Consider the following 1073284-nt stretch of genomic DNA (forward strand, 5'->3'; position numbering starts at 1 on the left):
GAACTGTTTGAGGACTAGTGTTGCTCAAGAATATGCGCAATTCAAATTTTATTCGCAAATATTGCATATTCGCGAATTTACGAATATTGCGAATATAGCACTATATATTCGTAATTACGATTATTCATTCTTTTTCGCATATGCGAAAATATATGCGCATATTCGCGAATATTGAGCCCTCCCTTATTTAATGGTATAGGGAACTGTGACTAGTGCATTAACTCTGTGATTTTTTGCCTATTAAAACCAATAGGCCCCTTGTGGTCTATGGGGATCTCATGGCATGTAAAACAGTAAACTAAGCAGGACTGCCTCAGCAGCACAGTGGATGGGAGACCACCACGGGATCGAGTCACGGGGTGGGACAGAGCTTTACAGTGTTGTGGTTTAACTTTACTTTCCTAGAAAAGCTGCTGAGTTGCTCATAGCAACCAGATTGCTTCCTCCGTTTTTCAGATGCCTTTTCAAAAATGAAGGAAGCAATCTGATTGGTTGCTATAGAGGGAGATTAATCAAAACTTGTCCAGAGGAAAAGTTTCTGAGTTGCCAATAGCAACCAATCAGATCGCTTCTTTCATTTTTCACAAGGCCTCTGCAAAATGAAAGAAGCGATCTGATTGGTTGCTATGGGCAACTCAGCAGCTTTTCCTGGAAGTTTCTGAGTTGACCATAGCAACCAGATTGCTTCCTTCATTTTTCAGAGGCCTTTTCAAAAATGAAAGAAGCAATCTGATTGGTTGCTATGGGCAACTGTACAACTCTTCCTCTACACTGGTTTTGATGAATCTCCCCCATAGAGGGAGATTTATCAAAACCTGTCCAGAGGAAAAGTTTCTGAGTTGCCCATAGTTACCAATCAGAAAGCTTCCTTCATTTTGCAGAGGCCTTGTGAAAAATGAAAGAAGTGATCTGATTGGTTGCTATGGGCAACTTTTCCAGGAAAGTAAAGTTAAACCACAACACTGTAAAACTCCTTCCCACCCCGGGACTCAAACCTGTGGTGGTCTCCCATCCACTTCGCAGCCAAGATGGTCCTGCTTAGCTTACATGTCGTGAGATCCCCATAGACCACAATGGGCCTATTGGTTTCAATGGGCAAAAAATCACAGAGTTAATGCACTAGTCATAATTCCCTATACCCAGAGGCGGCTCTAGACTTTTTGAGGCCTTAGGCAAAAATATATCTGAGGCCCCCCAAGCGCGATAAAAAAGAAAAAAAAAAGTTGAAAAAAATATTTTACATTTTTTTTACATGGGGCTCCCCTACCGAGGTTGACGAGCTATAAAAAATAAATAAATAAATAAATAAATAAAAAGGATGAAATGGTAAAAAACAAAACAAACAAAAACGCAATGCACTATATCTATTTATCAGTGGTTATGTAGTTTAAAGTGCTGCTTTATACAGCAACTCACCAATGACGTTTTCTCTAATTTGCTTAGTTGCCTTCTCTTCTCCATTTGGTCCGGGCTATCATCACGATTTCTTCCACACACAATTCTTCACCGTTAAACCTGCAAAACAAACCTATTAGGTTCCGCACTTTTTTTTTCCATGGGTGACAGAGGGGTGTAGAAGAGTGTACATGGTGACAGAGGGGTGTACAGAGGGGTGTAGAGGAGTGTACATGGGTGACAGAGGGGTATAGAGGAGTGTACATGGGTGACAGAGGGGTGTAGAGGAGTGTACATGGGTGACAGAGGGGTGTAGAGGAGTGTACATGGGTGACAGAGGGGTGTAGAGGAGTGTACATGGGTGACAGAGGGGTGTACAGAGGGGTGTAGAGGAGTATACATGAGTGGCAGAGGGGTGTAGAGGAGTGTACATGGGTGACAGGGGTATAGAGGAGTGTACATGGGTGACAGAGGGGTGTAGAGGAGTGTACATGAGTGACAGAGGGGTGTAGAGGAGTGTACATGAGTGACAGAGGGGTGTAGAGGAGTGTACATGGGTGGCAGAGGGGTGTAGAGGAGTGTACATGTGTGACAGAGGGGTGTAGAGAAGTGTACATGGATGAAAGAGGGGGTGTAGAGGAGTGTACATGGGTGACAGAGGTGTGTAGAGGAGTGTACATGGGTGACAGAGGGGTATAGAGTAGTGTACATGGGTGACAGAGGGGTGTAGAGGAGTTTACATGGGTGACAGAGGGGTGTAGAGGAGTGTACATGGGTGACAGAGGGGTATAGAGGAGTGTACATGGGTGACAGAGGGGTGTAGAGGGATGTACATGGGTGACAGAGGAGTGTAGAGGAGTGTGCATGGGTGACAGAGGTGTGTAGAGGAGTGTACATGGGTGACAGAGGGGTATAGAGTAGTGTACATGGGTGACAGAGGGGTGTAGAGGAGTGTACATGGGTGACAGAGGGGTGTAGAGGAGTGTACATGGGTGACAGAGGGGTATAGAGGAGTGTACATGGGTGACAGAGGGGTGTAGAGGGATGTACATGGGTGACAGAGGAGTGTAGAGGAGTGTGCATGGGTGACAGAGGGGTGTAGAGGAGTGTACATGGGTGACAGAGGGGGTGTAGAGGAGTGTACTTGGGTGACAGAGGAGTGTAGAGGAGTGTACATGGGTGACAGTGGGGTGTAGAGGAGTGTACAGAGGGGTGTAGGGAGGTGTACAAGGGTGACAGATGGATGTAGAAGAGTGAACATGGGTGACAGGGGCATAGGGGGTGACAGAGGGGTGGACAGGAGTGACAAGGTGGTAACAGAGGGGTGGACAGGGGTGACAGAGAGGTGAATAGGGGGTGGACATGGGTGACAAGGATGTGGTCAGGGGGGGTGGACAATGGAGGGTGAACATGGGTGACAGGGATGGACAGGGGTGACAGATGGTTGGATGGGGGGGTGGACATGGGAGACAGGGGGTCAGAGGGGTGGACAAGGGTGACAAGGGGGTAAAAGAGGGACAGGAGTGACAGAGGGGTGGACTGGGGTAACAAAGGGACAGATGGGTGAACAGGAGGGTGGACATGGTTGAAAGGGTAGACTAGGGGGGTAGACGGGGGTAAAACATGGGTGACAGGGATGGACAGCGGAGTGGACAAGGCGGACATGGATGACAGAAGGGTGGACATGAGTGACGGGATTATAGGAGGGTGGACATAGGTGAGAGGGGGGTGGACATGGGTGACAGGAGGGTGAATATGGGTGACAGGGGGTGGACATGGGTGACAGGAGTGTGGACAGGGGTGACAGGGGGGGTGGACATGGGTGACAGGGGGTGGAGAGGGGTGACAGGAGGGTGAACAGAGGTGACAGGGGGGGTGGACATGGGTGACAGGGGGGTGGACAGGGGTGACAGGAGGGTGAACATGGGTGACAGGGGGATGGACACGTTATTACAACATTATTACGGACAGTGTACACACCTGACATCCTAACTGGCATGGTGTGGGATGAGTATGGACTGGATCGGTGTTTCCCAACCAGGGTGCCTCCAGCTGTTGCAAAACTACAACTCCCAGCATGCCTGGACAGACTTAGGCTGTCCGGGAATGCTGGGAGTTGTAGTTTTGCAACAGCTGGATGAACCCTGGTTGGGAAACACTGGACTTGCGGGGGTTTGAGGGGGGCTAGAAATGGGTGACAGGGGGGGTAGATATGGGTGACAGGGGGGGTAGGACATGGGTGACAGGGGTGGACAGGGAGGTAGACAAGGTGGACATGGATGACATTGGGGGGTGGACATGTGTGACCGGGGGGGGGTGCAGAGGGTGGACCTGGGTGATGGTGGGGGGGTTTGGACAGGGTTGAGAAGGGGTAACAGGGAGGTGGAAAGGGTACGGTACCTTGAGCAAGCCTTCGCCTCACACTGGCCTGCGCAGCTTACAGTTCCACGGCAGTCCGGCTCAAATGCAGCTCGATCCGCCTTCGGGCACCATTTTCGGCTCACTGCACCGCAAGGGGGAGGGGGGTCACGCAGGGGGACACAGGGGGACGCAGGAGGACGCTGTGTGCACAGTGAGCAAGCAGGCTTCCCTTACCCCCTGCGCACAGGCCGGGGCGGGACATTTGAAAAAAAAAAAAAATGTCGCCAAAATCACTACTCTACACAATTTAGGCGGCCGCGAGGCCTCTTTTAGCGCGAGGCCTTAGGCGGCTGCCTAATTAGAGAGCCGCCTCTGCCTATACCATTAAAGAAGGGAGGGCTCAATATTCGCGAATATGCGCATATGCGGAAAACCAGTGTAGAGGAAGAGTTGTGCAGTTGCCCATAGCAACCAATCAGATTGCTTACTTCATTTTTGAAAAGGCCACTAAAAATGAAAGAAGCGATCTGATTGGTTGCTATGGGCAACTCAGAAACTTTTCCTCTGGACAGGTTATGATAAATCTCCCTCTATGGGGGAGATTCATCAAAACCAGTGTAGAGGAAGAGTTGTGCAGTTGCCCATAGCAACCAACCAGATTGCTTCCTTCATTTTTGAAAAGGCCTCTGAAAAATGAAGGAAGCAATCTGGTTGGTATGGGCAACTCAGAAAATTTTCCAGGAAGTTTCTGAGTTGCCCATAGCAACCAATCAGATCGCTTCTTTCATTTTGCAGAGGCTTTGTGAAAAATGAAAGAAGCAATCTGGTTGGTTGCTATGGGCAACTCAGCAGCGTTTCCAGGGAAGTATAGTTAGACCACAACACTGTAAAGCTCCATCCAACCCTGGGACTCGAACCCGTGGTGGTCTCCCATCCACTGAGCTGCCGAGATTGTCCTGCTTGGCTTACTGTTTTAAATGCCATGAGATCCCCATAGACCACAATAGGCCTATTGGTTTCAAAGGGCGAAAAATCACAGAGTCAATGCACTAGTCACAGTTCCCTATACCATTAAAGAAGGGAGGGCTTAATATTCGCGAATATGCGCATATATTTTCGCATATGCGAAAAATAAACAAATATAACGAATATGCGGATTTCGCGAATATATGACGAATATTCGTCCATATATTCGCAAAATATTGCAAATTCGAATATGGCCTATGCTGCTCATCCCTATTGAGGACTTGAGAACCAAAATTGAGAAAAAATATCAACAATCTCAAGGTTACAAGTCCATCTCCAGAGATCTAGATTTGCCTTTGTCCACAGTGCGCAACATTATCAAGAAGTTTGCCACCCATGACACTGTAGCTCATCTCCATGGGCATAGACGGAAGAGAAAAATTGATGAAAGGTGTCAATGCAGGATGGTCCGGATGGTGGATAAGCAGCCCCAAACAAGTTCCAAAGATATTCAAGCTATCCTGCAGGCTCAGGGAGCATCAGTGTCAGCTCTAGCTATCCGTCAACATTTAATTGAAATGAAACTATGACAGGAGACCCAGGAGGACCCCACTGCTGACACAGGGATCTAAAATGAGCAAGACTATGTTTTGCCAAAAGGAACTTGAGTAAGCCAAAATCCTTCTGGGAAAATGTCTTGTGGGCAGATGAGACCAAAAGCACATCATTCTACTGTTTACCGAAAATGGAATGAGGCCTACAAAGAAAAGAACACAGTACCTACAGTAAAATATGGTGGAGGTTCAATGATGTTTTGGGTTGTTTTGCTGCCTCTGGCACTGGGTACCTTGAATGTATGCAAGGCATCATGAAATCTGAGGATTACCAATGGGTTTTGGGTCGCACTGTACATCCCAGTGTAAGAAAGCTGGGTTTGCATCTGAGATCTTAGGTCTTGCAGCAGGACAATGACCCCAAACATACATCAAAAAGCACTGAGAAATGGATGGCAACAAAGCGCTGGAAAGTTCTGAAGTGGCCAGCAATGAGTCCAGATCTAAATCCCATTGAACACCTGTGGAGAGATCTTAAAATTGCTGTTGGGAAAAGACGCCCTTCCAATAAGAGAGACCCAGAGCAGTTTGCAAAGGAAGAGTGGTCCAACATTCCGGCTGAGAGGTGTAAGAAGCTTATTGATGGTTATAGGAAGCGACTGATTACAGTTATTTTTTCCAAACGTTGTGCAACTAACTATTAAGTTAAGGGTGCCAATAATTTTGTCCAGCCCATTTTTGGAGTTTGGTGTGACATTATGTCTAATTTGCTTTTTTTCCTCCCATTTTTGGTTTAATTCCAATACACACAAAGGGAATAAACATGTGTTTAGCAAAACATGTGCTACTGCAATCCTTTTCTGTGAGAAATACTTCATTTTCTTGAAAAATTTCAGGGGTGCCAACATTTACGGCCATGACTGTATTTTAAAGTGCTATTAATTCCATGGTGCAGTATGAATGATTATTGGTAAAATAGGAGAGGATACTCAATAGAATTTTCCCACATTCTACCAGTCAGGTTTGTTCTAAACAAAAACATAATAATAATAATAATAATAATAATAATAATAATAATAATCCAGTCGGTTATTAGTTAGTTCAAGAATTTATCTCAAAAGGCACATTAAAGGGGTCCTCCGCACCTAAACATCTTTTCCCCTATCCAAAAGATAGGAGATAAGATGTCTGATCGGGGGGGATAGTACATATCTGTCATGCCTCCTCCCACAGACATGAATGGAGGGGTTGTAAGTGCTCTGGTTGCCTGTCATCTGCAAGAAGCAGAGTTTGCTCCGTGCACCGGATTACTGGGGTGGCACGCCGGAGATCGCGTGCCAGCCTGCCAGGGGGCCGTCCCAATGGCTGGCCAGGTCCTTTGGATAGGAGATAAGATATTTAGGAGCATAGTATCCCTTTAAAACCAGTACCAAGAAACTTATAGGGGGACATTTATCATTGATGTCTTTAGAAAGTGAGTTTCAAAGTAATTTTTTTTTCTTTGGTTTTGCTTATATGCAACACATTTATCATACTATCAATGGGGGGTTGATACATTTGGTGCACAGAAACAAAAAAAATCACATTTAATATGACTCCTCCTCTCCTCCACAGTTGTGGCTCTTGTGAGACTTTTTAAAAGTGCCCTCCAAAGGCATTTTTGAATGCCAGGTCTGAACTGGCTTTGACTTGCTAAATTTTGTAGAGGGTTTGCAACTTTTTTATGCCTACGTGCGACCTTCACACTGCGGAGTGAAGACTGAAAGTTGATTAGGTAAGGCTGTTTGCCACTTGCATATCTAAAAAAGTCTGAAAAAACAGTGCTTGTGCATGTGATCACCGTGGATGCCTCAGACTCAAGTACTCAGGTTGAAGATTGTGACCTCAGTTAATCTGGTCTTTGCAGAAAGAACAGCTTTCCTCCTATCTCAGAGAGCTCAGGGTTGTTAGGCTATCACTTCTGCATTGTCAGTCTGTGCTCCTTTATCAAGATGTTCTGATACAGTCTGACAGTGTAGCTACTGTTTATTACATTAACAAAGAACGGGGAAAGAGCAGTCTCTTACTAGCCAGGGAGTGTCTTCAGATATTCGAGTTGGCAGAGATCAATCTAAACAGTATTACAGCAGTGCATATCCAATGCAGTCTCAACATCAGAGTAGACTGACTGAGCCCCACATTATATTCCCTGGAGAGTGGAGTCTTCAATCTGATGTGTGTCACAAGACTCCTTGCATCACTAACAGTGCCAGACTGGGGATAAAAATCAGCCCTGGAAAAAATTGCATACCAGCCCCACAGCACTGTGTCATTGTGCCAGCCAAAGCAATAGTGATGATATATATATATATATATATATATATATATATATATATATATATATATATTACATACATGCACACACACACACATGTGTATATTGCACACATATCTATATATATATATATATATATATATATATATATATATATATATATTTGTTGAAGTGAAACATCACTTGCACTCACCGGTCTAGTGGACTTCAGTGTGCCGATTATCCATTGTGCCATTGTGGATGAGGGTGCTCAGAGGCTAACAGCCGTTTTCGCTCCCAGCCGTGCGCTTATTCCGGCTTCACTAACGTCACTGCACCTTTCGGCTATGTCTGGTCTTACAGGGACGTCATCCAAGTGGGCGTGTAATACATAAAAGGTACGTGAAAATACTTTATTTAATCTTAGTATATGTTTAAAATTAGAGAGACAAAATGGAATTACTTTGGACATATATAGACTAGAGTGTATTTTTATAATAGCGGCATTAGATCTATTCCCGCTATTATAAAAATACAAAATAGGGCAGTTTTAAACATACTTTTTTTGTAAAAAAAATTGCTTTTTTAAAAGCAGTATAACAATAAGAAAGTATGTAATCATAGGTATCCTTTTAATTGTTTTGACCCACAGAATAAAGAAAACATGTAATTTTTATGGTAAAGTAAAGTACAGCGTAAAAACTAAAACCTCTAAAACGTGCAACATTGTAGTTTTTATTTCAATTTCCCCACACAAATACTAACATTTTATGGTAAAATAAAAGGTGTCATTACATAGTACAATTGGTCACACAAAAAATAAGCCATCATATGGGTTTATGGTTGGAAATAAATAAGTTATGATTTTTAGAATGTGAGGAGGAAAAAATGAAAATGCAAAAATTAAATTTCCTGGAAAATTGAATATATATATATTTTTTTTTATCAACTGGTGCCAGAAAGTTAAACAGATTTGTAAATTACAACTTAAAATAGAAGCAGGAAGATACAAGTCCGGCACCGCTATGCAGGTGAATGTGATGACCTATGGCGTGACATGGTATCCGCTTATACAGGAGTATATGGAGACCAATGGATGTGTGCTATGTCGGGGTGCTGGTCAGAGAGGCACAAGTCGCTTGTAGAATCAGAATGATGCAGAAAAAAACGCACTCACCCATACATCGCGCACCGATATCTTTATTCCGTGGAACATGTAACAAAGAACACAGGGGACAGGCAGTCGGCAGGAACGCCAGGGAACACGAGGTGTAGATACAGCTGTTTCACGGGAACTCAGCCCGCTTTGTCAGACTCCGTCAAAATCTAAGCCTGTCAACCCCTTCATGTTTCACCACTATTGCATGGCATTATCAAGGAGACAACTGACAGCGTTGTCTCCTTGATAAAGCCAAGCCATAACTTTGTGTGCTCCCCTCCACTTTTGGGGAGGGCTCCAAGATGTACTAACCCTTTTTTTATGTTTTTTTATACTTCATGTTTCATATCTGTGTCTGCTGAGGACCACTTTAAATTTGTTGGACTGAGTTGATGATCAGCGTTTTTTTTTTCTAATAAACTTACTGAGGGGTTTGTGTATTTCCTGTAATAACATTTTTACTAAAATTATTTTGCTCTTTGTAAATTTACATTACAGACTCATTCACAGAGGCTGTCTGATAGACAACATCCATTAGTAAGCCAGGGCTTAGTGATAGCCCCAAAAAGCTATTGCTAACCGTCATTATTATCCAGGTACCCAACACCACAGTATTACAGGGAAAAAACAGTACAGACAGGCCCAGAGCATCTAAAATGGCACATCTGGGCCTATATATTTATATTTAGGTTGAAGAGGGACAAAAACAATGGTCATTAACCTCCATGGTAATGTCAGGCTGTTGCTGCTTTGTTGTTTTTTGGCTGATATGAAAAATACAGGGAAGGCTTACTTTTTTTTTTGTTTAATAAAAAATGCAATAAAAAAGCGTGCAGTTCCTTGGCTGGGCAGTAGGTATAAAGTGTATACCTCCTGCTCAGTCAAACTGTGTCCACGGCTGTATAGCCACTGACCCAGCTTTTACAGAGCGGGGACTCCCGTCAGTATAATAAAGGGGGTCCTGCTGCTGTACAGTATACAGCAGTGAGCTATGCACCATTGTATACTGTGCGACCAGCAAAGCATCTCTACTTACCTCCAATACATGTTTTATTGGAGGTACCACATGTATGAAGGTTCGCCAGCCCAGTGTATTTTGAAATCCCTGCTGTACAAATCTATGTGCAGCAGGACTTTCAAATGCCATTTGAAATTAATATGTACACATTTATTAACAGGCAAGGCCTTCGGAATACTGCCAGCCATGCACTCCTGCTCCATACCACGTGTGTGGCAGTTGCGTGAAAATTAAAAAGTTGCAAGGGTTAGTACATTATCCCCTTAAAAAGCCTTCAACAGAATATTGTTATTGTTATTGTTGGGTACTAAAAAGAAAAAAAATTCAGTAGTGATGGAAAAAATTTGAATTTAGCAAAATTTATATTTTTATTTATATTTTTTATAACTCAATTTTAATTAGTTTTTAATAAAATGTGCATTTCATGATGGGAGTAGTAGTACCTGTACTAATAGACATATCGCCCCGGGTGTCAGTCGTGACCCCCGATGCGATCGTCCATAATATAGCAGAGATGCAGAGTGGCTCTATACAGCGCTCGAATCTCTGCAATATACTTTGGCCAGTGATGTGAATAGAACATCACTCATTCATATTTTCCGCCCAGAGTGGTGATAGGCCGGATGGTTGCAGCCAATCACCGCTCTCTGAGGGAAATATGAATGAGTGAGTGGCTGGCCGGAGTATAGTGCAGAGATGCGAGCGCAGGAGAAAGCTGCTCCATCTCTGCAATAGATAGGACGATCGCATCGGTTGTCAGTAGTGATACCTGCTATGATCTGTTCTTACCTGCAGGTACTACTACCCCCAACATGGAGCACATTCTGTTCCATGCTGGGAGCTGTAGTACCTGCATTAATAGACAGATCGCAGCAAGTGTAACTTCTGAAACCCTCTGCGATCTGTCTATTAATGCAGGTACTACAGCTCCCAGCATGGAGCAGAGTGTGCATCATGTTGGGAGAAGTAGTACCTGCAGTTGAGGAAAGATAACAGTGGATGTCACTCCTGACACCCGCTGTGATCCTCCTGTATAATGTATAGATGCAGCCGGCGCTCTTCTATGGTCCCCTGCACCGCCATATATATATATATATATATATATATATATATATACACATATTCATATTTCCCACAGAGAGCTGTGATTGGCTGAAACAATCTGGCCAATCACAGCTCTCTGCAGGAAATATGAATAGGTGTATATATAAGGCAGTGCAGGAGACCATATAAGAGCGTCCGGCCGCATCTATACATTATACAGGAGGATTGCAACGGGCGATCTGTCTATTAGTACAGGTACTACTACTCCCATCATGGAAGAGTGTGTTCCATGCTGGGAGTAGTAGTACTACCTAAAAAAAATGTAAACATTTAAGAAATTAAATTAAAACATTTTTATTATTGTCGGCTAAATTTTTAGGTCCCGCCCATATCAATTGATCCCTGTTTTAAAAATTTATAAAACTTTTGTTTTTAAAAAGATACATTTCGCTAGATACAATTTTTTCCTTCAATACTGTGTCTTTTATTTTTTTCTTTTAACCCCTTAAGGATGCAGGACGTAAATGTACGCCCTGGTGCGGTGGTACTTAACGCACCAGGACGTACATTTACGTCCTGTGCATAACCGCGGGCATCGGAGCGATGCCCGTGTCATGCGCGGCTGATCCCGGCTGCTGATCGCAGCCAGGGACCCGCCGGCAATGGCCGACGCCCGCGATCTTGCGGGCGTCCGCCATTAACCCCTCAGATCATTACAGATCCCGGCATCTGCGGCAGCATGTGATTTGAACGAATGATCGGATCGCCCGCAGCGCTGCTGCGGGGATCCGATCATTCAGAACGTCGCACGGAGGTCCCCTCACCTGCCTCCTTGCGGCTCCCGGCGTCTCCTGCTCTGGTCTGAGATCGAGCAGACCAGAGCAGAAGATCGCCGATAACACTGATCTGTTCTATGTCCTATACATAGAACAGATCAGTATTAGCAATCATGGTATTGCTACGAATAGTCCCCTATGGGGATTATTCAAGTGTAAAAAAAATGTAAAAAAATGTAAAAGTAAAAAAAAAGTGAAAAATCCCCTCCCCCAATAAAAAAGTAAAACGTCCGTTTTTTCCTATTTTACCCCCAAAAAGCGTAAAAAATAAATTTTATAGACATATTTGGTATCGCCGCGTGCATAAATGTCCTAACTATTAAAATAAAATGTTAATGATCCCGTACGGTGAACGGCGTGAACGAAAAAAATAAAGTCCAAAATTGCTACTTTTTTAATACATTTTATAAAAAAAAAAAAATTATAAAAAATGTATTAAAAGTTTTTTATATGCAAATGTGGTATTAAAAAAAAGTACAGATCATGGCGCAAAAAAATGAGCCCCCATACCGCCGCTTATACGGAATAATAAAAAAGTTAGAGGCCATCAAAATAAAGGGATTATAAACGTACTAATTTGGTTAAAAAGTTTGTGATTTTTTTTTAAGCACAACAATAATAGAAAAGTATGTAATAATGGGTATCATTTTAATCGTATTGACCCAGAGAATAAATAACACGTCATTTTTACCATAAATTGTACGGCGTGAAAACGAAACCTTCCAAAATTAGCATAATTGCGTTTTTCTTTTTAATTTCCCCACAAAAATAGTGTTTTTTGTTGCGCCATACATTTTATGATATAATGAGTTATGTAATTACAAAGGACAACTGGTCGCGCAAAAAACAAGCCCTCATACTTGTCTGTGGATGAAAATATAAAAGAGTTATGATTTTTAGAAGGCGAGGAGGAAAAAATGAAAACGTAAAAATTCCTTAAGAGTCCTTAAGGCCAAAATGGGCTGAATCCTTAAGGGGTTAATGGTACCCACAAAATTTTATAAAAAAAAAAAGAGGTGTCTCCATCAATTTTTTGGAAAATTTGCAAAAATGCCAAAGTTAAAACACACATAGCTGTGTGTTCTTGGATCATTTATGTCTGGGTTTCTTCCAAAAGAGAATTCAACCTTCAACATCACCCGAAAAATTTCTTTTTTTAGTCTTTTTCCTCAGAAACAGAAGCAAGAACAATACCATCTATTAGATGTTAAGTCAACTCCTTTTATATTTGGAGAGAATTCAATTTTACAATTGTACAATTCAGTGGTCCAAATATATAAAAAATATTAATATACAAAGCAAGTAAGCCCTCTCTCTCTTATTGGCTATGTGACCTTATTAGAGACTGCTATAGTTTGTCAGGTTAAAGGGGTACTCCGGTGGTTAAGATTTGTGGCTATATTTCATCTTCTTTTAATGTTCATGCTTTTTGCAATTGACATGTATTATATGTTTGTGTAGCATGTGACTTTTTTCTTACCTGTTTGTGGGCCAGGAAGTTCTGTAGTTCTGTGTTGGATCTCTGACTGTTGTCCACAGGTTAGGATTAGGCTGTGGACAACATGTCATGTTTTTTTTTCTCTGTTCTTTCAGAACTGCATGACAGAGATAGGCCACGCCCCCTCATCTCCCCCTCCTGGTGGTCACAGGTGTGCATGACAGCAAGAAGCTCCTACACAGTTCCTCATCTCCCCCGCAGGTCTGCATGAGAGAAAGAAGCCAGAGCAGGAGGAGAGAAAGGACATACTCAGCTCCTCATCTCCCCTCCCCCCCTGCTCTGTCTTCTGAGGATGCAGGTCTGCTCTGAAAGAAGACAGAGAAGATAAGAGTGTTATCTGAAGGGGAGGATAACAAAGTGCACGGATGGGGATGTATCTCAGACTGGGAATGATTTTGATGTGTGAAGGCGGGGGGGTGGGGGGGGGACGGACGACTCCTGAATGACTGGGAGTTGTAGTCCCTGTTATGTGTGTGTATGCTAGTGTTTACAAACCAGTGTGCCTCCAGCTGTTGCAAAACTACAACTCCCAGCATGCCTGGTTGGCCTTTTGCATGCTGGGAGTTGTAGTTTTGCTACTGCTGGAGGCACAATGGTTGGGAAACACTGTCCTAGCCTATTCAGCATATACATCATGTTACACCAGGGTTTCCAAACCAGTGTGCCTCCAGCTGTTGTAAAACTACAATTCCCAGCATTCCTTGACAGTCTTTGGGCATGCTGGGAGTTGCAGTTTTGCAACAGCTGGAGGCACACTGATTGTGAAACACTGGCCTAGCCTATTCAATATATTACAAACAAAGTGCGTTGTTTACCAACCAGGGTGTCTTCAGCTGCATCAAAACTACAACTCCCAGCATGCCCGGACAGCTTTTGGCTGTCCGGGCATGCTGATAGTAGTAGTTTTGCAACACCTGAGGCACCCTGGTTGGGATACACTGGTATATGCCCTATAGAGGTGTGGTGAACTACAACCCCCAGGAGACTACAGAGGCAGCATGCTGGTGTTATACCACAGACTGAAGACTCCTGAAGGACACATGCTGGGAGTTGTAGTCCCTTTTGTGTGTGTATGCCAGTGTATCCCAACCAAGGCTGATTATATAAGTGTGCTGTGTATAAGGGGGCTGACCCTGGAAAATAGTAGGGTGGGTAAAGGGCGGAACAAAAAAAAAAAAAAAAGGAGCCGCCCCAAACCAACAAGGCATGTGGCATGCTGGGATTTGCTGTTTTCAGCACAGCAAGAAAAAGGAAATAGAAGCAAAGATAGGAAAACAAAGTGGGGGATAAAAAGACAATAAAGAACGGAAATAGAGTCGCCTAAACAACAAGAATAGTAATGAAACAAAACAAATAGGGTAAGTCGAAAACAGAAAAACGCATTGACCACCAGAGTACCCCTTTAAGAGTGCCCATATAGTACAGCAGAGGCTGTCAGCAGAGGAGTCCTTCAGCAAGAGGTTTCATCTTGAACTCCGCTCAGGTTATTACTATGTCATTCTGTGGAGCTGTAAGATGTCAAGGAAAGCAATCAATGTTCTTACTTGAAGTTCTGATTTGCTGGATGTCTGTAGGCAGTACAGATTTCTTCTCTCTATTGTTGTTTACTATTGTTGTTTACTATATATGTCTTTCTTATCCTAATATATTGCAGTATATGTGCAGTGTTAATTGTTTAATTGTCTAATTGTCTAAAAGTACTTTGATGGCAACAAGTCTTCTACCATAGGAAGGGGTCAGGAATGTTAACCTGTTCTGTGCTGCCTACAGACATCCAAGACATAAATATTTCCTGTAAGAAAATTTTTTTTTCCTACTGTGCAATCTTTTGCTTGTTATAACTATATTGGCCCACTAGATGTCAGGGTTGCCATGTTTATTTAAGGGCCTACATTGCGAAAAAGGTTTTTCATTTATATAGCACCAACATATCCTGCAGCACTTTACAATACAGCAGGTAAGTATTCAAACAAAATCAGACATTACATAGGATAAACTAGTTAACAATTTGAGCACATTTTATTCATGGCCGTGTGAAATCTATCAAACAGTTGAACAATGTTGATAAATCTTACAGAGATTGCACTATATATTACTACAAATGTGTGTGTGTGTGGATGTGTATATATATATATATATATATATATATATATATATATATATATATATATATAAAGAAAAAACAAAAGGGAACCTCTAAAACTTAGCTTTTAATGTGCACATCTAAAATGTACATAAATTACCAATAGAAATAGTAGAAAAATATATAATATTACAATTTAAAGAGCCGCCATCAGTGTATGCCAAAAATATCCTACTGTACAGCGCTTATCATCTCTACCAAGGCGAGGCTAATTTACTATAGCGCAACTCTAGTACCTCACTACTACAAGCCAGAGATGACCCGCTGCACATATACTGTAAGTATAGAGTATGTTTAAATTGCACACAGATAACTGCAACCAGGCAGTCCAATTGCATGAATTTTTTTTCCTATAATTTCTCTCTAAGACAAATATTCGCATCCCTGTCACACCACCTATCAGGGGTGCGAACAACCAAGATCTATGTTCACACTGTGACTATGTGCATAGACCATACACGGGTAGGTCCACCCACAGTATGCTACAATGTAGCTATTGGTGATAATAATTGGTCTGCCGAATAAGCACCTGTTCACATTACTGGGATCTCCAATAGTGGAATGGTGTTCTCTCAAAAGTCCAATTTACTGTCCAGACATATTAAATGTGCACATTAAAAGCTAAGTTTTAGAGGTTCCCTTTTGTTTTTTCTTTTTTTGTTTACTATTTGGGAGACCTATATTATCTTATCTATACCATATCAGTATTTTTATAATTGCCCCCTCTGACTAAGGGTATGGCTAGATTGCTGTCGGGCAAGGTGGATGGCAACAGGTGGCTCGAGGACATTAAAGAGGTGTTCTTGGACAAAGAAGTCTCATTTAATAATCAGGTGACATCAATTAAATCAGCATTTAAAAACGTAACAAAACTCTATAAAGACCACATTAGATCGAGCTGGGAAATTTATAGTCTCGAAAATTATATTAGTAATAAGATAGTCCCACGTGGCCTGAGAATCTCGGTAACCCCTGCACCACGTCTTAAAACCCCTAATATTAAAGAAAGATGGGAGAGAGAGGCAACTGAAAGCTCTCTTCGACTCATGAGAATTTTATTGGAGGAGGAAAAAGTGCAACTTGAAACAATAACATCTAGCTTGAATATTGCTATTGAACAGATTAGCACTTATAAAAGTGATCCATCCTTTGAAAAAAAGGAAAAACTCCTGGAGGAGAGTGTCTCAAGATTCGTTGCATTCCTGAAAGAGAGGAAACATTCCCAATTTAAGCGGGATTCACAAGATTTTAAAACCAAACAGGAATACGAAATCTTGAGACAAGCTCACACACAGGCACAAGAAACAGATCCGTCATCATCCGAATGTGAGGAGTCGGATGTAGAAAGAAACCCTAATTCTTATCAACCGTATAGAGGTGGTAGAGGTAGAAACTATAACAGGGGGAGACCGAGAGGACCACGAAGAGGCACTAGGGTTTTTTTTTAGATCACCCCCAGAGTATGACCAACTACCTATTGAGGAGTACGAGACCGACATAGAAGATGTAACTCATACTCAGACAAATAGTGACAATTTACAGGTTATTAATCTTACCAATAAGCAACTAACTGAGGCAGAAATGAATGTACTGGCAAGAGGTCTGTCCTTTGTCCCCACTGTTAAATTCAATCCATTTGTGTGGACAAAGGACATTAACCTGTTTGCCAGAAAGCTTAAATGGAGGAAGTATTTCTCGCTACGCGAACAGAGGGAGGGACTGAATTTGGGTATTGATAGAGAGGATATGCCCCTTTTTAGAGATTTGCAATCATTGAATCAAGTGAGTGAAAGAGTGGAGGGTAAAGGACCCTTCACATCACTAAATAAAAATAGCAAAAAAACACCTCCCCTAGGAGACTACTCCAATATCGATATTTTTGTGGAAACGGTGACACAAGCATTTAGATCACTAAGTTCTAAGACAGTTAGACAGCAGAATTTAAGCTTTGGGGAAAGGGAAGCTTTGATGGCCCTTGAAAAAGAATATAGGGTAATGTGTTTGAAAATACTTAACGACAAGCACTGTTATGCAAAGCTGTCGATTAATCCCACAAAGCAGTTTAGTATAGAATTGCAGGCCATTCTGGACTGTGCTCTATCGGACAAATTAATAGATGGAACAGAATATGACTATTTAAGACCGCAGTCTCCTAGAATGGCCTGCTTCTATGCCACTCCCAAGATACACAAAGGGTATCCTCCACTGTGCGGTAGGCCTATCGTGTCAGGCATAGAAAATTTGACCCAGGCGCCGAGTCAATACGTTGACTCGGTGCTGAGGCCGTATGTCTATGCCCTACCATCCTACGTACGTGATACTACGGATATCCTTAAACAAATTGAAGATTTGAGATTGGAGGAGGGAGCCTTCTTGGCATCCTTGGATGTAGAAGCGCTCGACTCCTCCATCCCTCATGATAAGGGAATAGGCGCAGTGGAGTTCTTTTTATGGAGTAGGGGGATACAATATGCTGAACATAACCAACTAGTACTTCAACTGCTACAGTTTTTTCTTACAAGGAATTATTTTTTGTTTGAAGGGCGGTCCTTCCACCAGCAGCGAGGTACAGCGATGGGGAGCCCTTGTGCCCCCAGTTTTGCTAATCTGTACCTCGGCTGGTGGGAGGACCAATTTTTATTTTGTGAGGAGATGTCGTCCTGGACGGGTCATATTTTGTTATGGCTCCGCTATATAGACGACGTCTTTATGATTTGGAATTCCAGTAAGGATGACTTTCACAGATTTGTCAAACAGATCAATCAGAATGACCTGGGTCTTGTCTTTACCAGTACTATCCATAGATCCCAATTAGAGTTTTTGGACTTAGGGATTCAGGTCCTAGTGGATGGCACCATCCATACTACGGTGCATAGGAAGGAGACAGTTACGAATACCCTGCTTCAGTGGGACAGTTGTCATCCTCTCCCACTGAAGCAGGGTATACCACCAACCGGACAATACCTAAGAATGCAAAGAAATTGTTCTACAATTGAGGAATTTCAAAAAAAGGCAGATGAGCTTCGCATTAGATTACAATCAAGAGGTTACCCTAATAAAGTTTTGAAAAAAGCATATAAACGAGCTCTAGGCTCCCAAAGGACACAACTCTTGACTCCTAGGACTAGGAATGTAGAAGAACAAATAAGCAGAGTTATTGGGACATTTGATGAGAAGGCAATACAAGTGAAAAATATTCTCAATACATACTGGACTATTCTAAGAGCAGATCAGCAATTAAGAGACCTGATACCGAGTACACCTTCAATTACTTACAGAAGGGGGACAAATTTAAAAGATAGATTGACTCATAGCAATTTTGAGCCAGAAGCACCTAAAGATGGGTGGCTTGGCTCAACAAAACCGCATGGAACTTTTCCATGTGGGAGATGTAACATTTGCCCTCATATTCTTAAGAGTAATACGTTTAAAAGTATCACTACAGAACATATATACAGAAACAGACACTTTGCGAACTGTGAGACTAGGGGTGTGATATGTCTCCTAACATGTGGGTGCCCCCTTAATTATGTAGGTAAGACCTATAGGCCCCTGAAAAAACGACTGCAGGAATTCGGAATATCGTATTTATATCAACTGAGACTCTCTTTCTATTGTATATAATGTAAAATAAAATTTGTTGCGTCTATATGTGTAGATGCGTTGTATATCCCCTTTGCCCGACACAATGAGTCAGTATGAGGTTTTATGTTTACCTTCTGACAGATCGCGCACCTTGCTTCCTTGATCCCCGGCCAAATGTATCAGCGGCGTGCATAGTAAGTCACCTCCTGTGACGTGGCATACCGCTGATTGGAGCCTCGGACCACACGAACAGGTTCATGTAGGTATATCAGTTAGTAGTGTTTGTTAGTTTAGCACGGCCGCCATCAGAGCCGCATGCACGGTGCTATGTATGCACTGTAATACAACAAGGAGACCAAGCTTATAAAAGGTTGATTTTGAGCTATTGAAACGCGTTGGACCCTTAATATATGGATATCTTAAGAAATCTGGAGCCATCAGCTGTAATGGACTATCATACAGACGCCTGGATTTGATCCACAAAGCATCTATGGATACAGATAAGTGTACATATCAGCACATCTAAACCAGCACATGTATATTATCATCGGGAGATATCTCTTTAAACCATTGAGGTGGTAGCTATATCAATGTATTACTGAGAATATGAATCTGCAGATTCAGCCCCTATCACACTGAATGTTTCATTTATAGATGCGGCAAAGTTACATCATACTATACTGCAATTTACATCCACTATACTAATATGGATAATGTTATGAGCGGCTATATATGTCCAAATGTGGAAGCAGTGGAGAATTATACTGCACTGTGTGAATATCTGTTAAACCACCTGCGAATACATATAAATACATCAGACAACAAAGTTATAATATAATGGTGTACCTCTTGCTTGAGGCAAAATACAGTTTAAGTATGGATTACTGCTATAGTTGTTGAATACCAGTGAATTATCAAGACCGCAGAGTGTGAACACAAGTGAAGTATCAACACTGCAGAGTGTGAACTGGTTATAGAAGTGCACCTGATTGGGCTTCATTTTGTGCTTGATCAATAGACTATAGTGCTGATGTACACAGGAGACTGTCTCCAAATGCTGGATAATATGGATGATTTATATGTAAGGACTATCCTGGGATTTAAGCGACATCCACATAACTTGAAATTGACAAACTACAGAAAACATGCATAGACGGTTTGTATATATCTAGGGCACATACAAACATCCATACACAATAGACACCACAATGAGAGAGTAACAAAAGTAATTTCTCAAATGAGAGATGGGATGCTGTACCATTAAAGAACCCTATTGTTGTAGCAAAAAAAAGCCAACTAGACTCCAAAGAATTGAATAAACGACCAAAAACAGGGAGCTATTTGAAAAAATACACAATAAATCTTTATTGAAGAAAATTTATACATTCAAAGCAGTGTATGAATAAAAACATTTTAAAACAGGAGGAATAGATGACAAAAGGGCGGCAAAACCTGCGACAAAACACTTGTCAAGCAGTAATAGATATAATACATAAGAGTACCATGTAAACAAAGAGATGTATAGCAGCTAAAAGTTTATATGTGCAAAATGGCAGGGGATCTGGACAACATAGGTCCTAAAGTGCAGGTGCAACTCACAGATCGCCACAATGCGCACAAAAAATGATGGAGCTGAACAAACATCAAACTATTACATACCAAATAATGGGGCGGGACGTGATGTCATGAGGGGGCAGGGCTATAATGACATGAGCTCCCTGCTGCGGCTCCAACATTCGGAACAGTTTGTTCCAAATGCTGAGCAGCGAGTACCCCTTTAAATTATACTTTTAAAATTTTAATCTAAAATCTGAAATTAAAATTTTCAAAAATATCTTTAATCTTTTCTATTGTGAGGCCCTATGGCCTCGTCGGGCTGCTGCCACCTCTAGGCTCTGTCATTATGCTGCCATGTAACTCCTTGTTATATTGGGTTTTGTGGACATACAGTAGTATTAGTTCAAAGTAAACGCTTCAAGCACCCGAGAAATTAAACTTGTAAATCTAATTAAAATCTTAAATTTAAAAAAATTTATGTAATCTTTTCAAGACTGAGGTCATATGGTCGTCATCATCATATATTACCTGAGGAATTGCCACAAGAATCCAGACAGGTTGGAGCGGTAACAATGAACCATAACTGATTTACCCCTTAAGGACTCAGCCCATTTGGACCTTAAGGACTAAGACAATTTTATTTTTACGTTTTCGTTTTTTCCTTCTCCCCTTCAAAAAATCATAACTCTTTTATATTTTCATCCACAGACTATTATGAGGGCTTGTTTTTTGCACGACCAGTTGTACGTTGTAATGCCATCACTCACTCACATAAAATGTATGGCACAATCAAAAAAATACTATTTGTGTGGGGAAATTAAAAAGAAAACCGCAATTTTGCAAATTTTGGAAGGTTTTGCTTTCACGCCGTACAATTTATGGTAAAAATGATGTGTTTTTTATTCTCTGGGTCAATACGATTAAAATGATACCCATGATTACACACTTTTCTATTACTGTTGCGCTTAAAAATAATTGCAAACTTTTTAACCAAATTATTACGTTAAAAATCCCCCTATTTTAAAGACCTATAACTTTTTCATTTTTCCGTATAAGCGGTGGTATGAGGGCTCATTTTTTGCGCCGTGATCTGTACTTTTTATTAATACCATATTTGTGTTACGCCGAGCGCTCTGGGTCCCCGCTCCTCCCCGGAGCGCTCGCAACATCCTCGCAATCGCAGCGCCCCGGTCAGACCTGCTGACCGGGTGCGCTGCGATACCTCTTCCAGCCGGGATGCGATTCGCGATGCGGGTGGCGCCCACTCGCGATGCGCACTCCGGCTCCCGTACCTGACTCGCTTTCCGTCGGTCCTGTCCCGGCGCGCGCGGCCCCGCTCCTTAGGGCGCGCGCGCGCCGGGTCTCTACGATTTAAAGGGCCACTGCGCCGCTGATTGGCGCAGTTGGTTTAATTAGTGTATTCACCTGTGCACTTCCCTATATAACCTCACTTCCCCTTCCCTTCCTTGCCGGATCTTGTTGCCATCGTGCCAGTGAAAGCGTTTCCCAGTGTGTTCCTAGCCTGTGTTCCAGACCTCCTGCCGTTGCCCCTGACTACGATCCTTGCTGCCTGCCCCGACCTTCTGCTACGTCCGACCTTGCTCTTGTCCACTCCCTTGTACCGCGCCTATCTTCAGCAGTCAGAGAGGTTGAGCCGTTGCTAGTGGATACGACCTGGTTGCTACCGCCGCTGCAAGACCATCCCGCTTTGCGGCAGGCTCTGGTGAAAACCAGTAGCAGCTTAGAACCGGTCCACTAGCACGGTCCACGCCAATCCCTCTCTGGCACAGAGGATCCACCTCCTGCCAGCCGAATCGTGACAGTAGATCCGGCCATGGATCCCGCTGAAGTTCCACTGCCAGTTGTCGCCGACCTCACCACGGTGGTCGCCCAGCAGTCGCAACAGATAGCGCAACAAGGCCACCAGCTGTCTCAACTGACCGTGATGCTACAGCAGCTACTACCACAGCTCCAGCAATCATCTCCTCCGCCAGCTCCTGCACCTCCTCCGCAGCGAGTGGCCGCTTCCGGCCTACGACTATCCTTGCCAGATAAATTTGATGGGGACTCTAAGTTTTGCCGTGGCTTTCTTTCACAATGTTCCCTGCACTTGGAGATGATGTCGGACCAGTTTCCTACTGAAAGGTCTAAGGTGGCTTTCGTAGTCAGCCTTCTGTCCGGAAAAGCTCTGTCATGGGCCACACCGCTCTGGGACCGCAATGACCCCATCACTGCCTCTGTACACTCCTTCTTCACAGAGATTCGAAGTGTCTTTGAGGAACCTGCCCGAGCCTCTTTTGCTGAGACTGCCCTGCTGAACCTGGTCCAGGGTAATTCTTCCGTTGGCGAGTACGCCATCCAATTCCGTACTCTTGCTTCCGAATTATCTTGGAATAACGAGGCCCTCTGCGCGACCTTTAAAAAAGGCCTATCCAGCAACATTAAAGATGTTCTGGCCGCACGAGAAATTCCTGCTAACCTGCATGAACTTATTCATCTAGCCACTCGCATTGACATGCGTTTTTCCGAAAGGCGTCAGGAGCTCCGCCAGGATATGGACTTTGTTCGTACGAGGCGTTTTTTCTCCCCGGCTCCTCTCTCCTCTGGTCCTCTGCAATCCGTTCCTGTGCCTCCCGCCGTGGAGGCTATGCAAGTTGACCGGTCTCGCTTGACACCTCAAGAGAGGACACGACGCCGCATGGAGAATCTGTGCCTGTACTGTGCCGGTACCGAACACTTCCTGAAGGATTGTCCTATCCGTCCTCCCCGCCTGGAAAGACGTACGCTGACTCCGCACAAAGGGGAGACAGTTCTTGATGTCTACTCTGCTTCTCCACGCCTTACTGTGCCTGTGCGGATATCTTCCTCCATCTTCTCCTTCTCTACTATGGCCTTCTTGGACTCCGGATCTGCAGGAAATTTTATTTTGGCCTCTCTCATCAACAGGTTCAACATCCCGGTGACCAGTCTCGCCAGACCCCTCTACATCAATTGTGTTAACAATCAAAGACTGGACTGTACCGTGCGTTACCGCACGGAACCCCTCCTAATGTGCATCGGACCTCATCACGAAAAAATTGAGTTTTTGGTCCTCTCCAATTGCACTTCCGAAATTCTCCTTGGATTACCGTGGCTTCAACGCCATTCCCCAACCCTTGATTGGTCCACAGGAGAAATCAAGAGCTGGGGTACTTCTTGTTTCAAGGACTGTCTTAAACCGGTTCCCAGTACTCCCTGCCGTGACCCTGTGGGTCCCCCTGTAACCGGTCTCCCTAAGGCTTATATGGACTATGCTGACGTATTTTGCAAAAAGCAAGCTGAGACTTTACCTCCTCACAGGCCTTATGACTGTCCTATTGACCTCCTCCCGGGCACTACTCCACCCCGGGGCAGAATTTATCCTCTGTCCGCTCCAGAGACTCTTGCTATGTCTGAATACATCCAGGAAAATTTAAAAAAGGGGTTTATCCGCAAATCCTCCTCTCCTGCCGGAGCTGGATTTTTTTTTGTGTCCAAAAAAGATGGCTCCCTGCGTCCTTGCATTGATTACCGCGGACTTAATAAAATCACGGTAAAGAACTGCTACCCTCTACCTCTTATCTCAGAACTCTTTGATCGCCTTCAAGGTGCCCACATCTTTACCAAACTGGACTTAAGAGGTGCTTATAATCTCATCCGCATCAGGGAGGGGGACGAATGGAAGACTGCATTTAACAACAGAGATGGACACTTTGAGTATCTGGTCATGCCCTTTGGCCATTGCAACGCCCCTGCCGTCTTCCAAGTCTTTGTTAATGAAATTTTTCGTGATCTCTTATATTCCTGTGTTGTTGTGTATCTGGACGATATTCTGATTTTTTCTGCCAACTTAGAAGAACACCGCCAGTATGTCCGCATGGTTCTTCAGAGACTTCGAGACAATCAACTTTATGCCAAAATGGAGAAATGTCTGTTTGAATGTCAATCTCTTCCTTTCCTAGGATACTTGGTCTCTGGCCAGGGATTACAAATGGACCCGGATAAACTCTCTGCCGTCTTGGATTGGCCACGCCCCTCCGGACTCCGTGCTATCCAACGTTTTTTGGGGTTCGCCAATTATTACAGACAATTTATTCTACACTTTTCCACCATTGTAGCTCCTATCGTGGCTTTAACCAAGAAAAATGCCAATCCCAAGTCCTGGTCTCCCCAAGCGGAAGACGCATTTAAACGGCTCAAGTCTGCCTTTTCTTCTGCTCCCGTGCTCTCCAGATCTGACCCATCTAAACCCTTCCTATTGGAGGTAGATGCCTCCTCAGTGGGAGCTGGAGCGGTCCTTCTACAAAAAAATTCTTCCGGGCATGCTGTTACTTGTGTTTTTTTTTCTAGGACCTTCTCTCCGGCGGAGAGAAACTACTCCATCGGGGATCGAGAACTACTGGCCATTAAATTGGCACTTGAGGAATGGAGACATCTGCTGGAGGGATCAAAATTTCCAGTTATCATTTACACCGATCACAAGAATCTCTCCTATCTCCAGTCTGCCCAACGGCTGAACCCTCGCCAGGCCAGGTGGTCGTTGTTCTTTGCCCGTTTTAACTTTGAAATTCATTTTCGCCCTGCCGACAAGAACATTAGGGCCGATGCCCTCTCTCGTTCCTCGGATGCCTCGGAAGCAGAGGTCTCTCCGCAACACATCATTCCTCCTGACTGTCTGATCTCCACTTCCCCAGCCTCCATCAGGCAAACTCCTCCAGGGAAGACATTCGTTTCTCCACGCCAACGTCTCGGGATTCTCAGATGGGGTCACTCCTCCCACCTCGCAGGCCATGGGGGCATCAAAAAGTCCCTGCAACTCATCTCTCGTTTCTATTGGTGGCCGACTCTGGAGACGGATGTTGTTGATTTTGTGCGGGCCTGTACTGTCTGTGCCCGGGATAAGACTCCTCGCCAGAAGCCTGCTGGTCTCCTTCATCCTCTGCCTGTCCCCGAACAGCCTTGGTCACTGATTGGTATGGACTTTATTACTGACCTACCCCCATCCCCTGGCAACACTGTTGTTTGGGTGGTCATTGATCGATTTTCCAAGATGGCACATTTTATTCCTCTTCCTGGTCTTCCTTCAGCGCCTCAGTTGGCGAAACAATTTTTTGTACACATTTTTCGTCTTCACGGTTTGCCCACGCAGATCGTCTCGGATAGAGGCGTCCAATTCGTGTCTAAATTCTGGAGGGCCCTCTGTAAACAGCTCAAGATTAAATTAAACTTCTCTTCTTCTTATCATCCCCAATCCAATGGGCAAGTAGAAAGAATTAACCAGGTCCTGGGTGACTATTTACGGCATTTTGTTTCCTCCCGCCAGGATGACTGGGCAGATCTTCTACCATGGGCCGAATTCTCATACAACTTCAGAGTCTCTGAATCTTCTGCTAAGTCCCCATTTTTCGTGGTGTACGGCCGTCACCCTCTTCCCCCCCTCCCTACTCCTTTGCCCTCTGGTTTGCCCGCTGTGGATGAAGTAACTCGTGATCTTTCCACCATATGGAAAGAGACCCAAAATTCTCTTTTACAGGCTTCATCCCGCATGAAAAGATTTGCCGATAAGAAAAGAAGAACCCCCCCCATTTTTGCTCCCGGAGACAAGGTATGGCTCTCCGCTAAATATGTCCGCTTTCGTGTCCCCAGTTACAAACTGGGACCACGCTATCTTGGTCCTTTCAAAGTCTTGTGCCAGATTAATCCTGTCTCTTACAAACTCCTTCTTCCTCCTTCCCTTCGTATTCCCAATGCCTTCCATGTCTCTCTCCTTAAACCACTCATCATCAACCGTTTCTCTCCCAAACTTGTTTCTCCCACTCCTGTTTCCGGTTCTTCTGACATCTTCTCCGTAAAGGAGATACTGGCCTCCAAGACGGTCAGAGGAAAAAGATTTTTTTTGGTAGATTGGGAGGGCTGTGGTCCTGAAGAGAGATCCTGGGAACCTGAGGACAACATCCTAGACAAAAGTCTGGTCCTCAGGTTCTCAGGCTCCAAGAAGAGGGGGAGACCCAAGGGGGGGGGTACTGTTACGCCGAGCGCTCCGGGTCCCCGCTCCTCCCCGGAGCGCTCGCAACATCCTCGCAATCGCAGCGCCCCGGTCAGACCTGCTGACCGGGTGCGCTGCGATACCTCTTCCAGCCGGGATGCGATTCGCGATGCGGGTGGCGCCCGCTCGCGATGCGCACTCCGGCTCCCGTACCTGACTCGCTCTCCGTCGGTCCTGTCCCGGCGCGCGCGGCCCCGCTCCTTAGGGCGCGCGCGCGCCGGGTCTCTACGATTTAAAGGGCCACTGCGCCGCTGATTGGCGCAGATGGTTTAATTAGTGTATTCACCTGTGCACTTCCCTATATAACCTCACTTCCCCTTCCCTTCCTTGCCGGATCTTGTTGCCATCGTGCCAGTGAATGCGTTTCCCAGTGTGTTCCTAGCCTGTGTTCCAGACCTCCTGCCGTTGCCCCTGACTACGATCCTTGCTGCCTGCCCCGACCTTCTGCTACGTCCGACCTTGCTCTTGTCCACTCCCTTGTACCGCGCCTATCTTCAGCAGTCAGAGAGGTTGAGCCGTTGCTAGTGGATACGACCTGGTTGCTACCGCCGCTGCAAGACCATCCCGCTTTGCGGCGGGCTCTGGTGAAAACCAGTAGCAGCTTAGAACCGGTCCACTAGCACGGTCCACGCCAATCCCTCTCTGGCACAGAGGATCCACCTCCTGCCAGCCGAATCGTAACAATTTGCTTATACAAAACTTTTATTACATTTTTTATAGATTTTTTTTGGAATAAAATGTTATAAAAAAGCAGCTATTTTGGACTTTTTTTTACGTTCACGCCGTTCACCGTACGGAATCATTTACATTTTATTTTAATAGTTTGGATATTTACGCATGCAGCGATACCAAATATGTATATAGAATCATTTTTTTTACACTTTTTGGGGGTAAAATAGGGAAAATGGGACAATTTACGTTTTTATTGGGGGGGGGTTCACATTTTTTTACTTTATTTTTTTACTTTTTTACTTTTATTTTTACACTCTTATAGTCCCCATAGGGGACTATTTATAGCAACCATTCGATTGCTAATGCTGTTCAGTGCTATGTATAGGACACAGCACTGATCAGCATTATCGGTCATCTTCTGCTCTGGTCTGCTGGAAGGCAGATCAGAGCAGAAGACGCCGGGAAGGCAGCGGAGCCAGGTGAGGGGACCTCCGTCTGCCGTGCAGGATGATCGGATCGCTGCGGCAGCACTGCGGGCGAACCGATCATCCTGTTAAGTGACTGCGATGCTGCAGATGCCGTGATCTGTATCACGGCATCTGAAGGGTTAATAGCGGACATCCGTGGGATCACGTGTGTCCGCAATTACCGGCGGGTCCCTGGCTGCCATCCACCGCCGGGACCTGCCGCGCATGATGCAGGCATCGCTCCGATGCCCTCGGTTATGCTCAGGATGTAAATGTACGTCCTGGTGCGTTAAGTACCACATCACCAGGACGTACATTTACGTCCTGCGTCGTTAAGGGGATAAACTAAACATTCACATTTTTACAGTAGGGGGGGCACTGAGAGGCAGGGGCTCGAACAGGTGGTAGCTTGCCTGGTGGACGACCACCAGCTCTATATTAAGATATAATTAAGAGCTTTTTCACTAAAGCCACTTCTAGCTTTATGCACCCACTTATCCAACGACACAGAAGCTGAATGTGCTCCTGTCCAAGTTGCTGGGGCTGCAGTCCCTCCCTTTTGAAGTGGACACTCAGTCATGAGCATGGGGGTGCGCTCAGAGGCAGTGGCTGGGACAGGCAGTAGCTGGCCTTGCGGCGGACCACCAGCTCGATTTTAAGATGCAAGTGCGAGCTTTTTCACTGCAGCAACTTATACACTGCAGCTAATTTTACACTATTGGAGCTGGAACTCTTTTTATTCTAAAATACAAAAACTTATACAATACAGAAAACAAAACGAAACAAGCGTAACCAGCTATAACATAATTACAAGAACAGAAACCCTGCCTAACCGGCCAGCTCAGCTACCGAAATACTAAACTAATCCTCATGCCCAAACATACTGAAAAAGAACATAAAAATAGCCCAACTTGGCTTATGTAAACATAAAAGTTAGCACTACCGGCTTTAACTGAAAAATAAATTCCCCAAAAAATAATAAATACATATTTTTTTATTTTATTTAATTTTTTTAAATAATATATTTGTTTATGTAACTAAAATAACATTTTGCACTGCCCAGCTATAACTCATACCATCCATACTTGGAAAAAGAAGATGAAAAATAAATAAATAAACAAATAAAAAACAACATAATAACATACAAAACCACACACACGTAACGAAAGTACCAACAAAAACAGATAATCATAAAAATATTTGTGACACCACACACACACACACATATTAACATAACATCTGGCCCGACTGCCTTGTCTACTATAATGTATAACATACAAAACAAAATATACATATTAATATTTTTTTACTTCCTCTACAATATAACATAAATATAATATAAATGCAATTATAAATATAGTATAATATATACAGCAGAAACTTACAAAACAATAGAAAACCCATAGAAAAACCCTACACTAAAACTGTCCCCTCCCCCCACACCTCCTGTACATGGGTCAGAGTCCATAGTGTCCATACAGTTCACATAAGTCCAATCCTTACCTGACCCATGTCAGGTCACTCAACTGCACACAAATACACCCACCCCACCTAGCACTCCTCCCAACCAACTTATACACACAAAAACACAATCCACTTTAGGCCCAAGTTTGGTTGCCTGTAAGCCCTTCATACCATGTCAGCCTAAAACAAAACAAAAAGCTAGCGTGTGCATGCACTAGCCCACCACCAGGAAGAAGGATGGCAGACTTGATAAATAAAATATGAACTCTTCCCCTAATATTCCCCTACAATTGTCCCTAATCCTATCCCTCCATTAACCTCCAAAGGACCCAGCCAATTTTCACTGTAGGACCCGGCCATTTTTTTCACATCTGACCACTGTCACTTTAAGCATTAATAACTCTGGAATGCTTTTACCTTTCATTCTGATTCCGAGATTGTTTTTTCATGACATATTCTACTTTACGTTAGTGGTAAAATTTTGTCGATTCTTGCATCGTTTCTTTGTGAAAAATTAAAAAATTTGATGAAAAAATTGAAAATTATGCACTTTTTTTTTACTTTGAAGCTCTCTGCTTATAAGGAAAATTAATATTCCAAATAAATTCTATATTGATTCACATATACAACATAGCTATGACTGCATCATAACATTGACATGTTTTTACTTTTGGAAGACATCAGAGGGCTTCAATGGTCAGCAGCAATTTTTCACAAAATTTTCAAAATGAACATTTTTCAGGGACCAGTTCTGTTTTGAAGTGGATTTGAAGGGCTTTAATATTAGAAATGCGCCACAAATGACCCCATTATAAAAACAGCACCCCCAAAGTATTCAAAATGACATTCAAAAGGTTTGTTAACCCTTTAGGTGTTTCACAGGAATAGCAGCAAATTGAAGGAGAAAATTCAAAATCTTCATTTTTTACACTGGCATGTTCTTGTAGACCCAGTTTTTTAATTTTTACAAGGGGTAAAAGGAGAGAAATCTTCCTAAAATGTGTAGCCCAATTTCTATCGAGTATGGAAATACCTCATATGTGTATGTCAAGTGTACGGCGGGCGCAGTAGAGGGCTCAGAAGGGAAGGAGCGACAATGGGATTTTGGAGAGTGAGTTTTTCTGAAATGGTTTTTGTGGGGCATGCTGCATTTAGGAAGCCCCTATGGTGCCAGAACAGCAAAAAAAAAACACCCCACAGGTGTTTGACAACTTTTTGTTAAGGTTGGATGTGTAAATGATTTTTTTTTTTTTTTCCACTTACATGCTAGTTTTCCCCCAAATGTAAAATTTTTACAAGGGATAATAGGACAAAATGCCCCCCAAAATTTGTAACCCCATCTCTTCTGATTATGGAAATACCCCAAGTGTGGACGTCAAGTGCTCTGTTGGCGCACTACAATGCTCAGAAGAGGAGGAGTCACATTTGGCTTCTGAAAAGCAAATTTTGCTGAAATGTTTTTTGGAGGGCATGTCACATTTAGGAAGCCCCTATGGTGCCAGAACAGCAAAAAAAAAAACACATGGCATACTATTTTAGAAACTACACCCCTCAAGGAACTTTTCAAGGGGTACAGTGAGCCTTAAACCCTCACAGGTGTTTGACAACTTTTTGCTAAAGTCGGATGTGTAAACGAAAAAAAAAATTTCACTAAAATGCTGGTTTTCCCCCACATTTTATATTTTTACAAGAGGTAATAGGAGAAGATGACCCCCAAAATTTGTAACCCCATTTCTTCTGAGTATGGAAATACCCAATGTGTGGACATCAAGTGATCTGCTGGCGCACTACAATGCTTAGGAGAGAAGGGGCACCATTGAGCTTTTGAAGACAGAATTTGGTTGGAATAGAAGTCGGGGGCCATGTGCGTTTACAAAGCCCCCCCCCCCCTCCCGTGGTGCCAGAACAGTGGACCCCCCCCCATGTGACCCCATTTTGGAAACTGCACCCCCCACAGAATTTAATAAGGGGTGCAGTGAGTATTTATACCCCACTGGCGTTTGACAGATCTTTGGAACAGTGGGCTGTGCAAATGAAAAATAAAATTTTTCATTTTCACAGACCACTGTCGCAAAAATCTGTCAGACACCTGTGGGGCGTAAATGCTCACTGTACCCCTTATTACATTACGTGAGGGGTGTCGTTTCCAAAATTGGGTCATATGTGGGGGGGCCCATTGTTCTGGCTCTATGGGGGCTTTGTAAACACACGTAGCCTTCAATTCCGGACAAATTTTATCTCCAAAATCCCAATGGTGCTCCTTCTCTTCTGAGCATTGTAGTTCGCCCGCCGAGCACTTTACATCCACATTTGGGGTATTTTCTTACTCAGAAAAATTGGGGTCACAAATTTTGGGGGGCTTTTTTCCTATTTTTCCTTGTGAAAATGAAAAATTTGGGGTAACACCAGCATTTTTGTGAAAAATTCTTTTTTTTTTTCATTTTTCCATCCAACTTTAATGAAAATTCATCAAACACCTGTGGGGTGTAAAGGCTCACTATACCCCTTGTTACTTTCCATGAGGGATGTAGTTTCCAAAATGGGGTCACATGTGGGTATTTATTTTTTTGCATTTATGTCAGAACCGCTGTAAAATCAGCCACTTCTGTGCAAATCGCCAATTTAGGCCTCAAATGTACATAGTGAGCTCTCACTCCTGAGCCTTGTTGTGTGCCCGCAGAGCATTTTAAGCCCACATATGGGGTATTTCCGTACTCAGGAGAAATTGCGTTACAAATTTTGGGCTTCTTTTTTTACTTTTAACACTTGTGAAAATAAAAAGTAAAGGAAAACACAAGCATGTTAGTGTAAAATTTTACATTTTTTTACACTGACAGGCTGGTGTAGCCCCCAACTTTTCATTTTCATAAGGGGTAAAAGGAGAAAAAGCCCCCCAAAATTTGTAACGCAATTTCTCCCGATTACGGAGATACCCCATATGTGGCCCTAAACTGTTTCCTTGAAATACGACAGGGCTCTGAAGAGAGAGAGCGCCATGCGCATTTGAGGACTAAATTAGGGATTGCATAGGGGTGGACATAGGGGTATTCTACGCCAGTGATTCCCAAACAGGGTGTCTCCAGCTGTTGCTAAACTCCCAGCATGTCTGGACAGTCAGTGGCTGTCCGGAAATGCTGGGAGTTGTTGTTTTGCAACAGCTGGAGGCTCCGTTTTGGAAACTCTGCTGTACAATACATTTTTCATTTTTATTGGGGGGACAGTGTAAGGGGGTGTTTATGTAGTGTTTTACCCTTTATTATGTGTTAGTGTAGTGTAGTGTTTTTAGGGTACATTCACACGGGCGCAGGTTTACAGTGAGCTTCCCGCTAGAAATTTGCGCAGCTCATACTTGAAGCAGGAAACTTACTGTAAACCTGTCCGTGTGAATGTAACCTGTACGTTCAAATGGGGGGGCAAACCTCCAGCTGTTTCAAAACTACAACTCCCAGCATGTACTGACAGACCGTGCATGCTGGGAGTTGTAGTTTTGCAACAGCTGGATGCACATTGGTTGGAAAACCTTCAGTTAGGTTCTGTTACCTAACTCAGTATTTTCCAACCAGTGTGCCTATAGCTGTTGCAAAACTACAACTCCCAGCATGTACTGATCGCCGAAGGGCATGCTGGTAGATCTAGATATGCAACAGCTGGAGGGATCGCAACTACAACTCCCAGCATGCCGAGACAGCTGTTTCGGCATGCTGGGATTTGCAGTTTTGCAACATCTGGAGGGCTACAGATAGAGACCACTGCACTGTGATCTCCAAACTGTGGACCTCCAGATGTTTCAAAACTACAAATCCCAGCATGCACAGACAGCAAACAGCTATGTGGGCATGCTAGGAGTTGTAGTTTTGCAAGATCTAGAGTGCTACAGTATAGAGATCACTGTTCAGTGTTCTAAACTGTAGACCTCCAGCTGTTGCAAAACTGCATCTTCCACCATGCCCAGCAGCTGTCTGGGCATGCTGGGAGTTGTAGTTTTGCAACATCTGGAGGGCTACAGTCTCAGACTGTAGCCCTCTAGATTTTGCTAGGCAACTTACCGGCTTCCGTTGGATCCAGGGAGCCGTCCTCTTCTGCCACACGACATCGCTGCCCGCGCCGATCACCGCCGCCGATCACGTCCCACAGCTTCCACCGACGGGTAAGTGGATCTTCGGCGTTCGGTCCCCGTCGTTTCCCCGTTCTGCCCCGCCTATTGTGGGTGGGCAGAACTGGGAAAACAAAAGTAAACCCCCCCGCCCCTGATCTGCTATTGGTGGTCGCGTCTAGACCACCAATAGCAGAGATAGGAGGGGTGCACCTCTGCCACCTCACTCCTATCGCTAGAAGGGGATCGTGGGTGTCTTAGACAACTGCGATCCCCCTTATATTCCGGGTCACCGGGTCACCATAGACCCGTATGACCCGGAATCGGCGCAAATCGCAAGTGTGAATTCACTTGCAATTTGCGCCGATCGCCGACATGGGGGGGGTCTGATGACCCCCCTGGGCATGTGCACGGGGTGCCTACTGATCGATATCAGCAGTCACCCCGGCCCGGTCCCCGTCCGGCGCGTGGAGGGGACCACAATTCCCACGGGCGTACAGGTACGCCCTGGGTCCTTAAGACCCAGGTACAGAAGGTGTATTCATACGCTCTAGGTCCTGTACGGGTTAAAACTAACCCTGTTCTCACCCTAACTCTATCCCTATAACACTGCCCCTAACCAAAATAAAGGTACTCTACCCAAAAGGTCTACTACCTAGGGCACATCAAAAGAAAATCCTCTCCATAGGAGAGAGGCCCTACTGGTACCAAGTCTGCCATACTCCAAAGACCTGATCTTTCCAAGGTCACCAGTGATGTTCCTACACACCTCCACCTCGGAGAGGACCTTCTGCTGAGTAGACACTAGACACCGTGCATTCCACGTGTAGTACCTAACCACTAAACTGACTAGAAACAAAGTGCCCCGATCTCGGCCACCCAGGTTTTTGAATGCCCCATAAGCCCACTCAAAATAAGCAAGGCCGGCAAGTTGACTCCAGCCGATGGAAGCACCCACCCGGTTGTAAACCCCTATATTAAAGGGACAATGAAGCCGGAAGTGGACCATGCTTTCCAACGTGCCACTACACTCTTCCCGGGGACAATACCGGTCATCAGAGTTCCTGTACTTCAAGTTGTCCCTCACATATAGTTTCCCCTGAAAGCAGCACCAGGCCAAGTCCCAAAACTTCAGGGGGATCCTTTTCATGTTTAAAAGATACAACCCCACCTCTAGATCCCAACCTGGGCAGTCCCTGAGCGCCAGAGGCTTCTGGAAATGGGTCGACAGAACTCGTTTGTCAAGGAATTGCCTTGACTGAGTCCTGATCTTCCACACTCCCAGACCCCACTGACGTAACGCCTTCAGAGTCGGGGTAGCATAAGCCGGAAGATGCCCATGGGGCGTACCGAGGTCCTTCACTCGCCCTCCTGTCTTTCATTCCTGGAAGAAAGGCCCAAACCATTCCCTGCAGGAGAGTACCCACGGAGGAGCCCTCTCTGACCAGAGGTTAGAGATGTTAGCTTTCAAAAAGGTGTTCGTTAAGAACACCACAGGGTTTACCATAGTTAAACCCCCTAGTCTCCTTGTGCGGTACGTAACCTCCCTCTTGACTAGGTTCTTCCTGTTCCCCCATAACAGTTGGAAAAACAGGCTGTAGATCCTAGTTTAGTAAGCCTCTGAAAAAATGCATACACTGCCCAGATAGATAAACAAGGGTAGCAGGTACGATTTGATCAGGTGTACCCTTTCCCTGAGGGTCAAAGGCCAACCCTTCCACTGGTTGACCCTCTGAGTGGCATCCTTAAGCTTACCATCCCAGTTTTTGGAGGGATAATCATCCTGGCCGAAAGTGATGCCCAGAATTTTTGCCGAGTCCTGGGGCTCTGGAAGGGTGTTCAGGAGATCAAATGTGGGATCCCCCCTCCCAGCCAGAGACTTTCATACTTATCCCGGTTGATCTTAGACCCGGAATCCTCCGAGTAGCACTCCACCTCCGACGTCACTGTTACGCCTAGCGCTCCGGGTCCCCGCTCCTCCCCGGAGCGCTCACGGCGTCTTTCTCCCTGCAGCGCCCCGGTCAGTCCCGCTGACCGGGAGCGCTGCACTGTCATGGCCGTTGGGGATGCGATTCGCACAGCGGGACGCGCCCGCTCGCGAATCGCATCCCAGGTCACTTACCCGTCCCGGTCCCCTGCTGTCATGTGCTGGCGCGCGCGGCTCCGCTCTCTAGGGCGCGCGCGCGCCAGCTCTCTGAGACTTAAAGGGCCAGTGCACCAATGATTGGTGCCTGGCCCAATTAGCCTAATTGGCTTCCACCTGGTCCCTGACTATATCTGACCTCCTCCCATGCACTCCCTTGCCGGATCTTGTTGCCTTGTGCCAGTGAAAGCGTTTAGTGTGTCCAAAGCCTGTGTACCTGAACTTCTGCTACCCATCCTGACTACGAACCTTGCCGCCTGCCCCCGACCTTCTGCTACGTCTGACCCTGCCTCTGCCTAGTCCTTCTGTCCCACGCCTTCTCAGCAGTCAGCGAGGTAGAGCCGTTGCTAGTGGATACGACCTGGTTGCTACTGCCGCAGCAAGACCATCCCGCTTTGCGGCGGGCTCTGGTGAAAACCAGTAGCCTCTTAGAACCGGTCCACTAGCACGGTCCACGCCAATCCCTCGCTGACACAGAGGATCCACTACCTGGAAGCCGAATCGTGACAGTAGATCCGGCCATGGATCCCGCTGAGGTGCCGCTGCCAAGTCTCGCTGATCTTCCCACGGTGGTCGCTCAGCAATCGCAGCAGATTGCCCAACAAGGACAGCAGCTGTCGCAGTTGACCGCCATGTTACAGCAAATTCTGCCTCTGCTACAGCAGCAACCATCTCCTCCGCCAGCTCCTGCACCTCCTCCGCAGCGAGTGGCCGCTCCTAACCTCCGCTTGTCCCTGCCGGACAAATTTGATGGGGACTCCAGACTCTGCCGTGGATTTTTGTCTCAGTGTTCCCTGCATATGGAGATGTTGTCAGACTTGTTTCCTACAGAACGGTCTAAGGTGGCGTTCGTAGTGAGCCTTCTTTCAGGAAAGGCCTTGTCTTGGGCCACACCGCTCTGGGACCGCAATGATCCTGCCACAGCCACAGTCCAGTCCTTCTTTGCTGAAGTCCGAAGTGTCTTTGAGGAACCTGCCCGAGCCTCTTCTGCTGAGACTGCCTTGCTGAACCTGGTCCAGGGTAATTCTTCCGTTGGCGAGTACGCCATACAATTCCGTACTTTTGCTTCTGAACTATCCTGGAATAATGAGGCTCTCTGCGCGACCTTTAAAAAAGGCCTATCCAGTCGCATCAAGGATGTGCTGGCCGCACGAGAGATTCCTGCCAACCTCCAAGAACTCATCCATCTAGCTACCCGCATTGACATGCGTTTTTCTGAGCGACACCAAGAGCTCCGCCAGGAAAAAGACTTAGATCTCTGGGCACCTCTCCCACAGCATCCTTTGCAGTCTATGCCTGGGCCTCCCGCCGAGGAGGCCATGCAAGTGGATCGGTCTCGCCTGACCCAGGAAGAGAGGAATCGCCGTAGAGAAGAAAATCTCTGTCTGTACTGTGCCAGTACCGAGCATTTCTTGGTGGATTGCCCTATCCGTCCTCCACGCCTGGGAAACGCACGCACGCACCCAGCTCACGTGGGTGTGGCATCTCTTGGTTCTAAGTCTTCTTCTCCACGTCTCACGGTGCCCGTGCGGATTTCTCCTACAGCCAACTCCTCCCTCTCAGCCGTGGCCTGTTTGGACTCTGGTGCCTCTGGAAATTTTATTTTGGAGTCGTTTGTTAATAAATTCAGCATCCCGGTGACCCGTCTCGTCAAGCCGCTCTACATTTCCGCGGTCAACGGAGCCAGATTGGACTGCACCGTGCGTTACCGCACAGAGCCCCTCCTCATGTCTATTGGACCCCACCTTGAGAGGATTGAGTTCTTCATTCTCCCCAACTGTACCTCTGAGGTCCTCCTCGGTCTGCCTTGGCTCCGGCTTCATTCCCCCACCATTGATTGGACCACCGGGGAGATCAGGAACTGGGACTCTGCCTGCCACAGGAAGTGCCTCTCCCCCCCTCCCAGTCCCGTCAGGCAAGCCTATGTGCCTCCCCATGGCCCCCGTCCTGGTGTCACACTGCCCCGTGCCAGGCCTCGCCCTCTGCCCTCCCTCCCCATTCCCACTCCTGCTGTACTGCCTGCCGTTGAGGAAACCCTCCATTCTTTCCCGGTGTCCTCATCCCAGGGGAGGCAGTTACCGGACAAAGAGAAGGGGAGACCTAAGGGGGGGGGTACTGTTACGCCTAGCGCTCCGGGTCCCCGCTCCTCCCCGGAGCGCTCACGGCGTCTTTCTCCCTGCAGCGCCCCGGTCAGTCCCGCTGACCGGGAGCGCTGCACTGTCATGGCCGTTGGGGATGCGATTCGCACAGCGGGACGCGCCCGCTCGCGAATCGCATCCCAGGTCACTTACCCGTCCCGGTCCCCTGCTGTCATGTGCTGGCGCGCGCGGCTCCGCTCTCTAGGGCGCGCGCGCGCCAGCTCTCTGAGACTTAAAGGGCCAGTGCACCAATGATTGGTGCCTGGCCCAATTAGCCTAATTGGCTTCCACCTGGTCCCTGACTATATCTGACCTCCTCCCATGCACTCCCTTGCCGGATCTTGTTGCCTTGTGCCAGTGAAAGCGTTTAGTGTGTCCAAAGCCTGTGTACCTGAACTTCTGCTACCCATCCTGACTACGAACCTTGCCGCCTGCCCCCGACCTTCTGCTACGTCTGACCCTGCCTCTGCCTAGTCCTTCTGTCCCACGCCTTCTCAGCAGTCAGCGAGGTAGAGCCGTTGCTAGTGGATACGACCTGGTTGCTACTGCCGCAGCAAGACCATCCCGCTTTGCGGCGGGCTCTGGTGAAAACCAGTAGCCTCTTAGAACCGGTCCACTAGCACGGTCCACGCCAATCCCTCGCTGACACAGAGGATCCACTACCTGGAAGCCGAATCGTGACAGTCACCACATCGACATCCTCTCTCGAGGACGCGAAAATGGTGGCGTCATCAGTGTACGCCACCACTCTCTGGGCGACACACGACTCCGCCAAACTCATCCTAATTCCCGCCAACGGACCGGGATCTACCCTCCGGACGAAGGGATCGATCGCAAACACGTATAAAAGCGGACTCAAAGGACAACCCTGACGGACTCCGGACCCCACCTCAAAAGAGCAGCCAGACCACCCGTTCACAAACGGGAGCCCATCAAAGGTACCTGACTCTGAAGAAAATCCTTAAAGGACTGTCTTATCTCTGCTTCCTCCAGGAGAGACGAATTAAGCTTCCAGTGACCTTTGCCAATCCGAGGAGTTTCTGAAACATTCAAAGAAAAAGAAATCAAACAGTGGTCGGAAAACTCTACCTCAACCGCGGACACTGCAGAAGAGACAGCTTCCTCCTTTAACCCGATAACGACCACGGACGAGTATAGACGTCCAGGTTGGCGGGCGTTCCCGCACCTGGACGTCTATACTCGTCCATTATTCTCGTGGGTGCTGCTCAGTGCACCCACGAGATCGCGGCAGGGACTCGGCTGTATCACACAGCCGGGACCCTGCTGCACTGCTGCACAAGTAAACTTCGGTCCCGGCAGTTTTAACCCTTACAGCCGCGGTCGGAAGTGACCGCGGGCTGTAAGAGTTATGACAGAGGGAGGGAGCTCCCTCTGTCACTCCTGCAGCACCCCGCATCGCGATCGCGGGGTGCTGCGTGTAATACGCGGCTGGCCGGGGCCTGCCGCACTGCCGGGAGTGAAGTTCACTTCACTCCCGGCAGTTTAACCCTTACAGCCGCGGTCAGAAGTGACCGCGGGCTGTAAGTGTTATGACAGAGGGAGGGAGCTCCCTCTGTCTCTCCTGCAGCACCCCGCAGCGCGATCGCGGGGTGCTGTGTGTGGCCGCACTGCCGGGAGTGAAGTTCACTTCACTCCCGGCAGTTTAACCCTCACAGCCGCGGTCAGAAGTGACCGCGCGCTGTAAGGAGTTCTGACAGAGGGAGGGGGCTCCCTCTGTCTCCTCTGCAGCACCCCGCAGCGCGATCGCGGGGTGCTGCTTCATACCTGGGCAGCCGGGGGTCCTACAAAGGTATTGCCTGAAAGGCACGTCCTAATATGCTGCCTGCTAGTGAAAACTGGCAGGCAGCATATAACTATAATGCTGTGGAATACTAAGTATTCCAAAGCATTAAAAAGTGTAAAAATAAATAAATAAATAAAATAAAAGTGTAAAAATAAATAAAAATGTAATAAAAGTGTAAAAAAATAATTAAATAAATAAATAATAATAAAAAAAAAAATATATATATATATATATATATATATATATATATATATATATATATAAAAATACATTTATTAAATGAAACTAATTTAAAAAAATGCATAATGTGTAGGATCGCATTGGCGGACATCCACAGCATGTAATATGCTGCGGATGTCCGCCACGTGATCCTACACATTATGCAGCAGTCACGGAAATGAGCTCCCTGCTGCGGCTGGGTAGCTTTGTGTGTCCACTCATAGCGGCGGATTTCCCCCCAGCAGTCATGAGCGGACACACTGAGCTACCCAGCCGCAGCAGTGATGGATATATTTGCCATGAGCGGGTGCTTATTCCCACAACATGGCGGATATATCCATCAGGAGCCTTAACTGTCACAGACAGACGCGTCATACCCCCAGCTGACCAAGGACCAATCAGAGAGGTCCCTGGTGCAGCCAATAACTTGTAGGGGTGCGGTATATAAATGGGGTCACTTGTGGGGGTGGGGGTACTGTTCTGCCCTGAAAGCCAAATGGCGCTCCTCTCCTTCTGAGTCCTACCACGCGGCCAAGGAACCATATATGGCCAAAGCGGGGGTATTTCCGAACATGGGACAAGCAGCTAAATAAAATATAGGATGCATTTCTTTCAATATCAGAAGTGATGTACAAAAAATATGCCCCCCAAATGATGCATTTGTGAAAAATTGCAAATTTCGAATTTTTAACACTGACTTTGTAATAATTCCTGCCAAAAAACTATGGTGTTAAAATACTCACTGTACCCCCTAGCAAATACCTTAAGGGGTCTAGTTTTTAAAATGGGGTCATTTGGGGGGGTGTTCCTATGTTCTACTACCTTTTAATTTCTGCAAACCTTGCATAGCACACAAAAAAAGATGTACTTTTTTTTGAATTTCAAGTTAAATTGTTATGCTTCTAACTAATTTAAAATGTTAATTAAAAACAAAAAAAATGACGTCAAAATAAAGTAGACATCTAAAAGTATAAGTTTCATAAACTATTTGGTCAGTATGTATAAATATATGCACCCTATTAGTGTTAAAATAGCAAAAAATCATACTTTTCTGTAAAAATTTCATGATTTTTTGCATTATAAAAAAAAACTACAAATGATATCGGCTTACTTTTACTATGTACATGAAGGACAACTTGCGACAAAAAAACAATGTCAGAATTATCGTGATTGGCAAAACATTACCAGAGTTATTCTCTAATAAAGACAGACATCCCCGATTTGAAAAAACAGGCCTGGTCTTTCAGGGGCGTACAGGTTTATTTGTATTGGTCCTTAAGGGGTTAAATAAAACCTGTCTATTCTAGACCTGCAGCTACCTCGATGATAGGTGAAACCCTAGTCGCCTGAGGGACTCCGGATGTGGGCATCCTCTAGGCGAGCTTCCCTAACTATACTATTGAGAGCTATGCTATCATAAGCCAACCGATCATTGGAGCCTCTCCTATCTTGGGATCTCGTAACATTATTGAAATCCCCTCCAAAGATCCCCTCCATCCTCATAAAGAGATCCTTTTGCCCCCACTTTGTCTGCGGGGCGTAGATGTTAATGAGCCGAAGCTCTTGTCCCTTCATGAGGACATCCAAGATCAGGCACCTCCCCATTTCTAACTCAATAACCTGTCGGCATTCAACCGCTGCGGAAAAAAGGACCGCCACCCCACTATACGGCTCAGCCGCAAGAGACCAGTGGGAGGGACCGCGCCTCCACTCTCTCCTGGCTTTAACCAGGGAGGCAAGATCTGACAACCTGGTCTCTTGTTAAAAGAAAATGTCGGCTTCAACACGGCCGAGAAAATCAGAGGCTACAAATCTAGCCGTATCAGACTTAATACTGGCGCAATTAATGGACGCCAGCATCAGTAAGGTGAGTGCCGCCATCATTGGTGATTCAGTTAGACGGCCTTAGCCCCCTCATTTTTGCCTTTTCTTGGCCCCTTCTTCCCCAGGCGAAGAGGCCTCCTTGTTTTTGGCCCTTTTTGATCCATTTTCGGGTCCCCGTCTATGCCTGGCTCCAGGTTGGCCCCACCCCCAGGGGAAACCCCCCCCTGCAGGACAGGGCCCAGTTCCCCCCCAGAGGCTCCCCCACTACAGGCACCCCATCCCCGGCCCCCCCCTCCAAGGAGGGGGAGGAGATGTTTTCAAGGACGGAGTACCGGTAAGACAGACCAATCAGAGGGGGGGGGGGGGGGGCGGTAGGCTTCCGCTCGGGACCCGGTCTGCAGCACAGGACTTTACAGAGGATACGGACCTCTTCTTCCCCTTCTTCCCCTTTTTATTGCCCTTCACTTTTGGCCTCTCCTCCCTCTCCTCATCCACACTTTCATAGTGGGAGGAATCAGAAAGAACGGCCCCACCACCTTCCTCATTGGAAATTCTCCTCATCTCCTCATCCAGAACGTCATCCCCCAGAGCCTCAGCGATTACAGGACTAACCTCAGGAGCAGGACCAGGAGCCATCTCCGTTTCTTCACCCCTTTTACGGCTATCCTCCCGCCTTGGCTAAGCGGGATCTTTCCTCCTCAGTGACCCTGTTGTGCCCCGCACTCGAGCCCTCCCCAGCCGGGGCAACATTAATGATCTCCCCAGCCGAGGCGACCGTCGCATGGGAAAAGGCGCTAGGGCAACGACTGAACGGGTGCCCTAAGACACCACACAGGTGGCACCTGATCTGCCTACAAGATGCGGCAAGATGACCTACCCCATCACACATAGCACATACCTGTACAGTACAGGCCGCACTAAAGTGGGTGGGGCTGCCACACCTGTGACAGACTTTGGGCTTCCCCTGGTAGAAGACCTGGATCCTGTCTTTCCCAAGAAAAGCAGCTGAAGAGATGTGGGCAACAGTGCTCCCCGAACGCTTTAATTTGACGGAAAACGTCCAGGCCCCAGACCAGATCCCATACTCATCTAAATTCTTTTTAGGCATGTCCGTCACATCGCCGTACCTCCTAAGCCAGGTCATGATATCATAACAAGAAAGCGACTCGTTACGAGTCAAAACGTTCACTTGACTAGGGTCTGGCGCGAAACCGCCTTTACGGCAAAATCACTCCAGCCGGGCTCACTCTTCACCACCTCATAGTTCGACCAGAAGAGTTCCAGCCCCTCCGGCCGAACGAAACTTATGTGGAACTCGGAGGTACCATAGGGGTTAATCAGGGCAAAGATATCACTTGCCCTGAATTCCATCTTGAGGAGGAGCTCAACCACCTTAGCCCTAGGTGGGCACACATCTTTGCCCCTCCAAACTAAGCAGACCACATTCTAACGACCACTCTCCGGCCCGGGTATCGGGAGGGACCAGACCACCTCCCCATTCTGCTCTTGGAAGGCCCCCAACCCGTGTCTCTCTATCCAGAAATACAGGTCAACCGAACCCCTCCCCTCTACCTGGGTATACCTATCTCCCCTACGCAGATCCTCTAGGAGGAGCTGTTGCAACTGACCGTTCCCAGAGCCAGATGAAGACAGGGACCCCCCAGATCCCCCGGCAGCGACGCTGGCATAGCTTCTTGGAGAAGCAGCCGCCACAGGGGGGGCAGTCGGACCAGACCCCAAACCTGCAAACGCATCAAAAGCCTTGCTAACTATTTTCTTGTCTTTGGCAACACAAACACCCCTCTCATTCACTCCACTAACACCCCTCTCATTCGCTCTAATAGCACCCCTCTCATTCACTACACTAGCGCCCCTCTCATTCACTCCACTAGCACCCCTCTCATTCACTCCACTAGCACCCCTCTCATTGACACCACTTGCACCCCTCTCATTCACAGCACTTGCACCCCTCTCATTCACGCCACTTGCACCCTTCTCATTCACACCACTGGCACCCCTCTCATTCACTCCACTAGCACCCCTCTCATTCACTCCACCAGCACCCCTCTCATTCACTCCACCAGCACCCCTCTCATTTGATCCACTAGCTCTCTTCTTATCCATACTGCTGGCACCCATCACTTGCAAACTGCAATCATTCCTTCTACTCCCAGCGGTCATTTTCCCTTTATTAGATTCACTGCTCTTATTTACCCTTTCACCTTTGTTAGCTGGGCCGTCCTCCGTCCTTATCTGTTTAGATGCAGCAGGCTTGTTGGATCTCTCCAACATCACGGGCTAAGGGACATCCTCTGGCATAGGCGCAGGTTGCCCCGCCCCCTTTCTTGACACCGCCGTCATCGACCTGGGTGGCAGCTGCCCCTCCGAGCGCACTCCCGCCCCACCTCCTACTCCCAAGCGGAGGACACCTGCGACACCGGATCCGTCCTGGTGACCGCTCCCCGAGCTGACAAGGTCTGACGCCCGGACAACCCCCCCCCCCCCTCTCACAGGGGGATGCCCCAGAGCATCATGACCATTACCAACCTTTTCATCCAGGGGACCGCCCCCTGAAAGGGTGATTTCGCTCACAGACCCCGGCACCAGGACCCCCCCCCCCCCCCTTCACAGGGGGATGCCGCATAGCACCAGAGCCGCTCAGGGGACCACTCCCTAAGCCAGTTTGGGAATGCATAGAGACCCCGAGTGTGCCCTGCCCATCCCTACCGACAGGACACCCCGCGGGGTCTCCGGCACCCCCTATAGCACTCGCTGCCATCTTGAGTGCACCACTGTACCCCCCATGCTGGCCCAGTTCCACTTCAGAAACGGGGTCTGGCAATTTCGGGGGCCTAGCAGCCTGAACCCACTGACCAGCAGGTCCAGACTGCTGGAAAGAAGAGAAAACAAACTTAGTTACTTCTTCTTTCTTTAATTTTTTCCTTCCTTTTTTCTTCCTCTTCTTTCCAGTCTTGTCAGGACCCATTTTCTCACCAAAGATAAAGTTCTCAAACCGAGTGGGGGACTCCTGCATGACAATGGCCCGGAGCACCCCACCCTCCAGGAGACCGCTGCTACTATCTGACTCATATTCACTCTCATCCGAGGAAGGCAGGGCGAACCTCTGGGCTGCGTCCAGGTGATCCTCACTGAGGGGAAAACTGGGGGTGGGGGTGACACAGGCACCAACAGGCACAGCATCAACAGTCACTGCTGAACCCCCCTTACTACCCCCAGCCACTTCACCACCTTCTCTACCTTTACTGCCATTATCTTCACTGGGGGGGAAAAGCAGGGATGGGGGTGACACAGACACCAACAGCCACACTATTGCCAGCCACTGTATTAGCTTCGGCACCCCCCTCACTTCCCCCAGCCACTTCACAATCTTCTCTGCCATGACTATGTTCCATAGCCTCCACCTGCTCCTTCACCGACAGCATTTCATCTTCACCACCACTACTCTCCCCACCATCCTCCACCACAACCTCCTTACCTGGGGTTTTCATGGCGGCGAATCTGCTTTCATTTAGCAGCTTCTCCTTGAAGATACCACTGCCTTCCACCAGTTCTTGCCTCCTCTCCTCCAGCTTTTTAATTTCTAGCTTTAAAGAGTCCATGCGTTTTTTAAAATCTGACCTCTTCTTTTTGGATCCAGTGTTATGGAGGTTCCTTACCAGCTTCAGGTCTTCTCTTGCTGTATGAAGCTCTTAACCGCAGGCTTCGTATTCCTTGAACCTCGCTGTCATACGGGAACAGAATGTTCCCCCACATCTCAACATCAGCCACAGTTTTCTTGCTTTGCTTTTTCTTTGCCGTTGCCTGGAAAGCAGAGCCTGTATTGCTACAGACTCTGCTTGATCTTCTCCCACAGGCCGGAATGTTGGCTGTAGCAGGCTGCTCTCCACCCCCCGCCAGCCTAGAACGGGGAGTGGAGGACAGGCATTCCATGCAGGAAGCTCTCCCAGAGAGGCTGCCACACTCCTGGGAAGATGCTAGTTGGAAACTCTGCTGGCTTTGGCCTAGTTCCTGGAAGTCTGGAGCTCTGGTAACACACAACCTCCCTCTAGCTGTTGGAGCTGGAGTTACCGCGGCTGCTGGCACCAGACTTGCTCTCCAATGGGTCCTCAGTAGAGATGAGCGAATCAAAACGGATGAATCAAATTTAAAAAAAATTCACTCCTTTCTAGTTGTCATCATATATTTCCTCTGGAATTAGCACAAGAATCCAATGAAACAGGTTGGAGCAATAACAATGAACCATAACTGATTAAATTAAACATTTGCAGTTCCACACAGAGTGAGACAGGTGCTGAGATGCAGGGGCTGGAAAATAAATTAAAATTAAACAAAATAAAAATTACATTAAAAAATCTCTTTAATCTCTTCAATTTTGACTCCATATGGTATCCCTGCTGCCACAGCCAGACGCTCTGCGGCAGTGATTCTAATAGCGATGCCTGTAATCTGCATGTCATACTGAATAGCAGTATAATTTCTCTAACACAGCACACTCCCTATGCGTGTTAGAACAAGGCAAAGTGTTCTAGACCGCTATTGAGCCTCTCTGTAGGCCACAAATAGCCATTTTTAATAGCAATTTGCTGCGAATAGATTTGGACCAAAACTATTTTGGGGGGGAAAATTCGGCGAATCGGCCGAATCAAATTTTTCAAAAAATTAGCTCATCTCTAGGTGCCAGCATCCCGAATTTGATCACAATCCACTAATGGTGATACCTTTATTAGCGTATTAGCGATGATACCTTTATTGGCTATCTGAGAGGATATAGAGTGCAAGCTTTCAAGACATTAGATTCCTTCATCAGGCATGTTGCAAAAACAATGAAGCAGTACTCCAGATATATGTATAGATGCATTAATTTATTAAAACCTCTAAATTATAAGGTAATAATTAAAATATTTAAAATATATGTTATATATTTTGTAATAACAAGAGAATAAAAATGATAGTAATATATTACATGTTATAAATAGAATAGTGTAGAGATCTATGGAAACTACACACAGGAGACATCCGGTCAAAGAAGTCCCTGCAACTGTTTAATATGCTGAAAGGCTGAATGCATTGTTGCTTACACTCTAAATTTGCTGGGTCAGAAGCTCTGTATCTGTGAATGGTAACTGCATGTAAGGCATATAGTTTGTCAGTGTATATAGGAACAGTGGATAATCGTGGAAGAGCAAAAGAACCTCCAAAATGGCGCTGCTAGTTCGGTTGAAAGGTATAATAAACAAAGTCCAGAGTGGAGTGAAATAAGAACTTGTGGATTTTATTGCCTGAGGATAAAACCAATAAAAGCAATAAAAAGTGATACAAGACAAGATTACGCGTTTCGGGGGAGCCACCCCCTTCTTCAGATCAATGTCAGGCGTATTCCACAAGTTCACCAGCACGAGGGGAGCAGGATGGACTCAGCATCCCTCGGTGAAGTAACTTCCAACGGTGAAAGTATTCAAAGTGTGTATGCAGACATAAAGAACATAGGTGTGTCGGCTCCTCGTTGTGTTTTTTTTCTTTCATTCCAGTGCATAGTTCGGGTGGTAATATTCCACCAGAGAGGAGTGCAGCGGCAACCACAGAAGTTCTCCTTATTCTAAAACACTAATTCAACGCAAGATAAAGTTGTGAGTGGTCTGCTTTTTGGGCACTCACAGAGTGTAAGTTTTTTTTTTTATTCTATTTTCTGTTCCTCTAGTGAGAACTGTATGGTAATAGAATTGAAACTGCAGCCGCTCCATAGTTTTTGCTTTTATTGCTTATGGCCAATTAAATGGAATCCTCCTGAAATAAATTTTGGGAGGCTTATTTCAACTGGCTTCAGTAATATATATTCATTCATCAAGTTTTGGAAAAAACTGAATAACTTGTAATTACAATATCTAGCTTCATTTTAAGACTACTTACAATAGACTTGAAATATCTTAAAAAATGTTATATAACATTACTGACAGGGGTGGACGGACCAGGCTGTCCATTCGGGCCCAGCCGGGTAAAGGGCCGGCCGCCACTACTGAGGATCCAGGCAGACAGTGCTGCTTTCTGCTGTATGTGCGGCTTACACACATTCAGCAGAAAGCCTCCTCTCTGTGAGAGCCGCATCTACAGCATACACAGAGAGGATACGTAACCTCCGCCCCCACTGCTAAGTGCAAGCGCCGATTATGTAACTCAGGATGGAAGACGCGGTCCCTGAGATCGCTGCATGGGACATAGTCAGGTGAGCAAATCTTTTTTTTCCATCCTGGGGAGGGGAGGGGGGTTGGTGTGTTTGGGGTAACTCTGCTGCCTATACCTAATATGGGGGAACTCTGCTGCCTATACGTAATGTGGGGGGAACTGCTGCATATGCCTAAAGTGAGGGAGGGGGGGGGGGTACTACTGCCTGTAGCAAATGTGGGGAAACTGCTGCCTACCAAATGTGTGGGACTTCTGCTGCCTAGCTAATGTAGGGGACTATGTATTATATTGCTGCCTAGCTCATATGGGGACAAACTACCAAACTAATAGGGGGGCTACCTACTGCCTACATAGGGGGTTTCATAGAGGGGCAGCTATCTGGGGGATTAATCTACAAGGGCCATGACTACCTACCTGGGGGACATTAACTATCTGTGTGCATGACCTACTAGGAACCACTACTTCCTGAGGACACTTCCTTCCCTGGGGGGCATTACCTGCCTGTAATTTCAGTAAGCAACACCTTATTTTCTGTTCGCTAACACAAAATACTTTGATGGCTGGGTTTTATATAGTGCATACATTTAGGTGATCCATTCCTACTATTTATATGACCACTGTAATACCAAATGTTTTACATTTCCCTATTGAATTCATGTGTACTAGAGCATTCGCATGTGCATTGTTTCAGAGCTGGATGTGGATCCTCTAACCTGTGTGGCTGATGACTCGGACCGTATCGGGGAGCGGAGTCTAAGGTGCCAATGGTCTTCACCATAGCCCGCCGCAAAGCAGTATGGGCTTGCTGCAGCAGGCGACACCCAGGTAGCTACCCCCGACACAGTTTGACCACACAGGTAGCTGGGCAAGGCAAGGTACCGAAGGATAAGGTAGTAGCGTAGTCAGACATAGCAGAAGGTGAAGACAGGCGGCAAAGGTGCAAAGTCAAATAACGTAGCGGGAAGGTCTGGATACACGGATAAGGCAAACAGGCAATATGGAACACTTACTATCTGGCTAGGGGCATTGAAGATCTGGCAGGGAAGTGGGGGGGGGGGTGCAGGAACTTTATAATGTAGTTAAAGTTGTGACAGTAATCATGGGCATACTGGCCTTTTAAATTTCAGAGCTCAGGCATGCGCGCACCCTAGGAGATGGGGACGCGTGCGCTGGAGCTGAGACACAGAGGAGGAGGCAGCAGCGGAGCATGGTGAGTGATGGGCTGGGATTTGCATGAGAATCCCAGCCCCGCCAGCAGACAGGGACACAGGGACTCTGCGCTCACGGCTGGTGCTTGTGGACGGAGCACAGAGTTTAACAGTACACCCCTTTGGTCTCCCCCTCTTTTTGGAGGACTTCTGGATTAGGTCACGGTCTAGAATATTATCTTGTGGCTCCCAAGACCTTTCCTATGGTCTTGGTCTGAATCCTTTCCAATCTACAAGGAAGAAATGTTTTCCTCTGATAAGTTTGGAGTCCAGAATTTCATTGACAGTAAAAACATTGGGGGTACCTGAGATAGGAGTAGGAGAAATTCACTTTTTAGAGAAGCGGTTATGGATGACAGGTTTCAAGAGGGAGACGTGAAAAGAATTCGATAACCGGAGGGAGGAAGGCAGATGAAGAAAATAAGCCATTGGATTTAGACGTTTCTTTACCTTGAAAGGACCCAAATAGCAAGGACTCAATTTATAGCAGGGTACTTTGAAGCAAACATATTTAGATGACAATCAGTCTCCAGGAGAGAATTCAAGAGGAGAACGCCTTTTCTTGTCCGCTTGAGATTTCATACGGGTCGTGGCATATAATAGGGAGAGACAAGTCGAGATGTGAAATTCTGTACTAGTTCATCTGCCATAGGGACACCGGAGGGCAAAGACAAGGGAAGGGGTGGATGTGGATGAAGTCCATAGACTACATGGAACGTCGAAGTAATAGTGGATTCAGAATACCTATGGTTGTAAGAAAACTCAGCCCAGGGATGTAAATCGGTCCAATCGTCCTGACGAGCTGAAACAAAATGAGAAAGGTAGTCTCCCAAGACTTGGTTCACTTTTCAACGTGTCCATTAGATTGAGGGTGTTAAGCCTAAGAAAATTTTTATTTGACTTGGAGACGTGAGCAGAGAGCCCTCCAGAATTTTTAGACGAATTGAACTCTCCGGTCGGACACAATATGGGTAGGCAATCCCTGTAAGCGGAAGAAAAAGTTTAGCAAGCTGAGGTGCCGATGGTTATCCTGGCAGGGGTACAAAATGAGCCATTTTAGAGAATCGGTCTACTACAACCCAAATGATTGTATTGCCACCAGAGGAAGGAAGGTCGGTAATAATGTCCATGGCAATATCCGTCCAAGGTCGCTCTGGAACTGGCAAAGGTTGTAGAAGTCCTTCAGGTTTGGAACGAGGGGTCTTGTCCTGGGCACAGACTGAACAGGAACGGACTAAGTCAACGACGTCCTGTTTTAAAGTTGGCAACCAATACTGTCGGGATATGAGTTGTAAGGATTTACGGACATCGTCATGACCGGCCAAAAATGAGGAATGACCTCATTTAAAGACTCAAAGTCAGAAAAGGGGAGTTACGAAAGTCTTTCCAGGAGGCAGGTGCTGAAGAGTTGCTGGTGCTGCAGAAATGAGACGATTAGGAGGTATAACATGTTGAGGATGGAATTCTTGGTCTTCTAGATCAGAGGATCTAGACAGAGCATCTGCCTGAAGATTCTTCTCTGTTGGACAGAAGTAAAAAAAAAAGTCAAATCTGGAGAAGAATAGAAACCAGCGAGCATGACAATGAGCAGTCTGTAAATAGAGCAAGTTTTTGTGATCTGTATAAATAGTAATTGGGTGTAGAAAGCCCTCCAAGAGATGACGTCATTCTTCCAAGGCCAACTTTATAGCCAAGAGCTCGCAATCTCCTATTGTATAATTTCTCTCCACAGAAGAGAAGATCTCAGAGAAAGAAACGCAAGTTACAGTTCTACCTTTGGAGGACTTTTGTGTCAAAACTGCACCTGCACCAACTGAAGATGCATCCACTTCCAGAATAATTGCCTTGCCTGGATTGAGTCTCGATTACACAGGAGCAGAAGCGAAGGTGGACTTTAATTGTTTGAAAGCTTCTTCAGCCTCAGGAGTCCAGACTTTTGGATTAGCAGTTTTCTTGGTAAGCAAAATAATGTGAGCTAGCAAAGTGGAGTAGTGAGGAATGAATTGGCGATAGTAATTAGCAATGCTGAGGAAGCGCTGAATTGCTTTCAAACCAGTAGGTTGAGGCAAGTCGAGAACTGCAGATAACTTGTTGGGATCCATTTGAAGACCTTGACTGGTAACAATATAGCCCAGAAAAGGGAGGCTAGTCTTTTCAAAAGTACATTTCTCCAGTTTAGCATAGAGATGATTTTCACAGAGACGCTGTAACAATTGACAGAGGTGAGAGCGATGAGACTGGATATTGGGCGAGTAGATGAGTATTTCACCCAACTAGACAACGACAAAGGAGTACAGGAGGTCACGGAAAATATCATTGACGAACTCCTGGAAAACTGCTGGAGCATAACAGAGTTCGAATGGCATCACAAGGTATTCAAAATGTCCGTCACAATTATTAAACGCAGTCTTCCAATCGTCCCCTTGGCGTATATGAATCAAATTATAGTCTCCACGAAGGTATAGTTTAGAGAAAATCCTGGAACCTCGCAGACGAAAAAATATTTGCGAGATTAAAGGAAGTGGGTAGCGGTTCTTTACTGTAATTTTTTTCAAGCCTTAGTAGTCAATGCAGAGTCAAAGACCTGTCTTTTTTTTCCACGAAGAAGAACCCGGCTCCGGCAGGGGAAGAGTACTTCCCAATAAAGCCCTTCTGAAGGTTCTCCTTGATATAATTAGACATGGCCAGAGTTTCAGGGACTGACAAAGGGTAAATTCTGCCCCTGCGAGGAGTGGTGCCAGGCAGTAAGTCAATAGGATAATTGTAGGGATGATGTGGAGGCAAAACTTCAGCTTGCTTTTCACTGAAGACATCAGCAAAGTCCAGAAGGAACAAAGGGAAACTGGACAGAGGACAAGAAGATGATAGTTCCAACTTAGACAAACGTATATGAATACAGTAGCTGGTGCAATGCAAACCCCAGCTTTCCAATCCAGCTGTGGGGTACGGAGCTGCAACCACGGTAGGCCAAGCAGGAGAGGAGAAGTACAATGAGGTAGTACATAGAAGGACAAGTTCTCCTTTTGCAAGAGTCCGACCTGCATTGACAATGGTTCTGTGAGATATAGCATGGTACAGTACAGTTTTTCTTCATTGACCTTAGAGATCTACAGGGGCTTTAACAGGCGGGACACAGGCAGATGATACCTATGTACTAGGGTGGCATCAATAAAGTTTCCCGCTGAGCCACAGTCCAGAAAGGCAAGAACGGAGATTATCCCTTTGGAGGGTAGAAAAAGCTGGACAGTCAAATTTAAGCATGGAGAGGAGAGGTGGTATTCACACCTAGGGAGGCCTATTCCACAAACCCTAGGTGTGAGCATTTCCCTGTGACTATGGACACAGAAGACAATCCTTGAGGAAATTATCTGCACTGGCGCAGTATAGGCATAGATTCTCATTTTGTCAGCGAATTCTTTCCTGCAGGGTCAGGCGAGACCAATTCACTTGCATAGCCTCCACTGCGGGAGGCAACATAGAAGTTTGCAGTGGTTGATGGAAGACAGGTGCTAGATGAGGAAGGCGCCAAGGTCGTGCAGACTCCCTTTCTTGGCGTAGTTCCTCACGCCGCTCAGAGAAACGGATATCAATCCGGGATGCCAAGTGCATAAGTTCATTCAGTTTAGATGGCAATTCCCAGGCAGCGAGGACATTCTTGATATGACTTGATAATCCTCTCTTGAAGGTAGCGCAAAGAGCTTCATTATTCCATGACAACTTCGAGGCCAGAGTACGAAATCGTATGGCATACTCGCCGACAGAGGAGTTGCTCTGAGATAGACTCAGCGGAGGAAGCTCGGGCTGGTTCTTCGAAGACACCTCGAAATTATGACAGGAATGCCTGGAGATTAGTAGTGAAAGCATCACTGCAATTCCAAAGCGGAGTTGCCCAGGCCAAAGCCCTTCCAGTTAAGAGACTGATGACGAAGGCCACGTTTGCTCGTTCTATGTGCATGGAGCACTGAGTCAGGAAACCACGACAGGACTTGGGATCCCCCTCATATTTCTCTGGAAGAAACAAGCAGAATATTGATCCGGAGACAACTGCAGGAGCGGGAGGCAAGACCGGAGCAGGAGGAGGCTGTGGTGGTTGTTGTTGAGCAATGAGTAACTGCTGCATCATGGTGGACAACTGGCACAACTGCTGTGCCTGCTGGGCCAACTGCTGTGACTTGAGTGCCACGATGGAAGCGAGATCCGGATTATCAGGCTGAGGAACCCCAGCGAGATCCATGGCTGGATCTTGCTGTTACGGAGCTGGATGTGGATCCTCAAACCTGTGTGGTTGATGACTCGGACAGTACCGGGGCGTGGAGTCTAAGGTGCCGCTGGTCTTCACCAGAGCTCGCTGCAAGGCAGGATGGGCTTGATGCGGCAGGCGACACCCAGGTCGCTACCCCCGACACGGCTCGAACACACAGGTAGCTGGGCAAGATGAGGTAGCGAAAGATAAGGCAGTAGCGTATTCAACGTAGCAGAAGGTCAAGGCAGGCGGCAAAGGGGCAAAGTCAAATAACGTAGTGAGAAGGTCTGGATACACGGATAAGGTAAACAGGCAATATGGAATGCTTAATCTCAGGCTAGGGGTACTGAAGATCCGGCAGGGAAGTGGGGGAGGTGCAGGAACTTTATAATATAGTGATAGGTGTGACAGTAATTATGGGCATACTGGCCCTTTAAATTTCAGAGCTCAGGCACGCGCACACCCTAGGAGACAGGAACGTGCGCGCCGGAGCTGAGACACAGAGGAGGAGACGGCAGCAGAGCATGGTGAGCGACGGGCTGGGATTAGCATGCGGGTCCCGTGATGCGAATCCCAGCCCAGCCGGCAGACAGGGACACAGGGACTCTGCACTCACGGCCAGCGCTTGTGGCCGCTGCGCAGAGTGTAACATGCATGTTATACACTTTTTTAATAGGTCATCTGTACCCAACTGTATCTGTTTATCAGGTTTTGATGTATTGTGTTTTGGGCTGTGGACTGGTCTTTTTGACATACCTGATTGCCAATGATTGTTTCTATGCTCCGACATTTCGGTTTGTGCCAAGAACTGCATACTCCTCCTTATGTCTGATCCATTTATATCTACTATATATTATATACCCCCTCACCCTGACACAGCTCTCCTGAGGACTCTGCTGTAACAGGTAGAAGAAACGCATAGGGACATACGGGCTATATAAGGAGTACTGGGGTCAGGTTCTTGTGTGGGGCTACTAGGGCATTCTGATTAGGGACAACCTGGTCTGGAATACCATTAGCTTATGGTTCTATCCCTGGGGTAAAAATTTTTCAAAAGAGTCCCCTCCATTGTGCACATCTATTTCTTGCTTTCTTCATTTTAGGGGGTGAGACCAGAACTAGACTGTTTGCCAGTACTATATGCACAGATTTAATCTTCTTACTTCTCTAACCAATAACAACACCTATTTCTCTCTTCAATGTCATTACATAGTGCTGGTAAATGTGTAGTAACCAGACTGCACTGTGCTTAACTGATGATTTACACAGTACATTACTTTAACTCCTTATGGACCCGGGGTTTTTCCATTTTTGCCCTTTCGTTTTTTCCTCCTTACCTTTAAAAAGTCATAATACTTTACATTTTTCCCCTAAAAATCCATATGATGGCTTATATTTTGCATGACCAATTCTACTTTGTAATGACATCAGTCATTTTACCCCAAAATCTACGGCGAAAGGCAAAAAAAAATCATTGTGCGACAAAATTTAAGGAAAAAAAATGTTGTAACTTTTGGGGGCTTCCGTTTCTACGCAGTGCATATTTCGGTAAAAATGAAATCTTCTCTTTATTCTGTAGGTCCATATGATTAAAATCATACCCTACTTATATAGGCTTGATTTTGTTGTACTTCTGAAAAAATCATAACTACATGCAGGAAAATGTATATGTTTCATATTGTCATCTTCTGACCCCTATAACCTTTTTTATTTTTCACCGTATGGGGCGGTATGAGGGGTAATTTTTTGCGCCATGATCTGAAGTTTTTAGCGGTACCATTTGTATTGATCGGACTTACTGATCGCTTATTATAAATTTTTTCATTATATATAAATTGACCAAAAATATGCTATTTTGGACTTTGGAATTTTTTTTGCGCATACGCCATTGACCGCATGGTTTAATTAACAAAATATTTTTATAATTCGGAAATTTCCGAACGTGGGGATACCACATGTTTATTTTTATTTATGCAATTTTTATTTTTTTTTATGGGAAAAGGGGGGTGATTAAAACTTTTATTAGGGAAGCCCCATAGGGGGCTATAACACTGCACACACTGATCTTATACATTGATCAATGGTTTCTCATAGGAAACCATTGATCAATGATTCAGTCGCTTGACTGCTCATGCCTGTCATTTGGTGATCGGACACCAGTAGGCAGGTAAGGGGACCCTCCTCGTGTCCTACAGCTGTCTGTGATGCCTCGATTTCACCGTGGCGGTCCCGAACAGCCCCCTGAGCTAACCGGCATTAGTTTACTTTCACTTTAGATGCGGTAATCAACTTTGAATGCCACATCTAAAGGGTTAATAGCGTACAGCACCGTCGCACGCTATCTGCCACGGGTCGCGGGTGTACAGGTAAGCCATGGGTCCTTAAGTGGATAAATGGCATGTGGGGGAGAAGGGGTTACTGATGCACTGGCTTTACAAGGTGCTATGTGAGGAGGTAAGGAAGTAAAAATAGCAGACCAAAGGAAAGGAGGGAGGCAGGAGAAAGATTACATGGTAGCAGTAGGTTTACTAATATTTACACAAGGGATAGTTGCCCAGAATTTTTTGGGTATTGAGAGATTAGAGGGAATCCTTGATTTACCTTTCAGACAAAGCCTAAATCCTTTTTGAGGAGGCAGACAGGCTCACAGAGTGGAGGTACACAGCCTAGGCACTCTCTCACTTTCTCCTGCATATAGCACATGGTAAGTCCTGTCTCACTTCCTGTGTTCTATCTTGCTGTAACGGTTACTAGAGACTTCTGCCATTGTCTTCATCTGACAAAGAGGAGAGTGTATGCGTCGAAACACATTGTGCTGGCTTTGGCTTTAATAGTAACATAGTATCATAGTTAATAAGGTTGGAAAAAGACCGAAGCCCATCAAGTTCAACCTATAACCCTAATGAGTCCCTACTGAGTTGATCCAGAGGAAGGCAAAAAAACCCTCACACTAGAGGTAAAAATTCATTCCCAACTCCAAATATGGCAGTCAGAATAAATCCCTGGATCAGCGTTCTGTCCCTATAAATCTAATATACATAACCATCAATGTTCTTACTCTCCAACAATGCATCCAGACCCCATTTAAATTCTTTTACAGAGTTCACCATGACCACCTCCTCTGGCAGAAAATTCCACAGTCTCACTGCTCATACAGTAAAGAACCTCCATCTGTGCTGTGTAGAAACCTTCTTTCCTCTAAATGCAGAGGATGCCCCCTTTTTATAGAAACAGTCCTGGGTATGAATAGATCATGGGAAAGATCTCTGTACTGTCCCCTGATATATTTATACATAGTTATTAGGTCTCCCCTAAGCCTTCTTTTTTCTAAACTAAATAACCCTAATTCTGGCGATCTGTCACAAAGACCGGGATCGCCGAAAAGTGTGTTGTCTTACTGGACACGAGTGTACAAGAAAGATATAGTGGAGCTGGAGAGGGTTCAAAGATGGGCAACCAGAGTAATACAGGGAATGGGAGGACTACAGTACCGAGAAAGATTATCAGAATTAGGGTTATTTAGTTTAGAAAAAAGAAGGCTTAGGGGCAACCAAATAACTATATATAAATATATCAGGGGGCAGTACAGAGATCTCTCCTATGATCTATTTATACCCAGGACTGTATCTATAACAATGGAGCATCCTCTACATTTAGAGGAAAGAAGGTTTCTACACCAGCACAGACCGGGGTTCTTTACTGTAAGAGGTGGTCATGGTGAACTCTGTAAAAGAGTTCAGAAGGGGTCTGGATGCATTTTTGGAGAATAATAACATCACCGGTTATGTAAAGAATTATAGGGACAGAACGTTGATCCAGGGATTTATTCTAACTGACATATTTGGAGTCGGGAAGGAATTTTTACCTCTAGTATGAGGGTTTTTGCCTTCCTCTGAATCAACTCAGTAGGGACTCATTAGGGTTATAGGTTGAACTTGATGGACTCCGGTCTTTTTTCAACCTTATGAACTATGTTACTATGTTACTATGATAATCTTTCTGGGTACTGTAATCCTCCCATTCCCCGTATTACTCTGGTTGCCAGTCTTTGAAACCTCTCCAGCTCCACTATATCTTTCATGTACACTGGTGCCCAGTACTGTACACAGTATTCAATGTGTGGTCTAACTAGTGATTTGTACAGCGGTAGAGTTATTTCCTTGTCGTGGGCATCTATGCCCCTATTGATGCACCCCATGATTTTATTAGCCTTTGCAGCAGCTGCCCGACACTGGTCACTACAGCTAAATTTACTGTTAACTAAGACTCCCAAGTCCTTTTCCACATCAGTCGTCCCAAGTGTTCTCCCATTTAATACATAATTCCAGCACGGATTTTTCCTCCCCATGTGCATTACCTTACAATTTTCAGTGTTGAACCTCATCTGTCACTTCCCAGCCCAAACCTCCAACCTATCCAGATCCCATTGTAACAGTGCACTGTCCTCTATTGTGTTTACCACTTTACAGAGTTTAGTATCATATGCAAAGATTGCTACTTTACTATTCAACCCCTCTACAAGGTCATTAATAAATATATTAAATAGGACAGGACCCAAGACTGACCCCTGGGGTACCCCACTAGTAACAGTCACCCAATCAGAATAAGTACCATTAATAACCACCCTGTTTCCTATCACTGAGCCAGTTACTTACCCACTTACACACATAATTAAAAACTGTAAACGTAACTTTCTGATCAGTTACATACTTATCTCTTACAGTTGGTGGCTCACAACCCATATCTGGTTGATTTTTTCATGCACCTGAATTACGTTGACTGGTAGAGTTTCCAAATCCAAGTTCTAGAGATATCCCTCTTACAAGCTGTTCTGTCTTGAACACAACAGAAAAAGGTGAGTACATTCCCATTTAAAGACCAAGTGTGCTGAGAAAGTTTTGATATACTGTCCAAAGAGAAGCATCACTGTATCTTTCACCCTGTAAATTTGCATGTTACTAGAGATGGAATTCCCCTGACAACAGGAAGTAGACAGCAGATCACTGATAAGGGAAATACCTAGTGGGCAAGATTTTAGAGCTTTTTTCCCAGGGTCAAGTCATTTTTTGGTAAATTAAGTGATTTACATCACATAGACTGTCACATGAAGCAAAGCTGTTTAGAACAATATTTAACATTTAACATAAAAAGAAATTAAAAACATTAAAATTGTTGTTTTTTTATTCTTCCTCTAAAAAATTAAAGAAAGAGTGAATGATCATGTAATATATACCCCCAAATGGTATCAATTAAAATATCAACTCATCCTACAAAAAACAAACCCCCATACGCCTCTATGGCAATTCTTTTTCTGCATCCCCTCAAAAAGTTCAAAAAAAATAAAATCTGTTCATTACAGGTACCCCAAAATGGTGCCAGTAAAAAATAAAACTTGTTCTGCAAAAAAAGTTAGGCCTCTCGAATGGCAGGGATAATAAAAAACAGCAACTTGATATTTTAAACAAACTTTTACTTTGCCCTTTTATTTGCCCATGTGTTTTATTAAAGGCTTTAAATACAAACACTTTTACAAAACAACAAAAACAAAAGAATATTGAGAATATTAAGAAAATAATTGTTGATCATTTTTAAAATAGGGAGGGCCACTTGTACCTCAAGAAATAAAGCATATTTAATCTGAAGTGATTAAGGAACATATTTATCAAGTACTAGTGCTATTATTAGGAAATTAAATAAAGTATCCATCAGATCACCAGACACGCTCAGTTTGATAAGGTACATCTGTTTTCTGCAGACTGTGCGTGCTGTTGTGCGGTAACTATGTTTGTTGCTAAGAAACTGAGAGAAAGCTAAATCCTAAGTGAGATCTTTGTACAGGCATACCTGCCCCATAGACTGATTATTTACTTAACATTAATATGTTCTGCAGAGACTGATTTTGATTTGAATTAAAAAGTATTTTTTTTTATTGTAACAGGAAATGTAACAAAAAAATATATTATGTAGACTGCCATTTGGGGAGTACAGACAGCAATACACCAGTTAGGGGCCCAGGGACCCCCACACAAGGATTTGGGAATTAGAACTGATGTATAACAGGGACATCATTGTGACCCAAAAGATGTTATGGGACACAGGGATGCCCCGGTTATTCTGCTGCGGGCCTGCGGTCAATGCAGTGATCTGACCACTGCTCCGGCAGTCTGGGGACCAACTGCTATGACCCACAGGCCATAGGAGTAGGTCCTGACCCTGGTTCAGAGGAGCATTGGAGCACTGAAGCAGCGCAGTACACAGACATATCACCTCTAGCAATGTACTGTATATAGCTGGAGGCAGTATGTCTGTGGGGGAACAGAAAGCCAATAACTACAGTATATATATGGGCATAGGGACCTTCAACTGTATATGGGGCACAGAGAGGATTACAACTATATGGGGTGGCACACAGGGGCCTGCAACTAAATATGAAGGCTCAAATTATATATCCCAAGGATCAATGACCCAAGTGAGGGGTGGACTAAACACACGTTTAATTATATACTGCAACTCAGCCCATCAGGACTGAGTGAAAAAGTCCACTTTTTATCCCTCACTAAAGACTAATAAAACATAACTTTTATTAACTGAAAAAACATAATAGAATTAATGAGATGATAGTGAATTAAAAGCCCAGCTTCACAAGCACCCTGTTAGATCAAACAGCGTGCTTGTGATGCTAGGCTTTTAATTCACTACCAGCTCATTAATTCTATTCTATTCTATGTTTTTTCAGTTAATAAAAGTTAACTAAGTGAGGAATAAAAAGACATTTTTACTCAGTCCTGATGGGCTGAGTTGCAGTATATATGCAACTAAATATGGCACCACAAAGGGGCCTATAATTATATATGGTGGCACAGAGGGGCCTGCAAATATATATGGTGGAACAGAGGGGCCTACAACTAAATAAGGCAACACAAAGGTGGCCTACAACTGTACAGTATATGGGGGCACAGAGGGGCCTACAATTTTACAAGGGCACAGAGACAGAGAGGACTTACAATTATATAGGGACACATAGACAGATGGGGAGGCCTACATCTATACATGGAAGCCTACAATTACATGAGAGCACAAAGTGGGCACTATTACTGTGTGGGGCCAGGCACATGGAACGTTTGTAAAGAGGTGGGCATTGTGCTGGGGACAAGAAGCCTATAATGTTGGTCTGGCTGTTCTGGCTTTATAGACACACATCTTGGCCAGGAGAAGTCTTCCTGATGGCCCAGGCTGTATAGTGAAAAAATATAGGACTCTAATCAGAGATGATGCCCCCTTTGATTCACTTAAAGAAGATGTCAACTGTGAGTCTAGGTATGTAAATGTAACCACTTATATGGTCTGTAAAGTGCTTGTGCACAGCTGGTATCTATCTTTACGTGGTCAGCATGTGGAAATATTGGCAAATTTTGTGAACAGTTTTTAGGCTGGTTTCACAATAACCAAAATAGCTGAATATAGCAGTAAAATACTGCACAGCATAGTGTTGTACTTCACTGCACTCTAATCTAATTGAAAATATATAATTAGAAAATTAAATCAAATTGGGGGTGGGCCCTGGGAGTAGACTCAAGGTGGTATATATACAGATAAATATTTTAGTGCATTAAAGAAAAATTGTTCAGCCTAAGTCATTAACATAGACAGTAAATATACCCTACATAAAGTTGAGCTACTTGTTTTATACTGTTCTTGAGTTTTATAAATCTTCATTGACAGTTGTGTGGAATTGAAATCTCCCATCATTTCTCTTTGGTTTAGTGTTTATACATAAAATGTAATTAACTAAGTCATTTATATTGTGAGAAGTATTCTGTTACTAAAGGTCCTGAACGGTAATGACATGGAAAGAAACAACTTTCCCAGCTTGCAACACAGCAGACACTATTGAATTATGGGATCTCAGCTGTTCTGTATTAAACAATGACTGTTTCCAGTAGTAGATAGCAGTAGACACGCATACAGTCTATGTTACCCAACTTCCTGCAGACCAAATTTAAAGTGCTAGAAAAATAAATTAGTTGTTTCATATGTTTGCTGTCTGGAACTAGTTCTGAGGGGTTATATCTGGTGATGAAAGAGATGGCCCTCTCATGCACTATGGCAAAACAGAAGGTTGGTGGGGGCAGTGTGATGCTTGGGGCAATGTTCTAATGGGAAAAAATTGGTCCTGCGTTTATACGGATGTTACTTTAATATGTATCATCACACTAACAACCTAAAAGAAGTCCTATATACTGTGGTCTAAATAAAATTGGGGAAAACCCAAAACAACCACTAAAAAACCTATAAATACGCCACTACAGCGTATAGGGTAAACCCACCAAGAATAAAAAATGTATATAATAAAATGAATAAGAAATATATTAATCTGATAAATCAATAACCATCAAGTTTAATAAATATAGTTTTAGTTTACAAAAAATACATATATCATACACAAGCAAAAAAGATTGATAATAATATATAGCTATATAACATACATAAAAATAGTAATAATTAGCGCAATTTGATAATGTGTATAATTATTTAAAAAATTGTTTTATATATATATATATATATGTAAATAAATGAACTTATAAAATGCAAAAGATAGCAGGGACGGGAAAAGGATGTAAAAAATGTAAAAAAGAAAGGCGTAAATGTCGGGGTCAAATGATCACCAATGGATCATAAAAGCACCTGTTGCTATAAAATACGTGCGATGTGACACTCTGTTTAAAGCATAAAAAGTGTGTTTAACCTTAAAAATAAATATGCATAAAGTGCAATGTGCAACACAGAGATATAGGTGTATACAATAAATGTAAAAAAAGCAGTGCAAGAAAACAAAAAATAAGGTGCTAAAAGTAAAGGTGTCAGAATGTAAATACTTGACCCCACATGTAAAAAGAAGATGGGTTCCACGTCCCTGCAATCACCTCCAACGCGTTTCACCGTGACCGGCTTTGTCAAGGAGTATGCATATACTAAATAGGAGCAAGGATATATAGGGTATTCAATAAAGAAACTATTAACACACCTGTGGTATCAGGAAGCGCCTCAGCTAACTACCGGAAATGACCTACAACGCCAAAGATCTCTAGTGTCTAATATAAAAGAACGCACGGGCTACACCAAAATGGCACCCGACACCGTTCCTGCGCATGCGCGTCTACACAAAAATGGCGCCCGACGCCGTTCCTGTGGATGCACATCTACATAAGGAATAATAGGGGGAACAGAGGCTCTAAAAAGATGGCGTCCGTAATCTACACTGCGCACCAGGAGCAGCGGGATTAGATGGTTAATTTAATTTAATATATACTTATAAACAAAATAGATAATAAATTGCAAGCTGAAACCGGACCATAATTCATAGAATAGATATATAATTAAAAATTTGAAACTGGCCAAAGAAAGAGGAAAAGGAGAAAAGGGAAAGACAGACCATAATGAATGTGGTGGTGACATGATGCAAATAATAAGTGAATTAGTGAAAAAAATCATGATTAAAGTAAAACATGATAAGGAGAAATGTGTAATAATAATCATAATGTGTAAAAAAGTGAATAAAATAAACATATATATGTGTATATATATATATACACATACACACAATACATAGATAAATATATATGTGATTCATGCATGTGAACCCTGTCATGATTCGGCTGGCAGGAGGTGGATCCTCTGTGCCAGAGAGGGATTGGCGTGGACCGTGCTAGTGGACCGGTTCTAAGTTACTACTGGTATTCACCAGAGCCCGCCGCAAAGCGGGATGGTCTTGCAGCGGCGGTAGTAACCAGGTCGTATCCACTAGCAACGGCTCAACCTCTCTGACTGCTGAAGATAGGCGCGGTACAAGGGAGTAGACAAGAGCAAGGTCGGACGTAGCAGAAGGTCGGGGCAGGCAGCAAGGATCGTAGTCAGGGGCAACGGCAGGAGGTCTGGAACACAGGCTAGGAACATACAAGGAAACGCTTTCACTGGCACAATGGCAACAAGATCCGGCGAGGGAGTGCAGGGGAAGTGAGGTATACATAGGGAGTGCACAGGTGAACACACTAATTAGACCAACTGCGCCAATCAGTGGCGCAGTGGCCCTTTAAATCGCAGAGACCCGGCGCGCGCGCGCCCTAGGGAGCGGGGCCGTGCGCGCCGGGACAGGACCGACGGAGAGCGAGTCAGGTACGGGAGCCGGGGTGCGCATCGCGAGCGGGAGCCACCCGCATAGCGAATCGCATCCCGGCTGGGGGCGGTATCGCAGCGCACCCGGTCAGTAGATCTGACCGGGGCGCTGCAGTAGCGAGGATGTTGCGAGCGCTCCGGGGAGGAGCGGGGACCCGGAGCGCTCGGCGTAACAGTACCCCCCCCCCTTGGGTCTCCCCCTCTTCTTGGAGCCTGAGAACCTGAGGACCAGACTTTTGTCTAGGATGTTGTCCTCAGGTTCCCAGGATCTCTCTTCAGGACCACAGCCCTCCCAATCAACCAAAAAAAAATTTTTCCCTCTGACCGTCTTGGAGGCCAGTATCTCCTTCACGGAGAAGATGTCAGAAGAACCGGAAACAGGAGTGGGAGAAACAAGTTTGGGAGAGAAACGGTTGATGATGAGTGGTTTAAGGAGAGAGACATGAAAGGCATTGGGAATACGAAGAGAAGGAGGAAGAAGAAGTTTGTAAGAGACAGGATTAATTTGGCACAAGATTTTGAAAGGACCCAGATAGCGTGGTCCCAGTTTGTAACTGGGGACACGGAAGCGGACATATTTAGCGGAGAGCCATACCTTGTCTCCGGGAGCAAAAATGGGGGAAGCTCTTCTTTTCTTATCGGCAAACTTTTTCATGCGAGATGAAGCCTGTAAAAGAGAATTTTGGGTCTTTTTCCATATGGTGGAAAGATCACGAGTCACTTCATCCACAGCGGGCAAACCAGAGGGCAAGGGAGTAGGGAGGGGGGGAAGAGGGTGACGGCCGTACACCACGAAAAATGGGGATTTAGCAGAAGATTCAGAGACTCTGAAGTTGTACGAGAATTCGGCCCATGGTAGAAGATCTGCCCAGTCATCCTGGCGGGAGGAAACAAAATGCCGTAAATAGTCACCCAGGACCTGGTTAATTCTTTCTACTTGCCCATTGGATTGAGGATGATAAGCAGAAGAGAAGTTTAATTTAATCTTGAGTTGTTTACAGAGAGCCCTCCAGACGATCTGCGTGGGCAAACCGTGAAGACGAAAAATGTGTACAAAAAATTGTTTTGCCAACTGAGGCGCTGAAGGAAGACCAGGAAGAGGAATAAAATGTGCCATCTTGGAAAATCGATCAACGACCACCCAAACAACAGTGTTGCCACGGGATGGGGGTAAGTCTGTAATAAAGTCCATACCAATCAGAGACCAAGGCTGTTCGGGGACAGGCAGAGGATGAAGGAGACCAGCAGGCTTCTGGCGAGGAGTCTTATCCCGGGCACAGACAGTACAGGCCCGCACAAAATCAACAACATCCGTCTCCAGAGTCGGCCACCAATAGAAACGAGAGATGAGTTGCAAGGACTTTTTGATGCCCGCATGGCCTGCGAAGTGGGAGGAGTGACCCCATTTGAGAATCCCGAGACGTTGGCGTGGAGAAACGAAGGTCTTCCCTGGAGGAGTTTGCCTGATGGAGACTGGAGAAGTGGAGATCAGACAGTCAGGAGGAATGATGTGTTGCGGAGAGACCTCTACTTCCGAGGCATCCGAGGAACGAGAGAGAGCATCGGCCCTAATGTTCTTGTCGGCCGGGGCGAAAATGAATTTCAAAGTTAAAACGGGCAAAGAACAACGACCACCTGGCCTGGCGAGGATTCAGCCGTTGGGCAGACTGGAGATAGGAGAGATTCTTGTGATCGGTGTAAATGATAACTGGAAATTTTGATCCCTCCAGCAGATGCCTCCATTCCTCAAGTGCCAATTTAATGGCCAGTAGTTCTCGATCCCCGATGGAGTAGTTCCTCTCCGCCGGAGAGAAGGTCCTAGAAAAAAAACCACAAGTAACAGCATGCCCGGAAGAATTTTTTTGTAGAAGGACCGCTCCAGCTCCCACTGAGGAGGCATCAACCTCCAATAGGAAGGGTTTAGATGGGTCAGGTCTGGAGAGCACCGGAGCAGAAGAAAAGGCAGACTTGAGCCGTTTAAATGCGTCTTCCACTTGGGGAGACCAGGACTTAGGATTGGCATTCTTCTTGGTTAAAGCCACGATAGGAGCCACAATAGTGGAAAAATGTGGAATAAATTGTCTGTAATAATTGGCGAACCCCAAAAAACGTTGGATAGCACGGAGTCCGGAGGGGCGTGGCCAATCTAAGACGGCAGAGAGTTTATCTGGGTCCATTTGTAGTCCCTGGCCAGAGACCAAGTATCCTAGGAAAGGAAGAGATTGACATTCAAACAGACATTTCTCCATTTTGGCATAAAGTTGATTGTCTTGAAGTCTCTGAAGAACCATGCGGACATGCTGGCGATGTTCTTCTAAGTTGGCAGAAAAAATCAGAATATCGTCCAGATACACAACAACACAGGAATATAAGAGATCACGAAAAATTTCATTAACAAAGTCTTGGAAGACGGCAGGGGCATTGCACAGGCCAAAGGGCATGACTAGATACTCAAAGTGTCCATCTCTGGTGTTAAATGCAGTTTTTCATTCGTCCCCCTCCCTGATGCGGATGAGATTATAAGCACCTCTTAAGTCCAGTTTGGTAAAGATGTGGGCACCTTGAAGGCAATCAAAGAGTTCTGAGATAAGAGGTAGGGGGTAGCGGTTCTTTACCGTGATTTTATTAAGTCCGCGGTAATCAATGCAAGGACGTAGGGAGCCATCTTTTTTGGACACAAAGAAAAATCCAGCTCCGGCAGGAGAGGAGGATTTGCGGATAAACCCCTTTTTTAAATTTTCCTGGATGTATTCAGACATAGCAAGAGTCTCTGGGGCGGACAGAGGATAAATTCTGCCCCGGGGTGGAGTAGTGCCCGGGAGGAGGTCAATAGGACAGTCATAAGGCCTGTGAGGAGGTAAAGTCTCAGCTTGTTTTTTGCAAAATACGTCAGGATAGTCCATATAAGCCTTAGGGAGACCGGTTACAGGGGGACCCACAGGGTCACGGCAGGGAGTACTGGGAACCGGTTTAAGGCAGTCCTTGAAACAAGAAGTACCCCAGCTCTTGATCTCTCCTGTGGACCAATCAAGGGTTGGGGAATGGCGTTGAAGCCACGGTAGTCCAAGGAGAATTTCGGAAGTGCAATTGGAGAGGACCAAAAACTCAATTTTTTCGTGATGGGGTCCGATGCACATTAAGAGGGGCTCCGTGCGGTAACGCACGTGTTACGCCTAGCGCTCCGGGTCCCCGCTCCTCCCCGGAGCGCGTACGGCGTCTCTCTCTCCGCAGCGCCCCGGTCGGTCCCGCTGACCGGGAGCGCTGCACTGTCATGGCCGTCGGGGATGCGATTCGCACAGCGGGACGCGCCCGCTCGCGAATCGCATCCCAGGTCACTTACCCGTTCCCGTCCCCTGCTGTCATGTGCTGGCACGCGCGGCTCCGCTCTCTAGGGCGCGCGCGCGCCAGCTCCCTGAGACTTAAAGGGCCAGTGCACCAATGATTGGTGCCTGGCCCAATTAGCCTTATTGGCTTCCACCTGCTCCCTGGCTATATCTGATCTCCTCCCTTGCACTCCCTTGCCGGATCTTGTTGCCTTGTGCCAGTGAAAGCGTTTTGTGTGTCCAAAGCCTGTGTACCAGAACTTCTGCTATCCACCCTGACTACGAACCTTGCCGCCTGCCCCCGACCTTCTGCTACGTCCGACCTTGCTTCTGTCTACTCCCTTGTACCGCGCCTATCTTCAGCAGTCAGAGAGGTTGAGCCGTTGCTAGTGGATACGACCTGGTCACTACCGCCGCAGCAAGACCATCCCGCTTTGCGGCGGGCTCTGGTGAAAACCAGTAGTGACTTAGAACCGGTCCACTAGCACGGTCCTCGCCAATCCCTCTCTGGCACAGAGGATCCACCTCCTGCCAGCCGGCATCGTGACAGTAGATCCGGCCATGGATCCCGCTGAGGTCCCTCTGCCTTATATCTCTGATATCACCACGGTGGTCGCCCAGCAATCCCGACAGATCGCCCATCTAACCCACCAGCTGTCGGAAGTGTCCACCATGGTGCAGCAACTTCAGTCGCAACTTCTGCCTCTGCTACAGCAGCAACCATCTCCTCCGCCAGCTCCTGCACCCCTTCCGCAGCGAGTGGCCACTCCTAGCCTCCGCCTGTCCTTGCCGGACAAATTTAATGGGGACTCTAAGTTTTGCCGTGGCTTTCTTTCGCAATGTTCCCTGCACTTGGAGATGATGTCGGACCAGTTTCCTACTGAAAGGTCTAAGGTGGCTTTCGTAGTCAGCCTTCTGTCTGGAAAAGCCCTGTCATGGGCCACACCGCTCTGGGACCGCAATGACCCCGTCACTGCCTCTGTACACTCCTTCTTCTCGGAAATTCGAAGTGTCTTTGAGGAACCTGCCCGAGCCTCTTCTGCTGAGACTGCCCTGCTGAACCTGGTCCAGGGTAATTCTTCCGTTGGCGAGTACGCCATACAATTCCGTACTCTTGCTTCTGAACTATCCTGGAATAATGAGGCCCTCTGCGCGACCTTTAAAAAAGGCCTATCCAGCAACATTAAAGATGTTCTGGCCGCACGAGAAACTCCTGCTAACCTGCATGAACTCATTCATCTAGCCACTCGCATTGACATGCGTTTTTCTGAGAGGCATCAAGAGCTCCGCCAGGAAAAAGACTTAGATCTCTGGACACCTCTCCCACAGTCTCCATTGCAATCTGCGCCTAGGCCTCCCGCCGAGGAGGCCATGCAAGTGGATCGGTCTCGCCTGACCCTGGAAGAGAGGAATCGCCGTAAGGAAGAGAATCTTTGTCTGTACTGTGCCAGTACCGAACATTTTTTGGTGGATTGCCCTATCCGTCCTCCACGTCTGGGAAACGCACGCTCGCACCCAGCTCTCGTGGGTGTGGCGTCTCTTGATGCTAAGTCGGCTTCTCCACGTCTCACGGTGCCTGTACGGATTTCTCCTTCAGCCAGCTCTTCCCTCTCAGCCGTGGCCTGCCTGGACTCTGGTGCCTCTGGTAATTTTATTCGGGAGTCCTTGGTGAATAAATTCCGCATCCCGGTGACCCGTCTCGTCAAGCCACTCCACATTTCCGCGGTCAACGGAGCCAGGTTGGATTGCACCGTGCGTTACCGCACGGAGCCCCTCCTAATGTGCATCGGAACTCATCACGAAAAAATTGAGTTTTTGGTCCTCTCCAATTGCACTTCCGAAATTCTCCTTGGACTACCCTGGCTTCAACACCATTCCCCAACCCTGGATTGGTCCACAGGGGAGATCAAGAGCTGGGGTACCTCTTGCTTCAAGGACTGCCTTAAACCGGTTCCCAGTACTCCCTGCCGTGACCCTGTGGTTCCCCCTGTATCCGGTCTTCCTAAGGTCTTTATGGACTCTGCCTGCCATAAGAAGTGCCTCTCCCCCCCTCCCAGTCCAGTCAGGCAAGCCTCGGTGCCTCCTCATGGCCCTCGTCCTGGTGTCACACTGCCCCGTGCCAGGCCTCGCCCTCTGCCCTCCCTCCCCATTCCCACTCCTGCTGTACTGCCTGCCGTTGAGGAATCCCTCCATCCTTTCCCGGTGTCCTCATCCCAGGGGAGGCAGTTACCGGACAAAGAGAAGGGGAGACCTAAGGGGGGGGGGTACTGTTATGCCTAGCGCTCCGGGTCCCCGCTCCTCCCCGGAGCGCGTACGGCGTATCTCTCTCCGCAGCGCCCCGGTCGGTCCCGCTGACCGTGAGCGCTGCACTGTCATGGCCGTCGGGGATGCGATTCGCACAGCGGGACGCGCCCGCTCGCGAATCGCATCCCAGGTCACTTACCCGTTCCCGTCCCCTGCTGTCATGTGCTGGCGCGCGCGGCTCCGCTCTCTAGGGCGCGCGCGCGCCAGCTCCCTGAGACTTAAAGGGCCAGTGCACCAATGATTGGTGCCTGGCCCAATTAGCCTTATTGGCTTCCACCTGCTCCCTGGCTATATCTGATCTCCTCCCTTGCACTCCCTTGCCGGATCTTGTTGCCTTGTGCCAGTGAAAGCGTTTTGTGTGTTCAAAGCCTGTGTACCAGAACTTCTGCTATCCACCCTGACTACGAACCTTGCCGCCTGCCCCCGACCTTCTGCTACGTCCGACCTTGCTTCTGTCTACTCCCTTGTACCGCGCCTATCTTCAGCAGTCAGAGAGGTTGAGCCGTTGCTAGTGGATACGACCTGGTCACTACCGCCGCAGCAAGACCATCCCGCTTTGCGGCGGGCTCTGGTGAAAACCAGTAGTGACTTAGAACCGGTCCACTAGCACGGTCCTCGCCAATCCCTCTCTGGCACAGAGGATCCACCTCCTGCCAGCCGGCATCGTGACAGCACGGTACAGTCCAATCTTTCATTGTTAACACAATTGATGTAGAGGGGTCTGGCGAGACTGGTCACCGGGATGTTGAACCTGTTGATGAGAGAGGCCAAAATAAAATTTCCTGCAGATCCGGAATCCAAGAAGGCCATAGTAGAGAAGGAGAAGGTAGAGGCAGATATCCGCACAGGCACAGTAAGGCGTGGAGAAGCAGAGTTGACATCAAGAACTGTCTCATCTTTGTGCGGAGTCAGCGTACGTCTTTCCAGGCGGGGAGGACGGATAGGACAATCCTTCAGGAAGTGTTCGGTACCGGCACAGTACAGGCAAAGATTCTCCATGCGGCGTCGTGTCCTCTCTTGAGGTGTCAAGCGAGACCGGTCAACTTGCATAGCCTCCACGGCGGGAGGCACAGGAACGGATTGCAGAGGACCAGAGGAGAGAGGAGCCGGGGAGAAAAAACGCCTCGTGCGAACAAAGTCCATATCCTGGCGGAGCTCCTGACGCCTTTCGGAAAAACGCATGTCAATGCGAGTGGCTAGATGAATGAGTTCATGCAGGTTAGCAGGAATTTCTCGTGCGGCCAGAACATCTTTAATGTTGCTGGATAGGCCTTTTTTAAAGGTCGCACAGAGGGCCTCATTATTCCAGGATAATTCGGAAGCAAGAGTACGGAATTGTACGGCGTACTCGCCAACGGAAGAATTACCCTGGACCAGGTTCAGCAGGGCAGTCTCAGCAGAAGAGGCTCGGGCAGGTTCCTCAAAGACACTTCGAATTTCCGAGAAGAAGGAGTGTACAGAGGCAGTGACGGGGTCATTGCGGTCCCAGAGCGGTGTGGCCCATGACAGAGCTTTCCCAGACAGAATGCTGACTACGAAAGCCACCTTAGACCTTTCAGTAGGAAACTGGTCCGACATCATCTCCAAGTGCAGGGAACATTGCAAAAGAAAGCCACGGCAAAACTTAGAGTCCCCATCAAATTTATCCGGCAAGGATAGTCGTAGGCCGGAAGCGGCCACTCGCTGCGGAGGAGGTACAGGAGCTGGCGGAGGAGATGATTGCTGAAGCTGTGGTAGTAGCTGCTGTAACATCACGGTCAGTTGAGACAGCTGGTGGCCTTGTTGCGCTATCTGTTGCGACTGCTGGGCGACCACCGTGGTGAGGTCGGCGACAACTGGCAGTGGAACTTCAGCGGGATCCATGGCCGGATCTACTGTCACGATTCGGCTGGCAGGAGGTGGATCCTCTGTGCCAGAGAGGGATTGGCATGAACCGTGCTAGTGGACCGGTTCTAAGTTACTACTGGTATTCACCAGAGCCCGCCGCAAAGCGGGATGGTCTTGCAGCGGCGGTAGTAACCAGGTCGTATCCACTAGCAACGGCTCAACCTCTCTGACTGCTGAAGATAGGCGCGGTACAAGGGAGTAGACAAGAGCAAGGTCGGACGTAGCAGAAGGTCGGGGCAGGCAGCAAGGATCGTAGTCAGGGGCAACGGCAGGAGGTCTGGAACACAGGCTAGGAACATACAAGGAAACGCTTTCACTGGCACAATGGCAACAAGATCCGGCGAGGGAGTGCAGGGGAAGTGAGGTATACATAGGGAGTGCACAGGTGAACACACTAATTAGACCAACTGCGCCAATCAGTGGCGCAGTGGCCCTTTAAATCGCAGAGACCCGGCGCGCGCGCGCCCTAGGGAGCGGGGCCGTGCGCGCCGGGACAGGACCGACGGAGAGCGAGTCAGGTACGGGAGCCGGGGTGCGCATCGCGAGCGGGCGCCACCCGCATCACGAATCGCATCCCGGCTGGGGGCGGTATCGCAGCGCACCCGGTCAGTAGATCTGACCGGGGCACTGCAGTAGCGAGGATGTTGCGAGCGCTCCGGGGAGGAGCGGGGACCCGGAGCGCTCGGCGTAACAAACCCACAGTAAATATGTGAATAAAATCAATAAAGAATATCATGACAAGTGGAAAATAAACATAATTATCCAACATGATTAAATACCAAAAATATACATATATAGAGGATGAAAATAAGAAAAAACAGTATAACATAAATAATATAGTAAAAAGAAATAATATAATGAAAATAAAAAATATACATTGATACATAAAAATAGGGGGCCCCCATAAAAAAATTAATGAAAAATATATAAAACAGAGTAAATGTATATACATATAAATAAACACACATAGTGTAATGTCCATGTACATGGGTGCAGAAATTGCATCCATATCTATGGATCCATATTAAGCATACAATAAAAAATAATCAATAAATTAGTGTAAATATAGTGGTAATGAAACAACAAAAGAAAAACAAAAGGAAAGAGGAAGGACAGGGGGTAGAGAAAAAAAGAAGGGAAATAGGCCAGACGGAACACCTGAAAAAAATCAAATAAGGAAAAAAACAAAATTAATAACACACATGACAACAATTAGCAACACCACAAAAAGCGCACATTACAAAAGGGAGAATAAAATAAAAATAAAATATGTATGCATATAAATAGAAAAATGTATTATAAAAACTGCCAAAATGAAATAATAATGATAATAATAATAATAATGGTAATTATATATAGGTGCATATATATATTATATTACACGCATATGCGTAGAGCAAATAATTAATAAATATAGCATAGAAGTATATATAAAGAAAAAATATACATATATAAGGAAATATAAGTAAAAAATGAAGATGAAACAAAAATAGAAAATAATACAGCAAGACGGAGTAATGCAAGAAAAAAGAAGAGAAGAAAAAAGATTTATACTTACAGGTAAGATGCAAAACTGTTGATCTCATTTAGTCCAGCTGGTACTTTGGTGCCCAAAACTTCAATCCATCTGCATTCTTTTTGAGCGAGACGTTTTTGAATCACATATATATTTATCTATGTATTGTGTGTATGTGTATATATATATATACACATATATATGTTTATTTTATTCACTTTTTTACACATTATGATTATTATTACACATTTCTCCTTATCATGTTTTATTTTAATCATGATTTTTTTCACTAATTCACTTATTATTTGCATCATGTCACCACCACATTCATTATGGTCTGTCTTTCCCTTTTCTCCTTTTCCTCTTTCTTTGGCCAGTTTCAAATTTTTAAATATATATCTATTCTATGAATTATGGTCCGGTTTCAGCTTGCAATTTATTATCTATTTTGTTTATAAGTATATATTAAATTAAATTAACCATCTAATCCCGCTGCTCCTGGTGCGCAGTGTAGATTACGGACGCCATCTTTTTAGAGCCTCTGTTCCCCCTATTATTCCTTATGTAGATGTGCATCCACAGGAACGGCGTCGGGCGCCATTTTTGTGTAGACGCGCATGCACAGGAACGGAGTCGGGTGCCATTTTGGTGTAGCCCGTGCGTTCTTTTATATTAGACACTAGAGATCTTTGGCGTTGTAGGTCATTTCCGGTAGTTAGCTGAGGCGCTTCCTGATACCACAGGTGTGTTAATAGTTTCTTTATTGAATACCCTATATATCCTTGCTCCTATTTAGTATATGCATACTCCTTGACAAAGCCGGTCACGGTGAAACGCGTTGGAGGTGATTGCAGGGATGTGGAACCCATCTTCTTTTTACATGTGGGGTCAAGTATTTACATTCTGACACCTTTACTTTTAGCACCTTATTTTTTGTTTTCTTGCACTGCTTTTTTTACATTTATTGTATACACCTATATCTCTGTGTTGCACATTGCACTTTATGCATATTTATTTTTAAGGTTAAACACACTTTTTATGCTTTAAACAGAGTGTCACATCGCACGTATTTTATAGCAACAGGTGCTTTTATGATCCATTGGTGATCATTTGACCCCGACATTTACGCCTTTCTTTTTTACATTTTTTACATCCTTTTCCCGTCCCTGCTATCTTTTGCATTTTATAAGTTCATTTATTTACATATATATATATATGAAACAATTTTTTAAATAATTATACACATTATCAAATTGCGCTAATTATTACTATTTTTATGTATGTTATATAGCTATATATTATTATCAATCTTTTTTGCTTGTGTATGATATATGTATTTTTTGTAAACTAAAACTATATTTATTAAACTTGATGGTTATTGATTTATCAGATTAATATATTTCTTATTCATTTTATTATATACATTTTTTATTCTTGGTGGGTTTACCCTATACGCTGTAGTGGCGTATTTATATGTATCATCACACTGCTGCAGTATTTCATGCCACAGCATTGGCAGGATTGCCCTCACATAAGCACTGCTCCCAAAACCTTCTAACAACTTGTTCAGAACAGCTGTGATGGTGGCAATTATTCAAAATAACCATTCTGCTCCTCCCAGTCCAATGACGCACGCCCAGTGTCTGGCCAAAATATCTTCAAGTACATCCTAGAGGCATGTGTAGTAATCAACAATCTCTCATAGAGAGGTACATTACCTAAAAGTTGCCTCTGAGAGCCTTTTTATAGAGCAGTGTGGGAAGTGTGCCTAACCAGACCACACCTGTAATATTTTACATAGCTGTCTAAGACATAACTACATCCCGAGTTTTGCAATGATCTGGCAATTCTAACTGGGTGCATTATTGTTTTTGCGCTTATTGTTATTGTTTTGTTTTGTATACATGTATATTAGGTGGTAGAAAGAACAACAAATCCAGCTCCATCCCAGATCAAGGACACAGGCTTTATTCACATATAGCTACAAGGATCACAGGTAGTTGGCAGGATGTAATCCTGTCACCTACCCATTATCCTTGTAGTTATATGTGAATAAAGCCTGTGTCCTTGATCTGGGATTGAGCAGGATTTGTTGTTATTTCTACTGTCTACAGTCCAGTGCAGTCCACACTGCTTCCCTGCACGACAACTAGGGGTGAACTGATTTCTGTTTGCTATAGTTATATGTTTATTAGGTGAGTCCCTGCTACCCTACCTCACACTCCCTGTCTCTTCTGTGTGCAGATATTCTAATGAGATACAGCTTCATACAGCTCTCCCCAGCTTCCTGCTTGTAATAGCTGACAGGGAGAAACATATCATAGGATACACAGGAGACTCTGTGGTGTGAGTTAGGGGACAGAACTTTTATAGTATTGATTTATCTGCTGTGCTAAGATAAGGCTCAAATGCAGTCTAATGGAATTCCTTCCCTTCCGGAAGTTAAAGAGGTTTATCCCGGACTTTTTTTTTTTATTTGACTATGCTGCAGGGGCTGTAAAGTTAGTGTAGTGTGTAAAGGGGAGAAAAGGGAGAGAGCTTCTTGGTTTGAGAAAAGAGAGATAATCAGTATAAAAGTGAAATAAGACAGCAGCTCACCAGATGTGGTTGTGTAACATACACAACAATGGTAAGCGCATCAAGAGGTAGTGTATCCGCAGCCCTCCGGCTAGTGTGTACCTGTGTGTGATGGTTTTCTCACAATTCTTCTTTGATTTTTCACCTCAATATTTATTTTTAACAGCATACAAAATGACTGTGGTCTCAGATTTTTCCCAGGTTGCAATGCGGCCTAGACTTAACTCACTAGTCCTTGATGACAGGGAGCCTGTCTGCTTCAATGGGTGGAGGGATCGCTTGGTGGGAGAGAGATCAATCTGCGACTAATTGTGTTTTTTCAACAGCTGTAGGAACCCTGATTGAAAAACACAGGTATTTGAATGGATGCAGCTCTTTTCATAGGCGTGCGCAGCCTATTGCATTAGGGTGTGCACCCTAAAGCACAAACTCACGCCACGCGCGTGCATATATGTATATATACGCACACATACACACAGTTAGTATAGTTCCCCCACATTAGGTGCAGTATAGTCCCCCCCACATTAGGTGCAGTATAAGTCCCGCCACATTAGGTGCAGTATAGTTCCCCCACATTAGGTAGGCAGTATAAGTCCCCGCACATTAGGTTGGCAGTACAGTTCCCCCACATTAGGTTGGCAGTACAGTTCCCCCACATTAGGTTAGCAGTACAGTTCCCCCACATTAGGTTGGCAGTACAGTTCCCCCACATTAGGTTGGCAGTACAGTTCCCCCACATTAGGTTGGCAGTACAGTTCCCCCACATTAGGTGCAGTACAGTTCCCCCGCATTAGGTGCAGTACAGTTCCCCCACATTAGGTTGGCAGTACAGTTCCCCCACATTAGGTTGGCAGTACAGTTCCCCCACATTAGGTTGGCAGTACAGTTCCCCCACATTAGGTGCAGTTCAGTTCCCCCACATTAGGTGCCACCTAATGTGGGGGAACTGTACTGCACCTAATGTAGGGGAACTGTACTGCACCTAATGTGGGGGAACTGTACTGCACCTAATGAAGGGGAACTGTACTGCACCTAATGCGGGGAAACTGTACTGCACCTAATGCGGGGGAACTGTACTGCACCTAATGTGGGGGAACTGTACTGCACCAGTACAGTTCCCCTACATTAAGTGCAGTACAGTTCCCCCACATTAGGTGTAGTACAGTTCCCCACATTATGTGCAGTACAGTTCCCCTACATTAGGTGCAGTACAGTTCCCCTACATTAGGTGCAGTATAGTTCCCCCACATTAGGTGCAGTACAGTTTCCCCACATTAGGTGCAGTACAGTCCCCCCACATTAGGTGCAGTACAGTCCCCCCACATTAGGTGCAGTACAGTCCCCCCACATTAGGTGCAGTACAGTCCCCCCACATTAGGTGCAGTACAGTTCCCCCACATTAGGTGCAGTATAGTTCCCCTACATTAGGTGCAGTATTGTTCCCCTACATTAGGTGCAGTATAGTTCCCCCACATTAGGTGCAGTATAGTTCCCCCACATTAGGCTGGCAGTATAGTTCCCCCACATTAGGCTGGCAGTATAGTTCCCCCACATTAGGTGCAGTATAGTTCTCCCCACATTAGGTGCAGTATAGTTCCCCCACATTAGGTGCAGTATAGTTTCCCCCACATTAGGTGCAGTATACTTTCCCCCACATTAGGTGCAGTATAGTTCTCCCCACATTAGGTGCAGTATAGTTCTCCCCACATTAGGTGCAGTATAGTTCCCCCACATTAGGTGCAGTATAGTTCCCCCACATTAGGTGCAGTATACTTTCCCCCACATTAGGTGCAGTATAGTTTTCCCCACATTAGGTGCAGTATAGTTCTCCCCACATTAGGTGCAGTATAGTTCCCCCACATTAGGTGCAGTATAGTTCCCCCACATTAGGTGCAGTATACTTTCCCCCACATTAGGTGCAGTATAGTTTTCCCCACATTAGGTGCAGTATAGTTCCCCCACATTAGGTGCAGTATAGTTTCCCCACATTAGGTGCAGTATAGTTTCCCCACATTAGGTGCAGTACAGTCCCCCCACATTAGGTGCAGTACAGTCCCCCCACATTAGGTGCAGTACAGTCCCCCCACATTAGGTGCAGTACAGTCCCCCCACATTAGGTGCAGTATAGTTCCCCTACATTAGGTGCAGTATAGTTCCCCTACATTAGGTGCAGTATAGTTCCCCCACATTAGGTGCAGTATAGTTCTCCTACATTAGGTGCAGTATAGTTCCCCCACATTAGGTGCAGTATAGTTCCCCCACATTAGGCTGGCAGTATAGTTCCCCCACATTAGGCTGGCAGTATAGTTCCCCCACATTAGGTGCAGTATAGTTCTCCCCACATTAGGTGCAGTATAGTTCCCCCACATTAGGTGCAGTATAGTTTCCCCCACATTAGGTGCAGTATACTTTCCCCCACATTAGGTGCAGTATAGTTTTCCCCACATTAGGTGCAGTATAGTTTTCCCCACATTAGGTGCAGTATAGTTCTCCCCACATTAGGTGCAGTATAGTTCTCCCCACATTAGGTGCAGTATAGTTCCCCCACATTAGGTGCAGTATAGTTCCCCCACATTAGGTGCAGTATAGTTCTCCCCACATTAGGTGCAGTATAGTTCTCCCCACATTAGGTGCAGTATAGTTCCCCACATTAGGTGCAGTATAGTTCCCCCACATTAGGTGCAGTATACTTTCCCCCACATTAGGTGCAGTATAGTTTTCCCGACATTAGGTGCAGTATAGTTCTCCCCACATTAGGTGCAGTATAGTTCTCCCACATTAGGTGCAGTATAGTTCCCCCACATTAGGTGCAGTATACTTTCCCCCACATTAGGTGCAGTATAGTTTTCCCCACATTAGGTGCAGTATAGTTCCCCCACATTAGGTGCAGTATAGTTTCCCCACATTAGGTGCAGTATAGTTTCCCCCACATTAGGTGCAGTATTGTTCCCCCACATTAGGTACAGTATACTTCCCCCACATTAGGTGCAGTATAGTTTTCCCCACATTAGGTGCAGTATAGTTTCCCCCACATAGTTTCCCCCACACCAGCTCATGTTGGTCACTTACCATTCCGGCCGGCGCGCGCATCCTCTTCCTTGAATCTCCGCTCCTCTGTAGCTGTGGGCGCACGCACGGGACGTCAATGACGTCCCTGCGTGCGCTACTTCCCGGCGGCCCCTGTGTTTTGAAAGTTAACACGGGGGCCACTGTAGAAAGGTAACTGGGACATCCTTGTGTCCCGCAAAGATCTTTCGGGACACAGGGATGTCCCGAATGTGACGGGGGGGTCCTCTGCGGGCTGCTCATGGTGGCCTCGGATGCCTCCCTGGGCTTGATTAGGGTGTGCCTTGGCACACCCGGCACACCCCGTGCGCACGCCTATGGCTCTTTTATGTTTCAGTGGGTGGGGTGGCTGATGTGTGGGAGGGAGGAAAATGGAATTATGGGATTTGTAGGCAAACAGGAAATACCAGTTCACAAAAAGATAGCCAGAGTGTTATGGTAATCTCACAACATAGCCATTTAGCCCCAAGACAAGCGCAGATCCTTCCTAAGCATTTCCATTACTGTCTGGCAGGTACGTACTATAATCACCATATGGTGGATAACCCCTTTAATAAAAAATACCATACTGTATACAGGCAAAGTAATTGTTTGCCTTTATCTCTAATTTATTGTTATAGAGCAGGCACAGGTAACCCCCTACCTCTGCAGCCCTGGTACACTTCCAAGAATGCAGTTGCTAGATATACAGGGTGGGCCATTTATATGGATACACCTTAATAAAATGGGAATGGTTGGTGATATTAACTTTCTGTTTGTGGCACATTAGTATATGTGAGGGGGAAACTTTTCAAGATAGGTGGTGACCATGGCGGCCATTTTGAAGTTGGCCATTTTGAATCCAACTTTTTTTTTTCAATAGGAAGAGGGTCATGTGAATTTCACAAGAAAAACAATGATGTGCTTGGTTTTAACGTAACTTTATTCTTTCATGAGTTACTTACAAGTTTCTCTTTGTTTACAGCCATTGACATATCGTCGAGGTTAAAACGTGAGGAGCGGATAGAAATTGTGTTGATGTCTGGTGAACTCATTAACCGGGTCATTGCAGCAGATTTCAATGCAAGACACCCTACGAGACCACCCATCTCCCATGCTACAGTTAGCAAACTGCATGCTAAGTTTCGTGAAACTGGTTCAGTGTTGGAATTGCCAAAATGTGGACGCATGAAATCTGTCACTAATGAAGAAACATCAGTGGCTGTCCTAGCTTCATTCAGCAAGAGCCCACAGCGGAGCACTCACCGCATGTCACTGGAGAGTGGCATTAGTCGAACATCCCTTCGGCGGATATTAGCTACTCACAAATGGCACCCTTACAAACTCCAGCTACTGCAGCATCTCAACGAGGATGACCCGAATCGGCGCACTGAATTTGCAGAATAGGCAAAACAAAAATTGGAACATGACCCTCAGGTTACGTAGAAGATTTTGTTCAGTGATGGGGCACTTTTATGTGAATGGTGAAGTTAACAAACAAAACCACCGCTATTGGTCTGACACTAACCCACATTGGATAGATCCCTCCAAGACTGTTGGAACAAAAAAATTGATGGTATGGTGTGGTATATGGGGTACAAAGTTAGTGGGGCCATTCTTTATCAATGGAAACCTCAAGGCCACTGGATATGCGAAATTGCTACATGATGATGTGTTTCCCTCTTTATGCACTGAAGCTGGCATGTTCCCTGAGTTTTTCCAGCAAGATGGTGCACCACCACATTATGGGTGTCAGGTCCGAGCATTCCAAGATGAACAGTTTTCTGGAAAGTGGATTGGTTGTCGTGGGCCAGTTGAGTGGCCCCCAAGGTCTCCCGATCTGACCCCCTTAGACTTTTATCTTTCGGGTCATCTGTAGGCAATTGTCTATGCTGTGAAGATATGAGATGTGCAGCACCTGAAACTGCAGAGTGCTAGCATTTCTCCTGTGGTGTTGCTATCAGTGTGTGAAGAGTGGGAGAAGAGGGTTGCATTGACAATCCAACACAATGGGAAGCACATTGAACACATTTTATAAGTGGTCAGAAACTTGTAAATAACTCATGAAAGAATAAAGTTACTTTAAAACCAATCACATCATTGTTTTTCTTGTGAAATTCCCAATAAGTTTGATGTGTCACATGACCCTCTTCCTGTTGAGAAAACAAAAGTTGGATTCAAAATGGTCGACTTCAAAATGGCCGCCATGGTCACCACCCATCTTGAAAAGTTTCCCCCCTCACATATACTAATGTGCCACAAACAGAGAGTTAATATCACCAACCATTCCCATTTTATTAATGTGATCCATAGGTGCGGGTTCTCCACTCCAATGTGGGTGCACAACTGCACTTGGGGTTGAGCACCTTGTATCACCTTTAGATCATGCTAATATAATTGTTTAAAGTTAGTCATGACTAGGTATCCACATACACATTTTATGGTGTCACTGTGGTATTTGTTACTGTCTGCAGGCATCCTCCATTGTATGCAATTTTTTGCTAGGGATCGTCCATAGCAACGGCTCACAAGTGCAGGATCTCCACCCCAGCAAAGGTGCACAACAGCACTTGGGGTTGAGTTTCCTGCTAAAACCATGTTCATGCAAATATAAGCCGACATGTCTTTGCTCAAGGTTTATACTAATGCACCTTTTATCTTATTGGGTAGCATTAAGGCTTCACCTGTGAGGCCTGCTATAAATGAACCAACCAGGGGTGGGGCTTGTAGCCTGTCTCCCCCCTCCCATTATATGTGTGCTCAGTTCACACTGGAGATAACTGGGGAGCAATCTGCAAGTCGGACCTAAGGCTGCTGTAAATTGGTTCCTGGTTTTATTTATCTGGCAAAGGTAGGTTAGCTGGTAGGTCCCGCACCACTTGAGAAACCTTGGCGTGGTGTGCGGGCTAAGGTGTGTCCTTCATATAAGGATATACTGGCTAATGTCTCAATTTTACATCCGTTTTGAGGGTTAGCTAATGTCATTGTTTACATCTGCCACAGGATTGAATCCATATTGTGATCCATAGGTGCGGGTTCTCCACTCCAATGTAGGTGCACAACTGCACTTGGGGTTGAGCACCTTGTATCACCTTTAGATCATGCTAATATAATTGCATCCATATAAATGGCCCACCCTGTAGTTTAAAACTCTAGTTAAAATTACTGGCAGCTGTAAAGTGCCCTTATATTCTAGTATACATTCTGCAAGGGGTTCTGTAAATAATTTGTCTCCTTTGTCATGTTGCTATTTTGCCTATATACCTCTTTCCTGTGGAGTATCTGTGTGTTAGCTATTTACTTTGTAGAAAGTAGACGGCAGTAGAACACAACAAAGTTGTAGTTTTGCTTTCTGTATAAATTCAAGTAACATTAGATAATTTGCTAAATTAATTAAATACTGAGTGTAAAATAAATCACTTAGTATTATTAATAGTAACTCACTTTGATTTACAAAGAGAAGAGCTACAGCAATAATTCCAGAGAAAAGTTAGTGACAAAGTTGTTTGTGCACTTTCTGGAGCAATACATTTTTTTTTCGAATGCACAGTATATTCCTCATATGTTAAGCTATATTAAGTTCATTCATTCTATTATACTATGGACATGCCACTTTTAATTACTGGTTTGCAACACACACATTCCTTATCACATCACTACATCACATTCTGTCACTCATTTTTGCATCACACTAACCTGCATTACCGTATTTATCGGGGTATACCACACACCGGCCTATAACACGCACCCTCATTTTACCAAGGATATTTGGGTAAAAAAAAGTTTTTACCCAAATATCCTTAGTAAAATGAGGGTGCGTGTGTGTGCATGCGTATACCCCGATACACCCCCAGGAAAGGCAGGGGGAGAGGGGCCGTCGCTTCCCACTTCTCACCCCCTGCCTTTCCTGGGGTCTAGAGCCCTGCTACCGCCGCTTCTCTCCCGCTGGCTATCTGCGCCGCTGCCCGTTCTCTCCCCCTGACTATCGGTGCCGGCGCCCCATTGCCGGCAACGATAGCCAGGGGGAGAGAAGCGGCAGCGGCACCGATTGCCCCGTTGCCTCCCCCATCCCCGGTTGTATAATTACCTGTTGCCGGGGTCGGGTCCGCGCTGCTTCAGGCCTGTTATACGCCGATAAATACGGTATATTTCTCATTTCCTTGTACCATCACTCTTTCACTTTTACCTCACCTTTCACATCTTCTCATACATTATGCATCACTTTCACACACAACTACTACACCATTTCTCACTCATTCTTCTTTCCATTGCGCATGCGCTATAGGTGCCGGCTCCGGGGTAATACAAACTTCGCTTCGGTGAAGTATTGAGTCGAGCGCAGTGCGCGCGCGCCGACTCCCAATTCACGTGACTGCGGGTATGCAGCGTCATGTGATCCGGTCAGCTGACCGGGTCTCTGACGCGAAACCCGGAAGTACGTGATGCTGGGATATGCGGTGGTGTGTGCGCCATAACAACGCTGCGCTCAGGTAAAATGGATGTTTATAATTAAGCAATATGATGTGGCTATTGGTGATTGGTCTGTGGGGATATAAATATTATATCCTGTTGGAAAGACGCCAGCCCTCGACAAAGGTTTGCTGAAACGCCACGTTGGGGTGGTGTCGCTCTGGTATCCTTTGCCTGTTTTATTACCATGTACGGCTAAGTATATACTTGTCATCATGCTTTTTTTTTTGCACTATTTGCACTACAATTCAGTTTACAATCGTTTGCTGCTATGTATATGCTGTATGCTAGTCTTCTTATGTATTATGCACTAGGCACTTTCTGTAGGATACTTGAGTGACACCCTTGTTTGATTCTCTTCCCCCGAAACCAAGCCCCCCCCCCCCCCCCCCCCCCCGGGTGGGCATAAGAAAATTGTGTACTATTTCTTATAAAATTAACAAGTGACTCCAGTTTTTCTTTTGTGTGCATATTATATTTGGGAGGTCACAAAGCACATATATTGCATTGGGGGACATTGCAGTATAATAAATACTTGATTAGTACTTATGTTTTATTTACTCCCCTTCTCCTCCCTCTCTTGTTATCTGAAAACTGAGCAAAACTACAACAAAGCCTGTCTGAGTATGCTGCGAGTTGTGTATATATATATATATATATATATATATATATATATATATATATATATATCAGAGTTTTCCAAACATTGTGTTGCAAACTACAACTTGCATGAAGGGGTGTGGGAGAAGTGTATAAAACGTAACTTTTAATTAATATGCTGTTAAGAAACATAGATAAACCAGTGCATGTTAGATTCCCAAAGGATACTGATGATGCGCCCTTGGTCCAAGTAACACAGGAAATGACTCACAGTTAGGATTCTGATAATACTGGTTTTTTTTATGCCAGTCTAACTAACAAAGTCAGATTACAAATTCTCCTGGTCATAAATCATAAATTGTAGACAATGCCCTTCCCTACATGTTTCGGTCCACCAATATACGGACCTCATCAGGGCTTTTTGCAATATGCATACACAGGAGGACCATCTGCCCTCAACATAAACAATTTTGCCAGGGCCACCAATACAGTAACAACCATGGCTGCAGGTTACTGACAGTATATATTCATAAATAACTCCCACAGTCAAACGGTTTGTAGTCCTGTGGGAAAAGAATGCAGGATGGCATGTGAAGGTCCCTGCAATAAAACAAGCAAAACTACAGAGCACTATCAACCTGTGATCCATCTAGGGACAGCACCTGTAAAAGAATAGGAAGATCTACTTACGTTTCAGATGTCTTGAGCTATATTCCATGCTTTCGCCCGCAGTGGTGGGGAGCCGTGCGATACTGTTGGCTTCCTGTGCACATGTGAGATGACTTATCCAGTTCCGGGACACGTTTGTGGCGCTGGGGGGGGGGGGGGGGGAATGGGTAATGACTATATAGTATGTAGGATAGGGATACAGCTATAGCTATGCATATCCGACAAGGGATAGGGGGAGAATTCAACGTTATACATGGAGGGGATATATAGCAGGGCCTAGTGATCCTATTCTGCACCCTGGGGTGGCCACCCTAAAAAGGGCGATCCCGCTCCGGAACCTAGCCTACTAACCCCAGAAATCCCTAAATGGAGGGTGAACTACCTTAAGAGCTGAGTAGATACAGCACCAAACAGCTGGGGACTCAAGCTTTTAGATGCAGTGTGACTTTATTTGCTATCCAATGTGCACATTTGATAGCAAATAAAGTCACACTTACATCTCAAAGATTGAGTCCCCAGCTGTTTGGTGCTGTATCTACTTTGGACTTTGTATGCTTTTCCGGTTGGCATTCTCGGATGATCACTTGCACATGCTGAGAGGATCGGTGCTGTCTCTCCTTTACACTTCTACCTGAAGAGCTGTCTACAGCTCCCCCTAACTATCTGACCGTCACCCTCATATGAGATCCCTCATCGGTTATGCTTTACAGAAAGCTGGTGAAGCAAAGCTGTTTGTTAAGTCCTTAGGGCAACAGTATACAACATGTATATCCATCTTGCCTCACGCTATAGTATGACTCTGTCCAGATCCCCACCTCGTATGGAAGGCTTAATTTGTTAAATCCCCACAAAGTGCAGTTGTGCTAGATCTCCTCCATGTATCTCATTTATGTGTCGTGCCACTGCCGTGTAGTGTTTGTTCCTTATGTTGACTATGTGCTCGAGAACCCTTCTCTGCAACTCACGGATAGTTTTTCCTACGTATCTTTGGTTACACGTGCAGTCAGCGACATAGATCGCTGCTTTTGAGCTACAGTTGATAAATCCTTTGATGTTAAGTTTACGGGTGGGTGTATCCATATCAATACTCACTCTTTTTTTTTTTTTCATGAATACACATGCACGACAGTGGTCACATTTGTACAAACCCATGGTCCTATTTTTTTCCAGCCACGTACCCGTTGTGCTGGGCGCTTGGAGGTGGTTGCTCATGACCAAATCCCCAATACTCCTCCCCTTCTGGTATGTTATCTGGGGATAGTCTCCAATCAGGGGGCCCAGGTCTTTATCCATTTGTAAGATGCTCCAATATCTTTGGAGTATTTGTCTTACTGGACCCGACATATTGTCGAATGCTCCTATCACTCTGCACTTTGCGGATTCATTACTCCATTGCTTAGGTACCAATCAGCTATCTCTTGGGGTAGATTGGGCATTTTTAAATGCCAGAATGAGGACCCAATCTGGGTAACCACTTTCCCTAAATCTCGCCCTGAGATCATTGGCCAGTGTTGTAAATGTTTCCTCCCTTGAAAAGTTTCTCCTGAGGCGGAGATATTGCCCCTTGGGGATCCCCCTTTTGAAGGGTCCCAGGTCGCAATTCTCCCACCTCAGGAGACTGTTCGTTGACGTAGGCTTCCTATAAACATTGGTGGCTAGACCACCCTGTCCATCCTTGGAAATCGTGACATCCAGGAAGTCTAGGGATTTGTTATCCACAGCAAAAGTGAATTTGAGGTCAATTTTGTTGACGTTAATAGAGCTCATGAACTCCCTAAAGTCCTCTAAGGTCCCTGTCCACAGGATAAAGACATTGGCCCTCATTTATCATTGGAAACCCGACAGTTTTTGTCGGGTTTTGGGGGGTTTTTTTGGCGCAAGGCGCATACATCGTGCGACATACTGCGACAAGCCTTTCCTACGAACCCGACTTGGGGATTTTGAAAGCCTAAAAAGGGTTTCAGTGTCTTTTTTTTTTCAGTGTTTGCCATTTCCCTAATTTTTGGACTGCGCCCAAAAAAATCCGACAGCAACAACACTTGCGACAAATTAATATATTAATAGGGAAAAAGATGGTCGGGTTAAAAGCCCCCCAAAAAAACAACCCGACTTTTTTGATAAATGAGGGCCATTGTCGATATAACATTGTCATAGGGGGATCATTTCACTGAACTTTTCTCTCTCTTCGACAAACGCTATGGTAGATTCCCAACAGCCCAAATAGATGTTAGAATATGTTGGCGCACAGGGACTGCCCATGGCAGTCCCTTTTAGCTGTGGTAATAGCGTCCATCGAAGAGGAAGTAGTTATGAGTTAGTATAAACTCTAATAAGTTAAGGACAAAGGAATTAGGGTTCTGCATGAAGATCCCCCTTGTGGACAGGTAGTATAAGACAGCCCTCAGACCTGTTTCATGGGGGATAGATGAATATAGAGCTTCCATATCTATCCCACAGAGCAGCATATTGTCTTTAATACTGTCTGTAGCTACTCGTGGGGTCTCCTGATAAGACCTCAAAGGACTCTCGGTCACACAGGATCCTATAGCACATCTCCTTATACTGATCACGGACCATAATCACAGTGTTTCCCCCTTTATCTGAGGATTTTATTATAAGGTTACTGTTATTCTCCAATTCTTTGATGGCTAGTCGCTCCTGGCGTGACAGATTATCTCTCATGTTGCTATCCTGCTTAGTCAGTTCATTTGGGTCCCGTGTAACAAGCTGCCATATTAACTCAATACATGATTATTCACTTACTGGGGGTTGTGCTTTGCTCTTGGATTTTAGGTCGGTGAAGTTAAGGGACCTTCACCCCTGTCTCTCTCATTAGTTTCTAGGAGCTCTGTCAAGTCCTTAATCGTGGATAGATCTTCTAGTGCTATTCCCTTGTCCTGGCATCTCTTTTGTTTCTGCTCTTTCTAAAACTTATGCCAACGCAACTTACGTGTGAATAGATTAATATCCTTGGTCCACTTAAAAGAGTCATACTTAACTGTAGGAACGAAACAGAGGCCCAAACCCAGAGCACGTATCTGAGTGTCAGAGAGTGGAAACTCAGTTAGATTAATAATCTGTGATGAGTTTACAGTTCTATTCATAGGCATCATTGTTTTCCCTGACCTACTGTCGGCCATAAGACATATGGGTTCTCCCAATCTAAAAAAGGAGGAGCAGAGGTAGATGAAGGTTCAGTAGAGGAATAACTTACTGAGGGGTTTCCGCATGTTTGTGTCTGACCTTGGTTCCTCACTGTGGCTCTTGCTCTTGCCCTTCCTCTATATCTTTGTCCTCTTCCTCTCCCTCTGCCTCTTTCCCTATCTGAGAAGTTTGTCTCCGAAGATGAGGGCTCAGTTTCCATCTCTCTCGGGGGATAGCCTTCATCTAAGACCAGATATGCCCTATTATCACAGAACTCCTGGAGATTTCTGACAAATTGAGTGTGCATTCGCTCTTTCAGATAGTAGCAAAATCTATCAATGGTAGCCTGTAACTGAGTTTCTTTTGTAGCGAACTCAGGGTCACCTTTAAACCTTGCTGTGATTTCCTGTTGTTCTTTAAATCTTTTGCCAGAGATCTCCAGGTTCCGTCTTTCCTCCTCAAACAACACTTGGAGGAATCTACCTTTTTTCCTTTTTCTTGCTTTGGGACCGCTGGGCTCTGTGTTCTCCGACCAGGACCTCGGTTTATTGAATTTATACTGAGGTCCAAAATTATTTGTACTGAGGTTGATCATTATTTACTCATTTGAAAAAGTGGAGGTTAAAATTTAGCAAGTTACAATTATTGCTGTCAAACAGCCAGCCTGCCATCAAAAAGTGCCAATAGATTCAGTCCTCTAAAGCCATATGTTTCAAATCAGCTATTGTTTTCAATGGCTGTATATAAGATGTATGGTCCAGGACAGCAGGGATTAATGTGCTGTGTTTACCGCAGCGTGTGTATCACACGTGCGGGAACGCCTCCTGATCTGAGCATCCTGGTTGGAGAAGGCGATGAAGCACAACGCCGCCCACATGTCCCGGAACCGGATATGTCGTCAGGCGCCGCTAAGGTCTCACATGTGCGCAGAAAGCTGGCAGCATCGCACGGCTTCCCACCACTGCAGGCACACGCAAGGAAAAAAGCACAGGACATCTAAAACATAAGTGGATTGTCCTATTCTTTCACAATTGCTGTCCCTAGGATGGATCACAGGTTGATAGTGCTCTGTATTTTTGCTTGTTTTTTTGCAGGGACCTTCGGATGCTATCCTGAATTCTTTACTCACAGGATTACAAACCGTTTGACTGTGGAAGTTATTTATGAATATATACTGTCAGTAACCTGCTGCCATGGTTGTTACTGTATCGGCAGCCCTGGCAAAATTGTTTATGGTTGAGGGCAGATGGTCCTCCTGTGTATGCATATTGCAAAAAGCCCCTGATGAGGTCCGTATATTGGTGGACCAAAACACGTAGGGAAGGGCATTGTGTACAATTTATGACCAGGAGAATTTGTAATCTGACTTTGTTTAGTTAGACTGGCATAAAAAAGACAGTATTATCAGCATTTTATCTGTGAGTCCTTTTCTGTGTTACTTGGACCAAGGGAGCATAATCAGTATCCCTTGGGAATCTAATATGTACTGGTTTATTTATGTTTCTTAACAGCATATTAATTAAAAGTTACGTTTTAAACACTTCCCCCAGCCCCTTCATACTTTATATTTTTGGGAGTCTGTTTATCAGAGTGAGTAGACACTTTATATAACTATGGCTTATTCAAACAACAACTTGCAGCAAGCTTGGACAGGCTTTAGCTGTCTGGGCATGTTGGGAGTTGAAGTTTTGCAAAATCTATCTACACGCTGTTTTGTAAACACTTATACAGTCCAGGATGCAGTACAGAGCAGGGAGACAAAGGCAATGAGCCCTGGATGATTTTGCATGGAGGCGGAGTCAAGAAATGATTCAGAGGGCTGAGGGGAGGAGCAGAAGCAAAATCGTCTGGGGCACATAAAAATTCCTCACAGTAGCATTATGACAGTCCGGTGCTTAGAGAAAGGGAGATTGTATAGAGGAGGGGACAGCACTGGAAAAATTCACAGTCTAACATGTTTGTCCTGCGAATGTTAAAATATTGACATGGCAGTCTGATCCGGACAGAGAAGAAAAGAAAAGAGACTGACACTGATCAGAAAAGACATCTGTAAGTTCCCTAGATGTAACTGTAATCACTTATATGATGTACTGTATATATCCTGCATACAGATGGTATCTACCTCTATATGGTCCCATTTAAAATAACTTATATGGTGTATATTTACTGTGTATGGATGGTATCTACCGCTATATGATTCTGTATATAATCACTTATATAGTATACAGATTCTGTGTACAGTTGATATCTACCGCCATATGGTCCTATATTTAATCACTTTTATAGTATACAGATCCTGTGTACAGCTGGGCACTGTATAGGGGGAATACTGGTCTGTGTATAGTGGTTTTAGTCAGTGCAGTATGGTGGTATTATCCAGTTATTGTGTGGTGGTATATATTTCCTTTTTGTATACTGGTATTATTGGTCATGGAAAAACATCTTAACTATGTTAACATGATTTATATATATATATATATATATATATATATATATATATATATATATATATATACAGTGGGGATCAAAAGTTTGGGCACCCCAGGTAAAGATTTGTATTAATGTGCATAAAGAAGCCAATGAAAAATGGAAAAATCAAGAGTCGTAAACTGAAGGTTTTGCCATGGCCTTCACAATCTCTTGACCTCAACATAATTGGAAATCTATGGATGCCCAGAAATCTCAAAGAACTGGGAGACTTTTGTAAGGAAGAATGGGCAAAGATACCTCAAACAAGAATTGAAAGACTCTTGGTGGCTACAAAAAGCGTTTACAAGCTGTGATACTTGCCAAAGGGGGCAGTACAAGATATTAACTATGCAGGGTGCCCAAACTTTTGCAGACGCCAATTTTTTGTTTTCTGTTATTTAAAAAGTGTAAATGATGGATATTAAAATCTAACTTTTGTTGACATAATATAAGAATGTCTAATCTGTAATTTATTGCCTTTTGGAGATTTTTTTCCTCCTTTCCTTGGCTTCTTTATGCACATTAATACAATTTTTGCCCTGGGTTGCCCAAACTTTTGATTCCCACTGTGTGTATATATATATATATATATATATATATATATATATATATATATATATATATTTTTTTTGTAGAGCTGAGGCATAAGGGGGGATTTGGGTGGGATAGGGGCATGATAGAGGTGTGGTAAAGGGCGGAATCTCGCAGGAAGGCCCTTGCTTTATTTGGTCCAGTGGCCCTGAGGTTTGTCAGGCTGCCCCTGCAAGAATGATATAGTAATAGGATGTCATGAATACCTGATTTTTCCCAATACTTTAAGGTCACTCTGTTTTCTGATTTCATGTAAGGATAAGTCATAACAGCTTGTAATGTTCTCAGACAGAGACACTTGAGGCAAACTTCAGAAAAAAAAGCCAGTCAAGTCTGACATAGAATTTTACATACCTTTACTCTTAGCCAAAAGGAAAAGAAAGTTGGCTACAGTAAACTACATTTATGAACTTTATTTTATTTATATATATTGTGTGTTGATAATATAGCAAATGAGTGAATACTTTTTCACAAGCTTCTAGTAATAAATCTGAGTTATATTACATATATTTAGTGTAGATTAAGTAAAACATTCATATATAGTTACGTAGTTACATAGTTAGTATGGTTGAAAAAAGACATACGTCCATCAAGTTCAACCAGGGAATTGAAGGGAAGGGTGTAAGCGGATAAGGGGAAGGGATGTTGTTTTACAATTCTGCATAAGCATTAATGTTATTTTGTTCCAGGAATGTATCTAATCCTGTTTTAAAGCTATTAATTGTTCCTGCTGTGACCAGTTCCTGAGGTAGGTAGACTGTTCCATAAATTCAAAGTTCTTATGGTAAAAAAGGTGTGTTGCCCCTTTAGACTAAACCTTTTCTTCTCCAGACGGAGGGAGTGACCCCTCGTTCTTTGGGGGGGTTTAACCTAGAACAGTTTTTGTCCATATTTTTTGTATGGGCCATTTATATACTTATATACGTTTATCATATGCCCCCTTAAATGTCTCTTCTCAAGACTAAACAATTGTAACTCCTTTAATCGCTCCTCATAGCTAAGATGTTCCATGCCCCATATTAGTTACGTCGCACGTCTCTGCACCCTTTCCAGCTCCGCAGTGTCCCTTTTATGGAGAGGCGACCAAAACTGAACAGCATATTCCAGGTGAGGCCGTACCAATGCTTTATAAAGGGGGAGTATTAAGTCCCTGTCCCTTGAGTTCATACATCTTTTGATACATGACAATATCCTGCCGGCTTTGGAAGCAGCAGCCTGACGTTGCATGCTATTCTGTAGTCTGTGATCTACAAGTACACCCAGATCCTTCTCTACCAGTGACTCTGCCAGTTTAATCATAAAGACATACGACGCATGCATGCTATTTGTACCCAGATGCATAACTTTACATTTATCCACATTAAACCTCATTTGCCAAGTGGTTGCCCAGACACTTAGTCTATCCAAGTCATCTTGTAACTTATGCACATCCTCTATAGACTGTACCGTGCTACAAAGCTTGGTGTCATCTGCAAAGTTAGAAACAGAGCTGTTAATACCATCCTCTATATCATTGATAAATAAATTAAACAACAGAGGGCCCAGTACAGAACCTTGGGGTACACCACTAATTACCGGGGACCAATCAGAGTACGAATCATTGACCACCACTCTCTGGGTACGATCCATGAGCCAGTGTTCAAATCAGGTACAAACTAAAGTTTCCAAGCCAAAAGACCTTAACTTACCTGTCAGACGACTATGAGGGACAGTATCAAATGCTTTAGCAAAATCCAGAAATACTATATCCACAGCCATTTCTCTGTCAAGGCTTCTACTCACATCTTCAGAAAAGCAAATTAGATTGGTTTGACAACTTCTATCCTTAGTAAACCCATGCTGGCTATCACTTATAATACTATTATCCCCTATGTATTCCTGTATGTAATCCCTTATAAGTCCTTCAAACAATTTACCCACAATGCATGTTAAACTTACCGGTCTATAGTTTCCTGGGGAAGACCTAGTGCCCTTCTTGAAGATTGGTACCACATTCGCCTTGCGCCAGTCCCTTGGCACAATACCAGACACCGGGGAATCTCTAAATATCATGAACAGGGGTACAGATATTACTGAACTTACCTCAGTAACTCTTGGGTGTAGTCCATCCGGTCCTGGAGATTTGCTTACATTTACTTTACTTAACTTACCTTGTACCATCTCTACATTAAGCCAGTTCAGTACATTACATGATGTGTTACCAGCACTGACCTGTCCAATGTCAGCTCCTCCTTCTTCCATAGTATATACAGAACTAAAGAACCCATTCAGTAGCTCCGCCTTCTCTTGATCGCCCGTGACAACCTCCCCATTATCATTATTAAGGGGTCCTACATGCTCTGTCCTTGGTTTTTTTGTATTTATATATCTAAAAAAATATTTAGGATTAGTTTTGCTTTCTTTGGCCACCTGTCTCTCATTTAGAATTTTTGCTGTTTTTATTACATTTTTACAGATTTTATTAAGCTCTTTGTACTGTTTAAATGTTATAGCTGACCCATCAGATTTGTATTTTTTGAAGGCTATTTTTTTGTTGTTTATTGCTCTTTTAACATCATTTGTCAGCCATGTAGGATTTAGTTTTAATCGTTTATATTTGTTCCCCTTTGTTATATATTTAGCTGTATAGTTCTTTAGAGTTGATTTAAAGATGTCCCATTTACCTTCTGTATCAGTATTTGAGAACACCTCCCCCCAGGCTATGTACTGTAGTGCAGCCCTCAGCCCAGGGAAGTTTGCCTTTTTAAAGTTATATGTTTTTGCCTTCCCCGCCTGTCTTTGTTTTCTACATTTTAAGTCAAAAGTAACTATATTGTGGTCACTATTACCAAGGTTTTCCCGCACAGTTACATTACCAACCAGCTCTGCGTTGTTGGAAATGATCAGATCCAACAAGGCATCACTTCTTGATGGGTCCTCCACAAACTGGCCCATAAAATTATCCTGCAATAAATTTAGGAATTGTCGCCCCTTTGTAGTTTTCGCCAGCCCCCGACCCCAATCTATATCTGGATAGTTAAAATCTGCCATTATTACCACTGTACCTGCCCGGGCGGCCCTCTCTATTTGTTTATACAGCTGACCTTCTATCTCTTCAGTGATGTTAGGGGGTCTGTAGATTACACCAAGTATTATTTTTTTCAGTATTTCCATCCTTTTGTAATTCTACCCACAGTGATTCCACATCCTCAGAATCATCACACACTATGGCATCGTTCACACTGACTTTCATACCACTTCTTACATACAGACAGACTCCACCACCTTTTCTGTTCATTCTATCCTTGCGAAACAATGTAAACCCCTGCAGATTAACAGCCCAGTCATGCGAGGAGTCCAGCCATGTCTCAGTGACCCCAACTATATCAATATGTTCCTCCAGTATCAAGGCCTCAAGCTCCCCCATTTTATTTGCTAGGCTTCTGGCATTTGTGAACATACACTTTACATTTCCATTAAGTTTTACACATATAGTCTCACTAATGGGATTTTCTGAGTTATTGGGGTTAATGTTATTATTTGAGTTATAAGGGCTAATTGTACTATTTAAGTTATTGGGGCTAATGGGATTTTTTGAGTTATTGAGTCTAACGTTATTATTTAAGTTATTGGGGCTAATGGTATTTTTTGAGTTAATGGGGCTTATTGTAGTTATTGAGTTATTGGGGCTAATGGAATTTTTTGAATTATTGGGGTTACAATTTTTCGGGCTACATTTATTTTTACGGCTGGTTTGTAACCCATGGATTTCCTTATCCACTGTTCTCATATTAAAATAACTATCAAATCTCTAAGTCAGGATAGGCCATTAAAAGGGTACTCCACTGGAAAACATTTCTTTTTTAAATCAACTGGTGCCAGAAAGTTAAACAGATTTGTCAATTAAGTCTATAAAAAAAAAAATCTTATTCCTTTCAGTACTTATCAGCTGCTGCATACTGCAGAGGAAGTTATTATCTTTTTTGAATTTCCTTTTTGTCTGACCACAAGTGCTCTCTGCTGACACCTCTGTCCATGTCAGGAACTGTCCAGAGCAGGATCGATTTGCTGTTGGGATTTGCTTCTACTCTGTACAGTTCCTAAAATGGACAGAGGTTTCAGCAGAGAGCACTGTGGTCAGACAGAAAAGAAATTCAAAAAGAAAAGAACTTCCTCTGTAGTATACAGCAGCTGATAAGTACTGGAAGGATTACAATTTTTAAATGGAAGTCATTTACAAATCTAGTTAACTTTCTGGCACCAGCTGATTTAAAATATGTTTTATAGTGGAGTACCCCTTTAATATCAGATCAGTTGGTAGCTGACTCCCAGCACCACTCTAACCAGCTGTTTAAAGTGGCTGCAAAAAGCTAAAAAGTCACTGATTGGGGTGCAATTTCACCCATCATCCCTGCACAACTTACAACTGACTGTAACGTTGATGGAACAGAGTCAGGCAGAATTCCCCATAATATCAGTTTTTTTTCCCCCCTCTTCATCTGGTCCAGATGCCAGGATCTCTTACAGCTACATCTTCCCTCTGCAGCATACTGTGCCTCTGATAATAATACTGTCACACACTGTTTCTTGTACGTTTGGATTAATCCCACTCCTGTACTATCCTTCTACAGACCCTTCTGCCCCCCAGAACCCTATGTCCTCCTCCAAATCTCTCTGACCCCTCCTTCTTTTGACTCCACCCCCCAGATCCCTCTGTTCCCCCCTAGACCCCTAAGTCCTCCTCAAGATACCCCTGTCCCCTCCTCCTCTGTCCCCCAGATCCCTAAGTCCTCCTCCAGACCCCTATTTTCCTTCCTCCTACAGAACCCTATGTCCCCTCCAGACCCCTAAATTCTTCCTCCTCCATGCCCCTTTGTTTCATCCTTTTCCATATGTCTCTGCCTCCAAACCTCTAAGTCCTCCTCAATACTCCTCTGTACTCTCCTCCTACACACCCCTACCTACAGTCCCTTCTGGCCCCTCCTCCTCTAACCCCCAAACCCCTAAGTCCTCATCCAGATCCCTCTGGCCTCTCCTCCTACAGAATTCTATTTCCCCTCCATACCCCTAAGTCTTTCTGGAGAGCACTTTGTCCAATCCTCCTCCATACCTCTCCGCCCCCCAGACTTGTTCAGAGTCCTCTATACCCTCCTTCCCCATACTCCACTGTCTCCCCTAGACCCCTTAGTCCTCCTCCAGACCTCTCTATCCCTCTCAGACCACTAGGTCCTCTTCCAGATCCCTCTGTCTGCCACACCCCTAAGTCCTCCTCCAGACCTCTCTCTCTCCTCCTCCAGGCTCCTTTGCACCCTCCAGACCCCTAAGTCCTTCAGACCCTCTGTTCCCTCCTCCTCTAGACCCCTAAGTCCTCCTCCAGACCCCTCTGTCCCCTAGATCCCTATATCTTTTTTTTCAGACTCCTCTGTCCTCTTCTTCTTTAGATTTTTTTGCTGCCCCTCCCCCCAAATTCCTAATATTTCTAAGTTCTTCTCCAGACCCCTATGTCTCTTTCTCCTTCAGACATCTCTGTCTCCCTCCAGCCAGAGGCCCTTCATTGCTTGCCTACAGTACATTGGCACCTTGTAAGGAGGCCATGTGCATCCTGCTGGATAATGGGTGCAGCAGGCTATAAACCATCTAGAGTCTGGCAGTGGGATCTGGATGGCGTTCTCGTCCGGCTAACAGTGTCCCTGCCCCGAATGATTGTACTTGGCCCAGGGAACCATGCTAATTGTGCCACCTGCAGACAAAAAAGAGCAAGAAGGGAGCCAAGAGCTTAGTTGCTCCTTAGATATATAATTGTATCAGCATCTTAATGACACTGATACAATCTAACATTGGGACGGCGGCTGTCTTACTAGTTCCCTGAATTAGCTGTAGGTGATGAAGGCCTCTGCTGTCTTATATGCTAAAGGAACACTTGAATTCCCTCAACTATGGGACCTGGTTGCAATTGCAAAATCAATCATACAGTAAATGATATAATAGAAGTTAGCTCCCCACCTGTTAATTACTCCCCAAAGGTCAAGCACTCCATTTAGGGATAAAACTCATCCTTCTTAAAATCAGCAGATACAGCCAACATGGTACATAAGACAGTGTGGTCTGTCACATTTTTAATTAAAATTCTTTAAGGCACATTTCCATTTCCATTTCTTTTCTTTAGTTTTGCTTCTGTATGACACATTTATTTTACTATCACAGGGAGTTGATAAATTTGGCTCACATAAGCAAAAACCAATAAATCCCTTTTGAATACAATTTTTTTTAGCACACATAAGCAGAAACCAATAAATGACTTCAAAGCACCAATTTGCAGCTTTGAAAAAAAATTATGATATACATGTGTTTATTACATTTTTTTTACCACTTTTTTTTCCCCCTAAATGTAGTAACTAATTTTTTGTTTTTTTACTTCTCAATTCAGATCCATGTATCCTGTGGATTTCTTTATATTTGGAGGAGTACAGTGACCAGCATTTTTTTTTGTTAATGTTAATAAAAAAGGTTAATGAGGGCTTGTGGGGGAGTGCTTTTTGGACAAAATAATTTTCTAAACATTGTTGTTTTTTATTTAATTTACTTGACAGGCTTAGTAGTGGAAGCTGTCTTATATACAGAGTACATTACTAAGTCGAGCTTAGCGTTAGCCCCAAAAACAGCTAGCGCTAACCACCGATTATTACCCCGGTACCCACTGCCACAGGGGTCCGGGAAGAGCCAGTACCAACAGGCCCAGAACATTAAAAATGGTGCTCCTGTGCCTAGTCGGTAACAGGCTGGCTTTATTTAGGCTGGGCAGCTGCTTGCTGCTAAAAATAGGGGGAACCGTATGCTTTTTTTTTTGCATAAATAATTAAATATTTTTAAAAAATGCATAGGGTTCCCCCTATTTTAATTTTCGGCCAAATAACAACCAAGCAGCAACAGCCTGACATTACCAGGGTGGGCGAAGACCATCGTTACTGGCCCTCCCCAGCTTAAATAATGCCAGCCTGTTGCCACCTAGGCTCTGGAGCTCCATTTTTGAAACTCCGGGCCTGTTGGTACGGGCTCTTCCCGACACCCGTGGCCCAGGGTAATAATTAGGTGTTAGCGCTAGCTGTTATTGGGGCTAACGCTATGCCCAGGCTTAGAAATGAACTCCGTCTATTAGACAGCTTCCACTACTAAGCTTGTCAAGTAAATAAAAAAAACAACACATTTAAAACATTTTCATCCCAAAAAAACACTCTCCCACAAGCCCTCGTTAACCATTTTATTAACATTAAATAGAAAGAAAAAGAATGCTGGTCATCGACACAGTCCACTGAATCCAAAGTAGTCCACAGGATACACAGATCTGAAATGAGAAGAAAAAAAAACACAAAAAAAATGGTTAATACATTTATTGTCACCCACCCGTGAATCTCCCAAGCCACATGACTACAACTCCCAGCATGCCCTTACAGTAAGGACATGCTGAGTGTTGTGGTTGTGCGGCAGGGGGCAGGTGACAAGCTTGTCACCCGCCCTACAACTACAACTCCCAGCATGCCCTTACAGTAAGGGCCTGCTGGGAGTTGTAGTAGTGTGGCAGTAAACGGATTACTGCTTGAACAATATTAAAGGATATATCTATACAAGCATCATCATTTACAGTGCATTTTCTGTATTTCTTTCTTTCATTGTATTACCATAAATGGGTTCCTGCCAAGGACTGACAGGAAACACTGATGGGAAGCAGCTTGGATCTAGACCAATATCCCAGTTTTTTCAGGGTGATATATGCACAAATATTTGAAAAGGTGAGCACCCATTCGCTATTTGGGGGTTTCACCAGACAGGATTACACGAGGCGCTGGCCTCAATATTTTTGAATTTTTATTTGCTATTATTATTTTTACAGAATGAACAAGGGAAAGTAGAAGTTGAGAATACCCCTTTAATCATAGACAATATGCTGACTGCAGTATATGACCTGTTCCTTTGATGTGCTGAGGTATATCATTAATGTAGGGTATTATCAGATGTGAATATAGTCTTAAAGATAACAGCAGGGAGGGAGCACATAGTAGTTTAGCTTTTGGATCATATGCACAATCGAAAAAGGAGAGCAGCTCACACGGGCTGTAGACAGGAAGGAATGCACACGAAAGGCAGGCTGTGTACAAGTGTCAAGAGAAAGCAGTGGAGTCACAGCAGTTGACTCCTCAACACACAGACCTCACATTCAGCATGTATTACTGGGAGGAGGGGGGCAACCAAACCTGAACAGACATTAAACTGCATATTAGAGAGGTCCTTATAGTGAAAATTGCAAAGCCAAACTTACAAATAGGTAAACACATATACAAAAAAAAAAGTTTTTTTTTCAAAAGTGTCTGTATAGTGATTGAAATATTTCCCCATTTGGCGTAAGTTCCACCAGTTGGATACATTTCAGAAGGTGAAGAATGTAAATTAAGTATTTTAATCAGTTTTATGTAAAAGGTAAAATCAAACAATGTTAGGGCATCTAAAACTAAACTGATTTATAAATGTATTGGTGTATAATCTGCTTCTATCAAATGCTGCACTCTAGTTGCTATGGCCAAATACAGTATTGCTTTTTGAGAGTTTTGATAACTCTCTAATGCTAAATAAGTGGGATTCTGAACATGCTAGACCTTTTATCTCCATAATATAATATAAGAAAAAAACAAGGCTGGCACTGCAGGTACAGGGTGAAAGAGCACATACTGTAGGACAGGAGCTGTGGAGTAATGAAGATAGGTGGTGCTGACCATATAACAGCAGTCCCAGAGCAATAATTTAGTGACGAGAAGAGATCTCTTCAGAACCAGGTAGGTTTGCGAAATGAAGCCAATTGAAAACTTGTTTATGATGCCATACTCTACGCATAGAGACATGGTTAAAGAGATGGAAATATCCCTTTAAATGGGCACTCTCATTAAAACTTATTGTTCATATTGCACTCCTTATGGTTAATAAAAAATATTTCTAATATACTTTGTTTTTTTTTAAAAAAAGACGTTTTCTATGTTTTATTTGTGCTTAAAAAAGCTCAATAGCACATTTTCCCCCATATCATACAAAGACTTTGGACCGAAGCCCTAACACAGGAAGTGCAGCCTCGAGTGCTGAGGGGTGTGTGTCCAACCAACAGCATATAGCTTTTAAAAGAAAACTGTCAGATATTTTCTCCTGCACTATCCATAGGTACTGGTGGATAGTGTCGGAGACGCTGATTAAAACGAGCCCTACCTTGCCCGGATCCGCCTGGCCGTTCGCCTGCAATTGTAGTTTTATTCTATGTGTATATCTTGCTGTAACTGGCACGAGCGGGGCTTCTGCAGGTTAACTGGCACTGACATCATCCCCCTCCCTCCAGTTAGGAGCAGCAAAGAGAGGGAGAGCTGGAAGGAGGGGGGATGAATATTCATAAGTGGTGCTGACGTCAGTGCCAGTTAACCTTCAGAAGCCCCGCCCGTGCCATTTACAGCAAGATATACACATAGAATAAAAATATGTGGTAAGGTAGGGCTCGTTTTAATCAGCGTCTCCTGCACTGTCCACCAGTACCTGTGGATAGTGCGGGAGAAAATATTTGACAATTCCCCTTTAAGTGTGAGTGGAGCTGTGATTGGATGAGGCTGGACCCCCCCTTCCATATGATATGTCCTTATAAGCAGAGAGTTTCAAAGTTGAAAAAATCCAAAATTTTGGAATTTTTCATAATTTTTGGGGATTTTTCACCATGAAACGATGCAAGTAACGCCAAAAATTTACCACTAACATAAAGTAGAATATGTCACGAAAAAAAACTATCTCTCAGAGTTAGAATGAAAAGTAATTCCAGAGTTATTAATGCTTAAAGTGACAGTGGTCAGATTTGCAAAGCACGCGCTGGTCCTTAAGGTGAAAATGGACTTGGTCCTTAATGGGTCAAGGATATAAAATCCAAGATACCAACAGCACAAAGGATTTTGTGCAAAAAGCAATGTAGAATTTATTGCATCATTCCAGTGTTCCAGAAGCAAAGTTTCTGCGACCTCTCGTCGCCATTTTTAAGCTCAAGTGACTGACTCACAATGTGACTATATACTCAGTTAATTGCATAATTATATAATTAGCATACAGTGAATAATATCAAAATATACATAATAAAAACCTGACCATGTACAAAATCCAGCATAGTTGCATAAAGTGTAATAAACTTCATATTCAGAGATGTGGTTCTAGTGTTCATTTTACATAGCGGTATATTCTCCGTGATGGTGCTCACAAGTGCCGATATGCTTGAAAACCTTGTATTTTCATAATTATTTACATATTATACAGATGAGAATGCACTTACCCAACGGAGAAAGCTGATCCACGTGTGTTACTATATTGAGTGTGGGTTGCTGGCCTAGCTATAGCTATTTGAAACAGTGCTTGAGGTCTAAAAGTGCAGTTACTGTATATATCCAAGGGATATCTACATCTTAAAGGGCTTTATTGTCCAGCAGGTAGGAAGGGACACTCTGTAGTAGTGAGAGTAAATTATAATTCAAGTAATAGGAGAGGAGTTCAAAAGGCAAACCCCTACATACTACTATTGGATGGCCAGGTAGATTCTCGATGTTCTATAAACCTTAGAAAGGCAATGCCAGTTAAGGCTTAAAGGGACATAAAGGAATTATAATTTTTTTTATTTTTATTTTACTCTCAATACATTGCAACGTTGGTGGATGGCAGTTGACAGCATGCAGTATGTCCAGCTGCTTACCTTGGCCGAGTTGCTTGCTCAGCTTTCCCTCCCAGCTGCAGGTTTCGGACTTCCTCTGCTGTACTGTTGTAGGCGCAATAGTTTCTGATGCACCCCATAGGAACCGTGCACAGGCAGGTACCATCTATTTTGGTTTGAGCATGTCCCAGATTTCAGTTTTCCTCCAATCCCTGCCTATATAATACTTCTTACCACTCATCAATTTCTAAAAAGCATGTAAAAATGTATGCACCGAATACATGTTTTTTTCTTTGAAAACCAAACTTTTTCTGATTAGAAAAATGTTATTATCAAAACGTTAGTTTAGGTAAGTCCATTGCTTTGCTCAGTTTGCTTTAACTAGACACAGTAATGCAGGGAAACAACAGGAGGTCACTGTCTGAGGTCAGTTCATTGTTCAATGCTTTGCTCAGCTTGCTTTGTACTGTACTGTGATAGCTTATGGGCTTGTTCTGCAGTGACACTTCTGGGATCTGTAGTACACCAAATGGACACAGTAATGCAGGGACGTGACAGGAAGTCACTGTCAAAGGTAAGCCCACTGCTCATTTATTTTCTCAGCTTGCTTTTTTTCAGATTTGTAAAGACTTTCTGGGATCAGTAGTTCCTCTGTACATTTCTCCTTCTCTCAGCATTATCTTCAAGATGGGGTCCTGAGTGAAGTGCATAGTCTTTTTAAATTTTTTTTTTTTTTTTTTTTTTTTATCAGCCTCCTAAACCCACCCTATGCTTTCTTTTGTTTGACCTTGAAGCTGTATATCACTTAATGCAAGCAATGATTGCATTACTTGGGGTCATGTGACTTTGCAGTGGCAGGCAGTGGTGTCACTAGGGGTGGACACACAGGGCTACAGCTGTGGCTCTGCCACACATACAGTCATGGCTGTAAATGATGGCACCCCTGAAATTGTTCAAGAAAATGAATTATTTCTCACAGAAAAGGATTGCAGTAACACATGTTTTGCTATACACATGTTTATTTCCTTTGTGCGTATTTTAAAGGGGTATTCCAGGCCAAAACTTTATATATATATATATATATATATATATATATATATATATATATATATCTCAACTGGCTCCGGAAAGTTAAACAGATTTGTAAATTACTTCTATTAAAAAATCTTAATATTTCCAATAGTTATTAGCTTCTGAAGTTGAGTTGTTGTTTTCTGTCTAACTGCTCTCTGATGACTCATGTCCCGGGAGCTGTGCAGTTCCTATGGGGATATTCTCCCATCATGCACAGCTGCCGGGACGTGACATCATCATTGAGCCGTTAGACAGAAAACTTCAGAAGCTAATAACTACTGGAACTATTAAGATTTTTTTATAGAAGTAATTTACAAATCTGTTTAACTTTCCGGAGCCAGTTGATATATTATATATATATATATATATATATATATATATATATATATATATATATAAAGGTTTTGTCTGGAATACCCCTTTAACTAAACAAAAAAAGGTAGGAAAAAAAGCAAATTGGACATAATGTCACATCAAACTCCAAAAATGGGCTGGACAAAATTATAGGCACCCTTAACTCAATATTTGGTTGCACACCCTTTGGAAAAATTACTGAAATCAGTGTCTTCCTATAACCATCAATAAGCGTCTTACACCTCTCGGCCAGAATGTTGGGACCACTCTTCCTTTGAAAACTGCTCCCATTTTCTCTTATTGGAAGGGTGCCTTTTCCCAACAGCAATTTTAAGATCTCTCCACAGGTGTTCAATGGGATTTAGATCCGGACTCCTTGTGTGCCACTTCAGAACTCTCCAGCGCTTTGTTGCCATCCAATTCTGGGTGCTTTTTGACATATGTTTGGGGTCATTGTCCTGCTGGGAGACCCAAGATCTCGGACGCAAACCCAGCTTTTTGACACTGGGCTGTACAGTGTGACCCAAAATCCGTTGGTAATTTCATGATGCCTTGCACACATTCAAGGCACCCAGTGCCAGAGGCAGCAAAACAACCCCAAAACATCATTGAACCTCCACCATATTTCCCTGTAGGTACTGTGTTCTTTTCTTTGTAGGCCTCATTCCGTTTTTGGTAAACAGTAGAATGATGTGCTTTACCAAAAAGCTTTATATTGGTCTCATCTGTCCTCAAGACGTTTTCCCAGAAGGATTTTGGCTTACTCAAGTTCCTTTTGGCAAAATTTAGTCTGGCTTTTTTATGTCTCTGTGTCAGCAGTGGGTTCCTCCTTGGTCTCCTGCCATAGTATTTCATTTCATTTAAATGTTGAATGACACTGATGCTCCCTGAGCCTGCAGGACGACTTGAATATCTTTGGAACTTGTTTGGGGCTGCTTATCCACCATACCGACTATCCTGCGTTGACACCTTTAATCAATTTTTCTCTTCCGTCCATGCCCAGGGAGATTAGCTACAGTTCCATGGGTTGCAAATTTCTTGATAATGTTGCAGAATGTGGACGAAGGCAAATCTAGTTCTCCGGAGATGGACTTGTAACCTTGAGATTGTTGATATTTTTCCACAATTTTGGTTCTCAAGTCCTCAGACAGTTCTCTTTCTGTTGCCCATGCTTAGTGTGGTACACACAGACACACAATGCAAAGACTAAGTGAACTTCTCTCCTTTTTATCTGCTTTCAGATTTGATTTTTATGTTGCCCACACCTGTTACTTGCCCCATGTGAGTTTAATGGAGCATCACGTGCTTGAAACAATCTTATCTATCCACAATTTTGAAAGGGTGCCAATAATTTTGTAAAGACAATTTTTGGAGTTTGGTGTGACATTGTGTCCAATTTGCTTTTTTCCTCATTTTTGGTTTAGTTCCAATATACACAAAGGGGATAAACATGTGTATAGCAGAACATGTGTTACTGCAATACTTTTCTGTGAGAAATACTTAATTTTCTTTAAAAAATTTAGGGGTGCCAACATTTACGGCCATGACTGTAGCCCTGGGTCTCAGGCCGCCGCCGTTGTACAAGTTAATGCCAGATGTCTTGTTGGAGACATTGATTGGGGAACATTGATTAGAAGCTACAGATGCACAACAATGACTGGGAACTGCTCTCTTTCCATAGTAAAGATGGAGGTCAGGGGATATAGTTACGACCTTGTCATCTGACATCTTGACATCCCTAATTTTTACCATAAAGTACACTGCATTTAAACAAAACCGCACAAAAGTTGCCAAATTCTTTGCTTTTCAATTGCCTCCAGAAATAATATTTATTGGTTATGCTGTAACAAGCCCTTGTAGGGAGTCTGAGGAGGAAAAAATACATGAGATATGTCTCTTAGAAGGCGAGCATGAAAAAACAAAAATGCAAAAGCTAAAATTGTCCTTAAGGGACTAGCCGCATCTATAAAGGCTTATATATTATTAAATGGGGACAATGAACATTTTATTACATTAGATGTGTGACCAGTGTTGGGTTTGACCACTTGGACCCAAGCATGAGGGCTTTCTACTGGTACATGGGATGGGAAAGAGGTGGGCTATTACCGTATGGGACAATATACACGTGGAGTGTGGCATAGTGCTGGGAAAAGGAGCCTTAAACGCTTGTCTGATTTGCAGATTCTGTTGTGACAAGTTTTGGCTGAGAGAAGTCTACATTGAGGTCTTGGTCAGATAGCGAAGAAAAAGAAAGTGAATGACTGATTTGAAAGAACGCTACCTGTAAGTCAATAATTGTCCCTAATGTCTCTTATGCGGTCTACAGATCATGTGTACAGCTGATATATACCACTATATGGCCTTCTTCTGCTATATTGTGGCCTAACTACAGCTGTATGGGGGCATACCTACTGTATACGGGCCTACTACTGCTATATGGTGGCCCATTACTTCTGTAAGTTCTAACTGGTGTACAAATATTTTTTTTATCTGTGAGATCTCAGCATGTACAGACTACCTGAGTAGGTTGTGTGAGGGTGGTAATGTGGTTGCAACAAAGACACTCCTATAACTTTCAGTCTGACTTGTATAGAGGAAAAACCATGTTCTTGTCATTAGCATTTATGCCTTTTTATTGCATCCCATGATTTTGTTTGGCAGCAGCTGTCTGGCACTGGTCACTAAAGTAGAGTTTATAGACCATTAATATACCCATGCAGTTTTACTTTACAGTTTTACAATACCTAGTATTTAATTATTTAGTACATATCTGTACATTGTAATAGACATACAGACACCAGAGATAAAACAAAAGTAAAAACAAATTAAAAATAAAATATCTGCGGGTTACAATAATATAGGAAAAAGCAAGTATTAATTCAAAACAAATAAATTAACTGTTTGCCATCTCAGGCCATTTAATGTTAATTAAACCGCATGATCAATGGCATACACGTGAAAAAAATTCCAAAGTCCAAAAATGCGTACTTTGGGTCACTTTGTATACCTTTAAATTTTTTTATAAAAAGCAATCAAAAATTCCCATAAAAAAAAAAATGGTACCAATTACAACTTCAGATCACAGCGCATAAAATGAGCCCTCATACCGTCCTGTACACAGAAAAATAAAAAAGTTATAGGAGTCAGCAGAGGACAATTTTAAAAGTATTCATTTTTGTGCATGTACCGTATATACTCGAGTATAAGCCGAGTTTTTCAGCACCATTTTTTGTGCCAAAAACATCCCTCGAGTGATGGGAAAAATAAAAAATTGCAGGCATACCAGTGGGGGTGGTGAAGGGATGGGCCATGCCGTCCATCATCGCCCATCTATGCTGCAGGGACCGTCAGACTTCCAGTGGGGAGGGTGAGCTGGTCCGGGCCGTCCATCTTGATCAGGAGGCCCTCTTCTCCGCTCTGGGCCAGCCCTGGACTAGTGACGCTGCATTGACGCCGCCGTGTAGGGACGTCCATGACGTCAGGGGCGAACAGCCTCGGCAGAGCCGCTGCTGCACAGGAAGCCCGAGCTGGAGTGACAGAACCATTTTTCATGCCGAAAACATCCCCCTCGGCTTATACTCGAGTGATGGGAAAAAATAAAAATAAAAAATCGCAAGCATACCAGTGGGGGTAGTGAAGGGATGGGCCGTGCCGTCCATCATCGCCCATCTATGCTGCAGGGACCGTCAGACTTCCAGTGGGGAGGGTGAGCCGGTATGGGCCATCTATCTTGATCAGGAGGACCTTTTCTCCGCTCTGGGCCGGCCCTGGACTAGTGGCGCTGCATTGACACCGCCACGTAGGGACGCCCCTGACGTCACGGACGGTCACGGCAGGGACGTCCGTGACGTCAGGGGCGTCCCTACGTGGCGGTTTCAATGCAGCGTCACTAGTCCAGGGCCAGCCCGCAGCAGAGAAGAGGGCCTCTTGGTCAAGATGGATGGCCCAAACCGGCTCGCCCTCCCCACTAGAAGTCGGACAGTCCCTGCAGTGACGTTGGATGGCTGTTAGGGAAGGACCGACAGAGCTGCAACTGGGGAGGTGAGTAGAGAACAAGAGAGGGGGGGTCTGGATGATGACAGGGGGGTATGAGGGGGATCTGGATAATGATATGGGGCAAGGGGGATGATGGGGGTCTAAATGATGACAGAGGGGATGAGGGGGGGGTCTGGATGATGACAGTGGGAGTCGGGATGATGACAGAGGAGGCCGGGATGATGACCGGGGGGGAGTAATGATGACGGGGAGGGGGGGGGGGGTGATGTTTTTCCCAGCCTAGACTTATACTCGAGTCAATAGATTTTCCTGGGTTTTTGGGGTGAAATTAGGGGCCCCGGCTTATATTCAGAATGGCTAATACTCGAGTATATACGGTAATTATGATTTTTTCCAGAAGTACGACAAGATCAAACCTATATAAGTAGGGTATCATTTTAATCATATGGACCTACAGAATAAAGAGAATGTGTAATTTGTACTGAAAAATGTACTGCATAGAAACAGAAGCCCCCAATTGGTGGCGCAAAAAATAAGCCATCATATGGGTCTGTAGGTGCAAAATTGAAAGGGTTATGATTTTTCAAAGGTGAGGAGGAAAAAACTAAAATGCAAAAATGGAAAAACCCTCTGTCCCCAAGGAGTTAAAGGGTTAACTAAATAAAATACAATCATATAATAAATTAACTAAATAAATACAGTAGATGATGATGCGGAAGTAATTTGTTGTAGTTGATTTTTGAGCAATTGCTACTTTTTGTCAAATTTCTAAATTATATTCTACACAAACAAGACTTAGTCAGTAATATAGGTGTAGGATTCACTGTAGGCTGCTTAACATGTGTTGCCAGAAGTCATAGATTATCAAGACTGTAACACTTTCTCTATGTTATTGATGGTTTTTAAAACCCAAATAATACCACTTAGATTTTATAGTTGGTCACAGATGACATGCTTTTTGCTTTGTTGTCAGCAGAGGGAGTCCTTTCCCCACAGAATACTCTCTTGAGTTGTTTTGTATAGGAAAGTCAAGTTGTTTTGTAAAGGAAATGTATAGGAAAAAATTTAAATAAAATTTCAAACATGTTCAAGTTGTCCTTATTTCATCAACTACACAATGTATGCTGTTTTATTGTCAACAAAAATAATATGTTAGAATACCAGTGACTTTTTATGGAGCCCTGTATTAAGATCATATTATGGACAATATGCTTAGGGCTGCACAGTAAAACGTGAGAATAGATTCCGCAATTCTGACTACTCTTAATTTCTGCTGCGTAGTAAGGTTATTAGTTATTATTGACACATAATTTTGAGCATCTTTCTACATTCCTTCCTTGTTGTGTTGTGTGCAATTCATCAAATTAAAATAGAACAAAGGAAAGATACCTTGAGCCAGAAACCCCATATTAGATTGGTGTGTGTCCTCTAGGGAATCCTGCATTGCATGACAATTACACTGCATTACTAAAGCTATTAGAATGGTAAATAGTAATAAAGCAAAACTCAAACCTAACCGTTCTAAAGCAGTGGTTCCCACCCATTTTCTGCCCAACAACCCCTTAGCAGTCCATTTTTCAAAAATTGTACGCCCATATTAGCGACAGTTGTTGTTATTAAAAATGTATATGATTTTCTCAGGGCTGCCATCAGAAATGTTGGGGCCCCTTACACAGCTTGTAGTCTGGGCCCCCAACAGGACTTTATATTTATTCTGCAGTGACTAAATAATACCACCAGTATCACTAATAACACCACTATACAAGGGACATATAATTCCACCACACCATGACCACTACCATTACCATTGACTAACACTGCTATGTTGTTACTTATTAAAACATCTATACAAAAGATCAATAACCCCTATATAGAGGTAGATTTGAGCTGTACACAGGTGCTGCAGACCATATAAGTCATTACAGGTACATACTCACAGGGGCGTCTTCTCTGATCAGAGTCATTCACTTTCATCCTGGATCATCATGAAGATTTCTCCCGATCACAACTCGTCTCCACCAAATCTGCCGGACAAACATTTTAGGCTTCTCTCTACAGCACAATCCTCAACTCTATAAAAATAAAAAAACTATATGTATTACACTGCCCCATATAGTAGTCTCTTCTGCGCCCCTGTATATTATTAGGCCCCAATATTGTTCTCATACATTATAATGCCCCCTCACAGTGCCCCCATACATTATAATGCCCTCTGGCAGTGCCCCATACATTATAATGTCCCCTAACAGTGCCCCCATACTTTATAATGCCCCCTCGCAGTGCCCCCATACATTATAATGCCCCTCAAAGTGCCCCCATACATTATAATGCCCCCTTGCAGTGCCCCCATCCATTATAATGCCCCCTCACATTGCTCCATACATTATAATGGCCCCCATACATAATAATGACCCACTTCATTGCCCCATACATAAAATGTCCCACTACATTGCCCACCCATATATTTTAATGTCCCCTTACATTGCATCTATGCATTATAATGTCCCCTCACATAATAATGCCCCCCACACACACATGACCTCCATATACAATACTGACCCCTCACTTTGCCCCCATACATAATAAAGTCTTTCCCCTCTCCACACAGCTCCATGGAAAAAAAAAAACACCACACACCTCTGCCTCGCTCCCTCACATCTTGGCCTCTCCTTATGCTTCCTGTGCGAACAGCCTCTGCAGAGCCGCTGCCGCACAGGAAGCCTGAGCTGGAGTGACAGAACCATTTTTCATGCCGAAAACATCCCCCTGGCTTATACTCGAGTGATGGGAAAAAATAAAAATAAAAAATCGCAAGCATATCAGTGGGGGTAGTGAAGGGATGGGCCGTGTTGAATGCTGTGGCTCGGGAATTCAGGACAGCTGTCCCAAGTCCACGGCACCCTTCCCCCCCCACCCCTGTCACCTACTGGCTCAGTCGCAGGGGGTGCACTGGTCCCAGCATGTGGCAGCCCTTGGGCCCCGGGCCCCCCATGGTGTACCGGCTGTACATGAAGGAACAAGAACTTCGCCTTATTAGAGGAGTAGTCCAGTGCTGAAAACGCATCCCCTATCCTAAGGATAGAGGATAAGTTTCATATTGGGGGGGGGGGGGTGTCGAACCACTGGGGCCCCTCGTGATCTCCTGTACAGGGCCCGGCTTGCTGCCCAGATAGCGGCTGTCGACCACCGCACGAAGTGGCGGCTGACACGCCCCCTCAATACGGCACTATGGCAGAGCGGGAGATTGCCAAAGGCAGCGCTCCAGCTCTGCCATAGAGTTGTATTGAGGGAGCGTGTCAGCCGCCGCTTCGTGCGGTGTTCAACACGCCCCCTTCCCCCGGACTACTCCTTTAACATCTACGGCCCACAGTCTAAATGGGACCGGAAGTGCCTCTTTATGAGGATCAAGCCCTATCTTTTTACATGTCGGCAGGTGATCTTTGGAGGAGACTTTAATGCTGTAACGAGGCCCCATGACAGGGGAGGTTCCAGAGACAAGCTGACTTATGATAGCGTCGCCCTTAATAGCATAGCGAGTGATGTCCACATCCGGTACCCCCCAGGCCACGCGGGATTCACCTATCATAGTGGTAGTTGTAGGTCCAGAATAGATCTTTTTATTTAAAGGAGAAAGCTGTCTCTTCAGCAGTGTCTGTTGTTGATGTGGAATTCTCTGAACACTGTTAAATTTTGTTTTCTCTGAATGTTACCGAACCCCTCCCCCCCCGGATGGGCAGAGGATTGGAAGCTCAATTTGTCTCTCTTGGAAGAAGCACAGATAAAATAGTCCTCTGAGGTACCATTGCTGGGCCTTTGTAGCAGTAAATGAGAGTGGTAGGGTATCTTCAAAAAAAAAGGGTTACAAGGTTCTTCCGCCAGCTCTCAGGCCTCAGAAGCCTAAACAGGTACCGCTTGTACCAGAACCTGAGGAAGAAACTTGAGCACCTTGTCTTGACTGGAGGTAGACGAGAGGATATCTCCAGAGTAAAGTCCTTGCTGATGTAGTGCCAGTACGACAGACACGCATCTTTGGTTTTTAAGAGGGATCACGGGAAGTACCGCTCGCCCGATCCTTACAGAAACTGCAAGATTTCAGCGAATAGTAAAGTAGTCTCAGGAATGATTGATAGCATGGGATTGATGATAGTATGGGATCCTTGAAAAGATCTTGTTTTCCACTCATACACCATAGGTTGCTATTTATTACAAAATAGCACCAATTCTCTTTTTTTGTAATACATAGCAACCTATGGTGTTTGAGTGGACATCAAGTAGTTAATGAGTTATAAAACTAACCATATATATTCTTCCGGTGGTCTGTTAACAATATAACATAATCACAAGTGATGGGGAGACATCTTTATTGATACAATGAAACATAAGTATTATAATATGCAATAAGAAACATCCAATTGCCTTCATAGACCAACATGAGATTATTTCAGGTTTTCCATTACTTTTAAATAATCATTCTTCTTGTATTGAATAGATATACTGTGACGGAGATTATCCCTACTCAGTACCAGAGAATCATACGGAGACTAATTGCGGTGTCATGCGCACTGAGACCTCCACGCACGTGTGCACTTTCAATTTACATCAGGGATTTCTCTAGGTCCCGAATGGGAGCTCCTGGGCATATGTGTGATGTGCAGATGACGTAAACAAAAGCAGCAGCGCAGGTATAGCATAAGGGAGTAACGGGAACGCAGTTTGTGATGACGCTATCACAGTGGACTTTATTTAACTATAGGTGCACAGGTAATGGTTGACCTGGAAGTGATTATTGACTTTTTAATGTGAATGGTTGATTGTGCTTCAATGTGTTACAGATTGCCTGATTGGATATTCTGAGAGTTTTCCACTGATGATGTCATAGGCACTATTATAAATACTCCCTTCCGCCATTTTGTATCCATATATGCCACTATATCCCTCTTGAGAATGCCGTTGTTACGGTGCAACATGTAGAGGTGTTTAGTTTAAAGGTACACCAGACAGGGCAATTAAATGGCGGTGTACTGCAGTACTGCTCATGTTATATTAGGTGGATTAGTCTCCATACCACATATTGACTATTATACAGGGTGGGCCATTTATATGGATACACCTTAATAAAATGGGAATGGTTGGTGATATTATCTTCCTGTTTGTGGCACATTAGTATATGTGAGGGGGGAAACTTTTCAAGATGGGTGGTGACCATGGTGGCCATTTTGAAGTCGGCCATTTTGAATCCAACTTCTGTTTTTTCAATAGGAAGAGGGTCATGTGACACATCAAACTTATTGGGAATTTCACAGGAAAAACAATGATGTGCTTGGTTTTGACGTCACTTTATTCTTTCATGCGTTATTTACATGTTTCTGACCACTTATAAAATGTGCTCAATGGGCTGCCCATTGTGTTGGATCGTCAATGCAACCCTCTTCTCCCACTCTTCACACACTGATAGCAACACCGCATGAGAAATGCTAGCACAGGCTTCCAGTATCCGTAGTTTCAGGTGCTGCACATCTCGTATCTTCACAGCACAGACAATTGCCTTCAGATGACCCCAAAAATAAAAGTCTAAGGGGGTCAGATCGGGAGACCTTGGGGGTCATTCAACTGGCCCACGACGACCAATTCATAATGTGGTGGTGCACCATCTTGCTGGAAAAACTCAGGGAACGTGCCAGCTTCAGTGCATAAAGAGGGAAACACATAATCATGTAGCAATTTTGCATATCCAATGGCCTTGAGGTTTCCATTGATGAAGAATGGCCCCACTATCTTTGTACCCCATATACCACACCATACCATCAATTTTTGTGTTCCAACAGTCTTGGAGGGATCTATCCAATGTGGGTTAGTGTCAGACCAATAGCGGTGGTTTTGTTTGTTAACTTTACCATTCACATAAAAGTTTGCCTCATCACTGAACAAAATCTTCTGCGTAAACTGAGGGTCCTGTTCCAATTTTTGTTTTGCCCATTCTGCAGCACCTGAAACTACAGATACTGGAAGCCTGTGCTAGCATTTCTCCTGCTGTGTTGCTATCAGTGTGTGAAGAGTGGGAGAAGAGGGTTGCATTGACAATCCAACACAATGGCCAGCACATTTAACACATTTTATAAGTGGTCAGAAACTTGTAAATAACTCATGAAAGAATAAAGTTATGTTAAAACCAAGAACATCATTGTTTTTCTTGGGAAATTCCCAATAAGTTTGATGTGTCACATGACCCTCTTCCTATTGAAAAAACAAAAGTTGGATTCAAAATGGCCGACTTCAAAATGGCCGCCATGGTCATCACCCATCTTGAAAAGTTTCCCCCCTCACTTATACTAATGTGCCACAAACAGGAAGTTAATATCACCAACCATTCCCATTTTATTAAGGTGTATCCATATAAATGGCCCACCCTGTATATTACAATGTTCTAGGAATCATTTTAACGTCACCTTGGGGTTACACATTTAAAATAATGCTCAATAAAATTACTTTTTAGCGTTGTAACATATAGGTTTTTTTTTACCCCAGGCTTCGGCCCTGGGGTTCAGTATATTCTTTGTATGTTTATTAAAATTTTTATATGTTAGAAAATTCTTCAAAATAAAAAAGGGCATATGACTAAGTACAAGGCAGTTCAAATAAGCTGGCACTGGGAGGTGCAGGTGCCAAAGCCAAAGCTAATTGTCTCAGCGCTCACCCCTTCTAATTGGCTTTGCAACACTGTGTCACACAGTAACATGCAGGGTCATCACCAGGACAACGAGGAATGTTGATGACCACCAGTGAGAGAAATGAAAGGGGTTATCCAGGAAAAAACTTTTTTTTATATATCAACTGACTCCAGAAAGTTAAAAAGATTTGTAAATTACTTTTATTAAAAAATCTTAATCCTTTCAGTACTCATGAGCTGCTGAAGTTGAGTTGTTCTTTTCTGTCTAAGTGCTCTCTGATGACACTTGTCTCGGGAACCGCCAGTTTAGAAGCAAATCCCCATAGCAAACCTTTTCTACTCTGTGCAGTTCCCGAGACCAGCAGAGATGTCAGCAGAGAGCAATGTTGCCAGACAGAAAACCACTCAACTTCAGCAGCTGATAATTATTGAAAGGATTAAGATTTTTTAATAGAAGTCATTTACAAATTTGTTTAACTTTCTGGAGCCAGTTAATATGAAAAAAACTGTTTTTTCCTGGAATACCCCTTTAAGGTGGCTTTGGAGCCAGACCAGATAAGTTCATTACAAAATCAATCGACAACTTTGGAGGTTGTCTTTCTCTCCATCAAAGCCTCAGTGGGTGAAAGACGCCAATTGTTTTGATAATTCAGGAACAGAGGGCTGATGAACATAACCCACTACAGGTTTCAATGATTTTTATTGATTTTTTGTTTTGTTTAATAACATAAGTAACAAAACAAAGAGAGTATGAGCAGAGCATGGATGACAATTTTCACTCCAAATTGTATCAAGGTACAAAGTATAGAAGTATAGTCAAGGTATCAAAGTATAGTCACTATGGACTTGCAGCTCCTAACATGTGATCAGTACCTAAGTCAACCAGCTCTGGGTATAAATCAGAGTGAAATAATTGATAACAATAGGAAACTAAAACATTAACAGAGTAAGGCTGTATTAACATTACGTTTGTTACATCGGATCCGTCTGGCGGATGGGAAAACCATGGTTTTGTGACCGGACTAGAAATAGTGGTATACTACAGTTTTAAGTCCGGTCACAAAACGGGATATGAGGCAAAAATGAGCCAACCGGACTCACTACCTGACTCCGTTCAGGTCATTCAAATTAATGCGATGGGGGCTGTGTCCGGCTGGGATACGGGAGTGCCTTGTTTTCTCTACTCTCAGCTGGATCCAGTCCCTGTGTGTAACAAACATAATGTAACTGCAGCCTGACACTAAATGGTGGCAGCACATGATAAGTAGCATATCAAAGTAATGATTAGACAAGGCACAAAGGGGATACTAAACAAAGACACAGTATTCTAAGAGACAAGATATACTAAAGGCTTAAAGGGGTACTCCAGTGTAAAACTTTTTTTTTTTTTTAAATCAAATCAACTGGTGCCAGAAAGTTAAACAGATTTGTAAATTATACAAAAAAAGAGGATTGCAGTAGCACACATTGGTCAAAAAATAGAGGTTCTTAGCGCACTTTTTGCTCAAAACGTGTCCCCCATCCACCACGGGGAGGTGGCCTCATTTAGGATGGGACCCTAGCACAAATTCTGAGCCTAACGCACAACTATCCACTCACCTCTGCTGGGCATATAGCCTCTGACTGGGTGACATGCTGGATCCATTTAAAACTCCACCTGTGAAAAGGGGGAGGGGTGCACAGCTAAAGAGGGTGCCATTTCCCCTTGAATTGTACATTCAAGAAAAAAGAAAGATAGCCAGCACAACAGCCTAATACACGGGTGTACACTGCCATGGCAGATAAAAAGTATACAAAAAAAGAGGATTGCAGCAGCACACATTGGTCAAAAAATAGAGGCTCTTAGCGCACTTTTTGATCAAAACGTGTCCCCCATCCACCACGGGGAGATGGCCTCATTTAGGATGGGACCCTAGCACAAATTCTGAGCCTAACGCTCAAATATCCACTCACCTCTGCTGGGCATATAGCCTCTGACTGGGTGACATGCTGGATCCATTTAAAACTCCACCTGTGAAAAAGGGGGAGGGGTGCACAGCTAAAGAGGGTGCCATTTCCCCCTGAATTGTACATACAAGAAAAAAGAAAGATAGCCGGCACAACAGCCTAATACACGGGTGCACACTGCCATGGCAGATACAAAGTATACAAAAAAAGAGGATTGCAGCAGGTTGAGCGTTAGGCTCAGAATTTGTGCTAGGGTCCTATCCTAAATGAGGCCACCTCCCCGTGGTGGATGGGGGATACGTTTTGATCAAAAAGTGCACTCAGAGCCTCTATTTTTTGACCAATGTGTGCTGCTGCAATCCTCTTTTTTTGTATACTTTGTATCTGCCATGGCAGTGTACACCCGTGTATTAGGCTGTTGTGCTGGCTATCATTCTTTTTTCTTGTAGATTTGTAAATTGCTTCTATTAAAAAATCTCAATCCGTCCAGTACTTATTAGCTGCTGAATATTACAGAGGAAATTATTTACTTTTTGGAACACAGTGCTCTCTGCTGACATTTCTGTCCATTTTAGGAACTGTCCAGAGCAGCATATGTTTGCCATGGAGATTTTCTCCTACTCTGGACAGTTCTTAAAATGGACAGAGATGTCAGCAGAGAGCATTGTGCTCGTAATTCAGCAGAGAGCTCTGTTTCAAAAAGAAAATAATTCCCTCTGTAGTATTCAGCAGCTAATAAGTACTGGAAGGATTGAGATTTTTTAATAGAAGTAATTTACAAATCTATGAAGCTATATAAACGTAATTTATATAAAACCAGTCCTCAAGGTACAATTTGAAAAAAGAAAAAGGATATAAGAAATGAGAGTTGGTCCAGTAAAAGTTAATATATGGTATTTATTGATTACAACAATTATTTAAAATATATAATATAGGACAACCTATTAAACCTCAGCAGGGCCGTTACATGGGGTATAGGGGTCCAAAAAATGAGAATGGTAAAATGGAAAAAAGAAGAAAAAGGTAAAACAATTATGTGGAGATAAAATTGTAAAATATAATAAAATATAATAATGTACTGTATATCGAAAACAGTTATTGGCAGTCTCTGGTGTAAATCAAGTTCATTCGTTTGAAGCGCTTATTATAATTCAAAAAAGGGTGCCTGAGATGTTCAGCATTGGAGTGGAAGTATACTGTAGTAATGAGCTGGCGATCTGTCGCAGTTCATTCATAAGTTAGGATACAGATTTGCCGCAATGGTACAGTGTGACAATGTTGGCACAGTTCATGTGACAGTGTGTGGATATTGTCACAATTCAATCGTCGGTAGATGATACAATGTTGCCAAAGGACTGTGCTGCACTGAAGTATCGTACGGCTATTTGTAATAGAGTTCGGTGCACAGCACCACTCACCGGCTCCTAGGAAGAACAAGACGGGACAGACTGGCACGGCTGGGCAGTCGGCACAGATGGAAAAGTGACTGTCCGGCAGTTGGATAGCTGAGTCCTGGGCTGGCACGGCTGGCGTCCGGCCTGTTGAGGTAAATGTCCTGGACTCTGGTTTGCCGTTGGGTGTTCCGGAGCTAGTTGCGGGAGTGGTGATCTGTGGTGGCGTCCTCGTGTCTGAACGGAGCGCTATCTGCGCGCGTAAAGCGGTGGTCACCGCACAGAGGGCATCCAGCAGTTGCGAATGCCGGAATGGCAGGTGGGTTCTGATTAGCGATATACAGTGTATTCTCAAATGGCTATACGCGTTTCAAGGCCTCGGGCCTTTTCTTCAATGATCTCCATTGCTACTGAAGAAAAGGCCCGAGGCCTTGAAACGCGTATAGCCATTTGAGAATACACTGTATATCGCTAATCAGAACCCACCTGCCATTCCGGCATTCGCAACTGCTGGATGCCCTCTGTGCGGTGATCACCGCTTTACGCGCCCAGGTAGCGCTCCGTTCAGACACGAGGACGCCACCACAGATCACCACTCCCGCAACTAGCTCCGGAACACCCAACGGCAAACCAGAGTCCGGGACATTTACCTCAACAGGCCGGACGCCAGCTGTGCCAGCCCAGGACTCAGCTATCCAACTGCCGGACAGTCACTTTTCCATCTGTGCCGACTGCCCAGCCGTGCCAGTCTGTCCCATCTTGTTCTTCCTAGGAGCCGGTGAGTGGTGCTGTGCACCGAACTCTATTACAAATAGCCGTACGATACTTCAGTGCAGCACAGTCCTTTGGCAACATTGTATCATCTACCGACGATTGAATTGTGACAATATCCACACACTGTCACATGAACTGTGCCAACATTGTCACACTGTACCATTGCGGCAAATCTGTATCCTAACTTATGAATGAACTGTGACAGATTGCCAGCTCATTACTACAGTATACTTCCACTCCAATGCTGAACATCTCAGGCACCCTTTTTTGAATTATAACAAGCGCTTCAAACGAATGAACTTGATTTACACCAGAGACTGCCAATAACTGTTTTCGATATACAGTACATTATTATATTTTATTATTATATTTTACAATTTTATCTCCACATAATTGTTTTACCTTTTTCTTCTTTTTTCCATTTTACCATTCTCATTTTTTGGACCCCAATACCCCATGCAAGGGCCCTGCTGAGGTTTAATAGGTTGTCCTATATTATATATTTTAAATAATTGTTGTAATCAATAAATACCATATATTAACTTTTACTGGACCAACTCTCATTTCTTATATCCTTTTTCTTTTTTCAAATTGTACCTTGAGGACTGGTTTTATATAAATTACGTTTATATACCTTCATACATTTTAATTATAGGCCTTCTTGGGTAAAGGTAACACCTTTAACCTCAGGTACAATCTACTAAGTGAGCTACACAAATCTATACATTAATTTACAAATCTGTTTAACTTTCTGGCACCAGTTGATTTAAAAAAAAAAAAGTTTTCCACCGGGGTACCCCCTTAACCCCTTAAGGACCAAGCACGTATGAGTATGTCCCTGCACCCTGGGTCTTAAGGACCAGGCACGTACTCATACGTCCGTGGGAATTTCAGTCCCCGCCGCGCGGGGAGTGAGAGCGCACTAAATTGGTGATTTGCACAGTGGTGGCTAATTTTACAGCGGTTCTGACATAAACGCAAAAAAATAAATACCGATATGTGACCCCATTTTGGAAACTTTACCCATCACGGAATGTAACAAGGGATATAATGAGCCTTAACACCCCACAGGTGTTTGACAAATTTTCGTTAAAGTTGGATGGGAAAATGAAAAAAATCATTTTTTTTCACTAAAATGCTGGTGTTACCCTAGATTTTTCATTTTCACAAGGGAAAATAGGAAAAAAGCCGCCCAAAATTTGTAACCCCATTTCTTCTGAGTAAGAAAATACCCCAAATGTGGATGTAAAGTGTTCGGCGGGCAAACCACAATGCTCAGAAGAAAGGGAGCGCCATGGCATTTTGAAGAGAAAATGTGTACGGAATTTAAGGCCAAGTGTGTTTACAAACCTCCATAGTGCCAGAACAATGGACCCCCAAACATGTGACCCCATTTTGGAAAATACACCCCTCATGTAATGTAATAAGGGGTACAGTGAGCATTTACACCCCAAAGGTGTCTGACAGATTTTTGGAACAGTGGTCCGGGAAAATGAAAAATTAAATTTTTCATTTGCTCAGCCCACTGTTCCAAAGATCTGTCAAATGCCAGTGGGGTGTAAATACTCACTGCACCCCTTATTAAATTCTGTGAGGGGTCTAGTTTCCAAAATGTTATGCCATGTGTTTTTTTTTTTGCTGTTCTGGCACCATAGGGGCATCCTAAATGCGACATGCCCCCCAACCAAAATTTGCTCTCAAAAAGCCAAATATGACTCCTTCTCTTTTGAGCATTGTAGTTCGCCCGTAGTGCACTTCAGGTCAACTTATGGGGTACCTCCATACTCAGAAGAGATGGGGTTACAAATTTTGGGTGGTATTTTCTGCTATTAACCCTTGCAAAAATGTGAAATTTGGGGGGAAACACACATTTTAGTGAAAATATATATATATATATTTTTTTTTTACATATGCAAAAGTAGTGAAACACCTGTGGGGTATTAAGGCTCACTTAATTCCTTGTTACGTTCCTCAAGGGGTCTTGTTTCCGAAATGGTATGCCATGTGGGGGGTGGGGGGGTTTGCTGTCCTGGCACCATAGGGGCTTCCTAAATGCAACATGCCCCCCAAAAACCATTTCAGAAAAACGTACTCTCCAAAATCCCCTTGTCGCTCCTTCGCTTCTGAGCCCTCTACTGCGCCCGCCGAACACTTTACATAGACATGTGAGGTATGTGCTTACTCGAGAGAAATTGGGCTACATATTCTAGTATACATTTTCCCCTTTTACCCCTTGTAAAAATTCAAAAATTGGGTCTACAAGAACATGCAAGTGTAAAAAATGAAGATTGTGAATTTTCTCATTCACTTTGCTACTATTCCTGTGAAACACCTAAAGGGTTAAAACACTTACTGAATGTAATTTTGAATACTTTTGGGGGCGTTTATGGGGTATTTCTAATATGAAGACCCTTCAAATCCACTTCAAACCTGAACTGGTCCCTGAAAAATAGTGAGTTTGAAAATTTTGTGAAAAATGGGAAAATTGTTGCTGAACTTTGAAGCCCTCTGGTGTCTTCTAAAAGTAAAAACATGTCAATTTTATGATGCAAACATAAAGTAGACATATTGTATATGTGAAAAAAAAATGTATTTGGAATATCCATTTTCCTTACAAGCAGAGCGCTTCAAAGTTAGAAAAATGCAAAATTTTCAATTTTTTCATCAAATTTGGGAATTTTTCACCAAGAAAGGATGCACGTTTCCACAAAAATTTACCACCATGTTAAAGTAGAATATGTCACGAAAAAACAATCTCGGAATCAGAATGATAGCTAAAAGCATTTCAGAGTTATTAATGTTTAAAATGACTGTGGTCAGATGTGCAAAAAACACTCTGGTCCTAAGGTGTAAAATGGCCTGGTCCTTAAGGGGTTAAGCATGGGACATGGTATTTGGAGGGTAAGCTGCTTAAGGGACAGAGACAGGGATGCTTGACATTCCTAAACAGTAAATATGAAACAGATATACATGAGATATAGTTCATACATGCATCAGCTAGAAATCAAAGTCAGAGACAAGAAGACTAATAAGTGGTAGAAAATCTCAAAGAGCTCCAGGGATGGCACGTAGTAGCAAAGGAAGTGTATTATCCATTTCCCAACGCTATGACTGTTTCAAATATACAATTGCTAAGTAACTCTTGCTTGAGAACTCTTGCTTGAGGACATGTCATGTCCATAGTAGATGACAAAATGAATTCTGTCAGCACATGGTCTCTAACATTTAGCAGAAGAAACCCTATACATAAGGTCAATCTGTCAGGGGGATTAGTACCACTGCAAAATAGTTTTTTTTTATGACTGAATCAACATGTTATGAACATTTCCGGACCTTGTGTAGAGCGCTTGTTGCCACTTGATCGAGGAGGAGTTTGAGGGGAGGTTTATAATTTACCTGCCTTGTTTTGAGAGTTGTAGTTAGATTTGATCTTACAGAGCCTCACATGTAGCTAGTAAACACTCTTATACCTAAGCAATAGTGTTTAGCGGCATAGGTCATATTGGAATCCGCGATATTTTGCGAATATATGGAGGAATATTGTCATATATTCGCTAAATTTGCATATTCGTAATATTCGCGTTTTATTTTCACATATGTGAAAATTAGCATATACTAAAATTAGCATAAGCGAAAATTTACATATGCGAAAATTAGCATATGCAAATTTTCGCATATGCAAAAATTTGCACACCAGTCTCACACAGTAGTATTAGAGCCTTCTTTACACCACACAAGCTGGAAGCAGAGAGGGGTGATCACTGTGATGTGTACTGTGAAAAAAAAAAAAAAGAATATTCGTAATTACGAATATCTAGTGCTATATTCGCGAATATTCGTGAATTCGCAAATATGCGATATTCGCGAATAAAATGTGTGTGTTGTGAGTGTTAGGAGGTAAGGAGTGATGTACAGCATATACATATACAGGGTGCAGAGCATCACTACTTAACTCCGCTTGCTGTATAATATACAGGGTTGCATAGTGTACCCATGTATACTATACAGGAACCCAGCAAGTAAAGAGTTAATCCACGCTGCTGAGCAGTTATGGGTTAAGTATTTGTGTGCTATCCTGTATACACAGCTGTCTATAGATGACTGTATATACAGGATACAGTAGGCATAGGTCAACAATCGGAGGCTTCCAGTTTAGGAACACCCCAGGGGAGAGCGCCATGAATGTACTAACCTTCTTTTTGCTCTTTTTTTCTTATTATTTTTGATATACGTGAATGCGAAGGACTATGTCAGATTCGGTGGATTGCGACAATAACCAGCATTTTTTAAATGTCAATAAAAGGGTTAATGAGGGCAATGTGCTGTATTTTTTATAATTGAATTTTCAGGCTTAGTAGTGGAAGCTGTCTTGTATACAGAATTCATTACTAACTGGGCTTAGCGTTAGCCCCAAAATAAGTTAGCACTAACCCCCAATTATTACCCTGGTACCCACCGCCACAGGAGTTCCAGGAAGAGCCGGCTCCACAGAGTGTTAGGAGGTAAGGAGTGATGTACAGCATATACATATACAGGGTGCAGAGCATCACTACTTAACTCTGCTGGCTGTATAGTATACAGGGTTGCATAGTGTACCCATGTATACTATACAGGAGCCCAGCAAGGAAAGAGTTAACCCACGCTGCTGAGCAGTTATGGGTTAAGTATTTGTGCGCTATCCTGTATATACAGCTGTCTATAGATGACTGTATATACAGGATACAGTAGGCATAGGTCAACAATCGGAGGCTTCCTGTTTAGGAACACCCCAGGGAAGAGCGCCATAAATGTACTAACCTTCCTTTTGCTCTTTTTTTCTTATTATTTTTGATATACGTGAATGCAAAGGACTACGTCAGATTCGGTGGATTGCAACGATGAACAGCATTTTTTAAATGTCAATAAAAGCGTTAATGAGGGCAATGTGCTGTATTTCTTATAATTGAATTTTCAGGCTTAGTAGTGGAAGCTGTCTTGGAGACAGAATCCATTACTAACTGGGCTTAGCATTAGCCCCAAAATCAGTTAGCACCAACCCCCAATTATTACCCTGGTACCCATCACCACAGGAGTTCCAGGAAGAGCCGATATCAACAGGCCCGGAGCGTCAAAAAGGGCGCACCTGGGTTCCCAGGTGGTAACAGGCTGGCATTATTTAGGTTGGGGAGGGCCAGTAACAATGGTCCTTGCACACCCTGGTAACGTCAGGCTGTTGCTGCTTGGTTGGTATCTGGCTGATACTGAAAAAATTGGGGAACCACAGACTTTTTTATTTATTCATTTTAAAAAAATGCATACGGTTCCCCCTATTTTTAGTATCAGCCAGATACCAACCAAGCCGCAACAGCCTGACGTTATCAGGGTGGGCGAGGACCATTGTTACTGGACCTCCCTAGCCTAAATAACGCCAGCCTGTTACCGCCTAGGCCCACAAGCTCCATTTTCAATGCTCAGGGCCTGTTGGTATTGGCTCTTCCCGGCACCCCTTTGGTGGTGGGTACCGGGGGATAATACTTGGAGGTTAGCGCTAGCTGATTTTGGGGCTAATGCTAAGCCCCGGTTTAGTAATGGATTCCATCTATAAGACAGCTTCCAGTAATAAGCCTGAAAATTCAATTATAAAAACACGACATATTGAAAAAAAAATTATTTTAAAAAACACTCCCCCACAGCCCTCGTTAACCATTTCATTAAAATGAAAAAATTGCTGGACATCATCGCAGTCCACCGAATCTGATGTAATCCTGCGCATTCACGTATCTGAATTAAGAAGAAAAGAAAAACAAGAAATATGAGTTAGTACATTTTTTGCTCTCTCCCCTGGGGAGAGCACACATAATGCAGTGTGCTCCTAAACAGGGAGCCTCCAATTGTTTCTAAACTACAACTTCCATCATGGGGGCTGTAGTTAAGCAACAGCTGGAGTCTCCCTGTTTGGGAACACACTGCCGGAAAGGCTCTGTTCCCATTATGTAAAACGCATAATGAGAACAGAGTCAGGCCTGGACTGTGTAGCTCCGCCCCTAACAACGTCATCACTAGGGGCGGAGCAGTAAAGGTCGCAGGGGGTCTCTGCCCTTGAACTACTACTACAGAGTCTGTCCCATGGTAAGAGTAGTTGTAGTACCGCAGCGCTGAGGGACGGCACTTGCACATCCCCCGACTGCAGGACTTTTAGGACTACTACTCCCATCATGGAAGACTCTGTCCACAATGGGAGTTATGGTCCAGGGGTTGAGGTGCAGATCGCAGCAGGTCATTCTGCTGAGACCTGCTGCGGTCCGCATTTATTAAGTTAACAAGCCGGTGGCACATGCGGCTCCACTGCAGACTGGAAATACTGTATACACTGTCATAATTCATAATCCCCGCCGCCGGGAGACTGGAGCTCTGATTGGTGAATAGCTATTCACCAATCAGAGCTCCATTCTCCCGATGTTGGGGATTATGAATTATAACAGCGTATACAGTAGCCTGAAGCTGGCGGGGAGTGCAGTGGAGCCGCATGTGCCGCCGACTTGTTAACTTAATAAATGTGGATCGCAGCAGGTCTCTGGAGAATGACCTGCTGCGATCTGCACCTCAGCCGCTGGACTATAACTAATTTCATGGGCAGAGTATGTCCATGATGGGAGAAGTAGACATAACTGTCCCAAAATAGCAGTGTTGAGGAACAGCTCCTGCATTCCCCGGCTAACTTGGTAGAACACTTTCCTACGTGTCCTTTTTGATGGTGTATTTTTGCGCAAAAAAAAAAAAACATATTTGCACAAAAAAAATGCGTCTAAACAAAAAAAAACACACATGATAAATTAGTATGCATTGTAAAATGCATTCCAGAGGACAGTGCACTATTACAAATGGATCTGGATAGGTTGGAGGTTTGGGCTGGGAAGTGGCAGATGAGGTTCAACACTGATAAATGTAAGGTAATGCGGGCTTGGATTATGTATTATATGGGAGAACATCTGGGACAACCGACATGGAAAAGGATTTAGGAGTCATAGTTAATAGTAAATTTAGCTGTAGTGAACAGTGTCGGGCAGCTGCTGCCAAGGCAAATAAAATAATGGGGGCATAGATGCTCACGATAAGGAAATAATTCTACCACTGTACAAATCACTAGTCAGACCACACATAGAATACTGTGTACAGTACTGGGCACCAATGTACAAGAAAGATATAGTGGAGCTGGAGAGGGTTCAAAGACGGGCAACCAGGGTAATGCGGGGAATGGGAGGACTACAGTACCCAGAAAGATTATCAGAATTAGGGTTATTTAGTTTAGAAAAAAGAAGGCTTAGGGGAGACCTAATAACTATGTATAAATATATCAGGGGGCAGTACAGAGATCTCTCCCATCTATTTATACCCAGGACCGTATCTATAAGAAGGGGACATCATCTACGTTTAGAGGAAAGAAGGTTTCTACACCAGCACAGACAGGGGTTCTACTTTAAGAGCAGTGAGATTGTGGAATTCTCTGCCTGAGAAGGAGGTCATGGGGAACTTTGTGAAAGAGTTCAAAAGGGGTCTGGATGCATTTTTGGAGAATAATAACATTGCTGGTTATGTATATTAGATTTATAGGGACAGAACGTGGATCCAGGGATTTATTCTGATGCCATATTGGAGTCGGGAAGGAATTTTTACCTCTAGTATGAGGTTTTTTTGCCTTCCTCTGGATCAACTCAGTAGGGAATCATTAGGAATATAGGTTGAACTTGATGGACTTTGGTCTTTTTTCAACCTTATGAACTATGTTACTATGTTACAATACACGAAAAAATAGAGTACTTGCTTTTTGCTCTATCAAAAAAGATGCAATGAAAGTTACACAAAAAAAAAGGGATAAATCTCCCCCAATGTGTATTTAAAGGGGGATTCCAGGCAAAAACTGGCTCTGGAAAGTTAAACACATTTGTAAATTACTTCTATTAAAAAATATTAATCCTTCCAATAGTTATTAGCTTCTGAAGTTTTCTGTCTAACTGCTCAATGATGATGTCACGTCCCGGGAGCTGTGCATGATGGGAGAATATCCCTTGCATGATGGGAAAATATCCCCATAGGAGCTGGACAGCTCCCGGGACGTCAGTCATCAGAAAGCAGTTAGACAGAAAACAGCAACTCATCTTCAGAAGCTAATAACTATTGGAAGGATTAAGATTTTTTAATAGAAGCTATTTACAAATCTGTTTAACTTTCCGGAGCCAGTTGATATGTAAAAAAAAGTTTTGTGCCTTAATACCCCTTTAAGAAATGTATGGAATCCTCCAATGAATAAAAGTTAAAGCTAAAACATTCATGTAGGTCTTTCTCTAATAATCAGTTGCAAAAAGCCAATATCCCAGCCTTTATTATTGTAGTATAAAAAGTATATGTTACAATTCGTGCTCCGCCCGCACGCACCGACCGCATTGTCCCTCTCTCCCCGGCTGTCGGTGGGACTGTGATTCGCATCGCGGGACGCGCCCGCATGCGAATCCCAGCCCGTCACTTACCACGCTCCTCTGCTGCCTCCGCCGTGTCTCAGCGCACGTGCCTGTGCTCTAAAATTTGAAGGGCCGACACCTGTCACCAGTCCTACACCTGTCCTACACCTGTCACCAGTCTATAGTTCCTCCCCCCTGCTGGATTTTCAGTGCCCCTAGCCTGAGATTAAGTGTTCCCTACTGCTTGTTTGCCTTACCCATGTATTCAGACCTTCACGGTAAGTTATTTGACTATGCACCTTTGCCGCCTGCCTTGAATTTCTGCTAAGTTCAACTACGCTACTGCCTCTTACTCTGGTACCTCGCCTGCCCAGCTACCTGTGTGGTCGAGCCGTTTTGGGGGTAGCGACCTGGGTATCGCCTGCCGCAGCAAGCCCATCCTGCCTTGCGGCGCGATCTGGTGAAGACCAGCGGCACCTTAGACTCCGCTCCCTGATACAGTCTGAGTCATCTACCACACAGGTTAGAGGATCCACATCCAGCTCCATAACAGCAAGATCAGGCCATGGATCCCGCTGGAGTTCCTCTGCCTGATAGTCCAGATCTCTCTTCTATCGTGGCGCTCTAGTCACAGCAGTTGGCCCAGCAGGCACAGAAGTTGAGCCAGTTGTCCACCATGATCAAGCAGTTGCTAACTGCCCAACAACATCCGCAACAGCCTCCCCCTGCTTGAATGTTGCCTCCCGCTCCTGCAGTCGTCTCTGGATCTAAATTCCACCTGTCTCTTCCTGAGAAGTATGAGGGGGATCCCAAGTCCTGTCCTGGTTTCGTGACTCAGTGCTCCATGCACATTGAACTCATGGTGGAACATTCCCTATGGAACGAGCAAAGGTGGCCTTCATCAGTCTCTTAACTGGGAGGGCTTTGGCCTGGGCAACCCCACTTTGGGATCACAGTGATGCTCTCACAACCAATCTCCAGGCTTTTCGGGGAGTCTTTGAAGAACCAGTTCGAGCTTCTTCTGCTGAGACGGCATTGCTGAATCTTTCTCAAGGCAACTCCTCTGTGGGACGAGTATGCCATCCGTTTTCGGACCCTGGCATCGGAGTTATCGTGGAACAATGAAGCTCCTTGTGCCACCTTCAAGAGAGGACTATCTAGTCATATCAAGGATGTTCTCGCTGCCCGAAAATTGCCATTTTGCCTGAATGAACTCATACAGTTGGAATCTTGGATTGACATCTGTTTCTCTGAGCGACGTGAGGAACTGCGTCAAAAAAGGGAGTCTGCATGACCTTGGCGCTTTCCTCATCTGGCACCTGTCTTCCAGCAACCACCGCAACCTTTTACGTTGCCTCCCGCAGTGAAGGCTATGCAGGTGAATCGGTCTAGCCTGACCCTGCAGGAAAGAACTCGCCGACAAACTGAGAATCTTTGCCTATACTGTGCCAGTGCAGATCATTTCCTCAAAGAATATCCTCAGTCACAGGGAAATGCTCGCACCTAGGGTTTGTGGGAGAGGCCTCCCTATCTGTGAATACCACCTCTCCACGCTTGAATTTAACGGACCAGCTTTTACTACCCTCCAAAGAGATTATCTCCATTCTTGCCTTCCTGGACTCTGGTTCCTTGGGAAACTTTATTGATGCCTCCCTAGTACATAGATATCATCTGACAGTGTCTCGCCTGTTAAAGCCTTTGTACATCTCTACGGTCAATGTAGAAAGACTGCATTGTACTGTGCTGTATCGCACAGAACCCTCATCTATACAGGTCGGAGTCTTGCATAAGAAGAACTTGTCCTTCTATGTACTTCTGTTACGCCGAGCGCTCCGGGTCCCCGCTCCTCCCCGGAGCGCTCGCTTCACTCCCTCCGCTGCAGCGCTCCGGTCACGTCCTCTGACCCGGGGCGCTGCGATCCCGCTGCCAGCCGGGATGCGATTCGCGATGCGGGTAGCGCCCGCTCGCGATGCGCACCCCGGCTCCCCTACCTGACTCGCTCCCCGTCTGTTCTGTCCCGGCGCGCGCGGCCCCGCTCCCTAGGGCGCGCGCGCGCCGGGTCTCTGCGATTTAAAGGGCCACTGCGCCGCTGATTGGCGCAGTGGTTCCAATTAGGGTTTTCACCTGTGCACTTCCCTATATTACCTCACTTCCCTTGCACTCCCTTGCCGGATCTTGTTGCCTTAGTGCCAGTGAAAGCGTTCCTTGTGTGTTCCTTGCCTGTGTTTCCAGACCTTCTGCCGTTGCCCCTGACTACGATCCTTGCTGCCTGCCCCGACCTTCTGCTACGTCCGACCTTGCTTCTGCCTACTCCCTTGTACCGCGCCTATCTTCAGCAGCCAGAGAGGTGAGCCGTTGCTAGTGGATACGACCTGGTCACTACCGCCGCAGCAAGACCATCCCGCTTTGCGGCGGGCTCTGGTGAAAACCAGTAGTGGCTTAGAACCGGTCCACTAGCACGGTCCACGCCAATCCCTCTCTGGCACAGAGGGTCCACTACCTGCCAGCCGGCATCGTGACAGTAGATCCGGCCATGGATCCCGCTGAAGTTCCTCTGCCAGTTGTCGCTGACCTCACCACGGTGGTCGCCCAGCAGTCACAACAGATAGCGCAACAAGGCCAACAGCTGTCTCAACTGACCGTTATGCTACAACAGTTGCTACCACAGCTTCAGCAGTCATCTCCTCCGCCAGCTCCTGCACCTCCTCCGCAGCGAGTGGCCGCTCCTGGGATACGCTTATCCTTGCCGGATAAATTTGATGGGGACTCTAAGTTTTGCCGTGGCTTTCTTTCCCAATGTTCCCTGCATCTGGAGATGATGTCGGACCTGTTTCCCACTGAAAGGTCTAAGGTGGCTTTCGTAGTCAGTCTTCTGTCCGGAAAAGCCCTGTCATGGGCCACACCGCTCTGGGACCGCAATGACCCCGTCACTGCCTCTGTACACTCCTTCTTCTCGGAAATCCGAAGTGTCTTTGAGGAACCTGCCCGAGCCTCTTCTGCTGAGACTGCCCTGTTGAACCTGGTCCAGGGTAATTCTTCCGTTGGCGAGTATGCCGTACAATTCCGTACACTTGCTTCAGAATTGTCCTGGAATAATGAGGCCCTCTGCGCGACCTTCAAAAAAGGCCTATCCAGCAACATTAAAGATGTTCTGGCCGCACGAGAAATTCCTGCTAATCTACATGAACTTATTCACCTAGCCACTCGCATTGACATGCGTTTTTCTGAAAGGCGTCAGGAACTCCGCCAAGATATGGACTCTGTTCGCACGAGGCGTTTCGTCTCCTCGGCTCCTCTCTCCTCTGGTCCCCTGCAATCTGTTCCTGTGCCTCCCGCCGTGGAGGCTATGCAGGTCGACCGGTCTCGCCTGACACCTCAAGAGAGGACACGACGCCGTATGGAGAACCTCTGCCTGTACTGTGCTAGTACCGAACACTTCCTGAGGGATTGTCCTATCCGTCCTCCCCGCCTGGAAAGACGTACGCTGACTCCGCACAAAGGTGAGACAGTCCTTGATGTCTACTCTGCTTCTCCACGTCTTACTGTGCCTGTGCGGATGTCTGCCTCTGCCTTCTCCTTCTCTACAGTGGCCTTCTTGGACTCTGGATCTGCAGGAAATTTTATTTTGGCCTCTCTCGTCAACAGGTTCAACATCCCGGTGACCAGTCTCGCCAGACCCCTCTACATCAATTGTGTAAATAATGAAAGATTGGACTGTACCATACGTTTCCGCACGGAGCCCCTTCTTATGAGCATCGGATCTCATCATGAGAGGATTGAACTTTTGGTCCTCCCCAATTGCACCTCGGAGATTCTCCTTGGACTTCCCTGGCTTCAACTTCATTCCCCAACCCTGGATTGGTCCACTGGGGAGATCAAGAGTTGGGGGTCCTCTTGTTCCAAGAACTGTCTAAAACCGGTTCCCAGTAACCCTTGCCGTAACTCTGTGGTTCCTCCAGTAACCGGTCTCCCTAAGGCCTATATGGACTTCGCGGATGTTTTCTGCAAAAAACAAGCTGAGACTCTACCTCCTCACAGGCCTTATGATTGCCCTATCGACCTCCTCCCGGGTACTACTCCACCCCGGGGCAGAATTTATCCTCTCTCTGCCCCAGAGACTCTTGCCATGTCCGAATACGTCCAGGAGAATCTAAAAAAGGGCTTTATCCGTAAATCCTCCTCTCCTGCCGGAGCCGGATTTTTCTTTGTGTCCAAAAAAGATGGCTCCCTACGTCCTTGCATTGACTACCGCGGTCTTAATAAAATCACGGTTAAGAACCGCTACCCCTTACCCCTCATCTCTGAACTCTTTGATCGCCTCCAAGGTGCCCACATCTTCACTAAATTGGACTTAAGAGGCGCCTATAACCTCATCCGCATCAGAGAGGGGGACGAGTGGAAAACGGCATTTAACACCAGAGATGGACACTTTGAGTATCTGGTCATGCCCTTTGGACTGTGCAATGCCCCTGCCGTCTTCCAAGACTTTGTCAATGAAATTTTTCGTGATCTGTTATACTCCTGTGTTGTTGTATATCTGGACGATATCCTAATTTTTTCTGCCAATCTAGAAGAACACCGCCAGCATGTCCGTATGGTTCTTCAGAGACTTCGTGACAACCAACTCTATGCCAAAATTGAGAAATGTCTGTTTGAATGCCAATCTCTTCCTTTTCTAGGATATTTGGTCTCTGGCCAGGGACTACAGATGGATCCAGACAAACTCTCTGCCGTCTTAGATTGGCCACGCCCCTCCGGACTCCGTGCTATCCAACGCTTTTTGGGGTTCGCCAATTATTACAGGCAATTTATTCCACATTTTTCTACCATTGTGGCTCCTATCGTGGCTTTAACCAAAAAAAATGCTGATCCCAAGTCCTGGCCTCCTCAAGCAGAAGACTCCTTTAAACGACTCAAGTCTGCCTTTTCTTCGGCTCCCGTGCTCTCCAGACCTGACCCTTCCAAACCCTTCCTATTGGAGGTTGATGCCTCCTCAGTGGGAGCTGGAGCTGTTCTTCTACAAAAAAATTCTTCCGGGCATGCTGTCACTTGTGGTTTTTTCTCTAGGACCTTCTCTCCAGCGGAGAGGAACTACTCCATCGGGGATCGAGAGCTTCTAGCCATTAAATTAGCACTTGAGGAATGGAGGCATCTGCTGGAGGGATCAAGATTTCCTGTTATTATCTACACCGACCACAAGAACCTCTCCTACCTCCAGTCTGCCCAACGGCTGAATCCTCGCCAGGCCCGGTGGTCTCTGTTCTTTGCCCGATTTAATTTTGAGATTCACTTTCGTCCTGCCGATAAGAACATTAGGGCCGATGCTCTCTCTCGTTCCTCGGATGCCTCAGAAGTTGATCTCCCTCCGCAACACATCATTCCACCTGACTGCCTGATCTCCACTTCTCCTGCCTCCATCAGGCAGACTCCTCCAGGAAAGACCTTTGTTTCTCCACGCCAACGCCTCGGAATCCTCAAATGGGGTCACTCCTCCCATCTCGCAGGTCATGCGGGCATCAAGAAATCTGTGCAACTCATCTCCCGCTTCTATTGGTGGCCGACTCTGGAGACGGATGTTGGGGACTTTGTGCGAGCCTACACTATCTGTGCCCGGGATAAGACTCCTCGCCAGAAGCCCGCTGGTTTTCTTCATCCTCTGCCTGTCCCCGAACAGCCTTGGTCTCTGATTGGTATGGATTTTATTACTGATTTACCCCCTTCCCGTGGCAACACCGTTATTTGGGTGGTCGTTGATCGATTCTCCAAAATGGCACATTTCATCCCTCTTCCTGGTCTTCCTTCTGCGCCTCAGTTGGCTAAACAATTTTTTGTACACATTTTTCGTCTTCACGGGTTGCCTACGCAGATTGTCTCGGATAGAGGGGTCCAATTCGTGTCTAAATTCTGGAGGGCTCTCTGTAAACAACTCAAGATTAAATTAAATTTTTCCTCTGCATATCATCCCCAGTCCAATGGACAAGTAGAAAGAATTAACCAGATCCTGGGTGATTATTTGCGACATTTTGTTTCCTCCCGCCAGGATGACTGGGCAGATCTCCTTCCATGGGCCGAATTCTCGTATAACTTCAGGGTCTCTGAATCTTCCTCCAAATCCCCATTTTTCGTGGTGTACGGCCGTCACCCTCTTCCCCCCCTCCCTACCCCCTTGCCCTCTGGTCTGCCCGCTGTGGATGAAATTTCTCGTGACCTTTCCATTATATGGAGAGAGACCCAAAATTCTCTCTTACAGGCTTCTTCACGCATGAAGAGGTTCGCGGATAAGAAAAGAAGAGCTCCCCCCGTTTTTTCCCCTGGAGACAAGGTATGGCTCTCCGCTAAATATGTCCGCTTCCGTGTCCCTAGCTACAAGTTGGGACCACGCTATCTTGGTCCTTTCAAAATTTTGTGTCAAATTAATCCTGTCTCTTATAAACTTCTTCTTCCTCCTTCTCTTCGTATCCCTAATGCCTTTCACGTCTCTCTTCTCAAACCACTCATCCTCAACCGTTTTTCTCCCAAATCTGTTCCTCCCACTCCTGTTTCCGGCTCCTCGGACGTCTTCTCGGTCAAGGAAATTTTGGCTGCCAAAAAGGTCAGAGGGAAAAATTTTTTTTTAGTAGACTGGGAGGGTTGTGGTCCTGAAGAGAGATCCTGGGAACCTGAGGACAACATCCTTGACAAAAGTCTGCTCCTCAGGTTCTCAGGCTCCAAGAAGAGGGGGAGACCCAAGGGGGGGGGTACTGTTACGCCGAGCGCTCCGGGTCCCCGCTCCTCCCCGGAGCGCTCGCTTCACTCCCTCCGCTGCAGCGCTCCGGTCACGTCCTCTGACCCGGGGCGCTGCGATCCCGCTGCCAGCCGGGATGCGATTCGCGATGCGGGTAGCGCCCGCTCGCGATGCGCACCCCGGCTCCCCTACCTGACTCGCTCCCCGTCTGTTCTGTCCCGGCGCGCGCGGCCCCGCTCCCTAGGGCGCGCGCGCGCCGGGTCTCTGCGATTTAAAGGGCCACTGCGCCGCTGATTGGCGCAGTGGTTCCAATTAGGGTTTTCACCTGTGCACTTCCCTATATTACCTCACTTCCCTTGCACTCCCTTGCCGGATCTTGTTGCCTTAGTGCCAGTGAAAGCGTTCCTTGTGTGTTCCTTGCCTGTGTTTCCAGACCTTCTGCCGTTGCCCCTGACTACGATCCTTGCTGCCTGCCCCGACCTTCTGCTACGTCCGACCTTGCTTCTGCCTACTCCCTTGTACCGCGCCTATCTTCAGCAGCCAGAGAGGTGAGCCGTTGCTAGTGGATACGACCTGGTCACTACCGCCGCAGCAAGACCATCCCGCTTTGCGGCGGGCTCTGGTGAAAACCAGTAGTGGCTTAGAACCGGTCCACTAGCACGGTCCACGCCAATCCCTCTCTGGCACAGAGGGTCCACTACCTGCCAGCCGGCATCGTGACAACTTCCACATTGTACGTCTTCTCTCCTGCTTGGCCTACCTTGGTTGCAACTCAATGCCCCGCAGCTGGATTGGAAGTCTGGAGAAGTACCCGTTGGGGATCGTATTGCAACAACCACTGTATTTATATATGTCTGTCTAAGTTGGAGCCATCTTCTATTCCTCTGCCCGGTTTGCCTTCGTTCCTTCTGGACTTTGCAGATGTCTTTAGTGAAAAACAAGCTGAAGTCTTACCACCACATTGTCCCTACGATTGTCCAATCAATTTACTGCCCGGCACCACACCTCCTCGGGGCAGAATTTACCCTTTATCAGTTCCTAAAACTCAGGCGATGTCCAATTACATCCAAAAGAATCTCCAGAAATTCCTCTTCCCCTGCCGGATTTTTCTTTGTGGAAAAAGACGGGTCTTTGCAACCTTGCATTGACTACTGAAGCTTGAATAAAATTACTGTAAAAAAGTGCTACCCACTTCCTTTAATCTCAGAGTTATTTGATAATCTGCTGGGTGACAGTATCTTCTCCAGACCTTTGTGGAGCCTATAATTTGATTTGTATACGAGAAGGATACGAATGGAAGACTGCGTTTAATACTCGTGACGGACATTTCGAGTATCTTGTGATGCCATTCAGACTCTGTAATGCTCCAGCAGTTTTCCAGGAGTTTGCAAATTATATTTTTTGTGACCTCCTATACTCCTGTGTCGTCTATTTGGATGACTATTCTCGTCTATGCGCCCAATGTCCACACTTATCGCTCTCATCTCCGTCAAGTTCTTCAGCGTCTCCAAGACAATCATCTCTATGCAAAACTGGAGAAGTGTTCTTTGAAAAACACAGTCTTCCATTTCTAGGGGTATATTGTTACCAGTCAAGGTCTACAAATGGATCCTAACAAGTTGTCCACTGTACTGGACTGGTCTCAAACTTCTGGCTTAAAAGCAATTCAGCGCTTTCTCGGCTTTGCCAATTATTGTCGGCAATTTATTCCTCACTACTCCACCGTGGTAGCCCCCATCGTTTATCTTACCAAGAAAACTGCTGATCCGAAGGTCTGGATTCCAGAGGACAAAGAAGCGTTCAAACAGTTAAAGTCCGCCTTCGCTTCTGCTCCTGTTTTATCTTGACACGATCCAGGCAAGCCATTTATTTTGGAAGTGATTGCTTCTTCATTTGGAGCAGGTGCAGTTTTAACACATAAGTCCTCCAAAGGTAGAACTGTAACCTGCAGTTTTTTCTCCAAGACTTTCTACCCTGCAGAGAGAAATTATACCATTGGAGATCGCGAGCTCTTGGCTATAAAGTTGGCATTGGATGAATGGCGTCATCTCTTGGAGGGCTCTGTACATGCGCTCACTATTTATTCTGACCACAAGAACTTGTTCTATCTACAGACTGCCCATCGTTTCAACCTTCAGCAGGCTTGTAGGTCTCTGTTCTTCTCCAGATTTGACTTTTTTATTCACTTCCGTCCTGCAGAGAAGAATCTTCATGCTGACGCCCTATCTAAATCCTCTGATGTACAAGACCACAAATCTTTCCTTCAACATATTGTTCCTCTCTATTGTCTCATTTCTGCAGCGCCAGAAAGTCTTCGGCACCTGCCTCCTGGGAAGACTTACGTAACTCCATGTCTAAGACTCCAAGTCTTGAAATGGGGTCATTCCTCTCTGTTGGCCGGTCATACCGGTATTCGTCCTTGCAACTCATCTCCCGACAGTACTGGTGGCACACTTTAAAACAGGATGTTGTTGACTTTGTCCGTTCCTGTTCAGTCTGTGAGCGGGACATTTGTCAGTTCCAGAGCAGCCCTGGACCGATATAGGAATGGACTTTATTACTGAACTTCCTTCTTCTGGCGGCAATACAGTCATTTGGGTTGTAGTGGACCGATTTTCTAAAATGGCCTTTTGTGTCTCCACCAGGATTACCATCTGCACCGCAGCTTGCCAAGTTATTCCTTTGCCATATCTTCCACCTACATGGATTGCCTTCTCGTATTGTCTCCGACCGAGGAGTCCAGTTTGTCTCAAAGTTCTGAAGAGCCCTCTGCTCACGTCGCCAAGTTAAATTGGATTTTTCCTCAGGCTACCACCCACAATCCAATGGGCAGGTCGAAAGGGTGAACCAGGTCTTGGGAGACCATATCCACTATTTTGTGTCTGCTCACCAAGACGATTGGGCTGATTTACTACCGTGGGCCGAGTTTTCTTACAATCACAGGGATTCTGAATCCACTGGGACTTCACCTTTCTTTGTGGTCTATGGGCTTCATCCTCCTCCTCCTCTTCCCTTGTCATCTTCCTCTGGAGTTCCCATGGCTGATGAACAAGTGCGGAATTTCGCCTCCATCTGGCAGAAGACTCGTCACTGCCTTCTATATGCCTTGACCCGTATGAAGTCGAAAGTGGACAAGAAAAGATGCCCTCCTCCCGAACTCTCTCCTGGGGACAAAGTGTGCTTGTCTTCCAAATATATCCGCTTTAAGGTATCCTGTTATAAAAAAAATTGTAGGGAATTGAAATCCACAAAGAAACCTACACTCCACTCTTAGTAAATCAGGGCCGATATGTACAGGATTCCTTTTACGTCACAATAACAGTTTTGCTTTGTATTCTTTTCTCCTCTAATATTATTCAGTGTTCTACTTCAGTTTTCTTTTTTCACTTTCAGTACATTGAACTTTTATAGCAAACAGATGCTTAGTAGAAGGGGCATTGACTTGTATTCTTTAAATTCCTTAACTATATATTATACTAGCTGAGTACCCGGCGTTGCCCGGTTTTCTTTCCTAATCCTTGTTGGGGAGGAAAATAAACAAAGGAGGAAGCTTTTGACTTCATATGCAGTCCTCATATATTGTTGTCATATCCCAACCCCACATCCCAACCTCCTATCCTGTCCTCCTATCTCGACCTCCTGTCCCGACCTCCTATACCATCCTCCTGTCCCATTCTCCTATGCCAACCTCCTATCCCGTCCTCCTGTCCCATCCTCCTATCCCGTCCTCCTATCCTGACCTCCTATCTCAACCTCCTATCTCAACCTCCTATCCCGTCCTCCTATCCCGTCCTCCTATCTCGACATCCTATCCCGTCCTCCTATCCCGTCCTCCTATCCAGTACTCCTATCCCCCCCTCCTATCCTGTCCTCCAATCTCGAGCTCCTATCCCGACCTCCTATCTCGTCCTCCTTTCTCGACCTCCTATCTCAACCTCCTATCTCGACCTCCTATCCCGACCTCCTATCCCGTCCTCCTATCCCGTCCTCCTTTCCCAACCTCCTTTCCCGTCCACATATCTCGACCTCCTATCCAGACCTCCTATCCCATCCTCATATCCCGTCCTTCTATCCCGTCCTCCTATCCTGACCTCCTACCTGACCTCCTATCCCAATCTCCTATCCCCTGCTCCTATCCCGACCCGTACCTCCTATCCCGTCCTCTTATCTCGACCTCCTGTCCCGACCTCCTATACTGTCCTCCTATCCCATCCTCCTATCCCTACCTCCTATCCCGACCTCCTATCCCGATCTCCTATCCTGTCCTCCTATCCCGTCCTCCTATCCCGTCCTCCTATCCCGTCCTACTATCCCGACCTCCTATCTCGACCTCCTATCCCGTCCTCCTATCCCGTCCTCCTATCCCGTCCTCCTATCCCCACCTCCTATCCTTTCCTCACCTATCCTATGTTTGTTGCTGACATATAAGTAACATGTGTGCCAAGTTTCATGTTAATATCTTTAGCCGTTTGAAAGTTTGTGTGGAACATACACACATACATATACACATACATATACACACACACACACAGACACACACACACGTTGAGTTTTATATATATAGATTTGGAGTTCTCCAATGGGCTGCTTGCCTGATTATTAAAATTAGCTTCACGCCCATAAGACTGATTCCCTGAATTGGAACACAAACTATGCACCCAAATATCTCAGGAACTCGAGGGTACACCGAGACATTGTAAAAAGGTGTTTGATTAGAGCACCTTAAGCTATTTCATTTTGCCTCAAGCTTTCTATGCTACATTCACGCTGAAATAGTCCAGTCATCTCTGTCCAGTATTTGGGGATTAAAGCAGTGTCTGTTGGGCCCCATAGCAAAGATAGTAGACATGTGCAGAAGAAAATTTTTCAGTTTTGATTTTCAGATACATTCGGTATTCGGATGTCCAGGTTTCATTTTTTTTCGGATACATTCGATATTCGGGTGTCCGGTGGGTTAATTTTTTCGGATACATTCGGTATTCGGGTGTCCGGGGGGACTCATTTTTTCGGATACATTCGGTATTCGGGTGTCTGGGTTTGATTTTTTTCCGATACATTCGTATTCGGGTGGGTTTGATTTTTCGTATACATTCGGTATTCGGGTACATTCAGGTAAATCTTTTTTAGGCAGGGGACCATTATTGGGAGTGTGTGCAGGAAAAGAGGGCAGCCGTAGAGATCGGAACATTGGAAGTCAGGTAAGATAATATAATTTTATGTGATTTATATTAATACATAATGCAATGTTGAATGAATGAGTAAATGAATGAATGAATGCTGTATGAATGATTGATGTGTTTGATCGATGTGTTTGATTGTCAGGTGATTTATGTATAACATGATGTTATACATAAATCACCCGACAATCAAACGCATCGATCAAACTGTTGCAAAACTACAACACGCCTAGACAGCCGCATGCTGGGAGTTGTAGCTTTGCAACAGTTGACGGCATACTTTGGCAAACACACGCATTCGCGCAATGCTTTTTAATTCTTTTTCAAATTCCGCTGGCTTTTGTCAGAAATGGGTGACCAGGTCAATGACATGTATAGTAATTGCCGTGGGAACATTTTTCATTCATAAAACCGCAGACTTAATTGGATAATTGCAGTGTAGAATGTTTGGTGCCCTAAGCGTTCTACACGGCAATTATCCAATTAAGCCTGCAGTTTTATGATTGAAAAATGTTCCCACGGCAATTACTATGCATTTCATTGACCTGGTAACCCATTTCTGACAAAAGCCAGCGGAATTTGAAAATGAATTAAAAAGCATTGCGCGAATGCGCGTGTTAGCCAAAGTGTGCCTCCAGCTGTTGCAAAACTACAACTCCCAGCATGCCCAGACAGCCGCATGCTGGGTGGATGTTGTAGTTTTGCAACAGCTGGAGGCACCCTAGTAACAGTAAAACAATAACTAACAATCAGAAACAGTGTAGCGCAAGGAACAATAAAAAAAATTTGAAAAAATTATTTACTTTTGTTTTTTTACCGCATGCATTCGGTAAATAATTTATGCATTTGTTTTCGGATAACAAATGCATTCGTTTTTTTACCGCATGCAGTCGGAGAATAACAAATGCATTTGTTATGTTGCTATTTGTTTTATCTTTGCTATTCGGAAATATTCGAAAAATGTTTTCGTGCATTCGGAACGGCCCGAATGCACAAAAACAAAAAAATTCGGTAAATTTGACATTCGTGCCGAACCAAATTGCACATGTCTAAAAGATAGGATGAATATGTGAATATCTTCTGGGCCACACCTATCTGACTAGTCCTACCTAGCTGTATGCACTAAAATTGGTACTTCATTTGTGAACAAGATAGTCAGTCATCTTCTATTCAGTCAAGTCCAAAGTCAAGAGTGAAGTCAGGTCATTCATCAGACTGAGTGCAGAGCGCAGCATGTACAACCTTATGACTGTGTATAACTGCCCTCCTCCTTGCTGACTCCTATTGGCCCTTTCAGCTGATTGACACATACACCAGCAAATCATATGATAACCTGGGGTTATCATGTGATATGCTGGTCACCTGATGTGATGCCACCGGACCCTTATCTTCCCACCTCCACTTGGCGCCAAAACGCCATGCTTTTTAAATATTTTCCACACTTTTACTGGTTTGGGCAAACCAAACTGGTAAAAGTATGGGAGTTCTGGGAGCAGAGCAAAACGTTAAGTCTGGGTTGAATCCGGGTTGACCACGATTGGTTTGCTCATCTCTACTTTCTATATATTAAATGCTGGGTCTAGCAATCTACCAAAGGGAGTGTACCAGCCTACTAAGTAGAGGGTCTGCATATCTAGCAAATTAGGGGTTTACCTAACTATTACTTGAGGAAACAAAATAAGACTGCAATGATATAGGGGCAGAAAGGGAGAACATTATTATAGGGGGGCACTAGTAAGGTTTGCACTTTCACTTTGTGAGGAACTTTTGGGGACATTATTACTGTTTGGGGCATTATTTATGTGAAAAAGGTGGAGGGAGAGAGTCAATAAAATGTGCAAAATAAAAAAAAATGGGAGAGTTCTGAGAAATTGAGAAGCCTACTATGCCTGTCTAACCGATTTTGCAAAGATGAATCTTTGAGTCTTGGCTGAAAGAAGTCATCATGATGGAAGGCCATCGTCAGTAGTAGATACTAACGGGAAACAAAATGTTAACAGTTAAACCCACTGTGGTGGTGGTGGTGGGAGTGGTGGTGGTGGTGGGGGTGGTGGTGGTGGTGGTGGTGGGGGTGGTGGTGGTGGTGGTGGTGGTGGTGGGGGGGGGGTGATACGGTGGTCGTGGGACATTGTTGGTCACCTTACCCCTTAGTTACCAGAGTTGCTGCAGAGGGACTCTGGGTGCATGTTGCTAATGTCACTGCTGTACTCCTTTCATGTGGGAGGGAGTGAGCAGCAGTCGCACTCCTGCACTGTGTCATGTTTGGCTGGCTATGCAGGGGTGGGGAGGAGGTGGGAGCTGGTTAGCATAGGTGTGGAGAGTAGCCCGCAGGGAGGAGGCAGTCAGCATGAGGGAGATGGATGGTCTGCAGGGAGGAGGCAATCAGAATGAGGGAGGAGAGTAGTCAGCATGAGGGAGAAAGGTAGTCAGCATTAGGGAGGATGGCAGTCAACATAAGGGAGGAGGATAGTGAGTATGAAGGAGTCAGCATGAGTGAGTAGGGCAGTCAGATTGAAGCAGGAAGTCAGTATGAAAGATGAGTTAACATGAGGAAGGAGGGCAGTCAGCTTGAAGGTGGCAATCATTATAAAGGAGGAGTTAGTGAGCATGAGGAAGAATGGCAGTGAGCATGAAGGAGGAGGCAGTGAGTATGAAGGAATGAGGGAGTAGGGCAGTCGGCTTGAAGGAGGCAAACAGTATGAAAGATGAAGTCAGCATGAGGAAGGAGGGCAGTTAGCGTGAAGGAAGCAGTTGTCAAAAGGGAGAAGTAAGGAAAGAGGAAGTGAGCATGAAGGAGGAGGCAGTTGGCACGGAGCAGGAGAGTAAGTATGATGAAAGGGGCAGTCAACATGAAGGGGGCAGTCAGAATGAAGAATGAGTGCAGTCAGAATGAAGGAGGAGGCAGTCAGTTGGGAGAAGGCAATCAGTATGAGGGAGGGGCAGTCAACATGAAGGAGGGCAGTCAGCATGAGGGAGGAAGCCAGTCTGTGTGAGGGAGGAGGACAGTCAGCATGAGGGAGATAGCAGCTTGTGTAGCGGAGGAGTAGTTAGTTTCAGGAAAAGGGGGAAAGGAAGCAGTGGGTATAATTATCATTACAATTGCTCTGAGGCTGTGTTTACCCATGGTGTTATATTAGCTGTCCCACCTTTGCACAATTTTAAGGGTACATACACACGGGCAAAAAAAATCTGTTGTAGAAAGACATGGCTAAAACACGCAGAGGAAAACTTGCTTCTGATCCACCTGTGTGAACATACTTACTGCGGTTTTGGAAAATGATGTCACGTGTGAACACAGCCTGAAATAAGCTAATAATGGTGATAATTGGTCAGTGACTTTACTGGGAGGGGGGGGGCGGGTCTTACTCAGACTTAGTGCCTAGGGCAGTATATTCTGTAAATACGGCCCTGCATGTGCCAGATGGAGAAAATGAGGAACAAAATTATCTTTATCAGAGAAGCCACCACCTGTGAATCACAGGATGTAATATGGTCACTGTATAGTGGCATTGGTAATATTACCACTTAGTAATATTAGTGATAACATACACCTATCCCAGCTTATACACTTATTTTTGTTCTTACGTTAATGGTGTGTTTTAGTATAAAGATTTGTGAAGGATGTGAGATATATATATGTATAGTCTCTTACCTAAGTGTTAATGTTTTATAATATCCTTTCATGTCACAACATTGAAGAAATGACACTCCCTATAAAACAGTGCACAGCCTGTATAAAACTGTTTCATGTTGTGTCCCCTCAAAATGATTTAACACATAGATACTTATGTCTGAACCTTGACAACAAAATAGGAACTGAGAAGAGGTCTGTGGTCACCAACTGCAGAACCACTCCTTTATTGGAGGCGTCTTGCTAATTACCTATAATTTCCACCTGTCGTCTGTTCCATTTGCACAACATCATGTGAAATTGATTGTCAATTAGTGTTGCTTCCTAAGTGGACAGTGTGATTTCACAGAAGTGTGATTGACTTTGAGTTACATTGTGTTGTTTAAGTGTTCCCTTTATTTTTTTTGAGCATTGTAGTCTCATCAGCTTTGTGCAAGTAAGACATTCAGATTTCTTGAAAATTGGAGAAAGTGTCCTACTCCCCTTCTTAAAACCATAACACTTTCAATTTTTAACCTACAGACCCATATAAGGGCTTGTTTTTTGTGCCACAAATTGTAATTTGTAATGACATCAATTATTTCATAACAAATCTACGGCAAAACTAAAAAAAAAATATTGTGGGGTGAAATTGAAAAAAAATAACACTTTACCTTTATTCTGTAGGTCCATACGAAAACAAGGATACCCAATTCATATAGGTTTTATTTTATTACTTAAAAAAAAATGATAACTACATGCACTAACATTAGTATGCTTAAAAATTGTCCTCTTCTTACTCATATAACCTTTTAATTTTTCCGCATATGGGGCTATATGAGGGCTTATTTTTTTGTGCCATGATCTCTAGTTTATTTTTATTTTTTGTCATTACAAATTTGCAGGTATTCAAAATGATAGCACAGATAATGTAATGTAGAAGAATAATCTATTCCAGAAAAAAACTAATACTATACTGGTTGCTATAGAAACACTTCAGCAATCCATTCAAGATCTTATCAATGCAGAGAAACTAGATGAGATAAAGGACAGATAAAGGCAAAATCAATTTAAAAAATAATAAAAAAAAACACAAGATTACTTAGACTTAGGTTTAAATTTTAGGTTCCAGGTGCAAATAGTACTCCAAAATCGACTTCCTCCACCACAAAGGGATAAAAAAAACGGGCACCGCCAAGTAGGACTAAAAACTATAATGGTACAATGGTACAACGTGTTTTGGAACCAAATCGATCGGTTCCATCATCAGTTACTTGATGAAGGAACCAATCCGGTTCCGAAACGTGCTGTACTGTGTATCTGACCATTAAAGTTTTTAGTCCTACTTGGCAGTGCCCGTTTTTGATCCCTTTGTGGTGGAGGAAGTCATTTTTGGAATACCCTTGAGAAGTCATAGTATTCATTTGAGTAACTTGATTTTAGATCTTACCCACCATTTATATGTTATTAGTATTAGATTAACCCTTAGAAATTGATATTATTATGCTCCCTGCTCTTACTGAATCCCTGAAAGCCCTGTCAATGACACATGGCCATTTTTCACTGTCACCATTTCAGGGGGTGGGACCAGAGCTAAACTCTTCGCCAGTAGTACACACATAGTAACTTCATCACTTACTTCTCTAGACAATCACAGCACAACGCAAAACACACTCCTCATTGCTATGCTGTGACAAACAATAGTCCTGAGAAAGTGCATGCACTATATTGGGCTGATTTATACAATACACAGGATTTGTGCTGCATCACAGCTAAGATAAGTAAACAGAGTTGCATAGTGCCCAAAAAAGTGTCCACAACCATAATCACCTTACAATAGAAAGAAATCCACACTAGATTGATTTCTTACAACTGTAGGGACATGGTTTGCTATTGCCGAGTATTGTCATTTATGACTTATTCTGTTTGTAGATTGTTAACCTGTCATGATTATTTGTGAAGAAAAATAAAAACCGTGGTTGACAAATCTATAATATCCTGATTGTATCCTAATAGTGAATATTATCAGGTTACCCCTTTACACTTTCTTACACTGGATTTATACCAGAAATAGTTTCTCAGCAATCAGTATAACAAATAATTTGGATTTTTAATGACTATATATATATATATATATATATATATATATATATATATATACACACAGTTTCAGATTCTTCCCTCTGTAGATCAGTGTTTCCCAATGTCTTTCAGCTCAGGGCTTCCCTCAGAATTTTTTTTTTTTTTGTGGGGCACCCCTACTGAAGTTGATGAGCAAAAAAAAAGGTGAAAAAGCTGCAATTCACAATAATTATAATAATAATAATTTTATTTATATAGTGCCTAAAAATTCCGCAGCACAATGCCTATATATCCGTGGGTATGTATATTACAGTGCAGCTTTATACAGCAACTCACAAAAGACGTCTTCTTTAATCAGCGTCGTTCCCTTTTTGTCTCCATCTGGTCCGGGCCATCACAACAATTTCTTCCAGCCACAATTCTTCACCGTTAAACCTGCAAAACAAACCTATTAGGCTCAGCACTTTTCCAGCATCAGCCTCCAAATTCCCCTGGGGCATATAGGTGTAAAGGGGGTAACAGAGGGGTGTAGAAAAGGTGTACATGGGTGACAGGTGTGTAGAGGAGTGCACATGGGTGACAGAGGGGTGTACATCGGTGACAAAGTGACAGAGGGGTGTACATGTGTGACGGCGGGGTGTAGAGGAGTGTACATGGGTGGCAGAGGGGTGTAGATGAGTGTATATGGGTGACAGATGGGTGTAGAAGAGTGTACATGTAGAAGCCACCCATTATGTGCCTGGCTGACAGGGGCATAGGGAGTGACAGAGGGGTGTAGGGGGTGAGAGAGGGGTGTACATGGTTGATAGAGGGGTGTTGGGGTGTAGAGGAGTGTACATGGGTGACAGAGGAGCATAGAGGAGTATACATGGGTGAAAGTGTAGTGGGGTGTACATGGGTGACAGAGGGGTGTAGAGGGGTGTAAATGGGTGACAGATGGGTGTAGAAGAGTGTACATGTAGAAGCCACCCATTATGTGCACACCTGTGGTCTGATTATGTTAGTGGATGGGTGTAGAAGAGTGTACATCGGTGGCAGAGGGGTGTAGAGGAGTGTACATGGGTGATAGATGGGTGTACATGGGTGACAGAGGGGTGTAGAAAGAAGAGTGCACATGGGTGACAGTGGGTGTAGGGAGTGACAGAGGGGTGTACATGGGTGACAGGGGGGCGTAGGGAGTGACAGAGGGGTGTACATGGGTGACAGGGGGACGTAGGGGGTGACAGATGGATGTAGAAGAGTGTACATGGGTGACAGAGGGTGTAGAGGAGTGTACAGGGGTGACAGAGGGGTGTAGAGGAGTGTACAGGGGTGACAGAGGGGTGTAGAGGAGTTTACATGGGTGGCAGAGGGGTGTAGATGAGTGTGTATGGGTGACAGAGGGGTGTAGAAGAGTGTGCCTGGCTGACAGGGGCATAGGGGGTGACAGAGGGGTGTAGAGGAGTGTACAGGGGTGGCAGAGGGGTGTAGAGGAGTGTACATGGGTGACAGAGGGGTGTAGAGGAGTGTCCATGGGTGACAGAGGGGTGTAAAGGAGTGTACATGGGTGACAGAGGGGTGTACATGGGTGACAGAGGGGTGTAGAGGAGTGTCCATGGGTGACAGAGGGGTGTAAAGGAGTGTACATGGGTGACAGAGAAGTGTAGAGGAGTATACAACATGGGTGGAAGAGGGGTGTAGAGGAGTGTACATGGGTGACAGAGTAGTGTAGAGGAGTGTACATGGGTGACAGAGGGGTGTACAATGGTGACAGAGGGCTGTACATGGGTGACAGAGGGGTGTAGAGGAATATGGATGGGTGACAGAGGAGTGTAGATGGGTGACAGAGGGGTGTAAATGGGTGACAGATGGGTGTACATGGGTGGCAGAGAGGTGTAGAGGAGTGTACATGGATGGCAGATGGGTGTAGAGGGGTGTACATGGGTAACAGAGGAGTGTACATGGGTGACAGAGAAGTGTAGAGGAGTAAACAACATGGGTGGAAGAGGGGTGTAGAGGAGTGTACATGGGTGACAGAGTAGTGTAGAGGAGTGTACATGGGTGACAGAGGAGTGTAGAATGGTGACAGAGGGCTGTACATGGGTGACAGAGGGATGTAGAGGAGTGTAAATGGGTGGCAGAGGGGTGTAGAGGAATATAGATGGGTGACAGAGGAGTGTAGATGGGTGACAGAGGGGTGTAGATGGGTGACAGATGGGTGTACATGGGTGGCAGAGGGGTGTGGAGGGGTGTACATGGGTAACAGTGGAGTGTACAAGGATGACAGAGGGGTTTAAAAGAGTGTACATGGGTGACAGGGGGTCGTAGTGGGTAACAGAGGGGTGTAGGGGGTGACAGATGGGTGTAGAAAAATGTGCATGGGTGACAGGGGGCATAGGGGGTAACAGAGGGGTGGACAGGGGTGACAAAGGGACAGAGAGGTGAATAGGGGGATGGACAGGGGTGACAGGAGAGTGGAAATGGGAGACAGGGGGTCAGAGGGATGGACAAGGGTGACAAGGGGGTAAAAGAGGGGTGGACAGGAGTGACAGAGAGGGGTGGGCTGGGGTGACAAAGGGACAGAGGGGTTAATAGGTGGTGGACATGGTTGACAGAGGGGTAGACTGGGGGGTGGTCAAAGGGTTGGACAGGGGGGGTGAACATGGGTGACAAGGGTTTGGACTGGGGTGACAGAGGGGTGGCCAAGGTGGACACGGATGACAGGAGGGTGAACACAGGAGACAGGGGGGGTGGGCATGGGAGACAGTGGGGATGAACAGGGGTGACAGGGGGGTGGACAATGATGACAAGGAGGATAAAAGAGGGGTGGCAGGGGTGACAAAGGGACAGAGGGGTGAATAGGGGGATGGATATGGGTGACAGGGGGTAGACTGGGGGAGGACAGGGGGGTGAACATGGGTGACAAGGGGTAGACTGGGGGGTGGACAGGGGGGTGGACATGGGTGACAAGGATGGACAGGGGGTGAACAAGATGAACAGGGATGACAGAAGGGTGGACATGGGTGATGGGGGGGATGGACATGGGTGACCCGGGGAGGTGCACATGGATGACGTGGATTGCAAGCTGGCAGGGGAATCTAGTGCAGCTTCCACGGTGAGTTCTTCCCCTCCCGGGGGTAGCTGGGCACCATTTTCGGCCTGCCACACACTCACTGCGCCGGGTGGGGGATGCTGGGGGACGCTGGGAGACACTGTGTGTACACGCACAAGCAAAGTGCTCGCAGGCTTCCTTACCCCCTGCCGAGACGTGAATCACTGGAACGCAGGCCGGGGCAGGAAATTTAAAGAAAATGTTTATGGCAATATCCCGTGGCACCGCGGGCACCCTAGTATGCCGGTGCACCCCGGTTGGGAATCACTGCTGTAAATAGTGTTCTTCCTCAGGTAGTTAACTGTACCCTCAAAGATAACGAGATAATGAGGTATTTACGCTGTGCTCTTACATTGTATAGTGACTGTAAGTTCTAGTAAGCAGAAAATTCTCTCTGTCTCTCACATCATGGTAAAATCCTTAGGTCTATTACCTACTCAACAGCCAGCGAAAGAAAACTCTGCATTCACACAGGGCCTCTTTCTGAGCTTTTACTGCAGTTTTGTTGTGTTTTAAAACACAGCAAAAACCACATGCGCAAAAACAGCATGGAATTGCGACACTTTATTTTTTTTTTTTCAGGGTGATTTTCTTTTATCGACTAAATACTTTTTCGTATTGTGATTTTCCAGTAAAAAATGGTGCCTTGTAAAATAGAAAACATTGCACCAAGTGGACTAAGCCTGACTCTTACTATGAAACAAGTCAAAGCAATAGCAACATTGGACTTGTAAGCTCCAAGGTTGTCAAGATTTAAAAATAAAAGAGGTACTTTTTGTAAAGGAGGCATAATAATAATGAAACCTACGGGACTTATTGGATTTATTGAGATAAATTAACTCATGTGGTGGTGCTCCCAAGGTCCATCACATAGTAACTCATGCAAGTGAAAACTAACACTAGAGATACAGTTGTATGCAAATGTTTAGGCACCTCTGACAATTTCCATAATTGATGGTTGCCGAGCATGGACAGCCCACTTCACATCACACCACAGATTGTCAGTGATATTCAGGTCTTGGGACTGGGATGGCCATTACAGAACATTGGACTTGTTCCTCTGCTTAAATCTCAGAGTAGATTTTGAGCAGTTGGGTCATTGTCTTGTTGAAATATTCAGCCTTGGTGTAATTTCAACTTTGTGACGGATTCCTCTACATTATTCTTAAAGGGGTACTCCGGTGAAAACCTTTTTTCTTTTAAATCAACTGGTGGCAGAATGTTAAACATATTTGTAAATTACTTCTATTAAAAAATCTTAATCCTTCCTGTACTTATTAGCTGCTGAATGCTACAGAGGAAATTCTTTTCTTTTTGGAATGCTCTCTGATGACATCACGAGCACAGTTCTCTCTGCTGACGTTATTATAATAATAATAACGCTTTATTTATTGTTGTCTTTATTGGGATTTGAACCCAAGTCCCCCAGCACTGCAAGGCAGCAGTGCTAACCACTGAGCCACCATGCTGCCCTTAGCATACATCTGCTATGCATCTGCTATGCATGTGCTATGCATGGTTGCCAAAATGGATAGAGATGCCAGCAGAGAGCACTGTGCTCGTGATGTCATCAGTGTTCCAAAAACAAAGGAATTTCCTCTGTAGCATTCAGCAGCTAAGAAGTACTGGAAGGATTAAGATTTTTTTAATAGAAGTAATTTACAAATATGTTTAACTTTCTGCCACTAGTTGATTTAAAAGAAAAAGGTTTTCACTGGAGTACCCCTTTAAGTATCATCTGATATTGAGAGGAATCCATGTGACCCTCAACTTTAACAAGACTTCCTGTACTGGCACTGGCCCCACAACCCCACAGTATGATGGAACCTGCGCAAAATGTTACTGTGGGTAGAAGTGTCTTGGAACACTGTGTTCTATGACCAAATTACTCCAACTTTGTTTCATCAGTCCACAGTATCTCCTTCAAAATGAAGCTGTCTTGTTCAAATGTGTGTTTGAATACCTGCTGATCAATTTTGTTGATCCAAACACCCAATTATTTACAAATTAAAATCATGGAAATTGTGAGGGGTGCCTAAACCTTTGCATACGAACGTATCTCACAAAAAGTAATTTGCAATTTAACAAAGGTTTGAGACCAGCCCTTAAAGGCCATCTGTGGCCGAAAACAACTTATCCCCTATTTACAGGATAGGGGATAACTGTTTGATCGCAGGGTCAGAACGCTGGGACCCCCCTGTGATCTCCTGACACTCCTCTTCCATGTAGTTCTATGGGAGAAGCAGGGAGGCAGCATGCCGCCCACTCCCCTGTTTAATAACTTCTAATCGCATCGGGTCTCAGAAGTGAGACCCAGAGCGATCATTCCCTCAGCCCCAGTACTACAACCCCCATCATGAAACCAAGTCTTTTCCATAATGGGGGTAGTAGTACAACACTAATGTAGCCTCCCACAGCCGGGGAACTACTACTTCCATCATGGGAACAAATCTGTCCCATGATGGGAGTAGTAGTAGTCCCGGCTGTGGGAGTCTTTAGGCAGAGGTGTTAAAACGGCCGTACATGAGGGATGTTATAATGGGTCTTAACGGATGAATAGGCCTGTTATTTTGACGGACATTATTTAGCCATTAGCACCAGTTATTTCATCAGTTATTAAATATCCATTTTTACACAGAAAACAAATGTTTAATAATGGATAAATACTCATAGTATGAAAGGAGCATAAGCTGAAAAGGGATTGGCCATATTCAGGAACACTTGGCTTAAAGGGGTATTCCCAGAATTTGACTATGCTACAGGGGCTGTAAAGTTAGGGTAGTTCATAATGTAGTGTCTGTACCTGTGTGTGACGGTTTTCTCACAATTCTTATGTGATTTTCACCCCAATATTTATTTTTAACAGCATACAAAATGACTGTTGTCTCAGATTTTCCCAGGTTGCAATGCGGCCGAGACCTGACATCACTAGTCAGCTGATGACACGGAGCCTGTTGGGAGAGAGATCAATCTGCAACTAATGCAACAGCTGTAGGCCCCCTGATTGAAAACCAAAGGTCTGTTGAATGGATGTAGCTCATTTATGTTTCAATGGGTGGGTTGGCTGATGTGTAAGAGGGAGGAAAATGGAATTATGGGATTTGTAGGCAAAAGAAGAAAACTCCAACAGGAAATACCAGTTCACAAAAAGTTAGCCACAGTATTATGGTAATCTCACAACAAAGTCATTTAGCCACAAATGATGAGCTCAGATCCTTCCTAAGCACATACGTACCTAGAAGACAATAATAGACATGTTTAGGAAGGATCTGAGTTTGTCTTTTGTGGCTAAATGGCTATGTTGGGAGATTACCATAATACTGTGACTAGCTTTTTGTGAACTGGTATTTCCTGTTGGAGTTTTCTTGTTTTGTGGCTAGCTCAGATCCTTCCTAATGTCTATTACTGTCTGCCAGGAAGTGTGTACCTGGCAGACAGTAATAGACAAGCTTAGGAAGAATCTGAGCTTGTCTTGGGCCTAAATGGCTATGTTGTTAGATTACCATAATACTGTGGCTAGCTTTTTGTGAACTGGTATTTCCGTATGAGGGCAAAAAAATGTGCTACAGTACACTTGGAAAACGTATTTTCATGAAACAACAGCCAGTGATTAGTTTTCCCTGGCCTTTCACTGTATGTAGACTTGTTACAGATTAACAGGTACAAAAAGTTGCACTACTTAGATGTAGGTATGTGGTTTGAACGTATGAGGGCAGAAAAATGCGCTACATTACACGCAAACGTATTTTCGTGAAACACCAGTCGGTGATTACTTTTGCCTGGACTTTCCCAATATCTAGACTTGTTACAGATTTACAGATATAAAATAGTAGACTGTTTTGATGTAGGTATGTGGTATGCACGTATAAGGGCAGAAAAATGTGCTACAGTCTGCTGAAAAAAGGTATTTTTGCACATCAGCAGGACACCACAAAAAAAGGGGATTCATCCCTAAATTTTACTCTGTCATTGAGTGTTAAGAATGGTGTGAAATGCTTATTATACTGTCTACAGACTAGTATAAGGAGCAGATGATTTCTTGTGGAAAAAATACACAGAATTGTGCTGAAAAATCTTTCCTGCCTCCTGTGATAATGTTCATGAAGTTCAGGCAGCTTCTTGAGATATATGAGATAACGAAAAGCTATCTGCCTCGTTGATAAAATGCTGAATGAAGTGACTGGGAGCTTGACTGGGAGCTTAATGGCTGGCATCAAAATCCTTCTCAGTGACAACAATGCTGATGTAACTAGCAGTTGGCAGTGGAACGCTGCGGTATAATCAATTCAGCGTCTCTGTGTAACACACACAGACACGCAATCCGTCCTATCGATGCAGTGTATATGGCATGAAATGAGCAGCTGCAAAATGGCTGCCGATTATATAGGGCTGTGACATCCCAGGGGTCAATGAATGCTGATAGGCTGCATTACGCATGTGATTCAGGGTCATCACGCCTACCTCCCTTCCCACCTTGCATTCCCGCCTTTCCAGCATCCCCTGCCCCATGTACTGACATGTGGATATGCCATTTTAGGTGTCCTGGAGCTTGAAACGCTGTAAAATGGAGTTTAATGAAGCGATTTGCGTGATAGAATTGTGACGATATTCACATTCGTTGCAAATCGAATAAATCCTGAAATTCGTAACAAATTCAGGTTGGTCTGCTTTGATTCGCTCATCTCTAATTACAAGTATAATTGGTCCCAGCAAGCTGCGAGATCTTCTTAGTTCCTGGCCACCTCTCTGGGAAATTGGCCTAGCTGTGAAGATAATTCTGTCTTAAACTCAGTAAAGCCTCCATTAAACCATAACAGGTTGTGGACGCTCCTTTCCCTAATTAGCCATTGGAATAGCGGAGATGCCGTTCGTGTGGTTCCGGTTCCAAAAACCACTCTGGCGTCATGAACACTAGGGGTTAATAACATTTTGCCCCCGGGATTATCACCATCTGATCCCACCACCTACACTGATGGTCCACCACAATACTAAAATCACCTTATGGTGGATAACCCCTTTAAGTAATGAGAATTATTCAGCTAAGCCCTGCAGGAGTGCGATCCATAGACTTCCTATAGAATATGAGGGAGATTTATCAAAATCTGTGTAGAGGAAGAGTGGTGCAGTTGCCCATAGCATAGCATGGCCCTTTTATGCTTCAGAGGCCTTTTAAAAAATGAAAGAAGTGATTCAATTGGTTGCTATTGTGGTAGCTTGGTTCGTGTAGGGTGAATAGGGTGTAGCTGTGCAGTGTAAAAGGGTGTTGCATTAACCCTTAACTGTTGTGACGCCAGGGTGCGGGTTCCTCCTCCCTCATATATATAACCTACTGCCACCCGTCCCAGGAACGATAGGGAGGAATAAAGGATTGTCCACAACCAGGATTGTAGTAAATTGGAATTAACTTTACTCCAGATTTTATGCAGGATGAAATCAGCAAACAGTCTATACAGAGGACCGGTACTTAGGCTCCTCACAGGTTGGTTAGGACCTTGTAGGGATAAGCTTTGAGGCTTGTTTTACGCTGTTCTACTGAATTTAGGGGTTTGATTTAGGTTCATTAGTCACGTAGGATTTTAGGAGAGAATTGGATAAACTCACGGTTAGCACAATGCTGAAGAGATAGGCTTCATGCCTAGATTTGTCTTGTAGGTATGCATGGAGCTGTGTCCTCTCTGTTAGTCCGGAACCCAAGAGAGAGATGATTGGAAACAGCGCCCTTATATGGCATGGGGTCAGTCCAATTACAAAGGATTGTGGTACATCAGGTGGCACAACTACGTGACCTGGAAGGTTCTTTACCTTAGCATAACACATTTACGGTAGATCACATGACCTAAGGTCCTGGAAGTAACCTTAATAAAATAAAATATATACAATATACACATTAAATTAAAGATAGAAGAGGCGACTAGGGGTTATCCCATTAAGAGACTCCTATCAGGACAAAGGAACTCTGACTATGGGGACTTACGATACAAGGTACAGGACCATGTCCAGTAGCGGGACACCACACTATGGGCAACTGCACCACTCTTCCTCTACATAAGTTTTGATAAATCTGAAGTAAGAAACATTCAGCTGAACACTACTCCCTGCTTATTCCAATGATCAGTAGAGGTTTCAACACCCAGACCCTGACTGATCAAAACTTTTTACATCTCTATGACATGTCAAAAGTTTTCTAAGTGATAGCATCGCTTTAAGTATTATTTATGGTTAGTAAATTTACACCAATATGTTTTTCTCGCTATCAAACTTGGGTTTACAGAATGTCATTCCTTAGATTTATGTTGTATTCTTCCATAGGAACATACATTATTCTAACAAATTAAACAAGAAACGCGTGAATGTGAAACATGGTGTAGTAAATATGCCCAAAGACACAATGAATGAGTTTGTTTAGAAACAGAAGTGAAACATTCATATTTATGTTTGATCTGACTTGTTTTAAAGGCGGCATGTCTGAAATTAGCACAATTTATACATAATGAATATTCAATCTGGTGATGTTTTAGGCTGCAATATATGACATTTTATTCCCTTTATGAGATAAGTGGTTGTGGAGCAAGAAAACACTGTGTGAAGTTCATTTGAATACAGCACTGACAGCGCAAGCGATCAGCCAATTTGCAGTTGAAATGTGACATACCTTTAATTGGCCCTCGCCATTTTAGAGATATCTTTTATTTTTAATGGTAACCATTCCAGTACATCTAAGTCATTCTGTTATATTGCCATTGATTCTCTAATTTTCTTTGAAGGCAGCAAATGAGCTTCTGTCAAAGTTTACGATGCTGTGTTATAATTAAACGTCCATGCAAAAGGAGCATTCATTTTTTTCTTAATAAGCGTCAATCACATCAGATCCCAAAAAAGTAGGATACAAAATGGAAGACCTTTGTGTTTACGATACTGAAACTTTTGAGCATATGCATCATCTAGTGTTTATGGCCTTTTGTACATTCATTTTTTCAATTTCCTCATGCAGATATGAAGTAAAATTCCTTATATCAAATAAGCGATAGACTATAAAATATTGTGGTTTATTGGACAACCAAAGAAACTTACCATATATAAGGCAATTAACCCCTTAAGGACGCAGGACGTAAATGTATGTCCTGGTGTGGTGGTACTTAACGCACCAGGACGTACATTTACGTCCTGTGCATAACCGCGGGCATCGGAGCGATGCCCGTGTCTTGCGCGGCTGATCCCGGCTGCTGATCGCAGCCAGGGACCCGCCGGCAATGGCCGACGCCCGCAATCTCGCGGGCGTCCGCCATTAACCCCTCAGGTGCCGGGATCAATACAGATCCCGGCATCTGCGGCAGTGCGCGATTTGAATGAATGATCGGATCGCCTGCAGCGCTGCTGCGGGGATCCGATCATTCAGAACGCCGCACGGAGGTCCCCTCACCTTCCTCCGTCCGGCTCCCGACGTCTTCTGCTCTGGTCTGTGATCGAGCAGACCAGAACAGAAGATCGCCGATAACACTGATCTATTCTATGTCCTATACATAGAACAGATCAGTATTAGCAATCATGGTATTGCTATGAATAGTCCCCTATGGGGACTATTCAAGTGTAAAAAAAAATGTAAAAAAATGTAAAAGTAAAAAAAAAGTGAAAAATCCCCTCCCCCAATAAAAAAGTAAAACGTCCGTTTTTTCCTATTTTACCCCCAAAAAGCGTAACAAAAATTTTCATAGACATATTTGGTATCGCCGTGTGCGTAAATGTCCGAACTATTAAAATAAAATGTTAATGATCCCGTACGGTGAACGGCGTGAACAAAAAAAAAAAGTCCAAAATTGCTACTTTTTTAATACATTTTATTAAAAAAAAAATTATAAAAAATGTATTAAAAGTTTTGTATATGCAAATGTGGTATCAAAAAAAAAGTACAGATCATGGCGCAAAAAATGAGCCCACATACCGACGCTTATACGGAAAAATAATAAAGTTAGAGGTCATCAAAATAAAGGGATTATAAACGTACTAATTTGGTTAAAAAGTTTGTGATTTTTTTTAAGCGCAACAATAATAGAAAAGTATGTAATAATGGGTATCATTTTAATTGTATTGACCCTCAGAATAAAGAACACATGTCATTTTTACCATAAATTGTACGGCGTGAAAACGAAACCTTCCAAAATTAGCAAAATTGCGTTTTTCTTTTTCATTTCCCCACAAAAATAGTGTTTTTTGGTTGCGCCATACATTTTATGATATAATGAGTTATGTCATTACAAAGAACAATTGGTCGCGCAAAAAACAAGCCCACATACTAGTCTGTGGATGAAAATATAAAAGAGTTATGATTTTTAGAAGGCGAGGAGGAAAAAATGAAAACGTAAGAATTTAATTGTCTGAGTCCTTAAGGCCAAAATGGGCTGAGTCCTTAAGGGGTTAAAATAAACAGTCCAAAATAAAATGTTACCATTCTATGCTTTGATAACTGTGTAAATAAGTCATCTTTGCCCAGAGAAAACCACAGCATGGCATAAAAGTTGCTTTGCAGTTGATGTCTAGGCTGCACAGCAATATTTAGCTCAATATCCTTTGTTCACTAAGATCATATAGATGTTTATTATCTACAGAACTTTCCAACAACTCTTTTCTTCCAGTGTAATGCTGGTGAAAACACTCACCAGATGCTAACCACCTTATTATGTAACAGGAGATTGGTGAGCATTGTTTTTTAAACCCCTAAAAGGGGTAGTCCGGTGGAAAACTTTTTTTTTTTGTTTTTTTTTTAAATCAACTGGTACTAGAAGGTTAAACAGATTTGTAAATGACTTCTATTAAAAAAATCTTTACCCTTCCAGTACTTATTAGCAGCTGTATGCTACAGAGAAAATTCTATACTTTTTCAATTTCTTTTTTGTCTTGTCCACAGTGCTCTCAGCTGACACCTGCTGCCCGTATCAAGAACTGTCCAGAGCAGCATAGGTTTGCAGTGGGGATTTTCTCCTGATCTGGACAGCTCCTGAGACGGGCAGTAGGTGTCAGCAGAGACCACTGTGGACAAGACAATTATCTTTTTTTTTTTTTTTAAGTATAGGATTTTCTCTGTAGCATACAGCTGCTAAAAAGTACTGGAAGGGTAAAGATTTTTTAATGGTAGTCATTTACAAATCTGTTTAACTTTATGGCACCAGTTAATAAAAAAAAAAATTTCCACTGGAGTACCCCTTTAAGGACTCAACGTTTTTCAGTTTTTGCATTTTCGTTTTTTCCTCCTTACCTTTTAAAAATCATAACCCTTTCAATTTTCCGCCTAAAAATCCATATTATGGCTTATTTTTTGCACCACCAATTCTACTTTGCAGTGACATTAGTCATTTTACCCACAAATCCACGGTGAAAGGGTAAAAAAATAATTTTGCAACAAAATTGAAGAAAAAATGCAATTTTGTAATTTTGTTTCTACGCAGTGCATTTTTCGATAAAAATGACACCTTATCTTTATTCTGTAGGTCCATTCAGTTAAAATGGATATGGATAGATATTTTGTTGTACTTCTGGAAAAAATCATAACTACATGCAGGAAAATTTATATGCTTGAAATTGTCCTCTTCTGACCCCTGTAACTTTTTTTATTTTTCCACATATGGGGTGTGGTATGAGGGCTCATATTGCACCGTGATCTGAAGTTTTTATTGTTACCATTTTTGTTTTGATCGGACTTTTTGATCACTTTTTATTAATTTTTTAATGGTATAAAAAATGACCAAAAATACGCTATTTTTAACTTTTTTTTAATTTTTTTTACTTGTACGCCATTGACCGTGCTGTTTAATTAATGATATATTTTTATAGTTTTGACATTTACGCATGTGACAATACCACATATGTTTATTTTTATTTACACAGTTTATTTATTAACACTTTTTTTCCCTTTTTTTTTTTTGCAGTGTTATAGCCCCCATAGGGGGCTATAACACTGAAGACACTGATCTTTTACACTGATCACTGGCATGTATTAAGATGCCATTGATCAGTGTTATCGGCGCTTGACTGCTCCTGCCTGGATCTCAGGCACGGAGCAGTCATTTGCCGATCGGACACCGAGGAGGCAGGTAGGGATCCTTCTGGTGTCCTGTAAGCTGTTTGGGTTACTTTCACTTTCAATTCAGACGTGGCGGTCAACTTTGATCGCAGCGTCTAAAGGGTTAATACAGGGCATCACCGCGATCGGTGATGTCCTATATCAGCCACGGGTCTTGGCCATTGATGGCCGCCGGGAGCGACACGCTATGACACGGAATCACCGCGTGACCCCGCGTTATATATCGCAGGAGCCAGCACAGGACGTAAATTTACGTCCTACGTCGTTAAGGGGTTGAATAAAAATGCATGGGAAAGGCTCACTTATTATTGCACATTCAAAACTGAGCCAGTCAATCAGACACCTACACATTTGGTGTCAAAAATGAAATTGAATAAGACAGAGGCGTAGCTTGTAGCTTCTGGGCCCCAATGCAAAATCAAACCTGAAACAGGGCCCCACATGCCAATTACAATACTGGTTTCTTACGGGGCAGATGTGCTTTGGGGCCCCCATAGGTACCTGGGCCCCGGTATGACTGCTATCTCTGCTACCGCTATAGCTACACCCCTGGAATAAGAAGATAATATTTGGCGCTCAAAGTTACATGACTTAGGACTCATTTGGGGTTAATATATAAAAGTATTTTTTTTTAAACAGTATAATAATAATAAAAATAAATTGATAAAAATAGATTTAAATTCATATAGTAATACACCTAAGTGAGCGGATAAAATCTCAAATATATGTAAGAGAGAACATAACACACTTCATTTTTTATTGGCTCAAAAATAATGTTACTCATACAATAGCTTACAATATATAGAAAGAATTTGGGTAGAAAAACAGACATGGTGCACATCTACAATCTTGTATAATGATCTGATTGCTTCTCAGCATAATATCAAAAACTAACAGGTTGTTAGTATACATTTTTGATCAAAAAGTACAAGCCCACTCGCCACGTCAAGGCCACCTATTAAGAGTGGGTGCCTAACGTCCCTAGCATAAAATGGCACAGCACCGGGCGGCGACCACCACCGCCGCGACACCAATGCCCACAGGGGGGAACGAACCACAGGCAGAGCTGCCCCAGTTCCACTCAAACCAGTCTATGGGCCGCACCCCCCCCCCCCCCCCCCGCAGACACGGCGCCATGGCAGCAACGGACACCGCACAGCACCACACCAGTGTGAACAAGGTGTAATGGCTCACTTACCATGCTCTCCCAGTCAGACTGGGAGGCTGCTAGGAAAGAAATGACCCATGTGTAGCTAACTACTACTTATATAGGGTTGGGCTGAGGGGGTGGGGAAGAGTGCAGCACATGTTCAAACAAAAAAAAAAAAGAGGGGATAGAAATCACAGTGTGAATTCGGGTAGAAAAACAGACATGGTGCACATCTACAATCTTGTATAATGATCTGATTGCTTCTCAGCATAATATCAAAAACTAACAGGTTGTTAGTATACATTTTGATCAAAAAGTACAAGCCCACTCACCGTTGCTGCCGTGGCGCCGTGTCTGCGGGGGGGTGCGGCCCATAGACTGGTTTGAGTGGCATTGCGGTCGCTCTGCCGGTGGGTCGTTCCCCCCTGTGGGCATTGGTGTCGCGGCGGTGGTGGTCGCCGCCCGGTGTTGCGCCATTTTATGCTAGGGACGTTAGGGACCCACTCTAAATAGGTGGCCTTGACGTGGCGAGTGGGCTTGTACTTTTTGATCAAAAATGTATACTAACAATCTGTTAGTTTTTGATATTATGCTGAGAAGCAATCAGATCATTATACAAGATTGTAGATGTGCACCATGTCTGTTTCTACCCAAATTTACAATATATAGAGATTTGTTTACTAGAGATGAGTGAATTTCGATTTGGCCGATTCGCCGAATTTTCAAAAAAAATTGTTTCGATCCAAACTTCTATTTAAAACTGCTATTTCTGCGCTACAGAGAGCCTCAATAGGGGTGTAGAACATTTTGTTTTGCCGTAACACGCATAGGGAGTGTGCTGGGGTAGTGAAATAATACTGAATGTGGCAGTAGGGTCGGGAGACCATATGGCTCCACAATTGATGAGATTAAAGAGATTTTTTAAATGTCAAGTGAAGATTTTGAAGAGATTAACAAATTTAATGTGCCAGCGGCATGAGGAGATCACATTGCGGCACAATGACAGAGCCTGGTAATTGGAACGAGAAAACTTTAAATCCTTTTTTGAGGACCTATTGGAGGGCAAGTCTGGTGCCAGCAGCCATGGTAATTCCAGCTCCAAGTACTGGAAGTGTTAAGATTTTTAAGTACCGTATATACTCGAGTATAAGCCGACCCGAATATAAGCCGAGGCCCCTAATTTCACCCCAAAAACCCAGGAAAAGTTATTGACTCGACTATAAGCCTAGGGTGGGAAATACATCATCCCCCCTGTCATCATCCAGACCCCCATCATTAACACCCTCATCATCATCACCCTGTCATCATCCCCCCCTTCATCATCACTGCCTGTCATCACCCCCCCTGTCATCATCCCACCCCCTTCATCATCACCACCTGTCATCATCCCCTTATCATCCCACACCCCCTTCATCATCCCCTTGTAATTATCCCACCCCCCCTTCATTATCCCCTTGTCATCATCACACCCCCCCTTCATCATCACCACATGTCATCATCACCACATGTCGGACCAGCGCACCCTAACGTCCTGCCGAGCGGAGGTGAGTACAGAACTAAAGGGGGTGAGAGGGGGGGGAGCTGGATGATGTCGAAGGCCGCAGTGGTCTTCAACCTGCGTACCTCCAGATGTTTCAAAACTACAACTCCCAGCAAGCCCGGGCTGCCATCGGCTTTGTTTAACCCCTTAACGACGCAGGACGTATATTTACGTCCTGCGCCGGCTCCCGCGATATGAAGCGGGATCGCACCGCGATCCCGCATCATATCGCGTCGTCCCGGCGCTCATCAACGGCCGGGACCCGCGGCTAATACCACACATCGCCGATCGCGGCGATGTGCGGTATTAACCCTTTAGAAGCGGCAGTCAAAGCTGACCGCCGCTTCTAAAGTGAAAGTGAAAGTGACCCGGCTGCTCAGTCGGGCTGTTCGGGACCGCCGCAGTGAAATCGCGGCGTCCCGAACAGCTGACAGGACACCGGGAGGGCCCTTACCTGCCTCCTCGGTGTCCGATCGGCGAATGACTGCTCCGTGCCTGAGATCCAGGCAGGAGCAGTCAAGCGCCGATAACACTGATCACAGGCGTGTTAATACACGCCTGTGATCTGTGTAAAAGATCAGTGTGTGCAGTGTTATAGGTCCCTATGGGACCTATAACACTGCAAAAAAAATGTAAAAAAAAAGTGTTAATAAAGGTCATTTAACCCCTTCCCTAATAAAAGTTTGAATCACCCCCCTTTTCCCATAAAAAAAATAAAAAACAGTGTAAAAAAAAAAAAAAAAAAAACATATGTGGTATCGCCGCGTGCGTAAATGTCCGAACTATAAAAATATATCATTAATTAAACCACACGGTCAATGGCGTACGCGCAAAAAAATTCCAAAGTCAAAAAAAGGGCATTAAAAAATGAATAAAAAGTGATCAAAAAGTCCGATCAAAACAAAAATCATACCGATAAAAACTTCAGATCACGGTACAAAAAATGAGCCCTCATACCGCCCTGTACGTGGAAAAATAAAAAAGTTATAGGGGTCACAAGATGACATTTTTAAACGTATACATTTTCCTGCATGTAGTTATGATTTTTTTCAGAAGTGCGACAAAATCAAACCTATATAAGTATGATATCATTTTAACCGTATGGACCTACAGAATAATGATAAGGTGTAATTTTTACCGAAATATGTACTGCGTAGAAACGGAAGCCCCCAAAATTTACAAAATGGCGTTTTTTCTTCGATTTTGTTGCACAATGATTTTTTTTTCCGTTTCGCCGTGCATTTTTGGGTAAAATGACTAATGTCACTGCAAAGTAGAATTGGTGACGCAAAAAATAAGCCATAATATGGATTTTTAGGTGGAAAATTGAAAGGGTTATGATTTTTAAAAGGTAAGGAGGAAAAAACGAAAGTGCAAAAACGGAAAAACCCTGAGTCCTTAAGGGGTTAAAGACAGTTTATAATTTATGAAAAGTGACATGTAAATTTCATAATTTAACATTTTTATAGGCTATAGATAAACAAACACTTTTTTACATCAATAAAAAAACTACACAGCTGTCTAGATTGGAGTGCGAATGTGGGAGATTCGTATGACAGCTTGGATATGAAGATTGCTGTAGAAGTGACACTATATGAAGAAATTCTTTCAAAAACATCATAGGTGTCCATAATCATTACATTATTTAATTTAATTGCTGATTTGACTCTAAGTAAGGTTTGTGTTTATAATGTGAAAGTGTCCAAAACATTTTTTCGTGTTTCATTCAGGCTTCAGTTTTTGAGAACTTTTGTAAGAGCCTTTTGTACTTGAAGAGGGGACATTCACAACGTGGGTAAAAATTATCCACATCTTTCGTAGGGTTCATACAAAAGGGAATTAAGCAGCATCCAGCCACGAGCCCCAAAAACATAATTTTCTACATAAAAGCCAGGTAAGAAGCCCAGAAGGGAAGGTAATTCTTGTAACTACATTCTCATGGCATGAAGGACATGTTGCAGGGCTTGGAGAATCAACCAGACATTTGTTCCGGTCTCCACAATGCAAATAGGAACCGGTTGGTGATAGATCACTTTAGGTTGACACGGAGTGACAATGTAAGAAATAGCTTGCGGATGTGTCATAGTGGGCACTGGCTGCAAGCAGTATTGTGGAGTAGACAAGTATGAAGTAATTGCTGGTAGGCTGGAGGTTCATCATCCATGTTAGCTGTGCTTGGGATCTTCTGGTCAACCAGTTTTTAACATTATCGACTTTACATGTACATTAAGTTCCTCAAATGAACCCTTCTAACTTTCAAAGCTTTTAGGAGGGAACAACATAGGACAGAGGCAGTTGGAGGACAGGGACTGCTCCCGGGCCATGACAACTGAGGGTTGAGTCTGAGGAACCTACCGACTGTTGACTGGGGGTGTCAGAAGTAACTTGGGATGAAGTGGATGACCGAGTTAACCAATCAATGATGGCAGATGGGTTGCTGGTTGAGACACGACCACTAGCTGATGCTCAGGCCACTCACTGCTTGCTGCCACGCTTGCTGCTTGCTGTTTTTAAACCTTTTCACTGAATGGTGAGTGTGATTGCCTTTATTTCTTTATTTCTCTTTTATACATACCATTGCTTGGATTGGCATCAGCACCCCATACTACACTAACTGCTCTCTATTAGCTTTAACCAGAAAAAAACAGTAGAACTTCTGAGTGCGTATATATTTTACTTATTTGCAGATAATATGCCCCAAAAAGGTTGCACCAGCAGTAAGTGTACTCTCTCACACTCTGCACTGTCCCTGCCTGTCTGCAGTGATGCCGGCTTGAGGTGAATAGATTCTCTGCTGTGAAGAATAATATCTGTATTCTGTATTGTCAGTAACACACAGTCTGCACTCTCAGCTAGAAATACCTAGAAATGCCTGTCTTCAGCAATTGCTGCCAAATATATAGGGCTGTGACATCACTGGGCTGGCTGGCTGCTGATAGGCTGAATGCCACCATGTGATTCAGGGTGATCCCTCCTACCCACCTTCCCAGAATTCCTTGCCCCATGTCCTGACACATGTAGCTGCCATTTTAGGTCCCCTGGCCCACTCAAAATGGAGTTAATGAAGCAATTTGTTTTCTCAAATCGTGGCGATGTTCAGATTCGTTATTAATCAAATTCACTATGAAATTTGTGACAAATTCAGATTCATCCGATTTGATTTGCTCATCTCTATTGTATACCCATATGTCTCACAGTTTGTGCACTATGCTTTTATAATAACTTGTATACACATATGCCTCACAAATTGGACAATACTTCAGCAATCCTCTATTTGCAGGCAAATCAGTACGGTTTGTTTAACCGAATTGCATTAAATGGTCCATACTATGTGTATGAAATACTGTTGTTAATTCAACAGAGATTTGTGTTACAACTCCAAATGGGCCAAAATCTCAGCAATGTCAAAAATCAAAAAATTTGCAATTAAATAACAGCACATCCCAAATGGTTACTGGCAATATATATATATATATATATATATATATATATATATATATATATATGTGGCAGTAACAACTCAATAAATTTGTACATTGATAATGGGTTAGAACTGATAGATATACTTCCAGTTGTTAAAACATGTATATCTGGTGCTGAGCTCACCATGTTTGTCACGAACCGAGACGTGCAGGTGGAAGGGTTATCTATAAAATCACTATTTGTCTACACTAGACCGAAAATAATGATAAAAATCCCTCTTAAACCACCCAATTTAAGGTATCGCTGCCACCACCTGTCAATTTCAAGCTGACAGGAAGCTATCAATCCAATCTGGATATGCTACAATTCCCAAATATAGTCTACTATCCCCAGTAGTATATAAAAACAGGAAAAAGATTAATCCAAATCTATAATGTAGCCGAACAGTTAAGTAAATTTAAGACTATAACTTCAATCTCTTCAAGGACAATGTACGTCCGTTTTACCAGACATAAGGTGGTACTTAATAAATGAATGATTTATTTTGAAGGAAAAATATTCACAGTACATGTAAAAACAGATATTAACAAGACAAAGTTTCACCATTCATTAAAGGGAAAAAACATAGAGTCCTTACTTACAAAAGTTAGAGTTCTATCCCATGTGGTCTGGTAGTAAATGGCGTCTGGCATCCAAAATTAGATCTCGTCCCCAATGCAAGCGCCCCTAGTCCCCCCAGGTCTGCAGTTTTATACTCTGCTATGGACAGGTGACACCTCTATGTTCAGCCCCTGGGCAGGACAAAGAGGAGAGATAGATTCTGCCCCCTTCCTCCTGATAACCTTATGCCCAAAGAATAGGAAATCCCCCCTAACTGTTATCATGGGTCAGGCACCCACATCATTTTGTTATATTTGGGTTCTCCATCAAATCCTCTTTCTAGGGGTACCTGACATGACCCCCTTTTTGTGTATAATTTACCCAGTGCATACAGTTCGGGCAGGGATCAATACACAAGGGTCATGTGAGGACTCATTTTAAAGGTAGTATGGTGGAGAATCTAACCGTATAATATAGGGGCTGCGGACATACTTTACTGACCCCCATATCTAATATTTGGAAGATATGGCATTTCTACAGGGAGCTACGTCCCAAACATTCCTTTGATCTATTGACATCAGGCCTTGGAGTCTGCTTGTCTGGGAAGGGGTGTCAAATTTACCATCCAGGCACGAACCGAGATGTGCGGGTGGTAGGATTATCTATAAAATCACTATTTGTCTACACTAGACTGAAAATAATGATAACAAATCCCTCTTACACCACCCAATTAAATCGCTGCCACCACCTATCAATCTCAAGTCGACAGGAAGCTATCAATCCAATCTGGATATGTTACAATTCCCAAATATAATCTACTATCCCCAGTAGTATATAAAAACAGGAAAAAGATTAATCCAAATCTATAATGTAGCCGAAGTAAAGTTAAGACTATAACTTCAATCTCTTCAAGGACAATGTACGTCCGTTTTACCAGATATAAGGCGGTATTTAATAAATGAATGATTTATTATGAAAGAAAAATATTCACAGTACATGTAAAAATAGATGTTAACAAGACAAAGTTTCACCACACAGAAAATAAAATAAAAGGGAAAAAACTTAAAGTCCTTACTTACAAAAGTTAGAGTTCTATCCCATGGCGGTCATCTATCGTCCTCCTGGTCCTCCCCAAATGTTCCTGGATCATTTTGCCACCTGGCTCCCTCACTTTCTTTCCTCAGAAACACCTACACTCATCATGGGTGATTTTAATATCCCCAATCTCCTCTTCTGCCTCTCGGCTTCTGTCTCTAACCTCCTCCTTTTTTCCCTTTCACATCTTACTGACTCTCCCACACACAAGGATGGGAATACACTGGACTTGATCTTTTCTAGACTTTGCTCTGTCTCTAAATACGCTAATTCTCCTTTTGAGCTCTCTGACCACAATCTTCTCTCTTTCTCTATCAGTAACTCCTATCCTCTCCCAGACACTCCAACCTTGTACACTTACAGAAAGCTGCGTGCCATAAACACTAGTCAATTTATAGACATTCTACAATCTTCACTATCACCATTCTCTTCTCTCTCCTGTCCTAATCTAGCAGCCAAACATTACCATGACACCCTCAAGTCTACCCTGGATCAAATGGCACCCTCTAAAACATGAACCTCCCGACACAGACTGCAGCAACCCTGGCACGCGCAAACAACCCGCTTTCTCAGGCGATGCTCTAGGTGTGCTGAACGTCTGTGGAGGAAAACTAAGACTTCTTCAGACTACCTGCACTATAAATTCATGCTTAAATCCTATTACTCCGCTCTTCATCTCGCCAAACAAACATATTTTACCTCCCTCATCTCTTCTCTGTCTAACAACCCAAAACGCCTTTTTGACACGTTCAACTCTCTCCTTCGGCCTAAAGTACAGACCCCAATCACTGATCTCTGTGCTGAAGACCTGGCCAAATACTTTAAAACTAAAATCGATGACATTCGTGATGAAATCCTCTCCCAGTCCCCTAAAAGTTCTGATCCAATTCCCAGCCACGTCTCCTCTTCATCACTCTCAGTTTTTGAGCCTGTAACGGAGGATGAGGTTTCCAGGCTCCTCTCCTCCGCCCGCCCAACTACCTGCTCTAGTGACCCCATGCCTTCACACCTCATACAGTCTCTCTCTCCTGCTATCAGCTGTCACCTAACTAAAATCTTTAACCTCTCCCTCTCTTCTGGGGTCTTTACCTCCTCCTTCAAACACTCTATCATAACCCCACTATTGAAAACAACATCTCTGGACCCGTCCTGTGCAGCCAACTATCGACCCATCTCAAATCTCGCCTTTATCTCCAAACTCCTGCAATGCTTGGTCTACTCCCGCCTTATCTGCTATCTCTCCGAGAACTCTCTCCTTGACCCCTTACAGTCTGATTTCCGCTCCCTTCACTCCACAGAAATGGCCCTAACCAAAGTCACTAACGATTTTCTGACGGACAAATCAAATAGCAATTTCTCTCTACTGATTCTCTTGGACCTGTCTGCGGCTTTTGACACTGTGGATCACCAACTCCTCCTCAGTAGTCTCCACTCCATCCGTCTCACGGACTCTGCTCTCGCCTGGTTTTCCTCCTATCTCTCTGGCCGCTCCTTTAGCGTGTCGTTTTCTGGCTCCACTTCTTCTCCTCTTCCCCTTGCTGTCGGGGTTCCCCAGGGATCGGTCCTGGGTCCTCTACTCTTTTCACTCTACACATCTCCCATTGGAAAAACAATCAGTAGATTTGGTTTCCAGTACCACCTCTATGCTGATGACACCCAACTCTATACCTCTTCCTCCAACATCACCCCTGCACTCATACAGAATACCAGTGACTGTCTCTCTGCTGTCTCAGATATCATGTCCTCTTTATATCTGAAACTAAATCTTTCTAAAACAGAACTTCTTGTTTTTTCTCCATCAACTGATACTGTACCTAACCCTGACATTTCCATCTCGGTATGTGGTACTACCATAACTCCCGGGCAGCAGGCTCGCTGTCTTGGAGTTATACTTGACTCTGATGTGTCTATCACTCCCCATATTCAGTCTCTTTCACGTTCTTGTCACCTGCATCTCAAAAACATTTCCAGAATCCGCCCGTTTCTTATTACTGAACGTGCTAAAACTCTCATATTTGATTCACTCCCGTCTCGACTACTGTAACTCTTTACTAATAGGCCTTCCTTTCTCCAAACTTTCTCCTCTCCAGTCCATCCTTAATGCCGCAGCCAGACTCATCTTCCTCTCCAGCCGCTACACCAACGCCTCCTCCCTGTGCCAGTCACTACACTGGTTACCAATTCAGTCCAGAATACAGTACAAAATCCTCAGTCTCACACACAAAGCTCTCCACAATGCTGCACCTCCCTACATCTCCTCTCTCATCTCTGTCTACCATCCTACATGTTCTCTCCGATCTGTTAATGATCTCACATCTCTATAATCCGAACTTCTCACTCCCGTCTCCAAGACTTCACTCGTGCTGCACCGGTTCTCTGGAATGTTATCCCTCAATCCCTCAGACTCAACAACAACATCCATAGTTTCAAGCGTGGCATAAAAACACATCTCTTCAGACAGGCCTATAACATTCTCTAATTGGCCTCAACATATCCTCAACATATCGCCACACCTCTCGTTTGAATAGTTATTGTGTAATATTATGTCTGATACTTGTCTTTGTTTGTACCCCATAATTGTAAGCGCTGCGGAATCTGTAGGCGCTATATAAATAAATAAATAATCCGGCACAGTGGTGGCAGAAAGTTCTTGTGGTCCTCACTCACTTGTGCACTTCAGATATCAATTCACCACTACGGCTGGCAGCACGTGCGAGTGTGCGTGGCAGTGAGAAGATGCTTCTGCTGCGAATGCGTGTATATGAAGCAGTTGAGAGATGTTTTTGCTCTGAACCTGTGGGTCTTTATGGAGATGTCTGGCAGCAATGAATAACAGAGATGCCTAGCAGTTATATTAGGGGGTGTTTTCCTAGTGGTTCCCAGCGGGAAAACGGCTGTGGAAAAGAACAATTAGGAATAGGGTTTGAACAGTCTGTTAGCAAAAAATGGGTTAAAATATAATGTAAATGCTGGATGTGTTTTAGGACCACTCTTAGGTCCTTTCTTCTCTAGCAGTTATATTAAAACGAGAGACTTTATAACCCCTATAAATAACAAAGAGCCTGCTCCTACTGATGTGCATTTAATTTGATAGTCGGAAAACAAGGCATGGATTTGGCTTTTAGCCAAAACATAAAAATCTATCTATATAGAGGATATATCATATATGTAGCACATTGATCTCATTGTTAGAAAGCATAAAAAACCATAACAGTGGAATACATAAACTTACATACAATATAGTAGCATCCAAACAAATCAAGGTATAAATAAGAGAATAAATGAGAAAATAAAAAATAAAATTAAATATAAAAATGAGAAAAAAAATCATAAATTCAATATTAAATATATATAAGAGAGAAAATAAATGAGAGAAAAAGTTTGAGAAAAAAAAGAATAAAAATATATAATAATAAAAATAAATAACAATAAAATGTAAAATAAAAATAAAAAATATTAAAAAAGGAAGAGAAAGGAATGACTAAAGTATAAAGGCCTTGCAAATACAATAATATCCACTCAAATCACTGACATTTGTATCCATAAAATCCATCAGATGAAATAGATAAATTAATCAAGTGATTGAATGAATAAATGAATAGCTGTTTACTAAACCTTAGTAGAAGAGAGCTTGAGGGGTGACTATTTTTTTTTATATTTTATTGCTGTCAGTTGTAAAAATACATAACACCCACAAAAGACTGACACCCAAAAAAAAACCACTTAGATCTCAATAATAACATTACAACAAGAATATGCCTAATTAAAATTATCCACCCTTAAAATACATTCTCCTAACAAAGTGTTGAAACACGTGTCAATGTGGTGGTGGGGTGCACTCAAAGACTCCTCAGGATGTCCCAGCTGGGTAAAGTATATGATTACTTAATTTTGGTACAAAAGCATGCTAGATGGTGGTTTATTGTTATGCCTCTCTGGTTTGGTAGCCTACATAGTGGATTATTTTTCTGTGGGTGCTCCCCATGGTTGGGTTTTCCTTGGAGTCGGTGTATTTTAAGGGTGGGTAATTTTAATTGGGAGGGCTATTCTTGTTGTGATGTTATTATTGTTAAGATGTGATAAAGTGTTTTGTACATAGTTTTTTTGGGTGTCAGTCTTTTGTAGATGTTATGTGCTAATTAGCCTGGCACCATATAGTGTTACCTGGATTGTATGTTTTGACAGTTGTAAAAACACCCTATGGGGGCATAAGGACATAATGAATATCTCATTAAAGGAGTGTTCCAATTTCAGCAAATGAAGATTAATTATTGTTTGGTGAAAGGTTATACACTTTTCTAACCCCAAGGTTTTCCACACTAATGGTGCAACTTAGATTTTATGGATTTAGATTAAAAAGGAGCAAGCTAGACCTTATAAATTTATATTCAAATATCAAAACTGTATTGTTAAGTGAAGACTTTGATATGACACACGTAAATTAAGCAGATGAAGGTGGGTAGCATTATCTACTGAATTTATCTGTAACACTCATGGTTGGCGGCTGTTGGCGTACTGTGACTGCTAGCTCTGGGTCCATGCACCACTCTTTTGAGGATTCCACCAAGCTGCTGTTTACTTCCAGTTCCTGCTCTGGACAGTAAGGTGCATGTACTCTCTCTTTCAGCATTTTATAGGTCTTTATTTTAGGGGTAATACATGCAACAAAAAAACTGAAACCCTCCTATACTCACTCTGCTCCACATATGTGAGGCAGTTCTGCCTGTTACTTAGTGCCTAAGAAATATTGTGGTATTCTACATATCGAAGGTTTATGCATAGAGATGATATTATCCTATGATATTCAAACTGTGCCAGACTTCTGGACTCTTTCTCTGCTTGACCCCTTTTATACTGGATTGACCCTCCTCTTTATGACCTGGAAAGCTGACTCTGAACCTATGCTGCCTGCCTTGACTTTGCTGTCTTTCTGCTTGCCCACAACCCCTGCTTAGACTTTGACCTCTTCTTCCCTGAGCCTTTGGAGCTACTAACCACTTTGTAACTACCCTCTGGAAATGACCTGGCATACTATAGCAGGTACCGTAAGTCCATCATCATGGAGTAGGATAAATAGTGAAAACATAGAGAGTCCAAAGATTCTGCACCCAAGGTGGCCAAAGTTGATCCAATTAACTAGCACAGTAGGTCTACACCAATTTTCTGCTATCCAAAAGCTAACTGCCAATAATTCTTACTTTCTTCACTCTCTGGTTGCTCTTGCACACAAAGTCTTGATGCTGCCAGCATATGGACTGTAATTGGGGGGGGGGGGGGATCTAGATCTCATGAGAAGCAGGGACAATGGAGAAGCACTAATATAAATGGAATTTATTGGTCTAGTCTTGGGTCTGAATTAATAATGGGGTTCAGTCTAGGGTCTCAATTTTCTTAAGGGTCTGATTCAGCTGAATTAATTATTTAAGGGGTATGAGCTGGAGTCTAAATTCAGTTGAAGGTCTAGACTAAGGTGTGAGCTGGTTTTGGAGGCCTAGCACCATGAGGAAAGTCTGATTTGTTTAAGATATTGGCTGGATCTTATCTGCCCTGAGTTTAATTTAGCCACTGGAGAGGTTTAGTGTAATGAAGGTTTAGTGTAGGTCACCTTGATGTGTAGGATAGGCTCACAAAATGTAATCAAAATGTATGCCAATAACCTAAAATGTATAGTGAACATAACAGTAAAGCAATTCTAAATAATCCATATATTCAATACTTGAAAGCTGCACTCCCCTATGGGGAGTGCCAAGAACTGTTGCAGCCTGCGGCAGTACAGTAGAGAAGGTTGTCTGGTGCCTGCCACAAGACAGGGGAGCAAAGCTTGTGGCCCAGCAGAGGTAACACACTGCACGCCGATGGATGCCAGCATTAAAAGTAATATTTGTACTATTTTTAAAGAAATATGAGTGAACAGGCAAAACTTTTTTTTTATAAATAGTTATAACAGAATTTCACAAATATAAAACAAAAAATGGCAAAAAAAAAAAAAAAAAGTTAATAACCCCTGTTTAAAAGTCTGCATAATAATAAATGGCTTTATATCATTACTATCCCTAAATAAAAGTTTGCTTTACATATTGAGACATATTTTTTTAAATCAATGCAAAAAATTCACAATTTCCGCTAGGGCATGCAAACTTTTGAGCACAAATGTACAGTATTTAGTGGTTTAATCTTTAGGGTTTTGTCTCACGACTGAATTAATGAGGTCTGAATCAGATCTACAGCTAGTTGCACTAGTAAGTAATAGATTCTGTTGCATGTAATCCTGTAGACAGACTGCAGTTGCCCCACCACTGGAGAAACTAACACTGGATAAAAGAGTAAATATGATTTTTTTTATATATTACATTACCATTGCAAAGAAAAACACATACATAATATACAAAGAGACATGTAAAACCAATTAAAATCACTCACTAAGAGCACCAGCACAACCATGGAGAGAGACCATGAACCCCCTCCCCTGGGAAGTGACCCCTTCCTAAAATATTCCACACGATAATGTGTCTGACCAGTGAAAATGTAAACAATACTGATAATATACCTCTATACCAGAGCACCAGAGCAAGAATATATAACAGAGCAAGGGCAGGTTGTTCACAGGTAAATATATATATATATATATATATATATATATATGCAGTTGTCATGCGTTAAATTAATCAATATCACTATAGAAAGTATGTCAACTAGTTGTACTTGACAACTAGATATTAACATTTCTCTTTCCATTAGTTGATAAGTGCTGTAATCTCTTTTGAAATCTGCATGACTGGTATCTGACAACAATATGGTCACTGCATGGAGGTATTATTGACTATAATAGTGCTTGTATAGTGATAGTGTACACTTGCTTTTAACTATTTCTATGTTCCAATATACTTCCATATATACAGTCATGGCCGTAAATGTTTGCACCCCTGAAATTTTTCAAGAAAAGCAAGTATTTCTCACAGAAAAGAATTGCAGTAACACGTTTTACTATACACGTTTATTCCCTTTGTGTGTATTTGAACTAAACCAAAAAAGGGAGGGAAAAAAGTAAATTGGACATGATGTCAGGTGAGAGGATGGCTCCTCGCCACCCGATCGGTGCTCCTATGCTGCAGGCAGCCATGGCAGGCTGTACCAACAGAGTGCCGATAACACTGTTCTATGGCAAAACATTGTTCAGTGTATGTAATCTAAAGACTGCATGTAATAGTCCCCTATAAGTTCTAAAAAATAATTTTAAAAAAAGTTAATAAATGTAAATAAGTTAAATCATCCCCTTTTCCCATTTTTTTCACCTAATTACAAATTTTAGCATTTTTGTTTTTTTCTCCTTCCCTTCTAAAAATCATAACTCTTTCAATATTGAACCTATAGACCCATATAAGGGCTTGTTTTTTGCATCACCAATTGTACTTTGTAATGACTCACTTATTTTAGAATATAACCTGCGGCAAAACAAAAACAAAAAAATATTTGTGGGGTGAAATAAAAAAAGAAATGCCTTTTTCTAAATTTTGGGGACTCCCGTTTCTACACAGTGCACTTTTTTAGTAAAAATGATACCTTATCTTTATTCTGTAGTTCCATACGCTAAAAGCATACCCAATTTATGTATGTTTTATTTTATTTTAATACTTAAAACAATTATAAACTACATGCACCAAAATTAGTATGTTTAAAATTGGCATATTCTGACCACTATAGCTTTTTATATTTTTCTATGAACAGGGCCATATGAAGGCTCATTTTTTGAGGCATCGTCTGTAGTTTTTATCGGTAGCATTTTTGTTTTGATAGGACTTTTTGATTGCTTTTTATTAATCTTTTTATGGTTTATGAAGTGACCAAAAATGCACAATTTTGGACTTTGGTATTTATTTACGTGTGCGCCATCGACCGTGCGGTTTAGATAACCTTATATGTTAATAGTTTGGACATTTATGAACCCGGCTGTACCACATATGATTATTTTTATTCTTTATTACATTATTTTATTTTAAAAATGGGAAAAGAGGGGTGATTTAAACTTTTAATAGGGAAGGGGTTGAAGAGGCACTCTCATTCTGAAAAACTATTTATATCTTGTAGTACTACTGATAAGATTACTTTTTAAAATATACATTTATTTTTTTTTTATGTAAATTTTACTAAAAAATAAAAAATGAAAATAGCCACCACTAGGGGTCATCTGTCTGTATGCAGACAAACTACTCTGTATTTTGCATCATACTGGATACCGGCCGTAAAGTGTGTTGGTATGCAGTATAGGAGATCACCATTGCACCACTATAGCCTTAAGCTGTTCCTAAACTACATCTCCCATGATGGAAGTTGTAGTTTTGCAACAGCTAAAGATACAATCTTCATAAAACTCTGTTTTAGAGCTGTGTATTCTGCAGCTGTGTGCCTCCAGCAAAACTACAGACAAAGGATTCTTTTACTTTCACTTTAGGCGCCGCAATCAACTTTGATCTCGGTGCCTAAAGGGTTAATGTCAGGCATCAGCCTGATCGGTCATGCCTGGCATTGGTCATGGGTCCTGGCTGCCCATAGCAACCAGGACCCACCGGGTTTAACCCGTTTTCCGCCGGTGAGAATGGTTTAAACCCGTTAAACTGGACACATCACCACATTAACATTACAAGCACCACATCACAAACATCGACCCCCCCCCCCCCAATTCCCCCGCTAGGCCCTCCTCATTATCATTATCATTATTTTAATGATGATGAAGAGGATGGGGGGGGGGTGAAGGGGTGGGTGTAATGATAAGAAAGATTGGGGTTGGGGGGAGTGTAATGATGATGAGGACCAGAGGGGGGTCAGGGGTGTAATAATGATGATGAGGAGGAGGACTAGAGGAGGGGTCAGGGGTGTAATGATGATGAGGAGGACCAGAGGGGTGTCAGGGGTGTAATAATGATGATGAGGAGGACCAGGGGGGGTCAGGAGTGTAATGATGTGATCATGAGGAGGACCAGAGAGGGGGCCAGGGGTGTAATGATGATGAGGAGGACCAGAGGGGGGGGGGGGGTCAGGGGTATTATAATGATGATGAGGAGAACCAGAGGGGGGGTCAGGGGTGTAATGATGATGAGGAGGACAAGAGAGGGGGTAAGGGGTGTAATGATGATGAGGAGGACAAGAGGGGGGCAGGGGTGTAATAATGATGATGAGGAGAACCAGAGGGGGGGGGGGTCAGGGGTGTAATGATGATTAGGAGGACCGAGGGGGGTCAAGGGTCTAATGATGATGATGACCAGAGGGGGGGAGGGGGTCAGGGGTGTAATGATGATGAGGAGGACCCGAGGGGGGGTCAAGGGTGTAATGATGATGAGGACCAGAGGGGGGTAAGGGGTGTAATAATGATAATGAGGAGGAGCAGGGGGTGGGTCAGGGGTGTAATGATGATGAGGAGAACAAGAGGGGGGGGTCAGGGGTGTAATAATGATGATGAGGAGGAAAAGAGGGGGGTCAGGGGTGTAATGATAATGAGGAGGAGCAGAGGAGGGGGGGTCAGGGGTATAATGATGATGAGGAGGACCAGAGGGGGGTAAGGGGTGTAATAATGATAATGAGGAGGAGCAGGGGGGGGTCAGGGGTGTGATGATGATGAGGAGGACCAGAGGGGGGGGGTCAGGGGTGTAATAATGATGAGGAGAACCAGAGGGGGGGGGGTCAGGGGTGTAATAATGAGGATGAGGAGGAAAAGAGGGGGGTCAGAGGTGTAATGATAATGAGGAGGAGCAGAGGGGGGGGGTCAGGGGTGCAATGATGATGAGGAGGAACAGAGGGGGAGGTCAAGGGTGTAATGATGATGAGGAAGACCAGAGGGGGGCCAGGGGTGTAATAATGATGAGGAGGAGGAGGACCAGAGGGGGGCGTGGTCAGTGGTGTAATGATGATGAGGAGAACCAGAGGGGGGGGGGGGGGTCAGGGCTGTAATGATGATGAGGAGAACCAGAGGGGGTTCATGGGTGTAATGATGAGGAGGAGGACCAGAGGGGGTCAGTGGTGTAACGATGATGAGGAGAACCCACCGGGGGATGTGGTGGTTGTTGTAATGATCATTAGGAAGACCGGGGGGTTCAGGGGTGTAATAATGATGAGGAGGACCAGGGGTGGGGTTTAATGATGATGAGGTGAGGAGGACTGTTTTTTTTTTTTTTTGGGGGGGGTGTCTGTGGGTGGCAGTTGGCAGGTGGAGACCGAGGATGGGGTGCTTGGGGTATATGGGGTGAAGAGGAGATCGAGGATGTGGGGCTTGGGGTGTTTGGGGTGATGTGGAGACTGAAGATGGAGTCTGTGGGGTGTATGGGATGAAGAGGAGACCAAGGATGGCGCGTGTGGGGTGTATGGAGTGATAAGGAGATCGAGGATGGGGTTTGGGGGGTGTGTGTATATGTATGATAGATGTGTGTGTTTGTTTGCATGTTTGTATGTGTGTATGTATGTGTGTATATGTTACAGATGTGTGTGTGTGTGTGTGTGTGTGTGTGTATGATATGTGTATATGTATGATGGATGTATGTATGATAGATGTGTGTATGTATGATGGATGTATGTATGATATATGTGTGTATGTATGATAAATCACTCCTCTATTATACATACACACATCCATCATACATACAACCATCATATATGCACATATCCATCATATATGTAGAGGGTGAAGTGATTGGCAGGTTCACATTCAGGGGGTACAGTGGTTGGCAGTATTATATTCAAGGGGTACAGTGGTTGGCAGTATTATATTCAGGGAGTAAAGTGGTTGGCAGTATTATATTTAGGGGGTACAGTAGTTGGCAGTATTATATTCAGAGTGTACAGTATTTGGCTGTATTATATTTAGGGGGTACAGTGGTTGGCAGTATTATATTCAGGGGTACAGTATTTGGCAGAAATATAATGCATATTGTCTTCAAACAGAGGATGAGGATCTGCTGAAAAATTAAGGAACCAATGATGTCTGGACATCAGACTCAGCAGAGAAGATAAAGCTGGAAGAGATCCTGGTGTCTTGACCAGACGAGGAAGAAAAGTAAAGACAACAGAGAAGACATCACTCAGGTTATTGACATCATTGTGTATTCTCCTGACTGTCCCATCAGAGCTGTAGTAACTGATATCATTATGAATTCTGTCTCACTGTCCCATCAGAGCTAGAGTCACTTGGAAATTCTGTAGTTATGATGGGAGACGCTGTACCCCAATCTGTTGATCCCCAGCTGTTGCAAAACGTGCAAGTTCCATAATGCCTGTAGTCATTGATATTTTTGTGGCCGAGTAAGGGGGTCATCGGGGATTGGGGAATCAGATCGTTGGGGGGCAGGGGGGCCCAGGACAATTTTTTGCATCAGGGCCCTGTGGTTTCTAGCTATGTCCCTGGACCCGCTGCCCTTTCACATACCTCACAATCTTCCCATCTTTCTCCTAAGGAGCCAGGGAACCCGGAGCTGCCCGGGTAGCTGGAGCAGGGTTGCCAAGGGGTGTCGTGCTAAGTCCAGGGGTGCGAGTGTAAGGGGGACCACTGCCCTCAGCCTCCCAGCTAGATGCGGGTCGGGCTGACCCGGGAGGAGGGGTACTCCCCAGGCCTAGGCCGCACACTGAGAGGGATAGGAGCCCCCCGGAGCCCACCTAAGGAGCCATTTCATCTGCCTGTGGGCTGCTGCCCTCGGGGCTGTGCCGGGTAAGTGTGCAGGGTAAGTGGGGGCACTCCTGTGGGGTCTGGTTACATGAGGGGGCACAGTGCTGAGGGTCAGGCTGGTCCTAGAGGGGGGGACCCAGGCACATTCTTTGCACAGGGATCCTCTGCTGTCTGTGTTCGCCCCTGGCTGGGTTCACATATGTTCGGTGTCCAGCATAGGTGAAGTCAGCCTAAATCTAGATGCAACTGATGCCACAATATTCATCAGTTGTCATCAGTTATTTAGCATCCGGCATCCATAGTAGTCTGGCGAGTCCAACCATCCAGCATCCAAATTGAGATGCTGGAGGATTGTGATCTGTCCCATTCAGATGAATGAGATCAGTTCTAGCATCAGTTTCCCTTCGGGGCACGCTGGAGGGAAACTCTGCCAGACAACTGAGATATGTGAAGGGGGGGTCTAAGGGCTAATTTTTACACCTGTTCTGTAGTTTTTATGTTTACCATTGTGGGGTAGATCCCTTTTGATCACTTTTTATTCCATTTTTTCTGGGATGTCACTTTTTTTTTCATTTACACAAGCACGATGCAGGATCAATGATGTTGTATCTTAATTAATATTTTTAAAACTCATTTTTTTACAAATTGTTTTAGTTCCCCTTAGTGGACTTGTATGAGCAATCATTCCATTTCTCATGCAGATCAATGCAGTATGTATGTACTGCATTGATCCATCACATCTGAAAGCGGTATCTAAACGGCTAATAGCTTGCCACGGAAATAGCTCCTCGCCAGATATTAGCGGCAGCCCTCAGCTACTGAAAGCAATTGGATGCCACATGGTATGGAGCAGGCTAATGTTCAGAGCCCTCTCTTTACTCCCTCATCGACCCCATGACATAGCTATGCGTCAGGGGTCGTCAAGGAGTTAAATAAAAATGCTCCATCTTTAAAGAAGTTTTACAGTTTAGGTCGTGCTCTAGCAAGTTAGCAGATTAAAAATGGATCATAGGGGAATTTCTCAAAGTGGTTTTGAGAGCTAAGCAGTAAATAAATGTCACTTCTCTTGCTAAATGGCCAAATGAAGGTTAACCACTGGCACTCCTGCTCATTTACAATATGGCTCAAGACATCAGCTAAGTCTGCTCTGGCCTTGGGTAGAAACACTCTAAGAAGCCTTTCTGGTGGTGTTCTGCTTATGTACCAACAGTATATCATTCAGAATCCATACAAGAGCTGATAAAGAGAAGGAGGCATTCACTACTAAAATGAACAGGCTTTTATTTCTGCAATACTCAGGATACAGACATTGGAAACTACAGTGACTGACGGTCTGTTTAGCGTTATGTATGCTTCCTCGTTCTCATACTGATGATATGCATGCTAACTCCGGCTAAGTATGTCAGTATGGCAAAGCTTTTGCTAAATGCCTCTAATGTTTACTTTGAGTAGAAGTTACCAATATATTTTGTGTCAGAAATAACCGCCAATGGCTGCTCTTTCATTGCATGTTTAATGCAATTTTATAGACCTAGACTGCCCTTCACCTTAATCAACAAGGCCATTGTTGTTTATTTTTATTTTTTATCAGATACCTTTTATATATATGGTAGCCATATTATGGCAAGATGGGAATCCTCTACCTATGATACCTTCCTATTGGTCCAAATATTTCAAGATGATCAAAGACAATCAACGTATTTCATGGTGCGGATACGCCAACGACAGTCACAAGTGTAAACTGCCTGCTGCAGTCGGGTAACTTTGTGTGTCCGCTCGTAGCTGCGGATTTACCACTGCACATCTGCTACGAGCAGGCGCTGTGTCTACAATGGGAAATCTGCTGCTATGAGTGTATTTGTGAAGGTTTTTTGGGATAAGTAGTTGCACAGTGGATTCTTCTCAGCTAACTTAAAGGGGTACTCCGATGGAAAACTTTTTTTTTTAAATCAACTGGTGCCAGAAAGTTAAACAGATTTGTAAATGACTTCAATAAAAAAATCTTTACCCTTCCAGTACTTTTTAGCAGCTGTGTGCTACAGAGAAAATTCTATACTTTTTTTATTTCTTTTTTGTCTTGTCCACAGTGCTCTCTGCTGACACATGCTGCCTGTATCAGGGACTGTCCAGAGTAGGAGAAAATCCCCATTGCAAACCTATGCTACTCTGGACAGTTCCTGATAAGGGCAACAGGTGTCAGCAGAGAGCACTGTGTTTAACTTTCTGGCACCAGTTGATTTGAAAAAAAAGTTAGCCTCCAAAGTTCTGATCAAGGCTGGGTTTGTCTGCCTCTGCTTGCTCATCTTTAAATATAATTATCTAGATTAGTTTTTCTCAACCGGGGTAACTCCAGCTACTACAACTCCCAGCATTCTAGGACAGCATTAGGATGTCCAGGTACCTCACACTACAAGGTACCTGGTACTACATCACCCATAATAAAATTCTAAACTAAGCCTATAGATGTATGCTGTGATTCTACAAGTCTCAAGATGACAAAGTCAAATAGTTTTTCTGTTGGCTACTACTGCAAGTCTAAGCTAGTACAATTTCTACCAAATTACTGAACTAAAACCGGTACTATATATTGTAGTACTACAAGTCACAGAATGGTAATTTAAATAGCCTGTCTGGGACATTGTATTAGCCTAGAATCCAACTAAGCACATCATCTGCAAGGAGTTTTTATGTTCTTCCCATGTTTGGGTGGTGTTTCCTATGGGTACTCTGGATTATTTCAATGCTGCAGAAAATATACTGAAGTGTCAATATGTATTAGAGATTCAGAGCCCCAGTGAAGGCAAGGTCCAATAATAATCACTGTACTGAACTGTGGAATATGTCAGCGATATATAGATTAAAATAATAACAGTCTTCTAAGGAACAGTCAAAATCCGAACACGCAAATAAATAGTGCGGAACTACAAGCATGCTCATAAAAGTTGCATAAAAACAACCTTTTTGGTGTGATCCCATTATTGACCATCATATCAAGGTGGACACCTCCAGAAAATTGATAATATTCACAAAGGGGAACCAGGAGAACATAGAAAGTGGGGAAAAGTAATATGATGAATTCACACTTGGTTGTCCACAACAGGCTGATGGCATAGACAGGGGTGTGGAAATTTAAAGTGTACCTGTCATCAACAAAAACTTTTGTATAATGTAGATAATAACATTATATGTATATTTGTAATATTTTTGGGTGAACAAAATGATGTCCCTGCAGCAACAGTCTGTGTGTCTCTATGAGGAGTCCAAATACAGGAAGTGAGGGCAGGACAAGTAGGGCTCTGTGCAGACTCCTGGCTTATCAATCATCATGATGTATGAGCCAGAAGCATATTTTAGAGCTTCTGTGCACAATGTCCTGTGTTTTCTTTGTGCACAGAACCCTGCTTGTCCACCCTCACTTCCTGTATTTGGACTCCTCATAGAGACACACAGGCAATAGCTGCAGGGACAAAAATATACACATTTTTTAACCAAGGTATATTACAAATATACATATAATGGTATTATCTAAATTATATAAAAAGTTTTTGTTGACAACAGGCTCACTTTTAAAAAAAACTACTTATCCAAGGGACTAAAATGGAACACAATCTACTTATCCCTCATTAAAATCCACTTGTCCTGATAGACAAAATAATTTCAACCAAAATAGTACGTAAATAAGGACTTTATTAGGTTCTGCACTTTCATTTTTCCCTCCTCGCCCTATAATAGCCGTAACTCCTATGACAGCTTTCATTTTTCCATAACTTATGCTCTTAAACAAAACAAAAATTATTTGTGAGGTGAAATAATTTTTTCGCGATTCACCTTGTGATCAAATTTACATGTTATTTTAATACTTAAGGTCAGCATGATTACACCGTCATGTTTTGCTAATTATATATTTTTTTTAACTTTAACATTTTTGAAAAAAATTCCTGACCCCTATAACATTTTTATTTTTCCGTATACTGGGCTGTATGATGGCTCATTTTTTGGGCCGTAATCTGCTGTTGGTATCGGTGCCATTTTGGTATTGATCGGACTTTTTGAACTTTTTAATTATTTTTTTCTGGGATATGATGTTATAAACATAAAAAACACAATTCTGTGATTTTTTTTTTTTTTTTTTTTACGTTAACAGTACACTATTGACCATACGCGATATATAATGTTATATCTTAATAGTTCGGACAATTACTCACACGCCAATACTAAATATGTTTATTTTTATTACATATTTTTATATGGAAAATAAGAAAAGAGGGGGATATGGAATTAGGGGTTAATATGGAAGGGGTTAATGGGTGTTTTTTAAACTTTCATTAACCCCTTCCCGCAGAATGGCATATATAAACGCCGGGTTGTGCAGTGCGTTCGCGCATCCCAGCGTTTATATATGCCATTCAGTTAACCCGGTCATGCGCAGCATCGCACGGGTTAACTGGCAGAAGTCCCGCTGTTTCCAGCAGGGGACAACTTCTGCTTCACCCCCAGGACCATCCATTGATGGTCCTGGTCAGCGATCACTGTGATTGGTCCCTGTGGACCAATCACAGTGATCTGGGGTGAAAGTTCAGATCCCCCGCACTGCCCGCCCCTGGAAGTCGGGCAGAACAGGGGACGATGGCTGCAGGGGCTCGCAGGGACCTGCGGCATAGGGGGGGAACACCAGGGGACCGGTGGCCTTACCTGGCGGGGCCGAGGAGCAGCGGCAGGACCGGCCACGTGGACGAGCAGCGACGGGACCGGCAGGTAAGTATGTAGTCCTCAGAAGCAGCAGTGAAGATCTTCACTGCTGCTTCTAGGAGTCTGAAAACTACAACTCCCAGCATGCCTAGACAGCCTTTGGCTGTCTGGGCATGCTGGGAGTTGTAGTTTTGCAACATCTGGAGGGCCCCAGTTTGGAGACCATTGTATAATGGTCTCCAATCTGTGCTCTTCCAGCTGTTGCAAAACTACAACTCCCAGCATGCACTGACTGTCCCGGCATGCTGGGAGTTTTAGTTCAGCAACATCTGGCCCTTCAGATGTTGCCGAACTATAACTCCCAGCATGCCCTTCAGCTGTCTGGGCATGCTGGGAGTTGTAGTTTTGCAACAACTGGAGACACACTGGTTGGGAAACATTGTTTCTAACTCAGTGTTTCCTAACCTGTGTGCCTCCAGCTGTTGCAAAACTATAACTCCCAGCATGCACTAACAGACCATGCATGCTGGGAGTTGTAGTTTTGCAACATCTGGAGGGCCCCAGTTTGGAGACCATTGTATAATGGTCTCCAATCTGTGCTCTTCCAGCTGTTGCAAAACTACAACTCCCAGTATGCACTGACTGTCCAGGCATGCTGGGAGTTTTAGTTCAGCAACATCTGGCCCTTCAGATGTTGCCGAACTACAACTCCCAGCATGCCCTTCAGCTGTCTGGGCATGCTGGGAGTTGTAGTTTTGCAACAACTTGAGACACACTGGTTGGGAAACATTGTCTGTTTCTAACTCAGTGTTTCGTAACCTGTGTGCCTCCAGCTGTTGCAAAACTATAACTACCAGCATGTACTAACAGTTGTGGTTGGGAGTTGTGAGTTGTGGTTTTGCTGGGAGTTGTGGTTTTGCAACAGTTGTGGTTTTGCAACAGCTGGTGCAGGGTACATTCACATGGGCGAGGCTTTTACAGTGGGTTTCTCGCATCTTGAGATGCAGCAAATTTTGCGCTGGGAAACTCGCTGTAATCCCCCGCCCATGTGACTGTACCCTAAAAACACTACACTACACTAACACAAAATAAAATAAAAAGTTAAAAACACTACATATACACATACCCCTACACAGCCCCCCTCCCCCAATAAGAACGTCCGGTACACCACTGTTTCCAAAGCAGAGCCTCCAGCCGTTGACTGTCCACGCATGCTGGGAGTTTTGCAACAGCTGGAGGCACCCTGTTTGGGAATCACTGGCGTAGAATACCCCTATGTCCACCCCTATGCAAATCCCTAATTTAGGCCTCAAATGCACATGGTGCTCTCTCACTTTGGAGCCCTGTCGTATTTCAGGGCAACAGTTTAGGGCCACATATGGGGTTTCGCTGTACTCGGGAGAAATTGCGTTACAAGGTTTGGGGGGCTTTTTCTTCTTTAACCCTTCATGAAAAGGAAAAGTTGGGGTCTACACCAGAATGTTAGTGTAAAAAAATTAAATTTTTTACACTAACATGCTGATGTTGCCCTATACTTTACATTTTCACAAGAGGTAAAAGGGAAAAAAGCCCCCCAAAATTTGTAACGCAATTTCTCCCGACTACAGAGATACCCCATATGTGAGCGCAAAGTGCTCTGGGGGCGCACAACAAGGCCCAGAAGGGAGAGCGCACCATGTACATTTGAGGTGATTTGCACAGTGGTGGCTGATTGTTACAGCGGTTTTGACAAACGCAAAAAAAACAAAACCACACATGTGACCCTATTTCGGAAACGACACCCCTCACGGAATGTAATGAGGGGTGCAGTGAGAATTTACCCCCCACAGGTGTCTGACGGATCTTTGGAACAGTGGTCTGTGAAAATGAAAACTTGTACAGCCCACGGTTCCAAAGATCTGTCAGACACCAGTGGGGGGCAAATGCTCACTGTACCCCTTGTTACGTTCCTCAAGGGGTCTCGTTTCCAAAATGGTATGCCATGTGGTTTTTTTTTTTTTGCTGTTCTGGCACCTTAGGGGCTTCCTAAATGCGACATGCTCCCCGAGCAAAATTTTCTCTCAAAAAGCCAAATATGACTCCTTCTCTTCTGAGCATTGTAGTTCGCCCATAGTGCACTTCAGGTCAACTTATGGGGTACCTCCATACTCAGAAGAGATGGGGTTACAAATTTTGGTGGGTATTTTCTGCTATTAACCCTTGCAAAAATGTGAAATTTGGGGGGAAACAAACATTTTAGTGGAAATTTTTTTTTTTTTTTTTACATATGCAAAAGTCGTGAAACACCTGTGGGGTGATAAGGCTCACTTTATTCCTTATTACATTCCTCAAGGGGTCTAGTTTCCGAAATTGTATGCCATGTGTTTTTTTTTTGCTGTTCTGGCACCATAGGGGCTTCCTAAATGCGACATGCCCCCCGAGCAAAATTTGCTCTCAAAAAGCCAAATATGACTCCTTCTCTTCTGAGCATTGTAGTTCGCCCATAGTGCACTTCAGGTCAACTTATGGGGTACCTCCATACTCAGAAGAGAAGGGGTTACAAATATTGGGGGGTATTTCCTGCTATTACCCCTTGGAAAAATGTGAAATTTTGGGGGAAACACACATTTTAGTGAAAAAAAATATTTTTTTTTTACATATGCAAAAGTCGTGAAACACCTGTGGGGTATTAAGGCTCACTTTATTCCTTGTTATGTTCCTCAAGGGGTCTAGTTTCCAAAATGGTATGCCATGTGAGGGTTTTTTGCTGTTCTGGCACCATAGGGGCTTCCTAAATGCAACATGCCCCCCAAAAACCATTTCAGAAAAACGTACTCTCCAAAATCCCCTTATCGCTCTTTCCCTTCTGAGCCCTCTACTGCGCCCGCCGAACACTTTACATAGACATATGAGGTATGTGCTTACTCGAGAGAAATCGGGCTACAAATATAAGTATACATTTTCTCCTTTTACCCCTTGTAAAAATTTAAAAATTGGGTCTACAAGAACATGCGAGTGTAAAAAATGAAGATTGTGAATTTTCTCCTTCACTTTGCTTCTATTCCTGTGAAACACCTAAAGGGTTAAAGTGATGACTGAATGTCATTTTGAATACTTTGGGGGGTGCAGTTTTTATAATGGGGTCTTTTGTGGGGTGTTTATAATATGAAGACCCTTCAAATCCACTTCAAACCTGAACTGGTCCCTGAAAAATAGTGAGTTTGAAAATTTTGTGAAAAATTGGAAAATTGCTGCTGAACTTTGAAGCCCTCTGGTGTCTTCCAAAAGTAAGAACTCGTCACTTTTATGATGCAAACATAAAGTAGACATATTGTATATGTGAATACATTTTTTTTTATTTGTAATATACATTTTCCTTACAAGCAGAGAGCTTCAAAGTTAGAAAAATGCAAAATTTTCAAATTTTTCATCAAATTTTAGGATTTTTCACAAGGAAAGGATGCAAGTTACCACAAAATTTTACCACTATGTTAAAGTAGAATATGTCACGAAAAAATAATCTCGGAATCAGAATGATAACTAAAAGCATTCCAGAGTTATTAATGTTTAAAGTGACAGTATTCAGATGTGCAAAAAACGCTCTGGTCCTTAAGGCCAAAATGGGCTTGGTCCTGAAGGGGTTAAACTTATTTTTTAAATACACTTTATTAGGAGGAATCATTAGATTCCTCATACAGATCAATGCAGTTCTATTGAATTCCATTGATCTGTGTTCATTTGGTTGAGCCTGCTCAAGGCAGGCTCAATCAAATGCAGATCCATGGGGGCAGCCATGAATGCAGAGATAAGCCCTCCGGCTACCTCAACAGTGGATCACCCCTCCGCGATTGCACTGCGTCGGGAGATAGGATTTCCCCCTTCCTGCATAGAGCTCTATTCTAGCAGAATTAGCAGGATTTCTTTTTTCTTTCTCATTTTTAGACTTTTAACTCAAGTCTAAAAATGAGAAAGAAAAACGAAATACAGCAAGATTCATCACAACAACATGATAACTAGAGTTGAGAGAACTTTTCGAAAGTTTGGTTCTGCGGGCTCACAAAACTTTCCAAAAAAAGCTTGGTTTGCAGAGAACAAGTTCCCCATGATTAAGAAATATAATAAACCTCAAAACATGTTTATAACACTGCCTAAGGAAATTCCGTGGGAATTGCGTATTGTGAACACACCCTAAGAGCTCTAAAGCCCTGTATAAAACTGATAGGAATGTTATTAAAATAGTTTCAGGGTCTATTCACACGTACAGTATTCTGCGCAGATATGATGCGCAGATTTGATGAACAGGATTTCAAGCTGTGTTCAGTCATTGAGTTTACATTGAAATCTGCAGCAGAAAATCCTGCGCATCAAATTTGTGCATCAAATCTGCGCAGAATACTGTACGTGTGAATAGACCATTAAAGCGGTTTCATGGCTAAGTTATAATCAAAGTTACAGCGACATATGGTAACCAATGGTAACTAAAAGCTTGTTTAAAAACACACCGCACTAGCAGATTCTGTAAGATTTTTAGCACTAAAATAAAGGTGCATAAAGTCTTCCTGTTTGTTGGAAGATGCCTGACCATGTTAAAATGTGCACAGAGATTTCAAAAGACCCAATAGCTTTTCAGAGCGTTCCAAAAATTCTCCCTTTTTGGGTGCTGCAACTCCCTAGTTTTACAGTTTAGGTTGTGATCTTGCAAGTTATTAGAATAATAATGGATCAAGGGGAATTCCTAAAAGTGCTATTGAAAGTTAAACAGTTAATAAATATCACTTCTCTTGCTAAATGGCGAAATGGAGGTTAACCACTGACACTCCTGCATATTTACAATATGGCTCAAGTCCGCTCTGGCCCTGGGTAGAAACACTCTAAGAAGCCTTTATAGTGGTTCTCTGCTTATGTACAAACAGTGTATCATCCAAAAGCCACACAAGAACATATGAAAAGAAAGCGCCACTCACTACTAAAATGTCCAGGCTTTTATTTCTGCAATGCTCAGGATACAGACACTGAAAACTACTTAATAAAAAGCCGAAAAGATTATCCTTTTTTGGGGGTTGTGTATGTGTAGGCCTGGCTGGTAGAAGCCGCAGCAAGGGTGATGGTGGACTGGTTGTAGTTGTATCCAGCGGACAGCAGGCAGTGGTGGACAGGTGGGAGTTGCAGCATTCAGCATACAGTAGGTAGTGGTGGACTGGTGAGAGTAGTAGTAGACAGTGGACAGCAGACAGTGGTGGACTGGTGGTTATCGTAGTAGCAAGGGTACAACAGGCAGTGGGGGACTGGTGGGGGCTGTAGTATCCAGTGGACAGCAGGAAGTTGTGGACTGGTGGGAGCTGTAGTACCCAGCGTACAGTAGACAGTGATGGACTGGTGGAAGATGTAGTAGCTATCAGACAGCAGTCAGCGGTATACTGGGGAGAGTTGTAGCATCCAGCGGACAGCAAGGGTGGTAGTATTATTGTCCAATCAGTGTCATCTGGCACAAAAGGTTTACATTTTTTCACTGAACTGATCCATGCCTGATTCATTTTAACAAACGTGAGTTTTTTCACGTTGCTGGCAGACGATCTTGTTTGTTTAGGGATGATGACAATGTCTGCTGTGCTGAACACTCTCTCTGATGCTATACTGGAGGGTGGACAGAACACCCATGGCAAACTGGTCAAGTTCTTGCCAATGGACTAATCTGGTGACCCAGAAGCCCATGGGGTCAGGAATCATGGTGTCTGTTAGGGAAAGGGCACAGCTTAGTTATGTATCAACCCGGTTGTTCAGATGATGGCAAACATCACTTGATGATTGACGATTCCTGTCATGGTGGAATACTGAATTTAAAAACTTTTTCATGATGTACTCAAAAGTGAAGATGTGGCTGCTGCCTCTTGCATGAGTATTGCTGGCAGAAGGAGTAGAGGGTTGACCATTCGGCAACGTGTTTGGTGCTGGCAAGCTGGCTGCATAGGATCTCCCTCTAAAAATCTAATTTAGCCTTCTTCTCAGAGGGTGAAAAAAAAAACCTAATTCTGGCTTTATACCAAGGGTCTAAGAGTGTGCCTATCCAGTACTCATATTTTTCTTTCATGTGCCTGTCACTGTGCAAGCAAAAAAAGCATAAAGCTTACCATCCTTGCAAGCTTTTCCGGGGACCTGGCTTGTTCCACTTCCATCCCATACTGTCAAGGTTGGTCATCATGGTCCTTGTCATCCCCAACATCATTATCACTGTCACCTTGTATAGGTTCCTTGTCCCTTATCCCTTTGACAGATTCCATATCCAAATACTCCTCAGGTCCCACTTCCTCCTCCTCCTCACTCAACACCTTCTGAAAAAGAACATACATACTGCTGCCAGACAAATGTGAACCTTCCTCCACCTCTCCTTCCTCAATTATCACCATAAGTGTTTGGTCAAGAGGGAATATCAGTGACATTACATCATTATTTCCACTAATTCCTTGCTGACAAATCTTTTTGCCTCTTCAAAAGGCCGGAGCACGCGACAAATGTCTCTGATTAGCTGCCAATGCCTCAGCTGAAAGTCACACCATGTTGGAATGTCGCAAATGAGGCTGTGTTAAGGAAAATCATATTGGAGCTGTAGGTCAAGGAGAGCATATTTAAAAGCATGAAAACTTTCCACAAACTTTCCTGCACATAGCAAGCACATCACTGAGACAACCACAGTTTCTCAAGAAATGTTTGACAACAAGATTCAGCACATGTGCCATGCAGGGAGAGTGTGTCATGTAACTGATGGGATAAAGGAGGAGGACATGACAGTAATGAAGAAAAGACAGAGAATGTGCTTCCTGTGGATGAGGCCTGGCTGCTGCCCCTTGCAGGGGCAAGGTGTTTCCCATATCGTGGGGTGTCTTGACTGTCCCTTGCAGCCTTGTAATGTGCTCCATGTGCCTACATAGAAAAATAGTTCCTATACTTGTACCCTGGCCGTGGCTTACTTATCTTTGCAGAGACAGCACTGTGACACGTTTTTTGCCTCTGGTGAGGTAGATAAACACAAAGCACAATACCTGAAAGGTACACCACCACCTGACTGTGCCCCCTTTTTCTTCATCATACAGATGCAGCAGTGTTGCCGTCACCTGAGCTGATAAGATCAACAGGCCTACTGTTAAATTTGACAGGTGTTCTGGCTCTACCTAGGTTACTCTTTTCTTTGCTGACAGTACCCCTACCTTCTTGCTTTACACATGTCACCTCCTCCTTACCTGGTTCCCATGTCCTGTCCTACACTACATCTTCATTATTAAACTCCACCTCATTGTCCGATTCTCCTCTCTTCATAAACTTCCAATGTCTGATCATGGGCTCCTTGCGCTCAGCATATCTACCATGATGCCTTACAGTATCTCCACCACGCCTGTCACCACCAGTCCCTCCAGTGCTATGCTCTGCCACTGCTTTTACCATATCTGCTACACACTTCAAAGTGAATGTCCTCACACTACTCCTCCTCATGTTAATGCTATCCTTCTGCTTAGCAAAGACAGAGATGATAGAACAGACTGTAAGACACCATGTACTGTAACTGCAGATGATAAGGACAACTGCCACCTGGTTTAACATCATATAATTAGACTCTTCCTGCTCCTCAGAACACCTTTCATGAGTTTATCAGTCAACTAGGACTTACTATCTTCCCCTGGAAGACAGTGAGACTTTTTTCTCGCTGATGCAGCTGCTACTACTACCATCAGGCACCTGGCTGCTGCTGCTGCTACATGTACTGGTGCTGGTATTGACACCAAAATTCTTACTGGCAGAGGACATGGCAGGGGTGCTCTGTCCTCTACCTCGTTCAACAATTCTTTTACCAGACATATTTTTTTTATTGAACAAAAAATTTGAGGTTTTTATGTTCACCCACTAGTCAACTTTCAATTTCCACATTAGAAATGCATATTTATGTCAAACCTAGCTAAAAATGCTATGTTTTTTGTTGAACCCAGAAAACACACATAACTTAGATGGCTATTTCACATTCACTCTCAATACTTTTAAATGTGTGGTATGTTAAACCAGGTAGAAATACTATATGTTTTATTGAAACCAGAAAATACATGAAACGTGTCCTTAGCTGGCTATGCCACACTTACTCTCAGTGTTTTTAAATGTGTAGTTATGTTAAACTAGGTAGAAATACTATATGTTCCATTAACCCCTTAAGGACCTTTTTCACCTTAAGGACTCAGCCCTTTTTTGCAAATCTGACCACTATCAATTTAAGCATTAATAACTCTGGGATGCTTTTACTTTTCTTTCTGATTCTGAGATTGTTTTTTCATGACATATTTTAATTTATGTTAGTGGTAAATTTTCATCAGTACTTCCATCATTTCTTGGTGAAAAATTCAAAAATGTTATGAAAATTTTACTTTAACTTTTAACTTTAACTTTGAAACTCTCTGCTTATAAGGAAAATGGATGTCCCAGATAAATTATATATTGATTCACATATATAATATGTCTACTTTATGTTTGCATCATAAAGTTTACATGTTTTTACTTTTGGAAGACATCAGAGGGCTTTAAAGTTCAGCAGCAATTTTCCAATTTTTCACCAAATTTTCAAAATCAGAATTTTTCTGGGACCACTTCAGTTTTGAAGTGGATTTGAGGGGCCTTCATATTAGAAATACTCCATAAATGACCCCATTATATAAAAAAAAAAAAACTTCACCCTTCAAAGTATTCAAAATGACATTCAGTAAGTGTGTTAACCCTTTAGGTGTTCCACAGGAATAGCAGCAAAGTGAAGGAGAGAATTCAAAATCCAAATTTTTTACACTAGCATGTTCTTGTAGACCCAGTTTTTTTTTATTTTTACAAGGGGTAAAAGGAGAGAAATCACCCTAAAATTTGTAACCCAATTTCTCTTGAGTAAGGAAATACCTCTTATGTGTATGTCAAGTGCTCTGTGGGTGCACTAGAGGGCTCAGAATGGAAGAAGTGACAAGGGGATTTTGGAGAGTGAGTTTTTCTGGGGCATGTCACATTTAGGAAGCCCCTATGGTGCCAGAACAGCAAAAAAAAAAAAAATTACACCCCTTAAGGAATGTAACAAGGGGTCCAGTGACTTTTAGTTAAAATTATATGTGTAAATGATTATTTTTTTCACAAAAATGCTGTTTTTTCCCCAAATTTTTTATTTTTACAAGGGTTATAGGAGAAAATCCCCCCGAAGTCTGTAACCCCATTTCTTCTGAGTATGGAAATACCCCATGTGTGGACGTCAAGTGCTCTGCTGGTGCACTACAATGCTCAGAAGAGAAGGAGTGCCATTGAGCTTTTGGAGAGACAATTTGGATGGAATAGAAGTCGGGGGCCTTGAGCATTTACAAAGCCCCCCGTGGGGCCAGAACAGTGGACCCCCTACATGTGACCCCATTTTGGAAACTACACCCCTCACAGAATGCAATAAGGGATGCACTGAGCATTTATGGGGTCACATGTGGGGGGGTTGGTCCATTGTTCCGGCACCATGGGGGCTTTGTAAACGCACATGGCCTTCAATTCCAGACAAATTTTCTCTTTAAAAGCCCAATGGCGCTCCTTCTCTTCTGAGCATTGTAGTTCGCCCGCAGATCACTTTACATCCACATATGGGGTATGTTCTTACTCAGAAGAAATGGGGTTACAAATTTTGGAAATGAAAAATTTAGGGTAACACCAGCATTTTAGGTAAAAAACTTATTTTTTTTTTAATTTTCCCATCTGAATGTAACGGAAATTTGTCAAACACCTGTGGTGTGTTAAGGCTCACTATACCCCTTGTTACATTCTGTGAGGGGTGTAGTTTTCAAAATGGGGTCACCTGTGGGTATTTTTTTTTACGTTTATGTCAGAACTGTCACGATTCGGCTGGCTGGAGGTGGATCCTCTGTGCCAGAGAGGGATTGGCGTGGACCGTGTTGGTGGACCGGTTCTAAGTTGCTACTGGTATTCACCAGAGCCCGCCGGAAAGCGGGATGGTCTTGCAGCGTCGGTAGCAACCAGGTCGTATCCACCAGCAACGGCTCAACCTCTCTGACTGCTGAAGATAGGCGCGGTACAAGGGAGTAGACAAGAGCAAGGTCGGACGTAGCAGAAGGTCAGGGCAGGCAGCAAGGATCGTAGTCAGGGGCAACGGCAGGAGGTCTGGAACACATGCTAGGAACACACAAGGGAACGCTTTCACTGGCACAATGGCAACAAGATCCGGCGAGGGAGTGCAGGGGAAGTGAGGATAAGTAGGAAGTGCACAGGTGAGAATACTGATTAGGCCTGCTGCGCCAATCAGTGGCGCAGCGGCCCTTTAAATCGTAGAGACCCGGCGCGCGCGCCCTAAGGAGCGGGGCCGTGCGCGCCGGGACAACACAGACGGGGAACGGGTCAGGTACGGGAGCCGAGATGCGCATCGCGAGCGGGCGCGTCCCGCATCGCGAATCGCATCCTGGCTGGGAGTAATATCGCAGCGCACCCGGTCAGCAGGTCTGACCGGGGCGCTGCGAATGAGAGAACACTGCGAGCGCTCCGGGGAGGAGCGGGGACCCGGAGCGCTCGGCGTAACAGTACCCCCCCCCCCCCCCCTTGGGTCTCCCCCTCTTTTTGGAGCCTGAGAACCTGAGGATAAGACTTTTGTCCAGGATGTTGTGCTCAGGTTCCCAGGATCTCTCCTCTGGGCCGCAATTCTCCCAGTCAACCAAGAAGAATCTTTTACCTCTGACCGTCTTGGATGCTAGAATCTCCTTCACAGAAAAGACGTCAGAAGATCCGATGACTGGAGTGGGAGAAACAACTTTGGGAGAGAAGCGGTTAAGGATGAGTGGTTTAAGGAGAGAGACATGGAAGGCATTGGGAATACGGAGAGAAGGAGGAAGAAGGAGTTTGTAAGAGACAGGGTTGATCTGGCACTTGATTTTGAAAGGACCAAGATAGCGTGGTCCCAGTTTATAACTGGGGACACGAAAGCGGACATATTTAGCGGAGAGCCATACCTTGTCTCCGGGAGCAAAAATGGGGGGAGTTCTTCTTTTTTTTTATCAGCAAATCTTTTCATCCGGGATGAAGCCTGTAAAAGAGAATTTTGGGTCTCTTTCCATATGGTGGAAAGATCACGAGTCACTTCATCCACAGCGGGCAAACCAGAGGGCAGGGGAGTAGGGAGGGGGGGAAGAGGGTGACGGCCGTACACCACGAAAAATGGGGACTTAGCAGAAGATTCGGAGACTCTGAAGTTGTATGAGAATTCAGCCCATGGTAGAAGATCTGCCCAGTCATCCTGGCGGGAGGAAACAAAATGCCGTAAATAGTCACCCAGGACCTGATTAACTCTTTCTACTTGCCCATTGGATTGGGGATGATAAGAAGAAGAGAAGTTTAATTTGATCTTGAGCTGTTTACAGAGGGCCCTCCAGAATTTAGACACAAATTGGACGCCTCTATCCGAGACGATATGCGTGGGTGTTACGCCTAGCGCTCCGGGTCCCCGCTCCTCCCCGGAGCGCGTACGGCGTCTCTCTCTCCGCAGCGCCCCGGTCGGTCCCGCTGACCGGGAGCGCTGCACTGTCATGGCCGTCGGGGATGCGATTCGCACAGCGGGACGCGCCCGCTCGCGAATCGCATCCCAGGTCACTTACCAGTTCTCGTCCCCTGCTGTCATGTGCTGGCGCGCGCGGCTCCGCTCTCTAGGGCGCGCGCGCGCCAGCTCCCTGAGACTTAAAGGGCCAGTGCACCAATGATTGGTGCCTGGCCCAATTAGCTTAATTGGCTTCCATCTGCTCCCTGCCTTTATCTGACCTCCTCCCATGCACTCCCTTGCCGGATCTTGTTGCCTTGTGCCAGTGAAAGCGTTTTGTGTGTCCAAAGCCTGTGTACCAGCACTTCTGCTATCCACCCTGACTACGAACCTTGCCGCCTGCCCCCGACCTTCTGCTACGTCCGACCTTGCTTCTGTCTACTCCCTTGTACCGCGCCTATCTTCAGCAGCCAGAGAGGTTGAGCCGTTGCTAGTGGATACGACCTGGTCACTACCGCCGCAGCAAGTCCATCCCGCTTTGCGGCGGGCTCTGGTGAAAACCAGTAGTGACTTAGAACCGGTCCACTAGCACGGTCCACGCCAATCCCTCTCTGGCACAGAGGATCCACCTCCTGCCAGCCGGCATCGTGACAGTAGATCCGGCCATGGATCCCGCTGAAGTTCCTCTGCCTGTTGTCGCCGACCTCCCCACACTGGTCGCCCAGCAAGCCCGACAGATTGCCCAACAAGATCACCAGATGTCGTACTTGACCACCATGACTCAGCAACTCCAGTCGCAGCTACAGCAGATTCAGTCTCAGCTACAGCAGCAGCAACCATCTCCTCCGCCAGCTCCTGCACCTCTTCTGCAGCGAGTGGCCACTCCTAGCCTCCGCCTGTCCTTGCCGGACAAATTTAATGGGGACTCTAAGTTTTGCCGTGGCTTTCTTTCGCAATGTTCCCTGCATTTGGAGATGATGTCGGATCAGTTTCCTACTGAAAGGTCTAAGGTGGCTTTCGTAGTCAGCCTTCTGTCTGGAAAAGCCCTGTCATGGGCCACACCGCTCTGCGACCGCAATGACCCCGTCACTGCCTCTGTACACTCCTTCTTCTCGGAAATTCGAAGTGTCTTTGAGGAACCTGCCCGAGCCTCTTCTGCTGAGACTGCCCTGTTGAACCTGGTCCAGGGTAATTCTTCCGTTGGCGAGTACGCCATACAATTCCGTACTCTTGCTTCTGAACTTTCCTGGAATAATGAGGCCCTCTGCGCGACCTTTAAAAAAGGCCTATCCAGCAACATTAAAGATGTTCTGGCCGCACGAGATACTCCTACCAACCTGCATGAACTCATTCATCTAGCCACTCGCATTGACATGCGTTTTTCTGAGAGGCATCAAGAGCTCCGCCAGGAAAAAGACTTAGATCTCTGGACACCTCTCCCACAGTCTCCATTGCAATCTGCGCCTAGGCCTCCCGCCGAGGAGGCCATGCAAGTGGATCGGTCTCGCCTGACCCTGGAAGAGAGGAATCGCCGTAAGGAAGAGAATCTTTGTCTGTACTGTGCCAGTACCGAACATTTTTTGGTGGATTTCCCCATCCGTCCTCCACGTCTGGGAAACGCACGCTCGCACCCAGCTCTCGTGGGTGTGGCGTCTCTTGATGCTAAGTCGGCTTCTCCACGTCTCACGGTGCCTGTACGAATTTCTTCTTCAGCCAGCTCTTCCCTCTCAGCCGTGGCCTGCCTGGACTCTGGTGCCTCTGGGAATTTTATTCGGGAGTCCTTGGTGAATAAATTCTGCATCCCGGTGACCCGTCTTGTCAAGCCACTCCACATTTCCGCGGTCAACGGAGCCAGGTTGGATTGTACCGTGCGTTTCCGCACGAAGCCCCTCCTAATGTGCATCGGACCTCATCATGAGAAAATTGAGTTTTTGGTCCTCCCCAATTGCACTTCTGAAGTTCTCCTTGGACTACCCTGGCTTCTACACCATTCCCCAACCCTGGATTGGTCCACAGGGGAGATCAAGAGCTGGGGTACCTCTTGCTTCAAGGACTGCCTTAAACCGGTTACCAGTACTCCCTGCCGTGACCCTGTGGTTCCTCCTGTATCCGGTCTCCCTAAGGTCGTTATGGACTCTGCCCGCCTTAAGAAGTGCCTCTCCCCCCCTCCCAGTCCAGTCAGGCAAGCCTCGGTGCCTCCTCATGGCCCTCGTCCTGGTGTCACACTGCCCCGTGCCAGGCCTCGCCCTCTGCCCTCCCTCCCCATTCCCACTCCTGCTGTACTGCCTGCCGTTGAGGAATCCCTCCATCCTTTCCCGGTGTCCTCATCCCAGGGGAGGCAGTTACCGGACAAAGAGAAGGGGAGACCTAAGGGGGGGGGTACTGTTACGCCTAGCGCTCCGGGTCCCCACTCCTCCCCGGAGCGCGTACGGCGTCTCTCTCTCCGCAGCGCCCCGGTCGGTCCCGCTGACCGGGAGCGCTGCACTGTCATGGCCGTCGGGGATGCGATTCGCACAGCGGGACGCGCCCGCTCGCGAATCGCATCCTAGGTCACTTACCCGTTCCCGTCCCCTGCTGTCATGTGCTGGCGCGCGCGGCTCCGCTCTCTAGGGCGCGCGCGCGCCAGCTCCCTGAGACTTAAAGGGCCAGTGCACCAATGATTGGTGCCTGGCCCAATTAGCTTAATTGGCTTCCATCTGCTCCCTGCCTTTATCTGACCTCCTCCCATGCACTCCCTTGCCGGATCTTGTTGCCTTGTGCCAGTGAAAGCGTTTTGTGTGTCCAAAGCCTGTGTACCAGTACTTCTGCTATCCACCCTGACTACGAACCTTGCCGCCTGCCCCCGACCTTCTGCTACGTCCGACCTTGCTTCTGTCTACTCCCTTGTACCGCGCCTATCTTCAGCAGCCAGAGAGGTTGAGCCGTTGCTAGTGGATACGACCTGGTCACTACCGCCGCAGCAAGTCCATCCCGCTTTGCGGCGGGCTCTGGTGAAAACCAGTAGTGACTTAGAACCGGTCCACTAGCACGGTCCACGCCAATCCCTCTCTGGCACAGAGGATCCACCTCCTGCCAGCCGGCATCGTGACAGTGGGCAATCCATGAAGGCGAAAAATGTGTACAAAAAATTGCTTTGCCAACTGAGGCGCTGAAGGAAGACCAGGAAGAGGAATAAAATGTGCCATCTTGGAAAATCGATCAACGACCACCCAAACAACTGTGTTGCCACGGGATGAGGGCAAGTCCGTAATAAAGTCCATACCAATCTGTGACCAAGGCTGTTCAGGAACAGGCAGAGGATGAAGGAGACCAGCAGGCTTCTGGCGAGGAGTCTTATCCCGGGCACAGACAGTACAGGCCCGCACGAAATCAACAACATCAGTCTCCAGAGTCGGCCACCAATAAAATCGAGAGATGAGTTGCAAGGATTTTTTGATGCCCGCATGGCCTGCGAGATGGGAGGAGTGTCCCCATTTGAGAATCCCGAGACGCTGGCGTGGAGAAACGAAGGTCTTCCCTGGAGGAGTTTGCCTGATGGAAGCTGGAGAAGTGGAGATCAGACAGTCCGGAGGAATGATGTGTTGCGGAGAGACCTCTACTTCAGAGGCATCAGAAGAACGAGAGAGGGCATCGGCCCTAATGTTCTTGTCAGCAGGGCGAAAATGAATTTCAAAGTTAAAACGGGCAAAGAACAACGACCACCTGGCCTGGCGAGGGTTCAGTCGTTGGGCAGACTGGAGATAGGAGAGATTCTTGTGATCAGTGTATATGATAACTGGAAATTTTGATCCCTCCAGCAGGTGCCTCCATTCCTCAAGCGCCAATTTAATGGCCAGTAGTTCTCGATCCCCGATGGAGTCGTTTCTCTCCGCCGGAGAGAAGGTCCTAGAAAAAAACCCACAAGTAACAGCATGCCCGGAAGAATTTTTTTGTAGAAGGACAGCTCCAGCTCCAGCTCCCACTGAGGAAGCATCTACCTCCAATAGGAAGGGTTTAGATGGGTCAGGTCTGGAGAGCACGGGAGCAGAAGAAAAGGCAGACTTGAGATGTTTAAATGCGTCTTCCGCTTGGGGAGACCAGGACTTGGGATTGGCATTTTTCTTGGTTAAAGCCATGATAGGAGCCACAATAGTGGAAAAGTGTGGAATAAATTGTCTGTAATAATTGGCAAACCCCAAAAAACGTTGGATAGCACGGAGTCCGGAGGGGCGTCGCCAATCTAAGACGGCAGAGAGTTTATCTGGGTCCATTTGTAGTCCCTGGCCAGAGACCAAGTATCCTAGGAAAGGAAGAGATTGACATTCAAAGAGACATTTCTCCATTTTGGCATAAAGTTGATTGTCCCGAAGTCTCTGAAGAACCATGCGGACATGCTGGCGGTGTTCTTCTAAGTTGGCAGAAAAAATCAGAATATCGTCCAGATAAACCACAACACAGGAATATAGGAGATCACGAAAAATTTCATTAACAAAGTCTTGGAAGACGGCAGGGGCGTTGCACAGGCCAAAGGGCATGACCAGATACTCAAAGTGTCCATCTCTGGTGTTAAATGCAGTCTTCCATTCGTCCCCCTCCCTGATGCGGATGAGATTATAAGCACCTCTTAAGTCCAGTTTGGTAAAGATGTGGGCACCTTGTAGGCGATCAAAGAGTTCCGAGATAAGAGGTAAGGGGTAGCGTTTTTTTTTACCGTGATTTTATTAAGTCCGCGGTAATCAATGCAAGGACGTAGGGAGCCATCTTTTTTGGACACAAAAAAAAATCCAGCTCCGGCAGGAAAGGAGGACTTGCGGATAAACCCCTTTTTTAAATTCTCCTGGATGTACTCTGACATGGCAAGAGTCTCTGGAGCAGACAGAGGATAGATTCTGCCCCAGGGTGGAGTAGTACCCGGGAGGAGGTCAATAGGACAGTCATAAGGCCTGTGAGGAGGTAAAGTCTCAGCTTGCTTTTTGCAAAAAACGTCAGCATAGTCCATATAAGCCTTAGGAAGACCGGATACAGGGGAAACCACAGGGTCACGGCAGGGAGTACTGGGAACCGGTTTAAGACAGTCCTTGAGACAAGAAGTACCCCAGTTCTTGATTTCTCCTGTGGACCAATCAAGGGTTGGGGAATGGCGTTGAAGCCACGGTAATCCAAGAAGAATTTCAGAAGTGCAGTTGGAGAGGACCAAAAATTCTATTTTTTCGTGATGAGGTCCGATGCACATTAGGAGAGGTTCTGTGCGGTAACGCACGGTACAGTCCAATCTTTCATTGTTAACAGAATTGATGTAGAGGGGTCTGGCGAGTCTGGTCACTTGGATGTTGAACCTGTTGATGAGAGAGGCCAAAATAAAATTTCCTGCAGATCCGGAATCCAGGAAGGCCATAGCAGAGAAGGAGAGGATAGAGGAAGATATCCGCACAGGCACAGTAAGGCGTGGAGAAGCAGAGTTGACATCAAAAACTGTCTCATCTTTGTGCGGAGTCAGCGTACGTCTTTCCAGGCGGGGAGGACGGATAGGACAATCCTTCAAGAAGTGTTCGGTACTGGCACAGTACAGGCACAGATTCTCCATGCGGCGTCGTGTCCTCTCTTGAGGTGTCAAGCGAGACCGGTCAACTTGCATAGCCTCCACGGCGGGAGGCACAGAAACGGATTGCAGAGGACCAGAGGAGAGAGGAGCCGGGGAGAGAAACCGCCTCGTGCGAACAAAGTCCATATCCTGGCGGAGCTCCTGACGCCTTTCGGAAAAACGCATGTCAATGCGGGTGGCCAGATGAATAAGTTCATGCAGGTTAGCAGGAATTTCTCGTGCGGCCAGCACATCTTTAATGTTGCTGGATAGGCCTTTTTTAAAGGTCGCGCAGAGGGCCTCATTATTCCAGGATAATTCGGAGGCAAGAGTATGGAATTGGATGACGTACTCGCCAACAGAAGAATTACCCTGGACCAGGTTCAACAGGGCAGTCTCAGCAGAAGAGGCTCGGGCAGGTTCCTCAAAGACACTTCGAATCTCCGTGAAGAAGGAGTGTAAAGAGGCAGTGACAGGGTCATTGCGGTCCCAGAGCGGTGTGGCCCATGACAGAGCTTTCCCAGACAGAAGGCTGACTACGAAAGCCACCTTAGACCTTTCAGTAGGAAACTGGTCCGACATCATCTCCAAGTGCAGGGAACATTGCGAAAGAAAGCCACGGCAAAACTTAGAGTCCCCATCAAATTTATCCGGCAAGGATAATCGTAGGCTGGAAGCGGCCACTCGCTGCGGAGGAGGTGCAGGAGCTGGCGGAGGAGATTGTTGCTGGAGCTGTGGTAATAATTGCTGTAGCATCACGGTCAGTTGAGACAGCTGGTGGCCTTGTTGCGCTATCTGTTGCGACTGCTGGGCGACCACCGTGGTGAGGTCGGCGACAACTGGCAGTGGGACTTCAGCGGGATCCATGGCCGGATCTACTGTCACGATTCGGCTGGCTGGAGGTGGATCCTCTGTGCCAGAGAGGGATTGGCGTGGACCGTGTTGGTGGACCAGTTCTAAGTTGCTACTGGTATTCACCAGAGCCCGCCGCAAAGCGGGATGGTCTTGCAGCGGCGGTAGCAACCAGGTCGTATCCACCAGCAACGGCTCAACCTCTCTGACTGCTGAAGATAGGCGCGGTACAAGGGAGTAGACAAGAGCAAGGTCGGACGTAGCAGAAGGTCAGTGCAGGCAGCAAGGATCGTAGTCAGGGGCAACGGCAGGAGGTCTGGAACACAGGCTAGGAACACACAAGGGAACGCTTTCACTGGCACAATGGCAACAAGATCCGGCGAGGGAGTGCAGGGGAAGTGAGGATAAGTAGGAAGTGCACAGGTGAGAATACTGATTAGGCCTGCTGCGCCAATCAGTGGCGCAGCGGCCCTTTAAATCGTAGAGACCCGGCGTGCGCGCGCCCTAAGGAGCGGGGCCGCGCGCGCCGGGACAACACAGACGGGGAACGGGTCAGGTACAGGAGCCGAGATGCGAATCGCGAGTGGGCGCGTCCCGCATCGCGAATCGCATCCCGGCTGGGAGTAATATCGCAGCGCACCCGGTCAGCAGGTCTGACCGGGGCGCTGCGAATGAGAGAACGCTGCGAGCGCTCCGGGGAGGAGCGGGGACCCGGAGCACTCGGCGTAACAAGAACCACTGTAAAATCAGTCACCCCTGTGCAAATCACCAATTTAGGCCTCAAATGTACATAGTACACTCACACTCCTGAGCCTTGTTGTGCATCCGCAGAGCATTTTACGTCCACATATGGGGTATTTCCATATGTAAATAAATATGTAAAAGGAGAAAAAGCCCTCCAAAATTTGTAACGCATTTGCTCCCGAGTATGTTTACTTGAAATACGACGGCTCGGAAGTAAGAGGGCGCCATGCGCATTTGAGGACAAAATTAGGCATTGCACAGAGGTGGACATAGGGGTATTCTACGCCAGTGATTCCCAAACAGGGTGCCTCCAGCTGTTGATAAACTTCCATCATGTGAATTCAAGTAGAGAAAACAGACATGGTCGCACATCTACATTTTGTATTTTGATCTAATTGCTTCTCAGCATAAATTCAAATTTATGTATTTATTATACATTTTGATCAAAAGGTACAAGCCCACTCACCATGTCAATGCCACCTATGTAGAGTGGGTCCCTAACGTCCCCAGCATAAAATGGCGTAGCACTAGGCGGCGACCACTGTTGCCGCAACACCAGTGCCCACAGGCAGAGCTGCCACTCAAACCAGTCCCCTCAGCCCAATCCTATACAAAGTAGCAGGTAGCTACACAGGGTCCTTTCATTTCTGGCAGTATCCCTGTCTGACTGGGAGCACATGGTAAATGAACTTTTACACCTTGTTCACACTGGTGTGGTGCTGTGTGGTGTCCGTTGCTGCCGAGGCACTGTGTCTGTGGGGAGCTGCGGCCCAGGGACTGGTTTGAGTGGCATTGGGGCCGCTCTGCCAGTGTGTCATTCCCACTGTGGGCACTGGTTTTGCGGCAGCGGTGGTTGCCGCCCAGTGCTACACCATTTTATGCTAGGGACGTTAGGGACCCACCCTAAATAAGTGGCCTTGACATGGCGAGTGGGCTTGTACTTTTGATCAAAATGTATACTAACAACTTGTTAGTTTTTGAATTTATGCTGAGAAGCCTGGACAGTCAATGGTTGTCCGGAAATGCAGGGAGTTGTTGTTTTGCAACAGCTGGAGGCATTGTTTTGGAAACACTGTCGTACAATACGTTTTTAATTTTTATGGGGTGGGGGGCAGTGTATATGTAGTGTTTTATCCTTTATTATGTGTTAGTGTAGTGTAGTGTATTGTTTTTAGGGTGCATTCACACGGGCGGGTTTATGATGAGTTTCCCGCTAGGATTTTGGGCGAAAAAACTTGAAGCAGGAAAGTCACTGTAAACCCGCTTGTGTGAATGTACCCTGTACATTCACATGGGGGGGCAAACCTCCAGCTGTTGCAAAACTACAACTCCAAGCATGCACTGACAGACCGTTGTACTTTTGCAACAGTTGGAAGCACACTGGTTGGAAAACCTTTAGTTAGGTTCTGTTACCTAACTCAGTATTTTCCAACCAGTGTGCCTCCCGCTGTTGCAAAACTACAACTCCCAGCATGTACTGATCGCCAAATGGCATGCTCAGAGATGTAGTTATACAACAGCTGGAGGTACGCAAGTACAACTCCCAGCATGGTGAGACAGCCGTTTGCTGTTCGTGCATGCTGGGAGTTGTCGTTTTGCAAGATTTAGAGGGCCACGGTTTAGAAACCACCGCACAGTGATCTCCAAACTGTGGCCCTCCAGATGTTGCAAAACTACAAATACCAGCATGCCCAGACAGCAAACTGCTGTGTGGGCATGCTGGGAGTTGTAGTTTTTCAAGATCTAGAGGGCGACAGTTTAGAGACCACTGCACAGTGATCTCCAAGCTGTAGCCCTCCAGCTATTGCAAAACTACAACACCCAGCATGCCCAAACAGCAAACAGCTGTATAGTGGTCTCCAAACTGTACCCCTCCAGATGTAACTAGGCAACAACTCACCGGCTTCCGTAGTCAGCAGGATCGTTGCACTCCACACTAGGGAGAGGATCGCAGTTCGCTGCCAGTGGTAAAGGACCTCCATTGCCGCCGGTCACACCACAGTTCCCCCGTTCTGCCCTGACTACTGTGAGTGGGCAGAATGGGGGAACCGAACTCTAACCCCCCGCCCCCGATCTGCTATTGGTCGTTTGCTTCTGACCAACCAATAGCAGGGATAGGAGGGGTGGAGGGGTATTTAAAGGATAGGAGGGGTATCCAAAGGATAGGGGATAAGATGTCTGATCACAGGTGGCCCGCTGCTGGGACCCCCTGCGATCTCCGTGCAACACCCGCAACCTCTGTGTTTCCAGGACTAGAGATCGGGGGGGGGGGGGGGGGGGGGGTCCCAGTGTCAGGCAATCCTGTGATCAGACATCTTATAATAATGCAGGTTACAAGAGGTCACTGTCTGAGGTCAGCCCACTGATTAATGCTTTGCTCAGCTTCCTTTGAAAATATATTCGTTTTGTGAAGGCTTTCTGGGATTAGTAGTTCTTGTTCGCTCAGCTTTCTCTCTCCAAAATGGTACCCATAATTCCGGGGTCATGTGATCTGCTGCAAGATATACTGGGCTACCCAGATGTTATCTTAGTGCTCCAAATACTTCCTACTTTCATTCAGGTGCCAAAAAGCCATGTTTTCCCAATCCCTTCTGCTATTATTGTAGTTGTTGCCAGGCTCGCGCAAGCCTGGCACTGTTCAAAAGTTCGGTGAGCCGCTGTCATCTCAAAGTTCTGAGACAAGGCTCTCTGGGCTCGGCTCGCTCATCTCTAATGAAAACTTTCCTGCAGATACATTGGCCTGTGCTATTGAGTGATGATGAGATGAAAGACAACATCACTTCTAGGATCTCTTGTGGATATAAAACAGGCACCACCATTGTGAATCAGATTGTTACAAGTCACTTTGTCCAAAATAAAAGCAAAATAAAAGCAGTGTCTAAGTTTTTTCCCCCTGTAAACAATGTCTGAGCTGTACTACCCTGCAGAAGGAAAAAAAGGGATTAAAGATGTAGGAACATACAAGATAAAAGAAAACATGAATTGTATGTCCAACGGAAGAGTAGGGAGTGCTTACTTTGTAGATAGATAAGATTTATATCTGTTTATTTACAGTCATGGCCATAAATGTTGGCATCGCTGGATTTTTTCTAGAAAATTAAGAATTTCTCACAGAACAGGATTGCAGTAACACATGTTTTGCTATACACATGTTTATTCCCTTTGTGTGTATTGGAACTAAACCAAAAAAGTAAGGAAAAAAAGCAAATTGGTCATAATGTCACACCAAACTCCAAAAATGGGCTGGACCAAATAATTGGCACCCTTACTTAATATTTGGTTGCACACCCTTTGGAAAAATTACCTGAAATCAGTCGCTTCCTATAAACATCAATAAGATTCTTACACCTCTCAGCCGGAATGTTGGACCACTCTTCCTTTGCAAACTGGTCCATGTCTCTTTTATTGGAAGGGCGTCTTTTCCCAACAACAATTTTAAGATCTCTCAACAGGTGTTCAATGGGATTTAGATCTGGACTCATTGCTGGCCACTTCAGAACTCTCCAGCACTTTGTTGCCATCCATTTCTAGGAGGTTTTCGACATATGTTTGAGGTCATTGTCCTACTGGAAGACCCCAGATCTCCAACGCAAAACCAGCTTTCTGACACTGGGCTGTACAGTGCGACCTGAAATCCTTTGGTAATCCTCAGATTTCATGATTCCTTGCACACATTCAAGGCACCCAGTGCCAGAGGCAGCAAAACAACCCCAAAACATCATTGAACCTCTACCATATTTTACTGTAGGTACTGTGTTCTTTTCTTTGTAGGGCTCATTACATTTTCGGTAAACAGTAGAATGATGTGCTTTACCAAAAAGCTCAATCTTGGTCTCATCTGTCCACAAGATGTTTTCCCAGAAGGATTTTGGCTTACTCAAGTTCATTTTGGCAAAATGCAGTCTTGCTTTTATGTCTCTGTGTGAGCAGTGGGGTCTTCATGGGTCTCCTGCCATAGTGTTTCATTTCATTTAACTGTCGACGGATAGTTTGTGCTGACACTAATACTCCCTGAGCCTGCAGGACAGCTTGAATATCTTTGGAACTTGTTTGGGGCTTGTTTGGGGCATCCGGACTATCCTGCGTTGACACCTTTCATAAATTTTTCTCTTCTGTCCACGCCCAGAGAGATTAGCTACAGTGCCATGGGTTGCAAACTACTTGATAATGTTGTGGACAAAGGCAAATCTAGATCTCTGGAGATGGACTTGTAACCTTGAGATTGTTGATATTTTTCCACAATTTTGTTCTCAGACAGTTCTCTTCTCCTCTTTCTGTTGTCCATGCTTAGTGCGGCACATACAGACACACAAAGCAAAGACTTAGTGAACTTCTCTCCTTTTTATCTGCTTTCATGCGTGATTTTTATATTGCCCACACCTGTTACTTGCCCCAGTTGAGTTTAAAGGAGCATCACATGATTGAAACAATCTTATTTTTTCACAATTTTGAAAGGGTGCCAATAATTTTGTCCAGCCCATTTTTGGAGTTTGGTGTGACATTATGTCCAATTTGCTTTTTTTCCTCCCTGTTTTGGTTTAGTTCCAATACACACAAAGGGAATAAACATGTGTATAGCAAAACATGTGTTACTGCAATCCTTTTCTGTGAGAAATACTTAATTTTCTAGAAAAATTTCAGGGGTGCCAACATTTACAGCCATGATTGTATATGCAATATATATATATATATATATATATATATATATATATATATATATAAATATATATATATATATATATATATATACATTTATATATGCATATGTTTATGTGTGTATATCTATATATATATATATATATATATATATATATATATAGATTAGATAGATATAACCAGGAGACATGTCATAGGCAGGCCCTCTAAGAACCTAATCTGATCCAACAGAATTTTAAATCTGATTGGCTCTCACTGCTGCCAGTCAATTGTATCATGTCATTTAACGTGCTAAGATTTGGTGGCCTGTGTCCTTAAAAGAAGTTAGCACAGCGAGCTGATATGCAAATAGATAGCCTAGCTGTTAGGTTGGGTTCACACTGCATAATTTCTGGACAGAATTTCTGCCAGAGATCGAGTGGGTGGCGCTAGGACCATGATTTTGATGTCCCATTGATGTCCCCATAGACGGCAATTGGCAGATCCCTTTAGAAATGCAGTGCCGTCTATGTGGATAGCAATGCAGTCTGCGTAGTCCTAGTCCTAATTCCATCAGAAATTCCATCCAGAGATTATGCCGTGTGAACACGGTCTTAGAATGAGGTGATCAGCACAGTCAGATAACGGCTTATCAGCACAGATCCCAAACAACACAAGTGATTCTGTGCTAAATCTGTTAACATTCCCTTGCTTGAGTCTGTGTAACAGCCGGGAGGGGTGGATATAATTATACTGGCTCTGCTTAATCACGCCACACTGTACACAGAAAGACAGGACATATTTGTCCACCATACAGCAAGAGAGCAGCAGTGCTGGTGTGCAAATAACACAAGCCAATTGCTGCTTATCATCATACATAACAAACACAGTGCAGAGGAGCTGAGTAAGAGCAGAGACCCCCTATGTGCAGTGATAGCCCCCCCCCCCTCCCCTGCTCAGCACTCTTCAATGGTGAGAACTTCTCACAACATCAACCAGTGCAGTCAATCAGAGTAGCAGAGCTGAGTGTGTGTATACAACATGAATACATGGCTACACAGTTAAATAGCTCTGTATCTGCAATGTACTATGTAATGTTTAATCACAATTGCTGTTTATGTAACAAAAAATTCTGGGTTTTCATCACAACTCTATAAACAAATAGTTAAAATACAAAATACTGTTAGTGCAATAAAATAAATATTACAAGATTCTGCAACATTCTGGATTTTAGCTAAACCAATAGTTATAAAATGAATAGCTCTGTAATACAAATAGTACAAGTAACAAAGAACACACATTGTACACTACAGCAGGACTAAACTAGGCTACAGCTCACTGGTTATATCACATCAAAATGTAACGGCATTGACTTCTACACAAAACTTTGTAAGGAATACTGCATTCATTCTCTGACAGCAGATCTGCTAGTGCTCTCTGGCATCAGCTATCAACCTGTTGTAGACAGCATTTTAACATATAAGCCAGTTTTTCCCAACCAAGGTGCCTTCAGCTGTTGCAAAATTACAACTCTCAGCATGCCTGGATAGCTAAAGGCTGCCTGGGTAAGTTGATAGTTGTTGTTTTGCAACAGCTGGAAGCTCCCTGGTTGGAAACACTGATATAAGTGCGGTGTCGGGTTAGGGTAATGTGTAATTAACCGTTTTGTGACGCCAGGGCTTGGTTGACCTATTCACCACCTGAGGTAGACCAGCTTCTTCTGTGCCAGGCCAGGGGCAAATAATCACTCCGACACAAGGTTAAGGATAACTGGTATGCTTTACTAAGGGTGGAAAGATGGTACAATTTGTTACAGCTCAGATTAGCGTGAAGGAGATGCATGGTGAACTTTGGGAAGCTTATCGGCTTGCTGGTACTTATAGTTGACATATGACTGACTTGTGGAGGAAGAGAGAAAAAAAGGAGGGGAGAGAGAGGCCAGCGCCTCGTGTATTATCCCAGGCACCAAGGTCCCAACCAGGACAGGGTGGCGTAGAATCTTTAAATTTGGTGCTCACCAGATAGATGTAAAAACAGGCATATCACCCCTTTAGGGTACTGGAATAGAAGAGGAAGCGAACTGCAAGGCCCAGGGTCCAATGGGAAAGGCTAGAATCTTCTCCCATATAATTGCAGAAGGAGCAGGAGGAAAAAACGGAACCTTTTGAAGGCGCTGATTGCAATCCAGACCATTAAACACAAATGTGTCAGAGAAAAGTGCCAAAGGCACTATGTTTATTGACAGACTTCCAATAACGCGTTTCAGAGGGTATCTCCTCCTTCATCAGATTGGCCAATCTGATGAAGGAGGAGATACCCTCCAAAACGTGTTATTGGAAGTCTGTCAATAAACATAGTGCCTTTGGCACTTTTCTCTGACACATTTGTGTTTAATGGTCTGGATTGCGGTCAGCGCCTTCAAAGGTTCCGTTTTTTCCTTCTGCTCCTTCTGCAATTATATGACTGACATGACTTGTATGCAGCCCACGCTAGACTTTAGTGACTTGAGCTTGACTAACTTGCTGGACTTGACTTGTATTACATTTCCCGGACTTAGTGCTTACCGCAAGGCTTTAACTTTCACCTGGGTAGTGGGGTTAACTGGTAGTAGATGTGTTGTTGCTGGACGTGGCCTCAGGCCTCCTTCAGGATCACCTCACAGACAGACTTCACACTTCACCAAACTGTACCTCAGCAAGAGAGCAAGAGCACGGACTGATCTCTGACCTCACTATATATGGGAGGAATTTAGAGAGATCCCATTGGCCGGATAAGTCAACTGGCTCACCTCTGCATACTCCCCTAACAACAAGGTTCATAGCAACAGATTTCTTAAAGTAACAAGTGCATAGAAAATACTCATTAACCATTATAAAACATTGCATTATATTGTGAATTATAGAGAGTCCTAAGGAGAGTAGGCCCAAGGAGGACATTAAAGCAGCATCTGCCACACAGGATGGGCAGGGGTACAGAAGAATACCTTATTGTCACGATGCCGGCTGGCAGGTAGTGGATCCTCTGTGCCAGAGAGGGATGGCGAGGACCGCGCTAGTGGACCGGTTCTAAGCCACTACAGGTTTTCACCAGAGCCCGCCGCAAAGCGGGATGGTCTTGCTGCGGCGGTAGTGACCAGGTCGTATCCACTAGCAACGGCTCACCTCTCTGGCTGCTGAGGATACTGAAGATAGGCGAGGTACAAGGGAGTAGGCAGTAGCAAGGTCGGACGTAGCAGAAGGTCGGGGGCAGGCGGCAAGGTTCGTAGTCAGGGGAGATAGCAAAAGTACTGGTACACAGGCTATTAAACACACAATACGCTTTCACCAGGCACAAGGCAACAAGATCCGGCAAGGGAGTGCAATGGAGGAGACTAGATATAGCCAGGGAACAGGTGGGAACCAATTAAGCTAATTGGGCCAGGCACCAATCATTGGTGCACTGGCCCTTTAAGTCTCAGGGAGCTGGCGCGCGCGCGCCCTAGAGAGCGGAGCCGCGCGCGCCAGCACATGACCGCAGGAGACGGGAACGGGTAAGTGACCTGGGATGCGATTCGCGAGCGGGCGCGTCCCGCTGTGCGAATCGCATCCCCAACGGCCATGGCAGAGCAGCGCTCCCGGTCAGCGGGACTGACCGGGAAGCTGCAGGGAGAAAGACGCCGTGAGCGCTCCGGGGAGGAGCGGGGACCCGGAGCGCTAGGCGTAACAGTACCCCCCCCCTTAGGTCTCCCCTTTTTTTTGTCCGGTGACTGCCTCCCCTGGGATGAGGACACCGGGAAGGAATGGATGGTTTCCTCAATGGCAGGCAGAACAGCAGGAGTAGGAATGGGGAGGGAGGGCAGAGGGCGAGACCTGGCACGGGGCAGTGTGACACCAGGACGAGGGCCATGAGGGGACACAGAGGTTTGCCTGATGGGACTGGGAGGGGGGGAGAGGCATTTCCTGAGGCAGGCAGAGTCCTTAATGACCTTAGGGGGAGCGGATACAGGAGGAACCACAGGGTCACGGCAGGGATTACTGGGAACCGGTTGAAGGCAGTCCTTGGAACAAGAGGGACCCCAACTCTTGATCTCCCCAGTGGACCAATCCAGGGTTGGGGAATGGTGTTGAAGCCAGGGTAGTCCAAGGAGAATTTCGGAAGTGCAATTAGGAAGGACAAAAAATTTAATTTCCTCGTGATGAGGTCCGATGCACATTAGGAGAGGCTCCGTGCGGTAACGCACGGTGCAATCCAACTTGGCTCCGTTGACTGCGGAAATGTGGAGTGGCTTGACAAGACGGGTCACCGGAATGCGGAATTTATTCACTAAGGACTCCCGAATAAAATTCCCAGAAGCTCCAGAGTCCAGGCAGGCCACGGCTGAGAGGGGAGAGCTGGCTGAAGTAGAAATCCGAACAGGCACCGAGAGACGTGGAGAAGTCGACTTAGCATCAAGAGACGCCACACCCACGAGAGCTGAGTGCGAGCGTGCGTTTCCCAGGCGTGGAGGACGGATTGGGCAATCCACCAAAAAATGTTCAGTACTGGCACAGTACAGACAAAGATTCTCCTCCTTACGGCGATTCCTCTCTTCCAGGGTCAGGCGAGACCGATCCACTTGCATGGCCTCCTCGGCGGGAGGCCTAGGCGCAGATTGCAGTGGAGACTGTGGGAGAGGTGTCCAGAGATCTAAGTCTTTTTCCTGGCGGAGTTCTTGATGCCTCTCAGAAAAACGCATGTCAATGCGAGTGGCTAGATGAATGAGTTCATGCAGGCTAGCAGGAGTCTCTCGTGCGGCCAGAACATCTTTAATGTTGCTGGATAGGCCTTTTTTAAAGGTCGCGCAGAGAGCCTCATTATTCCAAGATAGTTCAGAAGCAAGAGTACGGAATTGTATGGCGTACTCGCCAACGGAGGAATTACCCTGGACCAGGTTCAGCAGGGCAGTCTCAGCAGAAGAGGCTCGGGCAGGTTCCTCAAAGACACTTCGAATTTCCGAGAAGAAGGAGTGTACAGAAGCAGTGACGGGGTCATTGCGGTCCCAGAGCGGTGTGGCCCATGACAGGGCTTTTCCAGACAGAAGGCTGACTACGAAAGCCACCTTAGACCTTTCAGTAGGAAACTGGTCCGACATCATCTCCAAGTGCAGAGAACATTGCGAAAGGAAGCCACGGCAAAACTTAGAGTCCCCATTAAATTTGTCCGGCAAAGACAGGCGGAGGCTAGGAGTGGCCACTCGCTGCGGAAGGGGTGCAGGAGCTGGCGGAGGAGATGGTTGCTGATGAAGTTGCGACTGAAGTTGGTGCACAATGGTGGACACTTCCGACAGCTGGTGGGTTAGATGGGCGATCTGTCGGGCTTGCTGGGCGACCACCGTGGTGATATCAGAGGCAACTGGCAGGGGAACCTCAGCGGGATCCATGGCCGGATCTACTGTCACGATGCCGGCTGGCAGGTAGTGGATCCTCTGTGCCAGAGAGGGATGGCGAGGACCGCACTAGTGGACCGGTTCTAAGCCACTACAGGTTTTCACCAGAGCCCGCCGCAAAGCGGGATGGTCTTGCTGCGGCGGTAGTGACCAGGTCGTATCCACTAGCAACGGCTCACCTCTCTGGCTGCTGAGGATACTGAAGATAGGCGAGGTACAAGGGAGTAGGCAGTAGCAAGGTCGGACGTAGCAGAAGGTCGGGGGCAGGCGGCAAGGTTCGTAGTCAGGGGAGATAGCAAAAGTACTGGTACACAGGCTATTAAACACACAATACGCTTTCACCAGGCACAAGGCAACAAGATCCGGCAAGGGAGTGCAATGGAGGAGACTAGATATAGCCAGGGAACAGGTGGGAACCAATTAAGCTAATTGGGCCAGGCACCAATCATTGGTGCACTGGCCCTTTAAGTCTCAGGGAGCTGGCGCGCGCGCGCCCTAGAGAGCGGAGCCGCGCGCGCCAGCACATGACCGCAGGAGACGGGAACGGGTAAGTGACCTGGGATGCGATTCGCGAGCGGGCGCGTCCCGCTGTGCGAATCGCATCCCCAACGGCCATGGCAGAGCAGCGCTCCCGGTCAGCGGGACTGACCGGGAAGCTGCAGGGAGAAAGACGCCGTGAGCGCTCCGGGGAGGAGCGGGGACCCGGAGCGCTAGGCGTAACACTTATTCTGTACTTGGTTACCACATAAGCACCGCTAGTGCTCTCTGGCATCAGCCACTAACTGTTGTAGACAACATTTTAACATATAAGCCAGTGTTTCCCAACAGGGTGCATCCAGCTGTTGCAAAACTACAACTCTCAGCATGTCCAGACAGCCAAAACCTGTTCGGGCATGCTGGAAGTTGTTGGTTTGCAGCAGCTGGAGATACCGATTGTCCAGTGCGGTATATGAAGTAAAAACAGGAATTCTTTATTCACGGATCAATTGATACATACAGGAACAATACGCCAACGTGTTTCGGATGGAGCTGGATCCTTAATCATGGCATAACAAATATACACATATGAAAGCTTATATAGTTGTTACAGCTCGTCACGTGTGTGTGACATGACAAGATTAAAGGCAACATACAAAATCTGGAAAATGCAAACGAAATGTAAAACCAGGAGACTGAATTCTACTATCATTTAACATATACTAGAGTGGCGGTAGATATTCAATATAATGTCAATTATAATGTACATTGAAAAAGGATACGGTAACTGGTATGGCATTAGTATAGAGCAATATAATGTAGAAACAGGAGGAAACCAGCATGTCTAAAATAACAACCTATAAAGAACTACTATGGGTTTATCTGTTGTTATTTTAGACATGCTGGTTTCCTCCTGTTTCTACATTGTATTGCTCTATACTAATGCCATACCAGTTACCGTATCCTTTTTCAATGTACATTATAATTGACATTATATTGAATATCTACCGCCACTCTAGTATATGTTATATGATAGTAGAATTCAGTCTCCTGGTTTTATATTTCGTTTGCATTTTCCAGATTTTGTATGTTGCCTTTAATCTTGTCATGTCACACACACGTGACGAGCTGTAACAACTATATAAGCTTTCATATGTGTATATTTGTTATGCCATGATTAAGGATCCAGCTCCATCCGAAACACGTTGGCATATTGTTCCTGTATGTATCCATTGATCCGTGAATAAAGAGTTACTTTGAGTACTGCACTGGACATTCTTTCCTGTCTATATATCTGCTGCCTGGTCCCGGAGTGTTGCCGGCCAGTTCAAGCGCAGGTGAATTGAAGATTGCAGTGGTGAGCTGTCGGCTATTCCTTATTTGCTTCTGAGAAGCCCTGATTGGGAAAAACTGATATACTGTAAGCACTAGTTCTTTTTGGCATCAGCCACTATCAGCCTGTTGTAGACAGCATATTACCATATACGCCAGTGTTTCTAAACCAGAGTGCCTCCAGCTGTTGCAAAACTACAACTCCCAGCATGCCCAGACAGCAAAAGACTGTTTGGGCATACTGAGAGTTGTAGTTTTGCAACAGCTGGAAGCTCCCTGGTTGGAAACACTGATATATGCACAGTTAGTGGGCTCCGGCATCTGCCACTATCAGCCTGTTATAGACATCATTATAACAAATAAGCCACTCAAAGGCTGTCCAGACATGCTGAGAGTTGTAGTTTTGCAACAGCTGGAAGCTCCCTGGTTGGAAACACTGATATATGCACAGCTAGTGGGCTCTGGCATCTGCCACTATCAGCCTGTTATATACATCATTATAATAAATAAGCCAGCCAAAGGCTGTCCAGACATGCTGAGAGTTGTAGTTTTGCATCAGCTGGGGGTACCCTTGTTGGGGAACACTGATATAAGCAATGCTAGTGCTCTATGGCATCGGACTGTGTTAGATGTTGCTATATAAAATAGGGGGCTACAGCAGTGGTCTTCAAACTGTTGACCTCCAGCTGTTGCAAAACTACAACTACCAGCATGTCTGGACAGCCTTTGGTTGGCTTAGGGTGCATGCAAACTACGTTTTTGCAATACAGCTCCTGCATCAGGTTATTGATGAAAAACAAATTCCTCAAAACCAGACTAAACTGTATCAAAACGTGTGTACAAATTTCAACCCAACCCAAGAAACATATACGGTTTGAAAAATGATGTCCGGTTGCATCCCTTTTAAGAAACAAAGTATACGTTTTTAACTTTTCACTCCATTTTGAATACAATTTAACTTGTTTGATTGAAATTCCCCCCCCCCCCCCCAAAAAAAAAAAAATGTGCAAAGTCAAAAACCGTATGGTGCAAACCGGATGGAACTGTGCGCACATACAGTTCTGTACGGTTTCCATTGACTCCCATGTTAAAAAAAAGTATACAGTTTAATATGGTTTTTCACCTGGACCAAAAAACATGGTAGACTACAGTTTTGGGTAAAAAAACTGACAAAACTGCATAAGACGCAAAACGGACTAAACCAGATGATGCATTTGAGATACGGTTTAAAATGTTAAGTCATTGCATACAGTTTTCTATACGGTTCTGTACTGTTTTTAACTTGAAATCGTATACGGGAACTGTACAGCAAAAACGTAGTGTGCATGCACCCTTATTTGTTAAAATGATGTCCACAACAGGCTGATAGTGGCTGATGCCAGAGAGCACTTGCGGTGCTTATATCAGTGTTTCCAACCAGGGCATGCTGGGAGTTCAAGTTTGGCAACATCTGGAGGTCCACAGTTTGGAGACCACAGGTCTACAGCTTTGTTAATTACCGGGATAGCCATTGGCTGTCCGGGCATGATAGGAGTTGAAGTTTTGCAACATCTGGTGGTCCACAGTTTGGAGATCACAGGTCTACAGCTTTGTTCATTACCAAGTGTGAACTGTAGGCAGATTTAAGTTATAGCTCCTAACTTTAAGAAAACAATTATTGTGTGTGTATATAAATCAAAAACTGTCCAGAGGAAAAGCTGACAAGTTGCCCATAGTAACCAATCAGATCGCTTCTTTCATTTTTCAGAGGCCTTGTTAAAAATTAAAGAAGCGATCTGATTGGTTGCTATGGTACAGTAGGACATCGTCAGTCGTCAGACATAACTCCGTCCTCCGTCAGTTGAAACGGCGTCCCGCCTCCTCCCTCGGACCAATCGCCTCAGTTTTCAGCCGCAACTTCGTCCTCCGTCAGGTGAAACGGCGTCCCGCCTCCTTCCTCGGACCAATCGCCTTCAGTCGCAACTCCGTTCACCGTAATGTGAAACGGCGTCCCGCCTCCTCCCTCACACCAATCGCCGTCATCCTTCAGCCACAACTCCATCCTCCCTAATCCGAAACTCCGTCGTCCAAAACGCCGTCATGCCTCAGACTATTCTCCCTCAGACACAACTTCCTGCCGCATAGCAGAGCCGACGCTGCACAGCATTGTATAGCAGAGTGGAAACTGTGAAACTTGTACTACAGACACTACATGTGCTACAGATAGCAGAGCCGGCATTGAATAGCGAGTACAGCAGAACCCGTATAGCAGGTCGACATTGAATAGCGAGTACAGCAGAACCCGTATAGCCGAGAGCCGACACTGACTCGCCTCTACACAGCAGGAAAGTTTTTCGTCTGAGGGATGACGGAGTTTCGGATGAGAGACTTTAGGATTCAATGTCGGCTCTGCTATTCCGACTCTGTAGCACATGTAGTGTCTGTAGTACAAGTGCAAGTTTCACAGTTTCGACTCTGCTATACAATAATGTGCAGCGTCGACTCTGCTATACATACTGTGCAGCGTCGGCTCTTCTATGCGGCAGGAAGTTGTGTCTGAGTGAGAATCATCTGTGGCATGACGGCGTTTTGGACGACGGAGTTTCGGATGAGGGAGGATGGAGTTGTGGCTGAAGGATGACGGCGCTTGGTGTGAGGGAGGAGGCATGATGCTGTTTCGGAGGACGGAGTTGCGACTGGCGGCGATTGGTCTGAGGGACGTCATTTCACCTGACGGAGGGCGGAGTTGCGACTGGCAGAGATTGGCCTGAGGGAGGAGACGGAACGCCGTTTCACCTGACAGAGGACGGAGTTACGTCTGACGACTGACGATGTCCTAAAATGGACACTGTACTATGGGCAACTGGTCAACTTTTCCTCTGCACAGGTCTTGATAAATCTCCCCCATATTGTTTTCTGAATCTGTATTTTAGCTGCCACTCATAAAAGTTCTATTTGAATTCATTCATCATATCACTTTGTGAATAGTATAAGGTTTCCTGTACTTGATCGTGCCCAGAGCTGACATTAGAGCAGTGTTTCCCAACCAGAGTGCCTCCAGCTGTTGCAAAACTACAACTCCCAGCATGCCCGGACAGCCTTCGGCTGTCCGGGCATGCTGGGAGTTGTAGTTATGCAACAGCTGGAGGCACCCTGTTTGGGACACACTGCATTAGAGGCTGGCGTGTGCTGTGCCCCCTGTGGTGCCCATAGCTTGCCCAGTGAGTGCATAGACGGGCGCGCTGCAGCCTGTGGATGGAGGAGCTCGCCCAGTGTATGATGTAGATGAGCATGGCAGATAAGGACTGTTGGTAATTGGAAACAATAGGTCTGCCGCAGCACATGGGTAATTACGGTAATGCAGGAGCAGAGGCTGTGGATGGTGCTGGGGGGCACCAGTGCCATCTGATGGGTAAAGTTGTGGTCCCGGAGCAGGGTGTGGCCAGCTGTCAGCCGTGATTGAGCTCCAGACAGTGCACTTAACTTTCCTGGAGCGTGTGATCAGTGCAGGAGCCTCCCCTCACTCCTCCCTTGTAACTTACCCACCTCATCCTCCCTCCCCCTCTCCACCATCGGGGGAATAAAACAGAAAAGGAAAGCGAGAGAGGAAGAGACAGGAGCTGAGACCTCTTCCTAAAGTATCACTGATGGCGGCTGATCAGATGAGGCTGCAGGAGTAACGGGACTGTGCTCAGTGCCTGCCTGGAGTTTCTCATCTGTCTCTTCCATATCCCATCCCTGTGTATGATACTGGAGATCTGCCTGTTAGATTGTGAAGATGGCTGCTTCCTGGTTCCTAGTCCTTATCCTGACACTTTTCCAATCCTTGCTGATCTGTCCTTCCTCTGAAGAATACTTTCCATCTGCGGCAACGTAAGTACCCAGGTTTGCTGCCAATGTGGATGCCATGTAAAGTGTCATGTGACCTGGCTTGTTTTTTATCATTGATTATAATTCTGGGGGCACCTATGCCTTTTCTGCTGCTCTTTAGATCTGCTAGTGATAGGGCAGTACTTTTTATAAGCCCTGGGAATCTGCAAGGAAGCAGAAGTGAGTCCCAACTCTAAATATAACTGGCAGTGAAGCTGAGCTGGGACTAAAGTTTCATGCTATCTCTTTATAAGGGAAGGTCATGTCTCAGCTCCCCTATGGAATAAACTGGATTAAAGTTCTGACCCTGCACTGCACTGCATACAACCTGTGGTGCTGCCCTCCTCACTGAATACACAGCCCAAAACCAAGGGACCCATCAAGCAGGCTTGTTGTGACAGTTGTTGCTTTCTGGGAAAAAGCCCCATGAATCTCTGCTGCCTTTAGTCATATATCAGACATGTGTCTGGAATAAGATGTGAGCAACGCTGAGATGTCATCTGTACCCCCCCCCCCCCCATGACTGGGAGGGATGAAGGATGCCTGTGTTACTAGAACACTTTAGGCATGGGGGTTAGATAGCATCTTTTTTTTTTTTTTTGTAGATAGCATCTGATGGGGGTTAGATAGCATTTGTTGCAGGTTTAGATAGCATATGATGGGGGGGGGGTAGATAGCATCTGATGGGGGGTAGATAGCATTTGATGCAAGGTTAGATAGCATCTGAAGCAGGGTTAGATAGCATCTGATTGGGGTTAGATAGCATTTGATGCAGGGTTAGATAGTATCTGATGGGGGGTTAGACAGCATCTGATGGGGGGTTAGCATCTGATGGGGGTTAGGTAGCATCTGATGGGGGTTAGGTAGCATCTGATGCAGGGTTAGATAGCATCTGATCAGTGTTTCTCAAGCAGGGTGCCTCCAGCTGTTGCAAAACTACAACTCCCAGCATGCCCAGACAGCCTTCGGCTGTCTGGGCATGCTGGGAGTTGTAGTTTTGCAACAGCTGAAGGCACCCTGCTTGGGAAACACTGATCAGATGGATAGCAGCTATGTGATCTCAGGCTCATCGGTTCTGCCCTGGTAGCTCTGAGATGAATATCTATTGGGAGGATTCACACATGTACCATGAATCCACTTTGCTAATTGCAGGGGCTGCTCCCTGCCTGACAGGCACAGAAGAAGGACCTGTTTAGGAGGGGGGCACTTTAACTAACAAAGCCCAAGTGTGAATGTGATCTGCCCTCCTAGTGCTGGGTGACTGGGGCAGGACAGAATGAAGGGAGTTCTCTCCTATTGCTGCCAGTAGTACATTTGTCCAATTAGTGCTGCTTGTGAGCTGTTATAAATGGATCCTGTTCCCAGGATTTATTCCATTATGTATCCGACCAAGAAGAATTGGCAGCACACAGCACATACTTCACTGGGAAGAAGAGAATGTTTCAATGTTAAACATTCGGAGCAGAACACCAGTCATGTAATAGGCTTCTGGTGGCTGATTCTTTTCTGTTTACTAAAAGGCAAAAGGGAAAAAAAAATAATAAAAAAAAAACAAAAAAAAAAACAAAAAAAAAACACTTTTTTACAGGAGCCTCATATTTGCTCATTTCCTGGTAATTGGAGAGAAACAATTGAAATTAGCCACAAAGCTCATTGTGCTACCTATGTTTTGTTGTTTTTGCAGTAAGCTCCTCTTTCCAAATGAGAGGATTCATTTTATGAAGATCTATAATATATATATATATAATCTTGGTAAATTGTAGTCTATAAAATCTCAGGAGCGTCCTTCTGAGTGCTATTCACCCACTCACATGTCAGGAGCACATTAAATTTTCATTCACTGTTGTGAAAAGTGTTTACTATATTCCAGAGGGAGTTTATGTCACTACATCCAGCCAATGTTCCCTTATTTAGCCCCAGTATACAAGCTCATTCAGAAAGGAGCCCAGGCTCTCATAATATGGGGGCTTCTGCTGTTATTGACAGATAGGAAATATTACTTACCTAATCCTTGTTGTAGGGGAATCTTGGAGAAAACCTTTACACCCACCTTTCTAAAAAGCAATAAAATATGTATGCTTATGTTTACATACCATCTATATATGTAGCATTCATCTATAAATACACACATTTTCAGTGTATATATATATATATATATATATATATATATATATATATATATAGTTATATTATACACAGCATCTACATATATACATGGTATTTTTTTTCTTATCATGTTTTGCTTAATAGATATTTATATTATAAACATATAAACATATATATGTAAGATAACTGTGTGTGTGTGTGTATATATATATATATATATATATATATATATATATAAGGAATATGCAAAGCAGCTCATCACACCAGGATGATACTTACCCCATACCCGATATATATATATATATATATATATATATATATATCTCGGGTATGGGGTAAGTATCATCCTGGTGTGATGAACTGCTTTGCATATATATATATATATATATATATATATATATATTCCAATAAAAAAGGTATTACAAGATACTACAACATTTTTTGATTTGCATCTGCATCACTGGACTAATATGGCTACTCAAATTTATTATATATATATATATATATATATATATATATATATATATATATATTATTATTATTATTAATATATATATTATTATTATTATTATTATTTTTATTTTATTTTATTTTTTTACTATTGCAAAGTGGAATATTCAATAACCAGAAATATTTTTAACCACCAACATCAAACCTATTTGACTGTTAGCAATTAACATGTATGTGCAGATCATGTAATATATATACACACACATATATATATATATATATATATATATATATATATATATATATATATAAAACTATAATCAGTTGCTATGTTTCTGTCATGTCTGGCTGTATTTCTTTTTTGTATATCCATAATGTGTGATTATGATATTGTTTTTAATTTTTTTAAGTCCATTTAATGGTGATGTTACTGAGGATCTTTTTGGTCAAAACCAGTTTGGTAAAGTGTCCTAGTATGCATCCATTGTGTGTGTGTTTCCAAAAAGAAAGTGAATACTAATATTCAGATGATGGTAAAGAAGCATGGTCACTTGTTTAACAGTAGAACAGTTTGCACATTCAGGGAACAGGTGGTGTCTTTTCTACTTAAGCTGGTGTGTCATCTGCTGTTATGTGTCAAATCTCTAATGATCTTGGACCATGTATATATATGTAATGTAATTGTAACTACTGCTGGAAATGAATGTATTGGAGGGGGTTGTCACTGTAGGATATGATTAAAAAAAACTATAGGTACAAAGCAGAGAAATATAATATTGTGAAATATTGATATGCCATACTTAAATACAAATCAATACAAAAGAAAGAAGATAGGATATATTGTAAATAGGGTGTTCAGGGAATACTATTTTGTTAGTAAATAACTCACTAAGGCTATGTTTACACATTGTGTTTTGATAAATATTTTGCTTAGTATTTTTAACCAAAGCCAGCAGTGGAACCAGTACATAAAGGAGTATCTATCTTTCCATTGCAGTTTTTCTCTGTGTCTTTCCACTCCTGGTTTTGGTTAAAAATACCCAAAATATTGACTAAAATACCATGTGTGAACATAGCTTAATGCTGAGAGGAAAATCATAGAAAATGCATTTTGTGCTGTGTACACTGCTGGGAGAGGATTGTTTCCTGTACACCCCAGCCTCTGCCCACGCATGCTTCGTAATTGTTAACTTAATTGTATATATAAATTATCTTCGAGCTTCTATTTTGGCATTTAGTACAGAATATGGCATCTGTGACATACTGGATGCTATTTGAACTTGATGTGTTGGATTGTTCCTACAAGTTATATGACAAATGCATCACACAGAAATTCAGTTCAGAGTTTAGCTCCTGATATAAGATTTTAATAAAGTAAAAAATATTTACCGTATTTCATTATTTAGACAACATAAGTGTGTTTCCAGCATATTAGCATTCAAGATAATGTTTACGCACCTGACGGATGCTTGGGAGGAAATGCTGCTTTATGTCTTGTAAACAAGCAAACCATGGATTATAATCTATATAACATCTAGTTGTTTTATTTCATAATCTCAAGACATTAGTTAATTTGTCTGGTTAGAAGTAACTGGAAGCTTTACGGAATATTTAGAATTTTTCTCACTTACTTTTCTTGTACATGAAAAATTGCTATTGTGTGTTTACAGAGGTGATTCCTAATATATTGTTAAAATATATCTATGGGAAAAAATAAAAAAAATCCTATATTTAGCCTTATACATTGATATATTTGATAGTCGCTTCACCACAATTATTGTGTGTGTTGCTGATGTAGAATGTTCAGGTGTAGATGGATAGATAAATATTATTTGTGTTGTGGATTATTAGAGTGCTATTAATAACACTTAATCATGACATTATTAATAATACATATATTTAAATATAGCTGTAGACACACAACCACCCCTACACAAACACACACACAGTATATCATGTTGGCCAAAAGCATTGTGTACTTGTTGCCTATCAGTAAGATATGTGGGGATCTTTGTAGTAGGTTGATGCCTATATTTTTTATGAATTGAGAACACAAATGGGATTATTTTCATACAATAGTATGTTCAGCCCATAGCCAGTCTTAGCAATGTAAGTCAAATTAATTGAATGTACAGCTATATCCAATGGAAAAAAAAAATTTGGCCCTTGACAAAAGCAGCTCAGTGCTCCCCAGAATAATCTGATTAGCCGATCTGTCTAATTTGCATGTAGATCCCTGAGGGCAGACAGTGAGCATGTGTTACATTAGACAGTTATACATCACCACACACTCCGAAATCAATCACAGGGCTCATCTTGAAATGCACTGCTCTAAAACACATCCACTGGTTTTGATGCCTGTTGTCTGTGAATTTACTGAAGCAGGTCCAATGTGATGGTAATCTGGCCCTCCTTTGTGCTATGTGACAGTTTGGTAAAATATGAATTTTAATTACATGTAGTTGGTTACCTTGGCTCTCCAGCCTTCATTTATTACAGCAGTGCTGTCTGGAGACTGACTTTCCCCTGCAGTCATTTCACTACTAGGTGTGATTTATTTATACACATTAAGCAATGGGTAGATGTGATACTTGTATATGGGCCTCCAACCAATTACTATCTAGTTTATTTCACACTCGCTAATCATGGAAGTTCTGGTGGAACGTTTTAATTAGCACTACTTAGTACATCAGCGTGACCACTGGTTTTATTTTATTTGCTGTCTATTGCAAGTTTATTATTTATGTATAGCATGAGTGAGGTGGAGATCTGTGTTTTTAGTTGTTATTATTTAGCCTATATCTTACTTAGGCCCCTTTCACACTACAGGTATCATCCTGTAAAAACCTCCGTTATTACTCTCTGCAAAAAGTCCTGAAAACGGCCATAAAAAAATCCCATTCATGTCAATGGGATTTTTTGACCATCCTTTTGCATCAGGTATGTCCGTTTTTACTAATGTCCGTTATTTTTGCCGGCACAAAAGACGGTGCATGCACTAATTTTTGGTCTGGCAAAAATAATGGGGAAAAAACGGCCGTAAAAATTTAACATTGAAGTCGATTGGAAACGGATGTTCAAAGAAAACATCCGTTATCATCCGTTATTGGCGGTTTTTTAACATCAGGTTTTTGTACTAATCATGCTCAGTACAGCTTTACAAAAAAAAACGGTTAAAAACCTGATAAAAAAAAAAGCGGATGTAACTGGTGATAACAGATGATAACAGATGAACAACATCAGCTTTTTTTTAGGAAAAAAATACATTAAAAATAACAGATGATGGTCATCAGTTATCATACATTATTATCAGTTATTGCATCCGTTTTTTTATCCGTTATTGTAAAATAACGGCAGTAAAAAAAGCTGGATGATACCTGTAGTGTGAATGGGGCCTTAGACTAGATTATTTTATAAATATTTCATTAAAAGTTACATATGTAATATGTTGTCATCAATATTGTTGTCATCAAAACAAGTAAAAAATATGTGAAGATCATATTGATTGATTTATATTATTGCCATTCATAGATACATAATTTATATTCTTTATTATTGTACTATGTTATTAAGATTGCTGGCTATACTATTTTTTAAATACCGGTAAATGTTTGTTATTTTTTATTTCTTTGTTCATCTTATCGCCTGCATGATAAATATTGTTTTAGTGAAGGTTTAATCACATGTTGAATGTGGCTTGTGTGTAGTTTATTATATCTTTGTCTCAGCTACATTGAAATGCACAGTTGATCACGTTTTTCAATACAGCGCTTAAAAAAAAAAAAAACATTCTTTCATTGACTGACATATCCAGTTGGTATACCGTTGCATACATCTGCTGCATATGTTGAACAGCATGCATCAAATGTTCTTCCCGAGCATAAAGACTAAATGCAGTGTGAACTTAGCCTTATCTGTGCTGGCTGATCAGTCTTGACTATACAGACATTCATCATACGCTGTCTTCTCTGTTAATAGTCAAATTTCTTTATTTCATCTTCATATGTAATTGAGACTTATTTTTGGGTTTGTATACACATGCTGTGGGTTTGCAGTCGTTACCTTTGTTCTCTCACGCAGCCCAATTGTTCTATGTCTTTTGTTTCCATCCTACCTATAGTAAGCATGCTGTCTTCCAAACAATCATCTGTCTTCTGTTTGTTTTGCAGTCTATTGAACAGGTATATTGCAATCAACTCCTTTAGACATCTGTGCGTTAAAGTTGATTGTGACTTCTATGTCATATTTCTAAATGAACATAAGTTTTACATAACCGAGAAATGTCATCAATCATATTACTAGAGCTTTCAGTATTTATTACCTTAAGTCTGTTGTGGATGCCAGATTTGGGCTCTGTTCACACTTTGCTACAGCCCATTGTTCAATATCTCCTGCTATATACAGTTACACCAAATACATAACTCTGTACAGTTACATGCATCACCCATTGGTTCCTATTTTTAGACAAACATATACAGGATCCCTTTGTATTGAAAATCATAGTCAACTACAGGGCTAAATTATGGGTGTCTAGATTTAATGTAGTTAATTTATCAGGGCTCCCCAACTAACCTAGGGACCTGCAGAAACCCCTGACAAAGACAAGAGTGCCACTTACACATTAATATATAGCCTAAAATGCATAAGCTATTATTGTCTCACTATAAAACAGCACTTATTACTGTATCTACCAGCAACCTGTTAAGAAATGTTCCCATGCCTGATCTTTTTGCGGAATGTCCGCATAGAAATTTTTCAACAGACATTTCACAGACAGTAGGTGCCAGCAATGGGACCACTCGGAAATGTGCCGTTTCCATAGACTGCAATGCATTTCCGAGCGGATTCCACAGAAAGAATTGACATACCAAATCTTTCTGCGGAGGCCGTAATTGGAATTTCCACAGCAGATGTTTCCATTGTGGAAATTCTGTCATGTGCATGGAGACTTTGTAGCTGAATTTGTTTGCCGCTTTCCATTTGAAAATTCTGCTGGGTGCACATAGGCTGAGGGTGCATTACACATACAGATATTTCACCAACTTCTGTCCATTTAGTATCAGTCTAAATGGTAGTGCGTAAATGTTTTGTTGTTCTGTATGAAATCTGTCTCTTTTGCTTAAAAACTACTGTAATGTACTTAGAAATCTGTCACAATAAATTGATATATTATATCATCCTGGTATCTTGGGGTTTGGTCTTATTTATTATTTTTTTATTTTTTTTATATACAGTATATACAGTTACTAATCTCACATCTTTGTGAATACAGTCCAATGCCTGGTTCATTCAACCATAGCACAATTTTGTGGTCTGTCTTCACACTCAGACCCATTAGTTCTAGGTAATTTAATTTTTATTTTTATTTCAGTAGAACAATGTGAAATAACACAGACCTTTAAAAGGAGTCTGTATTATCGCCATGTTAGGCCAGTCTGACTTTTGAACTCATCAGATGTAGTCACAGAATGCATGACCATTACATTCAGTGACTCACAGGTGGTACATTCTGTAAGGCTATGTTCACGCGACAGAATTTCTGCATGTAATTCTAGATGGAAATTCTGCAGAAATTAATTGCCCATTGACCTCAATGGAATTCCTGCTGTGGAAATTCTGCAGAAAAAACTCTGCTGTGTGAATGGGACAGCAGAATCCCACGTAGTTCTATGGGGGAGGCAGCATCTGTGCCTCCCCGCCTCTCCCATAGAACTGTATGGGGAGGGGGTGGGGAGGGGGTGTAACTATCGACCTCTTTAGTTCGATGCTATGCGCATTAGCGCTCTCACTGAGCGCTAATGCGGGGGCCCCGTTCAGGAGATCGCAGTAGTTCCCAGCCCTCTGACCCCCCGTGATCAAATACTTATTCCCTATCCTGTGGATAGGGGATAAGTGTAATAACGCTGTAGTTGTCCTTTAAGAATTTTCATGCAGAATTCCATGCAGTAATTCTGGTGTGTGAACATAGCCTAATTGTAGATGTTTTGTTCCCTTTACTTCATCATTTGCCCCATTCTATCAGTGTAGACCCCTGATTAAGCCATCAAATTTAGACCCTAAATTAAAGATTTCAGGACAGATTACAAAATTAGTTCATATAATAAACGAGACCTGCAAATTAAAATCCTTAAACCCGAGCCTTAAATACGGAGACCAGACCCCAAAATTAACTCAGATTTCAGACAAGACCACTTAATAAATGCAGACAATACCTAGCATCTCAGAGCTCCCTATGTACCTCCAGCTCCCTCTTTCTTTCATTACTACCCAGACTCTTTCAGATGCTGCCTTCTTTCTTACAGACTGCTTCCATACCCCGTTCTCTCTCATACAAACTCATCTTCCCTAACCCTAAATTCTCATACATTTTCTTCTTGTCCCCTCTTTCTCATAGATGTTTGCAGACACTTTAAGTCATAAACTTCATTATGAGTTAGCTGCTTCCCACCCTATCCAGTCATATGATCTCCTCTCAATACTTCACACAATAGTTTTTACCACTTTCCAATTCTCCTTATCTGTTGTGCTGAACCTTTGTCAATTTACATGAGCCCATATAAATTACAACAAAGCATCAAAAACCATGTCTGGCCCCCCTGAGCCAGGTTTACATCCAGGCCTAGAATGTTTACACATTTTGGTATGTTGTGGCCATGTTCTTAAATTAAAAAAAAATAAAAAGAATGTCCCCCCCCATCTTTCTGCACTAAATATTTTATATTGATAAAGTGAAAACAATAGTAAAACTCAAATATTAAATGGATCTAAATATTTTGACCCTTTACTCAGTTGAGGCACCTTTGGCAGCGATTACAGCCTCCAGTTTTTATGGGTATGATGCCACAAGGTTAGCACACCTAGATTTGGGGATTTTCAGCCATTCTCCTCTGCAGATCCTCTCAAGTGCTGTCAGGTTAGACCGCAATATTTTTGGTCTTTTCAGAGATGTTTGAATGGGTTCAAGCGGCTGGGCTACTCAAGGACATTCCGAGTTGTCCCTTTGTTGTCTTGTGGGAAGAACTTTGGCCAGGTCTGAGGTCCAGAGCACTCTGGATCAGGAAAATATATGGCCAGCACATAGCAGCTGAATGCCAGGCTGCTTTATTTCACATAGGGGTTGTCTTGGTAGTAATATACTGCAGGCTGCTTTATTTCACATAGGGGTTGTCTTGGTGGTAATATACTGCAGGCTGTTTTATTTCACATAGGGGTTGTCTTGGTAGTAATATACTGCAGGTTGCTTTATTTCACATAGGGGTTGTCTTGGTGGTAATATACTGCAGGCTGTTTTATTTCACATAGGGGTTGTCTTGGTAGTAATATACTGCAGGCTGTTTTATTTCACATAGGGGTTGTCTTGGTGGTAATATACTGCAGGCTGTTTTATTTCACATAGGGGTTGTCTTGGTAGTAATATACTGCAGGCTGCTTTATTTTACATAGGGGTTGTCTTGGTAGTAATATACTGCAGGCTGCTTTATTTCACATAGGGGTTGTCTTGGTAGTAATATACTGCAGGCTGCTTTATTTCACATAGGGGTTGTCTTGGTAGTAATATACTGCAGGCTGCTTTATTTCACATAGGGGTTGTCTTGGTGGTAATATACTGCAGGCTGCTTTATTTCACATAGGGGTTGTCTTGGTGGTAATATACTGCAGGCTGCTTTATTTCACATAGGGGTTGTCTTGGTGGTAATATACTGCAGGCTGCTTTATTTCACATAGGGGTTGTCTTGGTGGTAATATACTGCAGGCTGCTTTATTTCACATAGGGGTTGTCTTGGTGGTAATATACTGCAGGCTGCTTTATTTCACATAGGGGTTGTCTTGGTAGTAATATACTGCAGGCTGCTTTATTTCACATAGGGGTTGTCTTGGTGGTAATATACTGCAGGCTGCTTTATTTCACATAGGGGTTGTCTTGGTGGTAATATACTGCAGGCTTCTTGTGTATGTGAGACCTTTCTAATTTAAACAGAAAGCAAATCTAAATGTAAATAAATATGCCTAGTATGCAGCACAAAGTAGACTCGCTTTAGCAGTAGGTTAGTGGAACAGAGAGTTTTCTTAGGGAAAAAAGTGATCCTTGACCTTGACCTTTATCTGTATGTGAGATCGTTTCAGTTGTTGCTTACAAGGAGTAGTATACACTGTGATGTATGTTATGTATAGTAGCTCTTGGCTGGGAAACTCATGTTTTATGTTTACTTTTGTGATGGACATAACAAAAAGTGGGTAGTATTTGACTATGGGCACATATTGAAAGAACACTAAATATTGATCCTATTTGTTCCATATTACAACTAAAACAGAAAAATATATACATGAAGTGTTCTCTGTGTCAAACAACCTACCCCCCACCCCCCTCCCTCTCAATCACATGTAGACTCAACAATTATACATATGTTCTCACTGGGTATAAAGTAAAAGAACAGTGGGGGATTATTTTCCCTAACAATAAAAATTATCAGGCATTCAACAGCTCGATCCTCCTTTTCCTTAACATCTGCCTGTAGGGAAAAGTTTGGATAGGGGTAAAATTGGTGAGTTCAGACGATATTACTCACATGTATATGGTTACCTTTCAATTACTGGCTGGAGCAGGAATCTTCACCCTCTACCTTATCTATAGTAGAACAAAACCATTGACTTATTCATCCTGCCTCTTCCAAGGCAACCACCATTGAGTTTTCTGCAAGATTGCAGCATGTATAACATCTAAATGATAGTAAATATGGTCATGTGACCACCTAAAGGCTATTTCCACTTCAAAACAGTCAAAAGAAAAACTGAACTATTTTAGCAGTGCAGCATTGTGATCTTATGTCATATTGCTACAAGTGGCTGTTCAGCCCTAGCCTTAAGAGGGGTACTCCGGTGAAAAACATATATATTTTTTAAATCAACTGGTGCCAGAAAGTTAAACAGATTTGTAAATTACTTCTAGTAAAAAAAATCTTTAGGCTAAGTTTCCTCTGCTGACACCTCTGTCCATTTTAGGAACTGTCCAGAGCAGCATATGTGTGCTATGGAGATTCTCTCCTACTCTGAACAGTTCTTAACCTCTTCAGGACATAGAGCGTATGGATACGTCCTGCATCCCGAGTCCTTAATGACCGAGGGCGTATCCATATGCCCGTGGGAATTCCGGCCCCCACCGCTAGCTGGTTGGGGACCGGAGCCGGATGCCTGCTGAAATCGTTCAGCAGGCATCCCGGCATATCGCCCAGGGGGGTCATTATGCCCCCCATGTCGGCGATTGCCGCAGATCGCTGGACAATTAAGTCCAGCGATCTGCGGCGATTCCGGGTCAATCGGGTCTCCAGTGACCCGGTGCCCCGGAATTACTGGCTGTTCGGGGCCGTCTCTGATGGCCCCGAACAGCCAGAGCCTGCAGGGGTGAGGTGGCACTGGTGCCACCTCACGATCGCCCTGATTCGTCGGCCGGATTACCGGCCGACCAATCGGGGCGCCTGCTGCGGGTGTCACTCCCGCACCCGCTCCGCCCCTCTTCCGGAGGACGTGAGCGGGTGCGGGACGTGCACCCCGGGTGCTGGGGACCCCGATCCCCGGCGTCAATGTTGGGATCGGGGCCCCAGGAGCAGCGGCGGCGGCGGTGATGACGAGGGACTGACTCTCTGGCGTGGATCGTTGGAGGTGAGTGACAGCCTCCTGCTGTTGCTTAGCAACAGCTCCCAGCATGCAAAAAGGGCATGCTGGGAGCTATAGTTATGCAACAGCAGGAGGCAGACCACCACAACTCCCAGCATTCCCTTATGGGCATGCTGGGACTTATGGTTTTGCAACAGCTGGAGGCACATTTTTTCTATGGAAAAGTGTACCTTCAGCTGTTGTATAACTACAACTCCCAGCTTGCACAAACAGCTAAAGTGCATGCTGGGAGTTGTAGTGGTGCATCTGCTGGTTGCATAACTACAACTCCCAGCATGCCCGTTGGTTGTCGGTGACTGCTGAGAGTTGTAGTTTTGCAACAGCTGAAGGCACACTGGTTGTGAAACTCAGAGTTTTTTTTTACCTAACTCAGTGTTTCACGACCGGTGTGCCTCCAGCTGTTGCAAACTACAACTCTCAGCAGTCACCGTACACCATGCACCGTACATGCTGGGAGTTGTAGTTTTGCAACAGCTGGAGGCACACTGGTTGTGAAACACTGAGTTAGGTCACAAACTCAGTGATACATAACCAGTTTGCCTACAGTTGTTGCAAAACTACAACTCTCAGCAGTCACCGACAGCCAACGGGCATGCTGGGAGTTGTAGTTATGCAACAGCTGGATGTCCCCCCCCCCCCCAATGTGAACGTACAGGGTACACTCACATGGGCGGAGGATTACAGTAAGTATCTGGCTGCAAGTTTGAGCTGCCGCAAACTTTCTGCTGCAGCTCAAACTGCCAGCGAGAAACTACTGTGAACCCCCGCCCAGGCGACTGTACCCTAAAAACACTACACTACACTAACACAAAAAATAAAATAAAAAGTAAAAAACACTACGTATACACATACCCCTACACAGCCTCCCGCCCCAATAAAAAATGTCTGGTACGCCACTGTTTCCAGAACGGAGCCTCCCGCTGTTGCAAAACAACTCCCAGTATTGTCGGACAGCCGTTGACTGTCCAGGCATGCTGGAAGTTTTGCAACAGCTGGAGGCACCCTGTTTGGGAATCACTGGCGTAGAATTCCCCTATGTCCACCCCTATGCAAGTCCCTAATTTAGGCCTCAAATGCGCATGGCGCTCTCACTTTGGAGCCCTGTCGTATTTCAAGGCAACAGTTTAGGGCCACATATGGGGTATCGCCGTACTCGGGAGAAATTGTGTTACAAATTTTGGGGGGTATTTTCTGCTTTTACCCTTAAATGTAAAATTTTTGGGAAAACAAGCATTTTAGGTAAAAAAAATTTTTTTTTTTTTTTACATATGCAAAAGTCGTGAAACACCTGTGGGGTATAAAGGTTCACTTAACCCCTTGTTACATTCCCCGAGGGGTCTAGTTTCCAAAATGATATGCCATGTGGGTTTTTTTTTTGCTGTCCTGGCACCATAGGGGCTTCCTAAATGCGGCATGCCCCCAGAGCAAAATTTGCTTTCAAAAAGCCAAATGTGACTCCTTCTCTTCCGAGACCTGTAGTGCGCCAGCAGAGCACTTTTCACCCCCATATGGGGTGTTTTCTGAATCGGGAGAAATTGGGCTTCAAATTTTTAGGGGTATTTTCTGCTATTACCCTTTTTAAAAATTAAAAAATTTTGGGAAAACAAGCATTTTAGGTATTTTTTTTTTTTTTTTTTACATTTGCAAAAGTCGTGAAACACCTGTGGGGTATTAAGGTTCACTTTATCCCATGTAACATTCCCCGAGGGGTCTAGTTTCCAAAATGGTATGCCATGTGTTTTTTTTTTTTTTGCTGTTCTGGCACCATAAGGGCTTCCTAAAGGTGACATGTCCCCCAAAAACCATTTCAGAAAAACGTACTCTCCAAAATCCCCTTGTCGCTCCTTCCCTTCTGAGCCCTCTACTGCGCCCGCCGAACACTTTACATAGACATATGAGGTATGTGCTTACTCGAGAGAAATTGGGCTACAAATACAAGTAAACATTTTGTCCTTTTACCCCTTGTAAAAATTCAAAAATTGGGTCTACAAGAACATGTAAGTGTAAAAAATGAAGATTGTGAATTTTCTCCTTCACTTTGCTGCTATTCGTGTGAAACACCTAAAGGGTTAAAACACTTACTGAATGTCATTTTGAATACTTTGGGGGTGTAGTTTTTATAATGGGATCATTTATGGGGTATTTCTAATATGAAGACCCTTCAAATCCACTTCAAACCTGAACTGGTCCCTGAAAAATACTGAGTTTGAAAATTTTGAGAAAAATCGGAAAATTGCTGCTGACCGTTGAAGCCCTCTGGTGTCTTCCAAAAGTAAAAACTCATCAATTTTATGATGCAAACATAAAGTAGACATATTGTATATGTGAATTAAAAAATGTGTTCGTAATATCCATTTTCCTTACAAGCAGAGAGCTTCAAAGTTAAAAAAATGCTAAATTTTCAAATTTTTCATCAAATTTACGGATTTTTCACCAAGAAAGGATGCAAGTATCGACCAAAATTTACCACTATGTTAAAGTAGAATATGTCACGAAAAAACAATCTCGGAATCAGAATGATAACTAAAAGCATTCCAGAGTTATTAATGTTTACAGTGACAGTGGTCAGATGTGCAAAAAACGCTCCGGTCCTTAAGGCCAAAATGGGCTCCGTCCTGAAGGGGTTAAAATGGACAGAGGTGTCAGCAGAGAGCACTGTGCTTGTGATGTCAGCAGAGAACTCTGTGTTCCAAAAAGAAAATAATTTCCTCTGTAGTATTCAGCAGCTAATAAGTACTGGAAGGATTAAGATTTTTTAATATAAGTAATTTACAAATCTGTATTCCACCGGATTACCCTTTAACCTGTTCAGGACCCAAGACGTATGCATACGTCTTGGGACCCTGGTACTTAAGGACCCAGGATGTATACATATGTCCTGAGTCATTCCGGTCTCCGTCGCTCGCCGGGCGAAGATCGGAACGGCATGCCTGCTGAAATTGTTCAGCAGGCATCCAGGGCAAATGCAGAGGGGGGCCATATCGTAAATCACAACAGCGATCTGTGGCGATACTGGGCTGATCGGGTCTCTGGGACCCGACCGCCCCATAATTTTGCATGATCCCCGTTGTCACAAACAGCCAGGACCATGCTAAAGTATAGGAGCGAGGTGGCAAGCCTGCCACCTCCTCCTATCCCCTGCAATTCCTCGGTTCGAACTAACCGACCAATCGCAAGGGGGGGGTGCGGTTACTTCCTCCCGCCCTGCCCGCCCCTGGAAGTCCGGAGAGAACGGGAGGAAGACCGGAGGATGCGGCGGGGGACGGGGGAGTGCTGGGGCCCAGCCCCGGTACTTACCTCGTCCCTGAGACCCGGATCCCGGCGGCAGAGACGGCAGCAGCGGCGACAGGTGAGTTGATCTTCGGCAGCGTCACGGGACCTTTGCAGCAGTCCAGACCACCGTAAAGCGATCTGGACTGCTCCATCTGGTTCCCTTACACTACAACTCCCAGCATGCCCACACAGCCCTTGGTGTCTGGGCATGCTGGGAGTTGCATTTTTGCAACATCTGGAGGTCCACAGTTTGGAGACCACTGTGCCCTTCCAGATGTTGCTACAAATATAAGTATACATTTTCTCCTTTTACCCCTTGTAAAAATAAAAAAAATTGGGTCTACAAGAACATGCGAGTGTAAAAAATGAAGATTGTGAATTTTCTCCTTCACTTTGCTGCTATTCCTGTGAAACACCAAAAGGGTTAAAATGCTGACTGAATGTCATTTTGAATACTTTGGGGGGGGGGGGGGGGCAGTTTTTATAATGGGGTCATTTGTGGGGTATTTCTAATATGAAGACCCTTCAAATCCACTTCAAACCTGAACTGGTCCCTGAAAAATTGTGAGTTTGAAAATTTTGTGAAAAATTGGAAAATTGCAGCTGAACTTTGAAGCCCTCTGATGTCTTCTAAAAGTAAAAACATGTTAACTTTATGATGCAAACATAAAGTAGACATATTGGAAATGTGAATAAAATTTTTTTTGGGAATATCCATTTTCCTTACAAGCAGAGAGCTTCAAAGTTAGATAAATGCAAAATTTTCACATTTTTCATAAAATTTTGGGATTTTTCACCAAAAAGGATGCAAGTTACCATAAAATTTTACCACTATGTTAAAATAGAGTATGTCACGAAAAAACAATCTCGGAATCAGAATGATAACTAAAAGCATTCCAGAGTTATTAATGTTTAAAGTGACAGTGGTCAGATGTGCAAAAAATGTCCGGGTCCTAAGGTGTAAAATGGCTGGGTCCTTAAGGGGTTAATGTTTAGTAAATAATTTATTGGGTCAATTAAACAGTTCAGTTAATAACATAGACATATTTATAAAGTACTATGTAAAGGGTCGCATCTGGGTAGGTCCAGGTAAAGAGGTTCCCCCACTATTTGAGGGGATGGCATATTGCTAGGCTCTACTGCAACTCCTAATCATTTTTTTTTAGCTCATGTATGTACAGATTTGTTTTAGAAATTTCTGTGACTGTTCCATACATCTATATAGGGTGCTAGAGAATCAGCCCCACTACACTGTGTACACAATTATTTGGCAAGTATTTTTGTCATACCATTATTTTATGCATATTTTTCCAAACTCCAAGCTGTATAAACTTGGATGCCTATTGGATTTTAGAATGTCAGGTGATGTATAATGAGTAAGAGTGTGGCCTAGGGAGATGAAGACTTATTATTAGAATTATTATGCAGCAAAATTGGCCAAAAAAGAAATTTTATACAAAATGAGGTATTCAATGTTCTTGAAATTGCTTAGCTATTGGTGCATGATCACAGAACCATCAAATATTTTGTTGCAAATAGTCAACAGGGTTGTGGGAAACGTTGTGAGAAAAAAGTTGCAAATTAACTGTCAAAGATTTGAGAAGAATGAAATGTGAAGCTGCCAGGAACCCATTATCCTCCAGTGCTGTCATATTCCAGAACTGCAACCTACCTGGAGTGGACAGAGTTAGAAGGTGTTCACTGCTCAGAGACATGGCCAAGGTAAGGAAGGCTGAAACCCGACCACCACTGAATGTCTTGTTCAGTGGTGGTCGGGTTTCAGCCTTTATTACGTCATATACTCCATTAATATAGTTGAAGACTGGGCCAAATACCGTAATATTTTGAAGACTTTTTTTTTAGAGTGTATTCAAACGTATAGTATCCTGTGCATCATTTGAAGTTGTGTTCAGTCTCTCAGTATACATTGAAATCTGTAGCATCAAATCTCCGCAGGATACTGTACATGAGAATAGACCCTTTTGTGGACTAATGAAATGAAAGTGACTCTTGGTGGCCCAGATGGATGGGCCGATGGCTGTGCCGGTAATAGTCACAGAGCTCCACTTTAACTCAGACGCAAACAGGGTGGAGGTGGACTACTGGTATGTGTTGGTATTATTAAAGATAAGATAGTTGGATCTTTTTTTGGGTTGAATATGGACTCAAAATCACCTCCTAATCCTAATACCAGTTTTTTGAAGACATTTTCTTCAAGTAGTTGTAGAGAAAAAGTCTGCATCTCTGAAAGGGGTACTTCGGCACTAAACATCTTATCCCCTATCAAAAGGATATGGGATAAGATGTTAGATCGCAGGGATCACACCACTGGGGACCCCCGCGATCTCTCCTGCAACACCCCGTTTTTCAGCTGCACAGAGCGAGGATCGCTTTGTGGCTGATGATGGGCGGTGCAGGGGACAAAGTATCGTGACGTCACAGAGTATCATAGTGGCCACCACGCCCCCTCCCATAGACTTGCATTGAGGGGGCGGGGAGTGACATCACGAAGTGGCGGAGCCGTGAAGTCATAATATTCCATCCCCTGCACCGCCCGTCATTGGCCTCTGTGCAGCGTAAAAACGGGGGTGGGATCCCCGCAATCTCACATCTTATCCCCTATCCCTTTAAGAAGACCATAATTTTATGCAGTGAGTGAATGCTTTAAAGATGAAAAATAATGACATGGACCCCCTTCCTCACCTTTTCTAAACCCTATTTAGGAGTTGTGGGCCCTTCTTGCGTGGAGATTTACAGTGCAAGTAAACAGTACACTTCTCAAAAGCTGCACAAAAGCCATCAATAGATTAAGAACAGACAGACTCCATGAATGGAAGGCTTATGACTGTTATTAAAAAGAAAAGTCTCTTTTACTCTTCTAAATATTCAGGTTTACGGTTTATTAATTTTGGATTCACCGTAGTTGCTCATTAATAATATTTAATCCTCAAAAATACAACTTGCCCCATAACTGTGCACACAGTGTAAGGCTATGGAAATGATTTGCAGATAAATCTACCACGTGCTCCTGACATGCATTATTCCCCCTAGCCATATGGGGATGTTTTTATTTAGTAGTTGGGTCCTTGGACCCAGAAATAATTTTATTACTTGCCTTAGCTGTTGTCAGTAGTCTTTTGTAGACAGGCCTATAGGGAAGATTCCTCAAGACTGGTTTTTGTGCTCACACAGTTGGAGCTCATTTTAGTCCTCATTGGTAATTTTTTTTACAAAACACAGCAATGTGTACAATTCTTTCCAATATAGTTTATTTTGCCAGTTCCACTCCTAGTTCTGGCTAAAAATACTTTCCAAATACTGACCATATTACTGTGTAAGAAGATATTATCAAATTAATTTAGAGAGTTATGCCTCTTAATAAATTGATGTTTCCTGTGCTGTCTTAAAGCCAGAAAATGAAAGAAAGAAAGAAAAAAATGTATTTTTTCATGCGGTGAGCAGCTTTCCCCGACCTTTACCAATAATAAAAAATGTGTTTTCACATATTTTTTTTTTTTTACGTGTAGTTGAGCTGGTTAGTATTTAGTCATAGGGTCTTTTAACTGCAACACAGCCATTGGTTTTGGTGTTACTTTTCACTATTCAATGTTATTAAATTGATTGCGTAATAACATAATTTCTTCTTTTGAACTAATATTAATTCATCCTTTGCATAATAGGGAATTTAGCTGTATACGTCTTTTCGAATTAGCCTGAATACTAGATTCTTTCTAGTGCAGGGATACTCAACTACTTTGAGTAAGGCTATGTTAACATGGTGGAATGTTCGTGCGAAAAATTTCAGTGCAGACATTCCACAGACAGTAAAGCATGGCAAGTTCGGATGCCAGAATCAGGATTTCCGTGGCAGATGTTGCTGCTACGGAAATTCTGCCATGTGAATAGAGCAGCAGAATCCCATTGAAATCAACGAGACATTGCCTAAGGGTCCACTTATCTAGGCTTGCCATCAGGTAGAGGTCAGAGCTGAACTCTAAGGCCTGGTTCACACTTATTATTATTATTATTATTATTATTATTGATAACCTATTAATAAATCACAGGGTTAACTGAGATAGTCAAGTGTGTAGAATATAAATCTACAGTTTCCAGTATGACCTGAATACTGCCACACACTGTGCACCCTGAGTGTAATACTGACATACAATGTGCGCACTTGGTTCTGGACGGGTTAAACAATAAATGTAGCCAGTTTCTACCCCCAAATAAACTTACAACTTACTATTTACAGTTTAAAGCATGTATATACAAAGGTAGTATTTCACAGCTACCGATTACTTACAGTATTATACAACAGAAAGGGATTGCTAGCGATGGTATGCCCCCTCCCCCTCAGATTACACACCACCTACTGTATATGCCTTGCATTTTTTAATTTCTATAAAAAAGTGTATCTTTATAAGCTAAGTGTTAGATTCAAGATTTAGCAAAAACCTATATGCAGCACAGCAAAGCTGTCTAAAAGATGTGACTCATTCCGGCAAAGCTGATATTAGAGTTGGTGTGAATAACTAAAAATAGCCTGTTGACTGTATTTCTTATTGTATGCGCATAGTGGAGCATGCTCATCCATTCTAAATGATTGACGCCTTCTTCTCCAGTATCAATATTAAGAAGTCAGAGGTCACGCAATGAACTCTAATAATGGAAGAATCTTCAATTGAAGTTCTGTCCGTCTATTGTAATGAGTATTTTCCCATTATTGTCCCTTAAAATCCTGTGCTGTAGAATGCACAGCCATCCTAGCTGATTATCTCTGGTATATCCCTCTCATTTACAGCTCCCACGGATTTCTGTAGTGACTCAAATAACAGTGCATAATTTACATGTATTTCACACGTTGCTTTTAAAGGAAAAGTAAAGTGTTATATCATTCCTTTTCTGGAGGCAAGTATTCATTGGCAGATTGTAGTGCTTCAGCTTTCATACAAAAGCCACCCTCCTCCACATCTTTAAGCAGTATACTGTCTGTTTTTCCTACAGTGTTTGCTATTTATTGTAACCTGGAGATATTAGGTTAAGTATATACAGTACTTAGTACTACCTTTTTCTTAGTAATGCTATTGTTGTTTTCATTTTAGGTCATTGATATATTTCTTGAAAGACATTCATGAGTCACATTTAGCAATAATTCTGATCCCTGTGATTTTTCTGTTGGACTGCATGGTGTAATTTAGTACATTCAGTACAAAGAAATCTTTAAAGGGGTACTCCGCCCTAGACATCTTATCCTCTATCCAAAGGATAGGGGATAAGATGTCTATTCGCGGGGGCCCTGCGGCACTGGTGGCTTGTGATGTCATGGCCACGCCTACTCAAGGCAAGTCTATGGGAGCTGGTGTGATGGCCACCACACCCCCTCCCATAGACTTGCATTGAGGGGGCATGGCTGTGATGTCACAAGCGGGCATGACCGTGACATCACAAGCCTCTGCCCTGCATTTCCAGGCATCCGGCACAGAGCGAAGTTCGCCCCGTGCAGCGGATGTCTGGGGTGCCGCAGCCGAGAATGCAGGCGTCCCCAGCGGCATGATCAGAAATCTTATCCCCTATCCTTTAGATAGGGGATAAGATGTCTAGGGGCGGAGTACCCCTTTAAAGGGGTTGTGCGCTGCCCTAATTTTCGGAGCTCCACTCACAGCGTCCGAAAGTTCATTACTCAGAATGCTGTGTGCGGGCTTCCGTGTTCGCGGCCGCCGGGCGTGACGTCACGCCCGGCCCCTCGCCTGCCCCCTCGTGATGTCTCGCCTGCCCCCTCGTGACGTCACGCCCGCCCCCCTACCAAAGTCTATGGGAAGTGGGCATGACAGCGGTCGTGCCCCCTTCCCATAGACTTTCGTTAAGGGGGCGGGCGAGACTTCACGAGGGGGCGGGCGAGACGTCGCGAGGGGCCGGGCGTGACGTCACGCCCGGCGGCTGCGAACACAGAAGCCCACACACAGCGTTCGGAGTAATGAACCTCCGGACGCTGTGAGCGGAGCTACGAAAGTCAGGGCAGCGCACAACCCCTTTAAGGAACCTGTGGAACCAAAAGAGGGTTTTGATTTTTATCCATCAGTGGGGGAGAATGAAGATATATGTAAACACTAAAACTATGTTCATTTATATTTCCATTCATCTGTTCTGTATGAGAGAGAATAATAAAAAAAAAAAAAAAAGATTGAGCTGGCAGATCAGCTGTAAGAGGCCAATGGAACCCCAAAGAACCCATTGACTTTAATAAGGTCCGTAAGGCTTTCAGCTGGTGTCCATCGTTTTACTGGATTTAAACCAGACAAAAAATAGTACTTACTACATTTCTTTCAGCCAGTTATTTAAATGGAATCTGCAACTAAATCTGCAATGTAGACGTGACCGCACAAAAGCCAGTTCTGCATAATATCATTGCCTAAATAGCAATTCCCTAACCATTTGGTATTTGGAATACCCCCTTTACAAGCACTCCTATTTGTCAGATGTAAAGGTAAGTAGGCAGGAAGAGCTGATCAGCACACTTAGAGCATGAGAGCAAGATAAAATAAGAATGATTTTCCCACATTATCTTTGCTTTTCTCATTATATATATATATATATATATATATATATATATATATATATATGTCAATTTGTCACTTGCATCTAAAAAGTAAAAAAAAAAAAAAAATCATGTCTTTCTTGTGACCATGCTTTAATACAGGTCACATCTGTGTGTAAATATATGACACACTTCTAGGTGGTCTCTAGAGGGTTCCTATTATTTGCTATGTGGAGATTAAATTAAATCCCAGTAGACTAAGATGTCATTGTCAGACTTCACTGTGTAACTGAACACAATTTAATGTGTGATGATAAAATATGCGGAGGATGGAAAGAAGTCAACGCGAAAGCCAGGGTACTTTTGTTGCATTTTTTACAATATATATTTATATGTGTGCATTGCTCTGCAGCGTGTCATTTTACAGTAAAAGGAAATTAATGAAAGTGCTTTGCAGTCAGATTTAATTTTCACTGGTCCTTTTTTACGTTGCCTTTTTCTCGATGCAAATGAGTAACCTAGCTTTTCATCATGAATGGCTACATATTAGATTTTTTTTGTAGCTTAAAAGATATTCAGACTTCCAACAAGATCAATTATGTAGATGCTAAGATTTCAAGGTTAATTATGAAAAGGAAAACTCAAATTACGAAACATGGTTATTATGTAAATGAATAAATGATTGGTTATATGCCAGACAATTCAGACTATCAAGGCTGCAAGTTTGTGAAGCCATTGAGTAATGTGAAAAAAAGCCTCTTGCTGGCAACCAAAACTTAAGTAGAGTGTTTGTTGCGTTGGTTAAACGTTTATTAATGATTTAAAGAGGCACTGTCATAATGAAAAACGTTTTATATTTTGTAGTACTACTCATAAGATGACTTTTTTAAATATCCATTTATTTAAAAAAAATTCAATTTTACAAACTAATCTAAAATGAAAATAGCCGCCACTAGGTGTCATCTATCTTTATGCAGACAGACTACTCTGTATTTTGCAGCATACTGGATACCGGCTGTAAAGTGTGTTGGTATGCAGTGTAGGAGATCACCATTGCACCGCTACCATGATGGGAGTTGTAGTTTTGCAACAGCTGGGGACACAATATTTGTAAAACTCTGTTTTGGAGCTGTGTATTCTCCAGCTGTGTGCCTCCAGCTCTTGCAAAACTACAGACAAAGGATGCATGGGCATACTGGGAGTTGTAGTTTTGCAACGGCTAAAGGCAACACTGCTCTAACACAGTGCTTTACAAACACTGCAGCTCCAGCTATTGCAAAACTACAACTCCCAGCGTGCTTGAAGAGCCAAAGCTTTCTCTTACTCCTGAATGACAAAGAAGCTGATCAGACATTCAGGAGTCTGTGAAAGCTGAATGACACACATAGTGACAGCTATGTTGATTAGCATCCAGCTTTACTAGGAACAGATAGAAAATGTATGCATAAAAACTACTGTGCAGTGATTAGCAGACTGTCCAGAGAAGAAAAAAGGGTTACAGAGTGCAGTAATTTGTAGACTTCCAGGCTGCTCCCAGATGAGTCATCCACAGTGAGGGAGAGAGATGCCCCCCCCCCCCCAGAAGGCAAGAACACAAAGTAAGTGAGCAACATGTACCCAGTAACATACCCTTTTTTTTTTTTTTTGGCACTTTGACAGGTATGCTTTAAGTAAACTTGATACTGTATCCTGATTAAAACCAGGAGTGATCAGAGCTCTAAGACTATGTTCACACGCTCAGGTTCCTGATTGCAGTTCTTAAACACAAAGCCAGTAAGGCTAAAGGTGTGAACACACCCTTTTTTGCATTTATACTGTTGTAATGTGCGTTTTTATCGCAAATGATCGAAATCCCAGAAAAAAACAACACCATGATTTATACAATGACTGTAAAATAGCACAATTTTTGCAGCAATTTCAGAAAAACTTAACGTGGTAACACAGCCTAAGAGCAATTGTTGGTGAATTGAGGAGTTTTACACCCAGATTAACCCCATAAGTCACAAGTACCATAATATAAAATATGATTTAGCAAAATATGTGATGTGTCTGTTGACATTGATATATACACGTAAAGATTATATGAATTTTCAAGTGTCTTTTAAAAATGCCATGTTAAAAAGGAATTTTTATTTCTTTGTGCACTATGAGTGTATACCTTCTTCTTTATTTTTAACCATGCAGGTGTTACAGCGTGCGCTCCGGCCGCTTCTCCGGGCCGCGAGCGCACTGTCCCTCTCTCCCCTGTTGCCGGCGGGGCTGGGATTCGCATTGTTGGACACGCCCACATGCTAGTCCCAGCCCGTCACTTACCCCCCTCTCCTGCTTCAGTAACTCAGCTCTGCCTCGCTCGTCCCCATCTCCTAGGGCGCGCGCGGTGGAGCACTGAGATTTAAAGGGCCAGTGCGCCCATAATTAGTATCTGCACCTGACACCACATTTTTAGTTCCAACACCTCCCACACCCCCCTGCCGGATCTTCAGTGCCTATTGCCTGAGAGAAAGCGTACCCTTTTGCCAGTTTGCCATACCCGTGTACCCAGACCTTCCCGCTAAGTTTCTTGACTACGAACCTTTGCCGCCTGCCTTGACCTTCTGCTACGTTGACTACGCCACAGCCTCATCCTTCTGCAGCTCGCCTTGCCCAGTTACCTGTGTGGTCGAGCCATGTCGGGGATAGTGACCTGGGTGTCGCCTGCCACAGCAAGCCCATCCTGCCTTGTGGCGGGCCCTAGTGAAGACCAGCGGCACCTTAGACTCCGCTCCCCGATACGGTCCGAGTCATCGCCACACAGGTAGAGGATCCACATCCTGTTCCAGACCGCTCGCATTCAGGTGTGTGACAGCAGGACAATCCAGGAAAGGATTAAGCCCCTAGAATGCTTCCGATTTGATAGGAGGTGTTTTCATGTAGGAATCTATATGACAATCTGCTAAAGACCGTGCCATGCTACATAAGATAATGTGTATTTTTAGACTTTTTTCCCCATTGCTTCATATATATGGCACCAGATGGAACATGAGGTCCCTGTGGCTTGGTATTTTGGAGCTTTATAAAAATATATGTGCCTCCATGTAGGTTTCTCCTGAAATATCAGCATTTTTTTTATTCAAAATTGGAGGCATTTTATTGGTTTATTCTGTTGGATTTCATACAATTTTATTAGAAATAAATTGTGGCTTGATTCACCACATGTTGTGAGCATTCACACATTTGTTTTTGTACCCCAAAAGTATTGCACATTAGGGAGAGTGCTTTAGCCTATATGTGATTATCGTGATTTGGTATCCTCCCCCTCTCGTCTTGGAAGACAGATGACAGCAAGCTTTGTAGCATGGTACATTCTCTAGAAGATGTGCATAAGTTACAAGCCGACTTGGACACACTGAGTCTCTGGGCATCCACTTGGCAGATGAGGTTCAACTTGGATAAATGTAAGGTTATGCATCACGGTACAAATATCCTGTATTCATCATATGTCTTGGGGGGGCTTAAACTGGGAGAGTCACTGGTACAGAAGGATCTGGATGTACTTGTAGGTCATAGACTACAGAATAGCATGCAATGTCAAGCAGCTGCTTCTACGGCCAGCGGGATATTGTCATGTATCAGAAGAGGCATTGACTCGAGGGACAGGATATAATACTACCCCTTTTTAAATGCCCTCACCTGGAGTATGCTGTTCAGTTTTGGGCTCCGGCTCATAAAAGGGTCATTGTAGAGCTGTAAAGGTTGCAGAGACACGCGACTAAACTATTATGGGGTATGGGACATCTTAGCTATGAGTAAAGATTAGAAGAATTAAATTTGTATTTGTTTAAGGGGAATATGATCAACGTATATAAATGTCCCATACCAAAAATATGAGAAAAAACTGTTCCAGGTAAAACCCCCGCAGAAATATAGAATCCCTTCCCCTTCATTCACCCATACCCCTTCCCTTCACCCCTTGGTTGAACTCAATGGACATATGTCTTTTTTCAACCATACTAACTACGTAACTATGTAACAATACGACATAAATTATTAATTTTCTGCTCCCCAGACAACCCCTAACTGCTCTGTACAAAACTGTCGTAATATGGCTATGTTCATGACTCCTCTGGAGTGATTGGAGGCCTGGGCACCACCAATGTCAACCCTCTGCTCCCTCTGCCCAATGAATCTCATACTAGCCTAGGGGCCTAGTGTGCATAGAGAGCATAGTGGTGATATTGGCGGTGCCTAGGCTGCCAATTAATCTGAAGTAGCTACAGGCCAGAGATCCTTGACTACATAAAGATGTTGCACACGCCAAGGATCACTTGCTGCTGATTACCATACGGCACAGGAAGTTTTCAAAGTAAATTTTTTGGCACTTTAGAGAACGCTCAGGTAGATATCGGGACCTGTTTAGAAACCTTCTTTTATCCTTTGTAATATGTTATATATAGGGTCAAATTTGGTGGCAGGTTTCCTTTAATATACAACTTGAATATTGCAAAATATTAATTCCTGAAGAGTAAGATATGTTTCTATATGTTTTTTTAGGCAAGAAAACACTCTGTGATCTCCAGTTTCTAAGATTTTTATAGATGTAATGTTCTCTAGAAAGAAGCCAGCTTTATAAAAGTAGAAATTGAGAGCTACACCAAAAGCACTCTTTATATGTTTGCATGTATTATTTATTATGGTTAATGATAGACATAATGCAAGTGCGTTGGTGTATGCCAGTTTAATGGGAAAGATCACAACGCAGGGTTTTAACACTTTCTATGACACTATTACACTTAATGACAGAATATAAAAATGCAAGAAATGGGGTTCACCTCCCCTTTGAATACTTAGTGCCACTGCCGTGTACTACCTGTATTATACACTTAAATTAAACCATAGAGAAGGCTGACTCGTTTAATCCTTTAAATTATGGGGACATAACATTAGATATACATAATAGGAGGAGTGGTCAAATCCTTTGAATTAGCCCATAAAATAGGTTTTAATTAATTATTATAAAATCAAAACATATACTGACCATATTAGACATGAAATCTAGATATAAAGTCCATTTCACATATACCAATGTGGATAAAAGTATATAGTCCAAAATATAAAATCCAAAGTAGTGGTAAACTGTAGATGGTATATACAGGATTATTATTCACTCACTTTCAACATATAGACATTAATCGGGTACCACAAATACTCCATGTAGTTGTTTGTCACTTCAATACGTTTTTTTCAACTAGTATCTAAGAAATACTGATGTGTTTGTACTTACAATCCCTTAATGGTGTCCAAATAAAAGAGGAGAAAAATATAGAATTTCCATTATACAGATTTTATTTTCATTTAGTGCTGATACAGATTATGCGACATAGACAGAAGCAAAAGTGGTGTTTTAAAGATTCTCTTTGCTCTGGAGTTTTAAAAGGTCCACTGTGCTCGTTTTGCATGGAGGCACAACTATAGGACCATTTTCAGTAGAGGTTTGCATGAACTTGATATTTTGTTCACTTCTATAGTCTTAGCTTAATTCGTGTGGATAAAATGCAAAAATAGCTGGATAAGGGTACAATAATTGCAGAATAAAGTGCCATAATGATATTCTGAACTCTTTGTTTAAGCAGCTAAATAAACGTAACATATTTTGGAGCCTCTCTGGCCTCCGTCCTCATCAGTAATGCTCTTTTATGATCCAGTTTCTCATTTTATATTAGTTCATGTGGTGTACATTTTCTGTATATAACATATAAATAAACAGAAGTATCTAAAAATTGTAGCATCTCTAGAGATTCAAAAACTATTTCTGGAGGATTATTGGTGTGTGTGTAAAATATATATTACCAACATTAAAGATTTCTTACGTACCTACATTATAAAAAATAAGAAAAGTATAGGGATTAGGCTAGTGGGGAGGGGGATGGGAAGGCTGCACATCAGAGTGCTGGTATTCAGACTCCTGATGTTGCCATATCATCTGCCCACTCCAAAAGAAAATTTCCAGTTCTGAGTTTAGGCTTTTAGGCAGCAGGGTGTCAAATCTTAGATAGCCTTAGATTCTGAACGGGACATCATAGCCAAATAACAAATCATGGCTCTATTATTTATGTAACTATAGAGCATGGCCACCACCATACGCTGCAAAATGAATATACTATATGTTAGCAAGTAACACAAATCCTAAGTAAATACTTTTATACAGTATTGAAGTAAAGCAAACATGCATGCAGAGACTACATAACAGCTCTGTAGATAAACTTTAAGAATTATTATACACAGTGGAGGGAATTTACTGAGACCGGCATTTCACATGCCTCTCTTAAACAAAATACTGCTGCATAGATTTTCTCTAAAGTTCATGCCAGTTGCCAGCATAAACTATAGTAAACATGCTGGGCTATGGAAGCCACACCTTTTTAGTGAAGCCCTGCCTACTTTTTTAAATGCCATTTGTGTATAAATAATAGGTTATCCTCCCTAATGTCTATATAAAACTGCTATAAAATTAATGAAAAGGGTTAAAAATTCATTACTTACATGTCTTCCCCATTTCTGAAACCACCAAAAATCTATTTGTTAGGTACATCTGTAGTCCTCTCCCCTGCCATGTCAGAACAAGGATCTGCTGCAGAACATTGCACTACAGAGCAGAAAAGTATACATTACCTGGTACAGTATAATCATTCCCTACATGCTCTTTTACATGTGGTATAGCTCAGCACAAGGCATCATGCTATAAACACACCTCATTCTCCCTAAATGTCCTAATAAAGATATATGTATATGACAGGGAGATGGGGATGTGAGCTGAAGGGGCTGGTAAGAGGTGATTACATCATTCAGGAGCTGAGCTTGATGTGATAAACCAGAATCAGCCCATCCTTTTTAAGAAAGCAGATGATGATGCATTATTTTGAGGGTGAGGAGCCAGGGAGCTACTCTACTCTGAAAATGGAAAAACTACATAACTTCATATCAGTAATAATTTAAGCAAAACAATGGTTGAGTCAGTGCATTTTTCTACAACACTGTATTAGGAAGTTACATATGTTTTTGTGATAGAAAATTGTATTTAAATAAAATTTATACCAGAATACCCCTTTAAGGTCTTGTTCCCATTTATTAGGTGATGTGGCAAAGTTTCCCTCTTGCAAAATAGGAAAACAAGAGCAGGAAACTGTTGCCAGAGCCAATCCCGTTGTAGTCACTGGGGCGCTGTTGTACTCCCATTTTAAAACTGAAACACTGTGGCATTCAGTGTTTCAGTTTTAATGCCAGGCTTGTCCAAGGGTTTTCCCCACTATCAAAACCTGCTGATGTGTTTCTACCACCATATGTTTTCAGATGTGAATAAATGAAACTTGCTAATATAATTTGATTCAGCCCCCTTTTCTCTCTAAGCTGTTAAGGAGAAAAGAGCTGCCTTCATAGCTAGTGAGCTAAGCCAGACAGTAAGCCCCATCAAACACCAATACACGGGGAGAGGAAGGAAGCTTCTTGTCATTGAAGCCTGTGTTGAAGCGTTACAGCTTACAGCAAAAGTTCCACTTCTTGAGCCATGAGACAACTTTCCTAAAGTTTTCAGAATTAAAGTATATTACTAAGTTTCACTCTCTTACATTTGGAAACCACTGAAGAACTTTTTCGGTATTGAACAACCCCTTTAAGGCAAACACAGATAGCTAATATGGGATTCATGTTGTAAAGGATGTGTAGAATGAGACATTGGAGTTCATTCAATCCTGCTAATTATAGATTGGTTGCTTGTTGGCCACATTGCTCTACTCAGAAGTCATGTAATTTTAATGCTGTTCATCTGTAAAACACCCAATTGTTCCATTTATGGAACGGAAAATAAAAATAACAGTAGGAAGCATTCCCAAAGGGCTTGTTCACACTTGCATTTGTGATACATTAAAAACATGAATTTTTCATGGAGACTGGATGTGCTTTTTGTGCAGACGTGTATAATATCTGTTCCCAACTACCACCTCTACATTACAGATTTTGTCCTCTACTTTTCTTCACACCTAGAAGAAAGATTACAGTTTACAAACAGGGAATGGATGATGCACTGTGTATGACTTTACCAAGTCGGTGCTCTGTCCTCAAAGGCCTGACCACAGTCAAACTCCAATAAAAGACAAAGGTGGAAGACGGCACTCCAAAATTGTTTTCAAAACAAGTGGTAGGTTTATTCACCGATACAATACAAGTGATTCGACGTTTCGACCTCACCTGAGGTCTTTCTCAAGCATAGGCACAATGAAATCAACAAACATATATATATATATATATATATATATATATATATATATATATATAGTGATATCAATTAATGACATCATGAAAAGGTGTGGATACAACGAAATAAAGGATGGATACATAGTGACATCATTTGTGTACATCATTAAGTTTAAAATACAAAATCCACATAATTCCCTGTGCCTTACTCCAATACAGTGTCCATCATACCATACAAAGTGACGAATAACACATATTCATAATACTTGATCGTTCTGTGAAAACATATGTTTGCGATCTAGAACTAGTAGTCCATGTTAGTAGCCCATACGGAAGAGTGACAACCTCCACCGCTACCAGATATTCACCCATCCGGGCTGTGTTTGTAAAGAACTGCGCATGACAGGAAGTTGTCAATCAGCTGGCATTCAGGACGGCATCCAACTATACAATGTGCGTACACATGCGTAGAACAAATAGTGTAAATTGAATATCCAGAATGAAGTGGTATGTCGCATGTGTCCGCAACAGGCACACACATGCGCAAAATGGACAATTCAACTCTCGGTCGCCATCTTTATTTCAGGGCATGCTGTTTGTACCTCAATAGACAGTTTTTGCATGAAACTTAGTACTGTACCACATATATATCTGTTGCCACATAGATATGGATATCACCAGAGCCACACAGATAAATATTGGTAGAAAAGAAAAAGACAGTAGATTCGCCAAGCATTTCAAATGCATTCACACAGTCCATAGGGATAGTTCATATGATCACTTGCAGTCCACCACCCCTATGGCAAATATTATTCTGCCACAATGGGGATCTCTGGAGGACACGAGGGATATGTGGTAAGGGGTATATATTTAATGAGTTCCATTACATGTCACCTCTCTGCCACACACTGTCTTGATTCTAAACGACCTTATATAGGACCCACACACATACTCAAATTGAATATGAATCCAAATTCTGATCTCCACATTAAAGGGGCTTCAGGAGAATCCCAAATTGTAGCCTGAAAAGGGAAAAAACAAATCATTACTGGTAAGAAGATAAAGTGGTCCCTCAACATACGATGGTAATTATTTCCAAACGACCCATCGTTTGTCGAATCCATCGTATGTTGAGGGATTCGTGCAATGTAAAAAGTGCATTTAATACTCACCAGTCCCCGCCGCTCCGGACCGCGTCCTCTCCACTCCCAATGCTGTCCCAGGGGCTCCCGATGCTGTCCCGCTGCTCCGGCGTCTTCTTCGGGATCCTCCGGCTTCTTCTGCATCTTCTCCGGTGTCCGGGCCTTTTATAAAATCAAATCCTACTACTCAAAAACAATAAAACTACAACCATCTCTGTGATTTCTACACTATCAAAAAGCTGGTGTGAAATTTTTGATGTAAACTGGACTCTCACCCCTTTGAAAATATCATGTAAAGCAGACAATATACATGGACACGCCCACTTTTACAAAACTGACATGAACAGTGTAAACCGTGGCACAAAGCTCTTTGAAAATGTGGTAGATACTTTTTGCACAAAGATTTTGGTGCAACATTTTCTTTTGGGTGCAAAATTCCTTGAGAATCTCCCCAAGTTTTCAATCACCATGTCTCCTTCTGCTTCAATAACCTTTCCCTGTTTCCCCCTCTCCATAGTAATGGAACGTGGTCTATGATTCTGAAACAAAGTTGTTCCACATTATGTTTGAACTCCATAAAGTGCCGAGGCATTGGAAGTTCAATTTTGTTAGTCCTGATTGAAGACTTATGGTTATTAAGTTGTAGTCTGATATGAGGGACTACGATGATATATATGTTTGTTGATTTCATGGTCACTATGCATGAGAAAGACCTCAGGTGAGGTTGAAACTTCACATCACTTGTATTTTATGGGTGAATAAACCTACCACTTGTTTTGAAAACAATTTTGGAGTGCCGTCTTCCACCTTCTTTTATTTATGTATTTTTTAGAAGAAAAATTATGGGTTTCATCTTTACAGAATATATTCAGTACTGTAGTTTCTTAGGTAATGTTTACACTATGGAATTCCATCTGGCCGCCGCCAAAATCATTTGGTGGTAGGACTGTCCTAAAACTCCACAGTGCTAACAGGTCCGCAGAAGGCCCATTCACACCAATGCAATTTAATTTTGAACCACAGAAATTCTGTAGTGTGAACATACCCTTAGACTGATTTTTTTGTTACGCTGTGTTATAATTTTTATTATTATTAATGGTTTACCCCAAAAAAATTTAAAGAAAAACCTTACTACTCAGAAATGGGAGCCATGATGCATGTGACCAACGACATCGGGGACTGCTAGAGCATCTGTGCTGGATATGAAGGAGATTGAGAACAAGAGTGATTTTTCTGTTGTAGGCATTTGCTGCTGGTTTTATTATTATTATTATTATTATTATTAATAATTTATATATTTTTTAAATCCCTTTAGCTCCTAGAGGACTCATGACATGAATATATGTCACATTACCCTGGGACTTAGCACACCATGATGTACAACCCTTTAGATTCTGTGATTAATGCTGATCACGGCACCTGAAGCAGTTGCAGTCTATGAGAGATTCATCAGACCATCAACAAAAAATAAACTTATATAGTATCGCCGCATGCGTAAATGTCTATAAACTATTAAAATAAAATATTAAGGTAAATAAGAATACTAAAGTCCAGAATTGCGTATTTTTGGTCACTTCATACTCTAGAATTTTTTTGTTATAAAACATTTACAGGTCATGAGCCCTTATACACCTATAGAAATGTTATAGGTGGTCAGAAGTGGATAATTTTAAGCATACTAATATTTTTCATTGTGCCATACATTTTAAAGTAAAATAAAAGGGTCATTACAAAGTACAATTGGTCGCTTAGAAAACAAGCCCTTATATTTGTCTGTAGATGAAAAAAATTAAAGTATTATCGAGGTCATATTCAAAACTCTTCACCTCAAAAGTTTCTCAAAATATTGGTGCAAAAAAGTTTCCGTCAGATATTCAAAGTGTTTTACAAAAGAATGTTCCAAGGTTTATACTAGTCACACCGGTTTTGCAATGGTGGGCGTGGTCATGTAAATTTCATGTTTTACAGGATATTTTCAAAGGGGTGAGAGTCCATTTTAGATCAGAAATTTTACACCAGCTCTTTGCTAGTGTAGAAATTACAGAAATATATATTTTTTTTTGGGTGGGGGGTGGGCGTATGTGTTATTTAATCAATTGTTGAAAAATAAATAATTATTATTCTAAAATGTTACCGTATATACTCGAGTATAAGCCAATCCAAAAATAAGCAGCGGCACCTAATTTTACCCCGAAAAAACTGGGAAAACTTATTGACTTGAGTATGAGCCTAGGGTGGGAATTGCAGAAGCCCCTGTTATCGTCCACACTCCTCAGCCATCCCCCCCAGCCCCTATCATCATCCCCACTCCGCAGGCATCCCCCCAAGCCCCTCTGTCATCCTCCACTGCCACAAATCCATTCCTCCACTCTGTCATCCCCCATAGCCACAAATCCATCCCCCATCTGTCATCCCACAGCTCTTGGCGGCAATGGGATTCTCCTCTTGCGGAGCGCAGCAAGGAAAAGGACACATCTGGGGCGTCCCTGCAGAGTTTATTTGGGGCTGCGGCCCGGAGTGGCGCCACCAGAGAAGGAGGCCTCCCAGTGAGATGAAAGGAGGAGGTGAGTAGGGGGGCAGATGGACAGATGGGCGGCCCGGCTCGTCCTCACTCGAGTATAAGCTGAGGGGGGAGAAGTATAAGTCCTTCCTTTATATTTCCCATTCCTTTTGAATACACTTCTGGCTTTGGCTCAAAAAAAACGCAGTTCTAAAAAACGTCAGAACAAAACTAGCCTTAGGGTAGGGTCCCACGTAATGGATCTGCAGCATAAAATATGCAGATCCATTACGTGTGACCCTACTCTAAGGCCAACCCCCCCCGACCGGCCTTACCCCCTGGCCTGCTCGCAGCGGCAATCCACTGCTCTGAGCAGCCACACAGGGGCCTGCGAGTCGCCGAGTGCACTCCCAGTATACTCAGACATTGTGGAGCAAACACAATGTCTGAGTACACTGTGCATGCGCACGGCTGGAGGCCTGTAGATCGGGTCACCGGCGGATCCACAGCGTAAAATACGCTGCAGATCCGTTGCGTGTGACCTTACCCTTAGAGTGTTAAAAAAAGTAAACTGTACCTTTCCTGTAGCTGATGATGGTTGCCCAACTTATAAAATTACCTTTTATATTCCATAGCCAAGTGTAAAGGATCAGTCTGCCCACGTTAGGAGTGTCAGGGATAGGACCTTTCTAACATAGGCAGACTATATTTGTTTGCATACATACATATATATACATACTGTTTCAAACACTGTATGTTGGAATTTTTGGGTATCATTTTGGCTTCCTAGACTGTTTTATGCTAGTTTTCTGCCCATGCCCTAATATGGAATTTGTTCTTATCTCTTTTCATGGGGGAGGTGTAGAGTTAATTTAATAGGACCCATGTTTTTTTTGTGATTTTAAGTGTTTTAATGTTTATTTTGGGCCCTACTGTGATTTATAAAAAAAAAAAAAAAAAACATTCCTTATGTATTCTGCATAATTATGGGTGTGCACATATTCTTCCTTGGTTTCTTATGAGAGTACAGTTTTTTTTTTTTTTTTTTTTTTTTTTTTGTCAGGATGGGTGGATGGATGGATGTGGGATCTCCAGCTACCACATCCTCTACTGGGATAAAGGGTGAAAACCTAGAGGGCAGTTAGATTCTGCTTTGGAGTTTGGCCTAAAGTCAAATCGGTTAGAGAGCCCAGTGGGTCCACACTTGTTGTTTGTTATACCAGCCAGGGCTGCTCCTTTTAGACAGCAGGTGAAGGCAACTCCATGTTATTATTTGGTCCACTATGAGAGATTTATCAAACCTTGTGCACAGGAACAATGGAGCAGTTGCCCCAAATCAACCGATCAGGTTCCAGCTTTCATTTTTAACTCCTCTGGTTACTATGGGCAACGTCTCAACAGTTCCTTTGCACAAGATTTAATGAATCTTCCCCATGTATTTCATAAGACCCTTAGAAAGCTCCTGCCTGTTACACCGAGCGCTCCGGGTCCCTGCTCCTCCCTGGAGCGCTCACGGCGTCTCTCTCCCTGCAGCGCCCCGGTCAGACCCGCTGACCGGGAGCGCTGCACTGACTTTGCCGGCGAGGATGCGATTCGCATAGCGGGACGCGCCCGCTCGCGAATCGCATCCCAAGTCACTTACCCGTCCCGGTCCCCGGCTGTCATCTGCTGGCGCGCGCGGCTCCGCTCTCTAGGGCGCGCGCGCGCCAGCTCTCTGAGACTTAAAGGGCCAGTGCACCAATGATTGGTGCCTGGCCCAATTAGCTTAATTAGCTTCCACCTGTTCCCTGGCTATATCACATCACTTCCCCTGCACTCCCTGGCCGGATCTTGTTGCCTTGTGCCAGTGAAAGCGTTTAGTGTTGTCCAAGCCTGTGTTACCTGATCTCCTGCTATCCATATTGACTACGAACCTTGCCGCCTGCCCCGACCTTCTGCTACGTCTGACCTTGCCTCTGCCTAGTCCTTCTGTCCCACGCCTTCTCAGCAGTCAGCGAGGTTGAGCCGTTGTTAGTGAATACGACCTGGTTGCTACTGCCGCAGCAAGACCATCCCGCTTTGCGGCGGGCTCTGGTGAACACCAGTAGCCTCTTAGAACCGGTCCACCAGCACGGTCCACGCCAATCCCTCGCTGACACAGTGGATCCACAACCTGTAAGCCGAATCGTGACAGTAGATCCGGCCATGGATCCCGCTGAGGTGCCGCTGCCAAGTCTCGCTGACCTTCCCACGGTGGTCTCTCAGCAATCGCAGCAGATTGCCCAACAAGGACAGCAGCTGTCGCAGTTGACCGCCATGTTACAGCAACTTCTGCCTCTGCTACAGCAGCAACCATCTCCTCCGCCAGCTCCTGCACCTCCTCCGCAGCGAGTGGCCGCTCCTAGCCTCTGCTTGTCCCTGCCGGACAAATTTGATGGGGACTCTAGACTCTGCCGTGGATTTTTGTCTCAATGTTCCCTGCATATGGAGATGTTGTCGGACTTGTTTCCTACAGAACGGTCTAAGGTGGCGTTCGTAGTGAGCCTTCTGTCTGGAAAGGCCTTGTCTTGGGCCACACCGCTCTGGGACCGCAATGATCCTGCCACAGTCCAGTCCTTCTTCGCTGAAGTCCGTAGTGTCTTCGAGGAACCAGCCCGAGCTTCTTCTGCCGAGACTGCCCTGCTGAACCTGGTCCAGGGTAATTCTTCAGTAGGCGAGTACGCCATCCAATTTCGTACTCTTGCTTCCGAATTATTTTGGAATAACGAGGCTCTCTGCGCGACCTTTAAAAAAGGCCTATCCAGTAACATCAAAGATGTGCTGGCCGCACGAGAGATTCCTGCCAACCTGCAAGAACTTATCCATTTGGCCACCCGCATTGACATGCGTTTTTCTGAGAGACATCAGGAGCTCCGCCAGGAAAAAGACTTAGATCTCTGGGCACCTCTCCCACAGTATCCTTTGCAATCTACGCCTGGGCCTCCCGCCGAGGAGGCCATGCAAGTGGATCGGTCTCGCCTGACCCAGGAAGAGAGGAATCGCCGTAGGGAAGAAAATCTTTGTCTGTACTGTGCCAGTACCGAACATTTCTTGGTGGATTGCCCTATTCGTCCTCCACGTCTAGGAAACGCACGCACGCACCCAGCTCACGTGGGAGTGGCGTCTCTTGGTTCAAAGTCTGCTTCTCCACGTCTCACGGTGCCCGTGCGGATTTCTCCTTCAGCCAACTCCTCCCTCTCAGCCGTGGCCTGCTTGGACTCTGGTGCCTCTGGGAATTTTATTTTGGAGTCTTTGGTGAATAAATTCTGCATCCCGGTGACCCGTCTCGTCAAGCCGCTCTACATTTCCGCGGTCAACGGAGTTAGATTGGATTGCACCGTGCGTTACCGCACAAAACCCCTCTTAATGTGCATTGGACCCCATCACGAAATGATTGAATTCTTCGTCCTTCCCAACTGCACCTCTGAGGTCCTCCTCGGTCTGCCGTGGCTCCGGCTTCATTCTCCAACCCTTGACTGGACCACCGGGGAGATCAAGAACTGGGACTCTGCTTGCCATAAGAAATGCCTCTCCCCCCCTCCCAGTCCCGTCAGGCAAGCCTCAGTGCCTCCTCATGGCCCCCGTCCTGGTGACACACTGCCCCGTGTCAAGCTTCACCCTCTGTCCTCCCTCCCCATTCCCACTCCTGCTGTACTACCTGCCTTTGAGGAAACCCTCCATTCACTCCCGGTGTCCTCGCTCCAGGTAAAGCAGTTGTCGGACAAAAAAAGGGGGAGACCTAAGGGGGGGGGTACTGTTACGCCGAGCGCTCCGGGTCCCTGCTCCTCCCTGGAGCGCTCACGGCGTCTCTCTCCCTGCAGCGCCTGGTCAGACCCGCTGACCGGGAGCGCTGCACTGACTTTGCCGGCGAGGATGCGATTCGCATAGCGGGACGCGCCCGCTCGCGAATCGCATCCCAAGTCACTTACCCGTCCCGGTCCCCGGCTGTCATCTGCTGGCGCGCGCGGCTCCGCTCTCTAGGGCGCGCGCGCGCGCCAGCTCTCTGAGACTTAAAGGGCCAGTGCACCAATGATTGGTGCCTGGCCCAATTAGCTTAATTAGCTTCCACCTGTTCCCTGGCTATATCACATCACTTCCCCTGCACTCCCTGGCCGGATCTTGTTGCCTTGTGCCAGTGAAAGCGTTTAGTGTTGTCCAAGCCTGTGTTACCTGATCTCCTGCTATCCATATTGACTACGAACCTTGCCGCCTGCCCCGACCTTCTGCTACGTCTGACCTTGCCTCTGCCTAGTCTTTCTGTCCCACGCCTTCTCAGCAGTCAGCGAGGTTGAGCCGTTGCTAGTGGATACGACCTGGTTGCTACTGCCGCAGCAAGACCATCCCGCTTTGCGGCGGGCTCTGGTGAACACCAGTAGCCTCTTAGAACCGGTCCACCAGCACGGTCCACGCCAATCCCTCGCTGACACAGTGGATCCACAACCTGTAAGCCGAATCGTGACACTGCCCTTCATTTAGAAGATTATTTACTGCCATATCAAGTTCTGTACTTGTGTTGTTGAGGGCTGAATACCTCATATTACCAGAGTTAGATTTATATGGAACTATTAGCCACCTGTAGTCAGCTAATGGTGTTTCAGCCATAGTCTGCACCAGGGCTTGTGCCGAGAAATCCCTGCTGTATCCTGCATGTTCAGTGTTGCCAGACAAGTCTGTAACGCCTAATACAATAGCAAATACTGTAGATGAATAGAAAAATTAGAAGCAATTTTCCAATACCTTTATGAAGAGCACAACCAGCATTAGAGTGAAAGGCATGTATTGTATACAGTTCTATATAGAATAAGGTCAGGCTTATATGGGAAGCATTTACATGAATTTATATTTGTTAAAAAAGTGGCAGATAATTACGAAAAGATCACAACAAACACATATCTATATGTTCCTTATATCCATGCATTTATAATAGGAGATTAAAGCAATGCGGAATGCCATAGACACATCCAAGTATTAGCGCTAATTCCTCATGCCCCCTCTTCAGCATGATCACTGTAATTATTACAGCTTGAAGTTGTATTTTGCTAATATAGAAATTATTATCTGCTGATACTTCTGAAGTATCTCAATGACCCTCCATAAGCGGTGGAGACCTGACACAGCAGTCACATGGGTCCAGCTGTATGTAACGCAATTTCTTCCAGCACTCCTCAGGAATGTGATGTTCAAAATGAGGTTTAAAGCGGTATTCCAGATTTTTTATTTTATTTGACATACCGTATATACTCGAGTATAAGCCGACCCGAATATAAGCCGAGGCCCCTAATTTCACGCCAAAAACCTAGAAAACCTTATTGACTCGAGTATAAGCCTAGGATGGGAAATACACCATCCCCCTGTCATCATCCCTCCCCTGTCATCATCTATCATCCCCTCCTCCCCTGTCATCATCCATCATCCCCCCCTCCCCTGTCATCATCCAGACCCCCCTGTCTATGTCACCCCCTGTTAGTATCCCCCCTGTCCTCATCCAGACCCACTTTCCTTGTCTTCTCCCTTCCCCTGTTGTTGCTCTAGTAGCTGCAGGGACCGTCCGGGGAGGGTGACCAGGGCCGTCCATCTTCACTTCAGGGACCGTCCGCATTCCGGTGGGGAGGGTGAGCCGGTCTAGGCCGTGTATCTTCACCGGGAGGCCCTCTTCTCCGCTCCGGGCCGTCCCCAGACTAGTGACGCTGCATTGATGCCACCAAGCAGGGATGTCGTTGCACAGCAGACGTCTGTGCACAGGGACACCCCTGACGTCACATTTCTGCTGTGCACGGACTTCCCTGCGCGGCAGCATCAGTGCAGCGTCACTAGTATGGGGAAGACCCGGAGCAGAGAAGAGGGCCTCCTGGTGAAGATGGACAGCCCGGACTGGCTCACCCTCCCCACCGGAATGCGGATGGTCCCTGCAGTGAAGATGAACAGAGCGGCCCACCCTCCCCACCGGTATGCCTAAAGCGTTTTTTTTTTTTGGTTCACTCAAGTATAAGCAGAGGGGGCGTTTTCAGCCCGAAAAATCATGCTGAAAAACTTATACGGCTTATACTCGAGTACATACGGTATATTATAATTAAAAGAAATATTAACAAGATAGCACAGATTTACTTCCTTGGCAGACTGACATACAGAAGTTCAGTTGTAGAACAATTTAGAAAGTGTCTATTCCCTGGTGAATACCTTACAATGCTGACATCATAGGTATTTAATGTGATATTATGACATAACAGTACAATGACAGCTCAAAACTGAAAATTATTTCCGCTAGCTTTTGACAGTAGAAAGCCAATTTAGAAGTTGGTTCTTCAGGTTCATGAATACAATTGTTGCCAACTGAAACAGATTTGTTTATCTGTTGCTTTCCCTTACATAAGCTTATTTCATTCCATCTCAGTTTGAGACATTTTTAAGGACTCGTTGAAATTAACAGCATTTCAGCATTTACCATAACACAGCTGTTGAACACAGCAAGACGTACCTGGCCAAACAGGTCATTTGACGATTGGTTATGTGTCAAGCAATCGGATCTCATTCCTTCCTGGAACAACTTGTTAGGCCGAGTACTTCTTGCTGCCCTCTATTTTGTTCACTTCAGTTTTACACATTTATCAATGTTTTTATTCCCAATGTTGCTATTATTGTGAGTTATGTAGTGAAACCATATGATATATGCATTTTAGCAGTGTCTGGATTTACATATCTGATACATTAGACCCTTGTGTGCAATAAAATACTGTACATTCACTTGTGTAGCAGAGCTATAGCTGTAACTTATTTATTCAATGACCACAAATTGGGTTAATCTAACCATAGATGTCGAACTTCCTGCTTTTGTCAACCACTAAATACTATTATTATTATTATTAATGTTTGTTTTCAATCAAACATATACAGATATTGTTTTGTCTGTGTACACGTTCACAGTGTAGCTTAATGAGGATCCATTATTTCTTGTGACATGTCTAATTTAGTAAATAATTATATTTCCCATTACTTGACAATTCTGAAGCCTAATTTCTCCGAACTCTGCATTGGGCTATCCTCTTGAATTTCTACTAGTAATAAATGAATAAATTGACAACTGGTGTTACCAGTTTGGGATGTCATATCTTTGCACTTTAACATTATCCAGTAAGTGCTTACTGTACATTCATAAGGGGAATAATTAAAACCCAGTTGTCAGTGTGTGTATATATATATATATATATATATATATATATATATATATATATATATTTATAAAATGTAAAAATTAAGAGAATCCGTATTTAATTAAAAAATCAATCAAAAAATCAATTAAAAAATGAGCGGTACAAGTATAAATGTATTGAGGCAAGTATGTCACAAGGGGCATAGCTTTAAAGGAAATGCGTCACTCCAGAATTACCTATTGTTTAACCCCTTAAGGGCTCAGCGTTTTTCCGTTTTTGCATTTTCATTTTTTCCTCATCACCTTCTAAAAATCATAACGCTTTCAATTTTGCACCTAAAAATCCATATGATGGCTTATTTTTGCGCCACCAATTCTACTTTGCAGTGACATTAGTCATTTTACCAAAAAATCCATGGCAAAACGGATAAAAAAATCATTGTGCGACAAAATTGAATAAAAAATTTCATTTTGTAACTATTGGGGGCTTCCGTTTCTATGTAGTGCATTTTTTGGTCAGAATAACACCTTATATTTATTCTGTAGGTCCATACGGTTAAAATGATACCCTACTTATATAGGTTTGATTTTGTCGCACTTCTGAAAAAAATCATAGCTACATTTTTTTAAATTGTCATCTTCTGACCCCTGTAACTTTTTTATTTTTCCTCATACAGGCCGGTATGAGGGCTCATTTTTTGCACCCTGTTCTGAAGTTTTTATCGGTACCATTTTTGTGTTGATCGGACTTTTTGATTGTTTTTTATTTATTTTTTTATGATATAAAAAGTGACCAAAAATACGCTATTTTGGACTTTGGAATCTTTTTGTGCATACGCCATTGACCGTGTGGTTTAATTAATGATATATTTTTATAGTTCGGACATTTACACACGCGGCGATACCACATATGTTAATTTTTATTTACACAGTTTTTTTTTATGGGTAAAAGGGGGCTGATTCAAACTTTTATTAGGGAAGGGGTGAAATGACCTATAACACTGGGACCTATAACACTGCACACACTGATCTCCTATGCTGATCCCTGCAAAGCCATAGCTCTGCAGGGATCAGTCAGATAGGGGCTTGATTGCTCAAGCCTGTAGCTCAGGCTTGGAGCAATCAATTGACGATCGGACGCCGCGGAGAGAGGTAAGGAGACCTCCGCCTGCGTCCCAGCTGATCGGAACATCGCAATTTTATCGCGATGTCCCGATCAGCCCGACTGAGCTGCCAGGAAGCATTTACTTTCATTTTCAGACGCGGTGGTCAACTTTGATCGCCGCGTCTGAAGGGTTAACAGCGCGTGGCACAACGATCGGTGCCGCTCGCTGTTAGCCCAGGGTCCCGGAACCGGGCTCAAGGTGTACAGGTACGCCCTGAGTCCTTAAGAGGTTAAAGGGGTTATCCATAAAGAAAAAAAAAAAAATATATATATATATATATATATATATATATATATATATATCAACTTGCTCCAGAAAGTTGAACAGATTTGTTAATTACTTCTATTAAAAAAATCTTAATCCATTCAGTACTTATGAGCTGCTGAAGTTGAGTTGTTCTTTTCTGTCTAAGTGCTCTCTGATGACACCTGTCTCAGGAACTGTCTGGAGTAGAAGCAAATCCCCATAGCAAACCTATTCTGCTCTGTGCAGTTCCCAAGACAAGCAGAGATGTCAGCAGAGAACACTGTTGTCAGACAGAAAAGAACAACTCAACTCTCAACTTCAGAAGCTGATAATTATTAGAAGGATTAAAATCTTTTAATAGAAGTAATTTACAAATCTGTTTACTTTCTGGAGCCAGTTGATATATAAAAATCATTTTTTTTTCCTGGAATACTCCTTTAAGGCAAATTTTTATGTCAAATATTGACTTTTTTTCCAATTTTTTTTTCAATTTTTTATTTTTTATTTTTTAACTTTTTATATTTTTTCTAATAATTCTGAAATGTTCATTCTGGCCACTAAACCTAAGCTGATGCTTCCTGTTCTGTACAGACCACTTTTAAGCAGTGTCTTCTTTACTATCACATCATTAATAAGTCCCCTTGACAACAATAGCTGAAGGTCACTGCTCAGCCTCCCCCTCCCTGTACAATGGTATCTGCACAGGTCACAGGGCATGACTAGAAAATGCTCCCATTCATTTAAATAGGTCTGCTCAGACCTTTGTGTATATGTCCATGGGACTTGCTGTATTGCTTTACACTAAATCAAAGTGATAAATTAATTTTAAAAGGAACCAATCAGCATATTTTAGTATATATATAATGCTTGGATGGTGAAGATATTACGTTATAAAGTCCCCCCGGGCCGCCCGGCAAGTAGTCCCCTGGGCGGGGACTTACACTTACCAGCTCCATTTGCTGCGGCCTTGGCCCCGCCCTGACCAAATGAATGACGGCACGCATCATCGCTCTGCTCCCTAAGCAAGTAAGTGGTAAGTGTAAGTACCCACCCAGGGGACAACTTGCGATTTTTGATTACTGATTTTGTACAAAAGTATTTAGATTTTTTTGAGCGGTACAAAAATGTAAAAGTATCTAGCCATGGATATCATTTTAATCTTATTGACCCACAGAATAAAGAACACGTCATTTTTACCATAAAGTGTATAGTGTGAAAACAAATCCCTCCAAAATGTGCAAAATTGTGGTTTTTATTTAAATTTCCTCCCTAAAAAAAAAAAAATTGGGGGTTCGCCGTACATTTTATAGTAAAATGAGAGGTTTCATTACAAAGTAAAATTGGTCACACAAAAAACAAGCCCTTATATGGGTCTGTAGATGGAAATATAAAGGAGTTATGGATTTTAGAAGGCGAGGAGGAAAAAACGAAAAAACGCAAAAATAAAATTGGCCTGGTTCTTAAGGTTAAAATGGGGTTGGTCTTTAAGGGGTTAAAGCAGCAAGTTGGAGCAGAGTCCCGAGTGCTGTGTCATTTATTCTTCTTTGTATGCTGTGCTTTAGACACAGGCACAGAGTGAGTTGCGGACACCCAGACCTGCGGCGTGTGATCCTAAACCTGGGAAGTGAGTGTGGGAGTGGAGTGATGCTGATGCCTATATCTCAGGACTTTGTTACTTCTACATGTTGTGATAATGATTAACCCTAGCACCACCAAAACGTTGGGAGGTATTGAGACCATGAGTAAGGTTTATTAAGAGATGAGATCAGTTACTTAAATTCTTTCTGTGCTTAAAGGGATTTTGTAAGCTGCTATTTTTGTTTGTAATTATTATGCAAGAAAGGAATAATGGGATTTTGAGTGCTAGATGTCTCTTGCTTCAATGTAAGTGTTGTTACCTGTACATTCCACAGACATCCATGCACCTTCTAGCCACGAGTCTAATGAATTACGAAGATATTTGGATTAAGGGGATACATTGTCATTGTTTAAAATATAGTTACAGTGTATGCTAAGAGTTTTTTAGTTTAGTTGTTTCTATTTGTCGATGTCTGTTTATAATGGTATTACCAGCAAAGGACTACAACTTTGTTGGTGCTTACTAAGAGGAAGAGATCTAAATCTTAATCTTGTGGGATCCTCTTAAAATAAGTATGACGTGTACATAAGCTTTAGATGGTATATGCAGCACAGTCTACCTGTAGTGATTGCTTGGCCTATTTATAAGAAAAATATGGGTCAGCTGGGTCCTTCACCTCCAAGAAGGGTTTTAATTAGACTTTGACACAATATAAAAGCAAATCTTGCAAGACTAACACTACCACCTGGCAAAGTAACAGCTTGATGTATCTAATTTTGGTAATTAGTCCATTCAAACGGAGTTACCTAAGCTTTCTTCAAGCAGTCAAAACAAACTGATTGTGGGGATTTCTTTAATTAAAAAAGACAAACTCCAAAGTAGAAGCTGCTCCGTTCTCAAACATTGCAACACATGTGTTAGGGTCTATCCATATGGAGCAAGCAATTCACAATTTATTGCTGCTTTTGCTGCAAAATTGTAGCAACATGCTGCGCTTTGTCCCTGGTGACTCAAAAACGATTGCATTATGCTGCAGTTTTACAGTATTATCAGCAATAAACTTAAATGTGACTGCAACATGTGAATAAGCCTTTATCCTTTAATCAGGAAGACTGTGATATACTTATGACTTTTACTATACTCACTGGACATGTGGATCCTCTAAACCTTAGTTTGTGTCAGTCAGACTTGGTGAGGTATATAAGGAATCTCCCCATTCTTCACCCTTAACCCCTTAAGGACCAGGCCATTTTACACCTTAGGACCAGAGCGTTTTTTGAACATCTGACCACTGTCACTTTAAGCATTAATAACTCTAAGACGCTTTTACCTATCATTCTGATTCCAAGATTGTTTTTTCGTGACATATTCTACTTTATGTTATTGGTAAAATTTTGTCGATACTTGCATCGTTTCTTAGTGAAAAATTCCAAAATTTGATGAAAAAATTGAAAATTTTGCATTTTTCTAACTTTGAAGCTCTCTGCTTGTAAGGAAAATGGATATTCCAAATAATTATTTTTTTTATTCACATATACAATATGTCCACTTTATGTTTGCATCATAAAATTTACGATTTTTTACTTTTGGAAGACACCAGAGGGCTTCAAAGTTCAGCAGCAATTTTCCAATTTTTCACAAAATTTCCAAAATCACAATTTTTCAGGGACCAGTTCAGGTTTGAAGTGGATTTGAAGGGTCTTCATATTAGAAATACCCCATAAATGACCCCATTATAAAAACTGCACCCCCCAAAGTATTCAAAATGACATTCAGTCAGCATTTTAACCCTTTAGGTGTTTCACAGGAATAGCAGCAAAGTGAAGGAGAAAATTCACAATCTTCATTTTTTACACTTGCATGTTCTTGTAGACCCAATTTTTGAATTTTTACAAGGGGTAAAAGGAGAAAATGTATACTTATATTTGTAGCCCAATTTCTCTCGAGTAAGCACATACCTCATATGTCTATGTAAAGTGTTCGGCGGGCACAGTAGAGGGCTCAGAAGCGAAGGAGCGACGAGGGGATTTTGGAGAGTACGTTTTTCTGAAATGGTTTTTGGGGGGCATGTTGCATTTAGGAAGCCCCTATGGTGCCAGAACAGGAAAAAATACCCACATGGCATACCATTTTGGAAACTAGACCCCTTGAGGAACGTAACAAGGAATAAAGTGAGCCTTAATACCCCACAGGTGTTTCACGACTTTTGCATATGTAAAAAAATGTTTTAAAAATGTCACTAAAATGTGTGTTTCCACCCAAATTTCACATGTATGCAAGGGTTAATAGCAGAAAATACCCCCCAAAATTTGTAACCCCATCTCTTCTGAGTATGGAGGTACCCCATAAGTTGACCTGAAGTGTACTACGGGCGAACTACAATGCTCAGAAGAGAAGGAGTCATATTTGGCTTTTTGAGAGCAAATTTTGCTCGGGGGCATGTCGCATTTAGGAAGCCCCTATGGTGCCAGGACAGCAAAAAATACCCACATGGCATACCATTTTGGAAACTAGACCCCTTGAGGAACGTAACAAGAAATAAAGTGAGCCTTAATACCCCACAGGGGTTTCACGACTTTTGCATACGTAAAAAAAAAAAAAAATTTCACTAAAATGTGTTTCCCCCCCCCAAATTTCACATTTTTGCAAGGGTTAATAGCAGAAAATACCCCCCAAAATTTGTAACCCCATCTCTTATGAGTATGAAGGTACCCCATAAATTGACCTGAAGCGCACTACGGGCAAACTACAATGCTCATAAGAGAGGGAGTCATATTTGGCTTTTTGAGAGCAAATTTTGCTCGGGGGGCATGTCCCATTTAGGAAGCCCCTATGGTGCCAGGACAGCAAAATAACCCCCACATGGCATACCATTTTGGAAACTAAACCCCTTGAGGAACGTAACAAGGGGTACAGTGAGCATTTACCCCCCACTGGTGTCTGTCAGATCTTTGGAACAGTGGGCTGTACAAAATTTTTAATTTGCGCAGCCCACTGTTCCAAAGATCTGTCAGACACCAGTGGGGGGTAAATTCTCACTGCACCCCTCATTACATTCCGTGAGGGGTGTAGTTTCCGAAATGGGGTCACATGTGAGGTTTTGTTTTTTTTGCGTTTGTCAAAACCGCTGTAACAATCAGCCACCCCTGTGCAAATCACCTCAAATGTACATGGTGCACTCTCCCTTCTGGGCCTTGTTGTGCGCCCCCAGAGCACTTTGCGCCCACATATGGGGTATCTCCGTAGTCGGGAGAAATTGCATTACAAATTTTGGGGGGCGTTTTTCCCTTTTACCTCTTGTCAAAATGAAAAGTATGGGGCAACACCAGCATGTTAGTGTAAAAAAATTTTTTTTTTACACTAACATGCTGGTGTAGACCCCAACTTCACCTTTTCATGAGGGGTGAAAGGAGAAAAAGCCCCCCAAAATTTGTTAAGAAATTTCTCCCGAGTACGGCGATACCCCATATGTGACCCTTAACTGTTGCCTTGAAATACGACAGGGCTCCAAAGTGAGAGCGCCATGCGCATTTGAGGCCTAAATTAGGGACTTGCATAGGGGTGGACATAGGGGTATTCTACGCCAGTGATTCCCAAACAGGGTGCCTCCAGCTGTTGCAAAACTTCCAGCATGCCTGGACAGTCAACGGCTGTCCGGCAATACTGGGAGTTGTTGTTTTGCAACAGCTGGAGGCTCCATTTTGGAAACAGTGGCGTACCAGACGTTTTTCATTTTTATTGGGGGAGGGGGGCTGTGTAGGGGAATGTGTATATGTAGTGTTTTTTACTTTTTATTTTATTTTGTGTTAGTGTAGTGTAGTGTTTTTAGGGTACAGTCACATGGGCAGGGGGGGTTACAGCGAGTTTGAGCTGCCGCGCAAAATTTGCTGCATCGCAAACTTGCAGCCTGATACTCACTGTAAGCCCCCTGCCCGTGTGAATGTATCCTGTACATTCACAGTGGGGGGGGACCTCCAGCTGTTGCAAAACTACAACTCCCAGCATGCACAGTCCATCAGTGCATGCTGGTAGTTATAGTTTTGCAACAGCTGGAGGCACACGGGTTGGGAAACACTGAGTTAGGAAACAGACAATGTTTCCCAACCAGTGTGCCTCCTGTTGTTGCAAAACCACAACTCCCAGCATTCTCAGGCATGCTGGGAGTAGTAGTTCGGCAACATCTTTAGAGCTAGATGTTGCCGAACTACAACTCCCAGCATGCTTGGAGTTGTAGTTTTGCAACATCTGGAGGACTACAGTTTGCAGACCACTAATACAGTGGTTCCCAATCTGTGCCCTTCCAGATGTTGCAAAACTACAACTCCCAGTATGCCAAAACTGTCCAGGCATGCTGGGAGTTGTAGTTCTGCAACATCTGAAGGGCCAGATGTTACAGAACTACAAATCCCAGCATGCCTGGACAGTAAGGGCATGCTGAGGATGTGTAGTTTTGCAACATCTGGAAGGGTACAGTGGTCTCCAAACTGTGGACCTCCAGATGTTGCAAAACTGCAACTCCCAGCATGCCCAGACGCCAAGGGCTGTCTGGGCATGCTGGGAGTTGTAGTTTACAGGGTCCCTTTACAGCAATGCATGTCGCTTTACGGCGACGTGCATTGCTGTAAAGGGCCCGACCGCGGCTGAAGATCTACTCACCTGTCTCCTCCGCCGCCGTCTTCATCGTCTGGATCCGAGTCTTCAGGGACGAGGTAAGTACCAGGGCCGGTCCCCAGCACTCCCCCGTCCCCCGCCGCGTCCTCCGGTCTTCCTCCCGTCCTCTCCGGACTTTCAGGGGCCGGGCAGGGCGGGAGGAAGTAACCGCCCCCCCCCCCCCTGCGATTGGTCGGTTAACTAACCGACAGATCGCAGGGTATAGGAGGAGGTGGCAGGCTTGCCACCTCGCTCCGATACTCCAGCATGGTCCTGGCTGTCTGTGACAGCCGGGATCATGCAAAATTACCGGGCGGTCGGGTCCCAGAGACCCGATCAGCCCGGTATCGCCGCAAATCGCAAGGGCGATTTCCCTTGCGATTTGCGGCGATCGCCGACATGGGGGGCCTACATGGCCCCCCTCGGCGTATGCCCTGGATGCCTGCTGAAGGATTTCAGCAGGCATCCAGTTCCGATCTCTGCCCGGGGCGCGGCAGAGACCGGAAAATGCCATGACGTTGTGGAACGTCATTGGTCCTTAAAGCCCAGGGTGCCATGACGTTCCACAACGTCATTGGTCCTTAAGAGGTTAAAGGGGCACTCCGCTGCCCCAGCATTTAAAACATTTTGTTCCGAACGATTGGAGCGGGTGACGGGGGTCATGACATTACTCCACTCCCCCTCAATGCAAGTCTATGGGAGGTGGCGGGATTGCTGCCACGCCCTATCCCATAGACTTTCATTGAGGGGGCGTGGTGTGATATCACAAGGGGCGTGGCCATGATGTCACAACCCCACCGCCTGCACTAAGCGTTCAAAAAACACACCGGGTGCTGCACAGAGATCGCGGGGGTCCCAGCGGCGGGACCCCCCACGATCAGACATCTTATCCTCTATACCTTGGATAGAGGATAAGATGTCTATGGGCAGAGTACCTCTTTAACCCCTCACAAGAGGTATGGTGTCTGTCCCCAGAATAATCACTGATTAGCACAGATGGACTAGAAGTGTAGTCAAGGAGTCAAGGTTTGTCACCAAGTGAGTGGTCAGGATGTGACAGGCCAGAGGATGAGATGGTAGTGTAGTTAGTTGTAGTAGTGTAGAACAAAACCAGGAGTAAAATATAGGTAAACATTGCAGGAGGGCAAGGCAGGAGGCTTATCAAGGAACAAAGTTGAAATTCATGTCTATTATCTACTCTTTCTATGGACGCCAGAACTAGAATTTCTACAGAAGAGACATCTAGCGTGGAAATTCTGCCATGTGAACAGTGCAGCAAAATCCCATTGCAATCAATGGGACTCTGCTTCAGCGGAATATCTGTCAAAATTTCACATGGAAATTCCACCATATGAACAAGGCCTTACCTGTAATAATGCTAAGTGGTCCAGTGACAGTCCCACAGTTCTTCAGATATGTCCAATGTATATATTTCTGCACCATGATAACTTTATGTTTTAGTTTATTGTAGTAGGTTTATCTGAAGTATTATATGGAAACCCACTTCTATTTCTCTGTATCTTTTTACAATGTGTTTTTTTGCAAAATTATTAACTCAGCAAAATACAAAATGTAATTAAATATAAAAATCCCGCTGCAGAATCTGAGCCGTAGACTAGTATGAGTGACACTGTAGTTTGACTGCAGAAATTGTCCTCTTGGGTAACAGCTGAGATGACTCAAAAAGTGACAGCAGTTCCCATGGGCAGAAAATGTGCTCACAAAAGTTGTCACAACTCTAACCTCACATGCCATTGAAGAGTTCTTTTCACTGTGTTATCAGGTTTTCAATATGTTTGTGTATGAGAACGCAAAATGACTAGCAATGCACAGAAAGTCTCCGAGGTATACTGTACTACTAGAGTGAACCCAAACAGTTATGACATTAAATATAGACATTCTGAAGTCATGTTAATATTAGGCACTTATGAATTCACCTACATTGTGCTAACAGCTAAACTCTCATTTTGTGGGTCTTATTGTATTGTATTCATTAGAGTTATATCATTTTTGTTTGATCTGTAAATGGAGACCCTCGATGGCAGTACTAAAAGTTGTCCACCACTTTTATTAAAAAAAGTGATAGCCAACAATGCCAGTTGTTTATTACAAAGAAATTAATTTCCCTATGGTTGTGTGCTGTGTTTTACAGTGCACACTTGAAGCAGCAACAGATGTCTGATCGCAGGGGTCCTGTCGCTGGGGACCCCCACAATCTCCCTGCTGCACCGGGCATTCATTTAGAGTGTCGGGTGCAGCGCTGGAGGCTCTTGCCATCATAGACTTGCATTGAGGGGGCATGGCTGTGATGGCATGAGTGGGGCGTGACCGTGACGCCACAAGCCTCTGCCCCGCATCACCAGTCATCTGGCACAGGGCAAAGTTCGCTCCATGCACCGGATGTTTGGGGTGCCGCAGCCGAGATCGTGGGGGTCCCCAGCGACAGGACCCCCGCGATCAGACATCTTATCCCCTATCTTTTGGATAGGGGATAAGATGTCAAGGGGTGGAGTACCCCTGTAAGCTGTTCTCCCAAACAATGTACTGTAAACAGTGTTATACATGATCCCCTCTTAGATGTGTTGGGGGACCATGGCAATATAAGTATTGTATCAATCCATTAATCTCTTATGTTTTCATCCTATTAATAAAGCTTCTCATCAAAACCTACAAAGGAGACAAAAACCCCATATTAAAAAAATCTAAATCATCCTTGTTCATAAAAATAAAGCATTTATTCTAAGAGAGCACTGCCCCCCTCCCCCCCCCCCCCTTCCTATCACTTGTAGAAGAGAACGCGGACTAGATCAATCATGATGCAATGCTTTTGGAGATGGGAACTATATACAGGTTCATACCTACAGGGAGAAAATAATGTAGCCATCCTGAGCTGACCCGCAACCATAAATGCTTCTATCTACTTCCAATGTTCCTGAACTACTGAATACATAAGCATGATATAAAAAGTAACACTATATTATAAAAAGATGGATTTATAGTGCTCTTAGTCTTACGGCTGTGATGTTGAAGACACATAGAAAAGTCTGTCGGTGGAGCTTTTGCCAATGGTTAGAATAGTATACGGGGCTTAGATGTAGGGATGTTAATTATTTAGCACAATAAGCTGTTTATGGCAGAGTCTGATTGTACATCTGGTTGATGAACAAGAAAAATCTTCAACAGATGTTAGGAAGGTGAACATGAACTGCTGAGATACGTCATATTGTGCCAGTGGTTTCATTTGCATTTTCTGAGCATATGCATGCTATGCCCCGAAACATATGCTTACATTTTCATAGTGAATATCTTGTTATATTAATACCTTTCTGCTTGAAATAGGTGAGTATGAAAAGTGTAATATTTCTGGCTTTGAGATTTATTAAGTTGCCAAAGACCTCAGAACTGTCAGAGTACAGATCTTTTTCTGATCACAGTGATCAGATTCAAAATATAAGGCCTTGTCCTCACCACCATTTATTGAAGATAGATTTTCTTTTTGCATGTGTTTGTGTAAATGAGCTACACCTATTGGCCAACTGATGCTCAGGGGCATTGCTGTAGAGGGTAGGAGTCGTCCCTAGGGTTTTGCTCCTTAAAAGTATAAGTTTAAAAAACAGCACTTGATAGGCGGATCTATAGTAAAGATTTTGCATTGGGGCACAGGAGCATTTATGTCTCTAGTTATGCTTAAATGGGCACTCTCATTAAAACAATTTTTTTGCTATTGCACTATTGCACAGTTTTCTATCTTTTAGTTGTGCTTAAAAAAGCTCAAGAGCACATTTTACCCCATTTCATACACAGACTTTGGACCGAAGTCCAAACACAGAAAGTGTAGCCTTGAGTGCTGCACTCACTGTTTAGTGTTTTCTGAATTAGGGTCAAAATGCTTAAGCAAAAAGGAATCTTAATATCATGTGTTCTAATAAGAAAACTCACTGTATTTCTGGAAAACCCCTTTAAGTCTTGGTTTAAAGAAACCATCCAGCCACCTGTCATCTAGCCTCAGTAGGCGGGTTTGTGCAATCCTGCAGCTGAAATATCTACTACATGAGAATACAACCAACCAACCAAAACAAAACACTAATAAGTGAAGTGAATCAAATTGATAATTTCTTGACAATTTTTATGTTATGGCTGATCAGTGTATATTGTTTTGTAATGTGTTATCATTATTTTGGTACAGAAGACATTGAATACACATTTTTGCAATAAAAGTGTCAGCTCTAACTCCCACCACGCCATATATTCTGTGTAATTAATCAATCAGAAACTGACAAGTAGATATGTCATTGATGTACCATCTATTCACAATAATGGTAATAGAAAATGCTTCTGTTAGATTACATATTAGAAATATAATAACCTTTCTCTTAAATTCTATTACCAAGAAACTGTAATGTGAATCTTTCCTGCCCTCTATCTGCTCCATACATTTTTCCTTATTGGTAATTAACAGAAGGATGTTAAGATGTTATTTCTAGTCTCAGTTTTCAGCGGCAGACAATCCATTTCGTCATGTATCAATGATTTGTTAGTCATCGCAGCTTTTGTGTATAATATATGGTGATATTGCTTCAGGTTGCTTAAACAGAACAAACAACAGATGGCGAGATCACAATTGAAACCTTTGTTGGTAGGTCAGATATGCTTCTCCAGAGTCCACACAATCCTCAGCTTCAACAAATAATGATTTAATATTCAATGCTCCTGATGGAAAACCCTAGGAACACCTGTACCGTGACTTGTTACTAAACACTGGGAAGATTTAAAGGGGTACTCCAGCCCTAATACATCTTATCCTCTATCTAAATAATAGGGCATAAGATGTATGATCGCGGGGGTCTTGCCGCTGGGGACTCCTGCAATCTGTCATTCCGCACTCACCTTTGTGAGCTCTCCGCATCGCTGGAGGCTCCGAGTGTAAAGTGTGCCGAAGTATTCGCGACGTCACGACTACACCCCCGGCCGTCACGCCCCCTCCCATAGACTTGCATTGAGGGGGCGGGGTGTGACGTCACACGGGGTGGAGCTGTCACTTCATACATCTTATGCCCTATCCTTTGGATAGGGGATAAGATGTATTAGGGCCGGAGAGTAGCCCTTTAATATGACAAATTTCAATATTTTATATTTTATAATGTGTTATACTAAAGTCTATGGAAAAGAGGCAGTGTGTGCACTTTTTTTTTGTACAGTGCCTTTCACTGATTGACTGATTACATATTTTTTTAATTTATTTTATACAAAGTTGTATGACTGATACTGATTTTGGTTGATAAAAATTACAATTAAACAATTACGTATTGTAATGGATTACCTGTCACTTACCTCTCACAGTAAGGCTAAGGCTACATAGTGACTTTAGTCACCATTTCATGCAACCAAATATTTCTATGTGGCCCTGCTGCATCACAACTAATAAAAAGGAATAGGGGTGCATTGCCACGGTCAACAGAAGATCACAACAAGAACCAGGTTGAAGTTACAATTCTTAGCTGCATTGGAGTATGATTGAGACACAGTGATTGTTGGCCACGTGGCCTATATTGTGGCTAATGTTGCTGTGTAATGTTGCCTGGCCTAGTCATTACTATTAATATCCTCTCCCCCACCTTGTTAAGGATATGGGCCCCTCAAGGGGGACCTTCTGTTTAGGGTGGGCACATCTCCCCTCCCCCTCAGGCCATGAATCTCCCCCATTTCCTATGATACATTGTTGACCCTCTCCTTAGCAGGTCACTATATCTTTTTTGGTCATATTTATTTTTGTTCATATGTGAATCCCCCTTTTTCATCTGGCTAGCATACCCATATCTATCACAGTGTGTTTTTTGTTTTGTGTCGTGGTTTATAACCATGGGCTCCGATTTTGTGTTGGTACCTTTTTAGTGTATATCTAATAAACATTATTTTTTATGCTTACATTATCAGTACTTGAAGGGTAGTCCTGTTCTGTGATTCAAAACAAAGATCAGTAGGAACGGAGGGATTGAGAAATAGCTTTATATTTCTGATCAAAGCTTTATAGAAAAAAGAGTTATTGTGGAAGATGTATCAATTAAATGTATGCCAATTAAAAATAGCCTTAATTGCAATTATAATATCCTGAAAATGGGTGGAGTTTAACAGACATGACCTATCACAGTCTGGCACATGTACTATAATTCATGCCAGAAAATTTGTGTGAATTATAGCTGAAACCTATGCCAGATTTTAATAAATTGGGGGCGTATTACTCCAAAGTATTTTTGTTTTAGAATAAAAATAATATGCAGGTCTATAATAAATTCTTCCCATTGTCTCCAAAATACATAACGTAGTATCGAGGCACCTGACAGTTCTTCCACCAAAGGCAGGCACAGCTACCCAGTTACACATTATTTACTAACATTAAAGGGGTATTCCAGGCCAAAACTTTTTTTTTTATACATCAACTGGCTCCGGAAAGATAAACAGATTTGTAAATTACTTCTATTAAAAAATCTTAATCCTTCCAATAGTTATTAGCTTCTGAAGTTTTCTGTCTAACTGCTCAATGATTATGTCACGTCCCGGGAGCTGTGCATGATGGGAGAATATCCCCATAGGAGCTGCACAACTCCTGGGATGTGAGTCATCAGAGAGCAGTTAGACAGAAAACAACGACTCAACTTCAGAAGCTAATAACTATTGGAAGGATTAAGATTTTTTAATAGAAGTAATTTACAAATCTGTTTAACTTTCCGGAGCCAGTTGATATATATAAAAAAAGTTTTGGCCTGAAATACCCCTTTAACATAACTTTTCTGCACATAAAGCTGGCATTGTTTAGTAGTATGTGCTGTATTCTCTAGTGCAGTGGTCTTCAACCTGCATATCTCAAGATGTTGCAAAACTACAACTCCCAGCATGCCCGGACAGCCGTTGGCTGTCCAGGCATGCTGGGAGTTGTAGTTTTGCAACATCTGGAGGTCCGCAGGTTGGAGACCACTGCTCTAGTGGGTATATTCTGTGCGCAGACTAGTTCTCCAGAAGGATCTTCAAACATTTGACCCAGGGTTTACATAACCACTGTACGTATTGTGAACCAAATAAGTTTGGGGTGAGTTTAAATATTACATTTATCCTATGTACACTCACTAAAATCAAAACATTTTATTTTATATCTAATAATGTGTTATATTAAAGTCTATGGAAAAGAGGCTGTCGGATCACATCTTTTTTCTGTTTGCTTTTTGTGAACGTAGCTATATACTTGTATTCTTTTCTTCTTATTCTTAAACAGAAAAAGATAAAAATGTACTCAAAACAGCTTTGGCCTGCAGCTAAAATTGTTTCTTACAGTAGATGAATTATTGAAATGATAGATTTTGGCTGTGGTGAGGTCCATCATGAACAGCTGTACAATGAATACATTTTCAGTTGTGCCATAATATATATATATATATATATATATATATATATATATATATATATATACACAATGCTACCAGGCTCAGAGGTGTCCTGTGTTTACATCCATATGTCACATAGATGTTCTTAAGCCTCTCCTTTTTTGGAATAGTATTTGGATTGTCCTGTAATGTGGATGATGTGTGTTTGCATACTTAGAATAATATATATACTTGCTTATGCTAGGGTCATATGTCAAATGCTGCATATAAAATATGTTTTTTATATTGTGTGAGTTACAAAATGTGGGTTATCAGTTTGTACAGGTTACGCATAGAGAGACATACATTTTCTAAGACTATATTCACACGGCAGAAAATGTGTGGAATGTTCACAAGGAGAACCGGGGCAGATGTTCCGCACATGTGCTTGTTCTGCCGGCACTAGGACCGCTCACTTGGAAATATGCTTTCTTTACACATAGCAATGCATTTCCAAATTAAAGGGGTACTCCGATGAAACTGGCTCCAGAAAGTTAAACAGATTTGTAAATTACTTCTAATAAAAAATCTTAATTCTTCCAGTACTTATCAGCTGCTGTATACTACAGAGGAAGTTGAGTTGTTCTTTTCTGTCTGACCACAGTGCTCTCTGCTGACCCCTCTGTCTGTGTCAGTAACTGTCCAGAGTAGGAGCAATTCCCCTTAGAAAACCTAGCCTCCTCTGGACAGTTCCTGACCTGGACAGAGGTGTCAGCAGAGAGCACTGGGGGTCAGACTGAAAGGAACTTAAAAACTTCCTCTGGAGCAGCTGATAAGTACTGGAAGGAATAAGATGTTTAAATAGAAGTAATTTACAAATCTGTTTAACTTTCTGACACCAGTTGATTTGATAAAAAAAAAAAAAGTTCCACTAGAGTACCCCTTTAAATCTGCAGAAATAATAAAATTGTTCATTGTTTCTATGGATGCTGAAATTGAGATTTCCATGGCAGATGTTGCCTCAGAAAATCCGCCGTGTGCACAGTGCTGCAGAATACCATTGAAATTAATAAGACTCTGCTGCAGTGGAATTTTACATAGCAGAATTTCTGAGTGAAATCCGCTCGTAAATTCTGCCGTATGAACATGGCATTACTTGTGAATGATATTAAAGGGTTCATCCACCCTTGATTTATTTTTATTTTTTTCATAAAATATCATTAAGTAGCATAAATGATGTTCACCTGTCTGATCTCACAGTGATTCAGCACAGAAGCCCTGGCTCCTTTTTAATTGCATCTGATATGTGACCTCTGCAGCCTCAGCCGTCACATGCCGTACTATTGGCATTATGGCTCCTATCCCTGAGCAAAGATGATTATAGAGATGTACATGAGGCCCTGAGGCTATAGCGGTCACCTCAGCGTACAGCTGAGGCTGCATTTCTATTAGGCCTATTCCCCTATTTCCCTAAGCCAAACTCTCTTCCCTGCCCCCCTTCATTCTGTACATGAGGACTAATATTGTTGGTATATGCGCAGCTTTTGCACCTTTCACACTGCCGTTGTGACCTGGCAGGCAGCGGATGTCAGAAAAGAAGGGGAGAAAAGTGGAAGAAAAATTAGTGCTTGCAATGTCTTTTACTCCCACTACAAAAACAACGGCACTCGACAGACCCCACTATAGTCAATGGAATACATCGGGACCCATTGTTGTCCCTTGTGCTCTGCTCCGATAACGGACGTTAAAGGGGAAAAGAGAGAGCCTAACAGCCATTTTTGGATGGGGCACAACGGCAGTGTGAAAGTAGCCTTAGTGTGCGAGGGGAATATAGCTGGATGTGCTGTTTGTTTGTGTGGTTTCTATGTATTCACTGTATTACTTTGTTTTTGTATGGTGGACCACATGCCAATGACAGAATACCAGGGCACTGTGAGATCCACCAATTGTGAATATTTTTGGTGTTAATGGGGCCAGTGATGCCTTTATAATTAACTCAATAAAAGATATGTTTTAGTTTTTCCAGTGATTCCCCTTTGAAGCCCACTGGAGCTTCTGTGCTGGATCGCTTCCTGGAAGTTGCATGTTAAATGTGACAGATACTGCATAAAAAGCTCATAATGGATGCCTATAATGACTACTATAAAGTTACTTTTGTTTGTTCTTTAACACACTAATGTGGTGACTGGGGGGGCTGGAACAGTTAGTATGGATACTTGACTGGCAGGTTGTCAGGTTTGTGATGCCAGAAGTAGGGTGGTAGTCGGTGCATGGATTGATAATGGGGTTGTAATGTCCGATAGTTGAAGTGTGAAAATACTGACCATTCCCACCAAGCACTACTTCAAATGGGACACCATACTAACATAGTTGTAATATTATTTACTGTCGTAGGTCACCTTGTTAATTGATGTGTATTTTTTAATGTCTATGTGCCTATGAGTGTTTACCGTTTAGGGTAAAAATTATAATTTATTACTATTTTCTTTTTTTAAAGCTTTGTGTTATTGAACTGAAAGAAACTGTTTGTTCATGAAATTTATGGTGAATTGTTTTCTCGACACTAAATGGTCTTTTAAAACTATATTTTGGGTTCTATAAATCTCAGTACACAAAGGGTCTTCACAGCTGCACAGATCTGTGACTTTTACTGCTATAGTCTGGTAAGTGTGCTTGCACTTCATGTCACAATACACTGCAGCCTGTTCTTTAAAGGAGGTGGGGATCTGCCTTGAGAACATGGATTGCATTGGTCAGGCCTTTTCATGTTACAGATGTCATCAATTAATAGGTCATTGTGCGATTGTGCGGGCTGGCCTCCTCTCTCTACTTGAAGAATAGCTGCCTTTTCTCTGCCTCAGCTCCTCAGAAATAGAATAAGACATTTCTTTTTGATAGCCTTGAAAATACAGTCTGCATCCTTTATATTTATTACATTTCAGACTTTTATGCTTTTGTTAGCTTTTTCCTATTATATACTTTTTCCTCACGTCTGTCTAGAACATTTCTATTCAAAACTTTCCACCACTGTGTATTTAATTTCAGTTAGATTCTCATTGTCATTGTTCAAGGATAGATTGTCTTCTATTATTTCACTGAGTATTTAAATGTGAAAAGCGGAAAAAATACGGTTTGGATTCATAGAAAATGCCTGTTAATCCTGATCCCCCCCCCCCCCCCATTGAAGTCAATGGGTAGGAAAATCAATCAATAGCAGAAAATACAGAGCAAAATATGCTGTGAATGCTGTACATGTGACCATACTCTTAAAGGAGACGTATCATGTAGAAAAACTTAAGGGATGAGTTAAAGATTGTCGGGGGTCCGACTGCTTGGAACCCCTGTGATACCCTGCATTACTCCTCTGCTCTCCCCGGGAATGTGGCATGTTGATCCCCGCATGAAGCGGCGACCGACACTCCCCCTCCATGTATCTCTATGGGAGAGCCAGAGATGGCTGAAGGCTGTATCTCTGGCTCTCCCTTACAGATACATGGAGGGGGCGTGTCAGCCGCCACTATGAGCCCACATGCTTTGTGGAGGTGTCGACATGCAGAAAAACTTAGGGGATACGTTTTTCAAAATGATAGTTCTCCTTTAAACTGTGTTCTATTAAGATACCAGTAGCATTTATTAAATGCTATAAGGTTTTTACAGGGGTACAGAACACTCACTGTACAACTTCTCAAACTGCTGACCACCACTTCTGCAAGCCTGGTAAAAAAAGGGTGCATGGACAACCAGCACACATACTATTCACTCCATCTACATAGCTATATAATATAACTGGTTCTGCCAGAACACGTAGGGTTAATTCTTTCTAGCCCTGTTTATTCTGTTGCTGAGACTACGCCCCTGTGCTCTGGGTGTGGTTCAGCTTGCTGAGACAATTAGAATCCTCCTGCTAGCTGCACAGGGATATATAAGGAAGTCTTTCCCAGTCATGCCTGGCCTGTGAAAGTTCTTGCAACTTGACTAGCTACCTTTGCATTAATCTTGTCTATCTGGTTCTGATACTTTTTGGCTTGGCTTTTGACTACTCTTTGGCTCTCTGTTATTGTACTCCATTCCCTCCTGGCTTTGACTCGGCTTGTTGACTTCACATTCAGTGTGTGTGTGTTTAGGTTATTTTCTGTTACTTTTGTGTGCCTTCAGCTGTTCCCGACCTTTATCAGTTTGTGCAGTTTATTGTTTTGACCAGTGACTGCCCATCACTTATTTAGAAAGGGACCAGCACCATGGTTGTGGACCCGCTGCTTAGGGCGGGTACGCAAGTAGGCAGAAAAAGGGAGTGGGCAAGTCCAGGGCTGCACTCTATCCCTGCCTGATGTGACATATAAAGCGAATGAATGATATTAGCTATGCAGATTTGGGGATATATTATAAAATCCTTTAATAAGTAGTAGGGACTGACAACTTAGTATGTGCATTGCAACTACTATAAGTGCAGTGATTTAAATCTAACTTAAGCCCTGTTCACATATGTCAAACATCAAATGCCTTGTTAGGGTTTAGCATTTACAGCAGGAAAAACTCAATGAATACATTAAAGGGGTACTCCACCCCTAGCATCTCATCCCCTATCCTTTGGATAGGGGATAAGATGTCAGATCGCAGGGGTCCAGCCACTGGGGACCCCTGGGATTTTCTGCAGCACCCTGCTATCATTACTGCACAGAGCAAACTCGCTCTGTGTGTAATGACGGGCAATTTAGGGGCCGTAGCATCGTTATGTCACGGCTCCGCCCCCTTGTCACGCCCCCTCCCATAGACTTGCATTAAGGGGCATGCCATGACATCACGAGGGGGCGGAGCCGTGACATCACGATGCTCCGGCCCCTGTATCGCTGGTCATTACGCACAGAACGAGTTTGCTCTGTGCAGTAATGAAATCGGGGTGCTTCAGCAGACATCCCGGGGGTCCTCAGCAGCAGGAGCCCCGCGATCTGACATCTTATCCCCTATCCTTAGGGGATAAGATGCTAGGGGCGGAGTACCCCTTTAAATGCATTTTTGACAGATACCGAACAGTGGTGCTTATTATCCATAGACTAATATAGGATCCACTTAATGACTACATGTGATATTTTTCATGACATAACCATTACACGGATATCATTGTATCTGGTGGGCAATGGTTGCCAATGGTAGACAGCCATCAGGGTATTAGAACATCCTTTTAATGGATCCATGATTAAAGGGGTACTCCACTGATTTTTTTTTTTTATCTCTCTATTCTACCACTCCCCTGGTGCGCTAATATTGCTCTCATGTCTTTTGGGACCTGAGTTTTCTCATTAAAAGTCATTGGATTCATTCATCATCTGACTCAAGGATTTCTTTGGATGAATTATGGGGAAACTTCCAGAAAAAACGTGTGTAAACATAGCCTAACACTGGTTTTTTTTTTCATAAACTGTCACTGCAGTTTTTGAGCCAAAGCCAGAAGTGGATCAATGAGAAAGGAGAAGTGTAAACCCTTCCCATATATTTCCCATTTGCGCCCCCAATCAAACTCACAGCGAGAAATACGGTGCTAGTTCACTATCATAGCCCTAAGGGCTCGTACACATGGACAGATCCACAGCATGTTTAACTCTGTGGATCCGCCGACGATGGACCCTACAGTGCTGCCTCCATCTGTGCCTGCTCATATTGGCAAGCCACCGCGTGCATGCGCAGTATTCTTGCACACATCGCGGCTGCTCTCGGCCTAGCTCAGGACTCTAATAAAGAGTAAAATATTACTTTATAATTTTAATAAAATTCAGAGACAATGGCCCTCATTTACTAAGCTAAAACCCACTAGTTTTTGTTGGGTTTTTCTAAGTTATTTTGATGCATAGTGTCTGAGACATGTCTGAGACATGTCTGAGACTGTGTGCACCAGGAAAATCCGACTAACCCAACATTGCATTGTGAAAAGCTGAAAAGGGGATGGGATCTGTCACAAAGGGGGCATGATCAGCCCAAAAAGGGTGGGGTTTTACAACCCGACCTATTTACTATTTCATTCACAGAAAATCCTGTGAATAAATGGCTGGAAATTTCCACAATGAAAAAGCTGGTCAGAAAATGTTACTGACTTGTAAATCTGGGATCCCTATGGTAAATAGGGTGGAATCCTGCAAGTCTGAAACAACATTTCACACTAGTAAAAACCCAACACACTTAGTAAATGAGGCCTTTATCTCAAATCCATTAAAAATATCATGTAGTCCATCATGGAGCAGACTTGTTTCCACTATTCTTACCATATTGCCATGTGTTAATCCCATCTATTTAAAGACAAGGTGAGCCAATGAGATGAAGCCTGATACAAAGGGCTCAAACATACAAATGGTGCATAAATGTAGTTTCCTGAAATATAGCATGAAATAAATATAAACATATGCACATAAATGTGTTATACTTACTGTATGAATCACACTATTAATAGTATTATATTTCAAAACGTCCCCATGTTGCCATCATTGTATACATATGATCTGGAGTGCAATATATAGACCCAATATGTGTCTTAAACATTTAGGCCACTAAATGTAAGTCGCCTCTCCAGTTTAAACCTGTTGGAAAGTGTGCATTCATCCAAAAAGTCCCTACTGAATAGGAGCCAATGCCAATCCATGTGTAAGGCAGCACTATTACCTAGCGCTCCAGCATTTGGTGAAGAGAAACTGCTGACTCCTGATATTAATGGACCTCAGACAAGCATCATGTTCCTTGGGACTCCATTAAAGTGGCCATTCAGTGCCTGTGACAGGTGGCATCCATCACTTCCATGTTCCATGTATACATTTAATGTATATGTTTTTAAATAAACTCCGCAGGATAGAACAGAATAATCTACTACACTATGTACCCTATTCTATTTTTTGCTGTATGCTGGTGTAAACTGGCCAGATAGAAGCCAGAACCTTTTCCTTGTACATATACTAAACATACTGTAACTAACTTAATAACTAAACTTAGTAATTTAAACAGACCTTCATTACTATTGTAGCAAAATATCTTTAGGTATACTGTACATTGATCTAATCTATAACTATGATGTTAGACATCTTGGATTTTTAGGATCTTTAAATCTATTGCAAACTTTAGCAATGTCAGTTCTGTTCACACCAAGTTTGCAGTTTATTTTTAGTGCATATGCTTTTTTACCTTGTCCTTTTTTTGTACAATTGGCCATCACAAAAGAATGTATACAGAGTAGAGTTAATGCTTATTGCCCAATGTAAATATCAAGTAAAAAGCATGATGTGAACAGGGCCTTAGATACTTAAAGGGGTACTCCTCTGGAAAACATTTGTTTTTTAAATCAACTGGTGCCAGAAATTTAAACAGATTTGTAATTTACTTCTATTAATCTTAATCCTTTCCAGTACTTATCAACTGCTGTATACTGAATTTCCTTTCTGTCTGACCACAGTGCTCTCTGCTGACACCTGTCTGTTTCAGGAACTGTCCAGCGCAGGATAGGTTTTCTATGGGGATTTGCTCCTACTCTGGACAGTTCCTAAAATGGACAGAGGTGTCAGCAGAGAGCACTGTGGTCAGACAGAAAGGAAATTCAAAAAGAAAAGAACTTCCTGTGGATCATAAAGCAGCTGATAAGTACTGGAAGGATTAAGATTTTTTAATAGCAGTAATTTACAAATCTGTTTAACTTTCCGGCACCAGTTGATAAAAGAAAAAATGTTTTCCAGTGGAGTACCCCTCTAATGTCCTGTGTAGCACATTGTTAATCTATATGGAATCAGTTCTTTGATCATTGGTGTTTACACAATCTTCAATGGATGTGTTCCATACATGTTGTATAGTAAGAGCCTGCCATCTGCTATCCTGTCAAGCTTTGCATACTATTGCAATAAGCAGGACACCTGTATAACACCATGGGCCACGCTATTTATTTGAAAACCTATAGAGATGCACCAAACTGACACAGTATTATGAATAAATATAAATCTTTATTATAATCAGATAAGATAAAACATGATAAAAAATCAGCAGCAGTTAGAAAGAAAAAGACTCCGAACACAGATATCAGATAATGTCCAATAGGCACATGGAATGGCACATAAGTATAGGTATACAATACTCAATGAAAAGTGGACTTAAAAGCAAGCCACAGTACATATATATATATATATATATATATATATATATATATATATATATATATATATATATATATATATAGATAAGGATACACCTAAAGATGCCTCAGTAAACCCAGTACACTAATGTAAACAAAAAGGACATATAAAGAAGTATAGCTAGTAAAGTGTCATTTGCCCAGTGCTATCGGCAGTATAAATGCAGGGAGACAAGGATGTTGACCATACATATCTGAGGGGAAAGAAACCATCTCAGTATTATATGCACTATTTATTTGTTTCAGACAGTCTACAGTTAAATTTCTACTTAATGGATGTTGTCCATTGAAGATTCTTTTTAAACAGAAATACATGTGATCTCTCTATTTTCTCTGCTGACAAAACATTAGATGACAACGTGTCATTATTCAGTAATGACTATTTATCTAATGCAATTGTTTAAATACTATGTGATGGTAATATTTAGTGATGAGTGAATCGAATCTGACAAATCCAAATTCGTTACGTATTTCAGGAAAAATTTGATTCTTAACAAATGCGAATATCGTCGCGATTCACACAATCAAACTTCATTAAACTCCATTTAGTGCTGTCCAGGCTCAATGGGCCGGGCATTTAAAATGGCGGATCCACATGTGAGGACATGGGGCAAGGAATCCTGGGAAGGCAGGGACAAGGGTCAGCAGGATGACCCTGAATCACATGCAGCATGCAGCCTATCAGCAGCCAGTCACCCCTGTGACATCACAGCCCTATATAATCAGCAGCCATCTTGCGGCCAGTCACATCAGCCATATACCCTGTTAGAGACTCACCCAGTGCCCATTTGCCTCTTGACAATGCTACTTAGGTAGTGAAACATGCTGAGGGGGGCCATTTAAATTTTAATACATATGCCTTGTCCTGCAATCGCATCAGCGCAGGTGTTACTGCAGGCACCACAGACATCTGATGTGCATATATCATAAGACCAATAGGTCAGTGTAACTGTTTTCAAATCAGGACAGTGCAGCATATGATAAGTTTTAAACCTTCCTTTGTGCGAATATAAAAATAAAGATTGCATTTTTAATAGGGTGTATGGGAAACAAGGGTATTTTTGGGTTGCTTACGGGCAATCTATAAGTTAGTGGTTCAGTCACATCAGCGTTCTATTACAGAGAGAGAGGGACAGACCATGCTGTGTGTTGCACAGAAAAGCATTTTTACAGCAGCTATTCATCTCAAGCTCAAATCAAGCCTAGAAGCACTGATAGGGAAGGGAGTGAGATTGAGAGAGAATTTTGTGTGTAGTACACAGCAATTGTGTGCTGCAGCACTGGTGTATGCAATGACTGAAAAGCTAATAGTAGCCAGCCAGTTAGGGTGAGCAGAGCACTAAAAGCATATTGTCCTCTATTAAGTGTAACCTGTGCATAATTCTAAGTGGTGTACCATTTTGTTCCTGTAAAAGTCTTAAGGGCCTAGATACTGTGAAAGGCCAGCAAAAAGTACATACCTGCTGGTGTTGTAGACAAATACTGTTTTAAGCGTACTGGAGCGCATTGTCCTCCCCTCATCAGTGCATACTACATATGTACATCTAAGTGATGTATCATTTTGTTCCTGTTAAAGTCTTAAGGGCCTAGATACTATGAAAGGCCAGGCAAAAGTACACACCTGCTGGTGTTGTAGAAAAATACTGTTTTAAGCGTACTGGAGTGCATTGTCTTCCCCTCATAAGAGCATACCACATACGTACATCTAAGTGGTGTACCATTTTGTTCCTGTTAAAGTCTTAACGGCCAAGGTGGAGAGTACCAGCCCTGCACAATTTTGTGGTACAGAAGGTGGGCCAGTTCTTGAGCCTGTCGATGTGTATCAAAGTTCATGGCAGCGCCGACGTATGAAGCTGTAACTAAGGTCAGGGACAATACATGTCCTTTAAGGCCCACTGGGTAAATGTGGTTCCTGCACAGTCACAACAGAAACTTGGACAGGTCATGCCGCTTCCGCCTCCACGCTCTCAGGCCATTGGTCCTGTGACAGTGTGCGACCCCGCCTCCTCATCCTCCACCATGTGCTCAGTCTCCACTGCACGGACAAGTCTCAGTGCACCTCCAGCAGGGCACGGTGGTGTCTCGCTGTTCTTCACATGGTTTACCGTGGCGAACGGAGTCACACAGGGGAGGAACTGCTAAAAGTCATTCATCAAGAAATTGAATCATGGCTCACTCCACGAAAACAGGAAATGGGCACCATGGTGACCGACAACGGGAAGAACATCTTGTCTTCTCTGCCACAAGGAAGCCTGAGACATGCGCCCTGCATGGCACACATGTTTAATCTGGTTGTCAAGCGGTTCCTGAAGTGTTCCCCCCCGTCTGCAAGACATCCTAACAATGGGAAGGAAACTTTGCATGCACTTCAGCCACTCGTACACCGCAAAGCACACCCTCCTTCAGCTGCAGCATCCGAACACTACCCCCCAACATAGTCTGATTTGTGACATTTCCACATGTTGGAATTCCATGCTTCATATGTTTAACCGACTATACGAACAGAGAAAAGCCATCACCGATTTCTTGATGATCCAAGCGGATAGGGGGACTCCCCTGTGTAACTTCAATGTCAACCAATGGCAACTCATACGTGACACCTGCCGTTTGCTCAGGCCATTTGAGTCAGTCACCAGGATTACGGGATGAACAACTTCATTTCACTGCTTCATTTACTACAACACAAGTTGGAAATGATGGCTGGTCAGGGCACTGGAAACGTGGCGCCTACATCTCACTGCGCTCACCTTCCACTGCCATGGCTGCTGGGGAGGGGTGGGGTGGCAGGAGCAGTACCAGCTCCATCAGCAGCAGCCTGAGTGTACAGTCACTGATGAGTAGCTTTCTTCACCCACATAGTGAAGCAACTCATCAGCAGCAGGTAGACCTGGAACAGGACCTTAACCAGCAGGTGGTGGCATGACCATACAAACACACTTCTGGGCAGCCAAACTTTGCCCTGGAAAAGCTGTCCTGCCCGGCCAGTAGTGTGCCATCAGAGCGGGTGTTTAGTGCAATGGGGGCCATAGTAACCCCTAGGAGAACTCGTCTGTCCACGAAAAATGGGGAGAGACTGACCTTTGTGAAAATTAATCAGGCATGGATCAGCCAGGATTTCCAACCACCAATGCCTGATGCATCAGAGTAGATTGACCATGGTGCCACACCAACACTTCATAAATGTTGATAGTGCAAAACATATTTTAGGTGCTGCTCCCCAGTTACAGACATTCCTCAGCATCAGACCACAAGTTAGTATTGAGGATATGCATTAGCTAAAACTTAACTTTTCTTAGAATAAAATATATGTACCCAAAGTTTTTTTTTTAAATCAAACAAAAGGAAAGGTGTGCAAAAAACACCATGTGCCACCTACACCACCAAGTATTGATCTTATGCAAAGACCTCAAATGTGGAAGGGAACAACATATGGTCCATTGTAACCGGTTCCCTTGTAAGGCCCTATTCTCGCATTATTAATTCCTTTCTTGGAAAGTGTTACTCGCCCTAAAAAGGGCAGCCCCACACAGGAACCTCTTCCTATTTCCACCTACAAACACTGCCATTTCCCAGGGTTTTTAGGTGGAAATAGAGAGTTTCCTGTGTGGGGCCGGTATTTTTAGGGCGATGGTGTTTTTTGCACACCTTTCCTTTTGTTTGATTTTAATAAAAAGTTTGGGTTCATATATTTTATCCTAAGAATATTATTAAAAGTTAATTTTTACATAATTCATATCCTCAATACTTACTTGTGCACACTAACACTTTTACAAAAGAGACAGTTTTCTTCTGCCTACCTGCCTCAGCTACTATTCTGATCCTGCCACCCGCATGATGCCACACATCTAATGTCAAGTTCTCCTTTTATCACCGGCTACTGATATTGCCACCCACTGCCCCACTATGTCACCCGGTCACTTTCAGGACTCCTGATGCTGCTGATGCCACCTCCAGGCTGTCTCATACTGCCCCCATATGTTCTCCTCATGCTGCTGCCATCTCCAGGCTGTCTCATTCTGCAACTATATGGTCTCCTGATGCTTCCGCCACCTCCAGGCTGTTTCATTCAGCCACTATATGGTCTCCTCATGCTTCTGCCACCTTCAGGCTGGGTCACTGTACCGCCATGTGGTCTCCTCATGCTGCTGGCACATTAAATAAAATGTTTTAGGGTCATCTATTTGAAATCTTCAATTTAAATGTTAAAACATTTCTTTAATCTTCAATTGTGAGGCCCTATGGTGTCATCAGGCTGTTGCCACCTCCAGGTTGGGTCATTCTGCCACTATATGGTGTCCTCATGCTGCCACCACCTCCACGCTGTGTCATTCAGCCACTGTATGGTCTTCTCATACTGATGCCACCTCCAGGCTCTGTCATTGTGCCACTCTGTGATAGTGATTCTAATATTGATGCCTCTAATCTGCATATCATACTGAATAACGGTATTATTTATTTAACCCAGCACACACCCTATGCGTGTTCTATACCCCTATTGAGGCTCTTTGTAGGCCAGAAATAGACATTTTTAATTTAGAATAAATTTGGACCGAACCAGATTTTTTTCGGAAAATTTGGCGAATTGTCCAAATCAGATTTTTCTAAAATTCGCTCATCACTAGTTATATTCTACTATGTAACAATACAGCTTACAGAAAGTAACCAAAGAAGGTGTAATATAATACAGTGAATCCCCTTAACCCCTTAAGGACCCAGGCTTTTTCCGTTTTTTCATTTTCAATTTTTCCTCCTTAACTTTATAAAATCCTAACTCTTTAAAATTTTCACCTAAAATTCTATATGATGGCTTATTTTTTGCGTCACTAATTCTACTTTGTAATGACATTAGTCATTTTTTCCAAAAATCTACGGTGAAACGGGGAAAAAAATCAATGTGCGACAAAATTGATGAAAAAACACTATTTTGTAAGTTTTGGGGGCTTCTGTTTTTACGCAGTACATTTTTCGGCAAAAATGATACCTTATCTTTATTCTGTAGGTCCATAGGGTTAAAATGATACCCTACTTGTATAGGTTTGATTTTGTATCACTTCAGAAAAAAATCATGAATACATGCAGGAAAATGTATACATTTAAAATGGTCATCTTCTGACCCCTATTACTTTTTTATTTTTCTGTGTTCAGGGTGCTATTAGGGCTCATTTTTTGCGCCGTGATCTGAAGTTTTTAGCGGTACCATTTTTGGACTTTGGAATTTTTTTGCGCGTACGCCATTGAACGTGCGGTTTAAAAAGCAGTATATTTTTATAATTCGGACATTTCCACATGCGGCGATATCACATTTACAGTGTGTTTTTTTTTATTCTTGGAAATGCCGGGTGATTCAAACTTTTATTAGGGGAAGGATGAATTGAAAGGGTTAATGATTTTTTTTACACTTTTCTTATGCAATATTATAGCTCCTATAGGGGGCTATAACATTGCATTAACTGATCTTTTACACTGATTGATCCATCTCCATAGGAATGGATCAGTCAGTGTTTTCGGCGATTGAATGCTCAAGCCTGGATCTCAGGCTTGAAGCATTCAATCGGCGATCGGACTGCAGGAAGGAAGGTAAGAGACCTTCCTCCTGTGCTACAGCTGTTCGGGATGCCGCGATTATACCGCTGCGATCCCGAACAGCTCCCTAAGCTAACCGGCAACTTTCACTTTCGTTTTTAGCCGCACGGCTCAGCTTTGAGCGCGCGGCTAAAGGGTTAATAGCTATTAGAGGCGGGTCCCGGCTTCACTATGATGCCGGGCCTTCCGCAATATGATGCGGGGTCACCGTGTGACTCCGCGTTATATCGCAGGACCGGGACCCAGGACGTACCCATACGTCCTGGGTCCTTAAGAGGTTAAGGGAAAGGTGACACATGCCGTACTTTGCTGCATATTTTCGGCAGCTGATTTTGCTACCCGTTGACTTCAGTGGGTAGAAAAATATGCATCAGCAAATACACAGCAAAGTATGGCACATGTCTTCCTACCGTTAAGGAGTTTGGGCAACTAGTAGCTCTTATAAGCTGAAGCATCACCAAATACTAGGGTGATCGTATGGCCCACCTGATGGTGTTCATTTCTCTAACAAAGGCTTCACAAGAAATGAAAATTCACTCCTACATAAAAAAAGGAAAGCACCTTAATAAAGTGTCAGTATTTTTCTTCCCTACCTGATCTACCCACAAATCAATTAAGAGACTCTTCTATATTATATGGTTGCCTCAGCAACAGTGCCTGCCCAGTGTGCATTCCATGTCTTTTCACACCCGAACTGACATTGAAACTAAATAATAGTGACACTTTTGGAGTCAGATCTCTGTGCTACAAGCCAAAGCAGCTGGTGCTGGCATACTTGACGGATCTAGAAACTGAGGTGGCCACACACATTGGGCAGGATAAACTAAACCTATCTATTTCTTAGGCTGGTTTCACACAGGCATATTACAGACCCTGACTTGTATCTGATCCAAACAGACCGGTGTGGAAAGCTGTCACTTTGGGTTCTCAGACTCGTGGTCAGGCTAGTGCTTGCCGGCATAATACAAAAGAAAAGTGGGTCCGTGCTGCACCTGTGTGGATTAGGGCCTAGACAGAGTAAACTGAGACAATCTACAAATGCACCAGTCTACAAATGGTGTGCGTAATGCTGGCAAATAGGCTGTTTGATTTAAGTTTAGACCAACTTCAACCAACTGTCTGGCTTCAAATGTATGCTTAATATCTGGCACTGAAGCCATTCCCCTTTCCAACAAGGCACAGCCCCTTTCTGTTAGGTCATGGCCCCTTCCTTCGGGAGAAAATGTGTCTTAAGCACATGGTTAATGTGGTGTACCACACATATGCCAGTATTCTGGTGCAGGTGGCACCATAAATCTGGCACATTTGTAATAGTAAATCTGTTCCATTATTGCTCAAGCTTGCTCTTTGACTCCCATGGAGTGACTCCAATGCAGAGATCTGCTGGCAGGCACATACATCTCTCCATTCACTCTCCTCATGGTTGACTGTGGCCTTCACCAGCAAGGATGTACAGTGGTCCTTCAACATACAATGTTAATCCGTTCCAAATGGACCATTGTTTGTTGAAACCATCATATGTTGAGGGATCCGTGCAATGTAAAGTATAGGACAGTGGTCTACAACCTGCGGACCTCCAGATGTTGCAAAACTACAAGTCCGGGCATGCTGGGAGTTGTAGTTTTGCAACATCTGGAAGTCCGCAGGTTGAAGACCACTGGTATTGGAGGTTATACTCACGTGTCCTCGCCGCTCCGGACCATCACCGCTGCCCTGGATGTCGCCCTCCATCGCTGCCGCCGTGTCCCCGGGGTGTCCCCAACGCTCCGGCAAGGCCTCTGCTTCCCCGGCATCCTCGCTCTCCGTCACCGGCATCACGTCGCTGCGCACGCCGCTCCTATTGGATGATGGGACGGCGTGCGCAGCGACGTGATGACGACGATGGAGAGTGCCGACGATGCAGGGGATCCCGAAGAGGATGTGCCGGAGCCCCGAGGACAGGTAAGTGATCATCAGCGGACCACACGGGGCACCGTAAATGGCTATCCTGTGGCAGCTGAAGCAGTCTGCGCTTCCGGATAGCCGTATATGCGATGGCCCCGACATACAAAAGTATTGTATGTTGATGCTGCCTCTGAGAGGCCATCGTATGTTGAAATGATCGTATGTCGTGGCCATCGTAGGTCGGGGGGTCACTGTACGTACGATAGGGGTACACCACATAACTGTGCATTACTTCTCTCCAATTATCTGCAATATCAACAAATTAATGAATGGGGAAATAAATAAATAGGTCATAAAAAGCAAAGGGAAGTAAAAACCAGTGCTTTCTGTCCTGGGAGGCAAAATAAGACACCGTAATGGTAGTTCTGTCACATTTGTTATGGGGCCCCCTGTCTTTTTTATAGGTCACTGACCACCACATTGGCTTGAAGAGTTTGGGTTTTATTACCCCCATCTTCTATTAGGCAGAAACCCAAGAATTGGGTCCCCATCTCCCCACCTGTCAGACATTTAATAGGGGAAAATTTTTTTTGTATATTTTCTTAAAGGGGTACTCCAGTGGAAAACAATGTTTTTTTTTTTTATATCAACTGGTGCCAGAAAATTAAACAGATTTGTAAATTAGAGAATTATGTGTGCAGCTCACAACCAAAAAATCCGAGGTATTAGTGTTTAAAGGGGTTGATCCCCACCGACTAAATATGGGAAAAATTTAATAAATTCTATTAACCACCCCTCAAGGACTTTACCATCCCAGATGGTACACAATAATGATAATTAGAAACAGTTTGTATGAGACAAATGTATAAAGTTTATTACACAATTTTGGAACAATTAATCATAAATGAAGCATGCATGGAAAAAAAAAGCAGGTAAAGTATAAAATTAAATAATTAGAATATTGCATTGCTCGAATATATATTTACCTTTGGGCCCTAATGGTAAAAAAGAATCACTGCTAATAATGATGAAAGCACTTTATTAGTGATGGTGTTATATGTTAATTTGGCAATTTTGATACTCCGGCACTTTAAAATACTCTATCAATTTGAAATAGTTTGGCATATGTTGTTAAATGATGGATCTCTCAGATGACTATAATTGGTCACCTACAATGTGTTATAATATTGTACCTCACCGAATCTCCGGCCGCTGGTCCCATGCTGTGAGGAGCCGAAAATAGAGTCATGCAGCTGTTGAAATGGTACGGGTGCTGTCTCCAATTATCATCGTGTACCATCTGGGATGGTAAAGTCCTTGAGGTGTGGTTAATACAATTTATTAGATTTGGAAATTACTTCTATTACAAAATCTTAATCCTTCCAGTATGTATCATCTGCTGTATGTTCCACAGGAAGTTTTTTTCTTTTTGAATTTCCTTTCTGTGTGACCACAGTGCTCTCTGCTGACACTTCTGTCCATTTTAGGAACTGTCTGAGTAGGAGAAAATCCCCATTGCAAACCTATCCTGCTCTGGACAGTTCCTAAAATGGACAGAGGTGTCAGCAGAGAGGTCTGTGGTTTTTCCACTGGAGTACCCCTTTAAAGCGACCAGTCTATTTTTCTTTTTTTTTCTCTCTCTCTTAACCTCTTAAGGACGTAGGACATACCTGTATGCCCTGCGCCCGGTCCCAGTCTATAACGCGGTGTCACACCGTGACCCCACGTCATAGTGGGTCGGTCCCAGCATCTAATGAAAGCCGGGACCCTGGGCTAATAACGTGCAGCACCGATCGATGTGCTACATGCTATTAACCCTTTAGACGTGGAGTTCAAAGTTGATCGCTGCGTCTAAGGTAACAAAAATATACTCCCAGCAGCTCAGTCGGGCTGATCGGGATCATCACGTTGAAATTGCGATGTCCCGATTAGCTAGATTGCTCAAAGCCTGATATCCAGGTTTGAGCAATCGACCACTGATAACACTGATTATTGCCATGTTAATGCATGGCAGCGATCTGTGTAGAAGATCAGTATATTCAGTATTATAGCCACTAGAGGGGGCTATAACACTGTACAAAAAAGTGTGAAAAAAAAGTTAATAAAGATCATTTAACCCCTTCCCTAATAAAAGTAAGAATCACCCCCCATTAAAAAAAAACCTGTGTAAATAAAAATAGACACATTTGGTTTCGCCGCATGTGGAAATGTCCGAACTATAAATATATATTAATTAAACCGCATGGTTAATGGTGTATGCGCAAAAAAAATTCCAAAGTCCAAAATAGCATATTTTTGGTCACTTTGTATATCATGAAAAAAAGAATAAAAAGCGATCAAAAAGTCTGATCAATACAAATATGATACTGCTAAAAACTTACGATTATGGAGCATAAAATAAGCCCTCATACCGGCCCTTACGCAGAAAAATAAAAAAAGTTATAGTGGTCAAAAGATGACAATCGTATTCATTAAACATATTCATTTTCTTCCATGTAGTTATGATTTTTTTCCAAACCTATATAAGTAGGGTATCATTTTAATCATATGGACCTCCAGAGTAAAGAAAAGGTGTAATTTTCACCAAAAAATGCACTGCGTAGAAACGAAAGCCCCCAAAAGTTACAAAATTGCATTTTTACTTCAATTTTGTCCCACAATTTATTTATTTTTCCGTTTCGCTGTGGATTTTTTGGTAAAATGACTAATGTCACTGTAAAGTAGAATTAGTGGCACAAAAGATAAGCCATCATATGGAATTTTAGGTGCAAAATTGAAAGGGTTATGATTTTTAAAAGTAAGGAGGAAAAAACGAAAGTGTAAAAACGGAAAAACCTAATTAGAGTCCTTAAGGGGTTAATTGTCAGATTTATACGATACACTGAAAATATTTACCTTATTTTACAAAAACTTGAAGAGACAAAATCCTTCCGAATGTTCTAGGGTATACCAGTAATGATATATTTACTTGTAGAGACACTAAACCTAACATAGAGGCTATCGTCAGAGAAATGAAATGCCCTGTAACCATTTCAGTGTCCTACTCAATTTAAGCTTGGAACACTGCAAGTTAAACAAATCACAAGCGCAGGCATATAACCCAAATCTGGAAAGCAGAAAAGGCTTCCCACATATTAAATAATCATTATGCTATATTTAGATTTGCAGCTGTCAGAAGCCCAACAGCACATATTAAAGTGCCAAAGTTCTCCTAACAAACATTTGAGTTCTGTATCTTGCATATCATTGACTAATAAGAATGTGTTTAGGATGACATGTTGTTAGTTCTGGGTCTTGTCTTGCAGCGGTGGTGAAAGGGTTATGTAAATGTTGGCTCTCTGGTGTCTTAGCAACCACATGCCGAGATGCAGACTGAAATATAGGAGCTCCATCCCCAAACGCTTTACACCCATGGAAAAGTATCGAGCCTGAGCATGAAGGTGAAAACTAGCATCTTTGAAAGGTTCGGTACTAATTTGAGTTAAATTAAAGTGTTGATCTTTATAGTAAGTATTTCAAGATGACACTAACTAACACAAGCTAGAGGGCACTGCTGTGGAGAAAGACCAATTATGTCAGCATGTACTGTGGAGGCTAGCGTTCTGTCACTGTGGCAACATGGAGTCCTGATGCCTGTGGGTCCGGAGGTGCTGGGAACCAAGAAACCTGAAGTCACTCAATAGCATACATAGAAAGACAAAATGGTACCCGCACTCACCGTGAGGAAACAGCAGACCGACTTCTATGGCATCTTGGACAGATCCGACTTCAGGCTGACAGCAGGGTGCCCAGAGTGTCATTTCAAGATGACAGTGAGGGGGAGGCTATCTTAGGATGCAAGTTAATGGCACAAATAGGCCAGTATTTTACCGGTATTTTGGCCACCCTGCTGGTATTTTTGTATTAAAAATACCGGCCAAACAATGGCCGGTATTTATCCAACCAATCCTCCAACTCCCGGAATGTTGCACCATATACTACACCAGTGGCTGTCCGCGCATGCTAGGAGTTGTAGTTTTGCAACAACTGGAGGCACCCCTGGTTGGAAAACACTTACCAATACTATATACTACTATATAGTCCAACATGCTGGGAGTTATAGTTTTCATTTGGGGCAGCTGCTGGGCCACAGGCTGTATCAGGGCATGCTGGGAGTTGTAGTTAGTAACTAACTGCACCTCCTGAATTTCATTAAAAAAGCGATCAAAAGGTCACATCAAAGCAAAAATTGTACTGTTAAAAACTACAGATCGAGGGCGCAAAAACATAGCCCTCATACAGGCTCATATGGGGAGAGATAAAAAATAGTTATAGGGGTCAGAATAGGACAAAATTTCCCCCACATATGTGTATCCTGTGATGTCACACATATATAATTAATTATGCAAATTAAGATGGCCGGTATTTTTTGGCAAGAAAGGTGGCAACCCTTGGCACAAACAGTACCAAGTTTATCAAAATGGTGCCTATGAGAATAATAAATATGGTGAAACTTATGCTTGGCATACCTACTCACTAATACTTTGCTAGACAAAATGACGGTTGAAGAAATAACAAAATCCAATTCACCCTATTCTCTCTGCTGCGACTCGGATGGCATAAGGCAACACACATAGCTACACACGAAGGATAAAAATGTCCAGTGCAAAAAAAAATGTGATCCCAAAACTTTATTGTATAAAAATCGACAGGAAACAGGTAGTGTCATGTGACAAGTTTCAGGTGTTGTGCACATGCATCACATGTCACTACCAGTTTCTTAATGTCGGATTTTATACAATAAAGCTTTGGAATCGCACTTTCTGCGCTGGACATTTCTTTCATTTGTACAAACAGGATGTTGTCTCACAAATTAAATATGATTGTTGGTCATCCAACCAGTGGGAAAGATGAATATGGCACTCACCGCTTGATGAAGAAAAAAGCTTTATTTCATGCCTGCAGGTACAAACACCAGGGGCAGGGAGTTGAACACAGGTAACACAGTGTTTGTACCTGCACGCTTGAAATAAAGCTTTTTTCTTCACCAAATGGTGAGTGCCATCTTCATCTTTTTCTACTAGTTATTGCTGTATACATACAGTGATGGCCATAAATGTTGGCACCCCTGAAATTTTTCTAGAAATGAAGTGTTTCTCACAGAAAAGGATTGCAGTAACACATGTTTTGCTATACACATGTTTATTCCCTTTGTGTGTATTGGAACTAAACCAAAAAGGGAGGAAAAAAGCTAATTGGACATAATGTCACACCAAACTCCAAAAATGGTCTTGCCAAAATAATTGGCACCCTTTCAAAATTGTGGAAAAATAAGATAGTTTCAAGATAAAAATCATACCTCAAAGCAGATAAAAAGGAGAGAAGTTCACTTAGTCTTTGCATTGCATGTGTGTGTGTGCCACACTAAGCATAGACAACAGAAAGAGGAGAAGAGAACAGTCTGAGGACTTGAGAAACAAAATTGATGAAAAATATCAACAATCTCAAGGTTACAAGTCCATCTCTAGAGATGTAGATTTGCCTTTGTCCACAGTCTGCAACATTATTAAGAAGTTCGCAAACCATGGCACTGTAGCTTATCTCCCTGTGTGTGAGAGAAAAATTGATGAAAGGTGTCAACACAGGACAGCCGAATGGTGGATAAGCAGCCCCAAACAAGTTTCAAAGATATTGAAGCTGTCCTGCAGGCTCAGGGAGCATCAGTGTCAGTGCAAACTATCTGTTGACATTTAAATGAAATGAAATGCTATGGCAGGAAACCCAGGAGGACCCCACAGCTGACACAGAGACCTAAAAAAAGCAAGACAACATTTTGCCAAAATGAACTTGAGTAAGCCAAAATTCTTCTGGAAAAACATCTTGTGGACAGATGAGATCAAGAGAGAGCTTTTTGGTAAAGCACATCATTCTACTGTTTACAGAAAACGGAATGAGGCCTACAAAGAAAAGAACACAGTACCTACAGTGAAATGTGGTGGAGGTTCTATGATGTTTTGGTGTTGTTTTGCTGCCTCTGGCACTGGATGCCTTGAATATGTGCAAGCCATCATAAAATCTGAGGATTACAACCAATTTTGGGTCGCACTGTACAGTCCAGTGTCAGAAAACTGGGTTTGCATCTGAGATCTTGGGTCTTCCAGCAAGATAATGACCCCGAACATACATCAAAAAGAACCCAGAAATGGATGGCAACAAAGAGCTGGAGAGTTCTGAAGTGGCCAGCAATGAGTTTAGATCTAAATCCCATTGAACACCTGCGCAGAGAACTTAAATTTGCTGTTGGAAAAAGGTGCCCTTCCAATAAGAGAGACCTGGAGCAGTTTTCAAAGGAAGATGGGTCCAACATACCGGCTGAGAGGTGTAAGAAGCTTATTGATGGTTATAGGAAGCGACTGATTTCAGTTACTTTTTTCCATAGGGTGTGTGTCAGGATCCGGACTGGTATGCGGAGAGGACACAGGTGGTGGATCCTCTGTATCAGTGAGGAGATGGCGCGGGCTGTACCAGGGGAACGGAATCTAAGGGGTTACTGGTTTTCACCAGAGCCCGCCGCAAAGCGGGATGGACTTGCAGCGGCAGGTAACCACCAGGTCGTTCCACCCGATAGCGACTCAACCTCACTGGCAGCTGAGACAGGTGCGGTACACAAGGGCAAGGCAAGAGCAAGGTCAGACGTAGCAGAATGTCTGGGCAGCAATGGTTCGTAGTCAGGGGCAACGGCAAGGGTCTGGATACACAGGCAATGGAACACATAGAAATGCTTTCTCAGGGCACAAGGCAACAAGATCCGGCAGGGACAGGAAGGGGAAGTGGGTTTTTATGGAGTAGGAAGTGCTTAGGAACTAATTGGGCCAGGCACCAATTAATGGTGCACTGGCCCTTTAAATCTGAGACACCCTGCGCACGTGCGCCCTAGAGAGTGGGGCCGCGCGCCAGGACTGAGCAGAAGGACGAGGCCGGTTAGAGACACGGGATGCGACCCGTGGGCAGGCACGTCCCGCCGCGGGGATCGCATCCCCGCCGAGGGACATAGAGCAGCGCTCCCGGTCCGACTCGCAGACCGGAGCGCTGCAAGCAGAGGAGTAATGCCGCGAGCGCTCTGGAGGGGAAGCGGGGGCCCGGAGCGCTCGGCGTTACAGTGTGCAACGGTTCCAATAATTTTGTCCAGACCATTTTTGGAGTTTGGTGTGACATTATGTCCAATTTGCTTTTTTTCCTCCCTTTTTTGGTTTAGTTCCAATACACACAAAGGGAATAAACATGTGTATAGCAAAACACGTGTTACTGCAATCCTTTTCTATGAGAAATACTTTATTTTCTAGAAAAATTTCAGGGGTGCCAACATTTACAGCCATGACTGTATGTCTGTTTGATTGAGCATCACCACAAGAAGATACGAGTGCACCTTTGTCTACAGCAGCGCTGATTTTTCCTGCCAGGATTAGAGTTGTATTAAAGGGGTTATCCAGGAATAGAAAAACAGAGCTACTTTCTTTAAAAAAAAATAAAAAAAAATAGCTCCCTGTCAGTCTACAGGTTTGGTGTGGTTCTGCAGCTCAGTTCCATTGAAGTGAATTAAGCCAAGTTGTAAAACCGCACCCAACATGGAGACAGACGGGGAGTTGTTTTTGAAAGAAATTAGCTATATGGTTCACTGACTGTTGGTCATATTTTTTTTTTGTACACAAATTTTAAAACATTGCCTCTAGTCTCCAGCCACTGCTTGCTTGCCTTCTTCTTCTGCATTTGGCTGACAGTCTGTGTGCTATTGGGGATGGCATTGTTGGACACTGGAGGGGATCGGCCCTGCCATGTGGCTATTTGATTCTCATTTTCATATGTAAAGAAAATGCTAATTGTGTAGCTCACAAGTGGAATTTCACAAATTTAAAGCTGTGATTGTGAAGGTGCTTCAACCTCTACCTGGTCTGGGGCTATAACTAGATACACAGTGTGGAACCATCTGCAGATTTTCCTTAAATCTAACATTCAGTTATAATTAGCCATTAGTCATAATTGGGAGGCTGAATCTGCACACAAGCTAAATCTGCTCAGAATTTCTTTGCAGCAGCCTAAGAAGGTTAGGGTCCAACAAACTCCTCAAGCCAATGTGGGATAGAAGAGAGGGGGCAATGAATCAAAGGTCAAAACATTCCTCCTATTATGGTTTCTGATTTTGTCTCCCAGGAAGGAAAAGGTCTGTTTTTTATTTCTCTTTGAAATTCATGACCCATTGGTCCCCCACCTTGATTTGTTGCCAATGCAGATAACTGGAGAGAGGAGTTATGCACAGTTTTTTTTTTTTTTACCAATAGAAAAAGGAATGGGACCAAAAAGGGCCCCATAGCAGCCACAATATCTGCCCATATGGTACGTATGCCCTTGGTGGTATATGTGCTTGCCATTAGCTCTCTTTATTGAACTCCATAGGAGTCAATGAATAAGCTTGAGCAATAATGGAGTAGTTTTACTATTGCTTATCCGTGGGAATGTCAATGACAATATCCATCAGCAAGCTTTAGCCTCACGACCAGGCACGGCTATTGCTGACTCCCTGGTGATTGCGATTGATAAATTCTGAGTTGGTATTAGATGGCTGTATTCTTTTAGTATACACTAATTTAACATTAGAATGATCAACCAGGTGTCCATCTATACTATTGCTTTTTGTTGCACTATTTATCTATTCACATCGTTCCTGTATCATTAATGTATAAGTCTATATTACTTTTACTCTTCTGTTTTTAGAAGTTTTACAGACATTGCCGTAAATGTTGGCACCCCTGACATTTTTCTAGGAACTAAAGTATTGCAGTAACACATGTTTTGCTATACACATGTTTATTCCCTTTGTGTGCATTGGAACTAAACCAAAAAAGGGAGGAAAAAAAGCAAATTGGACATAATGTCACACCAAACTCCAAAAATGGTCTGGACAAAATTATTGGCAGCCTTTCAAAATTGTGGAAAAATAAGATTGTTTCAAGCATGTGATGCTCCTTTAAACTCACCTGGGGCAAGTAACAGGTGTGGGAAATATAAAAATCACACCTGAAAGGGGATAAAAAGGAGAGAAGTTCACTTAGTCTTTGCATTGTGTGCCACACTAAGCATGGACAACAGAAAGAGAAGAGAACCATCTGAGGACTTGAGAACCAAAATTGTGGAAACATATAAAAAATCTCAGGGTTACAAGTCCATCTCCAGAGATCTAGATTTGCCTTTGTCCACTGTGCGCAACATTATCAAGAAGTTTGAATGCACTCTAGCTAATCTCCCTGGGCATGGACGGAAGAGAAAAATTGATGAAAGGTGTCCGGATGGTAGATAAGCAGCCCCAAGCAAGTTCCAAAGATATTCAAGCTGTCCTGCAGGCTCAGGGAGCATCAGTGTCAGCATGAACTATCCTTTGATATTTAAATGAAATGAAACACTATGGCAGGAGACCCAGGAGACCCATTTTGCCAAAATGAAGGGCTTGTTCACACAGCCGTCTGTCCCCGTTTTTTTTATTCCCGTTTCAGTTCCGTTTTTGCAGACTGTAAACGGATTAAAAACAGTTTAAAAAAAATCCCATTCATGTTAATGGGATTTTTTTACAGTCTGTTTACATCCGTGTGCACCCGTTTGCACCCGTCTGCACTCATTTCCATTTTTTTTTCATGGAAGAAAAAAACGGCACATGCAGTATTTATTCTTCTATGAAAAAAACGGAAGAAAACACAGACATAATAATTTTAACATTGAAGTCTACAGCAAATGGATGAACCTTTAATGTCATCCGTTTGCACCCGGGTTTAAAATATCCGTAATTACATCTGAGCATGCTCAGAAGAGGTGACATCAGCAGACTCCTACAGTGTTGTGGGACTACTACTACTCCCATCATGGAAACAAGTCTGCTCCATGATGGGAGTAGTAATTCCCCGGCTGCGGGGGCATATTATACAGGGGCATAGTATACAGAAGTGCTGTGGGGGCCAGATAATACTATATATCTGGCTCCTACAGCACTTCTATATAATATGCCCCTGCAGCGCTATGTATGAATAGTATTCTATCAGCAGCATCGCGCCCGCGGCGGCTGGAGCGATGCTCTGCGGGTAAAATAGATAGCTTTTCATAGATAGCGCTGCATTAATGAAATATGCGCTGGCGGGGGGTATATATTGATAATTGCGTCGGCAGGGGGTATATAATTATAAATGTGCCTGCGGGGGGGTCACATATATATACATGGCAGGGGTTATATTACAAATGAGCCGGTGGGGGTCACATATCTATACTGCGGGGATATATATTTTTGCGCTGGCGGGGGTTATATCTTTATCCCCTTAAGGACTCAGGGTTTTTCCGTTTTTGCACTTTCGTTTTTTCCTCCTTACCTTTTAAAAATCATAAGCCTTTCAATTTTCCACCTAAAAATCCATATTATGGCTTATTTTTTGCGTCGCCAATTCTACTTTGCAGTGACATTAGTCATTTTACCCAAAAATGCACGGCGAAACTGAAAAAAAAATAATTGTGCGAAAAAATCGGGAAAAAAAACGCCATTTTGTAATTTTTGGGGGCTTCCGTTTCTATGCAGTGCATATTTCCGTAAAAATTACACCTTATCATTATTCTGTAGGTCCATACAGTTAAAATGATACCCTACTTATATAGGTTTGATTTTGTTGCACTTCTGGAAAAAATCATAACTACATGCAGGAAAATTTATACGTTTAAAAATGTCATCTTCTGACCCCTATAACTTTATTTTTCCACGTACAGGGCAGTATGAGGGCTCATTTTTTGCGCCGTGATCTGAAGTTTTTATTGGTATGATTTTTGTTTTGATCGGACTTTTTGATCACTTTTTATTCATTTTTTAATGGTATACAAAGTGACCAAAATACGCTTTTTTGGACTTTTTAATTTTTTTGCGCGTACGCCATTGACCGTGCGGTTTAATTAATGATATATTTTTATAGTTCGGACATTTACGCACGCGGCGATACCACATATGTTTATTTTTCTTTTTCTTTACACTGTTTTATTTTTTTATGGGAAAAGTGGGGTGATTCAAACTTTTATTAGGGAAGGGGTTAAATGACCTTTATTAACACTTTTTATTTTTTATTTTTTTGCATTGTTATAGGTCCCATAGGGACCTATAACACTGCACACACTGATCTTTTACACAGATCACAGGCGTGTATTAACACGCCTGTGATCAGTGTTATCGGCGCTTGACTGCTCCTGCCTGGATCTCAGGCACGGAGCAGTCATTCGCCGATCGGACACCGAGGAGGCAGGTAAGGGCCCTCCCGGTGTCCGGTCAGCTGTTCGGGACGCCGCGATTTCACCGCGGCGGTCCCAAACAGCCTGACTGAGCAGCCGGGTCACTTTCACTTTAGAAGCGGCGGTCAGCTTTGACCGCCGCTTCTAAAGGGTTAATACCGCACATCGCCGCGATCGGCGATGTGTGGTATTAGCCGCGGGTCCCGGCCGTTGATGAGCGCTGGGACCGATGCGATATGATGCGGGATCGCGGCGCGATCCCGCTTCATATCGCGGGAGCCGGCGCAGGATGTAAATATACGTCCTGCGTCGTTAAGGGGTTATAAATGCGCTGGGGGGCAAGATATATAGCGCTATATATATTGCCCCCCACAGCGCTTTTAATATACATTGTCCATTTTAAAATCCCTGCAGGGAGCCCTTAGGGTGGACGCACCCTAAGCCAAAATCTTTCTGGGAAAATGTCTTGTGGACAGATGAGTCCAAGATAGAGCTTTTGGTAAAGCACATCATTCTACTGTTTACTGAAAATGGAATGAGCCCTACAAAGAAAAGAACACAGTACCTACAGTAAAATATGGTGGAGGTTCAATGATGTTTTGGGGTTGTTTTGCTGCCTCTGGCACTGGGTGCCTTGAATGTGTACAAGACATCATGAAATCTGAGGATTACCAACAGGTTTTTGGGTCACACTATACAGCTTAGTGTCAGAAAGCTGGGTTTGTGTCCAATATCTTCGGTCTCCCACCCCATACATATGCCCAGATCTAAATCCCATTGAAAACCTGTGAAAAGATCTTATAAATGCTGTTGGGAAAAGGCGCCCTTCCAATAAGAGAGAATTGGAGCAATTTGCAAAGGAAGAGTGGTCCAACATTTCGGCTGAGAGGTGTAAGAAGCTTATTGATGGTTATAGGAAGCGACTGATTTCAGTTATTCTTTTCCAAAGGGTGTGCAACCAAATATTAAGTTAAGGGTGCCAATAATTTTGTTCAGACCATTTTTGGAGTTTGGTGTGACATTATGTCCAATTTGCTTTTTTTCCACCCTTTTCTTGGTTTAGTTCCAATACACACAAAGGGAATAAACATGTGTATAGCAAAACATGTGTTATTGCACTCCTTTTCTGTGAGAAATACTTCATTTTCTAGAAAAAATTCAGGGGTGCCAACATTTACGACTGTATATTGCCCACCTACCATCCGGAGCCAATGGTCAATATATGCTTTATCCATGCTGATGTTTTTATGTTACTGTTTATTTATTAAATTTTATAGTCTTACATTTTATAGATATTTCTTATATAATTTCCATTAGTTTTCTTTTGTTCTAAAAAGCATTGAATCTCTGTTCTTATCGTGTATAGTTTTTTGAGGCACCCAGTGATCTTATTTGCCATAACAGCAGCCATCCAACACATATGTTGTACATCTTGGCAAACATTAACCTTTCTATTGTACTTCATAAGAAAATTGTGTTTCCTTTTTATAGAAATCATGGCTTATAAAATCAGGGCTTTGCTGAAGCGCAGGCATGGACAAAGTCCAGTAAGTGACGGTGGGCTAGCACTCTGTCTGATAGGACAGGAGAGAGCACAGAGGAGTAATATCACAGGAGAGAGCACAGGGGAATACTATCATACAGGAGAGATAAATAATGGCGCAAAGGCATTAAAATGGAGAGTGGGAGAGGGATAATGGCAAAAGGGGATTAATATGGGGGGGGGGGGGTTGATGATTATCCCTCTCCCCCCTCTCCATCTTAATCCCCATGTGCTATTATTCCCCCCTCCCTCTGATCCCCTTGTGCCATTATTCACCCCTCCCTCTGATCCCCCTTTTGCCATTATTCCCCCCCTCCCTCTGATCCCCTTTTGCCATATGAGATAATAATGGCACAAGGGGATTAAGAGGGGGGGGGGGATGGAAAAAGGGGAACAGAGGGAGTGGGAAATAATGGCACAAGGGGGTTAAGTATTGCATTAGTATAAAGGTAAGCACATGCCATTATGAAAATAAATCATTTTATGACTTATTATGTCCACGGGTACCCCCTCACGCGTAAGTTCCACGCAAATTTACGCGTGAGCGTTACCCACGTATATACTTTCACCCTTTTGGGGGTACAGTCGCCAAAAAGGTTGAGAATCACTGTTTTAATCGTTAAACTGTATGATCCTTTTTACTTTCAAAGATTTTATTTAGTTTAATAAGGCAGGGGAAGTATACAAGACTTAAAGGGGTATTCCAGTATTTTTTTATTTGACTATGCTACAGGGGCTGTAAAGTTAGTGTAGTTCATAATATAGTGTCTGTACCTGTGTGTGATGGTTTTCTCACAATTCTTCTGTGATTTTCACTCCAATATTTATTTTTACCAGCATACAAAATGACTGTTATCTCGGATTTTTCCCAGCTTGCAATGCGGCCGAGACCTGACTCACTAGTTAGCTGATGACAGGGCACCTGTCTGCTTCAATGGGTGGAGGGATCAATCTGCAACTAATGCAACAGCTGTAGGCACCCTGATTGAAAACCACAGGTCTTTTGTTTCAATTGGTGGGGTGGCTGATGTGTGAGAGGGAGGAAAATGGCATTGTGGGATTTGTAGTAAAAAAAAACATAAGTAAAACAGGAAATACAAGTTCACAAAAAGCTAGCCACAGTGTTATGCTAATCTCCCAACATAGCCATTTAGCCCAAGACAAGCACATATCCTTCCTAAGCATGTCCATTACTGCCTGCCAGGTACGTACTAAAATCACCTTATGGTGGATAACCCGTTTAAGAGTTTTACTTTACAATTACTATATAAAAACAGTAAGAAAACTAAGAGTTGTAGGAACATTTAGGCTAGGTTCACACTGCAGAATCTTCCCGCTGAAAATTTCCGCACAGAGATTCTGAGTGGGGCCAGCACCGGCTGAATCAGTGGGCACTAGGACCGCGCGGACATTGCAGTCGCCAATAGACTGCAATGTGTTCCGTGAGTATTTCAGCCTGAAGAATGAGCAACGCCATTTTTCAAGCGGAAATTTTCAAGCGGATTTTCCGTTCACAAATTCCGCTTCACAAATTCCGAAATTTGTGAACGGAAACCCATTCACCATACTATATATTTTAGTAAGCAGAATTTCTGCCTGCAATTTCAAAGCGGAATTACAGGCATAAATTCCGTAGCGTGAACCTAGCTTTAAATGACAAATGGACTGGATGGAATAATGCACTAAAATTAGTTAAGTACAACACAAATTTATATTAATTTATTTTAATTTGTTACATAGTGGCAACATATTCTGCTACACTTCACAGAAATTGGCATCTGTCCCTGTCTGGAATGAGGTTCACAATCTAAATTTAGATTGTGATTAAAGAAATAACAGGATACGTGTAGTGAGTATCATGCCCTTTCACAGTCAAAATTTTGGATGTCAATGTTTGTTCCTACTGTATTTATATGGGTGTTATCCAGTTTCTTCTGACAATTTAAAAACCTACTGGTAAGTAAATTGGTTTTCTATGGAATGGGCCATACTGTGGATGTGCCTTTATCCCTGGAATTGCTCATACTGTGGAGGCATTAGATTGTGTGCCCCAGTGGATGAAGGATCTGATATGAATAGTGTAAATCTCTGTAAATTCTGGAATTTTTTGGTGCAGTGAATAATAAATACAGACATTAAACTTCTAAAGATTTTTTGTTAAAGGGAACCAAGCATTAGATTTTACCATATATAAAGTAAAATTTTCATCCACACCATCCTCAGGGGACGTTCCTGCTGGCAGGGATGGTGAAGATATGATGTTTGAAAGTCTCCTTTGGCACCCCTGTAAGTAGTCCCTAGGGCGGGGAGTTATACTTACCTAGTCCCGTTGGCTGTGCTGTAACCATGCTTTCACTGCCTGATTGACAGCCCACATCACCGCTCTGCCCACGAAGCAGATGGAGCATAGTGGTGAGGCGGGCTGTCAATCATGTGGTTAGGGAGTGATTACAGTGCAGCTGATGGGACTTGGTAAGTATAGCTCCCTGTTCATGGAACTTCTTAACGAAATGTACAAACTTCATATCTTCACCATCGCTGGGGGCAGAGATGACTCCCGGGGATGATGAGGATGAAGATTTTACCATATATAATGCGTTGCCATGTGTTATATATGGTGAAATCTGATGCTTGGTTCCCTTTAAAAACAAGTATTTTATTGAGCAGAAAATATTCAAGCACTGACCGACTATATACACGTTTGGTGCGTGGTAAAAGGACAATTTACACAGGGCAATTGTCAGACGTGAAAGGCCTCATGAGCTCAGAAATACTCTTTTGGATGAATGGGGAATAATGACCATAAAATCTGACAGAAAGTCTTCCCAGATGAGAAGACGCTGTTCTAACTCCATAGGAGACACAAACACCATATTAATGCCTATGGATTTAGAATGTGATACCCCCAAGTTCCTGTATGGGTAATGTGTAGATGTCCCAATACTTTTTTCCATGTAAGACATAGTAAACATTGATAATATTACTAAAGTTAGAAATCAGGATACTTGTTTTTCCAGAAATTGTTTCCATTTTTATAAAAATTGTTTGGAGGAATGGAAAAAATGCAATAAATAATGTATAGAGAATAGAATTGAATTGTTTTTAGTAATTTCTTGGTGTTTATGTAAAATGATAAAGTGACTGATTTTTCCTTGTGGAGACCTTGCGTACTTGGGAAATGTATACTGTATGTCTGCTTTAAAGCAAAATATTTTATATACATGAATAAGAGCTTGGTATTTGGATTTAACATGCTGCCCTTGTTTGCACTGCATATTTTGTATAACCAGAGATACAACTGTTACAATATAGACAAGGAAAATTAAAAATACATGAACAATTGGTTGAAGAAAAAGCTCATACAATAATAATAGAATTAGATATGAATGCTCTGTGCTTTCTTTTTCAATGGGAACAACATACCGTATTTTTCGCCATATAAGATGCACTTTTTCTTCCCCAAACTGGGGGGGGGGGGAAGTTGGTGCGGCTTATACGGCGAATACACACACCTATCGCGGCGGTCCCTGCGGCCATCAACGTCCGGGACCTGCGGCTAATACAGGACATCACCGATCGCGGTGATGCCCTGTATTAACCCTTCAGATGTGGCGATCAAAGCTGACCGCCGTATCTGAAGGGAAAGTGACACTAACCTGGCTGCTCAGTCGGGCTGATCGGGACGGCCGTGGTGAAATCGCGGCGTCCCGAACAGCTTACAGGACACCAGGAGGTACCTTACCTGCATCCTCTGTGTCTGCTCCTTGCCGGGATCCCCTTCATTGCCGGCGCTATCCTTCGACGTTATCACGTCGTCACGCACGCCGTCCCATCATCCAATAGGAGTGGCGTGCGTAGCGACGTGATGACGGCGACGGAGAGCTTGGATCCCGGGGAAGAAGACGTCCAGAGCATCAGCCAACGGCTGTCCGGGCATGCTGGAAGCTGTAGTTTTGCAACATCTGGAGGTCCGCAGGTTGACGATCACTGTTCAGAATCTTTTTTTTTCTAGATTTTGCACCTTTAAAGTTGGGTGTGTCTTATATACCGGTGCATCCTATAGGGCGAAAAATACGGTACATACTAATAAGGTATGTGAGTGGGAGCTCTGAAATATCAAAATGTAATATCTTAACTGAAACACATGGCATATTAAACATTATCAACAATTAGCTCAAAATTATCTAAATAAATGTGCCCCTCCATTGAACCCCCCCCCCCCATTAATTACACCACAATCCCCTTGTGGCTTGCTATCCAATGTTGTTAACATATATCTTGCAATCCCAAGAGAAACACTGGGGAGTTGGACGCTAGTTGCAGAGATTTAGTTTTCAGTTTGGTCAGTTTATTGCTATTAGTTTTTGCTTTAATAATGATTATTACACTAAAACCTGAACATCTGAAAATAATAGTTTTTATTAAGTCTGAATCAGTCTGTGTAAGAACCAATAGTAACTATACTAATTGGGGTAAGGGGTAGGACTATTGACTTTTTCGTGCTTTAAATTCTGTTGACAAAAAGCAAATCTGATAAGTTTAAGATGTCAGGAACGTTCTTGCAAGAAAATAGTTACTATAGAATTAAATTCAGTGCAGTCTATTACCTATTGGTAACTATGTTACTGTGGTCCTTATTACAGTTCTGCACAATACCTTGCAATTTACACCAGAAATATTAGGGCTCTAACTTTTAAAGTGCTATATCTCATCACACCAACTTTAAGTAAATGTATTTTTCTGGTTAAAGAAGATGTCCAGCATTAAGAAATCTATCCCCTATGTACAGGATAAGGGATAAATGTCTGATCGCGGGGGTCCAGTTGCTGGGACCACCTGTGATCTCCCGTACGGGGCCTGGGCTCTGCTCTGCTCGAGCTAGTTTCACACCCCCTCCATTCATCTCTATGGGAGAGGTGGAGACACACAAACGCTGTGTCTCCGCCTCTTCCATAGAGATGAATGGAGGGGGCATGTTTTCACCAGCTGATGTGCTGGTAGTGAAGGGTTCCTTCCTTCAGCAAAGCTGGGGGCCAAATACGGGAGATTGCAGGGTGGGTCCCAGCGGTTCGAACTCCCATAATCAGTCTTTTATCCTGTTTCCTGCAGATAGGGGATAAATTTTTTTTTTACCGGAGGACATCTTCTTTAAGTCCAGCAAAATGTAATTAGAACTTAGGATTTCTAGATAAAATTTTATGTTAAAGGAAAACTGTCAGCTTTTTCCTCCTGCACTAACCAGCGGTCCTGGCTGGTAGTGCGGGGTATGCTGATCAGTTTGATCCTTACCGTGCCCGCATCCATGGCACCGTTCGTTAATCTTTTCTTTTCGGTATATTCAAATGAGGTGCTAACTGGCACTCTGACGTCAGTGCACGGGCCGCAGCGCTGCCCAGCTCATAAATATTCCTTCCCTCCCTCTGCCTCTCCCTCTTCTCCCTGCTCTGTAATGAAGAGAGAGGGGAGGAATATTGATGAGCTGGGCGGCGCTGCGGTCCGGCACTGACGTCAGAGTGCCAGTTAGAACCTCATTTGAATATACCGAAAATAGAAGATTTACGCTGAACGGCGTGGCGGATCCGGGCACGGTAAGCATGAAACTAATTAGCGTCCCATGCACTACCAGCCAGTGCCACTGGTTAGTGCGGGGGAAGAAAGATGACAGTTTTCCTTTAACTGATGCTCCTATACTCGTATTTCTGTACACTTAAATATTGTATTTACTGGTCTTACTGTATTGCTGGAGCCTATCTGCACCCATATAAAAATATAAATAAGAACTAGTATATACATCAGGGGAATGTCTGTAAGGCTATATTTACATTGTATTTATAGTATAGTTTCAAAATATGCACAAGAAAAACCTGCTGTCCTATACACATACACATCAGAGGCATAAAAATTAGAGAAGTTACAGAACTTCGATTCTGCACGAACCTCGCAGCTCGGCAGTTGCGGACTTTTGCCTGCATAAATTGGTTCAGCTTTCAGGTGCTCCGGTGGGCTAGAAAAGGTTGATCCAGTCCTAGGAGAGAGTCTCCAGCCCACTGGAGCACCTAAAAGCTGAACTAATTTATGCAGGCTAAAGTCAGCAACCGCCGAGCCGCAAGGTTCGTGCAGAATCGAATCACTGTACCATCGCTCATCTCTAATAAAAATGTTCTACATACAGTTGCAAAGGTCACTGAATGACCCCTATTGTAAAAAAATAAATAAAAAAGAATATCATGAGACATGTGGGATGTCTTTTTATTGAAAACCAGTTGGCTGTGTTTACAGTGGCATTAAAAAAGGTTAGCTGATACATACCAGCCATTCATATGACAAAAACCACATTCGGCGTATAAGCCAAGAGCATTTAGTGACTGCACTGCTTCTGTCTGTACCACCCAAACATTCACTCGTGGGTAAAATCTACTCCTACAGCATGAAGCTACATTGAAACTGTCTGTTGTAGATGACCCCCACTATGGAATGAAAGGTGCTGTCTTTATTGTAATGTTCTGTTACAACCTAATCTGAGAAGAGCTGAGATTCTAGCACTCTCCAAAGCAGCTCGGAATCTGAAATCAATAAATGAAATCTAAGATGCTGGCAGAGGGACAAGAAGGCAGTATGGCCCCAATGAAGCAAGTCAGTTTCTATTAGGTGCAGAGTCTGCCATGTGTAATGTGGGATCGATCGAGAATCTCTCTGACAAAATTTGGATAATGGATTAGCAGTGGTGGAAATTAAGTGATTCCATGTGACTTATTCTGCTTTGAAGTAGATAATATAGTCAATAGTACTTAGAAGCAAACAAAAAAAAAATAGAGAAATCATACTTATATAAGAACACTTAACACTAGTCTAGGCCTTCTGTGCTACTCCATTTGAAGAACTGTGAACTCTAACATGCCTTATAATCTGGACAATTACCTTATGGATTAATCTTTTTTGTTTGTTTCTTTTTAAATCAGTTTATTGGAATGTGCAGGACCTGATTTAACAGGTATATAGGAACACAGTGCAGCAACAATTTGCTTATATCTCTAATACAGTGCTAATGTATTACCAAATCATTAACATAGTTGACCAGTAATGTGTACACATAATAATGCTACATGACAGTACCACTTTAAGCAATATTGGCATTTTAATGTATAAAAAAAAAAAGCAAAAAATATAATTTTAACATTCAGATATATAATTTTTTGAATGAGGCAAAGTAAAACATCATAAAATTATGCATTGATTATTTTGAAACTGTATGTGGCATACCCCATTTAGTCATGGCTGCACAATCTCCCATGAATAGTAGACTGAGCCCAGTTCATTCCTCCTTAGCCTTATATTCATATGCTCAGAGCATAACATTTACACCCGGCTCTCACTCACCATACTATTTGCAGAAAAGTGCAGTCAACCAAATAGTAAATGCCCTATAAGGGGTGTGTGTGGGGGGGGGGGGGGCAGATGTGGCAGTCTTACAATCAGGGTACTTGAGGTTATGGTCAAAAACTCAAGTTTTTAATCATGATCAGAGGTCTTCTTTAAAGGCACAGTCAACTTTGTGATGTGAAACAATGACCCACTGAAATTATTATATAGGGAACAATAAACTAAGTAAACTGTAACTTTGGAAACATTATTTGTCATGTACAAAGTAAATATCCTAGATAACTTGATAAAATTATAGTTTGTTGCCAAACAATATGTGGTAAATGGTCAGCCTGTTCCCCCACACTTAACCTAATACACTGTTATAGTGTGGGTGAACAGGAGACCGATGAGGAGTCCCTGACTCCTATAGGTACCTTTACTCCAGAGATCTGTCCCTCCGAAGATCTGTTTCCATCTTCTGTGAATTGTGCACTGGAGGCGGGCCCGGCGGCTCAATTTGAATATTCATTGTCGCTGGTCACGTGAAAGCTGCACCGACTGAGCGCTTACGTGACCAGTGACAATAAATATTCAAATTGAGCCTGCAGGCCCACCTCCAGTGCGGAGTAAAGGTACATATAATAGTCAGAGACCCTTCATTGGTCTCCTGTTCACCCACACTATAAACCAGTGTATTGGGTTTTGTGTGGGTGAACAGGACAGGCTGACCGTTTTCCTTTAATGACTATGCATGTAAAGTTATTCATTTATTAAGAGTGCATTCAACCCAACCATTTATCAACATCCTGTATCTCTCTTAAAGGAAAACTATCATCAGTGTCACCACACTAACCTGATGACAGTGATGACAACCATACTCACGATCCGTGCTCCATCTGTTCCCTACATTCAGCCGGCAGGCTTGGGACAAAGGTGGGGCTTTATGATGTCACTGCTGCTGTTTCCCTATGCCTGCAGGCAGCAGGGCCCAGCATAGAAGCAGCAGCGGTGACATCACAAAGCCCCGCCCGAGCCCAAAGCCTGCTAACTGTATGGAGGGCACAGAGAAAGATACCAGGAACACGGATCATGATGTGTAAGTATGGTTGTCATCAGTGTCACCCAAGCCAACTGTCTGTTTCAGCAGGTTAGTGCGGTGACACTGATGACAGTTTTCCTTTAATACAGTGCCCATAGGAGCAGCTCCACACAGAGCTGCATGGACTTCATGTGCCTCTACATGGGCTTTGTGCCCACTAGCAGGAATTAATGCAAAAAATAAAAAATAAATAAATAAAAACTCAGGAGTATTTTACAATATGTGAATAAAGTATTTTGTACATATTGGCCCTTATTTACTAAGAGTGGAGTGTAGGTTTCTTTGTGGGTTTTAATTCCTAACAATTTATTTTCCACGGAATTTACTAAGGTTTCTCTACATTTTCCCCTTTCCCTACACTTTGCTTTTTTTACACATGCTCTGATCTGTTTGGTTTTCCTCAGCTCAAATCCACCACATTTTATGTGGAAACCTTCGTAAATATGTTGGGTTTTTGTGAAAATGTTGGGAACACTCCCCTTTTGAATACCACGTTAGCCGAGGTTCTTTCAATTCTGGCGCAAATTCTGGCGCAAAATCTGGCATAGACAGAATTTATGGCGCAATGCAACAGAATCTGGCGCACAACCCGATAAAACATGTCGGGTTTGCAATAGTAAATGAGGGCCATTGTATTGGTCCATCTGAAAGATTGTTAATGGCAGAGATTTCTGAAGAAAACCTTTTACAGAGATTTTATGACCTTGCACGTGACCCTCTTGCTGTTGTAAATCGGGAAACATCAATGTTAAGATACATTTTAGCTCTAAGAACTCTTTAATATTTTTCAAATCTTTAATTTACAAAAATGCCTGATGGAGAATGATTTCCTAGGCAGTAGTCACAGTGCCAGCCTATATATGCCTACCAGTAATTGAGAAAGCGAAATGAGAAACTCTGAGCCGTGTTTTCACTTAAATAGATAGTCTTTTAAGCAGCTGCTCATATAAAGCACTGCTTTATGTAAAGTGTTAATCAAAACGTCACCAAAAGCCAGACAAAGCAGCGGCGTGCTTCATCTCAGGAACAGACATTGCTGTATTTATGGTCTCTCCCAAGACTGATTCCTGCCACCATTAACTTTCAATGTAGCAAGATAAACGAGAGAGTGATAACAATCTTATGTCACAACTCCAACCTCTCACTCTTGTGATGTCTTGATCTATTTGTACATCTCCCTTAGGAATCCCTGGGCAATTAGGTTCACCCACTGCTCACTGAGCCCCCTCTGTACATCCCGAATTTATAGAAGAACGGGTAACTCTGGTTAATGACTACTACATCTGTTTAATTACACCGCTTTACATTGCTGCTTAATGAGGAATGTGTCAAGATAGGAAAGAATAACAGCAAAAGGGAGGGAGCTGCCATAGAAATGTCACCGACTGCTCTTCAATGTGTTGTCTTTTTAAGGTATATTGAGCACTCAGACACACTGTGAATTTGTGACCCTGAACAGTTTCACTGGCCTAGGAAAAAAATAAAATGCTATTCCAGTTACAAATTAAATAACAACCTGGAAGTAAAATGAAATTTATTTTGCACATTTTTACATAAAAAAAAAAAAAAAAAAAATGCAGTACACACAGCTACATTAGGCCATTAGCAGACATCTGAGCCAAATATACATTTCTCAAATGAATATATCTAATGTATAAACAATGCTCACATTGGAAATGAATATGTTAGAGCTGTGTTAACTAGCGCTTAAAAGGCAAGTGCACACTTACACGTTTCTAGAATGTTTTATTGCTTAATTTCATCATGGATAATTGGCATGACAAGAATAAAAACCTAATTAGCATAACAATAGACATGCGGGTGCCATGTACAGGCTATGTAAGGGTCAGATAGACAGCTGATAGATGCAGAACCATCTGGTCATGTAAAGGTGCAGACTGACAAATAAATATATATATATATATATATATATATATATATATATATATATATATAAAAACTAGTTAAACGGTGATTTATTCATCTATTCTATAAATTGTTATAAGGTGGACTAGTAGAAATTACAACCTTTTAGTTTCATCATTTATAGAGCTATGTTAATGGTATGTAAGCAAATATATTTCTTAAGATATTTTTTTTGTTTTCTTTTTCTTCTTTGGTTGTGATTGATCTGACTATAAAGCAGACTATAAATGGGATTATGCACAGTGTATGGACAATATTATTACTAGGTTGGTTTCATACACAGTTGTTGTTGTCAAAAACACCTTTTGTGGCTTTTTAATAATGTTCCAAATATAACTTTAAGATATATTGAAATATAAAATGCCCTTCATAGAAAGCATTTTGGTTTGTAGACTTTTTGATCATTTACCGTTTATTGATTTCTTTATTTATTGTAATCCAGCATGCTCTGGGTATGGTGTTTTTTTCTGGCATTAAAAAGATGCCACCTAAAACACATGCAAAAACAACATATTTTACATTTCAAACATCACTTGTTTTTTTTTTATGTGGTTTTCTTGCAGTTTAAGATGCCAGGATATAACACTATGTGAAGGAGCAATTACAGAGGCCCAATACTTCTCTGTTCTCTGTAATGTTTTCCAAAGTTAGGCTGAGATTACACTTAGCATTTTTGTCAAAAGAGGCAATAGGGAAATATGAAACACCATAGCCACATAATCCTTTTTGTTTGGTTGTATTTCTGTATTTTTAGTTTTTTGGTGGCGTTTTTAGGCAGAGTGGAGGTTTTTCAAAATTAAACCATACTGAGGGTATGGCATTTTTTCAATGACACTTTTGACTTTCTCCTCCCATAGACCCTTCCGTTTTTGCCCCCCTCTTCCCCATACTTCACTATAAATCATTGAGAGATGATCACTGAAAAAAATAAAAACGCCTATACTAATACACAGTGAAAAATGGGGGGGCAGTTTTTTTGTGCCAAACAAAAAGCCAAGAAAAAGTTGTGTGAAATCAGTTTCATGAAAAATAACCTGCCGAAGTTTAGGTATTTAGATCCCAGTGATAATGTGTTTTGCCTTACCTGTGTTTTACCTTATGTGCACATAGGCTGATGTAAAGCCAATGCTGTCAACATCTCAGACAGCAATGTTACTGAAATTTCAACAATAAATTAATGATTATCTATGTGTAGATGCTGTTAACCCCTTATCACTAAATTCTGTACATTTACAATGTTGTCTTTGTGGTAAGCACCATAAATGCTTTGGGCAGGAAGGGTGCGGGTAGTGTGCAATACATCCAATAGTAAATGTCACACAAAAAATGGAGTAAGTGCAATAAAAAATAGAGCAGAGCAAATCATACAATAACAGCCTCAGAATCAGAGGATGTGGTTTAAATTGTAGTCCGTTGGGAATAAAATTCAGTAAAAAGACGCCAAGAAGTAGAAATCGGCAGGGATCCAGTTGGTGTTGGAACAGCAATAAGGGAAAGAGCAAGGGATCTCTGAATATGATGCATTATCCAGCTGACCACCATGGTGGTTATTTTATATATATATATATATATATATATATATATATATATATATATATATATGTTTGCACAGTATGTGTGTGATAATAAAATGTCTCACTCTGAGAGCATTGTAGCAGTGATTGTGAACATGGATTTTTCAGCTAGAACATACTAACATCTGTCTTCTGCCAAAGTTCAGAGCAGTGTGGTTATTAATTAATGTGCCATCTGTCCAGGCCCACTGCTCATTGTTGTGTATTGTCTCTCTGAGCCACAGCAGTAGCGCTCAATGTCTGCTCCTCGGTAGCTGAATGCCACCTAGGCCTCTTTCAGCACACTGTCAACAAATGCATATGGGAATAGCCATATTGTTTACTGGGAGGTTGGGTTATAGTGGCTATGGGTAATATTCCGAAAATAGAATTTGAATCTGTATTTATAAGGATCTGGAACAAGTGTACTGATACAGTTGAAGACTATTACCTTACAACCTCTCTTTCTCACTCCCATAGCTGGCACTGTGCCTCAGAATTGTAGCTGGCCTGCTGTCAGAATCTCAGTTACAGTCTGTTAAACAAGCCTTTCTTTACCAGCTAATATGTAGTGTTGTCAGTAAAATCTGACTTTTTTTCATATTGGATAAAAATAATAAGTATATATAGTTCGGATGTAGCATATTATTAATAGGCAGTGTCATTTGATTAAGGTTTATTTCCACCTTAGACAAGTTTATTTCCACAGTACATGCCATGTCCCACTTCTGATATCTGAACCTATGTGAACAGCAAGGATTCTCTGACCCGTTTTCTGTTTTCAAAGCAAGTGAAGAGAGCTGAAGACTGGGCGCCAACGTAACAAGCTCTGGTAAAATAAAAGCTGAGCTGTGATTGGTTGTTATAGGGAAAAAAACTGACTGTTTTTGTCCTCAGAATTCATAAATACACCAAACACTCCATTCCTTTTGTGGGTGCTATTGTGGGCTGGTTAGGCCCAATAACTAAATATAGGAAAATCAATAGCGCTCCTTCTGACGTGTTCAATAGTCAATTATTACTCTGTTTATCTTTTATTTTTCATCGCATCACAGCAAACAATGTAAGGATTCAGTTCCTCCAGTTTGAAGTGAACAAGTTAAATTCAGATGAGATCAGGGCTCAAGTCCTGCAGGAATGCGTGGGAACTGAGTTCCTGCACTTTTTCCACAGCTGGAGTACCGTTCCCATTCATAGGAGTCCTGTGAGACCAGCCCTTAAGTAACAGAGTTCCCATGCTTTTTTCCCCAGGACTTGACCCCTGGATGAGATACCATATCAAGATGGATGTTCCGGTCTTATGACCGATATCAGCCAATATGTATCAGATGTGTAACAAAAAGAAAGAGGAAAAAAAGGAATCCCAGTAGGAGAGCCAAAAATGATAAAGGAAAAAGACCGTTGTTTACTGATAGATTGAATAGATGTGTTAGGGCTAGAATGTATACTGTAGTCAGGTTGGGAATGAGGTGGGATTAGATTGAGTCAAGTCACAGGCAGTGTGTAGCAAAGTAGAAAGTAATTTGAATAACATGTCTTTGGTAACTGTGGAGAAATGAATTATGGGGTAAGAGCACTGGATGGGTAGGAAGATAGGCTGTTGGGACTGTAAATTCAAACACAAGATCAACACCATTAGAGAAAGCTTTAAGTATGTAGCAAAGTCATCTTCTGAGATGTGTGTGTGTGTGTGTGGGGGGGGGGGGGGGCAGCAGGGAACAGAGAAGAGAGTTAAAGGTGTTGAAGAGTCTTCTGGAGCTGTTGGATAGAGAAGATATGACAGTAGTATGATATAGTTCTGTTCAGCAGAAGTGAGTGCAGATTTGAAGGTGAGGAGAGAATGTTGTGAATTTTTTTGGGGAATGGGTTTTCTTCCAGCAACACTCTTCAGCTCTAGAAGCTGTTGTTTTCGTGTTAGTGTTCCAGAACTGTCTGTTGATGCTTTTAGGTCTTGTGTATGTGTGAAAAGGGCAACTGAGTTGAGGAGATGACTGTGGTATTGTAGAATGTAAAGGCTATATCTCTTTCATGAAGAAAGGCTACGGTAGAGTGTGGTAGAAGAGAGTCTGGAAGTGTGTCCATGCCGATATGTTTGAGGTTCCTATATGGGTGGACAGGGATTTGGACTGTAAAGGTGGGTGGTTGAAGAGAATGGGTAAAGGTTATGGTCAGGTAGATGGAGAGGTGTGTTCGAGAGGTTAGACATGGAGCAGAGGCGAGATAAAATAGGGTTAAATGTGTGATCCTCTTTGTCAGTTGCCATGGAGGACCACTGTGAGAGGCCAAAGAAGGAAATTATTGAAAGCTTTGAGGTGGCTGACTGGGGTGTATTGAAGGGGATGTTGAAGTCGCCTATGATGATAGTGGGGATGCTCAAGGAGAGGAACTGTCACGATGCCGGCTGGCAGGTAGTGGACCCTCTGTGCCAGAGAGGGATTGGCGTGGACCGTGCTAGTGGACCGGTTCTAAGCCACTACTGGTTTTCACCAGAGCCCGCCGCAAAGCGGGATGGTCTTGCTGCGGCGGTAGTGACCAGGTCGTATCCACTAGCAACGGCTCACCTCTCTGGCTGCTGAAGATAGGCGCGGTACAAGGGAGTAGGCAGAAGCAAGGTCGGACGTAGCAGAAGGTCGGGGCAGGCAGCAAGGATCGTAGTCAGGGGCAACGGCAGAAGGTCTGGAAACACTGGCAAGGGACACACAAGGAACGCTTTCACTGGCACTAAGGCAACAAGATCCGGCAAGGGAGTGCAAGGGAAGTGAGGTAATATAGGGAGTGCACAGGTGATAACTCTAATTGGAACCACTGCGCCAATCAGCGGCGCAGTGGCCCTTTAAATCGCAGAGACCCGGCGCGCGCGCGCCCTAGGGAGCGGGGCCGCGCGCGCCGGGACAGAACAGACGGGGAGCGAGTCAGGTAGGAGAGCCGGGGTGCGCATCGCGAGCGGGCGCTACCCGCATCGCGAATCGCATCCCGGCTAGCAGCAGGATCGCAGCGCCCCGGGTCAGAGGACGTGACCGGGGCGCTGCAGCGGAGGAGGTGAAGCGAGCGCTCCGGGGAGGAGCGGGAACCCGGAGCGCTCGGCGTAACAGTACCCCCCCCCTTGGGTCTCCCCCTCTTCTTGGAGCCTGAGAACCTGAGGAGCAGACTTTTGTCAAGGATGTTGTCCTCAGGTTCCCAGGATCTCTCTTCAGGACCACAACCCTCCCAGTCTACTAAAAAAAAATTTTTTCCTCTGACCTTTTTGGCAGCCAAAATCTCCTTGACCGAGAAGACGTCCGAGGAGCCGGAAACAGGAGTGGGAGGAACAGATTTGGGAGAAAAACGGTTGAGGATGAGTGGTTTGAGAAGAGAGACGTGAAAGGCATTAGGGATACGAAGAGAAGGAGGAAGAAGAAGTTTATAAGAGACAGGATTAATTTGACACAGAATTTTGAAAGGACCAAGATAGCGTGGTCCCAACTTGTAGCTAGGGACACGGAAGCGGACATATTTAGCGGAGAGCCATACCTTGTCTCCAGGGGAAAAAACGGGGGGAGCTCTTCTTTTCTTATCCGCGAACCTCTTCATGCGTGAAGAAGCCTGTAAGAGAGAATTTTGGGTCTCTCTCCATATAATGGAAAGGTCACGAGAAATTTCATCCACAGCGGGCAGACCAGAGGGCAAGGGGGTAGGGAGGGGGGGAAGGGGGTGACGGCCGTACACCACGAAAAATGGGGATTTGGAGGAAGATTCAGAGACCCTGAAGTTATACGAGAATTCGGCCCATGGAAGGAGATCTGCCCAGTCATCCTGGCGGGAGGAAACAAAATGTCGCAAATAATCACCCAGGATCTGGTTAATTCTTTCTACTTGTCCATTGGACTGGGGATGATATGCAGAGGAAAAATTTAATTTAATCTTGAGTTGATTACAGAGAGCTCTCCAGAATTTAGACACGAATTGGACCCCTCTATCCGAGACAATCTGCGTAGGCAACCCGTGAAGACGAAAAATGTGTACAAAAAATTGTTTAGCCAACTGAGGCGCAGAAGGAAGACCAGGAAGAGGAATGAAATGTGCCATTTTGGAGAATCGATCAACGACCACCCAAATAACGGTGTTGCCACGGGAAGGGGGTAAATCAGTAATAAAATCCATACCAATCAGAGACCAAGGCTGTTCGGGGACAGGCAGAGGATGAAGAAAACCAGCGGGCTTCTGGCGAGGAGTCTTATCCCGGGCACAGATAGTGCAGGCTCGCACAAAGTCCCCAACATCCGTCTCCAGAGTTGGCCACCAATAGAAGCGGGAGATGAGTTGCACAGATTTCTTGATGCCCGCATGACCTGCGAGATGGGAGGAGTGACCCCATTTGAGGATTCCGAGGCGTTGGCGTGGAGAAACAAAGGTCTTTCCTGGAGGAGTCTGTCTGATGGAGGCAGGAGAAGTGGAGATCAGGCAGTCAGGTGGAATGATGTGTTGCGGAGGGAGATCAACTTCTGAGGCATCCGAGGAACGAGAGAGAGCATCGGCTCTAATGTTCTTATCGGCAGGACGAAAGTGAATCTCAAAATTAAATCGGGCAAAGAACAGAGACCACCGGGCCTGGCGAGGATTCAGCCGTTGGGCCGACTGGAGGTAGGAGAGGTTCTTGTGGTCGGTGTAGATAATAACAGGAAATCTTGATCCCTCCAGCAGATGCCTCCATTCCTCAAGTGCTAATTTAATGGCTAGAAGTTCTCGATCCCCGATGGAGTAGTTCCTCTCCGCTGGAGAGAAGGTCCTAGAGAAAAAACCACAAGTGACAGCATGCCCGGAAGGATTTTTTTGTAGAAGAACAGCTCCAGCTCCTACTGAGGAGGCATCAACCTCCAATAGGAAGGGTTTGGAAGGGTCAGGTCTGGAGAGCACGGGAGCCGAAGAAAAGGCAGACTTGAGTTGTTTAAAGGAGTCTTCTGCTTGAGGAGGCCAGGACTTGGGATCAGCATTTTTCTTGGTTAAAGCCACGATAGGAGCCACAATGGTAGAAAAATGTGGAATAAATTGCCTGTAATAATTGGCGAACCCCAAAAAGCGTTGGATAGCACGGAGTCCGGAGGGGCGTGGCCAATTTAAGACGGCAGAGAGTTTGTCTGGATCCATCTGTAGTCCCTGGCCAGAGACCAAATATCCTAGAAAAGGAAGAGATTGGCATTCAAACAGACATTTCTCAATTTTGGCATAGAGTTGGTTGTCACGAAGTCTCTGAAGAACCATACGGACATGCCGGCGGTGTTCCTCTAGATTGGCAGAAAAAATTAGGATATCGTCCAGATATACCACAACACAGGAGTATAATAGATCACGAAAAATTTCATTGACAAAGTCTTGGAAGACGGCAGGGGCATTGCACAGTCCAAAGGGCATGACCAGATACTCAAAGTGTCCATCTCTGGTGTTAAATGCCGTTTTCCACTCGTCCCCCTCTCTGATGCGGATGAGGTTATAGGCGCCTCTTAAGTCCAATTTAGTGAAGATGTGGGCACCTTGGAGGCGATCAAAGAGTTCAGAGATGAGGGGTAAGGGGTAGCGGTTCTTAACCGTGATTTTATTAAGACCGCGGTAGTCAATGCAAGGACGTAGGGAGCCATCTTTTTTGGAGACAAAGAAAAATCCGGCTCCGGCAGGAGAGGAGGATTTACGGATAAAGCCCCTTTTTAGATTCTCCTGGACGTATTCGGACATGGCAAGAGTCTCTGGGGCAGAGAGAGGATAAATTCTGCCCCGGGGTGGAGTAGTACCCGGGAGGAGGTCGATAGGGCAATCATAAGGCCTGTGAGGAGGTAGAGTCTCAGCTTGTTTTTTGCAGAAAACATCCGCGAAGTCCATATAGGCCTTGGGGAGACCGGTTACTGGAGGAACCACAGAGTTACGGCAAGGGTTACTGGGAACCGGTTTTAGACAGTTCTTGGAACAAGAGGACCCCCAACTCTTGATCTCCCCAGTGGACCAATCCAGGGTTGGGGAATGAAGTTGAAGCCAGGGAAGTCCAAGGAGAATCTCCGAGGTGCAATTGGGGAGGACCAAAAGTTCAATCCTCTCATGATGAGATCCGATGCTCATAAGAAGGGGCTCCGTGCGGAAACGTATGGTACAGTCCAATCTTTCATTATTTACACAATTGATGTAGAGGGGTCTGGCGAGACTGGTCACTGGGATGTTGAACCTGTTGACGAGAGAGGCCAAAATAAAATTTCCTGCAGAACCAGAGTCCAAGAAGGCCACTGTAGAGAAGGAGAAGGCAGAAGCAGACATCCGCACAGGCACAGTAAGACGTGGAGAAGCAGAGTAGACATCAAGGACTGTCTCACCCTTGTGCGGAGTCAGCGTACGTCTTTCCAGGCGGGGAGGACGGATAGGACAATCCCTCAGGAAGTGTTCGGTACTAGCACAGTACAGGCAGAGGTTCTCCATACGGCGTCGTGTCCTCTCTTGAGGTGTCAGGCGAGACCGGTCGACCTGCATAGCCTCCACGGCGGGAGGCACAGGAACAGATTGCAGGGGACCAGAGGAGAGAGGAGCCGAGGAGACGAAACGCCTCGTGCGAACAGAGTCCATATCTTGGCGGAGTTCCTGACGCCTTTCAGAAAAACGCATGTCAATGCGAGTGGCTAGGTGAATAAGTTCATGTAGATTAGCAGGAATTTCTCGTGCGGCCAGAACATCTTTAATGTTGCTGGATAGGCCTTTTTTGAAGGTCGCGCAGAGGGCCTCATTATTCCAGGACAATTCTGAAGCAAGTGTACGGAATTGTACGGCATACTCGCCAACGGAAGAATTACCCTGGACCAGGTTCAACAGGGCAGTCTCAGCAGAAGAGGCTCGGGCAGGTTCCTCAAAGACACTTCGGATTTCCGAGAAGAAGGAGTGTACTGAGGCAGTGACGGGGTCATTGCGGTCCCAGAGCGGTGTGGCCCATGACAGGGCTTTTCCGGACAGAAGACTGACTACGAAAGCCACCTTAGACCTTTCAGTGGGAAACAGGTCCGACATCATCTCCAGATGCAGGGAACATTGGGAAAGGAAGCCACGGCAAAACTTAGAGTCCCCATCAAACTTATCCGGCAAGGATAAGCGTATCCCAGGAGCGGCCACTCGCTGCGGAGGAGGTGCAGGAGCTGGCGGAGGAGATGACTGCTGAAGCTGTGGTAGCAACTGTTGTAGCATAACGGTCAGTTGAGACAGCTGTTGGCCTTGTTGCGCAATCTGTTGTGACTGCTGGGCGACCACCGTGGTGAGGTCAGCGACAACTGGCAGAGGAACTTCAGCGGGATCCATGGCCGGATCTACTGTCACGATGCCGGCTGGCAGGTAGTGGACCCTCTGTGCCAGAGAGGGATTGGCGTGGACCGTGCTAGTGGACCGGTTCTAAGCCACTACTGGTTTTCACCAGAGCCCGCCGCAAAGCGGGATGGTCTTGCTGCGGCGGTAGTGACCAGGTCGTATCCACTAGCAACGGCTCACCTCTCTGGCTGCTGAAGATAGGCGCGGTACAAGGGAGTAGGCAGAAGCAAGGTCGGACGTAGCAGAAGGTCGGGGCAGGCAGCAAGGATCGTAGTCAGGGGCAACGGCAGAAGGTCTGGAAACACTGGCAAGGGACACACAAGGAACGCTTTCACTGGCACTAAGGCAACAAGATCCGGCAAGGGAGTGCAAGGGAAGTGAGGTAATATAGGGAGTGCACAGGTGATAACTCTAATTGGAACCACTGCGCCAATCAGCGGCGCAGTGGCCCTTTAAATCGCAGAGACCCGGCGCGCGCGCGCCCTAGGGAGCGGGGCCGCGCGCGCCGGGACAGAACAGACGGGGAGCGAGTCAGGTAGGAGAGCCGGGGTGCGCATCGCGAGCGGGCGCTACCCGCATCGCGAATCGCATCCCGGCTAGCAGCAGGATCGCAGCGCCCCGGGTCAGAGGACGTGACCGGGGCGCTGCAGCGGAGGAGGTGAAGCGAGCGCTCCGGGGAGGAGCGGGAACCCGGAGCGCTCGGCGTAACAGGAACTGTAGGAGCCAGGTAGTGAAGTGATTACAGGGCCTGGTGGTTGGTAGATGATTGCCACTTAGATGTTGGATGGAGAGTAGATGCTGACAGAATTTACTTCAAAAGAAGAGAAGGCAAGAGAGGGAAGAGATGGAGTTGGAGTGAAGGAATAGTCCTCCGATAACAGCAGGCCAATGCCATCACTGCATTTTTTACCAGGGTGTGGGAAAATTAAAGGCCGCTGTATGAGAGTGAAGCAGGGGAGGCAGTGTCTGAGGGTGTTAGCCATGTTCCTGTGTGGCCTAAAAATAATAAGGTTGTGGTCAGGAAACAGTTCAGGGTTGTAGGAAAGTTAGTTGCAGACATGCCCGCAATGAAATCTTTCTTACTGTACGCTGCTCATTTTATGACCAGTTCTATGGTTTCTATAACATAGATAGCACACAATGCATTTGGTTACTCTTCTCTACAGTGACTACACTTAGCTAGTGCACATAACCTGTTCTATACAGTATACGAAGGAGTTGAGATCTAAGGACATGTTGCAACTAGAACTCAAATCCAAGAAAAGCCAACATCATTTAGCAATAAAATGGATTTTCTGTGCAAATAATGAAAAAATGTGATCCATGTTGGAAAGCCCTGCTTGTACCTGTGGTTGCAAATATATTTATGTTGTTTTTAGCCATGTAATTCTGGACCCAGGTGTGTCTTGTAAAAACAGTTGTTTCTAGATCTGTTGTGTAAAAGTTTTATGTGTATAATATAAATGATCTCTTAATGTGAATTCTACACTTATTACTGGAAGGTAAAGTGTTTTATTATTGACTCAGTTCTGCTGCACACTGATTTCTTTATGGACCTTTGTGTGCTCTGAAATTGGACAAGGTGGCATTTATCAGTTTTACATCTTTCCTAGCTCTGTTGGATAATCTGTGTTAATGGCCTGTCATGCAGTCTTGAAATTTTGTGCTCTAAAAATGTGTTTGTTTGGCCCTGTTTATATCTTCCATCAAAAGCCCATTGACCCTGATTTGCTAATAGGAACCCAACCTGCTGTTGCCCATTTGTGCACCAAAATTAAGTGCAGTGCACCACAAACTCTATATGCTCCAAAACTTGTGGTGCATAGTGCCAAATTAGTTCTACAAACCAAAGAGAAAAGGGGCATAGTGTCACAGAGAAAGGGGGTGTTCTCAGAACCCAACTTATTTGCTGTTGAAATCACACAAAATCCTCTGAATATATTACAAAAAATTCCCACCAAGAAAAGCTGGTCAGAACTTTGTATCCCAATAGTAAATAAAGTAACAACATTCCACATTAACAAAAAGCCAACATTTAAAGTGTACCTGTCGTCAGCAAAAACTTTCTATATAATGTCGATAATACCATTATATGTATATTTGTAATATACATTGGATAAAAAATGTGTATATTTTTGTCCCTGCCGCTATTACATGTGTGTCTCTATGAGGAGTCCAAATACAGGAAGTGAGGGTGGACAAGCAGGGCTCTGTGCACAAAGAAAACGCAGGACAATGTGCACTGAAGTTCTATAACATGTTCCTGGCTCATACATCAGGGTGATTGATAAGCCAGGAGTCTGCACAGAGCCTTGCTTGTCCTACCCTCAATTCCTGTTTTGGACTCCTCATAGAAACACACAGACAATAGCTGCAGGGACAGCATTTTTTCACCCAAAAATATACACAATTTTTAACCAATGTATATTACAAATATACATATAATGATGATATTATCTACATTATGTAAAAAGTTCTGTTGATGACAGGTACCATATTTTCCGGCATATAAGACAACTTTTAAACCAGGTAAAATGTTCTCAATAGTCGGGGGTCGTCTTATATGCCGGGTGTTGCAGTCAGCCAGGATGCTGATGTATGGATTACCAAGATTAATTTCCCTGTCACATTTGAGAAATCCCTGTGTCCCGAAAGATCTTTTCGGGATACAAAGGATGTCCCGGTTACCTTTCTGCAGCCCAGCGTTAACTTTAAAAACGTAGGGGCCGCCAGGAGGCAGCACACGCAGGGACGTCACTGACGTCCCATGCGTGCGCCCATAGAAACGGCAGAGCGAAGCGGAGCAGAGAGGACGCGTGCGCATGGTAAGTTACCAGCAGCACGTCTTCTTCAGTGCTCCGACCACCGCTCTTCTGGTCCCGGGACCTAATGCTATGGCCCCGGACCGGAGGAGCGGTGGTTGGAGCACTGAGGGGAGGCAGTACACAGGCAGTGTATGGCTGAAGGCTGTATGTCTGTGGGGGGGGGGGGGGGAGGCACTGCCTACCAAATGTGGGGGGAACTACAACCTAATGTGGGGGGAACTATGCTGCCTACCTAATGTGAGGGAACTACAAACTAATGTGGGGGAACTATACTGCCAACCTTATGTAGGGTAACTACAACCTAATGTGGGGGGACTACAACCTAGTGTGGGGGGAACTATGCGTCCAACCTAATGTGGGGGAACTATACTGCCAACCTAATGTGGGGGAACTACAACCTAATGTGGGGGAACTATACTGCCAACCAAATGTGGGGGGAACTATACTGCCAACCTACTGTGGGGGAACTACAATCTAATGTGGGGGAAGCACCGTATACTGCCAACCTAATGTGGGGGAACTACAACCTAATATAATGGAACTATACTGCCAACTTAATATGGGGGAACTATGCTGACAACCTAATGTAGGGGAACAATGCTGACAACCTAATGTGGGGGGAACTATGCTGACAACCTAATGTGGGGGAACTATGCTGATAACCTAATGTGGGGGAACTATGGTGACAACCTAATATGGGGGAACTATGCTGACAACTTAATGTGGGGGAACTATACTAACAACCTAATGTGGGGGAACTATACTGACAACCTAATGTGGGGGAACTATGCTGACAACCTAATGTAGGGGAACTATGCCGACAACCTAATGTAGGGGAACTATGCTGATAATCTAATGTAGGGGAACTATGCTGACAACCTAATATAGGGGAACTAAGCTGACAACCTAATGTAGGGGAACTATGCTGACAACCTAATGTGGGGAAACTATGATGACAATCTAATGTGGGGGAACTATGCTGACAACCTAATGTAGGGGGAACTATGCTGAAAACCTATTGTGGGGGGAACTGTGCTGAAAACCTAATGTGGGGGGACCTATGCTCTCTACCTGGTGTGGGAACTATGCTGCCTACCTAATGTGGGGGAACAATGGTAAGGTACTGTACATCGCGGTAGAGGGGTAGTCATATACAGCGAGTATATCCCAAACTCTATATTTTAACTGTAAAAGTTGGGGGTTGTATTATACACCCAGTCGTCTTATATGCCAGAAAATATGGTACACTTTAAAGGGATACTCTGGTACTGAACAACTTATCCCCTACCCACAGGATAGTGGATAAGTGTCGGAATCATTGGGGTCTGACCGCTGGGACCCCCCTCCCTGTGATTCTGTTTACTGACTATCCTAATCTGTGCCTGTGATTCGAGTCTATCTCCTGTATGTGCACAGACTCTGGCAGCCCTGACCTACTGCTTAAATGACTACATCTCTGCACCATCCTTCTCTGACAATCCTATATCCACATCAGTAGCTACCAATGTTAAAGAGGTACTCTGTCCCTAGACGTCTTATCTCCTATCCAAAGGATAGGGGATAACATATCTGATTGCGGGGGAGTCCCGCTGCTGGGGACCCTCGCAATCTCGGCTGCGGATCCCCTGATATCCGGTGCCGGATGACTGGCGATGCAGAGTGGAGGCTTGTGACATCATGGCCACGTCCCCTCAATGCAAGTCTATGGGACCGTCACGTCCCCTCCCATAGACTTGCATTGAGGGGGCATAGCCATGATGTCATGAGCGGGGCCTGGCTGTGAGGTCATGAGCCTCAGATGCTGCCCCCGACTCGCTAAACGAACGCCGGATGCAGCAGGGAGATCGCAGGGTCCCCAGCAGTGGGATCCCCACGATCGGACATCTTGTCCCCTATCCTGTGGGTAGAGGATAAGATGTCTAGGGGTGGAGTTTTCTCTGGAAGTTTTCTGCTGCAGAAGTCCACACCCCATTGCAGGGGTTAAGTGTGATGCACCATGGGCTTCTTAGACTCCATTTATTGGAATGGTTCCATGTTAAACCACAGCAGCACAAAGAATCCAGGCTGGCCTGTCACAGGGAATGAGAAGAAATTGACTTCAGCGCCTTTATTAAAAGAAGATTTGTTGATTTTGGTAAAAATGCAAGCTTGATTTAGTTCTGTAATCCTTCCAAGCCTGAATACATTTGTTGAACTACACCTCTGAATCTGGCAGTGCTTTTGTTGACAGAGATTATCATCTCATTTGCCGTAGTATGAGAAAATAAAGCCACTGGGCGACAGCATTGTATTTTGGCACGCCTGTTGAGATTCAGTTTTGTCGCCAACATTAGTAGAAGGGCTGGTGGTGTATTTTATTGGTCTCAACTGCAAAGCACAGAAACACTGCAACCAGGGCCCAACTGGGGAACTTCAGATAATGAAGTAAATATTATTATGATTTTTATCAATGATATACAGTCATGGTCGTAAATGTTGACACACCTGATATTTTTCAAGAAAATTAAGTATTTCTCACAGAAAAGGATTGCAGGAATACGTGTTTTGCTATACACGTTTATTCCCGTTATATGTATTGGAACTAAACCAAAAAGGGAGGAAAAAAAGCAAATTAAACATAATGTCACACCAAACTCCAAAAATGGGCTGGACAAAATTATTGGCACCCTAAACTTAATATTTGGTTGCACACCCCTTGGAAAAAAATAACTGAAATCAGTCGCTATCAATAACCATCAATAAGCTTCTTACACCTCTCAGCCGGAATGTTGGACCACTCTTCCTTTGCAAACTGATCCAGGTCCCTCTTATTGGAACGGCGCCTTTTCCCAACAGCAATTTTAAAAAGGTTATCCAGGTAAAACTTTTTTCTATATATCAACTAGCTCCAGAAAGTTAAACAGATTTGTAAATTACTTCTATTAAAATGTTTTAATCCTTTCAGTACTTATGAGCTAATTAAGTTGAGTTGTTCTTTTCTATTTAAGTGCTCTCTGATGACACGTGTCTCGGGAACTGCCCAGTTTAGAAGCAAATCCCCATAGCAAACCTCTTCTACTCTGTGCAGAGATGTCAGCAGAGAGCAATGTTACCAGACAGAAAACAACAACTCAACTTCAGCATCTGATAATTATTGAAAGGAATAACATTTTTTAATAGAAGTAATTTACAAATCTGTTTAACTTTCTGGAGCCAGTTGATATATATATATTAAAAAAAAATGTTTTTTTTCCTGGAATACCCCTTTAACCCCTTAAGGACGCAGGACGTAAATGTACGTCCTGGTGAGGTGGTACTTAACGCACCAGGACGTACATTTACGTCCTAAGCATAACCGCGGGCATCGGAGCGATGCCCGTGTCATGCGCGGCTGATCCCGGCTGCTGATCGCAGCCAGGGACCCGCCGACAATGGCCGACGCCCGCGATCTCGCGGTCGTCCGCCATTAACCCCTCAGGTGCCGGGATCAATACAGATCCCGGCATCTGCGGCAGTTCGCCATTTAAATGAACGATCGGATCGCCCGCAGCGCTGCTGCGGGGATCCGATCATTCATAACGCCGCACGGAGGTCCCCTCTCCTTCCTCCGTGCGGCTCCCGGCGTCTCCTGCTCTGGTCTGTGATCGAGCAGACCAGAGCAGGAGATGACCGATAATACTGATCTGTTCTATGTCCTATACATAGAACAGATCAGTATTAGCAATCATGGTATTGCTATGAATAGTCCCCTATGGGGACTATTCAAGTGTAAAAAAAAATGTAAAAGTAAAAGTAAAAAAAAAGTGAAAAATCCCCTCCCCCAATAAAAAAGTAAAACGTCCGTTTTTTCCTATTTTACCCCCAAAAAGCGTAAAAAACATTTTTTATAGACATATTTGGTATCGCCGCGTGCGTAAATGTCCGAACTATTAAAATAAAATGTTAATGATCTCGTACGGTGAACGGCATGAACGAAAAAAAATTAAAAAAGTCCAAAATTCCTACTTTTTTAATAAATTTTATTAAAAAAAAATTATAAAAATGTATTAAAAGTTTTTTATATGCAAATGTTTGTATCAAAAAAAATTACAGATCATGGCGCAAAAAATGAGCCCCCATACCGCCGCTTATACGGAAAAATAAAAAAGTTATAGGTCATCAAAATAAAGGGATTATAAACGTACTAATTTGGTTAAAAAGTTTGTGATTTTTTTTAAGCGCAACAATAATATAAAAGTATATAATAATGGGTATCATTTTAATCGTATTGACCCTCAGAATAAAGAACACACGTCATTTTTACCATAAATTGTACGGCGTGAAAACAAAACCTTCCAAAATTAGCAAAGTTGCGTTTTTCGTTTTAATTTCCCCACAAAAATAGTGTTTTTTGGTTGCGCCATACATTTTATGATATAATGAGTAATGTCATTACAAAGGACAACTGGTCGCGCAAAAAACAAGCCCTCATACTAGTCTGTGGATGAAAATATAAAAGAGTTATGATTTTTAGAAGGCGAGGAGGAAAAAATGAAAACGTAAAAATTAAATTGTCTGAGTCCTTAAGGCCAAAATGGGCTGAGTCCTTAAGGGGTTAAAATCTCTCCACAGGTGTTCAATGGGATTTAGATCTGGACTCATTGCTGGCCACTTCAGAACTCTCCAGTGCTTTGTTGGCATCCATTTCTGGGTGCTTTTTGACAAATATTTTGGGTCATTGTCCTGCTGGAAGACCCAAGATCTCCAACACAAACCCAGTTTTCTGACACTGAGCTATACATTGCAACCCAAAATCCGTTGGTAATCCTCAGATTTCATAATGACTTGCACACATTCCAGGCACCCAGTGCCAGAGGCAGCAAAACAACCCCAAAACATCATTGAACCTCCACCATATTTCACTTTAGGTACTGTGTTCTTTTCTTTGTAGGCCTCATTCCGTTTTTGGTAAACAGTAGAATGATGTGCTTTACCAAAAAGCCCTATCTTGGTCTCATCTGTCCACAAGATGTTTTCCCAGAAAGATTTTGGCTTACTCAAGTTCATTTTGGCAAAATGTAGTCTTGCTTTTTTATGTCTCTGTGTCAGCAGTGGGGTCCTCCTGGGTCTCCTGCCATAGCGTTTCATTTCATTTAAATGTCAACAGATTGTTCGTGCAGACACTGATGCTCCCTGAGCCTGCAGGACAGCTTGAATATCTTTGGAACTTCTTATCTATACTAGTGGGGCTGCTTATCCACCATCCAGACTATCCTGCGTTGACACCTTTCATCAATTTTTCTCTTCCGTCCATGCACAGGGAGATTAACTTCAGTGCCATGGGTTGCAAACTTCTTGATAATGTTGCACAGTGTGAATAAAGGCAAATCTAGATTTCTGGAGATGGACTTGTAACCTTCAGATTGTTGATATTTTCCCACAATTTTGATTCTCAAGTCCTCAGACAGTTCTCTTCTCCTCTTTCTGTTGTCCATGCTTAGTGTGGCACACATAGATGTACAATGCAAAGATTTGGGTTCTACACTTTTTGGGAAGATATCTTCCTTGGATGTGTGATTGAGACTAGCAAATTAAAGCTGACGAAGTCAAATTCGTTCCGAATTTCATGAAAAATTTGATTCTGAACGAATCCAAATTTCCCTGCGTTTTTTGGTAATTAATCAGTTCAATCACTAAATTTTGTGCAGGCCGGGGAGCTAAAATGGCCACTACATGTGTGAGGACATGGGGCAAGGAAGTCTAGGAAGGTGGGAAGGAGGGTAGAGGGAATCACCCTGAAACATATGGTGGCATGCAGCCTATCAGCAGCCAGCCAGCCCTGTGATGTCACAGCCCCATATATTTGGCAGCCATTGCCGAAGACGGGCATTTCCAGTTTTGCTGAGAGCAGAGACTGTGTGTGTGCACTAATCACCGTTACTGATAATACAGATCTTTACAGCGGCAAATCCATTCACCTCAAACCTGCATTCATTCTGGCTAGAGAGAAAGCAAACACTGTGTGGTCACTAATCAGAGTTACTGACAATACAGATCAGCACAGGGGAAATCCATTGACCTCAAGCTCGTATCACCGCAGGCAGGCAGACAGGGAGAGTTTAGAAATCGTTTCATAGTCTGCCAATTGAGATCATCACAGGAAGCACTCCTCATTCAAAGACTTCAAGCAACCATTGTGACGCTATATGGTCTCCTGACCCCGCTGCCACATCCAGACACTTTCATTGTGCCGCTCTGCTATTCTAATAGCTCCGCCTGTAATCTGCATGTCATACTGAATAACGGTATTATTTCACTACCCCAGCACACTCCCTATGGCAAAGTGTTCTACACCTCTATTGAGGCTCTCTGTAGCCTGGAAATAGCTGTCTTTAATAGTGATTAAACACAAGTATTTTCGGATCGAACTAAATTTTTTGGGGAAATTTGGCGAATCCGCTGAATCTAATTTTCACTCATCTCTAATTGAGACAATAGCTGCTGGCACTATTCGAGACTGATGTTCACCCTGTGTAGTTTCTCTAAAACTTGTACAGATACAGTATCTCATGTGAGTCAAGCCCTCACATTTTAGGAAATATTTAGTTATATCTTTTCATGTAACAACACTGAAGAAATGACACTCTGCTACAATGTAAAGTAGAAAGTGCACAGTCTATATAACAGTGTTTCATGTTGTGTTCACTCAATATAACACACAGCTATTAATGTATAAACCTTGGCAACAAACGTGAGTACACCTCTAGGTGTGAAGGTCCAAATTGGGCCCAGTCAGCCATTTTCCCTCCTTGGTGTCATGTGACTAATTAGTGTTATAAGGTCTCAGGTGTGAATGGGGAGTAGGTATCTTAAAATTGGTGTTATCGCTCTCATACCATCTAATACTGGTCACTGGAAGTTCAACATGGCACCTCATTGCAAAAACCCTCTGAAGATCTGAAAAAATAATTGTTGCTCTACATAAAGAAGGGTTAGGCTGTAGAAAGATTGTCAAGACCCTGAATCTGGGCTTCAGCATGGTGGGAAAGCCATAAAGCAGTTTCACAGGACAGATTGTACTTCATGGTCAGGCCTAACCATGGTCAACCAAAGAAGTTGAGTGCATGTGCTCAGCGTCATATCCAGATGTTGTCTTTTGAAAATAGATGTAACAGTGCTGCCAGCATTGTTGCAGAGATTGGGGAGGTGGGTGCTCAAACCATATGCCGCACACTGCATCAAATTGGTCTGTACGGTTGTCATCCGAGAGGGGATGAAACACTATAAAACCTGCAAACAGTTTGCTGAGACAAACACTAAGGGCATGGATTACTAGATGTGCATTTGTATATTTATTTAATTATTTCATTACATTTTTTTAAAGTGAAAATATGACTCAACTAAGATTTGAGAGATTCAGGGTTCCCAGACCAGAGGATTTCTTGGTGATATCTATGGTCTTTGAATTTAAAGTGGTGAAAATCATCCACAGAAATGAATATAAACATAGGCTGCGCTCTGTGTATTATATCCTTGGAGAGTTTATGTCAGATGTTAGTTTTGTTGCCATAATCCAGGAAGGTAAATAACACATTTGTGAGCTCAGCTACATAAAGCTGCCTCTAGCTCGTGTTTACCAGAATGTTAAACACATTTCAGTATTCCCTAGCAGTACAGTACTACTGGCTATTTATAGCTTCATCATGGTACATCTCAGAACGGGACTCTGAATTGCTCAGAAACAAAAAATATCTGACATGAATACATTAGTGACTTATTCAACAATGGGGTGGTCATGGCTCCAATTTAAAATACTATAACATCAGATATTACAAAGAGAAGATTAGAACAGATTTAAGACAATAGCTTCCTATATCTAGATTAGAAAGGAGCATTTATTTTAAAGGTACATGTGTTATTTCCATTCAACTTAAGAACATTATTATTTGAAAGTTTGTTCTTTGGGCTAGGTTCACACTGTGGAATATTTGGGCAGAAAAATTATCTATGGATATTCCGAGCGCACTGACCAAATGAGTCAGTGCTAGGACCGCATAGACATTGCCATCCTCATAGAAGGCAATGTCTTCCGTGCAGATTCTGCCTAGGAAATGAATGAGATTATTCTTTTGGCGGCAGAATTTCAGCAGCGGAATATCCACTGTTGACATTCTATTGACAGCAATAGGCTTCGGCTGCATTGGAAATTCTGTTGAGAAATTCCATAGTGTGAAACTAGCCTTAGGGTACATTCACATGCTGTGAATCTGTTGCAAATTTACTGTAGCAGATCTGTATCTGATTTTAAATACATTGTTTTGATTCTGAAACACTGCAACACTGAAACACTGCACATTATTATCATTGTCTACAAAATTCTGTTAATCCAAATAAAAAAGGTATTACAAGATACTGCAACATTTTTTGATTTGCATCTGCATCACTGGACTAATACAGCTACTTAACCGGTTTTATAATTACCTGTTCCCGGGGTCTGCACTACTTCTGGCTCCTGCAGCGTCCTGTGCTTTTGCTGTGCGCTGCGCAATGATGAGTGACGTCCTCAATGCAACGTCACCATCAGTGGCCCGATGCACAGTGACAGCTTAAGACGCCACCGGAGCCAGAAGTAGCGCGGACCCCGGGAACAGGTAATTATAAAACCGGGGATGGGGGAGGCAATGGGGCAGTGGCAGCAGCAGTCTCTTGCCAGAGGATAGGCAGGGGGAGGCAATCGGGTAGCGGTGGTGATTGGCATCAGGACCCCAATACAGGTAGGGGGAGAGAAGCTGGCGGCAGCGGCGGTCTCTGGCCCTGCAAAAGCTGCTGCAGTTCATTGATTTAAAGCGCCCACTTTAAATAATTGATCTGCAGTGGCTTCTGCGGGGCCAGAAACAGTGTATAAGGGTATACCCGCACACACACACGCACCCTCCTTTTAATAAGGATATTTGAGGGGCGGGAGATTAAAATGCACGGAATATCGGTATATGTTATCAGCTATCGGCCTGAAAGTTCACAGGTTATCGGTATCGTTATTGGCTCTGAAAAAATCAATATCGGTCGATCCCTACTACAAATTCCATGATTCCATTTTCCTTCCTCCAACACATCAGCCACCCCACCCATTGAAACATAAATGAGCTGCATCCATGCAAAAGATCTGTGGTTTTCAATCAGGGTGCCTACAGCTGTTGCATTTGTTGCAAATTGATCTCTATCCCACCAAGCGATCCCTCCACCAATTGAAACAGACAGGCTCCCTGTCATCAGCTGACTAGTGAGTCAGGTCTCGGCTGCATTGCAACCTGGAAATAACCTGAGACAACAGTAATTTTTTATGCTGTTAAAAATAAATATTGGGGTGAAAATCACATAAAAATTGTGAGAAAATGTACAGACACTATATTATGAACTACACTAACTTTACAGACCCTGTAGCATAGTCAAATAAAAAAAAACATTCCTGGAATATTCCTTTAAGGCTTGAGGCATTGTGCTATAATAAAAGAAAAGAAAAATTATGGGATGAAAGTAGAGAACCAAAATGCCATTTTGTAACTTTTGGGAGCTTTAGTTTCTACGCAGTATACTTTTCAGTAAAATTTACACATTTGGGGAGATTTATCAATCAGCCTGAAACCCTAATTGTCTGTTTTTTTCTCACCGCAACCAATCACAGCTCCACTTTCATATTTTAAGAAGTTCTGGTCAACCCCGTGTTATATAACGGGACCGGGCGAAGGCGTACAGGTACGCTCTGCATCCTTAAGGGGTATTCCAGGAAAAAAACTTTTTTTCTACATTCACTGGCTCCAGAAAGTTAAACAAATTTGTAAATGACTTCTATTAAAAAATCTTAATCCTTCCAGTAGTTATCAGCTGCTGAAGTTGAGTTTTTTTTTTCTGTCTGACAACAGTGTTCTCTAATGCTTTGGACAGTTCCTGGACAAGCAGAGGTGTCAGCAGAGATCACTGTTGTCGGACATAAAAGAACAACTCAATTTCAGCAGCTGATAATTACTGGGAGGATTAAGATTTTTAAATAAAAGTAATTTACAAATCTGTTTAACTTTCCTCTTGACGAAGGAAACCGTAGAAACAGTTTCCGAAACGCGTTGAGGTCTTTTTGGTACAGAGGAGCGCCTGTAGTGACGTCACTAAAACTTTCATTCCCGGAAGTCGCAGGCAGCATAGACTAGAGACGCCACTGGCCGGGGCGTATTCGCCGCTGCATAGAACAAACCAAAATAGGATCTCTCACCTAGATACAACCACCGGACAATACCGCGGATATAGAAGAACACCTACACAACTAATTGAAGAAAATATAACGGCGGTCTGACCGGTAACTCACCCAAACTTAGAAAATAAGTGATAGCATTGAAATAACATTGAATAGCGTATCATATAGTTAATACTACAGAGAAACTTGCCGCAACCTATATGTACAACTAGGATTTTTTTTTTTTTTTGCAGCATGCAAAACTAACCCACTATACAAAAAGAATATAATAACAAAAAGGATTACCACAATTTAATACTTGGATCTACAAAACACAGTACACCAAACAATAGATCAGGAACTGCAGGTATAATAATCAGGAACACATGTATAACTGTTTTGGATGTATATGATTATTGGCAAGCATATATCTAAAAATATCAACTAATTTTTCTTCAGCTAACTTTAACACAGGAGGGCATTCTCAGTATACTACTCAAGCAATATCATATGACATCTCTCTATACATGTAGGATATTGTTATATTACATCATATTTTTATAAATCCGCACCAGCGCAAACTATATACAATTATTTATAGCTTTGCTTTTTATTAGGCATAATATACAGGGATTTATGCCAATAAGTTCGCAGCAGATACGGTACTTTTAGTAAAAAAATTCCAGCGCTAGTGTATTATATAGCAAATAATTTACAAATCTGTTTAACTTTCTGGCACCAGTTCATTTAAAAAGAAAAGTATTCCACCAGAGTACCCCTTTAAGTACGTGAGGAGGCACCTGATGATGAATTCATGCTACAGCCGGCAATAGGCCTGAAGTCATCATTGGGCACCTCCTCACATACTTAACCACAGTCAGCTGCATATTATGTTTAGACAGCAGAGCAAGGCTACTGCCGAAGTGCATCCTGTTATAGATTTCATGATATAAAATAAACATCAACTAATGCTTCAGCAGATCTGGTGAGTGCCGGGACTTTTTCTATACCATGCTCTGGACCTGATCCACCAGGGGCACCATCACTTTGGGAAATGCAAACACATCTACATATCAGCATCTCTTCTTCTGGCACAGAATGCTTGATATTCAGGAAAATAATAAGGCTAGTATAGTGAGACTGTGTTATTACTTTTACGGTTCCTCTGAGCCTGTCGTATCATAAGTATACTGTAGTTGTTGTATGTACTTGGTAATAATAATTGCATCTAAAAGATCAAAACCAAAAACAACATTTAAGGGGTACTCCGCCCCTAGATATCTTATCCCCTATGCCAGCGTTCGTTTCGAGCATTGGGTGCAGTGACGGAGGCTTGTGACGTCACGGCCATGCCCCATCAATGCAATTCTATGGGAGGGGGCGTGACTGATGTCACGCCCCCTCCCATAGACTTGCATTGAGGGGGCATAGCCGTAACGTCACAAGCAGGGTGTGACCGTGATGTCACGAGCCTCCACCCCGCATTGCCAGTCATCCGGCATGGAGCACAGTTTGCTCAGTGCACCGGATATCTGGGGTGCCGCAGTCAAGATCGCGGGGTCCCCATCGGCAGGACCCCCGCAATCAGACATCTTATCCCCTATCCTTTGGACAGGGGATAAGATGTCTAGGGGCAGAGTACCTTTAAGATTATAAATATTATGAATGTTTCTGTGTTTGTAATAAATATGAATAATCTGTGGGGCATTTAGGTCTATCTGTATAAAAAATACTGAATACAGTAAATACATTTTTTAATTTGTTGCAAGGCAAGGAAGCACCAATGTAAAGGAACAGACACAAAACAGCATTCTTTGTCAGCATTACATTCACAAAGCATGAGAACTACAACCTTCACTGGAGGAACATTTTGCTGGTCACTGGGGAATCTCTGGGAACATATTCATATTCTTACAGTTCACTCAGGGAGGTGAGAGCATAATATCAGAGAGAATATCAAGCAAAAATACTTCTGAATTTGGTGTTTTTAAAATTGGAATTATTGCCCCTTGTGAAATAAAGTTAGTCAGCAGATAAGGTTTACATAAAATCAGCAGAGATGATCTTATATTCTCAGACAACTTTATCTTCTCCATACAAATTAGATTTTTCTTCTTTGTACCCAGCAGGCTCCACCTTATTAGCAGAATTCATGTTGTTTGGTTTATTTTGCCTGTGTAACCATGAAATTAAACTTCATGATACCATGTGAACACAGCACAAAGACCAGATGTTTTATTGCATCACAAACTTTTTGTTATGAAATTATCTTCTTTATTATTACAAGATAAAAGATGAAGGTCGTAAATAATAAGCAAAATATAACGTTGCTGCGTTCATTTACTATTAAGTGCCACAAGCAATTTTAACAATGTTGTTATTTTGCTCATTATATTAGTGCTTCCAACAGTTCTTGTTATTAGCTGTAAAGCTTTGCAGCTTATGAAGCACATTATTTTTGGTAATATTCGAACATGCATTTACTTGACAACAAAATAGTCTAAATGAGTTATCTGTTATCACCTATATAATCAGTCTTGTATGTTTTGTTGTGTTATTTTATAATAAATGTGTTATTCCTGTTTCTTGTATAGTGCCAACATATTCTGCAGAGCTGTACAGAGCTCACTTATATCAGGATCTAGTGTTTATATGTCATACCTAATGGCAAACTAGAGTTAAAGGGGTACTCCGGCGCAAAACATCTTATTCCCTATCAAACGGATAGGGGATAAGATGTTAGATAGTGGGGATCCTGCCGCTGGGGACCCCTGTGAACTCCGGGTCGGCAGCAGCAGCGTCCGAAACACGGGAGCGTGTTCATGACTAGTGTTGAGCGCAAATATTTGAAATGCAAATTTTTACCGAGAATATCGGCACATTGCGATTTTGCTAATATAGTGAATATAGTTATATATATATATATATATATTGGTAATGACGAATATTCATTTTTTTATGCGAATTTATGTGAATATATATGCAAATATGGGCACTTCCAGACTGGACACTGATCCCTCCCTTCCTTTAGGTGAAAGGTATAATTGCGTGTGTGCACTATTCGAATTACAAATTTCCGCATGAAAAAAAAAAAGAGAACAAACATAGGAAATATGCGAATTTCGCGAACATAGGAACGTAGATCCCCACGATCTAAGGGAAGGGCAGGGAAAAGTCACTTGGGACAGCTCCAATGACTCATGGTTTGTACACCCTAAAAGTGAGGCCCACTGTCATATCTTTTGTAGTTAGACCATTGATATTTGGACAACGTCTATCCAGCAGGGCAGGCAGAAGCCACCGGAGACTGCCCTGATGACATGTGGTGCAGGCAGCATGATAGTGGTGACAGGTTCCCTTTAAAGGAAGCCATCTATTCTATCAAAACTGTTTTTCTAACGATGGAGGAATTACGAATACACGAAGGATACCACAGGAACTATGGCTAACACATATAGAAAGTTGCATTCTAAGTAATCAATTTTAATCAGTAAATATATTATTACTGAATTAGGGGTCACATGTGGCTCTCAAGCTTTAGTGGCACCAGAAATGCCATAGAATTACTGAATCTTGGATCTTAAATAAAATCCATATTACTGGCAATTAACATTAGAGCATGGGTAGGCAACCCTAGAGAAGTGGAGATTCTGTAACTTGGAAGGGTCTTGGTCTATTTAGACATGAATTGTGACAGAACCATGGGGGAAATGGTGTGTCAGCTATCATGAGAATGAACATTACAAAATGGATATTACTTAGTGTATTCTCCGGTAGGTTTGGTAGCACTGAATTGAATATACTATTTTACAACAATTTAGTCCAGTGACTAACATGCAATGTCTTCTCTACATGTAGATGGTCTGTTTCTTCAGCTTTTTGCCCAGATCTCCATAAACACACATTCCAGCCACAGCTTGCCAATAAGAGTACCCCCATAATCAAACCTTCCAACTTTCCTAGTATCAGATGTATTATTTCCCCTGACATTTGCCATCAGGGGAAGAGTCTACACAATCCTATCTATACACATTAGATAGTCAATTGGCCCATCTGAAATCATCGTAAATATTCTGTTAGAAAGTTACGTATATGAACAGCTTTTCAGCTAGCCCCTTGCTTATATTTTAGAACTAGGCTATTTCTCAGTGTAGCTCATCACCACTTGCCATATTTAAAGGGGTACTCCAGAGGAAAATATTTTACATCATTTGGTGGTAGAACATTATACAGATTTTCATATTACTTCTATATAAACATCTTAATCCTTCCTGCTGGCACCTCTGTCCCTGTCGGGAACTGGTCAAAGCAGGAGAGGTTTGGGGTTTTCTTCTGCTCTGGACAGTTCCTGACATGAAAAGATGTGGCAGCAGAGAGCACGGTGGTCAGACTGGAAAGACTACTACAACTTCCTCTGATAAGTACTGGAAGGATTGAGATTTTTGAATAGAAGTAATTTACAAATCTGTATAACTTTCTGGTGCCAATTGATTTAAAAACATTTTTTTTTCCTCCCAAGTACCCCTTTTAACATATCTGACAAACTAGAAAAGGTGGAGACCTCTAAGATGTATTATACACCATGGAGAATTGTTTTGCTTTGTGGCTGAAAATGTCAATGTTTTCCTTGCACTGATCAACTGCAGAAACATCACTTTTTTTTTTTCTATTGTAAATTAAATTTAGTTTGACGGCTATAGAGATGTCATATTTAGACACCTATACAATTTGTGTTTATTTGCCTCTATTTTGTCATTTGGAGCTAAAACCAAAAATAATAGCAATATTTTCAATTATGTAAAACTAATCGATTATACCTCGAAAACCCCAAAATTCTTCATGATCAATGTATAAATTAACAGAAGTCATATAGGCGTTCAGAATGTTGCTTCATTCCATGGTTTTTGCTTCATTTTCTATAAAAATGACACGAAGAAGCACAGTGTTAAGTAACCTCTTTATTCAGTTCAACTCAGTGTTTTCCTATTAAACACTGAAGGGTTTGGTGGGTATGTCTCCCAAAGGAGGGCTGGATGTAAACACACATGGCCTACCTCTCTTCATCTATTATCCATGAGATCAGCACTCACATCTAAAGTTTATCAGCACAACTATAATAAAGGGGTATTCCAGGAAAAAAAAATTTTTTTTTTTTTATTTATCAACTGGCTACAGAAAGTTAAACAGATTTAGAGATGGGTCCACCTAACCCAAATTAATGAGTCAACTCATCTCACTACCTGGGCCCGCTCTGTATATAACGGCAACCTCCTTGGGGATCTCTGGCTTCCCCCTGCCCCCTATTCACGGATGGGAGGGGGGAGGACTGATCTTTTATATGGAGGAATTTTCACTTCCTGGCGCAAGCTTTCCCCACTTTTTACTCCCCCAACCTCCCCATCCCTTCCCGCACATCTTATACCTGTGGTGGTTGGGTTAGATACACCCACTTTTAAACCCATGTGGTCCAAATTTTCCACGGTGACAGTTTTGCAGCTACTCACTGACGGTGGGGTTCCGAACGAGGAGGTGAGAACGGCCATTGCACCCGAAAGTTCACACTCCTTTTTACATATGCAACATATTAAAGACTGTTGTACAAAATTCGTACAGAGGTTCTTTCCGTTTAGAGACCTGACTAACTTTGAGCGCTCCCTGCAATCTTTGGTGAGCAGACCTTGGACTGTATCCAGAGCCATAGTGGCATGCGGGAGTGCGGCTGCCCTGAGTAGGCCGGGTTTCCTCGCTTCATGGGAGTCCGAATTAAATTGTTCCTTCACTGATGTTGAGGTTGAACGTATTCTATCCAATTCACATGGGCATTCTAGATGTATACGTTTACAGGAGACACATTACAAAGTTTTATCCCGATGGTACAGGGTTCCCGAATTTCTGCATGCCCATGGTCTCGCTCAATCAAATCTATGCTGGAGGTGCCAGGCTGATGTTGGGTCCCATATGCATATCTGGTGGAACTGCCCCACCATAGCGAAGTACTGGAGTGAAATAGGATTGGCGATTTCCCTGGTAGTGGGCAGCAACATCAACCTTACTCCTGAGGCGGTCCTGTTGGGCTGCCCTTCCATTGACTATGTTCCATCCTCAGACCTCTTGGCAACTCATTTAATTGCTGCTGCTAAGTCTTTGATACCCCTGAGGTGGCTCCAGCCTACCCCTTCTTCCTTGCAGGAATGGTTGGAAAAGGTCGCTCAGATTTGTCAATTTGAGGAAATGACACACAGGGCAAACCGCTCTCATAAATCATTCCTGAAAATATGGCGGCCGTGGCTCGACTCTCAATTCTCACAAAAATAGACACACATTGAGCCCCCCCCCCCTCTCTGAACCTTTTGTCTTCCCCTCTTCCCATCCTTCTCTTCCCTACCTCAGTGCTCGTGGCTCTGATATCTGATCTCTGATCTCGCATACCACTCCTCCCTTCCCAATCTACTTCATTACTTCTTCAGGCTTCCTCTTACCCCATTATAGTATGTTCCGCTGGCACTGGGAAATGCGGCATCTCCATAGACGGCAATACATTTTCGAGCAGATTTCACCAAAAGGATGAACATGATGATACTTTCAGCGGAGAGCAGAATTGGAATCTCTGTGGCAGAAACATCTGTCACAGAATTTCCACCATGTACATGGTGCAGAAGAATCCCATTGAAAAAACTGGGACTCAGAACAGAATTTCTGAGCAGTATTTTTCCAGTGGATTCCACGTGCAAACTTTTTCATGTGAACATACACCAATTTTCATCTATAATTCATAAATTCATCATTTTCATACTCGCCCGACACCCAGCCCCAGTACATATATAGCAGCTGGCTGTAAATGGGTGTCATTTTTCTCATGCAGCCCCATCCTATGATTTTCTAAATCTTAATCTCAGTCGTATTTATAGTGAACAATTTTATTAGCCTAGTCTTAAATCACTGAAAGGACTCTCTAAAATAGGGGCAATTAATTAAGAAATACTTTAGGGTTAAAACTCTAACTGGATTGTAAAGGGTTAATAATAATGGTGGAATGGCCACAATGTCATATGCAAGTTTCGTAACTGAATTTAGAACTGTTAACTTTTTGAGAACTGGGGCTTCAGAGTTCTTGTAGAAACAAAACTGCCGTAAATGCTAAACAATGAAATTGTTAATTGTGATGGTTTTCTTCTACATACATTGGAAAGAATTTACCAAGGGTGGTCTACACCTTTACTTTGTGTGGTGGTGATGTGTGCATGTGCCAGATTTATTTAATGGTTTCATGTCATGTGATAAATATGATGCTAGTTCACATATTTTTTTACTTCAGAACACCACTTTGTATGATTCCCTTTTCTTCAACTTTTTAACGCATTGTGCCAAAATGTGCGACCTTAAAATCATGACCAATGTAAAAAGTTTACCAGACTATGGCATAGCTGCACTATTGTAGAGAAAAGCTTCTAAAGTCTTGGTCAACACGTGCTATCTGGCCAAGGAGTCGGGGCCCTGTACAGTAGATCACGGGGGCCCCCCTGCGGTCGGACCCCCCGCGATCTGAAACTTATCCCCTATCCTTAGGATAGGGGATACGTTTTTCAGGACTGGACTACGCCTTTAATTTAAGTCTATTTTAATGTATATTATAGCAACTGGATGGCACCCAAATTCCTATTTTCATTCACCTCTGCATAACAACCCAGCTCTGGTCACTGAAATATCTATGCTTTATCTAAATGTGTTGCAATTCTCCTAATAGCTCTCTGGCAGATTAGATGATTCATCATGGTCCCAGTTCTCTGTGTCTCACTTGTCTTATTCAGCAGAATCATTATGTGAAAAAATGGCATAGTAAAAAGAAATCTTTTAAAAAGGCCAGAAGTGTCTGGATTTTGCGTCATTTTAATTGGTTACTATATAATCTCACTGATGTGTTTTAAAAGCCGTCTGTTGGAATTTATGGTATTGAATTGCTTGTTTATACAGCTCTGGTGGAATATGCCACTTAACTCATATCAAAGTATATCCTAAAAAACATTTATTTTTGCTTATATTTTGCTACAACTGCATTTCGCAGCTAAGCTTGATGAATGTTATCAGCTCAAAATAAGTCATTTCTGTATTTCAGCTAACTATAAAACTCACATGCACTTCACAGTCTAAGGGTATGTTCACCTGGACAATACCCACATGGCTAATGACACAAAAACTGGCCTGATGTTTGCAGCAAAAACCATGCAGTTCTACACACACATTTAAAATATCCCATTGGTTTCAATATTTAGTATGATTTGCCAAAAGGCTTGGTTCCACTCTGTAGATACCAATAAAATCAATGGGAGTTATATAACAGTACCCGCCGCACTGACCACATTGTATACAGCACGTTCAAAGACACAGTTCACATTGCGTTTGAACTATGGCTTCTACGAATGTATACAGAAAAGATGCAAGCAACTTGTCATCCAGCTTTTCAGATAACAAGGCTGATGCTGCTGCAGGACTGGTTAATGTCCCAATAGGTATGGGGAGCCCTAGTGGTGCAATTTTCAGGAGCTTTTTCTTTATTAAACATTCAAAAAATGTTAAACAACCATATTACAAAAAGTCATTATTCAGTAACAGCAAATTTTGGATCTAACAGTGCCCATTTAATGGATGATCTCACAATTCTTATGTGATCTTTGCCCCATGTTTATTTTTACAGTCATGGCTGTAAATGTTGGCACCCCTGAAATCTTTTACAAGAAAATGAAGTATTTCTGACAGAAAAGGATTGCAGTAATACGTTTTGCTATACACATGTTTATTCCCGTTATGTGTATTGGAACTAAACCAAAAAAGGGAGGGAAAAAAAGCAAACTGGACATAATGTCACACCAAACTCCAAAAATGGTCTGGACAAAATTATTGGCACCCTTAACTTAATATTTGGTTGCACACCCCTTGGAAAAAATATCTGAAATCAGTCACTTCCTATAACCATCAATAAGCTTCTTACACCTCTCAGCCGGAATGTTGGACCACTTTTCTTTTGCAAAAGCTCCAGGTCTCTCTTATTGGAAGCACTTTAAGTTCTCAGAGACACTGGATTACAAGTTGATGTATACCATTCAACATACATTTTTATCGCTATCAATAGAAGACCTATGCAACTGCAGACTCATACAGTTGCTTGCACATAGGCATATATTTGGCAGGGCTGTCTTTTATGGTTCATCTGGACATTATCACTGAAAGGAGTGTGAATACAACTGTAGCACTGAATATTGGAGGACTTAATATGTGAATGGAGATTGTAAATTACCCAATTTCTTCTAATCCCTGTTGTTTTTGCTGGAAACATTTCATTCATGCTTTTCTATCTATTTTGTCACACTAAATTTTTTCTCAAAACGTTGTACATTTAGGCCCAGATTTATCAAACTGTGTAAGAGGAATAAATGGAGGGATTTTCTCACAGCAACCAATCACAGCTCAGTTTTCACTTTACCAGAGCTTGTTAGCTGAGCTGTGATTGGTTGCTGTGGGAAAATCACTCTATTTATTCTTCTCACACAGTTTGATAAAGCTCCCCCTTAGAGTGTATTAGCACTATATGAGTTTAGGAAAATGATAAAGCCAGAGAATGCATTCATGTGCTTATTTTTTTATCTTTCATTTTAGTACCGTATATACTGGAGTATAAGCCGACCCGAGTATAAGCCGAGACCCCTAATTTCAACCCAAAATCCCAGGAAAAGTTATTGACTCGAGCTATTGACTTATTGACTATAAGCCTAGGGTGGGAAATACATCATCCCCCCCTGTCATCATCCAGACCCGTCATTAACATCCTCATCATCATCCCCTTGTCATCATCCCACACATCCCCCCTTCATCATCCCCTTGTCATCATCCCACACATCCCCCCTTCATCATCCCCTTGTCATCATCCCACACATCCCCCCTTCATCATCCCCTTGTCATCATCCCACACATCCCCCCTTCATCATCCCCTTGTCATCATCCCACACATCCCCCTTTATCATCCCCTTGTCATCATCCCACACATCCCCCCTTCATCATCCCCTTGTAATCATCCCACACACCCCCCTTCATCATCCCACACACCCCCCTTCATCATCCCACACACCCCCCTTCATCATCCTCTTCTCATCATTCGCCCTCAGTGGTCTTCAACCTGCGGGCCTCCAGAGGTTTCAAAACTGCAACTCCCAGCAAGCCTGGGCAGCCATCGGCTGTCCGGGCTTGCTGGGAGTTGTAGTTTTGAAACCTCCGGAGGTCCGCAGGTTGAAGACCACTGCGGCCTTCAACATCATCCAGCCCCCTCTCACCCCCCTTTAGTTCTGAGTACTCACCTCCGCTCGGCGCTGGTCTGGTCCTGCAGGACTGTCCGGTGAGGAGGTGGTCCGGTGGGATAGTGGTTCCGGGCTGCTATCTTCACCGGGGGCGCCTCTTCTCCACTCTTCCGGCCCGGAATAGAGGCGTTGCCTTGACAATGACGCAGAAGTACGTTGGCAATGAACGCACCTCTGCGTCGTTGTCAAGGCAACGAGACTATTCTGAGGCCGGGCCCGAAGCGCTTAGAAGAGGCCTCCCCGGTGAAGATAGCAGCCCAGAACCACTATCCCACCGGACCACCTCCTCTCCGGACAGCCCTGCAGGACCGGACCAGCGCCGAGCGGAGGTGAGTACTGTACAGAACTAAAGGGGGGTGAGAGGGGGCTGGATGATGTCGAAGGCTGCAGTGGTCTTCAACTTGCGGACCTCCGGAGGTTTCAAAACTACAACTCCCAGCAAGCCCGGACAGCCGATGGCTGCCCGGGCTTGCTGGGAGTTGTAGTTTTGAAACCTCTGGAGGTCCGCAGGTTGAAGACCACTGCGGGTGGGGGAGTTCACTCGAGTATAAGCCGAGGGGGGTGTTTTCAGCACGAAAAATCGTGCTGAAAAACTCGGCTTATACTCGAGTATATACGGTATGTGTCTTTGTGAATGTCTCTTTTCATATTAAAACAAATTTGTATTGTTTTGTGACTTACAATTTACAAAAAGTGTTAGGGAAGGTAAATAAATTGTTTCTCGAGAGACACAGACACACTTCACACGCATGAGCCAAATCAGAGAAATCTTTATATCCTTACAGAGGATCAATTGGTTCTGAGAAAAATAAAAATTGACAGTATATTAAATTTGTAAGACTTCTGATAATTCCCTTCATTAAGTGGTAGAAATAGAGTGCAGTATATAATAAGCAAGGTAATAATTGCTCCCTATCTCGTTAACAAGAGAAGAATCCATTATTATCTTGCTTAATATATACTGTGCTCTATTTCTGAATAAATAAATAACTGAAATCAGTTGCTTCCTATAACCATCAATAAGCTTCTTACACCTCTCAGCCGGGATGTTGGACCACTCTTCCTTTGCAAACTGCTCCAGGTCTTTCTTATTGGAAGGGCGCCTTTTCCCAACAGCAATTTTAAGATCTCTCCGCAGGTTTTCGATGGTATTTAGATCTGGACTCATTGTTGGCCACTTCAGAACTCTCCAGTGCTTGGTTGCCATCCATTTCTGGGTGCTTTTTGACATATGTTTGGAGTCATTGTGCTGCTGGAGGACCCAAGATCTCGGAAGCAAACCCAGCTTTCTGACACTGGGCTGTACAATGTGCCCCAAAATCCATTGGTAATCCTCAGATTTCATGATGCCTTGCACACATGCAAGGCACCCAGTGCCAGAGGCAGAAAAACAACCTCAAAACACCATTGAATTTCCACCATATTTCACTGTAGGTACTGTGTTCTTTTCATTGTAGGCCTCATTCCATTTTCGGTAAACAGTAGAATGATGTGCTTTACCAAAAACTCCATCTTGGTCTCATCTGTCCACAAGACATTTTCCCAGAAGGATTTTGGCTTACTCAAGTTCATTTTGGCAAAATGTAGTCTTGCTTTTTTAAAACTCTATGTCAGTAGTGGGGTCCTCCTGGGTCTCCTGCCATAGCGTTTCATTTCATTTAAATGTCGATGGATAGTTTGCACTGACACTGATGCTCCCTGAGCCTGCAGGATAGCTTGAATATCTTTGGAACTTGTTTGGGGCTGCTTAGCCACCATCTGTACTATCCTTGGTGGACACCTTTCATCAATTTTTCTTTTCCGTCCATGCACAGGGAGATTAACTTCAGTGCCATGGGTTGCAAACTTCTTGATAATGTTGCACAGTGTGAATAAAGGCAAATCTAGATTTCTGGAGATGGACTTGTAACCTTCAAATTGTTGATAGTTTTCCACAATTTTGGTTCTCAAGTCCTCAGACAGTTCTCTTCTCCTCTTTCTGTTGTCCATGCTTAGTGTGGCACACACAGGCACACAATGCAAAGACTAAGTGAACTTCTCTCCTTTTTATCTGCTTTCAGGTGTGATTTTTATATTGCACACACCTGTTACTTGCCTCATGTGAGTTTAAAGGAGCATCACATGCTTGAAACAATCTTACGTTTCCACAATTTTGAAACGGTGCCAATAATTTTGTCCAGACCGTTTTTGGAGTTTGGTGTGACATTATGTCCAATTTGCTTTTTTTCCTCCCTTTTTGGTTTGGTTCCAATACACACAAAGGGAATAAACATGTGTATAGCAAAACACGTGTTACTGCAATCCTTTTCTGTGAGAAATACTTAATTTTCTAGAAAAATTTCAGGGGTGCCAACATTTACAGCCATGACTGTATATCTCAAAGAGCATCAAATCATAAAATAGGAATCAGGCAAAAATGTACTTTACTTTCAAACAAGAGCCTAAAGTTTACTTCATGCTGAATTGTGTGTTTTTTGTTTTCTTTTGTCATCCACATTATAAAGTCCCCCTTACATATGTAAGCACAGCTAGAGGAGGAGTAACACTTCTAAAGGGTTAATCTGCTAGTAAAAAAAAAACATAGCTACTTGTAAATGGGTTTATTTGCAAGAGGATGACACAGTTGCTTGTAAAGATTTCAAAGTGTTGTTCAGGACTAGAAAAACATGACTTTGGTATTTTACAATCAACACCTAACCTGTCCATACGTGGTGTCTATATCACAGCTCCACTACGCTGAAGTAAATGTGGCTAAGCTGCATTGCCACAAACAATCTATGGACATGTGTAGCATTGATTCTGGAAAGCAACAAGTGTTTCTAGTCCTGGACAACACTTTTGTAATCCTGGAAATCCCATTTAAAGGGGTATTCCAGCCTTAGACATCTTATTCCCTACCCCCTACACAGCCAACAGAAGCCATACAACTGATAATGTACTCCACCACTGATTTTTATATGTTTTCAAATATAGATTCTTTTTTATATTTGTACTAAAACTATTTGGTATTTTTGTCTCTTCAGCATTAAACAATGGGTTGAGAAGATGCAGAATGATCTTGTTACCTTGGCAAGAACAGCAAGTGGTGTGGATCAGGTTGCAGAAGTAAGTGATAAAATTCACTAATAGTAGTGAGGGATGTTGGAGACTTTTGCAGATCTTTTGGATTGGCAAATATTAGGCAGTATTTTTACTGGGGAATGTGTTTTGTGCAACTACCAAAAAATATTGTGTGGCTATTTTTATGCTGAAATGTCAGGTCTATGTTGGCTGATGTTATGGTTGCTGACATGTAATTTCAGAGATACATTTATAATATGATAAATAAAATGTGTTGCAATAAATTCTATAGTGCTGGGTGGTATACCGGTTCATACCGAATACCGATTTTTTTTCCTGCACGATATGATTTTTTTACATACCGCAATACCGATTGGGCCCCTCCCCCCCTCGAATGAATGAATTGGCTTCTTACATGACAGTGGGCTCAACCTATCACTGGTCGAGGCTGGACATTGCTGCGGCCGGTGATAGGCTGACGGCTTTGTTACGTTCCCATCCCCAGGAATGCAGCGGAGGGACCGTGAGGCCAGTAACGGGAATGTCGGAAGTTGAGTTAAAGTTTATTTTGTTTTATTTTTGCAGCCTGTGCACAGGATAGTACAGTACAGCACAGCAGCTAATAATTATTTGTGGGGGGGAGAGAAGCAGCGCTCGCAGGTGACATATGATTAGTTCCCCAATGGGGGACAACGCAGCATCGGGCTGATAAACCGGGGGGGGGGGGGGGGGGTCACATGATTGGGGGGGGATGGAAAATACTGTTAAATACAGTGGAACCGCCATAACTTACAAAAATACTGTGATACACATTTTTGGTCATACTTCCCAGCTCTAAAATGATATGTGTATTTCGAAGTGTTATAACTTAAAGGGGTACTCTGCTGGAATGTATTATTTTTTTTTTTCAAATCAACTGGTGCCAGAAAGTTAAACACATTTGTAAACTACATCCAGCTTCGTCTACTAGAACACACCTGTGACTCCATGCCTCCATGCCAAGCTCTGCTACACAATGTTGTTTAATCATCATATATCAAGTGCTGATCCCTGTTTCTCTCTACTGCCTTAGATTTTTAAACTACTTCTTTAAAAAAAATCTTAATCCTTCCAGTACTTATCAGCTGCTGTATGCTACAGAGGAAGTTGAGTTGTTCTTTTCAGTTTGAGAACAACTCCACTTCCTCTGTAGTATAAAGCAGCTGATAAGTACTGCAAGGGTTATTATTTTTTTAATAGAAGTCATTTACAAAACTTTCTGGAACCAGTTGATTTGAAAAAAAATAAAGAAAAAATATTTTACACCAGAGTACCTCTTGAAAATGGGTAATACCAATGTACATGTTAAGCCTAATGCACTCACCACATTATGAATCTATTTAGTATGGCATGAGACTATACTCTTAGATAGTATTCAATCCCCTCCCCTTTGACCACTGGCCAAAGACCAAAGTTTAAAGGGGTACTCCAGAAAACTGAACGTATCAGACACTTATCCTCTATCCAGAGGATTGGGGAAAAGTGTCTGATTGTGTGGGGTCCAACCGATGAGACCCCAAAATCTCCTGTATGGGGCCATGGCTACTTACTTATCTCTGGCATTCACAGACCCCACCTTTCTTAAGAGCAAGTGATGGCTCACTCAGCTAATCACCGGCTGGATATCACTGTTGCCAGTAAATGGCTGGGCTGTCACTTGCTATTCTCAAGGAAGGTGGGTTGCCTTTGCGTGAGATTCATAATTTGGTCAGTGCCGGGGCCATTTATAGAAATTTACGGGGGGTTTCAGCGGTCGGACACCCCACGATCAGACACTTATCCCCTATGATGTGAATATGGGATAAGTGTCTGATAAGTTCAGTTCCCTGGAGTACCCCTTTAAGGGCAACCTGTCATTTAGGGAGATGAATGGGTGAATAGTTATTTAATCCATTCAAAACTTGGATTTAAAAATCAATCACTTTGTAGAAGTTTGCCTTCCCCCTGACATTAAAAAGATATGATTACCAGCATGATTGCAGCAGAAAGTAGTGACAGAACCCCTACCCCTTCCTGCAATTACAGCTGTGTTACTTTTTATGAAAATACAGTATATCTGGTGCAGTGTGAGCCAAGGGGGCTCTGTGAACCAGAAGTTCTTGAACTTATGAACAGTGGAACGAATGCTGACTGGCAGTTCTCTCTTTATTAGTGTATGTTCACACATTGGAGAAAATAACCAGAAAACTACATGTGAATTTCAAGGCAATAATACTTTTAAAATATGTGTATTTTACATGTGTATTTTAAAGGCATTTTCTCGTTTTACTTTTAGAAGCTTATGTGAAACATTTTCCCATTGAAGTCAATGTACTGTAATTCAATGGAAAATACATTACAGATGCAAAATAAGTGTATTTTGAAGTGTTTTACACCTCAATATACACAAATACCTAAAACAGAGAAATTCAGACCACATGCATATCATTGAGAGGACCCACTAAAGTGGTAACAGGAATTTGAGGAGGGGAGGGTACAAGGCTACTAGACAACAATTGTGCCCATAAGGCACTGATTCCCTCTTCTTCCCTACTCCTATAAAACGTAACTTTTAATCAGTTTACTTATAGTTAAGGGAATTAATAATTATTATTTTCATTTAATTATTAATTCCCTTAATTATAAGTAAACTGATTAAAAGTTACATTTTATAGGAGTAGGGAAGAAGAGGGAATCGGTGCCTAATGGGCACAATTGTTGTCTAGACCCACTAAAGTGACACACCACTAAAATAACGGTGTCTGTCACGCTGCCCTGAGATAGGCTAACATAAACCTGGAGATAGATTCCCTCAAAAGAGTTAAAGCGTTACTGTCATTAGAAACTACCGTATTTATCGGCGTATAACACGCACTTTTTAGGCTAAAATTTTTAGCCTAAAGTCTATGTACGTGTTATACGCCGATACACTCCCAGGAAAGGCAGGGGGAGAGAGGCCGTCGCTGCCCGCTTCTCTCCCCCTGCCTTTCCTGGGGACTAGAGCCCTGCTGCCGGCCCTTCTCTCCCCTTGGCTATCGGCGCCGCTGCCCGTTCTGTCCCCCTGACTATCGGTACCGGCGCCCCATTGCCGGCGCCGATAGCCAGGGGGAGAGAAGCGGCGCTGGCAATGGGGAGAGGGGAGGAGGGAGGAGCTCATCATGCTCCAGGGGAAACACCCCCAGCCTCTGAGAGAAATTCAGAAGAATGATCACAGATATACATAGATCAAAAGGTATTTTACATATTAACACATGCATATTATTATGCATACAGGTCTTAGGACACATTACTACACTGATTTAAGCATTTTTTAACTTTTTCTTACTAATGACTGTATTGCTTTAAAATAATAATATTACAATAAAGAGGGTCCATGGACAGAGATAATCAAACATTACATAGAAACTAAATAACAATGCTAACACAATGAGCAAGGGCCCTGCTCACAAGAGCTCACAATTTATGAAGAAATGAGCAATAGAAAATGTTCTGTTGGTCACTGGTCAGCACTTCCAAGACGTTACTCCAAAAAAGAGAAAACGTCCAAGCAGTTGAATGCTTTTTATTTTGTATATTCTTGTTTGTATTCTCTATGGGGGAGATATATCAATTGTTTTTGTCATTATCTGAGTCATACAAAATGTGTTACTTACGATATTTGTATAAATTGTAATGCTTTCTTTTGTAGTAGATGATTATTAGGTGGAATAATTGTATTTTTGAATGGAAGACTGAGTGAAAAATATAATAAGCATTACTCACCTTCCCACTCCCCCACTTCTACCATTGTGGCATTCACCAGGTCACCACTGATCTCCACTTTGTCGTTGCATCTTGAAACACCAGAAATTCTCATTCTTCCAGTCACTACAGCGAGTGGGCTTTTATATCTGTTATCTATGTAGAACAAAAAAGATCAGCAGAGACCTGGTGAGTGTTACAATGGCAGAAGCTGGGAAGGAAAAGGTGAGTATTTGACCTTTTTACCCAGTCTTCCTGTTTTAAAAAATTCCCACCAGACAACTTCTGAAAACATTTGCTTTATTTATAATATTAAAGACATGCCTTTTTGCTCTCTAGTAAACTGCTATTAGTTATTGTCCTAGCTTTTATGTTATTTTGTTTAAAGAAGGTAAACGCTGCCACTTCATTTTTTTTTTTTTTTTTTACTACAACACAATCAGCTCAACTTTAAAGTTAATATTTAATCATGAACTGTATGTTTTACTGCAGTATTGGGTAACAAATCTTTTGTATTTTTAAGAACTAGATATGTGTGGAATCAAAAGCAGGAATGAAAGCTAACAGCAGTGTAGCTTGCAGTGTGTTGACCTTTGCAGTGTTGGAAGTACTGCTTGAAAGGGCTTCCCAAGATGACTTACAGTACTTGAAGGCTGCACACTTCTGAGTCATACTGAGATGTAAACTAATTACTCTTCGTCTTTCTCCAGCCACGTACCACATACAAGAACTATTTTTTTAAGGTCTAGTGTCAATAGTGTAGTGAGTTTCTTTAAAACCTACAAACCTTTTATGTTAGTATTAAACGGTACTGGTAAAATACTGCATGCTGTTGGAAGCAGTAAATATATTTAAAGAACAATAGATATATATATATATAAAAAAAAAACACATATATATCTTGATCATTTTGGCGGTATTCCCGGACAGAGTATAGCCTTCCCGCTTTTAGTATGATTACAGGAGAATTTTAGCCAAATGCTATTATGATTTAATTTTCTCCTTATATCCCTTTATATCTCCCCTCCTTGCTCTGCTCTCTAAATTAATTATATCAGCTATTCCAGCTATGCAATCTCTATATGAATGCTGGATGTGCCCTTCTTTGTTTATGCCTTCATTTGTCTTTGACTGCCCTTCCTTTTTTTTTATGTTTACGAAATACTGTATTTGTCATTTATTTCTTTTTAGTTTGTCCTCATGTAATTTTTTCATCATTTTGTCTACACCATATGACCTTCTTGTTTATTTTATACTAGCTGAGTACCCGGCGTTGCCTGGTTTTTCCTTCCTAATCCTTGATGTGGAGGAAAATAAACAAAGGAGGAAGCTTTTGACCTCCTATCCCGACCTCCTATCCTGACCTCCTATCCCGTCCTCTATCCCATCCTCCTATCCCATCCTCCTATCCCGTCCTCCTATCTCGACCTCCTATCTCAACCTCCTATCTCGACCTCCTATTCCGTCCTATACCGTCCTCCTATCTTTACCTCCTATCCCGACCTCCTATCCCGACCTCCTATCCCGTCCTCCTATCCCGTCCTCCTATCTCGACCTCCTATCCTGACCTCCTATCACGTCCTCCTTACCCGTCCTCCTATTTTGACCTCCTATCTTGACCTCCTATCCCGACCTCCTATCCCGTCTTCCTATCCCGTCTTCCTATCCCGACCTCCTATGCCGACCTCCTATCCCGACCTCCTATCCCGTCCTCCTATCCTGTCCTCCTATCTCGACCTCCTATCTCGACCTCCTATCCCGACCTCCTATCCCGACCTATGCCGTCCTCCTATCCCAACCTCCTATCCCGACCTCATATCCCATCCTCCTATCTCGACCTCCTATCTCGGCCTTCTCTCCCGACCTCCTATCCTGTCCTCCTATCCCATCCTATCCCATCCCCCTATCCCGTCCTCCTATCCCGTCCTCATATCTCGAACCTCCTATCTCGAACCTCCTATCTCAACCTCCTATCTCGACCTCCTATCCCGTCCTATCCCGTCCTCCTATCCCAACCTCCTATCCCGACCTCCTATCCCGACCTCCTATCGCATCATCCTATCCCGTCCTCCTATCCCGTCTTCCTATCCCGACCTCCTATCCCGACCTCCTATGTCATCCTCCTATCCCAACCTCCTATCCTGACCTCCTATCCCGACCTCCTATCCCGCCCTCCTATCTCGACCTCCTATCTCGACCTCCTATCCCGTCCTCCTATCCCGTCCTCATATCACGTCTTCCTATCTCGACTTCCTATTCCGATGTCCTATCTCGACCTCCTATCTCGACCTCCTATCCCAACCTCATATCCCGAACCGTAATATGTGTACCAGGTATTAGAATATCTCCAGCCTTACGGAATTTATGTGGGAACATACATTTCCCATTGATTTGCATGGGACTTTAAACTAAAACCCCGACCCTCACAAATGGGGGTAGTTAAGGGTTAAATTAATTATCCTATATTTTAAGTGGACATATTTGACCAAGTATTATCGAAATATCTCCAGCCGTTTGGAAGTTATGCAGTAACATATATTTCCCATTGACTTGTATGGGACTTTAAACAAAAACCCCGCCCCTGGCAATATGGGGGTGAGTAAGGGCTAAATCACTTATCCTATGTTTGTTGTTGACATATAAGTAACATGTGTGCCAAGTTTCATGTTAATATCTTTAGCCGTTTTGACGTGATGCTGGAACATACACATATACATACATACATACATACATACATACACACATACACACATTGGCCCTCATTTACTATTGCAAACCTGACATGTTTTGTCGGGTTGTGCTCCAGATTCTGTTTCATTGCGCCAGAAATTCTGTCTGCACCAGAATTTGCGCCAGAATTGAAAAAACCCTGACTAACTCCCCATTTTGCGAAGAAAACCCGAAAGGGGGCGTGGCTGCCTGGGAAAGGGGGTGTGGTCTCCGAAATGGGTGTGGTCCCGAGATTTTCACAAAAACCCAACATATTTACTAAGGTTTCCACATAAAATGTGGTGGATTTGAGCTGAGAAAAACCAGACAGATCAGAGCATGTGTATAAAAAGCAAAAATGTAGGGAAAGTGGAAAATGTAGGGCAAAAAACTTGTAGGGAATTAAAACCCACAAAGAAACCTACACTCCATTCTTAGTAAATGAGGGCCATTGAGATATATATATATATATATATATATATATATATATATATATATATATATATATAGATGATATATGTGGCTGCTCTGTGCTTTTGATACTTTTACATTTTATCTACCTGCTTTTCCAAACTTGTCCTTTTCGACTGCAGTCTGGAAGATGATGTGTTGCATAGAGATGCATCTAAAAGAAAAACTGTTGCCCATAGCAACCAATCAGAGCTCGGCTTTTATTTTAACAGTGCAGTTTAAAGAAATTCAAGTTGAGCTTTGATTGGTTGCAACAAGAACTGTCAGGAGAATCATCAGCTATCCAGGATTCATATGCAAGTAACTTTATTCAGTATTGATGCACAAGGACAAAACCGTTTTATGCTATGATAAGACTAGTTGTCACCTGCCCCCAGCGTGGGAGAAGCATTGTTGTTATCTAGTTATTGTTATCTTTTAGGCATTTTAACCCCTTAAGGACCAGGCCATTTTACACCTTAGGACCAGAGCGTTTTTTGAACATCTGACCACTGTCACTTTAAACATTAATAACTCTGGAATGCTTTTACCTATCATTCTGATTCCGAGATTGTTTTTCCGTGATATATTCTACTTTATGTTATTGGTAAAATTTTGTCGATACTTGCATCGTTTCTTAGTGAAAAATTCCAAAATTTGATGAAAAAATTGAAAATTTTGCATTTTTCTAGCTTTGAAGCTCTCTGCTTGTAAGGAAAATGGATATTCCAAATAATTTTTTTTAATTCACATATACAATATGTCCACTTTATGTTGGCATCATAAAATGTACGTGTTTTTACTTTTGGAAGACACCAGAGGGCTTCAAAGTTCACCAGCAATTTTCCAATTTTTCACAAAATTTCCAAAATCACAATTTTTCAGGGACCAGTTCAGGTTTGAAGTGGATTTGAAGGATCTTCATATTAGAAATACCCCACAAATGACCCCATTATAAAAACTGCAGCCCCCAAAGTATTCAAAATGACATTCAGTCAGCATTTTAACCCTTTAGGTGTTTCACAGGAATAGCAGCAAAGTGAAGGAGAAAATTCACAATCTTCATTTTTTACACTCGCATGTTCTTGTAGACCCAATTTTTGAATTTTTACAAGGGGTAAAAGGAGAAAATTTATACTTATATTTGTAGCCCAATTTCTCTCGAGTAAGCACATACCTCATATGTCTATGTAAAGTGTTCAGCGGGCACAGTAGAGGGCTCAGAAGCGAAGGAGCGACAAGGGGATTTTGGAGAGTACGTTTTTCTGAAATGGTTTTTGGGGGGCATGTTGCATTTAGGAAGCCCCTATGGTGCCAGAACAGCAAAAAATACCCACATGGCATACCATTTTGGAAACTAGACCCCTTGAGGAACGTAACAAGGAATAAAGTGAGCCTTAATACCCGACAGGTGTTTCACGACTTTTGCATATGTAAAAAATGTTTACAAAAATTTTCACTAAAATGTGTGTTTCCCCCCAAATTTCACATTTATGCAAGGGTTAATAGCAGAAAATACCCCCCAAAATTTGTAACCCCATCTCTTCTGAGTATGGAGGCACCCCATAAGTTGACCTGAAGTGCACTATGGGCGAATTACAATGCTCAGAAGAGAAGGAGTCATATTTGGCTTTTTGAGAGCAAATTTTGCTCGGGGGGTATGTCACATTTAGGAAGCCGCTATGGCGCCAGGACAGCAAAATAACCCCCACATGGCATACCATTTTGGAAACTAGACCCCTTGAGGAATGTAACAAGGGGTACAGTGAGCATTTACCCCCCCACTGGTGTCTGTCAGATCTTTGGAACAGTGGGCTGTACAAAATTTATTATTTGCACAGCCCACTGTTCCAAAGATCTGTCAGACACCAGTGGGGTGTAAATTCTCACTGCACCCCTCATTACATTCCGTGAGGGGTGTAATTTCCGAAATGGGGTCACGTGTTTTTTTTTTTTTTTTTTTGCGTTTGTCAAAACCGCTGTAACAATCAGCCACCCCTGTGCAAATCACCTCAAATGTACATGGCGCACTCTCCCTTCTGGGCCTTGTTGTGCGCCCCCAGAGCACTTTGCGCACACATATGGGGTATCTCCGTAGTCGGGAGAAATTGCATTACAAATTTTGGGGGGCTTTTTTCCCTTTTACCTCTTGTCAAAATGAAAAGTATGGGGCAACACCAGCATGTTAGTGTAAAAAAATTATTTTTTTACACTAACATGCTGGTGTAGACCCCAACTTCACCTTTTCATAAGGGGTGAAAGGAGAAAAAGCCCCCCAAAATTTGTTAGGCTATTTCTCCCGAGTACGGCGATACCCCATATGTGGCCCTAAACTGTTGCCTTGAAATACGACAGGGCTCCAAATTGAGAACGCCATGTGCATTTGAGGCCTGAATTAGGGATTTGCATAGGGGTATTCTACGCCAGTGATTCCCAAACAGGGTGCCTCCAGCTGTTGCAAAACTCCCAGCATGCCTGGACAGTCAACGGCTGTCCGGTAATACTGGGAGTTGTTGTTTTGCAACAGCTGGAGGCTCCATTTTGAAAACAGTGGCGTACCAGACGTTTTTCATTTTTATTGGGGAGGGGAGGGGGCTGTGTAGGGGTATGTGTATATGTAGTGTTTTTTACTTTTTATTTTATTTTGTGTTAGTGTAGTGTAGTGTTTTTAGGGTACAGTCACAAGGGTGGGGGGTTACAGCAAGTTTCCCGCTGCGAGTTTGAGCTGCCGCGCAAAATTTGCTGCATTGCAAACTTGCAGCCTGATACTCACTGCAAGCCCCCTGCCCATGTGAATGTACCCTGTACATTCACAGGGGGGGGACTTCCAGCTGTTGCAAAACTACAGCTCCCAGCATGCACAGTCTCAGTGCATGCTGGTAGTTATAGTTTTGCAACAGCTGGAGGCACACGGGTTGGGAAACACTGAGTTAGGAAACAGACAATGTTTCCCAACCAGTGTGCCTCCTGTTGTTGCAAAACTACAACTCCCAGCATTCTCGGGCATGCTGGAAGTAGTAGTTTGGCAACATCTTTAGAGCCAGATGTTGCCGAACTACAACTCCCAGCATGCTTGGAGTTGTAGTTTTGCAACATCTGGAGGACTACAGTTTGCAGACCACTAATACAGTGGTTCCTAATCTGTGCCCTTCCAGATGTTGCAAAACTACAACTTCCAGTATGCCCAAACTGTCCAGGCATGCTGGGAGTTGTAGTTCTGCAACATCTGAAGGGCCAGATGTTACAGAACTACAACTCCCAGCATGCCTGGAGAGTAAGGGCATGCTGAGGTTGTGTAGTTTTGCAACATCTGGAAGGGCACAGTGGTCTCCAAATCTTCATCGCCGGGATCCGAGTCTTCAGGGACGAGGTAAGTATCGGGGCCGGTCCCCAGCACTCCCCCGTCCCCCGCCGCTTCCTTCGGTCTTCCTCCTGTCCTCTCCGGACTTTCAGGGGCCGGGCAGGATGGGAGGAAGTAACCGCCCCCCCTCCTGTGATTGGTCGGTTAACTAACCGACAGATCGCAGGGTATAGGAGGAGGTGGCAGGCTTGCCACCTCGCTCCTATACATTAGCATGGTCCTGGCTGTCTGTGACAGCCGGGATCATGCAAAATTACCGGGCGATCGGGTCCCAGAGACCCGATCAGCCCGGTATCGCCGCAGATCGCAAGGGCGATTTCCCTACATGGCCCCCCTCGGCGTTTGCCCTGGATGCCTGCTGAAGGATTTCAGCAGGCATCCAGTTCCGATCTCTGCCCGGCGAGCGGCAGGGACCAGAAAAGGCCATGATGTCGTGGGACGTCATTGGTCCTTAAGGCCCAGGGTGCCATGACGTCTCAGGACATCATTGGTCCTTAAGAGGTTAAAGGTGTACGTACTCTGGTGGATATTTTATTTTTTATTTTTTAAATCAACTGGTGTCAGAAAGTTAAACAGATTTGTGAATTATTTCTATTTTAAAATCTTAATCCTTCCAGTAGTTATCAGATGCTGTAATCTACAAAGGAAGTTGTATAGTTATTTTCTGTCTGACCACAGTGCTCTCTGCTGATACCTTTGTCTATGTCAATAACTGTCCAGAGTAGGAGAAATTCCCCATAGCAAACCTATCCTTCTCTGGACAGTTTCTGACATGGACAGAAGTGTCAGCAGAGAGCACTGTGGTTGGACAGAAAAGAAAATCAAAAAGAAAATAACTTTCTGTGGAACATACAGCAGCTGATAAGTACTGAAAGGACTATGATTTTTAAATAGCTGTGATTTACAAATCTGCTTAACTTTCTGGCACCAGTTGATAAAAAAAAAATTAAATAAAATTGTTTTCCACCGGAGTAACCCTTTAAATTAATCCCCTCATCTGTATTTGTGCATACAATACATATAAATATTGAACCACATATCTATATTTATACCTGCAATTTGTATTGACTTATATTGAGAAGTATGTGACTTTGAATGCATTGCTGCTGCCTGCCTCTATATACAGATATAGTAAATATAAAGGAGAGCCCTGTAATTTAAAGAGGGACGATTTGCTTCCCTGCCATGTATTACTGTGTGTTTCCATTGTTTATTCTTACTAGTATACGAATATAATGGCCCTGATTTACTATTGTAATCCTAACCGTTTTTTTAGGGTTGTGTGCCAGAATTTGGCGCATTGCACCACAAACTGTGTCTGCGCAGGAATTTGCGCTTAAAAATTGATAAACCCAACCATTTTGCTCAGAAAATCCAAAAAAGGGACGTGTCTGCTGGGGGAAAGGGGGCAATGACAACAAAAAGGGGGCATGTCCTGACATTTTAGAAAAATCCTAACATACCGTATTTACTAAGGTTTCCACAGACAATTTGGTGGATTTGCGCTCTAAAAAAAAAAAACATAGCTCAGAGCATGTGTAAAGAGAGTAAAATGTAGGGAAAAAGTGCAAAACGTAGGGAATCATTAGTAAATACCATGAAAAAATACCTGTGGGGAAAAAACCCACAAAGAAAACTACACCACACTCTTAGTAAATCACTGAGGTGTTATTATTCTCCTTGTCTTAGGGTGGGTCCCCCTACACATTTTTACACTGTCCAGTGATAGACTGTGTAGGAACACACCCTATTGACAAGGGGAATGGTAACACCTAGTTGTCAGTTATATATAGATTTATTACAGAATGAATAACGTATGGCTCTAATAATAAGTATTTAAGAATTCTTTTTTTCATGGGAAATTTAAGTGTTTAGCAAAACTGACTTCTCTGGATTGCGAATAGTCCCTTTTCCTTTGTGCATTACATTGTCTTTTAGCTCCTTCACCTCAGTTATACATGTGGTTATTACCTTAGATGCTCGGCATTCATAATCTTTGTATTATTGCTGTAAGGCAAATCATCTTGCTAGGGCTGGCAATCATTTCTTGTTGAGCTGATGCTGGGCTTGTGTACAACAGCCAATCTGAACACATAGAGCGGCAATGAATAGCATGGTGATGACTACCATACAGCTGATCTGCAGTCAATGGTCCCAAATAAAAAACAGCTAAAAGGTGACCATGGGGGACATGTATCAATAATGGTGTAGCAATGTGTGATTTTATGTATGTTTTTTTGCATCAAAGGGAGCATATTTGCGCCAAAATTATCAATTGTCGTATGCAAGTTTGTAATTTTTGCACAAATGTAGCCCTACAGAAGGTGCAGACCCCAGAATTCCATGCAGTAAATCTGACTTTGGGACATTCTATTGTTATATAACCAAAAAAACAGGGAGACCCACGATACTGACAATATTTCATAAAGGTATAACAATCTTTATTAGAAAGAATAAGACATACAATTAAAATAATTAAAAAGGCAGAAGATGACCATGGGCAGGAGACAAACAGTGACGGTGAATCTGGTGTGGGTAATGCAGGTATTCAATGAGGAACATATACAATATAATACTGAAAAGACTGCAGATTCCTAGTGTAATACAATATAAGTATAGCATCTAGCATACATAAATATAAGATAGGAGGCAGCAATACAGTAGTATAAACAAAATAGAAACCAAAAATGGAAAAGAGGAACACCTAAGAAAACTACCTGTCATAAACCCACAAGCCAGGAACACCAAGCACCGACACCCCAACGCACGTTTCGCGTATGGGCTTCGTCAGGGGGCGTGTGACATCCTATTGTTGTAGCTATTTTGTCTGTCACTTTATTCATGGTGTAGATTTGCGCCTAAATGAAGGTATTTGTGCCTAAACTTGCGCCAAATCGAAAAGTCGCAATTAATGAATTCCAGACCAAAGAATGATTGTAACTGAAATCACGACTAACAAAGTGAAATCAGTGATTTTTGTTCTAAACCATTTGGCGCAATTGTTTGTCGCAAAAAGTGACATAAAAGGACATTTGAGACAAATCACAGTAAAAAAAAACAGGGTAAAATCCTTCATACATACCCCCCCCCCCCCCATGTCTTTAAGAACACCGCATTTTGGCCTTGAGGACAAAGCCAATTTTCATTTTTTAGTATGATAAATGTATCATACATAAGCAAAACCAAAAGCAAGAAAAAAAATGCCTACAGAAATCGCTTACCAAAGCAACAATGATAAATGTCCACCTTATTGTTTACATTACCTTGTATCTCGCAAGGTAAACGGCGTAAATGTCAAAAAAGTATCAAATGTCAGAAATATTATTTTTTTGGGTCACATCAAATGTCAGAAACAAATTAATAAAAAGTGAGTAAAAAGTGAGTAAAAAGTCCCATGACTTTTTTGATGGGACTTTTTACTCACTTTTTATAAATTTTTTCTGACATTTGATGTGACCCCAAAAATTTATATTTCTGACATTTGATACTTTTTTGACGTTTACGCCGTTTACCTTGCGAGATAAAAGGTAATGTAAACATTATGGTGGACATTTATCATTGTTGCTTTGGTAAGCGATTTCTGTAGGCATTTTTTTTCTTGCTTTTGGTTTTGCTTATGTGTGACACATTTATTATACTATCACAGGGGGTTGATGAATTTGGCTTACATGAGCAAAAACAAATAAATCACTTTTGAATACCATTGTTTTTAGCACACATAGGCAAAAACCAATAAATGACTTCAGAACACAACTTTGTAACCCCCCACCGCAAGTCGTAGCTGTGAAAAAAAAAGTGCAATATATAATTTTTCTCTTCTCCTTTCAGATTTGTGTATGCAGGGGGCTACTTCAGATTTGGTGGAGTACAATGACCAGCATTTCAACAGCAGCAACAGCCTTATGTTACCAGGGTGGGCGAGAACCATTTTTACTTGCCCTCCCCACCCTAAAGAACGCCAGTCTGTTACTGCCTAGGCACAGGAGCGCCATTTTTGATGCTTCAGGCCTGTTGGTATCAGCTCTTCCCAGCACCCCTGTGGCGGTGGGTACCGGGTAATAATTGGGAGTTAGCGCTAGCTGTTTTTGGGGCTAACGCTAAGCCCCAGCATAGTAATGGAATCCGTCCATAAGACAGCTTCCACTACTAGGCCTGTAAAGTAAAAAAAATAAAAAATAACACATTTAATAAAACTTTGATTACATAAATACCCACAAGTCCTTGTTAATCATTTTATTAGCATAAAAAAAAAAAATGGTCATCGACGTAGTCCACCCGATCCGAAGTGGTCCACAGGATATACGGGTCTGCAATGAGAAGACAAAAAACACGAAATAGATTAGTACATTTGTCACCCGCTCGCTCATCTCCCGCCCGCACTTCACGACTACAACTCCCAGCATGTCCTCACTGTAAGGGCATGCTGGGAGTTGTAGTCATGCGACAGCGGGCTGGTGGGAGATGTCCGGGCGGGTGACAAGCAAGCCAAAGAAGCTTGTCACCTGCTCACACATCTCCTGCCACTGTGCCACATGACTACAACTCCCAGCATTCCCTTGGAGTAAGGGCATGTTGGGAGTTGTAGCCGTGTGGTGGGGGCAGGTGACAAGCACATCTCCCGCCTGCCTGTGTCACATGACTACAACTCCCAGCATTTCCTTACTGTTAGGACATGCTGGGAGTTGTTGTTGTGCAGCTCAGACGGGGAATGTGTGGGCGGGCAACAAGCTTGTCACCTGCCTCCGCCGCACAACTAAAACTCCCTGCCTCCGCCGCACAACTAAAACTTTCCTTACAGTAAGGAAATGCTGGGAGTTGTAGTCATGTGACACAGGCAGGTGGGAGATGTGCTTGTCACCTGCCCCCGCCACACGGCTACAACTCCCAACATGCCCTTACTGCAAGGGCATGCTGGGAGTTATAGTCGTGGTGCAGGGGCGGGTGATAGGCACATCTCCCGCCCCCCTCCTCCTGCAGGACTACAACTCCCAGCATGTCCTTACTGCCCTGGCCACAGGACTTCAACTCCCAGCATGTCCTTGTCACCCGCCCTGGCTGCAGGACTACAACTCCCAGCATGTCCTTACTGCAAGAGCATGCTGGGAGTTGTAGTGGTGTAACAGCTAGCGGGTGGCGCCAGCTAGCTGTTGCAAGACTACAACTCCCAGCATGCCCTTACAGTGAGAATATGCTGGAAGTTGTAGTTGCACCAGCTAGAGGGTGGGAGGTAGATGCGGGTGGGTGGCCGGGGAGCTGCGCTGCGCTAAAAGTCATACAGAAGTCGCAGTTGCGACTTTTTAAAAAGGCTGTCAAAAGCAAGTTTTGTAAGCCAGGGGGTTAGTGACTTTTTATTTTTTGCTTATGTGCGACGTTTGCACTTGATAAAGTCTTCGCCACTGCAAAGTGAAAACTGAAAATTGCTTAGGTAGGGCTAATTGGTATTTTTTGCTTACCCAGAAAATCGCACAAAAAGCTGCTTAGGCGCACGTGTGACTTTTTGTGCGTAAATCCCTTGATAAATCTCCCCCTATAGCTTACCATATGGAGGAGATTTATCAAGCTGTTCACATCATTCTTTTTTGGCTGTAAATTGGCGCAATTTTGCGCAATTTTGTGATTTTGCACAATTTTTTTGCTCCTTTTTTAAAATATAAATTTTGGGAAAAACTGGCTGTGGGTTGCAGGGCTTTGCAGTTGCCCATGCAGTGGACAGTATTTATCAACTGCACCTTTGTTAAAAAGGTGCAACATTTTTGCGCAAACATTTAAAAAAAATGCCAATGTAGACCAACTTGGCTTAAATAGACAGACCACAGTGAAAAGACTTTCAAGCATGGGGAACCAATTATTTTGAAAGGATTCCTCTTTTAGAATAGAGTAATCCAAATTAGATAACAACTAAGCACCAAGCAGGCTTGTGTGACAGAATTGTTTTTTGAAAAAGAGCAATACATTATTATGAAGAGCAATATATTTGGACAGATTAGTACATACAATTTGGACAATGCCAGACAAGCTAGTATTGTCCTGCTGTATTAGATTTCTTATTTGGCAACAGCTGGAGACACCACTGCTTTCGTATTTTCTATCAACCAGCTGGAGAGAGTATTCCAGCATTTGGGTTGCTTCATGAGCCAAATCGCCTTAAATTGTCACTCTTATAAACTGGAGAGCGCAAAGTGAAAGCCCCAAGCTTTGATATCAGGGAGCGGTGAAAACCCTAGTCACAATGGCCTATGTGTAGAAAACACTGCAGGGGAGACAGCTCGGTCAGGCTGGGTTCACATATATCAGTCGTCCGGCAAAGTTTCCCTCCGGCGTGCACCGGAGGGAAACTGATGCTAGAACTGATCCCATTCATTTGAATAGGACAGTTCACTATCATCCAGCGTCTCAATTTTGACGCCGAATGGTTGGACACGCCGGAAGGCATCGGACAGGGGAATGCAGCTTGCTGCGTTCCCCTGTCCGTTGCCCAGAAACAATGGACGCCGCATGCCATACAACTGATGACAAGTTGTCATCAGTTGTGGCATCAGTTGCGTCAAGATTTAGGCTGAGTTCACCTATGCCGGATGCCGGACATATGTGAACCCAGCCTAAAAGGTAAGCTGTGTTTAATCTGAAGGTTGGTGCATGTGTCTTAACAGACAGATGTGACAGCTCTCTCTTATTCCAACTTGGGGCACGCAAATAATGTTGCGCTCTGCACCTTCTGTATGGAGCACACAGGTCTTTGCATTTGCACAATATTTATTAAAGTCTTTGGGCCTTTTTGATAAATTTGGTGCTCAACAGCAAAAAAAACAGCGCAAAAAACAGCGCAATAAAAAAATGTAAAAACATACACACATAAGGACTTTGCACAGCAAAACAATGATAAATCTCCCCCGTTTATGTTTATTTCTGTTTTGCATTTTTTTTGTAAAATTGGAACAGGGGAGTGATTAAAATTTTTATTAGGTAAGGGCCTTATATAATTTTTAAAAACTTGTTATTAGTTTTACACTTTTTAAATCCCTATAGGGGACTACTTCATGCAATCAATAAATTGACATTTATGTAAACTACTGATTTATTGCATATCATTGTACAGGACGATCTGCGCTCTTCTGATACAGCATGGCAGACTATCCAGTTGTAGGGTAAAATACTTCTGGCTGCCATTTTGGACCCTGTAAATGCGCTGTGGGGCTTTCATGAGCACCACAAAATCCCTGATGCCTGTCTTTTCTTCTTTTAGACTCCGTGATTGACATTGAGCACATCGTCTTAAAGTGGTATTCCTTTTATTTCTGTCCAGAGCTGTCGAGCACGGCCATGCAGACATTGCCATCCTTTCACCTGCATGTTAAACTTCATGCAGCAACATTTTTTCTAAGCAGAATTCTAGTCGTACATTTTTATTGCTTAGATGGTATTAACCCCTGGGGCAAGATGTTGTTAACTCCTAGTGTTTGTGATGCCAGAGGGGTTTTCAGGTATCGGAACCACACGAACGGTATTTCCGCGATTCCAATGGCTAGGTAGTGAAAGGAGAGTCCACAACCAGTTATGGTTTAACAGAGGCTTTACTGAGTTAAGACAGATGGAATTATGGAATTACAGCTAGTAAATATTTCCAGAGAGGTGGCCAGAAACCCAGAAGGACCTCGCAGCTAGCTGGGACCAATTAGACTTGTAATAGACTTTAGAGATTTGACTTCAGGCTTGACTATAGGCTGGACTTGACTATTTGTGGTGACAGCTAACATAGACTTTTGACTTACTGGAATGACTGTAGATGTAGATGACTGATGCTGGTCACTAGCACTGAGATCTCTGGTGTATGCTGTGCTCAGTAGCAGGTGGTAAGAGGGAAGAGAGAATTGTAATGGCCGACCCTTTATATAGTGGGGAGCTGAACCAAAGCCCATTAGTCAAGCTGTGGGTCATAGGTTAAGCTGGTGCTCTCTGGGTAACATCATGTGACAACATAACATAACGGGACATTTGACAGGTCCTTCAGACCTCTTACAGGTCCTTTAGACTAGCTATACATTAATGCACTGACTCTAATCCTATGACCATAAATGACACTTATAATAACAGCAGGGGAGACACTGAGGGACTCAACCTGACATTGCCTAAGCGTAGTGCAGGACCATGTCCTGTACTGGGACATTACAAAACAATACAATTGGGATCAATGCTGGCATATCAATATTATTACTCCCTCTAGATATTCAGAGAACACAGAATTGCCTTGAGATTATATCCAAGGAGGGAGGCATTATAGCACCAATGACTTTACATAATTGAAACGGCAGTTTCCACTGGTTGATATGGCAGCACATATGAGAGTTAAGCTAACAAAGCCTTATTTCCACAAGAGCATAGGCAAACCAGCATGTCCTTATTACCTGTTATTAAGAAATGGCTCAAACATATTTGCTTAGCAAACAAAATAGTGAAAAGACTCCCAGATGAATAATTACAGTGGGATACTGTGGATTCTACTGGTGTTTCCACTTAGAGTAAATTTCAAGATAATGGTGTCTCCCAATCTGGCAATTTTTCTCATAATTCATTAGGATGTCTTCTGATTTCTGCAATTACTAACACAATATTTTGCTATAACGAACAATTTTATTGCAAGAATATTTCCCATGGTAGCAGAATTAAACCTTGCTATTTCTTACAGTGTACTCTTTTTTGTGATCTTAGCAATATCAGTCTCTTAAAAAGAAAGCAAAAGCTGCACAATCATGAGGTGCATCGCCAACATTTTAATCTGTACAAGATCACTTTCCATGTCACTGAAATGTTTTGCATTTATTTGTAATTTTTTTTATATACTGGCTAACACAGCATGAATTATTAATTATCTTGCAACGTCTGTGTCATCAGATTTTACCATATATAACGTTCCTGCCCGCTGGGATGGTGAGAGAATACAGTTTGAATATGTCCCCGTAGGTAGTCCCCTGGGCGGGGAGCTATACTCACCTAGTCCCGCTGCTCCGGCTTTAATCACGCCCCCTCAGAGTGATTGACAGTCCTTGTCACTGCTCTGCTTCCTAAGCAGATGGAGCAGAGCAATTGTGCCAGTTGTGCCTGGGCTGTCAGTTATGCTAAGAAATCATCACGAAAAAAGCAGGCAAACTGGTGCGAGATAGAGGCGACAGAAATGAAGGGATTTACAGATGTTGGCATAAAAAGAACAATTCCACATCCAACACCACAATCCACCCTGCCCGAAGTGAATATGCGGATCCTGGAGCAGCTACAAACAGGGACCCATACACAGCCCGTACACCAGGGATACGTAGATTCCACACAAAAAACTTTCAAACATCTTAAAGGAACATATACCCACAAAAAAACCTGGCACAATTCTAAGAACACATACAATAAGAAACCAGCTACCCCACTCCACAACAACAAAAATAACAACACAAGGAGGGGCAATGAAACACAGAAAACACCTGCAAATCCAATCCCCCCTCTGATCCTGGAGGATCCCCTAAAGGACCTGAGAAGTACGGTCGAACAAATAAAGAAGAAATTAAAGGAGAACATCAGTGCAGAGGCTGAAAATTTCACCCCCACAGTATTGTTCCTTTCTCCATCTCCCACTGAAGCCACGGGTTTTTCTCTATTAGATGTCTCCATATGTCCCACGCCCACGCATAATGAGAGCTCTAATTCAAATTCCCTTTTAGAGAGTAATAAAAAGGACCAGGAATCGGAGAAAATATGCGCCCCGCTCAAACACTTGGTCCCATGCCACGCTCCACCACAGAACACATCAGGGATCACCCTGACTGATAATACAGAAGCAGGAAGAGGAGCGTCAGTCCCTTTTCTAAAACCCCTAAACAACAAAACAGCAAAAGATGGAACTAAAGAAAATACAATACCGATAGACCAGAGTGAGGTCGATTTAAACCCTGGAGAAGGTCCCAGTCAAAACCATCTTGACATCCCTGTCTCTTCCACACACGGAGAGTCTTTTTTAGGGGCCAGTCCTGCACGACACAGGACTATCAAAGATTACTTCTTTGTAAGAAAACCAACAAAAAGAAAACTAGAAGAGGAACCAGAGGAGGAACAACGGCCAAATCTAGAAAGCTGCATCAAAAAAGACAGAAAATAAAAAATACTCCGAATAGAGGGGGAAAAAAGGATGAAGATTCTCTAATCAAGATTTTCAATCTATCCAACCACACTTTAGAAGTAGATGAAAAATCCCTTTTACAAAGGGGGTTGTCTTTTTGTCCACACTATAACCCCAAAAAATTTGATCTATTTTTAGACCTCCACCGATTCACACGCCGCCTAACTTTAAAACGGCATTTCTCCCTTCCAAAAAACCAGAAGGATCCTGAACGGACCGCAGGTCCTGAGAAAAAAGATGAACAAATTCTCCTGGGGAAGCACCCAGAAATTCATATATGTTACGCCGAGCGCTCCGGGTCCCCGCTCCTCCCCGGAGCGCTCGCTACACTCTCGCTATTGCAGCGCTCCGGTCAGATCCACTGACCCGGTGCGCTGCGATCCTGCCTCCAGCCGGGATGCGATTCGCGATGCGGGTGGCGCCCGCTCGCGATGCGCACCCCGGCTCCCGTACCTGACTCGCTCTCCGTCGGTCCTGTCCCGGCGCGCGCGGCCCCGCTCCCTAGGGCGCGCGCGCGCCGGGTCTCTGCGATTTAAAGGGCCACTGCGCCGCTGATTGGCGCAGTGGTTCTAATTAGTGTGTTCACCTGTGCACTCCCTATGTATACCTCACTTCCCCTGCACTCCCTCGCCGGATCTTGTTGCCATTGTGCCAGTGAAAGCGTTTCCTTGTGTGTTCCTAGCCTGTGTTCCAGACCTCCTGCCGTTGCCCCTGACTACGATCCTTGCTGCCTGCCCCGACCTTCTGCTACGTCCGACCTTGCTTCTGTCTACTCCCTTGTACCGCGCCTATCTTCAGCAGTCAGAGAGGTTGAGCCGTTGCTAGTGGATACGACCTGGTCACTACCGCCGCAGCAAGACCATCCCGCTTTGCGGCGGGCTCTGGTGAACACCAGTAGTGACTTAGAACCGGTCCACTAGCACGGTCCACGTCAATCCCTCTCTGGCACAGAGGATCCACCTTCTGCCAGCCGGCATCGTGACAGTAGATCCGGCCATGGATCCCGCTGAAGTTCCTCTGCCAGTTGTCGCCGACCTCACCACGGTGGTCGCCCAGCAGTCACAACAGATAGCGCAACAAGGCCACCAGCTGTCTCAACTGACCGTGATGCTACAGCAGCTACTACCTCAGCTTCAGCAATCATCTCCTCCGCCAGCTCCTGCACCTCCTCCGCAGCGAGTGGCCGCTTCAGGCCTACGACTATCCTTGCCGGATAAATTTGATGGGGACTCTAAATTTTGCCGTGGCTTTCTTTCTCAATGTTCCCTGCACTTGGAGATGATGTCGGACCAGTTTCCTACTGAAAGGTCTAAGGTGGCTTTCGTAGTCAGCCTTCTGTCTGGAAAAGCTCTGTCATGGGCCACACCGCTCTGGGACCGCAATGACCCCGTCACTGCCTCCGTACACTCCTTCTTCTCGGAAATTCGAAGTGTCTTTGAGGAACCTGCCCGAGCCTCTTCTGCTGAGACTGCCCTGTTGAACCTGGTCCAGGGTAATTCTTCCGTTGGCGAGTACGCCGTACAATTCCGTACTCTTGCTTCAGAACTATCCTGGAATAATGAGGCCCTCTGCACGACCTTTAAAAAAGGCCTATCCAGCAACATTAAAGATGTTCTGGCCGCACGAGAAATCCCTGCTAACCTACATGAACTCATTCATCTAGCCACTCGCATTGACATGCGTTTTTCCGAAAGGCGTCAGGAGCTCCGCCAGGATATGGACTTTGTTCGCACAAGGCGTTTTTTCTCATCGGCTCCTCTCTCCCCTGGTCCTCTGCAATCCGTTCCTGTGCCTCCCGCCGTGAAGGCTATGCAAGTTGACCGGTCTCGCCTGACACCTCAAGAGAGGACACGACGCCGCATGGAGAATCTCTGCCTGTACTGTGCCGGTACCGAACACTTCCTGAAGGATTGTCCTATCCGTCCTCCCCGCCTGGAAAGACGTACGCTGACTCCGCACAAAGGTGAGACAGTCCTTGATGTCAACTCTGCTTCTCCACGTCTTACTGTGCCTGTGCGGATATCTGCCTCTACCTTCTCCTTCTCTACTATGGCCTTCTTGGATTCCGGATCTGCAGGAAATTTTATCTTGGCCTCTCTCATCAACAGGTTCAACATCCCGGTGACCAGTCTCGCCAGACCCCTCTACATCAATTGTGTTAACAATGAAAGATTGGACTGTACCATACGTTTTCGCACGGAGCCCCTCCTAATGTGCATCGGACCTCATCACGAAAAAATTGAGTTTTTGGTCCTCCCCAATTGCACTTCTGAAATTCTCCTTGGACTACCCTGGCTTCAACACCATTCCCCAACCCTGGATTGGTCCACAGGGGAGATCAAGAGTTGGGGTACCTCTTGTTTCAAGGACTGCCTTAAACCGGTTCCCAGTACTCCCTGCCGTGACCCTGTGGTTCCCCCTGTAACCGGTCTCCCTAAGGCCTATATGGACTTTGCTGATGTATTTTGCAAAAAACAAGCTGAGACTCTACCTCCTCACAGGCCTTATGACTGTCCTATTGACCTCCTCCCGGGCACTACTCCACCCCGGGGCAGAATTTATCCTCTGTCCGCCCCAGAGACTCTTGCTATGTCTGAGTACATCCAGGAAAATTTAAAAAAGGGCTTTATCCGCAAATCCTCCTCTCCTGCCGGAGCTGGATTTTTCTTTGTGTCCAAAAAAGATGGCTCCCTACGTCCTTGCATTGACTACCGCTGTCTTAATAAAATCACGGTAAAGAACCGCTATCCTCTACCTCTTATCTCTGAACTCTTTGATCGCCTCCAAGGTGCCCACATCTTTACCAAACTGGACTTAAGAGGTGCTTATAATCTCATCCGCATCAGGGAGGGGGATGAATGGAAAATGGCATTTTACACTAGAGATGGACACTTTGAGTATCTGGTCATGCCCTTTGGCCTATGCAACGCCCCTGCCGTCTTCCAAGACTTTGTTAATGAAATTTTTCGTGATCTCTTATATTCTTGTGTTGTTGTGTATCTGGACGATATTCTGATTTTTTCTGCCAACCTAGAAGAACACCGCCAACATGTCCGCATGGTTCTTCAGAGACTTCGTGACAATCAACTTTATGCCAAAATGGAGAAATGTCTGTTTGAATGTCAATCTCTTCCTTTCCTAGGATACTTGGTCTCTGGCCGGGGACTACAAATGGATCCAGACAAACTCTCTGCCGTCTTAGATTGGCCACGCCCCTCCGGACTCCGTGCTATCCAACGTTTTTTGGGGTTCGCCAATTATTACAGACAATTTATTCCTCATTTTTCCACCATTGTGGCCCCTATCGTGGCTTTAACCAAAAAGAATGCCAATCCTAAGTCATGGCCTCCTCAAGCGGAAGACGCCTTTAAACGGCTCAAGGCTGCCTTTTCTTCTGCTCCCGTGCTCTCCAGACCTGACCCATCTAAACCCTTCCTATTGGAGGTTGATGCCTCCTCAGTAGGAGCTGGAGCGGTTCTTCTACAAAAAAATTCTTCCGGGCATGCTGTTACTTGTGGTTTTTTTTCTAGGACCTTTTCTCCGGCGGAGAGGAACTACTCCATTGGGGATCGAGAGCTACTGGCCATTAAATTAGCACTTGAGGAATGGAGGCATCTGCTGGAGGGATCAAAATTTCCAGTTATTATTTACACCGATCACAAGAATCTCTCCTATCTCCAGTCTGCCCAACGGCTGAATCCTCGCCAGGCCAGGTGGTCTCTGTTCTTTGCCCGGTTTAATTTTGAAATTCACTTTCGCCCTGCCGATAAGAACATTAGGGCCGATGCTCTCTCTCGTTCCTCGGACGCCTCGGAAGTAGAGCTCTCTCCGCAACACATCATTCCTCCTGACTGCCTGATCTCCACTTCTCCAGCCTCCATCAGGCAAACTCCTCCAGGGAAGACCTTCGTCTCTCCACGCCAACGCCTCGGAATCCTCAAATGGGGTCACTCCTCCCATCTCGCAGGCCATGCGGGCATCAAGAAATCCGTGCAACTCATCTCTCGTTTCTATTGGTGGCCGACTCTGGAGACGGATGTTGTTGATTTTGTGCGGGCCTGCACTGTCTGTGCCCGGGATAAGACTCCTCGCCAGAAGCCCGCTGGTCTTCTTCATCCTCTGCCTGTCCCCGAACAGCCTTGGTCTCTGATTGGTATGGACTTTATTACTGACTTACCCCCATCCCGTGGCAACACTGTTGTTTGGGTGGTCGTTGATCGATTTTCCAAGATGGCACATTTTATTCCTCTTCCTGGTCTTCCTTCAGCGCCTCAGTTGGCAAAACAATTTTTTGTACACATTTTTCGTCTTCACGGGTTGCCCACGCAGATCGTCTCGGATAGAGGCGTCCAATTCGTGTCAAAATTCTGGAGGGCTCTCTGTAAACAACTCAAGATTAAATTAAACTTTTCTTCTGCTTATCATCCTCAGTCCAATGGGCAAGTAGAAAGAGTTAACCAGGTCCTGGGTGATTATTTACGGCATTTTGTTTCCTCCCGCCAGGATGACTGGGCAGATCTTCTACCATGGGCCGAATTCTCGTATAACTTCAGAGTCTCTGAGTCTTCTTCCAAATCCCCATTTTTCGTGGTGTACGGCCGTCACCCTCTTCCCCCCCTCCCTACTCCCTTGCCCTCTGGATTGCCCGCTGTGGATGAAATAACTCGTGATCTTTCCACCATATGGAAAGAGACCCAAAATTCTCTCTTACAGGCTTCATCACGCATGAAGAAGTTTGCTGATAAGAAAAGAAGAGCTCCCCCCATTTTTTCTCCCGGAGACAAGGTATGGCTCTCCGCTAAATATGTCCGCTTCCGTGTTCCCAGCTACAAATTGGGACCACGCTATCTTGGTCCTTTCAAAATTTTGTGCCAGATTAATCCTGTCTCTTACAAACTTCTTCTTCCTCCTTCTCTTCGTATTCCTAATGCCTTTCACGTTTCTCTTCTTAAACCACTCATCATCAACCGTTTCTCTCCCAAACTTGTTTCTCCCACTCCTGTTTCCGGCTCCTCGGACATCTTCTCCGTAAAGGAGATACTGGCCTCCAAGAAGGTCAGAGGGAAAACCTTTTTTTTGGTCGATTGGGAGGGCTGTGGTCCTGAAGAGAGATCCTGGGAACCTGAGGACAATATCCTAGACAAAAGTCTGGTCCTCAGGTTCTCAGGCTCCAAGAAGAGGGGGAGACCCAAGGGGGGGGGGTACTGTTACGCCGAGCGCTCCCGGTCCCCGCTCCTCCCCGGAGCGCTCGCTACACTCTCGCTATTGCAGCGCTCCGGTCAGATCCACTGACCCGGTGCGCTGCGATCCTGCCTCCAGCCGGGATGCGATTCGCGATGCGGGTGGCGCCCGCTCGCGATGCGCACCCCGGCTCCCGTACCTGACTCGCTCTCCGTCGGTCCTGTCCCGGCGCGTGCGGCCCCGCTCCCTAGGGCGCGCGCACGCCGGGTCTCTGCGATTTAAAGGGCCACTGCGCCGCTGATTGGCGCAGTGGTTCTAATTAGTGTGTTCACCTGTGCACTCCCTATGTATACCTCACTTCCCCTGCACTCCCTCGCCGGATTTTGTTGCCATTGTGCCAGTGAAAGCGTTTCCTTGTGTGTTCCTAGCCTGTGTTCCAGACCTCCTGCCGTTGCCCCTGACTACGATCCTTGCTGCCTGCCCCGACCTTCTGCTACGTCCGACCTTGCTTCTGTCTACTCCCTTGTACCGCGCCTATCTTCAGCAGTCAGAGAGGTTGAGCCGTTGCTAGTGGATACGACCTGGTCACTACCGCCGCAGCAAGACCATCCCGCTTTGCGGCGGGCTCTGGTGAACACCAGTAGTGACTTAGAACCGGTCCACTAGCACGGTCCACGCCAATCCCTCTCTGGCACAGAGGATCCACCTTCTGCCAGCCGGCATCGTGACAATATAAAAACTAAATTTTATCCCACTGAGAGTCAGGGCAATTTTATAAAAACATTCCATGAAATGGTGGCAGATGAATTCAAAAGCCTACCAGAAGCTTTCCCAAGAAAACAAAGTGAAAGAAGATTGAGCAAAGGTGAGCAAAACGCCCTGAGAAATCTGAAAAAGAATGAAGACATTGTCATTCGTGCGGCCGACAAAGGAGGAAGCATAGTAATCCAAAATTACACAGATTACAACAAAGAAGCCAACCGGATTCTTGGAGACAATAACTACTATAAAACGATCAGCACAGATCCTTTTCCAAAATTACAGAAAGACATTCTAAGTCTTTTAAACAAAGCTCTGGAGGATAAAATCATATCAAAGAATGAAAAAAAAATTATTTTTAATCCTAACCCTGGGATACCATATTATTACCATCTACCAAAAGTACACAAAGACACCCAAAACCCCCCGGGCAGACCCATCATTTCTGGGATACATAGTCCCACATGTAACATGTCCCAATATCTAGATAGGATATTGCAGGAATATGTGGAAGATCTACCAAGTTACCTGAAGAATTCAGATCAGCTGATCACCATCTTAAATGATACACCCTGGGAAGATGACATGGTTTTACTCACCATGGATGTAACGTCGTTATACACGAATATCCAACATGATCTGGGAATTCGATCCACCATTTCCTTTCTGGAAAAAGACAAAAACATCCCAAACGAACAGGTAATTTTCCTTACCAATTGTCTGAAATTCATTCTGGAATACAATTTTTTCTCATACAATGGCACCCTATACCATCAAATAAGGGGGACGGCCATGGGGACCAGAGTGGCACCATCATATGCGAACCTCTTTATGGGTTGCTTTGAAGAACAGGTGATAAAAAAACATCCCCTGTATAAAAAACATGTTACTATATACAAAAGGTATATAGATGATTTGTTTTTATTATGGCGTGGCCACCCAGAGAACATCAAATCTTTTGTCACGGATATTAATACCAACCACTGGGGTTTGACATTCACCCCCGTTTTTTCCTCCACTTCAATTGAGTTTTTGGACCTCCACATCACCCATAAAGGGGATAGATTCATCACATCCACCTTTTTCAAGAAAGTTGATTCCAATAATTATATATCCTTTACCAGTGGCCACTATAAGAAGTGGAAACAAAACATCCCCTTTGGACAATTCAAGAGAGAAAGAAAAAATTGTACAGATATTGCCACCTTTTCCGAACAGTCCAAAATCTTAAAGTCCAGATTCATAGCAAAAGGATATCCGAAAGAATTAATTGAAAATGCATATGAAAAAACCTGTGCACTTACCCAAGAGGAATGTCTTGAGGCAACGGACCCGGGAGCCTTCCACCTACAAAAGAAAGAAAAAGAAAAGGAGAATGAGGAAAAAACCAGATGCAATTTCATCACCACATATTCAGCGGGTCAAACAAAAATCAGAAACATCATGAAGAAACATTGGGGAATACTACTAAGTGATCCACATCTAGGAAAAATTCTCCCAAAAAATCCGGGATTGACTTTCAGGCGGGCACCAACCATAAAGGGTATGATAGCCCCAAGCAATCTCAAATGCCACAACAAATCCTCCCAGAAAAACGACAAAACTGGAAACGTGGGAACATACAAATGCAGAAAACCTAGATGCCTATGTTGCTTTACCATACGCCATAACCAAAAATGTTTTTCCAGTACCCATTCGGGTGAAACCTTCCCCATCAAACATCTGATGACATGCCCAACGGAATATGTCATCTACCTCATAGAGTGCCAATGTGGTAAACAATATGTTGGAAGAACAACACAACCATTACATTTGAGATTGAATCAGCATCGTTCCAACATAAAGAAGAGATTCATGCACCATAGCCTATCTAGACATCTGAGCCTGATGCATGAGGGAAACATGACAGCCATATCCATAACCCCAATTGAGCACATTCCACCGGGAAAGAAAAATAGGTTTGAAATCCTGTCACGCAAAGAAATGTTCTGGATTTACAGCCTCCAGACATTACAACCACATGGCCTGAATGAAGCGGTGGAATTAATATCTTAAAAAGATGAGATAGTTAACAACTGACACAACAACCACAACAAACAAACTGAATTAAAACAAAACAAACAGCTGATAAGTACACATCCATCCACCATGCGTATGGATGTGTGTGTATGTACATACACATACACATATGCATTAAATAAATGTAATCATCCCTGTGTGGGGAAATGGGTTTGACGCCGGTCCCCCATCCAATAAGCAGCCACGAGGACGGATGTGTGGACAGACCGGCGGTCGGTGCCTCAGACCTCTCACCCAGCCACTGTAGATCTCCGAAGGGAGAGCATTTGAAATGGCCCGACGTCTGCAGAATTATTACATATCACATATGCAATACAAGATAAGGTGCATAATACAATGGTTAGTCAAACTGACCATCTGTGGGTTATTTTACAGAATGCTCACTTCCATTTTTAATGTAAATGTCTTCTTTTCTATGGATTTTATTTATTTATTTTGATTATTTATTTATTAAATTTTATTTTATTTTTCTTTTTTTTTCTTTATTGTTTTATTTTCATGTTATGTAACACACACATGTGATTTTCGCGGGCAAATGAGGTATAAATAAAGGACATCCACACTGCCCAATCAGATAGCCTGATGAAGAGGGGGTCCCTGCCCCTCGAAACGCGTTGCTGTATTGCATGCTGAAGGAATAAACCTTCTTTTTATTTTCCAAAATACATCCGTGTCCAAGCGGTTTTATTTTACCAAGTTCTCGGAAACTTCCACATACCTGTGACGGACTACATCTGTGACGGAGGTGAGCGCCCACAGAAGCACTTCTCTTTTTTCTCGGGACCATGGGACCGATATTCTTCCAGTTATGCTAAGGAGGCATGATAACAGCTGGAGAAGTAGGACTAGTTCAATATAGCTCCCCACCCAGGGGAATACTTACGGGCCGACGGGAAACACTTTCTTAAATTATAACCTGACCATCCCTGCGGGCAGGAATGTCTCCCAGGAATGGTCAGGAAGAAGGTGCCATTGCCATGCGTTATGCATGGTAAAAACTGATAACAGGTTCCCTTTTAAACTGTAAAATATTGAATGTCTGCATCATTTAGCATAATATGTAATTCTGCAGTATACTATCCAACCTTGATAATAGCATCCTGAGTGGGAAATAAATAAAGAGCTCCAAACAAAAAAAACTTCCATTGGACAGAATCACATCAAGTAATTATTGTGATAATCTAATTGTGAGACCACAACATAGAAGCCAGCACAAAGTGGCTGCAGTTTAGATACTATTACTATCATCTATAAAGATGACTGCACAATGTATAGGCAGCTTTAGCTGGCCGTGATATTAGGCCAGCGCTGTCATTAGCCACATGGGAGTCAGTATACAGTATATTGCACCTGCCCACAGCATTACACATTGGAAACAATAAAACTGAACTCTGCTCTTATAAATCACTCTGATGTTTGCACTAGAAATTCTTAACAAAAAATGCCATGATCCGGGACCACAAATATTGTACATAATATATGTCTGGATCTCTGGTCAGCAATAAATTAAAAGGTGTATTCCAGGAAAAACTTCTTTTTTTTTTAAATCAACTGGCTCCAGAAAGTTAAACAGATTTGTAAATTACACAGAAGCAAAGATATGATATTTGGCACTGCTATAACTGACTCTACCGGACAATCAGGACTGACGCTAGTTCGGAGAAATATTAATAGAGATGTGGTGGTGCACTGATACCTGGCAAAAGTTCTTATCTTCAGATGCAAAGAAGGAATAGAAATGATCGGCAGCTCACCAGTCTTCTCTTTAAAATCGGTTTCTTTATTCACTTATACTCACAACATGTAATGCAATCAGGGAGAGGGATCGGTGCAGGAGGGGTAGGAGTAGTTGGCGACACAATCTGTTTCACTCGTTACACGAGCTTCATCCGATCCCTCTCCCCGACTGAATAACATGTTGTGAGTATAAGTGAATAAAGAAACAAATTTTAAAGAGAAGACTGGTGAGTTGCCGATCATTTCTATTCCTTCATTGCATCTGAAGATTTGTAAATTACTTCTATTAAAAAATCTTAATCCTTTCAATAATTATTAGCTGCTGAAGTTGAGTTGTTGTTTTCTGTCTGGCAACAGTGCTCTCTGCTGACATCTCTGCTTGTCTCGGGAACTGCACAGAGTAGAAGAGGTTTGCTATGGGGATTTGCTTCTAAATTGGGTGGTTCCCGCAGGTGTCATCAGAGAGCAGTTAGACAGAAAAGAACAACTCGGCTCATAAGTACTGAAAGGATTAATATTTTTTTAATAGAAGTAATTTATAAATCTGTTTAACTTTCTGGAGCCAGTTGATATATAAAAAAAAAGTTTTTCCCTGGATAACCCCTTTAAGTTATTAACAGCCGAAGAGCAGGAGATAACTTTCAGGGCATGCAGAAGGAGAGCCTAAGGGGTAAAGGGGTAAATGACCCTAGTCAAGGATTGTATTTATATTAGATCAGTGGTCTCAAACTGTAGCCCTCCAGATGTTGCAAAACTTCAACTCCCAGCAAGCCCGGACAGCCAACGGCTGTCCGGGCCTGCTGGGAGTTGAAGTTTTGCTACATCTGGAGGGCCACAGTTTGAGACCACTGTATTTGATAATAGAAAAGTGAATTTACAAGTGGAATAAGGCTTAAATTTATGTTCAATTTGTTTGTCCAATTATGTATTTTTCTACCAAGGAAATGTAAGAATGACCTGCCGTAATTGGGAAAATCTGTTTACCATGCACTTATGACAATAAATTACTGTGATAAAGTGACAATCAATATAAAATAGATACATATTTGTTTTGTACCTTAAAAAGAGTCACTGTCACCAGCATAAAATATTGATATGTTGCAGATCTCCAATATTCTTAGAATGACTATATCTAATAAAATTACTTTACAGTTGGACAATATAATTCTGGCCACTAGATGTCCCCATGCAGGCCCAGATTCAAGTATGGGAAGAGATCTCCAGTACATTATTTGATGTCTTATCAGGAACACGCCCAGATGTTGTCAGGAGTGCACACTGGTTTAAATGGGCACTGACAGATACAATAAACTTTTGATATGTCATAAAGCATGCTTTCATCAGAAAATGTTCTGTATTTCATACTGAAAAAGCCAGTAAAAAAATTGCCCGCTGGGGGTCCCCCTGCCTCCTGGGACACATACCAGTCCTGCAGTGTCCAGTGGTCATCGCCACATCATGGACACCGTGAGTGATTGACAGGGCTGCAGGGAAGTCCAGAGCTGCCTTCCTTGCTCCCGGCCCTCTGTGAGTCAGAGAAGAGTGAGGGAGAAGGGGGGTGAGTCATCACAGTGAGGAGAAGAGAGGGATATGCCCCGTGTCTCTGCATGGACAGAAACCTCAGTGAGCAATTATGGCAAGTAAATAAAGGTAATTCTGAGAGAAATATAGGTCGTAGACACATAAAAATTAGATGGACATGATCAGGGTGAGGTACTGAGCAACATATAACAGATTTGTTTTGGGGGGAGGATCTGACAGGTATGCTTTAAGGGGGCCACACACACACTACCCATTAAAGGGGTACTCCGCCCCTAGACATCTTATCCCCGGGGTCCCGCTGCTGGGGACCCTGGGGATCGCTGCTGCAGCACCCCGCTATCATTACTGCGCAGAGTGAGATCGCTCTGCGCGTAATGATGGGCAATACAGGGGCCGGAGCATCGTTACGTCACGGCTCCGCCCCTCATGATGTCACGGCCCGCTCCCGTCAATACAAGTCTATGGGAGGGTGGCGTGGCGGCCGTCACGCCCCCTGCCATAGACTTGCATTAAGGGGACGGGCCGTGATGTCATGAGGGGCGGATCCATGACATCACGCTGCTCCGGCCCCTGTATCGCCGTCATTACGCACAGAGCAAACTCGCTCTGTGCAGTAATGATGGCGGGGTGCCGCAGCGGCGATCCCCGGGGTCCCCAGCAGCGGGACCACAGCGATCTAACATCTTATCCCCTATCCTTTGGATAGGGGATAAGATGCCAGGGGCGGAGTACCCCTTTAAGAGTTGACCAAAATAAAATTCACACAGATTGGATGTACATGTGAGTTCAGTTTTTACTTAAAATTTTCAGTTATAAGATAACCTTAGTTTACATTTAGATACATCATCCTGTTCTCAACCAAGGTCCATAGAGACAGACCCTGTGACTACTATGAAGCCCTTGGAGAAAGGATGCTCAGCCCTGGTTGGTTCCATTCCTTTTCCTACTAATCTAAGAATCTGAGCATGAATCTAAGCATGACTGTATTGTCACCAAGGGATGGGGGTATTGACCAAAGGCTCCCGTCAATACAAGTCTATGGGAGGGGGGCGTGGCGGCCGTCACGCCCCCTGCCATAGACTTGCATTAATGGGACGGGCCGTAATGTCATGAGGGGCGGATCCATGACATCACGCTGCTCCGGCCCCTGTATCGCCGTCATTACGCACAGAGCAAACTCGCTCTGTGCAGTAATGATGGCGGGGTGCCGCAGCGGCGATCCCCGGGGTCCCCAGCAGCGGGACCATAGCGATCTAACATCTTATCCCCTATCCTTTGGATAGGGGATAAGATGCAAGGGGCGGAGTACCCCTTTAAGAGTTGACCAAAATAAAATTCACACAGATTGGATGTACATGTGAGTTCAGTTTTTACTTAAAATTTTCAGTTATAAGATAACCTTAGTTTACATTTAGATACATCATCTTGTTCTCAACCAAGGTCCATAGAGACAGACCCTGTGACTACTATGAAGCCCTTGGAGAAAGGATGCTCAGCCCTGGTTGGTTCCATTCCTTTTCCTACTAATCTAAGAATCTGAGCATGAATCTGAGCATGACTGTATTGTCACCAAGGGATGGGGGTATTGACCAAAGGGTCATGAAAAGCAAGAGGAAGTAAATAACAGACCTTTTTGTTCTGAGGGGACAAAATCAAACATCATAATAGGATGCTCATCTATACTATGGGGCCCCCTGTCTTCAATATACGCCAATGTTATTAACACATTACATAATCTATATTAGTAAAGAGTTTTAACTTGAACCCATCATTCTTCAAGAAACAATGTGTGACTTAGGTGTTACCTTCATTTTTTTTTTTTTTGGGAACGGTGTATATGGTATCATTAGGAATCTTTCAGCTAATCACTGATAATTACTATAATCTTATATTTATTAAATAGTGCAATACCTTGAGAGAGAAATGTGAACAAAAATAGAAATAGAAACTCAGATTTTGGAAAAAAAAATGTTGAGCATGCTGTATTCTGCTTTGCCTTCTAATATTCTCATCCATAACAGACTGAATTGCCGTAGGACATAATTAGCAGTTGGAGCTCCTGTGGGCTATTTCCTATACTTGTTGAACTCTCTTTTTTTTGCGCTCGTAAGTAAAGTCGTGCTGTCAACGTATTCATGCATAAGACTCTGATAAGTACGATAGTGGCATTTTTCCAAGGCTCTGAGTGCCAATTAGTTGTTTAATTGATGGAAGAGATTCCAAAAGAATAAAGGATGTGTACTTGGGAAATGTAATAGTCTACTATATTTTTATGAGTGACAGAAAGAGTAACAAGTCAGGCTGACATCATACTCTGAGAGGTCACTTATTATCCTTACATAATGCTGCAAAGAAATATCACAATAAAAATAGTAAGAACAATTATTATTTAACTCTATCTTTACAAAAGATGTATAATTAACACCAGGAGTTTATATAGCTTAAAGGAGTAGTCCAGTCTAAAAAAAATGTATCTCCTATCCCCAGTATAGGGGATACGTTTCAGATCGCGGGGTGGGGGGAGGTCTGATTACTGTGACCCCCACAATCTCCCTTATGAATGAAGTGTATCGACCATGGCACAAAGCGGTGGCTGAAGATAGCAAACGCTGTATCTTCGGCTCTTCCAAAGAGATGCATGGAGGGGGCATGTCGGCCACTGTTTGTGCCATGGTTGACACACTTCATATGGAGAGCTGGGGCGCCAGGCAGGAGATCGTGGGAGTCAGCCCCAACATAATCTATACTGCCTGACGAAGAATCCGGTCCGGATTCGAAACTTTTAAGTTGCATCATTTTACGAATAAAAAATTTGCCTTTTTAACGCTCTGGCAAGTTTTTCTCCATTCTCAAGGAAGGCGCCGTCCGGAGGTTCCATATCTTTTATCCTTTCCTCATTACATATTAATAATGTCCCCATGTGCCCCTTATAAATTTATAATGCCACCTTGTGCCCATATATTAATAATGCCCCCTATATATTTATAATGCCTACCCCCCCGAACCCTCCCCTCCCATGCCCCCTCAGTGTACCATTGTGGATAAATAGAAAAAATAACAATATACTTACCTTTTTCAGGTTCCTAAGGTGTAAAGAGCTCTCCTCTTCACCAGACAGGTGCAATGACATAATATCATTACCCCAAGCTGCCGGGGATAGCATAGCAGTGGCTCATAGTGAATGATGGAGCAGGGAGCTGACAGCTCCCATGGCTCTACCATTCTACTATATTACATCTGCACCTGGAGGAGGAGGCACATGCAAATAGTGATGGGTGACACGACCACAAAACAATTACTTCCCGCTAGGGGGTGTCACCCTGAGTGGACCGCACCCTTGCACCCCCCTAGCAATGCCACTGCATAAAGGCTCTTCTTTTTTTGGAATATCTATAGCAAGCTAATGGAACGGCAGCCAAGCATGCATTCTCCTGTTTTCCTAACTTGGAGGATAAGGGACCTCTGTGCTTGTGATTGATGAGGCTTCCAGCAGTTGGACCTCCACCAATCAGATACTTACAGTCATGGCCGTAAATGTTGGCACCCCTAAAATATTTCAAGAAAATGAAGTATTCCTCACAGAAAAGGATTGCAATAACACATGTTTTGCTATACACATGTTTATTCCCTTTGTGTGTATTGGAACTAAACCAAAAAAGGGAGGAAAAAAAGCAAAGTGGACATAATGTCACACCAAACTCCAAAAATGGTCTGGACAAAATTATTGGCACCCTTTCAAAATTGTGGAAAAATAAAATTGTTTCAAGCATGTGATGCTCCTTTAACCTCACCTGGGGCAAGTGACAGGTGTGGACAATATAAAAATCACACCTGAAAGATAAAAAGGAGAGAAGTTCACTTAGTCTTTGCATTGTGTGTCTGTGTGTGCCACACTAAGCATGGACGACAGAAAGAGAAAAAAACTGCCTGAGGATTTGAGAACTAAATCGTGGAAAAAGATCAACAATCTCAAGGTTAAATCTCCAGAGATCTAGATTTGCCTTTGTCCACAGTGTGCAACATTATCAAGAAGTTTGCAACCCATGGCACTGTAGCTAATCTCCCTGGGTGTGGACGTAAGTGAAAAATTGATGAAAGGTGTCAACGCAGGATAGTCTGGATGGTGGATAAGCAGCCCCAAACAAGTTCCAAAGATATTCAATCTGTCCTGCAGGCTCAGGGAGCATCAGTGTCAGCGCAAACTATCCGTCGACAAGTGAAATGAAACTTTATGGCTACATTTTACCAAAAGGAACTTGAGTAAGCCAAAATCCTTCTGGGAAAACATCTTGTGGACAGATGAGACCAAGGTAGAGCTTTTTGGTAAAGCACATCATTCTACTGTTTACCGAAAACGGAATGAGGCCTGCAAAGAAAAGAACACTGTATCTACAGTGAAATATGGTGGAGGTTCAATTATGTTTTGGGGCTGTTTTGCTGCCTCTAGCACTGGGTGCCTTGAATGTGTGCAAGGCATCATGAAATCTGAGGATTATCAACGGATTTTGGGTCCCACTGTACAGCCCAGTGTCAGAAAGCTGGGTTTTTGTCCAAGATCTCGGGTCTTCCAGCAGGACAATGGGGGGGTATTTATAAATTTTGCCTGTTGAAAGTTTCTTTTTACCCTTTTTTTTTTTCACTTTGGTTTTCATGGACATGCACCAAATTTATCATTTGGTGCAAGTTGTTAGTAATTTTGGCTCAAATGTTGAAATCAGCTGTTCACCGCGCCTTTTACACAGAACTTACCACCACAGAGGACAGCATATTTTACCCTGTAGAGCAGCCATTTCGGAGTCCCTCCTGCAGTATATCAGCAAGCGTTATTTCTTTTGTGGGGTTTATAGTCACCATGTGAAATGGATTTTATTTTTAACTTGAGTAGTTTTTTTTTTTTTTTTGGGGGGGGAGGGGGGTAACTTTAGTGCTTTAACTTTCCTGAACCTGTGTGGCCATGTCCAATGCTGGCTCAACGGAGGATGAAGGTCCCCGGAGGCGTCGCTGCTTTCACAAAAAAGGTTTTTAATGTATTTTGACGCCTTTACATTTTCTGACATTGCTATGCGTGTTTTCCATGTGCAAAATTTCTTGGCGGTTAATTGCGCCAAAAAAAAACACTAAAGGCACAAAATTGTGCCAAAGCTCGATTGGCGCAAATGATGAATTACTGACTAAAGTTAAAATCACACACAGGACCATGTGATTTTGAGAAAGTTGTATAAATGACAGTGGAGAAGATGCGCCAAACTTTGGCGCAAAAAGACACTGCGCCAAAGTGTTGCGCCAAAGTTACGGGGGAAAAAACACATAAATCGTTTGATAAATACCCCCCAATGACCCCAAAATTATGTCAAAAAGCACCCAGAAATGGATGGCAACCAAGCACTGGAGAGTTCTGAAGTGGCCAACAATGAGTCCAGATCTAAATCCCATTGAACACATGTGGAGAGATCTTAAAATTGCTGTTGGGAAAAGACGCCCTTCCAATAAGAGAGACCTGGAGCAGTTTGCAAAGGAAGAGTGGTCCAACATTCCGGCTGAGAGGTGTAAGAAGCTTATTGATGATTATAGGAAGCGATTGATTTCAGTTATTTTTTCCAAAGGGTGTGCAACCAAATATTAACTTAAGGGGGCCAATTATTTTGTCCAGCCCATTTTTGGAGTTTGGTGTGACATTATGTCCAATTAGCTTTTTTTCCTCCCTTTTTGGTTTAGTTCCAATACACACAAAGGGAATAAACATGTGTATTGCAAAACATGTGTTACTGCAATCCTTTTCTGTGAGAAATACTTCATTTTCTTGAAAAATTTCAGATGTGCCAACATTTATGGCCATGAAAGTAGTATTACCTATCCTATAAATAGGTCATTAGATCTAATCTTGGGAGAACCCTACAGCTGTAGAAATATAAGTTTTGACTAATAAAGCGGGCATCATATGAGTGATGATCTATTTAGTATTTAACATCTTTTTATTCATTTATTTTTAGAAATTGTTCCAAGAATAAATAAATACTGTAGAATACTGATGGAACATGTTTATCATCTATTTAAAACCTCTCTTTCTCTCTAACAGTTATGGTCTGGTGGGAATTGTCTGCATATTTCTGCATCTGTCATACTTTGATAATCTAACCAATTATTGCAGAGGATGAGATGGTTAGGAAGAAAAGAAATATTAAGCACATCAAACATATGTTTGTTTGTTTTTTATAACACAATACTATAGCTTTTTATAAATAAATGAAAGTTTTCTCTTCAGCTTGTCTAAAATGTCTGTCTTTTTTTTTTTTTTTATTAGAAACTATATCAACAACTTTTCAGGTCAATACACTATCTTTTAACCCCTTAAGGACCGGGGTTTTTTCCGTTTTTGCATTTTCGTTTTTTGCTCCTTGCCTTTAAAAAATCATAACTCTTTCAATTTTGCACCTAAAAATCCATATGATGGCTTATTTTTTGCACCACCAATTCTACTTTGTAATGACGTCAGTCATTGTGCCCAAAAATCTACGGTGAAACGGGAAAAAAAATCATTGTGAGACAAAATTGAAAAAAAAACGCCATTTTGTAACTTTTGGGGGCTTCCGTTTCTACGTAGTAAATTTTTCGGTAAAAATGACACCTTACCTTTATTCTGTAGGTCCATATGATTAAAATGATACCCTACTTATACAGGTTTGAATTTGTCGCACTTCTGGAAAAAATCATAACTTCATGCAGAAAAATTTATACGTTTAAAATTGTCATCTTCTGACCCCTATAACTTTTTTATTTTTCCGTGTATGGGGCGGTATGAGGGCTCATTTTTTGCGCCGTGATCTCAAGTTTTTAACGGTACCATTTTTGCATTGATAGGACTTATTGATCGATCATTTTTTCATGATATAAAAAGTGACCAAAAATGCACTATTTTGGACTTTGGAATTTTTTTGCGCGCACGCCATTGACCGTGCGGTTTAATTAACGATATATTTTTATAATTCGGACATTTCCGCACGCGGCGATACCATTTATGTTTATTTTTATTTTTATTTACACTGTGTTTTTTCTTTTATGGGAAAAGGGGGGTGATTCAAACTTTTAATAGGGAAGGGGTTAAATGATGTTTATTCACTTTTTTTTTGCACTTTTTTTTTGCAGTGTTATAGGTCCCATAGGGACCTATCACACTGCACACACTGATCTTTTACATTGATCACTGGTTTCTCATAAGAAACCAGTGATCGATGATTCTTCCGGATGACTGCTCATGCCTGGATCTCAGGCACTGAGCTGTCATTCGGCGATCGGACAGCGAGGAGGCAGGTAGGGGCCCTCCCGCTGTCCTGTCAGCTGTTCGGGATGCCGCGATTTCACCGCGGCTATCCCGAACAGCCCACTGAGCTAGCCGGCATGCTTTCGGTTTCACTTTAGACGCGGCGTTCAACTTTGAACGCCGCGTCTAAAGGGTTAATAGCGCGCGGCACAGCGATCAATGCCGCGCGCTATTAGCCACGGGTCCCGGCCGTTGTTAGAGGCCGGGCCCGAACCGCTATGACGCGGGGCCACGCCGTGGCCCCGCGTTATAGATCGGGAGTGGACACATGACGTTCCAGTACGTCGTGTGTCCTTAAGGGGTTAATATTAAAGGAGTATTCCCATCTCCTTAATAATTTCTCATGTGTAGAGCAAAGAAGCATAAACAATTAGAAAACATAATCACTTGGCTTTATTTAGCAAACCCGTCCACCGGCTCTGCTTTAGAAGCATTAATGACATCACTACCAGAGCCAGCATCAGGTTCCCTGTGGTCCATGGTCTGCTTATCTGAGGACACTCATTATGTCTGACAGTCGCAGGCATAGTACTTCAGCATGGGAGCTGTTAGACTCAGAAGCAGATGACCTGCCTCTGACCCCAGCCTGTCCACCAGGAATCTGAGCAGACTGCAGCAGAGAGAGAGAGAGAGAGATAGGGGAGATGAGACAATCCATTTAAGAAAAGCATCATAAAGTAGAAATTGTATTTTCAAGCAGAACTCCAAGACATCTGAATACTGAGGCTCCACAGCCTCAGAGTCAAAGCAATTACCTGTTACACTTTTCTAGTAATACTGTCTGTTAAGAAGATTTCTGCTGGCAGTTTATGTCTGTGCTTCCAGAGCAAACATCATGAATGTTTTGAATCCAGTTCGATTTCTGGACAGAAATGTGAAGCAAGAGATCTGACCACACTGGTATTCTTTGTTACGGATTGATTCTTTTTCTCACCAACATAAAGCGGTAGTTCAAATTTTTTGGCATTAGGGAAACTCTGGTAATTATTATATATATAAAGAAGAAAAAAGGCTAATAACCGATAAAATTATTGAGCCAAAGCCAGAAGAGGATTTAATAATTAATATTAATATAATAGAAGGACTCAGACTGCAAACTCACATGGAAGTTTTTTGGAAAACTGCTAATGCCGTTTTGGAGCCAAGCACACAAGTGTATTCAAAAGGAATGGGAAATATAAAGTAAGGACATATACTTTTTCTTCTTGCTGGATCCATTTCTGGCTGTGGCTCTACAAATTTACATAATGTGGTCTGTCTCCTTCAGCACCTTGTTGCACTCAATCCTGACCTGCTTGAATGTCCTGACACCCGCCAGTGTCATGTTGTATGATAGGCTTCTGCATACAATGTCCTAAATGCACCAGTGTCAGGAAACTGAATAATTGTTAAGAAATACCAATTGAATCACTTCCCAAGATGGAATCTCAGAGTACCCCAGTTTAGAATCACTAGTTTAAGGGTTTGTGCTCAGTATGTATTACAGTCCCTCAGTAGTAGCTATAGGAGGAATGGATGGAGCAGTTACATCCAAGTCCTGGAGCATGTAAGCACCTAAAGACCATCTAGTCCCTTAACAATGCAGGATGTATATTTACGTCCTGCACTGGCTCCCGCGATATAACGTCTGTCCCGGCAGCCATCAATGGCCGGGATCCACGGCTAATAATGGACATTACTGATCGCGGTGATGCCCTGTATTAACCCTTCAGACGCGGCAATCAAACTTGATCGCCGTGTCTGAAATGAAAGTGAAACCTTCACGGCTGCTCAGTCGGGCCGATCGGGACCACGGCGCTGAAACCGTGCTGTCCCAATCAGCTCTCCGGACATGAGGGGGGTCCCTACCTGCCTCCTCATTGTCCGATCGCTAAATGACTGCTCCGTGCCTGAGATCCAGGCAGGAGCAGTCAAGCGACAATAACACTGATTAATGCTATGTGGTTGCATAGCAGTGTAGGAAATCAGTGTGTGCAATGTTAAAGTCCCCTATGGGGGCTATAACATTGCAAAAAAAATAAAGCCTGAATCACCCCTCTTTTTCCTTAAGAAAAAAAAAAAAACTTTGTAAATAAAAATAAATATAAACATATGTGGTATTGCCGCATGCATAAATGTCCGAACTATAAGTTGTTAATTAAACCGCACGGTCAATGGCGTACACGTAAAAAAAATACAAAGTCCAAAATAGCGTATTTTTGGTCACTTTTTCTACCATAAAATTAATAAACAGCGGGAAAAAAAAAGTCAGATCAAAACAAAAATGGTACTGATAAAAACTTCAGATCACGGCACAAAAAATGTGCATCCCACTAAAATAAAAAAGTTATAGGGGTCAGAAGAGGACATTTTTAAATGTATTCATTTTCCCGCAATGTACTTATGATTTTTTCCAGAAGTAAGACAAATCAAACTTATATAAGTAGTATATCATTTTAATCGTATGGACCTACAGAATAAAGAGAAGGTGTAAGTTTTACCGAAAAATGCACTGCTTAGAAACAGAAGCCCCAAAAACTTACAAAATGGCATTTTATTTTCAATTTTGTTGCACAATGATTTTTTTTTTTGGTTGTTTTGCCGTAGATTTTTTGAGTAAAATGATTACTGTCTCTGCAAATTAGAATTGGATGCGAAAAAAATTATCCATAATATGGATTTTTAGGTGGTACATTGAAAGGGTTTTGATTTTTAAAAGGTAAGGAGGAAAAAACAAAAATGCAAAAACTGAAAAACGCCTTAAAGGTACTCCGATGGCAAACTTTTTTTTTTTGTCAACTGGTGCCAAAAAGTTGAACAGATTTGTAAATTACTTCTATTAAAAAATATTAATCCTTACAGTACTTATTAGCTGCTGAATAATACAGAGGAAATTATTTTCTTTTTGGAACACAGAGCTCTCTGCTGACATCACAAGCACAGTGCTCTCTGCAGACATATCTGTCCATTTAAAGAATTGTCTAGAGCAGGAGAAAATCCCCATAGCAAACCTACGCTGCTCTGGACAGTTCCTAAAATGGACAGAGAGGTCAGCAGTAGTATTCAGCAGCTAATAAATACTGGAAGGATAAACATTTTTAATAGAAGTCATTTACAAATCAGTTTAAAGGGGTTATCCAGGAAGAAACTTTTTTTAAAATATATATATATATATATATATATATATACCGTATTTATCGGGGTATACCACGCACCGGCCTATAACACGCACCCTCATTTTACCAAGGATATTTGGGTAAAAAAAGTTTTTTACCCAAATATCCATGGTAAAATGAGGGTGCGTGTGTGCGCGTGTATACCCCGATATACCCCCAGGAAAGGCAGGGGGAGAGAGGCCGTCGCTGCCCGCTTCTCTCCCTCTGCCTTTCCTGGGGTCTAGAGCGCTGCTGTCGGCCCTTCTCACCCCCTGGTTATCGGCACCGCTGCCCGTTCTGTCCCCCTGACTATCGGTGACGGCGCCGATAGCCAGGGGGAGAGAAGCGGCACCGACAGCCAGGGGGAGAGAAGGGGCAGCGGCACCCATTGCCGGCGCCGCTGCCCCGTTGCCTCCCCCCATCCCCGGTGGCATAATTACCTGAGTTGGGTCCGCGCTGCTGCAGGCCTCCGTCATGCGTCCCCAGCGTCGTTGCTATGCACGGCGCGGCGCACTGACGTCATGCGCCGCGCCGTTCAGCGCATAGCAACGACGCCGGGGACGCACGCCGCAGGCCTGCAGCAGCGCGGACCCGACTCAGGTAATTATGCCACCGGGGATGGGGGGAGGCAACGGGGCAGTGGCGCCGGCAATGGGTGCCGCTGCCCCTTCTCTCCCCCTGGCTGTCGGCGCCGCTTCTCTCCCCCTGGCTATCGGCGCCGACACCGATAGTCAGGGGGACAGAACGGGCAGCGGTGCCGATAACCAGGGGGTGAGAAGGGCCGACAGCAGCGCTCTAGACCCCAGGAAAGGCAGGGGGAGAGAAGCGGGCAGCGACGGCCTCTCTCCCCCTGCCTTTCCTGGGTGTATCGGCGTATAACACGCACATAGACTTTAGGCTAAAAATTTCGGCCTAAAAAGTGCGTGTTATACGCCGATAAATACGGTATATATATATATATATATATATATATATATATATATATATATCAATCAACTGGCTCCAGAAAGTTAAACAGATTTGTAAAATACTTCTATTAAAACATCTTAATCCTTTCAGTACTTATGAGCTGCTGAATTTGAGTTGTTCTTTTCTGTCTGATTACACCTGTCTCAGCAACTGTCCAGAGTAGAAGCAAATCCCCATAGCAAACCTCTTCTACTCTGTGCAGTTCTCAAGACAAGCAGAGATGTCAGCAGAGAGCACTGTTGTAACAACTCAACATCAGAAGCTCATAATTATTGGAAGGATTACGATTTTTTTATAGAAGTAATTTACAAATCTGTTTAACTTTCTGGAGTCAGTTCATAAAAAAAAAAGTTTTTTTCCTGGAATACTCCTTTAACTTTCTGCCACCAGTTGATTTAAAAAAAATAAAATAATAATAATTCTGCCGGAGTACCCCTTTAAGGGGTTAAGAACACATCAGTATAAACTATTACCTATAGTAGGGATGACATAGTATCACTCTGAGCTGAACCAATATAAATGCAAAAAATAATGAACTATGAAAGCTAGTACTGTATTTCACAATGTCATACTATCCTCTGTGCTCAGTGGTTGCTGTAAATTTCATCATGCAGTGTGACAATAATCTAAAGCCTACTGCTAAACTGAGAAACTCTACGTGGTGCAGTATTGGCTTTAATAGACTGTGCTTTACTTTATGGTCAAGTAAGGCAGGGTTAATAGACAGCATTTTCAGGAAACAAAATCTGCATTTTTTCATGTATTTCGCTGTTTGTTTGTTTTTATGCTGCAGACAGATATTTTCCAGAAGCCTGTAGTGAAATATAAAATGCACTGCACGCAGTGCTTTCTGATTCTGGTGTTAATTTTTTACTATGGGTGTGTTTTTTTGGTTCTTGGACACTGTTTCAAAACAGTATGGCATTTTTTCTAGGAGGGCTTCTCTACAGGAAATAAAAAATATGCCATAAAAATCACCAGATAAGGTTATAGGAAAGCCTTAGGCCATGTTCACACTACGGAATTCTCGCAGAATTCCACGAGCGGAATTCCACGGTGTAAACTTAACATTAGTGTGAATGGGTCTCCGCGAGACCCGTTCACACTGCTGAATTTCCGCGGCGGACAATTCTGCCGCTGAAATTGTTCCGTGCAAAGAAAGAACATGTTCATTCTTGCGCGGATTCCGTGAGCTGACTCTTGGTCAGGTTTATTAGAAAGGTTGCAAGCCAAATAAAAACAACAATACAGGAACAAAAGAAATACTTTGCCTGCCTGGCACTAAATATACAAGTGATGCCCCTCACTACCAGCTGGAGAGCTTCTCTCTGCCAGCAAACAAAAATACTTTCAGCAACCTTTACTCACATGAGTCTCTCCACAGACAGGCGTTCTGTGTCCTCAGCCAAAGAGAGAGAGATCTGGCTCCGGAGTAACCTCACATAGGAAAGGAACCTGGGAGGAATATACCTGCCTTCCACCACCAAACCTGCAGTGTCACATATCCCCCCCCCCCCCCCCACACACACACACCTCTGCTCAGGCCACTGGGAATGAGCTCTTGTATCCAAAAGACAGTGAACACGTGACAGTGCATCTGTATTTCCTTGCAGCTGACCAGACCTATGCTCTACTGTAAAGTTGTAGGCCTGCAGAGCTAGAAACCATCTTGTTACCCTGCTATTTCTCTCTTTACTTAGGTACATCCACTTCAGAGGGGCAAGGTCAGTGACTTACCTAAACTTTCTTCTCAACAAATCATATTTGAGGGACTCGAGGGCACACTTGAAAAAAAATTAGTATGAACCGTTTATAATAACCTGTAATTCCCAGGAATGCGCTCGCCTGTTTTTTTTTTTTCAGAGGTTGGGGCCACTTCTGGATTGCCTCAATTTTGTCAATCTGGGGCTTGATTATACCTCTTCTGATTATGTAACCCAAATATTTGGCTTCTTCTAAACCAAAGCAAAATTTTATGGGGATGGTTGTCAGACCTTCTGCCTGTAAACTGTCAATTACTGCCTGTACGTCTGATTGGTCTCCCAGTGAGTGCTATGTATCACTATGTCGTCAAGATGGCAGAAGCATATTTCTTATGTGGTTTTAACACTATCAATTAACCTTTGGAAGGTCGCGGGAGCCCAATGTAATTTACATACTGAAACAAACCGTCAGGTGTATAAAATGCTGTCTTTTCTTTGGCAGATTCAGTCAGAGGAATCTGCCAATAACCTTTCATCAGATCTAGTGTTGTTATGTAGTGAGCGGTGCCCAGCCGGTCTATAAGCTCATCCACCCTTGGCATAGGATATGCATCAAACTTAGACACAGAATTTAACTTTCTAAAGTCGTTACAAAATCTTATAGTACCATCTGGTTTTGGTATTAACACAATTGGTCTGGACCACTCATTATAAGATTCCTCAATCACCCCCAATTTCAGCATTTCACCTCCTTAGATACTGCCTCTCTCCTAGCCTCAGGGATTCTATAGGGCCTTACATGTACCCTTACTCCAGGTTCCGTTACAGTGTCATGTTTTATGAGAGGGGTCTGCCCTGGTTTGTCAGAAAAGAAGTCTTTGTTATGAATCACCAATTGCCTAGCTTCTTTCTTTTGCTTGTCAGACAGAGACTCAGCTATATTAACATTAGGTATTACAGTACTATCACAGGCTGGCAAAACCACCGCCGTAGCCACAGCTTGCCTATCTTTCCAAGACTTGATCAGATTCACATGGTAAATCTGCTCAGGTTTTCTTTTATCTGGTTGTTGAACTTTATAATTCATCTTGCCTACTCTTTCTATAATAGAGTAAGGACCCTGCATTTAGCCAGGAACTTACTCTCTACAGTAGGAATAAGTACCAACACCCGATCTCCTGGTGCAAAGGTACGAACCTTAGCATCCCTATCATAAATCCTTTTTTGCATACCTTGAGCCTGTTCCATGTGTTTTTTTTTTTTTTTTACAATTGGCATTATGGCTGAAATTCTGTCTTGCATTTGAGAAATATGTTCTACTACACTTTTGTAGGGAATAAAATGCCCTTCCCAAGTCTCTTTTGTCACATCTAAACCCACAGGGATGTCCATCACATACCAGCTCAAATGGTGAAAACCCTGTGGACGACTGAGGCACTTCTCTTACTGCAAATAGATATGGAAACAAAAAGTCCCACATTTTCCCGTCTTTGTCCACTATTTTCTTTAACATCTGCTTAAGGGTCTTATTAAATCTCTCCACTAAGCCATCAGTCTGATGGTGATAGACTGAGGTGCGTAGTTGAGACACCTTAAACAACTTACAAAGTTCCTTCACCACTTTAGACATAAAGGGAGTTCCCTGATCTGTAAGTATATCTTTTGGAATGCCCACTCTATTGAACACCTAAATCAATCCCAATCCATTCAAATGGTAAGGGAACTAGGGGGCTGCAAAAATGAGGCCTAGGGGCAAACATCTGACACTCTGGGCATCATTCACAATACTCTTTTATATCATGATGTACACTAGGCAAGAAGAATCTAAGCAAAATTCTCTCTCTAGTTTCCTGGACCCCCAGATGGCCCCCTACAATGTGCCCATGTGCCAGATCTAAAAAAAAACTGTTCTCCTAAAAGCCTTTGGAACCACTAGCTACTCTACGGTATCCTCCCCTTTTTTTTTATCGATCTGGTACAGTAAATCATTTCGCAGGATCATATATGGGAAAGCAAGCCTAGCCCCAGGCTCCACATGTACCCTATTTATTACTTTACATTTTCTCTGGCTCGAGCTAGTGAGAGGTCCTTCAACTGCTTACTTTGAAAGTCATCTTTTCTGACCTCTAAATCAGGTATACATTTTTGAGGGATCCCTTGAGTTTCTGTCTCTGGTTGTGGTTCTCCTAAATCCCATGTCATAACAGAAAAGGGAAAGGACAACCTCTTAAGGACCCGGGGTTTTTCCTTTTTTGCATTTTCGTTTTTTCTTCCTTACCTTTAAAAAACCATAACTCTTTCAATTTTGCACCTAAAATCCATATGATGGCTTATTTTTTGCGCCACCAATTCTAATGACGTCAGTCATTTTACCCAAAATTTTTCGGCAAAACGGAAAAAAAAATCATTGTGAGACAAAATTGAAAATAAACCCCATTTTGTAACTTTTGGGGGCTTCCGTTTCTACACAGTAAATTTTTCAGTAAAAATGACACTTTATTCTGTAGGTCCATACGTTTAAAATGATACCATACTTAGGTAGGTTTGATTTTGTCGTACTTCTGGAAAAAATCATAAGTACATGAAGGAAAATGTATACGTTTAAAATTGTCATATTCTGACCCCTATAACTTTTATTTTTCCACGTATGGGGCGGTATGAGGGATCGTTTTTTTGCGTCGTGATCTGAAGTTTTTATCGGTACCATTTTTACATTGATAGGATTCATTATTCATTTTTTCATGATATAAAAGTGACCAAAAAGCACTATTTTGGACTTTGGAATTTTTTTGCACGTACGCCATTGGCCGTGTGGTTTAATTAACGATATATTTTTATAATTCGGACATTTCGGCATGCGGCAATACCATATATGTTTATTTCTATTTACACTGTTTTTTTTTTTTTTATGGAAAAAGTGGTTGATTCAAACTTTCATTAGGGGAGGTGTTAAATGATCTTTATTCACTTTTTTTTTTGCAGTGTTATAGCTCCCATAGGGACCTATAACACTGCACACACTGATCTTTTACATTGATCAGTGGTTTCTCATAAGAAACCACTGATCGATGATTCTGCCGCTTGACTGCTCATGCCTGGATCTCAGGCACTGAGCAGTCATTCGGCGATTGGACAGCGAGGAGGCAGGTAGGGATCCTCCGGCTGTCTTGTAAGCTGTTCGGGATGCCGCAATTTCGCCGCGGCAATCCCGAACAGCTCCCTGAGCTAACCGGCATGGTTTTACTTTCACTTTAGATGTGCCGTTCAACTTTGAACGCCGTGTCTAAAGGGTTAATAGCGCGCGGCACCACAATCAATGCCGTGCGCTATTAGCCACGGGTCCCGGCCGTTGTTAGAGGCCGGACCCGACCCGTGGCCCCGCGTTATAGATCGGGAGCGGACTCATGACGTACGCGTATGTCATGGGTCCTTAAGAGGTTAAAGGCCTTTCTGCAGACACCCCAACTACATCCTCCACTGGGGAACTCTCAAGTGGCTCAGGGTTTAAAGGGGTTCTCCGGTGCTTAGACATCTTATCCCCTATCGAAAGGATAGGGGATAAGATGCTTGATCGCGGGAGTCCCGCCACTGGGGACCCCCGGGATCTTACACGCGGCACCCCGTTTGTAATCAGTACCCGGAGTGTGTTCGCTCCGGGTCTGATTACCGGCGACCACAGGGTGGGCGGCGTGTGACATCATGCCTCCGCCCCCTTGTGACGTCACGCTCCGCCCCTCAATGCAAGTCTATGGGAGGGGGCGTGGCAGCTATCATGCCCCCTCCCGTAGGCTTGCATTGAGGGGCGGAGCTTGACGTCACATGGGGGCGGGGCCGTGAGGTCACACACCGCCTGCCCTGTGGTCACCGGGGACTGATTACAAACGGGGTGCCGTGTGCAAGATCCCGGGGGTCCCCAGTGGCGGGACTCCCACGATCAGGCATCTTATCCCCTATCCTTTGGATAGGGGATAAGATGTCTAAGCACAGGAGTACCCCTTTAAGTCAGGTGTTGTGGGCCTATCAGGTGTACCCTCTTTAATCACCAGATTGTATTCCCACAATTTTCAAAAATATGGAAAATTCCTACCAAGTATAACATCATGCATTAAGGTGGGGACTATCCCCACCTTGTGACACACAGAACCATAATTAGTTGAAATACAAGCAATAACAGTTTGGTATTCACAAGTATCGCCATGCACACATGTTACAGTGAAAGAGTCTGGATGCCTGTTAGAAGAACCTTTAATGCTGGCCTTTGCCAGACTTACCACACGCCCTGAAGTCTAACAAAGTAACCACCTTTTTATCATCTGTCAGCTCACACAGGTGTTTTTTTTAGACCCAACTGAGCTGGCAGCAGTACACACTACTTGAGCAAACAGACATTCATTTTTTTCAAAAAAGGCAGCATCACATTGCATAGGTTCAATAGTCAAAGGACAGTTCATGGCAATATGTCCCAACTCGTGGCAACGAAAACATCTTATGTTATCTTTGCTTAGTCCATAGTCCTGCATTTTAGGCTTTCCTGAGCCCACAGTCTCATCCTTCTCACGTAAAGTCTTTACATTCTTTCCAGCTCCCATAAACGCCAGAACAGTCTTACCAGGAACTTTTGCCATCCGGATGGTTGGGACTGGGTGTTACTCAACAGGTCCTCCGCCTCCGAATACAATTCAACATGATCCACAAGCTGGTCTGCGGTTTTAGGATCTTCGTGGCTTACCCACTTCCTTAATGCTGGAGGTAGAGCCCTTAGGTATCTGTCTATAACAACACGTTGAACTACCTCAAGGTGCTGATAAAACATCTGGTTGTAGCCACTTCCTGATCAGATGGATGAGGTCCAACATCTGGGAACATGGTTGCTTACCCATACTTCTTCTGTAGCTGTCCTCTCAAAGGTTGTAAGAAACACCTCCACATCATCTTCCGGCGTCATCTTCTGCATATTTTGGTTTGCATGGATATCTCTTTGCGTGGACTGTGGCTGCACACGTGGCAGATTGGCCACATAGTGCATCACCTCCTGCAACACCTGGTGGTCTTTATTTGAGGCCTCTGCTAAAGCAGTCAGCTGGGCCACCAGCAAGCGATTTGTATGCTGTTGCTCTCTGGTAGCCTCTTGCTGAGTTGCATTTGTACGCTGTGCAACAGACTGCACCAAGGCCTTCACTATGTCATCCATTATTTGTCACTTTAACACAGTTCATGCCTGCTGTGGTACACTGTGCAGAACCCTCTGCTGTGGTGACAGCCGCTTGCTGTCCAAATCTGTGGGTCGCAGTAACAAATTCACCTTAACGTGTTGCCCGCATCCTCCACCAATTGTGAGAAGTGTCAGGAATTGCCCTTTTGCTGAGGGAAAGGGACAATTGTCTGTCTTTATCCAAATCAGGCAAACAGCAGCAAGTTCCTACAATCTGACTCTTGGTCAGGTTTATTAGAAAGGTTGCAAGCCAAATAAAAACAGTACAGGAACAAAAGAAAAACCTTGCCGGTCTGGCACTAACTATACAAGTGATGCCCCTCAATACCAGCTGGAGAGCTTCTCTCTGCCAGCTAACAAAAATACTTTCAGCAACCTTTACTCACATGAGTCTCTCCACAGAAAGCTTTCTGTGTCCTCAGCCAGAGAGAGATCTGACCTCCTTGCCTCTCTTTCATATCCGCCCTCTCATTCACCTTAAAGGGGTTCTCCGCTGCCCTGCCTCCGGAGCTCCGCTCGCCAGCGTCCAGAAGTTTATTATTCCGAACGCTGTGTGCGGGCTTCCGTGTTCGAGGCCACCCCCTGGTGACGTTACGCCCGCCCCTTCAACAAAAGTCTGTGGGAAGGGGGCGCGACGGTTTCCCATAGACTTTCATTGAGGGGGTAGGCGTGACGTCACGAGGGGCGAACGTGACGTCACGAGGGGGCGGCCTCGAACGTGGAAGCCAGCACACAGCGTTCGGAATAATAAACTTCCGGAGGCTGGCGAGCGGAGCTCCGGAGGCAGGGCAGTGGAGAACCCCTTTAATGAATCACCTGGCAGGTGAGAGACTCTGGAATTACCTCACATAGAAAAGGAACCTGGGAGAAATATACCTGTTTTCTACCACCAAACCTGCATGAGTGTCACACTGTATAAAGAGAATGTGTATTTAATGTCAGAATTCACAGGAAATATACAGAAATGCAACCTAGTTTAAGTGCAGGTTACAGCTTACTTGGCAATAGCAGTATGTGCGGATGTTTTTATATGCAGTTTTTAAAGGGATTTTGCTTTGCATGCAGATTACCAGACACTATTTTATACATTTGCCTATACTGTATGTGGGGCTTAGGTAGGATTGTGTTTGTTATTATATTAGGAGGGAATAGATTGTCAAAACATGAGGTGTTATTTGAAGCATACTTTTCATTTTTAAATATTTTTATAAACTTGCCTGGATTTGCTACATTAACCCTTCAGACAAATTTTTGTACTCTCACTGCTGTTATTGTGTCCCTGAGAGTCTCCTCCATTGTGTACAGCTATTTCTCATTCTCTCCATTTCAGAAAATGGGACCAGAACAGGGTTTTTTACCAGTAGTGCTCACACATGCACTTCCTTTCCTTACTTGTCTGGCCAATCAATGTGCACACTCCTCACCACTATGTCTTGACATAGTGCTGGAGAGCACTGGGCACAGACTGGCATTGTGGTCGACATGATTTACATAGTCAATACTATAAAGCATGTGGGAGGGGGAGAATGAGTTACTGGTACACTAGGTTTGCAAGGGGCTTTGTGTGCAGAAAGGAAAGAAACAGCAGCTTTACAGCAAATAAAGGGTTACACAAAGCAGTGAGCTTCAAGAGACAGCTGCCATGAGATTCATGGGTGGTGAAAGGTGGGAGGAAAGGCTTGATTTACCAGGAACTGTGTGGATCATCTTCAGCAGGCAGACAGGCTTAGTCTGCAGGTACACAGCTCAAACTTTCTTAGGTAACTTTAGATTGTGAGCCCCAATGGGGGAAAGGGACCAGTACTGTGAAATATGTGGGTGCTATAAAAATAAAGGAATTATAATAAGACCAACCTCTACTTCCTGTAATTTGGCCTTCTCTGTTTGTTACTAAAGACAGATTTTATATAACAACAGGCAGTGGATATCAGAGAGCAGGGAGTGAGACACCTAGTTCCCAATTTCCCAATACCTTATGACTGTGTTTCTGGAGTTAGGAACCATTTTTAGTTAATGTTTTTTACAAATATGATAAGAATCACATAGTGCGGGAATGTTGTTTGAAACAACTGTGCCTATTTAAATTAGGTTTTAATTAATATTTTGGGGATTTTTTATGTTTCTTTCCACATAAAAATCCTGTAATACTGTACTTTTTTACACTGACAACTGGGACAGTCCCAATTAGCTGATGTTGCCTGTTCTCTGTAGCTCACTTTACAGCTTTGCTGTACTTACTGGGGGGAGGACTCCTCTACATCAGTTCCTTCTGTACTAACTATACAGAAGTAGAGAAAGGAAGTGTTTGTCTCCCATATGGCTTCCCAATGGAAACTTTTAGAAATAAAAGAAAAAAAAATTCCAAAAATAGTCTGTTTTATTGTTTTATCGTAATTATTGAGTTTCAAAACTGCTCTATGGTCCTTCTGTGGTTGACATTCCCTTCTTATTGTAAGATATGGGATAGTTCTTACCTAATTCTCTAAGGCTATGTTTCCAGGTTAAACCTTTTCTTTATTATCTCTTGACATTCTGGACTATTATCTGGACTGTCTTTTTATTGAGCAAATATGTTTTTTTCTCATATACCACAGCAGGATATAATTTATATTATAATTAATTTCTTTTATAATCTAACACATAATATATTAGCTTAGTGTATTCCATGTCTTTTTCTTTTTCTCCTGGCATCAGTTTTATTGCACTTTGATATTTTTACATTGAAAACTGGAGTTAGAATGGTGGAGCTAAAGTGATACATCTTTATATTTTAAGCACATAGAAATATTAGAATCTATGTGTTGTACAAAGCTGTTGAAGACATCCATGAGGCCGTACTGTACCTCCATATGCCTCATATTTAAAAAAAAAAAAAAAAAAAAAAAAAAACAGGCACACCAACATTTTTCATATGAATTTAGGAGTGCAACATGATATTTTTTTCCATTGAGTGTCATATTACAAAGCTATAAATAACCCATAATACAATACCTTCTAGAGCACCATATAGCAGGCTACCTATATCTCTCTTATCTAATAAGGTTCTGCAGGGCATTCCATATCGAGATGACATCTATGTACAGTATGGTCAGGAGGTTCAGGAAGATAATACAAAAAAGAAAGAATCTACATTTAAATATATCCCTCCACACTTAGAGAAACAATGCTGTATGTACATTTTATTCCCTTGTCCATTTTGTACCCAACTGACCTAAATTTTTTGTAAAGGAAGCCCAGGTCTTGAAAATAGGATCAGTGAAATAACTAAATAGGTGGAAAAAAAATCATAAAGACATATGAACTAGGTATGGTATGGTATGGTATGAACTAGGGATGTACTGATACTAGCATCATGGCGTTCCATGGAGGAGCATGTGACACACACGTCACTTAATACAACAAAAGGGGACCTATGAGTGGAGGGTTAATCCAATATTATTTTCGTAACCGGGCAGAAACATGGGCTTTCCTCCGCCATTTGCCTCTTAGCCCTTGATAAAGCCACAGCTTGTGGCGAAACGTCGAGCGGGCAATGTGTTAGATTTTAATTTGTCTCACACCTTTAGATTGTGGACTGCAGCCACAATCTATCTCTTCACCTTATTCAGATAGCATGCAGTGTCATGCCAATTAATGAAATATGGATCTATATGTGTGAGGTTATTTTAATCTTGGCTCAATAAACGTAAAGTTTTATATTGGGTGGGAAATATAGGGTCTCAGCGATCGCTTAGCGATCAATTGAAAATAACACACGTCACTTCACCTCCTCCACTGCGCCCAGCGTAATGCTATGGAGGAAGCAGAGTGACGTGTATGTCACATGCTCCTCCATAGAACGCCATTATGCAGATGGGAGAACGGGGCAGCAGCACGCATCAGAGGACAGGTGCAGGAGAGCTGTTTACAAGGCTGGGGGCTGCAGTCTACAGGGGGCTGCTACTAACATCTGCAGGGGGGCTGCTGTCTAAAGGGGGCCCTGCTGCCTACAAGGGGGGCTGCGGTCTACAGGGGGGCTGCTGTCTAAAGGAGGGCTTTCTGTCTACAAGGGGAGCTGCGGTCTACAGGAGGGCTGCTACTAACATCTGAAGGCGGGCTGCTGTCTAAAGGCGGCTTTCTGTCTACAAGGGGGTCTGCGGTCTACAGGGGGGCTGCTACTAACATCTGCAGGGGGACTTCTGTCTAAAGGGGGGCTTGCTGTCTACAAGGGGCGGCACTGTCTACAAGAGGAGGCTGCGTTCTACAGGGGGCTGCTGCTAGTGTCTGCAAGGGTATACTACCTAATATTAAGTCACCTGCACAAACTTGAATTGATAAGTAGATAGTGCAGGTGACCTGGTTTCTACCCCTGCTCACCATGTGGTCATTGGTCTCGCCCATAATGCAAATTTTTTGTTCTGCCCAATGGAGAAGAGAGAAATCTTGGCTCATATTACAGCAGCCACCTCCATTGCGCACAACAAGGAACCCACATATCATACGGTAAGCAGCGCCAGAGACCGGGTCACCCTGGTGTTAGATTCCCTGTAAACTCGGTAGGGATCAACCGATATCGATTTTTTAGGGCCGATACCGATAATCTATCACCTTTCAGGCCGATAGCAGATAATTTATACTGATATTCCGGTATAAGTTATAGGCTATTTCAACCCCCCGGCGGGGCAGAAGACCCACCCCTGCCTGTCCTGGGTCTAACCACCACAGTTGCCCCATCGCCTCCCCCCCCATCCTCTGCCCACATACCGCCGCAGCCACCCCCATCGCCTCCCCCCACATACCTCCTCCCCCCCCCATCCACGGTGTTATAATTACCTGTTCCCGGGGGTCTGCGATCCTTCTGGCTCCGTCGGCATCCTGCACTGTCACTGTGCGCACTGACTGTGACGTCGCGTTGGGGACGTCACTCGTCATTGCGCAGCGCACAGCAACAGTGCTGGAACCAGGAGGGTCGTGGACCCCGGGAACAGGTAATTATAACACCAGGGATGGGGGGAGGCGGTATGTGGGCAGAGGATGGGGGGGAGGCGATGGGGCAGCGGCTTGTGGCCAGAGGATGGGGGGGAGGCAATGGGGCAGCAGCGGCGGTATGTGGGCAGAGGTTGGGGGGAAGCAATGGGGCAGCGGCGGCGGTATGTGGGCAGAGGATGGGGGAGGCAATGGGACAGCGGCGGCGATGGTCGTCTCTGGCCGGGGGCGGGGCATTATCGGCATATCGGCAAGGTAATTGAATTGAATAGACCAAAGTGCTCTACTCGGGCATCTCCAGTGCTCCCATAGAAATGAATGGAGCATGTGCCATCTGTAATACATGCTCCTCTCAGAGGGCTTGGTCCTGTTCAGGAGATCACGTGGGGTGGGGGAGGGGGGATCCAGCAGTCCTTTTGCAATATTATGGCTTTACCTGTGTGTGGTATTTAATTGGCCATTTTGTCTTTATACTTTTATGGCTGTTTAAAAAAAATAAAAAAATAAAAAAATAAAAAACGCCATTAATCTGGGTAACCCACTATTATATTTGTATAATACTAAAATGTAATTTGTAGTGCAATTTAGAAAATGGAATCAATGGCAATAATCCAGAGAAGGGGTAAGGAGAATAAGGAGAAAATCTCTATTCATCACTCTCCCTTTTTTGGCATTCCTTCACGCCTATCATATAAAATTGAAATACCTGCAGTGCATATGAACCAGCCTTAGCATTTCAGATCAGAAGACCTAATTGAGGATGCATACAACATTGTGGTATTATAGCTTATTGAAGTCTACACACTACATTAGTTAGTAAGTAAAATAGTTATGTAGGAAAGTAAACAACGCAGATATCCACTAATGGAGTTCCAAACAGTATAAAGAAGTCCCATGGGATGGTATAAAATATAAAACTACAAAATGATTACTGGCACAGTTCTCATTGCTTATACGTAACACCTGTCTTTTAGGGTCTGCAATTCATGGAGTCGCATTCTAATGAGCTTGTTTTCCGGCAATGTATATCTGAATGTGTCTTTTAGATTAATTGCCATTAGGAATGCTATTGCTTTAGTATAATATAATACACTGCATACGACACATTGTATAAGAAACAAAATAATATGTTGACAAATTCCTTTATATGCATTTTTTGACCGAACACTTATAGTATTTTTCTGCATTGATTAATGTTCAGTCCCCAATGTGGAACACAGGACTTCAACTACATCCCCAAAGACATTACAATATTTCATGATGTGGAAGCAAACAATGAATACCATAGAATTAATCCAGTAGAATACATGGAAGCTTACTGTATCTCTGTAAATCTCTTATTTCATATTGAAGAACACAAAAACTGTGTCATCGTACACCATATTACAGAATTATTACCCTCCTCCCCTCAGAAGTAATATAATATTTACAGAATACAACACCATATGGAACACCATAAGGTAGTACATAAAGTTCTTTCAGCTCCATAGTTTGCATTCGCAGGGACTCCTAAACACACAAGAACAATGTGCCTTATATACTGTACATGTACAAACTGACCTACAAATCTAGATTTCTTCCCTTTAAAGTAGTCTTGTTTATATCTCAGTGATCAATACATGGTGCATATTACAGTGTAGTGCTTATTGTAAATTTTAAATTTATCTATAGACCAACCAGCCCCCACACCCAGTGAACTACTGCTACCCCTTGATGCAAATAATTATATAAATATATTACCAGTTATAGGCATTGCCAACTAAATATTATTATAATTACCAGTGCAGCATGTTACAAGAACTTGTATGTTGTTACAATGAACATTCAGTTGCATTTACTATTGCATACACATTGAGGATCTGTGCAAGAAGTTGCACAGCCTGTTTTCTCATAATACAGTCAACCAAATGACTGATACTTGTCACAGTGCCGTCTTACTACTGCCATTGATACAAGGAATGCATAAAGATGCACTTGTGTCAAGCTAACAACTTGATGTGTGGCACATTGCCAGTTCTTTTTCAAATACCTGTTTGTTTCCATGGTAACGCTTTTTAACGCTCCTCATATAATATTATTAATGTCACTTTTGGAACTTTTTAGTATAATCATTAGTTATTGCTTGTAAATTATTTATGGGATGCCCTTAGGAGTTTGAGGCTGCATATACACAACACTAAATAGACCGGCATGCGTGTCAACCCGTCACTGTACGGTGCAGGTAACCTGCTAAACTCTGTTTGTGAGAATTATTTTTCGTAAGCTAAGAAACTGGGCAACCATTATCCATCATTTTTCGGCTAAACTAGGGGGTTTTCCCTACAGAGTGGTACTCCCATCCATCTGCTATGCAAGGAATGACGACAAGGGATTGCTAACTTGACTGTGCAGGGAAAGATTGAAAAGGCCAGTGGCCTTTTGGTTAGGTCCATTGTTGTTATAGAAATCCCCCCCTCAAAACATTAAGAAATGATAATGCATGCCTTACTAGAAATAGCCATGTTGATATGCATGTGTCATGTAAGTGTAAGCATCCCCAGTTCCTGCAATATGTGACCCAAGTAACACATTTACACTGAACGAGTCCCCATAAAATATTCATTAATATTCTTCCTGTTGTGTTGCAAAGGTGATAGTCCTGAACACTTTTAAAGGCCATGGTCTTTTCAGATTGAATGATTGTATTTATGATTCAGTACCACGATAATTGTCTTTTAATCTGTTAGATTGAAAAAGGAATCATTGTAATATCTGTTAAACAAGGATTATCAGATCTTTGTTTTCAGGTTCTTTATTAGCATTTTTGATGTTTAGGACAAAATGTTACAGATAAAGATGTCAAGGCATGTTGAGCTTCAAGTGCAATGAATACTTATGATCGTGTTACTGTAACTTCTGCTTTCCATTATGATGCCATGTGTTGTAGACTGGAAATAAAGTCAAGAACTATTAAGTGTTATGCCAGTCAGTAAGGTTTTCTCTTAATTTCTCTTGATGCAAGAAAAGTAAAAATAATTAAAGTGTAATGTATATTTAATGTCACACCATATACATGAAGATTGAAGATTCAAATTGTAATAATAATGCTAATGAAATGGTTTGAGAATTAACTTCTTAATTACATTTCTGAGGTAAATGATCTAATATTTTTTCAATTTTCTTTTCTTTTATTTAGATTTACTTGAAAAACAAAAATTTGTATACAGTGGAGGCCAATAATGCACGTCAGCTAGTGGAAAATGCTGCAACCAATATAGAAAAACTTCTAAGAAATCGATCCAAAGCACTTGTGGTGAGTCTGTTGAAAATGTATGTTGGACATTCAATAGGCTCGAGAGTGTTCATTTTATTAATCATATGCGTGTGGGGGGTGGGAACTTTTAATTTTAAACCCTAGAAAATTTTTAAAGCCCAGAAATATAGGAATTTCTAATTTTATTCTTTAAATTTTAAAGGGGTATATCTGTGTCTTCCACTTGTCCCCTGCAGTTTCCATTCTGTTCCTTCTGGTTCCCTGCCACATGTAATTTGTTTGTCTTCTTCTGAGATAAGAGCTTGGGGTAGGACCTGCCTGCTCAGCCAATCAGTGGGCAAGACAGGTCACCGCTATGGCCAGTGATTGGCTGAGCAGGCAGAAGACAAAAGCATCAGGGGACTGGAAAAAGCTGAAAGGGAGCTACAGAGGACCAGTTTAATTATTGGAATACCCCTTTAAGTCTTTTGTTTTTACAAAATATATCTGTTTCTTTTTAAGAACTGTTATAAAATTGCTGTTTTATTGGATTGGATTGGCTGGTGAATATACCCCAAATGAATATTAAATGGGTTTAACATTCTGGATTGCTGAGGGATGCAGTGGGGCAAAAAAAAGTTACAATAGTAATTTGTTTCCAGGTGACCATTGTAACTTACAAATATTACAATTTATTGAAGAGAAGACCAAACTAAACAAATAATTAATACAAATAAAACAATAGGCTTGTAATTTTCATCATCGGTATACCTAAACTATGAGAGACATAATGAGTAAAAAAAATCCGTAAAATCACATTGTCTGATTTTAAAATAATTTATTTGCAAATTTGGTCAATAACAAAAGTTCATCTCAATACTTTGTTATACAGTCGGCACCCATGAATTTTTTCAAGAAAATGAAGTATTTCTCACAGAAAAGGATTGCAGTAACACGTTTTGCTATACACATGTTTATTCCCTTTGTGTGTATTGGAACTAAACAAAAAAAAAGGGAGGAAAAAAAGCAAATTGGACATAATGTCACGACAAACTCCAAAAATGGGCTGGACAAAATTATTGGCACCCTTAACTTAATATTCGGTTGCACACACTTTGGAAAAAATAACTGAAATCAGTTGCTTCCTATAACCATCAATACGCTTCTTACACCTCTCAGCCGGAATGTCGGACCACTCTTCCTTTGCAAACTGCTCCAGGTATTTCTTATTGGAAGGGCGCCTTTTCCCAACAGCAATTTTAAGATCTCTCCACAGGTGTTCAATGGGATTTAGATCTGGACTCATTGCTGGCCACTTCAGAACTCTCCAGCGCTTTGTTGCCATCCATTTCTGGGTGCTTTTTAACGTATGTTTGGGGTCATTGTCCTGTTGGAAGACCCAAGATCACGGATGCAAACCCAGCTTTCTGACACTGGGCTGTACAGTGCAACCCAACATCCGTTGGTATTCCTCAGATTTCATGATGTCTTGCACAAGTTCAAGGCACCCAGTGCCAGAGGCAGCAAAACAACCCCAAACATCATTGGACCTCCACCATATTTCACTGTAGGTACTGTGTTCTTTTCTTTGTAGGCCTCATTCCATTTTCATTAAACAGTAGAATGATGTGCTTTACAAAAAAGCTCTATCTTGGTCTCATCTGTCCACAAGATGTTTTCCCAGAAGGATTTTGACTTACTCAAGTTCATGTTGGCAAAATGTAGTCTTGCTTTTTTATGTCTCTGTGTCATCAGTGGGGTCCTTCAGGGTCTCCTGCCATAGCGTTTCATTTCATTTAAATGTCGACACATAGTTTGCGCTGACACTGATTCACCCTGAGCCTGCAGGACAGCTTGAATATCTTTGGAACTTGTTTGGGGCTGCTTATCCACCATCCAGACTATTCTGCATTGACACCTCTTTCATTAATTTTTCTCTTTCGTCCACGTCCAGGGAGACTAGCTACAGTGCCATGGATACAGTGCAAACTTCTTGATAATGTTGCACACTGTGGACAAAGGCAAATCTGGATCTCTGGAGATGGCTTGTAACCTTGAGATTGTTGATATTTTCCCACAATTTTGGTTCTCAAGTCCTCAGACAGTTCTATTTTTCTCTTTCTGTTGTCCATGCTTAGTGTGGCACACACAGAAACACATTGCAAAGACTAAGTTAGCATCTCTCCTTTTTATCTGCTTTCATGTGTGATTTTTATATTGCCCACACCTGTTACTTGCCCCAGGTGAGTTTAAAGGAGCATCACATGCTTGAAAAATCTTATTTTTCCACAATTTTGAAAGAGTGACAATAATTTTGTCCAGCCCATTTTTGGAGTTAGGTGTGACATTATGCCCAATTAGCTTTTTTTTTCCTCCCTTTTTTTTTTTTTAGTTCCAATACACACAAAGGGAATAAACATGTGTATAGCAAAACATGTGTTACTGCAATTCTTTTCTGTGAGAAATATTTAGTTTTCAAAAAAAAAATTCAGGGGTTCCAACATTTACAGCCATGACTGTATACCCTTTTTTTTTTGGCAATGACAGAGGTCAAACATTTTCTGTAAATCTTCACAAGGTTTTCACACACTGTTGCTGGTATTTTGGCTCATTCCTCCATGCAGATCTCCTCATGGAGGAATGGGGCTGTCGCTGGGCAACACGGACTTTTAACTCCCTCCAAAGGTTTTCTATAGGGTTGAGATCTGGAGACTGGCTAGGACACTGCAGGACCTTGAAATGGTTCTTACAAAACCACTGCTTCATTGCCCCGCCAGTGTTTGGGATCATTGTCATGCTGAAAGACCCAGCCACGTTTAATTTTCAATGCCCTTGCCGATGGAAGGAGGTTTTCACTCAAATCTCTGGATACATGGCCCCATTCATTCTTTCGTTTACACGGATCATTCGTCCTGTCCCTTAGCAGAAAAATAGCCCCAAAGCATGATGTTTCCACCCTCATGCTTCACAGTAGGTATGGTGTTCTTTGGATGCAACTCAGCATTCTTTCTCCTCCAAACACGACGAAAAGTTCTACTTTTGTTTCATCTGACCATATGACATTCTCCCAATCCTCTTTTGGTTCAACCAAATGCTCTCTAGCAAACTTCAGATGGTCTCGGACATGTACTGGCTTAAGCAGGGGGACACATCTGGCATTGCATGATTTGAGTCCCTGGCGGCGTAGTGTGTTACTGATGGTAGCCCTTGTTACTTTGGTCCCAGCTCTCTGCATGTCATTCACTAGGTCCCCCCGTGTGGTTCTGAGATTTTTGCTCACCGTTTTTTTGATCATTTTGACGCCACGGGTTGAGATCTTGCATGGAGCCCCAGATCGAGGGAGATTATCAATGGTCTTGTATGTCTTCCATTTTCTAATAATTGCTCCCACAATTGATTTCTTCACACCAAGCTGCTTGCCTATTGCAGATTTAGTCTTCCCAGCCTGGTGCAGGACTACAAGTTTGTTTCTGCTGTCCTTTGACAGCTCTATGGTCTTGGCATTAGTGGAGTTTGGAGTGTGACTGTTTGAGGTTATGGTCAGGTGTCTTTTATACTGATAACAAGTTCAAACAGGAGCCAATAATACAGGGAAAGAGTGGAGACTCTTATAGAAGAAGAAAGGTCTGTGAGAGCCAGAAATCCTGCTTGTTTGTAAATGACCAAATTCTTATTTTTCACCATAATTTGCAAATAAATTCTTAAAAAATCAGACAATGTGATTTTATGGATTTTTTTTCTCATTATGTCTCTCATAGTTAAGGTAAACCTATGATGAAAATTACAGGCCTATCTCATCTTTTTTTTAGTGGGAGAACTTGCACAATTGGTGGCTGACTAAATACTTTTTTGCTCCACTGTACATGTCTATTGCATCATTTAAACGTTGTGGGTCTATTGGAATCAACAGAACCCCTATTTTATTTGTATTAATTATTTGTTTAGTTTTGTCTTCTCTTCAATTTATTGTAATATTTGTAAGTTACAATGGTCACCTGTAAACAAATTACTATTATAACTTGATATATTAGCCATGAAATTAAATGGGGGTCTTTAAGTCATCAGGGTGTTATTTTGGCCCTGCCTGACATATCTGTGCTTAATGCACAACTAGGTAGATATCTGCCATTTAGGGCTGGATAACTGATGACTCTGATGACTCTGGGCCGTGTTACCTTCCGAAGTAACAACTATGATTACTCTAACAACAGCACAGATCTACAGAGTGAATTGTAATGATAGGGAAGCCTGTCAGTGTTTCAGGCTGCCTGTGGTTCTCGCAGCATGGAACTAATGACAGGTTCCCTTGATTCCGGAAATAGCATAGCAATTCAGACAGGTTATGTGAACTATTTATGAAAATAAACCAAAATCCTTATAAATTGCTGCTAGTCATGACACATTCTGTGATAGGATTATTACGATAATGGTTATTTCTATTACTAAAAGCAGAGTTTCCTGCAACATAAACTATAGTTCTGTGATGCTTTTATGCCATTCTGTGAGATAAAACAAGAATGGAAAGAAAATGATTTTTCATTGTATTTGTAGATCAAATCAGTGAGTTAGCTGTAGGAGGTCACTGGTTCTTGGTGCATGAGTTGACTCATGGGGTGTTTTTGCCAAATAAAAAGTAAAAAGTTCCCAAACAGGAAGATGTAATCGGTGTTTAATGAAACCAATATTGTTCACAAATAATGTTTTAAAATGGCTAATCCCTCCCTATCTCTGTCCTATTTCTATCCCTATAGCTCTCTCTTAATATCTGCCTGTCTCTCCCTCTCTCTTTCTCAACTCAGACTGACTGCAGGGAATAGCGTGTGCGACCTCATGAATGTGTAAAACTGCCCTCCTCTTGCTATCTCTTATTGGCCTTTGGGCTGATTGACACATAAACTAGCAAATCATATGATAACCTGGGGTTATCATGTCATATGCTGGTCATCTGACATGATGCCACCGCCCCCCCCCCCCCCCCCCCGGTCCTCCCGCTTCCTCTGTGCGCTAAAATGCGATGCTTTCTATGTATTTTCCGCACTTTTACTGGTTACGACCCCTCCCTTAGGCTTGCATTGAGGGGGGCGGAGTAAACATCACATGGGGTGGGGCCGTGATGTCACGATACTCTGGCCCCGTGATCGTGATTCATCAGACCCGGAGCAATGTTTTCTCCAGAGGCTTATGATAGCGGGGTGCTGCATGAAAGATTGTGGGGGTATACTTTGGATCGGGGATAAAATGTCTTAGGGCCAGAGTACCCCTTTAACCATTGTAAAAATATTCAGGCCTCCTCTCTTTATTCTTTCTTTCTTATTTAGCAATTATTTTAACCTATCTGTTCGCTTCCTGATTGCATAGCTCTACCACTGTAATCAGCAAAGCATGCTTACAATAGATGTCCAAGACCTAACATGACAATCTAAATTTGTTCTTTAAATTCCATGAGATAGCATTACTTATCCAAGGTCACCACCAGGACTGTCAGATGACTATAATGTTATATCATACTAATAGTACCAGGATCACATTGCATTAAACTATTTATTATTTATTTATTGTACTTATTTATTTATCTATCTATTTATCATTAGAGTGGATGTGTTGTGTGAAATGTTAAATCATGTGAAATGCTTTAAATTTATTGGTGAAAAAGAATGACATTTCAAAACAAAGGAAATGCTTGCTCATCCAGTATGTGTCTAAGATCAATGCTGCCACCAGTTGTTGGCTGTGCAATCATTCCCTTTGTCTTGAGGCAGTGTTGGTCATTAGGGATCATTCACTATTGGAATTACAGGATTTAGGATTGTGCAGGTGGATGTGGCTTATATTTTATTTTTAAACCTGAGTTTTCAAATGTCTTTCCAGTGAATGAAAGAGATTGGCATCTCCTGGTACTCTATGATATCAGTACTGGCATCAAAATGGTGGGGCACAGGTGGTATTTAGCAATGAAACATTTGCCCTGACCTGATATCTAAATCACTTTTATTCATACTGTTAACCCTGAAAGATGGAGTAGTTGGAAAAATGCAAGTCCATTTTAAAAGCTAAGCAATGATACAGAATGAAACAAAGGGGGGGGGGGGGGGTAACAAGTAAAGAAAAAAGACCAGTACAATAAATATCCAATAGATCAAATCACAGACAGAGTTTCATGACAGTAGTAGGTTAACAAAACATAGGTACTTGGAGTAAAAGTGACTGCCTGGTGCACATAATGGAGAACATTTTTTACTTTATTTTAGATGACAATAATATCCATTTCATGGTAAATTGTATCTCTTTTTGTAATTTCTTTTATGATTATTAATGGAATAGGTAATAAAACAAGTCACGACTATTTCTCTTTGTTTTACAAGACCATTATATTTTTGTGCGGTGTTTCAGACAATTTTTACTGTAAGTGTCTTGACTATTAAATAGACTTCTATTATAACAGTGATTCAGACTGATTAAAATCAAAATCATATTTATTTTTATTTTTACAATAACCAGATGCACTACAAAAAATACTTATAACAGAGAGATTAGAAACCGCATAATCCAGCTCTACTGTAATATGAGGCTGACAACTGCCCTTGTACTAGAGCAGCGCTCTATCACAATTGCCTGAGTGCTCCTTGTGTTGGTCAGCTGACAATAGAGAAGCCTAATGTACTGTACTATGCAGGCAGGTGGTGATTCAAGAGCAGCAGCTCAATGCAACTTGTGATGGATTTGCTGCATTAATGCTTCATTAGGAAAGTACATTGTGATTCTTGTAGCAAATTTAGTGCAACCAATGTACAACAGATCATGGGTAAGAGAGGAAAATTAGAATCTGGCCGAGAGCCAATCTATTTGTTTTTTTTTCTCAAATGAGAGAATGTGACTTGTAAGCGGCAAGGGGTTGTTAAGTCATTGCTGACCTTCTTTTGCATCAGGTTTGAAGCCTGTTAGCAGTAATGTGAAATAGCACATTTTCCGGCTGCTGAATTTAATAGGACTGTACAGCTCTGTATGTTAATGTTACAACAACAAAAAAAGCACAGTTTATGAATGATAGTATCCCCAATGAATTCCCCACTGATGTATTTCCAGTATTTAAGAATTTTCAACTGTATTGGATATAAGATGACATATATGTGAAGTAAAATGTTTCTCTACCCCACTGGGGTTAATAAGAACGCTGAATACTTCATCAACACTAGGCATCATTATTCCTAAAATAATTATTCCAGTGATGCAAAATGACCTTTTTTGCAAGTGAGACAGCATCATGAAGAATTCTGTGCCCTGTTGGCTGTGTTTACGACTGCTGTTTGCAGCTCTTCCCCGAAGATACTAAATAATGGGCAGAATGTGATGCACAAAACACACATACCAATTCTACTCTGAACTATTATGTAAATAATATATCAAATAAAATCCTTCCTTTCTGCCATTTTTTCTAAGGCTGACAAAGTCCAAATCTGGGCACAGTTTTTATGCATTTTTGCTACATGTTCCTGCATACATTTGCATGATCTAATGTGCAAATAAAGTTCCTTGTTTATTTCTGTACTGACAAAATGTTAATAATTCAAATGGGTAGTCTAAGGTAGTACTTGGCCGAATACCGACATTTTTTTCCCTCATGATATGAATTTTTCCCATACAGCAATACCGGTTGGGCCCCTCTTCCCCTTAAATGACCCGCGGACGTGGTTCTGCCCTGCTCTGTTCTATCCCCCCCCCGGTTTATCAGCCCAGCTCTGCGCTGTCCCCATCAGGGTACTAATCATATGTCACCTCATCTTCTTGTGAGTTGCGGGCCGCCGGCGCTAGAAATCTGTACTGTACTACTTATTCCTCGTGCCTGGGCTGCAAAAAAAACAACAAAATAAACTTCAACTCACCTTTCTACGTTCCCCCGTCATTGCTTCCGTAATGGTCTCATGCTGGAGATGGGAACATCAAATCCCTCAGCCTATCACCGGCCGCAGCGATGTCCCGCCTCGGTCGGTGATAGGCTGAGCACACTGTCATGTAAGGAGCCGGCCGGCTCCTTACATGACAGTGCGCTCAGCCTATCACCGACTGAGACGGGACATCGCTGCGGCTGGTGATAGGCTGACGGCTCTGTGACATTCCCATCCCCAGCATGAGGCCGTTACTGGAGCAACGTGGGAAGGTGAGTTAAAGCTTACTTTTTTGTTTATTTTTGTAGCCCGGGCACAAGGAATATGTAGTACAGTACAGATTTCCAGCGCCGGCGGCCCGCAACTCACAGGAGGATGAGGTGACATATGATTAGTTCCCCGCGGGACAGCACAGCGCTGGGCTGATAAACCGGGGGGGGGGGTGGCTTGGGTTAGAGAAGCAACGCCCACGGGTCACATGATTGGGAGTGGAAAATACTGTTAAATACTGGGGAACCGCCATTACTTACAAAAATACGGTGATACACATTTTTGGTCATACCGCCCAGCTCTAGTCTAACGTCAAATAAACAGGTAAAAATGGGCAGGGCTCTAAGTTGCCAGTATAGACAAAAGAAAATCACCATTCACATTGCTAGTGCTGTTTGGATAGAAACTGACCTTTCAAACAATTCTAGCTAAGTGAACAGAGCCAGAGAAACTATGAATTATTAATTGCTTTATGGAATCGGAATATATATTCTCTTGATAAAGGGTCTGCATGACCGATACATTGCTGTTATTATAATAATGCTGATGTCATCTTGAAACTGAATAAAATAAAGTTGGATTTACTTAGCTTACTCAGTGTAATAAATTGTTCTGGAGCATATTGTGTGATATATGTGAATCCAGCCTGGAGTGAAGACTTAAAACACCTACTGGAGCTTGTAGCTTCTCTCATTTTCTCTCTGGAGCAGCTTTTTTCCCTTCTTCCTACTTCATAAACTTCTTTGGGCAGTGGTTAGACTTTCATTGTATCTAACGACCCGTCTCCTTTCTGCAAAATACAATCACCCATCTCTGCTGAATACAACAATTTAAAGGTAGATCTCATTTTAAGAAACTCCTGAAATGTGAAAGTGACAAGTCAGAAGTTTCGATCAGTGGGTGGTCTAGGCGCTGAGACAATAAGATAAATTATGACAATTTCTTAAATGATCGTTACCCTTTAAAGGGAATGTATCTCCTAACTTTTTATTTTTAGAAAAGATAGAAGAAAAAAACAGGGATATGCGGCCCTAGTGAAGGATGTTTATAGGTGAGATGAAAACAGGTTAAGTTGTAACACTCACCTATTTTCGTTGTGCTGAGAGCACAACATCTGTGATAGCCTTAGGTGAAGTCTCAGGTCTGCAGCCACGGTCCTCTGGAGCAAAGGTGATGTCCCAGCAGTGTAAGTAACAAGAAAAAAGCAAGTAAAAAGAAAAAAGTTGGGCCGTTGGTGACGCTGGTCCTGATGTAAAGAAAGCTCTGTAGACCCTTCTCAGTGTCTAAACGTGGTTTTATTAGCACAGAAAGCAACGCGTTTCTGGTCTGAACTGGACCCTTCGTCTGGCAGTTTGACTGATAAGAGACAGATACTGAAACTTATTTTTATTTTTTAAATCTGCTTCTATTTTCTGACTTTATTTTTATTACAAGGACTTGACTATTCACATGAATTGGAAACATTACTTGCCATATTTTGACTTTTTTAGATGTCATTTTGAGCTCTGCTGTGAATGGTGGTAAATCCAGTGTTATTTATAAATTAGTGTCATCTTTCACTGTACTCCTGTCTGTGATGATAAAAAAGGCACTGTTGGGAAAAGTTCTAAACAGAATTAAGTATCAGCCTTGCTTTAGGCGTAATGGCCATAATGGAAACTTCTAAACTGCAAGATTTCAGGATTATTTTTAAATATAAATATCAAAATGGAAAATTAGAAAAAGTAACACAAAGAAAATATGGTTAGCATAAAAACTTGATTTAAACCATCTCCAATTCCTCCTTCTATGGAGTAAAATTGGAGTGAAGAACCGATGCTCGGGGAAAACTTGGTTTAGCACTACCTACACAATCAGTTGGCCAGGTATACTCTATAGATGAGACAAAGACAAAATCCAAAAATCCAGATAACTTGACAGCTAGCAAGATAAAGTGACATGTAGCAAGATCTTTACAGAAGAAAATCTTCAGCATTTAGCTAATAGAGTTGTCAACTTTAAACAGTTGAAGGTCGATTTGCAAATAACACATTTACAACTATGCAATAAGCAATTACTGTTACCTTGTGAATTGACATTTTAGCTTTTTTTTTTTTTAAGTTTCATTACTTGATGCCATGTGTTACAACTGACAACATTCTAGTTAGAATTTTAGAATATAGTTATTTTATCTAGTAAATTGTATTATTCAACTTTTTTTTGCTACTGTATGTAATTTATGCACACAGACTATGTTAATCAGTTTTGCATAACTGTGTCTTTGATGTGTGATGCATAATAATGTGTTTGATGAAGCAACTAGAAACTTGTATTTAGAAACATCAGAGATTTATTTATTTCCTGTAACATAGAGGAGTTTCTTTGTGTAAAAATGAATTTTTTTTCTGAAAAGTCTCTCCTAGCTGTCAGTCTGTGAAAAGACACCAGAAAAGAGTTTCAGTGCCTGATAGGCCTTCTGTTCCATTCTTCCCTTCTAACAGCAGTATGTGTGTGGGGGGGGGGAAAGGAGGGGGTTGGGCTTGTATACAGCAGACAAGGGTTTGGAGAGTTGGGCCTTTTTTACATGGCGTAAATTTTGCAGAATGTCTGGCCAGGAAACCAAGGGCAGACATTCTGCAAAGAGCTGGTGCCAGCTGCAACATGCCAGGGCTAGGACCATCTCCAATCGACAGCAATGCATTTCTGAGTGGATTCCATTGAAAGAATTGACATGCCAATTCTTTCATTGGAATCTGGAATTTAAATTTTCACTGTGTGCATGGTGCAGCAGAATTCCATTGAAAGCAACGAGACTCTGCTATAATGGAATTTCCAAGTAGAATTTTTCCGCTCAGAAAGAGAAAAAGCATAGCTACCAGGCAAACCGAAGACTTTTGGACATGGAAAATCTGAATAAAAAAGCAGGTCTTTCTTATCTGTTTCTAAATTCTTATAATACATTTTTTTTAATTCATGTTTACTACATTAGAACAAGGACCACCATCTTGCCTGAGATATTTTTAACAGCATTTAGAAATATGCTTTACAGCATGCCCTGGCACAATATTCTGGAGCAGGCTCAGCTCATTTGTATGAGAGACCTGTTTTGAGGAAACACAGGGTGGGGGAGACTAAGCTTTGAAAATCGACAATTGTGAAAGGTGATGGATCCAGAGTTATCTATATACTGTACCCATTGACTGTACTTTATCTGTGATGATAAGGAGGACATGGTAGGAGAAAAGTGATCTTTACAAACCAGGAAGTGTCAGCTTAATATTAGGCCTAGCTGGCCAGACTGAAACTGCAAAATTCAAGATTATTTTATTATATATTTAGTAAAATGGGAAAATAGAAAATACACCACACACAATTCTTATAAAATATGTTTAACCAAATTTGTAAATTTTTTCTTCTGAAAAGTCTATCATCTAGGTGTCATTCTGAATAAGAACCATCAGAAAACAGTTTCTGCACCTGAGAGGCTTTCTGTTTGACTCTTTCTATTGTTGTAGACTTGCCACCCCAACCAAGGGTTCCATAGTCCATTAAACTACATTAGACATGGTGACGATCATGAAATGGATGCTAATTGACCTTAAAGGGAACCAAACATTAGATTTTACCATATATAATGCTTGGCAATGCTCGTCACCACCCCCAGGAGATGTTTCTGCCCACAGAGATGATGAGGATATGAACTTTGTAAGTCTCCCCCACTGCCCCATAATTATTCCCTTGGGCGGGGAGCTATACTTACCTATTCCCGACACTCCGGCCCTAGTGGTGCCTCTTTGGCATGATTGACGGCATGTGTCATCGCTCTGCTCAATGTTGCCAACCATAAAATCTAATGCTTTATTCCCTTTAAATGTAAAAGCAGAGAACCTGTTTTGAGGACATTCTACTGTGAGGGGGAGGCTGAGTGCTGACCAACAGCTATTGTGAATGGTGGTGGATCCAGTGTCATCTTTATACTGGTGTCTTATTTCACTGTGTTCCTATTTGTAATGATAAGGAGCAGACTTCTTGAAAGTGATTTTCACAGAACAAGAAATGGGAGAAGTGCCCAGAATAAAAACTGTAAGATTTCAATATTATGTTATAATATGGATAGTAAAATGGGAAATTAGACAAAATATCACCAAAACTTCTTTAAAACATTCCAAACATAAAAGCTTGATTTAAAGAATAGGTAATTTTCTGATTACATATTTCCTCTACTACGTTTCCAACATTTCTAATCATAGATGGATGTATAGTACATTTTTAAGGAACAGAGAGAAATTGTCACAGTAGTTCTTGTGTTTTTTCTTTACACTCATAAAACAGCATGTTCGGATGTTTTATTATGAAAATACTGTATATGATGTAAATATTTATTCCAGATGTGTATAATAATAGTTTATTTACAGTTCAATAACTGACTATTTTTGTTATGGGACTACAAATAAATGTTGTAATTTCAGGCTATAAATTGTTCACGATTTTTCAGGTTGCTCCTTAGCAAAAGCAAAATGTGCATATGTTTAAATATCATGCCTGGCATTATAAAGGAGCTTACATAATATCCAGCACATAAAAATGAAGCTATTCAAATGAGGCTAAATTTGTTTCTGCCGCAATAAAATCTCTGCAAGCAGTAATATAATATTTCTACTAATTAATGTTCATCATCTTTAAGCAGCTAAAGTTTCTTGGTATCAAAGTGTTGTAGAGTACACCCTGAGAAGATATTGCTCATTAGTGATAGTTCTTCATGATAATTTTGTGTTTAATGTCTTTTAAGTGCTAGATTTCTTATTAAAACTTCAATCACCTTGCACTTGATTGTAATTAAAACCACCCTTGGCAATACATTGTTTCCCCTGTAAATACGGCAAATATAATTATCAGAAACTTTATAGTTCATGTATCATTGGTTTTCATGCAGTGATTAAGTTTGCTAAGGGAGGCAAACAAGTGATTCACTGTAGACAGAATATTTATTACAATAATTTGTGCATACAATTTTTTTTTCATTATCTCTTTAGTGGTTTTCATATAAAAAAAAAGTTTTTACAAAGTTACTTTAAGTGACAGATACCTGAAGATCAAGGTCATGCTAACACAATGGAATGCCTTATTAACATTCTGCACGGAGATTCCGCAGCAGCAGAGTCCCATTGATATCAATGGGATTCTGCAGTGCTATGCTCATGGTAGAATTTCCACAGCAGAGGTTTCTGCTGCGGAAATCCCGATTCTAGACTCCACATAAAAATAGTCATGTCTATTCTATCTGCGGAGTCAGTACGGAACTGCATTTCCATCTATGAGACGGAGCATTTCCGAGCTGTCCTAGCGCCAGCATGTTCTGCTTCTCTGTCAGATCATTGTCATAAAATTTCCGTGCTGACATTGCCCGTGGGAACATAGCCAAGGATGGAAGACATTTATGCGACATTTATACTCAATAACTATTCAGCTTGAAATATCTTAATTGAAGTGATATTAAGAGTTTATGTAATTTGTGATTCATCTTTGCTCCTAAAGAAAATATTAGTTCGCTTGAAAACTCAGATAAGTTATATAGCAATAAAGATGTGTGGAACATATATATTAATAATTTCTGAATAATACTGCAATTATTATTAATATTATTAATGAAATTGTTGGGTGAAGTAACACAAAGTACAGGGTAAACATGATTACTGCAATGTATGTGGGCATCCTATAAGTGTTAACAATCATGGAGAAACTCAGGTTAAGTGTGGACACACTAGCATCGTTGTCATAAGAAGGATACTAAAAGGGTTAATGTGAAAATGGAATCATTCTTGTTGATGGGATAAACCATCTGGGATTGGTCAATTTGCAGGGTATACTATATTTCAGATTATATTTATATATTTCAGATAGCATGTTAAATCCTTATAGGCCGGATATCCCTCTATACCAATTTGTTATTTGCTTTGTTCATGTCTCTTGTACTTGATTTTATGTTGTGATATGTATTTGAACTCCCTTTCATATATTCAGTGTCCTGGACCCAAGGGCTATTTTCTTCTAATAATAATAATATTTATTATTATAACAATACATCATAATACAAAGCTGGACAGTTTGTCTAATGCAATGAGTTTTCATGTAAGCGGCATAATGTGTTTTTAGAGGTAACTGAACTACATTTTTTTATTACTAGGCCTAGTATTTTTCTAAGAGATGTTTCTGCAGAAATGGAAAATGTACAATGTGTATGTGGTCTAAAGTTAAGGACGTTTAGACACATTACCACTAACTAAAGTTGAAGTTATAAAGGTTGCCCCTGGGAATGTCTGTTTTGTTAGCATTACCAACTGCCAAGATTTACCACCTTTTTCTATTATATATATATATATATATATATATATATATATATATATATATATATATATATATTTAATCTGAACACCAAATTCCAAAGACAGAAGGTCATGGACTCTTTAGACAAGGAAACCATTACATTTATATTGTCAGTGGTTACCTTAAATTATAAGAGGTATATGAAGTTCATAACCTCCTTTTAGTTTTAAACATATCTTCTATAGAAATGTTTCTTCCAGTAATACAGAGCGTCATTCCCGTACTGCTTTGTTATTCTAGGGTTAGGTTCACCTCCGTTTTTCCCCAGTGCACACAATAATGCTTCCATACAGGTCTGAGAAGTTGGAAGCCAAAACAGTCAGTATGCTGCAAAAAAATATAGTAGCCTATACTATTTTCATATAATGATCCTGCCAAAGCTTTGCAATAGTTTTTATTAAATATCTGTGCATATTCTGCATAAATAATATTAACGGTTTGGTTCACCTGCAGCTTTTCTTTTAGTAGATCCCTCCCTTGTAAAGGTACCAGTTTGCATAATAAATATAATATGGTAATTTTGGATGCAGTTCTCTAATATATAAAGTTCGGGCTCACATGTCCTTTTTAAAAGGACTTTACCATACACAGGTAGCACTCCAGGAGCATGCTGACGGTCATGCTCCTGGAGCGCCACACGTGTACCAAGCCTGCCACCTAAATCAGAGGGATAGTGGGAGAACAGGGTCAGGGTTTGGGAATAGGTAAGTATCATTATCATCAGTGTCACCCGCACTACAAGCCTGACTCAAAGATAAGTGCGGAAGACACTGATGACAGATCCCCTTTAAATTCATTTAGCAGCTTTTTTATGATATCTAATGGTATTATTTTAAAATGTTTGCTGTAAACCCTTAGTATTTTTATGCATTTCTGAACAGTACATCTTGTGTTAGTGACCAGTGATCCTTGACCCGCTGCCCAATTTGTTGAAAAGAGTTGCTATCACGAATATAAAGAAATGCCACATACTGAACAAACAAGATAAGTAAACAATTAAAACTTAATTTTCAAAATATCAGAGAAGAAAGCACTTCTGAGCACAGAATCCAGAGCATATCTTGTTATTTTTCTGGTGTCATATTCACTTTAGCATAGACTTGACAGACAGATTCTTTCTGACGACTGAAAAAATAATTGGAAAAACTGTGCATGCTGTGTGCAGAATTGAGTGTTGAAAGCAACAGTTTCCCAAGGTCATTGATAGACTACTCTTGTACACGTGGAGCACTTTGCTTTACTGTAATGTATTTTTTTTTAGTTGCAATCATTTATAGTGGGGTCATTCAAGTTACTGTACTCTGCTACAGAACAGCTGCAATTTTATAGATCACATTTTAGTGTGTGACTAGTATAAGATGTGGATGCAGTGAATGTCAGGGAGTCACCACTTTAGGAATAACCTTTCTTTTTTATTTAAAGTGTCCCTGTCATTTCAAAAAACATTTGACATGTCACAAAGATATGTCTCAATGCTGAGATCCTCACTGATCTTTAGAACGACCATGTTTCACTTTCTGACTTTGCAATCTGTGTCTTGCTTCACAGTATGGGCTCATTATAAGTCTATAAGTAATCCAGTGAAGCAGGGCATAGATCTCTGTTTGTTCTAGTGATTGGTGGGGATCTCGGTGTTTAGAGCCACAGGCAGCACATTCTCTGTCTTGTCCTCATCAATGTGCCTTTGTCTGACAGACATCATGAGCCCACACCCCATGGACTTCTGGGTCACCAGATTAGACCATTGGACAGAAATTGCCCATTTGCCACGAGTGTGCTATCTTGTCCACACTCTAGTGCAGCATCAGATAGAGTGTTCAGTGCAGCAGGCGGCACCCCTAAGCGAACAAGTTTGTCTGCCAACAACGTGGAAAAACACAGGTCTATTAAAAGAAATCAGGCATGGATCAGTGAGGAATTTAAACCTCCTGTACCTAATGCCACTGATTAGACACTACTACCACCACCCCTGCTGTCTGCTGGCTACTACGAATTCCATCATCTAACACTGCCTGTTTTCCTGTCTGCTGGCTACTACAACACCCGCCAGGCTACTTCAACGACCACCAGAGGCACGACTGCCTGCTGTCCACTGGCTACAACTACCACCAATCCACCACTGCTTGCTATCCACTGGCTACAACTACCACAGTCCACCACTGCCTGCTATCCACTTGGATACAACTACCACCAGTCAACCATTAACTTGGCTTCCACTACTACCTGCCAGACCTACACAAACACATCCTATGATCCACAAAAAAGAAAACATTTTTTCTGCTTTTCATACAAAAGCTATTTCTTTTTTACTATTTTGGCACATCAATCCTGTTTCAAATCCCAAAAAGGAGAATTTTGGAATTGTGGAATGATTGGAAGAATCCATGCTGTCTTCCTCACTTGCCAGGAACAAAACCTTTTGCAACTTCCAAAAAGGGAGAATTTCTAATACTTTTTTCAACTTCTGAACGTTTGCAAAAGCTACTAGTTCTTCACCAGCTTGAGACATTGTCACCAATCCTTCAACTTTTCAATATTTACAAAAGCTGCATTAAAGTTTATTACTCCCTAAACTTTTAGGCACCCTAAACTTTTAGGGGGTTTTAAATAAACATAGTGGCCCACATTTACTATTGCAAACCCAACATGTTTTGTTGGGTTGTGCGCCAGATTCTGGTGCATTGCGCCAGAAATTCTGTCTGCGCCAGAATTTGCGCCAGAATTGAACAAAACCCGACTAACGCTCCATTTTACTATGAAAACCCCAAAAAGGGGCGTGAAAGTCAGGGAAAGGGGGCATGGTCACTGAAAAGGGGCATGTTCCTGACATTTTCACAAAAAAAACAACATCTATACTATGGTTTTGACAGAAAATGTGGTGGATTTAGGCTAAGGAAAACCCTACAGATCAGAGCATGTGTAAAAAAAAGTTAAATGTAAGGAAAAGTGAAAATTTTGGGAAACCTTAGTAAATACCATGGGAAAAATTGTAGGGAATTAAAACCCACAAAGAAACCTACACAACACTCTTAGTAAATAAGGGCCAATGGCCTTGATTTACTAAGAGTGGAGTATAGTTTTCTTTATGGTTTTGATTCCCTACAAATTTTTTCCACTGTATTTACTAAGGTTTCCCTACATTTTGCAGTTTTGCCTACATTTTGCTTTTTTTTTTTACACATGCTCTGATCTGTGGGTTCTTCCTCAGCTCAAATCTACTACATTTTCTGTGGAAACCTTAGTAAGTATGTTGGGTTTTTGTAAAAAAAAGTTAAGAACATGCCCCCTTTTTGGCAGCCATGCCCACTTTCCCCGGTAACCACGGACCTTTTTTGGGGTTTTCTCAGTAAAATGGAGAGCTAGTGCTTTTTTTTTTTTATTATTTACCAATTCTTGCGCACATTCTGGCACAGACAGAATTTATGTTGCAATGCGACAGAATCTGGCGCACAACTCGACAAAACATGTTGGGTTTGCAATAGTAAGTTAGGGCCAATGTCTGGAGAGGCCATATATGCTCTTTGTTTTAATATTTATGGTACAAAAGGGTATTAGAAACTCCTAGGGGTCAATTGCTGTGTGGGCAGACAGTTGGACTACAGCTACAAATGTGTAACTAAAGAAAGGTTGGGAGAAGGTGGCAGAAGAGGGAAAGAGGAGAACACTTGAGTTATGTATAAAAAAAAAAACAACAACAAAATTGCATCACCATATTTTCTATGCCAAAAATGCTTTATTTTCACTAAGGAGAAAAGCATCATTTCAGAAGTAGCATGCTGCCTTTGTCATGACATTTTAGATTTTTAGAATACTGCAATTTGTTTTTCTCTGTTGTTATTATGTATTGGGGTCTTTGAAGGTCGGTACCTGATGCTACTTGCACATGTAAGAAGCTATCTATGCTTGAATGGACAGTGTCCTTATTGTGCCACTATATCCTTAACATATAAAAGTATTATAATGTATACTTAGAGGTAAAAGCGTTATAGGAGCAGAAGTTTTTTTTTAAGTTTTTTTTATGGGGGTTCAGATCTGTTAGAATTTCAGAAATTTTTGGGATGAGTGGGCAGCTACTTCTTCAAGTGGAGAGACCTGATCCATCTTATTGAACCATTGTGCAATAAAATGGCCATGTCATAGATCACCAGAATGGTAGTATTAGAGTCTTAGTACCAGCAAATAAATGTGATGCCAGAAGATTTATTTATTTTTCCAATCTGTTTAGTAGGCAGATTACTGAGTATAGGGGAGATTTATCAAAACCTGTGGAGTGGCAAAGTTGACCAGTTGACCATCCTTTAGTCAAACAAATACAAGGGTATTGTTTAAATGTCTTACCAGTGTTGTACTCCACCTGGAGCATCTTTTTATAGAACTTTGTATTTGGCTTTTCCTCAGAAATGGTAACACACAGTATTCAGTTTATTCATATATTTCCAGGAAGAGTAACAGAGGAATGGCACAATGCAGTGTTCTAAGAAGAGATGCTTTAGAGTTTTGTAGTAGTTTTGGGAGTACAAGTATTTACTACATCAAACATGTCCGGATCCTCTTGGTTCCTATCAAACCGTCTACTAGCTAAATAAATGTATGTATGTATATATATATATATATATATATATATATATATATATATATATATATAATGTTAGATAGATCCATAGATTGAAGCTGTGTAATGTTGTACTTGTTTGACTGTGGAAAATGTGGCAGTGGGTTTCCAGACTGACGGGAAAGCACAAAGATAGGGAGTTGCACTGTGGCTTAAAATGGCACCTTTCAGAATGATTTATTGTCGGAATCAATATTCCTATAATTTCTGCTCTGAGTCACTGCCAGACTCGGAAACGCCATATAACAGTAGAGGTAATTCCTTCGTAGTGTGACATGAATATATAAATTTCAATGGAAATACAGGCTTCTTGTAGCTCTCTCTCCCTTAGATTTTCTCAGTAACTAACCATGAAGTCTTCAGAAAAGGAATGCATTTTGTAGCAATACCAGTGCAAGCCATAAACACTGTAATGAAATAAAAGCAACAATCTGACTTTTTTATTTTAAGATTTATGGAACTATGATACTTTCGGTTACTTTATAATGAAACCGACGAAAGACCCTGGAAAACATCAATGATCTCAAATAGCCCACATTGTCTGATAATACAAGCTGTCACTGATCTTCAGACAAGTATATAATCTTCCCTAACCTTCACTTTAATACAGTTCCAATGCAGTGTATAGATTGTATAATCCTTACCTCCCATCTCTAGTTCTAATCAATGTAGATTGGTGATATATCAAGGCACCACTCTCTTTTGTATCTGATGTTGTTAAAGTATTACCATTTTTTAACAGCACAATTAAAGGGGTACTCCACCCCTAGACATCTTATCCCCTATCCAAAGGATAGGGGATAAGATGTCTGATCGCGGGGGTCCCGCCGCTGGGGACCCCCGCAATATAGCATGCGGCACCCACCTGTTTCTTGTCCGGAAGCGCTGGAGGGTCTGGGTCGTGACCACGGGAATGGAAGTCCGTGACGTCATGACTCCGCCCTCATGTGACGTCACGCCCGGTCCCCTCAATGCAAGATAGGGATAGGGGATAAGATCTTTGGATAGGGGATAAGATGTCTAGGGGTAGAGTACCCCTTTAAAATACAGAGGGGTTTAATATACAAGTAGAATCTATAAAAACAAGCAAGTACAATAAACATGAATTTACTGTGTGACACATGATTAATGACACCCTCATAAGACTATGTGCACACTTAGCATTTCAGCACTTATTTTGGTGTTTATCAAGCACCAAAATGAGAACCGAAAAATGCTGCAATGAGTGCTCAATTATTTTCAAGTCCATTTCAAATACACCACTTATTTCATGGGAAATAACCATATACAGTCCAGAGTGTCAAATTAGAGCCTACCCTCAATTTTACAGTGTATGTGAACGTGCCTAATATGGTACATACATTTCAATGTACATATTCAGGATGTAATACATAGATTTGGATGTTTTCAGGGAAAGTGTCAGAAGGTGAGTAATGGGGATCAGTGAGTATGACTTAAAAAATACTTTTTTAAGGCTATGGGCACCTGTGACAGAATGTTGTACACACAGGAGCAGGGTTTCCTATTTATCCCTGGACTCCCCTCTGACCCATTACAGCAGTGAGTGCCTATGCATACAGTACTGAATGGTTGTGTTCCAATAAACACAAAGGGAGTAAACATGTGTATAGCAAAATATGTGTTACTGCAATCCTTTTCTGTGAGAAATACTTAATTTTCTTGAAATATTTCAGGGGTGCCAACATTTATGGCCATGACTGTATGTGCATTATACGAGCTATGAAGGTTTTTTTTAGATAGACTGGACATAGTGTTCAAACATGTTGTCCGCATACTTTAAACTCTGATAAGTACATTTACAGTCTAGTTAATATTAATCTGCTAACATCCAAATGAGTTGGTGATGTTTAGGCTAAAATGTAACCAGACTGCACATCACAGGGTGCCTGGCCACCTAGCAGTAGTTTTCTGTATAGCCAAAAACCCTGCAGCTAAACTGCCAATTACTACATTGAAAAAGTCTATAATTCACTGGAAAAGCATGTGCTAGATGTATGCTAAGGGCACTCATTTATTCAAGAAAGGGTATTTGTTTACACTAGGAACAAACTAATTATATTCATTATTATTTTTTTATTTTTTATGTTGAAGTAATTGTGAACTGTTGTGGGTGTTGTTCATGTTTATGACACTGAAAAGCTATTTGTGTTTGAGGGCTGTTAAACTAACTTTTTAATATAAAGCTTATGGGGCTGACATACAGTATGTGCAATATATGTATCACAGAGGTCTGACAGATAAAGGAACCTAGTGCTAATTAAAGAAATATGATGTAACCCTATCTACTACCATTAGATTACATGGAGGATTCTGTGATCATAAACGTCATGCATAGCTCACAGTTACTAGTAGACAGATAGACCAGAAAAGCATTACCATATTTTTCACCCTATAGGACGCACTGGCGAATAAGACGCACCCAATTTATAGGTGCAAAATCTAAAAAAATTAAGATTTTGAACCCAATAGTGGTCTTCAACCTGTGGACCTCCAGATGTTGCAAAACTACAACTCCCAGCATGCCCGGACAGCCGTTGGCTGTCCGGGCATGCTGTGAGTTGTAGCTTTGCAACATCTGGAGGTCCGCAGATTGAAGACCACTGCATACGAGGTAATACTCACATGTCCCCGCCGCTCCGGACCTGTCACCGCTGCCCTGGATGTCGCTCCATCGCTGTCGCCGTGTCCCCGTCGCTCCGGAACGTCTCTGCTGCCGGCCGGGTATCCTCGCTCTCCGTCGCCGCCATCACGTCGTTACGCACGCCGACGCACGTACACGACGACGTAATGACGAGGAAGGAGAGCGCTGGCCATACAGGGGATCCCTGAACGGAGAAGACACCGAGGAGGCAGGTAAGGTCCCTCCCGGTGTACTGTAGGCACTAACCCGGCTATTCAGTTGGGCTGTTCGGGACCGCCGCGGTGAAATCGCGGCGGTCCCGAACAGCCCGACTTAACAGCCGGGTTAGTGTCACTTTCCCTTCAGACGCGGCGGTCAGCTTTGATCGCCGTGTCTGAAGGGTTAATACAGGGCATCACCGCGATCGGTGATGTCCTGTATTAGCCGCGGGTCCCGGCCATTGATGGCTGCATGGACCACCGCAATAGATGTGTATTCGCCGTATAAGACGCACCGACTTTTTCCCCCCAGTTTTGAGGAAGTAAAAAGTGTGTCTTATACGGCAAAAAATATGGTATATAGAGAGCCACAAAGAAGACAAGCAACCTCTCTTATCAAATTAGCAGAGGAAAGGACAGGGACCCATAAGCTTTTATGCACAAGGTCCCTGTGTTGTTTATGTGTGCCTGAATATTGGTGCTCTAGTGATTGATACTGTTATTATGTGTGATTCTTAAAAGGTACCTCCAATACTTTTCTGTGCAGCACTGTCCCAAATGCCTGAATGGGGCACCTGAATGGAACACCAGGAGGTGTATTAGCCTATTGATTAGTTAAATACCGGGGGGAGAACTATGCCCCATTCAAGCATTTAGGCACCAAATTTTAATTGACTGATATTTAGGAAAATTATGGTGCTAGACAAAACAATCTGAAGTATGCCCAAATACTTTAGTCAAACGTCGCTCGAACTTCAACCCCCCCCCCCCCCCCAACTTCATTCACAACATTTGGAGACAGCTATTGAAGTGGTTATCCGGCATTTTTTTTTATATTCTGCCGGAAGAAAAGTATCAAACCAAACTTAACCTACCTTCGTCCACTCCTCCAGTGCACCAATATCGCTTTCCTGTCCTATGGCCCCAGACGTCTGCATTCTGGGGGCCAGCATGTTTCACTGCACTGAACTTATTGCCATCCGCAGCAACGTCCTGCATCTGCTGGTGACACACTAAGTGGCAGTCTCAAACAGACAAAAAAAAAATATATATATATATCATTAAATAAACCCTTTAAGGCAGTATAGGCAACTTTAGGTTTTTCACATTTAGCTTGAGCCTTTTAGAGGAGATATATGCCAGTGGGATTTTCCAATATATACCTGCAATGGAAGACTACAAAGCATGTCAATATATATACTGCGGCATATGTTACCCATAGTGTTCTATAGAAAAAAAAGGTAACATGTAAAATATATGTTTCCCCCTGGTGCATATATGGAATGTATAATAGTTCACAAATGAACAGACCCTGAAGCTTGCCCCGTTATTTGACCAGATGGAGATTCATGAATGGAAGTACTGCTTAATAGCATGTAATAGTACAATGCATTGCTCCTTTCTTCACATATACTTCTCACAAAGGATGACTTATGTGACAGTCATTTCATAATAATAGTATATGGAGTATTAGATTAAACAAATGTGTAAAATGAACCCTCTTGCACACTAGTGCTGATAGGATCTGGGAGAGATAAAATACGTCAACATCTCTCTGTGTGACTTTTCATCCTTGCTATCTGCTGAATGTGTTGTCTAATATGTTAAACATGCTAAAGTGTTGCTTCTGGTAAGTAATTATGGGTTCTCAATGGAAATAACACAGTCTTGGCGGCTAGATGGTGCTTGTCACACTGGTGAGAGCACAAAAGCATACATAGACCATTGGTTTACATGAGAAAGACCCCTCCCTGTGATAATGATAGCGCTGATTGTTGGGCTGATAGGATCAGACATAACCTGATGGGAGGGGTGTTCAGCAATCACCTTGTATGAACAGCGTTGCCAGTCAACAGAGGAGAAGGAACAGAGAAATAGTTACGTAAAATAATCAAAACCACATCCTGTTTAGCGTTGGGTTGCATAAACTATCATTTTAGAAGGTCCTTTGTTATTAGAGAAATTTCCTATGTGGAAGTTATTTGAAAATCTGTAAATCATAGACCTAGATATAACAATGTCGTCATTACTTTCTATACAATAAAAAGGATAAACTATAATCCTCCAACAATGAGACTATACGAGCCTTGTCTGGGAATAGTGCATAATCAAAGAGAAAATGTCTTTGTGACGAAACATAGAGGATACAATGATTTATCCAAAATGTCTTTACCATAATCTCAAACCATTAGTAATGGATAATGAATGTAGAGGGTATATGTACAATATCTTCTCTATATTTCTTAACTTCAGGGGTAGACTGATTCATCCACAGACAGTAGACATACAAATTTAGCTGACCTCCGTTTGTACTGTGGCAGAGATGTGATTGTCATTGTGGTGCAGCTTGTTATGATTGATATCATGGTATTATGTGAGACTACGGAAAAAAAAATGACTACAGTATTTTAAAGGGGTAGAAACCTAGAAAAATGTATTAGAGAAATAGAGCTTTTCTGGGCTATTTTAAGAGGTATAGCTAGCTTGCCTAGTCTTCATTTTAGACAGAAATCAAAACCTATACATTTATTTTAGAACATAAATTCCAATAAAGTAACAATTCTCCTGTCAGACTATAACCTAAAAAATTGTTACCAGTGAAAGTAATACCAAATACTAAACTTACTCAAAAATATAGTTTTTACTAGTAAACAGGCAAGGGCAAGAAAACATCTGTAACCTCTAAAAAAACATGTAACTCCAAAAAATACAGAGGTACACCACATACATGTATGATAATCTAGATGTAAATAAAGGGAGTTGGAGAACCTTGGGACCAGATTCTATATAACCATACAACCTATAATCCATTTAATATGTTAAATCCAAACCAATTATTGCACTTAACCCATTTAATTACATATGCCCCAATGTGCACCCAGGGTATTAACACCTAAGGCAATACATTACCAACAGGTGAAACAAAGTACATTTCATAGTCTTCTGAGGTAGCTATCCTAGGATTAAGTGGGGACCCCTGCACAACTCCTTGACATATGTTTCATAGCACCACCACTTTGTCAACCTCCTTTTTAGGTTTTTATTAATTTTAGACAGAGCCTTAGCTGAAAGTATCTGCTGCCTTTTTATTCCTGGACAGCATAGAGAAGAAGTGATTCATCCACATGTAGTGGGGAAATTAAACCACCGTCCCAACTTAGTTTTTGCACTTGATATCCCAAGTGGTTTTATTTTAGATTTTATTTTAACAACTCATATATAACAATAATTAATAATTGCATTCCATATTAATAAACCCCTACCCCCACCCACTTCCAGAAAGACCGAGAAAATAAAAAAGTATACATTGATTATCTTTTATTTTCAACTGCAGACCAACCCACTTAAAAATCAATATTTTATCCATCCCTTTGGCCCATGTTGCTTCCCCCCCTTTTTTCCCTTTTTCCAGACTCTTTACCGTATTTTTCGCCATATAAGACATGTAAGGCATATAAAACGCACCCAATTTTAAAGGGTGAAAATCTAGAAAAAAAAGATTCTGAACCTTCAACCTGCGGACCTCCAGATGTTGCAAAACTACAACTCCCAGCAAGCCCACACAGCTGTTGGCTGTCTCGGCATGCCAGGAGTTGTAGTTTTGCAACATCTGGAGGTCCGCAGGTTGAAGACCACTGGTATAGGAGGTAATACTCACGTGTCCCCACCGCTCCGGACCCGTCACCACGGCCCTGGATGCCGCCCTCCATCGCTGTCACCGCGTCCCCGGGGTGACCCCGTCACTCTGGAACGTCTCTGCTGCCGAGTATCTTCACTCTCCATCGCTGCCATCACGTCGCTACGCACGCCGCTATGCATGCCGCTACGCACGCCGCTCCTATTGGATGATGGGACGGCGTGTGCAACGACGTGATGACGAAGGAGAGCGCCGGCCATGCAGGGGATCCCGGCACGGAGCAGACACCAAGGAGGCAGGTGAGGTCCCTCCCGGTGTCCTGTAAGCTGTTCCGGATGCCGCGATTTCACTGTGGCCGGGTTAGTGTCACTTTCGCTTCAGATGCGGCAGTCAACTTGGATCGCCGTGTCTGAAGGGTTAATACAGGGCATCACCGCGATCGGTGATGTCCTGTATTAGCCATGGGTGCCGGCCGTTGATGGCCAAAGGGACCGCCACGATAGGACAGGTTTTAATGTGTATTTGCCGTATAAGACGCACCAACTTCCCCCCCCCCCCCCCAGTTTTGGGGAAGAAAAAGTGCGTCTTATAAGGCAAAAAAATATGATTGCCAATAGCTCATACCTCTTTACTTTATTTATTAGGTTTATCCAAATATCTATACCTGGAACCTCTTTTGAAAGCAGGGCATGCTTAAATGGGCACTGTCAGATTCAAAAACTTTTTATATGTTTGACATGTTGGCAAAACATTAACCTTTCTAATATACGTCATAAGAAAATTGTATTTCTTTTTTTTTTATAGAAATTATAGCTTATAAAAACACCCAATACATTTTAGAACACAATTCTGTGTGGCTGCAACATCATCTTTGTCCACAGGCATAGACAAAGTCCAGTAAGTGAGGGTGGGACTATCACTCCTCTGTGCTCACTGTCCTATAAGACTGTAGCATGGGGTTACAGAGCAACCTGCAGTGATTGGATGAAGAAACCCAGCACTCAGGGAGGAAGATAAGATATGCAAAGTGAGGATACGCCCTCTCCACAGCAAAGAAAGACAAACCAAGTGAGCAATAGATAGAAGGTATCTGTGAGAGAATTATAGCTCCTAGACACATAAAAATTATATGTGCACGATCAGGAGTAGGCGCTGAGTAACATATAATTTTTCTTTTTGTGGGATATGACAGGTGTGATTTAAGTGTGAAAGAGAAGATTAATAAATGTGACAAGGATTGTTAGGATTGGATCCTGATTGTGGCAAGGTTATGTCCTACACAAGTTTAGCGGTTGAAGTGGCATGTACAAAAAAGTGGGGGGATTAAAATGGACAACCAATATTAGAGAGAAATTAAGTCATAACAGCAAAAAAATTAATAGAATAAAAAACAAAAAACTGATGTATGCATGCATTTATTGTTTATTGTTGTGCAGTTTAGTTAAAAAAAAAATTTTTTGTGGGTTGTTATGTAAAGTTAATGGGGATGAGAAAGTCCGTATGCTAGCCCAGGCCACATAGCTCAGGTGATGCATGAGGGTAACCTCAAATAATATCTCACAATCTGTGCAACTCAATGATTTATTAATCTGGTACCAGATGGGCTTGTTGCTCCTTAAATATACTGTCATGAATAAGTGATATTCTTCTAATATGAGAAAACACTGTCTTGGCCTATTGTTTACTCACACATAGGCTTCTGTGTGATTATTTTGGTCTAAGTGGTTTGGGGAATGAACCTGTGGGAATCAGAGTTATCTTTATCAACTTTTTTTTATCTATAGTATGATACTTGTAGGTTGGCTGTGATGTCTGTGCTGAAAAAAATATTCTAGTCAACTTAACAGTGTTAAATTGTATCTTACTGTCCAAACAGACATAGCTGTGAAAAACACAACTTTGCAGATTGAGACCGTGTTCACACCTGCTTGATTTGACATGCATTTAACCCCTTAAAAAAATTGTTGTGCGACAAAATTGAAGAAAAAACAAAATGTTTAAATTTTTTGGGGCTTCCGTTTCTACCCAGTACATTCTTTGGTACAAATGACACCTTCTCTTTATTCTGTAGGTCCATATGATTAAAATGATACCCCACTTTTATAGGTTTGATTTTGTCGTACTTTTGGAAAAAATCATAACTACATGCATGAAAATGTATACATTTAAAATTGTCCTCTTCTGACCCCTATAACTTTTTAATTTTTCCGCATACGGCGCTATATGAGGGCTCATATTTTGTGCCATAATCTGAAGTTTAATCAGTACCATTTTTGTTTTGATCGGACCACATATGTTTATTTTTATTATGTTTTATATTTTTTATGTGGAATTTGGGAAAAGGGGGATGTTTTAAACTTTTAATAAGGAAGGGATTAATGTGTGTTTTTTTACTTTTATTACACTTTTATTTTACACTTTATTAGTCCCCTTAGATTCCGCATACAGATCAATGGGATTCCATAGAACCACATTGATCTGTGTGATCTGCACTCCATTGATAAAGCCTGGTCCTGCCAGGCTTTATAAATGCAAGAGCTGGGACCTGCACGGAAGGAGAGGTAAGCCCTCCGGCTACCTCCACAGTGGATCGCTTCCCTGCAATCCACCCCACTGGACAACCAGGGAGCATTTACAGGGTTCTTTAGACAACACTGTCAACTTTGACAGCGGCGATCTAAAGGGTTAATAGCTGGCCGCAGATAGAATAGAATTAGCTGAGGGCCGGCCAGTGTGATGCGGGCTCGAGTTGGTAGCCCGCACCATACCCGGTCAACCTTCACCCCTGTTATGGCTTTTTATCAATAAAGTAACTTCAATTTTTGCACGATCTTCTGTGCTGGACATTCCATTCCTTTTCCATTGACGTGGTGCCGCCTTGCACAGTCCATGGGCTTTGGGGCCATCGAGGGTGAGATGAAAACTTTGTTCATTGCTTGAATACCCGGTTAATGTTACATGGACGAGTATACACGTAAATGGTCATTAACCAGTTAAGGGCAGATTTCCACATGCTATTAAACATGGTACAGAAAGTTTTAAGTTTGAATTTTTGGATGCTTGTCAGCCAAAAATATGCTGCAGAATTAAATAGGATGCTAGTCGTTTTCATTGATTCTGCCAAGGGTTGTTAGGGATACATTTTAGATTTGTGAACAAGACTCTACCTTTAAAGCTAGAATTAGTATATCCTGTTATTGCAGATTCCAGCCAAGAGACTGCAGGCAGCCAATTACAGCAGCCAGTAGCCTATCAATGGACGGCTAGAAGAGGCTGTTGTTGGGCAGTCTACGTTCTATGAAACAGCAATAGACTTTAAATTCAGGTCATGGTTATTAAAACCATTACATCTGAATTAAAAATAAATTCTCTGCTTTAGAAAAATATAATGAGGGAGATCCTCTGGAGTGCATGTGTCTACATCGTGAGGTCATCAGTTAATGTCCATGCCGTATTGTCATTTGGTAGCTTTCAATGCTTGTTAACATGAAAACATATGTGCTGCCAATGGGGATTACCCAAAGCTGTTTCATAATAGGGTTTATGGAGTAGAGTAATTGGCAATCCACTTGGACTCTATCTCCGAAATAAGGAATGTGTTCACAGCCAGCCTTCCTGTTCTGAGTTCTGTCATGCTTCATCTGCCTCATTGTGTTGTGTTTGTTTTACTTCTTGTCATGCATGTAATTAACATTTAATTAGACCCGGTGAATCCCATATAGGGTCAGCTATTGATTGCTTTTAATTCATTCCTTGTGAATTGCTTTTGTTTCCAGCTTGTTCAACATAGACACTATGGGGGACATTTATCAAGGTATTTAGAGCCTTTTTTTTTTGCTTACTCCAGGCGTACAAAAAGCACATAAACGCTTCTTTATGCAACTTTTTTGGGTAAGCATAAAGTTACAAACAGCCTTTCAGTTTTCACTTTGCAGTGGTCACGTATTTATGACGTGCAAAAGTCACACGTAGGCAATAAAAAAAAAAGTTGCAAACCCCCTACAAAAAGTTGCTCCAGGTCCGACCTGAAGTACAAAACTCCCGAAAGTCTCAGAAAAGTCTCAGCTGCGACTTTGTTTTGCTTATGTGCTCCAAATTTATCAACCCCCTGTGTTAGTATGATAAATATGCAAAAAAAAATAATGCCTTCAGAACTTGCTTGATAAATGTCCCCTTATCTTCTTGTATATTGGGATAGAGTAATGTAAAAAAATAAGTAGAAAATGTTTTTGCCTACTATCATCCGCTAGCATTTGGAAGGTTTGGACTTTTTTGATCTTTAACTGCATCATTGCAACTAATTTTTGCATCTAATCTAAGTATAAGCCGACCCGAATATAAGCTGAGGCCCCTAATTTTACCCCAAAAACCCAGGAAAAGTTATTGACTCGACTATAAGCCTAGGGTGGGAAATTCATCATCCAGACCCCGTCATCATCCCCCCCTTCATCACCACTGCCTGTCAATCCCTTCATCAGTGGTCTTAAACCTGCGGACCTCCAGATGTTGCAAAACTAAAACTCCCAGCTGTCCGGGCATGCTGTTTGTTGTTGTTTTGAAACCTCTGGAGGTCCGCAGGTTGAAGACCACTGCGGCCTTTGACATCATACAGCCCCCCCCCTTTTGTTTTATACTCCCATCTGCGGGAAGTTAGGGTGAGCTGGTCCGGGCCATCTATGCTGCAGGGACCGTCCGGTGGGGATGGTTAGTCATTGCGGGCTGTCCATTTTCACCGGGGGGGCCCTCTTCTCCGTGCTTCGGGCCTGGACTAGTGACGTTGCCTTGACAACGACGCACAGGGACGTCCCTGTGCGTCATCGTCAAGGCAACGTCACTACTCCGGGCCCGAAGCACGGAGAAGAGGCCCTCTCTTCCCATCCCCACCGGACGGTCCCTGCAGCATGGATGGCCCGGACCAGCTCACCCTAACTTCCCGCCGAGGGGAGGTGAGTACAAAACAAAAGGAGGGGGGGCTGGATGACGACAAAGGCCGCAGCGGTCTTCAACCTACGGACCTCCAGAGGTTTCAAAACTACAACACCCAGCCATCGGCTGTCCGGGCTTGCTGGGAGTTGTAGATTTGCAACATCTCGAGGTCCACAGGTTGAAGACCACTGATGAAGGGATTGACAGACGGAGAGTTCACTCGAGTATAAGAGGGGGCGTTTTCAGCACGAAAAATTGTGCTGAAAAACTCGGCTTATACTCGAGTATATACGGTATGTCTCTAAAAAGAAAAAAAGACAAAGGCCAAATGTATGTAAAAAAAAAAAAAAAAGACCAAAAATCACTTGAAACTGTGGGTGTTTTTTAAATATGTTTTAAAATTCACTATTCAAAATCTATTTGAAAGAGGCCTTTGGTGATGTTTAAATGTGGAAATGGATTTTTGCTGTTCCATAGTCATTGCTGGTAGACTAGCCAGGGCCAGTGATTGGGAAAAAACTTCCAGCAAAAGGAGATCCTGTGGACTTAAACAACTCATTAATAAATGTGACAGATGGGACACAGTACCCACATACAACACCGATGCCACAACTTACATTCACACACACTCAATGTTTCATAGCATGGATGGGCTGTAACAGTAGCTGACTAGTTTGATGGCCATTGCTTCCTAGGGGAAACAGAAAGGCAAGTCTCCAGTGGGCAAAAGAGTAAAACAATTTGATCACTGAGCACTTAAAAATCATTGCCTGGTCAGACTTAAAGAGCATCTGTCACTTACATTTACCCCATGCAACCACCCCCATACCTAGCAGGGGTAAGTGTTCTCATCATAAATGTCCCTTTTTATGCAATATTGTGTCTTTATTCTCTAAAAAATTATATTTATTTTGTTTGCCACTGGGTCCGAGTGGTGTGGCCAGGGGTCTGCTGTGCCCTGGGATTGCAATGCCTCTCTCCACTTCCTCGTGCTGCTTTGACTGACACACAGGGCTATCCTGCCAATGGCAGCCTTATGTGTTTTGTCTGTCTCTAGGGATTGGGACTCTCACTGTGAGTGCACAGACAAAACACACAGGGCTGCCACTGGCAAGAGAACCCTGTGTGTCAGTAAAACCAGCATGAGAAAGAGGAGTTTGCAGCCCAGGGGCACCGCAGACCCATCATGTCAGTTGTTAACAGTTCCAGCTGTTAGAGGTGGCTTAATCGTGTGGGGAATGTTTTCTTGGTACACCCTAGGTATCCTAATACCTGATAGATGTTTGGACAGTAGGGTTTATTTTAGTATTGTGGCCAACTAAATTTTGCCTTCATGGAAGCTGTTTACTGTTATGGCAGAAGGACACTCTTAGTAAGACATTACACTATGCAACAAGGGTCATAAAGTCATGAACTGGTTTCAGATGGCCTTTTCAGTCTACAGATCTTAATCCTATAGAGCATCTTTGGGACAAGGTAGAACGTGCTTTTTACAGCATATAGTACCTCCATGTAACTTTAAGAAGCTGTCTAATTTGCATCTGCCAGTATTTCTCCACAAGTTTCAACACCTAGTGGAATATATGTCCTGAGGATTTACTGCGCATGTGCCATCATAGTTAGGCACCACGGTTTGACCTTCCGATGCACAGATACGATTTTGGAAGCTCAAATCGCCTGAAATCCTATCTGTGCATGGATAGTTACTGCCAGATATGGAGCCATTAACTATTTTAGGGCTGCGGACCTGATCGTAGTCAATTAGTGACCATGATCTGGTAATTTTCTCAGCATGTCAGATTTTTGTCACGGACTGAAAATCGTGGCAGACCACTATTTTCAGTACGTGTCGAAAATCAGACACGCTGAGAAAATTACCAGATCTTGGTCACTAGCTGACTACGATCGGGTCCGCAGCCCTATAATAGTTAATGACTCCGTATCTGTAAGTACCAGTCCGTGCACAGATACTATTTCGGACGATTTGAGCTCCCAAAATCGTATCTGTGCATCGGAAGGTCAAATCGTGGTGTGAAGCCAGCCTTACTGTTGGTAACTAGTCAGGCTTCTGTCACACAGATATAACAGAGATGACAATGCAGCATCCCTGACTTTTGGTCTCTTAGTTTATATAGAAGAATAGACTGTCTTTTCACCAAGTAGACAAAGTAATGGCTCTGGCTGCTCATGTGTCACATCATGGAAGTGATAGCATAGCACAGAGGAGAAGAAAGCAGAGTAAATCTAAAATGTATTATGGTGTCTGCTCAGAAGCAGATAGGAGACTGGACTGTGGGGAACTAAGTACAATGAACATAAAAGAAGTGCAGAGTGTGATATGCAGTCAGACGGGGGTCTAGTGACAGAAAGTTCTGTTTTCTTCTTAGATTAATAATTTAATTTTTATGCTACATTGGATTTATATAAAATTCTTATCGAGAATCTCAAAAGAGAATGTTAACTGAAACATGAAAACAATGCATAATGTATATCCCCTCAATATATGACATGTTTTTTTGTTGTTGTAATATTTGTATTAACTACAATTACTTTTTGTATTGTTATTCTTTGTTAAAAAAAACAAACAATAAAAATTGGTTTGAAATGGGTTTTTATTTAATGGGTTATCCACCATAAGGTGATTTTAGTACGTACCTGCCAGACAGTAATGGACATGCTTAGGAAGGATCCGCACTTGTCTTGGGGTGCAGTTACTATGTTGTGAGATTACCATAATGCTGTGGCTATCTTTTTGTGAACTGGCTATTTCCTGTTGGAGTTTGTTCCCTTAAACTACATGATTCCCTGAAACTTCCCATGATTCCTTGTTTGTAAGTGTGAGGTTGCTTTTCTCCCTGTCACACATCAGCCACCCCACCCATTGAAGCACACCTGTGATCTCTTTAATGCAATACACCAGTGTTTTCTGCATCCAGTTGCAAAAAAAGGATAATCTCCCTCCCACCCAGTGGTCGCTCTACCCATTAAACCAAAGACAGGCTCCATCTGATCACCTGACTAGTGATGTAATGTCTAAAGCCGCACTGCAGCCTTGGAAAACCAATTTGTATGCTGTTAAAAACCTTGGGGCAAAACTCACTGAAAAATTGTGCGACCACTGTCACACACAGGTACAGGCTCTATATTATGAACTACACTAACTTTACTGTAGCATAATCAAATACAAAAATCCTGGAATGCCCCTTTAAATAGGTTGTCTCAGGACAACCCCTGTCCATACTATCATTTAAGGGCATTTGCAAACCATAGAGTTTGGGGCCCCCATTGTGAGTCAAAGCAGATTTATCTGAATGGCTGCCATGTATTAGTACATTTCCCCAGCAGCAGTGTAGCTGCACTCCATCAAACCCCCCCATCCCCATCCCCCCCACGCACACACCAAAAAATAAGCTGCATGATGCAAGTATCAGGAGTTTCCAGGTGAATGGGTTGTATGTGATGAGTTAAACCCTTTAACATTCAATTTAATATATAGTTGTATTAATAATAACATCAAGTGGCAATTTATTTTGCTAGACATTTCACGATATCATGTCCAGTGCTACTGCCAAGACCTTAGAATTGTTTACTGTTCAGAATGCAAGATAATGTCTAGTACGGTGTGTATTGTAAATTATTGATTAGCCAATTTGTCCAATGTAAAAGAAGGTATTAGTGACTTAGCCAATGCACTGTTCACGTTATCGACTTGCAAGTGATATCAAGGTGAGAACATCAATAAGTTGCTACAATGTATAGCATTTTGTATACGATTTGAAAAAGCCATGTTAATTTGTAATAATTTACTCTGGGGGACAGTTACCTGACTTATCTATGGTAGTATAAAGTACTTGAAATATATGTTTTTAGAAATGTTAAGAAATAGTAAAGCAATGAATATTTGCTATTTCCATTTTAGCTCCAAGGTGATAAGTGCTTTGTAACCTATTTATTTAAAGTTTATTTTTATTTTTATGAGGAATAGCAATTTATTGCAGGAGGAGGGAGAGGAGGTCCTCTATCCTTCGTTGACGGCCTCTGCCAATTATCCAAATAAGAGATCAACTACAAAGAGAATCTTTCTCTCCAAAGTACCCGACCAGTCCTGTATTACAGCTGTTGCCTGTTGGTTTTAATATCCCCTATGATGGGGTTGTATTGGAATGTAAGTGCTGAAAGTTTCTGAGACAAATTACAAATAACAGGGGTCCCAACAGTGGGACAACCTGTGGGCAGCTTAGTATAATTATTATTATCATCATCAATATATAATAATAACCAAAAAAAAACAGACACATACTTGGCTAGGGCTCTGTTCACATTTGCATCACTATTTCTTTCCAGCAGCACCCATTAATCGTACACTGCATTACCACCCTATTTACTATACTTTGATGAAGATGATTTCAGATAGTTTTAATAATCTACTAGTAATGTCTGTATGCCTTAAAAAAATAAAAATAACATACTGTAGTAATCTTGCAGATCCACCAATATTTCTAGGCCCACTCATCATATTCCTGTGATTACTAAATTGAATTGGCATTTTGTGTTTGTTATTTTGTTATCAGTTCTTATAGAAGTAATTGGGAGTGTAGCTGCAGTAACCCAGTACAGCCACTACGCAATGTCTGGCACTGTCTGTTTTGGTCTCTGTTATTGGTGTATGTTGGCGTTGTGGCCCTGATAAATAGCTGATCAGCACCCTACAGCTCTGGTATGAATGAAAAAAAACCTTTAAAAAGAGTATTCTGGGTTTATACATTTTATCCCCTATCCAAAGGATAGGGGATAAGATGTATGATCACAGGGGTCCCCCCACTAGGGACCCCCGCTATCTCGGTGCAGCCCCCGGCATTCTTTGCCAGGCGCTGCTTTTGAGATGGGGACATGATGTCATGGCCACGTCCCCTCCCATTGACATAAATGGAGTGGGCATGGCGTGACATCACTAGGGGGAATGAACGTGATATCCCTGTCCCCTTTGGATAGGGGATAAGATGTATAAACCCGGAATACCCCTTTTAACTATTTGTTGTATAGTTTGAGAATTATTAGATGCTATGATTATATAGTATAAACACTAGATTTTTTTTCCAGGCCACCCTTTTAAGGAAAGAATATTGTGCAAACTAGTAATTCCATTTGCATCTCTCATGTTTAGTATAAGTTAATTAGGGCAAAACAGTATTTGTGTGAAATAAAATGTAACGTGGCACCTGGCATAATAACTGAAACATTATGCCTCTTACATAACATCCCCGTGTCACCACGGATACATTTTATCTAGCAGAAATGCTATCCTAAAGTTGGGATAATCTCATTTGAAGCCTTAGGCACAGGCAGAAGAATAAGTTATGCACTGAAATCCCAGATGTAAACGTAGACAAAGGAAACAAACTGCATCATGTATATCAAGAAAATGTTTGTTATGAGACACAATAAGAAGTTTTAGTTTTGATGAATAAGTAAGTAATGCTTTGCTTTTTGATAAAGTTTTCTTCCCGTTTCCAACGCACTGAACTATTCCTATAGCAGCTGACAACATCCCTCTATTATGGTGGATTCCCCTGTGGCAGAATTGGAATTGTGCAAGTTCCACTCAGATGAATGGGAGAGTCATAGAAACGTCATCAACAAATCTTCCATGTGTAAATCCACCCTTCAACTGCTGTGAATCAGCTCAATGGGAGAGATTTATCAAAGGATTGGAGTATTGGTGTTTTTTGTATTGTTTTGACACATATTTTGTTGCAGTGTTTTTTTTTTTTTCTGATTTATGCAAGCAGGTAAAACACACTCAAAACTCATTTACTTGTAGAAGTAATGATACATTTCCTCCAATATGATCACTTTACGGTAATAGTGATAGCCTGTCCTTAGAGTAGGCCATTTTTATCAGATCAGTGGAGCCCAACTGCTGAATAATCGGCTAATTAAAGGATATTAAAGTACAATACCAGACATAGCCACTATAAAATGTATGGCACTGCATCCAGTAAACAATGAAGAGGTCACAATCAGCTGATCAGTGTGAGTGGCAAGAGTCTGATCTACAATAATCTAATATTTATGACCTATCTTACAGAGAGGCTATCAATGGTAAAGTCCCAGAAAACGCCTTTAATTTTTACTTTAAAGCTGGATATTTGTATAGATCACACAAATGCACTGCTTGTTACACGACAGAGTTCCGTTATCTGTACTACAATAAGTCATCTGTGTAATATGAATCATGCGTCATTCCATAAATACGACAGACTTTATTGTTTGCAGGTACACAGTGAAAAACAGTAGCCATATATCACGAAAACTATGAGAAATTGATACATGTATTGGAAAATATACATTAATATATGTATATCATATCATCTTCATCAAGACAAATAATCAAAACTGAACTTATGTAATGGGCAGTGGTTGTATACTTACTGTGCCACCCAATCAGTTTGGCTTTGAGCCACATTCAAGGGCATTCTCTAAGCAGTCCCTTGGTTTTCACCCTTTACTCCTCTTCAGGATGAAGAGGCCATACTTAGCTACAAGGGGCTACCAAGACACTACCTCTGTATGTGGTCCTTGGTGGGTGGTAGCTGGCCAAGTTGACCAGAAGACAGCATGGCATCAAGGGGTCAGACAGTAGCAAGTATTGGTACAAGCTGAGGTCTAGGGTAGGTGTCAAAGTAGCTTAAAGAGGAAAAGGCAGACTGATTCTGGCAGGTGGCTCTGGTTTGTGGTCTGTGTCATACATGGAGAAGCAACACAGTACACAACAGCAGGCAGGAGTTGAGTGAGGAAGATGGGCAGAGGTCATGCATAGTAACGGGATCATAACACAACAGAACTCTGTCACCATGGAATTCTGGTAAACCTGATTGCTCAGGTGCAATGCAGCTTGAGGAGCAACCTTAAAGGGGTTATACAGGAATAAAAAACAGGGCTAATTTCTTTCAAAGAACGCTCCCTGTCTGTTTCCACTTTGGATGTGGTATTACAACTTGGCTTAATTCACTTCAATGGAACTGGGCTGCAGAACCACATCCAACCTCGAGCCAGACAGGGTGCAGTTTTTGAAAGAAGTTATATCTGGCTTTCGATTCCTGGATAACTTCTTTAAATAGAAGATGGTGAGCAGTGATAGGTGAGGAAACATTTTGGGTGTACATGCTGTCACATTAATTGACGGTGAGTGACTGCACCCTAAGGGATAAATTAGATACAAAAATATACAGCACCAAACAAAAATATCCAGGTACTTATGCCTCATTTTAAATGTAAAGTGCTGAGGGTCTAGCTAGCGATTATACAGTATAGCTCTGTACAAAACTTTTTATACATAGAAAATTACTAGAGCAATTGCTACTGATAAAAATATATTATTATTAATCAGTCTATTAAAACCAAATACATGTGAAGAAAATGAATTTAGTAATACAAAGTAAGGTAGATATTTAGACTATTGAGTCCAAAAAGAAGATGGGACAGGTCACATTTATACTGTCACTAGACAGTGAAAAATTGGAAATAGAGTTAGCAGTGATATATAGGTCTCACTTAATATAATATGCCTATAGGGGGACCGGGCCTTAGCCTCCACTAGTATGCAGCCTCACAGTGCTGACTGGACATGCACCACTCCCTATACAGTTAGCATACCGTATGCCATACGCTGTAACACTTACCCATAATAGGGTCCTGCCACCACTGCCCCAACCTACATTTTGTCTGCTTGATGGACTTTCACAAGGGAATCTATCTTGGAAGTCTATTTGATCCCTTATATAACCCATACTAATGACACCTGCACGCGCCAACATGCGCCATTTGGCGCATGCGCCGGGTCCTGACCCCGAACAGCATCACCTCCCCCCGCTGCGTCACAGCTCCAGACCGCAGGTCACAGATGCGTAACATCCAGACCTGCGCACTTGATGCCTGGGGAGAAAGTGCCAGGAATCGGACGCATTCGCACCTGCGGGAGTCAGTGCTACAACCAATGCTAGAATGACATCTGTATCTCGATACTGCCCCTATTGAGTATATGTGCCGGACACTTATATAAGGGACCCATAATCGCTGCTCACCTTAATATTCAAACAGCGATTTAACATTATGAGTGATACATTAATAATGATAATGAACTCAGATCATTAAATTGCCCATAAATATTAGGTAAAATTATCCTAAATAACACAATTTTTGGGTAAGTATACAATTAATTTACTTTCAATAAATAAAAGAATTCAACATGCATTTATATATGAATATAAATAAGGCACAAATATAAACATAAATAGAGAGATATGCATCACTGAAGTCAATTACCCACTAGTAATTGTGTACAGTAATAAGTATGAAACGTATAGATGTATATGAAATAAAGTGCAAAGTGCTGTAAGTGTCTGTGTGCAAACCAATAATCAATTGTCACAAGGGGACAATCTGTGTATACAAAATACATATGGCAATGTAGTCAATAATAAAGTGACTAGTGGAATGAGAAATACAATGTACAGAAGTGACACCTATTAAAAATGTAATATGTACAGTGATATGTACCAATGTCAATAATTCTATGTGTTGATATTATGTGATAAAAAGACAAAAATGTGTGGCAAAAACATAAAAATAAATAACCTTAAAGGGGTACTCTGCCCCTAGACATCTTATCCCCTATCCAAAGGATAGGGGATAAGATGTCAGATCGCCGCGGTCCTGCTGCTGGGGAGCCCTGGGATCCCCGCTGCGGCACCGCACTATCATTACAGCACAGAACGAGTTCGCTCTGTGCGTAATGACGGGCGATACGGGGGACGGAGCAGCGTGACGTCATGGCTCCACCCCTCGTGACATCACGGCCCATCCCCTTAATGCAAGTCTATGGGAGGGGGTGTGACGACCGCCACGCCCCCTCCCATAGACTTGTATTGAAAGGGGCGGGCCGTGATGTCACGAGGGGCGGAGCTGTGACGTAACGATGCTCCGGCCCCTGTACTGCCCATCATTACATGCAGAGTGAACCGGGGGTCCCCAGCAGCGGGACCGCGGCGATCTGACATCTTATCCCCTATCCTTTGGATAGGGGATAAGATGTCTAGGGGCGGAATACCCCTTTAACAAAAAGCAATAGTGAGTAAGTGATAAATCATGCATTACTTAAAGTGGGATGCCAAAAATGCCTAGTGTGCAAAAAATAGTATACAAATAAATATTTTCAGATATCGGGTCCTTCCACTCCTACCCTCCATGTACCTTGACTATCAGTACAGGATTAATCTCCTACCATAAATAATATATTCCCAAGTATTATACCGTAATGTACAATATACCCACATATTACAATATAGGGGAAGAAAAATTCTCATAAAGTGCATGCTGGTTGATCATGATGTATTCAGGCGCACATCTGTATGGAGCCAGGGATTATTATCGTAAGTGGTCTTCTTTTGACAGATGTTTTCCGCAAGTCAACAGCGACAAATTCCCTCCTCCATGCAGCTTCTTCTCATACTCCATCAATGATAAAAAGCAATTCCAACCGGACAATTTTTAAGAATACGCATAAGTATGGGGTATACAAGGGAGCATATAGATTTACAAGATAGCGTCCCTTGTGAAAGTCCATCAAGCAGGCGAAACATACGTTGGGGCGGTGGTGACAGGACCCTATTATGGGTAAGTGTTACAGCGTATGGTATACGGTATGCTAACTGTATAGGGAGTGGTGCATGTCCAGTCAGCACTGTTAGGCTGCATACTAGTGGAGGCTAAGGCCCGGTCCCCCTATAGGCATAATATATTAAGTGAGACCCATATATCGCTGCTAACTCTATTTCCAATTTTTCACTGTCTAGTGACAGTATAAGTGTGACCTGTCCCATCTTCTTTTTGGACTCAATTGTCTAAATATCTACCTTACTTTGTATTACTAAATTCATTTTCTTCACATGTATTTGGTTTTAATAGACTGATTAATAAAAATATATTTTTATCAGTAGCAAATACTCTAGTCATTTTCTATGTATAAAAAGTTTTGTACAGAGCTATACTGTATAATCGCTAGCTAGACCCTCAGCACTTTACATTTAAAATGAGGCATAAGTACCGGGATATTTTTGTTTGGTGCTGTATATTTTTGTATCTAATTTATCCCTTAGGGTGCAGTCACTCACCGTCAATTAATGTGACAGCATGTACACCCAAAATGTTTCCTCACCTATCACTGCTCCCCATCTTCTATTTAAAGAAGTTATCCAGGAATCGAAAGCAAGATATCATTTCTTTCAAAAACCACTCCCAGTCTGTCTCGAGGTTGGATGTGGTTCTGCAGCTCATTTCCATTGAAGTGAATGAAGCCAAGTTGTAATACCACACCCATGCAGCAAAAGGTAACCCAGCAGCTAGGAGTGTGGTTGGTCATACCTTTCTATTAAAAGGGGTGGTTGACCATAACCAACTTAAAGGGGTACTCCGCCCCTATCCAAAGGATAGGAGATAAGATGTCTGACGGCGGGACCCCCCGATCTCTCCTGCAGCCCCCTGTTCATGAGCTGCACTGAGCGAAGATCGCTCCGTGGCTGATGCCGGGCGATACAGGGGCGGGGGTATCATAACATCATGGCTTCACCCCCTTGTGATGTTACGCCCTGCCCCCTCAATGCAAGTTTATTGGAGGGGAGTGGTGGCCATCACGCCCCCTCCTATAGGCTTGCATTGTGGGGACAGAGCATGACATCACGAAACCGTGGCCCCTGTATTGCCTGTCATCAGCCACAGAGTGATCTTCGCTTCATGCAGCTCATGAACGGGTGTGCTGCAGAAGAGCACCCCCTGAGGGGATAAAATATCTTGGGGCGGAGTACTCCTTTAAAGACTTGTTGTTCCCTTCTTGGCCAATTGTTAAACACTGTAGAAGAAATTTATCATTGATGTGACCCTGCTTTTTTATTGGTAAAATGGAGGAAATTTATTCTCAGTGGGTGAAGACAGTTGTAATATTTTTGGAGAAATCATTTAGACTGAATAAAAAAAACAACTTAAATGTAGTGTGGTATGCTTATAGAAACTTGTCTTTGTCTAAGTTACTTTGCTATTTTTGAAACACGGACATCTCTTTGATAAATTGACGTACGCCAAGGCAAATAGGGGTGAGAAAAAACTGATTTACACAAATATAAATTCGCCCGCTATGCTTATAAGGCTGTTGGGAAAACTGACACTGCAGTTTTTTCATGCTGTTTTTAAGCCAAAACTAGAACTGGATCTAGCAGAAGGGGCTGGTATAAGTCCTTCCTATTGTTCCTATTCCTTTTGAATCTACCCCAGCTTTGGCTCAATACTAAATAAAAAACTGCCACTTGTGTGTGACCAGTTAGTTTATTTTTAAAGGTAGGGTCACACACAGCACATCCACAGTGTATTTGATGCTGCGGATGCACTGCCGGCAGTCATAGAGCAACTGCAGAGCGATCTCCCTTCTCCATGTATCTCTGTGTGTCCGCTTGTAGCGGTGGAGATCCCGCTAACAGTCATGAGCTGCCACACAAAGCTACCCAGCCACAGCAGAGAGCTTGCTCTGCAGTTGCTCTGTAACTTCCAACAGCGCTTCCGCAGCATCAAATATGCTGCGTGTAACCCTACCCTAAAAACATTTTCAGATACAACTTTGTGAAAAATGAGTGACATAGCAATGGAAAAATGTTGTATACCATGGTTTACTAAATCAAAATCTATCAAGGTCACCTTGACCAATTCCTAATATGTCTCATGTTTATACCTGATAAAGGGGCAGTTGTAGCCCAAATTGAGTTTTGTTCATTAAAGGATTTTCACTATATGCTACTTGACTTGAGTGCACTGTGGGTATCCACCTAAAAGGGTTATACAGGCCAGACCCAAGCTGAGCACCTTTGACCCCTGACTGTTTATATTTATCTATCCGTACACCTATGGTGCAGCACTTTTGTTTTCTTTGTTTTCTTTAGTCTCGCATGACCTATAAGAGGACAGCAGTATAAAAATATCAGATTGTAAATCATGTGATGTTTTACAGATTTTAGGCAAATATGATATGCCAATGACATACTGGAGCCTGTCTTTATTTTGGGACCAATTAAATTAGTAGCTCCCCAGGTTTTCCCTTGGCCACACTGTAGTACTTGAATAGTAATACCATCCGTAGCTTACAATTCCATACCCAACTTAAAACTACACACCATGTGTAAAGAAATCTATATTATTATTCTATTATTCAATGCTTTACTAAAGTTTGTGATTCCTTTTTTCCAGTATGCCTGCAGTATGTTCAATAATGTTCAACTGAAATAGCCTGCTATAAAGTAGTCTATTTTATTCCCTTTATTTTTAAATTTAACATTCACTTGGCTTGAGGGAGCAACATACAGAAAAGAGGTTATGTTTATTTCTGCTTGAGCACCAGTTCTTACCTTCAATGACACCAAAGCAAAGCTGCCTAAAAAACAAAGCTACTCACCAAAACATGCCCACAGACATTATGAATGCTAAAAAGAAGTCGCAATCCTGACTTTACTGAATTTGTATGTCATGTATCATCCTAAATTGTAGTGTACTAAATGCTACAGTGTGTATAGTACACATAAACATTTTTTGATATAGTGGGTAAATTACCAATTTGAATGTCTGCCAATTTGTCATATATAAAAGAAAAATATATTTTCTTAAAGTAGATCTATCAGTTTAGTAGTATGCCCTATTTAAATTTAGTGTATGAAATTTAATGTAGATTACAAGTATTTAAAACACAAAACAAAAACTCAATTGTGTAGGCAAGTGTATTCGTAGTTATAAATGTGTTGTGTTCTCAAGAGAATCTTGTTTTAAGTATTGTACTTGATTTGTGATACGATTTGCACCAAGAGTGTGTGTCCTTATAAAAATTTTTTTATATATTATGTAATTTTCCATAGTATTCTATTAATTTTCAGGAATTATGTGATGACAGTAATGTCTAAAATTATAAATTTCAGCTCACAGCTAAAGTTTTCCCCTGGTTTTTACCCTTTATTCTGCTCCCGGATGTGGAAGCTGGACTTCATCTGCAGTAAAGAAACTAGCTCTCTACTGCAAGAGTGGTCCTGGTTAAGTGGCAGGCAGGCAGGCCAGAACACCCTGGAGGCAAGCATCGTTGATACAGGAAGAAGGGGCGAGCTGACAATGTAGATGATAATAGGGTAGCAAACAGAGTCTGGTGTAAGAGAGCTGAAATTCTGAGTCTGAGATTTTAACAGAGCTGAGTAGCTCAGAAGCAGGCAGGTGATGTTAGCTAGCTCAGAATACAGAGGTGTGGTCAATAGTCTAGATCATACACAGGGGGACAACAAGGTACTGGGGGATCAAGCAGAGACAGAGTCAGGAAACATGCTTATGTCAGAAACAAGGGAACAATGCAGACAAACACCTTTGCTGTAGTAAACTACAGTGTTTCTCAGCCATCAGGAAATAGGTGGAGTTGCATTATATTGGCAGTGTATGGTAGGGTTTGGTGGAGGACTGGAATCAGAGATGTGAACCCTTAAAGAGACAGACATGCATATGAATGGACCCTATGGAGTGCACCAGAAACTGTCACCCCCTGCCACAGTACAGCAGAGGAAGTCCAGAGTCTTCAGCGGGATGGGGATCTAAGTAGGCAACCAGGTAAGCAGCTAGACATGCTATATGACGGCGGCTGTCAACCACCAATAGTTTTGAGTGCATATATGCAAATTTTCACCACGAATATTGGCACTTCGCGATTTTGCGAATATTTAGAATATAGCGCTATATATTCGTAATGACGAATATTTGTTTTTTTTCTTCACAGTGCACATCACAACAATGATGTGTATGGTATAAAAAAAAGTGATTATCCCTCCCTGCTTCCAGCTTGTGGTCTAAAGAAGGCTCCGATATTATTTACTGTGTGAGTCGGTGTGAAGCGCAAATATTTTGTATATGCAAATATTCGCAAAAATCGACACTTCCAGAGGACACTGATCCCCCCCTTTTTTTGCTTTAGATATGGTAAGTTAGATTAGCAGATAGGTTCTAGTGTAGGGTATAATGTTAGTTGAAAGATATAATCGCGCATGCGCACTATACGAATTTCATTACAATTTTTGCATGGAAGAGAAAAAGTGAACAAACACATATATGTTTGTCCATATATTAGTGAAATATCGCAAATTCGAAAATGGCCCCTGCCACTCATCGCTAACCACCAACATTACATTAACAATATTGTAGTTCCTGAACCGTTGGGTCCTAGTTATCTACAGTATTCCTATTTTGAACACACAGTAAATCAGTAGACCTCTAGGCATTTTTATTATGTATTTGGTATATGCTATAGATTTCATAATGACAAATATCGTTAAACCTGTCCCTCCTTGTAAGCAGAGTCTAACCATACATGTAAAGGAGATAAATACCCTTTTAAAAATTAACAAAAGGCATAGCATACCTGTACATAGATGTAGAGGTACTAAATGGATGCACACAGCTCTGCTATGTTGGATTATTAACAGGCTTTCATTTCTCTGTACTGTATTTTTTTGTTTGAGGCTGAGATTCTTGGATTTCACCCAGAATGGGATATATTTGTTGTGCTCAAAGCATGTGTACAACACTAGCTAGTACTTTAATACTAGTAAAAGGAAATTTTACTAGAAATATTTTTAAAAGTATATAAGCAAATATTTAAAACATAATAGTAGAGGATTTAGACTTTATACATCAAGGTACCAATTTAAGGTCTTTTATGCAATATGTTTATAAATTCTAATGCTCTAAAAAAATAGCTGATATAGCTGTTTAACCAGGTGTCAAGTCCTGGGAAAAAAGTGTGGGAACTCACCCAAAATTTCCACTTAAAGGGGTATGTGACATCTTATACCCTATCCAAAGGATAGGGGATAAGATGTCTGATCCCGGGGTTCCCGACTCTGGGGACCCCCCACATTCTCCCTGCTGCACCCGACATTCATTTAGAGCATTTGGTGCAGCGCCGGAGACTCGTGACATCACAGTCATGGCCCCTCAATGCAAGTCTATGGGAGGGGCCGTCACGCCCCCTCCCATAGACTTGCATTGAGGGGCCATGACTGTGACGTCACAAGCCTCCGCCCCGCATTACCAGTCATCCGGCACGGAGCGAAGCTCGCTCCATACACCGAATGTCTGGGGTGCCACAGCTGAGATTGCGGGGGTCCCCAGTAGCGGGACCCCCACAATCTGACATCTTATCCCTTATACTTTGGGTAGGGGATAAGATGTCTAGGGGCAGAGTACCCCTTTAAGGGCTGGTCCTGCATGACTCCTGCTAATGGGAACTGTGTTCCTGCTGTGGAAAAAATGCAGGATCTCCGTTCCCATGAGTTCCTACAGGACTTGAGCCCTGTGTGTTACAGTACATTATTCTCATGGATCTGCTGCACTATTATGTGTTTCCAATTAAACTCCCAATCTATTTTCCCTGCTTTGGGAACACACACATGGAATACACGCAAACCACATGCAGATGTTTTCCTTATTTGAATTTAAAGGGGTATTTCAGGCAAAAACTTTTTTTTATATATCAACTGGCTACGGAAAGTTAAACAGATTTGTAAATTACTTCTATTAAAAAATCTTAATCCTTCCAATAGTTATTAGCTTCTGAAGTTTTCTGTCTAACTGCTCAATGATGAGTCACGTCCCGGGAGCTGTGCATGATGGGAGAATATCCCTTGCATGATGGGAGAATATCCCCACAGGAGCTGGACAGCTCCCGGGTCTTGAGTCATCAGAAAGTAGTTAGGCAGAAAACAGCAACTCAACTTCAGAAGCTAATAACTATTGGAAGGATTAAGATTTTTTAATAGAAGTAATTTACAAATCTGTTTAACTTTCCGGTGCCAGTTGATATATATAAAAAAGTTTTTGCCTGGAATACCCCTTTAAGCCCAGGACCCACTTTTCTATCCTTTCAGTAATATCTGCAACCCCATTCAGGCTGAATAAAGCCCTCAGGAACGTCTCCAAGCACAAATAGATTTTCTATTTCAGCAGAAAGCCCCATAAAGCCAAGCTCTCCTCCTATGCTCTAAAATAATATATTTCATAATATCAGTGAAAAATAACAGCCTGTCTGTTAAGATTTGTTACTAAATCCCTCTGAGCCCTTTTGTGAAACGTTCCTTTTTTCCTGGTGCACTAAGCCATCAGAGATCCCTGCACCATTAAGACGTGCTAGAGCTTTTTGAAGGAGAGAATATAAGATTGGCTCATAGGCTGCAGGCAAAATGTCAGTCCATGGATCCATTCACTCTCTTCCCTCCCTCCTACTTCCTTCCATTTTTTCTCAGTCTACATTTCTCTTCAGGTCAGGGGCTTGTAACATAATTAAAAATTGAATTATTTATGAAGAGCCATTTAAGTGGGCGGCAGGCAGATTAGTCAAAAGCAGAATCTCAGTGACATCCAGACGTAGGCCTGCTTCCCTAGAACATAGTGAGTGATGCTTTGCCTGGAACATGTTCTGTGAATCTGTATGGGAAAAGCTGTGTTTATGTGGATGAAAATGTTAGTATTCTTAAATAACCATATTTGTCATTTCTATTGTGGGGTAGTCATGCACTTTTATGCTGGTTTATTTGATTAAACATTAAGATTTTATTCTTTGTATAAAATAGACTTATTGTGTGATATTATAAGGCCTCATCCTGTACATACATCGTTGCAATGTTATAAGTCCAATTGATCTGCAAGGAGTAATTGCTTATTGCAGTTTTACCAATATACTAACACTGCCATAAATATATGTGATTTGTTTGATGAAGGACACCCGGTTAAAAATAACTAAATAAAAAATATTGATGATTTCGGTTAGGGACCGCTCCTCTTTTCAAATTCATTTCTGGATTTGAATTCAATACAGTGACCCCTCGACCTACGATGGCCCCGACATACGATAATTTCAACATGCGCTGGCCTCTCAGAGGCCATCGCATGTTGAAGGCAGCATCAACATACGATGCTTTTTTATGTAAGGGCCATCGCATAAACGGCTATCCGGCAGTGCAGACTGCTTCAGCTGCCGCTGGATAGCCGTTTACGGTGCCCCATGAGCTCCGGTGATGTCTCTTACCTGTCCTCAGGGCTCCGGCGCGTCCTTTTCGGGATCCCCTGCATCGTCGGCGCTCTCCATCGACGTCATCACGTCGCTGCGCACGCCGTCCCGTCATCCAATAGGAGCGGCGTGCGTAGCGACGTGATTGCGGCGACGGAGAGCGCGGATGCCAGGGAAGCAGAGGCCTTGCCGGAGCATCGGGGACATCTCGGGGATGCGGCGACGGTGATGGAAGGCGACATCCCGGGCAGTGGTGACGAGCGGTGACGGTCCAGAGCGGCGGGGACAGGTGAGTACAACTTCCTCTTACAGTGGTCTACAACCTGCGGACCTCCAGAGGTTGCAAAACTACAACACCCAGCATGCCCGGACAGCCAACGGCTGTCCGGGCATGCTGCGTGTTGTAGTTTTGCAACATCTGGAGGTCCGCAGGTTGTAGACCACTGTCCTATACTTTACATTGCACGGATCCCTCAACATGCGATGGTCTGTTTGTAACGGATTACCATCTTATGTTGAGGGACCACTGTAATTGCAAATAAACAATAAAAATAATAAAAACAAAATAAAAAATTCTCAATCATAATCCTTAAAATTCCCATGAGTTGTCTTTGGTTTGCCTAAAAGCTGATGGAAATAATAGTATCTCTTTCTTGTGTCCGGCTTTGAACTGTAAGAATCTCATGCTGTTGTGTCATTGTTGAAGAAAGTGTTAGTGATGGAGATTTTTACGCCGCATGACGAGTGCAGGCTTGCTTTAGGCTTAGTATAGACATCAGTGATTCAGTGAGTAAAAGTATCTTTGACAGGGCGATCCATCTGTTCATACTGCAAATAATAACTAGATATGTGAAATGTCTCAGTGATAGTGCCCAGTCAGCTACTGTAAGTCAGTGATGAAAAAGAACTGGGTGATATACTCTGGTGATATTCCACTAAGGGTTATGTTGTATGTTTCAAACAACAGGTACATTTTCCATAATTCTGTCTCATATTGTAGTAAAAAATGGATAACATGCCATGCACCAAACTTATTATATATTTCAGAAATGTTTTATTCCTTCCTCAGCACTTTTGTAAAGTGACAAAAAATATATGGTGGCAGTCCTATAGAGGAGTCATATAATGTGACATGTTTATTACATATTTTACATTTGTGCTGCACATATACATCAACTGCGATATGTCATATAGCAAAAAATCTGCAGAGTTGGTTCAGGTTTATCATGCTATATCATGTTCGATTCTAATACGTTTATTAACACGTGTACCATTTCTATACCTTATGAATGCTTTTGCTTTACATTAATCCATGCAATCTGTGTTTGATTGCTAAGGGCTGTGTAAGGCCGCCTTCAGTAATCACAGATCCATGGAAGCCAGAGAAATAGATATAAGGCCATGGGCTTCCGCCTACATGTTGGAGTGCCGATGGGACCACTGCTGAAAGGAGTACTCTAGTGCAGAGTATTCCTGCTCCGTCCTGCCCGGGCTGCAAAATAAATGAAAATGAACCATCACTCACCTCCCTGGGTTCCCGCGGAGCGCCGCTACAGCTGATCGGTCCTCTGGTCCATCTCCTTCCTACTTCCGAGTGTAACGAAGCGTCACATGGCGTCATGTGACACTTCGTTACACCCGGAAGTATGAAGGAGATGCACCGGAGGACCGATCAGCTGTAGTGGCGCTCCGCGGGAACCCAGGGAGGTGAGTGATGGTTCATTTTCATTTATTTGGCAGCCCGGGCAGGACGGAGCAGGAATACTCTGCACTAGAGTACTCATTTAAATGCCATCATCCCTTTTGATCACCGCATTTAACCACTTAAATCTCTGATGTCCTACATTACCGGCAGATGTCTGCTGCTCAGAGCAGTGGGCAGCTGCTGGTTATGACATGGACCCGATGCGCGGGCCCAAGCCATATTCCCTGACCCATGACGTTCCAGTACATCATGGGTCGGAAAGGGGTTAAGACAATAAATATTTTTTGTCTATATAAATTGATTGTCAATCAGTGTTGCTTCCTGAGTGGACAGTGTGGTTTCACAGAAGTGTAATTGACTTGGAGTTACATTGTGTTGTTTAAGTGTTTCTTAAATTTTTTTGAGCAGTTTATATGGGAGACCTCACAGCAATAGTAAAAGGCAAGAACATCCAAGTGTTTCATAGTGGGTTAGGAAAAATTTGCAAGCGGAAGCATACACTTCATTATTAATACCATAGTGATGATAGTTAAAACCAACTTTCCATTAGATCCACAACATAAAAGTAGTATAGCTGGCCCTTCATCTTTTTCAACCTTATCAACTATTCAGTTATCAGTATGAGGTGTCCATGATTTTGGACCAAGATAGAAAGCAGGAGGTTTTTCAATATTTATTTTTTTTAAGCCAAAGGCAGAAGTGGATCCAGCAAGAAGAAGTATAAGTCTTCCCTTTATATTTCCCACTGTTTTAAAAGTGTCAGCCAGCCAGGCAGGCAGAATATGGCAAACTGACACTAAAGATAGCCTCAGATGCAGCAGCACTTACCAGGTGTTTATAAGCTGAGCAGATGCTGTGAAAACAGCTAACTAGAATGGCTACAGGTGCAGGCAGACAGGAACAATGATGGACAGTCCCAGTCAAAGTCCAGTAGACAGACAGGATCAGGAACTCAGGTACAGAAAACAGGGTTCAGGGACCTTATCAATATGGGTAACACATCCTTGCTGAGGCATTAGGCAACAGGTGAAGCAGATTTATATAGAAAGTGCCAAACAGGGATTGGAGAAGGATCCATTAGTGATTGTACGCTGCCACTGCTTGCATGCAGACCCTGGAGGACAGAGCACGAACTGCAGCAGGAGACACTCCAGAGTAAGAAGCACAGCATGCACATGGCACAGAAGATGTCGTCTGACGCTGGGAAGGACCATGACACATGGAATGCTGGTGATTGCTAACCAGCAGTGTTACACTATTTTAGTTTTTTGCTTAAAAAAACAAAAACACCACCCTTAGTGAAACCACCCATAGGCAGACAGAATGTTGCATGTTGATGAGATGAAAGATTATGTAAAAGGCCTTGGGGCCTTTAGTGGACTCTAATATATTTTATAGATAAAAATAGGAATTAACAAATTCATTCTTTAGAATGAATAAGGATCATTTTTGGTATGTTTTCACATTCATGCAAAAGGGAATTATAATTATTTGGAAAAAAAGGAGAAGAGGGAGCAGAGATGTGAAGCTGAGGAACAGTTATCAGTAGAAATGAGAGAGTGAACCATGTAAAGACAATAACTAATATTAATATACTGTCATATCACTTATGGTAACTAAGTGTATACATTAGCAATGTATTGTGTGTGTATATATATATATATATATATATATATATATATATATATATATTAATTTGCCTAAAAGAATTGTCCTAGGAAGCTCTAAGAATATAATAGCAGCTTTTCCCAAGTTATTTGTTGACCCCAGTATTTTGTTTGAATCACAGAAGAAGCCTAACAAGCAAATCCACTGTATATGTCTCAGTGCTCCTTGAGATAAATCCTTAGATTGATCCTGACCTGTAGAGATGTGTAGTGCCTTTAGTGGTTGTTCTTTATGACCTCACTTAAATGGGATGTTTGTTCAGAACACTATGAAATAAGAATGGTAATGTACTGTACAACAGCTACCTCAACTTACATACAAACCAGAGACAGATTCTTTTTTCAGCACAGAATGGTATATAAGCCTTTTTATGGCTCTCAGATGCATTTCTCTTTTATACCTTGTATAATCACACATATAATCAATACTGACTCCACCCAAATGTCTGACATCATTGAAAATGTCTTGATGGAACACATAACAGTAATGGATTACAGGGCAACACACGTCTTTGAAGCAGCTTGTTAGAGTATTCCCCAGTTGACTGATAGATCTGCTATCTCGCATAAGACGCCTCTAGCTTCTCTAGTAAGTGTATTCTTTGATATCATCACAGCGTATGAAATAAAGACCTTTTTGCCTCTTTACAAAACACATTCACGTAATCATATAGATAAACCTGGATTGGTGAATATATATATATATATATATATATATGTGTATATAGGCCTGCTCATGTGCAGGCCTGGAGTGCTCTACTGAATAAAGAAAATATACAGCACACCATTGGACATGATTTATAGAATATGACTACAAACTGCCCTGTGAAAGAATTGCCTTTATAGGGACAGCTTCAATGAAAGTAATAGTTGTATATATTCCACACCACTAAGTTTTAACTTTCTTTTGCCTCCAAACCCCCCCCCCCCCCCATTTCAGACATATACAGCACTGACAGCCTAGCTACTCTGTCAGGGGGAGGGGATGGCATTATACAGTGTGTAGTATGTGTGCTTTACTAGGACGGGGGACATGACGGGGGGGGGGGGGGGGGTACTTAAAGGGTTATTCCGGGCACAAACATCTTATCCCCTAAAGGATAGGGGATAAGATGTCTGATCAAGGGGGGCCCGCTGCTGGGACCCCTTGTGATCTCCCTGCAGCATGCATCTCCAGTTTCAGAAACATCCGGGTTTCCGGGACTGGGGACATGACGTCACGCCACCTCTGATAGACATGAATGGAGGGGGCGTGGTTTGATGTCACGTCGCTAGTTCCGGAAACCCGGAGGTTTCCGAAACTGGAGATGCAGCCGCAGATAGAATGCGAGTGCTGCAGCGAGATTGGGGGGGTCCCAGCAGCGGACCCCCCGCGATCAGACAACTTATCCCCTATCCTTTGGATAGAGGATAAGATGTTTTTGCCCGGAATACCCCTTTAAAGGGGTATTCCAGGAATTTTTTATTTGACTATGCTGCGAGGGCTGTAAAGTTAGTGTAGTTCATAATATAGTGTCTGTACCTGTGTGTGACATGATCTCGCAATTGTTCTGTGATTTTCTCCCCAATATTTATTCTTAACAACATACAAAATTACTCAGGTCTTGAGTTTTCACAGATTGCAGTGCGTCGAGACATGACATCACTAGTCAGGTGATGACAGAAAGCCTGTTCTGCTTCAATGGGTGGAGCGACCGCTGAGTCGGAGAGAGATCATTTTGCAACAGCTGTAGGCACCCTGGTTAGAAAACACAGTTTGTTTGTTTTTTAAATGGAATGCAACATTTGTGTTTCAATGGGTGGGGTGGCTGATGTGTGGGAGGGAGGAAAGGAACCTCAAACTTACAAACAAGAAATTATGGGATTTGTAGTTTTAGAACAAAATTCAACAGGAAATACCCAGCTCACAAAAATTTTGCTACAGCTTTATGGTAATCTCACAACATAGTTGTTACACAATGCGCTCCAGCCATTTGCGCTGGCCGTGAGAGCATTGCTCCCCTCTCCCCTGCTGCCGGAGGGGCTGGGATTTGCATCGCGGAACACGCCCGCATGCGAGTTCCAGCCCATCACTTACTGTGGTCCTCTGCCGCCTCCTCCACTGTATCTCAGCTCCGGTGTGCGTGTCCCCATCTCCTAGGGCGCAGGCGCACCGGAGCTCTGAAATTTATAGGGCCATTTAAACACCTGACACTACTCCCACACTTCCCTGCTGGATCTTCAGTGCCCCTAGCCTGAGAATAAGTGTACCTATTGTCTGTTGCTTTGCCCATGTATTTGACCCTTATTTGTCTACGCACATTTGCTGCCTGCCCTGACCTTCTGCTAAGTCTGACTACGCCGGTGCCTCATCCTTCTGTACCTCGTCTTGCCCAGTTACCTGTGGGGTCGAGTCGTATCGGGGGTAGCGACCTGAGTGTCGCCTACTGCAGCAAGCCCCTCCTGCCTTGCAGCGGGCTCTGGTGAAGACCAGCGGCACCTTAGACTCTGCTCCTCAATACCGCCCGTGTCATCTGCCACACCGGTTGGAGGATCCACATCCAGCAGCGCTACTACCACTACCGTGAGTGTTACAATAGTCATTTATCCCCAAGACAAGCACAGATCCTTCCTAAGCATGTCCATTTCTGTCTGGCAGATAAGTAATAAACTCACCTTATGGTGGATAGCCCTTTTAATGACTAAAGCATGTATTCAGCTTTTTCCAGTGCTCAGTAAAAAAGTGAATAGGATCTTATACACATTGTCACAGTAGAGCCCTTTGCGGGACTTTTTTAGTCCCATTCCTGCTGAATTTCTGACCATTACCACCCACTCCCACCTGCATCCACAACATGTGTGTCCATTTCCGTCCGCTTCCACAACATGTATGTCCATGTGCACAATTCTATCTGGAATCCTTGTGGAATCAAAGCCCCATTGATTGAAGTCAATAAAGAGGTCCTGACCAGGATTATTTTCTGCTTCCAGAATTGACATTGTTAAATCAGAAAATAATCCTGGTCAGGACCTTCCATTAACATCAATAAGGCTTTGATTCCACAAGGATTCCAGATATAATTTTCACATGAACATACTACTTGTGTGCCATGGTTTTGCATGGAGAAGTAAAAATACATTTAGTAAGGTATCTCAGTGTGAACCCAACCTATGAGGACAGAAAGAGCTTTATTTATACAATGGTCCAGCCACATTTTATAAAGAGGGAAAATTGCATAAAGGAGGGGGAACCAATCATTTACCAATCTCTGAATGTCTAAAGTGCATAGAGGGGCAGAGCTGAACAATAATGGGTGGGGAAAGATATATTGATATTTGGGGAGACTATTTATTGAAGAATACCTCCACCATATGGCAGGCAATAATGCATGTCATGTTTTTTTCTTCTAATCTATCCATTCCTTATTTATTTTGTTTAAGTTTACCTTTTTCCTTACTGATGCAGTGTAAATAGAGTTCATCTGAAAGATAATGCCAGTAGTTAGTTATGTATATGTTATTTAAACCACGTTTCTACAGCTGGGGAACTCTGTAGACCCCATAACAGCTGTGGCTGATAACAAATTGGAAAGCGAACTATGGATAATATGAGGCTGTCTTGTTCACAGAGTAGTTAATTATAGTTCTTGAGATTAACTAAAACATTATAATGCCTGTAAAAACAACACATACACTGATCTGCTACATGAATATGCACAGCAAAAGGAGAGAAGATGGGGGATGGGCTTCACCATTTTGCATAATTGTGCAAAGCAAATTTTGCTTAGAGCCGAAGTCTTGAGAGTAAAAGAGATTTCTGTGAAGAGAAATCCTATTTGTTTGTGTACGGCTAACAACATTTTTAACCTGTGTAACCTTTCATGGCAAGATATTGTACGTGAAAATCTGGGACCCGCTCCCAGTGGAAGTTATTAAAGGCACATTTGAATTGTATAGTGGATTCTGCAATAAGCCACCAGAAGTGCCAGGGGCCTTGCTGTCTGACAAAAACAAATTATCTTTTGGTGAGCGAAAGAACAGGGTAGGGCCCAAGAGAAATGCAAGACTAAGCTCTACCTGCAAAAATCTGGTGCGTGTGAATGGGGGCCAATAATACTGATGTAATAAATGGAAACAGCGGTGCCAAATGCAGATTTTGCAGATGGCTACCATCTGATGTGGCCCGACATTTGAGAACAGTGTATCACGCAGACTCATGCATTGATTAATTTCGCTTTTTAGCATCTGGTAGATAACAAACCAAATATTAGCATATCTGTTAGAAAGCCTTCCTATATTGTAGTAAATACAGTACATATCTTTTTATTGTACATCTTTATCGTTATATGATAAGCTTATCATTCATATGTTGTCTGTATTTTTTAACTCGTGAAGAAAATGTTAAAATTTAATTCGGAACGTATTGGATTACGTAGGGGATTTTATCCAGCCTTTGCCTTTGTGTGCCTAGTAAATAAGCAGCTCCATGATGTTTTCTTCTTATCTATATATATAAAACTCAAGTGTGTGTGTGTGTGTGTGTATGTATGTATGTTCCACAAAAACTTCCAAACGGCTAAAGATATTAACATGAAACTTGGCACACATGTTACTTATATCTCAACAACAAACATAGGATAGGTGATTTAACCCTTACTCACCCCCATTTTCCAGGGGCGGGGTTTATGTTTAAAGTCATATACAAGTCTATGGAAAATATATGTTACTGCATAACTTCCAAACGGCTGGAGATATTTCGATAATACTTGGTCACATGTTACTTATATGTCCACTTAAAATATAGGTTAGTTAATTTAACCCTTAACTACCCCCATTTGTGGGTTTTTGTTTAAAGTCACATGCAAATCATTGGGAAATGTATATTCTCACATAACTTCTGTATGGCTGGAGACATTTCAATACCTGGTACACATATTACAGGTCGAGATATTAGGACGGGATGGGAGGTCGAAATAGGAGGTCGAGATAGGAGGTCGAGATAGGAGGACAGGATAGGAGGTTGAGATAGGAGGTTGGGATAGAAGTTCGGGATAAGAGGTTGAGATAGAAGGACGGGATAGGGGGTTGAGATAGGAGGACAGGATAGGAGGTCAAGATAGGAAGTCGGGATAGGAGGACGGGATAGGAGGTCGAGATAGGAAGTCGGGATAGAAGGTCGAGATAGGAGGACGGGATAGAAGGTCGGGATAGGAGGATGGGATAGGAGGACGGGATAGGAGGACGGGATAGGAGGATGGGATAGGAGGACGGGATAGGAGGTCGGGATAGGAGGACGAGATAGGAGGACGGGATAGGAGGTCGGGATAGGAGGATGGAATAGGAGGACGGGATAGGAGGACGGGATACGAGGACGGGATAGGAGGTCGGGATAGGAGGTCGGGAAAGGCGGTCGGGATAGGAGGCCGGAATAGGAGAACAGAATTGGAGGACGGAATAGGAGGACAGGAGGTCGAGACAGAAGGTCGGGACAGGAGGTCGAGACAGGAGGCCGGGATAGGAGGACGTGATAGGAGGTCAAGACAGGAGGTCGAGATAGGAGGTCGGGATATGAGGTCGAGACAGGAGGACAGGATAGGAGGTCAAGATAGGAGGTCAGGATAGGAGGTCAAGATAGGAGGATAGGATAGGAGGACGGATAGGAGGATGGGATAGGAGGTTGACATAGGAGATCGGGATAGGAGGTCAGGGTATGAGGATGGGATATGAGGACAGGATATGGGGTTGGGATATTACAACAATATATGGGGATGGAATTTGAAGTCAAAAGCTTTCTCCTTTGTTGATTTTCCTCCCCAACAAGGATGAGGAAGGAAAAACCGGGCAACGCCGGGTATTCAGCTAGTATTTTATGAAATAACTTGCACATACAAGGTTGTGGAAATTTAATAAAAAACTACTTGTCCACGGGACTAAAACTGAGCAAAATCTACTTGTCCCTCATGACGATCCACTTGTCTGGGCCAATTTTCGCTTTTACACTCACATTTTTTTCCTCCTCGCCCTATAATAGCCATAACTACCTACTATAATGATACATTTACATTTTTCAATAACATATGCTCCGAACCAATATATATATATATATATATATATATATATATATATATATATATATATAATTGGTGAAGTGAAATTTAAATAATTAAAGATAATTTTGCAAATTTGGTGGTTTTCTTTTTTACACCATTTACCTTGTGGTTGAGCTAACATGTTGTTTTGATACTTTAGGCTGGCCTGATTGCAGCAATACCAGATTTGTATAGTTTCCGTCATGATATTTTCTTTTACATTTACGTCATTTACGGGATATATGGGATAAATAATGTTATATTTTAATAGCTCGTACAATTTAGCACACAGCAATACTAAATATGTTTATTTTTATTATCTTTACATGTTTTTATATAGGAAAAGTGGGTGATTTGACCCTTTAACATGAAAGAAAGGGGTTAATGTGTGTCTTTTAAACTTTTATTACAACTTTTTTCTTTCTTTTTTACACTTTATTAGACTTTTCGGAGGAATCATTAGATTCCTCATACAGATCAATAGAGTTCTATTGAACTCTATTGATCTGTATGCTCTGCGCTTCATTGATTGAGCCTAGTCCAACCAGGCTCTATCAATGACAGAGCCAAATACACCAGGGAACAGAGGTAAGCCCTCCTGCTACCACTATAGAAGATCTCCCCCCCCCCCCCCCCGCGATCACGCTGCGGGGGGGTCAATCCCCCCCACTAGCCCACCAGGGAGCATTCACATGTCCCTTTAGATGCCACTGTCAGCTTTGACAGTGGCAATCTAAAAGGTTAATAGCCAGCCACAGCGATCGCCACATGCTGGCTATCAGCGGCGGCAGGCAGGAGTCAGGAGCCCGCTCCATACAGGCTGCTGAAGGCCCCCACGCTTGTCAGGTCTGGCCCTGCTTGCCCGAAGCAGGGCTAAGGGCTGTAAAAATTCACCTGCCCGGTGCCCCGGAACTGCGTGTCGCGGGCGTTGGGCAATAGGAATTCCACATCCCTGACATATTTCTGATAACAGTTATCTAAAATCTATGGACATTTAACCCCATAGGGACCTCCCATATGTGTCTTTATGGTGGTCACTAATCCCGGAGTTACTTAAACAAAATAGCTCTTGGGGCTATGCCATTTGCACAATTTTCAATAAAGTCAGTGGCTTCTCGACCACCTCCGGCAGCCACCATCAGGCCTGATTGGGCCGGAAAACTGATTTTATGGAATTGGAAAGCCTTTAATAAAAAAGCATCTATATTTATGTAGCATTTTTCCTCATTGGGTACTGTTTAGAAGTATGCATTGTATGCAAATTGTGGTGTCACCTGCCTGATTATTTGACAGATATACTGTAGTGGTGGCTGCAACTGCTGTGGCCACTTTAGAATAGCTGTATGACAAATGAACAAGAATTCTGGTTCTGTTTTCAGTCGTTATTAATGTATTGTGGTCAAGATGTATTATAAGTATTGACAAATATAAGGCAGGTTATTTTATTTATTAATTCATTTTATTCACTATTTTTTTTCTTCATTGTTACATAAGATTTTTTAATAACCTAAATAACAGTGTTGAACCATAGGGCCGCCCCCTTTTTTAATGTTAGTATTTGAGAGAGGTGCTGTGTACAGAGAAGCTGCAGGGGGTGAACTAACTCACTGCATGAGCTTTCCTTGCCTTTCATTTGTCTGCCTGTGTATACTGTGCCCTACAGGGGGATTCAAGAGCACTACATTTGTCAAGCATGCTAAGATGAAGGAGCATGTCTTATAAGCTTTGCACAGCAAAGCCCATTTTCAATGTTAAAGATTGTTTTTCCTGTCTTTTATTTAAATAGCAAGGTATTCATTTAAATAACTATATGTACAATGAAAATATAATAAAGTAATGCTAAGAAAAAAAAAATTAACAAAACAAATCTATGTGATGTATGGTATGTTTACCACTTTGCAATCTATTATGTTTTCTGATTTTATTTTAATGTTTCTATTTTAAAGCTTACCTGTCATTTTAGGTGACATTTCAAAATAAGCTGCTATATGTGTACACGAAGAGCAGCACTATTCCTGGCCATTATATATGTATATGGCTTTTTTCTTCAGATTTCTGCTCTGCAAGCTTCATTTCTAATTGGCAGTTCTCCCATACCGGCCTGCCCCCAGCTTATTCCTGTAGCTGGGGGCTGTGTTACGCCGAGCGCTCCGGGTCCCCGCTCCTCCCCGGAGCGCTCGCTACACTCTCCTCACTGCAGCGCTCCGGTCAGGTCCACTGACCCGGGGCGCTGCGATACCGCCTCCAGCCGGGATGCGATTCGCGATGCGGGTAGCGCCCGCTCGCGATGCGCACCCCGGCTCCCGTACCTGACTCGCTCTCCGTCGGTCCTGTCCCGGCGCGCGCGGCCCCGCTCCCTAGGGCGCGCGCGCGCCGGGTCTTTGCGATTTAAAGGGCCACTGCGCCGCTGATTGGCGCAGTGGTTCCAATTAGTCTGATCACCTGTGCACTTCCCTATATCACCTCACTTCCCCTGCACTTCCTTGCCGGATCTTATTGCCATCGTGCCAGTGAAAGCGTTTCCTTGTGTGTTCCTAGCCTGTGTTCCAGACCTCCTGCCGTTGCCCCTGACTACGATCCTTGCTGCCTGCCCCGACCTTCTGCTACGTCCGACCTTGCTTCTGTCTACTCCCTTGTACCGCGCCTATCTTCAGCAGCCAGAGAGGTTGAGCCGTTGCTAGTGGATACGACCTGGTCACTACCGCCGCAGCAAGACCATCCCGCTTTGCGGCGGACTCTGGTGAAAACCAGTAGTGACTTAGAACCGATCCACTAGCACGGTCCACGCCAATCCCTCTCTGGCACAGAGGATCCACTACCTGCCAGCCGGCATCGTGACAGTAGATCCGGCCATGGATCCCGCTGAAGTTCCTCTGCCAGTTGTCGCTGACCTCACCACGGTGGTCGCCCAGCAGTCACAACAGATAGCGCAACAAGGCCAACAGCTGTCTCAACTGACCGTTATGCTACAGCAGTTACTACCACAGCTTCAGCAATCATCTCCTCCGCCAGCTCCTGCACCTCCTCCGCAGCGAGTGGCCGCTTCTGGTCTACGCCTATCCTTGCCGGATAAATTTGATGGGGACTCTAAGTTTTGCCGTGGCTTTCTTTCCCAATGTTCCCTGCACTTGGAGATGATGTCGGACCAGTTTCCCACTGAAAGGTCTAAGGTGGCTTTCGTAGTCAGCCTTCTGTCTGGAAAAGCCCTGTCTTGGGCCACACCGCTCTGGGACCGCAATGACCCCGTCACTGCCTCAGTACACTCCTTCTTCTTGGAAATCCGAAGTGTCTTTGAGGAACCTGCCCGAGCCTCTTCTGCTGAGACTGCCCTGTTGAACCTGGTCCAGGGTAATTCTTCCGTTGGCGAGTATGCCGTACAATTCCGTACTCTTGCTTCAGAATTATCCTGGAATAATGAGGCCCTCTGCGCGACCTTTAAAAAAGGCCTATCCAGCAACATTAAAGATGTTCTGGCCGCACGAGAAATCCCTGCTAATCTACATGAACTCATTCACCTAGCCACTCGCATTGACATGCGTTTTTCCGAAAGGCGTCAGGAGCTCCGCCAGGATATGGACTCTGTTCGCACGAGGCGTTTCTTCTCCCCGGCTCCTCTCTCCTCTGGTCCCCTGCAATCTGTTCCTGTGCCTCCCGCCGTGGAGGCTATGCAGGTCGACCGGTCTCGCCTGACACCTCAAGAGAGGACACGACGCCGCATGGAGAATCTCTGCCTGTACTGTGCTAGTACCGAACACTTCCTGAAGGATTGTCCTATCCGTCCTCCCCGCCTGGAAAGACGTACGCTGACTCCGCACAAAGGTGAGACAGTCCTTGATGTCTACTCTGCTTCTCCACGTCTTACTGTGCCTGTGCGGATATCTGCCTCTGCCTTCTCCTTCTCTACTATGGCCTTCTTGGACTCCGGATCTGCAGGAAATTTTATTTTGGCCTCTCTCGTCAACAGGTTCAACATCCCGGTGACCAGTCTCGCCAGACCCCTCTACATCAATTGTGTAAACAATGAAAGATTGGACTGTACCATACGTTTCCGCACGGAGCCCCTTCTAATGTGCATCGGATCTCATCACGAGAGGATTGAACTTTTGGTCCTCCCCAATTGCACTTCTGAAATTCTCCTTGGACTTCCCTGGCTTCAACTTCATTCCCCAACCCTGGATTGGTCCACTGGGGAGATCAAGATTTGGGGGCCCTCTTGTTCCAAGGACTGCCTAAAACCGGTTCCCAGTAATCCTTGCCGTGACTCTGTGGTTCCTCCTGTAACCGGTCTCCCTAAGGCCTATATGGACTTTGCGGATGTTTTTTGCAAAAAACAAGCTGAGACTCTACCTCCTCACAGGCCTTATGATTGTCCTATCGACCTCCTCCCGGGAACTACTCCACCCCGGGGCAGAATTTATCCTCTGTCCGCCCCAGAGACTCTTGCCATGTCTGAATACGTCCAGGAAAATTTAAAAAAGGGCTTTATCCGTAAATCTTCCTCTCCTGCCGGAGCCGGATTTTTCTTTGTGTCCAAAAAAGATGGCTCCCTACGTCCTTGCATTGACTACCGCGGTCTTAATAAAATCACGGTTAAGAACCGCTACCCCCTACCCCTCATCTCTGAACTCTTTGATCGCCTCCAAGGTGCCCACATCTTTACCAAACTGGACTTAAGAGGTGCTTATAATCTCATCCGCATCAGAGAGGGGGATGAATGGAAAACGGCATTTAACACCAGAGATGGACACTTTGAGTATCTGGTCATGCCCTTTGGCCTGTGCAACGCCCCTGCCGTCTTCCAAGACTTTGTTAATGAAATTTTTCGTGATCTCTTATACTCCTGTGTTGTTGTATATCTGGACGATATCCTGATTTTTTCTGCCAATCTAGAAGAACACCGCCAGCATGTCCGTATGGTTCTTCAGAGACTTCGTGACAATCAACTCTATGCCAAAATAGAGAAATGTCTGTTTGAATGCCAATCTCTTCCTTTCCTAGGATACTTGGTCTCTGGCCAGGGACTACAAATGGATCCAGACAAACTCTCTGCCGTCTTAGATTGGCCACGCCCCTCCGGACTCCGTGCTATCCAACGTTTTTTGGGGTTCGCCAATTATTACAGGCAATTTATTCCACATTTTTCTACCGTTGTGGCTCCTATCGTGGCTTTAACCAAAAAAAATGCCGATCCCAAGTCTTGGCCTCCTCAAGCGGAAGACGCCTTTAAACGGCTCAAGTCTGCCTTTTCTTCGGCTCCCGTGCTCTCCAGACCTGACCCATCTAAACCCTTCCTATTGGAGGTTGATGCCTCCTCAGTGGGAGCTGGAGCTGTCCTTCTACAAAAAAATTCTTCCGGGCATGCTGTTACTTGTGGTTTTTTTTCTAGGACCTTCTCTCCGGCGGAGAGGAACTACTCCATCGGGGATCGAGAGCTTCTAGCCATTAAATTAGCACTTGAGGAATGGAGGCATCTGCTGGAGGGATCAAGATTTCCAGTTATTATTTACACCGATCACAAGAACCTCTCCTACCTCCAGTCTGCCCAACGGCTGAATCCTCGCCAGGCCAGGTGGTCTCTGTTCTTTGCCCGATTTAATTTTGAAATTCACTTTCGGCCTGCCGATAAGAACATTAGGGCCGATGCTCTCTCTCGTTCCTCGGATGCTTCTGAAGTTGAACTCTCTCCGCAACACATCATTCCTCCTGACTGCCTGATTTCCACTTCTCCAGCCTCCATCAGGCAAACTCCTCCAGGAAAGACCTTTGTTTCTCCACGCCAACGCCTCGGAATCCTCAAATGGGGTCACTCGTCCCATCTCGCAGGTCATGCGGGCATCAAGAAATCTGTGCAACTCATCTCTCGCTTCTATTGGTGGCCGACTCTGGAGACGGATGTTGTGGACTTTGTGCGAGCCTGCACTATCTGTGCCCGGGATAAGACTCCTCGCCAGAAGCCCGCTGGTTTTCTTCATCCTCTGCCTGTCCCCGAACAGCCTTGGTCTCTGATTGGTATGGATTTTATTACTGACTTACCCCCTTCCCGTGGCAACACTGTTATTTGGGTGGTCGTTGATCGATTCTCCAAAATGGCACATTTCATCCCTCTTCCTGGTCTTCCTTCAGCGCCTCAGTTGGCTAAACAATTTTTTGTACACATTTTTCGTCTTCACGGGTTGCCTACGCAGATCGTCTCGGATAGAGGCGTCCAATTCGTGTCTAAATTCTGGAGGGCTCTCTGTAAACAACTCAAGATTAAATTAAATTTTTCTTCTGCATATCATCCTCAATCCAATGGACAAGTAGAAAGAATTAACCAGGTCTTGGGTGATTATTTACGACATTTTGTTTCCTCCCGCCAGGATGACTGGGCAGATCTTCTACCATGGGCCGAATTCTCGTATAATTTCAGAGTCTCTGAATCTTCCTCCAAATCCCCATTTTTCGTGGTGTACGGCCGTCACCCTCTTCCCCCCCTCCCTACCCCCTTGCCCTCTGGTCTGCCCGCTGTGGATGAAATTTCTCGTGACCTTTCCATCATATGGAGAGAGACCCAAAATTCTCTCTTACAGGCTTCTTCACACATGAAGAAGTTCGCGGATAAGAAAAGAAGAGCTCCTCCCATTTTTTCCCCTGGAGACAAGGTATGGCTCTCCGCTAAATATGTCCGCTTCCATGTCCCTAGCTACAAGTTGGGACCACGCTATCTTGGTCCTTTCAAAATTTTGTGCCAGATTAATCCTGTCTCTTACAAACTTCTTCTTCCTCCTTCTCTTCGTATTCCTAATGCCTTTCACGTTTCTCTTCTTAAACCACTTATCATCAACCGTTTCTCTCCCAAATCTGTTCCTCCCACTCCTGTTTCCGGCTCCTCGGACATCTTCTCCGTCAAAGAGATTCTGGCATCCAAAAAGGTCAGAGGGAAAACCTTTTTTTTAGTGGATTGGGAGGGTTGTGGTCCAGAAGAGAGATCCTGGGAACCTGAGGACAATATCCTAGACAAAAGTCTGCTCCTCAGGTTCTCAGGCTCTAAGAAGAGGGGGAGACCCAAGGGGGGGGGTACTGTTACGCCGAGCGCTCCGGGTCCCCGCTCCTCCCCGGAGCGCTCGCTACACTCTCCTCACTGCAGCGCTCCGGTCAGGTCCACTGACCCGGGGCGCTGCGATACCGCCTCCAGCCGGGATGCGATTCGCGATGCGGGTAGCGCCCGCTCGCGATGCGCACCCCGGCTCCCGTACCTGACTCGCTCTCCGTCGGTCCTGTCCCGGCGCGCGCGGCCCCGCTCCCTAGGGCGCGCGCGCGCCGGGTCTTTGCGATTTAAAGGGCCACTGCGCCGCTGATTGGCGCAGTGGTTCCAATTAGTCTGATCACCTGTGCACTTCCCTATATCACCTCACTTCCCCTGCACTTCCTTGCCGGATCTTGTTGCCATCGTGCCAGTGAAAGCGTTTCCTTGTGTGTTCCTAGCCTGTGTTCCAGACCTCCTGCCGTTGCCCCTGACTACGATCCTTGCTGCCTGCCCCGACCTTCTGCTACGTCCGACCTTGCTTCTGTCTACTCCCTTGTACCGCGCCTATCTTCAGCAGCCAGAGAGGTTGAGCCGTTGCTAGTGGATACGACCTGGTCACTACCGCCGCAGCAAGACCATCCCGCTTTGCGGCGGGCTCTGGTGAAAACCAGTAGTGACTTAGAACCGATCCACTAGCACGGTCCACGCCAATCCCTCTCTGGCACAGAGGATCCACTACCTGCCAGCCGGCATCGTGACAGGCTGGCATTAATAGCCGACATGCGGCGATTGCCATGGCCAGCTATTAACCCTTTAGATCGCCGCTGTCAAAGTATGTTGACAGCGACATCTAAAGGGACATTTAAACCAGCGCGATCGTGGGGGGGATCCACTGCTAAGGTGGAAGCCAGGCAGGACCAGGCTTTATCAATTGAGCTTAGAGCACACAGATCAATGTGGTTCTGTGAAACCACATTGATCTGTATGAGGAATCTGATGATTCCTCCTAAAAGTCCCCTAAGGGGACTAAAAGTGTAAAAAAAAAAGAAAAAAAGTTAAATAGAAAGTAAAAAAAAAAAAAAACACCCATTAACCCCTTACCATTATACGTTTGAATCACCCCCTTTTCCCAAATTCCATATAAAAAATAAGTAACTATAATAAAAATAAACATATGTGGTATTGCAGTGTGCGTAAATGTCCGAACTATAAAAAATATATAATTAATTAAACTGCCCGGTCAATGACGTACCGAAAAATTCACTGCACAGAAACGGAAGCCCCCAAAAGTTACAAAATGGTGTTTTTTCTCAATTTTGTCGCCCAATCTTTTTTTGGGATTTTGCTGTAGATTTTTGGGTAAAATGGCTGATGTCATTACAAAGTAGAATTGGTGGCGCAAAAAATAAGCCATCATATGGATTTTTAGATGGACAATTGAAAGGGTTATAATTTTTAAAAGGTAAGGAGGAAAAAATAAAAGTGCAAAAACGGAAAAACACTTGTTCCTTAAGGGGTTAAAGGACAACTGCAGCCATAACATCTTATGCCCTATCCACAGGATAGGGGATAAGTGTTTGATCACAGGGGGTCCCCACCTCTCCCATAGAATTACATGGAGGAGGTGTATCAGCTGCGGTGTCATACTTAAGCTGGCACCCCTCCTACACAGGAGAACCGCGGCAGAGCCAGGGCCCCGTGCAGGAGATCATGGGGGGTCCCAATGGTCGGACCCCCTGTGATCAAACACTTATCTCCTATCCTGTGGATAGGAGATAAGTTGTTATGGCTGCATATTTCCTTTAAGGACAAAGCTGAGCTGATATTCAGAGACGATAATTTGATATAATGAGGGGAAAACTTTGATAGCAGAAGAAAGAAGCATTTTGTCTAATAAGATCTATTACAAAGTTGTTTTAGTTCTTTTTTATATATATATATATATATATATATATATATATTTTCTTGTGCTATCCATCTATGCCAAGTTTATTCAAATGACAGTGCTTTTAAATTTATGTTAACATGTCCGGTCTTTTCAACAGCCATGTAAATAGATCTATTTACTGCTGTATGAGTGGTTTAACACACAGTGGCCCCAGATGTATCACAACTAGACAGCGTAAACTTAAACTAGACAGTCTAAGTGTACATTCATATGTATACAAACCCCAAAAGGTTGTGGTATAATTATTATATAGTTATACCACAAATAATATTTTTTGTTTTGTCATACATTTTATGGTAAAATGAATGAAGACATTACAAAGTACAATTAGTCCTGCAAAAAACAGGCCCTCATATGGGTCTGTGGATGGAATAATAAAAGAGTCATGGTTCTTAGAAAACAAACAAAAAAGCAAAAACAAAAATTGATGTGCCCTCAGGACCAAAATGGGCCATATTCTTTAGGGGTTAAAGAGAATCTGTCATCAGTTTTATGCTGCCCAAACCACAGGCATCATAAAACTGGTGCACACAGCACGATCCTAGCACATTATGAATTACTCTGATATGCGAGAAAAGTATCGGTTTGATTTTTCTGGATATTTTATCTTTTTAGAGAGAGAGAAACATAGGGGCCATTTTTTATTATTATTATTGTTATTATTATTAATAAAAGATGAACAGTTTTCCATAACAACCAATCAGCTTGCTTCTTTTATTTATTTATTTATTTATTTATTTTTTAAACGCAATCTAGTTGTTATGGGCAACTGGTCAACTTTTCCTCTTCACGGGTTTTGATAAATTTCACTCATAGTTTCACTGCAGAATTATTATCAGGCAGCAATTGTCTCATATCCAAAATCACAATCGAAAAAAATAGCACCTTTCATGTAAGACATAATCATCAGTGAGGTGAATATCCTGCCTCAGGTGGTAGGATACAAGCGGATATACTGCGGATTGTACTCATCCTCCTGCTTTCTTTGCTGTGGGTATAGCTGACAGGTGAAGGAGCTCATTGTGACAGCAGGAATGCTGGGGACAGAATAATATTGTAGAACTTTTGGCTACTGATGTAATTTCCCTTTCTTTCCTTTCCATTCACCTGTCAGCACCAACTCCTCTATCAAGTCTATAGTTATTGATTTGGTGCCTTTTTTCTTGTTTTTGAAGGCAATGTCAAAAGAAAACAAGAAAAAAGAGGTGCCTGGATGGGCTGCACATTGTATCAATAAAACTCCAGGCAAAGTTATTGAAACACATAAGATTTAAAACAAATAAATATATGTGTATGAATCCCTCAGAGACGTTGCATTGGAAAATATGTGCAAAAATTCTAAAAACAGGCAATTCATTATACAGTGGTCCCTCAACATACGATGGGAATCCGTTCCAAACGGATCATCGTTTGTTGAAACCATCGTATGTTGAGGGATCCGTGCAATGTAAAGTATAGTACAGTGGTCTACAACCTGCGGACCTACAGATGTTGCAAAACTACAACACCCAGCATGCCCGGACAGCCGTTGACAGAAAGTTGTACTCACCTGTCCCCGCTGCTCCGGACCGTCACCGCTGCCCGGGATGTTGCCGTCCATCGCTGTCTGCTTCCACGGCAACCGCGCTCTCCGTCGCTCCTATTGGATGACGGGACGGCGTGCGCAGCGACGTGATGACGTCGATGGAGAGCACCGACGATGCAGAGGATCCCGAAGAGGACACGCTGGAGCCCCGAGGACAGGTGAGTGACCATCACCGGAGCTCACGGGGCACCGTAAATGGCTCTCCGGTGGCAGCGACATACAAAAGCATTGTAGGGGGCTATCTGAGGCTATCTCCCGAGTAACTCATTACACCTGCTGTGCCACAGCTTTTCTTGGTTTGAACTATTTGTACTATGGATACTGCTACTGCAGCTTTGAGCACGCAGGAACTGACTACTATGCTTATGTCTATGGACACGGGAGCACATACTAGCTTCAATGAACAATATTTCAACGGGAGAGAGGAGGCAGGGGAATTTTTCCTAGCGTGCAATGCTAAGGATGAACTACAGCTCCTGAGCCAGAAAGCATTGGAGTCCAAAATACTAACTCTAGCCGAAAAGGAGTTGAGGAGTTTCTGGACGATAAAATCGCTGATGGCATACACAGATTGTGGAAGAGTACCGAGGGGTCTGCGGCCCTACAAACCACCTTCCCAATTTTTGGAAGATGATGCGTTTATTAAGGAGTGGGACACAGCACATTTAATACATGCCAAAAATCTACAAATGATAGTACTCAACAAAAACCGTAAAGAACATGAAAGTATTGCTAATGCCCTTACCAAGGCAAGAGTAGAACTTAAAGAACGGATACCTGATAAACAATATGAGGACTTTCTAAAACTGTTGGATCACAAAATGATGCATTTACAGAAAGAGATTAAGGATATTAAACGAGACAAGTTTGTCCGAGATAAGAATGATTTTGACAACAACAGGATCTTCTCATGGGCAAAAAAACCTACCACAAATATAAATAAGGGAAAAAAACGCAACCAATCAAGGAAAAAACGCACCACCGATTTCTTGACCACAGAGTCTGACAGTAGTGCATCAGAAGATTCTCAAAATAAAAAAGGAGAAACAGATAAAGCTTCTAACTTCGTCCATACCCCTTTAGGAGGCGAACGAGAAGGGGGAGAAGGAGGAACAAATCTAGGCAAAAGATCCAAAAAGAGGAAATATGTAACCTGGCAGAGACGCTGAATGTGGACAATGTGGTTAACCTTACTAACACCACACTGACAAAGGACTGTATCACGGCACTTTCTAAGGGACTTAATTTTGGACTTAATGAAAAGTTCACCTATGAACAATTTGAGGTGGATTTATATAAAGCACTACGCAAGATTAATTTGTTTAAATTTTTTTCCAAAATTCCTCCTCAACAGGTCACTAGTAAGAGAGAGGGGGAAATCCCCTGTAAAGCCACAGATATCCCTTCTCAAAACCATAATGATTTTTTTCAGGGTGGGAATCCCTCTAAATTCAATCCCCCCATACAACCCGGCAGCGCTCTGGACATGTTCCAGAGCGCGGTACTCAGAGACATGAAAGCTCTCATATACCCCCCCATTAATCATAACATTACTTACACAGAAAAGAAGGCTCTATTGTGGCTGGCGGACCAACCCGACTTGATAGTCACTAAGTCAGATAAAGGAGGGGCCATAGTTATTTGGAGCAAAGAGGATCATGATAGAGAGGCTCACAAACAATTGAATAACAACACTGTGTATGAGCGTTTGAAAGAAAATCCCACCAGACATATTATGGAAAAAATGAGATCTATGTTGTGGAAATATATTAATAAGAGGGTTATCACAGAAAAAATAGTTGACAAATTAATACCCCTAGTTCCAAAACCTGCCAAATGGTACATAGTCCCCAAAATACATAAGACCCTCAAACAACCTCCGGGGAGACCAATTGTGGCGGGGATAGGTGCAGTTACGGAGGCTCTATCTGCCTATATTGAGTGGCTTATCTCCCCCCTCTTACCTAGCATTCCTTCGTACTTGAAAAATACAGGAGAGTTGATAACCATGTTAGAGTCCTTTGAATGGCAGGACGGCTATGCATTAGTATCCATTGACATCGAAAGCTTATACACACGCATCCCGAACGAAGCGGGAGTACAAGCAGTTCGCAACCTCCTTATGAAGACAGATAAATCGACTGATTTTATCGATTTTATTGTAGAAGCTATGACATTTATTTTGGAGAATAATACTTTCTCCCATGGTGGTAAGTGGTACAAACAATTATATGGGACAGCGATGGGGAGCCCAGTATCATGCTCCTACGCTAACATTTTTTTGGCTGCTTTTGAAAATTATTTTATCCTATCCCATCGAAATCCTTACTTCCACCATGTGAAAAAGTATTTAAGATATGTGGATGACATCCTCATCGTATGGGAGGGTTCAAAAGAAACCTTTGCCCATTTTGTGGAACATCTGAATCAAACGAACAATGTGAACATGTTCTTGACACATCAATGGGGAGGTAATACCCTAGAATTTCTAGACGTCAAAATCTTAATAGAACAGGACAAAATCATTACCACAGGACACAAGAAAGATATTGCAAAAAATTCAGTATTACACTATAACAGCTCTCATCCCCCACATGTTCGTAACAGCATTCCGTACAGTCAATTAATCCGTCTGAAAAGAATTAATAATGATCCCATAAAATTTGAAACCCAAGCAGAGACCATGCTCAAAGATTTTAGAGCCAGGGGATATCCTGAAAAAGTTCTTAAAAATGCCATGGTAAGAGTTAATAATAAAAGTAGAGAAGAAATTGTACAAAGCCCAAAGAAAAAAGCTATTAATTCTGTAGAAAATAAAAAATTTATCTTCTCTTTTCAAAACACTAATATGAACAATGCGATACGTAATGCTATACATAAAAACTGTTTTTTGTTAGAACATGATGTAGATTTACAAGAAGTAGCTGAGCGTAAACCTATTGTTACCTATAAAAGAAACAACACTATAGGAGGATTTATCAAAAGAAGACAAAGAAATAATGAATGGAAAAAAAAGAATTGGTTGAGCAATATAGCCCCAAACGGTAACTACCCATGCAGAAATTGTTCCCAATGTAACCTTAATTTAGCTAAAAATACTTTCAATCTAGGTGGTTATAATATATATGTAAAACAGTTTATAACTTGCCGCAGCACCCACGTGGTATACTGCATAATATGCAACTGCGGATTATACTACGTGGGTAAAACAAAAAGACATTTGTTTAAACGTATTAGAGAACACTTGTACTCTTTAAAAACAGGAGTAGGAGCATCCCGTTTTATTGCACACATGCGTACTGTACACAATAATGACCCGAGAGCACTTCACTTTGCGGGCATAGAACGCATGTATGATAATATGAGCGATGTGAATAAGGAGCTACGGCTCGCACAGCGAGAAATCTACTGGATAAGTAGACTGAACGCGATAGGTCCAATGGGACTCAATGAAAGGAATGACCTTTCATCGTTCATATAATAGCATGTACGCTAGGTTAGATCCTATTTTTTACCTTATTTTCACTATTTAGGTGTTTTTGGAGGTATGTGTTGTGTATTGGTTTTACCTGTATCACGTGACTTCAGGTGATTTAAGCACACAGGATCACCTGAGTTTTTGAGACCGGATGAAGCATCACTAGATGTGAAACAGTCTGTTGTCTACTCTGTTTTTTCCCCTGCACCCTCCTCGTTTTCTCCCGTAGTCGGACGTCTTTGTTCATGGACCCTGTGGCATGTTGCATTAAAGCCTGAAGTTTTACAGTACAGTGCGGTGAGTCGCGACTCTGTTCTTTTCTTCTTGTGATTTATATATTCTAGTACTACATGGTTTTCACATAGAGTCAGCACCCCGCCACCCACAGACGCCGACCCTGAGGCTATCTCCCGAGTAACTCATTACACCTGCTGTGCCACAGCTTTTCTTGGTTTGAACTATTTGTACAAAAGCATTGTATGTTGATGCTGCCTTCAACATGCGATGGCCTCTGAGAGGCTATCGCATGTTGAAATTATCGTATGTCGGGGCCATCGTAGGTCGAGGGGTCACTGTGTAAACATATGTATACTATGGACAAGATAAAAATTACAAAGAGAAGAGTGAAAGGTCATGTCATGTTGTTACATAGGTACTTAGGTTGAAAAATGATACTTTTTACCAAGTTTAACCTTTCTGAAATCTATTGAAGCAGTTTTATTTAGAGGAATACAACCCAATGGCCAATTGTAGCCAAAGTTGCTTCATAGTGGCAGTGAGTGATGACTGACCCCTTGCCTGTCACCAGGGGCATAACTATAAGGGGTGCAGAGGTAGCAGCTGCACCAGGGTCCTGTGACTGAGAGGGCCCCAAGGCATTTTTGCTCCATAAGAGGACACCAGTGGTATAAATGGCACATGGTAGACATGAGGCTACCTGTACAGATTTTACAATGGGGCCCATAAGTCACAAGTCATGCCTCTGCATGTCACCCAGTGGTGCCTGTCAACCCACTAACGTCTCTATTGAAATAAATAAAGATGGTTGTAGTTACTTCATAGCTGAGTGCCTGGGAGTGCCACTCTGTGTTCCCTTTATTCTCAGCATCGGTGGTGGTCCCAGAGGTCAGGCACCCACCAATCAGAAAGTGATGGCATATCCTGGTGACATGCCATTATTTAGTACATTGGATAATTCTCTTATTATTTACGCAATGTCTAAGGCACTAACTATTCCTTTTATGAGCTTGATTAACTAAGTAAGCTGGCAGAAAATGTTATGACAATTGTAGGCAATTGACATTATTTAATTATAGTACATAGGCAATCAATGTAACGCTGACAATCTTCTGTAACATGATCTCCAACAACTTTTCTACATTCAGTGATTTCTACTGTAAATAGTTTTTCACGTCTGTAATAATTATACAGTTCATTGTGGAACATAAAAAACATCACCGGTTATGATTATGCTTCAAAGCGTAAATTAGAAATATATGCAACGTTTATAGCTTCTTATTTCTGTTGGCTGGTGTCAGGTCCATGTAACCAGATCTCCTCAACAAACAGTAATTATTATTAATAACAGTACATATAGTGGCTACAGGCAGAAGAGGGAGGTTTTGACTTCTTGTGTTTAAGTTAGAAAGTTGTGTCAGACTCCTAGGGGCCACTTCAGCATTGTGTTTGGTCACGTGCCTGTCACTTGGCTCCATGCTGCGCTGTACATAGGGCTCGAGCTGGAGCTGGTCACTAAGTGGGCGCTTATATCCAAGAGCCTGGAGTAAGTTATGAAGTTCCGCAAGAGGGGCATGTGTGAACAGACTCCTATACATAGGGTAGTATGTGTGACCTGAGGGGCCCTGGGGTCCTGCTGTGAAGGACTGGTGTCATTTTGAAGCTCCTGTTCCTGGCTAACATATCTGCTGCTATGGTGCTGCCATCATTTTATACTGTAGTTTATATATTCTGTGCCATAAGAATCCATGGAGGTGTTTCACTCCACTGATTTCTTTCAGACTGTAGCAGTCCCCATCTGTAACAGAGTTCTGAACCTATGACTTTCCAGCTGTTGCAAAACTACAATTCCCTGATGCTCCAGCAGATTTTACATGGTAAAGTTCAACCTATATCCCTAATGAGTCCCTACTGAGTTTGTCCAGAGAAAGGCAAACCAAACCTCATACTAGGAGGTAAACATTCCTTCCCGACTCCAAATATGGCATCAGAATAAACGGACAGAATAGGGACAGAATGGATCAACGTTCTGTCCCTATAAATCTAATATACATAACCAGCAATGTTCTTACTCTCCAAAAATGCATCCAGACCCCTTTTAAATTCTTTTACAGAGTTCACCATGACCACCTCCTCCAGGAGAGAATTCCACAGTCTCACTGCTCTTACAGTAAAGAACCCCCGTCTGTGCTGGTGTAGAAACCTTCTTTCAATGGTGTGAAACTTCCAATGGTGTGTTGTGCAGCAAGTACCCATGAAGCCTTATCTTCAATGCAATGACCCAGTATTTTATTACCCACTACCATCTATATCGAGCACTTGTTTGATGCCAGGCCAGCTTGGTTGTGCTTTACTGGCTCTGTGCAGAAGGGAAGATGTTGAATATTTATCAGGGGACATGAATTAAGGACAAGCTGGGTAGAATTACTAGTGTACCTCAGGGCTAGGAAACGCCTGGAATGCACCAAAAACCACCATTTAATTATTTTTAACAATATATCAGGAATGGAAACGTCTAAGAAATTAGATAAACACCATTTTGATCAGCCTCACCCACACTACAAGCAGTATCAGCAGGTTATTGTGAGCAATGCTACTGTCAGTTTCCATTTAATAATAAAAAATCTAAAAAAAAAATAATTGCTATTGGTGAGTACTTGAAAAGAAAGTATTGGTGCATCCCTATTCTTTTAGCATTAGGTAACCTGTGTTGTTAATAATGGCATTACAAATTCAAGAGTTTTTGCTATTGTGACTTGTGATCTATAGTATGAAATGGAACATTATTATATTTTAAATTGCATAATGGCATTTTATGGGGGTGAAGAACTCCAATTTGATTTGCAAATATGGCGGATATATTTAGTGATTACAAGATGATATTTGTTATACATTCATCAACTATGTGGACCATACAAGAACAAAATGAAGCTGAGAGGAAAGCATAAGAAATGGACTATCTGTCTAGAAAAATTTTGGGCAAATAATCTATATGTATGAGCAGCTGACGGTATTAATTGGTGTTAGGACTGCTCGCTAATGCCCTGTGTTCATTGACGGCAATGCTTTTTTTGAACAGATTCTGCCAAGATAACATGTTAATTCTTTGGCGGATTCCAGAGTTTGAATTTCCACCATGGAAACGAAGTTCCGTAGTGTACACAATGCAGCAAAATCCCATACTGCACTGAAATGTATGAAATTCCGTAGACTACATAGACTGAGAGATAGTAATATCAATTCATTTAGAAGGTAATTTAGTTTCCAGATTTGAACCATGGGCGTATATAGCTTTTCAAATTGGTGTAGTGGTAGAACAATCCCCCCCAAATGTGGAACATAGTCCCCACCTCTGTGTTGCAGCACCATAGATTGACATTTATATGTTATATGCATATATGTAAATTACAGTAAAGCTTTTACTTTAATATATAATAATACTTTTCTATAGTAATGGTATTTCATGATTAATGTATTGCATTAGCAAATTGCTTCATTGATTTTTCTGTGTTGTGTTTCTTATTCCCCAAGAAGAGAAAATGAAGGGAAGATTATAGAACCATTTGGCCCTCTAGTGGTTGATTTTTAATATTACAGTCTGTAATGTTTTAATAAATTTCATAGAAACAGAATTTTTATATTATGCTGTAGGTAGAAATAATATATTGCACTTTGTGTTTTATTGTATTTCATAACATATGTTTTCATAGATCAATATTTTGTAAATATATTTACCATGTGAGTGTTTATATTACATATTTTGTTGTAAAATATAAATATTTAATACAAATTTTAAAGAGGAAAAAGGGGTATCTGCAGGAAAAAAAAACTTCATTTTGAAAATAAACTTTCAAATTTACTAATGTTTTCACATGAAATGTGGTGGATTTGAGCTCTGGAAAACTCAAAAGTGCAGATCATATGTAAAAAGAGCAAAACACAGGGAAATCGCCAAATACATGATAGAATAGTAAATACCATGGAAAATTACCTGTTGGAAACAAAACCCCACAAAAAAAACTGTACTCCACTATTAGTAAATGAGGACCAGAATGTGAATGCCCCAGAAAACGGGAGTCAAGGGCCTATGTGCACATTCTATTTCAAATACAGTGGTCCCTCAAATTGCAATATTAATTGGTTCCAGGACGACCATTGTATGTTGAGACCATTGTATGCTTAGACTATAACTCTATGGAAACCTGGTAATTGGTTCTGAAGCCACAAAAATGTCATCCAAAAATAGAAAAAAGTGAGGATTAAGAAAAATAAGTAGATATCTAATACAGATAAAGCAAGTCCTTACATATAAAAGTAAGAAAAATCTGCTGGGAGCTGTAAATTACTGTCTATGTAGAGTACAGGAGCTTCTTCAGGATCCTGTACAGTACACGCAATGTCCTAAAAAAGTAAAAGTAAATTTAGCTAGAAGTGGCTGCAGTGAATAAACTTGTACTTTTATCTTAAAATCGAGCTGGCGGTCCTCTGCCAGGCGAGATACCACCTGTTCCATCCGCTGCCTCTCAGCGCCCACCGTGACTGTGAAAGGGCAAATGTTTCATTTAATCAGTTAAGGTTCATTGTTATCACTCTATTGATTTTTTTAAATTTAAATTTAAATATAAATTTAAGATTTAATAGTAAAATGTGTGGTTACAAAAGACCAAATCCAACAAGGAGTCACATGTCACATGGCGGCATAATGACAGAGCCTAGAGGTGGCAGCAATATGAGGAGACCATAATCTGGCAGAATGACACAGCCTGGAATTGGCTGCAGCAAGAGGAGGCCATATAGTGGCAGAATGAGTTGGCGGCAGCATGAGGAGAGCATATGGTGGCTTAATGTCACAGCCTGGAGGTGGCGGCAGCATGAGGAGAACATATGGTGGCATAATGAGACAGCCTGGAGGTGGCAGCATCAGCATCAGGAGTCCTGAAAGTGACCCGGTGAGAGAGTGGTGCGGTGGGTGGCAATACCAGTGCCCGGTGACGAAGGTGGGTGAAAAAAGGTCTGATGCGGTGGAATGTTTGTAGCTGGGGAGCAGGGCCTTAAATCTGTTTTGCACTATCCATATTTGTAAAGTGTTGGTTTGGCACTATGGTTAATCTACTCTGATGCATCAGGCATTGGTGGGTGGAAATCCTGGCTGATCCATGCCTGATTCATCTTCACAAAGGTCAGTCTCTCTACATTTTTAGTTGACAGTTGAGTTCTCCTTGGGGTGACTATGACCCCCACCGCACTAAACACCCGCTCTGATGGCACACTACTGGCCAGGCAGGGCAGCTTTTCCAGGGCAAACTCTGCTAGTTGTGGCCACAAATCAAATTTGGCTGCCCAGAAGTGCAGCAGATCTTCAAGGTGTGTTGGCATGGGCATGTCAAAGTATGCCACCACCTGCTGGTTCAGGTCCTGCTTCAGGTCTATTTGCTGCCAATTAGTTGTTTCACTATGCAGGTGAAGAAAGGTACTCATTAGCCACTGTAAACTCAAGCTGCTGCTTCTGAAGCTGGTACTGCTCCTGCCACTCCACCCCTCCCCAGCAGCCATGGCAGTGGAAGGTGAGTGCAGAGGACCCCTCGAGTCAGAACTGCGAGAGGATGGACTATGGCGCCGATACCTCTAATACCTCTATACCAATACCCCTTGGAGGGCAATCCCCCCCCCCTCGCAGACTAATACCCATTACTAGGGTCTCACTTAAAACAATCTTTATTGATATGCACAAAAATTATGATATTAAATTGAATAGGGTTTATTAATAAACAGTGTTTTAAAATGATCAGAGTACTCTTCTATAAGTGCTAGCTTTTAGAAATGTGTTTATGGCCTAATTGACACCCTCCTAACTGTTGTTATTTATTCCCACTTAAATGTCTCTCACACTTCTGGTTGGCTTGCTCAGTTGGTACTACAATATATTTTAAAAGAACACCATCACGGCTCCATGGACTTGGTGGATTTTATTCACTCCTCATATTCTGCAAGTAATCCACTTGCTCACATTCACATGCACACAATGGGTATTAATCGGTCACTCACACCCTATATTTTTGTGGGGGTCTCACACACCCTCCAATATATCCCACTGTGGATCTTTCACATCCTCTGTTGTGCATCCCTGATGCTTGGTGCTGTTAGGGGGTTCAATCACTTTTTAATTTAAAGCTGCTACTAAGAGTCTCTGTCTAAAAATCACCAGCCTCCTCAATGTTTTGCCAGAGTACTGGCTTTGTCAAGGACAATAGGCTGATGAGGAGTGAATAAAATCCACCATGTGCATGGAGCCCTGATGGTGTTCTTATAAAATATATTGCAGTACCAACTGAGCAAGCTAACCAGAAGTGTGAGGGACACTCAAGTGGGAATAAATAACAACAGTTAGGAGGGTGTCAATTAGGCCATAAACACATTTCCAATAGCTAGCACTTTTAAAAGAGTACTCTGATAATTTTAAAACAATGTTTATTATTAAACCATATTCCCTTTATTATCATCATTTTAGTGCATATCAATAAAGATTGTTTTTAGTGAGACCCTAGTAATGGGTATTAATCCCAAAGGGGGGTTTGCCCTCCAATGGGTATTGGTATAGAGTGATTGATTGCCCTGGGACTCATGAGGGATGAATTTGTTTTGATGGTGCCGATAGGCATCAGCCAACTAACTACGTAGGATGTCTCTATAGTAGGTCAGTTTGTCCTCCCTCTCAGAGGGTGTAAAAAAGGTCCCCCATTCTGTGCTGGAAGCAAGGGTCCAATAAGGTGTAGAGCCAGATGTCATCCCGCTGCCGAATAATGACAATTCGGCGGTCACTAGGCAAGTAACTGAACAGGCATCGTGCCATTTGTGCAAGTAACTTGGAGGGACTTCCTGCCTCCATCTGCACTGCATACTGCCACAGTGTGTCTGGGTCCTCTGTCTCGCCTTCCTCATAACCCTCTAGCTCCTCTGGCTGCTCTTCCTCTCCTGTCAGATGACTAGAAAAACCGCCCATTTTGTGAAACCCAAACTGTGTTCCACTGTACACCTCCCCCTCTCTCTCCAGTTCAGCCCCCACAGGGCTCATGTGGCCGTGAGATGTAGGCACCACATCTCCAGTGTCCCTGACCAGCCAGTGTTTCCAACACGTGTTCTAGGAAATGAAGCAGTGGAATTACGTTGTTCATCCCACAATCCTGGTGACTGACTAAAAATGTGGCTTCTTCAAAGTGCCTGAGCAAACGGCAGGTATCACGTATGAGTTGCCACTGGTTGACATTGAAGTTACACAGGGGAGTCCCACTATCCTCTTGGATCATCAAGAAATCGGTGATGGCTTTTCTCTGTTCGTACAGTCGGTCCAACATATGGAGGGTGGAATTCCAACGTGTGGCAATGTCGCAAATCAGACTATGTTGGGGGATATCATTCTGACGCTGCAGTTCAAGGAGGGTGTGCATTGCAGTGTACAAGTGGCTGAAGTGCATGCAAAGGTTCCTTCCCATTGTTAGGATGCCTTTCAAATGGGGGGAACACTTCAAGAACCGCTTGACAACTAGATTGAACAAACCCAGCTTTCTGACACTGGGCTGTACATTGCGACCCAAAATCCATTGGTAATCCTCAGATTTCATGAGGCCTTGCACAAATTCAAGGCACCCAGTGCCAGAGGCAGCAGAACAACCCCAAAACATCATTTTACCTCCACCATATTTCACTGTAGGTACTGTGTTCTTTTCCTTGTAGGCCTAATTTTCGGTAAACAATAGAATGATGTGCTTTACAAAAAAGCTCTTTCTTGGTCTCATCTATCCACAAGATGTTTTACCAGAAGGATTTTGGCTTACTCAAGTTCATTTTTGCAAAATGTAGTCTTGCTATTTATGTCTCTGTGTCAGCAGTAGGGTCCTCCTGGGTTTATCCTGCATTGACACCTTTCATCAATTTTTCTCTTCCACGCCCAGGGAGATTAGCTACAGTGAAAATTTCTTGATAATGTTGCGCACTATGGACAAAGGCAAATCTAGATCTCTGGAGATGGACTTGTAACCTTGAGATTTTTGATATTTTTTCCACAATTTTGGTTCTCATGTCCTCAGACAGTTCTGTTCTCCTCTTTCTGTTGCCCATGCTTAGTGTGGCATACACAGATACACAATGCAAAGACTAAGTGAACTTCTCTCCTTTTATCAGCTTTCAAGTGTGATCTTTATATTACCCACGCCTGTTACTTGCCTCAGGTGAGTTTAAAGGAGCATCTCATGCTTGAAGCAATCTTATTTTTCCACAATTTTGAAAGGGTGCCAATAATTTTGTCGAGCCCATTTTTGAAGTTTGGTGTGACATCATATCCAATTTGTTTGTTTTTTCCTCCCTTTTTTGGTTTCATTCCAATACACACAAAGGGAATAAACATGTGTATAGCAAAACATGTGTTACTGCAATCCTTTTCTGTGAGAAATACTTCATTTTCTAGAAAAATTTCAGGTGTGCCAACATTTACGGCCACGACTGTATATGTAAGAAAAGCAAAGATCTAAATTCGGTATAAATTGTTATAATCATGATATTGTTTTTTCATGACTAGTAGAACTAATATTTTATATTTTGCCCTAAATACCTTCTTTGTAATTGTTACTCCATCTGTTGATTGATGGGATATATCATTTTATATGGTGTAAACATTTTCTTGTGTATGATCATAATATTTTTTGGAAACAAACAATTGCTTAACTTCCAATTTGCTTACACAAAACCTTAATTGAATCTGTTTCCAGGACCTTTGCACTTTACTTTGTTGACTTTCTAATTTGCATTATAATTTATGGGAGTTATTTCTACATCATTTTTTTGTTATTTTGTTTTTGTGTTTCTTAAGATGTAACCTTATGTCACAATCAAGAATGTCTTTGTTTTTTGTTTTTTTATGGAGACATAAATGCCATAAATCCTTCACCATAGAAAAGAACACTGTATCTCTTTATGTAAATGAGTTTACTGTAATTTATTTGTTATGTATCTCAGTAAAATCTCATCATTAGAAAAAGTTCTAGACATTCTCAAGAGTTTCACACCATCTGGTGACATTTTGAGGTCCACCTATTAACTTTAATGAAATAGCAATTGGAAATGCTTGGAAGATTAAGAGCTTATGTGCTGATCTATAAATGAAATGTGGTAAAGCAATAAGTAAAGGTCTCTAACTTGCTTGACAGCCAAGGTTCACTCATAGAAATGTTTTATTGCTGATCCACAAAATTACCTTGTTCCTAAATGTGTATTTACCAGATGAATCTATTTTCCTGCAAAGTCTAATGCCCCCCAAAAATACATGCATGCACATATTGTAGCAAACGCAAGCAGGGAAATTTATCATCATTGCTTTGGTAAGCAAGTTCTATGAGCATTTTTTCTTGCTTTTGGTTTTGCTTCTGTATGACATATTTATCATACCATCACAGGGGTTTGATAAATTTGGCTCACATAAGCAAAATACAATAAATCGCTTTTGAATACCATTTATTTAGCACACATAAGCAAAAACCAATAAATGACTTCGGAACAACACTTTGTAACACACCTCCTCTCCTCTGTGACTTTTCTGCTCTAAAATCGCAGTTGTGAAAAAAATATGATATAAATATTTTATTAACCCCTTTTGGACACAGGTTTTTTTTTATTTTTGAACTTTTTTTTTTTCTCCTCTCCTTCTTAAAATCATAACGCTTTCAATTTTCCACCATACATATAATTTCTTGTTTTTTGCACCACCAATTTTACTTTGTAATGACATTAATAATTTCACCACAAGATCTACTGCGAAATGAAAAAAAAAAACATTTGCGGGACAAAATTAGGAAAAAAAGGCAATTTTGTACATTTTAGGACCTTCCGTTTCTTCCCAGTGCAGTTTTCTTTAAAACGGACACATTCTATTATTCTGTAGGTCCATACAATTTAAAATATATCCAACTACGCTTCTGTCTCACTGCCTTTGTGACATGGCAGTGTGACGTCCGTTGGGGAACCCGGGGAGAATAGCGGGAGGAAAAATACATCATGCAAGGTTTTTTCCTCCCGCTACTCCCGTCAAAAAAATAACAGACCCCATACTGGTGAATGGCATGTGTCAGGACCCATTGTTTCCTGTTGAGCCCGGTGAAAAATAACATCTATTAAGGTACAAAAAAAAAGTGCCTGATGGACATTTGTGGCAGTGTGAAAGGGGCCTTATAGAGGTTTGATTTTGTTTAGCTTTTTTCAAAAAAATTATAACTATTTATATAAAAATTTGCATGTTTAAAATTGGCCTCTTCTGACCCCTCTAACTTTTTTATTTTTCCATATACCGGTATGTGAGAGAGCTAATTATTTCATCACGGGAGTTGTAGTTTAGAAACAGCGAGACTCCAGCTGTTGCTAAATTACAACTTATATCTTTCCCAGACAGCCAAAGCCTGTCTGGAAATGATGGGGTTGTAGCTTAGCAACAGGTGGAGGCTCCCTGTTAGGAAGAGCTGGTTTACGGTCTTTTTCCCTAAGGGAGGGCACTATAAATGTACTAACCAATTTTCTGTTTTTTTTTCTTTCTATTATTTCAGATCCGTTTATGCAGAGGACTTCTTTGGATTCGGTGGACTACGTCGATGCCCAGCGTTTTTTTTTTTTTTATATATTAATAAAATGGTTAACGAGGGCTTGTATGGGGGTGTTTTTTGGAATAAAAGTTTTTAAAAAGTGTTTTTTGTTTTTGTTTAAATTTACTTTACAGGCTTAGTTGTGGAAGCCGTCTTATATACAGAATCCATTACTAAACCGGGACTTAGTGCTATCCACAAAAACAGCTAGCATTAACCCCCAATGATACCCCTGTACCCACCGCCACAGAGGTGCCTGAAAGAGCTGGTACCAACAGGCCCAGAGGGTAAAAAATGGTGCTCTTGGGCCTAGGCAGTAACAGGCTGGCGTTATTTAGGCTGTGGAGGGCCAGTAACAATGGTCGTCACCCACCCTTCAACGTCAGGTTGTTGCTGCTTGGCTGGTATGTGGCTGAGAATGAAAATATGAATAACCCCCACATTTTTTTTGCATAAATAAATAAACAATAAAAAAAACGTGTGGGGTTCCCCCTATATTTATTCTCAGCCAGATACCAACTAAACAGCAACAACCTGACATTAGCAGGGCGGGCTAGGACCATTGTTACTGGCCCTCCACAGCCTAAATAATGTCATCCTGTTACTGCCTAGGCCCAGGAGCACCATTTTTGATGTTCCAGGCCTGTTGGTAGTGGTGGTGGGTACCGGGGTAATAATTGGGGGTTAGTGCTAGCTGTTTTTGTGGCTAGCGCTAAGCCCTGGCTTAGTAATTGATTCCGTCTATAAGACAGCTTCCACTATTAAGCCTGTGAATTAAATTTAAACAAAAAAAAAACACAACACTTTTTAAAAACACTTTATTCCAAAAAAAAAAAAAACACTCCCCCGCATGCCCTGGTTAGCCATTTTATTAATATTAAATAAAAAAAAAAAACGCTGGTCAACAATGTAGCCCACCAAATCAGAAGAAGTCCTCTGCATACACAGATCTGAAATGATAAGAAAAAACATGAAAAATACCCCATCATTTCCAGACAGCCTTTGGTTGTCTAGGAAAGATATAAGTTGTAACTTAGCAACAGCTGGAGTCTTGCTGTTTCTAAACTACAACTCCCATCATGGGAGTTGTAGTTTAGAAACAGCTGGAGGCACCCCATTCCTAAACTACAATTCCTGTCATGGAATTACAGTGTTTACAAGTAAATGTATCTGAAGGTTCTCAGAAGAACAAAATAGGTGAAATGAAGTGTTGATCATAGGGACTAATATTTGAAGTGCTTTCTTCTGCTTCAATTTGGGAACAGTCAGCTGCTCCAAATCAATTGGCTGATAGTATAATAAATTCTATTATCATTGTTAACAGTCAACACAAGGACTGAACCCACATACAGTGGTGTAGACCTTAGCTAGTACAATGAAGGGAATAGATGGTTGTGAACCTACAATCTGTGAGCCTGTCTGTCCCCTCCAGAGGGTCTGTTGCTATGTCTGAAAGTTAAATCATGTCTACCCTCTTGTGTCTAACAATTTAGACAAATTCTAGGCACTTGAAACATGTGTAGATACAAATGTTCCTACTATGTACACAGTGCTGCCTCCTAAATGTGAACACTGCCTCCTAATCATTTTAGTCTCTTTATTATCTTCTTTATTATCAGCAACAGTTCAGTTCTTAGTGTTACCCCCTTCTTTTCTGTGACCCTGCTGTTTTCCTTCCTTCCTGCTCACATACCACATTGCAAACTTCTCCCCCCTCTACGTGCTATGTATAATATTACCCTACAAATTACCCCTCAGCACAGTGCTAGCCTCTTCAGTCCCGTGTACTTTTATAAGCACGGTCATGGCATAGCAGAGAAGAATAGGTCCTGTCTTGTGATTGGCCAGAAAAGAGAAAGGAAGTGTAAGTACTTCTGGTGGCAAACAATCCAGCTCTGGTCCCACCATTTCAAATGGAGAGAATGAGTTAAAGCTGTGCACAGCATTGTGCACTGTGAGAGCACTAAACTTACTATGTCACCATTCTGAAGGGTACTTATTATGATGCAAAAACACTTTTAGAATAGGTTTTAATTAAATTAAAAAAGGTTAGTATGTGTTCTGAGCATTCAGTTATCAGTAATGTCCGCGAGTGAAACAATTCTTAAAGGGGCTTCTTATCAGACTTTATCTTCCTTCCTGAACCAACTTTAATGCTGATTTATTACCAGATCCTTCAAGAAAAAAAAAAAGACGTGCTGATAATAAATTTTGTGTTTATTAATTTTAGGTGATGTAGCATGTGTGGGTTTTCAGCCATCTTGATACCTATTTCCCCTTTGAAATAATTTCCTAGTGCTTCCTGTGCAGAGAGAGGGGGTGGAGTCTACTTAGTACTGTATACCTGAAGCATATAGTATTCCTAATGTAACTTAAAAAAAATCACTCTTTCTTCATGACCACATTTCGCTAAAAAGGATTAATGATGATCAAGGTTGTCAATCACTTACCTATTAAATAAAGGGCTCATTTCAAGAAGCAGACTGATGATTTAGTAGTATTTATGGTACAACAACCACAAATGTTAAAGATGTGTTGCAGGTTAATTTCATTTGATTTAAGGAACATGAATATAAGTCTACAGCTAGAATGGCCAATGACAAGAATGTGTGTGCATACAAAACATTTGGAAGGCAAGATGCGATAAAACCCTTCAATAAGGCCAGAGTTAGAATCCAATTGATTACCTTCATGTTAATGAATGGTCTCTGTAAAGCCCTTTATTTTACACGTGAATAGAAAGCAGCGCTTGTATTAAATGTTTTTAGTAAATGGTTGTTGTAAACAGATCAATAAATCAATGAGAATGCACAAAAATGCCAGGACTACTAATAAAAACACAGTTTTAGAAAAGCAGTAGAAAGCACCAAGTTGGCAATCGGGTAACAAGCATTGGCATAAACATATATTACACTGAGAGGCAAACATTTACAGAATTAAAAGATGGTTTAAGCCTCCCTGTATTGTCTGTTAGAAATGCCAACAGGTTCTGATCAATTCTTTTTTTAGGGTAATTTAAAAGGGGAAAGCAATGAAAGTATGAATAGCTGGGAGTGTCCTCAAATTCTTTATGTCTGATAAATATGATAGATATAATGGAAAAACAAAACAAAAAATATTGGCTTATTTGTATGTCGTGTGTCTTGTCCTCACACTCTTCTGGTGCTTTCTCCAAATTGATTTTTCTAATTGCTTCCCTGTAACTTAGCAAACCATCTATTGAATTAAGCAGAAAAAGGAGACACAAATAGAAAGTAGAACACCTCATGGAGTAGTACCTTCAGACAAACCAATTTTATCACATAGACAAAAGAACTGGATGCTCACCTGAGGGAATTGTGGGTGGTCTAAAATCCTTTAAACTGAAAATAAGCCCCCTCCAGACTATTCCGGAACAGAAAACAAGTGGGTACCAAGGTCAGCAGCAGGTATAAAAATCTGTCCAATTTGACCTGGCACTGGGTGGTGGATACAGTCAAATCCAAAGAATCAAAAAAGCTATACCAGTAAAACTGCACTCAAGGACACAGGAGGATATAAGAATGTGTTTGTGGGGCAAGTACTCCTTTCTCAGACTTAAGGATATAGAATGCTCCATAGAATGGCATATGTACATATATTTTAGGAGATATATCTCAATATATACAGTACACCATGAAAGCTGTACAGCAGCACACATATGCTAAATAGGAAGAGAAAGCAGCAGTTTTTCGCCAATGATTAGAGAATTGATGAGACTTACTTAGCTATTCAGTTGATATTCAATCAGGAAAATCTTCCAAATATTTTAATCATGTCCATTTTTGATCATTAAAAACTAAGTCTTACAGCTTTATATCCATGGCACATATTTATGGAGAACTGACAAATAAGATATCATGGGGCAGATTAAAAGGGTTATCCACCATAATGTAATTTTATTACGTACCTCCCAGACAGTAATGGACATGCTTAGGAAGGATCTGTGCTTGTCTTGTGAGATTACATAAAGCTGAGGCAATTTTTTTTAATGAACTAGCTTATTCCTGTTGGAGTTTGTTCCCTTAACCTACTAATCCCATAATTCCTTGTTTGTAATTGTGAGGTCACTTTTCTTCCTCTCACACATCAGCCACCCCACCCATTAAAACAAACCGGTGATCCCTTCAATGCAAGAGACCATTGTTTTCTGTTGCAAAAACAGAATGATCTTTCTCCCACCCAGTGGTCAATCCACCCATTAAAGCCAAGATAGGTTCTCTCTGATCACCTGACTAGTGATGTAATGTCTCAGCTGCACTGCAACCTGGGAAAACCTTAGACAACACCCTTTTGTATGCTGTTAAAAATAAGCCTTGGGGCAAAAATCACAAAACAATTGCGAGACCACCATGAAACTTAGGTACTATGTTATAAACTACACAAACTTTACAGCTCCTGTAGCATAGCCAAATAAATAATAAAAAAATCCTAGAATATCCCTTTAACCCCTTAAGGACGCAGGACGTAAATGTACGTCCTGGTGAGGTGGTACTTAACGCACCAGGACATACATTTACGTCCTAAGCATAACCGCGGGCATCGGAGCGATGCCCGTGTCATGCGCGGCTGATCCCGGCTGCTGATCGCAGCCAGGGACCCGCCGACAATGGCCGACGCCCGCGATCTCGCGGGCGTCCGCCATTAACCCCTCAGGTGCCGGGATCAATACAGATCCCGGCATCTGCGGCGGTTCGCGATTTAAATGAACGATCGGATCGCCCGCAGCGCTGCTGCGGGGATCCGATCATTCATAACGCCGCACGGAGGTCCCCTCTCCTTCCTCCGTGCGGCTCCCGGCGTCTCCTGCTCTGGTCTGTGATCGAGCAGACCAGAGCAGGAGATGACCGATAATACTGATCTGTTCTATGTCCTATACATAGAACAGATCAGTATTAGCAATCATGGTATTGCTATGAATAGTCCCCTATGGGGACTATTCAAGTGTAAAAAAAAATGTAAAAAAATGTAAAAGTTAAAGTAAAAAAAAAGTGAAAAATTCCCTCCCCCAATAAAAAAGTAAAACGTCCGTTTTGTCCTATTTTACCCCCAAAAAGCGTAAAATTTTTTTTATAGACATATTTGGTATCGCCGCGTGCGTAAATGTCCGAACTATTAAAATAAAATGTTAATGATCCCGTACGGTGAACGGCGTGAACGAAAAAAATTTTAAAAAAGTCCAAAATTCCTACTTTTTTAATACATTTTATTTAAAAAAAATTATAAAAAATGTATTAAAAGTTTTTTATATGCAAATGTGGTATTAAAAAAAAGTACAGATCATGGTGCAAAAAATGAGCCCTCATACCGCCGCTTATACAAAAAAATAAAAAAGTTAGAGGTCATCAAAATAAAGGGAATATAAACGTACTAATTTGGTTAAAAAGTTTGTGATTTTTTTTAAGCGCAACAATAATATAAAAGTATGTAATAATGGGTATCATTTTAATCGTATTGACCCTCAGAATAAAGAACACACGTCACTTTTACCATAAATTGTACGGTGTGAAAACAAAACCTTCCAAAATTAGCAAAATTGCGTTTTTCGTTTTAATTTCCCCACAAAAATAGTGTTTTTTGGTTGCGCCATACATTTCATGATATAATGAGTGATGTCATTACAAAGGACAACTGGTCGCGCAAAAAACAAGCCCTCATACTAGTCTGTGGATGAAAATATAAAAGAGTTATGATTTTTAGAAGGCGAGGAGGAAAAAATGAAAACGTAAAAATTAAATTGTCTGAGTCCTTAAGGCCAAAATGGGCTGAGTCCTTAAGGGGTTAAGGGTATGTTCACACTGAGGGTTTGGAGAGGAATTTCAGCGAGTAATTCTGCTCGCTTATTCCTCTCCAATTCATTCAGCAGTGCCATACCCCATAGTATGTAGTTAACTTTCCTCTCCTCAGTTCACACTGAGGAAATTACGCTAGCGGAATTCTGTCACAGAATTCCGTTCCGCATGAAGAATGAACATGTTCTTTCTTCATGCGGAATTCATCTCGTAACTCCATAGAAGTAAATGTAAACATTTTTGGCAGTCTGCCACGCTTCCGCGCGGAATTTGCACGGAATTCTTGCGGAATTTGCGTGGAATTTGCACATTTTATTGTGTGTCCTATCCCCTTTCATTTCCATGCAGAATTCCGCGCAAATTCCACGAGAAAAAAAAACGTAATTTTGAGCGGATTTAATCAGCGAGAATTCCGCGAACATCTTAAACAGTGTGAACATACCCTAATTATGACATATATGACAGAATTCTGGTGTAATTGGTGCCAAAGAACAATCTGGCATTTATAATGGGTTGTAGATTTTTTTAGACACTTTTCTATCATGTCCAAAAATGGGTGTGGCCCTGTTAAAAAGGATGTGCCTTTGATAAATTAAGGTGTGACATAACATGCCCCACTGTGTGCCAACAATGCGGTAGAAAATCTGGCGCTGTTTAAACCAACTATAAGTTGGTCGGAAGTGAAGCTAGACAGTGTACATTTACTGTCTATAGTTTTAGTAAACCTTGGTTGATATGTCTTCACTGCTCTAATAATTTGTCATTTGTCAGTTTCATTAAAAAAAATATATATTTTTGAAACCAATAAAACCACTTTTAGGTCAATAAAACTATATTCTGTCCACAATGAAACTAGATCCAAACCTTAGATCAACCAAACTTGGAAAGGAGTCTTATGTCTGACACCTATGCTTGTGGACTACATGTGTTAATCATCAATGTGTAGAGGATCTCCTTCCTTATATGATACTGCTCACCAGCCAGTTTATTGCACAGGGACAAATGATCTTATGATGTTTGATCACCTTCACACATTATATTTATTTTTCTCACCATGTCAGCTCTATGTCATGTGACTTTCATTCAAACATTGCTTTGAAGTGAAGGAGAGTAGACAGCAGATAATACAATGGTTCGACTTTAAATTACAAGGTATAGACAAGTTAATAAAATAAAGTAGATTCATAAATTTGCATTTCAATTGGAAAAGTCTGCTGCTTCTTTTGCCTGAATGGTTTTTTGAATTTGCAATGTAAATGAAGTGTTACTTTTAGTGTTCAGCAGAAACCAAATTATTTGAGGATATGATTTAAAGTTGAAAAGGAATGTCATTTGTCATTCAGTATCTCATTGTCTGCTGTCAAGTTCAGATATAGAACAGAAGTGCAAGCCATAGGACTATCGAGACAAGTTACCACCCAGATTGTGATGAATGAACGAAAGCCTTGGACTACTGCTGATTCAGGTAGAAAATCAGCACAAACCACAGAGAACATTTGATGCATAGCTATAAAACACCACTGCCTTCAAGGTCATCAATGTACACTATATAAATGAAAATGAATCAACAGGTTGATGTGCACAGTGGGAGAAGATCAACAATTCACATCCAAGGTCCACCCTATCAATTTATATTCATGTTTATAGTCACTAGATATACAGTACAAATTGATCAGTTTAACATTTTCAGTGTATTTAACAGGAGCACATTTTTTATTACTTGAAAAACATATGGGATCCAATCGGTTGCAGGATATACACCTGTCTAACACTTAGTTCGGTAATTTTTTAAAAATTGTTCAAGCCCAACCTGGTTCAAGGTTAATGAGAATTTCAGCTGCGTGTGGACAGGTTGACATAAAGCTCAGTCAGCTGTGACTAGGATGAGTGATACATTTGGAACGGAAGTCAATATGTTAACGCTCAGAGTTAAAACTGTACGCCTCAACGAATCACTTGCAGCTGTCTATTGATTGAAGCAAAACATAACGTGTGTTAAATAGAACCAGCTCTTATTTGTACAACACTGCTAATTGGAAGCTGAACATCAGAGGTGATTCATCACTACTTCTCCTTTCAGCTACAGTTTGGTTATTGATTTTCATTAAAAAAAGTGAACGCAGAATGTTGTGTGATTTTTCTGATGAATTATTTACAAATTTTAGATGTTATAAAACACTTTCAAAGTGTTACCAAGTTCAGTTCACTTTGAAGGTGATATATTGTTGGAACTGTGAACCTCAGGTCTGTTTGAGGCTTTTGATCTGGTCAAGTGTACTCAAACATTGTAGCATCCACTAAAATCTACAAATTCTCAATCTTTCCCAAAAGAAAAAGTAAAACAAAAACATGTAACTACTTGTGGTCTGTACTATATAATGACCTAAAATTTCTTGATATTAACCCCTTCACGATGCAGGACTTATATTTACATTATGCACCAGCTCCCAATATGTAAACCGGGCTCAGGAGCTTAGCGCGTTTCATACCCGGCAGGTCCCGTTTGCTATCATCAGCCAGGACCGTGGCTAATACTGGACATTGCCGATCAGGCTGATGTCTGGTATCAACCCTTTAGACGCCTCTGCGTCTAAAACGGGAGAAAACTGTTGCCGGTTAGCTCAGTGGGTTGTTCGGGACTGCAGCGGGGAAATTGCGGTGTCCCGGACAGCTGATAGGACAGCGGGAGGCTTCTTACCTTGCTTCCCGTTGTCCAATCGTCGCTCTGCTACTCCATGCCTGAGATCCAGGCTGGAGCAGCAGAGCACCGATAACACTGATCAATGCCATTCTAGGGCTTAGCATTGAACAGTGTATGCAATCAAAGGATTGCATGTAATAGTCCCCTATGGGGACTAAAGAAAAACGAAAAAAAAAGTTAATAAATGTGATTTAACCCCTTCAGTAATCACCCCCCTTTTCCAATAAAAAAAATATAAATAAAAATAAACATATGTGGTATTGCCATGTGCGTTAATGTCCGAACTATAAAAATATAATGTTAATTAAACCGCATGGTCAATGGCGTACACGTAAAATAACTACAAAGTCCAAAATTGCGTATTTTTGGTCATTTTGTATACCCCCCAAAATTTATAAAAAGCGATCAAAAAGTCCCATCAAAATAAAAATGGTACCGATAAAAACTTCAGATCATGATGCAAAAAATTTGCCCTCAAACATCCCTGTATATGGAAAAATAAAAAAGTTATAGGGGTCAGAAAATGACAATTTTACACATACTAATTTTTTATTTTTTTTTAAAGTAGTAAAATAAAATATAAACTATATAAATTAGGTATCCTTGTAACTGTATGGACCTACAGAATAAAAGCATGGTGTCATTTTTATCAAAAAGTGCACTGCATAGAATCGGAAGCCCCAAAAGTTACAAAATGGCATTTTTTTTCCAATTTTGCCCCACAAAACATATCCTTATGTTCAGAATGTCGGTTCGGGAGGCCGTGGTTGTGACATCATGCCACTCCCCCTCCATTTATGTCTAAGGGAGGGGACGTGGCGGCTGTGGTCGTTCAACATGCTCCCTATGATAGACATGAATGGAGGGGCGTGGCTGGAACCTGACAACGTTCTGAACATTAATGTGCCAACCTGGAGATGGCAGGGGGTCCAGACCCCCGCGAGCAGACATCTTATCCCCCTATCCTTTGAATAGGAGATATGATGTCTTGGGGTGGAGTACCCCTTTAAATACTGTAAAATAGATATTATGGGGAATTAAAAGGGCAATATTCAGTAAAAAGAGTTTTCATATCAGACTTGTTCTATAGCTGTTTCATCCAGGGAAGTTATTTGTTTAGTCAGCATTCCAATAGTATAATATTTTGTCCCCTGAATTAATCTCACATATGACATCTTCATGTTCTTTATTATTTGCAGGCAGCTTATTTAATTATCCACTAAGTATCCGTTTTTAATTTTTTAAGCCGAGCAAATGTATTGTTCCCCTCTGTAGCATTTAAAGCACTAGCCTATAATATTGAAGTGTCCCCAGAGAACTTTCAAGCCACAGCCAGCCAATAAATAGCACCAGCTTTGCAGAGCCTAAGGTATTGACAGATGCTGTAAATTGGATCCTACACAATCACTACCTGCTGTGGGGAGAGGGTGATTACTCAAGTCATGGCTGTGTTCATTTATTTCTTCACTGAACTCTAATGAAACCAGACCCTAGATCTTTACTTTAATAATTCTGAAGCACATATTTAATGTGAAATGTAAATGGGGCCATGATTTATTTGTGAATAGAATAGACTTAATCTATGTTCCCATTGCTTCAACAGATGGTTAGGAAGATTATTAACAGTGGATGGTAACATGATAATAGGCACTAGTCCTTAAAAGTACTTAATTAAGTAAAATACTGTATGAAAAATACAGCTAGAAGCCGCAGCTACACTGGGCTCGGAATAATACCAATATATAGACATTAAAGAGGTGCCAGCTGGACAACTAGAGGCATACCACTTGATGCCACTCAGCTGATAGCCATGGATCTGGTTGCAGAAATGGCTAGCTGTTTTCTGTGGGGAAAACAGGGGGTGACCATACATCATGCCTACAGTGATCACAAAGGCTTCTGTACAGTATGGCATGCATTAAAATGAAAAACATAACTGTACCGTGCCTACTAGAGCAGGAGCTGTTTAAAGGGACTCTGATAGCAGGGTCATCTGCAATAATCTGAATATACAGGTAGATAGTGTGGGTGGCCCTGTTTCTAACACTGCTTATGCTTACCAGTGTTAGAAACAGTGTTTCATTTTTTGTTCTGCGTGATGGAGGCAGGCTGCTGTAGTTTGAGCAATGCTATATCCCGCCTAGTCTAGCTAGATTTAAAAAGGAATGAATATTCATGACAGGGGCAGTGATATCGGCTGGGGCAGGTGGGAGCAAGTGTTGCGCATACTGCAGCTACCCACCTTCATTGTGAAGAACAAGCAATTAACCTGTTAGCAATAAGATGAATATCTCCTGGATGAATTTTTTCCTGATAATGCAGCGTTAGCAACAGGTTCACCTGCACTACATGTAGATATGGTTAGCGCATGTGACCCTGCTGTCAGATACTCTTTAACAAATAGGCATCCACTGTTTAATAGAAGAAAGACCCACTCAAACAGGTTTCCACTTTGATGAATGGTGGGGGATCCCTCTGTTAGATATTTACCGTATATACTCGAGTATAAGCTAACCCGAATATAAGCTGAGGCCCCTAATTTCACCCTAAAAACCCAGGAAAAGTTATTGACTTGACTATAAGCCTAGGGTTGGAAATACATCCTCCCCCCATGTCATCATCCCTCCTGTCATCATCACCCTGTCATTTTCACCCCATCATCATCACCCCGTCATCATCACCCTGTCATTATCACCCCGTCATCATCATCCTGTCATTTCCCCCCCCCCCCCCGTCATCATCACCCTGTCATCACTCCCCCCCTTCATCATCACCGCCTGCCATCGGCTGTCCGGGCATGCTGGGAGTTGTAGTTTTGAAGCATCTGGAAGTCGGCAGGTTGAAGACCACTGCGGCCCCCCCCCTTTAGTTTTCTACTCACCTCCCCTCGTGGGAAGGAAGGGTGAGCTGGTCCGGGCCATCTATGCTGCAGGGAGTGCAAGGAGTGTCCGGTGGGGAGGATTCGTGGTTCCGGGATGTCCATTTTCACCGGGAGTCCCTCTTCTCCGCTTTGGCCCGGCCCCGGACTAGTGACATTGCCTTGACGATGATGCACAGGGACGTTCATGCGCAGGTTAATCTGCACGGACATCCCTGTGCGTCATCGTCAAGGCAACGTCACTAGTCCGGGGCTGGCCCGGAGCGGAGAAGAGGGCCTCCCGGTGAAGATGGACAGCCCGGAACGACTAACCCTCCCCTCCGGACAGTCCCTGCAGCATAGATGGCCCAGACCAGTTCACCATTCCTTCCCACAGAGGGGAGGTGAGTAGAAAACTAAAGGGAGGGGTCTGGATGATGATGAAGGGATTGACAGGCGCAGAGTTCACTCGAGTATAAACCGAGGGGAGTGTTTTCAGCACGAAAAATTGTGCTGAAAAACTCGGCTTATACTTGAGTATATACGGTATATGCCCTTAAAGAACAAATGGAAAAGTTTGAAGAATTCCTTTAGAGGGGATTTGTCATGCTGAAAATCAGTTCTTTTTGCAGACATCATGTTAAAGGACAGAAGAAGCTGGACAGATTGCTATATGATTTTGTCAGAAAGGTTCCAGGATAACTTGTCATTTATTCATGTAAATCTTTGCTCATTCTGGGCTAAGTATATAAGTGGTCCTAGTCAGCGACTCAGCTTTCTACATGCACACTTATGCACAGATAGCTATCAATCACTAATTAGGACCACCCACTTGACACAAAGACAGATTTACATGAATACATTGAATTATTCTGGAACTAAACCATATATGAAACTGCTCAGCTCCTCCCTCTCTATAACATGATGCCTGTAGATTGGACTGTAGCCAAACACTTGTTTAGCCAAAAGATGTCTCTCCTAAACATCCCATTAACATGCATGCTGTGGGGAAAGTGCTCATCTTTGAAAAAATAAAGGGGTAAGGTATGCTGAAATCTAGCATGCCTGACCTCTCTCTATCCCCAACATCTGCCGTCTGGATACCCCATACAGGTTAGGTGTTCAGGTCAATCCCGACAAAATCTGTAGATGCAGATGAATTTATTGACAGCTTTATATGTGAAATGAATACTCTAGTCATAAATTAACTTCCTTATAGCATAGGTATGGCTTTGTACTCTGTTTATTTACTTTTACAGTATGTATTGTACATTGTACCAACTAGTGGCTGTTACACCATATGTGTTGTTATTATCTCAGCCCTTCACAGATGTCACTTAGTGTATTGAAGCAATGACAACCAATTTCCATCTATGGTGGGAAAGATTTAGAAAAATCTCACTGAAAGTAATGCATTTTTTGATCTTACTAAAATATAAATGTAAATGAGCTTGTCACAGAATTCAAGCCCTATCATTATTGGTATCTTATTGCTATGTGCGTAATCACTGTGACATTATACGCCGTCATTTTCATTATAAAGTGGATGTCCACCCTTGAACATAATTTAGTATCTGAATAGGTCTCTAATTCTATTTTATAGCAATTGGAGCTCTGTTTCTCTGATACAGTTGAGAAGCACATACAATTCAAAGATGGTTATGAGCCATTATTATAATCATTTTATCTATACAAACTGCTCGGTGTAGGGGATGTGTGAAGTATGTCAATAGAGAGCTATGTAAGTGTTCTATTATAATGTTATTTGAGCAGACAGTGCTTTCCTTCCATTTAGGGCTGGGCGATATGACCAAATGTGTGTATCACTGTATTTTTTTTAACTTTTGGCAGTTCCACGGTTAATAATGGTATTTCCTTGACCCCCCCCCCCTCCCCCCCTTATTTACCCCATATCAGCCCACATCCCCATCGGGGTAAATACTCACATATGTCACCCGCAAGCGCTGCCCTCCCCGTCCTGTTTGTTGCGGCCGCCGGCGCTGGAACTCTATACTGTGCGTTATCCCTATGCCCGGGCTGCAAAAGGTAAACAAAATAAACTTTAACGCACCTACGTCGGCCTTACGCTGGGGACGGGAACTTCGGAGAGACGTCAGCCTATCACCGGCTGCATCGATGTTCTTCTTCGGCCGGTGATAGGCTGAGCCCACTGTCATGTAAGATGGCAGCCGGCTTCTTACATGACAGTGGGCTCAGCCTATCACCGGCCGAGGTGGAACATTGCTGCGGCCGGTGATAGGCTGACGGCTGTCCGACGTTCCCATCCCCAGGAAACAAGTGAGGCCGGTACCGGACCAACGGAAGGTGAGTTTAAGTTTATTTTGTTTATTTTTTGCAGCCTGGGCATAGGGATACAGCGTACAGTATAGAGCAGTGGTCTCCAACCTGCGGACCTCCAGATGTTGCAAAACTACAACTCCCAGCATGCCGGCGGCCGCAACAAACAGGACGAGGAGGGCAGCGCAAGTGGGTGACATGTAAGTAGTACCCTAATGGGGACAGCACTGGGCTGGGCTGATAATTAATTGGGGGGGGGGGGGGGCAGAACAGCACTCTCAGGTCACATAGGATTAGTTCCCCCGATGTGGGGACAGTGCAGCGCTGGGCTGATTCATTTATTCCCGAGGGGGAGGGGCCAAACCGGTATTGCGGTATGGGTTAAAATTCATATCGTGCAGCACAAAAATGTTGGTATTCGGTATGAACCGGTATACCGCCCAGCCCTGCTTCCATTACATCCAAAAGTTAAAGTACAAAATATCTTAGGGATTCATAGCTTTATACTTAAACACCTATACTTTATATCTAGTTTTAACAAGTGACTTCATATTATAATAAAAAAAGTAAATGAAATAATTATCAGTCTTGAATGATTACACCTAATTTTACTTGCATGTTGTACATCTGAGAAATGACATGTTTAGCAGGAGGAAGATCTGTGCCATCTACTCATAATTACAACCCTACTGTTGGCATGCAGAGATAGAATATTTGAGGTAACAACATCAACAACCTATCCCAAAGATGTACTATTCCACCGAGTATTGTTTAATCAAGCAAAGCTCTGCTAAAACAGATGGGTCCTAAAAATCTGAGTAATGTGATGAGGAACTTCAGAAAAATGAGACTTTTGGAGACTTTGAATTGGCAAACAGTTCCAAAGCATACAGTCTTGAGATAAAAATAATGCAGCGCTCAGCCAAGAAAAACAGACATCTGTAGGATGATGTGTCTCTGGGTTTAATTGTGGGTCTAAAATTAATTCCATTGTAGATTGCATTGTAATAAATGCAAATAAAGAAATAAGTAAAATAATATGGTCGGGCCATACTCTAAGTTTACACAATAAGATTTTGCCTGCAAACACTTTATATGTATTATTATACTGTTTATAATAAAGGCCTAGTATTGAAGGGAACTTCCCACATCTATATGACAGCAGTAATGTAAATGTAAATACAGACTTGTGATGTCACTCAGTGAAAAGTTGTTAATAATGTAGTAACCTATAGGGATGAACCTCTCCTTGCCTCATGCATGTGCCACGTATTAGCTGTCTAGTGCTAAACAATAGTGAATATTGAGGTATTCTTTAAATTCAGTTCATTCTGTTCATAAATCACAAATTTATCAGAGTAATCTCATTGTCCTGTCCAGATGTATGACCATGACATAACCCATATTAACACCACAAAGCATTTGGAAAGTTTTCAGACCCTCTAACTTTTTTCACATTTTGGTTTGTTGCATTCTAAAACAAATAATAATAATAATAATAATAATGCAAACACGTTTCCTTATCAATCTGCATTCAACATCTAACAAATGGCATGTAAAAATTGAATTTTATACATTTTCGCAAATGTTATAAAAAAGAAAAAAAAAAGTGTTGTTGCACCCGAAGATTGGCTTTGGGGCCTTCCATTTAGCCTGATCATCTTTGAGATGTTTCTACACCTTACCCCATCTATGTAAGGTCCCACAGCTGAAAATGCATATCAGAGCAAAAACCAAGCCATGAGGTGCAACTGGAAAACTGCCTGTAGAGCCCCAAGATAGGATTGTGGGGGAGCACAGATCTGGAGATGGCTACAAAAAAGTTCCCAAAAGCACAATGGTCTACATCATTCGTAAATGTAAGATGTTTGGAGAAACCAGGACTCTTTATAGGTACATAGAAATATAGATACATAAATAAATAAACAAATGGATTGATAGATATATTTTCAATAATTAAATATTAATGACACATCCTTAGGCTAGGTCATTAATACTTGGTTGGAATGCATCTGACCCCCAGGACCCCACAGCCATTCAAGTGAAGTGGATGTAGTGATCTCACATCTGTTTCATTTTATACCCAGACACAACAACTTGCGCGTGCTAGTTAAAATTCCAAGCACTTCTACAATCTTCATCACATTCTAAAGCCCTAGAGGGCAATACCTAGGAAAACCCATTTTTGTTTACATTCTTTGGCTGGACTACAGGCCATGGAATTAAACAGTAGGGCAGCAAGCACAGGCCATGGAGTGAAGCAGTGGACACCAACTACCTACTGACTATATCATTTTCTTTACTAGAAAGGTGTCCAATATGTGCAAATGATGAATACCTTACTGATTTGTGTTATTATTTGTGTTATTTTCCCAGATTCATCACCTTGCCTGAGGACAGAAACTGTCTGGTTTGGCCCATAAAACCCAATCCCAGCTCAACTTTCATATGTTCACAGGCTCTGGTAAAATGGAAGCTGAGCTATGATTGGTTGTTGCTTCTCTTCAGATATGTAAATATGTGAGGGAGGGAAGTAGACACTTTCCTGGGTCCTGAATTTGGCAGGTTAGGTGTTTTTATTTACTTTCACAGAGCTGCCGGGACATTTTTACTTGCATTTTAGACACTACTGTACAATGAAATTTGATTGCGCCGTCTAAGGGATTAAAGACGTACATCACTGTGATCGGTGATGTCTGGCATTAGAGATGGGTCCTCGTGGCAGATAGCCGCCAGGACCACCCAGCTATGACCTATGCTCAGCTCCTGAGCACGTGTCATAGAAGGGGAGTGGGACGCTGTCATCGACAAGAGGTGATAGGTTGAATTGAAGTGATTCTCACGCCTACTGGTAGGTGGTGTAGCTTTGCGCCTAAAAAAAAGTACCTTTGCACACAAAATAGTGACTTTTGACAAAAAGTCGCAAATGATAAATACGTGACCACTGCATGGTCAAAAAGAAAAAGTTCTACGGGTAGGCAAAAAGAGTGAAACTGTCCATATCAAAAGACGCATACAATTCGCTAAATATGCTTCTTGCGTCTGAACTGCGCCAAAATATGGACAAAAAAAATGCTCTAAATGCAATGATAAATCTCCCCCTATGTCTTTATGCTTTGTCTCTTTTTCTAGTTTTTGACTACTACTGAATGTGGTCTGTTTTATGTTCCTTCCATATATTCTCAATATAAGCTATTAAAACAGAGGTAAAACAAAAGAATTCTAGGGTGTTTCATGCAAACCTGGTGCAGAGGGCAGAACTTTTTATATCCTTGTAGTATGTCTTAATAAACAGTATTAAGTGTTGTGTGAAAAGAAAGCGAAATCTATTTGCCATAGCAACAGCACAGAACAAGATTGCCCTCTGTGGCTTTTCCCTTTTTACCGGGCAGAGGTTTTACATTTAATTCTGCATCATATTTGCTTTTCATTACCTCTCTTGGTAGCCATTACATCCTGCATTGCCATGAGGTTAAAAGAAAGGATGACTCCCGGCACAATGTGATAATGTTATAGCAAACATTTTGTGCTTTTTTTGTATTATCTTGAAAAATAAGGGAAGCACTTTTTTGGGGGGGATATTGAAGATATCATGATTTCATAAATATTTTTTGTCTTTTTTTAAATTAGATGTATTCTATATAAATAGGACAAATTGAAATGTAAACAGTAAATACAAGATATTCCATACAATATTATCTTACTATTAAATGACAAAATGGCAATAAAAAAAAACACATGCAATATTTGAACCCTATACACTTTAATTGCATATGTAAGAAATGAACAGGATTATTGGAATTTTGTTGACTTTTGTAACTTTGTTAGACTATTTTACCTTCTATTATTAGAATACATATGCTTTGTATTTTTCCTGTTTAAATTAAAAGACATTTTAAAACGAAACTATTATATGACATTATTATATATTGTCCTTATAAACAATGGCAAAAAAGAAACGGGTGCTGTGATACGAGCTATGTTCAAAGAGGGACTTTATTTTGGTTTGCTAAACTAACATGACAGATATTTTAGGAAGGGATCCGGACTCATTTTTCATTGTGAATGTAAAACCTTTTCACAATGAAAGCGCGTCAGTTTTGAGTGTTAGTCACTTGGTGCCACACCAGCTGGTCTCCGCAGTCTTGAAATGAAAAGGTTGAAGGGTAGCAGCTAACACCTAGCTTTGACAGGTCTGTGATTGGGTAACAAGAGCTGTGGGTGACCCGGTGACTTTTCCATGTTATCACAATAAGTTCCTGGGAGAGACATGTGGATAATTAGTGGATGGAAGAGCAACAGCCTGTCAGGTATAAATAAATAAATAGACATTCACAGTATCATCAATATGCTTTTATACATACCGGAGTACTGTAGAAGAAGGTTTTAGCAGAGTGCAGAATCTTTAGCTATTGATATAATGTAGGAAATAATACATTACTACTGGTCTCCATTTAGATTAGACAGCAGCCAAGTATTTGTGTTCTAACATAGACATTTATTTATTTCCTTTGAAATGAATACCCTTCACACCAATCCCTGCCCCCACTACTGCTCAAAATCGAATTTACCAATTACAAAAATACAATACATATACACCCTAGTCCCATGTTCATAAAACTATATATTTTTTTGAATAGTTGAAGAAAACCAGAAAATTTAAGGATCACTTGGTCAGATTCAAATCTAGGTCTTTTGGGTAGGTATATTTAGTTTGCGGATGTAAACGACTATCTTGTGGTGGGCACAGGTCCGGCACCACGGAGGATGTTGCCGACTGGCAACGGAACGCATGGGGGTTCTGGGGGACACCTGATTGCTCATCCTCCATCTGCTGTTTCTAGCCCTCCCTTCTCAGTGTCCAAATCAGGTTGTACAGAATGCTATTGTTATGTTTATAGGTAAGGTATTGCTATTTATATGCACTGAGTTAGGATCTATATATGTGTGTGTATTTACACCACTTGTCATTTTTTATCTTGACTGGGGCTAGGAGGGTGCATTCAATACAACTTATTGTGCAGGTGTCCTGGGAGTGGTTTCACCTTTTTAGGGGGTCCCCCCTGTTGTGTTGGGCCTTTGTGCCATTTAAAGTTTTTTAAATGTCTTTGTCTGCTATAATCATGTCTGTTTACAATAATAAAGTCGTGTTTTTTATTGTTATTGACTAGTGGGTGTGCGCTTTGTTTGGTATATCACCTTTTTCCTTTTTGTTGGTCCCAGGTACGGCACTAAACACAATGGGAGAGATTTATCAAGACCTGTGCAGATGAAAAATAGACCAGTTGCCCATAGCAACCAGATCACTTCTTTCATTTCTCAGAGGCCTTTTTAAAAATGAAAGAAGCTATTTAATTGGTTGCTATGGGCAACTGGTCAACTTTTCCTCTGCACAGGTTTTGATGAATCACCCCCATTATGATTGTATGGTATAATGTGTAATGTACATTTGTTATATATTCCTATATAAATGTTGATGTGTAATTGTAGCCATTATTATGACACCCCTTTGTAAGTCGCTTGTGGTTCAGTCTATGACTTTAACGAGATTTTAAAAAATGAGATCAGTGCTATATAGAGGTTTTGTAATGGCAATGTCTATAGTCAGTGTAATTTATGTTCCCACCAAGTTAGGAAGCAATTAGACCTATCAGCCATGAGGAATACAGAAGGTGTTCAAGGCGCACAGTTAACAGTTCAATGAATCGTCTGTTCATAAGTTCATTGATTTTGTAATAAACTTTCCCTGGCACAAACATTTTAATGGCTTCACACATTGTTTTAAATGCATAGCCATTTTACTAAATATGCAAATGTTGCATTATAATTGAAATTAATCTGTAAAAATAGGATCTTGATACAGCTCACAAATATCTTTTTTTTTCATAATATCTGCAAAGGCAACCAAAGCCTCCCATTAAACCAGAAAGTCAAGTGGAATGACGATAGCATACAATACTTTATTCTCATTTACTATTTGTCACTAATCAGCTCAGATGACTTCCTACATAAATACAATACATTGAATATTCATGCTCCTACTGAAATGCCTGGAAAAAGCTCTGTATTTCACTTCAAGTCAATCATATTCACCTGATTATAGTATAAATTAGGTCCTGGTGTTTACACATGAAAGCTCCTGGTGCTCCTAATGTTGATTGTTATTTTCCCCAAATATTAATTTATTTTTATTTTTATTAAAGGGTTTGTCCAGGAGTAACATAAAATGCCAGCAGAAAATGTAAGGGTAGTTTTATACTGTGCTTATGGTGTACATTAGCGGTATATGTTGGAAGGAGTAACTCTGACAGGATCTGTCACCTTTAGGCATCCATGTTATAAAAATGTACCTTGTGAAATACAATTCTTTATGGGATGTCTCTGGATAGAACAGTGTAGTCAACTAAGCACTTTAATTAAAATAAAAAAGGATACTGATATATGCAAGTCCACTGGAGGACAGAAATATACTCTTTTGACCTCCTTTGGGTAAATGGGGGGCCTATGGATATGTTGTACATTGGAAAATTTCCTGGTGTATAGGTTAATTGTGCACTATAAATGCAATGTGAATTGACCTTAATGCTGGCATATAAATAGAGACTAAGGGGGAACAGGGGATTACAGCTAGACAACCTTGGAAGAACTGGAATTCAACATGTACTTAATCCTCGCTATTAAATCCTTTCTACCTATCATGGTCCAAGATATCTTTTTTTTTTTTTTTTTTAATGGTGGTTAGATCCTGTGCAGATTTAACCCCTTAAGGACTGAGCCCTTTGTCACCTTAAGGACTGAGCCCTTTTTCGCAATTCTGACCACCGTCGATTTACGCATTAATAACTCGAAAACGCTTTTACCGAATATTCTGATTCTGAGATTGTTTTTTCGTGACATATTCTACTTTATTTTGGTGGTAAATTTTTGGCGTTACTTGCATCCTTTTTTGGTGAAAAATCCCAAAATTTCATGAAAATTTAGAAAATTTAGCATTTTCTAACTTTGAATCCCCCCCCCCCCCCATGAAGTTTCCCTACCTGAGTCAGAATCCAGCAGTCTCCAGTGACGATCCCCAGGCATCTTCTCCTGCAGGTACCGGCCTCCATCTTCTTCCCATGATCCCCTCGACATCCAGGGGTTGGCAGAATGGGGGGTTGCCATGGCAACCCACTGTCCTGCCCTGCCCTGCCATTGGTCAGAATCAGTTCTGACCAATAGCAGGGGAAAGGAGGAGATTGCAGCACTGCAACCTCTCTCCTATCCCTCAGGATGATCAGGGCTGTCCCTGACAGCTCCGATCATCCCTATTTTCTGGGTGATCGAGTCACCAGAGACCCGATCAGCCCGAAATAGCAGAAAATCGCATGTCTGAATTGACATGTGATTTTCTGCGATCGCCAACATGGGGGGGCGGTCTCAGAACCCCCCTCGGCAATGTGCCGGGATGCCTGCTGAATGTTTTCAGCAGGCATTCCGGTCCCCAACCGGCTAGCGGCGGGTACCGGAATTCCCACGCCGCACGTCCTTAAGGACTTGGGATGCAGGGCGTATGCATACGCCCGGCGTCCTTAAAAGGTTAACGGGGTACTCCACTGGAAAATATTTTTTTCTTTAGATCAACTGGTGCCAGAAAGTTAAACAGATTTGTAAATTACTTCTATTAAAAAATCTTAATCCTTCCAGTACTTATCAGCTGCCGTTATGATCCACAGGAAGTTCTTTTTTTAAATTTCCTTTCTGTCTGACCACAGTGTTCTCTGCTCTTACACATTTTAGGAACTGTCCAGAGCAGGAGAGGTTTTCTATGGGGATTTGCTCTTACTCTGGACAGTTCCTAAAATGGACAGAGGTGTCAGCAGAGAACACTGTGGTCAGACAAAAAGGAAATTAAAAAAGAAAAGAACTTCCTGTGGATCATAACAGCAGCAGTGGATCATAACATTTTTTAAAAGAAGTAATTTACATATCTGTTTAACTTTCTGGCACCAGATGATTAAAAAAATATGTTTTCCAGTAGAGTACCCCTTTAATAAACCACTGGCTTTAGTATTTTTCATGTTAATAGAAGAGCCCCTATGTAGTATGTTTGGTGCCTGTATATTACATAGTATCTATTATAATAAGCAGTTTTCTCCATGTCATATCTATTGATCACCATTTTTTAACTATTTTGTTATAGTTCATATGTTCAATATGAAATATTCATGACAAATTACTGTAAATTATTTTCGTAAAAATGTGAAGGTTGTGGGAAGGTTTAATACCTTATGTGAACATGTGTTGCAACTCTGTTGTATTGTAAAACTAAACTATATATGATAAATCAATTAGTACTGCACTTTATATGGTAAAGTACTCTTTGATAGGCAACCAATAATTAAAGGGGTACTCTGCCCCTAGACATCTTATCCCCTATCCAACCCCCCCCCCCCCCGATCACTGGGGTCCTGCCACTGGGGACCTCCGCATTATCTCCTGCAGCATCCCCGTTTCTCAGCTGCACAGAGCGAGGATCTCTCTTTGGCTGATAACGGGCGATGCAGGTAACAGAGTATTGTGACATCACGCCCGCCCCATCAATGCAAGTCTATGGTAGGGGGCGTGGCCGCCATCACTCCCCCTCCCATAGACTTGCATTGAAGGGGCAGGGTGATGTCACGAGGGGACGGAGCCATGACATCACAATACTCTGTCCCCTGGAAAGCCCGTCATCAGCCACCGAGCGATCCTCGCTCTGTGCAGCTGAGAAACGGGGGTGCTGCAGTAGAGATCGCGGGGGTCCCCAGCAGCAGGATGTCTAGGGGCAGAGTACCCCTTTAAGTCAGAGTATTTGCAAAAGTAGAGGAAAACGTAGTATATTGTATTTAACCGGTTGCCGTCTAAGGACGAGCTATTAACCCTTTAGATTGCCGCTGTTAAAGTTGACAGCGGCGTCTAAAGGGACATTTAAACCATCCCTGGTGGTCCAGTGGGGTGGATCCACTGCTGAGGTAGCCGGAGGGCTTACCTCTCCATCCATGCTGACTGATGCTCTGAGAATGATAAAGCCTGGCAGGACCAGGCTTTATCAATCGAGTGCAGAGCACACAGATCAATGTGGTTCTATGAAACAGATGATTCCTCCTAAAAGTCCCCTAAGGGGACTAAAAGTGTACAAAAGTTATATATCATTGCAAAGTAGAATTCTTGGCACAAAATATAAGACATCATATGGGTCTGTAGGTGCAACATTTAAATGGTTATGATTTTTAAAATGTGAAGAGAAAAAAATGAAAGTGCAAAAACAGAAAAACCCTGAGTCCCCAAGGGGTTAATGTCTGTTACCCTTACCTGCAAGATTTGACTCTGTAACTTATTATTGCTAATAAGTGTTAATGGTGTAAGTCACTTTGGGGTTAATGTCTGTTACCCTTACCTGCAAGATTTGACTCTGTAACTTTTTATTGCTAATAAGTGTTAAAGGACATCTGCAGCGTGATTAACACTTATCCCCTATCCACAGGGGGGATAAGTGTTTGATTGCGGGGGGTCCGACCGCTGGGACCCCCTGTGATCTCCTGTACGGGGTCGCGGCTATCCCGTGCAGGGGGCCTGCCGGCCGCAGCATAACATTGCAGCCGGCTCGCCTCCTCCATACATCTCTATGGGAGAGGCGGGGGGGAGGCAGCGTTCGTGCCTCCCCTCCTACCCCATAGAACTGTATGGGGACGGGGAGGAGACGGGGCATCACCGTCGACCTCTAGGTCGACACTACGCACCTTAGCGCTCACCATGAGCGCTAATGGCGGCGCCCTGTTAGGGAGATCGCAGGGGGTCCCAGCGGTCGGACCCCCCCGCAATCAAACACTTATCCCCTATCCTGTGGATAGGGGATAAGTGTCATACCGCTGCAGTTGTCCTTTAAAGGTGTAAGTCACTTTGGCATGCCTAGATATAATTGCAAATAGTAACATATATGATTGATAAACCAATATTTGTTTTTCAAATTTACAGCTATTTATTGATTATTTTTCTCTTTGCATAATAATTCCCTTAGTGTCTATGTTATTTCGGCAGTGTTAATAGATGGATTTAATAACAAAATGCATGTTTTTGATATTCATAAAGTGCATAAACTTAGGAACTTGATTGACAGTCTGGGTATTCAACAGCAACATGACTGCAGCAAGTCCCTAACCTCCGTCTGTCTGCCACTCACTTCCTCACTGTCATCTGAGCCTATTATGGATGTCTGTTATTTATTCCATATATTGAGCCATGATGGATTGCCCTCTTGGGACTTTTAGGACATCTTAATAACACTCTGCCAGAGTTCTCCACCATGAATAATTTGAAAGGCAGTATGCTAAATGTAAAAGGATCATGAAGCCAGATTTATTAACACATGAAAGCGGCAGTCCACCACATATTCTTAAAGTACCTTCCTTTTCTGTCATTTTTAATAATGCATATGGTTGGAGTCTGCATTAATATGACATGGTAGATCAAACCAATATATATATATATATATATATATATATATATATATATATATATATATATATATATACAGTACAGACCAAAAGTTTGGACACACCTTCTCATTCAGAGTTTTCTTTATTTTCATGACTATGAAAATTGTAGATTCACACTAAAGGCATTAAAATTATGAAATGACACATGTAGAATTACAGTGGTCCCTCAACATACGATGGTAATCCGTTCCAAATGAACTATCGTTTGTTGAAACCATAGTATGTTGAGGGATCCGTGCAATGTAAAGTATAGGAAGCTGTACTCACCTGTCCCCACCGCTCCGGACCCCTCACTGCTGCCCTGGATGTCGCCCTCCATCGCTGCCGCCACGTCCCCGTGATGTCCCCGACGCTCCGGAACGTCTCTGCTTCACCGGGATCCTCGCTCTCCGTTCTCCGTCGCCGTCATCACGTAACTACGCACGCACGCCGCTCCTATTGGATGACGGGATGGCGTGCGCACATATACATAACATGTATATACATAACAAAAAAGTGTGAAAAGATGTCATATTCTAGGTTCTAGCCACCTTTTGCTTTGATTACTGCTTTGCACACTCTTAGCATTCTCTTGATGAGCTTCAAGAGGTAGTCACCTGAAATGGTCTTCCAACAGTCTTGAAGGAGTTCCCAGAGATGCTTAGCACTTGTTGGCCCTTTTTGCCTTCACTCTGCGGTCCAGCTCACCCCAAACCATCTCGATTGGGTTCAGGTTCGGTGACTGTGGAGGCCAGGTCATCTGGCGCAGCACCCCATCACTCTCCTTCTTGGTCAAATAGCCCTTACACAGCCTGGAGGTGTGTTTGGGGTCATTGTCCTGTTGAAAAATAAATGATGGTCCAACTAAACGCAAACCGGATGGAATAGCATGCCGCTGCAAGATGCTGTGGTAGCCATGCTGGTTCAGTATGCCTTCAATTTTGAATAAATCCCCAACAGTGTCACCAGCAAAGCACCCCCACACCATAACACCTCCTCCTCCACACCAGCACACCTGTGAAGTGAAAACCATTTCAGGGGGCTACCTCTTGAATCTCAACAAGAGAATGCCAAGAGTGTGCAAGGCAGTAATCAAAGCAAAAGGTGGCTACTTTGAAGAACCTAGAATATGACATATTTTCAGGTGTTTCACACTTTTTTGTTGTGTATATAATTCCACATGTGCTAATTCATACTTTTGATGCCTTCAATGTGAATCTACAATTTTCATCGTCATGAAAATAAAGAAAACTCTGAATGAGAAGGTGTGTCCTAACTTTTGGTCTGTACTATACCAATTGTGCAAGTTCTTCCACTTAAAAAAAGATGAGAGGCCTGTAATTTTCATCATAGATATACCACAATTATTAGAGTCATAATGAGAAAAAAATCCATAAAATCATATTGTCTGATTTTTAAAGAATTTATTTGCAAATTATGGTGGAAAGTAAGTATTTGGTCACCTACAAACAAGCAAGATTTCTGGCTCTCACAGACCTGTAACTTCTTCTTTAAGAGTCTCCTCTGTCCTCCACTCGTTACCTGTATTAATGGCTCCTGTTTGAACTTGTTATCAGTATAAAAGACACCTGTCCACAAACTCAAACAGTCACACTCCAAACTCCACTATGACCAAGAACAAAGAGCTGTCTAAGGACACCAGAAACAAAATTGTAGACCTGCACCAGGCTGGGAAGACTAAATCTGGAATAGGCAAGCAGCTTGGTGTGAAGAAATCAACTGTGGGAGCAATTATTAGAAAATGGAAGACATACAAGTCCACAGATAATCTCCCTTGATCTGGGGCTCCACGTAAGATCTCACCCTGTGGTGTCAAAATGATCACAAGAACGGTGAGCAAAAATCCCAGAACCCCATGGCAGGACCTAGTGAATGACCTGCAGAGAGCTGGGAGCAAAGTAACAAAGACTACCATCAGTAACACACTACACGGCCAGAGACTCAAATCATGCAGTGCCAGACGTGTCCCCCTGCTTAAGCTGGTACATGTCTGGGCCAGTCTGAAGTGTGCTAGAGAGCATTTGGATGATCCAGAACAGGATTGGGAGAATGTCATATGGTCAGATGAAACCAAAGTAGAAATTTTTGGTAAAAACTCAACTCATCGTGTTTGGAGGAAAAAGAATGCTGAAAAAGAATGCATCCAAAGAACACCATACCTACTGTGAAGAATGGGGGTGGAAACATCATGCCTTGGGGCTGTTTTTCTGCTAACGGACCAGGACGACTGATCCATGTAAAGGAAAGAATGAATGGGGCCATGCATCGTGAGTTTTTTTTTGAGTGAAAACCTCCTTCCATCAGCAAGGGCATTGAAGAGGAAACTTGGTGGCTGGATCTTTCAGCATGACAATGATCCCAAACACACCACCCGGGCAGCGAAGGAGTGGCTTCGTAAGAAACATTTCAAGGTCCTGGAGTGGCCTAGCCAGTCTCCAGATCTCAACCCCATAGACCCCCAGCCCCAAAACATCACCGCTCTAGAAGACATCTGGAGGAATGGGCCAAAATACCAGCATGTGTGAAAACCTTGGGAAGACCAAAAAGTTTGACCTCCGTCATTTCCAACAAAGGGTATATAACAAAGTATTGAGATAAACTTTTGTTATTGACCAAATACTTATTTTCCACCATCAGTTGCAAATATATTCTTTAAAAATCAATGTGATTTCATGGATTATTATTATTATTTTTTTTTTCTCATTATGTCTCTCATAGTTACGGTATACCTATGATGGAAATTACAGGCCTCTCTCATCTTTTTAAGTGGGAGAACTTGCACAATTGGCGGCTGACTAAATACTTTTTTGCCCCACTGTATGTGATGTGTGTGTATATTTATATATATATACATCATATACATACTCACATTAAATGTTTTCAGAATAACAGTGCTTCCAAAGCCAGGGTGCCTCACCCTGATGCAAAACTTATGTTACTATGTAAGTTTCATTTTGATGCTTATTACAATATTGATGTTAATGGTAAGAAAAATAGTATATAAAATATAGAAAAAAAAACACACAGAAGACATACAGCTTTTACCTCAAATCTATCTTTATAAATATATCTAGGATGCAAAGTTTATTGTACATTGGTCCTCATTTACTAAGAGTGTCGGTTTAATCTCTGAGTGTTTTCCCTGAATTCTCTGAGTGAAAATCTCCATATTTACTAATCTGTCGCCCGGGGGTATATAATAGCGCTATGCGGGGGGGTATATAATATATATATATATATATATATATATATATATATATATATATATATGTGTGTGTGTACACATGGGCTGCGGCGGGTATACAATAGCGCGGCGGGGGACAAGACATATTGCGCAGCGGGGGGCAAGATATATAGAAGCTGTGGGGACATATACATTCCCCCCAGCGATTCTATATATCTTTCCCCACCGCAGCTCGCAGGGATCCCTGAATGGCTCCTCAGTAGGGGCTATTCAGGGATCCCGGCTGGGAAAATGAAAGTAAAACACATCATACTTCGCTGGGGTGCGGACCATGCCGCCCACTCCCCTGCTTAATAACTTTTGATCGGATCGGGTCTCAGAAGTGAGACCCGATGCGATCAACCCCTGTACTACTACCCCCAACATGGAACAGACCCTGTTCCATGATGGGGGTAGGATTCACTCGGTTTTCAGTAATTTCCCGACAGCTCAGAGCTGTCGGGTTTTGGTGAAGAAAAATTCACAGGTTTTCCTGTGAGTTTTTCCTCATACTCCGAGTGTTTTCTTCTTTTTTGTCGGGAACACGCCCCTTTTTGTGATAACCACGCCCATTTTGACGGGTTTAAAAAACACTCGGAGTGATGATATCTTTTGTCGGGTTGTGCGACCAAATTTGTGTCGCATGGGCTATGCGACACAAATTTGGTCTCACAACCCGACAAAAACTGTCGGTTTCACGTTAGTAAATGAGGGCCATTGTGTCTAGTTATTCCATAGTCTACTATATGTATCTATAGACCTGTGTAAAGATGTGATCAATTGCTTATGTTTTTTTTCATTTAGTAGGAAGTGAAAAGAAATGGAAAATAATATAAATACAGTTTATTTATTTATTTCCTATGCATTAGAAAACTATTCTAGTGATATTTCTCATTATTCCAATAACCATATTCCATTTTGCACTCAAATGTACAAATTAAGGGAAATTTTGGATGCAGTAGTTGAATACTTTGTCCTAGTGTGAACCAGCCTCATACATCCTTACTAGACTCTGCCACACAAACTTAATTTATTTGCCAAGTCTAATTTAAATAATTATGCAGAACCTGCACCATCTGTTATTTGTTACTCCTGTTTCATTATGTGCCATACATGGTGTTGGCTGGTTAGGCTGATTAACTGCTGGGCGCAGGTGCTTTACCAGTCATGTTAACCAATCTATCTATGGTCATTTAAGTCCAGTGTTAGTAGTATTAGTACATATGTATTAAATGTAGTGAGGGATCTATGTAAACTATTTGTCCTCTAGTAAGGACACCAGAAGCTCCAGCTGCTAATCCTTATAACCCTTGCCAATTATAGATTGGTACATAGGTTCCAAGTAATGAGTCATGTGTCCTCCTAAACCAACACTGACAGATACATGTTCTGTTACCTTACACTATCCCAGGATATTTGCCTGACAATAACCCTCTGCAGTGCCTGTTCCAGTCTAGCTTTTTTCTTTTTAGGTTTGCAAATGCAAATAAAACAAATAATAAAACATTACTGCTTAAAATAAAATGGAACATGACCTTGTCAGTTTTTTCACCTAAAATTATAGTGTTAAATTGTTTATGTTCAGTCAATATAGAAATTGGATTACTTTGAGGTATGGCAAGGGTACTGAGTCAATACCATCAAATTAGTATACCTACCATTTGTATTTTAGATCTGTAGGTGGACCTAGACTGCCCAGAGACCACAGAAATCTTTCACAGAAACAGAACAGGAATAGTATAAGACACTCTTTTCTTGATTACTTCATTCTTAAATATTAAAGGGGTACTCCGGTGGAAAACTTTTTTTATTTTTTATTTTTATCAACTGGTGCCAGAAAGTTAAAAAGATTTGTAAATTACTTCTATAAAAATGTTTTAATCCTTCCAGTACTTAATAGCGGCTGTATACTACAGAGGAAATTCTATTTATTTATTTTTTTTGGATTTCCCTTCTGTCACAACCACAGTGCTCTCTGCTGACCTCTGCTGTCCATTTTAGGAACTGTCCTGAGCAGCATGTGCTTGCTATGGGGATTTTCTCCTGCTCGGGACAGTTCCTTAAATAGACAGCAGAGGTCAATTGAGAGCACTGTTGTCGTGAAAGAAGAGAAATCCAAAAAGAAAAGCATTTCCTCTGTAGTATACAGCCGCTAATAAGTACTGGAAGGATTAAGATTTTTTAATAGGAGTCATTTACAAATCTGTTTAACTTTCTGGCACCAGTTACTTTAAAAAAATATAAATAAAAATGCTAAAAATAGCCCTCCTATACTCCTTGTTTCCTACCTGGGTTCAAAATATAGAGTAGACAAGGCTGAATGGACAACCTCACATAGTGGGCTATAAAGGTGGTTAAATTTAAATTATTTCAGGATGTCATATTTATGCTCAGCTACTTTTATGGGGAAATAGCTAATGCCCTCCCTAGGCCTTAGTCAGCCTTGTACCCCAAAAGTCTTCATATTGTGCTCTGGTATCACTTGTGGTTGGCCAATGTCTTTAAATAATATTATTAGATATATCTTGTGCTTACATGCCTGTGCACCCAGATCTGCCCCCTATTGCTCCATCACACTACACTTCATTTGTGGGGGTGGGCATTAAAACTGGCATACAGAATGGAATTTTTTTTCTTGGCTAATAGGATCTGACTGATATAGTTTTTTGAGCTGTGTAGAGATTAGTTGAGGGGGAAAGGGATAAACTGAAGGTAGTGGTAAATATGAACTAGCTGAAAAGTCTGACCCTTAGGCATACTGAGGGAGATTTATCGAAACCTGTCCATAGCAACCAATCAGATAGCTTCTTTCATTTTTCAGAGGCCTTTTGAAAAATGAAAGAAGTGATCTGGTTGGTTGCATTGGGCAACTCAGCAACTTTTCCTCTGTACAGGTATTGATGAATCTCTCCCCATTGTGCATACGTTTAAATGGGCACTGTCATGAAATAGAAAAATTGGTATGTTGTAGTACTTAAGTACTGCAACATATCTCTAATATATTTTAATTAAAAAAAGTGATTTTAAACAAGTTTAAAATCACTTTTAAATTCGGCCACTAGGGGTCGCCCTCCTAGTAGCCGAATGCATTCTGCAGTGACGTCGCTACTGGATTTCGACTCAATTAAGCCTAATGAGTCGAAATCCAGTCACTGCGGTGCTCGCTCCCGCCTGTTTGATTGACAGGCGAGCACGCTGATAGCTGGGGCTGCACGCATTGGCCAGCTCCACTAGCCTCGCGCGCGGCCCCGCCCGCCCGCCCCCATTACCCTGTCCGGAGGCAGCTCATTGATCCTCCGGTAAGTCTGCACCACTAGAGGAATGGGGTGGGGAGCGGGGTTCGTGAGAGTGCCGCCGCTGCTGCTCCCGAAGTAGCACTGCTGCGCTGGTTAAACAAAGTTATTGTTTTCACCACAGGGTGCCTCCAGCTGTTTCACCACTACAACTCCCAGAATGCCCTGACAGCCAGTAGATGTCAGGTCAAGCTGGGAGTTGTAGTGGTGAAACAGCTGGAGGCACCCTGTATAGTGAGCTAAGGGCGGAAGTGTCAGCCCCAGCAGGCATCAGTGACGTGGTGCCTGCTGGGGAAGTCTGCCTGGTAGTGAGCACACTACCAGGCAGACAAAAAGGCATTTTAATATAGTAAAAAAAAAAAAAAAAATGTAAAGGCAGGGAGGGGGTTAGGGATAGATGGGCAATAGGCAGGGACAGAAAGAAAAAATAATGGATGGTGGGAGCTACCCTTTAAGTTATTTTATAGATAATAATCAGTAGCTCCAGTTAAAGGGCTTAGGCCTGAAGGAAACATAAGTTCCCTTTTATATTTAGCATAGGTGTGGTTTGTACTAAAAACATAGGTATAGGAGTTATATAGCATCAAAAAATGTATCCTCTATCCGCAGAATAAGTGTCAGATCGCGGGGGTCCAACAGCTGGCACCCTGGCTTTCTCCATGAATGCAATGTGTTGACCACGGAACAAAGCTGTAAAGCGTTCGGGTGTCACCGGCTCTCCCACAAAGAGACATAGAGAGGGCATGTTGAACACTGCTTCATGCTGTGGTTGCCACATCATCATTTTTACAGAGAGCTGGGGCTCAGGGCAGGAGATGGCAGGGGCTACCAGCAGTCAGAACCCCTACACCATCAGCCCCCCCCCCCCCATTTTTTTATTTATTAAATATTTAATATTTAACATTTTTTGAACAACCACAATACAGAAGGTCTTTCATTTTCATCAGTAACAACTTATAAAACGTTTTTGGATCTGACAGTGCCCATTTAGGTTCTGGGAGTATAGACTGTATGGAGAGTTTTTGACTATGTTTAGTTGTAGTCAGCCTGTTGTCCACATAAGACCCTCCCAGGAGTAAGGCTAAAGGCTAATTCTAAACTGACCCATCTAAGGGAATTAGAGGAATATCCCATTGTAGATAATTGTGGTATTTGAAATAAAAATAGGACAAACAACATGTTATCCAAGGCAAATAGAACAATAATAGAAAAATCCTTGGAGCCAGATGTAGTAAAATAAAAGTAAATTGTACAAAAAAAGGCCTGGCTAAAGTCATGTCATGTCATGCAATAATAGAGGGAAACATAGGTGACTGTTATGTAAGAAAGTAAAGGAAAGTCCAGCTCACCCACATGGAATCGTGCGCGGATCCTCACTCAGGCTCATCGTGTCCAACAATTAAAAAGACGAAATGATGCAGCACTGACGAGATTCCCAGTGACGCATTTTGAGCGCATGTGCTCTCTGTCAAAAGATATGTTTTTGGTGACCTGCACAAAGAAATAGGTAGTGCTCCAGGTGTATTCCATTAATTAAAATGACTCCAACATAGGAGTTGAAATAGTTACAACATGGGGTTAAAACCAAAGATAGAACCTTCAATCCAAATCAAGCAACCTGGTTTCGATGGACAAATAAAAAGTGTGTTGTAAAAAAAATATATATATATATATATATATATATTTTTGAACAACGAAATAATCATGGCAGAAAACAGTAGATGATGAAATACGGATTCAAGTGATAATAAGGTACAGTAAATATTGGAATGTGCTAATTTTTTTAGAAAAAAATATGTATAATGATGTTGCGAAAAAACGCAATATGTAACGCACCATATGTACTGTAGTCTGATGCTTATGAAGATATTATGTTGATAATTTAATTTGATAGATAAAGAAATTTTCAAAGCATAATGTATTTGGAAAGAAACATGATCAATCAAACACAGTATAATTTGTGATAATGTAAATGTGTGTTGCCATGCTGTTTTTATAGAGGATTGAATAAAGCTGGGAATTTCGTCAGTGCTGGATCATTTCGTCTTTTTCAGTGACTGTTATGTAACCTGCATGTAATAGTTTGTTGCTAAGCAGGTGTGCAATGTTCTATTGTATAAGAACAGTTTATTTGCCTGGTTACACCGGTATGAAAAGTAAACTTGTGCAATTTGTTTTGTAACCAATAGATTTTCACACAAAAACATACTTATTTAGACATTCAGATCCATTAGATACAAACGGTAAGATTTATCATTGCCTTTCAGATATTTTATTGGCTGAAATTTGGCACGAAATTTTTGCACAATTATTTTTTGTGCAAAATCTTTGTGCATATTCCAAAAATAGACACCTTTGGCAAAAGTGACCCCCCCCCCCCCCTGTTTGATTTTACCCATTGTCTTTTTTCTCTGTACAGTGTTCTTCTTTTTATGTACTTACATCATGTAAGTTCATCCCTGCTATGTTCATTGTACATGTCTTTTACTTTTCCATGTTATAATGAAAAATTACTAAATAAACAATTATAAAAAAAAAAGTTATTCCATTGTATGAATAATGAAAAGTTCAGAATACTGAATGAGGTTGAAAATGTAAAACAGCAGAACGACAAAATACGCTTAAAGGGGTACTCCGCCCCTAGACATCTTATCCCTTATCCAAGGATAGGGGATAAGATGTCTGATCGCGGGGGTCCTGCTGCTGGGGACCCCCGCAATTTCTCCTGCAGCCCCCTGAGTCATCAGCTCTTCGGAGCCAAGTTTTCTCCGTGGCTGATGACAGGGGCTGGTGGTTCATGACATCATGGCTCCGCCCCATCATGATGTCATGTCCCACCCCCTTAACACAAGTCAATGGGAGGGGGCATGGTAAAAGTCACGCCCCCTCCCATAGACTTGCATTAAGGGGGTGGGGTGTAACATCGTGAGGGAGTGGAGCCATGACATCACAAACTGACGGTCCCTGTATCGTCATCAGCCATAGAGCAAACGTAGCTGAAGACTCTGGGGACTGTAGGAGAGATCACGGGGGTCCCCATCAGTGGGACCCCTGCAATCAGACATCTAATCCACTATCCTTGGATAGGGGATAAGATGTCTAGGGGCAGAGTACCCCTTTAACAAAACTAAAGTAAATAAACAGAACACAATTTTCCTGTCATGCACATGTCTAATGAAAAGGTAGCTCTCATGGTTACACTGCTGCCTTAAGAGATTAGAAAATTGTCTAATATCAAGCCCCTTTTACACTACCATAAAACAAATTAATGTTTCTTATATGGGGGATCGGGTACATTTTTTGGAGGGATACTCGGGCAAAAAATATTTAGGAACCACCATAGTAGATATCTGTGTAAAATCTGTTACGATAGGTTTATTTTCACCTTGTAGTTTTACATTTAAATAAATTGAAAGGGATTATAATACCTGCCCGGAAAGAAATGATTTCCGTTTTGTTTTTGTTTTGCAAAAAATGTTAAAAGCACTTTTGCATTTCTCCTGACTTCTCCTTTGCCATTTCCTGCACTTCACACACCTGACATTTACTCTTCTGGTTCATTCTCTTGATTATCTCTCAGGTCTTCTTGCTTTCTGTACCCCTCCCCCTCTGATTCTCCCTCTGCTTTCCTGGATTTCCATACACCAGGCCCTTCGTGCTTCTTACCCCACTCTTCATTGCCACACTCCAGGTCCGGACAGCAGAGGTTCAGACAACTGGTGCCTTTCAACCATATTAGAACTATGGTCCGACAGTTGAGTATCCCTGGTCTATCATGTGGCTATTAAAAAGTTCTGAGATCACTATTTTATCTATAGAAATATTGGAAATATTAAATGTGTTTGTACTTCAGCGAATCAAACTACCAAAAGTTGGATAGTACTGGACATTGTTTAAAAGTTTATTTATTTATGTATTTATTTATTTTCCTTTTATTTTACCTTTTAAAGCAAATCAAAGTGTTGCAGTCAAGAAAGGGTTGGAGTATCAATGTCATTTCTACATAAAGAATAAAAGATTACACATTCTGAGCGATAATACTTTGAGCCCTAGCTGTGTTGTATGTTTTAATGGTACTTGACTATGTCCTTTGATTTAGCTGGTGACTGTTAGGTGACAGACATTTTAATTAAACACCTATTGCAGAAAGAATGAAAGTATAAATGATATGACTCCTATCTGAGAACATTGTTTTGGTCAGGGTTATACAGCATATTATTAAAGATCTATTTTTTTTAAATATTAAATAGAATGATGCCCTCCAACTCATGCACCTCTTAGAATAATGATTTATTTATCTTGTGAAAGCTGTATATATCTGAAAATGTGCAGTAATATATTGGAGATTGTTTACAACTTAAAGTAGTATGTACAGTCTATTGCATATATAATTTTGCCCGAGTACCTTAAAGGAGAACTGTACTTAAAAATTTCCATTACCGCTGTGCCCGGTCTGCAAAAACTAAAAAAACAAACTTTAACTCACCTTCAGACATTCCTGGTTGCACCGATATCGGTGTCCCGGTCCTCCGGTGCTGGTTTTCTTCCTGCTTCCTTGGGACAGTGAGTCATACTGCACTCAGCGTATCGCCGGCTGCAGCAATGTCCCACCTCAGCCGGTGATAGGCTGGGCACACTTTCATGTAACATGCCCAGGAAGCAGGGAGGGCATGGCTCCTTACATGACAGTGCGCTCAGCCTATCACCAGCTGAGGCGGGACATCGCTACGGCCAGCAACACGCTGAATGCAGTATGACTCACCATCCCAAGAAAGCAGGAAGAAGACCAGCACAAATTCTGGGAATTGGCACAATAATGCCTAAAGTGTACCTTTCATTAGCAAAAATGTTTTATATATTGTAGATAATAACATTATATGTAAATTTGTAATATACATTGGTTAAAAAATGTGTATATTTTTGTCCCTGCAGCTATTGTCTTTGTGTATCTATGAGGAGTCCAAATACAGGAAGTGTGGATAGACAAGCAGGGCTCTGTGTACTGAGGACAAGCAGAGCTCTGTGCAGTGAGGACAAGCAGGGACCTGTGCACTAAGGACAAGCAGGGCCCTGTGCACTAAGGACAAGCAGGGCTCTGTGCACTGAGGACAAGCAGGGCTCTGTACACTGAGGACAAGCAGGGCTCTGTACATTGAGGACAAGCAGGGCTCTGTGCACTGAGGACAAGCAGGGCTCTGTACATTGAGGACAAGCAGGGCTCTGTACATTGAGGACAAGCAGGGCTCTGTGCACTCAGGACAAGCGGGGCTCTGTAAACTGAGGACAAGCATGGCTCTGTACACTGAGGACAAGCAGGGCTCTGTACACTGAGGACAAGCATGGATCTGAGCACTGAGGACAAGCAGGGCTCTGCACACTGAGGACAAGCAGGGTTCTGCGCAGTGAGGACAAGCAGGGCTCTGTACACTGAGGACAAGCAGGGCTCTGTGCACTGAGGACAAGCAGGGCTCTGTGCACTGAGGACAAGCAGGGCTCTGTACACTGAGGACAAGCAGGGCTCTGTTCACTGAGGACAAGCAGGGCTCTGTATACTGAGGACAAGCAGGGTTCTGTACAATGAGAACAAGCAGGGCTCTGTATACTGAGGACAAGCAGGGTTCTGTTCACTGAGAACAAGCAGGGCTCTGTATACTGAGGACAAGCAGGGTTCTGTGCAGTGAGGCTTATTACATGCTCCCGGCTCACACAGCAGGCTGATTGACAAGCCAGGAGCCTGCACAGAGCCCTGCTAGTCCAGCCACACTTTCTGTACTTTGTCTCCTCACAGAGACACACAGGCAATAACAGCATTTAACCAATGTATATTACAAATATACATATAATGGTATTATCTACATTATATCATTTTTTTTCCCGTCTAACGACAGATACACTTTGAGGCTACTATGCTGCCATAAAAACTCCCTAATATATCAACACCCCCCCCCCACCACCACCACCACCACCCTCAAACTTTAGCTTTATATATGTTATCATTTTTCTTTTTATATACATTCAATTCCCTAATTCAGACACGTGTCCCGAGTTGTGCTTGATTTTTTTTTCTTGCACAATATTTATCTACAGTACATTGTCAGAGTATAAAGGCAGTATAGTGCTTTTCATGTTTAATGCTTCTTGTTTGTAAAATGACAATGAAATTCAGTTTAGACACTCCTTTTAATATTAATGGAGACCAAACGTACACTTCCAAGTATGGTACTAAATCATTGCAAGGCTTGTTTGGAAACTGGCAGACTTTCAAAAGATAGGATCATTTACATTGTGAAGAAAATGCTTGCTAGGTTACTAAAATCATTAAAGAAAAAATCTTAATGACTCCTTGATTCTTCCTGTAAAAGAGAAGCAACAATGAGTGTTAAGTCATAGCAACTCACCATCTGTTTTCTCCCATCAGTCTGGGGCGCATACTGTATAGGAGGTGTTATTAACCCAAAACGGCTTTATAACCTAATCACATCATTATTTCTCATCACTCCATTATTTATCTGTGTTAAAAAGTTGCACTATGTTCCCGACTGCAGCGTTCCATCTCCACAGGTACATGTACATAATTAGATTGACCATTCTTCACCATTTCTAAGAGAATGGCTCAATAGTACTCCAGACAGATGTAATATCTCCTAACTAGCAAGTGTTTCCACAATTAGAATATGTACGAGAAATTACAAACTATTTAGAACTCCCATAAGTAGCCATTACTTGCAGTAAATATTTCTTTATGAATTTTATAAGTTCTAATACTCAAATGAAAGTAAATTTAGTTAAAATGCAATTATTTATCATTTGTCTAATACAGCCAAATGGGAAGGGCTGCAAATTGGAAGTAATACGGAGGATTCATAAGTAAGAGAGCACAATATGCAGAGTTTTTCTTCAGCAACCAGGGACATACAAGGGATGAAAAACATTCTAGGATAAATGTGTTAGGAATCATGGCAGGTGGTTGATCCTCTGGACCTGTGTGGACTTGAGCCGTGCCAGGGAGCGGAGTGTAAGGTGCCACTGGTTTTCACCAGAGCCCGCCGCAAAGCGGGATGGTCTTGCTGCGGCAGGTGGCACCCTGGTCACTACCCCTGGCACGACTCGTCCACACAGGTAGCGGGGGGGGGGGGGGGTTGGCGTGGCACAGAAGGAGACTGGCAGGATGTGGCGGGATGGCAGAAGGTCAGGGCAGGAATACGGGTACAGGATAGGATGGAAGCAAGGAACAGAGACACAGTGACTGGGACACAGGACTACACAATGACTAAGACAGGGAAGACCAGAGATTTATGGAACAGGGGACAGGTGCAAGCACTTTAATAAATGGGGTACTCTCCCTTTAAGAGTAAGAGCTCTGGCGCGTGCGTGCCCTAGGAGGTGGAGGCACGCGGGCTGGGGCTACAGGGGAGGAAAGATGCTGACACTGAGGAGGGTGAGTGAGGGGCTGAGATTTGAATGCGGGCGCGCGTCCCACGATGCGAATCTCAACCCTGTCGACAGCGGGGACAGAGAGCGCTCACGGCCAGCAAGGCCGGAGAGCAGGCGTAACAAAATGTTCACAATGTAAGGGTGGGTTCACATATGTCAGGCATAGGTGAACTCAGCATAGATCTTGACGCAACTGATGCAACAACTGATGACAAGTTGTCATCAGTTGTATGGCATCCGGCGTCCATTGTTTGTGGATGGCAGACGGGAACGCAGCAAGCTGTGTTCCCCTTTCCGGTGCCCATCAGTCGTGTCCAACCATCCAGCGTCAAAATTGAGAAGATGGATGATTGTGAACTGTGATTGAAATTAATGGGATCAGTTCTAGCATCAGTTTTCCTCCGGTGCATAACAGAGGGAAACTGTGCCGGGCAACTAATATGTGTGATGCCAGCTTACAGTGGTAACTGTAGTCTGCTACCTGTATGGGCTGCTTCTGAAACTTTGCCCACTCTTGCTGCCCGGAAGTAGAGCACATAGGGGGCAGCAGTGTGACAAGAAAAAGCTGTACATGTTTAGGACGTGGGATTAGAGTTGTATTGTTATGCTCTGTTGCTCTGTTATGAGTTTGAAGATATTTGTCAAGTTTTAATTTTTTTTTTATTATTCATCAAAACAAGATATATATATATATATATATATATATATATATATATATATATTTTTTTTTTTTTTTTTTTTTTTTTCTGTTGAATAAGGGCATATTTTTTGGAGACTGAGATATTTTTACAATACTGTAAATGCATATCGACATATTGATTAACTTTATTTGGCAGGAATGGAAAAGCCATAATGATTTTTTTTGCATTTATTTATTTATTTATTTCTGTTTACTATGCAGCATAAATAATTAAACTTTTTTGTTTGGGTCTGTATGATCATGACTAAAGCAAATGTGTATATTCTCTTTACATGTTTTACTACTTTTGTCCATTTTTAGACCTCAAATTCCTTCTTTTTCAAACTCTGTCTCTATTGACCATGGCACATAAAAGGTTAAATGGTTGGAATCGGGGTTAACTCAGATACCATTTGGTAATATAGGAGCCTAGCTGTGATCATGTGGGCACAGCTCCTGTTTCTACATGATCTAAATAACATATATCAGGAAGATTTTGGGGGAAATAACCCCTGCACATGATTGTGTATTAATAGGCTGATGTCTGATGGGTGAGAGTGTAACCTTTGTGACTACTGTTGACTACTAGGACAAAGAGACAGGTGCTAAAAGCATTGTGACACTTGACAACTGCATAGTCCAACCCAGTTTTTTTTTATCTTGTACAGTGGGACAAAAAAGTGTTTAGTCAGCCACCAATTGTGCAAGTTCTTCCACTTAAAAAGATGAGAGGCCTGTAATTTTCATGATAGGTATACCTCAACTATGAGAGACATAATGAAAAAAATATCCATAAAATCACATTGTCTGATTTTTAAAGAATTTATTTGCAAATTATGGTGGAAAATAAGTATTTGGTCACCTACAAATAAGCAAGATTTCTGGCTCTGACAGACCTGTAACTTCTTCTTTAAGAGTCTTCTCTGTCCTCCACTCGTAACCTGTATTAATGGCACCAGTTTGAACTTGTTATCAGTATAAAAGACACCTGTCCACAACCTCAAACAGTCACACTCCAAACTCCACTATGGCCAAGACCAAAGAGCTGTCGTAGGACACCAGAAACAAAATTGTAGACCTGCACCAGGCTGGGAAGACTGAATCTACAATAGGCAAGCAGCTTGGTGTGAAGAAATCAACTGTGGGAGCAATTATTAGAAAATGGAAGACAAACAAGACCACAATCTGGGGGTCCATGCAAGATCTCACCCTGTGGTGTCAAAGTAATCACAAGTACGGTGAGCAAAAATCCCAGAACCAGACGGGGGACCCAGTGAATGACCCGCAGAGACCAAAGTAACAAAGGCTACCATCAGTAACACACTAAGCCACCAGGGACTCAAATCATGCAGAGCCAGACGTGCCCCCCTGCTTAAGCCAGTACATGTCTGGGCCCGTCTGAAGTTTGCTAGAGAGCTTTTGGATGATCCAGAAGAGTATTGGGAGAATGTCATATGGTCAGATGAAACCAAAGTAGAACTTTTTGGTAAAAACTCAACTCGTCGTGTTTGGAGGAGTAAAAATCCTAAGTTGATTCCAAAGAACACCATACCTACTGTGAAGCATGGGGGTGGAAACATCATGCTTTGGGCCTTTTTTTCTTCTAAGGGACTAGGATGATTGATCAGTGTAAAGGAAAAAATGAATGGGGCCATATATCGTGAGATTTTGAGTGAAAACCTCCTTCCATCAGCAAGGGCATTGAAGATGAAACGCGGCTGGATCTTTCAGCATAACAATGATCCCAAACACACCGCCCGGGCAACGAAGGAGGGGCTTCGTAAGACGCATTTCAAGGTCCTGGAGTGGCCTAGCCAGTCTCCAGATCTCAACCCCATAGAAAACCTTTGGAGGGAGTTGAAAGTCCGTGTTGCTCAGCGACACCCCAAAACATCACTGCTCTAGAGGAGATTTGCATCGAGGAATGGGTCAAAATACCAGCAACAGTGTGTGAAAACCTTGTGAAGACTTACAGAAAACGTTTGACCTCTGTCATTGCCAACAAAGGGTATATATTATAGTATAGTATTGAGATGAACTTTTGTTATTGACCAAATACTTATTTTTTTTTACACCATAATTTGCAAATACCGTAAATTCTTTAAAAATCAGACAGTGATTTTATGGATTTTTTTTTCTCATAATGTCTCTCATAGTGGAGAGATAGCTATGATTAAAATTACAGACCTCTCTCATCATTTTAAGTGGGAGAACTTGCACAATTGGTGGCTGACTGAATAGTTTTTGCCCCACTGTATATGCAAAGAAAATATATATAACAAAGCGAGAAATAAAATAATTGAATATGTAAATATAAAGAGCAATAAGAATTACAGCTATCCAAGAGCAGAAGAATACATTATTTATGATTTCTCTATAGTTGTCTGAAACTTTTAACAAGTTTGCATCCTATATAACATTTCTGAATTAAGCATCAAAAAGGTTTCTTGTGGACTAGCATTCAAAAGATACATAACAGTTTTTAAGTTGTGATATTTTCATCTCAAGGGGGAACTTGATGTGTGACTGGGATAGAAAGAACGTTGCATATTACCTGCTTAGAAGGCTGAAATGTCCAGATGTCAAGAATTTATATAACAAAGTATATAAAAGACAGTAGATATAGATGGCACTGTTTACAGTTTGCTTTTGTTATGTCTTATCTAGTGACAATTCTCAGTAGCCATGTGGCTGAGGAAACGATAACGGGAGAAGATGCATATTTTAAGAAGAATAGCTTTTATTGAATGCTGATATTTTGCTAATCTGATAACATTGGAGACTTTACTGTTCATATTGACAAAGAGAAAATTTTAAGCAGATCTTCAAGACTATTAATAGAGAAGAATTTCAATAACAACCACACATTTCATTCCCTACAAACAAATCTGTGACAAAACGTGTAGGGCACATGGCAGGGTGTCCACTTACCACCTGTCAAGACATGAGTTTAACTTACCTTGACCTAAATAGGCAAGATCCCTCTGCCTTAAAGAGTATTGCGGAGTATAGCACAATCATTCTATATGTAAATGAACTCTTAACTGTACCAAGGTCAGGTTTAATGATTATTAGTACCTTTGATGCTGCCAACTGGGAGCTATGGTTGATCCCTCTGTCAGGAAATGTGTCACTAAGTTTTTAGGGGGGTAGGTGGGGGATTCAACTCCATTGTACCATGCCATTTTGTTGGTGTCTGCACTGGGTCACTGCAGACTAAAATATGATGTAAAAGCAAAGTATTGAGTACAGTTCTGGAGGTAACTAGAGGATAAAACGTGATGTAACAGCAGAACAGGACAGCAGATGTGGATGTGGCTGGAGGATAAGACATGATGAAACAGTAGGATAGTGACTCCAGCTCTGGAGGTAACTGATGGATAACCTATTAACAGGGACAAACTGACAACACTCAGGGCCCCCAGACCAAATAAAGCAAAGGCCCCCTGTGAGACTCCACCCTGAAATCCAGGTCACGGATCCAAAGCAACATAAAGCAAACAAATAAACAGCAGCACTCCCAATGGCGTTGTAGAAAGTGTTGTGGTCTTTATTCACATAACATGCAAACACCTTTGCACGTTATGTGAATAAAGACCACAACACTTTTTTCACAGCCATTGGGAGGGCTGCTGTTTATTGGTTTGCAGGTACATAGTTAGATAGCCAGGTAAGTAGGTAGGTAGTTAGATAGCCAGGTATTAAAGTAGTTAAGTGGCTAGTAGGTAGGCAGACAGGTATGTAGGCTAAGTATAAAGGTAATTAGGTCCCCTCCACCCCCTTTGTGCCAGGTTGAAATAAAAAAAAAGGAAAGAACAAAACAAAAAGATTTGCTCAATCTTCCCACACAGCGATCTCCTCTGCACTACTGCCATGCCGTTGCTAGGGTTGGTGTCACCCAGTGCGGTAGAAAATGGTGTCACCCTATACGCACAAGTAATTTTTTTGCCTGTTGTGATGGATGCCCATAGTGTAGCATGTCGGGGAAAATTATTTCAGGTATAATAATCAAATATACCAATTACCAAGTAAGCTGGCAGTGTTAAATAAGCTCCCAGTATGGCCTAAGTAGTGGTAAGGTTATGCTGGGAGTTATTGTTTCACCCATCATCACTGCAGAACTTAAAAGTGAATGCAGCATCGATGGGACACAATCTGACACTGCACTCTCTGAATATAATACTGCTACACACTGTATCTTCTGAATATAATACTACCACACTGTATCCTCTAAATATAATACTATCACACACTGTATCCTCTAAATATAATGCTACCACACACTGTGCCCTCTGAATATAATGCTACCACACACTGCACCCTCTAAATATAATGCTACCACACACTGTGCCCTCTGAATATAATGCTACCACACACTGCACCCTCTGAATATAATGCTACCACACACACTGCCCCCTCTGAATATAATACTACCACACACGCTCTCTGATTGTTAAACTACCACATGCTGCACCCTCTGAATAGAATATTGCCACACACTGTGCCCTCTATATATAATATTGACACACACTGCTCCCTATGTATATCATACTGCCACACACAGCACTATTTTATATACTTTGAAAAAGGTCTTCATCCCAACCCCTGGGCCTTATGTCCCCATCATAAACCCTCTAACCTCCATATCACTGTGCCTCATGTCCCTTTAGACCCCACATTGCCCCCCCTTTCCTTTACTTTGCTCACCCCACCTCTATTATTATTCTCATGCCTGTATTACTGTAATCACCTGCCTGCCCAGCAGCAACCCCCTCCACCCCCACACACATACACACACTTATTCAGGCTAATAACTTACACAGCAGGGTTTTCCTTGAGGCCTTGCTGCTTCTTGTTCTGCTCCTTCTAACTTTCACACATCAACGCCGGCCTTAGTGTAGCTCTGTCCACCAAAGTCACCTACCAGTAACATTCAGTGTGGCTGGCATTTTAACCCTTGGTCCTCCTGAGTTGATCTGGCAGCGGTAATAATTTAGTTCTGTGGGGCTGGGTGCATGGGGCGGGATAGTGACAGAACCTGGAAGAAGATGGAGAGTGGAGTTTCTTGCTGGTGCCAGGCCTCCTAACCCTCTTTAGCTATACCCTTACGACAAATGTAAAATTTAAATAGACCATGGCATTGACACACATGTTTATCAATATTTTTTTGTTTTATTCTATAGACTTTGCCTGTAGGGCAATATGGTACATGCAAGAAAAGAAAGGCAGATCCTGGCATAGATCATGGCAGTTTCCTTTGACCAGAGAGGTTGTAAAGAAATTTCATGAATCAATTCCAATCAATTTGACTAAAAAAAAATTTTTTTTTATCAACATGTAGTACAATTCTGGAGTTGCATGTGGTAGTGCCATCAGGAAAATGATTTTGAGTGTATATATATATATATATATATATATATATATATATATATATATATACAAATCATTTATTTTATGTTCAGATTTATTTTATTAACTTTTACTTATAGCCACTTTAATTACCTTGTTTTTACCCAATGTTGATTTTGTGTGTGTTTACACTTTTTTTCATTCTGAAGATTGTTTTCACTACCAATAGTTGGCAGCTTTTAAAGGGGTACTCTTTAATCTTTTATAAACATAAACTGGCGACAAAAAGTAAAACAGATTTGTAAATTGCTTCTATTTAAAAATGTTAATCCTTCCAGTACTTATCAGCTGCTGTATGCTCCAGAGGAAGTTGTCTAGTTCTTCTCTGTCAGACCACAGTGCTCTCTGCTGCCACCTCTGTTCATGTCAGGAACTGTCTAGAGTAGGAGAAAATCTCCTGCTCTGGACAGTTCCTGACATGGAGAGAGGTGGCAGCAGAGAGCACTGTGGTCAGACAGAAAATAACTATACAACCTGTGGAACATGCAGCAGCTGATAAGTACTGGAAGGATTAGGAATTTTAAATAGAAGTAATCTACAAATCTGAATTCAGGTAGAAAACAGACATGGTGCACATCTACAATCTTACACAATGATCTAATTGCTTCTCAACATAATTTCAAAAACTAACAGGTTGTTAGTATATACGTTTTGATCAAAAAGTACAAAGCCCACTCGGCACATCAAGGCCACCTATTTAGAGTGGGTCCCTAACATCCCTAGCATAAAATGGCGTAGCACTGGGCGGCAACCACCACCGCCGCGACACCAGTGCCCACAGGGGGAATGACCCACTGGCAGAGCGGCCCCAATTCCACTCAAACCAGTCCATGGGTCGCACCTCCCTGCAGACACGGCGCCACGACAGCAACGGATGCTGCACTGCACCACACCAGTGTGAACAGGATGTTACAGCTCACTTACCATGCTCTCCCAGTCAAACTGGGAGGCTTCCAGGAAAGAAAAGGCCCATGTGTAGCTAACTACTACTTATATAGGGTTGGGCTGAGGGGGTGGGGAAGAGTGCAGACAACATGTAAAAAAAAAAAAAAAAAAGAGGGGATAGAAAACACAATGTGAATTCAGGAAGAAAACAGACATGGTCGCACATCTACAATCTTGCACAATGATCTAATTGCTTCTCAGCATCTTTTAAAAAATTTACAGGTTGTTAGTATATACGTTATGATCAAAAAGTACAAAGCCCACTCGCCACATCAAGGCCACCTATTTAGAGTGGGTCCCTAACGTTCCTAGCATAAAATGGCGCATATACTAACAACCTGTTAGTTTTTGAAATTATGCTGAGAAGCAATTAGATCATTGTGCAAGATTGTAGATGTGCGACCATGTATGTTTTCTACCTGAATTCACATTGTGTTTTCTATCCCCTCTTTTTTTTTTTGTTTGAACATGTGTTTGCACTCTTTCCCACCCCCTCAGCCCAACCCTATATAAGTAGTAGTTAGCTACACATGGGCCATTTCTTTCCTAGCAGCCTCCCAGTCTGACTGGGAGAGCATGGTAAGTGAGCTGTAGCACCTTGTTCACACTGGTGTGGTGCTGTGCGGCGTCTGTTGCTGCCGTGGCGCCATGTCTGTGGGGAGGTGCGACCCATGGACTGGTTTGAGTGGCATTGGGGCCGCTCTGCCAGTGGGTCGTTCCCCCTGTGGGCACTGGTGTCGCGGCGGTGGTGGTCGCTGCCCAGTGCTACACCATTTTATGCTAGGGACGTTAGGGACCCACTCTAAATAGGTGGCCTTAACGTGGCGAGAGGGCTTTGTACTTTTTGATCAAAACGTATATACTAACAACCTGTTAGTTTTTGAAATTATGCTGAGAAGCAAATAGATCATTGTGCAAGATTGTAGATGTGCAACCATGTCTGTCTTCTACCTTAATCTACAAATCTGTTTAACTTCTTGGCACCAAGTTGATTTAAAAAAAAATTGTTTTCCACCGGAGTACCCCTTTAAGCACAGGTTTTAAAAGGTCAACACATCCAACAGTACGGTACATACATAGTAAACTCTGGTAAAATTGTGCATTGATTTTATTCTTCTCCTGAAGCGGCCTAAAACAGTAGGGATGTACTGCTTCCTATTCAGCAAGTTAATGATTTAACAGACTGTTCAATAGGCTGCGCTGCAGGATGTTATTGTCTAAATGGAGTATCCCAAAAAGTGAGCACATCATAGATGCTGCTTAGTAAGTGCAGGAGAACTTTATCTGTTCATCAACACCAGTTTCAAGAATTATAATTTTTTCATAGGGAACTTAAAAATATAGCTGTGTGTTCACTGAAAGACTTGGATGAGATATGTATTTCATAAATCCAATCTAAACTAATGTCTAGACAAATGGTAACAAATTGGTGCATAGAAATTTTTATTTCTTGATCTACTAACACTGAGGACATACTCGAAGACTTGTGTATTTAGCGCAGTTTTAGTAGCACCACAAACAGTGCTGTTTGTTACAGATTTTCTCGAGCCCAAAACCTGTGTTAAACTCAACACTTTACTAGTTTATTGCCAATAACTGCTGTAAAGGGAAAGAAGATGGCAGAATAGTCACAAAGCACATAGGTTCAGGTCTCTGTGCCTTCACATATGGCAGGAATGCTTCAACATTTAAACAAGTAGACACTTTACCAGCAACAGTCTATACTTGAAGGGGTTTCCAGGAATAAAAATACAGAGCTAATTTCTTCCAAAAACTGCCCCATTATCTGATCTGCAACATTGTAAGTTTTAGATACCGCAATTGTGGTATCTGAAGAGTTAGGTAATGTAGGATATTGTCTATCATCATGATGTCCAGAATTAGTGATGAGGCCTGAAGTTCAGCAGGTATGAAGCACTTTCAGCTTGTGAATGCACTTCATACTGTTGGAACGCAACCAAGGATTACATATAGGGCTGGTTTGGGGTTAAACTGTGGAACAGCCTATTAAGGAACATGAATTGACATTTAACAAAAAAATATATATATATCTATATTATTTTTGAAAATGAGTGTGGAAAAATTAAACATGTAGAAGCTTTTAAGATATATATATATATATATATATATATATATATATATATATATACATATATTATATTATTTAATTCACGATAGCAAGGCACTGTTGCAGGATGGCACAGCTAACACCAATACAGTTGTGGTATTAAAGGGGCACTCTGCCCCTAGACACCTTTGGATAGGGGATAAAATGTCTGCATTGAGGAGGCGTGGCCGTGACGTCACAAGTGGGGCGTGACCATGACGTCACAAGCCTCCGCATCACCAGTCATCCAGCAAGGAGCGAAGTTTTCTCAGTGCACCGGATGTCTGGGGTGACGCAGCCGAGATCACGTGGGTCCCCAGTGGCAGTAACCCCGAGATCTCCCTGCTGCACCCGACGTTAGCTTAGAGCATCCGATGCAGAGCTGGAGGCTCGTTATGTGACGGTCCCGCTCCGCTCGTGATGTCACTGCCACGCCCCCTCAATGCAAGTGTATGGCAGGGGGCGTGATGCCCCTCCCATAGACTTGCATTGAGGAGGCATGGCTGTGACATCACAAGCGGGGCGGGACCGTCATGTCACGAGCCTCCCGCACTGCACGCACCCCTTTAACTGCGGCTTTTGTGCACCAGTAAGTGGAAATAATCCTTTCAATATCTAGGCTAACATAATCTTTAAAAAAAATGTTGAGCAAGGTGCTAATAAAGTAAAAGTTATGTGTAAAATATCTGAATATGTTACGCTAATAATGTGTGCCACATTCTACACAAATGTGGCACAAATAACACAAAAGTGGTGCTAAATTCTTTGAATAACCCCCCATGTGTTTTTATTGCACATTTGTGTACAACGTCATATGTACAAGACATACCTTAATTGTATGTATCTGTATAGTAATGGTTCTCAGCTCCTGATATGTTAAGAGATATATATAATGTATGATTTTTTACTATTGGGGAAAAAAACATATTGCTTTTTCTTTCTTTCAGCATCTCGCAGAAAAAGCAGAAGAAATCCAAGGATCGCATCAATGGAGGGATGTTTTTTCGGTATGTTTTTTATATAGTTTATTTTTTGTTGTGGTGTATATTTCTGCTGTGCCACTACATATATGTGCATTTTTCCTAATAATATCTAGTATATACACATTTTCTATTTAAACAAATAAAAAATATTCCTTGTGCTGTAAAAGCATTACTTTATCTTTAATTGTGTCAGAAGAGTAACGCAAAACCTCTGACAAGGTCCCCAGTTATAAGCTTGTATGTATAGTATTAGCATTCTTTCTTGAAACACAAGGGACTTTGAGTCCCTTCCGGCAACAGATCCTAAGTTTAAATGTAACCTCCGCACCCTCCAGAGGTACACTCCTGCACTTTAAATCTTTTCAAAATCATCCATTTTTATTATTATTGTTTGAGTTAGTTTTTTACTGTGAAGAATGAATGGCAGAGCTTGTACACACAGTGTATCAAGAATGTGTATATACATTGTATTTTATCTGAGTTATTGTCAGTTATTAATTGTTTTTTCTTAAAAAGGACATGTAGCCAACCCCCAAATTTTTGATTTTACTGTTATGAAAAGTTCTCTGATCACACACCTTTTTACAGTTTCCTGATATGTCCTTCCATTCCATTCCCATTGAAGCGCTAATTTTTAGATTCTTTTTTTTTTTGTGGTGGGATTTCCAGGGGTGGGACTTGCATGTATCAGACATTTACCGTATTTATCGGGGTATACCACGCACCGGCCTATAACACGCACCCTCATTTTACCAAGGATATTTGGGTAAAAAAAGTTTTTTACCCAAATATCCATGAAAAAATGAGGGTGCGTGTGTGCGCGTGTATACCCCGATATACCCCCAGGAAAGGCAGGGGGAGAGAGGCCGTCGCTGCCCGCTTCTCTCCCCCTGCCTTTCCTGGGGTCTAGAGCGCTGCTGTCGGCCCTTTTCACCCCCTGGTTATCGGCGCCGCTGCCCATTCTGTCCCCCTGACATCGGTGCCGGCGCCGATAGCCAGGGGGAGAGAAGCGGCGCCGACAGCCAGGGGGAGAGAAGGGGCAGCGGCACCCATTGCCGGCGCCGCTGCCCCGTTGCCTCCCCCCATCACCGGTGGCATAATTACCTGAGTCCGGTCCGCGCTGCTCCAGGCCTCCGTCGTGCGTCCCCAGCGTCATTGCTATGCACGGCGCGGCGCTCTGACGTCATGCGCCGCGCCGTTCAGCGCATAGCAATGACGCCAGGGACGCACGACGGAGGCCTGGAGCAGCGCGGACCGGACTCAGGTAATTATGCCACCGGGGATGGGGGAGGCAACGGGGCAGCGGTGCCGGCAATGGGTGCCGCTGCCCCTTCTCTCCCCCTGGCTGTCGGCGCCGCTTCTCTCTCCCTGGCAATCGGCGCCGGCACCGATAGTCAGGGGGACAGAACGGGCAGCGGCGCCGATAACCAGGGGGTGAAAAGGGCCAACATCAGGGCTCTAGACCCCAGGAAAGGCAGGGGGAGAGAAGCGGGCAGCGACGGCCTCTCTCACCCTGCCTTTCCTGGGGGTGTATCGGCGTATAACACGCACACAGACTTTAGGCTAAAAAATTTTAGCCTAAAAAGTGCGTGTTATACGCCGATAAATATGGTATGTCATATTCTGTGGATATGACATGAATGTTTGAGATGGGAATACACCTTTAGAGTAGGGACACACGTAACTTTAGAGTAGGGACACACGTACTACAGAGGAAATTATTTTCTTTTTGGAACACAGTGCTCTCTGCTGACATCTCTGTACATTTTAGGAACTGTCCAGAGCAGCATATGTTTTCTATGGGGATTTTCTCCTACTCCTACTAAGCAGAGAGCACTGTACTTGTGATGTCAGCAGAGAGCTCTGTGTTCCAAAAAGAAAATAATTTCCTGGAAGGATTAAGATTTTTTAATAGAAGGAATTTATAAATCTGTTTAACTTTCTAGCACCAGTTTTTTTCCAGTGGAGTACCCCTTTAAGTTTCATTACTGGAATAAATGAACTTTGCATAATATTCTAATTTTTCGAGTTTCACCTGTATATAACTTTAATATAAATACAATTATATTTATTATAGAATACCTTTATAGGGGTTGTAAATAGCATATGTTAACATTTATCATGAAAACATATTGGGCGAGATTTATCAAAACCTGTGCAGAGGAAGAGTGGTGCAGTTGCCCATAACAACCAATCAGATTGCTTCTTTCATTTTTCACAGGCCTCTTTAAAAATGAAAGAGGCGAGCTGATTGGTTGCTATGGAAAACTGCACCACTCTTCATCTACACTGGTTTTGATAAATCTCTCCTATTGTGCTTAAACAGTTTTATTAGCATTTTGTTGGGTCATAAATCAAGTTTCCTTTATGAGACCATAATTTAGAAAAACTGACAACAGCATAACCCCTACTGACCTGAATACCTAAAAATACATGTTTAGGGTATGTTCACACAAGCAGATCCCCAGCACCTATCATGCTGTAGATCCGCTTCTGAAGGACCGCTGTATGCTGCCTTTACAGGTGCCTGCTCGGAGCGGCAATACGCGGCTACGAGCAGACACACTGGGATGTGCGAGTTGCCGTGCACATGCGCCGTATACTCGCACATCACAGCAGCTCTCGGCCTAGCTCATAGAGCAGGGGGAGTGGCCGCGATGTGTGCGAGTACACTGTGCATGCGCAGCGACCTGCACATCGCTGCAGTGTATCTGCTTGTAAATACAAAACAAAGAAACATGGAGTCACTTGTAGAAATATATATTGAATAGTTTATTAAAAATAAATCAGGTCTACCTAATGTATCAGGTAGACCTAAAAACAAGTATTCATATAGTAGGGAGACTATCAGCATCAAAAGATAGTAGGGCACATACCATTACACGTGTAAAATATTATAAGGTGATCAATGAATACAAAAAGTGCATATTAGAGCATATTGTAAACATGAGTGTCATTACACAAGCCCAAATGGCCATCTATTGCACATTTATCCACAAGTATTAACAAAGTTAACAACATGCATAGCAAAGAAACCACCAGGTGATAGGTTATACCCACAAGTATATCAGGATGCCCTCTTTCCAATATCTGTTTCGGCTATATCGCCTTCTTACGGGGACTGCCTGTAGTGGCGTATTGCCGCTCTGAGCAGGCACCTGTAAAGGCAGCATACAGCGGTCCTTCAGTGGCGAATGCGCAGCGTAATACGTGCTAGGGATCGGATTGTGTTAACGTAACCTAATAATGCAGGTGATTCTGATACAAAAACAGCTGACCATATACAAATCTGTTGTGTCATTCCTGAAAAAACTGTAATAATCCAAATATAAAGAAAGAAAATTGTGCAGCTTACACTGGCAAAGCGGAAGGGGGGAAATATATATAGAGGTTACTGTAAGACCCACAACTAGTGTGCCGATATATACAAATGTAAAATATAAAGAAGGTATACAGTCCTACAAGGTGTATGGCTAATTAGGCTATATACAGGGTGGGCCATTTATATGGATACACCTTAATAAGATGGGAATGGTTGGTGATATTAACTTCCTGTTTGTGGCACATTAGTATATGTGAGGGGGGAAACTTTTTAAGATGGGTGGTGACCATGGCGGCCATTTTGAATCCAACTTTTGTTTTTTCAATAGGAAGAGGGTCATGAGACACATCACACCTATTGGGAATTTCCCAAGAAAAACAATGATGTGCTTGGTTTTAACGTAACTTTATTCTTTCATGAGTTATTTACAAGTTTCTGACCACTTATAAAATGTGTTCAATGTGCTGCCCATTGTGTTGGATTGTCATTGCAACCCTCTTTTCCCACTCTTCACACACTGATAAGAACACTGCAGGAGAAATGCTAGCACAGGCTTCCAGTATCTGTAGATTCAGGTGCTGCAGAATGGGCAAAACAAAAATTGGAACAGGACCCTCAGTTTACGCAGAAGATTTTGTTCAGTGATGAGGCAAACTTTTATGTGAATGGTAAAGTTAACAAACAAAACCACCACTATTGGTCTGACACTGATCCACATTGGATTGATCCCTCCAAGACTGTTGGAACACAAAAATTGATGTTATGGTGTGGTATATGGGGTACAAAGATAGTGGGGCCATTCTTCAACAATGGAAACCTCAAGGCCACTGGATATGCGAAATTGCTACATGATGATGTGTTTCCCTTTTTATGCAGTGAAGCTGGCACGTTCCCTGAGTTTTTCCAGCAAGATGGTGCACCACCATATTATGGGTGTCAGGTCCGAGCATTCCTAGATGAACAGTTTCCTGGAAAGTGGATTGGTCCTCGTGGGCCAGTTGAATGGCCCCCAAGGTCTCCCGATCTGACCCCCTTAGACTTTTATCTTTGGGGTTATCTGAAGGCAATTGTCTATGCTGTGAAGATACGAGATGTGCAACACCTCAAACTATGGATACTGGAAGCCTGTGCTAGCATTTCTCCTGCGGTGTTGCCATCAGTGTGTGAAGAGTGGGAGAAGAGGGTTGTATTGACAATCCAACACAATGGGCAGCACATTGAACACATTTTATAAGTGGTCAGAAACTTGTAAATAACGCATGAAAGAAAACAGTTACGTTAAAACGAAACACATCATTGTTTTTCTTGTGAAATTCCCGATAAGTTTGATGTGTCACATGACCCTCTTCCTATTGAAAAAACTAAAGTTGAATTCAAAATGGCTGAATTCAAAATGGCCGCCATGGTCACCACCCATCTTCAAAAGTTTCCCCCCTCACATATACTAATATCACCAACCATTCCCATTTTATTAAGGTGTATCCATATAAATGGCCCACCCTGTAGTGTAGTTGGCAGAAGGGTATATAGGGTAAATGTTGAGAGTACAGATAAAGGATCAGATAGAAAAAATAACAGGTGACTATGTTCTAAAAAGAGCTAGATGCAAGTATTATATAAATGAACAAGATAGAATGTATTAAAATGACATATAAACTCTAGGGGTCAGCTAGAGGGCCCTTGGAGCTGCTAAAAAATTGCTGTGATTTAAACTAAAATATATAGTTGGCTATCAAAATCATATAGAATAAAAGTGTCTACTTTGTGTAGTAATAACAACAGTTTAACCCCGCCAGGGTTAACAAGACCTCTATATATAATGTGTCTAAACTAAAACATAACTTTTATTAAATAATATAGTAAAATAAATGGTGAGAATCACACTATTTAAAAACACATCCCCCCTTGTGTGTCTCTGAAAATTCTGAGTTGGAAAAGAACATCTGGTGGCCTCAATATGACATGAGAGCACTCATCGGTGTTTATATGTACACCATTGAATACACCATTGTATCAGATATTGGAGACATCTGATGTCTTCCATATATAATGTGCTCTCATATGAACTATAGCGGTAATCCAATGACCTGCTGTGCACCGCAGGTCACAAGACCAGTGTTGTATAACCTCTTATTAATGCATTTTATAGAGGACACTTGGGGGTTGCAAATTAAAATATAACACTGTCATACCCCGACATGTTTGGCATTATCAAGGAGGACAACTGACAGCATTGAATGTTGGTCACAAATTATTCCTTTTATATGGTGTACTCCTGACATCATTATCCTCAGCCCCAATCACGGCATCTCTTTCAACCACTACGTGGTGTAGTATAGCCAAATTGCTCTTAAGAAAAAATTGTAGATTCCATGAGATGACTAATGGACAAGGCTGCAGGAGCAGACACACCGATCACCTGCCACCACCACAAGGGACACGCCCCCTTCCCCTGGGAGGATTTCTAACACTGTGAGCTAATGAAAAGAAGTATTTTTTATTATATGAATTCAGGTAGAAGACAGACATGGTGCACATCTACAATCTTGCACAACGATCTAATTGCTTCTCAGCATAATACCAAAAACTAACAGGTTGTTAGTATATACGTTTTGATCAAAAAGTACATCGCCATGTCAAGGCCACCTATTTAGAGTGGGTCCCTAACGTCCCTAGCATAAAATGGCGTAGCACTGGGCGACGACCACCACTGCCGCGACACCAGTGCCCACAGGGGGAACGACCCACTGGCAGAGCGGCCCCAATGCCACTCAAACCAGTCCATGGGTCGCACCTCCCCACAGACACGGCGCCACGGCAGCAATGAACGCCGCACAGCTCCACACCAGTGTGAACAGGATGCTACAGCTCACTTACCATGCTCTCCCAGTCAGACTGGGAGGCTGCTAGGAAAGAAATGGCCCATGTGTAGCTAACTACTACTTATATAAGGTTGGGCTGAGGGGGTGGGGAAGAGTGCAGACACATGTTCAAACAAAAAAAAAAAGAGGGGATAGAAAACACAATGTGAATTAAGGTAGAAGACAGACATGGTGCACATCTACAATCTTGTATAATGATCTAATTGCTTCTCAGCATAATACCAAAAACTAACAGGTTGTTAGTATATACGTTTTGATCAAAAAGTACAAAGCCCACTCGCCACATAAAAGCCACCTATTTAGAGTGGGTCCCTAATGTCCCTAGCATAAAATGGCGTAGCACTGGGCGGCGACCACCACCGCCGCGACACCAGTGCCCACAGGGGGAACGACCCACTGGCAGAGCGGCCCCAATGCCACTCAAACCAGTCCATGGGTTGCACCTCCCCGCAGACACGATAGGGGATAAGTTTCAGATCGCGGGGGGTCCGACCGGTGGGGCCCCCCGCTATCTCCTGTACTGGGCCCGGCAGCCCGCGGGAAGGGAGCGTGTTGTCCAGCGAGCCAGGCCCCATACAGGAGAACGCAGGGGGGGGAGGACCGGCGGTCTGACCCCCTACAATCTGAAGCTTATCTCCTATCCTTAAGATAGGGGATAAGTTTTTCAGCACTGGGCTACCCCTTTAATACCAGTATATTTACATTCTCCAGAAGATTATATTGATGTGCAGTTGAGATAAATTTCACATTTAGTCTCTTATTATGCAAAACATAGTTTCTATTTGAGTCATTCCGCTGAACTATACAAATTAAATGACATATAAACCTGTATTTTGTTCTATTCTGCAATACGAAGTTAAAAAAATATCTAGGGCAAAAGAAAGGAACATATGCTGCTCAATTCTGTTGGGACAGGCAATGAATGCAATAACTTATGAACAGGATATTTTGAAGGGAGCTTTGTAACAATATTGAACTGAATCTCTTTTTTACAGTAGGTTGAAAACTAATTTTTATTCTAGACATGTTAAATTGTAGAGGCTAGTGTGCTAGAAGCTTCTCTCGAGGTATTTCTTTATCCCTCACCATCTGTGACAATCCCTAACCAAGCTACTGTATGACATAATATTTTAACAAAAAAATTACAGGAGACTTTATACACAGCATGTGGCTAGGGGTATGTGGCTAATGGCTAGGGATTGCAGCTGATTGAGCACAAGAGTAATATTTTTTTCAGTTCAGCATACCTTCCAGACCCCATCCAAACCAGTAAATATTTGGGTCTTCTTACTTCACATTTTAATGTCTTTTGTGGGATTTTAACACCAATTACTAATAATATATATTGAGCACATTATTATATAACATTATTGATCCCAAACAGTGAATCACATCCCAGAGAATGGAATAAAAAGTAATCAAAAAGTTACATATATTCATAGACATCACAAATGCGGAAGCTCCAAGCCCCAGCGGCCAAACCCCCACCATCTCCGACACGGCACCCATGCACGGAGCGAATTCTACTCAGTGCCGGATGACTGGCGACTACAGTGACCACGCCCCCTCCATTCATGTGTTCCGGACGCCGCTGCTGTCGGCCCGGCGATCGCGGGGGTCTCCTGTGGCAGGACCCCTGCGATCAGACATCTTATCCTGTATCCTTTGGATACGGGATAAGATGTTTTTCAGTGGAGTACTCCTTTAAGGGTTTAATGTAATATTAAAGGGGTACTCTGGTGGAAAAAAAATGTTTTTGGTCTTTATAAGTCAACTGGTGCTAGAAAGTTAAACAGATTTGTAAATTACTTCTATTCAAAAATCTTTACACTTCCTGTACTTTTTAGCAGCTGTATGCTACCAAGGAAATTTTGTTCTTTTTGAATTTCTTTTTTGTCTTGTCCACAGTGCTCTCTACTGACACCTCTGTCTGTGTCAGGAACTGACCAGAGCAGCATAGGTTTGCTATGAGGATTTTCTCCTGGTCTGGACAGTTCCTGATACGGACATCAGGTGTCAGCAGAGAGCACTGTGGACAAGACAAAAAATAAATTAAAAAATAATATATTTCCCCGGTAGCATACAGCTGCTAAAAAAAAAGTACAGGAAGGGTAAAGATTTTTTAATAGAAGTAATTTACAAATCTGTTTAATTTTCTGGCACCAGTTCATAAAAAAATAAAAATAAATAAGTTTTCCACCGGAGTACCCCTTTAAGTGTTGCAAAATTCTGCACAATGGGCCTACCCCTACCCCTAAGTATATTTACTATATTTGTAATGCAGCTTTTACACTTACACTGATCATAACATTAAAACCAAAGCCTACTATTGTGTATGTTCCCCTGATAATGCCAAAGTAGTGTTAACACATTAAAGGGGTACACCGGTGGAAAACATTTTATTTTTTATCAACTGGAGCAGAAAACAGATTTGTAAATTACTTCTATTAAAAAAATCTTTACCCTTCCAGTACTTTTTAGTAGCTGTATGCTACAGAGGAAATTATTTTATTTTTTAATTTCTTTTTTGTCTTGTCCCCAGTGCTCTCTGCTGACACCTCCGTCCATGTCAGGAACTGTCCAGACCAGCATAGGTTTGCTATGGGGATTTTCTCCTGCTCTGGACAGTTCCTGATGCGGGCATCAAGTGTCAACAGAGAGCACTGTGGACAGAACAAAAAAGAAATTCAAAAAGAAAATAATTTCCTCTGTAGCATACAGCTGCTAAAAAAGTACTGGAAGGTTAAAGATTTTTTAATAGAAGTAATTTACAAATCTGTTTCTGGCACCAGTTGATTTAAAAAAAAATGTTTTCTACCGGAGTACCCCTTTCAGTCATGGACTGCACAAGAACTTTAAAGATGTCTTGTAATAAATGGAATCAAGATATAAGCCAAATACCATACATTTATGTCCTGTTAGTTATGCTATGGGACCTTCATTAATTGAACATGAATCTTCCGCACAGATATTCTGCAGCAGCTGAGTCCCATTGATTTTAATGGGATTCTGCTTCTCTGTTCACATGGCAGAAAATCCTAATTCCGGCAACCACAAAAACATAAATTATGTGTAATGTCTGTTTATGTGTTTTTGTATTTTTCTGTTTTGTTGTCTGTTCAGACTCTAGTTTTGTGATGTACTGTATTCTTCTTTGGGTTAGGAAAAGTTAGCCCTCCAGCCCTGGGAGGTATAAAAGGCCTCTTCAGGTGTTACTGGGGGCTGGCGATTAGTGCTATTCTGACCATGTCTGGGTTATCGTGCACCTTTTATTTATCTTGTGATATATCTGTGTTTTAGCCATGGTTAATATGCATGGTTAGATTTTAGTCTGAAGTACATCTGTCAGTTTTTAGGATTACATATATATATATATATATATATATATATATATATATATATATATATCCGTTCTGCTTTAACCTTGTGATCTTGATCTGTGTTCACACTGTGAATCTTGCTTGTGTCTGTTCTCTCTGTTTGGTATCCTGATCTGTATTCCTCCATGTTTAGGAGTTTGGATTTTGTGGAGTCTGTTCAGACTCATCCTGTTCTTAATCTAGTTTGTTCAGTGTCCAGTGTGAACTACGTTCTAGGTTTCCTGATCTGTTTAGTGTTTTTCATTCAGTTCAGCTGTTCATCCCCCATCTCCTGGTTTCTGCTGTATACTTATTCCATACCTAGTCTTGTTCATTTATTCAATGATGCCAATAATCTTGATTCGGGTTTCTGAACCATATGTTAGTGCACTATATCCTGCTTAGGGCTCACTTTCCCTGTCTACCCCCTGGTCATGACATTATGTGCAATGTTTTTGCAGTTTCAACAAGGAAATGTATTGCCATCTTTGAGACATTCCTGAGTAGTGCTAGAGTTAGCATGTTCTGACAGCGCTCCTCTATCTGTGAAATGTCCGCACAGAAATTTTCTGTACGGACATTCCACCTTGTGAACATAGCCTTAGGGGACCAACAAAGTGTAAAAAAAACTTTATTACATTGAACAGTTCCTAAAATGGACAGAGATTTCAGCAGAGAGCACTGTGCTCGTGATGTCAGCAGAAGGTGCGGGTCCCTGACTGCTGATAGCAGCTGAGACGGGCCGCGCATTACTCGAGCACCGCTCCGGTGCTCGCGGTCATGTATGGGACGTAAATGTATGTCCTGGTGCGTTAAGTACCAGGGCACCAGGGCGTACATTTACATCCTATGTCGTTAAGGGGTTAAACAAAAAAAAAAATCTAAAGAGTTTAGAATTTTTTTAGATTAGTAAACCGTGAAAAAAAACTATAAAAAACGCTCAGACCTAAATTATCAGGATAACAAGTTAGTTTGACTGCATGTTGAATGCTATAAAAAAAGAAACCCCAAAATTAGCAAAATTGCATTTTTCCATATGTTATAGAAAAATTATGGAAGAAATTACAAAGTACAATTGGTCCCACAAAAAACAAAACCTCACGTAGGTGTGTAGATAGTAAAAAAAATATTATTTCTAATTATCTTCTTAACCCCCTGACAACAAGCGCTGTAAATGTACGTCCTGATGAGGTGGTAGTTAACGCACCAGGACGTACATTTACGTCCTAAGCATAAACGCGAGCATCGGAGCGATGCCCGGATCATGCGCCGCGGCAGGTCCCAGCTGCTGATCGCAGCCAGGGACCCGCCCGTAATGGCGGACATCCGCGATCCCAAGAATGTCCGCCATTAACCCCTCACAGGGGCGGACTGACGTTCGGACGGGGTACGAGGGCCCCGGTCGGGTAAAGGGCCCACTGCTGCTGGGGATCCTGGACACTTGTCCCAGATCCCCAGACAGAAAAGCGCTGCCTTTCAGGTCCGGCAGCTAAATTTCGCCGCACTCCAATTCTTTCCCCGGCCCCAAGTCCTATCCCCCGGCTCCAAGCTCTATCATCTGCGGCAGGGACACTGTCTCTTTAAAACCGCAATGCTTTCTGGGAGAGAAGTGCCGTGCGCACGTCTGCTCCCTCCCCCGACGTGTCCCTGCCTCAGCTCCTGTGCTCCGCTCCGTCTTCCTTGAGGAAAAGTTCAGCCACAACCCCCAGACATTCCTGGACCTGGAGCCGCCTGGGCAGAGGACAGAGCGAAGACAAGAAACACTGACCTGGTGAGACCCTGTGCCATGTGTCCTATGTCTGCAAAACTGTATTTCGTCTTTTAATGTGTGCAAATGTCTGCTGTGCTCTATATCTAATCCTGTCATGTGTGATAATGTCTGCTGGGCTCTGTATCTAATCCTGTCATAGGTGATACTGTCTGCTGAGCTGTGTATCTAATCCGGTCATATGTGCAACTGCTGAGCTGTGTATTTAATCCTGTAATGGGTGATACTGTCTGCTGAGCTGTGTATCTAATCCTGTCATATGTGCAACTGTCTGCTGGGCTCTGTATCTAATCCTGTCATGTGTGAAACTGTCTGCTGGGCTCTGTATCTAATCCTGTCATGTGTGCAACTGTCTGCTGAGCTGTGTATCTAATCATGTCATGTGTGCAACTGTCTGCTGAGCTGTGTATCTAATCCTGTCATGTGTGCAACTGTCTGCTGAGCTGTGTATCTAATCCTGTCATGTGTGCAACTGTCTGCTGAGCTGTGTATCTAATCCTGTCATGTGTGCAACTGTCTGATGGGCTCTGTATCTAATCCTGTCATGTGTGCAACTGTCTGCTGAGCTGTGTATCTAATCCTGTCATGTGTGCAACTGTCTGCTGAGCTGTGTATCTAATCCTGTCATGAGTGCAACTGTCTGCTGGGCTCTGTATCTAATCCTGTCATGTGTGATACTGTCTGCTGTGCTCTGTATCTAATCTTGTCATGTGTGCAACTGTCTGCTGAGCCTATGTATCTAATCCTGTCATGTGTGTTACTGTCTGCTGAGCCTGCGTATCTAAATCCGTTATGTGCGATACTGTCTGCTGAGTTTGTGTATCTAAATCAGTTATGCATGATACTGTCTGCTGAGCCTGTGTATCTAAATCCGTTATGTGCCATACTGTCTGCTAAGCCTATGTATCGAATCCTATCATGTGTCATACTACTGCTGAGCTGGGGCTGGACGGGCCATTAAGCTATAGAGGCCATGTGAGATAGGCCACAATAAGGGGCCCTGAGCGGAGGGAGCTGGAGTCAGGAGGGTTTAGGGCAGGGGTCCTCAAACTACGGCCCACAGGCCAGATGCCGCCCGCGGAGCGCATTTACCCGGCCCGCCGGGTGTTTTTACCTGGGGAGATCCCTGTGTTCCGAAAGATGCTTTCGGAGCACAGGGATGCCTCTGTTAAGGCCCTGCGTTTACTATAAAAACGCAGGGACCGCCTGGAACTAGCGCATGCAGGGACATCACTGACGTCCCATGCGTGCGCCCATGGCAACGGAGCGCGGAGGAGCCGGGAAGAAGTAAGAAGGACGCACGCTGGCAGTTGGTAAGTGTTTACCAACGGCGCATCAGCTTCGGTGTTCCGACCACCGATCCTCCGGTCCTGCTATAGCCGGAGTGGTGGTCGGAACACTGAAGTGGGGCAGTACACAGGCATACAGCCTCCAGCCATACTGTATCGCTGGAGGCTGTATGCCTGTGGGGGAACTATACTGCACCTAATGTAGGGGGACTATACTGCACCTAATGTGGGGGAACATACTGCCAACCTAATGTGGGGGGACTTATACTGCCAACCTAATGTGGGGGGGGGGGACTTATACTGCCAGCCTAATATGGGGGAACTATACTGCCAACCCTAATGTGGGGGAACTAAAAACTAATGTGGGGGATCTATACTGCCAACCTAATGTGGGGGAAACTATGCTGCCAACCTAATGTGGGGGAACTGTGCTGCCTACCTAATGTGGGGGGAGCTGTGCTGCTTACTTAAAGGGGTAAACCACTAATAAGATATATGTGTGCATTGGAATTTGTTCATAGTTTTTTTTTTTTTTATACTATAGTCCGGCCCTCCAACGATCTGAGGGACCGTGAACTGGCCCCCTGTTTAAAAAGTTTGAGGACCCCTGGTTTAGGGGTATGAGGGGGTCAGATGGGTCTGGAGGAGGAGGGTACAGAGGGGTCTGGAGGAGGAGGGGACAGAGGGGCCTGGAGGAGGACATAGTGGTCTCAGGACAGAGGGGTCTGGAGGAGGAGGGGACGGAGGGGTCTGGAGGAGGACACAGTGTTCTCGGGACAGAGGGGTCTGGAGGAGGAGGACACAGAGGGGTCTGGAGGAGGACACAGTGTTCTCGGGACAGAGGGGTCTGGAGGAGGACACAGTGGTCTCAGGACAGAGGGGTCTGGAGGAGGACAAAGTAATCTGGGGGGATAGAGAGGTCTGAAGGAGGATTTAGGGGTCTTGGGGGAAAAAGGGGTCTGGAGGAGGATTTAGGGGTCTGGAGGAGGAGGGGACAGGGATCTGGAGGAGGACAGAGGGGTCTGGGGGGAAAAGGTGTCTGAAGAAGGATTTAGGGGTGCAGGGGACAGATGGGTCTGTAAGGGATATATTTAGGGGGCACAGTATCTGGCAGGGTTATAATAATTATTGTCTTCTTATGGAGGATGAGGCTCTGCGGTGCCTAACCTATGATCTGCTTGTGTCAGACTCTGCAGAGAAGATGGAGCTGGAAGAAGTCCTGACATCTGGACCAGATAAAGAAGAAAAGAAAAGACAACAGAGAAGATGTCACTCAGGTCACTGATATCATTGTGTGTTCTGTCTGACTGTCCCATCAGCTGGAGTCTATTGTATGTTCTGTAGGGATGATGGGTGATCATATACTCCAACCTGTGGCTCTGCAGCTATTACAGAACTAAAACCCCCATCATGCCTAGGGCTCTCCAGCATAGTCCAAAATGATGGGAGTTGGGAGGTCAGGCAGCACACTGGGTTGGCACAATCCTTTGTAGTGGACACTATTATGTTTACGGGTCTCTTGTATGGTACTGAGCACTAGTGTTGCTCGCGAATATTCGCAATTCGAATATTATTCGCGAATATCGCATATTCGCGAATTCGCGAATTTCGCGAATATAGCGCTATATATTCGTAATTACGAATATTCGTTTTTTTTTTTTTTTTTTTTTTTTTTTTTTTTTTTTTCTTCACAGTACACATCACAGTGATCATCCCTCTCTGCTTCCAGCTTGTGTGGTGTAAAGAAGGCTGTAATACTACTGTGCGAGACTGGCGTGCGAAAATTCGCATATGCGAACATTAGCATATGCTAATTTTCGCATATGCGAATTTACGCGTGTGTTAATTTTGTATATGCCAATATTCACCTATGTAAATTTTCGCATACGCGAAATTTCGCATATGCGAAAATAAAACGAGAATATGCGAATATTCGCGAATTTATGACGAATATTCGTCCATATATTCGCGAATATTCGCGAATTCGAATATGGCCTATGCCGCTCAACACTACTGAGCACACAGTCTATGTACTACTATACTATGTCATGGCACACAGTGTGTGGCTCTAGTATACCCTAGTGGCACATTGTGTGACATTATTATACCCTAGCGGCACTTTGTGTGACATTATTATATCCAGGCAGCACAGTGTGTGACATTATTATATCCACAATAGGTGGAGGTCGGCACTTCCCTAGTTTGGTGGTGCACGTGAATGGATCAGGCCCAGAACATAGTAGAGAAGTAATCCCAGCACTCACCATATGTTCAAGGATATGCAATAAGCTACATTGAATATATGGTAAGTGCTGGAATTACTTCTCTACTATTATTATTGGTGGCACAGTGTGCAGCACTGGTATATCTTGGAGGGACAGTGTCCATTACTGTTAAATCCTGGTGGCATATAGAGTATGTAGAATTTTATAATTGCCCCCCCCCCTTCTTTTGTGCTAGGGATGTTTGGGACCCGCTACGTACAGGTGGACGTGATGGGGCTAGTAGGCTTGTACTTCATGATCATCAAGTACACTAACGACCCATTAGTGTAATGTATAAGTATAATATTTTGTGTGATGGGGTGAGACATGAGGATGGATTTGGTTGGAATGGGGGCGTGGCCAGGGCAGAGTCTTGCAGGGGGCCCTTGCTTTATTTGGTCCGGGGGCACTGAGTGTTGTCAGTCCGCCCCTGACCCCTCAGATGCCATGACCAATACAGATCCCGGCATCTGCAGCATCGCGGTCACTAAAATGGATGATCGGATCGCCCGCAGCGCTGCCGCGGCGATCAGATCATCCAGCACAGCAGACGGAGGTCCCCTCACCTGGCTCCGCTGGCTTCCTGGCGTCTTCTGCTCTGATCTGCCTTCCCACAGACCAGAGCAGAAGATGACCGATAATGCTGATCAGTGCTGTGTCCTATAAATAGCACTGAACAGTATTAGCAATTGAGTGATTGCTATAAATAGTCCCCTATGGGGACTATTAAAGTGTAAAAATAAAAGTAAAACAAGTAAAAAAAATAAAGTAAAAAAAAATTTTTAAAACCCCCTCCCCCAATAAAAATTTAAATTATCCCATTTTCCCTATTTCTAAAAATGTTTAAAAATATTTTATATACATATTTGGTATTGCCGCGTGCGTAAATATCTGAACCATTAAAATAAAATGTTAATGATACCATACGGTGAACGGCGTGAACGTAATAATAAAAAAAATATATAGATAGATGCTTTTTTATAACATTTTATTCCCCAAAAAAATTATAAAAAATTGATTAAAAGTTCTATATAAGCAAATATGGTATCAATAAAAATTACATATGACGGCGCAGAAAAATGAGCACTCATACTGCCGCTTATATGGAAAAATGAAAAAGTTATAGGTCTTCAAAATAGGGGGATTTTAAGCGTACTAATTTGGTTAACAAGTTTGCGATTTTTTTTTTTTTAAGCGCAACAGTAATGGAAAAGTATGTTATTATGGGTATCATTTTAATCGTATTGACCCAAAGAATAAAAAACACATGTAATTTTTACCATAAATTGTACGGCGTGAAAACAAAACCTTCCAAAATTAGCAAAATTGCGGTTTTCTTTTTAATTTCACCACACAAATAGTATTTTTTGGGTTGTGCCATACATTTAATGGTAAAGTGAGTAATGGCATTACAACGGACAACTGGTTGCGCAAAAAACAAGTCCTCATACTAGTCTATGGATGAAAATATAAAAGAGTTATAATCTTTTGAAGGCGAGATGGAAAGAACAAAAACGTAAAAATTAAATTGTCTGCGTCCTTAAGGCCCAAATGGGCTGCGTCCTTAAGGAGTTAAATATATTTAAGTAATTAAAATGATTTCAGTATTGTACTGCTTTTGCATATACGTGACTTTTGGGTAACTTTTTATTCAATTTTTCTGGAATGCGATGTGACCAAAAATCATCAATTTTGGATTTTAATAGTTTGGACATTTATGTTTGTTCATCTTTTTTCTTCCAACTGTATGTTTACTTTTAAGTTTTATACAATTATAATAAAATACGAAAATAAAAGTGAAAAAAAACTGAAAAATTATTCAAATATCACATAGTAAGATACATAACAGAACATCAGTATTTGAGAGCACAGAAAATGCTAAAGTGTCCCACGTTTCAGACCACAGCATAAGCTACTGGTTTCAGTGACTTGTGAGAGTACCTAGTGGAGAGGTGGTATGTCAATCGAGGAGAAAGACAATGGTGTCCTAGAAGAAGTTAGCAAAAAGACAGAAGAAAGTAGTTACAGAAAACAACACACAACACAAAGACACACCACAAAGAAGACAGAGGGGAGGACAAAGACACAAGGGAATGGGTAGGTCAGGGAGGTTTCTGATCACAGAAGCCATTCTGTGGTTCCCAGATAGAGGTAAAAGTGGCCACAGAGTTATCTCCCTTATGCGGGCAAGGAGATCATGGAGTGAAGGAAAAGCAGGTCTTTTCCAGAACTTGGCAATAAGTGTCTTTGCAGCCAGCAGTATGAGCAGGAGAAGCTTCCCTTTCCTTTTACCCAGGGAATCAGAGGACAGGTGGAGGAGGTACACCATAGGGTACGCAGGGACAGGGAAAGAAAAGACAGCAGAAAGTAGGCGCTCAACCTGAACCCAAAACTCAATGGGCAGGACCAAAATATATGGAATTCCCTGCCGCCTATGAAGTCAGTGAAGCTCCTGTGCTCGGTTCATAGTCGAAATGCCCCTTATGACGTAAATGTACATCCTGACGTCAAGGGGTTAAATATTTTTTTTATTTTATGTTCTTCAATACAGGTTTTAAGTAAAAATCTGTAGCTAAAATGACATTTCAGAACATGAGATACCAAACAAGATAAATGCATAGGCCAAGCAATGGCATATGACCCGTTGTTTCCATAACAGCACAACATAATGCATCAGCATCTTATGTAAAACTGTCGGTGTATAAACAATGTCCAATGGTAAAATCATACGTATCAAACTGTGTAGCAGCCACGTAAAAATGATCTCTTATTTTCTCTGGTGGTCACCTGGATGCAATGGAGAGAACTAATGGAGTAGGGTGTAGCAGTGCACATCGCCAAGTGTTACAGAAAGTAATGATAAACCACTGCATGCTATGTGGAATAACCAATCTTTCTCACATCTTGACAGAGAACAATCCATACATCTACATATGGACTTCTCAGCCACAATTTGTTTTGTTACTGCAGGATAAAAACAAAAGACATAAGAAGAAAGTCAGTGTCAGATGCGGTTTAGGCTTGATAAATTACAGGATGAAGGCTTATAGCTATAAATGGAAACAGAATTGTTCCCAGAGAGGAGGGTAGCACTCTGCTTTTTCAGAATTTTTCAGGATTCCTATTAATGAACACAGACTGTTGATGCCTTGGAACACAAAAACATTAACTGATAACAGCAAACAGAAATTTCATATTGTCTGTATTTTAACCTCCGGATTCTATATTTGTAGCAATGTTATCAGATATTTCTGGTGTATATATATATATATATATATATATATATATATATATATATATATATATAGGGTCAGTACTTTCCTCAGGGAGAGGACCCCTCTTCAGGTGTAACGGAGATTCAGGTTAGGCCAATTAGCACTCCGCAGGCATTCTGGGTAGGGGAATATGCAAAGCAGCTCATTACACAACCTTTTCACGTAGTGTTCCCTGGTATCAGCTTAGCTCCTGTTAAGGAATATAAAAAGCTGAACGGGATTTATGCCAAGCCAGACTACTCCCCTGGCCAGTCTGGCTTGGCATAAATCCCGTTCAGCTTTTTATATTCCTTAACAGGAACTAAGCTGATACCAGGGAACACTACCTGAAAAGGTTGTGTAATGAGCTGTATGCATATTCCCCTATATATATATATATATATATATATATATATATATATATATATATATATATATATATATATATAGCAGACAAACATATTTACGTAATGCTATAAATTATTTTGTAGCCATACTTGAGTGTGGGATGAGCACTCACTCCAAAGTAACTCACAGTAAACATAGAAATTGAAATACATTCAGATATGAAAGAGTTACAAGGTTGCGGCTTTATTTAAAACATCATAACTACAATATATACTGTTAAGAGCTCTTCACCCCAGCTTTAAAGGGGTACTCTGCTGCTCATGGTTTTGGAACATACTGTTCCGAACACTGGAGCCAGCATCGGGAAACTTTTGACATCATAGCCCTGCCCCTTCATGATGTCCCATCCCACCCCTCAATGCAAGTCAATGGGAGGGGGCGTGATGAATGTCACGCCCCCTCCCATAGACTTGCATTGAGGGGTTGGGGCGTGACATCATGAGGGGGTGGGGCTATGATGTCACGAGCTCCCAGCTCCAGGGTTCGGAACAGTTTGTTCCAAATGCTGAGCAGCGGAGTACCCCTTTAAGATTACCTATTGTTATAAGAAAAAATCTGAATCATTCCATAGGCAGTTGTTGATGTATAAAATATTGTATTGCTGACAGATATTGTGTGTCTAACTGTGAGGTGCAATGTCATGAAGGCCTTCTAATGAGTGGTATCATAATCTACATCCTACATGTCTTAAAAAGTGGTACATAGCTGTGCTACATATACACTAAATTCATTATGAAGACCATCCCACTTAAAGAGGTTATCTAGTCTCTAAAAACGTATCCCCTTTCCGCCGGGACAACCCCGCAATCTCACTTATGGTGCCCTGCTCTCCACATAAATGGAGGTGTGTCAGCAAACACACAAAGAAATGGCCAACACACCCCCTCCATGTATCTCAACAAGGGAGCCGGAGATACAGCGTCCGTGCCATAGTGGATGCACTGGATTCATGCATAGAGCTGGGGTGTTGGGTGAGAGATCATGGGGGATACGTTTTTAGATACTGGACTACTCCGTTAAGGTCTTCATGAAAACATTTGCATCTGATAGGTGAAATACATCCTCATAAGAATTGCTCAATAATGTTGCCTTAATTGATTATATCAGAGAATAAAAAAATATATTGCTAATGATGATGATAATAATACTGCTGCTGCTACTACTACTACTACTACTACCAATTATTAAATGGGAACTGTCCGATTCAAAAACGTTTTATATGTTGTACATCTTGGCAAAACATTAAAGGGGTACTCCGGACCTAAGACATCTTATTCCCTATCCCTATTCCCCCGCAATCTGTTATGCACCACCCACCTGTCTCAGCTGCACGAAGCAATGATCGCTCCGTGTCTGAAGACTCATGATCCAGGGGCTGGAGTATCGTGACATCACAACTCCGCCCCCTTGTGACATCACATCCCGAGACAGGCGGGTGCTGCATGAGAGATCGTGGGGGTCCCCAGCAGCCGGACTCCAGAGATCAGACATTGTATCCCCTATCCTTTGGATAGGGGATAAGATGTCTTAGGGCCAGAGTACCCCTTTAACCTTTCTAATATACTTCATAAGAAAATTTTGTTTCCTTTTTATAGTAATCATGGCTTATAAAATCATGGTTTTGTCCAAGTTGAAGCACAGGCATGGATAAAGTGAGGGTGGGCTAGCACTCCTCTGTGCTCTATTCTGTTTGATAGAACTCCTCTGTGCTCTCTCCTGTCTGATAGTACTCCTCTGTGCTCTCTCCTGTCTGATAGTACTCCTCTGTGCTCTCTTCTGTCTGATAGGAATCCTATGTGCTCTCTCCTGTCTGATATCACTCCTCTGTGCTCTTTCCTGTCTGATTGTACTCCTCTGTGCTTTCTCAATCTGATAGTACTCATCTGTGCTCTTGCCTGTCTGATAGTACTCCTCTGTGCTCTCGCCTGTCTTATAGCACTCCTCTGTGCTCTCTCCTGCCTTATAGCACTCCTTTGTGCTCTCTCCTGTCTGATAGTACTCTTCTGTGCTCTCTCCTGTCTGAAAGTACTCCTCTGTGCTCTCTCCTGTCTGATAGTACTCCTCTGTGCTCTCTCCTGTCTGTTAGGACTCCTGTCTGATAGTACTCCTCTGTGCTCTCTCCTGTCTGATAGTACTTATCTGTGCTCTCTCCTGTCTGATAGGACTCCTCTGTGCTCTTTCCTGTCTGATTGTACTCCTATGTGCTTTCTCAATCTGATAGTACTCATCTGTGCTCTTGCCTGTCTGATAGTACTCCTCTGTGCTCTCGCCTGTCTTATAGCACTCCTCTGTGCTCTCTCCTGTCTGATAGCACTCCTCTGTGCTCTCTCCTGTCTGATAGCACTCTTATGTGCTCTCTCCTGTCTGAAAGTACTCCTCTGTGCTCTCTCCTGTCTTATAGTACTCCTCTGTGCTCTCTCCTGTCTGTTAGGACTCCTGTCTGATAGTACTCCTCTGTGCTCTCTCCTGTCTGATAGTACTTATCTGTGCTCTCTCCTGTCTGATAGGACTCCTCTGTGCTCTTTCCTGTCTGATTGTACTCCTCTGTGCTTTCTCAATCTGATAGTACTCCTCTGTGCTCTTGCCTGTCTGATAGTACTCCTCTGTGCTCTCGTCTGTCTGATAGCACTCCTCTGTGCTCTCTCCTGTCTGATAGCACTCCTCTGTGCTCTCTCCTGTCTGATAGTACTCTTCTGTGCTCTCTCCTGTCTGAAAGTACTCCTCTGTGCTCTCTCCTGTCTGATAGTACTCCTCTGTGCTCTCTCCTGTCTGTTAGGACTCCTGTCTGATAGTACTCCTCTGTGCTCTCTCCTGTCTGATAGTACTTATCTGTGCTCTCTCCTGTCTGATAGGACTCCTCTGTGCTCTCTCCTGTCCTATCAGACGGGGAAGTGCTAGCCCACCCTCATTCACTGATCACATTTTCTTATGAAGTATATTAGAATTGTTAATGTTTTGTCAAGATGTACAACATATAAAACATTTTTGTATCTGACAGTGCCCATTTAGGTAACTCCAACATATTTGACAGCATGTTACAATACAAAAGATTCACATACAGACAGGGTTTTATTTATAGTTAATGCTGCTCTTTGCACTTGGACTGAATATACCTAATTATGGTGATTCTATAAGCATTGGAATTTTTTCATGCACATCTTTTACAATATATTTTTACCCACTAAAGTGCTGCCCCCCTGAACACTGCTGCCTTAGGCACAGGCCCACTTTAAAATAAAATAAAAAATTGCTATCTTAATATCAATCTCAGAGCTGTGGACATGGACAGATAGCTGTTAGAAAGATAAAGGAAACAATACTTGTCCCATTGTTTGCAAAGTTTATGTTAAAGGATCATGTTTTACTTTTAAACTTAAGAGTCCTAAACGCAGAGCTGAGCTGCAGCATGAATATATCCTTCTCCCTCCCCCACCCCTCCCTGATCTATATGATTGAGGTACAGGGTTAGCTTCCAACACTGAGCCTTGTACAATAATCATACAGAGCAAAAAGGTCAGGGAGGGAGTGAGGAGGATGCATGCAACCTCTTTGAATCTTGGTCTTAGAAGAAAAACATGATTTTATAACTTAGCAATTAGCCAACAGCTAAGAGACATAGACAAATTGTTTTATCTCCTTCTCAGCTATTGGCCCATGTCTATGGCTCTATAGAGTAGATAGATTCCATTTAAGCAGTTCTCCCCATCATTAAATGTAATATTTATTGTAGAGAGGACATTTACTTACATTTTATGGAGCCACATAGTCTTCAAAATGTATAACATGTGCATGTCGACATAATGGGTTCAGTCCTGCTGGACATATCCACTTGCCATATCCCAGTTCTTTGCATAGAGATCCTCTATTTACTGCAGGACAACTAAGAATAATAGTTTTCTGTCCTGGTTGCTGACGTAGTAGCATGGCAGTATAGCTGAGAAGATGCCTTCTGCAGGGAAATTACTATTGTCAGCTTTCTTTCTAGAGCATGCTACCAGCAGCACCAGGAGGGTGGCGTGAAAATGAAATTTATTTTTAAATGCTATAAATAATGCAAATTACTTTAAGACAGCTATTACAACCTTACAGGGCTTTTGGCTTATATGTATTTCATTATGTTGTTTAGAATTAGGCTTGTTTGTCCATGAGAGGCATAATGATGGTACTGGACAGCCAATGTTTGGCTTGTTTTCATTGGCAGAAATCTATCATTTGTCTATTTTTTTCTTGATAGTAAATTAATATCATCAAGCTTCAAAAATTATTAGCATGCAGTCAGGTTTATTATGTGTTTCATTTTTGGATGCGGCTCAGGGACCTGTGACAGAGCTGTCACTCACATATTCCTCTGTGAAAAGAAAAAAGAAAGAGTATTCATGAAGTAATTGCTTTGATTTCCCCAAACAGATATGTTACAATTACACTGGATAAAGCATTTGATTGCTCTGAAATGGAAAGTTAGAAAACCTATTTCTGTATCATACCATCATATTAAAGGGGTACTCCAGTGGAAAACTATTTTTTTTTTTTAAATCAATTGGTGCTAGAAAGTTAAAGGGGTACTCCGGTGAAAAATGTTTTTTTTTTTTTTAATCAACTGGTGCCAGAAAGTTAAACAGATTTGTAAATTACTTCTATTAAAAAATCTTAATCCTTCCTGTACTTATTAGCTGCTGAATGCTACATCGGAAATTCTTTTCCGTTTGAAACACAGAGCTGTCTGCTGACATCATGAGCACAGTGCTCTCTGCTGACATCTCTGTCCATTTTAGGAACTGTCCAGAACAGCATATGTTTGCTATGGGGATTTCCTTTTACTCTGGACACTTCCTAAAATGGACAGAGATGTCAGCATAGAGCACTGTGCTCATGATCTCAGCAGACAGCTCTGTGTTTCAAAGGGAAAAGAATTTCCACTGTAGTATTCAGCAGCTAATAAGTACAGGAAGGATTAATATTTTTAATTGAAGTAATTTACAAATCTGTTTAACTTTCTGGCACCAGTTGATTAAAAAAAAAAAAAAGTTTTTCACCGGAGTATCCCTTTAAACAGATTTGTAAATTACTTCTATTTGAAAATCTTAACCCTACCAGTACTTATCAGCTGCTGTATGCTCCACAGGAAGTTCATTTATTTTTTGTCTGACACAGTGCTCTCTGCTGACACCTCTGTCCATGTCAGGTACTGTAAAGAGCATAAGAGGTTTGCTATGGGGATTTGCTCCTGCTCTGGACAGTTCCTGACATGAACACCGGTTTCAGAAGAGAGCACTGTGGTCAGACAAAAAAGAAATTAAAAAAGATAAGTACTGGATGGATTAAAATTTTTAAATCAAAGTCATTTACAAATCTGTTTGACGTTCTGACTCCAGTTGATTTAAAAAAAAATGTTTCACCGGAATACCCCTTTAGGACTCATGTACACATGTATATTATTTAAAATTAATATCACTGCCTTTTTAAAGGGGTTCTCCACTGCTTTAACCTTCTTGGGGCAGTTAGGTAGTACTGTGGCTATATGTTATTACCCCTTTGTTTCCTCCTGGTAACGCTACTGTAGTTGGGTTATTTTTGACCTTATTTTCAAACCCGGAAGCTGGTTACTTCATTAGTTTGCTGGCTTTTTTCAACCACTGTTTTTTTTTTCAGCCGCCGCCATCTTTCCATCGCTATGTCACCCTGTCCCACGCTCCGTACGTGCCCGCCTCCCGCTCTGATGAATATTCCACCGTCATAATCGCGGACCTCCTTCCTTTCAGCTTCTTATAAGCTGATTGCTGATTGGGCTGCTCGCGGCGAATCGGCTCCGTTGTTGGGCGCATTCGCAATTTGTCCTTGGTCGGGAGGGTCATCTGCCAGAGAGCGCCTAGCAAACCTTCGGGAGCTGTCAAGTACACAGGGACTCCCCTCTGGCAAGGTTAATGTTAACAATACCCCAGCGCGTCAGTCCCGAAGCTGAAAACAGCAGATGACCCTCTGACCGAGGACGAACTGCGCATGCTCCCAACAACGGAGCCGATTCGCCACGAGCAGCCCAATCAGCAATCAGCTTATAAGAAGCTGAAAGGAAGGAGGTCCACGATTATGACTGTGGAATATTCACACATCCCTTAGTGGACTAACTGTGAATCATTGGTTTAAAGAATTCAATTTTTTGGTATGGCTGGATTTCTAGCGGCAGGTCTTAATACAGACATTTGGGCTACCGAGGTATCGGAGGTTTTTTCGGACAAAATTTTTGTTCAAAAACAATATACTCCTTCATTCAAATCCGCATTCAGGGAACTCACCAGGCTCTATAAAGAACATATCACCTCTTGGTGGGAGATTCAGAGCCTGGAGAACTACCTCAAACATCAAATCGTACCTAGAGGTTTGCGGATTAACTTAACCCCAGCAGCAAGGTATAGAAGCCCAAACCTAATCAGTAAGTGGGAGAAAGAAGCCACTCAGAGCTCCCTGAGATTTATGCAGATACTCCTCGAGGAGGAGAAGATCAATCACAACTCCTTGGAAGAGAGACTGAAGTCACATATTCAGATTACTCAAGGTTTTACATCTGAGGCTGAGTTTCCAGCCAAGGAGTTATTGTTAAAAAACACCATTGAAAGGTTCCAGTACCACCTGAAGGAGAGAAAACACCGACAGTTTGTCCGTGACTTACAGGACTTTAAAGACAACAAAGTATATGTGTTTCTCCCCAAAGGCGGCACTGGTGAACCAACGGTTGAAGGTTCCTCTACAGAGACAGATTTTTCTGACTCTGATAGAGACCAACCATCTAGGAATAAGGGGAGAGGTCGAGGCCGTGGGAAGAGAGGAGGAAGAGGTCCTAAGAGAGGAGGCAGGGGTGGGGCTCCACCCGAACAAGGTCCTTTTTTAGAGAGACCCCCTCAGGACACGTTCTACCCACTAAGGAACAGAAACAATTGAACTCTGCCCTACAAATTATTAACTTATCTGCATATCAACTCTCTGAATCTGAAATGTGCATTCTTAGCAAGGGCCTGGGCTTTGTACCCACCTCGGCATTTAATAAATTCAACTGGGTGAAGGATCTACACCTGTTCACCAGGAAATTGCATTGGAAGAAATTCTATGCAAACTGTGAGAGACGTCGTGCCCAGGAACTTGATTTGCCTAGGGACGTCCTCAGGGGTGCAGAAATACTGGTTGACCTAATGAGCGAAGGAGACCAACCCAGTGGATCAGGTCCCTTCACTCAGATGAAAAATAAGAGTAAAAAGATGCCACCTACGGGTGATATGTCCTGTATCGATGTTTTTATGAACCTGGTCTTAAATGACTTAGATCAGGTCAGATCAATCGGTAATGCAAACTTTACCCATGACGAGATGCAGGCACTGCTGAAATTGGAAAAAGACAAGCCCCTAGTAATCAAGCCCTCCGATAAGGGGGGCAACATTGTGATTATGGACCATCTAAAATACCGTCAGATGTGTCTGGAACTCCTCTTGAAGGAAGATTGTTATGAGATTTTAAGGGAGGACCCCACCGTACAGTACCGTACGGAACTAGCTGAGATTGTACAGATAGCCAAGGATGCAGATCTAGTGAGCGAAGAAGAAGCTGATTTTCTGGTACCTCGCCATCCTAGGGTGGCAACGTTCTACTCCTTGCCAAAAATACATAAAGGCACCATACCCCTCAAGGGCAGACCCATAGTATCGGGCGTGGGCAATCTCTCGCAGAATGCTGGTGTGTACGTTGATGCCATACTGAAAACCTTTGTGATGGCATTGCCCTCATATACCCGAGACACTACAGATCTATTAAAAAAGTTAGATGGTCTGACCCTGGAGGAGAATACATGGTTAGCCAGCATAGATGTGGAGTCTTTATATTCGTGCATTCCCCATGACCTGGGAATAGCGGCGGTAGAATATTTTCTACGTAGTAGAGGTTGCCAATACCGTGCCCATAGCCAATTTGTTATAGACTTGCTCCGTTTCACCCTCACCAGGAATTACTTTTTATTTGACAGACGCACCTTCCACCAGCTCAGAGGGACCGCAATGGGGAGCCCCTGTGCCCCCACTTATGCGAATCTCTATCTGGGCTGGTGGGAGGAGGTGCTAGTTTTTGGTGAACAACTGGTGCAATTTACGGAGCAGGTTGGGCTATGGGCACGGTACATTGACGACATCTTCGTCATATGGAATGGTACCCGTGATGACTTTACACTCTTTGTAGACGCCCTTAACAACAACGCAGTAGGCCTCAAATTCACCTTTGAACTGGCACACAACGAGTTACCCTTTCTTGATGTCCTCATTAAGAAGGACGCCAGGGGTACTTTACAAACTACTGTATACCGTAAGGCCACTGCGACCAACTCTTTGTTGGAATGGCGTAGTTTTCACCCGGTACCATTAAAACGAGGCATCCCTAAGGGGCAATATTTGAGGATGAAGAGGAATTGTTCATCCCAATCTGAGTTCATGAGCCAAGCTGCTGATTTGAGGCAGCGCTTTCAGGCCAGAGGTTACCCGGATTGGGTTCTACGAAAAGCATACCAAGAAACAAGGAAGGTAGACAGAGCTAGTCTGCTTGTACCCAAACCCCGGGATTTGAACTCAGATAATCTCATTAGATTGGTGGCTACCTATGATGGGGGAGCACAAGATGTTAGATGCATTCTCAGCAAACACTGGGAGATTTTGAGGATGGACCCTGACCTGAAGGAAGTTTTGGGATTTCATCCTCAGATTTCTTTCAGAAAGGGCCGTAGTCTGAGAGACAGGCTTGTGAATAGCCACTATGTGCCACCTCAGGCACAAGGCACTTGGTTGAATAGGCAGATCAAAGGGTGCTTCCGTTGTAGCGGATGCATTGCTTGCAAACATATTGAAGTGACTAAAACATTCTCTAGCACCAATACTGGGCAGATTTATTCCATACGTGACTTTATCAACTGCCGGAGTAAGGGGATTGTTTACAAAGCCACCTGTACTTGTGGTATGGAATATGTTGGCAAGACAATCAGGGAGTTTAGGAGAAGAGTTGGCGAGCACTTGAGAGACATCATTAATTTGGCCGACAAGCCACTAGCTCGGCACATCAATGGCCAACATGACGGGGACGCCCAAAACCTGAGATTTGTGGGGATAGAACTTGTTAGACCTCCCACCAGAGGAGGAGACTGGGATAGATTGATCCTCCAAAAGGAAACCCGGTGGATTTTCTCCCTACAGACACAGTCTCCTGGTGGATTAAATGAGGCCTTGAGTTATGCCTGCTTTTTGGAATAATCTGTGAGGTCTATACCTCAGTTACACATCTCCAATATGTTTCCACTTTTATTGATTTATTATTTCTCATTCCAAATTATCTGCTCTTTTCAAATCCCCCCCCCCCCCATGTCATCACATGTAGCAACCATCCTTACCCCTCCTAATGATGCGGTTGTCCCACGACATTCTGCACATACATATGGAGGTACTGAGGTCCTCTCACTCAGTTACTCATTCACGACTCTATTCGCAATATGAGTTATCCGTCACTCCGCACCTTGTATATAAGGTCCATTTGTCCGTTATTTCCGGCTTAATACCTTGTTTCTACTAGTTGCTGACAGCGCTGCGCTCTCATCCTGAGCGCTGCCTAGCAACGAGCGATGCTCAGCGCCCAGAGACGCGTCACCGGAAGTTAGACGTCATGACCGGAAGTGACGCGCGGCGGCTAGTGTGCGCGCGCGATTTTCGCTTCAGACACACATAAATACAGCATGGGTGTCCGCGGCAGGCAAGCCAGGACACCGATCGGCTGAAGGCACTGCCCACCACTGTGGCAGTGCACCTAGGGATACCGCCACTGCGGCAGCGTTGGTAACCGTGAGTAGCCACCTGAGGGCAACATTGTCACCAGGTTAACATAAGCAAAAGTGTTAGCACCATTACTGCATAAACCGCATAGGTGCTCCAGCTACATGTGCGCTCACGGTTCCGCTTTTTCCCTACCATTTACATCTTTCTATTTTTGTAATTAGTTTAATTATTGATAATATTTATCCTTGTACTGTATCTTGCCTGGTTAACCCCTGATGAACCCACCGATGTGGTTGAAACGCGTCGGGTACACCAGAACAAGGGCTATTATTTACTAATAGGGATTTCTAGGGTGTAGTCCAAGGGGTAGATCGGGGCAGGGGTCGCCCTTTCTAGGGCGAGTGCTCCGACGGTCCCTGTGGGAGCAGGGGTAGACCTCACCACATCTCCCCGACAGGGATTACTAGGGTGACCAAATAATTGTGTACCCTGCTCTTCTAGACCCTATCCCTCTATACAATACACACCTCATCCATACACGGTGTGTATTGCATATCACAGATCTGGTGTCCAATTACCATACTGGCTCAATTTTGTTGTGGGGCCTATGCTTTTAGAACGTGTCTGATTAAAAGTTATATTTTAAGTGTGTACCCCCCTGTGATTTCTATTTTCTCTCTGGTACTGTCACACATCCCTTAGTGGACTAACTGTGAATCTTTAGTGAATCTCTGTTTAATTCAGCAGCATATACATTTTTTTTTCATCTTTCCAAAAGCCACAATTTGAAATTTTACTATAAGATATGTGCTCTATATCTTATCAGTGGCGGTCCGACCACTGGGACCCCTCTAATCTCAAGAATAGGGTTGACTGGAGCAATGGTCAAACATGCAGGCTGCTGCTCCATTCACATATTCACCTCTATAGGCTTAATGAAGAGAGTCAAGTGTCACTAAAATGATGTCTGACACTCAACTCTGACTTTCATCATTTGTCAGATGTAAGAGTCACGTGTAAGGGGTCAAGGGCTAATGTCACATGCTATTTTCAGTGGTCAAATTCAGACATTGGCATAAGGTATCACAGGTATCATCTTCAGGAGTCAGAGCCAGGTGTAAGAGTCACATGATGTCAACTGTAGGGATTACATAGTTACATAGTTCGGTCGAAAAAAGACATATGTCCATCAAGTTCAACCAGATAAGTTAGAGATAAGTGCTAGATGCCACATATCAGGGTCAGGTATTAGAATCAGGTGTCGGAGTAAGTAATTTGGCTCAAACTTCCTTTAGTATGTTGGTTGACTCTGATCTCTGAGTATGTCCTAAGCTTTCTAAACCAATGTCCCCAGTTGGGTTGCATAGCCCATATCAAAGTATTGAAGCCCCCCAAGACCAAGTTCTTAATAACAAATTGTCATCATTTTTAATGACGCTGAATATATATATATATATATATATATATATATATATATATATATATATGTGTGTGTGTGTGTTAAATTCAGCCTTTATTGTTGTCTTGCCTAAAGACATTATAATATTTAAACTATGAAGACTATCAAAATATAAAGTATAAAAAAGTAATATGAATCACTACACATTGCTCTAAAGCTATTTTTAAAGACATTATTTGATCATATTAAAAGCCTATCAAGGATATCTCAGTGACCTCAATTCTCATGGATCTTGGATACTAGCATCTTGGACAGTAAACTGCAGTTTGGGAATAATAAAATTTCCTTTACTGCAGCCTGACTTTGTAGACTTATGCAATGCTACTGGAAAAATGTCTCTGGCATGTAATATGGTTAGGAGATGAAATCATGTAAACTGTAAGCTCTTATTTTTATAGTAACGCTGCAAATAGCAATTTTGCTGTTTGGCACATAGACATGAATAATGACTAACAAAACTTAAGAAAATGGGCAATATGATCAAACAGCAGAGGGAAAAATGTGTATGTTGCTTTTCTAGAAAGAGAGGGCACTAGGATGCATTATGGAAAGAAGGCAATACAGGAGGCAGTTTAATGCTCGGGGCCATGTTCTGCTGGAAAATTTTAGATCCTGGCATTAATGGCTAGATGATAACTGTATCCTCTTATGTTAATGGAATCCTTCAGTGGAATAATGCAGCCTGCCACTGTGTAGAGATTGTTCTGGAATGTTTAGAAGTTTGTGGCAAAGAATTCTAATGTTTTGGTACAGGTCAAAACATAGCCTGACATTTATCATTGTCTTTAGACTGTTTAAGGCTCTACAAAAGGCGCAAAAAAGGCGCAAGCAGGGTTTATTTGTGCCTTTTTTTTCACCTTTCTTCTGATTTTGAGTTGCAGTCCACTGATTTTGGCAATACACATGATATGGAAGGGTTTTATGAACAGTGCCTTCTTTGTAAAACTTTAAGATGCTATTTCTTTTGTCTGAATTTATGCCATTTTTGGCCAATCCGGAATTTCATCCTGTTTTGGAGAGACATAGATACAGTATATGTACTTTGGGGGACCTTATTAACCGGAATAGATTCAAATAGTTTACACTCACAGAAAGCCTTACACATTTATGTTTGCCCCCATCCCATGCCTTTTTTGTGAATCGGATTTGTGCTTTTTGCACCTCTAGATTAAGAAAACTAACTGATGATATTATTGGGAAGGAGAATTTTTTAAAGATCAACCCTAAGACTATTTTCCTTTTTACCCAGGACTAGAATATTTTGGAGAGCATAATAGCAGGGGGGTTGTGGTTCTTAACCACTTCCCGACCTATGACATACCTGTACGTCATGAGTGGCAAGGTGTTCCCGACCCATGACATACAGGTACGTCATGAACATTTTTGCCTCTACTCACGGCATCCCACAGCGCCTGGAAAGATGGTGGCATCACTGATAGCCAGCCATCTTACCATGCGACCACGGGGGGTTTCATCCCCCCCCCCCCAGCGATCGCTGCTATCAGCTGGTCAAATCTGACTAGCTGATAGCAGCGTTTCGCTATCAGAATACTTAGCAGCGCAGTGTGTGAGTCCCGATCACGGGGATCGGGACACACACCGCTCTGCTAAGTGTCCCTGACCCGTCCCCCGGCGTCACTTACCCGGCCATGCGGTGTCCCGAGCGGTCCCGGCGCGGGCGTCGTCCTCCAGGCTGTCCCAGCAGTGGTGCGTCCCGGCGGTGAGTTTGCAGCAGCAGGGCGGCATCTTCATTGGCAGCAGTGAGATCGCCGTAAAGCGATCTCACTGCTGCCTCTGGGAGTTTCAAAACTGCAACCCCCAGCATGCCCAGACAGCCTTTGGCTTTCTGGGCATGCTGGGAGTTGTAGTTTTGCAACATCTGGAGGTCCACAGTTTGGAGACCACTGTATAATGGTCTCCAATCTGTGCTCTTCCAGATGTTGCAAAACTACAACTCCCAGCATGCTCAGTCTGTCCAGGCATGCTGGGAGTTGTAGTTCTCTAACATCTGGAAGAGCACAGATTGGAGACCATTATACAGTGGTCTCCAAACTGTGGACCTCCAGATGTTGCAAAACTACAACTCCCAGCATGCCCAGACTGCCCAAGCATGCTGGAAGTTGTAGTTCGGCAACATCTGATCCTTCAGATATTGCCGAACTACAACTTCCAGCATGCCTGGGCAGTCTGGGCATGCTGGGAGTTGTAGTTTTGCAACAACTGGAGGCACACTAGTTGGGAAACATTGTCCGTTTCCTACCTCAGTGCCTCCAGCTGTTGCAATTGTTGCAAAACTATAACTCCCCGCATGCACTGACAGACCATGCATGCTGGGAGTTGTAGTTTTGCAACAGCTGGAGGCACACTGGTTTGGAAACACTAAGTTTGGTTGCAAAACACTTGAAAGTTTATTACTTAACTTAGTGTTTCCAAACCAGTGTTCCTCCAGCTGTTGCAAAACTACAACTCCCAGCATGCACGGACAGCCAAAGGGCATGCTCGGAGTTTGCAACAGCTGGATGTTTGCCCCCTCCCCCCAATGTGAATGTACAGGGTACACTCACATGGGCAGAGGTTTACAGTGAGTGCTGCAAGTTTGAGATGGCGCAAATTTTGCGCTGCAGCTCAAACTTCCAGCGGCAAACTTGCTGTGAACCTCTGCCCATGTGGCTGTACCCTAAAAACACTACACTACACTAACACTAACACTAACCTAAAATAAAAAGTAAAAAACACTACATATACACATACCCCTACACAGCCCCCCCTCCCCCCAAAAAATGAAAAATGTCTGGTACGCTACTGTTTCCAAAACGGAGCCTCCAGCTGTTGCAAAATAATAACTCCCAGTATTGCCGGACAGCCATTGACTGTCCAGGCATGCTGGGAGTTTTGCAACAGCTGGAGGCACCCTGTTTGGGAATCATTGGCATAGAATACCCCTATGTCCACCCCTATGCAAATCCCTAATTCAGGCCTCAAATGTGCATGGTGCTCTCTCACTTTGGAGCCCTGTCGTATTTCAGGGCAACAGTTTTGGGACACATATGGGGTATCGCCGTACTCGGGAGAAATTGCCTTACAAATTTTGGGGGGCTTTTTCTTCTTTAACCCCTTATGAAAAGGTGAAGTTGGGGTCTACACCAGCATGTTAGTGTAAAAAAAATAATTTTTTACACTGACATGCTGGTGTTGCCCTATACTTTTCATTTTCACAAGAGGTAAAAGGGAAAAACCCTCTAAATTTGTAATGCAATTTCTCCCGAGTACGGAGATACCTCATATGTGGGCGCAAAGTGCTCTGGGGGCGCACAACAAGGCCCAGAAGGGAGATTGCACCATGTACATTTGAGGCGATTTGCACAGGGGTGGCTGATTGTTATAGCGGTTCTGACAAACGCAAAACAATAAATACCTACATGTGACCCCATTTTGGAAACTACACCCCTCACGGAATGTAATAAGGGGTGCAGTGAGCATTTACACCTCACTGGTGTATGACAGATTTTTGGAACAGTGGGCTGTGAAAATGAAAAATAAAATTTTTCATTTGCACAGTCCAATGTTTCAAATATCTGTCAAACGCCAGTGGGGTGAAAATGCTCACTGCACCCCTTATTAAATTCCATGAGGGGTATAGTTTCCAAAATGGGGTCAAATGTGTGGGGGTCCACTGTTCTGGCACCATAGGGGCTTCCTAAATGGGACATGCCCCCCAAAAACCCTTTCAGAAAAACTCACTCTCCAAAGTCCCATTGTCGCTCCTTCCCTTCTGAGCCCTCTACTGCGCCCGCTGAACACTTTACATACGCATATGAGGTATTTCCTTACTCGAGAGAAAGTGGGTTACAAATTTTAGGGTGATTTCTCTCCTTTTACCCCTTGTAAAAATTCAAAAATTGGGTCTACAAGAAAATGTGAGTGTAAAAAATGAAGATTTAGAATTTTCTCCTTCACTTTGTTGCTATTCCTGTGAAACACCTAAAGGGTTAAAACACTTACTGAATGTCATTTTGAATACTTTGGGGGTTGCAGTTTTTATAATGGGGTCATTTATGGGGTGTTTCTAATATGAAGACCCTTAAAATCCACTTCCAACCTGAACTGGGCCCTGAAAAATTACGATTTTGAAAATATTGAGAAAAATTGGAAAATTGCTGCGGAACTTTGAAGCCCTCTGGTGTCTTCCAAAAGTAAAAAATTGTCAATTTTTTATGCAAACACAAAGTAGACATATTGTATATGTGAATCAATATGTAATTTATTTGGAATATCCATTTTCCTTTCAAGCAGAGACTTTCAAAGTTAGAAAAATGCTACATTTTCAAAATTTTCATGAAATTTCAAGATTTTTTACCAAGAAAGGATGCAAATATCAGTGAAATTTTACCAATAACATAAAGTAGAATATGTCATGAAAAAACAATCTCTGAATCAGAATGATAAGTAAAAGCATTCCAGAGTTATTAATGTTTAAAGTGACAGTGGTCAGATTTTCAAAAAATGCCCAGTTCCTGAAGGTGAAAATGGGCTGTGTCATGAAGGGGTTAAACATGTTAAAATAATTAATCCTTTAACGCTCATTTAAAAGTTACCTTATGCAGCTCTATATGGTTTTAACCTGTTAAAGACCAAGGGCGTACCTGTACGTCCTGGGTCCTTTCACTTTCTTTAACACGGGGCCAGGGCGTGGCCCCGAATCCATAGTTGGTCGGGCCTGGCCTCTAACAACGTCCGGGACCCGTGGCTAATAGGGCAAGGCACTGATCGCGGTGCTGCACGCTATTAACCCTTTAGACGCGGCATTCAAAGTTGATCGCTGTGTCTAAAGTGAAATTTAACTACCCCCGGCTATCTCAGGGGGCTGTTTGGGACCGCCTCGTGAAATTGTGGCGTCCCGAACAGCTATAGGACACGAAGGAGGGTCCCCTTACCTGCCTCCTGGTGTCCGATCGCCGAATGATTGCTCATTGTCTGAGATCCAGGCATGAGCAGTCAAGCGGCAGAATCATCGATCAATGGTTTCCTGTGAGAAACCATTGATCAATGTAAAAGATCAGTGTATGCAGTGTTATAGTCCCCTATGGGGGCTATAACATTGCAAAAAAAAAGTGGAAAAAAAGTTAATAAAGATCATTTAACCCCTTCCCTAATAAAAGTTTGACTCACCCCCATTTTCCCATAAAAAAAAAAAAACTGTGTAAATAAAAATAAACATATTAGGTATTGCTGCATGCAGAAATGTCCAAATTATAAAAATATATAATTAATTAAACTGCACGGTCAATGGCGTATGTGCAAAAAAATTCCAAAGTCCAAAATGGCGTATTTTTGGTCATTTTTTATATCATGAATAAAAAGTGATCAAAAAGTCCGATCAATAAAAAAATGGTACCGCTTAAAACTTCAGACCATGGAACAAGAAATGAGCCCTCATACCGCCCCGTACGCGAAAAATTAAAAGGTTATAGGGGTCAGAAGATGACAATTTTAAACATATACATTTTCCTGCATGTAGTTATGATTTTTTCAGAAGTATGACAAAATCAAACCTATTTAAGTAGGGTATCATTTTAATCATATGGACCTGCAGAATATAGATAAAGTGCCATTTTTACTGAAAAAATGGACTGCGTCGAAACGGAAGCCCCCAAAATTTACAAAATTGTTTTTTTTTCTTCAATTTTGTCGCACAATTATAATTTTTTTCCGTTTCATCGTAGATTTTTGGATAAAATGACTGATGTCATTACAAAGTAGAATTGGTGGTGCAAAAAATAAGCCATCATGTGGATTTTTAGGTGCAAAATTGAAAGAGTTATGATGTCTTAAAGGTAATGAGGAAAAAAATGTAAGTGCAAAAACGGAAAAACACCTGGTCATTAAGAGGTTAAAATTCTCCCCTCTACCTCTTTCTCTGATAGAATCAATAAATGCCTTGAATGCCAAAATCTCCTCACCAACATCTTACATGATGTATGGGAATGCACATGCGCTATGGTCATAAAGTACATTCATTAACATTGAAGAGTAAAACCCTTCAGGCTATCCTTTTTCACAAATTATGAACCCTCAGAGAATAAACCTCAGGGACCTAGGGCAGTACCACATTTAGTGTATCGGTGAGCCTTGGTTACCCATGACTGTGCCTCTGGCTTACTGTTTGTCCTTCTTTGGACCACTTTTAGTAGGTACTAACCACTCCATACTGGAAAAGATAGCTCAAGTACTATGTATAAGCATCTAAATAAAATGTGAATTATTCAATACACAGAATAAAAAAGATATATATTTGCACTAGTAGCATTGGAAATGGTAACTAGTCCCAATGTTTTTATTTGATTTTAGGCAAAAAATACATTCCCATGCTTCTTACACTGGTATCATACTAAAAGTATTTATATCTATCACACTGCCATAATGTTCTTTCCGTGCAGGAGATTCATATTAGTTTAAATATTCTTTTCAAATATTCATGAACACTTTTCACCATAAAAAAGAATGCTATAAACCATTCACATCCCATTAAAATTTAATTTTAATGATATATTTTCAGTTGAAATTAGCACTTTTTCACTGTGGGTAGCAATATTTACATGGCTTGATTTGTGAGTGTGAAGGCACGCTTCGGGCTATTGCTTGTCACCTCCAAATGTAAAATGACAAGAATTATAGAAGCTCGGCTATTAATGCTAGTGAATGTTATCCCTATGCTGTGTGTAGACAGTGAATGTAGAACACATAAATGCAGTGTTGTCTAATAAATTGGTTAAATGTGCATAAGTGAAAAATGTGACACCGTTTTGGTTCTGTTTATCATTTTTTCATTAGTTTTAAACACTAAAGCAATTTGTATTCTTAAATATGTGTTTTAACCATTCTCACATCTTACTCCTGACTTAAGTCTGCAAATTTAGACTATGTGGTTTGTTCTAAAAATTCAAATGTTAAAATATTGTACTAAAAACATAAAACAAAAAAACACATTCATACCACATAGTTTTTAGGGTCAGTATTCTGTGTTTTAGTTGGTAGCATGCGGCATACTGTTAAATGACTAAATCATGTGTAATCTTGTGGTGGCCCAGTACAGGAGTTGCACCCCTGTACCATTGCTGCCCTGTCAGGTGAACTCTATTTCAGTGACCCCTGGACCTCCCTTTCTTCTATGTTCTATAAACAGTACTAAGTGCCTGTGTTATCTGTAATGTCTATCTATTGTTATGTACCTTTAAATACTGTTGCCATGTATTGTAAACAAGGAAGGTACTAGTGATCACATGACTTATAGAGTGACCTGTGGGACCTCTCCAGAGTCTCCTCCATATAAACTTTGGGAGTTGCTAGTTCAGTCTCTTGAGTACTGAGTACAGTGAAGTCAAGTCCTGAGAGTGTCTGGTGTCATGAGGAGGCCCAAGGCCTACCACGCAGCCACGCTTCCACTAATCCATTACCCCACTGGTGAACATCAAAACCTGGTTAGCTACATATGGTATGAAGTCAGTCTAGTCAGTCAAGATCATTCTGTATACAGTCAGCGTGGGCCTGCAGCAAATTGTCCAAATCCACTATAACCCAGCGAGCCCGAGAGTTTCTGAAGGCACTGGTCACCTTCTTGGAACTAACTGAGCTGTCAAGACTATTACACCTGTCTACCTCAGTAAAGCTGCTGTTGTTCCGTAACTTGGCATTGGAGTCATTATTTGCCCCATGCTTAGGCCAGGAGGTTATCCCAGGCGTTAATACCATCTGCCCCTAGGAGGGGGGGTCGGCCATCTTGCCTTTGCCTCTGAATATTCCTAGAAATACAGTGGGAAGCTTAGTTTACCAGCTTGAGGTAAAGAAACACTGTCTAAACTGCTTGAATATAGAAGAAAGAGTAGGTTATCACCAGCTGCCACCAGATTCCGGGGGGGGTGGGGGGTAATCAAAAACAAAACTGTAACTTTTTGGGCCGGTGGATTAATGATATGTCTTGAGAAGGAAAACAGCATACACTGAAAAAAACACAAAAACACCATGCCTACAATGAAGCATGGCAGTAGCTGAGTGATGCTATGGGACTGCTTTCCTTTTCTTTGACCCTGGAAATCTGCAGTGGAGAGGAAAAAAACGGTTTCAATCAAGTGTCAAGAAATCCTAGGAGGCAACATCGGGCCTCTGAAGAGGAAGCTGAAGCTTATTGGTCGTTGGACCTTCCAATAGGACAATTATCCCAATCCTGCATCAAAGTCCATCAATGCTTGGTTTCAGAAGAAGTCCTAAAGAAGTCCTTAAAGAGTACCTCTTATGATCTTGTTAAATTTCACAATCCTCCCATTCACTGCCCCATCATGATAGCCACCCCCTACCTTTATTTGTATTATTTGTTAGTTTTCTACCTTGATATTGCTCTGTATTTTCTGCTCAGTCAGATTTACATGCTGGGAAGGGGTGTGACCCAGCAGGCATGACATAATCTGAAGCCATACAGGAGAAAACTTCCTCCCTCTCTGCTGCACACAGCCAACAGCAGTTCAGTGTGTGAGATGAGCTCTGAGTGGCTAAGGCTGCACACACCCCTTAACAGTCCAGACTGCATTTCCTGCTTTTGGACTTCTGCCAGGCCAGCAGAAGTCCAAAGCCTGTGCAAAAGATGGGGGGGGGGAAATGTGCTCTCGACAAGTAGGGAGATACCTAGTGGCAGCTTTTTTAAACACAAATAAAAGATAGAAAATGTCTTTTTTTTTTAAACAAAATACATTAAAAAGATTTTTTTATTTATCATAAGGAGTGCAATAGCAAAAAAATTTTTAATGAGAGTGCCCAGTTAAGGAATTAAGTCTGGGTGCAAGCAGAGGGCAGAGACCAGGTCTCAATAATTCTCTCTTAGATACCAACAAGTAAAAATCCAATGCAGCACTCCAGAGTGAAAAAGTGAAAAAAGTTTTAATCTATCAAACAAATGTGTACAGCAGTAACATTTGGACTCACTCCTGAGTCTTTTTATTTTTTATTTTTAAAGCTAACATCACATGTCTGTAATGTTAGCTTGAACAAGACTCAGGAGTGAGCTGACATATTGCTGTTGTACACATTTTTTTTGATGGATTAAAACTTTTTTCACTTTTTTCATACTCTCAGTGCTACATTGGATTTTTTTTTGTTTGTTGGTATAGATAGATATAGACAGATAGATATAGTGACAAAGGAGAAAAACAAAGTGCTAAAATAAAAATGCTTTTAAAGTAAATATATGATATAACACAAGAAGGTGATTTTATTAAAACACATAACTTACTGTATATATTTAAATGTATTGTGCCATGGCAATGCTAGGAGTCAGTTATAGTGAGAAAGGTATTTGTACTTAAAGGGGTACTGCGGTGGAAAACGTTTTTTTTTTTTTAAATGAACTGGTGCCAGAAAGTTAAACAGATTTGTAAATGATTCTATTACAAAATCTTTTCCCTTCCAGTACTTTTTAGCAGCTGTATGCTACGGAGGAAATTATTTTCTTTTTGAATTTATTTTTCCCTTGTCCACAGTGCTCTCTGCTGACACCTCTGTCCATGTCAGGAACTATCCAGAGCAGCATAGGTTAGCAATGGGGATTTTCTTCTGCTCTTGACAGTTCCTGATATGGGCATCAGGTGTCAGTAGAGAGCACTCTGGACAAGACAAAATATAAATTCAAAAAGAAAAGAATTTCCTCTGTAGTATACAGCTGCTAAAAAGTACTGGAAGGGTAAAAAAATGTAATAGAAGTAATTTACAAATCTAAAATAGACGAGATATAGAATAGTGGACGGCATTCATCCAGGTAGGAGCTTTAGTATATTCTTTATTTATACGAACAGAGTGGCGTTGTCAGACAGGTGAACAAACAGGAACGCCAATGACCTCAGCGTGCAGGTAACAGCTGTGTCGTACTTCCGTACTTCGTCAGACCATACACGCCCCCATATATAGCCACCGGTAAAATACCTGCGTGACCCAATCGGGGATGGGAACTACAAACTTGTAGCGTCACCAAACCAATACAGCAAACATGTGAAATAAAAACCAATTAAAATCACACAATAACCTGGAAAATAATTATATGCAATGCATTATAGTACTTAAACAAATATACTTAAATCTAGTTTATCATTTAAACCTAGTTTTCCTTGAGCATCTGTGCGCATAATCCAGCACGCCTCAGTTTGAAGGAGGGCATTTCGTCTATCTGTTCCATCTTGGCTATACACTCTCTTGATCCCGAAAAAATGCAAAGCCGAGGGATCACTTTTGTGAACTTCCCATATATGATCTATAACTCGAGGTGAGCCTTTTTTTTTAGTGCGTATTGAATAGAGATGCTCACAGAATCTTGTATGCATCGGACGTGTAGTGCTTCCGATATGAAATCATCCGCACACACACTTTAGACCATACACCACAATTTTTTTTTTGCAACAAATAAAATCTTTTCATTGTATGCAAATACTGCCAATTGTAATGGATTTGTTGCACAACAAAGAAGAGCACCATTTACAGGCTCCACATTTATGGTTGCCTTTTACAGCCAACCAATTTTTATGTTTTTTCTTTGTTGTGAGAGGAAATAAATTTACTGCATGCAAGTGTATCTCTTAATTTTTTTTTACTCTTCTGTATGCTAGCATTTTGAATAGCTATATTAGATAGAGCCGGGTCGTTTTTAATTTAAAAATCTGTGTTTTTGAATTATTGTGTTTGTAGTGGTGGTCATAGGACTATATTTAAATGAAAATGTGAACCTTTCAGATTGTGGATCTTTATTAACAAAATTCTTGTTTGATTTTTTAGAATATTTTTTTAGAAGTGAATTTCTATTTTGTTAAAGTGCCCGATTAAAGGCACTATCCAAAACCTTCTGTGGGTAACCCCTAACTTCAAGTCCTTCAACTCCACAGCTTGTTGTTTAAAACCGGAATCAGTACTGTTAATTCTTTTAAGTCTCAGCATCTGTCCGTAAGGTATAGCCGATTTTACATGCTCCGGGAGGAGCGAATTACCCGCAGTTGGTTTCCTGTTCCCAGTAGTTACCAACCCATCATTGCCCACTGATACCAAATCGTCCAAAAATTCCAAATGTGACGTGCTAGTATTGTACGTGAAATTTAAGTTCATATTGTTCAATGAGATCTGATGGAAGAAATCTACAAAATCTGACTCCGACCCCGACCAAACAATAAAAATATCGTCTACCAAATGAGTGTACTCTTTAATGAAATGTAAAAAGGGATTGGAAGTTGAAAATACAAAATCTTTTTCAAAACATGCTACAAATAAATTGGCAAAAGTACAGGCCACCGGAGTGCCCATGGCCACTCTGGAGGTCCGTCTGTACCACACTTTATCAAAAATAAAAGCGTTATTAGTAAGAATCAGAGTCAGCGCTTCACAGATGAAGTCCACCACAGCTGAACTTGTGTTAGATCTCTCTAAGAAGTCACGAATACATCTTACTCCTAGATTTTGGGGGATATTGGTGTATAAGGACTCTATATCTATAGAGGCCAATATACACCCTTCCTCCCATTCTTGACTGGCAAGCATACACAAAAATTCTTTGTATCCTTAACCAGAGTGAGAACGTTCTTTAATAACGGTCTGAGCAAGAAATCAATATATTTTGAGATGCACTCATTTATGGAGCCCATCCCGGACACAAACTTTTGTGTATCTTGAGGAAGAAATACCATGAAGAGAATTTAGGAAAGGCAGGAATGAGTTTAGTAGCTGTTTCTTTTGAGAGAATACCTTTCTCAACTGCTCCTCTGAGGAGAGTTTGTAATCTAGATTTGATTTTACAAGTGGGATTAGATGCAAATTTTTCATAATTTACAGGGTTATCAAGTTGTCTTTTTGCTTCTTGTAGGTAGTACACTTCTGTAAGTAATGCAATATTACCGCTTTTATCGGCTTTTTTAAGCAAAATATTTATTAAAGATATGAGCCAAATGAGGGCTGCTTTTTATTCCCAATTTAGATTACTCATGTCTACAGGATATTTTAAAGCTCTCATATCTTCCAATACTTTGTAATAAAAGACATACAGGTTACTACCTGGAGTAATGGGGGGACAAAATCTAGATTTTATCCCACCTGAAAACACCTCTTCATTTTCAAGTGTGGAATTCACGTTATGAATGCTGCCACCTAACAGTTCAGTGAGATCAGAGAGGCATCGTACATCTGTCTCATCTGCCTCACTGAATGGCATAAACCCCATTTATGCCATTTGGCCCCTTTATTCACAAAAAAAAAAATAATAATTAATATTCAGTTTTCTTATGGACCTAAAGAGATCTATTTCAAATTGAACAATGTCAAAAGTTCAGTCCTCAGGTTAGAACTGAGCAAGCGGCGTCGCTCAGAACAACAGGTGTAAGATTTATTATAGCTGGATTATGGAAAGAGTCCACATTCGAAGCAACATTCCCATTTTGATACAGAAATTCTATTTCTGCCAAGCTACTTGTTTTTTCCGTTTGTAACTGCGTTTTCCGCTTTTGTTTTTTTCCTCCCGGGCCTATTCTGATGCGTTTTCTAAAGGGATTGCTGTGTCCTGTTCGGATCTTATAGCTCCCACATTGATATTGATATTAGTCAGTTCTGATTTTCCTGGCTCATCTGAGTTACTGGATTCCGATTCAGTAGTTTTTTTTAGGTGCAATTGAAATTTTGGATCTTGTTTGGAACCAGTAGGGAAGCGATTTTTTTCCGGATTTTACCATATATTTTTTCGGATTGTATTTTTGTTTATTGTATTTTGTAGCAGCAGAGTAACCTGAATTTTTTTTTTCCTGTTTCGAGATCGGTTTTGTCTCGAACAAACTTGTTTTGTTTCTGTTCTTTGATATTAGCCTGCAAGGCAGCAAGTTTTTGATCAATTTTTTTATTAAAATTTTGAAATTGTGAATCTGACAGTCTGGTTTGTAATTCTCATCTGGCTTTACATAAAGCATCTGTTATCTTGGAATATTCAACTTCATTTTGTTCCCTTAATAGAATAAGCATATCACAAGAGTATTTTAGATGCAGATCTTTCCATGCTTTAAGGAACATCTCATCTTCTAAAAATTTTGAAGGCTCTTTGAAATTTCTTAGACCTTGGCAATGGTAATGGCAATCCTCATAGGATCTTAATGTTTTGACAGTCCAAAAAATGTGTACTTCTTTATCAGCTAAATGCAGAATTTTTTGTTCCAGACTCTTGATGCTCATAAAATGTAATACATCTTGTGCATTGCATACAGTAAAAAAGTCCTTGGTGTCCTGTTGCCCTGCCGACACTGCATTAGCCAAAAAAAAAAAAAAAAAGTTTTCCACCGGAGTACCTCTTTAATAGAAGAATAGAAAGAATAGAATGAAGCCACTGATCCATTATGGTGCCATTTTTCCTCTCCCATTGAGAATGTGTCCAGCCATTTCTGCTAAAATAAAGAGTTTTAAATTAAAAACCAGGAACAAAAAGAGAAATAATCAGATTATACAATAGATAGCCTATTTATTAAAGGTATTCCAGATGGGTGCATTTTTTTTCTTGAATATATACTTTATGTTATCACTTGTGAGATTTCAGTAATAAGTGCATTTTACTTTTGTATTATTTTTCATTAAATGTGTAAAGTCCAGTGTTAATTGTACTGGATGTAATAATCATTTTAGTGACTAAAAATTACAATGGACGTTAACATTAAGAGATAATCTATATACTATGTATTGTGCTATTTAGGAGATAAAGGTGTTTATTTGATAGTGGTTCCTTTAGAAGAAGAGTTGAGTGTAAATGAGATTTTATAGTCCTGTTTTTTTGGTAAATTTCCTTATTGTGTGCTCCTATGCCCTTTTTGACGCACCCCATTAATTTATTTGCTTTAGCAGCAGTAGCCTTACACTGGTTGCTACACTCCTAAAACTCCTTAATCATTTTTCATCTCAGTCCTTCACAGTGTTTTACCATTTCAAACATATTCCCAGCCTGGATTTTTCCTTTCCATGTGCACAACCTTACATTTATCTGTGCTGAACCTCATCTGCCACTTTTCAGCCCAAGTGTCCAAAGTACCCAGATCAATTTGTAACAGTGCACTGTCCTTTATTATGTTAACCACTTTACACCGTTTAGTATAATCTGCAGAGATTGATACTTTACTATATAATCCCTCTACAAGGTCATTAATAAATACATAACAAATAATAGGACCCAAAAAGGACCCCTGCGGTACTCCACAAGTAACAGTCACTCATTCTGTGTATGTACCATTAATAACCACCCCGTTTCCTATCCCTGAACCAGTTACTTACCAACTTACACACATTTTACCCCAGCCCAATCCTTCTCATTTTGTGCACCAACCTTTTATGACACTGTATCAAATGCCTTGGAAAAATCAAGATATACGACATCCAGGGATTCACCCCGGTTGGGTCTAAAGCTCACCTCCTCATAAAAGCTGATTAGGTTAGTTTGACAAGACATATCTCTTAATTTACATACAATGCAGGTTTAATTAACAGATCTATTATTCTCGGGTCCCTTTTTTAATATTGGCACATTTCTATGTGCCATTCCTGTGGAACAGATCCTGTCACTATAGTGAATCCTCTCTCTTTGCCAGGCTTGACTGACAGCCTGAGTGATAGATTTGAAATAAAATTCCATGCAGTTAAGAATGTTCATCATGCCAAGCAAGTATTGTGGAAATATTTTTTCTTCTTTAGAAATTATGGCATCATATGGAGCGCCTCAACACCGTGTCAGAACGCTGTGCAGCACACCTATAAAGTGCTAGGGCAATGTGTGACAGATTCCCTTTGAACAATTCTACAGTTAACCATCAGGCCCAGGCCTACATACAGTATATCAGTTCAGCTTGGGTATTTCTTGAAATGGAGTTAAAAGGATAACATTTTTAATGGTTACATCATGTTGTAAGATAATATGAAACCTTACAAAAGTACTGCAGTATAGGAAAATGTATCCCCTATCCAAAGAATTTTGGGAGGTCTGACTGCTGCCCCCCCCCCCGCAATCTCCTGTACTGCACTATGGCTCCCCTCGCACATTTCCATTCATCTCTGTAGATATTCAGGAGATACCCGAGCTCTGTACTTGTGTGTCTCCAGCTCTCTCATATAAAGATAAATTGAGGGCATGTGCCGACCCCTTTGGGTAGCGGATACCTTTTCCTACACGGCCATGGCACAATGCTATATGGTCCTTTATGTTCGGTGTTATATAAGAAAGTTTGAAAATAAATATGTTAAAAGTTGGATTATTATATAAACTATATAGTGTGTCTACAATGTAACTTTTTTATCTGTTTTTGACAGGCTAATGATATAGTTTACTACAATGCAAAGGAGGATCAAATGGATGTAAGTAATTATTTCCACAAATTTGCCTCTACATTGTTATGCTCAGTTGCTTCAGATGTGTAAAAAAAAAAATTGCCATATTTTCCAGCGTATAAGACGACTGGGCGAATAAGATGATCCCCCAACTTTTACAGTTAAAATATAGAGTTTGGGATATACTCTCCGTATAAGATTACCCCTCTACCGTGATGTACGGTACCTTATCATTGTTCCCCCTACATTAGGTTGTCAGCATAGTTTCCCCACATTAGGTTGTCAGCATAGTTCCCCCTACATTAGATTGTCAGCATAGTTCCCCCTACATTAGATTGTCAGCATAGTTCCCCCACATTAGGTTGGCAGTATTGTTCCCCTACATTAGGTTGGCAGCATAGTTCCCTCACATTAGGTTGGAAGTATAGTTCCCTCCACGTTAGGTTGGAAGTATAGTTCCCCCACATTAGGTTGTAGTTCCCCCACATTAGGTTGGCAGTATAGTTCTCCTACATTAGATTGGCAGTATAGTTCCCCCACATTAGGTTGTAGTTCCCCCACATTAGGTTAAGCACTCACAAGAGGATCCCTCCAAGGAACAGCACAGGAATCAAACCGGCGCTCACAGACTTCAATTGCAAAATGTTCTTTATTTCCCGGCATGCAACGCGTTTCACTGGATAACCAGCTTCATCAGCTTCATTTGATGCCTGATGAAGCTGGTTATTCAGCGAAACGCGTTGCATGCCAGGAAATAAAGAACATTTTGCAATTGAAGTCTGTGAGTGCCGGTTTGATTCCTGCGCTGTTCCTTGGAGGGATCCTCTTGTGAGTGCTTTACCTGTGTTGCCAGGAACGGCTGCCTAACTTCACCCGTCGAGGGTCTATTTCCTACAGCCTACACCATAGTTGTACTTGGTCGTAGTACAACTCACTTCGGTGAGCAGTTTTGCTTCTAAACATTATATTGGATTTAACGTTATCACACTAGGAGCGCTTTCCCTTTTGTCTTTTGTCCCACATTAGGTTGGCAGTAGAGTTCTCCCACATTGGGTTGTAGTTCCCCTACATTAGGTTGGCAGTATACGGTAGTTCCCCCACATTAGGTTGTAGTTCCCCCACATTAGGTTAGCAGTGTAGTTCCCCTCACATTTGGTTGTAGTTCCCCAACATTAGGTAGGCAGTGGCCCCCCATAGACATATAGCCTTCAGCCATACACAGTGTATGGCTGGAGATTGTATGCCTGTGTACTGCCTTACCTCAGTGCTCTGACTAACCCTCCTCCAGTCCGGGGTCATGATCTACTGCTATGCCTATAGGGGTGGCGGTCGGAGCACCAAAGATGACGTGCCATTGGTAACTTACCATGCGCGTGTGGCCTTGCTGCTCCGCTCTGCTGTTTCTATGGGTGCACGCACGGGATGTCAGTGACGTCCCTGTGTGTGCTACCTCCTGGAGGCCCCTGCATTTTTAAAGTTAGCACGGGGCCGCAGAAATGTAACCTGGACATCCTTGTGTCCTGAAAAGATCTTTTGGGACACAGGGATGTCCCGAATGTGTCAGGGGAAATTAATCTCAGGTAGCACTGCAGCACCCAGCGTATAAGACGACCCACAACTTTTGAGAACATTTTACCGGATTTAAAAGTCGTCTTATATACCGGAAAATACGGTAGTCCTTTAGCTGTTATGTTTTCATTTCCCTTGTAACAGTAATTTTTAGTCGCAATTTTTACACTTAGTTGTTGTGTGTATTTTTATTAATTGTATAATTGACATTTGTGTTCTTTAACTCCTTCCCCTAGCCTGTCTTCTGGGCCTTAAAGGAGTAGTCTCATGCAAAAAAAAAAAAAAAAAAATGTATCCCCTATCCGCAGGATAAGTTTTAGATCGTGGAATGTCCAAGATATATGGAGGGGGCGTGGTGGCCCCTGCTTTGGGCTTTTTTTTTTTGCACTACTCCTTTAATACTCATTTTGGGACAATTTTGGGATTCATATATATTTTTGGGGAAATTTTATTAAAGGGTACCTGTCATCAACAAAAACTTTTTATATAATGTAGATAATACCATTATATGTATATTTGTAATATACATTGGTTTAAAGATGTGTATATTTTTGGGTGACAAAATGCTGTCTCTGCAGCTATTGCATGTGTGTCTCTATGAGAAGTCCAAATACAGGAAGTGAAGGCAGGGCTCTATGCAGGCTCCTGGCTTGTCAATCCTCCTCGTGTGAGCCGGGGGCATTTCACAGATCCCCAGTGTACAGAACCCTGCTTGTTCTCGGTGTACAGAGCTCAGCTTGTCCACCCTCACTTCCTGTATTTGGACTCCTCATAGAGACACACAGGCAATAGCTGCAGGGACAAAAATACACATATTTTTTAACCAATGTATATTACAAATATACCTATAATGGTATTATCTACATTGTATAAAAAGTTTTGTTGATGACTGGTACACTTTAACACTTTTTGCAAGGGAAAAAAATAGATTTGTGTTATTTTTGTATGCTGTATCATAACACTATACAATAACAATAATAAGAAAATAATAAGAAAAATAACACTTGATTCTGGGGGTCAGTACGACTACAGTGATACCACATTCATATCGTTTTTTGCTATAGAAACATTTAGCTTTTTTATTTTTTGTCATATGGCACTGTTAGGGCTCTTTTTTTATGGTGACATTTTGGAATACAAATTCCTTTTTAATTTTTACCTTCTGTTTTCTGGGAAGCAGATTACCAAAATCTAATAATAATAATTATTATTATTATAATAATACTTATAATAATAATCTAATAATAATAATCATTATTATTATTATTATTATTATTATTATTATTATTATTATTATTTATTATCCTCACTACAAAGTTGTTTATATACTTAAAAACATGAATTTGTGACAAAGACATCCCCTATTAAGTTGAAGCATTTTATATACCTACACTAGTAGGTTCAGGTGTCTCCCCTTATTGACCCTTGTGCTGCTAATTGAATCAGTGGCTGGGTTGTGGAGACAGCTTTACAAAATGTAGCCTACAGTATCTAGGCTTATTTTGCATTTGTGGATTTGGATTGCATTTATGATTATATGTAGCTTTTTAGGTCAAATAAAATTAGTAAATTGAATATGTCACTTGTATTTGCTGCTAAAAGCTGCAGACACTGTTAGATAGCTGTTAGGGTATAAAAGTAAATTTTACCTTTCCTGGAGCATATGGTGGTGGTCAAATTAAAAAAAAAATTGCCTTTTTATTTCTCAGCCAAGTGTCGAGGAGGTGTGGCCAAGCTGCAATATCTACTCACTCGACCTTCTCTCCAAGTGCCTCCTTGATTCATGTAAAGAACCTTGCCAGTAAAAAAGGGACTGTCGTGAGGGCAACCTAGGTGGGGTGCCAGGTTGTTGCACTTAAAGGGGTACTCCACTGGAAAACATTTTTTTAACCTCTTAAGGACCCAGGACGTACCGGTACTTCATGAGCCCTCTCCCGTTCTATAACGCGGGGCCACAGCGTGGACCCACGTCATAGCGGGTCAGGCCCAGGCTCTAACAACGGCCGGGACCCGTGGCTAATAGCATGCAGCCCTGATCGCGGTGCCGCGCGCTATAAACCCTTTAGACGTGGCGTTCAGTTGATCGCAGCGATTAAAGTGAAACTAAACTAATGCTGGTCAGCTCAGGGCGCTGTGAAATTGTGGCATCCCGAACAGCTTTAGGACACGAGGCCTGCCTCCTGGTGTCCTATCGCCAAATGACTGCTCAGTGCCTGAGATCCAGGCATGAGCAGTCAAGCGGCAGAATAATCGATCAATGGTTTCCAGTGTTATAGCCCCCTATGGGAGCTATAACATTGCAAAAAAAAAAATTGAAAAAAAAGTTAATGAAGATAATTTAACCCTTCCCTAATAAAAGTTTGAATCCCCCCCTTTTTCCCATTTAAAAAAAAAAAACGTGTAAATAAAAATAAAATTAAACATATGTGGTATACCCGCATGTGGAAATGTTCAAATTATAACAATATATCATTAATTTAACTACATGGTCAATGGCGTACTCGCAAAAAAGTTCCAAAGTTCAAAATAGCGTATTTTTGGTCACTTTTTATATCATGAAAAAATTGAAATAAAAGCGATCGAAAAGTCAGATCAATACAAAATTGGTACCACTAAAAACTTTAGATCACGGCGCAAAAAATTAACCCTAATACCGCCCCATATGTGGAAAAATAAAAAAGTTATAGAGGTCAGAAGATGACAATTTTAAACGTGTATGTTTTCCTGCATGTAGTTATGATTTTTTTCAGAAGTACCACAAAATCAAACCTACATAAGTTGGGTATCATTTTAATCGTATGGACGTACAGAATAAAGATAAAGTGTCATTTTTACCGAAAGGTATACTGTGTAGAAACAGAAGCCCCCAAAATTTACAAAAGGGCGTTTTTTCTTCCATTTTGTTGCACAACCATTTTTTTCCATTTTGCCATATATTTTTGGGTACAATAACTGATGTCATTACAAATTAAAATTGGTGGCACAAAAAATAAGCCATCATATGGATTTTTAGGTGCAAAATTGAAAGAGTTATGACTTTTTAAAGGTAAGGAGGAAAAATCAAAAGTGCAAAAACGGAAAACCCCCGGGTCCTTAATGGGTTAAAAATCAACTGGTGGCAGAAAGTTAAACAGATTTGTAAATTACTTCTATTTAAAAATCTTAATCCTTCCAGTATGTATCAGCTGTTATATGCTCCACAGGAAGTTCTTTTCTTTTTGAACTTCCTTTCTATCTGACCACAGTGCTCTCTGCTGACACCTCTGTCCAGAGCAGGAGAGGTGTGCTATGGGGATTTGCTTCTACTCTGGATAGTTCCTAAAATGGACAGAGGTGTCAGCAGAGAGAACTGTGGTCAGACAGAAAGGAAATTAAAAAAGAAAAGAACAATTTTTTCATGATATAAAAAGTGACCAAAAATACGCTATTTTGAACTTTGGAATTTTTTTTGCGAGTACGCCATTGACCATGCAGTTAAATTAATGATATATTGTTATAATTTGGACATTTCCACATGCGGGTATACCACATATGTTTAATTTTATTTTTATTTACACGTTTTTTTTTTTTTTTTTTATGGGAAAAAGGGGGGGGGATTAAGATTTTTAAATAAAAGTAATTTACAAATCTGTTTAACTTTCTGGCACCAGTTTATTTAGAAAAAAAATGTTTTCCAGTGGAGTACCCCTTTAAGCAGATCTGCCCCACCTACTTGGCTGAGAAATAAAAAAGATGATTTTAAAGTTTGGCAACCACCATAACCCTAACAGCTATCCAGCAGTGCCTGCACCTCTTAGAAGCAAATGCAGCTGACAAAGCCCATTAAAAGATATCTTTTTTTAAGTATAATGCATTTCATAAAGTTGTATGTAATTCTTTCAAATGCAAAAGCCAAATAAAGAAACAAAAAGTGGAATCTTTGTATCAAATTTATTTTATTTATAGATTTAACTATTTTCTTACCGTAATTTATTTTTATAGTCCTGCTTTACGCTGTGCTTAGGTAAATTCTTAATATTGAGTTGTTTGCCATGAATCTGTCTAGATGAAAAACATTTTTACAATACACTATTAATGATAATAATATGCTGTAGTTTCATAAATGATGAACCAAAATCTCTGTGACCCAATTTATCATATAAACTTCAAAGGACTTTCAGGATGTGCTAATGAGCATCTGGAGGCTATGGGTGTTTCCAGACATACATGTTTTATTTACATAGTTTCAATGTAAGATGTATTATCTATAGATAGAAGTAAGGATAACTATATCAATTTATCTATTTCTAACTATTCATTAGATGTTTATCATTGGCTAAAAATGGGAGCCACAGCAAATTCTCCTGGACCATCCAAACATATTGACAACACCTCTAAAATTACTTAAATTGTAGTCTTGGTGTTTTACGTTATTTCCTATTCAACTGATAAGTATATTGTTCTAGGTCTTTATCGATGGGACCCTTGGGATCACAACATTTCTTCTCATTGTACATTTAAAGCATGCATCCAGTAATGGCATTATTTCCCCGCCACCCAAGCCGCCAGAGTTTGAGACTTTTGCGAGACTACAGTTGTTGCATCTACGGATTTAGAATGTATCCATTCTACAGATCCATAGAACACCCTGGCTCTGGTGGCTCGGACGGCGATGCGTAAGTTTAAGCATATATCTCTCTACTTGAGCCATTAGTGGATGGATGCTTTAATCTCTATGGGGCAAAACAGAGAAGTGCAGTGCTTGACTGTTTATTATGGCCCTACAGATATGAATGGAGCATCTAAGCAAATGCATGGCCACTGCTTTATTCAGACAAAAAAAATTTAAAGTTATATAAAAATGTTAGGAGGCTAAAACTAAAAACTTATTAGATCTTTTAGGGATTACATTTTTCCAAAATGTATCTTTAAACACTCACTTAAAAAAAATGTCTTTATATATATTGTGGGATGCTTTATTTTTCTTTGTGTTCTTGATGATAAAAGTACATAGGCCCACATTTATGACTGTAGGTGTAAGTAAAGCATTTGTTTACACCTTATTTTTGAGTGCTGATAATGTGTAGAATCACCAAATTTATTAAATGTTCCCCGAGCATTTGATAAATTTTGTGCAGGTAAACATTTTCTAAAATTTCTCTCTTCACATGCACTAAAATGCTGCGCCAGGTTGGGATGGTGTAGTTTTAGACACTTTTCAGTGGCTTTGCACCTTTTTTGCACCTTTTTACAAAAGGCGCAGTTCATAAATCCCTTCTATATCATGTGTATTGCCAAAATCAGTGGATCGCAACTCAAAATCTGTGGATTGTAACTCAAAATCAGCAGAAATGTGTAAACAAAAAGGTGCAAAAAAAGGCGCAAATAAACCCTGCTTGCGCCTTTTTGCGCCTCTTGTAGACACAAAAAAACTGTCTAAAGACAATGATAAATGTCTGTCAGTCTGTATGTGTATTTTTGCTATATACTGTGATATTCAATAAATTTGAATACAGTGAAGATATTTTGTATAAATGTAATTATTATAGATATTAGTATGAATATTATTATTATTATTATTATTATTTTATGCAGTAGAAATATAGTATGCTAACTTAACAAATTGGTCTTCCTTGGTTTTTTTTTTCTTAATTATTATTTAAAAAAAATATTCAGAACTCAACAAAAATTACTATTTTTATTGACATGTCTTGTGTGTGTGTTATGCTTTTCTTGTTTTATGGTAATCTAATTGAATATACTGCCTGTTTCCATGGATACCATCTAGCACAGTTGCTTTTGGTGGGAAGTTGCTACATTGTTCCCCTACCTTTTCAATGCCTTTTTCTGATAAAATGTATATATTTTTTAAAGAAACACCAGTGAAAGACTATCTGTTTATTTGTTTTTTAAATTACATTATCATACTTTTTATGTAGTCAGTTTAGGTTTTTTATTGGGGTCTATTAAGATCTCCCATACATTCTGAGATAATCACAGTTTTTTTGTTACCTGAATTTTACATTTAGGTTTTTCTTTTGTATATTAGGATAACTCCTTTTTTTATACAGTAATACAAAAACCATACGTTCCAATTGATATAAAATTTGTTTTCCCATGTGAAATATTCACTACCATTCCATCTGGTATTGTTAAAGGGTTATTCCGGTGGAATTTTTATTAAAATCAACTGGTGCCAGAAAGTTAAACAGATTTGTAAATTACTTCTATTTTAAAAATCTTAATCCTTGCAGTACTCATTAGCTGATGTATGCTCCACAGGAAGTTGTGTTTCTTTCTGGAATTCTTTTCAGTCTGACCACAGTGCTCTCTGCTGACACCTCTGTCCCTATCAGGAACTGTCCAGAGAAGGAGAGGTTTGCTATGGGGATTTGCTTGTTCCTGATAAGGACAGAGGTGTCAGCAGAGAGCACTGGGCTCAGACTGAAAAGGATTCCAGAAAGAAATACAACTTCCTGTGAAGCAAATTACAAATCTGTTTAACTTTCTGGCAACAGTTGATTTAAAAAAAAAAATATATATATATATTTTCCACTGGAGTAACCATTTAAGATCTTGTTTAAGTACCTGAGCTAAACACAACATAATACATTCTTAGAAAGGTTAAAAATATACACATATATAATTAAATCAGTATTTTATTACAGTTGGTTATTTCATTCAAAGAAGCTTCTCAGCATCAATAAAACTGTAACTTTTTATAGCGAGAACATAGTGATAGTTTTCACTAGTTTATGACAAATAATTTTATAAAAAAAAAAAAAAAGTCAACCTTGAATAGGTGCACTGACAGTTATAACTTAAAAAATAGAATCAACATCAAATAAGAAAATTTGGCAATATCTTAAGAAAAAACATTTTTGGTAGAAATCTTCAAAAGTCAGATTGGCAAAATTGTTCACTTTTGCCTAGATTTAAAGACTACTAAACTCCAACTATTCAAACTTGTCTTGAAACGGGACAGCTCACTAAAGTATAAGGTTCTTGTTACCCATAGAAGTCTATAGAGCAGAGAAGGGGAGTGACTTTAGAGAGACAGTCTAGTGTCTGTCTCACTCAGAGCTTGAGCCATGGTTTACACTGCTCATTATTGCTCTATATTGTCCTCCATATTGATGCTTTTGAGGGAGTTGTACACAGATAAAGAAAAAAATCCTTTTTTTCTTTATCCCCTTAAGGACCCGGGGTTTTTCCGTTTTTGCATTTAAATTTTTTCCTCCTTACCTTTAAAAAATCATAACTCTTTCAATTTTGCACCTAAAAATCCATATGATGGCTTATTTTTTGTGCCACCAATTCTTCTTTGTAATGACATCAGTCATTTTACCCAAAAATCTACAGCAAAATGGGAAAAAAAATCATTGTGAGACAAAAATGTTTTTTTTTAAAAACGCCATTTTGTAGCTTTTGGGGGCTTCCGTTTCTACACAGTACATTTTTCGGTAGAAAATTACCCCTTATCTTTATTCTGTAGGTCCATACAGTTAAAATGATACCCTACTTATGTAGGTTGGATTTTGCCGTACTTCTGGAAAAAATCATAACTACATGCAGGAAAATTTTTACGTGTATGGGGTGGTATGAGGGCTCATTATTTGCGCTGTGATCTGAAGTTTTTAGTGGTACCATTTTTGTATTGATCGGACTTATTGATCGCTTTTTATTAATTTTTACATGATATAAAAAGTGACCAAAAATACACTATTTTGGACTGTGGAATTTTTTTGCGCGTACGCCATTGTCCGTGCGGTTTAATTAACAATATATTTTTATAATTCGGACATTTACGCACGCGGGGATACCACATATGATTATTTTTATTTACACAGTTTTTTTTTTTTAAATGGGAAAAGGGGGGTGATTCAAACTTTTATTAGGGAAGGGGTTAAATGATCTTGATTCACTTTTTTTCACTTCTTTTTTGCAATGTTATAGCTCCCATAGGGAGCTATAACACTGCACACACTGATCTTTTACATTGTTTAATGCTTTCTCATAGGAAAGCATTGATCAATGATTCTGCTGCTTGACTGCTCATGCCTGGATCTCAGGCACTGAGCAGTCATTCGGCGATCGGACACCAGGAAGCAAGGTAGGAGACCCTCCTCGTGTCCTGCAGCTGTTCGGGATGCCGCAATTACGCCACAGTGATCCCGATCAGCTCCCTGAGCTAACCGGCATGGTTTTACTTTCACTTTAGACGTGGCGTTCAACTTTGAACGCCGCGTCCAAAGGGTTAATAGTGCGCTAGTGTGATCATTGCCGCGTGCTATTAGCCACAGGCCCCGCATTATAGATCAGGAGCGGACTCATGACGTAATGTTACATCATGGGTCCTTAACAGGTTATGTGCACTATATGGATAACATCATGGCAGCTAGTCACCACCTACTAGTTCAGTGGTAACTAAAAAAATTAGAAATGAAGTTTGTCAGGAGAAAAACTTGTGAAAAATGTCATGCACAAATTATGTAATGGCCAAAAAAAGTCCTCATGTACACACATAACACATTATCCTGAAAACTAACCTAAAAATTGCAGATATTCCTGAACTTTATCCTCATCAACACAATCATTATATTATCAGGCATTCCCAATAGGTATTGAGCTGCAAAGAACATGGTACCACTATGGAAAAGGTTCTCGTTCAATAACCACCTCTTATATATTAAATAAAAATGTGTCCTTGAATTTGCATTTATAAACACACATATTGAACATTCAATACTTTTAGGTAACCTTATCCAAAATGTCATTAAAATAGTTAAAGCAGTGTTTTAAGAAACTTTGAAAAGGAGTTCCCAATTCTTTAAAAAGCAATATAAAAGCAAAGTATTCCTTAACAGCTAGAGGACATGCAACATACATGTTCGTCACTGTGCCCTGGTACTTAGTGCACAACAAACTACATGTACATTGTGGGGTTCCACAATGCATATACCGACACCTTGATCAGACCAAGCCAATTGTTGTTATCAGAAGCCAGAACCTTAGGGATAATGGTGGATATCAACGATCACCCTATGTCCACCATAACTGAAACCAAAATTGATCATGGCATCTAAGGTATCTGAGGTGCTTGTGTGGACTCCTCAAACCACCCACTTTGTGAATGAAAGGGTCTGATGAGTCAAGATGGCGACCAAAGTTCTCTTTAGTTCCCCCACATTAGGTGTAGTATGGTCCCCCACATTAGGGGCAATATAGTTCCCCCACATTAGGTGCAGTATAGTTCCCCCACATTAGGTGCAGTATAGTTCCCCCACATTAGGTGCAGTATAGTTCCCCCACATTAGGTGCAGTATAGTTCCCCCACATTAGGTGCAGTATAGTTCCCCCCACATTGGGGTGCAGTATAGTTCCCCCCACATTGGGTGCAGTATAGTTCCCCCACAGTAGGTGCAGTATAGCTCCCCCACAGACATACAGCCTTCAGCCATATACAGTTTATGGCTGGAGGCTGTATGCCTGTGTTCTGCCCCACTTCAGTGTTCCGTCACCGCTCCTATGGTCAGGGGTCACAATCTACTGCTGTGGCCTATAGGCCATAGCAGTAGGTCCAGAGACCAGAGGAGCGGTGGTAGGAGCACTGAACATGACATGCAGGTAACTTACCATGCGCGCGCCTGTCCTCCTCGATGCTCTGCTCCTCCGTTGCCATAGGCACGCGCATGGGACGTCAGTGACGTCCCTGCGTGCACCACCTCTCGGCAGCCCGTGTGTTTTTAAAGTTAATGCGGGACCGCAGAATGGTAACCGGGACATCCTTGTGTCCTGAAAAGATTTTTCGGGACACAGGGATGTCCCCAATGTGATGGGGCCCCCTGCAGGCTGCTCAGTGGCGGATCCCCTCCCTGGATCCGCCACTGAGCAGCCCGCTCGGGGCTCCCTAAGGGATGGGGGCCAATGGGCAATTGCCCGGATTGCCCCGCCCTAATGCCAGCCCTGACTGAATAGTAATAGCAATTAATAGATTGCTATAAAATATAAACAAAAAGTGATAAAACATTTTAAAAAAGTAAATAGGCCCCCTTCCCAATTAATAATTATACAATTATTTTTTTTTAAAAATCACCCTTTTACCATTTTACAAAAAAAAAAAAAAAAATCAATAAACATATTTTGTATTATGGCATGGTAACAAATTTGAATGTCATAAATATAGTAAAAAAAATTCCAATATTACAAATTTTTGGTCAAAAAGTGACCACAAAATGATAGAAAGTGGTACTGATCTCGGCCCAAGAAATGGGTACTTCTACAGCTATACATACTAGGCTTGACTTTTTTTTTCTTCTTCAAAGTAGTACAATAATAGGAAAGCATGCAAACATGGGTATCATTCTAATCAAATTTACCCAATACAATGCTATGGGAGAGCTGGAGCGCTGCATTTGGCAATCTCAGGGTCTGCCATAACGCTGCATTGAGGGGGCATGTCAGCCGCCACTTTGTGAGGTGGTTGGCACACGCTCTTTGTGTGGACTGTCGGGTCGAATCCCCCGCAATCTTACACTTATACATTTTCAGATCCTGAAGTACACCTTTCAGAGGTTAAGGTTTAAATCTTTAGGCAAAACATTTCTAGCATCAACATGTATTTCTCTTATGCTGAATGTTTTGACTTCCACACAAAGACAGACCAATATTTTATTTGCCTTACATAATCCAATTTGAGCCACCTTTAAATCAATTGGATCTGCAGTTTTGCCTTGTATTTGCTAATAGCTCTAGCGCTTCTTCTCTGTCTCCCCTTCAATTAACTGCACACATTTCTCCACAGCAAGGGCTCCGTGCCTAATTGACAGCGCTGATTTATGTGAGCAGAAGACCACTTCACTTAGCTTTTTTTAGCCTTTATTGTTTGTTCAGTCTGTGTTTCTTTTGTCATAATTTTAAGTTCTTCTATGCAGTTTATATCTGTCCGTAATAATCAATGCGCATATCCCTAATAACAACGCTTAGTGATAAATGGTGTTTTGCTTTAAGGGGAAGTAAACAGCTCATTTTCCTGTGTCACATTTGAGGAGATGCATGTTCTGAAATTGTATTCTGGCCTGCTAGAGATTGAAAGATCAACATTCATTTTAAGTACTCTTATGTCAGGTTTCTGACATATGTGTCACTATGAATGAAATAGCATTCACACTTATGAAATGTATCACTGCGAGACATCACAATCCATTCTCAGCCTTACACAAGTGCAGGGAGGAATTGATGGCTTTTCAAAGTTATAAATCACCAAGTTTAAATTTTACATTATTCATACTTTTATCCCAAGCTATACAAAATACTAAGTTTTAATATTTTAGCAACAAAAAAAAAAAGGTCAGGGCTTATTCAAATGGGACTTAAAGGGGATTTTTCAGAGTGTTTTGTGGACATTTGGTCAATAGGGACAGTGCTTTCCACTAGCTAAAAGTGTCTCTCTCTGGGAACCCAGACATCTACTATTATTAAAGACACCTCAAAAGGAAGAGCTGTGAGTCCCAAGTAAATCTAATGGACAATCAGAATAGTAAATCAAGTGGCTTATAATCTAGTAAGTAAAACAGTACATGAATGATGCATTTCAGGGTTCACTGGCCCCTTCATCAGATTAGTCCATTTCATCTACTTGGGACATGCAGCAATTCTTCTGGAAGGGTCTTTCTTTCTGCCATTGGTATTGTGTCCACTTCAGGACTGGATGATTGCCATTTCTGGTGACCCCAAGGTTATCCTTACATCTCTACTACCCTGAAGGCTTTGGTGATATGTGCATAATTTTATGCTCCAGGTGAGTGGCTAATGTATAGAGACTTTCATACATTGGTTACTTTTCTGTGGAGTAATACATGAGGCACCACCACTTTATGGTCCTCTTTTTGTTTTTTCTTCTAATGCAGAACAAGACATCTTGTCAAGACCAATCATTTATATATGTAACTACTGACCTATTTGGCAAATAGATGAGGATTCTGTGGATCCTGATCTGTTAAGACAGAATTACCAAAAAGTTATACAAAAATATTTTTGTTTTTTAATCGTTTTTTCATGTCTTAATAATGTCCTGCAAATGAGTATTAAAATGTTGGAAGGTATGCTTGAAGAGAACCTGTGATTTGACATATGAACATCAGTATATGTTGTAGTATTTCTTGTAAGTACAAATATATCTAACAAACATGAGATAGACAGGCGGAAAATAAAGTTCTACCTCATTCTGTTGAGTCTCTGGTGTATCATGGGAATCCTCCCAGCCCTCTATTGAGGTGTTACAGAGGTTGCTTTTATGTATATAACACTAAAACCTAGAAATTAACCCAACCATTTAAGGTGTTAGATTGAGAGATTCTGATGAGTTACTGTAGAGTTGGGCAGCATCTGCGGTCTGCATAGGGAATAGGGAAATAGCAAGTGTTTTTAGGTTTTAGGTAAACTGTATCCTTACTACCAGTAGCACCACAGGTGGAGAATATACTCTCTATCGCATATCCTGTAAGGAACCCCCAAGAATGAAATAATGCTCACAAACAAATCTCATTCATTTTTGGACTTGCTCCCCAACACACGTTTTGGAACCCTTTTTCAAGAGGATGTGCTGGCAGCTCCATTTTACAATGTCCGTGTGGTGGTTTCCAGCCTTGTCTGCATATCCAGTGTATACGTAGTGTCCTGCCGACTCTGTGCTGGGCCTCTTTTCCAGGGTCTCTGCTCCAGTGCACAGACTCGGAGCCGGGTCTGCCGGGCATGCGCACCTGCAGTCCTGATGCCTTCAGATGCCACGCTGTCGGTCAAAGGACACCACGCAGGCACACTTTGCATCTTGCAAATATTAACCCTTTCTAAAGTGGTAAGTATGGTGATAAAAACACATTACATGGGGATATATTTGTCTACTTCAACCTACCTCACACTGGCCATTATCGTTCCACAATCCCTATTATGGTTATGCTTTACAATATAACACATATGCTATTTGCTGGACATAAAAATGGGGCTGAATTACATCAATCAAAGCATATAAAAGGGTATTTGTGATAATTAAATTGTGAAATTGAGAATAAAATTGTGCTTGAATCTTACACTACAATAACACACTATATAACATACCCCCAAATTATAACATACAATCAGCAATCATTAAATAAAGTTAGAGTAATAAAACATCCCAGTGCAAATAAGCATTATGCAATTATGGGACATGTAGTTTGAGGGAGGGAACTCCAACAGGAAATAGCCAGTTCAAAAAAAGATAACCGCAGCATTATGATTGACTCAGAACTTAGCCATTTAGCCCCAAGACAAGTATGAATCCTTCCTAAGCATGTCTATTACTGCCTGGCAGGTACATACTTAAATCATCTCATGATGGGTAACCCCTTTAATCTCAACCAGGTCCCTATTTTTAAGATAATCATGTAAAGAAATATTATCCTTGTATTATTTCTTCTCCACAGTAGATCCAGACTTTTATGTATGATATTTGGGGGTTTCTGTATCTTTATGGCAAAACAGTGTAGACCCCTTAATTACAATTGATCTAGTAAGTGTAGTTGCATTTCATGATTAATAATAACAATTGTTGAATTGGACCCCCTGCTGAAATTGGTTATTGACTGGTTATTTTGAGAACAGTGCTTAACAGTATTTAAATGTGTCTGTAATTTATACTACCACCATCAACATCAATCTAACTAGCCGGAATTTACTAGGGTTTAACAACAATCCCTATGTTGGAAGCTGCTTTAATCTTTCCACACTGCTGAACAGGTTATTCAATTGAAAGTGTTATTACTGGAAATTGATTTTTCTGTTTCTTAGGTGTTAGAATGGCCACTAGAGTATTGGTACTGAGTAGTCCAGGATCATCTACCTTCAAGTTTCAGCTACAGTCACATTTATTCCAATTAACCTGTTACTCGTGTGAGTAAGGGTAGTGCCCCAATAGGATAAATGACCTCTCTACATACATTTTTGATTTTTCCAGACAAAATATTTATCCCAGTGGGGTGCGTCATGTGGACAGTTTTAAAGAGCAATAGTGATACTAAGGAAAGAAGTTATATTGTTATGCTTTTATTTATTTTGGTGATAAAGAATATTTATTTTATTGGAACCTGTCATGTAGTAAGCATGAGGGAATGATTATCAAAGGAAATGTTCATAGAAATTCCTCAACTGGGGATAGCATCCAGGTGTAAATAATGGCTCTCTGCTGCATAGTACTGTTTATTCCTATGTTGTAATATGTAGTTACAGAAATAGGCATCCTTCAACACTGCATATGTTTTGTGCTACATCTCCCATGATGCTTTTACAGCCAAAATGATGCCAAAACATCATGGAAGTTATAGTACAAAACATTTGAAGCGCTGAAGGTTACCTATGCCATTGCAGCATATAAACAAACATAGCCAAACAAATAAATACATATAAATATTTAGGATTTTGCTGCCTAATTCTTACTTGCAACCGTGCTAGCCTTAAGGTTGGTGCAGTTGCCCATAGAAACCAATAAGATTGCTTCTTTTTTTCATCAAAGTCCTTTTTAGTGTACGTTCACATGTGCATATTTTCTGCTGCAGCTCTGCTTCTGCAAATTTTACTGCCCATTTACTTAAATGGGTAGCATAATCTTCAGAAGCAGATCTGTAGCAGAAAATATGCACGTGTGAACGTACCCTTAAAAAGAAAGAAGCCATCGAGTTGGTTGTGAGGGGTAACTGCACCACTCTTCCTATTCAAAGTTTTTTTTTTTTGTTTTTTTTAAACTTTATTTTGGTTTTATTATTTCCAACAAGGAACACAGATAAAAAAACAGGGAAAGTAATACGGTCCATCCAATGTCAAGTCTTCAAGGTGTATGCAGTTATGCAAATATACATAATAAGGTACAAAAAAAAACATAGGATTACAGGAGAGCAATACAAAAATCGTAATGTAAGGCACTACAACTGTTCAATCCAAGTAAACCACACATCAATACGTTGTTTAGAAAGTCCTAACCGTTTAGCTATGAGGCCCTCAAGGGTGAGGTTATTGCGTATTTCTGCTTTAATGGCTGGGAGGGCAGGAATGTCTGTTGACTTCCAGCACCTAGCAATCGCCGTTCGAGCCACAGTGAGAACCTGGAACAAGATCGTAATGTGTGTAGGAAGCAACAATTCTACACCCAGAGTTAACAGGGCCACCTCCGGACCCCATGGGAAGGGAACCATGAGTAAGGAGTCAAGCAGGCTCCTCACTTCTTCCCAGAACGGTCGCACTTCGGGGCAGGACCACCAGACATGCAACAGCGACCCCTCCGCTGCCCTGCATCTCCAACACAATGGCTGTACCGATGGGAACATTCTAGTCAATCTGGCTGGGGTGTAGTACCATCTATACAGGAGCTTGCGGGACGCCTCAAAGTGAGAAGCACACCTAGAGTGTTTTTTAGGTAAAGAAAATGCTAGCTCCCACTGTTCGGAGGAGAATGTCATATTCAGGTCCCGCTCCCATTTGTCCTGAAAGGGGTAACGCTCCGGGCGATCTAATCTCACTATCTGAGTATCCGATAGTAATGCCTTTCCGAAACGTCCCCCCATCCAGGAAATGGGATTCGTAAGTCGTTTTAAGGGGAACCACCGGCCACTGTAGGGAGTGCATAAAATGTCTCAGTCTAAGATATAGAAAAAAGTCCTTATTAGGGATCCCATATCTAGCAACTATCGTGGAGAAAGGAAGCAAGCCATCCCCATCGACTACGTCAGAAAGGAATCTGATACCTCTAGTCACCCAGTGTCAAAAGTCAATGTCTGGAAGGTGCAGACCGATTGCCTCCACAGGAACCAGGCTTATTCTAGGGGGAGTAATCTATTGCATATTGCAGACCTACTCCATTGTCTGATTGCAGCTGCTATCGTAGTGTATGGAGAAGAGGGCGAAGAGGTAGGGTTGAAGCGGAGAGTCCATAGGAAATAGAAAAGTGAAGGAGAGGACAGAAGAGATGCTTCAATATCCACCCAATGTGGCGATTCCACCTGCCACCACCACTTCTTCAATTGATCTAATATAACCGCCTGGTAGTAAGCCCTAATATTTGGGACTCCCATACCCCCCCTCTCCACAGACTGATACAGTAAGGCTGCTCTAACCCTGGATCTCTTCCCTGACCATATAAAGCGGAGTACCATCCTCTGGAGTTGTGCTATATAGAAAGCTGGTACTATCACCGGCAAATTTCTAAAGAAGTATAGGATTCTGGGTAATACCATCATTTTAGCCGTGGCTATCCGCCCCGCCCATGAGAAAGGGAGGGAACCGTACTGTTCCATATCTTTCCCAATTTGTGCCTTCAAGGTGGAAAAGTTCACTGCCACTAGGTTGTTGGGATGGGGGGTTAATGATATGCCCAAGTAAGGTATCTTCTCTGAAGCCCACCTAAAGGGAAACTGCGTTTTCAGTCTATTCTCCAAGTCTACAGGTATGTTAAGTGCCAAGATATTGGACTTAGAAGCATTCAGTTTATAATAGCTAGCGTGGCTGAAGTTCTCAAGTATCTCCATCACAGCCGGTAGGGAGATTTAAGGGCGGGAGAGGCACAGGATAACGTCATCGGCAAAGAGGCCGATTCGGTGATCCGTGGGGCCCACTCTAATGCCGGTGATAACGGGAGATTCTCTAACCCGTTGTGCAAACGGCTCCATAACAAGGGTAAAAATTATTGGGGACAGGGGGCACCCTTGTCTCGTCCCATTAGTCAGGGAAAATCCCTCAAAGAGGGCACCGGACGAGAACACTCTCGCCGAAGGTAAGGTGTAGAGGGCCATGATCGCTCGCCCAAATGCGGGAGGAATGCAAAATTTAAGGAGAACCACGCGCAGATATCCCCAATGAACCCGATCGAACGCCTTCTCCGCATCCAAGGAAAGGAGCAGAGAAGGCGTCCGATCAGTGCGGGCCTTAGTAATCAGGCTCAGAAGGCGTCTCGTGCCATCTAGGGTCTGACGTCGCTGCACAAAGCCTACCTGATCTCTATTCACAAGGGAAGGGAGATAGATGTTAAGTCGGGATGCCAACACCATAGCGTATAGCTTGATATCACTGTTAAGCAGCGAGATGGGCCTATAACTACTCGGGTCATCAGGGGGTTTACCCTCCTTAGGGATGGTGACTATCAAGGCCTCTAACATCTCTTTTGGGGGCTGACCGGAGTCACTAATATTATTAAAGACCCTGGTTAAATAGGGGGCAACCAGCGTGTCGAACCTCTTATAAAAGTCATTCAGGAGACCATCTGGTCCCGGTGATTTGCCCTTTTTGAGGGAGCGGATACAAGAAACCACCTCCTCCTCCAAGAAAGGCCTACTGAGTTCTTCTGCCTGGTCAGGTGACAGAGTGGGCAGAGATACAGAAGAAAGGAATGAAGAGTTAGTGTCAGCAGATGGTTGGTGTGTCAAGGGGTCCTGGCGTAGGTTGTATAAGTTGCTATAGTAACCAGCGAAGCAATCAGCCATTCCCTTCGGATCAGTAAGCTTGACACCTTGTGGGTTAGTCAGGTAAGCTATTCTAGACCTAGCCATCTTCTTCTTCAACTGCTTGGCTAATGTAGAGCTCGTCTTATTTCCCTGCCAATAGTACGTCATTTTAAGCCTTCTAAGTGCCAACTCGTGTGAGTGTAAAGACAAGGCGTGTAGTTCAGCATGCAGCCGTGTAAGGTCGGCAGCAGTAGCAGGTGAGAAGCATTCTTTGTTATGTCTATGTAACTCAGCTATCCTCTGTTGCAGTTGCAAAGTCCTGGACACTCTCACTTTTCGCTCATGTGACGTCTGGCTAATGAAATGGCCCCTAATGGTAGCCTTAAAGGCACACCACAAGGTAGTGTCGGCCACAGATCTATCATCATTAATCTGGAAAAAGGCAGGGACAACTGCAGCTGTGGCTTCAGCATACTCAGGATTATGCAAGATCATGGGGTTAAGTCGCCAGACCGAAGCTGGGTGGTGTGTGTACGCTTCCCTGATGGAGATACTAATGGGGGAGTGATCAGACCACTCCAACGGCATGATCTTAGTTTGTGCTATTAAAGGAAGCAGAGATCTAGACACCAAGGTGTAATCTATGTGGGAGTAGGTCCTATGTGCAGTAGAATAAAATGTAAAGTCTTTCTCAGTAGGATGGGTCACCCTCCACGCATCATACAACCCAAAGGCAGAGATCATAGAAAAAAAGCTAGTCGGGCCCGACCTAGAGGGTACAGCTGTAGTGTCAACCTGCGGCCACATAGACTTATTAAAGTCACCCAACAATACCGTGTGACCCTTTGCTACTTTTTCCACCTGACGTAGGAGTGATTTAAGGAACATACACTGACTGCGATTAGGTGCATACAGAGCCACTAGCGTGTATAGCACACCATTGAGCGTGCATATTAAAATTATGTATCTGCCATCAGTGTCAATCTGAGTATGTTGTACAGAAAAAGCCACGGAGTCCCGTATGGCAATGACCACCCCCCTATTCTTGTGGTGGGCGTGAGAGTGAAACATGTGGGGGTACCTAGAATGTTTTAGATGTCCGGCGTCTTCTACATTTAAATGAGTTTCTTGCAAGGAGAGAACATCGGCATGCAAGCACTTGGCTTCATGCCATACACGGGAGCGCTTGAATGGCGAGTTCAATCCTCTAACATTAATAGAGACCAAGTTAAGTACCATTGCAAGACATAGAAAAATTCACAGTCACCGCTAATAACTTCTTAACAGTAATAAACATCAGTACTAGGAACTTCGTCACTTTTGTGCAAAAACAATCGTCAGGACTTGAGGACATGTACCTTAATGATCTAGACAGGACAGACCAACATACAGGGGTAAAACACAAAAAAGGGGAGAACAAAAACAGGGAAACCACAAGAACACAAAGAGCAATGAAGGCCATGTGGTAAGCCTCAATGGGGGACAGGAGAAATCGTAATGTCCGCAGCTGGGCCTGCAGAAAGAAATCCGTCTAGGAAGTACCTAGCACAAGGCACAAAGAGGCTAAACAGGACCAGAAAAATTGTACCAGTTCCAGACACAGCAACCAGTAGCAAATAGTCCACACAGCATAGGGAAAAACCAGAGAACACAGCACCATCACATCACTTAGTGTTCTTTCGCTTGCGGTGGTTAGTGACCACACTCCATTCCTCCTCCACTGCAGGGATGGAAGAAGTTCCAGCGGCCCTCAGGGACAGTGAAGTAGCAGGTAAGTTCCATTCAATGCATAAGCGCTCCAACTCGGCAGGCGTGGACACCACTTTCTTAGTGCCCTCATGAGTAACAATCATCTTGACAGGAAAACCCCACTTGTAGGGAATCCCCTGCTCCCGCAGTACTTTAGCACCAGCACTGAATTCCCGTCGCCTGGCAAGAGTGGCCGCCGAGAGATCCGTGTATAATTGCAGGGCAGCAAATCGTTCAGGCAGGTCTGAGGCAGTACGAGCAGCTTGCATAAGTTGGTCTTTAATGTGATAAAAGTGCATTCGGAGAATCACATCACGCGTCACAGAGCTGGGGAGAGACTTCGGCTTAGGCAGTCTGTGCGCCCTGTCTATGAGCAAATCAAGAGCAGTGGATTGAGGAAGAAGCAAGGTGAAGAAGTCGGTTAGGTAGTCATGAAGGTCATCCGTTTTGACAGACTCCGGCACTATTCTAACCCTAAGGTTGGTGCGGCGGGAGCGGTCCTCTACATCCGCGAGCTTTAGTTTAAGGGCCAGCACCTCATCCTCCAAGGAGTTAGTCACATCCACCACTGCATTATGCGAGGCCGTGAGCTCCGCCATTTTAGTCTCAATATGAGAGCTACGGTGCCCTACATTAGCAAGCTCAGTCTGTATGCTTGTAACCGCCGTATTCAGGTCAGCCTGTATGGAGCGTTTCAGTTCTGATAATAAGCCTCTCATGACTTGCTCTGTGAGTGGGGCTTGGGCACCCCCCTCAGTATCCCTCATAGGCAGACCCCTTGGCAGTTGCTTATCTGAAGGCACAGGAGAGAGTCGTACCTGAGGTGAGCCGGTCAGCGCTGCAGAGCCGCCGGGAGCGGACAGAGCCGTGGATGCTGGAGCCAGGTAATGATCGCTGCTTGCCCTGGAGGAGGCCGAAGCCGGAGAGGCATTCCCCGCCGACGGTGATGCTGATCCACTTGCAGAGGGCACTTCAGCCTGCCGAGGCGGGAAGACCGCCGTGCCATCTTGGGTGATCTCGGCAGCGGGGAAGAACGCCGTAAGTTTCATGGGGCTTTTCTTCCTGTTTCCTCTTGTACGAGTCATGGTTCCGCTGACAGGTAATTCCCCAACCGGTGGCAGTCCTTGAAGAGCAGATTAGGCAGGTACAGACGCTATGAAGCCGCTAGCAAGCCCAGAGGAGAGCGGAGCACAGGGATTATGCGACCGCCGCCATGCGCTGCAGGACACGCCCCCCCCCTATTCAAAGGTTTTGATAAATCTCCCCCTATATGTTTTTTGTAGTGTTGGGCGCGAATATTTGCATTTCAAATTTTTATTGCGAATATTGCAAACTTGCGAATATTGCAAATATATTTGATATATATTTTAAATTGTGAATATTCGCTTTTTTCAGCGCATATTCGCATATTCCTTTTTTTCACTTGTGGGCCAATTAGAATGATGCGAATACACTTGTCAGAGGTTATCAGCAACATCCCTAGCAACCAATAGTAAAGTTGCCCACCCCCTCACTGGTGTCTTCCTCAAATACGCGATCATGCAAATATTCACATATGTGAATATTCGCTTATGCGAATATTCGCATATGCGATTATAACGAATAAGCAAAATTTGGGAATATAGGACGAATATTCGTCTATATATTCGCAAAATATCGCAAATTTGAATATGGGCAATGCCGCTCATCACCAGTTTTTTTGGGGAGTAACTATAGCTATAAAAGCACTTAAACAAGCAGTAGGCAAAGCATGGTACTGTCAAAGGTGCAGCAGAACGGAAAATTTTTATAGAGAGTGGAGAATAGATGGGGAGAGTGCTTAAAAAGCGAAGAGCCAGAGATGTGCTGTGTGTATAGTAAAGTCTGTGTAAACCGGCTACTACCAACCCTGTGATGCTTGGAGGTGTAGGTAGGAGCTGTGATACACACTATAAGTGGTGTTCTTTATACTTGAGGTTATGGTCTAGTGTGGAGATCCTGCTAGTCTATTTGATATGAAATTTAAATAGAATAGTACAAAATGGCACTCACCATTATTTTGCGGATAAAATCTTAAATACTTTATTGTATTTCTTTAAAAATAATTCCTGTCGGCAGGCATGCAGGATGAGAGGGACGGAGAGACAGCTAATTGTGTGTTTTCTTTTATTTAAAAATTGTCACACATCCTCTCTGCCTGTGTCCGTAGCTGTCATTGCAGCTGCTTGACTAAAATCCTCTATTTCCTCCATTACAATATTGGGGGATTTACATTCATCCATTTCGGTGTGCTCTGGTTCACGATTAATAAAGTCTATAGATAGTCTATGTCTAGTATAGACCATAACTTTAGGTATACAGAGCACCACCTATAGTGTTTATCACAGCTCCTACCTACACCTAGAACCATCACGCGGTTGGCAGTAGCCAGTTTCCACAGACTTTGCTATACATAGACTATCTATAGGCTTTATTTATCATGAACCAGAGCATGCCGAAATGGATGAATGTATATCCCCTAATATTGTAATGGAGGGAATAAAGGATTTAGTCAAAGAGTTGCAATGTCGGCTTTGGATGCAGGCAGAGAGGATGTGTCACAATTCTTTGAACAGTGCAATATAAAAGAAAACACACAATTAGCTGTCTCTCAGTCCCTGCTGACAGGAATGATTTTTAAAGAAATGCAATAAAGTATTCAAGATTTTATCCGCAAATAATGGAGAGTGCCGTTTTCTACTATTCTAGTTAAATTCCAGAGATGTGTTGTGGCTTCAATAAGTCATGATAACTTATGATGATCTGGGCTGGTTAGTGAATCAGTCCGATCAGAGAAGAAATCAGTGAGTCTTTGGATGTATTTACTAATATGATTAGCATATAAGTGAATACTACATCCCACCCTCCCTTCCCGTTACGTCATTTGTAGGTTTGCAACCACATTCCCATACATTTCTTGCATATTGCATTGTAACTTTGGAAGCTTCATGTTTTGCACCTAAAGTTGCCATGTAGGTAACAGAGCATTATACTGATATGAAAATGATCATTATAGAAATCCCAGCCTTCAGAGACAAGGTTTTATTAGATTTTCACTCTTACATTTCCAGATCACTCCGCTTATAGAGAACATTGGTTGTGATACATATAAGTCTAATTATCCTTCTATTCTCTGGCTTTCCTAACATATATTGATTTTTTTTTGTTGAGTGCATAGCACTCCAATATGCCATCTTCTGATCCTATTACAGCTGATCAACTGCTGTCATATAAAGCCCAAAATGTTTTACTTTTTTTTGTTAAGTTTTATATTTTACAGATTTACTTCAATGCAGCATTATAAGGCAGTTTTTGATAGTATAAAATAAAGTAAAAAAGAAAGGAAATTTAAAGAGGAAGGTGTTGTGCACTGCAATTAAAGCGCAGGCGAGTAAGGTCCTGCAATGCTTAAAGCGCAAATGTCATGGATATTATACCCCCCAGAGTAATACCTTGATAGTATAGATGATGACACTTGTAATGCAGCTATACCTATGGCTGCTCTTTATCACACTTTTTCAGCAGGAAAGTAGTTTTAGCATGCGGTCAGCAACTGTCGGATAGGCGTGGCTGGGGATCGTAATGCCCCGCCTCCGCCACTCCTATCCCCTGTAAGTTAGCGCTGGGACCACTGTGTGATTGACACACAGGTCTCCACCCCCGATGTCCATGATGTGCGGTCCGGCGTGACTCTACTGAGCCTTTACATATTATGTGCACCTTTATGATATATAAAATACAGTGCCCGTACTCCTTTCTTCTCCTGGTGCCGGAGACGCGCTGCTTCTGCTTTCACTAGAGGCACAGAGCTCGCTCCCTGCCTCTAGCACTGCACAGGTGCACTGAGCTGGTGGCAAACAACGGGAGTGAGTGCTTTCCCTCTGCCTGTAGTGAAAACAGAAGCAGCGCGTCTCCGGCACCAGGAGAAGAGGAGTACGGGCACTGTATATCATAAAGGGGCACATAATATGTATAGGCTCAGTGGAGTCGCGCCAGCCTGCACATCATGGACATCGGGGGTGGGGACCTGTGTGTAAATCACACAGTGGTCCCAGCGCTCACTTACAGGGGATAGGTGTGGCGGAGGTGGGGCATTACAATCCCCAGCCACAGCTATCCGACTGTGTTTGACCACACAATAAAGCTATTTTCCTGCTGATAAAGTGTGATAAAGAGCAGCCAAAAGTACAGCTGCATTACAAGTGTCATCATTTATACTATCATGGTATTAGTCTGGGGGGTACAATATTCATTATAGTTGCGCTTTAAATAGGACACAATTGCCTCTCCCTTAAAGGGGTATTTAAGGATCTAACATTTTATCTCCTATCCAAAGGATAGGGGATAAGATGTCTGATCGCGGGGGGCCCACTGCTGGGACCCCCCGCGATCTCCTGGCATAACGGCTGTTACACCTTCTCCCATAGACATGAATGGAGGGGGCGTGGCATGATGTCACGAGTGGGCGTGGAGCTATGTCATGTCTCCAGGCCCAGAAACCAGAGGTTTCCGAAACTGGAGACGCAGCCTCACATACAATTGCGGCCCCTTGCGATCAGACATCGCGATCAGACATCTTATCCCCTATCCTTTGGATAGGGATAAAATGTTAGATCCAGGAATACCCCTTTAAATACAGGCTGATAAATCATTCTTAATACTTGTGGTCATGGCAACAAAGTATAGAAAACCGATTGAACTTACCCTATGTATGTAGCAAATTGGCTTAAGTTGAACCCTAGCCATCGTAGGGCAAATATGCCTAAAAGGGGCAAAAGTAAAAACAGATAGGATAGTTAAACATATACATCATCTATAGCTTAAGCATGAAGCTTCATCACCAACCTACTAAAACTCTGATACTATTGACATTCTCACATGTGGATTTGAGATGCCTTGTGAGCAACAGGAAGAATTCCATTGTTGGGCTTTCTACATAACATTCCAGAATGTTCCATTTTTTAAGGATATAATTATGGTTAAAATTACCCTATTTTGACCCCTATAACTTTTTAACATTTCTGTCTATGTGGTTGTTTGAGGGCTTATTTTTGTGTCATGATCTACTATTTTTATTTGTATGATTTTGGTTTAGAAGGGACTTTGTGATCTTTTTATATTTCTTTTTTTTATAATCTACAATACCACCTTTTTATGTCTTCTTTTGTTCCTTAAACCTTGACCATATAGGATCAATAATGTTATATTTTAATAGTTAAGACAATACCACACACAGAAATATGTTTATGGGTTGTTTTTTTTTTTTTTTATTATGGGAAAAGGGGGGATAATTTGAATGGGGATGATTTTTATGGGAAAAGGGGGGATGATTTGAATTTTTATTAAGATGCCTTTTTTTATATATATTAAAAAAGTTTGAATTTTTTTTTTTTTTTACACCTCTAGGGGACTTTAAAGGGGTATTCCAGTGGTTAATTTTTTTTTGACTATATGGCATCTTCTTTGTAAGTTTTGTTTTTTTGCAATATACATGTGTTTATATGTTTTGGCAGCATGTGTGTGTTTTTCTTGCCTGTTTGTTGGGCAGGAAGTTCTGTAGTTCAGAGGGTTTTCTTTTACTGTTGTCCACAGTTCTGAGTCTGGTGTGGACAAGATGTCACAGCTTTTTTTTTTTCTCTGTCTGCAAGAGAAAAATAAGCCACACCCTCTCATCTCATCCAGCTGTGTACACAGCTCCTCCCCTCCCCCCTGCTCTGTATTCTAAGGACGCAGGTCTGCACAGGAGAAATAACACAGAGAAGAGAAGTGTTATCTGAAGGGGAGGATGAGAAGGTGCACGGGCTGGGGATGTATGGACTGCAGGGGAATAAATCTCATACTGGGAATGATCTCTATATATGAAGGGGGAGGGGGGACTCCTGAATGACACATGCTGGGAGTTGCAGTCCCTGTTGGGTGTGTGTGTGTGTGTGTGTGTATGCTAGTGTTTCCAAACCAGTGTGCCTCCAGCTGTTGCAAAACTACAACTCACAGCATGCCCTGACAGACTTTGGGCATGTTGGGAGTTGTAGATTTGCAACAGCTGGAGGCACACTGGTTGGGAAACACTGTTCTAGCCTATTCAGCATACACATCATGTTACACCAGTGTTTCCCAACCAGTGTGACTCCAGCTGTGGCAAAACTACAACTCCTAGCATGCCCAAAGGCTGTTAGAGCATGCTGGGAGTTGTAGTTTTGCAACACCTGGAGGCACTCTGGTTGGGAAACACTGGTGTGTGCCCTACAGAGGTCTGGTGAACTACAACCCCCAGAAGACTACAGAGGCAGCATGCTGGGGTTATACCACAGACTGAAGACTCCTGAATGACACATGCTGGGAGTTGTAGTCCCTTTTGTGTGTGTATGACAGTGCATTCCAACCAAGGCTGATTATATTAGTGTGCTGTGTATAAGGGGGCTGACCCGGGAAAATAGTAGGATGAGTAATGGGCGGAACAAACAAACAAAACAAAAAGGAGCCGCCCCAAACCAGCAAGGCATGTGGCATGCTGGGATTTGTAGTTTTCAGCACAGCAAGAAACAGGAAATAGAAGCAAAGATAGGAAAACAAAGTGGGGGATTAAAAGACAACAAAGAACGGAAATAGAGTTGCCTAGACAACAAGAATAGAAATGAAACAAAACAAATAGGGTAAGTCAAAAACAGAAAAACACGTTGACCACCGGAGTACCCCTTTAATAAGCAATCATTAGATCCCTTATACTCAAAAGTGCTTTAGTCTAGATTTCCACGCAGGTTTGTTTCTTTTTTTTTTCCTGCCGTTTTTTGGGGGAAAACTGCCACTGCAATTTTTAAACCAAAGTTAGAAGTGGATCCATGAGAAAGGAGAAGTATTAATCCTTCCTTTATATGCCCCGTTACTTTTTAATCCACTTCTGGCTTTGGCTCAAAAACTGCAGTGACATTTTTCCAAAAAAAAATAAAAAACCTTAGAAAAAAAACCTGTGTGAAAAGCTAGTCTTAGGTCGAGTTCACACATTCCATTGATTTTTAATGGGATTCTGTTGCACTGTTCAGATGTTTCTGGCGTGGAAATTCAGATTCCGACATCTGCAGAAAGAATAGTTGGTCTATTCTGCAGAGTATGCAAGTAAATGCATTGGCATCTATAAGGCGGTGCATTTCTGAGCGGTCCTATCGACCATCATTTAGCCAAATGTGCGGAATGTTCGCACCTGTTTTTCGTGCGAACATTCCGCACATATTTCTCTCATGTAGACATAGCCTAAGTATTGCATAGCAATGAGAGAGGTCAGAGGCAGACTCTATTAGAATATCAGCCCTTGGCCACCATTGAGACCTTCAGAAGGCCTCCGGCTGTCATGGGAAGTCAATCAGCACCTCACAGTCATATTATACAAACCTCTTTAATGCCTCAATCATGGTTATGACCGACATCAGCGTGATCCCTGATGTTGGTCAATGACAATGCCTTTAATTTGCCTGGTAAACTCAACATGCACTAAATTTCTTGTCACTTATTTAGGTATGTAGTAACATAGGATTCATCTTTAAGCTTAAATTTGGGGCATTATGCACACTAGTTTCTAAGTAGAGTTGATTCTATTTACTGAATTAGACCACATTCACACAGACGGATCTGCAGCTTATTTTACGCTGCGGATCCGCTGACTATGGACTCCTACATTGGGCCTCCATCAGTGCCTGCTAATAGGGGCAATCTGCCGCTACGAGCAAACACGCTGCGATGTGTACTCGCACACATTGTGGCTGCTTTTGTTAGGGCTTGTCTGTGGCTTTGTTTAGGCCTCCATCGTGAGTGACTGTCGTTTTTCTAATCAAGGATAGATAGCTGAGTGCTAGCGAGAAGAGGAACTGACACCAGACAGAGTTGGTATAAACTCCTCATCAGCCCAGTAAGGAGCCCACACTGGCTTGCTTTATTCAGGAAACACACTGTTATATAGGGTTATGTAAAATGGGAGGGTATGATTCAATGTATAGAACAATTTGTCCTTTTGTGATTGGTTTTGCAGCTATATAATGCAAGCTTCTTTATGTCGAGAAGATTGTTGATGTGTCCGTTATGTCTTCTTCATATATTCCAGTCATAAGTTACTTCTCCTTTTATGGTACTTGTAAATCTTCTTCTTCATTCTTGTATGGAGGCATGTTCCTGGATGCAGGCACCACCTTGTTGGAATGTGTTGTTTGTGTTACATTTATAGTCCCAATACACTTAGCATAGGTTGCTGCAGGTAAACATTTAGGTCCCCCCCAAAAAAAGACTTAAAAACAATCCAAATGGCAGAAAATAAAATCTTAAAGTTTAAGACTCACCTATAAAACAAGATGCTTTTGAGACTTACAGTGAGTTTCAAAATACAGTGTGTGCCCATAGCTTTAACTGGATTGCTAAAGGGGACTATTTTGTCTGCTGTCAGAGGAGGGAGGAGACTGATATTTTCTAGAGCATGTTTCCAGCAGCACTGAGCATCAGCAGTACCAAGGAGATCACGTGGAAAGATTATAAATTGGTTTATGATAGACAATTTGTAGAAATAGAAACAGCAGCTGCAACTCTCATGGGCACTGCACTACACCCCACTCCATATTCATATTTGCCTGAAGTTATCAGGCAAACAGTCTTTAAACAGATAACGTGTGCTCAATTTCTTGGGAATGAAACAATGTTCAAACGAAATATCCATATAAGAACAGATAAGATGGAGCACCCACCATGCTGTATAAATCTTCTTTATTTCATATAAACTTTAAAATGAAAATATAGCAGGGAGACATCACAGAGGAACGGGGAATGTGGCAAAACAACAGTTTTGCACCATCGGGTGCTTTGTCCGGCGTCCGGCTTTATCAGACATTTGCAAGGAAACTAAATTAAGACAATAAATGGATTGATGAACCTCAATCGTGGTGCACACATACTGATATAATCTGTCTGTGGAATAATTCTTTATCTTATACACAACCAAGTAACTGACAAATGATCAGTATTTTACTTTTAAACCAACTGTATTTCCCTATGTGTAAACAGCTTTAAGGAAGCAGTGCCAATGAGATTGCAGGAGCTTTAAAGGGGTACTCCATCCCTAAGACATCTTTGGATAGGGGATGAGATGTCTGAGGGTCGGAGTACCCCTTTAACACTGGGGCTTCGATGCCAGTGTTGTAAGCATAGTTGGCTGTATTTATAAAATTTGATTGAATCTCCTAGCTTATTGCTTACAAACATTTAAAAAAATAAGCATTTTAGTATGGGTTTTCAAAAAAGTGAGTATTATAAAAGTCGTTTAACATAGACAGGTATAAAAATACAATGTAATATTCCTCCCTTCCAAGCCATCATAAAGTAACACTGAATCCCAGTAAATGAGAGATGACTGAGAAAAGATGAAAAATTAATCTGTAGCCTACCCTCCTATGGGAATTTCATGTGCCATTTTTGATTGAATTGCAGTCCCTGCCTTGTGAGACAAATTGGTTGTGGTCATATTTTAATTGTTTTTCCAGCATCTGAGGATTACATTTTCGAAAATGTTCAATTTTACCCTAGACAAGACCATTGTAGCTATGAAAAACACAGCAGTCAAACAGTTTACTCAATGAAGATTTTATTTCTCAATGTGTATGAATTTTTGCAATAAAAATAATGTATTTTGTTTTCTCATTCTCATCTAAAATATATACAAAACAAACAAGAGCACAGATACGATGTATCTGCATACAGTGCTTCTGTGTGTTCAACAAATATTTACTCATTGCACTTACAGTCATGGCCGTAAATGTTGGCACCCCTGAAATTTTTCAAGAAAATGAACTATTTCTCACAGAAAAGGATTGCAGTAACACACGTTTTGCTATACACATGCTTATTCCCTTTGTGTGTATTGGAACTAAACCAAAAATGGGAGGAAAAAAAGCAAATTGGACATAATGTCACACCAAACTCCAAAAATGGGGTGGACAAAATTGTTGGCACCCTTTCAAAATTTTGGAAAAGTAAGATTGTTTCAAGCATGTGATGCTCCCTTAAACTCACCTGGGGCAAGTAACAAGTGTGGTCAATATAAAAATCATGCCTGAAAGCAGATAAAAAGGGAGAAGTTAACTTAGTCTTTGCATTGTGTGTCTGTGTGTGCCACACTAAGCATGGACAACAGAACGAGGAGAAGAGAAGTGTCTGAGGACCAACATTGTGGAAAAAAAATCAACAATCTCAAGGTAACAAGTCCATCTCCAGAGATGTAGATTGGCCTTTGTCCACATTGCGCAACATTATCAAGAAGTTTGCAACTCATGGCACTGTAGCTAATCTCCCTGGGCTTGGATGGAAGAGAAAAATTTATGAAAGGTGTCAACGCAGGATTGTCCAGATGGTGGATAAGCAGCCCCAAACAAGTTCCAAAGATATTCAAGCTGTCCTGCAGGCTCAGGGAGCATCAGTTTCATCGCAAACTATCCGTTCACATTTAAATTAAATGAAAAGCTATGGCAGGAGACCCAGGAGGACTCCACTGCTGACAGAGACATAAAAAAGCAAGACTACATTTTGTCAAAATGAACTTGAGTAAGCTAAAAATCCTTCTGGGAAAACGTCTTGTGGACAGAAGATACCAAGATAGAGCTTTTTGACAAAGCACATCATTCTACTGTTTACCGGAAAACGGAATGAGGCCTATAAAGGAAAGAACACAGTACCTACAATGAAATATGGTGGAGGTTCAATGATGTTTTGGGGTTGTTTTGCTGCCCCTGCACTGGGGGCCTTGAATGTGTGCAAGGCATCATGAAATCTCAGGATTACCAGCGGATTTTGGGCCAGAATGTACAGCCCAGTATCAGGAAGCTTGGTTTGCGTCTGAGATCTTGGTTCTTCCAGCAGGACAATGACCCCAAACATACGTCAAAAAGCACCCAGAAATAGATGGCAACAAAAGGCTGGAGAGTTCTAAAGTGGCCAACAATGAGTCCAGATCTAAATCCCATTGAACACCTGTGGAGAGATCTTAAAATTCTGTTGGGAAAAGACGCCCTTTCAATAAGAGAGACTTGGAGCAGTTTGCAAAGGAAGAGTGATACAACATTCCGGCTGAGAGGTGTAAGAAGCTTATTGATGGTTATAGGAAGTGACTGATTTCAATTATTTTTTCCAAGGGGTATGCAACCAAATATTAAGTTAAGAGTGCCAATAATTTTGCTCAGCCCATTTTTGGAATTTGGTGTGACATTATGTCCAATTAGATTTTTTTCCTCCCTTTTTTGGTTTAGTTCCAATGCACATAAAGGGAATAAACATGTGTATAGCAAAACATGTGTTACTGCAATCCTTTTATCTGAAAAATACTTAATTTTCTTGAAAAAATTCAGGGGTGCCAACATTTACGGCCATCACTTTATATTCAAGTGAATAGGCAACTAAATCACAAATACCGGTACATTGATTCATTGTAACGTCTTTTAAAGTTACATCATAGTAGACAATGGAGACTATAAGAAGGATCTTCCTTGAAATATTTCATCTTATATGTGGGAAACATATTGCAATAATAGGAAATTTGCTTTCTAGTAAAATGCTTATGAATAAAGTTTTTTTTATAGTTTTTTCTTTTACTTTCAAATGTAATAAATGTACTTGCCTCATCTTAAATATACAATCAAACTTGCATAGGGAGTTTTATAAGCCATTCAATGGTCCTTGTGGTGGGGGACTTACAGTGGTGCTGCTTTGCATACACTTTTTGCTCTGTTAATAAAAGTGTAGCTGACAGGGCTCTCCAGGCAAAACAAAAATGTACTCCAGGGCTGGTATAGCAATAATAAACATAAATTTGCCTTCTACAGTCCCTTGCAGGTGTCCCCCTCTGGTCTGAGCTCTTTCTGGTTTCTGTGTCATTGTTACCCCACAGGACCAGTCAGCAGTCACAGTGATGTCCTACCTCAGTTACAGGTTGGCGGGGATGGCTGATCCTGTCGGGTTGGGCAGCAGGAGACAGGCAGAGAACTGAAATGTGGGTGTGGCAGCATTAAAGGATGAGAGGAGGCGAGTATAGCATGCTTATTATTTTGACACAACCTCCAGCCCTGGCGCAAACTTTTTAAATGGGTCCTGTCAGATACAAAAACTTTTAATATATTGTAAAGCATGCAAAACCAATAGGTTTTGCAATTGCTTTAATTAGAAAATGTTCAGTATTTCATATTAAAAGAGCCAGTCAAACAACTGCCCCCCCCCTCCCGCCTGCTTGGACACATACTAGTTCTGCTGTGTCCATGTATCATGGGCATACTTCCTTGATTGACAGCTGTGAGCGCAGGGGTCACAGCTGAAGTAAAAATCCTCCCACTGTCAGCTTGTGTCCTGCTACTGTCAGTGAGGACAAGCCGGGAGTTGTAGTTTTGCTAATGTTAGGGGAGATGTGAGCAGACAGCATACTGAGTGAGGGGGCGTAGATCTACACAGTGAGGCCACGCCTCTTCCCTTTTGAGAGGAATTCAGACTAGTGAGCTAAATTAAAAGTGTAATAAAAAAAATAAAGGTGCTAGACACATAAAAATGAACATGGTCAGGATTAGGTACTGAGTGATATATTAAAAAAAATGTTGTTGGATCTGACGGGTACGCTTTAAATAGAGTAGGAAAGTATTCTATGAGGCTTGATTGATCATAAATAGTAACAGAAATGCATATAAATAATTGAAATCCATTTCACACTTTTCAATTTGATACAGTTTCTGTACTATCCAAAACTGGGATTGGATCCAAAAAAAAAAAAGTTAAGTTGTCTAAAATTTCAGTATAATTTCTTAGTCCTTACTGAGAAAATAGCAGATTGTCAGTAGAGAAAGACCACTTTTATTTTCCTATAGACTGCCCCTGGGGGCAACCCAGTGAAACCCTATTTTTCCCATATACTTGATGCCCGCAACCTCTTGATAAAGCTACTTATGTAGCGAAACATGTCAAGGGTGGCTAAGTAGGATCATTTTAAAATAGATCCATGCTACAGCCTAAGCTGTTCTCAGAGTGACCTGCAGGCACACTAGTGCGGAACATAGCACAAGCAACTATACAAACAGAGTGAGCTCTCAGAGAGAGACAGTGCATGCTAATCACAGATAAGAAGGGTGACAGCAGGATCGGTTTTTAAACTTGTGTGTAGAATTGATACAAATAAAGCATATGGGATTTTAAAGTATATGGGAAAAATAGGGTTTCACTGGGTTGCCCCCAGGGGCAGGCTATAGGAAAATAAAATTTAATATTAACCCTCCATATACTGGTCTTGACCAGGTATGGTGTAGAGAAAGACCACCTGGCCCTTCTAGTCTGCCCTTATATTTATTTTATTCTATTTGTATCTTAGGATAGACATGCTGTATGTTTATCTTAGGCAAGTTTACATTCACTTACTGTAGATTTACCAACCACATCTACTGGAAGTTTATTTTACTTTTGATCTTTCACTTAACTAACCTTAGATTGTGCCCCCTCCTTTGCCTCCCTTAAACAGGGCCGGTTCTGACTATAGGCAATATAGGCAGCCACCTAGAGCACCCTCATGATGGGGCGCCGCTAATCCGAAGCACTCGCCCAGCCAGAACCACTGTCGTGTGAGGAGGGGGTTTGTTACAGTGTGTCTCCCCAGTAGTAGATGATTACATGAGAAGGAAGTTTGTCACTATGTGTCACCCCAGTAATAAGGAGATTACATAAGGAGTAACTTTGTTACAGTGTGTCACCCCAGTAGTAAGGAGATTATATGAGGAGGAGGTTTGTTACAGTGTGTCATTCCAGTAGTAAAGCGGGGCGTGTCAAGTCAAAGGGCGGAGCCAATGGGCAGGGTCAAGGGGCGGCAAAATTAGCTTTCACCTAGGGTGTAAAAAATCCTTGCACCAGCCCTTGAAAGACATATGCACTATGGAAAAATTGAGGCTGGATAGAATAGAGAATAACAAAAAATTCTATCCAGATATGGGTAGATTTCAGTGAGAAATTGAAGTAGAGGACATTGAGAGAAGGGGGGGGGGAAGACAATAAGGAAGGGAATGGTTATTAGTTTGGAGTAATAATTGAGATCTGTAGTACCCTAGTAGGAACTGATATGATTTGTGGCTGGGTGATAATAGTGATGCTGTGTCGCTGGAGGTCTATGTTTTTTTGTCTATTTGGGGAAAAAAAAGTTGTTCTGTTTATGTTTTTGAAAAATCAATAAAAATAATGTTGGAAAAACATTGTGCCCCCTCAGTTTCTTATTAAAACACTTTTCTCCTGAACCTTTTTTTAACCCTTTAACATGTTTAAAGGTGGATCATCCCTCCCCCCCCCCCCCCCATTACCTCTAGAATATACAGTGTGAATGAGATGGAGAATTATATTTATTGCTGAATTCCAAGCCAAGAAAAACTCTATAAATCTATTGTTTTGAATTCAGTTTCTAGAAATAGATATCAGTAGCTCAAGGTTGAGGGACACATCGAATGGTTGCATCCTAAACCCCTGTATATGGATAGTAAGACAGTGACCCCAAAAACTAGATGTTATTCTTCATATTCAACCATCTTTCTCAGTTCCAAAAGTAAAGAAAACTGTCTTTAGTTCATTTTTTTAGGTAGCTACCTTGTAAATAAATGCCTGACCCATAAAAGAGGCCTGAAACATGACTAGAGATACTAGACAAACCAGGCAGTCATCTGTTGAACATTTACTTTCTAGAGTAGATAGCAATAGGTGGCACTAGAGAGTTTTTATCCCTCCATAGGATAGTTAGTTTTCATTTCAAAACAGCATTGCCTGTAAGTTTACATTCACAGCCAGATCTTCTCAGTGAGAATTAGTACCATCCTCCCTCCCGATGCAGTATCAATATCTCGTAGCCAATTCTTACTATGCTCTGTATTCACAAGGGGCAAGAACCCCATAACAACTGACTACAGATGGTTGCCTGTATTAGTCTTGTTTATTGTTCAAATATTGACTTACAGAGTAGCTACCTACAGTATACATTAGACAGTTTTATTCCTTCCGAAAGAGAGATAATTTGCATTCTTGTTTTTCCATGGAGCATTAAATTTAAAAAAAAAAAATCCATTAGTAATACTATGTTCTGTAAAATTAATAGAACAATTTCATGTTTTGTAAGATAATTCAAATAGTTGTTTAGTCTTCTCTTCATTCATAATAACAAAAAATCTATACTGTTAAATATTATGCCCATGGGATATTTCTGGGATCCAGATTCATAGATTGTGATAAATTGGAGGAAAAATGGTTTCCCTATAAATGCTTTTTACACATTGCTTTGAGATCTAATTGTCCTGAAAGTCTATTCTTTGTGTGCGTATATGAGTGAGGTGAGCCATCTAATCTTGGAAAGCTGGCAAGGTAGTGATTGGGTTCAAGAGTTTGTGTAGCAGCTGAGTATAAATTCTCTCTCATCAGGCATTGCTTAATGTCTGCTTCCTCCAAAGGTCAAGTGATATATTCTTCAAATAAAATACTTGCATTATTTACAAATTATACGACTCCTAGATATTATTTTTTAAGGAGAGCTGGGGTGTGAAACAGATTATTGATGTTATTATTATGTTATTATTATGTTTAATTTATATGTTATATTGACAATTTTTTTTTAATAATGAAGAAATTTGAGCATTATTAGTGAAAGATACAACATAAATAAAATGTAGTTTCTTCTTTCTTTGCTAGTTAGGCCTACAAATATACAATTTGCCTTTGACTTTATCTGCATGATATGCATTGTAGAATATATATATATATATATATATATATATATATATGTATATATGTATGTATATATATATATATTTTTTTTTTTTTTATTGTTTTAATTGAGTGTCTAAAAAATAATTTTTCACGTCCGGAAACGCCATTCCCCCTTCTCTTCTGGGTAGACATAAATATTCTATCTTAATCCTCACCCTTCTTCGGCCCCATATAAAGGCATTGAAGATTGACACCATTCTTTTAAAAAAATATTCATCACACCAAATGGGTGAAGCACTAAATACGTATAATATTTTCGGCAACATAATAGTTTTAATTAACCCCTTAACGACGCAGGACGTATATTTACATCCTGCGCTGGCTCCCGCCATATGAAGCGGGATCGCGCCGCGATCCCACATCATATCGCGTCGGTCACGGTGCTCATCAACGGCCGGGACCCGCGGCTAATACCACACATCGCCAATCGCGGCGATGTGTGGTATTAACCCTTTAGAAGCGGAGGTCAAAGCTGACCGCCGCTTCTAAAGCGAAAGTGACCCGGCTGCTCAGTCGGGCTGTTCGGGACCGCCGCGGTGAAATCACAGTGTCACGAACAGCTGGCAGGACACCGGGAGGGCCCTTACCTGCCTCCTCGGTGTCCGATCGGTGAATGACTGCTCCGTGCCTGAGATCCAGGCAGGAGCAGTCAAGCGCCGATAACACTGATCACAGGCGTGTTAATACACGCCTGTGATCTGTGTAAAAGATCAGTGTGTGCAGTGTTATAGGTCCCTATGGGACCTATAATACTGCAAAAAAAATGTAAAAAAAAGTGTTAATAAAGGTCATTTAACCCCTTCCCTAATAAAAGTTTGAATCACCCCCCTTTTCCCATAAAAAAAATAAAACTGTGTAAAAACAATAAAAATAAACATATGTGGTATCGCCGCGTGCGTAAATGTCCGAACTACAAAAATATATCATTAATTAAACCGTACGGTCAATGGCGTATGCGCAAAAAAATTCCAAAGTCAAAAAAAGCGCATTTTTGGTCACTTTTTATACCATTAAAAAATGAATAAAAAGTGATCAAAAAATCCGATCAAAACAAAAATCATACCAATAAAAACTTCAGATCACGGCGCAAAAAATGAGTCCTCATATTGCCCTGTACATAGAAAAATAAAAAAGTTATAGGGGTCAGAAGATGACATTTTTAAACGTATACATTTTCCTGCATGTAGTTATGATTTTTTCCAGAAGTACTGCAAAATCAAACCTATATAAGTAGGATATCATTTTAACTGTATGGACCTACAGAATAATGATAAGGTGTCATTTTTACCGAAATATGCACTGCGTAGAAACGGAAGCCCTCAAAAGTTACAAAATGGCATATTTTCTTCGATTTTGTCGCACAATGATTTTTTTTTTTCGTTTCGCCGTGCATTTTTGGGTAAAATGACTAATGTCACTGCAAAGTAGAATTGACGGTGCAAAAAATAAGCCATAATATGGATTTTTAGGTGAAAAATTGAAAGGGTTATGATTTTTAAAAGGTAAGGAGGAAAAAACGAAAGTGCAAAAACGAAAAAACCCTGAGTCCTTAAGGGGTTAATATCATTCTGTCTGCTTTAGAAATTTTGGAGTTGCTCCATATTTTAATTTTCTTTTCCATGTTCTTTATTAAGGGTTCTAGGTTTAATTTATAATGATCTTCTAATTTACCTGAGATTTGTATACCTAAGTATTTAAAGTGCTCGTCTCTTTTTAATATTTTTATTTCGTTTTCTATGAATATATTATTCTTCCTCAATGGAAGGAGTACTGATTTGGACCAGTTTATTTCCAACCCTGAGAAACTCCCATATTCCTTGATAATCTCCATCACTCCAGTCAGATCCGACAGTTTTTCCCAAAAAAGCAGGATATCGTCTGCATATAAGGATATTTTGTCCTCTCTCCCCCTTGCACCAAACCCGCCAATCTCCTTCTCCTCTCTGATCTTAACAGCCAAAGGTTCCATGCTCATAGCAAACAGCAAGGGGGAGAGAGGGCATCCCTCTCTGGTGCCTCTTCAGAGCGAAAATCGCTCTGATAATTTCCCATTGATCGACACTCTTGCCTTAGGTTCGGAGTATAACAGTCGGATCATGTCTATATATGTTTTCCCAAAGCCGCATTTTTCTAATACTGCCCACAAGAACTCCCACTCCACCCTGTCGAAAGCCTTAGTGGCATCTAAAGACAGGATGGAGTGGGATTCCCCGCCCTGTAATTTTCCCATATCTATATTCGTAAGGACTCTATATATATTGTGTCGGGCCATTCTTCCCGGGATAAACCCGCACCGGACTTCCTGAATTAACTCTGTGATATTACTCTGCAATCTAATGGCTAATGCTTTGGCGAAAATCTTGATATCCATATTTATTAACGATATGGGGTCTATACGACCCCGTATCCTCTTTATCTTTTCCCTCTTTCAGGATCAATATTATAACCGCTTCCCGCATTGAGTCCGGTAATTTCCCGGTCACCATGCTGGTCTCAATCACTCTATGTAATGCCGGGATCAAAATTCCGCCAAACCTTCTATATACCTCAAAGGGTAGTCCATCGCTTCCAGGTGTTGTATTACCCCTAATCTGATCTAGCGCTTCCTTCAGTTCTATTCTAGTTAATTGAGCATCTAAGGTTTGTTTTTTCCATTTCGGGGAGTCTAGGGAGTTCCATTTGGTCCAAATTATTTTTTGTTTCCTTTCTTTCCTTATTATATTCAGATTTATATTATAACTCATAATATTCTCTAAATTCCTTTATTATTTCCTTTTTTTCTATACACCAATCTCCTTCTTTATTCCTTATCCCAGAAATTCCTTGCTTAGTGTGTTGATTTGAGACAATTGCCATGAAATACTTGTTAGGCTTCCCTGCCTGTACAAATCTTTGCTGGCCTTGAAAAATCAATTTATTTTTACTCTTTTCCATCATATATTCATTAAATTCATTTTGTTGCTTATTTAATTTTTCCTTACTCTCTTCTGATGAATTTTGTGTATATTCCTTCTCTGTATCCCTAAGATTACTTATTAAGCCCTCCTCTTTTGATTTAAACTCTTTTTTTTCCACTTTATTGCTCTTATTATTTCCCCTCTTAGGTAAGCTTTACAGGTCTCCCAGACAACCGGGTCACTTGCTGTGCCCCAGTTGTTTGCAAAAAAACTCCCTCAAGTTTTTTTTTCTATTGTGGCATTCTCTATCACATTTAACCAGTGAGGGTTAATTTTCTGGAACCCATCTCTTACCTCTCCCTTTGTTTTTATCAGTACTTCTAGAGCCACGTGATCTGACAGACATCTAACCCAATAATGTATTTTTATCACCTTATTTAAACTAAAGTCATTTCCCAGACATATATCTATTCTGGACATAGTCTGACAGGTCTTGTTCCAATATGAGTATTCTTTCTTTTGAGGGTTGTAAATCCTCCAAATATCGCTGAGTCCCAGTTCATTACATACTTTCGCCAGGGGGGTGCAACCCACCTCTCCTTTACTCCCGCTTGCCCTCCATCTATCTAACCTCTCATCTAGGACGCAGTTCATATCCCCCATGGCAAACACAGGGCATTCTCTGCAACTCACACAAAAATCTAATAATTTAAGAAGGACCGCGGATGAGAAAGGCGGGGGTATATATACAAATGCTAATACACATCTTACATTTTCTTGTCTCCCATATGAAAAAACAAACCTCCCCTCATCATCTACCCTTTTTCTAATTAATTCCCAATTTAAGTTTCTACGGATTAACACCGAAACCCCCCGTGAATATGCTGTATGAAGAGAATGGTAATAATGTCCCCAAACATTACGATTCAAAACCATTACTGTTTCTCTTGCTAAATGTGTCTCAACTAACCCGACTATACCTGGTGCGTGCTTCATAATAACTCCCATTACCGCTGATCTTTTAATTTTATCCCCAAGTCCTCGTACATTCCATACCACAGCTTTAACAGTCATCCGCAGTCATTCTCTTACAGTCCAGTTGAACACAATAAACACCGTAGTGAGAAGGAAGAGAAAAAGAAAAATTATAATAATAAAAATAAATAAATAAAATCTAAAAAAAAATTGAGAGAAAAAAAATTCCCCTTTTTTTTGAGAAAAAAAAACCAAAACAACTTCCACAGGGTTCCCCAAACCTCCCCATCCTTCCCCCCGAGCCCCCCCACCCGGTGACCTGCCATCTCGGACAAATCTTTAGCCTTACGTGATTGTACCCCCCTCCCCATCCCCCCCCCCGGACCTTAACCACTATTTTTCAATCCCCGTGTGTCCGTCCAGTCCACCACTTCTACTGCGCTGGAGAAAAACCTTCAGCCTGGCTGGGAACATTAAAGCAAACTTGATTCCATTATGTGCAAGTCTCTTTTTAACTTCCCTGAAAGTATATCTCTTCTTCTGTGTTTCAATTGCATAATCTGGGAAAAGCATAAGTCTATTTCCATTGTATTCCATCTCCTTTTTTTTCCTCATTATTCTCAAGATGTTGTCACGGTCATTATCATTCAGGAGTTTAAGTATTATGGTACGTGGTCTGCCCCCTACTGGCGGGGATGTGAACGGAATTATATGCGCACATATCACACTGAAGTGTTTAGACATGTTTTCCTCCCCACACTGCGCAATCAACCATGTTTGGATAAAAGTTATCACATCTTTACTTTCCGCTCCCTTGGGGAAACCCAAGATTCTAAGGTTCCCCCGTCTGGAGCGGTCTTCGAATTCTGTCACTTTTTGATTTAATAACTTGTTCTCCCCTGACATCCTCTGTACTTCAGATTTTAACTTATGGACCTCATCTTCCACACCCGACACTCTTGTCTCAACCTCTGTACACATCTCCCTGACTTTCTTTAGATCTTCCCTGATCAAATTGATTTCCACACCGATAACCCCCACTTGATTGGAAAGAGCATCTATGGAAGTATTACATTTTGCAACTGCCGCTAATATTTTATCTAGGGCAGGTTGGGGAACATCCCCTTCCTTCTCCATTATAGAGCCATCTAATCCCAGATCTCCTGCATTTGTTTTATTTTGTCCACGATTTCTAGGCACTGCCCCCAGCGAGACAAAATATTTATCCACTTTCCCAGCTGCTTTAGCATCCTTTGTTGGGCTATGTGTTTTATTCAGCTTGGGTGCCATCTTATCCTCCAGTTGTCAATATATTGTCCCACCCAGAACAGTCACGTGCATTTCATACACTGCACCGGGAGATTCAGAAAAGATTACCAACTAAATATTTCTAACGGACACTTTCAGCTTATTGTATCACAAGAGAAGCTCAGTTATCTGCAGACTATAGACCTGCTCCTGCAGTGCTACAGGTGTTTCCCCAGGTGTCGTTTATACTCGGGAGGAAAAAAAAAATACACTGTCCCAATTAGGGTTTTCCACCCAAATCCAGTTCTTATAGATAAATTATTATTTCTTATGCAGAAGGACCTTCTTTATCGGCTTTAAACATACAAGGTGAACGTGGCAGCGTTCACTTCCACAACTATAATTGCCACGAGGGGGATTTATTATTAAGTGAGCAAAACTTGCCCCCACACCTATTCTTTTAGTACAGTTTGTTCACTGTGGCAGCAGTTTCATCCTTATAACAACACAGATATGAGAGGATCTCACCCGAATCTCAGCTGGGTCCCTGCAGCAGCCATGGATCCGCCTCCTCAGTGTGTCTTCCTCCAGTAGCTCCTGGGTCACACTCTCACTCTGCCTGCATTCTCATCACAACACAGATCCGGGTTCCTCCCACTCACTGCCTCTTCTGAGCCTCCACTCCAGATCACAGCGTTGTCACCACCTTTGTGTGCTGTTGTTCGTGTGGAGGACACTACGCTCACAGTCCACTGCTCCCTGCTCGCTACTGCTGTGTCAGGTCAGGTCCCTCTGCTCCACCGCCATCCAGCAGACTCACATCCCAGTTTTCAGCGCAGCTGAGCGGTGTCCCGGACCAGCAGCATGTGTTTGGTCCATGGAGGGGGCAGGAAGCGGGGGGGAGAGAAGCCTCTCAACCTCCTAGCATCACCTCCTGTCAACATCTTGTCTTGATTGCTGTGAGTTACAGGACATTATCAATTCTATCTAGTAAAATATAAAAGACTTGATATGCCCAAGAAGAAAATGTTCTGCTCCATCATCTAACTGTTCTCTAGTTCCATTGTATGGGATATAAAGAGCCACTCACCAATTGGATGCACCACCAAGTAGATGTTTACTGAAGATTTACTACTTAAAGCGGTACACTGCCCCTAGACATCTTATCCCTTATCCAAAGGATAGGGGATAAGATGTCTGATCGTGGGGGTCCTGTCACATAGATCCCCACGATCTCCCTGCAGCACCAGGTGTTTGTTTAGTATGCCGTCTGCGGCATTGGAGGTTTGTGATGTCACGACCACAAACCCTCGTGGGCGTGGTGATGTCACGAGCCTCCGGCGTCGTATCGCTAGTCATCCGGCACGGAGGGAAGTTCACTCCATGCACCTGATGACTGGTATGCCACAGCAGAGATTGTGGGGGGTCCCAGCGGCGGGACCCCCGTGATCAGGCATCTTAACCCCTATTTTCTGGATAGGGGATAAGATGTCTAGGGGTGGAGTAGCCCTTTAAGAAACCTTATCTATTTTATCTATCTGTCTATCATATGTATTTTTTTTTAAACATTGCCATAAACAGCTAAATAAAAGATATAATAAAATAAGGCCTATTTTTATCACGTGTGTGCATTTCCATAACATGTATTCACACATGCTAACTTTTACTGGAAGACTCACCAGTTCTAGCACTTATGGGTTATTCTTTTTACTATGTATGATTGTAACATCTGCATATATACTTAACTGATAATTTTATGCTATATATTTTGCATGACTGTTTTTCTCCACTAATTATTTGTCATATCTTCTTAGTCGGAGAATAATGACAGTGAACCGATAAGTCGTCGCATAAAGCCTGTGTTTCAAGAGGATCCTGTCTTTCGTCGGCAAACATCGTACCAGCACTCTGCTGTTCACATCCCTACAGATATTTATGAAGGCTGTAAGTTACTTTTATTTTTATTAATGTTTACATATTGTATATGTAAATTGTTTTAGCACCTTTGCCAAATATTTCATTTGTTTGTATGTTGAAATGTATATCTTACATACAGTATGTAAAGCAGTAAGACTGATAAATCTATGTGGCATAAATGCAACCCACTAATAAAAAATGACAAAATGTAAACAATATATAAATATAAACATGTTATAAAGGTTTAAATGCTATTAACTTCATAGTAATCTAAATAGATTGATAAAACATTCTTATTGGAATGTCGATATTATGAAATGTGGACTCAAACTGCAATTTAAACCCCCTTATTGTATAGCATTATGTACATTGTAGGGCACTAATTTTACTATCTTCTATGAATTTATGTTAAGAGTTTTCTTATTTATTTTGTCCCCATAAGATTCACCATAAGATTCTAATTTATTAACTGCTGGGACCTTAGTGATCACTTGTAAAGGGAATGTCAGTCTCTCAAGACAATTCCTAGAAATGTCCCATAAAAAGCTTGTATAAAAACAGAGAAAAAAAATAAAACACACAAAAACAAAAGATGGAGCACCTCATAGGGTAACACCTTTTAGAACAAATCACACTCATAAATCTAATGTACAGAATACTCACCTGAAGGTGTTGTGGGGCAGCTACAACACTCAATAACACAGTACATTCCACTCCAGGGAAAATATGTAGGTAGCCACTTGAGTTACATGAGTCGTGCAAAAAAATATACCACTAAAGTTGTGCTCTTACACACACAAGCTCCAATAAAGGGTGAAAGCCACAATGGCATATGTGTTCATTCAATGTTGAATGCGTTTTTGGGGTAAAGACCATTTCTTCAGACCTCAGAGTGTATTTTGAGGTCTGAACAAAATGGCCTATGATGGCAATAGAGAACCCCCCCCCCCCCCCGAATTTCCCCTTGGCTTAGATAATAAATGTTCTGCTCCCCAGATAACCCCTTCAAGCACTACACAGTGGCCCTCATTTACTTAGAAAATCGGGTTGTAAGTCTATCTTGCTTTCTTACCCGACTGTTTTTTCCCCCCTGGTATTTATTATTATGTCGCATCCTGTTTGTCGCACGTGGGTTTTGTAGGTTTTGGTTTCCAACTCTGAGTTGTCGGGAAAAAATCCACAAAAATTCAACAAACTCGGGTTGGAAACCTTTATAAATACGTGGGAAAGCTCAGAAATGTCGGGTTACGCCCCTTTTTCGGGTTTGGGAGAATCCACATCGGATCCGTCGGGAAAAAATGTCGCATCGTGTCGCAGACTGGTGCACAATGTCTTCGACATGTCGCAGACAAAGATGCGCCAAAAAAAACCAACAAAACAAGTCGGGTTTAGAATAGTAAATGAGGGCCAGTATTTAAATTGATGGGTTGTGATGTAGGATGGAAAGGCTCACCAAAATGAGAGGTACTCTATGTAACTGCTCTCTTGTGGCCAAGATAATTTATTCAGAAATCTCATATTAAGGAAAATGAAAATTGTTGTCAAAAGCTTACAATCATTTAGGCATGCATTTTGCCATATACAGTGACCCCCCCGACCTACAATGGCCCCGACATACGATCATTTCAACATACAATGGCCTCTAAGAGGCCATCGCATGTTGAAGGCAGCATCAACATACGATGCTTTTGTATGTCGGGGCCATTGCATAAACGGCTATCTGGTGGTGCAGACTACTTCAGCTGCCGCCGGATAGCTGTTTACGGTGCGCCGTGTGCCCCGACGATCACTTACCTGTCCTCGGGGCTCCGGCGCGTCCTCTTCGGGATCCCCTGCATCGTCGGCGCTCTCCATCGTTGTCATCACGTCGCTGCGCACGCCATCCCATCATCCAATAGGAGCGGCATGCGTAACAACGTGATGGTGGCGACGGAGAGCGAGGATGCCGGGGAAGCAGAGGCCTTGCCGGAGCGTCGAGTACACCCCGGGGACACGGCGACAGTGATGGAGGGAGACATCCAGTGCAGCGGTGACGGTCCAGAGCGGCGAGGACGCGTGAGTATAACCTCCAATACCAGTGGTCTTCAACCTGTGGACCTCCAGATGTTGCCAAACTACAACTTGTAGTTGTAGTTTGGCAACATCTGGAGGTCCGCAGGTTGTAGACCACTGTCCTATACTTTACGTTGCACGGATCTCTCAACATACGATGGTTTCAACAAACGATGGTCCATTTGGAACGGATTACCATCGTATGTTGAGGGACCACTGTATACATCTCCTAGACATTACAGTCATGCTGATGGTCACCAAGGACCTTATTCTTTTTATTAGTGGGTATACTGTCAGTAAAAAAAAAAAAAAATCCATGCATCATACATATAATTTAACAATAGATAACCAATAAGATTCACATCAGCATTTTCTCAATAAATACATAAACTTGTCAGTTCATTTTTTTGAATGGGATTGAAAAACTGATGACATTTTTGTCATACATTAGTTGTTCAAACAATACCCTATTGACTTCAAGGTTAGAATATATGGAGAAATCTATGTTTTTAAGAGAGACATATGCTTTCCTCTCTGTTCTTTTCACATTGAAGCCTGTTGAGTATGGATTGAATATCTGATATGAAAAGTATACCAGCTGTCAAATACCGTCTGCACATAAAAGCATGCATATTCACACTTCTATTAAAAGAAACGTGTGAACGCAGCTTAACACAGAAGGATTAGAATGAATGTGGAAAAATTGTAAAACCAAGTGCAATATTCCAGCAAACAGAACTAAAGATTATTTTTATTATTATTATTATTATTATTATTATTAAAAATAATAATAACAATAATAATAACAATAATAATACTGATTTTATTGTTATGATTATTATTAGTATGCTTCAATGGAGGAAATTTGTTAAATGTTTTTTGTCAAATGAGCATATTTTATAATAATATAATATAACCAGTGCCCTATAACCATCAGAAATATTTTTCATCAATGTACTTGGTATTCAGTACTTCAGTATACCTTCAGTATAGAAAGACTGATATGAAGTATGTTGAAATTATACATAAAATAATTCTTATTAAATTGATTAATTTCATACATAAATACTTAAAGGGGTATTCCAGGAAAAAACTTCTTTTTATATCAACTGGCTCCAGAAAGTTAAACAGATCTATAAAAAAAAAATCTTAATCCTTCCAGTAGTTATTAACTGGGTTGTTGAGTTGTTCTTTTCTGTCTGACAACAGTGCTCTCTGCTGACACCTCTGCTTGTCTCAGGAACTGTACAGAGTAGGAACAAATCCTCATAGCAAACCTCTAATGCTTTGGACAGTTCCTGAGACAAGCACTGTTGTCAGAATGAAAAGAACAACTCAACTTCAGCAGCTGATAACTACTGGAAGGATTAAGATTATTTAATAGAAGTAATTTACAAATCTGTTTAACTTTCTGGAGCCAATTGATATATAAAAAAAGTTTTTTCCTGGATAACCCCTTTAATGCACATGCAGTAGATATATGTACATGCACATAGAGGTATGGGGACTTTGATCTGTGTGTACTTAGCCCTGGTTTGTTCTGCACAGATTGTATACTGCAAATGTGAGCCTAATACTAATCTCTGGAGAATGATTAATATAAATAAACATGCCCATATTTGTATCATATATTATAATTGTACAGCCACCTACACTGCAGAAGTCTTTAGACAGTATTAATGAATGTAATTGATGAAAACAGATTATACTGATTAGTTAAAATTATGTTGGTGACAACTATTATATGTACTTTATAATTGCTGAGCTAAGTGAATATATGTTATTCTAATGAGATTTTCCAATATATGTAATATGCTTTTTAAGCATTACTGAAATGCCAAAAGTGTCTGAAAATAAGCAAATGCTGTTTTATCAGGCGCTGTATCAGCTCTGTCATGCTATCTGTTTACATTACTGAAGCATGCATTAATGGAAAGAAGTTTAAGGTCATATTTATTGCTCATTTGACCTCTATGAATAATTTTGGTTATATTTTTGGACAATGTCTAAATCATTCTGATAGCTGCAAATTGTAATACGTCAGTTTCAGACCATACTTGTCTATATACACTTTCATCTGTAAACTGGGAGAACTTCATTTGTAATCAGAACATAAATAAAGGAGAAATAGGTATGTGCTAAGTAGGATCTTATTCTGGCAAAACAATGACGGCTGTTACGATAGAAAGGAAATGCAATGTAATTGGGTGTTATAGGCACAACACCTATAATATCTTCTGTTTACATTCCTTTTATATATATAGTGAGATTGGATATTCAATTCTTCATATTCAAGTCTTCACAATAAATTAACTAGTTAATAAAATATGTCTGAATGGTTCCATTAAAATGTACCCAACATCCTCCTAATGTCTACAGTTGCTGAAATGTTAAGTATACATAAATCAAGTACATATGTCAATTTTACCTAACTCCCTGTTCTGGGAAAGCACATAATAAAGGGGCTCAAAGAGCTAAGGGGTTATACCAAGATTAGAATTTATCTTCTAGGAAATAACTAGCTGATCAGGGAAGCTCTGACTTCTGGGCCTCCCATTGATCACGAGAAGAGCGGTCTCCTGTTCCTTAAGTGAATGGATTCCAGCCAGAGTTGATAAGACTTTGACATGGGCAGCACTCAGCAATGTTAGGAAGTTATATAGGCAGGGAATGAAGCAGTGGTCAAGCATACGCGTTGCTGCTCCACTCACTCAGGGAACAAGGATGTGTAGATGTGTAGTGCATAGAGATACAAAAAATGTAGGGAAAGCTGTCTGGGAATTAATGTGGGGTAGACATGGGAATTTATACTGACAAACTTAAAGCATTACAGTCATTTAACATGTTAACAACCATGGACGTGTAGGCATGTTCCCGCACCAGGACGAGTATACATGTCCATGGTTCTCGTGGGTGCTGCCCAGTGCACCCACAAGATTGCGGTAGGGACTTGGCTGTAACACACAGCCGAGACCCTGCCGCACTGCAGTTTAACCCTTACAGTCGCGGTAGGAAGTAACCGTGGGCTGTAAGTGTTTGCACAGAGGGAGATCCCTCTGTCTTCCCTGCAGAACCCCACAGCATGATCACGGGGTGCTGTGTGTGATCCCTGGTGGGAGGGGCCCTGCCGCACTGCCAGGACCAAAGTTAACTTTGGATCTCAGCAGTTTAACCCTTACAGCCGCGGTTGGAAGCAACCGTGAGCTGTAAAGAGTTTTGACAGAGGGAAGGGGCTCCCTCTGTCTCTCTCTTGTAGCACCCCACAATAATCATGGGATGCTGCTAGTTACCTTGACAGCCGGGGGTCTCTACAAGGACCCCCAGGTCTGCCCCGGTTATTGCCTGTCAGGACGTGCCAGAGGCATGTCCTGATATGCTGCCTGCCAGTGTAAAACTAGCAGGCAGCATATAACTGCAATGCTTTGTAATACTAAGTAGTCCAAAGCATTAAAAAAAAGTGCAAAAAAAAAAACTTAAAATAAATAAAAGTGGAAAAACAATAAGTGTAAAAAAAGAAGTGTAAAATAAATGTAAAAAAAAGTGAAAAGTGTAAAAAAAATTAAATAACAAATAAAAATACATTAAAAAATACATTGAAAAATAAAAATGCATAATGTGTAGGATCACACGGTGTACATTTGCAGCATATAACATGCTGAGGATGCCCACCAGCAGTCACAATAATGAGCTCTCTGCTGCAGCTGGGTAGCTTTGTGTGTCCACTCATAGCAGCGGATTTCCCCCTGGCAGTCATGAGCGGACACACTGAGCTACCCAGCCACAGCAGTGATCTCGCCCTTGTGACTGCCGGGGGCATCTGTGGTGTAAAATATGCTGCGGATGTTCTCTATGTGACCCTACACTGCATCCAGTTCATATTGCGTTTCCGCAGTATGTTAGAGGTATCCGTCAGCATCATGTCAAAAAAAGTGATGCTGACATATACTGTAGCAGCTCCATTCATTTCTGAATGAGACTGCTACATTATACATTGGCATCCCTTTTTTGACATGATAATGGACACCTATACTGCAGAAATACAGTATGAACAGCTATGCGGTGAACAATCATTTTGCCAGCACGACCATATTTATTTTAGTCCCTATTTACTGCTACAGTTGAGCCGGCTGGCCATACATAATCAGTAACACACTATCTTTCTGGAAATATTCTATAAGCAAAAGACCTTTTGTACACTTATCAGACAAAAGTTTCAAATAAGGCCAGTCTGTCATTAATGGCTGAAAAAAGTGTTCATTGTTATATTTTACCCATTGAGCGATTATTTTGGTTAAATGTATCCAGTTTTGTAATTTATAATGAATATGGATACTTTAAGGGTAGAACCGCACATGGCAGATTGCACACCAGAAATTTCAGTGAACCTGACTTCAGCTGTAAATTGTGCAAATAAACTCAAAAACAAAATCCTGCTCGTCTGAGCTTTAACTAAACATAGGACAGCGTCCCTAACTATCAGTTTGACCGTACTGCTCAATATCACTAAATATCACACTATCCTCATAACATGTAAAAGTCTCAACCAGACTTGATCCTCCTGTATCCCATAGGCCTAGCACTGCCTGTTTCTGCAGACTGGGAGCCACTCAACCCTCTTTCTAAGAACTCCCAAAAGTGGTGTCTTACTGAGCTGAATCACTTCCATGCCAGGGTAGAGAAAATAGACTGGGAGCCATCCCTCTGTCTACTGCTCCCAATTCTCCACTGCAGTAACACAAGCAGCCACTCCTGGAGTGTGTGTGTGTGTGTGTGTGTGTATATATATATATGTCACTTTATTAGGTACACCCTTCGTTGCCTTCTTAACTGCATTTATTCTTCATATCATACTTTCATACTTTCCATAAGGTCCTGGAAACATTCATCATAGATTCTGGTCCACATCCATCATGACATCACACAGTGGCGGCAGATTGGTCGGTTGTACATCCATAATGTGAATCTCCCCTTACACCATATCCCAAAGGTTCTCTATTGGCTTGTGATCTGGTGACTGCGGAGGCCATTGGGGTACAGTGAACTAATTGTCATTTTCAAAAACCAGTATGAGATGATGTGAGCTTTGTGACATGGTACATTATCCTGCTGAAAGTAGCCATCAGGAGATGGATACATTGTGGTCATAAATGGATGGCCATGGACAGCAACAATTCTCACATAGGCTGTTGCAATTAGACAATGCCCAAAATGTAGTCACCAGCAAAACTACAAATATGTCCAAATGGCTGTGCAATCACATATACCACCTTCCAAGAAAAACATATACACATCAAGTTGAATAGAAAATTGTTTATTTAATTATACATTTTTAATATGTCACAGCAGTGGATAAAAATTATTCATAAAATGGCACCAATGAACATCACTAAAAAGGTGCACAGGGGTACAACCTAACATTGGATAATTATGGAAAAACACACTACATCTATCTAGATGACATATGTTAACCAAACAACAGCATTGGAACAAATCATGTATACCTGACTATGCATGTAGAAAAGAAAGAATAAATACCATAAAGTACAAGATAAAAGGAACAAGACACAATGCAAAGTTGAAACCCATGTGTACCTTAGCCCAATGTACATTTTGCAGTATTGCACTTTATCAGGGGGCACCCAAAATGCCCATAGTGTACCAAGAAAATTACCCCAACATAAGACACCCACTACCAGCCTGAACCCTTACTACAAGGCAGGAAGGATCTATGCTTTCATGTTGTTTACACCAATTCTGGCATTGCTATCTAAATGTTGAGGCTGGAATCAAGACTCATCATACTGGCCAATGTTCTTTCAGTCTTCCATTGTGTAATTTTTTCCTAACTTTGGTGAGCCTCTGTGAATTGTAGCCTCTGTTGCCTGTTCTTAACTAATGGGAGTGGCACCTGACGTGATCTTCTGCTGCTGTGTGCCCATCTGTTTTAAGGTTTGACACGTTATACCTTGGTTGTAACAAGTGGTTATTTGAATTACTATTGCCTTTCTGTCATTTCAAACCAGTCTGCATGGATTTTACAAAAATATATTCAGTGTGAAAAATCTGCAGCTATCCAGTGTGCGTAGTAGCCTTTCTCTGTAAGTGTAGATCTGTACTCCCACTGCATGATGTATTTGGCCCGTGCAGCAACATACAACTAAGTACAGCTAGATTCCCCTAGTTGTGCAAAGCATAATATTCACCAGCTTATCTTAAACCATTTGAGAGTAACTTCATTTACATATTAGACTCTCAAATCTGAAATGTTGTGCTTTTAGAACAAACTTGTTAAAAAATTATGTTGGGAATTAAGAGACCATCATCTGCATGGAAATGTATGCCTCCACATTACCAACATATTGTAGGTTCTGTTGAAGGGAAATTAGATTGTGAGCCCCCTGGAGGTGTTACTATGTAAACAATGAGTATGCAAAAAAGTATAGATAAAAGATAAATAAAAGTATAACTACAGACATGATATTAAACGTTGACAACTAGTGACAGACTCACAATACAGTACAGTGCAGAAATGATAGCACCGTGTACTGCACAATCCAAATAGCTGTATTATATTGTATCTGCTGTAAATAACAGTGCTTAGTCTCCAAGTTTCAAGGTCTCGCTATTGTAGTATAGATAGTTTGAGTCTGTATGCAGTAGGGGTGTGAATCGCCAAGAATTTGGCGATTCGATTCGAATCGCGATACCAGTGTGGCGATTCGATATATCGCGATATATCGCGATACCGTCTAGGTGACGATACATCGCGATATATCGCCCACCTGGGAGCATTCATAGATCCCAATAGACGCCGCTGTCAGCTTTGACAGCGGCGATCTAGTACTCCGGTGCTGCAAAATAAAATAAAACGCACTTTTCTTACCTGCCAACGAGCCCGCGGAGCTCCGGTACAGGTGTTGGGTCCCCGGGCTGTATTCTTCTTACTTCCTGTTAGTCCGGCACGTCACATGGAGCTTCAGCCTATCACCAGCGGAGGCGGGACATCGCTGCGGCCAGTGATAGGCTGAAGCTCCATGTGACGTGCCGGACTAACAGGAAGTAAGAAGAATACAGCCCGGGGACCCAACACCTGTACCGGAGCTCCGCGGGCTCGTTGGCAGGTAAGAAAAGTGCGTTTTATTAAAAATTCCACATCCCTAAAAGAATCGATTCAAAAATATTTTGAATCGATTCTGTATCGGCAAATGAAAAATCGCGATTATCGCGAGAATCGATTTTTTCTTACATCCCTAGTATGCAGCCTTTGTTGTTACTATGCATTCCAACAACAAACCAGTGATAGGAATTAATGGCATTCTTGGCACATCACTAATAGTATATGTAAATACTGTATATGAATTATGTCAATAATTTGTTAAGAAACTACCATGGAAATATAATTATAACATTAAATAATAGATAATTTTCTACCACATATATTTAACATATTGATATATGATACAATATTAAGTACATGTATGTGCTATTTACTTATTTCTGTTCCTAAGATGTGCCGAGGATTAAAAAACGACTTGCACTGTATTTAGTGTGTGGTAATAAACAACTCTCCAAGTTAAATTCAAATTGTTTACCATATTTTTTTTTTTATAAATCCATCTTAAGATCCTGTTTTAATTTTAATTAAGAAAGTTCACAAGACATATCCTTAGTGGCATCTTTAATTTAGAATTGTTAAAGCATCTAATATTCTAATGAGTTTTATCTCGTCAATTGCATTGAAATTATCTTGGTCTTCATGAATGTATTATCAAAAATATAATTTTGTATACACATATAATTATCCGCAATTAGTTGGGCGCATACTAATAATGTGATGCCCTACTTACGTATCTCTCAGTTTATAAATATTTGCTTTAATCTTTTGATTCCAATATCCGCAAAGATGTTAGATCAAGCAAAATATATTTTCTTTCCAAAATTGTTAATGTTATATTAGAACATTTGTCATTCATGAATAAGCTAAATAAACATGTATACGGTGCATTGTAAAAGATTCATACTTGGAAAAATCGTTATTTTTCCATATTACTATTAGTAAGTGCATTCAAGTTGGAGTCAAAATTTATTATAATTAAAATCTGCAACATCAAACATTTCTACTATGTGAGTGCACAATGCTTAAATGTGAAATGTACACAGCAACGATTATATACTGTACTAGATATAATACAGTATAAATGTTTTGCCAGTAGTTTTTCTTTTAATAATAATAATAATAATAATAATAATAATAATTTTATTTATATAGTGCCAACAGATTCTGTAGCACTTTACAATATTGGGGTACAAATAATGACAAGTATCAGACATAATATTACACACTAACTATTTAAACAGAAGGAGTGAGGGCCCTGCTCGCGAGAGCTTACAGACTACGAGGAATGGGGTTGAGACAGATGGCGAAAGGGCTTTATTGATACAATGGTCCAGTCATATTTCATAAATAGATTACATACAGGAGAGTTAACCAGTCACTAGATTGTCTCCAATAGTGATGAGCAGCAGGGGCCATATTTGAATTTGCAATATTTAGCGAATATATTGACGATTATTCGTCCTATGTTCTCGAAATTCGCATATTCGCTATGTTCATTCACTTTTTTTCCATGCGAAACTTCGCAAGAAAAATGCACAAATAAAATTTCCATAAAAATTTGAATGTGTAAAAAAACTATTGAAAAACCCCAAAAATTTGCATGCAAAATTTGCATAAAATGACGAATATTTGTCATTACGAATATATAGCACTATATTCTAAATATTCACGAAATCCCGACGTGCCGATATTCACGATAAGAATATGCATTATGAATATTTGTGCTCAACACTAGTCTCCAAATGTCTAACGTGCATAGAGATTTGGGGGGAAACTGTCAAATATGAAGCTTTTGATATCTCCAAGACCCAGTAGTCTCAAAGGGGACAGAGTGGTAGTAGTGGAGGCCAATTAGAGAATGTTATAGGCCTTTCATATCTATTTTGACATGACTGAATTATAAGATACAGCTTTCTAAATTCTTCATTATGAACTTTTTCTGATCTGTCCAAATGTGTGACCTCAAAGTAATGCTTCTAGGGTCACTTATCCATATATCTATATATATATATATATATATATATATATATATATATATATATATGGAGTCTGATAAAGGAAAACATTATATTTATGTGAAATATTCACATAAAGTCACTACATAACCAACATATGTCTCTGCATGAAATCTGAGTAATATAAAGTACAGTGGAGACCACGTGCTCTGGTTTGGGAATCCTTTTAATGGCTCAGTATAGAATGGAGCCATAATATTCCCATGCGTATACTTTCTTAGAAGCATATTTGCTAAACATAGTTTACATTTATGTAGGTGGTTTCCATGGTTTAAAGCTTGGTTCTATTCTCTGAAATGTTCCATGTCTGCTTAGTAAAAAGGGAAGACATATATTTCATTTGGGGGCTATGCGTGTAAATCTGCTCACTGGCTTCTGAAAGATTTATACGGAATTAAGGTCAGACAATACTTGTCTACTTTTGATTTTGATTATCGAATTTCAGTGTTGTCTGGGTCCTGAGCAGCAGCATTACTAATGTGTTTGCCCTTTCAGAAGCTACTTCAGAACTAGTTCCTATGGTTACAGCTCAGTGTTAACCATCTTCCTAATTCTCTATTAGTCTATACTACATGACTTGGAATATTTAGAAAAACTTTTGTCTGTCTGTTTAACCTCTAATTGATCCCTGATATAGATTAATCACTTTATTTTCCTGTTGTTTCCTTTTGCCCCATTTCCAAATGCATCAAACTGTTCTAGAGGTTTTTGAAAAAGTTACAAAAACATGTAATCATAAGACTTTTAATGTGCCCCCTGTGATTCCCCATAACTATGTTTTCATAGTCGATTTTTTTCGAGTCATTGCTATGTTATCTTCATGCAAGTCTCTCTGATAAATGCTTTAAAAAAAATAGCAGGAATAACATGGCACCAAGCAGGAACTCCACAATATAAGAATTTTTTTATGAACCATCATACATCGCATTTCACCGCACATGGGCAGTATTATTCCCGCTAATTTCCTTGAAGTATTTATACTTTTGTGATTATCATTTGGAGCCGGAAGGCTGCAGCCAGGACCTGGCCCTTACCTACGCAAACAATTTCCATTGTTGTGTATGGTTTTGGACAACAACCTTGGTAAGGAGCATGTCAGTCATATTACTCACCTGCTTGGTCTCTTTTTTTTCCATGGAATGCTATGTCCCTGCTTTCTCCGAGAAATGGTTATAGAAATGTCCTGGCAAGCAGCTGCTTATCAACTATACTAAAGTGTACCTTGGTTACCTATTGTAATGCTAAATAAAATAAAAAAATCTACCTATTGTGGAATAAACCATTGTGTTTTCTATACCATTATACAAAGGGTTCTTTTATTGTTTTGGAAAACAGAACATTGTTCACTATAATAAATAATTTTTCTCTTTTTCTACCACACCGAATCAATGGTTGGCGGGCTTTGGCTATATGCCGTTCATGTGTGTGAACTTCAAGATACCCGTATTGCATCAGGCCACTTGTACATGTTGTACATCCACACAATCTGCTCTGAGACAAAAAAAAATAATATGTTAAGCAATAATGTAAGCAAATAAATATAGACTTAATTCTCTGTTCACACAGTATTTGCTGCTTATGTTCACTGTGGGCCCCAGACCTGTACAGCCACGTGCTTTTACAGTAATAAATAAATAAAAAAAATTAAAAATAAAAAAATATATATGTTTACGGGACCACTGTGTGTGTGTATATATATATAAATATATATAAATATATATATATATATATATATATATATATATATACACACACACAGTGGTCCCTCAACATACGATGGTAATCCGTTCCAAATGGTGGACCATCATTTGTTGAAACCATCGTATGTTGAGGGATCCATGCAATGTAAAGTATAGGACAGTGGTCTACAACTTGCGGACCTCCAGATGTTGCAAAACTACAACACCCAGCATGCCCGGACAGCCAACGGCTGTCCAGGCATGCTGGGAGTTGTAGTTTTGCAACATCTGGAGGTCCGCAGGTTGAAGACCACTGGTATTGGAGGTTGTACTGACGTGTCCCCGCCGCTCTGGACCGTCACCGCTCGTCATGGCTTTCCTGGATTTCGCCCTCCATTTCTGTGGCCCGACGCTTCGGCAAGGCCTCTGCTTCCCTGGCATCCTCGCTCTCCGTCACCGCCATCACGTTGTTACGCACGCCGCTCCTATTGGATGACAGGGCGGCGTACGCAGCGACGTGATAACGACGATGGAGAGCGCCGGCGATGCAGAAGATACTGAAAAGGATGTTCCGGAGCCCCGAGGACAGGTAAGTGATCGTGAGCGGACCACACGGGGCACCGTAAACGGCTATCCGGTGGCAGCTGAAGCAGTCTACGCTGCCTGAGAGGCCATCGTATGTTGAAATTATCGTATGTCGGGGCCATTGTAGGTCGGGGGGTCACTATATATATATATATATATATATATATATATATATATATATGTAGTAAATTTGAGTAGCCGTATTAGTCCAGTGATGCAGATGCAAATCAAAAAATGTTGCAGTATCTTGTAATACCTTTTTTATTGGACTAACAGAATTTTGTAGAGACAAGTTTTCCGGATTCCTCCCTTAATCAAGTCCAAAGCAAATCGAAGCTCACAAGCAGAAGACACAGGTTACATCTCACAAATATGCAGGGGTTAAGACAACCGATGTGGAGAATTCACACTAAGATGGGCCAAATATATATATATATATATATATATATATATATATATATATATATTTAATTGTAAACCATATGGCATATACATGGATGATATCTATGACATGTCAATTAGACATCACGGAGCATCAGCTTTTTCAGTCCATAGCCCTCAAGTCTTTAAAGAACGTACATTTTGTTTTACTTAGGGTATGAAAATGAAGCTCTCTATCCATCATAAAAATAAGAAAAATATATCATATTTTCATATGAATTCATACTTTATATGGAGGGATTACAACACGTGTAGGACTGTGACATTTGTTGATATACCGTAGTATTCCTAATAACAGATCTGCATGAATACTTTTTTATAATCTATTTTTATTTTAACAAGTTGGGTTTTTTTTGTCAGAGAAGTAAGAAGAAATATTTTTTTTTTTCAATTATTTCCTTTTTGTGTGAGTTATAGGATTTATAATGTTACAGTGAAACATAAGCTCCTGGCCTAGACATAAAGCCATATGGAGTTATCAGAAATATTGAAATCTCAATCTGGTTATTTGCCAATTAGAGGTCTTGCAGCTGCAGTTGCCTAGCAACTAGCTGAGCATCAACAGCCTTGTATCTCTAACAAAAGCCGAATAATTACTAAGGCAGGTCCTTTAAATAAGGAGAGTGACCCAGAACTGATAAGGTTACTATAATAATGCGTACAACACCCATTTATCCTATTTCCTCCTGCCCTTATAGTGTAATGATTTATAACTCATCTGCAGTAAGTTCTGAGGTTGAGTGGTTTTACTGCTGCTGACCACAAAGAATCTATGTGAATATTTTTTTTTCTTTTTTTAGAGAAAAATGTTAACATTTTTGCTATCTTATATCAAGGAATTTCATGTCTGTTAATTCTAAAAAGTACCGTATTTTTCGTCCTATACGACGCACCGGTGTATAAGACGCACCCAATTTTTAGGGTCAAAATCTAAAAAAATAAAGATTTTAAACCCAATAGTGGTCTTCAATCTGCGGACCTCCAGATGTTGCTAAACTACAACTCCCAGCATGCCCGGACAGCCAACGGCTGTCCGGGCATGCTGGGAGTTGTAGTTTTGCAACATCTGGAGGTTCGCAGATTGAAGACCACTGCATAGGAGGTAATACTCACGTGTCCCCGCCGCTCCGGACCCGTCACCGCTGCCCTGGATGTCGCTCCATCGCTGTCGCCGTGTCCCCGTCGCTCTGGAACGTCTCTGCTGCCGGCCGGGTATCCTCGCTCTCCGTCGCCGCCATCACGTCGTTACGCACGCCGACGCACGTACGCGACGACGTGATGACGAGGAAGGAGAGCGCCGGCCATACAGGGGATCCCTGAACGGAGAAGACACCGAGGAGGCAGGTAAGGTCCCCCCCCCGGTGTCCTGTAAGCACTAACCCGGCTATTCAGTCGGGCTGTTCAGGACCGCCGCGGTGAAATCGCGGCGGTCCCGAACAGCCCAACTGAACAGCCGGGTTAGTGTCACTTTCCCTTCAGACGCGGCGGTCAGCTTTGATCGCCACGTCTGAAGGGTTAATACAGGGCATCACCGCGATCGGTGATGTCCTGTATTAGCCGCGGGTCCCGGCCGTTGATGGCAGCAGGGACCGCCGCGATAGGGGTGTATTCGCCGTATAAGACGCACCGACTTTTTTCCCCCCAGTTTTGGGGAAGAAAAAGTGCATCTTATACGGCGAAAAATACGGTATATGCTACAATCTATAGTTCCCCCTTACCCTTAGGTCAGTTTCATTTCAAGAACAACACAGATGCATATTTGCGTAAGCTTTACGGGCACAAATCCTGGAATACCATTGGTCTAATTATTGAAATGGAAAGCATCATATAGATCTTTGAGGCTTTTAGTTCAGATTATTAGATCATTGATCGGGCCAGGACTAGCATCTGCAAAACAGATGCAAAAATGTGTCAATATTATGCTAGTCTAAAACCGGCTCTACATTTTTAAATGTAGCTTTACCAATTACACAGGCAATATTCGGTAAAAGAGATGTTGTCAGATCTTCTGTTTGTTTTAGCATATACTATTATTTCCCATAGAATTCAACACTGGAGCAGAACTCTACATACAGATGTAGCCACTGCCAATTTGTTTTAGAGTGCACAAGTTTTTATGATAGTGTTATGCCACAGAAAGTAAGTAGGAGGTTGGACTCTCTGCTCCTGTACACTGAGCTGTGATGCACAAAGTATTGTATGCATTACCACTCATTTAAAGTATAAATCCAGAGTTGGTCTCCCACCCGTTCTGCACAAATTGGTGCAGAGAGACGCAACTCAAACTAGACAGTACAATTGTCAAGGCAACTGAATGACTCCCAGCGAGTTCTGTACACAAGTCCTTTTCAGATGTTGTATGGTAGTCTGGGCAACCATACCGCCCAGCTTGGGCTTCAGCTGTACCACACTCTGCAGAACGGGCAGGAGACCAGTGCTGGATTTACACTTTAACATTTTCTGTGCTGGGTGTGAGAATGTAGTGAGAAGCAATGTATACAGTATTGTATTATGCATCACTCGTCACTGAAGATTTGCTGGGTGGGGTTTGAGAGGGACCAGCCGAGCGAATGTAGTGAGCAGCAATCAGGCCCAGACTGGCCTACTGGGATACCGGGAAAATTTCCGGTAGGCCAGCTGCCCTGTGGGCCGGCAGTGGCAGAGGACAGTCTACCAGAGTCCCGACAAGTCAGTGAATCAGTCTGTCAGCAGTGTCAGAACCTGTGAGCACACAGCTGCAGCTTCACCACAGGTCCAGAGTCTGACAGGCTGACACAGCGAGTGGAGGTCCGGAGAATACAGAGTCAGTACTAAGAGCTGTACAGACAGGACACTCACCATCTTCTCTCTGCCTCCTCACTGCTCCTGGCTCCTCCTCCTATCAGCACACAGTCACTGGGGAAGATGTGCTGCACTGGGTGAGTGGAAATTTTAACCTAATCCTGTGTGAGGAAGGGGGCTGGGAGTCCTGTTATGTATGTGTGTGTGTGTGCGGGGGGAGACAACTGGAAAGTATGTAGGGTCCTGTTATGGGGGGAGGAGGAGTATGAAGGGTCCTGCTATATGGAGTATGTAGGGTACTGTTATCTGGGGAGCTGGGGAGTATGTAGGGTCCTGTTATGTGAGGGGGGTATTGGGGAGTATGTAGGGTTGTGTTAAGTGAGAGGGGTGTTGGAGAGTATGTAGGGTCCTGTTATGTGAGGAGGGGTGGGTGGGGAGTTAGTGGAGTATTGTTATGTAAGTAGGGGGTTCCTTGGGGGTAAGTAGAGTACTGTTATATTAGGGGTCTGGGGAGTAAGGTTCTTTCACACTGCCATTGTGCTCTGGACGAAAACGACCATCGGGCTCTCTGTTTTTTTTTTTTTTTCCCTTTATTGGCCGTTATCGGGACAGGGCACAACAGGCAGCAACGGGTCCTGTTGGATCCCATTGACTATAATATTGTCCATCAGGCGCCGTTGTTTATGAGCGGGAGTATCTGGAGGAATTAGCAGGTCAAATCAGCAGTGTGAAAAAAGCCTTAGTTAGATAAAAGCTAACTACAACACCCAGCATGACTCGAAACAGCTCAATGCTCAGCAGCTGGCCCAAACTAGTAGTTTCGGATCAGCTGCAGAGCATTTTTTAAGCAATCTGCTCAGTATTTGTAATAAAATCCTCAACAAAAAAGTGGGCGGGCCAAAGTACTTTCAGCCAAGCACACCCTAAATTTTCGGTTCTGGTCCAAAATTTCCCTTATGGTGCACCACTATTTATTAATATTAAATCTGTTGTGTTGCACACTTGTTGTTATGCCCTTTGACTCCAAGTTTGAGTCAGAGGGCACAGCATAAAACCGCAACATGATGGAATAGAAGCCTGAGAAATCAAAATCCAGGCTTCTCTCATGGGCTGAAGTATTTAGAGCCTGTGTAGTGGAAGCCTAGTATTTGATTTACCAAGTTTCTGTCTTGTATGTTGCGGCTGCGTACTTTGACTTTAAGGCACATCACCACATAGCTCTCTTACAGAAGTCTGGCAACTCAAATGCCAGGCTTTCTGCAGGCTGCACTGTGGCTGCACCCTTTCACCTTGTGTGACATCATGGCATGGCTGGCACAGAATCCTCCTACAGAAGCCTGGCAAATCAAATGCCAGGCGCCTCTACCACCCCCCCCCCCTCCCCATGGCTGCCGCAATGCTATGGGGCTGGTATGCAAATATTTCCAGGGCTGGTTTATGTCCTCAGTCTGGCCTTGGCAGCAATACATAAAGTACTATATGCATTGTCATTTACTTAACTATTCATAGTGAATGGCTCATACACTTATTGAGGGGTTATGCATACTGCATCACAGCTCACTTCACTGATGCCATACCTATTCATTGGGTTGAATGTGTTAGTCGGGTGGGTGTGAGTGCTGCATTTTGGGTGCTGTGTTACTAAGGCTTTTTTCACACTATGAGCATTCATCTGTTATTAACCCCTTAAGGACATAGCGTTTTTCCGTTATTTGGACTTTCGTTTGTTCCTCCTTAAATTTTAAAAATAATAACCCTTTAAATTTTGCACCTAAAAATCCATATGATGGCTTATTATTTGCGCCACCAATTCTACTTTGTAATGACATCAGTCATTTTAAACAAAAATCTATGGCGAAGCGGAAAAATAAATCATTGTGCGACAAAATGGAAGAAAAAATGCCATTTTGTAAGTTTTGGGGGCTTCCGTTTCTACGCAGTAAATTTTTTGGTAAAAATTACACCTTCTCTTTATTCTGTAGGTCCATACGATTAAAATGATACCCTACATATATAGGTTGATTTTGTATTACTTCTGAAAAAAATAAAAATAAATAACTACATGCAGAAACATTTATACATTTAAAATTGTCCTCTTCTGATCCCTATAATTTTTTTTATTTTTTCACTTATTTTTTTTGCCGTGATCTGAGGTTTTTATCGGTATCATTTTGATTGCTTTTTATAAATTTTTTTATGGTATAAAAAGTGACCAAAAAGACGCTATTTGGGACTTTGAAATTTTTTTCCATGTACGCCATTGACCGTGCGGTTTAACTAACAATATATTTTTTATAGTTCAGACATTTACGCATGCGGTGATACCACATATGTTTATTTTTATTTACACAATTTAGTTTTTTTATGGGAAAAGGGGGGTGATTCAAATTAGGGAAGGGGTTAAATCATCTTTATTAACTTTTTTTTCACTTATTTTTTTTTGCAATGTTATAGCCCCCATAGGGGACTATAACATGCAGTACATTGATTCAATACACTGAACAATGCCTTTGCATTGCAATGCATTGATCAGTGTTATTACTTCTGAGCATGGAACAGAGTATGTTCCATGATGGGGGTAGTAGTACAAACACTAATGTAGCCTCCCCAGCTGTCTGCAGACAGCCAGGGAATTACTTCTCTCATATGGAAACAAGTCTGTTCCATGATGGGAGTAGTAGTAGTGCCTCAGCACTGCAGGTGTCTGCTGATGTCACCTCTTCTGAGCATGCTCAGAAGTAATAACGGATATTATAAACCAGGTGCAAACGGATGACATAAAGGGTCATCTGTTTGCCACAGACTTCAATGTTAAAAATAATGGGTGTTAATTTACCCGTTTCTTGTGACGGAAGAAAAATTTGTGCATGTGCCATTTTTTCTTCAGTCACAAATACGGATGTCTATAACGGATCTTTTAACAGAACAACTTTATAGTGTAAAAGGGGTCTAAGATGTTACGCCACTACACTCATCTTGGCAGCAGCTACATCTGTAGTTCTCTTCCTCTGTTACATCTCCTAGAAATGTATGACTAAATAAACAGCTAAATCTTTGTTAATAGCCAGGCCCTTTTACATGGGGTGATTATTGGACGAACAAATATTAATGTTGTCAAATGCAAAAATAATTGAGCAACCATTGCTGCTCTCCACTTCTGACAATTTGGATAGTGCAAATCGTGTTTTCAGTGAGCATTGTATATAATGAGACCAGTATTTAATTATGTGCCTATGTATAAGGAACCTTAGGCTCTGTTTTTTTTTTTGTTTTTTTTTTCTGGCATATGCGATCATTACAACTGTCAAATAATAGATATTAGCCTATAAACAGGATGCTCTATATAGTCAAATGTTTAAAATTCTAGTGTAATTGGAGCAATCTTGACATAGATACTTTTGGAGTAGCATTAGGTGAGAGAATTATTGAAGGTTAGTTTTAGCATACAGCATTGCAGCTGCAAAATGCAACTACAGTATATATTACATTAATTTCTGTAGACATAATCCAATATATTGTTGATAGGTATACATTTTACAGGAAAAACGCTTATCTGAAAAAATACTGATGCTCAGCAGTATGTGTTGTTAGTCCTGCAGCTGCCTACAAGCTTCCTAGGAGCAAAATAGTAGAAAAGGGTCTGTCAAAATAGGATGAGGCATAATAGTGTCAACGTAGCTATTATTTGCCAATAAATAGGAGTTATGACATACTTTTTACAACAAGGAGTTAAGAAATATATTTCTGTCTGTCTATCATCATATGCACATATACTTTCTGTAGCTTATAGTGTGGTTTTAGTGTGGCATTTCTTGGAACCATACAGTTTTTTTTTTTTTAAATGTTTAGTTGTGTAACTAGGATTTCATGAGGATCACCCCTAAATTGCTTGGTGTAACCTAGACCATAAAAATTGGCCCAGATCTTTGTTGCCTTCTTCATATTTTACAGTTTCCACTTCATATTTAGGCAAGAAGCTTTGTAGAGCCAAACACAACTTTTTCCAATAAACTACCAGATGGTAAAGCAAGACTGTTCTCTCTGGGAAATACAGTCACTTTTCTAGAAAATGAAGTATTTCTCACAGAAAAGGATTGCAGTAACACATGTTTTGCTATGCACATGTTTATTCCCTTTGTGTGTATTGGAACTAAACCAAAAAAAAGGAGGAAAAAAAGCAAATTGGACATAATGTCACACCAAACTCCAAAAATGGGCTGGACAAAATTATTGGCACCCTTAACTTACTATTTGGTTGCACACCCTTTGGAAAAAATAACTAAAATCAGTTGCTTCCTATAACCATCAATAAGCTTCTTACACCTCTCAGCCGGAATGTTGGACCACTCTTTCTATGCAACCTGCTCCAGGTCTCTCTTATTGGAAGGGCGCCTTTTCCCAACAGCAATTTTAAGATCTCTCCACAGGTGTTCAATGGGATTTAGATCTGGACTCATTGCTGGCCACTTCAGAACTCTCCAGCGCTTTGTTGCCATCCATTTCTGGGTGCTTTTTAACGTATGTTTGGGGTCATTGTCCTGCTGGAAGACCCAAGATCTCGGATGCAAACCCAGCTTTCTGACACTGGGTGCTACAGTGCGACCCAAAATCCTTTGGTAATCCTCAGATTTTATGATGCCTTGCACACATTCAAGGCACCCAGTGCCAGAGGCAGCAAAACAACCACAAAACATCATTGAACCTCCACCTTATTTCACTTTAGGTATTGTGTTCTTTTCTTTGTAGGCCTCATTCCATTTTCGGTAAACAGTAGAATGACGTGCTTTACCAAAAAGCTCTATCTTGGTCTCATCTGTCCACAAGACGGTTTCCCAGAAGGAGTTTGGCTTACTCAAGTTCATTTTGGCAAAATGTAGTCTTGCTTTTTTATGTCTCTGTGTCAGCAGTGGGGTCCTCCTGGGTCTCCTGCCATAGCGTTTCATTTGATTTAAATGTCGACAGATAGTTTGTGTTGACACTGATGCTCCCTGAGCCTGCAAAACAGCTTGAATATCTTTGGAACTTGTTTGGGGCTGCTTATCCACAATCCGGACTATCCTGCTTTGACACCTTTCATACATTTTTCTCTTCCATCCACGCCCAGGGAGGTTAACATGTGCATAGCAAAACATGTGTTACTGCAATCCTTTTCTGTGAGAAATACTTCATTTTCTTGAAAAATTTCAGGGGTGCCAACATTTACGGCCATGACTATATATTTTTCACTGTTTCAGCATCCAATGGCACAGTGCTTTACATTACTCCAGCTGAGACATGGAATTGCATAAAGTGATCTTAAGCATGGTTTGGTGTTGCGTGACCATAAATCCTAGTCCATGAAGCTCTCAAAGATTATTTATAAAGCTAACAGGGATACCACAGGCATTCAAAGGAACAGGCACTTTGCAGTTTCACTTGTGTTTGCTTTTAGACATGGCTAAAGTAGCAGGTATAGTTGCATAGGATAGTGAAAAAGTTAAAGAGGTCCCTCTTTACTTCATCTTGATGCATTACAAACTTGCCGTGTACAGATGGACAGGGGATTAAAAACAGCCGCTTTTTTTATTCCCTGTCCGTCTGATCACAACGCCCCACTGAAAGTTTGTAATGCACCGAAGATAAATAAAGAATAAAGAAGATTGCCACTTGGCTGCGTGCTGTTTTTTCATTCTCTATCATTGAAACTTCACATTATAGACATTTGATAGAAACAGAGCACCACCCAGTACAATGGCAAAAAATGCATTTCTCCAGCAAATGCTTCTCCTCCTATAAGTGTGCACAGAGTTCTAATGGTGATGTAATAGTTTGGACTAATTCACAAATGGCTATACTAAATATGTTTTATATTTATTTATTTGCTTGTTTTTTGTAAAATGGGAAAAGGGGGTGCTTAAATATTTTTTTTTAGGGGATGACCTTTTATATAATTTTTAAGACATTATTTTATTTTTTACTTTACAATTTTTAATTCCCCAAAAAGGGATTATTATATGCAATAATTGACTTGCGTCTCCTGTACATATGCTATTGCATATTATTGTACAGGTAAATCAGTGCCACACTGATCTAAACTGACAGGTTTAATTTTATTGGAGCCATGATCTGGCCTGTAGCATAAGCGACCTCTCCACCATTTTAGCTCTTCGAAACCCATGCAATCTCATTGTGGGGGCCTGTAAGCATACCTATCCCAGCGGCACCTGTCCCTATGTCTTTAGATGCTGTGATCGCTTCATAGACAGAAAACCGTAAACCCACAACCTAAATATATGTTGCAGTGCATTAAGTACCAGGGCACAGTAATGTGTATAGTACCAATGCCAATTTGAGAATGCCCTGCTAACTGTGTCAGCTAGAAAAAATCCCTTTCAGAGAATATGAATGTGGATTCTAAGATTAAAGTTAAAACCTTCTTTAAATATATTAGTAACAGGTAAAAGAACGACTGGAATTACAAAGAAGATGTATGGGTATGTATTGATAAGGATAAGGCAGCGGCACTATTTTCAGAAGACAGCTTTCAAAGTCAAAATTTGGTTGGATATGTTATTACCTTTATTTGACAGGGGGCAAGTTCCAGTGAACTACTGACTAGGTTTGGTTAATTTTCTGAAATTATACATTCATTTTGCATCTTGCAAACTAAATATATATGTTTAAGAAGAAAGAAAAAAAAAAAAAAAAAAAAAAGAAACACCAAATTTAGTCACTAGTTTACTGCATTTGGTCCATTAACCCCTTAACGACAATTCACGTAAATGTATGTCATGGTCCCGGGGTACTTAATGCACCATGACGTACATTTTACGCTCCGCTATGACTGCTAGCAGCGGACCGATCGCTCGGATGTCCACCATTAACCCCTCAGATGCCATGATCAATACAGAACCTGGCATCTGCGGCAGTGCAGTACTTTGAATGGATGATCGCGGGGATCCGATCACCCAGCACGGTGGCCGGAGGTCCCCTCACCTGCCTCCGTCCGTCTCCAGGAGTCTTCTGCTCTGGTCTGAGATCGAGCACACCAGAGCAGAAGATCACCAATAACACTGATTTCCTATGCATAGCACTGAACAGTATTAGCAATCAAATGATTGCTATAAATAGTACCCTATGGGGACTATTAAAGTTTAAAAAAGAAAAGTAAAAAAATGCTTTAAAAAATTTTTAAAAAATATGAAAAATCCCCTCTACCGTAAAAAAATATTTAGAAACATATTTGGTATTGCCGCATGCGTAAAAGTCTGAACTATCAAAATATATTGTTAATTATACCAAAGGCTGAATGGCGTAAACAGAAAAAAAAATAAAAATAAAATTCTAAATTGTTGATTTTTTGTCCCATTTTATTTAAAAAAAAAATAATAAAAAATTTATAAAAAGTAAAACTTAAGCAAAAGTGGTACCGATAAAAACTACAGATCACATTGCAAAAAATTAGCCCTCAGACCGCCCCATATATGGAAAAATTTGAAAGTTATAGGTGGTCAAAATAGGGCAATTTCAAACATACTAATTTTATTAAAATAGTTTGAGATTTTTTTTAAGCGATACAATTATAGAAAAGCATATAACATGGGTATCATTTTAATCGTATTGACCCACAGAATAAAGGAAACATGTAATTTTTTACCGTAAACTGTACAGTGTGAATACAAAACCTTCCAAAGTTTGCTAAATGAAGTTTTTTTTTTTAAATTTCCCACATAAATAATAATTTTATGGTAAAATAAGTGATGTCATTACAAAGAAAAATTGGTGATGCAAAAAACACGCCCTCATATGGGTCTGTGGATGGAAATATAAAAGAGTTATGATTTTCAGAAGGTGAGGAGGAGAAAACGAAAATGTGTCATAGTCCCGCCCCCTCATGATGTCATGCCCCGCCACCTCAATGCAAGTCTATGGGAGGGGGCGTAACAGCCGATGGGGTGGGCTATGATGTCACAAGCTCCCCGCCGTCGGCCCTACCATTCAGAACAGTTTGTTCCAGACACTGAGCAGCCTGGTACCCCTTTAAGGGTAAAATAGGCCTGGTCCTTAAGGGGTTAAAGTCTATGGGCCCATTAAAGTATGCAGACGTATTTACTGACATCTCTTTTTTAACAGGTTGCTGATGTATAAAGTAGACATGGGGTGAAAATGAGATGGGGACATAACCTAAATCTGTATAGTCTGGAGGAAAAAAAAGAAATGGGGGGCGTGATCTAAAAAAAACTAATCATAATGGTCCTGATGCTGCATAAAAAAGTAACATTTATTGTCATTCATGTCTGAGGTGTCAGAGCTGGATTAATGTATTGTGAACCCATCTAAAAGCCTATTTTGCCAATGTCTATGTACTGTATGCAGATAATATGGCTGTGTGCTAGATTGTACAGTGGCCACATCTAAGCTAAGGACTTTTTTCCCCCTACTTTAAACATTTTATTGTATTTTTGAATAAAGAAGTGAATTATAGACCAACTGTGATGCAAAAAGAGCAGAATAAAACACAAGGTTAACATCCTAAAAAAAATATCAATCTTATGTAGATTCGCTATTGAAGATATCAAATATATATAGTAATCAGAGGTATTTTTAAAGTATAATAGGTCAATCTGATGTAATATTGGAATATAATTTAACATGTTTAATATATTATTTCCCTAATTCTGGTTTCCAGTGGATGGTTTCTTTAAAGGAGTTGTCTGTGGAGCAGAAAAGTCTAACCTTGTGCTGCTTCCTGGTGCTTGCTGTCACCCCCTGCATGTATACGTCCATGATGTGTGGGCGCTGGTGCCAGTCATGATCATCATGTGTGGATGAACTCACACCCGTATGCAATGACTAATATGTTTGAAATGTTGCAGATGTTATGGCCACATTTTGCAGCTATTGGGCATCACTTGTGGTTGTGGTTTTGACCTCACAGAACCTCTCGATTGGCACCTGCTCACTTTCATCTCTAAAACATGCAGAGGGTAGAAGTAGAGTACTGGAAAGGACTATAGGTAAGACCTTTTCTGCTCCCCACACAACCTCTTTACCAGTTTTTTTGCATATTCTTGGAAACTATTATTATTATTTTTAATTTATTTGTTGTGGCAAATTTTTTAACTTTTCAGCTTTGACAGGTAAAACAGTCAAGGGAACAAACTGATCCCAAGAACTAGAGTTATTGGGATTATTTACAGGTACTCCAGACTATACGGCCATAAAGAATTTGTAATATTGAAAACCTATTCCTGGTCTCCCTTTGGCAGAAAGCATAGGTGTGCTTGAGTAGTTCAGGGTGATGAGTATAACATGTGACAGACCACTCAGAGGCTGAAGGAAAGATAATGAAATCTTAAATTCGAATAGTTCTCAAAACTGACCAAGAAAATAGTTCTAAACACAAAAGTAATATTAGAAGAGCAGTGTTTTTTTAATGTATTTTTTTCATGGATATTATAAAGTTGAACTCTAACAGCTTTGAGCACCATGTGCCTCTGTTACAGTACAATTTCAACACTGCAATTGCTAATGTCTGTTACCTCTATCAAACACTTTTTGCACATACCAGGAAATATGTCATTCATATGTTTATCACCTTTCCCCACACAGTTGTTAGTTGTTATATGTACACAGCCATGTGCAAGCTAATGGCAAAGCAGACAAACCTGTTATCACTTTCATGCTGCCTGAACATAAGTCATCAGCGTAGGTCTGCCCCACTGGCATTGACTGATAGATCTCTCCCTATATCCAAGCATAGAGAGATCTGCTGTTGGGGACTGCCCTGATGACTCATGGTTCAGGCAGCATGAAAGTGATGACTGGTTTCCTTAAAATTGCTACAAGTAATAATTCCTCATGTGATCTGACTAATAGGTAAGTAATTATTTATAATTTCTTATATACCATTATTTAGCAATTTATAGGCTTAATCATGACTGATGTTCCATTTATTAAAATTTTTACGTTTTTTTATTGCCAAACTAATAATCGGATGGATTTTGTCTGTATGTTCTGTGATAACTTGAAACTGCCTTGATAGATTTGTCTCAAATGTATTCTTATACCATATTACAATTGGCTGAAATTGGTCAAGCAGAAGGGGAAAACTGCCCCTTCATATGTTCTAGATAGTACAAGTAAGTGTATGTGCTGCTGTGTCGAATCGGTCCACTATCGTAGGTAGGGAGTGGGACTGTACATTGCTTTGGTCCACAGTTAGTTAACAGACAGTTGGAACAGTTCATAGGATCGTTCCATTATTGTAGGTAGTAATTGTGCATTGGTTTGGCCCACAGTAAGTTATGAGACAATTGGAGATTTTCATAGTCTTGATGATGGAAAATAAAATTTTTATTAAAGACAGGAGGAGAGTATTTTATGCATTTGCAACTCTTTTTTTTTTTTTTTACTAATAGTAGCAAAGTATTAACAGTATATATATATATATGACAAATGAAGAGACAAAACTCTCAGCAAGCAGCCAATCATATTAGAGACTGTATAATATATAACTGTGACATGAGCAACTGTCCCTTTTCTTTGATCGTTGAATGAAAACCGGTAACAACAGCAAGACAGGAAATAGAGTATCAGAAGAATTAAATCTTCTAAGGAAGTTTAACCCCTTAAGGACCAGGCCATTTTATACCTTAAGGACCGGAGCGTTTTTTGCAATTCTGACCACTGTCACTTTAAACATTAATAACTCTGGAATGCTTTTAGTTATCATTCTGATTCCGAGATAGTTTTTTCGTGACATATTCTACTTTAACTTAGTGGTAAAATTTTATGGTAACTTGCATCCTTTCTTGGTGAAAAATCCCTGAATTTGATGAAAAAAAAGAAAATTTTGCATTTTTCTAACTTTGAAGCTCTCTGCTTGTAAGGAAAATTGATATTCAAAATATATTTTTTTTGGGTTCACATATACAATATGTCTACTTTATGTTTGCATCATAAAATATATGAGTTTTTACTTTTGGAAGACACCATAGGGCTTCAAAGTTCAGTAGCAATTTTGAAATTTTTCACAAAATTTTCAAACTCACTATTTTTCAGGGACCAGTTCAGTTTTGAAGTGGATTTGAAGGGTCTTCATATTAGAAATACCCCATAAAAGACCCCATTATAAAAACTACACCCCCTAAAGTATTCAAAAAAACATTCAGTAAGTGTATTAACCCTTTAGGTGTTTCACAGGAATAGCAGCAAAGTGAAGGAGAAAATTCTAAATCTTCATTTTTTACACTCGCATGTTCTTGTAGACCCAATTTTTGAATTTTTGCAAGGGATAAAAAGGAGAAAATTTTTACTTGTATTTGAAACCCAATTTCTCTCGAGTAAGCACATACCTCATATGTCTATGTTAATTGTTCGGCGGGCGCAGTAGAGGGCTCAGAAGGGAAGGAGCGACAAATGGTTTTTGGGGGGCATGCCGCATTTAGGAAGCCCCTATGGTGCCAGGACAGCAAAAAAAAACACATGGCATACCATTTTGGAAACTAGACCCCTCAGGGAACGTAACAAGGGGTAAAGTGAACCTTAATACCCTACAGGTGATTCACGACTTTTGCATATGTAAAAAATATATATATTTTTTTTACCTAAAATGCTTGGTTTCCCAAAAATTTTACATTTTTAAAAAGGGTAATAGCAGAAAATACCCCCCAAAATTTGAAGCCCAATTTCTCCCGATACAGAAAACACCTCGCATGGGGGTGAAAAGTGCTCTTCTGGTGCACTACAGGTCTCAGAAGAGAAGGAGTCACATTTGGCTTTTTGAAAGCAAATTTTGCTCTGGGGCATGCCGCATTTAGGAAGCCCCTGTGGTGCCAGAACAGCAAAAAAAAAACACATGGCATACCATTTTGGAAACTAGACCCCTCGGGGAACGTAACAAGGGGTAACGTGAACCTTAATGCCCTACAGGTGTTTCACGACTTTTGCATATGTAAAAAAAAAAAAAAATTTTTTACCTAAAATGCTTGGTTTCCCAAAAATTTTACATTTTTAAAAAGGGTAATAGCGGAAAATACCCCCTAAAATTTGAAGCCCAATTTCTCCCGATTCAGAAAACACCCCATATGGGGGTGAAAAGTGCTCTGCTGGCGCACTACAGGTCTCAGAAGAGAAGGAGTAACATTTGGCTTTTTGAAAGCAAATTTTGCTCTGGGGGCATGCCGCATTTAGGAAGCCCCTATGGTGCCAGAACAGCAAAAAAAAAAACACATGGCATACCATTTTGGAAACTAGACCCCTCGGGGAACGTAACAAGGGGTAATGTGAACCTTAATACCCTACAGGTGTTTCACGACTTTTGCATATGTAAAAAAATATATATTTTTTTTACCTAAAATGCTTGGTTTCCCAAAATTTTTACAATTTTAAAAAGGGTAATAGCGGAAAATACCCCCCAAAATTTGAAGCCCAATTTCTCCCGATTCAGAAAACACCCCATATGGGTGTGAAAAGTGCTCTGCTGGCGCACTACAGGTCTCAGAAGAGAAGGAGTAACATTTGGCTTTTTGAAAGCGAATTTTGCTCTGGGGGCATGCCGCATTTAGGAAGCCCCTATGGTGCCAGGACAGCAAAAAAAAAACACATGGCATACCATTTTGGAAACTAGACCCCTCGGGGAACGTAACAAGGGGTAATTTGAACCTTAATACCCTACAGGTGTTTCACGACTTTTGCATATGTAAAAAAATATATTTTTTTTTTACCTAAAATGCTTGTTTTCCCCAAAATTTTACATTTTTTAAAAGGGTAATAGCAGAAAATACCCCCCAAAATTTGAAGCCCAATTTCTCCCGAGTACGGCAATACCCCATATGTGGCCCTAAACTGTTGCCTTGAAATACGACAGGGCTCCAAAGTGAGAGCGCCATGCGCATTTGAGGCCTAAATTAGGGACTTGCATAGGGGTGGACATAGGGGTATTCTACGCCAGTGATTCCCAAACAGGGTGCCTCCAGCTGTTGTAAAACTCCCAGCATGCCTGGACAGTCAGTGGCTGTCTGGCAATACTGGGAGTAGTTGTTTTGCAACAGCTGGAGGCTCCGTTTTGGAAACAGTGGCGTACCAAACGTTTTTCATTTTTATTGGGGAGGGGGGCTGTGTAGGGGTATGTGTATATGTAGTGTTTTTTCTTTTTATTTTATTTTGTGTTAGTGTAGTGTAGTGTTTTTAGGGTACAGTCGCACGGGCGGGGGTTCACAGTAGTTTCTCGCTGGCAGTTTGAGCTACGGCAGAAAATTTGACGCAGCTCAAACTTGCAGCCGGATACTTACTGTAATCCTCCGCCCATGTGAGTGTACCCTGTACGTTCACATTGGGGGGGGGGACATCCAGCTGTTGCAAAACTACAACTCCCAGCATGTACGGTCTATCAGTGCATGCTGGGAGTTGTAGTTTTGCAACCGCTGGAGGCTCCGTTTTGTAAACAGTGGCGTACCAGACGTTTTTCATTTCTATTGGGGAGGGGAGGGGGGCTGTGTAGGGGTATGTGTATATGTAGTGTTTTTTACTTTTTATTTTATTGTGTGTTAGTGTAGTGTAGTGTTTTTAGGGTACAGTCACACGGGCGGGGGGTTCACAGTAGTTTCTCGCTGGCAGTTTGAGCTGCGGCAGAAATTTTGCCGCACCTCAAACTTGCAGCCGGATACTTACTGTAATCCTCCGCCCATGTGAGTGTACCCTGTACGTTCACATTGGGGGGGGGGGGGGAACATCCAGCTGTTGCAAAACTACAACTCCCAGCATGTACGGTCTATCAGTGCATGCTGGGAGTTGTAGTTTTGCAACAGCTGGAGGCACACTGGTTGTGAAACACCGAGTTTGGTAACAAACTCAGTGTTTTGCAACCAGTGTGCCTTCAGCTGTTGCAAAAGCTACAACCCCCAGCATGTACGGACAGCGGAAGGGCATGCTGGGTGTTGTAGTTATGCAACAGCTGGAGGCATACTACTTTGGCTGGGGATGCTGGGGATTGTAGTTATGCAACAGCTGGAGACACACTGGTTTGCTACTTAACTCAGTGTGCCTTCAGCTGTTGCAAAACTACAACTCTCAGCAGTCACCGACAGCCAACGGGCATGCTGGGAGTTGTTGTTATGCAACCACCAGATGCACCACTACAACTCCCAGCATGCACTTTAGCTGATTGTGCAAACTGGGAGTTGTAGTTACACAACAGCTGAAGGTACACTTTTCCATAGAAAGAATGTGCCTCCAGCTGTTGCAAAACTACAAGTCCCAGCATGCCCATAAGGGCATGCTGGGAGTTGTGGTGGTCTGCCTCCTGCTGTTGCATAACTACAGCTCCCAGCATGCCCTTTTTGCATGCTGGGAGCTGTTGCTAAGCAACAGCAGGAGGCTGTCACTCACCTCCAACGATCCTCGCCGCACAGGTCAGTCCCTCGTCGTCTCCGCCGCCGCCGCTGCTCCTGGGGCCCCGATCCCAACAGGGGCGCCGGGGATCGGGGTCCCCAGCACCCGGGGTGCACGTCCCGCACCCGCTCACGTCCTCCGGAAGAGGGGCGGAGCGGGTTGCGGGAGTGACACCCGCAGCAGGCGCCCTGATTGGTCGGCCGGTAATCCGGCCGACGAATCAGGGCGATCGTGAGGTGGCACCAGTGCCACCTCACCCCTGCTGGCTCTGGCTGATCGGGGCCGTCTCTGATGGCCCCGATCAGCCAATAATTCCGGGTCACCGGGTCACTGGAGACCCGATTGACCCGGAATCCGCCGGAGATCGCTGGACTGAATTGTCCAGCGATCTGCGGCCATCGCCGACATGGGGGGTCATAATGACTCCCCTGGGCGATATGCCCCGATGCCTGCTGAACGATTTCAGCAGGCATCGGGGACCGGCTCCGCTCCAGATGGTTGCGGGGGGCCGGTAAAACACATGACGTTCTCATACGTCATGTGTCCTTAAGGACTCGGAAATGGAGACGTATGAGTACGTCATGTGTCCTTAAGGGGTTAAATAAAGACAAGGATCCACATAAGGAAGCAGGAAATCATTCTTGAAATTCTAGAAGGCTGAAAGAAATAAGAAAACATATACAGGGTATAAGGGCTACTTTTTTGCGCCGTGATCTGAAGTTTTTCGCAGTACCATATTTGTATTGATCGGACTTTTTGATCGCTTTTTATTCATTTTTTTCAGGATATAAAAACTAAATGACAAAAAAATACACTATTTTGGACTTTGAAATTTTTTTGCGCGTACGCCATATACCGTGCGGTTTAATTAGCGATATATTTTTATAATTCAGACATTTCGGCACACGGCAATACCACATATGTTTATTTTTTTTTATTTACACTTTTTTTTTAAATGGGAAAAGGTCGCAAGTTAAACTTTTATTATGGAAGGGGTTAAATGATCTTTATTTAAAAAAATTCCACACTTTTTTTTTTTGCAGTGTTATAGCTCCCATAGGGGGCTATAACACTGCACACACTGATCTTTTACACTGATCACTGCAAAGCCATAGCTTTGAATTGATCAGTATTATCTGAGGCAGTTTTCCTGCCTGTATCTCAGGCACAGAGCACGATCGGATGCGCAGAAGGCAGGTAAGGTACCCTCCCGCTTCTTCCTAGCTGATCGGGACTTCGCGATTTCATTGTGATGGTCCTGATCAGCCCGACTGAGCTGCCGGGAGCATTTTAGTTTCGCTTTAGCTGCGGTGATCAGCTTTGAATGCCGCGGCTAAAGGGTTAATAGTGTGCGGCACCGAGATCAGTGCCACTTGCTATTAGCCATGGGTCCCGGCCGTTGTTAGAGGCCGGGCCCAACCCGCTATGACGCGGGGCCATGCCATGGAGAGGGAGAAGGGAAGGGAGGGGGCTAAGGGCATACAGGTATGCCCTTGGTCCCCAAGAGGTTAAATCTTAAAGCTCCGGCGCACGCACTCCTTAGGGGACGGGGACACGTGTGCCGGAGCAGAGAGGCAGAGGCGGGGGCAGGAGAAGCACCAAGTAAGTGATGGGCTGGGATTCGCATTGGGGGCGCGTCCCGCGATGCGAATCCCAGCCCAGCCGGAAGCAACAGGTAACGGGACCATGCACTCCCGGCCGACATGTGGGGCTGGAGCGCATAACGTAATACTTTCCATGCAATGATTGGCAATTGACATGATGGAAGATATGGAATGATCCTCGGAATGTCGAACCACAGCTGCATTGGCCACCAAGGAGTGACCAGGATCAAAGTGAATTTTTGAGTCAATATTTGAACCACAAGTCTGGAGATAAGATTGAACCTTAAAGAATCTTGAAAGACCAAATTTGGTATAAGGCATCCACCCTTAAGGCTTCGGAATCCTGGCGCCAGCTTTAAAAACGATGAACCTGCTTGTTCAGACGAGACACAAAAAGATCCATGTGAACTGGGCCCCACAGAGAATACAAGAGCTGAAAGATTGACAGATCCAATAGCTGTAATCCGTCAGAAATCGGGAATGCCAATCGGCAACTGTGTTGGAAAAGCCAGGAAGATATTCTGCTTTGAGCACAACATCCTTGGCCAGACAAAAATGGCAAAGATCGTTCATGATATTGGTGAGCAATTCTGATCTTGTACCTCCTAGGCGATTGATATATTGCACCGCCGATATGTTGCCCATGCAAACAACTGGAATGATGTTTTGCAAAACTTTGTAAAGCAAAAAAAGCCTGCAACAAGTTCCAGACAATTTATGTGAAGACGAGATTCCATAAGAGACCATTTCTCTCCTGTGGAAAGGGGACCGCATCGAGCACCCCAACCGATGAGACTCGCATCTTATTCTATACAAACATCTGGCCGGAATGAAAAATGGTTGTCCTGTTCCAAAATTGAACATGATGAAGCCACCAAAGAAGTTCTTCCCTGGCTTCTGGGGAAAGACAGATTTCGTCTTTAATAAGTCAGACCTTCCCTCAAATGTTTGATCTTCAATCGTTGAAGAGCTCTGTAGTGTACGGGAGCCTGAAAAATCGCCTGTATAGAAGCGGATAAAAAAACGGAAAAAGGAAGGATTTGGAGCTCTAGATCTAAAAATATGTGGGCAATGATGAGTTCTAAAAATTAATTTATTATATTAAATTATTAGAAAATCGATAAAATGCATGTAAACAGTCCACTCACCCCCCCCTAGTAGCCGCTCTCATTGCAAGAACCAGGGATAACTCGCATTTTCTTCCAAGGGTGAGCGGTACTGTGCCAGTGTCTATACTTACAGGATTATCCCTAATTTAATTTGCGCAACATTGAAGAACATTGTGAACAGTTGCTGCAATCTTTGCACGTTCCTATTGTTTTTCTGCACAAACAATCTATGAATTGCATTGCCTTGCAGTTTTTTACAGGATTAATCCCCCCCCCCCCTTGCAATGGAACATTATTGCTTTTATGTCAGTTGAGTGGTGGTATATTTCAGCATGTTTTTTATTTATTGTTATTTTTTTATCACCTATTATCAATTTTATATGCTGCTTTAGTTTTCGCTGTTATAATTTTCCCAATTATTCTGTCAAATTCACCCACAAGGGCCCTGTGAGTGGACTGTTTATATGCATTTTATTGATTTCTTATAATGTAATGGAGAAACGAAATAGTCCAGCGCTTGAGTCGGTGAATAAACAAGGATTTTTTAACAAGTTACATACAGGTACAGACCAGGTGACGCGTTTCGGCTGCTAGTTCACAGCCTTGGTCATACCAGGGAGAGCTGGATACCATAGCACTTTGGAACTTATAATTTAATATAATAAATTAATTTATAACTCATCATTGCCCATATATTTTTAGACCTATAGCTCCAAATCCTTCCTTTTTCTGTTTATCGCTCTATCTCCGCACCTAGGGTATCGGTGCACTATTTGGATAGCTCGGTCTAACTCAGCTTTGGTCTTGAACTGTAAGCTATCCCATCAATCCTCCTTTCATACTTATACAGGCTATTGATCGTAAAGATAGAAGATCTTTTAGTAATACAGAGCAAATCTCTTTTCTTATCAATTTTAGTTTTTTGTGAAAAAGGATTAAAGTAGTATTTTGGGTATTTACTATGAAGCCCAGAAATTCTACCTCTTGGGAGGGAGAGAGAATAGATTTCTGTAGATTAATTATAAACCTGAGGTCTTGTAATAGGGAGAGTGTCCATTGAGAGTGAAGGTGAATGAGAGGAAGGGAAGAAGCCATGACTAGGATATCGTCCAAATAAATGATCAAACAAACCCCTCGAGATTGCAGAGCAGCTACCAGTTTCGTGAAACACCATGAAGCTGAAGAAAGTCCGAATGGGAGGCAAGTGAACTGCCAAAGTTGTCTTTTCCAAAGAAATTGAAGATAAGGCTGGGAAGGAGAGTGAACGGGAACAGTTAGATATGCATGTTTGAGATCTATTTTCACCATCCAATCTCCTTCTAAAAGTACATCTCTTAAAAGATGGATCCCTTCCATCTTGAAGTGGTGGTATTTGACCAAGTTGTTCCATATATGTAAGTTTATAACTGGTATGTGACCACTGTCCTTTTTTACTAGGAACATATTGCTTATGAAGCATTGGTTGTGAGATTGAACTGGAATAATTGCATTTATGGAATGGAGAGCAATTATCTCTTAGTCCACCAGTTTCTGATCTTCCTTTGAAAATTTGATTGGGTGTGGAAGATGAAGTTGAATCAGGGAAGAAACAAATTATATTATGCAACCCGAGATTGTACTCAGAATCCAAGTATCTGAAGTTATTAAATTCCAATTTCAGAAACAATACAGGAGTCTTCCTGCCACAGGAATATTGGAAAAATAGGGAACATGAAGGCTTACCTGATGAGGGTCTAGTTCTGGAAAAGCTTTGTCGTCCTCTAGACCACCATGGTCTTCCTCTGTATGGAAAAAAAGGGGTAGGTTGGGAGGGGCCTCTCTGCACTTGTCTAAAGTGCGATGAACATCTGGTAAAGCGTCCCCTGCCTTTCCCAGCCCGTCCAAAAACCTTTGATGGAGGCAATAAGGGAAATATTAAGGAAAAAATAATAGACAAAAGTTGGCAGACCAAAGAAGGTGAAAAAATACAGTGAAAATACAATATATATGAAAGAATAAATGATATGAAAAAAATGTATGGATTTATTAAAAGAATATAGGAATTACCGTATTTATCGGCGTATAACACGCACTTTTTAGGCTAAAATTTTTAGCCTAAAGTCTGTGTGCGTATTATACGCCGATACACCCCCAGGAAAGGCAGGGGGAGAGAGGCCGTCGCTGCCCGCTTCTCTCCCCCTGCCTTTCCTGGGGTCTAGAGCGCTGCTGTCGGCCCTTCTCACCCCCTGCTATCGGCGCTGACAGCCAGGGGGAGAGAAAGGGCAGCGGCACCCATTGCCGGTGCCGCTGCCCCGTTGCCTCCCCCATCCCCGGTGGCATAATTACCTGAGTCGGGTCCGCGCTGCTGCAGGCCTCCGTCGTGTGTCCCCAGCGTCGTTGCTATGCGCTGAACTGCGCGGCGCATGACGTCAGTGTGCCGCGCCGTGCATAGCAACGACGCTGGGGACGCACGACGGAGGCCTGCAGCAGCGCGGACCCAACTCAGGTAATTATGCCACCGGGGATGGGGGGAGGCAACGGGGCAGCGGCGCCGGCAATGGGTGCCGCTGCCCCTTCTCTCCCCCTGGCTATCGGCGCCGGCACCGATAGTCAGGGGGACAGAACGGGCAGCGGCGCCGATAACCAGGGGGTGAAAAGGGCCGACAGCAGCGCTCTAGACCCCAGGAAAGGCAGGGGGAGAGAAGCGGGCAGCGACGGCCTCTCTCCCCCTGCCTTTCCTGGGGCTATATCGGGGTATACACGCGCACACACGCACCCTCATTTTACCATGGATATTTGGGTAAAAAACTTTTTTTACCCAAATATCCTTGGTAAAATGAGGGTGCGTGTTATAGGCCGGTGCGTGGTATACCCCGATAAATACGATAATGAATCAGAGTAACAAATAAGTAAAATAAAATATAATAAATAAAATTGTAACAATAATAATGATAATAATAACAGTGAATATAGATAATAAAGAATATTAGAAAATAATAAAATGGATATAATTAGGATGAATAAGGAAAATAATAATAATGTGAAGAGCAATTTGATAGTACTTATCTCTTCGCAGAGTAGCAAAGAATGAGGCACAGTTGCTTATGTCACAGTTCTGTATTACTATAAGTCTCTAATCTGATTGGCTGTTTGCTGCACATAGCATGTTTTATGCATTGTTAAAGTTTTTTCTCTACATTCGTTATATATATACTGTTAATACTTTGTTAACAGTATATGTAAAAAAAGTATATGTAAAGAAAGAGTTGCAAATGCAGATAATAGGAGTCTCCTCCTCGTAATAAAATTGGGAGTTTGAGAGTGGAATAATTCGTTGAATAAAAAAAGCTATTTCATGAACAAATTATTAAAAATGTGCAGCAATATGAGTTGAAAAAGTTGACATGCAGAATCAAACAAATGAGAAAAGCCTTGAAAGAAAAAGAAACAAAACACTGAATTGCTAACCAAGAACTAATGACCAGTCTATAAGAATAACTGAGCTCCTTACGTTGCACATGTATTTAAGCGGAGTGAGGTCTACTGTTCACTGAATCCATCCTATTTTACAGCATTGAACTAAAACCGCAGGACCCCAAGCAGCAGTGCCAACCAGTGCAGAATTCTCCAACTGATCAGTTAGATTTGGAAATCATACTACAACATTCTGTTTAAATGCCCAATGTTTATAGGAATGTTCAGCAGTGCTTGAACACCTTAACAACGCCGGACGTAAATGTATGTCCTGGTGATCTGGTACTTAAAGCACCAGGACGGACATTTACGTCCTATACATAACCGCAAGCATCAGAGCGATGCTCGGGTCATGCGTGGCAGGCTGATAGCAGCCAGGGACACAAGGGTAATGGCTGACATGCTCAATCGCACGGATGTCCGCCATTAACCCCTCAGATGCCATGATCAATACATATCCAATCATCCAGAACGGCAGACGGAGGTTCCCTCACCTGCTTCCGCTGCCTTCCACGGGTCTTCTGCTCTGGTCTGAGATCAAGCAGACACAAGCAGAAGATCACCGATAATACTGATCAGTGATATGTCCTATGCATAGCACTGAACAGTATTAGTAATTATTAAAGTGTAAAAATAAAAGTAAAAAAATTGAAAAAACACCTCCCCCAATAAAAACATAAATTATTCCATTTTCCCTATTTCACCCCCCAAAAGTGTAAAAAAATATTTTATATACATATTTGGTATCACTGCGTGCGTAAATATACTGTACGGTGAACCACGTGAATGTAAAAAAAAGATAGCTGCTTTTTTATAACATTTTGTTCCAAAAAAAATAATAAAAAATGTATTAAAAGTTTTTTTATAAGCAAATATGGTATCATTAAAAAGTACAGATCACGTTGCAAAAAATTAGCCCTCATACCGCCGCTTTTACGGAAAAATGAAAAAGTTATAGGTCTTCAAAATAGGGGGATTTTAAACGTACTAATTTAAACAGTTTGCGATTATTTTTAAGCGCAACAGTAATAGAAAAGTATGTTATCATGTGTATCATTTTAATCGTATAGACCCAAAGAATAAAGAACACATGTCATTTTTACCGTAAATTGTAGGGTGTGAAAACGAAACCTTCCAAAATTCGCAAAATTGCAGTTTTCTTTTTAATTTCCTCACACAAATAGTATTTTTTTTGGTTGCACCATACGTTTTATGGTAAAGCCCCCTGAGCTAACCGGCAATGATTTACTTTCACTTTAGACGCAGCATTCAACTTTGAATGCCGCGTCTAAAGGGTTAATAGCATGCGGCACCGCGATCAGTGCCGTGCACTATTAGCCATGGTCGTGCACTATCGACCATGGCCCCGCGGCCGTGGCCCCGCGTTATAGAACGGGAGCGGACTCATGATGTACTGGTACGTCATGGGTCCTTAAGGGGTTTTAAAGCCTCACCCTATCACTCACTCAATGTCAACTAAACAGTTAATTTCAAGTTAATTTTAGTTAATTTCAAGTGAATCATTTATATACAGTCGGATAAAACTGAGGTTTAGATTCAGACATGTTTTGCTATTTCTACTAAGTTTGACATATATCGGATTAAAATAAGACATTGCCTTGTTACTTTTCATTGTTAGTATTGGTTTATTTTCATTGTACAATATTTGAAAATACTTCAGATATAAGCAAACTCTATATCACAACAGTTCACAAACATGTTCTTTTTTCTAACATCTTAAGAATGTCTTCTATCCTTTATGGGGATGTAATACCAGCCTTAAGAATACTTCTCAAGGCAATGCAGAATTGTCTTTCCTGAACAATCTGGAATGTATGTCTCATAACTCTCACTGAGAAAAAGTGACCTTGTTACCCGTAGCAACCAGAGTGTATCTGTCATCTTTTCAATTCAGAATAAAAAATGGAAAAGCTGATCAATTTGTTTGAAAAGTAGAGGACATTGGTTACTACTGCTCCGTAGAGGTAGTCACGAGCTGTCCATGAACTTCACATGCATTATGTCATCCTTGATAATATAATAGACTGTGAAGGCCCCCGTTACATGGCTATTGATGATATTTAAATAGGTTTGACGCTTATGCCTTTGTATTAGGAATGGCTGTTTCTTGTAATAAAAGCTACACTGGAGAAGATTTATTTGCATTCTGGTACGGTCTCTGAATTTTCTGTAGCAAGCCTCATATATTCTTAAGATAAGGAAATAGGGAGTACTGTCCTAAAGAATTATGACAGGTTGCATCAGTTTAGAAAAACACCAGAGTACCCTCATAGTGCAGACAGAAGCCTACCTCCTTTACTATTTACTTTATCTGTGCAATTGAGCTCTGCTTCAAGTATCTATATCTATTCAGTTTCTACAACATTCTTTTACTTAAAGGGGATATCCAGGAAAAAACTTTTTTTTTATATATCAACTGACTCCAGAAAGTTAAACAGATTTGTAAATAACTTCTATTAAAAAATCTTAATCCTTTCAGTACTTATGAGCTGATGAAGTTGAGTTGTTCTTTCCTGTCTAAGTGCTCTCTGATGATACGTGTCTCGGGAACCGCCCAGTTTAGAAGCAAATCCGCATAGCAAACCTTTTCTACTCTGCGCAGTTCACGAGACATGCAGAGATGTCAGCAGAGATCACTGTTGCTAGACAGAAAAGAACAACTCAGCTTCAGCAGCTGATAATTATTGAAAGGACTAAGATTTTTTAATAGAAGTAATTTACAAATCTGTTTAACTTTCTGGAGCCAGTTGATATAAAAAAAAGTTTTTCCTGGAATACCCCTTTAAAAAACTGTTTGTGGGGATTTGTGGTGTTTATCTGGTATGCATTGTGTTATTCCAAACATTAGATCAATGATATAAAGCATACTAGATCAGATGGTAAAGTTAGGCAAAGTCACGCCCCCTCCCGTAGACTTGCATTGAGGGGATGGGGCGTGACGTCACACGGGGCGGAGTCGTGACGGCACAGACTTCCGTTCCGGTGGTTGGGACCCAGACCCTCCAGCGCTTCCGGAGCAGAAACAGGTGGGTTCCACATGCTATATTGCGGGGGTCCCCAATGGCAGGACCCCCGCTATCAGACATCTTATCCCATATCCTTTGGATAGGGGATAAGATGTCTAGGGGTGAAGTACCCCTTTAAAGTATCTCAGTAGACATTTAGGAATTTTATATTTTACTTAAAAGTGGTTGAGGTATATATAACTTTATATGTAGTTCACGTGCATTAAACAAGCACTATGGCTACTAGTATTGAAGATCAATAAAAATATCTGGAAAATTATATTAACACATTGACCGGTGGCATCTTGCTTGTTTTTTAATATTTAACTTCCCTTTAGCAATAATACATTTATTGATAGAATATGTTGTAGTGCATTGATGCCTGTCTGCATTCTGTTTTGTGTCTAACACTTGTTTTACTGAAATGTTTATAGTTCGCTGGGTTAAAGATTTAGTGTTACTATTATAAGCTCAAGTGGAGAAAAGCGCAACAATATTTAAATAAAGAATTTACTGCATTGGTTCCTAAGGCAAATGTCAGGATTCATTTAGCAGAAACTGACTTTAGTGAGACTATGGCTATGGGCTGTCTGGTCATCACTTCCTCATGGAAGTTCCCAAAATTCTGCACAAATAAGGGTAATTTTATTTCCTGCTCTGATCTGCAGCTTGAAGCCATAGACATGAACTGTCTGTAAAAATCTCTCTTCCCTGACATGCTGATTTAGCAAGGTAGAATGGTTCAGAATGATAAAAGTTTTTTATGTGCCAGATATAAATAGTATATGTTCTTCTCCTATAGTCACTATAGACTGGGCTATCCGTCTATATAGAAAAAACAAAAATTATAATAATAATCATTTTGTGCAAAGATTCCATATTTTAACATTATAAATAAGAACAGGGTTATTTTGTATTTCTTATACATTCTTCAGCTGCGATTGAGAGGATAAGTGCCTGTTCATTTAGCTAAAATCTGTACAGATTTGGACATGGCAAATGCATTAAAGGGATATTCCAGGCCAAAACTTTTTTTTTTATATATCAACTGGCTCCGGAAAGTTAAACAGTATTGTAAATTACTTCTATTAAAAAATCTTAATCCTTCCAATAGTTATTAGCTTCTGAAGTTGAGTTGCTGTTTTCTGTCTAACTGCTTTCTGATGACTCACGTCCCAGGAGCTGTGCAGCTCCTATGGGGATATTTTCCCATTATGCACAGCTCCCGGGACGTGACATCATCATTGAGCAGTTAGACAGAAAACTTCAGAAGCTAATAACTATTGGAAGGATTAAGATTTTTTAATAGAAGTAATTTACAAATCTGTTTAACTTTCCGGAGCCAGTTGATATATACATTTTTTTTTTTGCCTGGAATACCCCTTTAATATCCATAACCAGATCAGAGCATTTCAACCTAAGTATCCTTCTCCTATTGACTTTTAAGGGACTTCTACACACCATTAAAAATCGTGTGGTTTTTAAAAACCCCATTGCAGATTCTTCAGTATGAGGGAAAAAAGCAATCTGTCACTTTACTGCGTGTTTCTGTATGCAATCCCTGTTCATTTCTCCCTGTGTAGAGTTAAGTGATATGTACGAATTGTATTTGTCCATACTAATAGACTCAGAACTGAATAGCATGAGGACATAGTCATATGAAGCAGAGACTATGGATCTCTTCTGCTTCTAAATTTAGAATTCATCAGTTCTTGAAAACCACATTTATTGTTTATAATTTATTTGTTTGTTATACCAAATAGTTACTTTCTATAAATCAGTAGTAAAATTATAGAATTATATAAAAACACTTTCTTCCCTTCTTTTTTTTCTTACCATGCTTTTCCCAAACCTCTAACCCCAACACACACAAATGAATATGCAAAATGAATTAATTTGTCTCTGTATGATAAACTGGAAGCTCACTTAGGGATCAGATGATATGCTGTCCATGCACGTCTATTTAGGGGGAGAATAGAGATAGAGTTGAGAGACCCTGAAGCTGCAGATACTTCAAAGAGGGTACCAATGAACTTACTTACAGTAAATATTAGATCTCACCCCAGTGCTTGATTCACAGCTTAGACTGTTCATTACTGTTTTATAATGTACTCCATGCTTTTTCTGCTTTTTAGATGGAAGCCATTAATATGGAAGCCATTATATAAGTTAGGCCCCACTCACTAGATCAGGGACAATTAGAGCTGAAGTTTGCAGAAGAGAACTCAGATGAAAAATGGCTCATAAATAGAAAAAAAATATATTGCTACACACATACATTTCAGTTTATCTTGAAACTTTACTTGATATGATAGGTATACTTTTTGGCTCGATTTCTTATGCAAACACATACACATATGAGCTAGAAGAGCTTTCTGTCCATATGCCAAGTGTTCCCCAAGGACCCTATTTACCATATGGAAAAGATAAAAGATAACATACATTGGCAATACCTATTTTTTCATTGTAGAAAGAAACATATACTGCTCAGCTGCTCAGTATGTGTGTGTGTGTGTGTGTGTGTGTGTGTATATATATATATATATATATATATATATATATATATATATACACAGTAGAATCTCCCAATAGCGGACACACACGGGGAATAAAAAAGTGTCCACTATTGAGAGATGTCCCTTATTGGGAAAAAGGCTCAAAAGTCTTCCTAAATGACCGAATACTGTTCTGTACTCACTCCAGAGTGTAATTACCTATAAAACATGATAAAAATCAATATTACAGTAGAATCTCCCAGTGCCGTTTAATCACCCCTGTATCATTTCATCCCCTCTTTATATCCTGTGCCACCTTATTCCCCAGTGACTTGTGCCAACTTTCCCACCCTTACCCTCTGTGCCATATAAATTCCCCTTGATTTCCCTGTGCCATTTAATTCCCTGTTCATTACCATCTGTGTAGATTAATCACCCCACTCTTTATGAAGTGGCACAGGGGGATTAAGGGGGAATGAAATGGCACAGGGGGTGGTAAAGGGGGTGATGAATTTGCACAGAGGGCAATAAAGGGGGAATTAAATAGCACGGGGAGAGGGGATCAAGAGGAAATTATGTGGCACAGGGGGTAATAAGGGGGGACGGTTTGGCACAGGGGAATAAAGTGGCGCAGGGAGGGGGGTGAATGATGTGGTCGGCAGATGTACAGAAGCAGGAGATCACTGTGTAAACATCGTTCTTCTGCTTCGGTGCTGGGGCACTTGCAGGGGGGTGCAGCAGGGGCCTGGGCCCCTTACTGGGGTATTGGCTGTACATGAGCCTGGTTGTCCCCTATTGGGAGTGTTTTGTCCCCTAATGGAAGTGTTTTGTTCCCTATTGTCCCCTATTGGGAGTGTTCTGTCCCCTAATGGGAGGTTTTTGTCCCCTATGTTGTCCTCTTTTGGGTGTGTCCACATCCACTATTGGGAATGTACCCTATTCGGAGGGTCCAAATACATCAAGTCTCATGGGACTCTGCAAGGGAGGTGTCCCCTATTGGGAGGTGTCCGCTAAGGGAGATTTCACTGTGTATGTATATGTATGTATGTATGTATATATATATATATATATATATATATATACACACACTGTGGCTGATATATGCCACTGTATGGCTATACATGTCAGAGACTTCAGTCAAAAATATACGTCAGGCAGTACTACATTGTCAATAGAGCATTGTAAATATTGACCACATAAAAATATTTGGTCCCTTTCCTCTGTTGATTTTTATTATGCCATTGTTTATATCAAGAAATGTACACATTTAGTGGAATGTATTAATGCATTTGCATTTTTTGGTATAAACTGTATGAAAAATTTTTGCAATGTATAACATGAGGGAGTGTGGTCTAACTGTACAAGAAAAAAAAATATTAATTCTAAAACCTTAAAATGGTGCAAATTTTAAAGCAAATCTACGCATTTTCTGACTTCCAAAAAACACCAAATTTAAAAAAAAGAATAAAAAATTAAGAGCTGAACTTTGTTTTGTTTAAAGCCAGTTTATTGTAAGTGACAGTGTTGCAGGGGGTTCACAAAAATTGTTACAGCTTTTTAGACATATACATCAGGCTTAATCTGCTTAGTTACGGTAACACGTGCCAGACTTATTGATAGATAGATACAAAAAAGGATAAGTTGGCCAGCACATACTGATACTAATACACAACTATTGCATGGACCCGGCATACAGGTGTACGCTGCTATGATAAATATACACAAGCAGGAGAATACAGCAGCACACTGCTAGCACAAAGATATAGATGAAATATGAAATGCTATATTGCTAATTACGATAATGTGACCTCATTGGGACTGACCCTACACTATGAATGTGCCTCTGAGCAGTCAGTTACCAGGCTTGTAAGGTCTGAGACATCCAGCACTTTATAATATGGGTGGGGTGCAGGAACCAACATGGAGGTAGCCACTCCCCCAAGCCTGGTAACTGACTGCTCAAAGGCACCCTCATAGTGTAGGGTCTGTCCCAATGCGGTCACCTTATCATGGTGGGATGGTACACTCTATTTGGCCAAATGGTAAGCGAAGCACCTCGATTTTTCATTTTTCATTATAGCAATATCGCATTTCATATTTCATCTATATCGTTGTGCTAGCAGTGTGCTACTGTATTCTCCTGCTTGTAGATAGATAGATAGACAGACAGACAGACAGACAGACAGACAGACAGACAGATAGATAGATAGATAGATAGATAGACAAATAAACAGACAGACAAACAGATAGATAGATAGATAGATAGATAGAACAGTCATTTTTCTGTTAAAGACAGCAGGGAGAAATTGAAGCCCTGAAATGCCTGCCAAGCATAGCCAGCTTCATTATTACGACAAACACGTAACACATTGAAAATGTCACCACTGTCAAGAAATACTTGGCTTACAGAATCTATAGACGGCAGTAGACAGATAGAAGGCAAAGGCAGATGCAGTTCATATAAAATGCAGCCATTCTTTGTTCATTTGTGCAGCCAGCATGACATTTTTAGAAAGGCCAGGACACATGGAACTGCCAGATTTAGTTTTTTGAATGATACTGTATTAGAAGAATACCAATTGTATTATACAAGAGAATACAAATGTGAACCAAACTAAGCTTAGTGCATGTAGACAAACATTTGTGTAAGGAGAGCACACCTGTACCTGCTACATTTATTTTTACTGTCAGCATACTTGTTAATTATGATGATAAATGATGCAGCAGTAGTCAAATAATAATTTATTAGAAAATGCCTTATCTTATTTTACATTTGATATACCAAACGTTATAGCCATATAAAATACTTGAAAAGCAAAATATTCATGCTGCTTTGTTTGCCCCTTCCATTTAAATTCTTATTTTTCATCTGTTGATCTCTGTGGATACCCTGGCAAGCATCTGCAGAGAAAGGCAGCTTTATTATTAATGTATCCAAAATTAACAGAATCCTTCATACAAAGGTACAAAGGGGTAAAAGTGTATAATTAAAGGGGTACAGAGGTAAAAGTCTGATAATCCAGGCATATTTGGTGGTGTAGGTATTTTTTTTTTCCCATTTGGAGAGGTCCATGTAGAGATGGATTTGGGTGTACTTGTAGACAACAGAACAGCATACTATACAAATCAGCTGCTTCTAAGGCCAGCAGAATATTGTCATGTGTTAAAACAGGCATAGACTCACAGGACAGGAACATATTACTGCTTTATAAAGTATTGGTGCGGCCTCATCTGAAGTATGCTGTTTAGTTTTGAGCACCAGTTCAGAGAAAATGATGTCCTGGAGCTGGAATGGGTACAAATACAAGCAACGAATAGTTTATTCTATGTTATATCGTTATGAGGAAAAATTAACACCCAGTTAGTTACTTGCAAGAGTCTATTTCTGATGAGGGGGTGCATAGAACTTTCTGGGCATTGTACTGTTGCCTTTTACTGCCCAGCATGACCTGCACCCCTCTGCACTAATTTTTGCAGAATAGGCAGATCAACACTTTAATCTTATGAAGAGACGTTTGAGTGAGGACATGATGACCTTTTTAAAGGGTATTCCCATCTCCCATCTTAACAGACTGATTGGGGGGGGGGGGTTCGGGGGGTGCAGCAGACAGACCCCACCAATTTCGAGAACAAGGGAAGGGTCTCCAGAATGAATAGAGAGCACTACATGTGAGTGGCCAAGACTCCATTCCATTCATTCTCTATGTGAATACCAATCATTTCTTAGTTTTGTGTTCTCAGGATTGTTGAGGGCCGGATGGCATTGACCCTCACCATTCAGATTGTTTACCCCTATCCTGTGGATAGGGTATAACAAGCTTGGTTAGGAATACCCCAGTAAGCATAAAAATGGCCTTTACAAAAACTATGTTGAAAAGCTGGTCCATATAAAATTGTAAAATTTCCTCAAAAGACAAGGGACCACTCCCTCCATCTGGAGAAAAAAAGGTTCAATCCCCAGGGGCAACGAGCCTAAGAATGGTGAAACTGTAGAGCAGTCTACCTCATAAGTTCTTAGAGAACTAAGTGGTAATGCTTATGAAGAAGTATACTCTTATACTAAAGTTATCAAATCACTTTCCTACCTCCCCATCTTCTCTTCTCTCTTGGTTGAATATAATGGCCATGTGTCTTTTTCAATCATACTAGCTGTGTATGACATTACATGGGAGTTTTACAAACAAATGGAGTAGCTTAATTTAGCACGCTGAGACACATGCTGTTCCTGGTCATACACTACCTGGTAGTACACCTAGAATAAACCTATATTGTATGTAGTTCATGCAAACAATACAATACTCATAATAGTGGGAGCATCTAAAATACTGCACAATGAATACTGAATATTTACAATCTCATACTGTTTTATTATTATTATTATTTATTTTTGTTTTGAAAGTATTTATTTAAAACTTTTTCCAATTAACAACAGTGGACAAATACAGTACCACACCAGTACAGAGCTCCTTCAAGCATCGTGACCAGTAAATAAATGCAGAGAAAAGAGATATAACAAGCATATAAAATAGCGGTCAATCCTGAAGCCCAGCACTGGGCAGCACAATAACACAACATACAGACATCCAGACACACCCCACTCACACACCCAGAGAAGCACCCCTATCCAGCCCCAGCCTCAAAGGGAAAATGTTTTACTGGGGAGAACTCTCTCCTGAGGGACCAAAATCAACCATGGCATCCACACTTCATCAAATTTTCTCGAGCATCTGCAACTGAGATACAACGTTCTGTACAATGGGATATATTTGTTTACCAGATTAAACCATCGAGAGATATGGTGAGTGCTAGCATCCTTCCACGTCATAATCACAACCTTACGTGCACAAAACAATAGGATACAAATCAGAAGGCGTCTATGCGAACCCGATTGCAGTTCATTGACTAGTCCCAACAAACAAACCACCGGGGAAAACACAAAGGGGAACTCCAGATGGTCAGACAAGAACTGCATAACAGCCCCCCAGAAGGGTTTGACACACGGACAACTCCACATAGCATGAAGAAGAGAGACAACATCCGACTGACAACGGAAACAAGTATTAGAAGAGGAGACACCTAGTAGTCTAATAGTTTAACAGGAGTATAGTATAGACGAAGTATTAATCTAGACTGGGTAACCATATCCCTGGCACTCACCACTAGTGTTGCTCGCGAATATTCGCAATGCAAATTTTATTCGCAAATATCGCATATTTGCGAATTCGCGAATATAGCACTATACATTCGTAATTACGAATATTCGTTTTTTTTTGTTTTGTTTTTCGCAGTACACATCACAGTGATCACCCCTCTCTGCTTCCAGCTTGTGTGGTGTAAAGAAGGCTCTAATACTATTGTGTGAGACTGGCGTGCAAATTTTTGCATATGCTAATTTTTGTATATGCCAATTTTCACATATGCTAATTTTCGCATACGCAAATTTTCGCATGTGCGAAAATAAAACGTGAATATTACGAATATGCGAATGTAGCGAATATATGACGAATATTCGTCCATATATTCGCAAAATATCGCAAATTCAAATATGGCCTATGCTGCTCAACACTACTCACCACAGTGGGATAATATGTTTTCACAACTTCCTCCCAATGGTCCTCTTTCAATTCTGGGATATATACCACCCACTTCACAAATGCCAAAGCAAAGGGATCAGAACCCACCGACTGCAGTAACGCATAAGCCTGTGTTAGGGGCTTGGTGAGGTCGGTGCTGCCCAACAGCAGCTCCACATCAGAAAATGCTGGAGTCACATCAAGAAAGCCAAATTGTGCCACAATTGCATGTCTCAACTAGAGGTAACGAAAATGGGCACTCTGCGGAACATGAAAGCGCTCACAAGTCATGAAATGAGGGGGAGGACGGAAATTCCCCAAATAAGTGCCCAGCATTCTTGATCCCATGATTGGTCCAGAAGCCGGCCGCCTACAACTCCTGTAGGTGCTCAAAGTGAGGGTTTCTCCACAGGGGTGCTCTAGGAGACAATGCCGGCAACGGGAAGTGCCAGGAGACCACCGCCCACACCTCTGCTATAGTTTTAATTGGAGATGGTAACCTAGAAGCTGGGGGGGAATCTGTATAAGGTGTTAGTGAGAGTCTCATACGAACCCATAATAGCTCCTGCCAGTGCCGTGGCTGCATTCGCAAGATCCAGGTCGATTCACCAGGCAGCATACACCACTATAGGAATGCTAAAAAATTATTATGCATAGCAGGGGCAGCAAGACCACGATGCTCTTTTGACGCCTGGAGCAGCGCCTGACCCAGTCTTGGAGGCCTATCTTGCCAGTAGAAGGATCTCAAAATACCACTCAGCTTCACAAAGAACTGCTTAGGAGGGATCAAAGAGGACAAATGAAAGACATACAGAAACTTAAGTAGATAGATCATTTTAAAAAATTGCAATCTACTAGCCGTTGCAACCAGCACAGGGTCTAGATTTAGTGCCATATAATTAGTGTTGAGCGGCATAGGCCATATTCGAATTCGCAAATATATGGACGAATATTCGTCATATATTCGCGAATATTCGCATATCCGTTATATTCCAGTTTTATTTTCGCATATGCGAATATTCGCGCATGCGAAAATTAACATATGCGAAAATTTGCATATACAAAATTAACATACGTGAAAATTCGCATATGCGAATTGTTGCACGCCAGTCTCACACAGTAGTATTACAGCCTTCTTTACACCACACAAGCTGGAAGCAGAGAGGGGTGATCACTGTGATGTGTACTGTGAAGAAAAAAATAAAAAAAATAAAAAAAATAAAAAACGAATATTCGTAATTACGAATATATAGCGCTATATTCGCGAAATTCGCGAATATGCGATATTCGCGAATAATATTCAAATTGCGAATATTCGCGAGCAACACTACATATAATCCCCCAAGCGGGCAGTCACCTCCACTCCCAGGTACCTGAACTGAATGACCACCTGAAGACCTTGAGGAAGAGAGGGCAGAGGCTCAGCCACCACCGACAGAGGCATCAGGGAAGATTTCGCCCAATTAACTCTCAGGCCTGAGAAGGTAGCAAAGTCATCCAGTAGACTAAATAACGCCCCGAGGGAACCATGGACACCCGCCAAATAAACTAAAGTGTCATCAGCATACATGGAGACCTTTTCCTCAAGGGACCCCCTACGCAACCCATGGATATCAGGTGACGCTCTGATGGCCGCTGCCAATGGTTCCACTGCTAAGGCAAACAGAAACAGTACCCCTTCCCAGTAGAAATGAGTCAGAGATATCCAGATTCGTACATATTCTAGCTCTTGGGTTATCGTAAAGCAGCCTTACCCATGAACCTTGGACCAAAGCGAAGGGCCCTCAGCACAGCCCAGAGATAAGGCCATTCCACCAAATCAAAAGCCTTATACACATCCAGACTAACAACATAGCCCGCAGAAGTATCATTTTCTGCAGCAGCAATATTGAGATGCAAACATTTAACATTAATGTCAGTGGCTCGCCCAGGCATAAATCCTGTCTGAGCAGGGTGAACAATGGAGTCCATGACCCCTTTCAAACAATTAGCTAAAATCTTAGCCATAAGTTTAATATCAAAATTAAGGAGGGAAATTGGTCTGTAAGAATCAAGTTAAGTCAGATCCTTTCCTGGTTTGGGGAGAACTACAATGAGAGCTTCCCTCATAGAGTCCGGAAGCCTCCCAGTCTCCGCAGCAGCACTAAAAAGATTTTGCAAAATAGGGATCAGTCACTCCTCATTCACCCTGTACCTGTCTCCAATCAAACCATCTAAACCCAGAGTTTTCCCCATCTGCAGCGAAGAAATAGCCTGAGAGACCTCATCAGCAGAAAAAGGAGCATCTAGAGCAGAGGCCTGGGCCTCATTTCAAGCTTGGAGAGGGAGTCCCTTCAAAAACAAGAGTAAGCCCTCTGGGACATCTGATAAACGGGAGGCATAGAGATTACTATAAAAGGCCCGAAAGTCACCATTAATAATCAAAGGGTCCATCTTCAACACCCCAGGCTCACCCTTAATACAAGGAATAGATATTACCGGCCTACTCTCTCTAGCTAAATATATCAACAGTTTACCATTTTTATCACTAAATTCAAACAGTGCCGCTTTCCCTATCCACCATTTTCTTCTGAGTTCTCTCCTTTTGACTAATCAGTAGAGCCCATTGCCCTTTAGCCCACTTTAGCCCACTCGGGGGAGGGGTCTTTCACCATTTCTGCCTCCAATGCCCCAATCTCCACCTGCAAAGTCCTCTCCCTGGCAGAATAAGCTATACTCTGCCCCGTAACTCCTGGCATGAACGCATCCCACTGCACTAATTTTTCAGGGTGGGACCCATTGTGTTTCCAAAAACAGTTATGGGCTTCAAGCAAAGGTGATGCCACCATCTCTTCCTGCAACCAGCCAGTGTGCATACACCAAAGTCTAGAGGAACGATTAGGGCCCAAACAATGTGTAAGTAGTAGAGCTGAGTGGTCTGAAATCCCCCTTGTGGTGTACATGATGTCTCTTACCATGGACAGAAGATCGGACGACACATATGCCAGATCAATTCTGGAGGTTTTGTGGGCCGCTGAGTAAAAGGAAAACACTGGGTCAGACGGATGCTTCCAATGCTATACCTCAGTAAGAGACAATGCCGAGCTCCAGGCATTAAGACCAGGGGAGCCAGAGTCCACCACACCAGTTCGATTGACACCTGGATCTGGAACAGCACTAAAGTCACCTATAATAAGAACTGGGAGAGATGGAAATGTAAGCAATTCAGACGTAATACACTCAAAGACATCAACATGAAACGGAGGGGGGACATACACAGACACTAGGAGAAAACCAAAAGCTGGAAGGGAGCAATGGACAATCACAAATCTACCAAAATGGTCACAAGCCACCTGTTCAATTACCAGGGATTTAGACACCAACACTGAGACCCCCCCTAGCAGAAGATGAATAGGTAGAATGATACCCTCTCACAATCCATGCCCTTTTAAGAATTATGATTTTTTGTCTCATAATGTGTGTTTCCTGAAGACATATTAGGTGTGGGGCCTGACATTTGATAAAATCTAAACACTAAGATCTCTTAAATTTGTAGTTAAATCCCCTGACATTCCAACTCGTTACCTTAAGTGTCCCCACAGTTCCAATATAAAAGCAAAAACAGCCGGACCGATACTGCTTACCTGGTGGACTCTCTGGGAACACCGACCACGCACATACCAACACACCAGACAAACAAACGATAGACCAAAACAACTTAGCAACAAATGCAAAATATAGCATTAACATCCCAGATGAACCCTGTCTAACACTGGGAACATGTGCAGACCTAGACCCTAAACTCTAACATATGGGCAATAGCAAGAACTCAATCACTTAAACAATCCAACTCCCTCCACCCCTCACCCAACTGAACTAACTCAGTGGGCCAACTCACTATAGAGCCCCTACAGCTGATGGAAGAGGAACAGATGAGTGCCTGTAGGTAGTCTTTCAGCAGTGACACCTAAAAGATAAGTCCTAACTCCCTAGCCTAACAAGACTAACTAAGAGTAGAGGAACAGCAGGAGTCTCAGGAGGAAAGTCAATCTAGAGGTCCCGCCGCAGGCACAGCGTCCACCCACTGAAAAGCCTCAGTCTGTGATATAAAGAACTTAGTGCTAGATCCATCCACCACCCGAAGTCTGGTCGGGAACAGCATTGCATAGCGATAACCCTTGTTGCGCAAGCGAAGACGGACTTCTGTAAATTTAATCCTCTGCTTCCGGAGTTCAACTGAGTCTGAAGTCGTTGAAGCGCACCTCCCCCTTCATGCAGACTGCCCTCAGGATGGCATCTCTATCTCAGTAATGAAACAATTTTGCCAAGAATGGCCTAGGGGGAGCTCCCGGCGGAGGAAGCCTGGCGGGGACCCTATGTGCCTTTTACACCGTAAAGTAAGGGGAAAAGGTGTCAGCAGGCAAGTTTTCCTTCAGCCAGGATTCCAGAAATCTCACCGGATCCGAGCCCTCTACCTTTTCAGGCAGTCCCACCAGGCCTATCTTGTTATGCCTCAGTCTGTTTTCAAGATTGTCTGCCCGTTCAAGTACTTGTTTAATTTGGTGCTGTACTGAGGACATCTGATCTGCCAAAGGCTGAAGGGTATCTTCAACTGTTGAGAGCCTGCGCTCCGCCTCTCCAGTGCACTCCCTCAGCTTCTGTGTCTCGTGCCGGAGGATAACAAATTATTGTCTAAGCTCATCCACTTTGGACATCATCATCGTTTGACAGGAAGTAAAGGCAGCCAGCAACTGACTGAACTTCTGGTCAATAGACTCAGCATGGCAGGAAACATGGGGGGGGGGGGGGGGGACAATGTCCCCCTGGGCAACCTGAAAACATAGGAGGGGAAGGTGTGGGTGAAGCGTCATCCAAAGCTTCTGCAGGCCTGGAGAAATGACTGAGGGTCTTGGCAGTATGTGCAGAAACTGTAGAAACAAGAGGAGTGGGGACACTGGAACTCTGTCTGGAAGGACCGCTGGCCTCGGAATGGCTCTCGTCCAAAGAGGCATCCCCCTCAGCCACTTGTTTAGATTTTTTAGCCTTGTTCCTTGAGCCACCCATAGTTCTTGCAGGATAGCAACCAGCTATAATATAGACACCAATAGGCACAGCAGAACCGCACAGTCCAGGTAGCAACAGCTGGTAGGCAAGGCAAGCCCAGCAGAGCACTGCAGCTCCCAACAGATTACACAGGAAAGTAACAGCAGTTAAGTCCAACAGTTAAGACTCACAGCAAATATGATGCCCAACAAAGTTCAGCCATGCAGGCAGTGTAAATACAAGGAGAAAATAGCTTAGTGGAATCAGCAGCCCTCACTGTTCATCCCTGGACCATCACAGACAGGAGACCCCCAGTGGTCAGAGGGGGGGGGGGGGGGGACTCCAGCAGACAGAAATGTCCTTCAGCCACATAAGGAAACTAGGGCTGCAGATTAGTCCTTCCACAGCACCTCTATGTTATCTCCGCCAGTACAGGCAAGGTAGGGTATGTGGGAGCTTTTATCTCTGCCTCCCTGTAGTAGCCGCAACAGCCAGCACGGCTCAGTCCAAGCCAGCACAGCTCAGTCCAGTCGCGAGGGTCCCCCAGCAACCAGGAGGCCCTCCAGCTGTGAGCCCTGCACTCACAGCTGTCAATCAAGGAAGTGGGTCCATGACACATGGACACAGCAGGACTACAACTTTACGTATAGAATATAGGTAATATACAGACCTGTTAGTATAGATTCCCAGCAAATGATTAACAAAAGTTAATTAAAGGGGAAGTGCCTAAAACTCGTATTTATTAATATGCATTAAAATACACCAAAGTAAATAAATGTGATTCCCAAATTAATAGATAAATCAATTTGGCCACACCTCACATATGGTAATGTGATATCAACCTTCCGCAAATCGTCCTGCGAAGCTCACATAGCGAAATGCTATCACACAATATATCATAAATGTACAATACACGGCATCCCTGATAATGAGATGCCGACAAATATTCCTCAAAAGATCCACAGGTATACCCTGCAGTATATTGATAATCACTCCACTGCAATCACAATATACACTCTCCCAACATGCGTTTCTGTCCACCTGTGCAATATCTGCAACAAGAGGACGTCCTCAGGGGATTAGATCTCATATGGGGGTATACCAATAAAGAAAATCAACACAGTCGCTATGACATTATATTATGTCTTGATTATCATGACCATACTGTGATAAGTAGTATTGACACAAGAATCAAATAAAATAATATAACAACACCCTGATGCCATACAGTCCTTAATCATCAGGTAGGCTCCAATATGCCCGGAGCACTCACCCCTATATATTGTATGAACGGGTGTACATGTCACCAGGATGGTATATGTTCCTATTGAGCCTGTGGCAGGTCTCCGGGTCCAGTTTGTCTGGTTTCCCAGCAGGACTAGTATGTGTCCAAGCAGCTGGGGGGGGGGGGGGGGGGGGGGTTAGTTGTTTTACTGGCAAAAATATTATAATGGAAGCAATTGCAAAACCTATTGGTTTTGCATGCTTTACAACATTTAAACATTTTTTGTATCTGACAGTGCCCATTTAAAATATTATTCACATTTCTATAAAGCCTATGAGCACTTAGAAGATGCAGGAGTAGATGGTATACATAGTGATCATGCAAGGAAGATGAGAATACTTCAGTATGTCTGCTTTATGTCACTGTCTGTTTATGTCTTAGCCTTGGCCTCACTACGTTTATATCTGTCCCTGTAGCCACACTTTCGCTATGTCTACATTTTGTAAAAGCGTGAGAAAACAATGATGGTTCAACAGTCAAGGTTAATAATTCGCAAAGAATGCTTGGTGAAGTAAAATGTTCTAACATGGGCTTGATGAGAAATGAACTCTTCCACCAAATAGTGCTTATTAAGAGATTGGAGGAGAGTTTAATGAGTTACTGTACTGTTAAAAGCAGAATAAGCAGCATTTTCTTAATTTAGAAATATAATTGGTACTTTAACAGTTTCTTAAATGAAGGCAGATATCAAACAGCGTATGAACGGCTTTGTTAAATTCTCTCTGATGTCCCCAGTAACAATTCATTTAATTCACTGACAGTCTTCTCTGTAATTCAGATAATGTTGGCCCCTAGTAAAACGTCCTCTTGTATTCAATGTTAGCCAATGAGTTAACATAAGTCATTTCTTGTTCTTTTTTTTGTTTCCTAAAGTTTCACATTTATTAGCTTTTGATTTTTTTTTTCAGTAGGATCTGTGTTTTCCTATAAAATAGGGTAAATTGATGTCCAGTTTAGTAACAGTTTACACTTTAGCATAAAATGTGGTAATATTGTATGTTCAACATACACAGACCATTGTTATTGCTGTAGAAGACTTAAGTTGGGCATCCACTTCAAAAGCTGTCAGATGAACATTCCTGCAGCCAACAGCTATCTCTATCCATCTTCTCATATACATAAATATTTGGCATAGTTTTTAAAAAATGAGAGGAGGTGTAAGCCACTGCCAGACAACTCTGGTCAAAACACAACATACCAGCCCCTTTTCTCCCTCAACAGGGTAAAGTCGGACAAGTCCCATGCACATTAGAGAGTTGTTTTCTTTTTTTTTTTTTTGTAGTAGTAGTGTATGATGCAATGTGATATATAGATTTTTACTAGTTGTTTACCATAGATGGTCAACTTTCTGTTAGTGAGCCTTCTGAGATCTTTATTCTAGCAGCATAGTAGAGGCCCAGATACTACACTTCTTGTTGTTTTATCATATAAATATTTTTCAACTTTGTAAGCACTTTCCATCCCCTGAAGTCTTGACCTGGTAATCCTATCAAACAAAAATACTACTGGAGGAGCCTTTTTACCCCTCATGCATAAATAAAGCTCCACCCATTATCAGTTAGATGGCGCACACCTCTTAGTAAATCCAGCAGCTCCATTACTGTCATTGTGTCCAGCGTAGAAAAATAAACCAGCTATAAGCTGGTGCAAATTTTTGGTACTTTCGGTGTCGCAAAAATGTCCTGAAGTCACATGTATGAAGGTCATGCCCCCTTCATGCAAAGCCAGATCCCTTTTCAATATTTTCTCTGCCTTCTTTCTTCCCCCTTGGTGTAAATGGCATAAATCCTCAAAAGTCACACATTTACGCGTAGAATATTTGACTTTTGAGAATGTATGCCACTGGCACTGCTTAGTAATTGCCTCCCATTGTGCCAATGCTATCTAGCTTTAATCAGTTCTAAATAGATGGATTTATTCCTAAAGTAAAACTATAAGTAATTTTGTAATATAAAGCCGTAATATGTGATATACTCTGATTGCTGTTAGCAGCACAGAGTAGGCAGCAAATGCTTTCTTCCTGCCTGTATGGCTTACATTGTACATGTATGCATTTGTATTGTGTGCATTTCTGCTATTTATTTATTTTTTGTATTCCTGCAGACAATGAACTATCTAGATTAAAAAAAAAGTATAATCTTATGATGCCCTGATATCACTTTAAGCACATTGAATCTGTGCTTTATTATACTTGTCCTTGGATGTAGCTATAGCAACTGAAATAAAACCATCCTCTGCTTAAAGTGTTATATTTTCAGAACTAGAAAACAATGCAAACAATGCAAAAAAGAAATGAAATTATATGAGAAAGTGAGTTTGTTTCGTGCCATGTATCAAAACAGATTATTTATTTTTATAATGATCAAACCCCTCTTTTAAAAGTAACTTTAAAGATGTTGTGTTGCTGCTATTACTGTAAATGGAGTAATGCATAGTAATACAAACCAATTAGAATCCTCAGTTACATTAAAAGGAATGATACAGGTATACCAAAATAGATAGATGATAGATAGATAGATAGATAGCCGTATCTACAGAAAAAAAGCACTCCCCCAATGGATTCCAAAGGTAAGTATCGGTGTACGCAGAAGTCAACCCTGGTCCGGAGTCCATAAATGTACAGAATAAGGAATATTTCTGCAGCACTCAAGTCCATGAAAAACATAAAAAATGTATTCCATCAAAAAAGTGAATGTCACATAGCAACGTTTCCACCATCTCTCCTGGTCTCTCTCAAGCTCAGCTTTTCTAGATAGATAGATACAAAAACTAGAGAGAGGCACAACCAGGGTAGAAGATGAGAGGCGCAGGCTGATAAAATCCAGGTCACAAATTTTCCACGTATATAATAGTAAAAGATTTAGCAGCACTTTCAATGGAATCTATAAACTGTGGCTTTTATCCAGCACATAAAGTTTACAGCAGCAATGTTTTGGTAGCCTCATGCAACCATTTTCAAGCCAGAAAATGATTTGAAAATGCTTTTGTGAGGCAATCGAAACACCAATGCTTTAAACTTTATGTGCTGGATAAAAACCACGTTTTTTTACATTCCATTGAAAGTTTGCCTTAAAAGTACTCCTTTATTGTAAGTTGTCTTAAAATCTGTCTGAAAAGTTTGTTCTCAGTAAAGATTTAGTAGTTGTAATTGTACCTCTCAGTGGAGGTGTGTTTGTATGGGTGGATTCACACATAGTACTTTGGTCAGTATTTGGAACTGATTTTGATCAGTATTTAACCAACGCCAGCAATGGAACTGACACAGAGTAAAACTATAATGGAAAGACTTGCACCTTTTTTGTGTCTGTTCTACTCCTGGTTTTAGAAAGATACTGACCAAAATGAGTTCCAAATACTGACCATATAAATGTGTGAGCCCAGGCGTAGTCTTGTTAACTTCTATATGCTATAAAAGAAAACTACTTGCTATTGCAGGGTAATCTAATCATTATGTGCACTGTATATTGTGAGACAGTGACAGGAATGTTTGTCAGGGATTGATATATTTCCCCTAGGTTTATATTGTATGTGGATACCAGGCCTCAGGAAGTACATACGTTATCCAGGAAAACCTGGATGAGATATGGGAAATCCTAAAATAGTTAAAACCCTGGTTGGACTTTGCTTACAAAGGATTTCTATGGGATTAAAGGCATGTTTAAAAGGGTACTCCTGTGGAAAAGTTTTTTTTTTTTAAACCCGCACAGGACCTAGGGCGTATGGATACGCCTTCTGTACCTGGGTCTTAAGGACCCAGGGCGTACCTGAACGCCCGTGGGAATTTCGGTCCCCGCCACGCACCGGGCGGAGACCAGACTGGGATGACTGCTGATATCGATCAGCAGGCACCCCGTACAAATGCCCAGGGGGGTCATCAGACCCCCCCATGTCGGCGATCGGCACAAATCGCAAGTGAATTCACACTTGCGATTTGCGCCGATTCCGGGTCATACGGGTCTATTGACCCGGTGACCCGGAATATAAGTAGGATCGCGGTTGTCTAAGACACCCACGATCCCCCTGTAGCAATAGGAGTGAGGTGACAGAAGTGCCACCCCTCCTATCCCTGCTATTGGTGGTCTAGACGCGACCACCAATAGCAGATCGGGGGCGGGGGGGTTTACTTTTGTTTTCCCCGTTCTGCCCACCAACAATAGGCGGGGCAGAACAGGGAACTGAAGGGGACCGAACGCCAAAGATCCAATTACCCGTCGGTGGAGGCAGCGGGACAGGATCGGCGGCGGTGATCGGTGGGGGTGGCAATGTCGTGCGGCAGAAGAGGATGGCTCCCTGGATCCGATGGAAGCCGGTAACTTGCCTAGCAACATCTAGAGGGCTACAGTCTGATACTGTAGCGCTCCAGATGTTGCAAAACTACAACTCCCAGCATGCACAGACAGCTGTTTGGGCATGCTGGGATTTGCAGTTTTGCAACAGCTGGAGGGCTACAGTATAGAGACCACTGCACAGTGATCTCTATACTGTAGCACTCTGGATCTTGCAAAACTACAACTCCTAGCAAGCCCACACAGCAGTTTGCTGTCTCAGCATGCTGGGATTTGTAGTTTTGCAAGATCTGGAGGTCCACAGTTTGGAGATCACAGTGCAGTGGTCTCTATCTGTAGCCCTCCTGATGTTGCAAAACTGCAAATCCCAGCATGCCAAAACAGCTGTCTCGGTATGCTGGGAGTTGTAATTGTGTACCTCTAGCTGTTGCATAACTAGATCTCCCAGCATGCCCTTCGGCGATCAGTACATGCTGGGAGTTGTAGTTTTGCAACAGCTATAGGCACACTGGTTGGAAAATACTGAGTTAGGTAACAGAACCTAACTGAAGGTTTTCCAACCAGTGTGCCTCCAGCTGTTGCAAAACTACAACTCCCAGCATGCACGGTCTGTCAGTACATGCTGGGAGTTGTAGTTTTGAAACAGCTGGAGGCTTGCCTCCCATGTGAACGTACAGGGTACATTCACACGGGCAGGTTTACAGTAAGATTCCTGCTTCAAGTATGAGCTGTGGCAAATTTTTCGCCGCAGCACAAATTTCTAGTGGGAAGCTCACTGTAAACCTGCGCCCGTGTGAATGTACCCTAAAAACACTACACTACACTAACACATAATAAAGGGTAAAACACTACATAAACACCCCCTTACACTGTCTCCCCCAATAAAAATGAAAAACGTATTGTACAGCAGTGTTTCCAAAACGGAGCCTCCAGCTGTTGCAAAACACAACTCCCAGCATTTCCGGACAACCACTGACTGTCCAGGCATGCTGGAAGTTTAGCAACAGCTGGAGACACCCTGTTTGGGAATCACTGGTGTAGAATACCCCTACCCTTTTTCTCCTTTTACCCCTTATGAAAAGGAAAAGTTGGGGTCCACACCAGCCTGTTAGTGTAAAAAAATTAAAAATTTACACTGACATGCTGGTGTTGCCCCATACTTTTTTATTTTCACAAGTGTTAAAAGGAAAAAAAGACCCCCAAAATTTGTAACGCAATTTATCCTGAGTATGGACATACCCCATATGTGGGCGTAAAATGCTCAGGAGTGAGAGCGCACTATGTACATTTGAAGCCTAAATTGGTGATTTGCACAGGGGTGGCTGATTTTACAGCGGTTCTGCCATAAATGCAAAAAAAGAAATATCCACATGTGACCCCATTTTGGAAACTACACCCCTCATGGAGTGTAACAAGGGGTATAGTCCGCCTTAACACCCCACAAGTATTTGATGAATTTGGATGGGAAAATGAAAAAAAAAAATGTTTTCACTATAATGCTGGTGTTACCCAAAATTTTTCATTTTCACAAGGAAAAATAGGAAAAACGCCCCCCAAAATTTGTAACCACATTTCTTCTGAGTAAGAGCATACCCCATATGTGGATGTAAAGTGTTCTGCTGGCGCACTACAATGCTCAGAAGAGAAGGAGCACCATTGGGATTTTGAAGAGAAAATTTGGAATTGAAGGCTACGTGTGTTTACAAAGCACCCATAGAGCCAGAACAATGGACCCCCCCCCACATATGACCCCCATTTTGGAAACTACACCCCTCATGTAATGTAATAAGGGGTACAGTGAGCATTTACCCCCCCCCCCCAGGTGTCTGACAGATTTTTGGAACAGTGGTCCATGAAAATGAAAAATGTAATTTTTCATTTGCACAGCCCACTGTTCCAAAGATCTGTCAAACGCCAGTTGGGTGTAAATACTCACTGCACCCCTTATTAAATTCTGTGAGGGGTGTAGTTTCCAAAATGGGGTCACATGGCGGGGTCCACTGTTCTGGCACCACGGGGTGGCTTTGTAAACGCACATGGCCCCCGACTTCTATTCCAACCAAATTCTGTCTTCAAAAGTTCAATGGCGCTCCTTCTCTTCTGAGCACTGTAGTGCGCCAGCAGAGCAATTGACATACACACATTGGGTATTTCCATACTCAGAAGAAATGGGGTTACAAATTTTGGGGGTAATTTTCTCCTATTACCCCTTGTAAAAATGTAAAATTTGGGGGGAAACCAGCATTTTAGTGAAACATTTTTTTTTTCATTTACACATCCGAGCAAAAAGTCGTCAAACACCTGTGAGGTGTTAAGGCTCACTGTACCCCTTGTGTTCCTTGAGGGGTGTTACAAATGGGGTTACACATTTTGGGGGGCTTTTTCTCCTTTTACCCCTTGTAGAAATGTAAAATTTTTGGGGAAAACCAGCATTTTAGTGAAAAAAAATGTATTTACACGTCCAACTTTAACGAAAAGTCGTCAAACACCTGTGCGGTGTTAAGGCTCACTGTACCCCTTGTTACGTTCCCTGGGGGGTGTAGTTTCGAAAATAGTATGCCATGTGGGGGTTTTCTTGCTGTTCTGGCACCATAGGGGCTTCCTAAATGTGACATGCCCCCAAAAAACCATTTCAGAAAAACTCTCTCGCCCGCCGAACACTTGACATACACATATGAGGTATTTCCTTACTCGAGAGAAATTGGGTAACACATTTTAGAAAGATTTTTCTCCTTTTACCCCTTGTAAAAATTCAAAAACTGGGTCTACAAGAACTTGCGAGTGTAAAAAATTAAGATTTTGAATTTTCTCCTTCACTTTTCTGCTATTCCTGTGAAACACCTAAAGGGTTAACACACTTACTGAATGTCATTTTGAATAATGGGGTCATTTGTGGGGTATTTCTAATATGAAGGCCCCTCAAATCCACTTAAACGGAACCGGTCCCTGAAAAATTCAGATTTTGAAAATGTTGTGAAAAATTGGAAAATTTCTGCTATACTTTGAAGCCCTCTGATGTCTTCCAAAAGTAAAAGCATGTCAACTTTATGATGCAATCATAAAGTAGACATATTGTATATATGAATCAATATAACATTTATTTGGGATGTCCATTTTCCTTATAAGCAGAGAGTTTTGAAGTTAAAAATATTCAAAATGTTCAAATTTTTCATCAAATTTGGGAATTTTTCACCAGGAAATGATGCAAGTATCGACAAAATTTTACCACTAACATAAAGTAGAATATGTCACGAAAAAACAATCTCAGAATCAGAATGAAAAGTAATAGCATCCCAGAGTTATTAAAGCTTAAAGTGACAGTGGTCAGATTTGCAAAAAAGGCCTGCATCCTTAAGGTGAAAATGAGCTGCGTCCTTAAGGGATTAATAGTTGGGCATTTCATTACCTTCCAAAGCTAGATCAGCACAGGAGCTGAAGACAGCTTGTCATTGGTCTTTAAACAGTCAGTCTGCATGTAAGGCTGTCAGGAACCTGCACCACTAATGTGAATTTAAATCTGGAGGTTTGTAGCCTTAAAAAGTTGTCTTTGTGACCTGTGCAAGTAACAAGTATGTTGTTTACTTTTTTGGGCAGCTAGTAGTAAGCCACCTGTTTAGTTAGTGGTGGACAAGCACGATTTGTTTTGGTATTTATGACTGAGTGTGAAGGCTAGATTTGTTTTGTTACTGAAAAATAGACAACAGAAACCCTGTTTACATGTTACTTCTGTGTCTGTTTTTTTTTTCACTATTGGACTGGTTCTATGGAGCTAATCTACCTATAACATTGATATATTCACTTTGCATTATATTCCTATAGATATGTTCAAATGTCCTAATGCTCTGGTCCAGCCATTTATTTATGCTTCACTTTAAATCCTCTTCCATCACCAATAACAATTGTTCGGAAGCAGGGATTTGGAAACTGGACTTGTGCCACACCATCTTCCATTTGTAAAGTGGTTGTCTTTAATGAAAAAAGTTGTCATAAAGAAGTTATGGACAATATAAAAGTTGTTACGCACAAGATATACTGAATGTACAGAGGTGACAGCTATAATAGTGTTGACAATATAAATTCCAATTTAACCTACTAAGAAATTGAATTGCATTGTGTATGAAATTCATTGCTATCAAGTGCTAATAAACTTGAAGGGAAATAATTAATAAAACTCTTTTTTATCTGTCAAGATGTCTAGTTCTGCATTTTCCTAAATAGATAGTCAATTTGTTTTGTAATTGGATTTGCTATATTTCATCTCATATATCAGCAAAGTTCACTCACCTCATGTAGCGCAATTAATTATAGACAAATGTGCCAGGATGTCACCGCTGTACATGGCGGAACAGAGCCACCTTTTAACCTAAACTGATCTTTTATCTCATGATAGAGAGGCAGCTCGGAGTCTGTCTTCTTTTGTCAGCCAGTACCTAATAGCATACAGTGTTATTGTCCCTTTTATGTAACCACTGAGGCTGCTGTAGCTTATACACTGTTAACAGTCCCTGCTCTGTAGAAAGGCTCTTTTGACAGAATTTTCCTACTGAGTTCACTTGTCAGTGGTTTAATAGTCGTCTACTCTGGAGCAATCTCTACTATGATTAGTAGCGTTCCTTAAAGAACCATACTTATGCCATTTTCATGCTTGTGATATTCTGACAGCACAAATGGAGACATAATGCTTTTCATATTGTGCACAGGACACTAAAATGTTCAAGATTTTGTGAAAGCTAACTTACTGTGAGAATAAAATGCCTTTTAGAATTTATTAATTTACCACATTTTAGAACTAGCACAATTTACTGTTTAGTGTAATACAGCTTAACCTTTCCTGCTTATTCCATCATTGTTGCAGCCCAGTAGTTATATTGGTTAAAAGCATAGGTGTAAAATAATATGCATGTTCCCAGAGAAGTACTATTTATAAATGTTAAGTGTTCCCATCTCTTAAGTTTTATAGATTAACTTTGTATTGGTCTTGAGCTAATATTAAGAGCAAAAAAATAAATAAAAAACACACAGGTTTAAACAAGACACTTGATTTGATGGGAACCATCATTTTTCTACCCTGCCACAGTCATACCCCGGTTCACAAAATATTGGCTTGTGGACATTATCCAACTATGAACCTTGTATGAAAGTCACATTCCGTAGTTTAAAGGGGTATGCTGGCGGCAAGTAAAACAGATAAAATTGCAGAAGTTCTGAAACCACCAAAAAGCTATTTGTTTTGCAGAGCTGTAGTCCTCTTCTCTACCATGTCTGAAATCACTCCATCTTGGTTGAGCAGTTGCTTATTGCTCAAATTACCATAATGCATTGCTTTCCCTGAGTTTTTTTTTTTATTACAGCCCTACTATATTCATTCCTGTCTGCTCCTCTGCCTGTAGCATTGTTCAGCACTATGCAAAACATTATAAACACAACCCATTTGTCCCTAAATGCAGCGATAAAAAATATATGAATATGTGTAGGACTTGGACATGGTCAACACCACACAGAAAAAATTAGGTCTCCCAAAGTATTAATTCCAAAAACAGAGTGTACCGGGAACCTTCTGTAATACATTATAAAAACACTTTTATTAGTGTTTTACTGTAAACACTTTTATTAGTCATTTTAAAATATAATATAATACTATTGTAATATATATACTTAGACCACCACCAGTGCTTTATTGCGCAGCAAGTCCCCTTATGTTGCACTATGATTGCACAAACTGTAAACCAGACTGTTATTGCACAGTTCCACAGCATCACAATTATATATAATTACTTTATTATAAAGTCATACTATTGCACATGTGTCCATACCTTGACTAATCTTGCATAGGTGGGAATACAAAAATTTAAAAATCCAGATACTCTATTGCAGCCGCCTTTGCACTTTGCTCCTATGTATATTACAGGGAGATTGTGATATAGCTATAGGGGCTGGTCAGAGGAGTTGACATCAGTTAGGAGATGACGCTTGAGTTTACAGGCAAGATTCTGCCATACCTCCTGAGGTAACAAAGGATGACCACACCACACTAAGGCAACACCACATTGAAAAAAGGACTGCACAACTCCCTGTCAGGGATAATTCCAGCAAAAACACGACAATGTCAGTACAATTAGTGGCAACACTATATTAGCAAGTTATTTTTCTAGGAGTGAATAAAAATGTTAGACACAGGAATACCCTTTTAAATACAACAGTGTCAGATCCTGTTGATTGACTATTTGTAACAAATCATTTGTTGGTGTTGTGATCACACCCCAATATATTAGCAATTTCCCTCTGAATGTTTATTTATAAATTTTTTTACTCACTTGCCTAATAATTGTGCAGACCGTATACATATGCATTAACATTAGTTCCATGTAAAAATTCCACTCTGCCTCTTTTAAGCTTTCAACTCTTTCTGCTGTATCCAGTTCCTGAGGTTGACTGTTCCACAGATTCACAGTCCCTCTGGTTAAGAAGGATTCTGACCTCTGGTGATTTAACCTTTTTTATCCAGATGGAGTAAGTGTCCCTATGTCATTTGAATGGGTTTTAGATGGAACAACTTTTCACCATATTATTTTTATCAGGCCATTTATGTACTTGTTCTGTAATAGGAGAATAGTTTAAGAATAATGCTTGATCTAATGTCCAGCAGGTTTTGGAAAAAAAATTGTCAAGATGCAGTTATTTAGTAAATCCTCTATAGTGATAAACTATAGTATGAAAATTAGAAGAGGTCCTGTAAGTAGATATTTACTGTAAACCAAGATGTCAGGCCATGCATTAAGTAGTGACCATAGCTATTTCTACATTACCTGAGGAATCGTTAGCAATGAAGCAGAGAGGACCATGGGAATACAATATAATATTATGTACTGAATAAGGATCAACCATAATGTCTCCCCCTATTCCACTGCAACAATGTTGCACTTTGTTTTAGCTCAATATATAGCAACATTTAAAAAGGGAGTTCAATATAACTCTGGAGTTAGGTGCCGAGATTATATTTTGTTGTTTTTAGAGAGATATGCATTTAACATGAGAAACAGTAAAGAAAGTGCAGGTGACCTCCTTTTGCATATAAATAATTCTCATGTAAGTGAATGGACGAGGAAATGTTTATTTGCTGAAAATGTCAGCAGGCTTTTGGGTTTCCCATTTGTGTTGTGTGCAGACAAGCATCTATATATAGAATTAGGGAAAACCTGTCTTGTTTTGGCAGACAGCATGACCCAATTATTTCTGTATCGATTGGAGACCAGCTTTTACAAATGGTAATGGAAGGGATATTGCACAGCTTGTGCTGCTATTATTGGTTTTGTTTATACTGAATATTTTATTTCTATACTGTATTACTGGATTTGCCTACATTGCATGTTGCACTGATGCACTCATTTTCTCATGGAACTTTTAATGCAATTATAAAAAATATACACAAACTGGGAAACTTGGTAACAGATTGTAAATTACTTTCTATAAGTTTTAAATATATTTTTTGGCAATACGGCTAAAAGAAAAAAGTGCATGTATGTATTCTGTCCCAAATTTAAAATTGGCAATTTGTTTTCTGTGGAACTCTATTCTGAATTGACGAAGGAAAGTATTTTGAAGACCTCCTTGCATTTATATGGACATGTAAATACCCACATTCAGGACAAATCATTAATAAGATTGAATCATAATTGTGATTCAATACTGACCGCAAGGTACAGATGCTGGCACTAGTGAAAATGCTATGTATAGTGGTTCTGGGTACACTCGGCTAGTGCAGCGATGAGGCAGCAACTCCTGTAACTATGAACTTCACCCGGTGCACAACCCGCATAGAGATACGGCAATCTCAACAATGCAAAAGAAAGAAATCACGGGGGCACTCACGGTACTTCGTTCGATACAGGTTTCTTTATTCAGGTAGCAGATGAACACATGTTCCGGCGGGGCACCAGGAGCAAGCGTGTGGGACCTCACGCTCGCTCCAGGTGCCCCGCCGGAACATGTGTTCATCCGCTACCTGAATAAAGAAACCTGCATCGAACGAAGTACCGTGAGTGCCCCCGTGATTTCTTTCTTTTGCATAATTGTGATTCATCTCACTGCCTAGAGATCACTTATAAAATATAACCTTTATATATACAGTTTAGTTGTGAATATAGCCAGTCTAATCGTAAACATCACCAGATCTAACACATTTTCTTGTTGGTACTAAGGCCCTCAATCTTAGAGGGCAACTCCAAGTCAAGGATCTAATGCTTTAATCAGTCATTGCCTAATTGCATAGGTTCACGTGTATCAGCAAACATTACATGGCCTTCTGACCTTTATTACACACCTGTTTTCTTTTTGCATCTACACAAAGCTAATTCTGGTGCTTGATATACGGGAATAAGGCCTATGTAAACTCTACACAATTAATACTGGTATCCCTAATCCTATTACTACACCTGGAGGGATCTACCTATCATATCCTAACCAGGTTAAGCTACATTTAGGAATGGCATAATTGTCCACTCTGATGAACCCCAACACTTAAGAGGACAAATGCCTTGGGATTCTTTTTCCATTTGGATTCACTCTGTATTGCAATTTTTGGCACACCACCATGTACCTACGGTCTTGTGTTCAGGAAAAGGACAGAACACGGTCAAATTGTGGAAACCATTGACATCTTGTGAAGTTGTAAAAAAAATTCTGTAAATATCTGTAAATTTTGTTTCAATCCTTTGTAATCAGATGTCCTTGGTTTAAAAGTGCTTCCGATAAATATACTTTTAAATATAATCTAGGTTTCTATTTTTCCTGTAAGTAGTATTTTGTCAATATCAAGTGTGGCCTAAAGCAAGTCTTCAGTTATGTCTTTCTCTTAGCAATAATTCATTATTATGATCCATTTAGTAGAACAGGTTTATTGCTGTAGAATTATTCTCATTAGAGAAAGACATTTTGATAATGTAAAGGCAAATGTCATCTGCATTTTAACTTTGCTTTGTAAAGAAACACAATAGCGAAAAATATTAAGTGGATTAAAATTGGTATATAGCCTATGAGAAATATATTGGTATTTATCTAAAACTCTGGGAAAGCTTGAAATTTGTACCATTATAAGTCTGATTTATGGTCTCATGTGTGTCAGTTGACAATAAATCCTAATGTAGATCAAAATGTGAATCATGTTTTGTTCTGTTCTGTTATAGACATTTTTCAAGGGAAGCTTTTAAGGTTTGTTGTCTCATTCTCTACCTTACCTCTTAGGTCAATACATGCTACAGGTGTGTGTCATAAGATCACTATCTTGAGGAAACAAATCTTAATTTTTAATATTCTGTTGGCAGAAGAATATGCTATGTGTTTATTTATGGCACCAATGGGAGATTAGCTCAGTAGAACTAGTCAAATATCTGCAAATATATAGCAGTCAAAGACAGGGATTAGGGGTCCTCCTGTTTTTTTTTTTTTTTTCAGTATCTTCAAAGTGAGGCTCAGTTACCACTTGTTTTTTTTTCTGGCAGTTTTTGGAAAACTGCCACTGCAGTATTTGATCCAAAGTCAAAAGTGGATCCATAAGGAAGGAGAAGTGTAAGTCCTTCCTCTATACGTCTTATACCTTTTGAATACTCCTCTGGCTTTGGCTCAAAAACTGCCAGAAAAAAAAAACAAGTGGAAACTTAGCCTGATACAAATGAAATCCTTTTCCAGCTTTTCCTGTGCTAACTACACAAAAGATTTATTCTCTCTACAGGTGGCTTACTTCCAGCCACCCAACAAAACGAATATTAAAAATGTGTTACTTACACAAGGAAAATGCCTCCTTTTTGAGACTTTAACAGAGGTTCCTCACAGCTTCTCAGTGCAGTTACACCCATTGTAAGCCCTGTATTAATCGAAATTAGCACCTGTGCTGACTTGGAGCCAAACTGAAAACCTGTGCTGGCCCCAAAAGGAGATGAAAGACCCTTTACCAAACCGCTACAAAATCCAGACCTGAGAACAAAACTTTCAAAATTCCCTAGCAAACTAATAATTTCCAAGAATTGTAATTTTTTTTTTCTGGATTCCGCATATATACCCTAACTTTTCCTAGATGACATGTGCACTTACTAAAAACTGCTCTCCACATATGAAAGGTACCTTGGGGACCGCAAGTGATTCCCGACGACCATTACTATCACTGTTTCACACATCCCAGTGACTGTGCTATGAGTTTCAGCATGCTGAGGTTTTTGCTAGCATGTTGCCATATTGTACTTAATTAAAAATTATGAGAAATATTGATCTTTAAATTAATGAAAAATAGGGAGGAATACACATGTACATACCACGTTAGTAATAAATAGTCAATAGTTTCAAAAGTGCATCACAAATCTGATGGTCAATTCTATAAAAACAATCCTTACTGACAGTAAGGTATTTCATCTATGGCTTCTATATTTGTTGCTACGATCTCCATTTATGTATGCCAATTATGCTGCCAATCATGATATTAGTTTTTTTGTGGTCATTGTTCAAGATAAACAATATATGTTATGGCTTTATTGTTTATCCAATTCATCTTTTTGTCTGCTAATCCATATAATGAAGGGAATCATCATGACTGATTATTAGACATGTGCACATGGACCTTTAATTAAATTAAAGTGTTATATTTAAAGTTAATTCTTAAATCTAGATAGATTTTTCAATTATATAATGCAAGCTTTTAAATGTTTAATGTTAAGTAGAGCCTTGACTTGTTCTTTAGTGTTTATAATTATGCTAAAGTTATGGTACTTTTTTAACCCTGTAGCCAGTACAGAAACCTTTTTGATGCTTCTGAGTTCCTGGAGATGTTCTAAGTGTGTCATTAATCAGAGTGTTGCAGTGATCTCCTGTAGACTACTTCTACTGATTATGGCTTTCTGAAGTGGCTACAGTCATGTTCATGCCAATAGTGAAAAAAAAGGAAAACTTTAGCAAGAAAGCTATAATTTAAAGTGCTTAATTCTTTTGATCATTCGCCCACTGGGACCAAATGACCTTTCTAAAGCAATGAATCACTGTCCAGTGCTGTCTAAAGATCAAGTAGTAGCAGTTTGTTGCTAATCACATTAATGCACCATAGAACTCTTTAAAAATGTTAGGCAACATACTTAACTCTTGAGTGTGTTCTTGACTGCATTGACAGGGCAGTAATAGTCTTTCAAAAATAATTTGACAGGATTTCTGTCATAACTAAAAGAGATGAACAGAGGTGGTCAGCACCAAAAGGGCACAGCTTTCAGCTGAGCTCTTTCTTTTTCCCTTTGTTTTTAGCATATGGTTGGGGATCTCAGCTGATCAAAACTTTCTGAATTAATTGGTACTTTTTAGGCAAAAGACAAAGATGCTAAGGACAAAAAAATCTAACATGCAGAGTCTTGTTTAAAAAAATAGAAGAGTAGAGAAGAGTGACTAGTGAGCATGCTCACTTCTGTGAGATTTGGTAAGAGTTACTTTACAAGGCTTTCAGTCTTGCACGCAATGTACCGTTTTTTTCGCCATAGAAGACGCTCCGGCATATAAGATGCACCCAATTTTAAAGGCTGAAAATCTAGAGAAAAAAGATTCTGAACCTTCAACCTGCGGACCTCCAGATGTTGCAAAACTACAACTCCCAGCATGCCCGGACAGCCGTTGGCTGTCCGAGCATGCCAGGAGTTGTAGTTTTGCAACATCTGGAGGTCCGCAGGTTGAAGACCACTGGTATAGGAGGAAATACTCACGTGTCCCTGCCACTTCGGACCCGTCACCGCTGCCCTGGATGTTGCCCTCCATCGCTGTCGCCGCGTCTTCGGGGTGTCCCCGTCGCTCCGGAACGTCTCTGCTGCCCAGTATCCTCGCTCTCCGTCGCCCCCATCACGTCGCTACGCACGCTGCTCCTATTGGATGACGGGACGGCGTGCACAATGACATGATGACCATGCAGGGGATCCTGGCACAGAGCAGACACCGAGGAGGCAGGTAAGGTCCCTCCCGGTGTCCTGTAAGCTGTCCGGGACACTGCGATTTCACTGCGGCGGTCCCGAGCTAGTCCCGGGTTAGTGTCACTTTCGCTTCAGACGCGGCGGTCAGCTTTGATTGCCGTGTATGAAGAGTTAATACAGGGCATCACCACGATCGGTGATGTCCTATATTAGCCGCGGGTCCCGGCCGTTGATGGCCGCAGGGACCACTGCGATAGGACAGGTTTTAATGTGTATTTCCCGTATAAGACTCAACAACTTTCCCCCCCAGTTTTGGGGAAGAAAAAGTGCATCTTATACGGCGAAAAATGCGGTATTTATATTGTTTAGCTAGTTTCACAATTCAGAAGTGACATTTTCATTGTGATAAATTTCCCAAATGTAATAATTGCTTGGTTAGCTAGCTGTGACTGAATGCACATGAAGGCAGTGAAACTCTTTTTCCAATACACGTGTAAGGTCTGATAGAAGTAACATTAGGTTTTCCAAACACTCCAGGTTCCACAGTAAATTCTCAATACAAAAACCATCAATTTGATTTGGCTTTACAGAATAAAGACTAGTAGAAGCTCAGGATTATTTTTTTCCAAAACTATCAACTTGTGGGATCTGCTGTGAGTTACTGTGCTCGCTGTACCTGTATTTCAACAAGCCAACACTACTCTCTCTAGGTTTGGTGCTCATGAAAAGGACAAGAGGCCCTTATCGTAGTGTATGGTAATCCACAGTAATCCTAAAAAGAACATAAATCAGTGATGCTTCAACATTGTGATTTTTACTTTAGCATATGGTGAACAGAAGTAATCTATTTGCTCATTATATGCCTGAATAAAACCCACAGTTTTGAAGCAACATAGTTGTGGTCTTTTCTAGATTGCTGTGGATTACAATATACTGTTACTTGCTGTAACTTTATTATCATCCGCCTATACTTCAGCCACAAATACCTCTGATATTTCAGCATCAGTTTTATTATATCCATTTTGGGACGGTATTTTATAGCTGTGTAAAGGGTAATCATTCTTTTCAGCAATCAGGATTACATAGATTAGATCTGGAGTGCCTATAGTCCCCCATCTAATTAATTGATACTTTACATGGAGATTAAATTAGATTTTGGTGGCTGAACCCAGAACACATTCCACATGCTCTTATATTTGCATATATTTTCAGATCTTAAATTGAAGTCCTATTGTTGAGAAGTTAATTTCTGCCTTGCCTTTCAAGAGAATATGTCATATCCCCATAGATCTAATTTTTAATCATTTTAAGGTCTGGGTATATGAAGACTTTTGGCAATGAAGTCACCTTTATTATACCTTTTACTAAATCATTTTTATTCTATAAATATCTGAAAGGAAACTTGTCACCAGACAGTTTTAGCCCCTTCTTTTCTCCCTATTTTTTTTGCATGAACATTTAGCTTTTCGTCACCGCCTTCTAAAAGCCAAAACTTTTGTATATTTGTGGATTGAGCTCTACTTTTTAATAACTTATTTTATATTACCATATAATGTATTTGTAAAAAAAAGAATACGGTAAGTGAAGTCAAATTAAAACAAGAATTCTGTCAATTTCTGAGTTTCATCAAAGTAAATTTTTATGCAGTTGACTTGCAGAATAAATGACATGGTAGCTTAATTCTGTGGAACAGTAGAGTTATGCTGATGGTATATTTGTATAGCATTATGTTTTTACTCATTTAAAACATAAAACTTTTTTTATTTGTTTTGCATGTCCATATTCTGATACCATTAAAAGGGTACTTTGGGGTACCACTGATAAGTACTGGAAGGATTATGATTTTTTTTAAATGAAGTAATTTACAAATCTGTTTAACTCTCTGGCACCAGTTGATTTAACCCCTTAAGGACAATGGACGTACCCCTACGCCCCCGTTTCCAAGTCCTTAAGGACCGAGGACATAGGAGTACGTCCTGTCCATTCCCGGCCCCCCGCCGATAGCCGGAGGGGAGCCGGATGCCTGCTGAAATCATTCAGCAGGCATCGCGGCATATCGCCCAGGGGGGTCATTATGCCCCCCCATGTCGGCGATGGCCGCAGATCGCTGGACAATTCAGTCCAGCGATCTGCGGCGATTCCGGGTCAATCGGGTCTCCAGTAACCCGGTGACCCGGAATTACTGGCTGATCGGGGCCGTCAGAGACGGCCCCGAACAGCCAGAGCCAGCAGGGGTGAGGTGGCACTGGTGCCACCTCACGATCGCCCTGATTCGTCGGCCGGATTCCCGGCCGACCAATCAGGGCGCCTGCTGCTGGTGTCACTCCCGCACCCGCTCCGCCCCTCTTCCGGAGGATGTGAGCGGGTGCGGGAAGACGACCCCGGGTGCTGGGGACCCCGATCCCCGGCGTTAATGTTGGGATCGGGGCCCCAGGAGCGACGACGGCGGCGGCGGCGGGACTGACCTGCAGCGTCGATCAGCAGCAGCAGGAGGTGAGTGACAGCCTCCTGCTGTTGCTTAGCAACAGCTCCCAGCATGCAAAAAGGGCGTGCTGGGAGCTGTAGTTATGCAACAGGAGGAGGCAGACCACCACAACTCCCAGCATTCCCTTATGGGCATGCTGGGACTTATGGTTTTGCAACAGCTGGAGGCACATTCTTTCTATGGAAAAGTGTACCTTCAGCTGTTGTGTAACTACAACTCCCAGCTTGCACAAACAGCTAAAGTGCATGCTGGGAGTTGTAGTGGTGCATCTGCTGGTTGCATAACTACAAATCCCAGCATGCCTGTTGGCTGTCGGTGACTGCTGAGAGTTGTAGTTTTGCAACAGCTGAAGGCACACTGAGTTAAGTAGCAAACCAGTGTGTCTCCAGCTGTTGCATAACTACAATCCCCAGCATCCCCAGCCAAAGTAGTATGCCTCCCGCTGTTGCATAACTATAACACCCAGCATGCCCTTCCGCTGTCCGTACATGCTGGGGGTTGTAGCTTTTGCAACAGCTGAAGGCACACTGGTTGCAAAACACTGAGTTTGTTGCCAAACTCTGTGTTTCACAACCAGTGTGCCTCCAGCTGTTGCAAAACTACAACTCCCAGCATGCACTGATAGACCGTACATGCTGGGAGTTGTAGTTTTGCAACAGCTGGATGTCCCCCCCCCCCCCAATGTGAATGTACAGGGTACACTCACATGGGCGGAGGATTACAATAAGTATCCGGCTGCAAGTTTGAGCTGCGGCAAATTTTCTGCTGCAGCTCAAACTGCCAGCGAGAAACTACTGTGAACCCCCCGCCCGTGCGACTGTACCCTAAAAACACTACACTAACACAAAATAAAATAAAAAGTAAAAAAACACTACATATACACATACCCCTACACAGCCCCCCCTCCCCAATAAAAATGAAAAACTTCTGGTACGCCACTGTTTCCAAAACGGAGCCTCCAGCTGTTGCAAAACTACAACTCCCAGCATGCACTTATAGACCCTACATGCTGGGAGTTGTAGTTTTGCAACAGCTGGATGTTTCTCCCCCCTCCAATGTGAACGTACAGGGTACACTCACATGGGCGGAGGATTACAGTAAGTATCCGGCTGCAAGTTTGAGCTGCGGCAAATTTTCTGCCGCAGCTCAAACTGCCAGCGAGAAACTACTGTGAACCCCCCGCCCGTGCGACTGTACCCTAAAAACACTACACTACACTAACAAAAAATAAAATAAAAAGTAAAAAACACTACATATACACATTCCCCTACACAGCCCCCCTCCCCAATAAAAATGAAAAATGTCTGGTACACCACTGTTTCCAAAACGGAGCCTCCAGCTGTTGCAAAACAACTACTCCCAGTATTACCAGACAGCCACTGACTGTCCAGGCATGCTGGGACTTTTACAACAGCTGGAGGCACCCTGTTTGGGAATCACTGGCGTAGAATACCCCTATGTCCACCCCTATGCAAGTCCCCAATTTAGGCCTCAAATGCGCATGGTGCTCTCACTTTGGAGCCCTGTCGTATTTCAAGGCAACAGTTTAGGGCCACATATGGGGTATTGCCGTACTCGGGAGAAATTGTGTTACAAATTTTGGGGGGTATTTTCTGCTATTACCCTTTTTAAAAATGTAAAATTTTTGAGAAACCAAGCATTTTAGGTAAAAATTTTTTTTTTTTTTTTTACATATGCAAAAGTTGTGAATCACCTGTGGGGTATTAAGGTTCACATTACCCCTTGTTACGTTCCCCGAGGGGTCTAGTTTCCAAAATGGTATGCCATGTGTTTTTTTTTGCGGTTCTGGCACCATAGGGGCTTCCTAAATGCGGCATGCCCCCAGAGCAAAATTTGCTTTCAAAAAGCCAAATGTGACTCCTTCTCTTCTGAGACCTGTAGTGCGCCAGCAGAGCACTTTTCACCCCCATATGGGGTGTTTTCTGAATCGGGACAAATTGGGCTTCAAATTTTGGGGGGTATTTTCTGCTATTATCCTTTTTAAAAATGTCAAATTTTTGGGAAACCAAGCATTTTAGGTAAAACATTTTTTTTTTTTTACATATGCAAAAGTCGTGAATCACCTGTAAAGTATTAAGGTTCACTTTACCCCTTGTTACGTTCCCCGAGGGGTCTAGTTTCCAAAATGGTATGCCATGTGTTTTTATTTTTTGCTGTCCTGGCACCATAGGGGCTTCCTAAAGATGACATGCCCCCCAAAAACCATTTGTCGCTCCTTCCCTTCTGAGCCCTCTACTGCACCCGCTGAACAATTAACATAGACATATGAGGTATGTGCTTACTCGAGAAAAATTGGGTTTCAAATACAAGTAAAAATTTTCTCCTTTCTACCAATTGCATAAATTCAAAAATTTGGTCTACAAGAACATGCGAGTGTAAAAAATTAAGATTGTGAATTTTCTCCTTCACTTTTCTGCTATTCCTGTGAAACACCTAAAGGGTTAATACATTTATTGAATGTCATTTTGAATACTTTGGGGGGTGTAGTTTTTATAATGGGGTCATTTATGGGTTATTTCTAATACGAAGACCCTTCAAATCCACTTCAAACCTGAACTGGTCCATGCAAAATAGCGAGTTTGAAAATTTTGTGAAAAATTTCCAAATTGCTGCTGAACTTTGAAGCCCTCTGGTGTCTTCCAAAAGTAAACAAACATAAAGTAGACATATTGTATATGTGAACCCAAAAATGTTTTATTTTGAATATCCATTTTCCTTACAAGCAGAGAGCTTCAAAGTTAGAAAAATGCAACATTTTCATTTTTTTCATCAAATTTTGGGATTTTTCACCAAGAAAGGATGCAAGTTACCATAAAATTTTACCACTAAGTTAAAGTAGAATATGTCACGAAAAAACAATCTCAGAATCAGAATGATAACTAAAAGCATTCCAGAGTTATTAATGTTTAAAGTGACAGTGGTCAGAATTGCAAAAAAACGCTCCGGTCCTTAAGGTGTAAAATGGCCTGGTCCTTAAGGGGTTAAAAAAAATTGTTTTCACTTTTTTTATATATTTTAATTATCAACTTTTTGCAGTTCAGTCAATATTTTTTATTGGTACCATTTTCGGTTTATGATAATTTTTTATTCCATTCTTGCAGGAAGAAAGATACCCCCCCCCCCCCCCCCCCCCAAAAAAAAAAAGCAGAAATTCTGGTTTTTTAGGTATTCTTAATGTATTTTACTGCAGGTGACACTGGTGACAGATTTCCTTTAAGGCGTTATGGGGGTGCTAGATAAACCTTTTCCAATAAGACTACTTCAGCACAAGTTTGGCTCTTGTGTGGAGCAAAATATATTTCCACACAGAAGATTTCTGCTACACATGAATGAAGCTTCAATACCCCATCCACTCATAAGGACAGTCACACTCTATGGTTGGTTGGCAAGTGGTTAAATAAATAAATAAATACATAAAATTATAATGTGTATGCTTTGATTTAGTAACAAAGTACATTGTGATGTATACATTACAAAATTCATAAAACCTCTCTTATTTCTAAGCCCTAATCATTGCATAAAGGCTATGGAAATTTTACAGACTTTATTTTTAATAATTGTATTTTTAATTTTAAATGTTTTATTGTTTTGTATTAACCCCTTAAGGACGCAGGGTTTTTCCGTTTTTGCATTTTCATTTTTTCCTCATCACATTCTAAAAATCATAACGCTTTAAATTTTGCACATAAAATTCCATATGATGACTTATTTCTTGCACCACCAATTCTACTTTGCAGTGACATTAGTAATTTCTCCCAAAAATCCACGCGAAACGGAAAAAAAATTGGGGGCTTTTCAGTAAAAATAACACCTTATCTTTATTCTGTAGGTCCATACGGTTAAAACGATATCTACATATATAGGTTGGATATTGTCGTACTTCGGAAAAAAATCATAACTACATGCAGGAAAATGTATATGTTAAAAATTCTCATCTTCTAACCCCTATAACTTTTTTATTTTTCTGCATGTGGGCCGGTATGAGGACTCATTTTATGCGCCGTGTTCTAAAGTTTTTATTGGTACCATTTTTTGATCACTTTTTATTCATTTTTTTATGAAATAAAAAGGGATAAAAAATACACTATTTTGGAATTTGGATTCTTTTTGCGCACACGCCATTGACCGTGAGATTTAATTAACGATATATTTTAATAGTTTGGACATTTCCACACGCGGTGATACCACATATGTTTATTTTTATTTGCACATTTTTTTTTATGGAAAAAGGGGGGTGATTCAAACTTTTATTAGGGAAGGGGTTAAATGACCTTTGTTAACTTTTTTTTCACTTTTTTTTGCAGTGTTATAGCTCCCATAGTGTAGCATATAATCAAATGGGCGCATTTCAGATTTTTCCTCCATGGTTGTCATCTAGAATGTCTTTAATTGAGAAAATGCCAGAGTCTCTCTAAGATGAGAGCTCGAGACCTGGAATGTATAGGCTCAGATGTTCTAGTGGTATTGCAGAAGTGGGGCATGTAGTGGCATGAGAGAATTGTTGTAGGCTAGTACGCCACACTCTGTCATAATGTCAGTCCAGTTTCACCCATTTCTTGTCCAAAGTACCGGACCACCAATATCTCTATTGGTCTAAATGACATGCTTTATAGTAGTCCTCAATATGTGGCCTGCTCAGACCACCATACACTTTTTTGTGTGTCATAGCCTTTCTAGGGACCCTAGGGTGTTTCTGATGCCATATAAATTTATCAATAATACGGTCTAGAGTTTGGAATAAAGATTTGGGGATGGCTATAGGAATGGTGCGAAAAATATATAAAAGCTTTGGGAGGAGGAGCATCTTAAAGGCAGATAATCTTCCCAGCCATGACAAGATTATTTTGTCATATGAAGCGATGGAAGCAGAAATAGATGAGAGAAGTGGTAGAAAGTTCATTTGAAAGAGACGGGAAGATGGGTAAGTAAATTGTATGCCCAAGTAGGAGACAGATTGATACTGCCAATCTAGATGGAACTCGGGTTGTAACATTGCTAAAAGAATTTGGGATTTGTTTACATGTAATTTTGAGTAGGATAGGTCGCTAAAAGATTGAATGAATTTAAAGAGATCTGTCAGGGAGGTCTGAGGATTCGTCAGGGATAAGAGTATGTCATCTGCGAAAAGTGCAAGCTTGTGTTCTGTCTTACCAATAGAAACTCCTGCTATTTTTCGAGTTAAGGCAAATTACTTGCGTTAGGGGTTCAATAGTGATTAGGAAGATCAAGGGTGATAGGGGGCATCCCTGCCATGTGCCGATCGACAGAGTGAACCGGCTAGATAGAGCACTATTGGTAAATACACTGGCTACTAGATTAGAGTATAGTGCCCGTATAGCCATAACTATGGGACCTTCAAAGCCAAATTCTTGTAAGGTAGAAAAAGAGCGTTGCCAGTTCACTCTGTTGAATGCCTTTTCAGCATCTAGTGTCAGAAACATGGCAGGGAGATCATTTCTCTCATAATACTGAAGTAATGATATCACTTGGCGAGTGTTATCAGGGGCCTGTTGTCCCAGCATAAACCATTGAGAAGAGAGATAAGGCAGAAGTTGGAGGTCTGGTCAGTGGATTTACCTGGTTTAGGGACAGTCATGAAAAGGGGTCATGCCAGGAGGTAAGGAACCAGTTGCCATAGCTGAATTAAAGACAGGGAGAAGATGTGGAAGTAGGGTAGGAAGAAAGCGTTAATAGTATTCGTTAGGCAGTCCGTCGGGGCCGGGAGCTTTATTAGACGGGAACATCAAGGGAAGACAATGAAGATGGGTGAAGTTTAGGAAGGTTTAAGGAAGAGGGAAAGGAATCTATAAGGGCCTGTTCAGGTTGAGGGCATGATGGGTCCATATTTAAGTAATAGAGACTGGCATAGTAATCTCTAAATGTGTTAGCTATGTCTCTTGGTGATTGTTGTGGTAGTTGCAGTTTAGGATGTTAAGAATGGAAATGCATTGTTTTAGAAAGCCAATTTAAGTTTCTTAGCTAGGAATGAGCCAATTTTTTAGTGTCTTTTCATAATCATAGAGAAGCAGGAGTCTCAGATGGAGACGTTCCTGATTTAAATTATATTCAATATCAGCTGAGTACTGTTGTTTCTGGGTCGCCTCTAAAGCAGTTTTTTTATTTAGGGACTCAGTGAGATCCAATAGTTTTTATTTCTTTAATGTAGCACCCAGTTGTATAAATGAACTGCTATATGTTTAACCATATAACTGCTTTATGTGCGAGCCAGACCGTAGATTGAGTAACTTCAGGAGTGGCATTAAACTCAATGTACTCAGATATAACCTTGTTCAGAAACCCAAAGTGAACGGTATGAGCTATTAAATGTGTATTGGCGTGCCATTCAAAATCACAGTTTTTTGGAGTACATCCTGCAATGTTATACTCACAGGAGCATGGTCAGACCATGTTCTTTGGCCAATGTCTGAGTGTGTAACCCTTTCATTGAGATGTCTATCAATAAGTATGAGATCAATCCTAGAAAAGGTATGCTTTCTCGGGGAACAATAAGAGTAGTCGCCTTCAGAGGTGTATAGTTGATGCCAAATATCAAACAAATCGTTATTGGCCAGGAATTCTGCAAGGTAGAAAGGCCGACGCTTCATCAATGCCCATTATTCCAGGGATGACAACACTGCTAAGTTAAAGTCACCGTATATGACCAGATCACCTCTGCAGACAGAATTAATCTTTTTCATAACCGACCTCAGAAAGCGACCTTGATGCACATTTGGGGCATAAAAATTCACAACAGTATATTCAACATTGTCAATCATACATACAAGTATAATAAACCTACTTTTGGATCAATGATTTCCAATGATATATTGACAGCTAGACTATCACGAAAAGCTATCATAACCCCATGCTTCTTTTTAAAGTAAGAAGTATCCACAACAATGGGAAACTTTCTATGACACAAAGTAGGCAGATTTTTAGAAGACACGTGTGTCTCTTGGGCACAAAAAATATTCATGTGTCACGTCATGCCGCAGAAAATTTCTCTTGTGAGGACTAAGTCCATTTACATTTAGTGACAGAATTTCAATCCCCATTGTGTTGTGGAGAAAAAAATGAAAGAATAGAAAAAGAAAAAAGAAAAAAAGGGGTAAGAAAAGGAAGGGGGTCAGCACACAACACATATTAATATCAAAGAGATAAAGAATAAAACCTCCAGTGTAAGTTCACCAATATAGCGAGATTATCTCAAGCAGTATCAGAAATTAAACAATAAACAGCTGAACAAGAGTAGGGGAATTAGACTAGCAAAAAACACCAGTGAGTGGGTATGTGGAGAATAAATGGAAATACCTTAGCTAGCTAGAGCACTCATTCAGTAGGCTAACAGGGAACAAACCAAATGTCCAGTTGACAGTCAGGTCGGGATGGCATCATCTTGCAATGGAGAACGATGAACTGGAGACCGGCGAAGTTCACGTATCTGAAAGCCCCAGCCCAGCAGAAATCCGCTCTCCACGGAGGAGAAGGTATGCATTTTATCATTACGCAGCACAATGAGTTTCGTCGGGAAGCCCCAGCAGTAATGGAATTCCAGTCTGCAGAGCTCAACTGTGAGGGGATGAAGATATCTTCTTGCTTGCAGTGTCACAGCAGATAGATCCAAAAAGAGCTGAATCTCATCATAGGGTGAAGGTAGAGACTTATGTTTTCTAGAGACCTGGAGGAGTAAGTCCTTTGTTTTAAAAAAGGTGTACTGAGCCAGCACGTCTCTCGGGAGCTCTTCAGGGAGAGATTTAGGCTTTGCCACTCTGTGGGCTCTGTCACTGCTGTATTAAAAGATCTCTATGGCAGGTAGAAAATGGTGAGTCAGTTCCTTCACATATTTTGCTAATTGAGAATTAGGCACTGTCTCAGGGATGCCCCGGAATTTAATATTATTGCCATCTTTGGCATCTATTGCTTTAGCATGGAGCGCACTGACCTTGCCATTTAGAGCATTATGAGCATCTACCAGACCCTTGTGAGCAATAGATTGGATTCCACTTATGTGTGCAGTATCTGCATAGTACCTTTAATAGGAGCTAGCATATTCGAGAAGTCTCAGTTAATAGAGGATCGAAGAATCAACAACATCTCCTTTAGAGCAGTCTCAGAGACCGCTTTGTCAGAAGTTTGATAATTGGCAAAAAGATCTGTCTCTTCTGGATGGGCCTTCGACTCCACTCCCTCTCTCACCACCCAGTCCCGCAACACCTCCAAGGAGAGCCGCGGCTTTTGCTTAACCGGGCTGTTCTGCAGGGAAGAGGTAGTCAGTGCTGGAGATCCGCCACCATTGTTAGCTACAGCAAGGAGGTCATCTGGAAGCGGGGTAAGGTGTCATCTCCAGTATTAGAATCCTCTAATGTAGACTCCGCCATGTGGGCCTGAGAGATCCAGCAAAGGGGTAATTCACAATCTTTCAGAGCGCGGGTATTCGGCACAGCATTGCTCACCTTGTTGGTTTTTAGTTTTCCTGTTCTCTGCGGCTGAGAATTCAATGATTTTGAAGCACGGGAGTCTTCTTTCAGCAGTGAAGAAAGACCGGCGCCATCTTGTTGCACTCGATCTCTCATCCGTCCAGCGGTGAGAAAGTGCTTTAGGGATTTGTTATCACCCTGATTATTGTTTGTCTTCCTGCCCGAGGATGTTATAGTGGACCGGGTGTACTTTTCAGTAGCTGTAATAGTCGCTGGCAGGCAGAATAAGCAAATAAGCGAGTGCTGTTAACGGAGCAGCTCTGTTAAGCGGCCATTCAGTGCAGTGGCCAAGCCATCCCCCCCCCCCCCCATTTTGTGTATTTTTAAAGATAAAACAAATTGCAAAAAGTCTTAAATCTTAATCTTTGGACCATTTTGCAACTGTATACAATATAAGCTGCTTGAAGCTGTGAGATCTAATTTGCTGGGCAAGCTATCTGACTGGTCAGTCTGCAGCCTCTATCTCAGCTCCGCTAAAGATGAATCTAAGGTGACATCTTTACAAACTAACTTTATTTAATTTCATTTAGAGAGGCAAACAGGAAGAAGGGACTGCATCCCGAATGGCATCTAGCAGCCCATATTACTTTGTAAGACACATAAACTGTAGAGAACAAATGGTCCACATTTTGTAATGAAAATGTAATCTTAGTATGTTTTATTTAATAATATACACAGATTACAATAAAAAGTAAAGAGGTGCCGGCAAACTGTCCATAGCCTTTAACATAATGTCCTATTGTCTTATCAGATGGGCATAATTAAGGCTTAGCTAGACCTGAAAGCTTCAGAGAATGTCAAGTTTCTAATAATAGACATGCACAAGAGAGATACAGTACAGTATACAGAATTGTAAATGTGCTGGAAAAATCACATACTAGGCAAAGGAGTTAATAGGTTATCAGCAGAGTAAATCATCACTTAGGAAGGCATGGTGTTGCTGGGGTTGGTCACAGAATCGCCTTTGCTCATAGCAAACAGCCTTATAAAAGGATAAAGTGTTTAAGGGGAAAAACACATTGGCACCGCTTAAAGGGGTATTCAGGTTGAAAAAAAAATTAATCAACTGGTGCCAGAAAGTTAAATAGATTTGTATATTATATCTATTTAAAAATCTTAATCCTTCCAGTACTTATCAGCTGCTATATGCTTCATAGGAAGTTATTTTCTTTTTTAATTGATTTTCTGTCTGACCACAGTGCTCTCTGCTGACACCTCTGTCCATGTCAGGAACTGTCCAGAGCAGGAGCAAATCCCCATAGCAAACCTCCCCTGCTCTGGAAAGTTTCTGACATGGACAGAGGTATCAGCAGAGAGCACTCTGGTCATACAGAAAATAAATTCAAAAAGAAAAGAATTTCCTCCTTAGTTTAAAGCAGCAGACAAGAAATGGAAGGATTAAAATTTTTAAATAGAAGTAATTTACAATTTTTTTTAACTCTGGCACCAGCTGATTTAAGAAAAAAAATATTTTCCAGTGGAGTACCCCTTTAATATATGGTATAGGAACCAGTAGAAACAGCGTGTAACTGCGAAACGGATGTTGTTCCATTTGTCTGCTCCCTCTCTGTATTCAGTCACCTGTTGATGTTTGTAAGTTAATAAAATTGCATTGTATCCACATTGCGAAGTGCCATCCCTTCATCCTTTGATGTATATTTCTACTGGCCTCTTTGCTATTGTATTGTGCACCGCTACAGGTGGACTGTCTACTAGCCGAGTACACCTGTCACGTCCCTCCATCTACCTTTGCCCGTGTTGGAGTTGGTAGTGCCGACCCCCTTACCTTTTCAGTTCATTGATCCTATCCAACTTATAACAGACTAATGAAGTCACTGTCAAGGCAGACTATTTAACTCCCATAGATGCATGCCCACCTCTTCTATATGAGGCTGCCATGAATGGTCAGCTGTCATTCAGGTTTCCATGCAAATTTCTGGCCCAGGCATTAACTGCTTCCACCTTTCACCCTGTCAGGTTACTGGCCTTTACTTTTAGGGTATGTTCACACTGAGGAATTGGAGAGGAATTTCCACAAGTAATTCTGCTCGCTTTTTCCTCTCCAATTCATTCAGCAGTGAAAATCCCCATAGAGCTGTGCAGAATTTCTGCCCCTCAGTTCACACTGAGGAATTTCCTCAAGCAGAATTCTGACGAGGAAGTCTGTTCCGCTTGAAGAAAGAACATGTTCTTTATTTCAAGCGGAATCAGCATTGTTCTCCCATAGAGATCAATGTTATTTATTTTTTTTTTTTGAGTCAGAAGCATTTTCACGCGGAATTCGTGCGGAATTGGCACGGAATTGGGGCAGAATTTGCGTGGAATTTCCGCATGGAAAAAAATTTATTTTATGAATAGAAATACTTGATACTCCTCCTCCGCATGAAACCTGCATTTCCGCGCGGAATTCCACGCGAATTCCGCGCAATTTCCGCACCAATTCCACACGAAATTCCGTGCGAAATCTCTGTGAGTTCTTGTGGAAAAGTAACAATATTTTGAGGCAGAAAATTTCTGCTTGATTTCCGCCCCAATTCCTCAGTGTGAACATACCCTTATATTGAGGATTTTCAATGTAAAATCTAATACAGTTTGTATTCGTTGAATGAATATCTTAGATGTAACCTGATTTATTATTTTCCATAAATCCTAAGTGTTATTAGATTATTAGTCTATTCTACTGTACAAGACTTTTGTTAGTATGTTTTAGATAATAGCCTGCAGACTGTTCAGATAAAAATTTATGTTGCATTTCATGCTGGCTTTGGTCTGCACATTAGATAAATCATCAAAAATAATCTCTAGATCTTATTTTTAATGTTTTTAAAAAAAAAAATCTTCCCAGAAAGTACATAGTATTATTGATTTGCAAAGAAACATTGTTTAAAGCTTGTCACGTTTTCCATAACCTATGTTAGAAAGAAAAATAAGGGATATAATCATTTCAGCAACTAGGAGGAAACTGTAAACTGTTGTTTTTTTTTTTTTTTTTTTTCTTTATTTTCCTTTTATTTGCTCTACCAATGGTAACAATAAAAGTGTGGGAGTTTATAAAGCTGAAGGACACTTATTTAAAGTCTGCCAACTATGTTTGGAAATTTGTTACTTTTAGGGATGAGCGAATCGAATCTGAAAAATCTGAATTCGTAACGAATTTCAGGAAAAATTTGCAACGAGTCCGAATATAGCCGAAATTCAAACGCACAAATCACTTCATTAAACTAAATTTAGTGCATTCCAGGCTCCAGGGCATCTAAAATGGCAGATCCACATGTAAGGACATGGGGCAAGGAACTCTGGGAAGGGGGGTAGGTGGGATGACCCTGAATCACATGCAGCATGCAGCCTATCAGCAGCCAGCCACCCCTGTGATGTCACAGCCCTATATAATCGGCAGCCATCTTGCGGTCAGTCACTTCATCGTTTTATTTCAGAGAGAGTGTTTCACTGCAGGGAGAGAGAGAGCATTGTGTGCCAAATCACTGCATAAAAGCACTGACAGAGAGAGAGAGTGAAAGTACACTTTTGGGTGTAATAAACAATGAATCCACTGCTGCAGTGGGATGTACAGCAACTCTAAAGCTTAAAGGGGTTCTCCGGTGCTTAGACATCTTATCCCCTATTCAAAGGCTAGGGGATAAGATGCCTGATCGTGGGAGTCCCGCCGCTGGGGACCCCCGTGATCTTGCATGTGGCACCCCGTTTATAATCAGTGCCCGGAGCATGTTCGCTCCGGGTCTGATTACCGGCGACCACAGGGACGACGGCGTGTGACGTCACGCCTACGCCCCATGTGACGTCATGCTCCGCCCCTCAATGCAAGCATATGGGAGGGGCGTGACAGCTATAACGCCCCCTCCCATAGGCTTGCATTGAGGGGCGGAGCGTGACATCACACGAGGGCGGAGGCATGACGTCACACACCGTCGGCACTGTGGTCGCCGGTAATCAGACCCAGAGCGAGCACGCTCCGCGGACTGATTACAAATGGCGTGCCGCGTGCAAGATCACAGGGGTCCCCAGCAGCGGGACTCCCGCAATCAGGCATCTTATCCCCTATCCACCGGAGAACCCCTTTAAAGTGGCCAGTCAGGCAGAGCAGTAAAAGCCATTGTCACCTGCTATTAGTGCCTAATAGTACTGTACTGGGCTCTACTACACAGCAATTCTGTACTGCTGCAGTTGGTTGTACAACAACTGTAAAGCTAACAGGGGCCAGGTAGGGTGAGCACCTACGTAGTGTACGTTTTTTTGTCCTGCAAATTTTTTTTGTCCTAGTTACTGTGAAAGGCCAGCCAAAGCTACACCATTGTTTCTGTAGCCTTATACAGTTTTAAGCGGAGAGTATTGTCCAGCTCTCATAAGTGTAAACTGTTGGTACACCTACGTGGTGTACGTTTTTGTTCCTGAAAAACTAATTTGGGCCTAGTTACGGGACGTGCACAGTAATGGCAGAGGCCTAAATTCAGCAGGCGGAGGTCGCAGGAGACTAGGGGCGAATGGCAGCAGGAGTTGCAGCGAGAGGCCTGAGCTCCTGGTATCAGCTAGTGGTCGTGTCTCGACCAGCAACCCATCTGCCATCATCGATTGGTCAACTCGGTCATCCGCTTCATCACAAGTGACATCTGAGTCGGTGGGTTCCTCAAACACAACCCTCAGTTGGCATTGCCCGGGGGCAGTCCCTGTCCTCCCTTTGCCTCTGTCCTATGCTGTTCCATCCCCCACAGAAGTATTGCTGTGGGTTCAGCTCAACTATTTAGTGATGATGTTCTACTAGAGAACAGTGAGAAGCTAATGCCCAGCCAAGAATTGGAGGAGACATCTTCCGCTTCCTCCGCTAGGTGGGCAAGTAATGATCAGCAGAGTGACGTGGGAGGTGTTGTTGAGAGCGTTCAGGCTCCTGAAGCAGACACAGTTGAGGAACCTGAAAAGGACATCAGTGACATGCAGACAAAACTCGATGATGATGAAGCCGATCCCACTTGGGAGGCAGGTGCAGAAGGGGTTTCATCCTCATCAGGAGAAGAGGGTTGCAGGTTCCATGTGAGGCAGCAGCTGAGCAAGCAAGGTGGTAGCATGGTTGGGAGTCAGCAGGGTGGCAGCAGTGGGAAGTCTGGAGCCAAACATGTCTCCTGTCTTCATGCTGCTGCCACCTCCAGGCTCTGTCATTGTGCTGCCCTATGGTCTCGTCATGCTGCTGCCGCCTCCAGGTTTGTATCGGTGGTGTGGTAGTTTTTCATCAAGCTTCTGGAGGATGTGAACCTGGCCACATGCAAGATGTGTCAGCAGAAGGGGAAGTGTGGCCAGGTTCCCAATATTTGCACCATGGCCCTGTGTCAACATATGCAGCATCACCATAAAGTGGCCTAGGAGAACCGTGGCTCCGATGCGGTGTTCCAGCCTGTTGCATCACCCAGTGGCATGCCGCTCCCTGTTTCAGGCAGCCAAGGCTCCACTACCTCAGCAGAAGGGAGCTGTCTGTCATACCCATCTTCTATCGCTTCAGATGCTCCTGCTCCTCCTACTTCGAGTCAGTCATTCCAGCAGCAATCCATCGGCAAAGCCATGTCCAAGAGACAACAGTATGCGCCCACTCATCCAAAGGTGCAGAAGCTGAATGTGCTCCTGTTCAAGTTGCTGATGCTGCAGTCCCTCCCTTTTCAAATGGTGGACTCTGTACCTTTCAGAGAACTGATGGCTTGTGCCGAACTGGAGAGTCCCAAGCCGTCATTTCTTTGCGAAAAAGCAGTACCAGCCCTGCACAGTTTTGTGGAACAGAAGGTGGGCCAGTCCTTTAGCCTGTCGGTGTGTACCATGGCAAGTGCACGGCAGCACTGATGTGTGGAGCTGTAACTACAGTCAGTGACAGTACATGTCCTTTACACATTTACCCACTGGGTAAATGTGGTTCCTCCACAGCCACAACAGCAACTTGGAGAGGTCACGCCGCTTCCGCCTCCACGCTCTCAGGCTGTTGGTCCTGTGACACTGTGTGACTCTGCCTCCTCATCCTCCACTGTGTCATCAGCCTCCGCTGCACGGACAAGTCTCAGTGCCCCTCCAGCATTCTATGTGTACAGGGCATGGCGGTGTCACGCTGTTCTTCACTCTTTGCAAACAGAGTCACACAGGGGAGGAACTGCTAAAAGGCATTCATCAAGAAATCAAAATCATGGCTTACTCCGCAAAAACAGGAAATGGGAGCCATGGTAACGGACAATGGGAAGAACATCTTGTCTGCGCTGTGACAAGGAAGCCTGAGCCATGCGCGTATTCAATCTGGTTGTCAAGCGGTTCCTGAAGTGTTCCCCCCCCATCTGCAAGACATCCTAACAATGGGAAGGAAACTTTGCATGCACTTCAGCCACTCGTACACGGCAAATCACACCCTCCTTCAACTGCAGCGTCAGAACGATATACCCCAACATAGTCTGATTTGCGACGTTTCCACATGTTGGAATTCCACCCTCCATATGTTGGACCGACTATACGAACAGAGAAAAGCCATCACCGATTTTTTGATGAGCCAAGCTGATAGGGGGACTCCCCTGTGTAACTTTAATGTCAACCAGTAGCAGCTCATACGTGACACCTGCCGTTTGCTCAGTCCCTTTGAGGAAGCCAGATTATTAGTCAGTTGTCAGGATTACGGGATAAACGTCATTCCACTGCTTCATTCCCTACAACATGTATCGGAAACAATAGCTGGTCAGGACAATGGAGACATGGTGCCTACATCTCACGGCCACATGAGCCCTGTGGGGGCTGAACTGGAAGAGGAGGGGGAGGGGGACAGTGAAGCACAGTGTAACGCCGAGCGCTCCGGGTCCCTCTCCTCCTCCGGAGCGCTTGCGGTGTTCATCTCTTTCCTGCAGCGTCCCGGTCAGACTCGCTTACCGGGAGCGCTGCTCTGACTCCTCCGGCGGAGATGCGATCCATGCGGCGGGACGTGCGCGCCCGCGGGTCGCATCCCGTTCTGATTACCTGCCCCGTCCTCTGTTTGCTCAGCCCCGGCACGCACGGTCCTGCTCTCTAGGGCGCGGGTGCGCCGGGTCTCTCAGATTTAAAGGGCCAGTGCACCATTAATTGGTGCCTGGCCCAATCAGTTCTAATTACTGTGAAAAGTATATAAACCCACTCCCCCTTCCTGTCCTTGCCGGATCTTGTTGCCCTAGTGCCCTGAGAAAGTGTTCTGTGTGTTCCCAAGCCAGTGTATCCAGACCTTTGCTGTTGCCCCTGACTACGAACCTTTGCCGCCTGTCTTGACCTCTTGCTACGTCCGACCTTGCCTTCGCCTTGTCCTTGTGTACTACGCTTATCTCAGCTGTTAGTGAGGTCGAGTCGCTATCGGGGGATACAACCTGGGAGTTACCGCCGCAGTAAGTCCATCCCACCTTGCGGCGGGCTCTGGTGAAAACCAGTAACTTCTTAGAACCGGTCCCCTGGTACGGCCCACGCCATCACCTCACCGATTTGGGACTGCAACGATCCTGCCACTGCTACCATTCAGTCCTTCTTCACCGAGGTACGCAGTGTCTTTGAGGAACCTGCCCGTGCCTCTTCCACTGAAACAGCCTTGCTGAACCTCATCCAAGGAGACTCTACAGTGGGCGAATATGCCGTACAGTTTCGTACTCTGGCCACTGAGTTGGCCTGGAATAATGAGGCTCTCTGCGCGACCTTCAAGAAAGGTTTATCTGGCCACATCATCCATACAGTTAATTACCAGACATTATTGGTGGCCCTCTCTGGAGAAAGATGTGACGGATTTCGTACAGGCCTGTACAGTGTGCACACGTGACAAAACTCCATGCCAGAAGCCGGCTGGTCTTCTCCTTCCTCTGCCTGTACCTGAACTACCATGGTCCCATATAGGTATGGACTTTATCACTGACCTTCCTGTATCTCATGGCAACACTGTCATTTGGGTGGTCGTGGATCGTTTTTCCAAAATGGCTCATTTTGTCCCGCTTCCAGGTCTTCCTTCTGCGCCTCAATTGGCAAAACAATTTTTTCTCCACATTTTTCGTCTCCACAAACTTCCCACGCATATTGTGTCTGATAGAGGCGTTCAATTTGTTTCAAAATTTTGGAGAGCACTTTGTTGTCAATTAAAAATCAAATTAAATTTCTCTTCCTCTTATCATCCGCAATCCAATGGACAAGTGGAAAGAGTAAACCAGATCCTTGGTGACTACCTTCGACATTTTGTCTCCTCCCGTCAAGACGATTGGGTTGATCTTCTGCCCTGGGCTGAATTCTCTTACAACTTCAAAAATCTGAATCTTCCTCCAAATCTCTATTTTTTGTGGTGTACGGCCGTCATCCTCTTCCGGATTGATTGGGAGAATTGTGGGCCTGAAGAGAGGTCCTGGGAGCCTGAGGTCAATATTTTGGACAAGGATCTTATCCACAAATTCCTTAAGGGGTTTCAAAAAGAGGGGGAGACCTAAGGGGGGGGGGGGGGGGGTACTGTAAATCCGAGCGCTCCGGGTCCCTCCGGGTTCATCTCTTTCCTGCAGCGCCCCGGTCAGACTCGCTGATCGGAAGCGCTGCTCTGACTTCTTCGGCGGGGATGCGATCCACACGGCGGGACGTGCCCGCCCGCGGGTCAAATCCCGTTCTGATTACCTGCCCCGTCCTCTGTCTGCTCAGCCCCGGTGCGTGCCCGCCCGCTCTCTAGGGCGCGTGCGCGCTGGGTCTCTCAGATTTAAAGGGCCAGTGCACCATTAATTGGTGCCTGGCCCAATCTGTTCTAATTACTGTGAAAAGTATATAAACCCACTCCCCCTTCCTGTCCTTGCCGGATCTTGTTGCCCTAGTTCCCTGAGAAAGCGTTCTGTGTGTTCCCAAGCCAGTGTATCCAGACCTTTGCTGTTGCCCCAGACTACGAACCTTTGCCGCCTGCCTTGACCTCTTGCTACGTCTGACCTTGCCTTCACCTTGTCCTTGTGTACTACGCCTATATCAGCTGTTAGTGAGGTTGAGTCGCTATCGGGGGATACGACCTGGGAGTTACCACCGCAGCAAGTCCATCCCACCTTCTTAGAACCGATCCCCTGGTATGGCCCACGCCATCACCTCACTAACACAGAGGATCCACTACTCGCTTCCAGTCCGGTTCCTGACACACAGTTTAGGTTTAGCGAAATGGGCATTTTTTTATAGTCATCTGACAGGAGAGGAGGAGGAGCCAGAGGAGCTGAGGGTTATGAGGAAGACGAGACAGAGGACCCAGACACACCGTGGCAGTATGTAGTGGAGTTGGAGGCAGGGAGTCCCTCCAAGTCACTTGCACAAATGGCACAATGCATGCTCGCTTATGTAGTGACCGCCGAATTGTCATCATTCGGCAGTGGGATGACTTCTGGCTCTCCACATTATTGGACCCTCGCTACCGGCACAAAATGGGGGGATTTTTTACATACACGTAGTCATTTGGCCGATGCATATCTGCGCCATCGTCCATCCTCTCACAGGTCTGACTCAGGGGGCAGTCTGCGCCCACCTTCCATTGCCATGGCTGCTGTGGAGGGGTGAGTTGGCAGGAGCAGTACAAGCTCAATCAGCAGCAGCCTGAGTCTACAGTCGCTGATGAGTAGTTTTCTTCACCCGCATAGTGAAGCAACTCATCAGCAGCAGGTAGACCTGGAGCAGGATCTGAACCAGCAGGTGGTGGCATACCTTGACATGACCCTGCCAACACACTTTGAAGATCCGCTGGACTTCTGGACAGCCAAACTAGATTTGAGGCTGCGGCTAGCACAGTTTGCCCTGGAAAAGCTTTTCTGCCCAGCCAGTAGTGTGCCATCAAAGCGGGTGTTTAGTGTGGCGGGGGGCCATGGTAACCCCAAGGAGAGCTCGTCTGTCCACAAAAAATGTGGAGAGACTGACCTTTGTGAAGATGAATCTGGCATGGATCAGCCAGGATTTCCACCCACCAATGCCTGATGCATGAGAGTAGATTTACCATGGTGCCACACCAACACTCCACAAATATGGATAGTGCAAAACATATTTAAGGTGCTGCTTCCCAGTTACAGAACTTCCTTCACATCAGCCCACAAGTGAGTATTGAGGATATGCATTAGTTAAAACTTAGCTTTTCTTAGGATAAAATAAATGGAACCCATTTTTTTTTATATCTAAGAAAAGGAAAGGTGTGCATAAAACACCATGTGCCATCTACATCACCAAGTATTGATGTGATGCACAGACCTCTAAAAGGTACAAGGGAACAACGCATTGTCCATTGTAACCAATGGGGGTAAAAACTTCCCCTGTAAGGCCCTACTCTTGCACTATTAATTCCCTTCTTGGCAAGTGTTACTTGCTCTAAAAAGGGTGGCCCCACACAGAAACCTCTCCCTATTTCCACCTACAAACACTGCCCAGGATTTTTAGGTGGAAATAGGAAGAGTTTCCTGTTTGAGGACGCCCTTTTTAGGGCAAGTAACACTTGCCAAGAAGGGAATTAATAGGGCGAGAGTAGGGCCTTACAGGGGAATTTTATACCCCCATCTGCTACAATGGACAATAGGTTGTTCCCTTCCACCTTTTAGAGGAAAGTGTTACTCGTTCCACACAGGAACCTCTCCCTATTTCCACCTAAAAACCCTGGGAAATGGCATAGTTTGTAGGTGGAAATAGGAAGAGGTTCCTGTGTGGGGCCGCCCTTTTTAAGGCGAGTAACACTTGCCAAGAAGGGAATTAACAGGGCGAGACTTACAATTGACCATACGTTGTTCCCTTCCACCTTTTAGAGGTCTTTGCATCACATTAATACTCGGTGGTGTAGGTGGCACATGGTGTTTTTTGCATACCTTTCCTTTTGTTTAATTTAAAAAAAATGTTGGGTACATATATTTTATCCTATGAATATTATTAAAAGTTAATTTTTATGTAATGCATATCCTCAATACTTATGCTGTGCACACTAGCACTTTTACAAAAGAGACCGTTGTCTTCTGCCTATGTGCCTCAGCTACTATTCTGATCCTGCCACCCGCATGATGCCACACATCTGATGCGGAGTTCTCCTTTTTTCACCCAGCTTCATCACCGGGTACTGGTATTGCCACCCTCCGCCCCACTGTCTCATTCTGCCACCATATGTTCTCCTCAAGCTGATGCCAGCTCCAGGCTGTCTCACACTGGTACCATATGTTCTCCTCATGCCAGCTCCAGGCTGTCTCATTCTGCCACCATATGTTCTCCTCATGCTGATGCCAGCTCCAGGCTGTCTCATTCTGCCACCATATGTTCTCCTCATGCTGATGCCACCTCCAGGCTGTCTCATTCTGCCACCATGTGGTCTCCTCATGCTGCTGGCACATTAAATAAAACTTTTTAGGTTCATCTATTTGAAATCTTCAATTTAAATGTTAAAAAATATATTTAATCTTTTTAATTGTGAGGCCTTATGGTCTCGTCAGGCTGTTGCCACCTCCAAGCTGGGTCATTCAGCCGCTATATGGTCTCCTCATGCTGCCGCCACCTCCGCGCTGTGTCATTCTGCCGCCATATGTTCTCCTCATACTGATGCCAGCTCGAGGCTGTCTCATTCTGCCACCATATGTTCTCCTCATGCTGATGCCACCTCCAGGCTGTCTCATTCTGCCACCATATGTTCTCCTAATGCTAATGCCAGCTCCAGGCTGTCTCATACTGCCACCATTTGTTCTACTCATGCTGATGCCAGCTCTAGACTGTCTCATACTGCCATCATATGTTCTCATGCTGCCGTCAACTCCAGCCATTGTCATTCAGCCACTTTATGGTCTCCTCTTGCTGCCGCCAACTCCAGGCTGTGTCATTCAGCCACTATATGGTCTCCTCATGCTGCTGCCACCTCCAGGCTGTGTCACTGTGCCGCCATGTGGTCTCCTCATGCTGCTGGCACATTAAATAAAACTTTTTAGGTTCATCTATTTGAAATCTTCAATTTAAATGTAAAAAAATATCTTTAATCTTTCCAATTGTGAGGCCTTATGGTCTTGTCAGGCTGTTGCCACCTCCAAGCTGGGTCATTCAGCCACTATATAGTCTCCTCATGCTGCCGCCACCTCCACGCTGTGTCATTCTGCCACCATATGTTCTCCTCATACTGATGCCACATCCAGGCTTTGTCATTATGTTGCTTTGCGACAATGATTCTAACAGCGATGCCTCTGATCTGCATGTCATACTGAATAACAGTATTATCTCCCTATTCGTGTTACAGCAAGGCAAAGTGTTCCAAACCCATATTGAGGCTCTTTGTAGCCCAGAAATAGCCGTTTTTAATAGCGATTTGCTGCAAATAAATTCCGACTGAAAAATTTGCTCATCTCTAGTTACTTTTATCACATGCAAAATCATTTCTAAGGAAAAAGTCAAGAAGTTAACATTGGTTTATGACTGTTTAGCACATACTTTATCTTGTAGTCATATGATTTGTAAAATAATGTTAATTTGTATTAAAATTCTGTGTGCATATTTTACACTAGACAATTTTACTGTATTGCTGCAGGTACAATAACTGATAAAATATTGCAAATATTCTGTTTTTGTTTAATGTTGGGACATATCCAAGGAGTGAAGGGATCCATAGGGTTCCCCAATCTCAGTACCATACAAATAACAGCCTGCTAGGGGCGTAAAATACACTATACTTTCTAGCATTCTGGTAGACTGTATTTGAATTAAAGATCCAGTAAGGTAGGCCAAGCCATCTTTGCTCACTCACAAGCCAAAGGTTTTAGAGAACCCTTATACTGTACGGATGGCAAGAGTAAAATAAGGTTTTGAATTGCCCCTGTGGGGATACCACAGAGTTGTGGTACCTAAAATAAGAGTATATTTCAATCGGATGGTTTCACAGATATTATTCATTGGATGTCATTCATTGCTTAAATAAAATTACAGCACTGATGAAAATAGCTTTACCATTGGTGACATTGTGCTAGGGCACAGGTGCCAGAAACACAACATATGGAAAACAAATGATTTTTGTTTAGAAAAAAAATAAATAGGAAAAGTTTTTGGAGAATTATTTCAAATGTACCTGTCATATCCCAGAAAAAAAATCATATATATACATATATATGTGTGTCACTAGGTCATGCAGATGCTTTTTGATGTCTTTTTATGTGTCTAACTTCTGTATTTGGCTCACAAATCCCTCTGTTCTGCTGCTCACTCAATCTGACATCAACTGTTCTGAAAGCGCCGTGTCCCAGGCAAACACCAATTCCGCCCTCCCTCACCAGGCATTCACTTCCTCCCTGAGTCTGCTGTGCTGGGTATCTTTATCAAGTCACTGAAGGCTGCTGTTACGCCGATCACTCCGGGTCCCTGCTTCTCCCCGGAGCGCTCGCAGCGGTCCTCTCTCTGCAGCGCCCCGGTCAGACCCGCTGACCGGGAGCGCTGCACTGACACTGCCGGTGGGGATGCGATTCGCATAGCGGGACGCGCCCGCTCGCGAATCGCATCCCAAGTCACTCACCTGTCCCGGTCCTCGGCTGTCACGTTCTGGCGCGCGGCTCCGCTCCTTAGGGCGCGCGCGTGCCAGCTCTCTAAGATTTAAAGGGCCAATGCACCAATGATTGGTGCCTGGCCCAATCAGTCTGATTAGCGTCCACCTGTGCACCTGTCTATATAACCTCACTTCCCCTTCCCTTCCTTGCCGGATCTTGTTGCCTTGTGCCAGAGAAAGCGTTTACAGTGTTTGCCTTACCAGTGTTCCTGACCTCTTGCTATCTCCATTGACTACGAACCTTGCCGCCTGCCCCGACCTTCTGCTACGTCTGACCTTGCCTCTGTCTAGTCCTTCTGTCCCACGCCTTCTCAGCAGTCAGCGAGGTTGAGCCGTTGCTGGTGGATACGACCTGGTTGCTACCGCCGCAGCAAGACCATCCGGCTTTGCGGCGGGCTCTGGTGAATACCAGTAGCAACCTAGAACCGGTCCACCGACACGGTCCACGCCAATCCCTCGCTGACACAGAGGATCCACATCCAGCCTGCCGAATCCTAACAGCTGCTCTGTAACCCCTCATCTCTGTTTTCATGCAGACAGGACAGTAGTGAACACAAAGTGATAATATTAATGCCATAACTTCCCGTACTTTGTCCCAGCCTGAACTTCAGCTGGGAAAAGTATGATGCTTAGCTAGACAGGTACACATTAAGGCCAATGTATTTTTATCTCTCTTGCCATCGATCTTTGAAAACCTCTCTAAAATATTTCAATAAGACAAAGCCTGCACAGTATGGGCTGCATGGAATAGATATCTCACCTTATCCAACGATGTAGAGATGAATAGATGGCACTCACCACATTTGCTGTGATCCTTTATTCCATGAATCGATATCTAGCAGGGGTACATGCAGGTGCATTCACTTCACCTTTAAGCTTCTTATCTTATTCCCTTTACTAAAGCCCTTAAATGGTTTATTGCATTAGTGGCTAGTAACTACCAGTGTGTTCATAACTACCAGATGCGATTTCAACAATGTCATATTACAATAGAATTTGAAATTATCACTTTTTTTCTGAAATTTGGCAACTTGAGATTTTTTTCTTTATATTTGTATTTTTTTGGGGGATATTTAGATCATAGGCCATAAGAAGACCATAAATATTTAGGAGTGTATCATTAATTGTTTCTGCCATTTAGTTTTCCCAGTAAACTGGAAAAAAAAATCAAAAAAATTATTTATGTATTCTCCAATGTGGTGTTTAATATAAATAACCAAAACAGACATTGTTGGAAAAAATTGGAGATTAATTTATCAAAATTGAAATCTTTTTTCCTCACTAACTAAAGTTTGAGATAGCATATGTTCAAACTGATTCAAAACATACTTATCATTTTCTTAGCGGTGTTTCATGAGTCAAGGGTTAGCACCATACCAACACTACTAATAATATGTAATTCAAAAGAACTTTTGGCCAAATAATAGAGTGATTTTTTTTTTCTTCTCTATATGTGCTGAATTATATAGTGAAAAATGTTATCAAATGTTTCCATGTCCTATAAGATTTCACACGCTCAGAGGTGCAAATGATGACTAAGGCACAAAAATTTGGTTTGCACTAATTTTAGCTGTTAGGTCTTATCTTCTTGCAGTTAGAAAACTCTGGGGGGGGGATTTATTTAACCCCTTAACGATGCCAGAAGTAAATGTACGTCCTGGTGAGCTGGTACTTAACACACCAGGACATACATTACGTCCTAAACATAACCGCGAGCATCGGAACGATGTTCGGGTCATGCGCGCCATGATAGCAGCGAGGGGCCCACTGGTAATGGCGGACATTTGCGTTTGCGCGGATGTCTGCCATTAACCCCTCAGATCTCTGGCAGTGCGGTACTTTGAATGGATGATCGGATCGCCCGCAGCGCTGCCACGGTGATCCAATCATCCAGCATTGCAGCCGGAGGTCCCCTCACCTGCCTCTGCTGCCTTCCACGGGTTTTCTGCTCTGGTGCGATCGCGCAGACCAGAGCAGAAGATGACCGATAATACTGATCAGTGCTATGTCCTATGCATAGCACTGAACAGTATTAGCAATCGAATGATTGCTATAAATAGTCCCCTATGGGGACTATTAAAGTGTAAAAACAAAAGTAAAAAAAGTTTTTAAAAAAAGTAAAAAAAAATTTGAAAAACCTCCTCCCCAATAAAAACGTAAATTGTCCCATTTTCCCTATTTCACCCCCAAAAAGTGTAAACAAAATATTTTATATACATATTTGGTATAGCTGCGTGTGTAAATATCCCAACTATTAAAATAAAATTTTTATGATACCGTACGGTGAACGGCGTGAACGTTAAAAAAAAATTCCAAAATAGCTGCTTTTTTTTACATTTTATTTTAAAAAAAATTTATAAAAAATGTATTAAAAGTTTTATATAAGCAAATATGGTATCAGTGAAAAGTACAGATCACTGCGCAAAAATGAGCCCTCATACCGTCGCTTATACGGAAAAATGAAAAAGTTATAGGTCTTCAAAATAGGGGGATTTTAAACATATTAATTTGGTTAAACAGTTTGCGATATTTTTTTTAAGCGCAACAGTAATAGAAAAGTATGTTATCATGGGTATCATTTTAATCGCATTGACCCAAAGAATAAAGAATACATGTCATTTTTACCGTAAATTGTACGGCGTGAAAACGAAACCTTCAACTTTTAATTTCCCCACACAAATAGTATTTTTTTGGTTGCGCCATACATTTTATGGTAAAGTGAGTGATGGTAGTACAACGGACAACTGGTCACGCAAAAACAAGCCCTCATACTAGTCTGTGGATGAAAATATAAAAGAGTTATGATTTTTTGAAGGCGAGGATGAAAAAACGAAAACGTAAAAAAATAATTTGCCCAAATGGTCTGAGTCCTTAAGGGGTTAAACTTGTGCAGGGAACCAGTGAATCACTTGCCCGTAACAACCTGCTTCCAGGAGCCATGTATTTTTATTTTAACATCAACATAGCCATACAGGGGCTTGTATATTGTAAAACAATATGCATTTTTGTCTGGTACAATATACCATATCATGTAAAAAAAAAAAATTTTTACGGTTGAAATGAAAAAAAAAAAACACACAGAAAATGTTGGGGATTCGTTTTAATAATATATAATTCTTGTATGGTAAAATGTATGTTGACGTTACGACTTTATTTTGTGGTACAGTACTGTAATACATAGATGTATATAGCTTTTGTTATGCTTTACTACTTTTACATTGATGTATCTGTGAGGGCTTGCATTTTTGCATGGCGAGTTGTAGCATTTATTGATACCATTTTCGGGTGCAAATGTCATTTTGATCACTTTTTATTACAATTTTGGGGCAGCAAGGTGACCAAATACAGCAGTTCATTGTCCTTAACCATTTCTTTGTTCATATTGTTATGGATTGGAAAATACAAATTATATTAGTTTTTTATTGTTTACAATTTACGTAGTAAATGATAAAAGAGAGATTTTGATATTTTAATGTTTGGGTTTTTTTTTTTTTAGATTTTTATTTTTATTTTTTACTTTTTATGAAACTATTGACATAGGTCCTACTAGGGGGACATCAACATGTTGTTTCTTGATAACTTGCAAAAATTATTAATCTCAGCATTATCCTAAGCAGCCACAAATTCAAAGTGGTTAGACATATTAACGGGGGTCCCTCTGTCAACCACTCTACTTTTATAGGTTTTAAGAATTGATGGGGGCCTAATCACAGCTGCCAATCTGCCATTTTAGTACTACACAGTTTCCTTTTTCAAGAAGCAGTGGGTGGAGCCTAGAATTCACCCATGGGTTGTGAGGGCATAGAGGTTGATATCCAATGAGTCTGCTGGTTGCTTCCTGAAGCTGGAGTGACAAAAGAGGGGTGATTGTGTGGGCTACACGGTGACAAAGTAAAAACTTTTGTAGTAATCATGGACAGGCTATATGAGTCACATTATCACAATGTTGTTTGTTCAGCACCACAGCAATTCAGTGTTAATGTTGTATTACACAGACAGCTTAGGTGTACCACAATAACATAGCAAACCATGATTTTTTGAGGACTGCTACATATGGACAGATTTAGGTTGCAGGGCTGTTCTATTCCATAGCAACATACAGTAAACAAATTCTGTGAATTCTAGTCCTGCTTTACTGCAGTCATCTACTTGTCCCCTATTAAATGCTATCATACATTTGGGGGGTAAGCCAGCGGTAGAGGATAGAAAGCAATGTGACTGCTGGATCACACTACACAGTTTGTTTGTTACCATGGAGATGCATAGTCGTACGAGCTGTAGAAGCAAAACAGTAGGGCGTTTTTAATTAACACCTATTGCGACGCTGCTTTATTTTTTGTTTTCTATAGATCGAGAGAATAAATACAATTTGGTTGAAAAGGTGAACAGAGACTCTAAAAAAGTTATTAAGGAGAATAAATCCATATCTGTCAAGAGTTTAAACATGGCATATGAATGAGTTAATTGTAATGAGGCTTGCTAGATCCTGTTTAATTAAACCTCAAGTATTATAGCCAAGATTATTATGTAGACAATGTTGGTTCTGTGTATTGGAAATCAAACTAGATATTCAGCTACAATATTGTTCTCAGGCACCTTAATAGTAACAACTTGCACTTTTATGTAACTCTCCATTTCCAGGTACCTGACCACAATGCATTAATTTGTTCATGCTTCTGAATATAAATCTCATCCTAGCTCAGGTTCACTGTGTAGCCGATCCAGTACATGAATATTCATTCACACATAACTGATTTTTCTCAGAGTTATCACATCCATAAACATGAAAATCTTGTTACGTTACAATAATGAGCACAGTCTTGGGAAGCTATTCCCCCACCAGCTTTAAAAGGCTAATAATATCACTGTTCCACAATGTCTACTTTTGTTTTTTTTTCTTTTTATTGGTTTTTCATTGGAAACTGTCACTGGTCCTTACGTTGTTGTGTTACTGTCCGCTCATATGTTCTGCTGTTGAATCAATAACATTGGTTATTATATCGATCTATTAATGCTTTGCAAACTATTTTACTCTTTTTAAGCTACCATTGTGTTAAATGAACTGAATTGGACGGCTGCACTGGATGAAGTATTTAAGAAAAACCAAAATGAAGATAAAACACTTCTTTGGCAGGTGTTTGGGAGTGCAACTGGACTGGCCAGGTATTACCCAGGTAAATAAGAATGAAATGTTATGTATTGGACCAGTTAGGCTGAATACAAGCTGGCATGTTAACGGCATAACTAATCACATACAAAAATAAAAAGGCTAATATTAGCCTTTTATGAGGTTTAGAGATTGTGTTATCTTACCTTTTAACACTTATGACTTCTTATTCTGCAGTGGATTGCTTTAGGTTACATAGTATTACATTTCCACCTTGAAATATTTTTAAAGGTACAAAATCCTGTATTAAAGATAAGTAAATTAATTTAGCATGAATCAGATTAGGTTCGGAGTTTTACCATAAATTTTAATTTGTTACTATCCTAACTTTTTTGTGATTCATTTTAGATTTGTTTTGCCCCTGCTTCTGCACACTAAGTGGTCCAGAAACAAGTTGCGGTGCTTTATGCATTGCAGCTTTTACTCACTACATTCACTGGGTTGGACACTCTGCACTTGGCCCAGCAGCTTAGTGTACTGAACAGAAGCTGGGACTAGAATCCCTGTCCCAGTATATATTTAACGTGGGCAGTAGCAGGGCAATCAGTTCACTGAATCGGACCCAATATGAGTCTAAGAAGGTTTGCTAATCTCTATCTATTATATTCCTGTTTTTAGTGTGTCTGTTATACAAAGCCACTTATATTTAATGGAGTTACTTGCCTGGGCATGGAGTTTTTTTAAATGTTGCAGGGGCTGCAGGGAACATAACAAAAAGGTATTCTTACTCAACCTGAACCCCCGCAGCTGCCAGTCCTCTTCTTTACTAGAACTGTTGGTATTAGATGAGCCTACTCAGTGGCTGATCTCTATGCTGTCAATTCTTATAAGCCTTTGAGTGGGCATTTCCTGTCCATACAGAACATCAGCAGAACTAGAAGAGGACAGTGATAGGAACCGTGCACTTGGGGAACCAGCAGCAGCTTCAAGCTAGCTATGAAGTTTTATACATCTTTGTTGTGTTCCCTGATGCCCCAGCAACATATAAAATATGCCCCATGCCAAGGCAACCTATTTAAGGTTTATTGGTCCTTTAGCAGTACTGTATTATATGCCATATATGAAGATTCTGTATTTGGAAAGAAAAAATAAAGACCGGCAGGAGGCACCTAGTGTGTTACCGCAAATAAAGGAGGAACAAAGAAGTGAAGGCAGGTGGGCACAAGTTGCCCGTAGGTAGTGGGTGCTCACCTGGAGTGAGTGGAATACTCGCATATCAACCCACCAAGGAGAGGAACAATGCTGGAGCCAGCTGCTGAGCCAGGTGTTCAGGAGAGGACTTTGTCGAACCTGGAGAAATTACCGTGGAATGATGCAAAAAAAAAAACTGTCGGAGGTGGTGCTGCTGGTTTCCAGTGTGAAGAAGAAAGACCTCTCCAGAGAAGTGATGTGCATCCAAACTGGACCGCTTTATTGAGAATATGCGTTTCGGGGGACAGCACCCCCTTCCTCAGATCAGTGGTAATGCTATACAGTGCATACAGTGTTTAAATACAATCAATTTTGGCACCCAAATAGAAAGGGGAGGGGCCAAACTACAGTAAAGTGAATGTGGCAACACTTGCAGAGAACATTTGCATAAACAATAGCATGTAGAAGTGAGTTGGGAACACAATGCAGGTGGTGTAAAGCAGAAATTGTATGGGAGCGTGGTACACAAGAATTAAACTAATGATCTGTGGCCCGGGATCTCCGTGCTGCATCCGGACCATGGGCAGAAATAGTGGTATCCAAGGACGCGCCGCTACCTTAGCGACACATCCTTGGATACCACTACTTCTTCCCACGGTCTTTCTTCACACTGGAAACCAGCAGCGTCTCCTCCGACAGTTTTTTTTTTATTTTTTTTGCATCATTCCATGGATATATGAAGAGACCATATATCTCTCAGTGATATTTACATAATTTTCTGGGTGGAATCAATTCATCTATTTGTTTGTTCTGCTTTTTCTCTTTCTTAACTCTTATCTTATATGCACATTAGTGAGGGAAATAAAATAATATGGAACCAACGTTTTGGTAAATAATGATAATGATATAAATCAGCCTTTCCTTATACAATTCTATATATACTATTCTTTACCCTTGATTTATTGTTACACAACACCTGCATTCCTATTCTAGGTCTCTAGGTTTTTTAACTTAAAAAAATTTAATTATGAAATTGTTATTTAACAATGATTAGATGTAAGTTTTAAACAAGAAACAATCCAAAATGATATGTATCTTTCTGGGATGGTAGAGTTCACATGGAGAAAGGAAGTAGTAGCCAGTATTGGCTACTTACAGATAATGAAATGAAGGATCTATTTTTAGCCAGATGATAGAGGTATGATATCTATGGAAGTTTATGTGGCTGACAAGAAGGAGATTCTTCTTGAGTGTAAACATGAATTCTGTGGAAATGTTGAATACAATTTCTGGTAACTATATTTGTTGCATATCCATGGAATATTTATTATTAAGTGTCATTTGAAGAAGCTAATTGTAAAATCAGTAAAGGAGCTCTCTACCTCCTATGCCCCATTTAAAAGGATGGTATCATGTTGAAGAGGATTTTTCGGACCCCTTTAGCACCCAGGCCTAGAATGAACTGGTAACTCATAACATTCTATAACTATGGCCCTTAGATTTATGGATCAGCTGTTCAGTAACTTCAGGGCTTCAGGTAATTTTTTTGAGTAATTCTCATAATGCAGCAACCATTATATTAGCAGATGTGCTGTACAGTATTTTTTTTTTTTAACTAGCCTTCTTTTTATGTTCTTGCTTTGCTTGTGACCCAAGGGACAGAGAACAAACAGTCTTACATTTTAGAAATGAAAAAAAAAAATCAATGTTAAAAGGATTGCTATTTTAAAAGCTACCTGCTTTTTAGAGCAGGGTCTGTCTATTTCTCATGTAAAACAGAATACAGTCCAGGCCTCTCTGTAGAACAAAAATAAATAAATAAAAAACACCAGTGTAAAAAAACAAACTATTTTGTTGACCTACTTTTAAACATTCTGCTAAATGTTTCTTGTTATCCCATTTTCCGTAATACAGAAGTCACTGATAGCAAAGTAAAGCTAGTTATCAATTTGAATATTTTCACTTGTCTGCTTACATGTGGAACATTTTAATGTGGAGTAAAGATTAAAAATAACAAACAGGTATAAACAATATAAACAGTTCCATTAATGGACACATTTTGGGCCTATTCACAGGATTAGCTTTTGAGATATTTTTATGTACAGAATAGATTGCACAACTGTTGATTGTTTGTTTGTTGCATCAGCATTATTGGCTACGATAGTAAAATTAACATAGGCATTTAATATAAATTTTCCTTCTCACATTTTTATTAATATATCAGTTTTCAAACCACTGAGCCCTCATCATACATGGACATTTTGAGAGCTAACACCTCAATGATAAAAAATAAATAAATAACAATACACAATGTATATACTCCACCTCCACTATTATCAACATTTTCAGCTCTGAACATTTTATATAGCATGTCCACAACATTCTACATTAGAATTAATCATTTTCTGTCTTAGTTTTTCTAGATCCAGGTGTTAGCTGTAGATTAAAGAAGCACTCCAACCAAAAACGGTTCCATGTCAGCGACAAAGAGAGTCACTGAATCTTACAATGTCTTGTGAGTGCACGGCAAGTCAGTTTCTCTATTCATTCCTAAGAGTGGCTTGATGTGCCTCTTGTAGGAATGAATACAGAATGTAAAATTCTGTGAGTCTTTTTGCTGATCACATGGTACAGCTAGGAATAAGAATGGAGCCCATACACTTCTTTTTTTTAGTAATGGGCCAGAGTATAAAAATGTTGCTATGAGTGTTTCTTCTTAAAATCTCTGGAACTGTTGTTACAACAGCACAGACAATGCTGTCCAATGGCCTTGTAACTAAAATAGATGTAATTATATTATGAAAAACAAAAGCAGGTTAAACAAAAGTATGTTCAAGCATAGATGTTTATAAAGTTAAATAAAAAAATATGATGATGCATTCCCCATAAGTGTCTTTCTATATGATGAGTGAGACATTGACATTTACAGTATGTTTAGCTAAGTCATTGGAGTTCAGTTCTTACATAAAAACAAAGGATCTTTTCACAATACATTATTGAGAACCAGTGTTCCTCAACTCTAGTGTCCATGTAGTGTATAACAGATAATATATTGTTGAAATATTGATCATCAGTGCACCATGAATTATCACAGTTCTTGTCTTTATGAGATATCCTCAGGTTATGCCTCAGGAGGGTACTTAAAGACTGGAATTGAGAAAAAATACTTTAAAGTGCATCATATGTATTTGCTTTTATAGGCTAAAGTACAAAAAAAGACCAAAATGGGAAAGCTGAGTAATCCAATTTACTGTACTGGTATATCTTCTGCTGAATGCACTTCTTAAAGGGTACTCCGCTGCTCAGCGTTTGGAACAAACTGCTACAAACGCTGGAGCCAGCGTTGAGAGCTCGGGATGTCATAAATCCGCCCCCTCATGATGTCATGCCACGTCCCCTAAATGCAAGTCTATGGGAGGGGGTGTGGCAACCTTGCATTGAGGGGGCAAGGTATGATGTCATGAGGGGGCGGGGTTATGATGTCACGAGCTCCGGGCACTGGCTCGTAACAGTTTGTCCCAAACGCTGAGCAGTGGAGTACCCCTTTAACCATTGATCTTGGGACTTTGTGCAATCTATATATAACTAATTACAGCAATTTTATTGATACAGGATTATTTGATTACATAGAACTCATTGTTGGACAGTGCAAGAACAGTGTATACATTGTCCATATAACTCAGTGTTGGACATAGTGCAGGAACAGTGTAAACATTGTCCATATAACTCAGTGTTGGACATAGTGCAGGAACAGTGTAAACATTGTCCATATAACTCAGTGTTGGACATAGTGCAGGAACAGTGTAAACATGTCCATAGAACTCAGTGTTGGACATAGTGCAGGAACAGTGTAAACATTGTCCATAGAACTCAGTGTTGGACATAGTGCAGGAACAGTGTAAACATTGTCCATAGAACTCAGTGTTGGACATAGTGCAGGAACAGTGTAAACATGTCCATAGAACTCAGTGTTGGACATAGTGCAGGAACAGTGTAAACATTGTCCATAGAACTCAGTGTTGGACATAGTGCAGGAACAGTGTAAACATGTCCATAGAACTCAGTGTTGGACATAGTGCAGGAACAGTGTAAACATTGTCCATAGAACTCAGTGTTGGACATAGTGCAGGAACAGTGTAAACATGTCCATAGAACTCAGTGTTGGACATAGTGCAGGAACAGTGTAAACATGTCCATAGAACTCAGTGTTGGACATAGTGCAGGAACAGTGTAAACAAGTCCACCACTGAGATTTATGCTCTCCAATACCTCCATATAGAGAACCCCTTATGTGTCCCTAAAAAAATCCAGTATCTGTAAGATATAAAATTCTTTATTAGACAACAGGAAGGTGTACAAAAATTGGCAGTGTCCCTCTTATCAACATTGCCCTCATGTAGCTGCACAGGTTGCACGTATAGTATGTCCATGCTGATAGAACAACTTGAAATATCTCCAATAGTGTGCACATTATTAGGAACGCTTGTAAGAGGACTCCTAGAAGTGCTTGGCTTCTGTTTTTCCCCTCAGTAAACTGAATCCCTGCTGATTTCTAAAAACTGCTGCACTTTGCAAACTGGAGTCAGTAGAACAATTAAATAAACATCTCTTGATTAGGATACATTGCTATAAACGAATCCAATATTACATTACATCCAATTTATGCAATCCATGTCCTGCTAACTGGCATAATAGCTTACACCATTATGAATGAGTGTCCAGAGGGATTACAATTAGCAAGTCAGAAAGCCTATTTGGCTTAAGGGTAAAATAGGTGCAGAGCGGTCATTTCAACTATTAATATTCCTAAAGATCATTCTTAATTATAGTTGTAATACTTGGAATAACTATTAATCAGTACTGCATGCAGCACATTTTTTATCTCCATTAGTAATTACGAGCTGAAAAACTAATTTGTCTTTCTAAAGCAAGTGCCTGCACAGAATTTTCTGCTTATATTCCCCACTCCTCCTCCTCATGCACATAACCTCCAGCTCAGTATTCCATCAAGTGTACATTGATATGGAAATTCCAATATCATTTGTCTTTTTGTATTTTCAGTATTGGTGCCAACAGCATAGGGAAAACCAGCTTCCATTTCAAAATTAACTAAAAAATTGAATTAATCTGATAAGTGCCTTACCGTAAAGCTGCATAATGCTGTATCAAATATCTTTAGGTGGATTGGTACACCAATGTATGTATGAGTACAGTCGGGTGGGGTAGCCTAGCCAGGCATGTGAGAGGTTGTGCTTCTGCGCAGCTCTTGCGCTTCTCAGTTAATTTGTGGGCATTTGGGCTCATGTATTTTAGCACACATTTCTAGGTGCATAAATTTGCTTTGACTCGTGCAAGTGTGCGTAAGCAACAGAAGGAGGTGGTGGGAGTGAGTGGCAACAAGTTCCAAAATGGCATAGCGCCCAAGGTGCCAAACACTTTCTCAGGAAAGCTGATAGCAGCAGGGAGGGTGATGAGCCCTTGAGCTTTTCCAGGGATGGTTGATAGAAATGAGCGAACTTACAGTAAATTTGATTCGGCTCGGCGGTTGCTGACTTTTCCTGCATAAATTAGTTCAGCTTTCAGGTGCTCCCGTGGGCTGGAAAAGGTGGATACAGTCCTAGGAGACTCTTTCCTAGGACTGTATCCACCTTTTCCAGCCCACCGGAGCACCTGAATGCTGAACTCATTTATGCAGGATAAGTTATCAACTGCCGAGCCGAGAAGTTCATGATGAATCAAATTTACTGTAAGTTCGCTCATCTCTAATGGTTGCATATGTGTTCACTGCTCTGACCACTGTGCCCCTAAGGGACAGGCTGCTGCTGAATGAACCCCCTGTGTGGAGCAAATGCCGGATGTGTACAAACCGTAAATAGGGACTACCAAACAAGGTATTGTTATGTCTACTGGTGTTTAACTTACTCTTCAGGATATATTTAAAGTTATCTCGCAGTGATACTCCCTAGATGAGAATTTTGCTCTTATGTGGCAGATTGTGTAGAAAGTGACTTACCCTGGCATAGGACAGTCATATAAATGGCAAACTTCTTGCTCCCGTTTTGACTAGAACAGACTTCACATGTGACTGATTGGTGTCCCAGCAGAATTACGCTGACCCTACTGCTTATTTTGAGGCATATATCACGTCTGTCTTTGAGAAAGATTTAAAAGATTTGAGAAAGATTCTATTCAATGCTTTATCCTGCATTGCTGCAGGTAATGGTCCATGGTGAAACCCGCTTCTTTGAATATCACACACTTCATACACTGTTGAGAGTATGTCTCACTGCAAGCTTGCTGACTGTTTTCAGTGCCAACCAGTAAAACAGTTCTAAAGTTCAGACAATAAATTCAGGATCAGTACAGGATAAGCAATTCATTATTACAGTATGTACCCAAATATTTTGTATATATTATATCTATAAATACACAAAAATGTTAATAATAAACATGTTCTTTACATACTCTTGTCATAGGCACTAGAATAATTTTTCTTTTTGACTTGTTACTTTGTGAATTCTTCTTGTGCTGATAGATAACTTATAGCTATGGGTGATATTGATAGACAAAGTAGTAATAAATATACTAGTCTTTTAAAATAGACAGAAAAGGAGGCACTACTTTTAGTTCCTACAATACTGTAACGCCCCACGGGTGTGGACCAACTGTGCCACAAGTGACAGCCGGCCAGGCAAGCAGATTGGGGCAAATTGACACTTAAAAAAAAGCATCAGATGCAGCAGAGCTGTTTAATGTGTTAATTAACAGAGAAAGTGCAGAGTCCAAAGGATGCAGTAACAGTAGACCGGTAGGATCTGGATCGGCAGATAGAACGGCTTCAGGTCAGCCATGCAGAACTGGAAAAACAACCAGAATGCACCCTCAGGCAACAAGTGAGAGACAATTATATAGGGCGTTCCAGGCAAGGATAGAAGGAAGATACATTAGAGAGTGCACACTGGCTGTGCTCGCATGCAGCCCCTAATGGACAGAGTGGAAACTGCAGCAGCAGACACACCAGAGCAGGAAGATCAGGAAATACAGCAGATATATGGCACAGAGAATTTCGCACGATGCTGGTAAGAACCAGTACACATGGTACCCTGGTGGCTGCCAACCAGCAGCGTTACAAATACTACAGTCCATTGAAAAGCACTTAGATATAAAGAGAAATTACCACTTACCACTTTTGGAAAATGAGACATGGGGTTTATTCAGATAACTGGTACAGATGTAGGGGGGCTGACCAGGGTGACGGCCATTTAACTACATTTGCCTCTTTGTCTTGTCCTGACATCATTTTGGGAAGGGTGCAAAGTTGACTTTAAGCCCAGACCAAGATGTGAATGCTGCTAAACAGATGTCGCCCTGGGAAACCCCTGCATCTGTTAGAGTTACCTGAATTAACCACACATCTTATTTACCAAAAGTGGTAAGTGCCATCTCTCTTTATATCTAAGTGTTTTCCCATGGACTGTTGTATCATAGTAGTATATTCCTATAAGATGTGTAGATAAATTAATGCAAATGTATGGAAATAGATTTAAAAAACAACTAGAATATTTGTTGTAACATCATATTTTTTGCATCATTCACATATTAGGTTATGTGATAATATCATGTAAGATAATTTAAGAAGAAAATGACCCTGATTTATTAACCAATTACATCTCAGCTTTCCTCTTTTAACAAGCTCTGGTAAAATGAAAGCTGAGCTGTGATTGGTTGCTGTGGGAAAATCACTCCACTTTTTCTTTCATACATTTTGATAAATCTGAGCCAATGTTTTGCATTCAAGAGGTATTGACCACTAAATAATTAGTTTTAACAAAACAATAATTATTGTTTCCTATTTAGCTTCTCCATGGGTAGATAAAAGCAGAACTCCAAATAAAATTGATCTTTATGATGTCCGTAGAAGACCATGGTAAGTGGACTTTATTTTGTTTATAAATCATTGTGCTATGTTCGCTAATAGGTTATTGGATAAATGCTATTCACTATAAATGCTATGGGGGAGGGGGGGAATTGAGTAAACATGGATTACTTGGTCTCAATGCTTCTTTATTTTTTATTGTCAAAGCACATTAAATAGTATTATTAACAAATTACTTTGTAATGAATTGTGGGTGTTAGGGTGGTTTATTTAAATGATACTAAAAATTCTGGCGCTCTAGGTCACAAATAACTGAGGCACACTGTGAACTGGTTTAGTTATAGATATAAGGATAATTTATTATATTCAAATAATGAGACACTGACTGGTGGGTTGCAGGGCCCTTGCTCACCGCTTAAGTCAAACCAATAAACAGTTACAATATATGTATATATACGTAAAAATGAAGATTGATACATGATTAGTAAAACAAAAATGTAAAAATAATAAAACAATGGTATTAAAAATAAGGTGCTTAGGCTGTGTTCAGAATAAATGCAGTACTTCCATAGATAATATGAGGGTGGAATTGGGAGAGATGTGGTAATAATACTCTCCTGTATCACCCAAGTAGAGTCAATAATGTAAAAATGCACTAACAAGTAGTGTAACGATCTGTTGCTATGGGCAACCACCAGTAGATAAGATACCGTCTTGGCAGATGATCCTGTAAGTCTGTTAGTGAAAAGGTAAAGGCACAAACCACTTATGGGTTATTGGTAGAGTTTTCTGGAATGTAAGTATAACCTGCACTTAAGTGCAACAAGGTCCAGGGGTCTGGATCTTGTATATGGAAAGTTTAAATGCAATCCTTTTCCTTATATTAAAGGTTTGGTTTACCACACCACTCACCCGGAGATGTGGAGTCCTCTGTCCTGGTGTCCTCTATGAGGCTGGTACAGTGTTATACACTGCTCACCTGGCTCTGGTTTGGCTTGGTGTAGGGTGAGTACTGGGTCGCGGTGGGCTGGAGCTAGGAATAGGTGACTCCATATCTCCATTTGAGTGGTGCAGTGCACCAAACCTTTACTATAAGTAAAAGGGTTGCATTTAAGCTTTCCATATACAAGATCCATACCCCTGGACCTTGTTGCACTTAAGTGCAGGATATACTTACATTCCGGAGCACTCTACCAATAACCCATAAGTGGTTTGTGCATTTACATTTTTGCTTAGAGACTTACAGGATCATCTGCTGAGATGGTATCTTATCTACTGGTGGTTGCCCATAGCAACAGATCGTTACACTACTTGTTAGTGCATTTTAACCTTATCGACTCTACTTGGGTGATACAGGAGAGCATTCTTACTACATCTCTCCCAATTCCACCATCATGTTATCTATGGAAGTACTGCATTTAACCTCTTAAGGATGTAGGGTGTACCTGTAATCCCTGCGCCCGTTCCCAGTCTATAACGAGGGGTCACACCGATCGTTGTGCCGCACACTATTCACAATTTAGACGCGGTGTTCAAAATTGATCGCCACGTCTAAAGTAACAAAAATACACTCCCGGCAGCTCAGTCGGGCTGATCGGGATCATCACGGTGAAATTGCGATGTCCCAATCAGCTAGAACGGCGCATCCGATCGGCGATTGATTGCTCCAAGCCTGAAATCCAGGCTTGAGCGATCAACTGCCAATAACACTGATCATTGCCATGTTAATGCATGGCAGTGATGTGTGTAGAAGATCAGTGTGTGCAGTGTTATAGCCCCTAGATTGCCATGGATTTTTTGGTAAAATGATTGTCATCACTGCAAAGTAGAATTGGTGGCGCAACTCATAAGCCATAATATGGAATTTTAGGTACAAAATTGAAAGGGTTATATTTTTAAAAGGTAAGGATTTCTAAATGCAAAAACGGAAAAACCCTGAGGGGGTTAATCTAAACACCGCCTAAGCACTTTATTTTTAATACCATTGTTTTATTATTTTTAGATTTTTGTTTTACTAACTATGTATCAATCTTCATTTTTCCGTATATTGTAACTGTTTATTGGTTTGACTTAAGAAGCGAGCAAGGGCCCTGCAACCCACCAGTCATCCAGTGTCTCATTATTTGAATATAATAAATTATCCTTATATCTATAACTAAACCAGTTCACAGTGTGCCTCATTTCTGTGACCCAGAGTGCCAGAATTCTTTTAATATAATAAATTATCCTTGAGGAAAGAGAGGAGTCCAGCGCGGAATATTCAAGCAGATTGTGCGATTTTATGTTAACTTGCAAGCAGTACACAAGAGAGGCATGGTGGTGACGCGATTCGGCCGGTGGCACCCGGAGTAACTACCATGTCTCTTGTCACCACCATGCCTCTCTTGTGTACTGTTTGCAAGTTAAAATAAAACCACGCTGGACTCCTCTCTGGCTAGCTCTGGCTTTATTGACTTTCAACTGTCTAGAGCCTCTCCTACACCTTCTATGTTTTATTAAAATGGTTTTAAAGGGGTACTCCGCCCCTAGACATCTTATCCCCTATCCAAAGGATAGGGGATAAAATGTCAGATCGCCGCAGTCCCGCTGCTTGGGAGCCCCGGGATCCCCGCTGCGGCACTGCGCTATCATTACAGCACAGAGCTTGTTCGCTCTGCATGTAATGACAGGCAATACAGGGGCCGGAGCATCGTTACGTCACAGCTCCGCCCCTCATGACATCACGGCCCGCCCCTTTCAATACAAGTCTATGGGAGGGGGCATGGTGGTCATCACGCCCCCTGCCATAGACTTGCATTAAGGGGACGGGCCGTGATGTCACGAGGGGCGGAGCCATGACGTCACGCTGCTCCGTCCCCTGTATCGCCCGTCATTACGCACAGCGCAAACTCGCTCTGTGCTGTAATGATAGCGCGGTGCCGCTGCGGGGATCCCGGGGCTCCCCATCAGCGGACCGCGGTGATCTGACATCTTATCCCCTATCCTTTGGATAGGGTATAAGATATCTAGGGACGGAGTACCTTATTTGGATATTGTAACCCTAAACTGTCTAAACAGTGTAGAATAAATATGGGACCTCACTGAGTATGCCATACTTTTGATCAGTAATTAAATGTGATATTTATTTTGTTTGTTGCTGAATAAACCAGTGATTAAAATAACCTGCCTAGGGAATAATTACTATTTTCCCATGTTAGAGAATTATCTACTATCTTATTAATTACCTGATTTACAAAATAACACCTTTTCTAATTCCATTGTGTTATCACCCGAGTAATAGACATATTGTTACACATACATGTGAATATGTTACCGATATATAAACATAAAGTCAAACAGAGGTCAGTAATATGAGGTAGCATGTCTCTAGTTTCTATAATAAGATATATCAATTAGGGAACTATGTTCCATACAGCTGCATCCGTGGAATTTTTTTTTGTTGTACTCTGTATTATGACATTTAAAATAGATGTTGAGAGTTTGAGTGGGAAGGTAAATACATGATGTTCTCTACTTTTGTATTCATGAAATAACTAGAGCACTTTAACCTCAATATAACAGAAGGCCATTCATGTTCCTTTTTTCAATAGACCATTGGTTTACGGCAAAAACATCCTTCTCATACAGTTAATTGTGTTCCACTGAAAACTTCTCCCGATATGCACTACTAGAATACACACAATACCTGCAATTAAAACAAGGTTATCATAAGTGGATACATGGAAACTCTGGTAAACACATTTGGAAGCAAAAGAAAAAAAAAATGTTATTATACAAATCCATTTCGCAAAACACCTGATCTCACTAACTGCGTCACTTAACAAATAAAACCTTCAAATTGGAACTGTAGAATTTCATAAAAATGTCATTATGCACTGAGAGCATATTAGAATTAATATATATATATATATATATATATATATATATATATATATATATATATATAAAATATAATTCGTTTTCATCCTCAAATACATTCCAAATGGGAACAGATACATTCAAGTAATATCAAGTAATATGTACAAATAATAAAGTATGTAGTGTATTTTATTGTTCTCTATAGATGAAAAAATATATTACTTTTGTCTTGGGCTGTGTTCGTATGGGGAGATTTATCAAAAACTGTGCAGAGGAAGAGTAGTGCAGCTGTCCATGGCAACCAATCAGATTCCTGCTTTCATTTTTAAAGAGACCTGTAAAAAATGAAAGAAGCTAGCTGATTGGTTGCCATGGGCAACTGCACCACTGTTCCTCTACACAGATTTTGATAAATCTCCCCCATAAAGTGTATTTTCAATTGTATTTTATTTTAACAAATGCCTCCATAAAATGGTGTCCGTTTTTGCTAAATGCATGTGGTCTATTCAAGTCTCTGGGAAACTGGTTTCCTGTGCACACAGTATATAAAAAACAAACGGACATGCTCCCATAGACACAAATTTTCCCTAGTTATACAGACGCATTTTTAAATAAAATATATATTAAAATACACAATGTGAACAAGCCCAATAGTATTTTCGTATGCTGTTCATAAAAATAATATAGATATTTTTTCTGTTTATCTTTAGGTACATACAAGGAGCTGCATCTCCAAAAGACATGCTTATATTGGTGGATGTGTATGTTTGCTTCTATTTGTGTTTTGAAGTATTTTTTGTATTAGTTATTTTTTTTGTTATGTTTCAATGTTCATGGTTTTAACTATTTACATCTATTTATATATATATATATATATATATACACACACACACGCATATATATATATATATATATATATATATATATGTAGCGAGAGAGAGAGAGAGAGAGAATAAAGCTATAGTCTTACTTTTACCATACCATGAAATGCCAAAATTTAAAATACAAATAATAAAGGACAAAATTGCATTGTATTAACTTTGATTGGCAAATAAAGAATTAGTAAAAAATAACCAATACGATATATGAGATATATGAACCCCAAAATGGTAACAATAAAAAGTACAACTTGTTCCACAAAAATCAAGCCCTCATATGGCTTAATTGGGGCATTGAGCCAAAAAGGCACACCAGGGAAAAACAATCCAACCTCTTGCTTATTTATTAGTGCTTCCACTCCATAAATGTTCATAAGTTCTTTTGGCATTTATCTATGGTTTTATATTCTGAGTGAAAAGGGGGAGATTGAGTCTATTAAAAGCATCTCCTGGTTTCCACAGAGGACTCTTTGTTAGGTTAATGTCAGGGGGAAAAGCATCAAGCCTGATGTTTCTAGTAGATTGCTTTGTACTAAAAAAATCTATTCTCTAGTTTGTCTCTTTGATGGAATAGATTGCATCTGATGTTTTAAATGGATTGAAATACTTTTATACAGTATTACTGAAATGTGTTTCATCAGCATTTGCAATACCTCCTGTTTGAGCTTTGCCCTGAAGCAGACAAGTTGCCATTTAGATCCCTTAAAATGCCTATTATCCCATGAAGGAAGAAATGGACGTACATGGATAACAAAAAAAACAAACAAACAAAAAAAAAGATTGTTCAATTAATTTCATTAACATTGCACCTGAGAGTTATTAGGATGTTTTAGTCTGACTTATTTTTGTAACCCGTTTCTTATTCTCACGTCTGTTTTTAAAGGAGCGGGAGTGTCAGCGGGCTGACGCTGAAGTTGATAAGGACCTCTGTGTCTGAGATGTTGGAAACTCTTTCAGATGATGACTTTGTGAATGTCGCTGCTGTAAGTTACTATTAAAAATGTAAGACTGTTGTGTTTGTCTACATTTGTCTATAATGCAGGTCTTTACAGAGTCAGTAAAAACCAAATGATTGGTAATGGGAATCCCTGTGTTATATCAGTAATGATCAATTGAACACAGGACAGAAGTTGTGTTTCCACTTTGATAATTGTGGGAAATTTAGTAAAATTAAGGGGATATTCCAATTCATATTTTATTACAAAAATCTGTTCTGTCTGGTACATATCATAAAAAACCTTATACTTATCCTCCTTGCTTTGGCTGCCATTCTCTACAGCTGATCCCATTACACAGTGCTTTATCTGTTTGGAGTCAGTGTGTGCAATGCCCACTCATCCAGTCAGCAGCTAAGGTGGGACACCACTGCGACCACCGATATGCTAAGTACATGCGACCCAAAAAAAAAAAAAGCGTTAGCAACAGCACCAACTCTAGGACAACAGCAGCCAGAGTAAGGTAATTATAGGGTTTTTATATTATGCACCAGACCAAGTACATTCTTAGAATATTAATACAATTTGGCATACCCCTTTAAATCAGTAACCATAAAGCCATAAACTGTAATGGCAGACACTACTTACAAGAGAATTGCCAGATTTTGTATTTATTTACTCCCTCTACTTATGAGGAGCTCCTTAACTCCTTAACAACATTGGACATAACTGTATATCCTTGGGCCTGGAAACTTAATGTACATTCATGTCCTGTACATAAGTGAGCACAGGAGATGCGCCAGCTTCTTGTATGGACAGTCCCTGCTTCTATATCAGCAGCTGGGGACCCGTTGGTGGCCATCAGCGATCCTGCTGCCTTCTGGCAGCCCATATAAGTAGATTGACGATATTACTGACCAGTGCTACGCCTGCGCATAGCACTAAACAGTAAAAACATTTTTTTTTAAATGCTATAAATAGTCCCCTATGGGGACTATTACAAAATAAAAAAATAGGAGGATAAAAAAAAAATATATATATATATATATATATATATATATATATATATATAAGCCCTTCCCCCACCTCTTTATCATATAAAAAAAAATAGCCAAATTAGAGTGTGTTTAATGCTAGACCAATTATTTGTTTTATCATAAAATGTAGTACTAAACCCTAAAGAAGTTATTGGTGGGGTGAAACTGGAAAAAAACAGCAATTTTGCTAATTTTAGGGAGGCTTTTAGTTTTTACTCTGTTCACTATGTGGTAAAACTGACATGTTATCTTTATTCTTACTGTCAATACAATTACAGCGACCCTATCAATGACAATTTTTTCCTTTAGGGCCCATGCATGTATTACCGTTGCACATGCAGTGGAATGTTTTAGATGCATTGGTACAGGCAGTTTGATGAAGGCACATTAGTGCTGTTTACAAATGCCAGCAGACTACATGCATCATATAGAGTTTTACATTAAATCTATAGACTGCGATGTATTCCAGGCGGATTCCCCTGAATTCTGCAGAATTTCAGTGGCAGAAACTCTGCAATGTGCAGTGAAATCCCATTTAACGGAATACTACTCCAAAATTCTGTAGTGTGAACCTAGCCTTATGGTAAAATAAAAGTTATTATTACAAAGTGCAATTGGCCACATAAAAAACTATTCCTCATTTGGTTCTATAAATGGAAAAATAACTACTGTTTAAAAATGAGAAGGCAAAAAACATAAATGCAAAAATAAAAATAGTCTGTGTCCTTAAGTGAATAAAGGTAAACTGGTTAACCTATAAGGCTAGTGGTGCATATAAGGTAAACTGACAATTGAGTGTTAATACAAGAAGGGAGTAGTGTTATGAAATTTTGGTGGTAAATGAAGCAAGGATATCCAGTTCATGGGTAGGGTCACACGTAATGGATGCATAGCGTATTTAACGCTGCAGATCTGCCGGTGACCCAACCCTATAGTGTATCTCCAGCTGTTTTCAACCCCATGTGCTGCTCACAGGGCAATCCACCACGCAAACACCCACACAGGGACCTTTGAGTAGCACTCGCAGTGTATTCACAGAGATTTCGGAAGCGGGAGCGATGTCTGAGTACACTGTGCATGCCCACAGTGACTTGCTTGTCCCCGTGTGACTGCTCGTAATGGCGAATTGCTTCTGCGAGCAGCACATGGGGGTTGGGAACAGCTGGAGGCACGCTATAGGGTCGGGTAAAATATGCTGTGGATCCTTTACGTGTGAGCCTATCCTAAATTGGACCCTGTGGTGTTGAAAGGTAAGGGATCCATCGTAAACCGGTGCCTCCTTAACAGCACCCTAACATGTAGTTATCTTATGAATCATTATGGTGCGTTGTTGTTAGGAGAACCCAAAAGATTCCCATTTGGCCATTCTGCGGCTGAATTCACATTACGTTTGCAGCTTACGGCTGCTGGGTCTGGGTGGGAATTTTCAAAACCGGGCTCTCCCATATCCCAGTCGAACCCGTGCAGCTTCTCATTCACTTTAATGAGCGACCAGAGTTAGATAGTGACTCCGGACGGCTCATTTTTGCCCCATATCTGGTTTTGTGACCAGACCTAGTCTGGATATGGGAGCACTCGGTTTTGAAAATTCCCAGCCGGACCCAGCAGCCGTGTAAATATATTGTGAATGTAGCCTGAGTAGGGGTTTATCAGTTGAGAGTTGTAGGAGGACATGATATACATCTGCAGGAATGTTTACTGTATATACTTTAGTATAAGCCGACCCGAGGCCCCTAATTTCAACCCAAAAACCTGGGAAAACTTAAAGACTCAAGTGTAAGCCTAGGGTGGGAAATACATCATCCCCCGCTGTCATCATCCTGACCCCCTCTGTCATCATCACCTCCTGTCATCATCCAGTCCCCCGTGTCACCATCACCTCCTGTCATCATCCAGACCCCCCCTGTCATCATCAGCTCCGGTCATCATCCAGACCCCCCTGTCATCATCACCTCCTGTCATCATCCAGACCCCCCCTGTCATCATCCAGACCTCCCCCATCATCATCCCCCCCGTCATAATCACCCCTGTCAAATCTTCCTCCCCGTCATCATCCAGACCCCCATCATCATCACCCCCAACAATATCCCCCCTGTCATCATCCAGACCGCCCCCTCTGTCATCATACAAGCCCCCCTCGTTGTCTACTCACTTCCCCAGTTCTCTCGGTCCTGCTGCCTAGTAGCTGCAGGGACTGTCCGCATTCCAGTGCGGAGGGTGAGCCGGTCCGGGCCATCCATCTTCACTGGGAGGCCCTCCTCTCCGCTCCGGGCCAGCCCCGGACTAGTGACGCTGCATTGATGCCGGCGTCAATTGGTGGCGCAAAAAATAAGCCATCATTTGGATTTTTAGGTGCAAAATTGAAAGGGTTATGATGTTTAAAAGGTGAGGAGGAAAAATGGAAAAACCCGTGGTCCTTAAGGGGATAAAAAAAAAATCCTGTTCTGTGACTGGTCAGAGGGGTAAGTAAAAGGAAGTCAAAGTGTGAGTATTGGTGATAAACAACTTGGCTCTGATTCCACCACCTGAGTTGTAGAGAATAAAAAAGGTATTTGCACACCATGCACCAGGGGACTCTCTGAAGATAGACTGTGGAAAAAACATAAAGTTTTTTGTTTGTTTACTTATTTATTTTTTATTGAACAAATGTGCTTTAAAATAAATAGACTGGCTGCAGGCACACCAAAGTATACATCGGTGTGCCAATGTATACCACTGATATTCTGCACCTTTCTTAAGTGAACCTTGCCTATGCTGTGAATTCCAATACTGGGGGGAGATATAACACCTACCACAAACTGCAGACTTGTCTCTTCGATGTATCGCCGTGATCTGATTCTTCAGTGATCAGTGTAAATGATCAGCTGGGGGAGCATGAAAACTGCCTAGTGCAGGACCTAAAGTAGACAATAAGATTCTCTTTTATAGTGTTCTTGAAATCCCTTTTGCCATGCACCAACACCTCAGGCCATGCACTAAAATAACACATCTTTTGCCTAGATCGTCCCTTCAAAATAGACTTTATTGCATTTCATGACTCTCATAGCACAGAATTAAGATGTTTCAAGTGACAATATACAGAAATGAAAACTACACACACTTTTCAATCCCTTTAAATAAGACTGATGCAAAGCAATCAAGACACAATCCCCAAATATCTCTTCAATACTCGCTTCAGACAGGCAGTCCTCCAATTGCTTCCATCTATCTTGAGAATTAAGATAAAAATAAAAGTGGCACTACCAATCATGTTGTTAGCAGAACCTTACCTATCATTATTCATGGTCACAGCGAAAAGATTAGGATATACTTTCTAGCCAGTGAAGGCAGCAAAATGACACTGTGACTTAATCAGCCGTATCAGGATTTATGCTGAGGTCTCACCGAACAAGAGGCTTAAATATTAATGTGCAGAAACACTTAAGTGCAGAGTTTTTAATTATATAAATGCATTTGTTTCTTGGTAAGCTGGCGTACGTGAACCGTTAGGCAATATAAATCACCTAAGGGTTAATGTGTCACATCTTTGTATCTTAATTTTCAGCTCTGCTACTGAAAGTGCTGCTCTTTGCATGTGAATAGAAGCTTGGTGTTCGTAAATTTGCAAATGTATAAGAAGCACTGCCATTCCTCCCAACTAATTCGGTTATACGCCTTGACTGCACAAAGTGAAAGGCCAAAGATTTGCTCCTAGTGATTTAAAGATTGTGTTTCCAATGTTGACATAGCAAATATTATGTGATCTGATGCAGCTCTCATATTAAAGAGAAAGGGAAAGTACTACGAACAGTGTATTATTGCAGATCTTTTGTTGATAATTTGATGGTCAATTTGTTTAACTATTTTATCACCAGGTTATTTTCCCTGTTGATTTCCAGACACAGTTCAGCATTTTTTACAATGTAGTTTTAAACACTACAGCATCATTTTTTATGTTCACTTATCCAAATAGTATTATTTATTTATTTACTTTTTTACTAAAATAACAGTTTATAGTGGACTTTCCTTACCTGTATAGTCATTTTGATTTAGGAGATAGTTGAGTGGTCAGGTTGACTACTGGTTTGAGTATTTTTCGACTAAATGTTATAAAAAAAATTTAAAATTTTTTGCATTTATAAAATATCATCAGGGGATATTTTATCCTTATTTATTCTTATTGTTGACATGTCAGCCTCACTTTTGAGACAAAACTGATTCTCTGTAGACATTGTTAAGATAACCTTGATCTGCTGAAATCTAGTGGTTCATGCCTTGGTAGGGACAAGACTAACAAATAGTTAAGGTTGACTTGCTCTGAAATACTGATGTAGCGACAACATTTTATGCAATTAGACTGCCGGGAACATATTAAAATAATATGAATTTGTGAAGAAAATATATCAGAAAAAAACAGAAATGATAGGAACTATAAATCTACGCACCAGACTTAGGATGGGTTCACATAGGTGAACTCAGCCTAAATCTCAACGCAGCTTATGCCGCAACTGATGAAGTGCATCAGTTGTCATCAGTTGTATGGTATCCGGCATCCATTGTTTCTGGCACTGGACAGGGGAACACAGCAAGCTGCACTCTCCTGTCCGGTGCTGTCCAGTGTGTCCAACCATCAGGCATCAAAATTGGGACGCTGGGTGATTTGTGAACTGTCCCATTGAAATGAATGGGATCAGTTCTAGCATCAGTTTCCCGCGGGTGCACAGCAGAGGGAAACTATGCCGTACACCTGATATATGTGAACCCAGCCTAAGAAATCTATGCTAGCTAGGATGTGAAGTAGATTTTAGCCATAACTATGCCAATTTCTAGTGTGGGGCCACACTCTCTCGTGCTATGCCCTGGCCACTTTTTAATTGGTGTAAGGGGCGCACAAAGGCAGAAATTTACACATGGAATTCACCCTCCTTGTGTATATTGCTAATACAAGTATATCCACCTTTGATTATATAAGGTGTATTTCTTCTGTTATATACTCTTTCCTGATTGTTATGTGATTCTCTGTATCAGGGCCTCATCTTTTGAAAATAGCATGCATGTTTATATTTTTTAATCTTTACATAATATGCAACAACATTTAATTATAAGTAATAAAATCCAATTCACACCTGTAATAGAGGGCTTCTCTTCTTTTTTAAAGGCCAGTCCCACTAAGCTCTAAGCTGCATTAATGTCAAGGGAATAATAACCATGTTGGAGCAAGTTTGTGTCCTTGGCCATTATGAGTCAATCACAGCCAAAGGGATTTGGTTTGTGACTGGGTAATAAGACTAACTTAGTATGGTAATCAACTTGATGGTAGAATCCATCCATTGGTAGGTTCCTTGTTCCCTTTATAATAAATTGTAGTAGTTTAGTGATGAGTAGCACAAGTCCAGTCCACAGGGTACAGGGTATCAGAAGTTTAGCCTTGATGATTAGTAATTAGTAATAAAATTGTCGCACTTGGCTACTGGTCATATTGTTTCACAGTTCTGTTATCACTGGTTGCTGAGGGAACATTTTGTTCTAATCTTTTTATTGTGTCATTGCTATAAATGGATGTAGATAGCTGTATAACAAAGCTATCTTTCAAGGTTACCGATCTTGAATACATGCTTTTGATTATAATAGAAATGACATCTGCACACAAATGTATCTCTTTGTTGAGAAGTCCAGAGTGCTAAAGATGAAGAATTTTTCTATTCTCAATGAGAATAGTCAATACTGCTACAAAAATACCACATATTTGTTTTGTTTTTGTTATTTTCCAGAATATGTTGCACCTTCATATTGAATGGTACTGTTTAATGAATAGAATTAAAAGAGTACCTGTCATCAAACTATATTTTCTAAACTAACTCAGATTATATTCCCTAACTACTCCTAAAACCCCTCCTGCCTTTTAAAAAAAATTCCGAGCTTTAAAAAGCTCTGTATCATACCTTACCCCTTGCTCACATTGCGTTCCCCAGCAGACTCAACGTCACTGAGGCCTGCGAGAGCTGTGCCTCACCATGCTCCGCATGCACTTCCTGAGTTTGGTCTCCTGCCAGGCCGGAGGGAGGCCAAACTAACTGTTTGACTTGTGGCAGGGAACAGAACAGAGCCACCTAGTGGACATTTTACCAATTACATTAAACACATAGAAAGGTTGAGAATTTTAACAGCAAGTAAATAGCAAAGTGTCTTATAATTCCATAAGGAACAATATACTAAAAGTTTAGTTTGGCGTAAGGTACTCTTTAAGTCCTAAGTCAGATGATGCAAATTCTATTTTAGCATTTTTGTTTGTATATTTTAATGATTAGCTGGGGCCTTTCAAAAAGTTAGCTTTCATGCTATATGAACTATGAGTCATTAGATGGTCCTTGGCAGCATCTCCCTTCCCCACCAGCCTTGATTGATAGATCTTTCTGTGCCAGTATGTTCTATTTATTAGTTATTAGGCCCACTGTGCTCTTGGGAACTTTCAGTGCAACAGCTATTTTTTGTACCCTTCTCCCCAGCAATTCTTTCCCCCTTCTTGATTTGGTTTTTGTTCTAGTATGTATTGTGAGCTCCAGTCAAGGTGTAGAAACATCTCAGAGATGATCACATGAAATGAAAGACCCCCAGAGCTAAATTTGAAGTGTCATAGCAAAGGGTCTAAACATTTCTAAAATTCTATTTTTATTAACAACATGTGATGTGAAAAGGTCTGTATTTCTGAATGCAATGTATATAGAGTAAAGAAAAAATGGACCACCAATCCCTAGCCCTAAATTAAGTTAAAGGGGTATTCCAGGAATTTTCTTTTATTTGACTATGCTACAGGGGCTGTAAAGTTAGTGTAGTACATAATATAGTGTCTGTACCTGTCTCTAACAGCTGGTCTCGTATACTTATGTGATCTTTGCTCTGGATGTTTATTTTTAACAGCGTACAAAATGACTCCTGTCCCTAGGATGCAGTGCAGCCGAGACCTGACATCACTAGCCAGGTGATGACAGGGAGCCTGTCTGCTTCAATAGGTGGAACAGCTGGAGGCACCCTGATTAGAAAGCACTGACCTTTTTCATTGAATCTATCTTGTTTGTTGTTCAATAGGTGGGGTGGCTGATATGTGGGAAGTAGGAAAGTGGAATTCTGGGATATGTAGTAAAAAAGAAAACTTCAACAGGAAATACTGAGGTTCACAAAAAGAAAGCCACAGTGTTATGGTAATCTCACAACACAACCATTTAAGCCAAAGACAAGCTCAGATCCTTCCTAAACATGTCCATTACTGTCTGGCATCTCTGTCCATTTTAGGAACTGTCCAGAGTAAAAGGAAATCCCCATAGCAAACATATGCTGTTCTGGACAGTTCCTAAAATGGACAGAGATGTCAGCAGAGAGCACTGTGCTCATGATGTCAGCAGACAGCTCTGTGTTTCAAAAAGAAAATAATTTCCGCTGTAGTATTCAGCAAGTACAGGAATGATTAAGATTTTTTAATAGAAGTAATTTACAAATCTGTTTAGCTTTCTGGCACCAGTTGATTTATAAAAATAAAAAAAAAGTTTTTCACCGGAGTACCCCTTTAACCTCTTAAGGACCAAACCCATTTTGGCCTTAAGGACCAGACCAATTTTATTTTTGCATTTTGTTTTTTCCTCCTCGCCTTCTAAAAATCATAACTCTCTTATATTTCCATCCACAGACCCATATGAGGGCTTGTTTTTTGCATCACCAATTGTACTTTGTAATGACATCACTTATTTTACCATAAAATGTACGGCACAACCAAACAAATATTATTTATGTGGAAAAATTGAAAAGAAAACCGCAATTTAGCAAATTTTGGAAGGTTTTGTTTTCACGCTGTAAACTTTCTGGTAAAAATGACATGTTTTCTTTATTCTGTGAGTCAATATGATTAAAATGATACCCATGATATATGCTTTTATATAATTTTACCACTTAAAAAAAATCTCAAACCATTTTAACAAAATTAGTATGTTTGAAATTGCCCTATTTTGACCACCTATAACTTTCTAATTTTTCCGTATATGGGGCGATATGATGGCTCATTTTTTTGCGCCATGATCTGTAGTTTTTATCAGTATCACTTTTGCTTAGGTTTTACTTTTTATTCATTTTTTTTTTATAAAATGTGACAAAAAAAGCATCAATGTTGGACTTTTTTTATTTTATTACGTTTATGCCGTTCACCGTACAGGATGATTAACAATATATTGTAATAGTTCATACTTTTACGCACGCGGCGATACCAAATATGTGTATTAATTATTTTTTTACGCTTTTTTTGGGGTAAAATGGGGAAAAACTGACGTTTTACTTTTTATTGGGTGAGGGGATTTTTCAAATTTTTGTACTTTCTTTAACTTTTTTTTTTTTTACACTTTTTATGTCCCCATAGGGGACTATTCATTGCAATCATTTGATTGCTAATACTGTGCAGTGCTATGTATAGGACACAGCACTGCTCAGTATTATTGGTGATCTTCTGCTCTGGTCTGCTCGATCTCAGACCAGAGCAGAAGACCCCGAGAGACGGCCGGAGCAACGGGCGATCTGATCGTCCATTCAAACTACCGCAATGCCGTGATCTGTATTGATCACGGCATCGGAGGGGTTAATGGTGGACATCCGCGCAATCGCGGATGTCCGCCATTACCGGCGGGTCCCTGGCTGCTGATATCAGCCGGGACCTGCCGGGCATGATGCGAGCACCGCTCCGGTAAATGTACGTCATGGTGCGCTAAGTACCACGTCATCATGACGTACATTTACGTCCATTGTCGTTAAGGGGTTAAATATTACCTTACATTGTGGTGCTAATACTGAGACTATGCATACTTTTATATAGTCATTTGCTTACACATTCACTGAAGTATGTGTTTTAGCATTGCCAGGATAGCCAGGAAATGTAATATGAAAAGGAGATAAAGGACTTTATTAGTACAAGACCATACACTAGAAGGCACTTTCATATAGCTCTTATCTCCAAACCAGATACAAAGGTGGCATTTTTAAATATTAAATACTATTTTTCAGTATTGCAGCTGCAGCCAGTAAGTTGTCTAGTGCTTCGGCAGGAGCTGGAAACTCTTCATATGCTAGGAAGCTGCTGTCTTTAGACAAGAAGTCTTTTCAGTTTAGACTTGAATGTGCACACTACATAGAAAACATCCTGACAGGCTGCACAATTTCAGTAATGTGCAGACTTTTTCCATTATGGAAACTGACAATATCAAGTTTTTCATAAAATCTAAACGCCTCTTTCGGTTACCACAATACACTTTAAGCTTATGCACAGGAACTTGAGTTACCATTCAGTGACTACTTTTCATTTTTACCCAGCTTTTGTTTAACTTTAAACACAAGTATATAAACAGTAAAGAAATATAAATTCAAGAATACCTGTTCTTGTTTGTAAAATAGATTATAATGATAAGCACAAGCAGAAAAGCAAGCACACAAAATGTAAAAAAAAAAAAATATATATATATATATATATATATATATATATATATATATATATACACATACGTAAATAAGAAAATTGTCATGTTTACCTGTCAGGGTCCAAGCCAAAGCTTGTAGTAGCATGCCATGTATTACCAGGGACCACAAGTTGTTGCTTGCTGGTGTTAGATGTCAATTCCGACCATAGATGACTCTTGGTCTACAGCAATTTTTAATTTTGGAGAGTGAAAGCACCCATTTTTTCCTGGGATTGGATTTTTTTTTTCTGATCCCAGGAAAGACAGGAACTGTTAGCAAGCTTGTAGCCTGCCATGTATTGCTGTGAACCACAAGTCATCTATTGTTAGCAGTAGATAATAAATAACTCACAGTTCCCAGCATTATCTGTTGTCTGGGAACACGGATACCTATGTTCCCATGCATTGGAATAGAGAAATTTCCAATCCCAGGAAAGATGTGTACTATTGCACACTGAGCACCAGAGTTGCACCAAATTATGATGCATCTTGGGGCTTACAGGACAGCAGGACAGCTGCAGACCGCAAGTAACCCATTGTAATCCATTGTAGCCCACAACATTTTTGTAGGTTTGGCAGAAATGCTCAAGGTTTGGGTTTGCATGACACCAAACTTTTAGTGTAATTCGGACTGAACCCAGGTTTGATGGGTTGAGTTCACTCAACACTAATTGCATTCTTACCAGGAATAAGCTTTTTCATATACCACTCTAAGGATGTCCTGTTTACACACCCTTTTTCTTAAAGGGTTACTCCGCTCCCCAGAGTCCAGAACATTGAGTTTCGAACGCTGTGTGCCGGCTTCCGTGTTCACGCCCGCCCCCTCATGACATCACGGCCTGCCCCCTCAATGAAAGTCTATAGACATGCATTGAGGGTGTGGGACGTGACATCACATGACGGGGTGTGACATCTCGAGTGGGTGGGCGTGAACAAGGAAAGCCTGCACACAGCGTTCGGAACTCAAAGTTCTGGACGCTGAGTAGTGGAGTAACCCTTTAAAGGAGATATCAGAGGGAATTTGTTTTTTATCCATTGTGCCTATGCTGCAAAAAATAAAATAACTAACGGTTACTCACCTTCTGTCGTTCTGCCAATGTGCAGATATAGTTCTTCTGAGCCCAGTCTTCTTCGCATCTTGGAGTCTGACGTCTGCGATCAGCTTATCATCACAGCGATGTCCCGCCTCGGCCGGTAATTCGTTGAGTGCAGTGTCATGTATGTTGCTGTGGCCGGCGATCAGCATCAGGCTCCAAGATAGCTCTGGAGAAGGAGGTCGGGCCCAGAAGACAGAAGACAGATATCGGCACATCAGGGGAGTGACAGAAGGTTAGTTACAGTTTGTTATTTTACTTTTTGCAGCTCATGCACAATGGATACCATAGAAATTCCACCGGATATCTACTTTAATCTTTGAGACAACTGGATAGAACCCAGATAGAATGACTTAATGGTGACCTTATCTGGGCATTTGTTAATTTTTTTATATTGAATTTCACATATAAAATTTATATAATTTTCCAGTAAAAACTCTAATAAAAACTGATTACTAATTTTTATAAGGTCAGGAATCTTGCCTATCAATGAGCACTTATAGCAAAGTGTGATGCCCATCAATCTTTAGAATAAGCTACTAGCACTATGGCGTAGGTAATGTATTTCTTTTTTTTATATAATGAAATCACACATATAAAAGAAGCAGATTGTAAAGTTAGACAAAAATGAAACGTTTGGGGTCTCTGTTAGGAAGCTGGGTCATACATTATGTTTGACTTCTACAAGACATTAACTGATATATCAAGACCTGACAGTGTTAGAACAGGTCAAAGTGTCTACACGGATTAAATCAAAACTTACCCCAAAGTACTGGCATGTCAGAAATGCCATGTTTTATAGAAAAAGGAATAGAAAAGCTCCTGACAATCATTGTGAACTGGCGGAAAAGTACAACGTATTAACATATTCAGACATCTAGGTTCTGTAACTAAGATGAGAGATCAGTAACTGGACCCTTTATATAACACTTAAGTCAACTGCATAGTAACAGAAAGGTAAAAGTTCAGGTCCTGAAATAAACTGCAGCCTGAACATCACAGTCATGCCAGTTCTCTTAGATGAGAATAGGACACCAGGAGGCTTATATAAGAAGAGTACATGTAAATGTGATGCAGTAAGAGACAGACAAGCAATTATAACACCCATGCCTTTTCCAAAATGCTCAGTCGTTTATAGAGACAGCTTATATTGACTGATAGACACTTGTCTTTCCCTCTACTAATGTATGTGTGTACATGGGAAAAGAAGGGCAAGTACAAAGACCAAAAGCACCCTTTTGTGATGCTTCTCACGCTTTCATGGTGGAAAACCCCCTATTTTCTTGTATGCTACTATTGCACTAGTGGTTCCCCTGTATATCATTCATAGATGAACAATGACCAAAAACATTCTAAATAACCAACAGCGCAAGTTGGGGGAGAGTGACAGTATAAACAGTGTGGTATGTATAGGTTAGGGAAATCAAGTCTAGGAGCTGTTAATGTGGAAGGTCACTGGTATGTGACTGGAGCTTTGTTTTACCCATAAAGATCAGTTATTTTGTACAGGTCACAACGTGGAAGGTCACGGGTATGTGTAAAAAGCAGCCATCCTGAATGTGGATAGTGTTACCAGATGGGGGAAAAAGTTCCCACTATCAATGTGTCATCAGATCGGATAAAGAAATGGGATCCTATGAAGTTACAGCAGTTCTAAGTCTTCCAGTAGGGCAGAAGAAAGCCCCGGCCAGTGGCGTCTCAGCCAAGCAGTGGTGTTAAAAAGTTGTGTACTGGGTTGTGGCATCACTACGAAAGCCTGTAAGGGCCAAAACTACTCCAACACGTTTCAGAAACAAACAGTTTTCTTCATCAGAGAAGTGGCAGTCGGATTTAGGTTGTCCTTTTATTCTGGAGACTCAGAATAAAAAGACAGCCTGAATCAGGCTGCTACCTCCCTTATTAAGGAAACTGTTGTTGACCCTGGCAGGCTTCCCCACCTTGTGCTGTAGGTTATTTATAGTGTTTATTGTCATGACTTGCAAACCTCAACTTTTTATTTTAAAGTACCTGAAACATTTAAAGTACCTGAAACTGGAAGGCCACAACTAGGGATGTGCGAATCGAATCTGAGGAATCCGAATTTGTTAAGAATTTCAGGAAAAAATCGATTTGCAACGAATGCGAATATCCCCGCGATTCGATTGCACGAATTGCTTAATTAAACTCCATTTAGTGCGGTCCAGTCTCCAGGGCATCTAATATGGCGGATCCACATGTGAGGATAAAGTGCAAGGAATCCTGGGAAGGCGGGAACAAGGGTAGGCGGGATGACCCTGAATCACATGCAGCATGCAGCCTATCAGTAGCCAGCCACCCCTGTGATTTCCCAGTTCTATATAATTGGCAGCCATATTGCAGCCAGTTACTTCAGCCTTTCATTGCAGAGAGATAGATAGCACTGTGTGTTACCCAGAAAAGTTTTTTTCCAAAAGCGATTCACCTCCCAGTCTCTACAGCGTTCTATTACAGTGAGAGGGACAGAGAGCAGTGTGTTGTACAGAACAGCAGTGATTCAGCCCAAGCACAAATCCTGCCTAGAAGCACTGATAGGGAAGGGAGTGAGATTGAGAGAGAGAGTGCAATTTTGGCTGTAGTACACAGTAAATGTGTGCTGCAGCACTAGTGTGTACTAGTGTGTACTGCTACTACTGACAGCAGGAGTTGCAGGAGTTGCAACCCATCTGCCGTCATCGATTGGTTAACACGGTCATCCACTTCATCACAAGTGACATCTGACACCCCCAGTCAACAGTCCTCAGACACAACCCTCAGTTGGCATGGTCCGGGAGCAGTCCCTGTTCTCCCATTGCCTCTGTCCTATGCTGTTCCCTCCCCCAAAGGAGTATCTTATGCTAGGGTTTCAGCTCCATTATTTAGTGAGAACGATCTAGAGGACAGTCAGCAGCTACTGCCCAGTCAAGAAATGGAGGAGACATCCGCCACTTCCTCCACTAGGCGGGCAAGTAGTGATGAGGAGAGTGGTGTAGGAGGTGGTGTTGCGAGCGTTCAGGCTACTGAAGCAGACACTGTTGAGGAACCTGAGGAGGACATCAGTGACGTTCACACACAACTCTATGATGATGATGGCCAATCACACTTGGGAGCTGGGTGCAGAAGAGGCTTCATCATCATCAGGAGAAGAGGGTTGAATGTTGCCCGTGAGGCAGCAGCTGAGCCAGCAAGGTGGTAGCATGGTTTGCAGTCATCATGGTGGCAGAAGTGGAAAGTCTGGAGCCAAACGTGCCCGGGCTAGACCACCTGCTTCGCTGCAGCCTACCTTCCCTGGTAGTGAAACAGGGGTTCCTGGAGTCGGCAGTAGTAGCAGTCAATCAGTGTGGACTGTTGGTGGGAAAATTAGTTACTCGTCGTTGTGGCAGTTTTTCATCAACCATCCAGAGGAGGTTAACATGGCCACATGTAAGATGTGTAAGCAGAAGGTGAAGCGTGGCCAGAGTCCCAATGTTGGAACCACGGCCCTGCATCAACATATGCAGCGTCACCATAAATCGGCCTGGGAGAACCGTGGCTCCGATGTGGTGGTCCAGCCTGCTGCATCACCCAGTGGCACGCTGCTCCCTGTTTCAGCCAGCCAAGGCTCCACCAACTCAGCCAAAGGGAGCTGTCTGTCATACCCATCTTCTGTCACTCCAGATACTCCTGCTCCTCCTACTTTGAGTCAGTCATTCCGCCAGCAATCCATCGGCTGAATGTGAAGCTGAATGTGCTCCTGTACAAGGTTGCTGATGCTACAGTACCTTCTTTTCAAGTGGTGGACTCTGCACCTTTCAGAGAACTGATGGCTTGTGCTGAGTCGAGGTGGAGAGTCCCAAGCCGTCATTTCTTTGCGAAGAAGGAAGTACCAGTCTGCACAATTTTGTGGAACAAAAGGTGGGCCAGTCCTTGAGCCTGTCGGTGTGTACCCAAGTGCACGGCAGCACCAACGTGGGGAGCTGTAACTACTGTCAGGGGCAATACATTTCCTTAACGGCCCACTGGGGGAATGTGGTTCCTGCACAGCCACAACAGCAACTTTGACAGGTCACGCCGCTTCTGCCTCCACGCTCTCAGGTCTTTGGTCCTGTGACAGTGTGCGACTCTGCCTCCTCATCCTCCACCGTGTCCTCAGCCTCCACAGCACGGAAAAGTCTCAGTGGCCCTCCAGCATACCATGTGTGCAGGGCACGGCAGTGTCATGCTGTTCTTCACATGGTTTGCCTTGGCGAACAGAGTCACACAGGGAAGGAACTGCTAAAAGTCATTCATCAAGAAATTGAATCTGGAAATGGGAACCATGGTGACCAACAATGGGAAGAACATCTTGTCTGCGCTGCCTGAGCCATGCGCCCTGCATGGCACACGTGTTCAATCTGGTTGTCAAGTTGTTCCTGAAGTGTTCCCCCCCATCTGCAAGACATCCTAACAATGGGAAGGAAACTTTGCATGCACTTCAGCCACTCGTACAATGCAAAGCACACCCTCCTTGAACTGCAGCATCACAACGGTATCCCCCAACATAGTCTGATTTGCAACATTTCCTACACGTTGGAATTCCACCCTCCATATGTTGGACAGACTATACGAACAGAGAAAAGCCATCAACAATTTTTTGATGATCCAAGCGGATAGGGAGATTCCCCTGTGCAAGTTCAATGTCAACCAGTGGCAGCTCATACGTGACACCTGCCGTTTGCTCAGGCCCTTTGAGGAAGCCACATTATTAGTCAGTCACCAGGATTACGGGATGGGCAGCGTCATTCCACTGCTTCATCTACTACAACACATGTTGGAAACAATGGCTGGGGACATGGTGCCTACATCTCACGGCCACACGAGCCCTGTTGGAGCTGAACTGGAGGGAGAGGAGGAGGGGAGGGGCACAGTGGAGCACAGTTTAGGTTTCGCGAGATGGGCGGTTTTTCTAGTCATCTCACAGGAGAGGAGGAGCAGGAGCTGATAGAGGAGCTAGAGGGTTATGAGGAAGGCGAGACAGAGGACCCAGACACACCGTGGCAGTATGCAGTGGAGATGGAGGCAGGGAGTCCCTTCGAGTCACTTGCACAAATGGCACAATGCATGCTCATTTGCTTGTGTAGTGACCGCCAAATTGACACCATTCAGCAGAGTAACACTTGCCAAGAAGGGAATTAATAATGTGAGAGTAAGGCCTTGCAGGGGAAGTTTTTACCCCTTCCAGTTACAATGGACCACACGTTGTTCCCTTCCACCTTTTAGAGGTCTTTGCATCACCTCAATACTTGGTGGTGTAGGTGGCACATGGTGTTTTTTGCACACCTTTCCTTTTGTTTGATTAAAAAAAAAAAATTGGGGGCCATATATTTTATCCTAAGCATATTACTAAAAGTTAGGTTTTACGTAATGCATATCATCAATACTTACTTGTGCACACTAACACTTTTACAAAAGAGACCATTTTCTTCTGCCTACCTTCCTCAGCTACTATTCTGATTCTGCCACCCCCCTGATGCCACACATCTGATGACACGTTCTCTATTTTTCACCCACCTTCGTCACCAGGTACTGGTATTACCACCCATTCTGTTACCGAGTCACTTTCATGACTCCTGATGCTGCTGCCACCTCCAGGCTGTCTCATTCTGCCACCATTAGTGATGATTGGCACGGGCATTTTCGAGTTCGCGATATTTCGCGAATATATGGACGAATTTTTTTCATGTGAAAATTCATAATGAAATTTGCATAGTGCGCATGTGCAATTTTATCTTTCACCTAAGTAAGGGAGGGATCAGTGTCCAGTTTGGTAGTGCTGATATTCGCATAAATATTCAGATAAATATTTGCATAAAAAATTATGAAGATATATCACTATATTCTAAATATTCATGAAATCACGAAGTGCTGATATACGTGGTAAAAATTAGCATTTCGAATATTCACGTTCAACACTTGCCACCATATGTTCTCCTTATGCTGCCATCACCTCCACGCTGTGTCATTCAGCCACTATATGTTCTCCTCATGCTGCCGCCACCTCCACGCTGTGTCATTCAGCCACTATATGTTCTCCTCATGCGGCCGCAAACTCCAGGCTGTGTCATTCAGCCACTATATGCTGCTGCTAACTCCAGGCTGTGTCATTCAGCCACTATATGTTCTCCTCATGCTGCTGTCACCTTCACGCTGTGTCATTCAGCTACTATATGGTCTCCTCATGCTTCCGCCTCCTCCTGGCTGTGCCATTCAGCCACTATATGTTCTCTTCATGCTGCCAACACCTTCACACTGTGTCATTCAACCACTATATGCTGCTGCTAATTCCAGGCTGTGTCATTCAGCCACTATGTGGTTTCCTCATGCTGCCACCAACTCCAGGCTGTGTAATTCAGCCACTATATTTTCTCCAAATGCTGCTTCCACCTCCACGCTGTGTTATTCAGCCACTATATGGTCTCCTCATGCTGCCGCCACTTCCACGCTGTGTCATTCAGCCACTTTATGGTCTACTCATGCGGCCACCACTTCCACGCTGTGTCTTTAGCCACTATTTTGTCTCCTCATGCTTCAGCCACCTCCAGGCTGTGTCATTCAGCCACTATATGTTCTCCTCATGCTGTTGCCACCTCCATGCTGTGTCATTCAGCCACTATATGTTCTCTTCATGCTGCCGCCACCTCCAAGCTGTGTCATTCAGCCACCATATGTTCTCCTCATACTGCCGCCAACTCCAGGCTGTGTCAATCAGCCACTATATGTTCTCCTCATGCTGCCGCCACATCCACGCTGTGTCATTCAGCCACTATATGGTCTCCTCATGCTGCTATCACCTCCACGCTTTGTCATTCATCCACTATATGGTCTCCTCATACTGATGCCACCTTCAGGCTCTGTCATTTTGCTGCTCTGCGACAGTGATCCTAATAGAGACACCTCTGATCTGCATGTCATGCTGATTAACAGCGTATGCATGTTACAGCAAGGCAAAGTGTTCTACACCCCTATTGAGGCACTCTGTAGGCCAGAAATAGCCGTTTTTAATAGTGATTCGCTGCAAATAAATTCGGACCGAACCGAGTATTTTCAGAAAATTTGGCAAATAGGCAGAATCAAAATTTTCAATAATTCGCTTATCTCTAGCCACAACCCTCTTACCATCACATATAATAGTTTCCTTTATGACTGTGAGGCAATTTACACAAAGTATTTTAACCAAAGCCAGGAGTGGAACAGAACAGTAAAAACTGCACATTCTATAATAGTTTTTCTCTGTGACGGTCCTACTTCTTGTTTTAAATAAATAAATAATATTGAGCATTATACTGACCAAAGTGTTATAAGTGAACATACTGTAAGAATGTCATTACTTTCCCTGGATTAAAAACTCATCCTCCCACTGGAGCTTTATTTTACCCATAAAAATCAGTTATTGTGTATAGCCAGCTTTTCTTTCTATTTAGAAATTAAATATTTTATTTATTTATAAAATATTTAAGAAACTATTTTATTTATTTTTAAGATTTAATTTTTTTTTTAACAATGCCAGAATCTAAAATATTGTTTTAACCTGTTATCTAGTAAACTTTTTGACTTTTATTAGCAATCTTCTTAACTGCCAGTATAGACCACATAGATACTTTGTTGCCACCTAGTGGCTGATGTTCAAGATGCTTATCTATAATCCATTTGCTCTAAATAGGAAATTTATTTATGGAATAAGAATTATCAAGTGATTTTTGAGCTTTAATTAAGTGAGGTTTATTATTGATATATTGAAATTGATGTTATGGTTATGTTGTTTACAGTACTATACTGCACTAAATAATAATCTTTCTAGTTTTGGAATATAATAAAAGCTTAAGAATAAAATAAGAGCACCATGATTCTTATTTCACACATTTTTATTAACTTTTTATTGTTTATTATGCAACTCATATGACTGAGAAATCTGTCATTGTAATTAATTATGTACAAATCCTAAATGACATCAGCATAAATCTCCTATTATATAATTTCTATAATGAATCAATCACAGAGAGATCGATAGAAAGATACATATAGATAGATAGGTCGATAGATAGATAGATATGAGATAGATAGATAGGTGGATGCATAGATAGATATGATATATATATATATATATATATATAGATAGATAGATAGATAGATAGATATTAGATAGATAGATAGATAGATAAATAGATATGAGAGAGAAAGATATGAGATTGATTGATAGATAGGGGATAGATGATAGATAGGTAGATGGATAGATAGATAGACAGATATGAGATAGATAGATAGATAGATAGATTTGAGAGAGATAGATAGATAGATAGGTGGATATAGATAGATAGAGAGATATGTAGGTAGATAGGAGATAGATAGATATGAGATAGATGATAGGTGGATAGATAGATAGGAGATAGATAGATAGGAGATAGATAGATATGAGATAGATGATAGGTGGATAGATAGATAGGAGATAGATAGATAGATAGGAGATAGATAGATATGAGATAGATAGATGATAGATAGGTGTAGAAAAATATAGGCAGCACACCACAAGTAGGCTTCAAACAAAAAGTGGATTTATTCCATGATATGAGAGACTACGTTTCTCCAGCCTCACGCTGGCTTTCTCAAGTGGACACTTGAGAAAGCCAGCGTGAGGCTGGAGAAACGTAGTCTCTCACATCATGGAATAAATCCACTTTTTGTTTGAAGCCTACTTGCGGTGTGCGGCCTATATTTTTCTATACATTGAGGAACCAGTGGACCGAGGTTCAGACGTTGCGGGCACCCCAAATTTTTTTTTTTACTTGTTTTTGGAGGTGCTGTTCTTATTGGATATTTAGATAGATAGGTGAATAGATAGATAGATAGATAGATAGGTGGATAGATAGATATGAGATAGATAGATATGAAATAGATAGATAGATATGAGATGGATGGATAGATAGATTGATAGATAGATATGAGATAGATGGATGGATAGATAGATAGATATGAGATAGAAAGATAGGTAGGTAGATAGATAGGTGGATACATAGATAGATATGAGATAGATGGATAGATAGATGGATATGAGATAGATAGATAGATAGATATGAGATAGATAGATAGATAGAGATAGATAGCTATGAGATAGATAGATAGGTGGATAGATAGAATTTTTGTACTTACAAGAGTGTAGAACCTTTGGAAAGGCAGCTTAATTCTTTGATTGGTTAGAAAACCAATATTAAATAATGGGAAGCATTTGCTTGCTGTATCATAATTGATTCATAATATGAGATGTTTGATCTGTTTGTTATATGATCTATTTGCATTCTTCAGACATTAGTTGCTTGGGAAGCTTTCACATTAACCAGTAAGACCCAACATTTACCTCATTGATTTAGTGGCTTGTTGAGCTAAAATGCACGCGGTCAGCAGGTTTCTAATTATTATAAATTACCCATGTGATATTGCTCTAGCATGTGGTAATTCAAGATGAATTACTGCCGGGCGTCAACAACATGGTTGCTTATGTGGACTTTTCAAATGCCTGTTTGAATGTATCAAGAACATTAGAGTGTTATAAAGAAGAATAAAATAAATTGCTTGCACGCCATGGACAACTATCTTTAATATCTGTAAGTTTGGTGTCTTATGCTTAACATTTCTTTTATGTTTACTAACTATTATGGACATTTATCAATGGGTTTAGTCAGGTTTTCTTTACTATAATTGTCGCAAAATTGTCGCAATCGCGACTACGCGATTTTTCATGCGACATTTTGACTGGAAAGCGAGAAAAGCAAGTTTTCCAAAAATTAACTACGTAGTAATAATTTTAAAATGGACTACGGGTAGTCAGGTATTTATTAACTGCGACAGTCGCAACTGCGCAAAAGAAAAAGTCGCAACAGGGTTAAAAATTGACTAAATTTACTCCATTTCAAACATGGAGCAGAAAAAGCTACTACCAAAGTAAAAGAGGAAAAATTGCTTACGTGAAAGAAAATTATCAACAGGCTGAAACCAGTTGATAAATAAGTCACACATTAGCAAAAAAAAGTAAGGAAAAAATTACTAAAAAAAGAATACATAAGCAAACATTCATAAATGTCCCTCTATAACTTTGAATCAGCCATTGATAGAATCATAAACTATGTATTCCTAGTTAAACCATAGCTGTATATTGTATATACCATCCTACTATACTAACCCCAGTGATGGTTCTAATTCAATTTTCATTGAAACAAACAAACAAACAAAAAGAAAAGTATAAAAATAATTTCCAAATTGTTTACATACATATCTAGATTCTATGATTACACTGTATCTTGCAATAATCTGAAGAGACAATTCCCTTCAGTGTCTGACAATAGTGCAGCCTTAGAATTTTGGCTTTTAAATTCAAGCAGTCCTATTTCAAATTAGGTATTGAAAACAGTTTTCACATTTTAATGTAGCCTATAAAGTCTTTCAAAACATCTTGTAAATATTTTTGAGTGGGAGAATTATGAACATTTTTGTATAATCCTTTTTCAGCTGAGTGGCCCCATGAATAAACTGTTTTTAAAGATACCTTCTAGCCTGAGCCAGGAATAAGTATACACATAACTAGTGAGGTTATACTGAATTGTTGTAGTGCAAACAGCAGCAAAGCTGCTCAAGCCATTGCATAAAAGTGTATTACTGATCATTTGATGAGCCATAAATTTAGACAGGGCTGCCATCAGGGGGGGACAGCCAGTACAGCAGTAAGGGGTCCGGGCTCCCAGAGGGCCTGGAACCCAACTGCGCCCCCTGTGGCAGCCAAGCACTGAAGCAGGAGACCGCTGATAAAGCAGCCCAGGAGCAGACCCAAGTCCGGGCGTTGCCTGAGCCTTAAAGAGGGCCCCTTGCTGCCAGCAACATTTTTTCTGTACATCTGCGGCATGCGGGCCCTTTAAAATCAACGCAGGGGCCGCGCTGTCTGCCTGGGAAGAGAAGAGCAGAGGGGAGCTGAGAGGGATGCCCCTCCCCCTTCCCTCTCTTCCCCTCACACTAATGGTGGAGCAGGAGCACATGGTTTGTGTTTCCTGCCACCCCACCACAGACCTTGCCACCAGCTCATATCTCGGAAGAGGAAGACTTTCAATGCCTGCATTAGGGTCCCATTCATCAAAGTTAAGTAACTTTCTGGGGAGGGGGGTTGGGGGTGCAGGGTGGGATTAATGGGAGGTAAAAATACACTATTTCATGCAACAGCTGAGGCACCCTGGTTAAGAAACAATGAGATAGTGTCTATTTACCTCCATCTTATTGTTTCTCAACCAGGGAGCCTCCAGCTATTGCAAAACTGCAGAACTACAACTCCCAGCATGCCTTTCGCTGTGTGGGCATGCTGGGACTTGTACTTTTGCAACAGCTGGATGCACCCTTGTTAAGAAACAATGAGATAGTGAGATAGTGTCAATTTACCTCCATCTCATTGTTTTTCAACCAGGATGCTTCCAGCTTTTGTAAAACTACAACGCACAGCATGCCCACACAGTCAGAGACATCTATCTATCTATTTATCTATCTATCTATCTCCTATCTATTTAGCTAATTATTTATCTATCTTTCTCATATCTATTTATCTGTCTATCTATCTTTCTTATATCTATATATTTATCTATCTCCACCTACCCGGGCCCCTACTCACTTAGACTCTGGGACTAACTGCAGGTCGTATCTATTTGTGGTGTTGTGAGGTGCAGGGCTGATGCAGGGCAGATGTTATTGCCAAAGGGGCAGATGGTATTAACCCCTTCTTGTTGTGACGCCAGGGCGTGGTTTAACCTTAACCACGCAAAGGTAATACTGCTGATCCTGGGTTAGGCAGGGGCAATGAAGACACCAATGCCAGATTAAGGATAATGGCAGCTTTACTGAGGCAAGACAGGTGAAATAGTCTTTGAAGTACAGCCAAATATCCCAGGGAGGTGACCAGTGACACAGGGGGACCTTGCAGGCTTGCTGGGACTTGCAGTAGTTTAGTGCAGGCCACGGTGACTACAGCTGGGCTTGACTTGACAGAGATGGAGACTGATAGTATGATGACTTGACTTACTGATGACCGACTTGTGGCTGCTGGACTTTAGGCTTGAGGCCTCCAATGCTCTGGACACCAACACTGAGACGACTTGACTGGACTTGACCTCAGCAGAAGCAGCAATGTGCCAAGAGAGAGATTGCAGCCCCTCCCATGTTATATAGGGGTGCTGTGCAAGGAGCCAATAGGTCATTTGGAGGGGGGGGGGTCACCTGATCACTGGAGCCCTCAGGGTAGCAATCATGTGGTACAAACACTTAAAGCAATACTACAAATTATATACATGGGGGGGGATACCTCTGCAGGGGGACCCTGAGGACATGCAGGGACTCTGCCTGATAAGGCGGAAGGACAGTACGGAGCCACATCCTCTACTGGGACATTGTATATCTATCTATGTTATATATATCTATCTACCTCTCTCATGTCTATCTATCTCATATCTATCTATGTATCTATCTATTTATTTCATATCTATCTATGTCTTTTTCTATCTCATATCTATCTATCTATCTTTCTCATATATATATATATATATATATATATATATATATATATATATATATATGTGTGTGTGTGTGTATATATATATATATATATATATATCTTATATATCATCTATCTATCTCCTATCTATCTAAGTATCTATCTCATATCTATCCATCTATCTATCTATCTATCTATCTATCTTCCTCATATCTATCTATCTATCTGTCTATCTCATATCTAACTTTCTATCTATCTATCTCATATCTATATATCTCATATCTATCTATCAATTTTTCACATATATATCGACCTCGCTTCAAGCCCCTTATCCCAGGTCTCCCACGAACACCGCTCTCCCTGTGCCCCTACTCACATAGACACCAGAACGGGCTGCCGGCCCTTTACATTTTGCACAGGGACTGCTACTACAGGCTACGATTTACTGGGGGCATTACCTAACTGTTGGAACTACCTATTGGAGGCATGACCTACCTGGGGGCACTATTTACTGGAGAACTAACTACTGGGGCACTATCTACTGATGGCACTTCTTACTAGGACATTACCTACCTGGGGGTCACTATTTACTGGGAGCATTATTTACTGAAGGGGGCATTACCTACCTGGGGGAATAACTTACTGCCTATTGGGGACATTGCCTATCTGGGAGCACTACCTACTGGGGCATTACTATAACATACCTGCTGAAGGCATTAACTACAACCTATCTGGCAGCATTACCTACTGCCTGACTACTGGGATATTACTTACCTGGGAGCATTACTGGGGGAATTACCTACTAGGGTCATAATCGACCAACTGGTGGGGTTCTACCTTAAATAACCTACTCTCCACCCTTTCCCCCTACCCTTTCCCTTAACACACATTTTTGGGGGACTCGGGGTAGGGAACATGGGGGAAATGTGTTAAAAAGTGTGGGGCCTAATATGTTTGTTGTCTAGCAGATTCTGGGAAGACGTGTCATGGTTGGAAGAAGTCTTCATGATGGTCAGAGCAAGACAGGGAAGGAAAGAGAAGAGAGCGACTCCAAGAAAACGCCTTCTGTGAGTCAGTAGATGAAACTTCACTTTAATCACATGGACTGCAGAGCCAGGGTCACTACTATGAACAATATGATGATAATATGTATGGTGATAATATTCCTCCTTGTATACTGGTATTATTACTAATAGTGATCTCAGTATACAGGATTTGGTCAGTAACAGTATGCTGGTACTATTTATAGTGATATTTCCTGCTTCTTTCCTCTTTGAACTAAAGGGCTCTTGTTTTTCTTGTCCTCTGTTTTAAAATATATATATATTTTTTATAGTTGATGGGTAAGATAGTGGGCGGGTACCGGGGGTACACTTTGGCATGGGCCATGGGAGGGGGGCCCAAGCCTTGAGCTGTGTAAGGGGCCCCAAAATTTCTGATGGCAGCCCTGTATGTAGGAGATTTTATCCTGTTCTATAAAAAAAAAAAAATAAAGAAAAAAAAACACTTTCTCTTTTCACTAGTTAGCATCCTCATCTGTCCTTGCTGCTAAATTCTGTATACAGAATAATACACTTCTGCTCATGCAAAATTGGCCTCAGTAAATGATATGGTTAGTCATGTCATAAAGGGAATTTTATAGAAAAAAATAGATAATCACATTGCTGCATCTTAGTGGGCTCTGCCATTTCTACGCTAATATAGGTGCTTTTACTGGTAAGTAACGTTTTTACAAAAAAAAGAAGATAGAGACATTGCTGGTGGTGAACAAGCATAAGGGAACTCAAGGGACAGATTGGTCTTTCTTATGTGCTTGTTGAACAGATCTGTATTGCAGTTACCTCAGTGAATGGAATAAATGGTCAAATGTTATGTGATATCCTGAAATGATCACATAGAATGCTACATACCAGTGTTTATTTTTACAGTGTCTGTTTTAGACAAAAAAAAAAAAACATTTTTATTTGTTACGTACTTTTAACTTATTTTATTTAACTGGGAATCCTATCTTGTTCTAAGCCATCAGTCTATATGGGATATGTTTATGAATAAGTTATAGTAAACTATGGCTTCATTGTGCGCAGTGTTCAATATTTAGTAATTTGTATAACGTACTCCCTTACAGGTTTAAGGGCTTAGTTAAAATAAAGAGACTGGGTAGTCAAGCAAAAGCACTTAGCTGTGCACTGGCCTGACCCCTTCTTTTTATGTTACCAACAGCCCATCTGAAATGTATCCTGGATCAGTTTTCATACATATTATGTATCAAGTTTAATGCTGATGAGATACAGTGTGGTAGTTGATGTAATACTAACATTGCAGAAATTGTTTTACTCTAGTTGACCGATGTCTTTATGTCAAGTTTTATATTTACTCAAAGTGATAATTCCCTTTTAAGCTTTTCTCTCAAGTGGATGAGAAAATAAATTCAGTAGACCTCATGGACAAGCTGAATTTTCTTTCCCGGCAAGAAACCAAAGCACATATAAATTATAGAAGATATATATATGGCTCAAGTCCTGCAGGAATGTGTAGGAACTGAGTTCCTGCACTTTTTCCAAGTGTGTGTATAAACGATAAACCATACGCATATCCAGACTTTTTGGATGCACCAGAGTTATAAAAATTAGCACATAGGGGGGAATTTATGAATTTTGTTGTCAGTAAATTATTTTTTATGGCTTTTTGAACGGCCACACAATATGATTCCCATGCTGTGCAAAAATCTGCAACTTTTTTTTTTATATCAACTGGTGCCAGAAAGTAAAACAGATTTGTAAATTACTTATATTAAAAATTCGTAATACTTCCAGTACTTATTAGCGGCTGTATACTGCAGGGGAAATTCTTTTCTTTTGGGATTTCTTTTCTGTCATGACCACAGTGCTCTCTGCTGAAACCTCTGTCCATTTTAGGAATGTCCAAGAGCAGAATGTGTTTGCTATGGGGATTTTCTCCTACTCTGGACAATTCCTGACATGGACAGAGGTGTCAGCAGAGAGCACTGTGATCATAACAGAAAAGAAATCCAAAAAGAAAAGAATTTCCTCTGGAGTATACAGCCGCCAGTACTGGAAGGATTAAGATTATTTAATAGAAGTAATTTACAAATCTGTTTAACTTTCTGGCACTAGATGATTTAAGTTTTCCACCGTAGTACCCCTTTAAGTTTGCTAATTTATTGAAGGCATGTTCCAATTGCACTTCATAAATCAGCAACCACTACGAAGTAAAAAGACAAAAGTGTTAAAGCAAACCACCTTTTAGATAATCTACTTCAGATATAGAGCTGCTGAAAAGTCACAAATTCATGCGCACCAGAAGCATTGCACAAAATTTTGTGAATTTTCAGCAACAAAAAGGCTCAAAATTTATTGTTAACCCCCCAAATGTCTATTTAAGAATGCCTTTAATAATTGATATAATGAGTACAGCATCCCACATATGTGTGCATAAACAACAAATCAATATCCAACAGGGTAAACAGATGGGAATTAGCAGCATCAATGGCATTTCATTGATTTTTAATTGGGTATTGAGCCAGGAGAATGGATGACTTGCGCCATCTTTGATTTGCTTCCAGAATCCTTTTTTCTGTAAGAAGAATCAAACCTACCATTAGATTGCATTATCCTTATATTAACCTGTTTCTTTCTTTCCATCTCTTAGTTTAACAGCAATGCTCATGATGTCAGCTGCTTCAACCATCTTGTTCAAGCGAATGTTAGAAATAAGAAAGTCCTTAAAGAAGCAGTCAATAACATCACCGCCAAAGGAACGACAGACTACAAGCAAGGCTTCAAATTTGCTTTTGATCAGCTTCGTAATGTAAGTATCTAACACATTCATAGTCATGGCAGTCCTTTATGGCATACTGTGACTACAGCGGGAGAGTTATCAAAACTTGTGTAGAAGAAAAGTGGTGCAGTTGCCCATAGCAACCAATCAGATTGCTTCTTTCTGCCTTTATAAAAATAAAAGAAACCATCTGATAGGTTTCTATGGGCAACTGCACCACTTTTCCTCTACACAGGTTTTAATAAATCTTCCGATAGTGATAGTTACTATGGGGTACCCGGGGTGGTGAAAAAATAAAGCATATGCACTTGCCCCAATCCTCCACAAATGCTGTTCTGCTCTTCAGTGCTCTCTGCTGCTTCTTGCTTTCAATGGCATGCCAACCTTACCGGAATTGCCCACTCTCAATATTTTCTTAGAAATAAGCTGTCCAATTGATAAATTTATTGCATCTCTCCAAACTATCAATTGTTAAAAGGGGTACTCCACCCCTAAACATCTAATCCCCTATCCAAAGGACCCCCGTGTGACGTCACGCTCCGTCCCCTCAATGCAAGTCTAAGGGACGGGGCATGACGTCACACGGGGTGGAGTCGTGACGTCGCAAACTTCCGTTCCGGTGGTCGGGACCCAGACCCTCCAGCGCTTCCGGAGCCGAAACAGGTGGGTGATCCATGCTATATTGTGGGGGTCCCCAGTGGTGGGACCCCTGCTATCAGACATCTTATCCCCTATCCTTTGGATAGCGGATAAGATGTCTAGGGGGAGAGTACCCCTTTAACGCTGTGGGTAGCAGCATCTGCTTAAAGGGGTTATCCAGGAATAGAAAATAAAAATTTGTGCCAAAAACAGCACCACCTCTGTCCTCAGGTTGTGCATGATATTTCAGCTTGGCTGGATTCACTTTAATAGAACTAGACTGTAATAACATGCACAGCCTGAGGACAGGTGTGGTGCTGTTTTTGGAATAAATCAGCTCTGTTTTTCTAATCTTGGATAACCACTTTAAGGTGAAATTTAGAATTACATGGGTAACTATATTGGGGGACATTTATCAATGTTTGCTTATGTGTTCCTTTTTAAGTTATTTTTTTGTACTATTTTTTTGCTTATGTGCGACTTATTTATTAACTGCTTTCAGCCTGTTGATAAATTTCTTTCACGTAAGCAAATTTTCTTTTTTTTTGCTTTGGTAGTGGCTTTTTCTGCTCCATGTCTGAGCTGGAGTAAATTTAGTAGGTTTTTCCATGTAATGCGACTTTTTTTGCGACTTTCACACTTGATAAATCTCTGACCACTGCAAGTCAAAAATCACTTTTTGCTTTGGTAAGCAAGATATTTATTTTTTGCTTAGGGCAAAAAGTTGCAGAAAAAAAGAGAGTAGTCGCACGTGCAACTTTTTTTGCGACAATTTTAAACAAAAAAAAAACTACTAAATGCTTTGATAAATGTCCCCCATTGAGTCTACTAGAGTAGGAGTTGCTCTTTGCAGCACCTTTCTAACCTGCCCTATATTGGAGTCTGAGGCAAGATACCCCTTCATGACATCCAAATACTTTTACAAGCCATTTAAAATGTATTGCCTAGACAGGACAAAGCCTATTATAATGCAAGTCTTGAAGCTAATATCTCCATGGTGATTATTGGATAAGTAGCTATTAAACGCCACCAATATAGCCATTCTTCAATTTTAAATGCTCATAGACTGACTACAAGAAAAAACTTTCAGAAGAATTAGAAAACTGAAATTGTCCTTAAAAAATTTAACTTCTCCACACTTGTCCTCAGTTTGTATGTTTTATTGCAGCTCAGTTCCATTGAAGTGAATGGAGCCAAGTTGTAATACCACACACAGCCTGAGGACAGGTGTGGTGCTGTTTTGGAAGAAAGTAGCTATGTTTTTCTCTTTCTGGATAACCCTTAAAGGTTGTCCACTGCTTTGAAATTAGATACTAATGCCATCAAGTTACCTACTGTACTCTACATTACACAGATATTATAAATTTTTTGTTTCCTCATGGAATTTCCCATCCAAAAAATATATGAGATAACAAACGTAGAAGAAAAATGTATATTCTATTGACTGATGTACAGTATATTCTATACATGTGTAGATGTGGCCTCCCAGTGGTAGTGATGTGTATTGCAGCCTGTAGAGAAATTTGCTTGGACTGTCATGATTGCATTGAATCTATATCATAAGAAATTTGAATCCTTTACTTAATTCAAGAAAGGGTAAGAGTGGACACATTACTACTCTGACACATCCTTACAGTGTGATTCTTTTTTAGAAGTGTTGGTGGAAAGCAATTTTTTTTAACTTTTGAAGTTGTTTAAATCTATTAGAGAAAGGGGTTAAACAGTTAAACCCAGTCCCAACCACTTGGTTACTATTTGTAAAATATTGACTGACCCTTCAACCATCATTATTGCATTTCCTGTATTTATTAATTGAAGATACCCTCTAGGCTTAGTTTACACACTGTGATATGTTATAAGTTAAAGGGATACTCCGCTGCTCAGTGTTTGGAACAAATTGTTCAGAACGCTTGAGCTGGCGCCGGGAGCTCGTGACATCATAGCCCTGCCCCGTCATGATGTCACGACCCGCCGTCTTAATGCAAGTCTATGGAAGGGGGCGTGACGGATGTCACGCCCCTTCCCATAGACTTGCATTGAGGGGGCCGGGTGTGATGTCATGAGAGGGCGGGGCCATGATGTAACAAGCTCCAGAAGCCGTCTCCAGCATTTGGAACAGTTTGTTCCAAGCGCTAAAGCATCGGAGTACCCCTTTAAGATAGTGTCTCATGTAGGGGATATGTCTTAAATCCAATGCATTGTCTCTTTTGGCCTGGTACTTGGCATTAAATAGCATATATGTTTAGTTTAGAGTGTTGGTTTTACTTATTAATTTACATTAATGTATTTAAACTTAGGTATATTATATGTGGATATTTATGTATATATATTTGTAACTTATTGAGTAATCTTTATTTTTCTCACACAAAAATCTGAATTTCCCCTGATTCTCTGATAATTTCTTCCTCAAATCAAAATATTACACGTAATGATTCCAATTTCCCAAAGGTTTTAATGAAGGATTTCCTTTCCAAATACCACTTTCTCCATTTATAAGACATATACTTATTAGTCAAATAATATTGTTACAGTTTAGCCCATAAAATGAAGAGGAAGACAAGAGCCGTGCGAGATTGTGAGGCTGATATATCTGGGGAAATTAAGATACGGAGAGTCACAGGCTCTGGGGAAATAGATATAATCAGTCTTTGCTGGAACCAGTTATGTATGACTAAATAATAATTTGATGTTCGATATATCCTCTTAGGACAGTTACCCCGCAAGTAAGAAATATTACATTTTATTAAGCTATAAAACAGGCATATGGAGCTTCAGGATATACAGTAGAGTATGCATACACCAAAATGATATTATATCAGATGTTTATTATGTTTTGTAAGATTAGGTTAACTAAACCCAGATGATCTCTGAAAATATAAAGTAAATATTTGTAAATATTACAGATTGTGATTTAGATGATATTCTTCAATATGTGTCATATTACTTTCTGTATATATCGTGTCTCCCTGAATAAAGTAGTGGGATATTTCTCTAAGTCACTGAAGATATTCACATTGTCTTAAGTTACAGCAGGAAAAAGAAACAAAAGTGAAGTCGGATTATTACAGTAGAAAACTTTAGTGTATTAAATGAGCCTTGTTTTCCTTTTACTCATTTTAGTTGGAAATTCCAGATTCCAGTTGAGATTGGCTAACCATGTACATTGTGATATACCTCACTCGGTGACAAAGTATATAAAATAGACAGGATACTAGAGACTGGCAGAAAAAACAAATAAAACAGTGACCTTGTCTTAATAGGGATATCTTAAATGTAGTCCACTGTAACATAAATTGTTACATACATTTGTCATTGATTCACATTGCCGCAGATGCCGTGATCAGTATCACGATCGCTAATGTCCTCCATTACTGGCGGGTCCCTGACTGTTAATAGCAGCCAGGGACCCATAGTCTATGATACGAGCACAGCTCCTGCTCTCTCTTCATAACGATGGCAGGACTCAGGAGGTACAGGTACATCCTGGTGCGCTAAGTACCAGGCACCTAGGATGTACCTGTACAGTATGCTCTGCATCCTCTAGGGGTTAAAAGAACATTTGGACAGCAAATATTGTCATGTATTAAAAGAGGCATAGACATGCGAGACAGAGTAATGATATAAGTCTTATACAATGGGTCAAAAAAGTACACTGCTCAAAAAAAATAAAGGGACCAGTTAAACAACACAATGTAACTCCAAGTCAATCACACTTCTGTGAAATCACACTGTCCACTTAGGAAGCAACACTGATTGACACTACGTCCAGAGCATGGAGGCGCTACCAGGAGACAGGCCAGTATGTCAGGTGACATGGAGGAGGCCATAGGAGAGCAAAAACCCATCAGCAGGATCGCTACCTACACCTTTGTGCAAGGAGGAGCAGGAGGAGCACTGCCAGAGCCCTGCAAAATGACCTCTAGCAGGCCACAAATGTGCATGTGTCCACTCAAACGGTCAGAAACATACTCTATGAGGGCCTAACGTCCACAGGTGGGGGTTGTGCTTACAGCCCAACACCGTGCAGGATGTTTGGCATTTGCTAGAGAACACCAAGATTGGCAAATTCGCCACTGGCGCCCTGTGCTCTTCACAGATGAAAGTAGGTTCACACTGAGCATGTGACAGACGTGACAGAGTTTGGAGACGCCGTGGAGGTTGTTCTGCTGCCTGCAATATCCAGCGTGACCAGTGTGGTGGTGGGTCAGTAATTTGTGGGGCCGCACAGCCCTCCATGTGTTGCCAGACATAGCCTGACTGCCATTAGGTACAGAGATGAGATCCTCATTGTGAGACCATATGCTGGTGTGGTTGGCCCTGGTTTCCTCCTAATGCAAGACAATGCTAGACCTCATGTGGCTGGAGTGTGTCATCAGTTCCTGCAAGAGGAAGGCATTGATGCTGTGGACTGGCCCGCTCGTTCCCCAGACCTAAATCCAATTGAGCACATCTGGGACATCATGTTGCTCCATCCACCAACGCCACGTTGCACCACAGACTGTCCAGGAGTCGGCGGATGCTTTAGTGCAGGTCTGGGAGGCCATCCCTCAGGAGACCATCCACCACCCCATCAGGAGCATGCCCAGACATTGTAGGGAGGTCATACGGGCACGTGGAGGCCACACACACAACTGAGCCTCATTTTGACTTGTTTTAAGGACATTACATCAAAGTTGGATCAGCACTTTGATTTTGAGTGTGACTCCATATCTAGACCTCCATGGGTTGATAAATTTGATTTCCATTGATACATTTTGTGTGATTTTGATGTCAGCACATTCAACTATGTAAAGATGAAAGTATTTTATACGATTAGTTCATTCATTCAGATCTAGTCTGTGTTATCTTAGTGTTCCCTTTATTTTTTTGAGCAGTGTATATCCAAGGTATCCAACTGATCCTGCAGCTAAATGTTACAACCTGTGGTCAATCTCCTTTACATTTGTGGTGTGGATGCTGGATAACCTCGGCAAGGTGCTTGTCCAGTCCTGGTAAAAACGGTGATGCTTCTCTGGGGCGCCTCCGGATGCGTGGATGCTTCAACTCCCGACCCAGGTGGGGGTTGGAGAAGGAGGAAGGTACGGGAGCAATTGAAAGTTTTAAAAGCTTTATTCAGACGACGCATTTCGCAAGGGGTCCCTTGCTTCAAAAAACGGTGCCTGTGCTGCAACACCCTACTGCAAACCTCAGGCCATTCATTGCAGAATAGCAATACATTAGAGAACAATAGGATTAGTGAAGCCAGCCGCACCAACCAGGATGTCGCGCACTTGACCGTTACTACAGGGAGTGTCCACTCCCTGTAGTAACGGTCAAGTGCGCGACATCCTGGTTGGTGCGGCTGGCTTCACTAATCCTATTGTTCTCTAATGTATTGCTATTCTGCAATGAATGGCCTGAGGTTTGCAGTAGGGTGTTGCAGCACAGGCACCGTTTTTTGAAGCAAGGGACCCCTTGCGAAACGCGTCGTCTAAATAAAGCTTTTAAAACTTTCAATTGCTCCCGTACCTTCCTCCTTCTCCAACCCCCACCTGGGTCGGGAGTTGAAGCATCCACGCATCCGGAGGCGCCCCAGAGAAGCATCACCGTTTTTACCAGGACTGGACAAGCACCTTGCCGAGGTTATCCAGCATCCACACCACTATCCACCAGACCGACACCACGGAGTATCGGGATAGATGCTTGGCAGCCCAGAGGAGAACGTTTAGAGTGCATGCACTCAGAAAGCCCACATCAGTGTTGTGCCTGAGCTTGCACAACACTAGAAGGTGAGTGTGTTAACACACACTTTAATTTGGCTCCATAATTCCTGTATGCGCAAATTTACATCCTTTGCGATTACCACCATTTACGGCACTTAGATAGCGCCCCCTTTGTTTCCTTTCTTTTTTCCTTTACATTTGTCACCTAGTTATTGCTAACTTATCAAATAAATATTAACAAAAAGTAGGGGGCAGATAGCATGGTGTGTGAGTGCAGGATCAGACAATATAGGGTTTATGTGGAAACAACACAAAAGGTGTATTAGGAAACTATGAAACTATCCTTTATATAGTAATTGATTGTAATACAACTGGGATCTAAACCTATTTTTTTTTTAGTAAAGTAAAAGTATTTTTATTTAACCCTTTTCCAAATTTTTTTTAATGCAAGTTCTCACACTTAAAGGGGTTCTTCGGTGCTTAGATATCTTATCCCCTATCCAAAGGATAAGGGATAAGATGCCTGATCGCGTGAGTCCCGCCGCTGGGGACCCCCGTGATCTTGCATGCGGCACTCCGTTTGTAATCAGTCACCGGAGCGTGTTCGCTCCGGGCCTGATTACCAGCGACCCTTTGCATAGGGGATAAGATGTCTAAGCACCGGAGTACCCCTTTAAGAAGATGAGAGAGGCCGTCATTTTCATCATAGGTATACCTCAACTATGAGAGACATAATGAGAAAAAAAATCCATAAAATCTCATTGTCAGATTTTTTAAGAATTAATTTGCAAATGATGGTGGAAAATAAGTATATGGTCAATAACAAAAGTTAATCTCAATACTTTGTTATATACCCTTTGTTGGCAATGACAGAGGTCAAATGTTTCCTGGAAGTCTTCACAAGGTTTTCACACACTGTTTCTGGTATTTCAGCCCATTCCTCCATACAGATCTCCTCTAGAGCAGTGATGTTTTGGGGCTGTTGCTGGGCAACGCAGACTTTCAACTCCCTCCAAAGGTTTTCTATTGGTTTGAGATCTGAAGACTGGCTAGGCCACTCCAGGGCCTTGAAATGCTTCTTATGAAGCCACTCCTTAGTTGGCCGGGCAGTGTATTTGGGATCATTGTCTTGCTGAAAAACCAAGCCGTGTTTCATCTTCAATGCCCTTGCTAGTGGAGGAATGTTTTCACTCAAAATCTCACGATACAAGGCCCCATTCATTCTTTCCTTTACACGGATCAGTCGTCCTGGTCCCTTTGCTAAAAAACAGCCCCAAAGTATCATGTGTCCACCCCCATGCTTTACAGTAGGTATGGTGTTCTTTGTATGTAAGTCAGCATTCTTTCTCCTCGAAAGACGACGAGTTGAGTCTTTACCAAAAAGTTCTACTTTGGTTTCATCTGACCATATGACATTCTCCCAATCCTCTTCTGGAACATCAAAATGCTCTCTAGTAAACTTCAGAAGGGCCAGGACATGTACTGGCTTAAGCAGGGGGACATGTCTGGCACTGCATGATTTGAGTCCCTGGCGGCTTAGTGTCTTACTGATGGTATTGTTTGTTACTTTGGTCCCAGCTCTCTGCAGGTCATTCACTAGGTCCTCCCCATGTGGTTGTGGGATTTTTGCTCACTGTTCTTGTGATCATTTTGACACCACGGAGTGAGATCTTGCGTGGATCCCCAGAACGAGGGAGATCATCATTGGTCTTGTATGTCCTCTATTTTCTAATAATTGCTCCCACAGTTGATTTATTTGCACCAACCTACTTGCCCATTGCAGATTCAGTCATCCCAGCCTGGTGCAGTTCTACAATTTTGTTTCTGGTGTCCTTTGACAGCTCTTTGGTCTTGGCTATAGTGGAGTTTGGAGTGTGACGGTTTGAGGATGTGGACAGGTGTCTTTTATACTGATAAGTTCAAACAGGAGCCATTAATACAGGTAATGAGTGGAGGACAGATGAGACTCTTAAAGAAGAAGTTACAGGTCTGTGAGAGCCAGAAATTTTGCTTGTTTGTAGGTGACCAAATACTTATTTTACCAAGGAATTTACAAATTCATTAGAAATCCTACAATGTGATTTCCTGTATTCTTTCCCCCCATTCTGTCTCTCACAGTTGAAATTTACCTATGATTGCAGGCCTCTCTGATCTTTTTAAGTGGGAGAACTTGCACAATTGGCGGCTGACTAAATACTTTTCCCCCACTGTATAAAGCGTTAGTACAGTCTCAACTGGAATATGCTGTTCAGTTCTGGGCACAAGTTTATAGAATGGATGCTCTGCAGCTGTAAAAGGTACAAAGACGTGCAACCAATCTAATAAGGGGCATGTAGCATCTTATTTTTGAGAAAAGTTTAAATTGCATCAATTTGTTTAGTCTTGCGAAAAGATGTTTAAGGGGGATATTATCAACTTATTTAAGAATAAAATTAATCCATACAAAAAGCAAGACTTACTGCAGGTAAAACTCCCTAAAAATAGGGGGCCACTCCAGAGGTGACAAGCCATAAGAACTGTGAGTTTATGGAACAGTCTGCCTCAGGAACTGGCCACAGTAAAAAACTGTTATGGGCTTCAAAACAGGATTAGATACATTCTCATCCACCCATACACCTTCCCTTCCCTTTTTGGTTAAACTTGATGGACATGAGTATTTTTTAAACTGTACTAACTATGTAACTATGAAAAATAAAATAATGTCTATGAGGCTGGCTGTTATTTTTATCATATCATGGTTATTGGTTATTTATTTAAAGTAAGGTATGTTCTTCATTGCCTATAACTTTAGTCGATATGATTTGCTTATATGAAATGTTATTGTAAAGATGTAGCCTGAAGGTTTAATAATTCAAATTTCTGCTGTGTGTGTCCACTACATCTGCTGTTTATCGGAAGTTTTTACAATATGTAAATATGATGATTTTTTAAAATTAAATATCAATGATAATCTTCTTTGCAGACAAATGTATCCAGAGCCAACTGTAATAAGATTATCATGCTGTTCACTGATGGAGGAGAGGATAAGGCGACAGAAACATTCAAGCTTTACAATAAGAATAAAACTGTAAGTACTTTCCAAGTACAACATGTATTTCTTTGGTATATGTTCAAATATAATATCCAGGGATGCATCTTATTGTGATCTAAAATTGAGGGTTTAAAGGGGTTTTCCAGGGGAATCTAATACTTAACTTGTCATAATCTACACCACAATTCATAGCAGAAAATCTCCTCCAAATCATTGCAAAAAAACTGCAGATTTACTTTATGCAGAATATCCACTGCATTTACACTACATCAAAGCCAATTAGCATTTTATTAATTGTATCCAACAATTTACATAGTAGAATACAGTTATAACACTGGCTAAGACATTTCAGTCAGAATTTAGAATACCAGTAAAACAACCTCTGGGCAACTAATATACAGAATTAACTAAGTTATTTGAAGAAATCTTCAATAAATGTCAGTTCAGCATGCTCAACATACAAATTCCATTCCTGCTGAGTGATTTAGGATGTACCCAGTAGGGACTACCTAGCCATATGTTCAAGAAATGTACCAGAATTACCAAATGCATTATTAAATGAAGTAAATTTTTCGATAGACAGAAACTCGGTAAGTCTAGATATTTTAACTCTACATGTTATATATATATATATATATATATATATATATATATATATATATAAATTCTGTTAGTCCAATAAAAAAGGTATTACAAGATACTGTAACATTTTTGGATTTGCATCTATATATATAAGATATGCAAGTTTGAGATGTGGCATATTTTCCGCCGCAGCTCAAACTCCCAGCGAGAAACTCATTGTACACCTCCCCCCATGTGAATGTACCCTAAAAACCCTACACTAACACATAATAAAGGGTACAGTACCCCTACACAGCCCCCCCCCCCCCAATAAAATAAAAAAAAACTTATTGTACGGCAGTGTTTCCAAAACGGAGCCTCCAGCTGTTGAAAAACAACAACTCACAGTATTGCCGGAACGCCACTGACTGTCGAGGCATGCTTGGAGTTTTGCAACAGCTGGAGACACCCTGTTTGGGAAACACTGTCGTAGGGTATTTTTGTGGCGGATTCAAATCCGCAATTTAGTCCTTGAATGCACATGGTACTCTCTCACTTCAGAGCCCTGTCGTATTTCAAGGAAACAGTTTAGGGCCACATATGGGGAACCTGCGTACTCGGGAGAAATTGCGTTACAAATTTTGGGGGGCTTTTTCTCCTTTTAGCCCTTATGAAATGGAAAAGTTGGGGTCTACACAAGCATGTTAGTGTAAAAAAAAATATTTTTACACTAACATGCTGATGTTGCCCCATACTTTTAATTTTCACAAGCGGTAAAAGGAAAAAAAAGACCCCCAAAATTTGTAACACAATTTCTCCTGAGTACAGAACTACCCCATATGTGGGCATAAAGTGCTCTGCGGGCATACAACATGGCTCAGAAGTGAGAGTGTGCCATGTACATTTGAGGTCTAAATTGGTGATTTGCACAGGAGTGGCTGATTTTACAGTGGTTCTGACATAAACGCAAAACAATAAATACCCAGATGTTACCCCCATTTTGGAAACTACACCCCTCATGGAATGTAACAAGGGCTAAAATGAGCCTTAACACCCCACAGGTGTTTGACAAATTTCCGTTAAAGTTGGATGTGAAAATGAAAAAAACAAACATTTTTTTTCACTAAAATGCTGGTGTTACCTTACATTTTTCATTTTCACAAGGGAGAATAGGAAAAAAGCCCCCCAAAATGTGTGGCCCCATTACCTCTGAGTAAGAACATACCCCATATGTGGATGTAAAGTGCTCTGCGGGCGAACTACAATGCTCAGAAGAGGAGCGCCATTGGGCTTCTGTAGAGAGAATGTGTCCGAAATTGAAGGCCATGTGTGTTTACAAAGACCCCATAGTGCCAGAACAGTGGACCCCCCCCCCACATGTGACCCCATTTTGTAAACTACACCCCTCACATATTGTAATAAGGGGTATAGTGAGCATTTACCACCCCACAGGTGTCTGACAGATTTTTGGAACAGTGGTCCGTGAAAATGAAAAATTTTATTTTTCATTTGCACAGCCCACTGTTCCAAAGATCTGTCAAACGCCAGTGGGGTGTAAATGTACACTGCACCCCTTATTAAATTCTGTGGGGGGTGTAGTTTCCAAAATAGGGTCACATGTGGGGGGGGTTCCACTGTTCTGGCACCACGGGGGGCTTTGTAAATGCACATGGCCTCCCACTTCTATTCCAACCAAATTTTCTCATCAAAAGCTCAATGGCGCTCCTTCTCTTCTGAGCATTGTAGTTCGCCCACAGAGCACTTTACATCCACATATGGGGTATTTCCATACTCAGAAGAAATGGGGTTACAAATTTTGGGGGGCTTTTTCTCCAATTACCCCTTGTGAAAATGGAAAATTTGGGGTAAAACCAGACTTTTTTGTGAAGAAAAATCGAATTTTTCATTTTTACGTCCAACTTTAGCAGAAATTTGTCAAGCACCTGTACCCCTTGTTACGTTCCTTGAGAGGTGTAGTTTCCAAAATAGTATGCCATGTGTTTTTGGTTTTTTTTGTTTTGTTTTTTTGCTGTTCTGGCACCATAGGGGATTCCTAAATGTGACATTCCCCCCAAAAACCATTTCAGCAAAATTTTCTTTCCAAAAGCCAAATGTGACTGCTTCTCTTCTGAGCATTGTAGTGTGCCCGCAGTGCACTTGACGTCCACATGGGGTATTTACATACTCAGAAGAGATGGGGTAACACATTTTGGGGGGCATTTTCTCCGATAACCCCTTGTAAAAATGTAAAATTTGGGGGAAAACCAGCATTTTAGTGAAAAAAAAAAAATTCATTTACACATCCAACTTTAACGAAAAGTCATCAAACACCTGTGGGGTGTTAAGGCTCAGCGGACCCCTTGTTACTTTTCTTGAGGGGTGTAGTTTCCAAAATGGCACCATAGGGGCTTCCTAAATGGGGCATGCCCCCTAAAAAACCATTTCAGAAAAACTTTTGATGGGCTTTTTCTCCTTTTACCCCTTGTAAATTTTCAAAAACTGGGTCTACAAGAACATGCGAGTGTAAAAAATTAAGATTTTGTATTTTCTCCTTTACCTTGCTGCTATTCCTGTGAAACACCTAAAGGGTTAATACTCTTTCTGAATGTCATTTTGAATACTTGGGGGGTGCAGTTTTTATAATGGGGTCATTTATGGGGTATTTTTAATATGAAGACCCCTCAAATCCACTTCAAAACGGAACTGGTCCCTGAAAAATTCAGATTTTTAAAATTTTGTGGAAAATTGCTGCTTAACTTTGAAGCCCTCTGATGTCTTCCAAAAGTAAAAACATGTCAACTTTATGCTGCAAATATAAAGTAGACATATTGTATATGTGAATCAATATATCATTTATTTGGAATATCCATTTTCCTTACAAGCAGAGAGCTTCAAAGTTAGAAAAATGCTAAATTTTCATGACATTTTGGGATTTTTCACCAAGAAAGGATGCAAGTAACACCGAAAATTTACCACTGTGTTAAAGTAGAATATGTCACAAAAAACAGTCTCGGAATCAGAATAATAGGTAAAAGCATCCCATTGTTATTAATGCATAAAGTGAAAGTGGTCAAAATTGCAAAAAAGGGCTCAGTCCTTAAGGTGAAAAAGGGCTCAGTCCTTAAGGGGTTAAAAATTCTTAGACTATGTTCTTACGCAGTATTTTGACCATTTTTCACTGATAAACTGAAACATAGACTAGGCTCCTTTGTCCACCTGGAGTATTGATCACTTTTATTACTTTTTGGACAGCTGATACCACGTGGCTTTAAGTTGACATGTTTGCCTACTCAGGACCCCCTCCCTCTAAAATAATTATTCTCCTATTATTTCTTAAATAATTGAATTAAACTCTCTTTCATAATGGTTTATCATTGTTACCTGTGGCCAAACATTTTTTTGTACCCCAAAACATAATAAAGATTACATAAATTATGTAATATTTAAAGGTAAATTCAAATCACAACATGACAGAAGGGTCTGGGAATGCAAATTAATGAAACACATATGTTTTATGGCACACTACATCTAAGGAATCCAGTCCAGAGATAAGAGGGTCATGTGATCTCTGGGACTTAACATCAATTAAGAGACAATACAACTTACACCCATGTTTGCCTATCTGGAATCTCAGGACAGATTTACTTTCCAAACTTAGTTTGTTTATTTTTTCTTGTTATGTCTGTTCTGACTTTGTATACATATACCATTGTGTATGTTTCTTTAGATATTTTGTCATACCATGCCAGTAGAAGTACCCTAAGTAGGTTAGAATTTATTTTTGTTAACCATTAAAGGCATCATAACTGCAAACGTGTTTTTTTTTTTCTCCCTCTGAGAGAGATACTTTTTTTTTTTAATTTAGCTAACGGTATGAAACCCTTGTCTTTACAAAATAATATCTTTAGCATAGATTGGAAATGTAATATAACTACAATGGCCACAAGGTGTCACTTCTGAGACACTGAAAAGGGCATGTGAACAGCAATATGGTTACTTATTTTCACTAAACAACCCATGTTATTCAAGGATTAATTCAATTTAAAAGGAATTATATGTAAATTAAGTGTGGACAATGATCAATAGATTCTGTTGTTTACATGCTGCAGATGTGATGCTTCTTATATTCAGCCCATTTTTCTGCATGTACCCTCTTTTATTAAGTGCTTGCATGCACCTTGCAGCTAGCAGCCATATTACACAGTGAACGCAGGGGTCCTGTACCGATAATTGCATGGGGTGTCAGAGGTTGGACCCCCGGCAATCAGCTACTTATCCCCTATCCTGTGGGTTTAAAGGTTAAAAGTTGAAAAATGTATTTTAAATTGGAGATTCCACACAATATTTGTAAACCACTAAACTCTAAACTGTGGACCTCAGGCTCTTGCAGAAATACAATTCCCAGATAGGAGTTATAGTTTAGCTATAGAACAGTTTGAAGCCCACCATTTGGAGAACACTGTTCTAAACCATACCTGGTCAGTATGAACAATATTTATAGTTCATTGGTTTTAGAATAGTGCCATAGTTATTAAAGAGCCTATAGTGTTCCACGCCCATACTGCTCTGTCAGCCACCAAGAAGTAATATATGAGTCAGTATCTGTGGCATGTAATGTCTTATTTCTGACATATACAGGGGCAGTCTATTACTGACTGCCTTCACATGAACAGTGCAGAGTTAGGATGAAGTATGGATGGTAAATGTCCCAAAAAAATGAAAATAAATAGAATTGTAATCTGAAACAATAGCTGATGCAGCATATTTGCAACTGTATAAAAGCACACACAGATTACACGTTAATGGAATCAATGTAAAAAATAAAGTATAAAATATGTAAAAAAAAATGCATCAGATTCTAATATCTGCATTCATTCTTTAAACCCAGCCCCCGCCCCCGCCCCCCCATAACCCCCCCCACCCCACCACCACCACCCCACAAAGGGAAAAGTAATCTGCGCCTTACTACTCCTGCGGTGACATGACCCAACCATCTGGGGGGGCTGTCTATTTCAGGTGTGGCCGTCACTGTGCTCAGCCTCCAGTATTTCCACTGTTCTGTAAAGGGTGGTAAACATTAAAAGGGAGGCTATTAGATTACAAAATTAAAAATGTAAATATCGACTCTACCCTGACCAGCTGGCCCACGCTGTGCCCTACTGTCCCCTTCTGCACAGTACATGCTGTTCTGTGACATCACTGTGCATAGTAACCCTGTACTGTGATGTCACTGTGCAAATAAACTCTGTACTGTAAGTCACAGTATGGGGTTAATATGCACAGTGATATTATAGTAATATGCATAGTGACATCACAGTGTAGTAATAATGTACACAGTGACATCACAGTACAGGGTGGGCCATTTATATGGATACACCTTAATAAAATGGGAATGGTTGGTGATATTACCTTCCTGTTTGTGGCACATTAGTATATGTGAGGGGGAAAACTTTTCAAGATGGGCGGTGACCATGGTGGTCATTTTGAATCCAACTTTTGTTTTTTCAATAGGAAGAGGGTCATGTGACACATCAAACTTATTGGGAATTTCACAAGAAAAACAATGATTTGCTTGGTTTTAACATAACTTTATTCTTTCATGAGTTATTTACAAGTTTCTGACCACTTCTAAAATGTGTTCAATGTGCTGCCCATTGTGTTGGATTGTCAATGCAACTCTCTTCTCCCACTCTTCACACACTGATAGCAACACCGCAGGAGAAATGCTGGCACATGCTTCCAGTATTCGTAGTTTCAGATGCTGCACATCTTGTATCTTCAGATGCCTTCAGATGACCCCAAAGATAAAAGTCTAAGGGGGTCAGATCGGGAGACCTTGGGGGTCATTCAACTGGCCCACAATGACCAATCCACTTTCCAGGAAACTGTTCATCTAGAAATGCTCGGACCTGACACCCATAATGTGTTGGTGCACTATCTTGCTGGGAAAAACTCAGGGAACATGCCAGCTTCAGTGCATAAAGAGGGAAACACATCATCATGTAGCAATTTCGCATATCCAGTGGCCTTGAGGTTTCCATTGATGAAGAATGGCCCCACTATCTTTGTACCCCATATACCACACCATACCATTAATTTTTGTGTTCCAACAGTCTTGGAGGGATCTATCCAATGTGGGTTAGTGTCAGACCAATAGCGGTGGTTTTGTTTGTTAACTTCATCATTCACATAAAAGTTTGCCTCATCACTGAACTTGTTCCAATTTTTGTTTTGCCCATTCTGCAGCACCTGAAACTACGGATACTGTAAGCCTGTGCTTGCATTTCTCCTGCGGTGTTGCTATCAGTGTGTGAAGAGTGGGAGAAGAGGGTTGCAATGACAATCCAACACAATGGGCAGCACATTGAACACATTTTATAAGTGGTCAGAAACTCGTAAATAACTCATGAAAGAATAAAGTTACGTTAAAACCAAGCACATCACTGTTTTTCTTGTGAACTTCCCAATAAGTTTGGTGTGTCACATGACCCTCTTCCTATTGAAAAAACAAAAGTTGGATTCAAAATGTCCGACTTCAAAATGGCCACCATGGTCACCACCCATCTTGAAAAGTTTCCCCCCTCACATATACTAATGTGCCACAGACAGGAAGTTAATATCACCAACCATTCCCATTTTATTAAGGTGTATCCATATAAATGGCCCACCCTCTACTTAGGTTACTATACCAGGGGTTTTTGTTTATAGTCCATTTCTATAATCACATTCATATCTTGTGTTTATGGGGACCTCATGTTCCAGTTTCACCGATTGCAAAACGCTCTAGCAACCATCTTACCTTTCTTAAGATCTTTTCCCCTTTTACCTTATCTCATTCTTGGTATTCTAGCAGGCTGCATAATGATATATGGGTGTTTTCAGTCAAGCAAAACCAGATCCACAGCCACACACACCTACATGCACAGTGCGATTGGCCTATGGGTCAAAAGCTTTATAGGATTCGATAAATCCAGTGGTCTCAAACTATGGCCCTCCAGATGCGGCAAAACATCAATTCCCAGCATGCCCGGACAGCCAACGGCTGTCCGGGCATGCTGGGAATTGAAGTTTTGCCGCATCTGGAGGGCCACAGTTTGAGACCGCTGGATTAAACCAACTAACTTACCACAATGCAATTGTATGATGTATGCCAGTGGAAAAATAGGTTATTTCAACTAATATAAGATATCTGGTTAGAGAAATACACAGATGTTGCCATTTTTCCAGTCTCTGATCCAACTAATGGATTCCTATCCAAAAGATACTTGTCTATTTTTGTTGGGTATAAGAACTTTTCACATATGTAAAAACATGCGGTGTCAAAATGCAATATTCCTGGTTCTCTTTGCATTAACATCTAGCACATTAATCAGCATTAACAGTATGAAAAAGTATGAAACGTAACCAGATGCTGAAGCGTCCTCAGAAGTCCAAGTCTATTAAATTAGGTCTCCAAACACCTGCTGGTGCCGGGGCTGGAAGAGAACGGAAATTATACAGGATAATATCATGTCGGCAAGTGGATGCAAGGCAGTTAGACCATCCATCATATACAGACTTCTGAAAGTCTCTTGAGAAAGAACAGAGAGATTTAATTCAGCGTAAATATGTAATCCCAGTTCATAGTTTTACTTTTTGAATAATTCCTGGTGATTAGAAGCAGCTGACCGGCACTGCTCTATCTCTCTCTGTACGGGTCGGAAGTGGTTCGCAGGGGGGACTGCGTATGGAGGTGCTCAACTACTTAGAGATACAGACTGTCCACAATGATACAGGTGAAGAAAAAAGCGTAGTGGCACTCACCAATTTGGTTATTCCATAGATAGCTTTATTCCATTAGAAGGTGCATTCACAAGGGCGGCGACAGATCCAGCCGGACCGGGACGCCAGTGCGTTCGCTTGCTGGGTTACAATTGTTTCACGCTTGAAGCGCGCAAGCGTGAAACAATTGTAACCCAGCAAGCGAACGCACTGGCGTCCCGGTCCGGCTGGATCTGTCGCCGCCCTTGTGAATGCACCTTCTAATGGAATAAAGCTATCTATGGAATAACCAAATTGGTGAGTGCCACTACGCTTTTTTCTTCACCTGTATCACTTTTTGAATAATGTAATAGCAAAATATAAAACCGCCTGGTACTGCAGCAAAAGACTAGAAAACACAAATCATGTGACCCTCCAAAGTTCCTTACAGACGGCTGGAACGTGGCCATTTCCCATTTATTTTCTTGTTCTATTGTGTATGAAAACAGTTATGTCATGTAATGTCTCATTTCAATCCATGAATAAGGTAACAAGGTAATAGAGCTATTATGCGTTTTCAGCGGAGTTGTCCTTGTACTATTTACTTTCCTTGGGGAGTCCGGATGCAGTATAGCTGAATTTGTCATTGAACTGATTATTCACCGATTGAGGTAATGACTAAAATGGATAGGTAAATCTATAGATGACCAGAAAGATTATATAGTTCATATAATAAGCTGTGTTATACCAACGTAACAAAGCAATCGCTTTATTGTGCCAACTTTCCTCCTTGCTGTGTTTTTTAGGATTTTCCTGGGGGAGGTAGAGGACTGGTATGCACACATAATAAAAAGATTTTTCTTGGCTGATGCATGGCTAACCTTTTGTGTGTATTTGTGAGAACAAAGTAAGTTTTAGGTGTATTGGCCTTTGGAGAAACAGAGAATGAGTCAGGGTATAAGACACAGCTGGCCCTTATCCCACAAAAAAGGGATTTGGCATGTTAAAATCCAATATAGGCTCATAGGGGAGATTTATCAAAACATGTGCAGAGGAAAAGTTGCTGAGTTGCCCATAGCAACCAATCACATCTCTTCTTTCATTTTTAACAAGGCCTCTGCAAAATGAAAGAATCAATCTGATTGGTTGCTATGGGCAACTTTTCCTCTGCACAGGTTTTGACAAATATTCCCCATAGTTCACATTAGACATGTGCAATTCGGTTCAGCACGAATGTCAAATTTACCTAATGCGTGTGGTTGCCAAAGTGTGCCTCCAGCTGTTGCAAAACTACAACTCCCAGCATGCCCAGACGGCCGCATGCTGGGTGGGTGTTGTATTTTTGCAACAGTTTGATCGATGCGTTTGATTGTCGGGTGATTTATGTATAACATCATGTCATCGATCAAACACATCAATCATTCATACAGCATTCATTCATTCATTTACTCATTCATTCAACATTACATTATGTATTAATATATATCACATAAAATTATATTATCTTACCTGTCTTCCAATGTTCCGATCTCTGCGGCTGCCCTCTTTTCCTGCACACACTCCCGATAATGGTCCCCTGCCTAAAAAAGATTTACCTGAATGTACTCGAATACCGAATGTATACGAAAAATCAAACCCACCCGAATACGAATGTATCTGAAAAAAATCAAACCCAGACACCCGAATGCCGAATGTATCCGAAAAAAATTAGCCCCCAGACACCCGAATAACGAATGTATCCAAAAAAATTAACCCACCGGACACCCAAATACCGAATGTATCTGTAAAAAAATTAAACCTGGACATCCGAATACCGAATGTATCTGAAAATCAAAACTGAAAATATTACTGAACTGAAAATTTTATAAAAAACTAAAAAACGAAACGAACAAAAAAACGAAAATTTTTCTTCTGCACATGTCTAATTCACATATACAATAGATTATTTGACAACGTTTATCTATAGGCTGTTGTCAGCTTAACCCCTTAAGGACCACAGGTTTTTTTTCCACCTCACCTTCTAAACATCAGAACACTCTCAATTTTGCACTTACAGACCCATATGAAGACTTGTTTTTTGAGGCACCAATTGTACTTTGTAATGACATCAAGCACTTCAACACTAAATTGGAAACAAAAACCCATTTTGTAAATTTTGGGGGCTTCCGTTTCTATGCAGTGCACTTTTCGGTACATATGACATCATATCTTTATTCTGTAGGTCCATACGGTTACAATTATATCTAATTTATATAGGTTTTAGTTTATTTTACTACTTTAAAAAAATTACAACTAAATGCACCAAAATTAGTATGTTTAAAATTGTCATCTTGTGTCCTGCTACTGTCAGTGAGGACAAGCTGGGGGTTGTAGGTTTGCTAATGCTATGGGAGATGTGAGCAGACAGCATACTGAGGGAGGGGGCGGAGACCTGCACAGTGAGACCACACCCCCTCCCTTTGAGAGGAATTCAGACTAGTGAGCTAAATTAAAAGTGTAATAAAAAAATAAATATAGGTGCTAGACACATAAAAATTAGATGTACATGGGCAGGATTAGGTACTGAGTGATATATTACAAAATATATTTTTTTGTGGGATCTGACGGGTACGCTTTAAGTAATTTTAATTGTTTGTGTGCTAATTTTTTGTGTCCAATAAAGATGTTTTCATTATTCTTAATGTGTGCACCATTATATAGTTGCTAGCTTTTTCTATTTTGGCAACTTGTTGCACCCTAGGAGTTTACATTTAAGGCGGTGTCCATCTTCTGGTGTCTCTATTCAGATGAATGTGGCAGTCACAGAAATATCCTTAAAGAGCACCTGTCATCAACAAAAACTTTTAATCTGTTGTTCATAATCATTAATGAAGAGATATTGTAATATATCTTCATTAAAAAATATTAATATTTATACCAGTTTTTTCATTTTATACTTTTTGGCCACTAGGGGTCACTCTTCTATGCCTGGTCTGCAAGCAGCATCCTATGCTTTTCATAGTAAGTGTACAGCTTTTAGGACTAATGCTGAAGGGCTCTGGTCCTTCCACCGGAAGTTCAGTACTCTCAGCTCAGGACTCGTTCCCAGCCTGTGAGCTACAAGCCTACACATGCCTCTCATATAACAGCCAGTCACCTCCCCCTCCCCCTGCTCTGTTTTCTCCCTGCCCCTCACCACACGTTATCTTATACATTGTATCATCTCACTGCACTCCCTGCTCTGTGCCCCCCCCCCCCCAGCCCCTGGTTCTCAGCATTGACTTTTCAGTGCAGAGAGACACAGGAGAGAGAGAGACAGGCTGCTGTCCCTACCCTGTACTTAGTCTGTATGCACACTGCAGAGCAGTGTTTCCCAACCAGGGTGTCTCCAGCTGTTGCAAAACTACAACTCCCAGCATGTCTGGACAGCTGTTGGCTGTCTGGGCATGCTGGGAGTTGTAGTTTTGCAACAGCTGGAGGTGCCCTGGTTGGGAAACACTGCTGCAGAGGGAGAGCAGCATACAGGAAGACTGGCAGAAGCAGAGTCCCAGCCAGGCTTCATGTGACATCATGCCTGCCGGGACCCGCCTCCTTCCACCCCTCAGAAAGACAGTGCTCCTGAGCTAATGAAGAGGGATAAAAAAAGGTATTTCCACAGCGTTTTAAACCTCAATAAACACAGGGATAGGCATAGTTAGAGAAGGGGACAGATGGGAAGGGGGATCAGGGAAAGTTTAGATGATGACAGGTACTCTTTAAGAAATCTGTCATGTGTGACCATAACCTAAGATCTATCTTTTTTTTCAACGTAATGAAACGTTAGATAATACCAATAAAATAAAGACTATATTATGCAGTATTTATTAATAATTTATTAATTATAAAGTAATAAATACATGTTGAATGATTTAGTACAGTAAATGTGGGGATTTCGCCAGCAGTTGTCCCAAAAATCACCCCTAAATTTTTTCTGTGCTATACTGCTATTTAACCCCTTAAGGACCAAGGACGTATGAGTACGTCCTTGGTCCCGCTCCCGTAATATAACGCGGGGTCCCACGGTGACCCTGCATCATATCACGGCGGGCCCGGCATCATAGTGAAGCCGGGACCCGCCTCTAATAGCGGGCGGCACTGATCGCGCTCAAAGCTGAGCCACGCGGCTAAAAGGGAAAGTAAAAGTGCAGTCCGATCGCCGATTGAATGCTTCAAGCCTGAGATCCAGGCTTGAGCAATCAATCGCCGAAAACACTGATCATTGCATCTCTATGGAGATGCATTGAACAGTGTTAAAGATCAGTAAATGCAATGTTATAGCCCCCTATGGGAGCTATAATTTTGGTAAAGAAAAGTGTAAAAAAAATCATTAATCCTTTGAATTATCCCTTCCCCTAATAAAAGTTTGAATCACCCGGCATTTCCAATAATAAAAAAAAAAAACAGAGTAAATAGAAACAAAAATAAACATATGTGGTATCGCCGCGTGTGGAAATGTCCAAATTAAAAAAAGATTCTGCTAATTAAACCGCACGGTCAATGGCGTATGCGCAAAAAAAATTCCAAAGTCCAAAATAGCGTATTTTTGGTCACTTTTTATATCATGAAAAGATTAATAAAAAGCAATCAAAAAGTCAGATCAATGCAAAAATGGTACCAACAAAAACTTCAGATCACGGCGCAAAAAATGAGCCCTCATAGCGCCCTGAACACGGAAAAATAAAAAAGTTATAGGGGTCAGAAGATGACAATTTTAAACGTATAAATTTTACTGCATGTAGTTATGATTTTTTTCTGAAGTACGACAATATCAAACCTATATAAGTAGGGTACAATTTTACCCATATGGACCTAGAGAATAAAGATAAGGTGTAATTTTTACCGAAAAATTTACTACGTAGAAACGGAAGCCCCCAAAACTTACAAAATGGCTGTGTTATTTCAATTTTGCCACACAATGATTTTTTTCCCCTTTCGCCGTAGATTTTTGGGTAAAATGACTGATCTCATTACAAAGTAGAATTGGTGGCGCAAAAAATAAGCCATAATACAGATTTTTAGGTGCAAAATTTAAAGAGTTATGATTTTTTAAAGGTAAGGAGGAAAAAACGAAAGAGCAAAAACGGAAAAACGCCTGGTCCTTTAGGGGTTACGTTTGGGATACATTTTCAATAGCTGTTGGCTGAGTGTTCATTTATCCAGCTAACAGTGATCTCTCCCAAATTCCACATTTGTTTTCTATTGGGAGGGGTAAGCCATGGTCAGACAGTTCTGGGACTGCTTTTTTTTTTTTATCCCAGAACAAAAGGGTTGGGTGCCAAAAATCCAGCATACCTGAGCATTCTTTCCATTGACATTATCTGTTATTAGAGAGTTAGAAAAGCCACAAAACACAAGAAGAGAGGGCAAGGCTTAGCAGGTACAATGTGAAAGAGATTGAGAAAGCCTGAGAAAGCCTAGGGTTAGTGCATGCAAGATAAGCCAGTCTGCCATCTGAAGAAGATCCTCAAGGGTAAATCAAGTCTTCCCCCTCATCTTTTATATAGCCGGCTAAAGTTTTGCCAACTTTAGTGTAACTTGTAGAGAAACCTTTTGCTGCATCTGCGGAAACAACATCATGCCTCTCAGGGAATGTCAATTACATTTAATATATATTAAACTAAAGCCCAAAAGTGTACCCTTAAAGAAATAATGAACAAAGTACATAACATGCACTTGATCTAAGTTATCAATTAACATTTGCCTGTGACTTCCCTTTAAAAAATTGCCTTAAAAATCTCAATTTATTAACTCAATGGAATACCTACTCCATCCAATAAGAAGTCCTTAAAAGAACAGCAATGAAAATATTTATTGCATCATGTTTCAGGAATTAAAAGCTGTTACTGCAACCGGTTCCATAGAAGTAACAAGTTGATACTGACTCAGAAGAGCTGGCATTGTCAGTAAATACCATGTTATCTCAGTTACTACAGTCTAATTTAAAACTTGATATTTCCTGTAAAATAATATACTGATGTCCCTGATTATGCCAGATTTCCCGCAAAAAAGTTGTGTACACAAAACATGTGGAATTTGTCCTGTTTCAAATATTATGGTAAATCCTAAAATAGTAACATAGTAACATTAGATTTTGTAAAATAAACATGTCATATATTTTGATAAGGGGGCTAACACTAAACTTTTCTCAAATGAGTCCTTAGGAAATTATTTCATGAAATTCTATGGAAGCAAAAACTTTTTCATTTTACAAATGTAGCAGAAGTTGTGAGCTTACCAGTGTAGCAATGTTAAGCTATTACATGATGACACTGTCAATTACTGTGCAGAATATCATGTATGCAATTTGCATAGGTCTGCAGCTGGATGGTGTTAAAAGTTATTTGCAACTTTTTAGCCAAAGGCTGGCACTGTGCTGAGGATGATCTACAGTACACTACTTTAGTATATAGATGGAAAAAAAAAGTTAGTGATACACAGGTTGGCAAGTTGCAGTATGAGCAGAAATCAAAGAAACAGCAGAACAGCAATGAAGGACTTACACTGAGCACTTAACAGCTGCTGAAATAAGAGGGACGCCTTGATTTACCATTCAGGAACAATAAGGATCCTCTAGAGGATGGAGACATGCTCACATATTTCAGGTATACAGCCTAGGCTCTCTATCTCTCTCCTTCTGTAGCTATGGGCACTATTACACTGGTTGATTATCAATCAAACGGGTGATCGGACCTTCTAAAAAAAAATTGACAAAAAAAATTGACTTACTGGAGCAAGGGGGGGGGGGGCACAAGTCCATCAATAATTTGCATGGCCTGGCATCATGACTGTTTGTACCATGTGAAGACTGAGTAAACAAGCACAGATCACTAAGATTGGAACTTGATTACTGTGCAATACTAAGTCATCTAATAGGGCCCTTAGCCTTGACCCAACTTCCTGTGTTTCATCCTGGTGTCTTTTTTTTTTTACCAAAGCTGGATTTCTACTGCCACCAAGCAGCAGTAAATAGCAGATATCAGAGAAAAGAGACATCTAATAGCTAGGACTTTAGAGTTTTTTTTGAGTGAAGGAGTCACTTTTTAGTAAATGAAGTGATTTATAAATATTTTACAGATCACATAGGCTATCAAATGGAGGTAAGTTGTTTGACACAACGGTAATCATTTAAAAACAAATAACAAATATTTTATAGTTTTATTTTTTCTTCAGCTCATTATATATATATATATATATATATATATATATATATATATATATATACACTGCTCCCAAAAATAAAGGGAACACTTAAACAACACAATGTAACTACAAGTCAATCACACTTCTGTGAAATCACGCTGTCCACTCAGGAAGCAACACTGATTGACAATCAATTTCACATGCTGTTATGCAAATGGAACAGACAACAGGTGGAAATTATAGGCAATTAGCAAGGCACCCCCAATAAAGGAGTGGTTCTGCAGGAGGTGACCACAGACCACTTCTCAGTTCCTATGCTTCCTGGCTGATGTTTTGGTCACTTTTGAATGCTGGTGGTGCTTTCACTCTAGTGGTAGCATAAGATGAAGTCTACAACCCACACAGGTGGCTCAGGTAGTGCATCTCATCCAGGATTGCACATCAATGTGAGCTGTGGCAAGAAGGTTTGCTGTGTCTGTCAGCGTAGTATCCATTGTATGGAGGCGCTACCAAGAGACAGGCCAGTACATCAGGAGACGTAGAGGAGGCCATAGGAGGGCAACAACCCAGCAGCAGGACCGCTACCTCTGCCTGCCTTTGTAAAAGGAGGAGCCCTGTAAAATTACCTCCAGCAGGTCACAAATGTGCATGTGAGCACTCAAATGCTCAGAAAAAAACTTTATAAGGGGTCGACATCCTCAGGTGGACATTTGGCATTTACCAGAGAACACAGAGATTGGCAAATTTGACACTGGCGCCCTGTGCTCTTCACAGCAAATTCGACACTGGCGCCCTGTGCTCTTCACAGATATAAGCAGGTTCACACTGAGCACATGTGACAGCCGTGACAGAGTCTGGAGACGCCGTGGAGAATGTTCTGCTGCCTGCAACATCCTCACACATGACCGGTTTGGTGGTGGGCCAGTAATGGGGTGGGGTGGCATTTCTTTGGGGGCCGCACAGCCCTCCATGTGCTTGCCTGAGGTAGCCTGACTACCATTAGGTACCGATATGAGATCCTCAGACCCCTTGTGAAACCATGCTGGTGCGGTTGGCCCTGAGTTCCTCCTAATGCAAGACAATGCTAGACCTCATGTGGCTGGAGTGTGTCAGCAGTTCCTGCAGGAGGAAGGCATTGATGCTATGGACTGGCCCGCCCGTTCCCCAGACCTGAATCCAATTCAGCACAACTGGGACATCATGTCTCGCTCCATCCACCAATGCCACATTGCACCACAGACTGTCCAGGAGTTGGCGGATGCTTTAGTCAAAATCTGGGAGGACATCCCCCAGGAGACCATCCACCACTCATCAGGAGCATGCCCAGGCATTGTAGGGAGGTCATACGCGCACGTGGAGGCCACACACACTACTGAGCCTTATTTTGACTTGTTTTAAGGACATTACATCAACGTTGGATCAACCTGTAGTGTGGTTTCCACTTTGATTTTGAATGTGACTCCATATCCAGATCTCCATGGGTTGATAAATTTGATTTCCATTGATAATTTTTGTGTGATTTTGTTGTCAGCACATTCAACTATGTAAAGACAAAAGTATGTCTTACGATTAGTTCATTCATTCAAATCTAGGATGTGTTATCTTAGTGTTCCTTTTGTTTGAGCAGTGTATATCCAAGGTATCCAACTGATCCTGCAGTTAAATGTTATAATCTGTGGTCAATCTCCTTTCCATTTGTCATCTAGTTATTGCTAAGTTATCAAATTAATATTATCAAAAAGTAGGGGGCAGATAGCATGGTGTGTGAGTGCAGGATCAGACAATATAGGGTTTATGTGGAAATTACACAGAAGGTGTATTAGGAAACTATCCTTTCTACAGTGATTTATTGTAATACAACTGGGATCTAAACCTATTTTTTTTTTTTAGTAAAGTAAAAGTATTTTTTTTTTATCTAAGCCTTTTTCAAATGTATTATTTTTTTTTTTCTATTTCACTAAGGTTAGATTATCACAAGAAAAATTTAGACTATTACTCTTCATGGAATGTGCTTTTATTTTTTGTATTTCTCAACAATGCAGTATGGAGAATTGGACATGTAATGTCACTGCATCTGTTTAATCCCATTATTAAAAAAAACAAAAAACTAAAATAAACTATTTTTTACATTTAATGGCATTGGCAGCACTAATGGACTCAGTCATGAAAGCTGTTGTTTCACATTTGTTATGTGTTTTTATTAAAAGTATTACTTAGAGAACCCGATACTTTAAAGTTTAGATAAGTCAGTTGCCTCCTTTACATTACAGAGGTCAGTGTTTAATGCGCTGTATTATTTCTCAAAACTGTCGTGGAAGCATCTGCAATTTAGAAATGTATATTCACTTGGCTTTTGTGTCTGGTATATTTCAAATAGTTTCTATGGTTTCCCAAGTAAGGTCATACAGAGGGATGATTCAGATCTGTTAGTAGTTTACATTGTTTCACTCTGTTCTCTCTCCACAAATAATGTTCCAATTACTTATATTTTCTCTGTTATCATTAGAGGTGATCATGGGCAATTTCTAAAGTGTTGTTCACATCACCTCTTACAAACTAAGGTCAGAAAGGAAGCAGCCACCACCCCAACATTTGTAAAATAGAACCTGCTGTTATTTTTCCAATTACAAGGCATGTTAAACCAAGTCTTGAACATTTTCTCAGTTTATTTATTGAATTTGGAGAAGTTGGGTTACAAAATGCAGCACTGCCACCCTATGAGTAAGCATAGTGGAGAAAGCACAATATAAAAATCAGGAAAATGATTTCACGCAATGTATTTGTTACGCCGAGCGCTCCGGGTCCCTGCTCCTCCCCGGAGCGCTCGCGGCGTTCTCCCCTCTGCAGCGCCCCGGTCAGACCCGCTGACCGGGAGCGCTGCACTGTCACTGCCCGGCGGGGATGCGATCTGCGTAGCTGGACGCGCTCGCCCGCGGGTCGCATCCCAATCTACTCACCTGTCCCGTTCCCTGTCACCTGTCACGTCCCAGCGCGCGCGGCCCCGCTCTCTAGGGTGCGCGCACCGGCCCTTTACCAGTGTTTCCAGACCTTCTGCTGTTGCCCTTGACTACGAACCTTGCCGCCTGCCCTGACCTTCTGCTACTTCTGACCTCGCCTCTCTCTAGTCATCCTGTACCACGCCAGTCTCAGCAGTCAGTGAGGTTGAGCCGCTACCGGTGGACACGACCTGGTTGCTACCACCGCAGCAAGACCATCCCGCTTTGCGGGGGGCTCTGGTGAAAACCAGTAGCAACTTAGAACCGGTCCTCCGGTACGGTCCACGCCAATCCCTCTCTGACACAGAGGATCCACCACCAGCCTGCCGAACCCTGACAGTATTTAATGGAAAACTTGTAGTTACTAGTCTTCAGGCTAAGTAAAAAGTCATTTCACAACAATAACTTGAAAGTTTAATGTACTATCTATGATGGCACTAAAGATTGCTGGAGAGGACACATAAATAAGAGTAAATCCATTATGTTAAAGAGTACCTGTCAGCAAACTAAACTTTTAATATATTGTTCCGTATGTAATTATAAAACACTTTGTTATTTACTTGCTGTTAAAATTCTCAACCTTTATGTATTTTTTATATGATTGAAAAAATGGCCACTAGATGGTTCTGTTCCTTGCACAAGTCAAACAGTTAGTTTGGTCTTCTCCCTGCCTGGCAAGAGACCAAACTCAGGAAGTGCGTGCGGGGCATGGTGAGGCACAGCTCTCGCAGGCTTCAGTGATGTAGCGCCTGCTGGGGAACACCCACTTTCTCCTGCCGGGAGCTCACACAATGTGAGCAAGGGGAAAGGTATGATACTTAGCTTTTAAAAGCTCTGATAACTTTTTTAAGGGCAGAATGGGTCTTAGGAGTAGTTGGAGAATATAATCTGAGTTAGTTTAGAAAATATGATTTGATAACAGGTACTCTTTAACCCCTTAAGGACCAAGCCCATTTTGACCTTAAGGACCAGGCCAATTTTATTTTTGCTTTTTCGTTTTTTCCTCCTAGTTTTCTAAAAATTGTTTATATTTTCATCCACAGACCAGTATGAGGGCTTGTTTTTTGTGCGACCAGTTGTCCTGTATAATAACATCACTCCTGTTACCATAAAATGTACGGCACAACCAAAAAATACTATATGTGTGGGGAAATTAAAAAGAAAACAGCAATTTTGCTAATTTTGGAAGGTTTCATTTTCACGCCATAAAATGACAGGGTTCTTTAATTTGTGGGTCAATATGATTAAAATGATACCCATGATTACATACTTTTCTATTATTGTTGCGCAAAAAAAAAAATTTGCAAACTTTTTAACCTAATTAATATGTTTAAAATCCTTCTATTTTGATGACCTATAACTTTTTCATTTTTCTGTATAAGCGGCGGTATGAGGGCTCATTTTATGCACCATGATCTGTACTTTTTATTCATATTTGTTAATTTTTATTAATGTTATACATTTTTTAATAATTTTTTTTTATAAATGTGACAAAAAAGCAGCAATTTTGCGTTTTATTTTTTACGTTCACGCCGTACACCGTACGGCATCAATAACAATATATTTTAATAGTTCGGACATTGACGCACGCGGCGATACCAAATATGTGTATTAATTATTATTTAATTTTTTTACACTTCATATGGGAAAAATGGGAAAAAAGGACATTTTACCTTTTTATTGGGGAGGCCGTTTTTCAAATTTTTGTTACTTTTTTAAAAACTTTTTTTAACTTTTTTTTCACACTTTAATAGTTCCCATAGGGGACTATTTATAGAAATCCTTTGATTGCTAATACTGTTCAGTGCTATGCATAGGGCATAAAAACAAACTAATTTACCCCAGGGTAACAGGCATCCCACAACAATATATACTCCAAACCCCTGGGCCGTGGCCCGGGGTAAAAAAAAAAACCTTTATGTGTATATACCCCTAAAACTTGACTTTTATTGTAGTATGTTAAAATCACTTTACCAACACAGAAATGATTAAAACTGATACCCTCCTGGCCAGACAGAAAAATGCACTGTATAGTGGGGAATTATCTGCCTCTGAAATGTATGTGGTCCTGCAGTGACCACATAAATATTGGCCAGTGAAGAATCACTTAAAATACAATACTATTGCCAGCCTCAATAGTATTGTATTTTAAGTGATTCCTCACTGGCCAGTATTTATGTGGTCACTGCAGGACCACACACATTTCAGAGGGAGATAATTCCCCACTATACAGTGCATTTTTCTCTCTTGCCAGGAGGGTATCAGTTTTAATCATTTCTGTGTTGGTAAAGTGATTTTAATATACTACAATGAAAGTCAAGTTTTAGGGGTATATACACATAAAGATATTTTTTTTACCCCGGGCCACGGCCCAGGGGTTTGGAGTATTTATGCATAGGGCATAGCACTGATCAGTGTTATCAGTCATCTTCTGCTCTGGTCTTCTCGCTATCAGCAGCCAAGACCAGCCGTGCATGATCCGAGCATGGCGCCGATGCTCGTGGTCATGTACAGGACGTAGGTGTACGTCCTAGTGCACTAAGTACCACAGCACCAAGACGTAAATTTACATCCTTGGTCTTTAAGGGGTCTTTAAAAGTTATGTTTAGGACTTTTCTAGTACTTTTTGGACAACACAAGTCCACTTGGCTTGCACATGAGCATTATAGGGCTAGGATTCCCTGCTTAGGAAATTCTCTGTTATGAGAATATATTTCCTGGAGCACTTGTAGTGGATTGTGTCCCCTTGCACGATCATATAATTGGGAAAATTTAAGGGTAGGTTTACATGTGGAAGATTTTGATGCGGAATCGGAAAATCAGTCCCCTTAATCTAAATGGGGAAAATCAGTTACCTTCAAATAAATGTGGTTGTTTTGATAGTAAGGACAATGCAGTTAGCGAATTCAGGACTGTAAACAACCTCTTCTAACAGTGATACATTTGTAAAATATGACATTTAACCCTTTTTAAATTTGTAAACATATATAAATCATATCCATATTTATTGTAACCCTTTTAAAAGGGTACTCCACTGGAAAAAAATGTTTAATAATCAACTGGTGCAAGAAAGTTAAACAGATTTATAAATTACTTCTATTTAAAAAAATATTAACCCTTCCAGTACTTATCAGCTGTTATATGCTACACAGGAAGTTCTTTTCTTTTTGAATTTCCTTTCTGTCTGACTACAGTGCTCTCTGCTGACACCTCTGTCCATGTCAGAAACTGTCCATAGTAGGAGCAAATCCCCATAGCAAACCTATCCTACTCCGGACAGTTCCTAAAATGGACAGAGGTGTCAGCAGAGAGCACTGTGGTCAGACAGAAAGGAAATTCAAAAGAAAAGAACTTCCCATGGAGCATATAGCAGCTGATAAATACTGGAAGGATTATGAATTTTTAAATAGAAGTCATTTACAAATCTGTTTAACTTTCTGGCACCAGTTGATTTAAAAAATAAAAAATGTTTTCCAGGGGAGTACCCCTTTAAATTGCCCCACAACCACTGCATAAGATGTTTATGGAACAAAGGCATCATACTTTAAGTTTTAGTCTACCTAGATGATCACGTCAGTCTTCATTGCTTTTTTTTCTAGGTTCGTGTATTTACCTTTTCTGTCGGACAGCATAATTATGACAAAGGACCCATACAGTGGATGGCTTGTGAAAACAAAGGTAGAACACATGGAAAATATCTTGTTTGAATATGTGTTTTTGTAGGTGATATTGAAATACATTTAGGAGATTTTTGTATTCATCTATGGTAACTCCCACCTGTGTTGTTTGGAGATCTTATATATTTACTAGAGATGAGCGAAGTTACAGTGATTCGATTCATCATGAACTTCTCGGTCAGCAACTGTCGAGCAGAGAAGTTTGTGACAAATCAAATCACTGTAACTTCGCTCATCTCTTATATTTACCTCAATTCTAAAATCGGCCCAAAATTGTATTTGAAATGTTCATTTTTACAGTACAAACCTTTCTCATTGCTATTTCAGTTTTAGAGAACATTAGTTAAACCATGAATGTCTATTTCTTTACAGTATTAGTGCTATATCTTTTTTATATTTATTGACAAGGTCATACCCTCCATAAAGTGGGAGGAGTACCACTCCTCCAGAACAGATGGGGATGGCTGTTTAGCCTGTAGCCAAATACTCCTGTACAGCCCTGCACACATTTGTGTCATATTCTTTCATAATGCAGTATTGTTTTGTTCTGTTTTTATGTGTGCAGGAGCTGTACAATGACCTGGACAGATAAAGTCACATACATGATACCTGTTCAAGTCCTTAAAGGGGTATGCCGGCCCTAAACATCTTATCCCCTATCCAATGGGGGATCTCCGTTGCGGCACCCCATAATCCAATTCACGACCTCCACTCTGTGTCGGATGACAGACAACCACCGCCGTCATGCACCCTCCCATAGACATGAATGGAGGGGGCAAGACGGCGGTGGGAATTCAAAAAGAAAATAACTTTCTGTGTAGCATACAGAAGCTGATAAGTACTGGAAGGATTAAGATTTTTTAATAAAAGTAATTTACAAATCTGTTTAACTTTCTGACACCAATTGATAAAAAAAATTGAAAATAAAAAAAGAAGGGATATGTGTTCAAAATAATATACACCATTTAAGATGAAAAGCTAAGATCAAGGCACTTATATCCAGGATCATTAAGACAGAATTGGGGAAGAGTTTTTAGCTTTAAGGTGGAGGTCTATTGGCACAGCTCTGGATTAACTCATCTGGAAAAGAAATGGTAAAGTAGCCAGAGCAAATTATCATTGTCAACTTACTCCATTCTGCACTCAGAAGCTAAAAGCTTGACCCCTTATTCAGGGAATAAACTAATATAGTAACTCCAGTTCATGTTGTCCATATATCTTCATTGTTATATTGTTGTCATCAAGTTAATCTTCATCTCCATAAATAGACAGAAGCTTTTAGGCTATCAGTAATATGTCATCTGCATTAAGAGGCACACAAGTCTTCTACATGTAATACTGTTTAAGAGCTGACCTAAAACAAAGGAGTTCACAATGTGCAAGATATTGCTTAATTATATATATTTTTCACATAGTATAATATAACATAGGGAGGGTTCCATATTTATTTATTTAATTTGAGTAAAACTGATTAATTTATTTACTTATTTATATCTGTTGTTTATGTAGTGCTAACATATTTCACAGCAATGCCATTGTACACAATAATCCCTGTTCCTAACAGGGTTCACCATCAAATTTAGATTATTATGTCCAGAATTAAAGACAATTAACTTATCAGTATGACACAGAGAAAACCCATAAAAAAAATAAAAAAACATAAAAAAATAGGGAGGGCATATGAGCAAAATGCAGATGTTGTCGTCTGCCTAATCCAAGTCAATACTGCTGACCATTGAACCACCAAGCTGAAACAACTGGGAAAAAAAAGCTGTCTCAGGTAAAAACTGTATGTGTAATATAAGACAGGAATATGGAAGATCAGGCTTAAATGGGCACTGTCAGATTCAAAAACCTTTTATATGTTGTACATCTTGACAAAACATTAACCTTTCTAATATACTTCATAAGCAAATTGTATTTTCTTTTTATAGAAATTGTGGCTTATAAAATCATGGCTTTGTCCAAGCTGAAGCACAGCAGGCATAGACAAAGTCCAGTAAGTGAGGGTGGGCTAACACTCTTCTGTGCTCTCTCCTGTCTGATACTACTCCTCTGTGCTCTCTCCTGTCTGATAGTACTCCTCTGTGCTCTCTCCTTTATGATAGCACTTCTGTGTGCTCTCTCCTGTCTGATAGTACACCTCTGTGCTCTCTCCTGTCTGATAGCACTACATTGTACTCTCTCATGTCTGATAGTACTCCTCTGTGCTCTCTCCTGTCTGATAGCACTCCTCTGGGCTCTCTCCTGTCTGATAGTACTCCTCTGTGCTCTCTCCTGTCTGATAGTACTCCTCTGTGCTCTCTCCTGTCTGATAGCACTCCTCTGTGCTCTCTCGTGTCTGATAGTACTCCTTTGTGCTCTCTCCTGTCTGATAGGACTCCTCTGTGCTGTCTCCTGTCTTATAGGACTCATCTGTGCTCACTCCTGTCTGATAGGACTCCTCTGTGCTCTCTCCTGTCTGATACTACTCCTCTGTGCTCTCTCCTGTCTGATAGTATTCATCTGTGCTCTCTCCTGTCTGATAGGACTCATCTGTGCTCTCTCCTGTCTGATAGCACTCTTCTGTGATTTCTGCTGTCCGATAGTACTCCTCTGTGCTCTCTCCTGTCTGATAGTACTCCTCTGTGCTCTCTCCTGTCTTATAGTAATCCTCTGTGCTCTCTCCTGTATGATAGCACTCCTCTGTGCTCTCTCCTGTCTGGTAGTTCTCCTCTGTGATCTCCCATGTCTTATAGTACTCCTCTGTGCTCTCTCCTGTCTGATAGGACTCCTCTGTGCTCTCTCATGTATAATAGTACTCCTCTGTGCTCTCCCCTGTCTGATAGGACTCCTATGTGCTCTCCACTGTCTGACAGTACTCCTCTGTTCTCTCTCCTGTCTAATAGGACTCCTCTGTGCTCTCTCCTGTCTGTTAGCAATTCTCTGTGCTCTCTCCTGTCTAATAGAACTCCTCTGTGCTCTCTCCTGTTTGATAGTACTCCTCTAGGCTCTCTCCTGTCTGATAGTACTCCTCTGTGTTCTTTCCTGTCTGATAGGACTCCTCTGTGCTCTCTTCTGTCTGTTAGGACTCCTGTCTGATAGTACTCCTCTGTGCTCTCTCCTGTCTAATAGTACTCCTCTGTGCTCTCACCTGTCTTATAGTACTCCTCTGTGCTCTCTCCTGTCTTATAGGACTCCTCTGTGCTCTCTCCTGTCCTATCAGACAGAGGAGTGCTAGCCCATCCTCGCATACTGGACTTTGTCCATGCCTGTGCTTCAGCCTGGACAAAGCCATGATTTTATAAGCCATGATTTCTATAAAAAGGAAATTAAAATGTTCTTATAAAGTATTCTAGAAAGGTTAATGTTTTGCCAAGATGTACAACATATAAAAAGTTTTTATTTCTTTCTTTCTATTTAAAGCAATCCTTGATATGCTTAAAATAGTAAAGAATGAATGTATACTGTATGCATCACCACTCACATATTTTTAAGGCCAGCATTTACAGTGAGAGCTGATGCATACAGTCCTGTATGCATCAGTGCTGACATGTTTACCAGGAGATGTGCAATACACCTCACTGCTTACGCACAAAAGGGTCTGCATCGGACGTGCCCTGCAGTGAGAGCTAACATGATCTAACATAATGTAACGCTGGTGCTTACTACATCTATAGGTATCTCCAAGCCTGTGCAGTCAGTGGCTCACATGGGCAGGCACAATGATGTCACTACATCATGCTGACCTGAATTGGCATCCTGTACTGTAATATATATAGGGAAGTAGGAAGAGCAGCACAACCTAGGTTAAAGACAGCGGGTGCAAGCAGTAGGAAGGTCCCGGGTCAGGGGTCCTATAGATATCCACACCACAAACGAAGACCGCAGCACTCCAGTAGATAAAGGTGAAAAAGGTTTATTGACCCAACATCAAGGAACAACGTTTCAACTGCCCAATTGCAGTCTTTCTCAAGTATATATATATATATATATATACACTTTCTTTTTCTTTTTTTTACATTAACGTTTTATTAAAAGTACAAAGTTCAAGTAAATTACAAAAACACCATCAATAAACAGGCATCGTAGGAAACGCGGTTGTCGATAGGGTACACACATATGATGCGTACCATCACTATATAAAGTCAGGTATTCAGTAACAAGACAGGATGTTGAATACATTAAAGTGAATAGTTAAAGACATGACAATTCAAACATCAACTAGTCAACTCAAGGTACATGGTCCAAGCTTCTATGTGATCAGGGTAGGTACAATCAACAACAATGTGGTTGGTGTAAGCAACATATGGGAAGAAGAGGAGATGAGGACAGAAAGGAGGAGGAAGAAGAGACAGGAAAGGGTTCCAAAGGGACAGAAGGGAATGGGAATATATATATACTTTCATTATTCCCTCGTTCTCTAACATGCTCATGTGTGCTGTTGTAATTTGAGCACAATCACAACTTACAGCTTAATATAAGAAATGAATACTGAGTTGTGTTTGGTCGATTGCTATTCATTCACGTATATTGCTAAATAAAGAATTGAGTAAAAAAAAAGGATATCGCTTAATGTAATAATAGATTGACAGTATAAAAATATTTAGTGTCAGCAGTCTATAGTTTGATTATTATTTCATTTGAATTGTATTCTATACCCATACATTGTCTTCTGTTTGTGGGACATCCTACCCATACATTGTCTTCTGTTTGTGGGACATACTGTATGCTCAAATGACATATATTTTCCAGGCTGTAGGTAATATGAACTATATACTATTGATAAATATACCATCCATTATAAATAACAAGTCGATTGTGACATAAGTTATAATGCTGTTAGCTGGTAAATTAATATTGCTTAGTCTCAAATATTATAAATAAGACCATGTTATGTTTAACGATTTTATTCAATTTTAAGTAATTATTTGTTTTTTGTTGTTAAAATGTAACATGTTTAATGTGGTTTAAGTTTAAATTATTTAGACTTTTTTGCTGTGGTATGAATTCAATACCAGTGGGAACATATTATAGAATAACATAAATATATCTCACTTTACCTTAGCCAAATAGTGGTTATTGGAATGTGGAGAACTAATCACTATAAACTAAGTAATCTGTAACTTTAGTACAATTTCATTACAATGGTCTATAGATTTATTGGGTTACCCTGTAGGACTACAGTCTTTACTTATTACAATGGATAGCTGTCAAAACTGTCAAAGTGGTATAGACTGTGCCTGTGTGAATCCTATGCCGTCCATTAATGTAACTGGTCCTTAAGAGTAAACTTCTAGTGCCCTGAATATGTGGGGTGTGGTGCAAAGGGATTAACATTGCTTACAGTTACACTTAAAGCGTACCTGTCAGTTCACCAAAAACAAAACAAAAAAACAAAACAAAAAAAAAAACTGTTAAATGTTGCTCAGTATTTCATCCTGATCATGTACACATAATCTTTATGTGCCTATACCCAATATTTCTCTTAGAATTCAATTTATTTACTTGGAGTGATTGCAAAGTGAAAGTAATTTTCATTTACAGGCAGGGGGCGGGTCCCTTTCTGTGATAACCATTCCCTCTCCCTCTCTCTGCTCTGGGAGCAGTAACCCTTTCCTTTCTGGTTTTATGCTATTCATAAACACACACACACACACAAGCTGTGTGCCTACAGCTTTTGAAAATCTACAGCTCCCAGCATGCCCACACATTCATTTGAGTTGTAGTTTTGCAACAGCTGGAGGCATATGATTGTAGTCTCTCTGTATCACACACACACACACACACGCACACACATTCACTGATATACACACATACATATATATCCACACACACATACATGCAGGGACACTTACTTTTTAAACAAATAAATCCTCTATTCACTGGCTGCAGTGTGTTTCTGCCCCTCTCCACCTTCTCTTCTCTCAGTGAGGGCCCAGCTGCAGTGTGTTCCTGCCCCTCCCCCTCCTCTTCAGGCAGACAAGTAAACACAGGCAGTGATGAAGCTGAGGGCAGAACAGCTTGCTGTCAATCATGAAGTGTGAATAGAATAAAATAATTTAAGACTTCTACCAGTATCCTTGAACCTTTCTGCAACAGCGCAATCTCAGCTTCCGATTTTCCCCTCCTTCACAATCATGAAGTGGGTCCATGACGTAGTTAAACAGCAGTGTACACAGCAGGACTGGAATGTAATCCAGGAGCGGGGCAGTTCTTTGACTGGCCTTTTCACTCTGAAATACTAAAAATATTGGTTTTTGCATGCTTTACAACCTATCAAAATTTTTTATAGCTGACAGTGCCCATTTAAATGTAATGGCTGCAATATAAACAAGGTCTAAGTAGGTACCTAAAACCCCCAACTAAATGGCACCCAAACTTCTTAAAAAAACAAACAAAAATCAACACAAAAAAGTAGCAGAGCCTCCCACCTATTGCATACTAATTATAATAATGGTGTAATAGGGGAGAAGGACTTTGGGACTCCTTGTGTACCAGGACCAAGGTTCAACAGCTACCTTTACAGGTTTGATTTAGTAGGTAAATTGAAAATGTTTGCCTATGTTTAGGGTGAAGCTTCTTTCGTATGCATAGAGGGGACTTTTGAGCCTTTGACAATAATGCTGTGAGTCCACTTTGACAGTATATTTAGTGGTGAAACAATCGGGGTTGTTAAGGGTACAACCATGACAAGGCCTAGAGAGGAAGTGAAATGTCAGTGGCATGCATACTTATATAGTATGCAGGCCAACATAGAACTGGCATCTGCCACTTTATGGTCTTTGCCTGCTTATAGTCTAATAGTCTTAGTATAATGGTTTTTATTCAGTAATTATATTTTGGTATGTTGGTATGGTATAGTGGTAGACACTTTATGGTGATAATATGTGATCTTGATCTGGCAGTATTATTTGTCCCTTGTATAGTGGTGTTATTGGTCTAGGTTTTAATTAATCAAAATATGTATCTTTTCTTCATTTACCTTAATTCACCTTTACATTGACAGTGGGGCCTGTGCATTCAAGCAGCAAGCTGTTTGGGGGGGGGGGGGGGGGGCTGGTCCCTTGGGAAGCCATTCAAATATCAGAACATAGAGAAAACCACTGAATTATGTATTTAAAGAGGAGTGAACAGCCTTGAAATAGTTTTAATAAAGAGACAAAAAGGAAAATTAGGTGTATGACCATGTGAGACCTCAATGCCTCCCATATGTTTAGCATGTATGCCAGGTAATGCACTGACATACAGGCTTAATATTTCTAAAGGCTCTATCATTAAGCCTTTTTTAAGCTTGTGAGAGAGCTGAAACATTGCACTGACATGGATAAATACATTATTGTTATGATTGGAACTACTGGGGGTGTTGCAGCTTTTCCTTTTGTATGTGAATTATGGTTCTTGGATTATGGTCCTGTCTGCAGGCAGTTCACTAACACTGGAATGTATTAACCCCTTAAGGACTTAGGACGTACCTGTACGTCCTGAGCCGACTCCCAGTGTTAAAAACGCCGTGACCCTGCATCACACCAGGTCGGTCCCGGCTGCTAATCATGATTAGCAGCCGGGACCCTGGGCTAACAACGCGCAGCACCGATCGTTGTGCCGCGTGCTGTTAACCCTTCAGATGCGGCGATCAAAGTTGACCGCCACGTCTGAAAACTAAAGTAAACGCTTCCCGGCAGCTCAGTCGGGCTGATCGGGACATCGCGATAAAATCGCGATGTTCTGATCAGCTCGGACGCAGGCGGAGGTCTCCTTACCTTTGTCCGCGGCGTCCGATCGGGATTTGATTGCTCCAAGTCTGAACTACAGGCTTGAGCAATCGAGCCCCTATCTCGCTGATCCGTGCAGAGCTATGGCTCTGCAAGGATCAGCATAGGAGATCAGTGTGTGCAGTGCTATAGCCCCCTATGGGAGCTATAACACTGCAAAAAAAAATGTGAAAAAAAAAGTTAACAAAGGTCATTTAACCCCTTCCCTAATAAAAGTTCAAATCACCCCCCCTTTTCCCATAAAAAAATAAAACTGTAAATAAAAATAAACATATGTGGTATCGCCGCGTGCATAAATGTCTGAACTATAAAAATATATAATTAATTAAACCGCACGGTCAATGGCGTACACGCAAAAAAATTCCAAAGTCCAAAATAACGTATTTTTGGTCGCTTTTTATATCATGAAAAAATGAACAAAAAGCGATCAAAAGTCCGATCAATACAAAACTTGTTCCTGAGAAAAATGTCAGATCACGGCGCAAAAAATTAGCCCTCATACCGCCCCATACGTAGAAAAATAAAAAAGTTATAGGGGTCAGAAGATGACAATTTTAAACATAAATTTCCATGCATTTAGTTATGATTTTTTCCAGAAGTACGACAAAATCAAACCGATATAAGTAGGGTATCATTTTAATCGTATGGAGTTACAGAATAAAGATCAGGTATCATTTTTACTGAAAAATGTACTGCATAGAAACGGAAGCCCCAAAAGTTACAAAATGGCATTTTTTCTTCAGTTTCGTCGCACAATGATTTTTTTCCATTTCGCTGTAGATTTTTGGGTAAAATGACTGATATCAATGCAAAGTAGAATTGGTTGCGCAAAAAATAAGCCATCATATGGATTTTTAGGTGCAAAATTGAATGGGTTATGATTTTTAAAAGGTGAGGAGGAAAAAACGAAAGTGCAAAAACCGAAAACCCCTCAGTCCTTAAGGGGTTAAAGGCGCAGCTCTCCTGTGGAGATAGATAGATAGATAGATAGATATTGTATGCAGTTCTGTTTCATTGTACCACTTGCATATTTCAGGTTACTACTATGAAATCCCATCTATTGGAGCAATTCGAATTAACACACAGGTTAGTATTTAATTTTTTCCTTATCTTACTTTATATTGGTATCACCATAAATATTATTATGACAGCCATTAAAAACACCAAAAGACAAGGGGACACTCCCTTCCTCTGTAGCAATAAAGGTTCAGACTTCAGAGTTGACAAGCCTTTTTTTCTACCATAAAAACTGTTTGTGGAATATGTGGACTGTCATAACTACGAGCTGGTCACTGAATTAATGGTTGACAGCTTAGATGTTTTCTTAGGACAAAAAAAACATTAATGTTAATGTGTGAATTAATTTACATGTAGATACAGTCTGATCATTACTTGGAATAAGGATGGATTTTTTTCCCATTTAGTGCAGATAGGCTCTCACTTTATGTTGTTTTACCTTCCTTTGGATCGATAGGGAAAACACATTTTTAAAGTCTACTCTTACCCCATCCCGTTATCCACTTCCTTGCATATTTCTTGGTTGAACTTGATGGATATGTTGTATTTTTTTATTTATTTTTTTTTAAGAATAATGCCCATTCAACAGTATAAAAAAAAATAAGCCTCTACTTACTTCCAGTGCTCTTGAGTCTCTCTGATCACCTGCTTCGGTCCTCTTCCTGAGAGAAATAGTGACACTTGGTCCCAAAGTGACATCCAAAGTGTCATACTGTCAATCATTGGCCAAGGTGGAACGTCTTTGCAGCCAGTGATTGGTTGAGTATCAGCATGACATACTGGGCCCTGAAATCACTCTTGGCTCAAGCATCACACTTTCTCTTAGGAAGAGGATCGCAGCCGGGGACCAGAGCAGGTGACCAGAGGAACTGTGTGAGTGCTGGAGGTAAGCAGAGCTGTATTTTTTTTATATACTGTAGAATGGGTGCTTATGTATACTGTAGAAACTGTGTTTCTTTTGTAGAAGGAGTAGAAGTAAGGAGACTAAGGAGATTAAGATAAAATATTTATTGTATATAAATAGGCTTTAAAGGAAAATAACATCACCAAATAAAATGTGTATGTCTATTCATTTAAATCTGTTAAATAACTGCCCATAAAGCATATATTGAGTTGTACCAACATTCAGAAATACACTAAGTAGTCAAGGATTATTGGTGCTTCTAATTTGCAGGACGGAGTCCGTGTTTGTAACATGTCATGATAGGTGCACATGTGTGTCCAATATAAGAGCCTACTAGAGTGTAAATAATGTTTTCATAGATTTTAAACACAGCTGCCCAGCCTGACCTAAAGTTCTGCTTGGTACATTAATCGTGAGCAGCTGCAGTAACATAAACACTTTGACACTAGGAAACTTCATAAGTTTATTCAGCATTTTAATAGAACTACTCACGAGATATTTACTGATAAAACACTTAAGGAGAATTCTTTAAGACTGGCTTCTTGCATGAAAAATCCACTGGCGTGAAACACTCCAAATTTATTAAGAGGCAAACCTCTTACTAAATTTAGAATGTCTCTTGCGCTGTCAATGCACTGTCCTTAGATATCTACATCAGCTAGGGGCTGGCATAAATTACTTAATGGGGTACTCCACCCTCAGACATCTTATCCCCTATCCAAGGATAGGGGATAAAATGTCTGATTGCTGGGGTCCCACCGTTGGGGACCCCTGCGATGTCTCCTGCAACCCCCTAGTCATCTGCAGCATGGAACCGAAGCTTGCTCCGTGCCTGATGACTCACGATACAGAGGCCGGCGGTTCATGGCGTCACGGCCCCTCCCCCTGAATGTAAGTCTATGGGTGGGGGTTTAACGTCGGCCACACCCCCTCCCATAGACTTGCATTAAGGGGGCAGGGCTTGACGGCACAAGAGGGGTGGGGGCGTGTAATCATGTACCATCGGCCCTGTATCGGGAGTCATCAGGCACGGAGCAAACTTCAGCTCTGTGCTAAAGATGACTAGGGGGCTGCAGGAGAGATCGTAAAAAAATCCTGATTTTTTATGCCAGAAACTAAGGCAGAAAGCAAAACAGTAAACCTTTTTCTTTTTGATAGTAAAGGACTGTGTGAGGCTAGGTGCAAAACATATGACCCAGATATATTTAATGTATACATTTTAATTTCTATACAGTTATTTCGAACAACACATAAATTCAGTTGAGATGCGATATCCTGACCTGTATTAGCCAAATTTAAACCAAAGAAATAGGGATTAGCTGTTAGGCAGTAAGAGGTCACATACTGATCATGCACAGAGGACTAGGTTGTATTTGATCAGAAGCAATTTAGATAGACACATTAGAATCAACCAGATGGAATCAGAACATATGTTCACTGTTTAAATATAATTTTACAGGTACAGATATAATGGTCATGAAACTTGAAATCACTTTGTAAATATATTGCATCACTGGACTTGCACTAATGTGTCAGTATTATAGTCCATTCTTACACAATGATGCATTTATACATCTACTTTATTTTCCCAGTATTTCCTACTTATTGTCTACACGCAACTTTGATGATGTGCAGTGCTTATTCATTATAGGAGCTAAGCGGTTAGAGATATGTTAAGTTTTAATGCGTGATGATGCAAAGTAAATATTACATGCAATATTGAAAAAATAATGCCTATGTTTGATGTTACAGAAGAACTAATATATTTGTTTAAGCTAAACCAAAACTCTGTCATTGAAATCATTTCTCTTTTTGACAGGAATATTTAGATGTCCTTGGAAGACCAATGGTTTTGGCTAGAGAAAAAGCAAAACAAGTACAGTGGACGAATGTTTACTTGGATGCTTTGGTAATAACAAAATGAGTTCTGGAATTATACATAGTCGACAATATAGATTAACGCTAGTGCACATATGAAATGTATAGAAAGCTCTATGATAGTTTGTTACCTAAATGAATAAAAACTTGTGCAGTATATATAGTAAACAGTGTATATATATATATATATATATATATATATATATATATATATACAAAAGTGCAATGGTTTGTTACACTACATTGTACACTATGTAGTCATCGAGTAAAACCAGAAACACCTATACCATGTTATTATGAAAAGTGAAGAGAAAAGTATGCCTGTATCACATGATCACAGAACCAGTTTTATGGAGTTGAGCACCTGCATCATATGAAAAAGTCTATAAATGCATAAACATTATAGGAATCATAAAAAAAAATGTGTAGAATGGCTTGCTGAATATTTTTTTTTTAATATTGGTCACCTGTGGCAGCTGGTGGCTCTGTGCTAGATATAGGAACAAGGAGGGGAATTCATCAAGCTGTTTAGATTGTTTTTTTGTTTTTGTTTTTTCATCTAATATTGTCGCACAAAAAGTCTCAGTCACTTCCCTTGTGACTTTTATGCGACTTTTGCTATAGAGCATATTTGAAAGCGAGCTACTGTTTGCAGTGGTTTAGACTACTTTTATGCAGTGGTGATGGATTCATGATCTGTGACTTTTTTCTGAAAGTCGATAAAAAGTTGCTGCGCCTGATTTACACAGAAACTCACGTCATGTAACTTCAGCACTGTTAAGTACTCTAAACGGGTGCCAAGGGCATAGAAGCAAGGGCTATGTGGGGAAATTGTTAATCCATTCTTTTTATCATTCTTCCAATGACATCCCCCCCCCCCTCTATCGTAGTTGCAGGATGCAGATTCCGATCATGAAGGCGTCAATAAAGTGAGTCTGCCTATTTACACTGCCCCACGCTTGCCTGTGTACTTCATTTCCAGTGTTGCCCACTTGTCAAATTAATTAATCACATCTCACAGCGGGGTCAGAAGGGTTAATGCATGATGCATGTTAATGCACGTTAATGCTGAAAGCCGATGCCCTGCATTACAAAACATATAAAAAAAAAAAAGGTCTGGAGCTGGTTGTTAGCATATAGGAGGGAGGGGGAGACATAGTAAGAGCACTTTTAGACGCTGCATTCAAATATGAGCGCGGTGTCTAAAGGGTTAATCACGGACATCAGCCGCTGTACGACATTTGGAGAGGGGCTTGTGACTTGTGGAGGGTGTTAAAAGCATCCAGAAGCATTAAAGGGTTTACAAAGTGGAAAAAAGAACAATATTAAAGGCAGAACATTGGGAAGCTCTTACTCACCCTGCCTAGTACAGCGGACAGAACAGGCAGGAAATGTAGGAGGACTCTGAGGTAACTTTTATGTATTGTTCCTGTGCGCTGAATTCATCAAGTGGCGTGTGACTTCTGATAAATTTGGCACAGGGAGTTTAAAACCAAGGCGAATTTACATGACTAAAATAGTAAAAATAGTAGACAACAATTGATGAATTCCCCTCAAGGTCCGTGAGGTGAGACCAATATCCATCAGGCATTTATGATGCATAATAAATGTGTAAGATGGTGATAATCATTTAAGTAGTATTTAAAAAAATAAATAAAAAAACTACTTGGGCTAATTTAAAAACATAATCACATGATTAAGAAATTCCTCGTAAATAGGATATAGTAGCCATGGTAGACTACATATTATCCTGTGGGCTCAGAGACTGGGCTTGTGAATTGTTTAAAATTAAGTTAGGTGATGCAGAGCCATGAACTATATGTGGCTACTGAATCATATTGTAGAAACCATGTTTTATACAAATAGTTGTTTATCACAATTGTCTGAAAGGGACCATTTACCCGCAGGGTTGCCCTGTATGTCAGTGCCCCGCATATCTCAGGTATTAGCTAACCAGAGACAACCATCTGTAGACAGGTCTTTTTCAACCTCTTCTGCATATAGCAAAGCTCTGATAAATGATCTAAATGGCAGTTTGGAGACGGTTATCTTCATTTCGAATAAGCTATTTTCAGACAGAAGATAAAGGGAGGAAATAAGGCTGATTAAAATCTTCAGAACATTAGGACAAGCACTAAATCCTACACTTTTGTTTATGGACCACTATGAGTTACTGTCATCCTTGACATCCTTCACGCGTCTTTGTCACAACAGACTAATCCCAGACCTCTGGACTCTTGACATATTGCACATAGCTCTGAATAAGTCTATTGACCATGTATTATAGCTTAAGTCTGGTCAGCATGCATAAATCTTGTATTTTTTTTTAAGTTTATCTTTTGAATATCTAATTTGCAATTCAGTTTTAGGTCTCTGAAATCTTGTTAGCTTTTGCCAGCCAAAGTGTACATGTTTAATTTCTACTTTAATTACATAAAATCAAGAAGATCATAAAAACTATACAATTGCTTGAGATAAACTAGAAAAACATAGAACTAAAAGCTTGTTAGAAAAAAATCAAAAAATGCAGAATGCAGAGATTGGGCCTCATTTACTAAGCTGAAACCGACCAGTTTTTGTCTGGTTATTTTGGCGCAGAGTGTCTGAGACACGTCTGTGCCAGTTTGCGACAGTGTGCGCCTGAAAAATACAACAAACCCAACATTGCACTGTGAAAAGCCGAAAAGGTGGCGTGGTCTGTCGCAAAGGGCGTGATCGACCCGAAAAGGGGCGTGGTTTCACAACCCGACCGATTTACTATTGTATTCACAGAAAATCCTGTGGGTAAATGGCTGGAAATATCGACCTAGAAAAAGCTGGTCAGAAAATGTTCCCGACTTTTCTCAATAGTAAATAGAGAGGTTCAAGTCCATGTAATCCAACAAGTAGAAAAAGACAATAAGTGCACTCACCGCAATAGCTGCTTTATCCATGAAGTTTATTCAAGGTCCACATCAAAGGTTTACAGTGCAGGGAGACGACATAGGAAGGAGGTGAGCATGGGCTACGGACCTGTCTCGCGCTACAAGCGCTTCGTGAGGCCGCTGACGTCCCAGGTAAGGGGGTGTGTTTTAAAAGTATCCCACCAGAAGAGTTTCCTTGGGAACAGGTATACAACTAGACAGGTGTGATTCAAACATCATAAAAACAATCTTACGTTTTTGCATCTAGCAAACTAATACACAATTTACACCCTCAGTGGTAGAGGCAGGTATAACAGGTCAAGAGGATTCGTTTATGGAAAGTGCAACCAATACCGTTAGTGCAATAACGCACCCATTTCATTGCGGTCGTTCAGACCTAGTTGGCCGGTCGCATTCAGGAGCACTATCCAAAATGTCTCTTTTCTCAATAGTTGGTGATCCCTATCTCCAAACTTTATCGACTTGTCTATTTTTTCTATGGCTCCAAAGCGGATTGTATCAGGCGATCCTCCATGTGTTTGTGTCACACCTGTCTAGTTGTATACCTGTTCCCAAGGAAACCCTTCCGGTGTTATTATTTTAAAACACACCCCCTTACCTGGGACGTCAGCGGCCTCACGAAGCGATTGTAGCGCGATACGGGTCCGTAGCCCACGCTCACCTCCTTCCTATGTCGTCTCCCTGCACTGTAAACCTTTGATGTGGACCTTGAATAAACTTCATGGATAAAGCAGCTATTGCGGTGAGTGCACTTATTGTCTTTTTCTACTTGTTGGATTACATGGACTTGAAGCTCTTGTACTTATAAGTTTGCACCACCTCTCGCTGCCATAATACCACACTGCAGGCAAGTGTTCATCACACGCAACATTCCACAGGTGTATGCAGAAGCAGTGCCAGGCTGTCTCTCTCTCTTACCTTGCTGAGTAAATAGAGAGGAATCCTGCAAGTCTGAAACAACTTTTCCCACTAGTAAAAACCCGAAACTCTTAGTAAATGAGGCCCATTATTTCCCAATGATCTTACAGATGGGAACTGCAATTACAAAAATTACAAGTAATAAACATACATACAATTTTTACATGTGGGCTAACATATAAAGCTTTTGACCTTAAAGGGGATTTGGCCATTTTCCCTATTTGGGTACATGAATGTCAAAATAGGGGTCCCCCCAGCTTGAGACCAATACCCCAATAGTCTCTAATGCTACATTTGTCTGGCTGACTGAATGTTCCAGAAGATGGGTACACTCCTACAAGAGCATAGGCAGATTAGCAGTTTTCAGAGAAGAGGTTGTCTCTAGTTTAATGCACCATGTAGAGTTTAAATAAAAACATATTGCCCAGATCCTAAATTAACTAAGCATTCACAAACTAGCATAATATTACTACTGAGAAGTGTATGTGCATTGTGCCACACATAATGGAACATTTCTTGTTCAAATAGTTTACATCTGTTTGGACGCCAGTGCTAAACTCACATGGTGTTTTTTATGGTGTTTGCTTTTCTCCCATAGACTTCTATAGGAGAGAAACTACAAGATTTTGTTCAATAAAGCACCATAGTCTCAACATGTTGGGATTTTGGAAAATTACCAACGAGCCCAAACCGCATAAAAACACTAAAGATAAATGAAAAATAGAAAAAAGAAAAGTGCCTGAAAGTGCAAAGTAGATAAAAAAGTGATCTGTGCAGAAACAAATATGCTATAATAACACACTACCAATAAAGTGCACAAAAAACAGGTGATTTAACCTCCAATTAATATGCAAGTGTGAACATAAACATAAGTGAAATAGATAGCAGCAATAGGAGAAAAAAGACCCAGGACTCACCCCAGACCCACACTAAACATCCAACGGGTTTCGACAAGAGAGGCTTTATCCAGGACTCTTTTGGTTTTATATTGGTCTTATTTATATACATGCATATCATTCTTTTATATATATATATATATATATATATATATATATATATATATATATATATATATCCTTTTTTTGTATGCATAATTTCAATTAGATATTTTATACAAATATAATGATATATATTTTTAACCCTACTTTTATATTTCTCTGGGGATTACATGTTAATATTGTATTCAGTAATATAAGGTTAATGGTAAACTGCTATAGCAAGTATAGTTCATAAAAGTAAAAAGCTGATTCCATTATATGCCTCTCTGTCTTATGATCTATTTCCCGTATTTCTGACGAAGCATACAGTAAAACAGTGCCCCTTATCATTTGCTTGCTTCTATTGTAGTGTAAACATTTGCAGGAAATCCGAGCGTTCAGCAACATTTAGAAGCTGTTCCTTCACTACTAGTTACTGTCATACAGCAAATGTATGTCAAGTTTTCAAACCTTCCTAGAATTACAGTAATGTTTCTCAGCATCTCTGGTGTATCCGACAGGATACAGCGCAGAAAACAGCTACATAATGAAATTATTTGTTATATCTCTCTCTGCCTGACTGACCGACAGTTCATTGGCCAGACCTTTTTATAGTGGTTCGCTCTTACTGGAAACCTTAAGGACATTATGTCAGGCTTTATTTTTACTTTAACAATTAATTATGTTAAATGGATGTTCAGTCAACGACAAGACTATTTTGGAGATCTCATGCATACATCTGTAGTTTTCTGGTTAGTGTTAATGGTGTATAAGTGTGTGTAACTCCATGCACACAGCAGAGCACAGAGGCATGTGGAGTCCAAAAAGACATAGGAGGAGATTTATCAAGACCTATCTAGAGGAAAATTTACTGAGTTGTTCAGAGCAACCAGTGGTACAGGCAATATATAATATAGTTCTGTGTAGATTTCCCACCTGTTCGGCTTACAAATACTGATGTAACCTATCAACTAAAACAGAAGGTTGTAATACTGTCATGTACATGAACCATATCTAATATGTACAATCACACAGATATATTTGTATTAATAGTAGAGATAAGCAAGCCAAACCCAGCAAACCCTGTTTCGCTAAGAAATTTGGGGTGACGGCTGCTCACCTAGCCTCTGAATTTTCCAGGCTCATGTGAGCCTGGCTGCAGTGGTAAGGCCAGCAGAGGAGAAACACATGGTGTTATGGAACCTAAATTAAAGAAGTACTAGGAACGCTGAGATGATGTCAGGGTAGCCCAGCATAGGTTTTAACCCAAATATGCATTTAGAAGTGTTGAAATTGAAAGCGGAATAGCCATCTAAGGCCAACTTACAAAGGTTTTCTGGGTTTAATCAAACATATAGTATTTTTACCTGGATATAACATAAATACGCACTTAAAATCATTGAGAGTGGATGCAGAATTGCCATCTAAGGTCAAGTTATGTGTATTTTTTGTGTTTAATCTAAAATATAGTCTTTCTACCTGGGTTTAACATAAATACACATTGATAGCTTTGAGAGTGAACATGAAATAGCCATCTAAGGCCAAGTTACATTCATTTTCTGTGCTTAATTAAAGCTACCATGGTTTACTGAATGCCAATATAACTTTGACATTAACTTAGCCTTAAAATCACCTTTGAATTACTTAAATTTATTCCTAGGCTATACTGGCCTTCAGAGCTCCTAGACAGAGCTAAACAAAAAAAGTTGCTCAATTCTAATTCATTTTATTAATAAATTTCATATTGTAACAAAATCAATGCTCGATTTAAGCCTGAAAACGTCCCAATTTTCACTCCGGGCAATTGCCCAGGGCCCCCAGCCCCAGGGGGCCCCTTGCAGGCTGCTACAGTGTTTGCAGCTCGGGAAATGTGTAGGAGTGCAGCCAGCACCATTTAGAAGTGAGCCTCGTTGCTTCTCAAAAGCTCTCAGCAGAGGCCATTCATGTAGTGCTGGCAGGGAGAGGCCGGGCTCCTTTAATAACCCCCCCCCCACCAGCTCCTCCTCCCCCTCCTGCTGCGGCTGGTAAATTTGTACAGTGTATCTGCCTGTCGGCCGATGGGAGACATAGCCTGCAGGCTCCATGAAGCACAGAATCCGGCCATAGCTGCTAAAGTATTCTCTGTCCCCAGCAAGCTCTGAGAGTAAGTATATTTATATCTAGTGCTGTGTTTCCCAACCAGGCTAGGATATGGATGGCTGGGCATGCTGGTAGTTGTAGTTTTGAAACAGCTGGCACACACTGTTTGGAAAACACATAAAAAAAATATATGTACTGTCATGGCCGTAAATGTTGGCACCCCTGAAATTTTTCTAGAAAATGAAGTATTTCTCACAGAAAAGGATTGTTTTTCTATACACATGTTTATTCCCTTTCTGTGTATTTGAACTAAACCAAAAAAGGGAGGAAAAAAAGCAAATTGGACATAATGTCCCACCAAACTCCAAAAATAGGCTGGACAAAATTATTGGCACCCTTTCAAATTTGTGGAACAACAAGATTGTTTCAAGCATGTGATGCTCCTTTAACCCCTTAAGGGCCAAGCCCATTTTAACCTTACGGACCAGGCCAATTTTATTTTTGCGTTTTAGTTTTTTCCTCCTCGCCTTCTAAAATCCATAACTCTTTTATATTTCCATCTACAGACCCATATAAGGGCTTGCTTTTTGCGTGACCAATTGTGCTTTGTAATGAAAGCACAAATTTTACCATAAAATTAACGGCAAACCCAAAAAATAATTTTTTTAGGGAGGAAATTTAAATAAAACCACAATTTTGCACATTTTGGAGGGTTTCGTTTTCACGTTGTACATTTTATTGTAAAAATTATGTGTTCTTTTTTCTGTGGGTCTATATGATTAAAATGATACCTATGGCTAGATACTTTTATATTGTACCGCTTAAAAAAATTCTAAAACTTTTTGTACAAAATCAGTAATCTAAAATCGCCCTATTTTGACCACCTATAACCTTTTCATTTTTCCGTATATATGGTGGTATGAGGGCTCACTTTTTGCGCCATCATCTGTACTTTTTATTGATACTACATTTGCATTTATGCCGTTCACTGTACGGGATCATTAACATTATATTTTGATAGTTTTGATATTTACACACGCGGCGATACAAATATGTTTATGAAAAAAATGTTTACGCTTTTTGGGGGTAAAATGGGAAAAACCTAAAATTTTCATTTTTATTGGGGAAGGGGACTTTTCAACTTTTTTTTTTACACTTATGTCCCCATAGGGGGCTATCTATAGCAATCATTTGATTGCTAATACTGTTCAATGCTATCCATAGGGCATAGCACTGATCAGTGTTATCGGCTATCTTCTACTCTGGTCTGCTCAATCTCAGACCAGAGCAGGAGACTCCGGTAGACCGATGGAGGCAGGTAAGGGGATCCCCGTCCGCCATTACAGATGATCGGATCACCGCGGCAGTGCTGCGGGCGATCCAATAATCTATTTTAACATGCGCACTGCCGCAGATGCCGTGATCTGTACTGATTACGCCATACCGATCGCGGATGTCAGCCATTACCGGCTGGTCCCCAGCTGCTGCTAGCAGCCGGAACCTGCCGTGTATGACGCGAGCACCGATGCTCACGGTCATACACAGGACATAAATGTACGTCCTGGTGCGCTAAGTACCGCTGCGCCAGGATGTACATTTACGTCTGTGGTCGTTAGTAACAGGGGAAAGTAACAGGTGTGGGCAATATATACATATCACACCTGAAGGCAGATAAAAAGGAGAGAAGTTCACTTTGTCTTTGCATTGTGTGTCTGTCCACATTAATCATGGACAACAGAAAGAGGACTTGAGAACTGTCTGAGGACTTGAGAACCAAAATTGTGGAAAAATATCAACAATCTCAAGGTTACAAGTCCATCTCCACGTATCTAGATTTGCTTTTGTCCACAGTGCGCAACATTATCAAGAAGTTTGCAACCCATGGCACTGTAGCTAATCTCCCTGGGCGTGGACAGAAGAGAAAAATTAATGAAAGGTGTCAACACAGTATAGTCTGGATGGTGGATAAGCAACCCCAAACAAGTTCCAAAGATATTCAAGCTGTCCTGCAAGCTCAGTGAGCATCAGTGTGAACGCAAACTATCCATTGACATTTAAATGAAATGAAACGCTATTGCAGGAGACCCAGAAGGACCCCACTGCTGACACAGACATAAAAAAAGCAAGACTAAATTTTGCCAAAATGAACTTGAGTAAGCAAAAATCCTCTGGGAAAACGTCTTGTGGACAGATGAGACCAAGAGAGCTTTTTGGTAAAGCAGATCATTCTACTGTTTACTGAAAAGGGAATGAGGTATACAAAGAATAGAGCACAGTACCTACAGTAAAATATGGTGGAGTTTCAATGATATTTTGGGGTTGTTTTCCTGCCTCTGGCACTGGGTACCTTGAATGTGTGCAAGACATCATGAAATCTGAGTTTTACCAACAGATTTTGGGTCGCACTGTACAGCCCAGTGTCAGAAAGCTGGGTTTGCCTCCGAGATCTTTCTTGGGTCTTCCAGCAAGACAATGACCCCAAACATACATCAAAAAGCACCCAGAAATGGATGGCAACAAAGCGCTGGAGAGTTCTGAAGTAGCCAGCAATGAGTCCAGATCTAAATCCCATTGAACACATGTGGAGAGATCTTAAAATTGCTGTTGGGAAAAGACACCCTTCCAATAAGAGAGACCTGGAGCAGTTTGCAAAGGAAGAGTGGTCCAACATCCCGGCTGAGAGGTGTAAGAAGCTTATTGATGGTCATAGGAAGCGACTGATTTCAGTTATTTTTTTCTAAAGGGTAATAATTTTGTCCAGCCCATTTTTGGAGTTTGGTGTGACATTATGTCCAATTTTCTTTTTTTCCCCCCTTTTTTGTTTTAGTTCCAATACACACATAGGGAATGAACATGTGTATAGCAAAACGTGTGTTACTTCTTCACGTGTTTTCCAAACAGTGTGTTGCCTGCTGTTTCAATACTACAACTCCCAGCATGCCCAGACATCCATATCCTGTCCGGGCATGCTGGGAGTTGTAATTTTGCACTGATAGTGTTTATCAAACAATGTGTTGCAAGGTTTTTGTACAACTACAGCTCCCAGCATGCCCTGACAGTTTTGCAGCAGCTGGCGTCGCAAAGTTTGGAAAACACTGATAAATATATAGTACAAAAAAGAAAGTTGCAACAGCACTCTAGGTCAAAAAATTGAGGCTCTTAGCGCACTTTTTGATCAAAATGTGTCCCCCCATCCACCACGCGGAGGTGGCCTCATATCAGATGGGACCCTAACATGATAACTCACCTCTGCTGTGCATATAGCCTCTGACTGTGGGACATGTTAGATCAGCCATTGACTAAACCACCTCCAGTCTGAGAGGGGTGGGGTGCACGGCTAAAGAGGGTGCCACACCCCCCAACTTACAAAGTAAAACAATATATATATATATATATATATATATATATATAGAAAGAGAGAGAGAGATACATATGTGGTGGCCCAGTACGGGAGATGTTGTCCTGTACCCTTGCTGTCCTGTCAGGCAGCCTCCTTCAGTGTCCCCAGGGCCCCTTGCACCTTCCCCCCCCCCCTGTACATATGTTCTGCAGTGTATTGTAATATAAATTGTGTTGTATCTTTAAGAGTTATGTCATGTGATTGTTACTCAGGAGGTACCAGTGACCAGGTGATCCCAAGAGTAACCTATGGGCTCCCTGCTAGTCTCCCCTATATAAGCCCTGGGTGGAGCTAGCCTCTCTCTTTTTCTTGGTCTCTTGGATCTTAGAGCTCTTGCTTCCTGGTGAGGTCCAGTGCAGTCATGCCTATTGTGTGTGTCCAGAGTGTTGGAGGCCTCAAAGTCAAGTCCTGCAGCCACCATCAATTCAAGTAAGCTAAAGTCACAGCTTTATGAGTCAAGTCAAGTAAGTTCTTGTCATCTGTCAAGTCAGCGTGGTCTGCATTCAATTGTCCAGTCCTACTACAAGTCCCAGCAAGCCCTTAAGGTCTCTGCATCACTGGTCACCTCCTTGGGCCCTGACTGAACCGTATAGACTTTACCAGCTGTGTACCCTCAGTAAAGTTACCGTTGCCTGTAACTTTGCATCAGAGTCTTTATTACCCCCGTGCCTAGCCCAGGATCCAGCGGTATACCACACAGTGGCGTCACGAATACAAGGTATTAATGCACTCTTCCCCTAGGGTAACAACATCTGCCCTCATCACACCCCGCTACCACATGTACATTAGTGTTTTAGAGAGTGTCTCTAGTTGTTGCAAAACTACAACTCCCAGCATGGCCGGACGGCAAAAGCCTGTCTGGGCATGCGGGGAGTTGTAGTTTTCAGGGGCGGACTGACAACACTCAGGGCCAAATAAAGCAAGGGCCCCCAATCGGCCCCTGGCCACACCGCTTCCCCACCCCTATTCGGACATCAGCCTGATTGGTGATGTCTGGCATTAGCCGAGGGAGTGGGAGCAGGCACTGTGTGTACATGTACGCCTTGTGTCCTTAGGGCTCATTTACACAGACGGAACTGCAGTGTATCTTACGGTGCGGATCCACAGAAAATGTACCCTACAGTGCTGCCGCCGCTACAAGCAGACACGCTTTGATGTGCATGTTCGCCATGCGCATGCGTAGTATACTCGCACACATCGCAGCTGCCCTCGGGCTTGCTCAGGGAAAAGAAGGAGCGGCTGCGATGTGTGCGAGTATACTGCGCATGCGCACAGTGAACATGCACCTCAAAGCGTGTCTGCTCGTTGTGGTGGATTGCCGCTATGAGCAGACACAGATGGAGGCAGCACTGTAGGATGCATTGTCGGAAGATCCGCACCGTAATATATGCTGCGGATCAGTCCATGTAAGTAAGCCCTAAGGACACAAGGCATACATGTATGCACAGACACAAATGGAGGCAGCACTGTAGGGTCCAATGCCGGCGGATCCACAGCGTAAAATACCATGTGAATAAGCACTTAGAGTACGTTCACATATACAGGATCTGCTGTATATTTTCTGCTGCTGATTTTGCTACCTATTGAAGCTAATGGGTTGCAAAGTAAGCTGCACAAAATATGCAGAAAAAATATGCAGCAGATCCTGTACATGTGAATGTACCCTTAAGGGGTTAATGACAAATAAAAAAGCAGTGTGTTAACATGTTGTCGCCCCAGTGTTGTCAATTTCCCTCCTCCAGTGTCCACAGGTCACCAACAGGTCACATTACCAGAACAATTTTTTTGAAAAATCACGGCACAAATGGCACAGTTTTACCGCCAAATGTGTGTGTGTGTACATATATAAATGCATATAGCAATGTATAAATATTTATTAAATTATTATTGCATCAACATGAGTATACTTTTGTATCTCCAAACAAATAAAGATCTGTGTGTGTATAAGTATAGTATGCGATTGCTATAAAGGTATACTCTTGGATATAAATGTGTACATGTCTCTGTGTGTTTGGGGACAGTGGGAGGATGATGGGATTATGGTTAGGCTTCTTTCAAACTGCCTTTAGCACACGGCAGTGTGAGGTTCGCTGGGGGAGCCCGGGGAAATAGAGGGAGAAAAATGACTGCTTATTCTGTCTTTTTCTCCTGCTAATCCCATCCAAAAATAACGGCGGCCCCCATAATAGTAAATGGGAGCCACTTGGACCCTTTGCTCCCTGTCACAAGAATGACCATTAAATTTATCAGAAAAAAAAGAGACTTTAACGGACGTTCTCGATGGGTAGCAACGGCAGTGTGTAAGGGACCTTAGTGTGTTGGATGGTGGGAGTGAGAAAACTGGCAGGATGATGGAAGTCAGGCAGGTGGGAGGATCAGAGGCTGCAGCAGCACACACGCAGTAGTCAGTAATACAGAGTGGGGAGGTGGAGGCAAGTAATGTATATTGAAGAGCCGGTTTGGAAATGTCCGGAAATGTCCGGAGACCTGAGGGGAGGAGCGGATGTAATTTTGTCTGGGGCGCATGGAACTCCATCACACCACCCTCACCACCTTAGGATCAGGCACGATGGTGGTGGTGCCCTCTGCCACAAAGAGCAGTGGCTGCTTATAGTGGTGATGGGTAGCAGCCATATCATACCACGCACTGGTTCAGAACCTCAATATTACAATGCCATTTTGTAAAATTTGGGGGCATTTGTTTCTATGCAGTGCACCTTTGGGTAAAAACAACACACTACCTTTATTTTGTAGTGTAGGCCCATACAGTTACAACAATACCCAATTTATATGTTTTTTTTTTTTACTACTTAAGTTTTTGTACAAAAATCAGTATGCCTAAAATTGTACTATTCTGATCCCTATAAATCTTTTATTTTTCTGTATATGGGGATATATGAGGGTCATTTTTGCGCTGTGATTTGTAGTTTTTATCTGTACCATTCTTGTTTTAATGGGACTTTTTAATTGCTTTTTAGATATTTTTTATGGTATTTGAAGTGACCAAAAATGTGCAAATCTGGTTAGTGCACTATTAAAACTTTTGGGGCCCCACTTTTAGGGCCCCCACTATTTCTGGGCTACAGAGAGCCTCAATGGGGTGTAGAACACTTTGCCTCACTGTAACACGCATAGGGTGTGTGCTGGGTTAGGGCAATAATACTGTTATTCAGTATGACATGCAGATTCTTTTGAAAATGTCCTTCATGCCATGAGAATGTAGTGATAACACTTACCTTCCATTCTGAACTTCTTACCTGGCTTTTATGGATCAAAATTATTTATTTCAATTCTATTACATTTAATTAAAAAACTTACAAGTCACTGTTCATAAATTATAAAAAGTCTTTAAACAAAGTCTGCAAACTACAAGGCGATCAGATAAGTGCTAAACATTGTGATTCAATCTTTTATTAGGGAAGGGGGTTAAATGATCTTCATTCACTTTTTTTCACTTTTTTTTTGCAGTGTTATAGCTCCCATAGGGGGCTATAACACTGCATACACTGATCTTTTACATTGTTCAATGGTTTCTCATTAAAAAAAAAACATTGATCAATGATTCTGCCGCTTGACTTCTCATGGCTGGATTTCAGGCACTGAGCAGTCATTTGGTAATTGGACAGCATGGAGGCAGGTAGGGACCCTCCCGCTGTCCTGTAAGCTGTTCAGGATGCCGCAATTTCATTGCGGCGATCCCGTACAGCTCCCTGAGCTAGCTGGCATTAGTTTACTTTCACTTTAGAGTTAAACGCCGCGTCTAAAGGGTTAATAGCGTGCAGCACCACGATCAGTGCCGTGGGCCCGACCCGCTATGATGCGGGGCCACGGCGTTGCCCCGCGTTATAGAACGGGAGCGGACTCACGATGTACCAGTACGTCATGGGTCCTTAAGGGGTTAAACAAAGTCTGCAAACTACAAGGCTCTTATAACCAGCCTTACCCCACACAGTGACAAAGGGGTGTGCATGGGAGACAGGGGTGTAGAGGGGTGTACATGGGTGACAAAGGGGCATACAGGGATGACAGAGGGCTGTAGAGGGGGTGACAGAGGGGTGTACGGGGTAACCGTAGGGTGTACAGGTGTGACAGAGGGCTTTAGAGGGGTGACAGGAGTGTGTATAGGGGTGACAGAGGGGTGTACAGGATGACAAAGGGGTGTTCAGGGGTTACAGAGAGGTTACGAGGGGTGACAGAGAGGTGTAGAGCAGTGAAGAAGGGTGGAGGTGCACTACCTGAAGCTGAGTAGGCCTCTGTCGGTGCTGCCCCTGCTCCTTCCCTCCATCCACATCATTCTGCTGAGGGATCAGGGAGAATCCAGACTCCAGTGCTGCTCCACAGGAGAGGGAGGATACACGAGGATTGGAGCCGCAGCATTACCCATCCCGCACTGCACACAGACTTCCCTCCCCCCTGGCCAGCACGTCTGTGACTCACAGGTGTGCAGAGCTGGGCAGAAAATGAAAAAATGGTAGCGCCATATTTCCCACCAGAGTGTCCTGGCACCCTGGTTGGGAATCAATGCCTCAGTGTAATGTGTGCTGGACCCCCCTTGCAACAGCGCACCTGAGGCGATTGCCTCACTCGCCTCATTGGAGCTACAGCCCTGATTACAGAACATGCAAGTACAAAAAATGCAAACTTCAAAAAACACTAAAATCTGTGATAAAAGTGCCATCAGAAAAGAGGTAGTATTATATGGGACAAGGTCATCAAAGGTGGATTTAAAAGGGGACAGTTTAAGTTGTAGAAATGTTTGCAACAGTCCATTCCATAAACCTGAGTGAGGGGAACTCTGAGATTAATGTTTTGCCAACAGTCGGTTTCAAAATAATTTTATCCAAATTTGTAAATTTCTTCTACTTAAAAATGTTAACACTTCCACTACTTGGAACTGGAATAACCACGGCTGCTGACAACAGACTTGTCCTCCAATGCATCCTCAAAAAAATTGAAAAAAATTGAAATTAATTAAAATTAAATTAAAATTAAATTAGAAAAATCTCTTTAATCTCTTCAATTGTGACATCATATGGTCTCTCCACCCTGCTGCCACATCCAGACGCTCTGCGGCAGTGATTCTAATAGCGACACCTGTAATCTGCGTGTGACTTGTACATTTTTAAATAATATTTAATATAATTTAAACAAATAATTGCTATACAACCCACTGACTGTTGACTGGGGGTGTTAGAGGTCACTTGGGATGAAGTGGATGACCGAGTTAACCAATTAATGACGGCAAATCGGTTGCTGGTCGAGACACAACCGCTAGCTGATACCGAGAGCTCAGGCCTCTTGCTGCGACTCCTGCTGCCACTCATCCCTAGTCTGTTGCGACCTCTGCCTGATGAATTTAGGCCTCTGCCACTCCTCTGTGCATGCTCTGGCACTTCTCTACCTGACATACTTAGTGCGTATATGAGGGGAGTACAATACGTTTCACTACGATTAAAACAGTATTTGTCTACCAGCAGGTGTGTACTTTTGCCCGGCCTTTCACAGTATCTAGGCCCTTGAGACATTAACAGGAACTAACGAGTACACCACTTAGATGTACGTGTGTGGTATGCATTTATGAGGGAAGTACAATGCACTCCAGTACGCTTAAAAAAGTATTTGTGTACAACACCAGCTGGTGTGTACTTTTGCCTGGCATTTCACAGTATATAGGCCCTTGAGACTTTAACAGGAACAAAATAGTACACCACTTAGATGTATGTATGTGGTATGCACTTATGAGGGTAGGCCAATGCGCTCCAATACGCTTAAAAAAGTATTTGTGTACAACACCAGCAGTACACACCAGTGCTGCAGCACAGAGTCACTGTGTACTACACACAAAATTGCACTTTCTCTCTCAATCTCACTCCTGTCCTGATCAGTGCTTCTAGGCAGGATTTGTCCTTGAGCTGAATCACTGCTGTTCTGTGCAACACACTGCTCTCTGTCCCTCTCTGTAATAGAACACTGTAGTGACTGGGAGGTGAATCGCTGCTGTAAGAATGCTTTTCTGTGCAACACACACTGCTCTCTGTCCCTTTGTGCCACAGAATGCTTATGTGACTAGAAGGTAAATTGCTGCTGGAAAAATCATTTTCTGGCCAACACACGGCACTGTCTGTCCCTATCTATCTCTCTACAATGAAAGGCTGAAGTCACTGGCCACAATATGGCTGCCAATTATATAGGGCTGTGACATCACAGGGGTGACTGGCTGCTGATAGGCTGCATGCTGCATGTGATTCAGAGTCATCCCGCTTACCCCTGTTCCTGCCTTCCCAGGATTCCTTGCCCCATGTCCTGACATGTGGATCCGCCATTTTAGATGTCCTGGAGCCTAGACCTCACTAAATTGAGTGTAAACAAGCAATTCACGCAATCAAATATTGGCATTCACTGCAAATCGAATTTATCTTGAAATTCGTAATTAATTTGGATTTGTCATGTTAAATTTGCTCATCCCTAGCTGAGACCCCCGCCGATCAGTAGAATAGTGGGGATAAGCATGTACTAGTGTGCTTTACTTCCCGACTTTCAGCATTCTTTGTCTCGCTACTTGATTATAAGTCTATCCATGCTCACTCTTCTTACTTTTGGAGGTCTCAGAGCTGAAACTATGACCGAGCAAAACTTTTCACATTTCTCTGTGACATTGTTTTTAAAGTATTCTATTAAAAGAAGGTTGTGCATTTTGGCTCTTGAAATGAACTAATATTATATTCTATAGTTCTATTTTAGTTGCAACCAGAATCTGTTCTCAGTGTACTGCAATAAATTTACTGTATATAAAATATACTAGCTTTTGCCCGCAGCTTCGCTCGCATAAAATTTTGGGTAACATAGATTTACTTTTTACTATCCTATAGTAATGAGGCCGCTCTGGGTAAAGTCAACTTTGATCGCCGCGTCTAAAGAGTTAATGCCAGACATCTGCTGGAACAGCGATGTCCGGCATTAGCCACGGGTCCTGGCTGCTGATAGCAGCCGGGACCGTGCGGGTATGATGTGAGCTCCTGAGCTCGCTTCATAACTCTCCTGTGCTGAAGCGCCAGGTATACCCGGCGTTCTGCAGAAAGGGGTTAATTCATACAAACTTTGAACCCCCGTTTCACCCCTTCAGGGGTGGAATTTTAGAAAACGTTAAAACACTTGTTTCTTTATCTCTAATTGTTAGCCTAAAAACAAAGTGTCATGCCTCTAGCTTCAAAAATGACGGACTTCCATACAAACTTTCAACCCCTTTTTCACCCCCTTAAGGGTTTATTTTTCAAAAAAATCCTTTCTTATTCCTAGTCTACGTCTTAAAAACCAACATGTGTGAAAAAATTCAGCTGTCTAAGGGTTTAGTTTGGGTGTTGATGAGTCAGTGAGTCAGGCCTTCTCTTTATATATATATATATATATATAGATAGATAGATAGATAGAGAGATAGAGAGATAGATAGAGATAGATAGATAGATAGATAGATAGATAGATAGATAGATAGATAGATTATGGGTAGAACAAGGCTTCCCACTAATAGTGTTTTATGGCAAATTTCTCTCATCTGTAAAAACATCAGGAATGTGCTCACATGCTCACATATCTGTTACCTCTTACTAGCCAACATGATTGATGCTTTCATAATTTTTAAGAACATAATATTTACTGGCTCAATGGATCATAAGGTCCAGACTGAATATGAATATTGGTGTGCTGTAAACTCTTTTTCTTTATATTTGCAGGAGCTAGGCCTTGTTATCACTGGTACCTTGCCTGTGTTCAATCTCACAGGGGACAGAAAAGAAAATAAAGTAAGTTATACAAACCAATGTCTTGTTGTTTCAGGGCACCACTTTATTAGCGTAAACACTGACCTTAGGAATGAGGTGCTAAAACACCAATTACCATTTGTTATTATAAAGTCTTGACGCTGTTTGCAATTACACAGCTCTGCAATTTACTGGCTATTCAACAGACCAGTCTAGGGGGAAAATAGGCTAATAATATCCTTACTATAACATCACTCACCTCTTAATGTAGGTACTTAGTGCTGATGATTTTAATTTATTTTATATGTTAAAGACAGGTGTAATGTGCAATATCTATCTGAAAAAATGTTCCCAATTTCCTTTTTGCATTATTCGTAGCACCGAACACACAGGATTTCCATACAGCAAAAGTTTTCTTTTTATGACCTGCCAATATCATTGCACTCCAGGGAGGTGTCATATATAGCTATAAGTATTTAAGCTCATCCCTGCTAGCCTAGAGACATTCTGTTTTATTACAGAGAATCTACCAGTTCTGTGTTTACAGCTTGGAGAACAGATGCATACACTTTAACTAGTGAAGTGGCTGACAAGAGGATATGTGCTACTTGAAAGGCCAATAAAAAGACCTCTCATAATTATGGCTTATGTTTGATACTTAAAGGGTATTTTAATTTAATTTAAAAAATAATTTATACTACAATGTTCTCTCCTCACCGGCACCAGGATTGGTATTCCAGTCCTCCATAGTGCCCCTGTTTACTTTCCCTGATTAAGCAATGTTTTAGCTATCCTGAAACTGCAACAAGTTACAATTGTCATCAGGAGAGCTAGGAAATCACAACATCAAGGCAAATAACAGAGGGGATGAGGAGAACTGGAACATGGGTGCTGGAGTGGGTGATGTGAGTACAGTGATTTTTTTTATTAAATCAAAATATCTCTTTAAATATTAAACATTTACATTATTAATATAACAATGGAGCTGACACTGTAGGATCTGTTAATAGGGATGTTTCACCATTAACACTTTTTCCCCATCTACATGATGTAGCGTGCATATGTGGCTTTGGCTGCATTGTGATGGGAGCTTTAAGAACCCCATCTTAAAATTACATGGAGTCCCACATAAGGGTTAGGTTCCCATAGTTCAGAATGGTGCAGTGATCATGTGTGTTCTCAGCTCCTCCATTCATTGTCTATGAGACTGTCAAATACAGCTAACTACAGTGCTTGTGTTTCTTTGGTAGTCGCATAGCCAGTGAATGGAGTGACAGTGCACAGCTAAACAATATTCCCTTCTTATGGCAGCTTTGGGAACCCACATATTGAATTTATATAGTGTCCCAAAGTTGAGACCCCAATTATTTTCTATCCTGTAGATATGAGATAAATGATAAAGGTGAGAAAACCCCTTCAACAGATACTAAAAATGTGCAGAAACTAGCTTCTTCATATATAAAGACTGCTATGCATATGGGAGCAAAGGGAAGACAGTTCAATCATCATTAAAACACAGTGGAATAGGTTGCTATAGCCAATGAACACTTACAGTCTACCTGTCATTAAAACTTTTTATATATTGTAGATAACACCATTATATGTATTTACATTGGTTAAAAAAATGTGTATATGCTTGTCCCTGCAGCTATTGCATGTGTGTCTCTGTGAGGAGACCAAATATAGGAAATGTGAGTGGACAAGCAGGGCTCTGTGAACTGAGGACAAGCAGGGTTCTGTACACTGAGGGCAAGTAGGGCTCTGTACACTGAGGACAAGCAGGGCTCTGTGCACTGAGAACAAGCAGGGCTCTGTGCAGTGAGGACAAGCAGGGCTCTGTACACTGAGGGCAAGCAGGGCTCTGTGCACTGCAGACAAGCAGGGCTCCGTACACTGAGGACAAGCAGGGGCTCTGTGCACTGCAGACAAGCAGGGCTCCGTACACTGAGGACAAGCAGGGCTCTGTACACTGAGGACAAGCAGGGCTATGTGCACTGAGGACAAGCAGGGCTATGTGCACTGAGGACAAGCAGGGCTCTGAACACTGAGGACAAGCAGGGTTCTGTACACTGAGGACAAGCAGGACTCTGCAGTGAGGACAAGCAGGGCTCTGTACACTGAGGACAAGCAGGACTCTGTGCAGTGAGGACAAGCAGGGCTCTGTGCAGTGAGGACAAGCAGGGCTCTGTGCAGTGAGGACAAGCAGGGCTGTGTGCACTAAGGACAAGCAGGGCTTTGTGCACTGAGGACAAGCGGGGCTCTGTGCACTGACGACAAGCAGGGCTCTGTGCACTGAGAACAAGCAGGGCTCTGTGCAGTGAGGACAAGCAGGGCTCTGTGCAGTGAGGACAAGCAGGGCTCTGTACACTGAGGGCAAGCAGGGCTCTGTGCACTGTGGACAAGCAGGGCTCCGTACACTGAGGACAAGCAGGGCTGTGTGCACTAAGGACAAGCAGGGCTTTGTGTACTGAGGACAAGCAGGGCTCTGTACACTGAGGGCAAGTAGGGCTCTGTACACTGAGGACAAGCAGGGCTCTGTGCACTGAGAACAAGCAGGGCTCTGTACACTGAGGACAAGCAGGGCTCTGTGCACTGAGGACAAGCAGGGCTCTGTGCACTGAGGACAAGCAGGGCTCTGTGCACTGAGGACAAGCAGGGGCTCTGTGCACTGACGACTAGCAGAGCTCTGTACACTGAGGACAAGCAGGACTCTGTGCAGTGAGGACAAGCAGGGCTTTGTGCACTGAGGACAAGCAGGACTCTGTACACTGTAGGGCTCTGTAAACTGAGGACAAGCAGGGCTCTGTGCACTGAGGACAAGCAGGGCCCTGTGCACTGAGGACAAGCAGGGCTCTGTGCAGTGAGGCTCTGTGACATGCGCCCAACTTACACAGCAGGATGATTGACAAGCTGGGAGCCTGCACAGAGCCCTGATTGTCCCGCCCTTACTTCCTGTATTTGATCTCCTCACATAGACACAGGCAATAGCTGCAGGGACAGCATTTTATCACAGAAAAATATGCACATTTAAAAAATAAATGTATATTACAAATATTCATATAATTGTATTATCTACATTATATAAAAAGTTTTTATTAAACAATAGTATATCCTCCTTACTGAAGGGCCAACCCTATATACTTTAGCTTTACCTAGGGTCAGATGGGTTGCTGTAAAAAGTTAATGACTGATTGATATATAGAAGTCTGAAAGATGAAAAAAATCTTTCCAACATCTCTTTGTGCCTTCATTATTCAATGTTCAGGTTTATATACTTTTGACCATGCATTGTATCAGTATGGAAGCAGTCCTGCCTTGGTTATGCTGATGTTGTATTTACAGAATGTATGAGAAGTCTTCTAGAAGTGAAAACTATACAGAGAAAAAAAATGTTTTATGTACAATTTACATGGAAATGGTCATTATTAAAATAACCTTAAAATAAATCAATGTTCTCTGTTAAGCTTTCATATGTGCTAGTCATCTGTTTACAGTTCTCTCCTCCGGCTCCTGCTTTATAAAAAATAAACCTGGGTGGATATAGACATAAGATGTCCTTTCGACAGTGAGGTTTAGTCATTTTTATCATGGCACGCTATATTTCTGTACCATAAACTGAAATCCAGCATGGGAAATCTCCTTGTTGATTTCTAGTGGTTATTGATGGTGCTTTTAAACTACCCACAGTATAAATCTTAGAATCATTATTAAAGCATTTGTTTTATTAGACTTTCTAATCTCAGAAGGGAAAATCACTCTGGGCTTCCTGACAAAAGTGCATGTAATATAAACTTGGCCACACACATTAAATATTCTTTATTGGTTCCATGGGACCAAAAGAAAACTCTAACGTTTAATTGAGGTCTGGGGGAAAATACAATCAATAAGCCTTATTTATGTAGGAAGTGTATTAACGTACCCTGTGCTTAGCTACTTACATCATGATTATCACTCCATGATGAACCGTAGGAATTATGTAACCTTTTTCTGATACTATGAAGCCTTAGTATCCAATTATTTACAGTAGTTTATGACCATCAGTCAATTCACAGCTAACATTTTATTGTATGATCTGAACAATTGTGTTGTCTTTTTTATGCCTTCTATTTTAGAACCAATTAATACTTGGTGTCATGGGTGTAGATGTTTCTTTGAAAGACATTAAAAGACTTACTCCCAGATTTACAGTAAGTTCATTCTAAATCCTACATATAACTTGTTAATAAATCATGTGAGACTGTGTTATATTTTATATTTAATCGTTTAGGTACGAGGTTATTTAATGAATGTTTTAATGTCTCCCGTACTGTAAGATATGACAGCCCAAGGAATACATTTTAGGGTCTTTCATATGCTTTTTTTATCCATTTTTCATTTCCATATGTTCCTTTCTAAACTAAGCAAGTACAGTTACTGCACTGTGTACTGTGAATATCTGTAGATATCATTTATATGTTTGCTGATGTTTTTGGCAATTTGTATGCACCCTTTACCCTTTTTTCAGTTATTGATGTTGAAAAATACAAATCTGTACTGACTTTATTGTTACGCCGAGCGCTCCGGGTTCCCGCTCCTCCCCGGAGCGCTCGCTTCACCTCCTCCGCTGCAGCGCTCCGGTCACGTCCTCTGACCCGGGGCGCTGCGATCCTGCTGCTAGCCGGGATGCGATTCGCGATGCGGGTAGCGCCCGCTCGCGATGCGCACCCCGGCTCTCCTACCTGACTCGCTCCCCGTCTGTTCTGTCCCGGCGCGCGCGGCCCCGCTCCCTAGGGCGCGCGCGCGCCGGGTCTCTGCGATTTAAAGGGCCACTGCGCCGCTGATTGGCGCAGTGGTTCCAATTAGAGTTATCACCTGTGCACTCCCTATATTACCTCACTTCCCTTGCACTCCCTTGCCGGATCTTGTTGCCTTAGTGCCAGTGAAAGCGTTCCTTGTGTGTCCCTTGCCAGTGTTTCCAGACCTTCTGCCGTTGCCCTTGACTACGATCCTTGCTGCCTGCCCCGACCTTCTGCTACGTCCGACCTTGCTTCTGCCTACTCCCTTGTACCGCGCCTATCTTCAGCAGCCAGAGAGGTGAGCCGTTGCTAGTGGATACGACCTGGTCACTACCGCCGCAGCAAGACCATCCCGCTTTGCGGCGGGCTCTGGTGAAAACCAGTAGTGGCTTAGAACCGGTCCACTAGCACGGTCCACGCCAATCCCTCTCTGGCACAGAGGGTCCACTACCTGCCAGCCGGCATCGTGACAGTAGATCCGGCCATGGATTCCGCTGAAGTTCCTCTGCCAGTTGTCGCTGACCTCACCACGGTGGTCGCCCAGCAGTCACAACAGATTGCGCAACAAGGCCAACAGCTGTCTCAACTGACCGTTTTGCTACAACAGTTGCTACCACAGCTTCAGCAGTCATCTCCTCCGCCAGCTCCTGCACCTCCTCCGCAGCGAGTGGCCGCTCCTGGGATACGCTTATCCTTGCCGGATAAGTTTGATGGGGACTCTGTTCGCACGAGGCGTTTCGTCTCCTCGGCTCCTCTCTCCTCTGGTCCCCTGCAATCCGTTCCTGTGCCTCCCGCCGTGGAGGCTATGCAGGTCGACCGGTCTCGCCTGACACCTCAAGAGAGGACACGACGCCGTATGGAGAACCTCTGCCTGTACTGTGCTAGTACCGAACACTTCCTGAGGGATTGTCCTATCCGTCCTCCCCGCCTGGAAAGACGTACGCTGACTCCGCACAAAGGTGAGACAGTCCTTGATGTCTACTCTGCTTCTCCACGTCTTACTGTGCCTGTGCGGATGTCTGCTTCTGCCTTCTCCTTCTCTACAGTGGCCTTCTTGGACTCTGGTTCTGCAGGAAATTTTATTTTGGCCTCTCTCGTCAACAGGTTCAACATCCCAGTGACCAGTCTCGCCAGACCCCTCTACATCAATTGTGTAAATAATGAAAGATTGGACTGTACCATACGTTTCCGCACGGAGCCCCTTCTTATGAGCATCGGATCTCATCATGAGAGGATTGAACTTTTGGTCCTCCCCAATTGCACCTCGGAGATTCTCCTTGGACTTCCCTGGCTTCAACTTCATTCCCCAACCCTGGATTGGTCCACTGGGGAGATCAAGAGTTGGGGGTCCTCTTGTTCCAAGAACTGTCTAAAACCGGTTCCCAGTAACCCTTGCCGTAACTCTGTGGTTCCTCCAGTAACCGGTCTCCCTAAGGCCTATATGGACTTCGCGGATGTTTTCTGCAAAAAACAAGCTGAGACTCTACCTCCTCACAGGCCTTATGATTGCCCTATCGACCTCCTCCCGGGTACTACTCCACCCCGGGGCAGAATTTATCCTCTCTCTGCCCCAGAGACTCTTGCCATGTCCGAATACGTCCAGGAGAATCTAAAAAGGGGCTTTATCCGTAAATCCTCCTCTCCTGCCGGAGCCGGATTTTTCTTTGTCTCCAAAAAAGATGGCTCCCTACGTCCTTGCATTGACTACCGCGGTCTTAATAAAATCACGGTTAAGAACCGCTACCCCTTACCCCTCATCTCTGAACTCTTTGATCGCCTCCAAGGTGCCCACATCTTCACTAAATTGGACTTAAGAGGCGCCTATAACCTCATCCGCATCAGAGAGGGGGACGAGTGGAAAACGGCATTTAACACCAGAGATGGACACTTTGAGTATCTGGTCATGCCCTTTGGACTGTGCAATGCCCCTGCCGTCTTCCAAGACTTTGTCAATGAAATTTTTCGTGATTTATTATACTCCTGTGTTGTGGTATATCTGGACGATATCCTAATTTTTTCTGCCAATCTAGAGGAACACCGCCGGCATGTCCGTATGGTTCTTCAGAGACTTCGTGACAACCAACTCTATGCCAAAATTGAGAAATGTCTGTTTGAATGCCAATCTCTTCCTTTTCTAGGATATTTGGTCTCTGGCCAGGGACTACAGATGGATCCAGACAAACTCTCTGCCGTCTTAAATTGGCCACGCCCCTCCGGACTCCGTGCTATCCAACGCTTTTTGGGGTTCGCCAATTATTACAGGCAATTTATTCCACATTTTTCTACCATTGTGGCTCCTATCGTGGCTTTAACCAAGAAAAATGCTGATCCCAAGTCCTGGCCTCCTCAAGCAGAAGACTCCTTTAAACAACTCAAGTCTGCCTTTTCTTCGGCTCCCGTGCTCTCCAGACCTGACCCTTCCAAACCCTTCCTATTGGAGGTTGATGCCTCCTCAGTAGGAGCTGGAGCTGTTCTTCTACAAAAAAATCCTTCCGGGCATGCTGTCACTTGTGGTTTTTTCTCTAGGACCTTCTCTCCAGCGGAGAGGAACTACTCCATCGGGGATCGAGAGCTTCTAGCCATTAAATTAGCACTTGAGGAATGGAGGCATCTGCTGGAGGGATCAAGATTTCCTGTTATTATCTACACCGACCACAAGAACCTCTCCTACCTCCAGTCTGCCCAACGGCTGAATCCTCGCCAGGCCCGGTGGTCTCTGTTCTTTGCCCGATTTAATTTTGAGATTCACTTTCGTCCTGCCGATAAGAACATTAGAGCCGATGCTCTCTCTCGTTCCTCGGATGCCTCAGAAGTTGATCTCCCTCCGCAACACATCATTCCACCTGACTGCCTGATCTCCACTTCTCCTGCCTCCATCAGACAGACCCCTCCAGGAAAGACCTTTGTTTCTCCACGCCAACGCCTCGGAATCCTCAAATGGGGTCACTCCTCCCATCTCGCAGGTCATGCGGGCATCAAGAAATCTGTGCAACTCATCTCCCGCTTCTATTGGTGGCCGACTCTGGAGACGGATGTTGGGGACTTTGTGCGAGCCTGCACTATCTGTGCCCGGGATAAGACTCCTCGCCAGAAGCCCGCTGGTTTTCTTCATCCTCTGCCTGTCCCCGAACAGCCTTGGTCTCTGATTGGTATGGATTTTATTACTGATTTACCCCCTTCCCGTGGCAACACCGTTATTTGGGTGGTCGTTGATCGATTCTCCAAAATGGCACATTTCATTCCTCTTCCTGGTCTTCCTTCTGCGCCTCAGTTGGCTAAACAATTTTTTGTACACATTTTTCGTCTTCACGGGTTGCCTACGCAGATTGTCTCGGATAGAGGGGTCCAATTCGTGTCTAAATTCTGGAGAGCTCTCTGTAAACAACTCAAGATTAAATTAAATTTTTCCTCTGCATATCATCCCCAGTCCAATGGACAAGTAGAAAGAATTAACCAGATCCTGGGTGATTATTTGCGACATTTTGTTTCCTCCCGCCAGGATGACTGGGCAGATCTCCTTCCATGGGCCGAATTCTCGTATAACTTCAGGGTCTCTGAATCTTCCTCCAAATCCCCATTTTTCGTGGTGTACGGCCGTCACCCTCTTCCCCCCCTCCCTACCCCCTTGCCCTCTGGTCTGCCCGCTGTGGATGAAATTTCTCGTGACCTTTCCATTATATGGAGAGAGACCCAAAATTCTCTCTTACAGGCTTCTTCACGCATGAAGAGGTTCGCGGATAAGAAAAGAAGAGCTCCCCCCGTTTTTTCCCCTGGAGACAAGGTATGGCTCTCCGCTAAATATGTCCGCTTCCGTGTCCCTAGCTACAAGTTGGGACCACGCTATCTTGGTCCTTTCAAAATTCTGTGTCAAATTAATCCTGTCTCTTATAAACTTCTTCTTCCTCCTTCTCTTCGTATCCCTAATGCCTTTCACGTCTCTCTTCTCAAACCACTCATCCTCAACCGTTTTTCTCCCAAATCTGTTCCTCCCACTCCTGTTTCCGGCTCCTCGGACGTCTTCTCGGTCAAGGAGATTTTGGCTGCCAAAAAGGTCAGAGGAAAAAATTTTTTTTTAGTAGACTGGGAGGGTTGTGGTCCTGAAGAGAGATCCTGGGAACCTGAGGACAACATCCTTGACAAAAGTCTGCTCCTCAGGTTCTCAGGCTCCAAGAAGAGGGGGAGACCCAAGGGGGGGGGTACTGTTACGCCGAGCGCTCCGGGTTCCCGCTCCTCCCCGGAGCGCTCGCTTCACCTCCTCCGCTGCAGCGCTCCGGTCACGTCCTCTGACCCGGGGCGCTGCGATCCTGCTGCTAGCCGGGATGCGATTCGCGATGCGGGTAGCGCCCGCTCGCGATGCGCACCCCGGCTCTCCTACCTGACTCGCTCCCCGTCTGTTCTGTCCCGGCGCGCGCGGCCCCGCTCCCTAGGGCGCGCGCGCGCCGGGTCTCTGCGATTTAAAGGGCCACTGCGCCGCTGATTGGCGCAGTGGTTCCAATTAGAGTTATCACCTGTGCACTCCCTATATTACCTCACTTCCCTTGCACTCCCTTGCCGGATCTTGTTGCCTTAGTGCCAGTGAAAGCGTTCCTTGTGTGTCCCTTGCCAGTGTTTCCAGACCTTCTGCCGTTGCCCTTGACTACGATCCTTGCTGCCTGCCCCGACCTTCTGCTACGTCCGACCTTGCTTCTGCCTACTCCCTTGTACCGCGCCTATCTTCAGCAGCCAGAGAGGTGAGCCGTTGCTAGTGGATACGACCTGGTCACTACCGCCGCAGCAAGACCATCCCGCTTTGCGGCGGGCTCTGGTGAAAACCAGTAGTGGCTTAGAACCGGTCCACTAGCACGGTCCACGCCAATCCCTCTCTGGCACAGAGGGTCCACTACCTGCCAGCCGGCATCGTGACATTTATTGTTAGCCTGCATATTATTTTAGATAATTTGTAAATATTGTGAGATACATTTAGTTTGCATAAATTATATTAGTGCTGTGTTAGTGCTCTACAATGCGCTGGAATTTTCAGTCTATATAAAAATATTCGGTAAAGTAATTTTTTTTGCTTATCTTTACCACATTTTTAATGCCATTAACATTCGGAAAATAAACTACTGTCCTGGCTATACAAAACGTGCAGAATTTTAAACATGTGTATATAAAAGAAGCCATGTATATCAATTTCATCTATGAAAAAGGCACCAGGCCACCATATTACTAGAGGTAGCCATGTTAATGGATTTTTAATGACAATACTTGTTATGAATTTAAAATAAATACAGATACCTCAATTGTAAAATGGCTACTTTTTATGCAATGTAATGTAATATTAAAACCTGAATAACATTGTGTAGGTCTCCCCTGTGCTGCCAAAAAGATCTAGCCTGTCAAGGCATGGCCTTCACAAAGCCCCTGAACATGTTTTGCTATACACATGTTTATTCCCTTTGTGTGTATTGGAAATAATCCAAAAAGGGAGGAAAAAAACCAAATTGGACATAATGTCACACCACACTCCAAAAATGGTCTGGACAAAATTATTGGCATACTTTCAAAATTGTGGATAAATAAGATTGTTTCAAGCATGTGATGCAACTTTAAACTCACCTGTGGCAAGTAACAGGTGTGGGCAATATAAAAATCCCACCTGAAAGCAGATAAAAAGTAGAGAAGTTCACTTAGTCATTGCATTGTGTGCCTACGTGTGCCACACTAAGCATGGGCAACCGAAAGAGGAGAAGAGAACTGTCTGAGGTCTTGAGAACCAAAATTGTGCAAAAATCTCAAGGCTACAAGTCCATCTCCAGAGATCTAGATATGCCTTTGTCCACAGTGTGCAACATTATCAAGAAGTTTGCAACCCATGGCACTGTAGCTAATCTCCCTGGGCGTGGACAGAAGAGAAAAATTGATGAAAGGTGTCAACACAGAATAGTCCAGATGGTGGATAATCAGGCCCAAACAAATTCCAAAGATATTCCAGCTGTCCTGCAGGCTCAGGGAGCATCAGTGTCAGCGCGAACTATCCATCAACATTTAAATGAAATGAAATGCTATGGCAGGAAACTCAGGAGTACCCCACTGCTGACACAGAGACATGAAAAAGCAAGACTACATTTCACCAAAATGAACTTGAGTAAGCCAAAATCCTTCTGAGAAAACATCTTGATGAGACCTCGATAGAGCTTTTTGGTAAAGCACATCATTCTACTGTTTACTGAAAACAAAATGAGGCCTACAAAGAAAAGAACACAGTACCTACAGGGAAATATGGAGGAGGATCAATTATGTTTTGGGGTTGTTTTGCTGCCTCTTTCACTGGGTGCCTTGAATGTGTGCAAGGCATCATGAAATCTGAGTATTACCAACAGATTTTTGGTACAGCTCAGTGTCAGAAAGCTGGGTTTGCATCCGAGATCTTGGGTCTTCCAGCAAGACAATGGTCCCAAACATATCTCAAAAAACACCCAGAAATGGATGGCAACAAAGCGCTGGAGAGTTCTGAAGTGGCCAGCAATGAGTCCAGATCTAAATCCCATTGAACACCTGTGGAGAGATCTTAAAATTGCTGTTGGGAAAAGTGCCCTTCCAATAAGAGAGACCTGGAGCAGTTTGCAAAGGAAGAGTGGTCCAACATCCCGGCTGAGAGGTGTAAGAAGCTTATTGATGGTTATAGGAAGCAACTAATTTTAGTAATTTTTTCCAAAGGTTGTGCAACCAAATATTAAGTTAATGGTGCCAATAATTTTGTCCAGCCCATTTTTTGTGTGACATTATGTCCAATTTGTTTTTTTTTCCCTCCCTTTACTGTTAAATCCTTTTCTGTGAGAAATACTTCATTTTCTTGAAAAATTTCAGGGGTGCCAACATTTACGGCCATGACTGTATGTTTATGATGTTTTTTCATTTACAGAAATTCAATTATTTATATAATATATTTATATTTATATAATTTCAGTAAATAGTTTGTAATTTCATATATTTTTCTTTAGCTCTGTCCTAATGGATATTATTTTGCCCTTGACCCTAACGGTTATGTCCTGCTCCATCCAAATCTTCAACCAAAGGTATGAATGTATCTGTTAACATAAACGCTTTGCAATATAAATATAACTACTAATAATCATCACAGGAAATGCAACTTTGTCTATAATATATTCCTTCATGTAATAAAAGAAAGGTAAAGCAGGCGAAAACATCTGGAAACAAAATTTTAGTGTAACAAAATAATAACAATATGAAATTAAATAAAACTAGAAGGAAACATAAAAATAATAAAAGTTTAAAAAAAAAAAAAAAAGCAGTATCAGATCGCTGGAAGTTTTGTCCCTTGGAACTATAAAATACATTCAGGTTACCAATTCATAAACTACATTTGTTCTCAATACTTTTGTATAATGTAACTGGTTTAATAATAATGCATATTTGCATGAAAATAAATAAATAAATAAAAGCAGAGACTGTAACAGTCTCATACTCTACACAACTCTTACTACGTGTCTTACTGTAAAATGTAGATCAACAATCCATGTTGTTCCATTATGCAATTTTGTTCTGAAATGAAAACCCCCCAGCTATGTTCAACTATATAAATAATTTTGCTTTCTATCTCTGATTCATAAGTGGCAGGTGCTGGTTAACTCTGATCCCTATTGTTTAACCCTCTAGAGGTTGCAGTTAAAACTAGCCATTGCATTCAGACAGATAAAAACAGTTAAAGGGGAACTCCGGTGGAAACAAGTGGAAAAAAAATGTTTTTAAGAGTACATTGATACGTATGCAGATTTGATGCACAGGATTTTCTGTTGCAGATTTTAATGTAAACTAAATGACTGAGCACAGCTTCTAATCTGCAGTTACAAATCCTGCACATCTTATCTGCACAGGATCCTGTATGTGTGAAAGTACCCTAAAGGTGTATTACGGGGGAAAACTTTTTTTTTTTTTTTTTATCAACTGGTGCCAGAAAGTTAAACAGATTTGTAAACTACTTCTATTTCAAAATCTTAATCCTTCCATTACTTATCAGCTGCTGTATGCTACAGAGAAAATTGTGCAGTTCTTTCCAATCTGACCACAGTGCTCTCTGCTGACACCTCTGTCCATGTCAGGAACTGTCCAGATCAGAAGCATATCTCCATAGAAAACTTTTCCTGCTCTGGACAGTTCCTGAGAGGTGTCAGCAAAGAGCACTGTGGTCAGGCAGCTGGAAAGAACTTTACAAATTTCTCTGTAGTATATCTGTAGTATACAGCAGCTGATAAGTACTGGAAGGGTTAGCATTTTTAAATTGAAGTCATTTACAAATCTTTTTAACTTTCTGGCACCAGTTGATTTAAAAACATGTTTTTTTTTCCACCGGAGTTCCCCTTTAAATCCTCAATTATCGCTTCACACATTTTCTGCATGGAAATTTACCCATGCCAATATATGATGCAGATTTTACACATAAATTTCACCCCTTTAAGTAAATAATGCATCCACTGCATGGTACACTCAAAGGTTTTGCTGCTCAGTTGTCATGTGTGGACCTACACTTATAGGGATTGCAGCTTCTGTCTGTGTACCATGACAGGAGAGGTAGCAAAGCTGAGTGTAAGTAGTAGTGATAGGACAGTAATCTCTGCTACACCTGAATCCACACTGCTACATACATTATGACAGGACACAGACTCCACACTACATCTGACATACTAAACTTTGATACAGTAGACCTGAGTGTGGGTCAATGCAGATGTAGTAATGATCTTAGATGTAGCGGAGCCTCTTCTCTGGGACATATCAGAGCTGAGTCTGCATCCTGTCAGGAGCTAGCTCTCACTTCTGTCTTGATCTCTGTCAGGATTGGAATTACCGGAACACTGTGTAGGTGCACCATGCACATCACTGGTAACATCATATAGTTATTAAATGTACAATAAAGCACCATATACTCTGTCAGGATGTTCTTCTCACAGTATCCTCAAAGTAAAAGAAGTCCTACCTAGATGGAGCAGAAAAATAGGGGGCAGGGAACAAGCTTTTTCATTGTGTATTAAAGGGGTACTCCAGTGAAAACCTTTTTTCTTTTCAATCAACTGGTGGCAGAAAGTTAAACATATTTGTAAATTACTTCTATTAAAAAATCTTAATCCTTCCTGTACTTATTAGCTGCTAAATACTACAGAGGAAATTCTTTTCTTTTTGGAATGCTCTCTGATGACATCACAAGCACAGTTCTCTCTGATGATGTTATAATAATAATAACGCTTTATTTTTTGTTGTCCTTAGTGGGATTTGAACCCAAATCCCCAGCACTGCAAGGCAGCAGTGCTAACCACTGAGCCACCATGCTGCCCTTAGCATACATCAGCTATGCATCTACTATGCATGGTTGCTAAAATGGATAGAGATGTCAGCAGAGGTCACTGAGCTCATGATGTCATCAGTGTTCCAAAAAGAAAGGAATTTCCTCTGTAGCATTCAGCAGCTAATAAGTACTGGAAGGATTAGGATTTTTTAAGAGAAGTAATTTACAAATATGTTTAACTTTCTGCCACCAGTTGATTTAAAAGAAAAAAGGTTTTCACCAGAGTATCCCTTTAAGATGAGGCAAAAATGCATGACATGCAATTTATAGGACTTCACATGGTCAATGTGAGCTGATGCTAAAAGGATAACTAATAAAGTAACTCATTTAACCATATAAATGGCTTAATCAAATTATATTATTTCAATGGTTTATGTTTTGACATATTTACATTATAGACCATGTAGGTTATGTACACATTTGACTCATGTGAGCACAGTTTTGTTGATCATGATAATACTTACCATTATTTATGCCTTGTTTCAGAACTGTATTCTATATATAGCTGTTTATGTATATTCCTTGGTGTAAAAGCATTGTATTTATATACTGATGGTTTTCAATCTGCCAGAGACCAAAACTATCTGCCCCCCCCCCCCCCCAAAAAAAAAGAAAAAAAAAAAGAAAAAAAATCAATCACAGCTCAATTTTAATATCACCAGAGCTGGTTAAGACATGAAAGCTGAGATGGGATTGGTTGTTAGGGGTAAAACCAGACACTTTTGGTTTCAGGCAGATTGTTAGACCTGGGCCAAAATGTACTTGTTTAACTAATCCAACAAGCACATGCTTAAACTTTAAATTATTTCTTAGTTCAAATGGAAAATAATAAATCACTATACTATACATTAGAAACTACACAATAAAACTATATCAGTTTTTAGTATTCCTCTATTTTCTGTTGCTCGCATAGTGCCAACATCTTCTGTACCATTGTACCGAACTTGTCATCATTCAAGGGGTAATCCACCACAAACATCTCATCCCCTATCCAAAGGATAGGGGATACGATGTTAGATCACGGGGGTCCCGCCACTGGGGACCCCCACAACCTCTGTGCTGGCAACGGCAGCATCAGGAACGTAGCAGCTTCCGCGTTCGTGACATCATGCCACGCCTCCTCCATTCACTTCTTTGGGAGGAGGTGTGACGGCTACGTCATAGCCATCACGCCTCCTCCCATAGACGTGAATGGAGGGGCACAGAGCAGAGTTCGCTTTGTGCGCCAAATGAAGGGGCATCATGCCGGAGATCGCGGGGGTCCCCAGCGGCGGGACCCCTGCAATCTAACATCTTATCCCCTATCCTTTAGATGGGGGATAAGAGGTTTGCAGCAGAGTACCCCTTTCAGACAAACCCAATAGAGCTTACAATCTAGGTTCCTTGTCTAAATACACACCTATACAGCAGGGCTAATGTTTTAAATAAACTATGAATTAGCATGTGTAGAGCCTGGAATGTATATCAATGCAAAAACTGGTAGAACATATAAACTCCAACCACATATTTGACATAGTGTGCATGCTATTTCATTTTATGTAACTATTATGTATATAATTCAAGATCAGAGCCAGAATTCAACTTTCTTTACTACTTCAGCCTATAGGCGTAGGTATTCCTATGATAAATTTGAGGAAAAGGAGGCCTGGTTATCAGGTAAAACTGAATGTCAAGCTGAACAGCTGAAAACAACTAACTAAGAAGGCTGTATACTGTACTATTCTGGGCATGCATTATGGTTTCTATACCATAGTGGCTGTTGTTCAGTGTGTGTAAATATATTTAGAAAGCTCTAACAAAATGCTTTGTGAAAAAAACTCTGCCTTTGCCAACATATCAAAATGCTTTATTAGTGTATGGGTAAGCAAATATTTGGCAAAAACTCTGCTTTAAAAAAGTTAATAGATGGTGTTACAAAAAGAAAGTGGATTAGGCATTATAAAATTGGCACAAATCTTTACAGGTTTAATATTATTTTACAATTCTTGGTCATAATTCTACTTTGCCTGCCGTATTCACATGTTAATAATTTACAATATAAGCAGGGTGGGGCTAAGTAATATGACACAAATGATTATGATAGTTATTGGCACCCTCGATTGTAAAGTACCAATAGTCTCAATAGTATGGCCAAAAATCATTCAACAAAAAAGTGGACCTGTCGACATACATAGTCATTTCAAACAAGGAATAAAGAATAAACATAGCAAGTGACACGGAAAGGATTAAAGGTGCCCTTCCCTTAGCCTTTTTGTCTCCATTGGATTGTCTTCATTGGCCTCCAAATGTTCTTTATAGCCATCTATGATCTTCTTGCACCTGTATGCTGGTATTTTCTTCTACTGCAATTTTATCAAGTTCTCAATCATTTGCAAGCAAAGGGAAGTCCAAACAAGCCGAGTTTAAGCCAGGAGATTACGGAGTACAATAACGGAGAGCAATAGAGAAGTCTAGAGATAAGCCAAGAGATCAGAGAACCAGATATATCACATCACAGAGAATGCTTGCTACAGTATAAGAACTTTTACAGGTGAAGCATGAATGAGAAAGGCTTCCTTATATATCCCTTTTCTGCAAGCATGAAGATTCTAATAGGTTCAGCAAGCTGAACCAAACCCAGTAGCATAGATACGTAGTCCCAGCAACCAAGATAAACAAAACAACAGGGCTAGAAAGCATTAACCCTATGGGTTCTGGCAGTACCACTCATCAAACTGTTGTTTAAGCAATGAGGTACCCTTTGACCTTTGCCCGTAAAGCTCTGTTTTGTTTAGTGTATGGTGTATGGTACAGGATTAAAGGGATACTCCACCCCTAATACATCTTTACCCTATCCAAAGGATAGGGGATAATATGTACGACCGCAGGGGTCCCTCCACTGGGGTCCCCCGAAATCTGTCATTCTGTACCCACCTAAGGGAGCTTTCCGGAATGCTGGAGGCGCCGAGTGTGAAGTGCAACGACCACGGGGCCGGAGTATCATGACGTCACGACTCGTGTGACATCACACCCCACCCCCTCAATGCACTTCTATGGGGGGGCGTGACAGACGCCTCCATGGTCATCACGCTTCACATTGGAGCTTCCAGCACTGCAGAGAGCTCACAAAGGTGGGTGCGGAATGACAGATTGCAGGGGTCCCAAGCGGTCGGACCCCCGCGATCATACATCTTATCCCCTATCCAAAGGAGCTGTATTAGGGCCGGAGTACCCCTTTAAACCATCCCTTCTGATTTTTTCAGCCCAACCTGAAATTCTTTAGATGTTGTATGTGATTTCTTTGACACAGTTCAAACTAACTTTTGTAGGTTACCAAGGTTTGTATCAAGGTTTTTTTTTTTTTTTATAGTCTTGTACCCTTTAGACTGCTTGTGTTTTGTAAATAGCATTTCTAGCTACTTAGACAGCTACTTAGACAGCTTTTAAAATCTAAACCACCTTTTATAGACCAAGGAAAGTCATGTGAGCATAGACAAGGTGGGGACAGGTGAAACAAATATATAAAAATTACCAGGTTAGTCTGCTTTTGTCCTTTATTTAAAGATCTGTCAGTGGAAATCTTTTAATTTTTTTATTTTTTATCAACTGGTGCCAGAAAGTTAAACAGATTTGTAGATTACTTCTATTAAAAATTCTTAATCCTTCCAGTACTTATTAGCTGCTGGATACTACAGAGGAAATTCTGTTTGGAACACAGTGCTCTCTGCTGACATCTCTGTCCCTTTTGGGTGCTGTCCAGAGCAGCATATGTTTTCTATGGGGATTTTCTCCTACTCTGGGCAGTTCTTAAAATGGACAGAGGTGTCAGCAGAGAGCACTGTGGCCATGATCTCAGCACAGAGCTCTGTGTTCCAAAAAGAAAAGAATTTCCTCTGTAGTATTCAGCAGCTAATAAGTACTGGAAGGATTAAGATTTTTTAATAGAAGTAATTTACAAATCTGTTTAACTTTCTGGCACCAGTTGATTAAAAAAAAAAAGTTTTCCACCGGAGTACCCCTTTAAGACTGAACACGGGCCATTAACTGTGTCTTTACCTTGTGTTCAATTTTGTATCCTTTTTTTATGGCATTATTTTATTTTATTTTTTTATACTTTTCTTTATCAAACTGGGGAATTTACTTATACCCTAGCAGTTTCAATAAACACTTAATTTCAGGAGATATTTTACATAGTGTACTTAATAACTCAATGTTCAGTGGTGCCAATAATGCTTTAAACAATCCAAGTCCAGAGCTATTGGTGGAGAAAAAAAAATCCAAATTTGTACTTTATTAAATCAACATTAAAATACTTCCTAAATAATGGGCACTATAATGTTAGATTTAATTCTTGTCACCAAAAGTGCTGGGCTTCCATTGTTTTCTGCGGTCTGCCTCAAGTAAATGACCTCTGCGCTGGTGTGTTCCTGCATGAAACTGAAAAGAGAGGTGAGCTGGGTTGCAATTCTTATGCCATGTTATTTTTTGAGGTTTATTTGATTGATAGATATTGGCTTTTTTTGATAACCAAACTGAAATGTATTTTTAAAACAATGTGTTATTTGAAAGAAATTATAAAAAGAAAAAAAAAACGCAATATGTTACCAATAATGAATTTTTTCATAGTTTAAAATGCCCATTGTCAAGTGATTATCCTAATTCAGGGGTCTCATCTATAGCAGTGAATAGCTACAAAGTCTATGTCCTACTTTGGAGGACCCACTAAGTCCCTGCATTACATACATTTCATTTGGAACTATTTAACACTTTAGATTCCCTATGAATGCACTTCAAAACAAAAACAAACGGACCTTAAAGGGTCACTCTCATTAAAACTATTTTTTGCTATTGCACTCCTTATGGTAAATGAAAAATATTTCTAATATACTTTGTTTAAAAAAAAGTGAAGTTTTCTATGTTTTATTTGTGCTTAAAAAAGCTCAAGAGCACATCTTCCCCCAACTCATACACAGACTTTGGACCAAAGTCCAAACACAGGAAGTGCCGTTTGGAGTGCTGAGGGGAAGGGGGGGGTGTCCAGCCTCATCCAATCATAGCTCCTCTCACACATAACTGCCATATGCTGTTGGTTGGACCCCCCCCCCCCCCCCCCTCAGCACTCCAGGCAGCACTTCCTGTGTTTGGACTTTGGTCCAAAGTCTGTGTATGAGATGGTGTAAAATGTGCTCTTGAGCTTTTTTAAGCACAAATAAAACATAGAAAACTTCATTTTTTTTAAACAAAGTATATTAGAAATATTTTTCATTTACCATAAGGAGTGCAATAGCAAAAATTTGTTTTAATGAGAGTGACCATTTAAACAACCTAGGTAGAGGTTATAACAAAAGAACATCATGTAATTGGGCAATCATCAGTGAAAATATTTTATAGGATTATGCTGAATGTAATTTTATGTCTTTTGAACATCTACCAGGATATTGGCATTGAAGTATGCCCTATTATATTCCTGGTATAGTATATTTTTGGAGACTAGTATTTAGTATGTTTTTGGAGAATTTATTCATTTGCATATATATGTCACATTGGCTTTTAGCAGTTGGCAATGCATTATTGCATATGTAGACACCAAACTAACACAATTCTAACACATTTTATTCATGAATTTAAATTGTCTCCTCAGACCTAAAGATGATAATTTTATGTGACTTTTACTTAACAATGATGCTAGTCACTCTATATGTGTAATAATTAAGAACATTATTAATTCTTTTCATCATTTAAAAATAACTAAAAGAAGTCAATTTAATTTTAGGAAGAATGTTTAGTCAATAATATGTGCTCTCATTTTAAGTGAATTCCCGTGCTATCATGCTATCAATAGGAATTGCATGATTATTATAGTGAATTTAACCCCTTAACGTAAATATACGTCCTGCGCCGGCTCCCGCTATATGAAGCGGGGTCGCGCGGCTAATACCACACATCGCCGATCGCGGCAATGTGCGGTATTAACCCTTTAGAAGCGGCGCTCAAAGCTGACCGCCGCTTCTAAAGCGAAAGTGAAAGTATCCCGGCTAGTCAGTCGGGCTGTTCGGGACCGCCGCGGTGAAATCGTGGCGTTCCGAACAGCTTACAGAACACCGGGAGGCACTTTACCTGCCTCCTCGGTGTCCGATCGACGAATGACTGCTCCGTGCCTGAGATCCAGGCAGGAGCAGTCAAGCGCCGATAACACTGATCACAGGCGTGTTAATACATTCCAGTGATCAGCATAGGAGATCAGTGTGTGCAGTGTTATAGGTCCCTATGGGACCTATAACACTGCAAAAAAAAAAGTAAAAAAAAAAGTGTTAAAGGTCATTTAACCCCTTTCCTAATAAAAGTTTGAATCACCCCCTTTTCCCATAAAAAAATAACAGTATAAATAAAAAAATAAATAAACATGTGATATCGCTGCATGCGTAAATGTCCGAACTATAAAAATATATCATTAATTAAACCGCACGTTCAATGGCGCATGCACAAAAAAATTCCAAAAAAGCATATTTTGGTCTCTTTTTATACCATTAAAAAATGAATAAAAAGTAATCAAAAAGTCCAATCAAAACAAAGATCATACCGTTAAAAACTTCAGATCACGGCGCAAAAAATGAGCCCCCATACAGCCCTGTACGTGGAAAAGTAAAAAAGCTATAGGGGTCAGAAGATGACATTTTTAAACGTATAAATGTTCCTGCATGTAGTTATGATTTTTTCCAGAAGTACTACAAAATCAAACCTATATAAGTAGGGTATCATTTTAATCGTATGGACCTACAGAATAATGATAAGGTGTCATTTTTACCTAAATATGCACTGCGTAGAAACGGAAGCCCCCAAAATTTACAAAATGGCGTTTTTTCTTCGATTTTGTCGCACAATGATTTTTTTTCCCGTTCCGCCGTGATTTTTTGGGTAAATGACTAATGTCACTGGAAAGTAGAATTGGTGACGCAAAAAATAAGCCATAATATTGATTTTTAGGTGGAAAATTGAAAAGGTTATGATTTTTAAGAGGTAAGGAGGAAAAAATGAAAGTGCAAAAACGGAAAAACCCTGAGTCCTTAAGGGGTTAAAGGGGTATGCTGGGGCCGTATAAAAGTAGAAAACTATACTTACCTACGTTCTACTCCCTGCTAATGCTGCTGGAGCTCTGTTTCTTCTGTTTCTGATCCCCCTCACCACTCGTCTTTTTTTTGCTGGGAGCAGGACCTGACTGCTCAGTCAGTCACTGGCCAGAGTGGTTTCCTGTCATAAAAAGTAATTGCCTAATTGGGCAGTTTATGCCCCCAGCAAATATATATAAATACCTCTTTAAATTTCCACAACTGAAAATATGTTCCACACATATTATTAATATATATATTTTTTTGTTTTACTGCCCTATGTGCATGGATTTTCGCATGCCACATAGGGTTAAATGGACACTGCAGGAGTTGTCAGCAAATCCTTGATTCCATAGCAGAATATACATTTTACATCAGGATTTTGCTGTTAATAATGAGGATTCATCATTGATTTAATTTTGATATTTATTGAACTTAAATATGTTGTGGAAATCTGCAGCATGTTCTGGATTTGAGAATGAAATCTTTCATGTTTCTACTTACGCTAATAGCTCATCATACATTGCATGAAATGTTTTTTATGTTTTGAAGCAAACTAATATTGTGTTCTATTTATTTACTACCTGTTCTAATTTGCATGCCATACTTAGAATTTATTAAAACATTATCAAAACATATTTCACTATACACCATACCTATTCAGGGCTAGAAACATTTTTGTTGTTAGCTTCTGTATTTGAAAATGAATGTTCTTTTATTGTTATATAGTTTATTTCTTATTATATTATTTATTTTTTCTTCTGCTCTTTTTTGGTTGGAATGGAAAAAAATGTCTATTCTACATTGGCATTGCATGCTGCTCGGTCTGGTCTTTCTGTTCATTATTCATCTGCATGTAAGAAATTGTCTTTATTTTTACGTTTTAATTTTTTATCTGTGTGTGTGTGTTCACAATTTGTGTATATAACTTTATCTTTGACAAAAGAGGAGGATCCATAATCTGAAACTAGTAATTGTCTTTTTATCTTTAATTATACTGTATACATTGTACATTTGTAGTAAAATATAAAAGGGTTCTTTGACTTCTAAATATCATTATCAAGATAACCCATGATAAAACTTAACTAGTGTCATATGGACACCAATTAATGCAGTGCTGTTTCCTCTTATCGTTTGTCAAACATTACAATTGCCTATTTTAACCTATTTGCATGTTTTAAGGGCAATATCAAGAGTGGCTCACAAAGGGATTGAAGTATATAGACAAAAATTTTATTTCAATTTTTTTATCCACTTTTTGTTATGGCTTTTTATCCAATTTTTATTATGGCTTCAAAAACTGCATAAACTATCAAAATTGCATGTGAGAAAGTACTGTAAATGTACTATTTTTCCTTAAAGGGGTATTCTGGTGCTCTAAAATGATTATATATCTGTGGCTGGTAAAAAATAAAATCATAACTACCTACCCAGGGTCCTCACAGCTCCTGTTCACTTTCTCCTATCCCCCGATATTCATCTCTTCTGCCTTCTTCCAAAATGAGAGGTCGGAGCGGGACCTATCCATTTAGCCATTCACAGGCCAAGATGGCACACTGCTGTGGGAGTTGCAGTGGGAGCTGCAGTGGGACCTGCGCGAGATCAGGTGTTAGGTAAATATATTTTTTTCCACCACCCCCAGCAATATAATAGTTATTTTAAAACACCAGAATACTCCTTTGAAAAAACGGTGGATTCTTAGATTACTATTACTATTTTGTAGTGGAGTGAATAATACTCATAAATGCCTTTAAAGTATTTTTCCTAAGGATATATTAGCCATTATATAACAAGAATTAATCATTAAATTCCAGCTATTTGCTAAAATACAATGGTGATTTACTGATCACTATGTCAGTATTAGTTAATCCCATACCATTTGGTTCAATGACATAATGTTGGTTGGCACTTACTGTAAAATATGGCTTCTTATTACATTTGAAATGGTATCCATTTATCACATCCTTATTCCTATGATAAGTATCAACTGGGATATAGCACTTTAACAATGGTTTTGTACTTATATCATTGGTACTGTATCTACAGGTAAGATTGAGTAAATTTAAATTGTTTCCAGATAGAAAAGTCCATCTGAAAAACTCAAAATATCTCTTCTTATAAGATTCATGATATGCATACAATTACATGTTTTTCAGCACCCCATTAGACAATGTGGCCCCATTGCAGATGAATGCTAGCAACACTTATTCTTTTACTTTTCAGAAAGGGATGTTCATTGATTGAAAAATCTTTCGAGTTTAGCTGGAGATGATAAAAACAATTGTGTCTTGTGGAGCCATATTTAGCAGAAACTCAACATGGTGTCAACTTTTATTAAAATATGCTAAATAAATATACAAGATAAGATACTGTATATACATAATAAGGAGACTCCTGTTATTCCGTAGCCAAAATATAGACTAATTTCCACAATTAACTATGTTTATTTGTGTTGCCTGCCTACAATGGTTCTTCCCAGACAGAATTTAAGAAATAATATTATCCTTGTTTTTTTTTTTTCATTTGTATAGTAATATATTATAGATTTTAGTTGTGTGCTATTAGCTATTTCTTCATATATGTATATAATATGTTGTTGAAAATGGTTATTGCCTCATAGCGCAACAAATCAAAAGGGGTAAGTTTCATTTCTAGCTTAATATAGTTTAGGATCTTTTTGTAGATTGTGGTAGATAAATAAATGTAAGGCTGTTATTTAACACTATTTATTTTCTGCCTTAGAATCCAAAATCACAGGAACCAGTAACACTTGACTTTTTGGATGCAGAACTTGAAAATGACCATAAAGTAGAGGTATAATATTTTATTCAGAACAGATATGTACAATACTGTATTTCTTCTAGCTTAAATTGAGTTGTCTGATTTCCAAAAAAAATAAAAAATTATAAGTTAATGCAAGAGCTATAATATATTATATTATGATGTACTCACATCGCCTGTTTCAAAACCGTTGCTTTGGTCTTCCCCAATTGCTCTGTTTACGCATGAGCTGTCCTGCCTCTTAGGCTGCAGTGTGTTTGGAATGTCATCAGGAGGGGCAGAAGAGAATGTCATCAGGAGGGGCAGAAGAGAATGTCATCAGGAGAAGTAAACCAAGGGACTGGGATACACTGGAGCACTGACACTAGACTGGGTGATGGGAATTAAGTAGAATTTGTTATATTGCCTTTGCATGCAGCAGATAGTTTGCTACTAAAATCGAGGGGACCCATTTAAATAATGTATAATACTTGGTATAATTTTAAAATAGTAAATTCTATAAAGGTATGTATTGGGTTTTGACACATCTTAGATACTTAGAGAGGAATTTATTAAGGCATACATTTCATTTTTTTTAGAGTACAGTAGTTACACACTTTTTTGCAAGCCTTTTTGTGCAAACAAAATTAGTTTTTGTTGGTTTTACAACACTTTTGCCACTTTTTAAAAAATTAGGTAAGGCTAAGTGAGAGAGGTAAGGCGGCTCCCACTGCCTAAACAGTTTGCTATAATTAGGGCAATAACTAGAAGAAATTTATGCTAGCTCATAGCTAGAGTAGATTTCTATTTGGAGTACATTAACAGCCACTGATGTGGCAGAATCAATAAATGTGCTGGATCTTATCCCCAGGTACTTTCCCTCAAAACAGTATGTAAAATGCTAATCTTTAATATATTCCTCTTCAGAGTTTTGTTTATTCTATTCAGAAAAGTTTCCAATTGGTCTGTATAAACAGATGATACAACTGTATATTTTCTTTCTAGATACGTAATAAAATGATAGATGGAGAAATTGGGGAACGGACATTTCATACTTTGGTTAAATCTCAAGATGAGGTAAGAATCCATCTAGATATAAACATTATTATTAAACATTAATAATTTGCAAATTGCTAATTAAATGTAATAACAACTATGCAGTGTTAAAATATTTAGCAAGAATTCTCATTCACTAATGATAATGCCATATAATTAGATGAATACATGGCCTTTATAGAGTTTAATGCCTGGCGATAGAATCACATTATTTTCCATAGTATTGGACAAGCTGTCTGTTCTTGTAACCCAATGGAAAGGCTTTAACTCTCTAGTCATCCAATTAACAAAATGGACAGACTTTAATCCTTTTTAAAGGAGAACTTCCCCTGTGCCCGGGCTGAAAAAAGCTACGTTCCCCCTTTGCGCAGATATCAGTGTCCCACTGCAGTCAGCGTATTGCCGGCCTCAGGGATGTCTCCCCTCAGCCGTTGATAGGCTGAGCGCCCTGTCATGTAGGGAGTTGGGCCCTGCCTTCTCCCTGCTGCCCGGGCTCCTTACATGTGCGTTCAGTCGATCACTGGCTGAGGTGGGTCATCACTGCGGCTGGCGATACTCTGACTGTAGTGTGACATTCCGAGCCTAAGAAGCATGATGCTGAGCAGCACCGGAGGAATGGGACGCCAATACAGGCAAAACGGGAGAACGTAGGAAGGTGAGTTAAAGTTTTTTTTTTGTTTTCTTTAGTTTTTGCAGCCTGGGTACAGGGGAAGTTAAAAGTGTTGTGCCGCAGTTCTCCTTTAACAAAAGGAAAAATGTGTTTTATTCCTGAAATTAGGTGAACGTGTTCTACTTTTATGAACTTGTGGTATAGTGCCAAAGGGGACATAGTTAGTATGGTTACTGTACATAACGACTCATGTCCATCAAGTTCAACCAAGGAGAGGAGAAGATGGATGAGAGGACAGGGTATGGGTGGATAAATGGGAGGGGATCTCATTCTATATTTTTACGTCAGCATTAATGTTATTTTCTTTCTAAGAATTTGTCTAAGCCTGTTTTAAAGCCTTCAACTTTTCAGTTAAATTTCAATAGACAATATTCTGCTTTTAAACTAAACTGAACTGCAGTTAGGCTGCATTGTGCATTCATACATTTTTCTTTTTCACAGGTAATTGTGCCCAACACAGGAGTAGATACAAAAGAGTCTTTAGACCCACTCCTGTGTTGGCTTTACAATTTTTTTTTTAAATTGCTTAAAGTGTACCTGTTGTTGGCAAAAAACCTTTTATATAATGTAGATAATGCCATTACATGTATATTTGTAATCTACATTTGGTTGTTCCATGTTTTCCTTGGTGCACAGTGCCCTGCTTGTTCACCCACACTTCCTGTATTTGGTCTACTCACTGAGACCCACAGACAATAGCTGCAGGGACAAAAATATACTAATTTTGTAACCAATGTATGTTATAAATATACATATAATGTTATTTTCTACATGATATAAAAAGTTTTTGCTAATGACAGGTACACTTTAACAAAACATAATAACAAGGACGGACAAAAGTAAACTAATGAAAATCCTTTGTTTCATTGCTTTCTAGAGGTATATTGACAAAGCAAACAGGACATACACTTGGGGGCCAGTGAATGGAACAGACTATAGGTATCTACATTGTAATTTTTATTATATCACTGTAATCAGCATGCACTTGTTTAAATATAATGTTTGTATTTAAATGACACATTTCAAACTTACAGTAGTATATAAATGGTTCCTTTCTAAATGCACAGGAAATACAATACATTTACATATACACTCACTATGCATATGTTCCAAAATATTTTCTTGCTTCATGGCTTCACAGCAGGTAAAATAACTGGAATAGGACACAGGCTACAGAGCCAAAATTTGTTACGATTTATTGTGAAGCTGTTTCATTTTTTTCTTTTAAAAGGCATTGAGCCAATATGGTTTGTTGTGAAGGTAGACATACTGTTTTGTTGGACAAGGACATGTGCAACCCTGAGCTCAACAACAAACTCTTTTCCTGCCTACTTGATGATCTGCCCTAAGTGACAGACCCCCAAATTGAACGACAGCCCCTATACTGGATACGTGCAAGGTTAAGACACAGAAGGGTTAACTAACAACAGCACAGCAAAAACACACAGGGAATGCAGATACAAACATAAAAGTAAAGTCAAACAGGCCAAGTCAATACCAGTGAGAATGTCACAGAACGGAAACACTAAGCAAGGGAGAAGTCAAAGGACAAGCCAAAGGTCAGGAGATCACGAAAATAAATGCAGGTAAGGAGCCAGTGCTAAATCACAGGCAACATGCAAAAAACATCTGAAATTATTATAGCCCACCTTAGAAGGGCATGGACATCCAAGGCAGTATTCAATTGGCTAGTAGTGCACACCTGATTTGGCTGTGAATTGTCTTGACAATGAGTGATGTCGTATCTTAAGACAGAAGGGATTGAAACTACAAACAGAGCCACAAGCAGAAAAACCCAACATACATACCCTATAACTTAATGGTTAAGTATAATACTGGTCAAGTATAATAATGACTGTGTAAATATATGGAATTATACTTTTGATTTTCTTCCTAAAATTTCATTTACAGTCGACATGTTCCTTTTCAGATCATGTACTGAAAATATGCTGTAGTATTTGTTTATGTTTTGTAGTATTTTACTCTTTTGTTATAGAAAACATGAAAATACATCTAAATTCACACTATTACTCAATGGTCTTTGAGTAATAGTATTTTCTTTTACCTTTCTTTTTTTCTTTACTAATAACCAATAATACATCTAAATACAAAGAGGAAGGGTGACCCGCTCTGCTTAAGGAAGGGTGGCCTTCATTTCCTTCTTGCAGTATGCCCTAATAACCCATGTGGTCTCAATGTACATCTCTCACTGTGATCCAAATGCCATAGTAATATAGGGGGAGATTTATCAAAACCTGTCCAGAGGAAAAGTTGCGGAGTTGCCCATAGCAACCAATCAGATCGCTACTTTCATTTCTCAGAGGCCTTTTCAAAAATGAAAGAAGCTATCTGATTGGTTGCTATGGGCAACTCAGCAACTTTTCCTCTGGACAGGTTTTGATAAATCTCCCCCATAGTCTTAAAAACTGTTAAATAAAATAGTACTATATTATACTAATAATGACAACAATTGTTAAAGCAACATAGAAAGAATTATGTGTGTATGATAGGGTAGCAGGAGTAATCTGTCATCAGAATAATAAACCTTTCCTTTATAGAAATGTGGTGACATTGTAAGAAACAAAAGTATGCTTCTCTAGAAAAAAAAAAGTAATTTTGCTTCTTGATTCGGCTAAGTTAAATATCTCCACCTGTGCACAGAGGGGAAGGGATTTAATGAACCTTGTAACATACAAGATGTTTGACTCTGTACAGATGCTGTCTGACGTTTTCCAATAGCTTCTGAATCAAATTCTAATTTGTAGACTTCTAGAACCGGACTTCTCCCGGTCAGACGTTTGTCTTCAAGCTAATTGGTTCTGTGAGTTGGAGCCATAACTTAATGACTTCATTTGTCCAGAGGAGTCATCCGTTTTATGTTTTACAGTGCAGTTTAAGCTCAGATTTTTTTCTCTTTGTCCTGTAATGAACATTAATGACTATTAATAATTAGAAAAGGAATATAAAAAAAACAATACACATAACAACCTTTATGTATTTACTGCCATCTCTTAACAATTGCAATATATACTGTATATGTTATCTTCTTCCTTTACTGCTTGACGTATTCCTTTCTATGCAGATGAAATACACAAGTACAACAGTTAGTTATTACTTATGGCTTTATACTATTTGTGCCATTATGCTCATTATTTATTTATTTATTTAGCTATTTCTTTTTTGCACTGTAGTTTATATACAGTTATCAGGTACTTCCTAACCAACCAAACTGACAGCTGAACCACAGACCTGTGGTTACACCATGACTTGTAATAATATTACTGATGCAAAACTATATCTGTAGTATGCTTGTGTGAACTCAACGTTAAAGGGGAAAAAAATACTTCCTGCTGATGACTAAACCAATGCCAGGAGCTATGATAATTGTTACAATAGCTCATAATTTTTGGTAGTTGGTTGCCTTTCTAGAAACATATGAGGGACGTTCCCCATTACTCTTATTATATACTGTAAGCATTTGGTGAGGAAGGGGCTGTTACTGTTACTGTACATGGACGCTCTACTATCTAGAGCCTATACACCTTTTGTATTTATATTTATTTATAGCTCCTCTGATTTATAACACATACAGACTATAACATAGGAACTCATAGTATATACAGAATTAAAGCAGAGATTTGTGCATAATGCAATCAATTTTATTTACTTCATTTTCACAATGTTCAATGAAATCAGAGCATACTGTAGATATTTCACTGAGTATCCTATCACATGCAATGGTGGGGAAAATAAATTAGCTGAATATACTAAACTCAACTGCAAGTGTTAACTATTGAGGGATGAACTGACATTTTAATGCATAGAATATATATATTCTGCGAAATGGCCTTATGAAGCTCCATCATACCAGGAGTGGTAATCTCTCCCTGAGATAAATACTCATCCCCTATATATATATATATATATATATATATATATATATATATATATATATATATATATATATGTATGTAGATATATTTATATATATATATATATATATATATATATATATATATATTTATGTAGATATGTATATACACACACATATACTGTATATCCAGCCAAGCCTGCATGCATATGGCCACCTTAAGAACGGATATTGTTATTCTACTACAACTGCTGATAAGTTTCCTTAATCTAGACCTCACACCACCATCATGTCCAAGAAATACAAAGACATAGTCAATCATTGTTTTCCAGAATTGTTTTACTTGACACTACTCCTAAAATACAGTCTCTGAACATTATTCCCATTATATAACATATTATATTATAAATATTAAACTTATATTTGGATTTAATGTTTTCTTTTCTAATCTTTTTTACATTCTCATGATACAGTGTGGTACATCAACATATGACATTATCATTTAGGGAAAGTTAGAGGACATCAATATCTCAACTAATTCTTTAAACAAAATATAGTCTCTTTAAAGTCTTTAGTAACATTGCAACTTACAAATAGTCTGATAGATAAATAGATGCATTCTTTACTGCTAAATCAACTTATATTTTTGTGTTTCAGTCTTGCACTAGTGTTGCCTTCCTATAGCTTTTATTACATTAAAGCTAAACTTGAAGAAACAATAACTCAAGCAAAATGTAAGTACTGTTAAGTAACAAGGGCACTTTGACCTAAATGTAGCTGATAAATGTATCCTGATGACATCATTATTTAATCACATTGGTGCTTTCATGAATACTCCAAAAGATGACAATGATTCTCATACACTGCTATTCAATCTTATCCTCAAGTCTAATACAACACTGTAATATGAACCATGCCTCTATGTACTGTTTATTATATTGATGATTTTTGTCAATATAGAGTTTAATATGAAAAACAACTTTAGACTTGCAGGTTGAGAAGCAGATAGTTTACATTCTCTTTATAAGAATATGAACATAGTTTCCATTTCTGTACAACCAAACTATGTTGTACTACATCAGTAGAATCATTGTTTAATCTGTGTTTGCTGATGTATCAAGGATTCCTTAACAAATGTATGTTTATGGCTAAAAAATATAGATTATGCAGGAGCCAAATATTATTATTTATTTTTTTTTTTAACTGTAATTTTTATTAAAGAATTTTTCAGAGATACAAATCAAAAACTTCAGAGATAAACATACAAATAACATCAGAAGGGGCCGAAACCCAGCAACATTCCGTGAGTTACAGGTCAACAGACAAACCTGTGAACCCATGCTGAAGCCCCAATTATCGGGACGCTGGCCCAAATAGACCGTAATGTTAACCGTGTAACAGCTTGTAAAGGCTTAAGTCTGAACACCGACAGATGGCAGCAGAAAAGCCCAAAGGGCAACGAACACAAGAAGGGTGGGAGGGCAGGGGGGGGGGGTAGGTCAGGGAAGGGACAGAAGGGGACCACAAAGACAAACACCCAATGAACCACAAGTCTAGTAGGGAGGAGAAAGGGAAAAGGAGAGAAAAGTAAAGAAGGAGAGTAGATAATGATAGACAGATCAAGGTGGTTGTTGATCAGTAAAGCGATCCCAAGGTTCCCAAACTGAAAGAAAGGAGGGTACAGAATTAGTTAGCGAGGCTGTGAGTGATTACAGAGAACGGATTTCACATATGCTGAGTAGCAGATCAGACTCCGAAGGGGGAAGAGTCCTCTTCCAACACTTAGCAATAAGGGTCTTAGCGGCCAGAGCAATATGCATGAAAAGTTTAAACTGTTTCTTAGATATAGTGGGATAAGAAAGATGGAGGAGGTAAACTAGGGGGTCCAGAGGTACCGAAAGACCCACAGTATCAGATATTTAGCGCTGGACCATTTTCCTGTAATAAACTAGGAGAGGATAGGACCAGAAAATATGAAACACTTTACCCAATCCCACTCCACAGCGCCAGCACTGAGGAGGGATGGTGGGGTACAGTCTATTCAAGAGTTCTGAAGTGTTATACCAGCCCATAATCATTTTATACTGGGTTTCCTTGTAAGCAGTGCAAATAGAAGCCTTTGATGCCCTCTCCCAGATAATTTGCCATTGAGGTAGAGTAATGGTGGTATTGAGAACAGCCTCCCAATGGCCCATGTAGCGGTGTGACGGGGGGTCGCCATCAGGGGCATGAGAAGTAAAGAGTAGATATCGGAGAGAAGGCCCTGCATCTGAGGTCCCCTATGGCATAATCTTTTAAAGCCAGTCGGTTGCGAGACTGCTGTAGAACCAGTCTAGGAGGACGGAAAATCCCTTAATTGTAAATAGTAAAAGTGCTCAGACGGGGGTAGATCCCAAGGAGCCACCAATTGTTCAAAAGGTAGGAGAGAGCGAGATATTGGGTCTACTACATTTGCCCAGCAAAAAATACCCCTAGATCTCCACTCCAGCACCATGAGAAACGACAGACCAGCAGGAAAATCAGGATGGTAAAGGAAAGAATGCAGAGGGGAGGAAGGAGAAAATAGTTTGAACTTCCTGGAGCAATACCCCCAAATATATCTAGAGAAAGACATGGGACCCAGAAGAGGAGAAAGAGAGACAGTAGATGCCGGAGAGGACCAAAGGAGGGTATTCGGGTGAATAGGAGCTAACCAAAGCTTCTCCAGCTCCATCCAGTGGCTGTATGCATGGTACGAGGACCAAGCTGCAAGGTGGTACAGATGAGCAGCCCAATAGTATTTTGTCATGTCAGGAACCGCTAGGTCCCCCATAGCCCTGCTAGTCATCATGACAGAAATCGGGAGACAATGTCACTTCCCATCCCAAATTAGGTGGAAAATAACAGATTGAAAAGAGCGAAGGGCGGACAATGGCACGCCGGTGGGCAACATCTCGAAAAAAAAAGCAATTTCGTAAGAATAGTCATGTAAACCACCGCAATGCAGCCAAAAAAGGAGATATATTGCGACCGCCATTTCTCTAGTAGAGCCCTAGGTTCCCGAAAAAGAGGGAGAGGGTGAGGAGTACATCATCAGCAAATAAGCAAATCTGCCAAATATTATTTTTCAAACAATTTGTGGGTGTATATTTTCTCTTCATTGTTCTTTATTGATAAAGGCAGACAATAAAGGGGGAGCCTATTAAGGAAAGCTCCGGGCAAAAATCTACCAAATATCACAAACTGGTTATAGTTTGGAACTTTCTGCTGATCTGCAATGCGGGATCCCTGCAATTTAATGCAATAAGATGTTAGATCGCAGGGATCCCGCCGCTGGGGACCCCCGCAATCTCTCCTGCAGCACCTCTAATTTTCAGCTGCACAAAGCGAGGAACACTCTGTGGCTGATGACGGGCGGTGCAGGGGATGGAGTATTGTGATGTTACCCCCCCTCCCATAGACTTGCATATGGGATAAGATGTTAGATCTCAGGGATCCCGCTGCTGGGGACCCCCGTGATCTCTCCTGCAGAACCTCCATTTTTCAGCTGCACAGAGCGAGGATCGCTCTGTGGCTGATGACGGGGGGCGGTTCAGGGGATGGAGTATCGTGACGTCACACTCCCTCCCATAGACTTGCATATGGGATAAGATGTTAGATCTCAGGGATCCCGCCGCTGGGGACCCTCGTGATCTCTCCTGCAGCACCTCCATTTTTCAGCTGCACAGAGCGAGGATCGCTCTGTGGCTGATGACGGGCGGTTCAGGGGATGGAGTATTGTGTCGTCACACTCCCTCCCATAGACTTGCATTGAGGAGGAGGGGTGTCACATCATGAGGGGGCAGAGCTGTAAGGTCATGATACTCCATCCCCTGCACGTCCCTTCATCAGCCACAGAGCGATCCTTGTTCTGTGCAGCTGAAAAACAGGAGTGCTGCAGGAGAGATTGCGTGGGTCCCCAGCTGTGGGATCCCTGCGATCTAACATCTTATCCCCTATCCTTTTGATGTGCCAGAGTACCCCTTTAATGTAAAATCCTCAAATTAGGTCACAGTTATTAATGGGGTACCACAGAGGTCAGTACTGGGTCCACTTCTTTTCAATATGTGTATTAACCCCTTAACGACACAGGATGTATGTCCTGGTGAGTTGGTACTTAACGCACCATGACGTACATTTACGTCCTGTACATGATCGGTCCGATGCTCTGGTCATGCGTGGCAGGTCCCGGCTGCTGATCGCGCTGATGTGTGCCATTAACCCCTCAGATGCCGTTATAAATAAAGATCACCGCATCTGCGGCAGTGCAGTCACTAGAATGGATGATCGGATTGCCTGCAGTGCTGCTACGGGGATCCGATCATCCAGCATGGCGGCCAGAGGTCCCTTCACCTGCCTCTCGCTGTCTCCAGGGGACTTCTGCTCTGGCCTGAGATCGAGCAGACCAGAGTAGAAGATGACCAATAACACTGATCAGTGCTATGCCCTATGCATAGCAGTGAACAGTATTAGCATTCAAGTGATTGCTATAGATAGTCCCCTATGGGGACTATTAAAATGTAAAAATAAAAGTAAATTTTTTTTTAAGTTACAAAATTTGAAAAATCCCCTCCCCAATAAAAATGTAAGTTGTCCCTTTTACCATTTTACCCCCAAAAAGTGTACAAAAAATTACTAAACATATTTGGTATTGCCGCATTCGTAAATATCCGAACTATTAAAATATAATATTAATGATTCCGTACAGTGAACGGCGTGAACTTAAAAATAAAAAATAAATTATGCTTTTTTGTAACATTTTATTTAAAAAAAAAACATTTATACAAATGTATTAAAAGTTTTATATATGCAAATGTGGTATCATTAAAAAGTGCAGATCATTGCACAAAAAATGAGGCCTCATACCTCCGCTTGTATGGAAAAATGAAAAAGTTATAGGTCAGCAAAATAGAGGGATTTTAAAGGTACTAATTTGGTTATAAAGTTTGCAATTTTTTTTAAAGCGGTACAATAATAGAAAAGTATGTAATCATGGGTATCATTTTAATTGCATTGACCCACAGAATAAAGAAAACATGTCATTTTTACCGTAAATTGTACAGCGTGAAAACGAAACCTTCCAAAATTCGTCTTTCTTTTCAATTTCCCCACACAAATAGTATTTTTTGGGTTGCACCATACATTTTTATGGTAAAATGCAAAAAACAAGCCCTCATACTTGTCTGTGGATGAAAACATAAAAGAGTTAGGATTTTTAAAAGGCATGGAGGAAAAAAACGACAAATAAAATTTGCTGAGTCCTTAAGGGGTTAATGACCCTGTAGGGACTTGGGCAAAGAAATAGAAGCTGTAGGGAGGTGTACATTTTTGGAGTATCCACTAATTATGTTAAGCAGATATTCTGTAGCCATTATCATTACATTTGCTTAGTGGATCCTTTCAGCAACAAGGTATTACTGTAACATTAATACATTTCTGTTGTGATGGGTGTTTGTATTTTCTTACAGACTTCAGCTGTACATGAAAAAACCTTTGATCTTGTCACAATATCTTTATTCAAGAATTCCATTGAATAAAATATTGTTTGTGACCCCCCTTTACCTTTACCCTGTTTTTCCTGTTTCCTTTTTTTCTCTTGCTTTCTCTATGGATAATCACAGCCAAAAGGGGCAAATTAAAGGGCAAGTACTTCCTTTATGAATACTTTGCAAGTCTTTACTATCCTTTTAGCCTTGTAGCTCCCTATTTCATTGTTCCCCTCATTTATGTCTATCATTTCTTTCTTGGTACTTAGGATGCCTATTACAGTGGCATGTAATATTATAGCTATGTGTAATATTATAGCTATTCATGAATATTGAAGGTAGAACCATCATCTTTAGTGTTGCTGTTAAATTGTGTGTGTTTATGCAATAAGCATGAATGCATAAATACAGCTCTAGACAATAAATGATGCTTTAATGGGTTCAAACAATACTAATGCAGACTTATTTTTTTCTGTATTATTGCCGCAAGTCCCAACCCTATGGGTCTCATAATCTTAACTGACAGCTGACAGTTCAGGCTATCAGACCCACAGTCAGGCCAGGACTTGTGACCATAATATAGATGTGAAGATGTGTCAGTTTTATACTTGTGTAAAACTGACCTAAGGGTAAGTTTTGAAAAAATGTACAGAAAATTGGTAGCAGATTATCATGTACATTAAAGGGGTACTACCGTGGAAAACTTTTTTTTTTTATTATCAGCTGGTGCCACAAAGTTAAACAGATTTGTAAATTACTTCTATAAAAAAAATCTTAATCCTTCCAGTACTTTTTAGGGGCTGTATACTTCAGAAGAAATGTTTATCTTTTTGGATTTCTCTTATGTCGCAACCACAGTGCTCTCTGCTGACCTCTGCTGTCCATTTTAGGAACTGTCCAGAGCAGCATATGTTTGCTATGGGGATTTTCTCCTGCTATGGACAGTTCCTAAAATGAACAGCAGAGGTCAGCAGAGAGCACTGTGGTCGTGACATAAGAGAAATCCAAAAAGATAAACATTTCCTCTGTAGTATACAGCGTCTAAAAAGTACTGGAAGGATTAAGATTTTTCAATAGAAGTAATTTACAAATCTGTTTAACTTTCTGGATAAAAAAAAAAAAAAAGTTTTCCACGGTAGTACCCCTTTAAGTGTAATTACACAAAAATATTTGTATTTTCTCTAAAGAAGTTGTCACTTTTTTTTTTTAGCAACCTTGTATTAGCTAATATTACCAATGTTTGAGATGCATGGTTCCTTATGGGTAATGCAAAGAAAAAAAAAAAAGAAACAGTTGTGTACATTAAATTTATCATCTTAAAAGTACACAAACGTTTAAACACATCAATTTGAGATGTAGGTTTCCTACTTGAGGGTGCATGCTTGACGGCCAATCTGTACAACCTCTTCCTAGCCGAAGTTGTGTCGCTGAGGGGAGAAGGATTGGTGTTCCCGGTTCTGACAACTTTTTTATTCATAGGCATCAGAGGGGCCAAATGAAAAAAAAAATGTGTTCTTTCTAATGTATTCTGCTTCATGTTTTCTTTTAGACTCTGAAACTCTCAAGCCTGAGTATTTTGACGATGTTGGCACCACTTACTTAGCTCCAAGGTTAATCAATTTTCTATTGCATTTAAAGCTTTATTTATATTACCTACTTTTTTACTTTAACTTATCAAATGCTTACTGTAGTCAAGTTTACGTGTATCCAATTTATTAAAGGGATTATCCAGGAATAGAAAAACAGAGCTAATTTCTAAAAAAAAAAAAAAAAAAAGAAAGAAACAGCACCACACCTGTCCTCAGGTTGTGTGTGATATTGCAACTTGTCTCCATTCACTTTAAAGGGGTACTCCGGTGCTTAGACATCTTATCCCCTATCCAAAGGATAGGGGATAAGATGCCTGATCGCGGGAGTCTCGCCACTGTGACCTCACGCCTCCGCCCCCGTGTGACGTCACGCTCCGCCCCTCAATGCAAGCCTACGGGAGGGGGCGTGATAGCTGTCACGCCCCCTCCCATAGACTTGCATTGAGGGCCGGAGCGTGACATCACACGGGGGCGGAGGCGTGACGTCGCACGCCGCACGCCCTGTAGTTGCCGGTAATCAGACCCGGAGCGAACACGGTCTGGGGACTGATTACAAACGGGGGGCCGCGTGCATGATCCCGGGGGTCCCCAGCGGCGGGATTCCCACGATCAGGCATCTTATCCCCCTTTGGATAGGGGATAAGATGTCTAAGCACCGGAGAACCCCTTTAATGGAACTGAGCTGCAATACTACACACAAACTGAGGACAGGTGTGATGCTGTTTTGTTTAAAAAATCAGCCTTGTTTTTATAATCCCGATTAACCCCTTTAACCCATAAAGATAAGCTAGGTAAAAGAATCAATTAACTATTGCTAATATGCATTTTAGATTTATGAAGAGGATCTTATATTTTTTATATAGTAAGACTATATGGGATACACTATGGGGGGGGAGATTTATAAAACCTGTCTAGAGGAACAGTTTCTGATTTGCCCATAGAAACCAATCAGATTGCTTCTTTTGGTTTTGATAAATTCCCTCCTATATCTATACACACTTATGTACTTTTGTATTTATTTATTTGTTTATTTTTTTCAGGGAATACTGCACTGATCTACAGATTTCCAGTAATAATACAGAATTCCTACTAAATTTCAACCAGTACATAGACACTAAAACACCAAGTAGTCCATTGTGTAAGTATACTTTTTTTACTGCAAATTAAAGGGGTTATCCACCATAAAATGGTTTTAGCATGTACCTGCCAGACAGTAATGGATATGCTTAGGAAGGATCCGTGCTTGTCTTGGGGCTAAATGGCTATTTTGTGAGATTATCATAATGCTAATGCTATCTTTTTGTGAATTGGCTTTTTCCTGTTGGAGTTACCTGTTTCCATTTACAAGTTCAATAATTCCTTGTTTGTAAGTGTGAGGTCTCTTTTCTTCCTCCCAAACATGAGCTACCCCACCCATTGAAACACACCTGTGCTCCCTTCAATGCAATAGACCAGTGTTCTCTAGTCAGGATGCCTCCAGCTGTTGGAAAACTACAGCTGATCAACCTCCTACCCAGCGGTCGCTCCACCCATTGAAGCAAAGTCAGGCTTCTTCTAGTGATATAATGTCTCAGGCCACACTGCAACCTGGGAAAAACTGAGACACCCATCATTTTGTATGCTGCTAAAAATAAACCTTGGGGCAAATAACACAGAAGAATTGTGAGACCACCATCACACACAGGTACAGACACTATATTATGAACTACTATTAAAAAATCCCAGAATACCCATTTGATTATAAATTGTCCAATTCATTGAAGTTTTGTTTACTTCACAAAATGCCTGCTATACAAATTTAGTTACAACATTTTCCCACCTTCATGATAGATTCTGATATTTAATATCAGCTATCACTAAACAGTCTATTAATGACTGCTGCACTGAGGTATTGGTTTATATTTTCTTAACAAAATGTCCCATATCTCAGTCATAAATAATTAATCAATAAAGCATTCTTCCTTTTGATAAATTTTTTGCCATGATGAAAATGTATATATCTAAATTAGCAATGGATAGAGTTTCTCCGAGACAATCGTGCTCAGGGGAAAAAAATCGGTGTCCAAAAAAGCGCTCTCTCCTCTGCGTCAGCTCGCGGGTATCGGATACAAATGGTGGTCATGAAAAGTAATAGCCTTGCTCGGTGGAGTAGTTTAGTAGTTGGAGTTTTATTGAGAAAAATCACAGATAACGCGTTTCGAGGGGTGGGACCCCCTCTTCGTCAGATCAAATGATCGTCAGATTATTGGATCTGACGAAGAGGGGGTCCCACCCCTCGAAACGCGTTATCTGTGATTTTTCTCAATAAAACTCCAACTACTAAACTACTCCATCGAGCAAGGCTATTTCTTTTCATGACCACCATTTGTATCCGATACCCGCGAGCTGACGCAGAGGAGAGAGCGCTTTTTTGGACACCGATTTTTTTCTCCTGAGCACGATTGTCTCGGAGAAACTCTATCCATTGCATCCTCCAGACGTCCCGGACCCACAGGACGCCACGGTGTGAGCCGCACCTCCTAAATTCAGCCATTCCCGTTGCACCGGGAGACAAGCACTACATGGTGTTGTGGCCAGTGCACAACACCCCAAGGTGAGCAAAAACTGTTCATACACCTTCTGCCCAGTGTATTAAGAACTACATTTACGGCACATTGTCGCGCTATTCTTTTTTGTTTCTATTTTTTCATATATCAAGTATATCTAAATTAGGGCATGCAATAGAAAAAAAAACTGTGCAAGAGCTGCTTGCCGCCCTTAAAGGGGTACTCTGGTGGATTTTTTTTCCCCTAATCAACTGATGGCAGAAAGTTATACAGATCTGTAAATGACTTGGATTTAAAAATCTTAATCCTTCCAGTACTTATCAGCTGCTGTATGCTCCAGAGGAAGGTGTATAGTTCTTTTCTGTCTGACCACAATGCTCTTTGCTGACACCTCTGTCCATGTCAGGACAGAAACTGTCTAAAGCAGTAGAGGTTTGCTATAGGGATTTGTGCCTGCTCTGTACAGTTCCTGACACAGTCAGAGGTGTCAGCAGAGAGCACTGTGATCAGACAGAAAAGAACTATACATCTTCCTTTGTAGTATACAGCAGCTGATAAGTACTGGAAGGATTGAGATTTTTAAATACAAGTAATGTACAAATCTATTTATCTTTTTTGGCACTAGTAAAAAAAATGTGTTTACCACTGGAGTACCCCTTTAAAGACCTGACAAATACACAGTATAGTGGGAAGTTATCAAAGACCAACTTTTTATATGCTGGTCTTCGCAAAACTATGTTGAAGTAAGATATCCCAAATTAGAGATTTGAAGAGATAAAGGACCCATAATACTAGCTTTAGCGCATTTTTGACTTGTCTTTACACCATAGTTAACAGCAGCTATGATCCAGCATGGAGTTAGTTCTACTGTAATGCATGCCAGTTTTGTAGTGTGAATTACCGTATTTATCAGCGTATAACACGCACTTTTAAAACCTAAATTTAGGACAAAAAGCCTGCCTGCATGTTATACCACTATAAATGTTCTGGTCACTGATTTAAAGTGGCTGCAGCATCGGCTGCTTGTTAAAAATCAGCAGCCCAGCTGTGGCCTCTTTAAAACAGTGACCAGCGGCTCCTGCAGGCCCGGACACGTCTCTTGATTTTCATATTTCCTTACCTGGCCGCGCTCCGGCCGGCTCCAGTAATGTGACGGGTCTTGTGGGCTATTTGGATAGTATGATGATTGATGTCCCCTGCCGGCTCCTCTGCACAGCATCAGGGACCTCACTCCTCATTTCCTGCAGCCGCCGCGGTTGACTGTGCTAAAGTGGCCGTGGCCGGGCTGCTAAACTTAAACAAGCAGCCGGTGCTGTGGCCACTCTGACTAGTGGCGGCTGCAGATAATGAGGAGTGACATCCCAGACACCGTGCAGAGGAGTCGGCAGGAGACGTCACTCATCATACCTTACTATCCACACAGCCCAACAACAAAAAACGTGGTCTCAAATGGCTGGAAGTGCTCAACCCCAAATGCAGTTGTGCATTTATACTGGGGGAGCAGATCCTGCCCTTGTAGTCCATTGCTAGGGGCGATCCCCAGCATAAAAATGCATACAATGGAGGATGCCTGCAGCGGACTACAAGTGCCACAATATAATCCTACACCAGATAGACGGTGTAGATGTGTAACAATTAGAATAATACAATACAGGAATATGGGTGCACTACTGTAGTGCACCCATATTCCTGTATTGTATTATCCACACAGCCCACAAGACCCGCTGAATTACCTGAGCCTGCCGGAGCGCAGCCGAGTAAGGAAATATGAAAAATAGGAAAAGCAGGGCGAGAGGGGGGGGGACAATGTGCAGGGGAGGATTATGAGCGAGGGGGGAAATAATGAGTGGGGGAGAATGATGAGGCAGAGGGGGGTAATGATGAGCAGGGGGATTATGAGCAAGGGGGGAAATAATGAGCAGGGTATTATGAGCGGGGGGGAATGATGAGTCAGAGGGGGGAATGACAAGTCATAGGGGGGTAATGATGAGTCAGAAGGGGGTAATGATGAACAGGGGGGGAATGATGAGTTCAGAGGGGGGGTAATGATGAGTCAGAAGGGGGTAATGATGAACAGGGGGGGGAATGACGCGCTGGAAGGAATGATGACGGGGGGAATGATGAGCAGGGAAATCACAGGGGATCAGATGGGGGGGGGGTAAATGTGGCACAGGGACTGATAAAAGGGGAGGAATGATGTAACACGGGGAAGGGGGGGCAAACTGAGGAGCAGGGGGAAGTTGGGGGGATGATGAGGCATGTAGTTCAGAACTTCCAAGTAATTTATTTTTTTTCTGTGACAATGAGGGTGCATGTTATACGCCGACAAATACGGTTAAGCTGTAACAGAAAAAAACACTCTCCTAAAATTCCCAAACACTTTTGGGAAAAGTGGCATGAGCAGTGTAAAAAAGGGAGAAAATAGCCATAAAATGCATCTTTATCATCTACAGAGTTGTCAGTGCCGGGTTTTTTTTTTTATTAGACTTATTGATTACAATGAAAACATAAAGATTTTAGAAATATAGGTAATGGCAAGGTAAGCAAAGCGAAGAAAAAACATCACTAATAATTCTTTAAAAATATTTGTCTGGCATAAAAACTAGATCTAAACAAGAGGTCATTTTCTGATGACACATTGCCTTTAAGTTGTTCAGTTACATTTTAAAACAGGTTTATCATGAAGCCGCTTTGATATTTCAATAGAGTTTTATTATTTAATATAGATGCTTACTGCCTTTTTGGTTGTGCCAATAAGGTACTTAGCATGTCTTTTGAACATTGAAACCACAATAGTTCTGTGTATAATAAATGATCTTCTAAAGCAATAACTGCTATTGTCTAGTTTATTTTGCCATTCAGTTCTAAGAACTCTATCTGTTGCTATCTAAATAGCTTTGTTTTTTTTATTAAAGATATTTAGCTGATGAAAAAAAACATTTAATTTAATTATAATAATTATTAAACACTGTTAAGTAAGAAAATAAATCCTAATTTTACCTCTTGGCAGAATATTTTACTCCTATTTTAAAATAAGCAGATGGTAAAAAAATTGGCAATGTCAATCACAAAGTCTGTACAAGAGAGGACAAGGTATAGTAAAAATGTATGCAGTGGACAGGGCTGACACACAGGGCAATTGTGTTTTGGCCTTGTGCCCCGAATTACTTGTACTCAGGGCGAACATGCAATTTTAAAGCTTCAGCAGAGCAGGAAGCTATAGGCTCCTTGCCACTTTATTCTCTAGGACACAAGCCACTTTAGGTTTGCAGTCTACAAGACCCAGGGATCACTTACAAAACATCAGCATCCCAGTACAGATAGGGCTAGGAAATCACACACTGTGATGCTTTTGTCAGGACACTACAATGACAGGTCAGTAGAGGGGTCAGGGAGTATCATTTGTATTATTTTCTGGAGAGAAAATGAAATAGGGGCTTTTTTCCATGAGTGAGCACTATTTGTTAGAAGTGGCACTTTTTAATGGAAAAGCGCCATTTTTCTATAAGGAAGTCTTATATTTCTTTGCAAGGGCACTATTTGCCAGGATATTTTTCTATTAGAGGGCACAAAGTTGCATATTTTTATTAAAGGGGTATTCCAGGAAAAAACTTTTTTTTATATATATATATATCAACTGGCTCCAGAAAGTTAAACAGATTTGTAAATTGCTACTATTAAAAAATCTTAATCCTTTCAGTACTTATGAGCTTCTGAAGTTAAAGGGGTATTCTAGGCAAAAACTTTATATATATATATATATATATATATATATATATATATATATATATATATATCAACTGGCTCCGGAAAGTTAAACAGATTAGTAAATTACTTCTATTAAAAAATCTTAATCCTTCCAATAGTTATTAGCTTCTGAAATTTTCTGTCTAACTGCTCTATGATGATGGCACGTCCCGGGAGCTGTGCATGATGGGAGAATATCCCCATAGGAAATGCACAGCTCCCGGGACAGAAAAAAACAACTCAACTTCAGAAGCTAATAACTATTGCAAGGATTAAGACTTTTTAATCGAAGTAATTTACAAATCTAAAAGAAAGAAGTGGAGTGGCTTTTGTTCTTACTACAACCAAAATAGACCTGGGCTGCCCAAGCTGTACACATCTACCCACGGTGTACCAATAATGGATTATTAAGCAGAAAGATTAATGGGGCTCAAGGTCAAGGATTTGAGGACACATGTGTATATATATTATATATACACCTGTGTCCTCAAATCCTTGATCTTGAGCCCCAATAATCTTTCTGCTTAATAATTTACAAATCTGTTTAACTTTCCGGAGCCAGTTGATATATAAAAAAAAGTTTTGGCCAAGGAATACCGCTTTAAGGTTGTTCTTTTCTGTCTAAGTGCTCTCTGATGACACGTGTCTCGGGAAGCGCCCAGTTTAGAAGCAAATCCCCATAGCAAACATCTTCTAAACTGGGCGGTTCCCGAGACACGTGTCATCAGAGAGCACTTAGACAGAAAAGAACAACCTTAACTTCAGAAGCTCATAAGTACTGAAAGGATTAAGATTTTTTTTTATAGAAGTAATTTACAAATCTGTTAAACTTTCTGGAGCCAGTTGATATATAAAAAAAAAAAGTTTTTTCCTGGATAACCCCTTTAAGTAGAGAAAGGAAGTGAAGTGTTGTTTTTATTGTTTTGGGACACTGTTTTTTATTTGAAGTCCCCCATTTTTGCCCCAAAACAGTGGCAACACCCCCCTTTTGTGTTTAATGTTAGTAGGGATCAAAATGTTGGGGAAGAAAAGGAGTATCATTACTGTCAAAATTGCCAAATAACTATTTAGGGAACTCAAATACATTTATTTAACATTAGCCATAATGTTAGTGTTAAATACCTAGCTGTCAATTTAAATCTTGGGGAAATGTTTAAAACATGATGCATGAGTAATGACTAGAAATGGGCGAATTAGAAAAAAATCAATTTAGCCAATTCGCAGAATTTTTAGAAAAAATATGGTTCAATCCGGATATATTTGCAGCAAATTGCTATTAAAAACTGCTATTTCTAGGCTCCAAAGAGCCACAATTGAGGTGTAGAACACTTTTCCTTGCTGTAGCACGCATAGGGAGTGTGCTGGGGTAGGGAAATAATACTGTTATTCAGTATGACATGCAGATTACAGGCGTCGCTATTAGAATCACTGCCGCAGAGAGTCTGGATGTGGCAGCAGGTTGGGAAACCATATGGTGTCACAATTGAAGAGATTAAAGAGATTTTTGAGATGTCAATTGAAGAGTTTAAAGAGATTAATGAGTTTAATGTGCCACCAGCGGCATAAGATCATATGGCGGCATAATGACACAGTCTGGAGCTGGCGGCAGCCTATGTAGAGTAGTGTGTCAGTTTGTCCTCCCACTCAGTGGTGCAGGCATGACCCGGGAGGGCTACTGGGTAGATCCTGCCAGTATCATATGCTTGTCTAAAATATTAAGCCATGCACGTGTAAGTAAACACGGCTGGTACTATGAAACTGCGAATGTGTTTATTTTTTTTTATCGTTCCAACCTGTTTCCTTGGATTTTTATGGTAATTCCAGAGCTAATATATGACGACAAGCAGCTTAAGGAGGGTGTGCTTTGAGGTGTACCAGTGGCTGGAGTGCATGCAAAGTTTCCTGGCCATTTTTAGGATGTCTTGCAGATCGGTGGAAGACTTAAGAAACTGCTTGACAACCAGATTGAACACGGGTGCCATGTTATGGTTTATTTTTATCGCTCCAAACCGTTTCCTTGGAGCCTGGATGTGGTAGCAGCCTGAAGAGACCATAAGACCATAGACAATTGAAGAGATTAAAGAGATTTTTTAAATGTCAGTTGAAGATTTTGAAGAGATTAACAAGTTTAATGTGCCAGTAGCATGAGGAGATCATATGGCGGCACAATAACACAGCCTGGAGGTGGCATCAGCCTAAGTAGGCCGCAGAATGGCACAATGACAGAACCTGGAGGTGGCAGCAGCATGAGGACAGGTGGCACATTTGGCTCCAGGCTTCCCACTACTGCCACCCTGCTGACTTCTAACCATGCTGCCACCTTGCTGGCTCAGCTGCTGCCTCACGGGCAACTTGCCACCCTCTTCTCCTGATGATGAAGAAGCCTCTTCTGCAGCCAGCTCCCACGTGTCTGCAAGTCACTGATATCATCCTCAAGTTCTTCAACTGTGTCTGTTTCAAGAGCCTGAACGCTCACCTCCTACGCCACTCTCCTCATCACTGTTACGCTGAGCGCTCCGGGTCCCTGCTCCTCCCCGAAGCGCTCGCGGTGTTTCTCTCCCTGCAGCGCCCCGGTCAGACCCGCTGACCGGGAGCGCTGCACTGACATTGCCGGCGGGGATGCGATTCGCATAGCGGGACGCGCCCGCTCGCGAATTGCATCCCAAGTCACTTACCTGTCCCGGTCCCCGGCTGTCATGCTCTGGCGTGCGCGGCTCCGCTCTCTAGGGCACGCGCGCGCCAGCTCTCTGAGATTTAAAGGGCCAGTGCACCAATGATGGTGCCTGGCCAAATCACCCTGATTAGCTTGCACCTGTTCCATGCTCATATAACCTCACTTCCTCTGCACTTCCTTGCCGGATCTTGTTGCCATTGTGCCAGTGAAAGCGTTCCCTTGTGTGTTCCTAGCCTGTGTTCCAGACCTCCTGCCGTTGCCCCTGGCTACGATCCTTGCTGCCTGCCCTGACCTTCTGCTATGTCTGACCTTGTCTCTGCCTAGTCCTTCTGTCCCACGCCTTCTCAGCAGTCAGCGAGGTTGTGTCATTGCCAGTGGATACGACCTGGTTGCTACCGCCGCAGCAAGACCATCCCGCTTTGTGGCGGGCTCTGGTGAATACCAGTAGCTTCTTAGAACCGGTCCACCGGCACGGTCCACGCCAATCCCTCGCTGACACAGAGGATCCACTATCAGCTAGCCGAATCGTGACAATCACTACTTGCCCGCTTCCGGAGGAAGCGGCGCATGTCTCCTCTACATCTTGGCTGGGCAGTAGCTGCTGACTGTGTTCTATGACACAGGGAGCTTAGTCCTCTCGCTGCGACTCCTGCTGAAATGCACCCCTACACTGCTGCGACCTCTGCCGGCACCTGATAAATGTAGGCCTCTGCCACTCCTCTGTGCACGGCCTGGCACTTCTCTACCTGACATAGTTGTAGAACAGTGGTGTGCATATATATTTTACTTTTTATAGAGAAATACACCCCTATATGGCTGCACAGAAACTTGCGTAACACTCAATATGTTTATATATATATCTCTGCTTTTACACTAGCAGGCCACTATACACTTTAAACAGTGAACACTTACAACAGCACCAGAATGGTTGCACCAGAATTAAGCATAACAATCTAGTAAGTCTTTTAGTGCTTTTACACTTACTGCCCCCTATTAGCTTTAACCAGAAAAAAACATAGAACTGAGGAGTGCATTTATTTTTCACTTTTTTTTTTTACAGTAATACACCCCAGTACGGTTGCAATAGAAAAAAACATACACACTCTCTCTCTCTCTCTCTCTCTCTCTCTCTGAACTGTCCCTGCCTGCACTATGGTTGCCTGCAGTCTTTGAATGGGGAGTGCTTTCTGTGATGATCTCAATTGGCTGACTATGAAACTACATAATTCTACACTCTCCCATCCTGCCTGCCTGCAGTGATACAGGATTGAGATCAATGGATTTCCCTTGTGCTGATCTGTATTGTCAGTAACGCGGATTAGTGACCACACAGTGTTTGCTTTCTCTCTAGCCAGAATGAATGCGAGCTTGAGGTGAATGGATTCATCAGTGTAAAGAGTAAAGATCTGTATTGTCAGTAACGGTGATTAGTGCTCACACACAGTCTCTGCTCTCTCAGCAAAACGGGAAATGCCTGTCTTCAGCAATGGCTGCCGAATATATAGGGCTGTTACATCACAGCGCTGGCTGGCTGCTGATAGGCTGCATGCTGCCATGTGACTCAGGGTTATCCCGCCTACTCGCCTTCCCAGACTTCCTTGCCCTAAGCCCCCCGGGCCCACACAAAATGTAGTGAATGAAGCGATTTGTTACCACGAAGCGTGAGGAAATTCTGAATCGTTCAGAATCAAATTTTTCATGAAATTCAGAGTGAATTTGACTTTGTCAGCTTCTATTCGCCCATCTCTAGTAATGACCATAATAACATAACATGTATACATGCATACAATATGACTAGCAATGTATCAAGTCCAGTCTATTACACAATAACATACATGCACACAATGATTAATAGGAATGTCAGTATCTAGATATATGCAAACAACCCTAAAATATAATAGAAAAATATCTTATTGTCTATTAAAATAGAATATCTTATAGGTAGGTACAGTTAGTCGGCACTACTGATTCAGCAGACTTAATGTTGTGCGGTGTGGGTCTGGTCCCGGTAATATAAAGTGGAGGTGTATAGCTTCCGTGGGGTGCACAGATATATAGGTAGCAGTTTGCAGTACACAAATGGCAATTTGTAGAGAAAAAGGCACTCACCACTTCTGAAGCTCATTCTTACTTTATTCGTGCGATAGGAAACGTACAGACAGGTTGGGTTAGGACGCCAACAGAAAGCCTTTCTGTTGGCATCCTAACCCGACCTGACTGTACGTTTCCTATCGCACGAATAAAGTAAGAATAAGCTTCAGAAGTGGTGAGTGCCTTTTTCTCCTATTAAAATAGAATAATTACAGCAAAAATAAGTGGTCTACAGAGATAAAATAAACCGATATTTAGCAAGCTTGAAAGTTGTAAACATTGGCACAAATTAAGATAGCCCACCCATATTACCAATAAAATCATCTTACTCTGCACTTTTGATTTTTTCCATCATAACTGGAGGTATATTGAAAATTTTCTTTTTTTTTGTCAATATTATGATTCTGATGATTTCTTGTTGTTATTGAGCCTCCAGAGTCCAAAAACAGTTATTAAGTCCATGAATAAAAAGCACACTGACAGAAACTCATACCCATGATTGACATTCATGCATTTTGGTGCTTTGGTGTATGACTGGATATTAGCTGGAAATGATGAATTTATTCATGTTTGCATGTATCTGTTTTGAACTCTGACACAAATAATCACATGGCCCATGCAACATTGTATTACATTTCCTCCATATTTAATAAACAATGTGTACAGTATGTTATCTTTTCTTGGGTAACATGCATGGAAACAAAATGACTTCTGTCCTTCCTAATATTACTACTCAGGAAATAACAGGTTATGATGCTGAACTTTATCTAAAATATTAACTATAGTACTGGGAAATTATGTAAACTGTTTATCTTTAAAGTAGTTATGACGTTTTCCTGTTTAGGCAAAAGGGCACAACATATCAGTTATTAGTAACATTAGTAAAACTTAGGGAAAGAGCTGCTAAAATAATTCACACACATTGACAGCACAGTGGCTCAGTGGTAGCACTGATATCCTAAGTCACTGGGGACCTCAGTTAGAATTCAGTCAAGGCTAGCACCTGCTGGAAGTTTCTATGTTCTTCCTGTGTTTTCCTGGTTTTCTTCCACACTCCACACAAAAAATAATAATAAAAAAAGAAACATTTAGTTGATTTCCTATAAAATTGACCCCCAAGTGTGCAGAGACTAATGCGAAAAATGTTCATTTCCGTAAAGCGCTGTGGAATATGTTGATGCTATATAAGTAAAAGAAAGTGAATGGAAGTAAATAACATGATATAAATCAATGATGATGGAGACATTTCTCAACTAAATTTAACTAGTCTCATCAGGGGACACTACAGTTAACTTCTACCCAGCTTGAAATGGTTGTTCCCAGACACCAATATGTGACTTACAGGTGCACACTAAATGAAGATAAGGTGGATTGGAGGTTTAATATTTAATTATATAAATTGTCAAATTATTATTATTTTTTTATGCTAGACTAACCCCATAGTGACCATCTGTGTTTACAGCAACCACTAAGGGGCTTTAGGCTAGGCTGTTGAATTTCCATGGTAGCCAAAAGTCTTTTGAAGCCGACAGGCCTGTTATGCATGGGTCAATACATAGTTATGCTGAAGGCATGGCTGTGTACCTTTCCTGTCAGCATAATTCTAAGAAGCGTAGTACACTGCACTACAATAGTAGTGCAGTGTATTATATGATCGATTAGAAGATTGCTGGTGAAAGTGACTGTATGGGACTAGCTTAAAAATAACACAACTTTAGACATGGCCACACATTCACGTGTTGTACTTTGATGTATTGCTTCTGAGCACAAATACAAAGACTAACATCAGATAGTTAGTGTACGTTTTGATCATAGTGTACAAGCCCCCTTGCCACTTTACGGCCACTTGATTAATGTGGGTCCCATAGTTGCGCCAGGTGATGACCACCACAACTGCAACACCTATGCTCATAGGAAGAATAACCCAATGGTCCAGCAGCTCCACTACTGTCAGATTTATTTGTGTGCCTACAAATGTTGCCTTCCTTATCTTTCCTCCTGGCCCTGTGTCTCCAAGAATGGAGGTCACAAGATCACTAACTTAGAAAAAAAAAAAAACAACATGATTGTGCAATAATATATATATATATATATATATATATATATATATATATATAAACTATATGTGACTCTGTGTGGCTACTCAGTAGGTTGAATGGAATTTCAGATTGTTGACGGTTTTGCCAGCATGTCACAGTATTGTATTGAATTTGTATTATGACAAATTAGAATTCTTAACTAAACTAAAGAAAAGGTTAGGATGAACATATCTCTATGCATTTTACCTCAGCTGGAAACAGCATTGATGTAAGACTTACACGTTGCTTTTCTCCTCCAGTCAGTCTTTGCTCAATATTATTGGACAGCTAATGGACCTAAATGGATTTTCTGTAACATTTTACCAAAAGTAAAAATGAAAGCAAACGATTAAGACAATATACTCTAAATGCTTGGAGCTGTACAACTAGCTAGGTTTTCATATTATAGTTAGTGTATGATACTAGAAACCTGAAAAGACTATTGGGGTTTTTGAATATATTTTTTTATTATTTCATTGTGCTTACCTTGGTTTGAAAAAAAAAATCTGATTGTTCTTCATTAAACATTTTGTTATGTTTTATTTTTTTGCAGCTTGCATGTTTTCACCTACAAGTATACACAGTGTAAAATTTCCCAACATATTTTATTTTACACTTTTTTGCCCATGATCACCAAAAAAATCCATCCTTTTTTTGTTGATAACATATAAAGATGTGCATGTAAAATAAAATGTGTTCGGAAATTTTATTCAGTGCGAATTTAGCTTCAGGCTTCTCTTTCCCTTTTGGACTTAAGCCCCTCTCTCCTGAAAGATCTTCTTAGCTAATCTTTTGTTTTGTCATAAATCAACTTGGGAGATTGTTGAGGAGAAGTGAGAGAAGAGCTGGAAAATTAGCTTTTAGGCAGCTCCTGTGATAGACTTCCCTCCAAATGTAACAAAAAAGCCTGCAATGTGTGTAAAAACATGCAGGCTGCAGAAAACAACTAACAGATTTCAAAAAAAAATTTTGTTTTTTTTAAATAAAATATATGTTCTGCAGACACTAACCTTGAATTCCTGATTGTTTTAATAGGCAATAAGGACCTGATTAACAGAGCTCTACTGGATGCAGGATTTACATACGAATTGGTGCAGACTCACTGGAAAGGACCATTACCGTAAATGATTAATTTATTAGTTTGTGTTAATATTTAACTAGATTATAGAGACATGTTATAAAGGAGAAAAAACATTGTTTAATGTGTTAACACATTGTTGGCTAATATCTAAGAAAGTACAGTTTTAATATTTAAGTATGTTTATTATTTCCTCTGTTATGTTGAGTATCAAATGTTTTTGCCTTGGATTAAATAGAGAAAATAAGTGAAAATAAAGGTGTTCAGTTCCCCACTTTTTATTAGATACTACCAAGAGAAGAACTTGGCTTACCACTTTACTCCCCTGCTCACTGCCTTTTTTGTCTCGCTACAGGAGATGAGCCTATGAAGCCTGTCTCCAGCAGTGATATAGAGATAGCAGCGAGCCAGGGGGTGAAGCTTAGTCGTGCACTTCTCCTGAGTTTATCTAAGAATCAGTAAGGTTCTGAACACTCATACCCTGACCAATAAATTTCAGATGTTTTTTTTTAATTTTTTTGACAATTTGTAACTTTTTCAAATTAGACATTTCTGGATGTTTATGTACGATAATAAGTGCCAAAATATCTTGGCATGTAATTGGCCAAAAAGAAATTCATGCCACAATAACAAGTAATGGGTGGGGACTGAGGGATGTTTTTACATGGAATTCAGTAGCATTTTTGAGATAGAAACATAGCCTTTATTGTTATATTGAAGTATTGAATCTACTTTGACCAATCGAGGGGTTCAGAGATGTTCCCTCATTTTATAGGTATGACTAAAATTATAAAGTGGGAATCACCCTCGTAGCACACTTTGCTGCACATGATTTTATATTTTTTTTACCATGTAATAATATTTTGAGTAACATTTAATCTAATATAATATTTTTTAAATATTTATTTTCAGTAATGGAATTATAGCTAGATTTGTAGCCACAGATGGAGGAATTACCAGAGTTTATCCCAAAAGGTAAGGATATACGATCACTTGGCATATAAATGATGTTTCAGCAGTATTCACTTATGCAATATCATCTAGAAAAGTAATTGCATATAAAACATAATTAGTGAAAAAAGCTATATGACAGTAAACTTTTAAATTGCTAATGTTTTATTTTATTTTTATTTATTTTTGTTTAAAAAGTGTCCGTGTGGTTTTATCTTGGCCAAATGGTGGACCAGCAAAACGTGCTATATAAAGCAACTTCTATGATGAATGCCAAAGATAACTCCCAGCAAACCTTTCCTTTATATGTTCTCCTTTTGTCCCAATTTGTCTTAAATTACAATGAAAGCAGCCAATACCCTCTATTGATGAGAATCTTGTTTTTCATTGATTTTCTGTGATGCATATTTGTATAGTTACACAAGCGCTTTATCTGGAGTGATCCACGATAGTACAATATAGGACAGGTGCCTGCTAGGTGAAGGGGTTCATGGCCCCCACCTAGGGTTGTGTTGTGGGCAGACTTGTTAGTCTGCATTTTAATTGATTTTATGTTTCCTTTATCATGTTTGTAGTCTTGTATCAGGCATGTTTTTTGTATGAATTGATCCAATAAAATATCATGTTACATTGTAATATTATTTTGGTGTGCTGGTATTCTCTAGTGTTTCTTCTTTTTCTTTCTTGCTCATGTTTAGTGTTAGTGAAACATTGATTAGCACCCATATGTACCTATGTAGATTGAGCCCCCCTCATGTGTAAATTGATTATTACAAAAGGAGTGAATTAATTGTATATATTATCTTATGCAACTGTAATAATTTGTCATATTTTTATTGTAATGTGTGCATACATTATATTTTAAAGTGCTGGAGAATACTGGTTTGAAGACCCTGAAACATATGAAGAAAGCTTTTACAAACGAAGCTTGGACAATGATAATTATGTGTTTACTGCTCCTTACTTCAACAGTAAGTTGCGGTGTGAAAATAGAAATATGTAGTGTTCTGTTACCTACTAATATGTTTAGAGATGAGCGAATTTCTGAAAAATTCAATTCGGCTGATTGTCAGAATTTTCTGAAAAAAAATTGGATTGGTCCGAAATTATTTGTGGTGAATCGCTATTTAAAACCGCTATTTCTGGCCTACAGAGAGGCTCAATAGGGGTGTAGAACACTTTGCCTTGTCCCAACATGCATAGGGAGAACACTTTGCCTTTTCCTAACACGCATAGTGAAATAATACTGTTATTCAGTATGACATGCTGATTTCAGGCATCACTATTAGAATCACTGCCGCAGAGCGTCTGGATGTGGCAGATTTTTTATGTAATTTTTATTTAATTACATTTTAATTTATTTACATTTTTTGATTACTCATTCTGGTGAGAATCGAGCTGGCGGTCCTCCGCCAGATGAGATACCACCTGTTCCAGCCCCTGCCCCTCATCGCCCCGCTGACTGTGAAAGTGTGAATGTTTCATTTAATCAGTTATGGTTCATTGTTATCGCTCCAAGCTGTTTCATTGGATTCTTGTAATAATTCCACAGGGAATATGACGTCGACGACCATAGGGCTTCAGTCTTGAAAAGATTACATCAATTTATTAAAATTTATATTAGATTCCCAAGTTTAATGTCCCAGCGTTTACTTTCGACTAATGACCACAAAACCCAATCTAACAAGGAGTCACCTCGCGGCACAATGACTGAGCCTAGAGGTAGCAGCAGCATGAGGAGACCATAATCTGGCAGGATGACACAGCCTGGAATTGGCAGCAATTTAAATTGAAGATTTATAGTAGCTAGTGCTGTTAAGGATGGGTTAGTGTGCGGCCTTAATCTGTGAGTGACTACCGCTGTACTATTTTGCCGAGTGTCGACGTAATAAAATTCACACCAGGCCAGGTTGGTATGAGTTCCTTCCTCGGTGTTGACTCCAGGGAGTTCTGCTTGATTACAGGAAGGGAATTTTGTTTTTACATTAAAAAAAGGAGGTTTAGTTATGACATCACAATTAGCATGTTACATTTTGATTGGTTGTTCGATTATTGTGTCCATATATATTAGCATATCTAGTGTCCATTAATTTCTTGGCAGAAGTTCTCTGTTCATCAGATATTTAATCATTCTACTCTCGCATGGAGTCATCTCAAGGCCTATATTCGGAGTCACGAGCAGATAGTATTCTGATGTATATGGGTAAAAGGGTAGGGAACAGATATATTTTTCCAACAGCAATGGCATATTAGTATTGGTATATTGATCAGTCATTAGAAACATAAGGGTCATCCCTATCAGTGCTACTATAACATTTTTTAGGTAATGTCCCAGCAGCATGAGGAGACCATGTAATGGCTGTATGACACAGCCTGTAGTTAGCAGCAGCATTAGGATACCATATAGGTGCTGAATGGCACAGCCTGGAGTTGGCGGCCGCATGAGGAGACCACATAGTGGCTGAATGACACAGCCTGGAGGTGGGGGCAGCATAAGGAGAACATATGGTGGCAGAATGACACAGCGTGGAGGTGGCAGCAGCAGAATCAGGAGTCCTTAAAGTGACCCAGTGACAGAGTAGTGGGGTAGGTGGCAATACCAGTACCCGGTGACGAAGGTGGGTGAAAAAAGGTCTGATGCAGAGGAATGTTTGTAACTGGGGAGCAGCACCTTAAATATGTTTTGCACTATCCATATTTGTGAAGTGTTGGTGTGGCACCATGGTCAATCTACATCATGCATTGGTGGGTCGAAATCCTGGCGGATCTATGCCTGATTCATCATCACAAAGGTGAGTCTCTCCACGTTTTTTGTGGACAGACAAATTCTCCTTGGGGTGACTATGGCCCCTGCTGCACTAAACACCCGCTCTGATGGCACACTACTGGCCGGGCAGGACAGCTTTTCCAGGCCAAACTCTGCTTGTTGTGGCCACAAATCAAGTTTGGCTGCCCAGAAGTCCAGCGGATCTTCAAGGTGTGTTGGCATGGTCATGTCGAAATATGCCACCACCTGCATGTTCAGGACCTGCTCCAGGTCTTCTTGCTGCTGATGAGTTGCTTCACTATGCGGGTGAAGAAAGGTACTCAACAGCAACTGTAGGCTTCTGCTGATGGAGCTGGTACTGCTCCTGCCACCCCACCCCTCCCCAGCAGCCATGGCAATGGAAGGTGAGCACAGAGGGCCCCCCGAGTCAGACATTAGAGAGGGTGAACGATGGCACTGATAGGCATCGGCCAACTGACTACGTAGGATGTCTCTGTAGGAGGTAAGTTTGTCCTCCCTCTCAGTGGGTGTAAAAAAGGCCCCCATTTTGTGCTGGAAGCGATGGTCCAATAAGGTGGAAAGCCAGAAGTCATCCCACTGCCAAATGGTGACAATTGGTCAGTCACTACACAAGCAACTGAGCATGCATCGTGCCATTTGTGTAAGTGACTTGGAGGGGCTACCTACCTCCATCTTCACTGCATACTGCCACGATTTGTCTGGGTTTTCTGTCTCGCCTTCCTCATGACCCTCTAGCTCCTCAGGCTGCTTCTGCTCCTCCTCTCCTGTCAGGTGACTAGAAAAACCGCCCATTTGCGAAACCAGAAGTGTGCTCCATTGTGCCTCTCCCCCTCCTTCTCCAGTTCAGTGCCCACAGGGCTCATGTGGCCATGAGATATAGGCGCCACGTCTCCAGTGCCCTCGTCTAACCATTGTTTCCAAAAAGTGTTGTAGAAGATGAACCAGTGGAATGACGTCGTTCATCCCGTAATTTTGGCGACTGACTAATAATGCCGCTTCCTCAAAGGGCCTGAGCAAATGGCAGGTGTCACATATTAGCCGCCACTGGTTGACATTGAAATTACACAGGGGAGTCCCTCTATCCGCTTCGATCATCAAGAAATCGATGATGGCTTTTCTCTGTTTGTATAGTCGGTCCAACATATGGATGGTGGAATTCCAACATGAGGCAACGTTGCAAATCAGACTATGTTGGAGGATACCATTCTGACGCTGCAGCTCAAGGAGGGTGTGCATTGCGGTGTACGAGTTGCTGAAGTGTGTGCAAAGTTTCCTTCCCATTGTTAGGATGTCTTGCAAATGGGGGGAACACTTCAGGAACCGATTGACAACCAGATTGCAGGGCGTATGGCTCAGCCTTCCTTGCCGCAGCGCTGAACAGATGTTCTTCCCGTTGTCAGTCACCATGGTTACCATTTCCAGTTTCCGTGGAATAAGCCATGCTCCAATTTCTTTATGAATTACTTTTAGCAGCTCCTCCCCTGTATGACTATGTTTGCCAAGCCAAACCATGTGAAGAACAGCGTGACACAGCCGTGCCCTGCACACATGGTATGCTGAAGGGGCACTGAGACTTGTCCGTGCAGTAGAGGACACAGTGGAGGATGAGGAGGCAGAGTTGCACACTGTCACAGGACCAATGGCCTGATAGTGTGGAGTAGGAAGGGGCGTGACCTGTCCAAGTTGTCATTGTGGCTTTGTAGGAACCACATTCACCCATTGGGCCGTAAAGGACATATATTGTCCCTGACGATAGTTACAGCTCCAGACGTCGGCACTGCCTTGCACTTTGGCACACACCGACAGGCTCAAGGACTGGGCCACCTTCTCTACCACAAAATTGTGCAGTAGGAGGAACAGGAGCATCTGGAGGGAAAGAAGGAGGGTATGACACACAGCTCCCTTTTTCTGAGGTGGTGGAGCCTTGGCTGGCTGAAACAGGGACCGGCCTGCCACTTTTGTAATGCAGCAGGCTGGACCACCACATCAGAGCCACGGTTCTTCCAGGCCTCTTTATGGTGGTGCAGCATATGTTGACGCAGGGCCGTGGTGCCAACATTGGGACCCTGGCCACGCTTCACCTTCTGCCGACACATCTTGCATGTGGCTATGTTAACCTTTTCCGGATGCTTGATGAAACTGCCACTTGATGAAAAAGTGCCACACTGCCGAGTAGCTGATTTTCCCACCAACAGTCCGCACTAATTGACTGCTACTGCCGCCGTCTCCAGGAACCCCTGTTCCACTACCTCCCAGAGGCTTCTGCGAATCAGGTGGCCTCCCCGGGCATGTTTGGCTCCAGACTTTCCACTTCTGCCACCATGCTGACTGCCAACCATGCTACCACCTTGCTGGCTCATCTGCTGCCTCACAGGGAACCTGCAACCCTATTCTCCTGATGATGATGAAGACCCTTCTGCACCCGGCTCCCAATTGCAATCAGCTTCGTCATTATCAACAAGTGTCTGCACGTCATTGATGTCCTCCTCTGGTTCCTCAACAGTGTCTGCCTCAGAACCCAGAACACATGCAACACCACCCCCCACGTCACTTTCCTCATCACTACTTGTCCGCCTAGCGTAGAAAGCGGCAGATGTCTCCTCCACTTCTTGGCTGTGCAGTAGCTGCTGACTGTCCTCTATTAGATCATCCTCACTGAATAGTGGAGCTGAACCTACAGCATAAGATACTTCTGTAGGGGATAGAGGGAACAGCATAAGACAGAGGCATTGGAAGGACAGGGACTGCTCCCGAGCTATGCCAACTGAGGCCTGTGTCTGAGGAACCCACCGACTGTTGACTGGGGTATCAGATGTCACTTTTGATGAAGTTGATGACCGTGTTAACCAATTGATGATGGCAGATGGGTTGCTGGTCGAGACAAGACCGCTAGCTGATACCGGGAGATCAGGCTCTCGCTGTGACTCCTGCTGCCACTCACCCCTAGTCTGTTGCGACCTCTGCCTGTGTCTGATGAATTTAGGCCTCTGCCACTCCTCTGTGCACGTCCTGGCACTTCTCAGCCTGACAATGTTGCGTATATGAGGGGAGTACAACACGCTTCACTACGCTTAAAACAGTATTTGTCTAGAACAGCAGCAGGTGTGTACTTTTGGCTGGCCTTTTACAGTAACTGGGCCCTTAAGAATTTATCATGAACAAAATGGTACAACACTTATATGTATGTATGTGGTATGCACTTATGAGGGCAGTAGAATGCGCTCCACTATGCTTAACAGTATTTGTTTAGAACAGCAGCAGATGTGTACTTTTTGCTGGCCTTTCACAGTATCTAGGCCCTTGAGAGTTTAACAGGTACAAAATAGTACACCACTTAGATGTAGATATGTAGTATGGACTTATAAGGGGAGAAAAATGTGCTACATTATGCTTAAAAATTGATTTGAGTACAACCCCAGCCAGTGAGTACTTTTGCCTGGCCTTTCACAGTATTTAGTCCCTTGAGAGTTTAACAGGTACAACATAGTACACCACTTAGATGTAGGTATGTGGTATGCACTTATGATGGGAGAAAAATTAGAAACAGTACGCTTAAAAATGGATTTGAGTACAACCTGTCAGGATCCGGACTGGTATGCGAAGAGGACACGGGTGGTGGATCCTCTGTGTCAGTGAGGTGATGACGTGGGCCGTACCAGGGGAGCGGAATCTAAGGGGTTACTGGTTTTCACCAGAGTCCGCCGCAAAGCGGGATGGACTTGCAGCGGCAGGTAACCCCCAGGTCGTTCCACCCGATAGCGACTCAACCTCACTGACAGCTGAGACAGGCGCGGTACACAAGGACAAGGCAAGAGCAAGGTCGAACGTAGCAGAAGTTCTGGGCAGGCAGCAATGGTTCGTAGTCAGGGGCAATGGCAAGGGTCTGAATACACAGGCAATGGAACACACAGAAACGCTTTCTCAGGGCACAAGGCAACAAGATCCAGCAGGGGCAGGAAGGGGAAGTGGGTTTATATAGTGTAGGGAGTGTTAGGAACTAATTGGGCCAGGCACCAATTAATGGTGCACTGGCCCTTTAAATCTGAGAGACCCGGCGCGGGCACGCCCTAGAGAGCGGGGCCGCATATGTCGGGGCTGAGCAGAAGGACGGGGCCGGTGAGTGACACGGGATGCGACCCGCGGGCGGGCACGTCCCGCCACGTGGATCGCATCCCCGCCGAGGGACACAGAGCAGCACTCCTGGTCAGACTTGCTGACCGGAGTGCTGCAAGCAGGGAAGTGACGCCGAGAGCGCTCCGGAGTGAGCGCTCTGGAGTGACGGGGCCGGTGAGTACTTTTGCCTGGCCTTTCACAGTATTTAGGCCCTTGAGAGTTTAAAAGGTACAAAATAGTACACCACTTAGATGTAGCTATGTGGTATGCACTTATGAGGGCAGAAAAATGTGCTACAGTACACTTAAAAAAGTATTTGTGCACAACACCAGCGGTAGACTCCAGTGCTGCAGCACACTGTCGCTGTGTACTACACCCAAAATTGCACTTTCTCTCTCAATCTCACTCCCTTCCCTATCAGTGCTTCTAGGTAGGATTTGTCCTTGAGCTGAATCGCTGCTGTTCTTCTGTGCAACACATTGCTCTCTGTAATAGAATGCTGCAGACAGTGACTGGGAGGTGAATTGCTGGTGACTGGGAGGTTAATTGCTGCAGTAAGAATGCTTTTCTGTGAAAGACACACTGCTCTCTGTCCCTCTGTGCAAAAGAATGCTGACTTGACTAGGAGGTGAATTGCTGCTGGAAAAAAAGCTTTTCTGTGTAACACACAGTGCTGTCTGTCCCTATATATCTCTCTGTAGTGAAAGGATGAAATGACTGGCTGCAATATGGCTGCTGATTATATAGGACTGTGACATCACAGGCGTGATTGGCTGCTGATAGGCTGCATACTGCATGTGATTCAGGGTCATCCCGCCTATCCTTGTTCCCGCCTTCCCAGGATTCCTTGCCCCATGTCCTAACATGTGAATCCACCATTTTAGATGCACTGGAACCGTGACCACACTAAATGGAGTTTAAAGGGGTACACCAGTGGAAAACTTTTTTTTTTTAAATCAACTGGTGCCAGAAAGTGAAACAGATTTGTAAGTTGCTTCTATTTAAACATCTTAATCCTTCCAATACTTATTAGCTGCTGAATACTACAGAGGAAAGTATTTTCTTTTTGGAACACAGTGCTCTCTGCTGACATCACAAGCACAGTGCTCTCTGCTGACATCTCTGTCATTTTAGGAACTGACCAGAGCAGCATATGTTTGCTATGGGAATTTTCTCCTACTCTGGACAGTTCCTAAAATGGAAAGAGATGTCAGCAGAGAGCGCTGTGCTCGTGATGTCAGCAGAGAGCTCTGTGTTCCAAAAAGAATTGCATTTCCTCTGTAGTATTCAGCAGCTAATAAGTACTAGAAGGATTAAGATTTTTAAATAAAAGTAATTTACAAATCTGTTTAACTTTCTGGCACCAGTTGATTTTTCACTGGAGTATCCCTTTAATGAAGCGATTTGTGCGATCATCATGGCGATATTTGCATTCGTTGTGAATCAAATTTTTCCTGAAATTCGTAATGATTTCGTCAGATTAGATTCCCTCATCTCTAAATAAGTTAATTGTAAGCCTCACTGGGAGGGGTATTGATGTGAATAGCGTAATCTCTATATACTTTCAAAATATTTTGATGCTACATGGGCATGAGAAATAAGTAAATATGTTGTCAGTCAGGATTTAGAAAGAGATAGTATGGTCACTCACTCTTAAGATTAAAGTTTGGTACATCAAATGCGAAGTTTGATTGAGTATGGCTTCCCTAAATTATGTTGTACTCTTACAGTGGATATAAAAAATCTACACACCCTTGTTAAAATCCCATATTCTTGTGATGTTAAAGGGGTACTTCTGTAGAAAACAAATGTTTTCAAATCAGAAAGTTATACAGATATGTCAATAACTTTATTTAAAAATGTTGTAGGTAGTAGAAAGGTAGTAGGGAGGAATCAAGCAACTATAGGCCAGTAAGTCTGACATCAATAGTGGGGAAATTAATGGAAACCCTACTAAAGGATAGGATTGTGGAATATCTAAAATCCCATGTATTGCAAGATAAAAAAAAACAACATGGGTTTACTTCAGGGAGATCATGTCAAACAAATCTGATAGATTTTTTTAACTGGGTGACTAAAATAATAGATGGCGGAGGGGCAGTAGACATTGCATACATAGATTTTAGTAAGGCTTTTGACACTGTCCCACATAGAAGACTTAATAAACTACAGTAATTGAGCTTGGACTCCCATATTGTTGAGTGGATTAGTCAGTGGCTGAGTGACAGACAACAGAGGGTTGTAGTCAATGGAGAATATTCAGAGCAAGGTCTTGTCACCAGTGGGGTACCTCAGGGTTCTGTACTAGGACCAATTTTGTCCAAAGGATAGGGGATAAGATGTCAGATCGCCGGGGTCCCGCTGCTGGGGACCCCCGTGATCGCCGATGCAGCACTCCGCTGTCATTACCGCACAGAGCGAGTTCGCTCTGCACGTAATGACGGGCAATACAGGGGCCGGAGCATCATTACATCATGGCTCCGCCTCTCTTGACGTCACGGGCCGCCCCCTCAATACGAGTCTATGGGAGGGGGCGTGGCGGTTGTTACGCCCCTGCCATAGACTTGCATTAAGGGGGGCGGGCCGTGATGTCACGAGGGGCGGAGCCATGACATCATGCTGTACCGTCCCCTGTATCGCCTGTCATTACACACAGAGCGAATTCGCTCTGTGCAGTAATGATAACGCAGTGCCGCAGCAGCGATCCCTAGGGTCCCCAGCAGCGGGACCCCGGCAATCTGACATCTTATCCCCTATCCTTTGGATAGGGGATAAAATGTCTAGGGGCGGAGTACCCCTTTAATATCTTCATTAGTCATATTGCAAAAGGTCTCGATGGTAAGGTGTGTCTTTTTGCTGATGACACAAAGATATGTAACTGGGTTGATGTTCCTGTAGGGATCTGCCTAATGGAAAATGATTTAGGAAAACTAGAAGAATGGTCAGAACTCTGGCAACTGAAATTTAATGTGGATAAGTGCAAGATAATGCAATAAAAACCCTCGGGCAGGATATAGAATATTTGACACAGTCCTGACCTCAGTATCTGAGGAAAGGGATTTAGGAGTAATTATGTCAGAAGACTTAAAGGTAGGAAGACAATGTAATAGAGCAGCAGAAAACGTAAGCAGAATGTTTGGATGTATAGGGAGAGGTATAAGCAGTAGAAAGAGAGACGAGCTCATGCCGCTGTAAAGAACACTGCTGAGACCTCACTTGGAGTATTGTGCGCAGTACTGTAGTCCGTATCTCCAAAAGGATATAGCTATTCTAGAGAGAGTTCAAAGAAGAGCTATGAAACTAGTACATGGATTGCACGATAAAACTTACCAGGAAAGATTAAAGGACCTTAACATGTATAGCTTGGAAGAAAGAAGAGACAGAGGGGATATGATAGAAACTTTTAAATACATAAAGGGAATCAACACGGTAAAGGAGAAAAGCATATTTAAAAGAAGACAAACTACCACAAGAGGACATAGTTTTAAATTAGAGGGGTAAAGGTTTAAAAGTAATATCAGGAAGTAGTGGATGCATGAAATAGCCTTCCTGCAGAAGTGGTCGCTGCAAATACAGTGAAGGAGTTTAAGCATGCATGGGATAAGCATAAGGCTATCCTTCATATAAGATAGGGCCAGGGACTATTGATAGGATTCATATTATTGGGCAGACTAAATAGGCCTAATGGTTCTTATCTGCCGACACATTCTAAGTTTCTATGTAACCCGTTTGCATAAGTATGCACATGCTTCTATAACTGGGAATGTGGTTGTGTTCATAATTAACCAATCACATTCACACTCACATTTAAATGATAAATAGAAGTCATTATACATCTGCCTTAATTGTGACCATAATAAGTGACTCACAAATGATCACAAATTATGTTCAGCTGTTCTAGTAAGATTTCCCTGCCATTTGCTTAGTTGCATTTTAGAGTAAAAACTATGGTCCATAGAAAGATTCCAAAGCATCAGATGGATCTAATTGTTAAAAGATATCAGTCAGTAGAAGGGTACAAAAAAATTTCATGACATCAGCAAAAGCAGGATGTCCCTCTAAAAATGTATGAAAAAAGAGACAAAAAATGGTCAGGGAGGCTTCCAAGAGTAGTGTTGAGCGGCATAGGCCATATTCGAATTCGCGAATATTCGCGAATATATGAACGAATATTCATCATATATTCGCGAATATTTGCGGTTTATTTTCGCATATGAAAAATTTGCGTATGCGAAAATTAGCATATGAGAAAATTTGCATACACAAAAATCAACATAAGCAAAAATTTGCATATGCAAATTTTCGCATATGCGAAAATTCGCACACCAGTCTCACACAGTAGTATTAGAGCCTTCTTTACACCACACAAGCTGGAAGCAGATAGGGATGATCACTGTGATGTGTACTGTGAAAAAAAAAAAAAAAAACGAATATTCATAATTACGAATATATAGTGCTATATTTGCGAATATTCGCGAATTCGCGAATATGCGATATTCGCGAATAAAATTCGCATTGCGAATATTCGCGAGCAACACTATCCAAGAGGCCTATTGCAACTTTAAATGAATTACAGGAATTTCTGTCAAGTACTGGCTGTGTTCTATATGTGACAAGTTACAACCTTCTGTATTCTTCATATGAGTGGGCGATTGGATAGGGTGGCAAGATGAAAGCCTTTTTTTACAAAGAAAAACATCCAAGCCTGCTGAGCTTTTCAAAAACAAACATCAAATTCCCAAAAAGCACATGGGAAAATTTGTTAAGGTCTGATGAAACCAAGGATTGACTTTTTGGTCATAATTCCAAAAGGTATGTTTGGCTCAAAAATAACACTGCCCATTACCCAAAAAATACCATACCCACAGTGAAGCATGTGGTGGCAGCATCATGCTTTGGTGTTGTTTTTCTTCAGCTGGAACCAGGGCCTTAGTCAGGTTATAGGTAATTATGAACAGTTGCAAGTACCAGCAATTTTGGCCTATATCCTTTAGGTGTCTGTTAGAAAGATAAAGATGAAGAGGTGCTTAAGCAACCAGGTTACAGTGTGTTCCTCCCTCCCTCAAAAATTTAAGTTTGTTTTGCCGTTGAATTGTTCACATTATAGGTCACATTAAAGGTGAACAAATTGGTTTATCTTTGTCTCATTCTTCAACATCACAAGAACCTGACATTTTAAAGGTGTGTGTAGACTTTTTATATCCACTGTACATATATCACATCATACAAAACTAACCAAATTATTCCTTACTCCTTTATCATACCAATTTTTAATAACCAATTGTTTTTAACTAGGAAGTGGATTTACCATTTTTGAAAATGGAATAATGGTGAGCAAGGCAGTAGAAATAACAATTGATGGTAAACTGCTTAAGCCTGCTGGTAAGTATTATAGTATGTAGATATAAAAGGGGTTATCTGGATACTTACTTTTTGCTTCAGTCATGTTAAGGGTGGGATAGAAAAAAATATATAAAAATGTAGTCACCTACTGCTGATCCCCACCAGTGCTTTCCTGACTGTGCTGGTCCCCACTGCTCTCAGCGCCTTCCCATGTCCTAACACACAGGAAATAACCGCTCAGCCAATTACTGGGTGTTTTTTTTTATGTTTTTTTTGTTTTGTTTTTTACAAATTATAAATATATAATTCCATTATCATTATTTTTGGAATGCATGATAATAATCTGCTAACATTTAGGACTTCTATAAAAAGGGAAATTGTCGGTTTACAGTTTTGTATTTAATTTTAACTATGCAAGACATAATACGAAGGGTGTCCTCAGAGGTGGTGGTGGTGGTAGGGGGGGGGGTCCACTGCCTTTATAAATAATTGCTGGACTCAAAATAATTGACTAGTGGTAGAAAAACCACTCTCCCCAAGTCCCCAAGATGTTGAAAACCCTGGGGCAACTTTTCTATAATCCATCCACTATGTTTTAGAGAAACTAGGTTAAAGGGGGTAGTCCTGCAAAAAAAACAACTTATCTTCTGTGCTCCTATACCAATGAATGGACCATGTGCCATCTGTAGCATGAGCTCCTTTCAGAGGGCTGGGACACTGGGCAGGAGATCGCAGGGAGTCCCAGGGGTCCGACCCCTGCGATCACTTATCCCCCATCCTGTTGATAGGGGATCAATTGTTTTTGCCTGACTACACATTTAAGATAACAAATAAGACAGGGACTATTGAAAAAGAAATTTAGATGGAGTAATGGGGAATATAGGGGTATTCCAGGAAAAAAAAAAAGTTTTTTCCTGGATAATCCCTTTAACATTATATATGATGAATAATATTGATAGTTTCTGCACATAGCTTAGTGCAAAAAAAACTATTTTTTCATTAGTTTATGTTATCCCTTTAGACTTTTTGTGAACACATTCAGCCAAGATTGACACAAATGTGCATTTTGTTATGAAAAATATTTATGGGCATTTTGTGCTTTTGCAAGCAAATGTAACTTTAGCATATCAGTATGTGTCCAACCACAGCTATTTATTGGTCACATCTTTATGCTATAACCCTACTGGGTAGGTTAGTTGATTTTGACACTTAAAGACAAAAAATAAGTCTAACTACTTTTAACTACTGGAAAAATATGCAAAAAACTAGTATGTATTTTTCTTCATAATTAAAGATGGCATTCTTCACAAAATACAGCATTTTATTACCTTCCTGGAATATTCATGTGGTAGGTCGCTCTTAAAATTAAACTTAGTAGACTTCAAGAAAATAAATGTCTTTTTGTTTCAGTTGTTGGAGTAAAAATTGATTTTCAAAGTTGGATGAACAATTTTACAAGTGCTACTACCAAAGAACCGGTAAGATTTTACTGTCTGTTTGTGTTGTCATGCAGGTATGAACAGTTCACTTTTCTTAACAATAAAGGGAATCTAAGTAAATACTCATCAGGTTTTAAAAGGGGAATGCATTTTCCAACTGTCAATATTTTTGCTAGGTCAGTTGTGCGACAACAAAGCATAAATTAGAAAATTTACATTTCTTATTATATCCTCATATCTGTAAACTTTACAAAAGCAAAAAACATGTACTTAGTAAAAATGTTACACTCTACCTGGAAATGTTAGGCAATTTTGCATCAAATGAAAAAATATTTTATTAAAAAGACAAAAAAAAATTAAAAATCACATTTGTGACTCCTAATAGTAAAAATCCAGCATGTATAGGATTTAAACATGGTACTTATACCTATGTCAACATGCAATTTTAAAAAGAAATAAGGTCCAGATTTCTCAATCTGCCTGAAACCAATGGCCACTGGAACCAATCACAGCTTAGCTTTTATTGTACTAGAGCTTGTTAAGATATGAAAACTGGGCTGTGTTATGAGCAAATCCAAATTAAAGCCAGGACTGGGTTACCAGGGATCCACAAGTGTCAGGGAGCTTGTAGATGACCAGCTAGTTGTATCAGTTTTCAAGTGGAGGAATATACCCCTAGTAACTAGTGATCAATAAGATGTGTTTATTCACAGAATGCCTGAAGGTCCAATGCTTACGGACTGAAAGGCATTGCATGTTTTTTTCCTTCAATAAACATATTTTACTGGTCACAAGTGACTAGTGGAAAATTCCTAAACTTGGAAATGGAAACACCTGAGTTTTCCTCCAGAGTTTCAGTTTGAGACAGAATGCTAAATCTGTGCCTAAATCTTTATAATAAGGGAGATGAGAAAGCCAAGCAGTGATATGGGCTTGCCTTGGGCTGTCAATCACGCCTGAGTAGGAGTGGTTACAGCCACAAGTGCGGTGACTACCATAGGATGCTGCACACCCTGATGACTACTTACAGGGCATTAGTATATTGTGATGGACAATTTTAAAAGTAATTTTCTCCTCGAAGGAGAAAGGCAGGGGGATGGGAGCACATGGTGAAAAAGCTGATTTTACTCTATATAATGTGTTCTCCCTTGTCATAGGGTACAATTTAATGACAGGTTCCCTATCCCTACACAAACTTTAAAACAAATTATAGATCTGATGGTACAAAATGCATATACAGTCATGGCCATAAATGTTGGCACCCCTGAATTTTTTCTAGAAAATGAAGTATTTCTCACAGAAAAGGATTGCAGTAACACATGTTTTGCTATACACATGTTTATTCCCTTTATGTGTATTGGAACTAAACCAAAAAGGGAGGATAAAAAGCAAATTGGACATAATGTCAGACTAAACTCCAAAAATGGGCTGGACAAAATTATTGGCACCCTTTCAAAATTGTGCAAAAATAAGATTGTTTCAAGCATGTGATGCGCCTTTAAACTCACCTGGGGCAAGTAACAGGTGTGGGCAATATAAAAATCAGATAAAAAGGAGACAAGTTCACTTAGTTTTTGCATTGTGTGTCTGTGTGTGCCACACTAAGCATGGACAACAGAAAGAGAGGAAGAGAACTGTCTAAGGACTTGAGAACAAAAATTGTGGAAAAATATCAACAATCTCAAGGTTACAAGTCGATCTCCAGAGATCTAGATTTGCCTTTGTCCACAGTGTGCAACATTATCAAGAAGTTTGCAACCCATGGCACTGTAGCTATTGTCCCTGGCTGTGGAAAAATTGATGAAATGTGTCAATGCAGGATAGTCCGGATGGTGGATAAGCAGCCACAAACAAGTTCCAAAGATATTCAAGCTGTCCTGCAGGCTCAGGGAGCATCAGTGTCAGCGTGAACTATCTGTTGACATTTAAATTAAATGAAACGCTATGGCAGGAGACACAGGAGGAACCCACTGCTGACACAGAGACATTAAAAAGCAAGACTACATTTTGCCAAAATGGTGTTGAGTAAGCCAAAATTCTTCTGAGAAAACATCTTGTGGACAGATGAGACCAAGATAGAGCTTTTTGGTAAAGCACATCATTCTACAGTTTACTGAAAACAGAATGAGGCCTACAAAGGAAAGAACACAGTACCTACAGTGAAATATGGTGCAGGTTCAATGATGTTTTGGGGTTGTTTTGCTGCCTCTGGCACTGGGTGCCTTGAATGTGTGCAAAGTATCATGAAATCTGAGGATTAACAACGGATTTTGGGTCACACTGTACAGCTCAGTGTCAGAAGGCTGGGTTTGCGTCCGGGATCTTGGGTCTTCGAGCAAGACAATGACCCAAAACATACATCAAAAAGCACCCAGAAATGGATGGCAACAAAGCGCTGGAGAGTTCTGAAGTGGCCAGCAATGAGTCCAGATCTAAATCCCATTGAACACCTGTGGAGAGATCTTAAAATTGCTGTTGGGAAAAGGTGCCCTTCCAATAAGAGAGACCTGGAGCAGTTTGCAAAGGAAGAGTGGTCCAACTATCTGGCATGATAGGTGTAAGAAGCTTATTGATGGTTATAGGAAGCAACTGATTTCAGTTATTTTTACCAAAGGGTGTGCAACCAAATATTAAGTTAAGGGTGCCAATAATTTTGTCCAGACCATTTTTAGAGTAAACATGTGTATAGCAAAACATGTGTTTCTGCAATCCTTTTCTGTGATAAATACTTCAACTTCTTGAAAATTTTCAGGGGTTATTTATGTCTTTACTTTTTGTAAACAACATGCATTAATATTCTCAATTACTCTGGTTAAAGGGGTACTCCGCTGGAAAACATTTTTTTTTTTTATCAACTGGTGCCAGAAAGATATACAGATTTGTGAATTACTTCTATTTAAAACTCTTAATTAGTACTTATCAGCTGCTGTATGCTCCACATGAAGTCCTTTTCTTTTTGATTTTCCTTTCTGTCTGACCACAGTGCTCTCTGCTGACACCTCTGTTCATGTCAGGAACTGTCCAGAGCAGGATAGGTTTGCAATGGGGATTTGCTCCTACTCTGGACACTTCCTAAAATGGACATAGGTGTCAGCAGAGAACACTATGGTCAGATAGAAAGCAAATTCGAAAAGAAAAGAACTTCCTGTGGAGCATACAGCCGCTGATGAGTACTGGAAGGATTAAGATTTTTAAATAGAAGTAACTTACAAATCGGTATAACTTTTTGGCACCTGTTGATTAAAAAAACAAAAAAAAACAATGTTTTCCAGAGGAGTGCCCTTTTAAGTGTCTTCACTCACAATTACGTTTATTCAGGTTTTTAGTGAAGATAAACCTTATGCACACTTACACACACAAAAGCATAAAGTTTGACTAAATCATGATGCAATTCACCCCAATTATTGATGGTACATATGTCCTGCTATATAGTAACTTTGCTTGCATCCCATTTCCAGTAATTGTCTTTTTCTGGTAGTGTCCTGTAATATTAATGGCAGATTTGAGTAACCCGGCAAAGCATATAACAAAAGTTTCCCCTATTTTGAGGTAACATACTAGTTCTGTATTTAGTCGTTGCATGGATTTATCATAAGATAAATTTCAATAATTCATCAGCAGAATCAGCAGAAAGGTTCTGGTAAAACACTTCAGGGCAATGCACACTAAGTGAATGTAGAACAAATATGAACTGAGCAATTGTGTTATATAAGGAGCAACAACTATGATAATTAAATTATAGATCTAAAAATAGAAGGAATGTTATACAAGAAGTTTAGCTCAGTCCATTGACACAGGAAGTGTAACCACACGAGCCGAATACTGAGCTAATGAGCAATGCAAGAAAGTGAGATTGTCTGGCTGTGACATTTAACATCTTCATCAATGGCATTCTCTATTGTAATCGAGTACAATCTGTATTATGTGGCATAGTGTATACAGGAAAATGGCATAACATGATTTTTAATAATATGATTAGAATAATCACCAAAAAGACTAATTTCATATTCTACTGACATAGGAATCTCAATTTAAATAACAAAAGTCATTACCTCAATGTGATTTTCTGCCTGTTAACAATGTGATTATGTGCCTATCTCTGGAACAATGTGTTGTTGTCTTCGGGATACTCCCAGAGCTTGACCATATTCCTCTGTGTCTTTTTAATGAATACAATTTTCCATTTCCCCTTTCCAGTGCAAGATGGATGAAGTCTGTAACTGTAAGCAAGACAGCTCGGTAAGAGTTCTCCAACTTGTATAAAATAAGAATCTGGAGCTACAGCTGTGTTTTCCCAGTTGGAGGGTCTGTGATCAGTGATAATTTTAAAGGAAAATATGATATATAATGTGTGTGTGGGGGGTGGGGGGCTGGAGGACAGGAAAATGTGCTGTTTATCGTGTTCATTTTAAGAAAGATTTCTCAGCCAAATGACAATGTCAATTTATTTATGTTTATGCTAAATTTACTAAGTGAAATATTCAAAAGCTATAAGCACTGTACATCATAAATTAACATCAGTTCCAGGTCCTAGGCTTCAAAAATGCCATTGTTATGTTCACGTACTACTTAAATAAGTACAAACTGAGAGAGGGGGGGCTTTACTTAAAAGTACAGTGTAATCCACCAATTGACATCAACATTGAGGTGGGAAAACTGCTATAGGTTTGCAATTCAGTGCGCCCATCACTAGTAAAAAGCTCATTGATAGATCATCTTAGGTTTTAAACACTGCCATGAACTCGTTATACGCCTCACGCTATCCCTGACCACAAAGAATTATACTGTAGGCCAGAGAAGAGGGCAGTATAAACATGTATAGAGAAGGCATGGCTGTGTAGAAAACACAATAAGTTACTATTACTGTCAAAAGAGTTTAAGAGCCTCTAAGAAAAGCATATAAAGAAATTCCAGCAGTGCCCCCCGCCCCATGCCACATGAGCCATTCCCTGCTCCTCACATTGGCCCTCATTTACAAAGACTGGAGTGTCGGTTAGGTTTTTTTTTTCAGTGTACTTTTTTTTTCCTTGTGATTTACTTATCTGTCGCCCAATTTCCCTTTCTTTCTGTCGCAGGTTTTTTTTCTGTTTCACAAAATGTATTCTGTGTGACAGAAAAAAGTCTCCGCAAATTCTGAATACATTAGTGCTTGTACTACTACCCCCCATCATGGAACAGGGTCTGTTCCATGTTGGGGGTAGTAGTACAGGGGCTGAGGGATTGATCGCACCGGGTCTCACTTCTGAGACCCGATCCGATCAAAAGTTATTAAGCAGGGGAGCGGGCGGCATGTTCCGATCCCCTGCAATGTACAGTAAACTTTCATTTTTAAATTCCCCACCAGAAGCCCATGCCCATGTCTGACCCTCACAGCATACATATACAAATGCCGGCTCACCGCTATAAATGACAAGTAAGCTATTGGCAGCAGAAGCGCGAGCCTCCGCTCCCTGCACTGCTTTACTTGTCATTCATAGCGGTGAGCTGGCACCTGTATATATAGATGCTGTGAGGGTCAGACATATATCCATATGTCTGACCCCTACCGCGCATCTATATATACAGGTGCCGGCTCACCGCTATGAATGACAAGTAAAGCAGTGCAGGGAGCGGAGGCTCGTGCTGCTGCTGCCAATATCTTACTTGTCATTGATAGCGGTGAGCTGGCATTTGTATATGTATGCTGTGAGGGTCAGACATATATCCATATGTCTGACCCCCACAGCATGATATGCAGCTGCTGCCCGCTATGAATGACAAACTCTTAGCAGCGAGAGCGGGCAGCAGCCCTCCGCTCCCCCGCTAATAGAGTTTTCATTCATTGGCAGCCAGGGGAGGGAGAAGATGAAGATTAATATGTGCATCTTGGGGGGGGGGGGGAGCAGTATATATATAAATATGTGCAGCGGGAGTCAGTATATGGCAGCGGGGGTCAGTATAGATATATAATAGCGTTGGGGGGGGCATTACATTTATTTAAGCGCAGCGGCCACTAAGTTTGATATAGCGCAGCAGAAGGAAATATATATAGAAACACTGAAGGGGCCACATATATACCCCCCCAGTGATTCTATACATCTTTGCCCACCACAGCTCGGCCCCAGCCATTCAGGGCTTCTGGTGGGGAATTTAAAAATGAAAGTTTACAGTGCATTGCAGGGGCTCGGAACATGCCGCCCGCTCCCCTGCTTAATAACTTTTGATCGGATCGGGTCTCAGAAGTGAGACCCGGTGCGATCAATCCCTCAGCCCCTGTACTACTACCCCCAACATGGAACAGACCCTGTTCCATGCTGGGGGTAGTAGGATTCACTCTGTTTTGAGTAATTTCCCGACAGCTCAGAGCTGTCGGGTTTCTGTGAAGCAAAACTCACAGGTTTTCCTGTGAGTTTTCACACTCGTAGGGTTTTTTCTCTTTTTTATCGGGAACACGCCCCTTTTGTCGGGAAAAATGCCCCTTTTGTAGGGTTTTTTCTTTTTTTCACTCTGAGTGATTTTGATTTTGTCGGGTTGTGCGCCAAATTCTGGCGCAAATTCTGGCGCAGACAGAATTCTGGCGCTAAACCCGACAAAAAGTGTTGGGATACTGTTAGTAAATGAGGGCCAATGTGTTTGATAAAAACAAACAGGCCATCATGTGCCACGTACAATATACTGTATACTGTAGCAGATCAACTTCCATTATAGCAAAAGATATGATGCATAATTTTTAGAAGAAATCAGACAATGGTTTTGTAAGGAAAGTAACCTCATGACACTGTTTTACAGCAATTGGACTGCATCATTCTTGACGATGGCGGTTTCCTATTAATGTCAAATCAAAAGAGTTACAACACACAGGTATGGATATACAGTTTCTAATACACTGCTTGCTCTCTAGTAGGACACAGGGACTATGAGTCTTCAGACCTTACAGTTGTTTACATCTGTTCTAATGTATTCCAATTTTAGCCAAAAAGGCCTTCTTGGTTCACGTAGAACTTTTTTGAAGATAACTGAATATGAGATATATGAAATAATTATTGATTGGATATTTAAGTGTTCTTATGCGTGGATGTATTATTTTACATATAAAACATAGAGAATTGACTACAGATGCTAAGCCTTTATATCAACTTGGCACATACAATGAGAATGTGTAGCTTAACCCTTTGATTTGCAATGAATGAATTAAAACTGCTTATATTGTACAAGTAATAACCTTTTCTTATTTTAAATAAAGTTACTCCCACTTATGTGACCTTTTTAACCCCTTTACGACCAATGAATTTGTTTGTTTGTTTTTATAAATTTTTTAATAGCAGACCATTTAAGAGAAACAAACAGTCCGCAGGGCGGATTTAGCATGCTTGCACCATGCTTGGAAACAGGAATCAGGAGTAAAAAGGGGGTGCTCAACTAGATTAGTACAATTTCAGAAGACAAAAATAATGGCAATCACCTGTGTTACCAATAAAAAGGTGTTCTAATTTGTTCAAAATGTTTAGATGCATGAACAAAGTAGCTGGAATGGATGTGGATGTTTGCAAATGTAATGGCTTTTTCACATTCAAAGAGCACTTCTTCAGGCCATGCGAGGGGAACTCTAGTAGGCTGGGTTCACATATATCAGTCGTCCGGCACAGTTTCCCTCCGGGTGCACCGGAGGGAAACTAATGCTAGAACTGATCCAATTCATTTGAATGGGACAGTTCACAATCATCCAGCGTCTCAATTTTGACGCCGGATGGTTGGACATGCCAGAGGGCACCGGACAGGGTAACGCAGCTTGCTGCGTTCCCCTGTCCATTGCCCAGAAACAATGGATGCCGCATGCCATACAACTGATGACAAGTTGTCATCAGTTATGGCATCAGTTGCGTCGAGATTTAGGCTGAGTTCACCTATGCCGGATATATGTGAACCCAGCCTTACATAGGTGCTTATCCCCACAGGATAGGGGATAAGTATCTGATCCCTCCCCCCATATGTATCTGTGATGTCCCACTACGGGATATGCTCCTACAGTCCTGTCTGGTTGAGTCCCTGTACATCCTCAGTTCTCACCTGCAGTGTTCCCCCATAATGTGTATAAGTTATATATTAACCTCTTAAGGACTCAGCATTTTTCAGTTTTTGCATTAAAATTTTTTCCTCCTTACCTTTTAAAAATCATAACCCTTTCAATTTTCCATCTAAAAATTCATATTATGGCTTATTTTTTGCGCCAACAATTCTACTTTGCAGTGACATTAGTCATTTTACCAAAAATTGAAGAAAAAACACCATTTTGTAACTCTTGGGGGCTTCCGTTTCTACGCAGTGCATTTTTCGGTAAAAATGAAAACTTATCTTTATTCTGTAGGTCCATATGGTTGATACCCTACTTACATAGGTTTGATTTAGTTGTACTTCTGGAAAAAATCATAACTACATGCAGGAAAATTTATACGTTTTAAATGTCCTCTTCTGACCCCTATAACATTTTTATTTTTCCACGGACAGGGTGGTATGAGGGCTCATTTTTTGTGCCGTTATCTGAAGATTTTATCGGTAAATTTTTTTTTTTTTGATCAGACTTTTTGATCGCTTTTTATTCATTTTTAATGGTATAAAAAGTGACCAAAATACGCTATTTTGGACTTTTTGGGAATTTTTTTATGTGTACGCCATTGACCTTTATAATTTATTTTTATAGTTTGGACATTTACACATGGACATTTACACATATATTTACTTTTATTTACACAGTTTTTTTTTTTTAATGGGAAAAGGGGGGGGGGATTCAAACTTTTATTAGGGAAGTTTTTTTTTTTAGTGGTTCCTAGCAGCTCAGTCGGGCTGTTCGGCACCACTGCATTGAAATTGCGGCATCCCGAACAGCTGAGAGGAAGGATCCCTACCTGCCTTCTCTCTATCCAATCGGCAATCTGCTGCTTCATGCCTGCCCAGCAGGCTGGTACAGCAGAGCATCGATAACACTGATTGATGCATGTAAACAAAAATATCATAGCATTGAACAGTGTATGCAATCAAAAGATTGCATGGTATAACCTCCTAATGGGGCAAAAAAAAAAATTTGAAAGTGGTAAAAGAATAAGAGAATAAATGTGAACAACCCCCCCCCCCCAATAAAAGTTTAAATCCCCCCCCCCTTTTCCTATTTTTTTAATAAATAATGTAATAAAAAAATAATCATGTGTGGTACCGCCGTGTGCGTAAATTTCCAAACTATTAAAATATCAGGTTAGCTAAACTGCACGGTCGAATATCAGGTTAGCTAAACTGCAAAGTCCAAAATAGTGAATTTTTGGTCACTTTATATTCCATAAAAATATAAATAAAAAGATCAAAAAGTCCCATCAAAACAAAAATGGTACCGATAAAAACTACAGACCATGGTGCAAAAAATAAGCCCTCATATAACCCCATACGCACAAAAATAAAAAGTTATAGGGGTCAGAAAATTTAAATTTTAAACATACAAATTTTCGTGCAAGTAGTTATAATTTTTTTAAAGTAGTAAAATAAATAAATAAAACCTACATAAATTGTGTATTCCTGTAACCATATGGACCTACAGAATAAAGATGTGTCATTTTTATCGAAAAGAGCACTGCGTAGAAACAGAAGCCCTAAAAAGTAGCAAAATGGCGTTTTTTTTTTTTCATTTCACCCAACAAATATTTTTTTTTGTTTTGCCGCAGATTATTTTATAGAATAAGTAATGCATTACAAAGTACAATTAGTGACGCAAAAAACAAGCCCTTATATGGGTCTGTAGGTGCAAAATTTAATGGGTTATGATTTTTAGATGAGGAGGAAAAAAGGAAAATGCAAAAACAAAGATTGTTTTGGGTCTATAAGGTGAAAATGGGCTGAGTCCTTAAGAGGTTAAGTAGTAGGCATGGTCTGAAGAGGCATACTTTGAGCGTTACCATTAAAAACCTTCAGCGTCCTCTCCTGCTTCTTTGTTCATGCCCCTAAGCATTTTGGACAAAAAAGTACCTTGTTATTGACAACATCGGTGACTGCCAGTATTTTAGTTTTCTCCGTGAGCCTAAATTTTGAATTTTCGCTTACATTTGCTTTACACCCAAAGAAAGACCCTTAGCATTTTCTACTAACATAGCTATATGAGGGCTTATTTTTTGTGGGTCAAGTTGTATTTTTTATCGGTACCCCACATGTATTAATTTACATTTTTGTTTTTTTCTAGATTGGTAGATTCTTTGGCGAGATTGACCCAAGCTTGATGCGAAAGCTGGTAAACATTTCTGTATATGCATTTAACAAATCTTATGACTACCAGTCTGTGTGTGATCCAGTCGAAGAGCCGGCAAAAACAGCTGCCCCTCGCTCAGTGTTTGTGGTATGTAACATTACTTAGCATCTTAATAGCATACAAAATACTATTTCCTTATAACAAATATGTAATTTCATTATAGCCTACCATAGCAGATCTTCTCAACCTTGGATGGTGGGCTTCTGCTGCTGCTTGGTAAGTTATGTTTTAGAAAACCTGGGTATTTATATTTTATACATGTATATGAATGTTTGATTTTCACGGATGTATGTGTTACTGAAAGGTTTTAGACACCTTTAGGGTGTATTTAAACGTACAGTATTCTGCACATATTTGATGCACAGGATTTGATGCTGCAGATTTCAGTATAAACTAAATGACTGTATGTGTGAATAGACGTGTTTTTTTCATTTTTTTATTGTTTGCATGTATTTTTATTGTTGATTTTTTTCTCGAACGAAAAATGAAACAACTTTTCTTAAATAGTCTTCCATAGAAATACCTCTCCATTTACATGGTAATCAGATAAAATTTAGACTTCTGATAGACTTTTTGCATTTTCAGTGTTAGAGATAACATCAAGGTTACAGTGAAGCCTAGATAGTAGAGAGGGGGAGAGAAACCAAGTAGGAAAGCTTACACAGGCTGTAAAGAGAGAAGTGGAGCAGATAACAAGGCAGTTTGCTGGAGAAAATCTCTAAGGCTGTGTATATAGAGAAAATAGAAAATAGCAAGAATATTGATCAAATGAACAAAATAGAAAAGCTTTTTAAAAACAATGTATACATCATGGATGCAACTACAATGTACATTTACTCACTCAGTCCTGCAAGTCCTGCACCCAGCTTACTATTCTTTGAGTCTCTTCTGCCCTATTATAGAGTAGAAATGAGCAAGGGTTTTACACCTTAGACATGGATTTGGTGCCCAATTTTTATTGCCAAATTTTGCACAATAATCCAGTGTAACCTATCCAAATGTTCATTACTCTTACAGGACATTTGTGAATGGACAGTGAGGTGATAAGAGGGCCATGAATATTACACACATTATTGTCTTTTTCAGTCAAGATGAGATGTCCATCCACTCAACATTTGAAGTAGCACGGATCAGGCTAGTTAGACAGCCCAGAATATCTAGTAATATAATCATAATTCCTGGGAACTTATATAATTTCACAAGTGTATTGTCCTTTTTTTCTTGAATACTGTCATTTTTTAACTGTTTATAAACATATGTTACAGGTCTTTATTGCAGCAGTTGATCTTGAGCCTTACTTTTCCTCGGTATAATGAGGCAGGTATGTGTTCTTTTCATTATTTATACTCTTCAGTGGTGTTATTATTTTTTGCAATTGCTGCTAAATTATTGATGTGTTTATACAGTAATTATGAAAGGAGCACAAGACATCTTTCCAAATGTCACATGATATTTAATAATTGTGACATGTATTAGTTTTTCTAAAGTTACAGGATTATTTCTATCTCCTAAAGTTATGTAGCCTCTGCTGTAGCCTCTTTGCTGTACATCTCCAACCATGTACATCTACCCCTGTTGTTTTTGTGAGTATTATACTCAATAAATGAAGAATCTATGTGACCTGTGAATGACGCTTTTCATTACTGATTTCGATATTGTATGCTGAATAAGAATACTTACTTGGGCCTATTGTAAGAAATCATTGCTGCAATTATTTCTGGTGTTGGTGTGGACTATTTTGATCTTCATATCAGAATAACAATTTAAAACTTTCGTTGCACAGCAGTCAGGTTTACTGGTCTTTAAAACTATTGCACAACCTCCATGTTTCCCTTTGGAGATAACATTAGTGCAACACATGCAAAATTCTTGTAATGCTCAGGCATGACATAGGGGAATTTTAAAGGGGTACTCCGCCCCTAGACATCTTATCCCCTATGCAAAGGATAGAGGATAAGATGTCTGATTGTGAAGGTCCTGCCGCTGGGACCCTTCACGATCTCTCCTGCAGCACCCCCTATCATCTGGTGCAAGGAGTGAACTTTGCTCCGTGCCTGATAACTTGCAATGCAGGGGCTGGAGAATCGACATCGTGGTCCCGCCCCTCATGATGTCATGTCCCAACCCCTCAATGCAAGTCTATGGGAGGGGGTGTGATGGTCACCACGTCCCCACCCATAGATTTGCATTGAGCGGGTGGGGCGTGACATCATGAGGGGGCAGAGCCGTGTTGCCATGATTCTCTGGCCTCTGCATCACCAGTCATCAGGCACGGAGCGAAGTTCGCTCTGTGCACCAGATGACAGTGGGTGCTGCATGAGAGATTGTGGGGGTTCCCATTGAAATTATGTCAAATCAAAAGCTTCCTGTCTACTTTGATATTATTATCAAAACACATTAAATGGCCTAAGTTTACACACTTTTCCAAATTAAATTTGAGCCTTATTTACAGCATTTCTTTTGCTTTTAGTCCATTGTTTTAGCCATTTGTAACTCAAAATGAGGCTTTAAAAATGGTGTGTGAACATAGCCTAAATTGTATTTTAAAAATACATTCTAGAAACACAAAAATACTAAACTTTAACTATACTAACAAAAAGATGAGTCACCTTAAAATACTATTGTATATCTGGTTGAAGAGAAGCTTATATAAACTACTGGATAAAATGTATAGATGACTGCATACAAAAGAAATTGAATCTAGATTCATTACCAGCAAGTTCCCATTGTAATGCATTTGCAATTTAAACTTTACTTTTAATCATTGTTGCCATCAGCTGTATATACTTTTAAGTACTTTACTGTAAGTAGCTAAAATATGTTTGTTCTAGACAATGCACAAGCCGCAGGATCTGTATTGTCTGAGGTATGATTTATTGCTGTGGATTAGGGTAAATAATGAAATAATGAGCACATTCCTCGGTGGTACTACAAATCTTTCCTGTAGCTTATTTGTCTGGTGATTTAGGCAGCAGTAATACATAAGACACTTGTGAGGTAAAGAGGTTTTATACTTAACAGCAATGCATAGTTTATCAACAGAGAAGATTTTTATCAATTCTTCATGTCACTCTTCATTTTTACTAAAACATGAAAAAATATTTATATTGGTGTGTTTGCAAATCATAATTTGAGTAGCCGTATTAGTCCAGTGATGCAAATCATAATTTGAGTAGCCGTATTAGTCCAGTGATGCAAATCATAATATCTACAATATCTACAAAAATCTACAATATAAGGGTAGATTCACTCTGTGTTTTTTCGGGCATTTTTAATGTGTAAAAAATGCATCCTCGAAATTGCATCTGCATTTTTAACATTAATGTGCTCTATGTAAGTCTATTGTAAATGTCAGTGTCTGTGCACACAATAACCCTGATTAACTTTTGTAAACCCAACCTGTTTTATCGAGTTGTGCGCCAGAATTTGGTGCATTGCGCTACAATTTCTGTCTGTGCCAAAATGTGTGGCAAAAAATCTAAAACCCAATAACTCTACATTTTACTGAGAAAACTCCTAACATATTTACTAAGGTATCCACAGAAAATGTGGTGGATTTGAGCTCTGGAAACCCTATAGCTAAAAAAATAAAAAATAAAAAGCAAAACGTAGGGAAAAGTGCAAAATGTAGGGAAACATTAGTAAATACCATGGAAAAATATCTGTTGGGAATTAAAACCCACAAAGAAAACTACACTCCACTTTTAGTAAAGCAGGGCCAAGATGTAAAAAAAATACCACCACATTTCTGCAGCCATGGAAATAAGTGACATTTACTCGGCTGTAAAAATGTGGCCAGATGTTTTACATATTGGGGGAGATGGCCTATATTTGTGAACATAGCCGGCATTTAGTCTTACTGTACTAAATTATCAGGTAGATAGAAGTGATAAAAAATGAAAGTCCTCAACAATTGATACCTTTTAGTGGCTAACTAAAAATATGAGAACAAATAGCAAGATACGATTAAAATGATACCCAACTTATGCAGGTTTGATTTTGTTTTACTTCTGTAAAAAAAATTATTAATTTCGTATGGTTAAAAATGTCCTCTTTTGACACCTTTAATTAATTTTTTATTTTTTTCATATAGGGGGATGTGTGAGAGTTCATTGTTTGTGCTGTGATCTGTAGTTTTTATCAGTACCATTCTTGTTTTGATGTGACTTTTTGATTTTCATGTGCTTTTCATAATTTTTTTTAGGGTATGGAAAGTGACCAAATATACACAATTTTGTACTTTGGTATTTTTATGTAAACTTTTATTAGGGAAGGGGTTAATTCAAATGTATTAACTTTTTTTTACAAAATTTTTAGTCTCCATAGAGGAATATTACATGCAATTCTTGGACTGCACACACTGTTCAATACTATGCCATAACATAGCATTGATCAGTGTTATCGGTGCTTTGCTGCTACAACTTGCCATGGCTGACTGGAGCTTCAGAGCAACGATCGGACGGTGAGGGGGCAGGTAAGGGTCCTCTCGCCGTCCTCTCAGCTGATTGGGACACCGTGGTTTTTCTGCAGTAGTCCTGATCAGCTCAGCTGAGCTGCTGGGCTGTTTTTGTTTTTTAGACTCCGCGATCAACTTCCTAAGGAGTTAATGCCGGACATCACCGCGCTCGATGGTGTCCGGCATAAGCCACAGGTGTCAGCCGTCAGGACCGCCCCGCTATGACCAGGGTCAGCTCCTGAGCCCGCGTCATAGAAGTGGAGCGGAACAAGGAGTACAGGTATGCCCTTTGTCCTTAAGGTGATATATATACATATATATATATATATATATATATATATATATATATATATATATAGTAGAGAAGGTAGCACTCCTTAAACGGGTGCCTCCCGCTGTTGATCCTGGCTAGGGATCCCAAAATTTACTTGAACAGATGTCAGTGGCACTCCAAAATGGTGAAAAAATTTGATGTTTATTCACTCCCAGAGCTATGTTTCGCAACCTCACGCTGCCAATTTCAAGGCTTGAAAATGGCAGCATGAGGTTGACGAAACGTAGCTCTGTTTGGGAGTGAATAAACATCAAATTTTTTCACCATTTTGGAGTGCCACTGACTTCTCTTAAAAAAAAAAAAAAAATACACACACATATATATATATATATATATATATATATATATATATATGTCTTTATTAGCAGATGAATATAAATAAATAAAAAATATAGCAGATAGCTATATATATATATATATATATATATATATATATATATATATATAGTTTCTTTCTTTCTGAATTTGACTGTGATTTTCAAGTTAACAGGGACCTCAGCAGCTGTTAAGTGAAGGTCAGAAAAGTACATGTTGAAATTTGCTGAAACTGATATGTTCTTGCAAAGCGCCAAATCTGTAGGAGATTTAAAATGTATCCTTGAAGAAGTGATTTGTAATAATATCACTTGGCTTCAGTAGAAGACCTAAGGGGAACTTCTCATGCTGTATACAAAAAGCCAAAGGGCAATATTGAATAAAATTCACAGATAAAGAAATATTTCATGAAGACATGTCAAGGAAAGATTTCTGCCTAGGGATCACAAAGCCATTTGATAGAATTCTTATAACACTTAAAAAATATTCACATTTACACTTTAGACTGTACTGATTTATCCAAGTGGATCTATTCTCTCAAACATGTAAAGTTACTAAAATAAGAAAAAATATAGTAAAATAAATCACACACTTTAATGCAATGTAGAATGTACAGTGAATTCTAATTTTCCTATAATGATTTAGGCTTAGCAGGTTAAGATTTCCTGACATATTAGTGACCCATGTACTGAATTTATTTAGTAGCCTGTTTTACATGAATGTAATAGAATTTTGGTTTTAATCTTAGTTTTGTTGATCAACAAACAAAAGTGAAATCTTCCTCCTCCAAACTTTAATCTCTGTTTAAATTGATAAAACAAAAGTAAAATTTAAAAAAGCTCTAGTGGTCAGTGTAAACACTGGATAGTGGATAGTCACATCAAAAATAAAAGAAACAAAAAAGTAAATGTGTAAAATAAAAACCTGATTTAGATAATGTCATTTTCTGATGATACAGTCGTCAGTACAACAATAGATCTACTGAATATGCTACAATAGAGTGGGGAGAGACTTGAAATAAACATACCTTTTACTATATACCCATAAAAGGTGTATCAAGATAACAAATGCAAAAATTTTGCAACATAGTGTGTTAAAATAGCCCAAAAAGTCACTATCTCTGGCTAAGCTGGAATTTATACACATGGTAATTATATGGTGACCAATATTCAAATGGTCCACAGTGATTACCAATATGGCGTCAACTACCTATAACAATTTATAGTCAAGTAGTTAAAACACAAGAATATAGATATGCATATGTGTCATAGCATAGCACATTGAAGGGTTCCTGACGTGTTTCTGCCGGGATATATCGGCGTCCTCAGGGGAAACCCGTGAAATATATTCAAATAAGTAAAGTGCAGATATAAATGGTTTCTAAATAATAGTGCTATCCAATGATATGCAGATATCTCATACAGCTCTATAAGAGATAAACACTTATGATTCCAAGTATACAAATTCAATATCCCAAGCTGTAGATTAAAAATTTCGCAAGACTCCTGGTACCTAAAAGAAAAAGCAGAGTGGGGGAGACAATGGGCCACAAAACACAGAAAGAGAGCCCCAGTCACAAGATGTTCCTGAAAATGAAGTGATTAGTGTGTTCCACTAAGTGAAGTGATTAGTGTGTTCCACTAAGTGGGGTACTCACGGTCTAGTTGTACGGCTGTAAAGCATACCTGCAGTGGCAAGGAGCCGAAACATTCGGCTTCACTTCGCGCACACTATGTGAAGTCAGTGTCTGATGCTATATCCAGTCACTGCCGCACCCCCGTCTGACCCCAATAGTGGGCATGGCTAGGATACACTGAACGCTCGCACTGATACTGTGGTAATCAGTGATAGAGTAAAGTGATTGTGACTCAAAGTTAAAAAGGTTTTGTCTCTAGACAGTAATGTTTAATAGGGGGAGTGTAAATGATTTGTATCAGAAGCAAGTTAAGTATAATATAAAGGCACAAGGCAATTGTTATACTCTTTACAATCGCACATAATATACTAAGTATGTAAATGTGGAAGCTAGATGAAGAAATATAAGGCTGACACATGACTCAAATGGGTGTTACTGATTATGGAAATCCCATATGAAAGGGTAACAATTGGCTGCATGATATTGAGGTGAGGAATTATGTCAACGTGCCCTATTTTAAATGAGAGGGGCACTAATGGTGATAGTTAGTGAAGTAAATCCCCCACATCAATAAACAACCAAAATTGAAAGTCAGAAAAAGAGACAATAGGTGAACAAAGTAAAAAATTATTAACCTTGAAAAAACAGCCATTAAAAGAAAAGAAGGAACATGGTTCACAATCTCCAAAGGGTCGAGGACACCCTAACGGGGAATTGTGAGGGGGAGATATCTTGGGCCTAAAGGACCTATAGGACCCTATCCTAACTAAATCAACCCTAAACCTAGGCAGGATGATCAGCCCTAATAAGGGCAGTCCCGCTTCCGAACCTCCTGAGGACCTGATAAGCCCTATCTCATGGTGGTGACTCTAACTCAGAAGGCCAGCTACAGGCTCCGCACAACTGCCTAAATGTCACCAATACCGGGAGACCATGAACCCTCACAAGAATTTTTAGTAAAAAGAATGTAATAGGAAGCAGGCAAAGCTAAGCTGTTCATTGAGACCTGAGGGGTGTACTGTATCCAGTTGGTATATCCAACAGCTCTCTTTATGTAATAAGAGACGATCAATATCCCCCCTCTAATACTTTCGATCCCAATGAGTTTTAAGCCTTTGCTGTTGCTGGCTACAAGGGTATCATGGCCATGTCTAATGTCCTCAAGGTGTTCCAATATGCGTTTTTTAAATTCTCTAATGGTCCAACCAATATATCTATGATCACATTCACAAATCGCTAGGTAGATCACAAAGCGGGTGTTACAGTTGATAAATTGTTCGATATGAACCCGGTACCACTGGGGACAATAGAGAAATGGTCGGTTTTCAAGTCGTGAGGACCGCGTCATGTGTTCTGGAGATTCTACCAAGCCACGTCTCCTGTGATCTTTTGTTCGGGGCAAGATAGCTATGTGTTAGGATATCTTCTAAATTCCGTCCCCTCTTAAATGTAATGAGGGGGATATCTGGTATCTCTTCAGAAAGATCCACGTCCATCTTAAGGATATTCCAGTGTTTCCCCAGGATCTCCCTGATCTGAGGTACACAATGATCAAATGTTTTTCTCCTATAGGTACAATACTACAGCATTGACTGGTTGTGAGTAGAGGAGATGGGGGATATTATTTTTTTCACAGGGACATCTTCTAAAGGTTATTGTGGCCCTTTGTCTCCCCCACCCTGCTTTTTCTTTTAAGTACCAGGAGTATTGCAGCATTTTTAATTTACAGCTTGAGATATTGCATTTGTATACTTGGTATCGTAAGTGTTTATCTCTTATAGAGCTGTATGAGATATCTGTATATCATTGGAAAGCACTATTATTTAGCAACCATTTATATCTGCACTATACTTATTTGAATATATTTCATGGGTTTCCCCTGAGGACGCCAATATATCCCAGCAGAAACGCGTTGGGAACCCTTCATTGTGCTATGCTATGGCACATATGCATATCTATATTCTTGTGTTTTTTTACTACTTGATTATACATTGTTATATGTAGTTGACGCCATATTGGTAATCACTGTTGACCATTTGAATATGGGTCACCATATGGTTACCATGTGTATATATTCTGGCTTAACCGGAGATAGTGACTGGCGTCTCTAGGCTATTTTAACACACTAATTTGCACAATGTTTGTTATCTTGATACACCTTTATCATTGCTGGGAGCTTTTGCCTATCTGTGTCCTCTGCTTGACTAATTATCTATATAGAAGTGTCCTTTTTAGTCTTTTTGATACAGTCATCAGTGTTTTTATATAGATGGTCTGTGAACAAGTGGTCTGTAGAAAATAAATGATTTTATGTACTGTATCTTCACAAAGAGCATATGTTTTCTATAGGGACAGGCCCATAGTGAGGAGGCATATTTAAATTCTTGTCCCTTTTGTAATGGGAAGTAAAAAAACAAACAAAAAAAAACATGCATTGACATATGGTATTTCAAAATGCTTCAATTGTGGTATCTTTGTAAGTAGAAAATGAGTTTGAGTTATGAAAATGAAATTAAGTCATCAGGACTTACTGTAGGAGGTGGTTAGTAATGTCCAATGGCACTTAAAATACGTTAGAATTTTTTTTTTTTTTTTTTTTTTAATAGAGCCCTTTCTCTATGGAAGCCATATTCATGTTATATGTTGTATCTGAGAAGATTAAAAAGATTCAATACAATTTATGGTGATTTTAATGGTGAACTTTACTTATAACAAATATGTCTTACAGCTGAATTTGATGATGATGACTTTTCGGCAATGATGGCAAAACAAAGCTGCATTACTGAACAAACCCAATATTTCTTTGAAAATGAGAACAGATCTTTTAGTGGATATCTAGAGTGTGCCAACTGCACAAGGTAATGAAGCTTTTGTTCTGTTCTAATACACTTTTTGTATCAACACTTGTATCAAAACACTTGTTTTTGGCATTAACATTAAAGGGGTAATCTGACATGACCAATTCTGATGTTTAGTTTAGGACCTTCTTGTTTGGAGGTTTCTGTAATTCCCAATGATTGATAACATTTTGCTATTCATGGTTTTTAGCAGAGTCTACTTTTAAGGCTGGGGGTATTCTAAAAGCCTAACCCTAGTCAATCACAATTTTATGGTGTTTATTAGGTTTTTTTTAGGGGAAAGGGGTGCCTGTAAATTGGTAGATTTTAGGCTGTGACTTTCATTCTATTTATATTTATCTTTGTTTTTTTTCTGTTGATGATAACAAAAGAAATATATTATTTTCCCCCCAGAATTTATCATGCTGAAAAGATAGTCAACACCAACTTATTATTCATAATTGTTGACAACCAGCACACATGTGAGTTCTGTGACCAACAGCCTCTAATACAGGCAGAACAGCGCTGTATCCTTTGTATTGAAAAGCTATGTATTATCAAAGTTACAATTCAAGGTAAAGTTTCATGGCCTGAAGAGTTTCTTTGTTGTGAAATACACCGTTTATTTATCTTATCTGAAATATTTCTGAGATATGTGATCTGTTTTACTTATTAGTAGAGTTTGCTATATGTCAGTGTTATGTACCATATTTCATTAAAAAAAAATGTGGTCTAGGAAATAATTATCTTATTCAAAGAACATGACAAAACCAAGTCTCACTTATATTGTCTGCTGCCATTTGCAAAGGAAAGTAGTGTCAAAAAAGTAACAAGGGATTTACATACACACATTTTTTTTTAATACAACCATATAAGCAGTGTTATTGCACTTATAACCCACTCTACAGGAGGCTAACAATAGTTTCATAGAAAGTGTCTGTTAGGAAATTGCTTTATTGTGTAACATTCCCAGATTTACAGTATAAAGTTTCACCAAGGATTTTGATACTTTAATGTATCTAAAAGGTGAGGGTCCTTGCTAAACAGGTTTTTGGTCTATGAAGGTATGGACAGGAAATCTTTGTTATAATGGGCTTAGCTATTTCAATGTAAGCAATAAACTAATTAACCAGTAATATATAATATCTAGGAATGCAATATTGATAGACTTCTGACACCCCCACCGATCAACTAACTGTAGGTGCAGGGGCACTCGAGCAAACACAACATCCTAATCATTTTTTTATTTTTTTTAACTAGGCAGAGTTCAGTTACTTTAGAAGTGGCTGCTCCAGGTATTGCAGTTCAGTCTTATTCATTTAAAGGGACACTCCGTTGCTAGTCATCTTATGCCCTATCCAAAGGAAAGAGTATAAGCTGTGTGATTGCAGGGCTCTTGCCACTGGGACTCCCCACGATCTCCGTGCAGACACCCAGCATTCTGAACATTATGTTCAGAACTCTGAGTTCAGGAAGCTGTGGTCGTGAAGTCTCGCCATGCCTCCTCCATTTATGTCTATGAAACGTGGTGTGACGGCACCAGGCGCGTGATGTCAGGATCATGGCCTCCCAAATCCAGCGTTCTGAACATAGTGTTCAGAATGCCATGTGTCTGCACGGAGATTGTGTGGGTCCCAACGGCTGTACCCTCGTGATCAGACATCCTATCCCCTATCCTTTGTATAGGGGATAAGATGTCTAGCAACAAAGTACCCCATTAAATTAGAGTAAGCTAATTTCCATCCTTGAAAAGTCACATGATTGCTAAAGTGTATAAACATTTTTGTTTTTATTTGGTAAATGCATAGCAAATCGCTTCTATACAAAAATATTTTCTCTAATGGAAACCTTAAGCTAATGGACCGGATCCATGCCTGCTTGCACAGAACCCAAGGTACAGAAAAGGTCCAGATGCTTGCTTTGATCAAGACGACTTGGTAAGTCTTGTTGTTGAATTAAAAAGTTTATTAGGAAGAAATAAGATCAGCTGAAGGTGATAGATGTGGGTACAGATTTACTTGATAATACCAGACTTTAGTGTGCTGGAAACAGGTGTTAAAAACTTTGTAAATTTTCCTAATTAAAAGGGTTGAACAACTTCTCCAAAAGGACTATATTATCATTGGGCCATCAGCCAATCACTTAACACCATTAATGTTTTCTTTATGCGCTTTCTTAGTTTTCTGTATGTGAGTTTTATACTAACTGCTTGATATATATATATATATATATATATATATATATATATATATATATATATATATATATATATATATATATATATATATATATACAACGCAAAGTACTTTGTTCATCTTTAATATTCTGCATGTATATTTTTTTTAAGTTTTCTTTTTTTATGTTAAAGTTGTGTCTCAACATTAACTTTTACATTAACATATATACTTTCACACAACAAAATCTGTTTATGAAATAGGCGACTTTTGCAGGTTAGGTTGATGATAAGATGTTATGTGGAACAATTTACATTTTCATGACATAGAAAGACACACATATTTGTGATATTTCACACATCTGCTTGTAAGCTGGAGGGTTAATTTGACACTTAAAGAGTACCTCTCATGATCTTGTTAAATGTTATCATCCTCCTAGTTCACTGCCCCCATCATGATAAACTCACCCCCTGCCTTTATTTGTATTATTTGTTAGTTTTCTACCTTGATATTGCTCTGTATATTCTGCTCAGTCTCAGTCACATTCACAGACTGGGAAGGGGCGTTCCCCAGCAGGTGTGACATCATCTGAAGCCATACAGGGAAGAACTTCCTCCCTCACACTGCTACACACAGCCCTGAGCAGTTTGGTGTGTGAGATGAGCTATGATTGGATAAGGCTGTATTTTCTGATTTTGGACTTCTGCCAGGCCAGCAGAAGTCCAAAGTCTGTGCAAGAGATAGGGGGAAATGGGATCTGGACAAGTAGGGAGACACCTAGTGGCAGCTTTTTTCAACACAAATGAAACATAGAAAACTTTTTTTTTAGAAAGTACATTAGAAAGTTTTAATTTTTTTTAAATGTGTCCATTGTATCTGTTTCTTCTTATGCATTTATTGCTAAATGCATAATGCAAGACAGGACTGTTCACCTGGCTGTTGTGAGTCCAGCCTGGTGGTTACATGACCTTGAAGTGCTGATTTCTGGTCATCACATTTTACTTATATTTAAGAGAAGGCAGTGCTAATTTTTTCTCTGTCACCTGATTGGGGAACACAGAGACCATGGGTATTATGTTGCTGCCACTAGGAGGCTTACACTAGGCAAAAAAAGAAGTTGGTTCTTCCCAGGCTATGTTCACATACCGTATATAGTCGAGTATGAGCCGACCCGAATATAAGCCGAGGCCCCTAATTTTACCCCTAAAACCCAGGAAAAGTTATTGACTCGACTATAAGCCTAGGGTGGGAAATACATCATCCCCCCATGTCATCATCCAGACCCCCGTCATCATCCAGACCCCCGTCATCATCCCCCCCTCATCATCACCGCCTGTCAATCCCTTCATCAGTGGTCTTCAACCTGCGGACCTCCAGATGTTGCAAAACTACAACACCCAGCATGCCCGGACAGCCATTGGTTGAAGACCACTGCGGCCTTCGTCATCATCCAGCCCCCCCCCCCTTTTTGTTTTGTACTCACCTCCCCTCGGGGGGAAGTTAGGGTGAGCTGGTCTGGGCCATCTACGCTGCAGGGACCGTCCGGGGGGGGGGGGTGGTTAGTCGTTGTTGGCTGTCCATTTTCACCGGGGGTTCCTCTTCTCCGTCCTTCGGCCCCGGAGTAGTGACGTTGCCTTGACGACAACGCACAGGGACGTTGCACATGAACGTCCCTGTAGGTCGTTGTCAAGGCAACGTCACTATTCATGGCTTTTTATAAAAGAGCAAAAAGCCTTTTAAATAGGGTTAAGTTCTAGACGTTTGTGTGTGTTTGCGTGTGTGAAGTGTCTTGCACTTTAAGTGTGCATTCACATATGCATATTTTTGCTGCAGATTTTGCTGCTCATTGACTTCAATGGGCAACAAAATTTCCTGAAGCAAATCTGCAGCAGAAAATACACACATGTAAACGTACCATTAGTCAGAGAAATTGGACCTTCATCATCATTATGTATTCATGATAATTTGATTTAATAGAAATGAAAAAATCATTTATGTACATCAACACACTGGGGTCTCCTATAATGTATATTGTTGTGTGAAAGTATATTATGATTCTCTTCTAGTGTCAATGCATGTTGGTGTTTTAAGGATTTGAATTTTTTTTTTGTTTTGTTTTAGTATTATTAAGGTTTGCTCTGTTAATTGTGTCTCTTTTCTAACTGCTTGCCAGCTGCATGATAAATCATTGTGTGTGTCTTTCTTTTTGTTTCTTTCTTTTTTCTACATTCTGCTTTACGTATAAATGATAGGATGAGCCTTTATGCACAGTGAATGCTGCCTCTTCAGTGATGACTTCTTCTATCTTCATTTTACTGCAAGTATTCAAATGTTGTGGGAAATATTCAGTGGTCATTACAGTATATATAATGACGTTTATTCAAGACTGATCCACACTGTGCTCTTGTGATGGTTAAGTATCTACGACATATCTTGCTAAAACAGCAACCGTCCAAACAAGAAATAGACAGGAACTTAATTAAAATTTTTGACAAATTCTCAGAAAAGTATAGGATCGATATAGGATATGTTTGTAGGCATTTATACTTTTGAAAAAAAATTATCCTCTTTAGGCCTGGGAGCATGACCCTGGACAGACATTTGCAGGAGATATGTAGAAAAGATGATTTAATATGATATATTATTAATATGTATGTGGATCGTGTAGAATTGGCTGGTAAAACAGCATTTAGGTGGCACTACACCCCAGAAAGATTAAAGGTAATGTATCCAGAAATTTCAAAAAAGAGCTGGCAGGGTTGTGGGCATGCCCACTAAGAAAAAGCTTTTGGCAATCCTGAAGAGGTCTGGTTTAAGAGGTGATCGGGGGAGAGGTTAACTGGTCTCCTCAGGCTGCGTTTCCAGTTGGCAGTTTTTTTTGGAAACTGCCATTGCAGTTTTTGAGCCAAAGCAAAATGTGGATCCATGTGGAAGGAAAAGTGTAAATCCTTCTTCTATATTTTCCATTCCTTTTGAATACACTTCTGTCTTCGGCTCAAAAACTACAGTGGCAGTATCTAAAAAACTGCCAAGTTGTTATATTTAGTAATAAACTTGATTCTGGCCCAGTTCAGAGGTTTATATTGCATGACTTGTATATCAGCAAAAAGAGCATTGCCAAATCAATGGAAGACTGCTTTACTCACCAAAATAAAGGATGCAATTTTTAAGGTTCACATTGGAGATAGGCGGATTTTTCACAAATTTGATTCGGCCGATTTGCTGAATTTTGCGAAAAAGTTGGTTCGATCCAAGTAGTGTGTCAATTTGTCCTCCCCCTCAGTGGTGCAGGCCTGACCCAGGATGGCTACTTGGTAGATCCTGCCAGTATCATATGCTTGTCTAAAATATAAAGCACATCTGGTAAAGTAAACATGGCTGGTACTGTGGAACTGCACATGAAACTGCAGATGCGTTATTTAACCAGTTATGATTTATTTTTCCTTGGATTCTTGTAATAATTCCTGAGCTAATATATGATGACGAGTAGCTTAAAGGGGTTCTCCAGTGCTTAGACATCTTATCCCCTATCCAAAGGATAAGGGATAAGATGCCTGATCGAGGGAGTCCTGCCACTGGGGACCCCTGTGATCTTGCACGCGGCACCCCGTTTGTAATCAGTCCCTGGAGCGTGTTCGATCCGGGTCTGATTACTGTTGATCACGGGGCCGGCGGCGTGTGACCTCACGCTCTGCCCCTCAATACTATTCTATGGGAGGGGGCGTGACAACTATCACGCCCCCTCCCATAGGCTTGCATTGAGGGGCGGAGGTTTGACATCACACGCCGTCGGCCCTGTGGTCGCCGGTAATCAGACCCGGAGCGAACACGCTCCGGGGACTGATTACAAACGGGGTGCCGCGTGCAAGATCCCGGGGGTCCCCAGCGGCGGGACCCCTGGGATCAGGCATCTTATCCCCTATCATTTGGATAGGGGATAAGATGTCTAAGCACCGGAGTACCCCTTTAAGGAGAGTGTGCTTTGCGGTGGACCAGTGGCTGAAGTGCATGCAAAGTTTTCTGCCCATTTTTAGGATGTCTTGCAGATGGGTGGAAGACTTAAGGAACGACTTGACAACCAGATTGAAGACGTGTCCCATGTTATGGTTCATTTTTATCGCTCCAACCCGTTTCCTTGGAGCCTGGATGTGGCAGCAGCCTGATGAGGCCATAGAGCCTCACAATTGAAGAGATTTTTAAATGTCAATTGAAGATTTTGAAGAGATTAACAAGTTTAATGTGCCAGCAGCTTGAGGAGATCACATGGCGGCACAATGTCACAGCCTGGAGGTGGCATCAGCCTAGGTAGGCCGCAGAGCGGCACAATGATAGAGCATGGAGGTGGCAGCAGCATGATGAGACCATAGGGCGGCACAATGACAGAGCATGGAGGTGGCAGCAGCATGAGGAGAGGTGACACGTTTGGTGTCAGACTTCCCACTTCTGCCACTGTGTTAACTCCCAACCATGCTGCCACCTTGCTGGATCAGCTGCTGCAACCTGCCACCCTCTACTCCTGATGATGGTGAAGCCCCTTCTGCAACCGGCTCCCAAGTGCGATCGGCTTCATCATCATCGAGTTGTGTCTGCACGTCACTGATGTCATCCTCAAGTTCCTCAATGGTGTCTGTTTCAGGAGCCTGAATGCTCGCAACACCACCTCCCACATCATTCTCCTCTTCATTACTTGCCTGCCTAGCAGAGTAAACGGTGGATGTCTCCTCCACATCTTGGCTGGGCAGTAGCTACTGACTGTCTTCTAGTTGATCGTCCTCGCTGTATAGTGGAGCTAAGCCCAGAGCTTACTCTACTTCTCTGGAGGAGGGAACAGCATAGGACAGAAGCAGTTGGAGGACAGGGACTGCTTCCGGGCCATGCCAACTGAGGGTTGAGTCTGAGGAATCCACCGACTGTTGACGGGGGCTGTTGGATGTCACTTGGGATGAAGTGGATGACCGAGTTAACAAATCAATGACGGCAGCTGGGTTGCTGGTCGAAACACGACCGCTAGCTGACACCGGGAGCTCAGACCTCTCGCTGCGACTACTGCTGCCACGCGACCCTACTCTGCTGCGACCTCTGCCTGCGCCTGATAAATTTAGGCCTCTGCCACTCCTCTGTGCAGGGCCTGGCATTTCTCTGCCTGACATACTTGTAGAACAGTGGTGTGCAAACATATTTTAGTTTTTATAGAGAAATACACTCCTATTTGGCTGCAACAAAAACTTGCGGAACACTCAATGTGTGTGTATATATCCCTGCTTTTACACCAACAGGCCACTATACACTTTAAACAGTAAACAAGTACAATAGTGGAGTGCATCTATATTAAACTTTTTTTATTTTTTATAACACACCCCAGTATGGTAGCACCAGAATTAAGCTTAACAATCTAGTGTGGAAGTCTTTTAGTGCTTTTACACCTAATTTCCACTATTAGCTTTAACCAGAAAAAATGTAGAATTGCGAAGTGCGTATATATTTCCCTTTTTTTTTGAGTAATACGCCTCAGTACGGTTGCACCAGAAATAAGTGTAACAATCTAGTGCGTAAGTCTTTTAGTGCTTTTACACATACTGCCCCTATTAGCTTTAACCCCTTAAGGACCAGGCCAATTTTCACTGTAGGACCAGAGTGTTTTTTGCACATCTGACCACTTTAACTTTAAGCATTAATAACTCTGGGATGCTTTTGCCTTTCATTCTGATTCCAAGATTGTTTTTTTCATGACATATTCTACTTTATGTTAGTAGTAACATTTTGTCGATACTTGCATAATTTCTTGGTGAAAAATTCCAAAATTTGATGAAAAAATTGAAAATTTAGCATTTTTGAAGCTCTCTGCTTGTAAGGAAAATAGACATTCCAAATAAATTATATTTTGATTCACAAATACAATATGTCTACTTTATGTTTGCATCATAAAGTTGACAGGTTTTTACTTTTGGAAGACATCAGAGGGCTTCAAAGTTCAGCAGCAATTTTCCAATTTTTCCAAAAAATTTCTAAATCGGAATTTTTCATGGACCAGTTCAGGTTTGAAGTGAATTTGAAGGGCCTTCTTATTAGAAATACCCCACAAATTACCCCATTATAAAAACTGCATCCCTCAAAGTATTCAAAATGACATGCATTAAGTGTGTTAACCCTTTAGGTGTTTCACAGGAATAACAGCAAAATAAAGGAGTAAATTCAAAATCTTCATTTTTTACACTCGCATGTTCTTGTAGACCCAGTTTTTGAATTTTCACAAGAGGTAAAAGGAGACAAATTTGTAACCCAATTTCTCTTGAGTAAGGAAATACCTCATATGTGTATGTCAAGTGTTCAGCGGGAGCCGTAGAGGGCTCAGAAGGGAAAGAGCGACAATGGGATTTATGAGAGTGAGTTTTTCTGAAATGGTTTTGGGGGGCATGTCACATTTAGGAAGCCCCTATGGTGCCAGAACAGCAGAAAAAAAACCACATGGCATACCATTTTGGAAACTACACCCCTCAAGGTATGTAACAAGGGGTCCACTGAGCCTTAACACACAGGTGTTTGATGACTTTTCGTTAAAGTCGGATGTGTAAATGAAAAAATAAAATGTTTCACTAAAGTACAGTTTTTTTCCCCCCAAATTTTCTATTTTTATAAAGGGTAATGGGAGAAAATGCCCTTCAAAATTTGTAACCCCATCTCTTCTGAGTATGGAAATACCCCATGTTAGGACGTAAAATGCTCTGCGGGCAAACTATAATGCTCAGAAGAGAAGGAGTCACATTTGGCTTTTTGAAAGCAAATTTTGCTGAAATGGTTTTTGGGGGCATGTCGGATTTAGGAAGCCCCTATGGTGCCAGAACAGCAAAAAAAAAAAAAATACACATGGCATACTATTTTGGAAACTACACCCCTCAAGGAACGTAACAAGGGGTACAGTGAGCCTTAACACATCACAGGTATTTCACAACTTTTTGTTCAAGTTAGATGTGTAAATGAAAAAAAAAAATATTTCACTAAAATGCATTTTTTTCCCCAAATTTTACATTTTTTACAAGGGGTAATAGCAGAAAATTACCCCCAAAATTTGTAACTCCATTTCTTCTGAGTATGGAAATACCCCATGTGTGGACGTCAAGTGCTCTGCTGGCGCACTACAATGCACAGAAGAGGAGGAGCGCCATTGAGCTTTTGGAAAGGGAATTTGTTTGGAATGGAAGTCAGGGGCCAAGTGCGTTTACAAAGCCCCCCGTGGTGCCAGAACAGTGGACCCCCCCACATGTGACCCCATTTTGGAAACTATACCCCTCACAGATTTTAATAAGGGGTGCAGTGAGTATTTACACTCCACTGGAGTTTGACAGATCTTTGGAACAGTGGGCTGAGCAAATGAAAAATAAAATTTTTCATTTTCAAGGACCACTGTTCCAAAAATCTGTCAGACACCTGTGGGGCATAAATGCTCACTTTACCCCTTATTGCATTTTGTGAGGGGTGTAGTTTCCAAAATGGGGTCACATGTGGGAGGGGTCCATTGTTCTGGCACTATGGGGGCTTTGTAAACACAATTCCGGCCTTCAATTCCGGACAAATTTTCTCTTCAAAATCCCATTGGCACTCCTTCTCTTCTGAGCATTGTAGTGTGCCAGCAGAGCACTTTACATCCACATATGGGGTATGTTCTTACTCAGAAGAAATGGGGTTACAAATTTTGGGGGGCTTTTTTCCTATTTTCCCTTGTGAAAAGGAAAAATTTAGGGTAACGCCAGCATTTTAGTGAAAGTTATTTATTTATTTTTTTTCCCATCCAACTTTAATAAAAATTTGTGAAACACCTGTGGGGTGTTAAAGTTCACTATACCCCTTGTTATGTTCCATGAGGGGTGTAGTTTCCAAAATGGGGTCACATGTGGGTATTTATTTGTTGGCGTTTATTTCAGAACCGCTGTAAAATCAGCCACCCCTGTGCAAATCACTAATTTAGGCCTCAAATGTACATGGTGCGCTCTCACTCCTGAGCCTTGTAGTGCGCCCGCAGAGCATTTTACGCCCACATATGGGGTATTTCTGTATTCAGAAGCAATTGTGTTACAAATTTTGGGGGTCTTTTTCTCCTTTCTCCTTAAAAAGTAAAGGGCAACACCAGCATGTTACTGTCATTTTTTTTTTACACTAACAGGCTGGTGTAGACCCCCATTTTTCCTTTTCATAAGGGGTAAAAGGAGAAAAAGCCCCCCAAAATTTGTAGTGCAATTTCTCCCGAGTACGGAAATACCCCATATGTGGCACTAAACTGTTTCCTTGAAATACGACAGGGCTCCGAAGTGAGAGAGCACCATGCGGATTTGAGGACTAAATTAGGGATTGCATAGGGGTGGACATAGGGGGATTCTACGCCAGTGATTCCCAAACAGGGTGCCTCCAGCCAGCTGTTGCTAAACTCCCAGCATGCCTGGACAGTCAGTGGCTGTCTGGAAATGCTGGGAGTTGTTGCTTTGCAACAGCTGGAGGCTCCATTTTGGAAACACTGCTGTACAATACGTTTTTCATTTTTATTGGGGGGACAGTGTAAGGGGTTGTATATGTAGTGTTTTACCCTTTTTTATGTGTTAGTGTAGTGTAGTGTTTTTAGGGTACATTCACACTGGCGGAGGTTTACAGTGAGCTTACATCTAGGAGTTTGCTCTGCGGCAAAAAATTTGCTGCAGCTCATACTTGAAGCAGGAAACTTACTGTTAACCTGCCCGTGTGAATGTTCCCTGTACATTCACATGGGGGGGGGGGGCAAACCTCCAGCTGTTTCAAAACAACAACTCCCAGCATGTACTGACAGACCGTGCATGCTGGGAGTTGTACTTTTGCATATCAATCAGCAGGCACCCCGCGCAAATGCCCAGGGGTGGTCATCAGACACCCCCATGTCGGCGATCGGCACAAATCGCAAGTGAATTCACACTTGCAATTTGCGTGATTCCGGGTCATTACGGGTCTATGGTGACCCAGTGACCCAGAATATAAGAGGAATTGCGGTTGTCTAAGACACCAACAATCCCCCTGAAGGGATAGGAGTGAGGTGGCAGGAGTGCCACCCCTCCTATCCCTGCTATTGGGCGTCTAGAAGCGACGTCCAATAGCAGATCGGAGGTGGGGGGTTAACTTTCGTTTTCCCCGTTCTGCCCACCCACAATAGGTGGGGCAGAACGGGGAAACGACAGAGGACCGGTGCCGAAGTCCACTTACCCCACGGGTGAGGCTGCGGGCAACGATCGTGTCGGAGATCGGAGGGCGGCGATGTTGCACAGCTGGCTCCCTGGATCCAACGAAAAAGCTGGTAAGTTGCCTAGCAACATCTAGAGGGCTACAGTCTGAGACCACTATACAGTTGTCTCTACACCGTTGCCCTCCAGATGTTGCAAAACTACAACTCCCAGCATGCCAAGACAAGCTGTCATGTTGGGATTTGTAGTTTTGCAACAGCTGGAGGGCTACAGTTTGGATATCACTGTGCAGTGAACTGTGGCCCTCTAGATCTTGCAAAACTATAACTCCCTACATAGCGGTTTTATGTCTGGGCATGCTGGGATTTGTAGTTTTGCAACATCTGGAGGGTCACAGTTTGAAGATCACAGTGCAGTGGTTTCTAAACTGAAGCCCTCCAGATGTTGCAAAACTGCAAATCCCAGCATGCCCAAACAGCAAACATCTGTCTCCGCATGCTGGGAGTTGTAGTTGCATACCTCCAGCTGTTGCATAACTTCATCTCCCAGCATGCACTTCGGTTAGGTTCTGTTACCTAACTCAGTATTTTCCAACCAGTGTGCCTCCAGCTGTTGCAAAACTACAACTCCCAGCATATAATTATCGCCGAAGTGCATGCTGGGAGATGAAGTTATGCAACAGCTGGAGGTATGCAACTACAACTCCCAGCATGCGGAGACAGATGTTTGCTGTTTGGGCATGCTGGGATTTGCAGTTTTGCAACATCTGGAGGGCTACAGTTTAGAAACCACTGCACTGTGATCTTCAAACTGTGACCCTCCAGATGTTGCAAAACTACAAATCCCAGCATGCCCTGACATAAAACTGCTATGTGGGCATGCTGGGAGTTATAGTTTTGCAAGATCTAGAGGGCCACAGTTCACTGCACAGTGATATCCAAACTGTAGCCCTCCAGCTGTTGCAAAACTACAAATCCCAACATGACAGCTTGTCTTGGCATGCTGGGAGTTGTAGTTTTGCAACATCTGGAGGGCAACAGTGTAGAGACAACTGTATAGTGGTCTCAGACTGTAGCCCTCTAGATGTTGCTAGGCAACTTACCAGCTTCCGTCGGATCCAGGGAGCCAGCTGCGCGACATCGCCGCCCTCCGATCTCCGACACGATCGTCGCCCGCAGCCTCACCCGTGGGGTAAGTGGACTTCGGCACCGGTCCTCTGTCGTTTCCTCGTTCTGCCCCACCTATTGTGGGTGGGCAGAACGGGGAAAATGAAAGTTAACCCCCCACCTCCGATCTGCTATTGGACGTCGCTTCTAGACGCCCAATAGCAGGGATAGGAGGGGTGGCACCCCTGCCACCTCACTCCTATCCCTTCAGGGGGGATCATTGGTGTCTTAGACAACCGCGATTCCTCTTATATTCTGGGTCACTGGGTCACCATAGACCCGTAATGACCTGGAATCACGCAAATTGCAAGTGTGAATTCACTTGCGATTTGTGCCGATCGCCGACATGGGGGTGTCTGATGATCCCCCCTGGGCATTTGCGCGGGGTGCCTGCTGATTGATATCAGCAGTCACCCCGGTCCGGTCCCCACCCGGCGGGGACCGAAATTCCCACGGGAGTACAGGTACTCCCTTGGTCCTTAAGTACCAGGGAGCAAAGGCGTACCTGTACGCCCATGGTCCTTAAGGGGTTAACTAGAAAAAACGTAGAACTGCGGTGTGCATATATATTTCACTTTTTTTTTTTGTAATACACCCCAGTATGGTAGCACCAGAATTTAGCTTTACAATCTAGTGCAGAAGTCTTTTAGTGCTTTTACACTTATTGCCCCCTATTAGCTTTAAACAGAAAAAATGTAGAACTGCGGAGTGCGTATAAATTTCCCTTTTTTTAGAGTAATACGCCCCAGTACGGTTGCACCAGTAATAAGTGTAACAATCTAGTGCATAAGTCTTTTAGTGCTTTTACACTTACTGCCCCCTATTAGCTTTAACCAGAAAAAACGTAGAACTGCTGAGTGCGTATATTTTTTTTTTTTACAGTAATACATTCCAGTACGGTTGTAAGAGAAAAAAGCAAAACAATCTAGTGTGTAAGTCTTTTAGTGCTTAGTGCCTATTAACTTTAACCAGAAAAAAAGTAGAAATACACCCATGTATGGTTGCAACAGAAAAAAAGTGTACTCTCTCACTCTGAACTGTCCCTGTCTGCACTATGGTTGCTTGCAGTCTTTGAATGGGGATTGCTCCCAGTTCTGAACTCAATTAGCAGACTCAGAAAAAACTTCTGAACTGTCCCTGCCTGCACTATGGTTGCTTGCAGTCTGAATGAGGAGTGCTTCCTGTGATTATCTCAATCGGCAGACTATGAAACAACTTCTAAACTCTCCCTGCCTGCAGTGATGCAGGCTTGAGGTCAATGGATTTCCCCTGTGCTGATCTGTATTGTCAGTAATGCTGATTAGTGACCACACAGTGTCTGCACTCTCTAGCCAGAACGAATGCGGGCTTGAGGTGAATGGATTCCGCACCAGTAACGGTGATTCCGCACCAATTCCACACAAAATCTGCACAAGCTAAAAATCACCCAAGTAAGCGGAAGCGGAATTGGTGCGGAAATTCCGCACGGGTGAATAGACCCTTAGGGTTAGTCTTGCGAATGTATTATTTTTATTGTTGGTGTATCAGAAGTACCTGAATATACATATACGGACTCTTTGAATGTATTATTGTGGGAAAATAAATTTAAAAAATAAACCAATAAGAAAAAAAAAACAACATTTCAGATTCTCACACATTTTCCCTGGTGAAGCAGGGCAGTGTGAACAAGCAAATCATTGGGTGTCATGTAATGTTGCCAATGGCATTCTCCCTTGTGTGATGTCCATAAGCTATAATGGCTTTTTCCTGAAACTGTAATTATTTGTCACATAATTTTTGTCTTTAGCAGTATACCAAGAAGATAACGTATTGTCTCATGCCAGAATATTTATAACATGTTACTTACTTGATAAATATTCTGTATTAATAGCTCAAGTATTTTAATACAAATATCTTAATACATTCTGTTTTTTTTATTTTCTTGTAGGAGGATGACAGTGATTGTGGTGGTGTATCTGGTTTGACTCCCTCGCTATGGTCCATGATAGGCATTCAGTTTGTCCTGCTCTGGCTTTTATCTGGTAGTAATCGTTGTCAGTTATGACCTAGAAAACCAAAATCTACATTTCTTAATTCAAAATCCTGCCAAAAGAATTACCTTGGATTTACCTTAAATGAGGTTGCTCGACTGAGACAATTGAAGAATGGCTGTGTCTATGCTGTGACTTATTCATCTGTGAAAGATTCACAGAGACACCTACAAAGTCTGCATGTCGGAGTGTCAAATCCTCAGTGGCAACATGTGGGAATGCTGCATCATCTATGCCATCAGAACAGAAATCTACAGTAAATGTGCTTTATTGAACAAACTATGATGATCTCTTTGTTGCATCGTCAATGACTTTATGTAAAAGGGCTCCCTTTAATATTGCTTCTGTACAACATGATTTGTAAAATTTATTTGACCTTCAGTTTGTTGCACCCCAGCCCTATAAGCGTCTACTTGTGTACATCAGATCTATTTTATTATTGTGCACTGTGTTTAGAAGAGCACTAATGCTTTTAATATATAAATGTATGTGGAAAAAAAATCTGGAATGCTCCTGTTTTAGTCAAGTGCAAATATATTGGTTAGTCTTCTTAAGAAAAAAAGAAAAAAACAAACAAAAAAAACCAACAAAAAAAATAACAAACTGAAATGCCTTATATTGTATAATGAATGGCTTGATTTGCCAAATAGGAGTACAAACACAAGGACATATATACACTCAAAGGATTTTATGAGCATCAATTATCAAAAGGTGAATAAGTGTACACTGTACAATATTTGCATATACATTTGGTGGATGTTTGAGAGCTTGACCTTGTGAATCTCTTTGGGTGCCGTGTAAATCTTTTCATCTCTAGTTTTGTACAGTACATGTGGTTCTGTATATAAAAGCTAACCAAAACTTTCTCAAGACTGGGAGATCTTCAGTCGGAATCATTTTGGTTAGAAAACATACCAACGGTATTTAGCATGCTCATGCTGCTGCTATTTTTGTTAGGATGAAATTTGTAGTATTTTCTGAGTGAATATTTTGTTGTGTGAAAACCTAAGCACTGCAATATGATGCTAATCGATTAGCTTTCATAATGACTTTCCAAGTGTAGTATTCTACTCAATACAGATAGTGTAAATGAATGTACTGTAAGGATATCATTTTACAGTATGATATCATAAACATTTATTTATTCTATTATTTGCCTTTCATAATCAACTACATAAACTCAGAAGGATCTTTAATGTCCAAAAACTGATGGCTAAAGCATGATGTAGCAAGTAGGTGGTAAATATCCACCTTTCAGACCTTTTTATTACTAGAGTTTGTTTTCCTATTTCCGCCTATTCTAAGTTAAAAAGGCCATTCTGGAGGGATTGTTGTGCAATCTGCTAAATGAAATCATGAAAGGACTTAAAACATGGTTAACTATTAATTTTTTTATAAAAAAAAAAAAACAACTGATTGTATGATATAAAGAAACTAATTGTTTAATTATTGTACCATGTATTTAAAGAGTACCTGTCACTAAATAAACTTTTCTAAACTAACTCAGGCTATGTTCCCTAACTACTCCTAACACCCCCCTGCCCTTAATTTTCTTTAAAGAGCTTTAAACAGCTCTGTATCTTACCTCTTTTCTTACTCACATAGTGTGAGCTACTGGCAGGATAATGTGGGCATGCCCCAGCAGGCGCTATGTCACTGAAGACTGCTGGGGAGACTGCTTCTGCCCTCACTTCGCCAAGGAGAGTATTCGTATTGGTGCGAATGAGCATGCATTTGCAGAGCACGCATTTTCAGAGCCCTGCTTGTCCTCACTGCACAGAGCCCCGCTTGTCCTCAGTGTACAGAGCACCGCTTGTCCTCACTGCACAGAGCCCTGCTTGTCCTTAGTGTACAGAGCCCTGCTTGTCCTCAGTGTACAGAGCCCTGCTTGTCCTCAGTGTACAGAACCCTGCTTGTCCTCAGTGTAAAGAGCCCTGCTTGTCCTTACTGCACAGAGTGCCGCTTGTCCTCAGTGTACAGAGCCCTGCTTGTCCTCAGTCTACAGAGCCCCATTTGTCCTCAGTGCACAGAGCCCTGCTTGTCCTTACTGCACAGAGCGCCGCTTGTCCTCAGTGTACAGAGCCCTGCTTGTCCTCAGTGTACATGGCCCTGCTTGTCCTCAGTGTACAGAGCCCTGCTTGTTCTCAATGTACAGAGTCCTGCTTGTCCTCAGTGTACAGAGCCCTGCTTGTCCTCAGTGTACAGAGCCCTGCTTGTCCTCAGTGCACAGAGCGCCGCTTGTCCTCAGTGCACAGAACCCCGCTTGTCCTCAGTCTACAGAGCCCTGCGGGGTATTTGAGTGAGCACAGCACTCCCGCCTGTCTGATTGACTGTGCTGGTCAAGTGCTCAGCCAGCGGTCTGCAATTTTGGACTCACTGCCAGACCGGTGTGAGTCCAAAATCAATAGAAATGCTCGTGGCCAGGGACTCCTAGGGAGACCCCTGGTGGACAGATTTTCAGACATAAAATACATATAAAAGAAGTAAACATTTTTAATTAAAACCAATTAGAAACCAGTTTAATATTGAATGTCTGGCATATTTAAAAACATTTGATGAAAGGTACTCTTTAATTATAAATAATACTATGCTTCATTTCAAGGTAAACAAGAGAACTACATCATTAAGGAATTAAATTGGGACACCATTGCATCGAGCCCCTTGAGAAAAATGTTAAATTTTTATTTTATTTAATGTGCTACAAATTAAGCCTTTAGCATTGTCCTAAATGTTATCAGTGACAATAATTGTCAAAGCCAAAACTAGGAAAATTATAGGCACATAAAAATATAAAACTACTATGTACTCACATTTCAAGTAATTCTGTGAGTAGGTTAGGGCATTCGCTAATAGGGGCCATAACCACGAGCATTGTACCTTTAAAACCCCTTGCTGCAAATGAACGTACATTCACATCCATTTTTAGCTCCTGAGGTATGATGCGCGCTCAGCAGCTGAGCGCGCATCATACCCAGAGGATCCCTGTTGCTCTAAGCAACCAGGACTCACGGCTAATTCCGGACATCGCCGATCGGGCTGATGTCTGGCACAAACCCTTTAGAACGGCGATCAAACTTGATCGCCGCGTCTAAAACGGAAGTAAAAATTGCCGGTTAGCTCAGCTGTTTGGCATCCCCAACAGCTTGCAGGACGCGAGGAGGATACCTACCTTCCTCCTTGCAGTCCGATCGCCGAATGACTGCTCCATGCCAGAGATCCAGGCAAGAGCAGTCGAGCGGTGATAACACTGATCAATGCCATGCTATTGCATGGCAGTGAACAGTGTAAGAGATCAGTGAATGCAATGTTATAGCCCTCTATGGGTGTGTAAGAAAAAAGTTAATGTGATTTAACCCCTTTCCTAATTAAAGTTAGAATCACACCCTTTTTCCCATAAAAAAAAAAAAAACTATAAATAAAAATAAACATATGTGGTATTGCCGCGTGTGTAAATGTCCGAACTTTTAAAACAAATTGTTAATTAAACTGCACTCTCAATGACGTACACGTGAAAAAAATTCCAAAGTCCAAAATAGCGTATTTATGGACACTTTTTATACCATAAATTTTTTTTTAAAGTGATCGAAAAGTCAGATCAAAACAAAAATGGTGCCAATAAAATATCACGGATCACAGTGCAATAAATGAGCCCTCATATTGCCCCTTATAGAGAAATATAAAAAGGTTATAGGGGTCAGAAGAGGACATTTTTCAACGTATTAATTTTGGCGCATGTAGCTATGATTTTTTTAGTAGTGAAATAAAATAAAATCTATATAAATTGGTTATCCTTGTGACCATATGGACCTACAGAATAAATATAAGGTGCAATTTTTACTGAAAACTGCACTGCGTAGAAACAGAAGCCACTAAAAATTACAAAATGGCTTTTTTCATTTTCTTTTATTTTGCATCACAAATAATTTTTTTCAGATTTCGCCATAGATTTTGTGGTAAAATTATTAATATTACTATAAAGTAAAATTGTTGGCGCAAAGAACAAACCCTCACATGCATCTTTAGGTGGAAAATTGAAAGTGTTATGATTTTTAGAAGGTGAGGAGGAAAAAACAAAAGTGCAAAAATGAAAAATCGCCAAAGAGCGAAGTGGTTAATATGGTGCTCCAGTGCGCAGTTTATCTGTAGTATCAGTTTTATTTATATGCAAAATAGACTGGTGCACTAGAGGTGTTTCTTTACCCCTAAGTGCACTGATATGGCCGACCCCCAGCTCCACTAACAACGCCTTCTCATGAATACTGAGTTGTTACTCAAGGCCTCTATGGATGCCCTAACCTGCTGACAGATTCTCTTTCATTTTTTCAATACTTTTTTTGATTCTTTTATTCTCTGTAGTAATTTGGCTAGCATTTGCAGATACATTAATGTCAAATGATACATTTATTGACATTTATTATATAACAAAGCAGAGTAAAATAAAAAGAAACAACCAAATTTTGCTTTGAATTTCACTTCTTAATATTACTATTTATTGAATCTCATGTTTGTTTTATTGAGTGCTTTTTTTAGTCAACGGATTGTGAATTTTCAAAATGAAAATTAAAAATACAATGGCATTACCAACACTTTAATACTTTCTTTTAAAGATTTATAGAATATAAAGTTTTCTACCAAACAAAAAAATCCCCAAATAGATGAAGAAAAGTGATTACAGAATATATTATGAAGTCAACAATAGAATACCAAAAATAGTGCTCCCTAAAGAATAGGTTAAATGATTTATCCATGATTAGAAAAACAGATCTGATTTCTTCCAAAAACAGCGCCATGTATGCCCCCAGGTTGTAGGTTGTTTTGCAGCTTGGCTCCATTCACTTTAATGGAACTGAGGTGCAATACCACACATAACCTGAGGACATATGTGGCGCTGTTTTTTTTTATAACAGTCATCCTGTTCACCCACACCAAACCTAATACACCGGGTTACAGTGTGGGTGAACAAGCGACCAATGTGGGGTCTCTGACTAAGATTCTTCCCTTCAATCCGGTGCCCAGTCCCTCTGAAGATCAGCTTCTATCTTCAATTTGAATCTTCATGGCTGCTGGTCACATGGGTGCTTGGGGCTAATGAGTGCTTACGTGACCAGCAACAATAAATATTAAAATTCACACGATGGGCCCGCCTCCAGCGCATAATTCAGCAAAGATAGAAGCTGATCTTTAGGGGGACCAGCAACCAGACTGAAGGTTGGTATCTTAGTGTGAGACTCTGCATCGGTCTCCTGTTCACCCACACTATAACCCGGTGTATTGGGTTTAGTGTGGGTGAACGGGTGACCGTTTTCCTTTAAGTTGACCTCTATCAAGTGTTAGAATGTTCTATATGCATGAAATCATACTAATATATGAGAATTAAACTTGACTTTTTGGTTCTTATAATAGAATAGAGTTGTAAGTTTTATATTTACCATCTAATTTGTTGTCCATGCCATAAACTTAAGAAAGAGGCATTGGGGGACATATTCAAAGACTTGCATGTTTAGTGCAATTTTATTAGTGCCACAAACAGTGCTATTTGTGCTAGATTTTAAAAAGTGTTGTCTGGGGTATCTGAATATGTGGCGCTGATAACATGCGCCATATTTTACCCAAATGAGGCGCAGCTATCATAAGAAACGTTGTGCTAAATTCTTTGAATATGTTCTACAGTTGTGATTTAAAGGGAACCAATCATCAGCTTTTACCCTATATAACGCTTGGCAAAGCATTATAGGGTAAAATCTTTATCCTCACCATCCCTGGGGGACACTCCTGCCCCGAGGGATGGGGAGGATATGCACTTATAAACTAGTCACCGCCGCGACCCTAAGTAGTCCCCTGGGCTGGAAGCTCCTCTTACCTAGTCCCTTTATTTTAGCCGGCAGCGACACCCCCTCGGCTTGATTGACGGGCCACGCCATCACTCTACTCACTCAACAGATGGAGCAGAGCGATGACATGGCCTGTCAATCAAGCCAAAGGGGCGTCACTGCCGACGTAAGTAACAGGACTAGGTAAGAGGAGCTCCCCACTCAGGGGAATACTTGCGGAGCCGGTGGGGACTAGTTTACAAGTTCATATCCTCACCATCCCTGGGGGCAGGAGCGTCACCCGGGGATGGTGAGCATAAAGATTATACCTTATTTAATGCTTTGCCAAGCGTTATATAGGGTAAAATCTGATTATTGGTTCCCTTTTACTGATGGTTTGCTTAGCTAAATGTGATTTTGAATTGAATATTCTTTCATAAAATAAATGCATGTTATATTTCACTCCCCTATTCCATTTTGTACACAAAAATCTCTGTTAAAGATTTTTATAGTCAGTTAACATCTGCTTTTATAAATATAACAGCCAAAGGAAGTTTTGCTGAGTCTTTTTGTACACCAACATACAATGTAACACATTCATAATAATAGCATAAACTTAAAAATTACTATTTATTGCCAACCTTTCCAATACTTTCAGAGAATAATACTTCTCAAGGTGTATCCAAAATAATAAGTGGCATTTGTGTAAGAGTAATTGTAATGAATGAGAATGTTTATTTACAAAAAGAAAGTTAAATATAAGAAAACATTTATGCAATTTTGATTGCTTTCTAAGCTATGTTTACAATAATGTACACAAAATAGTTTTTTTTGTGTATTGTAAATCCAGAAATATAGTAAACAATATAATCCTTATGTTCCATTGTTGTTAAATGGATAAATTAATGTTAGGCTATGTTCACATAGTATAAAGTTTGCCACATATTTCGTTTATGTGTACATTTCCATGTGTAATCTGTAAAAATGTGGCCATAATCTTGTTTTGCTACCACGTTTTCAGATTGTGGCTAAACACGTGCAAGTAAAATAAAAAAATAAAAATATGTGGCCAAATTTTAGTCTGTGTAAACATTAAAGGGGTTCTCCGGTGCTTACACATCTTATCCCCTATCCAAAGTATAGGGGATAAGATGCCTGATCGCGGGCGTCCCGCAGCTGGGGATGCACGCGGCACCCCGTTTGTAATCAGTCCCCGGAGCGTGTTCGCTCCGGGTCTGATTACAGGCGACTACAGGGCCGGCGGCGTGTGACGTCATGCCTCCGCCCCCGTGTGATGTCACGCTTCGCCCCTCAATGCAAGCCTAACGGAGAACCCCTTAAAAATGCTGTTTGGTAATGAACCCTTTATTTCCATTTAATACACAAAAGATCTTGCTCCACACTAGCTTCAGTCTTAATATATTAAACATATATTGTCAAAATATAACAAAAGGGATTAGTGGCATGCAGATGGATGCCATAATGCTTAAATTTGATACAGTTTGTATCAGTTTAGTCAGGTTCCTTTTTTCATTTTCATTATGAATAGAGATGAGCGAACTTACAGTAAATTTGATTTGTCACAAACTTCTCGGGTCTGCAGTTGATGACTTATTCTGCATAAATTAGTTCAGCTTTCAGGTGCTCCCGTGGGCTGGAAAAGGTGGTTACAGTCCTAGGAAACTCTTTCCTAGGACTGTATCCACCTTTTCCAGCCCACCGGAGTACCTGAAAGCTGAACTAATTTATGCAGGATAAGTCATCAACTGCTGAACCGAGAAGTTTGTGACGAATCAAATTTACTGTAAGTTTGCTCATCTCTAATTATGAATTCCCAAATTTAGGACACTACATATTTATTGTATTTAAATCCAATTAATACAATAGAGCTATTGCATCAATGCCCAATCACTTTGCCATAGTTCATCAATAAAAATAAACAAACTTTCGGCAAGAAATAACACTAGTGTGAACTTGGCCTAGGTTTGTTTATGATATAGACCTTATTTTCTAATCCTAGCCAATCCCTTTAAAACGGAAATATCAGATCTCCTTCCAAATGGATCCACTTCTGGCTTTGATTTGAATAACTGCATTAAAACTGCTCTAACTACACCATCAACAATTATTATATATCACTATAAAATATTGATAGTGTAGCTCTTATAGGCTATGTTTTCACACATTTTTTTAATCCTTATTTTGAGCAATTTTTTTTCTGCCATTTTAATCCATTAAATGCATTTAATCAATTTTTTCAACTTGAGGTTGTTGAACCTAACCTTAGCAATGATAGACACAATACCAAAAGCAACATTTAACTTTTTGATAATTTGTTTAATATTTTTTGACATAAGAAATATTCTATTGTAATAGTAACATAACTTACCAAATAGTATAGTTTTCCCTCTTTCTGTGATGAAACTTTTCTACTCATCTATATCAGTTGTATTCGTAAAAGATTTGCATAATCAATAAATTGAATATTTACAGTATTTACTTATTTTTATTTTTTTATATATATATTCCTCAACTTTTCTGGAAACTGCAAAGAAGAAATAAATATATCAAAGAAGTAAATATATCAACATTGATGTAAAAAAGAAGAGCTGACCAAAGCCACCAAAGTCTACCCTTTCAAAAAGTGGCCCGTTGCAACCTAACTAGTTGCCATATGACGGTTGCTATATGATGACTCTATTTTTCCTGCATCTGTTACAATACCTCTCTACTATGAAATCAGCCAGTAATCATTATTAGAAAATACATTTTGATTTTTCTTGTTTTAAATAGGTGAATACATTCAATGACGTTCTCTATACTATACTACAGGGAAACAGTTTTTAGACATTCTAATATTTATATCATATCTAGGACTCATTTCTGTAATGTATATATAATAATTATTTTACTGGCCATCACTTAATTCAGTAGATACCTAAAACTATTTTGTTTCGAGATTGTAAATATTTGTTTTGCCTAAAAACAAGACAATACATTAGTAACTGTTAGCCAAAGGATTAGGTATAACATTGTGTAATTTAATTTACATAGAAAAATGCCAGCAACACTGCCAAACCATTGAATGTAGTTTCTGTTTCTATCTACACTGTAGCAAACGTATACCTGAAGACATTTACTATATGCTGTTTATTCATTTAAATATATATTTTACCATTTGTGTACTTCCTCTTTGTTTCTTTGGTATTAGTCTTTCTAGTTTTATACTGTATTTAAGTAAAATCTGTATTAAGTGACCTTTTGCACCTCTAGTGTAACTTTTTCATAACTATTTTTTTAATAAATTCTTTATCTCATTATCATCAAACATACATTAAACTTGGGAAAGTTGTATGAACTTCTTTCTGATATGTTTTAAGGTAAAAAAAACTCAAAAAAATGGCAATTTGATGTAACTCAGTTTGACAAAACAAAGTGGCAACAGTGCTAAGAAAGTATGTTACACTTTTTTTCTGTCAACTCTATGAGCTGTTTAAATGTGGCCAACTGGAAAAGAGACAAGACAAGAGACAAAATGCCCGGGCACCTATTTATTGCTACTGCTACGTTGTACTAGTGATCAATGTATGTCATGAGACAACACCTTGCAGCTATTAAATATAACATTGTAAAATGACTAATAATTGGATTTAGAAAGTTAATTTCTATTTGGTTTCCTAAAATTGGTCAAATTTAACTTTAATTTGGAGATTGTATTTGAGATGCTGTACTATTTGTCAAGGCCAGATTAATTCATTTTAGAAATGTGAGCTATTTTTATAGGTCCTAGACTTTCAAGGCATTGTTCAGTTCACAATTGTGCCCTCTGTGACACTTGTCTTTATGGGATGCCACGGTTTGCAAGCATAGATAGGCACTGAATTGACCTGAGCATAGTCAGCTAGCTAGTAGTCTATGTTTGGGTCATTTCCTGGACCTATGCAAGTTTTGACTTAAAAGCATGGTGTGCAGTAAAAAACAGATTTATTAAGAAAATGATCCAAATATAGTTACTAACTTATCACTGGAGTATTTGGGGCCCATGCCTGTCCATGCTTGTACATACAAGCATCCCATTTTCACAGGTTGCAGATGTATACATGCAAAAGTGGGTACAATCATGATTTAAACATGTCCTAAGAATTTTTACAATGCAAAGGTCCTATCTGAGATCGGGAAAGTCCTATCAGAAGAGGAGAACCTGAGCAGATAGATTGATATAGTATTGCTATAAGGTTCCAGTATAGCTTGTAATTTAGTCATTTAAAGGGGTATTCTGGCCAAAGACATCTTATCCCTTATCCAAAGGATAGATGATAAGATATCTGATCGCGGAAGGGGGGGCGCCACTGGGACCTCCCGCAATCTTCATGCAGCTTCGGAAACCTTGGTGTTTCTGGGACTGGAGACATGATGTCATGCCATGCCCCCTCCATTCATGTCTATGGAAGGGGGTGCGATGACCGTAGAATGTAGGTGCTGCACGGAGATCACGGGGGTCCCAGCGGTGGGCCCCCCGTGATCAGACATCTTATCCCCTATCCTTTGGATAGGGGATAAGATGTCTTTGGCTGGAATACCTCTTTAAACTTCCGATCATGCTAGGCTTAGTAGGGGTGGCCCTAAAAATATGATTGATAGTTTTCCATGTGTGAATGTGCATACTGCTCAGTCACTGAGTAGAGCTACTAAACCCAGTGTTAAATGAAAAAATGATAAGTTATAATGGACTTAACAAGACTTTAAAAAGTTAAATACCAATCTTTCTCTGCTCTATAATGCACGTCTTCAAAGTGGACTACATTTTTGTACATGACAGGTCATCTTAAATTTCACCCAAATGAATACAATAAACTGTTCTTATTGTTCTGAAAATCATGCAGTTGCTCTATGTTCAACCATAAGTTAATAACTGTATAAATATATAGTTTGCAAGTTCTCCACATAGAATCTTTTTTCTTATATTTTTAACTTGAACACTTTTATTGGGCCTAACATAATGATATATTTTGTAAAAAAAAATGCTGTATTTATTGTGGAAAATGGTAAATTAAATAAAAGGTTTCAAATTCAAATCACTCACAAGAATGAATTTATAATTAAAACCAGATGGATGATCCAGAATATTTCCTTGTATCCTACCAGACACTTTATGGGAGAAAATGACCCAGCACAATGTATTTTTTTCTAGATATCACTTTACAACATGTCCCTTATTGTTCATTTTATTAAAGAATACATGAATAAAAGTCCATATTTTCTCAGCTATTTATCTTTTGTATGTAACATTAGCTTGCAAGATAGACTAATAAATCCAAAGGCTAAATCTCTTGTGCAATCTAAACATGGAAGGGAACAATTCTTCTCCATTTAGTATAAAACAGGAGGACAACAATGATGACAGCTAGGAAAGACTGCTGAGTTTTTGAGACTCTCATTATGGTTAGTTTTCTGAAATAAGAGATCAGTTTTAGCACTGGTTTGTTGGATCATTTATTTTTTATTTTTAACAGACACCCAGGCATTAATCGTTCGTAGATGTGGGAACATCTCAAAGGGTTTACAGAGAATTAAGTAAGGAGTCTTCTTTACTTTTCAAAGAAATATATCATTTTTGTTTTTTGAGTTTTGTCTGGTATTGCAGCCAAGACACTTTTACTTTATTCCATTAATGACATAGGATGTAAATGTACATCCCTGTGTCCTGTTACTAACCAGTAAACATACATTTACATCCAATACATGACATGAGCACTAGAATGGTGCTGCATCATGCACGGCTTCTATCAGCAGCCAGGGACACGCCAGTAATGGTGGACATCAGCAATCACGCTGATGTCCGCCATTAACCCCTCATCCAAAATGGCAGATGGGGGTCCCCTCATCTGCCTCTGTATGTCCTCCCGGCATCTTCTTCTGTGGTCTGCTGGAAAGAGTAGATCACCAATAATAAGTAGATCACCAATAACACTGATCAATGCTATGCATATGCATAGTACTGATCAGTATCTTTAATCTAAAGATTGCAATAAATAATCCCCAATGGGGACATAAAAAGTGTAAAAAAAATAGTAAAGAAAAAATTTAAAAAAATGTGAAAAGCCATTCCCCTAATAAAGAATTAAATGACCTTTTTTCCCCATTTTACCCAAAAAAGCATGAAAAAAAAAAAGAAAACTATTAAGCCCTTGAAGGGGTACTCTGGCCCTAAGACATCTTATCCCCTATCCAAGTATAGGGGATAAGATGTCTGACCAAGGGGGCCCCACTGCTGGGGACCCCCGCAATCTTGCATTCAGCACCCACCTCGGGGAGCTGCACGCCACGCTGCTAGCTCAGAATCTGCCGTGTTATGACCACGGGGCCAGAGTATCGTGATGTTATGACTCCGCCTCATATGACGTTACACCCTGCCCCCAATATGCAAGTCCATGGGAGGGGGCAAGTCCATGGTCGTCACACAGCAGATTCTGAGCTGGCAGTGCGGTGTTCAGCTCCCCAAGGTGGGTACTGACTGCAAGATTGCGGGTGTCCCCATTGGCGGGACCCCCACAGTCAGACATCTTATCCCCTATCCTTTGGATAGGGGACAAGACAACTTAGGGCTGGAGTACCCCTTTAAGGACACAGTCCATTTTGACCTTAAGGACCATTGTAAAAAAAAAAAAAAAAGTAAAAAAAGTTTTAACCCCTTGGGGACGGAGCCCATTATAACCCTAAGGACGGGAGCATTTTTTGCAATTCTGATCACTGTCTTTTTAAGCATTAATAAGCATTAACCCCTTCCCGCAGAATGTCATATATAAACGCCGGGTTGTGCAGTGCGTTCGCGCATCCCGGCGTTTATAAATGATATTCAGTTAACCCGGCGATGCGCAGCATCGCACGGGTTAACTGGCAGAAGTCCCGCTGTTTCCAGCAGGGGACAACTTCTGCTTCACCCCCAGGACCATCCATTGATGGTCCTGGTCAGCGATCACTGTGATTGGTCCCTGTGTAGTTTTGCAACAACTGGAGACACACTGGTTGGTAAACATTGTTTCTAACTCAGTGTTTCCTAACCTGTGTGCCTCCAGCTGTTGCAAAACTATAACTCCCAGCATGCACTAACAGACCATGCATGCTGGGAGTTGTAGTTTTGCAACATCTGGAGGGCCCCAGTTTGGAGACCATTGTATAATGGTCTCCAATCTGTGCTCTTCCAGCTGTTGCAAAACTACAACTCCCAGAATGCACTGACTGTCCAGGCATGCTGGGAGTTTTAGTTCAGCAACATCTGGCCCTTCAGATGTTGCCGAACTACAACTCCCAGCATGCCCTTCAGCTGTCTGGGCATGCTGGGAGTTGTAGTTTTGCAACAACTGGAGACACACTGGTTGGGAAACATTGTCTGTTTCTAACTCCGTGTTTCCTAACCTGTGTGCCTCCAGCTGTTGCAAAACTATAACTCCAAGCATGCACTAACAGACCATGCATGCTGGGAGTTGTGGTTTTGCAACAGCTGGTGCACCCCCCCCCCCCCCCTGTGAATGTACAGGGTACATTCACATGGGCGAGGCTTTTACAGTGGGTTTCTCGCATCTTGAGATGCAGCAAATTTTGCGCTGGGAAACTCGCTGTAATCCCCCGCCCATGTGACTGTACCCTAAAAACACTACACTACACTACACTAACACAAAATAAAATAGAAAGTTAAAAACACTACATATACACATACCCCTACACAGCCCCCCTCCCCCAATAAGAACGTCCGGTACACCACTGTTTCCAAAGCAGAGCCTCCAGCTGTTGAAAAACAACAACTCCCAGTATTGCCGGACAGCCGTTAACTGTCCACGCATGCTGGGAGTTTTGCAACAGCTGGAGGCACCCTGTTTGGGAATCACTGGTGTAGAATACCCCTATGTCCACCCCTATGCAAATCCCTAATTTAGGCCTCAAATGCGCACGGCGCTCTCACTTTGGAGCCCTGTCGTATTTCAGGGCAACAGTTTAGGGCGACATATGGGGTATCGCCGTACTCGGGAGAAATTGCGTTACAAGGTTTGGGGGGCTTTTTCTTCTTTAACCCTTCATGAAAAGGAAATGTTGGGGTCTACACCAGAATGTTAGTGTAAAAAAATTAAATTTTTTACATTAACATGCTGATGTTGCCCTATACTTTTCATTTTCACAAGAGGTAAAAGGGAAAAAAGCCCCCCAAAATTTGTAACGCAATTTCTCCCGACTACAGAGATACCCCATATGTGAGCGCAAAGTGCTCTGGGGGCGCACAACAAGGCCCAGAAGGGAGAGTGCGCCATGCACATTTGAGGTGATTTGCACAGGGGTGGCTGATTGTTACAGCGGTTTTGACAAACGCAAAAAAACCAAAACCCCACATGTGACCCCATTTCGGAAACGACACCCCTCACGGAATGTAATGAGGGGTGCAGTGAGAATTTACACCCCACTGGTGTCTGACGGATCTTTGGAACAGTGGTCCGTGAAAATGAAAACTTGTACAGCCCACTGTTCCAAAGATCTGTCAGACACCAGTGGGGGGCAAATGCTCACTGTATCCCTTGTTACATTCCTCAAGGGGTCTCATTTCCAAAATGGTATGCCATGTGTTTTTTTTTTTGCTGTTCTGGCACCATAGGGGCTTCCTAAATGCGATATGCCCCCCGAGCAAAATTTGCTCTCAAAAAGCCAAATATGACTCCTTCTCTTCTGAGCATTGTAGTTCGCCCATAGTGCACTTCAGGTCCACTTATGGGGTACCTCCATACTCAGAAGAGAAGGGGTTACAAATATTGGGGAGTATTTCCTGCTATTAACCCTTGCAAAAATGTGAAATTTGGGGGGAAACACACATTTTAGTGGAAATTTGTTTTTGTTTTTTTACATATGCAAAAGTCGTGAAACCCGTGTGGGGTATTAAGGCTCACTTTATTCCTTGTTACATTCCTCAAGGGGTCTAGTTTCCAAAATGGTATGCCATGTGTTTTTTTTTGCTGTTCTGGCACCATAGGGGCTTCCTAAATGCGACATGCCCCCCGAGCAAAATTTGCTCTCAAAAAGCCAAATATGACTCCTTCTCTTCTGAGCATTGTAGTTCGCCCATAGTGCACTTCAGGTCAACTTTTGGGGTACCTCCATACTCAGAAGAGAAGGGGTTACAAATATTGGGGGGTATTTCCTGCTATTAACCCTTGGAAAAATGTGAAATTTGGGGGGAAACACACATTTTAGTGAAAAAAAATAATTTTTTTTTTTACATATGCCAAAGTCGTGAAACACCTGTGGGGTATTAAGGCTCACTTTATTCCTTGTTATGTTCCTCAAGGGGTCTAGTTTCCAAAATGGTATGCCATGTGAGGATTTTTTGCTGTTCTGGCACCATAGGGGCTTCCTAAATGCAACATGCCCCCCAAAAACCATTTCAGAAAAACGTACTCTCCAAAATCCCCTTGTCGCTCTTTCCCTTCTGAGCCCTCTACTGCGCCCACCGAACAATTTACATAGACATATGAGGTATGTGCTTACTCGAGAGAAATTGGGCTACAAATATAAGTATAAATTTTCTCATTTTACCCCTTGTAAAAATTCAAAAATTGGGTCTACAAGAACATGCGAGTGTAAAAAATGAAGATTGTGAATTTTCTCCTTCACTTTGCTTCTATTCCTGTGAAACACCTAAAGGGTTAAAATGATGACTGAATGTCATTTTGAATACTTTGGGGGGTGCAGTTTTTATAATGGGGTCTTTTGTGGGGTATTTCTAATATGAAGACCCTTCAAATCCACTTCAAACCTGAACTGGTCCCTGAAAAATAGTGAGTTTGAAAATTTTGTGAAAAATTGGAAAATTGCTGCTGAACTTTGAAGCCCTCTGGTGTCTTCCAAAAGTAAAAACTCGTCACTTTTATGATGCAAACATAAAGTAGACATATTGTATATGTGAATAATTTTTTTTTTAATTTGTAATATACATTTTCCTTACAAGCAGAGAGCTTCAAAGTTAGAAAAATGCAAAATTTTCAAATTTTTCATCAAATTTACGGATTTTTCACCAAGAAAGGATGCAAGTATCGACAAAAATTTACCACTATGTTAAAGTAGAATATGTCACGAAAAAACAATCTCGGAATCAGAATGATAACTAAAAGCATTCCAGAGTTATTAATGTTTAAAGTGACAGTGGTCAGATGTGCAAAAAACGCTCTGGTCCTTAAGGCCAAAATGGGCTTGGTCCTGAAGGGGTTAATAACTCTGGGATACTTTTAATTCTGATTCCGAAATAGTTTTTTCGTGACATATTCTACTTTATGTTAGTGGTACATTTTTTTCTATACTTGCATCAATTCCAAAATTTGATGAAAAAATAAAAAAATTTGCATTTTTCTAATTTTGAAGCTCACTGCTTGTAAGGAAAACAGACATTCCAAATAAATTATATATTGATTCACAAATACAATATGTCTTCTTTATATTTTCATCATAAAGTTGACATGTTTTCATATTTGGAAAACATCAGAGGGCTTTAAAGTTCAGCAGCAATTTTCAAATTTTTCACACAATTTTCAAAATCTGAATTTTTCAGGGACCAGTTCAGTTTTGAAGTGGATTTGAAGGACCTTCATATTAGAAATACCCCATAAATGACCCCATTATAAAAACTGCACCCCTCAAAGTATTCAAAATGACATTCAGAAAGTTTGTTAACCCTTTAGGTGTTTCACAGGAATAGCAGCAAAGTGATGGAGAAAATTCAAAATCTTCATTTTTTACACTCGCATGTTCTTGTAGACCCAGTTTTTGTATTTTTACAAGTGGTAATAGGTGAAAAAGCCCCCCAAAATTTGTAACCAAAATACCTCATATGTGTATGTCAAGTGTTCGGCGGGTGCAGTAGACTAAAATGTATACTAACAACCTGTTAGTTTTTGATATTATGCTGAGAAGCAATCAGATCATTATACAAGATTGTAGATGTGCACCATGTCTGTTTTTCTACCCGAATTCACACTGTGATTTCTATCCCCTCCTTTTTCTTTGTTTTAACATGTGCTGCACTCTTCCCCACCCCCTCAGCCCAACCCTATATAAGCAGCAGTTAGCTGCACATGGGCCATTTCTTTCCTAGCTGCCTCCCAGTCTGACTGGGAGAGTATGGTAAGTGAGCTATTACATCCCTGTTCACACTGGTGTGGTGCTGTGCGGTGTCCGTTGCTGCCGTGGCGCCGTGTCTGCGGGAGGGTGTGGCCCATAGACTGGTTTGAGTGGCATTGGGGCTGCTCTGCCAGTGGGTCGTTCCCCCCTGTGGGCATTGGTGTCACGGCGGTGGTGGTCGCCGCCCGGTGCTGCGCCATTTTATGCTAGGGACGTTAGGGACCCACTCTGGATAGGTGGCCTTGACGTGGCGAGTGGGCTTGTACTTTTTGATCAAAGATGTATACTAACAACCTGTTAGTTTTTGATATTATGCTGAGAAGCAATCAGATCATTATACAAGATTGTAGATGTGCACCATGTCTGTTTTTCTACCCGAATTCACACTGTGATTTCTATCCCCTCCTTTTTCTTTGTTTTAACATGTGCTGCACTCTTCCCCACCCCCTCAGCCCAACCCTATATAAGCAGTAGTTAGCTGCACATGGGCCATTTCTTTCCTAGTTGCCTCCCAGTGTGACTGGGAGAGTATGGTAAGTGGGCTATTACATCCCTGTTCACACTGGTGTGGTGCTGTGCGGTGTCCGTTGCTGCCGTGGCGCCGTGTCTGTGGGAGGGTGCGGCCCATAGACTGGTTTGAGTGGCATTGGGGCTGTTCTGCCAGTGGGTCGTTCCCCCCTGTGGGCATTGGTGTCGCGGCGGTGGTGGTCGCCGCCCGGTGCTGCGCCATTTTATGCTAGGGACGTTAGGGACCCACTCTGAATAGGTGGCCTTGACGTGGCGAGTGGGCTTGTACTTTTTGATCAAAAATGTATACTAACAACCTGTTAGTTTTTGATATTATGCTGAGAAGCAATCAGATCATTATACAAGATTGTAGATGTGCACCATGTCTGTTTTTCTACCCGAATTCACACTTTGATTTCTATCCCCTCCTTTTTCTTTGTTTTAACATGTGCTGCACTCTTTCCCACCCCCTCAGCCCAACCCTATATAAGCAGTAGCTAGCTGCACATGGGCCATTTCTTTCCTAGCTGCCTCCCAGTCTGACTGGGAGAGTATGGTAAGTGAGCTATTACATCCCTGTTCACACTGGTGTGGTGCTGTGCGGTGTCCGTTGCTGCCGTGGCGTCGTGTCTGCGGGAGGGTGCGGCCCATAGACTGGTTTGAGTGGCATTGGGGATGCTCTGCCAGTGGGTCGTTCCCCCCTGTGGGCATTGGTGTCGCGGCGGTGGTGGTCGCCGCCCGGTGCTGCGCCATTTTATGCTAGGAACGTTAGGGACCCACTCTGGATAGGTGGCCTTGACGTGGCGAGTGGGCTTGTACTTTTTGATCAAAAATGTATACTAACAACCTGTTAGTTTTTGATATTATGCTGAGAAGCAATCAGATCATTATACAAGATTGTAGATGTGCACCATGTCTGTTTTTCTACCCGAATTCGCTCAGAAGGGAAGGAGCAACAACGGAATTTTGGAGAGTGAATTTTTCTGAAATTATTTTTGAGGGGCATGTCACATTTAGGAAGCCCCTACGGTGCCAGAACAGCACAAAAAAACACATGGCCTACTATTTTGGAAACTACACACCTCAAGGGATGTAAAAAGGGGTACAGTCAGCCTTAACACCCACAGGTGATTGACAAACTTTCGTTAAAGGGGGAACGTGAAAATGAAAAATTAGATTTTTAACACTAAAATGCTGGTGTTACCCCAAACTTTTCATTTTCACAAGGAGTAATATGAGAAAATGCCCCACAAAATGTGTAACCCCATTTCTCTTGAGTAAGGAAATACCTCATATGTGTATGTCAAGTGTTTGGCGGGTGCAGTAGAGGGCTCAGAAGGGAAGGAGCAACAATGGGATTTTGGAGAGTGAATTTTTCTGAAATGGTTTTTGAGGTGCATGTCACATTTAGGAAGCCCCTATAGTGCCAAAAACTGCAAAAAAACAAACAAACAAAAAAAAAACACATGGCATACTATTTTGGAAACTACACCCCTCAAGGCATGTAACAAGGGGTCCAGTGAGCCTTAACACCCCACAGGTGTTTGACGACTTTTCGTTAAAGTCGGATGTGTAAATGAAAAAACATTTTATTTCACTAAAGAGCAGCTTTTTTCCCCCAAATTTACAATTTATACAAAGGGTAAAATAGGAGAAAATGCCCCCCAAAATTTGTAACCCCATCTCTTCTGAGTATGGAAATCAGAGTTAGGACCTAAAAGTTAGGACCTAAAAGGCTCTGCGGGCGAACTACAATGCTCAGAAGAGAAGGAGTCGCTTTTGGAAAGCAAATTTTGCTGAAATGGTTTTTGGGGGGCATTTTGCATTTAGGAAGCCCCTATAGTGCCAAAACAGCAAAAAAACAAACAAACAAACAAAAAAAAACACATGGCCTACTATTTTGGAAACTACACCCCTCAAGGAACATAAAAAGGGGTACAGTCAGCCTTAACACCCCACAGGTGATTTGTACTGTATAAGAATGAAAAAAAGACAGAGCTCTCATAGGGCAGTAAGTTTGATCAGATGTTAATATTTAGAGTGAGCGGTATATGCAATAACCACTCACCTTGCCTGGTTGCATTAGGCATGCAGCAACCTGGATTGTCTCGGTGTGGAAGTAACGGTGCAGCCGTCCAGAGATGTCGAGGAGGTGGCAGCCTCACTCGATAGTAGATAATCAGGATAGAAGGGGAAAAAAACTCTGGATCCTCGGCGCCACCCGTTGCAAGAAACTTCAGAAGTCACTGGTACAATTAAAATATTCTTTATTCACCTATGTCAGACGCGTTTAGAGGTTTAGGATACCTCTTTCTCAATGACCTTGGTGCTTATCATAAGCACCAAGGTCATTGAGAAAGAGGCATCCTAAACCTCGAAACGCGTCTGACATAGGTGAATAAAGAATATTTTAATTTTACCAGTGACTTCTGAAGTTTATTGCAATGGGTGGCGCCGAGGATCCAGAGTTTTTTTCCCCTTCTATCCTGATTACCCCACAGGTGATTGACAAAGTTTCGTTAAAGTGGGACGTGAAAATGAAAAATTAGATTTTGAACACTAAAATGCTGGTGTTACCCCAAACTTTTCATTTTCACAAGGAATAATAGGAGAAAATGCCCCACAAAATTTGTAACCCCATTTCTCTTGAGAAAGGAAATACCTCATATGTGGATGTAAAGTGATCTGCGGGTGCACTAAAGGGCTCAGAAGGGAAGGTGCGACATTGAGCTTTTGGAAAGCAAATTTTGCTGAAATGGTTTTTGGGGGCAAGTCGCATTTAGGAAGCCCCCATGATGCCAAAACAGTAAATAAAAATAAAAAAAAACACATGGCATACTATTTTGGAAACTGCACCCCTCACAGAATTTAATATTGGGTGCAGTGAGCATTTACACTCCACTGGCAGTTGACAGATCTTTGGAACAGTGGGCTGTGCAAATTAAAAATTTTCATTTTCAGACACCTGTGGGGCGTAAATGCTCACTGCACCCCTTGTTACATTCCGTGAGGGGTGTAGTTTCCAAAATGGGGTCACATGTGGAGGGGGTCCACTGTTCTGGCACTATGGGGGCTTTGTAAACACACATAGACTTCAATTCCAGCCTAATTCTCTCTCAACAAGCCCAATGGTGCCCCTTCTCTTCTGAGCATTGTAGTTCGCCCGCAGAGTACTTTACATCCACATATGGGGTATTTATATATTTTGAAGAAATGGGGTTACACATTTTGGGGGGCCTTTTTCCTATTACCCCTTGTGAAATGAAAAATTTGGGGTAACACCAGCATTTCAGGGGAAAAAAACTAATTTTAAATTTTCATGTCCAATTTTAACAAAAAAATGTCAAAGACCTGTGGGTTGTTAAGGCTCACTATACCTCTTGTTACTTTCCGTGAGGGGTGTAGTTTCCAAAATGGGGTCACATGTGGGTGTTTTTTTTTTTGCGTTCATGACAGAACCGCTGTAACGATCAGCCACCCCTGTGCAAATCACCAATTTAGGCCTCAAATGTACATGGCGCTCTCTCACTCCTGAGCCATGTGGTTCGTCCCCAGAGCATTTTACGTACACATATGGGGTATTTCCGTTAGAAATTTTGGGGGTCATTTTCTCCTTTTACCTCTTGTGAAAATGAAAAGTATGGGGCAACACCAGCATGTTAGTGTAAAAATTTAAATTTTTTTCACACTAACATGCTGGTGTAGCCCCCAACTTTATCTTTTTATAAGGGTTAAAAGAAGAAAAATCCCCCCAAAATTTGTAACGCAATTTCTCCCGAGTACGGAAATACCCCATATGTGGCCCTAAACTGTTGCCTTGAAATATGACAGGAGAGCGCTAGGCGCATTTGAGGCCTAAATAAGGAATTTGCAATAGGGGCGGACCCAGATACAAGGATGGGGCTTGTCTCCACCAAAACCCTACAGCAGTGTTTCCCAAACAGGGTGCCTCCAGCTGTTGCAAGACTCCCAGCCTGCCAGGACAGTCTATGGCTGTCCAGCAATACTGGGAATTGTGGTTTTGCAACAGCTGGAGGCTCCGTTTAGGAAACACTGGCGTATGAGACGTTTTCCATTTTTATTAGGGGGGGGGACATGTAAGGGGGTGTATATGTAATGTTTTACTTTTTATTTTGTGTTAGTGTAGTGTAGTGTAGTGATTTTATGGTACATTCACACAGGCGGGGGTTCACAGTAAGTTTTCCGCTGGGAGTTTGAGCTGTGGCGGAAAATTTGCCGCAGCTCAAACTTGTAGAAGGAAACCCACTGTAAACCCGTCTGGGTGAATGTACCCTGTACATTCATATGGGGGGGGGGGGGGGGGGAGGCACCCCACACCTTCAGCTATGGCAAGATGACAACTCCAAGAATGCACTGACAGATCGTGCATGCTGGGAGTTGTAGTTTTCCAACAGCTGTAGGCACACTGGTGGGGAACCACTGAGTTAGAAAACAGACTCTAGCTCAGTGATTCCAACCTGTGTACCTCCAGCTGTTGCAAAACTACAACTCCCAGCATGTACGGTCTGTACGGTGCATTCTTGGAGTTGTAGTTTTGCAACAGCTTGAGGCACACGGGTTGGAATCACTGAGTAAGGAAACAGACTCTAGCTCAGTGTTTCCCAACCAGTTTGCCTACAGATGTTGCAAAACTACAATTCCCAGCATGGCCACACAGTCAGGGATGCTGAGTGTGTAGTTCTGCAATATCTGGCCCTTCAGATGGTGCAGAACTACAACTCCCAGCATGCCTGGACAGTCTGGGCATGCTAGAAGTTGAAGTTATGCAACAACTGGGGAAGAACAGTTTTGAGACCGCTAAGTAGTGGTCTCCAAACTGTAGCCCTCCAGATGTTGCAAAACTACAACTCCCAGCATGCCCAGACAGTCATCGCATGCTGAAAGTTGTAGTTTTGCAACATCTGGAGGACCACAGTTTAGAGAACACTACACAGTGGTCTCCAAACTGTAATCCTCCAGATGTTGCAAAACTACAACTCCCAGCATGCCCAGACAGTCATCGCATGCTGAAAGTTGTAGTTTTGCAACATCTGGAGGACCACAGTTTAGAGAACACTACACAGTGGTCTCCAAACTGTAATCCTCCAGATGTTGCAAAACTACAACTCCCAGCATGCCCAGACAGCCTTTGGCTGTCTGGGCATGCTGGGAGTTGTAGTTTTGCAGCTTTTAGAAGGGCACAGTGAAGATCACTTACTGCGATCTTTGCTGCAGCCTTCTCCATGCCGCACTTTCTGGCCGCACTCCTCCTGCTGCCGCCGCTGCTCCAGGTTGCCGCCTCCGCCGGTCCGGGTAAGCCGGGCCATGCTCCCCCCTCGCCGCCCGTGTTTCACCCGCTCTGCCCCGACTTCGATTGGTGGGCAGAGCGGGAGAAATTAAATCTACCCCGTCCCCCTCCTGCCATTGGTCGTCAGCCTGATCGACCAATGGCAGGGGATAGGAGGGGGTGGCAAAACTGCCACCCCTCTCCTATCCTTTAGAATGGTTGGAGCTGTCTCTGATCAGCTCCGATCATTCTTATTTTCCGGATCGCAGCAAATCGCCAGTCTGAATTGACCGGCGATTTGCGGCGATCGCCGACATTCTCAGTATTCTCAGGACCCCCCTAGGCATTGCCACGGGATGCCTGCTGATAGATATCAGCAATCATCCTGGTCCCATCACCACCCGGTGAGCTGGGGTGGTCAGAAATAGGGAGGGCATATGGATACACCCTCCGTCCTTAAGTGACGGGATGTGAGGGCTTATGCATACACCCTCCGTCCCCAAGGAGTTAAAAAAAATTGAAAAGCCCCTCCCCTAATAAATAATTAAATGACCCTTTTTCCCATTTTACCCTCAAAAACAAGAAAAAAAAAATATTAAACCCTTAAAAGGGTACTCCACAAAATGTTCCAGACACTGGGGCAGTGGAGTACCCCTTTAAGCAAACAGCCCATTTTGGCCTTAAGGACCAGGCCAATAAAATTTTAACATTTTTGTTTTTTCCCCCTGGCCTTCTAAAAATCATAACTCGTTTATATTTCCATCCACAGATCCATATGAGGGCTTGTTTTTTGCGTGACCAATTGTAGTTTGCAATGAGCTAGCTAATTTTACCATAAAATGTATGGCACAACCCAAAAAATATTATTAATAGAGATGAGCAAATCGAACCTGACATACCCGAATTCGTTACGAATTTCATGAAATATTCGATTTGCAATGAATGCGAATATCGCCGCGATTCTATCGCGCAAATCGCTTTATTAAACTCCTGCGGTCTAGGCTCCAGGGCATCTAAAATGGCGGATCCACATGTCAGTACATGGGGCAAGGAACGCTGGGAAGGCAAGGCGGGATGACCCTGAATCACATGCAGGATGCAGCCTATCAGCAGCCAGTCACCCCTGTGATGTCACAGCTCTATATAATCGGCAACCATTTTGCTGCCTCATATTATTCATTACACTGCATGCAGATAGGAAGGACATCGCTGTGTGTGTGTTACACCGAAAAGCTCATTCCAGCAGCGTTTCACATCCTAGTCACATCAGCGTTCTGGTGGACAGAGAACAGTGTTTTTTCACTGAAAAGGATTTTTACTGCAGCCATTAATCTCCCAGTCACTTTCTACAGCATTGTATTACAGAGAGGGGCAGACAGCTGTGTGTTGCCTCATACATTTCAACAAGCAGCCTCAACTTCATAAATCTTAGCAGAGAAGGCAGGAAGAATTTTTCAGCACAATTCTGTGTCTTTGTTCCACAACAACTCATCTGCTGGTTATACTAGTCTGTAGACGGTATAATACCCAGCAGTCCATTCCTAATAGTCTTTGACAGAGTGCAATTTTATGTATAGTACACAGCTTTTTTGTGCTGCAGCACTGTTGTGTACTGCTGGTGGTGTAAAAAAATATGTTTTTTTAAGCATACTGTACCGCATTTTTTCTGCTCTCATAAGTGCATGTCACATATGTACATCTATGTAGTGTACTATTTTGTACCTGTTAATCTGTCAAGGGCCTAGATACTGTGAAAGTCCAGGCCAAAGTAATCACCAGCTGGTGTTTTACTAAAATACGTTTTTTTAAGCGTACTGTACCGCATTTTTCTGCCTTCATAAGTGCATACCACATACCAACATCAAAGTGGTGTACTATTTTGTGCCTGTTAATCTGTCAAGGACCTCAATACTGTGAAAGGACAGCCAAAAGTAATCACCAGCTGGTGTTTTACTAAAATAAAAACATTTAAGTGTACTGTACCACACTTTTCTGCCCTCATAAGTGCATACCACATACCTACATCAAAGTGGTGTACTATTTTGTGCCTGTTAATCTGTCAAGGGCCTACATACTGTGAATGGACAGCAAAAAGTAATCACCGGCTGGTATTTTACTCAAATAATTTTTTAAGTGTACGGTAGCGCATTTTTCTGCCTTTATAAGTGCATACCACATACCTACATCTAAGTAGTGTACTATTTTAAACCTGTTAATCTGTCAAGGGCCTAGATACTGTTAAGGTCCAGGCAAAAGTACTCACCGGCTGGTGTTTTCACTCAAATTCTTTTTTAAGTGTACTGTAACGCATTTTTCTGCCCTCAAAAGTGCATACCACATACCTACCTCTAAGTAGTGTACTATTTTTAAACCTGTTAATCTGTCAAGGGCCTACATACTATGAAAGGACAGCAAAAGTAATCACAGGTTTGTGTTTTACTCCAATACGTTTATTAAGTGTACTCTAGCTTATTTTTCTGCCCTCATAAGTGCATACCACATACCTACATCTAAGTAGTGTACTATTTTAAACCTGTCAATCTGTCAAGGGCCTAGATACTGAGAAAGGACAGCCAATAGTACACACCTGCTGCTGTTCTACACAAATACTGTTTTAAGCGTAGTGAAGCGTATTGTGCTCCTCTCATATAAGCAATAAGTATGTCAGGCAGAGTAGTGCCAGGACGTGCACAGAGGAGTGGCAGAGGCTTAAATTCATCAGGCGAAGGCAGAGGTCACATTAGAGTAGGGGTATGTGGCAGCCGAAGTCGCAGTGTGAGGTCTGAGCTCCCGGGGTCAGCTAGCAGTCGTGTTGCGACCAGCGACCCAGCAGCTGTGATTGATCGGTTCACTCGGTCATCCACTTCATGCCAAGTGAGGATCACTTGGTCATCCATTTCATCCCAAGTGACACCCAACACCCCCAGTCAACAGTCGGTGGGTTCCTCAGACTCCACCCTCAGTTGGCATGGCCCTCATGCTGCTGCTGCTGCCACCTCCAGGCTCTGTCATTGTGCTGCTCTATGGTCTTGTCATGCTAATGCTACCACCTCCAGGCTCTGTCATTGTGCCACCATATGGTCTCCTCTTGCTGATGCTGCCACCTCCAGGCTCTCTCATTCTGCTGCTCTATGATCTCCTCATGCTACTGCCACCACCTCCACGCTCTGTCATTGTGCCACCAAATGGTCTCCTCATGCTGATGTTACCACCTCCAGGCTCTGTCATTGTGCCGCCATATGGTCTCCTCATGCTGATGCTACCACCTCCAGGCTCTCTAATTGTGCTGCTCTATGGTCTCCACATGCTGATACTGCCACCTCCAGGTTCTCTCATTGTGTTGCCATGGAAACTGCAAAACATAATTAAGGTGCTTGTCCCCAGTTTCAGAAATTCCTTGCATTAGGGTCACTTTCAGGACTCCTGATGTCACCTCCAGGCTGTCTCATTCAGCCACTATATGGTATCCTCATGCTTCAGCCCCCTTCAGGCTGTGCCATTCATCCAATATATGTTTTGCCGATGCTTCAGTCACCTCCAGGTTGGGCCATTCATCCAATATATGGTTTACTGATGCATCAGCCAACTCCAGTCTGCGTCATTCAGTAACTACATGGTTAAGTGATGAGGCTGGACCTATTACCTACATATGTTTATGGTAGCACTAGATGCCATACATCTTCAATGGAAATTTCAAAATTCATCTTTTATTCTTAGAGATTGTGAGGCCATATTGTCTCCTCATCTGCCGCCAACTCCAGGCTGTGCCATTCAGACACTATATGGTCTCCTCATGCTGCCACAAACTACAGGCTGTGCCATTCAGCCACTATATAGTCTCCTCACGCTTCAGCCAACTGCAGGCTGTGTCATTCAGCCAATATATGGTTAACTGATGCTGCTGGGCCTTGGCCTAATTTTTTTTTATGGTAGCACTAGATACCCTAAATCCTCAATTTAAATTTCGAAATTCATCTTTTATTCTTAGGGATTGTGAAGCCCTGGTGTCTGCTCATGCTGCTGCCAACTCCTGGCTGTGCCATTCAGACTCTATATGGTCTCATCATGCTTCAGACAATTCCAGGCTGTGTCATTCAGCCAGTATATGGTTTACTGATACTACTGGGTCTGGGCCTAAACATTTTTTTATGGTAGTACTAGCTACACTAAATCTTCAATTTAAATGTCAAAATTCATCTTTTATTCTTAGGGGTTGTGAAGCCCTGGTGTCTACTCATGCTGCTGCCAACTCCAGACTGTGCCATTCAGCCAATATATGGTTTACTGATGCTGCTGGGCCTTGGTCTGGGCCTACATTTTTTTATGGTAGCACTAGCTACCCTAAATCTTCGATTTAAATTTTAAAATTCATATTTTATTCTTAGGGATTGTGAAGCCCTGGTGTCTATTCATGCTGCTGCCAACTCCAGGCTGTGCCATTAAGACACTATATGGTCTCATCATGCTTCAGCCAACTCCAGGCTGTGCCATTCAGCCAGTTTATGGTTTACTGATGCTGCTGGAACTGGGTCTGGGCCTAAACATTTTTTATAGTAGCACTAGCTACCCTAAATCTTCAATTAAAATTTCAAAATTCTTTTTTTTTTTTTATGAAAAAAAATCACAATTGTATTCTTAGGGATTGTGAAGCCCTGGTGTCTACTCATTGTTACGCCGAGCGCTCCGGGTCCCCGCTCCTCCCCGGAGCGCTCACGGCGTTTCTCTCCCTGCAGCGCCCCGGTCAGACCCGCTGACCGGGAGCGCTGCACTGACATTGCCGGCGGGGATGCGATTCGCATAGCGGGACGCGCCCGCTCGCGAAACGCATCCCAAGTCACTTACCCGTCCCGGTCCCCGGCTGTCATGTGCTGGCGCGCGCGGCTCCGCTCTCTAGGGCGCGCGCGCGCCAGCTCTCTGAGATTTAAAGGGCCAGTGCACCAATGATTGGTGCCTGGCCCAATTAGCCTGATTAGCTTCCACCTGCTCCCTGGCTATATCACATCACTTTCCCTGCACTCCCTTGCCAGATCTTGTTGTCTTGTGCCAGTGAAAGCGTTTAGTGTTGTCCAAGCCTGTGTTACCTGATCTCCTGCTATCCATATTGACTACGAACCTTGCGGCCTGCCCCGACCTTCTGCTACGTCTGACCTTGCCTCTGCCTAGTCCTTCTGTCCCACGCCTTCTCAGCAGTCAGCGAGGTTGAGCCGTTGCTAGTGGATACGACCTGATTGCTACTGCCGCAGCAAGACCATCCCGCTTTCCGGCGGGCTCTGGTGAACACCAGTAGCCACTTAGAACTGGTCCACCGGCACGGTCCACGCCAATCCCTCGCTGACACAGTGGATCCACAACCTGTAAGCCGAATCGTGACAGTAGATCCGGCCATGGATCCCGCTGAGGTGCCGCTGCCAAGTCTCGCTGACCTTACCACGGTGGTCGCTCAGCAATCGCAGAAGATTGCCCAACAAGGACAGCAGCTGTCGCAGTTGACCGCCACGTTACAGCAACTTCTGCCTCTGCTACAGCAGCAACCATCTCCTCCTAGCCTCCGCTTGTCCCTGCCGGACAAATTTGATGGGGACTCTAGACTCTGCCGTGGATTTTTGTCTCAATGTTCCCTGCATATGGAGATGTTGTCGGACTTGTTTCCTACAGAACGGTCTAAGGTGGCGTTCGTAGTGAGCCTTCTTTCAGGAAAGGCCTTGTCTTGGGCCACACCGCTCTGGGACCGCAATGATCCTGCCACAGCCACAGTCCAGTCCTTCTTCGCTGAAGTCCGTAGCGTCTTCGAGGAACCAGCCCGAGCTTCTTCTGCCGAGACTGCCCTGCTGAACCTGGTCCAGGGTAATTCTTCAGTAGGCGAGTACGCCATCCAATTTCGTACTCTCGCTTCCGAATTATCTTGGAACAACAAGGCTCTCTGCGCGACCTTTAAAAAAGGCCTATCCAGTAACATCAAGGATGTGCTGGCCGCACGAGAGATTCCTGCCAACCTGCAAGAACGTATCCATTTGGCCACCCGCATTGACTTGCGTTTTTCTGAGAGACATCAGGAGCTCCGCCAGGAAAAAGACTTAGATCTCTGGGCACCTCTCCCACAGTATCCTTTGCAATCTACGCCTGGGCCTCCCGCCGAGGAGGCCATGCAAGTGGATCGGTCTCGCCTGACCCAGGAAGAGAGGAATCGCCGTAGGGAAGAAAATCTTTGTCTGTACTGTGCCAGTACCGAACATTTCTTGGTGGATTACCCTATTCGTCCTCCACGTCTAGGAAACGCACGAACGCACCCAGCTCACGTGGGTGTGGCGTCTCTTGGTTCGAAGTCTGCTTCTCCACGTCTCACGGTGCCCGTGTGGATTTCTCCTTCTGCCAACTCCTCCCTCTCTGCCGTGGCCTGCTTGGACTCTGGTGCCTCTGGGAATTTTATTCTGGATTCTTTGGTGAATAAGTTCTGCATCCCGGTGACCCGTCTCGTCAAGCCGCTCTACATTTCCGCGGTCAACGGGGTTAGATTGGATTGCACCGTGCGTTACCGCACAAAACCCCTCTTAATGTGCATTGGACCCCATCACGAAATGATTGAATTTTTCATCCTTCCCAACTGCACCTCTGAGGTCCTCCTCGGTCTGCCATGGCTCCAGCTTCATTCTCCCACCCTTGACTGGACCACCGGGGAGATCAAGAACTGGGACTCTTCTTGCCACAAGAAATGCCTCTCCCCCCCTCCCAGTCCCGTCAGGCAAGCCTCAGTGCCTCCTCCTTCACCTGGTCCCCCCAAGGCTTATCAGGACTGTGCCTTGCCTCCTCATGGTCTCCGTCCTGGTGACACCCTGCCCCGTGCCAAGCTTCACCCTCTGCCCTCCCTCCCCATTCCCACTCCTGCTGTACTGCCTGCCTTTGAGGATACCCTACAGTCACTCCCGTTGTCCTCGTCCCGTGTGAAGCAGTTGCCGGACAAAGAAAGGGGGAGACCTAAGGGGGGGGGGGTACTGTTACGCCGAGCGCTCCGGGTCCCCGCTCCTCCCCGGAGCGCTCACGGCGTTTCTCTCCCTGCAGCGCCCCGGTCAGACCCGCTGACCGGGAGCGCTGCACTGACATTGCCGGCGGGGATGCGATTCGCATAGCGGGACGCGCCCGCTCGCGAATCGCATCCCAAGTCACTTACCCGTCCCGGTCTCCAGCTGTCATGTGCTGGCGCGCACGGCTCCGCTCTCTAGGGTGCGCGCGCGCCAGCTTTCTGAGTTTTAAAGGGCCAGTGCACCAATGATTGGTGCCTGGCTCAATTAGCCTGATTAGCTTCCACCTGCTCCCTGGCTATATCACATCACTTCCCCTGCACTCCCTTGCCGGATCTTGTTGCCTTGTGCCAGTGAAAGCGTTTAGTGTTGTCCAAGCCTGTGTTACCTGATCTCCTGCTATCCATATTGACTACGAACCTTGCAGCCTGCCCCGACCTTCTGCTACGTCTGACCTTGCCTCTGCCTAGTCCTTCTGTCCCACGCCTTCTCAGCAGTCAGCGAGGTTGAGCCATTAAAAGTGGATATGACCTGGTTGCTACCGCCGTAGCAAGACCATCCCGCTTTGCGGCGGGCTCTGGTGAACACCAGTAGCCACTTAGAACCGGTCCATCGGCACGGTCCACGCCAATCCCTCGCTGACACAGTGGATCCACAACCTGTAAGCCGAATCGTGACACTCATGCTGCTGCCAACTTCAGGCTGTGCCATTCAGCCAATATATGGTTTACTGATGCCGCTGGGTGTGGGCCTAAAACATTTTATGGCAGCACTAGCTACCCTAAATCTTCAATTTAAATTTCAAAATTTGTCTTTTAATCTTAGGGATTGTGAAGCCCTAGTGTCTACTCATGCTGTGGCCAACTCCAGTCTGTGCCATTCAGACACTATATGGTCTCCTCATACTTCAGCCACATCCAAGCTGTGTCATTCAGCCACTATATGGTCTCCTCATGCTGCTAACACCTCCACGCTGTGTCATTAAGCCAATATTTGGTCTTCTCATTCTGTCAACACCTCCATGTTGTGTCACTCAGACACTATATGATCTCCTCATGCTTCAGTCACATCTAAGCTGTGTCATTCAGCCACTATACGGTAGCCTCATGCTGCCAACACCTCCACGCTGTGTTGGCAGCATGAGGATACCATATAGTGGCTGATTGACAGTATATGGTCCCCTCATGCTGCCAACACCTCCTTGCTGTGTCATTCAGCCACTATATGGTCTCCTCATGCTTCATCCACATCCAAGCTGTGTCATTCAGCCACTATATAGTCTCCTCATGCATCCAACACCTCCATGCTGTGTCATTTAGCCACTGTATGGTCTCCTCCTGCTGCCAACACCTCCACACTGTGTCATTCAGCCACTATATGGTCTCTTCATACTGATGCCACCTCCAGGCTTTGTCATTGTGCCGCTCTGCGGCAGTGATTCTAAAAGTGATGCCTGTAATCTGCATGTCATTCTACATAACAGTATTATTTCACTACCCCAGCACACTCCATATGCGGGTTAGAACAAAGCAAAGTGTTCTGCACCCCTATTGAGGCTCTCTGTAGTCCAGAAATAGCCACTTTTAATATAAATTTTCCGCAAATAAATTCAGATCGAACCAAGTTTTTTCGGAAAATTCGGCGAATTGGCCAAATCAAATTTTTCAAAAGTACGCTCATCTCTAATTATTTATGTGCGGAAATTGAAAAGTAAATGCAATTTAGCAAATTTTGAAAGGTTTTGTTTTCACGCTGTATACTTTATGGTAAAAATTACATAGTTTCATTATTCTGCAGGTCAATTCGATTAAAATGAAACCCCTGATCAAATGCCTTTTTTTTTTTTTTTTTTTTTTTTTTTTTTTAATATTGTACCACTTTTAAAAAATCTCTCACTTTTGAAAGAAAATTAGTATATTTAAAATTGCCCTATTTTGACCACCTATAACTTTCTCATTTTTCCTATACGGGGCGGTATGAGGGCTCATTTTTTGCATCATGATTTTTTGACTTTCTTGGCTTATATTTAACTTTTTGACCACTTTTTTTATTTTATAACTTTTTTTTATTAAAATGTAAGAATAAAAGCTGCAATTTTATGCTATTCACTGTACAGGATCTTTTACATTATATTTTGATAGTTCAGACATTTACGCATGCGGAATATCAAATATGTTTATTATTGTTATTTTTTTTTAGGGGGGGGGGGGGACGGGAAAAAGGGGCCATTTACATTTTTATTGGGGAGGGGCTTTTTCAAATGTTCTTTTACTATTTTTTTTTTACACTATTATAGTCCCCATAGGGGACGTCCGTTGTCCTTAAGGGGTTAATAAACATATTTGGTATGGCCACATGCGTAAATGACCAATCTAAAATATAATTATCCCGTACAGTGAATGGCATAAACGTAAAAAAAACAAGTACAAAATTGCCAATAAAAACTACAGATCACAGCGAAAAAATTAGCCCTCATACAGCCCTGTATACGGAAAAAAGAGAGGGTTATAGATAGTCAAAATAGGGCAATTTTAAACTTACTTATTTTGTAAAGAAAAGTTAGTTTTTTTTTTTTTAAAGCAGCACTGAAATACAAAAGTATCTTAAAGAAAGGTACACTGTAATGTGTAAAGCATAAAAAAACCAAACCTTCCATAATTTGGTAAATTGGGTTCTCTTTTTAAATTTCCTCACACAAATAATATTTTTTTGGGTTTTGCCAAACATTTTATGTTAAAATTAAAGGTGTCATTACAAAGTACAATTGATCATACAAAAAAATCAGACCTAATATGGGTCTATTGATGGAAATCTAAAACAGTTATGATTTCCTTGAGGCCAAAATGGGCTGTGTCCTTAAGGGGTTAAGGGAGCTGAAATGTGATTCCAAATATGAATCAAGACAAGAATAATGCTGCTCTTTGGAAAAATCTAAGCTTTAAATATATATTTGAAATGATTTTATTTAATCACAGTACACATGCTAAATGACCATTTGATCCAATGCAAAAAACATTTGTCCGGCTAATTGAGCAAAACTGGGTAAAAATCACCAGAAGAACAACTTGAAGGATAGATTTAATGTAAAGTAAAGTAGATCCTGCAAAGGAGCAGGAATATTTTGGCAAGTCTACTTTTCATTATGGTATAAAGTAGGTCAAAAAATGTTTTCGCAAAAGAACATTATTTCCTACTTTTAAGCTTGTAGGTTGACAAACGTCTACAAGAGTTATACTGTGGCAAGTGCAGATACAGTGGTTGGCACAGTTCCCTTACTTATTACATCTACCGTATTTTTCACCATAAAAGATGCTCTGGCATATAAGATGCACCCAATTTTACAGGAGGAAAATCTAGAAAAAAAAAGATTCTGAACCAAATACTGTAGTAAAATATTTTATATCAGTATAGTTCCCCCACAATAGTTAGCAGTATAGTTCCCCCACAATAGTTGGCAGTATAGTTCCCCCACAATGGTAGGCAGCCTCCCCCCCACAATGGTTGGCAATATAGTTCCCCCACAATAGTTGGCAGTATAGTTCCCCCACAATGGTAGGCAGCTCCCCCGCCCCCACCCACAATGGTTGGCAGTATAGTTCCCCCTCAATAGTTGGCAGTATAGTTCCCCCACAATGGTAGGCAGCTCCCCCCCACAGTAGTTGGCAGTATAGTTCCCCCATAATGGTAGGCAGCTCCCCCCCCCACAGACATACAGTTTCCAGCCATATACAGTGTACGGCTGGAGGCTGTATGTCTGTGTGCTGCCCCCACAGTGTTCCGGTCACCGCTCCTCTGGCCCGGTGTCACAATCTACTGCTATGGCCTATGGACCATAGCAGTAGGTGCCGAGACCAGAGGAGCGGTGACCGGAAGATTACGCACAGCCGGTCGGTCACTCACCAGGCCCCGGCCAGCGTGTGTCTTCCTCTGGTCCTCCTGCGCCTCTATGGTTGTACGCACGGGACGTCACTGAGGTCCCGTGCGTACAACCATAGAGAGGCGGAGGATCGCAGGAAGACCGCAGGAGGACCGGAAAAGGATGCGCATCGGCCGGGGAATGGTTTGTGACCCACAGACATCCTTATGTCCCGAAAAATCTTTTCGGGACACAGGGATGTCCGGCATAGGAAAACCTATGATTATCTGCCCGGGCCGGCTCCTGTGTGCGGCTGCAGGCGGGGGCCGGCCAGAGCAGGTAAAAATTAATTCATGTATACTAAAAACCAGGGTGCCTCCAACTGTTGTGAAACTACAACTATTAGCATGCCCGGACAGCCTTAGCCGGTCCGAGCATGCTGGGAGTTGTAGTTTCACAACAGCTGGAGGCACCCTGATTTTTAGTATACAGTTATTAGTAATTCACTTGCCCGTCGCCCGTAACTGTATGTTCCAGGCGTAGGGCAATAAACATAGCCGGTGTGAGGTGAAAAATTCACCGGCGGTCATGAGGCTGCTGCGGGCGGGGAGCGGGTAGTCAGCGCTGTACCGCACCATCGCAGCCTCTGTACTTACCGCTGACTTCCTGCTCTCGCCCGCAGCAGCCTCGGGCATATACTCGCCGTATAAGACGCACCAACTCCCCCACCCCCCATTTTGGAAAAGAAAAAGTGCGTCTTATATGGCGAAAAATACAGTACATTTTGCAGCGGAGAGACAAGTGTGTTGCAAGTCCTTGTGTTTACAATTTTTCTGCCTCCGGGGTGCTCAAACCCTATCTGTAAAGTTTGGCAACAATGCTGGCATGAAAAGCTATGCATGAAATGGTTGTTCATGTTGGCACTGGTGTAAGTGATAGAGACGAGCGAATCGAATCTGATGAATCCGAATTTGTTACGAATTTCATGAAAAATTTGATTTGCAACAATGCGAATATCGTTGCGATTCTATCACGCAAATAGCTTCATTAAACTCCATTTAGTGTGGTCCAGGCTCCAAGGCATCTAAAATGGCGAATCCACATGTGAGAACATGGGGCAAGGAATCCTGGGATGGCGGGAACAAGGGTAGGCGGAATGACCCTGAATCACATGCAGGATGCAGCCTATCAGAAGCCAGTCACCCCTGTGATGTCACAGCCCTATATAATTGGCAGCCATATTCCGGCTAGTCACTTCATCCTTTCACTGCAGAGAGATAGGACAGACAGCGCGGTGTGTTACACAGACAAGCTGTTTCCAACAGCGTTTCACTTCCTAGTATATAACGGTATAATACCTAGTCCATTCCTAATAGTCTTTGAGAGATAAAGTGCAATTTTGTGTTTAGTTCACAGCGACTGTTTGCTGCATCACTGCTGGTGTTGTGCACAAATAGTTATTTAAGCGTACTGTAGCACAATTTTCAGCCCTCATAAGTGCATACCACATACCTACATCTAAGTGGTGTACTATTTTGTACCTGTTAAACTCTCAAGGGCCTAGATACTGTGACAGTCCAGGCAATAGTAATCACAGGGTGGTGTTTTACTTAAATAATTTTAAGCTTACTGTAGCACATTTTAAGTGCATACCACATTCATACAAAAGGGGCAGCCCCACACAGGAACCTCTCCCTGTTTCCAACTAAAAACCCTTGGAAATGGCAGTGTTTTTAGGTGCACATAGGGAAAGTTTCCTGTGTGGGGCCACCCTTTTTAGGACGAGTAACACTTGCCAAGAAAGCAATTAAAGGGGTACTCCGGTGCTTACAGATCTTATCCCCTATCCAAAGGATCCCCTATCCGCCCCCGTGTGATGTCACGCTCCACCCCTCAATGCAAGCCTACGGGAGGGGGCGTGGCAGCTTTCACGCCCCCTCCCATAGGCTTGCATTTAGGGGCGGAGCGTGACGTCACATGCTGCCGGCCCTGTGGTCGTCGGTAATCAGACCCAGAGCGAACACGCTCCGTGGAATGATTACAAACGGGGTGCCGCGTGCAAGATCACGGGGGTCCCCAGCGGCGGGACTCCTGTGATCAGGCATCTTATCCCCTATCCTTTGGATAGGGGAGAAGATGTCTAAGCACCGGAGAACCCCTTTAATAGTGCAAGAGTAGGGCCTTACAGGGGAAGTTTTTACCCCCACCTGTTACAATGGACCATACGTTGTTCCCTTCCACCTTTTAGATGTCTTTGCATCGCATCAATACTTGGTGGTGTTGGCACATGGTGTTTTTTGCACACCTTTCCTTTTGTTAGATTAAAAAAAAAATAATTAGGTCCATATATTTTATACTAAGAATAATGTTAAAAGTTAAGTTTTACGTAATGCATATCTTCATTACTTACTTGTGCACACCAACACTTTGACAAAAAAGACCATTTTCTTCTGCCTATCTGCCTCAGCTACTATTCTGATCCTGTCACCCGCCTGATGCCACACATCTGATGCCAAGTTCTCCTTCTTTCACCAACCTTCATCACGGTACTGGTATTAAAACCCACCACCCCACTCTACCAAAGTGTACTAAAGTGCATGGCAACGCCGATGTGTGGAGCTGTAACTATGGTCAGAGACAATACATGTCCTTTACGGCCCACTGGTTGAATGTGGTTATTGCACAGTCACAACAGCAACTTGGACAGGTCACGCCGCTTCTGCCTCCACGCTCTCGGTCCGTTGGTCCTGCGACAGTCTGCAACTCCGCCTCCTCATCCTCCACCATGTCCCATAGTCACCCCAAGGAAAAGGGGAGATACTGACCTTTGTGAAGATGAATCAGGCATGGATCAGCCAGGATTTCCACCCACCAATGCCTGATGCATCAGAGTAGATTGATCATGGTGCCACACCAACACTTCATAAAAATGGATAGTGCAAAACAGATTTAAGGCACTGTTCCCCAGTTACAAACATTCCAGCCACCTTCATCACCGGGTACTGGTATTGCCACCCACCGCACCACTCTGTCACCGGGTCACTTTCAGGACTCCTGATGCTGCTGCTGCCACCTCCAGGCTGCCTCATTCTGCCACCATATGTTCTCCTTATGCTACCACCACCTCCACACTGTGCCATTCAGCCACTATATGTTCTCCTCTAATGCTGCAGCCACCTCCAGGCTGTGCCATTCAGCCACTATATGGTCTCCTCTTGCTTCCGACACCTCCAGGCTGTGCCATTCAACCACTATAGGGTCTCCTCATGCTGCTGCTACCTCCACGCTGTGTCATTCAGCCACTATATGTTCTCCTCATGCTGCCGCCAACTCCAGACTGTGCCATTCAGCCACCATATGGTCTCCTTATCTGTTGCCAGCTCCAGGCTGTGTCATTCAGCAACTATATAGTTTACTCATGCTGCTGGGCCTGGGACATTACCTAAACATTTTTATGGTAGCACTAGCTACCATAAATCTTCAATTTAAATTTGAAAATTCATCTTTTAATCTTAGGGATTGTGAAGCCCTATTGTCTCATCATGCTGCCACCCGCTCCAGGCTGTGTCATTCAGCCACTATATGGTTAACTGATGCTGCTGGGCCTGGGACATTACCTAAAAAAAATTATGGTAGCACAAGCTGCCATAAATCTTCAATTTAAATGTGAAAATTAAATTCATCTTTTAATCTTAGGGATTGTGAAGCCCTATTGTCTCCTCATGCTGCCACCAACTCCAGGCTGTGTCATTCAGCCACTATATGGTTTATTCATGCTGCTGGGCCTGGGACATTAACTAAAAAATGTTTATGGTAGCACTAGCTACCATAAATCTTCAATTTAAATTTGAAAATTCATCTTTAAATCTTAGGGTTTGTGAAGCCCTTGTCTTCTCATGCTGCAGCTAGCTCCAGGCTGTGTCATTCAGCCACCATATGGTTTACTGATGCTGCTGGGCCTGAGACATTACCTATAATGTTTATGGTAGCACTAGCTACCATAAATTTTCAATTTTAATTTGAAAATTCATCTTTTAATCTTAGGGATTGTGAAGCCCTATTGTATCCTCTTGCTGTCGCAAATTCTAGGCTGTGTCCAGGCTGTGTCTCCTCATGCTGTTGCCACCTCTAGGCTCTGTCATTGTGCCGCCATGTGACTCCTTGTCAGATAGGGTTTTGTGGTCATACAGAATTAGTTCAAAGTAAACACTGGGACATTAAACTTGAGAATCTAACATAAATCTTAAATTTAAAAAAATCAATGTAATCTTTTCAAGACTGAGGCCCTATGGTCGTCAATGTCATATTAAATGGGGAATTATCACATGAATCCAATGAAACAGCTTGGAGCGATAACAATGAACCATAACTGATTATATGAAACATTCACACTTTCACAGTCAGGGGGTGCTGAGAGTCAGGGGCTGGAACAGGTGGTATCTCGCCTGACCGAGGACCACCAGCTCGATGCTCACCAGAATGGGTAATCAAAAAATTAAAATAAATTCAAATAAAATAAAATAAAAATTACATAAAAAATCTGCCACATCCAGACGCTCTGTGGCAGTGATTCTTACATGGGGCTAACACAGCACACTCCCTATGCGTTAGGACAAGGCAAAGTGTTGTACACCCCTATTGAGCCTCTCTGTAGGCCAGAAATAACTGTTTTTAAAAGCCAAATCGATTTAATAGCTGAATCGATTAATCGGCCAAATCGATTTTTCAGAAATTCGCTCATCTCTAGTCAGTGACTGTAAGTCGCTGCAAGGATAAAAGTTTTTCTTTTTTTTTTTTTTGAGAGGAGGCATTCTGCGAAATATTGCATGAGAACTCCACTATTGAAAGCATCAAGTAGATAGCAAATATAGCACTGAAGATTCTGTGCCCAAATTTGGGTTGGGTGCCCAGTCTTATAGGGGGAGATTTTTCAAAACCTGTCCACAAGGAAAGTTGCCCAGATGCTCATAGAAACCAATCAGATCACTTCTTTCATTTTTAACAAGTTCTCTGCAAAATGAGAGAAGCAATCTGATCGGTTGCTATGGGCAACTTATCCTTTGCACAGGTTTTGATAAATATTCCCCATAATGAATGGATACAAAAAGGGACAAAACCAACATAACTGTAAATGCCTGTGCAAAACTTCACCAGAATCTTGAGTGCCCATGGTCTAAAACTAATTTTTTTTCTAAATTATAAGATCAGCAGTCTCTTTAGTATAATAGAGAGCAATCCGCAGCAAATGGCAACATGCTATATTACTTGGATGAAATTATTTTTATCGGTATATTGACAGTAAAGTTCAAAGAGATACAGTACAGGACAAAATGGAATTGATAGAGGCTGCATTAATCCCTTTAGTGAGCTATGGGCATTTTATACATGGCACAGGTGGTGCAAGAAGAGACATATTCCTGCACATCTTTTTTTTCCCTTTATTTATTAACCCCTTCCCGACCCATGGCATACATGTATGTCATGGGTCGGCTCCCATTCTATAACGTGGGGCCACGGCATGGCCCCTCGTCATAGCAGGTCGGGCCCGTCACCTAGCAACGGCCAGGACCCGTGGCTAATAGCGCGTGGCAGTGATCGCGGTGCCCTGCACTATTAACCCTTTAGACGCGGCGTTCAAAGTTGAATGTCGCGTCTAAAGTGAAAGTCAACTAATGCCGGTTAGCTAAGGGAGCTGCTTGGGATCGCCGCGGCAAAATTGCGGCATCCCGAACAGCTTACATGACAGCCGGGATCCAGGCATGAGCAGTCAAGCGGCAGAATCATTGATCACTGGTTTCCTATGAGAAACCAGTGATCAATGTAAAAGATCAGTGTGTGCAGTGTTATAGGTCCCTATGAGAGCTATAACATTGCAAAAAAAAGTGAAAAAAAAGTGAATAAAGATCATTTAACCCCTTCCCTAATAAAAGTTTGAATCACCCCCCTTTTCCTATTAAAAAAAAAAACAGTGTAAATAAAAATAAAAATAAACATATGTGGTATCTTTGCATGTGGAAATGTCAGAATTATAAAAATATATCATAAATTAAGCCGTACGGTCAATGGCGTACGCGCAAAAAAATTCCAAAGTCCAAAAAAGCGTATTTTTGGTCACTTTTTATATCATAAAAAAAATGAATAAAAAGCGATCAAAAAGTCCAATCATTACAAAAATGGTACCAATAAAAATTTCAGATCATGACGCAGTCCCATACCGTCCCATATGCAGAAAAATAAAAAAAGTTATAGCGGTCAGAAGATGACAATTTTAAACATATAAATTTTCCTGCATGTAGTTATGATTTTTTCCAGAAGTACAATAAAATCAAACCTATATAAGTAGGGTATCATTATAACCGTATGGACCTACAGAATAAATAGAAAGTGTAATTTTTACCGAAAAATGTACTGCGTAGAAACGGAAGCTCCCAAAAGTTACAAAATTGTGTTTTTTCTTCAATTTTGTCGCACAATGATTTTTTTTTCCGTTTCTCTGTAGATTTTTGGGTAAAATGACTGATGTCATTACAAAGTAGAATTGGTGGCGCAAAAAATAAGCCATCATATGGATTTTTAGATGCAAAATTGAAAGATTTATGGTTTTTTTAAAGGTAAGGAGGAAAAAACAAAAGTGCAAAAATGGAAAAACCCTGGGTCATGAAAGGGTTAAAGCAACTATATAAGGGCAATTTTACATACATATCTTTATAGTAAACACAACTACAAGGGCGTGGTCTAAGATGACAGGCAGGAAGTGCTCAAAACCAAAATGAGGATGTGCATTTATACTAAGGGAGAGCAAGTCCTACACTTGTGGTCCGTTGCTATGGGCAATCCCCAGCAAAAAATGCATACAATGGAGGATGCCTGCAACCGACCGCAAGTACCACAATGGCATCCTTCCCTGGTGATGGGTGTGGATGTAAATCATATAAGGTACAGTAGAACAAAAACACAACAACTACAAATATAGGTGCACTACTGTGGTGGATGTAACAATGACATTAGCTAACCCTCAAAACTGATATAAAATTGAGACATTAGCCAGTATATCTTTATATGAAGGACATACCTGAGCCCGCACACCAACGCCAAGGTTTCTCAAATGGCACGGGACCTAACCTTAAACCTGCCTGTGCATGATAAGAAAAAAAACAGGGGCCAGTGCGCAATTACAAAAGCTTTTGGTCCGACTTACAGACTGCTCCCACTGTTACCTCCAGTGTGAGTGAACACACATACAATGAGAGGAGGGAGGCAGGCTATAAGCCCCACCCAAGTAGGCTGGTGAGTTGCCGGCCTCACATGTGCACCTGAATGCTACCTATACATGATAATACAGGCGCATTAGTATAACATTTCAGAGTAAACACGACTACAAGGGTGTGGTCTAAGATGACAGGCAGGTCTCGGCTGCTACCCCAGTAGTAATATATTGTTAATTATCCCGTACGGTGAACGGTGTAAACGTAAAAAAATAGTCCAAAATTGCTGCTTTTTTGTCACATTTTATTCCAAAAAAATAAAAATTATAAAAAGTAAAACGTAAGCAAAAGTGGTAGTGATAAAAACTACAGATCATGGCGCAAAAAAATGAGCCCTCATATCGCCCCATATACGGAAAAATTTGAAAGTTATAGGTGGTCAAAGTAGGGCAATTCCAAACACACTCATTTTGTTAAAATGGTTTGAGATTTTATTTAAGTGGTATAATTATAGAAAAGTATATAATCATGGGTATCATTTTAATTGTATTGACCCACAAAATAAAGAAAACATGTCATTTTTACCAGAAAGTGTACAAAACAAAACAAAACCTTCCAAAATTAGCTAAATTGCGGTTTTCTTTTCAATATTTCCACATAAATAATATTTGTTTGGTTGCGTCGTACATTTTATGGTAAAATAAGTGATGTAATTACAAAGAACAATTGGTGACGCAAAAAACAAGCCCTCATATCGGTCTGTGGATGGAAATATAAGAGAGTTATGATATTTAGAAGGCGAGGAGGAAAAAACGAAAATAAAATTGGTCTGGTCCTTAAGGCCAAAATGGGACTGGCCCTTAAAGGGTTAAGGACCAGATCGTTTTTTGCACATATGACCACTGTCACTTTAAGCATTAATAACTCTGGGATGCTTTTACTTTTCATTCTGATTCCGAGATAGTTTTTTGTGACATAATTTATTTTATGTTAGTGGTAAATTTTTGTCAATACTTGCATACTTTCTTAGTGAAAAATTCCAAAATTAGATGAAAATTTTTCTAAATTTGAAGCTCTCTGCTTGTAAAGAAAATAGACATTCCAAATTAATTATACAGGGGGGGGGGGGGGGCATTTATATGGATACACCTTAATAAAATGGGAATGGTTGGTGATATTAACTTCCTGTTTGTGGCACATTAGTATATGTGAGGGGGAAAACGTTTCAAGATGGGTGGTGACCATGGGGGCTATTTTGAAGTCAGCCATTTTGAATCCAACTTTTGTTTTTTCAATAGGAAGAGGGTCATGTGACACATCAAACTTATTGGGAATTTCACAAGAAAAACAACGATGTGCTTGGTTTTAACATAACTTGTTTCTTTCATGAGTTATTTACAAGTTTCAGACCACTTATAAAATGTGTTCAATGTGCTGCCCATTCTGTTGGATTGTCAATGCAACCCTCTTCTCCCACTCTTCACATACTGATAGCAACACCGCAGGAGAAATGCAAGCGCAGGCTTCCAGTATCCGTAGTTTCAGGTGCTTGTATCCTCACAGCATAGACATTTGCCAATTGCCATTGACATTCTTCATCAATGGAAACCTCAAGGCCACTGGATATGCAAAATTGCTACATGATGATGTGTTTCCCTCTTTATGCACTGAAGCTGGCACGTTCCCTGAGTTTTTCCAGCAAGATGGTGCACCACCACATTATGGGTGTCAAGTCTGAGCATTCTTAGATGAACAGTTTCCTCGAAAGTGGATTGGTCGTCGCGCTCCAGTTGAATGGCCCCCAAGATCTCCCAATGTGACCCCCTTAGACTTTTATCTTTGGGGTCATCTGATGGCAATTGTCTATGCTGTGAAGATACGAGATGTGCAGCACCTGAAACTACAGATACTGGAAGCCTGTGCTAGCATTTCTCCTGCAGTGTTGCTATCAGTGTGTGAAGAGTGGGAGAAGAGGGTTGCATTGACAATCCAACACAATGGGCAGCACATTGAACACATTTTATAAGTGGTCAGAAACTTGCAAATAACTCATGAAAGAATAAAGTTATGTTAAAACCAAGCACATCATTGTTTTTCTTGTGAAATTCCCAATAAGTTTGATGTTTCACATGACACTCTTCCTATTTAAAAAACAAAAGTTGGATTAAAAATGGCCGACGTCAAAATGGCCATCATGGTCACCACCCATCTTGAAAAGTTTCCCCCCTCACATATACTAATGTGCCACAAACAGGAAGTTAGTATCACCAACCATTCCCATTTTATTAAGGTGTATCCATATAAATGGCCCACCCTGTATATTGATTCACAAATAAAATATGTCTACTTTATGTTTGCATCATAAAGTTGATATGTTTTTACTTTTGGAAGACATCAGAGGGCTTCAAAGTTCAGCAGCAATTTTCAAATTTTTCACAAAATTTTCAAAATCGAAATTCTTCTGGGACCAGTTCAGTTTTGACGTGAATTTGTAGGGCCTTCATATTAGATATACCCCACAAATGACCCCATTATAAAAACTGCACCCCTCAAAGTACTCAAAATTCAGTAAGTGTGTTAACCCTTTAGGTGTTTCACAGGAATAGCAGCAAGGTAAAGGAGAAAATTCAAAATCTTCATTTTTTTGCACTCGCATGCTCTGCAGTATATGGCATGTCACATTTAGGAAGCCCCTATGGTGCCAGAACAGCAAAAAAGAAAAAAAAAACACATGGCATACTATTTTAGAAACTTCACCCCTCAAGAAACATAATAAGGGGTACAGTGAGCCTTGACACCTCACAGGTGTTTGACAACTTTTTGTTGAAGTTGAATGTGTAAATGAAAAAAAATCACTAAAATGCTGGTGTTTTCCCAATTTTTTCATTTTTACAAGGGGTAACAGGAGAAAATGACCGCCAAAATTTGTAACCCCATCTCTTCTGAGTATGGAAATACGCCATGTGCGGATGTCAAGTGCACTACGGGCACACTACAATGCTCAGAAGAGAAGGAGTCACATTTGGCTATTGGGAAGCAAATTTTGCTGAAATAATTTTTGGGAGGCATGTCGCATTTAGGAAGCCTCTGTGGTGCCAGAACAGCAAAAAAAAAAAAAAACACATGGCACACTATTTGGGAAACAACACCTCTCAAGGAATATAACAATGGGTACAGTCAGCCTGAACACCCCACAGGTGTTTCACAATTTTCCGGTAAAGTTGGATGTGAAAATTAAAAATTTAATTTTTTTTCACTAAAATGCAGGTGTTACCCCAAATTTTTCATTTTCACATGGGGTAATTTCTTTTGAGTATGGAAATACCCATATGTGGATGTAAAGTGCTCTGAGGGTGAACTACAATGCTCAGAAGAGAAGGAGAAGAAGAATTTGTTTGGAATGGAAGTCGGGGGCCATGTGCATTTACAAAGCCCCCATGGTGACAGAACAGTGGACCCCATGTGACCCCTTTTTGGAAACTACACCACTCACAGAATGTAATAAGGGGTGCAGTGAGCATTTACATCCCACTGACGTTTGACAGATCTTTGGAACAGTAGGCTGTGCAATTAAAAAAAATTATTTTTCATTTTCATAGACCACTGTTCAAAAAATCTGTCAGAAACCTGTGGGGTGTAAATGTTCACTGTACCCCTTGTTACATTCCTTGAGGGGTGTAGTTTCCAAAATGAGGTCACATGTGGGTGGGGTCAATTTTGGGGGCTTTTTTCCTATTACCCCTTGTGAAAATGAAAAATTTGGGATAACACCAGCATTTCAGTGAAAAAATTAAAAATTTTCATTTTCACGTCCAACTTTAACAAAAATTCTTCAAACACCTAAGGGGTGTTAAGGCTCACTAAATCCCTTGTTTAGTTCAGTGAGGGGTGTAATTTCCAAAATGGGGTCACGTGTTTTTTTATTTATTTATTTTTTAGCGTTTATGTCAGAACCGCTGTAACGATCAGCCACCCCTGTGCAAATCACCTCAAATGTACATGGTGCAAACTCACTCCTGAGTCTGTGCGCCCGCAAAGCATTTTACATCCACATATAGGGTATTTCCGTACTCAGGAGAAATTGCTTTACACATTTTGGGGGGTCTTTGCTTCCTTTTACCTCTTGTTAAAATGAAAAGTATGGGGCAACACTAGCATGTTAGTGTAAAATGTTTTATTTTTTTACAATAACATGCTGGAGTAGACCCCAACTTTACCTTTTCATAAGGAGTGAAAGGAGAAAAAAAATGTGTTAAGTAATTTCACTCGAGGACGGAAATACCTCATATGTGTCCCTAAACGGTTGCCTTGAAATATGACAGCGCTACGAGGTGAGAGAGCACCATGCTCATTTGAAGCCTAAATTAAGGATTTGCATATGGACAAATCCAGATGCAAGAATTAGACTTGCCTCCAATGCCAAAATTACCCTATGGCAGTATTTCCCAAACAGGGTGCTTCCAGCTGTTGCAAAACAGTTGTTGTTTTGCAACAGCTGGAGGCTCCATTTTGGAAACAGTGCCATACCAGATATTTTTCATTTTTTATTGTGGGGGGGGGGGGGGGGGAATTGGGTAACTGTGTAGGGGTATGTGTATATGTAGCCTTTTACCATTTATTTTGTGTAGGTGTAGTGTAGTGTTTTTAGGGTACATTTACATGAGCAGGGGTTTACAGCGAGTTTCCCGCTGGGAGTTTGAGATGCTGCGGAAGATTTGCTGCATCTCAAACTTGCAGCGAGAAACTCACTGTAAACCCTCCCGTGTGAATGTACCCTGTACATTCACTTGGGGGAAGGGGGGGGGGGGGTGACATAGAGGCATACTACTAACACTCCCAGCATGCCCTTTGGCTGCCCATGCATGCTGGGGGTTGTAATTATACAACAGCTGGATACACACTGGTTGAAAAACACTAAGAGTATGTTACTTAACTCAGTGTTTTGCAACCAGTGTGCCTCCAGCTGTTGCAAAACTACAACTCCCAGCATGTATGGTCTATCAGTGCATGCTGGGAGTTGTAGTTTGGAACAGCTGGAGGCACATCAGTGGTGAAACACTGAGTTAGGTAACAAACTCTGTGTTTCGTAACCAGTCTGCCTTCAGCTGTTGCAAAACTACAACTCCCAGCATGCACTTACAGCTGAAGGGCATGCTGGGACTTGTAGTTATGCAACAGCTTGAGGCACACTACTGCAACTGGCCCCCTACTGTTTTTTTTAGCAACAACTCCCAGCATGCACAAAAGAGCATGCTGGGAGTTGTTGTTATGCAACAGCAGAAGGCACAACTACAACTCCCAGCATGTCCTTTGGTAGTTTGTGCATGCTGGGGGTTGTAGTTATACAAAGCTGGAGGCACACTTTTTCATAGAAAAATGTGACTTCAGCTGTTGCATAACTACAAACCCCAGCATGCACAAACTATCAAAGGACATGCTGTGAGTTGTAGCTGTGCCTTCTGCAGTTGCCTAACAACAACTCCCAGCATGCCCTTTTGTGCATGCTGGGAGTTAAGGAGGCCAGCCATACCTCCTGCACATGCCGGATCCTGCCTGCTGCCGCAACTGTCTCCGATCCGGGGCCCCCGATCCCACCGCCAATGCTTGGGATCGGGGGCCCCCACTTCAGGTACATACTCCTGGAACTCCTGAGTAGGGGTGGAGCAGGTGCCGTTAGGGACACCTCCACAGCAGGCATCCTGATTCATTGCCCGTTAACAGCCAACGAATCAGGACGATTGTGAGGTACGACCAGAATCGCCGCAAATCGACGATATAAATTGATCTGCGATTAGCGGTGATCGCCAACATAGGGGGGGGTCTCAGGACCCTGGGGGTTTGCACGGGTGCCTGCAGAATGTTTTCAGTAGGCATCCCGATCCGGTCCCCGCCAAGCGCGCAGCGGGGACCCAAATTCCCACGGGCGTACAGGTGCGCTCTGGTTCCTCAAGTCCCAGGACGTCAGAGCGTATCTATAAGCCCTTGGTCCTTAACGGGTTAAAGTAATAAAGTAAAATAAAACCTATATCAATTGGGTATCGTCAAACCCACCTACAGAATAAACATAATAGTCCAGATTTATCAAACTGTGTGAGAGAAAAAGTGGATTTTCCCACAGCAACCAATCACAGCTCAGCTTTCACTTTACCAGAGCTCGTTAGCTGATGTGATTGGTTGCCATGGAAAAATCTCTCCCCTTTTTCTCTCACACAGTTTTTTATAAATCAGGGCCCAAGTGTCATTTTTACCTAAAAGTGCACTGTGTAGAAACTGAAGACCCTAACACTTTCTTTTTTTAATTATTTTGCCTATAGTACCAGATGTAATATTGCTACCCTGGAATTTCCTTATTACCTTCAATCACCTTGCGATCTCAATGCAGGTGGGAGCACGAAGACCTCTTCTTCTGTCTAGACATTATAAACTGCAACTTTCAAGGGGATAAATTGCTTCCATTAGAATTATCTCCAATCCCAATGGTTGCAGAAAGACCCTGTTGTCTGTAAGAGCTGGACTTCTGCGATGATCACGCTATGGTCAAAGAGGATCACCCTGATGACCTAATTTGGCTATAAAACATAGCTCTCTATATAGCTCTCTATTTTGTTATCTGACTTAAAATACAGCTATTCCAAATACGTTTTATTGAATCTTTTAAGCTGCACTTGCAGCGGTAGTGGACGGTACTAGTGCTGCATGAATTATCATTCCAGGCTGGTCCTAAAGTTGTTGCTTCAAGCTGTGGTAAGTTCAGGTGGAGCCAATAATTATTGAAGAATCACCAGCACTAGTGGCTGCGGCTAACACTAGTTATTTACCGATAATTGTACCGGAACAAACCACTGGTTAGACGGCAACTCCAGGACCAGCCTGCTATGTTCAATAACAATTTTAAATATCCGCACCCGCTAGTGCTGCATGTAAGAGTTGCCTTAAATGGATACTCTCATTAAACTGAATTTTTTTTTATAAAAAAGATTATACAAAAATAAATATCTTTCCAATATATGTTAATAAAAAAATGCTCGTTTTCAGTGTTTTTTTTTTTTACATTAGAAAACCTGGCCACTAGGTGTCACCCTATATGGCTCAGGAATCCTTCCCCCCCCTTTGATTGAGCATGTTCAAACCACTGCTGGCTGGGCAGCATGGTCCAGCGTGGTACGAAATGCTCATCCACAGCTCGCTCTCTGCCTGAGCGGCGTGCAAAATTTGAATATCCCTGCATATCCTTCTTCTCACTGCAGCGCATGAGCTGCAGTCTATCTCTGATACTGGAGAGAGAGATAGACGAGAGAGAGGAGACAGGAAACCGTAGTTTACTTGCAGGGATCGGTAGCTCCATCCTCTGACGTTCCTACTCCATGTATGGCACTTGTATAGCCAAACAGAGAGGAGGGGACTGAGAGGCTGCATCCCTGCCCTGTATTACGCCTTTATGTGCGCTCCGGAGAGGGAGCGCAGCATACAGGAAGATGGGCGGAAACGAGCCCCTGCCAGGCTTCTGATGAAGTAGTGCCTGCCGGGCCATGCCCACTTCCTGCCCTCCGAAGAGAGCTCAACACTGAGCTATTGAAGATGGCATAAAAAGGTATTTTAATGGGGATTTCAATAAAAATGTATACAGGGATAGAGGTGGTTAGTGTCAGTGACAGATGGAGAGGGGGATTAGGGAAAGTTTAGTTAATGATAGCTTCACTTTAAACCACTGAAATTAAAGGCAACTGTTATGCATAAACAGTTGTATGTTATAGAATAGAAATCTACTAGAAATTACTTTGTATCAAAAGGATGAATTATTTCAACAACTTTTCTCATCTTAAACAACCTAATTTATTTATCTTTGAAATTCACTTCAATGCATGGAATGAGGGATAATACTTAATTTTGTCATTTTAAAATACATGTGACATTGGTGACACATAAATTACTTTTCCCAGCATGACACAGACATCTGGAGTAAAGTCATGTGCTGACGTAGTTTCTGCAGCCACAAACACGTCATATCTCCTTCCTGTTACCTGTTGTTTAAAATAATATTGCATTATTTATTTTACAATTCATACTTTCTCTGTAAATAATATTTTGCAATAATTTAACCACGTTCATTGTTCTGTGTCATGTAAGGCATCAACTGTATAAAGGGAATATTGCTATTTATAACATATTGGACGTTACAGGAACATTTTGTTATAGTGTTGTTTTCATCAGTCTTCATGGAATATGGTTTGGAATATTAAAGATGCAAATACACACAATGACAATTGTTAAAAATAAAACCAGAAAGGCTAGACATGATCAAATATTGTTATGTGAATGTTCCATATGTAATTGAGTTTTTCTTTTCTTTCTTTCTTTCTTTTCTTTTCTTAATTAAAAGTGACCAAAAAAATGATTAATATCAGTAATCAATTGAACTATTTTTGTCAGCACATTTAGTCAATAACAAAGGTACTGTTTAACAATGAGTTAAAAAAAAACAATCAATCAAATTTAAATGATGTCATACTCTGACAGGAAACTACTCCATATGTTTTTGAATGAAACTAGAGGAAAAGGAGGGTACTGTAAGATTCACCCTGATTTGCAATCCATAGAATTACTTTAAGTTCCATGTATTCAGTGCACTCCATCTGACTGCCTCTCTTACTGAATAGCAAAAATTTGGAAAGAAAAAAAAGGCCTTAAAGGGTTACTCCGGTGAAAAACTTTTTTTTATTTTTTTTAAATCATCTGGTGCCAGAAAGTTAAACAGATTTGTAAATTAGTAATAATATATTAACCACACCTCAAGGACGATACACAGTGAACAAGAATTGTAGACAGTTTGATTGATAGAAATGCCAAATTTATTATACAATGTTATTCACAATATAAAATCAATTTAAAAATTAAATTAATAAAACATCACTATACTGATAGAGCAATAGTGTATATAATATTTTACCATTGGGCCCTAATGGTATATATAGGTGGAAATAGCACTGCTGTTGTTAGGTTGTTGATAGGTTATCGGCCGGTTATCCGGCATAAACTGTTTGTCCGGCAATAGTGTGAAAACAGTCTTTGGTTAACAGACTAAGATGTTCAAGAATATTAAGGGATTAGTTGTCTCTCACCCTGTCCGCTGGTCTCCGTACTGCGACGGGCCAAAGATGGTAAATTGATGATGTAGACGTTGGATTGAAATTTGTTTAGCGGCGGGGCTCTGGCATGGAGCTCCCACGATGGAGGTCCGTAGCGGCGGCGTGCGGCTGTGTTGGTATCTGACCTCAGTTTGATCAGCCAGATCAGGATCCTTGTGCAGATGGTAGCGTGTGAGGCAAATCTGTGCGGCAGGTAGGTGAGACTCCCAGCTGATGCGATCGATGGATAAGTGGCTTATTTAAATGAGTGTGCCGGCTTCTGGAGGAGCAGTGCGTTTTTCTAATGCTCTAGTTCAGACAGTGTCTAAACCTAAACGCGTTTCAGGGTACCCAGATCGACCCCTTCTTCAGTAGGCAAGAGGTATAAATGACAGCAGCAAAGTCTCTTTTTATATAGTCAGTCCACAAATGTTTTTCATTAATAAGATTGATTGAATTTGTGGAGTGGACTTGGAACACACAAAAATTATATTGGTTCATGGATCTTAAATGGGAACAGGATTCTTTTAATCAATAATGCATTCTCATATATACCTTATTCCAAATAAATTTATAGTAACAAACAAATATTATGTTTATCAGAATTTGTGATCTTTGTATATAGAAATAGACAGAGAAGTGAGGAAACTATTCATGCGGTCCCTTTATAGACTGTCAGCGTAACGCTGACCAGCCCTGTATTGGGATTTGCATACACATCGGTGTATTGTCGTGAAATGGTCTGAACGGTGGTCTGGATTGTTACTTATAAAAACATGCCCAAAATTTTATATTTAGACAAAAATGTGATATATTAAATGGTTGATTGTTATAAAACCCATATGTTTAATCTACCTGCATTATGTCTGTTCACCAGCAGATCAAGAGTTATGGTCTGAATTGTTACTTGTTTTAAGATATTGCAACTGGTATGAATGACTTTCGCTTAACAAAGAAATGTAATTAGTGTTAGGTGGTGTGTGTGTGTGAATATTTGTGAATGTGGGATGTGAAATATTCACGCACACACCACCTAACAGTTTATGCCGGATAACCGGCCGATAACCTATCAACAACCTAACAACAGCAGTGCTATTTCCACCTATATATACCATTAGAGCCCAATGATAAAATATTATATACACTATTGCTCTATCAGTATAGTGATGTTTTATTAATTTAATTTTTAAATTGATTTTATATTGTGAATAACATTGTATAATAAATTCGGCATTTCTATCAATCAAACTGTCTACAATTCTTGTTCACTGTGTATCGTCCTTGAGGTGTGGTTAATATATTATTACTATTTTATATTATTATTGATCAGTGGGGACTGATCTTTTTAACCACATATACCTCGGACGTGGGTTGCGAGCTGCACACATCAGTTTTCTTTTAGATTTGTAAATTACTTGTATTAAAAAATCTTAATTCTTCCTGTACTTATTAGCTGCCGAATACTATAGAGGAAATTATTTTCCGTTTGAAACACAGAGATGTCTGCTGACATCATGATCACAGTGCTCTCTGCTGACATCTCTGTCCATTTTAGGAACTGCCCAGAATAAAAGGAAATCCCCATAGCAAACATATGCTGTTCTGGACAGTTCCTAAAATGGACATAGATGTCAGCAGAGAGCACTGTGCTCATGATGTCAGTAGACAGCTCTGTGTTTCAAAAAGAAAAGAATGTCCGCTGTAGTATTCAGTAGCTAATAAGTACAGGAAGGATTAAGATTTTTTAATAGAAGTAATTTACAAATCTGTTTAACTTTCTGGCACCAGTTGTTTAAAAAAAAAAAAAAAAAAAAAAAAAGGTTTTTACCGGAGTACCCCTTTAAGGACCAGACTAATTTTGTTTTAGCATTTTCATTTTTTCCTCCTCACCTTCTAAAAATCATAACTCTTTTATATTTTTATCTACAGATGAGTATGAGGGCTTGTCTTTTGCTCAATCAGTTGTCCTTTGTATTTACATCACTCATTTTACCATAAAATGTATAGTGCAACCAAAAAAAGAAAATCAGTATTTTGCTAATTTTGGAGGGTTTTGTTTTTATGCCGTACAATTTACGGAAAAAATTATGTTTAGTTTATTCCGTGGGTCAATTCGATTAAAATGATACCCATGATTGCATACTTTTCTATTATTGTACCGCTTAAAAAAATTTTTTTAACCAAATTAGTGCATTTAAAATCCCTTTATTTTGACGACCTATAACATTTTCATTTTTTCATATAAGCGGCAGTATGAGAGCTAATTTTTTGCTCCGTGATCTCTACTTTTATTGATACCATATTTGCTCATTTAAAACTTTTAATACATTTTTTATCAATTTTTTGGGAAATATGATGTGACAAAAAAGCAGCAATTTTGGACTTTTTTTTTAACGTTTACGTCGTTCACCATACGGTATAATTAACATAATATTTTAATAGTTTGGACATTTATGCATGCAGCAATACCAAATATGTTGATTAATTTTTTTAATGCTTTTTGGGGGTAAAATGGGAAAAACGGGGGAGGGTATTTTTCAAATGTTTTTACTTTTTCTAAAAAAATGTTTTACCTTTATTTGTTTACCTTTTTTTCCCATATGGGACTATTTATAGCAATCACTTGATTGCTAATGCTGTTCAGTGCTATGCATAGGGCATAGCACTAATGAGTATTATCGGTCATCTTCTGCTCTGGTCTGCTCGATCCCAGACCAGAGCAATAGACCCCAGGAGACGGCCGGAGGCAGGTGAGGGGACCACCGGCCACCATTACAGATGATCGGATCCCCGCGGCAGCGCTGCGGGCAATCTGAGCATCCAAATTAAGTGCCGCACTGCTGTACATGCCATGATCTGTATTGATCATGGCATCTGAGGGGTTAATGGCGGACAAAGGGGGGGATTGCTGATGTCCGCCATTACCCACGAGTAGCCGGCTGCTGATAGCCCGGGATCTGCCACGCATGAAGCGATCGGTCCGGTGTTTGCGGTCATGTCCATGACATAAATGTACATCATGGTGCATTAAGTACCACCTCACCATGATGTACATTTATCCCCGATGTTGTTATGGAGTTACCTAAATGTACTCTAGTTACTATTAAGGTCTCTCGTGATCCATAAACAGTAAAGTATATACAGTAAAAATGCAAAAATATTTTTGCTCTTTCATTGGAAAAGAACTTAAAGGGGTTCTCCTATCTTTTATCTTTTATCCAAAGGATAGGGGATAAGATGGCTGATCACTGGGGTCCCGCCGCTGGGGACCACTGCAATCTCAGCTGCGGCACCCCAGACATCAGGTCCACAAAGCGAAATTTGCTCCATGCCGGATGACTGGCGATGCTGGGGCAGTCTTGTGACGTCATGGTCATGCCCTGCTCGTGATGTCACAGCCAAGTCTATGGGAGTTGGTGTGACAGCTATCATTCCTACTCCCATTGACTTGCATTGAGGGGGTGTGGCCATGATGTCCAAAGCGGGGTGTGGCTGTGACATCACGAGCCTGCGGCGCTACACCTGACGCTCAAAATAAATGCCGGGTGCAGCATGGAGATTGCGGGGGTCCCCAGAGTCGAAACTCCCGTGATCAGACATCTTATCCCCTATCCTTTGGATAAGGGATAAGATGTGTAGGGGTGAAGTACCTATTTAATTTACTATAACACCAGCAGTCCACTTAGGCAATGCTCTCAATAGTGCTCCAATGCCAAACCAGATAGGTGACACAGTGGGTCCAAACCTAACGTACCTTACCGTTTGCTTGGGCCATGAGCCATGCTGGGAACCCCATACTAAGAATACAAGATATCTACTTTCTTGTAAACTGTAACCATCATGACCAGCTGCTGCAAATCATAAACTTTATCTCTGCTCGTCTGGATGCCATATCATCTCCTGTACCTGCCACATCAAAAGTCATAGCAACTCCTTTTCAGCTTGTGCCTCAGTTGGCACCTAACCCAGTACCTTGTTTACACAGCAGTGGTTCTAGGGTATATCTTCCTTTGCCTCCTCGCTGTGATGGAAATGCAAAGGCTTCTTGAATCAATGCATTACCTATTTTAGAAACACACAAGAATTTTGGCAGAAAAAAAGACTTCCTTTATACAGTCTTCCTTTATATTGTTTTCATTTTGATCAATATGCAAACACCTGCCAAATTGGGGTATCCAATCTCCACTCTCTGCTGAGTCAACACTCCACTCTTTCTGCCAGCACTAATGCATAGGGCAGGAGCAGCATCTTTACGTTGGAGTACACGATGACAAACTTTTTATTTCAACCTGACATGAATGAAAGCGATACACACCACCACCTGAACAATACAAACACCTGAACAAGCAGGTTGATGCATAACTGAGCTGTGCCCTTTTTCTAACATACACCATGAGTTCAGACCCCATCCAATAGACTTCTGGGTCACCAGATAAGATCATTGGCCAAAATTTGCCCAGTTTTCTTTCTTGTCCACCCTCAAGTGTAGCATTAGAGAGAGTGATCACCACGGCAGGTGGTGGTGTCATCTCAAGATTGTCTGACAGCAATGTGGAAATGAGCTGATGGATGATGGGGGTGCTATTGCTGGGGGGATGTTGTTCAATGATTGGGATGCTACAGGGCAGTAGCACCCTCATCGTCCAACAGAAACCCCCCCCAGCAGTAGCACCCCCATCATCCACCAGCAACACTCCCTCATCATCCACCAACAACACCCCCCACCAGCAGTAGCACCCCCATCATCCCCCAGCAACATCCCCCATTCCCCATACCCCCTGGGGTAGTAGCATGAGCTGATGGATGATGGGGGTGCTACTGCTGGGGGAGGTTGTTGGTGGATGATGAGGGAGGTGTTGCTAGCGGATGATGAGGGTGCTACTGCCCTGGCAGTAGCATCTCAATCATCCAACACCCCCTCCCCCCCAGCAGTAGCACTCACATCATCCGTCATCTCTTGCTATTACCACAGGGGGGTAGGGGGAATGGGGGGGTGTTGCTGGTGGATGATGGGGGTGCTACTGCTGGTGGGGGGTGTTGCTGGTGGATGAGGGGTGCATGATAGGAGCATTTTATGTGAGGGGTGCATAATGGGGGCATTATATGTGAGGGATGCATGCAGCCCAGCCTCACCCAGCCGCTACCTCCAGTGGCCCCAAGATAATTTGAGTTTAAGACCCCTGATAAAGTGGCTGAATGACACAGCCTGGAGTTGGCGGCAGCATGAGTAGAGCATATAGTAGCTGAATAACACGGCCTGGAGGTGGTGGAAGCATGAGGAGACTATATAGTGGCTGAATGGCATAGCCTGGAGTGGGTGGTAGCAAGAGGAGACCATATAGTGGCAGAATGGCACAGCCTGGAGGTAGCGGAAGCATGAGACCACCATATAGTGGCTGAATGGCACAGCCTGGAGTTGGCGGCAGCATGAGGAGAACATATAGTGGCTAAATGACACAGCATGGAGGTGGCGGCAGCATGAGGAGACCATATAGTGGCTGAATGACACTGCCTGGAGGTAGCAGAAGCATGAGAATACCATATAGTGGCTGAATGGCACAGCCTGGAGTTGGCGTCAGCATGAGGAGAACATATATTGGCTGAATGACACAGCCTGGAGTTGGCAGCAGCATGAGTAGAACATATAGTGGCTGAATGATACAGCGTGGAGGTGGCGGCAACATGAGGAGAACATATGGTGGCAGAGTGAGACAGCCTGGAGGTGGCAGCAGCAGCATCAGGAGTCCTGAAAGTGACCCGGTGGCAGAGTGATTCGGTGGGTGGCAATACCAGTACCCAGTGACATTTTTTGTGGACAGACAAGTTCTCCTTGGGGTGATTATGGCCCCCGCTGCACTAAACACCCGCTCTGATGGCAAACTACTGGCCAGACAGGACAGCTATTCCAGTGAAAAACTCTGCTAGTTGCGGCCACAAATCAAGTTTGGCTGCCCAGTATTCCAGCGGATCTTCAAGGTGTGATGACATGGGCATGTCAAGGTATGCCACCATCTGCTGGTTCAGGTCCTGCTCCAGTTCTACCGGCTGCTGATGAGTAGCTCCACTATGCGGTTGAAGACAGCTACTCATCAGCGACTGTAGACTCAGGCTGCTGCTGATGGAGCTGGTACTGCTCCTGCCACCCCACTCCTTCCCAGCAGCCATGGTAGTGGAAGGTGAACGCAGAGGGCCCCCCCGAGTCAGACCTGCAGGAGGATGGACGATGGCGCCGATAGACTATGTAGGATGTCTCTGTAGTAGGTCAGTTTGTTCTCCCTCTCAGTGGGTGTAATAAAGGCCCCCATTTAGTGCCGGAAGTGGGGGTCCAATAAGGTGGAGAGCCAGAAATCATCCCACTGCCGAATGGTGACAAATCGGCGGTCATTACGCAAGCAAGTAAGCATGCATCGTGCCATTTGTGCAAGTGACTTGGAGGTACTCCCTGCCTCTATCTCCACTGCATACTGCCACGGTGTGTCTGGGTCCTTTGTCTCGCCTTCCTCATAACTCTCTAGCTCCTATGGCTGCTCCTCCTCTCCTGTCAGATGAGTAGAAAAACCACCCATTTCACGAGACCTAAACTGTGCTCCACTGTGCCCCTCCCCCTCTCCTCCTCCAGTTCAGCCCCCACATGACTTATGTGGCTGTGAGATGTAGGTACCACGTCTCCAGTGCCCTGACCAGCCATCATTTCCAACAGGTGTTGTAGGAAATGAAGCAGTGGATGACATTGTTCAACCCGTAATCCTGGCGACTGACTAATAATGTGGCTTTCTCAAAGGGCCTGAGCAAACGGCAGGTGTCACGTATGAGCTGCCACTGGTTGACATTGAAGTTACACAGGGAAGTACCCCTATCTGCTTGGATCATCAAGAAATTGGTGATGGCCTTTCTCTGTTTGTACAGTCAGTCCAACATATGGAGGGTGGAATTCCAATGTGTGGCAAGGTCACAAATCAGACTATGTTGGGGGATACCATTCTGATGCTGCAGCTCAAGGAGGGTGTGCTTTGCGGTGTGCAAGTGGCTGAAGTGCATGCACAGATTCCTTCCCATTGTTAGGATGTCTCGCAAATGGGGGGAGCACTTCAGGAACCGCTTGACAACCAGATTGAACATGTGTGCCATGCAGGGCGCATGGCTCAGGCTTCCTTGTCGCAGTGCAGACAAGATATTCTTCCTGTTGTCAGTCACCATGGTTCCCATTTCCAGTTTTCGTGGAGTAAGCCATGCTACGAGTTCTTCCTGAATTACTTTTAGCATTTCCTCCCCTGTGGGACCCCGTTCGCCAAAGCAAACCATGTGAGGAACGTCATGACACCGCCGTGCCCTGCACACATGGTATGTTGAGACTTGTCCGTGCAGTGGAGGCTGAGGACACGGTGGAGGATGAGGAAGCAGAGTCGCACACTGTCACCGGACCAATGGCCTGAGGGCGTGGAGGAGGAAGTGGCATGACCTGTCCAAGTTGGTGTTGTGGCTGTGCAGAAACCACATTCACCCAGTGGGCCGTAAAGGACATATATTGTCCCTGGCCATAGTTACAGCTCCAGATGTCGGCGCTGCCGTGCCCTTTGCTACACACCAACAGGCTCAAGGACTGGCCCACCTGCTCTTCCACAAAATTGTGCAGGGCTGGTACTGCCTTCTTCGCAAAGAAATGACGGCTTGGGACTCTCTACCTCGGCTCGGCACAAGCCATCTGTTCTCTGAAAGGTGTAGAGCCCACTACTTGAAAAGGTAGGGACTGCAGCACCAGCAACTTGGACAGGAGCAAATTCCGCTTCTTTGCCTTTGGATGAGTGGGCGTATACTGTTGTCTCTTGGACATGGCTTCGCCGATGGATTGTTGGAGGAATGACTGACTAAAAGTAGGAGGAGCAAGAGCATCTGGAGCGACGGAAGGAGGGGATGACACACAGTGTCAGCGGCGTGGTCAAGATCGCACCCTATCGGTCCAGCCAAGATGCTAGAGAGAGTGTGATAGTGCAAGGGTTAAAGCCACCAGATCTCTGGGTATCCACTACTAGTCCCAGCAAGTCACCAAATTAACCCTTTGATAAAAGTGTTTCACCATAGCTTCCTATATTTAGAGATCAAAGATCAAAGACCAGATCAAAGACCAGAGCTGAATAATTAAACATTTAATCTGAAAAAAGGTATTAAAGTTCTATGTATAAAATAAAAAAAGGACATACATGTACAAAAATATATAAAAGAGTTCAGCAAGACAAGTTCAGAAAACAAATATGAAAGTCCTCACAGCATAATGGTATAGCAGTCCTTGTGAATGAGAGTCCAGCTTATGTGTCATAAGATGTCTTGTCAGCTTTTGCCACAGGCTTCAACAAAGGTTTGTCCAGTATCTCAGTTTTATAGTGGCTTTTTAGGAGGGAAAACTTCATCCCCCCCCCTCCCCTCTGATCCCACCAGGTGGGGGGCATCGTTCTTCTGGGTCCCTTATCTCATTTTGATTTTATGATGGGACCAGAGACATCTCATATACTTCAAAAGAAGCATAACACAGGCATACAGACCCCCTAATAAAACTAGAATACTCAAAAACAAATACACAGCCTCAGGGCCGCCATCACGGCAGTACAGGCAGTACTGCAGTCAGGGCCCGGAACAAGTGCACTATGTACAGAGGCCCAGAGGCTCTGTCACCATGCTCCTGCACTCCACAGAGCACTGGACCTGTCCCCTCCCCCTCCCTTGCATGGTCTCTGCAGGCCTACTTGCTTAGAAGCTTTGGGATTCAGCACAGGCATAAAGACCTGCCTAAGCCCTCTCCTCTCTCCTGGGCCCCTCCCCTGCCCCTCAGTAATATCCCCGACCTCCTGCTGTATACAGCTGGGCAGTCAGGGAATAGGAGGAAGGAGGGGCTGCAGGGTGCCCAGTGCTAGCAGAAGTGAAGCTGGAGGTTATACAAGAAGTGGACCCCCTGGAGCTGCTTAACCCCTAGAAAATGAAGTATTTCTCACAGAAAAGGATTGCAGTAACACATGTTTTGCTATACACATGTTTATTCCCTTTGTGTGTATTGGAACTAAACCAAAAAAGGGAGAAAAAAAAGCAAATTGGACATAATGTCACACCAAATTCCAAAAATGGTCTGGACAAAATTATTGGCACCCTTTCAAAAATGTGGAAAAATAAGATTTTTCAAGCATGTGATGTTCCCTTTAAACTCGCCTGGGGCATGTAACAGATGTGGGCACTATAAAAATTACACCTGAAAGCATATAAAAAGGAGAGAAGTTCACTTAGTCTTTGCATTGTGTGTCTGTGTGTGCCACACAAAGCATGGACAACGGAAAGAGGAGAAGAGAACTGTCTGAAGATTTGAGAACCAAAATTGTGGAAAAATATTAACAATCTCATGGTTACAAGTCCATCTCCAGAGATTTAGATTTGCCTTTGTCCAGAGTGCACAATCCATGACACTGTTGCTAATCTCCCTGGGCATGGACAGAAGAGAAAAATTCATGAAAGGTGTCAACAAAGGATAGTCTGGGTGGTGATTAAGCAGCCCCAAACAAGTTCCAAAGAAATTCAAGCTATCCTGCAGGCTCAGGGAGCATCAGTGTCAGCGCAAACTATCTATCAACATTTAAATGAAATGAAACACTATGGCAGGAGACCCAGGAGGACCCCACTGCTGACTCAGATACATAAAAAAGGAAGACTACATTTTTGCCAAAATGAACTTGAGTAAGCCAAAATCATCTGGGAAAATGTCTTGTGGACAGATGAGACCAAGATAGAGCTTTTTGGTAAAGAACATCATTCTACTGTTTACCGAAAATGGAATTAGGCCTACAAAGAATAGAACACAGTACCTACGGTGAAATATGGTGGAGGTTCATTGATGTTTTGGGGTTGCCTCTAGCCCTGGGTGCCTTGAATGTGTGCAAGGCATCATGAAATCTGAGGATTACCAATGGATTTTGGGTCGCACTGTACAGCCCAGTGTCAGAAAGCTGGGTTTGCATCCGAGATTTTGGGTCTTCCAACAGGACAAGGACCCCAAACATATACGTCAAAGAGCACCCAGAAATGGAGGGCAACAAAGTGCTGGAGAGTTCTGAAGTGGCCAGCAATGAGTCCAGATCTAAATCCCATTGAACATCTTTGGAGAGATCTTAAAATAGTTTTTGGGAAAAGGTGCCCTTCCAATAAGAGAGACCTGGAGCAGTTTGCAAAGGAAGAGTGGTCCAGCATACCGGCTGAGAGGCGTAAGAAGCTTATTGATGGTTATAGGCAGAAACTTTTTTCTTCAAGGGTGTGCAACCAAATATTAAGTTAAGGGGGAAAATAATTTTGTCCAGCCCATTTTTAGAGTTTGGTGTGACAATATGTCCAATTTACTTTTTTTCCTACCTTTTTTGGTTTAGTTCCAATACACACAAAGTGAATAAATGTGTGTATAGCAAAACATGTGTTACTGCAATCCTTTTCTGTGAGAAATACTTCATTTTCTAGAAAAATTTCAGGGGTGCCAACATTTATGGCCATGACTGTATATACAGTGGTCCCTCAACATACGATGGTAATTCGTTCCAAATGAACTATCGTTTTTTTGAAACCATCATATGTTGAGGGATCCGTGCAATGTAAAGTATAGGAAGTTGTACTCATCTGTCCCTGCAGCTCCGGACCGTCACCGCTCGTCACCGCTGCCCTGGATGTCGCCCTCCATTGCTGTTGCCGTGTCCTCATGGTGTCCCGGACACTCCGGACGTCTCTGCTTCTCCGGGATCGTCACTCTTACGTCGCCGCCATCATGTCACTACGCACGCCGCTCCTATTGGATGACGGGACGCGGCGACTTGATGACGATGAAGGAGAGCGCTGGCAATGCAGGGGATCGTGAAGAGGAGCTCCGGAGCCCCGAGGACAGGTGGGAGACCATCACCGGAGCACACGGGGCACCGTAAACGGCTATCCAGAGGCAGCTGAAGCAGTCAGCGCTGCCGTATAGCTGTTTATGTGATGGCCCCGACATACAAAAGCATTGTATGCTGATGCTGCCTTCAACATGCGATGGCCTCTGAGAGGCCATTGCATGTTGAAATTATCGTATGTCGGGGCCAGCGTAGGTCGGGGGGTCACTGTATATTATATTTATATATATATATATATATATATATATATATATATATATATATATATATATATATATATATATATAAAATATCTGTCCAAGATTTGTTATGGAAAAGTTCTTCAATTTTTTCTGGTATATTAAATTTGAGCTTTATTGTAGATTCATAGTGCAAGACACCATTGCTGGACTTTTCCCTATGAGGCTATGTTCACACATAGCATTTTGACAGAAAACTCTTTTGTTCCTTTGTTCTAAAAATCAGTGGGTTCTCAGCAGCCTCATCCCCACTGTTAAAGATTGAATAAAAGTTGATTTAAAAAAGTTTTTCTCCATTTAAATGCCAAAATCTGGCCATATTTTAACTTGTAATGCTGCACATATGGGATTCTGCTGCACTGTACAGATGGCAGAATTTCTGCACCAGATGTTTCTGGCACAAAATTCCTGATTCCAGCAACTGCAAAAACAATGAACATCTTCCATGTTTTTGCAAGGAAATGTATTGCCGCATTTCCGAGCAGTCCTAGCGGCTACCGGTTGGTCATATGTGCGGAATATCCGCACCTGTTTTTCGCTTGTGTGAACCCAGCCTAAGGGGGGCCCAGATGCTATGGCTGTATGGGGCCCCGAAATTCCTGATTGCGGCCCTGCACAGTCTGAATGAACCCTCAACCATGCCTTAGATTATACATTATACACAAATACAATTATAATACACATGTATGATTCCATAATCAGGACAGAGAGATCGTGCCTTTCCAGCCTGATAGATCTGTCTCCATTAACCGTCTATTTCTTTTCTTGACACCACAGGCCCTGCATTTCCTCCACCAGGTCCAGTAAGGGATCACTACCCAGCCCTTCCTCTGGTGCACTACACACACTGAGTATCACCTCCTCAGGGTCATAGTATGCCTTTAACCCCTTAAGGACCGAGGGTTTTTCCGTTTTTGCATTTTAGTGTTTTCCTCCTTGCCTTTAAAAAACTCATAACTCTTTCAATTTTGCACCTAAAAATCCATATGATGGCTTTTTTTTTTGCGCCTCCAATTCTACTTTGTAATCAGTCATTTTGCCCAAAAATCTATGGCGAAACAGAAAAAAAAATCATTGTGAGACAAAATTGAAAAAAAAAAACGCTGTTTTGTAAATTTGGGGGCTTCCGTTTCTACGTAGTACATTTTTCGGTAAAAATGACACCTTATCTTTATTCTGTAGGTCCATACAAATGATACCCTACTTATATAGGTTTGATTTTGTCGTACTTCTGGAAAAAATCATAACTACATGTAGGAAAATTAATACGTTTAAAATTGTCATATTCTGACCCCTATAACTTTTTTGTTTTTCCGCGTATGGGGCGGTATGGGGGCTCATTTTTTGCGCCATGATCTGAAGTTTTAATCGGTACAATTTTCGCATTGATAGGACTTATTGATCGCTTTTTATTCATGTTTTCATGATATAAAAAGTGACCAAAAATGCACTATTGTGGACTTTGGAATTTTTTTGCGCGTACGCCATTGACCGTGCGGTTTAATTCACAATATATTTTTATAATTCGGACATTTCCACATGCGGCGAAACCATATATGTTTATTTTAATTTTAATTTACACTGTGTTTTTTTATGGGAAAAGGGGGGTGATTCAAACTTTTAATAGGGAAGGGGTTAAATGATCTTTATTCACTTTTTTTTTTACACTTTTTTTTTTTGCAGTGTTATAGCTACCATAGGGACCTATAACACTGCACACACTGATCTTTTACATTGATCACTGGTTTCTCATAGGAAACCAGTGATCGATGATTCTGCCGCTTGACTGCTCATGCCTGGATCTCAGGCACTGAGCAGTTATTCGGCGATCGGACAGCGAGGAGGCAGGTAGGGATCCTCCAGCTGTCCTGTAAGCTGTTCGGGATGCCGCGATTTCGCCACGGCTATCCCGAACAGCTCCCTGAGCTAACCGGCATGCTTTCACTTTCACTTTAGATGCGGATTTCAACTTTGAACGCCGCATCTAAAGGGTTAATAGCGCGCGGCGCCGCGATCAATGCCGCGCGCTATAAGCCACGGGCCGGGCCCGACCCGCTATGACGCGAGGCCACGCCGTGGCCCCGCGTTATAGATCGGGAGCAGACTCATGACGTACCGGTACGTTATGTGTCCTTAAGGAGTTAACATATTAATGTGGTACTGGTTCTGCCTCTGACCTTTCTCATCAAGGGCAACTACATATGTGGTGGGTTCTAGGCATTGCATAATGGGGAAGGGACCCTCCCAGGCAGCCTGCAGCTTAGTCATAGACCCGGTTCCTTGCATTTCGATCATACCAGTACTTCTGGCCGGATGGTGCTGATGTGAGGTTGTCATGTAACAGCCCAGTCAATGTCTGCATCCTGTCCCCTAACTTCAGAACATACTCCACCACAGAAGCCTCAAGGGCTTGTAGCCCCCTTCCCATTCCCCCCTAACTAAATCTAGGGGTCCCCGCACTGTGCGACCATACAATAATTCAAAGGGCAAGAAACCTGTAGACTCTTGTGGTACCTCCCTGTAAGCGAATAAAAGATGGGATACATACTTTTCCCAGTCTCTGCCCTCGGATTCTACAAAGATTTTCAGCATTTGTTTTAAGGCCCCATTGAACCTCTCGCAGAGACTATTTGTTTGGGGGTGGTATGGGCTTTCTACCAAGTGCTGTACATTCACCTTCTTACAAAGACTTTGCATGAGATTGGATATGAACTGTGTGCCCTGATCAGTGAGCATTTCTCTGGGGAACCCAACCCTGCAGAATATACTGAGCAGTGCATCTGCCACCTTATCTGCCCAGACAGAGGATAAGGCAACAGCCTTAGGGTACTTGGTTGCATAATCCACCACAGAAAGAATAAATTGTTTCCCTGTGCTGCTGGGTATAGCTAGAGGCCCCAAAATATCCACTGCCACTCGTTGAAAATGTACAGATATGACTGGTAGGGGCACTAGGTGAACAAGAGTAACATCCCCAGACTTACCTACCCTCTGGCAAACACGACAGGATCTACAGTAATTTGCAACAGCAGTACCCATACCTGGACAGTAGAAATTGTGTGCCAACCTGGACTTTGTCTTGGCCACTCCCAAATGTCCTGCAAGGGGGATCTCATGGAGTAACCTCAGCAGCTCTTTTCTGTACTGCCTAGGAAATACTAACTGCCTGTCTCTCTCCTGGGGCCCTAGCATGCCTTTGGAAAAAGACTCCCAGAACAATATTGTTTTCCCAATATACCCGATGCCCATCTGTGTCAGCACCTGGCTGATAAGCACATTGTCTCAGCCCTTCAAGGGAAGGGTCACTGCACAGAGCTTCCCATATATGCTCATTGCCCCCCCCTCCCCCCCATCTCGTGGCATCAGGGAGCACATTTCCCTCAGGTAAACTAGCATCTCCACCTTCCTCTGCTTTGGCTTGCAAGTCACACAGTTTGCCCCTTTCATCACCATCCTCCTTTCTTGTCACCACCGCGACCATTGGTATGCCTCCCTGGGCTTTAACTTCCTCCCCCTTAGTCCCAGACATAACTATGTTACAGGCATCATACACAGGCCCATCACTCCTTCCCTCCTCCTCAGCCATCTTAGGCTCACAGGATTGGGACATATTACTCACTGCTGGTCCCTCATCCTTACATGTCACCAGGGGCACACCAAGCCCTCCCCCTAGCCCATCTCCACAAGGTTTTGGCATTGATAATTCATTGCCATCACATTTTACATTACAACCCATTTAACTTTTGGAAAACATCACTGGTTCAGTCACAGGTAAACATTTATCAATCCCCTGCACTCCCTCCCAGTTATCACATTTCACGGTGTCTCCCAAAGTCTCGCACAGTACCTCAGAACGAACCGGGCTCTCTCCTAGCCCATCTGGTGTGCAGGCAGTATCCTCCGGAGCATAATGACAGAGCATCTGACCCAAATCATTCCCCAGCAGAACATTAACAGGGGTGTCCTCAGAGACCCCCAACTCCCGCAAACCTTTGCCTGTACCCCAATCCAGGTACAAATGGGCCATGGGCACAGCAGGTCACACACCTCCAATTCCTTTTATAGCCATGGTTCTTCCAAGAATGATGTCCTCTGTATCCACCACTTCAGGCCGCACCAAGGTAAATGAGGCTCCAGAATCTCGTAAATCCACTGTCACCTGGTCACCCACATTTGCACTCTGTAGGTTATCCCCTCTTTTCTCCACCCATCCAGACACCAGAAGAACGGCTGGGTGTCCTTCTTCTTGTTGGAGCAATTGGCACTCAGGTGCCCAATCATATTGCATCTGTAACATCGGCGGGTGTCCCCCTGACCCAATGTGGCTCCTGTTGCTTTTGGTGATGATGGCAAGAATTTCCCAGTAGGCCTGGTGGTGCTTTGTGATTGTGTGGCTCCCCTTCAGGTACTTGCTCCAGCTTGTGCAGATCCAAGCTTTGCTGCTAGCGCCCTGTAATTGGCAAAGTCATCTCCTAGTTCTGATGCTTCAACTGCTGTCTTGGGTTTGTGGTCCAAAATCCACTCTCTGGCTTCAAAGCTCTGTGTTTGGAGAAACAGATCCAGGACCATCAAGTCCTCCAGGGCCTCATAAATAGTGACTTATAGGCCCCAAGTCCATTGCCTGAATGCAGTCCTTAGCTGACCTGCATGTTCAGTGAAGCTTTCTGTGGCGCTTTGTTGCAAAGTCCGAAATCTTTTCCGATAAGCCTCTGGAGTCAGATTAAAACTTTTTAGCAGGGCAGATTTTATTGCCTCATAGCCCTGGTCACGTTCAGAGGGAAGAGAAGCAAACACATCTAGAGCTTTCCCTCGCAACCATGGGGTTAGATATCGTCCACACTGTTCCTTAGGTAGATGGAACTGTTGGCAAACCTTTTCAGATCGCCTCAGGAACACATCCAGATTACCATTTTTCTCCAACATGGGGAAATGTTCCAAGAGAGGTTTGTGGTGGATCCTACAAATCCCCGCGTGCAGATAAAGCATTCCCTTTCAGCCTCAGAACCTCCAGTTCATGTCTCTGCTGGGCCTCTCTTTCTGCTGCCTCTCTCTCTGCGGCTTGTGCCTCTCTCTCTGTGGCTTGTGCCTGTGCCTCTCTCTGCAGTTTGGTACTGGAGAAGATGTTGGAGTTTCATATTAGCATCCACATTCCCAAGGTGTTGTAAGGCAGTCCGCATATAAGAGTCCAAGTCCTCATGTGGAGTACTGTCCTGATAGGGAGTAATGTTGCTGCGTTCCCCAAGAGATATCAGTCCTTGGATGGCAGTTCCTGCTGTAGGACTTTGTCTCATGTCACTCAGCTATGCTGCACGGACATCAAACTCCACAAGATCAGCAATAAGTTGTTCCTTGTTCTTTCCCGCAGTAGAGATCTCCTTTTCTTGGCACATTAGCTCCAGTGCAGGCTTGGACTGCTTGCTATACGCCTCCATATTTCCAAGATGAGACAGAGGAGGTAAAACAGGAGATGGGGAGGGCAGAACTGTCTTGCACTCTTTTTGTATGTCTTTTAAACCAGCACTGAGCTCTGTCTTTGGAATTTATACACAAGAATATGTATGCAATGTCTTTTAGTGCTAAGATTTCCTTACAGGTAAAATCCAGCAAGCACTAAAAATCTCTAAATATATCCCGACGCTGCCACCAGTTGTCACTAACACACACTATCGGTCCAGCCAAGACGCTAGAAAGAGTGTGATGGTGCAAAGGTTAAAGCCACCAGAACTCTGGGTATCAACTACTAGTCCCAGCAAGTCTTTGATAAACGTGTTTCACCAGAGCTTCCTTCAAAAAGGTGAGGTCCTATATTTAGAGATCAAAGGCAAGAGCTGATTAATTAAACATTGAATCTGACAAAAGTTATCACAGTGCTACGTATAAAATAAAAAAAAAGGACATGCAGGTACAAAAATATATAAAAGAGTTCAGCAACACAAGTTCTGAAAACAAAAAGAAAGTACTCACAGCATAATGGTATAGCAGTCCTTGTGAGTCAGAGTCCAGCTGTATCTTAGGATGTCTTGTCAGCTTTTGCCACAGGCTTTAACAAAGGTTTGTCCAGCATCACAGTTTTATAGTGGCTTTTTAAGAGGGAAAACTCCACCCCCGTCCCCTCTGATCCCACCAGGTGTGTGTGTGTGCGTGTGTGTGTGTGTGGGGGGGGGGGGGGGGCATCTCTCTTCCGGGTCCCTTATCTCATTTGGATTTTATGATGGGACCAGAGACATCTCCTATCCTGCTGTTACAAAGGCTTTTGACTTCAAAAGAAGTATAACACAGGCAGACAGACCCCCCTAATAAAACTGGAATACACAAAAACAAATACACAGTCTGAATGAACCCTCACCCATGCCTTAGATTATACATTTTACACAAATACAATTATAATACACATGTAGCATTCCATAATCAGGCCTTGGGCCTGACAGGCGGTCCACTGGGTGATGCAGTAGGTTGGACCACCACATTGGAGCCACGGTTCTCCAAGGCCGCTTTATGGTGGCGCAGCATATGTTGACGCAGGGCCGTGGTGCCAACATTGGGACCCTGGCCACGCTTCACCTTCTGCCTACACATCTTGCATGGGGCTATGTTAACTTCCCCCGGATGCTTGATGGAACACTGCCACACCACTGAGTAGCTGATTTTACCCACCAACAGTCCGCACTAATTGACTGCTACTGACGCTGTCTCCAGTAACCCCTGTCCCACTACCTCCCAGGAAGGTAAGCTGCCGCAAAGAAGGTGGTCTCCACCGAGAACATTTGGGTCCAGAATTTCCACTTCTGTCACCATTCTGACTACCAACCATACTACCACTTTGCTGGCTCAGCTGCTGCCTCACGGGCAACCTGCAACCCACTTCTCCTGATGATGATGAAGCCGCTTCTGCACCCGGCTCCCAAATGCGATTGGCTTCATCATCATCAACAAGTGTCTGCACATCACTGATGTCCTCCTCAGGTTCCTCAACAGTGTCTGCTTCAGGAGCCTGAACGTATGTGGCATGAACTTATGAGGGCAGAAAAATATGCTCCAGTACGCTTAAAAAAGTTTTTGTGTACAACACCAGCCGGTGTGTACTTTTGGCTGACCTTTTACAGTATCTAGGCCCTTGAGACTTTAAGAACAAAATGGTACAACACTTTGATGTACATATGTGGTATGCACTTATGAGGGCAGAAAAATGCACTACAGTAGGCTTTAAAAAGTTTTTGTGTGCAACACCAGCTGGTGAGTACTTTTGGCTGCCCTTTCACAGTATCAAGGCCTTTGAGACTTTATCAGGAAAAAAAATGGAACAACACTTTGATGTACGTATGTGGTATGCACTTATGAGGGCAGAAAAATGCGCTACAGAATGCTTAAAAAAAGTTTTTGTGCACAACACCAGCAGTAGAAACCAGTGCTGCAGCACACAGTCGCTGTGTACTACAGCCAAAATTGCACTTTCTCAATCTCAATCCCCCTATAAGTGCTTCTAGCCAGGATTTGTGCTTGAGCTGAATTGCTGCTGTTTTTCTGTGCAACACACTGCTCTCTGATCCTCTCTATAATAGAACGCTGTAGACAGTGACTGGGAGGTGGATCGCTGTAGTAAGAATGCTTTTCTATGACAAGCAAACTGCTCTCTGTCCAACAGAATGCTGACTTGACTGGGAGATAAATCGCTGCTGGAAAAGCTTTTATGAGTAACACACACAGAGCTGTCTGTGCCTATGTATCTCTCTGCAGTGTAAAGATGAAGTGACTGGCCGTAATATGGCTGCCTATTATATAGGGCTGTGACATCACAGGGGTGGCTGGCTGCTGATAGGCTGCATCCTGCATGTGATTCAGGGTCATCCCGCCTACCTTTGTTCCCACCTTCCCAGGATTCCTTGCCCCATGTCCTCACATGTGGATCCACCACTTTAGATGCCCTGCAGTCTGGACCACACTAAATGGAGTTTAATGAAGCAATTTGCATGATAGAAATGCAGAGATATTCACATTCGTTACGAATTCGGATTCGTCAGATTCGATTCGCTCATCTCTTGAAGTTTTGAAGTTTTTTTCAATTCGGTTAGAACTTTTTTTTAAAAACTTGTGGTGGAGCTACATATTTAACTTCTATTATTTGAGGTATTTTTTAAAGTAGGAAATTGTTTATTTGTATTATTTATTACTTTAATAAGATTGATTATGTATTAAAGAGGCATGATGCAAGCCTGCCTGTAGAACATCATATGTGCTATGTAACAGCATATGTGCCATGTACAGCCATGTACATGGTTTTTTAAGCCAAGATTATAATTTTTCCTAAATTTGGGTTTTACTATCTTTGTCAATATTCTGTCTCCTAAAACAATGGAGGAATTTTATGACTAACACATCTTAAAAAGCAGAGATATACTTAAACTATATCCAAACAAGTTATAAAGTAAATATGTCTGTACTAGACAACCCCAGAAAGAAATATTTTATGATAAAAATGAATGTTCTATTGAAGTGAAACTATTTTGGAAATCCTTCAGATTTCCTTAGTGAATATTTTTATTTATTTATTTATTATCACATAGATGTTATTAAACTGTTTATCACCTTTTAAAAGGATATATGTAGCAAAACTCCTTTCCCTTCCAACCTATATTTAGTTATTTAACTCCTTGCCACAGAAAGCCGTTTATAAGCGGTGCAGCGGCACAGCAGGGGTATGAAGCGAGCTCAGGAGCTGAGCTTGCATCATACCCACATGATCCCAGCTGCTATCAGCAGCCAAGACCCGTGGCTAATGCCTGAATGGTGATGTCTGGCATTAACTCTTTAGATGCCAGGATCAGAGTTGATCACGGCGTCTAAAAGTGCCAAAATCTGTTCCCGCAGCAGTGGAGCTGATCGGGACCATCGGGGGTAAATTGGCATGGCATTGAATGGTGTATGCAATCCAAGAATTGCATGTAATAGTCATGCCCCCTCTCATAGACTTGTATTGAGGGGGAGGAACGTGATGTCACATGGGGACGGAGTCATGACGTCACGACACTCCAGCCCTGTGGTCGTCACGCTACACACTCAGAGCCTCCAGTGCTGCGGAGAGCTCACAAAGGTGGGTGTGCAATGACCCCCGCAATCATGCATCTTATCCCCTATCCTTTGGATAGGGAATTAAATGTATTAGGACCGGAGTACCCCTTTAAACATACAAATTTTTAGACAAAAAGGTATAATTTTTTAATAGTTGGAAAACCTATATAAGTTTGGCATCATTCTAATCCTATCAACCTAGAGAATAGATATAACATCTCATTTGTACTGAAAAAGTGCACTGCATAAAAACTTAAGCCCCTAAAAGATGCTAAATTGCTTTATTTTTATTTATTTTTTCAATTTCTTCCCACAATTGTTTTTTTTTTTCATTTTGCTGTAAATTTGATGGTAAAATGAGTGATGTCACTACAAAGTACAGTTGGTGGCAAAAAAAAAAACAAGCCATTAAATGGGTCTGTAAGTGGAAAATTGAAAGCATTATGGCTTTTAGAAGACTAAGAGGAAAAAACTAAAGTAGAAGAAAAAAACAACACCATTGTCCTTAAAGGAATACTCCGGTGAAAAACTTTTTTTTTTTAAATCAACTGGTGCCAGAAAGTTAAACAGATTTGTAAATTACTTCTATTAAAAGATCTTAATCCTTCCTGTATTAGCTTCTGAATACTACAGCGGAAATTATTTTCTTTTTGAAACACAGAACTGCCTTCTGACATCACGAGCACAGTGCTCTCTGCTGACATTTCTGTCCATTTTATGAACTGTCCAGAACAGCATATGTTTGCTATGGAGATTTCCTTTTACCCTGAACGGTTCCTAAAAATGGACAGAGATGTCAGCAGAGAGCACTGTGCTCGTGATTCAGCAGACAGCTCTGTGTTTCAAACGGAAAATAATTTCCACTGTAGTATTCAGCAGCTAATAAGTACAGGAAGGATTAATATTTTTTAATAGAAGTAATTTACAAATCTGTTTAACTTTCTGGCACCAGTTGATTTACAAAAAAAGTTTTTCACTGGAGTACCCTTTTAAGGGGTTAAAGGGGTTATCCAGGAATTGAAAAACAGAGATAATTTATTTCAAAGACTGCTTCCTGTCTGCCTCCAGGTCGGGTGTGGTTCTGCAGCTCCGTTCCATTGAAGTGAACAGAGCCAAGTTCTAATACCACACCCAAAATGGAAACAGACAGGGAGCTGTCTTTAAAAGAAAATTGGTCTGTTTTTCGATTCCTGGATAGTCCCTGATATAGACTGCTATTTGCTTAGACCTGTCTCTGGAATAAGATGTGTATGCTACACCTCTTAGTGCAGCATCACTGGTTGCTTAACTGCACAACTAGATTTTTTTCAGAACATGTCAAGGGCCGACAAAAATGTTATTCTTTGAAAGTAAACAATGCTTTTTAATCAGGTAAACTTATAACACACCTATTAAAAACCAAGAACAATTGTATTGGAGAACGGTATAATGTTTCTTTAGACAACTAATAATTTTTACCCTTTTTAGCATCTGTTGGTATTTGATCATAAAGATAAATATAATCTTATTGCAAATGTCTTAAAAGTGAAATGGAGCAGTGGCTTAACAAATACTTATGGGGGCCCACAACACAATGTTGATGTTGCAGTCATGTCAAGGTATGTGGACAATACATATATTTGTCACGCAGGGCAGGGGAAAGTGTGCCCACAACCCCTTTCCCTCCCTACTTGCATCACTCTCCTAAGCAGCAGTTCTACAACTGGGAGCCAGTCCCTCATCTGAATTAAAGTGCATTGGCATCAATTCAAAACAATAAATAGAGTACTGACTAACTGCTTCAGAACCAAGGCAATAATCGGCAGGTATAAGAGTATGAATGAAACAGAAATATAGCAACAAGATAAGCTAGGTGTGAAGGGAATGAGCAGATAATGAGGTTGAAACATTATAAAGACTGAACTGAAATAAAAAAAATTTAAGCACGACTAGAAAGCTGAGGAGGATACAAATACCCCTCTTTAGCTGCTCAGTAGCCTGGGCCTGTAACTCTTACATGACTAAAAACTTAAATGCACAACCTGGTCAGGTGCAAGTGTTACAATACTATACGTATTTCACAACACATGTCATGCAGCAGTAGAGAGATAATTGACTGTTCTTGGTGACTAAAGGCCTAAAGGGGTTATTCACCAAAAGGTCATACCTGCCAGCCAGCTGAGGCTATTCTTATGTGAACTGGGTATTTCCTGATGGAGTTCGGTCTCTTAAACTACACATTCCATGATCCCTTGTTTAAGTGTTAGGTCACTTTCCTCCCTCCCACACATCAGCCACCGCACCTATTGGAACACAAAAGAGCTGCATTCCATTCAAAAGACCAATATTTTCTAACCAGGGTGCCTAGAGCTGTTGCAAAATGATCTCTCTCACACCCAGCGGTCGCTCCACCCATTGAACAATAAAGCAGGACAGGTTCCCTCTGATCACCTGACTAGGGATGTCATGTCTCGACACACTGCAACCTGGAAAAACTCAAGACCTGAGTAATTTTGTACGCTGTTAAAAATATATTGGGGCAAAAATCACAGAATAATTGCGAGACCACCATCACACAGGTACAGACACTATATTATGAACTATACAAACTTTATAGCCCCTGTAACATAGTCAAATAAAGAGAAAATCCTGGAATACCCTTTTAAGTAATATAAATTTGGAAAGAATTAATATGATTTTGATAGAACATACAAACTCCATGCAACATCTGCATGAAGCCTGGATGGTCTTACTGTGTTTTCCTCTAGATATTGTGATTTCATCCAAAACAATGATACTGAGATTAGATTGTGAACCCCAACAGGGACAGCTGCTGATAACCTCTGTAAATTGATGGGATATATGTCAGTGCTTTATGAATGAATAAAATAAATAAATTAATAATGAAATGAAATAAAGTATCTGTGTAAAGTGTTTTCTTTACTTTTTATTGGACCATACGTTGCTGTTGGTATTGCTAATTTACTGTAAATATGTTATTTATCTATTTAAAATGAAATCTGTTACTTGGAAATGAATTGAAAACTCTTCACTGTTTAAATGGTCATGTATGTCAGCACATTGTTTCCAAGAACTTGATGTGGAATTTAACTCCAACTAAATCCATTATCCTCTGATCCAATTTCCATTTCTGGGCCCAGGGGATATGCAGCATAGATTTTAACAAGCCAGTGACTGAAAGAAAAGGCGTAATTCTTAAAAGCAGTGATAAGACTGTTTGTGTTGGCTAGTAAAATGCTCTTTTTTCTCTTTAATTGAAGCTGTCACTTGAAAATAAAAATCATCAGGTAAAATATGTGTTTGTTGATTAGACTATGTCTGAAGTTGGAGAGCTTTCTAAACATTAAGTTACATAAGTACATAAGACGGTGTGTGGGGGTGGTGGGGTAGGTAAATTAAAACAGACTGTAAACAATTTATGTAAATACTGTCAACTGAAACAAGATATATTTTGCAATTATGTCCGAGTAAAAATAATTTGATTCTATTGAGTATTTTAAAAAACTAGTAAAATAGCTACTGAAAAACAGTGACACTAAATTGTGATATGGTTAAAATAACACAAAGTTTTATTAAGGCATTAAAAGTTGTATAAAATATCGATTAGGTAAATATAGGCGGTCACTACCACAAAAGAGAGCAAGGCAGCATACCCCAATCACCCAAAACACTATAACTGTAATTATATGGAACTGCAATTAGGTGTTCAAACCAATTAAGCATGGGGAATTTATAAAGAGTGGGTAAGGAAGCATAAAGGGATAACACCACCATAATGCGCAATTCAGTGAAGCCTTCATTCAGCGGATGGCATCCGCATAACATGTTAGCATATAACAATCATAACAATGCTCCTGGGACATGTGGTCATTAAGACATCTGGATTGTGTACCTGAGCAGGCTCATTTTCGCTGCCCCTTCGCAACGCATGTTGGCTGCTTACATGATTGGTTGTATATAGGCATAGTAACAGCGGAATTGAAGTGGGGCTGGCAGCCTTGAGAGCATCAATAGTGCAATATAGTGCAGACATAAGTTAATACATACCAATAATCTCAATATAAAAACTATGTAATAAATTGTAACAAAATAGTATGCAATGGGAATTTCACTCACATTATATCAGAAAAAAACAAAAGCTCTATCCACAAAGCCATACAGGCATTTGTAACTAATAAAATTCATACCATGATTTAGCAATAAGGTCGCTGGACCTTAAAAAACAGGCCACTGCTGTATCCCCGCCAGATCGGCGCATCCAATTCATTTAAGTGAGCCCAATGGAGTCAGATAGTAATAGTTTTTCACTGTGTCTGTTTTATTGCTGGACTTAAAACCATAGCAGATCACAGTTTTCAGTAGTAGGGCAACAAAATCGGATAGAGGGCAAAAATGAGCCAATCGGAATCCCTATCTGGCTCCGACAACCTCATTTAAATTAAATTATGGCAGCAATCTGTTTTTAAATTTACCCGCTGGATCCGGCAGCCGTATCACACAATCATAGTGTGAATGTAGCCTAAATTGACTAAGAAGTTATACAAGAAGAATAAATGTCAATGCCAAAAGGCTATGACTGGGGTAGGTGAACCCAGTTCCTTAGCACAATGATACAGCATATATGTTCTGTGCTACAGCACTACCTTTGACAACTGATGTGCCTATATTAAACTAAAATGCTCCACAAAGGATGGATGTATTAATACTAACTACACTTAGAAAATAAGTTATAAAGGATGAGTGTATTGTAAAAATTAAATCACTAAAAAAGTGAGTTACAAAGGTTGCGGACAAAAAGGGGTACTGCGCTGCTCAGCGTTTTGGACAAACTGTTTTGAACGATGGAGCAGCCGCCGGGAGCTTGTGACATCATAGCCCTGCCCCCTCATGGTGTCACACCCCCTCCCATAGACTTGCATTGAGGGGGTGGGGCATGAAGTTGTGAGGTGGCGGGGCGATGACGTCACGAGCTCCCGGCGCCGGCCCCAGCTTTCTGAACAGTTTTTTTTCCAAATGCTGAGCAGCAGAGTACCCCTATAAGCCGAATCCCAAGGATAGCTTGATCAATAGGAATAGTGTTAATTAAGTGTCAAGAATAGGCGTAGAATGCATGCAGGTATAAGTTTGTTAAAGTCAGTTTTTGTTACATGTTGAGGACATTTTCTGGCAAGAAAAGGTCTATCTTCCACATCCCCAGGAACAGATTGGCATATGAGGGTGCCCATGCGGCCATCATAGATGTGCCCTGGTGCTGGAGGTAGAGAGACCATTGAAGGTAAAATAAAATATATGCGTAAGAGCAAACTCAAGAAGTTCCACAATCAGATCTATCAGTTCACCAAGAATGCATTCTCCTCAATTCTGCTCTATATGGTTGGCCATCCTGGTGGTCACGTTTGATGCTTTTGGATTTTAGCTAATAGATATAGTGTTAAGCAAGTTCAGAAGCAATTGTTTGTTTCCTCTCTGCCTGCTGTAGCATGCCCTCCAGATTCTGTTAAAAAATGTGAATTGGTGGCCAGCTTTCTATAGCATGTACCATCAAAGAGTTTCTTATATGTCTTAGCTTCACACATCTTTACAGGCCATATCAAAATGTTGTCCCCTTGTCATACATCTTTCCTTCCATTTAGTTTTTTTTCAAACTGCCCACTGAGCCTTGGCCAAATTTTTATGGCCCTTGTATTTACTACTATGTTTAAATTCATTGCTTACCAACCGAACAAACATCTAACCTGACAGACACACAAATAAAAATTAGCAAGATTTTTATTGGCCAGTATGTTAAGATTTTAAAAACATTTTTTAGGTTGAAGACAGTGTGATCTGTCCTCAAAATGACTGAATGGAGGCACAACAAAATTAAGCAGATGTATCATTATTATTTTTTATAAGCAACTGTATGTCTGTAGTTAAAAACACAAATCACAGTTATGCTACAAAACAGTGTCCCAAATGTATAAGGCCTCATTCACATAAGTGTTAGGAGCTCTTTCAGGGAGCTCGGCTATATGATTACATATAATTCTGAGACTTTAGCAGAGAAAAAAAATCCTGCAGAAAACCCAATGGACCCCATTCAAAGTCAATGGGACATGTCAGGATCCGTTGGTGTCTGTTTTGACACACTCAGTCCGGCTCCGCTATCAGCATTTGGAACAGATCTTCAGAACAGAGCTGTGATTGGTTGCCATAGTCAAATAAGCCAGTGTGTGTCAGGGTAACTATTTAATAGCTGCACATTCTGACACCTGCCTCCCATAAATCAAACATTGTAAATAATAATATATTTTTTTCCAGATCAATTAGAAGAAAAAATTATGTATTTACTCAATGTTCAAAATAAAAAGCATGGAATCACTTTCTAAATTTGCAGTAAAAAGACCAATCTGCAGGTAAAAGGAAAAGTGTCTAGAGACCTAACTGAGCTGTTGGACATGAGCCATTGAAAGAAAACATAACACCAACAAGAGAAATGCCAATTGTAACAAGGGAAAGGAATAAAAAATCCTTCAGGACTGAAATGCAACATGGATTGTGGTAGAAGATGTTTCTTATTCCAAGATCTAAAAGATGTCGGCGTATAAATAAATACAATAGGAAGGTTTTTTTTTTTTTAAAAGAAAACAAATGGACAGCCAAATGTTATGGCATCAGGATAAAAATCTCAATGTAATATGCCTTGAAAACAGAAAAGACAAAGCAAAAGTAAAAAAATAAAAATAAAAATTATACATTGGATGAAGCAAAAGTGGTTTACATATGAAACAGTCAAACAAAAGCCACTTAAACAGAAAAAACAAGGGAAGGGTACATTCATACGTTCGTATTTTGTTGTAGATTTTCTGCAGCAGATTTTGCTACACAGTAGTGTTGCTCGCGAATATTCGCAATTCGAATGTTAATCGTGAATATCGCATATTAGCGAATTTGCAAATATTGCGAATATAGCAATATATATTCATAATTACGAATATTCGTTTTTTTCCGCATATGTGAAAATTTATGTGCATATGCGCATATTCGGCAACTCAGCTGCTTTTCCAGGAAAGTAAAAGTTAACCACAACACTGTGTTCCACCCCGGGACTCAAACCCATGGTCGTCTCCGATCCACTGTGCTGCCAAGACGGTCCTGCTTATCTTACTGTTTTACATGCCATCAGATCCCCATAGACCACAAAGGGCCTAATCGATTCAACGGGCAAAAATAGTTCCCTATACCATTAAAGAAGGGAGGGTTCAATATTCGCGAATATGCGCATATTTTTTTGCATATGCGCAAAAAAATGAATATAACAAATATGCAAATTTCACGAATATATGACGAATATTCGTCCATATATTCTCGAAATTTCGCAAATTCGAATATGGCCTATGCTGCTCATAACTACTACACATTAGCTTCAGTGGGTAGAAAAATCTGCTGCAGAATGCTCACGTGTGAACTTACCCCAAGGCTGGAATTGCACACAGTATCATGTGCCTTATTTTGATCACACAGAGAAAAACTATAATGGAAATATTTTTATCTTTTCCTGTGTTTTACACCCAATCTGTTATTTTTTTGTAAAATAAGTAAATAAAAAAAAGACTCACACTTGTGTGAATGAAGTCCTATAATGGACTAAATAAAACCAATCATGGGCTAAGGAGGACGAAATGAAAGTGATGTTTTATTTTTATTTTGTACTTGTCAATGGTATGATCTTTTGGGATGATGTCAGATAAAGGACCTGACGAAAAGACAATCATTACCTCACTACATTACAGTCAATGCACAAGTATACATAGAAACTTGAGACACTTTTCTCATTTTCTTGAAAATAAAATAAGTTTGATGATCTTTAGGATGATAATGCATTTTGCCAAAAGCAAGTTTTAAAGCTGTAGGGAAGACATACAGTATACACCGAATAAGAGAAAGCAGCCCAAATTGCAATCAAAGTGGAAATGAAAAGAAAACTGTATTCATATCAAGGCTTCATGCTAAAGTTTTTAGTTTTTTTTTGTGTGGCTTATATGGGTTGATATGGGTTGTTGTAAATGTTGAAATGAACAAATAAGGCCTATGAGCCCTGATTTCTCTGCCTACACATAGTCATTTAAAAATATCTCACATACAATCTGATTAATTGTTATTGAGTAGTAATATGTAAAACAGTCACGGTTAAGCTGGTACATAGATCATAGTTTTACTGACAACGCTGCATTCTTCATTTATAAATATTAATTTTGCATAATGGTGGTATTAGACAGGTAGACTGCTGCCCAATGCAAACTCCACCAACTGGATTAGCACTCATTTAAAGGGGTACTCGCCCCTAGACATCTTATCCCCTATCCAAAGGATAGGGGATAAGATGTCAGATCGCCGGGGTCCCGCTGCTGGGGACCCCGGGGATCGCCGCTGCAGCACCCCGCTATCATTACTGCGCAGAGCGAGATCGCTCTGCACGTAATGACGGGCAATACAGGGGCCGGAGCATCGTTGCCACTGATGCCACCTCATGATCGCCCTGATTCGTCGGCCGGATTACCGGCCGACCAATCAGGGCGCCTGCTGCGGGCGTCACTCCCGCACCCGCTCCGCCCCTCTTCCGGAGGGCGTGAGCGGGTGCGGGAAGACGACCCCGGGTGCTGGGGACCCCGATCCCCGGCGTCCATGCTGGGATCGGGGCCCCAGGAGCGACGGCGGCGGCGAGGGACAGTCCAGCGATGAAGCAACAGCAGGAGGTGAGTTACAGCCTCCTGCTGTTGCTTAGCAACAGCTCCCAGCATACAAAAAAGGGCATGCTGGGAGCTATAGTTATGCAACAGCAGGAGGCAGACCACCACAACTCCCAGCATTCCCTCATGGGCATGCTGGGACTTATGGTTTTGCAACAGCTGGAGGCACATTATTTCTATGGAAAAGTGTACCTTCAGCTGTTGTATAACTACAACTCCCAGCTTGCACAAACAGCTAAAGTGCATGCTGGGAGTTGTAGCGGTGCATCTGCTGGTTGCATAACTACAACTCCCAGCATGCCCGTTTGCTGTCGGTGACTGCTGAGAGTTGTAGTTTTGCAACAGCTGAAGGCACACTGGTTGTGAAACTTAGAGTTTTTTTTTTTTACCTAACTCAGTGTTTCACGACCGGTGTGCCTCCAGCAGTTGCAAACTACAACTCCCAGCAGTCACCTTACACCATGCACCGTACATGCTGGGAGTTGTAGTTTTGCAACAGCTGGAGGCACACTGGTTTTGAAACACTGAGTAAGGTCACAAACTCCGTGATACATAACCAGCGTGCCTACAGCTGTTGCAAAACTAAAACTCTCAGCATGTACAGTCTGTCAGCGCATGCTGGGAGTTTTAGTTTTGCAACAGCTGGAGGTCCCCCCCAATGTGAATGTACAGGGTACACTCACATGGGCGGAGGATTATAGTAAGTATCTGGCTGCAAGTTTGAGCTGCAGCAAATTTTCTGCAACAGCTCAAACTGCCAGCGAGAAACTACTGTGAACCCCCGCCCATGCGACTGTACCCTAAAAACACTACACTACACTAACACAAAAAATAAAATAAAAAGTAAAAAACACTACATACACACATACCCCTACACAGCCCCCCTCCCCTCCCCAATAAAAATGAAAAACATCTGGTACGCCATGGTTTCCAAAACGGAGCCTCCAGCTGTTGCAAAACAACAACTCCCAGTATTGTCTGACAGCCGTTGACTGTCCAGGCATGCTGGGAGTTGTGCAACAGCTGGAGGCCCCCTGTTTGGGAATCACTGGCGTAGAATACCCCTATGTCCACCCCTATGCAATCCCTAAATTAGGCCTCAAATGCGCATGGCGCTCTCACTTTGGAGCCCTGTCGTATTTCAAGGCAACAGTAAAGGGTCACATATGGGGTATCGCCGTACTCGGGAGAATTTGGGCTTCAAATTTTGGGGGGTATTTTCTGCTTTTACTCTTTTTAAAAATGTAAAGTTTTTGGGAAAAGAAGCATTTTAGGTAAAAATTTTTTTATTTTTTTTTACATATGCAATAGTCGTGAAACGCCTGTGGGGTATTAAGGTTCACTTAACCCCTTGTTACGTTCCCTGAGGGGTCTAGTTTCCAAAATGGTATGCCATGTGGGTATTTTTTGCGGTCCTGGCACCATAGGGGCTTCCTAAATGCGGCATGCCCCCAGAGCAAAATTTGCTTTCAAAAAGCCAAATGTGTCTCCTTCTCTTCTGAGACCTGTAGTGCGCCAACAGAGCACTTTTCACCCCCATATGGGGTGTTTTCTGAATCGGGAGAAATTGGGCTTCAAATTTTGGGGAGTATTTTCTGCTTTAACCCTTTGTATAAATGTAAATTTTTTGAGAAACCAAGCATTTTAGGTAAATTTTTTTATTTTTTTTTACATATGCAAAAGTCGTGAAACACCTGTAGGGTATTAAGGTTCACTTTACCCCTTGTTACGTTCTCGAGGGGTCTAGTTTCCAAAATGGTATGCCATGTGTTTTTTATTTGCTCTCCTGGCACCATAGGGGCTTCCTAAATGCGGCATGCCCCCAGAGCAAAATTTCCTTCAAAAAAGCCAAATGTGACTCCTTCTCTTCTGAGACCTGTAGTGCGCCAGCAGAGCACTTTTCACCCCCATATGGGGTGTTTTCTGAATCGGGAGAAATTGGACTTCAAATTTTGGGGTGTATTTTCTGCTATTACTCTTTTTAAAAATGTAAAACTTTAGGGAAACCAAGCATTTTAGGTAAAAATATTTTTTTTTTTTTTACATATGCAAAAGTCGTGAATCACCTGTGGGGTATTAAGGTTCACATTACCCCTTGTTACGTTCCCCGAGGGGTCTAGTTTCCAAAATGGTATGCCATGTGGGGTTTTTTGCAGTTCTGGCACCATAGGGGCTTCCTAAAGGTGACATGCCCCCCAAAAACCATTTGACGCTCCTTCCCTTCTGAGCCCTCTACTGCGCCCGCCGAACACTTTACATAGACATATGAGGTATGTCCTTACTCGAGAGAAATTGGGTTTCAAATACAAGTAAAAATTTTCTCCTTTTTACCCCTTGCAAAAATTCAAAAATTGGGTCTACAAGAACAAGCGAGTGTAAAAAATGAAGATTGTGTATTTTCTCCTTCACTTTGCTGCTATTCCTGTGAAACACCTAAAGGGTTAATACACTTATTGAATGTCATTTTGAATACTTTCAGGGGGGCAGTTTTTATAATGGGGTCATTTATGGGGTATTTCTAATATGAAGATCCTTCAAATCCACTTCAAACCTGAACTTGTCCCTGAAAAAAAGCGAGTTTCAAAATTTTGTGAAAAATTGGAAAATTGCTGCGGAACTTTGAAGCCTCTGATGTCTTCCAAAAGTAAAAACTCATCAATTTTATGATGCAAATATAAAGTAGACATATTGTATATGTGAATAAAAAAAAAATTATTTTGAATATCCATTTTCCTTACAAGCAGAGAGCTTCAAAGTTAGAAAAATGCAAAATTTTCAAATTTTTCATCAAATTTTGGGATTTTTCACCAAGAAAGGATGCAAGTTACCACAAAATTTTACCACTAAATTAAAGTAGAATATGTCACGAAAAAACAATCTCGGAATCAGAATGATAACTAAAAGCATTCCAGAGTTATTAATGTTTAAAGTGACAGTGGTCAGATGTGCAAAAAATGGCCGAGTCCTTAAGGTGAAAAAGGGCTCAGTCCTTAAGGGGTTAAATGACTACTTTTGGCTTATATTCAGACAATAGAATGAAATTAGGCTATATATATAGATTCAAGTGGATACTCTCCTTTCTCATTTCCAGCTATATGTGCATGGGTTGTTTGCAGTTTATGATTAGTTACATTATAACCTACAACACCATTATCAATAAGCAACACATTTTTCATGATGTTGTGCTTTTCTTACTCTATGCTCTCATTTACGAGATTCCCAGTAATGAAGTCACAGGATGATTGGTCATCTATGTGTAACCATTCCAAAATTACACAGTTACACACTAAATCCCCTGTGTATTAGTCATACAAATATAAATAATGGCTAAAAAACACAATTAGTTTACCTAAAATCAGCCTCAAAGGCAGTAAAAGAGATCAAGAGCAGAATTTGTTTATCTTACATTGACACAACTTGGAGTGATTTTTTTTCCCAGTTACCCATATGACCTTTAATTTGTCACTCAAAAAGTCTTTATGTTAGTAAAAGGGAAATGGCAATGTTAATGAAAACCAAACATGGACACGTGTTTCTTTTCAGGCCACTTATTGCAGCAGCTGTATTACTGGCTGAATTGCTTAAGGTGGTGGATAAATAGACAGTTTTTTTTGTAATGAAAACCTACAGAAAGTATAGATCCCTAGTAGCTGCCATGTGGGATGGAGTAAGTTAGGAATATTGGAACCTAGTTTACCAAGACAAGCATACAGTGACATTTAAAATAATTCCCCCTAGAGCAATAGGGCTGCTGAAACTGTAAAAGAGACTGTTAAAGGGGTACTCTGTGATGCCATAGCCCCACCCCCTCATGATGTCATGTCCTGCCCCCTCAATGCAAATCTATGAGAGGGGGTGTGACAGCTGTCACACACTCTCCCATAGACTTGCATTGAGGGGGCGGGGTGGGACATCATGAGGGGGGTGGGTCTATGACGTCACAAGCTCCTGGCACCGGCTCCAGCAATCGGAACAGTTTTTTCCAAATGCAGAGAAGTGGAGTACCCCTTTAATGCATCGGAGTCAGGGGCTTCATATTGTAGACATATCATGTCAGTCTGCGCTATCTAAATGATGGCCTGGTCAATGGCCCATAAGAGTAGTCAGCCTGAACGTGTATGTTATGGTTAGAGTAACAAGAAAGTTTGTAGTAAGCCTTCCTTCTGCAATCATAGGCAAGTACGTGTAGGCCAGTACAAGTGGAACCAAGTGGCTAAAGCATCTAAAGTTGTGTTTTGAAGAGAAATACTGATAGCTGTAATATGTGCAAATGTATTGTATTGCTTTTCTATTTTTGCATAAGGTTAAATGTAAGCAGTACTCTTCAAGAGGCAGCATCCATGCATAGATTTCGACTTGATCTGTGTTGACACTTAATGATCAGTGACCTCTCTCAGTTTTTACCAAGAAATTACCATTTTGTATGTTTACAACTGTGTCTTTAACCCCTTAAGGACCAAGGACGTACCGGTACATCCTTGGTCCTGCTCTTCTGATATAACGCGGGGTTACACAGTAACCCCGCGTCATATCATGGCGGACCCGGCTTCATAGTGAAGCCGGGACCCACCTCTAATAGCGTGCAGCGCCGATCGCGGCGCCGCGCGCTATTAACCCTTTAGCCGCGCGCTCAGAGCTGAGCCGCGCGGCTGAAAGTGAAAGTTCCCGACTAGCTCAGTCGAGCTGTTCGGGATAGCCGCGGCTAATCGCGGCATCCCGAACAGCTGACAGGACAGCGGGAGGGCCCCTTCCTGCCTCCTCGCTGTCCGATCGCCGAATGACTGCTCAGTGCCTGAGATCCAGGCATGAGCAGTCATGCGGCAGAATCGTTGATCACTGGTTTCTTATGAGAAACCAGTGATCAGCATAGAAGATCAGTGTGTGCAGTGTTATAGGTCCCTATGGGACCTATAACACTGCAAAAAAAAAGTGAAAAAAAAGTGAATAAAGATCATTTAACTCCTCCCCTATTAAAAGTTTGAATCACCCCCCTTTTCCAATAAAAAAAAAAACACAGTGTAAATAAAAATAAAAATAAACATATGTGGTATAACCGCGTGCGGAAATGTCCGAATTATAAAAATATATCATTAATTAAACCGCTCGGTCAATGGCGTGCGCGCAAAAAAATTCCAAAGTCCAAAATAGTGCATTTTTGGTCACTTTTTACATCATTTAAAAATGAATAAAAAGTGATCAATAAGTCCTATCAATGCAAAAATGGTACCGTTAAAAACTTCAGATCACGGCGCAAAAAATGAGCCCTCATACCGCCCCATACACGGAAAAATAAAAAGTTATAGGGGTCAGAAGATGACAATTTTAAACGTATTAATTTTCCTGCATGTAGTTATGATTTTTTCCAGAAGTCCGACAAAATCAAACCTATATAAGTAGGGTATCATTTTAATCGTATGGACCTACAGAATACATATCAGGTGTCATTTTTACCAAAAAATGTACTACGTAGAAACGGAAGCCCCCAAAAGTTACAAAACAGCGGTTTTTTTTCAATTTTGTCGCACAATGATTTTTTTTCCCGCTTCACCATAGATTTTTGGGCAAAATGACTGACGTCATTACAAAGTAGATGTTACGCCTAGCGCTCCGGGTCCCCGCTCCTCCCCGGAGCGCTCATGGCGTCTTTCTCCCTGCAGCTCCCCGGTCAGTTCCGCTGACCGGGAGCGCTGCTCTGTCATGGCCGTTGGGGATGCGATTCGCACAGCGGGACGCGCCCGCTCGCGAATCGCATCCCAGGTCACTTACCCGTTCCCGTCCCCTGCTGTCATGTGCTGGCGCGCGCGGCTCCGCTCTCTAGGGCGCGCGCGCGCCAGCTCCCTGAGACTTAAAGGGCCAGTGCACCAATGATTGGTGCCTGGCCCAATTAGCTTAATTGGCTCCCACCTGGTCCCTGACTATATCTAACCTCCTCCCATGCACTTCCTGGCCGGATCTTGTTGCCCTTGTGCCTAGTGAAAGCGTTTTGTGTGTTTAATAACCTGTGTACCAGTACTTCTGCTATCACCCTGACTACGAACCTTGCCGCCTGCCCCCGACCTTCTGCTACGTCCGACCTTGCTTCTGTCTACTCCCTTGTACCGCGCCTATCTTCAGCAGCCAGAGAGGTGAGCCGTTGCTAGTGGATACGACCTGGTCACTACCGCCGCAGCAAGACCATCCCGCTTTGCGGCGGGCTCTGGTGAAAACCAGTAGTGTCTTAGAACCGGTCCACTAGCACGGTCCTCGCTATCCCTCTCTGGCACAGAGGATCCACCTCCTGCCAGCCGGCATCGTGACAGTAGATCCGGCCATGGATCCCGCTGAAGTTCCTCTGCCAGTTGTCGCTGACCTCCCTACGCTGGTCGCCCAGCAAGCTCGTCAGATCGCCCAGCAGTCGCAACAGATAGCGCAACAAGATCACCAGCTGTCGTACTTGACCACCATGACACAGCAACTCCAGTCACAACTACAGCAAGTACAGTCGCAGCTACAGCAGCAACAACCATCTCCTCCGCCAGCTCCTGCACCCCTTCCGCGGCGAGTGGCCGCTCCTAGCCTCCGCCTGTCCTTGCCGGACAAATTTAATGGGGACTCTAAGTTTTGCCGTGGCTTTCTTTCGCAATGTTCCCTGCACTTGGAGATGATGTCGGATCAGTTTCCTACTGAAAGGTCTAAGGTGGCTTTCGTAGTCAGCCTTCTGTCTGGAAAAGCCCTGTCATGGGCCACACCGCTCTGGGACCGCGATGACCCCGTCACTGCCTCTGTACACTCCTTCTTCTCGGAAATTCGAAGTGTCTTTGAGGAACCTGCCCGAGCCTCTTCTGCTGAGACTGCCCTGCTGAACCTGGTCCAGGGTAATTCCTCCGTTGGCGAGTACGCCATACAATTCCGTACTCTTGCTTCTGAACTATCCTGGAATAATGAGGCTCTCTGCGCGACCTTTAAAAAAGGCCTATCCAGCAACATTAAAGATGTTCTGGCCGCACGAGAGACTCCTGCTAACCTGCATGAACTCATTCATCTAGCCACTCGCATTGACATGCGTTTTTCTGAGAGGCATCAAGAGCTCCGCCAGGAAAAAGACTTAGATCTCTGGACACCTCTCCCACTGTCTCCACTGCAATCTGCGCCTAGGCCTCCCGCCGAGGAGGCCATGCAAGTGGATCGGTCTCGCCTGACCCTGGAAGAGAGGAATCGCCGTAAGGAAGAGAATCTTTGTCTGTACTGTGCCAGTACTGAACATTTTTTGGTGGATTGCCCAATCCGTCCTCCACGTCTGGGAAACGCACGCTCGCACCCAGCTCTCGTGGGTGTGGCGTCTCTTGATGCCAAGTCGGCTTCTCCACGTCTCACGGTGCCTGTTCGGATTTCTACTTCAGCCAGCTCTCCCCTCTCAGCCGTGGCCTGCCTGGACTCTGGAGCTTCTGGGAATTTTATTCGGGAGTCCTTTGTGAATAAATTCCGCATTCCGGTGACCCGTCTTGTCAAGCCACTCCACATTTCCGCGGTCAACGGAGCCAGGTTGGATTGCACCGTGCGTTACCGCACGGAGCCCCTCCTAATGTGCATCGGACCTCATCACGAGGAAATTGTATTTCTTGTCCTTCCTAATTGCACTTCTGAAGTTCTCCTTGGACTACCCTGGCTTCAACACCATTCCCCAACCCTGGATTGGTCCACTGGGGAGATCAAGAGTTGGGGTCCCTCTTGTTCCAAGGACTGCCTTCAACCGGTTCCCAGTACTCCCTGCCGTGACCCTGTGGTTCCTCCTGTATCCGGTCCCCCTAAGGTCATTAAGGACTCTGCCTGCCACAGGAAATGCCCCTCCCCCCCTCCCAGTCCCATCAGGCAAGCTTCTGTGTCCCCTCATGGCCCTCGTCCTGGTGTCACACTGCCCCGTGCCAGGTCTCGCCCTCTGCCCTCTCTCCCCATTCCTACTCCTGCGGTTCTGCCTGCCGTTGAGGAATCCCTCCATCCTTTCCCGGTGTCCTCATCCCAGGGGAGGCAGTTACCGGACAAAGAGAAGGGGAGACCTAAGGGGGGGGGGGTACTGTTACGCCTAGCGCTCCGGGTCCCCGCTCCTCCCCGGAGCGCTCATGGCGTCTTTCTCCCTGCAGCTCCCCGGTCAGTTCCGCTGACCGGGAGCGCTGCTCTGTCATGGCCGTTGGGGATGCGATTCGCACAGCGGGACGCGCCCGCTCGCGAATCGCATCCCAGGTCACTTACCCGTTCCCGTCCCCTGCTGTCATGTGCTGGCGCGCGCGGCTCCGCTCTCTAGGGCGCGCGCGCGCCAGCTCCCTGAGACTTAAAGGGCCAGTGCACCAATGATTGGTGCCTGGCCCAATTAGCTTAATTGGCTCCCACCTGGTCCCTGACTATATCTAACCTCCTCCCATGCACTTCCTGGCCGGATCTTGTTGCCCTTGTGCCTAGTGAAAGCGTTTTGTGTGTTTAATAACCTGTGTACCAGTACTTCTGCTATCACCCTGACTACGAACCTTGCCGCCTGCCCCCGACCTTCTGCTACGTCCGACCTTGCTTCTGTCTACTCCCTTGTACCGCGCCTATCTTCAGCAGCCAGAGAGGTGAGCCGTTGCTAGTGGATACGACCTGGTCACTACCGCCGCAGCAAGACCATCCCGCTTTGCGGCGGGCTCTGGTGAAAACCAGTAGTGTCTTAGAACCGGTCCACTAGCACGGTCCTCGCTATCCCTCTCTGGCACAGAGGATCCACCTCCTGCCAGCCGGCATCATGACAGTAGAATTGGTGGCGCAAAAAATAAGCCATCATATGGATTTTTAGGTGTAAATTTGAAAGAGTTATGATTTTTTAAAGGCAAGGAGCAAAAAACGAAAATGCAAAAACGGAAAAACCTCCGGTCCTTAAGGGGTTAAAAGATAGTATCTGTGAAAGATAGTGTCCCAGTGGTTTTGAGAGGCAAGATATAGGGGGAGATTTACTAATCTAGTCTATTCTGGGTATGCTTATAGACCAGCGTATGTGGTAGTCTCCTGTCTATTGTGCTCCTAATTTATCAAAGGTCTCACAGCCCTTGATAAATTCTGTGCTCAAACTTCAGGGTCTACAGCTTAAACTGCATTTAGACCTGCTCCAACATGGTCTGACATTTCAGCATATTTTGGGCAGATGCGCACAAAAGTCGCACTTGATAAATTCAGCACCAATGCATTTTCCAATGCATTTTCGTCTAAACTAGACTTGCATGCATCATGTTCTAAAAATCCTCTACAGCAAAAGTTGCAGAAAAGTTGCACATATTTAGACTGCGACTTTCTGTGCGACAAATTTAGACAGGAAAAAACAGTCTAAATCCTTTGATAAATCTCCCCCATAGAGTACCAAGTAAAAATAGACAAGAAACTGGTACAGTCTGGGCAGCATAGGATAAGATAAACTCTTTGGGGGAGATTTATCAAAGGATATAGACTGGTTTTTCCTGTCTAAATTTGTCGCACAGAAAGTCGCAGTCCAAATATGTGCGACTTTTCTGCGACTTTTGCTTTAGAGGATTTTTAGAACATGATGCATGCAAGTCTAGTTTAGACGGAAATGCATTGGAAAATGCATTGGTGCTGAATTTATCAAGTGCGGCTTTTGTGCGACAAGTCGCATCTGCCTAAAATATGCTGAAATGTCAGACCATGTTGGAGCAGGTCTAAATGCAGTTTAAGCTGTAGACCCTGAAGTCTGAGCACAGAATTTATCAAGGGCTGTGAGACCTTTGATAAATTAGGAGCACAATAGACAGGAGACTACCACATACGCTGGTCTATAAGCATACCCAGACTAGACTAGATTAGTAAATCTCCCCCTTTGAATCTACAAAGAGAACTACAAAGATTCTGGTGGCTCAGGCAAGTGTTTGCCAGCCAACCTGGGTGCAACCTGACCACAATAGGGATTAGAGGTGTGAAAGAAGGTCCCCTAAACGCTAACATTCAAGAGAATCATCCCACTGAGTGGCTGCACTCACACTTAAAGGAATAATTATATTACTGTTCTACTGAAAGTGATTTTAATGTGCAAGCAGTTGTGCCATTCTGTGGGAAGAAAGGTAAAGACTTTTGTTTTAATACAAAAGTGACACTGCCTATGCCATGCCAGCCAGCTGCTGGACTTGAGTAAAAATATGCAACTTCTTTTATGCCAAATCCTTAGTGTAAAACATTGATAAATTTATCTTACGAGGCATTTGTTACTGCTTACGTTAGAAAAACAACAGATGACAATAAATGGATGCATAGCATGAGATAAAGAGAGGGAGAAAGAGAGAGAGAGAGAGAGAGAGAGAGAGAGAGAGAGAGAGAGAGAGAGAGAGAGAGAGAGAAAGAGAGAGAGAGAGAGAGAGAGAGAATGCTTGTTTAGTTGTATAATAATGTTGAGTGCAAATATTCAAAATGCAAATTTCATGAATATTTAGAATATAGTGATATATATTCGTAATTATGAATATTCTTTTTTTTGGGGAGTGAATATGCAAATATTCATGAATATGGAAATATTTGCCAATATCGGCATTTCCAGGAGAGGACACTGATCCCTCCCTTCTTTTAGGTGAAAGATATAATTGCACACTACACACTATGTGAATTTCATTAAGAATTTTCGCATAAAAAAGAGAACGAGCGTAGCGAATATGTGAATTTCGCGAAACATAGGACGAATATTCGTCCATATATATCCGCGAAATATCACAAATTCGAATATGGCCCCTGCCGCTCATCACAATTGTATAATATGAAAGATTGGATATTATTTGGTGAGAAAAAAAATATCCTTTTTTAAAAATGGTTCTATTTACTCAGGAGATCTTAAACTATGTTCATATTGTAAAATAATTTCATTTTGCCTCACAACAAGAATCAATCAGTTCCGAGGATAATAATCATTCGTATGATATCAAACACACCGCTATAAATATGGTTAATACTTTTTAGGAGAACATTTGCTTCATTACGTTTTTGAGTGTCTTATTATTTCCCAGTGGATTTGTCTTAATCAGAAACATCTGCATAATGTCTGTGTAGATCTTCATTTTATCCCAAAAAAAGTTCCTGAGATACTGTCTGTAGAACTGAAGCCATAATTTGTAGCGTAATGCAGAGAAATAGAATATGCTATTATTTATTTAATTGGCTTTGTTTGCAATGACATTTCTGAGTAAATAGACATTATGTCTAGTCATTTATATTTACAGTATGGTACAAAGGAGATACAGGAGTGAACATTCTGTACCTGCTCAGCTCACAGCTCATCATCTCCATAATTATTTCAGAGATAAAATCTTGTGATGGGCTGTAAAGCATCCAAAATTTCAAAGTTTGACCTTTTACCTTTGTTTCTCAAAAGGTTTTCAGAACTGATGAACTATGGGATTTCATGAGCTGTGCTATTGCATAAACAGAATGTAGTTCATCTATGTTACTTTACATTGATTATTGAGTTAATTGCATGGGAAATACATAGCTTGTACTTTCTTCATCCAGTTTATCCAGATATAGGCCCTATGAATTCCTCTAGAAGTAATATTTCATTTGGAGAATATTTCTATAATAATGCTTGGACAATACTGATTCTCCTTTTGAAGAGCTTGAGCTAATATGATAAGTACTATGATCCCTGGAAAACAATGTATCTAGTTCAATTGTTTAGCTACCAACAGGTGACACTAGAGAAACAGTTTTCTTCCTTCTGGAGGAGCGCAAATTTGCTTATCATAATAAAGTGTGACACATTTTTTTCTCAATTTTAGTATTTCTAGATACTGATATTGAAAAATTATGTGTGGTATCCGAGAGGGAGTAATGGTGTCTGGGGTGTTGCGGTGATAGTGTAGGGTATATTGGTGTTAGCCCTTAATTGTCGTGACACCAGGGTGCAGTTTCCTCAATGTAATGGTCCTACCGCCATCCGTCCCACACACGGCACGGAGAAATAACAGAATGTCCACAGCAGAGAAAAAAGAAAAAAAGAAAATAATGACCGATCCCGGCCCCTCGTGTATTACCCTAGGTAAGACAGCTCAAGGTCCTATGTAGGACCAGATAGAACCATATAGATGGCTGCTCACCTTGTGTAGGAAATAGATAAGCCTATCACCTGAAAGATAATGGGGTACTGCACGGGTGGAGTCGCTGCGAAGCCTTCTGGGTTGCAGGAATAGACGCTGCTATCCTTGTATGGATGAGGTCAAATGGAGCAGAAAATAACCCTGAGTGAATGGCGCTGCAGACTCACTAGTAGAAAATGCACATAGTCCAGATAGGTGCAAAATGTCCTCGATAGGACCATTTATTAAAGTAGATAACAAGTAAAACCAAAAAAGGTTGCGATAATGGATTTGTAGTAGTCACACAAGATGCAGTAGATTGAGCTTGGATAACTCACGGTTTTGTGGCTGCTAGGTATTAGGCTTCAGGCCTAGCTTGAATTGATGCTGATGATAGATTAGGGCTGCTTGATAGTCCGGAACTAAGAGAGCGCAAAAGAGCATAAAAGACATAATTTAGTGGCTGCAGCCCCTTATATATTAAGGGGGTGGGACAAAACTCATTGGTCAGCAGACCTGTAAATCTAAGGTCCTATACAGAGGTATTCCAATATAACATATTTAATATATATTTATACATTATATACCATTTATATGAGGTGACTAGGGGTTCGCCCTACAGGAGAGCCCTATTGACATGGAGGGACTCTGGCTGAGGGGACTTTAGACAAAGGGACAGGACCTGGTCCTGTACCGGGACATCACATATGTATCCCAGTGCAACTTGTATAAGTGTCATGTACAGATATGTCAACCATAACCTTTCCTTAAATTTAGCCAAGGACTTTTTTCATGGTACAATTTCAATAACAATATTGTGCTAGTTGAGTAACTTTTTGGGTTATACTGAGCCATAACAAAACTTAAAGGGGTACTCCAGGCATATATATATATAACCAAAATAGCCCAACCCGTGCTTGGCTAACTTAGATATAAAAAGGGAGGGGTTAGGAAACCAATTATAACCACCTATATGTGCACGGCGTGCACGAACAATAACCCCAAGATAATGTAACAAAATAAAACAAAAATGAAGAAATAGCTTTGTTTAGTAAATATGTATTTTATTTAGTACATGATAACAACAATATTATCCCCATAGGGACAGAATGAAAAGGACATAAAAACACATTAAAATTAGTATAGTTAAATGATTATATATCTATAAAAACTGCCAGGAGTGGGAACCCATATAATTAGCTTGATGACATGTGGCCAATAAATAGACCTCTATTACAGAAAGTGGGGGGGGGGAGATGTGGAGGACAGTGTATAATACATGATAAATAATATGATGCAAAAATAAAATAATACAATACATGCATTAAGCCACCTATTAAAATGTAGGAAATGCATAAATAGATATTAAAAGGCAGAACATATATGTAAAAAAAGGTGGTAGAAATAAGTCCATGAATATAAGACAACGGCCACGGCCACCTCTGTCAGAAGTTAGGAAAGTGATGAGCAGCAGGGTCCAGGCACCAATAGATTAGTAGCAGTGGGAGATTGTGCCCCGCTTTTGTTATTGTTTTTTTTTTCTTTTGGCCCAGTTTAGCCACTTTTATTAATTTAAAAAATATTTGAACAACCCACTTAATAGACCTTTTACATTAAAATATGTCATCAGCTGTTATCAGATGAACCATTCTCCAATAGTCTTTTATTAGCAGTAATAATCTCATTATTCTCATTCCATGTTTACAACTGTCATGTTTACTGATGGAAGGAACTGGCCAGGAAGGTATAGATAGTAATCCAGGTGATGGCTATGAAGAGTGGAACAATGCTGAGGTCTGGCCTTGCTTTTGTATGCAATTTTAAACTATAACGGCTTTGTACTTAAAAATGTACTTCTTATATGTTCCATTTCAGGAAAAGAAAGACTAAGCAGATGATTTCATAATTTTTTTTATGTCCTGACAGCTAGCAGGGCCGGACTGGGGATAAATACCAGCCCTGGAAATTACTGCATACCAGCCCCACTTGTCAATGGCCGCAGCCACAATGTAAATGATAGAAAGAATGGACCCATTTATTACTCTTAACCCCTTAAGGACCAAGCATTTTTCTGTTTTTGCACTTTCGTTTTTTCCTCTTTACCTTTAACCCCTTAAGGACCAAGGACGTACCGGTACGTCCTTGGTCCTGCTCTCCTGGTATAACGCGGGGTTACACAGTAACCCCGCGTCATATCACGGCGGGCCGGGCGTCATAGTGAAGCCGGGACCCGCCTCTAATAGCGCGCAGTGCCGATCGCGGCGTCGCGCGCTATTAACCCTTTAGCCGTGCGCTCAGAGCTGCTAAAAGCGAAACCGAAAGTGGCCGGCTAGCTCAGTCGGGCTGTTCGGGATAGCCGCGGCTAATCGCGGCATCCCGAACAGCTGACAGGACAGCGGGGGGCCCCTACCTGCCTCCTCGCTGTCCGATCGCTGAATGACTGCTCAGTGCCTGAGATCCAGGCATGAGCAGTCATGCGTCAGAATCGTTGATCACTGGTTTCTTATGAGAAACCAGTGATCAATGATGAAGATCAGTGTGTGCAGTGTTATAGGTCCCCATGGGACCTATAACACTGCAAAAAAAAAAGTGAAAAAAAGTGAATAAAGATCATTTAACTCCTCCCCTATTAAAAGTTTGAATCACCCCCCTTTTCCAATAAAAAAAAACACAGTGTAAATAAAAATAAACATATATGGTATCACCGCGTGCAGAAATGTCCATATTATAAAAATATATAATTAATTAAACCGCTCGGTCAATGGCGTGCGCGCAAAAAAAATTCCAAAGTCCAAAATAGTGCATTTTTGGTCACTTTTTATATCATTTAAAAATGAATAAAAAGCGATCAATAAGTCCTATCAATGCAAAAATGGTACCGTTAAAAACTTCAGATCACGGCACAAAAAATGAGCCCTCATACCGCCCCATACACGGAAAAATAAAAAAGTTATAGGGGTCAGAAGATGACAATTTTAAACGTATAAATTTTCCTGCATGTAATTATGATTTTTTCCAGAAGTCCGACAAAATCAAAACTATATAAGTAGGGTATCATTTTAATCGTATGGACCTACAGAATAAAGATAAGGTGTAATTTTTACCAAAAAATGTACTACGTAGAAACAGAAGCCCCCAAAAGTTACAAAACGGCGTTTTTTTTTTCAATTTTGTCGCACAATGATTTTTTTTCCATTTCACCGTAGATTTTTGGGCAAAATGACTGATGTCATTACAAAGTAGAATTAGTGGAGCAAAAAATAAGCCATAATATGGATTTTTAGGTGCAAAATTGAAAGAGTTATGATTTTTTAAAGGCAAGGAGCAAAAAACGAAAATGCAAAAAACGGAAAAACCCCCGGTCCTTAAGGGGTAAAAAAAAATCATAATTCTTTCAATTGTGCACCTAAAAATCCATACAATGGCTTATTTTTGCGCCACCAATTCTACTTTGTAATGATATCAGTAATTTTACCCAGAAATTTATGGCGAAACGGGAAAAAAAATCATTGTGCGTTAAAATTGAAAAAAAAATATGCCATTTTGTAACTTTTAGGGACTTCCATTTCTACGCAGTACATTTTTCAGTAAAAATGACACGTTATCTTTATTCTGTAGGTCCATACGGTTAAAATGATACCCTACTTATATAGGTTTGCTTTTGTCGTACTTCTGAAAAAAATCATAACTACATGAAGGAAAATTAATACGTTTAAAATTGCCATCTTCTGACCCCTATAACTTTTCTATTTTTATGGGTATGGGGCGTTATGAGGGCTCATTTTTTTGTGCCGTGATCTGATGTTTTTATTGGTACCACTTTTTGTTTTGATCAAACTTTTTGATCGCTTTTTACTAATTTTTTATGGTTTAAAAAGAGACCAAAAATTTGCTATTTTTTGTGAACAACACTAAATACAATGGTTGAATAACACTTATACCAGAAAAGAACAATACCACTATACCATGACTGAAAAACAACAGCATGCCAGAACAGAACAATACCGCCATACAATGATTGAATAACGCCGCCATTCCAGAAAAGAACAATACTGCCATACAATGACTGGATAACACCGCCATACCAGAACAGAACAATACTCCCATACAATGACTGAATAACACCGCCATACCAGAACAATACCGCCATACAATGACTGAATAAAACCGCCATACCAGAACAGAATACCCCATACAATAAATGAATATTGCCACCATACCAGAACAATACCCCATACAATAAATGAATATTACCGCCATACCAGAACAGAACAATACCCCATACAATAAATGAATAACACCGCCATACCATCACAGAACAATACCCCATACAATAAATGAATAACACCGCCATACCATCACAGAACAATACCCCATACAATAAATGAATATTACTGCCATAACAGAACAGAACAATACCACCATACAATATATATATATATATATATATATATATATATATATATATTTTTTTTTTTTTTTATATATTTTTTTTTCACAACAATGGCGCAGCATTCCAGTGCAAAAAATGTGAATTTATTTTCTCATGTCACACGAAAAACAGCAATGTTTCAGCTCCTCAATGGAGCCTTTTCCAATCATGCTTGAAAAAAGGCTCCATTGAGGAGCTGAAACGTTGCTGTTTTTGTGTGAAATGAGAAAATAAATGCACATTTTTTTGCATTGGAATGCTGCGCCATTGCTGTGAATATCTGCTTGGAGGAACAGAGTGGTAAAGAAGTGCTGAATTTCTTTGAGAAACTACATATATATATATATATATATATATATATATATATTCTCCATGAATGGGGGGTTATTACATATATATATATATATATATATATATATATATATATATATATATATATACACTGTGTGTGTGTAGAGATATATATGTGTATGTATGTGTATATTTACACACACACATCAGCATTTCCCAACCAGGGTCCCTCCAGCTGTTGTAAAACTACAACTCCCAGCATGCCCTTACAACAGCTGGAGGCACATACATACATACATACATACATACACATATATATCTCCACACACACACTGTGTATATATATATCTCTATCTCTCTCTCTCTCTCTCTCTCTCTCTCTCTCTCTCTCTCTCTCTCTCTCTCTCTCTCTCTATATATATATATATATATATACAGTATGTACATGTATGTGTATATTTAGACACACACACACACACACACACATCAGAATTTCCCATCCAGGGTGCCTCCAGCTGTTGTAAAACTACAACTCTCAGCATGGCTAACTGTAGTTTTGCAGCTGGAGGCACTCTGGAAAACACTGGTGTGTGTATAAATAAATATATATATATATATATATATATATATATATATATATATATAACACAAACACTGCCCCCCTTCCCTTGTATACAAGGGCAATTACAGAGTGAAGATATCTTCAGTGCCCGGGCCTGACTCCCCCACGCGACCTCACAGGAGAGTTCAGCTGTGCCAGGAGCGCCATCAATAAGGCTGGGTTCACACTACGTTTTCTCCCATACGGGAGCGCATACGGCAGGGGGGAGCTAAAACCTCGCGCTCCCGTATGCCTTCGTATGTGCTCCCGTATGTAAATCATTTCAATGAGCCGGCCAGAGTGAAACGTTCGGTCCGGTCGGTTAATTTTTGCGCCGTATGCGCTTTTACAACCGGACCTAAAACTGTGGTCAACCACGGTTTGAGGTCCGGTCGTAAAAGCGCATACGGCGCAAAAATTAACCGACCGGACCGAACGTTTCACTCTGGCCGGCTCATTGAAATGAATGACACACGGGAGCGCATACGAAGGCATACGGGAGCGCGAGGTTTTAGCTCCCCCCTGCCGTATGCGCTCCCGTATGGGAGAAAACGTAGTGTGAACCCACCCTAACACAGGTTTGTGACTGGGGTCCTGCGCGCTTGTTATCAAAAGCAAGCAGGCCGGGGGGGCGGGGGGGGAAGGATTATCGCACTGAAGCACCAGTCACCCGGCCAGCCCCACACGCAATAACAGCCTTTCAAGCAAGTGATTTTCCTGCCCTCCTCAGTGGCAGTCTTGCGCAGTGACGCCAGCCCTGTCATTAAGTGGCCACCGTAACGCTAAGGAAGCCGCGCTGCTCTTCATCTGGGGGAGGGGCCTCTGGCCGGCAGACCGACGTGTGCAAAATTATGTAAACAGCTGAGAAAGAGAGCAGGGTCGGCGCATTGCATCAAAGCCGGAGGCAGAGCAGCTTTTTCTGCCTCCTGCTCCTACACAGGCCCCAAGTTACTCACACAGCACTGCTGGCCAGCCCATGGGGGAGCGGCCTACCGGGAATCTTCCCGGTATCTCGGTAGGCCAATCCGGCCCTGATAGCTAGTATGTGATTTCCTAGAATTAACATTTCTAATGCCCTAAAGTATATGCATACATCTTCAATACTCTTTTTATATGAGGAGAATACAACCCATAGATCAGGGGTACTCAACTGGTGGACCACGGTCCAGATCCGGACCACGGCCGCTAGTCATGCGGACCGCCCGCCAACTTTCACCTCATTCATTTGTATAGGCAGTGCCGGACTGGCCATCCGGCATACCGTTTTTTTTTTTCAATGCTCTCCTTTTCGGCCGGTCCCCCAGCCCCAAGTAAAATGAGCTGGGGCAAAGAAGCTGCCACTTTAAGACGTGCGCGCGTATGCACTCCCGATATTACCGATGTGTCCCTGCCCTGGCTGCTACGTCCCAGAAGGAGATCTCGCTGCCGGTGAGAGCTGCAGCTTCTACAAGGTGCAGTCACTAGGGAGTTGTACAGAGGGGTGGGGGTGGGCTGGTTTCGGCTGGGGATGAAATGTGTAGTTTAGGATAACAGAGGGGTGGGGGGAACTGTAGGAGTGTGGAGAATGATGGGGAAGAGGGGGGCTATAGGAGTGTGGAGAATGACGGGGGAAGAGGGGGGCTATAGGAGTGTGGAGAATGATGGGGGAGAGAGGTGGGGGCTATAGGAGGGTGGGAGATGGGGGGGCCGAGGAGTGGTAATGATGACAGAGGGGCTCGGAGAGAGGTGGGTGGGGGTCAAAAAAGTGGAAGAGAAGGGGTCTGGGGGCAGAGGAGTGTGGAGAAGAGGGGTCTGGCTGCATAGAGGGGTTTGGAGGAGGACTTAGGAAGCAGGACTAAGAGGTCTGGGGGGACTTAGCGCTTGTCCACACTGCAGAGATTCCACCGGTAAAATTATGCTGCAGAATTTCCCTTGCAGCAGAGTCCCATTTTCAATGGGATTCTGCTGCTCTGTGCATACTGCGGAATCGCAGAAGCGGCATTCAGCTGGTGGAATGGATGTCCAAAGATTAAGCATGGGCATTCTAAGGCTGGGTTCACACTGCGAAATCTCCGGGCATAATTTCTGCTGCTTAACTGCATTGCTGTCCCCATAGATGGCAATGCCTTTCTGAAAAGATCTCCCAAAAGATCCACCCAGAAACGCATTGCCATCTATGGGGGCAGCAATGCATTCCGCTCGGTCCTAGTGCTGCCCACGGGATCTTCTTCGGAAATTCCACCCAGAAATTCTGCAGTGTGAACCCACCCTAAGAAGTGTCTAATAGGTGGCGCACATCCGCATGGTCCTATTCAGTGGTGACTGCTGCAAGGGCACATTCCCCGTGCTGAATGTTTGCAGTTTGAACGAGCCCTCAGGGATCTGGTGGGACTAAGGGGTCTGGGGGAGGACAGTACAAGGGTGGAATTCTTCCAAACAGACAAAACAGTGTCTGTCAGGGTTGGGTTCATGGGGGCACAGTGTATGGTGGTATTATATTCAGGGGGTATAGTATTTGACAGTATTATAATGATTATTGTCTTTATATAGAGAGCGAAGATCTGCTGACAAAGTGAGAAACCAATGATGTCCGCCGTCAGCCTCTGCAGAGAAGATGGAACTGGAAGAAGACCTAACGTCTGGACCAGATGAAGAAGAAAAGGAAAGAAAACAGAGAAGACATCACTCAGGTCACTGATATCATTGTGTATTCTCCTGACTGTCCCATCAGAGCTGTAGTTACTTTTAGGTTCTGCAGTGTTGATGGGTAAAACTATACCCCAATCTGTGGCTCTCCAGGCATGTTGAAAGTTGTAGCTTTGCAACAACTGAAGGGCCACTTGAACTAACAGGATTTTAGACTATACAGCCCATTTTATTTTGGCCGGGTCCCACTGTTGAGACCCCCACCCAAAAAATGGGCTGCATAGTCTAATATGCTTGGGCCTATTTTTGGTCCCAGTCTTGCCCTCTGTATAGGTGTCTTTAAGACACCAATACAAATGAACAGCAACAGCCCAGAGCAAGGGAATGCTGTGCACCCTGCCTGGCTCTTCTACTGTGATGCAGGCGGCACGATTAGCGCTGCATGCATAATCTGCTTTGGCCAGGCCGGACTAGAAGAGGCCAGAGCAGCGTGGGACCTGGAATGGGGAGCCTAATTTTCCAGGTGAACAGTCATTCCGCCACCTGTGACTCTTCAGTTGTTACAGAACTACAACTTCCATCACGACCGTCTATCTGTGCATGATGGGAGTTGTAGTTTGCAGAAGCTGAGGAGTCACAGTGGCCAAGTTCATGTGGTAGCACAGTGACATTATGTATTCTGGGGGAACAGTGCTGGAGGCACTGTGACATCATGTGTTCTAGGGGGACAGTGACATTATGTATTCTCGGGGCACAGTGACATTATGTATTCTGGGGTCACAGTGGCATCATGTATTCTGGGGGCACAGTGGCATCATGTATTCTGGGGGCACAGTGGCATCATGTATTCTGGGGGGGGCAACATGTGTGGCAGTAATATACCAGGGACATTGCATGTGGAAGTAATATACCAGGGGCATACCAAGTGGCAATACTATACCAGGGCCATATTGTGTGGCAGTAATATACCAGGGGGTAGAGCGTGCGTTAGGAATATACCAGGGGCACAGTGTGCAGTTTTACATGTATATGAGGAACAGTGTGTGGCAGTAATATATTCAGGGGCACAGCATGTGGTAGTAATATAATCAGGGGCACAGCATGCGGCAGTCTGATATTCAGGGGTACAGCATGTGGCGGTATTATATTCAGGGGTACAGTATGTGGCAGTATTATATTAAGAAGTACAGCATGTGGCAGTATTATATTTAGGGGTACAGCATGTGGCAGTATTATATTCAGGGGTACAGCATGTGGCAGTATTATATTCAGGGGTACAGCATGTGGCAGTATTATATTTAGGGGTACAGCATGTGGTAGTATTATATTCAGGGGTACAGCATGTGGCAGTATTATATTTAGGGGTACAGCATGTGGCAGTATTATATTTTGGGGTACAGCATGTGGTAGTATTATATTCAGGGGTACAGCATGTGGCAGTATTATATTTAGGGGTACAGCATGTGGCAGTATTATATCCAGGCATACAAAATGCAGCAGTATTTTATTCAGGAGTACAGTATGAGACAGTATTATTTTCAGGGGTACAGTCTCTGGCAGTATTCAAAAAATACCGGAAACTTTAGGTTTATATCCCCCATACTCCAGTCGTTTTGCCTATTTCCTTCATGGCACTGCGGCCACTAGGTGTGAACCAGGCCTCAGCGTTTTGCTCGGACCTTTACCAGTGGCAGACCTGGATAAGCGGACACTCACTAAAAACAGTTGAGTACCCCTGGTCTAGATTTCTTTGGGAAGGATGTGAATTCTGTAGTTTCACTGAGCACTTTCATATCCTGTTATAAATCTCATTTCATTTTCTCAACTCTTATCAAATACCAGTAATGGCTCAATAAAGACATATATGTCAACCTGAAACCCAGTTACTATGGATTTATTACCTGATATAGATCCAATTTAGAACCTTTCAGGCTTGTTGTCTGTTTTCAGAATTATGCATTTACTCTTCTCATTCAGCACGGAAGTGAACTATGTTTTCAAATGCATCTGTAATATTAGATGGGGAGGACTCCTTCATCAACAATACTATGTGCAACACATCTTTGTTCTGTTTAGCACATTACTTATTCAATATAAAATCCTATGACATCCTCTGTACATTATACAATGTATCTGTAATCTAATAGATACTGTTGAGGCCACTGTTAATATCATTACACATCACTTGTATAATGTTTGTATCTTTGACCCTTTCTAATAAGTGAGTCACTCTGAATCATTGTTTTTGTTAGGATACGTGTCTGAAGACTGGCTCTCTAGTCTGCACGCTGTATGTGTATTAGTACTGACTTAACAATACCTTTTAACCAAAATAAGCTACATTATAAATAGCAGGGGTCCAGCATTGTGAAAATAGATATAAAAAAAAAATCATCTGTCTGTGTGGACTGTGGTTTAAAAGGCCACACAACTTGCAATGTTTTGACTTTAAAAACACCTTAAATGGGGTGTCTATATTTTTAAATGATGACATTTTCTAGAGGTTACTGGCTGGTGACTAATAGTATAACATCTGGAATAAATGGCTTGAATATTTATTAGTCATTCAGCCCAGAAACAAGTCTGCCTTGACCAGAAACTATACATAATTATCTTTTTGGAAATCTAAAAGGAGTAAAGTCTCACAAATCTTAACCTCATCACAAAAAAAAAAAACTGAACAAAACAAATTAAACTCATGGGATGTGAGTGAATGACCCCATGTATTCTTGTGTGTTTAAGTAACGAATACAGTATGCACAGAAAGATAAAAAGTGTTGAAAACTAAGGTCATAACTATGTAAAAAGTTAGTTTATACATAGTGGTAGATAACACTTAGATATAGTTAAGATGCAATATCAAGGCCATGGTGCTCAAGGGGGCCCAAAGTCCTCTCTGCCACATAAGAAGACACACGTTTTATAAGTACATTTGTAATTGTGCAATGTTTCTAAAATAATTTCTATACCTTTGGTGATTAAACTAGCACATCATATGTAGCCTCCGACTCAAAACCAGGGTCACATACTACATTCATGCTCCATAACTCTCTGACAGCATATACATACAAAAATATGGAAAGATTATATAAGTGTAAAATCCAATAAAAGCCATACCATTCTCATGAACTCTATGTACGGTGCCTTCAAGACTGCTGCTGTAAGATACTACATCATTAATAATTATTGACAATACCTGTATGTGAACGTCCTGATAAACAGTGCTGCAATCCCATAATTAGGGATGAGCTAATCGAATCAGACGAATCAGAATTCGTTACGAATTTCAGGAAATAATTGATTTGCAACAAATGCAAATTTGCCGCGTTTCAATCGTGCAAATCGCTTCATTAAACTCCATTTAGTGCAGTTCAGGCTCCAGGGCATCTAAAATGGCAGATTCACATGTGAGGACATGGGACAAGGAATCCTGGGAAGGCGGGGACAAGGGTCAGCGGGATGACCCTGAATCACATGCAGCATGCAGCCTATCAGCAGCCAGCCACCCCTGTGATGTCACAGCCCTATACAATCGGCAGCCATCTTGTGGCCCGTCACTTCAGCCTTTTATTGCAGAGAGATAGATAGGGACAGACAGCAGTGTGTGTTGCACACAATATAGCATTTTTACAGAAGCGATTCACACCCAGTCACATCAGTGTTCTATTGCAGAGAGAGAGGGACAGACAGCAGTGTGTGTTGCACAGAAAAACATTTTTACAGCAGTGATTCACCTCAAGCCCAAATCCAGCCTAGAAGCACTGATAGGGAAGGGAGTGAGATTGAGAGAGAAAGTGCAATTTTGGGTGTAGTACACAACGAGCTGCATTACTGCTGTATACAACAACTGAAAAGCTAATAGTAGCCAGACAGTTAGGGTGAGCAGAGCACTAAAAGCATATTGTCCTCTATTAAGTGTAACCCATGCGTACATCTAAATGGGGTACCATTTTGTTCCTGTTAAAGTCTTAAGGGCCTAGATACTGTGGAAGGCCAGGCAAAAGTACATACCTTCAGGTGTTGTAGACAAATACTGTTTTAAGCATACTGGAGAGCATTGTCCTCCACTCAAAAGTGTATACCACGTACGTACATCTAAGTGGTGTACCATTTTGTTCCTGTTAAAGTCTTAAGGGCCTAGATGCTGTAATAGGCCAGGCAAAAGGACACACCTGCTGGTGTTGAAGACAAATACTGTTTTAAGCATGCTAGAGCGCATTGTCCTCCCTTCATAAGTGCATACCACATATGTACATCTAAGTGGTGTACTATTTTGTTCCTATTAAAGTCTTAAGGGCCTAGATACTGTGAAAGGCAAGGCAAAAGTAAACACCTTCTGGTGCTGTAGACAAATACTATTTTAAGCATTGTGGTGCGTATGTCAGGAAGAGAAGTGCCAGGACGTGCACAGAGGAGTGGCAGAGGCCTAAATTCATCAGGCAGAGGTCGCAGCAGACTAGGGGCGAGTGGCAGCAGGAGTCGCAGTAAGAGGCCTGAGCTTCTGGTATCAGCTAGAGGTCGTGTCTCGACCAGCAACCCATCTGCCGTGATCGATAGTGATGAGAGGCAGGGACCACATTTGAATTCACCACATTTTGCGAATATGTGGACGAATATTCGTCCTATGTTCGCAAAATTTGCATATGTTCGTTCTTTATTTTCCATGTGAAAATTCGTAAGCAAATTCACATATGCGCAACTATATTTTTCACCTAAAAGAAGGGAGGGATCAGTGTCCAGTCTGAACAGGCTGATATTCGCATAAAATTTGCATTAAAAAAAGAATGTTCGTCATTACGAATATATATCACTATATTCTAAATATTCACGAAATCGAGAAGTGACGATATTCGCGGAAAAAATTTGCATTTCGAATATTCGTGCTCAACACTAGTCATCGATTGGTTAACACGGTCATCCACTTCATCACAAGTGACATCTGACATCCCCAGTCAACAATCGGTGGGTCCCTCAGACACAACCCTCAGTTGGCATGGCCCGGGAGCAGTTCATGTCCTCCCATTGCCTCTGTCCTATGCTGTTCCCTTCCCCCACTGAAGTATCTTATGCTGTGGGTTCAGCTCCACTATTTAGTGAGGACGATCTAATAGAGGACAGTCAGCATCTACTGGACAGCCAAGAAGGGGAGGAGACATCCGCTGCTTCCTCTGCTAGGCAGGCAAGTAGTGATGAGGAGAGTGGCGTGGGAGGTGGTGTTGTGAGCATTCAGGCTCCTGAAGCAGACCCTGTTGAGGAACCTGAGGAGGACATCTGTGATGTGCAGACACAACTAGATGATGATGAAGCCGATCGCACTTGGGAGCCGGGTGCAGAAGGGGCTTCATCATCAGGAGAAGAAGGTTGCAGGTTGTCCGTGAGGCAGCAGCTGAGCCAGCAAGGTGGTAGCATGGTTGGATGTCAGCATGGTGGCAAAAGTGGAAAGTCTGGAGCCAAACGTACCCAACCTAGACCACCTGCTTCGCGGCAGCCTACCTTCCCGGGAGGCAGTGGAACAGGAATTCCTAAAGTTGGCGGCATTAGCAGTCGATCAGTGTGGACTGTTGGTGGGAAAATCAGCTACTGTGCGGTGTGGCAGTTTTTTTTATCAAGCATCCGGAGGATGTTAACCTGGCCACATGCAAGATGTGCCTGCAGACGGTGAAGCGTGGCCAGGGCCCTGCATCAACATATACAGCGTCACCATAAAGCGGCCAAATAGAACCGTTGCTCCGATGAGGTGGTCCAGCCTGCTGCATTATTCAGTGGCACGCCTCTCCCTGTTTCAGCCAGCCAAAGCTCCACCACCTCAGCCAAAGGAAGCTGTGTGTCATACCCATCTTCTGTCTCTCCAGATGCTCCTGCTCCTTCTTGAGTCAGTCATTCCACCAGCAATCCATCGGCAAAGCCATGTTCAAGAGACAAAACTATGTGGCCACTCATCCAACTGCGCAGAAGCTGAATGTGCTCCTGTCCAAGTTGCTGGTGCTGCAGTCCCTCCCTTTTCAAGTGGTGGACTCTGCACCTTTCAGAGAACTGATGGCTTGTGCCCTGCCTAGGTGGAGAGCCCCATTTCTTTGCAAAGAAGGCAGTAGCAGCCCTGTACAATTTTGTGGAGCCTTGAACCTGTCGGTTTGTACCAAAGTGCACGGCAGCGGCTACGTGTGGAGCTATAATTACGGTCAAGGACAATACATGGCCTTTACGGACCACTGGGTGAATGTGGTTCCTGCACAGCCACAAGAGCAACTTGGACAGGTCACGCTGCTTCCGCCTCCATGCTCTCAAGCCGTTGGTCATGTGACAGTGTGCGACTATGCCTCCTCATCCTCCACCGTGTCCTTAGCCTCCACTGCACGGACAAGTCTCAGTGCCCCTCCAGCATACCATGCATACCATGTTCATCACATAGTTTGCCTTGGCGAACGGAGTCACACAGGAGAGGAACTGCTAAAATTCATTCATCAAGAAATCGAATCATGGCTTACTCCATGAAAACTGGAAATGGGAACCATGGTGACCGACAACAGGAAGAACATCTTGTCTGTGCTGCGACAAGGAAGCCCGAGACATGTGCCCTGCATGGCCCACGTGTTCAATCTGGTTGTGAAGCAGTTCCTGAATTGTTCCCCACATCTGCAAGACATCCTAACAATGGGAAGGAATCTTTGCATGCACTTCAGCCACTCGTTCACTGCAATGCACACCCTCCTTGAGCTGCAGCGTCAGAACATTATCCCCAACATAGTCTGACCTTTCCACCCTCCATATGTTGGACCGACTATACGAACAGAGAAAAGCCATCACCAATTTCTTGATGATCCAATCGCATAGGGGGACTCCCCTGTGTAACTTCAATGTCAACCAGTGGCAGCTCATACGTGCCACCTGCCATTTGCTCAGGCCCTTTGAGGAAGCCACATTATTAGTCAGTCACTAGGATTATGGGAGGAACAATGTAATTCCACTGCTTCATCAACTACAACACGTGTTGGAAACAATGACTGGTCAGGGCACCTGAGATGTGGCGCCTACATCTCACGGCCACATGAGCCCTGTGGGGGCTGAACTGGAGGAGGAGGAGGAGAAGGGGGAGGGGCACAGTGGAGCACAGTTTCGGTTTCATGAGATGGGCGGTTTTTCTGGTCATCTGACAGGAGAGGAGGAGCAGGAGCAGCTAGAGGAGCCAGAGGGTAATGAGGAAGGTGAGAGAGGACCCAGACACACCGTGGCAGTTTGAAGTGGAGATAGAGGCTGGGAGTCCCTCTGAGTCACTTGCACAAATAGCAGGATGCATGCTCACTTGCTTGCGTAGTGACCTCCCAATTATCACCTTTCGGCAGCGGGTAGACTTCTGGCTCTCCACCTAATTGGACCCTCGCTACCGGCACAAAATGAGGGCCTTTTTTTACACCCACTGAGAGGGAAGACAAACTGACCTATTACAGAGACATGCCTATCGGCGCCATCGTCCATCCTCTCGCAGGTCTGACTCGGGGGGCCATTGGCGCTCACCTTCCACTGCCATGGCTGCTGGGGAGGGGTGGGGTGGCAGGAGCAGTACCAGTTCCATCAGCAGCAGCCTGAGTGTACAGTCACTGATGAGTAGCTTACTTCACCCGCATAGTGAAGCAACTCATCAGCAGCAGGTAGACCTGGAGCAGGACCTGGACCAGCAGGTGGTGGCATACCTTGACATGACCATGCCAACACACCTTGAAGATCCGCTGGACTTCTGGGCAGCCAAACTTGATTTGTGGCTGCAACTAGCAGAGTTTGCCCTGGAAAAGCTGTCCTGCCAGGCCTGTAGTGTGCCATCAGAATGGGTGTTTAGTGCAGCTGGGCCATAGTAACACCAAGGAGAACTCATCTGTCCACGCAAAATGTGGAGAGACTGACCTTTGTGAAGATTAATCAGGCATAGATCAGCCAGGATTTCCACCCACAAATGCCTGATGCATCAGAGTAAATTGACCATGGTGCCACGCCAACACTTCACAAATAGGGATAGTGCTAAACATATTTAAGGCACTACTCCCCACAGACATAAAGAGAGTTTCCTGTGTTTGGCTGCCCTTTTTTTGGGTGAGTTACACTTGCCAATAAGGGAATTAATAGGGCAAGAGTAGAGCTTTACAGGGGAAGTTTTTACCCCCACCTGCTACAATGGACAATGCATTGTTCCCTTCCACCTTTTCGAGGAAAGTGTTACTTATCTTAAAAAGGGTGGCCCCACACAGGAACCAATCCCTATTTCCACCTAAAAACCCTGGGAAATGGCAATGTTTGTAGGGGGAAATATGAAGAGGTTTGTTTGTGGGGCCACCCTTTTTAGAGCGAGTGACACTTGCCAAGAAGGGAATTAATAATGCGAGAGTAGGGTCTTACGGGGAAGTTTTTACCCCGAGCAGTTACAATGGACCACACGTTGTTCCTTTCCACATTTTAGAGGTCTTTGCATCACATCAGTACTTGGTGGTGTAGGTGGCAGATGGTTTATTTTGCACACGTTTTCTTTTGTTTGGGGCCATTTATTTTATCCTAAGCATATTATTAAAAGTTAGGTTTTACATAATGCATATCCTCAATACTTACTTGTGCATACTAACACTTTTTACAAAAGAGACCGTTTTCTGCTGCCTACCTGCCTCAGCTACTATTCTGTTTCTGCCACCCGCCTGATGCCACACATCTGATGCCAAGTTCTCATTTTTTCACTGTGTATTGGTATTGCCACCCACCACACCACCCTGTCCTGGTCACTTTCAGGACTCCTGATGCTGCTGCTGCCACCTCCAGGCTGTCTCATTCTACCACCATGAGTTCTCCTCGTGTGCCTACCACCTCCAGGCTGTCTTATTCTGCTACTTTATGTTCTCCTCATGCTGCTGCCAACTCCAGGCTGTGTCATTCAGGCACTATATGTTCTCCTCGTGCTTCCGCCACCTCCAGGCTGTGTCATTCAGCCACTTTATGTTCTCCTCATGCTGCCCCCACCTCCAGGCTGTGTCATTCAGGCACTATATGTTCTCCTCATGCTTCCGCCACCTCCTGGCTGTGTCATTCAGCCACTTTATGTTCTCCTCATGCTGCCGCCAACTCCAGGTTGTGTCATTCAGCCACTTTATGTTCTCCTCATGCTGCCGCCACGTCCACGCTGTGTCATTCAGCCACTATATTGTCTCCTTATGCAGCCGCCACCTCCATGCTTGAGTAATTCAGCCACTATATGGTCTCCTTATGCTTCCGCCACCTACAGGCTGTGTCATTCAGCCACTATATGTTCACCTCATGCTGCCGCAAACTCCAGGCTGTGTCATTCAACCACTATGTGTCTCCTCATGCTGCCGCCACCTCCATGTTGTGTCATTCAGGCACTATATGGTCTCCTCATGCTGTCGCCAACTACACGCTGCGTCATTCAGCTAGTATATACTGCACTAAGGAAAGCGATGGGCACCGCTGAGATAATAAATGTGGGTGCAAAGAGGTTGCCTAAATGTAACACAATTGAAAAAAGAAGAAAAAGACTGGCAACCACAAAAAATGCAGGCCACCATATGTACGAATAAATATAAATATTACTTTATTAGAAAAACCACAAAGGGAGAGACCATCTTAAAAACACTTAAAAACATGAAATATTGATGTACAGAGAGAAGGGATGTAACCCTACCTCAACCCCCTAGCTGACGCTAAATAGTGTGTCGGTGGAAAACTGTCCACAAAATCAATGCAGATAAACCCTACCAAGTCCACAAAGAATAAATGCAGCAATATGCATAGAAAATAAATATAATGTAAGCAATGCCCTCACACAGAAAAATACCAAAAATGTGACACAAGGGAAATATATATATATATAAATAATATATAGATGATAATCCTAGACAATAATTAATACAATGCCACTATATACTTAACAATACAACACCAAAGTGCAGAAGGCACCAAAATATATATGTGTGTAACAAGCCTATACTCCTAACCAAAAAAAGAAATATGTGGTATTAAATGAGAAAAATAACTAAGGAAATATATACTCATAGACTTGGACCCATAGGAAAAGTATGAGGGTGCACAGACATAGGACAGTTTCCACCACGAGATAGGGGGACAGCTTGCTCCACGCGTTCCGCCACCTACTACGGTGGCTTCCTCAGGAGTAATCACCTACTCCCCCTCAATGCTTTTTATATCCAAGCACACTGGTAACACTAGAGGCAGTTATGAGCCCAAAGACACTATGCTGGTCCCAGGACATTCTGCATCAAGTTCTAGTGATTTTTTAGGGTCAAGCGACACAGACACAGGACACGGCGGGGGAGACGCCGCCCCTCCCAAAAACGGGCTCCCAGACAGCGGACAGTGGACTACAATCGTCCGGCAGCATACGGGAACCGGACGAGGAGGCGCAGATAGACGGCTCCTCCCAATCTTTGCAAGTCATCAACCTGTCATCATACGAACTAAGTGCAGAAGAGAGGAAACTGGCCCTCAGGACGATTTACACATTTCGGGAAGAAGCACAGGGAGTTGCACAATTGGATCAGCAAGTCCTACGTGATCTGTTCGACCTATTGTCAGAGAATGAGGAACAAGCCGAGGCCATGAGACAACTGGGGAACAACAGATATTATTCAACCCTTCCATCAGACCCCACAGAGGTTTTTAAGAAAAAATTGGTGACATTATTGGATGCAGCTCGTCGCTATGGAATAATCACGGAAAAGGAACATCGATATATGAATGTCACGACACCGGTCACTCCCATCTTTTACATGCTGCCAAAGCCACTGGCACAGGACTCACCATCATATGTGAGGGACTCTATGCATCTAATGGAACAGCTACAGGAGATTTCCTTACCACATGGAGCTCTCTTGGTGACCTGCGATGTGGAGTCGCTCTATTCCAATATCTCGCATGAGGATGGAGTGAGGGCAGTGTCGGAAATCTTGGACCAGCAAGGGACACGTGAACAATGTGCTGAAATTGTCGACTGCCTGAACAACAATAGCCTCAACATACACCTGACTTCGAAAATATCGGAGGACTCGATGGAGTTTTTGGACCTCAAACTGCAGTTTCCATCCCAGGCATACAAGACAGGGCGTCCCGACCGGACAGTTCCTGAGAATACGTCGCAACTGCACACAGGTTGATGACTTTAAAAGGCATGCCGGAGAACTCACTGACCGCCTGAGGAACAGAGGCTATCCAAAACAGGTCATCTCTCGGGCATACCAACGAGCTAGAGGAGCAGAAAGGGAAAAACTATTGCTTCCACAAACCCGACAAGGGGATGATAATCTGAGATTTGTTACATCATACAACAATCAGTGGAACCGGATACGTGGACTCCTAGGCAAACATTGGGGCATACCGGCATCGGATCCCAAGATTGGGAATTTGATCACACCTACTCCAGTCTTGACTGCGAGACGGGCTCGCAATTTGAAGGACACCGTCATGAAAAGTCATTTTTCCAAAGTCCCGCAGAAGCAAAGTCAATATGTGGGCTCGTTCCCATGTGGCGAGTGCTCGATATGCCAGTTTATGGAGCCGACAAAAGAATTCCTTAACCCAGGTGTACATTGGGCAGACAACACAGGAGTTATGCAAACGAATTCAGAAACACTTGTCAACAATCTCCCTGGCTGAGATGGACTTTGGAAGAGACAGGGCGCTAACATCGGTGGCAGCACATTTTCGAAAGAGACATCAAGAACTCCACCTTCAATTCATACTGAGATAATAGTGTTTGCCTGGATATTTGGGGAGGAGTGTTTGAATAAAATTTGCAACTGTATGACGACCGGGCTCTACTAAGAAGCCGCTCCACATAATAAGGAGAATTGGAGAGATCGACAATGAGATATGCAGGACTTTGACCTTGATTGGAGGGACAAACCATCGACATCCACCTGGAACAGGGGACGCCATTGGGACCTATTTGGACCATGGGATTCTTTTGACACTTACCTGGTCTATGGATCATCTTTATATTTGGGGCTTGTATTCTACCCGTTTAGGGTTGGATGCTAGTCCCCTGGATCATGAGGGCTAACTCTCATAAAGGACCCCTATATATCAACATAAATAATTGGGTAATATCATTGAATATGGTTCATGTTATAGGTGCGACTTATTGACGCACCTGGGGGATGCATCCTCTTTTCGCATTATTATTATTATTTGGTAAATACATTTTGTTTGTGCTGTGGAGTGGGGGGGTTTGTTCTCTCCCTAAAATATACGGGCTACTGTTCAGCTATTTTTCTGTGCTCTGACTGTTGTCCTCCTGTGTGTCACTCATCTGACTTGAACTCGTGACCCGCTGGCCACCTAGCATTGAGGCATGGTGCTGAGACCTGGCACACACACTCGGTGCTGGGAATGAGATAGCTTTTCTCTCTTGCAGTCTACCTCCGTGCAGTCTACTGACTGCGCCGGCGCAGACATTAGGCATGATGCGGCCACGTTTGATGCGCTCTGCTTTATTCCTTGCACATGCGCAGTAGGCTATTTTTTGCGCAGATGTGACTATGACTGAGGTCTGCCACACTTCCGCCAGCTCTCACTCTCTTTGATCTGCCCCATTTCCGGCGGAAGACCGGTATACGATGTGGGGAGGAACAAACACACACCATGTGGGGTATGTACATTTAACTTTAGTATAATTACAGGTGATATTTAATTGAGATTGGATATAAAAAGCATTGAGGGGGAGTAAGTGATTACTCCTGAGGAAGCCACCGTAGTGGGTGGCGGAACGCGTGGAGCAAGCTGTCCCCCTATCTCGTGGTGGAAACTGTCCTATGTCTGTGCACCTCATACTTTTCCTATGGGTCCAAGTCTATGAGTATATATTTCCTTAGTTATTTTTCTCATTTAATACCACATATTTCTTTTTTTGGTTAGGAGTATAGGCTTGTTACACACATATATATTTTGGTGCCTTCTGCACTTTGGTGTTGTATTGTTAAGTATATAGTGGCATTGTATTAATTATTGTCTAGGATTATCATCTATATATTATTTATATATATATATTTCCCTTGTGTCACATTTTTGGTATTTTTCTGTGTGAGGGCATTGCTTACATTATATTTATTTTCTATGCATATTGCTGCATTTATTCTTTGTGGACTTGGTAGGGTTTATCTGCATTGATTTTGTGGACAGTTTTCCACCGATACGCTATTTAGCGTCAGCTAGGGGGTTGAGGTCGGGTTACATCCCTTCTCTCTGTACATCAATATTTCATGTTTTTAAGTATTTTTAAGATGGTCTCTCCCTTTGTGGTTTTTCTAATAAAGTAATATTTATATTTATTCGTATTCAATTCAGCTAGTATATAGTCTCCTCATGCTGCCGCAAACTCCAGGCTGTGTCATTCAGCCAATATATGCTGCCGCCAACTCCAGGCTGTGTCATTCAGCCACTCTGTGGTCTCTTCATGCTGCCGCCAACTCCAGGATGTGTCATTCAACCACTATGTGGTCTCCTCATGCTGCCGCCACCTCCATGTTGTGTCATTCAGGCACTTTATGACCTTCTCATGCTGTTGCCACCTCCCCGCTGTGTCATTCAGGCACTATATGGTCCCCTCATGCTGCCGCAACCTCCACACTTTGTCATTCAGCCACTATATGGTCTCCTCATGCTGTCGCCAACTCCACGCTGTCATTCAGCCAGTATATAGTATCCTCATGCTGCCGCCACCTCCACGCTGTGTCATTCAGCCAGTATATAGTCTCCTCATTGTCAGGATTCGGCAGGCTGGTAGTGGATCCTCTGTGTCAGTGAGGGATTGGTGTGGACCGTACCGGTGGGACGGTTCTACGTTGCTATTGGTATTCGCCAGAGCCCGCCGCAAAGCGGGATGATCTTGCTGCGGCGGTAGCAACCAGGTCGTGTCCACCGGTAGCGGCTCAACCTCACTGACTGCTGAGACTGGCGTGATACAGAAGGACAAGGCAAGAGCAAGGTCGGACGTAGCAGAAGGTCAGGGCAGGCAGCAAGGGTCGTAGTCAGGGGCAACAGCAGAAGGTCTGGAACACAGGCTAGGAACATACACAAAACGCTTTCACTGGCACAAGGCAACAAGATCCAGCAGGGACAGGAAGGGGAAGTGGGTTTAAATAGGCATGGAGCAGGGAAGCTAATTACACTGATTGGGCCAGGCACCAATCAGTGGTGCACTGGCCCTTTAAATCTTAGAGAGCCGGCGTGCGCGCCCTAGAGAGCGGAGCCGTGCGCGCCAGGACGTGACAGCCGGGGAACGGGACAGGTGAGTAGATTGGGATGCGACCCGCGAGCGGGCGCGTCCCGCTATGTGGATCGCGCAGTGTCAGTGCAGCGCTCCCGGTCAACGGGTCTGACCGGTGTGCTGCAGAGAGAACGCCGCGAGCGCTCCGGAGAGTAGCAGGGACCCGGAGCACTCGGCGTAATACTCATCCTGCTGCCAACTCCAGGCTGTGTCATTCAGCCACTATATGTTCTTCTCATGCTGCTGCCACCTCCATGCTGTGTAATTAAACGGATCCCTCCAAGGAACAACCCAGGATAGAGGCAGCGCACAGGACTTCAAAGGTAAAATGGTTTATTTACCCGGCATGCAACGCGTTTCGCTGGATAACTTGCCTGATGAAGCTGGTTATCCAGCGAAACGCGTTGCATGCCGGGTAAATAAACCATTTTACCTTTGAAGTCCTGTGCGCTGCCTCTATCCTGGGTTGTTCCTTGCAGGGATCCGTTTAATTACTTCGCCTGTGTGTCCAGGAGCAGCTGCCGTTCTTCGCCCGTTGCAGGGTCACTTCACGCCTTCACCATAGTTGTACTTGGTCGCAGTACAACTATACTTGGTGAGCAAGTTTTTTCTTGTTTGTTCATATTATTTTTGCATTACGGTATCACACTAGGAGCGCTCTCCTTGTCTGTACATTACCTCCATGCTGTGTCATTCAGCCACTATATGGTCTCCTCGTACTGATGCCATCTCCAGGCTCTGTCATTGTGCCGCTCTGTGACAGTGATTCTAATAGCGACGCCTCTGATCTGCATGTCATACTGAATAACAGTGTTATTTCACTAACCCAGCACACACCCTATGCGTGTAAAAGCAAGGCAAAGTGTCCTACACCCCTATTGAGGCTCTCTGTAGGCCAGAAATAGCCATTTTTAATAGCAATTTACCACGAATAAATTCGGACCGAAACCATTTTTGGGGGAAAATTTGCTCATGTCTACCCATAATCATTAGTAAGGAGAGTATTCATCAATATGCAATACCTGCCAGAAAGTTTAACTATAGCTATTTTATGCCAGTGCATTTATAAATAGTGTCTGAAAGAGTACTCCCAAATACAGGTGTAATCTTCTGACAGACCCTGAACAAACAGTTAACCTGAAAATTCTCAAAAAAACAAAAAAAAAAAAACAACTTGTCTTGAGTTTTGCAAACACATTTTTAATTGCATATTAAAGCATGAGTTTTTTTTTATTTTTTTTTTATTTTTTTAGTGCCACACAAAGAGGTGGGGGAATTGGCTGTGTTGTGTTTTTAAATTCCAATGAAAAATATTTGGTAAATGAGAGATTTTGCAAGGACAAAGGAAAAATAACCCTGCCATGTTGTTGGCAGTATTATCACTCTAGACACTAGTCATGTGCCACGGTCCATTACAAGTAGCAGCAGCCATGTGCCTAGTAGTAATAACAGCATCAGCAAGCCAGAGTGGGGCCCCACTTTTTCTTCAAGGAGACAACACTCCTGGTGTTAAAGATAGGTTTTAAGAGCTGTGTGAGGACAATTAGCTTTTGGAGTGTGTTGCAGATGGAAGAGGTGGCTGAGCATAGCTGTGGTAGTGGGACTGGTGGCAAGCGTGATAATAGTGTCAGATATGAAGGTGGATATGGTGAGGGGAGGCAAGGAGCCCATGAGACCTCATAATAGAGTGAAAGGAATTGCAAGGACTATGATGATGTGCTTGTGGACAGGATGTGGGAACCAGGTAACAAGGAGAGGACATGGCCAAAATGTGGAGGAGAGGGTTAATCACTCTATTCAGGAACTGGATGAAGATGAAGAAGTGGGACCTAAGAGAGATTTGGAGACTTACAGCATCAGTGACGTTAGGAGCGCACTGGGAGAAAACAGCTGATGTTGGCTGTTGTGAGCACCCCTGACATGGCTGCCCCTGCCCCGCCTACTTCTCCACCCGAGCCATTTATCTCCCCACCTGCCCCACTCATCTCTCTGCCCGCACCACTCACCTTCCCTCCACCCATCACTCACATCTCCCCTAGCATAATAAAACTGAAACTCCCAGCAAGTCCTGACAGTGAGGACATGCGGGGGGGGGGGGGGGGGGTTGTAGTTTTGCAAAAGCTAGGGAGTCATAGGTTCAATATTGCTGTGTCATTACAAAGCAGTCTCCTACCTGTGGCTTTCTATCATTAGCAAACCCCAGCATGTCCTTGTTGTCAGGGCATGCTGGAAGTTGTAGTTTTTCTAATACTAGATGAGATGTGAGCAGGAAGATGCTGACAGCATACTGAGTAAGGAAGATGAGCCATGAACTGTGAGGCCACACCCCCTCTCTATGAGAGGATTTCAAACCAAGTGAGCTACAGAAAGAGGTACTTTTGACAAAAATAAAGGTGCTAGAGAAATATAAATTATATATACATTATCAGGTATTATTAGGTACTAAGTATTTTCTGTGGGATCTTACAGGTTTATATGCAATTAAAATTGTGTTTGCAATACCCAGGACATGTTTTTTTTGTATTTTTTATTTTTTATTTTTTTGTATTTTTTTTTTTTTTTTTTTTTTACAATTTTCAGGTTAACCTTTTGTTCAGGGTCTGTCAGAAGATCACACCTGTATTACAGAGTCTAAAAATGCTGGTAGCTTGAATATGCAGTCCCTATGAAAAGTCATATCATTCCTTGGATTCTATCAATTCCACTCTATTTATTATAGATGTGGGCTAGGGCAAGACAAATGTTTCCATATGGTTCCTGTAAAAGTCTATTCTGCTTGTAAAAAGGGAAGAGGTTTTTAAAGTTATACTACAGTTCTCTTTGCGAAAGATAATTGAGAATTAAGTACTTTCCATCTCAGATATCAATGCTAAACATTATCAGTGTGTCTTATCTCTTTTACCATTAAAAATCTATTAAAGCTTTAGGCTGGGTTTCCACATTGCAAAATTAAATGAAAAATACAGTCATATAATAGATATTGCAACATTGGAATTACAGCAGTTTTTAAAACAGTGTGTTCAATGATGGCCCCTTTTTTCTTAAACTTTTCTTAAGCACATTATTACATTATAAATGTATATAAACCTGTAAGATCTATTTTACAGCCGTTTAATTATATGTAGAGATGTCGCAAATTATTCCCCGGCAAACAGTTCCCGGCGAACTTAGCATGCTCGCGTTCGCATCGCCGGGCGAACATATGTGAAGTTCGATTCACCCCCTATACTTTAACATTGCAGTAAACTTTGACCCTGTGAGTCAGAGTCAGCAGACACATTACAGCCAATCAGCAGCAGTCCCTCCCTTCCAGACCCTCCTACCTCTTGCACGAACGCCATTTTACCCTCATTCGGCATACTGCAGGCTTAGAAAATGGAGGGACAGAGAAGTTGCTCCTGCTGTATAGGGAAAGTGATAGCTAGGTTGCTGCTAGGTGGTGTATTCAGGGTCCAGTTTACTCCTAAAGCACTAGTCTAACATCTGCTTTAAGGACAGCACCCAAAAAAGCCCTTTTTAGGGCTCAAATATCAGTCCATGTGTCTTTCAACAGCTGGAGGCACCCTGGTTTGTGAGGGAACCGCTGGTTAAAAGGGGTACTCAAGTGTAAAACTTAAGTTCCTTCAAGCAACTGACTACAGTATTAAAAGGGCTATCAGTTCAGTCCGTGTGTCTTGCAACTGCTGGAGGCACCCTGGTTGGGGACCTCTGCTTAAAAGGGGAACTCCGCTGGCAACCTTTTTTGCTCATTATCACACTAGTGCAAATCACATTTGGTGTGACAGTTGTTCAAATAAAAAAAAAATACATTTTTTGGCTGTGAAATAAAACCAGTGCTGCCTAAAGGGGGGCTCTAACTATGTGCTGCCTAATATGGTGGAATCTATGTGCTGCCTAAAGGTGGGCTCTAACCATGTGCTGCCTAATATGGGGGAATCTATGTGCTGCCTAAAGGGGGATCTAAATATGTGCTTCCTAAAGGGGGGCTCTAACTATGTGCTGCCTAATATGGGGGAATCTATGTGCTGCCTAAAGGGGGGTCTAAATATGTGCTGCCTAAAGGGGGGCTCTAATTATGTGCTGCCTAATATGGGGGAATCTATGTGCTGCCTAAAGGGGGGATCTATGCTGCCTAAAGGGGGGCTCTAATTATGTGCTGCCTAACATGGGGGAATATATGTGCTGCCTAAAGGGGGGATCTAACTATGTGCTGCCTAAAGGGAGGCTCTAACTATGTGCTGCATAATATGGGGGAATCTATGTGCTGCCTAAAGGGGGGCTCTATGTGCTGCTTATAGGGGGGCTCTAACTATGTGCTGCCTAACACGGGGGAATCAATGTGCTGCCTTAAGGGGGGATCTAACTATGTGCTGCCTAAAGGGGGCTCTATGTGCTGCCTTAAGGGAGGCTCTTACTATGTGCTGCCTAAAGAGGGCTCTAACTATGTGCTACTAAAGGGGGGCTCTGTGTGCTGCCTAAAGGGGGCTCTATGTGCTGCCTAAAGGGAGGCTCTAACTATGTTCTGCCTAATATGGGGGAATCTATGTGCTGCCTAAAGGGGGATCTAAATATGTGCTGCCTAAAGGGGGTCTCTAACTATGTGCTACTAAAGGGGGGCTCTGTGTGCTGCCTAAAGGGGGGCTCTAACTATGTGCTGCCTAAAGGGAGGCTCTAACTATGTGCTGCCTAATATGGGGGAATCTATGTGCTGCCTAAAGGGGGGATCTAAATATGTGCTGCCTAAAGGGGGCTCTATATGCTGCCTAAAGGGGGGCTCTAACTATGTGCTGCCTAACATGGGGGAATCTATGTGCTGCCTAAAGGGGGGATCTAACTATGTGCTGCCTAAAGGGAGGCTCTAACTATGTGCTGCCTAATATGGGGGAATCTATGTGCTGCCTAACGGGGGGCTCTAACTATGTTCTGCCTAACATGGGGGAATCTATGTGCTGCCTAAAGGGGGGATTTAACTATGTGCTGCCTAAAGGGAGGCTCTAACTATGTGCTGCCTAATATGGGGGAATCTATGTGCTGCCTAAAGGGGGGCTCTATGTGCTGCCTAAAGGGGGGCTCTAACTATGTGCTGCCTAACATGGGGGAATCTATGTGCTGCCTAAAGGGGGAATCTAACTATGTGCTGCCTAAAGGGGGCTCTATGTGCTGCCTAAAGGGAGGCTCTAACTATGTGCTGCCTAAAGGGGGGCTCTATGTGCTGCCTAAAGGGAGGCTCTAACTATGTGCTGCCTAATATGGGGGGAATCTATGTGCTGCCTAAAGGGGGGATCTAACTATGTGATGCCTACAGGGGGGCTCTATGTGCTGCCTAAAGGGGGCTAAAGCACATTATTCCAAAGAATTTAGGAATAATAGGTGATTTATGTCCTTTATGGATTAAAACCAGACTCTGCATCAACTATGTAATTTTCCATGGGAGTTTTGCCATGGATCCCACTCCGGCACGCCACAGTCCAGGTATTAGTCCCCTTGAAACAACTTTTAAATCACTATTGTGGCCAGAACGAGTCCCTGTGGGTTTTAAAATTTGCCTGCTCATTGCAGTCAATGGCGGTTCGCCCGGTTCGCCGGTTCGCGAACATTTGCGGAAGTTCGCGTTCGCTGTTCGCGAACCGAGAATTTTATGTAAAACATCACTAGTTATATGTAATTTGTATAATATGTTAAGTTGTGAACCCAGCCTTGAATTTTATTTTTTGCACTTTAGGGTCTGTTAGAATTGATTTTTTTTTCTTTTGGGGTACCGTATATACTCGAGTATAAGCCGACCCGAGTATAAGCCGAGACCCCTAATTTCAACCCAAAATCCCAGGAAAAGTTATTGACTCGAGTATAAGCCTAGGGTGGGAAATACCTCATCCCCCCCTGTCATCATCCAGACCCGTCATTAACATCCTCATCATCATCATCCCCTTGTCATCATCCCACACATCCCCCCTTCATCATCCCCTTATCATCCCACACATCCCCCCTTCATCATCCCCTTGTCATCATCCCACACATCCCCCCTTCATCATCCCCTTATCATCCCGCACATCCCCCCTTCATCATCCCCTTATCATCCCACACATCCCCCCTTCATCATCCCCTTATCATCCCACACATCCCCCCTTCATCATCCCCTTGTAATCATCCCACACCCCCCCTTCATCATCCCCTTGTCATCATCCCACACCCCCCTTCATCATCCCCACCCCCCCCCTTCATCATCCTCTTCTCATCATTCGCCCTCAGTGGTCTTCAACCTGCGGACCTCCAGAGGTTTCAAAACTACAACTCCCAGCAAGCCCGGGCAGCCATCGGCTGTCCGGGCTTGCTGGGAGTTGTAGTTTTGAAACCTCCGGAGGTCCGCAGGTTGAAGACCACTGCGGCCTTCAACATCATCCAGCCCCCTCTCACCCCCTTTAGTTCTGAGTACTCACCTCCGCTCGGCGCTGGTCCGGTCCTGCAGGGCTGTCCGGTGAGGAGGTGGTCCGGTGAGGAGGTGGTCCGGGCTGCTATCTTCACCGGGGGCGCCTCTTCTCCGCGCTTCCGGCCCGGAATAGAGGCGTTGCCTTGACAATGACGCAGAATTACGTTGGCAATGAACGCACCTCTGCGTCGTTGTCACGGCAACGTGACTATTCTGAGGCCGGGCCCGAGGCGCTTAGAAGAGGCCTCCCCGGTGAAGATAGCAGCCCGGAACACTATCCCACCGGACCACCTCCTCACCGGACCACCTCCTCACCGGACAGTCCTGCAGGACCGGACCAGCGCCGAGCGGAGGTGAGTACTCAGAACTAAAGGGGGTGAGAGGGGGCTGGATGATGTTGAAGGCCGCAGTGGTCTTCAACCTGCGGACCTCCGGAGGTTTCAAAACTACAACTCCCAGCAAGCCCGGACAGCCGATGGCTGCCCGGGCTTGCTGGGAGTTGTAGTTTTGAAACCTCTGGAGGTCCGCAGGTTGAAGACCACTGCGGGTGGGGGAGTTCACTCGAGTATAAGCCGAGGGGGGTGTTTTCAGCACGAAAAATCGTGCTGAAAAACTCGGCTTATACTCGAGTATATACGGTAATTGTAATGTCACACATGGAATAGTCTGCTAATATTCTTGCCATCACAAATAGCGATGACACATCTTAAAATTACACAAAAGCTATGTGTCCAGTGACGGCCACCTTTCCATAAATTTTCATAGTTCACATTATTACATAAAAAATACAGCTGTTTTTTTATTTCTATTTTACGGCTGATAATTTTATATGTGAACATGATGAGTCAATGGTATCTATCAGGATTCCTGGCATTCATTCAAAAAAGTATAACAAAAAGTGTCAATAGAACCTTAAAGTGTGGACTAACCTCTAGTAATGTTTTTGTATGTAGAAAGTACTGTGTGAGGGCAAATTTTGTTGTGGGACAAGTTGTATTTTTATACACTTTTTACCTTTTTTTGTACACTTTTTAAATTACCCACAGGGGACTTTTACATAAAAGGTTCATCTGTTCAATCAGTACTCTACTAGTACAACCTGCCTATGCCATGTCAGCCATGGAAGCATCAAAAAGCTTTGGGCTGCCATGACTAATCAGCACAATCCCTGCCTTGTATGAAGTGGGCTTAGCTCCCGTGCCTGAGCTATACTGATTTACAATTGTAAACCCGACAGTTTTTGTCAGGTTGTGCGCCAGAAATTCTGTCTGTGCTAGAACTTGTGCCAGAATTGAAAAAAAAACCCGACCAACTCTCCATTTTACTGAGAAAACCCAAAAAACATATTTATTAAGCGTTCCACCGAAAATGTGATGAATTTGAGTTGAGAAAAACCCCACAGCTCAGAGCTCAGAGCACCCCTTCTGGCAGGGGTGGTGGGGGTGGGGGTTAGTGGGAGGGGGGATATGGGAATGTAATGTTTGTGGATTATGATATGTGTATTTATGTGTAATTGATATAATAAAAAAATTATGGAAAAAAACGTAAGGAAACGTGCTAAATATAGGGAAACCTTAGTGAGGCTACTTTCACACAGTCGTTATGCCCCGCTCTTTTTTTATTTTTTTATAATGGCCGTTATTGGGACAGGGCACAACGGGCAATAATGGGTCCCGATGGATCCCATTTACTGTAATGGAGTCCTTCGGGCGCTGTTATTTTGTAGTGGGAATAGAGTGAGAAAAAGATTGCGAAAGCAGTATTTTTCTCCTGCTATTCCCCCAGGCTGCCCCGATGGCCGTGTCCTAACGGCAGTATTAAAAAATTAAAAATAGATAACCTTCAAAAAATATCTGTTGGGGGAAAAAAAACACAAAGAAAACTATACTCCACTTTTAGTAAATCATGTGAATGCACATCAAGTGTTGAGGAGGGGTTAAACATCTTGTTTAGAACATTAATAGGTAATTTTTTAAAAAATATTTTAGCTGCCCTGAGTGGCAGAACCTTTCTGGGCCAATATAATATTTTGTAGTAAGCACTTCTGTTAAGGGCAGCGCTCCGGCCATGAGCGCTCCCTCTTGCCCGGTGTATGCAACCCCGGGACTCGCGGTGCGGGACGCTCCTGCACGCATGTCCCGGGCGTTGCTATTGGTAACGCTCCAGCCGTTTAGTCCAGCCATGAGCGCACCCCTTCCCCACTAGCGGTGGCTCTGGGACTCGCTTTGCGGGACACACCCGCATACGAGTCCCGGGCATCTCCTTACCACTCTCTCCCCCTGGTCCTTCTCGCCCTGCTCATCGCCAGCATTGGCATCCCCTCTCCTTAGGGAGCGCGCACCAGCGCTTCTAGATTTAAAGGGCCAGTACGCCCATAATTGGTCTGAAGGGCGGACCTTATGTTAATCCGGCATTTCCCTATAATGGTGCCGGATCTTCGTGCTTAGTGCCTTAGAGAAAGTGTTTCTTTGTGTGTGCCTTATTAGTGTTCCTGACCTCCTACTTGTGTCCTGACCTTGCTCCTTGCTGCCAGCCTCCTGACCTTGTGCCTGTGACCTGACTATGCTTCTTTGCTGCCTGCCTCCTGACCTTGTGCCTGTGACCTGGCTATGTTTCTTTGCTGCCTATCTCCTGACCCGTGCTTTGTCTGACTACACCCTATCATTTGTGCCAAGTTTCATCTGGGCAACCTGTGTGAACGGATCATGCCAGGGGTAGCGAACTGAGTGCCGCCTGCCACAGCAAGTCCATGCCGCTTTTTGGCAGGCTCTAGTGAACACCAGCGGCACCTTAGACTCAGCTCCCTGGTATAGTTCAGTCATTGTTCACACAGGACAGCTGATTCACTACTCAGCGATTACAGTAAGGCCGTTAAAACTTCTTTCAGTTTTTGTAAATTCTGTAGTTTATCTCTTCTTTATTAATAATAATTCATCTAATGCTGTTATTTTAAATTAAACTGCATTACATCATGTAACTATTTAGTAGCTAAATTTTGTTAAAAATATACTTTAATATCCAATGACAGATAAACTAGAAATTTAACATAAATTAAAAAATGAATTATTGCCACATAACATTCCCTCTGTCATTTAAATCATCCTCAGAGGCTCATAAGCCACCATAAACCTTTTTTTTACAGGGACGCACAGCAGTGAAGCTATTTTATTGCCAGGCTTACAGAAAATAATAACTTTTAAATGAGGCTTCCTTTACCTATTGTATGTTCAAATATACAGAACTTCTCAGTCTATGGAGATTACTCTTTGTGGTCATTTTATTGGTTTGCCCTTAGAATGGTATATCTGTCTCAATGATATATGATTACATATGCTGAAAATATTGCACTGACTTATTGATGGATGAAACATTTGCGGTAGTTTTTCTTGACATTATGTTAGTAAGGTGAGGTTTGCACTTTAGCACAAAGTTAGAAACAACAAAAAAAAGTGATAAAGCATAATTCAAAATTTACACTTAAAGAACAACTTTATAGTTTAAAAGTACATTTACAAAGAACAAGATGTATTTTCTTTTCTTTAAAACTCTTTATGCTCTTGCAAACAAATAAGCAAAATACAGGCGCATATTGTCAAGCCAAAGACCTGCAGAACCAAAGCTGAAAACAAACATGCCCTTATAAACCATGAAAGATTACTTCAGTCAAGATAAAACTGTAGCAGAATATATGATGCCTGACAAAAAAACTGATAACAATTGGAGCCATCAAGTTACTAAACACTCACAAACACACAGCTACATGCACCTACTGTCCCCCAGTAGGTTATTGTAACGATCGCACCTGGCTGGGTATCACATGCTTCATTCATTCCACTCAGAAACTGCAGGCATTGGACCAATCAGCTGTGACATCAAGCTTCACACCCTCAGAGATGGAATATTTATAACCCTGCTCAGCCTTCAGTCTTTGCACATGATTGTAGCTTGTACCCTCACCAGGGTTTACTTGCCTGTCTTGCTTTTCTGTATATGACCTTGGCTTTCACTGACTATTCTTTTGCCTGTTGTACGTTGTAGTCTTCCTGATTCTGAGTTTGGTTTGCTTACTCGAGGTAAGCTTGTTTGCATTCCTGTTTTCATTTCCTGAGCGTTAACCTTTTTGGCTTATTTCCTGACTTCTCTCCTTCTGCCATCCTAGTCCATCTGGTCTGACCCTTGCCAGCCTTTAACTACCCATTATGCCTACATTTTGTACTTCTGCTCCTTTATGGTTTTGACTCTGGGTTGCCTTACTTTGCTTTGCTTTATTAGTTTGCCAGTTTGCTGTTACTTGTTTTGTGCTCCCTGTTCTTCTACTATGTTTTGCTTATTGTTTTGAAATTGCCACACCTTGAACTTATCCAAAGTAGGGATTGTCAACCAGTAGAAGTCTGTTGTTTAGGGCAGATCATCTAGTAAAAAGGGAGAGTAGCTGTGGGTGAGATAAGGGCTGTACTTATCCCTGCCGGATGTGATTGTTGTCCATTAGTGCTGCTCGTGAATATTTGCAATGCAAATTTTATTCGCGAATATCGAATATTCGCGAATTCGCAAATATTCACAAATATTTTTTTTTTGTTTTTTTCACAGTACACATCACAGTGATCACCCCTCTCTGCTTCCAGCTTGTGTGGTGTAAAGAAGGCTCTAATACTACTGTGTGAGACTGGCGTGAGAATTTTCGCATATGCGAAAATGTGCATATGCTAATTTGTGCATATACAAATTTCCGCTTATGCAAATTTTTGTATATCCTAATTTTCGCATATGCTAATTTTTGCATACGCGAATTTTCGCATATGCGAAAATAAAACGCAAATATTACGAATATGCAAATTTAGCGAATATATGACAAATATTCGCAAAATATCGCAAATTCGAATATGGCCTATGCCGCTCAACACTATTGTCCATGTCCATGTATTTAAAAAAAATGTTAGGCCCCAAACTCTTTAAACCAACGAACTAATTGATACTCAGTGTAACTCACTGATCCCACATTTAACCTCCAGTTGGCTCTCATGTCTTACATTAGGAGCATAGATTACGTGACTGTCACAGCCAATTATTGGACTTGGCAGTCACGCTCCATACTTCTGGCATCACCTTTCAATGTGGTGTGGACCGTGACCGCCAAGGCCACTGATTTAACTTAAGTCATTTGTGTTCTAGACCCTCCCAACTTTGGTTTTCTGACAAATAAAGAGGTAATTGTCTAGCTGCAAGCTATATCCTCCTAAAAAAAATTCTGTCAAGATTGACTTAAAGCTTAACTCCAATGATGTTGCGAAGGAAGGATGCCAGCCTGTTATGCTATGGGACTTCTGGCAAATCTGTACACTGCTTGCTTTAGCAACTAACAGGTTGCAGAGTTAATAGCATTTTTTTTTTTAATATATCCCTATACTTTACTGGAGTTGAGCTTTAATGTGTGAACCCTAACCTACAAAATGATGGGGTTCACAAACCACAGGAAAACATTCAATGCTATATAATGAAACCTATTTTATTCAGGAAACATAGCATTAAAACATAATACAAAAGAGATGTCAAACGTACAGTGGAAGCTAGGCACACATCACAGAAAATGAATTACATATTATATGGTGGCATTCAAATGAGATATCAGAAGGAAGCCTGTTTGAATAGTGTGTACCAAAATATTGGGAACAGGTTTTATAGGAAAGAAGACAAACAGCTTCCAGTCAGATATCCCTCAGTACAAAAACATGCATTTAACCCCTTAAGGACCAAGACATTTAGGTCTATACACCCCTTAAAGACCAGGTCTTTTTTTAAATCGGGAATGTCTGACTTTATTAGAGAATAACTGGTAACGTTTGGGCAAACACAATAATTCTGACATAGTTTTTTTGTCATAAGTTGTCCTTCATGTATATAGTAAAAATAAGCCTTTCATTTGTATTTTTTTTTTTACAATGCAAAAAATCATGAAATAAAAAAAAAGATTTTTTGCTATTTTAAAACTAATAGGTTGCATATATTAATACTTACTGACCAAATAGTTTATGAAACATACTTTCAGATGTCTACTTAATTTTGAAAACATTTGTTTTTGTTTTTAATTAACATTTTAAATGAATTATAAATAATAATAATAATTAATAATAAAAGCCTAAAAATGTTACTTGAAATTTAGAAAATTTAGAAAACATTTTTATGTGCTATGCAAGGTGTGCAGAAACTTATTAGAATTATAAAATGTCAGTGTTAAAAATTCAAAATTAGCTTTTTTTCCCAAATGCTTCATTTGTGGGAGATATTTTTTTGTACTTTGCTTCTGATATTGAAAGAAATGCATCCTATATTTTACTGAGCCTGTGTTTGGAAATACCCCCACTTAGGCCATATTTGGTTCATTGGTAGGACCCAGAAGGAGAGGAGCGCCATTTGGCTTTCAGGGCATCATTTTAGGCCGAATGGATTATAGGCTGCACTTCAGGCCTGCAAAGGGTTTTAGCTGCCAGAACCATACAGAACCCCCACAAGTGACCCCATTTTGGAAGCTACACCCCCTAAAATATTCCCCTAGACCAAAAGTGAGTACTTTTAGTCCTTTTTGTGTGGCTGAAATGGTTACAAAATCAGTGGAAAATTTTTAATTTGCTTTTTTTCTCCCCACAAATGCATCATTTGTGGGACATAGTTTTTGTACACTGCATCTGAAAAGGAGGAAATGTGCCCCATATTTTATTACGCTGTTCGTCCCATGTTCGGTAATACCCCTGCTTAGGCTGTATTTGGTTGCATGGCCACAGGATGGGACCCATAAGGAAAGGAGCACCATTTGGCTTTCAGGATATCATTATACGGATTATAGGCCGCACTTCATCTTGCAAAGCATTCTAGCTGTCAGAGCAATACTGCACTCTCAGAAGTGACCCCATTTTCAAAACTACACCCCCTAAAGTATTCACCTAGGGCAAAAGTGAGTACATTGAACCCTTATTGTGTGGCTGGCATTATTTCAAAGTCAGTGGGAAAGAATAGCAATTAGCTTTTTTTCCCCACAAATTCTTCATTTGTGGGACATCATTTTGGTACATCACTTTTGAAATTACACTGTTCGTCCCGGGCTGGGCAGTACCTCCAGTTAGGCCATATCTGGTTTCCTGACTGCCTGGTAGGACCCAAAAGGAGAGAAGCCCCTTTGGCTTTCAGGGCATCATTATATGAATTACCATATTTATCAGGGTATACCACGCACCCTCATTTTACCAAGGATATTTGGGTAAAAAAAGTTTTTTACCCAAATATCCATGGTAAAATGAGGGTGCGTGTGTGCGCGTGTATACCCCGATATACCCCCAGGAAAGGCAGGGGGAGAGAGGCCGTCGCTGCCCGCTTCTCTCCCCCTGCCTTTCCTGGGGTCTAGAGCGCTGCTGCCGGCCCTTCTCTCCCCCTGGCTATCGACAGCCAGGGGGAGAGAAGGGGCAGCGGCACCCATTGCGGGCGCCGCTGCCCCGTTGCCTCCCCCCATCCCCGGTGGCATAATTACCTGGGTCGGGTCCGCGCTGCTGCAGGCCTCCGGCATGCGTCCCCTGCATCGTAGCTATGCATGGCGCGGCCCACTGACGTCTTGCGCCACGCCGTGCAGCGCATAGCAATGACGCCGGGGACGCACGCCGGAGGCCTGCAGCAGCACGGACCCGACCCAGGTAATTATGCCACCGGGGATGGGGAGAGGCAGCGGCGCCGCTGCCCTTTCTCTCCCCCTGGCTGTCGGCGCCGCTTCTCTCCCCCTGACTATTGGCACCGATAGTCAGGCGGACAGAACGGGCAGCGGCGCCGATAGCTAGGGGGAGAGAAGGGCCGACAGCAGTGCTCTAGACCCCAGGAAAGGCAGGGGGAGAGAAGCGGGCAGCGACGGCCTCTCTCCCCCTGCCTTTCCTGAGGGTGTATCGGCGTATAACACGCACATAGATTTTAGCTAAAAATTTTAGCCTAAAAAGTGCGTGTTATACGCCGATAAATACGGTATAAACCCCACTCCATGCCTGCAAAGGATCGGAGCTGTCAGAACGATACTGCATCCCTACAAATGTTTTGGCTGGACCAGGGACCACTCTGATCGGTCCTTGGTCAGCTAGCAGTGACGCACGGCTGTCTGTGACAGTTAATCCGTCATGTTGTGGGAATAAGCACCCACTCATGGCGAATATATATCCATCATTGGGCGTTAAAAAAAAAAAAAAAAAATCTTGAATAAACTGGTCTATTTTGTTGGGGGGGGGGGGGTTAATTGATAGTCCCCAGTCATACAGCATATCTGCAGTATAGGTGTCTGTTGGAGTCATGTCAAAAAAGGGATCCCAACGTATACTGTAGCAGTCTCATTCAGAAATGAATGGAGCTGCTATAGTATACGTCAGCATCATTTTTCTTGATGTGATGCTAACGGATACCTCTAGCATACTGCTGAAACGCAGTATGAATGGGAAGCAGTGTAGGGTCACATAGAGCGCATCTGCAGCGTATTTCACACCGCGGATGCCCCCCGGCAGTCACAAGGGCGAGATCACTGCTGCGGCTTGGTAGCTCAGTGTGTCCGCTCATGACTGCCGGCAGGAAATCCGCCACTATGATTGGACATACAAAGCTACTCAGCCGCAGCAGGGAGCTCATTATTTTGACTGCTGGTGGGCATCCACGATTTGCGTAGTGTGATCCTACACATTGTGCATTTTTATTTTTTTATTATATTCATTTAATAATTGTACTTTTATTTTATTTTTTACACTTTTTTAAACTTATTGTTTTTACACTTTTTTACACTTATTGTTTTTATATTACTTTTTTTTACACTTTTTTCTAATGCTTTGATCTGATTAGTATTCTAAAGCATTGCAGTTATATGCTCCCTTACAAGTCCTGTCAGGCAATAACTAGGGCAGACCTGGGGGTCCTTGTAAGACTCCTAACTGCCCAGGAAACTAGAAGCACCCCGCAATCATTGCAGGGTGCTACAGGAGAGAGAAAGAGGGGGCCCTCTGCCTCTGTCAAATTCCTTACAGCTTTTGGTCATTTCTGACCGCAGCTGTAAGGGTTAAACTGCCGGGACCAAAGTTTACTTCGGTCACAGCAGTGCGGCAAGACCCCTCCCACTGTGGATCACACACAGCACTCTGCGATCGCGCTGCATGGTGCTGCAGGGAAGACAGAGGGAGACCCCTCCTCTGTCAAAACACTTAAGGCCTGCGGTCACTTCTAACAGTGGCAGTAAGAGTTAAACTGTCAGGACCGAAGTTTACTTCAGTCTCGGCAGTGCAGCAGGGTCCCGACTATGTGTTACAGCCGAGTCCCTGCCGCGATCTTGTGGGTACACTGGGCAGTACCCACGAGAACCATGGATGTATATACTCATCCAGGTTTGGGAACATGCATCCCCCCTGGACGTGTATACACGTCCATAGTCATTAACATGTTAAAACATAAGCATTTCATAGGTAAACAAGTGCAACCTCATACAAACCAAAGCCTGCAACCCAACACGTTTTTCACTCTGACAAGAGCTTCTTCCTGGGGCATCCTGTTTATAAGATGTATCTAAACTCTTCAATTTCACTATGTAATAAATTGTTTCTATAACATTTCTTAATGAAAATCTGTAATTGTGTAATGTCCCAGTACAGAACATGGTTCTGTACTACCCTTAGGCCCTGTCAGGTTGAGTCCCTCAGTGACCTGGGTGTAACACTCACGTTTCTGAAGACAGGAACTCCGGTGTATGTGGAACCGCTGGACCTGTGTGACAGATGACTCGGACCATACCAGGGAGCGGAGTCTAAGGTGCCGCTGGTCTTTACCAGAGCCCACCGCAAAGCAGGATGGGCTTGCAGCTGCAGGCGACACCCAGGTCGCTACCCCTGGCACAGCTCGACCACACAGGCGGCTGAGGAGATGCGAGGCACAGGAGGGATGAGGCAACTCGTAGTCAGGATAACAGTACGTCAGGGTAGGCAGCACAGTAGCATAGTCGGGGCATAGCAGGAGTTCAGTAGGCAGGCGGCAGAGGAGCAAGGTTAAGTCACAAGAGCAGGAGATCTGGTGTACGGCAAGGCAATACAATGGAACGCTTTCTCTAGGGCACAAGGCAACAAAGATCCAGCAGAGAACTGAGGAGGGTGGAGGAATTTATAAACAAGCCACAGGTGGTTACTCTAATGAGCGTACTGGCCCTTTAAATCTTAAAGCTCTGGTGCGCGCACGCCCTAAGGGACGGGGACATGCACGCCGGAGCAGAGAGGCAGAGGCAGGAGAAACACCCGGAGAGTAACAGACTGGGGCTCGCATGCGAGCGTGTCCCGCGATGCGAGTCCCAGCCCTGTCGGCAGCAGAAGGTAAGGGGACCATGCGCTCACGGCCAGCATGTGAGGCCGGAGCGCATAGTGTAACACTGGGGGCTCTCCTGCAGTGTCTCCCCTGCTGTTACTATACTGCTATCTATTTTATTTTATCGATAGTCATTGTCCTAATGTATAGTTGGTATAAAGAACCTTTGGAGGACTCCAGCAGTTGTATAAAGGAACTGTGAAATGTCACATGTTATGTCTATGTTGTCACATGTTACCCAGAGGGCACCAGCTTAATCTATGACCCACAGCTTGACCAATGGGCTTTGGCTCAGCCCCCCTCTATATAAAGGGGTGGCCATTACAATTCACTCTCTTCTCTTAGACTCTTCTTTACTGAAACCAGCAAACACCAGAGATCTCTGTGCTAGTGACTAGCACCTGGAAGCTACAGTCTGCAAAGCTACAATCATTCCAGTAAGTCAAAATTCTATGTCTGCTGTCACTACCCATAGTCAAGTCCAGTCTAAAGTCAAGCCTCAAGATAATCTGTCTAATTGGTCTCAGCAAGCTGCGACGTCCTTCTGTGTTCCTGGCCACCTCTCTGGGATTCTGGCCTAGCTGTGAAGATAATAACATCAACTCAGTAAAGCCTCTGTTAAACCATAACTGGTTGTGGACTCTCCTTTCACTGACTAGCCATTGGAATAGCGGAGATACCATTCGTACGGTTCCGGTACCCAAAAACCCCTCTAGCGTCACGAACATTAGAGTATAATAGCACCTTGCCCCTCCACCTACACTGCTATACCCCATGGTCCTGCCATACACCGTGGGTCACCACAATTGTAACTATGTGTGAATGTACATTTCACAAATGTTTACAGTTCTCATTTCTTTATTTATTCATGTATTTGTTTAATCATTTATTGAAAGAAATAGGATTAAATTCTATATTTAATGTAAAATTTATTTAATGCCCCCTCCTAAGCAAAGGAGTCAATGTAGACAGCCACTAATAAAGTGCCATGGTCAGCTATTCATTTAAATGGCCAGCAAGTAATCCAATATTTCCCCTGCAGTGATTGCGTCCACTTCCCTGAGCAATATCAGTCTTTGTCCCCATAAGGCACCAAGGACCCTGTCTGCACCTCCTGTAGCTTCACAACAGCTTACAAGGCCTTCTGTATATTTAACAAGAAAAACGCTCTTTATTGCATTAAAAATGACATATATTCATACAGACTTGAAAATAATTGCAATGTGGACACTTTATTTTAAATAAAGACAAGGGTAATTTTTTTAATAATGTAGTGGATAAATCTAAAATAAATATATAGGATATACTGATACAGAAAATAACTCAGGGTCCTCATTTGTCTAAGGTATTTTTAGAGACAAATTGCTAACAGACGAGGAAAGGATCAGGACTGGTTGTAAACAAAAGAGGACAATGAGGACAAGGAGGATACAATTACTATATGACAAAGACCAGATCTTGTACTGAGAACTGATGGCAAAACTATCTTTTCCTAACTTAACCTCTTAGCATTAAAATGTGTTATAGAACAATGTTTCTTGTACACCACAGAAAAGCAAACTTTAAAATATGAATATATGAAATTTAAATATGAAATCACAATATTGTACCTAGATTTTACCTCCTAGCCTTTTATGGGCTATAACAAAACACAAAGGAATATTCTCCCCCAAATGCTGGAATGTTTAAGATTAGTATATTTCGCTTGTTCAAGTCGAAGAAAATCTTTTCTGTAAACATGTCCATTGAAAGACATAGAATGTCCACTTTACATTATTACCTCCCCATTGAAAGCAGTAGATAAATGAAAGGCCATTGTGAAGTTTGCAATGAGGAATTCTATGGGCTCCTTTTTATGTTAGCATCCCAAAACTTTAATTATTTCATGTTTGCTGGAATACCAACAGCAAAAAATAAAACCAAATGTGGTTATATTCTAACAGTTTAACAGTTTAAAAGAAATCTAACTATAGTCTTTGGCCACATGGAGGAATTCAACTATTCATGTAAATATAAACAGTATGGATAGTTTGATAAGGGTGAATCGGATTACCCACTTTTTGTATGCTAAACTGTGTTATCGAATAATTCCATGCAGTCAGAATGAGTGTATATTCTCATTGCCTTTATCCTGTCCATCACAAGTATCCATCAGCATCCTGCAAAGAACGGAATGCCAACGTATACTGTGGCAAAGGGCAGTGAGCACAATTCATTTCAATGGCCTGAAAGATGTCACCTAGTGACTCATTTCTGGCCAACATTATAGGACACTATTGAGTACCAATAAATTAGGATATGCTAGTGGAAATTGTCACAAATGACTCCACTTAAAGGAATGTTGGTGCTGCTGTACACCACAGTATACATCTGCATTTAGTTTTTGGCTGGATGCTGACAACTAGATGTGATGGACAGGATAAATGCAATGTGAACTTGCCCCGAAGGTGTAGAATCGGATTAATTTAGAAACGTTGTTGATAAGAATAATCCACAAGTTGGACAATGGAAGAGGAGAAGATTTGACATCTAGTTTATCCATACTGGGTTCACATATATCAGGTGTCCGGCTTAGTTTCCCTCAGGCATGCACCGGAGGGAAACTTATTCCAGAACTGATCCTAGTCATTTGAATGGGACAGTTCACAATCATCCAGTGTCTCAATTTTGACACTGGAGGGCACCGAACAGGGGAACACAGCTTGCTGCATTCCCCTGTTTGGCGTCCAGAAACAATGGACACCAGATGCCATACAACTAATGACAACTGATACACGTTGTCATCACTTATGGCATCAGTTGCATCAAGATTTTGTCTGAGTTCACCTATGCCGGATGCCAGTCATGTGTGAACCCAACCTTACACAGCTTGAAGTGGAGGGAAAAAAGTGTGAAAAGTATATTTAGGATGGCAGTGTCTTCATCAACATAATATGCAAGGCCTTGTGCATCTCTTTACAGTACAGTCTTACTGTTTTAGTCTATTCTAGTGAATGTGCCAATCATCGTGGTCAGAGTTATATAATCCAGTGGAGGAAATATTCAGGGATTCTCTGGTGAGTATTGCAAGTGAAGTTGATGACATATGATAATGCAGCAAGAATCCGGCATGGGGACAAATGGAACAGAAAGACAGGGCAAGGAATTCTGAGTAAGATTTAAGACAAGAACCTAGAAAAGGAACAAGAACAAGTAAAGCAGAGCACTTGGAGCAGTCTGTGAGGCAAAGCAAGAAAGTAGGCTGGTACAAAACATATAAAATATGTTACTCAACTAACAAAGACAAAATACTACAAAAATATATTCTGGGTCTCAGAAGCTACCAAGTAGCCAAGAAAAATGGCACATCATCTAGAATGCCTTGGTCTAAGTAATTTCCTTATTAATAAAATTTGACATTGGGAGTTATATTACAGTAAGGCAAGGATAATGGGCAACATGTACAACATGTAACAAGTTTTGTTTGTTACTTTTATGACACATTTTCTGTGTTAATAATGGTTCTTACAGTGTGCAATTGATTAGAAAATCACACCAAAACTATTATCTATGAAAAGTGCACCTCTTTATGATACATTTTTCGCCAAATTGCCACTGTTAGCCATATTTATAAACTGCAGCCTTAAAAAAAAATAAAAAAGTCACATCTGCCCACAAGAGCTGTGCTTTAGACTTAATCTGTAATTTCACAGCATGTAGCTGATGTGTGTGTGTGTGAATAAGTGTAGGTTAGGAGATGTATACCAAGAAATGGGCTTCTATAAAAGAGGAACAAAATACTCTGTATGTAGACTATGCACAGTAATAACAATATAAAATCTTGTGTTAGACTAGAGAAGTATCGCTATCTATGTACAACTTCATATCAGAATGCTGCATTCATGGATCTTCAGAAATACCCTTGTCCACTATTTACCCATACTACACCTAAATAGACATATTAAACCACATCAAGTTAACATGTCTTTGGGTGAAATCCTGAAAATATTAACATAGTGCCTAAATAGCGACATAGGAGCAGAACAGACACTTCCTCCAAATGTTAGTAACAGATCTATAAGTATAACAGTCCCAATTGCTCTAGGCTCTTACCAATAAATATGCTTTATGTGTTCTGACAACTTCAATATATGTTAAAAATGAAATGCTAAATGAAAATGACACAACCCATGTTGTAGCAATACAGACAATGAGCAACAGGAGGAAGTAGGGCAGGAAGCCCATGATCAGTTTATTGTAAATAGGACAGATTGCTAAACAGTAAGATAACATTTAATGTTTATTAATTGGTTGATTGGTAGTTTAATGTAGTATTCACTGGCAGGTGTATAGGTATAGGTATGGCAATTTTATATTTTTACAATTTTATTTGTGGCACATATTTCTGTGTCCATGAAAAGTATTTGACATACAGCAAGTTCTCATCTTATATGGAATTGATGCTATTTGTCAGGATCCCATAAAAAGTTTTTAAAGGATACCTGACAGTGGTAATATGCTATCTGTAACAAGCTATGCTATACGTTAAAATGGGGGAAGGGGGCCCACATATTTTCTCCTCCTCCCTCTATACATATAGGCAGAGATCTTCCCCTGAAGAGCAGCTTGGTAGGAGCAGACACTGAGGACCAGCCTGATGACTACTATAATGTCTTATAGATGGATAGATTTCTATAGATAGATTTTTTATAGGTAGATAGATCTGTATCGCTTACCTGGGGAAGAGATGACAATATAGGAAAAAGGCAAGCAGAGGAGGCAGTGTGATGCCCTTACAAAGTTTTGGGGTCTTACATTCCCATGGATGTTACTTTAAAATGTATATTAAACCCATCTTAAATTGTTATAGTGTATGCCTCAATGGGTCAGAACTGGTGGCATCTTTACCTTCAATGGCACAAAAATAACTTACATGTTAGTCAAGTAGTTTTAAGGTTATGGTAGATCAGTGTAAGATTTATGCATTTCTATTCTATGAATATCAAGTCAATAAAGCTTTCATTTTAAGGATAGGTTCACATGGTGTAATGATGTGCATCCAAGCTATGTGTTGGCATCCCATTAAAAAGGGATGACTATGGCACAAGAGCAGATCCATTCACTTTAAAGGCCTGTCACTTGGTGACTATGTTTGGGTCACTTTCTGCGCCTACATATTTATTTTGCTAGACTTATTTGTGCAGCAAATCAGGCTATTCAGTACAATAAAATAAGCGGCTACAAGTGGCAAGAGGCCAAGACATAGACACTAGCTAGCTTTGGACCTTGTAATGTTTCCTTACTATTTATAATTTAACATGTGGCAAAACCAAAAGTTCAGATAAGTACAGAGTACACATATTTTTACACAGGAAAGATTTTTTTTGTTGCTAAAGTGGTAATAGGCCACCATGGTTCTAATAGCCACACAGTCCCTAATAGTATTAAAAGATTATTATTCATGTATTTTTTTATTCTCTCCACTTTGATTATAATTGACTCTTGAGATATAACTGACTTGCGTGTTACACTTTATTTAAGTACAGATCAGTGCTTGAGTATTTTAAAGACTTTTGTATGCAGAAGGCTTTAAACTAAGCTGGTCTATTGTCCATAAAGAAAAGTCTCTTTTCTTTGAATACTTTTTTATGGAATTCAGCTGTAATGATTTCTTGACTGCTGTTAAAGAACTGATAATATCAGGACCTTTATTTTTAAACTGACACATGACATCTATTAGTATGTTCAATATTATATGTTATGTTTTTGAAATATGTGAAGAACTGAAGAAATAAATATTAGAATCTGATCCTATATTTTAGATCACTTTACTGTAGCAACATGATTTGAAAGTTGCCTTCACATTTAATCAGTTCTGCATTTTTACTGAAAGACTCAGTTACCATAACTTGCCTTAAATCCAATGCCAATTTGAAATAAGCTTTTCCAACAGGGATTTGTCTCTTGCACATATATAATGTGGTACTGTATAACCAAACCTTTATTACAGATGGCTTGCTGTTCAGGTAGTAAGTTTAAAGAATTATAAGCAGGAATTCTGTGTCCATCTGACACTTCATTATAACAATAATTCCCTTCTTTTTATGAGACAAACTGAGCTCCGGGCCTTATTTTACATACCCTCGCATTGGCAACTAAGAAAGTTGGTTGCTTGATGTAACGAGATTATGAGATTTTTTACATTTTCAACGGGGTTTTGAAAACATTTCTTCATGTTACCTTTCCAAACAACATGCAGATTGATAGATTTTTAAATATTTGGATAATTTCAAACGTTCATAAGAGTAGAAAATGTAAAAAGTGAAAAAAAAACTAAAACCAAACACAAATAAAAAGGCTCTTTCTTTAGCTGTGCGTTGTTAGTTTTCAAACATAAATTACAGATTTGCATCCCCCAAAAGAGCACTAAAAAGAACATATAAAATTATATATATAATGTTATTCTTTGTTCTGCTGTGGTTTCATCAAAACAGATCAAAGAGAATCAATTCCACTTGGGGCACTATGCTTGTTTTAAGAATTCACAAGGAATTGTTTATAAAATGGGAACTGTAGATGCAAGAAAAATCAGTTTTCTTTGCTTTGTGATGAAAATGTAACTTGCAAATCTTCAGAACAGCCAAAATATCTTAGAATATTTATCACATTTCAGAATCATAAACAAACCACAACACCTACAAACTGTAAACTCAAATATATTCTTTATTAGTTAAAACATTAATAAGATGTTGATGTACTGTACACAAAGGTTTCCACCCAGGAGTCAAAGTGTATCAAATCTCTAACAATCTTAATACTATAGAGTGACACAGTGCTGAGACAGCCAAAAGTAGCCATGCCATAGCACAAGTATTACCAATCCTATAGCCAGAAAAATACAACAATAAAAAAAAAATATGTGGACATATTTGGACAGTAGGCAAATAGAATACTCTATGTGGACATATAATAGTAATATAATACTCTATGTGGACATATTTGGACAGTAGGCAAATAGAATACTCTATGTGGACATATAATAGTAATAGAATACTCTATGTGGACATATTTGGACAGTAGGTTAAATCACCCCTTTAGCACCTTGACACACATTTCACTACTTTTGTTAGGTGGTACCAAATAACAGGCTCACATTGTTTAAGTATGTTCGACAATGTCCACGAACAAAAAAAGACCAATTACTTAAATATTAAATCAAATTAGAAAACATATAAAAACATAAGTGTGGAAAATTAAAATAAAGGCACTGAATTGACAAGTACAGAAGAGATGGTGGGACAGCAGAATCACATGGGATACGGGGAATTTATGTCCACAAGTGTAAAGGATATATTCGCAGAGTTATAGTACATACAATGCAAAGGCTATATGTATACTCAATACATCCATTTAACAATACAGAGTACTAACTCAGGTAAATAGGACAATAGAGATCAGCATACAAAAAGGACACGTCCCCTGCCAAAGCACAAATTAAATGTACAATGGGGTAAGAGAAGGTCTGGGGCAGTATACATGGCGGGATGTATCATGTTTTCAAGCATATTACTTTTAATAAGCCATTACACCTCCTCCCATAGACATGAATGGAGGGGGTGTGGCGCTACGTCACGTCTCCAGTGCCGGAAACCTCCGGTTTCCGAAACTGGAGGCGCATCTCCGCATACAATGCGGGTTCTGCAGCGAGATTGTGGGGAGTCCCAGCTGCGGGCCCACCGCGATCAGACATTTTATCGTTTGGATAGAGGATAAAATGTTAGTTCCCGGAATACCCCTTTAAGCAAAAGTGGCACAGCTAAAACAAAAAAAGTGGCGCTAAATTCTTTCAATATCCCCCCCCCCCATAGCCTTTGTATTGCATGTACTATAACTCTGTGAATATATTCTTTCCACTTGTGGACATTAGTTCCCCATATCCCATGTAATTCTGCTGTTCCACCACTTTATCTCTTCTGTATTTGTCAATTCAGTGCCTGTATTTTAATTTTCCACACTTATGTTTTTATATGTCTGTCTTGCATTTATGTCCGATAAAATATATTTCTAATTTGATGTAATATTTAAGTAATTTTTTTTTTTTTTTTTGTGGCTATTGATTTTGGTGATCATTTACGGCACAGTCCTATTTGACAATTGCAGCCATTCAATGGCATAAAGTACACCTGAGTTATGATCAGTGTCATTATTTTGTGCCATCAGACATAATTCTCCATAGGGCACATCCAGCTGTTAATATTGGGATATTCTTTATGGAAGACTCTCTGGTCATGTGCACAGGGTAGGATCCCTATATATATTTTAAGCTGCAGGGTGTTCCATTTACTAGTGTTTCTCTAACTTTGGTCTTTGTATCTTCTGTTCTTTTTTTGGTGGTTGTGTGTGTGCATGCCCTGGTCTTGTGGGATTTGTTTATCACACTCAATGTTATGCTGTTGCCATGTTTGTAGTGATGGCTACATTACGTGAGGATTCCTCCTTGGGGATTAGCTCCGGGATCGTCCTGGACACTGCCACGGGACACGTTTCCACTCAATGAACCCGCAGACAACGGTTATTCATGCACGCCTGGCACCTCGCCAGCTTTATTTAGACAGGTTGCAGGTAAAACAAAACATAACTCAGGAGCAAACCAAAGTCCTAGACCGTCTGGTCACTGACTACACATATCAGCATGCCCTGACTACTATCTGGTGAGCTACCCTCAGCCAGCATAAAACATGTGCCCCTGCAACCTGTTACAGTTCACACCACTTCTTCACTTCTTGAACCGCTCACAGTTCGCTGTGTGTTTCCTCAACAGGGTCCGTGTGTCTCCCCCTACAGCGACATGCTGTTACCCTGGGAGAGCCCCAACTATTCTGCTTCTTTTCCTTTTAAACACACTTTCCCTTCCTGATACCTCATTAATCAGGCCACAGGTGGAGCATTCTGCAGAGATAGCAAGGGAAATACACCCTTTCCTTGCCACACTGCCACATATCCCCCCCTCTGCTCAGACCACCGGGAAGGAGCACTTGTATTCAAAAGGCAGAGTCCAACTGCCCTTCCTTTTCCTTGAACAACTACGTCCAACAGGTTTTGAGGCACTTGGCTTCCTTCATCAGTAGATTTTATCTGCACCACTTCAATGGTGCACCCTTCTTTCATTCGCACTTTCATCAGCCACCGAGCACAAGACTTTTGGTCACCTTTGACAAATTTCTTGTAAAAAGCTCCATTCATGTCACACCTTTCCAACACCAGGTTCTTCATCTTGGTCTGTGAAGTGCTCTGGACTCTAGGTGCAGACAAGGCAGATGCTCTAGGCCATTGTCTTCTTCTGTCACTGGTATGACCATTGCACAAACTTTGCTGGTAGCCAACCGAGCCTGTATCACCCATTTGCAGGTCTTCTAAGTCATCCTCCACAATTTCAGGAGGCTTCCCTTTAATGCACCTGTCCATCTTCTCCTTGAGACGGACTCTTCTCCAAATTCTACTTCTGCAGAGTTTCTTCAGATGTTTTCTGGAACTAATCCAGCGCCTCTCAGCGATTCTACCACGACCCAGTCTTCTATCACAGTGACCTCTTTTTAAGGACTCTGCTTTCTTATTAGCCCTTTCTTTAGGGACACCAATCCTCACAGGCTCATTTTTAGGCTGAGAACTCTTGGCTCCTTTAGGCAGTTTTTCACCTGCACCTTCAGATGTGTCACTGACTTTACTTGCAGCTTCTGCAGTTATCTCTGGTTTAACTTCTACCTCAGAGAACTTCTCTGCCTCAGAATTTTCACCATCCAATGTCAATATCTCTGCAGCTTCAGAGGACTTCCCATATGGTTTCACCTCAGTCTCAGCTTCAGAGGACTTCCCATATGGTTTCTTCTCATGGTCTTCAGACTCTACTGTTTCTTGCGTCCATTGTTCAGACTCCGCCTTTTTTAGAGAAAGCATCCCTGTCTCCAGTAGCTTTTGCCCCACAAGCAGTTTTTCTTCTTTTACACGGACGGCTGTGGCTTTGGCCTCAGTTTCCATCTGAGACACTTTTAACTTCTCGTTAGCCAGTTCTACTATAGCTTGGTCACGGCTTTCTTTTAGGACCTTCATGTCCCTTTCCAGCTTTAAACATTTCTGCTGCTCACTCTTGAGCTTAGCAGAGTTCTTCTTCTCACTTTCCAGCAATTCTGTCAAGTTTTTGACAATATCCTCCAGAGATAGCAGTTGTTCTCTCATCTGCTCATTGTCTTTATTCAGTTGCGCCATCTTGGACACTTTCTGCTCATAGACTTTTAGCTGAGCCTCTTGTTTAGAGAGCTGAGTACCCAGTGAATCCAAGGCAGCTGCACGAGACTTAATATGCGTTTCGTTCTGCGCCTCCAGGCACTGCACCTTATGAGCCATTACCACTTTCTCCTTCTCCAGCTCTTCCATGGCTACCAACCTAGCCTTGTAATCACTTTGTAGAGCCAGACATGCCTCACACAGGACATTCACTTCTTCATCCTTGAATGAGATCTGCTTGGCCAGAATCTCCAATTCTCTCTCCTTGCTGGTCATAAGACCCTGGGAGCGGGACAGTTCATCCTGCAGAGCCGCAAACTCACTTTTGTGGCACTCCATATCTTTCTGCAGCTGAAGCTTCGCTTAATGCTCTTTATTCAAGTCTGCAAGCATTTTTTCTTTCTCCTCTGTCATGTGATGAACTACTTCTTCCTTTTGAGACAATTTAGCAGAAACCATCTGTAAGGTTTCTTCAAGGTTCTGGATCTGCTCCCTTTTTTTTTACCAAGACCAGTGCGTTTTTTCCGAGATCTCTTACTTACAGTGGTCTCCTTACTCTCGCTGCTGGACCTTGTGACATTCTCTTGTCCTCTGACAGTCACCTGTCCTTGGCCTGTCTCTTCCTTCAAGCCAACTCGTTCAGACTCTTTTCCACCTTTAGGAGTAGTCTCCCCCTTTTCAAGGGTCTTGGCCACTTGGGCTTCAGAGAGACAGTCTCTCTGGACTGTCTCTCTGCTAACTGGCAGACTTCTCTTTCACTTCAACACTGTCTCTCTGCTGCCCAGCAGAAAGGTCTAGGGCTCCTGGGTCTGCAACAACATCTGGTCCTTCCTGGTCACGATCCATCTCTGGTCCAGACATCACATCTCCTTCACTCAGGACTCTGTCTGTGACAGTAAGCGCAGCACCCAGCTCCACATGTACTCTCTTCAGTACTTCTGCATTATCCACAGACATCTCTGTAGCTTCTTTTCCAGTCACCTCTTCCAGATGACCGCGCAACTCTAGCCCCACCTTGGGCTCATCTTCAGCTGGCGGATGGAACCCATGTTCCTGTACCTGATCCATTTCTGGTTTCACTGAAGATTCTGTTTCAGTCAGAGGCACCCTTGTCACTTGAGTCGCTGGATCCTATTGGACTTGACTCACGGTCTGGTGTTCAGCTCCCCCAGCAGTCTGGCAGACCCCTATCTGACCTACATCTAGTGACTGCTGACACTCCCCGTCCTCAGCCTCTGCTGAGTAACTCTCCACTAGTGTGTGGTGCAAGTCAATTGTTGTGGGCCTATCAGGTGTACCTGCTCTACTCACCTGACAGTCTTCCCATAATTGCTGAAAACATTGAAAATCCGTCCCCAGTACTACATCATACTCCAAGGAGGGCTCTATTGCAACCTTGTGACCTATAGTACCATAGGGAGTAGAAATACAGACATTAACCGTTTTATAACCCCAAATACCAGCCTGCATAGACACTAAAGCTGGGTCTGGCTTTCTTCTGCTGGACTTTACCAGACTTATTACACATCTAGGGTCTAACAAAACCGTCATCTTTTTACCTTCTATTTCCAGCTCACACAGCTTTTCTTTTGTCCTGTCAGAGGTGGCAGCAGTTCTCTTTACATCTGAACACATTATCAGATTGCACATGTTCAAAATTTACAGGACAGTTCATAGCACTAGGACCTAACTCAGGCAAAGTGTGTTTTGTTACATTTTTTCCCAGTCCTGCATCCAACATTTTCTGTTCACCAGATTTTTTCAATCCGATCTGCACAGTGTGAACAGTCCCATCAGTCTTCATGAGGGGTTCCCCACCCTCACATGATTTTGCAACTGGACATAGGTTGGTACCACCTTGAACACTGTTCACACAGTCAACTAGGGAAACACCACCCTCCGCCTCAGCATTTTTATGCACAGTCCCATCATTCTTATGTACAGTCTCATAGTCTCTAAACATGGCTCCCATAACCCCTGGAACAGTCTTACCAGAATCTCTTGCCATCCAATCGGTTAAGGGCTGGCGCTGGACACCTCTCACCAGCTTCTCTGCTGCAGAACATCGCTCCACTTGCTCTTTAAGTAGCTCTGCAACTTTAAACCCAGCCTCCCTGTTAGGCCGCAGTGCACTCTGTAGTCTTGCAGCTTGGCTTACTCCCACTTTAGTCAGGATCTCTGTCTTGACTTTCTCATAGTCCCGTGAGATCTTTGGATCCAGTTCACCAATGAATCCATACACCAAGTTTCCCCAGTGTGTCTTGGGCCGCGCCTCATGCGTAGCAATCTTTTCAAACTCTGCAAAGCTTGCTTCCTCTTGCACTGCAGCAGTCTGCAACAAAGCACTTATCAGGACATCCATCTTGCAACACTTCAAACCTTGCAAACACAGAACAGTCCTCTGCCGAAATGTCAGCCGCTTGCCAACAAAATTTTCCGTTGCCCCTAGCAATGCCTTTATACACAGTCTCAAAACGTAATCTGCACTCTGCAGGTGGCCCGTCCACCTGTCTCCTTACTTGAGAAAGAGCGCCCACTCGCTTGATGCGATCTGTTGCCCTTAGCAACAACTTCACCACAGGCTCAGTCCTGCTCTTGTACTCCACAGCTGGGCTCGTCCCACTGTCTCCTCTCTGAGAAAAAGAGTTCCCACTTGCAACATGCACGATTATTTCCTCTTGGCAACAACTTCACTGCAACTCGACCACTGGTTGCTCATAGCAACGTGTTTGCCCGCATCCGACACCAATTGTAAGGATTCCTCCTTGGGGATTAGCTCCGGGATCGTCCTGGACACTGCCAGGGGACACGTTTCCACTCAATAAACCCGCAGACAACGGTTATTCATGCACGCCCGGCACCTCGCCAGCTTTATTTAGACAGGTTGCAGGTAAAACAAAACATAACTCAGGAACAAACCAAAGTCCTAGACCGTCTGGTCACTGACTACACATATCAGCATGCCCTGACTACTATCTGGTGAGCTACCCTCAGCCAGCATAAAACATGTGCCCCTGCAACCTGTTACAGTTCACACCACTTCTTCACTTCTTGGACCGCTCACAGTTCGCTGTGTGTTTCCTCAACAGGGTCCGTGTGTCTCCCCCTACAGCGACATGCTGTTACCCAGGGAGAGCCCCAACTATTCTGTTTCTTTTCCTTTTAAACACACTTTCCCTTCCTGATACCTCATTACTCAGGCCACAGGTAGAGCATTCTGCAGAGATAGCAAGGGAAATACACCCTTTCCTTGCCACACTGCCACAATTAGCATACTAATTAATCTAAAAAAAACACCATAGCTATCAGATTTTTATGATTTAACACTAAGTTAACATAAATGATTGTCCCATTTTTCAAAAGCCCACTTGATTTCTTGAGCATGTTATTTTGATGATGATGATTCAAAGTAGATAATTTTAGAAATCTGGGCCACAAAACTATGATTTCTCTACTCTACTAGATAATTCAGTAGGAGTCGTCATCATATTTATCTGAGAAACCTTGGTCATGTTTCAAGGTTCTTTAAAAGAGAATTCCAGAAATAATTAACGGAAGGATATGTAGCTGATCATGGGGGGGTCCGACCACTGGTACTCCCCGCAATCTCCGGTACGAGACCTGGCACTTAGTGAGGAGTGGGTGCCGCAGACGGAATTTTTTTCTATGTGAGTGCTGAAAAGACCAGAGTACAGAACTCGGGCATCATTGGTACCCCCATAGAAATTAATGGAGTGTGTGCTATTTACCGAAAAACGACACTCCCTCCTCACTGAGACAGCTGAAGTCTCATCCCGGATATCGTGTGGGGTCCCTGTAGTTGGACTCTCCGCGATTAGCTACTTTTTCCTTATGCTATGGATTGAGGATAAGCACATTTTTGCTGGAGTTCCCCTTTAAGGGTCACTCATAGGGGAAGCTACTTTCTGCGGGTAGCGTAAGAGAGACTTTTTCTTTTGGAGGAGAGCTACTTTGCATTCTTTTAAGGAGACACGTCGCCCAATCAACCCCATGTTTTTTTTTTTTAACCACATGACAATGGTCTAATGTACAAAGAAGTTCAATTCAGAATGTCTCAAGAGAAAGGAAAGGCCTAGTAAAAGCCCTAACACCATTAAATAATTTCAGAACATATTTAATCTGTGCTAACCAGGTTGCCTGGATGAGAACAAGAGAAAAATATTTTCTTTATTATAGCAATGATGACCTCTCCTAATGTGGCATAAAGCAAACATTGCATTCCACAGTATGAGCATCATTACATCAGTTCCCTAGTAGTAGGTGGACACAATAAAGTCTGATATGTGACAGCCCTGACTTGCCCTTGAGACTCAACGATAGAACCTAAAATAAACAGTTCATACTTTTCCATATATAGGGTATGGATGTTGGAGGACTAAACTTTCCTTAAAAGGTGCAGCAATAGTTTTTTTTTTTTTTAATATAATTGTACATTAAGTTCATAGACTGTTCTGTGTGATAAGTATATAATAATGGAGACATCTGTAAGAGATAAACAATTCCTCATAATAAAGATGAGAAGTAATACAGAATTGTTGTGGTATAGTTAATGATCAGTCAGAAGTAGTTTTATTTGCTTTTACTTGTACATGTGTACCTTTAAAGTATCAACATGTGCTTGGCGGTTAAAAGATTTTTTTCCCTCCACTATAGTGATAACTTATAGCTAACTTATGCTTCATCTTGACCTCTTTAGCATTTGCTCATAGTAAAAATATATATAAATCCCCATTCTTTCCAGAGAAAAAATATAGCTTTGGAATCATATTAAAATCAGGCTATAGAAATGTGTCAATCACATTCTGGAGTGCGTTGAAGTGGCCCAGAGTCTGTCTAGACGGCACAAGTGAAGTGGTCCTGCAAGAAAAAAAAAGAAATATTTGGAATGTTTCTATGAATAAAATAGCAAAATAGTTAACATATAAAGCCACATGGCTATAAAGTTAAATAATATGGCTGTCAAAGGAAACAGCCAGGCCATAAGAGTCCTCCTCACGTTCTGAACATTTGACTCAGGAACAAGTCTAACTACAAATACACAATTCACCACGAGCCTTCAAGCAAGACACCTGTTTTCATAGTTATAGTTCGTAAATGACCAGTCATGTGATCACTATTACTATATTCATGTTATCACTAGTGATTGTCGGAAGGTGTTGATATATGACAGATTGCTATGCTGTAATGTGCTATGTAGGATAATATGGGGCAGTGAGAAATGCACAATTTGTTTTGTGATAAGGTAAAGATCAAAATGAAATGTATGCCTATAGGATGGGAAAGAAATCCAGATAATTAAGTGTCAACTAGAAGTCTGGGTAACTGATTTTCTACAGTAAATACATTTAAATATAGAACATATAATATAAAAATAGAAAAAAAATGTATGGAGGCACCAGACAAAAAGACCTACGTGCAAAAATGCAAAAATCACTCCTCAAAAAAGTCCCATGAAATCCCAATCCAAAGTGTAAGCTGTAAACAGCAGTGGTGCACGGGAAAAAAGCAGGAGAACCCAAAATGCCAAATAAAAAGGGGAATCCTGCAACTCACCGCATGTCTGTAATTCAGCGTGTAGAGACCGTCATGGAGATCTTGGAGTATAACGGGAGACTCAGAGGCTACAACCGGTAGTTTTGAGCAGAGTGCACTTCTTTCAGCCTCTGCTTACATCACTGCAACCCATGTTTTTATGGGAAAAAATTGCTTCCACGTGATCAGGTGCATATGCAAAGAAAAAAAGTGAAAAAATTAGCATAACTATATATTAGTGATAAAAAACCCATAACCAATTTAACCCCTTAAGGACCACGGGTTTTTCCATTTTTGCACTTTTGTTTTTTCCTCATCACCTTCTAAAAATCATAGCACTTTCAATTTTGCACCTACAGACTCCTATGAGTCTTATTTTTTGTGCCACCAATTGTACTTTGTATTGAAATGGGGCAAAATTAGAAAAAAAAACTAAATTTTGTGACTTTTGGGGACTTCCGATTCTACGCTCTACGGTTACTATGATATCCAATTATTATGATTATAAAGGTTTTTCTTCATTCTACTACTTAATTTTTTTTAACTACATGCACCAATATGTGTATACTTAAAATTGTCCTATTCTGACCCCTATAACTTTTTTATTTTTCCGTTTGCGGGGCGGTATGAGGGCAATTTTTTTGCGCCATGATCTGAAGTTTTTATTGGTACCATTTTTATTTTGGTCAGACTTTTTGATTGCTTTTTTTAAATCGTGCAGTTTAATTAATGATATATTTTTATAGTTCGGACATTTACGCACGCGGCAATACAACATATGTTCATATTTATATTTATTTACAAAGGTTTTTTTTTAATGTGAAAAGGGGTGATTCAAACTTTTATTAGGGAAGGAGTTAAATTAAATTGTCTGGTTTTGCCCATAACAACCAATCACAACTCAGCTTTCATTTTACGAGAGCTCATTAAGATATGAAAGTGGAGCTGTAATTGGTTGGTTTCTGGCAGATTGATAAATCTGGGCCATTAACCAATTTTTTTTTTTTTTGCCCTTTAGTTTTTTCCTCCTCACCTTCTAAAAATCATAATGCTGTCAGTTTTACACCTACAGACCTATATGAGGGCTTGTTTTATGCACTACCAATTTACCACATTTCACCACACAATCTACGGCAAAACGAAAAATAATGATTTGTGGGACAAAATTGAAAAAAAACCCTGCCATTTTGTAATTTTAAGTGGCTTCCGTTTCTATGTAGTGCACTTTTAAGATAACCCCTTATATTTATTCTGTAGGCCCATACTGTTACAAGGATGCCCAATTTATGTAGGTTTTATTTTATTTTACTACTTAAAAAAATTATAACTACATGAAAAGTATACTTAGAGAACAAAAAAGAGAGCTTCACCAATATTCAAGATCTTATAAAACCATATACTTTATTTAAATTCCATTAAAACATCTATGACGCATGATATAAGTCTTTCATATAACAACTTCCAATACTAAAGTGCATGGAGGGGAAGGTACCAGTTGCTGAACCATACATAATGTACTTGGTAAATACATTGCAGGCATGTGATAGGTTAACCAAAAATACTCCATATAATAGTCTATCTAAGGGATGGGATACAAGTAACTATTTATAGAGACCCAAAACACCTATACTATATCTCC

General features: G+C 42.0%; 1 protein-coding gene and 3 long non-coding RNA genes across 14 annotated transcripts; 1 reads left to right on the top strand and 3 right to left on the bottom strand.

The window, feature by feature from the left end:
• Window positions 1-213789: 213789 nt before the first annotated feature.
• CACNA2D1 (calcium voltage-gated channel auxiliary subunit alpha2delta 1) lies at window positions 213790-930326 on the top strand. Of its 9 annotated transcripts, none has more exons than XM_056573410.1 (40): window positions 213797-214307; window positions 344440-344521; window positions 402689-402805; window positions 532957-533016; window positions 578131-578175; window positions 621652-621781; window positions 722119-722250; window positions 731232-731301; window positions 735819-735869; window positions 736870-736969; window positions 764715-764873; window positions 774147-774251; window positions 796270-796348; window positions 805138-805187; window positions 807842-807931; window positions 808791-808829; window positions 825926-825994; window positions 830065-830139; window positions 837711-837785; window positions 849910-849966; window positions 850918-850989; window positions 852516-852577; window positions 856167-856243; window positions 861149-861169; window positions 862563-862623; window positions 863643-863740; window positions 876774-876858; window positions 877729-877791; window positions 878635-878738; window positions 889964-890050; window positions 891422-891489; window positions 895648-895689; window positions 898219-898290; window positions 901649-901801; window positions 901878-901930; window positions 902980-903035; window positions 911184-911313; window positions 911707-911819; window positions 913147-913229; window positions 925757-930326. In XM_056573410.1, the coding sequence occupies exons 1-40, from the start codon at window positions 214213-214215 to the stop codon at window positions 925871-925873; spliced, it is 3297 nt and encodes a 1098-aa protein (XP_056429385.1). In that variant the 5' UTR covers window positions 213797-214212; the 3' UTR covers window positions 925874-930326. The 9 variants fall into 9 exon arrangements, with proteins under 9 accessions (XP_056429392.1, XP_056429393.1, XP_056429385.1 ...); XM_056573409.1 differs by having other exon boundaries at window positions 213798-214307; window positions 849895-849966; XM_056573413.1 differs by lacking the exon at window positions 808791-808829.
• LOC130368942 (uncharacterized) lies at window positions 308619-351556 on the bottom strand. The gene is made up of 3 exons (XR_008892611.1): window positions 351505-351556; window positions 348257-348391; window positions 308619-308747 (listed from the first exon to the last, which is right to left on the bottom strand). It is a non-coding gene; the product is annotated as an uncharacterized LOC130368942 (long non-coding RNA).
• On the bottom strand, window positions 666729-685079 carry LOC130368940 (uncharacterized). The gene is made up of 3 exons (XR_008892607.1): window positions 684935-685079; window positions 673012-673223; window positions 666729-667385 (listed from the first exon to the last, which is right to left on the bottom strand). It is a non-coding gene; the product is annotated as an uncharacterized LOC130368940 (long non-coding RNA).
• LOC130368941 (uncharacterized) lies at window positions 841276-853835 on the bottom strand. 3 transcript variants are annotated; one of them, XR_008892609.1, is made up of 4 exons: window positions 853704-853835; window positions 850105-850302; window positions 848583-848744; window positions 841276-842517 (listed from the first exon to the last, which is right to left on the bottom strand). It is a non-coding gene; the product is annotated as an uncharacterized LOC130368941 (long non-coding RNA). The 3 variants fall into 3 exon arrangements; XR_008892608.1 differs by lacking the exon at window positions 841276-842517 and having other exon boundaries at window positions 848518-848744; XR_008892610.1 differs by lacking the exons at window positions 841276-842517; window positions 853704-853835 and adding an exon at window positions 852736-852789 and having other exon boundaries at window positions 848518-848744.
• Window positions 930327-1073284: the final 142958 nt, after the last annotated feature.

This window comes from Hyla sarda, chromosome 4 (assembly GCF_029499605.1).
Source record: "Hyla sarda isolate aHylSar1 chromosome 4, aHylSar1.hap1, whole genome shotgun sequence".
Classification (NCBI taxonomy): Eukaryota; Metazoa; Chordata; class Amphibia; order Anura; family Hylidae; genus Hyla; species Hyla sarda.

Coding starts and splice junctions, on each gene's coding strand:
- CACNA2D1 (XM_056573409.1), top strand. CDS start 214,213: ATGGCTGCTTCCTGGTTCCTAGTCCTTATCCTGACACTTTTCCAATCC. Junction 774,252..796,269: donor TTTACAATAAGAATAAAACT/GTAAGTACTTTC, acceptor TTTTTTTTCTAG/GTTCGTGTATTTACCTTTTC. Junction 796,349..805,137: donor GATGGCTTGTGAAAACAAAG/GTAGAACACATG, acceptor TGCATATTTCAG/GTTACTACTATGAAATCCCA.